The sequence below is a fragment of the Lonchura striata genome, chromosome Z (assembly GCF_050655825.1).
Source record: "Lonchura striata isolate lonStrDom1 chromosome Z, ASM5065582v1, whole genome shotgun sequence".
In the NCBI taxonomy this organism is placed as follows: Eukaryota; Metazoa; Chordata; class Aves; order Passeriformes; family Estrildidae; genus Lonchura; species Lonchura striata.
In genome coordinates this window covers 56,860,233-57,942,500 of record NC_140740.1, presented here as the reverse complement: position 1 = coordinate 57,942,500, position 1,082,268 = coordinate 56,860,233, and the positions used below count along the sequence as shown (strand labels likewise).

Here is a 1,082,268-nt window from a genome sequence, read left to right as displayed (position 1 = left end):
CGTTTGTGCATATGCACACAAGAACTGTATCAGTCACGGTATCTAGAAGCTTGTTATGTCAACAACTTCATTTGCTTATTTGATGTAGCGCCTGATTGTCTTTCAGAAGTACCTTTTTCCATAGTTCAGTTCTATCTGTAGAAGTGTGACTGGATTTTCTTTTTATGTAAATACTTCACTTTTAGTTGTAGTAAATAGTTGGAGAAACAACATTGTTATATGTCACTTTTTTAGTTGTAGTAAATAGCTGGAGAAACAACGTTATATGTCACTGGCCAAATACCAGGCACCCACAAGCATCGTTCATTTACTCTTTCTTGCTACAGCTGAGCAGAGAAGAGAGAAAACAATATTTAACAAAGTTAATTGATCTGAGGTAAGAATTGGGAGACAAACATTCTAAGGGCTCAAATTTGAAGGTATAAAGTAAATCTAGTATTAACAGAGTCATAAGAGGAATAACGAGAAGTAAAATAAGCCTTTAAAACACCTTTTTTTGCCTCACCCCCTCCCTCCTTCCCACTAACAGTGCAGGGAGGCAGGGCGTAGGGGTTTGGTCAGTTCATCACTGGAGTTATCTTCTGTTCATGCAGGGAGAGCAGTGGTTTCTCTGCCATGCCATGGCGTCCCTCCCATGGGCAAGCAGTCTTCCCAAAAACTGGTGTGGTGTGGGGTGCAGTCCTCTAAGGACAGGCTGCTCTACTTTGGAAGCGAGGGCCCTCTATCTCTGGAAGCGAGGGCACTTTCTTTCTGTACGGGTCTCCCTCTAGATCACAGCTTTCTCTGGCATCCACCCACTCCAGCGTGAGCACTTCTCCCATGGGCTGTGAGTGGATCTCTGCATCACCTGTGGACTTCATGCATTACGTGGGGACAGCCCGTTTCACCATGGTCTTCACCACAGCTTGCAGGGAATCTCAGCTCCAGCACCTGGGGTACCTCCTCCCCCTCCTTCTGCACTGACCTCGGTGCTGCCGTGTTCTTTTCCTTCACATATCCTTACATCCTCCTCTAGCTAGCAGTAAAACTTGCTCGTAGGTACCATTGCTAACAGGTTCCACTAATGCAACGATTCCCGCATGATCCCGCAGCGCCGAGAAGTTGATGTCACCTAGGTTCCGTGCTCGCCGTTCTTCGCCATCAGCCAGCGGCTGTGCTAGCGCCGTGTGAGCAGCGGCGGCCGCCGCAGCGCCGGCGCTGCTCGACGCCTCTCCTCCTGCGGGGTGCCGGCAGGGGAAGCCGGGCTGCCCCTGCCCTCTTTGCCAGCAGCACAGCTGGCACAGGGCAGGGGCCAGGCAAGGGGAAGCCACGGGCTGCCCCAAAACGGTGGCATCTGTGCTGCCTCACCACCCCAGAGAAAAAAATGTGTGTGCTCTTTTGATTCTCTTCTTAAATGTCATCACAGAGGCGTTACCAGCCTCTCTAATTGGGCCAGCAGCACATCCATCTTCAGAGCCATCAGAAATGGGCTCTGCTGGACATGGTCAAAGCTTCTTATAGAAGCTACTCCTGTGGCCCTCTCCTGCTACCAAAAAACCTTGCCAAGGTTGTGCCAAATCCACACACTCTAATCACGATATCAACACCAAAGGTAGTGCTACTTATTTTCACTGTGTTCACACATGCACTTCCAAGTGTCTTCTCCTATCTTGACACAGTTAAGTGCATTCATCAGTCTTCATCTAATTCCAATGGAAATTACAATTCTGCCAGTAAAATCTCTTTCCTGAGAATGTAATATTGTTTGTAAAATTTATAGCCACCTCTTCTATTTTACTCTCTCAAGCATTTTTAAATCATGCTGCAAAGTTACTCACAACTGTATATTTCTATTTTGTTACTAGTTTTAAGTAAAATCGCTTCTACTTAACAAAACCTGCTCTTGCAAATTCTGTTGGAGTGACATTTATATACCTATATTTTAACTCTACAGTAACTTAATAATTTAATAATCTATTCCATTGTTATGTTTAGGATTAAAAAAAGTCAGTTCATTTTGTCTATATTGTTCTGCTTTTTTTTTTTTCTGAATGGCGTATCAGCTCACTTTCAGCTTTGTAATTTTTAAATATATATCAAAACATAATTAAGCAAGCTGGAAGTTTTCCTTGATGGCTCTTCTAAGTTTGTCTGATATAAGCTGTATATGCACTGGTGAAACGTGTAGCAGACGGCTTTGTAACTTGTTTGTTACTTGTTAGCACTTAATTGGACTTTAGTACCATGTCTTCATGAGAAACAAGATTTATATCTTTTCTGTAGTTTTGGCCATTCCCATCTAGTATTCTCTGTCATTGTTAAGTGTTCTTCATATTAACAGTCTTATAAACTTTTCCTGCTATCTTTAACTGTGGTGACTGCCCATCCTCAAGTCTGGTCCTTAGCTATTTCTTACTAATTTTTACTGCGTTCAGAATTTCTTATTGATATTGATTGCTGTCAGTCCTTCATATTCTTTCTGTTTATTAACTGTGTTTCAATTGCTGTCTTTGTTTCACATCATAACTAGAATAGGCTCTAAGAAGAAACTTAAACTTTGCACTAATTATGTATTTGAGAGGAGAAGTGTCTTATGTTTGCTTGGAACTGTATAATCAAATGTGATCACTGATAACCAAGCAGGTAGTTATTTGAAATTCAATTATACTAGTCTTTATCTGTTCTTATCCAAATTAACTAGCATGTTTGTGTGAAATATTCTTTATGTTTGAGGTACAGTATGGAGCTGTCTCCAGAGAATGGTATGAGCTTTAGATAATGTGTGTATATATGCCTTGTCTGATCCTAGGAACAGAACCATAAAAACCACAATATTGTTTGCCTGTACTGTTCTTACATAAATATCACTGTAAAGTTAATAAGACGTTAGACTGCTTGAGTAATAAGAACTGCAGAATTTGGCCCTTTAATAAGAAGCATGAATTGAATAAGAGGTCAGTAATTTCAAGGGTGGTGTGGAAGAGAAAATCTTAATTGTGCAATATCTTAGATGATGTTTACAGGTGGATCTAACACACTAGATACCAGTGTGCCATATTATCTGCTTAGAATGATTTAAATAAACAAACAAGACCTACATTTCCCTTTCAGAAACAGAAATCACATAAATCATCATGTATTAATAACATGTCATAAAGTAGTAGGTATACAACAGGAAGCCATTTTTATTTAAATCATACTGTTCAAGAGATGCTAGTGACATCTAAATCCAGTAGTAGGCTATTACATAAAGTTAACTGAAAGTTAAATTGGGCTTTATTTGTAGTCTTTCCATATATTGTACTATAAACATGCATAGAGAATGTTTGTAGTGCAATATATGTGTGTGTCTTGTATTATAACATAATTCTACATAGAGGTCACTAGCTCTTCTTTTGATTGACTTATGGTGTGAGTCACCAGTTCAGGTAGTAATAATTAATGGTGTAAGTATTGCTTAATGCAGTGGATATTAGCTGGAGATCTTGCCATACCAGGATCAGAAAGTGACACAAGTGGTAAGAAGGATTAAAATGGAAGTATGCAGATGTCACTGTGACGTTGCTCATAAGGAGATATTTTGGCGCAGAAAGATCTTTTAAAGTTCTTAGTAATAGTCTATAGTCTATCAAAGACAGAATGCCCAAGCAGAGTATTGCTGACAGAATAAAGTAGAATTTGACCTATATTTTGGTGTACTATATCTTCTTTAAAGCAAGGTAAGTAGGATGGTTATCTCAAAATTGTAAACTCTAATCTTGAATGTTCTTTATGCATGAACAACTTAATGCATAGTACCAGTTTTCAAAAAGTATGGCAGCTCACTTGAATAGGGTTACCCACAGAAATTGAGTATTAAGTTTCTGCCCCAAATGTCAACATAATTCATGCAGTTCTAATTATATATAAATTATATAGGAAACTTCCTGCAAAGACAGATCTGTGATAATGTATTGAGCTTACATTGAATCAACATACTCATAACATCCACATATGCAGAGTTGCTAGTTTAAGTGTAAAAGCCAGCATACTTAAAGCAAGGCTTTCATACTTCATACTGTCAGCCTGAATACCATAAAAAGGCCCCTATGTATCTCTCTTAGGCAGTTTAAACACATGACAATACTCAAGTGTTATCAGACATCATATATAATAGGCAGGAATGTAATTCAGTATTGAAGGCATATGAGAATATCTTCATTCCAGTTGATTTAAGTAACACATGAGAAAATGCCAATGTTATAGGTGCAAAATTAACTGCAGAGATGGTGTTAGTATTTCTCACCAGCAAAATGTTCTCATCATAAAGTGCCAGAGAAGTCCGTAAATACAGACTTTACAGAAATAAAGTCTGTATTTCCTTTAGTACAGAACTACAGGACTGTTCTTTGGTACAGAACAGTAAGAAAATTAAGATATATTTGACTTACAACTGTTTGCTGTAAGGACTGTTTGTTGCCATGTGTTGCAGGGTGCCTTGTGCAGTGGGATCTCAGTCCTTAGTCATTACCATAATAACTAATAAGAGTTATTTATATTAAAAGTAATAAATTAGTCTATCTGATCTATGCCTTCCCAACGGGGTACAAGCCTCATACTGTACAATACAATAGTTTCTTTTCCTTCCCTAGGCATGCTGAAACTATATTTACATAATACTTCTTTGTTCCATACATATTCTCTTTTCTGGTGTGTCTTGATTCTTCTGAGTTTATTCCTGGTTTTTAATTAAAATAAAATATTTGTCTTTTTTTTGTTTGTGTGTGTTTTTGCTTGTTTGCAAATTTTTTTACTTGAAAATAAACTATCTTTTAAGGTGCCTAACTGCTAAAATAGGTGTCTTTTCAGGAGATAAGAGAGAGGGAAGAAGAAAAATGTATTTAAGCAGCAATACAGTTCATTTCAATGTGGTTTTGCTGTTTTGGTGAGCAATCTTGAGAAAAAAATATAAAAACAGTAATTTTGTTTTGGCATATTATTTAAATACTACTTATCCAGATTTATACTATAAATTAGAAATTTAATATTTGCCTTTATTTTTAAACAATATTCACTATCTTTTTTTCTGCCTGTATGGGTATCTATTTTACTATTCAGTTAATTTGTGTGAAAGTACCTTCTGCTTGTTTTTTTACAGGAACTTTATAGTGGTAGCAAAGACTGCAATATCCTTGCGTGGATACCAGCTCCGCGAGAGCCAGTTCCTGATGATATTTCTGAAAAGGTAGTGAATTTTTGATTTTGAACTGTATTATTTTATGGCTGTTATACTTGGGCAGGTTGTGTGGAAAGTCAGTATGAAGTATGTGATTCACCACCAACATTTTTAACAATTTCTAATTAAAAGGATAATCACCTGTTATTTCTGTGCAATCTTTTGATTCTTACAGGGTTTTGAGATTATGTTTTCTCTTGTAGTCTAGTCAAATCTTTTGCAGGTTGCTAGCTGCCTACTTAGTTAAGAGTAGTTCATCGTATTGACTATGGGCCTTTCAAATTCTGCTTCTTTAGTTTCTAAATTTCCAAACTGCTTTCTGCAGTTTGTCCTGTTTCAGAATTGTAGAGGTGCTAGATTGTATTTTAAATTGTTTAAGAATATACTGCATATTAAGATTAGGGCTACCACAGTAAGATTAGGGATACCACACTTCATATGCAAATATTTTTGATCTGAAAATATAATAGAGTTTCTAAATATGTTTATTTTTGTGCCCGGGGCAAGACATTCAGGCTGATTGCAGGGAAGATCATATGTAAGACTGTTTTTTCAGTAGAGTACTTTCTCTCGGACAAGATATATTTCAGTGAGCAGCCTGAGTGGGAAGAAGTCTGTATTTTAAGGGACTCAAACCATTCACAGGATCAGAGAGTACTGATGCTGAAAAATCAAGGTGTATTAATGTTTTGGCCCATAGCATGTGAAAATTTCAGTTTTTAAAATTTCAGCATCTTTCCATTTCAGATGAAGAAATTATAAGAACCATAAAATTGTTGTAATGTTTGCTTTTTAAGTTTTTGTGTTTCAAAACTATCCTGCACCTAAGCAGACAAGAAAAATATTGTTCCAAAGGTTGGTACCCTAAACCAAATTGTGTTGACCTTAAATTAGCATTTTTGTTGTGAAAATTTTGATGTGAAGAAATTGTATTTTTCTTAGTCTGAAAAACAAAAACCCACAGCAACAAGATTATTTACTTAACTCTGATTAGAACTGCTCCTTTAAATTTGACACAGTGGCAGTATGTAATATATGCCATTGTTTTGAAATCTGTTAAGCTACAGCTGCTGTTTGCAAATGCTGTAGATGAGCCCTGTAGATGAGATATCTCTGTAGGAAGCTGTTTTGCTGTTCACAGGCCATTAATCAATGTTTCCTCTCAGGTGCTAGAATAGGCATTTGAGTGCTTGTATGACCAGAATCTGAACCCAGAATAGAAGTAAACAAGAAAAAAATATACCCTAAGTCACTTTGATTCAGTGCACTGCATAGCTACACAAACCCTAGTTAGACCCTAGTGGGGCTGAGGTGAGAAATATTTCTTGGATGTGAATAGAGGCCAGGGCTGCTTCCTGAAACTGTACTGCTAAGTTATTATGGGCCGAGGCTATTGTAATCTAAATTAAAGCAGCAGCACACAATAAATATAGTTATAACATTTGTTATATTTTGTCCCAAATATTTGTAATACTTCCAGTCAGTCCTCCAGATATTTTATGCTGAAATTGAAATTAAATACAGTATTATTTCTTCTAATAATTTATAATGTCTTTAATCAGTAGAATGTCTAAAAAAGTAGTTAAAAATAATCCAGTACTGATGAGAGATAGAATAGTTTATCTACATGTAGCAATTTAAAAAGTGCATTTAGCTTTGCCTTTATTTTATTATAGTATTTTTAATCTAGCAAAACACTGAGAATTTTTATTTTCCCTAGTCTCTGCCTCAACAACGTGTAAATCCAGCATATGAAGACGCATGGAGCAGCAGTGATGATGAAGGCTGAATTTAAATTATGAGCTGATATAAAATTGACATTCAGCCACTGCATTCACAGACTTTTACAGAATTGGACATTGTCAGATTTATCACAACTGGATTTTAGGTACAGTTCTGTCAGAGCAAGGTCTTTCAGAAATAACTTTCCACTGTTCTCTGTGTTTCTCTGTCACTTTAATGTTAAATCCAAAGGATTACTTTTTCATACTTGCTGACTTTTGTACTTGCACATCAGTCTACTTTATTCAGTGTTGAACAGCTGATAAAGCAAAAAAATAAAAGCCCTTGGGACCAGTCAAAATTACATTGTTTCTGTTATCTTTAGTACATGAGGAGATAACCCATTCATTTCTGAGACACATGATACAGAGGATTTTCCATGGAAGAGGGGTAGCTCAGAAATACTTCCAACTTTTTTTATCATAGTCTTTAAGGAGCAGATTGTATCTATTCTCAAGTGCTTATGTGCTGTGGGAGTCAACAGATGTTGGTGCCTGTTCTTGCATTTTCAGTTTTGCATGTTTTTCCGTAAATGCAGTATTCACTTCAGAAAGAGGTATAGCAGGGATCCTCTATTCAAGTATTTATATGGTGACCCTATCATCTAATATCTGAATCTGCCCCAGAATTCTAAGAATAGAGACTAGTTTAGAGTTTTTGTTGCTCCTGTTAGCAGGTTTTTAAGATCAATCTTCTATGAATGAGTCACACATCTTTAGCAAACATGAAGGATTCCTGGATAGAAACAGGGTTAAGGTACAGTACAAGATCACATTTAAAGTTAAAAATATTGAATGTAATCCTTCCAAACTGTTTTTTATCTAAGACATTTTGTAGTCCTAATGCCTGCTCTGTTTTGAAAGGGAGTTTTGTGGGGTTATTGTCTCATCTCAGTCACCAGTTTGTGCCTCAGACATAATGTAGTCTGTCACTAAAGAATGTTCTCAGATTGCTTAAAGCATCACGAGCAAAAGTATTGGTAAAAACAGGTCCAGTATAAAAGCAACAGCAGGACAAGGTTCACTGTTAAGGGCACACTGAGGAAAAGCAAATGAAAACCCAGACTCAATCAATCCAGTCCAAAATAAACTAAAAAATACATAACTTAAAACTGAAGTTAAATGATTTAGCAAAGGATTAATGTAGGATTTACTATACCACAACAGTAACTTACTTACAGACCTCACTTACAAATCTAAAGTACTTAGAGAATCCAGGAGAGCAGCATTTCTTGTGCACTTGGTACAGAATATGCATACTTGCATGCACACAGACATAAAGAGCCTGTACAAGGTGAAAAATTCCCCTCAAAAGTAGTGAAATACAAATTTCAGATGCCTTTGTGAAGGGTGAGCCTCAAGGAGTCAGGGGTATCACTTTTCAGGGATCCTCAGAGTACAGCAAACTTGGGAGTTCCCTGGCTCTGAGAGGTCCCACTCATGAGAGCTTTGCTGGTCACAGTTGCTGCTTCAGGAGAGCTCAAAGGGTCTCACTTTGGAGCACTGTGTGTAGGGCTGCAAGAGAGGGGCTTTGGTCATAACAATGTTCCATCCTGGCTCATACTTCTTTGACAGTGTGAGAAGAAAACATATCACACTTGGATTCTTATTCAGGCAAAAAAGTGTCCAGGGCTGTTCATTAAAATACAGGAGCTCCTTAGATATCACAGGTTCCTGGGAGCAGACAGTGTTTTTACTGGTAAGTCAAAAGAAGCTCAGTCTGGGTGCTGTTCCTAAGGAGCATTTCTCAGATCACATCAGGAGAGGGATTTGATGCACTATTGCCGAACAAACTTTTAAACATACATTTTTGCCTAAGTTGCACCATGAATGAAGGATTCAGCTCAAGAAGAGGTGGGCTGTGAATTATTTGTCCAAGTATCTTACCAGATGCCTTCGGGTTTAGTGTCAAACATTTGAAAATAGAAATTAGTTGCCTTGGGAGTTTCTTACACCTACTGGCAGCTAATATTTTTTTCACAGGAGTCCTTTCAAATCCTCTTCTGATATGAGTTGTTGGTGGTATTATTTTCCCTCTTGACTGTTGTCTTCTGCTGGAAGAGAGGTGTTTCTGATGAGGAAAATGAGAAACACCTGTCTGTCACGTGGGCAAGAATCCAGACACATTCTACAACCCAGCACCTGCAAGGCTTCCACATAATGCCAGTTGCTGACACACAGTGTTTAGTTTGCAAGTTTAAAACCTCTTGGTACTAGCCAGTATCTCAAACACCAGTTTCTGTGAAAATTATACATTGAAGAATGGCATTTTTGCTATTATTTCCTTTACTACTTCATTCTGTAGTTGTGTGAAATGTTTTATTTAAGCTTTTTTTTAGGAAAAAAAATATTTTATATCTTCTGCATTCCTATGGCAGAATGTTACTGAGTGTTGGTGTCTTTAAAATGAAAAATTTTAAAGAACAGTGAAGGTACACTGTATATGATTTCTCACAATCAAGAACTGGGTACTAAGCCAACAATATCAGTTGCAACTGCAATATCTTTCTTGTGTGTAAGTTAAATGTTAAAATTAAATTCGAGCTTTCCCCTTTGTTTATGGCTTTCTGATTATATGCTTATGGCATGTATTTTTATAGTATCAAAACTCTTTCAGAACCCAAAGTAGAACAAGTAGAGTGGTATAGATTTAATCACACTTCCCATTCTTATCCATCGGTCAGAAAAAAACCACATCTAAAAATCCAGTCAGATGTCAAAATGGGTGCTCTGTTCATACTGAAATAAAATTACTCACTTGAGAGTCAACTAACTCATAGCTAGATTATTACTGTTAAGAACAGTAAAAGTGAAGAGTTTAAGGAGAAAGTTTAGGCTGCAATGAACTACATTCTTACCTCACTAGTGATACTGGGATTTAGTCATACTGTATCAGAGAACATAGAGAATCTAATCTTAGATTCTAGAGAATTTAATCTCTTCAGGTTGTTCTGGGAATTTAATTTTGCTTAGAAGACTTTCTTTGTCTGCCAAGGCAGTGATTTTTATTTGAACTTGATACAGTAAATATCAAAAGATGGAGAAGAATTTATTTGTTCTTAAAAGAGATCAAAGAGTTTTCTTTTCCTTCTAGCCTAATGAAACAATGAAGGTGGAGTCAGTCTGAGCTAGTCCAACTGAAGAAATACAAAGAGCCTAAGACGAGTCTCCTTCAGCTTAAGTGGAAGCTGAGTTCTGTAGAGGCAGCAAGATAGAATTCTATTTATGCCTAGGTTATAATGCTCAACAAGTACCTGATATTAAGACAGCCTTGAACAAAAAGAAAAACCTTGTTCTTTTTTATTCCTGTACACAGAATTGGAAGAAAGCATTAGCACATAAAAATTTCTATATAGCTATCTCTCCAGTAATTACAAGATAACACCATATGCTTACCTCCCTTTGCCTTTTTTTCTGTGCCTGGTATACTAGCTCTTGCATACAGACTGACAGATCTTGAAACTTAGAGATTTGTTTGCTACCTTTTTTTGCATTGTTTGGGTTTCTTGTCAAGCCAAGCTTCTCACAAGACATCTGGTTTTTTGGTGTTTTTTTTTTTTTAGGCAGGAATCATGTCCTCTGTCAGCTCAGGAGCCAAAATTTAAGAACCCCATCCTAATAAACCTGAAAAAATCTCAGATTTGCCTACATCAATAGGATTGGTTGTTACGTTTTTCTTCCCTTTTTTAAAAATATTATAATACCATTGTTCTATATAAAAATACTATAGTATTTTTTAAAATACTATAATATTATAGTTCTTATCCTGCCTTGAATGTAAACACATATACATACACATATATCTATGCACAGGAGATATAAAAGTACTTGAAATAAACAACTCCTTTGGCAACCCTTCTTTGGAGGATAGTTCTTGGTTTTGGTCCTATGTCATTTTTACGTGGAGGCAAGGGTCTGGTTGAGAATTGTAGGCTCTTTAGTGTTCATTGGCCTAGTATCTGCCATAGTGTATGGGTAAGCTTACTGCTAGCTTAGTACACATAAAATTTGCAATACCTAGTCTGTGGAGTTGCATTTTTTTAATGTTTTATTACATTTTCATCCTGTAATGGTTTGTTCCTGTATACCCCCACGTTGTATTGGTTTCTCCCTGAGTTTTCCTGCCTTCCCTCATATGTCAGTTTCCCCAGAAAGTGCTAAATCATTCCGTTGTCCCCTCCCAGGTTCCTTGTCCGTCACTCGGTGTCCCATCCCCTACATCTGGAAGCTTCCATCCTGGGCATGGAGTGATTGGATTAGGGCCTGGGGCCCCTCCCCTGTCTATCTCTCACTGGTTCCCTTATATGTCAATCCCTACAAGAGCCACTCTCCAATGTCTCCCCATTGGCTGGTCGGTTCCCCTCCCTCCCCGTATATAACTTGTTGCAAGCGCCTCTCGGGTGCTCTCGTTGGCTGGCTTTGTTCGTGTCCTCTTGGACCCTTCTGGGTCACAATAAACCTCAGAATTATCCCCCAACAAGTGCCTGTCCTTCTTCCTTTGCCGTTGGGATCTGCGGCGACCTCGGGACCCACAGAAGCACTTCCCAAAGCCCATCTGAGTCCAGCGGGGAGTGCTTCCTGCTGCCCTACTCACCCCATTGGAGAGCTAGCTGGGGCTGAGGAATTTGGGACAGTGATTTGGGGTGAGGACATGGCACTAGTCACATTATGGACATATCAGTTCAACAACAACATCTGTGCAGAGGTTTCTTTAGCATGGTTAAAGTAGTCCTTAAAGAAAGAGCTTGAGTATTGACTGCTAAGTGCTATTGTTACGGAGCTATTCTCAGCCACCCAGATGTGTGCTGAGGTTTTGACACCTGAGAGATGTTCTTAAAAGCAGTATATTCGTTTCAGTGGTCAGCAGTTAGTGGTTATAACACCCAATTAAACAAAAGTATGTAAAACATATCAGTAAAGTCCTTTTGTGTGGTTAAGGCTGAGTTATGAAATGGATATGCCTTCTTCCATACTCCACCATTTTTGTTTTCTTTTAGTCTGTTTTATAAAAATAATGGAAATGGAGGATATAAAGGGATGACTGAGTGGCCAGGAATTCAGGCAAGTGCATAACTACTCTCTACATCTTCATCCCTTCTAATCATGTCTGTGTATGTAGTCAGCCTTACCCACCAGCCCACAGGCTCTGCCCAGATGACAACTAACCAATGTCATCCAGCATACCGTTAACCACGCCCAGACCTGCCAAATTCCATTGAGCCCAAAAGACTTAAAAAAGAGTATTTATGGCTATTAAAGAAGCATTTTATTTACACATGAAAGAATATTTTAATTGCACAGCATTGTTCCCAATTTTCATTTTATCACCATTTGCCTTCCAACTAAGTTAGAAAAAAACTAATATATTTTTTGTGACACATTTTAGTTTTGTGCTAAGGAGTCTTTCAAACACTCACCAAGATCTGTACACTGGGAAGATTGCAAATCCACCCTTTTCTTACAGTTGTGAGGCAGAGATACATCTGCACTCTTAAACAGGTTTTGTAATAAATTTCCTCACGCCAAAATGGAGATTATAATCAGCAGTTTAAATCGGTCCAACCAGTTATTTTTACAGCCATATGTTTGTAATCTAAAGCAACATGTTTAAGCAAGAACTGGGTAATGTATTCAGCAACAAAAGTATATGTATATGCCTTTATTTAATATAAAATGGATTAATGTCGGAGGCAGAGAAGAGGGGATTATTAAAAGAGTTTTTTGCTGTTCTCTTCACATTTGGAAAATACTGAGTATTGTCCCTTTCTACTGTTTCTAATTGCAAGGCATTTATTGAATAGATTACTTTACACTAACTAAAAGTCTTAGCTCCCAACAGAATTATTAAAACCTTCTAAGAAAAATTTTAATCATATTTTTAGAAAAGTTATCTCAAAACACATATTCATTATAAATTAAGAAATATATCATTATTTTGCTGGAGATCACTGACAAGGATTAAATTTAAATTTGGTACCCAGCCAGTTCCATTTGTAGATAGAATTTAAAGCTGGTTCTTAATCTTCTGTGTTAGTAGTCCAGGATGGCCTCTGAAAGAAATATAGTTATTAATGCCTGCCTGCACTGTATTAGTTTCATGCACACAAATATATCTTGGTCTGTGTGATGGATCTTTAACATGTCATTGCCATTATAAGAAAGGGACAGAAACCCCTGGGAAGAAAACAGAGCGACAAGAGAGAAAAAAAAACTAATCCTGCCGGGCTTAGGGCACGTCTGTTCTGCAGGCAGCAGTGCGACACGAAGCTGTTGAGTTCAGCAGATGTGAGCAGCCCCACCACGCACCAAGCCGCCTGCCTGGGGGGCGCTGCACTGGCTCACCTGGAAGGATGGAGCTTTGTTGATAGGCTTCTTTCCTATTTCCTGTAGGTACACTGTGTCAAAGGACACGATGACCATGGCTGTTTGGGGGCCCCGTGTTTGCTGTGATAAAAGATACACCAGAGAGTAGGTGTATGTTAAAATATCAAGTTCTCATGTTTTGTGGCAGTTAGAAGGGAGTGTCTTGTGTTGCTCAACAGTTAATTACTGTTGCTATCACCTCCCACACTGTTCTGTAACACCACAGGAAATCAGCTGAGGATTATTCTCATGCTAGCAAAGATGGGAAAAAAGAATGTTTTGGGACTTAATAAAATCATAGATTTTCCCCATCAGTAGTTCTTTCAGGTGGAATATATGGCCCAGAGAATATATTTTTGTATCTGAATTATGCATTATGATCTATGAGACTTGAAGTTAAGCTAAGTATGCAAACAATCTGATGCTGTTCAGGGGTTTTGAACTGTCACTACTGCAACAGGAGCCTTAAATTGAGCGGTTCTCCTACACATCTGTGGGAAACGGTCACATTTGGCATGTGCGTGGAATGTATTGCATGTTCTCAGGGTAGTGCACAAATTATTTCCCAAGAAAAAAAGTAGTCGAGTTTAGAGTTGCATGGAACTTTGACATCTGAATACTATTCATCATTATTTATAAAGTAAGTTTCCAGAACACTTAATTGTTTTGCAGACAGCTAATATACCTGAGGGCCTAAATGAATGTTTGAAATAGCTGCTTCATCCTGTTCTGCCACTCTGGTTAACTATTGAAGTTTAGGTTGACTAATGAAGTATATCAAAGTAATTTAAATAACATTCAGCAATGAGCTGTTGTATTAAATGTAGATACCTATGATAATTGCTGAATCTTGTAGTATAAGAATTATATTGCTGCTTAGCAGAATTCCCCTGTGTTGGACTGTAGGTTTCACTACTTTAAGGAGGCTTGCTTTGTGTGGCCTAAACATGAAAGAAGGCTCACTGGTACATCTCATATCAGTAAGAAGGTTGATTATATATTCTGGTGGCCTTGAAAACTGGGCTAGCAAAGTTTTTTCCCTGCCAGAAAGAGGAAAAATTATACGAGTGTAAAGGTAGTAATTCACAAGACTGCTCAAGCACTAAGTGTGACAGGCACAAGAAAAATAAGTTAATCTCAGAGCAACTGAACACCACACTACTGGTTGCTCACTCCCCCATACCCTGAAGGATGGACGGAGGTCAGATAATGGAAGGATAAAAGTAAGAAAATTCATGGGCTGAGATAAGAATAGTTTAATAATTGAAACAAAATACAATTACAATTGTAATTTCAAATTGTAATTAAAAAGAAAAAGAAAAAAACAACATACACCAAAAAAAACCCCAACAACAAAAGAACAACTAAAAAACCCACCAAAATACAAAGAGATAGAAAAAAAGACAATTGAATTGAATAAAAACAATTGATTACCCTTGACCAATGACCTTCCCCACCCTTCACTTTCCTTCAGCTTTATATGCTGAGCATAATGCTGTTATGGTATGGAATATCCCGTGGTCAGTTGTGGACAGCTGTCCTGGTTGTGTCCCCTCCCAGCTACTTGTGTCCCCCCAGCCTCCTCGCTGATGGGACACAATGAGGAACAGGAAAGGCCTTGACACTGTGTGAGCACTGCTCAGCAACAGCTAAAACATCCCTTTGCTATTGACACTGTTTCCAGTGCAAATCCAAAACATAGCTCCATGACAGATACTGTGGGGAAAATTAACTCTACCCCGAACAAAATGAGCAAATACAAGAAACAAAGGAGCCACTCTAGTTTACATATGAAAAAGCCACAAGGTACACAGGGTGTGCACAATCCTCCATAATACAGTGGTGCATCACCACAGCTAGTGCTCACTTCTGTGTTGCCCTGATCTTCCAGACCTGGAGATGAAAGTCCTGCTCCATGTGGACCAGGTCATGGGAGCTGTGAAAGAAATGTTTTTTACACTGCTCCATCTTCCCTCTATCTCCATTGCTTTATCTAGGGTAAATTAAATCAAGGTCCTTCATGGTCCCTAGCTCATGTCTCCTCTCTCCCCAGCAGGCTGTTAATAATATTTTCTATTAATTTGCATCTCCTTTCTCTGCTACACACAGCCATGCCCACACAGCTGTCCAAGCCAGGACATAATCCTCGCCTGTCTGTACACCAAAGTCCTCAGTCCTTCGAATATCCAATGTAATTCATCAAGCTTGTCTTAAAATTGGTAGTTCTGTTTGTGTTTGAAGTATCACCCAACCTCTCTGGGCAGTCCTTAGGTATGTCCTCCCCTTTATTCTCAATTTCCGTTTGGTTACGTGTGCATACAGAGGTTTGCTAATTCAAATAGTGTTTTGAGCAGAAGAACATGAGAACTTTGATCTGAGACAGTGTTAGAGCAGAAATGTACAACAGAGTAAGGAAAATAGGAGGGAGAGTTCATTAGCTTTTTTATAACTCGGTATTAACACATACATGCAGTTTCTAGAATCACAGTGGCTGCTTGTTAACTCACTTGGACCAAGTACAATATTTTTCTAGGAGCTAGCAGCTCATTCATTTCCACAGCTGGAGCATTTATTCATTAAAGTCAGTCAAAAATGTTGTCTTGAAAACTTGGCATTTTGAAATTTTCTTATAATTATCATTATTCTCCTCAGTCACCTGCAGCTTCTTAAAATCTTGCAGTCATATACAAAAGTGATTATATAAATCGAGATCTAGTTTATCTGAAGAGATTTAGTTAAATAAAAGTATAGCTGAGATATTACAGAAGTCTTTGTAAATCATCATCACTACTAATACTAACTGCTATATTAAAGTATTTCCCAGTTTTATAATAATTTTTGCAATGTAAACAAACTGTCAGCTTTATTTTTTATGTTCACTTGTAGATGATCTTTCTTTTTTTACCCTAATTAATATTGCTGCCTTTCACATCAGGATTTTTTAAATGCAAATCCAATTTGTCAAATTCAAATCTAGTTCCACTAGTCCAAACAGAATTAATTTGTCTTAAAATGTTCTCATTGCCTTGTCTCTTGTAACTATGTCCAAGACAGAAGATTACATGGTACTAAGCTGCAAGCTCTGCTCCATGCAGAATTGAGATTTTTACCACTTTGCAGATGATTCTGCATTGTGCTTTCAATAGCATCACATACCATCCCATTGTTGTGGTGTCCCAGGCCAGCGTTAACCCAGAAAATGGACAACTGAATATACCTGACAAATATTAGATCTCACTTCTTTTGCAAGATCATATCATCCACTCCCTTTCTGCTATCCTAAAGCTTTAACCCCTTCAGTTCGCATACCACTGAATACTATTAGGAGAGGTACATTAAGCAAATGAATGATTTAATAAAGGATAAAAACGTTAATCTAACACTAACAGGAAAGCAAAAAAGTGTTTTATTGCATTCACAAATTATAAATATTATAAATTGTATCATAAATTATTATAAATTTGTATGGGATAATTAGCCAAGAAATAAAGGGGTTATCTAAGTAGCATTGCTTTACAGTGCCTTGACAGAGACACCTGGCTTCATTAAAAGCTATTGTCAAAAATGTCTTGAGGAAAGTAAGAGTTATCCCAAATCTTATAAAATCTGAGCTCATGCTACACAAACCATAGAAGATTTCCTTGATCAGACTCTGCAGAAATCTGCCAGTAAGTAGTTACTCTGTATTATTCCAAATCCACCAAGTGGTATTCCAGACAGAGCTGTCACCTATTCAAGAAGACAAAGGTATTACCAGAGATGACAAAATCAGGGACAGCCAGCCCTGTTTACCGCTCTGCCATCTCTGCCTGCCTACAGTTTTTGAACCTCTCAGGGCTGTTAAAGACATACAGTTGGTTACAGGCATGTCCTTGGCAACTGGGTGATAAGAGTTCAAAATTATTAAAATTTACTTTGTGTCACCTCTCCTCACGTGGCAAGAAACAAGCTCTGCTGCAAAATTGGATTGCTTCTTTGCTCTTCCATGAATGAAAATCCTCTTATGTCTTGGTAGATTCCTAAAAAAATAAAATGCAGCATAATTAAAGGAATGTGTAGGGCAACTCTTCCACTACATCTTCTCTGGTTGCTTCTTTCTTTTTTTTCTCCTTTATCTATTTCCCTTTCTTAGGAGAACTTATTCTCCCCTCCACTTTTTTTTGTAGCCTATTCGAAAAAAATCAGGTGTTTTCTTAGAAACTCTAATCTAAAAACCTTTTAGCTGTTAAAGATTAACCAGTAAAGCATCTGTGAAAATGCAAGCACTTCCCTGACATTTGACTCCATCCTGCCACATTGAGAAACTCCTCTGTTGTAATGCTTCTATAGCTTGTTCACACTTACCAGATTGACCTGAAGGCACGAAAGCAGGCTAATGTGTGCCACATAATGTCGGGAGCTGCAAATGCCCCTAAACATGAACGGGTATAGGACCTGTCTTTCAGTGGCACAGTCTATTGGTGATTTTGATTGTAATTAAGTTTTCTACTGAGTTTTCTGAGAGTGGCTTGGGCACTTTCAGAGTGGAACAGAAAAGGGTTGCATGAGTGCCTGTGCACAGAGGGAAAGGGATGAATACAGCAAATCAGGGCCAGGTAGGGGACATAAAAAGAGCTTTTTAGTAGCTGGGAGTTGGTTGACCCTGCTCAATGTCAGGTGCTCACCAAAACTGCTCTGTCACTAGCCTCCACAACTGAACAGGGGAGAGAAAATAAAAGGCTCAGGGGAAGGGATCACTTACAGGTTACAAAACAGATAGAACTTGGAGATATTAATTAAATGAATTACTAAAAGCATCAAATCTCTATAATGAGAAAATTAAAACCACCTTCCCTTACTCCTCCCTTCTTCCCAGCTCTGTCTCCTTCCCCATAATAATGCAGGGAGACAGGGAATTGGAGTTATATTCAATTCATCACATGTTGTTCCTGTCATTGCTCAGAGAAAAGAGACCCTCTCCTGCTCCACCATGGGGTGTCCTCCATGGGAGATATTTCTCCATTATGAGTTTTTCCCACAGGCTACAGTTCTTCACAATCTGCTCCAGTGTGGGTCCCTTTCCATAGGGTGCAGTCCTTCAAGAAAAGCCTGCTGCAGTGTGGGTTCCCCACAGGGTCACAAGTCCTACCAGGAAACCTGCTCCAACATGGGCTTCTCTCTCCATGGGTGGGCAGGTCCCTGCCAGCACCTGCTCCAGCACAGGCCTCCCACAGGGTCACAGTCTCCTCTCAGGCATCCATCTGCTCCAGTGTGGGTGTCCTCAGGGGCTGCAGATGGATCTCTGCATCCCCAGGGACCTCCACAGGCTGCAGGGCGACAGCTGCCTCACCATGGTCTGCACCACAGGCTGCAGTGGAACCTCAGCTCTGGTGCCTGACGCAGCTCCTGCACTGACCTCGGCGTCTGTGGAGCTGTTCCTCTCTCCTATTCTCACTCTGCTCTTCTCTGAGTGCATTAACACCTGTGCAATAACTTCCTGTTCCTTCTTGATCTGGCCGTGGCCAGCAGTGGATCCATCCTGGAGCCAACTAGGATTGGATCTGTCTGACGTGGGAAGCTTCTTGCAGCTTCTCCTAGGAGCCACTCCTGCTACCAGAACCTGGACACACAAACGCTATACAATGATATATATGTACAGCTGGAAAAACAAAGCTTTGGAATTAGTATTTTAGATCACACAGTATTACTTTACACAAGAAAACTCAATGTCCTGGCATTTTTTAAAAGGTATCCACACATGTTGAATTTGGAGGCCAAATGTGGTTCAGATTTTCAAAACTTTACAACTTTTTCTGAATTTACAGGATTAACAGATATTTTGACATTTCCTGTATACAATTTGATGAAATGCAATTTCCAATGTCATTGAGAAGTATCCACTTGGCATTTTGCATAGTCCTCTTTTAGTGATATCAAAATATTTATTTATATGTCATAATAAAATAATGGTAGAAATAATTTCATAATTTAGATTTAATTATTTGTGTCTGGAAGCTTCTGAATCCCCTAGCAAAGACAAAGACCAGATATCTAAGAACAAGAAGTAACCCAACTGATAATCAAAAAGAGTGGGAGAAAGGAAGTGTCCTTGGTTTTTCTCATTTATGTATTTTTAACTTTTTTTTTTGTTGCTGTGGTTGTTGTAACATTAACTTCTATATGTAAGGATAACTTCCTTCAGTATTCTCTGCAATTTGAAGAATCTTAGACCAGAAGATTAGCGGTCATTTCCTGACAAAGGTCATTAATTCTTGTACGGCTTCATATATCAAAGTATTGCCACCAGAAAAAACCAAAAGTGCTTGAAGGTAACTTCTTCTCCTCATCTTAAGTATCTGACAAAGAGACAAGCTGCCTTAAGAATGGAAAGAGTGACTAGAAAGCAACAGTAAGCAATAGTCCTTATATTATATCTACCAAGAAGCATTTCAGCTGCATTCAAGAACGTAAAATGTCTCCGAAAATCTTGACCTAAGTATAGAATTTCCATTTTGTTCTCTTACTGCATCTCTCAATAGAAAAGGTGAGCACAACAAATGTAATAAATATAATACCTCAACTGTAGTAAGTCTCTCTATGAAACAAGAGTTGTCAGGAAGGGAAAAGATTAAAGAGGAGGCTTCAAAATATTCTTTAGAAATACCTGAGAAGCCATGTCAGAATCACAGAAATTACAAGTAGCATCAGTTATTAGTTTTCTGCTATCCAGTTTAAGAGAAATATTTAACTTCTAGAAGTACTGATTTTTTCCTATGCGCTGTCTAGAAATCATAATTTTTGAGTTTGTGGGTGTCACATGCACAGAGAAAATAGTACCTCAAGGTGTAGAACTGGTCTATGAATGTAGGACTTGCAAACTTCCCTGAAGATTTAGCCCCCAAAATGTCTCCATATGGAAAACATCAGACTGTGTATTATTCCATAACAGTCCCTAGACTGATGCAGAGATAACAATCAAGGAAGTGCAGCTTTCTTGGAAATGTTGAGATTTTAAAATAAGATTCAATTGCAAACAGTTGCATTATGCTCAGCCAGTCTCTGTTTGAAGTGTTCTTGTAGCCCATTGCTTTGCCTGTGGCTTACTCTAGAATGGGTGTAAAGGCATGTCAAAGTGGGTGGAGGTATGAAAACAAGCACCCTTAAAAGGACTTCTCCAGAAAAAATTCTTTGCTGTGAGGTTGCTGAGGTACTGGAACAGGTTGCCCAGAGGAGTTGTGGATGCCCCATCCCTGGTAGTGTCAAAGCCATGTTGGAGCTGAGAAACCTTGTCTAGTGGGAAGTGTCCTGCACATGACAGGGGGGTTGGAGCTAGATGATCTTTATGGTCTCTTCAAACCCAAGCCACTCTATGATCTTTTTTCTCAGCTCCCACCCACAGCTAAAAATGAAATAATTCTCTGCCATTTGATATGAAGCCACATTCCCACTTTCACATTTTACTGTAGCTCTATTTAACCATAGTAAAGAAGGAGTAGGAGGAGAGCAATAAATACAGCACTACACTGAAGCTGTAGTACTGTATTTATTTATTTAAGACATTATTTATTTATTTATTCATTTGTTTGTTTATTTATTTAAAGCATAATGGTGCCTTGTGCAGGTGCTTAACATGTCCCCAGAGGCAACTGTGAAAAATGTCAGAAGTCTGCCTGGGAAAAGGTTCTTAGCATCAATATAGGCCTGAGATATATCCTGTAACAAAAATATGCCCTCATGCATTTTAAGTCTATTTTAAGTCTCTTGCTGACAAGTAGAATTGCTTAGCTAGAATATAGTGGTCTTTTTTTATTTTTTTTTTTTTTTTTTTTGGAAGAAACCATTTGGTTTCTGAGACTGTATGTTTCACTAGTTTGGTTGGTTTTCTTTCTTCAGTACTGAATTTAGGCTCCAGAATGTCTTTTTCTGGGCATGTACCTATTGATATATTTAAGCCTAGATGCTCACTGTTTGAAACTCTGCTTCCCTCATTTAAACAGAAATGTTTCAAGTGCCATTTATGGTGAATGGAATGGAGTAAAGGAACTTCAAGCACTTTGTAATAAAAACAGACTACTTAGCCCATCTCTGCAAGCATGTCACAACTCTGCCTGTTAGTAGTGTCTCCTTAAAAGATATTCTCATGGGTGTCTTGAAGATCAAGGATAATAATGGCAATGTAAATGAATCTGTTGGCCTGCAAAGGGGTATACAGGGTTTTTTCTTGAGCTGATAATAAAGTCAGGCCAGTAAAATCCCCAAAGTGGATTGATGCACAGACAAATAACACAGGCAACAGGCACAGCACAGGCAACTGTTTGATAACCTTATGGGGCCAGCTCCTTTCTTGTTACCTCTCTTCCTGACATGGTGCTTATTAAGTACAGTTCAGCTATGTCAGGCTAGTCAGACTGAAAAGAGTTTACTTAGTCCTTGAGGAAGGCTTTAGTTCTGGGTTTATTGTTGCTGTGGTTACAGACACTTGAGCTGGGAAGAATAAAAGGAGTTCAGATATGTTTATATGAACTCTTATGACATGCATATGTAAATGCATATCCTTTAGAAGGAGTACTTTAATCACAATAGGAATGCATATGTTGATGTGCTGGCTGCATTGTGGTGTATGAGTTTTTTCTTATGAAAATATCAGATTTGATTGTAAAGGTTAAAGAAAAGCAGGATAAAACAACAAATGTAGGAATAAACGTTTCTGTAATATTGTCTTCTACCCCATGGAGTAAAAGATAATGAGGTCTATGTATGGCTGCATTAGCTGGTCAGGAGTGTGTAGCCAGGATCAGAATCTTTTGTTTGAAGAAGGCTAGAGATAGTTTTATGTAGCGTGAATGTTGAGTATATCTTAGATATTTGAGCATGTGGTTTTATTTTCCCTTTGTTTTGTTGAGGTCTTAAAACTCTCTGTTACCCTTTGGAGAATGTCCAAAAGGCACTAAAGAGAGAAGACACAAGAAAGGACATACTTGATGCCTACTTCTATGGCATGACCTCGGTGCCAAAGAGGAAGGAGAAGACCATGGGCAGAATAGAGCATGAAAGAGTTTTTGTTTGGGTAACAACAGTGTGAGGTGAAATCTTTTCTTCTCCAGCCAGAGTTTTGTTGTACGCATTTTCTGTATTTGCTGTTTTCCCTGCACAGCTTCAGCTCATTATTTGAAGGGACTGAAAACTGTAACTTGTCCTAGCACCAGATCTCTCTAAGATGCTTCAGGTAAGTCCTTATAAGATCTTACCAGGCAGTTTGTCTAACTGTTCTGATCAGTGTCTTCCTCAGTCCAAAGAGAAACATGAATGCCCTGCCCACTGAGGGTGGCATTTGGTGCTCTCTCACTCTCCAGACTAAAACAGATCTATGACTCCTCCAGCATTTTCTTCATGAGTGCTACTGCTACTTTGCAGCACACCTGAACGTGCACTGAAAGATGGTGACTTTTTAAATGTTTGTGACTCTTAATAAGTTGTGGATGTAACTGCAGGCTTGCACAATGCATACTTTCATAAAGGAAAGCCATTGGGTGTCCACATTTCTGCATCATAAGAAAAGATATCCATTATGCCTTTTGCAGCACTGCTAGAAAAACAAATACATGACTGGAGATTTCTTTTCTTGTTTGTTTGGGCGCATTTTTTGTTTTGTTTTAGTTGGAGCTGTTTTGTTGGCTTTACTTTGTTGGTTTTGCTTTGTTGTTTATTTTTTCCGCTTCATTTCAAAAGCCTATTTTAAAATGCCTGACCTGTGCTAGTCTTACACATATGGGTCACCACAGAGGTGTCATTAACTATGAAATATAACAAGATTCCTGTTTGATTGATTAGTAATTATCTTATGCAATTTCTTTTTCAGGAATTGTCCGACAGGCATGTTGCCAATGAAGATGCTCAGTTTCAATACCAACCTGTTTGTGTGTGGAATGCAGCTATGACAAGACAGTACAAACTACATGCCACACAATTAAAGATCTGTTGCAATTCCCAGCCTATTCTTCTTAGCATTTTCTCCAAAAATTAAACTAAATTAGCAAGTTCTTACATTAGATAAACTAGTTGCTTCTAAATTTATTGGAACCATAATTTAGAAAGTGTCAGTACTTATTTTAATCCACTTGAAACATATCTTGCCTATGGCTCCTTTCCTGAGTGTCTCAAACAGCATGTCTGTCTCACAACTATTTTCCCATGGTTTACCTTGTATTGACCATTAGTAGCTATATCTTCATTTTCAAAGTAACTTCTTAATCTCTGGCCTGTTTACCAAGCACAGGTGACATAACTGTCACGGGAAGAATTGGAACAAAAACAACCTTATTTGTTTAAAATCAGACAGGGACTCCAAGCAGGCACAATTGTAATATATTCCCAGAAATGTGTTGAGTACCTCTTTCCCTTGATTATACATTTCTTTACTTTTATTTTCCTGCTTTTCTTCCCAATCCCATCTGCAGGATGTTTTTATAAAAATAAATAAATGAAAATCCATTAAAGGATTATGTTTCAACAATGTATTGTTAGGTGCATGTAATATGATCAAGAATCAATTTTAGGAAGTAACTTCTTGGTATAATTTTACTGTACTTTTGTATTCCTTGAGTAATGTCCTATCTTTCAAGGCGTATTTTTATATATTGTTATATTATTATTATTAATTATATTATTATATATTATATAATATATATTATATATTATTTTATATATTATACATTATTATATATTAATATATTTGTTATAATTAATCATAAAGTTCCCTTTTCTAGTCTTTCATTTTTCTTCATATCTCAGAGATTGGCAGAGATAGGGTAGAAAAACTGTTTCACTGTTAGGAAAGTTATGCAATTTAGTGGCTGTTAATGGGAGTCTTTGTGGATGCTGGCATAAGAAATACGAGAAAGGACAGGAGAAAAAAGTAGATGGTTGGTTTTGGAACAGGGAGAGGTGAGCTTCCTCAGAAATTTTTTAGATTTCTCTTTCTCACTGTGACACTCAGTTGCCTTACAAATTATGTCCTGAGCCTTGCTGGTCTGAGTATGAAACAAACAAAATAACTCAAGGGCTTTGATTTGAAGGTCAGTTCTCATTCCTTCACCCAGGTGTACCATCTTTGTAATGCATTCTCACAGCAAAATGTCTGCAGTCTGGCAAAATTAGTTGAAGCTTTTGCATGGACACTGAACATAGCAGAGAGAGAACTGTTTAACAGCATCCCTGTCCCTCCAGTCAAGGAACATGGCAGCCTATGAGCTTCTAGAGTATGATGATTCAATAGTGAAGAACTAGCATATTTATACATCTGTATCACCACATGCTGCTTGGATAAAGAGACTGTCTCCTTCAGGTTCAAAGTGCAAACCAGCAGATACTCAAGCCTACACCAAAGATCTTATTTGTTCTTACCCTTGCAGATATTGTGCAGCACAGGGCATGTGGAGATGATGCAGACAGCCAAATCTTCATTAGCACCAAAGAGTTTCCATAGGCTATATTGGTTTATCTTTTCTTGCTTCATTAACTTGCTTGTTTCTGAAATCACTTTTAATCAGGTAAAATCCTTGTTGATTATTTTTTGTTTTGTTTTGTTTTGTTTTGTTTTGTTTTGTTTGTTTGTTTGTTTTTTTTAATGATACATGTTAGAATCCTTTTGGGGTCATGGAGTTCCTACTTTCTAAAAAGAGCCTGTGTTTCCAGACATGTTTATGGACCCAGCTGATGGAAAAGGCTGTGAATACAGCATGCTGTTCTGGCCCAGGAGCAGCAAAAAGTTCTATAGCCCTCTGGAATCCTAAAAAGACTGCTGCTTCCTTTAGCTTTGTCTGTGTGAGTTCCTGCAGGATAATACTTTAGCTTCCATCACATCAGTAACACATACAGGTAGAATTTGACTTATGAAAGATTTAAAATGGTAGATAGCATCCAAATTAGAATTCTCAGCTGTGAAAAGCTGTAAGATGTAGGCTCCAGAACAGCCACTGTCCAGCTCTTCTTTCCATATACATTTTTCAGACATGGGGCAGATTAAAATGAAAAATCTGCCGATGCAAGGTTATGATTTTTGGAAACAGGCTGGCCAGGTGTACTTTGGTTTTCTCACTATGTTTACTCAGACTTCTTTGGCTGACTGCAATGCACTTTTTGTGGGTGATTTAATTTTCCTTCCTGGTATAGACTGAGTTGCAATCAGCCTGCATTCAAGCAATACACTCTGAGGAGATGAGTCACTACCAGTTTTCATTTGAGAAGCTCAGTGTGTATATAGTAAAGTGCATTATATATGTGTGTATGCATTATAAGTTTATTTGTATACACAGTATATTCTACATGAGTTTACTATCTACACTATGCAGAAAGTTTAAATTATACATATATAGTAGAATATTTATATTACATATGTATATTATATACATATATGTATAGAAATATAATAATGTAATGTAATGTAATAGAATATAATGTAATTATAATATAATAGAATATAATGTAATTATAATATAATATAATATAATATAATATAATATAATATAATATAATACTACATACATATACATATATACAGTTTATTTGTATATACAGTATATTCTACATGTGTTTACTATATTCATTACGCAGAAAGCTTAAATTATACATATATAGTAGGATATATATATTACATATGTATATTATATATGTATGACACCATGACACTGCTTCTGTTAAACATCCCCTTTAATGACATTTTTCATATACTTAAGATTATTTCTTATACTTGTGCAATAGTCATTATTCACCCTACCTTTTTGGCCCCTTCTTCCTTAACTCCTGCCCAGCATCAGTCTCAGAGGCAGAACAACTTTCTATGGACCTAATGGTTTTAATATTGTTACTTGAGATAGTTGGGTTTACATGGAAAGTTCTCTTCTGAATAGCTTGGTCATATTTGCAAGAGTTCATCAAATTCACTATTGTTCAAATGCCAAAACTGGAACCCAACATGTAGGTCAACACACAGCTATTGAAACAGGCTGACTTGACAATAGCTGAATACACTGTGGCGTGTTTGTGGTGTCAAGAAGACACGCAAACCCAGCAGTGACTACTCACTTCTGTACACTCACCTGCAGTCTGTGTCCCCAGACAGAGGGGGAAACCTCCCTCAGCTCATCCAGAGAGATATGAGCAGGACTGAGTCATGTTCTCACCTTGTCCCATAGAAAAGTTGATGATACATGTCTGAGGAAGAATTCCTTTGTGGTGTGGAAACTGCTTCTGGAAAGTCACTGCCAGCATTACACCAGGGGTGGTCCATAGTGTTCTGGAAGAGACCTAGGCAGAAAAATTACCAGAAAGCCTCAGCTAAATGAAAGGCACTGTTCTGGCTCAGAGGATTAGAAGAAGCAGTATTTTCTGCAACAATCAGTAAGAAAACTCTGAAAGTAACTCCAATGGGAAAATGAGAAGGGGCATAGAGGGCCCTTCTTTTGTCAATCCAGCTGCCCAACACACTGCTGTGACAGCTGTGGGAGACTGGCCACTTGCAGCAGAACCTTCCTCGGACAGGTTTGGCAGTTGTGACTCAGAACACTAGTGCAAGTACAGGCAAACCAGGTGTTCTCCAGAAGAGTAAAGCTTGCAAACAAAATCTGGGTTACCCTGGCATCTCTTCAAGATTGGTGTGCAGATACCTGTTGGTGTTCTTGGTATGACTACCTTGTACTGTGTCAGTAAAAGCACCTAACACTGTTGCTGGACTAGAGAGTGGTTCATGTGATTCTCCTGCTAATGAGCTGTTCAAGGCTTCAAATACAGCTCTAGAGAGCACTTATCTCTAAAAGACTCTTAAACATATTGGCTACTTGCATTCTAGTAAGGTAAAAAAAATAAGGTAAAGCACTGACTATCACTATTCACGGCAAGCACAGTTCTTCATCCATTATACACTAGTAGTTAAGTCTTTAGCATCTTGTAAAGTCCATTGGGCCATCTCCGGTGTCTATGTTTATCTCCTGTCCCATTCTTGGATGGGGCATGTAGAGAACTTAAAAGATTACTTAAATTTACAGTAAATATCATGTGCAGCTCTAACATGCTAAGAACTGAGAAAACCTGTCAGCTGCTATCTCCCTCTTTTACAATGTAAATGTCTCTGACTTGCTCTGTGTCTCAGTTTTCTTTGTGTAGGGCACAGCTGTCTCCTTTATGCTGCCTTTTTCCTGATGCATGTTAATGATTTACCTGCCCTGAACAGGTCAACCATTATTTCTGTCCTGTCACAGCCCTCACAGACTTGCCTACTGGTTCAAATTGCCTTTGCTCCTAAAATGCATGGAAAGCAAGGACTTAATGTATTGGCTCCAAAGATGGAAAAGCTGTTGATGCTAACACTGTTGGCATCAAATGTGTTAGAGCTGTTAGTTAGCATCTGGTTATTGTTTTTTGGCTTGGTTTTCTTTTTTTCATGAATGACAACAGCTGCATATTTTTGAAACCTATAGGTAACCTACTTCTTATTGCTATGCACCCCAGTGTCACATTTTTTTTCAGCCAAGGCAGCCCTATCAGGCATGGCAAAACAGATTTTGCAACACGGGAGGAATATTAGTTGCTGGCTAAACCACATCCCTCTGGAAAAAGTCAAGACTTACTACCCTTGAGGCTCCCAAGGACTCTGCCTGGGCAGGGATATGGTGGTTCCTAAGGTATATTTGTGGTTTTTCTTGCCCAATCTTTTAGGGAAAAAAAAAAAAAAAAAAAAAAAAAAAAAAAAAAAAGTGGTGAACCAAGAAATAAAAAATGGTTCTAACTTCTGAATACTGAAGCGAAAAGGGAATGATAAAATTTTGTTATGCTGGTTTTCCCATCCTCGGTGAGACATACAGTATTGCTCAATGGTTTATCATATTTTGACATATCCCTTTTGGCCAAACCCAATAATCTTATTAAGACGCTCTTTCAAAAGCCCAGGGATTTCATCATCTGTCATAATCCTAACAATTCCAATAGAAGCATGAAGCAAATCCTAAAGGACAAGATCCTCTTTGTACTCCCCACCCTAATCAATGAAGTTATGAAGCTTCTGTGAGATCTCTGCTACAAGCTATGTTTTCCACATCCCACCATCTATTTGTCAGCCTTTTATAATGTTTCCACACTTTTAACAAGCTTTCTGTGCTGGTTCTGCCTCTTGTTATCACAAACTTCAGGTTTGAGGTTTGAGCTTGTTGCTGTCCTCCAACTCAGAGATTCCTTATGCATCTCTGCATTGACATTGGCCATGTATTCATTTCACAGTGTTAGCTCACAGACCTTTCATCTTGTGCATTTCTGTACATCATCAGAGTTTGCCTGTTTTCTTCAAGTTGCCTTCATATCCTCTCCCTACTCCTTGTTTATGCAGTCTTTTGACTTAAGCAATCATCCATCTCTATGCTAACCATCTCAAAAAGCTGTTATTTCTAGACTTCCATGGACTTAAGTGATATATCAACTAAAATGGAGCACCTGTTTACACACTAAAAAATCCTGGTTACCTTTCTTTGTGCCCCATACTTCTCTAGAGGGGAGTCACTGGGGATGGTTACTGTCATCCTGAATATCCTCTAAGAGAGGAGTGGTGCATTTTTGGGGGTGGGAGTGTTCCCTAAAGCAGTGAGCCAAAGCTGACTGGTTGTGTTTTATTTTTAAAAAAATAAATCTTTACACTTTCCTGGTGTTGCCTTGGGTGATACTTAGTTGCCACAATTCCAAAGCAGCACCAAGAAGCCATGTTGCCGTTTTCCCTCCTCCATTGCTAGTGAGATTGAGATCTAGGGACATCTGGAGAACCCCTTAACAGCACACCAGTGGGTATCACAATAGTTAGAAAACCAGCTGACATAGGACCACCAAACAGTTTAGCTTGTAAGAAACCTTGAAGAGCACCTATTTCCAATGACCCTGCTGTGGGGAAGGACATTTTTCCCTAGACAAAGTTGTTCAGAAGCCCTCTCCAGGCTGGCCTTGAACACTGCCAGAGATGGGACATCCACAACTTTTCTAGGCAACCCGTTCCAGTGTCTCAACACCCTCACAATGGAGAACTTCTTCCTAATACCCAATCTAAACCCATCCTCTTTCAGTTCAAAGCCATTCCCCCCATGTCATATCACTACATGCCGTTGTTAAAAGTCCCTCCCCATCTTTCCTACGGCCGCCTTGAGGCACTAAAAGGTACTATGAGGTCTTCGCGAAGACTTCTCTTCAGGCTGAGCAGCCCCAACTCCCTCTGCTTTTGCTTACAGGGAAAGTGCTCCAACCCTCGGATCGCACTTATGGCCTTCACCTTCTCGCTGTCGAAGGTCGATAACACTCAGCCCGGGCTCCCGGTGGAGAGAGCGGCGCAGGGCGGCGGGGGCAATGGAAGGCGGTGCGGAGCGGTGCGGTGCGGTGCAGGGCGGGGCGGGGAGGTGCGGAGCGGAGCGGAGCGGTGCGGGGCGGGGCGGGGCGGTGCGGAGCGGTGCGGGGCGGGGCGGTGCGGTGCGGTGCGGGGCGGTGCGGAGCGGTGCGGGGCGGTGCGGGGCGGTGCGGGGCGGTGCGGAGCGGTGCGGGGCGGGGCGGTGCGGAGCGGGGCGGTGCGGTGCGGGGCGGGGCGGTGCGGTGCGGGGCGGGGCGGGGCGGGGCGGGGCGGAGCGGTGCGGGGCGGTGCGGTGCGGGGCGGGGCGGGGCGGTGCGGGGCGGGGCGGTGCGGTGCGGGGCGGGGCGGGGCGGTGCGGGGCGGGGCGGTGCGGGGCGGTGCGGGGCGGGGCGGTGCGGTGCGGGGCGGGGCGGGGCGGTGCGGGGCGGTGCGGGGCGGGGCGGGGCGGTGCGGTGCGGGGCGGTGCGGGGCGGGGCGGGGCGGTGCGGGGCGGGGCGGGGCGGTGCGGGGCGGTGCGGGGCGGGGCGGGGCGGTGCGGGGCGGGGCGGGCGGTGCGGGGCGGGGCGGGGCGAGAGCTGCGGGTGGGGCGGGCGCGGTGGGGCGGGCGCTGCGGACAGGCTGGGGCGGGCCGGGGCGGGCCGGGGCGGGCCGTGGGGCCGTGGGGCCGGGGCGGGCCGGGCCGTGGGGCGGGCCGTGGGGCGGGCCGTGGGGCCGGGGCGGGCCGTGGGGCCGGGGCGGGCCGTGGGCCGGGCCGTGGGGCCGGGGCGGGCCGTGGGGCGGGCCGTGGGGCCGGGCCGGGCCGTGGGGCGGGGGCGGGCCGTGGGGCCGGCCGTGGGGCGGGCCGTGGGGCCGGGGCGGGCCGTGGGGCGGGCCGTGGGGCCGGGGCGGGCCGGGGCGGGCGCTGCGGGCTGCTTTCCGCGGCCGCGCGGTGCCGCGGCGCAGTTGCCGCCCGGCGGAGCGGGGACAGGTGGGGCGCGCTGCTGCCGCGTGAGTGGGTCCAGCGGGGAACCGGAGCGCGGGGATCGGGAACGGGAGCCTTCGGCGCTCTTCCGCACGGTCTGTCCCGCGCTGGGCGTGCGGGGCTGGGCGGGACGGGACGGGACGGGTCTCGGGCTGCCTCCTGCCCACCTTCCTTTCAAACTCCCTGCTTGCTCCCGCGTACCTCTTCTGTCTTCCGCAGCCCCTAGCTATGCCGCGCTGAGATTTTTTGCTCCTCACCGTCGTCCTTTGGGTGCACCTGCATTCCTGGTCCCTCTCCCTGTCTGCACCCTCCTGTGCCATACTTCCAGGCGCTCAGGCAGTGCTCTCTGGTGCTTCCTCCTCCAACCCCACTGAGTGTACTTCACCCATCAGTGCCTAGCTTCCAGGCTTTCTGTCTGTGCCCTACACCACACCGTGTCTGTGCCCCTAAACCTTTTCACTGGTTCTGGCACTAAGCAGTACTTGTTCCTCCAAACCCTCTGGGTGTGCCCCACACCTCCCGGTGCCTGTCTCTCAAGGACCTCTGGCTATGCCTCACATGAACAGAGCTCTCCTGTCATGAAGAGCAAGTTAGTTCGTGGCATGTGCATGGCCCCTCTGCATCAGGGACCTTATTGTTTAAAAATGCCTTTTTCTTCCCACACCTTTTGCTCCCAAAGGGTGATCCCATGCATCAAGAAACTGAGGTTTTTCTCTTTAGGGGTGAAGGTTAGAGACAGGGAAGAGGTGTGGCCCATGTGCTTAAGATGGTGATATTAAAATGTAGGGCTGAGGGTTGATGTCTAGCCAGGAGTTGTCTGGCAAGGTGGAAGGGTGGCCGCCTGTCTTGCTGCCTTCCTCTTCTTTGGAGACAGGTCACTTTTGCTGCCACGTGGGGCAGGTCCGTCCTTAAGGATGGGCCATATAGGCAGTGAGGCCGGGAGCCGAGGAGGCAGGTCAGTGCCAGCTGGCTGGTGAGGGGCGGTGTTGATGAGGCTACATTGGAGCAACCTCTTAGACTTGTCCTTTGCAACTGTAGATGTCATGTGTATAGTTATAGAATTGTAAGTTTGTGGATACTTAATTTATAAATACCTTTTAAATTGGAATTTTTGTTGGGTCTTGGGTGTGGCCGTCACCAAGACAGAATAGTATGATGCTTGAAAAGTCATAGTGAGGCAGCAAACCAGCTCTTACTGATGTTTTTTTTTTTGCTTGCATAGCTAATCAAGGTATGTTAATTAAAGCTGTTCAGACAAACCAGAAAACTTACTGCCATGTATGGATACTCTCTTCCTTACTTCATTGTAATTCAGTTTCTCCCAGACCCATGTGTAGGTCTGTACTGAACACTACCATGTGGGAGAAGTTTCAACAAGTTTTTCTGGTTGTTGGGAGCAGCCTGGGAACAGCATGCTGCCTGATTTATTCTGCTGCTCAACACTTGGGGTGCTGCCTGGGACGCACTCAGGCTGCCTTGGAGCTGCCTCAGGTAGAGGTAGAATCATGGGGTATTGACATGGCATTAGACAGTGTGGATGTACCCTGAAAACTTCCTTGAGGAGTGGGAACACTTGTGCTCACATGTTTACCTGAAGAAAACGTAGAAAGACCTAGGATTTGAAAACCTAAAGGAACATAAGCTTAAAGTGAGGAAGAGTTTGCCCAGAGAAGCTGTGGATGCCCTCTCCCTGAAAGGCCCAGGCTCTGAACAACCTGGTCTAGTGAAAAGTGTCCCTGGCCATGGCAGGAGTTTGGAACTAGGTGATCTTTCCAACTCTGAACAACCTGGTCTAGTGAAAAGTGTCCCTGGCCATGGCAGGAGTTTGGAACTAGGTGATCTTTCCAACCCAGGCTATTCTATGATTCTTTGAAATACTTGCTAGTCAGCACCTCTGTTGAAAATACAGGGAATAATGTAACTTTATGGTATTTCAATATAATGTGATCTTTCTATTAAGTATTTATTGGTAGAGCAAGACAGATTCTGGTACAAGAAGCAATATTCATGGAATGTGTTGGGAAAGATGCCACAGCATTAGTCTAGTAATACAAGCCAAATAGGATTTAATTCATTATGAAGCTCATGAAATACCATGAAATACCTATTGACTAGTGGCATATCAGTAAAAGAACTAATCAGGGGTGTTTTTGAATCTTGACATGACTTGATGGTATTTGCTGAGTGTGCACCCCTTGCCTGTCTCTCTGTGCCTTTCCTGGCTTCTTTTCTCTCTGCTGCAATAAACTGGGACTTCAGCTCTTCCTCTTGAAGCTGCTCCTGCACAGTGTGCCTGCGTTAATGCTTGTCTTATCTCTTCCTCTGGCCTGCCTGTATCTAGTTGCCTTACACACAAATTTCTGGAGGTGTGGGCAGCTGCAGAGAGCGGCAGAGGCACAAGCAGTGCATAGGATGGGCATGGGAGGCATGTGTGGGGTGCGGGAAGTGGGAGGATGTCACCTCTGTGCCATGTTCAAGGGCAGGAGGTGGAAGGGAGCCAAGATCCCTTTATGGACCTCCATTAGGTGCTTGTGAAATCATGTTGTACTGTGGGTCTAACTTGGCAGACTTCATGTGGCATCTCTCCCTGCCTGTTGACTGCCTCAGCATGGCTGTCAGAGGCTGCTGCCCCCTAATTTTCCTGGTGCAGGCTGGTGTGAGCTCCCTTGTCTGTCCCAGCTGATAAGATGGTTTAGCTATCAGTTAAGAGTTAAGACCAGCTTATGTTGTTCTGTCTGAAGTGGATCAGGGACAACTTGTAAAATACAGATAGTAGCGCTATAGTATATAGGCAAATATGAATAGATGGGATGTTGACATCTTCTGTGGCACAGCATATTTTATACAAATAATGTTGTAGCCCAACACTCTTATTCACTTCAGGCTAATGGATGTATGAAACTTTAAGCTGCTTCTCAAAGCCTGGGCAGCTGGAAAGGAAGAAATACTTGTTCCCCTCACTATTCCCCTGTCCCTCACTGCAGCTCTTCATTATCCTGGTTTTCTTGCACGAAGTCACAGCATGTGGCACATGGGCAGTGTTTTTATCAGTTTCTTGTTGCCCAAGTATGTATTAAATTCAATAAATGGCAGACTTAAGTATGTTTTTCTCTACTGCAGTTTATGGATTATTAACTTCAAACAGCAGTTTTGGTAGGCCAGTCTGAGTACATAAAGGGAAGTTGGTCTGTGCTTGATAGCTGCCCTGAAAGCTGAGTGGTTACTCTGCATTGCTCCACAATGCTGGGAGCAAGTCCCATGTGCTTGCCCTGGGACCTCACCCTCTACAGAAGCTCACTGCTGCATGTAAAGGACAAATACAGTCTAAAGGGTGGAAACTAAACCTTTTACTCCTCAAAAAGATGAGATTATTAGGAAAAAATGAATGAACAAAACAAGTAGTTACTTTTGTAAACCTATTGTACTTTCTTTTTAAACAGTTCCTTTTAAAAGGTACCTCTAAAGCTATAGGGTCTTGCAGTAATTTACGTGCCTGTTGTCACATTTCCAATTTGCCAAAAGTTTAGCCAAGTTGCCAGTGATATAGGAGTTAAATTTTTTTTTAATGTGTATATGAAATTTAGTTGAAATCCAAAAAATAAAATGTTAAGTACATGAGTTTACACTGCTGAGAGACACTAGAATAACTCAGGTATCTCTTATCTTTACTTGTCTTTGGTTTCAGTGTTTAATGCTGATCATTGACATGGAAATATTGAATAGTTAATTGGTTTTTGGTGTTTTTTTTTTTTTTTTGGTCAGTTTGTGTTTTTTTAATTGTTGGGGTTTTTTCTATTTTTACTGAATTCACAATGTAAAATGCTTTCAACATACCTGTCAATATGTCTTTTTTTTTCTTCTGCATGTGTTTTGTTATTTTTGTTCTGTCTTCTTATGATGGCTACACAAAGCAATTTATCACTGAGGATGTTGATTAGGAAACACCTATAAGTGATTCATGAATGGAGTAATGTGAGTTGAATAAACAGTTTAGAGAACCACAGATTTAAGTGCTTTTAAGTGTTATCTTGGTTCTTGGTGATAGTCTGAGGAATTGAATTTTAGGAGCATTTAATTCCAAAATCCTGAGGTAGCACACAAATCTCTTAAAAAAACTACTTGTAAACCCTATCCAGCCCAAAACAAACTCTAGCTTCCAACTGCAGAGAGGCACAGATATCACAAGGAGGACAAATACAGGTGTCAGTAAACTATGAATCATCTTATTTGCTATGAGCAATGGTATTCAGATTGCCCCTTTTAACAGCCAGGGTAAAAGCAGCAAACACATCAACCCTTATCTTCACTCCACTTGTGATACCTACTTCAGTTTCACCAACTGAAACATCAGCCTATTATTCCACATGCTTTTCTTTGCATGTGCTTCTTGTGTCACTTTTCTTTTGTACTGGAGTATTTTTCAGTGAAAGCTAGTACTAACAAGCACTGAGGAAACAGTCTGGGTTTAAAAATACCATTTATTTTTCTGCGAGGCTTGCTCTCCGATACTGTGTCTGTTTCCCAATCTGTTTTATTATGCAGCCCGAAAAATGGTTGTTCCAGCAGAAGTCAAGGGTGACATAGGAACAGGTATGAGTAATGGGGAGAGAGGTTGATTAAAATTACATTGCTACTATTAAAAGTGCTCTTATAATTGCAAACTTACCCTGTAAACAGCCAGACTTGCAGTGCTCAAGAGAAGCTGCTTGTAGCACTTTATGAATTCCTACATGCTGCCTGCCTGTGTTTAATTGTATTGTGAATTCTTTGTAGTTTGGATTATGTTTTATATTGATATGGGCCTTGCACACTGGGCTCTGTGCCTGGAGCCTCTATTCAAAGACTTTTTTTTTTTTTAAAGCAATGCCTCACTGAATGCATGTGAATGTGAGTGTAACTTTGTCTAGTGCACTGCAAAACCTAGTGCAAAGAAATAGGATGTACTGTCCAAAAAGCTGCTAAATTTCAACAGGCATCTGATGGGCTGGGTTCAAGAGAATGCTCCTATCCCAGTGATGGTGTTCTGGGTTTATGGCTATGCCTGAGATAAAAATATAGCTTATTCTATTCCTTTTATTCTTTGTTTTCTAACAAAAGAAGGGGGCAACTCTTGCTTTACTCTGACTCACAAAGATCAGTTTGTTGATTTGGAAATAATTTGCATTGTATCATCAGTCCTGAAATGACTTAAAGCAAAGTCACAAAAACCTGATTCAGTGGTTCTCTGCATGCTTTTAGAGTATGGGAATGGTTCACATTGGTACTGTGTTCTTTCTTTCAGGAAAGTTGTGGCATTATGAGTAGATGGAGATGGGCATGTGGAAATGTCTGTAGTCAGTTCAGAGAAGTAGTAGCTGGCAAGGTTTCCTTTCATACAGCTAAAAATTACTTGGATTCAGGTATATTGAGAACAGTGTGTTTTACAATATTTGCATTCTTACCATCCACAATCCCTTTTGTATTTGTATGTACAGTTGGAAAAATCTAGATTAAATACATTCTTTATAATTTTATAGTCAGAGTTCTAGCTTGTTTGTTCAGTGCTGAAGAAGAAAAATTACTTTTTAGTCTTTAACTGTACAGAAGGGGTGTGACAAGCTTGATGAAATTATTATTACTTCAGAAGTGCCCTGTCCCCCTTTGTCTCTTGTGAATGAGAATTGTAGGATATACAGTCAACCAAAGGCAAGAGGATAATGAAGTAAACTCAAATGTTCATTGTCAACTTTGAAATGAAACCTTTCATAAAACTACCTGTAAAGAGCACTTCTCAAAAGCCTTGTTACAATCACTCTCATTATTTCTGGTGTGCTGACAACATTGTTTTGTAGCACCTGTTGTTCTGTAACAAGTCACATTGTTAAGTTTGCTTAAGTTTGTTTTTACATGAAAAAGGAAGAAACTTTAAGACATGGCTGTAGATAGCCTCATGCCATAGCTTTGATGTTTAGGAAGTTCACTCAGTTTAACTTCTAACTGGGAGCATGACAGATTTTAGAAAGAGAGAAGGGAATGTAAAATACAGGTTTAGAATAGAATAAGAGTAGAATACTCTGTGCCTCTTTCAACTAGTCCTTTAATGACTGCTTGAAATCTTAAGGGGTATTGTCCATTAGAATTTCAGATTATCCTGAAACAAATTTTTGTAAACTGAAGTGATCCACTTGATCAATTAGGGAAGCTTATCAGAAAGTTGTGGAGAAAATGTTCCTGAACATGGACTGGACCATGCTGAGTTCTGGTTTGCTTTGGAATTTTTCCCAGTTTTGAAATTAGGTTGCTATTTTATTTTAAAATTGAACATCTCATATACCCCATTTGAACTACATTTAAAAGCATGGAACAGAAAATTGCCTCTGGAGGTGTAGAAATTGTGCAATCTGGTGTTCTTGCTTTTATCCTGTAGAGAATTTTTGTATGTTGTAAAATGTGATATTTCATCGGCTGCTTTCATCCAAGGTGCTGAAGCATCAGACAAAACTTGATTGAATCTAGAAAGACTTTTGTGCTAAGTGAGGGAGTCACTTTAACAGACGGTGAAATTATATGACCTTGGCTCATTCTTTGGGATGACTGCAGTGGGAAGAGATCCAGTCTTTCTTTCCAGTTAGTGGGATGGTATCATGCTTTTTGGATATGGTCAGCTGGATGAATCTGCACCTGAATAAAGTATATATAAGACAAAGAATGTGTGTAAAAGCAAATTGTTTGGTTTAAATGTGAGCAATAGAGTCATCCTGGAGTGAAGCAGAAGAAGAGCAGAAGCAAACCGCTCTGCTTTCCTAATGAGGGCTACGGTGTTGCTTTAGGTTCAGAAAGGGGGGTGTGGCCTGCTAATTTTGCATATTAACTGGAATATTGAAACAGCACACAACACTTTGGCTTTGCTTACAGTTTTGCTGTGTTAAGTAGTAGAAGACTTGTCCCTTTTTATCTGGGGACTGAGAGCTCTATACAGAGAGTGAACCAAAACTGACCTCTTCTGCAAGGCATTGAAACCAGTATGTCAAAAGTACTGAGACTTTTTTTGATAACTTAAATGCATAGCTACACGTAAGTCTAATTTCCTTTTGTATTGGAGATAGTCCAGTTTTATTCTGTTTTACTGCTGTAGCATGCTGAGTGGACTGTTAGACACTTGTCTGTTTCTTGTATACTGGTGTTTTAAAGGAACATTAGTATTAGGCTGAGTATTCTGCTGCTTGCCAAGCTTCTTTGTTGGAAGGATTATTGTCTCCTGTGCTGTTCTGATGTTGCACATCCATTGCCTAATGCACTTTGTTGATGTGATCTCAATTTTTTTTTTTTTTTTTTTTAGCTATTTGGCAATCTTTCAGGATCGAAAAGATGGAAAAAAAAAGTGCAGTTGCCTTGCCCAGACATAGCTGGTTCATCCATATATGCTGTCTGGATGAATTGTTGTATTTTAAACTGAACTGATGTCTTGTGGTTCTGGGTGGTCTCCAAATGATTAGAAAGATGGTAAAAAGCACATTCTATTGTGATAGTGGAAAATATTGACAGAAGATGGAAAAATCCTGACATACCTGTGATTAAACTTGCACATAGATGTGTTGTTTGATTCTGCTTCTCTGTGAAGATACCTTTTGGTGTTCCAGGCTGATTTAAAAAAGTTTTTGAGTTACAAACTCATGGCCTTCGCAGTGCTGCTTTTTGTGCTGTTCTTGAGCTTCCAGACAGTGCAAAACAATGAAGACTTTTAGAAATCCTTATTAGCAAAGGAACAAAGGTCTAGATAACTAGATCTGGAGCAGAAATATGCCTTTACAGCTGTCTACTGTCACTAATGCATTAATGTATTTTTGCCCGTAATATCAACCTCTGTTTTGCATTTTGTTCTGCAAACTCCTGCAGATTGATTTCTTGGAATTTGAATGAAAAATTTATATATTTTTAAGGTTGGATTCTTATAACAAGATCTGGTTAAAAAATCTTGTTAGATATTTTTGCTGATCAAGCCAGTTAATGTTTTTAGGTAAGGGATAATTTTTCTTTCATGCAAGCTGTTGAGTTTAGGCTGTGTTCTGATTACTGTCCATGCAACATTGTGTTGCCCATGCAATCATTTTCTTTAGTCTCTATTGGCCCTTGCCTGCTCTGGGTCACTGTGTCAGGATGTTTCCTCACTCTAATGCTTGCAGGCAACCTATTCCATACTGTTTCTTGAGTTTTGACCTCCAAGTCTGTTGTAAGAACCCTTTGAAAGTCCGGCACTTCCACAGTCCTTAGAAGGGTATCTGCATAGCAAGTGGAAAAGAAAATTTTGGAACTGCTGCTAGCACTGTGTGAAAGCAAACGTGCTCCCATTCTTGTGTTCACCCCATGTGCCCAAGCTGTCAAGCTGGATCTGCCTCCAGTGGGTGAGTCATCTCAAAAGGACAAGGTACTGGGGAAAGTTATCAGGCAAGTAGTCTAAGCAACATGCAAGATGGCTGGAGTGGTACGCAAGAGCTTACTCAAATTTTGAATAGAATCAAATGGAGGCTTATAATGTGCTAATTTCCATGCATTCATCTCTGGATTCAACCTATAACCACAATGCAAGTGGCTTTGACTTCAGGATGAGCCTGTGGGGTAATTTCCTCCAGTTATTCTTAAACTTCAGATGCCTGTTTGCTGTCCATTTCCATTCTGCACACCATTGTGATACCTCCATTGAGTATGGGATATAATAGAAACATCTGGCTTTTCCATTTCAGAGACTGTATTGACTTTTTCCCTTTGCAGTAACTCTGGTCAGGTGTAAGTATAAGCTAATTTATTTTTAAGTGGAGATCTTCTTTCCGAAGCAGAAATAAAAAATGGAGTGCCAGGAGAAATTGCCAAACAGTGGTATAATGTACCTTCATGGGTTGCCTGATACTAATACTCATGAGTGTGTTTCATAGTGATTAACCAAACCTTTCATCATGCTGAAGAATGTTAATTACAACAACAACAACTTAATTCCTGTATACCTCCCTGCATATCCCGTAGTGATTTGAAACTTCTAGCTGCAACTGTATAAATTACCAGCTCTGGACTGGAAAGATTTAGGATGTGGCAGTGTAGTTCCTTCCTGGAGTGCTCCAAAAAGTACATGTGCCAAGACTGGACGTGGGAGCAGCAGCTTTTTAATGATACTGTCAGCATGCTTTCTTGGGTAGGAGGAGTGTTCTGAGACTTTAGTTTAAAAATCACTTAGGACATTTCCTTTAAAGTACCTTTTGTCACCTCAAAGTTCTGCCATCACCTGTCACTGTGCTGCTGCTGGCCGTGTCACACTGTCAAAAGGTCACATTGCACTGAGGGTCACTGCCAAAGGTGCCAGCACAGCTGGTTCCCACTCTCTTGGAAGAGCCTCCCAGGGAGGGTGCAGTTGCTTATGTTTACAATGCTCAGCAGCATGTCAGCTATGCTGCATGGAAGCTTAAAAAGAGGGGGAGGGAAGGGAGGGTGTCAGTTCTAGGTCAGCTGCCTTTAAAATTTATTCCTGCCTACTGAGATGCAAGCAAAATAGGGGCAGAAGGAATGCATTATTTTGCTGCCGAGGATATCAGCCCAGGACCCAGAGGGTGGTGGGTAGGTTGAGCAAGTGCAAGTCAGTGGGAAACAATGGTAAAGCAAATTAGCTCACGTCAGCATGGGAGAGTGGTGTGGGAGCAGTTCAACTACTGTAAATTGCTGCGTTAGAGGGTGTACAAAACAGTATGTTGCAACGCTTGACGGGTGTTATCAGTGTTACTACTTACTAATATTCTGAACCCAGCAAGGTTGGAGCTGGTGCAATAAAAATTCCATAAAATGGCATTGATTTTGCAATGTTGTTTTGCCATGGCAACTACGCTGACAAGAGCTGAGTGTATGCTAAACACAAGATTTAACTGTGGAAAAACACCTCTTCCTTTAATAATTATGAATATTTTTCACTTTACTTGCTCACCTTTCTTAAGGTGAATATTGTGTTCTTAAGATAATTATTTACTTTTTGTTTTCCATCTCCGCTTCTTATAAAACTCCTTTCTGATGTATTTTCATGTTACAAAGACAGTCCCATCTACCACAAGTGAAAATTATGGTCTAATATTTTTTTCTTGATGCTGAATACCAGCTGGTACATTGCCATTGATTACTTGGTTATGACATGTCTTTGGAAATAAAAAGGCTTGTCTGCTTTTTTTTTCCATTGGCATTGGCTAGGTTAGCAAGGTACTACCTATGCAATGGCTCCTGTTCCCTTTTATTGTAAGGAGTCTTGTCTGGAAGCTGAAGTCTAGCTCTGCTTTTCTGTTTCCGTTTCCAAGGAGTGACCCCCACTGTGACTATTTAATGACAATTTATGTTGTTGTTCTACTGAGATGTGGGTAAGCACAAACCAAGTCCTTGGTAGCAAACTGCTTCTATTATGATTAATTCAATGTATGAGAGCCTTATATTCAGTTAACTTAGGCATTAACTCTTAACTGTGAATTAGGGTAGATGATGTGGTGGAGCCAACTCAATGATTCAGCTTGCTGCTAAGAGAAGGGGACAGTCTCGGACATTAGACTTTGATCCCTTTCATTCAAAGTATTTAGCTGAGATTTGCACTCCCTCTCTCTTTTTACAACTTATGCATATACTGAGTATTAAAAATGTGCTTCCTAGGCAGCTTAAAAAACCCAGTCTGTGTTATCTTTTGCAGTGCAGGTAAATAGCAGTCCTTCCCCTCTAGTTCAGTACAGATCTCTGTATTCTGTTTTGCTTGGTTACTAATGATGTGCATACACTTTAGAAACACCACAGCTGTAAATAATTCTTACATATCCTTATCAGAACTGTCTCTACTGTAGCTGTTTGTGAAGGAAAAACAAACAGCATGGGTAAGAGCTCTGTATGTTAGGAAGACGTTGACTTGTAGATGAGCGAGCAGGGTGCACGTGAGGTAGGAGCAGCATGATTGCGCAGCATGGCTGATTGTGTTACTGCTTTCTAGCCATTAGCTTATGTTTTGTGAAAGTCTCTTTAAAATTACCTAAAGCTTAGTTGATCTGGTCTTTCAGGTAAATCTGAAGAGCTGCTTTCCTAGTTGCATAATAAGGTAAGGAGGAAACAGGAGACTCTAACAGGAGAGTCTAACACCCTCCTTTAGGAAAGGAGGATGTTAACCAGGGTTGGATATGGCCCAGTTACTAAATCAATGCATTACCAAAGGCCTTTGATTAGGGTAATGATATACCATTATCTAATGGAAGTGAGGTTGCACTAACAACCTTATTTTGACTTCTAAGTGAAAGTTGTTATGCTGTGTGTGCCTCTGTCACTGTGTATGTGGGTCTAGGTGACATTGTGAGCTGGTGTCACTGAGCTAGAATCAAAGGAGTCAATAGTGAGTTGTGCACTGGAGCACCAAGAAGAAGAGCTTTCTTCTAAGCTGTATGAGGAGCCACTCACTGCAGCAGAGTAGGTATGTGGGACTAGTTGGCTGAAGGATGCTGACATTTAAATGCTTAATAAAGAACTTTTGTTAAAGGCAGGGGAGCACTGAAACAAGTTGAAATCTTAGGAACTTTATCCCTGCTGATGTTGTTTGTTTTCTCTGAAACATTGGAAGTATGGGGAGAGAAAATTGGTGAAGATACAGTGATGTCCGTGGTGCTCAAGTACTAAGTGAAACTGAGAATTTTTTCAGGGATGTACCCAGAGTTTCCTACTTGATTTAACCTGATAAGTAGATTCAGACTTGTAAAGAAAATTCCTTCCAGGCTATTTAGACTTGATAAGTCTTTCTATGTGATGTAGAAGATTAGTCCCTAGGATCATTTCAGATGCATCCCTGCAACCTCAGGTGATACATTTAAGATATTTAAGATACTGGTGATGACAGGTCTTTTCCTGCCTTACTGTAGCACAATGTAATTTTTGTAGCTTCACATCTCATCTTGTAGAGTGACCCTGATGGAGAGTGTGATGACTTTTTGAGGTGGAGCATGTGAAGTGATTGACTAGCAATCTAGTATAGGATTGTCTATGAGTAGGCGGGACTGGATGGTGATGTGGCCTCCTTGCATATCTTCATTATTAGCTTAAAGGGATCTATGACAGGGCTTTTATTCCCAGTTTTCTCCCTTTCTGTGGCATTTCAGTTTGTGAGTTTTAATATCTCCTTTGCACAAGCCAGTTCAGCCTTACAAGTCTGAGTTGACTGAGAAATAATAACTTTCTTTTTCTTTCTCAAAGCCTAAGCTTTAATTTGGATTGGTGAAGCGCTGTGGCTTATCCTGCAGCTGCCTGGAGCAGAGCCACTGGCAGTGATGCTATGGGACTGGACTGCAAAGAGGGCCTTACTCATTCAGATACTGGTGATTGGTTCAGTGTATGTGATGCAGGAGAGTGCCCATGTAATTCTGGCTGGGAGCTGGGTATAAAGCAGGGCTATACCCCTGAAATTGTTCCCATAAAAAGGGGGTTTTCCATGCCTGTTGTTACTGTTCAGCTTTGCTGTGAAGTCTTCAGTATCTATTCTTTTAACAATTCATAGAGAGTTGTGAAAGAAAATACAAACTGGTTTTTACTTTACACGGTAGCAGAGTAGGAAAGCCATTGGGCAGACACAAAACCAGTGTGAAGTGTGGTTGAAATGAAAGCTGTTTTCACTAGTTCTGCTACTTAGGGTACTTTAGTCACATAGGTGAATAACAGATTTGATGCTAGTTTAAAAAGCAAAGAATTAAATAAATAGGTACTATGTAAAAAATCCAGTAAGGGTGACTACACAAGATAAGCATTAGATATCTTATTGAATAGTTCCAGTGAGGAATTTTAGAAGATGTTCTAGTAAAGTTTCTAAGCCTCAGTAATCTGTTTTTAGGATGTCCCCTGTCTTCTAGCAGGGGCAGTATTTATAAGCACTATTATCAAAGAGGAAAAAGCAACCTAATTTTAAGCAGGATTTAGCAAACTTTCATATGAGATGAATCTCTCACAAACTGGGCTGGATGGTTGAGAGAAGGCATAAAAATGGAAAAGGTGACAGAAACTTCTCTCAGCAAAATCCATAACAGGTGACACCTAGCTCAAGTCTGAAACTTTGTTGCAGACCATGGGTGAGTAATCCGTGTAATATAATAGGCAGTTTGCAGTTACTTGCCATGTGACATAGGGAGTAATGTAGTTAAAATAACTGTAATTATGAACACACAGCCTTGGGAAATAGGAAGGGCAGAGCTGGTATTTCCCAGGTAAATCTTAAGATACCATCTGCGAAACGTCCTAATTTAATTACCTTCTGAACTTCAAGAGCAGATTAACAACAGTATACAAAGTGATTCTGAAACATGGAAGTTTCATAATTGTACCTGCATATGCAAGTCAGTATTACTGCCATTTCTTAAGCTATAATTTTGAAATCAGACCTGCATGTGTCAATGTTGCTGTAGGCTCTCCCCCTTTTCCAGTGGGGTCTGCAGGGTAGACAATCCTCGACTCATCACTGTCTTACCATGCTAGGTGTGATACTCCAGAAGCTTTGTTTCTGAGACCCATCCTGGGTGGAAAATAGAGCACTGAATTCTGCCCTGAGTTGTCATAATCCCCAGATATTTTCTAAAGGATCCCTATAAAAGTATCTTGTCTGTCTTTTCATAATGAACTTTTTTCTCTAATGTATATTTTTAATGTTAAGTGTCTTAAGTTCATGCTGAATTGAAAATTGTTTTTGGAGTGACACAGCTTATATTAGATTGCTTCAGTCTGGGTTTTTCTTTTTTATTTTTTGTGTATTTTTTTGGTGAAGTTCTTTCATGTGCATATTTTGTTTAGTAGCCATTAACATAAAACAATTTTTGTAAAATTACTATTTAAAAGCAAATCTTGATATCTGTTTTATTATTTAAAAAGTCTGTAGGGGGAATAAATGAGCATAAAGAATGGCAAATATCATTCATGTGGGTTAACCAAAGGAATATGAGAAACTTCTTGTTCTCATTTAAAAAGTAGGAATATTTGAGGCATACCAGTAATTCCCATTACAAAAATCACTAATAGTTATGTGAGCTAAGTGACCTTGAGCACTTCCAATAGCTTGTTTCCTTACCACTTATCATCAGACATTCTCATATGGTTTGCTGTAGTATTTGTGTAATTTTTGTTGGTGTAAACAATATTATCTGCCCTTGTCTCTACAGTAAAGGTAATGCTCCAGCTTGGAAGTGGTTCTGCCAAGCTCTATGGCTTAGCTTAGCTGCATTTAGTGGGCTTTTCCAGCTGTCTGCTGAGCTGCCGGCAACCAGAGCACAGCAGATTACTTTGTTCATTAACACAAACACTTTCCTCCTTTTCCTCACTTATATCTCCTTTTCTTACAGTGGTGGAGGCACATTTGTTTAAAGATATCTTCAGAAATTATTCTGCTACACTGACTTGAACTTAGGTACACAGTGTTATTTCAATTGAAAAAAAAAGAAAAGTAATGCTTATTTCTTCTGAAGAGTTGAATATCTTGCATACATTTTTTAGGTGGCTTTGAAAGTTGTTTTCCAATTGCATGTGTTTGAGAGGACTGTCTTTATTGTTTAGAACTTTTCAAGCTGGCCAGACTACTTATATTACTGCATTTTTGAGTTTATGTAAACTGTTTGCAATTTATTGTATAAATGACCCAGTTTTGAAAATGAGTCTGTTTGTGTTACCTAATTTTGAGAGAGTTTGCTACAAATTGGACAATCTATTGTGCATTTTAATGACATTTTAAAATTTTGATATGAGCAGAAAGGAGAAGATTGGAAATAAGTGTTGGTGTACTGATTCTGTAATTACATTAGCAGGTAGGTAAACCAAGTGTTTTCCTGACTGAACCAGGGCTATACAAATGCATAACAGGCTGATGAGTTTATAGTATGAAGAACTAAAACTATGTATTTAACAAATGGCCTTCTCTGGCCCCAACTCTTTGATCCCTTAGGTGAACTCTTTCCAGTCTCTTAGAAGATAATTTCTGTAGCCCACTGCCAAACATTTTGAAAGATTGCATTACAATCAAAGCATTATCAGTTTACTTCTTAACAACACAGTTGTACTATAAAAAAAACAGTCTTTCAGAAATGGTTTGGGTTTTTTGATGAAGCACAAGCTAGTTGTTTATCTTGTAGTGAAGGTATGTGATTTCCTTTTTTTTTTCACTGTTCCATTAAAAAAGCAGGCCTTGATCATATTATTTTCCAGTGTGTATGAATATGTGTGAAGTAAGTGTAACAAGGTAAGATAAAATATTTTTCATGCTGCCATTAACTCTCCTTTTGTAGGTGGTTAACAAATAATTATCATTAATGTAAACTGTTGTTCACAGAAGTGGATTTATGAAGGAAAATGGGGTTGCTAGGTAAGAAAAATAGGTAGAATTGTAAAACACATTGAAATGTAAATAGTAATGTCATATATAAAACTTGGTTTAAAATAAATCTTTAAACTGTAGGAAAGTTCTGACCAGCACTATCTTTCTTCCAGACATTATTTCTTAAAGCAATTGGAGTTAACTTACTGTATTTTGCTTGCCTTTAGATTCAGATCAGTGACTATTGAGTGTTGAGGCCTGGTCTGCTTTCTGTGTAAGTCCTTCTCTCAAGTTACTGAACTCCAAGTAACTGGACTCCAGAAACTTTCAGAAAAGTTCAGTAACTGTGGTGGAGTTGCTTATTGCTTGTCTATGAACAGAAAATAAATCTTGAAGGCTAAGAGCCTCTGCTGTCTAAACTTTTGAGGACTGTTTTAAAGGAAGAGGAGATGTGAATGCCGGGGTCAGAAGAGTTGGGACAAATCCCTCATCAGTATGGCAAGGGCCAGGTTCACTATTTCCATCATCTGCCTTTCTACTACAACTACAAGAAATCTATTAGAAATAGATGGATTTCAGATAAAAGTTTTGCATTTGGCCTCAATGCCTGGCAGGCATAAGAGTTGCTATTTAAATGCTGACAGCACATTTGTCTGATTTCTGATGCAAAAATTAAAGTGGAGGAGTCAGGTGGGTAAATGTAAAGAATTGTGTATTTGTGAATTTGCAGTTGTTGAATGATAACTGTAAGAGAGTGTCATAATCAACACCCCAAACCCTTTGTAGTGGGTTGACCCTGTCTAGGTGCCAGATGCCCACTAAAGCCTCTCTCACACTCCCCTTCACAGCTGGACAGAGGAGAAAAAATACAACAAAGGATTAATGGGTTAGGATAAGGATTGGGAAAGATCACTCACCAAATACCATCATAGGCAGAATAGACTCAAATTAAATGTAATCATTCAATTTATTACTAACTAAATCAGAGCATACTAATGAGAAGTAAAATGAGATCTGAAAACACTTCCCCCACCCGTCCCGGCTCTGCCTCCTCCCGCTAGAGTGGTGCAGGGAGATGGGGAATGGAGGTTGGGGTCAGTTCATTGCATATCCCTGCTGCTGCTCAGGGAGAGGAGTCCCTGCTACAGCATGGGGTCTCCCCCCATGAGAGAACTTCTCCAGAACATCTCAATTAACTTCTCCAGTGTGTCCATGAACTGCTGCAGTGTCACTCACTCTTCCATGGGGTGTAGGCCTTCAGGCACAGCCTGCTCCAGTGTGGCCTTCTCTCTCCATGGGTTCACAGCCTCCTCTCAGGCATCCACATCCTCCAGGGGCTGCAGATGGATCTTTGCATCCCCAGGGCCCTCCATGGGCTGCAGGGCCACAGCTGCCTCACCATGGTCTCACCATGGGCTGCAGGGGAACCTCAGCTCTGGCCCCTAGAGCACCTCCTTCCCTTCCTTCTGTGCTGACTGGGCGTCTGCAGGGCTGTTCCTCTCACATGTTCTCACTCTGGTCTTCTCTGGTGGCAATTAAAACAGCACAAACATTGGGTGTTTTTTTTCTTCTTAAATCTGTTATCATAGAGGCATTACCACAATTTCTAATTGGCCCAGCCTTAGCCAGTGGCACATACACCTTTGAAGCCACCTTTGAAGCCACTGGCTCTGCTTGACACTGAGGAAGCTTCTCACAGGCTCTCACAGAAGCCACCCTGTAGCCCTACCACCACCAAAGCTTGACTATGCAAACCAAATACACTGATACTATATGGCAATTGATTTAGTGTCAGATTCTACACTGAATTTTCTGGATTTTTAGGAGCATGTCTTGAAGCAGATTTCTTGTCTAACTTCAGTCTTGGTCAGCATGTTGAGCTAGCCAATCTGAGTTGTAGTAATGCAAGGGTGGGAAAACTGAGTGGCAGTGAAATCAGCCACTTTTCTTACCAAAGAAGCAGTTAAATATATTATGATTATTTGTACTCAGTGAATATATTTGTTGAAAAATTGAGCCATGCTCTGCCCAAGGTTTCTGTGGGCTTTCACTGAATTCTGTTATAACCAAAGTACTTTCAGTTTGCCATGCCTTTTCTCTTGACAGACTGTTCTCATGTGTCTGAAACTGAAATAATATTGGATTAAAAGGATTATTTATTTAATTGGTCTAACAATTTAATACAATAGTTATTTATAAAGTAAACATTTTTTAAACAGTTCCTCCCCAGCACCAGTTATGGCTGAATTGCTTGGCTGTCACAGTTGAGCACTCTGAAGTACCTGGTGTTCAGGACAGGATTGGATTTATGTGTGTTTGATATCATCCGTAGTTGACTTATGGAGCAAGGTGACAACAATATTTATAATTTGCCTCTAACCATAAAATCCTTTATCTCATGTGATTGCTAGTGTCAAATACAAGAGTACTCCTCATGTTTCCATTAGTAAAGAAAGAGAATGCCCCCTAGTTCTTGCTTTGTCAGCACCTTTATCAGCATAGAGTGCTGAAGCAAATATTGTAATACGAATACAGGATGCATGAAAATGGTCAGTGTGAAGGCAATGACATTGAATTGGGAAATGCTGATGTTGGAAGATGATATTTCTAGAAAATGTGAACTTAAAAGAGACTTGCAGGGGGAATATTTTCCAAACATGAAACTGGCGGTGGTTTCAGATATTCAGAGACACAGGACAGAAATGCAACCAGGAAAACAAGTGGGCAGCAAAATGGGAATAGAGATGAAGTAGATCAGTTGAACTCTAGTGGAGGCAGGCTTGTCTGTGTTGCATCTTGCAGTGAAGGGTGAGTATAGTGGCTAAAAATTCCTGTGAAATGGCAGTGAACAGGATGTACTTGTAGAAGTGGAAATAAAGGTAAAATTGTTTTTCTGGACTGTTAAGGTGAAGATAAATGAGAAGATGATAGTGGAGAGATCAGAGGAGAGCGATGCATTACCATAATGAGGGAAGAACTGGCTCTGTCAGCCTGCAGCTGGCTTAGCCGGAGGAGATGCAGAATGGCTGCAAGAGGAAGGGAGCTGATTATCAAGGTGTTCTGCAGTATGAAATAATGAAAAAATACTACTAATAAAGGTGAATAAAGTGTGAAGATCGTGAAGGGATATTGAGAGAATTCATGTGCTAAAGTGAGACACTGAGTAGGTATGAAAATGTGCCATCAAATGTGCTGGGATTTTTAGAAGGTATTTTCTAGGGGAGATGAAGCAAGGGAAGGGCTGATGAGTGCCTGTTTGTGGAGCAAAAAATCAGTATTCACATAAGAATACTTCTCTGAAAACTTTTACACAAGTAGGAGGTACTGCATGCGGATGTGCTGGATAATTCTTGAGGGTTAATGGTGCTGCCATTGGTACTATGGCATTCCATGATTCTGGTGTGGAAACATTTGATTCATCAGAGTGGGATTTGCATACTAATTATAACATGGCTAATTATTGTATTTAAAAGGAGTATGCTGACATATTGGTACCATTTCTCCTTCCCACATACCTTAGAAATACTTATTATTTAGATTTTTTTTCAATAATAAATGTTGTAAAGCTGAACTTCCTTATATATCAGTGGTTTGGACTTAAAGGGGAGATGGTGATAAAAAATAATTTAAGCATCTGTTGTTTATTCATATTTACCTCTTAACTGTAATGGTTAACCACAGCTTCACAGATAACACTTTATGGCACGGAAGCACCTGGTATGTATGTAGAGATTGCAAAATCATATTGTGCATAGCACCTCTGCTATAAATTAGACCCAAGGATAGTGGGATCTGGCCAGCTAATGCTTCCTGATCTGTATTGGACATATGGTGCTCTGTTAGCCTTTTATCTTTTTTTTTATCACACTGCTTCCTGCAAATCTTTCCCAAAAAACTTTTATTAATCTTTCTTTATTGACAAAAATCCATATTTCTGTTTTGGCTTGTTTTCTGCAGGCAGCATCATAAAAATCAAATGAGAATGGCCTTTAGCAATCTGACATCAAAGGCTATACTACTGTATGATGAATGGATTAAAGATGCCGGTGAGTCATTTAAATCTAAAACTTACTAACTCCCAATAATTTTGAATAGCAATGTGTAGCTATGCTAGGTGTGCTGTTTATCAACTTAGAAGCAGCTTTGTCATCCTGTGAATATTTGTAAGACTTGCCAGGTAACCTATTAACATGATGGTCTAGGTTCTGCATTTTAAATTAGGAAGTAAACAAAACTCAGGTAGTTTATGGAATTAAAGTCAGAGTAAGTAAAGTGCAGACAGTGACTCTCTTGTTAGTGTCTCTAGTTGCCTGAATATATATTTGAGTTTTTCCTATGGTGCTGAATGTATAATTTTAACTTTCTTTCATTACGAAACAATTGCATTTTATCAGTTAATTAATGCACAGTGTGTAACTGCATTTTACTTTTGCAAAATGAAAAAAAAAAAACCAAGCCCTGATAAGTTTCAGTGTTTTGAAATCAACCCTCAGAGTAATTAACTCTGTAACAGTGGCAATTTGACAAAGAATGTTTGTCTCTTGTTGCAGTTAGTAAGGGATATTAATCCCACTTTGATTTTATGTTGCAACTCTCTTATTCTGTTTGCTTACCAAAAGCTGATAGAGAAGACCTCAATTTTTGGGCTAAGACCTATCAGTCTCAGTGTTTCTCACTGTGGTAGATAGATAGTGACAGGGATGAGCTAATTCCTGGAAAAAAATTGAGAAGTGATTAAGGTTTGATAGATAAGACTATTGATTTATTTTTTCTAGCATAGCTGAGCACCACTTTTCTTCTTCCATAAAAGCACAGCCTGTACGTGAGCAGGGAGTTTAATTAGTATGACACACAGGGTGAAGTAGATTGGGAGGGAGCATGCACTTCTGCTGCAGTATCCATGACTCCAGACCCTGAGTTGTCTCCATGCCCAGCAGTGCTTGTATTTGGCATTTTGTACAATAGTGTTAGTGGTGGAATATGGTTTTCTCAGGATCAGGCTGGGAAGAATAGTGGGAAAGGTTTGGTAGGAGCAGGGCAAAGGTAGATACAACAAAAACAGTTGTGAAGAGATGGTGGTTCTCCTGCAGCATACTTGAGCAGATTCCTCATGCTGTGGGTCACAGTCCTCCTTGGTCTGTGGACAGCAGCACTGGCACATCACAAGCTGTGAGCAGTATTGTAAAATGCTCTCTTCCTCAATCTGTTTTTACACTTCCAGTGGCTGTTAACCACATCAGAAGGTCTCATGGCTGAAAGGTTGCTTGAATGCTGTGGGTTGAAAATTCGCTGATTTGAAACATTTGGCTATGAATTAAACACTTGACAAAAATAACAGTAGTATAATTTTATCCTTAAAATACAGCAGGAAACCATGAAAGCAGCAGTTTACTGAGTCAGTAACTACTAAAGTTTGGGATCATTCTGAACCAAATCTTCCAAAAGACAGCGTAAAAAAAAATTAAAGAAAATAAACATTACACGAGGTTTGTATCAGTTCACCTGCTTATGGGGAGATGTGTCAGTCTTTGGTGATCTGGACTCTGTAATGAACAACAAAAGGGTGCAGTGAAATCATGGTGATGCTCAGATGAAATACCTGCCTGCCTCATCTGCGAGGGAGTGGCGAGGGAGTGGGTTGTGCTTACAAGGAGGTGCCTCTGCAATACAGCTCTCTGGCATAACTGTGAAATAACTTGCAACATTTGATTGTTGTATTATAACTTTCTTGTCATTAAAAGTGTGTTCTTTGTTGTGCTATAAAGACAAAATCATGTCACTCGTGAGTCTGTGTCTCCTTTTCATCATATGTGAAGAAAGAAGTGCTAAATCCTACATGGGTTAAATCATGTTATCCAGTTAGTATAGATTTGAGGTGAATGGACTCTTAAACATGATCAATGACAGAAAAACCTAGACCATCAGGAATTAAATACTTTTCTGTAGTTGTTTTAGTAAGTACTATAGACATCTGATTTTTTTTTTTTTTTCCTTCCTCTACCCTCTCTAGATCCAAGATTGGAAGGCTGGCCACTCATGTCTTCACCTTTTCCAACAACTTTTATCATTGGAACCTACGTTTATTTTGTCACTTCCTTGGGACCCAAACTCATGGAAAATAAAAAACCTTTTGAACTCAGGCAGATCATGACATTTTATAATTTTAGTGTGGTAGCCCTCTCTTTATATATGACTTATGAAGTAAGTATTATGTTTGTAATGTATTAATATATTTCATGTCTTTAACAACTAACTTTTAATAAATTTATTAATATAACTCCTACACTGCAATTCTCAAAAATATTATTGTCATGGCAGTAATTATCATCCTCCAAGGTGTATGTGAAACTTGTAATTCTTGGACAAAGAGAATAAGTCATATCCAGAAAGAGAGAACATGAAAAATTCTGTGTTATTATATACAATTTTGTAAGTTTAAATTTTTCATCATTTAAATTCTTTGTATTGCAGCAGGTAAAGCAGACAATATGCTTTTCTTAGTATTTTGTAATTGTTTCTGTCCTACTATGTGGTAATGTGACAGACTGTCTTTAAGCGGAAGGAGCAACAATTGATGTTTCAAACACTGTATAGAGTATGTCTACTGTGAAATAATCTTCACTTAGATCTGCCTTTTAAATCAATGACAGAGGTTAACAAAATTCAAGGCATTTTTGTCCTTTAAATGAAAAACAAAACCCCTCTAAACAAAAACCCTCCAACTTCTGCCCCCTGCTTTCCCCCTAGGCCCAAATTATTAGTAACTTTAACACTGATTTTCCCCACAGCCCCAAAATAGTAAATTCTCATTTTTTTCAAAAGCAATGTTGAGATTTTGCTTCTGTGGGGCTTTACTTTTGTTGGGATTTGGTGGGCTTTAGTGGGGTTTTTTGAAGTGTAGCTATTTGTTGACAGTATTGTGTGAGTGACAGCATTACATGTTTGCTCAATGAAGCATCACTGTGCTACTACTCACCCTGTATGTGACTCCCAGACTATGTGACTATTACAGGTTTGGCAAACTAGTAATAAAAAGCTGACAGATTATTGTGCCAAATTGGCAGGATATGTTCCTATTAGCTTAATTTGCATGAATTTTATCAGGAGTTACAGTGAATACCTAACATTTCTTCTAAGCTCTCTAAAGGCACTTCAGCAGCAGCTACTTTGTCATGACTGTTGTGTGGAAAGCGGTGGGCAAGATAAATACTTATGCTATTTGGACTTTTTTTTTTTTTAATTGCTGAATTTCCTTTTGGAATTTGGTTCCAAGTTTGGTTTTGGTTATAAACTTCATAAACAAACAAAAAAAAAGCCCACAAAGAAACAACAAAAGAAAAAATTAAACTTCTGTTAGTGTCTGACACTGGCACAGTATTCAATAAGTCTACTCTCAAGGCTTCCATGTTACAATTTCATGAAAGCATACATGGACAGAGTGCAACCAAATGAATTTCTGCTATTGTCCGGAGGTCAGCAAGAAGCTGATTCTTTCCCTTTTTGAAACAAAGTCATTTGGTGGGTGTTTTAGTGCTGGTGTTCTAAAGAAACCTGTTTTTTTTAAGTAGTTAGTTCTTTCAGGAAGTTAAAAGGACTAAAGCCTGCTCCAGTTAGGAGGGGTGAAGCTCTTAGCATGCATAAGTGGATGGTGATAATGAGAAGCATCATGAGGATAATAAAATACAGATGTCATAATGGCTGGCAGTAGAATCAGTCAACTATAATAATAATGTTGCTCTTGTCCAAACTTTAACATATTCCAAGAGAAAAGATTATATTTGGTACATATAGTCCTTTGGTCATGTGCTTTCAGTTGTAGTTTCTCATCACTCATATAAGTGGAAAACTAATTGCACCATGAAGTTTAACTAAGCAGAATTTTAGAGACTATGGTATAAAATATATATCATGCATATTGATTTGTTCCTTGTCTTTAATGATAACTAGCAATGGCTTTCTGTTGTACTGGTTTTGTTAGTGTATTAGGATGCTGTGTTGTATTCTTTTTTGTATTAAGATAGTTAGCTGTGATAGCAATTTTCAAAATAATTATATTTGGCTTTGAGGTCTTACTTATGCAGAAAGCTGTTTTTTAACACTGGTTTTGAGATGCATCTCTTTCTTCTTGTCAGTTACTAAAGCTGAAATAATGGGTGTAGGAAGAAAATTTTTGTCTATGGGTGTGGTCCTGGAATTAGAAATTCCTCTATCTGCAACAGCAAAGGATTTTTTTGGTAGCTATCCCAGATACAGGTAGATGACTGACAAAGTTGCTGATTTAAGGTGTTTTTAATATTGTTTTTTCCCTCCTGCTTAGTGATTGCAAAAGTAATCCAAAATTAATGAACTTTTCAAAAGATGTAAAGTTAATCTTTGCCCTTTTTTTCCTCCAGTTTCTTATGTCAGGCTGGGCCACAGGATACTCATTCCGGTGTGATATCGTTGACTACTCAAGGTCACCAACAGCTCTAAGAGTAAGTTGCCAAAGACCAAGGTGAATTGTTATCATAGAACAATAGAATGGTTTGGGTTGGAAGTGACCTTGGAGATCATCTAGTTCGAACACCTCTGATATAAGCAAGGACAACTTCCACTAGGCCAGATTGTTCAAAGTAGAAATGCTTTTTGAACAGCCTGCTTTTTGAATGCACGGTTGTCAAGTACAATGCACTAAATGGAAATGCCTTCTTGCATAATGTTGAGCACATGAGTTAACTGGAGGGATGGGTTGGTTGGTTAGGAGAAAGAAAGAGGCAAGGAATTCATTGGCTAATTTTTGTTGGTTTTAAAATTCCTTTAAGTTAAAAATTGTTTTGTGTTTTTAAAGAAGAAACAATCAAACTATACATTTAAATATTTCTGTCAACCTTGGACCATCACTAGGCCCAATACTTTCATTTATATACATATTCATTTGTCCTGCTATGATGTTTATGGTTTGACAGTTTGATTTTTATTCTTGCAGATGGTGCGAACTTGTTGGCTTTACTTCTTTTCCAAGTTCATTGAATTACTAGACACTGTAAGTATTTGTAGCCTAATAAAAGAAGTGGTTCTGTTTCCTTTTCACAGCAGAACTGGTGCTGTTCAGGGCTGAGGATTTAAGTTGCTTTTTATTTAGTCTTACAATCTTCAATTATTAGAATACCATCATGATGTTTACCCCTATTGTCTCTTTGTATTTTATTGCCTATTTACAGTGTTCTTCCTTCATTATCGGGAAAAACGTTAATGAGGGAACAACACACCTTTAAATTTTCAGGAAGTCTGGATATCTTGTTGTTTAACAGCTGAGTACACTAATCTGTTATGCTACGGCAATGCTCGTCTCAACACTGCAGATAAAAACCAGTTGATCCTGCTGAATATTTTTTTCACACCATCTTCAGATTTTATCTTCTTCATTCATATAATCAGCAGCTCTGAATGCAGGACAAAATTGCCATACCTACTTGCTCTGAATTCCTGAGATTATCTTGAGTGTTGTGACTATAGGGATGTTTGATGTCAGGCTGGTATTTAAACTCTAACCTGTTTAAAGCAAAGTCTGAGCAGCAATGCATTGAAGTAGAATGCAGATCTTGCTCACCACCAGCAACCATTTTCCCAAGACTGACTGTGGTGTTTTCAAATCAGCTTCTGAGTGTTGGAATTAGCTGCAGTTTTTGCCTTATTGTTTGGGGCACAATAGTGATGGTTCAGGAGCTGACTCATGAGCAGTGAGGATGTTCTACATCCTCTGAGCAAAGCTAGCTGTCTGACTTTTCATTTGCAAATGTTCATGATTCAACACTGGGAGATCTTACTGACTAAACCAAATTGAATGGTAATGGAAGTATCAGGAGTGCTAAAACTGGAAAATCCTGACAAGTGTATTGCTCTATTTGCCTTTATTCCCCACAGGTTATAGTGCTCCTTTTTAATTAGTCCCGAGCCTGAATTTTTAAAAAAAATGTTTCGTTTGAATACACACAACTAACCTGTTTCTCAACAGCTTTTTTGTTTTATCACAAAAGTAGTTTCTTAGCTGTATTTAAATCAGCTGATTCCAAATGTTTTATCTGGCACACCAGACTTCTTTTCTTCTGTGTTTGTTTGCTTGCCATCTGATACTATCCTTTCCATGACCTGACTTCTTATAGTTTTTTTTTGCTGTGTTCCCTTAACATTTCCCTTGATGCCTGTACTTTAAAATGGGGCCTGTCAATATAATTTAAGAATTCCTACATATATTCTGTACAATTTTAATGTTTTCCAATGGTAGGTAAGTTAGAGTTCATAAGAAAATGCTATTTCTCTAACAGAGTATTTTCTACTGTTAGTCCTTCAGGTAATTATCTCAAATGGCCTTTCATTAATAGTTCAGGGGACTTAAAATCTGATGCTTGTAGAGACTTCTCAAGCCAAGCAAGTTCATCTAACATGGTTTGTTGCACATGTAGGTGATGGCTCAACCTTTGACATTTGGTTTCAAAGCATGTCTTGGCTTTTGAGATCTCACAAGTAGATTTTACTTATAAACTTACTTGGTTTTAAGTTTTTTTGAAAACTGGCTTGTATAGCCAGACAGTGACTCAGTTTTCCTTCTTATCCCAACACTGTAGCTGTGAAGAACTTTTAAATGTAGTGAGCAACCAGCACTGATGTGTACATTTTTCTTTAAATATGTTGGACTTGATTCTCTTCTGTAACATTCTGTTCATTAAAAATCCATTTCAGATATTTTTTGTGCTCCGTAAGAAAAACAACCAAGTTACATTCCTGCATGTCTTTCATCATTCCATCATGCCATGGACCTGGTGGTTTGGAGTCAAATTTGCTGCAGGTATGGAGAGAGAGTGGAGTTTAGGTTGCACATACCTAAGTTACCTATGGTAGGCAGAAAAAAAGAAAGAATTAAACACCTTGGAAACATCAGTATTTTAAAATTTAGATTCCTGCAATATTTTTTGGAACAACTGAGATTACCGTAATTATTTAAATGTGGGGATTACTCATTTTCCCTATTTGTCAGCATTATGTTCAGTGTTGATTTCTTATGGGGAGAAGAGGTGCAGAGAAGAGAGTTGAGTACAAACAAAAACCATTATTAGACAAAAAAGAGAAGTCATTGAAAAATCATAAATGCTAGGGGAGATACATGAAGCCAATATCTGTTGAAACTGCTTCATAACCATTTTTCCCCCTACAATCTTAGAACTGTGTTGGAGGGAAGGAAAATGCTTTTTTTTTTTTTTTCCTATTTGAGAAATTATTCAGTCTTTGTTGTGGTTTCTTTTACTGGCTTTAGGTAGCATATGTGGGATTTATTTACACCTGACACTTCAGCTTTCACAAAACTACAGAAATATTTTTCTGGACCTTCTTTATTAAAGAAACATATTTGAATTGTTTTGAATTTAATTTCTTTGGCCACTATCAATTTACCTTCACTTTTTCCTTTCCTGCTTGATGAGTCTTTGCATGCATTTTCCTATGCCATATTAACAGTGTGCACCACTAATAAATACATGAAAATAGTCTGAAAAGCACAGAGTGGAGAAATGCACAGGCTTTTATTAATCCATTTCTCGGATAACTTAGGCTTTTTTAGGAGTTTCTAGTGAGAAATAGTGGGGTTTCATACATGTTTACCTAAAATATGTTTTGTATTTTTTCTTTTTTTGTCCCAGAAAATTGGTGATGAATTGGTGAAGCAGTTATTCCATTGTTTTTCAGTCTGATCTCTTAGTGTCTATTTTATTTCTGTTTTTTGGGGTGGTCCAGAAAGCACTCCAGAAAATTGGTACATCTTTTGAACTTTTCCAGTGTGTGGCTTTTCCTTGTTGGATATACCTCTGTTGTATCTGTTGAGTTTCTGTTAATAGGGTAGTGGTGGATTGATTGTGTATTTCTCAAATCTTGCTCAGTGACTGTTATTAAGTTAATAATAACACTGTGAATGGTTGTCTCAGCACACACCCCAGTGGGTTTATAGGTTTGCAAAGAGAAACCTGCAGCAAATAAGTCCTTCCTCTTCAACCTTGAAAATTTTCCACTTATAGGTGAATAACTTTCTCCTTTATATCTGGATGTTGAATCAGTATACCAGCTACGGGCTTCTGATTTTGCATCAGATTCAAATTTCATATGTGATAATTTGACAAATACTTTCAGCAAAGTCTGTAAGAATTGTTTTGTTCTCTGCTACTAATAGTCCCTCATATTTATGCAGAACTGTGTGTAGTCCAAAAACTCTATTGCTTATCTGTACATTTATCTTTCCAAATACTGTTGTTTGATAAGTTTAATTTTTTTCCAAGAATTTCAGTCCTGCTGCCATTTACCTTGTATTCAGTTTCATTTGTGCTTGTCCTTCTAAAGAGCAGCATCTGTAAAGTTTTCAGTCTGTTAGTAAAAAACCCAAGTTATGGATGGAGATGCTGTTTTTTCTCTGATCTGATATAAACAGAAAAATATAAAATTATGCTTAGTGTTGCTTTTCAGAGCATATTTTTGTACTGTTGTGTAGGTTCCTTTTTTCTCTGCCTTGGGTATTTATTTTTTCTCCTGCATATTCACTGCACAAGCCAAAAAGTATGCATATTTGAACTGTAAGAACATTCAAATTATTTTTAAAAATACAAATAGCTAAGTTTCAAGGAAAGTTTGCAATCACAGCTGGAGGAGTTATGCCTTCTCAAGCTGGAAGATTAGTGTGAGCTACTAAAAACACAAAATGTTTTATTTTTAATTTGAATGATCCTAAATGGGAAAATGGCACTCTTTTTCTCACTAAGTGTCTCCTTTTATGTCATCTTATTTTCTTTTTGATGATCATTGTTTTCATGTCCATGTTTATTTTAAAAATACTTGGCTGTCTGCTGCTTCTTGGATAACTTTTATCCCTAATTTCTTGCATTCATTAAAATAAAGCTACTTTGAGCAGGATCATGTAGCTCTATGGTTAGTCCAATGAAAAAGGAAGTGTTTCCTTACCTGTTCTTTGAAATACCCATGTGTTAACCATGTGTTTGTCAAAAATTTATACTAAAATGGGCCCTACTTAAGTTTCGCTTTCCTGTAAGTATGTTTTGAGATTGACAGTGGATCTGTGAGACACTTGTCCATGATGATGGATACTATCTGAAACTGTATTTCATTCCCTATGAATCTGCAAATCTGTATTGAGAAGAGACTTATTACTTATCCTCTAGAACTTTTTGAAGTTCATAATGATGTTTAGAAAGGAGGCAAAAATGAGGAGGAATGCTTTCTATCAACTTAAAAAAATGGACCCAAAGAACAAAAAATTCCACTAAAATGTTTTTATAGGTAATTAGATCAGCTGTGTTTTACTGCTGCTTTGGGATTGCTTAGATAAACCTTTACTGAGACAAAAAACTGATGTAATCCATCAGAACTGGTATCAACCCAATTCAAATAAAATACCTTGAGGCTTAGTCAAAGTCTAGGTTTTGTGGTACATGTTTTTCATATCCTAGCTCAAGACAATCTGCTAGGACCTCCGTGGCTTTTTAAATACCTCCTGTAATACTACCGCTATGTTTTGTTTTTCTGCAGGTGGTTTAGGAACATTTCATGCTTTGCTGAACTGTATTGTGCATGTTATCATGTACACTTACTATGGAATCTGTTCTTTGGGACCAGCCTATCATAAATATTTGTGGTGGAAAAAGTACATGACAACTATACAACTTGTGAGTAACTGTCTTTGACATAAGCACCTCTCAAAAACCTGATTGCAGCTAACACGGATTAAAAGCAATAAATTTGTCCTTTCAGTTATGCCCCTGTGTGGAGCTTACACTTAGTATAAGATTTACTAATGTTTCAATTGAGGATATCAAAATGTTTGAGCTCTTCACAGTAATATATCTGCTGACTTCAGCATTCACTGTAATCACAGATTTAGACAAATAAGCTTTTCAGTTATACAGTACTTGGTAAATATATTTAGAAGACTCATTACTTATATAAAAATTATTAAAACACAAATTTGCACCAACAAAATACAATTAATTGTCAGAATACTCATGTAACTAGTAACTGCATGTAATATGTCGTAAGGAAAGGTAAAGTATTTCTTTAGAACTTGATGTTCTTTCATAGAAAATATTTGTGTTTAGAAAATTTACTTATCTTTAATGGTCTCTCCAGAGCATTAAAACCCACTCTTGCAGTGTGGGTATATTAAGTGTCTTATCCTCTTTATGTCACTTTCAGAAGGTTGCTCTTCTGAGTGCTTTTGCATGCCCACCTCATTTAATAGGTGGATTTTCAATATTCGGTTTCTGCCTAAACAATTGGCTTAGAATGAACAAAGATGCTGAGGAAGGAGGTAAAGGAGTGCCCTGTCTGCTTGCACCAGGGCTGCTTTTGGTATAATAGTTCTTGTGACCATGTGCAACTCTGAACAAAGTAGCCTGAATATTTATAACTTGGTCTTTTTGACCTAGAGGCACTACCAGTGGACTATTAACTTGGAGTTCACGTGGAGTATATTTTTGTCCCATACTAGAGTGCAGGGAAGGTGGAAATTATTGCTCCCTAACCCTGTAATGGTTACAGTCTTTTTTTTTTTCCTGGCTAATTTTTCTAAAGGAGCCTCCCATTTGCCACTGTACAAACACTGCCTCTTTCCTTTTTATCTGAACTTGCCAGGGTAGAATTCTATTCTCCTGCTATGAGTTTCTTAGTTTGTCCCAGAACTTCTCCTCCTTTATTATGTAAATCTGGTTTTCAGTGGAGTAATATTTTGGGGAGATGGGCTATAAAGGTACATCTCTGTCATATTAAGAACTTGTATTGTTGCCCCTTGCTTTCTACCCACTCTACCCTTACTATCTGTTTTTCAGCAAACAAGCTATGCTGAAATTTTTTAAACTTCTGTAGTAAGGTTGTAATTTGTTTTAAAAGTACTTATTCTCTTCACCTTTTTCCTCCAGGTCCAATTTATTATGATTACAGTCCATATAGGACAAATCTACATCATGGATGATTGTCCATACCAGTATCCAATCTTCATGTTTATTATCTGGCTTTATGGCTCCATGTTTTTAGTCTTGTTTCTGCACTTCTGGTACCATGCTTACACAAAGGGACAAAGACTGCCAAAAATGGCAAGAAATGGCATCAGCAAAGATCAGTGAAACAAATTCTTCTATCTAAAACCAAAGAAATGTGTACGTCAAAGGGGAAACTTGCACTACTTGACAATCAAGACATTTAGGTGCGCACACTACATGGTGTATATTTTGTATGTTTTCTTCCAAAACAGAATTTGTATTTTTACCGTAAGTTATTTGGGATTCAGAATATGGGAGTGGGGAAGAACTGTGGATCTCTGATTAAAAAAAAAAAAAAACAACAACAAAAAAGAGGTCTCTATCTAGAAAATGTACAAAAATGTACAAAAATGTACACAAATGTACAAAAATAAAGATAATTGGAAAAACTAAAATGTGTATGACAAGTACTGAGTACTTTGAACACACTTTGAGGGGGATAAAAAATATTTCACTTTAAATGTTGTAAGTTGCTAAGACTATCGGCTGCATTTTACTATAAGAATGATTGTTCAGTAAGTACTGTTTATAGAATCTAAGGCGTATTAATATAGTTAATACATAAACATTGTTACATCTGTTTAAATTGTATTACTTGTAAAGGAAGGATTGTATGTTAATCTGTCAAGACATAGTGTTTCATTTGAAGATCACAGATTTTTGGATATACTATCTTTTACTAGGAGAACTCAATTCATTTCACATTCTACTCAGTTGAACATTATCGTAAATGTTGGAAAGCTACTAATATGGGGATTATCTGAATTGTCTTGTAGCATACTGATCAAAACATCTTACTGATTTGTTCACTGTTGTAGCCAAATATACTTATTATTCAATGTGCCTATGGATATACTTTAAATTGGTAGCCCGTACTGCTGCTGCTTGTGAAGTGGGGCTAGGAGGATTATGGAATCTTTTAATTCAATAGCCAAAATCTTAGTAGCCAACTAAAATGTTAAAAAATTTTGATTTAATGATTTGAGCTGAAATGTTGCCTACCATGATTGTACTGTGCTCTACTTTCTGCCATTTCCATTATCTATTGAAATACATGTCTAGAAAGAGTTTGTGTCATCTTGGTTTTTTTTATTATTACAATTTGTTTTTATCAGCTCAAGGTTAAAGTTACTCCAGTTGCCTTGTCTGGAACCAGGCAAAAAAATATGTGATATTCTCTGAGCTTCTGAAAGTGAGGCAGGCAGTGGTGACTGGGCATGGCTCCACTCTGTGTAGAATTATCCAGTACATTGTTTTAGGCAGATTGTTAGGGGCACATTTGTGTAGAAATCAAAGGAACTTGCTCTTTGTAAGTTGTGTTTGTACTGCATGAGTTTATTAAGGAATTGGTGCATGCAGCAGACCTGAAAATTAGGAATTAAATGTGTTTGGATTAAAGTTACCATTAAAGGTACTGTTTTCTACAACACTATAAAAAAGAAACTTGCAGTATTTGCTATTTACTTGATCTGATCGGTGGGATTTTAAAATACTCAAGACTTTGAAGCAGATTTTAATAGCCTCCCTGTTGCACAATTCCACGAGAGTAAGCTTTGTTACCTGAACACTTTCATTCTACTGACATTTATGGTGCATTGTAAATGCTAAAGTAACGTAAACTATAGGTTGCATGAGTTGCAAATGTTTTCTTTTGAAATTGCATCAAGTCTTTTAAAGCAAATAAATAATTCATATTTTATCTATTCACTATTTAATCCCCTGAGAGCTGTCAGCACTCATGGCAGATTGAAAGAAGGTCTCATAAAGTATTGGGATCATTTGAAATTTAAATTGTAATCCCTGAATTTTAGATGGTTGATCCTTGAATCACCAGTGTTCAGTTCCCAGCAGTACATGTGGAGAGGTGCTCTATCACATGGTCCTAAACAGCTGCAATGTTGATCAGGGACCACACCTCATTTGGTGGGAAATGCAGTCCATCACTGATTCAAAGTCTCAAATCCAGCCTATGTATGTCCCTGGCCTCCAATGTTAGGGGGGCTTTCCTTAAGGACAGAGACCTACTGCTATTTTTTCAGATAGCAGGAAAGAATTTTCCACTTTTATGTGTGATTTATTTTTTAATGCATATATATATAATATTACATAAGTACTGATGAAGGAAGTGGGACAATTTGGTTTTCTTAGGCCTTCTTGAGCCTGCGCATTCAAATGTGTTTGGGAAATGCAAGCCTTTTGAGGGAAAGGCTGTAATAGCTAGTCTGTAGTGAAAACTGGATAATAGTACCCTCTGCTTCTTGTGCAAGGACGCAGGCATTACTCTGTTGCCTTGCAGATGATTTCTGTGCTGTAGGGAAAGTCCTAGTTCTGGTCTCTGATTTTGCAATCATACCTCCTTCCCTGCCCATAAATATAGACGGAGAAATGCATCCTGCAGGTGGGTGTGAAGAGACAGGTACTTGTTTGTTGGCTTGGGAGCTAGATCTGCAACTGAATTTTCAAACTCACTAGGGCTTAAATAGGAGCTGAGACTATGCGCAGTCAAAACTAAGGAGTGCTGCATGGGGGTAGGGACTAAACAGAAAGGAGCCAGGAAAACTTCTGCAGTTGTACACTAGCCAAAGGGATCCAGAGTCAGTTGTTTGAGATTAAGAACTAATAAGCCAGGGCAGAAACTGGAGATGTTAATCATTCTGTGGGCTGTCAGCAAGTGCCGTGTCAGATTCCCACTGCATAATATCTTGCACAGTGGTTTAGTCTTCTGGGAGCTACAAAGCATTTGGAGAGTGAAAATGCAGTGTTTCACAGTGAGTTGTATGGATGCAGCCTAAGAGGATGCATGTAGTGTCACTGTGCCAATGACATAAGCTCAAAACAAATTCTGTCCTCCTACACACAATGTGAGAATCATGCAGATTTTATGTGAACCTAAAAATTGTGCATCTCACATACTTAAATGTATATTTTGAGTGGGGCTAGAAAGAAGGGTCTAACAGTCAGCTAAGTCATCCATGTTATGGTGAATGTTTACTGACAGTGAGGGGAATGAGGCTAAAATTTTGTTTTCCTTAGGCTTGGTGGGAAAGCAACACTGGTGTTACCAGCCATTCCTCTCCTGTGAGAGTCCAAAAAATTGACAGAGATAGCTCATCTGTATTAGGTATCACAGGAGTTTCAGTTACATCCCTGACTATGCAGAATAGGTGACTTGGTAGCAAAATCTCCTACCTTAAAATGGAGGTTTCTTATTTAATTTCCAAATCACCATTTCTTTAAAATACTCATAAAAGGCTAATATGCAATGAGCACTGTGGCACCAGCATCAACCCATCTTCTGTAGGAATAATATAAAATATAAATTGCGAGTAATTATCATCCCACACACTGCCTGAATCAAAACAAAATTCTTTAACAAAGAAACATTGAAAATTGACGGTTTGGAGGGGTTTCTTAACGTTGATTTTTGTTTTGTTTGTTTAATTAATGCCAAGGCTGTGTTCTGTTTATTGGGGCAGCAATTCACCAGCCAGTGTTTTCCTGACACGGTTTAGCTTCTTGCCACACACAGAACCGCCAAATGGGCTAGGTTGGAGGAGACTACAGCAGGTCAGCGGTCCAGCCCACCTACTGGAGTAGGGCCATCCCAGAGCACAGGGCACAAGACTGAGAGCAGATGGTTCTGGAATCCCTCCATGAGGGAGGCTCCAGAACGTCTCTGTTCTGTCCCAGCGCACAGTACCCATACAGCAAAGAAGTTCCTCCTCATGTTCAGGGGGAACTCCCAGCTCATGTTTTCTGGCCGTGGTTTCCGGCCCTGCCGCTGGGCACCGCCCCCGGCAGGCCGCGCCCCGCGGGCCTCCCGCCCGCGCCGCCGGGGCCGGCCCCGCCCCGCAGCGCCGCCCGGCCCGCGCGCCGCCAATCAGACGCGGCGGGACGCGTCACGTGCGGCGCGCCGCCGCCCAATGGGCGAGGGCGGCGGCGGCCGGCCGGATTCAAACGCGGCGCGGAGCCGATGGAGCCGCGGCTGGTGGGGCCCGGCCCGTACCGCGCCACCCGCCTGGTGAGTGCCCCAGCCCCTGCCCCAGCCCCTGCCCCTGCCCCAGCCCCTGCCCCCAGCCCCTGCCCCCAGCCCCTGCCCCTGCCCCCTGCCCCAGCCCCTGCCCCCAGCCCCTGCCCCGAGCCCCTGCCCCTGCCCCCAGCCCCTGCCCCCAGCCCCTGCCCCCAGCCCCTGCCCCCAGCCCCTGCCCCGAGCCCCTGCCCCGAGCCCCTGCCCCGAGCCCCTGCCCCGAGCCCCTGCCCCCAGCCCCTGCCCCCAGCCCCTGCCCCGAGCCCCTGCCCCGAGCCCCTGCCCCCAGCCCCTGCCCCAGCCCCTGCCCCCAGCCCCTGCCCCCAGCCCCTGCCCCGAGCCCCTGCCTCTGCCCCCAGCCCCTGCCCCGAGCCCCTGCCCCCAGCCCCTGCCCCCAGCCCCTGCCCCAGCCCCTGCCCCCAGCCCCTGCCCCGAGCCTCTGCCCCCAGCCCCTGCCCCGAGCCCCTGCCCCCAGCCCCTGCCCCAGCCCCTGCCCCCAGCCCCTGCCCCGAGCCCCTGCCCCGCCGCCCGCCCGAGCCCCTGCCCCGCCGCCCTCGGGCCCGCCGGTGCCCGCCGGTGCTCCCAGCCCCCGTCTCTGCGGCGCGGGCGCGCCCGAGGCTAGCACGGGGCAGAGCCCGGCCGGGCGCAGCCTTTTTGTCCCGCTAAAACCTCAGGGAGGCTAGAGCCGTATCCGTAGGTCCGCAGATAGCATGAGACTCTAAATATCTCAGCCTCCTACACCTGGTGTTTGTTTTTGGGTCTCGACAGTTTAAATCCTGCGCTTAGGTTTCGATGTTCTTGTGAACGCAGACGGTGAAAAAGGGGTGTAGTTCCGCTTACAGACCTGGCTGGGTTCTGGCCGCAGGAAAACCTGGGGGAAGAGCTCCCGTGACGATTTGCTTTGCTCTTTCCCAGTGGAACGAGATAATCGAGCTCTTCCGTGCTGGAATGCCCCTGCGGAAGCATCGCTGTCGTTTCAAGAGCTACGAGCGCTGCTTCAAAGCCTCGGAGGCAGTCGAATGTTTGCATGAGCTACTTGGCTCTAACCAAAACTTTGGCCCAGAAGTGACTCGCGATCAAACGGTTAAGCTGCTTAAAAAATTCCTGAAAAATCATGTAATCGAAGATATTAAAGGAAGGTGGGGCAAAGAGGACTTTGAAGACGATGGCCATTTATATCGGTAAGCCTGTATACGGTGATTAAAAAAAATTTTTTTTTTGGACTAAAGACTAATTTTTTCGTAACAGGTAGCTGCCGTGACTTAATGTTTGACTTCAGTTTTCCTGTCTTTTTTGCAATATTTTTGAATGTCACTTCCATTCAGTTACATTCTTTGAAAATCAACAAAAGCTTTTGCATCTTTCACATGGTATTGAGTTCTCATTTCTGATGGCAGACATCAGGTTTGTTGGTGCTGGAAGAGTACATATTAAGACACAAAGGTGGAAGTGAGAATGCCATTGGTCTCCAGCACTGGTTGTCGTCCTTCACCCCAACCTCCTGACTATTTTGTTTTTTGTCTCCATTTCTTCTGAGAGAAGGGAAAGGCATTCTGAATCTAGGATATTTATGATGTAGCCTTTTTTTATACTCCTTGTTTTTTAGATGGACAAGGGACAAAGCTTTATTTACTTATCCTCAAGGATGGTTGCTTACTTATCCCTGTGGAGCAACTCACCTGGTTTGTTAACAGAGGAGAAGAAATTTCTTTGTAATAAAAGCTTAGCATTACTGGACTGGATTCTTTGACCTCTTGTGACCTCAGTTAAGGTTTGAATGGACAGAAGTTGCAGAATCTGAATTTGTGCCATCCTGTTTGGTGCAGAAATATAAAGATAACCATTCAAGTCTAGAACTTGTAACTTTTATTATGGTGAGCCTTCTTTTGAGAAAATGGGAGTTCTCATCATGCAAAGCATTAGGGAAAATAGGCTAGCAATAAGTTTATGCTTCTACTTAGTATAGCTATTATTACATATTCAAATTTTACATATTCATTTAAAAGTAATAAATTCTCAATATTCTCTCTGGGGAAATAGAACTGAATTCCCATCTGTATGTATTGTATATATTAATCTATATATATGTATTAAGTAAATTTTTCATTTTGCTCTATTGATCTTTTTATTTCTGGGCATTAATTCTTGTCAAAAGATTTAATATGAGGTTTGATAACAGCTGGTGTTATTCTGTATTTCTTTGATTTGATTTTGCTGTGTTTGTGTGGCTATGGGGTTTTTTTTTGTATATTTTGCATCAGCATAAGTATAATATATTAAAATTATTTTGTTCTTTTATTTATTTGTATTTTCTGTCATGACTTTACTGACCTGCAGGCTGTGGAAGTTGGCTGGCTGAAATATTTCTGTTCTTATTTTCTGCGTGTTCTGCCTACTGATCTGCTATTGGACAATAGAACAACTGTTGTTATATATTTTTTTGTGATGTTCTTTCTTCCTCCTCCCACTGAAAAAAAAATTAAGTTAGTAACTGAACTTTTTTCAGTTAAACATGCATACCTTTATTGAACTGGAGTCAGCTTTTTCCTCACTGGGCTTGGTGCTTGGTGCACAAATAAGCTATATACATTTCTCGTGGTTTTAAGTATTAAAACAGGCTTCCCTCCTATTTAAGTAGGCTAAACGTTGGTTTTCCAGCCTATTTTAGTCATGTATTCAATGTCCTGGCAGCTCCCTCTGGTGGATTTTCCTAATGCTACACATAAAATACGGGTTTTTTTCTCCTCACAGGGCTGATGGAGGGAGTGGTACCAGTCAATTCTACTGACAATGCTTACTTTGGAAATACTTACATGCTTCATACCTTCTGTATAAATTTATATGTTAGCATTCTGTAAAAGCATATGGTACACAGTTGTGTCACTCTTCACATGTAAGTGTAGCTGCCTACTCTTGTTCACCCACTGAGTATGCAAAAGAAATATTGCCAAAAGTTGGATCGCATGAGAATATGTGGCAAATATTGTATGTGAAGTCCTAAAAATAATGAAGACTTATTAGTGTGTCCTGACTTACTTGCTCAGCTGAGTCTACAATAATGAATGAGAATTTACAGTTTTTGAAGCTATTGGGCTTTGTACTTTTTTTTTTTTAGAATGTAAGACATTGTATTAAAAGTAAAAGGTTTAGCACTCTTGCAATGATAGCAATATTTTGGGAATTTAGCAGTAATACTTGATATACCATGGACATCACTGTTAGTTGACCTTGTTCCGTATCCTTTGTTCTGCACACAAACAGGTATCTCTAGTTCCTCTTTTTATAAACTCCCCAAACAAGTGTTGCTGGCTATAACCAATTCTGATCTTAATGTGTCAGCCTTGGAGTGCTTCTCAGTCCTTCACTTCGAGTGACATTAATCCTTCATCTAGATCTTGCTGTAATGCTGCCTGAGAAAGGGGAATGCACCTCGTTTTTCTGCCCGTAAGAACTTGTTGTTTCACTGATTGGTTGCAAATCAGGACAGCAAATGACACAAACCTAAAAATTGCGAAGCACTGGAGAAGAAACAGGAAACTACTGAGAATAGAGTAAGGCAAAGGAAAAAGGCTGCAGATATGTGGGTATATTCTATTTTAACATTAAACTCTTAAATAATGAATATCTGAAAAATGGTTGAGAACACTCAACAGCTGAACATCTAGTCTGGTTTACCATTAAAAAACGGAGTAAATCTTGCAAGATTAGAGTGAGATGCTTGCTGCTGGTTCTGAGGGTTTGTCTGGCGGAAGTGATATCTCTGTGTTGCAGATGTGCTGTTGAACAGCACTGTGGAATATGCTCAGTGTGTGTGGTCAAAACAATCAATGTGTTTAACCATTCAATGTAACAGTACTGCACTAACCAAACTGCAGAACAAATCTAAATTAAAAACTTATTAAATATTTCAAGTGCCTTTAGAGGATGGGATGACATTTTGGAGAAACTTGAGGATTTCTCAAGCATTTTTTCTGGTAGGATACATACATGTGCTCTCCAGCACTATTCAAGCTCTTGTTGCAAAATCATGGATATATCTGTCCTTTTCATTCTGATTTAAAAGAGTTAATGAGGTTTAAGCAGTTTCTCAAAGCATCAGGAATCTCAGCATCTAAAACCTGGAAGTAAAAGTAGACAGGATTGGATCTTGGCCAGTCTGAAGAGTGTTCCCATCTAACTGGTTTGTCTTTCTGATATGCTGTCATTAGTTCCTTTGTACATGCTCTGACCTAAGCTTAGCAATAATTTGATGCTGGTCAACCTGGATAGTTTGTTTTCCTTCTTTTCTACAAGGGCTGGTTTAGGGCTTGTTTCTGCTAATTTCTTCAAGGCGCTTCTTGCAATGCCTTAAGAAGTCATATAGTTACCTGCAAAACCAGCTGGAAAAAAGAACTGCAGGATATGATCCAGAAAAGAACTGCAGGATATGATCTTCGCATAGAAAGCATGTAAACAGAGGAGGACCTGGTAATGTGGGCAAAACTTTGTGTGGACACTTGCATGCACTCTAACTAAATCTGAGTGTTAGTCATGTGACTTAGCTATGTAGCTTTGCTTTAGGAAATGCATGCTAACAAAGCACTTGACATGGGGGAAAACATCCCCACAGCTTTTTCAGCAGAATCAACATCTAGGGAAGACCTATGTCATTGTCTATGCAAAGACATCTAGTGCTACATGAGATGCACTGGGATATCAGACATTCACCCAAGGCTCAGCTATGCTGTGGGAGGTGCAAAGGACCTGAACTGTTCTGGAGCAGCAGCTGGAGGGCAAACAAGACACTCCACGATGTTTTACATATCACGTAACATCAGTCTACAGAGAACTAAGTTGGGCTGTGAATGTCCAAAGCATTTGTTGTATTTTTGCATGTGAAGGCTGACTACAGTTTTGCATTGGTAAATGGGGATTAGATTGGTATTCAGAGACTTTAAAAATTTTCTCTAATTGTAGATTTCCTCCTTCCTCACCACTGAAGTCATATCCAAAGAAACCTTCATGTGGAAAGGATGTAATTAAATTCCCAGACTGGAATGAACCAAGGGCTGGCCCTTCTCAAGAACACATCCCAGTGAAATCCGTTGCAATGGTGAGGCACCGACTTTTATTTCCCCAGACAAAAGCATATTTGGAACGTAAAACTGAACTGGTGATTGCTATGCTGTGTCACAAAATACTTGCTTATAAAATTAAATGCTAAATACTTTAATTCTAAAGTTTTGTGAAGTTAAGTTTTTCTTACAATTTGGTGGAGAAGTAAGATTTTAGTGTTCTTTTTGCTACACATTGCAATGTCCTGAGCAATCTGAGTTCCGCATGGGTGTATTTTCCCATATTTCATTCCAGTTTGCTCAAATTCCAATAGGGCATTATATTACCAGACTAAATACTTAAACTGTAACTATTATTTGGACACTTCAGGTATCAGCATATATACATTTATTACAACTTTCCTAGCTGCTATAAGGCTGTTACTGACTCTATTTTCTTTTCCATAAGGAATATGTTTTGGGTAAGGAGAAGTGGTCCTGATCTTTCAGCTATCCTTTGTAAGCTTGGAAAATCATCTTGCCTCATACTTATCTGAATTGATCCAGTCTTTGTAAAGTTGTTGAAAAAACTTGCTTTTATTAGTAAAATTGTATCAACTCTGTTCACCAGGACATAGTAAAAGACTAGGCTTCTGGAGTTGTGTATATTCTAAGCTCTTTCTTCAGTGTATCATTTATGTGGGCGTTCTCATAATTTGTGAACAGAGGATTTCTTTGATGATTTTGCCTTTTTATTGCTATCCTTTAGAACAGGACTCTGGCCTTAGATTTCTTGATAAACCATAGTGTATTTGGAAAAGTAGCTCCTACCATTTTGCTGGACATCTAAATGTTCTGAATGATTATTCCATATTTACAATCTATTTGTGTGCATATAAAGTGTACTCTTCATGTACAGCAAGCATCTGAAGACAAAAAACATGGTCCTTAGAGCTTCAATAGTAGGTAGAAGAAAAGATGGTGCCAAAGACAGGAAAAGAGAATAGAGTATTTTAGTTACTGAGCAGGTATCTGTTGAAGATGTAATATATTACAGCCTCCAACTGTGCTCTAAATTTCCATCCAAGCATCCTGGCTTGATAAGAATTAATAAAAGTCTGCCTCTGCATCTGACTCAGGTGCAACGGCATAGAGTTTGACATAGCTGAAAATCTCTTCCATTGGCAGTTTGGATTAATGCAGTTGATTGTAAGTGAGGCAAAGCTATAAGCTTCTTTCTGCTGCCTTTTTTATAATTAGGTCTAGCTTCCGTTGAAATGCTGAAGTAGACAGCTGAAAATGGTGGTACCTTGGGTTGCTTCAGCATCAATCTAAGCACTTAGTGGCTGTGTGTGGATTGATGAGCTTTAGTCTGTGTCATGAAATACTGATGTGAAAGACCAGTCCCTTAATTTCACAGGGTGCTATTTGCTTCCAAATAGCTCTAGTCTAGTCTGCGATGGAATGACAATTAGTGCTTGTAGTATTTAAGTGCATTCCTGGAATGCATTTTGTGGTTTTGTTGCAAGGAATATTTGTAACGTGCTTTATCACTGTTCTGTAGTGTAAACTGGAATGGTTAGGAGTTTTGCCTTGAAAATAATTCTGCTGATATAAGCTGCAATGTATGTCCACCCACTGATACCTTGATGACAATGTTCAAGAGTCAAGCTTGGGTGTGAAGGTTACATAAGGGATAGCGGTCTTCTGCATTCTCAGATTTACTTTACACTTTAATAATGGTGGACTAGATCTGATGAGTGCCTTCAGATGTAGTGATTTGCTTTTACTTTATTTAACCTGTTATTTGACTTAATGTTTAGTTATTTTAGTATATGCTGAAAAAGGATTATTTTTTTCTAATTCTCCAGTAACTTTTCCATAAACAGATGTTTAATCTTAAAATGGTAGATGAACTCATTTTAATCATGGATAGGACCTGAACATAGGATTAAAGGCCATTGACTCCTGAACTTTAATGGCTATTCTGACTCACATAATTTTTCAACTTTGGACAAGTTATGGAATTGAGAAATATGTGTGTGTAAGATTGAGAAAATGTTTCATTTCTCTTAAACACAAATACTTACCTTGCATCCTGAAGACTTCAATGGAATGTAAGAACACTTGCAATTCTGTACTATAAATGTTATTTAATGCTGTTTAACACTTGAAAAGCAACTAGTTAATTAAGAGAGTTTTTTCTGATGTCAGAACTCTGAGATGTGGTACAAGCGACACAGCATAGCTATCGGGGAAGTACCAGCATGCAAACTTGTGCTCCGCAGAGAGCTAACACAAGCAAATGTAGAAGAGATATGGAAATCCATGACTTTATCACGGTGAGTATAAGTATGAGTCATTTGCTGTTATAGTAAAACCACGTAGTAAGTAATAGTCTTGTCTGTCTTCTCTGGTAACACTTGTAGTTTCGCCCACTCACTTTTCATCATTGCCTTCAAAGCCATGGTGTCTAGACTAACTCCACCACTTGTTATTTGGCTAACAAATTCAGCAAATAAAATCTGCAAAAAAAAACTTTACTATGCTTAGTACCTTTTGACTTTTGCATGTTGTGTCCTGGAAGTCTTTGTTGTGTGGACTTTGTCTTATTTAATCACTTTTTTTCTCTGTCTCTTTTTCTTGTTGCTAGGAAATAAAAGCACTTACGTAGAAGTGCTACGAAACCTTTCAATGGCAAGTGCAATACTTTGTATGAGATAAATGGCATAGCTAATTGAGTGCTGAAGCTTTGAGATTCAGATATTCTTTACTATATTCAAATGGAATCTCCTATGCAAAATTAAAGTGATTGCTTTGGACTATTTCTGCACAGGAAAAAATAATATGCACTAGCTGATATTACAGCATAGTTGAGGTCTTACTAATGATGACTTTAGTGTAAGTCTAGCACATTATCTGCATGTAATGCACTCAGTGTTGAGGTGAGCAGTTTTGGTGAAAGCATGAAGGGCAGCAGAGGGCATTAGTGCATGTATATTCCTGGGTTTCCTGAACCAAGATAACTTCAGGGGACTGGAGAGACCCTCTGCTAGCCTGGAGCTCACATGGCAGAGCTTGATAGGACCTGGGCAAATGAGAGCAAGGGCAGTGGTGGCCAAACCCCTCCTTCACATAAAGTCTCCTATAGAGCTCCAGCAACCAAAATACAAGGGTGGGCAAACAGGGTTGGCACAGCAGATTGTGTGGAAGCATGCTGAAACCCTGACAGCTTGATCAGGGAGCAGCAGCATTCACATGACAGAAAATCCTGGACTCTTTAAGTTTGGTACTTGACATGGGGACTCCCACGGCTCTGGGTTGGATGAGTATGACTTGAGAATGTGGAGACTCGTAGCTGACCCTGCAATATGTTTGAAACTTTCTGTTCCAACTGGATGTGCTTAAAGATATGAAACCCAATGGTATTCATCCCAGGGTACTGAAAGAGCTGTATGACAATATTGTAGGGTCTCTCTCAATTTTTTTTTTTTCATTTATCTTGGGATTCTGGAGAGGTGCTTGTTGTCTGGAAGCTGGCAAATATTTTCTCAGTTTTAAGAAAGCAAAGAACAAAGACCCTGTCAGTATCACCTCAGTGCCCATAAAATTATGGAAAAATATTCTGGGAGTTAATAATAAAATATTTGAGAGACACACAGTCAGTGGTCATAGTCAGCACAGTTTCAGAAGGGAAAAATACTGCGTAACCTATTAAATTTTCTTTTATGACAAGGTCACTCATCAAGTTGACCAAGGGAAGCCAGTTGATGTGGTTTATTTGCATTTAAGCAGAGATTTTGATACTGTCTCTCACAGTATCCTTCTAGATAAACTGTCCAGCATGCAGCTTGATGAGCCCATAATATTGTCAGGTGAGCAGCTGGCTCTTGGGTCAGGCACAAAGGATTGTAGTAAATGTGGTTGGCTCTGCTGAGCAGTCATCAGTGGACCTCTGCAGGGCTCCATCTACGGCCAGTGCTCTTTCTTGTTTTTGTGAAGTATATGGATGTAGGAATTGAATGTACATTAAGTTTGTCCATGATACTAGGTTAGAAGGAACTTTGGACTCCTTCAAGGGTGGACAGGGCCTGCAGTGAGATCTGGATAGAGCAAAGAGCTGTACAGTCACCAAAAGTTTTGAGAAAGCTGAGGGGTGCCCTCAACTGAGCAGTGATAGGATGCAAGGCGATAGAATCAGGCAGCTGTGGAACATGATGGCAGTGCTTTCAGTTATATGGTATAGTTTTAGGTATTAAAATTCCTAAACCTTTTCTAGATACTAAAACAAAACTTCTTTAGGGCTATGAAGATCGTGAAGGGTCTAGAGAGGAATGATTGATGATCCTGGCTTCTTTAACTTAGAGGAGGCTGAGGGGACATTGCAGTGCAATCTGTGATGGGAAGTGGAGGAGACTACACTGGTCTCTTCCCTGTTGTGGCCAGTAACAGGACTGCGGGAATGGCCTGAAGTTGTCAGGGGAGGTTTAGACTGGATATTAGGAAAATGGTCCTCATCCAGGGGGTGGTTGGGCACTGGAACAGGCTCCCCAGCAAAGTGGTCACTGCACCTAAGCCTGAGAGGGTTCAAGAGGTGTTTGGACAGTGGTCTCAGGTGCGTGGTATAATTTTTGTGGTTGTACTGTGCAGAGCCAGGGATCTTTATGGATCCCTTCCAGTTTAGGATCTTCTATAAATCTAGGCTGTTCTGTGAGAAGCAGGACTTGTGCAGAATGGTCCTTGTGGCTGTCATCCAACTGGAGATATTCTCTATGAAATGAAGGTCTGGTTATTTCCAAATTGTATCCTAATACTTCATGTTTGCCTTTTCCAGATTAGATGGTGTATGAACTGTGTGTTTATGTATTTTTGCAGATTGCAGAAGGTGTTGGGTTTGGATTCTCTGGATGAAGTGTTAGATACAAAACTTGTGAATTCAAAACATATAGTTCAAAATGTATATAATGTCAATAAGCAAGGCATTGTTACTTTAGAGGACAAATCAAGTGAGTATTTTAGAAATTTTCATTTACTTTTTTAATATTGAAATCGACTTTGTAGAAACTCTTATTTTTGCAATGCTATTGTTTTTAAAATGTTATTGTTCTTTTCTGGTATTCCAATAGTAAGAGTCAGGGTTTATTCTATATTTGCTCTCTTAAACAAATTCTGGCTTTAGGAGGGTTAAAAAATGAATGTAAGACAGCAGCAACTTTTTACCATTTATAGATATAGGGATATTAATCACTTCGAGGTAAATTTCTTGGTCCTATCCTTTTAATTACCTGGAGTGTTTACATGAAGAAAAAATGTATTAAAAATTGCAAGAGAGCCAAAATGTACATTGAGAGAGTTTTGAGTTTTCAGTCAATGTGTTTCGAAGATAGTACCATGTTTAAAACTGTTTTGCACCTCAGAGAAAAAATAAAGCATCTTTACTGCTCTAATATATCACAGTATTATTGCCACCATGTTTTGCATATGACTTGTATAGAAATTTAAATGACATTGAAACCTGGTTTGGTTGTGAATAAAACTGCCTTCAGAGCATATTTGCTCATTTCAAAGGCAGTTGGACCATCTCAAAATATTAACTTCTTCCTTGCAGAAATGGCAGAACTGAATATATGAGTGCTTTTCATTATCTTTGGTACAAAGTAAACACTTTGTTGTATAGTACTGGGGAACTATATCTGTTTTGGGTTTTTTCTTTTTTTTGAGTAGGTTAAAAATTTGTGATATTTCCTGTTTTGCTGCTTGAGCTGCAAGGGCAGAATGCATAACTGTATGATAGTTGTGGAGGTACTGAAGTATAGATGTAATTCAAGCTTGATCCTACATTAAGGTATAGCCTGCCTTTGGAGTCACTTGATTTACTACGGAGGAGGAACATATCAAAGTGTTTTCAGATTTGCTTTTGTCCAACAGCTGAATATTTTTCTTCTTTTTTTCTTTTAATTTTGTCCCTTAATTTCTGTTTCTTCCCTGCACAGAGGAACTACCTCATTGGATATTATCCGCAATGAAATGTCTAGCAAATTGTAAGTAAATTCAAAAGGGGGAAAAAGATCCCACAAAAAACCCACCCTGAAAAAAAATAAATAGAACTGACTGTGTCTTCACCACTTTATTAAGTCCTGTTTATATTCACTTTCAGTCTTTTTATGATTATTTTATAAAAGAAAGTTGGAAAAGACCTGTCAGCATGTATTTTCCTTCCAGTGTAGCTTATTTAAATTAATTATATAAACATTTAAGTATTCTATTAGTGTTTTTCCTCTGTTTTGTATCTTCACTAGACCAATTGAGAATAGATTGTTCCAGTAGTAGATCAATAAAATTTCACTTATTTTGAAGAATCTTTTTTTTTTTCCTCTAATGATCCATTTTAATGGGCTGGATCAGAAAACACTGATCTGCTTGGTGGCTGAAAAGCAGTGTTCTCTCTCTCTTTTGCTTCTTTCTGTTTTGTTCTTTTTGTTCTTTGTAGGGCCCAGTTGTTCAGATGTGAAGCAGCCTACATACTCAGGCTTTGAAAGAGATGTCTTCAAAACTATAGTGGACTACTTTGGCCAGATGAAAGAACCTCTTCTCACATTTCATTTTTTTGATATTTTTGTTAGCGTGTTAGGTAAGTAGTTTGGAATCTAATGAAATAAAAATTCTCTAATTTCCTGGAATTATTTTACTTTACTTAAATACTATCACAGATGAATTCTTTAGGACCTGTCCTTTCCATTCTGCATAGAGAACAGTTTAATATTTAAATTCATTTCATACCAAATGGTGGTTTTATTTTTGTATTTTTGATCACATTAGTTCAAAATCTTTTATTTCTTGTCTTTATAATATTAAAGGCCCCTGTTCATTGCTCAGCATCCAACAAACAGATTTTAACAGATTTTTCTTTTTTTACAAGTGCTTAAATGTCTTAAAAACTCTCATAGGCTTTTAGAAATTGCTTGACTGAAGTCTAGATTAGAAAGGATTAGGTTTTAAGCATAGTTTTTAACCCTGGAAATATGCTAATTTGAAGGGAATTGAAATACTATGTTGCTTTAATTTAGAAATGACATTAAGTAATGTAGTGTATAAAAAAAGCAATGCTTTAGTTATTAACTAGAACTTTCCAGGGGTTCACACTATATTGAAATTGGCAATTCTGATCTTATAGATGGTTTAGTGAAAGACAGTAAAGAGGAAAATATTTGATTACATTTTATGCAATCAAATTTGAGAAAAAACAATTGAGTTTAAAAGTAAACCCACTTTGTAGCATGTTAGTTTTTTGAGCTTCTTTCTGTGTGAACACTATTTTTAGTAAACTATTGAGACGAGAAAGGAATCCAGAATGACACTTTTGTTTCTGATATTCAGTATATATGCTTTGTGAGTTGTCCATCTTGCTTCATATGGAATATAATTCAATTTTCTGATTTCTTTTTCTTAGAGAACTCTTGTTGATATCTTTAAAACTTACACGTCTGCTTTCATACTGTTTTCTTTTCCATTTTTTTTCACATCTTTTAGGTTTTACTACTTTCATTTCACAGTATTTCATAAATGTAAAATTAGAAGAAAGATTTCATGCCAATATGTATGTGAAAGCAATGAAAATTGTGCAATGTTTCAAGAAATCAAACATTAATTTTGTGGTCTCTTTAAAAAAAAGTGAAGCGTTGATAAGGAATCATTCCTTACTCGGCTAAACATATGCATTAATATGCTTGCCAAATCTTCCTTTGAAATTAGAGAATGCTTTACTATGAAAATTAACTTCAGTTTTTCACCCTCTTTTTCAATAAGAAACAGTTTCCATGTCTTACACCATGGAGTTGACCATAATGGTGGGTGAGGGGATAACAATGGGTACTGTTTATGTTCAGAGCAGTAAAGATTTCAACACTAGTGTTCCATCCTTCTAGACAACCTGAGGAAGCACAGGCTGGATAGGTGGGTAGTGAGGGAAACTCAGAAATCGGTTCAATGGCTGGGCTCAGAGGGCTGTGATCTGTGGCACAAAATCTGGCTGCATGTCAGTCAGTGGAGAGCACCCCAGGCTGGTAGTGTGACCAGTAGTGATTCACACTTTGTTAATGACCAGGATGTTGGCACGTTCTGTCCTAAAAATGGACACAATGCCCTAAACAAGCATGCAAAAAACTAAAATGGGGAAGAGTAGCTTATGCGGCAGAGGGTTGTAGTACCATGCAGGGTGACCTTGACTGGCTGCAGAAATGGGTAAACAGGAATCTTAAAAAGTTTAGAAAAGGAGAAATGTCAAGTCCTCTCCTGGGGAGGAATAATCCCATGCACTAGTAAATTCTGAGGGTGACTGGTTTGAAAGCAACTTTGCTGAGAAGGACTTGGAAGTCCTGGTGGGCATTAATGTGACCATGAGCCAGCAGTGTGGCCTTGAGGCAAAGAATATCAGCAGCGTCCATAACTGCATAAAGTGAATTGCTGGTAGGTCAAGAGACATGTTTCCTCAGTGCTAGTCAGTGAGTCCAGTGAAAATAATAAAAAATTATTAAAGTCTTGGAATGCGTGTCATATGGGAAGAGACTGATAACAGGGACTGTTTAGTCTGGAGAGGAGAAGGCTCAGGGAGAATCTAAGTAGTCTGAATAAAAGATTGATATGGGAGGAATAAAGAAGAGGAAGGAGCCAGACTTCTATTGGTGATATGCAATGACAGGGCAAGAGTCAATGGGCAAGAACAGAAGTACAGGAAACCTCATTTTCATGAAGAATATAGCATTTTAATTGGAAGGTGATCAAACAGTGGAAGTAGTTTACAAGAAAGGCTGTGAAAGGTCTGTCTTTGGAGCTATTCAAAACCTGTGAGGACATAGTCCTGGGCACCTTCTTGTAGATGAACCTGTTAAGCATGTGAAGAGGTCTATATTATCTCCAAAGAGCTCTTCCAATTTCTATAGTCATATGGAAAAAAAAGAAGGGTTGCTTGTTCCTTTTCTAACAGAAATTACTGGTAGATTTGTTATGTAAATATTTTGTTTTCTTACTTTTGTTCTGATACTAGTGCTGTTTAGACAAAATCATAATAGATCCTTGGTTGAGACTTATGAACCTAACATATGATGGTATTTTGGTGATTTTCTATAGATGCCTAAACTACTATCACTTTCTACTGTGCCTATCCAGTCTCCAAATATCTCTACCATGCTTGCTGGAGTATTTTCTCAAGAGTCTGTAAGCAGAGTTAGGCACAGATTTCATGTCCATAGGTGTGAGGCACATGTTGGTATTGTCATAGTGTCGCTGATGCATAAGAACATTTTCTTTCCCTCTAACTTTTGCCACAGACTTAACATTTTGTGTAACATGGTTGCTATATCTATGCATACCATTTGGTTGTGTTCAGTGCTGAGGTAATAAAAGAGCAAGGATGAAACAAAAAGTTGTAATTTTTTGTGTATTGTAATATTTAGAGTTATTGGTTGTAGCTATCAATGTCTTCCAGTGCATCAGAAGAAAATCTTTTAAAAACTTTAACAAGTCCTAGTAGTCCAATTCTAGTGATATCTTTCTAGTCTCACTGGGGAGTTGTCATGGTTTGACAACTGAAAATGTAATCCCTCCCTTGAATGCTGTGAAGTGGAATCTAGAACAGAGCAAAGCAGGCCCAAGCTTAATAACAGGGAAAAAAAAACTTTATTAAGCTACTACTACAAAAGGAAAAAAAGAAAGGAAAAAAAACCCACAAAGATCAAATGAAAACCTTGCAAAGCATTCCTCCCCCCACCACCCAACTCCAACAAACCACAGTGAGACACAATCTGGACCCCAATCAGGTTTCCACCCTCCAAACAATCGATAACTCAGTCCATCGAGGGAACAGAGTCTCTCCTGTGCCACAGACCCCCCAAGAAACACAGCTCCACATCCTGTGTTTCCATGTCACACATGGCACCGCCCAGAGAAAAGTTTGCCATGGTGACCCTTCTCCTTTCCATGCACAGTGCTCTCACCACCAATGCATGGATGGACAAACTGCTTCTAGGATTTTCCTTTCAAGGATGCCCTGCCAAGAGGGGAGAAAACAACAGTTCAGTTTTTCATTGTTTGGGACCACAGTCCCCCCCATTTTCCCCTGGGGCCGAGGGCTCAAGAACAGAGATCTTCTTCTCTTCTCTTTCCTTTCCAGGACAGGGGGAGCCACCACACACCCCCTAACCTTTTCTCTGTTCACTCCAATTTTGTCTTTTTCCCAGCTGAAGCAGGTCTCTTGACTCACTGGCATCCTCCTAAAACACAGTCCCTCTTGGAGGAGAAGATTGGTTCAGGTTGTGGCTAACACGGAAAAGTCCAGCCAAAAAGCCACTCCTTGTCCCCCTCCCATCCAGAATTCCTCCTTCTAACATCCCAGGGTCCAAGGTGTCCCTCTTCCTCTCTTTCAAACCAAGGAGGGGAAAGGAAAATTCACAAGCTTTCATTTCTCAAAGAAGGGTTAAAAGTCTGAACTCCCAGGATGGCTCGATGCCCGGACATCCAGCAACTCCCACGCACTGGGCACCTTGCAGCTCCCCCTGCTCCTCCTTCCTCGCGGTGGAATTGCTGACAGAACTGCCGCTGTCTCTTTCTCTCTTTCTCTCAGGAGAGAAACTCTGGGGGGGGATGGAGACATCCCAGATTTCTTCCACCCTTCCATCTGCAGGGGCCAGCCCGGTTCCAGTCCTTCCACCACCCTTGGGACCTACCTTCGTCAGATCATGGGGCTTCCCCTCCCCACCCAGCTCGTTGCTGGGCAGGGCAGAGTCCTGCACTGCACGCTGACCGGAACCAAAGAGAGCGAGTTCCCCTGGGAATTCTGCTTTCAACCCCTCTGTGTTCTCAGAGGCGTGTCTACTTTCAGTTGGCCAATATCTAAATTGACCTCTTCCTTCCGGAAAAAATTCTCTTTCTGTGTCAAACCACGACAGGAGTGGAGTTCTAAGGCAATCTTGAATGAGTAAGAAGGGAATTTTGGGTGTTAGGTATAGAAATACTATGTTAAATATTATGGAAATATACAACTGAGAAATGCTCCCCAATCTTCTGATCTCATATAAACCAGGACTGCTGCAAAAACCCAGCAAGGCTGTAGAAGCACTTCAGATATCTTGTCTCCTACTGCCACCAGAAAATAGAAAAAGACTACAGCTATTGGTGAGAATGATGGCAAGAATTTGTCTAAACCAGGATTTGCCACGTCTTTCTGAATCAGCGAGGACCAGAACTTTGGTATGTATAAGTGTAAGGTAAAAGGTCTGGACAGACTTTTGGAGCAGCACAGGTTAAAGATTCTTACTGGACAGTTCAAGCAAAATACAGTTTGCTTGTTTAAGGAACTGGTTTGTCTGTCCCAGCTGTTTGGAAAGCTAATCTGAATATGAATAAAGTGGCATTTCATGGTGGTTTGTAAGAACACAAAGACCTTGCTCAGAATTTAGAGGTTTCCTTACCTTTCAAAGTCAAATCACCACTGATTTCACTATAGAATAGAAATAGCCACAAACAAACAAGCAACCTCCCCAAAAACAAACAAGCAAAATCAACCAAAAAAAAAAAAAAAGAAAAAAAGCAGATGAGGTCTCTAGCGTTCTTTATCACTGCAGACAGTGTGAATGAAAAGTGCCTGTTTCAGTCAAAGCTTGAAATATGGAGCTGAATGTTCTGATTGACCTGTTTTCAGCCATTCAAAAAAATTAAAATCCCAACTGTTTATTTCAGTACTTCTTTTTTTTTTTTCCACACACAGAAGTCTCTTAAAGTAAGCTCCAGTTTTTGCTAATTCTTCTTCTGTTGGAGCATATACAGTGATATCACTGCACTGATATTTGCAACAACACCTTATTACAAAGTTATTAGGCATAACTTAACTATTCTGACTAGCTAACAACATGTATTTATTTTGGTTAATTTAAAAGTCTTTGAAAATTAAGGGTAAGGGAAAACTAAGCTGCAGAGCCATTCTGTAAAAATTCTATAGCAGCATGCACAAATCTAAATGTGCTCCACAGCAATTAAGTTTTTAGTGAACTTTGAATAGTATTTGATTAAAACAATTTTTTACTGCCAAGGTTATAATTTAATTAACTGTAAGTGGTCTTTAATTACTACTATTGTTGTAATTGAAATGTTGTTTTTAGAAGTGAATCCTTACAGTCTGAATGTTTTGTACTAAGTTTTAATTTAGCAATGTAATGTATGGTACATAACAGAAATCTTTATTACCTTCTGTGATTTTAATGTTACAAGTGGCTGGTGCACAAACAGAAACTCTTGTAACTGAATGCTTGAGCACAAGACTACCTGAAGTTAACTGGACTTGAAACTTGATTTGATGTTTTCAGAATAGTGGTTTCAAGTTTACCCTCTGGTGCCTAATTTCTATTAAATTTCCATATTATTTAAAAAAATCTCTAAATAGAGATGCCCTCTTTAAATAGCCATGTAAAGTGGCTATTTGACAAAGTCTTGAGAATAAAGTGGAAATCATTCATTCTATATCTAAATTCAGGAGTGGATTATCTGTATGAGGCAGGAGCAATTTTCAATGCACTCACATAATGTCACCGTACATAATACATTCTAAAAAATATTTGTATGTTTGAAGTACAGTAAGTATTATGATGTTAAAATATTTATTCTAAAAGATCACTTTTTAAATGTAGCCTGATTCTTTACTTCTCACTCCCAAACAGAAAAATACATTATAATGGTGTGGGTTTTTTCCCTCAGATGGTTCAGGCATTTTCCCGTTGTATTCTCTGCTCAAAGGATGAAATAGACCTGGACGAACTTCTTGCTGCTAAACTAGTATCTTTTCTCATGGATAATTATCAAGAGATCTTAAGTGTTCCTTCTGCTTTAAAGTCTTCCATAGAGGATCATATTGTAAATCTCCAGAGAGTCCAAGTATGTATCTAATGAAAAAAACCCTTATGTCTCTCTGTTTCTAGATTGAATTTACCCTTTGTCCTCTGAAGATCAACAATTCTTAAGAGACTTTTTTTTTGTCTCTGTTAGCTTTTGAGAGCTAGACTACAGATATTCAACCATAACTATGTGTTTAAATGAAACTAAACAAATATTGAATTTGTTTGGAGACAAGAACTCTTAAATATGTTTTCCTATTTGTCAGCACTGTCTTCCCATGGAATGGGCAAGTTATGTGAGTGAAGAAAACAGAATTATCATAATGTGTTTCCATTAATGTTCTGACTTTTATTTTTCCTTTAGAACTATCCTTACTTGCTCAGTTTTTTCATCTTTCTGTTTCCTGATACCATATTTTGTTTTTGTTCAAAGATGAAACATTTTTTCAATTTTTTCTATTTTCTACTAGAAAAGTAAACTTATTTCAAGAGCTGAATAGGCTTCTTATGTGTCATGTTTTTTGACTTACTGCAACTCACTCAATTAGGGCTGGAGAAAAAAATTATAGTTTAGGGTCTCTATTCAGTATTTCCTCTACTTAATATCTTGTGGTGGTCAATAGATTAAGCCAATTTATGTAAGTGTTTTTCAGAAAACATAGCTATTCTTTTTTTTTTTTACTGTGTCTTCAGATAAAATATGCTGGGGCTGATAGTGATGCAACACTTCCTCCTCCATCATTTTGTCATCAAATCACTACAGGTGAATTTGAATACCAAAGGGCAACTGGCTCTCAAGAACCACTGGCAGCTTTGTTGGAAGAAATTGTAATGAACAAAGAAATATCTGTGAAAGATAAAAAGAAGAAGCTCAAGCAAGTAAATAAAAATTTCTCCACAGTTTCTAATTTTAATTTGAAAAGATTTATCAAGTTTTAGACATGTATTCTTCTAGAGAAATACTGAAGTTGAAAACAGTGGCTACATATGGGGATTTCAAGATTTATAATAACCTAGAACAAATATGCTGTGATGAATCAACCCAAATCAGAAATACTGCCTAATTTTCTATATAGTGGTGTAGAAAGTCCATTAGAGATACAATTTCCTTGCTCCAGAAATGCAATCTTCACTTTAACAGTTTATTGTACATGTTTAAACAAATTCTTAATTTGAATTAATGTACTTTTCTAGTTTCAGAAATCTTATCCTGAAGTGTACAGAGTACGATTTCCTAGCCCTGAAACTGAAGCGATGCTATTTCCTGAAAAAACTAAACAGAAACCACCAATACTGATGTGGGCCTTAAAAAAGCCTTTTCAACCATTTCACAGAACCAGAAGCTTTCGGATGTAAATGGTTTGAAATATATCAGCAAACTAACAGAGACACAGTGTATTGTCAATGGATCTCATGCAAAAGGAGCCTGAGCTGCACGTTGTTACTCAAAAAAACTACTGGGGATACTGCTGAGATCATAGAAAATGTTGAAAGAAGAGGAGAGTATTGAGGTTGTAGTAATGTGAACCATTATCAGTATTTTTATAAGGCATTATTTTTTAAAATGTCTGTTACTTTAAAACAACCAACAAAAAACAGTAACAAAAAAAGGTACACAAACAAACCCACCACACACTCAAGGGGATTATTCTATATATGGGTGATAATGTACACTTGCTGTGGTTGGGTTTGACTATTATTTTAAGGCCTAAATGTATTTGTGTGTAATGTATTCTTTGTAACTAGTCAACAGCTTTTTTTCCTCCCTGAAAATGAGTGTCTTGCATAAACTAGACTGTATTTGTGCACATGTAGTGTGAGGAATTAACTTACTGTACATGCTTGAGTAAGTATGAAACACTGGATTTTGCTTTGCTTTTTGTGAGAGACTGTTGTATTAAAAGTTAACAATGCAACCAATCGGCTGTTTGCACCTCTCAACCACAGGGGAAGGGGAGTGTTTTTGGGTATGTGGTTATGCAACTTCTAGGTCTGCCCAGGTGCATAGGGGATGAGCACCTATCACCAGAGGATGACCATGACAAACCCACCTTTGTGTAGCAGCAAACTGGGGTTTGAGACAGATAAGGGAAAACAACTCCAGAAGCAGATCCTGCAATGTGGGATGCTGGTTTTTATCATGCCAATTTCGTCACTTATGCAACTGGCTCAGGTAGAAAATTCTCTCCCATCTTGAGAGAGATACAGGGACATTCACACCTAGCCTGAGGGTGGTCATCCCTTCTGTTAAGGCAGAACTGGCTCAGCTACATGGCATGACAAACATGGGTTGTGTCTTTTCCTCCAGACTCATTTCTTGGGCCTGCCACTAGAGGACTGCACATGAATCCACTGTTTTAAAAGAGACATGGTAAAACTGAGAAGCATCCAGGCATTCCCAGCTGAACCTGTTGAACCCATTGGACTTTGGGTTTCAAGGATTTCCCCTGGACCTTATGGATCAAAATTGTAACTGTTACTTCAACCACTGGACATCTAAATTGCAACAATCAATTGTCATAGGGTGGTGATATCTTTTCACTATCTATTCTCATCCTTTATTTTTATTTTCCTTGTATATTTTCTCAGGTGTAATAATTTTACTTTTATATTGCTATATTTCTATAGCTAATAACCATATCTGCTACATACTTTCTTTCCATTTTAACCAAATTATTCCAAAATTTTCTATCTATCTTATCTATCTATCTCATTCATTCACTGTTATGTCACCCTAGTCTGCCCTGAGAGATCTACTAAAAAGAACCTTTGTTAACCTGCCTCAGGGGCATGTTGTAACACTGCTGACCCTAACATGGCAGATTTATTTCAGAAAAGAAATTCTTAATTTTCTGATTCATATGTGCATAACAGCTTGAATGAACTTCCTTTGAAATTCCATTAGCTTTATGTAATGCTGACCTATTCTGATAGGCAACACAGCCTTTTCCCCCTATTTTCATACTGCATATTGTACAGAGCTGGGGGCTTGACAATATTTTCTCAGAGAATTTTAAAGCCTTGAGATTCCTCTAAAAATGAAACTCAGATATTGAAGTGGCATTGTAGCATACATGCATTTATTGATTTGATTCATTTTGCATTATGAAATCTAGTGTACCTATAACCTGATATAACCTGTACATATTACAGAGTTGAATCTGAGACTACTTTTTATCTATTAAAGCATTGCTCTTTTCTTCTATATACCTAGAGTCGCGATTTCATGCTATTCATTCGAGATTTGAAAAAGGGCATTTCATAGCCTATTGAATGTCAGGGTAGTCTATTCTGGAGAGAAGACAGCTGACATCTCAACAAATTTCTGACATTTTAGTAGAAAATGTAATGCAATATTGACAGCATTTGTACCTTGCTAACTTCCTAACCAATAATAAGGTTATAAATATAATAAGTGAATACGTTTCATTATGTACATTACAAGATGGTTGCTTTAATAAGCTTGGGCTATTTCTTAGGCAGTGTGACATTGAACAGTACGTGTTTTCATGGTCTGTTCTCACAGACATACTTGGACTTCATATCAATAATATTAAGCAAATTTGATACAGAAAGATACACTTTTCAAATATTAAGGAAATATAAAGATTTCTTTAAAAAATAGTCTGAGGGCATTTCTATGCTAGGTCTTCAAGAGTGATAAAATCTTAGATGTGTCATAGTATTCTGTGTATGTTTACATGCTGTCAAACTTTGACTGTAACTAGACTACTCACATATATTTTGTTACTTCACTAATCCATGTAGTATAATAAGTAAGGCTGGTTGGAAACAAGTCTTGCATAAAAGTGGAAGCCCATCCTAAGGGATCTCTGCCATCACGTCCTAAATTGCAGAGGAGAAGTTGAAGCCAACCTATCTGCCCTTTGCAATAATTTTACTGCCTGCCAATAAGCCTTCTGCTGTGCTGTTGAAATTTTCTCTATTATCCCTTTTAAAAAATATGTAGCCTTCCTGGGTCTATTTTAAACAACAATTAAAGTTTAACAATTAATTTTCATTATGAGAAGTTGAAGATAAGACATATGTTTCTATGAATTGATCATGCTTTTGTTTCAGAGATCTGAAAAAAAGAAACCCAAAAAAGTCAATTTGCTCACAATTTCCAAGGCTGTGAAAAATACAAAGTATCTTTGAAAACCTTGAAGGAACAGTAGGGAGGGAATTTTATTTGAAATCATAATCTCAGACTGAATTTTAACTATGCTCCTGTCTTGGGAAACACTTCAGAAAAGCTTCTTTCAATAACAGAAGATATGTGAGTATGGCTCCTTATTACAGCTGAACCAAGTGTAAATATTGATGAATAGGGTAGGAACACAAAAGTAAGGTTAGCTAAGTAAACTTGCCTATTCCTTTCAGGGTGCAGCTTAGAAAAAGTAAACTTGAAACCTAATTCAGGGAAGACTCTAAGCTTGGTAAAATATCTCAGAAAAATAGAGATTCTCTAACCCTAAACTGTAGGCAATAATGAATTCATGAAAATAGTAGTGTTTACTTTTGATAAAACAATTTTGATACTAACTTTCTCAGGAATTTAACACTTCTGTGTTAAAGCCCTACGATGCCTTCATACTGCCAAGACCAAGCATCATGGCCTCCCCAGGTTTATTTCCCTTGAACCATGAGGCCCACAAGCCAAACTTTATTTTGCTTCTCCTAGTGACTGTTCTGAAGACCCTCACTAAGGATCTTCAGAGGACTAGCTGACATTCTTTTAAAGCACATCAGGAGGAAGACTCAATAAAGGCTGACGTTGCTGCTTTTTTGGCCTGGTTAAATCTATGTTTGTCATCTAAGTGGAGCATCTGGTGTAATCTTGAATATAAGTAGGAGCTAATTCTTGTTAAATTTGGATAATATTTAACTTTGTAGTACTGAAACTCCTAATGTAATGCCAGTCAAGGTAGTATAAGACTTTTTGAGAAAGACCTTTCAGCAGAAACGTTGTGTAGGAGGGGTTTTTTTGTGTGTGGTTTTGTTTTGGTTTTTTTGTTGTTGTTTGGTTTTTGCAACGGTTTTTTTGGTTGATTAGTTTGGGTTTGGTTTTTTTTGCTGTGTTCTTTGACGCCTGCAGAGCAATCTTTTTTCCTTCATTATCTACTCCACCTTGAGTATAATATCTATTGTGACGTACTGGTTATTAGTGGCACATCTGTGACAGTTTTGTTCCAGCACTTCCTCAAAAAGGAAATAATGGTATTTATCTTCCTTTCTTGAGAGGAGAGCCAAGCCTTCACTTAACATTGTCTTTGTCCTTACACAAACACAGCTTTTTGCAGCTCCTAAATTAACAATCAGCCATCTGCAAAACCCTTTAGTCCTGTGCTTTTAATTGAGTAATAGCTGCTATTCTTATTATTATCTTATTTGCTAATATGTAAGGATTATTAAATTCCTCATATTTTGTGAGAGGTCTCTAATTCCTTATTTATGTGCCAGGATTGTGATATCAGCTGTTTACACTAATGGCTACAGAGAATGATTGATGACTAATGTTATTTTCTGAAATTATTTTCAGATGTTCCTTCATATCAGAGGAAGCTTAGGCAAAATCTATGTGATCTTGCCTTCATATTCTACTAATGGAAACAGGAACTAAAGTGAAGTAGATAGTATGTTAATATACCACACTTTTAAATTTATTGTGGTGATATGTCATAGCTTTTTTTTGCCCTCTTTTATATGAAGATATTTTACATTGTAGGAGTATCTCTGTCTTTCACAAAGATTGTGCTAACTCAAATAACTGGCTTTATTTCTTGATCACAATTTTTAGAGTTTCCTGAGAGCCTAGGATTCTAGCTCTAGATAACCTCATGTCTTAGATTTAAAATCCATAAACTCACAGATACAGCTCTGTAGGTGTTTTATTACTTTGGAACTTCTGGTGTATTTTATAATAGCTGTCATGCATTTACACTACTATTTTCATGAATTCATTAGTCTTGAAGCAGAAGTGGGAGGAGACAAGCTCATCAGAAAAAGAAAGTCTATAAAATGAGTTTTACTGCAAATCTATTTCCAAAGATTTGCAAATCTTTGGAAATAGATTTGCAGTAGAATGTTTTTTAATCAACATCTCCTCCTGTATAAAATGTCAGTTTTGGGGTTTGATTTTTTTTTTCTGAAGAAACTCAGATTATAGAATAGTTGTGCATCTAGGACATCTTCTCTTTCCATATAAATCATGTTTAAGAAGTGAGTGTTGCATTCTACTGACTAAAAGAAATTGACTGATATACTAAATATAATTATATAAAATCATGTGATATAACTTCCTTTTCATGAGTTCTTCTTTGTGTGTTTAACTCACATTTAATATTGCCAGGCTAATTAAATAACAGAAGATTTAGTGTGTGTTTAAAAAGAAGGAAGCTGGTACATGTTTCTTAAGTCCTTTATAAAAGTAATTGAAAAAGGCAGGATATTTAAACAGTGTTAATTCCAGACAGTAATTTTCATTTTCACTCATTTTTTTGTTGAACTTTTGGTATCTATAGCTGAAAAAAATCTCTTCATCATCCTGATAAAAGCAGAATAATAACAGAAGAGTGTCAAATACACCACTTTTCAAGACAATAATTGAGAATGATCCAAATAGCCAATAGTAAATGGGTCTGATAGAAAAGCTGGGCAAAATTGGGAAAAAAATATTCATAACTTTTGTGGGAAAACATAAAGCACAATAGTAGAGCTAAAGTCTATTAAATGCATTTGTTTTAATTCTTTATAGAGAACATAATCTTCCATGATAAAATTGCTTTCCTTAGCAGTGGAACTTACACATTTATTTTATAATGCTTGGTGGGTTTTGCTGAAAATTTAATGAAGGTGTGTTATTTATACAGAATATTTAGGTAAATTAACAATAGACTCTTACCTGTTTTTTATGGATTCCGTGGAAGAACTGATGGAGCCAAGGATATGGCCAAATATTGTGGATACAATAAGCTTATTATAGCATTCATTTAACAGCATCTGATAAAATTATTCCTGGATAATGTCAGTAAGTGCTGAATGATTAAGAAGCCCCTAAATGTACAGATAAGGGATAATGTTGGAGAGATGCCCTATAGGTTTTTGTATCAAATCAATATATTTTCCTATCGGTTCTCTTTAGGGATGTGAAAAGAAAAATGTGTTAGCATCGTTAGCTAATCTTATCAATGTTTTCAGACTGTTCAGTAACTAGGCGCATTAATATGGAACAGCGCAGGTTGAAAATAAATTCTAACATGGTCACTTCTAACTTAAATGTCTGACAAAAAGATATGTAGGTCATGTAAGAAAGAAGAAAATGAAGGAAAGACTGTGTTCTGGAAAAAAACAGATCTGTAAAAAGTTTCTTTTACAGTCAACAAGGCTTTCTGACATAATGCTGCGGCAAAGGGGCTAATGTGGTTTTTGACAGTCTAAATTGGAGATTGTTATATAAAATCAGATGACTCATCTCATGGGACCTCTACACTCAGTACTGTCTGACATTAGAGAATTGCATTTTTTGCAGCTTTTATAAAACTGTAGATTATGCAAGGTATTTGGAACTATTTCCTTCAACTGAGAATTCACATCAGTCTTTCCCATTTTTCAGAAAAAAAAAAACAGAATCACATATCATTTCTTGAACTCTGTCAGCCTTGTTCGGGAGTTCAGTTGATAATCTTGTAAGGTACATTACAATAAAGCAGTACTTGATAAGCATCAGATTTGAGTTGAGAAGGGAATATAATACTCTTTGGGTAGAAGATGGAGCTGGATGTGTTTTGGGATTTTTTTTTATGTTCAGGCTACTGAATGATGGAATATCATTCCATATCAATATCATAACACTTCATTGTGTTTTCAGAAGACATTTCTGGTAGATATTTACTGAAACCCAAGTCACTGAGCTCAAGGCATAGTGAGAAACGGGTAAGTATAATGGCTCCTCATATGCTGAAGACTGGACAAAAATCTCACGGTTCTTCAGTCTACATGCTGTGGATTTTCATATGTCAGTCACACATCTATTTAAGCTCATTTGCTTCAGTCAGTGGCTTGATATATGGGAAACAGTTTATTTTTTTATTACTCGTTTGATTTTTGAGGCAACCAAAGAAAACAACTACCTTTTGTTCTTCAGTCAAATCCCAGTGTTTTTGGCAAATAGGGGTCACATTTTGAATTGCCATGGCATGACTAATTCTGAGGATAATGGAAATCATCTCTGCTCTGCCTAGCAGTCTGGTCAAGAAGGGTAAGGTATGTCTCTGGTATGCTGCAGTTGTGTTGCCTGGGGTTAAGGCAGAGAGTAAGATACATAGAAGCATGATCTGGTGGCTGGTATGGATTATAGTAATAGAGATGCTAAGATAAGGCTGTCTGAGGCTGTGTACTGCTGCTTCTTTTTGAGAATTTTTTACACTTTATAACTGTGATTTGAAATCACTTCAAGATTTTCTGAAACTTCAGTGGTGACTGAGAGAGAAGCTTCTGGGAATCATTTGTGGGCTTTCCTGCTGAATAGAGGAAGAACTGACCTTGATACATCTAGGCAGACTCCAAAGGTGAATAAAAGGCATAATGTGATGTATATCTGCAAGTCTTTTTTTCCCCCTTTTTTTTTTTTTTTACCTGAGCACTTATTCATGTGAGGATCTGGCCTTGAGAATGACTAAGACTTGTGTGATTTCAAGGATATTTACAGTGCTATCTTTTAAAGTTAATTTCAGAAAAAGGAAGTAGTTCTGAATCCTTTAGCTGATTTTATATTTAAATACTGGTGAATGAATAAGTGGGATCATTTGTTTCTTGTTTATTATAATGTCTTGCTTCTTGTGATAGACTGTGAAGAATAACATGTCCTTTTTATGTTGAGATCTATGAAAAGTATTTTGGGACACAAAAAAATGACTTTTTTTTTTTTCTCATGCTCAATGAATTTTTAATATTTGTGTGCCACTTCAGATGCTTGGTAATTTATGACCCAGTAGAGGTCAGCCTTGTGGCATTTTTCAAAACAAATGCTCAAAGAAATTAAGTTGAGTCAAAGTTATTTTTATTATAACTCTTTAGAATTTAATTTTATAAAATATATTCCTGCAAATTAGAGTTGATGTGATATTGCTCTGTTGTAGCTAGATGTATCACTTAAATAGAAGTTGTACTAAGTTTATATAATAGGGTTATTATTAGTTTTATAAAATGGTTACAACTATTATAAAATGTCTGCCTTTTTATTATTCAGAAATACCTACAAACACAGCAATTTTTTCTTTTGTGATGCTTAAAAAATTGAAATTTAAGGAGTTAAGGGAAAACAGTGTTCATACCCTACTCCAGCTCAAAAACACCAGTGATTTGTTTACATTGTAAAATGCTATTTTCATTTTGTATCTCAGTGATCAGTGGTGGCTTCTTTAATACTAATAAGGGTCTAATTTTTTATAAACTTGATGACTCAGATCATAATCCTCCTCAAGAACAGTGGCTATCCTGTCTTAAATTGGATTACTGGTTTGTAAGTTCTGTTTCAATAGGCAGTCTCAGGAGTGCCTGATTTAATTGCTCTTTGCTCTGCTTGAGCATAATCTCTGTACCTTGAACTAACACCAAAGTAATATTATCTAGGTAAACAGTAGAACTGAACATGCAATAACACCATTGTCAAGGCTGCAGCTGAGTTTTCTGCAATAGAAGATGATTTAAATGACTTGAGCATGACATTTGGAACTGGGAAAATATGTTGCCTTTTGTTTAGCCAGTTCACTTTCTGAACTGCGCAAAGATGTTTTACTCCTTTATTGTTACTACATTTTTTGTGTACTCTGAAGTTGGTGCTCAGATGTTAAAAACCATGTAATAAGAACAGTATTGCAAGGCTTTGGAGTGGCTGATAACATATCTTGCATCTGTTACAAGCAGCTGCATCAGCTAGTCAGCATGTGAAAATTAGTCTCAGGAACAAACACTCTTTTTATACTTTTAATGCTTTTTTTTCTTTAAGAACCTCTTCCACTCTTCTCTGTTTTTTTTGTTGTTGTGGGTTTTTTTTAAATTTTTTTTTTTTTTTTTTTTATTTGCCCTTAGGGAGTTAAGGTCAGCTTGGAGCAAGAGCAGCTACTATGTTTATCTTCTGCAAAAAAGATGAAAACCACCCAAAAACTGTCAGTCAGAGTATTATCTTACAAAAATCTTCTCCAATTAGAGAGAGAAAATAAGAATTTTAAAACAAATTACTTTGTTAATCTGCTGTGACCAAAATACTGGAATACATTCTTTTTGTATGTGCTTTTTGCTGGAGAATGTTAATCAGCAACAGTGATGTTGTTCTTGTGCATGTTCACTCTATTAAAATGAAAATAGTGTTGAATGCTTTAAACAGCCTGTGCACTTAACAGTCTGTGCTTTTGTAGTTAAGCCATAGCCACAATGGGTGTGCAAAAGAAAGGATATTGTGAAAATTTTTGCATGAGTAAGTATAATTTTATATGCTTCCTAGCTCTTGGCTCTAGTAGCTTAATATGTTGTGTTTTGTCCATACCACAGTGACTGTTGTCCAGTACATCTGTTATATAACCCTCAGGTTTGTGAAAAACTCTTCAAATAAGCCTTCCTTTAGCAAAAAGAAGCAGAAGTAGGTACAGGAACACTCTGAACTGACTTAGCTTGTGTCCAGGTGAACTAAAATTAACAAAATTGAACTTAGACTGTCTAAGCAGAAAAGCACTGAGACATTTGCACCATGCTGCCCTCCACAACTTTGCAGAACACAATGCAGAAATGCCTGGTATGTTTTGGAGTGAGAAGCCTGCTTCTCAAGGTGTCACACCAGTATGTAAACTTCAGCTAGCAACCTCTTCAATCTGCATCCAAAAGGTCTGTGCAAACTTACCTCATTCATACACATACTTCAAACAAGAAATTTGTGTGAACGGAAATATACAGCTATCTTTAGGTTATATATACTGTTATCTTTAGGTTCTTCTGGGATGCAGGTATCCAAGCTCATCCTAAATCTTGTAAAGATCTAAATGCTTTTACCCAGTATGTGTTTCTTAATTTCCACACATAGAATTAAACAGAGAAAACATCAACTTATTTCTGTTCTTAGCAACAGAGCATGGTAGATTGTGAGGCAGATAAACAAAATGGATCTTTTTTCTCTGGCAAAATCCAGTTTCTTTTTTCCTACTTTGAGGCAAGAAGAGGGTGTTGTTGGTTGATCCTGCCTGCTTGGCAGGTACCCACCACATCTCTCTCTCTGTCTTCTCTACTGGGCAGGACTAAGAACATATAAGAAAAGGCTCAGGGATCAAGATAAGGCTAGGGAGAGATAACTCACAAATTACTGCCACAGGCAAATGATTATTGACTCAAGAAAATGTATTTAATTTATTGCCAATCAAATCAAAGTTGGATAATGAGAAAAATAAAACCCAAATCTTGAAACACCTTGCTCCCATCCCTCCCTTTTTTTCAGACTCAACTTCTAAATTTTCTACCCACAATTTCCCAGTGGTGCAAGGGGACAGGCAATGGGAGTTGCACTCAGTTCATCATGTTATCTCTAGCACTTCTCTTTTCACTCTTCCCCTGCTCTATCATGGGGTTCCACGCATGGGAAACAGTCCTCCTTGAACTTCTCCATTGTGGCTTTCTCCTATGGTGATACAGTACTCCACAAACTACTCTAGCGTGTGTCCCTCCCACAGGGTCCAGTGCTGCAGGAACTGCCTGCTTCAGCATGGCTCCTCCACAAGTCCTGCCAGCAGACCTGCTGCAGAGTGGGCTCCTCTCTCTTGGGGCCACAGGTACTGCCAGGAGCCTACTCCCACATGGGTTTCCCATTCACATCCTCCTTCAGGCAACCACCTGTTCTGGAGTAGGGTCCTCCAGGAGCTTCAGGTTCATATTGACTTCTATTTTTTCTGTAGCCAGCTAATTTGTGATGATGTGCAACTGCTTACTGTGGTAGTACTCACTTTCTTACAGTGCTCTCACTTTCTTAGGAAAGAAAAAGGAGGGAGTCAAAGTTTGAGCCAGGCATCCTGTCTTACTGCCTGATTTCTCAAACTATGCTGCATACTTGCTTTTGTTTGATTATACTCATAATATTTGCAAAATATTAACAAATATAAAATAACTAATTACTTGTTCTAGATTATCTCTATCCTTATTTTACAGGTATTTAAAGGCGTAAATAAAAAATGTTGTCAGGTTTTAGCTGCTTTCACGTCAGGAAAATGAACAAACGGAAAAGACTTGTAGTGAATTTCAGTGTCAAATATATAAGGGAAGACCAAAATAGACTTGGTTCATACCATCAGAAGAAGTTTTCTTTCTATAAAGCTTTATTTATTCTCACATATAGAGGACAAAGACACAAATGTGAATCATTCCTTTTTATGAACTTTAGGAAGAGCTTTGGATGGCTTTTTTGAACATATATTCTCCAAGGTGTATACTTTTGGTGCGAAGGGTTTTACAACATATGTAACTGTCTTTGCTTGAGAAAAAAAGTCTTTTTGTTTGTAACCACAGGCTTTAAGAATTTGGAAATTGCCTAACCATGGCAATTGCAGAGTTTAATTGCATAGCATTCACATTTTTTTCTGATGCTAATATATCGAACACTTAGACATGCTCTGTTATCAGAATAAGGACCAGACTCTGTGTATGACCTCTATAATTCCATCTCCTAACTTGTTTGTCATGAATCAATTATGATTCCATGATTGCATTTGATTGCCTACAAGAGTAGCCAGACTATTACTCTGTGTATGTAGAGTGTTAGCTTGAAACATTGCACAAAACCACAGGTCAACAGCTGGAGAAAGGCCCAGAAAGTGAGTCCTTTGAGAAAGTGCTGAGGGAGCTGGGGGTGTTTATCCCAGAGAAAATGAGGCTCGGGAGAGACCTTATGGCTCTCTATTACTGCCTGAAAGGGGGCTGTGGCTGGGTGAAGATCAGGCTCTTTTCCCAGGCAACAACTTCCAGAATGGGAGGATGTTTAAACTGGAAATCAAGAAGAAGTTCTTCCTTGGAAGGGTGGTCAAGCATTGGAATAAGTGGCATAGGGAGGTGATGGAGTCATCATCCCTGAATGTGTTCAAGAAATGACTGGACATGGCACTTAATTTTGTGTTCTTGCTGACAACATGGTGTTTGGCCAAAGGTTCCACTCAATAGTTTTGGAGATCTTTTCCATCATTAATTATTTTGTGGTTATGAAAGTTTGGAAGAATAGGTGAAATTGTTGAGGTTAATGCAAAGAGGGGATGGGGGGAAAACAGGTGCATGTAGAAAGGTGAGGCATAAGAGTAGATATTGTTCGGACCAAATAAGTGTAGTAATATTGGAAGAAGCTGAGCCTTTTCTCATTGTCAAGATGTCTGTTATAGTTATGTGGGAATTCTAGCACTGTTAGTATGGTTTCATTCATCTTTATACATAAACGTATGAAAATCAGAAATTAAAATAATACACAAGAGAGTAATCAAAAAGACTCAGTAATGAGACTAGCTGCATTTGATATTCTCTTAATAAATATTAAACTAAGAGAAAATGTGCAAAGCAGAGATGTTTACCTGTGGGTAGCTAGGGATTTTTCAGGGAAGAGGAAAGCCCATTATCTTTTACTTCTTTTCATAGGTCTCTTTGAAGGCCAGCAGTTGTCTGGGTGGTTTTCACCTGGGAACCTGCTTCTGTCTTTGCCAAAATGAAATATAAAATTGTGGGAGGGAAAAGATGTCCAAGAATTCCTTGTGAAGAACTGCTGAAAGCTAATATGTGCTCTGGAGACATCTTTCATGCAACTTTTTAAAGGACTGTTAATTTGTGATAAACAATAATAGAACCATGTGTTATTCTGTTACCAGAAAAACCCTTGCAAGTTTACTTGAAGAGAAGTAAAAAAACTACTAAGCATTTTCAGGAGCAAAACTGAAGCTATGAATAGTTCTATGTTACCTTTTAGGATTAGAGGCATATCTCCACTGTTTCAACCTTTCTATTATCACATGCATTTCCATATCTAAAGAACAGGAAAGTTGCAAAAATATGCCATCAAGAAAGTCTTAGTCTTGTGTTTGCCTTTCTATATGCCACAGAAAATGTTTTCTGTAAGGATGCTTGCTTTGCAATACTATGCTGTAATTTAAATTGTGTTTGACTGCTGTGGGTTTCAAGAAAGAGATTGATGGGTAGTCTGCATCTGCAATACCTCCATGAACAGACATATCTTTGTATTTTGGATCCCATTTTAGAAATATTTGTAGCAATAGGACTATTTCCTCAGATTGCCTTACAAGCTTAACAGGTGTTAATTTTTATGTTGTTTTTGTGAAAGCTTTTTTGGGTTAAATTAGGAATAGTCAACCATCGATGTCTGTGGGGAATACTTTGCTGTTACACTAACAGCTGCCTCAAAAATATATGGACAATAGGTATGCTACCATCTAAGTAATGCATAACAGGTTTTGTGTTCCTGGAGCTTTGATTAGGGCAATATCTTTGCTCAAGATGTCTAAGGATTTTGACACTTGTAATTGTAACTGATGGCTACAAATTCTTGTAAAAACCAAAAATTTGTCCAGGTTCTAACTGCCATTCTTTTGCAGGAAATGTATGAGAATGATGTTTTATTACAGGTAGAAGTTCAAACTATATGACAGCAATTTTTGTTTCATTTTTTATCAAAGAAGTATCTCTAGGATGATCTGTATATGAATAACAAACTGTACAGAATTTGTTCATATGTTTTATTTCTTCCAAATATGCTCTATTATTACTGTAGCTCATGCAATCTTTTAGTATTGTGGATTTTCTTTTCCTTTTTATGCACCCCATTCCACCTTCTCTCTCATACCTCAAAGATGCTTCTTTCAATGAGCCTATATCATTGCCTGCACTTTGGGAGAGTCTTAGAAAGCTTGTGATATTTTGTGCAATTCTAGTATTTTCAATGCTGCTGAAATATCTTGTGTTTGGAATTCTATTCTGGTTCATCTTTTTCAGGGGAGTTTTGAAGATATTGTGCCTCTTTTGGAGGGTCACTGTATCTCTGATGGATTGGTAATGGCACTATAATTCTGGGAAAACAATAATTTTGCTGCAGGCTGTCCTGATTTTGCAGGAAGTTCTGAAGCATTGCCCTAGATGGTAAAGAAGCAAAATGCTGTGGTGTTTTTTTTTGTTTTGTTTTGTTTTGTGTTTTTTTTTTGTTTGTTTTTTGTTGTTGTTGTTGTTGTGTTGTTTTTTTTTAAATCTTACACACACATAGTGCTAGTAGCGCATGAAATGCCTCATGATTACATTAATAATCCTTTGGATTTTTACTGAGACATGGGGTTTCCTTTGCTTGAAGCAGCTGCCCGTGAATCTCACTGATTGGCACAATGCAACTGCCTTTGCAGGGCTGTCAGCCCTCAGGTATGTGCCATGCCTTTGAAAAGCACAAGAACATATTTCAAAGTTCTGATTCCAGCTGCATTTCTTTCACTTAATAGGTAAGCTTTTATCCAGAGTCTCACACCAGTGAGATTCTTCAGGCAAATGTCCAAGCATCAAAACTTAAATCAGCTACAGATGTTCAGCATTAACCCAGTGTACTACATCTCCTCCTTGCAACAAGTCTTTTGCTCCTTTGCCACCTCATCGATTCTTTGCCTCCCCCATCTTAAAAACCCAAACTGACTTTGCTTCTCTGACTACAGCCTCTTGAATTATTTCACTCTTCCTCTTTCTTGTGAACACTTCTGTTTTTAGTGACTGTATTTCTTTATAGCTGTTTCCTAATTGCTGCTTTGGTTAACTCCTTTCTTGGCAAGCAAATTTAGGAATCCTAACAAACTGTCCTGGGTAAGGGCTGTCATGTTTACACAGTTACAAATTCTTTTATTTCAGTCTGGGTAGTTTGTCCTAAAGATTTAAGTGTGTGTTCTTTGAGCTGAAGTTTCAAAACAAAGGCTTCTCTCCTGTACTATCTAAAAGTGGAGAATTTTCATCTAGTATGCCTAAATGTCATTATTTCCTTCTAGATGTGTCCTTTTAATTTATTAGTTTGTAATGATGTTCCTAACAAAATTATCTGCATAAGATTCAGAGTATTTCAGGAGACAACTGCATCATTATGAAGAGAGAAATTTTAGTTATAGGATCTCATTGTCTAAGAGATGAAGCATAGCAAATGAAATCAATTAGAAATTCAACCCAGACAAATCTGGATTAGAGTTTAGGAGCCAATTATTCTTTATAGTAGTGGAAAAAGTTAACTACTGAAAATGCTTACAAAGTTATTGAATCTTAAACAACGCCTTAAACAAAAGAATCTTAAAACCAGTATCAAGTAGTACTTGAAAAGTTTATAAAGTTTTTGTCTTTTTTCCCAGAGCTTAACTTTTTTCTGTTCTGAGTCAGCCAGCCATTATTCTTAATTAAAACAATAATTGTTTCACCTACATTAGGTGTTACCTTCTATACAGGACTACCCTGGCCCTTATGTCAATGAAACAGATTTTCTTCTTTCTTATTACATGTCTCATTTGTAAGATTCATTTTCAAATGTCTCTCATACTGGATAAATCCTTCAGCAATTCAGATATTGAGCAATACGCTCACTAAAAGCATTTAAGAGTTTGTCTCTAAAGTTTAGATAATTTTCATAGGAAAATGTATTTATTTATAAATAAAGTATGAATAAGTATCTCTTTATTTAGACCCCTACAATATTAATCATGTAGGTGTTATTGATCTAAAAAACCTATCTCAAATGCATGCTTCCACCGGCTTATCAGGACAAGACAAGTTCCAGTTGTTAAGTTCTTTTGAGGTAAAAGGGAGTAGATTCAAAAAAAGTGGTACTTTCTCCAGTCCATTTTTAGCTGGGAGAATGAGGAACTCCTTTGTGCTGATGTTTGCTGGTATGAGGTGAGATGCGGGAAATTCAGTAAATGGACAGCCATTGACAAAGGCTACTTTTGTAAGGCTGTGGTTTGGCACTGTGGGTTGTTGGGTTTTTTTTGTTTGTTTGTTTGTTTGGCTTTGGGGATTTTTGGTGGGGTTTTTTTGGGTTTTGTTTTGTTGTTTTCTTGGGGTTTTTTTCTGAGTTGGTTTTTGATTGGGTTTTTTTTTTGTTTTGTTTTGGTTTTTTTTTGTCTTCAGTAGCTCCTGAACTTCATCATATGTATTATAGAAACAGGAATTATGCAAGAATGTGTCTAGTGCCAAATCTATATATATGGAAAAGTGCCTGATAGTCAAGCAAATAAGCTCTAAAGGTCAGTTGGCTAGAATACACTGTCTAACATTTTTGTTGCCAAGGAACTTGAACAATATTTTTTAAAGAGGAAAAGTTACTGTGCTCTTCCATTATGACACCTAAAAAGGTTATAGTATAAATTACATATAAATATCCAGACACATTTCAACACTGATGATTTTGTCTCATTTTTTTAAAGAACAAGTAATACCAGTGAAAAAAACTTGTATTCTGCATCAGAAATTAAAGATGTTTCTAAAGGAACTTGGAATCCTATTCAATACATTGTGGTTTATCTGTAAAAAAAAATCTCTTCCTCCCTGGCATATTTCTTGAAGAGCCATTTTCTTCAATATGAAAAATGAAAGTTATTTAAACTTTTATATTGGCCATAGAATAACTTTATTTATATTTATGCATCCTGAAATATGTTTGGATTGGGCAACAAGAAGCTGGAAAGATGAGCTGTGGAAAGGGACCTGGGGGTTGAAAATGAGCCAGCAGTGCCATGGCAGCCAGGAGGGCCACCTGTATCCTGTGGGGCATCAGGGACAGCATCACAGCCAGGCGATGGAGGGGATTGTCCTGCTCTGCTCTGCTCTGCTCTGCCCTGGGGCAGCCTCACCTCCAGTGCTGGGGGCAGTTCTGGGTGCTGCAGGATAAGAAAGTCATTAAACCCTTAAAGAGCACCCAAAGAAGGGCAGGCATTGATCCCTGGTGAGCAGTGACAGGACCCAAGGGAATGGCCTGAAGTGGTGTCAGGGGAGGTTTAGGTTGGATATCTGGAAAATATTCTCCCAGAGGATGGTTGGGCACTGGAACAGGCTCCCCAGCAAAGTGGTCACAACACTAAGCTTGCCAGGGTTCAAGGAGTGTTTGAATAATGTTCTCAGGCCTATGATCTGACTCTTGGGGTGTCCTGTGAAGGGCTAGGATTTGGACTTGATGATTATCTGCGTCCCTTCCAAATCCCAACGAGTCTTTAGCAGCTTTTGTGATTCTAAGCACTTAACTTCGAACATGTAATAACAAACCACAAACCAACATTTTGAGTTTGTTGCTGTTTAACTTTAGTATGTGTCCTCTGGTTCTGGGGTGATTTTTCTGGGGGGAAAAATGCTTTCTGTTATCCAAAGGAAGCTTATATAAGGTTTTCCTAAATCACTTTATATATATATGGTTCTCAGCACCTCTAAACTCTGTGTTAGCCCTCTCCTACTTCCTACTTATGATGTATCTGATGCCTCAGGTTTTACCTTTTTTCAGATTTTATTCTGCTTTAGTGTGTAAGTATAGGCTTCATATTAGGGGATAGTAAGCTCTCTTCACAGCGTAGGTAGTCAAAACAATTCCTTCTCTAGCTGGAGACCAAGGACAACCATCTAGAGCTCAGGGCCAAGAGGATAAACAACAGTGGACTGAAGACAGAAAGCAAGAAAGCTGGGACTTCATGGGCTAAAGCTGTAATTGGACAATTAGCTCCAATATGCTAATGGACCAAAACTTATAAAAATGTGAGACTCCATGACCAATCGTCCATTTTTGTGGCCATTTTGGGTTGTGTGGCCCAAGGCAGGTCTATTTGAGGCCTCTTAAGAAATACCTACTTTCTTCTTTAGCTCCATCTAGCCTCCGGTCTAGGTCAGCCCTCACAAGGGCTTGATTATATCTTCTTGATTACTGAGTGATCAGAACTCAACAGATGAGAAAATAAAGTGGCACTGTAACTCTCAGTTCTTACTCTGTTTTTTCCCCAAAGCAATTTAACATTCTTTCTGGCATTTAGCAGCTTGCACATTTTGTGCCAATTGTTTCATTATGTTGTCATGTTGATAGCTTTTTAGGTTACGCAGATGTGACCACAAACTGGTTTTGACTCATGACTGGCTGAGCCTATAGAATGTAGTTGGTGCAACTGCTCTCCATTTGAATAAGGTGATTTGCTTACTTTCAGTTTCTGACTGAATATGCAAAGAGGTTCTTGTGGATGCTTTGCAAGCCCTTACTTGTGGCTTGCAATATACTTTAAGGGCAATGTGATCTCCAGTGAACCATCAACCACTTTGAACTCTAATAACAAAATTCATCATTGTTGTCAATTTGTGTACTTTTCTCAAATTATAGAACTTAATCCTGTTCAACAGTATTTATCAGAGTTTCTCTATAAATATAGCTTTCTTAGAAATATAGGACAGTGAATTAAATTTCTTTTTTAAATATCTGTATATTTCAAAAGTCAACATATTATTTTGGGGTTTTTTTCTGTTGGCTCAGAGGATGGACAATGGCTGCCTAAGACTACCCACTTGTCACTTCTTGCCTTGTCAGACAAATCTATGTGAATCTGTTTAAAAATTAAGATCATACAGGTTTTCTGTGTGATATCCATAGCTTTCTTTTTTCAGATATCTGTGTTTATGTGGTTTTGTTTGTTTGTTTGTTTGTTTTAATCTCCCAACCCTTCCTTCTGATCTTGGATATTGTAGCTGAGGTATTTAAGGCACATCCTAAGGGTAATTAAGCAACATTCTGCATACTATATCAATTTATTTTTAAGGTGTTTATAGCAACAGTCTTCTATTTTCCCTTGCTACTATAAAAAACAGGCCACAGAAAGATGGTTAAAATTTTCAGTGATTACAGAAATTGGTGTTTTGTAGTACAAGATAATTAACATTCATGGATTAGTATGAACATATTTCCTCACATTGAGAAGAAATTACAGTATCTTATATTATTTCTGTGTCTGTGTATATGTAGTAACATGTTTCCTTTGTTAGGAGGAAAGATAAGGATCCACTCAAGACAATATGGCTTCTGCTCATCTTATATGCATAATCTTCAGAATAAGTTTTTTTCTGTTGCTTTATATAGTTCTCCAGCATAGTGGATTGACCCTGGTTGGATGCCAGGTTCCCCTTAAAGCCTGTCTGTCATACCCCTCCTCAATTGTATGAGGGAGAGGAAAAATAACTAAAGTTTCATGGATTGAAATAAGATCTGGGAGAGATAACTCAGCAATTACGCCCACAGAAAAAAGTGACTGGACTCAAGGAAAGGGATTTATTTTATTACCACAGTAATGTAATGAGAAGCAAAAACAAACTTTAAAATACCTTCCTCCCCAACCCTCCCTTCATCCTGGATTTGAATTCACTCCAGAATGCTCTACCTTCTACCTTGCAGCGATGGACCAGGAATGGGCTATAGGAATTATGGTCAGGAAATCTACAGCTCCTTCATCCTCACACTCTCCCCCCATCTCCCATGTGCATCCCTCCTATGGGGCTGCAGCTCTCCATGAACAGTTCCAGCATGTGTTTCTCCTGCTAGGTGCAGTCCAGGATTAATAGCCTGCTCCAGAGGTTTCCCTGCAGAGTCACAAGTCCTGACAGCAAGCCTGCTGCAGCATGGGCTCCTTTCTCCAAAGGGTGATGGGTGCTGCTGGAAGCCTGTTCCAGAAAGGGCTTTCCATGGAGTCACTGCCTCCTCTGGGCAGCCACCTGCTCTGATGTGGAGCCCTCCATGGGACACAGGGTGGATCTCAGCTCTACTGTGAATCTCCATGGGTTGTATGGGAATCCTTGCTCTGGCACCTGGAGCACTTCTTTCCCCTCCATCTCCACTGCCTTTTATGTCTGCAGGGCTCTTTCTCCCTCATATCTTGCTCCACTCTCCCAGGTGCTTTTGTACAGGTTTTTTCCCCCTTCTTAATTATGTTATCCCAAAGGTGCTACCACCATTGCTCATGAACTGAGCCTTGGCCAGCAGCAGTTCTGTCTTGGAGACAGTGAGCAGTGGATTTCTGGGATACAGGTGAAGTTACTACCATCTTATGGAAGCCATCCCTGTAGTCCTTCACTACTGCAACCTGTCCCTGAAAAGCAGTACATCCAGAAACTTTAGATCTCCAAAAAGACCATGCTAAATGGCTTGCTTGCAACTTTACACAGGGTTTAATTAATAATCTGTTGTTCTTCCCTATTCACTGACTAAATATCTGTATGTGAATGACAGCTGCAGGATACTGATTAATTGCTTTTAAATACCAGGGGCACTTGATTTGGCCCTGAAATATATTTTAGCTTGGAAGACAACTGATTTTGCTTTGCTAACACAAATTTATCAGTTACATTATTCTCAAATTTTTATATAAGTTGTGTGTTGAGAGGAATTTTCTCAGAATGGAAAATTTTTTAAAGTTCAGAATATTCTTGGTATTGTGATAAGTTATGAAAATTGAGATTTCTTCCTATTGTCCATCTCCAAGTAACCACTGTGGTGAAACATGAAACTGGAATATACACTTTTTGTTCTAGGATGTTTGATCTTTGATTCAGAGATCTGGCAGAACATAATGACCAACAATGTAATGGGAATTTTTCTTAAGCACTTTTATCACATGAAGCTAAAATGTGTACAAAAGAATTGCTATTCCAAATGTGTCATATTTTTTTAAAGAAGATCAATTATTTACATATATTTACCAAGGAGAGAGAACTTGCAATGGAGATACCATCTTAAACAGGTCAACCAGATAGATGGTCTTAAAGGCGAAAGAATTATTTTAAGTGGCAGTTGATTCTTAAAAAACAGCTTTTAACTTTTTAATTAGTGTGTATGAATTTATGTTCTTAAATTGAGTGTTAGTTATGTGACACTGAAAGGGTTTTAATCACATCCCTCAACTTGTTTGTTCTTCAACTTCAAGTAACTGTTTGAACTAATAATTTTTGAATTCATCCAACCAACTCTATAAAGGTCATACTGGTGCTTGCACTTTCAGTGTCTACTATTAAATATCTTACTGTGCTATGTGAAACAGAGTTAAAGGTTTAGTACCAGACTTAAACAATGGTCTTACTGCTAAAGCTTCAAATTTCTTTTAGGTGCTGATTACACAGATGCCCTGAAGACTAATTTCTCCCACTCAACCTGTGCTCAAATGCAAAGGTCAAGTTTTCATTGTATGTGACAATAAAACAAAACTAGTCATTATTCTGTCTCCCAAGTGAGGAACAGATTTCAGTTCCAACAGCAACTGAAGACTCTCAGAGAATACAACAGTTTTGCAAGACTTTAGCTAGTGCACTCACTCTAAAAACGAAAAACACTGACTCCAGGAACTTAATAATCGTTGATGAATTTAATAACGTCTAAAAAAGAAATTTATCACAAGGATGGTTGGAAAACTGATAGCACAAGGAAAACAGCTATTGAGACTGCTGCCTTGCCTGCCAAAGCAACTTACACTAACAGGAAAAAAGAATAAAAGTGCTGAGAAAGATTTACCAAAATGATCAGACTCAGCAATGTTAACAGTAATGATGTAGCTGGTAAATTACTTATTCCAAGCTTAAAAAAAGAAATACATGGAATTTCTGAAAGTGACCTTCAGTTAGAAATAAAAGTCCTTTTATCTGTGATTCAAATTGCTGGTCCTTTAGTGTAAATCAAAAATTCTGACAGATGAGTGTGGCAAGAGCTTTTCTGTTATTTTATTACTATAGAAGAAATGTCCTGGTTTTGGCCATCCCACTCTGATATAAGTAGGAAGAGAATGAGGATGGATGACAACCTTTTTCAGCTCTAAAAAGTGTACAAGTAGATAATTGTTTGATGGATAGGATATTTTTTCCTTCAGTATAAGATATGCAGCAATTTACTATGAAAAGAATATTGTTTTTCCAATACAGAAGCTGGTAGTGTAGCCATATAGAGAATATTGGAATGCCTTCTAAATGAGAAATCACTAAGAAGACCAGCAATCGTCAGGAGGAGTAGAACTGACATCTACAATATAATGAGAGAGAATAAGAATAAGGAACAATTATTTGTTACATCTTCAAATAGAAAATCTGGGAATCATCAACCGACCTTTGGGTTCAGTATTGCATTTGGAACTAAAAGACATGGCTTTTAATAGGCTCTAGTTAAACTGTGGCCTTCTTTCTAGCAAGGTCTGGTAAGTGCTTAAGGCTTATGTGGATTTGAAGTGTGACAATAAAATAATGGAAGAAAATAATTAACTGGGAGTTATTATAATCCATGATGCTTTGTCTCAGTGCATTGCTGATACACAACTTGCTGAAGTACTCAAATGCATTCTGGAGAGATGTTTTTTCACCTGCTCACTATTTTATTGGCATTTTGTACTTGCCCATGTGAGAGAGGATCCCAGATTTTTTGAAACTTAAGTCTCACATGTGTGGCCATTCTTACCACATAGCTGTCCACTGCTATGGAAACTAAGGAAGTCTCATTCTAATGTGATTTCAAAGCCTTCATCTTCTGCAGAATATATTAGACCTGACTGTTGCAGTTGGAAGGAACCTGCAACTCTAGTGTGATTATGTTGTCACCTAGGGCTTAGTGTTGTGTCCAGTCCTGTTCAACACCTTTATTAGGATCTAGATTGTGAAAGGATTGAATAAACTTCACAGACAGCACCAAGTGCAGCAGGAGTGTCGATCTGCTGAAGAGCAAATGGGGGTTGGAGAAGCAAGATAGGGCAAGATGTACAGTGTGAGGTTCAACAAGACCAAGTGATAAGTCCAGTACTTTGGCCACGACAATGCCAGGTAGCACTACAGGCAGAGGGAAGAGTCCTGGAAAGCTGCCCAACAGAAGATGACCTGGAGGTCCTTGCTGACAGTGTCTGAACATGACCCAGGGTGTGCCCAAGGGGCCAAGAAGGCCATTGGCATCCTGGCTTGGATCAGCAATAGTGTGGCAAGCAGGACTGGAGAAGAAATTTTCCTGCCGTACTTGACACTGGTCAAGCCACACTTTGGGCCCTGTTCTGGGCCCCTCAGTTCAGAAAGGACAATGAGATACTGGAGTGAGTCCAGAGAACAGCAACAGAGCTGTGTAAGGGTCTGGAGTGAGTCCTGTGAAGAGGGAGCTGAGGGAGCTGGGGGTGTTTATCCTGGAGAAAAGGAGGCTCAAGGGAGACCTTTTCACTCCCTACAAAAGCCTGAATGAAGGACGTGGAGCCAGGTGGGGGTCGGTCTCTTCTCCCTGGCCACCAGTGATAGGAAGAGAGGACATAGCCTTAAGCTGTGCCAGGGGATGTTTGGGTTGGACATGAGGAAGAATTTCTTCACAGAAAGAGTCATAAAGCACTGGAATGGGCTGCACAGGTAGGTGGTGGAGTTACTGTCCCTGGAGGTGTTAAAGAAAGACTGGATGTGCCACTCAGTGCCAAGGTGTAATTGACAATGTGGTGGTGCTCAGTGGGACTTGATGATTGCAGAGGTCTTTTTCAATATAAATGATTCCGTCATTCTGTGAACAATCATCCAGTCCCACTGTCTGACCACTTCAGTGTTGACAAAATGCTGAAGCATATTTTTAAGGGCTTTATCTAAATACCTCTTAAACACTGACAGGTTGGGAGCATCACCTTATTCTCCAAGAAGCCTATTCCAGGATTTGAGCAATCTCCTGCTGATGAAATGCTTGCTAATGTACAATCTAAATCTGTCCTGGCTCAACTATGGAGCATTCTCACAATTCACAGAATCACAGAATTGGTAATATTGGAGCTGGAACATTGGAGATCAACTAGTAGTACACCCTCTCTTCTCAAGCATGCCCTCAGGGCATGCTACCCATGGCCAGTGTATTCAGATGTTTTTTAGTATCTCCAAAGAGGAAGACTCCACAGCCTTTCTGGACATCAGGCAGGTGAGATTAACACCAGTGTCTCAGGTTCCTCTTCTCAGAAAGAGTAGACAGGAATGAGGTCATCCCTCAATCTCCTTGAATCTAAACTAGACAAGCCAGAAATTCTCAGCTTCTCCTTGTAAGACATTCTTTCCAGGCCTCTCTCCAGCCTTCTTGCTCTCCTCTGGATGCATTTGATTACTTTAATGTCCTTAAGCTGGGCCCAGAACACGCAGCACTCAAGGCAATGATATTTACAAATTTATTGAAACTTATTAAGACAGAAAGACATTGCCTCTTTTTTGGGATAAAGTTAAGAGGACACAGGATTTTCAAGTGTTCTTTCTGAAGTTTTCAGCTCTATATTAGTTGAAAACCTCCAGAAAAGGCTGTGTATGATCTATGTCTAGACAGGGAATACACTGTGATGACTTTAAAGAAGGATGAATTGAGCAGAATGTGCTTTAAACCATAACTCAGCTTGCAGGCTATTGCTTTTTATGAGCAGAGCAAGAGAGAAGAAAGGTTGAAAGGAAGAGCCAGCATTGTTTTGCCTGTCACAGGCTTATAAAATTTGATTGTGGTTTAAAGATGACACTGGTAGTTCTTAAAAACTATTTCATGCTCTTCAGACAATTATTTTCCGTTAGTGTTTTGCAACTAACGGTGTGACCTGCTCTGCCTACAACTTGATTGCCTAATGTTTTCCCACCAGAGAGAAAACTCTTAAATCTCTTACATCCTTGTTCACAACATTTGTTTGAGAAAAAGAATACCAGGACTGAGAGAACTCCTTTGTTTAGGGCTTTTTTTCTCTACTCACTCAAATCTTATCCAGAACTAGCTGAGCTATCCAAAGTATTTAATTGCCAGGGTTTGTTTTTTTTTTTTTTGAGAAGAAAGAAAAAGGCAATGTGCTAAAATAACTGCACATATAAGCTCACTGAGCTGGGTTCACACTGCTGCTGCCAGAGTGACAGCTGCTGCTTCACTGAGAATATCTGCAACTGCCAGAGGGAGTGAAAAGTAAGACTGGGACAATAGTCCAGCCCCTTACAAATTTGTCGCTACCATAGAACTTGTGGGGCTCCCAAAAAAGGTAAAGTGCAGACTGTTATTTATTTCCCTCCTCTTCTCCTTTGACTTGTAACTTTATTTTCTTCCTGACAGCCTTGAACTTCTCCCTTCTCTCTCACTGTGACTTGGTAGGGATCTCAGAAAATATTTATTTTTTTCTCTGCTGCTAATATGACTCTGCATGCATCTCCTGACTCATACCACCTCTGGGAATTGCACTAGGCAGAAAACATGCTGGTTTAATATTCCCCACTCTTTTGTACCTGATTCTATTTATAGGAGATCAACATATAACAAGTAGTTCAAATACTTCTATTTTTCCCAACTGGAAGCAAGGAAGGAAAATCCAGATTCACAATTTAAGATAGGGAAAGAGAAAATGGCAGGGTTCATTCTTCAGTATTCAGTCTCACTCCTTGAGTGCCAGTGCTTGACCTCAGTGATACATCCATGCCAACAGGCTACCAAGTTCCTGGTCTTGTCAGTAATATCTTTAAATGGTAAATGTGCTTCTGTTCTTACTGTGCTATATAGACCAGCAACTATCAGAGCCCCCTAACCATCATGGAAGTTTTAGAGTGGCAGATGTAGTGCACAGTGGTTTTTTCGTATTATAAGCTCAGGAAGTTACATACAAATTACTTTTCTCCTCTCAAGAAAGCCTCCTCTGAAAATCCTGTACAAAATACTACAGTTTCTGAAATCCAGTCCCAGAAGTTGGAATGGACAGGTTTTACAGTTTATAGCTAGTTTCTAACACTGTTGCATTCCCTTTCCAAAGGACTCCAAACTTTTTTCTGGAACTTGAATGCATCAATTTTGAGCCTAACTGTACAGCTCTCACTTTTAAACTTTCTAGTGCCTAGATTGGTTGTCAGTGCAAACAAATTCTAGTATAATCAGATTTTTCTGGGACTAAGAAAATAGAAGCTTAGTGGGGCTTCCCCAGCTGGATATTTACAAGGTTTGTCAACAGAGTGGCAAACAGATTGGGTTTGCTATGTTCTGAACTTCAGTTAGCTGCTTTCATAGCTTATCTGGCATATGTCTGAGCATAAGGTTTATCATTCTTTTAAAGACATGCTCTCTTAGTGTCTTGGAGACAGTTTCTTCATTCCTGACCGGATGTTACTAGTTACTATGGAGAAAATTAGTCCTCTGGATTATGGAGTTTCTCTTCCATTGCTTTATCTTTATTTCTTACCTTTCTGGGAGAAAGAATATGTCTAAGTGAAAACTATTTTTTTATACATATCTGTCTTCTGTGAGCCCGTCCCTTGAATCTAGCTTCCTGTGGATCTGTACGTGTCTGTTTGTCTATTGCTAATGAGACTTCTAATGTTGTCCCCATATCTTCTCTTTCTGGAATAGTTTTATTACTTTACTCCCTTCATGTATTAGCCTTTTTGAGTGAACTGATTTCCCTTGCCTCCAGCCTTTCATTAGTCTAAATGTGACTGCTTTCCAGCAGACAAATGAGATTTAACAGTCTTTCATCATTGCTACTCTGGGTAGGTAATACAACTTTGAAAGAAAAAAGTTGATCCTACACATGCAGGATGTTCAGTCCTACAGAAGCAGTTTATACAACCTCATGGCCTCATAGGTAGTTTTTAAGCTATAACTTGCTGCAGAATGTAGGGATGGAGATGGGTGTTTTGTAGCTTAAATTCTGGAGTAAGAGTCAGAAGATGGAATTCAATTCCAGAATAAGTGATCATGGGAAAAGTTGCTTAATATTGTGTCTCCCTCGACATATGTTAAACTGAAAGGAATTCTATGTTCCTATAATTTCTAGTGGGTGTAGTATAGAGTGTGTGTATTTCCATTCTTTGTATGTAAAAAACCGATTAGCTTTCTTTTTTATTCTTTTTTATCTGTTCTTTTCTATTTCTTGGAGATGGTGGACATGTCTTCCACTAAGTATCCCATATAGCTCACTTTTAAGTCTGGGCCACTGGGCTAAATACAACATATTTTATGCAGGCTTAAGGTGTGCTAGTAATACAGCCAAACTGTACAACTCTGTAGAATTCTATGCAGAATTCAAAATTGTTTATATTGTTTTCACATTGAATTTGGCAGTTAACTGGACATCTAGTAGCAACATTATCACTGGCTGAACTCTTTCATGTGCATGTGAACCCGTAGGACAGATGAATAAATGGTTTCCTAAATAAATTTTTGTATATTTTAATTAAATATTTATTTATTTATTTATTTCCCCAAAAAGTTTGTTATGTGCATTGTTTCTTCAGCTTGTTTTTTGTAGACACATAACATAACCTGAACTAAAGGTTGTTCTTGTTTACTGTAAGCAGGAGTTTCACATTCTTTTGTAGCGTCTACTAAATCTTTATAGGGTTACATGCTGGATTAAGTCCTTCTGCTCCTGACGTAGGATGTGTATTCATGGATCATATGTTCCATTCCTTGCATATTTTCCATGTTTCTTTGTGTGCAGTTCAAATTATTTCCTTCACAAAACTACCATAAAGAGTACAAAATTATTTTATGATCTGGTGTTTGTTAGCATTACTCTGAATAAAATCAGCATCTGGAGACATCTGGAGACATTAACAACTTGTTTATTAAACTACTGTATGCTTGCTTATTCATCATTCAGAGCTGTGTTTGTTCTCAAATAGTATCAGAGCAACCTTATTCTTCATGTAATATTCACTAGCAGATTATACCTGCTGATTAATCAGATGAAAAAACAGACACAATTCTTCTTGTAGCCTTCCTGTAGATCTCTACTTCCATTGTTCATATCTGCAATTACTAATATGCCCTAGCATGTAGAGTTTTGCTGCTGTTTTTAGAGCAGGGTGTCATAGCAATATGCTTGTCTGTCCATGTATTTTATGTGTGCATTGCAAGGGGTGATTTTGTAGCTTATATAGCTAGCCCACAGACATAAACTGGTAACAATTCTGTATGAACTTCACGGATTGCAGGTAACCCTAGGAAAGCCAAGCACAAATGCACTTTGTGAGAGCAAGTACATCTGCAGATGTTTATTTTTCAAATATCTTGTCATCAACAAAACACTTTAGGAGCTGCAGGAGCAAAGGCATGTGAAATCTAAGGGATGAGCAGCAAAATTCACACTGGGGTGGAAAGAGAGTTGAGAAAATTTATATATATCTGTGAATGTAATTTTTGTGGTTTAACAGCAGCTGGCAACTAAGCTTGGTCACTCACTTCCCACTAAGATGGGGGAGAAAATCAGAAGAGCAAAAGTGAGAAAACTTGTGGATTGACATAAAGGCAGTGTAACAGGGAAAGACACTTTCCAAAGGCACTTTCCAAGATTCAGAGATCTCCAGAAGAGTGGGGCCCATCATGTTTAACAGTGATTTGGGAAAGCAAACACCATCACTCCAATCATCCTCCCCCTTCCTCCTACTTTCCCCAGCTTTATATGCTGAGCAGAGTGCCAAATGGAATGGAATATCCTATGGGTTACTGGAGGTCAGTCTTCCCAGCTGTGTCCCTCCTGTAACTCCTTGTGCCCCCAGTCACCTGGGTAGCAGCCACCTGAGTAGCCACCTGAGTAGCAGAAACATTTTTGATGCTGCATGGGCCCTGCTCAGCAATAGCTGATATATGTCTGTGTTATCAGGACTGTTTCCAGCAAAAAATTGCACATATAAACACGTGCCAGATATATGGAGAAAATTAAACCCAATCAAAACCAGGATGTTAACTTAATTGTGCACTCTTTTGGAGAACCTATTTGCCACTGATGAAAATAGCCCTTTTTTCACAGGTCCCAAGTTAGCTAGGAGAGATGACAAATGAAGTCCATCCTGTTAGCATTTTTCCATACAGACGCCTGTAGCTACCAAGCTGCCTAACTCATATCTAAGCTGTGCCTGCCTCTTCTAATGTATCAAAATGGGATTCCCCTTCAGTTTGCCAGAAAGATTAACCTTCAGGCAAATAAGTGCTGAAGTTCCTGCTTAATGTTTTTCCCTTTAAGCTGTGTGCTACAGCATTTAAAAAGTTTTCGGCTAACAAAATAATTTCAAGCATTGTCAATGAAAAATAATTTGTGGATGAACCATTAAAAAAAACCCTGTAACTGGCAGAAGAATGCATTACATTTAACGGTGCTGACTTTATTAGTTGATGTGAAGTTGATATCAGTGTGGCAGACTCAGAAACACAATAAATCAGGGAGTTCTGAAAGGCAGCCAAGTACAGAAAGAATGAATTACATGCAGAAAACTCCTATTATGGAGATGAATAATTTAACAAGATAGAAAAAGAGGATACGTTATCATAAGTACTGAAGGATTAACTGTATTACTTAACCTCAGACAATCCAGTTATTTAGTGAAGACTTTTCTCAAGTGCAGATATTATTTCAGTTAAGTTATTTGATTTTAAATTGAACTACAGTAAACTGGCAATGTGATACAGTCCACAGTTATACAGCAAACAAGGGAATTGCACCAATTTTTTGTGGTACTCAGTTGATTTTTGCTTTCAAAACACAGAATGTGGGTGTCAGGTTACATGTAAAATCCTGCACTGGTGGAAATGGTAGGAGTTAATACTCTTCATGATTTTGAGAAGCAAAACCAGAGACTGCCACTATTTGAAGATATATCTGAGAGTTCTGTTAGATTTATTTGTTGAAAGACTTAGAACTAACACATTTGCATTTTATTTGGGAAACTTATTAAAATAAGCAAAAGGTATAAAAAAGATGTTTTTGACACGGATGTGGGGGAGGCATTTGCCTCCTCACCAAAGCCTTTAATGAAGTTAATATATGGTGGGATAGAAGGGACAATTCTGAAGCCTGTTTGGGGGGAAAAAACAGACCACTGCTTGAATTAATCTGAGAAAAAACACTTTAGCATGTGTGTATATATATTCACTTGCCTCTTAATTAGCAAATACTTGTCTTTGGAGGAGGTTATTCCTCAGTCATCATGGAAAGAAACCTGCTGATAGTTGCTTTATTTTTCTTACATTTCAAAAGCAAGGAACTGAAACTGAAAATTATAGGGTTTCCATTTTCAGATCAGAGACTTGCAAAGGTAACTAACTCAAGTTTCAAAGCTGTGAAACCATTTTGTTTGTCAAATAGCATATGGGCTGGTGGCAAGGTCACCAATGAATATAGATAAATGGAGATTTTGTATGCATCCCATAGGTGTGGCTAGAATATTTTAAAATTGATAGGTTAAATTGTATAATATTATCCCTTAAAAAATATTCTTTTTATGCTATCAATTCACGTTTGCCCTTTGGTTTACAAGTGCTGTTCTTTGGAGGTGGCTGCTCTTTAGCCCTGGTGGAATTGTAGAATCTTGAAATGAAGTTATTCCTTTCACATATTGCTCAAGAATTTGTGGAATATTGAGACATTGAGAATTTTTTCTAATTAATAGAAACAACACAACTGAATAGTACTTTCAATGTCTGTTACAAATGGTTCACTTTCAGCATAATGGGTTTTGGGGTTTTTTTTTTGTTTGGGTTTTTTTTTTTTGTTTTTTTGGTTTTTTTTTTTTTTTCATTGCAAGTGCTCATCAAGACATATTCAAAAGGATGCAATACTGAAAAAGTTCATTATTACTACAGTAGATTGTAAACCTGGGGAGGAGCTTGCCTATGCCTAGGTTTGTAAAAAGACAAGATTCATGAGATTAAGGCTTTTGTCTCTCAAATTCAAGTTATGGTGCCCAGCAGGACAAAGTGGTTTAGATAGTCATCTGCAGCTACCAGCTGTCTTAGAAAAAATCTAAAACTGCAAAATATCTGTAGAATCTGCCAAATATTATATCTTCACAGCAAATAGAGGAGTCTGTTTTATGGAATGCATTTTGCCCAGGAGATTTCAGAAATTTTATCAACACAGAGAATTCAGTGGACATATTTATAGAAAGATAATTCAGTAAGGTCCAAATTTTTATTTTGACAGATTTCTCTGTATTTTTCATTAGATGAAAGTATATAAATAGATAAAAAGTATGGTCTATAAAAGAAACTGGTCTATAAAAGAAACTATAATAATACATATTTCAATTTTTATTTAATATTAAATATTTATATGAATTAAAAAAATAAATTTCTTCTCTTAATCTAAAGCACTTCATTAAAGTTATTTACCAGAAAAAAAATCAAAGTAATGCTAGTTTCAAATTGGTCAAACCCAGATTTTGAAACCATGGAATGTCCCAGGAAGAACAACTTTTGTTCCATATGCTCTAATATGCAATTTGTGGTCTTTTAATTTTTTTTTTTTTTTTTTTTTTTTTTTTTGTTATTAATTGAAGACACATTCTATTGTGCCTCTTTCTTGTAAATGATGTAAATCTTAAGTTCTAGGACCATGCAGACTGCTTTCCAGGAAGATGGCTTGTTAATGCACTGAAGCCACCTGACATCTATAAAAAGTAAAATCTTACTCTAATCAGATTTTATGGAAGGATGTTTCACATTTAGATGTAACAATGAATTAACAGCAGCAGAACTGTGAAACAATTGCATAAGACAAATAAATCCACTTTTTATAGCTCTTTGTCAGTATTGTGAAAAATAATCACTGCTAAGGAAGATGGTGATCTTCTGAAATGTTTAACCGATACTACAAATGTTTGACTATAGTACTAGCCATCTGACTGCAATGGAGGATTTTCATGTTGACTGGAATTTATTCTGTTAACAATGAAACGGTGATTTTTCTTTTTTTTTTTTTTGCTCTCTTTTTACATGCTTCCTTCTCTCTACACAGAAGGCAATCCTAGATAAGCAGATTAATATGTGGGATAGATCCTCTTCATTGTTCTGTGCAGCACTTCCAGCTTTTCCTAGCCAGTTGGACTTGTTAGGAGAAGCTGAGCGATTGGTTGTTTCCTGTGCTCCGTTTCATAAATTATAGCCCAGCATGCATGAGCATGATTCCTACAGTTGCAGTAATCCAGAGGCCTGTCAGTTCCTGACTTTATGCATGTTTATTTCTACTCGTTTTATAATATTGCACTGGAATTTCCTGTCTTAGATAGTTTGCTGTTGCATCGCCAGGATTCTGTGAGTAATTTTGACTTTTTCTACTCTGTTAATTACATACTGTAAACAAGAAATGCATGTGTTTAGGAAGTAGCTCACTGGCAGCTAACATTTGTGATTCTGTGCTGTTTAAGACCGGGTAAGTAAACTTCGTAGTTCTTCTCTTGCTAGGTTTAAAACATGATTTTGCATGTGGTCAGTGCATTTGGTGTTCATGCACATCTGAAATAGACTTTGTCTCATAGCTTTTATTATTCTACAAGAAAATATAGTGGTGTTGCATTGCACCTCATCTGTGCCTAATTAATGCATGTGGCATGTCTCATATTTTCAAGTATACTGTATACTAGCAATTGTCGTAGAACTAATGAAGAAATACACACAGTTGTGAGCTTGTAATATGATAGAAAATCCCCACTCCTTTCATACTCCCCCCCTTATCCTCTAAATAAGAACAGACATCAGTAAAAGGCAAGATAGTGTTAACAACGCGTTTGTTTAACAACTGCAAGGTTTAACACCCTCCCCTGTCCCATCGTTACACCCCCCCCCCCCCCCCCCCGGCTCCTTTTTATGTGCTGTGATGTTTTCTGTAATTTGTAAAGATTTTTTTTTTTTTTTGTGGCAAGCAAAATAACAGCATGTTACAGTTCAGGCTTTAAAAAAGCAAATTCTACCCACAGTGAACTAGAAACCCGCGGGAAATGCTGTACAGGACATTGGTTTATCAAATGGAGTTATCATGGTGAATCCCTTGTTGATTTCCTGAGATTATCAAGTGTTACCTCTGCACAACTCAGGTTTAAAACAATAGAGCAACATATTGAAATCAGAAATTAGAAAGCTACTAAGGTAACACTCTACACTTCTCTCATAAATACTATAAGATCATATTCATTGCTATAAACACATGTCCATGTAAAGAACTTTCCAGGTTGCTTTTTTAACACTGGAAAAGCGACTTTGCTGTGTGGTGTAATAAAGCTAGTGTTTGCTGGTAAATAGTTTAGGTTATAAGAAGAATCACAGATGTTTTGCTACCAATACATAAGCCTATGCTCTTTCTTATTAGTTTTTATTTTTGACTTAACTTTCAGATAGAATTGTGTGACTAAATAATTTTAAATAGTAAATATCCTTCAGACAGCTGCCTTGCTCTTTCTAATATATATTATTGCTCCTGGGTATATAAAATACTTTTGTAAAACTTCTCTAGATATCTTTTTTTTGCTAGCAAAGAAATTATTTTTCAATCCTGAAATAGAAAACAGAAATGTAATTTTCGCAATATTCCTACTTGCATGTTTTGCATTGCAATGCCCAGATGCTTGCAAGATTAAAGTGGCCATCACAAACTGAAAGAGAACAATATGTTGATTATGTCTCAAATATTTTTGTTAGATGTGGATAAGCAAAGTGAATAGATTAGCTCCTCTAAATGGCTTTATGAATTTTAACAAGGGGTTTGCTTACACATGTAATATTTTTGAGGTAACTTTTGCCAACTTTACTATAATGATCATACAAAGCAAGTAGATATGCTACTCTGTGTGGTAATATTAAACCTGAAGCACAGTGAAATCAGTTTGGCTGAGATGATATACTTTAAATGAGATAATGAACTACATTATAAATTATGAATTCCTATGATACTTATGCAATTAGAAATAAGAATCCAAAGTTCTCTTAGACATGTAACCTGGTTTCAGCAGAGTTCCTCTGACGTATGTGAAGCGCAAGGAATTAAGTTGGTGAGACATTAAACTTGGAAAATGTGGTATTGTGGTCTGAACAGCCATGTGACTTGTCATGTCTCATCTGAATGGAAGTTATTTATGCCAGGATAATTTTTTTCCTATGGTCAGGCTAATTAGCTCTTAACAGTGCTACTTTACTTCTGTGCTCAATAAAAAAGAGAGACTGTGGAAAAAACCTTGCAAGTTTAAGTAACTTTCTTATGATGCTGTGATCCCAAGGTGAGCAATGTGCTGTAGCCGAGCACATGGACTGCTAACAATTCTAACAATTCATGTTAATACCATGTTTTCAGCTGAAACTGTATTGAGACAGAATTCTATATGTGCTATTTGGAATCTAACATATCACAAGCAGTGCCTTCAGGCTGGATCAAAGTCCTATTGTGCTGGATGCTGTTCAAACAAGTAGTGAAAGGAAGTCCTTGCCCTTATGAGATTATAAGCTAAACAGGGTGGTAGGCACAGGATGGGTATGTGCACAACTTAAACATAACCTTGGGCAAGTCAGAGCAGGTCAGCAGCTAAAGAAGGAATGAAATTCTGGAACATATTTTCAATAGAGTGCTGTATTATACATATCTGTAGCAAAAGCCTGAGGCAGTGAAGGTCCACATTAGGACACCTGTTTGATCCAAGAAGCAGCATAGGTGCGTTGTGCCAAAGATAATTAGACCGGAATTAGCTTGCACTGAACATTTTACTGCTTCTTGTCTAGAGGCTCCCATCATTCATAGCTCAGGGCCTCTGATGCTACTTAAAAGAAACTTTGTCTTAAGTTAAATGATTCTTGCAAAATTTTACATCTGCTTTAGGAAGGCTATATCTCTAGAATTTTAGAGCTCTTTGGAAAATTTTTCTCGAGAGTTTAGGAGAGAGGCTCAGATTTGCAGCCTTATTTAAAACATGCCAGAAGCTATTCTTTATAAATGCAAGGAGTTCAACTTCAAAAGGAAGACAGAAGAACTTAAAGCTTTTACACACTCCCTACCTTGTGTCCATATTTTTTGTTTGCATTGGTGTTCAGCTGAAGCAAGTGAAATTCATGTGTGTTAGTCTCCTTAAACTTAAGGCTGATATTAAGAAATGCTTTACATAACTTGAAAGAACTTATAATGTTTTGCCCTCTGCCTGGATTGTCATTAGGTATTTGAATGGTCTTGGGCACAAGCAAGCATATAATCATGTCATTGCAATAATGCCTTGTATCCTCTTAAAACAGCACAAACCTACATCTATGATGTCTGTATGTTCTGGTAGATCATTCAGGAGATTGGAAAGTGTGAGGAGGGCAGAGAGAGAGAGGAAAGAAGGAAAACTAGAAGGAAAAACAAGTGAGTTCCTATCACATTTGGAAGAAACCAAAGGGAATAACAGGGAATATTGAAATGCAAATTAACTTTTCCAACCAGTACCTTAAAACTATATTTAAAATGTTGATTTATAGTCTTAAAGTATGTGATGCAATGTAAGGGGGAAAGAAAAAGTCTCTAATTCATATTAACAAAGCAGCTTTTGGCTTTCTTCTGTAATTTTGTCTTTGTAGTCACTTTCTGTATGATTGTTATGCAGTGAACTTACTGATTATAAAATATACCTCAAAGATGAATGTGTGGATGTTCATAGTAGGTGAGAATTTACATTTGTATAGACATAGATAAACCTTATTATTTGCAGGTAGTTGCATTCTCCAGATCAAGAAACTAATTACTTTGGTTTTTTTGTGTCAAGGTTTGAGTTTTGTGCATCTGAAAAAGTAATTTTCTGTTCCTGTGTCCCCACTTGCTCTGCTTGAATGAAAGTATTGTTACCCAAAGTAGAATGCAGATGTATTTACATTTTCAGGCAGTAACACAAACATTCTGCCCAAGTAGTATAGCTCCTGGCTTGTGTGCAGAGAACATGCTGTTCACTCAGGGCTCACTGGAACTTGCTGTTCTCTGCATGAGAAATGATGGTGTCTTTTACATTAAATAATTTGCTAGTGAGTTTTACCTGTCTTGGTGATTTGGAGAACTAGCAAAGCTCAACCTTGCTGTAGCCTGGAATCTGAATTTCATCCTGTAGACAGTCTGTTATCTTTCTTGTTGCATCATATCAAATACAATCTCATTTATGTCTTCAGTTTTGACAAAGCAGACCAAGCTATTTTTGAATATTCATGGTCATAGGCAGTTGAGTAAGGACTATAGGTATATATTTTGTAGTTTACCAAAATAAAAAATGAAATAATTTTAGTTTAGTAAAGGATTTGAAAAGCTAAAGGGAAAAAACCAGCTTTTTGTGTATTATATGTACAAAATCAGCAGTGTATAAAATTTTTATTAAAGTGTGGATGACAAAAATTGTATTTGATGTGTGTTTGGATGTGGTCTGAGGGTAAGATAGGAACTGAAATGGAAGAAGTTGGAAGGTGATTTTATGGCCTGTGATAATAAAGGATATAGATGGAATAAAAGGACTCTGCTGTACAAATTGAGCTGACAAAGCTTGAAAGCTGGTTTATACACTATTTCAGTGATAAACCAGAAATTTGAGAACATAAGGGATGTGCATGCTGTGAAGTGTGATTAATCAAATCTATGTTTGTCTGTGGTTGTAGTTATCCTGAACAGTTCTCCCAAATCTTTTCCGGTTAGTTAAGAAAAATTGCATTTGACTGCAGTACATAAATGTCTGACACAGTAGGGGAAAGCAATTCACAGCTGATCTTGTTATGAAGAATTTCAATATGTGACTCAATCAGTATTTGGTGATAATTATATTTCCCCTAAGGTACCACATTTCACAAATGCAATTAAAAATAAAAGCGTTTTGTTAATTTGAACACAATGGGCCCTTTTTTAACATTAAATGCCTTAATATATTTATTTTTACACTATCTAAAATACTACATGTGTTAATTTGTGATTATTAACCCCCCAACCAGAGCTAGTGTGTGGCTGTACGTGTACAATTTACATGCAAAATTGAAAATTGACTTTTTGATGCTGATTTTGCTTGCTGTTTTTAAACCTTGAATATAAAATTTCATTCAATCTGAATCAAAAAATTTAAAATTCTTCTTTTAAGTTAATATCTAACAGTTAAGATGTTCAAATATAGTCTGTCTATTCCTTATCTAGGAACAGACAGTATCTATTCAGATCTAGGGATCTCCTCCCTAAACTCTTTTGAGCTCTGGGCATTGATGTCAAGGTTTGTGGTTTCATTAATTTATAGCCAAGGAGTCTTCACTGATTCCTATCTTTCTGTCTCTTCTTTCTGGCTTCATGAGTAAATTGATATAGAAAAGAAGATATATTTTTATGAGAATGAATTTTCTACTTTCTTTACACTCAGTACATGCATACCTTGATAAAAAATTAGTGTGGTGATTAGATATTTATGAACACAAACCATCACTTACACAAAGAAAATCTACAAAATGAAAATTGTGCTTGAAAAACTACTTAAAATTAAATAAAGGGCTGAGGTTTTTAATATTTGCACTTTTCAGAATTTGAATACTGTATGCAGCTTCTGTACTCAGCTCATGTGGAGATTTGAACATCTGTGGCTCATTCATGTAAACAGATGGTGAGATCTGTGATGTCCCAGGCACTTGTCGTGAAACGTGGTATCTGGCAGAAATGTATTTGTACATTCACCTATTTCTGACCATTAAAATGACTGTCTTTACTCCAGCCTTTTTGTATATGAAATTTCTAGAAGTGTCCGGCCCTTGATCTTCAGGAACATACTGTTATGTGCTTCTCTTATCTCCATATGGATGCTTCCTACCAAGATATTTAATTATGAAGAGAGGGAAAGTTGTTAATCACTTATATATTTATAATAGATTCCCAGTTAGTGTATATAGAAGAGCATGAATAAATGAATAAATGAGTAAATGAAACAATTAGCTGAAAACACCAATTACTAATACGCTTTGAATGTAATTAAAATTAAAAGTTATAGGAACATATACCTAATGCCCTGTTAATTGATATTGTGGGGTATTTTTATTTAAACATAAATCTCTCCTTTGAGAAAGCATCTGTTGCTCTGGGTAATCTCTTCAAGTTTATTTTGGATGAAGACAGTAACTTCCAATGACAAAACAAAATCTGAAAACATAAATCATGGTCATTATAGTAATTTCCTGAAGTCTTCTCACAGAAATAACTCTAAGGCCCTTTATTCAATATTCAGATTGAATTGCTTTTTTGTGTGTATAGCTGTGGGAATACTAATGTATAGGATAACCCATAGTAAGACAGTCACAATACTGGTGTTCACAAAAAATGCAGTGCAGAATGATCAGCAAGTGATCATTCTTTTTTCAGTGCAAGAGAATGAAAGGTGACTTTTAAAATACAGGGGAAATGTAGCATGAGAAAAGAGTTACATTACTGCAATGGAATGAATATAGCCTCCTATGTCCAGGTTTGGAGAGCAATAGGAAAATTCAGCAAGAGTAGAACGGAAAAAAAGAGTCTCCTGTAGGTTGTTGAGCAACATTCATTGGCAAACTTGGTAGGGTAGGAAATGAAGAGAGTAAAAGGTAGAAAATAATCCAGGAAATGTCTACTTTTGCAATTTGTTGGACTGAGAAATTTAAAGGTGATGCTTATGGATAAAATTCCTGACTTTTCTTACATTATCTTCTTGCTAAATGTGCTGTTTCAACAAAGGAAGAATTGCTTATTTCTTCTAGCTTCAGCTTCTGATTCTTAATTCTGCCTCTTAATGAGTCTTATTGCAGCTAAGAGCACAATATCACCTTCAAACTCTTTTATTAACATGTGATAAATTCATTCTAAGTACTTCCCAGTCCTAGCTAAGATTCTAAGCTTTTTAATATAATCCCTGGGTTTAGATACTCTTGATCTATCTAAACTATGTCAAGCATTATTTTAAACATTCATCTCTTCAATGAGGATACTATTCAAACTTAGAAGGTTTTCACGGCTCATTGAAGTTTCTGCTTTCAGAGATACTAAGCAATATAGTATTCCAGTTTTATTAGCATTAGGATGGCCTGTTCTGGGAAAAAACCCAAACTTATGCTCTCTGGAATTTGCTCTTTTGTGGTTATGGTTTGCTGCAAGTGGACCACTTAGAGTTATAATGGTACTTTGCTGATAGAAAGCAAAGTCTGTTTTGCTCTTGTGACTTTTATTTTTTTTTTAAGCTGAGATCTGTTTGCAGAACTGTGAGGTTAGAATCCTTAATAATTAAGATACAAATTTCCGTATGAACTTTGAACCATGCATTCACCATGTTATGTAGCTCTGTGTCTCATGGTCCTAAACCAGTTCATACTTCATTTGTTTATTTATATCTCTCTCCATTCCCCATATCCCCCTCCCTCATGAAAAGTATCTAGAATGATTTTGAAATCTAAGCTTCTGTGCAGAAAATTTCTTGCATCTGAAATAGGAGTAGTGTGAAATCTGATACATCCATTATGCTCTGGAGTCTGGTGGTGAGGGTACTTAAGGGTCAAAAAACAGCCTAGGACAGTAAGAGCTGGGGGAGACAGACACAGTGAATATTTGTGTGTTCTTCCTACTCGGAACAGGTCCCACCATGTCCTACCTTCCAGACCATGCCAGCTGGCAGAAGCTAGTACAGTGCCAGGAAACATGTTTGTAGGTCCTGCAGCAGATCATGTGTCCAGGGTTCAAACTTGCGGCCCAGCCACACTTTGCTTGGCTTTTGGGAGTTCAAGTCTGTCCAGTGTGTTTACTTATCAAGCTGCTTTGTTGCTTTTTGCCAGGGTAACTTCTCAGCCTGCTTGCTACACCAGCTGACCAGCTTCCTGGTCAGCCGCTCTTCGCTTGCTTGAAAAGGCAGGTCCTCCCCAGCCAACAGCTCTCTAGTTGTCCAAAGAAGGGCATGTCCACGAAGAAAACCCCACAGGTAAGAGGAAATGCTCTCTCCAGAGCAGGGACTGCGCATGCAGGGTGCACACAGCCAGGGGAACCCACTGCATGCTTTGTACAAAATTTGTATGTGAGTGCTTTGGGCACGGTCTGCAGCTGCCATGAGAGTCTCCAGAGGTGTGGCACCCTCTGTGTTTCAGTTGCTTTGCTGTAGGTTTGCTCTGGGAATTCAGTGTTAAAAGACTTAAAACTGTGAGTTAAACACTGGATTGAGACTTTTCATGGGAAGCTGTATATGAACTCACACGTTATTTATGTTTACAAAACATAGCAAAAAAAGGAAACAGCACAAAATATTTTAAAGTTTAAACAAGAAGTTAAGGGAATGGCTTTCAGTAGAATTGTCTGCTTGGAATTAGGTATTAGTTCCTTGCTGTTTTGGGTTAGTAATGCATTTCAGATACTCACAGTGAAAAGTTTACAGAATTAAAGCTTTGTCTGTTCACTATAGGGATAACCCATGACAACTTAATGTTCATGAATTTTTTCAGCACTTTGTATTTTCTTAGTCTGTTATTAATTTGATTTAGACCATTATATATCTAACTACTCAATATAACATACATGCTTTAGTTTAGATAAAGTAATTTTCTCATGTGGGGAAAAAGTATTATTCTGCTTCAGGGAATTGTTTGACATATAAATTAAATAAAAATTTAAGAATTTGCATTGGTGATTCCTTAGGAGATCTGAAATTATGTTGTTTGAGAGAGTTAATCCATGAACAGACAGACTCTAAAAATATAAATACATTCAGACAAACATACAACACACAAATATATCACTGGGTGAGAAAAATCTGAACCCAAATCTGAATCCTACTATTGAAGAACGAAATCTTACAGGTACCAATTTATGTGCAAATTCTTGCTGACATACACTGAAATTGTTTCAAAGTAAGCTATACTCTGTGATGGTCAGATATTTGATTGAATTTAAGGACAACCAATTTGGAAGGCATAGTATGACAGAATAACAATTTATAGTAATTTATAGGTTTTATTATTATTATTTTTATTTTTTCCCTACTTAAAGTCATTTTCTCATCATTCAGATTTCTAAGTCCTCCACTGTAATTTTGGAATTCAATTACACTTTTACTAATTAAATTCAGTGGAAGAGCTTATGCAAAACCATATAAATTATTAAATTGCCAATAGTATATTTTAAAATAAGCATAATGATAAAATTATTTGTATTAATCCATTCATGAAATTAACTTGATAATTCAAAATTTTTAAATGAAGCCAATTACATGACAAGATTTTACCTAGAACTAGATTTGAAGAAGTATAAACCAGTATTGGATTATGACATGTTGTGCAGCCAGACTATACTAATTTAAATTTTAATCTTTGAAAGTAAATTGCAGGTAAAACATGAGACGGTAGCAAAATTTTAGGACTCCTACTGTTAGTTACTCCTATGCAAGTGATTCATGAAGAGAAAAGAAGGGAAAGAAAGCAGATATGATCATCAGTTTCGTCTGCATTTGCTTCCTTGGGACAGTGTCTATGAATTTGTTTTCAGGCTTGTTATTGTTCACCCTGGAGAAGTCTCTTGGGAGAATCTTTTATTATTTAGGAATATTTACAGAGGTAGTTAAAAGTACATTCCTACATGCTTCACTTATGGAAATTTTCTTATTGCTTTTTCCATATTAATGGAACCCTTTGGCTAACCTCTATCTCAAAAATTCAGTTTCAAGTATACATCTGTTAAGAGAAACTTCACTCCAATCAAATGAAGCTTCACAAAATTTACTAGCAGCTGAAAATACGTTTGTATGAGAAGAGTAAAGGACTTTTTATCTAAGAAGTGTAGCTGGAGGGTGCTTATCAGTCCTTATCACATGAGTCTTCTGTGGTTGTACCATAAGGATGACAAGGCATAATTCTCTTTAGAGAGCACTGGGGAAGGGGAGACTGGTGCAGCCCAAAGTCACAGTGGGGTTGGAGAAGATGGCAGCAGCTTCACAGTGAGGAGCCACTGCAGCTGTGGCTGTGTCAGTATTTGCTGCCCTGCTGCCTTCTGTACTGGGAGGTGCTTCACACACTCACCCCTGAACCAGGACAGGCATGTGTTTGTTTTCTGACAAAGCATATTCGTGTATCAGCATTAGCCTGGCTTGAGATGCAGCTGACCATCTGGACCCTGAATTTATAAAGGATTTTTTCCAAATCAGGCTTAGCATTCCCCTCCACTCCATATTAATCTGGTTTTTATTCTGTTCCTTGGGAAATATATTGCTGATACATACTGGGCAGATCCCGTACAGCAGGAAGTTTTCACTTTCATGTTTTAAAAAGCAAATAATAATTTTTAATCTAAATGTTTTCAGATTTTTAAAAGATTTTTTTAGACAAACATCAGTAAAATTGTGGTTGTGAATTGAAAATAATTTTAAAAATCTTTGCACAAGGTTTTCAGAGGAAATGAATGTTTTAAATTGAATTTATGGGTTTAATTCCTCACAGCCATTCTTTTATATGTAAATGATTACATTTTTTTAAATCATGCAGATATTAAGTACCACTGTTATGATACTTGTATTAGTTTTGTTTGAAAACCACTGAGAAAAATACAAAATAATAATTTGTTTTTCTTGCTTAAATACTGGGTGAATGATTAAAAGAAACTGTATAGATATTTTGGCTAAATGAAGACAGATTGTTGAAGACAGTTCCCTAGATCTAACTTCTCCCTTCCAAAGCAAAGTAAGGAATTAATCTTCCTGTTGAAATAAATGATGAAGCTACAGAAAGATAGATAAAATGTATAAGGTTATTTCAACTCCTTTAGAGAATTTATGTATTGTTAAGCAACTGACTAATGTTTATAACAATTTAAGTTGCATGTGCAACCTAAAATCATACATTCTTTTTATCATATTTTATGCCTAACAATCTCCTGTTTGTTTTAAATTACAATAGAGAGAATCACAGAGTAGTCATGGCTGGATGGTTTATCTGGAGATCATTTAGCCCAGTCCCTTTGGTTACCTAGACTGTGTTGGCCAGATCCATGTCCAGTCCCTTAACATTTCTAAGTATTTTAGTTTCTTTTGCCTTTATTTTTTTTTATAAAGATATTTTTCTAAGTTAAGTTCAGCATGTGAAAGTGCCTGTCATAATCTGTTTGCCGAGACCAGATTTTCTGGTGGAAAAAAGAATTCTTTCACAAGATTTTTTCTCTAAAAAATATGTCCTTCTTTCACATCAGGAACAAAAAGCTCTCAAACTATGGAATGAGGAAAGTTTGAAAATTCTTTTAAAAGAAAATTTGGAATGCGAGAATTGCCTCAAGGCTCATGCAGTTATCACAAACACAAAACTATGTCTACAAAATATTCAAGGTGATCTACAACAAATAACAGGGAATCTTGACTAAGGTAGCAAAAACTGGGGAAAACAGGAAAGAAAAAGAATCTGTATCAAAGTTTGTCCCCAAACAGTTTGTAAATGAAAGGTTATTTTCAGTAAGGCATGTACTTGTGGAAGAAGCAGACTTGCTATTTGTTGACAAAAAGATAAAAGGCCTTCAAGTCTTCATATGTGTTTCTATAGTAAAAATACACATTGACAAATTGAGAATAATGGAGCAGTAAATACTTGGATATTTACCTATGGTGGAGTGTAAGCACTGCCTGTCCTGGTTTGTTCTTTACTTGCGTTCCTCTTCCTTTACTGAATGTTTGTGTATTGCACAGATGTTGGCATTTCTAACTTTCAGATTAATCTCAATGTGCCCTTTGTCTAACTCTGCCAATCCAATGGAATGGGGATCTAGAGGTAGACACATGGGATAAATCTCTTGTACAGTAACAGGTAATGTAAATAGAGTATTTTTTATCTGTTTACCTTAAAAGTTACAGGCATTTGGAATCTGCTAGAGTGTAAAATAGAAAATCAAATGAAAGACTGAGCATCATGATCTTTCTAGTGTCTTTGTCATGAAAATAACTCAATTGCTGGGAGGAAATCAATGTCCTTCAAGGATACCTTATATCATCAGGTAGTTTTTTCTAAAGTTTATGAGTTAATCCATAAATATTTGGCACTATCTGTGCTTCAGCTGTGTTTTGCCAGAAAGTTTTGCAGGATTTTTTTTTATGTTAGACCAAATGTCGAAATGTCTCAGAGCTCGCTGTGCTGCTATCACAAGAATAGCTAGGATTGTTTTTGTGCTTAGATGTATTTGGGTTGATGTTCCCCTCAGCCGAATAGTATTCACAATCTCTCTGAGCCATCTGTGCTGGTGAACAGCCTCCCTTATAGTGTGCCTGCTGCCATTTGCTGGTACTGGCTGTGGCAACAGAGCTGCTGTGCCCCAGAGCCTCCCTGGCACCCCCACTATGTCCTGCCTGAATTTTCCTGGCATAAGAGTCAAAAATGCAAAGAAAGTCCAGGAGGGCAGTGGGAGATGGGAGGTAAGGGCATCCCAAGGGTGTCCTTGAACATTTTCCTGTCTCCGCTGCCTCTATCATTCCACTCCCCTGGAGAGACAGCATGACTTGGGATAGCACAGGGTACCTGCATGAGGGGTTAGGGAAAGCGAACAGGCCAGAGGTATCACTGATGCACGCAGTTTTGGGACAGCCACTGTAAGGAACCACAGCCCTACCCAGCCAATGCTCTCCTCAAATGCAGCACTCCTGGTGTAGGACCACAGGATCACATCCTTGCCTCGTGTGCGCCCACCAGGGTTCTGGACTGAAAACCACAGAAAGAGCAGAGAGGGCAGTGCCATTGCAGACAATTCCCAGGGACATCACAGATTTCAGGTGAGGAGAGCAGACAAAGCTGGAAAGACGCTGTTTCAGAGGGCCTTGTCCTCTTTTTGTGTCCTGGTGGGGATGTTTTACCTCAGGTCAGGTTCCCTGGTGAGAGGCCAGTGACTCTGAACACAAGGGCCTGGCACTGGGGCAGTGGGATCACGCACATGGGGAGTCTGGCTGACTTCCTTGGTGCAAAGAAGAGCCTTGACTCAGCTTCTCTGAGGGCTCTTGTGGAAGAAGGACTCACCTATGGTGTCCACTGGGAAAGCCCCACAGAACACAGAGAATGACTGAGTCTGGAAAGGTTCTGTGGAGGTCACCCTGTGCAACCACCTGCTCAGGCAGGGCCTCCTGGAATTACCCAGGACCATGAAAAGAACCTTCCTGAGTGTGTGCAAGGAAGGAAACCCCACAGATTCTCCTGGCAACTTGGCATTCAGAGGCAGCAGAGCATTCCGAGGCAGACATCTGTATTTCAGTTCTTATCCCTTATCCCGTCTCTTGTCACTGCGTAACACTGGCTGACCATTCCCTCAGCTTTTCCTCCTATGTGTGTAGTCCATTCCCTGGAGCTGAACCAGGGAGTTGACTCTCTAGGGGAGTCTCTTGCATATTTCCTTGCATTTTTTGTTAAATGTTTTCAAATTGTCATTTCAAAGATGTTTGCATTTTTTGTCAGGTGTCAAATAGCAGTAAAGGAAATCAGATTTAGTCCCTATGACCTAGTAAGATATTTGATAGGATTGGAGTAATGAAGTAAATTTGCTGAACGATGTGACTAGGATAACACTATTAACAAGCTGTAATGTTTCAGGCTGTGATTATAATTTGAATCATTAGTTCTTCCTCTTCTTTCATAACCCCTTCCAGCCCTCCCCTTTAAATATTCAGGAAAGTATGTTTCTTTGACCTGTGCCATCAGTAGGCCTCAAACTATATTTATTAAATACTTTGAAGTGTCACAACCTACAGGATGCAATAAAGAGCTGTGTAATATTGTGCAGCAGTGCCACTCTTATAGCTTCCTGTGAGTCCTCTTGAAGTGTGAAACCATCTTAGCTGGTATTTATTTAGCAACAAAAAGCACCTGTAGAAATGAAACCAGAATCTAGCAGAACTGAGAATTATGGAAGTGTTTGACTTTGGATAAAAGATTCCATCAAGGCAGAAATAGATTTCCAGTTTATATACGGAGTGTTTCTGTGGACTGATTCTCAATATTATATTTTTTTAAAATTTATAAATGTGTATTAAATATTTTTTGCTATAGGCAACAGTGGTGATCCTGGCTGTATTCTATTGGAGGTTTTTGCCATTTTATTTTTGTCAGTTTCAATAAAGAATGTGAGTCAGAATTTTCTCCTTCTCTCCAGGGTCCAGATAAGGCTTCATCTTCCTGATGTTTTGGGTAAAACAGATATGCCAGAGAGAAAGAAGTAGAGCATATTTTCCTTTTTTTATTAGTGGGATATTTCTGAAAAATTAAGAAATTGTTGGCTTGGGAGAAATTTGTTAGAGAAGAATGTTCCTGTGTATTTTCAGATTACTTAGTGCTAATCAGTACAACAAAAATAACACTATTTGTAAGAAAATTTTATAGCATTTAAATGAGCTAAACTTAGGGCTCAGAGGGGATTGTGAATACCTCTTTTGAGAGTTTGTCCTCAGAATTGTCAGATACAGATTTTGCTGCCAGGCAAATAGAGAGTTCCAAGCCTAACAGTTTAGATAAATATATTGGCTGGAGTTAAGTGGAGTCATCTACTAAAGCCATGCACTATAGTACTCTGGGAATTCTAGACATTTATTCATCTATGCACCTCACTTCTTATTAAGTAGTTCTGAAGTCACTCAAGTGCTCTCAGGATTAATTATTTTTTTTCCACTATTGCTTTCTACTATAATGCACTGAGAAGGAAAAATACTCAAATAAGTTGTTTGATAGAATCATACTTATTTTCCCCTTCTTACAAGAAATGCCTATATATCTAGACTTACACTTGGATAATATTTTCTTAGAAACAACATGTCTGAAATACTTCCTTGGTAAATTTCCTATTTTCATACTGCAACCTGGCCTTAAAAGCTGCTCCTGTATGACAGCCTGAAGAGATGGGTGAAAGCTAGACAAAGTGTTAATGCATTAGTGAAGAGCTAATGCTACAATATGGAAAATGAAACAAATATATTTCAGTTGAAAATGTGGATTTCAAGGTGATTCTTCTGTTGACTGAGAACTGAATGAGGGTTTTAGGCTTCTGTAAAATGCAGTGAAAATGATGTAAGTCCAAAAAGGAGAGCAATAGGCTCTCTCTGAGAAGACAGTGAGTCGTGTGAGTACACACACATACAGGACTTTAATATATATTGTAAACATGTTACATACATGTGCAGGGCTTCTTCTTATTCTGTCCTTAAAAGCTGTGTACAAGTAATTGTAAATAACCAAAAGTGAGAAATCAAGGTAGTGCTGCAGAGAGATCCATGAGGATATGTCAGTAATGGCCCAAATAAATTTTGCAAAAGCAACGTAAAACTACTAGTAGTAAATATCCAGAACAGTACATTTGAACTGAGTGATAGTATTTGAGAAGATGAAAGATTACTACACAAAGCAGGGATTTTTAACCTGTGAGCAGTAGCTGATTACATGGAGAAAACTTCCAGAAAACAAAGAATCAGTAAGTAAGACACTGAGTATGCCTTTCCGAGATGCAAAAAGGGTGCAATTCAGACGTCAAGCTGCATACATAATTGTAATGAAGCTGAGAGGCAGTAATGCCTTTAAATATGTCTCTAAAATAAAAAAGACTCTTATTATTTTCACTCTTTTTTTTTCTTTTTTTGACTTTCAGTATGAGAAAATTAAAGGAAGCAGGGAATAAAACCAAAAATTGTCTCAAATTAATTGCAAGATAGAAATCAAACATGACTCATAAGCTAGTAAATATGACTCAGTTGCCAATTTTGACACTTTCAAAGAAAGGGTGACATTTGTACTAAAACATAGCTGTGGATTTTGTTGACCAAAAATGAGAATAAAGAGTTTTGAGTGGTGGTGACTCGCAATTTGCAAAGTCTGTGTTCCCTGACTTCGCATTTCTTAGTTTAGCTATGCTTCATCCAGGAAATTTTATGATGAGTGGGCATGCCTGCCAAGATGGTGCCATTTAGGGTTAAACAAGAGAGCCTGGTATATAAAGCTGCTCAAGTGCACTAATGTTTCATGCTGATTTATTTTCTTAATGGGGCAAGCCTTCTAAACTTGGCTTTAGCAAAGTACTGAAGGATGATTTCAAATGTCTAAACATGGAGACCCACGCAAGAAAATTTTAGGCCAACATTTGTACACTTCAAGGTATCTGAAGATTAAAACTACAAAGGTAATTTATGCTCCTGTTTCCTTTAAAAAACTTGTTAGTTGTGTATTTACACAAATAAGTGCCTAGATAAATTTTAAATGTGTTTTTATTATGACAGTCATTATATGTGTTGGGAAAAGATATGCAAGAAGCTAAATAGGAAAAGTACCCTTAAATTTAAGATATTTTTCTTTTTGACAATTCAAAGATTTTATGCATCATTCACAGGAAAATCCCTGAAATTTATTAATAATTCATCTTCAAGTGTGTCTGGCTTAGCTAGCATTGCTCACTGACTTTTTAATGTATCAGATATGAATAAGAATAGTTCAAGTACACTTTGCATTCTGCAGAGAAAATTTGAAAATATTTATTTACTTTTATGTGCTACCCTTCACACAAAATGGAGTGCAAATACCAATAACAAAATGATTTACAGCAGGAGGCTGGCAAAATTGCACGTAATCTTCTGTTTTTCCTCAAAGGAACTTAAAATGGGTATTTTTCAGAAAATATACTCAAGCTGTTTATGACCAAGTGTGACAAATCTCACAAATTGGTAGAACACATCTTCCAGCCAATAAAGGATAATCTTATATTTCAGTAGAAAATTAAACCACTATTTAGAGTAAAAATTTAATTAAAGAAGTATTGTGTCTTTCTGAATGGAACAGCTCTACAATAAATGACAAAATCAACAAAAATAAGATTGTTCACTTATAAGGTTTCCTTAATTTAAGGTTGTTTTATGAGATGAAATTAATCTTCGTTAGGTGTCCTGTCCCTACACATATTTTATTAGTCCTAAATTAACCAAATTGGGTACATCATAGTTAAATTATTTGCCTGAGTTAAGAAAAAACCTTTCATATATATAATAATCATAGATTATATATTTCAAGCCATTTGAGGCTGTGCAGTGAATGTATTTGGGTCCCTTTGTATTTTTGTATGGGCATCTGAGGCCAGTACTTGGGAAAATAAGCAAGAACACCATATGGCATTAGAGCTCAGACTGATTTCTCCCCTTTCCTCTGTACCAAGAGCGAGAGTCCTCAATTTTTCACAGTTATATATGCAACTGGTATTACACCCAAAAGGTTCCCTACTGCTCTATGTTACACATGGTTAAGGTGGAGTCAAAGTGATTGTCCATATTGAAATTCAATGATAGACATAAATTTCTGACAAAAACTTGATGCTCACATGGTGTTTAAATGAAAGAAGTAAGAAAAAACCAAGTTTGGGGCAATGTAGAGATATAGAAAAGAAGAAATCTGCATTTTTAATCTTAGATACCAAGAAGTTTATTCTCTCATGTCATTATTTCTTGTGTCAGTAGAGTCCTTTATTTACTCTAAAATGGGCCAGAAACAGATTTTAGATGTTTTGTCAGTCTAGTATTATCTGATGTTTATTTACTTTTTTTCCTTTTCCTAAGAGTAGTTTGGATCCTCGTGATTTAAGACGTTATATTTAGCGATTTTATACTTTCCTGCCTAGAAAGTTCAGTGCAGACTGTATATGGCGTTTTCAGGCATCTGATAAGAATCAAAAGAGATGCAGGGCAGAGGACTGCTTTATATAGAAATGAATATAAAAGGAAATGCCCTAAGAAAGTTGCTTAGTTGGAACAAGATATGTAAAAGTAAACATGTTAGTTCATTTTAAAAAAGCACAAATCTTGATAAGATACATGTGTACATAAAGATATTGAGGCATCATTTTAAATTATGATCTCTGACACTACTCATTTAAGAGCCTGCATAAAGTTGTTTTTATTTTTATTTAAACAGTTTTTCTCAGAAGCTAATTCTTAATAGTAGCACTTAAAAGTATCACTGTGAACACATTTGTTATTGGTATAATACTACGCAATTTTGCTGGACAAAACCAATTTGAATGATATATGTGAAATGGCATTCCCTAGATGTATAGGAATGCAATAATGAAAGTTTCTGCTTTATGTGGCTGTGGTTTTGAGGGGTTTCTAGCTTTCAGATCCAGAATTCTCTTGCCCTGGAATGGCTTAGTGCAAAGTTCTGCAATCAAAGCTGCAGATATTTTATTTGGGTTTCTAAAGGAACTGGAAAAAAGGCTTTTTGTTGTCTTTCTCAGTGGCAGAATTGCAATTTCATTTTGTAGCAGTCAAATTCTGAGCTTTTTGTTCCACCAGTTTTTGGGCAAATTTTGCCTGGATCTGTATTGTTTGACCCCTTTGCATGAGCTGATATAAGCTCTTGTCCCATTAGTCAGAGTTCAGCAGAGATGCAGACCATTTCTCAGAACATCATTGTCCATCTCTCAAAAAGGTTATGAGCTTCTTGAAGCTGGTCATGACATTCTTCCATCCACCCCCTCAGGGTCTGCAAGGTAGTAAGGAGCTGTGAGGTAGTAAGGAGTTTGTCAAACTAGATAAATATATGTCTTAAAGCAAAGCAGATGTTCAACTTCCTCCTTCCCCCTCACTGTGCAGTTCTGGGAATACAGCATTCCCATCACTATATTCCCACACTTCAGTGGTCAGTATCATCCTGACTTGCAGTCCTCTCTTCTAAGGATTGTTTTTTACTGTTTATTCTCTGGGTAAAAATGTCAGCTGATGCCTTACTTCAGAACAGACAAGGGCAGTTTCCTTTCTTTTCTGTGTTGAGAGCAGACCCTTGATGAACACAGAAAGCAAGCTGTAGTTCTCCAGTGTTTAATCACGTGCTTAATGTGTTCCATTACAGGAATCTGCTCCATGTGTTTCACCCTAGCAGGAGAGGAGCTGACCCCTTTGAGAGCCTCTGAAACACTGGAGCACATTGACATGTGGAAACATGTGCAGCAGCTACCTGTTGTCAAAGCTGCCAGCACAGCTTCTATCTTAGAACAACTTTAACACTGAGCATATTTTACTGCCTCATGGCATTCAGATGCCCATCATTCTTCCAATCTGATGTAGGAAGAAAAGCAATCATCTAGCTGCCTAGGAGTTGAAAATGCATTCAGAAACAAAGGCTCTGTAATCAAACCAGAAGTCTTTACAAGAGTACATAAGCAATAAGTATTGCGATACTGAGTCTGCATGGCCATAAAATATTAAACATCACCCAAACCTTCCAGAGATTTTTCCCATTTCTCCCACTCTACATTTGTATTCTTTTTATCCTTTTGAGAACATAAAGGAAGCAAGTAGCAAGGTGTATTTGTAAAGCAAATGCCCTTTTCTTCAGAAAGTACAGGGTAAATAGGCAGTCATTTTCGTAGGTATAGAAGTTCAGTATGGCTCTGTTTTGTGCTGCTGGAATCAGTGTAGTTAAGGCTGTTTGGAGTATTGCCTTGTAACAATGCACATGAGCTTAGTTTGACTACAGGATATAAACAATACAAGGAATCATTTCCTGACCATTTCTGGTCACCATTACCTCTGTATGTTCAAGTGGACCTGAAGTTTTGGCTCCATGGGCTTTTTTTGCAAGTTCTCTTTTTTTCCACCAAGGTTTTTCCTAGTGGCTTTTGTCCTTATTGCTTTGGCTCCTTCTAGGGTACTAGCTTCTGTTGCCAGAGTTGTAGAAGGCTGATCAATTGCTTTATTATTATCATCTTATACTATATTATACTAAAGACACTCAGTAATCCTCACAGCCAGTCCAATACAGCTTTGACCTAATTGGTCAATCAATCCAAACACCATCCAGTGTCCAACTGAGCAATTACCCTTTGGCAAATAAATCTCCATGACACATTCCACATGTGCACAACTGCAGGTGAAACAAGTGGTGATAAGAATTGTTTCTCATTCTTTTTTCTCTGATCTTCTCACAGCCTTTTCCAGGAAAATGCCTGGGAAAGTTTGTGCCTGCTCTCTGTGGCCAGAGAGCTGCTGCCACAAGCTTCCTTTTGGCTTTGCTGCGAATTAAAGCTCCTGCTTACCAAGAATCACTTGCATCTATGCACCTTCCTGATTTTCTTGCAGTTTTCATCTTTAAAAGCTATTTCTGTTAGCTGGATACTTTATGTTTAGGAATTTTCCATTCCTTTGACCTGTCTCTTTTCTTCCTACCAGCAAAATAGGGAAGAATGGATTTCACCAAGATATAACCTACATTTCATTTCAGGCCAAGGCTCTTTGTGCACTAAAAGTCTTTCTCTGTCACTAAATTTCCTTATTTGGAGTAGGTATGCATCGGCTAGCATCCTTGTCTCTTAAATTCCAGGAATGTTTCTGGCAAAACTGTGTCTTGAACACAAATACCTAGAAAGTACTGTGAACTGTTACATTAAATCACACTTTTTTATAGACTTAGTTCACATATTCCCAATTCTTTTTGCATGTTTTACTACTGAAGGAGTTAAATTCAAGTTAACCATTATTTTTCAGAAACCTTAAATATTGCAGAAGTGAGGTCCTGTAAAATAAATGTAAGCTAAAGTAAAACAATAGTCTTGTATATGGGTAAGCAAATGGTATGGTGTTTTGCTTCAGTAATTCATGTGAACCACAGCTGTTTCATGAATTCTGAACCAGAGTTACTTTACTGTTTGAAATCTGACCTGTGGTCACCCCTATGAGGCAACAAATGCAAGTGAGTAGCATGTACTTAGGATCCATCTTTTAATACATGCCATTGCTTGATAAAGCACCATTAGACATCTGTTTCTTTCTACATCGTCTGGAAAGCAAGGGGGGATCCTTAATGCTTGGAGTACTGATATTTGGTATCTTTGCAGCTTCCGTCATCAGTGTATTTTGGCACAATAAAGACTTGAACTATGTGGGATCTTGGTTTTTATCTGCAAATCCACAGTTAGAAAAAGGTCATGTCTATCACCAAATCTAATGAAAACAATATGTTTCAGTGTTCTCAGTGAAACAAACTCTGGAAACTCCTTTCAGGTGACATGAGATGTTTTGTTTCTGTTTTAATGATAATTCTATGTTCTCTAAAACTATAACAGTATGAGTTCTGTTGAATGGCAGATAAAAATGTTCCTTTTCTAAAAAGGTCAAAGCAATTCTGCAGCTATATCAAAATGTATTTTAGCTCTGAAAATGTCTTTCTGAAGGAAACTTACTTTGAAATGAATAAATTTCCACACAGTCATTTTTCCTTGATGAAATACCTCCTTGAAAATTTTTGACTAGTTTAGTTAGTACCTAAAGAAATGCCTCATAACAGGTCATACATCTTAGGATGAAAGCTGTTTTCATCTGTAACTACATTCTCCTCAGGTTTATACTCCTGGTTGTTTCAGTGATAAGAATAAAAATGTATATTTCCCTCAGGTTCATTTTTTTATATGGTTGTGTGATGTGCTGCCAACAGTTTCACTCAGTCTGAACTAAGACTTATAAAGACCCAAGTGGAGTCCTCTGTGCAAAGCAACCAAGCATCTGTGTAAGACAAGCACAACCATAGGCCCCATGGATAACCAAGAAATTTTCTGTACGGCAGCAAACAGAGCCAGAAGTTTAGAAACTAGGTAGGCAGCAGTCTTGGAGCATTTTGAAGAAAGTCAAGAAAGGCTGTTAAGCCTGGTTCCAATGCAGGAAAAAGTTTAGCTGCATGCTCAAAAGAAAAGGATGGAGTTAATTTGTAATTGGTAAGAGGATTTTGTAGCAAAATTCACCATCTTCAGCTGAAGATTTAAAGTGCATTCTAAATAAGGAAGGAAACTGAGGCATGACAGTATCTGGTTTGGAAAAGTACGGTGATTCTTGATATTGAAGTCTCTTGGTGGAAGTACGCAACAGGAAATATAGGGGAAAACAACCAACAGTGACTAAGTAAATATGGAACTGAGAGTAGATCTACTATGATAACAAGATTCTGAAAGAAAAAGAAAACCTTTAGACGCGATGTTTTATAGTAGTTGTCACATTCAAAAATTCCAGAAGAAAATTAGCAATATTTCTTTCCAAAAGAAAATGATGCAAAATTAACATAATATTGCTAAGCTGGACTGCCAGGCCTATGGATCTCCTACTGCCTTATTTCCAAATGATTGACTCTAATTCTTTTGATCAACTGAAATATATCTAGCAGATGATTCAATTTGCCATAGTGTAATGGTAGAAGCAATAACTGTCTCTATAAATATTTTTTATATTTAATTGAAATTGGAAATGATGGACATGGCTCCTTAGAATTTTAAATGGTAGTTTAAATTGTTAGTTTTGAAATGTAGCTGCAGATGTAATCTTAAAAATCTGGCTTGAAATTGCTTCATTATAGAACTGTAAGGAACATTTAGGGAACCGGCAGACGAAATTAATGCATATGAACAATCACCCACATGCGTACTGATTCCCTACTTTAATTCCACTTTTCCTGTGTGCTGATGAGGTAGTTACTTTGTTTTGATCTTTGAAAGCTCATTAAGAACTCTCATTAAGCCTCAGAATACTCAGTGAAGTATATCTTCTGCTTTTACATGCAGGGTACAGTTCAATAACCTTTTCAGATTATAACAATTTGGAGGTAATCAGGAATAGTACCCCAGAGACTGAGTTACTGAAACATGATATAGATAAAAACAAACATAGAGATGTCAAGCTGATGTGTTGACTAGGCTGGCACCACTATCATATTTTAAGATGCTCAAAGTTAAACTTTGTCACAAATAGATTGGAAACCAAATGAAAAGTACTGACACTTCAGCTGTACTTGTGCAAATTGGTTATTTTAATATCATTCTCCTTCCTGCTCTTTCTTGTTAACTTGAATTCCTTTACACATTTATTCTTCATTAAGTTCTAAATTTCATCTGTGTTGTTGTCTGTCCCCTCCTGCTCTCCAGAGAGGAAATATTTTAGGCCCTTTTTTAAACTCTGCCCAAATTTCCTCAACTTTTAGTAATGTGTGCCATATCACTGCTGCCAGCATCCTCAGATACTTCCTATGAGACTGGGGATCTGTTGCTTTTGAACTGAAACAGGATAAAATATTACATTTAAATGTATGACAGCTCATAGAGCGCTTAGAAAACAACAAGAGTAGGAGTGCACAAGCAAGTTTCAATTTTGCTGAGGGATAAAGCTTATATAAAATTCTGTAGGGTTAATTTCCTTGTTCCCATGTTAAGGAAAATCATGATTGTCCCTAAATGTGAAACTTTACATAAATTATTAGCTGAGAATTATCATCTGCAACTTTCTTGCACATAATAGACCCTTTCCTTTTGGTTCAGTCTTATCCCTCGGCCCATTACTATCAATTGCTCATGAGACATCAGTCCCTTTTCCCCCATGATGCCCACTCTGCTGTATGCAATTCTCTTGATTTCATATATTTCATGTTTTTTGCTCATTCTGCAATTAAGATGGTTCCTGTCTCTGCCATCCTTTCTCCTCTCTGCTCCCTCCCTTCTCCAAATGTGCTCAACAGCTGTTTGCTTTCTGCGTTGCACATTTGATTCTCTGACTCATGTATCAATAAAAGAAACTGCCAAGATGAATGGGAGCAAGTCCGAGATGTCTCTCAAAATTACTGCTTTTAAAAGTCTGCTTGCTTCATTACACCTATGTCGCCTGGAGAGTGTGACACGTCTTGGTAAACTTCTGAAGGTTTAGGCTGTCCAGTGACTCGATGAGGAAGTCAGGAAGCAAAGGCATCAGGACTTTCTGTCTGCTGTAGCCTAGGAGACTTAGAGGGAGGCTGTTCATTTCGGTCCTTGGGCTGGGCAAGGAAGAAGGAAGTGCCCTCCTCTATTAGCAATCCTCTGTTGTCACTACAGGGAATTGAGTGAAATGGAGGCTTGAATGGGGACATGGCTGAGTCTTACTCAGTGTCAGCTGAGCACATGGTTTTCTGAATCTGCTAACTAAACTATGAGGAATTTCCCTTTTTGGCAGTATTGAATAGAAGCCTGAAACATCAGCTGAGGTTTTATTTCTGATTTAGTCTTTCAAAACAGCTGCTTTGTTAATCTAGTGCAGATATATCTGACAGAGTTGTTGCTGGGTCTCCATTTCATCTTTGAGCCAGCAGCACTCAGAGCCAGAGGGCAAATTAGTCACCCAAGGAAGAAGGAACTGTGGCAGAGCTGGGCTTGAGCAAGAAGAGATCATCACAGGACATCTTTATCTGATATAGATAGACTTTCCTTGACCTTAACCAGAAGACCTTCCAGACCAGAGGCATGATGCTACAAGAATTATCTCAAGTATTATTAGGCACTACCCAAGAGCAGTGAATAAAAGATTCCTGTATAGTTGTGACTCAACAAATTAGGAAAAAATAATTGTTTTTATATCTTTACAATCATAATATTATTATCTTACCACTGCTAATTACTTTTCCAATTTGGAATAATAAGTAATTAATTTAAAAATAATTATATTCAACCTCAGCTGTAATGGAATTAATTTTTGTTAGTTGCCAAAAGAAATAAAATTTTGGTAGTCAGCATGTCTTTTGAGGGGAATAAGAGATCATCAAAGTAAATTAAATTAGGAGTGCAATTGGGAAAATGAAGGCTTTTCAACATACAGATAATTTCAATATTCAACATGTTTATTATTTGAGGATATTCTGTTTCAAATTCAGAATAATCTAAGTCTTTAATATCAAATCAATTCCATATTAAACCAGGTTTTCCTGGATGTTTGAGTTACTGTGTTTCCACTTATTAGATTACATCTTTACATGACCTCTACCTTGAGATGACTGCTCCTTAATTTAGCATGTCAGTATCAGAAAAGGATTATGTTGCACCACAGAAGGCCATTTAGAAGAGAAGTCTGATTCACCCAAGATGGGATTCTCTAGAGAAATAAAGTATAACTTCAGCAGGCAATTCAGATACTGGAATTTTGTTGAAGTATCCCTAGTGGCAAAGCTCAAAGACCCATTTTTCCGTGTATCATAGGTTCATAAAATGTTTTGGGTTGGAAGAGACCTTAAGATCAGCTAGCTCCAAAACTCCTGCCATGGGCTGGGAACCTTTTGTAAGACCAGGATACTTAGAACCCCATTTAGCTCAGTCTTAAACACCTCCAAGAATAGGGAGTCCCTTGCCTTTCCAGACAGCCTGTTCTAGTGCCTCAACATCCTTATAGGTAAGAATTTTTTCCTGATAGATAATCTAATCCAATCCTACCCTCCTTCAGCTTCTCCCACAACCTATCCCTACATTCCCTTCTCTAGCCTTTTAGTAAGCCCAGTTTAAATACTGGAAGGTGTTATAAAGTCTTCCCTGAAGCCTTCTCTTCCTCATGTGAACAACCTCAAGTTTCTCAGGGAATGTGCACCAGCCCTATGATCAACTTAGTTGCTCTCCACTTCAGTCATTCCTATAGGCCAATGTCTTTCTTGTGTGGGGACCCCAGAGCAGGCCACAGCATTCTAGATGGGGTCTCACCAGAGCAGAGCAGAGAGGGAGAATCCCCTCCCTTGCCCTGCTGGCCACATTGTTTTTAATGCACATGGTTGACTCATACTGAGCTTTTAATCTTCAAATAACCAAATCTGTGCTGTCAGGTTTAGTCTCAGCCCATTCTCTGCCCAGCATGTATTTGTGCTTGGGCTGCCCTGACCCAGGTGCAGGATCTTACACTTGACCTTGTTAAACTTTATGAGGTTCACACAGTGTCACCTCTCAAGCCTGTCAAGGTACCTTTGGAAGGGATCCCTTCCTTTCAGAGTGTTAACTGCATCTCACAGTCTGCTGTCATTGGCAGTTTGTTGAGGTTGAACTTAATCCCACTGTCCAAATTGCTGGCAAAGATGTTGGAAAGAGGTGGTCCCATTACTGACCCCTGGGGAATGATACATGTCACTGGTCTCTGTGAGAACCCCAGCCTTGCTCTGGGGTCTCATATGGTGGTGAAATTCCTCCTCCAACCCGCGCTTCCAAAGAAAAACTCTGCAGGCTTTGGCTGTTCAGTCTCAAGGCAGTTTATTGCTAGTTATCTAACAGATTATGTTCTTGGACTGCGGCTGTTTGATCAGCGGCCTGGGTAGAGGCACACACACCCCCTGACATCCTCTCTATCTGCTGTCTTCTTCTTCTCTCCCTCTGCCCAGGGCTGCTGCTATCTTTTATAAAATATATTACGTATAACATGTTTACAATTATTCCCCAATACCTACTATTTATATTACCAAGTGCTTTTCTACTCTAAACCAATCTGTGAGTGCTAACATCACCAAGAACATGGAGGTAAGGAAGAAGAAGGAGGAAGAACAGGATCAGCCCACTTTCCTCCATCTTAGAACTTCTGACCTCCATGTACAAAGTGAAAACCCACCTGTACATGTGCTAAAACCCCCCTGTACAATACTAAAAAAATTTCCCCTCTACTTTGTAATTACTTATACTATACAATCTAACCTTTTGTGACTGCTTGTTCCACCTCCAAAGTTGGTAACTCATTCCATGGCTCAAACTCAAAATCACAGCTGTTTTTCAGCTGTCTGCCAGGGTCTAGAATGCCTCTGACCAAGGCCTGGAACCTCTAAAAATGTCTGAGAGACATTTTGAGTTCCCACAGGTCTCCACTTGGACAACGAGATGTTGACTGCAACTGTTGACTGGTCTGTGACCATCCACCCAATTTTTCATCCATCCATCAAAATCTGTGTTTCTTTAGTTTAAAGGCAATGATGTTATGCAGAACAGTGTCAAATGCTTTCTCAAGTCCAGGTAGATGACATTTGTTGCATTTCTCTCATCCACTACTGCTGTAATCCTATCACAAAAAGCCAATTTTGTCAGGCATGGTTTGCCTTTATTGAATCATGTTGGTTGTCACCAGTCACTTCCTTATTTTCCATGTACTTTAGTGTAGTTCCCAGAAAGATCTGCTCCTAGATCCTGCCAGGCACTGAGGTGAGACTGGCTGGCCTATAGTTCCCTGGGTCTTCCTTATCTCCCGTTTGAAAAATGGGGGTTATGGTTCACCTTGTCCAGTCAATGGTACCTTCATCAAGCTGCTATGAATTAAATATGACAGAGTGGCTTAGTCACTTCTTCGGCCAGTTCCCTCAGGAGCCACAGATGTATCTTCTCGCGCTTGTTTACTTTCAGGTTCTTTAGGCGTTCTGCATTCTCCCAATCCCTGCTTTCAACTTCTGCAACTTGAGCAGTGTGGCTGGAACACTTGCTGGTAAAACAATGAGGCAAAAAATCATAGACTACCTTGGCATTCTCTGTGTCCTATGTACCTGTGTCTCTTATACCCTTCCTGAGAGGAACACACTTTCCCTAGTCTTTCTTTTATCATTGATACACCCAAAGAAGCTTTTTTTTGTTACTCTTGATATCCTTGGCTTACTTCTGCCAGTGCTTTAGCTATCCTAACAATCTTCCTGATATTTGGGCTACTTTTATATATTCCTCCCAGGATACCTGTCCCTTCTCTCAGTCTTCTGTTTGTCCAGGAGCTCCTCGTTCATCCATGCAAGCTTCCTGGACTTCTTCCCTGATTTCTTCTTTGTAAGGATGCATTGTTTCTGAGTCTGGAGGAGAAAATCATCCAGCTTGAATATCATCCAGCTCTCTTGGGCTCCTCTTTCTTCCAGGATACTATCCCATGGCACTCTACCAGGGAAACCCTTGAAGAGACCAAAGTCTGCTTTCCTTGGAGTCCAGGGCAATGAGCTTGCTGTGTGCCCTCCTCACTGCCTTAAGGATCTCAAACTCCACAATTTCATGGTCACTGCAGTCCAGGCTGGGCTTGAGCTTCATATTCCCCACCAGCACCTCCTGATTGGTTACAGGAAGGTCCAGCCCAACACCTCTCCTCACTGGCTCCTCTATCACTTGGCAGAGGAAGCTGTTATCAACGTGTTCCAAGAACCCTCTAGATTGTGTATGCCAGGCTGTGTTGTCCCTCCAGCAGATACTGGGGTGGTTGAAGTTCCCCATGAGAAACAGGATATTTGAATATGAGGCCACTCCTCTCTATGTGTAGAGGACCTCATCTGTTCAGGCAGCCTCAGAGGCTTATTCACTTGTTCCTGCTCTCCCTTTAGTCCTGACCCATAAACTCATTAAGCTCATCATCTATCCCCAGCTGGAGTTCCATGCACTCTGTTGTCATAGAGGGCATCACCACATTCTCATCTCCCCTGCCTGTCCCTCCTAAAGAGCTCATATCTTTCCATTCCTATGCTCCATGAGTTTCTGTGATGCCAATAAGATCAGAGCCCCACAGTCAAGCGCAAGTCTCTAGTTCCACCTGGGGAATCCCAAGCTGAGTGCATTATGACTTTCTGTCTGGAGTGTCTGGAATTCCTTGATGCTGTGCTTCATGTGTTTTCCTCTGGACCTGTGTAACCTCTACAGACTCTAGGCACTTCTTGCTGTCACTGGCTCACTGGTATGAGTGCGTGGCCTGTCAGCCCATGCCTTACCGCTGTTAAACCTGATGATATCCACCTCTCCCATTATATCTCATTTAAGGCTATAGAAACAAATCTTGGTCAAAGATGATTTTTCCCTTTCTGAACTCAGCAAGGCTGGTGCCATGTAGGCCATCCCATTATCAAACATCACCAAATTTTGGTGGTTATACTCATCACAAGGTCATTTATTAGTAGACTGTTTTCTGTCTATGCTATTACCTGCACCTGGAAGACCAGAAATAGAAATAACTTGAGGTTCTGATTCCCTCAAAAACTGTCTCATCATCTTGAAGTCTCTTTTGATCACATTTTTACTATGTCTTGCATTTTTATGGTGGTGCATATGGAGGACCAGCAACAAATAATTACTGGAAAAAGGAAAAGGAAAATTCCTTAAATCTGAATCTCAGTTTCCCATCTAAATTTTCATGGAAGACTGTCTGAGAAGGATGCAGAACTAGAAAAAGCACAAATAATGCTTCGCCTTTATGTTCTAACTTGCAACACACTCCAACATGTCCCTGTGCTGAGATGGATGTAGAATTTCCTGAATCAGACATGTTTTCTGCTTGGGTCAGAATCATACAGATCAAATGTTAACATCTGTTACAAGCTTTGTCTTATCCACCTCCTTCTGCAAGCAGATCTTCCCCTGGCAATGCATGAGAAATTAAATTTAATATTGGACTGGTTTAGAATAAATATTTTTCCTCTTTCCAGTTCTTCCAGAATATGCTGTGTTTGTTCAAATCAACCAGAACTAAATAAACTAAATGCCTAAATTTTTAGTGCTTGTTTTTCTTTTTAAGGTTGAATTTTATGCTGTGTGGAAATAGAAAAGAAAATCTTCAGCAAAGAAAATCTTAGTTATCTGCTATCCTGCTCTTCAAAACAATCCCAAAAAAGAGAGAGTAGTGATTTTTCAGTAACCAATTCTGAGTTTCAAATAATAAATCAATAATCCTTGAGCAAGATTGAAGTCATTTTGTTCTTTGTTATGCTGGTTTGTCACAACTTGTTAGGAGGATTTATTTCCCTTTGGGACCTTGACACTGCTGCCATGACAACAGTAATTCACAAAGCCAGATTCATCCCATGATATGTAAAATTATGGAAACTGTCTAGGATGTTGCTAAGTATTATATATTTTCTTTTCTTTTTTAGTAATTTAACTTTGTGGGTGGATAATAACATCACCAGTTTTGGAAGCTTTCAGATGCCTATTTGCTTATTTCATTCTATATGGAAGATTGTACAAAGTTCCAAATCTAATACAAAATACGTTTTGCACATGATAAGCCCTAGGTAAGATGCAACAGTATTAGTAGAAGTCCAGGTAATTCAACCAGATAGGTTTATGTGTGTGATCTTCATAGCTATTTTTTATGACTCAAGGTCATTTTCTATTACATTTTGGGCAGAAAGGGAATGTTAGCACAATTTATTCACTACCATATGCTTGTTCTCAGGCTATATTACAAATAGAGTCTATTTCCTAGGCATTACAAGGGGCTTTCAGCAGTAGAAAAGTCTCTTTTGAGCTCAGGAAGCATTAAAACAGTTCTCATCCAAGTTTTCTTTCTGTAGGAGAAATACTGAAATTTCCAATGCAAGCCTGATATCAGCTTGATAAGTAATGGTGATTTTGTCAAGTCATTTCCATCACATCTCTAATTTGTCAAAGCAGAATAAGCATGATTTCCCTGCATTTCATCTGTTCTCATTTTCCACTTAATGATTATTTTTTTCCAAAAAAGTGTTAAGTGACACTTAGCAGTGCTGGCACTGTTTTCCGAGTCATTTAAAAAGTAAAACAAAGGAAAAATGTGCCTTCCCATTTCCAAAGTTTTTATACAGATTAATTTCATCTTCCAGTGTCTTGTGCAGGATTGACAGGTGAACATAATGGAGTCACTGGTTTTCTACTCTGCAGTTTCCACATATGGCCTGCCACAGTGAAATGGATAATATTTTAACTTTCTCCTTCCACTACTCTGTTCAGTCTGTTTGGGTTCTGAGCAGGTAGCTATGTGTAGGTATGGGAGTGGTTGATTGGCTGGTGGTAACCGACATTACTGAGCATTGGTTTTTCTTTCCTGATCAGAGAAAAAACTAAGCAGAATGATATTTTTTCAGCAAGGTGGGCTGGTGTATGTGCTGTCAGTTAGACTATGTTAAAACTAAAACAGCGTTTGTGCTCCCTTGCAGTTCTGCTCAAAATCTCCCAGTGGTACTTTGACAGACTGCTATTAGGTCTGTGAGCTGCATGCCTGGAGTTTTAAACTCCTTTGGGTTTTGGATCAGCCCCATAGCTATGAAATCCACAGTGACCACTTTCCCCTTGTCCTCTATGAGTGGAGTCTGTTACATCTCTTCCAGAAGTGGTACAAGGGCAGTGAGCCCATTGAGATTGTTCTGGTTTGTGTTTTTTAGGAAAAGTAGACTGTTAAATGGAATAAAGACTTTGCACTGAAGCAGAGTGATTAGTTTAAAATATTTTAGATTCAATTTAGAATGAACAAAATGCCATATATGTCTGCCAATTTTCAGGTCTTTCATGGTGTGTGGAACATTTCTAAAACATAAACTTTGACTTCCATAGTCTCTGGAAATTCCTTTTTATGCCCTCGGTATTCCTGCATCCATTTTCTAGTGTCTTTGGTGGGTTTTTTTGTTTGTTTGTTTTGTTTTGTTTTGTTTTGGTTTTTTTTTTTTTTGTTTCGTTTTTTTTTTTGTAAATAGACTTCAGTCCCTTCAGAAAAAAATCTGCTGCATTCCTCCTGTCCCTCTCTGTCCTTACAGGCAAGACAGAGCAAATATGGTTTCATAGAACATAGGTTTTTTCTTTTCTGTGTTGTGGCCATCTCAGGAGCCATTTGGAATGAGTATCCCACATTTCCATCCTATAGAAATTTTGCAGTCTTTGCTTTCTAACCCTACAGCAAAAGATAGAAAATTTGTATATATCTTGTGATTCAATTCAATTCAATGTTGCCATAACTTTCTTAAATCAGCCAGAGTTAATAGAGTTTTGTGAGATAAATTTCACAATCATTCTGGAGGCGCTATAGAAATCAAAAGTAAAAGACTTTGGATTTCATATCCATACTTAGAACATGTGATTACTTCAATTTTCACTTAACTATTTACTGCTACCTTACTTCTGCTTCTAAGTATTTTTCTCTGTGTGGTGTCATGCTGACAGTAAGTTAATATGGCATCTTCCATAATGCAGGGGCTAGGGGTGCTCGAAGTGAGATTCCCTGGACACAAATCTGTAGCTATTTACTGTGGATGTCTTTGAAAACCTTTCTCAAATCTGAGCTGCAATTTTAAATTATTTTTTTAACTGTTAGATACTTGTTTATCACTTCAGCCCCTCACCCATTTTCTTGGATACATGTGCTGCTTTCTTAAATTTGGTTTTGATCCAACCTCTATGTAACCTGCCTGTGGACAGCACAGCAATCTTTCCCCTTATCCTTTATAAACCTGCTACAACAGTGGCAGCAACAAAGGTTAGTTTTGAGACTTGTCTACTGAGAAGGAAAAAGTTGGACTTCCTGGTGAGAGTACAATTAATATTAAATAAAATGTCTCCTCACCTGCTTATATTGTGCATTTATATGCCTTCTTCCCTTGCTCTTTCTTATAACTTTCCCCTTTTATTTTTCAGGGAAAGAGAAAAAAATTTGCATTTCATTTGTATAAAACTTACTTTGTTACATTACAAACATTGGGTATTGTCCCATTTTCAACAATTCTAGGCATAGCTTTATTATTTGCTTGCTTGATTAACATGATGACTTGTGTTAGGACATTTTTTTCTCATATCCTTTACTTACAATTTCTGCTGTAGGCACAAGCTGTTTTCTGGCACTTTTGAGTAGCTCAGTGAGTTGAGACTTTCTGGAAGCTGTAAGTTTGGTTTAGGACTACAGAGGCAATGAATATTTAAAACTCTTGTTTACTATAACACATATGGTAATATGACAGTCTCCACTTGTTTGCATCTTTTCCAGGGAATCTTATTTAAATTCATTGATTTGCATTCAATAGTGAATATCAAGCATTACCACTACTTAATACATGACACGTTGTCTTTCATAACCTCCATTGCTATATTAGTTAACTTTCAGCTAGTCCTTTTTTGACTGCAGTATTATCTATGGCTGTTGTCTTCATATTATTAACATGCAAAGACAGAGACCTGCTGGTTTGTTTTTTTTTAAACTTTGTGAAAGAAGGAACTATTGTAAGAATTGCTGTTGATGGAAGAGAAAGTGGATAAAAGCAATCAATAATATATATAATATATTAAAAAAAAGTTTTTCCAAAGGAGTTCTAGAGAAAAAAAAAATGAAAACCTGTATCTGTCTCCTTTCTTCCTACTTCCTCCACAGTGATATATCACTGTGATGATTTTTTAGCAAGGAGGAGAGAATATTTGTAAAACTCAGGAAGAATAGGGAGTAATAAAAATTTCAATCACACATTTGTGCTGGATTATTCATGAATCCTATGTGCTACACACAACTACTTGAACTGAAGTTAATGTTCAGCTTGTACTGGTTAGGATTAAGACCTTTGCCCACTGAAATACCATTTGAGTACTGAGTATCAAAATCCTGTGCTCATTATTTGAATCTTAAATACCAGCAGTTTGATATGGCAATTACTGTTCAGCTCAGTGCAAATATGGGAAGAATAAAAGTTTGTGATATTTCTTTCCAAGGTCTTTACCTTGCTTTATGGTAAAACTTCAAAATGTGAGGCCAGAAAGACACTTCAGAATATTACTTCTTTAGATATCTGAAATTTAAAGAATTTAATTTATAAATTGAAAATTTCATTAAGAACATTGTATTAGAGGAGTCAAATAATGTTCAGATGAATTTGTTTAAAAAATATAGAAGGAATCATAGAACAGTAAAAGTATAGCTGTACTCAGTTGCACTGGTTGATGCGCCATGATTTTGATATATATATATATTCAGAAAATGTACACGATCCTGTTTATTTTTGAATTTAGCTTGGTAAGGACTGCATTTTTATCCTTATATCTCATGCTTGTTTTCATTCAGTACATCAACATTGATTTCTAGGTAAAATCACTGTGAGGTCTGAAATGTCATGAAATATGTCAACATGTACATCAGTGGATTTTTGCTTCATGAACAGTTTTTAGTTGCTGACTTTAACTGAGAACTTTTATCACTTAAGACATTATAAAGGCTGTAAGTCAGCTGTTTTGAATCAAAGCAGAGATACTTCAATTCCAAGTACATCCCATTGCCTATTTCTGGGAATTAAAAAAAAATAAAAATTATTTAGTATTTTATTTTATTTACAAGGTAAAACTATTCTGACACTTTTGTAAAATTGGGCTGTCTTTTAAATGTAAAAACTGCTGATAAATTTTGCTGGAAAGATGGATGTATTATTAAAAATATTTTAGTTGAATGGATGTTTTTAAATTGTACTACTTTCATTACACTCTTCATAGAAATGGATATCGGTATCAGCTCACATTGAAAAGTAGGTGCACAAGGGATGTCTTAACCAGATTGTGTGTGTGGGGAAGGCATATGTGTTTTCTATAAGAGAAGATAAAAGCTGTTGAACTACCAGAGGAATGAACTTATTTATTTCCCTGAAGTCTCAGCTCAGATTTCATTAAATGTTTGAGCTTCTAAGGTGCTGGTTTATATTGGATTTCGAGAGAAGAACATGGAAGATGGTCTGGGGCAACTCTGTGCCACACAGGTTATCTTCAGCTGCTCAACTTGACAGAATCAAACACAGATTCAGAATGATTAAAGTAAAAAGTTTAAATGAATAAATAAAATTTCTTAATAGAACAACTCTTTGCCTTTAGTACTGTGTTTCTAGCTGTCACCTCTACATTACATTGAAGTTACTAGTTGGCACCTATCAGCACAGAATTCTGCTACATTTCATGCTGAACCTTTGGTGAAATTTATTTGAATTATTACCTTTAAGATTATTACATAACCATGAAAAGCTTTTTTTCCCCCCTGATGCTGAATTATCACTTTTTTTAAAATCCAGTTCAACTGAAGACATTGTGGAGGTAATTTTTTTACTACTCTGTTTTCATATTTTTATTCTTGTTTTCATGGAACAGTTTGTTCCTGTTACTTATTTTTCCTTAAGAAACATTAAGGAAACATTTTGGAGTGATAATAGGATCAGGGAACTCGGTTTAAGAAGTAGAGGAGAAATAAACTAAGAAGTTGTTAATCAGCCAACAATTAGCAGTTTGAGTACAAAACATGTAGGACAAGGACTGTCTCAGTTGGGGTGGCTACCTTCTTGTGTTTTCATTAGTTCGGTCTTGACATAAGCATGTTGCAATACCGAATGGCTCCTGAACTACTTGCCAAGCATTTGATTTTCTTCTATTTGTCTGCCTTTTCTCAGTGCACCTGTGGTTCCCATTCTTCATGGCATAGTCCTGAAGGTCAGTGGGCAAGGAACATGAGCACATAGGGAATGTGAAAATTCTCTGTTAGGTACTTCACAGTCATTAAAGATTACATCATATGTTTCTAGTATGAATGGTTGTGAAGGATTAAAGGTTTAAATGTAAGAGCCATGAGATATGCATACATGCATACAAGCACTGTGGGCTAATATAGGTAAATCCAACTATTCCTAGATGTATCTGCACTTGAACATGCATTTTTTGTACTTCTATTTTATTATTCTTATGTTTGATGAAGAATTGTTACTTGTGCAATGACATTTGATAGCATAATTTCATGGCTGACTAAAGAGTGAGAGAAAAAGCAAATGTATGTATATAAGATATTCAGTTTGCTGTTAAGTGAATGTAATATAAGGGAAGCTAATCTAAAAAAGGATAGTGAAGTTATATTTTAAAAAACCGTCCATTTATCCTTTTAGCTTGTATAGAGTTTATTTGTGACAGAGTGGAAAAACTTCAGCTTTAAACTGGTAGTATTTTATGAAGTTTCACCTGGGTAATGGTAATGTTAACTTCTGGTGGAGGAAAAATCTTTCTTAGATGTTCTTCAGTTTTAGCTGTGCAAGTGTATGTTCAGTTTTGAGTAGTCCAACTGATTATGAAAGTTGATTTTATGGACTCCATTAAGAACTCCAGGAATAAAAATAATCAACATTAATTTATTTTCCTGGTGCTTCCTTCTTATATTACTTTTTACTCATTTGTCCTTTTCCTCTTTTCTCCTGTGTCAGTGGTGCTACCTGATAACCATAAAAGTCTCAGTCACTCTAAAACTCTGCTGACTGCTGTATCCTGACAGTGGCCTGAAGTGGATGTTTACAGAGGAGTACAAGAGGGCATGTACAGAACAATGCTTTCTTTGCCATTGCCTCCCAGCTTCTGATACAGAGATATGCATTGCAAATTAAGCTAGGAGTTTGTATTCTAAATAAGTGATTTGTTTTGGGTTAATTCCAGAAAAGCCCAAACAAGGGGAATCATAAATCATAAATGAGTAGATTTTTCCAATTCTAACAATAAAACTGTCCCTACCTTTTGATGAATAAAGGACTGTTACTTTGCAGGCACAATTATTATGCTGTGAATATTCTTTATTTCATAATCTGTTCCAGTAAGATACTATCTTCAGAACAGTATATGTATATATATATATATATATATATATATATATATATATATATATATATATATATATATATATATATATATGTAGGGTTTCTTTTAAGAGTAAAATGTGTTTTAGTGCTGTATGGGTTGCCAAATACATGAAGCATTTCCAGTTGCTTCACATAATTAGAATTTTGAATGCAGTATGAACAATAGGGTCTTTATTTCTGGTGGATGAAAATAATGTGATTTGTTATACTAAAAATAATAATAAGCATAACAATTATTAAAATACTAATAAGCAGAATTTCATTCTGGTTCTTTTCTAATATGTAGGCTCATACTACTTTTTTTCTGCACTTGTATTTAGAATACAATTAAACATGTATAGTTTTGAGACCTATCATGCATGTTTCTTTCCAAAATGTGCAAGAAAACAGCTAAGATACAGTTGGGCTAACGGCTTGAAGAAAATATGTGTTCCAAACAGTTATAATAACAGTAATTGCTGAGTTATGATGCCATAGCTGTATGCCTGCAGCATATTGTTGGTGGAACTGTGTAATTGTTTTCCATGTGTCCTAAAATAGTTCCTATAATATCAGCTTTGTGGGCATATTTACTTGAAAAATCAATAAAATTCTTGCTAAGGTTAAAATTCCTTGTAATGCATACCTACATGTCTGGTTTTTCCCTTATGAATTTGTTAGCAGCTAGCTTAAAAATTGGTTTCAAAATCCATGCATGTAGTAACCTGTGTATACCCTCATATTTCATATAACCTTCTTTATCTTTGTGGCCTCTAGGTTTGTCTGGACAAGTAGGATAGAATATCTAAACTTTGGAGATTTTGATTTTCACCTTAGCTCAAAGAATTCAGATGGCTAAACTCATAAGGAAATGTAAACTTCAGAGACTAGTTTCTGAGTTCTCCTTTTTTTAATATCACTTCTAAGTCTCACCACACACATACAGAGATAAAAACATCCTGACTCCTTCAACCCCACCCTCCATTCCCAGTCTTTGACAGAGAACAGATTTTAAAGAGATTTATAATTCTGTTCAGTCCTTTGCCTTCAGTGGTCTTGAATGAAAATGAGCTAGCCTTTTTGCCTGCTAGCTAATTTGTATCAACTATAAAAGCAGAGGATGATGAAATGGATTAAGGTATTCCACACATTTCCCAGAGGCCACCAAACATCTTTTATTTGATAGTGTAAGGCATGTGAAAAACTATGCAGAATTAGACCCTAAAGCCAAGTGACATATAACAAAATTGTTATTATGTGACCATTTATCCACCTAGTTCTGCAAAAACCCTAACACCTCACTTCTCCCCAAAACAGAATGATAATATAATAGCATGAGGAAGAAAGATGTAAGAGTGCAGCTAGTTGATTTATACATAGTAACATTTAACATGGATTTGTTTTTATCTGTCTTGCTATAATTTTTTTATGTCAAAATTGTTTTAGTATTTATGATATTACTTACTTTTACTAAATTGTTATTTCAATGAAATATTTTCTAATGTTCTTCTGAAGGATGGTTAAGCTAAATGAAAATAATTTCTTATTTTCTTGCTTAATTTCTCCTGCATATGAATATGACAACCTAATTCAGGCAGTTGGTAGGTAATGGTAAAGCAGCCCTGAATTTTTAGTCCAGTCCTCAGTACTAGTGGGTTAAGTCTACTGATGTTCCTCCTATGAAACCTGATGTATGTCAGTCAGACAAGTCAGCTTGAGAGCTGACTCTAGAGCATAGATTTCCTGGGGGAGAGGATGGTGAATAAGAAGCTTACATGTGGCTGTGGTTTGTGATGATGAATTTCTGCTGCAGATGCAGGTTCTGTCCCAGTTTGCTCCTGGCTAGTGTAAGGCTCAGCAGGCTCAGTAACTGCTGAAACTAGGAGGGAACCTCCCAAATGACTGGCAAGCTTATTTGTGTGAGAACCTCTCAAATAGAAGAAGAAAAATTTTTAGCATGTATTTCTAAGATCAAGTAGTAGTTATTCTGTACTATAAAACATCACTTGGTAAGTAGTATCAAATTCTTTTCTCCTTAAGTGGTGAAAATAATTACTATTGTTTATTGACTTTATTTTATAACTGTATGCTTGTCTTGCTGTAGAGAAGCTACTTAAGTGAAGTAGCTTCTTCACTTACATAATCACACACTCTAAATCTAGATTAATGTGATTTTGTGCTGGTAATACTTGCCTGAATGCAGTCATGACCATACTTTTATTTTTCATTAGCAATTGGTAGGAGAGGAGCAAGAAATCCTCTAATGGTTTCTAGTGCCTGAAGATTAATCTTATTTTTCTCCCTCTAGAGAAAGAAATAGTCTTCTCAGCAAAAAGGGGAGAACATATGATTATTCAGATTTCTCTTCATGTACTTTCAGTTTTGACTGAATGTTCTAACCAAAGGTTAAGAAGGAAATTCCAGTAGTCTGTTAATCTGCTGAAGCACTCAGCCCGAGACTGAGGTTAAGGATATGAAGTTCAACAAGTCAAGCATTGGGTCCTTCACTTCAGTCACAATAACCCCAGGTAGCACTATAAGGTGGAATAGAGTGGCAGGAAAGCTGCCCAGTGGAAAAGGACCTGGGGGTGCTGGTGACAGCAGCTGATCAGCAGCCAGGGTGTGCCCAGGAGGCCAAGAAGGCCAATGGCATCCTGGCCTGGATCAGCAATGGTGTGGCAGCAGGACCAGGGCAGGGATTGTCCCCCTGTGCTGGGCACTGGTGAGGCCACACCTCGAGTGCTGTGTCCAGCTCTGGCCCTCACTGCAGGAAAGACACTGAGGAGCTGGAGTGAGCCCAGAGAAGGGCAATGGAGCTGGGGAAGGGTCTGGAGCACAAGTCCTGTGAGGAGCAGCTGAGGGAGCTGGGGGTGTTTATTCTGGAGAAAAGGAGGCTCAGGGGCAACCTTATCACTCTCCACAACTGCCTGGAAAGCCAGGTTTGTTCTTTTCTCCTAGGCAACCCATGACAGGACAGGAGGTAAGGGCTTCAAGCTGCACCAGGGGAGGTTCAGGTTGCACATGAAGAAGAATTTTTTCATAAAAGAGTTAAGCATTGGAAGGGTCTTCCCAGGGAGTTGATGGAGTTGCCATCCATGGAGGTGTTCAAGAAATGACTGGATGTGGCACTTAGTGCCACAGTTTAATTGACAAGTCGAAGTTTAGACTTGATTGTAGATGTCTTTTCCAACCTATGATTCTGTGATTCTGTGAAAACTCTGAGGGATACTGCTTAAGTAACATAATCAAAATTCATCATGTAGGGCTTTCTATCTGGTGTCAGCTTACTGCAACCTGTTGCCCCTTTTTTTTAACAGCCAACCTGTAACAGATGCAAGCAATTAGATATTCCAGGGCTACTTCTACACAATAGACCATAAGGCACAATAGGTAAAACCAAAGTAGGTAAGGCAGTAAAGTGCTAATAGTAGATAACATTGATATATATTTAATGTAATTATATTTATACAACAACGTATTATTGTCAGTTTGTTAAGGTGGGAAGAAAGGACTGGCATTTCTCATTTCATTGAGATCCCTGCAGTAGCAAAGTTAGCCTCGTAATGTAAAATAACAGATGCAGGTTAAAGCCCCTTTTATTGCTAAAAGATTTTGTAATTTATATGAAAATTTCTTCTGTCTCTCTAGTTTAGTTTACATGTATTAGTACTGATTTTATGTAAATTGTTTGTTTTCTGCTGTATTATAAAATGACTCACATAAAATGAGTTGATTCAGAATACCGAGGACTTGTCTGGAACACTGCTTATTGTGTTTAATATTATTGAGATGACTTTCAACACTTGTTAAAAATCTATGCTTCTATCTTTTCTGGTATGCTTTTTCTTATCCTGTCTCTTCATTAATTTTTTCATGCTTCAAATATGGACTTGCTAGCCTGGTGACTGCAGGCCTTATTTTCTTGCTCAGTGAATCTGAAGCACTGCAATCTTTCTGTATCCATTAGATCAAGACTATTAAATATTTCCTATGAATACTGATTGAAAATGTGCTGTGTCAAGTGCTCTCTTGACTTCTATAAAATCAGCACCACTGTTCCTGAATATTCACCGTGGTAAATATACCAGCCACTTGGTTTTTGCTTTTGATTAACTTGTATATTTCAATACATTCAAAGTAAGCTTTATATGTTGATATCTATATTAGGGTTGTGCATTTTCAAAGTATGTAGAAAAATATATTGTTTGAGAATTTCCAAAATTAAAAGATGACACCTTTTTATTACTTTACTGCAGTGCAGAATCATGTTGGGTATAAATAGAACTATTTATAAATAAGGATTAAAAAATTGCAAATTGTCCTTACTTTAAGAAATTTATATAGCAGAACAATAAGAAGAATGAAAACAAGTTTTTATTAACCATAGTATGTCTGGAAAGGACTTGTTGCATCTGAAAAAGGTGGCTATTTTCAAATGTACTGGTGTGTGGGATGGGGAGAAGCAGGTTACCTCAGGGACAGGGAGGGGGGCAGAAACCACATTAGTTTCCAGGCAGCTAATGTTTGAAGAAGTGACATAATCAGCAGAATAAACATTAATTTTGTAGACAAGAAGCATATCATATAGATTTCAGAAAATTAGCTCTAGTAATTTAGCCTTCTTGTAAAATGATTTTAAGTAAGTCAGGGTGAAGTATCTCAATTTTTGAAAAAAACAGTGAAGAAGAGAATGGCACCAATTCAGACTAATTTCTCCTCAGTGAAAGGAAGTAATCATTCAGCCAGTCTTTGCAAAGCAAATGGAGGAAGCACTAAGCTGTCTGAAATCAGAAAACACTGCAACTTTGAAAATAAATACTATTGATCAGAAAAATACAGCTACAGTTGTATAGGTTACTATTAAAGTGCCTTCTTTCTTGTTACCTTGTCCGACACTATTTCCAAGGTATTTTCACACTTTTTGGTTGCAGAGTGAGATTTTTCCACTGTGTGGCTGCAGAAGAAATACCTGTGTTGGAAAACATTTTGTAAAGGAAAGAAAAGTTTTGGAATTGAGAAAAAAAAATAAAAAGAATCGTTGACTGTCTCCTGACCAAGATGGCAAGAAAAAGATTTTTATGGATTCTTATGATCACCATAATTGAAACAATTATGGAGACAGACATTATTAAATAATGCAAAATTTATTGAAAATGAGACAGAACTACACAATTGCATTGTGCTTTTGTGTCTTAATTCTTCTCATGGTTTTATAAACATCTTGTTCTTTATAACTTTAAAGACATTCAGGCATGGAAATGAGTAATCATTTTCTAAAAGGTTGAAGTTGAGAAGCTATCCCAAGCTAGGCACAAAGAACAGTTGAAACACTGCATACTTGTAATCTTTGATAATTTTTAATGGTGACAATTTAGCATCTTGTGAGGAAAATAATTGGCATGGATCTTTTGCCTCCAGGTGCCCAGCATTTGAATTTCTCCCCTTTGGTGAAACAGATGTTACCTCTTCTTAAATGATTCCTTCAAGAAGAGTCTTAATTGGCCTAAAGTACATTCATAATCTGTTCTGAACCAGGCAGAAAGTTATTTGTGATTTTTCCCTCTCTCTCCAGCTCTTTCTCCCTCCCCCTCTCTCCCTCTCTCTTCAGTCCCTGCTCAGGAAGATCTGATTCTTCTTGTCTTTCTTTTCTGGCATATTTTTTCTCCTTCTTGTTTTCCCCCTGTCTTTTCCCATGCCATTCTAGCAAAAGGAAAGAAAAATAAACAAACAAAAAAAACCAAAACAAAAAACCAAACAAACAAAAAAGAAAAAAGGGTGAGGAGAAAGAGAGATTTGAAGGAAACATAGAGACACAGAACCCATTCTCCTGGGTTATTTTCAACCTTGAAAATACTGAAAAGACTCATAATTGTTTCTGTGATGTAGTGTGGCAGAATCCACAAAGAATATTAAAGCTCTCCATGCAACCTGTGTCCTGACAAAGATAGGCTTCTAGTGAGTTACTTTGTCTGTATTTTAGAGGTTTCCGGAATACAAATATAGGCCTTCAGATCCACCTGAAGACACTCCTGCTGCATTACTCATCCTCTTGTTTCCTGTATCTATCAAGTCAGCCTCTGAATGAAGAGATTGTAAAACTGCTCCTTATTCCTTCAGGCAGTCAGATGGGCAGGATTAAACACCTGGTGAAGGTGGTCTGAGCTACCTTACTTGGCCTCAGTTGTGAGTGCCCCATAACCCATCCCTTCCACTGACAAAAACTGAGAGGTTGTGTTAGATGAATGGTAAACACCAACTCAGGGACAGGTAGTACCTTAAGTTATGACAGATATTTGCTAAGCTGGATGTTGATTCATCATGAAATGTTTAAGAATTCCTCAGATGGGTTAATAGCATTTCAACCTGTCCCAAGCTCACATCCGGAGGCTGCAGTGTGTAATTTATGCTAGCAAGTGCCACTCTTGATGTCCGCTTCAAGGTCCATTTTAAATTGTACAAAAATAATAAATACACAGCGCAAGTTGAGAGAGTGGGCAATAGTAGCACAGAGTCCTTAATTTTTATCACATTGGTTTGTACAAATTTCATTTTGTGTTCATGCTTGTGAACTGTCCATCTGATTGTGGTTTTGTTTTTTTAAAATATATTTTTTTATTTTGCTACTATTCTATTGGTCCTGTTTCTGATTATTAAACATTATAACTAGGACACTTCCAATAATTTTTCCTTTGATTTCAGACATGTTCCCATTTCTTTGCAAAATGAACACCTCAATTTCATGAAACATCAGCTTATTTTAGGAGATTGGTCTACTGCTCCTGATTACAGAATCATAGAATGGTTTGGATTGAGAAAGGCTTTAAAGGCCATCTTGTCCAATTTACCTGAAATGGACAGAGACTTAATCTAGATAATGTTGTTTTGAGCCCCTTTCATCCTGACCTTGAATGACCCTTGACTCTGAATTCCCTGACCCAGGGATGGGGCATCTCCCATCTTTCTGGGCAACCTGTTCCACAATTTCACCACCCTCAAAATAAAAATTTCTTCCATATATTTATATTGAATCTACCTTCTTTTACTTTAAATCCATTAGCCATTTTCATATCACAGCAGACCCCATAAGAAAGTCTGTCCCCATGGCCCTGTCATTCCTATTGTCCCATCCAGTGCACACTGGTGGGTCAGGTCCAGTTTTATCCACTGGTATTCTGAGACATTTTTGGCAAGGCTGCTCTTGATCGGTTCATCTCTCAGCCTGTGTTGATTAACAGAATTGCTGTGATTCAGGTGCAGCACCATGTACCTGGCCTCATTAAATCTCCTGAACTTCACATGGGCATCCTTCTTGAGCTTGTCCAGGTCCTTCTGGATGGTACCCTGTCCTTCAGGGATATCACTCAGCACCACTCAGCTTGGGGTAAGTTGAAAACTTGCAGAAGTTTTCTTCTCTCAACCCCTCTAGATCATTAATGAAAAAATTAATTAACACTGGTCCCAATCCCTGGTACAAACCCCTGAGGGCATCACTTGTCACTGATATCCACACAAAAACTGAGCTGGTTACCACTACTCTCTGGATGTGACCATCCAGCCAATTTCTCATCCACTAGTCCATTCCATCCACTAGTCCAATGAATAGTCCATCCATTGAAACCATCTCCTCCCCAATTTAGAGAGACGGGTTATGTCCAAGACTTAACAGAAGTCCAGATAAATGATATCTGTAGCCCTTCCCTTGTCTTGTGCAGATACTGCATTATAGAAGGCCACTGGGTTGGTCAGGACTTGCCCTTGGTGAAGTCATCCTGGCTGTCCCAAATCACCTCCCTGTCCTCCTTAGCAAAGCTTCCAGGAGGGTCTGTTCCATGATCTACCTGGGCACAGAGGGGAGGCTGACAGGTCGGTAGCTCCCAGAGTACTGCTGTCTGAAGATGGATGCAACATTTCCATTTCCCCAGCCTTTGGGGACTTCACCTGACTGCCATGATTTGTCAAATATCATGGAAAGTGCTTGGCAGCTACATCAGCCAATTCCCTCTGGAATCTGGGATGCAATGTTGTTTGTTACTGCTCAGCAGTGCCTTTCAGACTCAGTCAAGCGGATTATATAGAGCTGTTTCTGTCTGTGTCATCTTTGCCTTAGAAATGTGATGGAGACTTGTGGAATAAGAGCTTAAGAAGGAGAAATACTTTTCAGAAAGGCTTCTACTAGATAAAATGTAGTCTCAGGACAGTGTCTTTCACCAGACTGTTTGGGATATATGTTTTGTTTGCTAATGCTCTACCTTATTAGTACAGGCTTTCTGGGAGAGTCTGACAATACTAACAACTTGTAGTAAACCTTGTAAAAAAACAATTTTTACAAGCTTTTTGAGACAAATTTGCAAGAAACTTGATGCTGCCTAAATTACTAGTTAATTTCCTCCTTTCCAAAGTGACAAGTAAAAAGAAAGATTGTGTTAGAAGGGACCCTTTTCTGACAGTCATGGCCAGGATGAGTCAGTCAGTCTCTTAACACCAGATGGAGCTGCGGTTATGCAACCCCATGTCTATAGGTGAATTAAGGTGCAACCAGAACTCCTTTCCCCTAGGCCTCAAGTCAGGTGCCAGCTTGTCTGATGCACTTGGTAGTCCTCTGGAAGTGCTCTATCTAAGAGCCATTTGCTTAGTACAAGACTAGCAGTATTTAAATTAAAAAAAAAAAAAAAAGTCCCTCTGAATTGTGAATGGCACCACAAGAACTTGAATAAAAAAAAGAAATCATATTTTGGGGGGAGGGGAGAACCACTTTTGTCCTCCACCTTTCTCTCCTTTAAGAAAAGGTATCTAGAAAACTCTGGCTGTCATTCTCTGTGCTTTTAGTACAGGATGGGGGTGGAAGTAAGCACAGATTTTCTGCAGTGTAGAAAGGAAAAGCCTTGCAATCTGAAGTTGATGACTGAAGTGACAAAGCATTATAATAGTGCTGCAGGTGTTATCTTGTCATGAAGAAAAAAAAATTCCTGTTATAAACTCAATATTTTGTATTTGGATAGGAAAGGTACTTTTGAAAGTACTTTTTGCAAACCACTTAAATTTGAGTTTTTAAACACCAATTTTAAAAACAACAATTAACAGGGTATTTGGAGCATAAAAAAAGTAAGGAAAATAAAGCAAAATAGCTGCTATCTAAACTGATTTTAATGTCATAGCCCAAAATTTTTATTTATTTGTATGCAATCTCATTTTAAGTAGATCATGATGCAGTTAAATGTTTTCAGAAATCATGTGCTAATGAGTATGTATCAAGGTGGATATGAATGAAGAAATATCAGCAAGTAGGCAGTGTTTAATATCTGAGGAGACAGGAAGCTGGCAACTAGAGTTGCTTCATCCTCTCTGTGGTCACAGCAAGGTGAGATGGCTAATACCAGGGTGCTTCTGTCTTAGCATGTCCCCAAGCCTTCAGCACCAAGGAAGTACATTACCCATAACGATTCCTCTCTAATCCTTGAAAAACTCATTATCTGAGGAGCTGAAGCAATGGTAGTGATTAATTAAAAAAAGAAAATTAACAGGAGGTTGTAGTCTATTAAAGTGCTATGGGTCCTTCATCTTACCACTAAAATCCGTGTCTCTGATAGTAGGTAAGGATATCTCCCATTTCTTTAACCTGAATGACTGCATTTGATGTGAATTCACTGGTGATACTGATCCTACTGAAATTCTTGCTGTTCACTGAAACTTCCTGTTTACTGAAATATTTCTTTTCATCACAGTGGTGAGGTCCAAGAATCTTAAGCTCAGTGGCTTGAAGATTTGGAGTATTTCTATGAATGGACTTGCTTGTTCCTTCTAGTTCTCTTTTGCCTAGATTTTTTCTCTTTGGCTCTCACTGTATTACTCAGACCTGAAAGTATTCAAATTCATGAATTAGACTGCAGTTGAAAGTGTTTTCTATTTTGCACTGACATTTCCTTCAGAGTTCAACAAAATCTCTAAAATGTTCAGGCATCTCTTACCAGCTGGTAGGAGTTTCTACTTTCTATCCATGACATACAGTAGTCTTGGGTTTTGTTGTGGTGTATGTGTCACTTCCCTACTCCTCAGCTGGTAGATTCAAGAAAGAGTTAAAAGTAGAGACATGTTTAAAGGGCAGACTCTCACATTTTCTATGTAAAGTGTGTGTAATTTTCATGTCTGACAGATAGTATTGTATTATTGGAAAAATGGAATGGAAATATATAACGGAAAAAGAATATTGTGAAAAATACTAGCTATTGTTAAAAATACTTTCAGGTTGTGTACATAGACACATTTCCAAATAACTTTTGATACACTTGTTCAATAGTAGTGCTACTGAACTTCTTTGTGTGGGAATTCTTTGCTTGTTTTATTCAGAACCCACCGAATTTTTTGCTATAAAAATATTCACAAACAATCCATTCCCTCAATGAGGTTTAGACTTTTCACTAGAATCTTCAGCATTCAGTTCATTTTTCTTCTCATGGCTAGTGGAGCAATCCACAATAAAATGTTCTTCCTTGAGTCATTCAACCTTGTATCTTGGCAGAATGGAATATAAAACCTTTACTATGATGATGATTCAGCTCAGAATATGCACATTTGACAGAAAAAACATCTCTCATGTGAACTGAGAGTGTGCTAGCAAGATTGTGGATTGTTTCCAATTTCCACTTTAACTTCATGCAGCAGAAGCGAAACTGTCTAGTTTGTTGTCTTCTCAATATGCACTTTTAAAATATATTGAACCTATAGCAATAGAGTAAAAGGTTACAGATTTCAGTGTTTGCATTTACTGGGAAACTTTACACACCGCAGAAATTATCTCCACAGGATATGTGTCCCTTTACATATAAACCTTCATTTTTGCTAGGTGGAAATTGGAATTTAGTCCAATTTTAAACTACTCTATACTTCTCACTTGTCTATTTTCAAGTTATCTTTTCCTTTTGGCCACCCATGAGGCCTCTCTGGTGATTTTTCTCTGCCAGCTCCCTGCTGCTCCAAGGCACTCCAGGCTGTTATGTAGCAGACAGATACTGGCAGAGCGTGGGTGTAGAGCAGCAAGTGTGCTAATCAGCTGTGTGGCCTTCATTATGTCAGAAGTGACCCTGAGCACACATCCTCTACCATCTAATACAAAAAGAATATAGAATACTTTCTTGAAGGGCGAGGATGAAGGGTAAATCTGGAAACACTTTAATGAGCGATGTGCTTTGCTAAAATAGATTGCAATCACAAAAACCCCATCAAAAACCTCCACCAAAATACCCCAAAACCGTACCTAAGTAGAGTGTTCTGTGACATTGCAGACTCTTCTTCCAGGGCTTTCCCTTGCACCAGGCAACTCAAATGTACGGAAAGCAAATGTGGGTTGTATTAACATATTGTGGTTTCTTAAGTGTGAAAGAATAATTGTTATCAGATAATCAGACAATTCTCTTACCACAGATTTAATGAAGCTGGTGTGATCTGCATTATATTGAACATGTGTGGTTAAAATTCTATTCTTATAAAGGCTTGTACTAGAGGATAGAAGGAAATATGTGAATCCTCAAAGTCCGGGACAAAGCATCAGAAATGTACTGGTTGTGTTTCATAACTGAAGTGTCTGTGTTCCTTTTTGCTCCCCTTAAAGGTATCGCTTTTTGGTTCACCACATCTGGGTACCTAATCTACATATTTTCCTGTTGCATAGAAATAGAAAGAAGGATTACAGAAAATTCAGAGAAATTTCTTGTCAGTGCAACAGCTCAGGAAAAGGTGATGCAATGTACTCTTGCATAAAAATGTGTTAGTTACTGTACTGTGACACAATTCAGTAGTTGCAAAATATAATTGCCAACACAGAACTACTTTCAGGTCCCTTTGAAATGAATTGATAGTTATACATTTCTGCTTTGCAGGTCTCAGTACTGAAAGCAAGTCTAGCAAATGTCTTTGGGTTTTTTTTGTAGCTATTTAATGAAAAACTAAGGAATGTTGCTCTTTCATCCTCTGTGTGCAAAAATGCACCTTTCCTTTTCATTGATTTTGTGTATGGGGCAATACTGCAGTCAGCCTGAATCTTTGATGTCATGTTTTGCAGGTCATGTTTGTCCTTGGACAGGACAAACATCTCTTAGGTATAGTTGGCATTCTGAGAACAAAAAAACTAACTAATCTTGCTTTGCAATTTTTGGCAAAAGAGCTTCTGGAGAGGCCTCAAAGAACCACAAAGATTTGTAAATAAACAACACTGGATACTCTGGAGAAGCGTGCGATATGCTTTTTGCCAAAGAAATCTGGAGCTTACCTGCCAGAAAAAAGGAAGCTACCTTCCTTCAGATGGAACCACTGTCAGCTCCATCCATCCTCTGCTAAAAAATATGGAGCTTTCCTTTACTAAAAAAGCTCTTTAAGCATTCTAGGCTTATCTGCAGTCAAATTTAGCAGCATGTATCATCAAAGGGGACATTGTGGTGAGTGTTGCAGAAAGCTGCTAACAGCTGAACTGCGGCTCTTCCCCAAATGTCACACCACAGATAAATCAGAGCAGCCAAGCATATACATAATAAAAAACTAACCAACCAATAAACCAGTCAAATCAACAAAACAAAAAACCTTAAACCTAAAATACCCTACACTTCTTTTTCAAAACATTTAGCAGGAGGACTACATAATACAGGTTTCCAGGAACAAAGCTTCAGTGGTAGGAACTGTAATTGAATGGTGCAGCAGAGCCACAAAGACTGTGTGTAGAGTGACAGATTGTACTGACCTAAGTACTTCATAGTAAACATTCATTTTTATCCTTAAAATGAAAGATAAACCAAGTTTCACCACAAGCAGCACCCTACAAAATTGTAATTCTTGGAGGATACTGCTCCAAATTTCTCCCATGCTTCTTGCTAGTTTTTTTTGTAATAGAGCTTAAAGATTATTACTCCTACTTAGCTATGTCTCTCACAACACTGGAGCAACACTATTTGCCTGTGGTATAAGTGATTCTTCAGATTCAGCCTTGAATAGATTTTTGGATTCTGAATGCAAGATTCCTCTTAGCCTATCCATCTGGGGCACTACAGTATGTCTGGAATACTTAGTAGACTCTGATCTAGGTGTAATTTATTTATCCATTCTGTTGCTGTTTCAGTCCCAGTGTTTCAAAGCATAAAACCACTAAGCTCCTACTGAGAAAATAATGGTGAAATGAAAGGTCAAACCTTTTAGTACAGTGTCAGGTAAGCAGGGAGTTTTGGCTGCCACCTTCAAAATTGTGGTAGATGTTATTTATGCTCCTAGATACCCTGCTTCATCACCACTTGCTCTCTTTTCTGAGACAGCTTTAGACTGGTTTAGAAGGTGTTTAAGGTATTTTAGTTATAACTGCTCCCTCTTGTGCTTACACTGCTCTGCTCTCTTCTGTTGCATGGCCAGACAGATCAGACTCTTGGATTTTTGTGCTGAAATGGAAGAGACACAGTAACTAGCTGGGTCAGAGCTTGGTCTCAGTGATTAAATGTCAGATGATGTGAATCACCATCCAAAGAACAGCATATACAGGGCGTTCAGCCTCCCAAAGGACGGCTGACTCACTTCTATGTCCTGCTCATCAGAGGGCTGGAGTGAGAGCCAAGGCTGTTTGAACAGTCTGTGAGTTATGGATAATGCTTGGACTGGACAAGGAGGCTCTAACTAAGCGTGCAAACCCAGCCTGTTCTTGTGCAGCTCTGCTCAGCTGACAGCCTGCATGGCAAGCCTTTGCTGTGAGTGTTGCAGTGAGATGTTTGAAAGAGAAAAGGAAATGCTGCATGGAATGAAGGGTTAAGTGCTGGTTGCATGTGAACTAGAAAGTGCCTTCAGGTGTAGGCAACAGAGTGGGAAGTGAGTAAAGACGAGCAGTGGAATACGCAATGCTCAGAAATTATGGAATTTTGCCAAATCCTTATGTCAGCATAATTCAATTCCATCTTTGCTCAATTAGCATACTTATCTGCCTCTTCACCAAAAGGCAGATCATATGGAGCTTATATAAAGGAAGAGCATGAACTTTTAATTTCTATTTACACTTGTGGAATTTCAAAGAATATATAAAATATATGTACGATTAGAATGCAAGGATTAAAGATTGTTGCTAACATCAGTATATTAGCAGAGGATCAGTCTGAACTTTGGAAATAACCCCTACCAGGAGCAAGAAAACTCCTTCTTACCTCTGAAAACAGGCACAATATGCCTGTGCTCAGCTGAGCAGTAGGACTTGGTCACCTGGGAAGAACATCTTGTGGCTGGCTGTTTGAGGGGTGGGGGATTGGTTTCTTCCCATCCCCTTGTCCACTTTCTTTAAAGACAGATTAAAGGACTGGGATGGGGTTACACAGGTTGTGTGCATACACTTCACCTCATGTGCTGGGGGCAGTTTTGGGCAACACAATATGAGAAAGAACTTAAAGTGTTAGAGAAAATCCAAAGGAGGACAATATAGTGAAGGGTCTGGAAGGGAAGTTTTAGGAGGAGCAGAAATTTGAGGAGTTTTAGAAGTTTTAGGAGTTTTAGTTTTAGGAGGAGCAGCTGAGGTCATATGGTTTGTTCAGCCTGGAGAAGACCAAGGGAAGACATTTTTGTTTTCAACCTCCTCCTAAGAGGAAGCAGAGGGGTAGGCACTGATTTCTTCTCTGTGAGCAGTGACAGGACCCAAGGGAATGGCCTAAAGTTGTGTCAGGGGAGGTTTAGGTTTGACATCAGGAAAAGGTTCTACCCACAGAAGGTGGTTGGGCACTGGAACAGGCTCCCCAGGGAAGTGGCCACAGCACCAAGCCTGACAGAGTTCAAGAAGTGTTTGGGCAAGGCTCTCAGGCATGCCATGTGATTCTTGGGGTGCCTGTGTAGTGCAGGGTTAGGAGTTGAAGCAGGGATGATCCTTCTGGGCCCCTTCCAACTCAGCATATTCTATGGTACTGAGACTCTCTCATATCTCATTATCTTGTAGATGCCAAAAACATTTAGTTCATATTGCATGTTGTATTTTTTTACAGTCATGTCGTGAATCAGGGAAAGACAGGATAAATTTCAATGTATTGTCCTTGATTCTTTTGGTAGTCTTGGAAGCAGACCTTTGCTTGGTATAACTGAGTGCTTGCACTGTTTTCTTGAGAGGCTCTGCAATTGTGTGTGACTGGAAGGTGAATATGTAACTCCTGTGTGTTAAGGTTGAACGCTGTTCATTTTGCTCTCTGAATTTGTTGGGCTGTACTTAATGTGTAGGGAACTTTCACTGCACTGGGTACTTATCTGCCCAGAATTTCACTAGCTCACAGAATTATGATGTAGTCACTGGGTTGGAAGAGAATTTGTTTGCTTCTGCTGCTGTCCCACAGCACAGGCAGATGTACCTATATTTCCAATTGAAAGAGGTTTTCCAGGAGCCTTCCAAAGATGATGGTGTTTTCACTTCCATTAAACTGCCTTCTGTGCTGTCAAGGCTGCCCTAATATTAGCTCTTCATCTTTCTAACTGAAATAGATGGATTCAATTATGTTTGCCATACTAGCTACAGTTTTGCAAAGATGTTCAGCTATTTATATTCCATTTATTTTAAATATTATTTATGTTAAATATTGAGGGGGTAGGCTTGAAGACACCGTTCACTGGGTCATTCATTGTAGTGGCTGGTGATTTTTTTGCAAGTCTCAATTATACAAAAGTAAAAAAGACTTTTTGCTTATGTCTATCCAATTTTGATGTGTATATATTTTTAATTCAGAAATCAGTCTTGAGAGTTTCACTCTTTGTAATGGGAATTTAGGGTCCAGATAAGCCATGAGAAAAAATTTGTGAACAAAAGGCACTTCTGTGATTCCTTCTGCATAGAGATAAATGTCCCAGATATTGTAGGCTATTTAGATGATCATGGTAATGTCAGTGCACTTGTTGGTAATTCAATTTACTTTTTCCTATTCTCTTCCTAATACCATATTTGTGAATCAATTCACTAAATCCAGAGAAAATTCACTCATATTTAAGTATACTCAATTTATTTAGGAGTCACAGTTATGCACACAAAAGATATTTTGCCAGCGGTTGTCTCCAAGAGCTGTGAAAAATCCTCAGATATTAATAATTTAATTAATTAATTAAAATATATTTTAAATTAAGTTACATGGATTTAAAAATTGATGCCACATATTCAGGATTTTATTTACTACCTAATATTTTTAAGGTCTTTGAATTGTTTAGTAATTGTTTGATAGAATTATTAACCAATATTTTTGAGGTTTTTGATCTGCAAATTTGTAAAAAGAATTATTGAAAAATAATTAACAAGACAGCAATATTGAAAAAAGAATTAACAGAACAGCAATAGGAGAAAAATTAGTCTCTGTTTTTCCCTACATAATTTTTGCATTTTGTGGTTTTCTGTATTTTTGTTTGTTTGTTTTTGTTTTTGTTTTGTCTTCTGTTTCTTTGTTTATTTATTTGCTTTTTGTTGGTAAATTGTGCATTTTCCATGAAAGTAGGCTCATGTCCTCCAGTATATTATACTACAGTTGTATTACATATTTTTTCCTTGTTATGCTCATTGCATTTTAGGAATAACTGGGTAGGTACTTTTATCTTTGAGGCAGGTACGAAGCACAGAATTCATGTTCAAATTTAATAATAATACTAAATTGCTGGCATTTTCATCTTTGCATGCTACAACACAATTAACCATTACTTTTGACATATATTTTCCAGTTTCTAGTCTTACTGGTACCTGTTATACAGTTATATGTCTCTGCTGCTGTTAATTCTAACTCTTTGTAGATGAAAGAAGGGACATCATTGACACCTCTGCATTTCATTATGTTTTATGGTTTAAATGCTGAACTGACTCATTAAGAGCAAATATTGTATTGCTTTTACTAGACTGTGTAAATAAGAAGTATTGAAAACCGTCTTTCACTTTTAGTCTGTCAGCAGATAAATGTTAGATCATTAAATTAGTGCTATCATGTCTATAGCTTATCATGTTGCCATTTAAAACAAATTTTTTTATTTTACTTAAATAAATCAAAATGCAAAGTTAAAGTAAAACCAAAGCATGTTTTCTAGATAACACTCCAATTTATATTACATTTTATTAAGTGTTTTCTGCTTCTGTGATTATTGCATGCAAGCAATTTAATCTTTCTTCAAGTACACCAGATATGGGAAAGTAACTCTAAAAAGCATATATAGGTCCTTTTCCCCAGGCATGGTTACAAAATTTTTATGTAAGTGCTACTTTGAAACCATTGGACCTTTCTTACAATGTAGTTCAAGTAAGTTGTCCTGTACTTTCTGTTTTTTGGTAAGGTGTAGATCATAATTCAAAAGAAAATATTCCTCTTAGATGTCTTTATCCATTTGTCACACAGAAAAAGTGGAGCAGCATTTTTAAACACTAATTTCATTGCCAGCCTGTTTTTCTATTTTATGCATAGAAAAGCTCAAGCAATAAATAGCTCAATAAATGATCTGTGATATTCTATGAATACTGAGTTATACTATAAAAGTATGAATCTCATGCATCTGGACATTTGCTTCACAATTCTGAAAATACCCTATGCCCTTTTTTAGAAGTAACTACTTCCCAGGAGAAAAGTTTCTTTATCAAAAGTCCCACAGACACATACAGACTGGGCTGGGCAATTCTTGAAATTTCAAAAACTACTTATTCCTGCAAAACCCATGGAAACCAATGAAATACAGATGCCTTGAACTTTTCAAAGCTCTCACTAGGTAATTTTTGCAACTAGAAATTCTTTGAATATCTTTGATGTTAAAGTTCAGCCTTTTATCTTGATCTGTGCTAACAAAACTCATGGTCTGATGAAGTCTTTCGTTAATAGACAGATAAATTGGAATTTCAAGGTAACATTTTTTTTAAAGGGAAACTTATTTAAGAGATGTAATAACACTCAATAGTATTAAGATTTTAGTATAAAAAAGCCATCAGAAAATCTCTTTGTTTTTTGTAAATATTTATTACACCATTGTTTAAAAATACTTTCTAAAATGTCTGTGTTCTTTAAGGTCACTGCAGTAATTTCCAAGTGTGGTGTCATGATTCATAGCCTCTTGAATGTAGCATCTTGAATAATGGTGTGTGAAAAAAGACTTTGTTTGTATAAATTGAGGTAGGTTATAAAATATAGTTCTTGCTTCTGGACCAGCAAGTATCTGGGATGTGGCTGGATTTTAAAATTGTCAGAAGATATAACTTTTCATCTTTATTTTTACTCCACACTGACCAAAGGGAATAAATAGTATTTGATTTTTATTTTATGGGGCAGAGGATAGGTAGGTTATAGAGCAAAATTTTGATGCATTCAAGTTTATTGGAAGGCCATCAATATCCTTTTCAAATTATACTCAGCTTTAAGGGACAAGTGTTGCAAGGGAGAGGTTGGTTAGACATGGTTTCTAAATATAACTCAGGTTTTCTGTCTGTAAGCATAACCAATTGGATAGTCAAGAAATATACTGCTTTTTAAACATCTGATTCTGAAGCCCAGGTTAGGCATCCAGTCATCCTATGCAGTTGAAGAAGTTTAAGATTATAATCTCATCCACAGTTACTTAATTCTGGCAGGAGCAGTAAAGTGAGTTGAGGGCTAGATCTCACCTCAGCCAGCTTTTCCTTGGGCAGAAATTTTCAGTCCTGTCAGCTGTATTAGGAGACCAGGCTGCAAGCTGCTTCACTACACTGCAATGACAGTGGCTGGAATAAAACAGCCCCCTAAAAAACACGTGTCAGGTGAGAAAGGCACCTTTATTCATTTTAGTGATCTGGTTTGAAATGTAGTCATGACAGATGTATTGTATTGGTGTAGCTATGATGAGACAAACTCGAGTGACACAGAGCTGGAGAGGCAGGGACGGGAGATCTTTAAAGCTCCTTTGCTATGACACCAAAGTATGTGCCACCTCTGCCCTCATGTACTTTGTATGGCTCACTGGAAGAGCTATGTGACTCTATCAGCACCCACATCACAGTTATACCCCTCAGAAAAATATGTGTAACCTGATGGTGTGGACACCCTCTGTACTCTTCTTAAATTACAAGTCTTAACTATAATTAATAAGTAGGAAATGAACAATTTGTAATGTAAAACTTATTGTCCATTAATTCATAGCCCTTGTGAGGAATATTATAGAACACCTTAGAAATTAAATAGTTCATTTCATGGAAATAATATGGATGAGTGTTTTTGCTTTTCTGCTTTTCTCTGGTTTAAGCATTAAAAGGTGTTGTTTTCTTTTTCTTTCTTTCTTTTTTTTTTTCATCCTGAGTTTGGTGTAATTGTGTTATACTGTAAAATGAAAGATTTTGAAAAAGATATTTTGAAAACCTAAAATGAGGGGTTACAAATACTGTTAACAGCAAGTAAGTTGGGTCAGATCTGCTAATAAAACAGAATAATTTTGTCAACAAAAAGCCTTCTCTTCTTCAACTGTTCCAATGCTTATTCAGCCTAGCTCTGCTCATGTTTTTCAAGTCACCCTCATAAGAAGGCATATCTTAGGAGTGATAATGTTAAACCTATTCTGCTCACAAATTCTTTTTCTTGCTGAAAAGCATAAATGAAGAATTAAATGGAAGACCTCTGTAATCATAGCAGGAATTGTTGTGAAAAACTAATGTCATCACCTGTCTTCATATTTAAATTTTCCCCATTTTTTAAAAAGGAAAAATGGTTCTGGCATGAATTAGCAATCTTACACACTTTGAATGAATTTAAATTACTGAGATTCTGTAAAAAAATGACACAAATCTGGAGACAAACCTTCAATAATAGATAAATCCTGTTCTTTCCAGGTAACATACTGTAACATAATGTGGCAGAAATCTCTGCTCTTGCTTGCACAAAGAGATACAGATTTCTATCTTCCCCTGTAGCTGCTTATTAAGGAATTCCTTTTATTCACTTTAGAAATGTAATAGGGAATACAAGGAATTGGGAAGAAAATGTTATTTTTTTCAATCACACCTTTTTTCCTTTGAACTGTGGACTGGTTCTGATAACTGAACAGTATATTTCCATTTGGCTTTACTCACTGCTTGTTTACTATGTTATTTGTGAAGGCAATGAAAATAATTACAAATTCAATTGAAACTCAAATATTTTCACTCCTTGATGAACTTGGCTTTGCCTTTTGTTCATGACTAGCAGTTGTAGCTGCGTTGTCTAGACTTAATTTACATTTTGATTGAGTTTTAAACCTTCTTTACAGATGAAGATATACCAAGAGATTACACAACCATTTCAATAATAGAGAGAATAGCACTTTTTATGATTTCTTTTAAATATGGAAGACTCCGCCATAAGGAAAAATATGCTGCCAATAGAACAAAAATTAAAATTTGATAGTAATTTGACAGGAAACAAATTAAACCAGAGGAATCATCAGGGCCAGATAGTAAAATTGATATTTCCCATAACTTTCAGCATTAGAAATCTTACCACTAGTACCAGCTGTATATCTACAGGCCATGCTTATTTCATAGTCAGCTGAATTACAAATGGAAACGTAGTTGAAGTAGTTAAATTTCCTTCTAAGATTAAAATTTCATATACATTTTTCTTTATGGCATTTTAATGTCATAACTGCCATAGATACAAAATAGCAACCTTTAAGCTACATAAAGCGATCTTTTTCCTCTCTTTCCTTCATGGTGCTCTGGTAGGTAGTTGAAAACCAAGGTTTTAATATTCAATTTATAGTTCTACAGAAGTTTCTTTTATTGGAAGAACATAATGAAAACTTTGATTATCTTGTTTGTGCTGATAACCAGTTTGTATTGGATACCTTTGGTAAAGAAATGCTGCGTATGTCAGTTAAAAGGAATTAATATAAAGCAAGTTATTTTAGAAGAGAAATTGTATTTTATTTTCCTGGGATTCATGACTCAGACTGAATGCTGAATGTGTTTGTAAGTGAAGAACTTCTAGTTGCATTCTGACAATGTTTCCATTTAAATGATCTGTACTTTTTTTTACATGTGAAGACAAAGTTATTTGATGAGACAGCTGAGTCAGAAATAGTTTTTCAGAACATTTTACATTAGTTGTAGATTTTCCCCACCTATTCAACAAGTAAAATAAAGGGATATAAAGAGGCAGAGAAGGGAAATAGAAAAGAGATTTAGTTAGTTAGTTAGTTAGTTAACACCTTGTATGTATAAACCCCTGTAATGTATCTCCTGCATGCTTAATTGCATTGTTCTAGTGTAACCTTTTCATTGCAACTTCTGAAACTGCCTAGTTTAGTAATTCCAAACCAATGACAAGCCTTACTGTAATTTGGAAAATTAGCCAAGCTGATTATCATAGTTTTACTAATATAACTTAGCAGATAAATATATATAAGGAATTGTTGTAAAATATACTGTATTGTTATATTTTAGTGAAGGATCAGCAGTTCTGAAAAGGAAAACTAAAGCAGCTTACATAAAAATAACTTAACTGAGACAATTTACAAATTAACAAGATAGTAAGTTTTTTATGATTGTGCTACACACTCATAAACTGAGATACTGAGAAAGATCTGACTCACTGTTGCACTCCCTCTAAAACAGAGAAATACCAGGAATCTAATTCAGTTTTCTAAAGTCCAGCTGCAACAAAACAAGCTTCCCTCTAATTTTACAGTAGTAAAATCAGTAGCTGTTAAACCATCCTAAACTCATGGGCGAGATCTGATTCAGTTCTGTTGTTTTAATGGGATACTGCCTGTAGTTGGGCATATAAGAAAAATCAGCACTAACATGATAAGCATTTTGTAACTTCCTCACTCGTTAATCTTCTAAAGCAGCATAATTGCATTAGAAAGGTACAATTAAGAAGAGTACTTCCTTTCACTGTGTTCCTTCCTATCTCAGCTAACTCTCCTGCATAGATGTTATTTGTTTGCTTGACCTGAACCAGACCTCAGTCAATATCTAGATAATGGTCTAAAAGGTCAAGATATACTTTAGTAAAGGAAGTGAACCTGGGACCATAAGTAAAAGTCCTGATAATCTAGTGATCTGCTTGACTGACTATTCCAGATGGAATTTTTTGAAGTGCTTCTCCAGTCTGTTTGAAAGTTGCATGTTTTCTTCCAGTACTTCCTTCTGTTGTCCTAGAATTTTACCTGATGCAAGCCTTAGCCTTCTGTCTCACCAAGAGAACCTCTTCAGCTGTTAGGTGGTAGCTGGTTCCTCTGATTCCACTGTTTTGCACATAAGAACATGTGAAGTTACTGTCCTTGGCAGTATGTATAGCTTTCCAGAATAATGTTTTAGTTCATTCCTGTTGGTATCCTAATAGAAAGTTAGAGTTTTGGTCAGAGCTCTTGAGTGGATTTCAAAACAGTCATTGATACCTTACAAAGCTTATTGCTTTTTAAAGCACATTTACTGGACCAATGAGTCTCCAGAAGATAAGGTTATTTGTTGCAAAAGTTGGTCTGGAATTGATGATTTGCATTTATTGATAATGCTGCAGTTATATAATGATTAGAAGCTTGTAGCTAAAGGCATATACATTATATATTTAAAATAATATTGTGTATAAACAGCGTAATTTTAAAGCCTAGAAGGGACCATTGAGAATTTACAATCCCACCCTTCATAATGCAAGTAGTCCACAGTAAATTTTGCACTGGACCCAGTCATCCAACTTGAAATAAAAACTTCAACAAGGATTAACCAAATGTGTCCCTTAAATATTCCAATGGTTACTCAAAATTATTGTATTTTTCACTTGTATGTTGAACCTATCTAATGTCAGTGGGATCCTTCTAGTGGTTAGATTCCTCAATACATTTCTAAACATGGATTCAACATCCTGATACATCACACATTCAAGTGTGATGAGCAGATGGCAGTAAGGTTAAAATATAGGTAAGGAACAAAGGAAGAAATTAATAGTCAGCTCAGGTACACTTCATCACATCAGTGCTTTGCACTTGAGTGGTCAGCTTAAATTTAAACATTTTTTTTCTGCCTAAAAAGGATGGTGACTTGCTGATGAGTACTTATTTAGATTCAGGGAGTCACTTCTTTCCAATTCTGCCTAATATAAGAAGATTGCTTCAAGTACCACTTAGGTCTCCCAACAGATACTACAGCAGAGGATTGCAAATTTGGTTTGGAATATTGAGAGTACAGTTCAATTATATAGTCTATGCATAGCTAACCTGAATAAACCTTCTTTTTCACCTTTTCTGGGATTTAAATTAATAGTCAAGATAGTGGATGCTTTCAGCTAGTGCTCTTGGAAATGATTGATTAGGCAGGTCTGTGTAACCTCTTATTCAAGACAGGCGTGAAATGCCTCTTCTGAACAATCTGTAGTATTCCTGCTGGTCCAGTCTGAGGCTCTCTTGAACAGAGAGTACATATTGTGCTAATTTGTACAAATTTGTATCTCAAACTGTGGGGTGGTTTCTTCATGTGCCCAAATATTGATGTTTAGGCTAAGTGACCTCACTTGCCTTCCCGCAAGTCTGGTGACTTTTGCATTACATACTGTGAAGAATCTCAGCTATTACCAACTAGAACACAGTTTGCTGATTCACATTTAAGCATGATGCATTTGCCAGCTTGTGTAGCACACCAAAAATTAAGAGGTCATTTGCTATAATTCTGCACCTCTTACCACCAAATGCAAGCTCCAGCAACTGTAAAAATGTTTCTTTAGGCAAAACAGAAGATGTTTTTTGCAGTGGAGATGGTGAAGCTCTGTAACATGTTATCCAAGGGGGTGATGAATACCCTATCCCTGAGTTCCTTCATGATCAGGTTGGACTGGGCTCCGAGCAACCTGATCTAATTGAAGATTTCCCTGGACATGGCAGAAGGATTGATCTTGATGACTTTTAAAGGCCTCTTCTAACACAAACCAATCTATGATTCTATGAAAACTCTTCCTAGATATTCCTTTAAAATGATGTAAAGTTTTAAATGACACATACTGATTTAGAAAGTGGAGACTGAGCTTCATTTCCTTTATTGTTTCACATGTATGGTTCAGTTTTTAGAATTTTCATGTTCCTTTTATTAGAGCTGGTGGTATTTTTGTGGTAACTTCTTCAGCCAGATACAAATGTGCTTTAATAGAAAAACACCAAGGCATTTAGGTATTCCTAATTTGTAAACAGTATTAAATAGCTCATGCAGTATTTCTCTTTTAAAATCAAGCAAAGGATGGGTAATCACAGATGAAGATATTTCAAATAGATAAGCTTGTTACTTTACTTTTAGCTTCTCTTTTGGAATTGTTATGAAATATGGGAACAGTATTCTATTCTATATTAGATTAGAGGTTCTCTATCCTCCACCTTCCTGTTTTGCATGTTGCTATTTTAGGTCTTCTTTTCAATTCTTTGAAGTAGTATTTTTTATTGGGAAAAATTTTGCTTAAGCAGCAGAAACATTAGGAATAAATATATTTGTTATACAAAAAATGAATGGCTTTTTATGTCTTTGTAGGTTATTTGACTAATCTCTTTTTTGGAATGCCATGCTATCCGTGGTTTAAAATGGGACATTTCTGTAAATGAAGGGAAGACAAATGAAATGACAGAAACTTGCTGGATTCTTCTTGCCTACAGATGCTCTCTTGCTTTGTTATTTCTCACAGTTACTAGCTTTTTTTTTTTTTTTTTTTTTTTTATCTGTGAAGTGAACATTCTCAATTTATTTCTAATTTTAATATCTTCAAAGAAAGGAAAAAATACTGATGTTTCATAACTGTGAGATATATAACTTGTATAAAGAATAACTCTATAGTCTTAAATAGTTTTGTAGCTCTTAGGTGGTATCTGAGTAACTTGGTTATGTCTGGTTTGCTGCCTGTGCACTGTTTTAGAGTAGTGTGGCAAGTAATAATCCTATCATTTTAGAACCTGTATTAATCTGCTAATGTTGCAGGTCTTTATTTGTCAACCACTCAGGGGAGAGACTTAAATGGAAGATGGAGAACGAACACCTACACAGCTGCTATTATATGTTTATTTCCAAAAATACTTTGAAAAATCTGTCAATGCCTAAAGAATTCACATTCTGTTTAAGTTTAAGCTGTTCTTTACTTGATGATTTGTCAGTACACTGATTCTTAGTTATCTCAGCTGAAAACTCAATAGCCCCTTAGACAATTTTATAGTTGGCATTCAATGTTTCTTGAAGGAGAGGAACAAAAATTAATGCAAACATTACAATGTTTAAAGGATGCAATGGCAGTTGATACAGGCTGAGGCTTTAAAAATAATATGCAGCTAATCTCTTTGTGACCATATCATGGTTCTATGAGATTCCCAGCAAGACTGTTCATGACATACCCTGATATATGTCTTGTTGATTTACAAAATGGGATAATTTGTAATCTATTTCTGTATATACACTTGTCTGTCCTGGTCTTATTGCTGAAAGGGGCTCTAAAAATGTAAGGAAGGACTGTGAGAAGCAGTGCAGTAAAGCACTCTTGTGGGCCTGCAGAGAGAGATTGGGACAAGGAAGGGTGAAGGACAGTAGCTCCCTCAATCCTTCCTTTATCTCTTTATCTTCTACCAAATATATTGCCTTTTGGGGCAGAAAGGACATAAACAGAAATATAGCAGGCTTGCAATGATGAATATAATGTACTTCATTGTTATTTTTTAAATAGTCCTTTTGCTTTAAGCTGCTCTACAATTACATGTCAAATCAAAATTCTTTAGTTTCATACAAATAGTGTTAACCCTTTTTTGTCTAAAAAGTCAGTTTCTTGCCTTTTTTTCCTGTGTATTGTGACAACATATTGAAGAAAAATTAGAAAAATATGGTAACAGTTGAGCAGGATACCTTCCAAAAATGATGTAATCATGAAACTGATAGTCACCCTTCAAAAAATAAAAATACATGCTGAAATAATTTTTTCTTATGGTGCTCCTATAGATCATTCACAATCCTGGCTTGGGTGTGTTTTTATAGAAAACTTTATTAATGAAAGGAGAAGAAGCAACACCCCCAACAAGGAGAATGACTGCTCCTGCATTTGGCTCACAGACTCTGAGCCTTAATTCTACTTGGTCTGTGATGGAAACTACACAGCCAGCTATTCTGGAGTACTGATGTGAGAAAGTCCCTGTCACTTTCTCCTCATTCTAACTTGACCATGAAGCCTGTACTGTTTCTTTCCACTTCTTGAGCTTCTGCATATTTCCAGATGCATGTACAGATGAGTGATCTCATCAGCAAACCTGGTTCAGCTTTTCTGCTGGTAGGAAAAATATTGGTGCATATTTCATTTGCTGCACAAACATGTTTTACTGCTTACAATATCAGTCAGAAAATGCAAACTTACTATGCAGCTACATAATCAGGCAAAACAGGAGATGAGCTTAGAAGACTAATATTTTTGTGCTTAGCCAAAGGTCCATAATACCATTTCTGAACTTTATGGATTTTTAAGGAATTGCTGACATGTGTAGGGAATCTAACTGCATTTCAAGTAGGGTCTTTAATCCTGTCAAAATACAAGAATATGGAGCTTTCATTGCATCAATAAAAGTATTGCTTTTAGACGACAGGAGTGTGAAACTGAGGTCCTGTTCACTTTTCATCATTCAAAATGCCATAGGTCACTTGAGATAAAGCAAGGATACAAAAATTGTGTTTGGACATGGATTCTGAAATAAGTATTTATAACAAATATTTCATCAGTTAGGGCTCTGTCTTATGAAATACCATAAGGATTTATTTTGCTTAAACTGAATGCATTATATAACCTCATATAGTCTGGTTCGCAGAAGCAAGGAGACCTAAGGTCTTGGATTAGGTGCCTTGCACTTTTCTCTACTCCAACATGGAAAATACTTGCTTTCCAGGCCTCATGTAATACATGGCTGCTTTGTGTGAAAGTACTTGAAGAATGATCTAGATGCAGACCATATTATATTCTTCTAAGATTGGATTTGTAACAAGGGCAATCTTCCTACTCAATTTATCTTTCAATTTGAGAGTGAGTTAGTGGAGTGCTGTTTTGAATTATGGAGACTTAAGTTCAAGGATAATGAAAAATTAGAAAATACTTGGGCAAAATGACCTGACATGACAAGACTCAAGGAGTTCAATCAAATGGATTAGAGAAGACTGAAAGCAGCACAGCATTAAAAGTCCAAACACTGAGGCAAAGCAAATGTGAATGATTGAGGATTATAAGTTTTTTTAATGTAATTTGAGTGCTGTCAATCACAATATTAGTTTTAAGATTGTCATGGAGTCTTCAATATAGCAACATTTAAATCAAAATTTGATATTTTAAGAGTGAATCTTGTAATTTAAATGGCAATTAAGTCTATGCAAACATTTGGATTATGCAGGTAACTGAGCTTGATCAAAATGACAACTTTAAATTTTGTAGTGATGTACGTTGTTTTAAATTAGAAATAGAGAAAGGAAGAATATATATGGATGCCTTTAGAAAATTTTATATATATAAAATTTTTATAGTTTTCAAAGACTTTCCAGTTAAGTGCACAGAGCTACAATGGAATAAATTCTGAATTTTTTTTTTTTATACATTGCATTAAGTTGTCTTTTAATAAAAGAACCTCTAAGGGTGTCTAATCTAAAGATTTCTAACATTCAATATTTTCTCTCTTTGAAGTATAGAAAAAGCTGTTTGCTTCAGAAGTTCCTGTTTGCTTGCTGACATTTAGTAAGGTTGTGAGAAGTTCAGCTAAAAACATATTGAGCCATACATGACACCATTATTAGCTTTTTTTCTTCTGTGGGATGAGTGGTCATGTCTTACATTAACACTTAAACAGTGGTTGTTATTTTGTTCTAAATAAAATGTAATTTTGGCATTTGTTATCAAAACCAAGTATTTATCTTACTGCTTTATACTTAAATTCATCAACAAAACAAGTAGAGCAGAATGGAGACTCTGTGACATGCTACTTTAGAAATATTACTTTCTGCACTTCAGTTACAGTGCTTTGTGTGGTTTGGGTTTTTTCTTTTGTCTATTGTCTTAATTGGATTACAGTGTGCTCAACATTTTATAGACCTGCACTGCAGTGTTGGTCTTCTAAGACATTAATACATGTTTTAATTAGTATAATCTTTCAGGTGTGTTTTGTCTGTTTCTGTCAGCATAAGAGTTTCATTTCAACTTGTTAACTCAGTATTGCTATATTTTATTTTCTGGCTTTGAACTGTCTGTTTTTACAGTTATTAAAAAAAATGTTTAAAAGTGTGAGTATTAATTTCTGAATTGTTGGCTTAATTTTGTCATGGTCACTTGAAATGCACCAAGCTGAGACATAGGCTTTCCTATTTCTTATTGTTAGACTCCAGAGTTAGACATATGGTTAAGACTTTTACAGTAAATGAGTATGGATCTTCGCTATTCTCGTAGATATATGGTGGCATATTGTTGATTTTATATCTTAATTTCAAAGAGAAAATCTCTTGTTTTCATGAGAAAATTCTTGCAAAGAGAGAAGATCAAAAATAGAAGCAGTCTCATGAGGAATAATAAAAAGATTCTTCAAAGACAAATATTAAATTCTCCGTTCATTCTCCTTTTCACTCTTCATTGAGCAAGTAGACATCTTTTTCTAGGGCAAAAAAGACATGATGTATTCCAAAAGCCTTTCAGCCAGACAAATGTAATGACTTAGCATTGCCAGTATTTTATACCTATCTTACTACCTCTACGATATTACTCAGACCATGTTTTACCAATAATCAGAGAGAGAACATTATTACAGTTTGGTCCTTTAGATTTAAATAGCTTACAATTTAGCATGACATTTATTTATCTAAATTGTATAGAAAAGACTAGTGATTATTTGAATCTGTAGAAAAATATAATGTAATATTTACTTTACCTCACATTTTTTATTTTTAACCAATATGTTTAATTACTCTTACCCTATTTTATTTTAGCCCCTAAGAAGAAATGTAAAAAATTACTTCAGTTCTGCTCCAAGAAATAACTTTTTGATGAGGGTGATATAGACGTACATATTTATCTTTGCACTTTTTCCTAGGCAGTTTTTCTAGGCGGTTTGTGATCTAAATGGAAAATATAATGTAACAATAGCCAATACATTGCTATAAAATAAAGCCAGGATAATTTTTTTTTTTCTTCAACTCTGACAAAGTTTTGCAAATGAAATATAGCAGTTATCTTTATAATCTAGAAATTTAAATGGATGGCATTTATGTTTTGTTCTTCTATGCATTATAAAGTTATATACACTGTAGAAAAAAATTGCTTATAACTTAGAATGTAAAAAGGGACCTAATCTATTACCTGTGCTTATTGTTTCTTTGAATTTAAAATGTATTATTTGAAAAGCATTAATAGATCTGTAGTTTTCTAGCTGATACAGTTTATTCAAACTTCAGGTGACTTAATTTACGATAAACAAGTGTATCAGAGGCATTTTGAATATGAGGTCTTTACTCTGGCTTATGTTGTTCCTGACCTGGAAGTTGCTGGAGTCTTGGAGATTGTGCAAGGATAAGATCCTCTATTCTCTTGCTTCTGCATAGGCATCTGGTGTTTACCAGTGGAAAAAAATAGATTGTTTTAAATGGGCTTTTGATCTGATAATTTTGACCAGTTTTTCTGCTTGTTTAGTTATAGTCATGATTTGAAAAAAAAAAAAAAAAAAAAAAAAAAAAAAAAAAAAAGTGGATAAGTAACCTTATGCAAAAATTTTCATGCCAAGTCTTTTACTTACCATTTTTAGTCCCTTACTTTAATATGCAGGATACAGTTAATGTCAGATTCTGGACTCCAGTGAGGTAGTATAAAAAGTTACCAGCCCTATGGTTACCACATTAGCTGGAATAAGTAATGCCACAGTAAGAGCACCTTCCTCCTTTCAAGCCAAAATGAAACAACTGGCACAGCTTTCACAGTGCTCATGGACATTTGATTTACTTTGTCTGAGATTAGTAAAGTATAGATGGCCATTACTTCCTTTCCTAGGGTTCTTCCTGTATTCTGCACTAAGAACACTGATTTCCAAAGCAGCTTCCATACACTCCAGGAGTGCATGTCTGTCCCTGCCATAAACACCCTCCCCAGAGCTTGGCTTTCTCTTCTTGTGGTACTGTAACTCCAAGAGCCTTTAACGCCATCTCACATGCAGGGTGAAATGGCTGGCTGTCCAGCCTTGAGATAGTGGTAATCAGTATAACCTCTTCCAGTGTGTGTGTCCCTGAGAAGGTAATTTTGGCTGGCATTTCCTTTGTGTGGTAACAGATAGCATGATAGATAAAGGCCTTGTGTACAAACAGAATTTAATTAATTTAATTAGAGCAAGTTGGACATTTTGAACAACTTCTGTATTGATGTTCTCAATTCCTTAGCTTAGCTAAGCTCCTTTTCAAAATAACCTTTGTAAATCCTGATTTAAAATGTTAGTTATTAATCATTTGAAAATAGATGAACTACTTCTATTTAAATTAATTACTTAAATCTTCTTCAAAGGGTCAATGTGAGAACCAAAGCTGGCTGTAGATTGGATATAACCCATATTTTTCTAAATTAGGATAAAGACACAATAGTGACGGTCAGGCTTTACTGTATAATGAGCCATAAAGTGATCTAGGAAGAAATACATCTGCATTTTTGTGGTTTTGTTTTTCTTTCCCAATTAGATTTACATTCTTAAGCATCCACTTCTGGATAATTTCTGGTCTCATACCTTGCCTGAACTTTGGCCATAATTCCTCAACTCTGATGTTACTACTGTTTCCAGATCAATTCATGATGCTCAAAAAAAGATTTTTGTATGCAGTGGTGCAAGATACAGCCTAATTAGATGAGCTGTATGGTGTCAACAATTATGATGTCAAGCTCAAATATATTTTGTAATATAAATTGAAGGGCTAGGTAAAAAAAAAAAAAAAAAAAGAGAAAAAAAAAGGAAGTAAGTCAAACATTTCAGTTGCATTTAATTTTTAAAGGATCATCTGCAGGGCCTGGGCTCATTGGGTTTTTTTGGAGGAGGTGTGTGTGTAGTCTGTTTTGGGCTTTTGGATTGTGTTTGTAGTGGTTTTTTTTTTTAACTTTTAGACTTTCACTTTTAGACTTACAAATCTGATACTTACTTTTACTCCCAAATCATGTGTATCATGCATCTTTTTAACATTTTCAGATTTGGTATTATGCTCAGATATTTAAAGGACATGGACTTGGAAAAATGAAATATAATCTCAACTTCAACACAAACATCTTGGGGAAGGAACTCATCAGTGCCTATCCTGTGTGAGAGACTACATAATGAATAAAATATTTGGAGATGACTGAAAACACAGAGGACAGATCTAAGTCATCTCCATTAAGATTTCTGTGCTGAACAGCAACTTGTTAGTGCCATGGGTATAGCAGCTAGCTTTCTATTCAGTGAGGGGACAGGGAACTACCTTTTCTTCTGTAGGCACTTAATCAGGGGAGGCCACTGACCTTAAAGTCTGCCTGCAGAATAGACTAAGAAAAAGATGGGGTGTGGAAGGTGTTGAATTACTTTCACTGCTAGATAAGTAAAGGGGCTGGTGTTCTTAAGGATCAGCAGGACAAAGCAACAAAGCACAGGGTTAGAAAAAGATAAAGGCATAGCAAATAGTTTTATATTTGGGAACTAGATCTCTAAGGAAAGGTGCTGAATTTTATTTTTTTCTGATGACCTAAATGAAAGGGAACTCTCTTCTCATCCACCTGCAAGAAGAGTTGGGGCTGCATGAGAGATTAAAAAAATCCAGATTCTGTTATGAAGCTTTTCTTCAGTAATATAATTTGTGATTTTTTGGCTATATCTTCCTTGCAAATGTCATAGACACAATTTGAAAATAGAAAATTAGGTATTTAGAAAAACAGTTTGCTACATTTTTGTCATTAAATGTATCATCAAATCCCTTAGTAACATTCTTACCATTTCTGAGAATGGGCATTTTACATAAACATATCAGTATGTATTCCAGAGGTTGTAATAATTTTTGTGAGAGAAGAAGGAAAGAAATAATTTTTCCTGCTTTTCCCTATGTATTAAATAATAAGCTATTTTTCTAATTTTTCACCACCTTGTGTTCTACCATTTGCTAGACTTTGCATCTGATATTTCTAATTCTTGCGCTACCAAATTAATGAAGATCCACTAAGAGAGGACATTGACAAAGTAATAAAAATGGTTTTGCTTTGTTTTCTTTGTTAATCATGCACTGTACACAGCAGAGGTATTGTGGAGTTGTTTGTATATTTTTGGCTTATTTAATCTCAGTTGAGAATTGCTATGGCTAACTGACTCCAACCTGTGGATTCTAGTGAAGGTGCAACAACCCTCTTTCTAATTTCCCAAAAATAGTTAATTCATCTACATTGCTCTTCATAGCACAGAGTGAACATAGATGCGAGGATAGATGTTTCTAGTGTCATTTAGGTGTGCTTATAAAAGAGCAGGGAAGAAACTTGGTTTTGAATGACAACTGTTAGGTCTCCTTAAAATTTAGCAGTTTTGGGAGCTTATGCTGTTATACAGATATAAGCTAGATGTGAAAAGGAAGATTTGAAATGTCCCAGACAGACATTTACTATGGAACAAAGTGAAATTGAACAAGTTGGTGGATAAAAATGTTAAAAATATTCCTTCCTTAAAGGAAAATTTGTGAAATTTTTGCTATTAAGGTGCTTGTTCACACATCCTATTATTGTCTGTCTTTGCCTACTATTTTTTTTTTAAATCAGCCTGGATGCTAATACAAAAAAACTGTGAAACAAGGAAGAAGGCACAAAATAATAATGCACAATTAACATTATAACTTACTTGACATAAGAGAAATTTGTGGCATACTGTACAGGAATAATGTGAAAGAAGAAACATATAAAAAGGAAGATTTCTGCTGCTCTATTATTCATATATTTATGCTTGGATTGGAATACAAAATGCAGAAGAAATGGGATCTGCTGAAATTCCATGGACAATAATAGAAGGAGGAACAACCAGGGGCTCTATTGTGTTGATGCTGAATGGCATACCCCCAAATTTACAAGGACAGGTAGATGGTGCTTTCCATGAGCAACTACAGACTAAATCAAAGAAGTGAATACTGCAGTAGGAAATATTTCCCAGAAATCTTTTGTGGGAGGTGTACTACAAGATGCTAATGGCCTATCAGATTTTTGATAATTTTGTTACAACTTCTTTGTGTAGAAAGCTAAAATACAGCTCAGATGGACACCAAGAAATGGGATTTAGTTCAGAATGTGGAAATGGAGGACAGCTACTTGAAGCTAATGAAAAGAAGAGAAAGTCAAAGAACAACAAAACAAAACCAATGAACTAGAAGGAGATGGACTCCAGACTTCAGTGCAGTTGGGAAGCTAATAGATGAAATTGCTTGTAGTGCAAATTTAGTAAAAGTTGAGTTGTGGCAGACTAACAGAGACCAGCAGCAAAGATACAAACTAATAGCAGATCTAGTGAATGGTAAGATGAAAATAAATGAAGTTATTTTTATTGTCCCCAAATTGTCAAACATCACATTGGTATGCTGCAGTGCAAAGTGATGTTGCAGAGACAAGGAAGACAGAGCATTAGGTAGGAAAGGCCACATGATGTTTATGTATCGGAAAAGTTATCCTCTGTGTTTTAAATATACACAGTGTTGAAACCAATTTATTGTGAACTTTTCTGTGTAATTTGGTTGTTTCCATACCAATATATACATATTCTTATGCTCAAAATATTGATCATATTTTAAAAGAATGCTTTTCTTGACTTTCAGTATGCACATATTTTAAAATCAATACAAAAATTACAGCATTTAGAGAATGTTTCCCTTTGGTTACAATCTCTCATTTGTATGAATGTTGAAGGGTTTTTTTCCATTTATTGTACATAATGGATTGAAATTAAAGTGTACCCCAGCATTCTTGTTTAACATCTCATATACTGGAGAAGTGCCATTTTGATAATTTTTATAAATTTGACCAAGGAAGAAATTGATATATTATGATTTTCTTTTGTCTCATATTTTTTTTTAATGAGTATGCCACCTAAACTGCATGGTTTGTGATAGAAATGGCATATTGAATGGATTTTAAGAAATCCTTTGTTTCAAGGATTTTAAATCTAAATATGAAAAATTATCCATTCAGAAATTCTGATCAATGCAGATTCTCTTATCTAGTTGGGAAAACATTTTCTTCTGGATGAGATGGTATCAGATGCTTTCTCACCTTCATTGAGAAAGTGTTTTGCTGGAGCTGTGAATTAAATCCCTTCTTGATATAAGTATGGTTGATTTTTATGGCCTCTCTAAGTGCTTCATGAAGTCATAGTCACACAAATTATCTTAGTCATAGTCTAATTAAATAGAATGAGAGCTGTGTTTGCATTTCAGAATCCTGTCTCCCACTCATCATAAATATAGCAATATGTGTGTATTTTTGCACAGGCAAATATATGTGTGTATCCCTATATATGAAAACATGTAAAAATATAACAGGCCTCACAGATTTGTTCCCAGACTGAGATCTCAAAATAGAAAGCAGTAGGATTGAAAATAATTCTGATTTAGGTTCTAGTGGTTAACTTTGCAATCCAATTGAGTATAAAACAACTACAGATCTTTGCTACACTGCCTGAACTAGCAATATAATGCTAGATAATGAAAAAATAGGCATACAGAATTAGTTTAGTAAGATGGTGATATATACATTGCTGGAGATGAAGACAGTTCAGAAAAGCAGATTTTTTTGTGCATTGTTCATACAGTGATTACTGTATCAGTGGTTTGTTACACAGTCTTTGAAAAAAAGCTTGATATTTAAGGAGAAATTTAAAGAAATAAAAAGATCTTATTATTTTGATTGGTGGAAGAACAAAGTACTTCTCACCAAGTCCCAAAATACTATTCCTTGAACACTAAAGAATATTGTAGAAGTTAATGAAAAAAACCTAAACTTACAGATTTAAAGATCAGTTTTGCAAATGTAACAGGATGATATAATCCAGTACTGAGCAGATTACATCTAATGAAGAATGTCAAATGTGTACAATTATACTTGTTTACTTTCTAAAGATCTACTTAGGTTACTAGAATGGAAAAACAAGCATGAGTCTGTGCCGGATGTAGACTTGGTGATGTAATTTCCTATTATTTCATTATTCAGACATAAAATGATGTAGTGTTGGAAACTATGACCACACATATGTTTGCATTTCTTATGCACAATTATGCGTTATTTCAGATTTGTCCTAATCCTAAAGAATTTGCCAGTACACTCATGCCATTTCTCTAATCTGTTAAAAGGTCACGCTTCTGAAGTGTCAAGGACACAATAAATGGCAAGTTCTTTGCTTGACAGACCTGCATTGCTGCAGGTTTAACATCTGGTAAGGTCCTGGCCCAGTGGGCCAGGCCTTGCAGTATGTATATGATTATCATGGTTATTGCTGTAGCCACAGTTCAGATGGGAACATATTCAGTTCAAAAGAATAAACTTACAGAAATATTGACAGCTCCTCAAAGTGCACATAAAAGTAATTTTGCTGAATTTGGTGTGACTACATTCTGCTATTTATTTTTTTTTTGTCTAAGGTTTCCTAACATTTTCTTTATCTTTACACTGAAACAATTTAGCAGTATCTCTACTGAGTAAGAACTTTAAGTCCCCAACATGTAAATGCTAGGTCTTGCTTGTGTAACAGGGTCCATAAAAAGGCTCAAAATCTGGGTCCCCATTTATTGTTCCCTGTTGCTATCTATGGATTACTTAGATTTCACAAGTCTCCCTGTCTGTAAAATTGCTACTGGTCCATTTTACTATAAACAGGCACCAGTGTAGAATTTGGCAGTTAATGTTTTTCATGTCTAAATTTCTGTAAGGAAGATTTAACTGGTATCTTTCCCATGGGCATTAATGTAATAGATTAGTGAACATGTTCTTGTGCAGTAAGCCAGTACATTCTGCATGTCAGTTTCTTTCTAAAAATTAATCATCGAATTATAGAAAATGCTGAGTTGGAAGGCACCCATAAGGATCATTAATCCAACTCTTGGCTATGTACAAGACACCCCAACAATCACACCATATGCCTGAGACCATTGTCCAAACACTTTTTAAACTCAGACAAGCAGAGTGCTGTGAACACTCCCCTGAGGAGCCTGTTCCAATGCTCCAGCCACCTTCTGGGAGTAGAAGCTTTTCCTGATATCCGACTTAAATCTCTCCTGACTCAGCTTCATGCCATTTCCTTGAGTCCTGTCACTAGTCATAGGAATGAAGAAATCAGTACCTGCCCCTCTCCTTTTCCTTGTGAGGATATTGAAGAACACAGTAAGGTCTCCCCTCAGTCTCCTCTTGTTCAGGCTTTATCATCCCAGCAGTGTAGATAAGGACTGTTTTAAATCACATCAACTTCAGGACAAGAATTTGATTTTAGATACAACAAATATAAATCTAAAACTATCTCTACACACTCAGGAAAGGAATGTGCAAGACAACCTCAGCTGCTCCTCATATAGCTTAACTTCCAGACCTTCACTATCTTTGTTGTCCTGGGATCATGGATCCTGACCCCAGGACATGTATGTCCCTCCTGGCTGTTAGGGCACTGCTGACTCAAGTTCAACTTGCCACTGATCTGGACCCCCAGGGCCCTTTATGCTGTGCTATTTTCCAGCCTCTCACTTTCCCCTCTGTCCATACACCCAGGGTTCCCATTGCAGGTGCAGAATCCAGCACCTTCCCCTTTTAAACTTCATATAATTCATGATTGCTCAGCCCTCTAATTTGTTGAGGTCTCTCTGCAGGACCTCTTTGCCATTGAGGGAGTCAACAGCTCCTCTCAACGTGATGTCATCATCAAACTTAGTATTCTGAGTTCTGTGTCAAAGTTGTTTATGAGGATGTTGAAGTGGGCCAAGCAGGGAGCCCTGTGAAACCCCACTAGTGACAGGTCCCCAGGCTGATGTCACCCCATTCAGTGTAACCCTTTGTGCCCCACATGGAAGCCAGTTGCTTGCCCATTGCATAACCCCATCCAGCTGTGGGCTGGACATTTTGTCCATGAAGACACTGTGAGAAATAATATCAAAAACTTTGTTGAAGTCCAAAAAGTTCACATCTACTGGTCCAGTTGATTGGCTAGGTGAGCTATCCTGTCTGAGGTTGAACAAGTAGCCTTTCTTCTCATGAAGCTTCTCATGACTGCACTGCCCTTCAGGTTTTTTTCAATACTTCCCAGAATAATTTTTCTATGAATTTACCAGGCACTGAATTGATGCTGACAGACCTGTTGTTTCCAGGGTCCTCCTTCCTGCCCTTCTTGGAAACTGTGACAGTGTGTGCTGGCTTCCACTCATTTGGGACCACTCAGAAATCCCAAGACCACTCAAAAACCATTGAGAGAGGCATTGCAAACACATCACCCAGGTCTTTTGAGGATTCTCAGATGAATCCCACCAGGCCCCATAGATTTGCAAGGATCCAGCTGGAGCAGCCAATACTGCACAGTTTCAGGGTCCACTGGGAGCTGATCACTCTCATAGCCATGGTCCTCCAGCTCAGGACACTGAGACCCCCTTGGTCTGTCATCAGGGCTGAAGACAGAGGCAAAAAATGTATACCTCTTCTTTGTTGTGAGGCACCTCCATGCCCCTGTTTGTGAGATGACAATCCTCACCCTGTTGATATTTTTACACTGCCTTTTGCCATTAATGTATTTTTTAAAAAAACCCTTTTTAGTGTTTCCTATAGTTCTGGCGGCTTCAACTCCAGCTGAGCTTTGGCTGCATGAATTTTCTCTCTACAGTGGTGAGCAGCATCTCTGTATCATTCCCATGTCACCTGGCCTTGCTTCCACTGGGCAGAAACCTCCCTTTATTGCCTTAGTTCCAGGAGAACATCTCTGCTCAGCCAAGGTGGCCTTCTGCCTTGCCTGCTTGACTTCTGACATCCGGGAATTTCCTGTTCCTGAGCACTAAGGAGGTGATGTTTAAAAAGTGGTCAGTGCTGACAGACCCCTGCACCTGCAGAAACTTCTTCCCAGGAGGACTTATTAATTCCCTGAGCAGCCTGAAGTCTGCTTTCTTCATGTCCAGAGTTGAGGTTTTGCTGGCACCTTTCCTTCTGTCAACAGATATTTTGTTGTTTGTAGTTGCTGTGGCCAAGATGGCCCCAGTTTCTGCTTTGCTCATGACATCCACCCTGTTGACAAGCAGCAGATCAAGGACAGTGTCTTTCCAAGTCAGGTTCCTTAGGATTTGTTCCATAAATTTGTCATCCAAGTGTTTAAGGAATCATCTGGTTCAGGCTGAACCAGCTGTGTGATGCTCCCACTAAATTCTGGCAAGCTGAAGTCCCCCATAACGACAAGGGCAGTTCACCTGGAAGGCTCCCTTTGTTTCCCCCAGAATAATTTTTCAGTGCCATTGTCCTGGCTAGGAGGTCTATAGTAGACTCCCACAATGACATCCAGATTGATTGTTTGCCCCTTGATTCTTATCCAGAGGCTCTCAATAGTGCCCTTTACAACTGTGCCAGACATTTTAACCCTTCCGTTACATACAATCCCCTCCACCTCTTCCACCCTGCCTATGCCTCCTGGAGAGCTTGTAAGAAAACCAGCAAACCTGAGTCCTCTCTTCTTGAAGACTTTTTTTTGGAGTTTGTCACTTGCTCTGTTTCTTCTCCCAGAAGAGGGAGAAAAATTTTATCAAATTTTTAACCTTTCCTGAGTGTGTAGAGATAGTTTTAGATTTATATTTGTTGTATCTAAAATCAAATTCTTGTCCTGAAGTTGATGTGATTTAAAACAGTCCTTATCTACACTGCTGGGATGATAAAAGTCATGAAACTAGTGCCAGCTATAGTTGTGAAAGCTGCTGTCTAGTTGGAGATAAAACCTAGGACAATCCAAAATGCTAGACTACACCTTGAACATAGAGGAAACTGGGATTTCTCATTTGCAGTTTTTTGGGGGCATGTTTGGGGTTGTTTGTATGTTTTTAAATGTTCTTTCCCTTTCTTTTGTACTTCATCCAAATACTTTTAATCTGAATACTTTTAAAGTTTTTTTTTGGCAACAGCAAACTAATTGCTGGTATATTCAGAAACCTGTATTTTAGCTACCCTGTGAAGATTCTTCTGTTACTGTTTTTGATCATATTAGCTCCTCTTCCATAAGGAAGTTGACTTCCATTGACAGAGTGTAAATATGATAAGCAGAAAAGGAAACTTATTCTGTAATAAAAATCTAGTACTTCTATTAAAATAATGTATATTTAAAAAATATTGAACAGCAGGTAAAACAAATTGATTTTGAGCTCCAATCTCTTTCAATTGAATCCAGCCAAAGGAAGAATGACATTAAATTGTATTTTATATGCCTTTTCAGTCTACTATCATATAATAATAACCTTTCAATTCAGGTTTGTCAAAAAAATAAAAGGACAGCTCAATTTCAGTCACCTGAAGTAATTTCAGAGTAATGTGCTTCTCATTTTTGTCATAATTTAAGTAAATTATGTAAGATCATTGGAAGATAGATGTGTGTCTTGTTTTATGAAAGTCAAAATCCTTGCTATTAATGCATTTGTGTTTTGGGTTCAAGAACAAGAGATTAGCAATTTGAACTTGACAGTCATTGCTATGTGACAGGAATATAAAGCAGGAGGTTTATTTGAAGCAAACATGTCCAAGATTTTTCTACTCTACAAAATCTTCTAACTATGTACTTCACTATTAGACAAAATAGTATTAAAATAATATCTGACACAGTTGTTCCCTCAACTTAGATTTGGCAGCCCTGATTTTACTCCACCTCTTCTGTAGCAAAGTTCTATCCAAATACAAGATAGAAAATTATCATACATAAAGGTTTTACTTCCAGCTTTTAAGAAATCTCTTCATCTGTTCCCAGCCCTCACCTGCATGAAGAATCTTACTTGCAAACATCTGTCTTAAATGGCACAACTCTTAGCCTTGCATACAAGTTTCAAGGATTTGCCACTTGGATCACATACCTCTCTTTAAGCAGTCATTTGTATGCAGTGTGTTGTATATTTTGGTAGAAAGAAAAAATTCAGAGTTCCAATGCCTTGCTACCACTTAAATCTGGACCAATTTCTCTGAAAATGCCCTGAGAAGATAGTAGCATAAATTTTAGCAGCCTGGGCAAAGGGACTATTTTTTAATAAACTTGAACCATGAAAAATAGGAAATATATGCAGTAGCAAATGTGAACAGAAGGAAGAAAATTATGATAGGTTTTAGAAAAGCACAAAGTGTGAAGAAATTATAGTGCTTCGAGGCACAGGTGAAAGTTAGTGCTGCCCATAAAAGAAACAAAACCCATTCATTATACAGCCGCTGAGTTGCTCTGCAAAATCATAATATGAATGCATGTCTTGGGTTGAAGGTAGGAAGCAATTACTGATGCCTTATAATAAAACCATTTTTAAACTGGATAGCATATGTTGATTTTTAAATATATTTGTTTATAAGGTAAGCTAAAATATGCATTTATCAAATATGAATTTTGTGTGCTAGAACTACATCAGTAAATTTTATGAGTTGTAGTCATAGAAAGAAAAGTAAAGGTGGTTGTGTTATTCTGAAATGGTGTTATTGCTATCCTTTATTCAAATGAGTATAAGAAGAGATGGGGAAAGCGTGAACACTTCCAGAAAAAGATTTCAAAACTTGTATAAGTAATATTCCATCTCTGCAGTAATATGTTCTCAAGTTCTTTCCATACTGCATGCAAAAATGCAAGAAGAAACAGAGGGACAGTATTTCATCTTGGAGATGAGAAAATCGAGAACAAGGGACTTATGCCTTTACAACAGAAAAATTCTATTTAGAGAGATAGGCTTTATCTGAACCTCAAAGGAAGTAGGCAACAAATCAAATCAAGAGATTGTGCTAAGATTTTAAACCCTTTGAGGAGGAGTTTTATCTGAGGTTTTAAATTCAAGATTTTGGGAAGGAAGATAATTCTGAAATAGCACATTTCAAAATGATGCATTCCCTTAGGTAATTTTTGTATCTTTAAAGAAAAGTAGAGGTAGAAAATTTTTATCAAATAGGAAATTGGAAAGGCTAGAAAACAGTGACAGGATTATTAGACACAGTGAAGGAGAAAAATTATATGTTTGTTTGTATGTGTGTGTGTGTGTGTGTCTGTGTGTGTGTGTGTGTGTGTGTGTAAAACTTGTAGAAACCCAAGAAAAACAACTGAGAGGATATGAATATATAGTTTGCACTTTTTTTGTGAAGTGAAAGAAACCTGTCATGGGGAAAAAATAGGATAAAGACAGTTCTAGCAAAGGCATCCTTGAAAAACATGAAGTTTTGCCTAAATGAGGAAAATACAAAAGGCTATAAAATTTTATGCTATAAAATATTTCATAAAAATGTAATGCTACATATTAAGATCTAATGTGAAAAACCAAAGAAGGGAAACAGAAACAAAGGTATAAAGATATAGCAATCTTTTAAGAAACCTCCTCCAGATCCTGAAGTCAACTAGAGAGGTTGGAAGGACATAAGTAAAATAAAAGGAGAATTTAATGAATATGTTATACAGAAGAACTTGCAAAGTTTATTAACAGAGGATTTTTCCTGTAAGATACATCAGAACCTGTCCCAGATTTAGGCAATAGTAGAAGAAATTGTTAAATAAACAAGTAAAATCGGCAAGGACCATCAGCAGAACACTTCTATAAAAGCCCACAAATCAAACCCATTAATTACTAACTCCAAAATATGAGCTTGCCAGGAAGCAGAGCTTTGTGCTGTTCCATATGCTAAATAAGTTTTGGGGGAAAAAAAAGAATTTGGTAAATATAAAGCTGTCAATGGCTTTAAAGACACCTATGCAAAATTGCAAAACTGCAGAATCTGATAAAATAGCAGATGAAATCTAAAATGAAATCAAACATGAAGTGATAAGCATGGCAGTGGGAGCATGGCAAGTTTGAAGTTGCATGATGGACTTGGAATGAGCATCACTGTGTAGAAAAAGGTCTTTGAGCAAAAGCAAACAGTTGTATGAATATGCTAGCTTGGTGCTCAGAGGTCCAGGAAGAAGATGAAATACTAGGAAGTGTGTGGAAACCAGAAGAATTTGAAGCAGAGGTTGTTATGCTGGCACATATGTGCTGAGACTGCCTGCACATTAAGCAGTGTAGGATGTTCTGGTCAGTTTTCTTTAAGGATACCCATTTTTGTTACATAAATGTATCATCCATTCAGTGCTAGGAGAATAGGCACATTGGAGGACTTGCAGAGTATTATAGCTATTTTAAGCCAGTTCCCGCATTACAAAGTGTGCAATCTTAGAACAGTCATTACCCAACAGGCATAAACCTGGGACTAGCAGTGGCTGACCTTGTCAGTGCTGCTGTGTGTGTGGTGTGAGGACACACACAGCGTTCTCTTGTGTGTGTAACAGTCAAAATGTTTGTGAGAGAAGTTAATCTTGTACGTAGAATAGGACTGCATGCACTTTGGGGAAAGTATGCATTGTTTTTCTCAGTCTTGATATAGTCCCTAGGACCAAATCAGACCAACCCAACAGCTGAGTCCTCAGTACTAGCACAGAAGTGAAGAATAAAATACTAGCAATTGGTCTATAAGCTTATAAACAAAGTTATCAAATACCCCACCATAAGAAAAATATATTTAATGTGCAGCCTCTTATCCCAAATTGCTTTTTCATGTCCTGTCCCTAGATTCAAAACCTGACTAATTTCTCCAGCTTTCATGTCTCTGGCTATCTGTTCTATGACATTTCTTGGAGTAAGTGCTGGACACTTATTCTGGGATGAATGGAAGTACTTAAAAAAAAAACCCAAGAAAATGCACTAGGTGAACTTAAGTGTCTCTCTAGAGGTCATGCTGTATTCTGCTAAAATCATATTCCCTGTCTCCAAAAATGAGGCTTTATGATTTTATCCAAGGAAAGAAATAAAAAATATAGCAATATTTTTACATTCCTCTCTGCTTTATAACCTGCTACAGCAATTTTACACCATCATTTTTTTTATTAAAAATTCCAGCATCCTGCTGTGCAGTACATTATCTAATACATACCTGTGATTAATGATATTTCTAATACAAATCCTCCAAATTGTCTGGCATTGATACTCGTGTTGTATCCATTCAGCAATATGTCTTCAAAAAACTTCTTGTGTAAGCTGCTAGTGCTTCCTGAAAAGTGATTCTCATAACATGTATTTCATGATTTTCAAATGTAGGAGAAAACTTATGGCTAAGTAATTATCTAGTGTTAACTTAATTTTATTCAATAATGTCTTCGATGATATAACCTACATTGTACCACCAAGAGAGTATAGTACTTAACAATCAAGGACTTACAGTAAAATTATTTGGCATTATTGTTTAAAAAGATAATGGTAAATATTATTTTGCTATGAAAAATTAAAGAAAAATGCTCCTGCAAGTGTGATAAGGGCTTATGTCTATTCTGCTGAATTTAAATGTTGATGTTATCTGAATCAATGTCAAAATTACCATTTTCTCTACTGAGAGAGACTGTTTAAATATCGTTCATGCCTACAGAAGAGGTTGTTGTAGAACAGGAAATTTAAAAAAAACCCACCAAAATACCAAACAGTTTGGATTTAATTCAGCCTAGTTGACAAGTTTAAAGGCCATTTTTATACACTCTTCAGAGATGTTAATATTGTATATTGTATAGTTCATGTAGCCTCCATATAGTTTTGAAACATTGACTTTTATAGTAATGTTTTTAAATTTGGAGAATATAAAGGAAGTAGAATTGATACAAACAAGGTATAAAAGTATAGTTTTAAAATCTCATATAGCAATTACTTTTTTGGTGGGACATTCATAGTCTTGCTTGTTTTGCATTTAGCCAAGTGTAAAGTGGAATGCTCATAATCATGCCAATTATATATATATATATATTAAGTAGTTTAAATGTTTTTTGAATATTGAATTATTTTGAAAAATGCCTACAGTGAGAAGCAAATTATATAGAAAATATATTGAATTAAAGGAGGTAAAAAGCTAGCCTAAATAGGCAAGTGTGACTGATTTCTGTGTTATGCTTCATAAGATATTTAAAGAAATAGGAGACCAGTAGCATGATAACAGGAATATATTTGGCTTTGAATATTCAAGTGTTTATTTGGACAGTTGTCTCTTAATAAGAGATTTCTCACGTCTCAGCCTATCTATGGGAGTTGTTTTTTTCAGTCATAACTAGGAAAATAAAGACAGCATGTGCTGATGAAACTTTTACCTTTCTTTCACATCTATTCCAGTTGTCTAGGTCTTTCACAGTCTGTTGCTTTGAAAAATTTCTTTAATGGAGCTTAGCAGATATATTGGAGTGTCTCTGCTCTTTTGTAATTTTTTTTTGTTATTCCTTTTATTTTCTTTTGTATGTGCTTGTGCTAGGGAAACTAGTCCAACTAAAATGATACAAAACACATTGAAGTGCTCCAGAAGTGGTCCTGGACACTGAATGAGTCATACACTGCAAATATAAGCTCAGGCCTTTTGCATCTTTATCTTCAGTTGTAAAGTGAGGGTGCTTGGCTCTGAGATTAAAGTCTGCAAACAACACATTTTTTCAGAGAAATGGCAGTTTTCTTGCAGCATATTGGAGAGACAGAAGATCCAAGAGCTCTATGTCCTGTATGATAATGTGCTTTTTTCCCCCTATCTACTTAACTGAAAGAAATTTGGCTACCTTACCAGCTCACAACTGCTCAGAAATAGAGACATGTTGGAGATAATCAGTATGAGTTCTTCATCTCACTAATGTAAATGGATCCAAGTGGCAACAGTGATTAAGCTCTATCTCAAATCTTTGCTGTAACTTTTATAGAAAGATTTTAGGCAGTGACTGACAACCCAAATCACCACTGAAAATCTTTCTATATAATGAATATTTCCAGATGATTAAGTATAGCATTTGTATGGTTATCAGTTAGAAAGGGGGAGAAAACTCTTATGTGTAGTGTTGTATTTTGTTAAACACAGCTCTGATAACAGATACAGGTGACCCTAGAGTCAGACTTAGTATTACTAATCATGATCTTGTCAGCTTCCAGCAGTTTGCTCACCAAAATTGCTTAATTCTACATTGATATATTGAAACTCCTTTGCTCGGGTTTTACATAGGTGCCTAAGATAAACCAACTTAAACATTGTATATGACTTTAACATATAGGTATGCAAAGTGTCAGTTCTTGATGGAAGAAAATATCTTGATCTTAGTTTCTGTTAAAGTCCTGTTAGAGGAATGGACAGCTGTTGCACAGAAGAGAGATTATACAAGGTCAGGTCATATGTGATAAAATGGCATAAGAATTTCTCAGCTAGTTTGATGCATTCCTGTGCAAATTTTAGAGAGTTGTAAAAAAATAAACACTATTAAAAAAATGTGAGGTTGTCTAACAAGTAGCAAAAGCATAAGTCTAATTGTGTAGCAACTCCTATTTCACAGTGTTCTATAACTCTCTTGAAAGAAAATATGCTTTTTCTATAAAGAGACAGACATGCATGCAAACAAATAAACAACAACAATATCCCAGATGTCACAAGATCATAAATATATTAATTTACCCTGGAAACTGCTCTAGCAGTCTATCAGAATATTTTGTTGTTTTTTATTCCTCCTCTTATGATATTTGTCTAGTATTTTTTTTTAGAAATGTCTTACAACTTGAAGTGATAATATTTTGCTCTGTATGAATGTGCCACTTTATTCAATGGAACTTCACATCCTGAAAATATCGTAAGAGTATCTGTAAGAGTATCAATAAGAGTAGTGAAAACTAGAGGTAGAAACAGATCATAAGGGCAAGTTGTTTTTATTGATTTTGCCATCTCTTAATCACCTGTTCAGAAAAGAAAATTGTATTTGAGCTGAAATACTTTAGTAGAAACATTTACAGTTTCATTGTCCACTATAATTTAGAAAATAAACAATAGCAGAAAAATCTTCAATTTGAAGTTACTAGCTGTTTTGTTAGTCTTTGTTGTGCTTACATTTTTTAATATAAATTGTTATTGTTTAGGCTTAATGACTAAGGTAATGAAATAAAAGTTTACATATACTGTTCTTCTTGTAGTCCAGAATGAATGTCTTCTGTTCAACCTATTTCTTTGGTTACTATTTTGGACAGATCATGTTCAACAGTAATAAAATCCATAATACTTAAATACAAACTTGGAAAGCTTGTAAGGTCTGGAAGAAGGGCATCTGTCTGTATGACTCATGTCCCTGTTACAATAAATGGCACCAGTCTGGCGCTGGAAGTACCTCTGGGCTAGCTCAGTGGGGTCTTTTCTTGTGGTGTTATGTGTAAATTCTAGGTATTGCACCCACAGAAGAATGGAGATTAGGGAATGTTCTTCAGTCTCTTCAATCAAATGTACACAGAAAAACAAGTTACCTCTCCAGCTGTCAGCCTAGTACTGAATGGCCTGCATTTTTCTCCTTTGTTTTAAGTTTTTAAGAGCTCTACTATTCTATTTTCTAGCTGTGATGTGGACGGATGTATTATGGTTGTTCATAGAAACAGGCTTGAAAGCTTTTACAACAGAATGTCATTTAATATGTAAAAAAAATTTGACCCCCATTTAATGTGCTAGTACTGCTTTCCTCAGGTAAAGCCATAAACTTGTACCTTGATTTCATATATAATTCTAGATATTTTATTAGGCTTCTATGAATTTTGCTAATACATAATCTTGTTTAATTAGTTAAATTTATTTCTCTCTTTAGTGTATTGCTGGAATAGATTGACCAATTATTTATTTACTTTTGTGTCCATTGAAAAAGTAATGTGGGGATACTCTTGCAAATACTGATATTTGCTGATATAATTGATGTTTTATTAGGAAATTTTACTGTAGCATCCCTCTTATTCAGAAATTACATTTTGTCTCATCTTTGACTGGCTGAGCTAATGAAAAAAATATGTGCAGAGATGTATCTGCTCAAATGAGAATATAAATCTTTAAACTGATTGATCTCAGAGGATCTGAATTTTCTTTAATTCCACTCTTCCATGATTATTGCAATGCATGTAGCCAGAGGCTGACAAATGCTTCTTTTCAAAGTTGTGATGCCATACCATCATCAGTTGCTAGGGGTTTTTGCTTAGTTATTGTTTTAATACAGTGTCCAATTTGTCAAATTCTGACAACTATATGAAAGTACCCCACTGCTGGTTTAAGCATTCTTAGTAATTTGAAAATTACTCTACATGCCCTTCTTTCTCTGAATTTTTAGCTTATGTCATGGTCTGAATAGCATATAAGTTTAAAAATGCCATTAGACTGAGAGAATGGATAAAAATATCCAATAAGCCTTATTTCATTATAACAAACAATACTGCCAATGTCTAGTTAAATATAATTGTGGTAAAAAGCCTGTAATCAGAAGCCTGTAATCTGCAATTTTTTGAGTTGGTATACATTTGTTATTGCCTGGAAAGCAAGATCTATTCATGGATATGCTTGCTGTATGGTTCAGGGCAACTATGTGTTCAATGGTCTAGTGATACATTAAACATTTTCTCTGGTGGATTTTAGAATGTGTGCAGCTTTTATACACTGATGAAGGGTCTCATACTTGAATGTAGAACTTGAAAGGCCTTTGTTTTAATTATATAAATTTATTTCTTTCAGTGTAGAAGTTACTTGGATGATTGAGGAATAAAACCTCACCTTTGACTTGGAAAAGACTCCTGATTTAGTCCTAGTCACCATGAATAAGAATACCTGTAGTCTACGTGAGAAGAGCAAGAGTGTAAGTAGAGGGCTTTCTTTTTCTTGATTTTTTATTTAATATCAATATTCTTCCACGCTACTTCTGTGTTGTATTAGCCTTTGAAATGCCACTCTCCAAGATGGAATGATAAAGTCATTATTATTTGAACCCTATTATATCTGTAACCTAAATAAATATGTGTCTTCAACACCAGGAGATAAGATTATTGAACAATAGTGTGGTTTCAGTGATTTTTTAATTTATTTCTGGTAATTGACAATAATTTTCCACAGTTTATTTTTTTAAAAGTCAGTTTTTTTTCTTAAGCATTCATTGAAATATAAGATTATACAATGTCCACATCGCACTCAGTTGTAAATGTATGCCCCTGCACTGATGTCAGGGACTGCATTTGATTTGATACGAAATGTTGACTGTGAAATAATCCAGGAGATCAATGAGAAAATAAGCTAATTATATAAGCATATGTTTGGATATGTCTTAATTTTGCCTATTTTCTGGTCTTTTTAACGTGTTTTATGTATATATACACATGTCTCTCTGCATCTAAGAGTACTTCTGAAAAAGAGAGGTTTGGACGGTTCAGACTGAAAGATATTTTTTAACCTGCAAAATAAACTTCCTTTTTTTGGTGTTAACTCCTAGCATATCTTGGTCTGTGAACTTAGATAGAACCATCTGCAACTATTTTACTTTGAACTGGTTACATAGAATATTTCCTACTGTTTGTTGTTTTGAAATTGTAATATACATAGTCTCTGAGAAGTTATTTTAAGCTATGTGGTGCTTATATACGCTACATAAATAATTTTTTGACTACTGCTTGTAGAGGAATAGTGAAACTATTTGAACTATTTCAACAAAAGTGACTTTGGAGAAGCCTCATTAGACTTGTTGAGCACGGCCAAAGATTTCATATAACATACCAAATCTTCCATTGTTCCACATGCCTGTCAATTTGAATTTTGTTTGTCAAAGCCATTCATGGTCTGCCAGACCAGTCATTTTTTAAAGATACCAGCTGGTGAATAAGTAGAAATACCATCAGTTTAATGATCTTAAAAAAGAAAGATAGACTATGACTTCTATTTTTATTTAATGGTATATTGTCACATATGTTCCAAGAAAGTTTTTGTCCTTTTTGGAAGCATCGGAATCAAGGTTCTGGTTCAGTGGTTTCAGATGTCAATGAACATAATTTATTTAATATAGAAGACAAACCTGCAGATACATGTGAACATCTGGGTATTTTCACCAAAAAGAACTCAGTGTGCATCTTGAACTAACTGAGGCTAACTCAACAGTGTAGCATAAAGAAACTACTGGTAGAAAAAACTTAAACATTTCCATTTCTTTTCTGACAATACAATATGTATGCTACTGTTAAAATATTTTGCAAGTGATCTTGTAATTAAAAATATGTGGTTAGTATTTATTAACTGTACTTCTAATAGATTTTTAATTCCATTACTTAACTATACTCAGATGGCACAATATGTCTAATCCTGCTACACCTTCACTCTCTCCCTGATGGTTTGCAAAGTATTGCCATTCATTCTTTCATTGGTAGCCTATGGAGTTGCAGTTAACTGCATTTGTGAAAAGGGTTTATGTAATAGCAATTTCCTTCTTTCAGTGTTACTCACAAGTGAGGATGTCAGCATCCATGTCCTTTCAGCCTATGTGTACTATTTGTCTAATACTTTTTCTTAGGTATCCTTAGTTGGCTCTTTATTTCCTTTAAAACATTTCCTCTTAAATAATTTTCTCCTTACATTTTTTTTTTTGTTCCTTTTTTCCAGCATTTTCAACTTAAAATATTATAGGTGGTCTAATGCTTCTAATTCCATGACTTACCATCTGGTACTTCTGAAAACGGAGCTAAATCTTTGTCTCTCCCTGTCTCCTTCCCTCCCTGTAATTTGTTTTCCTCCTCCATTTCCACCCTCTCCCCACCACAAAGTTACTTCTAGTAAAAAATGGAGTTTTAGTTATAACTGATTAACCAGAGAATGAGATTTATTTTGAATAATTTTTATAATAAAACAGTGAATTTGATTTTTTTGTGTTTCAGAAGGGCTTAATATTATTTTCATAACTGCATAAGCAAGGCAAAGTATTTCCATGCACTATTTCTACAGCTTTGCATATGTGAATATAATTTGTTGTATATCAAAAAACATGATGAAATGTACTTATTGGTACTTTCAAAATCAGACTTCCAGCCTATCTTCAATGAAACTAGCTTTTTACTGATAGTACACCATTTATAAGAAATAACTTTTCAACAAAGTATTGTAATAATTAGATTACTTCGGGAGTATATTGGAGCATATTTGCTCAACTAAAGGAAGTAAGAGGACTTTCAGGTGATGAGAATGCTAGTATCAAGAATGAAGTCTGAATGTCACACTGTGTGGGATTTTATCTTGGAACATTGTGTCAGAAGTGAGTCAATCCTTGTGAAATCTGAAAGTAGCTATATTGCAAGAAAATGAACCAAGAAAGAAGATATATTTAGCAACTGGGTCTGCTTAAACTGTGGCATTTTAACAGCTTCAACAACAAAAGAAAAGGAGTGGAGGGGCAGAAGGCAAAATTAGAACTTTAAGGGTAGTTTGTCTGCCTTTTAATTTATTATTATTTGCAAAAGTCTAGAAGTGCAAGGCTTTTGAATTCATAAATATAAAAAGTATATTTTCAATAATGATAGGTTCAGGATAAACTACAGATCACTAATAGCAGAGAAAGTGGCTCATATTTTATGATCAAAACCTTAAAAGCAAAGTTTTGACCACTGGGGTCAAAAAATGGTGGAGTTCAGAATGGTATACTCTCCAAAGAGAGATTTCAGGAAAGATTTTGAGCTGCAGGCAGAAGTTGTGAGTGGGGTGGGGGTGGGGGGGGAGGGGGAGAGGTGATGGTGGTGGTGGCAAATCATGCAGATGCAAAGCAGGCAGGAAGCACCCATAGAAAATTGCAAAGGAGGGCAGAGAGCTATTTGCAAACAGCTGACTCACAGAGATGTTTTAATCCAAAGGCTAGATTCTTAAGGCTAGATTGTCATAACCTTTGCTTGTGACGTGGAGGAGTGAAGGGAAGTTATACACTTCTTTTGTTCCTATGGTAATTTCTCCTCAGATGATGAGTCTCAGAGAAGACAAGGGCCAAGGGCTCTTTACTGCCCCTCCTCCTGAAGGGAGAGGGTGTGTCATCCTTTCTACCCCAGACTATACTCCTCTGCTCACCAGCTAGAATAGTTAATCAGCAACACAATAAGACACTCAATACCAAAAAGTAGAGTGATGTAGTTCTCTACTGAGAGTGCAAAGGAATTGCAGAGAAGTTCAGTTCCAGTCTCTTTTCTGGAACAGCGCAGTTCTGTCAGACAGAAATTCTTGCTTTAGGTCAATAGTTCTAAGTAAGCAATTTGTCAACAGACAAACTTGCAGTGTTTCAGAAGCATTTTTCATAATAAAATTGCATTAGTTACAAATAAATTGATTTTTCTCTCATCACCAATGGTTAGGTCCATTTTTTATCTGATAGAAGGGTACTTAGAGGAAAATTGCCAGGGCTAACCATTCTTAATGAATGGGAAGCAATTACACTGCATATTCTTTGCCTTCTTCCACCTCTCTATCTGTAATACAGTCTTTGCAAATGAAACAAGGGATAGAAAAGGCAAAGGTGGGACATTGCTAAAGGGCGAATTGAAATTCATTCAGGGTTGCTATTTTTCACTTAATGTCACTGGTTGACTGGCAAAATGGACATCTTAGGCAGCATGTGTCCTTATGTAAAGCAGCAGCTTATGTAAGAAATGCCTGGCACAGCTTTCATCCATTTTTTAGAATTCATTTTTGATTCATTCTACAGGGCTAGTAAAAATGCCCATTGTGAGAGTCCAGTCTGAGAAACTATACTATTGTATCCTATTAAATTAACTATTTTATGTTAATTTACTATATTCACATGTGTGCACTTGTTAATATCCTTTTACTTGTGGAATTATCTTTTGGAAAGAGTGGGAAGGTACTATAGCAGGAATACACTAGTTTATTCCTGACAAAGATATTGCATGTGTTCATTTTCTCCCACTCATTCTGGATTTCTTAATTTTATTCTTCTGCCCTCTCCCATAGAGGAAGTTTTCTTCATGGAATTCCAACTAATGTTTCCAGCTACCCTGTTCTATTCAGATCTCAAAATCTATTCTCCATACTTTTCTTCCGACTGACATTTCTGAAATTAATAGACATGTTTTTGTCATAAATCTCTCTTTTCTTCTCTTGATTCTTCTCCTAGATCAGCTCCTGCCTATGTTCCTGATTAAGTTCGAGCCCTTTTGAAGGAAGTCTTACCTCCTTATCTAGGGCCTGGGTAGTACTTAAAATTTTGAGACATAACTGCGCCATTTTGGAACATGAAAATACTCCCACTCATGTGCTAACAGACATAAAAATCCTAATCTGTAACTCAAATACCATCCACTATTATGCAGATTTAAATAATAATCTGTAGGTCAGTGGTATTTATTTAGTCCAAATTACATCAACAGAAAAAAAAAATCTCTTGATGGTTTGAGTGGGTCTGAGAAAGTTTTACAGCTCAGCTATGCTAGCAAACCCCTGAATTACACCTAGGTCTCTATTTTTTCGGGTTCTTGCACATTTGTGTCATTGGCAGCCTTTGTCCCAGTTCTTCCTATCTGCAACAATGATTGTCTGCTGGGAGGTTATATCTTCTCAGCAATACATTTATGCTCTCAATTTTTCCACCCAGTACTTGATTTCAGGCTGTCTTGAAGAGGCACAGTGTATGGTTCAGTCCCCCTTTCATGGGAAGGACTGGGAGGTGTCAACCATTTGTATCAGAATTGCACTTACTTTTTTGTTTTACTCAGAGTAATTATCCCAAATCTGACACCAGATTCAGCCCTTTTATCTTTACTGTTTGATGGAGACCGCTCCTACCTTTGGAATAATTTACTACAATGGTGAAAATAACATTAAAAACCCCTGAAGGTCTCATTCTATGACTATAAAGAAAATATGCTGAACCTAGAGAGTATTAGCTTAAATGAAATAGATGTTATAAGTTTAGAAAAGGAAAACATGAGTAGATTACTGTGTCCTGGAATAGGCAAATTAGGAGTAAAGACAATAAAGATCAGGATCTTATACAGTGCACATCGCACTGAGGGCAGCTAGTGGTCAGGGAGGAGTAAAGGAAAGGCAAGAATGTGGTGGATAATGTAATTAAAACAGAGTAATATTAAAGATTTAATGATCTCCCTATTTTTGTTTCCCACTTACCTATTACAGTATATTCCTAATCCATGACTGAGTTTCTAGACAATCTTCTCTCTTTAAATATGAAGATAGTCTTTCTGGCTCTTCAGTTTGCAAACACTGCATCTTTTGATTCCCTCTTTGAGACTAAATTTTGAAACAGTGCCTAGGAGAAGGCTGACTGATGCTGACAGGGTGAGGAATATAGGAGAATGAGCATGTAACTGATGCACACTATATATGGATGGAAATGCCATATGTGTAATTCCTTTTTATAATGTAAATTTTGTCCTTATTTGTCTTTTACTTGTCTTTTTAAATTGCAGGTAGTTATTGTCAATATCTATGCATCTGTCAGAGTGAAATGGATATTACATATTCAGGTTCTTCTATTATAAATATCCTTGAGATATTTATAATAGAAATATTAAATATTTTCAATGGAAATTTAAAATTTAAATAATTTGGAAGTATGATAGATGTAGAGTACTAAAGAATGGTAAAGAGCAGTCACATGGAAAATGTTTTTAGAGGAACAAATATTGTAGTAATGGCAGAACAGTTTGCTAGATGTTTTTGTTGAAAATGGAAATGGCTTCATACTAGTTGTTATGTCAAAACAAATAATTCCCTGGCAAGGATTCCTGTTCTTTGGCCACTGACAGCAAAAGGAGACATGAAGAGCTAAAAACAATAAACAGCTGAGTAGTATTAAAACTTGAGTAGGTTGACAAGAGCAGTATATTCCAGAATTAAGACTGTCCTTCAACTCTTAGATGGTGGTCTTGCTATTGAAGTTTTTCAATTTCTATTTTGTTTATTCAGCAGTGGCTTTAGAAAAAACTGTGACTGTATGTAAAAAATGAGAATTTTTTTTCTTAATGGTGTATAGTTTTTCCCTTCTGACACAGGCAGTATATGTTTTCTGTTATCTAGGTATGCATACATGTCTGTACACGTAAATATAGAGCCTAGAAAGGCAGAAAGCATATGGTGTGTATGTCCATTAGGAAGCCCTTAATGAAGAAAGAACATGATCAGAGTTCCTTTAATGAATTTAAAAAAATCAAATGTAGTTCTGAAGTGGGCTAATATTAAACTTGCCTTTCTATGGAATATGAGGCTTCTTTCACCAAAATTGAAGTCTGTTACCATACATAGGACCGCAGCAGGAACACTGCAAACTGCCTATGAACAGCAAAACTGCATAATCTGTAGCCCCTCAGCAGATGCATCTGCTGTCTTGAGATTGAAAACCTTAATATCATCTATGAAAGAGCTGGTTAAATCTTCAGATTCTCACCTATTTCTTTCAGCACTGTAAAATCTGGAAATTTCAGTTTTGTCTGTTTCTTTTCTTCCTCTCTCCTTTTTAAACTTTATTATAATTTGTACCAAAAGTCAGCTAAAGAAAAGAAAGAGCATATTTAAGATCTGGGGAATCTCTGCTTTTCATTAAATACTTTGAGTCTATGATTCAATACAGTTTGAGAACACAGTAAAGAGAAACAGAAATTTTTGGTCTGTTGCAGATGAATATTTGTGGATAGATCTTAGATAATGTTCTCAAAAGACCAGATGAGTCCTAATATATATTTGTTTCATATCTCTGTAAAGAGAAGGATCAAAGAAAACAAATTTTGCAGTTTTTCCTTCCATATTCTACTTCTGCTGTTTGCAATTTTCACATATAAATGTGAAAAATAACTAGAAATTTCCCAACTCCTTCTTTATAGAACCAAAAAATATTGTCCCTCACTTTCAGGAAGTCCTAAAAAAGATGATTTTTTATTTTGAAACCTCCAAAAGGCTGTGATTTACTGACTCTGCCTTTCAGTCCTAAACTGGAAAAATGAAGAAGGCTCAGACTTGCTCTAGGGCTAGTACTTATATCTCAGATCATGCATTCTAGAAAATTATTTGATTTTGATTTTTAAATATATCTGAGATTTTTTTTTCTGCTGCTGTGTTCTGTTCTTATTCCCCCTCCCACATTCCTGCCTTTTTTTAAGTCACAATAACTTGCCTAGAAACTAAATTACTTATCACTTCACCTTTTTCTTTATAAGTATAAAAAACAATGGAAGCCTTTGAATTGGATGGATTTTCACTGTGATTTGTGGCCCTCCCATTCACAAGGCATTCTTTAGTATAACTTCTAAGTTTTTGTCTTGCTTTAGGTTCCTAGATGTTAGATTTCACCTAAGCTTTTGACACATGCTTATAGGTTTTTCACGGTCCTATCTGCTTTTTTGGACTATTTCCTGTGTCTCTGTTAGATGTTAGACCATGCATCTTCCTTTCGTATTTAAGATCCAGAAAGCAATGACGGCAATGGTGCAGTGTCCAAATAATTAGTCTGTTACAATGTGCAAATTAGGCCAAATTCTGTTAGCTTTTTATCAGATATTACAGAATAGAAAATTGCAACGCCTCATCTGGACATTTTGCTGTAAAATATAATAATGAAAAACAGAGTTAAAAAAAAAAATTAGGGCTCACTTGAAAAAGACAGAGCAGCAAAATCAAAGAAACACTTAATTTGGTATCAAAGAAACACATTTAAGACTATTTGCATGGTCTTAAATAAGTACAAACTATAACTGATTGCAAGACGATTTTGAAAAATGAATTACCATACATAATATTTTTGGCTAAAGAACTGAAAAAATAATCAAATTTTGTGTGAGATGGGGGAGATTTTTTATTATACATGTTATGCTTCTTATACATTTTAAATTACCATACCTTGAGAAAATTGATTTCAAAACATAAGTGAACATTTGAAAATACTGAAAGGCATTACTGTCCAATTCCTCCATTAGGTAAACAAACTACAGTTTTTACCTACATAATTTGAAACTTAGTCTATGACAGTTTATCTACAACCTTCTCTCTGCATGTTCTTCATGAATAGTGGCAACTAATAGCAAACCTTCATCTCTTTCTGGAGCAGAACATTGTGTATCATTGATTTTTTTACCAGGGATCAATATCTGAATTACATGGCATATGTCAAGATCTAGGTTTTGCTTAGTAAAAATAGTATCTGAATAATAAAGTAAGAACAAATTAATTAGGATGGGAAGGGAAATTTAGACAGATAGTGAGGAAAAATTTAGATTAAATTGTTGTATCTACAAGTATCTATTTCCAGCCTTGGTTTTGGAATCTTTGCTTCAGAGATAAGATACTTGATTTTTTATTGATGCCTTTGAAAATTCTTCTAGAAATAATTTTCACTTATTATTCTTTTCATGAGAAACCAGCTAAGTGTCACAATCCAGAGAGTAAAAGATCATGTCTCAATGGTTTTGCTATGCCCTTTTCAAAACAAAACAATTGTCTCAGTGAAAATATTCTTACTTAATGATCCTCTCTTGAGAGAGCAAAATTAGGATTTCTCTATTCCTCTTTTGAAACAGCAGCTGCTCTGTAACAGGAAGGAGTTGTTTTAAAAAATAAAAAAGAGAAACTATGTTGGAAAATAAGATTAGATAAGGCATTGAAAAATAATATTTTTGGAAACTGTGTGGTTTTCTAATCTAAAACCTATGAGAGGAGAAACCAGCATGGTTTTACAGCTGTACCCAGACCTTCATCCACGTTGCTTTGCAGCCTGTTCTGATGTCTCTCTCTGTGTGTTACCTAGCATTTTTTACTCTCTTGCATTTTCAATTGCATCTTAGAAAAAAGGAAACTCATATAAAGGAGAGACAACAAAGATACCTGTCAGTTATCCATGTAATTATTCTTACAGCTCTTTTCCATTCTGTGCCTTTGGGGTCACTTCAGTGTGAAAAATCTCAGTTCATAAAATATATATGTAAAAATATCAGTCTTTTATATTCTTTTTGCATTTTATCTTGATAAAATAAAAATTACTATGTTACTACCTAGACTGTACATAATAGTAGCAGATAAAAAATAATTGGAACATTAAAATTTTTTGAGCCTCATTATAGAAGCCATAAATATCTCTATCAGGAGTGCTTCATGTTTTCCAAACTTCACTCTGGTATCTTTGGTTATTCAGTGCCGTGTGTTGTGAAGCAGCCCCAGTCAACCATTTACATTTTCTTAATCAGGAATGCATCAGAAGTCTGATCAGAACTGTCACTATTTTACAAGCATCTGCTATTTTCATGATTGTGTCTTCCTCTTCATCTGCAATTCAGTACAAAGATTTAATTAAAGTAGTTAAAATAACAGACAACAGATGTGATCTACTCAACTACAAGTAAGCAGTTTGAGATTCCTCTGTGGATGAACAGAAATTAAAACATTTAAAATTCTGTAATTTATTTCAATTGCTTTGTCTACCAAATTTAGCTAAACATTGTTGTCTTGCAACATTGCTTTCCAATAGCTAATAATTTGGAATTCTTAAGATCTGCCTACAGTTTTCACAAAATTTATTTTGGAGATAGAAAATTCCTGCATTTTTTCTGATTTCCTAATGAGTGTGTACCTTATTATTCTTTAATCCCTGGGCTCTTTGTGCATTAAATAATCCACAACATTATGCTCTTATATGAACTACCAGCAGAGAGATTGGAATCACTAAATCTTATATATTGTTACAGCAATATAATCAGTCTCATGTGCTGTTTAAGTGTGTCTTGCATAATTTCTTGAGAAAGTCATGTTTTGGTTGTTGTAATTGCAAGCTGGGTGTTCAATTGTGGCTGGGTATGCCTCAAGCCTTCACTTGCTTTCCTCAACTATAGGATTTTATATTTGTAAAAAATTGTCTGCATATAGAAACAGGAAAGAAATATTGACTTTTTTTTTCCCTCTAAAAATGTCTAATTAGAATGAAATATATACTAATTAATTAGCTTGTGCTGACCATAATGTCATAAGCTGTTGAGTTGCTGCCCAACAGACTTCATCACTCATCAGAGTAATCAAGATAAAGCGGGATGCAAATTAGGAAGTAAATGTACTGGATGTTTGTACCCTAATCATGCCTTTCCCTTCTTCCCCCCAGTGTTCACAAGTACTAGGTCTCTGTTAATTTCTTTCTTTAGTTAATCATATGTTCTTTTTCTGTTCCTCAATGCATAACAATTCAATCTACTCTTCTAGTTCCTTTTTGTGATTCCATTTTAAATTTTAACATGTCTTCTGGCTGTGTTTCTCCATGAATAATCCCTCTAAATGGTAAATTCAAAGTAACTTAAAAAAAAAAATTCCACTATGTAGTTCTAGGGTTAAATCAATGAATAGAGATGTAACAGACAAACCACAGTAAGAGTAGTGAGTTTGGGAAAGATTATTCTGTCTATCAAAACATTGCAAACTAGCTGTGGTGCATAAACTGAAAGAATTAATATGATGGAATTCATGCATCACTGAGTCACTAAGGAAAATAAAAAGTAATAAAAAACATAGTGCAGTTAAATATCACATGGTTAAGTAGACCAAAGTACTGCTTTCACAGAGCTGAATGACATTCTTCCACCTGGAACAAAACTACTCTCTCAAAAAAAATATATTGGCTTAGCAATATTCCTTGAAGCTTTGCAAAAGAATCCTTAAAGCTTGGTAGAGTGCAATTTGAAATATGTTTAAATTAAATTTATTAATTTTGCCATGGCTATGGTACCTTATGACATGTGATACCTTAGGATAGATATAAGGATGATATTCCTTTCACACTTAGCTTTTTTTTTAAAAGCTTTTTCATTATGCTTTTCCTGTAATGAGATCCTGCATGCTGGCTTTCAGTCAAGAGCAGTCTAAGTTAAAGAATGATTGGTGGCACAACATACAGTTACTAAAATAAGATACAGACCAGACAACCATGTATAAATGCTATCCACACATTATATTTTCCCTTACTAGCCTCATCTATGAGGCAATAAGAAAGGCATAATGTTGAGGGAAGTTAAATTTTAAAACTGTGGTGTGAGAGCAGAGATTTAAGTAAAACTTTCTCTCCTTCAGGGATCACAGATATGTTAATAACACACTGACACTGTTCTCATAGAATTGTTTGGCTTGGAAAGGACCTTAAGTATCATCTAGTTCCACGCTTCTGCCATGAGCCAGAACACCTGCTATTAGACCAGGGCTCAAAACCCCATTCAGTCTGGCCTTGACCTGTGGATGGAGCATCTACATCTTCTCTGGGTGCTGTGTTCTAGTGCCTCATCAGCCTCACAATAAAAAATTTCTTTTTAATATCTACTCTAAATCTACCATCTTTCAGGTTAAAACCAGCCCCCCTTGTCCTGTCACTGCCTTTTTAAAAAGTCCCTCTCCATCTTCCTTCTAGGCAGCCTTCACATACTGGAAGGCTGCAATTAGGTTGTTCCAAAGCTTTCTCTTCTGCAATCTGAACAATCCCAATTTTCTCAGGCATTTCTTGTATGGAGGTGCTCTACCCCTTGATCATCTTGGTGTCCTTCCTCTGGACTTGCTCCAGCAGGCAGTTGACCTTCCTGTGCTGGGGACCCCACAGCTGGATGCAGCACTGCTGGATGCAGCACTGTGGTTTTACATGACTGTAGTTTGGAGACAATTGACAAAACAAAAACAAAGCTGTTGCATTACATGGAGAATTTGGATCACAGTCTTTGGATCTTTTCCAGTCTAAAAAACCCTAGAGAAATAAAAGCTACCAAAGTTGCTGTGGTTGTTTCAATGTTCAATATTCTCTCCTTACTTCCAGGAACAAGAACCAGGGAAAATAAAAGAATGCTGGTATAGCAGTATAGCAACTCTTGAGTTATCCTATAGTGAACAACAATTTGCTAAGATACTCTTATTTCCAATACAATGGTGTATAATGCAGGCTGTGTGTCAACTGCTTCAAACATTAGCTCTCCATTCTGCCTTTTTCCATCCCTGATAGCCCCCTGCTCCTAGTAGCTACTTTTGGAGCTTTGAAATAAACACACATTACAGAAGTGTTTTCAGAGGGGAAAATATCAAGTGAAGGAATTGCTCAGTTTACCTTTGTTGGTGTGAAGGTGAAAAGTTTGGGGTTACAACTCAGGTGAAAAGTTGGGTGTTGGAATTATATGTAATAAAACTTGCTTACACAAATCTCATCAAAATTCTGTCTTGGTGTTCCTGCCTTACAGCAACCTATCATAGATGTCCAGCATATTCAAATCAAAATCTATTGCTAATGGAAAAATCTATGTTATGAATGGTAAAGTTCATTAATAACATTACCAAGGAACTCAGAAATAACACTCTAAGCATGCTTTCTTTAGAGGCATGATAAACTGAAATTATGGACATCACAGTAGCAGTAGCAGATGTATTTGAAGGCCCTTGTTCTTTTGTTGATGCTCAGAGGTTACTGGGCTGCCCCACAGCATGATTGTGTAGTGGACTATAATTTGCTGGCTGGGTTAGTAAAGAGGAGCAGGGAAAGATTCAAATAAGAAACTGTGTTTCTAACCATTTCTCTCTATTAATGAAGCACTAAAGAGTGCAAGTTTTTCAAAGTACAGAACAGAATCTAGGAATCTGTGTCTTCAGTGAAGCCAGAAAAAGTAAAATACATGACCTAGTACAGCATTTGATAAGCAGAAGAGTGGAGAAAAATATTTGAAAGTCAGGATTTCTTACTGGAACATACATATGAAACACAAAGTCTAAATAAATGCAAATAAAAATAAAAATAATAAAAAAATGCCTTTATAGGCTCAGGACTTCTGGAGTTATGTCTATTTGTTGTCATTCATCTCCTGGAGTAAAAATGTAGAATGATTTCTCTTGCTGTGTAATTTTTTAGAGAACTGTGCCTCAACATTTTTAACTGTACATTAATGGATACCTAAGGTTTTCTAAGAGATTATTTTTTAAAGCTTGCATACTATTGCTAGAGCTGTCTTAAATTTTGTAAAAGAACAATATTTTTAGCTATGTGACTGAGTTTGAATAGTGCCAGTTTTAGAATAGGTGAAAATTTTGTCAATATATGGAGTGCATGTATGGACAGAGATAAGCTATTTGTCTACCTTGAGCTCTGCATTATAGCTCTAGAAATTTCCTCCATATTTTGCACATTTTTTATCTCTCACACCTATCCAAATGGTAAGCCATCAACTTCCTCCTCTTCCTCCCCTCCCCACAGTACATGGGAATTTATATATATATATATATTTATATAATGAATCTCTACAGAAAATAAATTTGTAATGCTATTGTATTAAATGGCTACAATTTATGTAAAATAGATTATATTTTTAAGCACATTTATTTATTGTCTAGGAGAAATTGTGTGTTAGCTGTTAATTGTCATATTCTCAGGTGAAAACAACATCCTTAAGAAATTTTCCTGCCCACATGTTGAATTACAGCCACTTTTTATGTCTGTGCAACATTGTATGTAGTGCCAGGAATGCGCTACTCTGTGATTATCCATGCTCTGGGAGACTCAGAGCTCAAGCAGTAAATCTGTGTTTTAAGAGCTGCAGAAAACTTTAGAAGTAGAAACAAAGTGTGGATTTTATTGGTACTCAACAGCAGAAACCTCTGTACATATGCCTACAGTTACAATTTTTCTTTCATGCTGTTGAAGCTTATATTTTTAAAATATAACACTTCTGTGTTCAAAGAACTGTGTAACACCAGTCAGATTGGTGGCATAAAGAAGAATGGAAACCAGCGAGGAATACATCTAGCATTTGACGTGATTCCACAATTTAGATGAGGTCTTATATTTTGGCATCATAACACTATTTTTATGCTGGTTATTCCAGGAGAAATTAATCTCTAACTCAGTATTAGGCTCAGATTGGTCAGGGGAATTTAATTAACTATCTCCCTCACAGTTGTCAGAGAGCTATGCCCTTTTTATCCATCAGAGATCTAAGACTTGGTTTAAAACCTGGCTACTTGAAATTGGAGGAATAATATAATTGGTTCTTTTGGACTGCCTTCTCTAATATAAAATCAAGATTTACAAAACATTTGGAACACCTGTGAGTGATAAAAATGGAAATTAAATATGTGTGATATTATACATATTGTTGGTAAATTTATACTGTAACTCAAAAGCTAATTGTTTTCAAACACAATTTATCCATTTCAGAGAAGAAATTTTCTGTTATAGATGTGTACCATTATCAAATTATATAGACAAAATAAAACTTCCTACAAAGCAATTTCTAAATGGAATTTGTGTGGAGAGTATTGATTAGTTACTTGAGATAAATTTCTTAGGGAGCTATAGCTATGAGTTCTTAGCATTGAGATAAGTCTAAGAATTTTCAAGTTAACCGTGCATGAAAAAATGTTCAAAACCAGAGCTATGTAGTAGTAGGATGCAAAGAGCACTATGATATACTGGAACCCATATGAAAAACAGTGAAAAGGAGTATATAACAATTTAAAGTAATTTAGATCGAAAGTTTTTGTATAGGTCATAAAATGTCTGAATCAGAAAAATATGCTCTTATTTATGATTTTCTTGCAAGAAAATTTTATTTCAGCTGAATCAGAAGATGTTAAATAATAAAGAAATAAATAATAAATCATAATTCTTGAGCAGAAAAAACTACCATTAAAATATTTAAATTTGGAATGAAAATATTCTTTTACAATAAAGTCCCTACAGAATAATTTAAGAAGGTTTGACGTGTATAAAAATGTAGAATCATACCTCTAATTTCTTATAATGTTCTTCCTTCTCCTCATGTCTGAGAAATAGCTCTGCCCAAAATGAATGTATTTTTTTTTTTAAGATTTTTTTTTTGCTGTGTCTGAAATCTTTTCCCCTAATGAACTATGGCTTTAAAAATGTTATTATTGCTGAAAAGATTATTATTTAGGCTGGGGGCACTACGTTGTCCAAAAGTTCATTGAGCATGCTTTAAAGTTTAATTAAAAAATATTTTAAATCAGAATAATTTTAAAATGCACCACTGTTTTTCAAGAGGACCTTTAAGGTAATAATTTTATTTCATTTTCTAGATAAGAAAATGCAACAACTTAAGCTTAGTCAGGCTTTATTGGGACATTGACTATAGCATTCCAAATGTGCTGGTTAGTTAGTGTGGAAAAGGCAATGATCAGTTTAAGAACCAAAGGATGAACAAAGAATTATCTGAAGGATAGGCAGCAGGTTTTATTGAAATGATAATCTACAATGTTAATGGGAGGTTAAACAAATATTTCCTTTGTGGTTTGGTCAATCTGATTTATTTCAAGTCATGAGGCATCATCTATAAATGGAAGTCTGTAGCTATCTCTTGTGAAGATATTACTGTCTTAGTGGTCCAGCTGAAATATAAAGAAATTCAATATCTTGAAAGAAAAATCATGCACATAGGGGACATAATTACAAATATTCCTGCTGTAAGTTGAAGGCTTACTAACGTTAAAATAGAGAAGACAAGACAAATCTCAGTCTCTTAGCAGAGTACAGATTGATGAAGTGATAACAACATGAGACTGCTGTGAAAAATAAAATGGGATTCTGGAACACATAATGCAAGCTCTTTCTATTACTGAAATGAGTACTGTTGTATAATGGGAAATCCAACTGCGATATATTATACATTTCTCATTACTTGAGGTAGTGAAAGGTTTGTCCATATTGAGAGATATATGATGTGGACAAATAATATGATATCATGCTACTGAATACTCTTAGTGAAGACATTAGCAATGATAGAAATGTATAAATAAAGACTGGGAGCCATGAAGAAGTAAGATCTTGCTTAAACTGACAGAAGGGTCAGTACCAAAATAAAAAGAATGGAGTGGCTATAAAGAAATTTAGATACTCAAGTATAAGATATCAGGAAAGTGAGATTTCAAAGCAGAATTCTAACTAGGTGACTTGGAAGAAATATGATTATTTTGGAACAAAATTCATTATTTTGCGAGAGGAGTTATATGACTGCAGTGGTAGTAGAAGGCTTAATTTGGTGACAGAATAAGATTAATAGAATTTTTAACAGCAAGGTAAAATAAGGAACATTTTATAGTTTTCAGCCAGTGGATCGACAGTTAGGCCTTTCAGGTTTACAGAATATGAAGTTGATAGGCTTCTTAATAAAGTTTCATTTGTCAGCCTGACAAGCTCGTTACAATTTCTGATGAAGTAAATTTTTTAAATGATAAAACTTTTGTTGTGGCTTCCAGATAAAAAAAAAAACTATTGGGTATCAAAAAATGTTTCTTGAAATACTGTCACTTTTGGGATATGAAGAGGGTCATTGTCAGTCATACCAGATATATTCTGCTCAGGTCTGAGACTGGGAGCTGTGTTTTCCTCTGACTAGGAAAACTCTAGGGCAATTCAGAATATCTAAAATGGGAGTGTACTCCTTTCTCTGCTGAATAGGTAAAGAACCTCACTTCCAGACTAAAGTTACACTTAGTCATTCAGCCGATGAATATCCACAACTTGATCCTGATGTCTGTGTTAACTTGTCTTTCCTACCCACTTCCTTAGCCTTAGATTCTTTCCACTTGGGCCTTTATTTTCAAGTGATTGAGAAGCTACTGGGAGTGGATGAAAGATGAGGAAAATAAAGACAGGAGGACATAAAAATAAAGGACAGGAGGAATATAAAGACAGGAGGAAGAGAAAAATAATCGATATTAAGACAGCCATCAGACTTTTTTTTTTTTGCCTCCTTGACCATTTGGTTTTCAAGCAAATCTGCACATGCAGATTGTAGATGTGGAGAAAAATCTAGCAGCCCAATATATTTGTTTTTATATAAAGTCTGTGTAGAAGTTGTAATACAATCAACATTCCTTAGGCAAGGAAGTATTTTCAAACTAGAAAAACAAAGTGATCTTGTGTCTTCATCCTGAAAAAAAATACTCTTCTTAATCTACTAAATTTAAAATAAGAATTTAGTTTAAGAGAGGGGTAAACATAAATGTACATGCTCTGGCTTTTAGGATATTTACTCTTGCTGTTAGTGAAATTTGGTGATTTACTTTTGGAAATTTGGAGATAACTCCTAATATATGATTTACTTCCTCTGCTGGGATTTGTGATTTTATATGACAACTTTTTTCAGTAGTGTTTTTTCTGAAATAATGTAGTTCATAATGACTGAAGCAGTGAAAGATTTTATGGAGCTCTTAGGCGGTATTGTGTGAAGCATTCAAAGGTAGTTCAAATATCTTTGGTAGAACTAGAAGATATGTTTCTGTTTCAAAAGAGATATATTTAGCATACCTTTCATGTGAAAACAGAACAATGTAATAAAATCTTTCTCTTTAGGAAGAGGAATTTATTTTCTAATGTGTTTTTATCTCTGCCAGATTTTTTTTGTTTCTGCCTGCTGAGTTATTCAACATTATTTTGCCATTCAGGATAAAAAAAACCACAAAAGCCTTACCTCAGCCCTTTTTTCTCCAAAAAAATCTCAAACTGATCCACCAACCAGTCAATAAAACAACCAAAAATCCAACCAAAAAAACCACCCCACAAACAAGAAACACCCACAAAACAAACAAACAAACAAACAAACAAACAAACAAAGAACTCCCCCCAGAAATTAACGACCCCCCACCAATTCCAATAGTATCTTTCCATCTTTAAAGTAACTTTTGGTCTAGCAAGTTTTTAAAATTGATTTAAATTACAATAAAACATTATAGGAAATTTATTAACATCTTAATGTGAAATTCAAATAGCTTTTCATACTCAAAATAATCAAAATGTCTACACCCAGCTCTGTAAATATAACCACTATGGGTATTACTTTTTATTCATGGACTCTACACAATATAGCAGTTTCTCTTCAGCTACAAATACTCCTCCAGCATTGCCTTTCCTGCCATGTGTGCTATTTTCTTGCTTAATATAGAACATTTAATGAGATCTTCAGGATTTTTTGGCTAAAATAAAATAACTAATAATGGCATCCTTCATAAAAGCACACATGCCAGCTTTAAAACAGTTATGGTGCATTCATATTTTTGGTGTTGACTTTTAATAAAATAGTTCAAGTTAAAGCTTTTAACTTCAAGGTCTGTTTCTTTTTAGGAAGCCACACAAAGAGCAAAATTTCCTTGAGATGGATAATTATGGTGATCAATGTTGATTTTTTTCTCTGCTTTTTAATGATGCGGTTATATTTTTCCCTTCTCTTTCTACACTGATGAATTTACACTCTGGAGTCTGTTGAAACAACTTACAAACAGGACATTTGGAACAGCTTTTAATGATTAACAAAATATACTGAGGAGAAGTTTAGTACCAAATATGTTTAGTGCTGCAAATAGCCAGTAAGTGAACTGGAAGAAGCACTTTGGGGAGATTTTAGAATTGCTTCGGATGTAACAAGTATCATTAATCCCTAGTGTTCAAGAGCACTGAGATCTGTTTTCATATCAGCATGAGGTCTAGCACTCTTAAATAAGCTTCCTGCCCATCAGAACCATTATGTATAATGGCTCCTGAGACTTGCCTTTTTTTGACAAATTTCACTTGCCTGCAAGAGATGATGTTTTGCATCTTTGGCCAACATAGGCAGATTTTTCAGAGGTAGATTTTAGAATAATGATTTTTAAAACTGTGAAGTATATTGTTTGATACTCAATTGTGTAAATAAGTTCTGGGAGGGAGATGGGTTATCATTGCATAGAGTTAATAAAGAGAAAAACTGATCTGAAAAATTGGAACCTACAGATTACCATCAACTGTGGTCATGCCTTACCAAAAGTTGTTGGTTTAAAGCACATTGATGTAAGAATATGTTCTCAGGAGAGAACATAGGATCATTTAGCCAATATCATGTCTCTTAAAATGTTACTAGGAAGCTTCACTGCATTATCCTTCTGCAAGTGGATATTCTGAGTCTCTCCATGAACACACATAAGAATTTACAGTCTGCAATAGTGTGCACCAGAGTTCCAAGGTTCAGCCAATTGTGTGGAGACTTCTGCTTCTTTGTCTGCTTTGAACCTTACTCATGCCATCTTCATTTGATGATTCTTCTCTATTTACTTCATATACAAAAGATATTGTCAAAGGTAATCCACTTCACTGGCTTTCAATGGTTTTGACTGGGTATGAAGAAACAACTTTCCATTAATGTACATTTATTTCTAATTCTCACAGTCTGACAAATCAAGGAGTAAATGTAGATGGATATTTAAAAATGTATCTACAGTGCCCAATTTACAGAGTTCAGTAATGCAGAAGGACTCTCTGTGCTCAGACCTGATGAAATTGTGTATAGAGTAAATACAGTAAGAAGTAGTACTTCTAGTACTCAGAATTTGTACTACATTAAGAATGTAACCTGTACAATTTACATGAAAATAGTGCCCTGCAAAAACATTTATTTCATTCAATTTATTTTTATTTTTAAAATAAGAACTTTACTTCAGATTTAAAACTCTTTCCCCTAGCAATTTCAATAGATAAGACTGTTCTGGAGGGAAAGTATTTCAGTACATGTCTTCAAAGGCCTTGTATTCAGCCTCACTCTGAGTGCTTCTGTAATCCTTTGCCTAATATAACATCTCAGTCCTGATTTATACATGTTTTGTTTTTATTATTTTTACAGTTGTGACACCACTAGGGACTTTTCACCAAGATAGATTTTCTGAGGCATAAAATTTGATTTGAGTAATGCAAAAAGAGTTGCTTGTAAATAACAATCAACAATGTTATCTGTGTTAGAAGTTTATTTAACTATTCTTTAAAAACAAACTTGTGATTTTGATTTCCTTATCATAAATATAGCTTCATATTTTTTTATATAGACCACCAGATTCCTATCACTTGGCACACTCCTGCTAATATGAATAGACACCCGTGTTTACCATTAAATGTTAATTCCTAAAATTAAGTTAGTACACAGAATGCATCTGTAGAGAATTGTTTTGTCAAATTAAGTTTAGAATTGTTAATACAATATGATTTTTCTACAGAGTGCTAGAGATATAAAACTTTTTCTTTTGAATAAAGAAGTGGTAAGGATACTAAGTAACATGATCAATTTATAGACTGTTTAAAAGACATGCTCTCTGGAAATGGATTTCTTCCTCATAAAGTAGAACTATCTGTCTTGAATATTATGAAATAAAAAAGCAAATTAAATTCCTTGCTAAAGTGCTGAAATCCATGTCTGGAATCTGTTGCACAGTAAATCCTCATAGCACAGAATATTATAGTGAAAGTGCCCAAGATTTTTTAATTATTCCTTTAAATCGGTGTAGACAAAACCAAACAGAATTACTTCATAAGATGAGATCATTAATATGCATGGATTGTTTGTTGTACCTTTCTGTTTGGGAAGTCCTTTTGTGATTGTGATATGTCTCATGCAGAGAAGCCAAATCCAATTCCTAATATTGGAAGATCCAATACCTACATCATTTATACTGCAGTTCATGGCTATAAACTAAAATTATTTTTAAAAAATTTCTGAAATATTCATAAACACTGACTCTGTGTGTCATTTCCCTCCTTCCCACATTTGTCCTGTATTAACATAGCCCTCATATAAACCATTGCAGTAAGGTTTTTAAAGGACTTGCAAGTCAAATTTCTGATGTATACTGTTCTCCCTGAAAAAAAAAATGGTAAATAAGGAATTTCCAACTGCTAGGAATTTGTTTCCGTTCTTTTTGTCCTTCTGTCTTCAAAATATTGAGTTTGGTTAAAATTTCTGTTTTATGAAGACAATTAATTTGTTTTGAGTATTTGGTTAAAATTATGACTAGGTTGAAAGGAGATTGAACTTTTTCCATTGGCCCCAATGGGACGGATATTAAATGACATATTCTGTACTGCAATATATTTGGGTTCTGGATCTTAGATTTGTTTCTCAGTGCAGAGAATTGATAAATTGATAATTGATAAATTATCTTACTGTTCTTATTTTTTAGTTATTGATTTCAAATGGGTAAATTTTTTATTTAAGTCATATACAATTCAGTTTTGGAGGTAAGGTTTACCCCTGGTGTGGTAAATAATACTAGAATTTAGCAAAAAAAAAAACCCCAAACAGTTAATGTAATTCCTGTCTAAGTGAATGGGAATCTTTCTTTCCCTGAGTCTGGAGAATGAAGAGAGAGTGAGTACTGGGCAAGACCCAGGAAAGGCCAGCCAAGAAAAGTTTGTCCAACTGCTCACCCACAGAACCAGAAACAGGCATAGAGTGTTAGCAACTGGAGAGTCCTTACTGAGAGATGCACAACAAGAAGTGGCCATTTGTCACCCTGACAGTGTCTCTAGAGTTTTGCTGTCTGCCAAGAGGTTGCATCCATGGTGTAATCAAAAGGCTGCTGAGCCTGCTGGCTCATTCCTTTCTTTCTAAGCAGGATTGAAAAATACTGAACAAAGTGACCCAGAGATATCAAGAGATAAGTCCTTTGGAACAGTCCCCTGTCTACTGTCCTCCTCTACCCTCCCAGCCAGAGAAGGGGATTTGAGAAAAAGGAGATGGATTGAACAGGTGAAAGGCTGTCTTTATAGCTGGTGTCATGCTCAAAGTCTTAACCTCTGTGATCTTTGCACACCTTTGAGAAATTAGACCTGTTTACAGCTGATAGAGCTCAAGTGTCCAAGTGTGAGCTTAATGTCCTGGGCAATAAACTGTCTGCATGGAGAATTATACTAGATTTAATATGGAAAAATAATGATGATCAAGAACTCAAGAAGAGCCAAAGGCGGTTGAAACATTAGGAAGCAACAGGGAAGCCAGGGTGAACTCCCTTGAGAGAATTAAGGTAAGTTCCTCTAAAGAGGGCATGGGGCCAATAGTCCAGTTAAATTCTTCTGTACCAGGCCATGCAGCATGCAGCACACAGCAAGAGAAACAAACAGGAGGAGCTGGGAGATTCTGCTCAGGTGAAAAACTATGATCTGATTACTACCAGGGAACTCAGTGGGATGAATTCTATGATTTGAGTGCTGTGGTAGATGGCAATAAAGTATTCAGAAGTGACAGGCAAAGGAGAGGGGAGTGGCTGGTTTTCCATGCTAAGACTGGATTGCTTGAAGCTGTAACTGAGGAGGAGAAATGCACAGGTCAAGAGTTTATGGGTGGACAAAGTCAACAAAGAAAACTTTGTTTCATATAAACAGATATAAAAGTGCAGTCAATTATGCCATTATATTGTAATTATTTTGTTTCTTATTTTATAGTTTATTTATCATAAATGTGAGATATATTCTTTCTTTTTAAATGTGTGTTTCCATTTTTTCCCCCCTCAAATTATCATTAATAGTTCTATGCCAAGATATGTTATGGCAATTATGAAGCTCTTCCTTCTCATTTTGCTAGGAAGAACAAAGAGGGCAGTGTGGCAGTAGCTTCTCTAGCTGCACATTTCCTACTTGACAGGAGCATCTGATATTCATTGGATCACTGCACTGCTTTGCAAAGCAGTACTATTGTCTGGTTTCAGCATCTATTTCAGGACTGCATTCAATTTTAGGATAAAGGCTAAAAAAAGGAAAAATGTGCAAGAAATCAAAGTATAGCAGTTTTACACATGATTCTTCAGGCATTGTATCCTATTTCAGCACAATTTCCAACTCAGAGTCATATTTTCCTCTATTTTATACATCCTAATGGTCTTTGAAAAAGCTGTGTGGTATCAATCTCTAGTTTTTCACTGTAAACATAACAATAAAAAGGTTATGTTATGCTACTATGGACCATTCTTGGTTCATACATGTTTGATTGTGAATGTTGAGTTTATTTTGTTCCTTTATCAAATCTTTGCCTAAATTAAGTGAAATAGATTCTGTACTCCTCAGATTTATGTTAATGTAACTTTAGAGCTCTCTTTGTTCTGAGGTCAGAATCTGATGCTTTGTTCTGAGGTCAGAATCAGAATACTGATTTCAACTCTCTCAATAATCAGCAATCTGCATAGTGGCAATTTTTAGCGATACACATTGACACGGTGGTTGAGCCAGATTTGGTAATTTCATCTAGTGATTTTCTACCATGATATTATTAGTATTTGATAGCATTTTTAGACTAGAAAACTTCAAAAACAAACAAACATTAATATGCAAAAACATTAATAACAAAATTAACCACTATTTACATATTCTGCACTTAATCTGACATGTGCACTACTTGTGTAGAAGAACAACTGTAAACAGGAAACCACTGTTTTAGAGAGTTTGTAATTTAGCATAACACAATGAATACCAGTAATAAAAAAGGATGAGAAAAGGGTACACAATGAATACAAGGATTATGGTTTTTATGATTAGGTTCCTGAGTTTGAGGACCCCTTTCATAGAATCAAACAGAATCATTTATGTTGGAAAAGACGTTTAAGATCAAGTCCAACTTTGGCCAATCACCACCTTGACAACTAGACTGCAGCACTAAGTGCCACATTTACCGTGAAATTATTTAGGTGATAAATCAAAAAATGTAAAGCCACATAAAGCAACCATCCCCCTTTACAAACATACTGCAGTGAAATTTTACATTCTGTAGAAATTTTACATTCTGTAGTCTAAAATGTTTGATGAATATGTAAGGTTTTGTTTCTTAAAGCGTTAATTTTATTCAGACCTGAATATAATTGCTCTTTGGATTTCTTTTTCAAAGATACTTTCATTTTTTATTTAATATCTAACTGATAGCTATCCTCTTTTTCATATTTTCGTCATATCTATGTCCATATATATAGGGCATAGGCACTGGCTTCTTTAACCACAGATAGAAAGAAATGAATAGTGCTAAAATCACACCATTGTTTGCCCATTGCATTTCAATGTTACTGCCCAGGATAATACAATACTTTGAGCTTAGGTTTAATACTATATAATAAGTTAGGGTCACTACAGTTTGGTTTCTTGTACCTATTACTGAGATCAGAGTGCTTCGGTGTTAGCTGCTGCTGCAACTTTTGCTAATTTGCTACTCTAAAAAAAGCTGTTTTAACATTGTGACGATGTGTTTCATTATGATACTTGAATAAATTTATGGTAAGAATAGGAAATTATGTTCAAGAATATGATTTCTGAATTTATTATGGATACAGCTTTAAGCATGCCCAGTGCAAGAGGAATAAAACCAATAAAAACAAAATAGAGTCCAGCAGAGGAAAGGCCACCGGTGCGGCCAGGAACTGGAGATATTGGCATTCAAAGGGGAGGCTGAGGTAGGTGGGTTGGTTTGGCATAGAGAAGAGAAGGTTCAGGCATGGGGCAAACGCACATCAGACTACCACAGTCTAGAGGGTAACTGTAGAGGGGCAATCACCCAGAGGGATGCCTAATGAAACATCAAAAAGCAGCAATAATAAATTGCACCAAGGGATAACTTGTTGAGCAAAAGAGAGAAATCCTTCCTGTAGTGGTGGCCTATCACTTCCAAGAGCTGTGCATAGAGTCTGGAGCATATCCAAAAGGGGAGTGTGCCCCAATTCCACCTGAACAACCAGTTTTGAAGCCAGCCATGATATCATAGCCTGTAGACATGCTCTCTAACTTTTTTTTCATAAGGATCACAAGTGTGACTTTAACTATTCATTTATTTAAGGAAATAGACTGTGGGTAGGAGGATATGGTATATGCATGTATCTCACCTCTTAGTCTCCTTCAGATGGCCTGAAGTCACCAAGCAGAATTTTGTATCGGAGGCTGTACTAGAGTATCTTTATTTTCTCTTAAGGCTTGTGATAATTCCTATCCTGCCCCACCCTGTAAGTGGTAGGTAAGTACTGCTTGGAACAGCACTTGAAAGGTGAAGTGCCACTGGGCAAAAAGAGGAAGTGTGCAGAGCATGGTAAATTCCTAAATTAGCTGCTGTTTCAGGTCACACTGCCTCAGCACTGAGTAGGGAGAAAATGCAGCTAGGTTTTAGTATGTGTGATAGTACCTGGGAAGCAGGGCTGAATGGACTTTAGATAAAAGTGCTTATAATGAAAATGCAGTTTAGTTCTGGGAAGGTTACCACTTGAAGACAAAGAAAACCAACCCCATATTAGAAGAGAGTGACACATAGTCATTAGAAGAGAATGACATATTTTTTCAAAAATATTTTTACCTATTAGCATGATAGAAGGTGGATGCACTGATCTTGTCACAGCAAAGCGTAAGAAGGGAAAAGCAGACAGCCAGGTTGTGGGACCAGAAATATCCAAGGATAGGTTCTCCCAGTGCAGCTGAATTCTTCTTGTGAAGGCCCCTTCTGTGACACAACCTGGTTCCTCAGTTGTTGCATAACCTATATATAGGTTTGAATCTACCTTGAAAAATGTAAGTCCTTGTCCTAGGAGATTTTGATAGGAATAACAGAAAGATAATTACAGCATTTAATGGATTGTGAGGTGTATGTGTATTATTTATGTATACTGAATTCTCAAGGACAAGATAAGAAATTAATGTTGATGTATGCCATTAGAAAGAGTACAACAAATTTTCAATCTTATGAAATTAAATTACAGCAGCAATTTTCTTTAAATAAAGTTGCATTTCAACAATTTTTAGCTCCCCAACTATTTGTAAATAGAATTTTGTAGAGATTTCAAGATTATGTTACTCAGTGGTAGCACAAAATGACAAGGCTTGTGCTATAATGCTGTTTTCATGCTTGATGAAGCATGAAGAACTTAAGCTTTTCTGTCAAGTTCTGAAAGCCTGTTCAATATAGCGCTTAATACCTGGAACAGAGTGAGGAGATGAGGGAACAAAGTTTCTCTTCCTTATCACCACTAGAAAAGATAGTTTTCACAGATAAGTTTGGCAATTTATTTCTTTTACTGGCACATTCTATGTGACTAGAAATTGTTAAGACAAGTCTAGTGACACTTGATATTGTTGAAAGATTATTGGGTACAGAGATTTTTGGCTCCAGTTTACTAGCATGAATCCATCAAAGTGGAGCTTCAGCATTGCCTTCAACTGAACATAAGAGTCTAAACTGAGGTGAACTGACTGTTGTGGATTAAGTGTCTATGGTACAATTTTTGTGTATCGGAACTCAACTATGATGAAAAGATGATGTGGTCTCAACTTTGCAATCAAAGAAACGGGAACAAAGTTTTTTTGGAAGTATGGCTGCCATCTAGGAAAATGATTCCAAGACCTGTTTGGAATATATTATGCTACCCACTTCAATTTTCCGTCCTTGAACAGAGTAACCCTGAATCTATATAAACAATAACAAATTAATACAAGTTCCTCTTAGCAACTGCTGAAATATGCTACATTTTTCTCCAGAGCAAAAAGTAATAATGGGAAACTTGAATGGTTTTTGATTTTTTGTTTTGTGTTTCCTTTGTTTCCTTGCAAATTGAAAGCATCTTTATTTGGATCAAGTATAATGAAAAAAAAAGTAGGAAGAGTAGAGTAATAAAATGCTGAATGGTATCACAGTGTTCTTGAACAGCAGGTGTCCATAAAAAGGCAAATAATAAATTAAGGACAATACATATGCTGTGATAATGGAATTTTACTTGTGGCAGCTAACATATTTGTAAAACTAATTTTTATGTTTTTTTATTTATCTTTTTCATAGGTGTGTGTATGCAAGTAGCCTTATCAATAACACTTAGGCACCCATGCTGGAGGAATGCACACACTGGTCAACACACTAGACACCAGAATATACATACTGACTATTGCAAATGTGCCTATTGTGTCTTTCCCTGGATTAGTTTACCATATAAGTATATAAATGAAAAATTGCTACTTTTGTTATTAGTCAAGAAATAAAAGTAGGCTAATGCCATTCATATTGTGTAGGTGAAGTTGAAATAACCTGTGCAGTACTTTTAGAGGAATCCTGCTGCTATCCAGTCTGATTAGTTGCTCCTGGTTACTACCTGCATTTAAGTGTGATGACTTTTTTATCAGAACAAAAATTGTTTTGTTGAAGTGGTGCTAATAGTGATGGAGGGGATATTGTTTTTCTATACTTTCTGCTAAATCTGCCTTTCTTGCATATGTATAATGTCAATAAAACAGTATACTAGTATAGCTGATTTGATTTATGTAATTTCTTCTAGCTTAGTATTAAATGATGCTGGAGGTTTCTTTTATTTCACCAAAGAAAAAGAAACTACCAGAAGTGTTCAGAAGTATTCCTTTTTTTTGGTCCCTTTGTCAGCTTCTGCAGCATTCATAGAGAGTGAATGCATCACTACTTACTTTACTCATACTAAGTGCTCTGGAGGACTGCTAATTTTTCTATTGCTTCCTTTATGTGAGAATTCAAGAGGGGAAATCATGAAAAAAAAATCTTTGAAAAGCCTTAAGAAGCCATGGGTTTTTTCACTTTCTTTTTAAATATTGCAATGCAAACACAAACATTTTAGAAACATATGAAAAATATAGTTTTAAAACCATTTATTTTCTGTTCTTCAGTTAGGCAACAATAGAAATATCAATTGGTGGTTTACAAATCTATTTTAAATATTTCACTGGATTATTTTTTTTTTGTTACTGAACAGGCCTGTGTAAGATTTCCTTTTTATGACTGTTTTAACCTCCTGTTTTAACTCTAGCTGAAAACTAAGTGCTACAGAGCTGTTGGCTCACATCTTAGCATACTATGGTCCTGTGGGGAGGAGAATCATAAACATATAAGACCTGTGAGTTGAGAAAAGAACAGGTTAGTATTTGAAATAAACTATATATATATACTATAAACTAATATATACTACTAGCATTAATAAAAAGGGAGACAACAAAGAGAAAGGAATATGACCCCAGACAAACAAGTGATAAGCAAAACAATATGCTGACTGATGTTCAGCCTATGCCCCAGCAGTGATTGGCTCCTCCTCGTCAACTGCCCCCAGGCATGATATCCTGTGGTATGGAATATCTCTTTGTCCTGTTCAGGTCAGCTTCCTTGGCTGCTCTACTAGCCAGATTCTTGTGCATCTGCTCACAGGCACAGGCACGGAATACTGAAAAGTCTTTGATTTAGAGTAAGCACTAATTAGCAACAAATAAAAGATCAGTGTACTACCACTATTCTTACTCTAGTGGTAAACACTAAAAATACTATTCTCATATTAATCTCAAAACACAGTAGTTGTACCAGCTACTACAAAGAATATGCACTCTGTAAGTCTAGGATCAACCTTAAAAAACATACATTTGAGTTCCTTCCATTGTGTGATTTTGGGCTCCAACTGCTTTAGCAATCTTTCAATAAAAATTATGTACAGTGCAAGAACATTGCATGAAGAAGCCAGTTCTGAATCCATTTATCAATTTTCCACCACTGTGCTAGTCCAGTTTCACCAAAGTTCATCCTTCATTAATCTGGATGATTTTACTGTAATTATCTTGATATATTGGCCAAAAGTGAGGTGAGCTCCGATCCCCACATCTGTAGTGGTGGAAAAGGATGCTTGTAGCTCCAAGAGAAGTGATAATATATATTTTATAGTAATTAATATAATACAATGTAATTAACTTGTTATTCTCATCCAAAATCAAATCCTTTTGGGATACACAGTGGATTTCCTCATCCTTCTACGTTACCCATGAAGTCCATCTGTGTCCTTGAGTAGAAGCAGTTCCACAAATGGATTTGCCTCTGCCTGAGTCAGGAATAACCCAGACTGGCTTTCTCAGAATATTTTCTAAGAGCACTATGGGAACTTTGTCCCTTACTACAGTCTATAAAAGTTTTGATTTGGCAGAGCCAGCTTGCTGACCAGTCCCTGGGAGTTGAGTAGCCAGAAGCTTTCACTCAGTGAGCATCCCAGCATTTGAAGATCCCACCTCCCACTGCTCTCAATGTAGATGAATTAATGTGATTAATTAATCAATGTGATTAATTAATCTGTAGTCCATTGCATTGTTTGATTTTGCTGGATGGATGCTGCAAGGCATACGCATATTTACATTTCAGCCATCCTTCTCCATACAAGAGGAGCTTTAACTGCCTGACTTGATTAATTGCAGCATGTGTTTTGCATTCATGAGTACCCTGTGCAATGTGTCCATGGCTGAGTTCACCTCTCAGCCATGAGCACACATACAGGCTGCATCTCTTCCCTGATGGCTCGAAGTATCATGGGCTCACCAACCTAAAAATAATTCAATGTTATGTTATCAATCTAGATCCACCCAAGATGCTTTAATCCTGATAGTCTAATTCACCTTTTGGTTATTTCAATATTTTTCAGTGGTCCAGCTCTTGGGTACTTGAGCATCCATATACATTCACATAGGCTTTCCACAGTGGCAGGAATATCTTGGCACTATGAAGTCCTTTAAAAATTTATCTTTCTTTATCTCACTACTTTAACTGCTAGAAAACTTCTCTACTCAAGGACACCTCAAATTATTTGGTATTATTTCCAGTTCACACACTATGTCACCATTTTGGAAGGATGATTGGTTAATACCTTTTTTCTTTAGTCATGCACTATGAGCAAATCCTATAAAATATAATTATACTCCTTATAATACTACTAAAGAAGTTCTTGAATAATTAATCTGTAGTCCAAATATTTTGTAATGTCATGTTTAAGAAAGGAAGTAAAATTGATCTGAGTTGCAAACCAGCAGAACACTGGTAATGACAAATGAAAACTGAACAGAGGAAAGAAAGTTTTTAAAGCATATTACCTTTTTAAACTGTCTCTATTAACCTGTTACACAAAAAAAATTAGCAAACACACAAAAATGTAACTCTATTATCACAAACATGAGTTTGAAAGTTTCAGTCATTATCTTTTATGTTGTCCCTTGGCTTTCTAGCCAATAATATTCTGATCATAATACAGAGTTATTAATGTTGCACCGCAGAAGACCTGACATTTGTTAACAAAACAGAGGGAAATTTGACATAATCTAGTTGGCATTTAGTTGTATTATGAACACTTACAGCAGCTTTGTTAGCAAATACCTGTATTCAAGTTATTAAAAAAAAAAGATAGTGAAGAAGGGCAATATGAAGTGAATTGCAAACAATTAGAGCAAAAATTCCTGACAGAGTCAGTAAGTGAAGCATCTAGTAACAGATAAAGTGATTCTAGACAATAAAATTTCAGGACAAAATTTCAATATCCTATTGCCATGTATCTGATTTTCTGATAATAAGGAACATAGGAGAGTGACAGAAAAATACTAAATGGGGGAAGGAAAATGGCAATGAAATAGTTAACATGTCACCCAACAGAGACCTATTAAAACAGTAATGTTTTAATGTGGACACAATGTTACCTCTTTTCTGTAACACTGAAAATGTCACTAATGATTGCCAGACAGACTTCAATCCATCTGAATAACTGCTAGTACAAAGAGATGTGATAGACACAGATTAGCTGCTGCAGTGTGCTATTTACAATATTTTTCATCAGTCTAGTAAAGGGTCATAAATAGCTGATAGCTGTGATAATACTGGGATAATACCAGAACCTTAGCAAAAAGGTCTAATATTTAATGATCTTGACTCTTGCACTATTCAGTGAGATGAAAGAAATGATAACTACCAGTTCAGTAGTTAATCATAAATGTACTTTTCTAGAATAATAATACGTAATTCTCTTCTAAAGGTAATTGCTTATTACAGAAAACTTCACTGAAACTTTTCAGTCTAAAATAGCTCAAAAAGAAAATATCTCAAGAATAACACTAAATAATGAAAATTATTTAGGTTCATTATTATGGGTTCACATCCATAAGCTGATAATTTTTTTTTTATAATTCAGGTCATTGATCTCTGGTTTTTCTATCTACATTGGAAAAAAAACAAGCAGAGCTTTAAGACTAGGAAATCAAATATGAAACACAGTCAAAGCTTCAGACTAGGCTTGTCTTTCAAACATGATTTAGAGGTGGACTTTCTGCAGTGCGTTGATTAAAAATGAGTGATTTGAAGATGAAATCAGCAATTATAGGCATTTCTAGCCTTGCTGGATTTCCCAATGAGTTCTGAATTTCAATTCAATTCCCCTAACTCTCATGCATAGGTCTAACATATGGTGGACATTCTCCAGGAAGTTTCTCCCTTTTGCTTAATAAGTCATCCCTTGGTGAAATTTATTATTGCTGCCTTCTGACCTTTCACTGGGCACTTCTGAGAAGAAACAGTCTGCCACTTCTTCTCTCAATTGCTCTCAAGATTGTGAAAGTCTGAAGTGAGTTTTCCCCATGCCTGAGCCTTCTCTTCTCCAGATCAAACCAGCCCATCTACCTCAGTCTCCCCTTTGAATGTCATTTGCTTCAGTTCCTGGCCACACCAGTGGCCTTTCTTCTGCTGGAGCCTCTCCATTCTGTCCTTATTCCTCTTGCACCGGGTAGGCTTAAAGCTGGATACAGCATATTTCATATCCAGGTCCATGGATATGAAGAGGAAAAGGAAAGAAGAGTAAAATAGTCACTTCCCTTCCTTATGTTCTTGTAGCCAAGTATTTGTTTGAAGTCCATTCCAAGAAACATCAATATCTCATCAATATATCAGGTATTTTTCGTAAGATAATGTGCATTAAAAATTCACTATGTGGAGCAAATATGGAATTAATTCACTAATGCTTACAAAAACACTGTTTTATGTATGTTGTGATATTTAGTGTTTACTTTAGAGCTGTCAGGAATGGAGAGTTCTTTGTAGTATTGTTACAAAAATATAGAAGAATAGACCAGGAAGGAAAAGAATATCTTTGGCCTGAGACAGAATATCATGAGGATAAACTAACCACATCTTCCAATAATAGTGACCATTTTTGCAAGCATGACAAATATTTGTCCCATATTACACTATTTATCATAGTAATGTGCAAAATTTGCCAAAGAAGATAATCAAGATAGGTAATCTAGATTTTTTCTGATTTTCCAGTCTTTCTAGGATAAAAATAAGAGGTAAGCAAAATTGCTCAAATACTTTCAATTAATTTCTTTATTTTAATTAATATCCTCTGGAATTATGCCTATTTGAGTAAATGTAGAAACGCATTTCTAGCTTTTGAAACACACTCCCAGTTTTTCTTATTTTATAAATAGTTCCTAATTTGACACTATATTATTTTTACTGGAAATTAAATCCTCTACTTATTTTTTTGAAAGAATAAACAAATCATTAACATTATATTAACATTATATTTAAAAAGAATAAACAAATCATTACAAATAACATTCTACATATATATACTCTGTTACAAGTATACCAAAAAGAGAATATATTTAATTCTTATCTACTTGCTTTATAGGAGGGACCTGAGATTTTAGTTGTTTTTTTTTAATGCTGTACCCCCGTGCCAAGATTTTTTTTGTGTTTTTTAGAAATTTTATTCAAGAAACAGAGAATGAAGGATAACACATTCATTAAATCCAAAATTTTCATTTTTGGACTCTGATATCAGTGGTCTAGAACTTTACTTAAGATTATTGTTTATAGTTGTTCTGGCTAATATTTACTGTACACAGTAATATTGATACTGAGATTCTTCCAGTGTGCAGCTGCTTCTATGATTAGAAAAACCCTCTGTTGCCTAAAGTTGATTAAAAAAGAAGTTTACATCCTGGCTTCCAATCAACATCATTGCCAGAAAATTAAAAGCCATCTGGTCTGCAAGGCCTGACCGGAATCTTACACTTGAATTGCCTTATCACACCGTATGAATTAATTTTTCATTTCTTTCAAGCCTTTCATGGAGAAAATTAGAATTATAGAAAAATAATTTTTGCCTCCATCTCAGAGATCTTATTTCAGTAGAGAATGAGACAACTTAGCTTCTATTATAAAGGATTCATTTTGTGTTCTTAAAGAACATAGAACTTACATGCCTATGTAAAAATGAGACAGATTTCCATGTCTGTGTTAGTAGGAAAGAACTGATAGTTAGGACATTTATTTGCAGTAAAATTACAATAGCATCTTTAGGCTATTAAAATTTTAACATTTCTGAAAGGGAATTTGTAGTGCTTTGTAGTCACTATACCCACAGATCAGGTTACAAATACAAATGTTGTCTCTGAATCACATCTGTATTGAGCATTGATCCAATATATCTTCACAACTACTCTGTATGTAATTTTGTTCACTGAGCAAAAATGGAATCTATTCTAAGGAAATTTGTAAGCATGGAATTTCATGAAAATCTTGTTACTGTTTTCTCTCTGTTTTTTCTGCCTGCTCTTTTTGCCCAAACTTATTTCTACTAGGCCACTTGCCAACATATTCCTAGTGATAGCATTTTACTGCAACCATTAATGAAATCCCTCCCTCTCCTGTATAGAGAGAAGAGTGTTGGGAGAGTCTGTGTCCAAGACTTTATATAAGTCCAAGTAAATGGCATTTTTAACCCTTCCCTTATCCACTAATTTGGTATATCATAGAAGGCCACTGGATTGGTCAGGCAGGATTTTCCCTTGGTGAAGCTATGCTGGCTGTCTCAAATCACCTCCCTGTCGTCCTTAGCACAGTTTCTAGGAGGATCTGCTCCATGACCTTCCCAAGCAGAGAGGGGAGGCTGACAGATCAGTGGTTCCCAGGGTACTCCTTTCGCTCTTTTTAAAGATGGGTGAAATGTTTCCCTTTTTCCAGTCATCTGGGAGTTCTCCTGACTGCTGTGATTTCCCAGATATCATGGAGAATGTCTTGGCAGCTATATCACACATTTCCCCAAGGACTCTGTGATGCATCTCATTAGGCCCTAAAAACTTATGTACATTCGGGTTCCCCAAGTGGTCATGAACCTGATCTTTACTTACAGTGCGAGAGACTTTGTTCTCCTCATCCCCACCTTGAGGTTCACCCACTCAAAGGTGTGGGAAAAGATCTTGTCAGTACCTCAGCTTCCTCATCCTTTATTTTTACCATTTTGCCAGCCACATTCATCAGAAGTGTACGCTTTTTTGACTTGCCTTTTCTAGCTGTCCCTTCTCAAGCTCAGCACCAGCTGTGCCTTTGTCTTGCTGACTCCATCCCTATACAACCAGGCAGCATTCCTATACTCTTCCCAGGTTACCTGTCCTGTCTTATGAGTTCTTGCCCCTCAGTTTAACCATCAGGTCCTGACTTATCACCAGTTTCTTCCCTTAATTTCCTGATTTTTTACTGTGAGCCAAGAGCTGCTGTGGTTTTTGGAAAATGTCTTGAAAGATCTTGCTGCTCCCTTGTCCGTGAGGCAGTTTCCCTTGTCATCCTACTGATTAATTCCTTGAGCAGCTGGAGTTTGCTTTCCTAAAATTCAGGATCCTGACTGTGTTCTTCACCTGTCCCATATTCCTCAGGACTGCAGATCCACCAGTGATGTTCACTGCAGCCCTGGCTGCCTCCATCCTTTTCATCAGCCATGAGTTCACTTGCACTGGTGACCATCAGGTCCAGTAACAGTTCCCCTCTGTCAGGGGTAAGTTCTGTGTGTGAACTTTCCTGCCTAGGAAGTTATCCCCTGTGCATTCCAGCAGTCTCCTGGGCTGCCTACAGCTCACTGTGCTTCTTTTCCAGCACATGTTGGGGGTTGAAGTGCTCAGCTCATCCCAGCAGGATGAGATCTGGTGAGTTCAGTGCCTCCTGTGCTGGAGCAAGAAGGGTCCCCCTGATCAGGCAGCCTCTAAGACACCATCCAAAGGTTCCCTTTGTTACCTCAGTCTCTGATTCTCACCCATGAAGCTTTGATCTGTGGCTGTTCTTCAGAGACAGCCCTTCACATTCCATTCTTTTCTTATGTAGAGGGCAACCCACAGAGAGCTCTGCCTGTCCCTTGTGAACAGCCTGTAGCCATTGGTAGCCACACTCATGAGATTCATCTCACCATCTTTCACAGATGGCAACTGGTTCATAGTCTTTTAGCAGCACAGTGACTTCCAGTTCCTTCTCTTTGTTGTCCAGCTGTACCCATTGATGTTAATGTACTTCAGCTGTGCTGTTGCCCATGTCATCTTTTCAGAAGAACATGCCTTAACTCCCTGGAAATATTTCAGTTACATTCACCTATTGGCTCCTATCACCTCTGGAGCCCTTGGCATGCCTCTGTAAGAAAAGCTTTATGGCCAGCACCAGGATTAATTTTATAAAAGTTAAATTATTAATTCTAAGTACCACCAGTTTATAATGAACCATGTCTTAAACCCTAAATTCTGCATTGAAGCCACTTGTGTGCCAACACAAATTCCCTTCTGCTGATATGTCAGTGTTATGTGTAGCAACCTCAGCAAATAGGATGTAAAGAGAAATAATACTTTTAACTGCTGGCAGCTATTTCTTCTTTGGATACATGTCCAAGTGTTTTTTAAATTTCTAAGATATGTAGCCTGCTCTGTCATCATTGTCACTGCACTGCCTGCCTGAATCTTAAAAGCAAGTACAATAAACTCAGCACATTCTGCAATTGAACAAATGCAAAAATTCTGTCACAGCATTTCTCTAGGAAGGAATTAATTTCATAATTTCAGATTTTGGGATGCCTTTTTTCCCCCTTTTCTGTTTCAGATATATGTGAACTTTGCTATCTTAAAAGAGAAGCTGTGTTGGTTTGACAAGACAGGAATCTGTGAAGGAGGGCAAAAGCCTCCTGTGCAATGGAGAAGGCAAACCCCCTCCCTCCAAATTACTAGGATTTTTAAATTAAAAGGCTCTCAGGCAAAGATATGGGAATGGGAGCAACAATTCTTTACTAAGAGAAAACTAGATAACAATTTAAAAAGGCAAATGCAATTGGTACAAACAAAACTAGTGATAAAGTCCACAACCTGAGGATTCGGGGTGCTGGTAGTAGTCCGGTTGAAATGACAACTGCTCCTCTTGCAGTGGTTGATGAGTTGCAGCTGCAGTGGTGATCTTTAGAAGGGTATAGTTTTCTCTGAAGATCTGGTGGCAGTGGGGCCGGTCTTCCTCTGCGCCGGGGCCGTCTCCGAGCTCCGCCGCCGCCGCCTCACCGCGCTCCGGCCGCTTCTCTTGGGAGTCCTGCCAAAGGAGCTGCTTCTCTGAGAAATCCCGCAAAGAGAGAGCTGCTCTGTCCCCAAAAGGTACCCCTTTATCCAATAAAAGAGTGCTTGGCTTCCCCCTCTGGGTGGAGCATCTCACAATGGGATGGTGTTACGTTACCAGCCCTGCATTGAATCAGTCAATGGCCCATTAACAAACCATTACCTCTTCGAGCAAACCATTGTTCTTGGAAGAGATAACAAACCTGCCCAACCTCCAACAGATGGCAAATAGAATACAAGCTTATCTTACAACCCAGGACAGAAGCTTTTTAGTGAATCTTGTTGATTCAAACCAACAGTGCTAAAGCTTTAGTGGTGTTAATTTTTTATAAAGATTATATGAATATGACTATATGAAGATTATATATAAAGTCTTTACATGCATATATAAAGACTATATGAAATAGACAATTGGGGATGGCTTTTAATTGATACTTTTTCATTAATTAATGTGGGGAAGTGATGACAGGGCTTTTGAAATACACCAGTGGATGAATCTTTCTGTTGTGCATATACCAGTGGATGAATCTTTGTGCTGTGTATTGTGTTTGTCTTCAAAATTTATTATTAAGTATTTTTGGTAATCTTTATTTTTTTGTGTCATCAGACAGCAAGGCACCAGATTTTTTCTCTTTTGCTAAACATGAAAAGATCTTTCTTCAAAGTTAATTGTAAATGTATAATAAAATCATATTAAATATCTTTTAAAACACCACAAAATAATTTTCAAGTAGTTCATATTGGATAAGAAGAAATTTTTCAATGTGGGATATTTTTAGCACATCAAGTATATGTTAAACACATGGGAACACTTATTGAAATATTGTTATCTGTACTGGTTAGAGTACTTTCAATGGCCTAAATTGTCTGGGTTGAATAAGGGAACTTAGGAAGGTTATACTAATTTTAGGGTGGCTATATTATTTTTCATGTTTAGCTTTTTTTGGTCAGATAGTTGTGCAAAAGGAAAGTGTATATTGTGAGTCTTGAAGTGTTGCCAATTAGATTAATGATTTGCTGACTGTTGACTGCTTTCTCTGTCTGCAAGTGTGGTGTAAATCCTGGTCTCAATGACCTGCTCTAATGATACACTAATTGGTATAATAGAATTATGTTTATAAAAATTAATTTGTGAGTAAAAAAACCAAAGTAGACATCTCATTTACTTGATAAACATGAACCAGTCTATTTTGAAGCAATTTCTTTCTGCAAATCAGGTAATAAAATACACTGAAGTGTTTAATTTTGAAGGGAAATAATAAAACATAAGTTTTATGAGATTCACAGGCATAAATGCTCTGGGATTTTTGATGGTCTTTGATGTTATTATATCTGTAGAAAATTATTTTATTCTTTTTGCTATATTGTTTGTATACAGAGGTGCTGCTATGCTGAAATAAACATGTTCAGAGTAAGGAATTAATCTACATCACAGAATTCCAGAACAAGGGACCACAAGTAGGTTATTTGAGCCAATCTCCCTGATGAAGCAGAGCTGTCCTAAAGCACATGACACAGGTTTGCATCTAGGTAGTTCTTGAGTGACTCTAGTGGGGGAGACTCTCAACCTCTCTGGAAAAACTGTTCCACTACCTAGTCATCTGCACAGTAAAGAAGTTCTTCCTCACATTCAGGTGGAACTTCTGTGTTTCAGTTTCTGCCCACTGTTTCTTCTCCTATTGCTCAGCACCTCCTAGTCCATCCTTTGACACCCTCCCCTCACACAATGATAGGCATTGATCAGGTCCTCTCTCAGGCTCTTCTCGAGGCAGAACAGGCCCAGCTCTCTCAGCCTTTCCCCACAAGTGAGAGATCCTTAGGTGCCCTAATTATCGTTGTTGTCCTTTACTGCATCTGCTCCAGTAGCTCCATGTCTCTGTTGTCCTGAGGAGCCCAGAACTGGACACAGCACTCCAGGTAAGGTCTCACCAGGGCTGAGCAGAGGGGCAGGATCACCTCCCTCCACCTGCTGGCAATGCTCCTCCTAATGCACCCCAGCAGGACTCGCTGCTGGTTCACGGACAGCTTGTTGTCCACCAGGACCCCCAGAGCTGCCTCCCAGCAGGTCAGCCCAGCCTGTGCTGGTGCCTGGGGTTGTTCTTCCCCACATGCAGAACCCTGCATTTGCCTTTGGTGAATTCAGAAGGTTCCTCTCTGCCCATGCCTCCAGCCTGTTGAGGTCCTCAGGGGCTGCATGGCCCTCTGGGGTGTCAGCCATTGCTCCCAGCTCTGCATCCTCGGCAAACTTGCTCAGGAGGCATCTGTCCCTTCACCCAAATCGCTGGTGAGCGACTTAAACAGTCCTGGGCCCCGTGCTGAACCCTGGGGAGCAACACCAGTGACATTCCAGCCAGACCCTGGGCCAGTGATTACATCCAGCCAGACCCTGGGCCAGTGATTACATCCCAGCCAGACCCTGGGCCAGTGATTACATCCAGCCAGACCCTGGGACAATGATTACATCCAGCCAGACCCTGGGACAATGATTACAAGCCTCTGGGTTCTGCCATTCAGCCAGTTCTCAGTCCACCTCACTGTCCACTCATCCAGTCAAGAATCCACAGCTCTTGAGTTTTCCTACAAGGATGCTGTGAGAGACAGTGTCAAAAGCCTTGCTGAAGTGAAGGTTCCATTTCTCTCTCTTCCTCCATCCAGTTAGCTGTTTCATCATAAAAGTCAATCAGATTTCTTGGGCTTGATTTTTCTGCAGTGAATCCTTGCTGGCTATTACTGATCACCTTCTCATCCACAGGAACTTCCAGGGACTGAGGTGAGGGTGACTGAAATAGGCCTCTCTGTCCTCCTTCTTGTTGTTTTGGGGTGATACTTGCTTTCTTCCAGGCCTCAGGAACTTCTCTTGATCTCCACAACCTTTCAAAGGTGATATAATGACTAGCTTTGCTAATGGTGTGTACCAACTGTCTCAGCCCTTGTGGATGCATCCTGTCAGGGCCCATGGATCTGGCAATCTCAAGTTTGCCAAGGTATTCTCAGAATCCATCCTTCTTGACCAAGGGAAAGCCTTCCTTCCAACATTCCTTTATCCTGGATTTGTGAGTCAGAGAGACCCAGGTCAAAATCTTAGGCCCTGTATGGGCAGTGAAGACCGATGAAAACAAGACATTCAGTAACTCTGCCTTCTCTTTCTCCTCTGTTACCAGGGTTCTTCTTCCCTCATTTAGTAATGGGTCCACATTATTCTTTGTTCTCCTTTTGCTGTTACTGTATTTGAAAAAGCCCTCATTGTCATTGGCAACTTTGGCCACCAATGGCGGTTCTGCAATTTTAACTTAATTAGCCTTCAGATTTCCATAAATTTACAAATGGATTTTTAGTAATATTTAAATTCTTGATAAGAGAGTTCATTGTTAAACAGAGTTCATTTTCATCAATCTAATGTTACATGAAAGGAAAAATGTTGCTTGATTTTGAGTTCTTTGGCTGTTTCAGAAATTGATCTATTAGGCAAGATCCATTTAGTGTTGAAAATGTTTGGTATTAGAAATAAAATATTCTCAGTACTTGAAAACATTATTTATATCATTACTATGACTTTAGGTTTCATGTTTCTAAATATTTTTTACAACACAGGCAAGAAGAAGAATCTGCATGTTGAAGTTGTTCATAAATACATACTTCTACTCCACTAAATCTCTCTACAAATCCCAGAAGTTTTTGTCAGACATATGCTCTTTTAAGAGCATAGTTGCAATTTTTTCTCCTTTGTTCCTAATTTCTACCATGATGATAGACAGAGATCCATACAACATAATGGGATTTTGAATATTATTATATTCAAATATGAAATTGAAACACAACAGTAACAGAAAAATATATAATTTATGTGGGTTATACAGGTTGAGAAGGGAAAAGGGAATATAGAAATTAAAGGTTACGTCAAATAGGACATAAATTGATTAAAGCATGAATGAAAAGCTAATATATAATAAGTGTTACAAATTAGATTGTCTAATTTAATAAAATAAGTATATCAAAGAGATGAAGTATGCACATGTTGTTCATGTATGTTGCTCTGCGATCTTTCCATAATAAAATTTTATGAACATGAAATGTTTTTATAAAGTCATAGGCTTATGACTCATCAACTAAACAGGTTGTTTTTGGCTGGCCACCAGATACAGGAGATCAAAACTAATCACATAAAAACTGAATGTTCTGCTAGGAATTTTCTGTACAGAAGCTGGTTCAATGATAGAAATTGTTATGAACTAAATTCTAAATTCTACATTCAAGTATCATTATGCCCAGATACTAGTCCCACTAGAATTCTTGTATACCCACGTGTGTATATGTATATGTATATGTATATGTATATGTATATGTATATGTATATGTATATGTATATGTATATGTACACAAACACAACATAAACTTGATTGCATTACTTAGCATGGATGTTGCTAAAGAAAATTTGCTAGCTGTGATTCCAAGAGAATGCATTTCACAGCCTTAGGATGAAGGCAAGTTATTATAACTGAAGATTTTCAGCAGGAGGAGTGGATGTAGGGGGAGGAATGATAACTTCGGTTAGATGCATTTTTCCAGTTCTACAAACTGGTGGTCCAATTTCCCCTCTACATCCTAAGAAATATGAAGAGCATTTTCCACAGCTTGTTACCCTACAGTATGGTGTTGCATCAGTGCATATTATTTGAGGGCCAGTGGTGAGCTCATACCACACTGTTTCATGCAGATATAAGACAGTAATTCTAAAACTCAGATGAACAATATCCTCCCCAGCATCCCATTCCCCAACTACCACCCCCCCACACTTTTTCTGTAGTAATTAAAATAAAAGGAAATTAATATAATAAAACTGTATTAAATGGATTGGAATTTAAATGGCATCCATTTCTAAACAGAAACCAAATGACATTCTTTTGATAACCATGAGAATGTGCAAAATATGTATTGTGGATGCTCCTGCCAAAACAGAGCATATTCTCTGAAGAAGCAGAAGTTATGATTTTGGATGTATTTTCACAGGGGAAGGAATAAAAAAAAAAAGGGAGTTCCCCTAGTCTAAAGAATTGATATGGATATTAGGAAATATGAAGTGTTTCTGCCTTTTCCATCAATTAGGAATTGGGAATGGGTGACCATTTTGAAGGATATTTGGATATGATTTGGAAAGAGAGCATTAGTTTATTGATTTTATAATGTGTTATATAGAGTAGCAGACAGGAGTTCCAGAATATTCTGAGTTCGAAGGGACCTACAAGGATCATGATTTCAGCTTTAAAGTAAATGGCCCACATGGGGAATAAACACAACCATGGCATTGTTGCCACCATTCTCTGACCAGCTGAGAGCTCTTGGGCTGCTTCAGCTGGTATCAATTCTCTTGGAAATAACAGAATAAACTAAGATTTTGCTCAGCTAATTTTATTTCAGGGGAATAATTCTAGAGGTTAATTTGTCCCTCTAACTTAATTACTTTAGCTTTCTGTGGAATTTTTCTTCATCTGAATTAATAACTTATTTGGCCTACCTAAAAGTTCACTGGACATGATTTTATTTTTATCCATTAAAGTAATTTTGTTTCCACCTGATTATGTTACACTGAGAATCCAGCTGTCTTGGACTGGTCTTAGTTCTTTCAGAATTTGATGCCATATAGTGGAACTCCACTTTTCAACTGCTCTGTACAACTTTCTTCATAGTGCTTTATTTAGTGTTTTGGTCTACCCTTGATTATATGCACATTCCTACATATACTAGTCTAAAAGCTAGTCTAGAACAAAGGATAAATTCTGTAAATATTGTTTTTGAAGTTTTTGAGTTTGATGAGTGTATTTTCTTCTGGTATAGCTATGCACTTTTCATACTGTAAAAGCATGGAGTTATTTTTTTTTAAATAAGTGTTGTGTTTTGTTGTTGATTTTTGATTTTTTTAAAGACCTAAGAATAGCTTAGAAAGCTATTGTCTTTCTAGCTTCTATAATTGAAGAGAAGGAAATTTTGGTGTTGTATCCTCTTAAATTCAGGAAGCACTGAAAAGTAAAGGGCAGTAAACACACTTTCGTAACATCAAGCCGTAGCAAGAGGAGCAATTAAAATAAATCTTCAAACAAGTGTGAATTCAGCCTTATGTGTGCAGAAAGTAAATATGTATGCTCAGATGTGTTATTTTGTGGGAAGTACTGTTTTTGGGAGGGTAGAGTAAATGACCTTTGCATACAGAGTCTGAGGGCATCCTGATAAGCATTACATTCACTTTGTTTTATCCCCCTCTGCTCTGGGTTGCCTGCATAAGGAACAATGGGCTTTGCTTCAGGTATTTACCATGCATTATTAGTGTGTGCAGTTGAAAAGAAACAAGGATCATAAAAACATACTTAGAAAATGAACTGGCAGAAATATCTGCTAACTTGGCAGAACAGCCAAAAAAAGGGAGGCATTTATTGTGAAGAAACAAAACAGTTCTTTTCAGTTCATGCTGTATAGAAGCCAAGGACTTACACTTAGCATTATAGTTTACTAGCATTTGGCAAAGAAAATCTGTACTCAGTGGAAATGAAAATATGTAATCTCTCTACCTTAGTCTTCAATCATTGCTTTGTTGCAACTGTCTGCTATTTCTTTTTAATGCATGCAGAGCATGATAGAAATTTGAGAAGCAACTTGTCTTAAACCTTTGAGTAGGGGCATTGATGGCTGTCTTTAGAACTCATTTGCAGGTATTCAAGAGTGACTTCCCCTGGCCTTCAGACAGACCACCAGGCCTTCTGCTGTTGACCTGGAAGGTGAAGGTCCTGTTAGAATGAAAAATTCTGAACAATTCCTGACCAAAGCACTCCATTAATCCCTTATAAGCAAATTGCTGTCTGATAGGTTACTTGACACACTGGTTTAACAAGATTTATTTTTTCTGGAATAGATACTAAACACATACTTTACTATTACTAGGTGGAAGTACTAAAAACAGGTCTCTATTTTACCATATCATAAAACCAATTTGGGGATTTTTTAAATTGGTGAACTTTGTATACTGTTAACTTTTATAAACAGATACAAATCCTTCTGTGTGATATATGATTTTAATTGATGCCATTGCTTTTGCTAGAAAAATAATCATGGCCTTTAACTTTCTGATTCTTCATCAAATGGCTATTTGTAATGTTTTAGTCAGAATAGTCATATTTTTAATTGAAAACCTGATCACATTTTTAATTATTTAAGGAATGAATAAATTAATTAAAATTGTAAGTGTAGGGGGTGAATTTTGCTGTGTTTGACAGTAATTGTGGAGGATATTCTAAACAAAAATTGAATCAATCTGTCACTGCACCTGCTCAAACATTTTATTAAGAAGCTGAAGCTCAGTACCATTTTATGAATGACCTTGAAAATCACATTTTGAAGAAACATGTATTATGAAAGCTGTGCCAAATATTCCACACTTGAGTTCTCTTTTCACTTTTAATATTGCCTGCAAGAAATAAAATAGAGCTTTGGGATGGGAAAATATGAATGTAAGGATCAGTTTTTGCATCTAGCTTGCATGTACATACTTGCTGCTAATGTTAACATTTTAAGATAAAAAATCCAACATTATAGAAGTGATCATTAGTAAAAACTTAGGCAGGAAAAGGTAGATGAAAGACAGGAGGTTTTTAAAGATGTATAGAAATGCTGTAAAGATTGACAGAAATTACGGAGTGTCAGTGGTTTGTAAAGGTATTTTGATTACTCCAGTCTTCAGACATGTATTACCTTTTTACTGGAATTCTGAAAAATTTTTGCTACCATTCTGAAAAATTCTGAAATTCCAAGTTAGCCAGTGGAATCCATGTCAAGCCTAACTGAAATCTTGTTTCCAAGGTTCCTTCACATTCAGATCTTAGCAATCCTAAAGCTGTACAAACTCTGGCTAATAGACTTAGCTACAGTGTCTATTTCCTTTTATAACTTGAATAGTTAAGAAGTATAGAGGGAGAGGTTAAAATAGCCCAATGCTCAAATTTTAGATGGAGAAGTGAGCAGTTGCTTACCATGTCTGCAAGACTTAATTAGGATTGGGTGTGGATTGAAATGTTCCCTAAAGGAACATGAGGCCAGGTGGAGGACTGTGTTTTAAACAGCTACTAATGATTCATTTGTGGTTCTTAAATTATGTTATTACCCAATAGGATGTATCATGCATTTCGTAATCTTGTCACAACATTCAGTAGCAATATGGTAGTGCAGCAAAGTGAATTCATACAAGGTACAGCTCATATAAAGAAGAAGGCCCAAATGAGTCTTGTTTATATTAAGTTCAAGGGTAAATGCTGAGACATGCACCTTGTATAGGGAAACTGTGGATGTACAGCCTGGGCAATGAGAGGCTGGACAGCAGTGCCATGGGGCCCTGGGGTTCAGGTCCATGGCAAGTTAAACATGGGCCAGCAGTGCCCTGGCAGCCAGGAGGGCCAAGGGTGACCTGGGAGCATCAGGGACAGCACTGACAGCTGGGCAAGGGAGGGGATTGATTGTCCTGCTCTGCTCTGCACTGGGGCAGCCTCACCTCAAGTGCTGGGGCACTTTTGGGTACCACAGTATAGGAAGGACATTAAATTAAAGCCTAGTCTCGCCTGCAAAGTATAAGTATTTTACTTGATGGTGACACAGTGTCCTCTAAAGTGATAAAATAGTTTCTATCTGTGAAGTAGTATGTAGATTATTTCTGGTTTGTATATTATATCTGAGTAGCAATATGTAGAAAACAAGGGTCTAGTTTTGCCAATACTGATAAAACAGCAGTAACTAAAAATTAGTATCTTTACTGCTGCTTATTTGTATAAACACACTTTTGTATTGCACAGAATTTAAGCATAACTCTTTCATAAGTTCATTATAAACTACTTGAGTTTTTTGCATCAACTTTATAATTACATCAATTTCTTTTCTGAACTTTTAGTAGTTTGTCCCAGACAGAGATAGAACCACTTGGTTTCATCAGTAGCTGCTTCATGTTTAACAGTTCTTTTTGAGGAAATTAATGTAAAGAAAAGCTATGCCAGTAGAAGTTAGTGGTTTCTTTTTTCCACAGTTTATTTGTTTATCTAAACAGAAAAGTACTTGGCTTTATATCCAGACATTGCAGAACCCTACTCCCAGCTTTGGACTTTTGTCCTCTCATCCTTAGGCTTTTCATACAATTTTTTTTTCCCCAGAAGGTAATTAATCAAAAAACTACATGTCCTGCTGATTAGTAAAAGGATTTATTCTTTCCCATTTCAAAGAAAACACCACTCACTCCAATTTTTTTTTTTCCTCTGGCAATATAAGCTTACCTTTGGCACAAGTCCCTGTGGTACATGGAATTAAATAGCAAAGGCAGAACCTTAGATCTGCTCCCTGAATTAGAATACAATAGAATAGGAATAGTTTAATTGGAAGAGACCTACAATGATCATCCCATCCACCTGCCTGACCACTTCAGGGCTGGTCAAAAGCTATAGCATGTTGCTAAGGGCAGCATGCCTTTAGCATTTATTGTCCAAATGTCTCTTAAACACTGACAGACTTCTCTAGGAAGCCTGTTCCTGGGTTATTAAACCCGCTCGGTGAATAAATGCTTTCTAATGTCTGGGCTAAACCTCCACTGCTTCAGCCTTGAACTATTCCTATATGTCCCTCCACTGGATACCAGGGAAAGGAGATCAGCACCTCTCTCTCTCCATCTCCCCTCCTCAGGAAGCTGCAGAAAGCCATGAGGTCAAACAAACTCCAAATCCTGAACTGCTCCTCATGGGACATACCTTCTAGCCCTTTCACCAGCTTCAGTTCACAAGAGTTGAAGAGGTGCTTTCAGGACCAATTTTTGTTTAAGAGTACAAATACTGATATACCACCTTAGTTGTTTTATCTGGTTCTAAGGCATTTTTAACAATTCCTTTTTTGTTATATTGCAGTATTTGGACAGCATCATATGACTACAAGATGATACAGTACACTTTGAGGTAGCCCAGTGCTGCTTTGAGCAGCTTGACGGGTAATTGAGAGCATATGAGAACCTTATTATCCCATGCAGAAATGGAGGAAATATAAATTACTGTGTAAAATGTATCTATGTGTTGTGATCTACCCTGCAGCACCAATCCAATTAATCTCATGATACATGGAAAGTGCTACAGATACTATGTCGGTAAAACTGGGTTGAATTCTGATTCCTTCGTGATGCCATAAAGTTCTTTGCCTGAGGGAACATTAAGGGAAAATATGCACAAGGCAGAAATTAGGCTCTGTAATTTATTTGTATGCACCCATTATTTTGACCAAAATGGTATGTTTTCTGTAATGAAGACATTGCTTTTTTATAAGCATATGTTTATAAGCATATGTAAGGCATATGCTTTCTATCATAATGTTTTTTTCCCCCAAAAGCCTTTTTATTTGTAGAGGTTAGCTTCTATGAATTGTTGTATATTATACATTTTCACTGAGAATCTTATACTTTTTGTCATAAAAGTAGCAAGTAATAAAATTTCTGATCATTCACTTAGAAATAGTTTAACATTGAGAATGTACAGGAAACTAACTATCCCATACATGAAGAAAAGTGGATTACATAGAGCCAAATATTTTCAGTCTCACATAGTATACCTATCCCAAGCCTCAAACTTCAAGATCTTGAGATTGAAAATGAAACCATAGATGTTAACTTCTTGCAGAGTTAGCTTTCCTAATGATACAGTTCTTTATTGGGGGCGTCAAAGCAGAGAATGATTTGATGTGTCAAATAAATTTTAATGCTCTGATACAAAGTAAATGTTCAGCACCTGAGGAGTCTTTTATTATTTTAGAATGGTTATCATTTTCTGTGTGAATTTCTATTATTTCTTCTTGAACTTCATGGGAATTTGTAGGAAACCTGTGATGTATCAGTAGACTGACACAATTATTCAGTAAAAAGACATTTTTTTCCAATTCATTAATGTTGGAATACTTACTAAATTATGTAGTTAGCATTATGGGATTTTATACAGAGTAATTAACTCCTGTGGTCCTATCTTCACAACAGGAGACTCCTTAGGTGAAAGTATCTGATTTTTTCCTAAGCCATTTTACTTCCTCTGAAGTGATGCTTAATATTAAGATCTATTTTCCTCCAATATTTAATTATCTTAAGTTTGCTGAAGTACTTAGAGAGCTTAGAGGGCTCATATAATTACACAAACATCTAAGAAAAGCAATTGGGGCATTACTGATTAACATTTTTCTCTCTTATAGTGGATGATGCCAGGAATTGAGTGCTAATTCATGAATGAGCTTTCCCAAAAACACTACATGGTGGGTTAGACTCAGAGTGCAACGAGGGAATTTTTTTCTAGTTAAATAGAATCACAAAATAATTAAAACTATGCACTACATCTACATGTTTTTAGAAGGCTTCCAGGGACATTGATTCCCCCATTTGCCTACTCAGCTTGTTCCACCACCGCAAGGCAGAAATTTTTTCTAATATCCAATCTAAACTTCCCTAGGTGCAACTTCAGGCCATTTACTCTTGTCCTGTCACTTGTTACTGAGGATAAAATACAGACTAACACCTCATTAAGCCTTCCTCCCTTCAGGTAGTTGTAGAGAGCAATTAGATCTCCTCTGAGCTTTCTTTCCTCCAGGCTAAACAACCCCATCTTCCTCAGACATTCCTCATAGAACTTGTTCTCCAAATAATTTGCAAAGTGTCAAGAGTACAGAAAAAACAGGTAAAGGGCATGGTAACTGTCAAAACTACTTCTGGAAATTTGGCAGGACAGCAGACTCTTCAGTGGTGTTTCTAGCTTGGGTTCTGTGGCAGGGCAACCCAGTGAGTCAGTCTACAACTTTAACATTGCTTATGATTCCTGTAAAAACAAAATACTTTAAAAATTAATTTGTAGCTTTTAAAAATCAGTCTAAATTAGAAAGTAGTTAGAAACACAGAATTTATCTTGGGTTAGTAATTCTTGTCACTATACCGACCTGTTTAAAAATGTGAATCAGTGATGCAAATTGGTAAGATTTGCTGAGATCTTACCAGGACCTATCACTTGAACTGCTGATCACCTCATGTCCTAAAAGTTATTGGAGAATTCATACTTGCATTACAAAAGGAAAATGGGGGCAGCCTGGATCAAAAAAACTGAAAAACCAACCAAACTACAATAATTTTGTATTAAATACCTTAACATAATCCATAATTAATTGTTACAATATACTGTTTTAACCCCAATTTTTGCATACTTGGATTATAAATAGATTATTTTTATATAGATCTGGAATAATATTGGAAATTGTGAAAATTAATGCTGAAGAAATAGAATGAAAGAAAACTTGAGAATGATAAAAACTTCATGTTTCTGTGTTTAAGAAAATTTTTAATAGAATTAGGTAAGACTTTATAGGGATCAGATTTCCTTTGTTCTCAGTTTTACAAGGGTTTTTTCTCTGATAGTTTTTTTTTCGTGGTTTTTTTTGGGTCTGTTTATTTGTTTTGTTTGTGGTCTTTTATTTTTCTGGGTTTTTTTTTTTTTTTTTTTTTTTTGCTGACCACTAACCAAGTTTGAAATAGTTTGTTATAAGTCTGGTCTAATGTGGAAATTAAAAGAATTCATTAATTTAATAAATATAGTATAGATTTTTCTTTAAATATATGACATTTGCAGCTTTTTTTGTTTGTTTGTTTCTCTCTGTGTGTATGTAGACTTATCAATTATATAGAATTGATAATCACCAGTGAGGGAGAACTGAAAAATAAATGAGCAGTTACAGCTGAACTCTTAGGTTATGCAATAGGAAAATTATATTTTTATGTCCCAGTGTTTTTCAATTACTCTTTAATTTAAATAATCCCCCTCACCAATTCTCACATTAAGCTAGACAAAATACCTTGCTATTATTTGAAAATAATCCTCCTCTTGGTTTATTTCTGTTCTAACTGAAATGACTCTTAATGTACTGCTGTTATTGTGAGGAACAAAACTTGATAGAGATGCTGGAGTTAAGCTTTAAAATATGATTAAAGGAGAGAGAAACGTAAAATCATTGTGGCTGCAAAAGCCCTTTAAGATCATTAAGTCAAACTACAAACACTTAACACTACCAAGTGCCACATTTATATGTCTTTTAAATATGCCTGTTGTGACTCTGCTACCTCCCTGAGCAGCTGGATCCAATGCTTGACAACCCTTTTAATGAAGAATTTTTTCCTAATATCCAATCTAGAACTCCTCTGGCACAACTTGAGGCCATTTCCTCTTGTCCTATTGCTTATTACTTGAGAGAAAAGATTGACCTGGCCACAGCCTCCTTTCAGGGAGTTGTAGAGAGTGATAAGGTCTCTCCTGAGCCTCTTTTTTTCCAGGATAAACACCCCCAGCTCCCTCAGCTGCTCCTCACAGGACTTGTGCTCCAGACCCTTTCCCAGCTCCATTGCCCTTCTCTGGGCTCACTCCAGCTCCTCAGTGTCTTTCCTGCAGTGAGGGCCAGAGCTGGACACAGCACTCGAGGTGTGGCCTCACCAGTGCCCAGCACAGGGGGACAATCCCTGCCCTGGTCCTGCTGCCACACCATTGCTGATCCAGGCCAGGATGCCATTGGCCTTCTTGGCCACCTGGGCACACCCTGGCTCATGTCCAGCTGCTGTCACCAGCACCCCCACGTCCTTTTCCTCTAGGCAGGTTTCCAGCTATGCTGTTCCAAACCTATTGTGCTGGATATGGTATTTTTGTGATTCAAGAGGTTACAAAAATGCCATATACATACCTCTTTATGACCCAAGAGGTCCAGTATTTTGCCTTGTTATATGTAAGTGATCTTTTGCTAGTACATTTAAAACTGAAATTTTTTAATCTCTGAGTTACAGGTCTTAAAATAAAGCTAGTAACAGCAGTGTCAGGAATAAATTATTTAGTTTTAAAGATTTTTCTATCATAAGTTATTACTGCTAGGGTTTTAAAGTACATCAAAAGTGATGCAAGCACAGTTAGACTAATGACAAGAACTGGAAGATTTTGGAACAGATTTAAGGGATAAATGTTTTAAATTGAAAATCAGTAACCCTTCCTGTATCTTCTTCTCAAGAAAGACATAAAATAAAAATTCACCAGGTTTAAACCCCTTCTTCATGAAAATATCCACATTAACACAAAAATGCTTTTGAATCTAGTACAAGGAATTCTTATTGTAATTTGAAATTATCAATTCAGCATTTGGAGATGCTTTTGGAAGTCCCATAGTGTCATCATTTGTATGGAAGCAGTCCATTGAGAAGAGGTTGCAGAACAAGTGAAGACCTAAAGGTACATTGAAATAGTTAAAAAAATTAATTTGGCTACTTTAAACATATCAAATAAATATTAAAAGTATTTTAGAAAAGATTGAATCTATGAGTTAACATTATTGCACAGAAAAAAAAGAAAGATTATGACATTTATTTCTCTTACTAGAAACCATGTTGCAGTAGTCCATTTGAAACCAAGCAAAGAGCAAGCATAAAAATTCATAAATCATGAATTGCATAACCTTGAGGGAGGGGAATGGTGAAGAGAGAAACTTCTCACAAAAATGTAATAGTGGAAAGAAATTATTTTCTGGAATGTCAGAAATTTCAAACACTGTCAAATAAGCTGTAATTTTAATAATTTTAGGGATGCACTGATATGTGACAAAATAATTTTGGGTGTATAAGACTTACTCCCACAAGAATATTTACTATGGGAACTGGGAAGAAAAATCTAGCATGTCTCTAAGGCTGTGCAGGTGAAGAAGGAATGTCATTGATTTTTACACAAGACAAGGGACAGAGGGACAAGGGCCTGAAAATTTATGTGTATTCTTTTATATACTGTTAAATCAAGATTGGGAAATTCAAGTTTATGAGGATTTTATTTGCATATAAAGAGCAAATATTCAGTGAATTGACAAAAAGATAGGTGCTTTGGACAATGCAAATGTTTTAGAAGAAAACAGACAGTTATCCATAAGAAAAGCCAACAGATGAACATGAATAGAGAAGAAACAGCATGATAACCTAGGGGTATGGGTATTTTGTTAGTATTGAGTCCTGAATGCATTCAAAATATGAATGCAGGTGAATAATTTGTCTTTTGTACATAAACAGTAATAACTTTCAGCATCAGTGATTTTATGTGTTGCTTAACTATTACAGTTTAATAATGAAAACAGAAAAAAATCAATTAGAAATACTTCAAAATATGAATTAAGATTAAATGGGAGGTAAAGTGTGAACTTCTAATAAAGAACCTCAAAATTCAATACGTGAATAGATGACAATGACTGATAGGTGATGGTGAGTCATCTGTTACATTGCTTTCAGAATTCAGAGCACCAGAACAAGAAATAATGTGCTGAAAGAGCTTTGTAGTAGAGAAAAATTGTACACATTTTCAGCAGGGGCAGGTTGATTCATTTTTGTGTTAAGGGTTCTCAGAAGAAAATATGAAGCTGAAACAAAAAGAAGTATGACATATGCATGGGTGCCTAAGGAGATGAGCTAGTAGAGTTTTTATGCAATCCCAAAAAAATGAATGAGATTACTCAGAAAATAACTATAAATGATCTTTAAAAAGTGTAGGACTTTTGCCAGTGGATACTAAGGGATAGAAAAGCATTTTTGTAGTCTAATATAAAATATTAAAGTATTATAAGCTAGAATGGTGATAAATTTTAGTACCTTGATATGACAGAGCAGAAGTATTATTTGGAGTCATATTGAACTGAATCACTCAGTCTAATTAATATGTAAAAGCTGAACCTTTTTTTCTCTTGAGGATTCCTGAAGTTCTTCTCTGATACATGATTACCTATCACATTAAGAAATTCCATTTCTTCTCTTCTACCCCATACCTTGAACAGCTAGGCAAGGTTCGAAGGCAGTGAAGAGGTGCTGGAAATGAAGGATTCCCCACCGTGAGTCAGACAGCTTTCATAAAATATTACCATCCCCAAACTGCACAAAATTCAAGCAGTTATATATCATACTTGCTACTGTTTCTTTATTTTTGTTCCCTGTTTTGGCCTCTAAAAACTGCATTTGTCAAGGCAGGGAGAGGGCTTATTGGTGCCTGCAAATGGGTATTCTGGTTCAATTAATTCCATCCAGTCTTGTCTAGATTGTAATGAAAGTTGAGTTTTATGACCATGCTACATATTTTCTGCTGCTATGGCAGAAGCAACTGACTGGATTTTCCCACCATAATAATACTCAGTGAAGCATTTCCTGTATTGTTCCTCTACCACACCTACTGCTTAACAAAAATTTTTGATGATCAGCTCCTACAGTATATTCCAATATGAACCAAATTGTATGGGTTTTTCAACACTGAAACTCAGTATGTTAGAACTTCAAAGCTTTTTACATCAGTTTAAGACAAATTAAGCAGATTATCTGAGTTGCTTTTTTTCTTAGAAAATTGATTCTTTAAAGCAGTATACCTTTCTTCCATCATGGAATTCTACTAAAAAAAGAAGTAATTTTTTCTTTATAGAAATTACTGCTTCATGGAGCAGCTGCTGGAACATCACCTCTAGTCTGGTTGTAGTTGCTGTTGCTCTATACAACTTTGAGAGACAACTCCTCTCTTTCTGGGTCATGCAGGCTAGTTCAAAAGTGGTTAACTCACTCTGCATCAGAGCACGTCCTGCATTATGACACCCTGTTCCATTATTGTAGACACTAACAGTATCAGCTTGCATTTTAACATCCCATAATAAGTGTGTGCTGAGATTTTAAATTTACTTTTATCATTAGAAAAGAAAACAATTTGTGGAGTCTGAAATTTCCCATACAAATGTAGATGAGACCTGATGAGTCATTCACTGAAGATTACCCTGGATACAAAACTGGATTTCTCATTAGAATAATTCAATTCCTTGCTTTTCTCCACATGCATTGTGCTATTCTGGTTTATATTTAATTTGGACAAGAACTAGTCTGTAACTTATCTATGTAGATGAAGTGTAAGTCTTTTCCTATCCACCTCAGAAGTAATTAGTTATAGGTAATGATCTGTTTCAACAGGAGAAATTGAGAAAGGCCTACCACAGTACAGCCAATACTTTAGTGAAATCCTTCTGAGAGGACAGCAGCGGAGTGAAGTCCTTGTGTTTTATGACTGGAATGCTGTGATGGATCGATAATGGTTCTTTAAGAAGGAAAACTGCCTTTCATTTAGGAGAGCAGCAGAAATAAAGGAAAGGAGCTCTGCATATTGTGAGATGATGAGCCAGCTGAAAACTTATTTATTTGAGTTAGTGGTCAGACTAACATCAGTGGTGTTGTGGTCGGGGTCTTCTTCAGATGTCCTTGTCAAGAAGAGATTGTAGATCAAAAATGAGCAGGAGGAAGCCTCACATTTACTGGCCTTAGTCCTATAATAAGGCACACGCAACCTAGGAGACTCCTGAAGTGCTTTGATGACAACTTCTGCTGCAGGTAATCAAGACACCAACAAAGAGGAGCTATCAAATGGACCTGATACTTAAACAAGGAGACCTGAAGAGAAGTTGAATGTGAGCAACAGCCTCAGCTGCAAAGGCATTGGGATGTATGCAGTTCAGGATCTTGAGAGGAGGGAAAAGAGAAGTAACAAGACCACTGCTCCTATAGAGTAGGCTTTGGCCTGTTAAGGGGTTTTCTAGAAATGGGATACATCCCTGGTGAGAAGAGTGGACTAAGAGACCTGGTAGATTTTTATGGATCACCTTCTCTAAGCTCAAGAACAGTACATGCCAACAAAGGGAAAGTCAAGTAGCTGTTGGAGGAGGCCTGCACATAATAAAGAATTCCTGAATTCCTGATAAACTTCAAACATTAAAAGGAAGCATTCAAGAAGAGAAGACAGGGGCATGTGACTCAGGTAAAATATAGAAATACTGTTTGAGCATACAAAGATGGAGTTGCAAAAGCCAAATTCATGTTCAGTTGAATCTGGAGAAAGATATAAAAAAGCAAGAGGAAAGGTTTCTGCAGGTACATCAGCAGTGAGAGGAAGACTCGGAAAAATGCGGGTCTGCTGCTGAATGGTCATGGGACCTGAAAACAAGAGGGAAAACACCAAACTACTCAAAGTACACATTGGATATTGCTATCTGGAAAGAAATGGGCAGAAAAGTACTTGGGCACCCTAGTGAACAAGCTCAGCATGAGGCAGCAGTATGTCTTTGTAGCAAAAAAGCCTAAGAGGATGCTGGACAGCATTAGTGAAAGCACTCCTAATTTGTCAAGCAGAGCTATTTCCCTCTACTCAGCCCCATGGGAAGCATATCTGAAGTGCTGTGTTATGTTCTGGGTGCCCCACTACAAGAAAATTATGAATCATTAAATGAGTACAGCAAAGAATGAAGATGATTAAGGAAACTGAGTGTGTGACTTACAGGAGAAGGTTGAGGGCTGGAACTGTTTAGCCTGGAGAAGAGAAGGCTCTGGGGTGAGGTATCAATATGTATAAATGCCTCTTGTGGGAGTATTCATAATGGAACCAGTTTCTGCTTCAGAGTGCTTAGTGACAAGGCAAAAAACCACTGGGCATACATTAACTATTGAAACACATGACATTGCATCTGAACACAAGAAAACACCTTTTTAATGTTTTAAATTTTATTTATCATTATGATTATGATTATTATTATTATTGTTATTATTTTCTGTTTGAGAGATGGTCAAACACTATTTGAAGTGTTTGAAGGCCAAGTTGTCCAGAGAGACTGAGGAGTAGCCTACTGATAAGAACATGCCTTGACACTGTCCTGACAAGCTACTCTCTGAGCTTGCTTGAACAGAGCTTGAACTAGACAAACTCCACAGAATTCTTCCAAACTCAGTGATTAAGTAATTCACTCTTGATTGATTTATTTCCAGGACATTGTGGTGTCCTGGACTATTTGACTCTGAGGAGAAAGGTCGAAGAATACAAACATTTTGAACATTGCTTTTTATAAAATTTTGAAAGAACTTTTCATATGTCACAGAATATGAAGATTTCTGACATGGAACAGTGAGGTGGTATAAAAAACCAATTTCCTATTCAACTCCTATGGCATAAGTGTTCTTGGAAAAGAGTGTACTTGTGTAACATTATATAAAATATCAGCATGATGTCCTTGTTATGGAACTGGTTTATATCAAGTTTTACCTTGAGCTATGATTGAATTAACTCAAGCAATAGTAGTGACCTGGTGAAGCATGAACACAGATAGGTAGCAGCCCTATCTGACCCCTCTATAAGATTACAATCTTGAATGCCATTATCATTTAAATTTCTACCCCTACCTTGGCAGTTCAAGAGATCTGAGTTCAAATAATTCTTCTGAGGTTTTTATGTGTAGATGGAAGTACCAGAATTTAACTGTATTTAAACTGTACTTTGATTTTCAAAAAGATAAGTCTTGTGGAGAGAACATGGTTATAGTAATAAATTCATACTGTTGAGTTTATTAATAAAATAATATATTTGCGTGGTTGTTTGGCTTTCTGTTTCTCAGTATGATTTTCTTTAAGACTTTTATTAATTTTCCTTCTTTCCTTTTTAATTTTTCCTGTCTTCTTTAAGCATTTAGATATTAATGCAGTGCCTTGTTAACTATCTAATATGTCTTTAGCAGAACTTTCCATATATTTTTATTGTCACAGTAGTTTTTGTAGGCCTTTTTTTAATGAAATAATGATGTACAAACACAGGAGCACTATCCTGAAATTATGGCTTTTACTGTGTGCCCTTTGTTTTACTTGCATTTGTCAAGTTATATTTTTACAATTATATGCAATAAGTTTTTGATTATTATTGCTTAATAGAATATGAACATCTAACTTGAGCAGGTTGGTCTTACTAGTTCATGTTTCAACAAATTGACAGTTATTGATGGCAAGAAATCTCAATATTTTTACTAAATCACTATATATAGCAATTTATTTCCCTGTCTTCCTGCAACAATATTATTCAAAGTATTCCCTATATAAAATGATAGGAATTCTATTTCCTTTTTGACCTGAGGGACCTAAGGAATGTCTTCCTCCCTTGTAGTTTTCTACCTTTTAAAAATTAGTTTGAACTAAGGCACAAATAAAGATTCTTTGTCAGGGACTGTTCTCAATTACCTTTACTTGGGCACTTTATAGATACCTGTTCGCAAGGTAATGCATTGACAAATCAAAACTAGTTTCTGAAAAAAAGAAAATTAAATTCCTGAAGTTAATAATTCCACTGATTTTGAATCTTAAGATCAGCCTGGATGGGGCTCTGAGTAACCTGGGCTAGTGGTGGCTTCCCTGCCCATGGCAGGGGATTTGGAATGAGATGGTCTTTAAGTTTCCTTCTAACCCAAATCATCTGTAGTTCTATGATTCTAAGATACTTCAAAATATTCTATACTTGACTTACTTTGTTGACAAGTAACAAAAAATGTACATGGGAGTTATAAAATTTCTGTAAGTATGTGGTAAAGGTTTTTTTTAAAAATTTCAGCTCAGAATGGAGCTGGACATTGTGAATGTTCATCTGCAAAAATCACCTCAATAGCCAGCAGTGAAAAGTCAAATAGAATATTAGGTATTCTCCAGAAAGACATAGAGAAAAAAATAATAACTGGCATGCATTCAAAAGCCAATAAGAGTATTTTTTTTTCAGAAAATGTAGAAATAAAAATTGCAAAGCATAAGAGGAAATTGTATAAATACTTTGAAAAAACCACTAAAATTAATAGAATTAGCTATGAGTTTCTAATCCTAAATCCTAAATCTAACACATTTTCTCTAACCATTCTCTTTCAAAATGACATCAGATAGGACACTGGGGTAGGTGTAGAACTAATATGGAATGTATGGCCATCTCTCCCTGTGTCAAACAAAGTAAGAAACTGTGGTGCTCACCATTTTTTTTTTTTTTAATTACAGAATTAAAACTGTATATATTTATTTATTCTGAATAGAGAGTCAAATATTTATTTGCTCTGAATAAAATTTTCTGGTGTGGACTGCTTACTATTGGGCAAACAGAACACACTAGTAAAATCTAAGCTAACAACAATAAACTAATGATAACTAAAAGCCTTGTTCAAGGAGTAGTTTAATCTTGGTGAGCTAAAACAATACGAGCTCTGTACCTTGGGTTGCAATTTCAAAGTGCATTATGAAAATTTCAGAAGCTTCTATGATGTATTTTATGTTAGTGTAAAATACAAGCATATTTATCTTGTACTGTTTCTTGGTAAAATGAACTGCATATTAACATTCTCTTAAAGGAACAGTCATGACTCCAAATCTGTATATACTCAAGTTCAGTATTGCCCTGCTTATGAAGTTGCTTAGAAACAGCTTGAAATGCAAGAAGTATTCTTCAACAAGAAGGATGGAATTGTTTTCCCATTTAAATCATATCTGGACTGCTTTAAGGCAGGTCTGATCCTTGACTATAAAAAGATCATATTAAAATAATACATTGGAAAAACTGAAAAATAAAATTTTGATATATAGAAGCTTTTGGTTCCAATTTCTCTACCAGTGCTTTAATGTTTGTCATGGTGTAACCTTAGCCAGCAAACAAGTACGATACAGCTGCTTACTCACTCCCTCACCAGCAGGATGGAAAAGGAATTGGAAGGGTAAAAGCTGGAAAACTCATGGGTTGAAATAAAAGACAGCTTAATAGGTAACACCAAAGCCTCACACACAAGCAAAGAAAAGCAAGGAATTCACTGCTTCCTGTGGGCCGGTTCAGCCGTCTCCAAGAGAGAAGGGCCCAAACACACATAGTGGTGATTTGGGAAGACAAACTCCTCACTCCAAATGTCTCCCTTCTTCCTCCTTCTTCCCCCACTTCATGTATTTAGTGGGAACCTCCCTTTGCTCAGTGGGGTCACCTGTCCTGGCTGTGTCTCCTCACAGGCACCCCCAGGCCCCTCACCACCATGGCAATAGGAGAAGCAGAAAAGGTTTTGGCTCTGTGTGAGCCCTGCTCAGCCACAACAAAAACATCTCTGTACTGTCAGCCCTGTGCTCAGCACTAATCCAAAGCACAGCCCCAAGCCAGCCACTCAGAAGAAAATTAACTCTCCTCTAGCCAAGAGCAGTCGTCTTTCAGGAATACTTATTTAAGTACAATAATTGCATTATTATAGAAGATTATACTTTGTTTTTTGGGGTTTTTTTTCCTTATTTTATTTAATTCAACTAACTCTGATAGGATTTCTTAAAAAAAATTAAGCCTTTCAAGTGATTTAATGCTAGGTATTTGCCTAAAATGCTAGATGTTTGCTTAAAATTTGTTGTTCCTTGGTTTTTAAATTCTGGTAAATTTTATAAAATTCTAAATCTTTATGGAAGTGTATTTAAATTTGCAAGCTTCTTGAACACCATAAACAGAAAGAGTAGACATGGCTTAGGTGGATTACATTTAGATCAGAAATTATTGTTTTTCTCACTTTGTGTTGCTAGAGATCTCTATTCAAACTGATAATTTGTTCTAAATTATTAGAGCAGGTGTTCTAATAAATTTTAAATATTACTCTTTTCTATAGCTTATTTTTTAAAGGATGGAATATTTTAATATCACTCCTATTTCTTTGAAATTTATATTCCCTACAAGTTAGGAAGATTAGTGTGTTATTTAGCTCCACTTGCACAGAGAGGATGAGACAGGTTAATCCAGGTCTCAGCCTTTGAAAAACTTGTAGTCTCAGAACATTAAAAAAGAGCATTTTGGAGTCATGATACTGGTGGGCTATATGCTGTTTTTCTTCATCTTGACAAAGATTTTCCTGAGTAAGTCACAAAACATATTCTGGTAAAACTCATTTACAGAAATTAGTCTGTATCTTTTCTTCATGTAATGTTTTTTTTGTCCCAGCAGCTAGGTTTCCTAAGCTTGTCTTGCATATAATCAATAATCATGGAACGAGCCTCAGGTATCCTTTCTTGCTGGAAGGAGCATTTTTAAAATATTTTTTCTTCATGCAGACTTCCCTAGAAGATGCTAATTTCTTATGCTGGTATTGGAAATATTTTGCAAAAAATATTCATTATTTGTGGCAACAGGGAAATTGTAATGCTTTCAGATATATGAATATCCTGAAAAACTGAGTCATCCAATAATTGTGTGGTCAAAAGATGATAAAAATGAAGAAGGGTAGTATGTGTAGTAAAAAAGGCAAAACTTCAGTAATACTGAGGTTATTGTGGTTTAATTTGCATTTCTGAGGACATAAGAGTATACATAAAATCTGGTCCAGTCTCAAATATTTGACATAACTGGCATAAAGGAAACCTGGTGCAGTGAGTCCCCTGAGTGGAGTGCCCTGCTGGATGGCTACAGGCTGTTCAGGAGGGATAGGCAGGGCAGAAGAGGTGGAGGGGTGTATTAAAAGACAAGTTAAAATGGACGGAGCTCACATTTGGCAACATCAGTTGAGGCAATATCTAATCTGAAAAATTTCAAAATATGTACTGGAAAGAGAGGCCAAATCTGTATTTTAGTCTAAGTAATCATATGACCTGCTAGATAACTCTAATTCTTAGGGTGGAAAAAGAGGAGGTAAAGACACATGGGTAAATCTTTATACTCTGAGTTGCAACTGGACTCTCATTAATTCCCTTTTGGAGAAAAAAAAGACCTCTGTAAACTACTTTGCTGTGGCTATGTCTTAAAATAAAACTACACTACCAGGGGGTCCCAACATTTTGCAATGTGCTTGTAATGTTATGACTCTGTTAGCATATTTATTGGAAAACAATTACTAATAAATTAATTTCCAGAAATTGGATGTGATCAGTAAAAGGACTTCATCCCAGTACTTCTGACAATAAAGTTACTTGTTTGAGAATTTGAAAGAAAAATCTTAATAAATTAAAAAAAAGAATAAACAAACAAAAAACTTAATGAATATTCTGTCAGCTTTCTCTTGTATGTCCCTGTCATAAAGGTGCATTTACAGCAATAACTAAGTAGTTGTATCTAAGCTTTCACCTATCCTGAAAGATTCGATATATGTGATGCCATAAAACGCTTTTCTTTATGTAATGGGATGGAAGAAGATTTTTTCCATGTTAGGAACTTTACTTTTTTGCACATGTGCATTTCAACTACTTTCCCATGCAGAGGCAAGTATACCTTGAGTACACATCACAGAACTCCAGATGATAGCAAACTAATTTTTTAATAACAGCTACTATACAATTAATACAAACATGGGTGAGCCTTTGTTTCTTGATTTTTCAAGTGCCATTAATGGGCTAAATCTTGTACTCACATTTTTGGAACATTCTGACAGGTATATAGCTTAGTTATGAATTCCATAGGATTTGAGATTATTACTGAATGAGGTCCTCTTACGCAACTGACAATGCATCATGAAGCTGAAGTAAGAGTAGTTCTGTTTTTCTGAAGCCCACAAAACCTAGGTCTGTACACCTACAGGTTTTTCATTATAAGTGCAGCAGAGGATGCAGTACAGGTGTAATCTCCTATATGAACAAATCTGAAATTCAAAACTGTCATCAGCATGATTTTAAGTAACTTGCTTCAGTTATTTTTTTTCTTGATTTTGGCATGATGTTTTCATTGCTGAGTATATACCTATGTGCAGACAATTTTCAAAAAATATGCTGTCAGAAGAATAGTTGCTAGAGATAAAAAAGAAGAGCTTGTGGGAAATTTTCTGATTGAAGAAGTATAAGACTAAGAAAACTGTCTAATATATCAGCACCTGGGCTGAAGGTGTTAAAGTGTACACAAAGTCCTGAGGCTGGAGCCTTGGATTGTAGACCTTTGGGATAGGTAGACCTACTTAACCTCTGGGACAGACCTACCCTATTTATTTCCAGGAAAAAAATGACAGGACAAAATGAAACAACCTCCTACCACAGGAGGTTTGGATTGGACATTAAGAAAAATTTCTACACTGATGGTGTTGTGAAGCATTGAATCAGACTGCCCAAGAAAGTGGTTGAGACATAATCCCTGGAGGTGTTTAGAAGATGTAGACATGCAGATGGGGTGCTTAGATATGTGGCTTACTGTTGGACCTGGTAGCCTTAGTTTTACAAACAGCTTCAATGATCTGAAAAATCTTTCCCAAACAAAATGATTCCATAATTCTTAAGACTGCAGCTCAGGATCAAGGAGTGTTTATTTCAGTTAGACCTCATTTTTCTGCTAAGTTGATAATAACCTCATGCAGATGAGTTTGGGAACCTGAAAGTCGGGTAGGAAATTCCCATGTTCTGTGCCTCAAAGACAGACGTACTTGAACAGCATTATTTTGGTCATCAGTTTCATGTTAGTATGTTACAAAACTTTGTCATATATACCCCCAAAATGGCAATAGTTCATTTGAGGAGGTTTTCTATAAAGTCAAATTCATTGTATTCTTCTTACATCTGTATAGTAATATGATTTATTTCTTTGTGTGATATTGGTAGGTTCACTCTTCTAGTGGAATTTGAGTTCCTGTAATTTGTTCTCTTAGAACAGGAGTTCTTCCAGTTCTTTCAGACTTCCAGTGCTTCCTTTGCTTCCAGGATTTGTCATTCTCAAAGGAGACAAAGGACCTTTTACTGTATTTTTTAGAGCTTTTCTGTGAAAATAATTTGTTCTGTTGAATTAAAACAATTTTTCCGCAGAAAACTCTACATATTGTTGATCTGCGAAGTATTTATCTTCTATTTGCCTCAAGTATATAATTTTCATCCTTCTAAATATGTAACAGGAATAAACATGGGTATTCCTTGTGCTATTAACCATTACACTATTTCAATCTGGTTAACCATATTATTACTAAAAATTTTTAAATTTTTTAGTGTAAATGAGTTCTGATGCATAATCACATTTTAAATGGTATAATTATTTTAAACCACTTGAAGAAACACATAGCAAAAAATTATTCTAAACACATGTAGAATCTTTTTTCACTAAAAATATTTGCATCATTAAAAAAAAAAAAGGAGAAGAATTGCCTGACAGAATAAAAGTTAATTTTATTAAAGTATGGTTTTAGGACTATGAATCATCATTGTTTTCTCCTTTTCCATACTGCAAGTAATGAATAGCAATAAATCTAGTCACAGTGAAATGCATCATTGAAATGGTCTGTGAATAATATATTCTCATTTACTTTTTAATAAAAATTAGAGAATCCAAGGGCAAGAATATTTACTGGTTTAATGTTTTTTTTTAGTTATATTTTCAAAGTATTTAAATAGTTATTGGTGAGGAAGAAGTGAAGAGACTATAGGAATGGAAATAGAGTATTGCTTGAAAGCAGAGTAGTGTATTTAGTCTAGATCTACAATAGCTATGCTAATAAATAGTGTTGTGGATCTCAAAAACACTCATACCTTGATGGGAATTATATCAATTCTCCAGTATAGAAACTAAGATGTCGTGATGGTGAAAGCATTGTCAGTGCCATTAATATTCAGAGTAAAGCAGAAAATAGAGTCCAGATAATAATACTATCAAGCCAGCACCTATTCTTTGTAAATATATTACTGGTTTGTAAAGCACTAAGTTTAGTGTAAGACACTAGCCACTGTCTTTTTAGAGGAACTGTTTGAACACTTATGGTAATAGTAAATACTGCTATATCATCTTTTAATAATGCATAAAGTCATTATTTCTTATTCTGAGTAAAAGTATAGAAGTATTATTTAGGTGTTTTCATCTAAATATTCTGTTGTAAATGAGAGAATGATTTTTTGCAGATGTAGGTAGAATTATTAGAGTTTATTACTTTCTGACTCAAGCCAGTCTTGAGTCATAAAGCTGAGTCAAGGAGTTGTTTTGTAGGTGGGATAGTAACAACTCCTATTATTCATTAGGAGAAAGAGTGTTAAACCTCCAAAATGAGCCTCTGGCTTTTTGGTACACAGCATGCCTCTGGGCTGCAGGTAAACAAACTGAGGTGATTACTTTAACCTATTTTTCAGATAACTTATGATTCAATTCTGCTATGGGACATGACATTGAAGTGCAAGAACGCAAGGCACTGTACCCTTTTTCCCTGTATTCATTTAAAGAGCACTGTGCTGGCATGTCAAAGTTGTTAGAAGAATGACTGCAGCACTGAGTTTTATAAGTACTTTCACATTTGCCTATTTGTTCTTGGTAGAGAAAGGATACAATACAGTCATTTGATCCATGTCAGAAGACTGATCTTCCATTGGAAAGAATGGAAAGATGTGCTAGGGTGAGTTGGTTAGGGATGATTCAATAATTGACACAACACACTTTGTAAGAGATGTGTAAAAAATATTTTTAATAAAATGCTAAGAAAGGTGAGAAATAGACAATCTTGTTCAGTGTGTCAAGTGGTCTGCAGAGAAGTGGCAAAAAACCTAGTCTGCATTTCAGTGTCAGGACTCTTTTTGACATCTCTCAGGCTCTTTATATTTTCTGGCAATCTTATGATAGGTGGCTGGCTTTTGTTTGTAAGGTTACAATGGCTTATTTTTGTACAAAAATCTATGCCTACTAATGAGCAATTACTGATAAGAGCTAAGAAACATGCCTGCTAATTAGAAGGCTAGCAAATGATCCCTTGAGCATTAAGTTAACCAACCATGAAAAAATGAAAAAAGGAAACAGACACTTTAAATGTCCCAGCCCAGAGTCTGCTCTGGACAAAAAGTGTTGAAGTAAGTTAATTGGTATCTGAAAGGTTGCCATGTTCTAGAATTCAGTTAATTGGTTACAGGGCAGGGATTAACAGAGAGTCTTCCAGACCTTTAAGGTAAAAAAGAAAGCCTAATATGTCCCATTTAACTGATTTCATGAACACACACTTTATGGAAACATTTTTTTCTTTTCTACATTCTCATAGATAAGAAAATGTCAGGAGCAAGACTGTTTCTTGTTTTCTTTTTTATCAGCAATCATGAGCTTGGGTCATTTTATGTAGCCGATGACACACCTGCCATTCCAAAGCTTGGTTTTCATTTTTAGTGAGTGGTTTTGTGGTAATGACAGCATTGGCTTTTGCTGTGCTTGTTCAACAATTTCATGATGGGATACTAGTATAAGTTGCCTAAAATTCTGTTGATACATATGATAGTTCTTAAAATCATGCTGAAAAATTAGGCAAATCTACCAAAGCATGTTTCTTTTCTGTTTCCCAAGATGGATAAAATCATTATGACAAACATTTCCTGGTTTAGATGCCTGAGCATTTGTATTTGAATAGGTGGCTGGTTTTCCCACAAATTTATTTAATTTTCATTATAATAGAAATAAACATTAGGTGTCTATTATTTAATTTCTGCAAGGCTTGTCCATAGTACTTGTGTTGGAACTTTTCCATTTCTTTCTGGCTTTATTCAGATCATAATCCTCTAAATCTCTAATTTTTGAATGGGAATTGAAGAAACTGCCCAGGAAGTTCACTTTCTCAATTCAGCTATCTAGTTCTGACTGCGTGTGGATTTTTTTCAAGGATTTTTATGGCGTTTCAAGTTGGCCCAAAAAAATCCAGCTGGTGAAATGTATCAAAAATCCTCATGTGAGACACTATTTTTAGCTTTGATATCATCATTTTTCATTTTTTTGCAGGGCTATAATTAATTTAATTATTGTTTTTAATTTATTCAGCTGTCTTAAATATACACTATGCACACACTGAAAATACAAGCATGAAGTTAAACTTCTCCCTGGATGACTATAACACATTAATTCCTGTCATATTTTTACAGTGATTGATTTTACTGTTGATTTCCTTCAGAGTATTTGTATTAATGCATACTGTTTTATAATATTTGTTTTCTTAAATTAGATTGCAGCTGAATTAAGAAAAATAGCTAAATTATTAATTAAGATTTTATGATTAAAAATTGGAAACCATTTGCTTATAGCCCCTGCTCAAACTCCAAGTACAAATGAGCTCTCATTAATGCTACTGTGGTGGGTTGACCTTGGTAGGATGCCAAGTGCACACCAAAGCCCCTCCATCACTCTCCTTTTTAGCTGGACAGGGGAGAGAAAGTATGATGAGAGGCTTAAGGGTTGAGATAAGGCTAGGAAAAAGCCACTCACCATTATCATCACAGAAAAAACTGACTTGATCCAAAGAAGTTCAATATATTACCAATCAAATAGAACAGGTTAGTGAGAAAAATAAAATTAAATCTTAAAAGACCTTCCAATTGTTATAAACGAGCACAACCACCCCTCCCTTCTTCCTGGCCTCAACTTTACTCCAGAATTCTCTACCTCATCCTCTCCATGTGGAGCAGCAGGGTGGGGAATGGGGGCTGCAGGCAGTTCATTGTGTTGTTTCCACTGCTCTGTCCTCCACCAGGGGAATACTTCTCACAATTTTCTCCTGTTCCACCTTGTGGTGCCTCCCATTGGAGAAAGTTCTCCACAACCTGACTGCTTCCCATGGGCTGCAGTTCTGCTCCAGCATGGGTCCTTTCCATAAGGTGCAGTGTAGAGTTGTGTTTGCACTGTCTATCCCCTCATAATGCTTTGTTCCTCCATATCCCCTCTTTGTACCTGTTTGTCCATCCCAGCTTTCCCATCAGCACCTGTATGTCCATCAAACCCCAACCCATCCCCCTGTCTCCTCCCAGGTGATGTGTCCAGCACCTGGTGACCCTTCCCCTTTGTCCAGACCCTTCTCCCAGGGTCACCAGGTAACTGGACCCTGGCTGGGACTCCTCCCCACCCCTCCTCAGTGGTCACTCTGAGGCCTTGCCCCAGGAGAGCCGCTCCCATGTCCTTCCCTCATTGCCTGCTCAGGTTTCCCCACCCCCCTATATCTGGCAGCTCCAGGCCGGGAGACCTTTTCTCTTGCTCTGAAGGTCCTTCGAAGCCAGATGTGGCCTGGGATCTCTCCAGGCCCTCATTAAACTTTGAAACTAATCCTGAGGGAGAGCACCTCTTTCCTTTGCTTGTGGGACCATCTTGTCTTTGGACTCACGTGGGAGCTTCTCCAAGCCCCCCGGGATCCAAGGAGAAGTTCCTTCCCTCTGCCCGCTTCACCCCACTGCCCAGCTGGCCGGGCTCCACAGGGGTTTTATCCCTGTGGATTTGAGGGGGAGACGCAGCAGTGCAGTCCTTCAGCAACAGGCTGCTCCAGCAGAGGTTCTCCATGGGGGTCACAATTCCTGACAGCAAAGCTGCTCCAGGAAGGGTTTCCAATGGAGCTACAGCTTCCCTTCAGGCACACACCTGCTCCAGCGTGGGTCTCTTCCAGGGACTGCAGGTGGATCTCTGCATCACCTGGGACCTCCATGGGCTGCAGGGTCGCAGCTGCCTCACCATGGTCTGCACCAAGGGCTGCAGGGGAACCTGAGCTCTGGTGCCTGGAGCACCTTCTGTCCCTTCTTCTCCTCTGACCTGGGCATCTGTAGAACTGAAGCTCTCACATGTTCTCATTCCCCTCTCTGGCTGCAATTGCTCAAGCGTTTTTTCCCTTTCTGAAATAAGTTATCTCAGAGGTGCTGCCACCACTACAGATAGGCTAGGCAATGTGTCTATCTTCCAGCTGGTTGGTACTGGCTCTATCAGACATGGCAATAACTTCTGTTCTCACCAGAGCCACCACCAAACTCCAAAGCTCTCTCCAAAAAGTAAACTTTTTGAGAATTTTCGCTCATAATGGTGAGAGAAACAGCTGTTTGTTAAAAATTTCAGAAACATTCAGAGCAAATTTTTTCCCCTTTAAATCGTTACCAGTTGAAGTTTTCTTTATTGAATTATCCACTATTCTTCTTTGACCCAGAGAATATTGCCATCTCTGTGGATGATTAAATTGAGCATAATGTTTAAACAAAAGATTTAATTAGGGCCTCAACTTCAGAGGTTCTAAGACCTATGGTTGTTGCTATAAATGTTCAGCTCTTACTGTTAGCATGAAATTATTGTAAGCAAAAAATATGGGAATTGGCACACCTGAGAAAATAAAAAATGAAGTTTCTCATGTTTTTAGTCAAGAGGTGTATAGTTCTAAATCTCCAATTACTACTTTTTTTTTTTTTAATTTATTATCAGTCTATGGACCCTCAGTTCTTCCAAAAGGTAGATAACTTGTAGGGAAGCATATATATTGTGGGAAGGAAATCTGTCTAACACAAAGCCCTTGTTCTCTATAGAGGTATGAATAAGTATTTTAGATAGCAGTGTGCTAATCCCATGATAAATACACTTTCTCTTTTCTTTTAAAACCACATATTCTTTAAATCCTTGAATTTTTTTACAATATTTTGTCATTCTTTTTATTAAAGTGCAAATAGTAATTATTAGAAACTAAGTTACAGAAAGGAAATAAAAGAGTTATCAAATTAGTGTTATGAGTGTTTTCTTATATGGTGATATTTTTTTGACTTCATTATAGGTTTCAGAAGAAGCTCTGCATCAGAGCACTGAGGATGAAGAGCCTTCCCAAGGAATGGAGCCCTATCTTGTGCGGAGATTATCATCCCGTAACATTCAGCTTCCCCCACTGGCTTTCAGGCAGTTAGAACAGGCAGACTGGGATAAAAAGAATGATAATGAGACTATCCCAAGGCCCATGACTCTTCCACTGAGGATACCTCCTCTGATTGCCATTACAGCTGCTGAGTCCAGCAGGTAAGACCCAGTAATTTATTTATTCAAAATTTCCTGTGTCAGGTGATGCTGATGCTGCTTCTAGGAGAAAAGTTTATTTATTTTCTAAAGCCACTGAATGAAAAAGTTGAATAAAATGTCTGTAAATTTGTGCCTGACATGTGGTAAATGTGGTTGTAAAGCTTTTGGTCATATCTAGTAGAACAAACTCTAAAAAAAAGGTTTTTCTGAACATTATTAATACTTCATATTCCGAATGAAGGTTTCTGAAGGCTTGATTAACCATTTGTGATGATGAGGGAAGGAGGAAGTAGAGGATAAAAGGAACTTTTTATACATAGAATTTTAAAATTATACTACTTCAAAACTAGTTTCAAGAAATCCGGAGGGGATTTAGTCTGTCTTATATGTCTACATTATTTGCAACATAAATGGTTTGAAATTATTTGGTTATAGTAATTTCTATTGTAGTTTCTTCATATTAAGTTTGCGAACTTTTATAAAATATGTGAAAGTGAACTTTCCAGTTCTTATATTTTCTGATAACATATTATTTTCTGTCTTTATTTTCCAAAATATAAAGTGTTTAGTACGAAAGCTTTGCTTACAATGGTGAAGGCAGTATAGGTGTTTGGTGACATGATAATATATAAGGAAAAGTTAACATGAATAAACAGAGAGCTAAAATGAAGTACTTAAGAATTTTAGAACATATGTTCTGAGAGAATATTCTGAACAATGTAGTTATGAAAAGACTAGGACTTGCAGTACATGAGTAAACCCATAAGTATTCATTAGTGTGCTTAGCCAAAAAGACAGCTAGTATTAACATTGAATTTAATACCACTTCCTATGTCTTATTTCCTCCTAAATGCCTTTATTTTTTGAAGAAGTTAGACCCATTCTTGAAATATGCTCATAGAAATACTGACTACATCCACAAAAACATATAAACACTGAGATTGTTTACAAATGAAAATAGTATTTGGAGAGTTAAATGTAATGAAATGTAGTGTTGTTTTGTAGATAGGTTGATGTCTTTGTTTTTTGTTTTTATCCATGGAGTCTATGGAGAAGATTGCCTGAGATATGGAAGAAAAATAAGTGCAATGCTTCTAGTAACGACTAGAAAAAAAATAAGGTGTGATTCTGATGTGATACATCAGAAAGATTAGAAAGGAGAATGAAAAATATTGTCTGATGGAAGTACCTAAGTGATTATAAATTTCTGGAAACTGTTATTTTCTAGGCTGGATTTAAATATACCAGAGAAAGATACTTCTGAGGTTACTCAAATAACAAATCTAAAACATTGTGGTTACTATGCGTAGCTATCAACTGTACTCAGAGAATGATTATTTCTTTGAGAGGCTTCTCTGTGGGTATGAATCTCTCCTCAGCAGTAAGAGATAGCTTTGTACCCTGTCTATGCAATTTATTTCTGTGGTTGGTCGGAACATGTTTTGAAGCTGGACAAAACAAGATTTATTCTGAGAGTGACAGGGAAACAACAGACAGATTGAATGGAACTGCTAGGCTGTTTAAACAAATAAACTAAAGCTAAACACAACAGCCAAAGCAATTGTAATTTTGATCTTACTTTGTAATATAAAATCTTTAGCTTTAATGATTCTAAAGAGCAATTACAGTGATACAGGAAGAATATTGTTCAGGAAATTAAATTTCTCTAGATGTTTAGTGCTGTTTTTAAGTTGTTAGCTCTCTCTCAGCTATGAATTTCCTATTTACATGCTTATTATGCCAGCCAAACAGCTGGAGAAAGCCATCATATTATCTGTCTTCTCATCTGCATGAAAGTGCATAAACTTAGGGGTCTCATTATGTCTGTAGAAATGCAGCTTACCTCCCTTGCTTCTGAAACGTGCAGTTGAGGAAAGGGAATCAAAGTGTGGGTGTGACGATTCTCTGTTTTTAGTAGGTAAATGAAGGTAGAAGAGCATTTGGGTCATAGAAACTCATTCTAAAACAGAAGAATTTCACCATAGAAAACATCCTAAATTAGAAATGTATGGTTTTGGGAGAATATGCTAAAAGAATAAAAACATAACATTATAAAGCCCTTATGCTTTGATTTAAATTACTGGAATGCGCAAAATTAAAAATAGTTACATCGGATTTTTTTTTGAAATAAAATATACGTTCTATTCTTGGACATGCACATATGCATGTTTGTATACACAGGCTCCCATTTTCATTCTCCTTCTCTCTCTCTTTTTCTCTCTCTTTATGCTGTCACAGGATTGTTTCTAGTTGCATTAGCTTTGTAGAGCAATTAAAACAAAGTTTATATTAAAAAAAACAACTAAACTAAATCCAAACAGCAGCATATGTTGAAAGTTGGAAAACAAACTTTCAGTGGTGTTTTTCTTAATCTTTCAAACTTTGTAAGCTCTTATCCTTCTGATTTTGAGACCTCACAATACCTCGCCATTTCTTTCTAATTTCATTCCATGCATACATGGATCCAGATCCTTATTTTTTTCATACAGGTTAGACTGAGACTCTAATGAAGATCAGTGTGCTAAGATAAAAAATTTATATCTCCTACTGAAATATGACATGCAAAAATGCATATTGCTCTATAAGAACAAGTGCTTGAAAATTAGTAGGCTGACCCTGCAGCTGGCATCATCCTTACAATTATGAAATATAATAATTGCCAGATCTTCTAGAAACAGGCAGATAATTGCTTTTAATATGTCAATTCTTCCTTATTTTAATTTTAATTTTAATTTTAATTTTAATTTTAATTTTAATTTTAATTTTAATTTTAATTTTATTTCTGTTATATTTTATCATTTGTATTTATTTATGTTTATTTTTATTTCATAAATAATAACATGTACATATATGGAATATGTAATGTGATATTTTATTGTAAACTGGGATAGCTTGGCCAGTTGGGGTGTGGTGCATGCTTTGGCCAGTTTTCCTCAAATAACTATAACTAAATTTACCAATGGCTTTGATGTAAGCAACAGCTAAAATGACATTTAATATTGAATGCAGAGATAAGAAATGATTGATGGTAGAATGGTTTTGCTTTCTCCAAAGTAGCTGGTATTAAAATGATGGGGGACTGTTATGTATGGAAAGTTATTTATTTGAGAATATTTAAGGTTTTAATCTTACCTACTTTATAATAACTATTTAAAAATTTCCTTATCTCTGTATTTGACCAGTAGCTAGAGCTCCCACCTTGATTCAATACTCTAGCAAATATTTATATTATGTAGCATGTGTGATACTTTATTTTTGATTTCTTTTTTGAAACACTTGTACTGGTGATTTAGGGTAATTGATCAAATCTCTTTATAATGGTGGTATTGATTTGTCCAAAGCTCCATGAAATATGATGGAAGTCTATTCAGTCTCTTTTGTTCTGTGAACAATTTCTGCATTGTCTTACTCCAAAGAAGAAATGCTTATGAGAAGGTGGGATAGGACATGGCCTCTACTGAACATTGTGAATGACCATGGCACGTATACCTTCTCTTTCTATGGTACAGATCCAAGGTGTCAGGGACTGAAGTATTTCTTTGATTTGCCTTTTAAGAATATCTTTTTCAGTGAAAAAGGACTATCCCAGTTGTGGTGATTGTTGTGTCCCTGTAACATGTGACTGACAAAATTAGATGGAAAATGTCATGTTCATTGCATGTAAACTCCCGAAATAAGAGAATACCAAACACTTGAAGATTTCATTAAAAGCATTATATGAAAGCAAAAAGTGTTTTGTAATCAAAAAGTACTTAGAAAGGCTTTCATAACAAAAATACTTAAAATAATCCGGTGTTTCATTTAGTTTTCTGTGATTTGGTATGGATACTGTCTCTTCCTACTATTTATCCTAGTCTTTGTTCAGACATCATTGGAGAGAGATTATTATAATTGCACAACATAAAATCTATTTTAAATTGCTTTCGTATTGCTTATGTACAACTCAGAGTGGGCATATTATTGTGTTTATGAAACTCTAGGGAGCTACAAGAACAATTTACATGACAGCTAATTTCTGAAGTATCTTTTTTGCAATGTTCTTTCTGTCTTAATTTATGCTTTTCCTTAATTTAAGTTCTGTGGATTAGAAAGTTACTATACTGCTTAAAACTTCTGTGTTTTATTATCCACTAAAGAGGTAATCAACACTCTCTATACTGGAAATCAGGTAAAAACTTGATTTAAAATTATCCCCAGGCCCTTTCAAGATTAACTTAAATTTTTTAATATCTGTTTTTGAAAAGAAATATTATCAGATTGTTATTAGCATCATCACTGAAAGTTTGATGCTCTGATACAGAATCAGAGTCTAGTTTCAAGCTAAATATGTCTTAAGGCCTATCACTTGTTTGCACATTGTCTTTTTTGTGCCCAAGGAGTACCTCAAAGACAGATTTTGTCCTCTGTATTCAGAGCAAGAAAAGTTTTTTCAAATGTTAGAAACTGAAATATAGGAATCCTGAACCATAATTTTGCTGTTATTCACTTACTATAACAGTAAACTATTTTTAAAAGAACAGCTAGGATGCTAAATTTTTCTCATTGTTTTAAAGAAATAAGTATTAGTAAGAGATCATAAAAGCAATAAGATTTGACCATAGCTGAGTAACACACAACAAAAATAAAATCTGAGAAAATCTGCTCTTCAGGTTTATTTATTTGCAACTCAGTAGACTAGTGTATCTAGTGAAAATAAGTCAGAATTATGATTTAGATATTTCTTGAAGAGAAAGACAGAGAAAAACGGGAAAATTTGTTATTTCATTTATTTTTTAACTCAGATTTATGACCTTGAACCTACCAAGTAGTAACCTTACTCAGAAAGCTTCTCATGAGCTCTCTTCAACAGTCTGTGTTCCCTGAGTCACCTGCTAGTAAAGAATAATGAAGAGCAACACAAGAATTCTTAGTTCTTCTTTTTTATTCTTCTTATTTCTTTATTTTAAAAACATTATAAACATGAGAAAATCTTCATGATACCCTTGGGCAACCTTTCCAGTTAGTGAAAATGTGTTGTTTTCATTTTGCACACAAATGGGAAATGCAACTGTCCAAGGCTAAGGAACAAGACAGAAATCAAGCTATGAAGAGAATCTGAACATTTTTGACTCCTGTTTCTGTGTCTGCTTTATTCTACCTGTTAGTTGAGGATAGACCTTGGTGAAAAAATATGCTTTACATTTATCTCAACCTTTAAACTAAACCTGCTATGTCAAAGAGAATTTTATTGATCAGATCTTGGAAAGTTTTAAATTGTTAGTAGTAGGAGTTAAGTACATTATTGTTGTTATGCATCCAGACTCACATTGAACCTGTATCATACTGACTCAGTGACATCAAATTTCGACTGCAGTATCTGTTGTGAAGAAAAACATATTTGATTATTGTGGAAACTGAAACTGAGTCAACATTTGAGTGCACATTTCTTAGTGGGAAAAATTAGTGGGAATTTTGGAGGCTAAGTGGATGCTAGAAGCTTCAGTGTTTGTGGAATGTAAGCTTTGGCTTTTAAGAGACTCTTCTATTCTGGTGACCAGTGTCCATAATTTCTATAATGCTATATGGATCCTGGAATAATTTTGGAGAACAATATAAAAATAATTCTGTTGGTCAAGAGCTGCATTTTCTTGGTGTTAAAGAGATGTAAGAAAGCTGTGAAGATGGCAGTTCTTGTATCAGAACACTTACTTGCATAGTAGTAACTGAGGATAGTAGTTGAGGATAACTTCAGATGACACAATTAGCTCCAGCCCCTCAAATAAAAGGACTTTTGTAAACTTATGTCTAGTATTAATTGAAGTAGTTAAATATGATGCCAGGTGGAGGACATGGAGGACAGCAGGTACACAGTACCTGCTGTCCATTCCAGTCCATTAACTATTCTGAAATCCTTTTCAAAATTTGGAATTTTAATCAAATCTTGCTCTTTTAGTCAATGATGGTAAAATTTCTAATTTTTCCATTTAGTTACTTAATTATCTACATAGCATAAACTGGAAACAGATGTTACTAAATTGTGTATTAATAGTCTATGTGTGCATGTATTTTTTAGTTTAGGAAAGTATAATTTTTGTTAAAAATATGTATTTTGAAACAATTCCTTTCAAACAATGGTTAATCTGAAAAAATCTTAACAGTATGTGGCTCCAGAAACTTAAACCTAATTTGATCTTTCCCCACAGTGGATGGTATAGTCTCCTTCTCAAAACTTTGCTTTTGGTCAAGTTAAGGCCTGAGAACAGGCCTTGCCACGAGAATAAGGAAATGAAGGGTTGGAATACTTCAGCACTTTACACATCCTTTGTCACTTGGTTTGCTACTCCCTTCAGCAACAAGCCCATGCTTACCTTTTTCTTATTTTTTGATATGATGCACCTCTTTGTTACCCTTCATCTTAGTTTCCAGGTTCATCCTGAGTTGAGCTTTGGCTTTACTGGTGCCATGCCTGAAAAGTCAGGGGATATCTCAGTATTCTTCCCTCGAAATATTTCTTCTTGTACCACCAACGCTTCTTTTTCATCTCTATCAGAGGTTCACTGTTCAATAAATTTGGTGTCCTTCTATTGTTTCTAAGCCCTTAATCACACTTTATCCATTATACTAGAAGAAAGTGAATCAATGGCTGATTATGTAGTATTATAGTGATTAAAGTATTATTTTAATATTCAATTGTTGTTAAAGTCCTGTATGAATTCCATAAAAGGGGGAAGTGGTATTTTTAATATGACTATACTCTGTTCTTTGTTTTTGCATTTGCATAATTTTCTCTTTATTAAACAGAGTACAAAAGACTGTTTTCTTGTTCCATAGCTTATACGATTTTTTTTAAGGAGGCAGATTGTTTGCTAAATGACCCCTTTAAATGATTTCTCTTGATGATTCTTCTTAGTCTATTGAAAAGTCATCTGTTTAGATGGTTATTGGTGTCAAGGTCTACAGCTACAATGGCTCACCTTCTTAGGGATATTTCAGAAGTAAAAGACTGCTTCTAATGGGCTAAAGTTTCAGTGAGGTGGAGGAAGGCTGGGCATTCATTAACACAGCTTTACTTTCTGTACCATAAGTGGTCAATATATTCTATTATATTTCTTAAAAGATTTGTAATTTTCAGGTATTGTCTGGATTTTTTGGGTAGTTAATTAGCAAAGTAGTTATTTTCTTAAAATACTTTGGGCAGTCAGTCAAACTCCAACTCACACACTATTCAAAATTTTACATAATTGAACATAGTGAATCACCAATGATAGTGCAATGTGAAAAGTAATGCATAACACAATAATATCTTAATATTCTTCACTATGCCATATTTACATAAATTTAGAGATGACAAAAGAAATCAGAAAGCCTATCCAGATAGAGGAATACTTTTCACAAGAATTTTTTTCATGTTGGAAATTATTCTTTTACGTTAGCTTCACTAGTAAAAATGTGTTTGGCTCTCTCTGATTGTCATTTCAATCACCTTCACAGCAGCAGCATACAAACAAGACACTGGACTGCCAAAGGCACATAACGCTAAGGGGGGAAAATACCCCAAAACACTTCAAAAGAGTGATCCAGACAGCAGTTGTAGGTGAATCCAGCTTTTAGGACAATTTCATCCAAGGTGCCTTGGCCCAGAAGGATATGGCTGATTGTTGAGGGAGAGCACATAGCAGTTCAGAGGCAATTGGTGTGGTTGTATGAAGAATAATGCCTGGTCTCTGAGCTGCCAAAGCACAGGAAAGAGAAGCTCAAATCAGAAACATATTAATTCTGAGCATTTACATATTTCTATCAGTCTGTATGCAGAGTTGCTATTGTATGACCTCTGGTAAAACTGATTTACAGGTTTTATTGCCAATTGTGAGTCTTTCTCTAAATTTTCAAGTGACAAGGATTTGCACAGGCAAAGAAAGGCTGTGTAGGAAATCAAGAAGTTGTAAGCATTTCTTACATCACTTCAGTACAATTGTTTGGAAAGCAGCATTTGATCACATAACCTAGTAATTAGTAAATACAGTTCATAGTAAAATTGGATGCTATTTTATGTCCTTATTCTCTATATAACTTAAGCTATCCTTGGCTAAAAAATTCTCTGAGAGGGAAATGGGTGGAGTTTTAGGAGGTTACTTGCCTTTGTAAGTAAATAAATTACAGCTGTCCAGTTCTTTCTTTTGTCAGATATCTGCTTATGACCAGTGCAGGTTACATGATGCTGTCTAGAAGAGCTCTTGGTCTGGTTAAGTGTAGGCATTCCTCACAAAATGCATTGTAATAGTTTTTCTTTTTCTAGACCATGACCATCTGTTAATAGCATGCAGTTCTTCAGCTTGATTCTGCAGAAGTTTCATCCATGTTCAGACTATTGGTAACCATACTTTAACTAATACACAAGCATGCACATAGCAAGGCCTTAATTTGTTTTATAATTTTATCTTTTTAACATATTTTCAGTAACAATTCACATTACTATCAAATGATGCAGTTACAGTAGATTACAAATTACACTTTGTAACTTGAACATCCAACAGCTGTCAAGATTGATGTTTAAATAGCGTAAAATATAACACCCAAGTATATATATATATAATTTAGATAGTGGTGATAAGGAGTTTCACTTGTAGGATTACATGTTGTTTCAATGGAAAAAGAATTTGCATAATGTGAAAGTTTTTCCAAAATGTTAATTCATTAAATGAACTATTTTTGAAACTTTATTTAGAGAAAAAGATAATTCTGTATTCTTACTGATGAAACTTAATTTTCTTTTCACTATGGAGCAATTTTCAATTTAAATTATATAATCTCATATATATAACTAGGTATAAAACTTAAATTGAGAAAGTCAGATTTTAATTGATTGAATTTATTTATCAATTATTTTATTCCCATTTAAAATAATAAAGTAGAAAAATCATAGAGCAGAAAATGAATAATATTCCAATTTGTAACATAGGGGAATAAATAGGATCTTCTGAAAACAGAAAGTTGTTTTCCTTGCATTTGTAACCAAAATGATACATTGAAATGATCCAGCATAGAAAGTGATCTCCATGTATATATTTTACACTAGGTGTACTCTCTGAGAACAGATTTTTAAGTAAATTCATTCAACTGCTAACTTTATTTTTCTGTTTCTAGTTTAAGGCTTCATATTATCTCCCGGTTTCTCTGTCACATCAGATAAAGACTGGACATTAGGTCTCTGAAAAGAAAATTAACCAGATCCTCTTCAGAAAAATAACCATAGTTTATCTTTCCATAAAATCGTCTTCTTTAAAAGACATGAAATCTATAAAGTGGAGATTAAAAGAAAAAATTTCAAAACTATTTTGAAAAAAATGTATGGATAGTTTTTTGCTATTGTTATAGGAAAGAAAGTAGAGGTGCTAAGCCATGAAAGACTGTGACTCTGGTTTTACCTCTTCCCAAGCAGTAAATAAATTTTATGTGATATTGTTCTTAGGTTTGTTGCTTTAACTTCTGGGTACCTACCTACTCCATGTGATAGAATACGATCTGGTTGGCTGGTATTACTTTCAACAAAATAAGTTTCTGCGCAACTAGATGATGGCTAGATAATAGTTTTATTCTGTTCTCTCTTGCCCCATCCCTTTTCAACTATAATTTTCTTTAATTCAAAGGTAACTCTTTTCTTTTTTCTGATAGAGGGGACAGGTTGATTCATTACAACAGCTTGATGATGAGAAAAGTGTGATTAGATGGATACAGAACCTCACAGCCCTTACAATTAAATGTTTCATTATGACACTCCATGGCCATATCAGATCAAACATATCAGATATATCTGCATATTCTTAACAAAAAATAATTTTTGATAGCTGTATAAGACAATAATTTTGTAAGCTGTGTGAAAAATCCATTGAACAGTAGAATTTGAGACATTGCAATTGAGATAAATCAGCAGTGTGGATTTTCAGCAGCTTTTATCTAGTTTTGTATACAAGCAATTGGATTTTTATGACAACTTTGAAAATCTGAGGGAGTCGTGTCTTTCTCTGACTGCAATCATACTGCAGCATTTCCTCCCTTAGCTTCGTTCTCTTGATCTGCTTCAACTCATGTCTTCTTTCTCCTCCAGATGTCTCCATTCCTATGGATGTTTATTATATTCCCCATGAACTAATACAACATCTATTAATCACACATATTCTGCTTTTCTTAGCCTGCCACAATGTAAGAGAGTTCTCTTTCATGTTCTGTGCCAGTTTTGAAACTGTTTCTTATCTTTGACAGAAGACCTGAGTTCAATATGCTTCAAAGTGATTACCACTGGACCCAGGCATGATTGATGGAGCACCTTGAGTAGACTGCATACAGTAACTTACAAAATGTGTATCAGTGACTTATGCTACACTGAGCACTATGGTTTCTAAGATATTTTATGTTAAAAACATTATCTAATTCTTTATACTATTGGGGGAAATGAATTGTCAGGTTTTTCATAGGTAACATAAATTAAATGGGAATAGCACCGCTTGATATATATGTAGAGAGAAAACTATTGCAAGATATTCAATAAACAGAAGTAAAGCTTGATGTCATGCTAGAATTTTCCACAGTCAAATGCCTAATCATATTTCACATTTGCAAAAGTAAAGCATATGAAAAAAATTCTTAGCCAAATATTGCTGTTGATATGCTTCATTTTTTATGTATGCATGAATCAGTAGCAATTGCTCTTCTGCATCAAATGTGAGGATATAATTGTGTTTTTGATTCACAGATTAATAGGTGTAAATTCTGGCAATATCTATGCTTTTGACATGTTTATGTTTGATGCTAAAATTTCTTGATTTAGAACATTTAGAAGATTTAGAAGAATTTTGCAAAGCCTGATTCTTCTGCATGAAGAGATGGTGGCAAAATCCTTTTTAATTAAGTGGTGACAGGATGTGGACTACACAGAGGTGTTAAAAGCTGTGTGGGAGATTAATATAAAGACATCAGTAATCTGGGGTTTTCTCTGGAATAGTTCCATAAATTTAGGCTTAATTGAAAATAGAGGAAAAAAGAATCTTAAGATTTTCTCAGTTAAATAAAAATTGCATGCTAGATAGCAATTATTTAAAAATGCAATAGAGCTATGATATTTTTAATGTAGTAGAGGAAGAAATCACACACAAAAAAGAAGGAAATATTTTAAAAGCCTTTAAACCTCTAATATAAAGATAACAACATCAGGCAAGAAATGTTTGGTTTTCTGTAGTTTAAAAATCTTTAAGCTCTTCATTGACATATTTATATTTCAGGTGATTTTACTGGTTTCCTGGATAAAGCAAAGATTACATGTGAATTAGAGAAGATTTACACAATAAAATAGAAGTTGCCAACCTGAAAAACCACCTCATCCCTTCAGATGAATATCCTTAAGAGTTATATTTCTTTCAATATTAGTTAATACTGAATTTGTATTTCTAATGAAAGTTTTCCACAGTTCTGATGACCTGGCCTCAGAGGATTCTTCTTCTTGCCAAATGCTTTAGTATGTAATCAGACCATGTCTGTTGTGGGTTTTGGGATCTCCATTACTGTCAATAGAACCTGAGCATCCCGAATCCCAAGTCAAATGTAAGTAGCATTTCAATTATAGGCTGAATTTAAGAGCCATTATTCCTTAGATATGTGCTTGCTCTTGCATAACACCTGTTGGCAGATGTGAAATCTGTAATTTACAAGAAAGGTGAGAAATTTCTAGGAGTCTATATGTATAAAAGTTTCCCATTTACTTGAGGACAGTGAGTTCAATATTGTGTTGTTTTGCCTAGACTTGATGCACTTTGAATTTTGAAAATAAAACCTCCCCTAAAAAAGCTCCAGCAATAAAAAAAAAAAATAAAAATTGCTGGGAGCAGTCTATCAAAACCCAGGTAAAGACGAGAAACATACCTTGAAGTGTCTTGAAAAAATGCAGGAATAAATTTTTCAAGTTATTTTAAATATTGATCAGAAGTAGCCTGTGATGACCAGGACAGCAATGTCAGAGAACATGTATTAAAGAAAACTGAAATATAATTGTAGTTGCAATTTTCAAAAAGCATTTGAGGTTTCTGCTTCTCAGCTTAAATATCATTGGCAGCAGTGTAACTAAAAGTAATTGAAGTCAGAGAACAGACATCCAAGCCTCAAACTTTTTAATTTTAATTTGGACCTTTGAACAGCTGCACTTCAAATGACAATAAATCTTTGCACTTCAGTCTCTGTCAGCATAGTCAATTAAATAAAAAATTTGCTAAGCCTCTGTAGAATGTTTTCCAATGAACCTTGATGATAGTGCAGGACAATAGAAGTAATGTAGTCCTCTAATACAGTAGTAATTGTTACTTTCTTTTGCACCAATTCATTAGATGCTATTAACATTGCAATGAGAAAAAAAAAAAAAATGTGTGCTTTCTTTTGGCTTTATTTAGCCAAAAGAAATTTTAGCTTATTTAGAAATCCAATAAAAACCAAACCAAAACAACTTTTTATTGATTATTCATTTGATTCCAGGTGGTAGGACTAGGACCTTTAGCACAGGGAATTCAGTAATTGTTACATGCTTTGTTTAATTAAAAAATAAAATTAGTTTAAATAATATCAATAGCTTAGAAAAGTTATGATATAAATAGCCTGCACTCTAGAAAAAAATTTGAAGATGTTTGGAGAAAACTTCTCCCTGTAAAAAACACAGAAAGTCAAATTTGTAAGCCAAGCTTGAGCGTGGTATGCCATTTGCCAAGAAGCAAGGTGAAGACAAGCAAAGAAATCTCTTGGAAAAGCTATACTACCATTTTCATACATTTTGTCAAAGCTAATAAAAGGTGCATGGAGTATGGCTGAAGTAACCTGGAGTACCAGAAAACTGTGATGAAAAATAGTAAATTATATTGTTGAAATTGTTTAAATTAATATAATTTCTCCTAGCATTTTCGGTATGAAAGATCAAGACCTGTATGATACTTAATAGCTAGATAGTTATGTAACACAAATGTATCTGTTATTCAGTGCACTTAACCAAGAATTAGGATGGTATGCCACAACACACTGAAGAGTTCAAAATGCTTTGGAAAACAGCAGGAATATTTTTAATACCAGTAGTTGGTGAAAGAGAATGAACTGAGAATATAAAATTCACTTAGAAGTTATAGTGGATTTTTTTCTCTCAATCATTTCAAGTGAAATTTCCCAACACTACCAGTTTTATGACAGCATTTACTGTCAGCAATTATTTCTGTAATAAAAGCAGTAAGTGGATTACAATTTCTTACTGAGCACTATCTCTCAGTCAGTCAAATCATGAGTGTTGAGCTACTGGTGGTGGCTTTTACTTCAACATTAAATGAATATTAGCTATCCGTCATGAATAAGATCAAAAGTGATTATTTCACCACGTGAATGATCAGTGGTGCTCAAAATCCTAATTTTCAAATGTTTGGGGTGTTTGATTGTATCTAAAACTCATGTTTTAATGAAACCATTTTTTGTTATTTCACATTGCAAGAAAATAAGCCAGTACTTAATTTATTCTCTAAGTAGATACTGCAGTATTTGTTGCTTCCTACAAGGATATAGATAACACACATAGTTTTGGGAAAGCAACATTTTATGTGCATGGAAAGGTGCTATTTTGCTCATGAATACCCTTGTGATACTGAACATGTGAAGTCTTTCTTTAAAGAATTCCCTATTAAAGAAATATTGAGATGTATAATCTCCAAATCACCAGTAACAAAAATGGAAATATAAATTTTTCCAAGAGTTCCCCCTTAATTGTGAGGTGTTGATCACATTCTAACAATAGAAGCTGGGCATTGATAGTTTCCAGTATCCTTGACCCCATCTTAATCCCTTTTTGAGTACAAAATGAACACATTCTGATTGCAGTGGTCCATGTTAGTGCAAGCAGGATGTAGTACAGTGCTCTAAAAGACATTATAATTTCTAAGTCTCATATTGCCTCTGGAAAGCTAATGATGAGCTAGAGGAGAAGCAGGGCAACAGTGCTTCAGTTAACACTGACCCAGGAGAGACACAGCTGGGAGTGATTTCAGAGTTTCACTCTTTGTCATTGCTACCTTGGATAGTGACAAACTGGCTAGCATCCCTATAGGGTTTATAAATTCTGCAAATATCAAGCAGAAGCTCAAATTTCTGTTTTATTTTTTTAGAGGACAGAAAAGTATGTTTTAATAATTCAATCTTTATTTCTCTCCATTTGAAAACACTGATGAGAGGAAAGAAGGAGGTGAAGAGATTGGGTGGGTGCTAGCTGAAGTGGTAAGACCAGATAGCATACTCCAATACTTCTGTAAAAGAAGTAATTTGAAAAATGTGGCATTTTGCTATGCAGTTACCTATGGGATCCTTTGCATTTGTCTCTGGAGGGCAGTACTCTTCTTATGCAAGTGATTAATTCAACAAAAGTGACAGAATTTTAAGCCAATGAAGTTTCATATTTTCAGAGTATAACTAAGCCTAATATATTACAGAGGCTTCAGGCAAGTACTGCAAATTAAATAATATTCATTTGTAGCTCAAATATGAGCTGAACAATCCAAGTTTCAATGAAGACAACAGAAAAACCTCCTGGTGATTTTAGTTGGAGGACTGTCAAACCAATATGATCTGAGCTCAGAAAATAAAGCCATTAATAGCACCAGGGTATTTCAGCAAGTATAACATGACAACTGACAATTTAGATTAATAATGCTTTAAACCCTTATTTAGTCTTGAACTTAACATTCTTCCGTATAGATCTTTACTTTGAAAAATGACAGAAGGAAAATTAAATTGCCAATATTTACACTCACACACATTAATAGGTGCTACTTTCTCCTTTATCCTTCATTTAAATAACAAGTAATCCATTGGTGTGCAAAATTAAATTTTATTGTTCAAATTCTTAACATTTTTGATTCACAAAAAAGAAGTAATAAAAGATGTTTTAACTGGAAATTAAATTTGTTAGAAAAATTACATCTACATGACTTGCTTGCTGAAGAATGATTTATTTTTAAAAAATGACCAATCTTTATTCTTGAGTATATAATTAAAAATACGAAGTTTCTCCTCTGTTATAGATTTTTACACTTTAAGTAGTTTCAATACATTATATTTTAAAATTTTGGTCTGTATCTGACAAAGGTAAGATTAGGTACATATTAAATAAGTCTAGTAACAGAAATATATGATACAGATGAATGTAATTTTATTCTCAATGCTGTTTCCAAGAAGAAAATAAACTCTATTACTCATTCTAATGATGGTTATAGAATCTATTGCTTTATTTAGAAGTACAGATAAAATGAGATAACATATATTTTCAGGAGGACTTGAGTGTAATTAACCAGAATCTATTGCATGAACCTTTCCATTCATTTGCCTTCTTACTACCTGAGAACAGTCAGCCAAAATACATGTATTTCTATTCCTGCAAAGTGACAACTTTAAAACTAATTTAAAAACATTTTTACTTTTTCCTTGTGTCTTGCTTAATAAAGTTGAAGACTGTTAAACCGTTAAAGCTGAGTGAGAGCTTAAAGAAATTAAAAAGGTGAAGAGAGAAAAGTATCTAATTAAAAGAGTTGTTTTAATATTAACCCAATCAGAAATATTGAATATCAGAATAATAGAAAGGACCCCTAGAACTATACTTTCTAAATAAATAGCTTATCTATCTTTATTCAAAAGCTCAGTTTTTACCAGTTAGAATTTAAATTTTCTAGCAGCTTTAAAAAGAGATTGATGAAAATTTTAAATCATGCAAAACTCACCTGCCTTGGATTTTGCCTGGAATGCTCCAGGTTTTGTGGTTTTTTGTAAGTTTTTGTCCTAATGTTTGTTATTTCAGTACAGTTTCATGGTGTTTGGTTTTTTGTTTTTTTTTTTTTTTTTTTTTTTTTTGTTTTTTTTTTTTTTTGCCAAGAATTTAGTGCAACTAGGTTTAAGAGGTTTTTTTTAACTGGTGGACTTTTGTGTTTGTCAGAAGTCAGAGTAAAATCAAGAGGATTTCAAGTTGTGCAATAATGTGTTACAGAAATGAAAGGCTCATAAACACCTAAAATTCGAAGTCACTATTTTCCATACAAGTGTAAACCTAAAAAAAATATTTCGGATGCCACTCATGGTCCTCTGTCTGAAGTGAGCAGATCAGTAACTCAACTGATAGTGTAACAGAAACTGCACAAGTATCTTTATACTTCAAACCCTGTTTAGAGTGTGTTAAGTGCTCAATTAGTGATGTTATTTTGTGATCAATGGATGATAAAGAGTAGCTGTATTATCTAGGAGCTGCTTTGGAAAAAAGTTTCAGTCAGTGTAGCAGCATCTCCTATTGATACATAAAAAAGAAACTCCACAGAGGCTGTCCTAGGGTTTATGCTTCGTTTAATCTGCTCTTGTGGTACAGTGAAGAGGAAATGGGAAGAGCACTAACTGTGCTAAATGCCTCCTCTCATTCTTGTGCTATCCAACTGGTGAAATAATAACCGCTGCTGTTGTTTCCTACTCCAGCTGCAAATCAAGGCAGTCAAGTAAATGTTAAGATCTGTCCCCTTTTGCGTTCAGTAATTATATAGTGCTAGGGAGAACTGAGCATTTTCAGCATGCTTCTGAAATAGAGGGAGTCTTCGTTCACTGCTCCAAGTGGGAGGTTACATGAAATTGGACTTAGTGGGTGCAAAATACCTTTCATCTCAGTCAGCTCAGCTTGTCATCAGTAGAGCCCTGCACCAGTCTGGGGGTGTCAAAGCCCAGGCTTTAGCTTTGTTGTCCATGTAGCTGCACTATCAAATACTTGGTTCTTACATACTTGACTTATTCTAAACTACCTGGGTAATAGGAGAGAGTTGGCTTTGTATGTCAATATATTTCTCTGCATATGGGTTGTGATGAATGTATTGCACTGGACTAAACTCAGTGCATTAATGCATAAAGCAAGAATACAATCTATACAGAAAAGCTATGTTTTTACAATTGAAATGTCAATAAATGCAAAGAAACATCCTCCTGGTATGTATAAACTCCATAAGAAATAGAAATTGTGCGCTTACATTGTTAGCTTTGGGTTTATATTCAGATTTTGAAAGGTATGTAGTACTTTGTATTTTAGCAAATACTTACATGGATATGATTTCTCTTATGCTTTATATTATAAATTAATTCGGTATCTATATCACTGATTCTAAGTAGATCTTTGAATTCATTGTGACTGAACACAGGAAAAGTTGAAAAACACTAAAAAATATTTATAGGGTAATAAATTAAGTACTTTAATTATAGTTATATATAGAAGACAGCAGATAAGATAGCTAATCAGATTGCAATATTGTTTTGGTTTTTTTTTCCAAAAATGGAAAGTATTATTCCTCACTTAAAAATATATCAAAAATAAATCCCTATGGAACTACCTACAGGAATATCTTTCATAAACTGAAAAACCTGTCTTCTTAATACATGTAAATAATCAAACTTGCATATGTTTATAGTTCTAGATTAATCCCCTCTATATCATGTTAATAGTAATTTCAGTAGAATTAGATTATGGAGTTGTTCCATTATTTAGAAAAGGCACTCAACATGTAAAGACTATGGGTTGTTAATTTCTTTCTGTAGTAGTATTTCAGAATACATATTGAATGTCTTAGTCTTAGTTTTACTGCCCCTTATTTGCAATGGCAAAGAAGTTTGTGTCATGTAAAAAACATTCTACAAACAGATTGCGTGATACCTATATGAGTATATTATTGCAATATTTTCTTTTTCTAGCATTTGAAGTCACTCAACTAATAAAATATTCTATATTTATTCAGTCCTCTACTTTTTAAAGCACTCATTTTTTCCTTTTTAATAATTCATGCTTTCTGTTGAAAGATCATCATTCTGTTACAGAATGATGATCTGCTGAATTCCTTTTACATTGCTAGCAGCAGGAATGTGTTTCTGTCTTATGAGTCAGATGTGATACAAAAATTTATATGAACAGCTAGTGACTCTGCACTGTATCTGAAATTCAATCTTATTGGACTTAAAAGACCTCAGTGAATATGTAAAATATGGTACAGTTTCTTAAATGCAATTGCGCTGAATTACAACAGGACTAATATCAATGCTGAAGTCAGTGGTGAATTCTACTGAACAAAATGTACTGTCATCTATGTTCAGGTGTTACCATTGTTTCTTTTGTTGTAGAGATGATGCAAGTTATTTCCTCATATTTTACCACTGTTTACAAGGTCTGTAAACTATTAAAAAAACATCTTCTCTGACATGAAGTGGGGGGATACTGTTAGCTTCTTAATTAAATAGCTGAATGATTTCTTTCTAATCAATTCTAAACTGATACTGGTTATCGCCTTAATATACTGTTGTCTCCTTCAATTATATGTTTTCATCTCAATTTTGATTTTTTTTCCATTGCAGTTAGGTAATATATTTCCCTTATATTTTTGGCCAAAAGTACTGTGTGTCATTATTATGCCAGAAAATGAAGGTAAAAAATAAGAGGATCCCCATTATTTTTCTGAATGTCAGAACTACTTATTTTTAGTGCAATACTGTCACAATTGTCTGTTAAGAATTTTAGTGCTGTTCTGAAGGAGTAAGTGATATGGCAGTTTATCTAGTACACTGTGAATACTAGCACCATCAGCTGAAGAGAGCCTTGAAAATATTATCAAAACCTTTGTAAACAAATCTACAAAAGCAAAAGGAATTGTTATTTTTTGAGAGCAATTCTTTCTATTATTCTAAGTACTTCTTGAAAGCCAAGGACATGCTTTTAAAAAAGTATTTTGAAAGGCTAAGAATAACATAAAATGGCATGCTCTTACAAGGTAAAATGTTACATTTTATTTTATGAATCTTTGTGCATTTTGTATCATGTACACAGGAAGCTCTGGTAAGGCCAGGCTCTCAAGCTGGGTGTGGCTGGAGAAGTAGTTATATTTGAGCCTCAACTCACCAAGGAGTTCCCAGTTTCTTGTGAGGAGGCTCAGGCATGTTCTAGGAAAATGAAAGAAAGGTATTCTTTTAAATCATTTTCAGTTACAATTCTCAAATGTAGACTGTTCTATTGCTATTGAGTCATCACCATACTTAGTGCTTCTGAAGACTCTGTGTGAAATAAGCTAGGCAAGTAAGAAAAAAACTAGTGTTGACTTCATATATAAAATACTGACAAAAATATTATACTCTTCTCTTTTTATTTGTCTGTTTGTTTGTTTTTTAGATAAAACTACTAGCTCCAAATTATTTATTGTATTTTGCAGGGAAGTATAAATATTTTGTGTAAATGTTGTTTATGCCTGGTCTTAGCTGGTGTATAAAAAGCTGGTAATATAAATGATCTTTTTAAAATTTACATACAAAGATTGGTAGGTTAAATGAAATTCAGATATTTAAGAGTATCTGAACATATTTATACTTTTTTACATATATTTTATACATGGCCTTTTTCCTGTGCCTTGTCTTGTGCCGTATGGTGCAGATTCTATTTGTGTGAAATAGAATGTTGCTAATATTCTAGTTGTGTTTTTTTGACGAAGTTTTTGAAAAACACTTTGTAAATACAGAACCACACTATCTTTAATACTGTAAAATAGGCATTCAAATGAAACACACCAATGCTGTTATTAAAAAAAGAGACTACTTTTATGAAGTCTCATTGGCATAAAAGTGCAGTAAGGTTCCTGCACAAGAAAAAGGCACACAAATACAATCCACTAGAAACAGAAAAATAAAATAAAATAAAATAAAAAAAAAACAAAAACCAGTCAACCAAAAAAAAAAAAAAAACAAATAAAAAAAAAAGAATTAAGAATTCATGTAGATTTCATGATTAATTCTAATACAGTACTTCAGCTTATACTTGTGCTACTATTAGTAGTGACATTTTATTGTACAGGCCTTGTAATTCTGCTGTACTTTCTGTGTTTCTCAGAGACAATTTTTTTTATTTAAAATGCTAATATGCTTTGATTACCTGTCTAATTGAATTTGGTGTCTAAAACATTAGGCAAACTCTGAAAATATTAGATTGGATGGGAAATACCAAACTCACATATAAGTTCATTGCCAAAATGCAATGCCAGTGTCAAACCAAAGGGCATCCATGAGGATGCCAGTTGTTATCTGTGGAAAGTGATGGTAATTAAGGGAAATCCCTGTCAGCTGGGAAAAGGTCATTGTTACACCCACTCTGAAGAAAGGCAAGAAAAATAATGGAACTACTACAGATTTACTGATCTCACATGTGTTGCTGGAAAGCTCCAAGTGAACTTCTAAATGTATTTTCTAAAGGCAGGAAGATAGATAGGACTACTCAAATTTTTACCAAAGATGTTTAAAATAATGTTTGTTTGACCTGATTGTGTTCCATTATGAAAAGACTGTTTGGGATACAGAACAGTGGGTGTAACACACCTTCAGTTTAGTAAGGATTTTGAAATAATCCCTCAAAACATTGTCATTTTGAAAGTGAGGAAGTCTCAGCTGGATGAATGTCAGGAATGGTCTTACAGAAGATGGCTTGCAGGTGGAAAATCATACATCACCAGACCCCATGTTGAACTGTAGAGTTTGGCACCCAGACAGGATAACCTGAAGCACAGGCTAGCAAGTGACTGTCTAGATTATGGCCCACTGGATCTGGGAGCTTTAGTGGACTGTAGGGTGGGTAACAGCTGAACAGTGCCCTTTTCATCATAAATAAAGCAAACTATGTGCCAAAGTAACTGCACGCAGTGGTTGAATGGGAATGCTGGGAACCCAGAAGAGGCTACGAGGATGGCCAAGGGCACATGACCAGTGATGAGTGCTTGAGGGCCTGGTGTGGAAGAAGTAAGAGGTAAACTAAAGGCAGCCTGCAGCTATGGGAAGATTAGTTGAAAAAGACAGCAAATTTAAGGTCTTGTCAGTGCTGTTTAATGAGGGGCAAGGGCCCCTGATTGGAAGGTTCAGATTGAACATCAGGAAAATTGTCTTCATTAGGGATGTGGTGAAGCATCAGATCAGATCATCCACAAAGGCTGGTGAATTTCTGTTGAAGAGTTTTGAGATTCAGAGAAAGCTGTAGCTGATGTGATCTAGTGTTAATGATAACCCCATTATGAACTTGAGGTTAGATTGGACAATCTTATGAAGGCCCTTCCAAATGGCAGTTCTGTGATTCTATGCAATTATAGCACAACTGACCACAGAAGTTTTGCCTAATTTTAAGGTAGAGGGAACTAACAATTGTGAAATACAGTCCCCTTGCAATATCCATCTAGAGGTTAACAAGGATTTCTCTTCCCAAGTTATTTCTCTTCTCTGAGTTTTTCACAGAATTGCATCCTATATGTCTACATTCTATGATGCAATTATCCCCAGTGTTACCTTTTGAGTATAATTCTCTCCTGTTATCTGACTTGAATCTTTCTCTTTTCATTGCCCCATTTTTTCTCCTGTACATGCTGTCAAAACTGACACAGCCTTACACAGCTGGGAAAATGGTAGCATCTAAGATGTCTGGCTTGTAAATAGTCTTAGATGTTCTGGATAAAAAGCAGGAGAACTTGACAAATGTGAGCTCAAGTTCAAGTTTCCTTCAATGGAAGTACTACTTTGGCTCTTTTGCAGTACTTATAATATTTATTTAAAATTATTATTTTCTGGGGTATTTTTGCTGAAGCTAACAGTTTTTAGGGCAGGAGAGAAGACCTGAAGGGATGCTATGTGATTACCAGGATTATCTATGAACTCATGACTCAAAAAAACACAGGCTGGGAGTTTTGCCCAACAAAACCTTGTATTTACATTTTTGGAGGGTGAGTCAATTTAAAGAGCACTGTATGTTTAGAAAAGAAGTCTGACTTTTAAGATGGAGAACAGAAAAAAAGTGCATCAATACATTAAAGAGTTGTCGTAAGTGTACTTTTGCATTAATGAAAAATTAAGTTCAAACAAAAAATTATGAGGATTAAAATGATTGTAGACCTGTCATGGAAAGGGAAGATTAAAATGATTGTAGACCTGTCATGGATTGGCAAGACCAATTTTCTGATTGAGGAAGTAGAAGTTGTGCATGAAGCTAATCAGAACAGTCTAACAGTCTAACAGTCTAACACTGATTAGAAGAAAATGTATGTTTTTGTAAAGCTACTGTAGGATAGATAGTTTTGCAATGCTTTCTTACTATGGATTAGTACTGCTTAGTACTGATACTCTGGCAAACAGAAGGACCAAACAAATTAATATTAATAGTTTTCAAATGAACACTTGCATGTGTCCTTTTCATATTTTATCAGGAAGGTGGAGATAATAATTTTGACCTGAATAACAACTGCTAGATTTTGTAATATTACCATGAAGAACAAATATCAATGTTAAAAAAAAGTAACTTAATAAAATGCAATTCCCTTCCAGTGTGAATTATTGCTTGCACATGAGCACAAAAGAATTTGAAATGCAAAACTAATTAGAAAGATCTCTTTAGTATGAAGTTCCTGTTCTGCAGATTTTAACCTTAAATAATTTTTTCCCGCGGCAGTTACAAAGTCCTGAAGCCAGTGGTATGTCATATAAAAGCTTCTCTGTAGCAGAAGACTCAGCATCGCTATAATTAAACCTTCCTCGCCTTGATTTGCAGCCAGTCTTACTCCTTGCGGGGAGGGAGCTTACTCATCAGTGAAGACAAGACCAGGGGAAGGCTTCAAGTTGGGAAACACGATTTCTGAACCTGATGCGGACTGGAAGCACGATATAGGGAATAAGGGGTGGCGGGAGGGGGCCGTTTAAGTAATGAGAACCCATTTTTAACCCACCTCAAAGTTCTCGGTGAACATGGGCGTGAGCAACTTTGCCACCTGCCGTCGTCCGGCAGCGAGAGTCCCTCTGGAGGGAGTCCTGTCCGGCCAGCAGCCACGGCCTCGGGAAGACAGGCGCGCCTCAGGAGAGGCGGGCTGCAGCATCAGCTGCGCTGAACCCCTCCTCGTTCACCCCGGTCCCACTGCCACCCCGCGCCCTGTCGGCATCCTCGTCGCGCCCCCTCCCGTACACCGCAGCGCTCCGCGCCCACTGCCCCCTGTCGGGTCTGCTCTCCCCCGGCTTTAAATATTTCCGAGCGGGATGCCGGCCCCTCCTCTCCTCCTCCTCCTCCTCCCCCTCTCCCCGCCTCCCCTCCCGCGGAGCAGTCAAGACCCGGCGGCGCGGCTGCCCCAGCCGCTCCCACAGTCGGGCGAGGGGTGGCGCGGCAGGAGCTGTCCAACTTTTCAGCACAGTTTCTCGCCGCTGCCCGCAGGAAGGCGGCAGCCGCCGCCCCTGCCCGCCCGCCCGGCGCGGCCCGACCGCCGGCAGCATGGAGGCAGAGAGCAGCAGCGGCTTGACCGCGATGCCCAGCGGCAGCGACGGCGGCAGCGACGGCAGCGGGGGTCTCAAAGCCCCGAAGCATCTATGGCGGCAAGATCAGCACTACCCACCGCAGCTGCGACAGCACCAGTTCCTCCAGCACCAGCAGCACCCCGGGCAGCCGCCGCCGTCTCCCGTCTCGCGGGGCCGCTGCCTGGCCGGGGCTCGCGTCAGGCACCGCGGCTACTCCGACACGGAGCGGTACCTCTACTGCCAAGCCATGGACCGCGCCTCCTACGCCGTAGAGACCGGCCACCGGCCCGGCTTGAAAAAATCGCGGATGTCCTGGCCCTCCTCCTTCCAGGGACTCAGACGGTAGGAGAGGGCTTGGCCCAGCGCTCCGGCCGCGCGTGTGGGGGTGCGGCGGAGGAGCGCCGCTCCCGGCCGCGGGGACGGGATTCATCGGCGGCCGCTGAGGGGCGGGCACCATGGGACCCCTGTCCTGCCGGCCTCGCTTCCCGCTGTGGCAAGGATAAGGAAGGGGCACCCTGCGGTTGCGGAGGCTGCGAAAGGGAGGGGGGCTCGGGCTGCGCTGCCGTGCTGGGGCCCCGGACCCCGGGCTGGGACGCTGCAAGGAACCCCCGGTCAGGGCTCGCCCGAGGCGGGCGTGACGGGGGCACGGGCGGCGCCGCGTGGTCCCGCACACGCCTGTCTGTGGGTGGAAAAGCGGGCACGAAACACGTGGGTGGGAGCGGGACGGAGCCGTGAGCGGGGCGGGCAGCGGGGCCGCGCTTCGCCTGCTCCCGGCGCGCTCCGCTGCCTCCCCGTCTGCCCCTCCTCGCTCCCCGGGAACGCTCCGCGCTGCTGCCGAGCGGGAAGGACGCAATTTGTGCGATGCTTTCACAAAGTTAAAATAATGAGAGCTCTGGGGGTTGGGAGACGGTCTGGCAAATCCAGGTTTAGGGTCTCGTTAGTTTGAATGGGCTTAGTTGTGAAAATAGGCTAATGGTTTCTTAGCCAGAGGGAGGACTCCGTCATCTACTAGTCTATTGTTCCCCTTTAAATGAGCTGTGGATTTATTTTTCAGTATGTAGCTTACCAATGCCTCTTTTACCCTTGATGACTGTAACAGGCATCTGTTTTAAAATCAAATTATCTGTCAAAATCAGAAAGATGTTGAATCTGAAGAATCAATTTATTATTCGGACTTCGTGTTTCATAGCTGGAACCACTTCCTTTTAGTAGAAAGACACATGCTTGCACTTGAATTTTAAGCAGACATTGTGAATAAAGGATTTATGGAGAGAATGGTGGGCAGAGGGACAATACTTGATTCAGAGGGACTCTAGATTTTTGATTTCCTGGATAATCAGATTTTTATAGTGTGATATGCTTGATGAATAAATAATGGGAATCCTTTCTGAACGAATATTGCTTTGTGTATTTCTGTGGTGCACACCGCATTCTTTATTATGGAGCCTTGGCCATAAATCTGAAAAAGACATACTTGAATATTCTCTGGCAGTGTTATCTCTATTTCTAACTAACAGTAAGTTCATTTCCACTTCAAATATAATTAAGAAATAAAAAGAGATTCAGCAATTGTAAATTAGAACAGTATTTTCAAATATGTAATCTTTAAATATGTCTTTTAATATATTTGGTTTCCACACAGCTGTTCTGTTGCTACACATTTGTATCCCTTCTGTGAACTCATTCTTGTCTGAAGTTAATGATGTTAAATTTTTCACTATGTAAGATTTGAAAGAAAAAATAATAAGCTTCAAAAATTAACAAATGTTAATTTTAAAGCTTTTCCCAATGCATTCCTGTTTCTTTTATATAAAAAAACCCTCTAGTGGTCTAGTATTTTTTTGACCTTTAGGAATGAGTGCTGAATTTCAGTTTTCTAATTGCAAAAAAAAAATTAATTTTTATAAATCATAATGATTGGCTTGAATATATTCAGCATTAAGTGATTAGTGATAAGTGATTAGTTACTGAGGGGATACTAAGTCAAGGTGGAAAGGGAGAGTACACATACTATTTCTTTTATTAAGATTTCAGGGCCATTTTAAACTACAATTCATATGACACCTATTTAAATAAGAATTTAAACTTCAATATGAAAAGTATTTTTGTTTTTTAAGTCTTCATTCTTAGAATAAAAATGTTGTTTTGACAGGACATGCTGCTTAACGGAAATTGCTGGATTTTATTTTAATTTTATGGGATTAGTAAAAATGCTTAAGATGTGCTTCTCTTTTGGAAGTAGTAAAGCAAAGCACAGTAAAGAAGTTCCATATAATTCACCATCAAATAACTTTCTTAGAATAAAGTCTCACAGTAAAACATATTGAATGAAGCTAGCAACTATAGTATGGAAATGCAAAGCAAACTGTAACAAATTGCTTTACAAATATATTCAAGAAATATCAGAAAAAGGATGATCTTTCAAGGACTTTTATGTCAAGATTTCAGTCAATTACTACTTTTTTGCTCCATTTTTTGTATCAAAAGCAAAGAAAAATATTTTATTATTCTTGTAAAAGCAGTGACTTGCAAAAAGACCCACAATTTTTGTGAAAAACACCTGTACTTTTAGAAGAATTGAAGTTCCCTTTTCAAATTTAGATATTTTTATATTTCTCTTCTATTTAACCTGTTTTCAAAAGAACATTTCTGAATGGATTCCTTTGTATTTATTGTGGTACAATTAAATACCAGCTTGTATTTCTGAAGACTTCAAATTACTCTGAATATGGTGGATAAAACTCTCTAGAACTGGGGAAAATTGTGTATAAATGTATGGAAAATGCATCAAAAGATAGGGGTAGTATGTCTCAAGTGTAAAAAATTAAATCTATGTAATTGTTTTTCTAGAATTTATTTTGTTTCACTCTACACATATCACAGTTCTGAAAACCTCAATGAAAACCATAAAGGACACTTAATAAACCAAATACACAACTTAGAAGTATTTTCTCTTTTAAGTTTGGTAGAGAACTTAAAGAAATGTAACTGCTACATTTTTCAAAATAAATGAGAAGGAGAAATTACATATGCTAAAATTTGAGTTAGAACGGACTAGTACATCTTTATTATTCAAACTGAAGAGACTTAACATTTAAAAGGCAAAATCAGCTAGCAAAGGTTCTAAACTGAATTAGTTGAAAAACACTATGTGCTTGTAATTTGTGATATTAAATACTGCTTATAATCATTCCAACGCTTTCTCTTTCTCTTCATGACCATCACTAACTTTGCACTCAGCTTATTTAGAACAGTGCTGTAGTTCCCTCAAAGAATACAGCAGCATTTCATTACACAGAAGGATCTATCAGGATCATTGACTAATGAATTTTACTTAAAAGTTGAGATTATTCCTGCATTTTTAAATGAGAAGGTAAGTACTTTGAATTGATATACACAAGAGCTGTACAAAAACCAGGATAGTCAAGAAGATGACTGTGATTATCTGTGATCCAGGGGGTTTAGCCAGTTGTTTAATGTGTGGTCTTGTGCAAGCCATTTAATCTCTGACAATATTTTCTCTTATGTAAAAGAAAAACAGAAACAAGGTAATTATGTGTTCATGCTAAAGTGAATTTTTAGATAATTTTAGATTATTAGAATAAAAAGAACTATGAATAAGAAATAGTAGTTGCGGAATTGGGAAATAAATACTTAAAATAATTTTCTAGTCAATAATACAACATATTCCATGCAATAAATGAAGCTATTCTGGTTATCTTCATAAATTTCAGGTACCTCTTTGCAGATAACTAGCACTGTTGCATGGTCTATATACTCAGGCTAGTTGTTTAAAGAAAACCCCACCTTAGCATTTTTAAAGGCCATTAGTCACATGTCAGTCAAATCATCTTGCCATTTCATCTTTCTATATTCTGTTTTTCACTACTGAAATTTCAGACTGGAAAAATTAGAGAACAAACATTATCAGTCCTAATTTCACTAGTTGTGGAATTTCCCAAGATGCTGTATACTTAAAATAAATCTTAGTCTCTTAGTTTCTTTTTGTCAGGTTTCCCAGGCAATTATTATTTTACAATATGTCCTCTGAAAATTTTATCTCCATTGTTGTTTTGGCCTAGGATTTCAGAAAATAACTTTTCATCAGTATTTAAACATAAACATCCATGCAATGGTGAGGCAACACTAGGTTTTACTATCCAGTAATCCTTGTGTTTTTCCCCTATTGCTGTCTGTTAAAAAAACCTACTTTCATAAGTGAAAAAAAAGTTTAAAAAACTACTTTCATTAAAATTAGATTAAAATTAGTTTCTGTCACAAAAAGTCTACTTCCTATCTTTCCATTTAATGTATGGGACCTGGTCTGACCAAGTAGCATTCATTACTGCATTGTTTACATATGGAGATTGCTCTAATATACTATTATTTTTTCTTGAAGTGTCAATCTTGTCCTTATACCACTTAATAATAATTAATAAAACAGAATAACACTCAAAATTGAATGGAGCATAACAATTCAGTTGCCCAGAGGCTTTATTCTGTATTAGGAGAAGAATGGATGTTTATGCATTAGTTTCTCAACTTTCTGAAGTCTGGGATATTGTATACCACTCTAATAATTTAGATAGATAAACTCTTGGGCTTTATCTACATATAGAGCTATAAAAATAATAGCTTCTTTGCAAATCTGTTTGATTCTCCAATAAAATGCATACCTCTTTCCATCCTAAGCCCCCTTCCTTCCTTCTGCTTGGTTTGGAAAGCTCCTCTTGATCTGTCTTAGATAATATCTTAGCTACTTCCACACAAACCAAGAAAAAGGAAGAAGAGTGTTTTCCAACTTACAGGCCCATAAATAGCATTCTCAGAATTTAGTAGCAGCTTCTAATTTAGAATTTTGTTGTTTACTTTTCTGGCAGTGTATTATGGCTTTGTTTACTCCTATGTAGTACTGGCACCCAAGATGTTAAGATAATTGGCATATGGTATCCCTACCTCAAAGACACAAATAAATTTTGCAACTTAGTAAACATTGGATTACTGTTCTTTATAATTGTCTATGGAGATAAATTAAATAAGAAACTTATGTTGTAAATATTTCAAGTAAGTGACTATTAAGGGTGTTATTTTCATGTTTTGAAAGCTTACATTTTCTGATTGTTGGAGTTATGTGACCTGAACTATATGAGTAGCATTAATTTTCATGCTGTTGGAACTTGTAAAAATATGAGATAATAAAATTCACATATTCAAATATATTTTAATATGAATGTTGCTGAGAAGAAATGGTTCAGATTTCTTAATTTAATAAGTATACACCTGATAATTTAACAGGACAGTTTCTTCATAATCAAACAGAGAGTAATAAGGATTTAAACACTTTTTAAAAAAGATGTAGCCATGTGAAGTTCTACCTTAAAATTATTAGCATAACTGTTTAATGTGTTCATATATTTAAAATCTGCTTTAATATAGCAATATTATTTGAGCATTAGTGAAGATATACGTTGAACACATAAGCTCATGGTGTCAGGTCAGTTGTGCTCAGCTGATGCTATAAACATGTGGAGATATCAGGTACAGAGCTGAAGAGTAATTTAGATGGAACTTTTGTGTAAAATACTGAAACAACCTTAGTAAGTTTCTTTAAAAGTCATCTTAAACAGAGTTAAAGAATTTTAACTACATTTTATCTTCCTGTAGAGAAGGCTTTGGAGCTAGCAGGAAAACCTGTGAGATTTGTGTTTAAACTATGAATGAGAGAGGAAGCTGGGAACATACAGAAAAGCAAGGCAATGCCATTTGACTTCTAAATAGTTTGCCTCAATGGACAAGTTCCAAGAATGAATTTTTTGCCACTGGAAGGCAAAGGTTTCATGAAAAAGGGTGTTGGACCAACATCACTCTGTGTCAGCTGATAGGGTGATTTGAATGTAGCTTGGTTCTTGCCAATGTGAAGAATGTCAATGTTCCTTTCCCATAGTCAGTATAAGGTATAAGGTATTCAGCAGATCTAGAAGAGTTGAGCTTTGAGTTTACTTTCATGAACAAGAATACAGGTTATTTCTTAGAACAAAAGGATTTTTTTGGTAATAGAGTAGACCCACCACCATTTCAGGATCAAATCCAAAACTCCTCCAGTAATCTAAAGAAACTAGATTCAGTAATTAGAAATCTGATTTAATAATGCATGTTTAGACTACATATTTAAAGGTGACAAGGTGACAATAATATTTGCCAATAGGAATGAAAATGTATAGATAGGATTTTGAATTCTCTTAATATTTGTTTTGATCATATTACCTACATTTCTTCCTTGATGCTTTAAGACCTTAAGTAACATACAGCAAGGGTTACAGGAGGGAAGCAATAGATGTCTACTAATAGCAATTACTAATAACAGTTAGTAGCTAGGATATGTCACACATTTTTCACTCCTCAAATTCTTTTCAGAGGTATCTGTCCTGTTTTCTGTGTGTTCCTAATGACTTAGCATGTCCTGCTCTGGAGATGTCAAACTATACCTTTAGCTTAGTAACGTGGCTGCCATTGTGCATATGTGCCTGGCTACTTTCAGGTACTTTAAAAAGGTCTGTATTACATATTAACATGACAGTATTTGTGCCAAAGTTGCACAGTATGTTTTAGATGTTCCACTAAAGAAAAATAACCACACACTGATGATAAATAAGACAAATCTGCCTGCTCAGTTAACTTAGTACATGCAAACAAATATGAAAGGGCCAAAGAGAAACTATGGATATGTAGCACTATACAATCATGGAATCATGGGATGATTTATGTTGGAAAGGACCTTTCTAAATCACTTGGTCCAACCATTGCTCAAAGAAGATCTTTTGAGAACAGATTGCCCAGTTCAGTGTTCAGTTCAGTCTTTAATACTCCCAGGAAAAGAGTTTCTACAGTCGCTCTGGACAAACTGTTTCAGGATTTGACTATTCCATGGTAAAACACCTTTCCAATATCTAGTCTGAATTTGCTATGTTCTGAATTGGGTCCTTTGCTTCACATCATATCACTGTGCACTTCCAAGAAACTCACTCCATCTTCTTTAAATCCATTCTCTGATCAGAGAGATAGCATAGTTCCCTCAGTGCAGTCTCACAAATGTGTAATAGCAATTTCACAGGTCTACTGGGAAGTCTAGTGCTCTTAGTGGTTTTTTTCAAGTGCCATTTATTACATACACAATTAGAGGAATGACTGACTCCTTTGGTAGATTAGTTTGCATAGACTATCCTGTCATTCTCTCCTTGTCTGGGATCTGTAACATCTTTTCTCTCTTCTTTCAGGGAGAGAGGTCACCTGCAAGAATACTCAGGAGGAATAAAGACAGGAAAATACCACCATGATTTCCAAACAAATAGCTTGTTGAGGACTTTAGTATCTCTCAGAGATGTTATAAATATTTCCACTCTTGCCCCTCCTGCCTTGGCCAAGATGATCTAAGGCCTATATAGTTCCAGACAGGAAAAGTAAGTGTGATGGGAATGGTTTTCTCTAGGCCATCTATCCACCCTTCTAATTCCAGAAATTAAAACAATGAAAACCAAACCTCGTTTAAAAATCTCTGGTCCAATACTTGAACCTATGGCCTGACTGCTGAGCTTGACTTTCTGTTACTTCCAGTAGTCTAAGGTTTCAGTTATGCCATTCTAAGGTTTCAGTTTTCATGGCAAAATGCCATGAAAATTGGAGATTGCAAACTGGATTTTGAAACCCCAATTACATTTTTCCTTTTTTCCATTGCCATTATAAGCTCCTCCAAAAGATGTTTCAAAATTTTACCCCCCTGGAAAAAAAAGTTGTTCTGGACTGTGCAGTGTAGAAAACTTCTCGTAAGAACATCTCACATAACAAGAGAAGCTTAGAGGGGAAAAAAGCACAAAAAGCTACCATCTTTGAGGACTTGAAAGTCACTAGAAAATTTAAATGTGGTAAGAGCTTAGCTTTGTTTAGTTATTCCTCCTGAACCAAAGTCTTCGAGCATTATTCACATGAAGAAGTAGTAGTGTGAAATGAGAACTTGGTCATATATGGGGGAGGGCAATAAAAGCCTCAAACCATCCAAAAATTATTTGGATGTATATTTGAACACCCACATTGAAAAGACTACTTAAACACAGTCACAGAGAATTAAGTCCAACTCTGTAAATTTCGAGAGGTTTAATTCATAGTAAGTTTATATTAAATACAGAGCTCATGAGGCAAAGGTTTATTTTCCACTCTTCTAGGGTATGTTATGACAGAGGGATGAAAATCTCATGTCTGATTCTGGAACTGAGAAACCATTGGATGATCATCACTCAGTTATCACTACAGTTTTTCAGACTGTGGTCACATTTGTGCTTGTTTACATGAGAGGATCATAAAAACTAATAAGAGTCAAAGCAGCTACTATTCAAATAACCTTTACTGTTTTGGAAAGGTAATTAGTTGTTTATCTTTGTTTGCAATTATTACCTCTACACTCATAATTTTAGGTTAAACTCATAAACTTCTGGTTTTTTACTTATTTTTTTCTCTCCACTTAGGAAATGAAACAGCATCAAGTATTTCAAGGCAAAGTTAGGTTCTTAAGAAATAGACTTTTTATAGAAGTGAAAAGACATGCTACTACTGTGAAAGTATATGGAAGGAGGATAAACATTCTGTTGAACAGTTTGCTCACTGTTATAATATAAAATTAAAAATACCACAGATTTGAGGTGATTTTTTTGTGAATGCACTTGTGGGTGCTCTTTCTCTCTCTCTCTGTTTCAAACACTTGAGAGAACATAAAATAAAACATTAGTAATGTCCTATCCAATGACAGGATAATGATATAAATGGTGGCTGGAGGTACAGATGCGCTCCAGGAACTAATGTTGATTTAATTTCCCTCTTTTGACTTACAAACCTTAGATTAACAACGAATACATTTCTCTGTGCAGCAATGTTCTAGGAATTTTTAGGCATAATCTGTGCTTGGCTGAGAATAAAAACAGCTTACAGTTAAGATAGGTATTTGGATATATCTACATTGTTTATAGGGTTTCCCATATGTGACCAGAAAAATGTCTCTGGGATATTTAACATTACAAAAATTGCACTAAAGATTTATTTTCATCAGTGAGAAAAGAATACCTAATAGCATAAAGTACAAATTACTCAGTTGCTTACCTGAATTCCTATTTTCCTTTAGTGTGAGTTACAAAAATGCTAAAGAAACTGAAAACATCAACAACTAATAACATTCTGAAGACACTAAGAAACTAAGATATAGGATAGAAATTGATAGGAGGAAACAGAGCTTACCACTAAATTTTCACCAAAATTTTCTGGCTTGTCTCACAATTTTTTGGCCAGTGTTCTCACTAGCTTCTGTCAATCTATCTTTGTAGTGATTTGTTGTCTTTCCTAACAAAATAAATAAATTTACAGTCATGCTTAATTACTGTAACTAACAGTTGCTAATAGTAACAGGAAGGGTGTTCAGCTGGAAAATATAAATTTCCCTAGTATGGCCAGAAATTTAGATGTATGGCAGGAGTTGTTCTGAGCAAAGTGATTTTCCTCCCACCTTATACTGCCAGAAACTCTACATGTCATTAGAAAAGTACAAATAAACTAGCTTCCCATGTTGATCTCCTGAAGACTATTAGATTTTCTTGAATTTAGGAAGATTTTCTCTTAGCACTATTTTTCTTTTGGAAAGGTTGTACAATATTCAAAGTAAGTTTGTGTTAAAGACATAGCAGACCTTTTATATAGAAATTTTAAAACTGGATGGCAAAAAATATCATCCGTTTATTGGCTTAGAATCCTAAAGATGAGAGATTTCATAGCTGGAAGAGAGCTCATAGCAGAATCATCTGTACCTGTTGCAGATATTTTCTTGCTTGCTTGCTTTCTTGCTTTCTCTTGCTTTCTCTTTTGCTCTCTCTCTCTCTCTCTCTCTGTTTCTCTCTTTCTTTTATTTTTGCCCCCACATTTTTGGTGGCCTAATCTGGTAGTTCCTTTCTTTTGCACCCTTCCCATTTTTAATCCATACCTTTCATTATGTGACATGTCCAAAACTGTTTCAGGCCTTCAGAGCTATGCTGGATATGCATAGAGCCAGGCATATACTAACTGTTCTGCAAGATATGCCTTGTATATTTATCCTAGATTGATAATTTTTTTTCCCAACAGCATGGAAGTAATCTATCATAAATGTCTTTTAATGCACAGTAATCTGAAATGCTCTTCAACAAAACTGCTATGTGATGCTGAAGTTCTAGTTTCCACCAGTTGCGTTCTTACAATCCCCAAATTGATATCAAGTACTTTGAGTTCATGAAGCATGAAAAATTACTATAATCAAAACAGCTTTATTTATATCAAGTAACTTGTAGTATAGGGTCTGTAGGAAGCCTTATTAGATTGCTAAAACTTTTGATGCCACATTTAGAAGTCTATAAACTTCTAGAAGAAATGCCTGGGACTTGATAGTCCCATTGAAATAACAGGCAAACTTTGAATGCTATAATAGTAGTAAAAGTGTTAGTGTAATATAAGTGCAGGGTAGCATAAAAATAAAATATAGTTTTTGTTTTTGTTTTTTTTTTTTAATTAAGAAATGCATACTCAAAGGAAACAAACTGAGGAAGTAACTTGAAGTGCCTCTTTTCTTGGGGTGAAATGTAAAGAAAATAATTAAATTATTAATTGTGAAATTCTTATGCCTATTAAATAACAAAGCAATATAGCATAATCCAATGAAAGGAAACAACTGACTAGTTCTTACATGGATCATACTCAGAAGCAAAATTATATCATGGAAATTTCAACTGTAAAAGTTCTCTCTATGCACTTGTCCAGAATGTACATTAAATGTTTTTAGACCTATTTAACTTTTAATGAGAATAAATGTGGTTGAAAAATTAATGACTGGATCAAGGAAGAAGAAAATTATCAGATATGGCAAGTATTTTTTGTATTGTTTTAGAAAACCTTGGCGCCCATAATGCAAATTAAAGTAATTGATTCTATCGCTATTTAAAGAACCTATCTTTTGTTAAATTTATAGCTGCCCTTAGTAAGAATAAGGAAACTTGTGTAATTTGAAACACAGGTCAGAGAAAAAAAAAACTTAGTGTGAGATGATGGTAACAAAACTGAAAGAACTAGGAAATTAAACTGGTACAGAAAACTAGAGACATGAGCAGATTGAAACATATGTGCATTTTCTGTCCTCAAAATATGTGGTATTCAAAAAATTTTAAGGGAGCATAAATTGAATATTAGCTGAAAAATTATACTTAAGTAGATGTCAATTTATTGCAAATTACAGAACTTAATCACTTCAATTCTTGCTTTAGATACTTTACATTAAGTTTAAGGTAATGCATTTTTACCACGTGCCAGATAGTGAAAAAGAAACACTTCTGCTTTCAGGTCTACTTCTCCTTCCAAGAGCTATGTATAATTGAAGTCTGAAGAGCTATGTATTGATTGAAGACTGAATTTCAGTAAACTTTGTCCCTTTAGATTTTAAACAGGGAGGTGATAAGGCCAAGAGGTCCTAGAGTGGTACTGTGTTTACAAGCTTATTTCTAAGGAAAAACGCCTCTGTTAGAAGTAAAAGACTTTTAGTTAAATATGAGCCTTAACATTGCAAAGCCAGCTTCATCACTTCTGTGCCCTTCTCACCAAATATAAAAGGAGAATCAAAAGAGAGTTATCCAATATGAAATTCAAATGGTTCTAACATTTTTTGGCTGTATATTTTTATTCAGGTAAGAAATGCTTTACCAAGATGCTGCTCTGTGACCAGCAGTGTTTACAGTCATTAGCAATATGATATGATGGACTAAACACATGTTCTAAATGCAGGATTTGAAGTAACAATTCTAGTAGCAATTTATTCCCATTCTTACTCTAGCTCAAATGTACTGAAGTGTGAATGTTTATTTAATTTATTAAATTATTTAAATTTATTTACAGATTTTTGACTCTGCAGTTTTACCCTAATTTGCAGCTCAGAAAAAAAAATTACTATTCTAGATGGGAAAGAATCCCACAACTTCAAATTAAAATAATCAATGAAAATTCATAATGAATATCTCAATATGAACTTCATGTTCTGAGGAGTTGAATGAATTACAAACATAGAAAGCAATTATTTTAAACCCCCTGGAATAGCTTGTTTGCAAAAAATAAATTTGAAGTGAGTGATGACTTCTAGAGTAGAACATCCCATTTTCAGCAGAAAAATAAATAAATATGCCAGGACATCCTGTGATTTTTGCTGATTTCATAAGTACAAAGAATTTGATACAACAGGTGTAAGTTCTTCAGTATCTGATCCCCACGTTTGTAGTTTCTTGCCTGTAAAAAAGGATATATGTCCAGCTGATCAACTCTTACCCCCTATGTGAAAGCTCTGTAAGAAAATCAAATATGTTTGTGAATATGTATCTCTCAGCAGGAAAAAATACGCTTAAAGACAGACTAAGGTACTGTTAATGTTCTGTTTTCAAAGTTCTTACCACAATATACATGTAAAATTACATGTCTTGAGCAGAAATTAAAACTTATGAAACACTGACTAATACTGAATAGTTTGGAAATGTTGAATTCTGCTTTACTTTTATTCTAGGTAATAATGATGGTTGATTGTGTATTAAACATATACTCATTTCCTTGCTTCTAAGAAATTGTTCTAGGACTTACATAGATAGCTATTTTAGTTTATGACATGGATTGTATTAAAATTAAGGATGTTATCAGAGATTAAAAAATAAGTTACTTTCAAAATACTTAATTTCCCATCTGGATCTTTCAGCTTTAATTTCAGTTGTGATTGTATCTTCCTCAACATACTTAGTGTCTCTTTTTGTTCTTTATATATTATTAAATTTGGTTTGCCCTAAGTTTAATTTTATGCATTTTAAAGAAGATAATTTCATTACTATAATTGTTCTAAATTTTGAAATGTGTTTCTGAAAACTGTAGTTAAAATAACTCCTTTTTCAGTAATTCCTAAAATCCACATTAATAAAATCTGCTGCAGTGATTATGTTATTTTGGTGGATTTGAAATGAACTTGATTAAGTACAGAGAATTTTTAGTTTTGTGTTTTTATTGTAGATTTGTTTAGATTGGAAAAGGCCCTTAAGATTGTTGAATCCAACTACTAATCCAGCACTGCCAAGTCCACTGCTAAACTATGTCTACAAGGGCTGCATCTACATGTCTTTTAAAAACCTCTAGAGATGGTGACTCAGCCACTTCCCTGGGCAGCCTGTCACAATGCTAGACAACCTTTTTGGTGGAGGATTATCTACTAATATCCAAACCATTGTCCTCTCATTTGCTACCCAGGAGAAGAGGCCAATCCCCACCTGGCTACAGCTTTCTTTCAGGCTGTTGTAGAGAGTGGTAAAATCACACCTGAGCCTTCTTTAATCCAGGCTAAACACCCTCAGCTGCTCCTCATAGGACTTGTGCCCTGTGTCCTTTGTTTCCTGTGGAGACCCTTCCCCAGCTCCATTGCCCTTCTCTGGGCTCACTCCAGCTCCTCAGTGTCTTTCCTGCAGTGAGGGCCAGAGCTGGACACAGCACTCGAGGTGTGGCCTCACCAGTGCCCAGCACAGGGGGACAATCCCTGCCCTGGTCCTGCTGCCACACCATTGCTGATCCAGGCCAGGATGCCATTGGCCTTCTTGGCCACCTGGGCACCCCCTGGCTCATGTCCAGCCACTGTCACCAGCACCCCCAGGTCCTTTTCCACTGAGCAGCTTCCCAGCGATGCTGCCCCTGAACTGTAGTGCTGTATATGGTGTTTTTGTGATTCAAGTGCAGGACCTGGCACTGGGCCTTGTTGAACCTCACACCATTGGCCTTGGCCCATTGATCCAACCTGCCCAGATCCCTCTGCAGATCTTCCAGCCCTCCAGCAGATAACAATCCTACCCAACCCGGTGTCATCTGCAGAGTGACTGAGGGCACACTCAGTCCCTTTGTTCAGATGATCAATAAAGACATTAAACAGGACTGGCTCTGATACTGACCCCTTGAGAGCCCCAATGGTGACTGGCTGCCAGCTGGCTATAGGTCGGTTCACCTCCACTCTCTGGGCCTAGCCATCCAGATAGTTTTTAACCCAGGAAAGAGTGACCCACCCAAATCTTGAACAGCTGGCTTCTCAAGAAGGATACTGTAGGAAATGGTGTCAAAGGCTTTACTGAAGGCCAGGCAGATGTTGACAACCTCTCTCTCACCCATTCAGCAGGTTTGCTTTGTTGTAGAAGGTGATCAGGTTGGTCAAACAGGACTTGCCTTTCCATAAGTATGGAACTTATGCTGGCTGTTCCCAACCCCCTTGATTGTCCAATTGAACTTGCTGTAGGGTAACATTCAAGATAATCTGGTCCTTGACTTTCGCTGGACTGAGATCTGTAGTTCCCTCGGTCCTCCTTCTGATCCTTCTTGTAGAGTGGCATTAGATTTGCCAACATCCAGTCAACTGGAACCTGCCCAGTTGAGCAGGATGGCAGGTGAATGCTTGAATGTGGCATGGTGAGCACTTCTATGGGCTCAGGACCTCTGGGTGGATCCCATCTGGCCACACAGACCTGTGCAGGTCAAAGTGGTCTAGGAGGTGGCTGACCATTTCCTCCTGGATTATGGGGGATTTATTCAGCTTCCTGTCCCTGTCTTCCAGCTTAGAGGGTGGGTACCCAAAGAACCAAGTGTTACTACTAAAGATTGAGGCAAAGAAGGCTTTAAGTGCCTCAGTCTTTTCCTCACCCTTGTCACCAGCCAAGGCTGGAAGTTCTCCTCGGTCCTTTTCTTGTTGCTGATGTATTAGAAACATTTTTTGTTGTCTTTAACTACAGTAGCCAGTTTAGGTGCTAGTTGGGCTTTGACCTTTCTAACTTTCTCTCCATATAGGCTCATGGTGTTGCTATAGTCCTCTTGAATGGCCTATCACTTCTTCCAAAGTCCATCATTATCCATTAGTTCCAGAGTTCCAACTGAAGGTGCTAGGATAAATTATGGTGGATAAAAAAATGTTTGGCCTACATAAATTAAGATTTAATAGTATTTATAAATTCTAAATATAGAATTTATTTACTATATAGGACAGCTTGTATAATAAACAGGTAGTTGATAAAAAACCATTTGAATATGTGTTTTGATTAATAAAAATGTTACCTAGGTGGAAATTAAAATATACACGATATATTTTGTATCTTTTACATTATTAGGTGTTACATTTTGAAGTTAGCACAAACTTTTCTCAATTTTATTAGAAAAAATTCCCAATTTCTGGAACCTTATATATTGCATAAATTTAATTTTATATGAATATTATGTAGCATTTTGGTTATTCAAAATGCTACGAAGCATTCTTTTATTGAGACACAATATCAAATTTTAGAAGCCAGAAAATGTGTATTACTTTCAAAACTGACTCAGTAAAAGAAAGTGGTTATTTTTAGCCTCTCTATATCTGTTATTAGGCTACCAGTGCCTTAGTTTTGGTAGTGTTGAAGCCTTAGATGTAGTGATGAGTCATTCCAAAGATCAAACTGCCCTGTAATAAGTCAAAAGACTCTAGAATTTAGGTATATGGAAGGGATTGCAGATCCAAGGAAAAGAGGCAGTACTTACAGGAAGAAGCCTAGATCAGAATTTCAAGGTGTCACAAAAAGATTTCCTTCCACAGATAGACCTTCTTTTCACTTAAAATTGTGGAGGCAAACATCTTACCTACAGTGTCTTGGAATATTGGATTGACAAAATAAATCAGTTTTTTTTTAGTATTTGCCTAATTTACCTAAACAGTGTAATTGAAAAATACAAATATAATGATGATATATTGATATTGATCATACCAAAAAAGCATCACCCCCTGATTATGTTCATTCTCAGAAGGAAAGCATTTCTCCAGTGCTTGCACTGTACAGCTTTTAAATTATATGAACTTACATTTCTGCTTCCACTGATTTTGTAAATACTTCTGAGTTTTATGGATTTCTGTATGATCTTTGAGCACTTTTGCCTCTTGGCACAAGCAGAAGAGTGTCTGAGTGAGAGGAAGGTGGTGGAGTCAGATAAAATCACCTTTTCTTTAATTACTTAGAAGGAACTTAATGGACTGACCTTTGGGATAATATTAAAATTTAACACCAGTAAAATTTATTTGTACTGTAAGTGGTGCAGACACTAATTTAAAGTAGCTTTTGTTTCAAAAATACCTTAATATTTTTGCTGTTTCAGATGTTAGCTCTTACTTTGGATATTGGAGGATTTTTTCCTATGAAATACTAATAGTAGATATTACCTGTCACCTGAATAGGCTCAATGTATGGCAGGATGTATGGTTTGTAATTTAGTCTACAGTACTTGATCCCATGCTGAATTTTTTACTGCTCAGGCTTAATAACTTGAAGTCCTGTTCATACAGAATGTCATCAATATTTTTGCAAATATCAAGGAAAAGTAGTCACTCCAGTGGAGAGCAATGTGTTAGTTGAACAAATAACTCTCTGGTGGATTTCTCACTAGCTGTAAGAAGAACATTTCCAAGTTGTTTGAAAATTTGACAAGTGTTAATTGTGAGTTGATATCCTGAGCTGATTTGAAAGTGGGGGTTTTCACAGAGGAAATATGATGTAGATAATGAGGGAATAGATAATGACCAGCCTTGAAAGGAACAGCTTCTGTTTGATACCATAGAAAGGGGGAAAAGGCAAGAGGAGATTAGGTAATTTTCTTTGCAGCAGCCTTCTGTGTGAATAAAGTAGATATAAATTAATGAGAACCTGGATGTTAGTATGTTTGCAGATGGATAGGAAAAGTTGCATCTGAAATCTGGAAAAAGAGTTTTTCATTTTAGTGTGCACCTATTGCCTTGCACAGAACAGTCCTGAACAAGTATCAGTTACAGAATATATTCATACTCCTATGCAACTATGTTCAGTTTTGTTTGGTTAATAGAATCATACAATAGCCTGACTTGGAATAAACCCAAAAGGATTCTTGACTTCAGCTCCTGTCCCTGTGCAGGACACCACAGGAATCACACAATGTGCTTGAGAGCATTGTCCAAACACTCCTTGAGCTGTGCTGTGACTACTTCCTTGGGGAGCTTTTTCCAGTGCCCAGCCACGCTCTTGATGAAGAAGCTTCTCCTGATATCCAGCCTGAATCTCCCCTGACGATTTCAGGCGATTTCACTGGCCTCAGCCCTGTCACTGGCTACTGAGAAGAGATCGGTGCCTGTCCCTCCTCTTTCCCTCCCAAGGAAGGTGTAACTGCCATGGGGTCTCCTCTCAGTGTCCTCCAGGCTGAATCATCCTTGCACCATCTAACCTCAACCCTGTATAGAGGAGTTCTGCCTCATATAAATTTATTTTGGGAATTCTATAGGCTCAGAATCATATATATGCTCTAGTACTTGATGTCTATTATTTCCTATTTATTTATCTAAATATTTTTGGTTTATGATGTATTTCAGTAGTAATCCTATAGCATGATTTTTTGATAAATATGAAATGGTACTTTTGCTGTTACCCATTTGTAAGTGAAATGTGAAAAAAAGCCCTGAGGGATGTCTCCCAGCATGTCTAGAATTTATTTATCAGTAAAAGAGAAACTTAGCTGCAGATATTTTCATAGCATGTTCAGCACTCCAGTGAAACTCTATGTTTATTTTGCCAGGAAGGTCTGTTTCACAAACACGTGGGTGCTGATTGTCCTCAACTACCTCACTCAACTGTCTGACAATGAGACTCCCACACCACTACATTTTATCACATTATAGCACATCCTCTACTTTTTTTTTTCATAACCATAACTTTTAGACCTCTTGGCTAATATTAATATCATAGTAATCAGAGGAAATGTATGAACTTAATTTATCAGGGATACTTTGAGAAGTATTAGATATTATTTGTGCAACATTTAGATTTATTTCAATTTATAATTGAAATGATATAATATATATATTTATTTCAACTTATTGAAGTATAATTTATTTCTAGTGTAATATAATTTGTTGAATTATAATTTATTTCAATGTATTATTTTTTTTCCATGTTTCTTTTTTTTTTTTTCTTTTAATTAAAGTGATATAAAAAAGGTATTTCCCTACACTTGACTGGGGAAAGAACTACAAGTAACTTATTTACAAGGAAGTGGGATTACAAACCAAAAAATTTCTAGCACACTGTGCAGAGGCTATAGCCTGCAAAGGACCTCAGTTATTCATAAAGTCCTCACAAAACTCCCATTTTGAAGATTCAAAAATTACTTGCATGAAGATTGCCAGCTAAAATGGAAGGAGATGCAAAATAATATCCAAGTTTTGTGTAGATGAGTCTCTTGAAAAGTTTCTTTTAGAGTTAACACAAGGTATGTGAGGATATGATAGCTGAGGAAAGACTGCAACTGAAGAATAAGACACTCTACATTTTCTGTCAGGTTAGGGTTGAAAACAATTTGGTACTGGGTTAGTGTCAATACAAACCTTATATATTAGCTTAATTCCAGGCAATTTGTTAATAAAGTTATATACAATGGGTAAATAACAGACATTTAGGCTTTGGATACATGATGGTAATTCTGTATAGTACTGTTCATATGGGCTTCTTCTGCACATAAAATCTGCTTCACCTTTAGAAATAGTGCATTCTTCCAAATGAAAAAAAAAAAGGTCAGAAATTTGGGCTGTTGGACAAATATTTATCCTTGAGATAATTTTTGATAGAGTGAATCTTGAAATATGTAATATTTGGGTAGATAGGCTTGGCAAGAATTTTTTTAAATATTAATGTGTTCTTATATTTATGTGAATACATAATATTGGTACATGTATATGTATTATCTGAACACTCGTGTATGTGTGTTTCTGGCGATTTGTTGAAAGAATATAAAAAGACCAACAACAGACAAGTTGTAAATGTAAGTTAAATGTCTATAAAAACAGCTATTCTGTGTTACTATGAAGAGTAATTGCACTGCTTTTGTTGTTGGTGTATGAAGCAGGGACATTCTACTGTCTCTATGTTTAGAACATAATAAAAATTATAGACCTAGTAATAATAGATTAAATATAAAAAATGTTGAGACCAAGCAATGTACATTAATTATGACTGTGACACCTAATTAAAATGGAGATTATATATGCACGTGAAAATATATTAGGAAGAAATTGAAATAAAGTAAATCAGTAGCCACTTTATAGAGCATTTGGTTTAACAGACATAAATGTTCTACTTTCACTGAATAGGAAGTCTAGAAAAACCAACATTTTCCTTAGAGATCAATCTCAAAATCCATGTATATAATTTATTCTTGATGTTGCTGTATAAATAACAGGTTTGATAAATACAGTTGTGAAACTAACTTCTTGTAAATTTGGGATATATTGGGATTTTCTCTATTCCTGCTTTCATTATTTGGCATAAAAAGTGATGAGGAAGAAACAGGGAAATCTTTCTTTCTTTCTAAACCTACAGTGGGAATTCCTACAAATAAACTGGAAACTAAAATGGCAAACAGAACACTGGAACATGCATCAAGTCTATGTTTTAAATTTCACCTTAGAGACTGTGAAAGAGATCTACCCAGAGAATGCCTATCAAACACAAGTTCTGTCAATCTATCTATTATTCAATTATTATATATTATTATATACAAAGTTACCCATTATGCAGTTTATCTATGGCTCTGCATATAGGAAACTGTAAGTCCGGTCCCATTTGAATATGGAGATGAGAATTTGTTCCTCAGTGTTTTCCCCCAGTTTAATGAGAAAGACAGAACTCCTTTAAAAATGCAGGTAAATGGACAGTTTTGCAATCTATGAATGTGTTTTGGTATCTTAATTATATCTTGTTGTTTGATGATCAGCTATGGTCACTCTTCACTTCCTTGCTACTTAACATGGAATTGATAATAAAACACCCCACTCTAGCTGTGTAATCTGAAGTGCTCTTAATTAAAGGATAAAGGTTCCAAGATGACCAACAGCTTTTAAAAATAGTTGCCATTTTCCAAAATCTAAGTATATTATAATATCCAGTATGTTCTCCCATAGTTCTTTGTTTTGTTTTGTTCTTTTGTATTTGTGTTTTTTTAAATTTTTGTCACAAAATATGCTTTTTAAAAAATGTTGTGAACTAGTTATAATTGTGTGTTTGCAGGGAACACTAACCCTGTTTTGCTGGTGGTTTTGCCAAATGATATGGTTATATCTACTGTGTGGTATTCTATTTAGTACAGGGAGAAGGTGTGCTGTCTGAAGAGTAGGGAGTAAGTACCTAACCTAGTAGTATGCCTTTCATGGCTTTGCTTTTTACAAAGCCAATTTACCTACCACATTATTAAACAAAAACAACTCAAATCCTGCAAGTCTCCTGAGAAAACTTTCTAGATTTCCAACTACAGAGTAAAACACCTATAGAAGCAGAGGTTACGTCTCTAAATAGGTAGTTAGCTTAAATTCTGCTCTACCACCTTCTGTAAATTGAAAGGCTAATGAAAGCTAGGTGATTTACATGTCAATCTAATCATCCCATAGCAGAGTATATAATAAACTGTGAAATACTGAACAGTGAAATGAGATACAGCTGTGGTTTTTGCCCAGGCCTTTTATAGTTTTCATCAAAATGTTATTTTGTCTGGTGCCTTAGGTACCATCATATAGGTTATAGGAAATTTCTAGAATTTAATATTAAGAGTCTATGGAAGAGTGATAATACAATGTATATGTAATTGTAGAAGTCTACAGAACACTGAATTCTAATATTTTTTTGCCATAAACTCATATCTGCAGCCTTTTAGTAGACAGCCTATTGTATGACTCATATTTCCTTAAGCACTTGAAATTGTTTCCCTAGAGAAGGGAAAGGATGTTGAATAGTATCTGGTGGAAATGATAACACAAATTGTAATTTGTAGTAAAGGTTAATTTAAAATAATATTTTTATTGTAGTGCAATTTAGAAATCTTAGTACTCAGAGGATGAGATACTTCAGAATGGACAGCTAAGGTGATGTTGCACTGTACAAAGGATTGAAGAATACTACTTTGCAAATCTTTGTTCATGAGTGCTCTCTTTGAAAAAATGCTCATGTGTGAGTTGTTTCTTTAACAGTCTTTTATGGGATATGCAGCATATTTTGATTGCTACTTGATGATATATCCACCCTCTTTATTTTTATTTTCACATTTATATATTTAATATTGCTTTTAAATGAGATAATAAATGTGGCTAACAAATTATTCCTGTTTTATTCTTCCCATTGCTTGAACTTTTTGACTTTTATCTATATAATACTCTGATTTAGTAAATTTAAACTAGTGAAGAATCAGCATAACACTGAGTAAGACCTACCTGAAAATGTCAAAATCAAATTTCAGCTGATTTCTGGTAGAGTACCTCCAATGTAAGTATTTCTAGGAGGATATCACATCATTTTATTATTGTGTAAACAGAGTTTGGAGAGTAAAAACAGGCTCTGACAGATAGTTTTTAAATGAGAAGAAAACACTGACATGATAATGAAGATGAAATATCAGCAGAAGCCTACAGGGTGATCTAGAACACAGTAAAATTAAACGCAGGTTTCCAATGATAAAATTCAGGGTTAGATATCAAAAAGCTAAGCCTAAAGGTACATAAAAGGGACCAAAAAATCTTTGAGGAAGACAAAATTGTAGTGAGACAGAATTGTAGTGAATAATTGTTATGAATCTGCATTTTTTTTCAATAGTGGCTATATAACATTTTAATATTTTCTTCACTTAAAGCCCTAATATTTCAGCACTATAATGATGGTAACCTAGTTACACCTATGCAATAGCTCATTATTGGAAAAATCATAATCAAGACTCATTACCAAGAACAGACATTTTTAAATTCAAAATGTATGCTTGGATTATTTTTCTTGTGGAATTGAGTTAAAGATATTGAAATTGTTGAAACAGTAAATTAACTTATTTTTGCTGTTCTTCTGATGAAACTTTTCTGGGCTTGGGACAATACAGCTGTCTTAAAAAAGCTGTGGTTCATTACTATTTTTCTTTGTATGATCAATTTTCCTGCAGTTTTGGTTGTAATCCCTGGTGTTCAATCTGCCTTTTGTTTGACAGGAACCTGACAGAACAAATTGAAATGATAATTTGTCATTACTATACATAAGTGGAACCCTCACAGATATAATGTAGCAAAACCACCATCACAGTTCACCAGACTGTGTTTATTGCCTTTTAAAACACTTTTATTGTACCAAGGTCATGTTGTGCACTACAACATTTCATTTTTTGTTGACAGTAATTATTCTCCCAGCTCAATGAAAACCAAGTTTGTAATGCTTTTCATGAAAATGATTACTTGGAGATACTGCCAAATTTTAGGTAACTTTTCACATTATTAAAAAGTATATAAGCTTCAGCTGCCAGGAATAAAGGCAGAATAATACTCTCTTACATTAATTTTGAATCTTTCACTTTCTATTGTTTATTGCCTTTGTACATTTTAATGATAGTTTTGCCACGACAGTAGTTTACAGTCTGTGGTGTGGACAGGGGCATATATGGGCCTGCCTTGGTTATTAACATTTTAGTAGTTTAAAGATTGCTGACCTATATTTATACGTGCAAAGTATCTCATCCTTGAATTAAAGTTCACTCTATAACAGACATTTCTTGGTACTTGTATATATCTGTATATCTGTTTATGTCTGTATATTCAAAATGCTAAAATATTATTTTTGCATTCATATATGCTCTTAATTTAAATTTCATCTTCAGATGACTGGTGAAGATTATGGCCACAGTAGTCAGATGGCAGATTTTTCAAGAGAAATCTTGGCTGCTTTAGGCATCCAATTGAATTATTTGTTTTCATATATATTCAGCATTGCAGGACTACCTTGGGAAAAATGGGAATATTTGGCATAGTAATATTTTGCATAAGAAAGCTCAATACCTTTTATCCTGAATACTCTAAAATTATTTTTTATAATTTGTCATAAAAATCTATGTCTGTGTAATCATATGTGTAAACACAAGTTTACTCAAGGAAACTGTTATTTGACGTCAACTACAAAACAGAGTGAATGAAAGAATGTAGCCTGTTTTTAAAAAAAATTTTTAATCTTGAAAAAAATTAAATATCCCTATACCCCATCTAAAATTAATTAAATACTATTCAATGACACAAGTATAATTTGCAGTCATAAACAGAAGCAGATCCAAACAGTATCATACTGTAGGAAACAGAGCAGCAAGGAAGCATCTGTATCTTCTCCTACTAGTAAACTGATACTATTTTCTTCCTTGAGTTTCTGTGTTTAAAGATATTTTAAGTAGCAAGGTACAGGGAGTTGTTTTCTTATTTGTGCAGGCCACTCCAAGAAGAAATATTACTGTGGAGCACTTTGTATCATTTCTTGTCAAGCCAGCAAAGAAGCTGATTCCAGCAAACAGGAGTTAGCAGTTCTCCTGAAAAAGTAAAAGTAGAGAACAGAGATTACACTTTTAGATTGGATCAGGAAATATAATGACAGCAGAATGCTGTTACTTCAGAAAGTAATAATCAACAGACAATGTAAATCATTAGAATAGAATATTTAACCAGTTAACTGTTTCATTTAATATAACTTTTGATCAATTCCTGAAGTTGCAGCTAGAGAAAACATCCAGTAAAGCTGGTTCTTGGTAAAACAGGATGCAGTCCATCACTTTCCTAGAATATTTGCAGCATAAATAATTTTATGCTTCTCTATACAGAGTTTTGATAATATTTCAGTATTTCTTCTAAATATAACTGTAATTTCAAGATTTAAGTTCTTAATCAACATTTGTTGATTCAACTGTTGTATTGTATATGTTTTACATCATAAGACTGCTAGGATATGCATCTCGTTTCAAGATGAAAATAAAAACTGATCTAAAACGTACCTAGAAAAATCAGATCTGTGATCTCATGTCTGAACTGTCTGCAACAGCTCTACAGAAATTCATGCTAGTTCAGAGTGTATGCCAATTTAGGGAGGAGTGCATCAGTATCAAAGCTTTGTTTTCTGAGAAATAAATACTAATATAATTCTAATGTGAACCAGTAGTAGAAGTGGTAAGTCTATAGTCCTGACTGCATGCCTTTTTAATAACCCAGACTATCCTTTCCTAAGCATGAAAAACTAGCTTAAGAAACAGCAGAAGTAAGAGAGCCTGGTTAGCTACAGATTGGGATCTTGCGGTTGATTGGTTTTGGTGTCTGAAGCAGTATGTTCTCAGAATGAATATTTTAAATGAAGTTGCATCATCCATAAATATTCTAGTCCACTTGTGTCCTTTGGATACAAAGTTCACAGTAAGCCTATTTAGTGAAGCTGCAAATACAATTTTTCTCCCTTACCTGGTTGCCTTACAGAATTTACAATCAATAAATACTGTTGCTTTGACTTTCTTAATCTTTACAGTTTCTTCCTTTAATTGGTCAATTTCTTCTTTCCATTAGGAAAAAAACTCACATTCTCCTTAAGACATTAACATAATCAGACTAAATATATTGAGGTATTTTTGGTAACATGATATTTACTCTTTTAACCTGAGACCCTTTTCTTTCTAGCTGAAAGTTTATTTTGGATAATGTTAATTGACAAAAAATTAATTTAAATTATTATTATTTGTTTATATTTTTATAATAAAACTGTTTTTCTCATCAAAATGCAAAATTTGATTTATAGAAAATATTCCAAGAAAAAACTAAAAATCCCACATCTCTATAATTGCAAAAAAAAAAAAAAAAAAAAGTTAGTTTAGAAATATATAGTTTAAGTTTAATCCTCTATCCATGTTTATAAACTTTGTCTTATAAAATTAAGTTTCAAGAGAGGGATACCTGTTCATTTACATCTGTAGAATGTCTTGAACCCTTGTCTGTTATTTCAGGGCAGTTTAATAAATCTACCCTCCAGCGGCCTCTCTTACTCCAAATGACATAGAATATACTAATTTCTGTATTTAATTTAGTTGTCAATTAATTTGGATTATGTGGAGATTTTGGTGGAAATAATTTCAAATGACACATCTTTCTCACCTGATTTACTGTGCAAATGATAAGGCTGATTCAAAGGAAAAGCATTCAAAGTCAAAAATGCATGGTTTGAGAAGCAAAGAGACTTCATTTCAAAAAGTGACCATCTTAATCTACAATGGAGTAACATTCTGAGCATCTGAATTTTGTGTAATTCTTTTCTGCACTTTGCACCAGTACTTTGCTCTAAAGAAAAATTTTCTCTGGAGCTAATTTTAGCAGAGAAGAATTTAGGTTCCTACACTGTAGCAACTTTAAAATAAATTTATTTTGAGTATCCATAACAATATTCTGCTGAAGAGCTGACATCTATAGTTTAAGGAAAAGTTCAGTTCTCTGGTAGTTAGGTTTTTTAAAAATATTATTTTAATGAAATTATTTTGTCATTTGTTGAATGTCTCCTTCTCTTTTTTCTTCATTTTGTTTAGCCCTTATTTCAATTCTATGGCAAAACCAAATATTTTACACGCCCAAATCCATTAGGTTGCATGGATTTCTGTTGGTTTTGGTTTTGTCTGTTTATTTTTTCATTTCTGTAAAAATTTTTATTATGTTATATAAGAAATGACTAATAGATGTCCATATAAAAAATTAATAGCTTTCTTAAGATCTTGTTGTTACTTCATATTCTGAGAGCTGGATATTCTTGATGTGTGAACAAATTTCTTTCAAGCACTCTTTTAACTGCCTAACCACCCTGTGCTCATGTGTACTTATTTACTTAAGCTTTGCCTGTAAAATTTTATTTTGTAGCTTATCTAATTTAACTATGTGGATAACTGGTTAGTTTTTAGTGGTGTGCCAAAATCACAAGTATCTGTGTAATTTATTTGGTTTTGGTTTTGAAAACTAACTTCTGGGACTAGTTTGGAAATGTGGTATATTAACTGCCATGGTGGGGGACACTGTATTCTGCTATGAGGACTGAAGAGAAAATCATGTGTCAGCTTAGTAGAGTGAACTACAGTTATAACTTCAGGAACTGTCCCAGAAAGAGGTTGCATGTTATAACATCAAAAAGAACAAAGAGACACCCAAGAATAGGTTTTGATAGTATTGAAGCAAAATACATTTTCATTTGAACAAAATCTAAAATTTCAATTGTGATTTTACAAAAGTGCTAGTACTAATCAGAATGTTATTTATTTCCTACAAGAAAAACTTGCCTAATATTATACTGAAGCCCTTTTTTCTGGTGTGTTTTACAAGTATACCTCACCACTCTTTCTTGTTACCTGCTTATGATGCTTTGTTGGAGCATTCAAAGAACTATTCTGAACTAACTTGAACATTGTTAAATATATTTAGTAGGATCCCCCCAAGAAACAACTGAGAGATACCATTATTATAAAATATATGCCACTATTATTTGATGACATAGAAATTCAACCATTGGAAATAAGATAAATGATGTTACTAGGGTGTCAATATGCAGACCAAAAAATGGACATATTTTGTTGTGTTTTTTGTTTGTTTTTTTTTTTTTAATAATAGGGTAAAGTTTGGAAATTTAAACACCAAACAGAGGAAGTATTAGTTTTGCATACTGGTATTTAAATCACACCTCAGGCAATACAATTTTTAAATGGTAATAGTTTGCAGGCATCTGCATATTATTTTCTTTTGTTTATTTGTATAGGGTTAGGTTAAATATATGGTGAATGAAACAGCTTAGGTAACAAAAAATTGTGAACTACTTAAAATGGTAGAGAAGTAAAATGATTGTTACTTCAGTAATTAAAGGGAAGAAGAGAAAAATTGGAAATTGCAATATTTGTTTTGTGGAATGATAATTATAATTTCAGTCAGAAGAACTAGAAAGAAAGTTTTCTGTGGATCCTTGGTAGGATCTGATGATCAGCTGATTTAATCATTAAGTGCCACTGAGCTAATTTAAAGAATATGACCCCATGGTCTTATTTATTTTTAATTTTCTTGAAGCAAATAATTAAGAACATGACTCAAACCTGAATGACTCAATCCTTTTTCTGGGTAGGAAATTCATGCTTACCCTAGATAGACAGTGGTAACTGTCTGCTGTAATAATTGTTTCTTCTTTTTATTGTTCTGACTTGTTCTGCACCTGTTTTTATAAAATACAAACAATTTAGGTAAAAATATGGTGAGTTTTCCCAGTAAATCAGAGCTTGTAAGGAGTTAAAAAACCTGTTTATTTTCAATACAAAGTAACTTTCTTCAATAATATGCTTGCAAGTGTTTTTTCACGTTTTCCATTCACTACTACTAGTAGTAAAATACTAATAGTAGTAAAATTCGAGTTTGTCGAGGCCAAAGCCCGGATCTCTTTCTAAGGAAGTGGGCCCCCTCTACTGTTAGATGGCAGTAAATGCTGTTGCATGCAGGTTTCTTTTTTCCTTAGTGCAAATACGAAGATGACATAGGACAGAAAATGCAGTAACCAAAATCTCAGATTTTTTTTCTTTCTTTCTTCATAATGCAGCATGGGGTTGTATGTAGAGATGTGGTATGCTATTTTCATTTTATGCATGTGGTGATAATAATCGGTAGAGTCTCAGGAAAAATGAAAGGACTTGGTGACTTGTCAGATCTCTACTCTAACTCCCATGTTTTTGGCTGCACAGCTTTAGGTCACTAATTTTTCATCTTCTGTACTTCTGCCTGTGAGACTTCACTCGGGTTTCAGGAACTTTATTTTTTCCTCTTTTTTTTTTTTTTTTTTTTTTTTTTTTTTTCCTGTGTGTGTATATTTGTTTCTAAATCTGTATTTGAATAATATTACTCTTCCACTAAAAGTAACCTTTTAAAAATAAATTTGATTACAGAACAGAGTGCCAGAGAGCCATATTTTTACACTGGTGTCTGAAAAAAAGGTATAATTTTATTTTCTTCTGCTGGTAAATAAAAGAGATGTATTAACTACAGGTTACTTACATAATTCCTGAAAAAGGAAATACAGAAATTACACTTTTGAAGACTGCCTTCTCTGGAACTGTTTCATAGTTGTTTTAAAAATAGCAACTTGGTTATTTGTTGCTTTTTCCTTCAATTAATGAGAATCAATTCTAATAAAAGGACTTCTTAAGACATGTTTTAACACTATGAAGGCAATTTCCTTGTCTCTGCAGGAGTTTTCATATCCTGTAAAGGTAACCTAGCTATATTTATTTTAAGTCCTTTGAATTATTAATATTTTATTTTAAAATATAAAGAGGTATTTATGAAAAGCAGTCTTTGTCATATGCAAAGAGAAAGGTTCTTTTGTCCACTTGTCAGCACTTTTAAGTATGCAAACATTGGTACTTGTAGAAAAAGGTTATAAAACGAGTTTTTAATGTAGTATGTTCTCCATTAATATAAGAAAGAAATGAAATTTTCTTAATTGTAGTCTGAGAGAAATGAATACTCACTCCCTTTATGACAGAAGAATGGGATTTGTATTACCGTACGCTTACTACAGCTGAAGATAAGAAGTATATAAGAATCTGAGGTGATGTTGCAAGAATATTCAAGAGACTTTTATACTGTATTTCTGTATTCTTAAAGCAGTCCTCTTAAATACTTTCAAAGGTGAGATGTCTCTCCTGCTGTGCAGTGTTCTTAATATGGCAGTTCTGGGAGGGGAAAATGGATTTTTAAAATGCTTTATCTTCAAATGGTACTTGGAAACATTGTCATTAGAAGTCTCTTAAAGTCTCTGTGTTTCCTTGAGAATGATTACATTACTGTTATTTTTCAGCCCAACAATCATGTTTTATGCAAGTGGAGATGGAAGTGTTTTCTCCCTTGAAATAACTTAATTCCATATCAAATATAAATCCAGATTCACTTATTGGAAATGATGGACTCCAAGTCCATTCAGAATTGAAGATGACTGAAAACTAGCAAATTTATAAGAAATGGCATCTGCAATAACAGCTATTGGGAGTCATCACTATAAATTTTCATCAATCCTTTATAATTTCACAAAAATCTGCATATTCTTATATTCATTTTACTCTCTTGGTACTTCAGCATACCTAATCTTTCAGGCTTGCAATAAAGACTTTTTGTGAAAACTGCACTTTGAAATTCCTCCACTTCAATTCCTTACTCTCATTTCCTGTCCACAAGCAAACCTTATGCTAATTCTGATGCCTTTAGGTACCTATTGTCTTTTGGTGTTCTCATTTTTTCCCTCTGCTGTAATATGCAGAATGCTGCAATTAAGAAGTCTGGTGTTGTTCATCTGGGGCTTTTCCTTTTGTTCCTAAACATATTATTGAATACATTTGTTCCTCCTCTTTTTTCCACTCCACATGTAGTTAAAAGTCAAATTGCTCATCTTCAAATTTCTACAGTTTCCATTTCAGAAATTCTTTTTCACTAGCTTTTCCAAAACTCTTGCATGTTACCATGATATTTAACTATTAAATGGAGACCACTGTTAACTCTCCCTTAGAACAGTTGTTTGTGGAGAGAGGAATGGTTCATCAAGCCCAGAATTTATTTTTTGTCTGTGATTTTCTCCATAGGCAATTTTCTAAGAAAAAGTCTTTTAAGAAAAAGTGTCAGAACAGCACAAGCATATATGATAAGCCAACCAAGACATTTTCATCTCTCAGCCATTTTTTTATTTTTGAATCTTCTATACAGGATGTGGATCCTATTGAATTAACAGTGACATGGATTTCTTTCCCATGAACTTGTTTAGCGTGCGTTTCAGGTTGTACAAACTTTTGTTAAATGTAACCACTCTTCACAAAGACTTCCAGAGATCATCTATGTGTTACATAAAGAACTGAATTGTTCATCTTTGAACTTCATCCCCACTAGCTGCACGTCATGCCCTGTCCCCAAATCAGAAAGCAGAACAAAATATTTAGCGTATAACCTTTTCTTAGGCATAATCTTGTAGATGAGTTTGCCTCTGATTTGCTTGCATTCTGTTTTTCTAATATATTTGCTGTGTATTATTGTGGGCTTAACCTAATTATGAAAACCTGTATTAATTTTTAAAAATTAATTTTTAAAAATTCTCTGGTCCATAATAGTGAGTGATAAGACAGCATGCAGATTCAGAGAATCCCATATGTTCCTGAGATCAACCTCCTGCTACAGCATGTTGCTCAGGCACTGTCTGCTTGGGATTTGAGTATCTCCATGGGTAGAGTTTCTACAGCCTCTTGGGACAGCATGTTCCAATGTTCAGCCATCCTCATAGGAATTCTTTTTTTATACATCCAGTCAGAATATGACATGTTCCAACTTTTATCTACTGCCACTTACCTGTGCAGCTCTGCTGTAAGTCTCAATCCCTCTTCTCTACACCTTATTATGTGGTTGCAGACAGTGCTGAGATCCCAACTTAATTTTCTTTCCTTACAGATGAACAAACCTACTTTTCTTAGTCTTTGAGTCATTCTGAGTGACTTGCTCCACTATGTCAGTGTCTTTCTTGCACTTAGAAGCCCAAAAGTTAGCATGCTATTCTCCATGTGGTCTTAAGAAAATCACTTCATTCAGTCTGCTGAGACTAATTTTGTTGATACAGATAAATATGTGGCCTTCATTGCTGCAAGGACACACTGTGGAAGCTGATTAGCTTGCTAAATATGTTCCTGTCCACCAGAAACCTCTGGTCTTTTCTGGGTGGCTTTTCACTGTCTAGACAGAAAAATTCCTGTACCTACCACATGGAGTTATTCCATTCCAGCTATAATATTTTACACTTTGAACTCCTTGTTTACATTGTTGAACTCCTTGACAGTTCTGGCACCAAAATATTTTTATGCCCCAAATAGCAGCCTTGTCTTCCATTTATCAACCATCTCCAGTCTGGTGTCACAACTGCAGCTCTCTGTTGCAGATGCAGAAAACTCAAATTCTGTAGCAGCCTGGAGGTGTAGGTTAAAAATAGAAATTCAGATTTGTCAGTGTTTAAGACTAAATGTGTTTGAACAAAGAAACAAAACTTTTATTATAGGTTAAAAACTACCAGTAATTTCACTGCTAAAGAACAGTCAAACTGTTATGGTGAATGTCACTGAATAGCAACAAAGTGCAAAAGAGTACCTTCAACCTAAATTCAGTGATTAAAAAAAAAGGTCCAAAAATGTTGCTAAAGAGTGTTAGGGAGGTTCCAGGTACTATGTTTTTTCTTCCTCTCTGGGTTCCTATGTTCCATACTTGCTCAGCTTGCCCCTGCAGTGACTATGTTTGCCATACAGTGTTTATTTACAGGCACTCAGAGGAGCTCAACTAGAAGCAGATTTTACAGTTTCAGCCTCATGCTGTGTCATTTCTCCCATCTTCCAGTCACTTTAAAACAGTGTGCACAAGAAATTATACTTGGTGCTTTTAATTTCATAACTTAAAAAAAATTAAGTTCTATGAACTGATTAATATCCTGTGAGGAAAAGAGCTGCTTGCTGAAGACATTCCTTGCTTCCAATATTACCTAGAATGACAGGGCATGACATGTTTAACTCTCATTGAAATATACAGACTTGCCCCTTCATGTAGAAAGTGTGAATCAAACTTTTTCTACTGACCAGTGATTACAAGAAGGTACAATTCAACTCAGATGAAGTAACACTGGTTGTATTAGAGAGCTTCTTGAATTAATTACATTTGATTAAGGATCTTTCTCTTGTTCTGTACTGTATGACTTGAAGCTGTGCCTCCCCTTATCTATACTGCAGGTTATAATTTCTAGCTGTGTTCAGAAGAAAAAAATTAAGAGGGAAAATTGTAGTTGCAGTGGAAAATTGGAATAGCACTGCTGTGGCTTAATGCCAGCTGTCAACTAAGCATCCCACAGAACTGGAAGAGTAAAGGTGAATTGAGATAAAGACCATTTAATGGCACAGAAAAGGAAGTAAATAATAATGCTTATAATAATAAAAATATTGGAATGCACAAAACAAGTGGTGCCCAGTGCAATTGCTCATCACTCCCTGATTGATGCCACTTTCTAAGCAGCCAGCATTCCTACTATTTTAATGTACTAAGGATGATGTCATATAGTATGTCCCCTTGGCCAGTTTGCGTCAGCTTGTGTGTCTCCAGCTTTCTTGTTGGCTGGACATGAGAAACAGGGAAGTCTTTGACTTAGAAGAATACTACTTAACAACAATTAAAGCCATCAGTGTTTTATCAACATTAGTCTCATATTGAATCCGAAAAACAGAGCACCGTACAGCTGCTAGAAAGAAATTAAAGTCTATCCCAGCCAAAACCAGGACTGGATTTACCCCTTATTTAATACCATTTACAAAATATTCAGGTTCCACACTTTACAATTAATCTTTTTTCCACTCTACATGTAGTTAAAAGTCAAATTAATTCCAATTAATCACCTTGTCTGTCTTTTGATATATACACATAGATACCATTCCCTTAGAAATTAAAATAATATCACCTCAGGGGGAATTTAACTTTTTCTCAGTGGGTTCTCCTTTTGGTTTTAAAATGAAAAAATCATAGAACAATAAAAGTTGTAAGGGGTTAACCTGGTGCAACATCTCTGCTCAAGCAGGGCTATCCTAGAGCACATGATGCACAATTGTGTCGAGACATTTGTGGAATATCGCTGGTGTGGGAGACTCCACAGCCTCGCCAGACAACCTGTTCCAGTGCTCTGTAGGCAACCTGCACGGTAAAGAATTTCTTCCTTGTTGTCCAGGTAGAATTTCTGTGCATCAATTTCTGCCTGTTCCCTCTTGTCCTGTTTGGCACCACCAAGAAAACCTGGTCCATCCTCTTCTGTCACATACCTGTATATATTGACAAGTTCCCCTCTCAGTCATCTCTTCTTGAGGTTGAACAGCCCAGCTCACTCAGCTTTTTCTTGTAAAAGACATGCTCCAGTCCATTTATCATATTTCTTACCCTTGGTTGGAGCTACTTAGGCACCTCATGTCTCTCATCCTGAGGAGCCTGGACACAGCACTCCAGGTGAGGCCTCACCAGAGGTGAGTAGATGAGCAGGATCACCTCCTTCGATCACAATGACATCAAAGTCCTGTGACTGCACACAGACCTATATTTCATCCTCTTTGTTCCCCATATTGCAAGTATTGGTTTACATTTGATTGTGTCAGTAGCCCAGTAGGATTGCAAAGGATTGCCCTATAGTCCTGTCTCGTAATTAAGTCTCACTATTTGTGCTTGGTTGAGACTCCTTTTGCTACTGTTGTGGTCACTATAACTCTGCTCTTCCCATACCTTGTCTCTTCAAGACTGGAAATATCCCTATCCCCCTTAAAATCTGGTTTAAGGTCTCAACAAGCTCTGTTAGCTTGTCAGCTAAGATCCTTTACCACCTTTGGGGTGGCCTCATTTTTTACCAGCAGGCTCGCTGTTGTTTAAAATGACTATGACTAAAACCTCATTTTTTTTTTTTCTGGTAACACCTGTCTCAAAGCCAGATATCCATCTGCATGATTATCCTGTTTCTTGCTCCATCATTCAGAGCAAATGGCAGAAGAGAATAAATACAGCGTGTGCCCAGGTCCCTTGACCAATTGTCCTAAGGCTATGAATTCTGCCTTGATTGTCCACAACCTTTCTGTTAGGACCTCAACACTGCTCACCTAGAAAACCAGTAGAGGGTAAAAATCTATGTGCTGAATCAGGCTAGGAAGTTTCTTGATGACATCTCTTACCTGGACCTCAGTGATAATGCACCTCCTGATGGGATGGGTCTGGTTGGCATATTGAGCCCTCCATTCCTCTAAAAAGGGGACAACTATCCTTCTTTTCTTCATATTTGAGGAGACTGCGATGGAAGGGGTGGGCTGTCCTGCCCTAGGCAGTCCCTCTATTCCAGAAGAACCTTCATCCACTTCCTCATTTCCCTGTTTTTTTTTCAGATTCCAGGGCCTCACGGGGTCATGGTATAAATAGACTCAATATTTATTCTTAATGGTAATCTTAGGATGATATCTAATTATCTCAAATATAATAAAACCCCCATACATTGTGAAAATAAGAAACAAACAGCAGAATTAGAAAACTAAATAACCATTAAGCTGCTTTATGATTTGTCAGTTGAATTATCTCTTTCAGTTAATAGATTTCATGTTTTACATTCATATGAAAAGAAACCACACAAAATCCTTATTTCCTTTTCTGCTTGCTGGCAAATGTTTTTTTTAGTGAGCTTTATGTGTGTTCTATGTGTGTTCCTTGCTAACATTAATAGAAGATGCTATGTAAGCATAGAAAGTATAATATAAAGTTCAACATAGAATTTTTGATTCTGCAATTGCAATTATTTAATTTATTTTTTATGATTAATATAATTTTTTACTCATGTCTATAATTATATGACTTATGTAATATAATAACATGATTAAAATTAATTTTTTGTAAAGTTAGTAGGATTTAGTTTCAGACAGTAATCCAGGAGTGTGATTGTAACACAAATATTATAATATTCTTTAAAGATATGCTGATTGTTCTTGCCCTCATTTTTGTAAGTGAAAAAGGAGACATTTTGATTACAGTTATATCTAACAAGAGTGTTTGAAACATTGAACTTCTCTGAATATACAAGTGTCCCTTAAATCAGTTGTGAAGTGCTGGTACAGATTTGTTTAATTCTGCCTTTAAGAATTCTGGTTTAGGATTTTTCCTGTAGAGGGTGACAGAGGACTGATGCTTTCTTATTTCATTGTCATAATTCTAGAGGTTGTTCCTGTCCCCATTTGAAGCCAATAAGCATAGGTACAGAGAAAAACTCTCTATAGTAATAATTTTGGCCAGTCTATCAGGTGATCTTAAAGCTCTGCTAATTATATTTATTGCCTAAATATAACAGTTTTCATTACTTCACAGACTACTGCAGTCCTTTGGGGTATCTGATAGCAGATTTAAATCTGAAGATTTAAATATATTTCGGATTTAATTAAATATATTTTATATTTAAATATATTTTTATTTTTCTGTAATTACAATTGCCATATGGTGTACCTCAATAAATTATTTTCTAGGTAGATGCACTAAAATGCCCACTTTCTTTCAATTTTTCTCTAGGACATTACTTATACCTATATGTATAACTTTCTATATTGTGCATCAAGCTCTAGTCTGACACAAAACCAATCTCTTATATTTATTATTTACTATAATTTATAAGGCATAGGCAACCAAAAGGAGTTTTGAAGGTTTCTTTCCAAGTACATTTAAAAAAATCCAACAGTATTTAAAACTGCAGTGTAGAATTCCGCAAGATAGAATTAAATTTCGATAAAAGATTTATGTAACCTACTTATGTCCTACTTAAGATAAAGAAAGATACACTGTAGAACTGGCAAACACACAAATACCTACTGTTGATTCCAGAGAGGTTTCTGAAATTCATACTTTCTGGGACAATTTTATCAAGAAAAAAGTGTTATGAATTTAAAATATACCAAGCTTTTCCATGTAGGGAGGAAATTTTTCTCCCTTGAAATTCTTTCAGAGTGTGAATTCTTAATAACACTGTAGAAAGAATCCTTTGTGTTATTTATGTTACAATTCTTTCAAATCTGCAAAGTGACCAGCTGAACATCTATAGAAAAGATACAAAAATTACTCCAAGTGAATTATATTAATAGTATTTTGATGTTTCATTTTATTTTATACTCAAAATTTTAGAAACTTCAGACTTCTAAAAACCAACTTACAATAATGGGTTTGAACTGAAGGATTTATAAGTTCCACAACCTAAAAAGGAATCTCCAGGCTCTGAGGCATCCTGGATATTAAGTGATATTAAACCCTGTTAAATAGCTATGTTCCCCTTTTAATGCACTAACTTTTTTGCCATTAAGTAGTAGCTCATTTCCAGACAATAAATTAGTTATGCAGTGTTAACGTAGACTTTTAGACTCATATTCTTTTCTTCTAATCTCTTGCAGTTTTGTAAATATTTCTTTGAATTCTTCTCAGCTTTTAGTCCATGATCAAAATAACAAATTATTTGGAATACAGCATATGGTGTAGATTTCTTATAAAGTAAACTCCCTGTGCATGTGTCTGACCTCAGAGAAATGTACTTGTTTATTTGTGCATTACATTCTGGCTTAACCACCATGTTTGGAGAGCCTGGGTTAAATCTAGTTTGGTAAGACATATTGCTTGTGCTAACTTAAGAAATAAACTCTAATGTTTAGGGATCTGGAATGTTGATGTACTTTTTTTGCCAAGTACTTATGATACTTTATAATCCTTAGCCTCGATTTTTACAAAGCCATGATATATTCAGTGTTCTCAGTAGGCAAAGTTATGCTCCTAAGATTAGGCTATGCAGTTTTCTAAAGGTTCTAACAAGTATCTGTCATGAGTCTACCCTTAAGAGATCTAGGATTACAACCAAAATCTTGCTTAGCTGCTATGCTTTTAAATTAAGTCCATATCCCTATGAAACACAGACTAGGGGATTGGTCTCAGCATTCTTCCTTCTGTGCTGTGTCCTTTCCACTGACCTCTCCTTTCCCTTCCCCTCAGGACTGCTCTTCAAAACAGTTTATGCCTGTAATTGTTTTTTGCTCATGTGGGCCAAGTATTTTCCTTAGAATTAGCTAACAGTGATCAGATATATTTGTGCATTGCAATGCCACCTAACAGTTCTGCCTATTCTTTGACATAATTGAATAGAAGTACATTAATTTCCTTTAATCTTACCCCGTAAAATGTGGGTTTTTTTTGTTTGTTGTTTGTTTTTGTAGAATCATGACAACATTTGCAAACATGATTGATGAAGTCATGTTTTACTGACTTGCAAAGTGAATTTGAACTGATTTTTCTGAAACATTTTTACTGGAAACTTCTCAAGAATAGAAGTGCTCTAAAATTTTAAGTGACAGCAAATGGCTTTATTATAGTGCTAAACATACCATACCCAGCTTCATGGTTATTCAGTTCCTTTTTTGAAAATATATTTGTAAATGTATGTGTATCTGATTTATCTGATTATGATTTTGAAAGGTGTTTTAATGCCATTTTAGGTAGCATTGTTCTGTTAGGATGTTAAAAATGTACTCAGATCAAAGACAAAAAGTGAATACAGCAGCCTAGAATTTCCTTTGATTTAGAGGTGCATGTGTTTCTTGTACCTTGGTCTGTTAAAGGTTTTATCTCTTGGTATATGCTTGTCATTTCTGTACTAAGTGCAACTAATCCCCTTCTTAGTTACCTGTAGGAAGCTGCATGGTACCTATGGTCTCCTCAGCAGGCCATGCATGTAACTGCTAGGAAAGAGTCTGATAAACTGCCTGCAAATGTCAAATCCATGATACCATCCCAGCTCTTTGAGAATGTGACAATTGACAGGTATTGAACTTTGCTAACATGTAACATTTTATTAAGACTTCTATCACCTGATAATGTCTTCTTTTATCCTTTGCTTCCTCACTACCATGCTCCTCAATTAATTTATCAACCTTTCTTTTCAAATAAGAATCCTATTGTCATCCAAGATTCTTATTTTCTACTTTATCTGGAACAATTGTTTTCCATCATGCCATAACTTCAGTATTATGTTATTTGCTCCTGGAAATTAAACCATGGCATACCAGCCATTCTTCACAACTACCTCTGATTTCTTCTTTTCTCTCCACTCCTGAGCCACTCTTAGGTGCCCTAGTGCCTCAGCATGGCATTAGGAGCCTTACAGCTGCTCCTGCTTTGAGCAGGAGAGAGTATTTGATCATTATCACCTTCTATGATCCTGTGATATTGATCTGCTTGCTTTCAAAAAAATAACACATTGGAGGGATGTTTTTGGCTTGCATTCCTATGTTTCTGGAATTCTCTACTTGGTCCCAAGTAGGATGCAAAAAAAGTTCTGCTACTTCCAAGTGGCTGCACTAATTCTCTAATAAGAAAAACTGTTCAAGGTAATTTGAAATAGACACAATCACATAATAGATTTTATATGTTGATTAGCAGTTAAAATATTAAAGTAAGTTTATCATAGTCTGTGTTAAAAATAATTGTTACAAAGAAAATACTTTTATATCCTTGTTTATTGTCTTTTATGTAAGATCAAATACTTGTTTAATCTTGCACAGTATTCTCTGCAGAACCAATTAACTTATTCTTTCTATATGCTGCAGCTTAGGAAGTCTTTATAATTAACAGAAAAGTAAGCACTTTAAGCCTGTATTTCTTTAAAATACATTTTTCATAAGGTACACATTTCTTATGAAAGTTTGTGTAAAGTACAAGAACTAAAAAGTTTAATTTCATTTTTTAGTATCTTTAGGTGCTCACTGGAAGCCAATAAAAGCTACTGGAACTTCTAGATATTTTTGTAATGAATTTCCCTTGCTAGGAGGTTCTAGTTCTATGCTTTGCCTTGAGCTTTATAATGATTCAGTTGAATGTATAGTAGGCAGAATTACATCTGTTCTTGTTAGAACTTTTACCTATGAGATGTGACTTTACAAAATCTGAAAAATTAGATTTAACTGTCAGTGCCTTTAAATAGGACAATACAACATGCTTAAAGACTGTCCAAATGAAAATGAACTTTTGGAAATTAGGTATGCATCAGCTCTCAAATTTCTTATTTCAAAAGGACCAGTGTGTGTGTGTATATATATATATATATATATATATATATATATATATATTTACTTTGATTGCATTTAATAGAAATTTTCAGTGGTTTAATTTCAAATAGAAAATGAACTCATCAGAATAAAACATGTAAAAATACTTTTTTGGTGGAAATTTTTCAATGTTTAATAAATAATTTTTGTGCCTTTGTAAGAGGTCTGTTTCTCAATCTTTATAGAAAAAAAAGTACTTTGCTGTCTTTTTTGTCTAACAAATAAAACTGGAATTGCTATTTTTTTCTTTATGGAACAGTTTGCTTTCAATTCTTCATTCTAGTACCTGTGAAAACACCTCATGCTACTGCTATTTTTCTGTTTTATCTTCCTTCAGTTACTGACTCTTAACCTGAGAATTTTATCTAACTCACATAATACCTATTTGCTATTGCTAGAAGTTAGATCTCTGCTTATTTTTTTACAGTGAAGACTGTTCATGTTTCTATTCTATAATAAAATCAATTTGCAGGCTTTAAATTTATGAGTATGCTTGAGACTTTTCATAGCTTTTCTTTTTCCTTCGATGACAAGGAGAAGATGGGCAGACGTGCCAAAAGGATGTATCTGGAACATGGATAATTGATGTTCAGAAAATTAACCTACTAACACAGTCAGGAAAAGCATTTCATTAGCTATTCATGCAAGTAATTACTTGGTTCATTTCTTCTGTTAAAAGGACTTATCCTGTTCTATATATATGATATCTTACCTCTTTGAAAATTTAACAAACACTCTCAATACCTGTAATGCAAGGTGTCAACGGCCCTTGTTGACTTACTTTAAAAACAAGGGTAATAAAACTCCTGATCCATGGACTAATGCTTTCCTCTTCCATAATTGCCTTTGAAATATAGAGCATCTTAAAATATGATCCCAGGCCCACTAAGATAAATGTTATTAGTCTTAATGACATCGTTGATTGTTGATCTCCAATGGGACAATTTGGCTAGTTTTAGAAAGTCACTGCAGTTGTCTAAAGACTATGCTTTGGAGTAGACATCAGAGGGCAGTATTTAATAGCATAAAAGGACATAACTCTTGTTATACAGACTGCATTATCTAAAAGAAGTACTTGGAGTTATTATGCAATTGCTAGTGTTTTCTATTAAAGAAGAAAAAATAACAGTCTAACAGAGGGTCATCTGTTCTTCACAGTTAAAAACATTTTAATATATCATACTTTTATTTTGACTACTTGTTGAAGATGAGTTCTGTGTGTACTATTCTTTTAATCAAGAAAATGTGGAAGCAGTTATTGTGGTAGTTATGTGTTAGTTATGATTTAATAAAATTCTTTGTCTCTCTGTGAAATAACACCCTATTTCCAGTATTAATTTTATTCTTAATGAAACAACTTAAAATTTTGGCTTTTTGTAGTTTTAATAGTATCTGGGCTTTATTCTTTGGTCAGTGTTAATTTTTACATATTGATTGAATTTTCTATAAAATGTTAGAGAAATACACAAAAACAATGCACAGTGATTTCTGCATTCTGTAGTGCTGAGTTAAATTTGCAAGTACATTGTTATCAAATTTCACATATGACGCAGTACAGTTAAAACTTGTCTACATAATGGGGTTGACACCTGATATCAATGTCATTCTTAATGTAAGCTGACCTTTCCTCTGCTGTTCTAATCTAGTGCTGTCAGCATCATGATGTTCCCTTTATAATCCTCATCAGAAATTGTGGTTTCAGTGCTAAGGACAAAGGTGATTCCTCTCCATTGTGAGAGATAGCTGCTTTTGCAGAATTTCTGATTTTGCTGCAAAACAGGGAGCAGTATTTGCCTTTCACACCTGGTCATGCAATTGTAAACGCCCTTCATGTCACTGAAAGCCAAGACACTGTGTGCTTCAAAAGAAATTCATATTCACAAAGGAAAGTCTAAGACAAAGCATAAGAGGAACAATATATTGCAACAATGAAAATTATATGAAACCAGTGTTCTGATTTTTAAAAGATATCTCTCACAGAGAAATCTCTGACAAAATGTTGATTCTTTGTTACTGCAGGATGAACCGGAAGTATGGTTATAACTGAAAAACTGTTGTTGTTACTGTTGCTGCAAAACAAAACTTTAAGCAAATTTTCACCTGCTTTCCTTTATTAGAGTTCATCTGCTGTTAGTGAGTTATCAACTCAGTTTAACATGTTTATAGCATTTTTGTCTTCCATAATAAATGAAGTTAGATATTTTATTAAAACTGCAAAAAAAATATAAGGGTCAGATTTCTTTGACAGAGGTGTTGTTGTATTATAAAATTGCACCAACATCTTATTTGCATAATTACATGAAAATAAATATGAAATTTATTAGTTGTATGCATTCACCAAATAAATGCAAGTATTTGCCTTTTTATATTCTGGAAGTTCTCTTTGAATAGCTTTTGATATTTTATCTCCCTATCATCTGTGAATAGAAAAAAGATATTTTCATAGTTCAAACAGTGGTAATACTATGATAAAAATACTAAAATAAGAATATCTCATTAAACAGATAGTAGTAGCTATCATAGTTTTATTTTATGTCCATCTCTTAAATGTTAGGGTTACTTTTCTGAAGAATATAAGGTAGCAAGTATCTGACTTTCCTAAATGTATTTGAAAACTGGTTGTGATAAACTGACTTGAGGACACAGGGGAGAAGGCAAAAACTAAGCCCTTTTGCACTATTTAATTGTAGCATTTTTTAGCTTAATAGGTAATAATTTGGCATCTTAAATTTTTCCTAGGGACAAAGATGAACATGGTAGATCCTTGAAAAAACAGAAGAGGTTTTTCAGCAGTCCCCCTTTTTCTCCACCTCCCTGAAGGTTCAGGAATAAGCAAAGGAAAGAATAATCAAACAAAAGGAGCACACATCTGATGTTTAAGCCCTCCTCCAGCACTTTTTATGTACATAACCAGAAGTCACTCAAGCAGCTGCAGCACATTAGTTTCGATAGTTTAACAGGCAGCTTTACAGCTCTGATAAACGTTGTGCTAAAGCAATTTCTTCCTCCCATGCTCACTTGCTATGATAGCTCAGAAGTGATCTTTGGCAGCAGGGCTGTGAAAGGAGTGGTAATGTTTAATCGGTTTCTGTGGAGGAGTTAGCTTACTTTTTCCTTTGTAGATCATTATCTGTAGAAAGACGTTAAGGGCAGGCAGCACCATGCTGAAAACAGAATAGGCTGAACTGGTGCAGGGTCTCTGAGCAGTTCTTGGGAACTGATTTAGAAGAGAAATAATTTAAGCAGTAAGGCCAACATTTGATTGTATTAGACCTTCATAACAAAGTTACTTGAGAAACATGGCTCAGCAGACAAGTCCAGACAATTTGCCTGTGGATAATACACACAGTCAAAATCCATGGCTAAATGAAGATCTTGTGAAGACCCTGAGGGAAAACCTGTTGCAACATGAAAAGGCCAGGACAACTCGAAAGTCGTCGCCTGCTTCTCCCCGGCTGTGTCCAGTTGTTTCTCCTCGAAATTCTCCAAGGCTCTTGAGAAGGATGTTTTTAAATAGCAACATACCGAAACAGCGTCGTTTCACTGTGGCACATACCTGGTAAGAGCTGAGGTGGTTGAGATAAAATATTAATTTTTTAAATTGAATATTTTTTAAATTGAATATTTATCTCCATGAGGCTTCTGTTTATTGGTTTGATCTCTACATTAATCTCTCTGGTTGAAAAAGACAGTTCTAGTTTGTGACTAAACTTTAATTGCAGTCCAGAAGTTTTAAGTAGTAATAAATATGAAGTCAGAAATTATGTATTTCCTTGTATAAAGGTTGCTAAATTTCCTCTTACTTCTTATGTAATAGCTCCATTCCTTCCTTTCCCTCCAAAATAAAAAAGAAAATACTTATTTAATTCTGTGCTGACCAGAGTGACTTGGAAATTATTTTCTTTAATGTGCCTGTTGAAAATATTTTATTTTTTTTTATTGACAATTTTGGACCCGTCAGATTCTTAGCAGAATAACATATCTATTTATCTTTTAATAGTGCTCAAATTAAGAGGGGCATGGTAAAGAAGAATGCTAGCAATACAAATTTCATGTGAAACAGTGGTTTTTACTAAAGCAGCTGCTAGAAAAACAGGAAAGGTGGTAAGGGAAGCCCTTGGTAAATGATTCACTAGTTGTATTTCTTTGCTAACTTGATCACTTAGATGTGTTTGTGATCAAATCTAAAAAGGACATTCATTTTTTGGCTCTATCTCCTGTAAAACAGCAGTATAATTTCCTTACTTTTTAAATTATTCTTTCAAAAGATGTTTTATATGAGGATATTGTAACTCAAAAATACATTTGTGTTTGCTTTGATGGTCTGAGATATTTGGGTTTTTTGCTTGTGAGTTCCTCCCTACCAACCCCCCCCATTATTCCTCTAACAGAAATGTAATATAAAGAGAGGAGGGTGATGACATATGTTCAAAGAAAACAAGTCATGCATTCTAAGCAGCAAATGAGCATGCTCTTGAAGTTTATCTTCATTTGTCTAAAATGAAATCTACACTATAGCTATGTAATTGGTATGTGCATTGCACATTTTATACTAGTGTGCTTAATCATTATTATTTATGCATTTATGTAAAGTACTTCTTGTATAAAATAATATTTTTATCACTGAAAAGCATAAGAAATACCATGTGCTTTTTAATTTAACAATAATTTTTTGAAACAAATGGACCTGCTCAGATTTTGCATGTGTAAAATAGAAAATGAAATATCCTGAATGAAATCAGCATATTTATGTTTTTTAACAATTATGCATAAATCCCAGTTGCTGTTCTGTGTTAAATAATTTATAAAACATTATATACATAACAATGTGCTGGTTAAAAAAGTAATCCAGGCAAATCTGGCTTACAATGTTAGCTGAAAAAAAATTCTGACAGTTTAGAGAAGGAAATTATCATGTGTGATTATGCATGTGTAGGCAGTCCAGTATGACAGACAAAGGGGACAGATATGAAGTTAACAAACATGATTGGGCAACATAAAAGGATACATAGTATTGCATAATATTAAAAATTGAAATTTTATTTAAATGCATGTTCTCTAATGAGCTTCAGAAGTTTATGTAGAATGCCTTTTTCACCATGATGAATGTAGAAAACACTTGAGGTTTTCACAAGTATGTGAAATACTAGACCTGAAATCAATACTTGATTGCTATGATTTATGAGACAGGCTGATCAGGGTAATGTATTTTTTTCCAGCAAGTAGTTAAGTACAGAGTTAAGCAGCAAGTTACAATTAACTACCTGAGAACCTGCAGAGAACATTTCTGAAGTGACAAAGCAATGACATACATAATCAGACTTAGGGGCTTATGGCTTTACAAAGGACATGCAAAATTTATTTGCTGCCAAAGACCATCAAATCTGTAGTTACTGATGTGTCTTCACTTGGTTATCTAGTCAGAAAACTGAGATGCTATGTGATAGGCCTGTGGCTACATAGGCACTATAGTGGTTTTAATTCCATTTGCATATATGGAACTTTAGACAGCTGATAGGAAAACAGTGCATTTGAAAACAGAGTAGTTGTGACTTTAATTCAAAATGTTATACTATGACATATCCATTTGGCCCACTGTAGGAATGAACATCTCTGCTTTTTATTTTTCTTGTATTTCTAATGTAATCTATTTCCAATGTAATGGTTTTGTAATTTAAGAAAAGTTGTTGAATTCATGTGTACATCTTTTTTGTTTAGTGCACTGTTATACAGGCATTAAAAATTTTAATAATATGCTCTTATTCCAACTACCAGCAAGTTCGTAAGTCATTCTGACTTTGCAAAATGTCAATAATTTTATTGTTTTATTTTCTTTTTTTTCCTAGTGATTAGATTATGTATATAGATAGCATAAGAAGTAAATATATGGCACTAAGGATACTGGTGTGTGTTGCAGTGTTGCCAAACAGCCACCACAGACCCAGAGTGCAAAAACTCCCTAATTTGGATTGTACCTAGCTCCCTGATTTCAAGGCTCTGAAACAGCATTCATATACAGTCAAGAAGTGAGTGGGAGTTTCATGAATCATTTTGGCAATTCTCTCCCTTTTTTATCATAAAATCTATATCTCACTCTCTGTAATGTATTGTAGAACTTTTGACACTAAAATGCATTTTCTTTATCACGTGACATTATCTTTTCACAGTAATAATTGGGTTATCACTTTTAGTAATTTTACCAGTCCTTCTCTATTTCCTTTTTTTATTCTTCTATAGCTCTACCCCTGAATTCATTCAAGCACTTGAAAGATAAACTGCTACTTTAAGGATTTTAGAGATGAAAAGGTAGAGCCTTCAGAGTTGAAATTGAAGGGTTTAAGTGGCAGAGGTGCATAAGGCATTCATTTTTGTTGGAGAAATTGCTGAGAATATCTCCCAGTTTCTGAGAATGTTAGTTCTGCCTAAAACTGAAATTAAAACTAGTTATCTTGAACTTTTAGCCTGGATTCCTCTCAGTCTCTAAACAATATCAGTCTAGTCTGTAGGAAGAAAACACAGCACTACAAGTGTTTAAGTTTTGTGGCCAGGATTTCAAGCAAACTCTCCCCAAACCTAAATTCCATTTCCTCCCAAATCTGTCCTATATTGTATTACTGTGAAAGTATTCATAATACTTTAAGATCTCACCAATGTCGTGACACCACAGCACATATTACTGCTGGACATGGACAAGGTAAATTAAGTACCCTGGTATGTGCTTGACAAATCAGTTTCTGGATTGTCTTGATTTGCTCTTCATAAAGCTTTTAAAATGGGTTGATTACCTCAGTGCATTTTGGCAGGACAGGTCACAAGGGTGGAATCACACATGCTGTGATTTGTGGGAGGGAAAGAGACTGTCAGTTCCCATCTGTGTGGACATCCAGCGTCTGTGATCCCTCACACACACACACTGTCCAAAGATGTGTGGAAGGATGTTTAGATATTTTAAATCATACACTTTTAGTTAACTCATGTGGAAAATCAGCTTTCCTTAATTTTCTATGAAAAAATTCCTTTCTGTAAAGGGAGGAAAAGCAAGAAAGATAAATATTTGGAGCAGGATAGTAAAGTCAGTGGAACATAACAACTAAATTATGTCTGTTTAATTGAAAGGATGAAGTCATGGAACACATGTGCTTAGATTTTTTACTTTTGTTTGCTGCCTTAATACTTCTCAGTGAATACAAAATTATCAACCAGTTGGTTTTTTCTGTATTATATATAGCTTTGGACAGTGTATTTGCCGCCTTTGTGATTTTTTTGTGTGTATGTATTCAGAGACAGCAGCTAGTGATATATACCTGTCTTCTAAGTCACGTAAAGTGGATTTGCTATTCACAGGTCCAGTGTGAGGGTTTCCCTTTGATAACTGTTCCCTCTCCAGCTCTTCTGGCATTCACTTAGTACTTCCTGATGTTCAGGGGTTTGTGCTCTTTAGAAGTTTTTTTAAAATATGTACCCCCAAACCTAATTTAATGCAATTAATAATACAAGTATGTGCTCAGTTAAACGGAGTACTTTTATCTGAATTTAGTCAGTCTTTGTCCCCACCCATAGCAAATATTTTACATTGACTTTGGCATTCAGATATGAAAACTGTAGATGCTTTGGAAATAGTTTAGATATATATAGGCAAGTTGTGCCATTTTAAGTTTCAGTTTAAGTTTAACTGTCATAAGTGTACCCATAAAACCAGGTTTGTCTTAATCTTTATTGCACAATAACTTCTCATGCGCTTTTATTGCTAATTACAAAAAACAACAAAATCCCAAATGTTAGCTATAGGTAGATTGCAGAAGAGGAACTTATTTAATTTGATGTGATTCTACAAGGCCTGGTTCAGTGCATTTCAACTATGAAACCAGAATGAAGCTCTACCACATTGAATCAATATATTTTTTTATCACTTCTCTTTTCTTCCAACTTTCAGTATAAATTTTGTTAAAAGATTTTTAATACCTATGTCTATATATATATATATACATATATATAAATATAGGTATTAAAATTCTTAGATTATATGAAATCTATTTATATATATAATACTCTGTCACTACTCTGTGCTTTTCAGGAACTAAAGTAATTACATTTTGGCATATGGAAGTAATTTCAAAAGGAAGAAATATCAAAGCAGATATCTATACAAGATAGTAAGTGAATAACTACTTCAGAAAACCAAATATGTACTGGGCTGCATCCAAAGCAATATGGTCATCAGATTGTAGAAGTTTCTATCTTACTCTGTGCTGGTGAGATCCCACCTGGAGTATTGCATACAGTTCTGGGGTTGCCAGCAGAGAAATTACATGAACCTGTTGAAGCAGGTTCAGAGAAGGGACAAAGAAGTGATCAGAAGGATGGGACACTTCTCCTGTGAGTGAAGGTTTGGAGAGTTGGAGCTGTTCAGCATGGAGATGAGGCTTCATATAGATTTTAAGAAGGGAAGATTGCTTGAGTAAGATGATGTTTACCATCAGGTTACTGAGTTGCATCAAATCAGATGTAGTTTAACATGGGCAAATGCTGGATTCTGCACCTGAGACAGGGCCATGCTGGCTGTGTGTAGACTGAAGAAAGAGAGGCTGGAGAGCAGTGCCATGGAAAGGGCCCTGGGGCAGCCTCACCTTGAGTGTTGGGGGCAATGCTGGGTGCCACAATAAAAAAAAAAAAAGATAATAATGTATTAGAAAGCATCCAGAGGAAGGCCAAGGCCACGAGGATGGTGAAGTGTCTGGAAGTGGACTCATGTGAAGAGTGGCTCAGGCCACTTGATTTATTCAGCCTGGAGGTGACTAAGGAGAGACCTCAGTGCAATTTATTACTTCCTTGTGAGGGAAAATGGAGAGGCATTCTCTCTCATGACCAGTTACAGAAGTCAAGGAAATGACATGAAGCTGGGCCAGGGTATGATTAGGTTGGATATCAGGAAAACATTTCTCCCCTAGAGTGTGGCTGGGCACTGGAACAGGCTCCCCAGTGCAGTGGTCACAACACCAAGCCTGACAGAGTTAAAACCCCATTTAGATAACACTCTCAGGTACATGGTGTGACTCTTGAGGTGTCCTCTATATGGCCAGGAGTTGGACTTGATGTTCCTGCTGGGTCTTTTCCAACTCAACATATGCTATAAAGTGCATATATGCCTTTGTAATCTTGTTATTATTCAACTTTAAAAAATCCTCAGTTTCTTCTACTACTTCCTTGTTTTTCTCACATAAACTTTATTCACACTTTCTAAATCCAACTACACATATTGCATAAAGTTTTAGTCAAATTAAAACCTGGCATATTAGAATGGAATCTATTCAATTTTTTTCAGGTTTTTTTAGACTGAGCTATCACACTCCTTTTCTAGAAAAATATGTGAATCACATAAAATGTTAAGATACAACAGATGCATAAAATCATAAGATATAACATCATAATAGGTGCACAAATCTTTCCCAGAAAATAATTTAATCACAATATTTTCATAGAGACATACTGTTTTGTATAAGGTAACTTAATCCACATATCCATTCTTGAAATTCTGTTACATAAGGAGGTGCATGCCTGTATGTATTCATAGGTTAGTGGGGCAGAGAAAAATAATAAGCTTTGAGAACATAATGTGCTCTGATGTTTTACAGAATGGTTTGTGGTAAGCTAAGAGTACTGCACAATGGTATTAACTACTGACAAATTTATTTAACACAGATAAATAATACTGCTTCACCACAGCTGAAGAAAGACAGATGAAGAAAAGTTAATCTTTCCATAAAGAAAGAAATAGCAAAGATGCATTTTCTCAAATGAGAGTTGTGTTAAAGAGAGCTCGTAGTACTGGGTAGGAAATTGAAAACCACTTCAGAAAGATGAGTAAGCAATCAAAAAGACTAAATTCTAAGAATTCTAGGTTTTTATTATACAGGGACATAACTAGAGCAAGGAAGAGGAGAGCAAAAGAGTGATAGATTTGGCTGACTAGATTTGGTAGTACAGGAATTGTCATTTCTAAAAATACCTGTTGCATCTCTCCTTTTCTTTCAAAATAAAATGTATCTCAATCATTTTTATTGAGCCTTTTCTTCTTGCCTATGACCTGCTTGCCTTGTAAAATTGGAATTTCTTCATAAGTTTTAGTTACTGAAGTACTATGCCTGGACCATGCTATTTGCTGACCTATGGTCTTTAATGTCATGTCTTGTGTTAGAAAGAACTTGAGAGAAATTCTAAAAAAAATAGCAGTACAGAGTTCCTTTTTAGGAACTTTCCTGTACTTTTGTTTAGTACCTACCTCAAAACCTAAAATCACTTTGCTAAAATGCTATTGAACCCCTAAGTTTTTATTGTATCTTACTATCATACTTTAGTTGTATCACAAGCAATGATACATGACTGTAAAGGTTTTAAATATTGTATTCTTATTGTGATGTGATATTATCTGTTTTCTAGATTTTTTTTTTTTTAATACACAAAATGTTTCAGTAGGTTTTGCAACAAGTTTTTTTAGTTGACTGTGTAACACAAACCTGTTATACTCGAGCAGTCTTCCACATTGCTCCTTTCTGCATTACTCTGACTGAACTTTGGAAATTTGCTATTTTCATTTTCGCTTTGTATGAGTAAATGACTATTTTACTGGTAGTAAAAGTTTATTTGTTTTTGACCCATCCCATGGGATCCTGACTGTTATTTTCTGCAGTTTGACACAAAGTTTTATGACAGCTCAAATTTATATTGCAAAGTTAACCATTCCCTCCATCTGGAGTATTGTATATTCTGTGCATTGACCTTAAGGATTTTATAAGCTCCATATACAAAACAATAAAGTTTCCAATGTGTTATAAACTATTCAAAAATTTATTTCCCTTTTTGTTTTATTATAGTAATTCATATCTTTAGATGTGTTTGTCATGGGAATAGATATTACAATTTTTTTAGCAGTCTAACAATGAACTAGCTTTTTCTTTCATACATTCTTGAAGACCTTCATCTTCTTTGGGATTTTTACATATTACTACATTTTTTCCCTCTTGTGACATTTCTTCTATGACCTTTTTGGCATTTTATTCTTCTGTTTCATTTTGTATTGTACATGATTTTTCCCACTGGTCATCCAGGAGAACACTGAGTTAAAATTTGCACGAATTTGTTCCAACAGTTGCTTAAATTAACATTAAAGTGAGAAAGAGGACTGAGAGAAGGGTCTCATAATCTCTCTCTGTCAAGCTACCAGTTCTTTAAGAAACAACTGTTAAGTGGAACCAGAAAATTTTACTCTGTCATTGGGCAGAGTATTGTAAGACTTTTATTTTATTTGGAAAAGCTGCAAAACATTTTCAAAAGGCTGATTTCTGTCCTGATCTGGGGGAAATGTGCAGGCTTAGAACTGTTTTCTGTCTTCAAATTCCTTAGTCTGTATATGCAGTGGTCCCTCTGCTGTGGTGTCAGGCTGCCAGACCTGTCCTTTAATTCATTCACTCCTAATGTTTGATCTTGATCACTGGAGAAACTTAGTAATATTGTCATCTGCTCTCACTGCAGAGTTTTAGGGAATAATCTTGTAAAACTTCTATTGCTATCCTGCACATTCTATTCTATTCTATTCTATTCTATTCTATTCTATTCTATTCTATTCTATTCTATTCTATTCTATTCTATTCTATTCTATTCTGTTCTGTTCTGTTCTGTTCTGTTCTGTTCCGTTCCGTTCCGTTCCGTTCCGTTCCCATTCCCATTCCACTCTATTCTTCTATACATTGTACTATATACTAAACTTAGTAAATCTGCTGTGTGTTGACTTTCCATCTTCTAAATCATCAAAAAGCTCTCTTACCTTCTTTCTCCATCATCAAACAGGGAATGACAGTTTGTGGTTAACATTTCATATTGGCAGAAAACTTTTCTTCTGGTATTTGTATATTCCCCTCTTAGTAAAATACTCAGTATCCCCTATCTGTATTTTCAATGGTTTACTTTCACTAAACCTTTGCATTCAGTTGTTTAAAAAAGGACGCATACAGAATTAACAAGAAAAAATTAAAATTTACATGCACATCGTGAAATATAAGACAAGAAGGATATATTCTGTTTCATTTATTTTTATCTTTAATGAAGAAACACTCATGTTCATGTTATAATGTTTTAATTATGACCTGGTTTCTTCTTAGATTATGTTTTTCTTAGTAATCACATGTCATTGGTATTCTTCAGCGCACCAAATTTATTAACACTCATTAAGTATTCTTACTGTAACATAGAACCTATCAGTTAAAATCTCATTGTGACAAGCACTTAACAGTATTCCTGATAGAGGAGTAAAGTTATTGTAGGCTACTAGTAACAGACTTTTATTGTTCAAATAAAGTTGGAATATTTTAAGGTGTCATAAAATATAAAAACAGATGGCATATAATTAAATGTATTATGGGCCAGAGTAACTGCAGCTGAAATGTCCAGGAACTTTCATAATTTTCCTTAATTCACAAATTTATCTCTTGGATAGTCTCTTGCTAATTAAAGAAATGCAACTAAATAACTGTGAATAAAGTGATTGAACATGTGAACTATGGATTTTGAAAATATGTGTGGCCTTTTTGTGGTTTATGCTTTATCGGGCTTAAAATCTGCATCTGCTAAACCTGACACTCTCCAGAATAAGTTAGAATGTAATAGATAATTAATCTCTAAAAAGTGTTTTAAGAACATCTGTCTATATATTAATTTTTCCTCCCTAAAATAGAATAAAGCAGTGAATAACTTTTATTCAAAATAAATGTTGTCATTTTATCTTCATTTGAAAAAAATATATTTCCATATTAAATAAGTATGCATTTCTGATGTACATTTTAATGTTGTAAGTTTTCCAGATATATGCAAATAATTGGTTTGTTTGACCTTTACTATAAACATAGTTTTGTGTTGCACAACACACATACAGTCACAAATAGCTTATATTATTTTCTTTTGAGAATGAGGTGGTTCACTGAATGAAGAATCAGACAAATTAGCCATTGTATTTCCAGTCTTAATACAAAACTGTAAGAACCTTTAAAATCTGCTGCAGATTCATAAGCACAGTGGTAAGCAATAAAATAGAAATAATTTAAAAATATTTGCCTCTTGGACATCCTCATTATTATACACATTCACATGATAGAGATTAAATTCTCCAAAGGTGTTAATTACAATTGTAGCATGTGGTACATTACAGAATCAAAAAAAAAAAAAGAATAATGACTTGTGTAAATGCATGCTGTCATGGGAAATAGAATAGACCACATACTTAAATGTAGAAATCCAGTCAAATCACTAAAAATGTTCATTACAATCCCTAACATATGATTGCATAATGAACTATATTCTCCACATAAAAAAATAATTTCCCATAGAAAAAATGTTTGAAATTTCTAAACAACAGCATGTTTCACTCATTTCCAAGGAATGCAATGCATGTCTGGAAGAGCTAAGTTAACTATGCCAGCTACAATATGACCATTTCAAGAATCATTGTATACTTAAATATTTCTCACTTTTTGTGGATAATAGTTGCTGTCTGGTGCCTTCCATGTAGTTCTCCTCTGAGTGTGTTAAGGATGGCATCATGCACTTCACTTGTAAGAAACAAGCTATGATATGCTTTATTGATGAAACAAATTTCAGCCATTGACGTGACTGTGTTGTAACAAGATTCGATGGCAAGGTACACTTGACTATTTACAGCATAGAGGGCAGAGTCAGACAAAGCTGTCAGGAAGGCCCATTCATTGAGCCATGAGTTTCAGACAGAGCCCCCTTGCTTTCTAAACTTCTCAGAGAGGAGTTTAGTGGGGCTGGATCCAATCCTAGCAGCACAGACCGGGTTTATGGACAGTGGTTTATGTCTGGAGGATTATATGTACACAATCAGTCATTTGTCACTCAGGGGAGACATCCAGATTTAACATGCAGTTAATCACTTACTGAGGATGTGCTGTGGCAAAGAGTTGCTCACTCCTGAGGTGTAACCTGGGCAGACATTCCTGGGCAGGAGGAAATCCTGGTGTGCAGCCCAGCTCCCTGCAGGACAACCCCCAGGCCCTGGGCTGCTCACTCCTTTTGGCTTACAGTCACAGTTGCACGGCAGCAAAATGTGTGGGTCACTGGTCCAAACAAACTTGGCTACCAAGTTTCATCCATGCCCCAAGGTCTAGAGTAAGCTGGGTGCAGCCATCATAGCCCCCACTGGGGACTGTGGCTTCAGATGGGGCTGGTGCTGAGAGGAGCACAGCACCACTATTGATTACGTTTGTCTGCAGTGGCTGTGCAAGGTATATATGTATGTATATGTATATATATATATGTATGTATATGTATCAGAGTAGGAGTTGTTGCAGCCAGAGCCACACAATAGTTGGTGCTATCTGGTGGCACTAGTAGAGCATAACATATGTGACAATTTCAAACTTTTGGCCTTTCATTAACAATAACTTGTCAGGAGAAACAATACATATAATGGGGAGGGGAGTAGACTAAGACAAAAATTACATCCCATCATGCGCAAGCAATTGAAAAGTAATTAACATGTTGCATTTTGTATATATATCTATATAGTTCTCCAGAATGCACTTCATTTAATTAAAAAACTGCTCTAGACATGCCTTCAAAAATCAAAAATGTTTTGTATGTTGTGTCTTTGTTACAAACTTTTAGTTGCATGTCCAAAGGGCAAAGATCATCACCAATCAAAAATAAACAAAAGAAATTTAATAATATTTAAAAGCCATATAAAGATGTTACCAACTATTTGAATGTACATGATGAAACATAATTGTTAAAATGGCTAGGGCACATAAAATCCTTGGCCTGTAAAAGATGCTTGGTAATGTTTTCTTCATATAATCTTGTACTATGAACTTAAGCTGTTCAATAGCGGCTATTTCCATCCACACCTTTTCTGTAACAGAACATAATGCTTCAAATGTCACAGAAGGAGTTTTAAAGGAGACAAAAAAATCAAATAATGACTTTGAAATGAAAATCACCTAATATTATAAAGGCAGTAATTTCTTTATAAACAATAGGGTGTCATATGTTGCTTCATGCAAGAACTGAAGTTTAGAAAACTTGGCTGGAAAGTTCAGAATGCCTACATCAGAAAAATATATGGCTTTTCAAGAATTTAGTGTATCTAATGTGAAAGACACCCTTCAATAGAAAGATGATGTAGTTACTAATGGATCTTCATTTGTAATAAAATTGTTACACAAAATGTAATTTAATCCTCTTAAGGATGTTTAAGTCTTGGAGGAGGTTTAGCTCTTTATATAGATTCTGCAAAGGTAACTAATACTTTTGCATACCTAATTCCAGCCATATAATAACTTACAGAGAAGCTTACTGTTTAGGTGTGATTTTTTCAAAGTAGTCTGCTTAAATATATTGTCTTTTGCAGCTATATTAACGTCTTCATGAGGAACAGTGGTCTTAGATGAGGAATGCAAGATGAGCAACTGGAAGTATAAATGTAGCTGGTTTTAGGACATTTGAGTACAGATGAAGTAGCCTGGGTGAGAGTATGACACAGAACTCTACCACCTAGCAGTGTTAAGATTTGAGGCATAGGAAGGCTGGAGAAAAATGAGAATTATAATGCTTGGGTGTATATGAAAATCATTTGATTGAAAGCGAGAAAAATATTCTGACTCACTTTTGACATCTAGAAGACTAATGGTGCCTCAGTATGTTGACAAACAGGTTGCAATGCAGGCCACATACAGTAGTATCAATGACAATCTTAGACTATTTTAATTCCTGTGAAGTTGTTAAACACAACTGTTATTTACCTGTTACAATCCAGTATAATGAGTGAGAAATTATAACTCTTTCTGTAGCAAAGCCCTGTTCTGTGTGCTATAGCAACTACTAATTTATCAGTAATTCTCTAGAAATCTTAATTGCTTTCATACTCATCCTGACATGATTCCAGGTAACGTGATGGATTTTGTATTAATTGGAAGTAATTTTACCTTTTCAGGAGATTTTTTGCCCTTAAAATGATACTGTTTGAATATCATTACATTTTCATGCAATGACTAATAAAAGTAATCAGTATCATATTTAGACTAAAATGTGGTATGACTCAAAATTAATTTAAATTCTTTAAAAAATATAAATACTACCACAAAAAAAAAATCTGGATAATAATTTCCTGCTTGTAACTACAAGAGGAAAAGTCCAGCTTTTCTATAAAAAGACTGTTACAGCTTTTTTAATGATGGTAACGCATAGCTCATGTTTTAGGGTAAAATCTTTGGGTGAAGATAAGGAAGCATTTTAATGCTTCCTAATTAATTTATTAATAAGAGATTCATTCATTTATTTCAATAGAGTGAAATAAAACATAATAATAAATTAATTTATTTCATTATAATGTTAGATCATAACACCTAATCATTAATAATGAATTATTCTGTGAGACTGAGTCAAAATATTCTGGGATTTTTTTAGGTGTGCCATCAGTTGCTATGCTTTTGAGTCAACAAAGTTGTTTATATTGTTCTAAATTCTAACTACTTGACATAAAACATAACATTTATCTCAGGAGTGTTTTGGAAAATATTGGAAAAAATATTGAGAAGTATGAAATACTGTCATTACCTACAGATTAATAAAATGTTCCATTTTCATCTTTTGAATACAAAATACTCACAGTTTTTTACAGTGTCAACATTCCCGGTGTTGTAGTAATCTAAGAAAACAGTTTTGAACTTTTTAACTCTAGCAGAAACTAAAGCAATAAAACCTTTAAGGGTTCTTGGCATATAATTGTTAGAGTACCCACTGATCTGTAGCAAAAAATCTGAAACATTAATGTAGTTGAGTGTGACAAATACATCCAAACAAATTTATCTTGGTTGTTATCAGACTTAGAAGTTTATATGTGCCACACTAACCTTGACTGTGCAGCTCACTTGAGTCTGATTCACAGGAAGAGCTGTCAATGAAAAAATTTACCTGCTTTGATAAAGGCACAGACATCCTCTGCAGTGGAGAAAATGTCAAACACACGTTTACAAAGTAGTAGCTCCTTTTTAAATGCAATGTGTATGTTCCCTTTTTTACATTACAGTTTCCTGTCTTTTGCATTACAGTGTCTTCAAAACTATGGGGCAACCCTCAGTTTGGGCCCCTTCTTCCTCTTTCTCTGTTTGGAAAATACATTTGTTCAGCTCTTCTAAAGTATTACTGGTCTGATTGAAAAGAAGGTTGTGATCACTGCTGATGAGCACGTCTGTCATTATGTTCTACCCTAAGGGCAAATTATGGCTGCTGGGATGAACAATTTTAGCATTTTTAACACTTAAGAGCCTGTCTTAAAATCTTTATAACCTTTCCTGTAGGTGTTTTCTGAGTGCAGGTTTGGCTTTTTGGTTAATTTTTAATTAAAAAAAAAAAAAGTAATTTTATGTTGTCTTCTTAATTACTTTTCTGTATGCTTGGCTGTGTCTGTTGTTCCATATTTATATTAGGAGGGATTTACAGAGAGGTGAATGAATTTTCTAATATATTGATGCTTGAGCCACATCATATTTGACTATGTACATTAGACATCTATCAATATATTCAAGATGGGTGAACATGCGACATTTAAATATTTCAATTTTCATATAATTCTTTTTACATGAAAGTAATATGAACCATTTGGGATGAAAAAAATATGGGTCTTTCCCAGCAAAGTCCTATTGGCTGGTCTTGGCACATTTCTATAATGGTTACCTATTAGGGATTTAACTAGAAAGGCTATGGGGACTTGTGGTAGTCTAAATATTTTTTTTTTTTTAATTTTGCTTTTTAAAGGGATAGGATTCTATTTTCTCAGCTAAACTAATGATCTGAATAAAAAAAACCCACTTTCAGAAAATAGATATACAAATTAAATACTAAAGAATAATTGTGGAAACTTAAAGTCCAAATATCTCTCTATATTCTCTGGGGGTTTAATTAATTTTAATTTTCCATTCTGCTTCTTGTTTGTATGTATTTCCATGCTCATAACTGCGGTAATTAGTCCACAGTTTTTATTCATTATTTTGCTTTCCATGAAATGTCTATTATATAGGTGGTGACTCATTCTGTAGATAAGGGTTAAAAGCAAAATAAATTATTGATTTGCATTCTGATGCCTCTTTTTTATGGTAAGGGTAATAGCCTTCCTGAGATCATCATGTGTGCTACCTCTGCACCTGTAGGCCTGTAAGACCTGTAAGAATTTTGCAGAACATTCACTGAAATTGCATGAAGAAAGAATTCTTTTTATACAGCTCTGAGAAAAAGAAAAACTGGGGAGGAACGTAAAAGAAAAGTTTCCTATTCTAATCTTAATTATATTTACATTAGAAGCACAAAATATTTTTCTTCTAGGGCAAAGGAAGACTATTTGTATGGTAGCAAAAACATTATATTAATTATAAAATTCAAGCTGGGGCAATGCAAATATTACAGTCTGACTGTAACGACAACCAATAATAATTACAGAGATTGTTCTAGAGGTAAAGAAAAAAGGAAGAAAAAGAATTAATTAAAAATCCATTATTAAAAGAAAAATAATTTAAACATAGCAAACTTGAATTAGCTATTGGAAACTGAATTTTGTTGAAATTCTCCTTGATGTTGCACACTGTGGAAAAAAATTGAAAATTAATGTCATGCTGACCATTTCCTTACTGTGAAAAATGTGGAGGGAGTGGTGGGTAAAATATTATGATAGCTTTGCTAAAAGAAATCAAGTTAAATTAATTTTGCCAAGACTATTTTTTTGTAAATAAGCTTTGTCCAAAACCTTAGACCAACAAAAATGTAAATATTATTTTAAAATGTAGTTTTCATTTTTTTAATATCTTAAATTAGATACCCAAATGCTTGAATGTTTATTGCTGCCAATTCAGAAAGACAGTCATGTAATAATAAAGTGAATATAGTTACAAAAAAAGTCAAATCAGGAATGAAAAACAAGGGAAAACATAACAGTTTGATACATAAAAGGAAAGACAGAAAGCACAAGACATCTATTTATGTCTCAAAGAGTACTCAAAGGAAATTTTCATGTTGAGTTTGCTGAAGCCTTAACCTGAGAATATTTTTGTATATATTAAAATTGCATAAGTATACTGTAAATCTTTGATTTTTTTTTTTGTTTATCATAATAAGCCATCCATTTAGAAACTGATCAAACAGTTATCTAAGCAACCTAGTTTGGAAAACAAAATCTATTGTTTTTTCTGACCAGCTTAGATGTCCAATGTAGAAGTTCTGTTTTATTTGTGTGGAAGAATGAGAATTAACAGAAACATGGCAAAATAATTTATCTCCTTGCAAACTGACTCGTCTCAGTCACTGAAAAAGCATAATATTGGCACTGAGAGACTTTGCTCTTTGAACTGCACTGCTTTTGGTAGTTGGAGGCTGTGGATGCCAGGGGAGGACCAGGTCTGAACACGCAGGGGACGGGTGTGGGTGATGTGTTGTCAGAAGCAGTCAGCTGCCTGTTTAATCCACTCAGGTTAGAGATCACTTTGCAGTGAAGTGTTGCTGCCTGGAGGGTTGGTATCTTGTTTGTGGCTCTGAGCAAGTCTTCTTCCACAGCCGAAACCAGAATTAGAGCTGCCTGAGGAATAAATTGACTCCCATTATCACTGATATCTTATAAGCCATATATTTATATGTTACATTTATATAATAGATATATTTGTGGAGAGGAAGAAGTTCTTATTTTTTTTAACTTTAACATAACTTTATTCCTTATTACATACAAGTACTTACCTATTGTATGTCACTACAGAAATATATATTTCAGATATGTAATGACTGAAAAACATTGCAATTGGTTAAAAGTAAATATTCTACTTTTTTTTTTTTTAATAGCAACATAGATAAATTTGCAGAAGAACTGCAACAGTAGAGATTTGTTAAAGATCAAAAAAAAATTTGGTTTTCCAGTGGAATTAAAAGAGTGAACAGGAACACCTCAAAAAGTAAACAAAACCAAAAAGATCAGTTTTAAGTTATCTCTAATGAAACTATTCCTTTTTTTATGACAAATACTCTAGATTTATTGTTGTTACTTCTTTTGGAGGTAATTTTCACCAGCTAAATTCAGACTACTTTAACTTAGGATAATTATCCCTATTACTGTTCAATATGATTAAAGTAAGGACCTTTAAATTAAATCTATGAAACAGCTGATGCTCAAGCTACTAAATGTCCTCTGTCAGAAGTCTACCTCCTCTCCATTTTCTAATCCACCTCAATCAAAAGAGGAGCAAGTTCAGAACTAGCAAAGTTATGCGGCTGTCATACAATCATGGAATGTCTTGTGTTGGAAGGGACTCTAAAGATCATCTGGTTCCAATCCTCCTGCCATGAGAGACGCCTTCCATTGGACCACATTGCTGAGTCCTCTCTAACCTGGCCTTGAGTACCTCCTGGAACATGACAGCCACAGCTTCTCTGGGCAGCCTGTTCCAGTGCCTCACCACCTTCACAGTGAAGAATTTCTTTCTAATACTGATCTAAACCTACACTCTTTCAGTTTGATGCCATTGCCCCTTGCCCTCTCACTACATACCAATATAAAAAGTCGCTCTCCATCTTCCTGGTAAGCTCTACTGGATGGCTGCAATTAGGTCACCCTGGGCCTTCTCTTCTTCTCCAGTCTGAACAAACCCAGTTCTCTCAGCCTTTTCTCACAGTAGAGGTAATCCATCCCTCTGATCATCCTTGTGGGCCTTCTCTGAACTATCATTTGGTTTAAATATAATTTTAGTAGTAGGCACTTACTAAGGGACTTTCTCCAAGGAGTGACATGTGGACAGACACTATTTCAGACAAAGGATGTGCCCTAACATGGCTAGAAGGGATGGAATATAGAAAAAGAGAAAAAAAAACCAAAAAGAATTGGAACACATGAGGTGGAAGAAGCAAATGCTTATATTTAAACTGCATGATAATTATGAGTTCTAGCATCTTGGAACAAAGACCAGCATGCTGCATAGCCATTACTTTTCTGTGTTGCCTGGAAACTGAAGTGAAATAACCCTGTTCATTTGCAGCTTGGCCTAGCTCTCCCCTGCTGAAGTGTTTGATACCTCAGAACAGAATATGTACTGAGCAGAACACAACATTGGTAAACCCATTAACTGTGTGGGGGTTTTTAAAGTGTGATTAGTTCTACTACACTGCAGTACAATACTGCAGAAAAAATAAGAAGTAAATTTTGAGGTGGAGCTAATATAGGACTATTTAAGTTCTGTTAATCAGCAGTGTGTTTTCAATGAAAAATAGAACCAACTCCTACATTCATAATATCAATATCCTGTCTGAAAAACTGATAGTTTTTGTGATTGGCAAACTTTGGCAAATTATGCCAGTTGCTAAAGTAAGAAGTAACAGTCTTGGATTGGTAACCCTTCAATATCTATAATTTAAAATATTTCTTGAAAACAATAGAATTAATAGTCTCAATGATAGACAAGTGAATCCTATAGAATTTAATTTAAATTGGCTATTTTTTTGTGCCAACTATCCACCCCTCCCCCCACACCATCCCCTAAAAAGAAAAAAAAAGAGATAAAATGAATACATTTGTGGTGCAAAAAATAAACCCAAACTTTTTGTTATTGGTCAACTTATTTTCAAAGACTAGATCTTTCTGCTTAAACAGCTATATAATAGAAGCTAATATTGTCTGAAAATGTGCAGTTTCTAAGAACAGTTTTATTTTTTTAGTGAAAGACTGAAATATTTGTCTGGACAAAAAGAATAATTTTGCACAGGTGTTATTTTTCAGTCCAGCAAAGTCTGTAGAAAAGAATACAGGGCTGGCTTAAGGTCTAGATCCCTGAATACCTCTCTGAATAGCCAAAAATTAATTGCATTAAATCAAGGCTAATTCCAAGTATTAAAGACCAGTATTTATTAGTATTTCTAAAGTTGTGTAAATTCTGTCATGCATTTGAATTAAGTGTATTTCATAGCACCTAAAAGTTATTAACATACCTTCAGTTCATCAGAGCTTGTTTCAGGTTTTGTGGTTTCACACAGGTAGATAATGGGCTTTTTCTGGCCCACTCTATAATTTCTTTTGAAAAGAACTCAGTGTTTATGTGAATAACATTTGATGCATAACCTGACAAATGACTGATAGGTTAGAAGAGTGTTCAAAAAAATTAAAGCAAGAGGAGAAAACCAAACCAATTTTTCTTCTATCATAGTTCATTAAAAAATAACTTAGGCTATGAGAACTTTTGTTTGCAAGTGATGAATTTAGTGCTTGCTTCAGACAGAGATCAATGACTGCTCAAAAAAAAAAAAAAAAAAAGTAAAATTAGTAAGCTTATGTGTCCAGATGTTTTTCATTCAGCGTTTCCAAATAAATTAAAATGAATAAAACTATTACTTCCATCTATCTGTGAGATCAGTGTTATTATCTAAAGATCAGATGGTGGGAAACATGATGTTGTATTTTTAATAGAATTGTTTTTGGAGAGAGAAGGAAGATTTGTCTTTGGAGAATCCAGAGAATTTCTAGCAAGCATGCCTTAATTCTCTACTGAACAAATTCCAGAACGTTTTCATAAGAAAAAAAAAAAACCCTTTTAATGTAGTGGGCTTTCATAGAAGAAAAGTATACTTCAAACTTGTTAGAGGATGTGGTGAGTTTGGGGTTTTTTTTTGTGGGAGAAGGAAATATGTTGACTTGAATGTCCTTGTTTCTTTGGAGTTTACTTCAGGCTTTTCTTTTTTCTTTTTTTTTTTTTTAAGGATTTTTTTAATGAGTTAGTAAATGTAAGTAACATGATCCAGTTATTTTTTTATATATGGATTTCAGAATATCTTTTTTATTATATCCTTAAAGAGCTCCTAGAGTCAAGGCAATCAAGAAATAGTGATTCCCTACAAAGAAACATGTTGAGGAAAGTTCATCGGCAATAAATACAAGAATACAAGAGGGTAAAAACCAACTTTATGCATAGCTAACAGTGGATCTTAAATAACACTCCTGGGTTCTAACAATCATTGTGGGTAGTTGTCTGAAAATATCATCTTGGTGCTAAGCAGGAGTCTTAAAAGATTATGAGCTTGTTAGGAGTTATTTGAAAAGAAATAGAGAAAAAAACAAAGATTGATCAGATGGACTAAAGTGTCTCAGTTTGGAAAAGAGCTTGGGTTTCTATGAAAATATACACAGATGTGAGAAGTGAGGAAATCTGAAAAAGTCACTAGTTATTTCTCATTAAGAACCAGATCATTCAGTACTGATCAGGCATCAGGTTTCAAATAAGTGATTTTTTCTCAGCATAATAAATGTATTTATGTGAATGTCAAAGTATAAGTGGAATCAAATATGTTTAGGTAAAATCCAAGGATAAAAGCCTGGTGAGAGCTATTTGGCACAATGATGATGTGTATTTAACCACAACTTCATCTTTCCATATTCTGACAGGAAATGCGGAGAGAAATGTCATTCTGTTTTGAAGTGCTATTTTCACATTTTCCATGAGCACCTGTTGATAACTTCTGTCAGGAGTAAAAAACTCAGCTAGTCAATTTATACTCCAGCCCAGTGAGGCTGTGTCCATGTGTGTATGACTGGAGAGTTTGTATCTCTCTATCCAACCAGAGCTACCTGGAGGGTTCCCAGATAGAAAAGATAATTTTAGAACTGTTAATATGAATTCAGTGGTATCACGTGTGACTGAAATTACTCCCCAACCCATAAGGGTATCAAGGGCAGGAAGCTTTTCAGTAATTAATAACAGTCCTATGAAGACTTCTCTTGCTTAACTGAACTGGCTGTCATTTTCATATATCCTGAATACTGTTATCTGCCTGATAGGTAGTATTTCATCAGCCTCAAATTATTTTGCATTACTATCATTGCTTATCCCAAGGAAACACTGACTAATTAATCTTTTAATAGATTTTATACCTGCTTTCAATATAAGCAACATTATATCTTAACATTCTTTGTTACTTATAACAACACTGGCCAAACTGAGATGAGAAAAAGGAAAATAAAAGGTGCCCATAGTAACCTGGACAATCACTAGAAAACCTTTCCCAAGAACACAAATAGCTTGATACTTTTGCTTTAAATACTTGACTATTTGATGACTTTGTTGATCTCATTTATTACTTTTACTTGGATTGATTTCTATCCTAAAAGGGTATATATGAGTTTCTTTGTGTTTAAGACCAAAAACTTAGTACAGGTATGAGCTGGGTCTGGGTGGGAGTATACAACTTACTAGCAGAGATTTGGGAATATCTTAGTCTTGTTTTATATTTCAAACTAGAATTTTTTTGTATTGAAGAAAGTAAATTAAAATACCATACTGTGCATCTTGGCTAGGTGGATTTGTCTTGTATTCAATTACTACAAAGCAAAAGATTTTAAATTTTTTAGGATATGGACATATTATGTTGCATTTGTGAAAGTTTGTTGTTGTTGAATAGCCAGAATAAGAATGTTTAAGAAGGAATTGGTTCAGGTGTGGTCTGTGGTGGTTTTTCCCTTTTTCTTGTGGAATAATGTAAATTCCACTGCTGTTGCCCATTGTGCTTTAACTTGGTATGTGTGTGACATGCATCAGAAATGTGTAAGACAAAAAAGTGGCTCTTTTATTCAAAAGAATAGCAAACAGGCAGTGTCAGGTAAAAATAATTTCCCAGGAATTTCACAGTATTTAAACAGATTAAAGATGAGTAGAGATTTTTCTTGTGATCACTGATTGTTTACTATATTAATTTTCTTGAAAAGCTATCATGTTTTTCATACACTGTAGAGGACATTTTGGGTTTGTGTTATAATACATTTAATTTAATTTACTGCTGAAGGCATAAAATGTGGTTAAAATTTTACGTTATAACTGACTTCACTGACTTTCTACCTGATTTCCTCTAGAAATATTTCAGATGGTTTTGTGTGTTCATGTAGTTATATCTACCCTTTGTTAAATTATATAATTTTATCAATTTTGTTTCTCCTTATCTGGTGTTTTTTGTGCATATCTTGCATTTTTTTTAGCAAATTAACACTCTTCACCTGACTGTCTATAGCTTGAGTAGAATATGGGCTAAATCTATCAAGTAGAAAAATTAAAACAGAGTTTGAAATGCATCTATCTGACTTATAGATCCATGGAGCTGTATGTTTATATGTATATAAAAAGCATAAGTTTATTGCAAGTCATTTTTAAAGCCACATAAGACAGCAATGGCTGCTGCATACACTCTTGAATCTACATTGGTTATGTCAATTAGGATATTCTGGATTGAGAGATCCTGAAAAATTTATTGGCAGGTCAGAATGTCTAAATTAACAATTGATTAAAAATTAACAATTGATGAAATGTTATTACTTCAGCCCTTATTATAATGGAACAAAGCACTATGCAAATTTACAGTATGTTTCCTGTTTTCCATTTGTTATTGATGTCCCATGCTCCAGTACTCTACTGTCTTTTTTTCACATAATTAAACAACATAAAGCTATACAGAACTATTTAGCCACATGTTGCTGTGCTTTGAGCAGCATTTTGGAAGTTGGTGTTTGCTGTTTGGCCCTCCTCTGCTGTTTCTCCCCTGGCTCCCTCTGACAGTAGCTGCTTGCACAGACACTACACAAGTTTTAGGGAGAAGAATGTAATAGAGATTAGCCTCACTGGCTCCTTTTTACTCTGCTGAGAAATGTGTTTGAACAGAGCAGATTTGCAGTCTTTTTGTAAGTTTGCTAAGTAAGAATGCAAAAATGGGAAATTATAATGAGAACTGAAAAAAGACAAAAATTGCAATGATTCTCATTGCACTTCAGACAGCAGGCCTGAAGCCTTCCCAGGCTACATCACGTCACTCATTACGAGTGTGTTTCCAGCAGTAAAGCAGAAGGAAATAAAGGAAAAAGAAGGAAAAAGAGTGGTTTGAAGGGGAGTCCATTTCCTCTTTTTTAAAATCTAAAGTATCATAGAAGTATAATCCTTGGTAAAAGGATCTTTGTTGGACAAGCTCAGGTATCATGTGTTTTAAAAATCATCACTCCCACTGAGTGCAGAGACTTAGTTAATATGAGAACTGACAATTCTTCTAAGAATAAAAAGACATATTGCATTGTTTCTTGTCTATTGCATAGTAAAAATGAGCATATGAGCAAACACCACAGAGCAATGAATCAGTAAAAACTTGTAACTCCAGGAGGATTCGTCAGTGTTTCAGTTTTATAGTTACTATGCTGCCTCTACTTTCCTGGCCTGAACCCTATAATAGCTAGGTCTTCAATTTATACATTCTGGCTTGCCAGATGCTTTGAAATATAACGTCCTAGAACTTAGCTTAGAGTTCTGTGATTGAGTTTGGAAGCATATGGCAAAGCTCAGTTTGTCATTTGGACTACCAGTGCAAATAGTTCATCATATGAAATTTGTCAAATTTATCAGGAAAGAAGCAACAACAGGCAATTGAAACATACTCTTCAGAGGGTGCAAGTCACTCGTATGAATACAAGTATATTCTCTGCTAATTATTTTGGGGCTGTAAAAGACAAGTATAGTGACTTCAGAGATTAAAATAATTAATTCATAAAGGATGTTAGGCTGAGCAGTATTCGGGATATGCTGGTGGTACTATTAAAATTCATTAATAATAGTAATGGAGTGCAGTGTTAGAAATGGTGTAAGATGATATAGTAACATCAATCAGAGAGAGAAAAAGTAATCCATTATTTTTAGACAATTAGAATTAGGTAGGTAATTATGTAGGTGATCATGATAAATTTTTCATTTTGGATAGACCCCACTTACTGAGCTTGCTGTGAAGTCCTACCTCCTTAAAGATTTACTTATGAAGCTGTCTCATGTGGCTTTCAAAGAGCACTGCAGCAAAAAGAGAAAATACTATATAGAAGTAATCTCAGATTTTCTTAGCAGCAGTATTCCACCACTATGTTAGAAAAAGTGAGTCATGAAACAATGTAGATTATAATTACAATCTTTAAAGAAAGTTGAATTGTGACTTGGATTTCTTTTCATAAGGTAATTAGTCCCTATTATTTGTAGAACAAAGACTTGAAACAAATCCATTATTGTGTATATATATTTTAGTCCATTATTGTAATTAAAATAATTACTATAATAGTGGATGAAAGATAATGTGCTTTGCTAATTTACAATATTCATTGGACTACTTGTTGTCTTGAATATACTAAAAAGCAGCTCATACAGAAATGCTAAAACTGGAATAAAGTAATTTCCTGTTGGTCTAGGCAGTAATTTAGGGCAGAATTTGAGGCAGAATGTTTATATGTAGCAAACATTCCATAAGGTATGGAAGCCACACTGTGAGCTTGCTCCTTCTTGCCACCCCTTGTTCTTTTGATATTATAGGACACAACTTTGGACAAACAGAAGTATGTACATGGATAAGATGTATAAGTAAAGTACTTTTTAAAAAATCTTTCTAACCTTAAAGTGCAGATGCTTTCTAAGGAAAATCTGGGCAGTTTTGTATTTGATTGTTGAAAAAGAAAAATAATAATAGAGCAACAATTTCTGTATATAACAGGCATATTTTATTTGCTTTTTCCTGAGAATTCAAATAACTATAATTAGTAAGCAAAGTAATAAAAGCAAATTATTTGGTCTTGTCAAATTTGAGACTGTTTTTCAGCTGTTATAGAAATACCAGAAGGGTTTCTGTGCTACTCTAGAAATGCTAAAAGGGCCATAGAGAAATTATATTCCAGGAAAAAAAACATTGCAGAGGATGATGAAGAAAGTATACAAGTAGTGCTTAAAGTAGTCTACAGAACATAAACGAGTTGAAAAATAATCAGTTTTTTTTTAAGTGAGATTTAAAGAAAACACACATGATTTATAATAATTTCATGTGTCAACTTTTAAAACTTTGATTTTTTTTTTAAACAAATAATATTCTTTGACTCATTTGTTTAAGTTTAGTATTTAAAAACATGTCAAAAAACAGAAGCTCCTTGACAAGCATATGAAGTTTTGTAAAACAGGCATTTTAAATGATACAATAGTTTATCAATATATTTACACAAGAAAGATGAATTAATCTCTATTTAATGTAAATGAGACATATTTGTTGAGTATGTTTTTATACAGACCCACAGAATTGTTGAGGCTACAAGGGACATCTGAAGTTCATCTAGTCCAACCTTCCTCTCAAGCAGGGTCACCTAGAACAGGTTGCTCAGAACAACCTCCAGAGGACCCCTGAGTATGTCCAAGGGTGGTGCCTCCACAGTGTATCAAGGCAACCTGTGCCTGTGCTCACCCTCACAGCAAGAAGAAAATATTTCCTGATATTCAAAGGGGACCGCTTGTGTTTTAGTACCTCTTGCCTCTGATCTTGTCTTTCAGCACTGTTGGGACGAGCTTGACTCCATCATCTTTGTAACATGCCTGCAGATACTTGCATAGATTGATATGACAGGCCAAACTCTTTGCTTGTCTTCTCAAGGCTTAACAGTCCCAGCTTTGCCAGTCTGTCTTTGTGTGCGAGATACTCCAAACCCTCGACCATATTAGTGATCCTTTCCTAAATTATTTGCAAAAGTTACATATTTTTCTTGTCCTGGGCACAATACTCCACACATGGCTTCATCAGTGCTGAGCAGAGGGAATCAAATCTCTCGATTTGGTAGCAACTCTCTTCCCAGAGGTCTTGAACCCTCTTTGCTGTAAGGGCACAGTGCTGGCTCACATTCAGTTTTGTGTTCTCTAGGACCCCCTGAGCCTTTGAAGAAAAGCTGCTTTCCAACAGGGTGGTCCCCAGCAGCTACTGCTCTATTTCTTGTGTAACTGCAGGAACTTCCTGTCAGCCTGTTCCTCCAGCCTTTTGAGATTCCTTCAGATGGAAGCATGAACATCATGGTACATAAACCACACGTTCCACTTTTGAATCATTAGCAAACTTCTTGAGGCTATGCTCTGCTCTGTCATCCAGAATAATGAGAATATTGAGCAAAGCTGGATCCAGCTGGATCTGGTTGGATCTAGTGCTGATGCTTAGGGTACAGAACTAGATGTTATCCTCAACTAGGCTTCATGCTACAGATCACCTCCCTTTGGATCCAACTATTCCACCAGTTTTACATCTGCTTCACTGTCTACTCATCCAGCCTGTGCCCCATTAGATTGTTTCTGAAGAACTTTTGGGAGACATTGCCAAAAGCCTTTCTGATGTAGACAATGTCTTTCTATTAGACTTGGAGGAGTAATCCTCTCCTGCTCATGTGACTTTACACAGTGCAAAGTTTGATTATTATTTTTCATTTTGTATGAATGTCATAAATAATAAAACTGTTTTAGTGCAGTTGTATTTGGATTCTTTTCCCCTGTTTATGACACAAGAATGATTTTGCTCATGAACAGTTTCATCAGTTGGATTCCCTGTGGGCTCTCAGAAATGCCTGTATACTTTGCTCCTCTGTTCCAATGGATGTATCATTGGTGATACCATATAAGGTGATTAATTTCTGTTTCTTTTAAGAATACAAAATGATGGAAGCTGTTTTTGAGCAGAAGAAAAAGTAGAAACAAAGTTTTGTTTTAGAATGCTAACAACGTTGGATTCATATTATCAGGCTGAATGTGTAAGACTTAGACAGAAAAGAAAAATACAACCCTGGTTTTGTATTTAAAATATTCATCAATTATTCCCTAATAATTTGCTTTGGGTGGTTGCATCCTTAGTTGCATACACTGAGAACCAAAGGGACAGTGAGAGACAGCATCCTGCACATGAGAGCCTAATGTTTAAAAGATAACACGTAATGCAGATGACAAGAGGATCATGTCTGTGGATGGGTCATTGTTTCTTAGCTCCTATTTATTTTACTGCAAATTTAGTAGCTAAGCAGCCAGCCTCAGGCTAGTTGGAAGTCCTTATTTTATAAATAAGGAGAAAAATAAATGGATACTATATAAAGCCCTTGATAAATTAAACTGAGGAAAAATAACTCCTGTGATATATCATTTTCCATCTGAATATTTGTATTACTTTTATAGCATATTTTTCAGTCTTTATAATTAATAAGAAAGCAAGCTAGTAATGTAAGTTTAATGATATCAAATTAGTTCTTTAACTATACTAAGCTCATAATTATTTTTTTGTTGTGTAATATCTCATACATAGCACAGTTAGGGTGTCAGTTTGTTGGCAGACTGACAATTATGTCTTGTGGTGTTGTGAAGCTCAGTGTGCTTTGTGAAACTCTGTTTTTCTTATATCTAAGCATTACCTATAATATTTCAAAGCAGAAAGCCCAACAACTAAACTTGCAGAAGTTGATACAGAGTATATGTGCTTGTGCTTTTTTGGTTAATTTTGCTGCGATTTCTGCCATCCTAGTACAATTACATTAAGCAAATGATGTAGTTTGGAAAGAATTTTGAAGTTCGTTTGATGCCATGAAATTAATATGAATAATTTGGCTAACAGCTTAATTTCCAGTAATCCTTGTAGAGTCCTAATATTTCATTTCAATTTATGGATAATTCTTAAGGCTGCTTTCTAACAGGAAGAATGCAAGCATTCTCAAGTTTTTTGGAAATTAGAAAATTTAAGGTTATGTTTAAGGGAAGAAGGAAAAAACAAAAGAGAACACACCTCTGTTGATCAGGAGACAACCAAGAGCACCACATGGGCTGGTACAAAACAGGGTAATACTCTCATGTTTTCCATTGTATCAGCCATAAGAAATATTTACTTTTTCAAGGTATATATTTATTTGTTAATATTTACAGCTGTGAACTAGTAATAATTTTAAATGCTTAGCCAACTTAGTACTATAACATAGAGTGGAACAAGTAATCTACCTCAAAAATTCATATTTAAAGATATTTGATAATATTAACACTGTCTTGTAAACCGACACCACATATTAGGGGTATTTACTGTTCTGTTCTGTAAGATAACACACAAGTGGAAAGAGAGATAACCTATATCTTAGAAGTGAATTTTCTTTGCATATTTGTGTAGGTAGAATGGCCACTCCCTGCTGACAGACACTATTGAATTATTTCAGTAAATTCACAGATCAACTAAATCCAACAAAAAATCCTGGAACTACGCAGTATTAAAAATTATAATTGTTTTATACTTAAAACAATTAAGTGATTATAAGGTTTTAGTGCTCCTCAGAATATGAATACTGTCATCATCTCAATAGTGATTTCAGGATTTGCAGTCTTCTGTGCAGGCCTAGAGCCTCCAGTTTTATTTTGAGATTCTTGAGAACTGGAATGAAAGAGAAATTATTCTTTGTGTTCCTTTTATTTCTTGTTTTTCCCCTTTGGAATTTTTTAAAAAATCATAACATTAATTTTGTTTTCTGTGGATATATTCAGTAATCTGTACTAAGCACTTCATGTGATTTGCCTGTGAAATAGTTTTTAGACTTCCACCTCTAGGTGGAAGTTTCCACAGCACTAGGCAGCAGGTACACTTCCAGTCTGCTAAGACTTTTATAGGATGTGTTGGAAAATAGGATATGTTGGAAGATAATATTAATCTTATGGGGAATCCTTAAGTGCTCTGGAATTCTTAGATATTTTTTTCCCCTATTATTAGGGCAAATCATGATCTGTATGTTTTTATTTTTTGGCTTGATGTAAGTAATTTTCAAAAGCTAGTGTAATGATTACAATAAAAAGACTGTGAAGTGGGACTGTTTACTCTTTTGACTGAACTTAAGATATATATGTCTGCTGTTTGGAGTTTTAGTTTGGGCTAAAATCTTTGCTGCCACCTTTTCCTGATGGTGTTCTGGCTGTTCTAGATGGCTGGGATAGGGAAAGCCAAAAAGACAAAGACTATACATTCATCCTTCCAGCTTTGTTAATGTGCTTCATGGACAGATGGGCATGTTTGCTGGAACCACAAATTCCCAGGTTGGCAAAAGTGGAGCATTTGTGCTATAGATAAGGAAAAAGAAAAGCAATTACTATTTGTAACCAGGTTACTGGGAAGAGCATTATAACACCCAGAGCAGCATCTTCATTGCTATTTCATAAATACATAACATATTTCAGTCTGGTCTGCATCCCAACACCGTGTTTTGTTGTGCAGAAGTAGCTCACAACAAACAGGACATAGTGTGAAACAAATTAATGCTTTACATTTCCTAGAGTCATAGCAAACCTTCTGTATCAAATCACATTCTTACCTCTAGCTTGAACAGGTACTGAAACCTTTCTGTACCTAACAAATGCTCAGACATCCTTGTTGCTGTGGATTTATTATGCCTGCAGACGCAAAGGAATTGAAACATTTATATGCAGCAACACAAAACAATCAAGAACAGCTTTACTAGAGTACGGAACAACCCTATGCAGAAATAGAAGTTGGCAATAAGATTAGCTTGGGGTTTGTTTCAGGGGTTTTAGGTTTTTGTTTTTGCAGTTTCTAGTTTTGGTATTTTGGTTTGGGTTTTTTGTTGTTGTTGTTGTTGGTTTTTCTGCCCATTCATGCGTGTGCATACAACAATTTAGAGACTATTTTACTCAACTGGATCTGTTCTGGTAACCTATGCCTAAGGTCAAGCAAGAAATTCACAGCATAGAAATTTCTATACCTCAAGAAATTTCTCCTGTGTTCTTCTTGTGGTTTTTTTTTTTCCCTCCTCTCTGCAAGAACTAAAAACAAAGGAATGCCTCATGATTTAGTAGTTTGAAATTACTTTAAAGAGTTAGGTTAATCATGTTTTTCTCTTTCCATTATATGTCACATGGCTGTGTGTTTGAGGACTAAAGTATTGTTTCAATTTGATTATTGACTGATCTTTTGCAAAGTTGATCAAGTAAATGTTTTGCTAGTTGTTGTTTTTTTCTTTTTTACCCTGTCAAAATTAGGCAACACATGGAATTGAAAAACTGAATCTATGAATATATAAGGTTATTTAATGCTAAATATTTAAAATTTCTTGAGTTGAGATACTTTAAAGAGAATTTCAGGGTAGCATTATCTGAAATCAGAGCATAAAAATATAAACTCTTTCCATTTTTATATAAAATATAAAAATATAATCTCTTAACCTTTTAAACAAACTGCTTAGAAACACAACTGTTAAAACCTTTTTCAACATCAATTTCTGTTGCAATTGACTCCGAAAATTTTAATGTAGGGTAGGTAGCAGGGCTCTGCAAGTCATTTTAGACCTTAAAATTGTGATTTTCCAAAATTAAGAGGGAAATTTGGAAAACAAAGCTGATATGAGAATATTTTAAAATTATCTGTGACTATTCATGATGAATGGAGTATAAGTTGCAAATCTAAGAATATGTTTTGGGTGGAACCTTTTGCCAGTACAAAATTTGTGAGTACAATATTGTGATCCATTGGTATTTTTAGGATGTTAATATGTACATGTGTCTCTGCATAGGTATTTAATGTCTTTCTGTTTTTCTGCTTTTTACATTAAGTACCATTTCTGAAGAAGTACATAGTTTGGTGGGTGTTTGCATTGTGCTCTTCTATAAATTCATATGTCCAGTGAGTACATGCAAAATCTTTAAATATCTTGAGATTTTTAACTCATCAGAAATTACTGTCGTGTGTAATTAAATCTTTCTGCTGCGTTCTCTGGATTTTGCATGAGATCTGTAGGAGCACATCAACAAGTATGCTCTTGTCCTCTTCTCTGGCACGTGCTGCTTCAGAGGAGTGGAAACTAAAGCAATATTCATGGTACTTTTCCATGTTTAGAACTCAAGTACGAAAACCTGTAAGTGATTTTACTGCAATGTTTTCAGCTAGTGATGATATTGGCCCATTACTTTCATTTTACTGCAAATCTGAAGTCAGATGAGTTACTTTGAATACTCTGGTTTAAAAAAGATTGCAGACCTGCATGAAGATTTATAGCAAGAAATCAGTAAATATATGAGAATTTCCTCCAAATTTCTTAAAGCAAAGAGTTTTAAGGAGCAAAACTAGGAGAGAATACAAATTATTTACTAAATGCTCATTTGATGTTCAGCAAAAAAAAGCTGTTCAGTATTTGCAGGAATTGATATTTTGAGCTCTAGTGATGTAATTCATCAAACTATAGCAAGGCCTATTTTTAAAGGACATTGTAAACATTTAAAGAAAAATATAACATTTAAGGCTACCTGTGGCTAATTTACATGGTTAAGTTATACACTTGCATTAAAACGTGCTATAAACTGCTTTATCCCTGGGGGTTGAAAATTTATAAATATATATAGTTTTAAAATTTACATGACTATCAGTGATCTAAAGCATAGATACAATTGTATTATGAAATGCCTCATGATCCAAATGATACACAAAAATCCTATATAATGATGACATTTCTGTGGTCAAGCTCACTTTTCTTTTTTTGTACCCTCCCCAGTTTACTCTGGACAAGATTCCTGGACTTCTACTATTCCATGTTAGAAATTCACATGCAGAATCATCTGTCAGTTACTCTTTTCTATGCCTGTGTTCTTAAAGCATGACCTCCTCTCCCTGGAGACTGGGAGGAGACTATATCCAGATCCCTCTGGGTGTTCCTAGATCAGTGGAAAATTAATTTCATGCAGCATAGGTATTAGGGACTCTTCTACTAAGAAGTTAGTCTCAATGATAATATGTGGTAAAACAGATTAATTTGTGATTTCTACAGTAAAGCTTTAGACATCCTCAGTGTTTTTCAGGAGTGTTCTCAGAGGGATTATAATCTCTTGAAGACCTCTTAGGCTGTAATTTAACTGGCAAATAGGGTACAACAGGGAGGCTACTTCAGCTTCAAGAAATCAGTACTGATAAACCAGTGCCTACATTGCTTGTACTTGAGATTATTTCTACTTGTGTCCCATTGGTCATAGAGCTCTGTGTACATAGACCTGGTATCTACCATCTGGTTTCACTTTGTTTATGTTCTATTTACATACTACAGGACTATTGTGTGTTGTGCTATGCACAACAAAGTGGTAAAGGTGGACTAGTTTCACAATGAACTCCCAAACCAAACTAAAACACAAATATAGACGCAACCTTGAACTGTGGACATATTATCTAATTTGCTGATTTTGCTATTATGTTTTACAGAAAGAGAGCATGCTTGCATTCCTTAAACAACAGCATCATAACATGTGTTATACAGAAAAAGAACTCTGAAAGGAGTTAAAAATTACGGGTTTTTTTCTGAAATTTAAAGTTTGGGCAAATATATAAAAATGGGTTATAGATAACTGTTGTCACTCTGAAGAACCATATTGACCAGATAACTAAATAAGCAATTTCATCTTCTGCAGCTACAATTACAAATTTCATACTTTATTTCTAAAATGGAAAAACAGACACAGTTTATAGTATAATTTCTTGAAAATACCCCTAATTTAAGAAAATTTGCTTCTTGTTAGGCAAACTAGCATTTTTTAAATGCTATATTATTTTATCATCATCCTAAACTTCAGCTATGTTGGTGGTTGAAATTCTCCATTGTAATTAGAAACAACACTTTTTGTATCTGAAGTATGCCACGTATTTTATTAATAATTTATTAATTTAATAATACTTAAATGTTGATTTTTAGGCAGGAAAAAAACCAGAGTGGATGGAGAAGTCTTTAAACTAGAATCTTTATTTTGACAACTACGATTAATAGTAAGAATTTGCTGCTGTAGATATTTTGATTGCTTTTTCCAAAGTTCTCTGGTACTTGTCTCAGGGTCAGCATGGAATTAAATTAAAATGAAATGCGTTTACCAATTCCTTTAATGCCTTTAGAGGTGCTCTGTTTAAAACTTAGTGCAGACTCAAAAGGCAAAACATCTTTGTCCACTTATTTTAATGCAACAAGCAGGCTTATAAATAAATTGTTTATTTCACAATGCCTGTTTTTAGGAATTTCCAACAGTGTCCTTTACATACATAATAGGAGAATGATGATCTAAGGTCAGCACAAATGTTGAGTACATTTTAATTTGTGTTACTTTTCAGAACACATTTGAAAATATGCCTAAATTTCATAATTATCCAATAGAATTCATACACATATATGAGCTACTGGGATAAAAATACATATTGCAGAAATACGCTCCAGTATTTTCCTGAACTAAAAGGACCTGGTATATTATGTGCATTTTTCTCTAACAGGGAAATAGAAAATTAAATTACTGTATCATTACTGAAACAGCCTTCTAAGTTAATTTAAAATTTTATCAGAAAAAAAGGAAGAACAATAAGATGATATATAGAACACACTGGATAATGTTGATATTGTGAAAATAAGAACTGTAGGTTTCTGTAACAAATTTCCCATCAAGGACATCTAGAAAGGAGCCTAGAATGGTACAATAGAGCCACCTACACTACAATGATGTGATGTTTGGTGCATTTTTTATAACACATAATTAATAGAACATAAATTGAACTGCTAAATAATATGATGTTGTTTTACACAATGTTATGTTTCCAAGTTAGTAAAGTAAAACCAGAAAAAGTTCCACAGTATACAAACAACTTTATGAAAAACTGACACGTAGAAATGTGAGTCCAAGTTTTATTTCCCAGAAATTCATTCACAGTCTTGAACATTATGAGGGAAATTATGCCTTCTGGAGAAAAAGAAAAAATAAAAAGAAAAATTGTTTAGAAAAAAATTACAGAGACTAATGTTGATGAGCTCCTGTATTTCGATATATAACTATGGTGCTACCATGCAGTTTTTATATTATCCTCTATATTGTGAGCAGAATAATATAAATTCTTAAATTTCTTAGTGTAACATCCATATTGGGGGTAAAATGTAAGAATATAATTAGTACACTTGTTTTTGCTAATTTTACAAAAGAGTCTGTCAAGTGCAATTTATAATTTACTGTTTTCTGAACATGCCAGTGTGTAAGAATTTCTAATCTGGAGAACATTTACTTTGCAAAATTAAGATGTTGTGCATTTAAGTGCTGCTGGATACAGACTCAAGCAAGCAAGACAATTTAAGTCTTATTTTGTTTTTCTTTTGTGCTGATTTTTAACATTAAGAACAGTTTATCCTGAAGCTCCAGGGAGTATATCGTGGTCACAAGTGTAGAGGTGAATATGTAGTCCTGCATAGGGAAGACAGAGTTGTGATTTTCTGTGTTGTCACTAGATGTCATTGTTCTTCTCAATATTTCTACTAGACATTAGAAAAGTTGTCCAATATGTCAGTGAGTATGTATAATTCAATAACATGGGTTATAAAGAAGAGAGTTTTGCTCTTTAAAGAAAGTGAGATGTCTTTCATAATTTGTTTTGTTGGTTGTGATTTGATGCCTCTTTGTGTAAAGTTCTGCACACAGGCTGCATGAATGAAGGCTGCCCATTCACCTTGCTCTAACCACTTCACACTGAGTAGATGAAGCTCTGGTGAACAGACTGTTTGTACCATTGCAGAGAACACCTAAAGGTGAATGGGACATGGGAGAGCCTGAGAGGGAAAAAGTCAGGGAGACCACAGCATGAAGACAGCTAGGCAAAAATTCTGAGTAAAGCAAAGAGCGAGATGAACAACCAGACCAAAGCAATAGGAGAAAGTGAGTCTTTTCCCAGGGCCGTGGCTGGGAATACATTGTTGGCAGATGCTTAGGAAATTTGGTTTTGGATTGAGAGTGAACTCTAAGGGAAGAATCCACTCTGTGGTCTGGATCAGCCTTATTGATGAAAAGGCATCATTATGGATCAAGCATCATTCAGGTGTATTCAATGTCTCTCTCTCAAAGCTGCTTGAGATTATCTCATTACCACCTTATACTATCTGACACAAGGCTGTGCACCTACTTCAAATATTCCTAACTCATTGTCAGAGATAAGGTTTTCTATTTTCTGTTTTCTTTTTTCCTTAATCACATTCTAAGTAAATGTCTTAGTATTTTTTTTTTTTTTACAATGTGTCGATAAAAGATATAAGTTATTACAGGTTGATATTGTCTTCTTGCTTGATGTGTGTTAAATTCATTTGGAAAGAAGATGGTTCTGAAAGACAGATAATACTTGCCCAACATCATTATAAAAAAGGAACTTTTGCAATTTTCCCAGGCATAATTAATGTCAAAAATTGTTAGATATTTATATAATATTATTTTCTGAATAAGGGAAATTTGATCACTTATAAAAGCAAATGCTTCTAGCTTTAAACTCCCTTTTCCACTTTTCTATGTGAGATATGGTATATTAATTCCTATTCCTTTACTAGATTAACCTCTCATGAAAATTTTGTGAAATTAGGTGGCTAATGCATGTGTGCATAAGTTATGGGCTAATTTTTATCTCAAGATCTTATTTTTAAAACAACTGCCTTAGAGATTTTATATACTATAAAATCAGTTTTGTCTCCTAAATTCTATGGAAAAAATCCTAGTGACTTTTAAAATTCTTTTATTTTGACAGATGCAAAGGGTATATCAGAAAACTATTTTGATATGAACATCAAACAAAAATATAATAAGTTGTCCCAATAAAAAATTTGCTATTTTAAGGTTTCTATAAGGCTTTATTTCGGAATGGATTTCAAGAGAAAATGGGGTGGGTTACATTACATTTATTAGTAAGCAACCTTTCAGATATTTGGCAATCATCTTTTCTAATTATTTGGAAAAATCTGTCTATGCAGGATGTACTGCAATTTTAAAAATATTTTATTTTTTATGATTGTGTTTTATATATGTAATATAAAATATTTTTTCACTTCTAAGATGTTTCATGTCTTGGATACATTTATTATCTCAATTTAAACACATGTACAGCTATGTTATATAATGTAGAAATACTTTTTTTAAAAAAGTTATTTTCATTTTGTATTATTTGTTTCAATGTAGACTATGAGTTCTGTTCTGTATCATGGCAAAAAAAACATAGAGGAAGAATTTTCCTTCTGAAACTGAAGTGAATTTTCATAGTTGAACTGACTTGTGTCATTGCAAATTAAAATATTCCGATTTGTAACTTATCCTCAATGTCTAAATGAATTTCTTAGTGTAATTATTTTCAATGACTTGAGAGATTGAATGAAAAAAAAAAAGTGTGTTGGGAGTGTGACTTCTTAATGATAGACTGTGTGGCCAGGTCATGGCTTTGACCTGACCACCCAGAAGTTAATTCTCTCAGGAGTGTCAAAGAGAAGTTCTAACATCTCTGTAGTCAATTATTCACTGTAACAGAGATACTGGTAGGAAACTCACAGTTCCTCACATCTGTTATTTGCCTTCTGTTAATTGTCCTTATTACTGAGTCCAAAAGTGTTTGAAACACTCTTTGGAATAGGCTTTATATAGTTGTGGGTTGCAGGCCACATTCAATGATCTCTGGTAGTTGCCATTAACATCTTTCAGGCCTATTAGTAATAAGAAAGTGGGTTTGGAATATAACCATGGCTTTTATTTTCTTTCCTTAAATTGCTGCCTTGGTTTTTGAGTGCCCTTCTTTTTCATGTTCTTGATAAAACCTTTGCTGATGTCTTGAACTGAATTCCATTCCAGCATGTATCACACCTGCTTACAGTGCTTGCTATAAATAAGAAATCTGGACTCTGCAGACTCAAAAATGAAGTCAAAACTACCAGTTTGTTGCCATATTAATGAGGAATATATCAGCATAGTTATTATATTCAGGCTGGCCTTGGAGGTTTCTCATGCATCTGACATAGCTTAGCTAATTATAAACTATAGTGCTTTAAGTCATGAAAGCCCATGGCACTGTACAAACAAAATTATAAGCATGTAAATGGATTATCAGTAGGAAGCTTTTTGACTCAGCAATTTTCTTGTTAGGACCTGAAGTTGAAAACAATATATCTTTTAAAACAATTAGATTTTGTAGCCAGAGATGAAACAGCCATGTTTGTTCTCAGTATATTTATTGAAATTAAAATTAGTCTGTTTATGTATATTTTTATAAGACAAGCGTTTAGTTACCTTTTATGGAAAAAAAAAGATGAACAAATCTTTTATGGAAAAAAAAGATGAACAAAGTGCTGACCTTTCCTTAAGCCTGCATTTCCTTTAAAAGACAATTCCGAGCCTTATATTTCCATTAGCAAATCCTTCCTGCAACAGTGCTATGATCTTGACTGTCCTCTTTGCATAATGACAATCAAACATGCAAGTGCTTGGAGAGCTACATTTAGAAATGAATGAGGTACAGAATGTGGATCCTGACTTCTGCACATCTCTGTGCATCTCTGACCTCAGTACCAGGGAAGGTCATAGAGCAGCTCATCTGGAGTGCCATGTGGCATGTGCAGGACTACCAGGCGACCAGGCTCTGCCAGAAAGGGTTTGTGAAAGGCAGGTCCTGTTTGACCTCCTTATAGGACACAGTCGATGGAAAGGCTGTGGATGTTCTGTTCCTGGACTTCAGTAAAGCCTTCGACACTGTCTCCCATAGCATGCACATGGAGAAAATGGCTGGTTATGGCTGTGCTGTGCACTGGCTAGAAACCTACCTGGATAGCTAAGCCCAGAGAGTGGAGGTGAATGGAGTTACACCCAGCTGGCAGTCAGTCACCAGTGCAGTTCCCTAGGGCTCAGTATCAGGGTAAGCTCTGTTTAATGTCTTTATTGATTATCTGGACAAGAGGATTTGGACAACTTCAGTCAGTTTGCACACAAAACCAAGCTGGGCGGGAGTGTTCATCTGCTGGAGGACAGAAAGGCACTGCAGAGGGATCTGGGCAGGATGCATCGATGGGTTGAGGCCAATGGTGTGAGGTTCAAGGGTCACAACAACCCCAGGCAGTGCCGGAGACTGTATTGGGTTTGCATAGCCAGGTTTTGGAAGTGGGGTGGGAGGAGTGGTGTAGAATCTACAGGAGTGGGTTCTGTGAGAAGCTATAAGAAGCTTCCCTCCTATCCAAGCCAATGACAGCTGGCTCCAAGAAGGACCCTCCACTAGCCAAGGCCAAACAAATTGTAGTAGCACCTCTGTGATAGCTTATATAAGATGAAAAAAAACCTTGTTATGCAGCTGTAGTCACTCTCAGAGAAGAGAAGAATGATAATTTATGAGAGGAACAACTCTGAAGACACCAAGGTCAGTGCAGAGGTGGGGCAGGAGGTGCTTCAGAGGCCAGAGCTGAGGTTCCCCTGCAACCTGTGGTGTAGACAAACATCATGGAGAGGCAGCTGTTCCCTGCAGCCCATGGAGGTCCTGAGGATGCAGAGATCCACTTGCAGTCCATGAAGGAAACCCACACTGGAGCAGGTAGATACCCATGAAGAACTTTAGTCTGTGAGAAGGAACCATGCTGGAGAAATCTGGGAAGAACTCTCCTTTGGGAGTGACCCCATATTGGAGCAAGGAAAGGACTCCTCTCCCTGAGCAGCAGCAGAAATAACCTGTTGACTGAAAGTAACCTCCATTCCTCATCTCCTGTGCTGCTGTGGGGAAGGAGGTGAACCCCAGGAAGGAGGTTAGGATTGGGAAAGATATTTTAAGATTAATTTTATTTCTCATTATCCTGTTCTGATTTTGAGCATTAATGAATTCAATTAATATCCTGAAGCTGAGATTCTTTCATCTGTGATGGTAGTTGGTGAGCAATATCTCCCTGTCCTTACCTCAGCTCATGAGCATTTTGTTATATTTTCTCACTCTTATCCAGTGGCACAGGGATAGGTGAGTACCTGGCATCCATCAAGAGTCAACCAACCATACAACCTTACATCAGAGTGGCAGGAAAGCTGCCCAGTGGAAAAGGACCTGGGGGTGCTGGTGACAGCGGCTGGACATGAGCCAGGGTGTGCCCAGGTGGCCAAGAAGGCCAATGGCATCCTGGCCTGGATCAGCAATGGTGTGGCAGCAGGCTGCCCAGGAAAGTGGTGGAATAACTGCCCCTGGAAGTGTTCAAAACCGTGTAGATGTGGCCCTTGGGGACATGTTTCAGCAATGGACCTGGCAGTGCTTGGGTTAACAATCAGCTTTGATGATCTTCAGAGTCTTTTCCAACCTAATTGATTCTGTGATCCTATGATTCTCAGTTATCCAGTACTGGATTCATCAGTCAGCTCACTCAAGTAAGATGACAAGCAGTAATGTACAGTTCAGTGGTGAGATGTACTAATATAAAAAATCTCTTTGATTTTTCAGTTTGGGGACCATGCTGAAACAGGTGTGATAACTCCATCTGAAATAAGAGGAGCAGTAGACATTGTCAGGGCCAGAAAATGCAGCAAAGGAATTTCTACAGATTTCTTCCTAAAGAAACTGTCATTGACATTATTTTCCAAAATACTTTGTGTGAAATATGATACTGTACACAGTGAACTGGTGATGGGCATATTTAATACTGTACTGCCTTGAAAACAGCGTGCTACAGTATTGCAAGTAGTGTGCATGCCTATTAATGATGCCCGATATCCTTAGAAATGAGGAGAGAAAAAGGGGATAGATGTAAGATAAGGGGGAAAAGAAAATGAGAACAATATGCATCTGTAAGAGAGAGCTAATAAAAAATAATTTTTGCTTTCACTGAACAAAAGTAATATCTGAATAACCAGAGCTGGTTGGAAAATGGGAATTGGCTCTTGGGGAGAAGGAATTTTCTTTGTATCTGGAACAAACTCAAACTTTTTACATTTATAAACATAAAATATATGTGACAGTGAACAGCGATTTCGAGCTTTCCAATATGGAAATGCTTAAAAATGTATTTAATTGTGATATAGGAAGATGAAGTACAAGTTCTTCTGCATGTGTCAGCATTAAGATTCAACATGCATTTCCCACAACACTGCTGATTCCTTTAACAGGCGATAACTGGGATTCCTGGAAACAGAATCTAAGCATGCAGTCTGATTTAGCACTTCCTCAGTCTGTTTAGCCTTTCATGATCTGCAGGGCAACAGGTCCAATTTTCATTTTATAGATAATGAGGTCAAAGAAAAATATCCTCTTTTACCTCCTTTAATTCTTAACATGCTTTGTCCTTGTCTCCTTCTATCTGCTCTCACCACCTTAGTGTGGATTATAATTTCAAGAATGTAGAATTTTCAAAATCAGAACACCATAGGTATTAAAATAAGCAAAAAAATGCAATCAGCATCCTGCTGTTTCTTCCCACTCTTCACCTGAAAACTCTGAATTTTGTGTAGCAGGTTTTCTGTAAGACCTGTAGTACAACAGGTTTTTTTTCTGCTGTTTTAATTTTTTTTTTTGTTTCTGAATTAGCCATAGTGTTATACAAAGAGTTACAAAATAAAATAAGTTTCTCGTATCTCCAATATTTGCAAAAATACCGACTCAAGATTTTTTAAAATTCAGCAGTGTGAAATCGCTCTGGATAGAGAAGTTCCTTTTTCTAATGAATTCTTCTCCTTAATTATACTGCTTGAAGTACCATTTTCCTTCTGCTATCTTCTTCAGAAACATTTGGCAGCCTACCAAAACAACCATACACACAAACTTTCTAAAACTGAAGTTCCCCTGCATTAAGAAGGCAAGAGCAGCAGATTTTGTGGGCAAATCTGGAAGCCAATGTGTGAGTTGTCACAGCAGGTACAGCACTGGCAACTCATTATCTGACCAAGCTATAGAGACAGGTTTTATCAGGTCAGGGGATGATGATTTAACACTTCCCGAGCAGTGCTCACTCCTAGCTCCCAGCTCCAGACAGTGGCCACAGTAGAGACGAGAGCTGTCTCCACCAAAGGCGTATCACCTCTGCATGGTAGAGATATTATTTAGCAAGATGGGAATACAGGAAAATCAAAAATCCTCAGCTTTATGCCTGGGCAGGTGACTTTTGTTCTTGCTCTCTGTGTAGATCTATAATGATGCAGCATTGAATTATTTACTTAATTAATTAATTAATCTTACTTTTTATTTGGAATCTGTTTGGCTGGCAGGCACAGTCGGGGTTCACTGAAGAATGGCGCCAGCTAAAACAATTTTACAGCAAAAAGCAGCAGAGAGCAAAGACAGAAAAGCATTACAGACACTGATGGCAGAAAGACCACTCGTTTACGACACTGAAGCGATAATGAATTTATGTAATATCCTCAAATTTCTATTGAGTGTTTTTCTTAAGTTAGTACTGTGAAAAGCTGTGGTCAAAATCCCGTAGTTTTATATTTAATTTTTCTATTAGTTTTATTTTTTGCCATTTTGTATAGACTTCTTATTATTGTCTTAACAATTAAAATTTAATTCTCACTTTTTAAATTAATTTTAGTCTATTTTATTCTCTTCTTGTCCCAAAAAATTTAAGAATGTGTAATATCTTTACATTGAATAATAGCAAGAAATGTACTTAGTTTATTTCAAATAGGGAAGAATATATACCCCTTTCTTTGTAAATTCAGTATTAATTTGTTTATTGATAGTATCAACGATAACGTTACAGAATTTAATGTATCTTGTAACTATTACTTCTATTGTGACACCAAAGATAAGCAATTACCTAAAAGCATAAGAAACATAGAATCTCTGAATTAAAAGGATTAAAGATCATTTCAAATATGATTTAAAATCAGTATTCCCTCTGATATGCCACATCATAAAAACAGTACTTGCAAACTTGCAAAATTTTACTTCTAGGGTATCAGTTGATGAAAAATATGAAGCAGTGACAGCAAAATAAATAAAATGTGGTGAAATCTATAAGCATAACTGGAAATGCATTTTCAGCTGCCAGCAACTGAAATATCTACTAATTATATTTAGCACTACACAGCCACTACAGTGTAAGTTACTACTATTGGAAGCTGCTCGCCTTAGGACATAAAATGAGTATTCTATGCAGTCCAAGAAATCAACTATTTAATACCAGGAAATGTTAATTCAAAACACTTCTAGTTTCTACCTCCTTTACATTGTAAAAAAATGTCAGACAGATTTATTCAGAAATTTTTTACAGCATATGTCCTAGGTGTAGTTTTGGATTAAAAAATGTTGCCTTGGGGACTTTTGGTTCAGAAAACAGTATTACTATTGTTGTCAGGCATTTCAAGTAAGTTTGTCTTGTCCCCAGGTTTAGAACCAAAACAGGCTTATTTATGAAAGAATGTACAAAGAACCATTTTAAAAAGAATACCACTCCATAAAACTGATGTAACACTAAGAGTCTTGTTCAAGCTTTGGCAACATGCTATTGACATAGTGGTAGACTGATCAATGCCAAGAAAAACCCTAAAGTGACAAGACATACTGTCCCTAAAGTGACAAGATTATAATAGTCATTCCATGCCATATGAAATAAAAATAAAAAAAAAAGCCCAAACCAAGCCCAAAAAGCCCAAACCAAAATATCCAGCCACAGTATTTAAAAAGAGGAGTTTCATTTCTATTCCGTCTACTGTCAAAACTTGCAGAAAGTTAAAGAGCCTAATTCCTGACCGGGCATTTAAAATCATTATGCTGAAAAGCTAAACTAGCTGTAAGAAGCAGTAGCTTATTCTTCACAGATGAAGAGAAAAAAAAGGTGATAAAAATATTTTAAAAATATTCATTTTGTCAGGTTGGTTTGTCAATAATGAAATAGAAAATCTGATTAGCTTTTTTGCTTTGCCAGTTATGATTTTCCTTTTCCTTTTTATTCTTCTTCGCCTAATCATTAAAAAGAAAAAAAAAAAAAAACAACAACCAAAACCCCCCCCCCCAAAAAAAATAAAAAATAGGAAACCAAACCAACCCAAACCCAGAATTCTCTAAACACCCTGAAGGATGAACCTCAGTTATAGAGTCTTGAAGGATACAAAGAAGTTTCTTGCTATACTTTAAATTATTTGCATGTTAGTTGAAATCCATATCCACCACTTATTATCTTTAAATATCTATAGCATAGTAATTATTTTCTATAAAAAACAACTCTACTAAACAGCAAACACTCAAAATGTTGAGTTCTGTATTATAATAGAATTTTAGTTTCTACTGAAAAGCTGTTTTCTAGGAGCTTTAAATAAAAGATGTTGTCGTCAAATTTAAAATGGTGGAATTTAATATTTTAGCATCATAAAAAGAGTATGAAAAATAAATGGTTACTGAACTGTGGAATTACTTCAAGTATACACATGTATCTTGATTTGTAAAAATAAGTGTGAAATTTAAGGAGATGAAAATTTATTTAGGTAAAATACCAGAAAAATTCAAACAAAAAAATTAAATCAGTAATTGAAATATTGAAATTATTGAAATTATTTCCACTTGCTATTTTAAATTATATTAAACTTTTAAGATTTAAATATTTATTTAAATATCTCCAACCAAATTAGGGGAGTAAGTCTCTTCTGTCTGTATTTGAAGAACTTTTATTCCAAGTTATGAGAATAACTTCTGCCTAATATTCTGAGTGCATTTTGGATTGAGACCTAAGGTCATTTCACAGCTGTCTGGTCAGACTGTCCTCACAGAATGAACTCTACAAAGATTGAAGAAATTTTCTATCCATCCTGAAAAATGCATCAGTTACTAAGTATGATGTGTAAATTAAATGATATAGAGGGGCCCATGCTGCTCAGGACCCTCTGCTGGGCTGTCTTTGGCTCCATTTGTCTCTGAATTCCCTCTTCTGTGAAACTGTTAAGACAGCAAGATAATAATTAGTTTTTATACATTTAATTTGAAGTTTTTGAAATAATAAATGATAACACAGGGTGTATTGCAGCCCACCACTTCAAAGCAGTGTTGCTTTTACTCTGTGACTTGGATTTTGCATGAAGGCTTTTAGTGGTATTTGGGGACAGGAAATTCTAGGGTAGCAGTGGAGGATTGTGTAGGTCAATGGAAAATATATTTGATGCCTTCTGGTCTATATCACTTGCTGGAGCTCATCTTCAGCATGAACTACTTCAGGACCCTATCCTGATTTTTTCTTAGAAAGAAGTAGCTGGAGTGGCCTGCAAAAGAGCCATGGAGAGACTTTGGCTCCAGATCCTGGCAGATCATGCCCTGTCTGTGCAGTGTGAGCACAGCCCATGCTGAGGCTGCAGTGTTGCAGGCAACAAAGTGTTGGTAGCTAGGAAAGTTTATTCTTCCTCCTACATGTGCATTGATCAAAAGATCTGAGTGTGGAGATAGAAAACTCAAGTCTTAATCTTTGTGTCTAAGGTTATTTGGTGACCTTAACCAGAAGATTGTCCAATTCTTGATACATTACTTCGAAAAGTGCAGTCCACAGCTGTTTCAAAGAATGACTTGTAAGTATGGAGAATATTTTAATGTCATCTACAGGACTGCCACAGGATAGGACTTATCAAAGGACTAAATAGGAACAGCATTATATTTAAAGCTAGTAAGGTATTCCTACCTGAATATTTTTTACTGGTAAAGGCTTATGATAGAGATTCATCTTGTTCTTGAGAAGTTTTGGATGGTGGTGCTGGTGGTGATGATGATGGTGTTGGTGTTGAAAGGAATTTAATTTATTACCCAAATGGAACAGCATATAGTGCAATTTACCTGCACTATAGCTTTGAGCAGACACTGTTGGACAAAACCACACCACATCCTATAAAGGACATTATTGGAAAATTTTAAAAATAATTATTAGATATTAAATGTGGAAAGACTACCCGAGAAAACACAGCACTACAATACTTAATATTTATATGCTTCCTAACCTGGCAGGGAAAGCTATGACAATCTTCCATCACTATACAAAGTTAGGAAGATATATAAAGGTATTTTAGAACTAATCACTCAAAAAGCCCAATAAAACAAAAATAACCCCATCAAAACTAAAAGAAAAACAAGCAAGGAACTGAGAAGTTTAAACTACATTTTACTGGGATAACTGAAAAAATTAAAGGGCTAGAATTTGTTGACATTTGTTTCTTTTTACAAACTGCTGCCTATAGTGATCTCTCTCAGGTTTAAAATGTAAGAACTGAAATGTTTTATATATCCAATACATAATTCCAGGGGACAATAATAATAACAATAAGAAAAGATTTTTTTTTGTGTTTTCAACTCTTCCACTCTGCTTTGTAACATTTTTTCTTTTTATTTTTTGTACCAAATACAAGATCACTTTCCCAGGAAAGACTGGACAAGATGATCTTCTGAAATCCGTTCCAACCTGGTCTGTTTTATGACATCATGACTTTAAACAGCATTGCAATGATTTTGTAGCTCACCAGTACCTGAAAGACAATTATTAATTCAGATATATGGGCTTGCAGAAGTGCTGACAGTCTGACCTTCAGCTCAGTATAAATGTTGATCAGTGAAGCATTCCTTGTTTCTCTACATTGAAAACAAACTAACCAAATACACCACACACACACTAAACCAGACAAAACAAACAAAAACCAATAGTAAACCAGAACTGACTGATCTTCCTAAGAATTATTTACTTTTGTTTTAAAGAAAGACAGACAATTTATGTTTTCCATTTTTATAGATGTGCCACAATCTGCAGCATACCTTTACAGTGCCTTACATGCTTTGTTCAATTGTGTCAGAATCTTTTCCATACCATGGTTAAGGGCTTCTACTTTTGGAAATCTGTGTATTTATAATTTCTTTTAAACATTCGCTGTTTCAGATAATTTCTTTTCTGGAATAAATGTGTTATTATTTAGGAGCTTTTGTTTCAATATGCTTGTGAGCTAATTACCAGAAGATCCAGGCATAGTTTTGAACATAGTTGTGCTCTAGTATTTTCAGCTATGTCAGTCTATCTGTGTGTATACTTATAAATTGCCTAGAGACCTGAAAGTTACACAACTTTTAGTGAATGTATACAGATGGACTATGACTTTAGAAAATGCTTAATCTTTGTTCTCCAGGTCTTGCCTTGAGATTTCTACAGAAATATTATTCACTTGCAAAGTAGTTGTGGTATGAACACTTGTAAAACTTTAAAAAGTAACCTATTTTCTATGACTTTTTTCCTAGAAAAAATATAGAGATTTAGCACTGGAGGGAGGAGGGAGTATTCTTATATGACAAGCTAATAGTTTTGTCCTCCATATCTGTAATTATATTTTCTTTGCATTTGTACTGAAATTAAGTTGAATTGTGTGGGAAAAAAAAGCTTTTTATGAAAAATGTAAAAATTACAGAAGCTATGTAAAAAGTACCTTTCCTAAAAAAATGCATGCCTATCTAAAATAAACATGGAGAAGAGTGTATCCTTAAGCCTTCCTTAAGAACATGCCTCGAATTGTACAAGATTTGTTTAAATCTTTAGAATTTTAAAAAATCTTATGTATTGATATTTTTATTATGAATACTTGCATGATCTCAATAAATTTAGACCACATTAAGAAGCTTGTTTCCATAGAACTTCCTTGTCCAAACCAAAAGACATTTTATCAAATAATTCTGAAATTCTATCAAATTATTCTGAAATTTTATCAAATAATTTGAGGCATGTGGCATTAACTGCCTTGGTAATAAAAACCACTACCTTTCATAGGATCTTCTTTGGCATATGAGATCCCAGTTCCATGACTACTTTCTGAAAATAAAGAAATGCTCTTCTGTACAGTCTTCAGCTCTGTTAAGAAATGTATTAAGAGCTGATGGTTTAAAAATATTTTCAATTGTATTTTTTTTTTCACATTAAATTCTTGCTGATTATATATTAAGTCTCTAGTTAGTCAAATGCCTTTTAAGTACTTCTTCCTAACATGTTCAGATATTTGGCCATTTTCTCATATTACATATAGAACCTTTAAAAAATTCATGAAAGGTGATGAAATGATCTTCCAGGAAACATGTCATAGTTTAAAAATAGCACACTCCACTGCTTAATTGCAATTGGCCATCAAACTCATATAAGTATCACAAAGGAATTTATTATTGAACAGTATTACAGGCACTGTTCATGTATTAACTAGATTAATTATATTTGGCAGCCACAGATAGCCTTACATCTTTAAAACACATTATGAAACATAATGAATCTTCACAACATGATATAAGAGATCTAAATGAGACTGAAAATGTGCTCTCTGGGAGTGATTTCTTTGTGTAGGATAGACCAGATATTGTACAATGCTAAAATAAAAAAAAAAATATATTGAAATTTCCTGGCAACCTCTTTCAAAGTATGTATGCATAATTTTTTATAAAAACCTTAATAATGATTTCTTATATGGTATAAGAGCATATATACACATAATTCCTTATTTGTAGAAGATATCTATGTATGGCTGAAATATTAGCACAGATAAATATAAAAAGACCGAATGAAAAGCACTGTAAATTGAGGATTCAGAATATATCCATAAGCCTATGAAACATCCTAGAATAGAATGTATAAGAATATTTCAACCAGTGGACTCATTATGAAATGATGTTTCATTAATCTTTAATTTCTGCTTTTTACCTTCTAATAAATTTATGTAAAATTGTTTGAAACATACTTTTCTGTCAAGATAAGTTGCAATAATGGTGCAAGTAAAAATTTTAAACATCCTGGATTAATTACAGAAAATCTACCAGCCAAGATTTCATGTCACTTGATTTACCATCAGAAATTCCATTTGGGTCTATTACAGTGCACCAGCTCTCAGCTTAGAAATCTTCTTCAATTATACAAAACTTTTCTTTTTGACATCTGGGAAAAATGCTATATGTTTATGCAGTGATGACTACATGGCAAATTATTTTAAATAGTTATTGCTACAACAGTAATTGTAAAATAAGTTGGAAAATTTCTTGTGAACTTTATTGCTTGTGACTCTAAAGATGCTTTCACGTTTTCAGATTTTTTTCAAATTTTTGTTCCACATAACAAATAATATAACTTAGATTTCTAAGTTCAGTTGTGAGCTCTCTGAAGAATAAGCAAAAAGAGGTACCTATTGGAACTGGGAGTTTCATGTCCATTTCTGTATTGCTTTCTAAGGACTAGACTGAGAAGAGGAACAAGTGGTCTTGGGTTTAGTTAATATTTCCTTCCATACAGATGTCACTGTTTCTGTGCAGATGAAATTTACAACAGTTACCTCACTCTTGAAGTAGCAGCTGGCAATTTTATGTTGGGTATGATTTGTATACTAATTTAATATGTCATGTTCCAATGAAAAAAGTCAAACCTGGGTTGCATTGTTACCCGCATAGTCAATTAGCCTGATTTTTTGACACTTGAACTTTCCAAATTCCTATTTATTCAGCGGAGCTGCTCTAGGTCCAGCCCTTTAGAAGACAATTTCAAATGTTCAGTCTTAATTTAGGTAATTCTCTTATTCTCCTAGTTTTGGAAAACATTAATTTCACCTTCACCTTTTCTTTTGGGAAATCAAAAGTTCTATTCATTTTTTAGGAAGAAATTATTGCACCATGGCCTTTCAAGTGATCAAACAACAGCCAGAAAAGAAAACCCCTTTTAATTTTTCAAGTAGTCTAAGTTTTACTTTTAGAGTTTAAACATGGATTTAAATGAGTGTTTAGAACCATTTTTGCCAAGCATTTTAACCTTGCTTGAGGAAATTGAAAGTTTTCTGATGTTATAAGTAGTAAACTTGTGGCGAACTTTTGTATTATCTATAAAATAATACAAAACATCTGTTTGACCCCTATCAAGTGAAAGATATGAAATTCATGCATACTTTTCTCCACAGAATATTTTCTAGAGAGTGATAGTCTTATGGATGAACTGGCAGTGAAGTATACTAATAAATTGAAGAAAATAGTAAAGTAACAATTTTCTATTTATTTCAGTATTGGAACAAGCTGAAAGTTAGTACCTGACAAAACACTGGGAGAAGATATAAAATACTCAGATGCTGGCATCAGTTTTTTTTTTTTTTTTGTTAACAGGTTTATTTAGTTGGCAACCTAAGACAGTGTCTCTTGGAGAAGTCATTCAGTAGTTTCTCAGTATTAGCTTAGTATATGCAATAGAAAACACATCATGCTTCTGTCTTATATGTTGTGTTCTAAAGATCACTTCCACAATGAGTTATCACATAATAAATATCTTTGTCATGGACTAATGTTTCATTGTTATAACATGCAAATCATGAGGGTAGTAAGAAATTATAACTTTACTATCGTTTTGTAGGGAGCAGTGAGATAGTGCTGTCCCCAGCTATGTACATCAACTGAGGGGGAATATTTGGGAATGTAAACATATCCAACTTTAAGGATAATGTAATTTACTCAGAAAAATCAGTGTGTGGCCTATGTTACTAATAACATTTCAAGCTATAGAGAGAAAAAAAATCACAACCTTCTCTGAACAATCCAGAAAATACATGTAATGGGCATCACTTTCTCAGGAAAAAAATATTCGGGTTTCATTCAGATCAGTATTTTTATTCCATTTAATTATCAAAAATTACCTGCCTAGTTTTGAAAATAGCAAATATCAGCAAAACAGGCTTTGAAAACATGCTCTCTTTATTTTAGTGAACTTATCCAATATTCAACTTTATTGGAGAATGTCATGTGAAAACACACATAAGAGCTTTTAATACTTGATTTTAGAGGAATTATGGCTACTTAACAGATTACCAGGAAATAATAGTATTCTAGTAACTTTAATTAAAAGTAAGCCTGGAAAATGTGTATTTCAGGGAATATAACTTTAAAATGCATCTGTTTTCTTGACTAACTTTTCTTCTAATCTCTTAGATTTTGTCTACATTGTACTTGACATTTATACTAAGACATTGTTTTAATGTTTAATCTCTATTTTTGAATAAACGGCAAAAGCAGCATGGTTACAATGGCTCAAACATAGCATGAAAATGTTTATAGTTCAAGCAGTGCTACCCTGATTTTCCATAATGTTAAAAAGATTCCATGTTTCTCATGGGTTATGTTGGCAAAGTACTGTAAAATCAATCTATGTCACGACAGCTTTCCAGATTTCCCAAGTGTTAATAGCTAGTGACCAGAGGGCATGACTTTATAGACCTAATCTTCTGACTGGACCTTTTGATGTCTGCCTTTGTACCAGTTATAGGTTATTTTTTTCAGCCATCAAATGCAAGGAAAAAAGAAACAAATGTCAAATAGGTGTCTTATGTTTGCAGTAATAATTTCATTCTCAGCTTCCCTTGACTAGATCTAAATTTTAGTATGCAATTATAGGATACAGTGCAATGCCTTGCCATTCATCTTCAGGGATAACAGGGAACTAGGCCTAGATTCAACTGATCCTGCAAAGACCTCAAATATATGTCTGACTTAAAGTGTACAGGTCCTATTGCATTTCACCATCTCATCAGACTTAAATAATTTCCAAAATGGAGGCATTTTTCTGAAGAATATTTCAGTAGACTGACAAGAGAGGAGTCTGTAGTTGAGCTGTCACCTAAAGCTGTTTTCTGTCTCAAAGATATTACAATTTAGGAGTCTGTTCTTCCGAAATTTTGGGAGCATATAGAAAAAGAAGGCACATTTTTATGTTTTGTGTGCTTCCTAAAAGTGGCATTTTCTAAGCATTATACTTTTAACAGGCTGAGGTAATTGTGAGGGAAGACTTCCATTTTTCCCAAATATATTTGAGGAAATAATCAGTGAGGCTTCAGAACTTCTCAGTTTGTTCACAATCACATAGTTAGTGGTTAACACCATGGATGGTGCTGGGGTATTCAGCATTTTTAGTGATGTAAATGCAGTAGGACTTGGACTTCAAACTTTAGAAAGGCTGCTCTAATCTCATGAAAATTTGTACTTCAATCTGCAAATCACAGAGGTTTGCTACTTAGATTGTCACATGTTTGCTCTTTATTGTACACCTTTAAATAATAAATTAAAAAGGAACTAAGAATGGCTTTGTATACAGGGAATATTGGCCCATTTTCATCTTCCAAATCTCATTAAGTACTTTATAATCAGCTTATTATTCTACTTCTGTTAAGAACGTTTTAGTCCACTTCTCTATGTAATGAATAATAATTTCCCTCTGTTTTCTACTTATTTTAGGACAGTAAACGGTTTGAGATCTTGTATTTTCCATGTTTCTTAGGAACCCTAAGCATCTGTGGTTCTATGTACCTATAAAATACTCTCCAATTAAGTACTTGTCCATCGCTACATCCCAGCTGCATATGCACAAACAATTTTTTATTCAGCAATATATATTAGAGCAGCTTCTGTATACTGTTCCTGGGACAGTGAGAATTTCTTAATACTATAAATCGTCTAGGGTTTTTTTTCCTATTATATTTGGCTTGAAACATAACTGTTATCTGAATTAGCTTTCCTTTGAGTACTCAGCAATTTAAATTATGTTTTAATTCTTAAACAGCTTTTACTTAAGAAGTTGACTCTGGCTTCAATGTCTTTTCAAGTATGAGTTTCAGTTCTCATCCTTTCATTCAAGTTATAAATTTATGTATCTTTGTCAGAATACAAGTTGTCACTTAATGCTAGAAATTGTCAGAAATAGAATGCCCACATTTTGGCCACATCTGACAAAAAGAAAATAAATAAACTTGTGTACAAAGAGTAATTATCATGATAATTCCTGTCTAAAGAATTTATCAGTACATCTGTGTAAAGGTGAGTGAACAACATTACATATTTGTGCATGAAAGGTGATCTGCAGACCCCTGGAGGTTGTTGAACTGGTTCTAGAGACATATGGGAAAGGCAATTAGAAAATAAAAATGTATCAGCTTGCAGAAATTAGCTCTCTGGGACTTGTACGCCCACTGGTAGGGGTAGGGGAATTACAATTTGATGAATTGAAGATAATACTGAACATGAAAAGAAAGATGCTTCATATAGATAAACAAAGTGTGTAGGGGGAATATTGCCTGGGATCAGTACCAGGAAATATGATATTATGAGAAACTTAAAAACTTCTAGTGTTTGTGTTGCATAGAAATGTCTGTAAAATATGGTAAGGGCTGAATAGTCTGACAAGATAAATCCAATCAATTTCTTAGTCAATATTCAATGAATTAACAGGTTCACAGTGTTAATAAGGAAAATTATTTTAAGCATCAAGACAGGCATGATAGATAATAGGAACATAGATATTTACATATAAATTACTACAATTTATCTGGAAACAAATATCAGGCAATAATGCTCTTAAGTTAAGGGGACTGGATGACCTTTGTTCAAGAACTTTGAAAGAACTGGTACAGGAAATCTCACTCTTAAATTAGGGATTGTTAATGAGATTTTAAAATCAGGAACACAATAATATTAAACATGTTACTTGTGTTTTAAGATATCAGCAATGATCTAGACAGGTACACAGCCTTTTTCATTTAAGAAAGAAAAAGAAAAAAAGGTTTTGAAGACTTTTGAAGAGTTATTAATAATCAAGACAAATATAAAATTGGATAAAATTGTTATGTGTTTACTAAATTAATTTGCTCTGCAACCTTATTTTGCAGACAAAGTAGTAGGTGGACTCATAGTGGTGATATTTGTTATAATGTTACTAGGGAAATTGCTATTTAAAATAGAAAGCATGAGTATAAGTAAGGAATTTTAAGGTAGATTAGGAGGTAGAAACAGAAGAAAAAAAGGACTGCAAGAAGGTAATATTATTTCCTAAGTAAAGTGCTACTAGAGTTCAAATATTTCACTTAGTATTTTTGTTCACGGAGTGTACTAGTGGCATTTTCATATGACTCAGTGTTAGGAAACTACCACTACAGAGAAGAATCAAATTACAGGATCTTGCAGTAGTTCAGTAGGAGAGAATGTAAAACTTACATGTTTGACGTCCTAACATTTTTTGAAACTATGAAAGAAAATAGAAAGTCTATTGATGACAACGAGCAATAAGCTGACCACAACTGAAAAGCAAGTTCAGTGACTCAACACTCTCATATTACTTTCATAATTACTGACCTTTTTTATGACATAATCTCAACGTTTAAATGGTTTGATTTTGTAAGGCCTGAAGGTTTTGACATAGTACATTTATTGCTGACTAAGTTACAAACAGGCAGAAATTACTTCCTTACAAATAAAATTAAAGGAAACAAAACCAAGGCAAATCACATCAAATATAAAGATTTTCATTCATTAGTATACATTGCCTCTCAAATACTCAATTTCATATTCTCATTTCAGAAAGAAATTACAGTAAGGTGCATCAATTTTTTTTTCTCAGAGAAGTTATATAAAAGGTATATTTGATATAAAGCTGGAAGATCTAAGTTATTTATTATGAAAATAATAATAAAAATTACAAAATTCATTAGGGCATCTGAAGACATTTTAGGAATCTTCACACAGAAAATATTCATTTTCATTTCTTAAAAGGAAAAAATTACAGTATGTCTATTTCCATCTGAAAAATAACAAGAAAAATTTTTGATGAATAAACAGTTCCAGAAAAAACAGAATTATTTTATTGAGTCATTAATGATTCTAATGGTCATCTACAATTTAGATCTTCAAGAAGCATTTTGAGATTATTAAGAAGGTTATTCAAATGTCTAAACAATATTATAAATAACAAATTTAAATTTAGTTGATTAAACTGTTTATTTGACATCAGAAAAGCATACTTGATATAAATTTAAGATATATTAGGAGAAATGAGATTTTGGTAAAAAATATCTCAAACATTGTCCTGTGTTTTACATGGGCCCATTCTACTACTTTTCCTTCCCCATCCCAGAAAAGAAGCTACCTAGATAGGAAAGTGTCAAAATAAAGTATTTGTAAGTATAATTGCACAAGATTTGTCAAGAAATGTCCTTTTTCTCTGTTTCTTGTTGGAAATCATAACTGAATTGTACCATTCAGGTAGTTATCATTCCTTTTATAAAAAAGGAAACTTATCTTCAGAATAATATATCATGCTTGGTAACCAAGGAAGCAGCCATCTTCACTAAACTAATGTGCAACTGAATAGTGAATGTAATGCAAACATTACTAGCTATGATAAAAAAAAATTAAAAATTATTAGTGAATAAAATTTCATCCTACCTTGTAATTTAATATACAAGTACTCTGAACTGTGTTCTATTTGAAATGCAGTTGACCAGAATAATGCACAATAATCTCCATATTACAGAACAGGTCATGAATATTTGCTGGAAGTGTATTTTATCTGACTTCAGTTTGCTAACATTATATAAATAAAAAACTGTCGTCATTTTCTCATGGTTTCCATTTTACAATTGTTAAAACATACAATTTGTTTTCTTGAATAACTGCTGCCAAACTGTCTTTGGGAATTTTAGTAATGTCTAATATTTTCACTGAGGTAAAATTTGACAATTTGTGGTTACTGGAAGTCTCTCCTGTTTCACAGCAGACATGCATCCAAACTGGGAGCGTGTTACCAGGCCCATATTCCATAGGAGTAACATGACTCCTTACAGAGAGCTCAAGCTCTGCTTCTGGCCAAAAATAAGATAGCTGGGACATAGGAAACAAAATAACTTGATAAATACGAGTGTGGACTGTCACTTAATTTAATAATAATAATAAGTCTGTATTCTGTCAACAAACTAGAATAGTTGCTTTTCTTGCTTTTTTAAAGGCAAAGAAGATTCATTGGTCAGTCAGTGGGTAGGAAAATGGGTACAATGGGAAAAGAGAGAACAATAATCTGCACCTCCTATTTACATTTCTTTTGCATAGATATAAAGTTTCTGTTTATATTAGTGGAATGATCTTTAAGGCATCTTACTATTGCCTTATGCAATAGTAAGATACAAGCCTTTGAGCAAAATCACTGGTGCTTAATCTAAGGAGGTATGTTGCTATGAAGGACAGTTATTTTTCTTCAGGTATCACCAACCAGTGGTATTCAGGACAGAATTATTATTTCTCTTCAAATAAGATCAAAAGATAGTTTAATCTCCCTGAGATGCCCTGATATTCTTTTCCACACCACTCCTTCTATGTCAATCTAAATCTATGGAGCATTAAGGATCTTTTTTTTATTAGTTATAAGACATAAATGGCACAGCAAAAGTATAACAACTGATGCTTACTAAATGAGATGAGGAAAAATACCTATCTTTTATACAACTAAGAAGATTTTACATTTTAAAATGAGATTACCTGAAAAAATCTCTTGCTCTAATTGAAGGGAAAACAGAGAGACACAGAACAAGCTAAGAATTTAATAGAACACACATAAAATATTCATTTTTCAAAGTTTCTGACCTGAAGATTCTTTGGACTTCAAAAAGGGCTGGGGCTTGGATGGAGAATGTTCTGCTCAAATTACATTTATAGTTCAGCACATCATTTTCAGAACAAAAATATACTTGATAACTAAGCTCTTTTTGTTCTTAAAGGATAGCCGCAAGCTCTTAGCAACATTACCTAATTCATGATTGTTGTTCAAAACTGAACTATATGTTTTTTGAAGTTTTGTCTTTTAGTAAGTTATGGGCAAGTTATGTGGTGTGGGTTATTTCCCCACTGCATAGTGCTCATTTAGACCCCTCTGGGCAGAGGAAACAAATTTTCTGTCATTTTTCAGTTCAAAGTGTCTGAAATCATGTGAGACTGTCAGAACCCACTGGGGTGATGTTTCTATAGCATGATACCAAATGCACGTGGCTTGTCTTATGATTCATCATGTAAATATCTGAGGATGGAAGGTCTGTAGGGATTTAACAAGACTATATAGGGAGAATAGAGACAAACTACTATTATCTGGACTGCTTGTAACAAGTGCTGCTAAGTTGCACAGGTTTTTCATTCTTAAGATAGACCTTCCTTACTCCAGAAGAGAGTCCAATAGAGAGCTAATTTATTTGCAGGGGAGATGGCAGAGGGAGAGCACAGGACAGAATCCTAAATTTCTTGTCTTGATATGCAGTCATATAACACTTGTGAGCAAAGAAGTCTAAAATATGTTAAGGAGGTCACTGGGTTTATCTGCTCACTCTGATGAGGGTTCTGATTAGATGAATTTGTGCCTTTGCTTTCTATGCTAGTATTACTGAAGACAACTTGTGGGGACCTAAAAAGTTTTATGACTAATGGCCTATCATTTGGATTATTTTCTTCAACTATGTGCAATGGGATTCGTTTCTTACCATTCCATTAACTACATGGATATTTTAATCTATATGGTCTTCATGGAAAGTTTATAAATAATGATGCCATCCTAACACTCAAAATATAGAAATTAATCCCAAATGTGGACATGTTTCACATCCATGTGTTATATTTCCATAATATTGCAAGTGACTATGTATTAGGATTTAGGTGAGTGCTAATTTTTCTATTTTAAATAATCTCTTTACCTTTTTTTTTTTTCTTAAAAGTGCATGCAAAAATGCTATCCCTTTATTTTTTTTTTAATAATAATTTTTATTTCATCTATCTTCCCAAAGCTTTAAATTACCATCTGCACTGGTCAGTTGTGTTAGCAATGTATTTATTGCATGCTCTGGAGTTGATCTTCAGAAACCCTTTTTTTCAGTGGTACCATATTTCATGCTCCACAACCATTTGTAACTTCGGGGGCATTTTGAAACTTTTTATGGAACTAAAAAGTTTGATAAAATTCTTTTTTATTGATACTTATCCAGAATCTACTGGTTTAAGTCACCATCTCATCTTGCATAGTCTTAAAAATCTGCCATTGGTCATTATTGCTATTTAGTAATGACACTGATGAAATTTCTGTGAACTTATATTTGGAGATTGCCTTTCAGCATTGCTTTAAGAATTATTGTTACCTTTCCATATACATGCATTGCTCTACTGTATTTTAAGAAAATATTTTATAAAATTACTTGGGTTTTTTTTGCCTCCATTTCATAAAAAATAAAAGATGTAGTAAATTAGACCAATCTCTTTGGAAAATTTGGACTAGGCATATAAATATTAGTTCTACATGCCCCAGATACAGTTTTCTTCTCAGGATGTGTACGTCTGTATTATATATTTTCATTGGTTTTGTTGAGTTTTGTATTAAAAATCTAATATTGCTAGAACAGGCTTAGATACTGTCATAATTTAGAAAGGCATGCAGTGATAGGACATGGGATACAAGGTTTTAAAATAAAAGAGAGTTTATTCAGAATAGGTGTAGGAAAGAAATTTCTTACAATGTGAAATACTGGAGCAGATTCCCCAGAGAGCTCGTAGATGACCCATCCCTGGAAATGTGCAAGGTCAGGTTGGACAGGGCTCTAAAATACCTGATCTAGTTGAAGATGTCCCTGTCATCGCAGGGGTTAGGACTAAATGACCTTTAAAGGTGCCTTTCAACCCAAATCATTCTATGCAGGATAATGGCAGAAATGTCACAAGGGAAACTCTTCCTCTGGTGTCTGCTAGTGCATCTATGAGAGGAGTAAAGAAAATATTTTAGAGTACTTCAGTTTAACAGACATAGACCTTAGTCAATTTTTAAGTGAATTTTGTGGTATGGCTAGTAATTGAAAATCTGAGTGATGTGGGAGGAAGAATGCATGGAAATCGAGATGCAAATAATCCTCTCTTTGGTTTGCCTTCCCCAAAAAAACAGAATGGAAAGATGTTTGCAATTTTGCAGTGTTAATAGGCTGATTGAAAATAAGGTGAATAGAACATACTCTTTAAACCTCCCTCTTTAGATATTTTACTGGGCAACAAGAACTGAAAATTCCCAAGACTATTAAGAGAGAGAATGAGGATAGATCCTCACTCAGTAGTCCAATGCAATTATTATTGGAAGTGAGAAGTGGTTCCAGATAATCTGAAACATACTTTGTCCTAACTAATTCAGTGGAAAATAGTCAAGAAGACTTTGTATAATGTCTGGAGTGTAGGGTTCCTTCACATCAGGGAAGAGTCATAATCACTTGTAGAGTCCTGTTTGTGTCTGTCTTGTCCACCCTCCAACTTCATGCCTAGTTGAGATTCCACTTGAATGAGGAAGATGGATTCACTGTCATGTAGCCTAAATTCTAGTGGTCAGAGCACATCTCTGGTAACCAAGCAATCAAATTAAAATCTGCTTCAAATTTTGTTTGTCACTTCTTGTTGTTGTTTTTTTTTTTTTTTTTTTTTTTTTTTTTTAATGCAGAGTGGTTGGCAAGTTGTTATGGGCTTGAATAGGAAGAATTTCATAAAGCAATTTATTTTTCTGGGTAAAAGTCTCTAGCTTTAATTTATCCCTGCTCTGGAAAGCCTATATATTGCGCACTCCATTTTGCTGGTGAGTTCTTTAACTGGTTTGTAATACTGTATAGTAACTTTGCATACACCCACACTCCTTCTGCAACTCTGCTTCTGAATGAAATTAGCTGAGTCAATGGGTGCTATGCTTTGTGGTGAACTTAACACTAAAGAAAAACAGAGATATTGTAACACATATGCAGAATAGACTCATTCACAGATTTCAAATGTTGGAAGTGACAGGTCAGTGCTGAGAAGCTATTTCTCAAGATAGTACAAGTCATTATGTAAGTCTAGTGTTGAAAATGTCAGTGACAGTGAGTGATCGGGCAAGTATGCAGTGAGATAAGTGCCATATGAAATAGTAATGATGGTGCAGATTTGTGTAGCATTTGCTACAGTTAATATTTCGTAATAAGTTTAACTAGCTCAGAGAAAGTCGTAGATAACTGGAATATTCTTTTTACATATTCAGATTAATCATGCAATGTTTCAGATTTTAGAGTTTTGTTTATATTCTCTTCAAATGTCTCTGGTATAAATTCCCAAACTAATTAGCAGGTATGGTATATGGGTGCTTTTTACATAAAGCATGAACATAACATAGTTATAACAGCTTACCTGGTTTCTTCAAAGTCATAAAATATTTCTCTTTCCTGAACAATTATATATTTTGTTTTGTAGTATCTTTGTGAAAAATGCTTACTTTCATTCTCATTATTTCTAATTCTCAGAGTATGTTTTCTATCATGGTTGTACTTAAATGACAAAAAGAAGTCATGTTCTGTATAGAGTAGTAGAACATAAATTATGCTACAGCCCCTTTAAATTTTGTAATCTGTTGTACTTTTGTGCTGTAAGTCTTCAAATAGGTAGTAATATCAGTAATATACAAATATTGAGTAATATAAAAATGTATGTGGCAGTATAGCCTCCCTTTTTATTACTGAATTGAAATAAATGTCATTTCACTGTCAATACACAGTGACATTCAAGTACTTTAATATTTTATTCTTTCTTCAGAGTGGCATCAACTCTACTAGGGCTAATTTGGGGTATTGTAGAATAGGGTTGTGACAAGCAAAGAAATGATCTTAAGGAAATAGGATCTATACAAATGTGACGTGCAATAGCTTATCATGTTACTCCCAAGTTCACCCACACCCTAATCAAATACAAAGTCTTATCAGAGGTTTTAATGTCATTGAAGTTGCAGCTGGCTTCCATACTGCAGGATTTCCCGTCCAAAAGGGCAAGGGGGTCGTTAGAAGTTTAAGAAGCCTTAGTACAGAGTAAACCATTTAGAAGAATGGCGAGCAAACAATGTATGCCCTGGATATGCTGAAGTATATAAGTCTAGGAATCTTTCACATCTCAGTACAGATCAACATGGTAAACTCTGCTTCCTGCGCGTCTCTTTTCCTGAAGATTTTTGCACTCCTGTGCAAAATTTTCAGTTCTTTCAGTCATCCTGGAGGCACGGGCCGTCCTCAGGAAGGCTCTTCCGCTAGTGCCCGTCCTTCCCCTCCATCCCGGGCGGGTGGGAGCGGCAGGGCAGGTTGCGCGGTGCCGGGAGAACCCACCTAGAGGGCCCCCTTGACGCCAGCACAGCCTCTGCCAGGCAGAGCCCTCTCCGCAGCCGAGCCCAGTCTGCTGCAGGACCAGTGCCACGCAGCCCGACACTGTCCGGGGCTGCCGCGCTGCTGCTGCTGCTGCTGCTGCTGCTGCTGCTGCTGCTGCTGCTGCTGCTGGGCGAGGAGACCAGCAGCCCGAGGGCAGGCTGGACATTCTGGTCCGGGAAAGGGAAGTGTGAGCTTGTTGACTCTGCATTGCTTCAAAATAGATGCCGTCTCTGTAGCCTGGGCTTAAGAATCTTCCCGAGGATGTTTGCCAGAGCGTAAGGAGTGATAACTACTGTCTGGGAGCTGAATTGGGAAAAAAGGACAGCAGAGAAAGAATGCTTAGGTAACATGGGACTTATAGCTTTGCTTTCGTTTTGAAACATACAAATTGATGCACGTGGGTTTATATACAGTATAATATCAAAACAGAACTAGACTCTGCAGTGAGAGTCAATAGCTTAGTCATTTCACTTAAAGGGAGCAGGCAGCCTTATTATGGGGTTAGACAGCAAAAATGAATGTGATCATGACATGATCCTATCCCTTGATGGTCTCTAACTGTAGTCCTGTCCTATGGAGTGTAAAAAGCATACCTCCTTCCTTCTTTCTTAGCTGAAGAAACAAAGTAACAGTATCAAATTCAGAAAGAAGTTTGGGGTTGTTGTACAAGGCTATTAAACGTCCTTCTGTTCCCCAGGCTCGTAAGAAAGGAAAACTGCATTAAATTGATCATTGATGAATATGTGTCTAAGAAAGAAGAAAAAGCAATATTCATTTCTGAACATGGCAAAGCAGTCTGAAGTTACACATCTCTCCCTAAACACTGATTTGGCACAGATGACAAGAAACTATCGTTTAATTAACCTTTTCCAACTGTCCAAAATGCTGCATATGAAGATGCTTTAATTCACAGTCAAAGCACTTGGATTTTTATCAAGGCAAACTGTTGGCATTGTCAGAACAGTTTCTGTATACTGATTAGTTTAATGTTTTTTTTAAAATAGCAAGTGATGCATAAATGGATGGACGTGTACCTAGAAAACCCTGTGAGAAGTCTTTCACTGGATCCTGGGAATTTTTATTTTTGTGGATTACAGTAATTCTTGCAATAATCCCTGCTGTTGACTGCTCATGCAGTTGTTCTGGCATGCATCTATGAATACCATAACAGATAAATCAGTCTGACAAGGAAAACACTAATGTTGGAAGACCTGTGAACATGATGCATGTGAATAATTTCCCCTTTAGGAGGCATTCATGGATATGGTGAGTAATCAATACACATTATAGACTGTTAAACTCAAAATGCTTGTTTGCAAAATACTGTGACAACTACCAGATGCTATGTTTTTACCTAAATAAGTGTCAAGTGAGGACTACCAGAGCTATGAGAGAAATGAAAATCAGACAGAGGTAGTCGTGATGAAGTAATATGAGTTTAGCACTTCTTTATATTTGCAAAATAGGCAAGCCATAGAAATTGTATTGTTTTGGTCATGTTTTCTTACATAAGTATTTTGAGCAACGTGATGTATTTTCTTCCTGTGTCAAAGGAACAGTTCTTCACATTTCCTTGTTAATGTGATTTGAAGAAAGTAACAAAGGTGTATTTCCCCCCTATGGTTTGTTTGTCCTAGAACTTACTTATTCACATACTTTCAGGTGACCTGAAAAAGATGCTCATTCATATAGCAATTCGGTAATCATTTATTAAAGATATGCGTAAATGCTGTAAAATGCTTTTGTATGGTAGGTTTTCAAATGTGGCTGTTTGAAAGACAATCACATAGCATTAAAATCCCTTTATCATCATTAAAACATCTGTTTCCTCTTTGAATCACAGGCATCTATAGTCCTTCCTGACTGAAAAACCTTTCTACTTGCCTTACAATACAGTGCAGTTAACTTGCTTATAAATTCTACCAGTGGTTGTTGCGTCACGTCTTCTTCCTGATGCTGGAATTAGAGTGCTGGTGAGCGCCTAATGAAGGCGGTCAGCTAAGGCAGAAATACTTCCCCGCAGCCCTCGCGCCGTTCGGGCCGCGGGGCGCGGGCCCGCCCCGGGCGCCTCCGAGCCCGGCCCGGCCGGGGGCGCGCGGGCCGCGGGGCCGCGGGGCGCGCCGCCGTCACCGCCCGCGCGCCGCCAATGGCAGCGCCCGCGCGCCGCGCGCCGCCAATGGCAGCGCCCGCGCGCCGCGCGCCGCCAATGGCAGCGCCCGCGCGCCGCGCGCCGCCAATGGCAGCGCCCGCGCGCCGCGCGCCGCCAATGGCAGCGCCCGCGCGCCGCGCGCCGCCAATGGCAGCGCCCGCGCGCCGCGCGCCGCCGCGGGCGGGGGAGGCGGGGCGGCGCCGCGCGCCGGGCGCGCTCCGGCGGGCGCGCGCGGCCGGCGCCTCGGCCGGGCCGGCGGTGGCGGCCGGAGCGGCGGGAGGCCGCGCCGAGGCCCCGGGGGCAGCCTGGAACCGCCCCCCCGAAATTGCTAGCGAGATCTCGCATCTGTTTCCTCTTCCCTTTTGGCGGTTTTTTTTAGCAGTGTGCTGGAAAGGACACTGCAGGTGTGCCCGCACCTGACAGGGAAAGCGCTTCCATTGTCTTCTAAGAATATGGTTTACTTCTCTTTTTATTAACTTAGAGAAACGTTTTAAGCACTCCTTAACCCACGGGTTAATCTCCCGACCAAGCATTGTTCAAGCATGAACAGTGAAGTCTGCTGAAAGATGCTAGGGAAGTACCGTCCGTTTTTTATTTATCTTCTCTAAAAGCTGGTACCTGTCTTCCCTGTCTGCTCCTTGCCAGCCCTTGCTGTCTGCCACAGTATTGAGCCCATTGTCTGGGGAAGCCCAGCAGAAGTGTCTGACGGGAAGACATTCGAAGATAATTATATGTTCTATATTTGCTATTTTAACTGGATGCAAATCATACCATGCTTTCTGCCTGCATTTGTGCTTACCTAATCACAAGCCTTAATTTAGAACGCAAATGTTTTTAGCATGCTGTTGTTCATGTCAGTTCTCAGAGAATAGGCAAGTTTGCTTATTCATGCTACAGTAGGTCTGTAAGGGTTATTTTTGAGTGTCAGGATGTTAACTCGCAAGTCATTGATTTTCTTTTAACTCTGAACCTTCAAAAATCCACACAGTGACTGTAAGGTATGCTATCCTTTTCTCATGGGAGTAGAAATTGTCATGGAATGCTCTGTATATATATATACACTCTCTTATGCTACTTGCAGATATCCTTTAGAGAATGGCAATGGAAATAATAGAAAGAATATCTTTCATGGGACACAAATAGTTTTATGTTTATTAATACAAATACTAGTTGATCATCTTTAATATTTCTTCAGTGCTGATGCAACAAATCAAAGATGCCCTTTGGTCTGTGTTATATGCTTCATGACATTTATAACCTCTATGAGCATTCAGAACCTAATATTTTAGAATATTTGACAATTCATATTAAAGTTATTTTCTTTACTTAAGAGACATGCATTTTGCCTTCATGTGCCAGTTCCTGCTTGTCTTGCATGAAATATGGGGAGAAAGAGTTGTGGGGAATAAAAATATGAACCTTTCTGAAATACAGTTTATTGTTTTGAATATCCAGGATTTAAATGTTGTGTAACAAGCCAAGGGAGTGGATGTGTCTTTTGTGTTAGGCCCTCTGTTTGGCTTTAGGGAAAAACAGCCAAAAAAGTGATGGCCTATAGAGCAGGGTTTGATTTGGAGCCCATAACCTTTAGTAAATGTAGTGAAAATTCCAGTATTTGAACCCTTCTAATCATTTTAGCAAAAGGTAGGTAGGAATGGACTGCTAACAAAGAGCAGCAATAAAATGTGTATGTTCCTAGGCAGTATGACCGGGAGCACATCTGTATCAGACAGATAAATGTAGCTGTAATGTAAATAGACTCTAAACAGCTTACAAAACTGAGACTGGAGTAAGCAAAATAGGGCATTTTGTCTGAAACTGTTTCAGAGTTTGGATAACAGAGGAGCAAATGCAAAATACATTAAAGAGGTGCAGTGGTTGGAGGAAGTGATGTCCTGGGTGAGGATAAAGTTAGACCTGGAAATACACATTTGGGGTGATAATTGGAGGAGTAGGATTTTATAGCTACTTACCACATTACACACTATACAGCATAAATTATGTATCAACAGTATGTAGCCTACTGCCATTCACTCTGGAATTATTTTAGAAACATTTACTGCTGAGTTATGTAACCTGGCATTCCTTTCCATTGCATTCTATCTGCATTTGTGATGACAAACCAATTTTAGCTTGCTTAATTGCATAAACAGCTACTGCATGTGCCTTTTAGTTATATCATAAGGAAAATAGAAGAGGAAAAAGCATGTCTGCCTTTAAACTGGCATAGATTTGAAATTAATTCAGAGGTTAATACCCTAACTTCAGAATCAAAAATAATAACCTGTGACTTTTCATTCTTTTCTATCAAATTTCAGCCTATTAAGATTGAATAAAATTTAATTTGCTTATCAGGGCAGGGAATAAAAGAAAAAAAAATCCTCTCTTGGTTTTTTTTTAATCCCCCATATTTACTTGAGTATTGTTGTTCTGTATACTTAAATGAAAAACAGTGCAAATGCATAGTTATGCACATTACCCTTTGCCTCATATACATTTTATTTTTAACTGTTTTTTCAAAAATTTCTTATTATCATCAATAACATGATTTATCATTAGTGCTGTCTAACAGGGGAGGTCATGGATGACTGCAGGTTGGCCAGTTTGATGGCCGTCCACAAGAAGAGCTGGAAGGAGGATCTGGGGAACAGGCCTGTCAGCCTGACTTCGGTGCTGGGGAAGGTCATGGAACAGATCACCTTGAATGCCATTAAGTGGCACTTCAAGGGCAAACAGAGGATCAGGCTCAGCCAGCATGGGTTTGGAAAGGCAAGTTCTGTGTGATCAACCTGATTACATTTTATGACCAGGTGACCTGTACAGTGGATGAGGGAAAGGCTGTAGATGTAGCCTACCTGGGCTACAGGGAAGCTTTTCCCACAGCAACACTGTTTCCCACAGCATTTTCCTGGGAAAGCTGACTGCCCATGGAGTGAATAGGTGCACCCCTTGCTGGGTTAAAAACTGTCAGGATGGCTGGGCCCAGAGAATGGCTGTGAATGGAGTGACATCCAGTTGGTGATAGTCACGAGTGACATTTCCCTGAACTCAGGATTGGGATCAGTCCTGTTCAGTTTCTTTATTGATGATCTGCATGAGGGTGTTGAGTGCACCCTCAGTAAATTCACAGATGATACCAAGCTGGGTGGGAGTGTTGATCTGCTGGAGGGCAGGAAGGCTCTGCAGAGGATCTAGGCAGGCTGCATCAATGGGCTGAGGCCAATGGTGTGAGGTTCTACAAGGCCCAATGCTGGGTCCTGCCCTTGGGTCACAACAACCCCAGGAAGCTCCACAGGCTGGGGCAGGAAACCTGCTCTGTGGAAAAGGACCTGGGGGTGCTCATTGACAGCAGCTGAACATGAGCCAGGGTGTGCCCAGGTGGCCAAGAAGGCCAATGGCATCCTGGCCTGGATCAGCAATGGTGTGGCAGCAGGACCAGGCAGGGATTGTCCCCCTGTACGTGGCTTCTGTGCTGATGAGGCCACACCTCAAATCTTGTGTACAACTCTGAGTACCTCACTTCAAGAAAGACACTGAAGTGCCAGAGCAAGGCCAGAGAAGGGAAATGGAAGTGAGGGAGCTGGGGGTTTTTATCTTGGAGAAAAGGAGGCTCAGGTGTGACATTATCATGCTTCAGAACTGCCTGAAAAGAGATTGCAGCCAGGTGGGGATTGACCTCTTCTCCCAGGAAACATGACAGGATGAGAGGACATGGCCTTAAGGGGTTCAGCTGGGACATCAGGAAGAATACCTTCACTGAACGTGGTGTTAAGTTTCAAAATGTGCTGCCCAGGGAGCTGATGAAGTCACCATCTCTGAAGTGTTCAGGGAATAACTAGACATGACACTTAGTTCTATGGTGTAGTTGACAAATTGGTCAATTTAAGGTTGGAGTCCATGATTTTCAAGGTCCTTTCCAAGTCAGATGATTCTATGATTAGTAAATCCCTGAAATAATTCAATTGTTAGTAAACTTCAGTCTTCTGTTTTTGCCAGTATTCTAAAATAATTATGCCAATTTTTTTTTATTTTTGCCTCTTATGGAATGCTACATGATTTTCAGCCAGCCAAAATTGGTTTGGCTTTCCATTATTATGCAAGTTTTTCTAGTTTATAAAAGTAAAATGTGTAACTGTAAAGAAAACTGATGGAAAATGAAGATATTATGTTAATTCCTGAAATCAACTTAGTTATGGTCTTAGGAATGTGATGAGTCACCTCAGCTCATGAAGTTATCATGGGGAACTGAATCTGACCAGTGCTATGCCCTTCTCATGGCATAACTGTTCACTTCCAACCAAAAGGTTTCATGCAATATTTATTCATCTGCTTCTTCTAGAAGAGTTATATTATTTATATTCACTTTATAGTGGGGAAAGAAAAAAGGCTTCTTTCCTAACTGCATTTCAAGACAGTATATAATTAACTTTCATATATTTTATACTTAACATAAAAACATAGAGGAACATCTCAGTTTATCCTTTTGGAATCTAGATTTGAACATGAATTTGGGGAAAAAAAGAGATTTCTTAAACAAAGAAGCAATCTTTAAGAGCAAAGAATGTACTCTGAACAGTAGATTTTGATAGTACTGCTAAATATGAAAGGTCACCTAAGTGCCTGTTTCCTTATGCTCAGTGATAGGTGAAACTTTTCTCTGGGCATAGTTGAAGTCTATTTCTCAAGTTAGAATGAATGTAGTGGGATGTAGTTGGATACTGACTGAAACAAAGAGATTAATTTTAAGATATATTAAGCCTTTTCCTTTGTATTTATAACACCTTATCTGCCCAGTAGCATCTAACCAGCATTCAGCATGCTGAATATCAGATAAGAGATGAAATAATTTCTACAGTTTGGAAGCAGGGCAAGGGTTCATTTGTGGTTTTTTATATTATCAGTTATTTGACTTACTGTAATGCTTGCATGTGAAAAGTTTAAAGTACTCCAGGTACCATACTCAGCTAAGCCTGCCAGTGCCCCTGATGGTTGGGTTAGATATGTATCTATATATGTGTATGTAAATTACCCCTTAACACAGAAGTGCTCTATAGTTGTCAATACAATAGTTATGGCAAATTTGCATGCAAAATTTCTGCACAGGCAAGATAATTTAACCATACAAGCTAATATAAACTCTAATTTATCAATTTGGATGTCCTAGATAGATGAGTATGCTTTTGGGATTCTAATCTATTTTTCCAGAATTATGAGATCACATAATCTGCATTTTCAGATTACTATTATGTTAATAATTACCACAACTGACTCAGACAAAACTCTTTTATATTTGAAATGTGGATCTTGCCAAGCTTTGCCTTCTGGTCTTCTGTCCTCAGCATTTAATCTGCAAATGACGCTGTTATTGCCTAGCTTGATCCTTTTGATATACTTCTGTTTTTGTCAATTTGGTTTGAAAACACTTTGACATACTATGCCATTATAAGTAGGGAACATATTTTACCCAGTCATTTTCAGGCTAAGTTAAAGTAATGTTTTGAAGCATCCTATAAACTTGCCAAAAGTCGTGCTGTTATTTAATATAATCCTGATTTGTATCTTCATGGAAAATCAAATCACAATAGTAGAAACTAAACTGGAGCTTTTTCTACTCATAAAGCACCAGTTGAATGTTCATGCAGTTTTTCTACAGTCTTTTAACTTTTAACTTCACTGTCAACACTCAAAAAGAGTTGCCTTTTCTTTGAGAAGAGTTAATCCATACTGCAATTTCATGCAGCAAAAACTATCCTGCACCACTGCCTACTAGGTATAATTTAATACTCAAGAAAAAAACTTTGAACCCAATTAAGGTATTATTACATTAAGTATGACTGATTACATATTTGTTATTAAGTAATTTCATTTATAAAGTATTTGTTTAATTTATAAAGTATTTTGTAAGTGGTTTAGTGGGTGCTTATATTTTTTCTAAACCTTGTGGCCTGAGTTTAGTTGGGTGTTCTTTATTCACTGAGGAATGGCTCCTACTGAAAAAAGAATTTATAGTGTTAAATAAAATGATAAATTAGTGGTCTTACTTGAAATAGATGCTTTTGGCATTCATATACAGCCAAAGGATTGTCCAGGTCTGTAGGTGAAGATTGACTATTTTGTTTGATATTTTCAACACAGTATTTGTAGGCAGGGAGAAGAGGAGAGAGAGGGAGTGAGAGCAACATAAATATATTGAAAGCTGACAGAAAATTAAGAAGGTTGGTCAACAATTCTAATTTACAGCTTATTGTACTTTCATCTAATTGAAATAGAATTAGTTAGGTTTCAGGGACAAACTATACTAAATGGCAACTTTTGTTCTAATATTGATTCAATATTGCCTGCTGAAATCTAATCTGAGTACATGCTGCTAGATATTTTTCGTGACTCACTTAACTCTTTGATCATAGCAGGATGATTTAAGATAATTGTTATTTTAACCATTACAAAATACAAGAATATTTCCAGTACAAGTTACTTGTCAGTAGATGTTAATAAACAGAATAATTTTCCCACTGTGACTCACTCCATGGAATTAGCAAAATGGAGGGTATGAAATAAAAGGCTTCAAAGGAATGGATAATATCAAGCACAGCATCTGAAAAAGGAATGAATAATTTTTCTAAGGAAACTATTTTTAAGTGTCTGTTCCATTTAAACTATGAAGAATGTAAATATATTGAGAGAAAAGGGCATTTATTTCTCTAATTTTACAACTAGCTACATTGATATTCCTAGATTACCTTGAGAATTTATTACTCCTTTTAAATATGTGTAGTAAAAAATGGTATAAAATTTGTATTTTGCCTTATTTAGGCAGTAACTCTTCTGCTGTTGTGAACAGAATAAAACAATTCCCTGAATATTAAAGATATTCAGCCTCTGGAAAGCTATAGTGAAATTGAGTATACCCAAGTTTCAAATTCAGTTATGTGAAGGAATCTGTTCCTTTTAGTTCTAGTTGGCTTAGTTAGTCTCTCAAAAAAGATTCAATTTATGACACAGATTTTAATTTTACAAAATTACTTTACTCAGTGACATTCCAAAAAATGTAGAAGATTCTTTTTTCTCAAGTAGCATGGCTTCATATTTAAAATTGTCTGATGCAATCAGTTTAGATTGCATTATTCATATTGTCCCCTTTTAATTGGTTTACTTTGGTATGACAGATGATTGCTTGTTCCCTTCATGAAAACAGATAATTCTTAAAGAGGTGAAAAGAGATGACTTTAACTCTTTCCATCAATAATGAAATCTAGCTCCTTATGAAATTATTTTTGTATAACACTGACCAAATTCTTAGCTTTAGTCTCTATCACAGGTTTGATCTGACATGTGGATACATTTTTGATCTCAGTAGCTGAGGTTTAAATCATAAGGATTATCACATAGATTTAACTCTTACAGAATGTTTCTGTGTCCTTCACAAGTTGTTTGGCTTGGCACAACAGTTATTTGGTGAAATTCTAAGGTCAGCTCTATGCTTATTTGAATTTAAATGTGATCTGTAGAACAATTTAAGAAAAAAAAAAATTCCATATTGCATCATAACAGTTTATTCCAATCTTTCCATGTGTCTTATTCACATTATTAGTGGATTTATTTTTCTTTATAAATTTATTTGAACAAGTTTTAAAGGTCAAGTTCTTAAAGCATCATTTTTTTAAGAGCAATTGTTTTCCTGTTGATGTCAGTATATCCTCTGTTACTTACAAACAAGGAAAAGTTTTCAGTTTAACTTCCTTTAAACTGGAAAAAAAGTACAGCTGATTTTTATACCTTGGAGATACAGAACAGGTCAAGCCCTTCATGGTGAATTAGTCTTTCTGGTAATAGAAGAAGCATTATGCTTAAAGGCTTATAGACCCCAGTGATATATGTACATAGATACTAGGGTAAAGATGTTTCAAAATTTGGTTTTGTTTGCATTGCATCTGTGACAGCCTACCCCTCTACAGTATCAAACTATAGGCAAATAATGCCTTCTGGGAACAAGGAATGCCCTCAGGGAAGTGAGTCAATTTTAGTTACCAAATGATTGATTGAAGAGTTACTTTCATTTAGTTTACAGATAAATACTTCGTATATTTAAGAAAAAAAAGCAGGTTCATTTTTTTTTTCGCTGCTCTTTTAAGAAGATTTAGTTTGATGGATCTGGACTTCAGTTGCTATTTTTAATTTTTACTGAATATTGACCAGTAAAAAATTATCTTGATAAAAAAGATCATAGAATCACAGAATGGTTTATGTTAGAAGAACTTTAAGGATTCATCTAGCTCCAGCCTTCATGCCATGGGCATGAACTTTGGCCAGATTACCCAGAGCTTCATCCAGTTTTGTCTTCAACTCCTCTGGGGATGGAGTGTCCACAATTTCTGGGCAACTTGTTCCAGTGTCTCACCACTCCCACAGTAAGAAATTTCTTTCTAATATCTAATCCAAACCTCTTCCTTTTCAGTTTAAAGCCATTTGTCCTTGTCTACGTCCTTGTAAAAAGTCACTCGCTTGCTTTCCTGTAGGTCCCCTTCTATATAAGATCTATAAGAACTCCCCACAGCCTTATTTTCTCCAGGTTGGACCGCCCCAACTCTCTCAGCCTTTCATCTTGGGAGGCGTGTTCTATCCATCTAATAATTTTTGTGGCCTGCCGCTAGGTCTATATCCTTCTGATGCTCAGAACCCCAAAACTGAATGCAGCACTGCAGATGGGATCTCACCAGAGCAGAGCAGAGGGGCAGAATTCCCTCCCTGGCCCTGCTGCCCACACTGCAGCCCAGGACACGTGTGGCTTGCTGGGCTGCGAGTGCAGATGACTGAGTCACACTGAACTTTTGTTCACAAATACCCCAAAGTCTCTTTTCCCAAAGCTGCTCTCAATCCATTCTCCAGGTCTAAGATTTTATGCTTCTTAGGTAATTTTTGAAGTTTTGTTTCCAAGGTGAATTTAGGAATGTCATCTTCCATTGTTACTTCTTGGCATAATTTGTCTTAAACAGAGTAAGTGTAATAATCAAAAAAGGAGTGAGGCATGTTATGCATACCCACTCTCAGAGCAAGTATCATGCTGCATTCAGTATCTAGATACTGAATGTGGCATGATACGGAAATCAATGCTCAATTAAACTAAAATGTACATATTCAGGACAAAAAAAAGCAATTTTAATAGGTTGTATTTAATGAAATAACAGCCTACAAATCACACCACCCTCCACTAGCAGGCTTATTTACCAAAATAGTACCAGTGTGAGAAGTAAATATATTAAGCTTTGTATTTGTTTGCATCCATTAATTCATATTTATATCTAGACATTTAAATAATAACTTAGTCTTCCAACTGCAGATACTTTAGTTAATCCGTAAACTCAAAAGAGGTATTTTATCCAATGCTTTTCAAATTATGGAGGATCCAAAAGTTCTCAGTAGCTGTCTTGAAATCTGTCACTCATGTTTTTTTCCCTGCCCATTATAAGGTATCATTTAATGCAATAGGTCTCATTGCATAACTGTCTCAACAAACATGGCCTCTACCTTCTATTTGGCTTCTATGTTTTGCCTTTCCTCAATATTTTGATTTGTGAACAGTGGGTCTGAACTTTTACAGACATTCCAAATTAGCCACACAATTTCATTTGCTATATTTGGCTTCTGTGTGTATTCTACTATATGACAATTTTTTCATCTGGCATCCATCATGTCATCTTTGTAGTTTGTAGTTTGTAGTTTTTGTAGTTTGTAGTTTGTAGTTTTCAAAAGTTTTATTGTCATATAAACACAAAACACAAGGTGAAATAAAAATTCTGACTTTCTCCACAAGCTATATAGAGTTTTGAGGTATGAAGAAATTAACACTTGGGAGAAAATTGGGAGATAAATTCCTTGAATGTTAGGATAGTATTGTAAAGCGTATTTTCATGCACAAGCTGAGACATACCCAGACCTACATCCACCTATTTTTTGACACAACTTCAGCCATTTCACATTTCTAACTGGTTGTCTCAAAGGCTGAGAGAGCATAGTTTTTTTTATCTGTAACACTGAAATCTTGGTGTTCTGGGAAAAGTTACAAATCAGCTTCTTTCCTTGTTGCTGTTTGGACTTCTCACCTTAAATGTCTTGGGAGTGCTCTTCAGGGTGAAAGTAAAGCAGACACTGTGCATTTTCCCCCCAGAATTTTCCATCTTTTTGAATAGGTAACATAGAAAGTCATCTTTCTCATGGTATATCTGTGACAGAGTAACCTGTCCTGTGAAGGTATAATCCTAAAAATTGTCCAGACAAAAAAAGTACTGCTGCATTTTTGGTTTTGTATTCCCATTTCTAATTCAAGAGTATTTTGAATATCCAGCCCACGGATACTGAAATTACCCTTTCCAACATTAGGCAGATTTTTACTAGAGGGTTTAGTTTGGGCTGTTAGACTCTATATTTGGATAAAAATATAGTTAAGTTGCAATGTTGCTTATATGTATACTAAGTATTTTTAAATTTTAAATGCTATTATGCTTTATCATTGAATCACAGATTGGTGAGCTATATATATTATATATATACACTATACCTATATTTTAGTAAGAGAGGAATCTCTATACACTGTATAATTCTCAAAGCCTAATTGTATTTCTTTCTGTAGCATTTTATTTTGCAAGAAGATGTGGCTTGTGGTGAAGCAACTGCCACTGGGAATGCCACAGTCACAAAAAGGTATGCATGCTGAGCTGCAGCTGAGCTAATATCTGCCTATTTATGGCAACCAAGCAGGAATCAGAGATTAAGTCATAATAAGGTAGGGATTGTACCAGATAGAGGCTCACTTGTTTGTTCCATGAAGTGGAAGAAGGATTTTAGAGATGATTTAGAGCATTGCTTATCCCCTGCAAAGTGACTATGAATAAAAGTTTTAAGAAGTTTTTGCATAATGAACCATGGCTGCATGAAATTCTACTAGAAGATCAGATGTTCAGGTCATTGTTTCATTTGTTATACAATATATTAAATATATTGTTTAACAAATACAATAAATATATTAAATATATTAATATATACCTGGCCTTGTTCATCCTTATGAAATTCACATGAATTCACTTCTTGAGCTTGGTCCCTCTGGCTGGTATTCAATGATGTCAATGATCCCACTCATCTTGGAGTCATCTGCAAACTTACTTGATTCTGCTATGAAATTGATGTAGATAATAATCAGTCCTGGTCCCAGTATAGATCTCTGTGGGACACCACTTATCACTGATCTCCTTCCAGATATTGAGCTGGTTACCACTACTCTCTGGATGCAACCATCCAGCCAATTTCTCATCCACTAGATAGTCTCTCCATGAAATTAATCTCTCTCCAATTTGGAGAGAAGGATGTTGTGGGGTCACAGACTTTACAGAAGTCCAGGACACCTATAGCCCTTCCTTTTTTTACTTATGTAATCATTTAATCATAAAAGGCCACCAAGTTGGTCAGGCAGGTTGCCCTTGGTGATGCCATGCTGGCTGTCCTGAATCACCTCCAGGTCCTCCAAGAACATTAGCACAGTTTCTAGGTGGATTGCTTCACGATCTTCCCAGGAACAGAGCTGAAGCTAACAGGTCAGTAATTCCTAGAGTCCTCTTTTCACTCTTTTTAAAAATGGACGCAACATTGTTATTTCTCCAATCATTAGGGACTTTGCCTGACTGCCATGACATTCAGGTAGCTACAGTCAAGGATTTTAAAGTGAGACTTTCCGTTATGAATCAAGACAGTTTCCTTTTCTGGAGAAAACATTATATGATATGATTGAATTATTTTCATTTACATTAGAAATCAGGACAGGGAATAAAAAAAATGGTGTGCAAGTATGTTCAGTGATCTGCATTGTTATTGCACATAGGTTTTCAACTACTGAACATCATAATTCCAACAGACTGTGAAACTGAATGGCATATATGAGATAACCTTGTATTCTACATACATATCTGCAATGATAGGAGATGGCAGAGTCTAAGAGAATTCTTATTAAAAAAACCCACAACATAATTTTAGAACAGTAACCTTGATAAAGTTGTGCTTGAGATGGTAAAAGAAGTATCTCACCTGTGACTCTTCTACTGTTGCAGAGTTAAGGGCAAGTTTAACCAAAATGGCTAGGCAGATTTAGCTACAGACCATTGGATTTTCTAATACTTCTCTGTTAGAGCTGTGTTGGCTAAATAGAAGAAATCAATGAGGTTTAATTGGCCACTGGAACAGACTTTCAATAGGATATTGGAGAAAGGCATGAAAATAATTGACTGTTGTATGTTAAAAATAGCTGCAAAGAGGTTTGTACAATGTGGACCCTGTGACAACAGAGGAGCTAGAAAATCCATTCTGGTGAATGAATTAATTTAATTACTTTTTTTTTTTTTAATTTGTTGGTTGGGGTTTTTCTTTTGCATTTGCTTTCTTTGCTTATTGCATTTCTTTTACCTGCCATTTTTGAGAACTATATTTTTGGAATAACAGGGATTTGGTAGAATTTTTTTAGTGATGCAACTGCTTGTATAAGTAATATGTAAAATGTATAAACTTAATATTTAAGTATATTTTAAATTCCATTTGATATGCATTTGGATTCTCATTGTATATTAACTATTAATTTTTTAAAAAATATATGAATTATTTACCTTTTCAAAAATGAATTGCTACCAGCTAGTGACCAGCTACTTCTTTTAAATTTATGAAAACAAGGAAAGAAATTGTTGAAACTGTGAACAAAGTAGATTCTTGGTATAATATTAGATCCATGAAGAAAGTTCCAGCAGTCATTTAAACCTTTGAAAATGAGATTTGCAACAGTAGAAAACTTTTTCACCAAGGCATTATGTAGGGAGCACTCTGCTTCAGGACAGTTTAAGTGAATGGAGACGAGAGATCTCTGGAAGCTGCTCTTAGGATATCAGGTTTATTAGGGATGGAGAAAGGTCCTGCTTCGAGCTGCCAGACACAGCACGTGGCGAGGCTTGAAGGGATGGGGGAGGGGAGAGACAAGAGGGTGCTATAAGACAGGGTGGAGGTCCTAAGAGGGGGGAAGATCGAAGAGAAGGGAAGTTCCAAGAGGAGGGGAAGTTCCAAGAGAGCGTCTGGCCCCTCGGAGCCCCTTATCAGGGGGCTTCAAGGTGGGCTGGAACAAGACTCGGGCCAATGGATTTACAGGCACTTGATGTTTTAGGGGAGGGTACAGGTGCGGGGTGAACCATACATTTTGGGGGGTGAGATGGAACAGTCCACTTGACTTTTGGACTTACCTGTATTGTCCAGCCAGTAGGGAGGATTGTTTTCATCCTGGCTGTATTATTATGAGTAATTATATTTATCCATCCTTCCCAACAGCATTATTTGAAAACCATTTTTTGGTTTGCATAATGCCAAGAGCACTTTCGGCTAAAATTGCATTAGTAATTTCAATGTGTAACATGGTAGTTCATTGGATAATGGTAGTTCTGTGCTGGAGTAGTCTGCCAAGGTCAAATGAGAGTTTATGGTTCTGATGGTATCTTTGTTCACCAAAAATAACAGCAAGAATCCAGAGAGTTTGTTTTCTCACATTGCAGAGACTTGCAGAACACAAAAGATACTAGGCCACATAGTAATCTTATGGGTTTTTATTGCAGTTCTTTTTGCTGTAGCATTACATTTCACAGAGAGTACTCCTGTAGTGTTTCTGTATCAAGGTGAATAGGACAATCAGCAAACAGCAGAAGCAATTAAATGTAGATCCTATTGTCTCATGGCAGAGCTATTTAATAAATTATGATGCCTTTAGCAGTAGCTTCTTATCTCAATAGCTTTTTCATCTCAGTGAGAAAAACAGATTAAAAATAATTTATTAATAATCCAAATTGATTTTTAAGGGTTTTTTATGAGATAACTAAATCAAAAATCTATTTACTTAAGCAGTATTATTTGCAAACTTCTTTTTCCTTTTCCTTGTTAGATTATTTTATAATCCTTTAATACTTAGGGCTCACACCTCATTTGGATCAAAAAAACTAACATGGCTGAGCACAACTGCTTTCTATAATTGAACATAACTTTGATGATAGCTTTCAATTTCACTATGCTGTGTAATTCAAATGTTTTGAACCTGAACTAGTATGAAATATCTCTTTAAAATAGTCTAAGGATATTAATCTATTAAATTAAAAGTATGGTAAACAGTGTCGTTATTATCCATGCATCACAAACATAATAATTCTATTATTTCTGCTAAAGATTTTCTGTATGTATTATATGCTCAGACAAAATGCATACTTTTCTGTAATTTCTGAATTCAAATGTTTTCTAATAAACTAAGGAACCTAAAGTAATATATTAAGAGTTTTTTTGCTAACATGCTGAACTGCTAATAAGATCTTGTATATCTTTTATTGACAGCCTAATTTTCTCTTACATTATTCATGAATTATTTGGGTGAAATTTTATATCAGTTTAGTTCCTTTGTGCATAATCTATTGTCACATAATATCTGAAATAAGTGACGAGCATACTATGTTTATTCTATCTCATTCAATTTTTAAATGGTTTCTATTTTGATTTTGCTTGAATATTTGGCAATATGTTACATTGTTTTTATTTTTCCTCACTCGACAGAAAGGATAGATGTTTTAAAAGATAATTTTTATAAGGTGTTTGTTTCAGCAGCTTCCAAGCAACAATCCAAGCATGTAATCTGAGTAATATTTAAGAGTGAATTATTTTTTATTTCTTCAATAATGCTTGGTACATTTATTGCTTATTTGCATTACATTTCACGTTTCTCTATTATTTGCAGTAGTTTTATGATTATATTTTCAGTTACTTTTAGCTTCTATAAAATACATATTTTCTTCATAAGACACCATTAGTACCCCTGATGTGTTTTTTCTGTATAGTTCTTGCTGCACATCTTGCTGCAAGCATTATAGAACACCGATACCAATAACATCCAGGATGGAAAGCATGACTACTGCTGGAACATAATGAAGCATTTTCTCTCCTTAATTTTTAAGGGTAGTAGATTCTTGAGAAAACATTTTCTGAAAAATGGCAGACTAGCAGACGTCTCACCTTATTTTCTTGGTATGTCCCCCCCACCAGTCAAGATTAAATATCTTCAGCAAAAATTTCAGAATACTCATTTGCATGATTTTTTTTCTCCTATACCCTACTTTTGTGTATAGACTGTGACTATAAATATCAGAAAGTTTCTAGTGAATTTTATTCTCATTGGTGAGGTTTTAGTACCCACTAGGCCTTTTTAGCTCTGTATGTGATTAATAGGTCAGTTCGGTGTTCTCAGAGTACTATTTCAGTGCCTCATAATCCAGCTCTCCTGTAGCTAATTTCATTGAGACGTCAGCAGCTATTATTCTCAACAATGTTACTGGTATCACTCTTAAGGACCCATGTGACTGCTCTTCTCCTTTTTCACTAGTCCTAATGATATCTTTCACTTTGCAACCCATCAGACACCTGTTTTAATGTAATTGTACTTCACTTCTACTGTGTCATCATTAAGCCCTTTTATTTGCACATTTATATCTTACTAAAAAAAGAATTGTGTACAGATTTCTGGACTAAGTTTTTGGTAAAAAAAGACCTGTGCTCTCATCACAGTCAGGAAGAAACAAACAAAAACTCAAGCCAAAGTAATCTAATATTAACGGATCATATTAATTACAGAATAATCTTATGGATCTGCTAACAGGATAAAAATGTACATTGCTACAAGGAATGTAAGGATACGTAAAGTCTTCCAAAGTCTTCCAAATGGTGTTTTACTTTCCAGTAGTCATGAATCTATTCTGACTGAATATTAAATAGAATTCTAACTTGAAGTGGCTAAAAGATAATGGGTACAGTGGAAACCCAAAAACTCCGGGTAGATTTAGGGGAATGATTGATTAGATTCTGAAAAGAATTAGGTGAGATAATGATGCCCTAGATATTCTTCAAAAGTAGAGATTCTAGGTAATTTGAAAATTGTACCAGTGTTAAATAATTTGAAGAAGCACTAAAAAGTAGTTGCTATCTCTGATAAATTTCTGTTCAGAAAAATGTTTTCAGAAGGTATATGAGAATTTTTTTTTTAAGGCTTGGTTCTGTAGAACCAAGACTTCACATTGAGATTTTTTGAGAGATTTTTGTTTCATAATTATAAAATTATTAAACATCAACTAGGATTATTGATTCCCTTTTCCTCCCCCTTTTCTTTTTTCTTTTTCTCTAGCAGTTGTTAACAGGATTTAAATAAAGTTTATATTTCTTTAATTCTTTCTCTTTAAATTGATATATTTTACTACTGAAGGAGTCAATAATTTCTTATCCTCAACCTGGGATACCTTGGTCATGTTTTTCCAACCACTCACACTGCTGAGGACAGAACAGCATACTGAGACAGGTTGAGTAAAATGAAGAATGTTTTCAATTTTTCAGTTAGTACCCTCTTTTTACTTTGGTGCGTGAGAATCACTTTTTCATTTCATTGCAATTTGTTTTGTATCTGAATCCTGATCTAATGAATTCAACACTCTTCAATGAAAAATCTTGTTTAAAAAGTGGGTATTTAAAATAATCCAGATCCCTATCCCACAAAATGCAATGATATCTGTGCTTAATTAAAAATTCAGGGTTTTTTTTAATTAAATTAAAATATAAAAAAAATCACTTGCTGGCACAAGAGATTGATTTTTGGAACCAGTGAAATAATTCTAATTATAGAATATATAGACATGAGTCAAAGAAAGCTGAGCTTGCTAAATATTTGTCAAAGAAAAGCATTATTGTGTATGTTCTTAGCTCCAGGTTGTGAATTTGAAACCTGTGTCTGGATAGATTTTCATTTAATATAATAGTCCAGAATTATTTTATTTTTAGCTATCACCAAAATTAGTAAGTTCATTGCTTGTATACTTTTCAATGACAAACCAAATTCCTGAGGATAAGCATTTTTCCTTTTAGGAATAAGAAACAAAAGGTGTTGTGTCAAACGGCGTTTTATTGTCTTAAACAGGACACTGATTCCCATCAGGGTTTCTGCCTGGAAGTGGCCCCCTCCCTTTATACAAGAAATAGCATATTGACTGAGCTGCTGTTCTCAGGGATTCCCTAAAATCCTTAGCTGTTATGCTGTGGCAAGGAGAAAGCCAAATTGCCCGACAGCCCAGTACTCAACTCAGTGAACTGTGTGTGGTGTAAGACCTGAGGCTCACACTCACCAAAGCTGCAGTGTGCTTATTACTCATGATAATGTCCTCTGCTAAAGGATGGCAGCTCTTGGAGGTCAAACTCTTTTCTGATTTTTCGTGTTCTGAATATAGTTTTGAAACTATACTTTCACAGTATATTAACTAGCTTAAAATTGCATGTTGGTAATAATACCCATTAAAAGTGTAGAGATGGAATCTGTAACAGTCTATGATACCACTCTGGAACTACTTGTTTTTTTTCTGTGAATCAGTGTTTCAGCAGGGTTCTTAAAGTACATTTTCTTATTTCTGAGCTGATTATTAATCTAATAGATTAAATATTAATATTTTAGTTTTTGTTGAGTCTGCCCTGTACATTATTCATAAAAAATAAATATTTAAATTAAAAAAAAAATTAGACAGTGGCTTCTGTTATCATACACTTATTATTCTTGACAAAACTTTATATCCAGTATAAATTTGTGGCTTAAGTGTTTTTGGAAAATCTTTTTCACAAGCCTTAGAGTCTTATGCGAAGTAAAATATTTGAATTTTCAATAAATCTTATCTATTAAGATTATTTTAAAAAATGTAATTTTACATATCACCCAGACTCCTTTTTGAAAAGAAGATGGGAGTTGGTAGATAAGAGGAAATCCATAGATTATCAAGCTTGATGGTGATAATTCTAGATGGTTAACTGTGCATTATGTAGCATTTTTTTGAGAGACAAATAATTTGGTTAATTTTGATGTAACACCTTTTATTCTCTCTTTGAAATAAGGAATAGTTAAATCAAAAATTGCATACAAATAAACTAAATTGAAATATCTAATTTTTCTGTGGCACTCGTAGGAAGGCTGAAATTGTTTTGGCAATATAGGTAGGATTTACTGGCTGGAATTTTTGTTCCTGAGAAAATGTTATAGTTCTTTTCCTTAAGATGGCAGGAATGCTTCTGCCTCCAGCTCAACCAAAATAGATGATATATTATGTTCTTAAACTAGAGAAGGAAGGACTAATGAAGCTTTGAAATTTATTGTGATTTGCTTTGGTCAAACATGGATTTCTTGAAATTTTCAGAAAAGTAGAAAAACTTTTAGAGAAAACAAGTGCTATGCCTCATTTGTCACTTTAAGGTCTTTTTACCCACCACTTTATATATAATGTAAACACTGTCTTTCTCAACCAGATTTTTATAACTATCATTAAGAGATTAGACTCATTGATCTTCAGACTAGTTCTTTCCACTGTGAAATACCTTTCTGCATCATGATTTTCTTCAACAGGTACAGATAAGTTTGTTAACAATAAAAACACATTAATGTAAAATTTGAGGGAAATGGGAAGGCATATAAATCTCAAGAGTATCAATATATTTGCAACACCATAAAGGGCACAATATCATCTATTGTGGTTTTCTCACAGTTCTTATTTAATTTCCTACTAAATTAGAATGTAACAACTATACAAAATGTGATTGTTGAAAGGATTAAGAGAACCCCATGACAGAATATTTGGGATTTTAATTTTTACATGCTCCATTAAGCTTCCTGTTTGTTTCTCAATCATAAGGACACTAAGACCATATGGTTTTAAGTTTATTTTATACTTAGAATCACAGAGTCATTAAGGTCTGTCTTTATTTCAATTCCTTCCTTTAGAGGAAATAATGAAATGTCTGTAAGGTCAAATACCTTAATTTTTGTTATTTTTTATAGCAGGTATTACTATATATATTGTATATTACCAGTATATAAAATATGGCATTTGCAGGTATAAAGTGCTGGGCTTTATAGGATGCTTTACAGGAAGGAGTATGTGTCAGAGATTCATAGAACTCTTTCAAATACTGAAAAGACACAGCTTTGTTCAATTCTGTTTTCATCTTAGCAGCTTGTGTGATATGTTTGATACCAATTCTTGAATATGATGCTGTTGCACAAGTCACACTAGATTTAGGTATGGGAAAGAACCACAAAAGGTTCTATCTATCAAACTGTCTTTTATGACAGTTCATGTAAGAAGATTGTAGATAAATGTAAATTTTGAGTATTTCCCAATTCTCCCTTGATAACACAGTGATTTTCTCTGACTGTCAAGCTTGGAGCTAGAAAGATACAAGACAGCTTCTAACCTAAATGCCTAAGGTATATTTTAGTTCCTAATTAAACTACACGATTGTCACATTCCACCCCACCTGTTCCTCTACCTGCCCAGTTTTGAAAATGATAGGTGTTAGAACTCTGTAGGAGTTAGAAGTTGCTTTTGTGTGGGTGTGGGGATGGCATGGGGGGTGTGATGGGAAGGAAGCAAGGAGATAGGAGTGGGAGAAAAGGTGGGAAGTAACATGCAACTTCCTTTTCCCAGAAGTTGGAAAATAGTTTTCTCTTGTCTTAAGAAATCTGGAATTTGAATCTGCAATTCTAAGGTTCTTCTCTCACTTTTGTATAACAGTGGCACAGTTGTATAATGAACACTAGAAAGATAGTGATAGTCTAGAAGGAAATCAGGAACATCATATTTTAATGATATTTTTATGTTTGCACAGGTAGCTTATTATTAAAAACATGTATTGCATGAGAGAACTGAAGGTTTTTTTTTATATTTCCTTATTTATTTTATTACTAAATTTTATAGGATATTTCATTTAAATGGTAAATTTTTTTGGTTTTATACTGTGCTTCCTATAAAAATTTCAAAGATAATTTTGGAAAGATAATTAGTATAATTTATTTCTGTTTACCAAATTTACAGGAGAATAAATAGAAGCACAGGAAGCAGTTTTACCTGCAGTGTTTTTAAAAAATATGTTGTTTCTTATTATTACAGTTCAGTGTAAAGATTATAATTAAGATTTTTTTTTTTTGATTGTTGGAATTCACAGTAAGAAATAACCTCTGCCTCGAAGAGTTTAATCCAGATTTAGGGAGAGGTTTAGGGTAGAATTCAAAGAGAGAAGTGCACAACAAGGACAAAATGTCTATGGGGTCCTCAAGGTTAACTTCTGTTCCCTACTCTAGTGCTTTCTGCCTTGTACTATAGCTCATACTACATCATCTTGTCCAGATAAAACTGTTTTAGTTCAATCTTATTGTATATAGTCTGTTATATTTTGTAATGCTACTTTAGGAATGGATGTAATGGGTGAAACCCATGATACCTCCAGGCTAATATTCAGGCTTTTAAGCAGATGTTCACAGAAGAAAGTGCAATATGATACTTCCCACAACTACTCTCCCAGCCTCCAATTATTTTCAGCTCAAGTATTTCCTAAACTTTTGTTCAGTGTCTTCTGGAAACTTTGTAAACTCTTTCATCTTCAACATCCTTTGTCAGGAAATCCCTCATGTAACAACAACCTGTTGTATGGAGAACATAATCCATTTTTACTTGGAATGTAATATAATATTTTTTTCTGAACTGGTTACTCACTGAAATTTAGATTTATGAAACTTAGGGAATACTGGGTACTGCTAAATATTTTCAGTTTCTCACTGAAGAAAATCTTGTTCATGTTCTTGTTTTTTAAAGGAAATTGTTTTATCATATGTAAAAAAGAAACCATTTTTCAGGCTGATGGAAATTGTTTGTCAGCCTTTAACCTTTTTTTGCCCTCTTTAAATAAGGCCATTGCAAAAGCCTTAGAAAAAAAATCTCTTAAAAATTTCTGGATGCCATGCAGTTCCTTGCCTTTTATTTATCTGTGCTCAGATGGAAAGATAGTACTGATAGCAAAGATAACTATTAGTGGTTTGGACTTTTTTTCTTACAATTTTTAATGTTCCTGTTGTAGAATTTTTTTACAGTTTTTTTTTTTCTGTCTTGTCATTCATACTATAGAGAAAACATTTTTTTTGTTTGGTTTATTTCCACTGAGGGATAGGCAGGAATAGAAATATATAACCAGAAATTTTATACTCACTTTTGAAGACAATGTCATTATCAACAATTATCTGTCCTTAATTCATGTGCCTCCATATAGTGGGACATACCTCTAGTTAGTCTGATTCAGAGCTGGAATATTTACATTTATAAAAGCATTTAATAAAAGTGTTTAAATATTTTTCCTGACTGAACCAAACCAGTTGTGCCTTATAAATCTCAAATGTTCAAAACATTTAATGATGGGGAATGTAGAAATCACCAGTTACATTCTCAAGAACTTGTTATGCACATGCAAATTGAGTAGTTGCAAAAAGGCATTTTTATAGACTCCCTGTTTCCTCTCATTGAAGTTTACAGAATGTACTAAGGCATGATTTCACATGCAGCTGTTTGAGTAAATTTAGCATCATATATGTTACCTTTTTAGCAAAGACAAAACTGTAGTTTATGCGCTTGCATGAAAACAAACCTAATCTTGTTAAAACAAGAAGATTTGAAGGAAAAATGTTAGGAAATGTAGCACTTTTGGTAATTTTCACCTTGTGGTGACTGGAAAGTTGGCATTCCTATGTGTATGAGTTACTTGTTCCAAATGCACAAAAGCACAATGTAGCTTCCACAGTGCACCTTATCCCTCCACTGCCTTGGCAGTTGCCCAATATTTCTTGTTCTGTTGACATCCCAGCTCTTGTTCAAAATAAACAATTTAAAATCTGCACCAGATTTGAAAAAACCTATTTCTTCTTGAACTCTTCCCATTATGCTTTAATTGTAAAGCTATGTGTTTTACAAAGATTTAAAGCAGTGCTGTTACAGCACTGACAAATTATCGTCGGGTCTGTTCTACAGATAGGGAATTGGAATATGAAGTACTGTCCACTAATGTGAAGTAGTAATTTGCAGTATTCAGAAACTATTTATCCAGGATTTCTAGTTCTTTAGTAGTACAAAACATAATACATATACTGTTTAAACTGACGTTTTTGCCATTGGAAATGCTCTTTCTACTAATCTCTTTTCAAAGCTCAGAGCTAAGCACTGCCAAAACTGAGGGAGGTGCCTCAGTTGGGTCTGAGGGAAGTCAGCTCTGAAGAGTGTGGGTTTGACTGAGAGTAGGTGCCCCATTATTGCACAGGAGCTCAGAAATCTCTTTTTACAAAACTACAATGTCAATAATGAACAATCATTGGATTTATACCCAATATAAAAAATTCTGGCTCTGTGAATAATTTTAGGCAAATCTATAAATAAGTAAAAAGTAACATCTTAAAAGAAATATCATGGAATTCTAATGATCAACAGTGTTATGCAGATTAGTACTAGATTCTGTCTCTCTCATATATTAATAATTTGCACAAGAAAGAGTATTTTATGCAGTTACTTTTTCTTAAATGGAATTAAATAATGACCACCAGGTTAATCCTTAAATGCATCTTTGCCTCTTAAGAAAACTGTTTTGCTTTTCCAAGGATTTATTTTCCTGGACCATTACCTGATAAATAGCAACTTGTTTCAGTAATGCTTAATGATGCAGGACCCATCTGGCTTTATATCAACAGCTGGCTATTACTGAAAACTCCTCCATAGCTCAAATGAAACCATCCACCAAAGAACTGATTGAACAGATTATTTTTTCTTCTTTCTTCTATAACACTAAAATCAAGAAATAAGTAATTCATACTTATTTACTAAGTTAATAATGGATACTAAACTTTCCAGAAATATGAATGTTGTTTGCATCAACAATGTCTATTCTCCACCTGTCCTGATTTTTATTCTTGAAACAATGTAGTAGTTTCTCTTTTGAATCATCCTTCCAGCTTTATGGGATGTAACATTTATTTTGCTTTAAAGGTTTACAGTGTAACAATGCATACAGTTTTGCAAATGATTTTGTACCTTCCTCCATGCCTGGAAGAAGTGAGGTGCTGCAGGCTGGTGTTGTCAGGGCCAGCCTGGATGCATGGGTACTCAGTGGGGTGCAGCACATCATCATGGTCATGGCCACACATATCAGTGCAGATAGAGCCACTTCGAATTCAAGGCAAGACCAAGCAGCTCTGTTTGCATCTCATGTCCTCGTCTGGCTGATCAGGATGAAGGTCTGTTATTGGGACATACATATGTTGATGGCCCCTCCAGAGGCTGGACTGACATTCCAGTAGTTACGTGTCCAGCAGCTGGTCCTTTGTTTCCTCATTTCTGTTAGTGTGCATGTGTGCACACACTTTGGATCTCTTCATAATCAGACTTTGAGGCCCAACCCAATCAAACCCTGGCAGGCTCTGCCACCTTCCACTCAGACACTCGCACATGAAGATCAGCTGTAACTTTAATCTCCTGGTAGCTGCCTTCTCCAGATGCTTCACTTGCAGCACATGGCTCCCAGACCCTTCAGACTGCTCACTGGCTAGCTTGTCTTGATGGTTGTTGACAAATATGCACGGACTTTGTCCAGTTGCTGACACATCTATAAGCAGTCTGGTCCCATTTGCTTTGGCATAAAATGGATAGACCCTTTTCCAGGAGTAGAGTAGGATGTGCAGTTTAGTAAGCAGACAGAACAGACTGGGGATTTGGCACAGGGCATAGTTAGACAAGGGAGTCAACCTCCTACTATAATCCTTATCCCTCTATTTTTCCATGTTTCTCCTCTGCAAACCACTTTATTTGTCGTTTCCCTCGCTTTTGCTTCCTGCCCTGAACATCTTAGACTGTCTAATCCAAGCCCAAAGGGCTCTTCCCTGATACCCCATAACTTGTCCCATGCCCCATCGTCTGTAAGCCTTCAGTCGGTAAAGTGCAGAGAGGAGCTTCTCCCATCAGTTCTCCAGGGAGGGACCACATGAGAACTCCTTTTCTGTGACAGGGCTATTTGGAGTATTACTTCTCCCATTGTGGCTCTGTGCTCCTCTGTGTCTGTGAATGTCTGTAGAAATTAATTGCATTACCTGTATGGTTCTACTGTTACTCATTTTGAGCAATTTCTGCATTGTTTTACATACACTAAGTGATACACTTAGTGATACGCTAAGTGATAAATATTCTTTAAAGGCATATACTAAGAAAAATGTACATGAAAAGAAAACAGTAAAAAAATGTACTGAAAAATAAATATATTTTGTAGGAAACTACAGCAGAAGTAAATGGAGTATTGTGTCATAACTGTAATGGGAGATTACTAGTAAGAAAATGACCTTACAAGCTATTTAATGGAAAGAGATCTAAAAAAAAAAAAAAAGTTCTTTGTGTTAAGATGTGACTAAATAGTATTAGTAAGCATTTTGTGGAAATGGATGCTTTACAAGCTGTTGTAGCTGTGTTATTGGTTATCTCATAAAAAAAATAATGGGGTGAATGTCTTTCTGGCTTTGATAGCACCCCTGATCTGGCATTGACAGAGAGCTTGTCAAGGCAAATATCCTCTGCAGTCCCACTAGAGACTTGTACATTTTGTAATAAATTTTTGTACACTTCTAGAGGTCAGACATCCAAGGAATGCTGGAGGCCAAATGCTGTCTGACTCCACCAATTATTTAGCTGTTTAAATGAGCTGTCCTGAATAAGTAATTGAGACTGAGCATTTGAAAAATGAGTGTATGGTAGCTGAAGCTGAAGACTTGGCAGAAGTACTTGTGCAGTGGGCTAGCATTACAGCCAGGTAATTGGTTCATACAGCAGTATTTTTTCTAGTCTCAGATAGGAAGTAGATCGGTACATGTTACCAATTTGCCATGCCTCAATAGCCTAATTTTGGAAGAAATTGTGTACTGTGAAAAGTCTATTGCTGATCCTAGCAAAATACTGATTTTAATGTATTACTTAACTAAAGTAAACTTTTTATCAATCTGATATAAGAGCAAAAATATTTGTTGCAAAAATTTTATTGGGTATTCAGTTCCTCAGAGAAGTTAGGAAGAGTGAGTTAGTGGTAAACCATGTGCTTAGTTTGTACAGACTGTATTGCTGCTTTGTTTTGTTTTCTATGTTCCCTTTTCAGGCTCTGGTAAAAAGTTGAGCAGTGAAGGCAGTGAGGGAAGAGGAGCTTCTCTAATTCTGTGGTGTGTAGCTGTACCTTTATTTTGTGTGAAGAAACTGCAGGAACTCACTAATTTTAATCAATTGTATTTTAGCCTCGAGGGATCAACAATTTAAGAAATATTTCCTAAGTTTTTATATAATACTGCTAGATTTAAACCCCAAAAATCCCTGTCTTTGCTGTTGGGTTGATGCTTGAGGCTCCTCAGTAATGAAGATGGGGTTTGTATTTCAGAACAAAAAAATTGTAATATGTTCTAGATGCTGAGTTGCACTGTGTGCCCTAGAATGATGAAATTGCTTCCCTTGCTACTGCCTGTGAGGAGCTGGTAGTAGTAAATTTGTTGTTTTTAAAAGAGTCCCGGTTCACATACAGAGTCATCCTCAACAATCCACTGTCGTAAGAGGGGATGCAGCCTTCCAATCTCTGTGTCTAGAAGAGGAGAAGACATGCTGTCTGTTCAAGCAGACTGTGCTTCCCTAGCAGATTGTTCTTTATTGCCAGCCTGAGGAGCTCCCTCGCCTCTCTGGATCCCCACCACTTTGGTGGCCTAGTGCAGTGGACAGCTACAGATATAAAATGGGCTCAACACTACATTGCATTTTCAAGTTTCCCTGGAGATGCTGGGAATAGGCTGTGTAACTAAAAGTTGAGATTCTTGGAGTTATTTTCTTAGCTGATATTTTAGAAAGAAATTCAAGGTCTTGTCAGACTGTTTAGAGATATGATGAACAACTAAATTCCTACTGACTTTGCAGACATACTGTAGATTTATAGAAAAATGTGCTGATTAATACTACTCTCTCTTTGTATGAAGCTTGAAGATAACAATAATTATGCATATTTACGCATCTATGTCTGGCTGTTAGAAAACTGGAACTACTGTTGATAAGGTACTTACTGTTGATAAGGTACTTTCTGTAATTGTCTAACCACCATTCTTAAATGAAAACTACTTTTTAAATTGGGAAGGGATAATTTAAAAAGTAAATTGTATCTGAAACTCAGCACAATGAAATGGTTAGCTATTCAACAGTAAATTAAAGAGCTGAGAAGTAACATGAGGTAGGAGAAATAAAAAGATTGAATGGGAACACACTAATCTTTATTAAGGGAATTACTTTAACTGTACCTGAAGAACTTCAATATATCATAAATTTTCTGGACAAAATGGCCTTTTTTTCCCCAAAAAAAATTCAGAAATAGCATTAAAGGTCATAAATCTTGTAAATTACATAAAGAACATTGAGTTAATTTTGAAAATCTCTCTCTAAGACAAGAAAGAAATGGAAGTAGAAGTGCCTTCTTTGTGAAGAATAACAGGAAAAGTGTGCTTATGGGAAAAATCTTAAAATTCATGTATCAGAAGAGAAACAAGAAGTCCTTCAGATTATAACAACAATTAATGGTGACTTTAACAAAATCCTGTTTAAAATAAGTCAAGTAATGGTGTTTTTTCATTAGTTAAAGAATAAAATCCCTGAGAGCAATAATTTCCGAATTTAAAATAATCTGAGTACATTACTTTTTTTGCATGGAAGTCACCTTTACACTGGAACAGAGAATAGCTAAGATGGACACAATTATCTAACAACCCAATAATGTGAGGTTTTGAAATGACAGCTGCAAAATGTAGTAGAAAGCATCTATAATCTGTTGCTTGAAAAGGCCCCTTTTAGTTTCTCATAGAGTTTGTGTAGAAATGTTTGTTTCTTACTTGGGAACAGCTGACATTTCAAGTGAATCCTGGAGAGAAATTTCAACTACATTGATAGAATAGTGGCTTTTTTAATAAAGTTTGTGAGTTGTACATCCCTGAAGTTCAGTTCAGCTGTTCTCTCCTATGCTTTGTGTCAGAAGCTTGAAAATCCTTAAGCTTTCAAATATATATATGGTGGAACCATACATGATTGGTGACATTCTACACGAAAATGCCTTAGCATTTTCAAATTTTATAGTTATAAATAATATCTTAGAATTTTCTATGAAGATCTAAAGTGATCTTGCTGAGGCCAATGTTAACTTTCTCATTGATCTCCTACAGCTGAGGATTTTAAAAAGTGTTTGAGACAGTCTTTAGAGATACAAAGAATTGTTAAAAATATTCTGTACTTTTAACCCATTAGTGACATTGAATGGACTCACTGGTGATTTTCCACACAGCTCCACTATGTGTAACCTGGACATCATAATGATTCTACAGAGCAAGTGTCATATTTTGTCATAGTCTATTTAGCCGGACTGAATTTTCCTTCTTTTTGTCTGTCTGAAAAACAATATGCAGGCTGCAGAGGAAAAATCACTTTCTTGTGCTTTTTGTGCCTTTTATAATGTTAAGCTTTTCATCATAATCCTGCGTCCCAGTACTCTGCATAAACACTGGCCAGACTTTATACAGCAGGCAGGAACATTTCCTGAAGTAAATAATGCCAAGGAAAATCACATGCAGGATGTATGTTTGGGTTCTCTGCACCTTTTATAGTCCTAGACTGAGTAAATTGGTGCCAGGGGGGGTTTCCTCATATTGTTCTATTATGTTTCACAGACTTCTCTATTTTTAAATGAACTTGTATTTTTCTTTAAATTAGCTGGAAAAGTATTTGGAAGAGAACTATTTTCTTTCTTTGTATTTGTACTTTACTAGAAAATTTGTGAGTTTAGACAACCTTGTTGTTTTTTCTTTAGGTTCTTCTATCTTAATAAAATTATATAAATATAGCATATTTATTTTATTTATGCATATATAGTCTAGGAAACAATTGCAGTCATAAAAAACAATAGGCAGGTCATCTACTTTTGAATCCATTTATTTGGGAGGGGTGAAAGAAACAACAAAAAAAATTACTTCTGACATTGTAATTCATGAAGTCACATAAACACATTTAAATTTAAATTCAGTCCTTCACCTGTTCGTTATGATACTTTCTAGCACTTTCTATCAATAATTTTTAGACTATGTGTTTATCTCACAGCTTCACCAGAACGTCTTCGAGAATTTTTTTAACAAGAATTACAAAGGTCAAATGAATATTTCAAATAATTCTTAATTCATTATTTCTACATAAAAAGAGAAAATGAAAGCAAGCTTTTCTCATACTCTTGCTTTCTGTGTGTAGTTGAGTTTGTCACATCTTTACATTCCTTCTTATTCTATACTACTTTTTGTTTTGTAATTTGAATGTATAATCATGAATTTTGAAGTGGTATACACACAGAATTAGCTGAGAGAATAGATGGCCTATTTTTCTTTGAAAATTTAGACCAAATCTAAAATGATCATCTGGTGACTTATTAAGCAGTACTAAAACACAAGAAAAAATTATGTATTACAAATATCTGGCATGAAGGAGAAAAAAGAAAGACCAAATCTTTTTATATACAGCCTGCTATTGCACCTAAGATCTGTGACCTTTTTCTCAACATCAATTGTTCTGGCCATAGTGCTGTGCATTTAACTGTCTAATGCCTATTGATTTTGATACAGGAAGTTAGGTACATGTACTGAAGGGGAGAATCAAAATCTCCAGTGCCTTGCTTGCATTTTAATTTTCCATGAGAACAGTCTGAAGAAAGTCCAAAAAAAGGTATTCATTTTCAGAAGCAGTCAAATGGAAATGGAAATGAAAAATTAATTTGCCTATCTGCTTATCTTTTTTTTTTGCCACATCTATTGTATGACTGCTGAATGTAAGCCAAACCTATTTAAGTTCAATAAAGTAATCTCTGTTGATAAATATTGCACAGGTTCTTAACTAAGATTTTATGCATCTCTCAGTACCACAACGTAGAGAAAATCTAAACTATTATATGACTTCTGATATGTTATACCTCCTCCTTACCATGCTGACCAATACCATGCCATTATCTTATTTTCTTGGTTTCATTAATTTATCTGGGTCTGCCTATATCGGTTTCTTTTCTATAGAGTCTTGGACTTGGAGATAGGGATTATGCTTGTTGCTGTTCTCTTCAGCAGCTAACTGTATATTGATACAGGATAATAAAGGTCCTGACAACAGTGGGAAGCCCTTCAGATTGCTAAATGTTGGCAGTTGTCATTTTAAATTTGAAAAAATCACATATATTTACTCTTCTATAGCTTCTGATTATCTACATAATTTACTCAATCTATCATCCAATTTATAGGTGTTCCTTTAATATTTAATATATTCATCCATTATTCTTAAATTAGGTTTCATATTGATTGCCTGAAAAATAATTTTGAAAATTGAATTGAATGGGTGTTATTACTTCTATCAGAATGAAAGAGAGGAAGTTAACTGAAGAGATCATTATGTAGCATTCTGATGCAGGTTCACACACATCCACATTCCACATTGTGGAAGCTTCTTGTCTAAACTCAGAGAACAAGGTGAATAATCAATCAGTGTATTTTCAAAGTGTTATTCTCAGTGTTCAGGTTACCAATATCAGTTGCCTGTTAATACATCTGTCTTAAATGTTTTTCATCACTTTTCTACTTACCAAATCAACTCTTAGTCACTTCATGCTTAACTTCAAGACTGTAATGGAAATGTGATACAGTCTAAGGGACTTTATTCAAGATGTGGTATTACTACTTGACATAAATTTCTTTCTATATTTATTTTTGTCTATGTCAGTTTTTCAACAGACTCTGTAACAGTAGTTTTTACAACTGGGAAAGTTTTTAACAAGCTTCTAGAAAAATTAAGAATTATATTTTTTGTCTGGTTTTCTTTTGGGCCATAGTGACTTCAAAGTATCAGTAATGACAAGCTATGAAACTTTCAATGCCAGTGATGGAGAGATTTCATGTGCATATTTTATGTGTACCTGAGGTGCTACAAGTTATGAACAACTTTTACCCTATATAACATGGACAATAAAATATTACCTAAGCTAGGATTTTCAGTTATTGATACTGTTTACTAGGAAAATAATGAGATGGGTTCACTAAGCACTGGTTTTATAGGTGTGTGCTCTTTGGTTTGGGGGTAACCATGTGAGTAGTATATTTTATAGTTAACAGATATTTGCCTACTCCTTTCATAGGAAAGAGTAGCCAGAAAAGGCATTGCTTCATTTGGCAAGAGAATGTGCTTAGAATTTAAAGCTATGAAGACTTTTATTTTACTCAGATAGGAGTTCATACTTTTCAGTGTACTGAAGCAGAATTTTAAAATATTGTTAATAATCTGTTAAACTTCTTGTTATGCTTATATTTACAAGACAGGTATATTTAAGAATTATTCAACATAGCCAACAAATATTTTCAAGATAGGAAGAAAAATTAACTAAAATTGGTTTACACTCTGTCATACATATTTACTCTGTACTGTGATGAACATTTTTCAACACTAATTTGTGAAGATTTAGCTGTCAGGTTGAAGACTTTTTATGTTTTATGTTAAACATTTCTTCTATTTTATCTTAAGTTCTGCAGAAAAGACTAATAACCTTGTATTGTTAAAACAACATAGATAAGTAATGAAACAATGTGGACAGGTTTGGCCTTCATCTGAAAGTCATGCTGCTCTGTAAGAAGGTGGCAGCGCTGGATCTCAGGCATTTGTTTTACTAGGCTGCCAAATGTCAGTGTCCCAGTGGAAATGTGTCCCTCCTACAGCATCCTGCAGCATATGAATCCTTGCACTTCCCACCAATCCCCTGTGCCTGGGGCAGCAGGCTCTAGCATCCGATAGCATCTTGCAGGTTCAGGTATGCAGTAGCAATGATCTGAAAGGGCAACTAGCTTCAGAACATATGCAATTACCTTTCTGTCACTTTCAATCCCTTTTATTAGAATTACTCCATTTGATTCCTGGATAACTATATGAAAATATATTTCAAGTTTTTTTCATTGGAACTGAACAAAACAGAAAAATAGTTGCTTGGCCAAACATGGAAAAATGTTTCTTAACACAATAAATCCTAGAAGATTGAGACAAACTGTGATAAGAAAATCCAGGGAAACCTAGAACCACCTCATATTGGTCAGGCTCATAGAACCATATTCTAAGTAATATTTGAACTTATCTTGGATCAAAAATATATAACTGTGCATTCTCTTACTACTGTATATTGCACCATTTAAGAAAACCATTCATTAGATATTTAGTGCAAAGATGTACCAAATTGTTTGGATGTGAAAAAAATTTAAAAAGTTTTGTGCAAGCCTAACTATAGCAACTATGCAGAATCTGTAATGACAGAGCTCAAGGAATATATAATTATTCAGTTCCTTACTCTCAACTTAGAGCAATTTATCTGCCCACTTTATTTCCTTGTGATGAATTGCCTAATGAATTAAAACATTTTTCATCTTAGTGCCCACTTACTCTTATTTAAGACCCCAAACCCCTGGTCACACTAAGGAATCCAACTAAGTGGGGTATTGCTGATGGAAAATAGCCTAAAATAGAAATTAACATCAAAAAAGTCAAGAAGTTGTTTCAAGTGCACTCTGAAATCTATTAAAAAGGACATAAATTTCTTGACAAACCGATGATACATTTTGTGTTACTTTTATTTTCCTTTTCCAGTTTACCTTTGATGTTCTAAAAAGATGTAAATACAATCTTTAACATGGTAATTTCTTTCTTTTGCTTGTGCACTCTCTCACACATCTGTATCACAGCACTTTTTAATGTTGTTTTATTTACCTTGGTTTTCCAGAATTTTTTCCCCCATATGTGAAGGAGGGAATAGATTTGACGCCATCATCTGATATCTTTAACTCCATGGCTCTGAAAGCCCTAACACTTTTAATTTCCCGGTTTTAATTTCAGAATATTCTGATCTCCAGCACAGAAATAAAGCATTTGAGTTTTAGTAGCTCTTTGTGTGTTCTTTTTCTGAGGTTGAGAAAAAGACAGCACACAAAACACATTTCTGTTATCATAAAACTTGAAATGAGAAGTTATTTCTTTAGTTTTAATTATCTTTTTTTTTTTAAAAAAAATTAAATAGCTAACATATAAAACAATTGAACTAATCATATTTCTATTACTGATTCCTTTGTCTTGCTGGCCAGTTACTTTCTGTGGTTTTCTGCTTTAAATTTTAGGGGTTTTGATAGAACAACATTCTCATATATTTGTAGAGCCTATTAAATGCAGTAATGCACAGGGGTCTGTAGAGATTGCTGGAATATAAAATATAATTTAGAAAATTGATGCAATTGATTCATAATGTTGTTTTTTCAGTCTTTTTTCTATATGTGATAGGTTCATTATTTTTGTTTTGTTTTGTTGTTTTTACTGTTTAAAGCCAAATTTACTTTTCTATTCCAAATAAGAAATTTACAGTCTTAAAAATGGTATAGGATGGCGGGAAGGAAGATGAGGGGATGATAACAAAATTGAGTCTCTAATCACATTTCTATGCCAGAGTTCAGAAGGGAACAGTGTGCTTTTACTCTTTCGGCACTTTGCAGGTCAGCACAGGCAGCATCTAATTTTTTGTTCATTTTATCAACAACTTTTTAGTATAATTTCCCAGGAAGGAAATAAATATGTAAATTAGGTCCAGAGTTTGTGTCATTTCTCTTTCAGGCTCTCTAAACTCTATTTTAAAAGTGGTAGCTTATCTCTCAGTGGCAGAACTGCTCTTAGCAGTTCAATACAGCTGTAGTTTCCCAGAGTGAGTAAGATGAATATAAGTAAGACCTATAAGAAAGACCTGGCATGAAACCTGACATCCTGGCTTAGTCACTGGAGCTTTAGGCAGGAGAAATCTTCAGTGATGAAACTAAAGCTGTTAAGCCTCAACTGCAAAGTCATAATTTTTGTGCAGATGTCTTGTATAGTCTAAAGATGGAAAAACTGTCCGCACTAGATCTACAGGACCACTCACTGTCTCTGGTTACAAGTTAAATGAAATTTTCTGAGTTATTAAAAAAGTACAATGTATGTAATCTTAGTCTTACTTTGTTCTAGAGGACCAACAGTGATGGCCATGGTATACGTGCAATAAAATTATAAAAGATATTCAAGAAATAGTGTTTAATTGGTCTGTGTGTTTGCCTGCTGTGAGATTAGTATAGAGTCAGGTGCAACAGTGGATTTCAAAAGAAGTTTAATATTTTTAGAATTAAGATTTTAGCATTAGCATTTTACTGTCAGCAGAGGTATAGCTAGATAAGCTTCCAAATGCCAGCTGATTCACTGCAGAGTCCATGTAAGGAGTTCTCTCACCTGCACACAAAACAGTTCAGAGTACCATTGCGGCCTAAAAGTTAGTGTCCATTTCCCTGTTTCTACAGCTATTGAGACAAGGTAATGACACTTTCAGGATAAGAAAGTTTAATAAATAGATTCTCTCTGTCATTGCCCTCTTACACATGTGCTCACAATGTATCCTATTCATAATTGTTGTTGCTGTTCATGGAATTATCTTGAGATGTTCATCAATTTTGTACTTATATTATCAATTTTACTTATTTTCTTGAAATATATAAATGATTACCTAGTCTACGTGGGAAACAACTGGTAATTGAAATTAATTATATAAGATTTTCTTCTGCTTTGACTCATGAATCAAAAAGCTTTTTGTTAATATAATTTTTTGAATTTCTTCAATTTTCATGCCCCCATTTGGAATATTTTTTTCTCTGTAATAGAATTGTGTGCAGTATACATTATTAAAAAGAGAGAAAATGATACTGATGCAAATGAAATTTTACCAGTGACTGCTTGCTAATTTCAAAAGGTACAATGATAATATTTTGGGCCTATTACTTTTATTTTTTTTTCCTTTTATGATCTTTGCCTTTTTTTTTTGTGTATCTCTACAGAACTTAATATTTAGGGGGTTTTTTTTAGGACATGGTGGTGCATAGTTTCTTAACAGCCCTACATTGATTGCTTTCAGCTCTGCAATCAGAGCTGGTATTGCAGAGAAAGAATCTTGTGGCTATGATCTTCTGAAAACAATTTTCAACCCTCACTTAAGATTTTCATAGGTTTCAGCCGATACATTATGAGAACTTTATCACATTTCAAATTTATCTAGATAATTGTTTGAATAGCTAAAACTGCAGGGTTTTTTTTTTTTTTTTCTTTTTCTTTTTTGATTATCTGGCCCCAAGGCTAAGGTTAATGAGTAAGGCAATAATTATGAAAAAAGAAACCCAAACAAAAACCAAGCATTAAAAAAAAAAAAAGCTAGAAGAGTTCTGAAAATAAATGTTCAAATTAATAATTAAAGAAGAGCAAAATCAACATGAAGACATCAACAAAATCTAGTGCAGCTTACTGAGATACAAATAATTAGTGATGTAGAGAAAGTGACGATATTTCTTCTTCACATGCTTTTGTTGTTGTTAGAAGAAATTGCTGATAAATTGCTTTTCTGAAACTCTTTTAGAGGATCTGTCAAAATGCTTTTCATGTTTGTTCCTGACTTTCCTTTTACCTCCTCCCCACCTCAGGACATAGTTCTAAGTAGGATTTATCTAAGAGTTTCATGCCATATTCTAAAAATTCTAATCCACAAGATAATGTGTATTTGGGATCATGTTTTGAGATACCCTCGGTGAATTATTTTCTATTTCCCTCTCACATATGTTTAAAAAAATACTTCCTGACTGTTTTTCACCATCACATTTCTCTCTCTGGGTTTCCTGTCCCTTATCCCACGCCTGGCTGTGGAGCAAGGCTCACACAGACTGTCTTGTAGCTCCCCCTGCTGTAGAATGCCGCTAAGATTTGTTCTTCCTGATTAACTACAACTAATAACACAGCCTCGTCTAACAGCTTTTTCTTTGAAATTTAACCTCTCTTTTGCCTATGTGCAAGCTGAGTCAGATAAAGCAATTTGTTCCCAGCCACCTAATAAATAACTGATATGAATTGTTGTGTAAAAGACATACGTGGAACTTCTAGTCAATGCAAGATTTCAAGGAAGATTTCAGTGAAGATTTCAAGAATTTGCTTTACTAGGCTGAATTCATTAGGATTCCAAACTCTTTATTTTTTGTAATATGATAATTTTTGTGCTTATAATTTAAGCACAAGTGCTAAACAATACCAACACAATTTCTCCTTGCAAGCCTCAATCACTTTATAGCAACATGGGTCCCTAGACTTAACATGATGCCTAGTCTAGTCTGTACTTTAAACAGTGAAAGAAAAATTTCTCTAACTACCCTTGGTACCTAACCTAAGTATTGGGTAATAAACATGATGTGTGAGAAAGCAAAAAATATTTTATTTCTGAGGATCAACACATAAGACAATTCCAATTATATTCTGTTTCAAAATGATGTTGATTTATATGCTACATATTTGCCTTCTTTTCTCTCCCTGATAATATATTTTCTGAAAATATTGGTATTTGAATTGATGCTATGCATACTTCCATAATGCATTTGTGAGAGGCAGTCAGGAAGCAAAGAAATTTAATTTTATGCTCCTCTTTCAGCATAATTTCCAGAAAGAATATTCATAGAAAAATCAAATCTTTATTCAGATGGTGGACATATTCTGGTATTCTTAGAATAATAGATATTGCTAAATGCCCTGATGAGCTCTCTTTCCTTCAGGGATTGTCAGAATAACTAGACTCCCTGTTTTGTAAAAAAGTATTTTTACAGTCTTTTTAATCCAACAGACTGAGAAATCAGTGACTTTAACAATTAAAAAAAAAAAAAAAAGCTAAGCTGAAAATTTGAAAAGTTTTATTTCTGAAGTGAGGTAGGTAATATAGCCTACTATATTGGAGTTGAAAGTTGAAAGTTGAAAGGAGTTGAAAGGCTGAAATTATGACACTGGCTGTTTTTCAGAAGAATTTTGCAACAGAAAAACCTGCAGGTTTCTCAACTGATGCCACAGAGCAAAGATTTGTGCTCTTTTAAAGGAGAAAGCAGGATTAAATATTGAAATAAAACCATTCAACTTTAATTTGTGAAATAATAGTTTATCCTTTATAAAGTATTGTTTGCAGGTTCCCTAAAGTTTCCAATAATTTCAGGATTATGTTATGTCAGGAACAGGGATAGACCAGTGCTCTGAGCTCAAGAACGGTATTGAGATAAGCAGAAGGTGCTAACTACCTTTGAGCCTAATACATATGAACAAACTGACACCTTATGCAAAAATATTCAACTTTTCAGATGCCCTGAGAACTCACACCCATATTTGTTAGAAAGTTTACATTCAAGCTGAAACATTTTGATTGAGGAAGACAAATACTTATTTCAAACAATTGTACATGAATTGTGACAAAACAGCATTTGAGTATAAAGTCTACAAACTAGAAACTAATCAGTGTAGAAAATGAAAGGATTCACAAAGAGGACTGGATATCCAAGAGATTTAAGAGAATTTTTACAAAACTGGAGGTGAATCATCTTAGCAATTAACTTTATATTGTATCAAATGAAAGCTGTCAGTCTATCAATATTAAGGAAATAAATTGATTTAATTAATAGTTTTGTTCTTTCATTGGTGTAGCAGACAGAACAGAAATCAACTTGTAAAAAAACCCCAAAATTAGAAAATTGTAAAAATAATATGTACTGATTAAATGAGGGAGTTTAACCAATTTTACTTCTCCAGCAAAGAATTGAAAGTAGTTCAGTGGCTGCACAGACATATGGATAGTTTAATGGGGGAAGATATATATTACAAAAATATTAGAAGTTTGAATGGCTGATAGTTGAAGCTAGAAAATTAACTTTAGAAACAATATAACATTTTAAATAGAATATTTATATATATATATTTTGCAAATAATTTACCAACATTTGCACAGATTCTTCAACAGCACATTTTAGAGATATGTTCTGCTTCAAACAGGATTAATTTATTTTGATTTAACAATCTTTATTCAATGAGTTGGATTAGTTTTACCTTCACAATTTCTAATGCAATTTGTGTTGCTTAAAGTACAGCCTACATGTCAGTCATTATCTTTTATTCCACAGACTGTGGTACACATGGGTAATGCCATGGCAACTGTGAGATCTCATGTAATAATTGTCTAAAGTGAAAAAAACTCATTTAGACGCTACTCTGACTATGCATTCATTATGAGGAGTGAAAATTATTGTAAAGGCAAGGTAGAAAACACAACTCATCACTACATCTCTTAAATATATAACAACTTAAGTGGTAATTTTCTTGTGTATTGATGGTCCCCAGTACATTGGTAAACTTTTAAGATCCTACTTTGGAAAATAAAAACAACAAGAAAAAGCTGTACTAGTAGCACAGTGCTGTTAATCTAAGAAAATGATGTCTTGAAAGATTTGATGACCTGAAAACATTCATAAACTTGCTACTACACTAGTAAGATACACTTTCAGTGTGCATGCAGTCTTTGTGCTAAAGAAATGGCTATTTTTCCCACCACTTCCCAAAAAAACCCCTAAATTAACAAAATATCAGAATACTCTGGAATCACCCCCAAGGGTCTTTGAATGACACTAAGTATTAGAACCCTATCTGCACATCCCTCTGAGCTGTAGCAATCCATCTGCTGAAGTATAGCAGAGTTAAAAAATTTCAATGATTCAAGATGTGGTGCATTAAGTCCTGTTTGCAGAATATGCACATGCCACTTTTGTTCTCTAACTCTTACATATCTTGTGAGATACTGCATTAGAAATGAAGCATAGTTTTACATTATAAGAACAAATTCTGTTATCATGAAAGACTAAATCATCTATTGATGGGTTTTCAGTGGGGGTTTTGTTCACCTAGATGCAGATAATTTGGCTCGATATCATAGTTCACAGTACACTCAGATTTATGCTTATTCTTTTCGACTTCTCAACATTGCCTCCTGGTAGGACAGGAATATGTAAGAAAGAAAAAGAAAAGATAGCTTTGTTACTTGGATCTGATTGTATTATTTCCTGCTGTGATAATCTATGGGTTGTGATGAAAGTCTGTTAACATTGTTAACTTTAAGAAGGAAAAATACTTCCTTTATTGAAGAGAAAAAGTAGCATGTAAATAAAATTACTTGGGCATGTTTATTGGTTATTAGCAGGTTATTTTCAGCTTCTGTGACTGAGAAAAATATTGCCAGGAAAGACCAAAATGCTTTTTACAGAATTATAAGCTAATGGTTTTGGAAGGCTATAAAAGTATTATTTCTAGTCATAGATATTTACTATTTTCTATTTACTAATAAATTAGATATGTAACTGATAAAAAGTATTTAATACAAATATTCGGGTATGGTACTTATTAATTTTACTGACATATATTTATTTTGTTATGTTAGGCAAGCTAAAATATGGGCTTTAAAATGCTTTGTGCTTATAGTGTTCTTTAAAATATTAATACTATTTTTAATATGGATGTACTTATGTTCTTTGGCCTTATAATGGAAAGACCTACAAAACATTAAGTGTAAATGCACTTTAAACACACTCTAGTGTATTTAACTCATCTGGAGTATTTTAGAATAAAATAATATAAACCCAAAATATAATCCACCTGCAAAATATTCAGTTATTATAAAAATATTTCAAAAACTATGCAGGAAATATCCATATCATTAATTTTCAGGTTTATTAGTGGAGTTAAATATACAACATCAGGGGTAAAGTGGACTCATTTTGTAGGTACTATTGGCTGTCTGAGCACACCAATAGATTTATTGCTGCTGTCACTGGAGGAGATCAGTATATCAGGAAATCCAGTAGGGAAAATATTTTTGAGAAAATCATCTCCAATAAGTTCTGCTTGAAAAATTAATTTTGTTCAAGATTTCTGGAAGACATCCTAAATTAACTTGCCATTATAAACTTTTTCCAAACTTGAAATTATCAGAATAAGTAATACTGGTTTTAAAGCTTTAAGTATAAGCACTTTGACTGTTGCAGCAGAGGACTAGTGTAGGTCCCTTCATGACTACAGCATTTTCTTATTTGGGATGCTCTCCTTTGTTTGTAAAGGTATCCTCAGCTGCAGGCACAAAATACCTGAGCACAATATGTGGCACACTGATAAATGAGATCTGTTTTCTATCAAGTTATTAATAATAGATGCAATGTTTTTGTTTATTTTTAAACTGAGAAAATGAAAAGTTTTAGCAGGAGAATTTTATGAAAGATTTCCTCATAGTAAATGATTGTTTTCTTCCATATCCCTGATTAGTAGTGGTGAGCAGCAGGATGGTGTTCTGGGTTGCACATTTGGCTGTTGAAGCACACTGGTTGTGAGGTTTCACATGTTGGAAGAGCAGTGAGGGACAGGACTGGACCAATTCCTGGAAAGGGAGAAACCTTCTTCCCAAGTTTGAGAAGAACAGCTGCTTGGCGCACCCACAGCCCTGGCAGCATCTCTGTCTGCTATTTCCTAATGGCACTGAAAAGTTTGAAAACATTTACTGTCTGGTTGCAACTCCTGCTCTATCTTCTGGAGCCAGAAATGGATGACAGTTATTGTTGCAGTGGGAATAGTTAAGCTATGATTTCTGTAGGGTCTGAGTAATGATACCCATTTCTGGGTCTTTTTCTGCATTTGTTTTTTGATTCTGTGGCTTTGTGTTAATGACTAAATGGAACCTGGGCTCATCCTCTGTTTTTGTTTTTTTACAATGCTTGGGAACTGGTTTTGTTTCCTAAAAAAATATATGCAGTGAGATAATTGTGTGCAGGTGTATTCCTTTGGCTCTAGAAAAATGCAGTTAAACATCTGCAGGTCAGGTTTCTTCACCCCTTGTTTAGGTGCTCAGAGAAATAGGAGTGGGCTATTGAGAAACTAGAAATTTGTAGGAAACCCTTAATGATAAGAATACAGAGTTTACTTTGGTCCAGCTTTACTGTTTAAACTTGGACTTAGATTTGTTATTATTGCAAGTAATTGACTACTAAATCTTGACTGTACAGGTAAGAAAAATCTTTCTACCTGTGGTTGCATCCCATTGTAAACAGTCTAAGTGAGTTGTTCCACTGGGCCACAGGTAGTTATGGTAAAAAACTGTTTCTTCAGAGCATCCCCTTCAGCTCATCTTCAAAGAATCTTTACTTCTGTGTGGATAGCTGAGCAGGATCAACATTCTGCATTCTCCAGTTTGCAGTAGGAACGTAACACTTACAAATATCCTATAATTTATAGGATATATCTATTGGATACATTTATGGTAAAACAGAATTTTAATGGAAAATCATAATTTGTAATTTGCATTTTTGCAAACAGGACTTCAGCATTTTTGATATTATTGGAATGCTGTTCTGCTTTATGCAAGTATTTGAAGATTATATTTTTTCATATGTTAGCAATCATGGAAGTCTTTTTCTATTTGTCCTTAATGCTGAGGCATGTGAATAAGCAGAGGGTGAAAGAGAAGAGAATGGGAGAGAAGGGTGTTGTTTCCTTGGCAACAGGCCCTTTGCTGTTCAGGGCACAGGTGGCATCTGTCTTAAAGTCTGTTTAACAAAGCACGCAGGAAAATATGAAAGAAATAATAGAATTTCTGTGGCAAGAGAAGGATTTTCTCAATCATTCCCAAATAACTCCAAAAACCCTTCCAAAAAAGTCTCAGCTGATTTGGTTGTGAATTTGAATTAAAATTAATAGGAAATAAGCATTTATTTTATAATTTATTTTATACTTTAAAAAAAACAGAAAAAAGTATCCTATAAATTAGTGAATTCTAGTAATCATTGTCCTGATATTGCAAACTTGTAATGGTCAGCTTTTATTTGGAAATAATTATTGGAAATAGTAAAATTTTGGGAGGATGGGACCCTCGCAGATGTCAGAGGCTAGCTAAGCAAATTACAGTATCCTATAAATTAGTGAATTCTAGTAATCATTGTCCTGATATTGCAAACTTGTAATGGTCAGCTTTTATTTGGAAATAATTATTGGAAATAGTAAAATTTTGGGAGGATGGGACCCTCGCAGATGTCAGAGGCTAGCTAAGCAAATTACAGATTTTGAGGCAACCTGGCATCACAGGCACTAGGAATGTTGAAAGCAATTTGGAAGCTATCTTCTGTGGGTGTTCCTTTTGTAAGGAGCACATTATGTTTTTAATTTTCTGCGATGTAATGGTAACCTGAGAGTCATTATAAAAAGAAGAATGTATAATATACTCACATAATTTTGAATCTATATCCTGTTCTGAATTTTTTACAATTACTGATTCATAAAAGTCTGCTAAGACTCTGTTCTGACTTTGCTACTCTTCCATTAGACATAAATTCAGAGGAATGAAATCTGTGTTCATCAACTTCTTGCCAATTAAGTTGAACATCCTTTTCTCTGAAACTGCTTTTTGACAAAATTGTCTTCAATTAGTTGTTTCAATACGATAATTTTAAAATTAAACTTGAATTTTTCATGTGTATATTAATTTATGTCTGGAATTGCAGCAGTTGTATCAGAAAAATACATGGCAAATATGGTAGATGGAGGTAGTGTGTGCATATTGCAAAAATAGCTAACACAAATGAAAATAAAAGAAATGCCCATTTCATAGAAAATTGTATTATCTTATCTATTCTTTTCAAAGACAACCTACTTGATTTTTCAGTTTGGAAGCACTATTTTCTTCAAAGTGTTCAGAAAAGCAGAGAACTGGAGCAAATAATATTGGATTTATTAGTAAGAACGTGGAAAGAAAAGACAGCACTGAAAGAAGTACAATTCAGCCTAGATACAAAAATAATTTTTTGGGGATAAGGTTAGTGAAAAAATGTAACAGGTTGCCCAGAGAGGTGGTGGATGTCCTTTTCCTGGAAACATGCAAGATAAAGCTGGACGGGCCTCTGAGTAACCTGATCTAGTGGAAGATGTCCCTGCTTGTGGCCAAGGGGGTTGCACTGGATGACCTTTAAGGCCCCTTCCAACCTGAACCATTCTACTCACTATTCTATGATTCGATGATATAGGTGTATATCCAGACAGAGGTGATCCAGCCAAAACATGTAGGTACACTTGCAGAATCGTGGCTCTTCCCAACAAAACACTGAAATTTTCAAGATTAAGCTTCTTGGGGTTTTGCTTCTTTCCACTTGCTCTACTGGATGCAGGCAAGCGCTAGACGGAACTTATAGGTGTACAAAAGATGAAAGCAGCAGCAGGAGCATAGCAGCTCTGTTTCATTGGATGTTTGGAAGAATCTTTTTAAGAACTGAGGGAGAAATAGATTGATTTGCTATTTGTGACAAGTGATCTATAAAAATTTTTTGAGAACTCCAATGAAAGTGAAGAAATACTAAAAATTTGACTGCCTTCCACCATCTTGCCACATTTCTTTCTTAAAAGCATCACAGGGTTTTGTCGTATTTTTAGCAGGAATCTCCAGATTTCTCTTCAATCCCACTATTGTGAGTCCTATGTACATGCACTAAAAGAGGACATAGTATATAGAGGATTAAGTAAAATCTACTGAATGCAGGTGATTGCTAGCTCCTGAATTTTTCTTGAGAAATTTGGGATGGAGAAAATGTGTCATCTGCTGCATTTTTAACACTGGATTTAACATATGTGAGTATTGAGGGTATATCTGCAGAAAGGTTAAAACGTTTATCAAAATGTAGTGAAGGATATTTCAGATCTTAGATCCTAATGTATTTTTCTTCTGGGTGCTTTAATATCAAGAGACATGAAACACTATAGATGGATTTGTTTTGGTGCCCTAATTATTGACAATTGATAGACAAAAACTCTGTATAACTTTCAGTAAACTATTTTATTTTAAAGGCCAGAATTCCCATTCGTACAAAATGAAGTGCCAGCTATTAGAAACATAACATACAAATTAAAGGACAAGAAAGTGAAGTAATTTGCCCCAGATTATGCAAACTCACTGGATACAAACAAGAAACAGACAGATTTCCTGGTTTATAGTCATGGACTTCACATTTCAGAAGATCAAATATGTATCTAATTACTTTCAAAAAAGATTTCAAGTGAAGTATTGGGGGACCAGGAAATGTCAATATACAGGTAGTTTCTTCAGTTCCTTCTCTGAATGTGAGTGCTGTTTTGAAATGTTTAATTACATGGATACTGGAATGAAAGTATGTGAAATGTATGTATGTATGTATGTAATGAAAGAGGGAAGAAATATTGTTTATTTTTATATAAAACTGTAGTGCCCCATTCTGACCTAGAGCAAGTTTTGTCTCTCATGATGGTATAATACAGTGAGATATTCTGTTACAACCAGGAAAGATGCATTATTACATTCAGTAATTACAAGATTTCATGACATAAGAAGAACTATCTAAATATACCTGCAAATAATATTATTGAAAACTTTACACTAACCATGCTAACAGACATTATTTTTTATTCCAGGTTATTTTTTTATTTTTATCCCATTTTAAGAAAATCACTTAGTATTTCATATTAGCTTAAAGTGTTTGCATTTGCAACTAAGAACTAAGAAGAAAGTATAGTGAAATTTAGTGTAGTGTATACCAGATAATCTCTAGCAAGTGTAATTTTGATATGTTTCAGTACCCAGAAGCCAGTTTACAGATTTTTTTACAGCACTAACTGATCAGTTGGAGATGCCAAACAATGCATGTTGGATTCAGTATTTCTAGATATAAATTTGCATCTCTTTATATTTAATGTCTGCTGTATGCAGTTGTAACATTCACCAATTATTATCTTGACTTGATCCAAAATTGACTATTATATATCGATGACTATTATTTTATCTAAGCAACATTATGACAATTATTTTATCTAAGCAATCTGTTTCTAAGTATCTAAGGTTTTCTAAGTATCTAAGCAATTTGTTTTAAAGACATTTATTATGGAAAGATTTAATACTCTTAGTAATAAGAAGTTAAATTAACTGCATTTTGCTAGTAAATAACACTCTTCTGAGAGATCCAAAAGGACAGAGATGGATGTCACTTTGAATTCATTAGACACAGGTAGAACAGTGTATGGGTTTTTTTTGCCAGTCAGTATCACATTGGTGATTTCTTCTCTGAGTATCTTAACAACTTGTAAGGCTATATGAATTTTGTATTCTATGCATCTGTAATTAAGATGTTAAATAATTCAAAGCAAATGAAAACAAAAACTGGATGATTTGGGTTTACAGAATTTTCTCCTTATATTTTTTTATAGTTGTCTAGAAAAAAAAATATTATCGTGATGCTATAAAGATTATAAGATGCATTGTGTTTCATTTATATTCACAATTATTCTAAAGAATGCTCTTCAGTTTTTATATGAATGACTCTTCATAATACAGTACCTACAAAGTGCAAGTGTTTCTAGAGTGTCTAACAGTTTGAAATCAGGGTGAATATAAATGAGAATTAGCATCATAGAATCATAGAATGGTTTGTGTTGGAAGGGACCTTAAAGGTCATCTAATTCCAAGCTCTATGCCATGGGTAATGTCACCCGCTAGATCAGGTTATTCAGGGCCCCATCTTACTTGGCCTTGAACACTTCCAGGGATAGGGAATACGTAGCATCTCTGGGCAGCACACTCCAGCACTTCAGCAATCTCTGAGTAGACAATTTCTAGCTAACATCTGATCTAAACCTGTCTTGTTGCAATTTTAAACCATATGTCCTGTCACTATCTGACTATAGACTATCCCTGCTTTTTGTGAGACTCCTCCAGGAAGTGGAGGAGTTAACTGGCCTCAGATAGGAATATTTACTGTAGAATCAGAGTTTTAGCCATGTGTTATGGCCTAAACATTTGAAATATTTGCCTGGGTAACTTTTGCTAAACAGAGAGCTGGGTTTCCCTTATATTGTAAGGGAATTTTAGATTACTGGTTCTTATATTTGATCTGGTGATAGATAGCATGAATGACACACCAACCTAGTTGGTTCTGCTAGGACTTGTGGGAAACAGTTGTGCTGTAAGTGTATTTTATTTCCTCAGTGTTTCCAGCATTGCATTCCCTGCTTGTCCCTTAACATATGTCTGGGAAGTAGTCTCATTGGTTATGGGCAATACAACAGCAGTTTCTCATGTAAGACTTCCTTATCTACCTCTGTAAATATTACTGAGAAAAGGATACAGGCATTATCAAAATAACTACTAATTGATAAATATGGTATCTGTGGATGAGGCTGGTACTACCAGAATCTTATTATTATTATCCTGAAGTATAGAACTTTTTTGTGTTCTTTCCCTTTAACAAATATAATGCTGTTTCTGTTATCTTGATTGTATGTCAGTGATATTATTGGCAATTTTTCCTAACTTCTAAAAATAACACAGGATTTTCATTGCCATAGCAACTTTTGAAATCCTTAAAATATAGTGTATCACATGTCCTTTTCTTTGGAACAAAGTCCTGCAAAATATATAAATTTCATATTGGTTGCATCTTAGTGCTATAATAGTCATATAGTTATGCATAAAGTAATACATAGTCTTAACAAAAGAGCTCTGAGATTAGTTTATCATGTATTTATTAGATTACTTGTATTTCTTTTCCAGAGGTATGTTTTTTCATTGAAATGCTTGAAGACTTGGAATTACAACTACCGCACCCACTCTTTAAATATAGGGGAAGTTGTAAAGAGGGGAATTGCAGTGGTGAAGAACTCAGAGCAGCAGTAGATAGAAGGCAATTCAATACTACAACTTCTCTAAGATCCTTTAATTAATCTTTTTGAAACATATTTTCTTCTCTAGCCATCATGATTTTCAATTATGTGATTTAGAAGCCTACATAATGCTCAAGTGGAAGCACATTAAGGTATGCCCATAATTCAGGCTCAAATAAATAGTAGTGTAAATTTTGTATTCATAGAGGAACCTTATAGTGATAAGGTTCCTCTATGAATACAATATTTATCTCTATCTTACCTGGTAGGCATGGGAAACAGGCTTTCCTGAAAGGTATAATGTCCCTGGCATCAGAGCTGTTGCAGCAAGCAGGATTATCAGATGCAGCCAAAACTGCAACTCTCAGTCACTCCACACAGCCACACAGTATCCCTGTGGGACCTGAAGGGACCTGAAAGAAGTGATTTTATATAAAACTAAGCACAGAGTGTACAAAAGACAGAATATATTTGGGAGGAGGAGAGAAAACAGTATTTATATAAAACTAAGCACAGAGTATACAAAAGTTAGAACATGTTTGAGAGGAGGAAAGAAAACAGTATTGGTAGAAATACTGCTGTAGAAAGTAAATAACATTTTCTTTTCAAGATGAATACTCATGCAACATTAACCCATACATGCCACTTCTGTTGTCAGTTCCTCTATCTGTCAGTGTTATGCTGTCATAACCTAAAACCAGAAGCATGCAAAGATGACTTTCTCTGCCTAATGTCTGCCATCAGCATTTGAGAACCATTATTTTCAGAGTGGACATTTTTGATCTCCTTTACTAAGATGAACAAATTAAAGAGTAGAAGGACAGCTAATGCTCAGTGTGTTGTGGCAGCGCCATATAGCAGTCAGTTTTCAAATATTCATTATCCAAGCATTTTTATTTTGCAGTCTAGTGAGAAGCAAATTATACTTCTTCATCTGGTTGCTACAAAAAAAGGCTGAGAGGATTTTAATATATTTGGGGGGAGAAACTAAAATTGCTCCAGATTTCTTCTTGTCTTTGTAGTTCTTCCTCCAGCTGTGGCTTTAATTAGTTCTGCAACAGCACCACTGAGAATCTATTCTTCGATGCCAACATTTCAACATTATAAATGTACATGCTCTTGCATGTAAAGAAAATAGGTTTACAAAGATGGAACTTCCTGAAGTTGTATGTAATTTTGGGCTGTACAATGATTCTGGCTGCAATACTTAAACTATCATGGAATTTAATCTAAATTATAACAGAAACTCATCCTTTCCATCCTCCATCTCCATATATATATACAAATATCAACATAGAAATACTGACTGTCAAGTGCTTCCTGGATGTGTCCTTCTCATATGACGTTGGGGGGTGTGACTGACTGACAAAACAAATAATAGTAGACAAACATTTTATCCATGAATGTCTGGGAAGAGTTCAGCTTTACCTCCCTGTATCATTCCCATAGGCAGTTGAGTACAGTAATTATATCTCTCTCCCCTTATCCCTGCTATCCAGGTCCTGTTCACTCACCATTCCTTACTACGTGTCTCAGCAAGACATTCCTCCATTCAACTCCCACCAGTTTCCTACTGTAAATAGAAAAGTTCTGTGATGGCTCCATTAACAGTCTGAAGTGCCTGAGATAAAAGCCAGTCTAGCAGACAATTTAAGTCCACTGAGGAAGTTAACACATTAACCTGGGCGAATAAGTTGTACTGGGAGCACTTTAACTTGGGTTTGACTCTGTCCAATACAATTACACAGCACAACTTTGCACTTCTTCCTGCACCTAGGTCTGCTAGCTGAAGCTTTGACACTGCCCAGAATCCAGCAGGTTTTGTTGCTGCTAGAAATTGTTGCTGCTGTAATTCAACAAGTAAACCTACAATTCTTTGTCGGAAGCTGGTATCCTTTGAAGTTCTGGCTATTTGAAAATCATAAATATTCTGGCTTTATACATAATGTTTATAGCCTCCTAAGCTAAATTAAAGCTAAAGCAGTTACCCTTATCCCTTTGCTGTTGTATGACATACAAAATCTTCTTTTCTTTCTAAGAACTGCTTTCCATCTCTTTTATTACTGAAGCAAGCATGAGAAAAGAGGGAGATGCATTGTGCTATTTTAGGATAGTATACAGGGATGTGCATCATATTTTGATCCTCTGGGTCTGAGGAAGTATCTAAATCTATTTGCACTGCTTGGCAAAGTTAGCTGCACTCTACACCAGTACAACATACTGCCTTAATGTGTTAAAATAGAAAAAAAAACCACTTTAAAATAAGGATTTTTTGCTGCTGATGATCTTTCTTTTGGCCTTAATATGAAAATATTCCTTGTGGCATTTGTCACAGGTAATTTCTTATAATCTTCTTATTTCTGCTATCCCCTAAGGGCAAAAGAATAGATATAATATGAGCAAAAGACATGTCTTAAAAACCTGTTTTGACAAACAGTGAAAATGTAAGTCAACCTACAGATGTGAAATATGGAAGTGTCAGTTTTCAGGTTGTCCTGACTATAAATACTTTTAGCCTTCATGTACTGAGAAATTTAGTTAATAATATTCATTCCTTCAGCCACTTACGGTCTTTTTCAGCCTGTTTCTACTGAGTGCTGTACATATTCCAGAAAAAATTTCTATTCCTGGAGTATTTCCCCCCCTAAGAGTTATGTCCGATATAAACTTCAGTTTTGTAAGAGCTCTAATTTAATTCTAATAAAAGGCTTTTTGTCACACTTTTCTTTTAGAATTTTGTTACTAATTTCTATTTCTAAATAATTAACCAAAACTATTAAATATAGAAAAAAAGCAGTGTTTTTAATAAAATATGTCAGCATTTGTAGCAATGTATCACACACACACCATAGCTATCATGACAATTTATAGGACCTCTAACAAATAACTTTTTTCCTCTGCTATTGTCACCGTTTTGCTCAAGTCATTGATTGACATCTGGATTGCATTGTCCTTGGAGTCTCATGAGTCTCTTGGTGTTGGCAATACCAAGAGGAGAGTCCAAGTGCTGGGCTTGCCAACAACACCAGTAGTGAGTGTGGTATTCGCTGAGAGAAAGAGAATCAAAAAAGGGCTAGAGAATGATGAACAGGAAAGCATAGAGGGAAGTGTTTTACAGCAATGGCTTCTAATGTGTGTCAAATTCACTTTTATATAACCTTGTATTCCTCATGAGATTCTTCAGTGTCATTTCTGGACTGAGTTTTCAGACATTCATTAATGATATTTTCACAGTATTTCTTCTGAAAGTATAATAGGTTGTAAATTCAGCAGTATTGACTAATAGGGATTACTTTTATTTGGTTTGAAGTTTTTTACTTGTGGAGAGCTTTATTTGGCCAGGAGTTTCTGTGCTTGTGTAACTGAGATGACAGGACACATGTTTTTAGACTACTGAAGATGATATTTTTTCTAACATTAATTTTTTACTGTTTATTGTTAGCACAATTTGGATTAATTATTAGAGAGAAACACTGTAGTGAGAAACACTGGTAAAAATCTGGGTTGTCTAATCATATTTGAAATGCAGAGCATTTTTATATCCTCTTACATAGTTATTTTTAAAACTCAAATAATTTTTACAATACTTTTCTTTTTCCAGTTTGTGTCATTAATATTTTTGATGAAATTAAATAGCAAATAAATCTTAGTGATCTTAAAATACCTTCAGTATTTCACTTTTAATCTATCTAAAATTTGATCTATCTGTATGTACAATGACTGAAAACCTACATTTTCTATGAAGATATGAGAACTCAAAGTTTGTTTACTTGCATGTTTTGATGTAAGTAAATACAGTTATATTCAACAATAATAAAGTAAAACCAATTTTAAATTCAACTGCACAAAAATATATACTAGAAGCTAATGACTGTAGCTGGTAATTGAAATTAAAAAAATTATTATATTGTCCACTGAAAGATGTAAATATTTTGTACAGAAGGTGTCAAAAATAAGTACTGTATTAAATCTTAAGTGTTATAAAAAACAAAATTATTAACAAAATTCAGAAAGATTTTTGAATATCCAAAAAAACATAGTGGTCTGTATCTGTGTGCTAGCTTCACATTAATTCATAATTAAAATACATTAGGGGAAACAATAATTTTTTCTAGGGCTTCTGTAAGTATTTTTATATGCTACTGATATAAGTAAGAATTGTAAGCTTCCATGTTCTAATGATTACTTTCTTAATGTTCTATTTTCTAGGTAAGTACTCTTTTTCTTCCTAACATTCCTCTCTGCCTTCTTGAAGTTCAGTGAAAGAGGTAAAAATTAAGACAACAAAAATGAAGGTCTATTTGGTAAGAATTTACTTTGGTTTACATGCTTATCTGCTTTTTTCTTTTTTTAATTGAGGCAATGCACCTGTTACAGAGGATTAGTTTGCATAGAATTGGTGAGAGAGCCCATTTAGAGGAACAGTTAATGAAATGCTGATGGCACTGCCAGACTGCCCAGGTGAACTGCAGGCAGTGCTGCCTCCTCTCCAGGGTCTAGGGACACACTATTAGGGTAAAGGTTTTTCTATTTCCTATAAGGCTGAAATACATATCCGGAGAGTTTTCATATGCATATATATATATATCTGAAACCATGGTAAAAAGTTTGGAAAATGAAAACTAAAACAGCTCAAAAAAATTACTTGAAGAAAGATTCAAAGGCTAAAGAGGACAAGACTAAACAATACTAACTTCATGTTAGTAGTACTTGCAGTACTATTGCATATTAATTTTGGAATGATGGGTGAAGATCTCCATCTTGATTAAAAGTCAAAAGAATAAAAACAATATTTTAGTATTTCCCTCATTTTAAAAATGTCTAATTTAGCTTTTCAATACCTAAAGAAATTCAGATTATCCTAAAAGGTTGAAGGTTACTAAAAATAGGAGATTATAATGTCTATTGTAAATTGAAACTTCTCTGTATTGTACATAACTAAATTATTTAATCTAGCTGTAAAAATCAGATATTCTTCTAATTAAAATATAATAAAATAAGTTTAGAGGAACAACAAGAGCAACATATCAGAAATCACACATGCTGGGTTTTTCCACATTTAAATGTTCATTTAATGACTTCTTGATGAGTCTACATGGTGACTCTGTACTGAGATTTTTAAGACTTCAATACTTGTTTCAAGAATATCAGGGAGAAAAATAATGGATAATATTATGATAATGACATATTTTATATACATATAATATTTAAATATTTCATATACATAAAATATTTTCATAATATAAGTTATTTTTCAGATGAATATGAGATAACATACTTCAGGCAAAAAATTGTTTGGTAAGGAGTATGTTACCAAACCAGCCTGTAGAGTGCAATACAAGGGTTTTAGCATAGCAAGTGATTAGCTGAATAGGGAAATTAGAAAATTCACTAAGGTTTCATTATGAGGAGTTTAAAAATTCATGTGAGTTGTTTCTACATTTTGCTGCTCAAGATACTAAAATAGTATATAATTTTCTGAGCTGTTGTGGAATAGAAACTATCTTTCAAAGTGATTTTTTTTCTTTTGTAAAAATTTGCTCTGCCATTTGGCTTAAAAAAAAATAAAAAAAGCAAAACCATTTAAATAACCCGTAAAATCCTGTAAAGCTTTCAACATCATGTTCCACAATATTTTCCTCCAGACTAATACATCATATGTAAAGAGAGAAGTTAAATATGTATTTTTGTAGAAGATAAATATGTATAAAAGACACATGTGATTATGTGTCCATTCCATATGACTTTAAAATTCTTGTAATTTAAAATACCCTTTGAGGGAGAGAAGGGAGTTCTGTGGTATGGTAAAAATCATCCATGACAAGGCCTGGCAACATCTTATTTTCTGGTGCTAACAGATTGCATGGTTCTGTATGCTTTCTGACAGAAAATTAGATTGAATCTGACTTTTGTGAGTTTTTTGACTAGGAGCCTGTTGAGAACTGCCTACTGTGATCTCTGTATTGTCATCCTCAAGGCACAAATAATAGAATCATTCAGAAAGGGTGCTTTAAGATGAAAGGAATTGGGGCTTGAAAGGTGGAATGAGATTCTTTTGTACCATGCAAAATAAAGAAACAGACTTATTCCAAGAGAGTTCTTTTATTTATTTCTGCAGAGACCGTTCAACTGTGCGAATTGTACTATTTAGGTAATATCTTGTGAATACACATAATGTCTTACAGTAGTTCATGCATGCACAAGTGACAATGTTGACAAATGGTGCAAACACAATTACATTCTCATAAACATGAGCAAGCTGAAATAGAATGCAGCCTTGCTTTGGAGTTGTTTCTAACTTTAAATTTTTTTAACCCAATCTTTTTTCGGCTTAAATATTGGTGTTTTACATTCAAGCAGTTTCTGCTGATATTTTCCTAAAATGTTTTGTCAAAGCAATTTAATATGCAGCTGTTCTTTCTGCTAGAGGAAAACTGTATGCAAATCATGTATTTAGTAGCAGAATCTTGTTGACTTAAAAGCTTGAGTGTTTTTTTTTTAATGAAACCTTTGTTGTCTAGCATACCATGGGCTTTTTACTGGGTTTTGAATGCCTTTTCTTTGTCATTACCAAACTTGTTTTATTACAGTATAGACACGGAATTAAGCACTGAGAATGTGTTCTTCAAAAGAAGAAATAATATATCTTCTAACAGGCTTTAGCAGGAACTAAGGCATAAGGACAGGAGTAGTAAATTGTTCTGGAGCAAATGGGCTAATAAAAGAGGAGCAATCATGGGTAGTGTGTGCTGCAGATGATGACAGCAGAAATGGAAATGTACTTGGTTTGTGTTGTTTGCAGCTAAGATAAGCTCAAAATCTTTGTTCTTATCTCATTTTGAAGCAAGTACTCTCACATGTTTAAGATAACATCAGATAACTATAAGGTTGTTGCATACTTTCCATATTTGGAATGCATGTAAAATTACTAACATAATATAATTTGCTCAGACTCCTACATAATCCTAATACAAATAAGTCTACATTAGATGACTTTAGTACAGTAACCTTCTTGCGTACAAAAAATGCAAGAGGGAAATTACAGGACCCGTGTTTTTCCATTCAGTTTTGGGTTTGTGACTACTCTGAGGGTAGTAATCCTTTGGTAAATTTTTCTGAATTGCTCACCTTTTTGAAGGTAGCCTGAACAGTATCCTGTTTCCTGACTCCTCTACAAGTTGTATGCTTTTATTTTCTTTCATTTTGGACCTGGAAGAAGCACACACAGTCCATCATGCCAGCCTGCATCCTGTCATCAGAGATGCACAGGAAACTTTCAGCATTGTTGAGTGGAGATAGGCTTTATTGTCTTGCTCTCTACTCTTTCAATTCAGCACAACCTGCCTTGTTTTATCAGCATGACTATTCCCCATCTTCACCCCTATTCCAGATATCCTTTGAACATGTGCTCTGTTTGTTGTCCTCAACCTTATCGTTCACTGGCAGCTTCCAGAAAACAAAACAAAAAGTTTTCCTGTTTCTACAAATAATTTAGTCTTCCAAAAAGTGAAAAATCATATTTTGAGATCTGTACACTTTATGTGTGTACAACACACAATAATTGTACACCACTCCACTATATCATGATGCTATCCTGCAAAATTTTACTCTTTTTTCTTACATCTTAGCCTTTTTTGCTTCAAGAGTTTGGCATGGAAATGACTTGCCAGACGTAAACCACTGTGACTTTGGTGGTTTTTAGTTGCTGGGGTTCTCAAGATAAAATTCCACCATATTCTGAAACTGTATGTGGATGAGACCATGTCTTGTTCTGAAATGGAACTATGATGTACAGTGACTACATCCAGAGTACAAATTCATTCTGTGCTCATGCAGTTCTGAGGTCTGATTTCACATTATTATGAAGTCCAAAAGCCTCCACTACAACTGTCTTTGTTATATGCTTTATTCCAAAGGTTTCTCTCTGCACTGTGTTGCTTCCTCAGAGTTAAATTCAGTTCCCTGTGATTCATGAGCAGTTTCATTTTGGCCTTTTTCAAACTGCTCTCTTATACCACTTCTTTCTTCCATATGGCTACTTCCTTAATTGGAAGTGCACAAAGGCTTTGACCACAATAATGGTTAAACCTCCCTAAAGGACTCTTCATAGCAACATCAACTTAAATCAGTTACTAAAGTAACAAAACTGCGCTGAAATCAAGGTAATAATTAATTGGTAACATCCGCAAAATTTTAATTTCATCCATGCTTTACTGTATTGGAAGGACAGTGCTAGGAAGGTCTTCTCTGTGATTTCTGGGGAGGGAAAAAAGGTGACCAAGTTTATCTGAATAGATAAAAAGACTAAGTTCAAACAAAGAAGTCTGTCCTGCTAGTATCACAGAGTGTATCTTTTAGTATCTCTTTCATCAAAATGAAGTCTAGCTCTGTCCACATAGCCACATTCAAGTAATACTCTTGGAGTCTGTCTTGGAGACAGAGCGGTTCTCAAAATGCTCTAACAAGCAACATGATGTTCAGCTGTGCCAAACATACAAAGTTAGCGGGATCACATGACAAATCTAAGACTGCATTACAGTCTGACTGATTATGCTGGCACCCCTCATTGCCACCATCCTGAGAGAGAAAATCTATCAGTTGTCCACAATTGAATCTACACTGACACATAAAAAAAGTGACTGTGATCTTTACAACTTGCCCAACTCTCACACTGAAAATAAGTTGCCTACTTGTCTCTCAGAGCTTGCTAGGCAATGTTCCTGAAATTTTTCCCAGGCATTTTACCTGCTGTAATTATACCTAAGATGGCATTGTGTGTCATCTGGTGCTGTTCTCAGGTTTAACTTCAAGCCATAGAAAACATGAAAGTGTCGACAAAGGTCACCTTAGCATTTGTATTTATAACGTACTAATTAATGTCAGTACTACAGAGCAGATTTATTTCATTTTCTCCACTAGTTTAAGTCTCTGAAAACACAGGAGTAGGTAGCCTTTAACTGGTAGTTTTTAGCAGTTCAAATGAGAAATTTAAATGGTTTTAAAATTTAAGGTCAGGAAAGGAAAACCAGCCTTTTAGTACAAAGCTTCAAGAGCTTTGTAATGAATGTTATTTACTTTTATTATACTTAAATTATAATACATTAACAATGATTCACAATACAAAATTGAGATAATAGCTTGATTTTAATTTTTCTCCTCACTTTTATATTGGTGTTAAATACATGCTCATCAATTTTGGAAGGAGTGTGAAGTAATATTTGTAAATACTTAGTGACCATATGGTTCCCTTTAACTCTTGCTCTGCAGCTCAGCCCAGGGAGCAGTTTGACTCATTTTGTACAATGAAGCCATTTTGAAAAGTAATATTTTCTATGAAGTAATGGTGGCTTGTGTTTTATCATGATAGAAATAAGAACTTATCCATGATAGACATAGATTACAAACAGCTACATCCGTTATATTGGAAGAGAGGATGACAAAATACTAATTATTTTAAACACTTTGAAAATGGGAAAGGAAACTCTACCCACCACTTCCTGCATGAGGAACAAAACTTCTCTTTTATTATGAAAAGCAAATCATAATAGCATACCTGTCACCCCATATGCAGCAATGCAGAAACTGTGTCCCTGTGTGTGGAAGCAGATTCTCTGTTCATTTCAGTTGCAAATCATCATGTAATTTTCTCTGCAGTGCATGAAGTTTATTTGTAGCAGAGATCAAAAATTGGGTTGATGGTATCAAGGAAAAGAGTTCAATACTCAACATGGTTGGTGCAGCACAAAGAAGTGTTACAGCTATCATAGTGAATAGCTAAACTGCAGAACTCATAAGATCTCTGTGGGAAAAAGGGGATTTGTATTTTTCTATACAGTCTTTGGTTTATGAAGTATTTTCGTAACTGGGAATATTCTCATCTTTTCAATTTGTTTCATCTGCTACAGCATAAAATTCCATACAAAAAGAAAAGCATTAAGAAACATGTGTTGCAAACTTTGATATTCTAGATTTATAAAGAATTAAATTATCCTTATTTAATAAAGTTAATTTTGACTATGCATACATGGACTGGTAGTCTTCAGATGTTTAATTATGAGCTTTTACAAAGGACCTTAACCTTATGTATTCATTGAGGCTGAAAGGACAGTTTCTTATTTTATCTTCACCGGTTTTTGGGGAGAATCCCCTTCCCTTTTTTTATTCCCTTTTAAAAAGCAGCTCTGTCCCACCGGCTATAGAACATTGTGAGTCCTGACTGACTAAAAAAATAAATTATTCTCTTGTTCATTTTTCTGAAGTGTTCAACAATATATTATCTGAGTCTATCCTTATCTTTACAGTAACCTGCACATCTAAAATGCTAGCAACTCTTCTATTGCCAGACACAGGAAGATCAATGTCAAAAATATATGCTATGTATTTTTGGAATTTAATTTAAAGTCTAATGATCTAATTGTTTTATTTTGTGTTTTTTTTTTTTTTAATGGCATCTTTTTGGTCACATCACTCTCCAAAAACACTTAAAAATTAATGTTTAGCATTTCCACAGAAGAGGCAAAAAGGATCCCATGATACCCCTGGCTAAAGGTAGACATAACTATTGTAGACATTACATTTGTGGATGGTGCATTAGGAAATTGTAATGGAAAATATATCAGTACTCTTTGGGAATAATTTCTTTCATTCTAGAGCTTTGAATACACATCTTAGCAAAACATGACATCTTTCTTTGCTCTTTCTGGAATATTAGTAACTGGAATCAGTTCACCAGGGGCTCAAATGAGCACCCTAATCCACACAAGAGCAGGAGGGAAGCAGGAAGCAGCTCAGTTATATGTAGGTACACACACATGCCTTTATCCACGCTCAGCTCTGACAGGTTGTGGCAGTCAAAACTGTTGTAAGACACTCAGGATCTCTAGATATTTTCTTTTCAAATATAAGAAAAAATATTTAAATCTTGATTCCTCAAAAAACCCTTAACTCTTTAGAGTGATAGATCATATTAAGCAGTGCTGTAAACAAGGTACTATGAAAATTTCTCGGAGTAAGAAGAACTCAGCTTGTTACAACATATATCAAGCTATATCCCGTAATTATGCTAGATACCTTGTTTATAGTACAAGAGCTCCTCCTTTTTCCTAGGCAAAGGATTAAGACTCCTTTGCCTTCAGGAAACGATTTTTTCCAGCAGTTAGGTTAAGTAAAAGGCACATCCTTCTGCTCTTTCTCTCATGTGTGATTTGTGTGGTGTGTGACAGCCATTGGACAATATCACTGTGAGTTTTATGTTATTTTGTTCTATAGGATGGTTTTAAGAAAGCCTGGTTATATCATTCTGGGAAGAGATAAAGAATACTGTTAGATCTATACTATAAATTTTAAAATGTTGTGGAATGTGGAGATGAATTTATACCAAGTAAGGATATCTATTCCTAAGAGTTTTTCTATAGGAATCAAAAAGCCTTTGTAATGTCAGTTTTAGAGGGACAGCACAATTCTTCACTTTCTTCATCGAGTTGTCAACAAAAAAACAACAAAAAAGAAGTTGAAAACTAACCAAGTCATAACCTTTACAAACTAACAGTTTCTGATGGAAAATATCTTTCTTGAAAATTAATTATCCGTGGAAACCTGTAGTGAACTACATAGCCTGAAGTACAACCTGTACATTTACCATGGTTTTCAACCCAACTACAGATGAAACATCATGCTGCCACTTGCTCAACCCCTTTTCTCTTCTCCCTGACGCCCCCTGCAGTGGGGAAGAGAATAGAAGTAAAATTTGTATATTGAGATAACAGTTTAATAATTCAATATAAAATAAAATAATAATTTTAACTAATAAATATGATACTAAAAAGAAAAAAAAAAACAACTCAGTGATGCACGATACAATTTTTCATGACCTGCTGACTGAAGTTAGAACCACGTTCCTGAACCTAAATCAGCCACGCTTCCAGGTAACTCACTCCAGTTTACATATTAGGCATGACTTCTGTGGTGTGGAATATCTCTTTGTTCAGTTTTGATCACCTGTCCTGGATGTGCTCCATCCCAGTTTTTTTAGGATTTTTTTGGGGTTTTTTTTTGCATATTTCCTCACTGGTAGAGCATGAGACAAAGGAGAAATAAAAGTCCTTGACTTAGGATAAGAACAACTTGGCAAAAAACAAAACATCATTATGTTAGAAACACAGTTTTTACCTGAATCTTAAACACAGCACTGGAGCAGCTACTGAGAAGAAAGTAAGTCTTGGTTTCATTCCTGCTGAAAACAAGCAATATTATAAAGAAAATAGAATAAATAGAATAAATAAAAATAACATAGATGATAACTGTTGTGAGATGTCAATGCATATCACATGTTAGATGATACCTAAAAAACTGGACTAAGAAAATACTTGATTATTAATCTATACAAAACATAAAATTTAATCTTAAATAGACATTTGTACTCAGTATGCCATAGAAGTAATACATATTACCAGCACCTAACATTTCTATTATATCTTCTTTTGCCTATTCAGTAAACAACATTGTCAATACTAATTTGATATTCTAAATATAGTAGTAGCAACTAATATTCAAGGAAGTTGTTCATTTGGTGAGATGAATAAACAGAATTTTTCTGCTGTATAATTACTGCAGTATGTCATTAATGTCTTGTAATGAGTAATATTTTATACAGTGACACTATCTATGCTTGCAGATTGACTTTAATAAGAACTCCTGATTTTTTAATTGCTTCTATTCATCAGCTATTTTATGCCCTTATATAATTTTTCTGTCAGAAGAATGCTATTTCATTGCAATGAGATAGCTGAAATTAAATCTTTCAAACCATTTTGGTTTTATTGGTAAGATGCATGCCAAGTAAAGGTCAGGCTTCTGGGCCAGTGTTGCATGGGGTGCTGAGCTGAATGGACCCACTGCAGCTATTCTAATGGCTTAATGATGTGTGAGATAGAGAATAAAAGGTCTTCCTATGATTCCCTGCATTATTTAATGAGATAAAGGGAAGCAAAAGTGTGTAGGAGTCAATTGAGAAAAACGAGTCTTCAGGGGGAGCAGCATTTCAATAGCAAAAGTGTATTGGCAGAGTTAAAAGAACATATGTTAAAACCAGATCCATCTTTGTAAGACAAATCTAAACATTAAAAATTGAAGCCAAGTATTTGCTGTTATTGAATATTTGTCTAACTCCTTTGAACTGGGGAGTCTTTTCCAGTGTGTATTTGACAGAGACTATATAAAAGCATTTTCATTATCCCCATATGTAACAGACTCACAGTATGTCTATGCAATCTGTGCAGCGCTGTAAGCAAGAGCTGGTTCTTATTCACAACTTTACTATATGACCCATATGTTATGAATTTTTGTTTGTGTGTTTGCTTTGTCTAGTACATATAACATACTATCTCAGATTGCCACCAATTAGCACTAAGTAAAAAACCCATGCAAATAGTTGGACAAGTCAAACAATAGTCTTCTTTTTAAGTAAATTAGCAGTACATTTTTTAGGAAATTAATTCTTTAAAAAGTGGGAGAGACAATAAAATATTCATCAATCAAGAAGATATGTATTGAAATAACACTTGTATTCTCATATTTCTTTAGCCTTTCCATTTAGAGTTAAAAAATTCTGCATATTCAGCACTCAGGGAATGTTCAACAACAATATTTTAATTAGACAAATAAATACATACATATGAAGGGAAAATCTTCAAAACAATCATGGGAAGGGGAGCTTTGTCCAGTCTATTAATCTATAAATGAAGGTTCTTAATTATTATTGTATTCTGGACAGATTATATCTTCATCAGAAAAGTCTGCCATGTGTTGCCAAACCATTTTCATGTTATCTGTCATTTCTTTGTCACAAGGAAAAAGACTAGTCAGTAGATAGGAACTGACACTATGTAGATGAAGAAAAATCTTTTTATATATTTGGGCTGTAATTCCTTAGAAGACACAAGGTTAGTATTCTGCATTTTACTGAGACTTTGGTATAGGAATAAAGGATAATAAAAATGTAACTTTTTTTAAGTTAAAATTTTAAAAATTGTTGAAAAATTTTTCCTAAGGCAAGTAAATAGGAAGATGTTTGATTAATACTTGAATCTTCAATATTACAGGAAAAAAACTATGATTAAGTTTCATTTAATTTTTTGTCAAGTGTTTTGAAATATTTAAATTAAGCTGTGTGCAGTCCAAAATATCAATATCCATCCACACAGTAAAATCTCAGATGGATTAGTTTTACATCAACTTAAATATGCCAGATTCAAAAACTGAAGATATTTATTTCACATAAATGTTGATTTTAGAGAATTTTTGAGTATTGTAAAATATTGTAGACCACATCTTCATGGAAAAGTTTAGATTGCTCTTAAAATATCAAGATTTAATGGTTTTAATTTTTCTGCCAAAATTCCACAAAAATCAATTCAATCTCAAAATGCCTTGATATATCCTAATGCTAACTTTTCCACTGAAATTTCCCTTGATACTATTTTAAATATGGTTTAATTACTTGCACACTCATTATTTTGGAAACATTTTGTCAAAGTAAGTTCACTTTTCCTGGCTGCATACTGTACAAAGGTGTTAAAGCTGAAGATGTATTTAATGTATTGTTTTCAAAAATTCATCCTTCATGGAGGAACAAAAAAGCTCTCAGCTCTCAGATAAGTTCCATGGAGCATGCCTGATATCATGAGACTTCCAAATTATAATATCTCCATACTTTGAATCTGCCCAAATAAGATAAAAAATTGTCATGTCCAATAGGCTGTTCAGATTTGAAGGAAGTGCTTTGCAGTTGATATAATATTCCATCCCACATGTGACCCCAGGGCATGAAATGGGAAGATATTGTTTGCTATAAATTTCCCAGTAAATTTTCATGGCCTCCAAAGACACATGACTGGGAGGAAGTTTGGAGCCTTCCAGTTTTTCCAGTCTACTGCTGCTGAGGGCAACCTGGTGGCTGGGGTGCAGGCATCAGCACTGCAATGGAGAATTTACTGGCACAGCATGGCTCCTGAAGTCCTGTTGTGCACACTTTAATTCCTTCTTTGGAGAAGAATCTTCAATGCATAAATTAAATCAATTTTGTATCTGGAACAAATATTTCTAGTGGTGCATATGTACCCATTATGAAATGAAACTATTCCACTTCATTCACAAGGAAGAAACTGTTCCATATATAAAAATACTGGCTTAAAATCGGCTTTAGTTTCACTTAAATAAACCCCAAATATCAACAGAAAACTAAAAAACCCAACCAAACAAGAACCCAATAAACAAGCCACAACGAAAGAAAAACCCTCTGATTTTCCTCTGATCTGATTTTTCTTAAATTATTTTTAGATTTGTCTGCTTTCCGTATCTTTTTCTTCTTTCTTTTTCTTTCTTAACTACAGAGCTAATAGACATGCTATTCAAGTTGCTTGCTTTTTAGCTTGAGGTTTTTTTTCTTCATAATAACTGTATTTGCATGTTGGATAATGGCTACTTGAGGCTTAGGTTAGATATATTTATTTATTTTAACTTTCTGTTGTACAAAGCTGAAGTAGTTTCTGAAAAAGTTTATAATTGCTGGTATTTTATGACCTAAGTAGAATCAGATGTAGCCGTATACTAATGTCACAGTTAAAAGACTAGTACAGATTTTTAGGTCACATCAGTCACATTCTCATTTTTCCAAGAGAATGGATTCCTCTTTAGTTAGAGTAGGTGTTAATGCAATAGAAAGTTTACCTGGATTGAATTCAATCTTGTAATAGCTGTGCAAAATTATGCAGAAAAAACAGTTTCAGGACACAAATAGAATTAAGAACAACCTATAAAAAGTCTTATGCCTTACATTTATAATGTGTATTAGATGCAAGGAAAACACTGTAGATGACTTTTGCCTGTTTTTTCGTCATCATCCTGTGAGCACTTTGACACCTGCTAAGGGTCCATGACAAATTGCTTCTGTTTGTAGCAAGGCACTGAGGGTGACAGCACATGGAGCAGCTGCATTGTGATTGCAGGCCAGAGCACTCCTCTGATTCATCTGAACTTTTGAATTCCTTATTCCACTTCATTTTAGGAGTTCCAAGGCAAGGCATCTTGCTTCCCATTCTGTTGGACACCTCTGCACCTCTGAGGTATATTGGGCACATTCTTGCCATTCACTTCCTTTTCCTTCTCTAGGGAACTGCAGCCTGGGAAAGGTAAATGTCACAACCTCTGGAGCAAGGCATAAGGTATTCCCTTTTTGGGATCAGTCCCGCATCCATTGTTCTCACAAGGTGACATGTTGTTCTTTCTGTCTTGCTTCCTGTTAGGTTTCCATCTTTGCAGCCTCCTTTGATTTAATGCTGGGAATTTAAGAGGATTAATAACTAGATTGAGATGCTTATAATACTTACATTATACACACAAAATACCCCCAGTTTTCTAGTTCTCCATGATAGTTCTTTTCTCTGCTGGAGATAAATATCTTTCTATCCCTCTGATTCTCATGCTACAGTGTAAAATGCACTTCATAATTTCATCATGTGTGAAAGTAGCACTGTCATAATACTTTTCTGGATTTTTTTGTAGTTGGGACCTCTAAGAACACTGCACAGAGACTGAGCTAGTGGAGGCCAAGTAGATGTAGTTTCATAAATAAAGGCAATTCCATGGATAATTTTGAGTTGCTGAATTGTGTAAAATATCTTACAGATATGAGACTACAACTTTATATATTGCTGTTTTTCAGAGACAGAGTAGGTTTTTAGACAGGGTTATTCACATTTTATTACTTTGCATTAATGGAAAATGCTTTACTATCCAATAAGAAACATACCTCAGAATATGAAACTTCATAAAATACATAATAAATTATATGATCTTCATCTAGTCTTCATAGAGATAAAATTTGGAAATAATTTGTAGAGCAAATCTAATCAGTCTGAGTTCACATCATGAATCTTAAAAGTTATTTGACTATTTCAAGTATACTAGTGGGTAGATACTCCTTCTTCCTTTTGATATATGCAAAAATATCTCTTCTGGGCCACCTGCTTCTTCAAAGTGAATTCATTCTGTGGCTTTTTCAGATATTAGTCTTAACTGATCAAACTATGCTTTTACTGTCTCTCCTCCCCCCCCCTCCCCCCCCCCGAAAAAAAAAAAAAAAAAGAAGAAGAAAAATAATAGAAAATAAAAATTAGGGTTACAGCCCACAGGTGAGGAAGTCTGTTCCTGAGTGACTTTCTACTTTTCTACTTTATCTGATTAATCAGTAATTGGTTGGAGTATGACTGGGCAGAAATAAACAGCCAACTGCCTGCATCCATGATGGTGACAGATGCAGCTGAGATGAAGAGCATTTGCACAGGAAGGCTCGGCTCCTTTGGAGCAGCATACTTCAGTGACGTTGATTATGTAACATTTTGTTTCCAGGTTTCCCAGGAATGCATCCTTTGGGCTGTTACTTGTGCTGCTGCTGTTGGGATAAAATGAGTTAATACCTAGCTGTGATCACCTGGCTCTGGGGAAAGTGGCTAAATTCCAGAATGCTTGCACTCACGGATCATCTTATGCTATTAACAAGCCAATTAATATTAAACAGCAAAGGAGACGGCATGAGACTTTATTATTCTTCAGCAAAGTGTTTGCATTGTCTACAGCTTGCTGCCTTTAAACCTTCTGTGCTTGTGTGTAGAGAGAGGGGAGAAGGGGTGTGCTATAAAAACCATTTCTCTGTTGTGTGCTCAGCATTGAATAATGGAAGAGAAGTGTAATGAAAAAAAAAAGGTACAATACCAGGTAACAGAAAAATTATAGCAGCAGAAAATTATATTTGTGATTTATATGTGTGCAATTACCAATAATTCAAACATTTTTCAGGGACGAAAGATAAAACTAAAGCAATTGTCTTTAAATTTCAAGTAAAATACATATTACGAATTTGACTACTGACAAATTATTTCTTAATCCAATTTGTCAGACATGCACATTATGTATGACATTATGTGTTTTCTGTCTTTTTCTCTGGAATATACTTGTTACATATTTTAGCAAAGCAGCTGATACAGCTTTTTACGTATTATTCATTGTGACAGAATTTCCATCCAATTTTATCAAACTGTGACATGAAGAGAAACTTTCTATATTAATGTAATTGAAAGAGATACTGAAACTTTTTATATTTATATATTTTGTATTATCTCATAGTACTTTTTATTGAAATTACTAGGTTATATGTAGATTTTAAATAGAAAATAAAAATTTTGACTAGGAGAATGAAAAATCTACTGGAAAACTTCAATGAAAACCTTTCTCCAGTTTTAAAAATAAAAACAAACCAGTGCTTTTCCATATTTCTGATGTTAATTTAAACAAATACTGTTAGATAGGTAACCACAGTAATACAAAAATTTTGAGTATTTTTACTGTAATACATAGTCCCATGATTTTGATACAAAATCTAATTTGCTCTTAATTGTTTACAGTTTGAAAAATCAATGTAATACATAATTATTCCCAAGATTTTATTTCATTGTCCTAGGATAGTATCAGGCTATGCTAAAGCTTGAGCTTTGATTTTGTAATTAGAAGGATACATTTCTCTGGTCTGTTGATGATTCTCCACCATGTAGACTTATTTGCTGAGTACATATCAATATAACTTCATCAGAGCTGGTGATATACTGTGAAGAAAAAACAAAACAACAGTGAAATACAAATTATATAGTAAAAATGCATAAATTGATTTTACAACCAGTGATCCATTTTTTGTCTGCAAGCCAGAGAATTTCCTCTGTTACATGGCATTAAGAGTGGGAAACGTATTCCAGTCTCAGGTGTCTTTAAAGAATATAGAGACTGGTGCTAGCATCTTCTAAATATGATCTGTCAGTCTCCATTTCCATTGCCTTTCTAAGGTGTCACACCAATCTGGAGGCTGCTGCACTACTGCCTTTTAGAAAGATGCTCTCTTATTTAATAACTGTTCTAGTTAAGATTTTAACCTTTATTATATTGAAGTAGTATTTTGGTCTCTGTTTTTGTTAGACTTTGATGCATTGTGTGACTATCCATTCTTCTTCCTTTTGTGACAGCTCAAATACAAAACAAAATAATATAAGTAATTGAAGACCTTCCACAGTTTCATTGTTTTCTACTTGTTGTTTAACCTTCTTTAGAAAACTCATAAACAGTGCAGAAATGTACTTCTTACAATCAGGACCACTTGCTGACTTTTTCAAGGAGAAGAGGTTCTATGTACAAGTTAATTTGAAGTATACAAAATGCATATGGGTCACATTTTTCAATGCATTAGTTTGAGGCAGGACTTGTAAAATTTGTAGGTGAAGAATTTCTAAGGAAAATATAATTATTAGTATTATCATGTCAAGTATTATTTAGGAGCTTGCAAGATAATAGAATTCAAACTATTTAAAAAGATTAAGACAAATTAGAGTATTTATATAGTGGAAATGAAAATATTTATTGTAACTTTGAAGCTGACAATGCAATATTTAAGATGATTGGATCACTGAGAATGCTTCTACCTCCAAACACACCAAATTAGTCTTTCTGAGGGAGGATTTGCAACAAAACTTTCATGACAAATAGAAAAAAATCAGAGTGTGAATAGAAGAACTTTTATGGGTATTTTTTGCCATTAGGTAGCATTTGTTTATTCTTTCTTTCAGTGGGTGTATGAGATACAAGAAATTTTCTCAAAGACCACACTTTGTGTTGCTTGACATGCAAGCTTTCTCCTTGATGACTTTTTGTCATCAATGCAAAAATATCATCAAGGCTTGGGAAAGTAATTGCATCTTTTAGAACAACGGACTCAGGAGATGAGAGGTAGACATATCGAAGTTGTGGAGTTAGAACTATGAATTATCCTGATAAGTACAGGTCTCTTTTTAGAGAAAAACCAATCACTTACACGTGCACATATAAACCTTCTAAATAGGCACAACACAAATGTATACATTTTAAAATTATGTCATGCTTGTTTTCATGGCTGTCACCAAAACTAAGACAAGCATTTCTCTATCTCAGTAGTGCTAGCTGGATGTTTCCCAGTGTGTCCTGAAAATTCATACCTTTTACAGAAATAAAATGTGTCAAATGTTTATTTCAAAGGAGATTTTTGATTTTGGATTTTTATGTCATGTCTTCCATATTTTAATTAAAAAAAATCCACAACAAATAGGAGAAACATTTCATGTTTTTAATACCAAATACATTTCAATTAACCTATATGCAAGCCTTTTAAAATTTTGTGTCGCTTGAAGTTTCTGCATAAGTGTTATGTTCTGGAATAGGATGAAATTTCAGGGTTGCACTGCTACCAGTTGAAGCAAAAAGATTGTTCCTGATATTGTCCTACCCAGGAGTACAAATAAGAGGTTTTGTTGAATCACCAAGCCAGTTGCCATTTTGTTATGATATCTGTTAAATGTTTAAATTCCAATGTCACAATGGTTAGGACTTAGACTAAAGGCAGTGTTTCAGATACATCTTCATGTCCCTAAAACAGAAGGAAACAATGAATCCCAATATAAGATGAACCATGTTGCAAAGAAGGAAAACCTATTTTTTCCTACTAAAAAAAACCCAAAAAACAAAAACACAAAAAGAAGAAAAAACAACAATAACAAAAAAAAAAAAAAACCAAACCACAAAAAAATCCAAAAAAAACCCAAAAAAAAAACCCAAAAAAAAAAACCACACAACCAAAAAGACCGAACCCCAGAGGGAAATTATATCTAACATGTAGGGGAAAATATTTTTCTTTTAAATACAATATATCACGCACACTGTTAATGCAGTGCTTTCATGGCCTGGTAGAGCTAGAAGTGACAACTTAATGAGTACTTGGCAAGTCAGATATTGATATAAAACTTGAGTATTAAACCCTATCATTAGTGCTTCTTAATCTGTGGCACACACAGACACAAACCAGGGAGCTGAATTGCTGTTTAATGTATTTCTGCTCTGTTCTTATTTGGTGTGAGCAACTTGATTTCCCAAGCAGGTCTTGTGTTGCATCATTTTACTACTCTGTTTTGTCTGAAATGCACTCTAAGAACTGCTTTTATTTTGGTGCAATTCTAAAATGTGTTGCTTCATCATATGAATACTGTGTCATATTCTTTCAGTTTTCCCTGTTGTAACTCTCCATTGGGTAGATTATTTTTGAAATTAAACTTAGACCTTTTGAAAGAGATGCTGCTTTAGTAGGTTATTGTGTGATCAAAAAAGTGTAGTGGCAGACTGAGAAAGTCCCTCAACTGATTTGCAATTCTGTTCCTTGCTGTAAAATTTCCTTTTCTACGTCATCCTCTATGTAGAGTGTATGTATGTTAGGTTAACACTGTATGGTGTTAACCTGGTTTGGGAGCAATCTGAGCAAAAATAGAAGTAGTCCAGCAAAGAAATTATGGAAGTGTTTTTTGTCAGGAATTACAATTTTTTGGTTACAGCAATAAGGAATTGAAAGGTATTATTGAAGTGTGCATGGCCTGTTGCATTTAGAATGTAGTTTGCTCGTCAGTAATTAAATATTACATAGTCAATAGCAGTGGTTGAAGGTGAGGGGGAAAGAGCGGTAACTGAGTGATTTTTCTTGATATCAATTTATCTTGAAAGTAGGGTCTGATTTCAAACTTTCTCTTCATTGAAAGCAATGTTCTGAAATGAAGTACTGATATTTCCTAAATCACGTGGCTTAGGTAACACTGTATTGCAAGCAAATACATTGATAGTTGATGGTGGATTTAGGCACATGGAGATGTGCTAGAAAAATTTCTGAAATTTGGAGACTGTCATTATACCAATGAGAATATAAAATGCTGTTTCAGTCCTAAGAACAAAGCACAAAGCAGCTCTGTCACTAGCAACCAATTTTAGACTATTGACAGCCTCACTTTTTAGCAGCTTTAACTGAAAATGTTTAAGAAATTACCTAGATAGCAATTTTTTATTTTTATACAGTGAGATAGATCAAGTGAAATAATGACCAAAAAAGCTCCATCCTTAAAGGCTGAGGGAAGAGCTGCCTGAAGTACAACAGTCATCCTGATGGGTGAGGCATGGGGCTGTGCTACCTCATTTAATTTATCTTTGGTAACAGCTCTTGCCTTTTGCACTCAGAAGAAAAAAGTTCCTCACCTTCAGTCTCAACTATTGCAAATTGAGAGCTTGGACAGGCATATAGAAAGTAAAATCAGGTAACTCAAACTCTCAATCAGTGCTCTCAACAGTTCTGTTCATAAAAATGATGTTTGATCTGTTTGTTAATCAATTTCTGAACCCCAGCCATATCTGGATTTAGCCCTGGGTATTAGTTTACCTTCTAGTTTAGCGAGGCAGTAATACCTTCTACTATTTCTGTATTTTAGATGATATATTTTCTGTCAGAATTTAAAGATAAAACATTTAGCCTGTAGATTGTCATAGCCTAAAATGTTACACAACAGTCTGGATTTCAAGAAGAATGAAAACTTTTTAAGTGTAGTTGCATATTTGAGCCTTTGTTTTCATGATGAGAAGGTTCCTCAATGACTATTCATACAATCATTTTATGTGCACCTGGTAGACAATTAAAGTGAAAAGAAACCCTGAGAGTATTTTTTGACCAAGGCAAATTATGACCAACCAATGTAATGCTCTTTAGCAGGGTAACTCGACTAGTACTGAGGAAATTTATAGGACAGCTGTGTTACTATTCCCTGAGAGACTTGCAAATAAAGCAGTTATGGTGGTTTGGATTAAATTAGTATAAACTGAGTATCCATCTTTAAATTATTTTCATAAAATATCAAACATTTAGTGTCAAGTAGGGTGAATTAAATGAACTTTTGTGGAGATCTTGATTTAAGTGGTGAAACAGGAAGAATTTCAATGACAATCTGAGGAGGAGTCAAAAGGTTTAGTGTCATAGCTGAAATAAAATCCAGGTTAAATTCAGTGTAGAGAAATACAAAGTGTTCAGAAAGAAGAGACAGACTGTGTAAATAGGTGGGCAGCTATGCAGAGAGCTATTAGGAAAGGACTTGTAGACTGTGGTGAATAACAAACATGGTGGTGATACTCCATCTCAAATATACCAACAGAAACAAGCTTGTAAAGGACATAAGCTGAATATTTAACCAAAGAACAGGTTTAAATAAAAACTGATAAATATGAGGTTAGGATGTGTGGGAAAAAAATAGGGCATTGAACTACCAAGTTCCAATCCAAAACAAAATCTCGATGTTTTAATAGCACCCTGAAAACATTATGTCAGCGTTGTTTAGAAGCCAAAGAAGAAAATTATATCTGGAGTTATGATGAAAAACATAAAGAACAGAAAGGGAAACTTTATACCATTATTTATAGCTATGTTGTGGCCATGTTTCGTTTGTTAGCTGCTCTGAATTCTCTTGATTTAAAAAAAAGAGCAGTTAAAAAAGCTAAAGAAAAAATAGCAAACATGATGGTACATCTGAGAAACTGAACAAAGGCTAGGAACTTTCAGCTTAGGAAAGAAGGACAACTGGAAAGTTCGAGAAGGATTATGAAGAATCTTGCTGGATAACAGCTGCTCAGAATCTTTTTCAGAACAATGACAAAGCACTGGTCAGGAACAGGGAAGACACCTTTCCCTGAATTGTGTGGTTAAGATATGGAAATCTGCATCAAAGGATGTTGCCCTCATTGAGTTTACATGGGTCAAAAAATCAATTTTTATTTATTTATTTATTTATTTATTTATTTATTTATTTACCATAAGACAATATTTCTACAAAATATTTACAAGCCACAGTTGTCAGAATTAATTTAATACCTTTAAAAATTTTATTTAGTCACTTCTATTCCTTCATTATGAAGAAATATTTTAGAATATTAAGACTTGGTTAATAAACAGGAACACCATGGAAGTTTAACCTTTCTATTTATAATCTACAAAAAATAATGCAAAACCATAATACAAGAAACAGCAATGAAAGCATACCTCATTCTTAATAAACTTGTAACCAGGTTTCCTAACAGCAGTGTGGCAATTAGCCAGTGTACACTAAGATGATGCCATTAATAACCCTCATCCCCTCACCCATCATTTTTTTCCAAATGCCTGAGGCAGAACATGGCTGATAATGGGCTGTACAGAAAGTGTTTGTGGGAGGATGGGATAAACAAGCTCTCATAGTTATCAGTGGGCTGAGCTGCTGACTGAGCTTTGTTTGTTGTGATGGGCTATAGGAATGTGCAAAAGGAAGTTTAAATATGGGATCAATGGGCAACACTAAACATATTGAGTGACAGCAGTTACCAGCCAACATGAATCCTTCTGTCTGATGGGAGTGCTGTTGTGTGAGAGCCATGGGGATTCTGCATGTGGTTTGGAACATTTATTACTTCTACTAACATGCTGTGATGAGTTGACCACAGCTGGATGCCAGGTGTCCACCATGCACCCACCTCAGCAGAACAGTGGGGACAGAAAATATTTTGACTTTGCAGTCAAAATAAAAAAAAGTTTCTTAAAGTAAAAGCAAAGGCTATGCAGAAGCAAAGGAAAAAAATATATTTTGTTCTCTATTTCTCACCAGTAGATGATGTTCAGCCACTTCTTGGAAAGCTGGGCTTCAATACAGATGGAGGTTTCTTCAGGAGATAAATATGAAGAGTAAATAGCCCCTTTTCTTTGTCCTTTCTCTTAGCTTTTGCTGCAGAGCAAATCCTATATGGTATGGAATAACCCTTTGGTCAGCTGTGCCCCCTTCCTTGATTTTGCCCATCCCTAGCCTCCTGATGCAGGGAGTTTGTTGGGAGTGCCAGCACGTCCCAGCGGTCCCAAAACACAGGTATCTTATCAATATCTTCCTAGGCACCACTGCAAAGCACAGCACTGTGAGGGCTGCTCTGGGGAAAACTAATTCTGTCTCAGCCAGACCCAATTCTCACGCACTCCTGAATTTCACCTCAGTATTGTATAAAAGATAATTAATAGTTGTTTTTCAGATACTAACCTTCCTGTGATCATATGAGTCATTTAAGGGAGTAGTGCAGATGCATTAGTTTACTTTAATGTAACTAAAAAAAAATCAAATAAGTTTAAAAAAAAGTTAATTTTTAGATGTTTCTACTAATGAGATCACAGTGCTTCAGAAACTGGCCCAGTATAGTCTACACTTAAATTTCCTAGACTAGTAATTTGGCCAAAGATGATCCAAGCTTTCAAAAATTGGTTGAGAGCTGGGTAGTAGGTTTGAGTATTTCCCTTTATCTCCCCTTACAAAAAAACTCAGCTTTTTCTTACATGTTCCAATACTGAGTTCTATAGCTGTAGCCTCCTTCATATGGAAAAGATATGAAGATATGATATGGTCCCTTTTTTTTTTTTTGTTGCTACTCTTAATACTCCTGTCTTACAATACATCTGACAAATATCCATCATAACATTGATTTAAAATAATGCATTTATAATTTATATTCACTGCTAAGAATCAAACATGTTATGTCAGAAGCTGTCCACTGAATTTTATAAACATCCTGATAAATTATAAGATGTATGGCTTATGTAAACAAATAGTACAATTGTATATTTTCCTCAACCTGTCAGTATGTTTCAATAAAAACAACAATCAAATAGCTATTAGAAAGGCTTATTGGATATATTAGCTAACAAACAACTTCTAAGAAGAAAATGAGAACCAGCAACACATGCTGGCAAATAGATAAGGATTATTTTTTTTTTTTACTTAGTAATGGAAATGAACATTTAATAGCTTTATGACTGAGACAACTTACCAAACCCAAAAAAATTGAAAGCAGATGCTTGCATCCTGGAACAAGTTCATGACTTGCTCAGTCATTAACATTAGAGGAGTTGCATAGATGCAAAACAGAAGTTTGAACACTACACATATTTGCTTTTCACGGGTCCTCCTTTGAGTTTGCAAATGCCGGATTCCAAAGCCAAATGTGCTTGATGTCTTAGGTAGAAGTATTAAGACAATATGAAGACTTCAACTATTTACTGTTTTAGGAAGATTAGTTTGTGTTAGATGCCTAGTATGAGTAATTCATATTTCAGTAATGGCTACTAAGGACTGGTAGTACTGCTAAATTCTTGCTATTTACTACTATATTTTTAAGGAAAAATATTGATTCACCTCTCATATTATTTCAGTTCTACTTTCTCATTCTGTTATGGCTTTCTCAGTTATGGGGAACTAGATAAAATTCACTCATTTGACTTTTGTGTCACTTGTTTCTTCCTGGAGTTCTTTGCAATCTGCTTTGTCAATCTAAAATAGTCCTAAAATAGAAACTAATTTTCTTTGCTGCTCCTTACAGCTAAGATTTTGCTAAGTTGCCATCCAAAAAAAAAAAAAAAACAACCAAAACCAAAACCAAAAAAAGAAACAACCCCAAAAAACCTAGTAAAAAACAACCCAAATGAAGCAGGTTGTTATTTTCAAATTGACTTTACAATTTATAAATCAAATAATTATTTGTATTTGTAATCACTTCTGATCAGTCTTCTCTCTTCTACTGATAGATTTTTTTCTCTCTCTTTCATCAGTACACTATTGTAGGTGACTGTCCAGTGATACAAATAATTTGAAGAAGAAGAGTTCTTTATGCTTTGCTGGTTCATTAAATAACTCTAAATTTTCTCTGGGATTTTTCCACACATAAAATATAGTTCTCTGTATTACAGCAACAGCTCACATGTATCTTTCATATGCATCTACTCTAGTGCTGCTGTGATTAAGCCTTTTAACAATTTCAAGATAGAATATGGCATAATGACTTCAATCTCTCTTCAAACATTTTAATAGAATGCTTTCTCTTGTGACTTAAACATCATTCAAATTACACTACCATTTTGATACTTGTTAACCATGTTTCCTAAAATGTTGCTGTTACTAGAGTGGTCACTAATACCTCTTTTTGGGCTGGGAAAGCAATCATATGAGTATATTTTCTGCTCAGAGATATTGCAGAAATAGATAATTCTGAATTTTGCTCAATTTAATACGAAAAGTTTAGGAAACCAAAGATTTTGTGTTGAGTTTCAAATTGTACATAACAGCACTTTATAAAAGGCTATATTTTAATGAAAAAAAAGCGTAAACACAAATATCAACTTTAATAAATTTAGATAAATTTTTCCTTCTGATATTGTTTAATTTATTGTGACTGGCCCATTGGAATTACTTGAATATAAGAGCCTGTGTATGGCTGGAATGTTCTTGGTTCACAGCTAATAACAGCCCTAGTTAACTTTGAAGGTTCCTTAGGTATTGCAGTTAATCATAATAAACAGAGATAATAAGAAATACTGTTGTTGAACTTTGAGATAAGCTATTGTTTTACTGATGAGAAAGTAAATGCATGGGGTAGATATTCTTAGTACTGATTATTTCTGAAACGTGATATGGCAGCTCTCTGCAATAAAATATCTATTGAAGAAATGTTACTTATCAAAGGGAAGCTAGATCTTAACTGCTGAAAAGAGCATTTTCAAGGTTGTATGGAATAGCATTCAGCTTCACAAAATAAAATTACTAAGAATGTGGATTCTTTATCACAAAATTGAATCTCCCAAAGAAAATATCAAACACAAGCCAACTAAATGTGCTTTCCTTATGATGACAGCTTTAAAGCTTTAATGGACCATAGTCTGCTGATTTATCACAATAGAATATGCTGTTTCTATAAAAAAGAGCAAACTTTATGACAATTTATCTGAGATAAATACATTGTGATTCTCTAGTCCTGTACTAGTCCCTCCCATGACTCTGTGGCACTTTAGAGCCAGGAAGCAGGACACTTCCTAGCCCCTCTCTTCCCGCACCTGGCAGAGAACCAAAAAACAAATGCCCCACTCCCAATCCCTCATTTGCAAGGCATGACAGAGCCAGGTGTGCTGAGAATTTGAAAATGGGTAATAAACTGGGCAACAAAACGATTGTTTGGAAAATGGGAAAGACAATCCTCCAACCCCTGAAAAATGAGATGTGTGACAAAAGGTGCTTACAGTAAGAAACAACGTACTCTGCAATCCAATATTCCACAATGAAGTAAAGAGTTTAAAAGTATTGGTTAGAAATGAAAATAAGCCTTGATAGTCATAATAGCAAATTAAATTTCTATCCTTTTTGTGTGGTTCTTAAGTAATTTCTTTAGTGAAAAATAATGTTTTTTTAAGATTAGAAACTTAAAGAAAAGGGACTTAGCAAGCAAAAGGAATTACTACAGCTACATCCTAACTATGATCAACTGGACTGTGATTCAGCTCCCAACCCAGTCATTTAAAAGCAAAGCATCTTTGTTAATAATCACCTAATTCTATTTTGTGAGTACTGAAAAGAGAAGGGCACCTCTAAAGTTTTCTCCAAACTGACTTTTAAGGTAAATGAAATTGTTCACACTTTCCAGACACTTTTTTTTTGTTCATTACTATACACAGACTAGTGAAAATATTTCAAATTAAACTAACTTTTAAATAAATGATAGTAAGGGAAACTATTTTCATGTTGAAACAGTAGGGTTTTTGTTTGTTGGTTTGGGTTTTTTTTTTTGCAATAGGAACAAGTAAAGCTTTCTAGAACAGTTTCTTGAGTTACAAGAAACAATGTAGAACACGCAATGAGAAGTCAACATTTTTTAAAGTTCCATAGAAGAATTTCCTATAATTTTCATTTCATGAAATGGAGACTTGTTTCATTTGCTATGTGCATGTATAGTTACTGCTGCAATAAGGGTCGGTTTTGAGATTGAAATGTTGCTGTGAGAGTGTATAAGCTCCTGAGGTCCTGTTTACGAAAAGAGGAAAGTTTGGAGATCCCAGAATTATCCTTGAAGACAGAAGTTTCATTTTTAAGAATTTAAGATGATTGTGCATAGTTAAGAGTTCCTGGTTAAAATTCACATGTGAAATATAGATTGCTGCCAATACATGTGTAAGTTTTCGAAGAATTAAACAGCTTCTTATCTGACTTCACAAATGCAGAAATATTGATTCATTACTTGGTTATTGGTCTGATTCTCACTTGAACTTTTTCATTCAGTCTTTTAAATTCAAAATAATTCAGAAATAGCACTAAATAATTCATAACTTTTAAATATTCAGTAGTTTATTTCAGATTCCACTTGCTTGATAAATAGCTTTTGAGATTTAATGAATGAAATAAAGGTAAGACTATATGTATTCCAAAACAAGCACAGCACATCTACGAGGCATTTTGATTTGTGGGGCAAAAGGAAACTGTCATCAATTCTTATGGTGTGAGTGACAGGAGGATTGACCTAACCTTATGAAGTTCAGTAAGGAAAACACATGGTGCTGGGCCGCAATAACCCGTGCATGGAGTAAATAACTAACTGGCAATTCTACTGAAAAGCACCTGGAGATTTGGATGGACATCTGGTTGAATATGGGCAAATAGCACACTTTCACCATGAGCAAAACAAGCTGCATACTGAGATACATTAGGCAACTCTGTCCAGCAGATCAATGAAAGCAGTTATTTTCATCATAAACTGTGAGTTACTGAAATACTTCTTGTAGTTCTGGGACTCCAGTTAAAGAGGGATGTGAAGAAGACGTCAGAGATCAGTAAGGGAGCTTGCAAGGAGGACTAAAGCCTAAGGTTCGAGTTTACTCAAGTAGGGAAGAGGAGATAAGGAGGGATCTAATAGTCTGAAGCCATTAGTAACAGGCTAATAACAGCTAGTGAAGAATAGTTGCAAGCAGTGACATAGCAATCTGTTCTTCACAGTGACAGTGTTATAAACAGGGACAATGATCACAAATTGACTTTGGGTCTTTGTATCTGGTTTTGAAATACGTTGGGATTTTTTTCCCCCCCAACTGTGAGGGTAGTACAGTGTTCCATCTGACAACTGGAGATGCTGTCAGTTCTTCAGCTTTGGAAATTTCTCAGACTCAAGTAGGTGAATAATGTCTGGAATATTCAGCATTGGTGATAACCCACTGTCCAGGAGAGTGGGAGAGATGAGTTTCTGAGACCCCTCTGCCAAGTGTGTGAGTCCATGGTTCACTGCTGCAATACTTGAATACTGTACAGTAGAAGTTTCTTCCTTCACAATGGGACTAATGAGGGACTAATATTGCTTTCTTTCTGTAAATGGGTACCAGTTAGAGAAAAATATCAAAGTTTCATTCTTAATTTTGTGTACTTGGTTGAATGTCTTTATGATGTGTAGTAAAACTTTACTTGCTCGCAAAAATCTTTCTTTACCTTCATCTGTGTTTATGAACATTAGCACATTAGCAAAGCTAACCTCAGGTACCCAGAATAGGAAGAAAATATAACTGCTATGAATTTTTCTTCTTTTGCCTTCAATTTGTTTTATTTCCCCTTGTTTTTACTACATAGCCATGAGACATTCTTCTCTTATCTGTCCATACTTCCTTTCCTATCTGCACCTCCATCTTTGTGGATGATGTAGACTTCAGTGGATAAAAGATGTATAAGGTCCTTTCCTTAAAGCACAATACACAATGTACAAGGAGGACAAAGGTATTTCCATAGTTACAGACATTTTAGTCTGTTTTTTCTTCAAGATATTGAAAATATTGGTAATTCTGTACATACACATTCTAATTCTCAGTGTGCTCTTTTAACACAAGAAGTCCTCTTTCCATCTTTGCTGATTGAAATAGAGAAAGGTGAATAATTTTTAAGTAATATAAGCTAGCAGGAAAATTTAGCAAATATTAATTGGATAATATTAATAATATTAATTGGACAAGCAGTCAGGACTGGATTAATAAAAGGTCTAGTAGAAAACAAAAATTCTCTCTATTTCCCCCCAGTAACTGATAAGAGACCTCAAAGGACAAGGAAGACTTTGTATAATCCAATTCTCTTGAAGATTTTTGAATCAAGGCTTGTTGAGACAGTGCTGAGATGTGTGCGTTTATTGTAGACATGGAATAAGGGATTCTCCATTTTGCCCACTAAATTTCCCAACACTGTCACCAGAAGAGTACAGAATTACCACTTTCTTCATTCTGTCATGTCATAGGCAGTTTTGTAACAAATACAGCAATTACATAAAACTAGGTAGCCAAAGTAATATGTGAATGTTATATAGCTCCCCTTAGTATGTGAAACATGGTCTACTACACAGCAGGCTATAAAGGCTCTAAAACAAAGCCATGCAAAACATTTTGAATTAAAAAGCCAGAAATTAGACTTTCAACGTCAAGTGTCTCCAATGTTCTGTTCCCTTCACAGAAGCCAATTGCTAACATTTCTGAGATAATGTATTAAACTTGACTCTTAAGTGTTTATTGAATTGGAATCCTGGAAAACAAAGTAATTTTTTTCTCGTCCTGGTTTGATTTTTTTTTTTAATTGAATGTTTTACGTTGTGGTCTTCATGAACATGTAATTAAATTGTTAAATGTAATTATTCATGAGTGGAGGCAATTATGTTAAAAAAATAATGTGTATTATTGGATTTACATAAGAAGATTTTGCTGACAGGGGCTGTAATATTTTTTTAAAAGAGAAGACTTAATATTAGTCATAGCTACCAGACCATAGCAGATGAATAGCATAGAAAAGCACAGGTACAGTTTGAATTTGAAATGCCAGGGTACTCTTTCTACTCTCCTAACAGTTGCTCTAGAAAATAGTTTCACTAAATTTTCAATTATCTTTTAAAGAAGATGATCTTATTTAAAAGATAATTTAAGAAAAGGTGATTATACAATTAATTTATCTTATTTAAATACTTGACATATTATCTACTTCAAAAGTCATTGTTGCTCTCAAATCAAGGCGAACCTCCCTGTGAAGAATATTGCTTTTTGCAGGATGCTGTAAGAGAAACTGAAAAGTCTTTGCAGCATTAATACTTATTTGGAAGTGTTTCATTTTGTCTTTCACTTTGAAGTTAGCTGAAAAGCATTATTCTTGTCAAATAATGGCTATACCAACATTGCTGTGCAATAATTTTGGGGCAAGAAGGAACTTCAGCACTTAAAACTAGGGAGTAAAACTCATCAGAGTTCATGGCACTAACTTCAGCTGGTAGTGTCTTTAATCGTCAAGTGACTAGATCATTATAATATGAGGTGAGCCAGGCAGTCTACACCTATTCCGGGGTGACATTTTCTATCTGATGTCAAGTGAGCAGAATAATCCATGACACTGCCACAATTGTTATTGAAAAATTGGTAAGTTTGGGATTTTTTTACTGGAAAAAGACAGTGAATGCACAGTGTGGACAGACACAGCAAATCTGTCTCAGTCTTGGAAAGACAGCTCTACAGGCAGCAAAAAACTCATATTTTATAAAGATCACATTTTTTTTAACTAATATCCAATGTAACAGATGCATTTCAACTGATTCTTAGAGGAAATCCATCAGAAAAGTTTACAGTTTAAAATACTTTAAATATCTGGACTTCTAATAAGGAGAATTGTTGACAAAATAAGAAAATTAGGAGAAACATTAACAATCAGCAAAGTCTTTATTATAAAGCAGATAAAATTTTTAAGTGATACTAAATTACTTATACAGAGTTAAAGCTTGATCAGAAATGGTAAAATGTCTTGAAGTTTTCTTACCAGCATAATAGACATGAAATCCATGTACTCTAGGGCTGCCTTTCCTGGTTTTAGCCATGATTGACTGATGACTCAGTTTTTTTCCGTTACCTTAAATTGTCAATTTACAGAAATATCATTGAACTAATTTCCAAAATGTCGTTATTCATTCAACAAAGTATTGTCTGTTCTCCAAAACTATGAAGTTGATAAAAATGTTTTAGCATACTAGCAATCAATTTTGCAAATCAGCATAGTACTCTACATGTTTTTCAAATGTAACCTTGCAATACACAACTTCTACATAATTTGAGAATATTGACAACTAGAAATACTGACTTACACCTTGAAAATAGAGGAAAAAAACTGTTATGAAACCAGGTTGATAATCACTGCTAGGAACTTTCAGATCTCTACTTTCCTTTACTTGTGCTCATGAAAGTACTAGTAACCCTGTTCCAAATGTCTCTATTTAGCATGAATAAATTTTCTGTACTAGTTACTGCAACTATAAAAGCCTAGCACAAATTCCCAAGATATACATTCAAAGTCACATAAAATATTTCAAATCTGGGGGAAAAGCTTAGTTTATTGTGTAGGCTTTCACCATGACTTTGTTCTAAGGGGAAAATAATTTTTGGCTGAAAATGGTTGAAACACATATTTCTTCTCTCACCAAAACACATATATGGTAATGAAGCAATTTCTCTCATGAATTGGAAAGAAAAAAAAGAGGCAAAATATTTTAGTCTAAAAATTATGTCCTCCCTTCCCCAGAAATTTATTTGAATTTGAAGCCAGAGATTTCTTCAGTCTTATTTCCTCTGTCATCTCTGTTCATCTTATATCTTCTATTCCTTCCTTGTCTGATAACTCTAACCTGTTTTTACAGTTCTTCTGGTAGATTTCCATCTTCGCCTATTTTCTCAGAGTACTACATCATTCTGTGTGGGGCCCTTTTCTTATCCTTTCCTGTGGCTTTATAATCTGCATACTCAAATTTCAGCTAGATGAATCTGACTCCAGCATTGGTACCTTGCCCTTTCTTGGTCCTTGGCTACTCATGAAACAATATTGCCATTCCACTTCTGAACAAAGGGCTTTGTCTGCTTCTACACACACACACACCCCCACACCCACACCCACACACACACCCACACACACATACCCCCACCACACACACACACACATACACACCCACACACACACACACTGCAATCTCTATAATTTTATGTGTGAAACTAAAAAACAAATATACTTGCTAAAAAGTAATATTTTGCTGTACAAATAAGTAAAAAACAATTTAGTGCAAAATAATCTAATCTGAGTTTGTAATCTGAAAGATAATGTGAAAAAAGAACTTGGTAAATAACTTTTTTTTCCCCATGTGTTCTCAATGATAGTTTTTCATATTTTCTTTCTGAAAAGAATAAAAAAAAATCTGTTTGGATATTTGTTCTACTGTTCCAAATTCTAGTCTAATTCTTTGGGGTAATTCTTTATATAAATCTATTATTCACATGTTCATGTGAATAAAAGATTTATATAAAGAGGAATAATAATGGATGAATAGCTGTATCAAAATTCTCTACAGGCAGTCTGTGTCTTGCAACCTCATATCATGGTAAATGGTGATAGTACTTTTCTTATTTTCATTTTCAAAAGAACCATTTTAAAAATTTGTGGGATAGTAGGAAATCAGCATTTTCAGTTCTGTCAGGGTCTGAGAAGAAAAGAAGTTTTCACTGTCTCCATCTCAGATCCTCTGTGTAAAAATTATTATTATTTTTTTAGAATTATTTTTCAGTTTCCATTCATTTTTTAGTAACAGACAAGATGGAGGAGTATTAGTAGTCAACATGTTTGGGGTTTAGATTTATTTTTTCATGGTAAGTGAAATTCTTAGTATTTGGTTGGGGTTTTTTTTAAGTATATATGAAGACTCAGCCCTGGCTGTTGAAATGATGGGCTGCCTTGTTGGCGCTGGGAGGTGGCAGTGTGCCCCTTCCCACTGGGCCAGACGTGCTGTAGGCATGAGGACATCAAGTGTTCAGTGACAAAGAGCTGCCCTTGAGCATGACTCTGACTCATGTCACAACTTGAAAATGTACTGGTTTTGCTTTTCATACATCCAGGATTTGATCCTTATTGAGCACAAACTGTTACTGGTAGACTTATTCCCAAGCTGCTGAATTAAATTCTAATTTATGATTCAGCAATTGGTATGGAATTCTGTATTGGAGATGGTCCCAATATTCCTCACAATTTCAAATACTGAAGAGATAAAGGCAGGTAAAGTGCAAATGGTTGCTGCTTTTTCTTTTTTAAGAAAAAAATGTATTTTACCCTCAGCTACTAAGAAGAAAAGCATAAGTCAGCTGTATTGCTGCAATCATCTTTAAACTGGATCAGTTGTTACTACCCATACCTTACAGTCACATAGTGTTGAGATTGAATAATATGTTAAGTGCTTTGAATTTTACACAGCTCACATTTTTAAATGCTAGGAATTATGCTTCCTCTAAAAATGTTGCCTAACCCCTGTTTTCTAAGGGTTTTAAGCCCTTAAGAGTCTAGGGAAGGAGCTTGCTCCAGTTAGGACAACCCTCTGAATGAAGATGTGATCTGTGCATATGTGAGAGGCATTGGAGCTACTGCAGGCAAGAGCCAGATGTATCTTAAAGGTCAACTGAGCTCACCACACAGGCACATCTGGTTTCAGCTAGCTGAACAAACCCCTCCAAAAGAAGCAAAAGACCTAGTTATGGATGTCTTATTATTTTAGATGTAATTGTTCTGAGAGTAACATTTTTTATTTTATTGAACACCAGAGGGCATTGAAGTGTGTTTCTAGAGAGGGAGAGATGCTTTGCAGGCATGTTAAAGCACTTCTGAAATTCCATAGCTTTCATGATATCAAAACCTGTCAAAAGTGGGACTACCTTACATCATCACAAAATCTATCAGGCTGGAAGCTACCTCTGGAAATCCTTTAGTCCAACCCCCTGCTTGAGCAGGGTCACCTGGAGCAGGTGTTCCTAGACCATGTCACTTGTTATCTTTATTGCTTTATATGTAGTTTTGATGTGCTCTCATCACGAAGTAACCAAAACTATTGTGCTATACTTTTGCATAATTTTTTTTTATTTCTGTCAATAATGTTTCAGTAAATTCTTAATGAATTTTCTTAACTTGCCTGCACTAACAAATGGTCTAATATTACTTCCACATGTGTTCAGTTTTTAGGGTAACTTGCAATGCCAAACATTATCTCTTTCATGCTTTTCTTAAGTTTATTTTTTATAATTTATGCTAGGAACTTTATGACAGTACTTTCAATATAAAATCTAAATAAGCTGTTCTCATTATCTAATATAATAATTGTTGTGTGAGGACTGTGCAATTAAATAAGTCAGTAGAGCTAAAGGAATGAATTAAAATATAATTAACTTAATTTTCATATACTTAAGCAGAAATTTAATGGGAATAAATATGAAAAATTATTAAAAACTAAATCTAACAGTTTTTCCTATCTGCAATATAATTCCATATTTCAAAGTTAAGTTTATTATATTTACATTACAATAAATTATAAATAATTATTATACATTAGAGTCATGTGTTAAGCAAGATTCTGGTCCTAGTTCAGGTACTGATAACCTTTTAGGTTTAGGTTAAACCATCTAAGTTCCCTACTTCAACTTCCATTTTCACTGCATGAAGAAACACTTATTTACAGATGGATAGTTTTCATTTTGATAAACTGTTCAAACACACAAAAGAGATACCTAAAGTGTTCTATTGAATACTTTATTAACAGTTCTCTTTGAATATAAAATACGTAGAATGTTGGTTAAGTCAATTTGTTCCTTTAAGCCTTTAACAATATTGGGGGAGTTTGAATTTTGAATCAATATTTATGTATGGAGACAAGACAGTTATCTCCACTTTTTCCTTGCAGGCATCAGTTCTGGGATTTTCCAGTATTTTTCTCTGCCATGTTGACTACCGATTCACTGCATTCATTTTCACAGGGTATATTTTCTTGGAGACTAGAGGTAAACTACAGTTTGATAATTCTCTAAAAATGCATTCTGGGCAGCCCTAATACCTTTCCTCTAATTGTTCCTTTCTTCTGAGTAAAACTTTGATGCATAAGACAAATGTCCCTGTTTAAGGACTTAAAAATGTTCATCATCTTTAAAAGACAGATGAATGTACCTATCTGAGCAGCAGGAGAATTGATCCATGCTTTTTCACTGTCACACAGATAAACAGGGCTGAGTTGTACAGACTTTAAGACTCAGATTTCCCAAGTCTTGCTGGCAGCAAGTTCTATCTTCTGCTGCTCAGACATTGAAGCAGGATATTTATTTCCACCTTTACAAAAGGTCACTTAATATTATACATGATGTAAACAGCATCATGTGTGTTAACAGCAAATTCAGTAAATTGAAAAGTAGACTATAAACTAAGCTTATTTCTTTCACATTTCAGCACTGTCTAGAGATGTCCCATTTTTTGCCCTTGTCCTAAGGCACTTCTCAAATTAGCTCTGATCTAAGTGACTCTGATGCCACTTCTGTTGCAGTCACCTAGAAGTAGAATATGTTCCTGCCAAATAGTTTTGAAATCCCACTAAAACCATAGGATTTTAAGTGTTCAGGGCAAGGAATGACTATAATTCTCTGACAGATCTTTGTGGAATCAAAGAAAAAATTGCAAGGCTTCGTAGATAATCTGCTGAATATACATTTCGTTTATCTGTGAAATCCCCTTTCAATAAGCCAGTTCCAAACATGAGTCAAAGGTGCCTGGTAATCATTTGCACAAGCTCTTCAATTTCATTAGTACTAAAATTAGGTTCTTCAGTAGTTCTAGAGACACTATTTGTCCTTGAAGTTTATCAGCATCCTTTGAAAGAACAGATAAGTAGAAAAGCTTTGATTTCAGCAGTGACTTAAAAAGCAAATACTCAAACACACATTACTTATGCAAAACATTTTTTTGTAAATATAGATTTAATAAATAAAATTAAATTTCTTGGAAAATTACTAAAAATTACAACATTTCTATAAAATGTTTAATCTGGCTACCATGAAAAAATACTTTCAAGCATGTTTTATACAGAATTCTATCATTTATAACTCTATAAGCTGAAGATCAGTGCTCACTGCTTGTATAATGTCCATAGATAACCAAGGATAACATGTTTACACAGACTGCAGGGGTTGTCAGAGACCCTCAGACAAAAACCTTGCTCAGTAAAAATTGGTGCAAATTTCATAAAAACTCTGCCAGACATATTTCAATAGTCTTAACATTGCTGCATGTCTTAACACTTTCATTATTTAAATAACTTATTTCTGAGCTCAGGTCTCAGAAATAAGTTATTTAAATAATGGTTTTCATTCTGATATTCCCTTCTTGATGATATCTGTCACCTATAGTAAGTAGTGTCTGTATGCATGACTAATGGAGAGCTATCTGCTTAGGCTGGTATATTTCTGACATCTCTCTTCTTGCTCTCCAGTATTAGTACTTTAATCTGTAGGAAAGAATTTCACACTTTTTTTAATCCTTCATACACTTATCTATTCATGTGATTTGCTTACAGCACAGACACAGTCACTTTGCTTTCTGAGTGACAGCTTCATCAAATTACTCTGGTGACAATGACAAGAACATCAAACTTCCTCTCTCTTTAAATTAGTAACTTACAATATTTACACACAATATTTACAATAATAAATGCTATTTATAATAATTTCCACACAATAAATATATGAGAGGCCACAAATAGTTATGATTGATGAGACAAAACCCTTTATAACATGCATTTCAAATCAGGTTGTATCTGTTAAACTAGCGCTAGCAAAAAATACATTACTATAAAAGTTACTGAAAAAGCAAAATACAGATATTTTATGATCAGAATTAATATATATTTCCTAATTACAAAAGTAAGTAAGTAAGTACATGCTTGTGTGTGCATATTTGATGCAAACTGCAGGATTAAGCACTAAATCTAAGATAGGATGAGAAATAATAATAATAGGAAAGCATTTGCAGTGCAAAGAGATACTAGTCTTGGGCAGATTATTTAAATCTACAAAACAAAATGTGGAGACAGCATGCCTTTTTCTTTATATATCATCCCAAATGAAATAACTTGTGATTTATTTTGCATTGTACACTTTAATAGAGCCAAACTGATATAAAAATAATATATGTTCAGACTTTCTGAGGTGTTAAAATAGATCAAGGTGGTGGAAAAAATGAAAGACTGAAGAAAATCTGCTTGCCTTTTGAGAGGGTTGAAAGTTCAGGTTTTCCATTTACAATTCAGTCAGATTTGGGTAGGGCTTTTTTGTATAGGGTGACCTTTTTTCAGGTGAAAAAGGAATACTTCAAATTTTTTTTATGGAAGAAAATATCTATGTTATGAATTATAATATTCTGAATAAAAGAATAATGTGAAAAATGGAAGTTAGAATAACTTTTTAAAATTAAGCTTGAAGTTGTCCAAAACTTAAATAAAATATAGAAAATAATTTCATTTAATTCTAGGCCTTACATATTTTTAGCTTTCCAGCATAAAGTTTTATTCAGGTATCTGTATGTGAAAATAAAGACACATCATTCTATTCAGCAAAATTAGAATGTAATTTTACCTTATATTCAAATTGTTCCCTCATAATTCTTGTATTGGAGGTTGTGTTTAATTTGTTTTGATAATAAGACAGAAAGTTAAAAAGCTGGGAAAATATCTAGTCCATAACAAAATTTACGATTATTAAATTACGTATAATTTGAATTGTGCAAGATATATCTTTGAAATGTTGGGTAAATATTTGATTCTAGCTATAGAAAATTCAGTGGCATTTTGTTTGGAGGTGTCTGACAAAACCATAACACAGTGTTTGAAAACAGAAGGAATAACTCTGAGAGAAGCATCTGTAAAATGCTGTATGCTAGTGTAAACCATCCTGCCTGTTGTAATGACCTCAGTTTGAATTCTTTCCATGTTTCCAGTTGTCGATAAATAAGATTTTTTTAAACAACATAACACAGTTTATATCATAGAACCATGGAAACATAGAATTATTTGACTTAGAAGGGACTTTAAATATCATCTAGTTCTGACCTCCCTACCATGGCCAGGGACATCTTCCACTAGACCAGGTTAGTGAGAGCTCCATCCAGTCTGCCTTTGGACACTTCCAGGGATGTGGCATCCACAGCTTCTCTGTGCAACCAGTTCCACTGCTGCACAGCCCTTCCAGCAAAGAACTTCCTCCTAATACCTAATCCAAACCTACTCTCTTTCAGTTTGAAACCATCCCCTCTTGTCCTGTCACTTCAGGCTCTTGTACTCCTTGCAGCTCCCTTCGGGTAATGTAAGGTCACCCCAAAGCTTTCTCTTTTCCAAGCTGAGCAAAGACAATTATCTCAGTCTTTCCTCACAGGAGATTCACCCATCTCTCTTATAATCCTTGTGACCTCCTCTGGACTTGCTCCAACAGGTCCAAGTCCTTCCTGTGCTGGCTGACAGATTGATGCCTCCAGAGACCTCCTTTCTACCCTTTTAAAAGATGGGCATAATATTTCTCCTTTTCCAGTCTCCTGGACCTTCACTGGACTGCCATGACTTTTCAAACATCATAGAGAGCAGCTTGGCACACACAGTTGCCCTTTCCCTCAGGACTCTGGAATGCATCTCACCAGGTCCATTGACTTATGTACATTCAGGTTCTTCAGGTGGTCACCAATCTGATCTTACAGTGGGAAAGACTTTGCCCCCCCAGTCCCCATCCTATTCCATCCACTTGAGAAGTGTGGGAAGAGAAGCTATCACTGAAACCCAAGGCAAAAATATTGTTGAGTAGCTCAGCGTTTTCCTCATCCTTGTTACCAGTTTTACAGCCTTGTTCAACAGAGGCCATTACTCTTTCTTTAACCTTCCTTTTCTGGTTAACATACCCATAGGAGCTCTTCTTGGTGTTCTTTGTGTTCCTTGCCAAGTTCAGCTCCAGCTTTGCCATCCTAAATAATTGTCCTTCTCTATACTCTTCCTGTGTCACCCATCCTAGCTTCATCTTTTTATGCAGTTCCTTCTTTTCCTTTAGTTTGACCAGTAGATCCCAACTCACATTGTCACAATAGGAACTCTAGGATCCTTTTTTCAAGGTATAATACTGAATACAATAGAACCACACAGGGGATACAGGCTTTGGGAAGGCTGCCCAGAGAGGGATCATGACTGTGCAGGAGCCAGAAAGGGAGAATGCAGGAAAGCCCTCAGCTTAAAAGTATCCCCATAGTGTTTTTTTTCTTCTTCTTCCTACATCTAGCACTACATCATCTGTCAAAGCAGGAAAGTATACCACGTCTGTGAGGGTATTTATGCTTATGGTCAGACCTAGTTACTTACAGGAGGTTTTACACTTACCAGACTTCAACTGACCAAAATTAACTCTAATTTCTTGTGGGTTTATGTGCTCATTGTTACTTTAAGTTTAAAAATCGTAATTATGCTAAATATTATTTTGCTATTTATCGATACAAAATTTTCTATATAAAGTAGTAGTTGACATCATATGGGAGAATAGTGAAAATGTTTCTAAAATTCACCTTTTGTGGACCCTGTAAACCTGAAGTTATCATAGCATACTACATGGGTACCATTAAGCAACTAGGAGTGTGGGGTCTGATGTCCCACTATCTGTCAAAAAATGTAGAACAGAATTTGCAATCACAAAACTGCACAAAATATCAAAGATATGGCACCACAATTTTTTGTTACAGTATTCATTTCTATAAGAGGTATGGATTATCATTAAATACAATGACTGATTATACCTCTTTTCTATAAAATTATGAGTTTGTTTACTCACACTCATGAGCTATTTTTAAAAAAAAAAAAACGCACTTATAAAAAGCAGCAACTTAATGTCAAATCATTTTATGTTATTTGAGTGTTTCTAGAAATGTTTTGTTTTGGTCTGAAAGAAATAGGAAATGGCTGGATGAGTCTAGCAACCTCTCTGTAAAAATCAAGGTGTATTACAGACTTATTTTCTTCTTAATTTCTTTGAATTTCTGTAAGCACTGTGACATGTTTTGGTACAGTGGTTTACTGCATGCCACTACACAGTGACAATAAGTGGTTTTGATATCAAGGTATAAATTTAGTCTTTACTAATCTCATAAGAGGCTTATTTCTGTGACCTTATCGTGGTTGCCTTCATTAGAAGATTTAGTGCCACAGTGCAGGAAAGCCACCAAGGAGGAAAGAGAACTGACAATAAGTGTGTTCAGGTTATTTGGTTCAGTTTTCTTTATTAAAAGAAAGAAAAAGGCAAATGTTGCTGCTGTGTTAATGTGTTGTACAAAATCTTTTTTAGAAATAGAATGTGAAAAGGAAAAAAAACTGGCAATATTAAGATACTTAGGATAAAATTATAAAAATGCAGCCTACCCTGGCTTTATTTGCCAGAAGCGAAATATCTATTTTATCAAAGCTCACATTCAGTATTATTCAGGCATGCTTAAAGTAACTCAATCAGTCAGATGCTAATGATATAATGATATTAAGAAGACTATAGTTTATGATACTCAGAAGGCACCTTACTAACCACTGTGGGAATGATTTCAATTATATTCCTTTGAAAATTAGTTGCTACATTATTTTGATTCAATTATATAGTCAATACTTATAACTGCTCAAACAAAAAATTACTTTTGACCTTAAGGCTTTCACCTATGAATCCCACATATTGAAAACTTATGATGTGAAATATTGTCAGTTGATGCTGTAGCACATTTGTCAGTGTAAAGAGAAAAATGGTTCCTCCAAGGAGAACAATATAGACAGTTATATTTATAATATTTCTTATGAGTACTTACTCATAGTACACTTTACCATAAAAATAAAAAGATAATTGATGGATAGTTGTAATTTATTCCTAGAAATTAATTTTTCTAAGTCTCTGAACTTTTCTGGTAAAGTCCTGAGCAATTCTAAATTTTTATCTTTAACCTTGCTCTGGGTGAATACTCAGTTTCTTCTTGTTCACATTTCTTATGAATAAAAATATCTGAATTTATTTTGTTTCAAGATCACTGGAAGGGGAAAATACTCTGCCTACCAGTGTTGAGAGATCATAGCTAGGGTGAGAGCCACTTGCTTTTAGCACTACTTAAGGTAGCCTGAAAAATTGTATTTGAGAGTTAAGGTTTGAATAAAAAATAAATAATAAAACAAAAATAAGTGCAAACCTAGCCAGCCAAACAAACAATAAAAAGACACTGAACTGCAATGACCTCAGGTAGGAGGGAGCAGAGTCCAATTCTCAACATCACTGGTGGTAATACAACGCAGGAGTAATGTCATTGAGAAAAGCTGCAAAGAGGCCTGAAAATTATCTACCAGCCTGGGACTTACTTTCTTAGAGCGGCTAATCTCTTGTAGATCATTAGACCCTCTCAGGAAAGCTGCTTAATGTTATAAATTGATTCTCTTAAGAAACTGTGAGGATGGAAGACACACTTGAAAAGAGTTAAGAATTAAACAAAGAGGCAATTGAGGGCTTTGCGATTGTGTTTCCAGCAGCAGTTTTGCTCCATGTTTCCTAGCTTCTTGCTGCACTGGGGGCACACGTTGAGTGATGCAGCAGATTTTAACTGGGGGAGCGAGGAGGTTGTTCATTTGGCTTTTTTTCCTCTCCGTACTCTTAATTGCCTGATGTCAGTTGGATTGGGCTGTTCAAGTAGAACCCATATTAAAAATACTTTGAACAGACTATTAAGAATTTGAGGGGTTTTGTCTGGGCAGCAGTGAATAATCAGAGCATTGGCTATTTCTGGTCTCCCTTAGCTCCACAGTTCTGTGTACTTTAGTGGCTGCTGTAACTATCTAAGGGTTTACCATAAGAGTTCTCACTTGAATAATGCGATAAGAGCCCTGAATATAGGAGATGTTTATGCAAAGGGCAAGCCTCACGCAGCAGGAAATCCCAGTTATCCCTTTAGCCTGTGCTCTCAGCCAGCCACATCTCTGCCAGAGCATACCATAGGAAAAGGACGTACCCTTACACAGTTACGAGCGTTTCATGATTAGTGTGGGGCACTTCCAGCACTACTGTCCTGTGTTCCCTCAGGGATACACTTCTTAGACAGTTTTAGAATTAGCTTTTCCCATGGCCTTTCTGTGGGATCCTATTGGAGCCTATATGCCTCGTCCATCTCCAAGAAATAAGATGAGATTTCGCTTTTTGAAGTCCTACAGGTATCTCTTCTGGTGGCTTACAGTGCAATTGACAGTAGTAATAGTTGCAACTGTGGATCTTTTTATTCTTTAGAGCATTACAGTATATAAAAAAATGGAAATGGCTTGTATTAATTGTGATTCTCTTGAGCTTGTAAAGGTTTTGCGTGAACATGATATATCAGGAAAAAAGGTTTTGTTTCTGTATGAGAAAAATACTGTGAACAAGTTATCATGGAAGTGTATGAAACTGCACTTTTCAAGTAAATGATAACTTTGAATATTTTTGGCATACCAAGTTGGGGGAAAAGTTAGATTAATGTTTATGTCAGGGTTCTTATGAAAATATTAAGTATTCTTGGTACTTATTATAAGTTAGCATATTTAATTAAAAATATGACACACTGATATAGAATACCAAACCTGAATTGATATTTAAAGTGTGAGGCTTTTGCCAGACAATCATATTTGTTAATTTTTATATGAAACATTTTTGAAAGTAAGTTTAGCAATTGAGAAAAACACACAGATTGTATTTTTTCCTAAACTACTCTTTAAAATATCAATAACAATGCTTGATTTCCATTATTTGTAACATTACTTTTGGTAATTGAACCAATATTTTCTCTTCAACTTCCTTACATGTATTACAGATTCCTTCCTTACAGATTAATGTATATTTTCAAATAGAAACTCTTACAATCCTTGCATTTGTATATACTTAATTGAAAAACTTACTACATATCATAATAAAAAAAAAATAATCAATACAACATTCAAAATTCTTTGCACACATGTACAATACAAAATGCCTCAGAGTATAAATGCTTTATGTAATATTACTAATAGCAAACACTGTATATATATTGTTAAAAAGAACTTGCTAGCTGCTGTCCAATTTCTCTCAGTATTTTCTTTTGTAAAAGTTAGTCTGTTCATACACAGGGGGCTAGGTTTATGACAAAAAGAATAACAGTTAAAGGTATTAGAATCTGCTCAAAATTAGATCATAGAGTTCATTTGAAATTCCCTTAAGAAATCTTATTGTAGGGGATTTTTTTGCTTAAAATAAGCTGCCTATGTTTCTTTTACACATTTATATCAATATATCTATATCTATTTCTATTTCTTTCTATCTATCTATCTAATTGCTTTAAAGATAAAAACAAACATGTTTCATGTAACATGTTAATATAGGGTCTGATTATTTTCATTGTTATGTACATATTTCACTTTTTCTAATTTTTCAATATAGCAAATTGAAAATATTCTTAAAAGTTGTTAATTAAACTAAAAAAACCTGCAAGGAATCTTTGTTAAAAGTCCAGAGGTGTGAATAAATTTTGTGTTACCCTTGAGTGTTACATATTTGTTTTTTAGGAGATTTTAAGAACTAGGATGAGGTTGAAGATAATTAAAAAAAAGGTCATAGTTGTATTACTAAATTTGAGCCATATGCTTTGCTATGCTGTTTCATTTAACTGTAAGTCTCTAAGAGGAGAAATAAAAATCCTTAATATATGTATATATATATTGCCGTGTCACTGCCATGGCTCCATTCACACTGTAAGTTATATTTAGAAATCTACTACAAAATTTTACGGTACTCAGTGCCTATGTAATTTAATAACCTTGTTTATATCAACTGACAGTTCTGCTCACAGTACTCAACCATTTGATGTTGAGGACTTTGGTTTCTAAAACTATGTATCTGATAGTGCTGTCTATGCATTCCATGGTGAACATTGTTCAGTAACTCATTTATATTGTGAAGTTTGCCATAATTTAAAATTTTCTTTTCTTACATTTTGAGAAAAAACAGAAGGTTTATTTTGTGAAATACTCGTAATCATCTATTGATTAAATAGACCATCTTGTTTTAATTTATATACTTAATCTCTGAGAGATTCTGTGATACTTTGATATCCCTTACAGGCAATTTAGAATGTTAACTTATAGCAAAATAGTGAATTGAGTTTCTTTGCGCATCAGGAAGTGCTTTCAAAAGGTAACAGGATATTCAGGTTAGGGGAAAAATATACCTTGAAACATTGCAATTTTTCTAAGAAGAGCTGGAATGTAATGCAGTCAATTAGAGCTCTTACTCCACCTGTCCCATCAAATAACCCATGTCTTAAAACTTCAGTAAATTGAACTGAACGAAAACAAAGTACACTAAAAGATCTGGTAGATACACTTATTATTGACTCTATGCTAGAAATACAAATATACACAGAATTAGACATAGAGCCAAGGCCAGGAGTCAGTCCTTTACAGAGAGGAGACTCAGGAGACCACCAAAACCTTTCACAATTTTCTCAACTTCTTGCAGGCTGAAGGAGGGTTATCTAGTTTTGTAAAGATGCATACCCACTCAATTCTCAGGAAAATGAACATTCTTATACTCCAATACAAAAAAAAGTGTACATCTTTATTTTTATTTCCATAACACACAGATTAGTTCACCCCTTTTCCTTCTTTTTCCCCTCCCCTTTTTTTCTTTCATTTTAAGCCTTGAGTCTCTCTGATTGGAGCACACCTCCCTTACTGAAATGCAAATGAAGATACAGTTTTCCTGCTGCTTTTAGATTTCTCAGGAAAATAGCACTAGATGTGATGATAAAAACTATATTCTAATAACAGCACAGTTACACTTTTGAGCCTCATGAAACCTCTGAAAAATTAATAGAGATAGAAGCTTTAGAAGCTTTGTTTATGATCCCTAAATCCTGTCACATATGGATAAAGAATTAAGGCACCTATCAAAATTGCACATTACTGAAATGTATAAATAAGAATGTGATACATGACATTCTGTCCAGCTAGATAAAAACACACCTCCAACTGACCTAGAGACAGGTCCTCAGGACCCCAGGACCACTTAGAAGATTCTCCAGAGGCATCAGGATTTGCTTGGCTGGTCATTAAGTCTTCTTTTTCCACCATATGTGAGTTGTTTCATCAGTTGTGAAAAGTACAGTGACTATCTGCTGAGTAAAACCTTTCTGTGGAGACAGTTTTGTAGAGATGGTAAGCTCCAAAGTAAATGGTGTTATGGAGAAACAGCACAATCAATAATATGCATTAAATTTAATAATCAAATTATTAGTAAGTTTGCTAAATTATTACATTGTCAGAACTACATCTTCATTCAGTTAGCTGTGGAGATACAATTCCTGAAACAGTAATCATGACATTTATACCTTCATCTGGAAAAGAAAGGAGGTTCTTTGATGGGTGTTGTGATTTTCTTTTGTTCTGCTTTCTTTCTGTTTTTCTTCTTTGGCTGCCATTTGGCATAGTTCCCTGGACTAGAGGAACAGTCATGTGGCTGAAGCTACTGCCAACAGCACTTCTGCAGCCAGCTGCTCACAGCATTAGTACATAAGAAGGCAGATTCCCTCCTGCCAGATAATTGTAGTCGAAGCCACTAAACTCTTGGAAACTGGGCTGGAAAGTGGTATATCTCTCTTAAACAGCAGTTTTCAGGAATTCCTTCTCTAAGGGGATTTCTGAATTATGTCAAAGCTGTCTTAGTGAAAAGTGTAATATTAGAACCTTTTGGTATATTACAAGCTTGATGATGAAATGGAAATCAAAACCAGATTAAAGTTTATTATTTATTTATTAGGCATTACAGTCCCAGCTCACTGGAAATATCTTGGTTCTATTTGATCAGCCATTTAACATTTTCTGGGGAATAAAATATTTGAATGCATAAGTGTGAACTTTTCTAGTGATCATGATGAATCACACATTTGATTTCACATTTAGCTGTTTATATTCTGTAATTCATAGAATGCCATGTCACCACCAAAGAGATGTTTTGAACCTCACTCAGACTTATTTTAGATGAATTTATGTGGCCGAATATCACCTATCCAATTCAGACATTCGTAAATGTTGACTTGAAGTCTTGGGAAAAGTGGCAAAATAGCAAGGCATATTGCAAGTCACATTAAGTAGCAGTGGGAGAGCAGGTGCAAGTGAATCACACGTAACTCTGTGTTGCTGCAGTCTTACCTCCTTGTCAAACTGCCTACACAGTCCCTGATAGTGAATAAATATAATCTCAATACCATTTCTTAACAGCTCAGAAAGTTAAGCTCCAGTCCTTAGGTCCCAAAAAGCAAGAAAAACCTGCAGAGAAGTAACATGTTCATAAGTTTCAGCTTTTGATTAATTTTTTTTTTTTTATATAGTTGATCATCTACAGATAGGTTAAGTGAATCTATCACTGTGGGACAGGTTGAATCTGTCAGTGTTTCTTTTTGATGCTTCCAATTAGTGTTACCTGAGTGCTTATTCAGTGGGATTTTGTGGCCCTTGCTACAGCTTTGAAAGTGACTTAATTACTGTGAAATAAACAGAAAACAGAAGTATATCAAAGGTATTTTATTAACAAATTTTTTCAAATTTATGCTTAAGTATGTTCTAACAGCCAAATTCAGATCTTCTGTTAATAACCACAGGAAACATTCCTTCATGGAGAGTGAGGTAAAGTATGACGACTAGTGTTGCTACAGTTTACAGTAAATAAATGGCTGGTCTTTGCTGTTTGTGGCTAAAACATCCCCACACAAAGCCAGCCTTCAAGATGGAGCTAAGCCCAGACACTAGCATCTCTTGGGATGCATAAAAAGATTGCACTAACCATAAATGCCAGAAAACACTCAGTTTGATTTACAAATTGTAGATGTCCATGAATATTTATGTAAATGTCAGAAGTATCTGGCTTGTAATTCCCTGATGTATCACAAATTCTCGGAGCACTATAAATAGACCTATCATTCAATCTGATACTGAATACATCAGGAACAAGCTGACACGAGTTCAGCATGTACCATGTCCAAATGTTGTAATTAATTTCTAGATACTTTGTTAAATAAGAAAAGTAGTACAAGGGTAACATATCAATGTTTATTTAATGGCATTCTAGAATTTGCTTTTTTCCATTGTGGATCTGAATAGTTGTTTTGGTTTTGTTTGTTTTTTTAATGGAAAACTGACATTTCCTATTGGAATTTGTAAATCAAATTGATTTCTGTGACCTAGAAACCTAATAATCTCCAGGTCATTTTGTGTTTCAGTTGTCTCTATGAGAGGAATTTGTGAGTATCAATTGAAAAAAACTTCTTTAATATGCTGAAAGGTAATTTAATGGTCTAAAGGACCTTTCTTCATGGGGCAATGAATGAAAATAAGAGTGAAAAATAAGGCTTCTGACACCTAGAGGGGTCTGCCACAAACACTAGTGTGGTGCCCTTAGCAGTAGGGGCAGTTATATTTCAGCATATGGGTGGTCCATGCAAACTAATCCATCTCTTGGTCTCTGCCAGCAGTCATGAGCAAATATTTGAATGGGAATAGTGAGAAACTTGGTGGTTACAGTATAATCTTCATTGAGGGATAATCTCCTCAACATCTTCAGTGGTTCCTGTGTATGTGTATACCAGAACTCTCTTTACTGTGTGTATTACTTAGCCTAGAAAATTTATTTTACTTATTCAGAGTAAATGTTGATTATTATAAAATAAAAAATAAAAATTGCTGAAATTTTCTTTTGCAGTATTTTTTGACTCTTCCACAGTCACTTCCACAGATAAACCCTATGCAATGTACAAGATTTTATTCATCCTGTTGTCGAACTTCCCCAATAGTAGAAGTATTGTGACCCAATGATTTGTTCTTTTATATATTTGTAGGTCACTCTTTTTCATCAGCTTTCTAACTAATCATTTACATGGAAAAATTTTGTCTGTCATTCATGTTGCCAATCTCTTAACACCTCCTCCTATCTCAATGCTCTTTCTAATGCAGGATGACTAGAAGCAAACACAGAGCTTCTGATGAGGACAAGAGATCTAGAATCATAATATTACTATTCCCAAGGAAAAAAAATCCATTATGAAACTTACATTATTCACCTGTATCTCATTTCTGATGTAGATTAACAGACTTGCTGATTAAGTGATTCTAAGTGGTAACCTCCCATTCCTGCTGGTGTCTGCACTGACCAGGGTAGATATTGTGTTCTTAATCCAGTTGGATAGTCTAACTTCCATTACTGTGTACTTTTTAGTTCATCACTTCCAATCCTCTTTTCTCAGAGAAGTTTACAAGGATACTGTATTGTGTAAGACAACAAGGATCATTTCAGTAGGTAGAATTTCAGTCTTATTAGAAATTTTGCATTTTTGAAAATAAAAAAAACACCCAACCTTGTAGTAAATAGTATTACATCGTTTTCTATGAGAAGAACATTTTTATTTTCAGATAAGGAAACATAAATTGTTATTCAGGTTTTCTTTTTTTATAGTGTTTCTTCAGGATTTCTGACTTGTTAGAAGGCTAGGAAGTCCTTCAGGAAATATGTCATAATGCATGCAGCTGAAGATAGGAGCTTTTAGCAGTAGGAGGAGACAGATGTTTCCCATCAACATACCCATACCCTTGATCATTATATACATGTGTGCTAGATAAACAGTCTGCACACATACAAATACACATGTGTGGCTGTTTCCTACACTGAAGTGTACAAACGATCAGAAGTTTTCCAGGAAGAAGCTGAATAAAGCACTTACTTTATTGTTTGTCCACATGAACTTGATTTTCCTTTATTTGTTTTATCTTTGCAACATTTCCAGTCAATACTTGGCTCTTCAGACACTAAGCTTTCACAGGCTTTGATACAAATTTCTGTTGCAGCTGTAAAAGTAAATGACACAGTTGAACAAACACCAGGATCAGATAAACTCTAGTCAACACTAACTGAAGTTCTTTAGCTAGTACAGAAACCTGAATTTGAAAAAAAAAGCCAAAACTGTTTAAAGGGGAAATAATTTTCGTCAGGTGGAGGATGGGAGGCCTCACTTTTTTTCTTGTTATGACAGATGTAGGTGAAGCAAAGGGAGAAATATACAAAATAAATAAATTTATAACTCCAGCTGAAGCTACATATGCATTACTTTGATAGATGCTATGAGTTACCCTGTGAATCCAACTCAATTAGCAGCTGCAGGGAGGTGGTCATTGCAGATGGAGCAGAGTCGGCTGCTCAGACAGCTCTGGTGTAAGGCACAAGCTTCATGTGGCACTGTGAAACAGTTGCATTTTTTACCTTCATAGGTACTAATAGGTGTGGAAGTAGTCTTAGATTTTCTTGGTTTTCCCAATTGTGTGACATGTACTTAAGATTCTAGGTACCATAATTTTCTTTACTTCTTTACCAATTGCATCATTTTTCTTTAGTTCTTACTCTTCCTCGTGACATAAAAAGAAAATGTAAATATGGTCATGCAAACATTAAACTGGAAACTCAGAAAAACCAGTTATTTTAAGCAACAAAGCTCATCTGATTTATATAATGAACTGGAGGCTAAGTCAAGTGTTTCAACATAATTTGCCCTCTATTGAACCAGGGACTGAAAAATCAGAAAATTTATAATTTGGAAACTAGGTTTTATCACGAAAGCAGTGGAAGTAAAGTCCACTGAGTTAGGTTTCTACCGGTGGCAAAGGAGAAAATTAAATTTCTTTTAAACCTCATATAAGAAAAACATGAGCTTGCCATGCCATATCTAGAAGAGATGGGCTCCTCAAGAGAAGTGCCATTGGCACCTGAGAATCAGGAAGAAATTTACATTAGTCTAATATATGTGGTTAATCTATGAACCTCCTGAAAGAAAATGTTGATTTGTGAATAAATGTTTCTGTTTCAAATAGAAGGGAGAAGAACGAGGGGGAAAAAAGGAGACAAAAAGAGATATAAAGGGAATGTAATTTCTTAGCATATATCCTGGCATCCAGATGATTCCCTTAATAAGGTAGTTGTGCAGTCTTAGTGAGCATGTAAGTGGCAAATGGTGTTTGTTCCACGTCTCCTCTTGGCCACAGTCTTTGTTTAAGCTCTCTCCCACATGACAGAGTAAAGTGTTATTTGGAACTTGGAACATGACATATTTGAGGCTTATCTCATTTTGGCATAAAAATACATGTAGTTCTGTTTTACAATAAACTCTGCTTGCTGTCATAGGAGACAAAAGGAATTCTAGATAGAGTGGTTATACAATACAAATACAAGCGAACATTAATGCCAAAATAGGGCTTATTGTTTACAGATAAGAATAGAATTATTTTAAACAGGTGCTATATTAATTTATAGGTGGGGCTAATAACAAAATGTGGTGTTATGCCATTAAAAATCTGTTTCATGATACTGACAAAATTTCATCTTAAAATACAGAACAACAGATGTGTCTGTGATATACAAAAGATTTAAGTTTTGCTGTCACAGTTCCTCATGCTTGGCTACCCCTATTAGACCACAATTAAAATATAAATTTTTATTTATACTGTACAAAATTTTCAGTCTGTATTACCAAATGCACTGTATATGAACCCAAAAATTCATGTAATATTTAAATATAAATATAATAGTATGTAGTAATACATATTAGATATTGTCTGTTAAACATCTAATTATACAATGACATGACCGACTTATAAATGCTGAAAGTCACAAATTATATATTTTTGTAAAAATCTGATTTAAAACCTCTTTTTTAGGTAGTTTAATGTTATCAAAAAGTGATAACATAGTACTCTGATTTAAGTGAGCACTATGTGGGGGCCCTGATTTTTCTATGGTTGAATCTGCAGAGTGAATAAAACAACCCAGAAAGCTTTTAATCTGGTGAACTGTGACTAGATGGTGTGACATGGCAAGGAGGCTGTAGCCAGGTGGTGGTCAGACTCTTCTCCCAGGGGACCAGAAACAGGACAGAGGACACAGTCTTAAGCTGTGCCATAAAAATTTCAGGCTAGACATTAGGAAAAAAATTATTGACAGAAAGAGTGGTTGAGAGGCATTGGAATGAGCTGCCCAGGGAAGTGATGGAATCACCATCCCTGAAGGTGAGTAAAAAGACTGGATATGGCACTCAGTGCCATGGTTTTTTTGACAAGGTGGTTTTAGGTTTTACACTGGACTTAATAATCTCCAAGGTCTTTTCAACCTAGTTAATTCTGTGATTCTGTGACAGGGCCATGTCAGTAACACTAGCCACTCCTGCTCTCTGGAATGGAATATGAGGTGCCAAAATACTCTTCAGGGCTCAGGTGGTCCACAGTAGCATTCAAACCAAGAAGAGTTTCAGCCTTTCTACTGCAATAAAATAGATTGATCACAGTTTTCTACACAGATATATTGTTTTCTGCTTGCATATATTACAGTACAGTCAACTCCAACTGTTTTTTAGTTATTATATTGGAGAATCATAAGAGTTTGTGTAAAAAGCCTTTCTTTTTTTCCTTATCTAAATCTTAAAGAGTTTATCAAAACCAGAGAAGCCAGGAGCTTTCTTAAGATGCAGTTGAGATTTTCATCTAAAATCTGGACTCTAGAAGCTTTAAAGAAAATATTCAGTCTGTGAGACTGGAACTATCATTTCAGAGGGCAGCAAGGCAAAATAGTGTGACTTTGACAGCCACATCTTCAAATATTTAGCTATCTAAAATTCTAGTTTTCACTACACAGAGTGGATGTGTAACCCAGAGTGGCCATTGTAGTGCTCTTCTTTTTCTTCTGGGTTCAAAGTAGAGAACTGTTAGGCAGCAGTATAAGGAATTCACCCGGATTAATGTCATGAAAAAGTCACCAGCTTCCTCTTCCCTGACATTCTTCCAAGATGCAGATTTCCCAGCTGTCTAATGCAACTGTTTTAGGAAGTAGGGAAAGGAGCAGGCAGTCCTGGAAAAGCTGTGCTTGCGCTTTCCACTAAGAAAAAGATTTGCTGGATTTGTACTCTCTTCATCCTTTCAAAGAAGCAACTGGTCTTTGACCAAGAAGATATTTTTATAATTTGGACCATTTATTTTTAATTAATATGTTTTTCTGATTATGGTTTACAGTAGCTAATGTGAGTTTAAATGAAGGAGGATAAAAGCAGTCAGAGAATGCAGTGAAAATTATTTATTGCAGTGTAGGGCTATCTAATTGATCTGCAGTTCACCAGGTTCTTGACTTTGATAAAGAATAATTGATGGATTATATTAGTAATTCATTGTAAATATTTTCTCACAAGATTCTTCTAAATGGTTTAGATAACATTTTCTTTTGGTACAATATATTTATTTGATCCTGGAACATTTAATTCACCGTTAAATGTCATACACTCAGTTACTATAAAAGGATAAAACTGCTTCCAGTACATATTGTTTCAGTAAGACATGAGTGTGTTTATGGCAGACCTTCGGGTTTACAAAGTCACTTCAAAATATCTGCTTTAGAAGTTATGGTGATAATGTAAAGTAATGTAAAACTCTGTGGTAACAATATAAAGTGTTCTTGGACATCTGCACTTGAAGTCCCACAGTGCTTATCCTAAATTTGGGCAGCAGTATTATTTTTTCATTTATATTGTATCTTCTAATAAAGTAAAGTATGAAGGCAATGTTAGAAAGACATTGCAATTCTACATCCCTAACGAATGGTATTTTTTCTTCTTTTTAATTTTTACATGTTTAGTTCTTCTGTATTTAATATTTTTATGTATAAACTAAGTATTTTTTAAATTGTAGTTGTTATTCTATTCATTTTAATTAAAGTCACTGTAGATTTTCTGCCATGTTTTGGGAATTTATTTCTGGCTAATGAATTGCCTGATTTAGTTACCTTCTTTCTCTTTCTTGCATCACTAAATGGTTAACTACAGAAAATTCAGGAGAGTCATAGAATTAACTTCTATAGATTTGATATTTTTATTTGGCAACATGACAGGATACTATAAAGCAAAAAGTGGAAAGGAGAAATAAAAATGTTAAGGGGGCAATAGTCTGCAATGAAAGAGACAGGGTATGACATTAATGTCATTTACTCTGTAGCAAAAACTACATCACACTGCTCCATCTCAATTTTTTTCATTTCTCTGTTTTGAAGGGCTGAAATTGTTTTCCAGCTGCCTAGACCCTTCTGATCTGTAATGTCTGTTTATAGCAAAACAATACTTGGAGCTCCTTAAAGACAGGAGTTCCTAGAAGTAACAATCTACCCTGATGAGTTACCTTCATGGTTACACCTTACCAAGTTCAAGAGAACATGATATGCATGCCCTTCCAGTAATATAAATTAACTGATTATAAGTATTTATCTAAGAAATAACTAGCAATATGTGTAATGGCCAGGCATAGGTCAGAGCCAGCCCAGGTTGCCACTACCCAGTAAAACCAGGATGCAGATGCCTGTAATGAGAAAAGCTTCATTACCATTTTCAAAGCAAAATTTTATGGCAAACCCTTAGCATCGACAAACATGGCAGGCCAGTGGTGCTTGCACACATAAATCTCCTGTTTCCAGCCTCAAAGTGTATGAATAAAATTTTACATAATTTTTTCTCCATTCTATATCTCTCACAGCCATTGTAATTGGAGAGGCATTCATTTATTTTGGAGCCTGCTCTCCCATAGTGAATTTAGTATCACTAAAAAAAATTTATTTGTGATTCTTGTTGACAAATATTCAAGATTTTCAAGGCACCTGTTGATGCCTCTTAATATAACAAAAATATGACAAAAATGTAAACATTCTCTAAAGAAAATTTTAAGGAAGGAAATACCATTTAAACAATGCTACTGGAAATTTAATTTATAAATTTATTTGCTGTACTATCCAGGCCACCCAAGTGGCCAGCAGGCACTGAAATTTCCTAGAATAGCAGCTCACAAGACCAAAAAAACATTCCTCCTCCACATGGGTTTGGAGGTCTTCATGCTTTGGAGTTATAGACAGTAAGCCACTACTTCTTCAGCTGTGTTGTAAAGTGAATTAGTCAATGCTGTAAAATTTTGTTTGTGTAAAACATCACCTTGAAATCTTGCATTTAATCTTCAATCATTTTGAAATGGTACAAAGGGTTAGTGTGTGCTAATAAGGAAGTAAAGAGTTTTTGTTGTTGTTCTTTTCCATTTTTAGTTCAAAATAAAACTTGCATTTTTCCCCTCAAAAACAAAATTTTGAGGGCTAGTTAAAATAGGCAGTACAGCGCAGCTCTAAGATTTGATCAGTGTTGAATATTCCTGAGTGTATTAAACAGAAGCCACATGCACTATAGAAACAATGTACATTTTACCTATAATTTAGTATGCACTCAAATTCATGAAGAATGTTTTGCAACATACTGTAGTTAGGGTCCACTGGTGTGTTAGACAGAAGTACAGGAAAAATAATTTCAGGATTGGCTCTTTGGCATCTATTTCATTTGGCATCTATTTCAACTTTGATATTCACATGTTTTGTGAGATTTTTTACTATATAAAATAGTAAAAAAATATAAAATACTGGTCAGGGAAAAAAAATCTGAGGTACGCCAGCTTTTTATACTTACACTTGTAAATTTACAAGGAAAAATGTTTTCTAAGAGCCGTAAGAAACAAAGTTAACTGAACTGAACCTATCTTGCTGAGGTGATTGTCAGGAAAGTGACATATCAGAATGAATAATCCAAGTTGATTAAAACCAAGAAAATGAATGCATGAACTGCAAAAGATTTAGGGAATCATTTAGCACAAAATTCAACTGGATACTTGACATAGATAGTCCAATATAGTTGCATTTCTAACTTTTATATATTAAGAGAGAGAAGAAACAGTGGAAAACAGAATAATAAAACAGTCCTGAGATATGAAGAGGTTCTCCAGCTATTCATTCAAATAGAAACCTAGTTACAAAAGCTGCAGATGCATTTGGTTTATTATTTATTTTATATTTTGTTCTTGCTAGTTATACGTTTTGTTTTTTTAAACATAAAGCATGTTTGTTTGGTGAGGCTTCTATCTTAGTCTTCTTCAAACTGACTTTAAAAAAAAGTATCATGATATATTATTGCTGTTCTTTCTTTTTTCTCTAATGGTGTAAATAAGCCATCAGTTTACTGAGTAGCTAGAGTTACTATTTGCTGAAGTTATAATGCAAAATGAGGCAGGAAAGTATTATTAGCAATCATCAACTTCAATTTGTAAATCAATTGTAGCACAGTAAAAATAAAAATCAGTGTGTGCACCTAAAATCCATCATGTCAACTAAATATACTGAGCAGTTAAATACCACTTTGTGTACTTAATAGTCATATTTACTGTAGCAAGGCTCAGATGTTCAGGAATACTGGCCCATCAGCTGAGTGTGAAAGAAATCTCAGACTGATTTCAGACATGAGCAAGATGACAAACCATAAGGGCAGAAGTGAGGTCTGAAGTCTAAATTGAAGGAATGCTAGTCAAGTATTATTGGAAATTATAATTTTAACATTACTTTTTGTGTAACAGTGATGGTGTTAGTACTACTGTTTTTGCAATATGTGTCATGTTTTCCACTTTAGGGAAAAATTATTACTTTTTTCACTGATATGCCTACTAAGAGAAGAGCAACACGTTCTCTCATGCTATTGCTGCTCTGCCTTATCAAAAGGGCCTCCCTAAAAGAGATGAAGTGGGATAACTTTGAATGTGGCACGATCATGCATATTCATATTTAAACCAGAGATTCATGTCTGCAGCACATACTGGAATTATTGAAGTTCTTTCAGTTCCATATATCTGTGACTAAATCTCTACAGGAGAGAAAAATTTAAGTTATTTATTTTATTACATACTGCAAGAGACAAAACATTAAGTAAGTTTCATGTTCAACCTAAAATTACACCATACACAGGATATATAAATGATGAAAGGAAGACTGTATTATAGGAGAGGCCTAAAGATTGTTTAGAAAAATTATTTAACTATTCTGATGTTCAATGACTTTTCTTCATTAAGATTTTATTTGTTGATAAGAGTTGAAAAGAACTTTTTATCAGGGAAATTACTCATAATATTCTTAAGCTCCAATGCATTTTTTTTGTTCTCTAATGGTCTTTAAACCCCTTAGCCATAAGGGGTTTACAGAGTAGAATGAGACCTATTTAAAATGTCTTTCTCTAAAAATCAAGGCAAAATCAATCCATAAAGACTTGACAGAGCTTAAACGCAAAAGTCTCAGCCACAAAAATGAAATTTTTAATGTAGAATGTTTTCATCTATTGAGAATGCAATACATCTCCAAAACTACCTCAATAGCTGTTTTTTTTGTTTTGTTTTGTTTTTGGTTTTTTGTTTGTTTGTTTGTTTGTTTGTTTGTTTGTTTTTTCTTTTATTAAAATCCTTGGATTGTCATTACTGAAGTATACTTTATCCCCTGCACTGGCCATCATCATAGAAACCATGTGAATCAAAATAGACAAGTTCTGCAACCTAGAATTATCTTTCTGAAGCAATGGAGGAAGCTCAAAAACAAGAGGAGTTTTGTTGTATCTCATCCCTCAATGTGACATGCAAAGGGCAAGACAGGGAATTGAAAGTTGTCATTCTGTTGGACACTAAAATTAATAGAACCACAGAGTCATTGTTATTTTCAAGCATATATTTTCCTTACAATCCCACTCGTCACTTTCTATTCTATAGACTCTGTTTCTCTCTTTTTGCTTTCCACAGATATGTTATTTGTTCCCTTTTCAGCATCTCTTTCTTCTTGGCTGCTCTTTTGTTTTGTTTTCCTGTGGGTTTGTTTTATTCTAGCACTGTCAAATCATTTCTTGAGAGATATCTTTTTCTGAAAATCTGACATCAGTATAAATGTCTTTCTTTGATTAAAAACTTAGAACATTAACGTATTTGAACTCTGACTTATTTTGGCACTACAGGTTTAATTGTCAGTATCTACATATTTGAAAACCTTCATTCAGATCTTAGAAGGACAGGACTTATCTAGATTTCTTTTGTAAACAAAACCAATCCTTCTCCAACATCTGCACTATTTTAGAAGTCAAGAACTGATACTTGTTACAAATATCTACTGACCTATATTTCAGAAATTCATCCCTACCAAGGTCGTGGCTGAGTAGATCTGAAGGCACATTGCATTCCTGAAAGCTCAGCCTCTTCCCTGAGACCTCTGAGCCTCCAGTAATGTGCAGTTTGGCAAATGTCTGTGTCAGGCAACTCAGCCACAACTCCTAGTGCTTAGTTTGCTGGGACTGGGTATGCAGAGGGTCTGCATAAATAAAAAACCCATGCTTATCCTCAGACAAGAGGACATGGACCTTTGCATGAAGTACAAAGCTGAGAAATGCGATCATAATTCAAGTAGCCATTGTATTGAAATGGGGTTTTCTAAGTTTCTTGAGTTAAAATAATACTTTTTTATTGCTCTAGGTAGTTGAAAATTTATTAATTATTAGAAAAGTTTTTGAGTCGTTATTTTCCTTAGATGCCTCTAATAAAGAATATTGCCAGAATTAGTGGTTGCTATAAGTGGTTCTGTATAAGCTTTTTCAGAATAAAGATCTCTGCACAGAGCTTTCTCTAAAATTAAGACTTTTTTGAACCATCTGGCCAAGGGCCATAAAGAAAGTAAGCAACAGAGTGCTTGAGGGCAAAGCTGCTATGCTGGAAGGAAAACAAAAGAACTTCCAATGTGCTGTTTGGAAGACTTTAGAGAAAAGAGATGGGATAACTAAGCTCCAAATATTCATAGCATTATTAAATTTATCAGCACTGTACATACAGTTTAAAATAAACATTGAAGAAATCCTAGTTTTTCTCCTGCAGTCAGAGCAATATATATTAGATCAAGAACTTTTTAAGCAAAGAAACTTAGTAACTCATCCTTCTCTTTGCACAAATGTGATCCTGAGAAACGTTTTAGATGCCAAAACTTTTTTTAAGTTGTAAAAGGCAAAAGTGAATAATTTAGTTGTGTTCTTGTCCAAAGAAATAGAACACAATGGATAGAAACAGAACGGAAAAAATTCCCTGCCAGTTTCTCTCTTCTTAAATGTCACTTTATTTGGATGATGATCAGCTGGATTGACTTTGCAAGACTGACTTTATTTAACATACAAAATTGCTTAAACAGCAAAAATAAATTCCAACATTTTGTAACTTCATATTCCAGAGACAGTAATGTGCATCTTGCTGTGATTTGTAAACCTTCCAGTGTATTTTAAATGCTAGTTCAAATTAAATTATAAGTTATGAAGTATGTGCATATAAGCATGTAAATTAAAAGAATATACCACCAACATTTAATGTCAGCGTACAGCCAATATTACAGCCAACATATAATGTCAGTAGTTGGCTTTAGCAATGTTTGCAATATAAATTACAAGACCTTTTTGTGAATTTTTACTATAGTGAATTATAAAAGAAAAAAATTTCACTGTTGCAATATTTGTATAATAGAATTTTCCAAAATTTTCTAGGAATTAATCTTCATGTAAGCTTTCACATAGAGAAATCATAGATTTTTTTTTCCCAGTATTTTCATAGGTAATCTCAGGTGATAATTAAAAAAAAATCTGAAGTGTCTTTTCACCCCAGCCTGTTTTATTTTTTAACCCACCTTTAGACATGTAAAAAAAAGAAAGCAAACAAACCATCCTTCAAAATTACAAGTGAAATGCTCACAGTAGTTAAAATGGGCCGACTCTGGTATTTGTATGTTTTATGCAAACACTGAAATACAGCCCATATGGTCTTAACCAACAGTGAACACGTCTGCATTAGACATGCTGCATAAATTAAGTTGTGATACAGTTTAGATTTCTTTATATTCATGGAATAGATTCACATGGAAGCAATGTTTGGATATATATAAGACAAGGAAATGAACCAAGATAGCCGTGGTTTTACTAAGCTCAAAAAGAGCCTGACCAATCTCTGTGCCCACCTGTGATTGAGTAACTGTGATGGTCAAAGAAGGAAGACCAACTTGTGTAGTCTGCCTGAGCTTCTGAAAGCTTTAAACACAGTTTCACATGGAATCATAAACTCCAAGCTGCAGATTTGGAGTAGGATTTTAAGGGTAAACTAAGGAAAAGGGTGAGATGAATGCAGCCAGAGAGTTGCAGTCAATGGCTCTATGTCCACATAGAGGCCAGTGATGCATGGCGTCCCTCAGGGCTGTCTTGAGACTGATGCTCTTCAGTATCTTTATCTGTGTCCGAGGCAGTGGGACTGAGTGCACCCTCAGTACATTTGCAGTGAGAGGTGCTGAGCAGTGCGGGTGACACTACAGAAAAATGGGGTGCCATCCAGAGTCACCAGGATAACCTTGAGAACTGAGACCATGAGAAGCTAAGGATGTTAAAAAGTCCAAGTGCTACACCACAGTCAGAGCAGTCCCAGATGTGAGTACAGGACTTATGGAGAGCAGCCCTGCCAAGAAAGACTTGGAGGTTTTCATGGCTGAAAACCTGGACATGACCCAGCAATGTACCCTTGCAGCCCAGAGAGCCAAATGTTTCCTAGGTTACATCCAAGGCAGTGTGGCCAGTAGAGAAGGGGGAGGGATTCTGCCCCTCTGCTCTGCTCTGGTGAGACTCCACCTGCAGGGCTGCATCAGCTCTGGGGTCACAGCACGTGAAGAACCTGTTGGAGCAAGTCGAGAGGAGACTACAGAGATAATGAGCAGGCTGGAGTTCCTTTTTTTGTGAAGAGAAGCTGAGAGTGTTGGGGTTATTAAACCTGGAGAGGAGAAGGCTCCAGGAAGACCATATTTCAGCCTTCTAATAGTTAAAGTGATTAAAAAAAAAAAAAAAAAAAAAAAGAAAAGAAAAAGAGGCACAGATAGTGATAGAACAGATAACTTTTTACAGGGACAGATAGTGATAGAACAAGGGTGAATGCTTTTAATATTAAAAATAGGAGAGAGTTAGATTAGATACTAGGAAGAAATTTATTCATATCATAGTGATGCACTGGTACAGGTTGCTCAGAGCAGTTTTGAATGCCTTTTTCCTGGTTTTGTTCATGGCCAGGTTTGATGGGGCTCTGAGTAGACTGGTCCAGTGGGAGATGCCCCTGGCAATAGTAGAAGGGTTGGAAGTAGGTGATATTTAAGATCCCTTCTAACCCAAGCTATTCTATGTTTCTATGATTTTTTCTTTATCTTTAAGGATAAATGTTGTAAAGTTGATGAACACCATTTAATAAAAAAATAACACCCTAAATAAAGAAAGAGGAAGATTTGGTGTCTTTTGTCTTATTACAGCCAGAGATTCTCTCTTTCTACATTTAACATAGCAGCAAATATCTAGAAGGAAGTTAGCTGGATTGAATCCAATGTTAAAAACAGAGATAGTTTTGCTAATCAAATACTGAAGGAGACCATCAAGAGAAAATAATAGACTGATTTGCTATATTAGAAGGTTACCATATGTAAAACACTAGCAAGGTATGAAGTGAAACTGTACTGGTCTCAGAATTACTCTCCTAACAGGAAGTAAGTTGAGGTCTATATACTTATGTATTCCTCTGTGTATGTCCGTATAATAGGCTAAGCTATGATATGTTTGATGACAGACAAAGCATCTCTTTCTCATAGAAGAGTAAAGAGGAAAGATGCACATTGTCCATGGTAATGCACTGGCAATACTGAAATGCTTTCATCCAATTTAGGCAATTTAAATTTCCACAAGACCATGAAGTTTCTGGCCACTGTCATCTCTAGTGGTATTTACAGCCAGTGTTGCTAAGAGTCTCTTTGGGATTTATAGTGCAACATAGTTTTCTTGTGCCTGGTACATTGTTTAATAAGGGGAAATTCAAACATATAAATATGGAATAAAGAATTCAGCTAGCTCTAACAAATTAGTCCTAAACTGAGAAGAAATTTAGAATAAATGAATATCGGAACATACTGTATCTGTCCCTCCAGATGCCTGAATATTCAGAAGAAGTAGGTCTTACGTGAGTTTTTAGTGGTGGGCATAACTGCTGTACTATATACAGGGATATTCCTTTTGGTCACTTTGCTTTTCCTCCCCTGGGAAGGAAGGAGGGGAGAGGTCAGAAGTGCAGCTTTTTTTTTTTTTCTTTGACTACATTAAATATGGATTAGGGCAGTGGTGTCCTGGCATTGTTCATCTCTCACAAAATCCAAATACGATGTGAGGCCAAATATGAAAATATGCAAAGTTTATATTTCTATAAAAGGAAAAAAATTTAATCCTATCTACATTCAGTTCAACTGCTACAAGTAAGAGAGTCGTGAGACAAAAATCTGCAATCCCCATGTTATATAAACGTTTAGGTTTTTATCCTGGTACCACAGAATTTATTAAGTACATCTTGAATTGCCCAAAACCTAGGTTTCTAACATAAAATAGGGAGAAAGCCATAGTCCACAGAAGGGTAGCTAGACAGCTGAGAGGAGCAGTTCTGTCTGTCTTAAAATAGATGTCTGAATCATGGAAACAGACTACCTCAGCAAGTGTCTATCAGAGCTGTCTCTAGCAGGAGCCTAGCTGACCAGTTTAAATGAGCAACCAATCCTCTGGCAGCTCACGCCTGGTGAGAAAACTCCTTTCTTAGTGTGCCTTGTTTAACTCTCAGTGAATAATTCATGACAAGTAATGTACTCTCAATGTAACCTTCATTTGTTCTCATAGAAACTCTCCAGTAACTTGCAACTTTTTAAATACATGGGTTTTTTCCTTTAATTGCAGTTTTTTTGACAGTTTTGCATTAAAAATCGAACACATTTTGTACTTTTGAGTGTTCATATAAAATGTTTGTGTTTTTTTCTTTCTTTTTTCACCTCATACAAGTCATGCTTTGGAGTTTTCTGTACCTCAAAAACAAACAGAAGTGAACATGAGTAGCAAATTTTATACAATTTCAAGTGGATTTTTTGAAACTTAAGTGCCATGGAGGTATACTTCCTCTTCAAGAAAGGCTTTGTAACATAATACATAATTTAAATTTAATTTTAGTTCTGACATTTTTCTGAAGGACTTAGAAGTATGGATGATGTCATTCTACCAAACAGGAGTCTTATCCATGTCTGACTCATTCAGGCCATGATCCCATACCTGTGGATGCCAAGTTTCCAGTGAAGGACATGGAGAAATCCACTCTACTGTTTTGCAGAGAACTCTTCTGTTACACTAATGTGGTTACCTCACCACAGATTTGCTTTCAGGATGACTTTCTGAAAGTAAAAGTTTATTGTTACCAAAAAGACAAAATGTTACAGAAACATTCATTTTAGTGTATGCATAGCTGGGTTGGGCAGCTTTTCATTAATGTTTGGTTTTTGTTCTAGACAAGGAAAAATTGGAAAATAAAAAGCTGTATAAGTCTACTGTATAAGTCTAAGCTAACATGCTTAAAATTTAAGTATAAATTTTCACATTGTACATACAAGTTTTGTTTGCTTGAACTGTGGTCTGTGTGTACTCTTGAAATACATCCATTGTCTTGAAATGGTGGTATTCCTAAGAGTCTTCTAACTCTAACCTCAGTTAATCTCACACTATTCCATTCTTCTGAACAAGATGATGATGAAAGAAGGCATGTCTTACAAAATATGAGTTCTATGATAGTGAGCCTGGCACTTGAGAGTAACTTTGTCCAGGACTAGTCATAATTATGAAAGATTTGTAAAAGGAATACAATTCTCTCTTGCCTTTCCTAGCAGCTACTGCTTCATTTTCAGAAAAAAAAAAAAATTAGTCTACTTTTTTTTAGCCTAAAAATGCTGGCATATTACTCTTGGAAACCATAGCTTAACTCCCTACTGAGTTGAGTATGAACCACCAATGTTTATTTTTAAGCAACTATTTAGTGAAGAAATTGTAATCTGAGTTTGTGTGGAGCAAATAGTCCAAAAACACAAGGTCTGATGGAATCACTGATAGATTTTTCCTTTAACCTTGTAATTAGTGCTGTATTACTGCAGTAACCCCATTTAGATTTGACAAAAGTCAATGTTTTTATAATACAACCTGTATTTTTATGTCTATGTGTTTATAGCTAGCTAGATATATCCATGGTTCAATTTCAGAGTAACTTTTATGTTTATTTTTTTTTTTAAAAAAGAGGAAAACAGCCTGACATACTAGGCAGCCTTAGCTCACCTGATGTTCAAAGTCTGCTGGTAGGGTAGTATTTAATTTTAGGCTATTTTCTGGTATACAGTGTTAATCCAACATTTATTCCACCTTAATGACAGACATAACCAGAGACCACAGCATAGCTGATGGCACTGTTTGCCTAGAATATAATGTTTCTCTGAAAAAAAGTATTCTCCTACTCCTAAAAATTATCTCTCTTAATTTTCTTTTTGAATTTCTAGCAATGAAGATTTGCAGTTTCTATTTTTATTTTTGCAATGGAATTTATGTGGACCAACAATGGTCAGTTAGTACTGAGATTGCTACCATCTAATTGAATAATTAATTAAAATAAAAGTAGACAGGAATAAAGGCAGAAGGACACATTTTCAGTCTGACATATATATATATATACATCAAGAACGTGACTTTGCTACATAAAGGAGTGAGGCATTGTGGGGCCTCTCTGTGACTTTTACCTCCTCTACTGCTCATGGTACAGCTCAGGCAGCAGCACCTGGCAGCTTCAAAGGAAACTGAGATCAAGCATCTTCAGAAAAGGCATCATATTAGAATTGGGTATTCTTACAGAAGACCCTCTTTCCCATGATGTCTATGAGGAGTTTTGTACATTTAATTGTGTGTAAGGCCTTTGTGGACCACATAGTAACTTTGTTTACACTTCAGGCTCTGAGCTAATAAACCGTATTTATAAGCTGGGTAGCTCAATCCAGGCAGCTAGATGTAAGTGGATACAGAAAGGAAACACCAGTGACATACGTCACATTTCTGCTGTGCCCATTGGTTTGCCATTTTTAATCCTTATGAAGTCTAATCTTTAGTTATCAGTATATTTTTTAGTTCTCTTACTTATGCAGTTATGTGTAACTTTTTCCTCTTTGCTAAAGAACTCCAGTTAAAAGGGAATATGCTATTACCTAGACATGAATGGCAAAGTTTAGTTGTCTGGAATTCCAGCCCTACAAAAAGTGTCTTTAAAATCACTTGCTATGTGGAAAAGTGGCATAATCTGCAGCTGGGTCAAAAATTATTTCTCAAATTCTCTGACTTAATATTTGTTTTTGAAAGATATATCTCCTGAACCTACACCTGCAGTACTAGTACTAGACCCACTCATGCAGGTAATATAAGAACATTTTATTAATCTTTTCTGTCCTTCAGCTTGTTAGGCAGTACAGGACAATAAGAGGATAATCTAGTTCTGTGGATGAACTAGAATGAACTGTGAAACTCAAGTTTCACAAAACTAATTGGTGTGTTGCTTATTTGTGAAAAAATGTTTCCAGGAGTGAAATGCATGTTCCAGCAGAATAAAAATTTGATTTCAAGTTTAAATGCGTATTCTTTATTTATTGAAAACTGTATTTCACATAAATGTGGAAACTGGAAAGTATATACGAAGAAAGGAAAGATATAAACTGTGAGCAAGACCAGATGCAACAGTAAGAAATAACATGGACAGTCCTAAGTGAATGAACTCAGCTTCAGGTTTTTAAAGATATTTTAGCTATCCTGATTGGAAAAAAAAAACAAACAAACAAGGTGAAACTAAGATTGCATATCAAAAGGCACCAGATTGTTTTCTAGCTTTCATTTGGTAATGTGTATTCCAAACTCCATACTTAAGAACCCAGTTGTTATTTATATATGAAGGCTTGAAGTTGTGAATCCATTTCTTCAGCTTGCATAGATTAACAAAAATAACCTGACTCCTACAGTATGTTTTTTCATCAGTTTGATGTCCAAGTGCTTTTCAAGCAGCATTAAGTGGGTTATCCCTATTTTACAAACTAGGAAGTAAAAACGGATTGTTTAAGCAGGTTTTCCATAACCTGAAGAAAGAGATGTTCCCAAGCATGGAACAAAACAATCAGTCCTGTATCTCTTTATCTAAGCCATTCTTCTGGCAATTTGTTTTAATATTCAATTCTTTGCACTGTAGCACTGGTATAATTCAATTAGTTACTAATTTGAAGATAAGTAATAAAATGTAAGCATGCTCAAAGTGGGGGGTTTGGTTTCTTTATCTATTTCCTTAGACCTTTTAACTATACAGCTAAAACCTCAGTTGATGTTACATGCAGATAAAAAATATTCTTGCTTTTCTTGATTCTTTTATTTTTAATGTATTTCATAGTACTGAATGTCATTAATTTTAAATATTTTTTCATTACTTTTATTATACAATCAACACTTGTCTTAAATGTAGTGGTGTCCTAAGACTTCTCTTCCAAAGCCTTTTTCCTGACACCATAAAAAAAAAAAAAGGATTCCAAAAAGGAAAAAAATATGGGTTTGTTGGGGGTTCTTTTTAAGTTATAGGATTACATGTACAAATCATCTATTTAAACAATTTTATTTATTCTCTTAATTTTCCTTAATTCCTTTTTCTCTTAATTCCTCAAATTATTAGAAATTGAGAGTTTTTATTATTTGACCCCATGCCAAATGCAAAAATAAATTCTACACCATCTTCTATTAGCACAGTGGACTAGTATTCTCTATCTTTACATGAAACTTAGACAAATCTGCCTTCTGTGTTAATGGTAGCAAAACAGATTTTATGTATGAATTAGAACCTATTGTAGGTGCCAAAGTTGTTCTAATGGGTTCTCTAAAAACCTCTCTAGAAAAAGATTGCCCTTTCTCATGATGCATATTAAGAAGCTCCTTTGTTTTAGCTTCCACAAAGTCAGATGGTTAATTTCAGGTAAGACTAACATTCCCTAGAGGTCTGTGAGCTCTCCTTCCTGCTGGTAGATTCCCTTTTTGTGTGGGAAGCCTATGAGTCTGAGGTTGCTCCCTGAAGACAGTATCTGTTTGGCCACTTGAAGTATGGTTGCTTAGTATATATTTCACAATAGTTGAAGTTAGTAGGCACTTGAGGAACAGGAGGTTATTTCTAAAGAGCTGAGGATGGAGACTAACAAAGAAAGCAGGTTTGCAGTGGGTGTTAGTTCATGAGATGGAGAGCTGTGACCCCATGAGGACTTTTTTTCTGAATTGCCATTGAAAAACAGTGACTCAAATTGAGTACCTGCAACTAGAATGTATTTATATTGTATAGTAGTGCTTAGTATCTATATATGTTAATAATTCTAGTTATACTTCTAGCAACTACAAGTAAGAGGCAGTATCTTGTTTGATATTCTACTGAAAACAGACCATTCTGAGATATTTACTTTGTGACAAAACAGAAATAGTCTTTGAATATTCCATTTCAGTATAGTATTGAAAAAAACTTAGTCAAAAGCTCTGTTTTGCTTAATTTTGTTTTCCTGTGTAAAATTGGAATAATGTTTATATTTATAAATTACAAATAATCAACAAAACTAAAAAAAATAAAACAACTTTAAAACGATAAGTTATTCTGTAAAGTCAAGGATCTCTATTTTATCTGTTTTTTTTTTTTTTTTTTTTTTTACTGGCCTATTCTATCTGTTAAAGGAATAAAAAAGTTTCACAACATGGTGTCTGAATTATGTGCACTTCCACAGACCTGTGACCTGCACAGTGACAGACCCAACTGTTACTAAAGGTCCTATGACTGTATGACCCCTTGAGCTAAATTTACCACAGATACCTTTTCCATTCATTGAAGCTAACTTTTTTGATTCCATGGAACCCCTACAAAAGGTCCTTTGCAAGTCACTAAGTGATAGTTGAGAGATAAGTGCCAGAAAACATGGAAAACATGAAGAACAGAATGCAGAGCAAGAAACATTATTAACATTCCTTCTGCTGTTGTGGAACAATTTGTATGCAGATTGCTGTCTAAAGCCTCCAGGCCAGTTAGGATCTTTTCTGGTGATATACAGTGTAGTGGGGAGCACATTTTATTGTATTGTCATAATAGAAAGTGCAAAGGTTGTAGAGAGCCTTGCACACATTCCAATTTGATTAATTTTTTGATCTTTTGATGCATAATCTATTTATCATATTTTCCTTCTATTTGCCAAGTCTATATAAATTATATAAAAGCAATCTTCAGTGCTTGTTTTCATTATTTCATTATTTCATTATTTCACTCCCATCCAAAATAATGTACTGCCACACTTGTAGAGACTGCAAAGGAATGGCTATTAAGCATGTAAACACTTGTTCAGCAATAAATTTGTTTTTTCAGTTTAAAATCAATGCTAACAGTCTTCAGAGCATTTTCAAAAATGTATAAATCAAACAATATAACCCCTATCTTATTTGCTGAATTTTCCCCTCTTTTAATGCTTAAATTGACAAATCTATCCACATAGGAATTAACTCTCAAAGCTTTTATGAAAGTTTCTTTACTAGAAATTATAAATGCAATATCTTTTGTAATGCATAAGCTATTAATGTAATTATTTTAACAGGACAAATATCTGAAGTACAGCAGAAAGAATGTCATATTGTAGTTCTTCAACTAAGGTATTTTGTCCTTCAGTGATTAATAACAATCACTATCTGTATGTATGTTTGACTTTAACAATCAACAAGGAATTTAATTTTTACTTAAATTCCCCACAGTGTTCTGAATGTCTTTCAGACAGGGAATACTTTCTGGTTTGTGAAGTTAGATAATAGAACTTTTTCACAGTATCTAAGCAAGCATTAGGAGAAAGAGAAAGGGAAGAATTACATTTCTGGGTAAGGATTTTAGTTGATTTGGAATGAAAAAAGTCTTTGTTCCTTTCTTTATTCCACAGAGACTAATTTATCTAGCATGTCTGTAAGTGGAATTTCTTTACAAACTCAGAAATGTTACTGTAACTTACATTCATCCTTTCCTTTCATTTATTATCCAGAAGTATTGTTCTTTCTTTCCCTTTTATTTTTTTATGTTATTGACCTTTAAACCTGTTGTTATCAAACTGAAAGAAAGAGATAGGGACTCTTTTCCGCTGCCTTCATTCTCATGTGACCTGAAGGGAGAATAGGTTCAAAATAGACTAGTTCCTCCCAGGGCAATACAAGACAGAGGAGAAAAGCACTGTCATTTCCGAACAGCACAGTGCTAGAGTAAACTCAGCTTGAAAAAGGAAGGAGTTGCAGCATGTTAGAATTCTTCCTCCACAGCCTGGATTTTTACACAAGACAGATTTAGAGGGCGTTAAAAAGCAGAGGATTTTAAAAAATACTTTGAAATGGAGTACTTTGAGAATGATCTTTTTAAGGACAACTGACGTCTGACTGCTAGTAATACTGAAGGAATTTTTCAAAATGAGCATTGTTATGAAGCCAAGATCCCGATCTACCAGCTCCTTAAGGACTGCCGACGCAATGTGGTAATGTGGTTCGCTTGTTTCTTTCAGGCTCTCCTTCCTATTATGACACAGAGATATGTTTCAAGAAAGTCACAGGTTTTTTAATTTTGATTTGATAGATATTGCATAGTTATTGAAGATGTTCAGCTGCTGAGTTGCACAATTATTAGTAAGAAACAAAATTATGTAGCTTTTTGTTGTAAAATACAGTGTAAATAATTTTTTAAAAAAGAACTCTTTTTATACTTTTTGTGACATGTTACACAGATTTTACCCATTCAGCAGCCAGGTTCAATCCTTACAGTTAGAGAGGTCATATAAAAATCTTCAGTACACTTATTTCAGTAAGAGAAATCATAACACAAATCTTGCATATCTGGAGGCTGGAGAGTAAAATGAAGTTATAGGTTGTGTGAGCTATTTTGGGATGCTTACATGTAGTTTTGCTGCATAAATAGACTTACTGGTAGCGATGTGTCCTGAGAAGGAGCAGACTTTGTAGCAATGTGTGTAAGACTGTGCTGTATTATGCTTCATGTGTTTCCCCTGGTCTCTGAGGCTTAGAGGGGTAGAAGTAGTCTGTGATATTGATCTGTCTGTATAATTTTCTTGCATATTTTTCAGTTATTAATCATCAAAGTTTTGTCTTTTGAATAATTATTTTTCTTTATGCTTTTTAAGCATCACTTCATGCTTTTTAAAACTTGGTAGGCACTGACAGGACAGCTTTCTATAAAGTATGAGAAATAAATTCCATTTACTCTCTTAATGTGTCCCACATTTTGTGCTTTTCTCTGTGTCTTAGTAAAACCACCATGATTTTAATAAACTCATAGTAGACTAATTGTTCAGAGCTATATTTTACAGGTATAAAAGAAGTATTTTAAAATATAGCTTTTTTTAATATATAAATGGCTGATGTGTTACTGAGGGATAGACTAGTGACTAAATACAGTTCTTTGTGAGCATATACATCCAGTTAATTGAATATTAGCCTTATAAAACCTTTATGTTTCAAATAATTTTGGCTCTGAGCTAAAGCCATGTCAGTATTACTGTTAAAGCAGTTAGAAATTTCTTCCAGTTATCTTTTACTGAAACCATTTTGTAGTAAAAGGAAATTAAACAAATATACTACTGAATCTAAAGAGTAGTCCTAGTTGTTCTCAGAAAGTGCTAAGGCAGAGTTCTGCTGAAATAAATGCAGTAAGTAGCGTCTCTGTATCTTTATTAAAGTTGGTAAACTAAATATTGCTAATTTGCTACATTCTGCAGGGTGTCTCCAAGGAAGTGAGTTAAAACATACATACCTTAGCTGTTACGTACAACTGTGCAAATAAATCAGGACCTCTGATTAAGTTTGCCTTTTTTTTTTTCTTTTTTTTTGGTTGTTGACTGCCTCCATTAATTCTTGCAGGGAAAAAAAATAGTTTAGAAGGAAAAAAAAAAATCCTTGTAACTAATAGTTGCAGACTAATTTGAGCACCAAGTATTCTGTCTAAAATACCTTCCAGCCTCCCTTTTGTTGCTGTAGCCTTTAGTCATAGTGCTAATCTGATATCTGAGAATACCTGTTCTGCTGGTTGTAAGCTGGGAGTCCTCTGCTACCCTGCTGTTTGGGAACACGACCTGAGCTCAGAGGTGGCTCTCAGGGAGACACTTGAAGGCTACTGGAGAGGGTACATGCTGTTCTGTGGCAGAGTGGAGCAAAGCCAGGCAGGCCCTGTCCAAGCAGAAAACAGAGTTCAGAGATAAGAGAGCAGGGGAGGGAGCTGCTGGCTGCCCTCGCTGAGCTCAGCTGCCTCCGGGGAGGTGGCAGCTCCGGCCAGCCCACCCTGCCCACGCTGCCCAGCCAGCCACCTTCAAGCTGGGCCTGAGCAGGACCACTTTCCAAACCATCTGATTTACTTTGTTTTGTGTGCTTTTGTTGCCTGAGTCTGTGGGTTTGTACCTGTGGGTCAGCACCTTCCTGCAGCTCTCTAGGAGAGAGTAACAACACTATAGTTTTGCCACCATATTAGTGCTTAGGGAAAAGTTAAATCAAGGTTAAATCAGAAGCACTGGTAGGTGTTTAAGCCAGAAGACAGGAAGAGCATAATTATCCTTTTTGAATCTGTTGATATAGTGATCCCAACTCTATGTAAGATGAGCAGGAGTGCCTGGGAGGAAGGAGAAGATGGGTCTCAAGAGCATAGGGACTTGAGTTACAGGACTGTTTTAAAGTATGGATACCCCTCTTGCAAGGGTTTGAAAAAAAAAAATGATTCCAGGATTTCCTCTACCATTTCTCATGTGAATAAAGTTCCTGTGAAGATCAGAAATCAGGCTCCCAACACACAGAGGCAAGTGAAAGGACTGAAGAGATGTAAAGATAAGACAGAGAAACCTGTGCTCTTGGTTCCCTGAAATCAGACTCCCTTTTTGTCCAAAAGATACAGCAAGTTCAGTGTAAAAGCATATGTGTGTTAAAAGCATGATATTCTTTTCAGTACCAATATTAGAAAGCAATCAAAGGATATCTCCACTGGTGGTACTATGATGGGTACCCCAGCTGCCTTGAGCAGATGCAGGCAGGCCCAGGCTGTGCTGATGCCTCTGCTTTAAAGCTGAATGGGTTGGGGATGACTGCTGTTTACAGCGATGGTAAGGTCTATAGGCAAATCTTCTCTTGCCCTTGTGGCTTAGGAAATTTATCCTGATGTTATGGTGACTGAAGTAAAAGCAGATGGTTGTTATTTATACAGAACAAGAAAGTGACTTATATAAGGGTTATTCCCTGTTATGTTATTGCTGCTCAATTCTACCACACATTCCCACTCATTCCTCCATTCAGGGTGTGATTGTGAAGTATGGTGTTATATCATAAATCTTCAGGAGAATAATCTAGAAGGGATAAATGTTTGTGCAGACTTTTCAACTAAGACAATTGATGCGTCTTTTTATTCCAGAGAAGAAATAACAAGGAAGTAAAGAAATCACACAAATTAAACTTTGGCTGAGACAGCCAAATGATAATATGATTACATTTTCTTGACTATTTGCCATTGAACAATAAAGCAGTAGTGTTCCACTGAAAATGTCATATTTCTGTTGTTTTTTTTCTTTTGTAACGAAAGAAAAGTTTGAGCACATAAAAACATCTATTTGGAAGAATTGAACCAGAATTTTGGAAGTTTGAATGAGAAGTTGAGAATGCTTGCTTGATGGCAAGTCAAGCAAGCAGCCTCAGTTTTTGGACAGAACCTACTGCCTGGAAATAGTGCAGTTGATCAGACTTTAGAACTGCCTTTGTTTTTCATGATACTTATAACTAGCCAAAAGAGCCTCTGAGGTATTGTCAGCTTTTTTCCACATTTTTTTCTGTGTTATGTGACTAGAGATAGTTACATGTTTACTTGGGGAGTTGGCATTACTGGGTTTTATTTTGTTTTTGTAATGTTGGCCAGTTCATGTGTTTCTGGGTTTTAGAACTTAGGGTAGATTGACCTGCAAAGAGCACAGTCTGTCTAGTGACCCAGAGGGCAGAGGTCTCAACAATACAGTCTGTGGTATTATGTAAAACAATGCATCTATTCTTACATAGCTCTAGAAGTGAGTGATGGTGCTTGTCTGCAATATGATGGAAATTACTGAAAGATGTTGTCAAATATGGATTTCTCAGTCTATGACATTTTTATAAATAAGTGGGACAAAGCTTACATCTTGTATGGACTTTCTCAGACCTTTAATATGTAGGTCACAAGCGGGATGGTAATAAAATTTTATTGAATAGAGACAGCAAAATTCTTGTGACTTGACATCAGTGACTATCATTGTTTCTGGGGCAGAAGAGCTAGAACAAGCAAACAAGCTGACATTCAGCTATGCTGACCTCAGGTAGGTACACCGCTTTCCTGACTTAAAGGTACCGTGAAGAACTCTGGAATAAGCGTGACACAGTTTTTTGATAGCCCTGTCTGACAGGAGGAAGCTGTGGCCACATCACACTGCTTTGGAACTGGCCATCTCAAAATAATTCAGTTCATTGGTTAATCCCTTGGTGCTAGCAAGCCTATTGCCATGACAAAGATGATGAATATAGTCAATAAATGACACTGACTGAGTCGTATACTTCTAGGTTATTATTAGCAGACCTGTATTTAAAATTAGTTGCTGATTTCCAGGATGGGAATCCCACTGCTGGTGACATCAACACTAAAACCAGGGTACTCCTTGAAGGAATTTTGCCTACAGGACAGAGAATGTTAACACAGATAAATATAACTGGGAACAATATTAACAGCATTCATATCACTTGGCTGCTAAAAGTCTAAGGCTTTTTACTTCTGTGTTGGGTGAATTTATTTTCCTCTAGAGTGTTATGATTATCTGTGGGTGATAATATTTGTCCCTTGTTGCCATATCTTATAAAACTGCTCTTAAACAAAAGAGGTTTGGGACCTCACATAATATCCAATTGCTTTTAGTAGCTGAGTGTATTGAACAAAGTGCTCTGGGAAAGTTCAATGCAAGCTACACACCATTCAAACTCATAGGTAGGGATTGAAGTACAAGTATCATATGTAAAATTATTGGACTTGTGAAAGTTGACAAAAGCTTGCAAGCTGTAGATATAGTCTTTCCTACATGAAGTCTGGCTTTGGTGTACTTCATTGGTGACTTCATTAAGATAAATAGGTTTTTGTAATCAGTATGGACCTCAAATCTAGACAGCCATAGAAATTCAAGGTGGTATATATGCTTTTATTTATTGTTCAGTGCTAGTGAGTAAGTCTGCAAAGTCAGCATAACACTGTATTCCAGAGTGCTATATGTTGAAAAGTGTTATTTTTACAAAATGAGAGAGGAAAATTGCACTTTTGTTAACAAAGTTGTAGTAGATTTTGAAATTACCATGTAATCTATTTTCTAACAGAATAAGACATGTCCTAATGGGCCTGGTCAATAGTCTTCCTAACCTAGTATTCTGTCATCACCTGTAGCAACAGGAATACTTGAGTACCTGTGCAGTTTCTGCAGTCCATCGTGTTGCCCAGCATTTACTGGTGTTGTATTAGGGACATTACAGGGTTCACCCTGGCCTTCTCTTTTTCAGATCATCTATGTACCTGTTTGCCTACAGATTTACCTAATCTCTTTTCTGAATTTGCCAATAAACTGACTTCCCCTATAGCCTTCTGACAACCTTTGGCCTATGCAGGAAAACCGCTTTCTTAAGTGTGCTTTAAAATGAGTTCTGTCATTGCAGCATTTCCTGAAAGAGTCTGCATTCACTTATCCAACAGCTTCATGATTCTGTGCTGTTCAGTTATAACCTCCTGAATCTTTTCTTGTAGAAATGGAAAAGTTGTATCCTTATATTTTCCTAAACAGGCTGGTGTCCCATCCCTTGATCATTTTAGTTCCCATTCATTGTATTTCCTCAAAGACCACTGTGTCCTTGAAATACAAAGACCAAGGCAGGCATTATCCAAGAAGTGAACACACCAAAGTTCTCACACAGTAGTATATTTACACCTATTTTTTTTCTCAGCACCTTTGTTGATGTCCAGTATGCTGTTAGCTATTTTTTGACTACCATTTCAGTTTGAGTTATATTTTAAAATAATTTTACTGGGTTTTTTAGCTATTTTTTTTGGCATGTTCCCATGTCTTTATTTTTGTGGAGTATAAGAATTAGAGTTGCCATCACAAAATCCAGTTGCTTTAACATTAATGTGATAAGAACTCCTTATTGAAATAACAAGTGTGGGGTTTTTTTAAATAAACAAACATTGCAAATCATGCCAAAGAGAACAAATTGCAAAGTGTGACTCCAGCAAAGAAAGGCAAATCTTCCTACAAGATACTTTCTTTCATCCAGATTTATTTATGTAAAATTCTTTCACCAGCACACACAACTACACAATTTATTTCTCTGCCACTCACTTGAATGTATTAACAACTCACTTTCAGTTTTCCTGAAAATATAATCTTGTCTTTACAGCACAGTTATCACACCTTCTCCTTGAGCACATCTGGTATGTTCTCAGCTTGTGGACAAAGCTCTTTTCAAATCTAACAGCCATGAGGCCCAGTGAAGGTGTGGCACTCCAGTGTCTGTCTCTAGTGTGAAATAAGGGAGAAGACAGCAAGTTCCATGGGGAACTTGACAGCTCAGCTGAATGACCAAAAGCCCATTCACAGCTGGTTCAAGTGAGGATAGAATCAATTCTGAGTTACCATAAAGGAAGTCCTTGCCTTCCATTGCACCATGTCTGAACCAGTTTTTTGCATCTAATTCTACAACGAGGGGTTATATTTCTCCCTGCCTTGTATTCAGAGACTCAAAATTATAGCGTAAAGCATAACAGGTAGGATTCAGCTTATCTAGACAGATTCTATCATACCTGGTCTAGTAACCTCTTGCTGGAGAGAAAGACTTGCTCTCAGAGTATGACGTGTCTGTGACATAGTTTAGATGTCTGCCTCAGAAAGAGGCACTCTTGATGTCAATGATTTAATCAGCCTAAGCACCACTCATGAAATCTAATTTGTATGTGACCCTTGCAGTATGCATATATAGCCAGATTAATTATTTCTGATGCAACTAACTTCAGCTTATGCTGAATACATGTTTTAATATTAGTAATAGTAATATTATAATTAATAATAGTAGTTTTACTATTATCTTATAAGGGGAAGATTCACATGAGATAAGGGATGTCCAGTATGGAATAGAAAGTATTAGAACACAACAGCAATAATAAACCAACTACTTAGGCTAAATATAGTATTAAAAGAACCTTGCAGTCAAAGTGAGGTCAATTCACAACCATGAAATCACTAAGCAGTGATGTCATTCCAATGAAAGCACAAATTACTTAATCTCATTATTGTGATTACCAACAAGTTTCAGCTTTCTAATTCAGACTAATATGCACTAGAGTATGTTTCTTAGTTCACATTACACAACCAGAAGTAGATTTCTGCACTCCTTCATTTGGTACCATTGCTGATACCAAAGGAAGATGGGAGCATTAATGACTTAGATAGGTGCATAGTATACTATTATATGACATTTTAAATATTTTTCTTAAATCAAAAATCATGAAAGCTTTTCAGATCTATAATGTATGAAATGACAGAATAATTTCAGAAGCTAAATGGCAGAAACAGATTTGTTCATCTGATCTCATTTTCAAGGATTTGAGAGGCACAAAGAACTCATGACTTAGTTTTGTTGCTTCTCTATTTTATTTGTAAGTTTTATAACAGCAGTTTTTGGTGCCTTTATAAATACACTCAAATACTAATACACTCAAAATTTCACACACCAATTCAAAAATATTCCCCCCATTTGTCAAAATGTTAAGCATTAAAAAAAAAGACGGTTGCTTCAGAAACATTAAAAACTTTCTTTTTCTTTGCCAGATCTTTCAAAATAAATCCAGCACAGATCAATTTTAAAAAAATCTTGTAGCTTCATTGTGCTTTGTTTCAATTTAGTAATTTGAAATCATTATTCAAATAAACTATTTGAATAAAGTAGTTATTGAAGTTCTTTTAGTAATTGTAAAGTTCTTTTAGTAATTGTAAACTTTTTGTGATTTTTTTTTTTTTTTCCAAGTATCAGTTCTGGGGTAGTTATATCAGTTAGTTACCTAAATTTTGAAGACCTTCCCATATGCAGTTATATAATAACCTACTGAAACAATCTCTCTACAATGTGTACCCAAAACAAGTTTCAATAAAAAGACACAAATGCTGCATTCCTACAGTACATGGCAGAGTTGCATGTTGGTGCTTGCTGTGCTGCCCTGTTGGCTGGTGGGACGGTGCTGTGACAAGGCCAGTTCACCCTCTGACACCGTGACAGGCTGCTTGTGGACAGTGACTAATTCCACGTGGTGTAGTACTACATCTCATAGCTGCTGTCAGCCTCCACGCCCACACACATCAGGGCAGATTGCAGTGAGTTCTTTTATGAAATTCTTTACAAGAGGTATATAATGAGAAGTAAACAGCCAGACACTATGAAATCTCCTTCGTTGCTGCTGCCCTGAAGTGTCCCCTACACAAGATCAGTTATATAAGATCATCTTCTTCTCAGAGCTTTATATTCATAATCATCTTTATAGTCTCAGACGTTTCCACATTTAGTAGTTTTAAGCTTGTGAGCCAAGCTTTCATTTGATATGTGGTCTTTCCTTGACTTAACCAACATTTATTTTTCTCTTGTCCTAGCCCTCTATATATACCTTATTATTTGGTTCTGACTCTGTAACTAGTTTCCCTTTACTTCTTCCCATTTTCATGTTTTCTGTCAGAGTTTCCTTTCCAACTGTTAGAAATAGCTTTTGCCATTTGAATACCATTAAAATTTGCCTTTGCAAGACTGCCATAAAACTGTTCTTTCATATAATTAACTTCGCTTAATGAAAAACAATACTTCAATTTTAGCCTTCAAAACTTCTAGATATATAATAGGTATTTTTATGTCTAGAACTGAGGAATTGTGTTACTGCAGCTTCCATCCTTCCTGGTTCAACATCTCCTATATTGTTTGACACCCTTATTGCTGTATCATCAATACAGATATGTTTAAATCAGTTCCATCCTTTTACTATATTTGCACCTTAGATGTGTGATGCCTGTAGAGTTGGTCAAAAGTCCTTTTGTTGAAATGTGCATATCTACTTGAAATATATCATCTATATTGTACGGTATAACCTACACTTTCCTTGCTTGTATCTGTGTATTTTCCCAGTCTGTCCAGTGAATAAAAAATTTTATTTACCTCTCAGAAGTAGTATAATTTCACATTTATTGTAAGAAGCCACAGTGTGATAAAGCCTGCACTCCTTATGTTCTATGACACCAAGTGAAGTGCATCACATTTCCAGAAGCGAACCTCTTGGTCTTACTAGTATTTAATCTTGCTGATTTCATTGCATGCCATCCTGAGGTGTCTGAATTAAACTGTATACATAAATACCTTTTCTCTTTTCCTGATTCTAACTTTTGTTCTAGTCAAATATTTTTCTTTCATAAAACTCTTTCTTTCATCAATCTTCTATTGTGTTCTCCCCTAGTATAGATTGAGTAATTTTTATGCACTCAAATCTAATAGTCACACAACATTCTCAGCTATCACATTTAAAAATTAAAGGTTTAATTATTATAGAAAATACTGTAAATTTCATAAATTTAAAGGTGAGGGAAATTTTGTTTCTTTTAAAATCTAACAATTTTAAGACAATCCTTTAACCTATGTTTGCATAGTCAACAAGGGAAATTTAAGTCCAGGAGGCTGTTCAGAAAATCAGAAATTACACCCTAATACAGACAGGTGCTCCCACATTTACTCTGAGCTCTTTGCCCAGGGCCTTCTATAGAGCCTGATGTTCAAGTTTAAACATCTGTGCAAATTTGTGCTGTTAATTTTTCCTGTGTGTTCTAAAAAACCTCTTTTTTCAAGTTTTGCCTTTAAAAAAAAGGCAAAAAAAGATATTTTTTTGGGTGTATTTACTTCTTCTTGATTAGTATGTATATTTAATTTGCATGTTTTGCATAAAGATGGTGTGATAATATCTGCTGGTGTTGAAGTGTACACAGGAAAAAGGAAATACAGAGGAAGGACATTTGATAGACTGAAATGCCATTTCGCAGATACTGGATAGTTTTTTTCTGATTCCTGTGTGCAGTTTTTAATTATTTTTCTTCTGTTAAATCTGAAACTGAAAAAAAAAAAAATTGGCAGGTATAGCCCCATTTTGTGGAGAGAAATATGATTAAGTAAAGATGAAAATTTAAAAGTTATCTTGCAGTAAGAGTGCGAGACTTCTATTTAAGCTTCCTCTGAGAGACCCAGTAAGGGTAAAATGGAACATATTTGCCTATGACAAATGAAAATGTCAGGTCACAAAAGAACAGCAGTGAAATCAGTACCTCAGCTTGTAGATGTTCTGGTTATACTCATCAGCAGATATTTCTTAGTGGCAGAGGCCATATTAGTCCCTTGTTGCACTCCTTGCATACTTATTTTGGCTACCAAACACACTGAGTTTCCCTATGTTCAGTAGTGGAAACGGGGCCCACCATACGTTCTTACTGGCTGTAAGCCCTATAAGTCCTGAAGGGATCCTTTGCTGATGCTGGAGACTGAAGACCCCTTTTGCACCCATTTTCACTGTAGCACAAGTTTTCTTTAAATAATTTTCAGTGATGTGAAAGCAATTAAAAATGTACAAATACCATTCCATTTGAGCATGCTTCTGTAGAGCATGGCTTGAAACTAATTTGCAGTAGGCAGTTAGGTTGAAAGGAACCTTTACAAAGATATTGTTAAGGCTTCCAAATGAGTTGCATGTTTTGTTTATATAATCCTCAATTTTACATTACTTTAGTCTTAACATAGTACTGAATTGCAAAACTGAAATATGTAAACTAAAATAATTTTATTTCCTACTATTATTTTGTCTCTTGCCAGTAATTCAACCACCTGAACATGATACAAGTTGCAGTTTCAAATATACTCAGATCAGTCCTGGCCTCTTGTTTGCTTGGGAACAACATTTAAATGGAAAACAAAATCTACACTATAAGTAAATACTTATTTACAACAGCAGACAATTGGGTTTTGATAGCCTTTTATTCCTGGCTCTTATTCTTTCTCTTGTTCCATTATTTTCTAAATTTCTTTAGGTTTATTTACCCTTTTATGCTCACTGTTTCACAATTTAATTTTTCAGAGATTCTGAAACAGTCAAACCAGTCCTGATTGTGTTCTTTCAACAGAGCAGGGCTGAAAGGAGAATTGGGTGTGTGTTAGGAACTACTGTGATTCGCTTCTGTCTAGATAGAATAAGATGATGTTTCCCTGACTTCTTTTCTGCCTTTATTCTGCAGTATAAACCTCTGCATGAATAAGATAATGAGATAGTAGATGTGTGCCTTTCCTGTGATAAGCAAAGAAAAACATTCTGGTCAAGTCACTCTTTGGTTTGTGTCTTGGATAGGGAACATTTTGGCTCTGTCTTTATATTCTTACATAACTCTCAGTTCTTTTCTGATGTTTTAAAATACAGAATTTTAAAATTGGAAATGTAATGTTTCCCTAGTGTGCAGCTTATGATACACCAAAACCTGCACTGTAAGCATACCAATACCTCCAAAGTTTCAGTATTACTGCTCAGTGCCCATTTCTACAACTACTCTATTAGATCTAGAAGACAGTGTCCAAAGAGGTGAGTAGATTGTTTAGTATATTTAAATCCTGATTTGATAGTTTTGTCGGCCTTAAGTTGCTGACAGTTCAAAATATATTTTCCAGAACAGAAAGAAATCTGTGATTTGGAACTCAAAGACAGTAAAACTGTGTACCAGGCTGTTACCACTGTTACCTATTATTGCAGGAAATCCTGGTGATGATAATCTTTCATTTTTACCCACACATAGAGGAAATCTGTCAAGAATCAAGGAGTAATTGACACAGCGTATGTGTGTATGTGTGGAGGTGGGGGGAAATTAGAAAATACAAGGGGAAATATACACAGCATAAGGGGTCATTCAAAAGTTAGAATATTTTTGAAAGGGTGAGAAGAGAATATAAGAATCAAAGCTAATGGGACTCCTTGGTCTAAATTTGCTGATCATCAGTAGTAGGCACTACCATTACATAATTAATTACTTTTCAAAAGTTCAACTATTTTGTGTCAGTTCTCAAGCAAACTGTTCAGATGCCCTTCATTTAATGAGCTGGAAAATGATGCTGGCTGGTTCAGTGATATTGAAGCCGTGTCCTTTGCAGCCTAGTCTGCAAAAGCTTGTTTTTGATTTATCCTCTAGGGAACACTGGCCAAGCTAATCTCTGTTTTGGTTTTTGTTTTAATGTCCCTTTTGACATTAGTAAGACATGATAGTCCCCCCTCAGTGCTATCTGCTCTGAGCTCCATGCTGTTAAGGAAAGATCTATTCTTGCCTAGGTTTCAGTATGACCAAAATGACTGTTTAGATTTGGTGCCATGTAGGGTTCAGGACATTTGAGAAAACATATTAAATGACTCAGTTGATATTGGCACAGGAACTGTTTTTATGCTTGGTAACACTATGATTAGTGACTTAATTGCTGACATATGTTTTCCATTCTTTAAGGGTCAGAGATGTGAGCTGGGAAAATATTAGGAACCACTCTTTGAACCCCAAGTGGTGGTGTCAGCCTTCATAAACTCAGCATTTGTGGTAACTCAAATACCACAGTTGCCTATTAAAAGGATTTTTTTCTCTTACAACTGTGATCTTGTTATCAGTCAGTTTTTAACTGATGTTCTTACAACAGAGAGCTCTTCCCAACAAATCTGAATTTCATCTGTAGAGATCTGCTTGCCATAAAGCCACAGAATTTTAGAATGGTTTGTGTTGGAAGTGACCTTAAAGATCATCTATCTGCAACCTCCTTGTCATGGGCAAAGACACCTTTCCTCTGCTAGGTCAGGTTGCTGACAGCCCCATCCTACACAGCCCTGCAGACTTCCAGGGATGTGGTGAACATGCCAGGGTTTAGGCCTTACTCATATTTATCAGCAGTGCCACAGTTTTTTTTTAATTCACAGATAGTAATTACATTTGCATTTTTGGCAAGCAGGATGTTCACAGCTGTGAAGCAATGCATTTTTCTCCTTGGAATATCCATTCTTGAAAAAGGCTGGAAATGAATAACTAGGAAATGACATTTTGTAAAGCCATCACAGCTTTTCATCTTGTCCAAACAGCTTTTCCACCACAGAAAGATTTCCCTCCCCTACAGTTTCTCCCCATGTTAGTTGGATGACCATATGACTTTCTTACTGATATTGTACATTTATAACTTCTTTACAATTATTTATTTCAAAAGTAACTATTGCTTTGTATTTGTTCTGTTAGTATAGCATATGTATCATTAATGGCTTTAGATGTATGGGAAGCATGCATATTTCAGCTTTCAGCAGCTCCTCAGAATGTTTTACTTCATCACTTAAAACAGATTGATTCCTAACCAGTAGTTATGTTCTTATTGGTTCCTGGTACTAGAAATAGAAGTTCTGTATGATTCATTGTAACTGAAAGCAAAACACTGTATCTTTTTTAACATTTAGATAGGCCAGCTGCTCTCTCTGCCTTCTCAATTTTTCCTTTTTTCTATTTGAGGTATTGAGCATGGTAGTATTTGGGCTTTTAATTCAAAGTAAGATTTTATGTTAGTTTAAATACTTGTTCGCAGTTGGAATCATGGAATTAAAAAGTAAAGAATTAGTTTTCAAGAACTTTCAAGTTGCTTTCAAAAATCCTCAGAAGTGACCACTTAAATCAAGTAATAATAAAATTGTGATAATAATTGGAATTCTGTTTTTTTTTTTTTTTTATCTAAAGAAGAAAATCTAAGAGCTATCAGCTTAGAATTTACTTTTGCTCACTAGCACATCCTTTTTCTCAAATCTTTAATATGAAGTGTAGATAAATATAATTTCATTTGTTGGAGACAGATATTTCCTAAAAGGGATGAGCTTGCTTAAAGGATCCTTTATTGTTTCCTCTCCTTTCTCCACACATGTCCAGTCCATTTCCTTTTTGCCAGCTGCTCCTCTTTTTAAAGTGTGTGAATCTTGTCAAAGATTTTACCATAAAAATACTGGTGAATAAAGATTTTGAGAGCAGACTTCTTGAAACTCTTTGACCTTGCTATTTCTGTGTGGCTCAGAACCAACATCTGGTCTCAGATTTACTTTCTAGTTCATTTGTTGTTAAATTAGCCTCAGATACTGTATTCATTGATGGTAAATTAAAGGACCCATTTCCTGAAATTTAGCTTTGCAGAATGAGGTCTTGTGCAATATTTTTTATTGCAGGTGCTTGGAAAATAAATTCAATCCAGCTTCCAATAAAGGATAGAATATAGAGACAATTACAAACATTACTGCATAATGTAATAGTTCTTGAAGATTAAGATATTCTTCAGATATTCCCATAATTTTTTATTTTACTTTCTCACATGCCAGGGAATGATATGAACTTTAATAATTGAACTATAAGCAAAAATTCTCTGCCTTACCTCTCTTTTTTAAATACTCATTGAGAAATTGTTTTTGTTTTAATCAAACATTTATTTTTGCAAGCATGTTATACCTTAAATTGTACAAATCCCTGAATATTCTGAAATTTATGCTTACCAAACCACTTCTGTGTTGACACTGAAGTTCATTAGCAAAAATGGTATTTACTTAATGCTACTTCATTCATGCATTGGAGAATTCAGATATAAATTGGTTTCTGTTTTCATTGCCTTAACTATTAACAGTCATGGAAAGATTTAAGAGGAAAATAATACCCAAACCCGCTGTGTTTTCTAGTAGCCTGTGTTTCTCATGGATAGACAAAAAGCTCTGTGGGCAAAATAGCCATGGGTGCGAGGGGTAAAAAAAGAATGGTGTGGGAAGATGTGTACTGATGAGGCTTCCTTAATGCAAGACTACAAGATTCCCAGGAGGAGATACTTGTCCATGTGCTGTCTGTCTTAACAGGGCTGTGTAGTAGGATATTCTAAGCACATATTTAGCCACTGACAAGTTTTTCTCCTTTACACCTCAGTAATGTTTAATCTGGTGCATTCATTGTCCATATAACTTTTTTATTTTTATTTATTTAGTCTTTTCTGTTACTGTTCTGAAAAAATACCTGAAACTAGACAAAACCAAACAAACCATTTAATTCTGTCTGAAATGAGAATTCAGAATGGTTTTCTTTGTCTTATAGAATTACAGTATGGTGGGGCAAAAAATAAAACCACATTAAAAAAAAAAAACTAATCAGCTTCTCACCTGAAGTGAGAAAGATGTTCTTCTTTGTTTTATAGTTTATAATAAATGTTTGGTGGAGGGTGATTGTTTGTTTGCTTGCTGGTGGTTTATTTTGTTGTCTTTTTTTCCTTGTATTTTTTTCCTGCATTATTCTCTTCTTTTATATGGAAATTCTAATGTCTTCTTCTGCTGCATTTTTGTGGAGGGGATCTTGAAAAGAACATGTACCAAAACAAGCAAATAAGTTTTACTAAATACTCTTCTATTTTTCCTATTCCCTCACAGGTTTTCTATGAGGAAAACCAGTAAATTTTCTAAATTTCTCCTTTCCTAATCTATACCTGCTTTTGTTACATCCTTAAAAAACAGTGTTTCTGATACTTCTCTTGTTACTTCTTATAAACTCCTACTACCAAATTAAAACTCCCACTGCTAAAATTAATTACTATTAATTTTAGGTAGTATGTAGATTTTTATTTGTTTTGTTTTGGTTGATTTTAAGTATCAAAACTCTTGGCTCTTTACTAAGTTCCCATTTTGCAGGTAGGCAAATGTAAGCATAGAAGAGGATAAAATGATTCAGTCAGGATGACTCACCAGCGAGAGAACTGGTTTTAGTATCCCCTTATTCTACTGTAAACAAATGCAACAAAGGATATCCTGATAGTTTTCCCCTCCTTCAGCAGCTTGGGCCCCCTTCTCATCTGCTAAAGGTTTCTCCTCGAGAGCCAAAGACTGTGTGCAAGTTTTATGGCAGATCATGGGTTAGGCAAGGTGATGGATGGGGCATCTATGTTGGTGCCAGCTAGGAGGGCACATCACCACGACTGTGTGTGGGCAGTGTGGCAGGGCTTTGGGTATATCAGCTGAGTTTTGCTGAAAAGCACTGCTCAAAAGGTAGTTTTTATTTGGCAAAAGTGTTGATTCTCCTGGGAGCACTTCACAGGATGAAATAACAAGATGTCAGGGGAAAATAGCCGAAGATGTTGTTCCAAAAGCAGCAGTGTTACACTGACATTTTTTCATCAGTAGGGGCTGATGAGAGATAGTGAACTTTCTTCTTGCTCTCTTGGATTGTGCATTTTGTAATGTTTCCTGAATGATATAATCACCTCCTTGGCGCCAGCAATTATGGCGTGTCCTGTCCCAATTTTAGTAATGACATCAGGATCAAGAAAATAGACATTTAGAATAACGTTGACTGAAAATTCTTTTTTGCACTGAGTCAAGTCAATAATGCACAATTTTTCCTGCTAACAGGAAATTTCATTATACCAAAAATGACCTTATGCTTTTTTTTTTTTTTTTTTTTGTATTTGTAAACATACTTCATGTTAATCATTTTGTCCTAAGAAACTCTATAATCAGTGGTTATGATTTGTCCAGACTTTGCAATGATTTATGTTAGTTAAACATACATTCTTTTGGTGTTTGGGAAGGGCTTGTGGAAAGGATGAAAAAAGGCAGTGCATTTTGCCTGATGGAGAATGGCAGCAGAAGAGTTGTTGCAGCAGGGAGGATGGTTAATGGACAAAACCAGTAGAAAGCAATCGCCTCCTCTCCCAGATTTTTAGTCCAAATTGGAGCAGAATCTTATCCTATAGATCTGCTTTGTGCTTACAGATAACTCTGTAACTGACGAGAAATTTTTAGCTGGCCTTGATAGATCTACAGATATATATTTTTTCATGGCACAAGACTGAGTTGTAAATTTAATTAGAATGATTTGGTCTTGTTCTGTGAGAAGAATTTCACAGAAGATTTTGTTTTGCAATACACAGTGATTTTTAACAGCTTTGGCTTGCCAGGTCACTCACATTTATTTTAAAAAGTATATTTTTTCAGCTTCTCTTTCAATTAACTGCATATAATCTGTTTGTAGGTTTATTTAATACTGGAAAAAAATGCCTTGCTACATTATAAACTGGCCTTTCTGTTATTACATTCCTTCACGAGAGAAAGACTCATTTCTTTGATGAGGCATGCTTACTGTAGCAACCAGTTAGAGGTTAGAGGTTTTCTCTCATTTCTCTCATTTCTAGGTAAATTTTTTAATAGTCCTTGAGCATTTTCTGACCTCTGTTCATTTAGATATTTCACCAAATGAGAATTGTATAATCTGTATAGTAACTTTATGCCTCATAATATGTTCTTTGTTTTATTAATAGGTAAAGCACTAAATTTATTACTCTGCAGGTTTTGCTTTGTCACAGAAAAAGCAAAGCTTTTTTTGCTTTTAGAGTCCATGAGTCATGTGCTCAATAGGGATCTTATAGTGACTGGTAGAAATAGACAATATAGGATCACAAGAAATTGTAACAAGAACATGCTTATGTTACTGTAGTAGTTAATCAAAATGAGACTGTGAATGAAGTTCCAATGATCTTGAGGATGAGCAGAAGATGAAGGTAATGAAATATTCATTATAACCAAAATGGAATGTGTTCTTTTTCATTTATGTACTAACTGTTAGAAGGCAAACACTGCATTTGAAGCCAGATTTCTGATGGTCTGCCTTTAGCAGCTGTTAGCAGTGATACTGGAGATAAGCAATAGTAAAAGCAAGGGTCTTCAACATGTGCTTAAATGTATACACAAAAACTTGATATCCATGTTATTATGGATATAAATCAAGAACAGAAGCCAAGATTGCATATGACTTTGGAACTTTCGGTTAGTCTTGTGCATAAATAATTTTATACTTTACCTATGTGGTTCTACACTATTTTTACTTCACTGAGTGCTCAAAACAAATGCAACTGAATTAATAAGATATTCAGTATATTTTCATTTTCTTGCTTCTCATTATATGGTCACATGTTTTATTTACAATCTGCTGTTCATATGTATTGTAAAAGCAGCTCTAGTGCTTTCATAGCCTGTTTTGCACTGCTCACCACTATGACACTTTACTGCTTCTCACAGATGATTAAATAAATTTTCATCTTGCCCATGTGATTGAAGGAATTGTATCATCCTTCCTTAACGGGTACTAAACCACAGAGATTAAAGTAAAAGTATTACCTAACTCAAACAGTTAAAATATGTTGTACAGGATTTAGGGTTTTTTATCTCCTTGGCATGGAATGACTCTTGTATTCAGAGCATTGATTCAATGAAACAGTGAGCAAATGATGAGGGGCTAGGTTACAAGGGAGATGTAGCACTTCTACTTGCTCCTTCTTACCCTTTTCCATTGGCATTCACTTTTGGCACTTGTAGAGAGAGAACAGTTAACTGCTCAGAGGTTCTTAATCTGTGTTTGTGAGTGTTGATGGCTTTAGTGTGTGGAGACCTCAAGAATGAAAAATACTTAACTAGTGATGCAGGATAAAATTGGTGTAAGTCACCTGTTTAGGTGATTTGCAGTTGGAGGAATTTTGTGATTTAGCAACAAGAAAACACAGTCCTACACTGTGGAACACCAGACATCCCTCCTAGGTAATGCTATTAGGCATTGTAATAATACACAAGACCCAAATTATTCATTATTGTAGATTATAATTTGCTTTAGACTAGTGACATGAATTATCTTTGACATTACATGCACTCAGTGAATGTGCTCAGGGTCTAACAAAAGTGTGAGTTCATACACACAAGATAATTTTTCTCAGCAATCTTCCAAGGTTAGCTCCTGAGCTTGTTATCCTTTAAATGTTGTTGCTTGGATGTGGCAAAGAACTTACAGAACTCAAATCATTACATATATCTTTATACATTTAGTAGAAGTCTAGGGAAGAGGAAGAGACAAAAATCTAACACAATTAGTAAACTAAATACAAAAATACAGTATAAAATAAAAATAATTCGATATAACATAGAAACTAAAAAAAAATCCAATACCCAGAATTTAAAGAACTGAAATGAACTGAAGTGGAAAGGATGAACCAATTTTGCTAAACCAAAGTAAAACAATTTTAGAACTCTAAGGATCTCAGTACCCTGAGCTTTCACCCTTTACAAAATATATAGCTTACTTTCAGTGATAATTACTATTAACATATCCCAACACAAATTCCTGTGGAAGCAGATTTTTTCTTGTGATTTATTGCCAGCTTATTGCAGTGAGAGAAATGCTACAATGGTGTGAGGAAAAAAAAGAAGTGTCCTTTCAAATATATTTATGCGTCCTTTACCTAAAGCTTTTATTGTCATGGGCAATCGAAAACAATACCTAAAGAAACAACTGCAATTTCTTATCTAGCTGTCTCCTGTCCACCCTCCTCTGAAGCTGGCCTTGATTTCATGTTGATATTTATGTGTACACAAATTTTCTATGTGCAAGATCCCCATAGTTTCTGCTTTAGAGCTTCTTCTCTTTGGACCTTTCTGTACACAACCCTTACCCATTTTCTTCAATGCACAATTTTTGAAGAAAGGGTTGCTTAAGGTCAGTTGTACAAATACTTAATAATTATGAACTAAGTGATACTGAGGATTGCAGATCCTCTTGTCATAATGCCCACACCTCCTGGCTCACTGGATCTCTTTCTAAGAAGGACCTTGCCCTTCTCTAGGGATACAGGCTGAGAGAGCTGAGCTTATTCAGTCTGGAGAAGAGAAGGGAGATGTAGAACACCAAGGAGACACTAGAACACCTTCCAGTACCTAAAGGGAGCCTAAAAGAACAAGAGAGACATTTTATAAAAGAATGTAGTGACAAGAGACAAGGTAATGGTGTTGACATGAAGAAGGGTAACTTCAGATTAGATGTTAGAAAGAAATTCCTCTTTGTGAGGATGTAAGCCTCTGGAACATATTGCCCAGAAACGCTGGGAATGCCCCATCCCTGGAAGTGTTCAAGGTCAGGTTGGATGGAGATCAAAGAAACCTGATCTGGTGGAAGGTGTATTCCTGCTCATGGGAGGTGGGCTGAAACGAGATCATTTTTTGGTCCCTTCCAAACCAAACCAGTCTGTGGTTCTATCACTCTGTGTGGTATTTTCTGATATGGGAAAATAGTATGAAGTAACCATGAACGCTTAGTCCTGCCACCTTCTGTCACAGGTACTCCTTGCAAAAGATCTTTGCCACTAATCACGGGGTAGGTGTGACCATATCTTCTGTGACCTAGCATTTATCACCATTTGGGCCGTATATCATGATGCTTCAGGAGCAGGTTTTGCTAGGAAACTTCGTAATGCATATTAGTGTTATCCCTTGGAATATTTTTACCTATTATATGGATTCTGTGTTTTCATCAATACTATAGAGTATTGATTTAAATATTACAGGTCTGAGAAACTCCCTGGTTTCCTATATCTGCTTTATCACACCAGTGATTCATAAAGAATATATAAACAATTTAATTGCTTTTCATAATGGCATGTAACTGGATTCACAAAAAAGAGGAGCTCTTTCAGTGTATTGAATTTTCCATCTCTGGTACCATTTTGGTTCTCAGCCATGTTCTGCTAATATCATAGGGAAACTGCATTTTAACTAGGGTTTGGAAACATACTTGGTGGATGGCTTGCATATTTTTATTAATTGATAAATAAGCATTTTGATATGCTTTGAAATTTTATTCTACTACATTTAAAATAAGACAAAATTAATGGCACTGTGCATTATAGTAAATTCATACCACATGGTCACATTTGGTGCAAGTTGGTTTTGTATCCCAGCATCCAAATACTGCCCAGAAAGGAGTGGTGGAGAAAAAGGAGTTGGTATTTTTAGATCAAAACTCACCCTGGAAAGAAAAGCAATTTTTCTTGAACTTAAAAAAACTAGGTAAAGTGATTTTTAAAAATAACATCTGAAGATAGTTCAGTATTTATGCCATACAGAGGAACCTAAATAGGCTGAAGTGGGTGCATGGGAATCTTATGAAGTTTAATAAGACCAAATGCAAGATGCTGGACTTGGGTCAGGGCAACACCTGAGGGGATGAACAGATCAAGAGCAGCTCCAGGGAGAAGGAGTTGTGAGGCTAGACATGATTCAGCCATGAGCAATGACAGCCCAGAGAGCCAAACGTGTCCTGGGCTGCATCCAGAGCAGTGTGGGCAGCAGGGGAGGGAGGGGATTCTGCCCCTCTGCTCTGCCCTGCTGAGACCCACCTGCAGGGCTGCATCAGCTCTGGGGTCCCAGCACAAGCAAGTCATTGAACTGCTGGAGGGAGTCCAGAGAAGCCACAAAGATGATCAGAGGGATCGAGCACCTCTTCTATTAGGAAATACTAGGAGAGTTAAGGTTTTACAACCTGGAAAAGAGAAGGCTTTGTGGTGACCTAATTGCAGTCTTCAAGTACCTAAAGGGAATTTACTGGAAGAATAGAGAGAGACCATTCACAAGAGCATGTGAATTCACAGGACAAGGGGGAATGGCTTCAAAGAGAAAGAAAGCAGGTGGTTGGGATTAGATATTAGGAAAAAATTCTTTACTGTGAGGGTGGTGAAGCACTGGAACAGGTTGCCCAGAAAAGCTGTAGATTACCCATCCCTGGGGATCATAGAATCATAAAACCATAGGATTATGGAATGATTTAAGTGAATGGTGACACTGCAATGTTTTACTGCAATCAAATAATGACAGTAATAAAAAAAAAAAGAGCAGAGTACCATTAGTCTGGCTGAGACTGCAATCCTAGAAATGCAGTTGAAGTGTACTTGCAGCAATGGCATATGGGAGTGGCAGGGACCAGCAGGTTTGTAGCGCACTTGGAGCACCCCAGGGCTTGCTGCCTAGTCTTTCTCATGTCTGAATCAAGTGGTTCTGTTTTTCAACATTCTTTTTCTCAGATTGCCCAAAATATTCTTCAACATTTTCTGCAGGTTTTCTCATTCAGATCTCAAGCTGCCACAGATTTTAGCAGAAGCATTGGGAAAAAGAGTTACTGTCTTGGTGGTTTTTTATTATCTAAAAGTAGGAATATTAATCCCCTTAGGTCTATTAGATCAGAAGAACCATACAAAGTGACTTAAATTTAATAAAAGCATTAACAGATTACCACATTTCTTGGAAATTATTTTTCATTTCATTTCTCTTGTGGTTCTTGTTTGAATTGTCGTTATACAAAAATAAGACAACCATTTCAGCTTCAAAGAGACATCAAAACATCAAATCTGTGTGATAGGATCTGGAATACATTTGAGCATCACGTTAGTAGAAAGAAGTTCACTCCCAAGACTAAGTTTAGAGAACTAAACTTTCCAGGTGAGGAGTGATATTCTCTCTGAGGAAAAAACAAAAGGAATAACAAAGGGAATCCCAGTACAGCTGAGCACAATAAGCAAGCTGATGTAATAGGTGCTTTAAAAAAGCATTTCCTGCCAAATGGATAGACCACTGAGGTATAATTAAGAATAATGAGGTGACATTGTGGAAAGCACATCTTCAGTTGAGTGCCAGGAAACAATTCAAAGCTAAAGTACCAAAGAAATTGAATAGTCTTCACAGGAAACTCCTTGCTTGGAAACTTCAAAACAAAATATGAAGCGGTTTGTTTTGAGATATTGGATTTCCTGAGATGCTTGCTAGAAAAAACATGACCCAGAAGATAAATAGTACAGAAAATAGTTAACTCTGGTAACATGCTTGAGTTGACCATTCTTACAAACCAGTCTGCTTCATAGTTTTTTCATCCTACACATCTTCTATTTGTCCGTTTCCTGGGCTTTTAATACTAAGTCTTGTAATTTCAGACTTAATATTAAGCCTTGTATGCTCAAATGTTTCTAAAACCAGTTAATGACAAGAGCAAAAGCCAAGTTCTACTGCTAAAAATAATCGCAAAATGAAATATTTTATTCTTTTGCTTGGAATTATGATACAGGAAAAACTACCCACATCACTTCTAAATATGGAGTTAATCATAGGGCTTGCTTTCTGAATTGCTGAACTGGAAACTCAAAACCACAACCAGATAGTTGACTTGAATTCTACAGTGGTACATGAAAATTCAGATTTAGATCATATGTTCCCTTTAATATAATTTGGTTACAATTCATTGGAAATATTTGAAGTAGTGGAAGGCAATTTTTTTTCTTAATTTTGCTACAAAGAAAATAAAAATATCAGTTCACATATAATATTTTTTCTTCAAATGTAGAGAGTAAGTATTATATTCCTTCTAGACTATCAATACAAATGTTTTTCTTTTTCTTCCCTGATTCTACTGAGGGAAGAAAAAGAAGGTGTTGTTTTTTTGTTTGTTTGGTTGGGTTTTTTTGGGTTTTTTTTAACTAGTCTTGGGGGAAAAGATGGAAAGAAAGGAGATAACAGATGTGGATTCTTCTGCATCACTGGGTAGACACTGTCAGTAAGGAAACACTTTGAAAGGTATCAAACAAATAATTAACCTGATATTAAATTATATACATCCACTGATTTAGTTTTACTGGGTTTTTACTTGTTTTTTGTTTCTTGTTTTTTTTCTGGTGCTACAGGTTAGCCTATTCAACATCTAAAATCTTCTGGGAGCCTGGGGCAGGAGCAGACTAGTGGCAACTTATTTCTTTATGATAAAGAAAATTCTAAAGTTTCATCTCTCACTTAGGGATAACTATGCCTGACAAAATAAAAGGGATGCTCAAGTCAACTGTTGTCACAATTTAATGCTTAGTTTATTAAAAAGCAATAAAAAGGCCCAAGTGAAATCATAGACCTACCAAGCAGTCTTAGATACAGGCCCAATCTGCCCTTTCTCTACAATCCTCAATACTCATGGTGCATGCCATCAGCAATGGTGACCCACTGCTTATTTAAATCTGAAACAATCCAAGCAATAAATTCAGATTCTGCTTTTGAAGGCAGCATCCTTTCTTTCCCTTTCTCCAGTTGCTAAGACTTCCTTCCTCAGAGATGGGCTCCTGTCCTGGGGCACAAACAATAAATAGTTTACCCTTTCCTTGGAACCTTATAGTTTTATTACCTTGCTTTTGCTCTAAATTAGATCCTGCTCAAAGGGAGTTGCTGCAGGGCAGATCTTCTCTGATAATTTCAGTGAATTACAGCTGCTACACCAAATGCACCTATTTTGTGTAATGGGATTGTGCTACCAGGTGAAAAAACAGGACATGACTTCTTGGAAGTGAGGACACTGAGATGTGTATATAGGTCATAGCACAGATGGCTGGAGAGATTGCTTGACACTAGGACAATGGAGTCCTTTGATGGGGGAAAAAATTTGCTCCTCTAGAACTTGCCTGTCCCTCTGTAATGCTAAAGATGGACTTAAAAGATAAGATGTCCCCAAGAGGTTCAATTAATTTGGCTCTCCCTCCCTGTAGTTTCCAAGATGAAAGTGGGAAGACACTTAGAGGGGAATAGGAGGAGTACAATTTTCATTCTTAAAAAGTCTAGTAAGTTCTTCATTTTAGGGTGAAATATAATTCCTTCTCTCTCCTACTATTGCATATTTCTCTAAAAATAAAAACCACACAAAAAGTAAAGAAACCCTCCCACCAAAAAGAAATGCTGCAGGATTAGAGCTAAATTCTCAATACTAAGGAAAACCCAAACTGAGATTTTCTATGCAGCTTTAATTACAAACTCTTGGGTATAGTGATTATGATGCCATTATTCCTTATGTAACTAAAATCTATATTTCATATACAGGCCTCTGCATTTTTTCTTTTAGCAGCATGGGAGAGAGTAGGAAAACATTATTTAGTGACTCAAAAGGAAGTCCACAGTTTCTTTCAACATGCAAAGGAGCTGTGCAGTCATTAACAATGAAGAAGTGCTGCTAAGATTCAGGATCAGGATCCAGAACCTCTCTGATTCTTTCCACAGAGTCCTGGTATTGTCTGAAGCAAATCTCTAATAATCTTCCTAATGTTTGCTTGTGGTATTATTTGTACTTGTGTTAGGAGTGTAAGGAAGATCAGCCATGAATGTTTACAAATCATTGTGTTTTGTCCCCATCTTAATACAGAGCCTGGATGACAGAAATTGAGCAAGAAGTGCAAACAAGATGGATAGGCAAGCAAGGGAAAAAAACTGAATTTCATCTCATGTCAAGTTTCTCAGCATTGAACACTGAATAAGGCAGGCTCCAAAAAAAAAACATTAATGCCTTAAAACTTTTTGTCAAAATGCAGACACAAAAGTTGCTGAATTATCATTGGCCTTTCAGGGCTTTGGCATCTCTGGGGTTGCAGCAAAGCTCTTTGAACACATAAAATTCTGTGATGCTCCTGTCACCAAAGGCAGTTTCAGTTTGAATGCATTATGCAAAGTGCCCAGAGCTGGCTGCAGAGCAATGGTGTAAAATTCTGTCTTTAAATTTCCACTTACTACCTGTGAAATGAAAGCAAAAGATTTCCTGTTCTCTTTAGCAACAACTTCCATGAAGATGTTGTTCTGTTTCTCTGTTCCTTCTAATTTACAGCATATTCTTGCTGTGGCTTAAAACTTATTGAGAGTGAAAAGACAAATATGAAGAAAGCACAGATGACTTTTAGCAATTTCTGTTCAGGCAAGTTAAAGAGCCTGTCCTGTTTTGCGTCTTAAACTTTTTATTTTTTCAGTATATGTAACAACAAAGAGCAAAGAACTGTTGTGGAAATGTTCAATTCCCCATTCTGATTCTCTCTTCTTTTGATACAGTGTAGTCAGAAGTACAGTTTCTTAAAAATAAGACTTGTGATTCAGACAAAGGAACAATTTAAATGTTTTCATTGTAATAACTCTTTTTTTGATATAGACTTCTACAAGCATTTGTATTTGAAAGTGTTGGCAAATGTCTCAGAAATATCTAAATACTATAACATTTCAGAAACTTTTTATTATAAACATAGATTTCTTAAAAAAATATTTCTGAATTCACACTTTCCTTTGACTGTAGAGCTGAACGCTATTTTTCTTGATGCATATTTTCAGAAAATATGTTTTCTTGGAACAGCACGAGACAAATCCAGCTGATATATTTGGATCCTTTTTTTAACTTTTTACACCCATCTAGTGGTCACCAGGCAGTACAGCGGGATAAAATTTCTGTTGCAACAGCAATGTCCTTCTCAAGTTTCTCCTTTGCTGGTGATGCAAACCAAAGGACCTCTCCCAGCTGGTGAAACTGCAGTTTTACCTAAGAGACTTCTAAACTTTAAAAATTGACTATGTTACAATCTGACAGTGAAATCATTTATGGAAGCCTGCCTTAGTTTCTGACTGGAAGACTGGTAATATAATATTCATGTGGTGTGCACAAAAGGGGGAAGAAGAAAATAAAAAAAAATACAAATAAAACCATATTTCTTTAATCAAACTGAATACTTTTGATTCAGATGAATATTTACATCCACTGTTAAATAAATCAACTTAGTATTAGCTCTTTATTCAAAATTTTTATTCTATGAGAGGGACTTACATTAAGCTTAATTTATTTATATCCAGCCTTTAAGTTTATGCTCATATATATTTGAAATTATACTGCCATTGCATAAATTAGTTTTACTGAGAACAGTCTTCTGTTTTACGTAAAATTGCAGGAATTATCTACCCTCCTGCCCTCAATAGGAAAAGAAAATATACAGATTATCTATTGATTAGGAGTTTGTGTTTTCTTGAATGGTTTAAAGGGCACGAAAGTTATTCAGGAAACAAAATATTAATTTTAGGAAATTTGGATATGATGAGCTAAGCCCTTCATTAGCATTGTGATTATTTTGTGCTCCTGCAATATTTAGGAATTCAAGCTAAAAAGACATTGATTGATAACAAGTAATAGTAGTCATGCTAGTAACAGTGGCAATGTGGTTATGAATTAATGCCACTACAAGCTACAAGGGACATTTTACTGTAGTGTTCATGGTATCTTGACCTTTCCAATATATTCTCAAATACCCTTAGTAGAGCAGACTCTTCAGTCAGCACACAGATACAACAAATAGGGGAAATGAAAGGCAAAGAAGAACTCTGCACAGTCCAAGATCACCTGGAAGGCTGGTGGCAGAACTCACCATTTGTTGTCTCATTGTTTAAGTTTTCTTAGTTTGAGGTTCATAAAACATTTTAAGATACAGGCATAATCAAATCAAATCAGTCCTGGGAAGAAATGTATGTGTTTGGATTTACTGACATGTAATGTGTCCTGAAAACTACAGCGAAAAGAGAATTAAATGACTGTGCTCTCCTGAAGTTTTTAAATAATATTTTCTGTCCTTATTTTTTTTAAAAAAAAGAGAAACAAACAAACACTTGCTTTTCTACATTCAAACTGTAAGTGGTGAAACCAAAGAAAATAATATATTCTGAATGTGGCAGTAAGCTTGCAGGTCTAGAAATATGTGCAAAGTAAAAATAAACACTGAAATAATTAATGGAACAAAAATCTATCCTCTGCCAGGCTGTGTGCATCTGCGTCAAAATAAACAATATATGTTTCTTTGATTAGTTCATTTAAGAAAGGACAAAAAGGTCATGGGAATCCGGTCACTTCAGCAAAGGATTGAAGTGGCTACCTCATTGAAACCTCAGGCCAGTGGGAGATAGAACAAGCTGGTACAGGGTAGCACCTACCAGCTGTGACACTTGTGCTAGCCTGAAGTCTAATCAACAGCTGACTTACACTGCATCTTTTCTGCTGCCCTTAGCTGTAATGGAAGCCTGTGGGTGTCCTTCAAATTAGCACTATTTTCAAAATGAATACTTTATATGGGTTCAGCAAAAATGAAAATATGCTGCTAACACTTACCTATGTTTAAAAAAGTATGTGAAAGTTCCTCTGCTCATCCCTTATTCTGAAATGCTTTAGCAGTATTTTTGTCCCCATTAGTATAGCAAATGAGCCTAGAGAGCTTGTCTTGCTAATCCACACATTTGTAACCTCTCAGACTGCATACCACAAGACATCCAAACATGAAGCCACATACTGCAAAAAGCTTCCATACACTACCAAATGGAGCTGTAGGGCTGTCAAGCAACACAGACTGCCGTGAATGCATCCTCTCAGCACCACCCACCCTGTACTGGTGTTTAATTGTTTGCAGACTCTCGTTCAAGGTCTCTGGACTGATTCTCAAAGCCCTTTGTAGAAACATTACTATCTATGTAAAACAGCATCTACTCTCGCCTTCTCTTTCTTTCTGTTCCCTCATCCTTCAGCCTTTCTAGAGAAAAGTGTTCTCTAGGAATGATAAGCCTCTTTACCACTCTTCATATCAAACCCAATAACCAAAAGTGATTAATCTAAACTGTGTAGCTCAAAGACAAAAATGGCTACAGAAGTTCTGCTGCATGGCCATTAACAAAGGACTCACTACTTCCATCTCTTTGTAAAACAGCAAATCCAATGCAGGCAGATGTGCTCAAGTACATCTCAAGTGCCTTAATGCCACTGCAGCACTTTGTTTACTGGGACAAGATAAAGTATGTACTTGAAATATTTTTTGTAGTAACAAAATATTAGGATTGAGTATGCAATAAGGAAAAACCCCTCAGTTTAACAGTGGGAGACAGGATAATTGGTGTTAAGCTCAGGAGAGTTGGGGCCTGAAGAAGTAAATAGTGAAATATGTTTCCTCTGGTATAGAGCTCATGGATACTCTATATGCAGAGAAGTAGAAAGATTCTTGTATTTCTAATAGCTTGGGATTTTTCTCTGCCAATTTTCTTTTATTTCAGCCTTGGGGGTTTTTTCTTATGAGTAATTTTAAAGTATCTTTCTCGTATGGCTTGTGTTTTTTCAAAGGAGTGGACATGACCAGGTCTTTATTTCTCCACTACTATCAAGACGCAATTAGTTATGATAATTTGTCAGAAGGATGTTTATTATATTTTAAAATTCTTAGGTCAATAAAATACTAAATTTGCTCTTCTTTTTGCAGTTTCGATGTAGACAATGGTACATCATCAGGACGAAGTCCCTTGGACCCCATGACAAGCCCTGGGTCAGGGCTAATTCTTCAGGCAAATTTTGTCCACAGCCAACGTAGGGAGTCTTTCCTTTACCGGTCAGACAGCGATTATGATCTGTCTCCAAAGTCCATGTCCAGGAATTCCTCCATTGCCAGTGATATGTAAGTACCTTATAAAATACTTCTTGTCTATCATTTGTCCAATATCAAGACTTGTGCAGCCACAAGAAAATTTTTTTGAGTAAGTCAGACTGTAATCACTTATGCTAGTGAAGTAATGGAAAATTGTTTGTTTATTTCTTTAATGAAGATTATAGTTGTTCCTGTGGTTTCTTGAAGGATATCATGAGGGTGTACTTGACATGTTTATGCATTCTATTAACTTTAACAGAATAATAATGACAGTCAATACTGGTGTACTAATATGGTAAGGAGAGCTATTTGCTGACTCTTAACTTATTTTCAAGAGACACAACACTAAGTCAATTTATATTTCTTCATAATTTTAAGAAATACATTCCATTTTTTTCCAGCTGGTAAATCTTATATGTTTTTAGACAAAAGATTTACCAGCTGGAAGAAAAGAATATATTTGAGAGGAAAAAAAATATTACAAATATTGTCTAAATTAAAATAAAAAATTCTAATAAAACACCTTTTAAAGCTTATTCTGTCCTCTCTCACTATTTTGTGAAGTGTGTATTTTCTGCTAGTAAATCATGATTTTCAAGTATGTGTGGACCCCAGGTTCCATGTCTAGTGGAAGTCATGCAAATCTCTGTTTATTAGTAAGACGCCAAAAATATTTAAATATTCCATCTTCTAGTCACTTCTAAGTAGGAGAAATTATTAACTATTTTCTGTTTGGTTAGTTTTTTTTTTGCCTAAATGGCTCCAATATACACTGTCAAATTGGTATTTATTATTCAAATATTTATCTAAAATAAAGGATCAGGCTTGTCAGAATATCACAGTGAATGCTGGCTTTTAATGAGGCAAAGACCAATACATATAATCTTTAAAAAAATAAGAGTAGGCATAAAAAAAGAATAAGAGTTTTTATAAAAATGAATTAAATTAGAGCTGATATTTAACTTAAAGTCATAAATAAACACTCCTATTTTTTCGGCTTATATAATTTTTAGAACAGTTTTGTTTAATTATAGCTCTTTTTCTATATAGAGTTTCAAAGTAAGAAAATTTCCTGCCTTTAGAGAGGGTTAGGGTAAGGTCTATGACTCAGTTAAGATCTGTGGATTGAAATACTCAGTAAGCTTTGTGCCAAATGTGACCAGTTTTTGATGAGACAAAATGGGTTAGAACAAGAAAAAATCACCTTGCTTTTTTATAAAAAATATGCATTTTTCTTTGATATAGTAACTCCCTTCCAGCAAATCTTCCTTTGACAGATTTTTTTTTGAGGGAAAAGATTAAAGGTTTTATTATGGTACCTGTACCAGGATAACATTTGTAAAGATTTTTACATTCAGGACGACAATCTAGCTGACTGTATTGCTTAGATGAGTCATTTCAATGAAAAATTCAATTAGTGCTCCATCCTTGAACTCACAATCCACTTAATTTCCTAGAATTTTGGGTAATATTTCAGCACATGGCAGTAAATTGGATAAACAATATAATTACTGAAACAGCACATATTCTCCCCCTTTTTCCCCCTCTCTATTTTCTTTTCAAATTTTTCTGGAAACACATTTAAATATAAAATTTATTTGACCTCACATCTTGATAGATTATCACAATCTTTTGTCACAGATGAACCTTTGTACTAAGATGGTAAATATTCCTGCCACTGTTTTGGAGGGGAGCACATTACAAAATGTAAAAGGCAAGTTGTTCTCACCATGGAATATTAATCATTTATCAATAAGCCTAATTATAATAAACTTGGCTGTATCATAGAAATTAAGTGAAAGAAAGACAGGGAATAAAATAGGGGAAAGTTAAAAAGGATAAAATAGCAAGGAATAAAAAATAAATGTCACAAAAGTCCTTATGTATGTTTCAACCATAAACTGAATGTGCTTATGAAAAGAAAACCCATCAAATGTTATTAAAATAAAGAAACAATTCTGATTCAGGACCTTGCTAAATGAGGTGGAAGATGAAAGGGTTGAGAGAGGAAGTACACAAATTTTAGGTTAGTGTCAAATTATTCTATTTCCCTTTTGCATTTATATACATGTTTAAGTATTGTTTGTTTTTTAAACATGAGCAATGCATGATACAAAATATATGTATCATTCAGGTAATGTAAGTCAATTAATTGTACACAGCAGTTTAGTTTAGATCCCCTGATTCTTCAACCAGCCTCAATATTTCACTTTGTAAAGAAAAAGACAAAGCAAAAGGCATATGTTTTGTATTTGAAAGGGGTAGAACATCAAGAATTCTGGCATTTACATTACTCTGAAATACTGAACTTATAATAATACTTTCCAGTCAGTTGCAATGCTTCAAAATTTTAGTCAGATGTGGAATGTCATGTTCAGACAGCCAGTGGATGGCAGTGCTAAAGTGCTAAATGCGTCGTGTCATTATTATGTATGCAGCTCCAACCAAGGTAGGGAACAAATTGTGCTCAGTTGTTTGCAAACCCAAAATGAAAAGATGGGCTCTGCTAAAAACAACCTATAAAGTCAAAATATAAGATGATAACCAAGAGACTAATACAGTCAGATACTATCCCCAGGAGAAGATACAATGCGAGTCACTAGGCTCAAAATAGTTAACCTCACACAGAAAGCAAAGGGAGTTCCATTCAGGGAGTTGAGAAAGTAAAGAAACAAGGGAAGAGAATGGATAGGTGGAATGTTTTTTAAAATCAGAGAATCCAAAGTATATTTTCATGAATTAGTTATGGAAAATAATAAAAAGACAGGATGAGTGCAAGGCTGCTTTGATGAGAGAAGGTTGGTGGGACAATTGTTGGTGCAGTTAGAAGAAAAAATAGCTGCGTGTAAGAAAAGAAAAGCACATAAATTGGAATGGGGGTCAGTAATATTGTTTTAATTATCCCTTGGAAGAAATAACTTGGTCTTTGAGAATAATAAAAGCAGGACACAGATTTATAAGATATTAGAAAAAGCTGCTAAAGTTTGTGAACTGGAGAGGTGAATAATTTACAGGAATATACAAGGTCCAAGTCAGATGAGCACAGGTGTGTTGTGAAACCTCTCTGTGGGATTTCCAGCAGATTTCCAGAAAAGGATGTGAAAGAGAAAAAGAAGTAACTGAATGAGGCAGTGAGGGGTAGTGAGATAATATGAGAAATTATAGTTCAGGATCTGTGATGAAAGACAAGAAAACAAGTTTAAAGGGAAGAAGAATAAAGAATTGAAAACAAAAACAAAAACAACAAAAAAAAACCCAAACAAAACAAGCAAGCAAACTAACAAACAAAAACACTCAAAACAAAACAAAACAAAACAAAACAAAAACAACCCAAAGAAAGGTCCCAACAGCAACACAGAGGAGAAAGGAAGTAGTATCTAGATGAAAGATGTACAAAATTATTATTGGAAAAATTGTCAGGCCTATAGTTAAAGACATTAGTGAAGCAGAGAGCTATGTGGATGTCTTGCTGAGGTGGTCTGATTGCATTTTGCTGACTTGTTTGAACTGAGGTGTCAAATGCAGGAAGAGCTTGAAGTGATAACACTTTTTATACTCTTTCTTGTTAAAGGGATCACTGCCCTGGTTAATGGAGGAAGAGATCAAATTAGTAGAGAATTTCTGTTTTAGCAGAACCCAGGTCTCTAATCAGGTTAAAAAATAGGTTCCTGGAAAAAAAAAAAAAAACAGTAATCTGTCCAGTGCTGCATCACAGCCCATGTTTTATGCCACTCTGAAGGGCAAAAACACATATAATCCTCTCTGTGTTTCTGAAAAAGCAGACCAGAGGGTAGAAGTCTAGACCAGAGGACCAAGACATTCTCAGTAGACAGGTCTGCCCAAACTCCATCCTGTCTTCTGAGTGTAAGAAGACATCTGACATCTCATTTAAGCCTGTTCTCCCATTTCCACAAGCTCTCAGAACACAGTGCAGCACAGCACAGTTATCTTGGTTTCCTCAGGACTTGGCCAGCTGAACCTCACTCATAAAAAAGCAACTGCTGGGGGAGTTTTACAGCTTTAATTAGAGAAGGTCAGCATTGTTTTCTTCATCAGCTTATCACTATAAGCTCCAACTAGTATCATTTCAATTAAAACTTGCTTGTATTCATAAAAGGAGCAGAACCCAGCCAAGGAACTCTGGGTCACCATGCACCCATTCCCTGACCTGGACAACCTTCTGCTACTCAGTCAGTAACTTCTGAAGACAGCAGCATCCCTCTGCTGCTGTCTATGATAAAAGAAATATCAAGAGGATGAATGTCCAGGATATTTTCTCTACAGCTACAGTTACAGAGGATATATTTTCTCATCCTCTAAGGCAAACTTTTTCTCTTTTTTCTGAACCAGTAAGGCCTTTTATTAATCAAATATTGTGATTATGAATATTAAGTTATGGAGGAAAAACACATCTTTTTCATGAAATGCGCTAGCCAAGATTCTAGTACAGCAGACAAGACGTGTTTACTGAGAGGAGTAATTGCACTTCTGTTTAAAAAATTAGAAATAATTATCTACTCTCCAGAAAATTTGCAGCTGAAATTCCTTTTAATCATATTCTTTTCTAGGAATCTCTAATATTATTGTTTAGTGCTCATTACTGGCTGATAATGAACAGTTAAACTTCAAAGTCCAGCCTGCTCTAAAAAAGAAGCATTTTCTATGTGTGTCTTTGTTTAGAAACAATATTTAATTAAAAAAATATATTTGATTGCTTGAGACATTTATTTGTTAGTGTAAAGAAATATAGTTACATCACTTCAGGAAAAACAGGCAAATATTTTGCTTCATTGTCTTTTTCTTTTTTTTTAAGATGCTTAATATAAATTCCAGATTGCAGCTTAAATTAATCTAAGTTATTTGTAAGTCACAGACAGTATATTTTGAACTATAAATGAAGAAACTTTGAAAAAAAACATATGATTGTCCTTTCAGATTGTTTGACACATTTTACAAGTGAAAGTCAAAACAAATAACTCAACTTAGAATGCAACTACCTTAAAGTTGAATAATAAATTTGTATTAACTTCATTTGTTGATCAGGAAATTGGTTATGTCGGGAAACAAAAAGAAAGCATTTTTGCATGGAGAAGACTTTATATGCTTTTTATTCAGGGGACAATTTTTATTGATGCAATGAAAATATATTTTATTTGCTTTCAGTCAATACAGAATCATGATTGGCTTTGTGTGAGATTGCTAAAATCTTATAAGTTTACCAAACATAGCTTTCAGTTGTTAAACACATCACTTCCTCTTTAAACACTTTAAATATTTTAGGTGTTTTTCTTCCTTTCTCTGGAAACAATAGATGTTTGAAGGAAAATAACAAATGATTACTAAAGCTACAACCAAAGCTGACTGAATTCCTACATCTTTTCAGTCATAGATCGCATGTTCTTAAAAATATGGTACCAAACCTAATTCTTAGCTGGGATTTCAGGTACAATTCAACACCACTGCTCCCTGGGCTTGCAAAACTGATCAGCAGTGGAGGGGAGGGTGGACATGTGCATTTTGTGTGCCTGCAGTACTGAATGATAGGAGCAGTGTGAAGAGAGGCAGCTTTGTAAAAGAGGACTTGAATATTTTGGGGGGATTCCTTTTGAATTGTTTTTCTGGCTCAGTGTTCACCTACATGGGCAGGTCAAATTTATTTCAAAATAGAGAACAGTAGCTGTCATTCCACACTTCAGGGCACAAGCTGAATGTTCTAATTCTTTTAATGGCACTAATGCTCAATTAGTTGTAGAGTTCAATCCCTGAAAGTGTACAATCTGATGTTTTTCTCTTGTTTTTCTTGAAGTCAGATTGTTTCTTCTCACATACATTTAGGGACCTCTGAATTTAGTTAAGGGACCATTTTTTTATAAACTTTGAAACTCTCTGTGGCTGGCTGATAGCAAGCTCTCTCTGGCTGAGTTGTATTGAATGAGTGCCTTGTTCTCAACAGCTCTGCTATTTTTTTTAAGGAGGGAATCTTCCAGCCTGCATAAGGAGGTGGCTCACATGGAAACTCATGTAGTCTTATTCTTCAGAAGTAACACACCCATATCAGTTTTAAACACTTAAGCATGTGGGACAGCGACAAGGAAGGAACCAAATACCTGATGATTAAAAGCAGTTATAGGAAACACATTTCATTTTCATTTGCTACAAGATAGAAGTTTATGTGTGTCACCTAATGCAATCAAAACTCACTAATGGTAACACATTAAGTGGCACTAACTTGATTGCTTTCAGTCATAGATACAAGCCCAGTCACTAATTTTCTCAAACCTGAGAAGAAAACAGAACTACTCTGTAGTCCCTGATGCCTGTTTGCTTTCCAGGCTTGATATAGCTAAATGATGGTTTTGGCTGTGTGAACAGTCCAATAATGGCACTGTTGCGTTGGCCTGGACTCCTCTGATTGAATCCAGCATTTTTCTCATTCAAAGTCCTATCTACTCTGGCTTAATCCAACTTCTCCTTCAACACACAAAACAAAGCCCTACACTGCTATAGCTTCTTTTCCCTTGCCATTGCCTCAGTGACCCCCAGGCAGAATACCTTCTGATTTCAGAAAGAAAACCACCTGCAGCAGTGAAACACTCTGGCAAGGCCATACTCTGTTTCCCTTCAGGACTGAGTAATTCTGTCAGATTTAGGAGAGGCCAGTTGCTCAGTTAGTTGTCCACCATTCTCCTGTAATCTAAATGGTCTGCTATATAATGACAGGAATAAAACATTGAAGCTTGGTAGATGACTAGGGCATTATGATACAAATGATTTCTTGAGTTAGCTGTGATTTTTTTATGTTACACATCATGCTGGCATCCTACTGTGATCGTCTACTACATCCCTATCTATTAGATTTCCTCAGGCAGATTACACAAGCCAGATGTGTGAGTAAAAGGTCTTTGGAAGAGGTTTAAGCTTCTGAGCAAAATAGCTTGGACTGACATAAGAGATCCTGATGGTCTTCAAACTCTTCCAAAGGTGTTAGGAGACTTTCTGGGTAAATGTAGCAAGCCTAGTAGTGTTCCTACAGCACATTATATTGGATGGGAAAAAATAGTAATAATTCCTGGTTTTTTGAGATAGCAAATTCTGATTCTAGCTCATCCAGCAATTCTGAATTAAGCTTCTGTATTTGATGGGTCTTAGCTCAGATAACTGTCACTGAGACCTAAAATAGCCCTTGTCACACTGCAAAATTCGTTTTGTTGTTATTTTGTTTGTTTGCTTGATTTTAATCTGGTTAAAAGTAGAGGCACTATGAAAGGGAGCTATTTGTGCACAGTGAGGTGCACACATAGCCAGATGGTACGTACCTGAGAGTCCCTGGATTAAACCTTAAAATACTGACTTAGAATTGCTAACACTGTTCCTTTCCAGTTCCTTATTCTGTAAGAGATGTTCTTTTGTCTTTCCAAGTCTTGAGAGAGCTTCTCACTTCAGGTGCTAATGCAGTTCAGCTTGAATTAAGATTGCAGTTTGGGTAACCTAGCACTAATGACTCTGACAGGGTAGGTTTCAAGATTTCAGTTATTTCTTTCAAGCCTAATCAAGTGTATCTGCAGGACCTGAGACGCTGAAAAGGTGACATGAAAAATTAAAGTATTTTCTTATAAGAAATACAAGTTATATCTAGAAAACTCCAGGTATTTTAGTACATAACATATGTGTATTAACTGTGAGAACCCTGGCCTTCCTCTGGGGTCTCATATGGTGGTGAAATTCCTCCTCCAACCCGTGCTTCCAAAGAAAAACTCCGCAGGCTTTAGCTGTTCGGTCTCAAGGCAGTTTATTGCTAGTTATCTAATAGATTATGTTCTTGGACTGCGGCTGTTTGGTCAGCGGCCTGGGTAGAGGCACACACACACACTGACATCCTCTCTGTCTGCTGTCTTCTTCGTCTCTCCCCCCGCTCAGGGCTGCTGCTATCTTTTATATGATAAATTACGTATAACATGTTTACAATTATTCCCCAATACCTACTACCTATGTTGCCAAGTGTTTTTCTACTGTAAACCAATCTGTGAGTGCCGACATCACCAAGAACATGGAGGTAAGGAAAAAGAAGGAGGAAGAACAGGATCAGCCCACTTTCCTCCATCTTAGAACTTCTGACCCCCATGTACAAAGTGAAAACCCCCCTGTACATGTGTTAAAACCGCCCTGTACAATACTAAAAAAAATTCCCTTCTACTTTGTAATTACTTATACTATACTATCTAACCTTTTGTGACTGCTTGTTCCACCTCCAAAGTTGGCAATTCATTCCATGGCTCAAACTCAAAATCACAGCTGTTTCCAGCTGTCTGCCAGGGTCTAGAATGCTTCTGACCAAGGCCTGGAATCTCTAAAAATGTCTGAGAGACATTTTGAGTTCCCACAATTAACTAAATGTAATAATTCAAATTTTTTTGAGGTTTTTTTTATCTCTGTAAGACAGACAAGAATTGTTTCCTTAATGAACATCATAGTGGAGTAACTTGATTTATGCTCCCTGTGAAGTCCTTTGGGGTCTTTGGAAAGACTTATATCTGAAGTTTTTACTAGTGACATTTATGCTGGAGAAATTTTTAGTCTGTCTTTCTAAATCTCACTTGATAAGTTATACAGTCCAAGGAGAATTAATATAACCAGCATTCTTTCGGCTGTGAAAATGGACTTCTCAGGTGCTGTTGCTTTTCAGAGCCAATCCTCCTTCATCTGGTTAAGCTCGATTAAATTAACTGAACTGAACTCCCAATATTACAGCAATACTTTTTCACTAATTAGGGCTAGCTGTGTTGCTGAATTAGACAGATGTATCAGGAGGACATAACTGCACAGTGTTACAGAAAATTGTGGTGTTCTGAAACACTCAAGCAATAGTTGATGAGAGTCTGCTTCATTCAGGATCTAATTTCTGTGGCTTCAAGTAGCTCTTTTTAACAATCCTCTTACAGACATGCTCACAGGAATAAAATGCTCTGGGAAAAACAGCCCCCTCCTCTATAGCTCATGGCCCTGATATCAATTTTAATTGCTTGTTCTCTCAGCCCTAAATCCAATCCTGCTCACAGTGTCATAGACTCTAACCCCTGCCTGAGATGCCAAATCATCCCCCAGATTGTGCTTGCCCTTTCAAAGACATGCAAATCACTAATAATACATTGGCTATCTAGGAAAAGATGTAACCTCATTTTGTAATGTGGGCAAAACATTAAGAGCTGCCACTTACACTTATTTAGTCTTGGCTTTTTGAGCCAAGACTAAGCCAAGACTCAGCTGGCTCATATTGCCTATCTCAGCACTAGAAAAGTTTTTCTCAAAGTCTTTAAAAATTGAGATGACATTGCTTAAGCACTCTCCCAGCAGAATAAACTGACTTTGAGCACTGTGATTTCTGACTTCACAAAATCCATTTTGCAACCAAGCCATTTCTGTTTTCCAAATGCAGATGTTGATGATTACGATCAAACTGCATGCAGCAGGCTGCCACTGCTGCTCACTTGTCCTCAAAGCACAGCTTCTGATAGGTAGGACCATTACCATTGCCATATCAGGGTGAAATCTAGAATAATCTCTCATTGCTGCTAAAATGTGAATCTGAGCAATGTGAGTACTTCACCATACTTAATTCATATGTTTTTTGTGTGCATATTTGGCTTCAACTATGAAATGTTATTGGGACAGAAGAGAAAATCCTTGCAGTTAGAGCATTCCATTAGCTTATTCTCTGTCTTTCATTTGTGGTTTTTTATATGGTATAATTGCATTCCAGCATATATGCAAACAAAACACAAATGTCTCAATCTAAGCTGAGACACACTATTGGACAGTAAGTATACAAACTTGTAAACAGAAATGAATGGATGCTATGCTTAATCCAAATCTAGATGTTTACATTGCAAAAGGCAGCTGCCATATATTTTCTGACCCAAACGAAAGACTACCTTAGTGTCCTTTCTTTCTTATACAATTCTTTAAAAATGGAGTAAATTCACATGACAGTGTGATGAAAGCCTCAGCTCTTGATGTGGAGCTTCATTCAGGGATTCCATACAGCCACTGTCCTCTTGGGCTTTTCAATTCAATTGGCAGCTTTTTTCTTTCAAAAGGTCTATGTCCAAAGTTTGTAGCTAGAGAATCTAACATGGACTATGCCAGTTGAATTTAAGGCCTGATCAGCATCCTCAGCCAATATTTCTCCTGGGAATCTAAAAAAGGTTGTGATTGAAGGGGAGCGGTGTTGCAAACCAATAGAATCATACTTTAAACTGGTACATTTGCATCAAACTGGTGTAAATATGTGTTGTATGTTTTCTCCCCTCTATTTAAATAAGGCAAAGCTCCTATTTATCCTGTTTATATCTCATAACTTCAATGCATGTCCTCAAGATCACCCAGTTGATATTCATGTGGAAGTCTAGAAAGACCTAGAAAACCTTAATCTGTGTTTACTATGGTCTTTACAAAGACAAACCTTGAGGATCTTCCCTGTGAAGCTCCACAGTGGCAAGTCCCTCACTCTCCTCAATGTCTCTAAAGCCTAGGATTGCCTTCTCTTTAATGGATTAAGTGAGTTTTTTCTAACCAATATAAAAAACATCCACTATTTTTTAAGTGTATCCTGATAGGTCTGCAGAATATCTCTCTAGTTACTTCTCTTATTAGATGCTATATTAAATTATGACAGCTTAATTATGAAGTAAAGGATATGCAGTCACCCTGTTTTATCCTTGTGTTAATCTTCCTGCCTGCTTCTCTATCCATGCATCTCTAAGTTCCTTATTATTAGGGGAAAAGTTAATTTCTGTTCTATGATTGGGATAGAAGAGATAAATTGTGCAAATTCCTGAGGAAAGAAAGCAGAACTTTTGTACTGAACACGTACTGAACTAACTTTGGACTTAATATAGAACTTTCATCTCCTCTTCAGAGTGGGGATCAGTGTTGGTTATATGGTGTAAGTTCAAGTGTCATACAGGAAATGTTATGAAGAAAAAAGTTAGAAATTTGCAGAAGTCTAGTCTTCACTACTTTACTGTGGTTAATAGCTTCCAATGTGGTATAATCTTCAGTCTGATAGAGAGAATTTCACTTTTGTTTTATGTAACAGTCATTAATTTCATGTGAGCCGGTGCATGTTTTAGCAGTGTTCTTTGGTGGCGGAGAACAGATTATTTTAAATTTTGCCACTCTGTAAAAAATATTCTGTTCTCAAACCTGTATTTCCTTTGAAACATGAAGATATGAACAAATATGCCAGGCATTCTAGTTAAGAGAGGCTAACACTGATGTGAACAATTTATTCTAACTTTAAAGGCTAATACCTCTGTCTATATTTAGAAGCTTGTGGCATATTGCAGTATTTACACTCCCTCTTGCTTCTGTATACAGATGTGTAGCACTCTCCTGTCTGGAATCCAGAACAAATCACTCATCAACTTCCATGTCAGTTAGAAAGGAGGACACTTATACATTCTAGTGTTTATTACACTGTAGTACACTGTGTATCAATGGCATTTTGAATCATATGTACTTGCTCTTCTGTATTAAAATTACCACAGCTTCTTTGGACACATCTGTTCTATTTTTGAACCCACTCACCTTGTCCAGATTTTCTGACCAATGTGGATCAAAGATTGCTCACCACCTTTTATGATTGCATTGCAGTTCAAGTGGTCTGGTGAGTGCTAAACTATTTTGCAAAAGCTGTGGATATCTGTACTTTCAGTATCAGATTCACCAAAATAATTATAATATATGGACTTGTTGCTCTTGACACAAGGAGGATTTGAAAAGTGAAAATTAAGTCCTGGCTTGATTTCATTAAATTACTACTTAACCATGCTTCTTCTAAAGAATAAAAAGCTAAATATACCAGTGTTCTTCAATGAAATGCAGTCCAGAAACAACTGAAGTAGAATCAGGTTTGAAAATGAGAAAAGTGTGATCATATTATTTTACATAAAAGAATATAAGATACTCCAGGGCAGAAAGCCAAGAACATGTAGCCTCAGCATCCAAGGAGTGGCAAACAGGGGTTAAATGGGAAGGAGAGGAAGCACCATCTACAATAAAAAATCCCACAAGAGATTTGGACGACAGTCTTATTTTCATATTTTTTGCCAATCTGAAGTTAACTGTTAGTGACTATATTTCAGGAGTTGTCTGGTACTTTGAGGAACTGGTGAATATTTTGTGCATTTGTGTCATATACTGGGCATTCAGAGTGTTTGCCACTGACAGATGCTAGAAAGAACCATCTCCATGTCTCCACTGTCTTATTTACAGGTAGAAGAAACTGTATACTTTTATCCTTTTTCCAGTGCTTCTGCTACCTGTAAACATCTTTATCTTCATAATTCTGCCTTTTCATAATTTCTAAATGTGCAGATTTAGACTAGACTAAAATTTGGTTTTATATTTTGAGCTGGGCTCCCTTTAAATGTTAAAAAAAAAAGAGTAAAAAATGGAGTATCTCTGTGCAACTAATAAAAATATCCTGTATAAAAGATAAGAAATTAAAGGACTACTGAAAAACATTTAAGCCAGCTAACACATATCAGATAATGCCATTTCACAGAACTCAAAGACAAAGAGCATAATTTTCCTGGAAGTGAAGTAGCATAGTCACACTCTCTTTCAGTGGAGAAAAGGATAAAAAAAAAAGAAAAAAAAAAGGCACTTGGCTGATCTTCTGCTAAAGCCTTTGTGTAATTCATAAGGCAACCCTTATCTAAAATTATAGTGTAGGGCATTTGCCGGTGTTTTCCTGAACCTAATAAAAACATAAAGAGGTACTAGATCCAGCTGATCATTAACTCTCCTGTTAATGCTCTGGGCTGATTCATCTTGTCTCTTATACCCTATTGGATTTGGCTTCTCAGAGCAATTAAAGCCTCTGAGTTCCTCCATGGAGGACATATTTCTTTTGGATTGTTCTAAGAGTCAGGCTTATATGCTATCTGTCCAGTCTGGGCCTGTGGTTTCACCTGAAAGAAAACCACTCCTGCAAAGACTGTGTTCAAAGTGCAGATTTCTTCCACAGGGTGTTTAAGAATCCAGTCCTCTATTACAAAAAGAATAAAAGATATGAAAATAAAAATAGTTACACTGTTATTTAATATTCTAATGATCTTGAATATTGGGGGATTTTGTTTCATCCTTACAGACTGATTGTACAGTGGTACAGATTGCACATACTGCTTTCTAGTTAGGTTCTTGCAATATCTGCAAACCATTGCTGTCTTTTGGACAGTATATAAATTATCAGAATAATGTTGTAGCGAGTCAAATATAAGTCAAATTTCTCAATTTATCAGCCTTTTTCTAATTAGATTTTCATGGATTTTAAATGCAATGTTCAAAACTTATATTTATGCTTAAACTTAATATTAAAATAGCACCAAATCAATTATAGTTTCTATTAGAAGTTGCAACTTGTACTTATGATAAATTCACCACAGGGAAGTACAAGAAAATTAGAAACATATTGTATTTTTGCCTTCGGAAAATTTCTTTTCACCTTGATTGCTACCATATACTGAATAGGATAACTGAAAATGCCAAATTTTTTGTGTCCCTATGTTTTGACTATATCCTCAGTCCTGCAGATGATATTTTGTGCCCTTCTGTCTACTTGTGTTTACAGGACTGTAGTTTTTGAGAACCATTTCAAGTAGCAGTATTTCATGCTGAAGAGTAGGAAACCTGCTTTCTCCTCCTGCCTTTTCTCCTACGGTGTTATCCTGGCAGGTTGTCCCATGCATCCCCGCCATGGAGGTGAGGTTGTCACAGTGACAGCACACCCTTGGTCACAGGCCCCATAACTACAGAAATCTCAGTCAATTTGGAAGTTTTAGTAGGTTTTTATTAATTTTTGATGTACTTCCCAGGCATCCCCCTGTTCTGTCCACACAGGCATGGTGACCCTCCATGGAATCACTTTTGGAATGTTCACCTCTATCCTTTGGGATGACATATATGTAGATTAAACCTGGATGATCAATCACCTGCCATACCCTCAGCACAGAGAGTGGCTGGTCTGTCAGTGACTTACCAGGCTGTTGGGCAATAACTAAGTTGATACTTGCTTTTCAAAGAGTGTGTGTAGCAATCATAGAGTGTAACTGCAGAAGAATAAAACTGGAGCTACCTATACTGCATTGTAAAACCTGATTTTCTTTCTGTTAAAGCAGCAATTTTTTTGTGATACCTAACTGGCAACTCTGCTTATTTTTTTTTTCAGACATGGAGATGACTTGATTGTGACACCATTTGCTCAGGTAGGAACAGCTTTATCATATTTCTCACATGGCCTTGTAATTTAAAGACAAAGTGTCCCAACCAGTTGTTTTCTGTTCCTGATATTATATATGTTTGCCTGAAAAAGAAAAGCGTTTCAACAAAAAGTCACAATCCTCACACTCTGTTAACTATACTTCTCTTTCTTAACACTTTTTGATTATCTGAAAAATTGGGGTGCAACAGCATGACAAACATCTTTGATCTCTTCCAAATACTGTAGTAGGCAGTCATGATTAAGACAAATCTCTGACTCCTGTTGTTCTGTTATTTTTCTAATTACAATTTCTCCACTTGAACATCTTTCATGAATTAAATACAATGAGATTTTTAGACGTGGTAAATTTTACCCAGAACACTTATGTTCCCTTACAAAACCAGGTTTGTTTTTTCTATTCAGGTTCTGGTTTATAAAATACTAGTTCAAAATTCTTTATAATTAAATTAATTAAAGATTAAAAAGCCACAGTTTTTCACAAGAGAGCTTCCTTATAAAGTATGAAAAGCTCAGATTGCTTTGCCTTGAATTCATTATGATGGGTTTTACTCCAAAAAAGATAGGAATAAGTTAAGCTACTGTAATTATGAAGTTGTATGTGATTGAAGGTAAATGGAAAGAGAAAGGTCGAGTCACACAGCAGTGTGACAGCAGTGTCAAATAAGAATATTATAAGAATGTAATGTATATATATAATATATTATATATTTTTATATCATATGATATACATCATATGTTATATATATATAAAATATATATGTCAAATATCAGCATATGTGGCAGTTTCAGCCACACTATGCAGGTTGCTTTGGTCAAATAATAAGCTGTTAAAAGAATATTAATGAAATACTGTATTATATATTTAATAATATTGCAAAGAAATTCAGCATTTATAACACTTAATCAAGCCCTTATCATGAATAAAACCATCATCTTTAACTAGCAGAGAAAATATTAAGCAAGAGCCTTTCATAAAATACTCTGAAATCACCACTGTACCCTGAATATAAAGGTTTGATGACATATATAATTGGTTTTAATCCATGCTGAATTAAAAATGTCAGTTGCTTCCTGATTTTTTGAAAGAAAAACATAACAAAATTAATACTGTTTAGTTAGCCAAATGTATTTTTTATTATCTTAACTTCTTTGGAAATTACCTCCAATAGTTTGACCACTGCCAGTCTTTTCTAGTTCTTTAATACTTTCTGTTAAAAACTTTCATTAATTTATTCTTTTTTTTCCTTGGTGTCCTACTCATTTCCTACCTCCTGTATACATTTAAGGTTCTATGAAAAGAGGGTTGTTCACTCCTCAACTCAGATCTCTGAAACTCAGCTTCCCATTGCTTTTGTTTTTCTTCAGATGGAAGTCAACCCAGTCTGGGCTGAGAAAAAAAAAAAAGGTCAACTTTTGCAAAGACATACCAGAGATTAGTATTGCTGCTTTCTCCCATTTTCAGCCTAGCTCCAATCAACTAATGGCTCCTCTGTGACATAAGCTGAACAACCTCTCCCCTTACAGAGAGGTTCATCTTTCTACCCTCACATGGCAAAAAAACTTTTGTGTGTTACCCAGATGCCTTCAGGAGTGCCTATGCCACTTATAACAAGACACTCACTGCATTCACTGTCTGCTATCTTGCATTAAATTAAGTCAAGAAAGGAAGCAGTTCATCTATGTTGTCTTTCCCAATGGGCAAAGCTTGTAGGAGCCTGCAGACTTTTCCTGCATTTTCAGGGAATAGATTCCTCTTTCTCTGCCCTTGTGCACTAAGTCCCTAAATCAACTGTGCTTCTTAGAAGAGACACTTTTTACTTTTCTTGGCAGTCTAGACAGTCTCATTCCCTTTGTGCTTCAGAGTTTATGGGGACTGAACTGCAAATTAAGATTTTATAATTATTTCTTATGCATGAAGTATTAGGATTGAATGGGCTATTATTTTCTTGACTCAAATACTTTGCTTGTTATTTTAAAAAAATAAGTAGAATTATGTAAAAAACTTTCCTCCCCTGCAAATCAGCTTGCTTTCAGACAGATAATGATTTGTTTATTATGGGAACAAAAAAATAGAGGTAAACTACTACCTCTGTATTACAAACATATTATTGTTAAGTAAATAGCCAAAGGTTCCAGACTAACCTGCCCAGGAATCCTTTTACAGTGCAACATGCTTTCCATTTTCTTTCAGCACAGTGGAGCAGAAATAGATCAGTCTCACTTGTGCAGAAATTGATACTGAAATCACTTTTTTTGTTCCAGGTTCTGGCCAGCCTGCGTACTGTCCGGAATAACTTTGCTGCATTAACCAATTTACAAGACCGGGCACCCAGCAAGTGAGTGTCATTTTTTGGCCACTGAAATTTTTGCAGTGATACTTTTTTAATGTAAGCTAAGAAGAAAAATAGGAGTTACAGATTTCAGTCTGTGCCATGGAACCTGCATAAAACAATAATGAGAAATAAGTTTATTAATCCCCTAAAGATGTTATAGTAGGTAGCTGGGACAATAGCCCCCTTGCCTTCTAATTGATCTTGCAATTGTTGCCCTTGCATAAACTTGGAGTAGGTTTTTTCACCTTATGTGATTTTAAAGAAGTCAGATGTGTAAGATCATTCAAAGATGACCATTCAGGCACAGTCTGAGTACTGCAAATGAAACAGAGTGAGCAGACAGCTGCACTCACTGAGATCTGCTTGCATGATCTGAACCTAGAACTCTACCTCCCTTATCTAAAGTACCTGATACCCTTCCTATCCACAGTAGTTCATAACAATAAATTAGGCAGCATAAATATGATCTCTCTCCAGTCATGTTACAGCATCACAGTTAACACTAGTGTTAGTTACACTCGCAAATGTACTGCTGTTATTTCCCTCACCCAAAACAGGCATCTTGAGACCTGGAAGCAATTAGCATTCCAAAGTAAAGAATGTCTTTGTGTATGTTTATAAGTCACATTTCAAATTATTTGAAATTTGCTCTAGAAGTGATTATACAGGCTTTTAATAAACCTGTAAGTTCCTAAAATATTCCTGTTCTGGGATTCCCAAATAAATTCCCAGGTAATGTATATTCTATTGTATTGTTCAAGAATTCAGTCATCAGTGAACTTATCAGGCTTAAATCCTTTTTCATTTCCTTTTTAATAGAAGATCACCAATGTGTAGCCAACCATCTATTAACAAAGCAACTATAACAGGTAAGAATAATTTATTTATAAAAAATATCTAACTGAAAAATGCATTTTTAATAGTAAACATATATTGCTTCATATACTTATATCAGTTCATATCCTTATATCTGTTTTATTAAAGAGCTTTTGAGTTTTTTGAGTCACATAGGGACTCAAATTGGTGACTTCTAGTGTTCTGTCCTGTTAACTCCTGGTTTCTATTTTATTATTCCAGTTTTAATTTAAGTTATTTCCAAATTATTTTTCCTTACATACCAGTGTATGACCATGTCATGCATAAATTCATTAGTAACTTTTAGCAAGAAAATCTAATAGAAAAAACTGATATGAGTAATCCATTCATCTTTCTTTTTGGGACATAGAGTTCTGTAGGTATGCAGACACAAAGTGCTTATGTACTTCAAAACCTTAAAAGTGCTTATGCTAGGAGGAGAAATCTTCAAACCTGAATTTTCCAATTTAGAATTGTAAATCCAATTTTTATAACATTTGTAGGAGAAAGAATTTTTCTTTTTAAAAATAGTATTATTTCTAAGGAGACATTAACTTAAAAACAAGATGAGGAGTATAAATTATATTGATTTTTTTTAAATTTTACCCCACACTATTTTTGATTATTTTGAGGACAACTTGGTCTTGGATGTCTTTATGGAAATACACTTTATTGGACCCCATATTTTTTACATAATGTTAATTCACAACTTTTACTGTGTAATTTTCCAGGTATTACTTTCTCTATTGTGTTCTGTCAGAGTGAAAGAGCATTTGCTTTTCTTCTTGATGAAAGTATACAGACACCTACTAAACAGGCAAATTATCATTTCAACCACAACTTTCCATATTTTTCCATATGCAACTTTCCATAATTTTCAAAATCCTCATATTTTTAATTGAATTACACTTTTGCATCTATAAGAAAAAAAAAATGTACTTTGGCAATTTTGGGGAGCAGTGTAGCTTTTCAATGTTCAATAGTTTCTGCCGTTAGGCTCTGGAATGTGTCAGAATTAATGGGTTTTTTCAGCTAACCTCTCACCTTAGAAGGACCTGATCTTGGCAGTTCTGTACAGTTTTATTCTCCTAGGAACTTATAAAATATGAACATTTGTGTGTAGAGCTCATCAGGGGGCAGAAGGTTATGTGTTTGAATCTATACTATAAACTGAAAGGCATCATGTTAATTAAATAATAGAAAGAAGATATATTATATATGTAGACCAATAATATTAATGATCGTTTGTTAATATATTTCTTGAAGAGGTAATTCTGGGCATTGGTTTCAAATTGATTTCTATAAACTATTTCAGTTATGGATATTATAACTATTTTTGATTTTGTGATTTGTCTCATAGCAGAGTAATCCAGAAATATTTTAACTGGAGACAGAGATACTCAAATACAGGGCTCTTTCTTTAACTCCAAGGGACTAACTTTAGAAAACATAGTGAAATTCATAACAGTAAAATAAAATTACATCCAGAAGAGAAGATGTGCATGCCTGTGAGCACTACCTTACATGGTCTCCCACGGCTATTTGCCTGAGGTCAACTTCTTTTCTCCAGCAGGAGAAGCTGTTCAGACAGCAGGACCCAAGACACTCTCTGTTGGAAAATGCTGTTGCTCTTTTTAAATTCTCCCTGATCTGAAGGTTTCCATTCAGTTAATCCTCAGACTGTACTCTACATGTCAGCCATAAATCATCGGAAATTTTAAAGTTTAGAAAGAAGGTACTACAGTTAGGTCTCCAATGAAACTAAAAAATTCTTCTTTGCCAGTAAATTCAAAGTCAGCAAGAAAAGGCAAAGAATAGTAAGGATAATTTAATCTAATTTAGTTTAGTCTGATTTCTCAGAGATGCTGCTGGAATTTCTGTGCCCAAATTATGCATTGAACTGGATGATCTGGAGCCTGTATGCACTGGATAGAAGTGGCTGAAAGACTTTAATGATATAACAAAGATATTAAGCCTATATAAAGCATGAAGATGGCTATAATTCATTTTGCCTACTGAATGGAAATTGAGGCTGGATACTATGTTGCATGAAAGGGTTTGCCTGTTCTTTGTTATAAGCTGGTTTTGATATTTCCATGGCAACAAATTTCATGGCATTGGTGTAGAAATATGCATAGGTTTGTTCTTGGGGCATGTAGAATCCTAGTAAAACATCTTAACATCATTATCTTAAGAAGGAAGATTAAAAGCTTATCTGCTACAATTCACAGAATAATTGAAAGCCTTTTCAGATGCTACTAGGTTTTTTGAATTCTTGTGGGGAACATTCAAAATATAGCTTATACAGATCCTTCCTGCTGAGAAACACTCCTGGTTTTGGTGTTCTCAGAATTTGTGTCATGGATTATCCATAAAAATACACCAGATAGGGTAGAGCCACATCATGTCATCCAGATGGCTCAGCTTGCAGTCTCAGCAAGAACTTATTGGCAAGGTAGCAGTCTAGGTGACTGGACGGCACAGTGTCACTAAGCTATATTGATGATAAATCAGAAAACAGACAATTAAGATGGAGAGTTTATGTTGCTAAACTTCCTGATAAGATGTGTCTCTGGGAAGATTCTCTCTGAGGAAAGGGATGATCACAGAAGGCAACTATGGCAGAAAATATGGGGGTACCAACAAAACAAACATGAAAAGCAATCTGGTAACGCCAAATAAATAAAAAAGAAAGAGCAAAATTCTCTTGTTTGCTGTTTTAAGAATTCACTATGAGGCATAAATCTATGGCAGCATACCTTAGCAAAAAAGTAAGAAACTATGACATTGAGAAGTGAAGCAGCACAGGAATCATCTGTTCAAATTCTTAGAAGCAAGAGCCACCATGGTAGCCTTATAATTTATTATGATTTTTCAATGTATATATGTGCAGTTGTGATGAAAATAAAGTCTTTTGTATTCAGTATATCCACATGAATCACTATTGGAAACCATGTTGAAAGAAGCTAATGAATATCAATGACATACAATACCATGTTCGTTATCAGCCAACTATGCTATAGCATTCTGAGTGCTCCTTTTGCAGACAAATTAGGGGGCAGGCCATGAGAGAAATAGAATTTTTAGATGACACCTTTCATACTTTCTTTAAGTTCTAGGATGTAAATATCAGTTTTAACTATAGTCAGTGTGAACAAGCAGAAATGAAAATTTACTCCTATTAGAAATCTTCAAAGAGGTAAGCATTTCCTACAGGTGCCATGTCTCTCTTATGACTAAGACCAGCCTGGAATAACAGGGTTTGCTGAACAGTTCTCTCATCCTTGGTGTTTTGTACTTCAACCAAAAAAGAGGTTTCTCTCACTATGAATCATATCTTCTGGTGTTTAATTTCAAACTGACAGTAACTCTCTTAACACAACAATGAAATACAAATATTTTGTTTTCAAAAAAAGGGAAATATCTGTGACTCGAGGATTGAGCTTGCCAGTTTTATACTACAATTCTGTCCAGTCATCCAGTCCAGACTTCCAGAGTTTGCTTATGATGATATTGTCAGAGACAGTATCTACTCATGCTGAAGTCATTGCATGAGACCTCACCTGGAGACCTGGGGGCCCCAGCATAAGAAAGACTTGTGCCTTCTTGAGCCAGTCCAGAGGAAGCCATGATCAGGGATGATAAGAAAGAGCTGGAGCTCTTCTGTGAAGACAGGCGGATAGAACTGTGTTCTGTTCAGAGAAGTGGAGGGTGATCTTACATAAGTAAGATCAAGTACAAGCCTCCAAGTACATAAAAGGGGCACACAAGAAAGCTGAAGAGGGACTCTTTACAAGGGTTTGTCATGATAAGACACAGGGAAATGGTTTTAAGCTGAAAGAGGACAGATTTACAGTAGACATTAGGAAGAAATTCTGAGGGTGATGAGGCCCTGGAACAGATTGCCCAGAAAAGATCTGAATGCCCCATCCCTGAAAGTGTTAGAGCGGGGGCTCTGAGCAACCTGGTCTAGTGGAAGCTGTTGAAACTAGATGATCTTTCAAGTCTTTTCTAACCCAAACCATTTTATGTTTCTATGAATTCTAATAGTTGAGAAAAATAAACATTTATATTTTGCAGTTCAGTTTAGATTTAGCTTCCATTGAAATCCCTCCATCTGATCCATGAAGTTCAGTAACCAAGTAGCAGTGCAGCTGTTGATTGTTTTAGCTAGTTTCAGCTATCTCATTTTTGCAAAACAAGCTCACAATTTTCTCAACAAATGTTTTGAATATAAGTTTGATAATCATCAGCTTTAGTGGAGTTGAACAATTCTAGTGGAGTAGAACCAGTTCCCCATCATAACGGTGAAAAGCACTTTTAAGTGACCTGTATATTGTTTTCTTAAGAAATCAATAATATTTTTTGTAAATAGGACAGATTTGGAAACAGTCATATTTACATCAGATACTCTCTTCAGTTAATCATTAAAAGTCCTTATCTAGGTCATGATCACCAAACAGAGTGTTATCTCACTTACAGCCTTGTTAGCCACAACACAAAAAGAATCACATTGCTTTTTGAGATACAGGGCATAAATTACATTCAGACTGAAATTCATTCATACATCCCCTGACCCATAGGAAGTAAGATATGCAGCTAACAGTTAAGGCATCAGAGAGCCTCCAGTCAGCTCCCCACCCAGACCTTTAAAGTCACTTCCTTATCTCAAGGTCTGAATTAACAGCTTTATCCCTTGCAAATGCAGAGTTTGTGAGCATTTGATATTAATAAATTGAAGCCATATTTGCTTGCATTCAGAAAAAATTTCTCAGTGTCATAGCTGCTGCAGTACTTTAATGTGCTACAATTTTTTAAAAAATAGCTGCTTAAATGGAGTCATTTAGTAAACTGGTTTTCCTTTTCAAAAAGTATTGTCTCCAGTTCAGCCCCATTAGTTTAGGGAAGTGATTGTTATTAACAGGATAAAACTGTGAAGACTTGCTGAATGCTTTCTTCACCTTGATTTGTAGAGTTTTAATTAATGTTGCAGCAGTTTTCTAACTCAAGTCCTTCAAATGAAATCTATATGCAGGGCACTGTTTGTAAAACAGTGATTAACCTTAAGGCAGAACAGCAGGAAGAGGACTGACGTTTTTGAACCAGATAAGCTGTTCATGTATCATGTCACATTCAAGGAAGTGAATAAAACCAGGGCACAAAACAGATACTCTCTATATTTGAGTAGTGCTCTTCAACACTGATATCTGATAGGCAAATATGTAAGTTTTCATAAAATAGAAAGTTAAGCAAAGAAATATATGTCATACTTTACGAGATTCCTGACAAGAATGTCCATGTAATTAAAACTAACTACTTTAAACAAAAATTAGAAAATAAAAGGAGATATTTTGCAGTGTGTAGATGAGCACACTTGGACCTTGTGTATGAATTCAATTTTTCAACAGTTTGTTTCATTAGATATGTGGTGGTTATTAAAGTGCATAGAGACTAGAACTCATCATAGGGCTGACCTTTGCTTTTATCTTCATCTAGCACATCAGGTTACTTTTCATAAGACTGCAGTGTAGTAGAGCCTTGATTTTGTTTCAGACTCACACATTTTGGAGTTAGACTAGGGATCCATTTAAATAGAAAACATCAGAGGCATTATCAAACTTCACATCAATGATCTGATATGCAACCCCACATAAATCTTTGCTTCTTACTTTCAAATTGGTCTCATATTTTGCTGCACCAGTAAAGGTCCTCATATCACTATTTCACCCAAACTGTCCACTTCACTGGAAAGAGAGACAGGGTGACAAGCTTCATGTGCTGCTTCTTCTTTCAGCCTGTGTCCCTTACAGGCACTGGTGGTGTAGCACAGCAGAAAACTGTACATGATCCAAGGCTGTACTTACTGTTTTCATAATAACAGAAAAACTGAAGAGAGAAAAACATAGTTTGTTTTTTACGACAGAGTTGATGCCTTTGTAATTTTTCTCCTTCATATTACAAATACCATGCTTTGTCTGATGAATATAGGAAATAAAACTGAAGCAGGCATGGTTTCTGGTATGACTTCGTTGCAGTCTGAGTGTACTTTCTTTTCACATCTTCATCCAGCTTCTGACATTTCTGATCAGGACATATTATCACCTGTCCAGTTGAAAAGATTTATTTGAAAGTACATATTTTTTCTTTTAATACATTAATGAGAAACTGGCCAATTCAAGCTTATTCATTTTCCTGAGCATCTGTTTAAAAATTAAGGGCTACATTGAAACCCATTATTTTATGAAGATTTCCTGAGTAAGGAGCCTGAACACAGCAGTGAATCAGAGCAGCCAGAAGCCATAGTCAGCCAACCCTGGAGACAAGCTACAACAAAGACTCCCTTTTCTGTACTTTCTCTCTCTGGCCTCATGTATTTTGCTTTATATCCTGCAAAATGACTCATCTTCAACGGAAAGGTGTAATTCCAGGTCTGGTGGTAGAAACAGCCACTTGTGCCTACTGCACTTTCTCAGGAACTAGGATTAAAAATTTTAAGAATAAGCAATGCCTAAAATTAAGTCTTCTGGTCTCAAGACCAAAACTTATAAAAAAACCTCTTTTTCCAAAGTTAGGTAACTCAGCTCAGAAAATAGTATGATAGTGTGAACTGGTCAGCATGGAAGCAACAGATTGGCATACAGTCATACAGTCAGACTTGCTCCTGTGCGTTGTGCTTCCAGTCAGCTCTCTTGGTATCAAATCCCTCTGAACAACCGCATGTATTTTTATAGCCAGGGAAGGCAAGCAGGTGTCTCAGGGAACCCACATGCTCTGCAGAGGCCCTAAGCGCCTACCCTGCCTGTGCAAAATCTTGAGTTATCCAGTGGATATTACTTTGGTGTCACTGTTCATGAGAGACACCAGCAGTGAGGGGCCTAGCATAGTCCCAAATATTCTAAAGTATTCTTTAGCAGAAACTTGTTAGGGAAGAGTTGCAGTGAAAATTTTACCAAATTTGACTTTGGGACTTTGGGAGGGATGATGGGAGGCAGTGAAAAAAACAATAAATCTTACTGGAAAACTTTCACTTGAAATGTTAAATGTGCCAAGTTATGACTTTAAAATTTCCTAATCAAACCCAAACCAAAGTATTCAGACAGGTTTTCATAGCTCAATGACTCTTGCTTTCTGTTAATAGAATTGTAAAATTTACATTCTTTTGTCATAGTCCTTAATCAGCTCACCAATAAGAAGATTATCTCTATTTGAGTAGACGCAAATTGTGTTTTGAACAAGGCAAGTCTTGATTTTATTCCCATTATGATGATATTCTGAGTTAATGAAGTAACTGTGGTCACATGCAAATCGTTTTAGTTTTTATGAAACATTAAAAATTTTTCCCAAATACTCACGTTCAAATGTTAGCATAAAACTGCCAGTCTGATTAATTATTCTTTCTGCACACAGTATTTAAATTAATTTCTGCAATATTTATATTTGAATGTTTACACTAGGTATAAATTTGGACAGATGTTAAGCCAAATAAAAAATACAGATGAGAGACAAAAACTTAGGATATATCTCTTAAATTATAAGATATTATGATAAAAATAAAGGGGTTTTTTCCTTACTTACAATAAGCAAGGAAGGATTATATCCAAGCAAGTGAAATTAGCCACTATGTTACTTAGTACTATACTAAAAAAAGTGAATTAAATTAGGAGCATATTACAGAAGTGACTATTGAACTAGCAAGCATTTACAAATTCCCTTGTACCAAGTAAATCATACGCTAATAACTTAGTGCACATGTAATAGGAACTATTGACTTATTAGTCTTTAATTTAAGGAGTACAAAGATGACTGGAATAAAAAGGAAGAAGTCTGTGCCATAGAAATGAAGGAGAAAATCAAGCAAGAGTTTCAAAACCTGGAAAGCTGAGCCACCTAAATGTTATCAGCGGGACTTGGGAGGGTCCTACAGATGACAGTAGGCAACTAATGGGAAGGAAAACAGTATTTGGTTTGGTAAGAGTATTTAACATTGTTGTTATCATTATTGTAGATACGGTTGGTTTTGCTATTAATACTACTGGATTTGAACTCTGCTTTTCAAAGGGAAATATAAAAATCAGAATTTTGTGTAGGTTAATTCTTTTGAATTGCATTGTAGATAATACAAGCAATGACAAATGCAACCTGACTCCCAAATTGTGTGTATGACTTATTTCAGCATTTCAGCTGCTTCAGAAATACATTTTTTCTCTGGTGGCTTCCTCTTCTTTTTTTTTTTCTTTCTTTTGGTAGGTTGGGGGTGAATCTCAAAATATTTTTTGCATATCAGATATAAGACAAAGAGAATTTGAATCTCGTAAAATTTCATCTCATGAATTTCATCACAATCTGATCTGTTTGTTCGAATCTCATCATTCTTCATACAATCTTCAACTCTGAAAACTTATAACATAAAGGAGGTGAGCAGAGAAGCATTAGTCCTACCACAAGATATGTTTTTGCAGTTTGAGGTGGTATTTTCAAAGAGCAAGCAGCTGACTTAGTATGCATATGCCTTTCACATGGGAAAATAACAGTCAAGTGGTTAAACCACGTAGTTATCACATGCTTCTGCTGCTTGGAAATATATATATATGTAAGCATGTTACCTATCAGCCATAGATATTCACTGTATGATATTGTGAAACCAAAGTCTGTTTGCCTTGCTTCTGCTGATTCTCACAATGAAATCTGCCAGTTTCTGCTTTGCTGAGTAAAATCTGAAACTGCAGCACCAATAAGTCTTTTTCAACACTTTTCTTTGGTCTAGTGCAGTTCCACCCTCCTTGCAGATCTATACTCCCTTGACTTCTGTTTTGTGTTTGGTTTCTTTCTTCCCTAGGAGACTTTAAGATACGATGCAGTGAAAAGCTATCATGTGGGAAGACACTAGGAAGAAAAAGGCTCCTTGTAGCCTCACTACACACTCCAAAAGAGAAGGGCACAATTCTATTCCACAAATACTCTTGTCTAAGCATACCCACTGAAAGACAGAGTTGATGTGCAAACAAATATATTCAAGAAATAATGTGTTTCCGGTAAGACCTGGTGTGCTGAAATACTTGCCAATTCTACTTTGAAAATACTTTTCTCCAAAAAAGATGTTAGCTTTCTCTATAAAAGAAGGGCTATAAAAATTGCACATATTTTCCAATAATATCTTTGAAGACTGGTTGTTAAAATAAATAGATATTTCTACTTCAGAATATACATAAATTTGCTCATACACATTTATTTTTGAAAACTTTATGCATTGCTGGTTCTCTGAGAGGTCAGTTCTGCAAGCATTACTTCCAATCACAGCTCAATCCTGCAAAGCTGAATTATAAAACATCTACTATGGCCACACTACCTTTGCAAAATAAATATATTTGTATAAGTATTCTAAAGACTAAAATTTCATAGAATAAAATCAAAATAAATAAAAATTTTCTTTAAAAATCTAGTTTTTTCAAAGTAACAACTCCATCAGTCAAAAATACACTGTAAAAATCCATCTTTCTCCTAATAAAATGTAATTAATGTAATTTTTTAACATTTGTTCTGCAAATTGGTGGAAAAGACAGATTACCATTGTATTGTCCGAGTTATTTATTAGCTTCTTATCTGGCAGTGCTTAGACAAGATTATTTGGGAGCTAGTCTTAATATTTCAGTTCAGGGAAAGAGCTTCCCTAGAGCATTCTCAGGCAGCGTTACTAATGAGGGTGACTACAAGACATAAATACCTTTCAGCTTTTTCTGTTTAGTGAGCAGACACCAACAGAGATGAAGAAGCACAGTGTGACTTTCATCTACCAGAATGAATGCTCGGTGTTAGTAAATCCCCAGTCTAAAGCCCACAGTCTCATAGACTCATGGCTAGCACATCAAAGCTGGTTTATCTATGGTCAGAGCCCTAGCATCAGTAGCAACATCGCTTTAAATAAAAGTTATCACACATATGAAGACCACACTTTCCTTTACACAAGATTGCTTCTAGAAGTTCTCAAACTTGTCTCTGTGCTGTGTTGCTGGTTGTGTTGCTGGAGAATGGACTGGGTGACAGGATCATTAACAAAGGCTTTAGTCTATGCAACCAGCACAGTAAACTAAAACATGAGCTTTTTCATAGAGAAGATTGTTCCCCACATCTAATATTTAATTATGAATTTGTTTAGCAGAAGAGCAGGACTCAAGAAATAGTGTTATTGACCTTGTTCACTTCATACAGTCTGTTCTGTTAACTGAGGCTGGAAACAGAAACTGTCCTTTAAAGGGGCAGGAGAGGGCAGAAGGCTTTCTGCTTCCTGTGTTCTTCTATAAAGGGCTTCTCCATGAAGAGCATGTTATTCATGATACTAACACGGCCACTATTTCTATCTAGTCATATTTCAAGGCTTCAGATTTTGCTTCTTGCCGTTACAGAAACTCTTGTAATATGAAAACATGGCTTTTAGTGTTATTTTTACTAACACTTTCAAAATGTGTAGCTGAGAATAAACATCAGACTCTCCTATGAAGTGAAAATGTTAGCACATCAGACTGTAGCCCACCACAGCTGTAAATGGGAATGGAATTTCAAGGCTGCACCTAAGGCAAAGAACATGGATCAGTGGTTGACATTGTGCAGTAAGTGGATTTATCAGAAAGACAGAGCTAAAAATTATATTTTAGGAAATAAACATTTTCTGGCTAACTAATTCTGAGGAAAAAAGTATAATTTGACATCTAATTTTTAAATTGTTTTGCTTTAAATTTAATAGATTGTTATCCCATCCTGAAACACTATACATATTTACTTTGTATAGGTAATTACCTGCCAGTTCTATGTTCTACTACTTTCATATTGGACTCAAAATCGTTATAAGTTTATTTTTTAAACTATAAGAAGAAGAAGAGTAAATTTTAAAATTTTATTTACTCCTGTAAGTGCACAGACAAAACACTTTATATGGTGTAGGGATCATTTTTAGTCTTTGCTACGATATTGATGATCTTAAATGGATTCTACATGCTAGACAAATAAAAGCCTTATCTCATTTGAAAGAATTACACAAACAGAATTTTTTTATAAGCTTAATCTCAGAACCTTCCCAATGAGTTCTGAATTTCTTTTGATATCTATATATAAACAAAGACAAATACATTATTTTCTCCGAGGCAGACTCTTGAGTTCCTCACAGACAGTATCAATGGACTTCTGCCATAAAACTCCACATTCAGAGCTGACAGTTCCACTGGATCTTAAAAGTATTGCATTCAATATAAATAGTGAACTCTATTTAAAAATTGTTTTCCAAGATTCTATCACTGACCATTATGCATGAATCTTAGCCATTTTTAAAAGTATATTTTAATGAGTAGCTATATGGGTTTGATTTTGCTGATTTCTCAGTTGCTGCTCTTGGTTTGACTGTCTAGTCTGGAATTGAAGTAACAATCTCAGTGAGTAGAATTTGATTATGTTTTTTCACGCCTTGCCAATATTTGACTTAATTTTTTCAGTTGCTCTTCTTCTGTATTGTCACCTCACTAAAAAGTTGGTATGAATGATAGCAGTCCTCTCACAACTCGCCACTTGGTAGTATTATCATTCTTTTCATTGAAAATGGTGATGTCTAGTCTGCATTTGCACCTTTATTGCTGTGTCTGGTAGAGTGACAACAACAGTCCAATTTTAAAATTAAGGAATTTAGTCATGGCTTTAGGGAGCTTGTCTGTAAATGGATTAAGCCTGGTTGCCTCAAACCATTTTTGACAATTTTTTCAGTCTTTTTTAAGCAAAGGCCAGCTCTAGCTTAATTCTGTTGATGCAGCAGGACAATTTTAGGTCAGATGTGTTATATAAATAGTAATTCTAGAGAAGAATCACTATTTTGAAGAACATAGATATAGGACAGGGTGTGTTTTTCTATTTCTTCCCTTACATTGTCTTCATTCTTGTAAGAGACAACTGCCATCATGATCAAGAGTAATATATGACTATCAGACTAAGAGAGTGCTGCTTAATTTCCACACCTTTCTATTCTAATTCAACCCTTTTGAAGCTTTTGCTTTCTGTGAAAATTACTCACTTCCTGTAATAGAAAAAAAAAGCATCTAAAATGAGTGAGGATGTGCTTACTAGCAGGAAAAGAATACGTGTAATTTCTATATGCTTTTTCTATCTCATTATCTGTGTATAACTATCCACTTGAAAAAAAAAGCTTTCTAAAGCAGAAGTAACAAGAATGTTTGTGAAGTGCAGATATTACAATGAAACAATGCAAGAACTTCAGTAGCAGCAGGAGAGTCTAGAGCTCTGCGAGTCTGCTATGTCTGCAGGTCCATCAAAGTGTGGGTTGAAGTCATACACAGGACCAGCAGCTGTAATTATTTTGAAAAGTAATAGAGTTTCAACTGTTTTTGCTAGGACTGAACATTTGGCTCTCACTTTTGGGCGGGTGGGAGTGCTAATGATTCATTACGTTCACAGTACATCAGTTGCAAACTGTTTCTTAAAATGTATCTGACTGTAAAATCAGAAACAATCCAGGAATTCGTATTGGTATATAAAAATCTTGGGGCTTAAATGATGCTAATACATTTGATTCAAAGGGTAATTTTGCTTTACTTTCAATAAAATAAACTGGGATAATTTTATAAAATTGAGTTTGTTGGATTTTGTACATATGAGTATATATAGAATATTTTGGGGAGGTATAAACAACACGTAAACTGTTGTTTAAAGAGTTGTGAGTAAAGGTTTGAACAGGAGAGGAAAGCACGTAAGAACAGACATTTGGGACATTTATAGCATCATCTGATAAGGATAACTCACAATCAGCCAAGTCATATGTTATGAGGTGCACACCAGACTGACACACTATATGGGTCCTGCAGATTTCAGTGTAAATCCTGTAAGACTTGATGTCATCAAGCCAGTCTGACAAATGAATCACTGTCCTCCTCTTCCACAGTTCCTCACTAGTTCAGGCTTGGAATGTGTTTTATCTCATAAACTCTCAGAAGTTATTTTTCCCTTTTGTTTTCTACAACAGAGCGTCTGCAGTTTGATGCAATATCCTACCTGCTTATCAGTGGCCTTGCCCTCCCAGCTGCCCCACACACTTCTTAATTCCTGCTCTTTCCACGCAGTTTTCCCTGCATTATCTTGAACATTCATAGCTTAAATACTCCCGAAGCAATGTCAGTTGTCGAACCCCATCACACATGGTGCTAAAATAACCGTACGATGTCAGGTGCTTCTCATCTGCCTGCTGCTGTAGTTAGGTAGCATGCTGTCGAAAACAGAGATGCTAGGTATGAAGGACACCACCCTGGCAGGTGAAAGCCACAGCCCCTCGGGGTGAATGTTTTAAACACTTCGTCTGGAAACCGCATTGTTCAAACCTTCAGTGCCTCTGGGAAAACTCTTGCCGGTCTCCGGACTGAAGTGCCCGTGGTGCCGGCTGCGCGGAGGTCCTGCGGCCCGCCGCCCGCTCAGCCGCGCTCCCCGGCGCGCTCTCCCGGTGGCGGGGATGGGAGCGGCTCCGGCCCGGCGCCCGTGCGAGGGAAAAGCTGCTCGTCCGGCACCGGGCGCTGCCGGGGACAGGGCTGGACGGGGCGAGGCCGGCCGGAGGGCACGGTCCGGGGGCTGCGGTGCGACAAGTGATGGCACTGACGGCAGCATGGGCTGCGGAGTGGGGAAGGGGCGCTCGGAGCGTCCGTCCCGCTCCTCCGTCGCTCCCGATGCGGGCTGTGCCCGGTGACATTCCAGACAGGGCATACATAGCCAGAGCTGTGCCACCCACACGGTTGGGGCCGAGCTCTTACATGTCTGCAGTCTGCGCGGTCATGTTTGTGGAACCATGGAACGGTCTGGCAGGATGGTAACTTAAAGATCATCTTCTTCCAAACCCTCTGCCACGGGCAGGGACACCTCGATTTGGCTAGCCTGCTAACAGCCTTATCCAACCTGGCCCTGAGCACTTTCAGGAACAGGGCATCCACTTTCCTGGGCAACCTGTTCCAGTGCTTCACCATCCTCACAGTAAAGAAGTTCTTTCTGGCATCTGATGCAAACCTCTCTTCTTTCTGTTTAAAGATATGCTTGCCCATATAAAATGTACCTCTCCATCTCTCTTGTAAGTTGCCTTTATGTAAACAAAAGCCACAATAAGGCCACTTCAAAGCTTTCTCTTTTCAGGCAGAACAGTCCCAATTCCCTTAGTCTTTTGTAGTTGGATGAGGGAGAGGATTTAGGTGCTTCTGTAAATTTGTGTTTTGATGGGGAAGAAAACAAAGTCTCTTAATTGAAGTCACCTGAAAAATACACTGCAGTAGTAAATTATGTGCTTTCATAAAATGTAGAAATAATTTTGTATTTCCTTGTATATTAACTATTGAATTAACTAATTAACTACTTATTCAAATTCCTCAATATCCCTATAAAGTCATAAAAATAATCAACTTTTCTATAAAGTGTCAATTCAAAATCAGATGTCAGATGTGCTTTTCAACCTTCAAATAAATCTCAGAGTGTCTAATTAAACCCCATCAAACTTGTAGCTATTCTGTTTAGTCTTATTTATGGCTTTATTCTTTTTGATGTTTGGTATTTCTAGTGTCCCTGCTTCTTTGTACATGCCTAAAAATTGGCTTCAAATGAGACAGCATCAGTAGGATGACACTTTTTGTGGTTTAGGCACATAAGACATATGTGAGGATATATGTACGTGCAATGAGTGAGAATTCTCATTAATTATACACTATTGTGCTATACAGCAATAGTGTCAGGAAAGAGGCAAATTTCCCTTGTCTAGAACATGTGAGAAAAAAAAAAAACACTCCTTTCCTCCTACATCTAGAAGCCAGCAATCTGCTTAGAGGATCTTCTAACCCTGTATGCCTTTCCCTCTATTGACTTTGGGCATGTCACTGTTATTTCTGAAAATCCCCCTACTAGCAACTTGAAAGAGTTCCCATTTTCAGAATTAAAAGTAGATACTTTATGAGATAGTCTAGAAAACACAGCTGAAAGAGACAGTTTGTGCCTGTCTAACTGTGGCACTCTATAACTGGATTATAACTGAATACTGCTTAAATTGGCTAGCTTTTCGTAGCCTTATGGATGTGGACATGAATTCACTTAAATGAAACACTTTTAAACTAAATTTCCAGAGAGCAGTGGTTGCCCTGAAATGAGAATGCCCTTGTTTGCCGAGTACACATCAACCATTGTAAAACACTCCCAGTTTGCTTAGCTCCTATTTAATTTTCCTAGTTACTTTTACAGTTTTCTTCAGCCTAAAACTATACATCAGATATCTGATACTGTGTATTAATGTCACATCTATTTGCTTGGTAACCCATAAAAAAGAGAACTATGCATTAAAAAGAGAGAGAGAGAGAGAGAGAGAGACAGAATTCAGTGATACTTTCTGTATTTCTCCAAAGGGATTTTCCAAATCCCTTTAATAACAAATTTCCTGCATTTAGATACTGTGCTCCATGAAATAATTCAGCTAAGGACAATACAAGTGATATTGCCTATAGCCCTTTATTTGGTGCTTGATCTGATTTCATTTACCATACAAAATCCTTAGGCTGTATCAGAACTATTTCAATGTACATTAATTGTAACAGTAGTTTTATTGTAATTGAACTGTCTCTGAAATAATTTGAGTGACTCTGCCTTGAATTGTAACATTTACCATGTGAATTATTTAATTAGATTGCTATTATAATTAGTTAGATTAGTTATCTAGTGTTATTATTATAAATACTCATTACTGGTTTTTATCTTTCACATTCCTGATAAATTTGCTTAAAATATCAAAATGGAGGACTTTATTTTTATCAATATCATAAAGGTATAAGATCTACAAGGACTGGAAGTGTTTGCATCACTTCATGTAATAAAATTTACATTATTAATAGAGAAATAGTATTTACAGTCTGGCCTTATTAATTTAACTAGAAACTACATACTGTAATAAAGACACGAGTCACAGAAGCATAGGTCTGACTGTTTCCCAGAACTAGTCATCCAGCACTGATGTATATTGCAAAATATCAGTTCTTTCTCGCGGTCTTTGTCAGTACATCGTCTTCAACCTGAGGTGCTGCTGTGTGAAGTGGTTGCCATTCTGCACACTGCCTATGGCACAGTCACCTTCAGGGAACCTTTCACAGGAGATTTCTTGTAACTGGTGCCTCTTGCAAGCATCCTGAATATTCTCATGCTCTGGTATCAATGATGTTTTGAAAGACAGCACTACAATAGTGTTTTGCTACCTTTCAGAATAAGAATCTTAGAAAAACATTCAATTTTTCTTAAAGGATTAACACTTCTAGATTTACCTGCCTTTTAAAAGGAAAATACTGTAAAAGCATATTGCTGATATAGTCAGCTTTGGAAAATAATGAATATATATATGATCTCTGTTCATTTTGACCTCCAGCAGTTATGTCCTGTGCAGATTTTAAAATCTGGAACAGAGTTAACACTTAACATGAGCATCCTAGAAGATTTGATTTTAAGTCTGGATATCCTGTTACACAATCAGAGGTAAGAAGGCAGTAACAGAAGCATTGAAGTTAGCTGGGTCTTCTGTGTGAAAAAGTCAAAATACTAAGGATGCTAGGCTGACACATTTTTTGTTGCCTGATTATAATTTGCAGTGTCAGGACTAACTCATTCCAGTTAAAGTCTGAAAAACAGTAAATATTTTGGTATTGTAAGAATTTACTAGTTGCAGGTAATAAGTTTTTTAAAATGGGATTTCTCAGTGCTCCTGAAGATGTTTGAGTCCACACTTTGATGTTCTTGATTATTGGCATCACTGATTTAATAACAAGAGAAGTCTCCTTTTTTGTTGTCAGTACCACTGTACCAATAAGTAGCTCCAGACCTAGATGCGGGCTTGTACTAATAAGCTACAGCTGCTGGTCTGTGTCTCAAAGAGGTTTTTATTATTATCAGAATGTAAAGGAAGAAGATGGGTAGATTCAGAAGAAAGAAATGATGAAATTATGAAGGAGAAATTACTTTGATGGCATTATTTGGCATGAGAGGCATTTGACTCAAAACAGCAGCAGTCTTCAATTTAGGAGTTTTAAATACATAACAGCAATTGGAACATAGGGACATAATTTCAGTGAGAATGGTATAGTTTTGCTAACATATAGACAAGACCCTGCATGTGTGAAACTGTAGTAGAACTGCAAATGTCACAGTTTAAAGGTGAAGGGACCAGATAAGTTATGTCTCAGGACTGAGTCAGGAATGAGTTTGAAAGACATCTTGCAAAGTATTTAAACCTTAATGCAAATGGCTAATTCTTTGGCACATTAGAAAGAAATAGCCATAAGAGGAGTGTTATGAATAATGTGAACATACAGAGACTGAAAAAGTTAGGGAGATTAGGTCTATATTAATGTTTTCACAAAGTTTTAAAATTATTTTTTTATCTATTTTCTTGGTGAAACTTATGAGCAAGGTCATGCCAATTGCCAGATCCTGCTGCTGCGAAGCACCTGCTGGGTATATTCTAACTAAAGCCCTGAAATTGTTTCTAAGAAGTATCTAATAAACATGTTTCTTTGTACCTTAATGATTCTTTTGTTACTTTTACTGGAATTGCATTGATGTTTACAGGTCTCCTACTGATCAGGTTAACACATATAATACCTCATAAGAGGAGCTATTTATTTTCTAGATTTGCCTGTACAAGCCTGAACTATTAGGTTCTGCAAATCAATGCTAACAACATGAAAAGAAAAAGCAATAGGCTTTAATGCATAAAGCAAGTTACACTTAATCAATATAAACAATAAAATCTAGGGTCTTTCCAGCAATATTTTGAGAAAAATTAGAAAGGCCATGCCTCGTTGTTAGCCAGGTCTACAATTTAAAGTTCTTTGGTGACTTTGTTTAAGGATAATAATGATTAAGGTTGTGGTACTGACAACAATTAAATATCTCTGACTTTGAATTCAAGGAAACACTAAGAATAAAACTGCATGTTTGATGTTTATTTGTGACTCCTGATAGTTAAATGCAGGAATTCCTTGTAAATCACTCTGAGTTTTTCATAATTTCCAATAAGAGAAATAATAGCTAAATGGGGTATGAAATAAAAGCAAAGTATGCAGGTAGTGTAAGCATATTCAGTGAAATAATGAAATAGCTTAGGATATGTTCAACAATAAAATACCATTAGGCATCCATGAAGGTTGTTATAGAGAGTTTTTTAAAGATCATGCTTGCATTTAACTTGGTGATAAAAGAATAAACTACTTTTTCTAGGGACTTTATCTGAACATCAAAAACACAGCTGGAAAGAAACCATAAAATCAATAATATCCTTTTGTTTCATTGACATTATGTGCATGGAGCTACATTACCTGTACCAAAAATATCCCTTTTGTGTGAGTGAATTCCAACAGACAAAGAAGAAAAAAGAAATGATTATGCTGCCACTTACAGAGTAATAGCTTAAAAAATAATAAGCATCCTGCCCTGGGTACTGAATTTTATTTTATTTTATTTTATTTTATTTTATTTTATTTTATTTTATTTTATTTTATTTTATTTTATTTTATTTTATATTTTATTTTATTTTACTGGAAAGACACAGTCCTTTCTTGTATGCTTTGGACAAAAATGCCTCACTCTTCTGCCTGTACCTTGTTTTCTTCAGGTCTGATATCATACTGCAAGATGATATTACTGCAAAGCCCTAATTTAAATTTTATGTGCTTTACGTTTGTTTACATTTGAACTTGGCATTCTCTTTGAAGTCTATTCACATCTATTATCCCTTACTATTTCAAGCTTCTTACCAGAGGATGTTGGCTGACATTATTATTTACATTGTGGGATTCCAAATTTTAATTATATTGCAGTATGCACTGCTCTGCTAGGAATCTTTCACACAATAAAGGAGGTCCCACATGGAATCAGAAAAGTACATTTATTGTATATTTTATCTTTGTTTAACTATAGTCTGACTGACAAATAAAAAAATAGCCTTCTGGGAAAACCTTTATTTGAGTATTACCTGGCTGGAGTGCACAATTTGAAGAATAGTTTATATTTATTTGGTGAGAATTTATATTTCAGTCTTTCATCAAAAAAAAAAAAAGGTTAAATAATGGAAGCTAAAATACTTTTTAAAGGATATTCATAATTGAGGCAAATGGGAAATTAATGTTAAACTTGACTACGCACTGTTCATGGAGATTTGCAATAAATGTTCAAGTGCAGGAGTCTTATATAGACAATGCTCTTGGGTATATGGTGGGATTCTTGGGGATGGTGCTGTGCAGGGCCAGTAGTGGGACTCAATGATTCTTGTGTGTTCTTTCCAGCTCAGCTTAATCTGTGCTTCTGTGATTCTGATTTAGAAAGACATGTCAGGGCAAACTGAATTTATGTGTGCAGATGCACAGTGATAAACTGGTCTCAAATCTTTAAATGATAGTGTGGAGTACAGGATTTTTCTTCTTAACATCTCACCACTGATTACCTTCATGGACTTTGTTGCCATGGATGTCGTGAATTTGGGTAGTGATTCTGAATCTTTATGCAAATTAGAGACTTTCATAGAGTGTCCTTACACCAGTCTATTTACAGTGATTAAAAATGCTAATCTGGGCAGACTGTGAAGTGCTTCTCAATAGGTATTTGTCAAGTAGAGCATCGCAGTGAAGTCCTTTATAATTTATACAGAGGGAGTATGAACCAATGTCCATGTAAAAAGCAGAAAGAAAGCAGAGTAAGAAAATGATAAATTCAGTGCTGAATTTTGGGAGCAACTTAGAGCTGTTGAAGATATTAACTGAATTATTTGCATCTAAAATAGTAAACAGAAGTAATCAAAATTATTTTAAATCACGAATAAGCCAAAACTGCTCTTATTTATTTTAAAGTAGGAGAGAAAATATGACTGAAGGGAAAATAAACCTTAGTCTTTTTCAGGACACCACCTAGTGTGAGGATCTAAGGACATACCTCATTGCTGCACTGAATAATGATGTCAGATACAGTGGTACTGAGCTCACCATGACAACCTTTTCCTTTTGGGTAATAGTTGCCTGTAGATTTCCAAAATAATTTCAAATATGACCTACTAATTGCATGGAATGTGCTTTAGCTATGTATTAGGACTGAATAATTTCTTAGGATGATAAAAGTTTCTATTGCCAGCTGTATATTTCAGGACTAGTTTCAGTAGGTAGGAGATTCATTTGTGATGGATTAGGTAAATACAATCCCTGGTTCCAAGAAACACTTTTGTTTTGGATGTGTCCTTCACTGTTGAGTAATATGTTCTTAGCCCCATCCAAAAGTTCATACTTGCTTAAGTGACATATAATAAAATAGTATTTTATATTTAAATATTTTTTAAAGTGCAGCAAACATTAGGATTTTTGCTGAAATAAGTTTAATCAATTTCTGATGGAATGATAATTTAGAATTTAAAAGAAATATAACTGAACTGTCTGTTTTCCTGCATTCCAAATTTCTTCATGGAGCAAAATTCCTTTAGGAGCAAACTTCCTTCAGCATATTCTTCCTTTGTCACATTGTGGCTGCATAGCCCAAGCATCTTAGGACTTCTGTTGTGTGGATAATGTTGATTAAAAATATTATCATCTGATATCCTTTCCTTCTTAGTAATGAGTTTCATTTTCTAACAGCTAATTGCACAGCCCTCCTTATCATGTTAAACAATGTGCGTTATTTTGCTTTCTCCAACCTTTGATTTTTTTATCAGACTTGATGCAGGATTCATGGCTGATGACTATATTGTAAGACACTGATTGTATTTGTATCAACAAATTGTGACCTGTGTTGGTCAGAGCCACCCACAAGTTTCCTATAGTAAAAAAGGGCAACCCCCAATGGGGAAAAAATGATGTTGTCTGGCTCCAAATCAGAAGACTGAATGATAGCTTTATTAAAACTATACTATATTACATTAATATACTATTTAAATATACTATTTAAAGAGAGAGACTACCCTATTCTACATACTTACTTCTTACTTACCTATCAAGTACTAGCAAACTCGTGACTCTCTGCTGAGAGTCCCAGACACAGCTGGATCCAACTGGTCATTGAACGCAAACAACCTTCACCAGAATCCAATCAAGCAATCACTTCAGGTGAACAATCTCCATACCACATTCCACATGGGGAAAACAAAGGAGCAGAGATAAAGATGGTTTTCTCTTGCTCTCTCTGTGCTTCTCCTGAGAGACAGAATCATGTCTCTCTGTCCAGAGAATGTGAATGCCACAGTTTACCATATTCCACCTGAATTCTAGGGAGATTGCATTTCTTCTCACATTCTCTTTCATCATTAATTTCTTCTTCCATCAGCTGCTTGTTAATAGTAAAATTTTCTTATGATAAGCAAGAAGATCTTATTTTTTTAATTTGCTTCTCTAGTAGACTCAACTGGAAACTTCCCATATTTTTATTTATTGCAGCAGATATAAATTAAACACTTGCTCCCTTCCCAAGCATAACATTTTGCTCTTTTGGAGCAAAAAACTGAGGATTGTCATTCAAGTATCACAGCCCTTGGTGGTGCAATGGTATGGAACACTTGAGTTAGATACGTCTTTTATTTTCTCTGAGATCACTACTCTATTAACTTTAGCTGCAAGTCATATTTTGCCCCAAAATTATTCTTGTATAACTGGTGATGCCAGTCAAATTGTGCCCCAAAATTATTCTTTTTGTATGAAGAAAAAATAGATGATTTTGAAACCAACAGGGTACCTGAAAATAATTTTAAATCACATTATTTCTAGATAAGTGTGATTCCTAGGTGGAATCCTGAGCTAAATTTCAGAGATCTGATTTCTGGTCACAGTTGTGGATAAGCAAGGTATATGGTATAGATTTCATAACTTATTTTCTCCCTCTATGCCTCTCTGTTGGAGTACAGATATCATAGGCTGTGGATTGTGTCTTAATGCAATATTCTTCAGTAAGTATCAGTAGAGACTTGATGTTCAGTTTTTAAACTTCTTTAGCATTATTATAGTATGTATAATTAATCCATCTTAAACCACTTAGTGACCAAACTTCTGTCAAAATATACAAATACATTAAAAGAATTATATTGATTTGATTTTTACATGTAATGTTATTCATATTTCCCATTGCCCATTTCTCTGTAGTAAAACAAAAAGTCACTACACTCATAGGCACCATACATTTAGATAAACTGAATTTTCAGCTGTTATTCAGCTTTCAAAAAGCTATACTGATGGCACCTGTGAGCAGGTGAATGCAAATCTTATGTGAAATCTTACTCAAAAATGTTAAACGTTGAGTATTTCTTTCACTTGATCTTCATCTGTAAGGAATTATAGAATTTTTGTGGGAGTTCTTTTCATGTTACAATACTCTATATGTTGAGGATGAGGAGCTGGAAGGCATGATGAGGATGCTTGCCAAAAATAATTGGCTTCTACTGCATGGAGCAGATCAAATATTGTATTACACTATGTAACTTGGGTGTGCATATTGCCTGTAGTTCAAAGCATTTCATTAATCTGCAGCAACAAGCTGAGCTTCCTTTGGGCTGTCTCCTTCATATTTATTGAGCAAGTTAGATGCAGCACTTGATAAAGGATTGTCATTTCCAGTTATGGACAGAGTTCTCTTTGGAATATAAAAAATTAATCCTAGTCCTTTTCTTCCCATTTTTTTTTTTCCCTAATGTCTGTCATATTCTGCCAATCATTCTTGTAGTTTTCTATTAAATCTAAAAACCTCTTTGCTGGCACATGGATGTAGATGGCATGAGTAGCTGTGGAGCTCTCTGTGGGATGGTAAAAAAATTGTTATATCCTGATATACATGCTATTTATTAAACTTTAGCTGTGTTCTCAAAAGCAGGCTTCAGCCAGTTCAGATTTGTGATCTGTAACATTAGAGTTCTTTGGTTGGTTGAATCTGTCCTGTTTTCTTGTCTCCAAACACTTTTTATGTGCTTCTGCTCTTTATCTATACATATTCCTTTAGACTCTGCCCTAATATTTTTCTCCTTCAGCTTGAAGGGATGAAAGAGATTGAAGGTGCATTTCTACTCATCCTCAAGTTAAAACCCAAACATTTTAAACTACTTAGGGCAAAGATCATCTGAATTCTAGAAGAACTTATGAGTTGGCCTCAGAATTTTACAGGACAGAATATCTATAGGAATAATTCAGGTTGGACAGGGATCTAAACAAACTGATCCAGCTGAAGATGTCGTTGTTCATTGCAAGAGGTTTGGACTAGACAGCCTTTAAAAGGCCCCTTCCAACTTGCTTCATGATTCTATGAATCTATGAAGCATCTCTGGCAGGAGGTAAAAAATATGCAACTTTGATGACTGTAAGGTGCATGTGGTTTACTTGACTGAAACCATCCCAGAGGAGAAAATCAGATTGTGTGATTTTGACACAGCACATACCTTCCTGCTGTGAGCTCTGCAGCACAGAGTCCAGCACGGCCTCATCCCATGACTCTTCATGTTAGACACACCAGGGTGGCCCAAGCTGCAGTTCACCACCCTCCTGTGCCGGGCAAGCAGGGCCATCAGCACTCAACCAAGCCCAGGGACTGTTATTTCTCTTTGAGAAAAAATATTGTGCTGGTAACAAACTGTTTAAAGGTTTGTGCTAATATAAGGTAACTTTGTAGATTATGTAAAACACTCATTTTTGGCTTTCACATTTCAATACCTTGACCACTTGTCTAAACTCGCTGGAACACATGGCTTGTCCTGTTTGCTAGACTAACTTTGCAGACTTATCTTCTTACTCTTGAGATTGAATTTATTTGTATAAACAAATGTAAAGAACAGGCCACATCCTCACCTACAGTAAATCAGTGTGCCACTATTAAAATCTGATGTCTACCTATTGACTAAGATGTAGCCATTTATTTTTCCATTATTTCCTTTGCAGAGATTTTCTGTGTTTTAGAGGATAAGGTGTTAAAACCATACCTCCGCATACAAAACATTCACCTTGCCTATAGAAAAGAGTGACCTTTACACTGGACCAAATGGACTTTAAATCAGAACACTTTTCCATATTTAAGGTTAAGACAGGCTGCAAAACCCATTAGGAAGCAATCTAGAGTCACAACGATAGTTCGGTCACAGAGGTTAAGAGAATTTACCTGATAATCAAAGCCTGAATTAAAGTTTCTTATAGCAGAATGTTCAGCTACTTGTTCTAGATTGCTATGTGTTTGTTTTTAATGAGCACATATTTCTTTTAAAATAATCAGTTTTTAATTGATTCTGGTCACTAGCAGTGTTTCTCAGGACTCAGAACTGGGCCTGTTCAGTATCTTTATTGATTATTGGAATTATGGGATTTGGTGTACCCTCAGTACACCAAAATTTGTACTGAGTTTGGGGACCACATCCTCTTGGATAGTAGTGTTGGAAGGCTTTATAGAGGGTCTTGGGGATGTGAGATACATGGGCTGAAACTGACAGTATGAGGTTCAACAAGGCCAAGTGCTGGGTCCTGCCCTTGGGTCACAACAGCCCCAGGCAGCTCCACAGGCTGGGGCAGAGTGGCTGGAAAGGACCTGGGGGTGCTGGTGACAGTGGCTGGACATGAGCCAGGGTGTGCCCAGGTGGCCAAGAAGGTCAATGGCATCCTGGCCTGGATCAGCAATGGTGTGGCAGCAGGACCAGGGCAGGGATTGTCCCCCCTGTGCTGGGCACTGGTGAGGCCATATGTTAAAAGATCAAAAAACAAAACACAACCACCATTGTAACTTTCCAACCTCTATTCATCAGTCCTTCTATCACTCCTGACAACTCTGGAGTCACACTTCAGTGAAATTCTGGTTTGTTGCAGTCAGTGGGAGTTATGCACAAGAATTCATCAGAGTCGTGGTTTTAGCTGCTGTTTTCCTGCTGAAAAGTTTTATAATCTAATTAATATTCTCCAGTTTATAACATTTTCCCTTTTGGAAAGTTCATTGTCTCATTCTGGAGTCTGACCAAATTGAGCATGTCTTCTTGTTTTATAGCTAATCTCATTCTTTTTCAATCCTTTCCTATAGGAAATTCAATCCTCATTGAATTTCATTATCTACCACAATGACTTCCAAAACAAAGAAAATTTTCATCATAACTATATTTGGTATTTTTACAGTCCTCATATCAGGGACTTCCCTCTAGCAGGTACAATAAGCTTGATGTGCATGTTGCTGGACACCAGTGCCCAGCAGACCTGCTCTATCACTCCTTCCTTCAACTGGACAGGAAGAGAAAGAATAAAAAATGGGTCAGAGGTTGAGATAAGGCCAGAAAGAGATTACTCATTGGTTACCATCGCAGGCAAAACAGGCTCAACTTGGGAAAATTAGTTTAGTTTATTAACAGTCAGGTCAAAGTAGGATAATGAGAATTAAAACTCAAATCTTAAAATCTCAGAATCTTAAAATCACCCTTCCACCTTGTCCCCTACTTCCTGTGCTTAACTTTTTTTCCCAGTTTCCTCTACCTTCTCCCCTCCAGTGTTGCAGGGGAGTGGGTAATGGAAGTTATGGTTAGTTTGTTACACATCGTTTCTGTCACTACTTCTTCCTCAAGACAGGACTCCTTCACCTGCTCCATCATGGGATATCTCCCATGGGAGACAATTCTCTGTGTACTTCCCCAGTGTGAGCCTTTCCCACTGACTGCAGTTCTTCACAAACTGCTCCAGCATGTGTTGCTTCCACAGGTTGCAGTCCTTCAGGTGCAGCCTCATCCAGCATGGGTCCCCCACAGAGTCACAGGTCCCTGCCAGGACCTTACTCCAGCACAGGTTTCCTGTGGGGTCACAGGTGACTCCCAGGTATCCAGCTGTTCCAGAATGGTTCTTCTCCATGGGCTGCAGCTGCCTCCCCATGCCTGCACCACGGGCTGCAGGAGAGTCTCATCTCTGGCACCTGGAGCACCTCCTGCCCTTCCTTCTAAACTGACCTTGGTGTCTTCAAGGCTGCTCCTAAACATATCCTCACCCCACTCTTTTCTGGCAACAATTTGCTTCTGCACAATAACTTTTTTCCTCTCAAATACAGTCTCCCAAAGGTATTGACACTGTCATTGACAGACTCAGCCTTGGCCCATGGTTGATCCATACTGGAGTTTGCCTGGCACTGCTTAATAATATAGTTTAAAAGTATGTATCTTATTAAATCTTATGCTTGCATTTTAACTGATGACTGATAATTTTCCCTGAAAAATGTTGAAAGACTTATATTTCCCTTGGGTAAACTGATTTCACCAGCAACATGTAGAGGAGCTCCACTCCAATCAGCTGCTGATGCTCTAATTCTTCAGGAGAAAAGTGGTGTTTGCCCCCAGATCTCAGGACATTTTATTTTGATTTTAAAATGCATTCTCTGGAAATGTTGAAGTCCACATATGAATTTTGTTACTGGGATTAAAACTGTTACCTTTTTTTTTCCTTCTTTAAAAAAAATTTTTTGATAACTTCCATGATTCAATTTTGTGTTTTGTATGTTAAATCATATTACTTGGGTTGGGGTTTTTTAATGTCTATTTTGATTTTTATTTATTACATTCTTTGTCTTTTATATTATCCTGTGGTTTGGCACAAAGCAAAATGAGAAGAAAAAATATACTGGTTACTTGCAGATCTAGAAGGGAAGAAGCTTCCTATTTATCCATATCTCTTCCTATTTATCCATATTGGAAGAACATTAAAAGAAAAAAAAATAGGGGAGAAGACCCAGAATTCTTATGAATTGTACCATCTAATCCTGAATATGTCTCTTGAGTACTACTAGAATAATATTTTGAATATATTTATAAGTAGTTATGCTAAAATCAAGGATATTATAAGAATATTGATGACAATAGTAAAAGTTCTGTTAGAATTACCTAAAACCAGAGTTTATCTACCATCTTAGTTTTATACTTGTAGGCAAAAGGATTATTCACTTCTTCAGCACTGTCACAGAGAAGTATGGAATTTTACAAGAGATGGAGGAGATGATCTTTGCATTTTGTAGAGCAAGGGTCTGATTCAGCACATATTCACTGGGAATAATCTGTAAAGACTATCCATTCAGACAAGAATTTCACATTTTTCCATTGTCATTAGTAGGGCATGAGAGTTCAGTGATAAGGAGTGTGTTCCTAACCCAAAGGCTAATTCAGACACCACTTGACCTGAGAACAAAGCTTTAAAAACGAAATAAAAACTAAATAAATATTGAAGCTAAAAGGGATGTTTGCTAGTTGCCTCTGTTCTTATTTTAGGGAAGAGTGCAAAAACCTAGCACCTCTGTGCCATGTAAATACAATCCAGCTAATTTTATGTGGAGGGAAGAACAGCTTCACTGAAAAAGAGGAAACTTGATTCATGCTGCTGCTCTTTTTTCTGCTTTTGGAAATAAAGATGATGGAATTTGTGTATTCTTGTATTTCTCCTTTTGCTTTGTTGGGAAGAAAGCATTCTTCCTGCTACACAGCTGGGGCAAGGCTGAGAATTTTCCGCTCTCTTGCAATATCTGAGGTTCTGAGATAAAACCTCTCTCTGCTCAGTCTTGCCATCAGTTAAATTATTTATCTTAGCAATATCAGGCATCTCTCTTTCAAATTATAATTAACACCAAAAACAGTGGGACATTTTAGAATGCTTCCCTTAGGAAATAGGTGTTTATTGCAAACAGACACTTACTAACTTTTGAAATCACTGACCACTGCCAGCTAAATCTGATAGTGAGGCAATGATTTATTAAATGTATTAAGTAGAAACCCTGCAAAAATTGTGAATTTATAGAAGAGCATATTAACGCTGTCTTCAAACAAATGAATCAACACCCACAACATGCAGTTTGAGCACATTTCTTATTAGACACAAGAGGATTTATATGAAGAACAGACAAAGTGAATGCCTTAACTCTTGAAAAGCTTTCATTCAGTTTTCCTACTTTATCAGACACCATGAATTCTACTCAGGTTTTTGGCAAAGACAGATAAAACTTTTTTAGACTTTGGCGTCTGAATGAGCTCAGTCTGCACCACTGCATGTCAGGGAGTTCAGCAGTCAAGTCAACTACACAAAGACACAAAAACTTAAGGAAACAGACTTTATCTGCTTTTGTACTTACCAATAAATTTATTTTTATTTTATTCCACAGTGATATCTTAATATGTATTTGTAAAGTTTCTGAAGGACACCCAAACCCACATAAACAAACATAATAAAGTTCTTTCCCAGATAAAACCCCCAATTTTCACATTTAAACTTGATCTAAGCAAGTTCCAGTTGATAATAAACATTTTCCTGCAGAACAGAGTTGCTAGTTTTTTGAGCTATTGACATCTCAGGCAAAAACAATAGTAATCTGCTTAAAAGTGAAGCTGATGACTTCTAATAAGCACTTTTTGATAAAAACTTGAGCTGTTTATATGTCCTAAGAAAGCCAGAACACAACATTGTGGTCTTTTTAATAGTGAAATTTTACACATTTACATTTAGTGATTTTTATCTCTTGCTTTCATCATAATGTCCATACCAATATAGATGAAAAGAGCTCTTCAGCAAAATCCTGATGGAAACAGTGTAATATCCTTTGATCCCTTCTGGCAAGGACAAAGACTATAATAGAATTGCAAACATGACAGCATTGCCATTTGAACCACCCACTTTTTTACAAAAATGGCTTTTATTTTCTCAATTGCTAATTTAACTGCAGAATGGTGGAAGATGAAAGGGACTTCTGCAGGCCACATAGTCCAATCCCCCTGTTTAGGCAGTGCCAGCTGTAGCTGGTTGCCTAGATTATGTCCTGATCGTTTTTTAAGATTTACATGCATAGAGACTCCAGAGAACAACCTGTGCCAATGTTCAGTCACCCTCGCAGTGAAAGTTTTTCAATGTTCAGAGGGAACACCCTGTTTAGTTAGTTGTCTCTGATTTTTTTCCATTTTGAACACCTTTCACTTCTCTCATGTCGAATCAACAGCAGTACTCCACTTGGAAGAAACTGGCTTACAACTACAGCAGAAACTGATTTGAGGATATATCCTCTCCAGTAGAAGAAATATTTTTTCTGTGATATAAAAATAGGATAAGAAAGCAACTTGAGCAATGAATCCACTACTGAACTCCTTGTTGACAAGAGAATATAATTGACACAATTCTCTCATAGCTGTTAGGAGAAAAAGAGATTTTAAAAAGAAACAGACCTTTTTTTCAAAACTAAGATTTTTCATTACAAAAGCAATTAAAGTACATTAAAAGGACATTGTGCTACATGAGCTACTTGAAAATCAAGAGCTTCCTTCTTTTTCTTCATTTTGGGCAAGTTGATTGCATGATGAAAATGCTTACTTCTTTTTGTCAGTGAGTAAGTGACAGTGGTCCTACTGCAAATTCTTACGGGCAGTGGTGTAAGGAATGTGTTAGTACTTTGCCAAATTGGTCAGAGGGGAAAGGAGCACTGGGTAGGGATGAGTGGTAACAAAAAATACATTCATTTGGCCTTGCTGGATATTTGATAATAGCAAAGAGTGGATTTAAACATTCACACTACAAAATTTTGGTGTGTTTTGTCATTGAGACAGTAAATTATTTAAATATATTGTCTGTACTGTATGCATGTTTTCCTGCTTGGCTTCAAGAGAAAACCCTTTTTTTTTATATATATTCTGCCTTAGTTTGGAATCTCAAGACTGTTTGTTTAGCCAAATTTGTAAATACTTCATGCAGAAATTCTTGTAGACTTTGGGGAAAATTATATCAGTACGAGTAACTTTGTTCCAGACATTTTTTCCAAGAAATACATAAAATGATTACAGAAAAAAAAAAGCCACTACGAGTTAGCAGTCACACAGGGATACCAGACCACATAGTGAGAGGCTAATGATACAGCTTTTTATTTAAAGGAATCAGAAGTGTTTTATTTACTCTAAACTAACTTTTATAGGACTGTGTCAAGAGCCCTGTAAGTTCTTCCTAGGTATCTGCAGTGTTTTTGTTACCTGGTTTCATAACAATATAAACATATACTTTTTATCCTTTTGCCCTTGACATAGTCTTAGTACACAGAGATATTGTTGCATGAGATATTTGGTATGTTCTAAGGCAATGAGAGAAATAAAATCTGTTCCAGGAATAAAAATTACCTTTTCCTAGATCCTCATTTAATATGTGTTTTGTTTGTACAATTCTTTATGCACTCCTTTTTTATTATGTAACTATAATCAAGTATTTTGAAAAGTTGAGCAAAACTGGAATTTATAATTTTCCTCCTATTATACCCTGAAAGTTTCTACCTTCTCTGTTCAAAGAAATAAGGCAGTTTTCACAGCCTAAGGCTAGTGCTACTTGTATAAAGCAGTATATCCTTGTCATTTGGACAATCTCTCTATGTGTAAGGCTACTAACATGTATAAGGAATATTTTCTTTACTTTGAGAAGAAACTTGGAAATATTCCTAGCATGGAAAAAATGAGTGTTATGAGTGGGACCATAAAGACACTTGCTGAGAAACCTGCTGCAGCTGAGTGGTTTTCCCAGATGCTCATTCTAAAATCTGATTAAATGTGATTGTGGAGAGATGAGCACAAATTTCTAGATGTTGAACAAGTGTCATAACTACATTTTATCAACAAAGGTACCCTTTTAAGTCACAATACATGTGATTTTCTTAGTAGATATATAAAAAAAAAATAAGTTACAAGAAAATTAATGCTATTTCTGTGCTGAATAAGAGCTAACATGCCTAGAATTAATAGAAACTTTCAATATTAACTAAATATATTAGTCACTTCAATTTTAGGTCATCAGTTAAGTCCCTAAGTACGAATATCCTCATTTACAGAAGAACTTATTGATTTAAACCGCTGAGGATTTTATTGAAATGGTACTTGTAAGAGAAACTGAAAATTTTGGTTGCAGTTCTGTTGCTCCAAACTTCAAGCAGTAGGCTGGAGAGCAAAAAGATGGGCAGAACATTCAGGGATGATGTCCAGGGTTTGAATCTCACAGTAGATCACAGAATCAGAAAACTGTTTGGGTTGGAAGATCATCTACTACCTTGCCATGGGCAAGGCCTCTTTTTACCAGACCAGATTTCCCAGAGCTCTATCTAACATGGCTTTGAACACTTCCAGAGATGGGGCATCTACAGCTTTCCTGGGCAAACTGTTCCAGTGTCTCACCACCCCTGCAATAAAGATATCCTCCCAATACCTAATCTAAACCTACTTTCACTCAGTTTGAAGACATTTCCCCTTGTCCTGTCACTACATTCTCTTGTAAAAAGCCTCTCTCCATCTTCCTTGATGGTTCCCTTCAGATACAGGAAAACCATAATTAGGTCACCCCAAAGACTTCTCTTTTCCAGGCTAAATTATCCTAACGCAGTCTTTCCTCATAGGTGAGGTGCTCCATCCCTCTGATCATGCTTGTGGATCATGCTTGTAGCCTCCTCTGGACTTGTTCCATGTTCTCCCTGTGCTGTGACCCCAGAGCTGATGCAGCCCTGCAGGTGGGGTATCAGCAGGGCAGAGCAGAGGGACAGAATCCCCTCCATCCCCTGCTGCCTACGGGGCTCTGGATGCCCAGGACACATTTGGCTCTCTGGGCTGTGAGTGCCATGGCTGGACCATGTGCAGCCTCTCAGCCACAGCAGCCCCAAGTCCTTCTTCCAAGAGCTGCTCTGGGTCTGTTCATCAGCTGGTGTTGATACCAGGGATTACCTCAACCGTGATGCAGCACAAGCACTTGGGCTATTAAATCTCATGGAGTTCCCATGGACCACATGTTCCCAGCTTGTCCAGGTCCCTTTTGATGGCATCCCATCCGTCAGGTGTGTCAACAGCACCACTCGGCTTGGGGCCATCTGCAAATTTGCTGAAGGGGCACTTGATCCCTCCGTCTACATCACTGATGAAGATGTTAAATAACTCTGGTCCCAGTACAGACCCCTGAGGGCACCACTTGTCACTGATGTCTGCTGGGATTCTGAGCCCTTGGCCACAACCCTCTGGATGTGACCATCTAACCAATTCATTATCCACCCAATAATCCACTTCTTCAATCCATCTGTCTCCAGTTTAGAGAGCAGGATGATGTGAGGGACCATGTCAAAGGATTTACAGAAGTCCAGAACATCCACACCCCTTCCCTTGTCCACTGACACAGCCAGTCCACTACAGAAGGCCACTGGATTGCTCAGGCAGGACCTGCCCTTGGTGAAGCTGTGCTGGTGTCTCAAGTCACCTCCCTGTCCTCCATGTGCCTTAGCACAGCTTCTGGGAGGATTTGTTCCATGATCTTACCAGGCACAGAAGTAACCTTGACATAGACTTATCTATGTTAGAGGTCCTTAAGTAGTCACAAACGTGATCTTCCCTTACAATGGCTTTGTTATCCCAGTCCCCATCCGTCTGTCGTCTCAAGAGATGTGCAAAGAGAGAAATGAAGATTGTGACAAAAACTTGCTTAGTACCTCAACTTTCTTTTCATCTGTTTTTACCAGTTTATTTTTAGCATTGTTTATCAGGGGGTGCACACCTTCTTAGACTTTCCTTTTCTGGTTGTATCTTCCGTTCATTTAGCCTCAAGGATTTCAGAGCTTCTTCCAGCAGCCTGCAGATCCAAAAGACAGTACACATGCCAAGAACCTCTGGATCAAATCACTGCTTAGCAGAGTTCTTGTCTTGCCTCCAAGACACTCCCATTTTAAGGCATGTTGTCAAGGCCTTTACTGTGTGCTTGCTGAGTCAGGATCTTTTCCAGGATCTTTGCATCACTTAGATGATCTCAACTGATCAGACAATAATGAAGAATCTGTACTTATTTTTTGATTTTGCTGTTTTGAAATTCATTAAAATACTACAAAGATTACTACAAATACACTTGAGTGCCTTTCTAGTTGAGCAGAAAAATATAATATTGCTCTTTGTTCTCCAGGAGTAGCAGAATAACTACTATCATAATATAGTAATAATTATGTTACTGTATTATATATAATGAATTATATATATGAATTAATATATTAAAATCATGACAAACCATTACATAAAGTGGACACTCTACATAAATATTGCCATGAAGTAATTTTTTCCCTTCAAAATTTTTGAACAGGAATTGTTCCCAAATAACCATGTGAGTTAAAGTACAGCCATCTATGGTGATGTGTTAGGCACTGTGCTAAGAATCAAGACTTCCATAAACACAGACAATAGAATACGCTTTAAAAATATAGCTGTGCAGTGCCAAATTATTATGGTAGAGCTTTTTCTTTCTGCTAGCCTTTCATTTTTTTTTTTTTTTTTTCCTTATGTGTGATACTGAAAGCTACATATATTGGAATTGCCTTTAACCTGTAAACTGAAAAGACAACACTTGCTGTCACTTCCGTTTTTCTAAAAGCATATACAAAATAACACGCAAATTCTTAAAGCAGCTGGTGTTAAAGTGTCTCTTCCTCATACGAGAGCCTAATGAGACATTAAAGAACCTTTGACATTTCAAGATGCCTATCATTTTCAGAAGTCAATCTGTTTTAAGACTGCATCGTCTGGGTGGGAAAGCTCGATCACGTGTCTAAAACAAAAAATCCTATTGGTAGATCAGTCCTGGATCTAATTACAGGGTGCTATCTTAGAGGTAACAGAGAAGTCAGAAACTGTGTTGTGAGGTTCTCAAAGCTGCACAGCTGATAATTATTCTTTTATTCTTAGCTTAGTGGCACTAGAGTGTTATATTTGAAAAGCTGTTAACCTCAACATTTTTCACCACATTGTATAACAACAAAAGTGTGGGCCAAATTTAGAGCTTTGGTACTGTTCAGAAAAAAGCTTTCCTACGGTTGTTCTGCCCTTCAGAACTGCAGGTGTGCTTGTTTGATGGGTACTTTGCCATCATTTAGAAAACCTTTTATTTCCATTTAAGATTGGTCTGACAGCTCTGAGTTCTAAGAATTGTCAGGAGGTGCCAAGTCCAGCAAATCTTAAACCTAGTATTGGCCATCAGAATTTTCCTTAGCCTGAGTGGTCAGTCGGGCCTCCACAGCAGTCACAGACTCTTGAAGTGTGGCAGTCTGAAGTGGGAGATTCTAAGACGCAACCTGAGGGTGATGTACTTGTGAGTGATGGATTCTGCTTTCTAATGTGCTTTGAGATGTACTGCTAAGGTAAATAGTAGACAAAGATTCCTGAATGTAAGGTGCCATTGATAATGTATATATTTTTGCTAAATAAATAGCAAACTGAGTATTTATTAGTTTTACCTAAATATTTTATCCCTTGGGTTTATTTTGTTGTTTCCATATTCGAGGGAAAAAACCTTATCTACATACTCTCTTACATATTAGAAGGGATGCTGAGAAGGAAGATCTTGTTAAGAAAAACATGGTTCCCAATACCTGATTTTCAAGAATTACTGTTGGGCAGACTTCAGGCTAGCGGGAAAATAACATCATACAAATTTGTTTTACTGTGTTCAAGAACTGGTGATCTGTGATATGTGTTGTATTAAAGACTATCATGCATTCACTTTCAATAGAGAAACAGGCTGACTTTATTGGCCAGGGAATTCGTTTGGATGAGAGAGAATTTGTAGTAAATATGCATCTGAATGACAGAGTTTACAATTTAATGGGAAGTGTTTTTGCTGAGTGCTGGTTAATGTGTTTACTGAAGTGGCAGGCACTGCAAAATTTTCTTTAAATGGTTCTGCCAATTAATCTCCATTCAAACTTCTCCTTGTGTTAATTTTCTTTTTCCAGATGACAGTGAACTTTATTCAAAATTGTGTGGTGTTTTTGCAATAGCCACAAGTATGTGAAGTTTAAAAGTTGTGAGGAAACTTGAAGTTTCTAAGCATGTGTTCAGAAACATAAAAAGATACAGGTCTAGCATCCAGGATGTTGTACAGTAATGCACTGAGCTATTTGGCAGTAGTCCATCCTGGGATGTTTTATTTGAAAAGGAGTTTTAGTTAATTTATTTTCCTGATTTTTTGCTTGTATGACATTTTGAAAATAAGGTTAATTTGATGTGAAACAAGTTAAGAGAGATGTTATAGATGTGAAACAAGTCAAGGGAAATGTTACAGATGTTCAAAACCAGTGCACGGAAGAAACATTTCTCTGACTTGGAGGAATGTTTGCATGTAGCTGATCTAGATGTGTCCATGCCAGCAGTTTCAAAACTTGATGTTTCAGATACACAGCTTGCAAGATGCAATACCTGAGCTAAAACTCAGTCAGCTCTGAGTTCAATGTGGAGAAGCATTCTTGCCTTCAGATCTACATTAGAATGAAAAATAGCCAGGCTTGATAGGTGAGGCTTGCACGCTGTATATAGGATTATTTTCCTTAAATTATTTGCATACTGACAACAGATTTCCGGTTGTTGTGGAGTTTCTGAAGAAGGGTATGTCTTCCTGTCTTTAACTGAAACTTCTGCAAGACAGTTAGTTCTAACTGAATATTTAGCAGTTTAGGTTAAACCATGGTTTTTCCATACCATTATTCGGTTCATTTTCCATATTGTGTTCCTATATCCAGTTTTCATCTGTTCTTTTATGCTTACAGCCAAAGTGCAATATTTTGTGCCTGCTCTAGCACGCACACACACAGGCTTTGGGTTAGAATAAATACAAGTGCAGTTATACGAGCACTCCTTTGACAGCTGGCGCTTCGGCGGGCCGGCGTTGTTCGGAGCGCTTACATGTGCTCCTGCACCTTCCCCTACGCTTCTATAAAGGTTACCCGGCTAATTTCTGATGGTGTCGCGGTCGGTAGGTAAGAGGAGGACGGGGAGGGCGGCTCCGCGCTCCGCCCGGAGAGCGGCTGGCCGCGGGCGCGCTCGGCAGCCGCGGCCCCGGACGCCTCCCTCGAGGGGGCGGCGCTGCGGGCGGCAGCGGCCCCGGGCGGGCGGCGAGGGGCGAGCCCGGCAGGACCCCGGTGCCTGCCCGGTGCCTCCGCGGGGCGCGGCCCGGCGGAGGGGCAGGGCGGCCCGGCGGAATGAGGGAGCAGCGCCCGTGCCCGGGCACCCGGCGGCAGAGGATGGGCGCGCTGGCGCTCCCCGCGAAACGCTTGCGAACTGAGCGCTCCTTTCCCTGTCTCTTCGCAGAGGAGGCCTACCAAAAACTGGCTAGCGAGACCATGGAGGAGCTGGACTGGTGCCTGGACCAGCTGGAGACCCTGCAGACCAGGCACTCCGTCAGCGAAATGGCCTCGAACAAGGTAGGAGCCCGGGGCTCGGCCCGCCGCGCCGCTCCCCTCTGCGCGCAGCCCGGGGGTCGCGGCAGCCGGGGCTGCGCAGGGTCAGGGCGGCCGCAGGGGCCGAGGCGCTGGAGCGGCCCCGGGCGGAGAAACTTCACCTGGACAAGCAGCGCCCACACATAGGTTTGGGAGCGGGAGCGGGTTCTGTTGTGGTTTTATACACCAGTTCCTTTAAATTTCAGTGCAAGTTGTGAAAGTGATGCAGGTTTTGTAAAGCTACACTGCTTTTTTGTGTGTGTTAGTTAAAAAAAAAAAAAAAAAAAAAAAAAAAAAAAAAAAAAAGCAGAGCTTGTTCAGGGCTATTGGCAATTATCTCTTCAGTTGCTCCTTCTTTTCACAGAACCCCATACAGAATTAGGGATCTTTCCTAGAAACGGTGTAGAAAGTAGTATAAAAGGTGATAAAGATAGTTCGTGAGCCCAGAGGAGCTGTATGGTGGATTCTGCTTGTAAACAATGATGATGACAGCTCTCATAATGCTATTTGTTATGAAAGAACATGCTCTCAACCAAAGTACCATCACAATAGACACCTACATCCAGAGGTGTGCTTCTGCACAAGAGTGTGCACTTCCTTTGCATCCTGGAAGCTGAGGATTTGCATTATCTGGGAACTCTGTGCCAGGATCTGCTATGGTCTGTATGTGTTTTGGTTTTGCAATTTGAAATTGAGTTTTGACATCTTTCGTCCATAAGTAAACTTTCTTTCCTGATTTTGATTTGTAAGAAATATACAGGTACATTTCTGTAGTTTTTTTTTTTTTTTTTTTTTAAGTGAATTAATAAAAGTGCTGTGTTACTTCAAAATTTATTTTTATATTTTTCATCAACTGAGTACTTGAACAGCGACATATACAATTAGAAATTATAAGAAAGTTTTAATTAAACTAGTTTAATTAAGCTAGTTTTCCTACTCTTATGTTTGCAAAGTCAGCTGATGATATTTTAGCATCTTTTAACCATTTCATTTGTAATTAATATTTTAAGTTGGAAGATAGTTTTTTTGATGCAGCTTATGCCTTCTTAATACTCTACTGTCTTGCCTTGACTGCTCTTACCAAGTATCTGCTCTTTGTTATTGACTGTTGTTAAATTTCTGTTGAAGTGTGCCTGCATGCCAGATGAAGTATCTGCACACATGTGCAGTTTAATCCCACAGTGTAATATTCCCTGTGCTTTTCTTGGCTTTAGAGACTCTTAGCACCAATTCGATCTCTGTTTTAAGAGTTTTCTGCCTGGTATTATATTATTCTCAGAACTGCATTTTCAGTTTTTATTGCAGCCGAAATATCTTGTTACTCAGTACCTATTGCGTATGCATCGATAAGTTACAAACTCAACAGTTTCCAAGGCTGTTTCAGCACTGTATGAATCTGAAACTTTGTTTCCAGAGGGAGTGAGATCAGACCGACTCAACCTGGTCTTTTCTTGCTAACAAGTTTGAATACCTGTGTGTTTCCTGACTTGTGATGCTTGTATAACCATTCTTTCACAAAATGCTGCATTTTCGTCAAGTATTTATTTCTTAACTCCCTATAATAGATAAGATATACAGTATATTTGATTAACAGTGAGGATAAGCTGTTTCTAGAATGAGGTGAAATTAATTGCAAATCAATGTTTTTTTGGGGTTTGCCAATTATATTCAGATTTTTACAAAAAGAGGACATTTTAAAAATAAAATTTTACAACTGATTTGCATCTGTAAGTAGACTCAGGTGCTACTGAGTTTGATACTAAGTTTTGTTTGTACTTGTTTAAGTAAGTGAGCATTGTCACTCTCTTTTTGGAAATCTAACTGCTTGTATATAAATTTGTGTTATCTTTCATTGATCTTTCAAACCTCCTAATTTAGGAGCTTTTGTTTTGGTTGATAAGATGATTTTAAAAACCCAAAGAACAGACAAAAGCCCAAAAAATCCAAACCAACAAAAACAACAAAGTCTAAATCTGTTCCTCTATCCAGAATGTGAATAATCTTGAATATAAACCAGCAAGCCTATACCATAGTGTGAGAAAACTTAGTGCAGGAGGATTTTCATTTTGGGGTACAGTAGTTTATTCTAAAGAATAATTTTAATACTTCTTACTGAAACATACCCAGCATTTCTACAATACCTCCTATTGTAATGTAACTTCAAACTTCAACCTCTCAGTGAGGCATATAGATAAATTACACTATTTTACCTTACTGAGAAACAGAAGAAGAAAAGCTTTACTGAAGGCTGCGAACATAGACTTCAGTACAGAAGTGAACATGCAAGAGTACTCTGTTCTCTATCTGAAGAGTAGGTCCTGTAAAATTTGATGAGAAAGTCAGGAAAAGAAATGTTAGTGGTACAGAAGAACATAGTTTCTCACAGTGTTTCTCTCTTTCCTTTTGTCTGGATTTCTCAAAGATCCAACCCACAAGACTGACTGATTGTTGGTGTGATCTTTCAGCTACTTCCCTTACTTATTTCTCTCCCCTTTATTTTGTATGTAACAGCATTTTCATCAGTATTTGTTTTCTTTATTTATGTGAAAAAATGCAAGATATAAGGGGTGGCATAAGAACTCAGCTCTGCACTAGGTAAGAACTTTTGCCCATTGTGGAAATCTGGGTCATTAGTAGAGAAAAAAAAAAATATTGTGAGGGCAGTATTTCATATCCTGAATGCTTGGAGTAGTCCAGGGAGTGAGTCTTAACTCCAGTCCTTGTCTGTGCAGTGAGTTGACAGTCTGAACTGTTGGCTTCATCTGTTTGGAATCCCTTTACTGTTGTAATGCTTGCGTGGGACTAGCATTAGCGTATCCCTGTCCAGGGATAATTATTTTGTTTATATGCCCCTGATGCTTAATTAGCAGTAGTCTATGACGTGCCAGCTCACGGCTTTGGATGACAGAAAGTGGAATGACGCAGGTACATAAGAAGATCCTTCTTCTCACTACTTAAAATTGATTAAAGCAGTAGTGACAGGGTGCTATCCACAACCTCTGGGTATGCCTCGCTATGTTGTGGGACTGTTATCCAAAAACATTGAAAGCAGGCTATAGGTCTGTTCTGTAGGAAGCCTGCTGTGATGCTTGGCTGCCTACATTACATCAGTATGACTGGAATATCCAGATGATTTTCCATTTCCCAGCCATCTCAATGATACAAAAATTTCAAAATGCTTTCAGCCATTGCTTGTGAAGTAACTGATGGATGGATCTCTGGTGCACCCATAGGCATAGTTTGTAAATCAATGTGATTTTGAAAGGACATAATATGTAGTTGTAGTGTCACTTGTCATTGTGTTTTATGAATCTTACAGTACTTGGTGTTTACTTACATTTCTAGCTTCTGAAATTATGTACTAGCAAAAGAAAACCAGGTTTTCAAAAGTGCAGGAAGCTTGTCATCTTCATTCTCCTCTAGAAACCATTCAAAGTTTTGAAAGTTCCGAAGCAGACATATAAGAAGCACCTTAAATTTATAAAATTGACTAAAATGTCTTTTATTTTTGGAGAACTGTCTTTTGTGTATGATGTACTCTTAATATTGCCTGATGTTAGTGCACTGTAGCATTGTTGTGTTTTTCTGGGTAATGCTTTATTGGACAGATAAAAAATAATTTTAGGAAATAGTTCACAAATCTGGGTCATTAGAAATAGGATCCCAAGGCATAATTAGATGTCATTGTTTAACTTTTCACATTTCCACATATCCCAACCCATATCACTTTTTGTTAGACTGAATTATGAGTAATATCTCCTGAAAAATATGGGATTTAGGAGGCTACTAACTTATTGATTGTCATTTCTAACTTTAGATACAGCTGCACTTTGATGCACATATACAAGCAAATAATATTTTAAAATTTACAATTTGCAGAGTGATGATTTTATGCTTTTCTTTTTCTTTTTAATAGTTTCCTTTTTTTTTTCTTATGGATAGCATCCTGGGTTTTTTTTCCTACTAAGTAATATTAAAGCAATATTTAATAGATTTTAAATACTCTGGGAGAAGAACTGTCTTCTTCCAGTATGCCACTACCTAGTTTATGGATTCTGAGAGTTATTCTGTGATAGACAATACACAAATTAAAAATTCCAGTTATAAAGATGTAGAAACTCCTCTCTGTTAGAATTATTTTTAGATTAGTCAAAAATGGAGGAGTATGGATAATGAAACTTGTTTGCAAAAGTATATTTTCACTTCTGTAGTCATGATTATGCAAGCATCTCCTGTTGAATGCTTTATGTGTCTTAGTATCTGAACTTAGACATGGGAGAAGTTTCGAACTGATTAGGTTTTGTTTCAGCTTTAGCTCTCCTGCAGATGATGTTTTTTGCAGGATTTGCCAATAAGTGATAAAGAGCAAGAGTATAGAAGATGCCAATCATAGGGCACTTCTTTCCCACTACAAGTCCCAAGTGAATGCCTTTGTCCAGGAATCTCTTTTAGGTATTAGAGCAAAGAAAATTTTGATTTCATTTAGTCAGACTGCATTAACTACAAATCTACTTTTTAAATATAGTCTTATAATTGTCCAGGTTGTATAGCAGTATGTGCACATGCTTACATATAGAGTATAGAAGTCTATTTACAGACAGTTACTAGTGCTATTTACTTTTTAAAAACAAATTTGAGATTTCTTTTGGTGATTTGAAAATACCCAAAGTATCAATTTTATCAACCAGCTAATGTCCAAAGCTTACCCTAATGTAAACCAGGGCTTATATTTATAGTCCTGTACTTGTCACCTACTATGTACATTTAAACAATAATCTTAATGATACTTTATTTTTTAAAAATTACTTACCCGTAAATATTTAATGTAAATCAAAATGATACTTGAAGGCAACATGAAATCTGTTCAGTTACTTTTTTTTTTTTACATTTCCTCATCTGCTACTTTGAGCTCATTTGCAATCACATCTTCTTACTCTTAAAAAGTATTTTTCCTTTCATATTTTCAGCACTAAAAAGCATACACAGGTAATGGGTGATTGAGTAACATAATATCTGGGGAAAGAGTGAGGATAAATTTATTACTTAGGTCAAATAATGGACCATGTATAAACCCTAAAATGCTTCAAACAGAGGTGCTGTGTTACCTTCACTGAGTTTTCCCAGGAAAGCCCTGCTGCCAGCATTCCAGCATGACCTTTGCTGGGGTGAAAAAAGCAGGGCCAGAGCTCCTTGGCAGCTCTTAGACAAAAGCCCCCCACTGAATGGAGAAACATTATTGTGTTACCCCAGGCTGGCAGTAGCTCTCTGAGTTTACCCAGGCCTAGAAAAAATGGAGCTGATGACAGACTGACCTCTGATTTAGTCCATCCATCTGTTGTATATTTGTTCTTGTTCTGTGAAAAAGCTTAAGTGCTGTCGTGGCTGGTACTTTTGTATGGTCCTAGATAGGTTGGGTCTAGAACTAATCAATGTGACTGACTTTTTTGTTAACAGGCTAGATTTTACTGTTGTCTTTTTTGTGTTTCTTCCAGGTTTGGGGTTAGGTTCACGGCACAGTAAAGAGCTTGTCTTCCTGAATTACATTTTGTATGTAAAAGCATAATTTTTTTTTGCAATGATATTTCCAAATGTGGAAGCTCAGCCAGAGTAAAATTGTCTCCTCTGTCACAGCCACTGGTTAAATTGACCTGTTTCCAGTTAAGGGACAAGATAATATGTCATATCCACTTAAGAGGATTTAAACATTGGTCATTCATTTGGGTTAACTACTGCATATAAAAAATAGGTGCTGGAAACATAGCACTAGAAAAGAAATTTGTTGTTTTCATGAGTAAATATAGGATTTATTATGTGGCAGTCTTCTTATATAATGACTGACAATGCCATTGCATTTGGCTGGCTGACATTATAGTTTAATTGGGTCTTAAATTCTCAAATCTCTTCAAGAAAATCTGAGGATTTGGTTAGCTCATTAGAGTGCTGCTTGTGATTAAGATTGTGATTAAAGGGCAGCTGTTAGCCAGAAACTGCTTGTTCAGTGCAGCATCAGGAAATTTTTTATTCATTAAAGATTTCCATTCGTAAAGTGACAAAGTAAAGGTATACTGATAAGGGGCAAGCCTCAATTTGAGTTAATGCACACTTGTATGGCTTCCCCAATTTTGTTGTACTCTATAACAAAAGAAAAGAGCAAGAATGTTGTGGATGTAAGGAAGGAGTAGTTTTCTCAGAAAACTGCTGGCTTTCCATTCACTGAAGCCAGACTGAAAGAATTTTAAGACCTCTGGGCTTGAGTGCAGTTCCCTATACGCAGCTTACTTGCTCTCATTTGAGACTTCTCATGCTTCTGGAGGGCAGCAGGCTTGCTCTGGGGTAACTGCAGTGATGAGTGAGGTGTACATATATGTATACATAAAAAAATAAAAGGAGATAGCATTTTCATTGCTGTACTGTACAGGGATGTGCTACATCAAGAGAAAGGGTGAAACGTGCCTTCCTGCAGATGCTTTGCACCAGCCCTTCTTTATCATTTATGAGCACCTCCATCTTCTCAGAAACAAGTGGATGGAGTAGTGGTGCCGCTTCAGCTGTGGCTGAATCTCTTCTGTACAAATCCTGCTACTTCCATAGGGGTTGTGTTTCTTTATTTTTCTCATTTGTCAGCAACCCCACAACACCTATGGGGTTGCTGACAAATGAGAAAAATAAAGAAACAGAGTTTTTCTGCTAGGATAGTGAAGTAAATGTGGTGAGCGAGGCTCAAGGCAACTGAGCTATAAGCAGCCCTTACTCCTTGTACATAATGGCAATCACTGGCCCCCTTGGGCCATGACAAGTAGGCAGCTGGGATTTCAAAATATCTTAAATCTGTGGGAGGATCAGCCTCATCCACATTTTTTGGGACTCTTCTCCAACAGAATTATCCAGCATAGGCTCTCCAGTTCTGCACCAGCGGAAAGGAGTCTAGAGTTCATAGACAAAACAGTTGATAGAAAGAACATTGGTATTTCAAGGCTCAAAAACAAGATAGGAACTCTGAATCTCACAGATTCATTTTGTATATTAAATTTTAGAGGAAAAGTAGGTTTTTACATCTCTCATTCACTGCTTTTTAAAAGGTCCTGTATGTAAGAGATGTGTAAAAGAGGCATTATGCCTCTCAGAGGATTGCTATTATTTAACACTTTTCAGCTTTTTAGCTGCTTCTAAGATTGCAGAGCTTTTCAGTCCCTAATAACTTGATAATTTTTTCCATAAATATAAACAAATGATCTATGCTAACATACAAACAGACCTTTTTTGTAGCCTCTTTAATTATAGGAAATACCACAGTATGAAAGATTCTTTCCTTTAGCATAATGGGACAGAAAAAAAACCAGACAAAATGTTACAGAGTAAATAACTAGGGTTTAATGTGGGAAAACTACATTATTTTCAACTATCATAATAAGAGATTTTAAAATTATGAAATTTTTCCAGGAACTGAATTATTTAGTTAAGTTGAAGACATCATTGTGCCTTTTTTTTCTTTTTTTGGCATTTACAATTTTTTTTTTTCCAAAAAACTTTTATTTGGAAAGGTTTTTCATGGGTATTCTTTTTATTAATAATGTGGTATTCATGACAACTGAAAGGTATAAGAAGTATCTAAGTATTTGTGGCTCCTTGTGATGATATTTAGAGCCAAGAGTGCTGTCACTGTAATCCTGATAGGGTGCTGCTTTAGTCAGGGTTAGACTGTAATGTGAAGAATTTAGGAAAGCAGTGAAGCAGTGGCCATTTTTTTTTTTTTTTTTTTTTTTTTTGGTAAATCCATACTATTATATGGAGTTTTGGTATAATAAATATAGTATTTGCTGAAATGTCACTTCAGACTTTGTCTCATAAAGACACTGTACTAAGAAAGTGTTCTCCTGTTTCAGTCATATTGGTAAGGGTTTTGGTATCATCTGCTTAAACTTTACATGTTTAGGAGACTCACCACAGGATTAAGTATACTGTAGGTGGGTATTTCCCGGTCTGTGACTTTTTTCTTTGTTTGTTTGTTCTTTTTCTTTTTAAAATAAAGTTTATTTCAATAGAAATTGATCCCAGTTAACTCACAACCAATCCCCATGCGAGCTACAAAACTGAATCTAGGCAAGCTAAGGCATGATGGAAAGTGATGCTAGTCATCCTGCCTCGAAAGCATGTGAGCAGGGCAGTGGCCAGCAGCTGCCTCTCGAGCTTGTTCACCTCTGAACAGGTCAGAGGTGAACCTACCCTGTGAATCCCCTGTTGTGTGCCTGGTGGGCATGATGTGCTGCCATGGGGGACTGCTGCTTCGTCTGGATCGACAGCCCAGGGAGGCACTGCTGTGCTAGTGCAAGTTCAAGTTCTGCCTGTTGTTCTCTCTGTTTGCCTGCTCTAGGTGTTTAAAAAGAGCTGCACAGACAGCAGTGCCATCTACAGTTGCCAGCAGTGGAGCAGCACTAAATCAAGCTAATGTATCAGGCCCAATTACAAGATTCTCTAGAAATAAAATTTAAACAGCTTGCTGCTTTTATTAAGTTGTAGTCCACTAATATGGCCAGCTAATGAAAATGAGCTGGTTGAATACTTGTATAAGATCCTACAGCAAGACAATACCATCGACTAAACCTTCCACTCAGAATTGCTGCTGGTTTATGCAAAATTAAGTCAATGTTAATTTTATTCTGGAATAAACAGCCAAACCCTACAGGAAATATGTATGGTTAACTTCAACCTCCTAATCATTCCACTATGTCAGTCATATTACCCAGATGTGTAAGTCCAGGAGTATTTTTTGATGCATGTAAAAATGTTTGGTTTATAATTGAATTTGTTGACACGATTTAGACAACCTGTAAAAGCAGGCGTTAATGTATTTAAACCAGGCTATCTGGTTTGTGTTCAAAGTTGAATTCTACCCTTAATGCAGTAGTTTTATCCAGGGTTACACACAACCTCACACTGTCAGCTGAGATACTAGTATTTTCATAAACATGACTTTTGTGATCCAGAATCAGCTGTTATAACAGAGATGTCTTTTTCTAATTACCGAGAGTAAAGTGAATAGTAATAAAGTTGCTTTAGTATAAATCAAATCAAGTAAATCAAATTCTAGGAAGAGGACTCTACACTGGGTAGGTAGACTTTTATAATAAAATACAGTTCTCTTGTTCTATACCAATACCCATCAATAAATTCAGAACCTCTGCATCAGTTGGTACTTAAAAAGTTATTTCAGTTGCAGGGACTAGATATGAAGGTGTCAGATATTTTTTCCTCTCTCTCCCAGTGTAGTGGTTTATATTGAACATTGTAAAATGTAAATGGAAGGATTATTTTTTATAGAAACAATGACTTTTCATAATATATTTCCCCCCCCACCTTTGGTGCTTCAGAGATCATCAAAGTGAAGCTGATAATAAGTAAGGATGTCATTCATGTGTACTTGCTGACATAAGGAAGCAGTTGATTGTTGAAGAGGGTTCCATGGAGAACTGGCTGGAGTAATGACACTCAAACCAATATGGCTAGATGTCATACTCCTTTATTGTCTAATTTATTCATGTTTTATGCCTTATTGGCTTATGTAATACAATAGCTAATTAACACTCATTGGCTAACATAGTATGATTGCATCTACAAATCACATATCGTTTGGCTGTTATGTTAGAAGTGTCTGATCAGGTTATAGTACGTGACAGTTTTCAGCGTCCAGCATTGACTATTGCATTTGTACAAAGCTTATTGTCTTTTCAAGGATGTCCTAAATACTTCTAAAGTAACTAAAGTATCTCTGTAATCTGTAACTAAATAATCTCTGTAGGCCAGGGTTGTCCAGTTCCTGTGAAGAAATACCATCAAGGATATCATGCCCTTGTTCCATGAGAAATTCCTCTACAGATTGTTTTCAGAGCTGATCAGTACAAAGGAAGTATAAACATCCTAGGTTTTATTTAGTTTATGCTCTTTAGTAGTATTTCTACAATCTTCATCTCTAGTATATGGAAAAAGCATAACTCTAATGAGTAGAAGGCATGGCAGAGCTTAGAGTAAGAAAAAATGAAATAGCTGGATAGTGCTCTTTCACTAATAGAGTAGAAAACAGTCTATGGAACAGAAACAAAAAGCAGACTGCTGGATGGACACTGTGGACCTGTGCATCTTCAAGTATATTTTAATGAAAAATTGCCAAGGCAATAAAAAGCAAACTTTTCCTATACATGTAATAATGTTTTGAATAGTTGATGTGTTTGCCAAACTTTATTGGCACAGTGATAAGGAATAACAAATAGAAGGAACATTTAAATTTGTACTTTTATTGATCTGATAACCTTAAAAAATGCGTAAATAAAATTACTCTTTGCTTCTGCAAATGGTTATGCTGCTATACTACTGCTTGCTTTGCATGTGGTTGATGTTGTTGAATATGTCAGTAGTAGTGTGATTCTTGGCTACCATTTGTTAACTTTGTGGCCACAATAGTGGCATCAGTGAATTTGTTACCACCTTTACAATGGGGACACCCTGATATGTTAAAAATTATGGGTGGGTAGTATGAGAGTCTCCATCACTTTGGTTTTGGCTGTGCTTTCCCCATGCACAAAGGGACTTTCTCTACAAGCACATATGCAACAGGACGGTGTTCAGTTTGGTTGCTGGAATGAATGAATAATATAATTATATTCAAAGATTAATTATGAGCATATTTGTAAGGATGTTTCTTTACTGAGCTCTTGTTAAACTGCTCAATTCTTTGAGGTTTAATGGCAGCATGTCAGAACCAGGGGGACTGACAGATACTTGAGACCTTGCAAAATGCAGTGTTTATTTGGCTTTCTAAACTTGTAGTTATCTGGATTCTTCCCTCTTAGCCTTAGCCTCTGTTCAGCTTCTATTCCCACAGAGAACTGGAGCTTAAAAGTACTTCAGCCTAATCTGGATGCATTTTTTGCATGAGATGTAACTAACGTGTGTCGAAGTGTTTGGTGTGCAGGGAGAGTTCTCCGATTCCTCTGCATTTCTGCCTCTGCTGCTTGCTGATCTCCTTGGCAGAGGCTCCTGCCACTGCTGCTGTGAATGTTCGCCTTGACAGGAAGCACCTCGGCCTGTCCTAAACGAGCAGGGCTGGGGGGAAAAGTGCAAGCCTGACCTATGGCGTGGAGATGAGGGTGCCATTTCGTAGTAAGTGTAGGCTGTGGTGTCTCAGCAAGAAGCCAGAAAGTATCCTTGATTTTACAAAACTATTCTGTGTGTACATGTCAGAGTCTTTCTGTTATGCACTCCTTGCAGGAAAACAGCTTTAAAACACAAGAAAATGAAATTAAATCTGTAAGAATGCCTTTAAATTAATTACTTTTCCTTGCACTGGAAATTTCAGGTGGAGAACTTACAAGTATGTTTAAGTCCTAGAGGTGTTAATGTGATGAATTTTTTGATAAATCACTGAATATCTGTTTGGCTACATAAAGTTTAAAGCCCAACACCTAGATTTCTCAGTAAAATGACTATATTTTTCCTGTACTCTGAAGTCACAGCCAAAGTTTTGCATGCCTGAATATTGGACCCAGGTAAGATTACATTTTGAAATTTGATAGTTTTCCCCACCTGTCTTACAATCAGTGAAAAATGATGTGCATTTTCTAGCCAGGATGGAGTTCCTGCAGCTCATTATGGTTGTTGCTGAAAAGGTTTCAGGATGAAGTTTTTGATGTGTGGTCAGAGCTTGGCATTTCTAGCACAGCTTTTTGTACATACATCTATTTTAAAAATGCAGCAGCTAAATTTTAAATATAAAATGATAAAGTGCTCTAAAAATTTATGCAAAAACAAATCTTGGCATTTGGAAGCTAAAACAATTTTTTTGTGGTCAGGAATATACATCTGTAATTTGATCTTTTTTTCCCCGGCCTGTGAAAGATAGATAGGTTGTAGGAATGATAATACAAAATAAAAATGTGCTGTTGGAATAAAATAAATCTGCAGGAAGAAAAATAGTTTGATAACTATGTTGTGGTGTTTTGTCTTTTCAGCTAGATACTACTCCTGTGCTCATGTGTCTTTTAGATTGTATAGATCTAAAAGATGTAGTGTAAATAAAAGCATGCTGATGTATGTAGGCAGTTTTGGTTTGTTCTTGAAATTGTTATCAGAGCTTGTAGAAGACTAAAGCTGCCTTACTGATCAGAGGCAGAATGAGAGGACAGATGTTGAGTTTTAAATCTTATTACAACCTGTCATTTCAATTGTGTGGCTAAGTAGGAGACTGTACCTTAATTACTCTTGACGGAAGAATTATATGTTTTTTGTTGTTTTTGTTTTCTTTTTTTGTTTCCTTTTGCAGTGTCTTGGCTATTGTGAAATAGCATGCTGTATACAAATCCTTGTATTCTCCAGCATCTCTTTTCACCTCCACATCCTGTGTCTCACCTGTGGGTGTTGCACCTAATTTTGTTGAATGGTGAGAGTCATACTGACCTGTACTGTGTTTGCTCATTGTTGCTAACAGACTCACAGGTAGCAGCACTGGAAGGGATAAGATCCTTTTTGACTTGTACTTTTTGGTTATCAGGGTCTTTGAGAAGTCTGTTTCCAGACTTGGAGAAATCACTCTGATTTGCTTCATAGTCCTTTTTCTCTCAGAAAATTTTCTAATCAAGATCTGTGACTTTAACTGATATCAGGAACTTATTGTAATATTTTAATATGAGGTGACTAACATACTGGTGCACTAGAAAATAGCCAAGGCAAATCCTCATTTTAGTAATGAAAAGTATGTGTTGTGCTTACACTGGATGTGGTAATACTGGGAATTCTCACCCCTAATGCACAGAGGAAAGAGTCTAAAAAAGAGAAACAATTTGCTTTGATGTTTTGTTTCTGTTAAGCTAGGATTATGATTTTTACATGTGTAGCAGTAAATTAAGCAGTAATTAACAATATAGGTGTACCAATCTTGTGAAGTATGGAAATTAACTATTCACTGAAGTTATCAAATATTGCATATCGTTTTGAATGGAATTTGCCTTAGATGAGACATAAACTCCTGGCTAACTTTACAGTCCTGTACAGATGAACTGCATTTATTACACAGTTTGAGGTTTTTTAATCTGGTTTGGAGATTGGACAAAAGATGGCATTGGACAGGGGTGGGCAGGACTGATGTACCAGGGCATCATTCCTGTTGCCTGGGTCATTTGAACACTTTGTGTGACTTCAACTAGCTGGAGCTAGTGGGAGTGTTTACATTTATTTCATCAGGCTGGGAATGAAGCCCAGAGTAAGTTTTATTTGTCATTGTTGTCACTTTGATAAAAGCTGATAGAATCAGCTGTTACACAGGAGCTTCTTTGGAAGACTGGAGAAAACTTATTTAGACACAAACTGTGAGCATTTTTAACATTTCTATCCTTGTCAGGGCAAAAGTGAGCTTCTGCATGTGTGCCCATGTAATTGGATAGGCTGATGTCTTTCTGCATCTTCCAAGGTCTTTCTGGTGTTTCATTGCTGCTCAGAGTGTTTTGAGCTGCTCCAAATATTGTATGTAAATAGGCAAAAAAGCAGACAAAGTTTCCCAGGTTGTTTTTTTTAACTAATGAAAATGTGATCCTAAGATGATGATACCATACATATTTAGCCCTTATTGGTTTTGTGTGATTTTAAGATGGTTTTCAAATCAGGGATGATTGTTATAGAGACATAAGAGTACCTATCTAAGTGGACTGAAATATGAAAAATGCATTGTTTTCTGTTAAAATACCTAATAATAATGAAAGATTAATAGACAATCTTTTACTTGAATAATGTCTGTGCATTTTGTATCCATATAGCAAGTCCATCAGAGAATATAGCTCAATCTAATGCTGTATTTCAGTTAGTGGAGCCTAATCAGTATGCAATGCTTTTAATTCATGCTTTTAATCTACTTTCCACTTCAAATTTTGTATGAATGACAAGATTCATCAGTTTAGTGTTCAGAAAAGAAGTAAACATTTATGGGTTATCATTCATTAAGCATAGGTTTTTAATTTTAAATGAAGTTTTCTTTAAGGCTTCTCTGTGCTATGCAAGTTCATAAGTGAACTAAATTATCAAAGCTAAAGTATATTGATTTGTTATGAATGTACTTTTAAATTATTAAATACAAAATATTAACTGATTATAAACTATGCATAAAAGCAGTGTTTCAAAAGGGGATAACTATAAGGTGTTGCAGTACACAGTGGAAACAAACTGCCAAATAGAAGCCACATTGGAGTATTTTAAAATAAAATATTAATTTAACTATCAAACTGTTTACTTGGAAATATGGATTTATTGTCAAACTGAAGTTTCTCAGGAGCAACACTAATTCTTGTAGAAAAATTAGTATAAAAGCATTTTCTACATTTGAACAGTCATTTGAAAAACGACCCCTGGAGGATGACTAAAAGGGTGCCTCTCACCTAAAATTCATTTCTACAATGTTAATGAGAAATGCGTATGTTTATACTCAAATGTATGACTTGAGATACTCATGGTGCTTGCTTTGGTGTTAGATTAGTTTCACAAAAAGAAGAGAAATTCATGCAGCTGAGAGGACCCCTACAAAATTTCTGCTGTTGTGATGACTGTGTTGGAGACTAGTAGATGTAGGAGTTGTGTGAGTTGTAGCTCTGTGAGCTAAAACTTGGTGCAAAAATGGCTGTATTTGGGAGGGCTTCTGGCTGTAGACCATGGACTCTGAGCTGGCAAGTTTTGAGCCTTGTGGCTCAAGAATGGATCAGGGTTCATACCACTGTCTCACAACAACCTACACTGTGGAGTAGGAAGGAACAAAATGACCTTGGGATGGATTGATGCAGGTCTGCATTTGTGGAAGAACCTCAAAAGGAGACATTGTGACTTGGGGCAGCGAGGAGTGTTCACTGTCAGGTATGGGTGTGTCACTTGCCCTTAGCAGGGCTTGACCAGGGTCTCCCAGCGTGGTCTGGTCTGAGCCTGCTAAGCCCTGGCTGCATGTGAGCTCATTCATGGCTGATGCACTGAGCACCAGGCAGTGGAGCAGAGCCAGTCCACATGATGGGAATGCAGCAGCACCCAGCGTGCACTGTCACCACCGCCTGAGGCACAGAGACCCTAAAGGCACTCTGTTTCTGTGTGTAGCACAAGAGGCAAACCACTGGTATCTATAGGCAAGGAGTAAGGAAACATACCACAAGCTGCCTCATGCAACTATTGAGACTTCTTGTAAGAAGGATTTAAATCACAGAGGTAATAGGTATGCTCTTCAGGAAACTACAGAGCTGCCTTTAGCCTGGTTATGTTATCATGTCTCCATCTCCCTCATGTGGAGCCATAAACCCAACTTCACTGTACACCTGAATGTGGGTCTGGAAACCACTTGGGTTTTGTGGTTTCTTGCTTATTTGACCTAGAGGCATTCAGGTGAAATGCTCACTTCCACAGAAGAACAAGCATAAAATTTTGGTTTCTTTCCCTATATGCGTGAGACGAGGGTGTAATGGATTAGACTAGTTGTTTCTCTTGTTCCAAACGAATAGGTGTTCACTATTTTGCGAATCTCTATAGATGTGGAGCATATTTCTAGCATCTAAATAATAATATGAAAGGTATGAAGGACACATTGAAATGAGTATTATCTTTTCTTCCTTGAAAGATCAATGATGCTATCACATGCACTTTTATAAGAGATACAACACCCATAGTTTAATAAGAACTGGAGTGTGAACCAACAAAATTGCATGAAACAACTTGCAGTTTGCTTGCAAATTGTTGGTATCTACAGTGTGTGATTTGTGGGCATTTGCTAAGGCATGTTTATCAGAGCTGTATTGAGCTTGTTGCAGTGTTAGTAATCACTTAATTCCAGAAATCTCTGGTTTTGTCTGTGGAATTTTATTTTTCCCACAACTGTACAAAGAGGGGTGAAAAACTCATTTCTTTTAGCATAAAAATACAACTATTCAGCAGGATTTCTGATGAACTGTTAAAGCTTGATTTTGGCAAGGTCTGTAGTAGAAGCACATCATTAAAATAAGAATGCCATGTTACAGGAGAAGTAAGATTAATCCAGCAATACCTGTAAAAAAACTGAGGTTTGTTCTTACATAGCAAACTAGCTTTCTGTATGAACTAGGAATCCATGTAAAGCTTAGTTTGTACTGGTATAGTCATATCAGTCTTAGGATAAGTGTGCCATTGAAGCTCTCTGAATTATTACACCTCTTTGCACTTTTCCTAGATACAGCTATCTGCAAAAGTGTGTAATGTGGGTATAAACTTCTTAAATGACTATGCTATGGTAAATAGAGGGTGATTATTTACTTGTAGGGTGCATCTACATAAAAGAATGGAAATAAGGTTTTCATACAATTCTGCATTTTTAGGGTCATTGATGTGTCAGTTGACAATATTCTGTCAGAGCAATAACCACCTGAACTACTTGTTACTGCTTTCTGTCTCCTCAAATCTGCCGTCATAACTACAGCTGTTGTCACACCTTGGCCGACCTTTCTCTGATCTAAATCAGCCTCGAATAGTAGCTCCTTTGTAATTTACATAGTTTTGATAGGATCATATTCAGGGAGAAATAAATACATAGCAGAATATTGTAAAAAGATTAATATTTGTTGAACTTAAACTCCATATAATGTAGGTTGTTTTCTAGAGACTATTACATACATATGTACTGTGTCATTATGTGGAAAACTTTCAAGAGAATGATTAGTAAATATTGTGTCTTAAAGGATTGACAGTGATCTCCAAAATAAGAGTTGAAATAGGTGTTGTTTCTGTTGCCTGTGCAATTGCTCACAAGTGTGTATTGAAAATGCTGCAGCTGTAGAGAATACCTGTAAAGACCCTGCTCTGGCATAGTTGAAAATTAGTTAACCATGTTGTGAATTTATGATGTGAAAAAAGCTTCGTGTTCCTACATATTCATAGCTATTGCTTTTATCATCACTAGAGGGCAGTAAATACAAACGCTGAATTATGTATCTTATCAGAATAAGAATGTATTAATATTTTCCCCCTTTTTTTGCTTTGTTAAATCTAAAATAATAAGGCAACTTTAATCTTTATTAAACACCTTAGCTCCTGGGTTTTACTACATATTTCCCCTACAATAGTTCAGAAGAACATTGTCATCTCAGTTGGTTTTAGCAACATAAAATGCTCATATTTTATGAATAAGAATTATATATTCCAAATAAAAAGATCTGAAAAATGATACTGCATAGGCTATTCCATAATTTTTAACAAATATAATTCTGACAGGCAGAAGGCTTCCAAGAAAACCTTTTTAAAACAGTTTAATCTTGCTACAGTTAGCACAATTAAAAGTTTTTTCAAAAGAACTGGAGATGTGTTCCACTTACTGTCATCAGTTGTCAGCCATCAGTGAAGTTCATCTCTTTTTGGTATAGCATAAGACCCCTGCTTTGTCTCTGTCCCCCCACCTCACTTAGTGTGTGGCAGCTGGTTGCTGCAGTTGAAGCAACTTCTCATATTTGTAAAATACTAATTGTTTGTTTGGGACTTTTTACTTAAATTCTACAGTTTCTGTCCTAGCCTGGATTCTTATATGAAACCCAGAGAATTTTGGTGAGGCTGGTTGATTCAGCATAGTTTTCTCTGGCTGTCCTGCTGCTTCCTTTGTTCCAGCTCTGGGTTTTGGCTGAGTCCCTCCATGTGCTCTTGCTTGCTGGATGAAATGACCATTCTTTTCTGCTGTGGTCTTCCAGCACTGAGTAGACTCCATTTTGTAGGGAAGCATTCTGGTGGTGTACACACCAGCACAACTCACGGATGGAGCTGGCTAATGCCGTGAAAACAGTTCTGCATTTGTGACGAGTAGGAGCTGGATTTGATATGGGTGATTATTGCTGTTCTCTGATGTGTGAAGGTCAGTCTAAAAATCATAGAATCATAGTAATGTTTGGGTTGGAAGGGACCTTAAAGATTATCTAGTTCTAGCCACCTGCCACTAACCTTGTTTTTTCATGTTTTCAAAGGCTCTTCATTTGGCATATAGGATTTGTTCATGCTATCTGTTCTTGTTTGTAATGATACACCTTGAAAACTAAAACTGGTGATATGCTTAAATGTCTACTTCTTTGCTTAACTTTTTGCTGCTTACTAGATAATATGCATTACATCCAGCACACTTGTATTCAGAATTGATGCTCAGACATCTCCCAAAATGTTCTTAGTGCAATTTCATAGTCAGTCCAAGGGGTTGCATTTGAAAGCACTGTTCTTCCCTCAAAGCTAAGGACATTTTTGTATTACTTATCTGTAGTAGGAAAGACCAAGGTGGTAAGTCCCCCATGTGACAGTTCATAAAAGTACTGCAGCTGAATCACAGACTCAAAGGTTGAAATTGACCCCAGTGGGTCATCTGGTCCCATCTTCTTGTAGAACCATCCTGAAGCACACTCCATGGGATTGAGTCCAGATGGTGCTTGAATATGTCCAGTGAGAAAGACTACACAGTCACCTACCTATGTTCCTTATGTTCAGGGGGAACTTTCTGTGCATTAATTTCTGCCCATTGCCTCGTGTCCTGTTGCTTGGCACCACTGAGAAGAGACAGATCCATTCTTTTAACATCCTCCCTTTAGATATTATATACATTGATGAGGTTCCCTCTCAGTCTTTTCTTCTTGAAGCTGAACATTCCCAGCTCCCTCGGCCTTTTATTGTGAAAGAGATGCTCCACCCCCCAAATTATCTTTGCTTCCCTCTTCCAGACTTTTGCCAGGACTCTCATGTCTCTCTTGTCCTGAGGACACAGCACTCCAGGTGAGGGGCTGAGTAGCAGGGCAGGATCACCCTCTGTGACCTGCTGGCAATGTTCTTCCTACTACACCCAGGGTACTACCGACCTTCCCTATGTCATCTTGTAGCGTGTGTTGATTTCAGCCCAGTTGGACTGAAGCAGTTTCAGCTGCCTTCTATTGCTTCTTGTTGCTTCCTTGGTGTTACAGAATTAGGTCCAGTCCGCTGTGTTTTCTTATTTTCAAAATTCTCCACAGTAGCTGTGGGCTTATAAGTTAAATAGACGGAGTTTTTTCTTTTATTACAGAAGATTTTCTCTGTCACATTGATAATATTTGCAAGCATTTTTTCCTACACAATGCACATAATAGAAATTAGGGAAAGATACACTAAAGCAGTGTGTGCTGTTCCATTACGTGTGTTGCCAGAATAAGAGGCTTAGAGCCTCTTTTTTTATTTAGAGGCACAGAAGACACAGATTTTAGGGGATGACAGTATCACTATGAAATGCCATGTTGTGACTTTACATACTCTACAGGGCTCCTCCTTTCTTCAGTGTAGTTTGCCTAGTTGTGAATCATGTACCTTATTGATGGTGGATGTCCTTGCAGACATTAAACTCCCTGAACTGTATTTAGTTTTCCCCTTAAATTACCTAAAGTGTGGTTTACATGAATGATGACAACATTCTAAACAAGTGAGGCTGCTGGTGGTGACTTTCACATCCTCACAATTTATCCCATGAACCACTCCTCCTCCCAGTTGTTTCTGTTCTTAGGAAATTTTTACACTGGAAATCTTCATGGTAGTGATGTAATTGCAGATCACCAATGAAGAAATTTAGTACCATAAAGCAGTTTCAAGTAATGGAAAACCTTACTTAAAACAGTCCCATTAGATGAAAACAGCCCATTTATGACCATTAGGAATGAGTCTATAATCAGATCCTCAGCCCACTCAATGTGCCTTTTCTCAACACTGGGAGTAGTGCAGAATATTTTACACTTACAAGCAAAATCCTCTATGACTGTACAAGAATATTACATGTTCAAACACATAAGTGATACTGACTGGCATTAATTACACTTTTATGTATCACTTCTATATCAAGCAAAAACATGGAATATGTGTATATCAGCTCTTCTGTCCTTATATCCAGGACTGGGGTTTCATGAAATGGTCAGAACATACCCATCCATCCTGCTTGTAAATTTTAATTAGCACAAATTAACATTTTAAAATTCTTTAAAAGTATGCTAAAACTGAACATTGCAGCTCCTGGTATCTCTGCCACCTCCTTTTATGACTTCTTTGGAGGTTGTCCAGAATAATTGATTAAATAATAGCTAATATTTGCTAAGGTTGTTAAGGGGCTTCATCATCTTTGAGTCTTTCAAGGTCATTGTTTTGATTCTTTCAAATACAACAGTGCTCATTAAAAACTTCCTTTTTTTTTTTTTCTGAATTATTTTATTACTCACTTACTATAATTTCATATTACACCTTACCCATTTCCATATACTTCGATTGATTGGAACCATTGTAGAAAATGTCATTATGTCCTTCCTTCCCCCATGTTTTATCTTAATGGATATATATTTGTATAAAAAACAAGAATCTCTAAATTTTGTTTTTCTTATCTTGAATTCCTCTAGGTATTTAGTTAGTTTCAGCTATTTGCCATGTGCTCATCTTTCTACTGTAACCTCCTTTAAAGTTAGTTGTACAGTGATTGTAACCTGGCAATTCAGGAGGAAAATCAACCAAAACCATTCTTGTAAATCAGAGCCGGTTTGAATTTCCTGAGTGTCTTCATCTAAGACCATGTTGCCAAAGTCAGGGGGCACGCTTTCTAATTCAGTGAAGTCATACAATTAAATTCGATTACAGCAATCATTATTTTATGATGTTAAGACTGTGAGTCTTGAAAAAATAATACAAGTCAGTAATAAGCAGTCTGCATCAGATGTAATTGCCTAACTGTAATTGTAATTATCACTATAGTTAATACGAGCTATAATGAATTGATGTAATGTGTACTTGTTATATATAAATATGTATAAATAAAATGGTTTTCTTGTTTTTATATCAAAATGACCTAGCTAATAACTCGATAAACACCATTCTTCAATAAATTCTACCAACTGTAACTAGTAATTCTTATAGACGTATCTTTGACTCATACATTAGTGGGGAAGAAGAAAAAAAATTCAATGATTTTTTTACTGCATGTGTAACAGCTGGTGAAATTTACATACCAGCCATTTTAAATATTTCTTATTTGAATCAAGTTCTTTTGGGAACAGTTCTTTGGGAAGAGTTGTAAATATTTCATGAGGAAGCAGTCTTTAGTAGCAAAGTAAGAAAGATTTAAAATTTGACTTTCTCATGTCTTCTCATACAATCTATTGCAACCCAAATTTCATACCCACATGTTTAATTCCTAAAATAGCCAAAAGTTATTTTACCATTTTCTAAGTTATGCTTGAAATTGCCTCCTGAAGAAAGGCATAATTTTTCCAGCTCTGTGTTGGTACTGGGTAGGTGGCAGCAGTGCTCTCTTGTGGATGATAGGAAGACAATGAAACACAGATGTAGAGAAGATTTATATTCAGCATTATGAAGCTGAGCTGTAAGAATCAGGAGAAATATTTTCCTCAAGTACCTTTTGACTTCTTTAATGTCTTGCTGATTTTCTAGTAATCCAGGTGTGTTTTCAAAACTTAATTGTTTTATATGCATTTAGCTTCATAGATTCAGCCAAGTATAACTGTGAATATTAAAATGTGTCAGAATTGTTTTATATTATCTATTCTAAGGCAAACAGTATGCCTTCCACATGAAAATACTTTAAGTACTGATGATCTGTTGATTGTATCCAGTTTTCATACTGCTCTAGGTTTTTCTCCTGTAAGGAAGAGATTTGTTGATCTCATATTGATCTTTATAGGTTCAATTCTTTTTGAAGCACTTAGTGTTGGCTGACTACTTTAGCCAGAACCTCTCTTATGACCATTCTCAGTCAGCATCTTCCAGTGAATCAGCAGTGTGGGATCAGGCTGACTGCCGCACCTCATTCAGCTTGTCCTCAGACATTTGCCCATGGTCACTCTCTCTTTCTTTTGACACAGCAAAGACTCAGAAATTTGCTGCAGTAGTGCATGTGCCTTGCAAAGAGTGGAGCAAGGTAATCAGAGAACCATAGAATGGCTTGGGTTGGAAAGGACTTTAAAGATCATCTAGTTCCAACCCCCCTGCCATGAGCATAATGTATTCCCCCTTTCAAGTTTTGGTCTCTGAGTGACAGATGGTGGGATCTTTTATTTAATGCTTGAGTCAGCTCACTGACACACTCCACTTTCAATTAATCCCTTCTTTTTTTTCAATGATGTATGGCTGTAAATGATTATAATAATCTGCTGAGGCAGAAAGAGCAAAAGTTGAATAAATACAGTGAGAATTTGAGTACTCTTATTATTTTACTTATATCTCCATAGAATTAACATTAACTGGGTATTGTAAGACATGTGACTTGATTTAGTTTAATAGTAACTGTATTTATCTCTTTAAATAAAAAAGCATTAGCAGCCTGGCCCAATAGTCTGAAGTAGATCAGTTTTTAATGTACATGGCATAAAAGCCAAAAAATTTCATTGTTAAGGTACATCATAAACTCTTCAAGAAACAAGTTAATCTATTTATGTTGGGTTTCTTCCCTATAAAAAACACCTGAAAATACATTTTTCTTTCATATGAAAAAATAAACCCACTAAACAATCCAGACAGATGTAAACACAATACTGATTTTGATTGCTTGGATGGTGTGTTCATTGAAAACTGGTAAATGCTGCGGAAGCCCAATTATTTTTGAATGACATGTGAATGCTGCGGGCAGGGATACCATTAGGAAAGGGCATTTGCTGTCAGGGAAAAAAAAAATAAAAAATATCCCATGCCCAAGAGAGTCCCCAGAATCAGCCAATGGTAAATTACTTTACATCATGACACCAGCCCTGCAGATTTATATCTTTTAGGGTGACACACTATTGGCTGCTAGTATGGCTCTATGGGAGGGATCGCTGCCTCTGTCTGTGGCTTCCTCTTCAGGTCCTTATTTGGTAGCTGTTGATAGAGCAAGTCTTTGAGCAGCTGAGCATCTTGACATACATTATTCATTAAATCCTGGTGTTCAGGAAATATGCATATCCCTAGCTCTTCAGAAATTTCTTCAGCTCGTACAATGTGTGTCTTCAACGTTACCTCTGAATGCTTGGAGTTTCACAAATGGCATTTATACAATCAGAAGACCACACGGTTGGATTTCATTTCAGTATGCCTCCTGAGCACACAGCTGCTGAGAACCTGAAGACCAGCAAAAAGAATTAGGGGAAAGAAGACAGAATCTTTATTCTTGGAAGTATTTTGCAGTGTCAAATAGCAAAGAACTGATAGCTTAGATTGGTAGTATAGAAAAAATCAAAAATGCCTGAGGCAAACTATTTACTCTCAGTTTCTTGGGGCTACATAAAGGTAGGATTTTGTTTTACCTTTTAAGAACTTTGATTTATGGTGCATGATTGCATGATCACTGGATTGTGTGAGGATTTGTGAATTATGATTATGATTAATTTGAAGTGAAAAATCAGACAACAAGCCTTTGCTCAGCAAGAAGAATGAACTGCATAGTATAGTCTTTCTTAGAAACTATGCTGGGACTTTTAAAATAATATTGCTTCAGTGAATGATTGGACCAAGTCTAAAGCCAAAGAAATTCGGAGCAGTTTTGTGTTCTATCAGAAAAATTGTATTTCTAGCCATTAAAATGTTTTAAAAAACTCCAAATACCTTAAAACAGAGATACTATACAATAGAAGAGAGCATGAGTAAAGAAGCTCAGGATAATGGGTGGATGTATGACTCATGCTGGTTTTAATAGCTGAAGAAAGGTGAAATTACGAACACTGTGTTTCAACAGCATTTTTGGTAGCCTCTGTGAGTGTGACACCTTATTGATTAAAACTCTGGAAATTGCCATCTTTTAATACTGATCTATATTGTTACATGGGGCAGTGTGAACTAGATTGAAATAGCAATACTGCTAGAAAATGGAACAAGCTTTATCTCTTTTATGGAAAAGTTTAGCATCAAGGAGTTAAATCAGTATGCCTGTCATCACATAGAACTGAAATCTACTTAATAGAAAACCACATCTGAGCTTTGGTTTATTCCTAAAAAATTATGTTTGTGCTTAAGAAAAATGCTGCTGCTTTTATACTTTTATAATTGTTATCGTGTGTAAAACAAAATTGTCCTGTGCTTGACATACAATAAATGTACCGAATAGGTCTGCTTTAAAGAAATTCTGATTTCTCCTGAACTAATTAAGGCATATGTTGAACGAAATGACTAAAAATAGCACAAGCATTGTATTTGCACAATTGAAATTCTTATGCTTTCCTTTATTAGTAGATCTATGTCTTTTAAAATAGAAATGCAAAGCCTATTATGTCCAATTATGAGTACTTTCCACTAATGCTGAATTGTTACGATGTATTACCCAGTATTTTGATCAGTCATCTGTGAAGAAATTTATCCCATTATGCTAGCTAGGTATATTACTTTCTTGTTTGCTAAAGCAATAAGATGAAATTACTTTGCATTTCAGCTAAAAGTAATTTATTGTAATTTACTATAAAGTATTTCCTGCATTTCTAGGCAGCTGTTGTCATGTTCCTCTTGCTAAATCATAAAAATTCAATCACTAATTTAAAAAATTCAAGTTCACTCTTACAGGTTAGCCTTTAGAATTCACATGCTTTTTTTTTTCTAATTGAAGTTTAGCAGATATGATGGTAGGTGTAATTGATTACACATGGGGGGAAAAATGTTCTTTGTATAGATAGTGACCTATACTGTATACAGACAATGATTTTAGTTAAGAAGCCAAGTTGTCCTTGAGCACAATTTTATTACAGTGCTTTTTGAGAGAAAAAATATGAGAAGCGAAGACATTCTGTTCTTTGTGATATTCAAAACAAGTATGTAGAGAATGTATGAAAATCTGAAGATTGAAATATCTTATTCTCAGATTGTAATATAAGATATATTATAAAATGTATCTTATTCTCACTGTTTGTAATATACAATATAACATTGTATATGTTTCTATCCCATATTATGCACTTATTTCTGTGTGCTTCAGGCTGTACTTTATCTCCTGTGAATTATTATTTTGGAAAATGTTTACCCCTGGTTTTTGAGTATCTTTTACTGAAAAAAATGAGCACCTCTATCACAATGACAGACTTAGAGATATCTGCCTTTCTATAGCTTATTACAAAAAACAATGTCTGGCCTAGATATTAATTAAACCCGTGGGCTTCTAACACAAACCTTTAGCTATTAAGAATGCTGTTTAAGTATCTAGAATGCTGCTAAAATCAAAGATAGTTTTGCGTCAATAAGCAGTGCAGACAGAAGCCTTACATTAATTTGTAAGTCTGACTTAAAATTCCTTGTTATATTGTAGAATACAAGCTTTTCAAATCTAGTAAGATAATATAGTTTATTCATTTTGAGATACAAGTATATTTAAAAAATAACATTGGTAGGTATTTCAGAAACAAAACATATTCATGTAAGTTGAATGTTCCTAGTATTAATAGCATGTTCCATAGATGTATTCTATTTCATGGAAGATTTTAGAAATGTTACCTAGAAAAGAGGCAGGCACAAAGGCTGAAACTCAGATCTTTGCCCTGTGGGTTTGGGAGCCATTGCTGTGAGAATCCCCTGTCACTCTTGAGCATTTTTATTCCAGCACCCACTGGACTTGATAAATGCTCAAACTTGATAAATGCTCAAAGTGGAGGCCAGGTGGGATTGGACTTTCTGGTCCATGGACTGCCTTCTAACTCTAGTTTCACCTTCAGTATTGGTGCCAAAGGCTGTGTTGGAGGCTGCCTCTTTACAGTCCCTGGGATGCAGCAGGTTTCTCTACAGGAACAGAAAACCTGCATGGAAAGACCCTGCTGCTGCAGGGAGTCTACAGCAAGAGTGGTTCTGTGTGCTTCCTCTCGACACAGCTAACTGCTTGCTGCTTCTTTACTTAAGCTCTTTGTTAGTGAACCAAGAACTTTACACAAAATTTGTAAAGTCTTCTAAAGTGTAAACAATAACCTGTATATATATGAAGTGTGTGATCCAAACTTGTTCATGGCTGTGAATCAACTCTATTTGGATCTTGGAGCTGGTGACTCTTTCTAACATACGTTCAAATTTTTCTAAATAAATCTATCAATGCTCTGGTTGCCATCTGGGAACATGATTACTTCAAAAGTTTGTCTGTGTTTTACTGTGTGTCTTTTCTGGCATCAGAAAAGTATCTTATTTTTCAAAAAAATTCCTCCATGTATGCTTATCCTAGGCTGACAGCAGTAATATAGCTACAAAGATGTGCACACATTGGGCTTTAGCCCAGAAAGACCTAAACTACAAACCTCTTCTTGGGAACTTAAAACAATTTAAGAAATCATTCTCAATTCATTATCATTAATGTATGTATCTTTATTCTCATGTAGTACAGTTTTTGCTATAGCAGACTTCTTAGGTTTATAAAGGGAGATAAAGGTTCACATCTACTCTTTTCACTTTAGAGACATTTTTAATGTTATTTGAATGCTCTGTTGTATTGGTGCTCCTTCTTATTTCCCCCATCCCCCTAACCCCAGATGAGATTAAAATCAAAAATAAATAGAAACAAATGAAATTTAAAAAATTCTGCTTAAGGAAATATTTTCAGGATTTGTTTTAGAAAATATCTTATGGCTCCATTGCTCTGACATCTATTTGGCAGTGAAGAACTGTATAATTGACTTAATGGGCATTTTATTGCCAGCTCATTTTCAGGGTGATTTTCTAAGGATATAGTCAAGGATTGTCGTATTCCAAAGGGATGCATGTGTCATTTTTCCAACTTAACAATGCCTAGTTGGATGTGTGAAAATCTTTCTTTCTGAGAAAAATACAATATATGCACAGATCAGCCAAAATCCTCTGCTTCCACCCCATGCTTAGCTCAAAATATCATAATTAAATTGTATTGTTTAAAGGTTTATTAATAGAAGAGGTTTGATCTTTATGATTTATTTTCTTGAATCTGAAAAGTATATGGCATTCAGATTTTTAAAATTCTTGTTCAAAATATCATCTTTATTATTTACTGCTGTTAAGAACAAGGTGATTTTATGTCCTCTTTGACTTGTTTTGAATATAACATGCAATGTGCTATTTCCAGTATGAGATTGTTGATTCTAGCTAAGTTTCAAGCACTTAAGGGTGTTTCTTGGATAAACAAAACAGTGTTGGCTCACGGATATAACCAACTTCTCTGGCTGGCAATAAGAACTTGAGGGAACCATGTGAGAGGCAAAATTTCCTTATAAAGTAATTGCGCAGAGCTGTGTAAGACATGGATCTTTGAAGCAGTTACTATGCATGGGTACACTTGGGCCCAAATTAAATCTTGAGAAATAGGTAAAATTGGGAAAAATAATAGTGTTAAATTTGGTTTTGCTGTTCTGATTGCTTTTTTCTTAGAAAAAGGTTTTTTTTTCCTCAAAAGGCAAGTTATGAAATGTAAGGGGACTGAGCAATATACAGATACAGTGAAACAGAGTATAAACAAAAAATTGTTTGAATATCTTGATTTCTGTTTGTCTCTCATGTTTGATTTTTTTAATATTCTCAAATAACATTATTGTTTTGCATCTGCAACTGCTGTCTGCATATTGTCTTCAGCTTCATCTGATTCAATGGCAATGATGGTTATAAGGCCTTGTCAGATAATTAGAAAAATCAAAACAGTTCTCTAAACTCCTGCTTAGACCAGAAGTTTTCATGTCAATTAAAGTCTTGGTCCTGTGGCGTCAGCAACTTCTGAAAGAGTATGAGGAAATCATGCAGCTACAGTTCTTCAAAGCCAAAGGCATCTCCCATTGAATTTGCTCTCAGCAGGAGGGCCTTGCAGAGGCTGAGGGACTTGTTTCACTTTACACCCTTGTTCAGCAGTAACACAGACTATTCTGCAGTTCTCATGCAGATGGTTATTTTCATGTTCTGCTGATTTGTGGGGTGATGGGAGGTGGGAAGATGAGGGTTTCCATCTGACCTAGTGGGGAACAGAGCACTAGAAAAGAATGTTATGTACTTTCCATTTGCTGTGGATATTCATAATACAAATACTGAGCTGAAAATTCTTAGAGAATATATGCTCCATAATTTCCAAAAGATGATTCCCAGTATGCAAATACAAACCTCTTTACCCACCCCTGCAGGTAAATGTATTATTTGGGAAAAAACAAAAAATCCTTCCTATTTTCTCTGCAAATACTGATTTGCTCCTCTTTCAAAGATGGAAAACTTTTAAGAAGACATCCTGAAGAGTACATGCCAGTGGTAGCTAGATGGTCTTTTTTTCCAGAGTGTAGAACATGACACCATTAGTGGTTTTTTGCAGCAAAAACAGCAACACCAAGTTGGGCATTATGTAGCAGTGTTTACTATTAAACAACCAGGCAGATGAGGATCTATTGAAGTTAGGATCCAGTGAACTAACTAATTAAATTAAGGAGGAGAGAATATTGAAGTACTAATGGATAAACTGATGACATGCCTGGAAGTTAATGTGGTTTTGTCAACTCCTGGCATTTTATTAATATCCTATACTCAATATTTAATTTGAAGCTGCAGTCTCTGGATGCCATCTGGAGACAAATTATTCCATGACATCTTCATTTTTTGTCTTATATATTACAGTTTCTCACCTTTTGTGGGAACAGAAGAAAAAGTGTGTAGGCATGACTTAAGTGTGTTAAGTGTTTAAAAGTTTAAAGACAGACTTTTAAAAAAATCTTGGTATTTTTGGACTAGTCATTATATTGCTTAGTAAACTTGGCTTGATTTTTCTGCATTTGACATTGGTGACAAACACTAGACATTGCTGAAGACATTGAGACTGGTTTTGTCTGGAATGCATTGCTCTGTAGTTCTCATAGTATGTGTAGCTGTGTTTGCAGTATGGTTCTAATTTCAGACATGTGTTGAGCATTTTGTAGCACATGGCTCTATCTGAGATCAAAGCTGAGCCTTTGGCTTGTGACTAAAGTAGGATTCAGTCTTTGTAGCTCTGGAACTTCCTGAGCTGATGACACATCAAGATGGCAGAAAAATGCAGTGGCTAATGGTTAGAATGTTTTATTAAAGGTAATTTTGTTGGTCACATTGTGAGCAGTATGGTAATTGGTGGTTTACAAAGACATTGTGAAGAAAATAACACCTTTCACTATGCAAGACTACTTTGAAGAAATAGCTTTGATGATTCCAGTGGAATGGAAATGGGATGGTTAATATTTACTATAGTGGTTTATTTCCTTTGAAGAAGAATAAACTATAAATTATGAGTTTTCAACATAGAGGGATGTTTACATGTATATACTCTAAGGGTAGCTATTCCTTGATATAATGGGTAGTCATGACTGCATGAAGAAGGTAAATGGTGATTCTGAAAGTGGCACTAATAATTTTGCTTTGTTAAGAGAAAAGATGACTGAGAAATCTAACAACAACAAAAAAAAAGGATGGCACAATAGGAGGCAAATTCAATAGTGACTGATGCATGCTGATTTTCATTGGCAAGAGTTTGAATTATTAGTAAATATTGCTGCTTTCTGTTTGCTGATAATATCAAGGCAGAGCTATAGTCAATGAAAATGCATCTATGCAGTTAACCTGTCAAGCATAATACCACAGGATATCATTTCACTCTGGAGTCTAGAAGAACTCTAGAAGAAAGGCTCAGTGATGTGTACCTAATTGATTATACATTTAATGGAATATTAGTATCTGCTTCTATCCTATAGACTGTCTAGAGCAAATTGCTAACTAAGAGGGAAATAGAAGGTGTTTCCACAGATGGGTATTTTCTACCCCAATGTTTTTTGGAGATGCTTGCAGTTTTTCTGAGATAGTGGAATGGTTGAGTCATTCATTGAATATAATAATTTTAGGTTGGAGACAACAAAACCTAGCTCTTTTCCCATTGGCTAGTATGAGATCAATATGATATTTGGATTATTTGGAGCAATATTGTCAAGTAATTTTGAGTAGATTAATTATGAGAGGTAAGATAGATTTGAGATGTTACATAATGAATTGCAAAAAATGCAAAAATAGATTAATTTGCAAATATTATGAGAAAAGTAGTAGACAACAGATCTGATATAAATATATTTATATTTTAAAATCAAAAAATTGGAAAGACAGTATTATAACTTGTGTGTGTGCAAATGCCGTAGAGTTTTCAGTTACTAGTAGGACACTGTACCTTAGTCATTGAATCACTGTGGTGTATTTTAGGAGGTTAAGAATGACATTGTCCAATCCATTAATAAGTTGGTTAGGTAGATCATTGGTACATGTGATTTCTGCTTTCATAGTTGTCTTAATTTAGTATATATTCTTAATGCCATGTTCTTTCCCCAGTTATAAAGTGACTGCATTTTCTTATTCTAACTAAAATATGTCTTGATGTTGCTAACTTTACACTTATTTGTTTTCTTTTCCAGTTTAAAAGAATGCTCAACCGTGAGCTAACCCACCTCTCTGAAATGAGCAGGTCAGGCAATCAGGTGTCAGAATATATATCAAATACTTTCTTAGGTAAGACTATGAAGTGCTAACTTTTTTGCCTTTGGGGGGTTTTTAGATCTCTCTGGGCTGTGTTAGAACCAAAAAACAAGTTTCCATATTAATTTCTGCTTTCAGAAACTGTGCATTTAGCATATTGTTGTCAGCATTTGTGCAGAGAAATCAGGTTAGATTCACTTCTTCACAGCTCAATTAATTTGTGTAAGTGATTTTCCTGTGTGTGTAATTGCAGATAAATATTCATATACATATTACAACTATTAGATTTACGCTGTATTAAGATAATTAATATAATGAATTATAAAGAATCACAGAGATTCACAGAAAATCCTTCTGAGTTGGAAGGAACTCACAAGGATTATCAAGCCCAACTCTAAGACAGTGTAATAAGAGAGGCACAGTCAAATACATTTAAATTAGGATAACAAGTACTTTAAAAAGTGACAGTCATACATGTTAATATCGATCTTATTCTGTGTGAGATACCATAGCTGGTGCTTTTTGTGGCTTTTTTGAAAGAAGTGGGGTTTCTGTGAAGTACCTTTTGTCCTGTCACCCCATCCAAAATGGATGGCTGCATGTGTCTGCTCAGGTTGCTGCAGTGTGCCAACTGCTGCAGCACAGCAGGGCTTCACACAGAGGGAGAGGAATAAGCCTCTGTCATGGACAAGCAATACTGCCCAGCTTCAGATGTCTTGAAAACCACGATGTGCAGTTGCCTGAAGGGATGACCCACTTAGGCTATGGATACTGAGATGCCAGCTTCTGCTTGCTTTCACTTGAAAGCTTAAGACTTACTTTGACAGAGTAAAGAAATGCATCTATCAGCCTTTTGCATGAGATCTCAGTCATTAGCAGAAAGAGGGCTGGAAAGGCAATCACTTCTAATTTACTGGACCATGGGTACTGTCTTCTGTCTGCATGAAAAACTAGATTTGTAGAACTGTAGGCATAAGAGCAGCACAGTAGTGAAGACACCTCATCTACAGATGTATTGCTTCAATATTTTCAAAATATGCAGTCTAAGTATATAGGTTCTGAACATCTATGCAAAGAGAAAACTTTCTCTCCCTAGAAGTATTTAATAAGTTTATTATTTAATTTATTTTTTTTTATTTATCTATTTATTTTTTTAATACATAAAATACATACCTCCTCAATATCTACAAGCTTTCTCACACTTTTAAGTTAGGAAAGTGTCATGAGAAAGCAGGGTTTTCTGTTCTTCTTATTAAACAATAAACCCCAAACCAAAACCTAACTGTTTTCCTTTCGGGCCATATGAATGTTTGAAGTTATTTACAATTAAAAGAAATATAATCTGTGTATAAGACATAAGGTTCCTACATTGTATATAATAATATGCAAAGTTTCCTATTTTCAGCATCATTAACCTGTTTTCTATGAATGGAAAATGTTTGAAAAACTCTAATTGAGCATAGCATAAGCAGGGTTAAAATGGCAAGCGGTCTTTTTTGGATGTTCACATGGACTCAGCCCTATTTGCTCAAAGTTGCAAAAGCAGAAACAGTCCCACTGAGTTTCTCTGGAGATATGAAGTCATTCATACAGACACTTCCTTTCACTTGAGTTACTCTGACAGCTCAGCTAATGAACCTCTGTTTGATGGGTCTAAACTTTGTGCACATGACTGAAACCATAAATATCAAAGCACAAGCACAAGTCACAGCTCCTCATCTGTTGTCAGTTTGCACCAGACAAGGGCTGCCACACTCCACCTCCCCTTTTTCTCCTTACAAGGAGAGTGGTGAAGTATGGTGGGGTAATACAGGGACTCAATGCCACAGGCTACAACCTGGTGACATTTCCAAAGTCTCTTCATTGTGATTTGTTTGGAATTTGAGGTGTACATTAAATGTATCTGCTAAAAGGTAATTAAAAATATTAAAAAAAAAAGGAGAAAAGAAAGTGAAAAAGCAAATACACAATGAGCTCATAATTAGAAATGGACTTGCTAACCTCATCTGGTTTCAAGGTCTGTATTGGAAATGAATACTGCAGAAAGAGAAAAAATACACATGTAAAAATCCAAATTTTTCTTACTTTCTTTTCAAATTTTATTTAGATTTAAGGTTTTTTTAGCTGTTTTGGCTCATCTCCTGTGTCAGAAACATCTTTTATGGATTTTTGTAGTTTTGCTGGTATATTCCTTGAGGTCTAGAAAATGTGGAGGTATATTTCAGTAAAAGAGGTAATTTGAAGGGAGTCATTAAACTCTAGGTTGAAATACAGTATGAATAAAAGAAACAAAAAACAATTCATGTTCCTAGTAGTTTTTTTCAGAAAAGCCCTTCATTGCATTAACTTGGGTTTCTTTGGAGCAGATGTTTGCAGTGCTTCACAACCCCATACTGATTTTGCAGCAATCCTATGGCAGTTGCCTAAATATATTTTACTCTCAGTTTAATTCTTGTCTAAAGTTTTGCTGGCACATGTGTTGATGAATTTTATTAAGTGATTCTGCTGATACTGCTATGGAGGCAAAAACCAACAGCAAAATTCAGCGGCTAACAAAGCGCTCTCTCACTTTGTCATTATTATTTACTCTAGTTGGGAAGTGCAGAAACACTACATTGGTGGCAAGAGCTGCCAGCAATCCAAAGCGCTTGTAGATATGGCTTGGAAAGCACAAAAGGCTGAGTTGTACAGTCTTAGTGGACAGGACCAACCCACAAGTATTAAATTCTTTGAGTCCTGAAAAAGTTTTCTAAAGGTTTACATGAGGACACACATAGACAGTTTTGAAATACAATTTCAGAGAATGTTTCTCCTGAAAAAAATGAAATAATTATTTTTTCTTGCAAAGTATATTCTTATGCAGTTGTAATAACATTTTTATACTGAGATGATTGACCCTTTCTACAGCACTAGGGATATGGCAGAAGAGGTAATCAGACAGTCACAAGTTGCTTTTAAAGCCAATTCAGAAATAATGAGGCAATTTGAGTAAAAGAGATCTGCTTTTACTGAAGTATAGGTCTGTATTTAACTTTTTGTAGGTTTAGTGATCTTGATAGAGAGAATCTATTGCAAAATCTTAAAAGAGGTTTTTCTAAGAATTAGAAGGTGCAACTCAGCAGTGAATTTTATAATATTTATATTTCTTTTATAAATTATTCTCTTTTTATTCACTCTTTTGAAGACAAGCAACATGAAGTTGAAATCCCTTCTCCAACACAGAAAGAGAAAGAGAAAAAGAAGAGGCCAATGTCCCAGATCAGTGGAGTCAAAAAACTCATGCACAGCTCCAGCCTAACTAATTCCAGTATTCCCAGGTTTGGAGTTAAAACAGACCAAGAAGATGTCCTTGCCAAGGTAGAGAATATATATGTATGTCCTTGAAATTATATAAACGGACTTTTCAGTATTGTTCTGCTTATTGTTCTCTGCTTATACACACTGATTTTAAACTGCAGCACCAAGCTTTTATACCACTTGAAACAATCCAAATTTGTTGGAGTGAAAGAATAGCAAGTAAAATCAGAATCAGACCATAAGGGTTCATTTCAGTATGAAGACAATTTCATCTGAAGATGGAATTTAAATTAACATTTGTGTATCCATAAAGTTTCCTATTCATAAATAGTATCTGAAGATTGAAGGCTAAACATATTGTATAATGTCACAGGAATGAAAATGTATAGATAGCAAATGTATTTTTGCTTAAATGCACAAGGGTATACAGCATTAGAACTACCCTTCCTATTTTTAGCTGTATCATTTTATGTGCATTCCTTGTCTTATTTTTTTATCAAATTTTTTATTTTTGTCATCAGCAGCTAACTACTTGGTAATAACTTGGTATAAAGGGATTTTTGACTGAATTATCCCTCTCCTAACATTTTCAGGAATTTTTTTTGAAGAGTGTTTCTTAGAACCAGGGAGAGAGCAGCAGAATTGCCGCATCTCTGGAGGTTTTCTCTTCATTGAACTTCCTTGTCAATGGACAGTGAGATAACAGTGTCAGTTAAACTCATTCAAGATACTGTAGAATTTTTCCCTCTGGAGCAATCCACTTTAGAGGCAGTCTTTCCTGCTTAGACAAATAAAATCTGAAAAATGGGTAGATGTAAGTTTTGATATTGTAAGATTAGTAGCAGCTGTAGAGTTCAGAGTTTAGCCCTTGCAAAATTCAGCATGTCACTTGCACAGTGCCCAGGTCTTAATGAGTCCTCTGTTTATAATTGCTTCTCTCAAAAATTGCAGGAATTTTTGTATTAGGTTTCAACTGGTTCATTGCTTGATTTTACTGTAGGAACTTGAAGATTTGAACAAGTGGGGCCTTCAGGTTTTCAGAGTAGCAGAGTTATCTGGAAACAGACCTCTGACTGTCATCATGCACACTATTTTTCAGGCAAGTACGAGCAGTCATGCTGCTTTTTTCTTATCTTGGACACTGTTCTGTGCTTTGAAATCTAATTGTTTTTACTTTACTTTTATAGGAACGGGACTTGTTAAAAACTTTTAAGATTCCAGTAGATACTTTAATAACTTACTTGATGACCCTGGAAGACCATTACCATGCTGATGTAGCATACCACAATAACATACATGCTGCAGATGTTGTTCAGTCAACCCATGTCCTTCTATCAACCCCAGCTTTAGAGGTAAACTACACTGAAGAAGAAAAGTGGCAGTCATGAGAGAAGCGATGCACTGAGAGTCTCCTAAACTAAATATTAAAGATCTTAGTTTCTGCAATATTTTTAAAATAAATCTTAGCATTTCTTTAATGAATTCTGTTCTTTTAGAGGTATTTTGTGAGGATCAAAGTTACATGTAAATATTGTGCAGAAAACATCAATTAAATTAATTTTAAGTCATGAAAATTCTTGCTGTCATGACCTTTTTTTCACTGTAACACAATCCGTATCCTGTTTCTTTTTGTGTAAATTCTTACTATTTATGCTACATCCTATTCTGTAGTTATTTCCCATGTGGGACTCTACCTAACCACAGTAAGTGGAATTTCTTTGGAAAGTTTATTCTGATATGGAAATACTACTTTTGTATTTATTTCTGAGACAGATTGGAACATGTACTAAATTTTCAGTGGACTATCTCTTTTTTTACACCCCCTCCCCCCAACAAATATTTCAAAATTTTTTGGTAAAAAAATTTAATCTCTTCTTTTTGTAGCAATTTTCATCTTGAAAGTTCTTAAATCTCTGAAGTAGAAGCATGTGAAAGATGAATATTTTCCCTTTTTAAAGCACAGTTCAGGTCTTAACATAGCAAACGTTGATCTTGATATATCCCAGCAAAAGGCTAGAAAAATTCAGGTAAAGGAAGCAGTAGAAATTGTATTAGTTCAAAAGGACTTACCTTCATTTTAAAGAAAGGCTGCATTTTGACTCTCCTGTAATGATCAGTATTTCATGTTACTACCCGAATACATCTCTTTTACCTTCTTAGAAAGAAGGCTATAAATGGACCTTGAGACTAATGGCAGGTTTGGATCCTCAAAGACTTGGAAATCTCTTAAGAAAGATATTCCTGCTTTCAAGAACGATCAGATAATGTTCTTAAAACACCACTGGCTTCACCACATAGCTGAAGTAGTCATCAGTAAAATTTTGGGTTTTTTTCAAATCTATCTTTTTTTCATGCCCTTCTTCTCAGCAGAGCTTTAGCTGGTGAAATGGCAATATCTGCCCAGTGCCACTGCTGGTCTTTGCACTTCTGAGCTGTCCTTGATCAATTTTGAAAACATTTGCATCATGTGGGTGCTTCTGACAACAGGGCACTGGGCTCAGTGACATCCCAAGTCCATTGCTGTCATATTTTCCCATCTGCCTCGTAATCCCATACAAATGGAAAATCAGTAAATGCTAAGTGAGATGATGTGTAGTCTGTCCCTATTTCCTTTATATAGGAGGTGTGCATCTTTCAAGTACAGGATGATATAGAGGAGTCAGGCTGAAATATTAACTTTAATTTGTGCTAGAAGTTAGAAACCTGTACTTAATTGCCTAATAAAGGTGGATTTATTGACAGACTGAAGCTGAAAATATTTCAGTTGTGGTAGAATTTAGTGATGCTCTCTGTACAAAGTACAAATCACTTTATTTTGGCCAACCTTTAAATATTTATGGAATTCTACATAATTGATGATTTTACAAATGGTTTGATAGCTTGTGTGTAAACTCTCTAGAAATCAAGGTATATTTTAAAAGTGTTTTGCTTGCTTACATCCAGATTCAATTAGAATCCTTTTTATTGAAAGCACCTTCTTCACTGTTTGGTGATTGTTAATTCTGTTTCATTGTATTCTAGGCAGTATTCACTGATTTGGAGATCCTTGCAGCAATTTTTGCCAGTGCAATACATGATGTAGATCATCCTGGGGTTTCAAACCAATTTCTTATCAACACAAGTAAGTTTGATATTTAGTGGTTTATCAGAAATTTGTTGTGGGGTCTGCACATACCACAGACTTAACCTGAAAAATACAGATTTCATTTCTTCTTTGCTTCTATCTCTAATTTTTCCCAGTAAATAGATAGATGTTTATATTTTAAACATGATATTACTTTGCAGTTTTTCTAACTTTAGAAATTATTTATACAGTATACTCCAGCAAGAATTACTAAGGTATAAACTATAAACCTGGCATTGTTTCAAACCATAAACCTGGCATGTTTTCTCTCCTGGAATATAGTTGATCTACATTAAGTAGATGAAGTTTTAGGAAGAGAATGAAGGAAGATTACAAAAAAAAAAAAAAAAAAAAAAAGGCGAGACAAGACTTTATGTGTTTATGTTGGAAACATATGATGCAACCAAGGATAGAAATTCAGAAAGCAGAAAAACAAGTTCCTCTTTAACAAACAGACAGTCAGGACAAATTCAGGATTTCTGCCTGGATCCTGTACTTGGCTTTTGATCTCTCATGCTTTGTCGACTGAGTTTCCTTACCCTGTTTCTGCAACTATGATAAAACTGTTTTGTTTTTTTTTGACCCCAATGTCATCTCCAAATTTGAAACCCAGTGTAGATTGTACAGTGTGCATTCCTCAAGGCTGTTGTTGGCAGCATTGCTGAACCTCTATCGCCTCTTTCATCTACTGAAAGAAAAACACTGTTAACTTTATTAAACTTGATCATTACATATTTACTTAATAGCTTTTTGCCCCAGTGGCAACTTGCTTGGATTTTGTTGCCTTATGTCACTATTATTTCCCTTTATAGGTCAGTACAAGTTCCATCATACTAAGTTCTTTCTTCTGCTCTCTGACAATTTCTCCTTTTATGATAACTGACCCAGAAGTACAAAGTTTAATAATTGAAGCACAAAAGAAGAAAAAGCAACAGTAATGGAAACATGCCTAGGGTTGTGTATTTGACCTATCTGGTTGCACATTTATAGATACTGTCGCTTCTTCACATGGGTAGATTCTATTTCACAGGTGTTAAAATAGAATGACCCAAAATCAGCTGTAGAGTTTGAAGAAGGGATCTCCTCCTCTGACTCATTGCTGCTGTATATTCAAATAAGTTATGCACTTCAGTTTAGCCTGCACCTAGTCTTTTTTGTCTCAATGGCCTAAGGGGCACCCCATAATGAAATTTAATTTGATTTGATTAATTTGATGACTCATCCTCATGAAAGAGGATTAAGATTGACTTTGGAATTTTTGTGCTTTAGTGGGGACTAGTACAGTTCAACAGTGCAGGCAGAGAGTGAATCAAGCTTTGTGCAAAAAACAAAGAATTCTTAATTGAATTCTTAAGAGTGTGCTTATGTAAGTAAAGCTTTTTCCTTGCTTGTTGAGTCAGAAATTGAGTACCAAGTTACACTGGTGGCTTCAAGGTTCTGTGACGAAACCAATGAATTGTTTAGGTTTAAGAGTGTTAACTTAGTTGAAGGGATGAGTAGTGCTGCATAAAGCTTTTACTTCTAGGTAGACAGATTGAAATTCAGCTAATGTAGGAGTCATACTCATGCTGATAATTACCAGCTTAGAAAATATATCTTGTTTTTCTCAATTCAGCTTTTGATAACGGAGGCTTATGTGTCAGTCAAGTAAAAACACTAATTGAAATTGCTGTTGCAAGGCTGAAAGATAAAGAGATTTTGTTTATTTTAAATTGCTCAGTTTAAAAGAAAGACACTGCAGAGACAGAGACAGAAAAAGATCATCTAATGTTGGTTTCTCAAATCCAAAATTTTCCTAACCTCTAGAAAATAATTTGCTTCCATCTAATTTTGTTTTTCCAATGAACTGAACAATGTATTAAAATTTCACTAAATATAAGAATGCATTAAAAAAATTACAGACTTACTTACTTAAAGTATGTATATATTTGCCATATTTTAATCTTTTTCTTTTATAATTGGTCTTGTGACTTTTCTGAGTATTATTTTTCCATTCAAAGTTTATTACAAATTTGTCAACTAAACAGATCCCTCTTGAATGCTATCAAAGAACAAACAAATATGAAGTATATTAGTGTCAGAGGAGATGCTTATTTTACCACTGTAACTCTGTCCATCCAGAAAAATATTCTTGAATCTTACAATGTGTTACAGAAGGGGAACTTTCTTCCATTTTTACATCCATTTTGAAGTTGAGTGCATTTTAGCTACGTTTGTAGCTCCAGCTCTTGCAAAATATTTTGGCAATGTGGAGTGTTTTGCAGTTGCAGCAAATCAGAAGGCTGCTTGAAAGAAAAATAAACTAGTGCCTGTTTTCTGCATAAGAAAAACAAGTATGCAAGCTTTGTATGTGTTCTGTGAAAGACAAAAGAGAGATCATTTTACTAACTTGCTTTCTTTCTGCTTCTGCTGTTATGGTTTTGCTGTCTTGGAATAAGGAAAGGCAGAGGAAGATTTTCCTGATTCAACAGGTCAATTTATTCAAGACAGGAGAGGAAGACAGCAGGAGAATCAATAATGAGATTATTGAAATTTGAAGATCAAAGCTTTTAGAGATCTCCTATTAAACCAGAGGCATTTTAAAACATGGCTACTGTTAAAGAAAAGAGGACTAAGTGTGGAATACACTGACGTATGTTTAGACAAGCTAGAACAGCTGTAATAAACAGAAGTTAATATAGCACAGGAAAAGCATGACTGCATAAAAAGTATTTAAGTTTTTTGTGATAGATTTATTTACAAGCTGTATCTTGAAGCATATGCAAGCCTCCTGTGCAGCATTCCTGGGTCAAAACTAAAGCTGTGCAGACTGCTTTGATTTTACAGAGCTGTCTGTTCAGCAGGACTAAGCTGACTTTACAGGTATGCCTTAGCACAGGCATGGCTGGGAAATGAGTGTTATCCTTACAGCCATATGGGGTGACCTAGGTAAGAGTAATTCCACTGGTGAGGACAGTATTACAGACAACACCAGGGACTGGCCACGCCCAAACAAGCAGGCAAAGCCACTGCCTGCAGTTTCACACCACATGAAATTACATAAAAAGACAGAAGCATGTTACCATCCTACCAGCTTCAGTTGTCATGGACTAATGACTGTAAGCCTAGTTCATTAGGCATCTGAGCGTCTTAGATAACCGCAGAAAGACATGATTTGAAAACCAAGTAGCTTGTACTCCACAGCAACCTGCAGAAAAGCCTCAGCTATGTGTTCCCAGGTCAAACTGCTAGGAAGCCGAAACTTGACTAACAGCAAAATTTTAGGTGTTGTGAGAGAGAGAGTCATGAGAAGAAAGCACATCAGTGTGTTTTAGTTGAGGTGTGTTTATGCATATATTGTGCATATAATATATTCTTGGTTACCTCATGGAGATATGAAAATTTATTCTAAAAATTACCTTTCTTATATTTTTCGTAACTTGTCACTTCAGGCACATGTTCATGCATCATTGCAAAGCCTTTTCTTTGTTAGCTCAACTTCAGCCTGACCTAGTAAATAGCTATTTGCTATTGACTGACCCAGTCAATATTTCCGTAACTTTCAGGGCTGCTAGTAAAAGTTTATCTGTAAATCTTGTTATGCATATAATGACTTTGAAAAAGATCTTAAGGGATTTGATAAAAGCATAGGCTTTAGTAACATTCTGGCCTGCAATTTTTATTGCAGATTCTGAACTCGCCCTGATGTACAATGACTCATCAGTACTGGAGAATCATCACTTGGCTGTGGGTTTCAAGCTGCTGCAGGAAGAAAATTGTGATATTTTCCAGAATTTGACCAAAAAACAGAGACAATCATTGAGGAAAATGGTCATTGACATTGTGAGTTTTGAGACTCTGTCTTCCACAGTGCTAGGATATTGAATAATAAAGCACAGAAGCATTTTTTGATAAATTACATGTCATCAGGCCTGTAAACAATGAAGTGAAATTTTGAAGTTTTGTCATATCTTACCCAAATACAAATAGTGGGTTCTTTTAAGTTTCACTCACTTTCTGTGCATTTCTGGAAGGCATACCATTCTATTTCAAGCTGGTTTTGTACTGACATGATGCCATTCTACCATTACAGTTAGAAATTTGCTACTGAATTAATAATGAATTTGGGCTGATCAGTTCATTTTGAGCAGTGCTGAACAATGATTTTGTCATATTCTTAAAAAAAAAATGAAAACTTACTACTATGAACATACAGGACTCTTACTTGTATCATGTATTCGGACATAGAGGCTATGGGTTCCTTCCAAAAATGTTGATTTATATGTTCAATTATATTTCAAAGAACCCCAGTAGAATAACTTACATAGTGTTCATTTTTTGTTTGTTTTTTTCTAGGTACTTGCAACAGATATGTCTAAGCATATGAATCTACTGGCTGATTTAAAAACTATGGTTGAAACTAAAAAAGTGACCAGTTCTGGTGTCCTGCTTCTTGATAACTATTCAGACAGGATTCAGGTAAGGAAATGTGTCTGAAAATGTTCACTTGTATTACATACTTAATAACATTGTCTTCCCCATTATCCAGCATGGATTAGAGCTCTCTCTTTCACACCATGATTTGCTGCTTCCGTCTGTTTCCTCCCTGGTCTAAGTGACATGGTTTAAGTGATTCTCTGGGGGACTTAACAAAACACTAGGGTAGTTCAGGACTAAATGAGGCTTTGGCCTTCCCTTCAAATTATCAAAAAGTGATTCTCTTTCTCACAAGGATTTTATGACTTTTATAACAGCAGAAGCAGCAGAAGCCAGGTAATTCATGGTTGTTACTGCAAGTGTGAAAAGCACAGAAGGACATAAGTTTTGGCTGTTTAGAATAAATTTTGCATTACATGTATTTTCAAGATTTTGTTTTACAGTCACCAGAAATGTAAATAAAAAAGGAGCTGCTTTTCTTCAATGTATTCTAGGTTCTTCAGAATATGGTGCACTGTGCAGATCTGAGCAATCCTACCAAGCCTCTCCATCTCTACCGCCAATGGACAGATAGAATAATGGAGGAATTTTTCCGTCAGGGAGACCGGGAGCGAGAGAGGGGAATGGAGATAAGTCCCATGTGTGATAAGCACAATGCATCTGTAGAAAAATCACAGGTAATTTATTTTATAAAGTAGTTAAACCTATTAGAAAAAAAGGATGGTACATAGTCATGTTTTGAGCAATTTCTGAATGCAGTTTTTTCTTTTCTTCTTCTGAGTTAATTAATTCAGCTCCTTAGTAGTAAGTGAGGCAAATTGAGACTTTTACTGTGACAACAGTGCGTGGCAGTATGTTTGCTGAAGGGATTCCACCACTGTCCTGACCTGAAAAGCAGCATACATGCCAAAAGAGATTATTGTACAGCTGACTGAGGCTTCCTTTAAAAATATAATTAAATATAAAGCAGGTATTTAGCTCACTAGATGCAGTGGAGTTTGGAATGAGCAGTTCACTTGAAAACAAATCCTTTCCATGCCATTATCCAATATCCTGGATCAGCCTTCCGAAAAGTAAAAGACCTTATCTATTATATAAGCTAGTATATATATTCAGCCACATCTAAGGGTAATGTATCTTGTGTCTCTTCCTAGCATTATATTTCTCATACTTCGCATGACTTACTCATTTCCCTGTGAGTAATCATATTCTTGCATTATTTGAAACAGGTGGGTTTTATAGATTACATTGTTCATCCTTTGTGGGAGACGTGGGCAGATCTCGTTCACCCGGATGCCCAGGATATCTTAGATACACTGGAGGACAATCGAGAATGGTACCAGAGCACAATACCTAGAAGTCCCTCTCCTGCACCTGAAGAAAAGGAAGAGGGAAAGCAGGGTCAAACTGAAAAATTCCAGTTTGAACTAACACTGGAAGAAGATGGTGAGTCAGACACTGAAAAGGACAGTGGAAGTCAAGTAGAAGAAGACACCAGCTTCAGTGACTCCAAGACTCTTTGCACCCAGGATTCAGAATCCACTGAAATTCCTCTTGATGAGCAAGTAGGGGAAGAAGTGGAAGAGGACGAGAACCAAACAGCAGAGCCTTGTATGGTAGAAGAACATTCTCCTGACACATAACAATGAAAACTCACTCAGTCTCTATCTCTCTTGCTCACTCCCTTTCTTTTCCTTTTTCTCTATTTTCTTTTTTTTTTTTTTTTTTTTTTTCCTTTTGCTGGGTGTGGTGGTGGGGGGCTGGGGCATGTTCAGTTTTGTTACGGATTTTTAATTTTATTTTTTTTTAATGTAGGTAATGATTTCGAAAATACATGACACATGCTACAACCATAGTCAGAACTTGGTGTTATCTGCCAGAATGATTGTTGATCAAAACTGAAGTTGATGATTCAGTTTGGCACTCAGGAATATTGTAAACAGAATTTTCACCTCCATGCAGTCAGAAAGCAGGGGGAAAACATACATAAATTACATTTTAATAAGGTCTGTATTTGGCAGATTCCATTAAATAAAGCAAATGCTTTCAGAGGAGTACCACCTGCCAAACGAATGTTGGTGTGCTTTGATAGTTTTGGAATTCATTGTATTGTATTGTAAGACATTGGATAACATTCATCTGTAGAAGAAACAGAAAAAACATTGAGGTTCCTACTGGAAAACAAATTCATGAGAATGAGGGGACACAAATGGATTCTGTTACCAACATGAAGATAAGCTGTGAAAATGACATAATTTTCTAATTTCTAATTTTTTTGAGACATGACTGAAGAGAATGTGACCCAGTGGGTTGCATAACCTCTCCATTTTGTATAATATGTGCAAGAGATCTTTTTTAAGGTTCACTTGTATTAAATATACCAAGGTATTATATTTTTTAAACAACCCACTTTCATCTGCCACTGGTTATATTTTTTTTCCAAAGAGTAACTTACAATTTTTCAGTACAAATCTGTACTACACTGGATAATACTTGTAGGGTTTTTCCTTTAATTCTCCTTTTTGGTTTTTTTTTTTTTTTTTTTTTGGCACCTTAGAATGTCATGGTAATATTGATCAGTAAATGTCTATTATGTATTAGTGAGTTCCATGAGTATTTATGTTACATAAAACTTTTTCAGTAGAATAGCTTTTTTTAAATTTGTTTTTCATCACAAATTTCCCGGATGTGTTAGTGGACTTATATAGTGCTTTTGCTCTCATAGTAGCCTGGTCCTGCCAACTCTGTCTTACTATAGGAAGTGGTCTAGGTCATACCAGCTGGGACCACTAACATTAGAATTTACAGGACCAGAGCCTGTAAAAAGAGTAATGAATTTTCATCATACAAAAGCACCTCTTTTGCTATTCTAATAATTTTTTTTTTTTTCCTCTGAAACATGTTTTTTCAGACAGCTTTTGTCTGGGAGCTATAGAATGTTAAATCAGAACAGACTAATACAATGTATGAAATATTTGTTCTGGTGCAAAAAATCATTAGTGTAATATTTCCAGTTTATGACTCCCAGTACCTTTTAATCTGGGTAGCTATCTAGTTAAACCATTTGCTAATCTGAGAGGTGTATAACATAAAAATTATGATTAGTATTATTTTTTCATGTCTTTGTTGCTAGAAGAGCCAGGCCAGTCTTGTCTTTTTATATCATAGTGTAAGTGAGTAGTGCATCGTCAGAATTGTAGTTTTCTCCATATTATTTCAATCTTAGATCTTTTCATCCTTTATCCAGTATGTGCTAAGGGAATCCTACCTTTCAGTTTGATTGGTACTGAAAGCTTCCATAACATGGAAAGCTAAAGGGAGGTAGGAGTTCATATTTGTCATTTTTCAGTCTTGATTTTTGGTCACATGGAAGATTTTATTTCCTCCACTTTACTCTTCATTAGAATTATAGTTTTGAGTGTAGAAGATGGGAAATAGTTGCCTAAGGAGGCTAACAGACTCCTATGTTGCAAAATTCTGTTAAAATGTCATAATTTCTTAACAAAAGGTGATGGAAGCAGCCGTTAGTTTCCCTCTGTTTTTTTTTTGTACAAATTTGAAGATATGAATGCAGATACTTTTAAATAACCAGAGATCTAGAATAAAAATTTGTTTTAAACTAATTGTCTAAGATTTCAACTTTTAAATAAATCTTGCATTCTTCTAAATCCAGGTCATAATTTTCTTTGCCATTAGCCTGTTTAGGGCCTTAGCACAGAAGATGCAGAAGGAGCAAAAGAATGAAGATAAGTCATGGGATTTTTTTTTTATGTTTTGACTTTTTTTTTTAATTCCTTTTTTTTTTTCATCATTTCTTGCTGAACCTGATCCATCTAAAAGTCCTTTCAGCCCCCAAGAGTGCCTAGAACCTCAGTAGTGGAAAAGCAATATAAATTCCAGAATAATCAGTAGGACCTGGGAGGTTTTGTTTCTGCACTAATTGAAAGTAAATAAATATAAAACCATATTGTGAGATATACACCTGTACATGTGGACAATCAAAACATAGAAAATGATACCATTTCTTAGAGTTGGGGATATAATGCACTGTACAATCTTTTTTTTCCTCTTTTGCCAAAGTGTGTTTTAGCATTGTACACTGCTTTAAAACAATACAATTTACAAGTGGCTTTATGTGTTGTGAATATTTTTGTCATAAAAAATGCAGTGAGTGGATATTGAGTGGGAGGAAAAGAGAAAAATCACCTTGTTTATAACAGTACACTTTAGCTTGCAAGTTGCTGTACTCAGTAATGCTGTATTTAAATTCTTAAATTGTTTTGTGTCATTAAAAAAGGATAACGAAAGAATATAGATAGAACAAATAGCATTCAGAAATTTAAAAACTTGAATGAAATGGATTTTATAGAAAGCTTTGACAGTTATTTTTCAAATGCATTATTTATTTTTGTGCCATACATTTTTTCTCACCAAATGACCTTACCTGTAATACAGTCTTGTTTGTCTCTGTTTACAACCATGTATTTATTGTAATGTACATACTGTAATGTTAACTGTAAATTATCAGTTCTTATTATAACATCATCCTTGTCAGGGTGGTGTTGCTGTATCTGGAAACTCTTGGTGAGAGAATGACTATTGTGTATACATATTCCTTGTACATTTCTTCTCCTGTAATATATTCAATGTCACCATAGAGCTCATTTATGGAAGATTTAAGAAAAGTATAAAATACATAAAGATATATCGATTTAAAAAGCTGCAGGTCTTTGGTCCCAGGGCTGTGCCTTAACTTTAAACAATATTTTCTTGTTTAGCTGCATTTGAAAGTAAGGTAGCCTTGGGGCTGGGGCTGGGCATTTCTACCATATTTTTAGTTGCTGACTGATGGGGGATACTCTTACAAGCTAATATGTGTAATACTACAATAAATTTTCATTCTTGACCCTCCTGGAAGTTCACGCTTTTGCAGACTTCTGGTAATGTAATTGTATTGTCTCTGAATATCTTTTTACAGCCTGTAATTGGGGATTATTGCAGCCATTTTTTGTTCCTAAAAATGATAAATAATTGATGCTGCATTTCAGTGGTGAAATGCACTGAAACAGCTTTGGAAAGCATCTCTAATAAACGTTTGATTTTAATGCATATTGTGAAATTGAATGATCAGAATTAAGAGGGTGTAACTCATACACTTTTACAGTTGTCTGTAATGTCTCTTTTTTAGTAGCACAAATGATCACTGTATAAGCAGAATCCATAGTAGGATATACAACTTCAGTCTTGGAAATGCTTTCCAATACTAGTGTTACAAGTAGCCAAAGTTTATTTTATATAGGTGTAGCTAAAGCTTTGTGCAGGTGTGTGTAGCATAGTGCACTAGCTCTCCAGAAGAGCAGTAAACTGTTAGATGTTTTAATAACACTACTATTAGGTTTGCAGGTTGGACTGAGCAACTCTTGCTGTTTGACTTGTCACATTGCTCCAGATAACTCAGAGCTGGTATCATTGAATTTGCCAGAGGTAAAATCCTCTTCTCCATTCCAGTGATGCCCAGCCCTTGTAACTTGTGACTTATTCATGAAAGGAGAGATTCTTTTCCAAGAAAAAACAGAATCTCCTTTTTGACACAAACTGTAGATTTTAGCAGCCCTGGCCCAAAGGAATTTGAATGCTTTTGTTTTATATGGTCTAAAAGGGACACTACAACAACAGAAATCCTGAACAATTTGTTGTTACTGTTTTAATTTGGTATTTTCTTTGGGGATGTCTTGAGAGTGGCAACTTGTGTGAACATTGCACATGGCTATTCTTTCACTGGTTTCTTAGCCTCTCTTACAGCCTATGGGTTAGTACTGTACATCAATACCTTCATATGAAATTTTATATGCAATGGAAATAAAAGCATGTGTTGATTCTGCCTAGTTACTGCATTTGATCTTTTTTTGAAAGTTAACTTTTTTTACATGCATCCCATAGTTTTGACAGCTTAAGAGAAAACACATTTCCAGAAAAATTTAATTACCATATTTTGTCAGAATAGTGTTTCGCATAGATAATACAAAATAAATATGAGCAAATCAGAAAAGTCAATCAAATATGGTATTTTTTAAGGAACCTAATCCACAAAGGTGTGACATATAGTTATAATAGAAAGGCATACAGTCTTGGTTTTCAGAACATTTTACCACTGGCTTCAATGTCTTTAAAGAAACTAGATGTCTAGAGATTGTCTAGAGGGGCAATGTGCTGGGGTACCACAAAGAAACATAACCAAGCCAAACCAAACAAACAAAAAGAAAGAAAATGGACCACAGTTAAACATTGTCACAATCAATCTCTGTTCCAAATGGATGATAAAAAGAAATTGGTCTTAAAAATAAAATTCATAAATTACAGTGTTTACTTGAGGAAGAAATACTGTCTTAATGTGAGTCCAAATCTTAAAGTGGTTTCCAGGCACCTTTTTAATCAAAAAAAACCAAATCTATGTTCATTTTTTTCTTTAAATCTCTTAGGTCCTTCTTTGGGTTTAAGGATTAGTTTGCACAGAGAATGAATTGTTAGGACTCCTTTTTCATTCACAATTTTTTGTCAGAAAATGCTGATAAGTTCTGTGTGGGGTAGATAAAGGATGCTGCAGTGAGTGGATAAATTAGATGACGTCTGTCACTCTTGTCAGGTTCCTCCTTGCATGTTTCCAGCAACCCTAATAAGAAAATGGCTTGCATACATCATGTCTATTATTATAAGGAAGAAGGAGTTCCAAATTATTGTTGACAGTACTAAAACCTTTTCAGTAAGCAGATCAGGTACCACAGCCGTGCATAAGCCTGAAGCTGGCAGCAGGAGCTCATAGCTTCCTTCCTATATCCTCTGATACTACTTTGTCAGTCTCTGCGCATGGAAATAATGAATCAGAATAGAAAAGTTTCAGAGCAAAACCAAAATGTATCCCCCGTTTAAGTGCAGACAGCTGCTGCTGTAGCAGTTCAATGTATTTATGAACAAATGACTCTTCTATTTCCTAATGAGGCAAATAGTCTGAATAGCTGCAGCTTTGTTTGCTTAATCTCTCCGAAATATGGAAAATGAAAGTCACAGTTACTAGCACACGTAGTGTTTACTGGAATGATCAGTCCAATTTCTCTCCAGCTGTGATTAATTTTGCTTAGGTTTTTCCAGGAAAAAAAAATAGAAAAAAGTTCAAAGATGTTATAAAAGCTTTAGTTCAATTTAGTTTAGTCTGTAAAATAAAGAAAATCTCTAGCTTCCTCCTGTCAAACTGGTTGAGAAATCTGCAAAAGTTATAAAGGGAGATAGGAAGTCCAAACAGATATCAGAGTGAAAAATTGGGAGTAAAACCTGAGCAGGGAGAAATACTCTCCAACTAAAATAATCTAATTTCATCAAAGACATCCCATAGTTTGAATATGGACATTAGGAGAACTGAGTTTGATTTTTGTCTCAGTTCCTTGGGTACAAAACTATCTTTGTTGACTCTTTGCAAAGCAAATATTTTGAGTTCTTTCAAGTTACTGGTAAAAACTGTTTATGTGGTTAAGATTTATATATAAAAATCTAAAAATCGTTCAATACAATGCAGAGTTGATCTCAGCTTTAAAGGCCAAAAATGTGGGATGACTGTCTCAGATAAACAAACCCTTAGTGTGGGAGATATCACACCTGAGTCAACAGCCCTTAGAGAAAGCAAGAGGGAGAAGACATAGGACTCCAGATAGTGTTAATTAACTAGTGCTGATGAGCTGGGAAGACAGCAAATACTGAGATGAGAAACTCATCAGTCATGTTACTTCCAGTTCTACCACCATCTTTCTCTAATATCCATTGAGTTCAGATGCCTATAACATCAGCATTTCTAATACATAGCAGAGACTATTTTTTATCTGAAGAAGTCTGGAAAACAAAATAGAGGTTTTGCAGCATGTAGTAGTCAAACTATAGAGGCATGCATTGTACATATGTTGGACTTGGCTTGCAGCAAATGCCTGTAAGCCATCATTGCATGGGGCTAGGCAGAGACTGTTAAAGTTAGCTTAAAATCCTCAGAATCTTCTGTGACTCTGGAAAACTAATAACCAAATCTCTTAAGAACCTAAATTAAATTTGTTATTTTACCATGTGCTGGTTTTGTCTGGGGTAGAATTAATTGTCTTCACAGGGGTTTTAGATTAGTGCTGAGCACAGGGCTGACAGTACAGAGATGTTTTTGTTGTGGCTGAGCAGGGCTCACACAGAGCCAAAACCTTTTCTGCTTCTCCTACTGCCATGGTGGTGAGGGGCCTGGGGGTGCCTGTGAGGAGACACAGGCAGGACAGGTGACCCCACTGAGCAGAGGGAGGTTCCAGACCATGTGGCATCATTCTCACTATATAAACTGGGGGAAGAAGGAAGAAGAGAGGACATTTGGAGAGATGAAGTTTGTCTTCCCAAGTCACCATTACATGCAATGGGGCCCTGCTCTCTTGGAGACAGCTGAACTCCTGCCTGCCCATGGCAAGCAGTGAATTCATGTCTTGTTTTGCTTTGCTTGTGTGTGCAGATTTTGCTTTCCATATTAATCTATCTATACTGCAGCTCATGAGTTCTCCAGCTTCTAGCCTTTTGATTCCCTCTCAGCTCCATTTGTGGAGAAGCAGCTTGTAGAACTTGTTTGATGGCTGGGGTTAAACCAAGACAAGATCTCACTGAAACCTATCAAAAGTGATCTGTCTGGGGTTGCCTTCAAGTGAAACCCAGGGAAACACACAAGTGAGGAGAGAGAAGGGGGAAATGTTTTAAGAAAATGTATGGGGGAAAAAGGACAAAAATAATAAGAGATTATTGCAATCTGGCTCTGTGTTTTGACATTTCTTAGCAGTGAGCTGTGTCTGTTACACACTGATGTTCTGGGCTGCACAGTTGCTCCTTGCCCATGCAGTGGCACAGCTGGCGTCGTGGCTCAGTGCTCAGTGCAGTGTGCAGGCTGCAGTGCCAGCTGCTCTGCAGTCATTAGAGGGGTGGATATTCCTGAAAACTGCCAGGGGCCTGAGGGTGAAATACACCCCAAAACTCTCACAGTGCTGTCAAGTGCAGCTATCTCAGAGAGAAACCTGCTCTGCTCCTGTGGGTTTCTATGGAGTATCACTGCCCCTTCATTGGGCCAGGCAGCTGGTGCACTCTAAATTTCAAAGACCTTTAAATCTTGTCCCAAATGGGAGTGGGGTGCTACACCATTTGGAGCCTCTGATCTGCAACACTCAAGAGCACAGCAAGGTCAGGGCAGATGTGAGACACAGGTAGTGTCCCCAGCAGGGGCACAGGACATAGGCTGTCTCCTAGCACCCTCCTCCACAGTTAGTATTTAGTAATAAGTAGTATTAGTATTCAATTTATTCATTATTCTGTGCAAGCTGAAAAAGCCTTCAGCAGCATGACTTCTAACTGAACTGAATAGTTTGGTGTTTTTTCCCTGTGGGTAAGTAAAGTAACTCTCAAATTCATGCTTCATTAGAAAGGTTTGATATCATAGTCCATTTTTTCCTCACCAGAATTCCCTCCATAAATATTAATACCTTCTGGTGCTTCTCCCAAGCCTACTACTGTCTGGAGAGACTACTGGGGACTCCCTTTAAAGATATGCTGTTGAAGAACCATTCAGCCTTTGTTTCTGAATAAGTTGGCAACAAGCCTCAGACCCTCTGGTCTGCCAGGTTTGCTGTTCAGTGCTCCACCAGCCAGGAGGAGTGGGCACCCTCAGCACTGTTTCCCTGCTGTTGGAGGCATCCCTGCAACAGCAGTCCTGGAGCTCCTCTGCTGCTGATCAGGTTGCACAAGCTGCCCGCTGGAGAAACTGTGCGTAGTGGTGCAGGATTTTTCTCTGACAATTTTAATGTGCTGCAGAATCCTCAGGGCTTTGTGCTTGGAGAGTGGTGGAAATTACAACCAAGAACAGTGGCACTGTTTCGTGGGGATGAGTGTGGGGGGGTGATGTTTTGGGATGCCAGTGCTGTTGTTTCCCACAGCCAACCTAAAAACTTGGGTCTTTTTTAGATAAATTTGATCAATATTCTGATGCATTTCTGCAGAGTCCTGCAGCTCTTATTGTAGTTGCAGCTCTCCGTGGCACCACTAATGGTGTTTATTTCCCTGGGGAGCAGACATTAGAATTTGGCTGCTTTTAGCAAAAAGTATCCTCATGGTGTACCCAAAATTTCCTCAGCATTCAGGAGGAATGGAGATGAAATCCCAGTGACACCCCCTGCCACCCTTTCAGTAGCTATCCTGCAGCAGACAGTGCACTTCCACTGCTTTCTGGGGACAGGTCCCACAGGACCCTCAATGCAGGGGTGCTGCTGGCTGTGCCACAACCCTGGGCTGAACATCCTGCTGCTGTGCTGCTGCCATGGCACTGCAGAGGAGCAGCTTAGCCAGTCACTGGCCGATGCAATGGAATTTTTTTGTGCTCATGGTGGGAGGAAAATGCTGCTTTGGTCACATGCTAATCTCTACACATTCATTTCAGTACAGAACAGAATGCTATTGTGAAAAATAGATCAGAAAGCCCTTTGAAGTAGACTTCCTATCCAAAACCCCATGTTGTATTTCCAGGTATAGCTATTGGACTGTTTTGTATGTGACTTGATGGTGTCATATAGAGACCACTCTACCTCTGATAAATTGAAATTTCTTCTAGCTGGATAGAGCTTTGTACCTGATTTAGAAAGAAAAAGGGAGGGAATGGGGATTTAATTTTGGGCCGCTGGAAATCCAGCAAATCTAGAAGCATTAGCAAGGGCGGGTATGAATCATTCCTTTCTTCTTTGTGATACTTCAGATGAACTGCTCTTATGTCCTGGTTCATTAATAATTAATACTGTAGGGAAGCAGGGCTCAGCCTTGTTAACTTCTGTCACAGCCAAAGGGCATGTCTGCAGATCCACACAGCTGCTCTTACACCAAGGCTCTGGGAAGGAGTGCTCCATGTGTAAGAGAGAAAAATGGAAATGTGTGCTTCTTGCTGTAGCTAATAGTGGTAGATGACAAAAAGGGAAGGCACCATACAAGGAGAAGTGAAGGTGACATGAAGGTTCTTCAGGAAGAGAAAACAAATACACAATAGGGAACACAGCCTTGACATCTGCATCATGGCTGGCACAGCAGCACAATCATGCTTCTTTGAGGAGAGGAAAACATGAAGTTTCTGAGAATACCTTAAGTAACAGCTAAAAGGGCTGAGTTTTTTCACGAGGCAGGTTGCAGCAGAATAAGTACTGCCTGGGTCTTGGTGCCCTGCAGCCTTCTGGACACACTCTGCAAAGGTACCTGGCTCTGCTGCTTGCCTGGTCCCAGACTCCCACCTAGGTATCTCTCAGGAATGGCTGATGCAGGGAAGTACACAAGGGCATAATCCTGGCTGAGGAATTATGTTATAATGAGTATCTGAGCACAGAGGGAAATAAATGGTCGATAAAGGGATGCTGGGAATGCCTTTAGTGTAGCAGTAAAGCTGCACATCCAGCAAGCATTGAGACACAGGGGCCACAGCATATTTACGGGGTGAAGGAGGAGCCTTCTGCTGTCACACTTATGGCACAAGAAAGGAAAAGAGTCCTTGGAAGTATGTCTACAGGATAGCTTGTGTGAAGTCAGGCCCTGGAAAACATCTGTGGTGAACACTGGCATGGCAGATTAGGATCCTATTTTAGTCCCTCTACAACTTATTTAATCATGTCTTCTCACCAACATAAACTAGCAACTTCCTCTAATACTGAAGGAAATTAATGCCTGATTACTTTGAGCAATTATCCATGTCAAGATGGCGGGTTGGTTTTTTGACATCTATTAAAAAGCTTTAGTTTGGTAGAAGTGGTGCATGTCTGCAAGTTAGGGCTTTCTGAAAAGCTTTTACAGTACAGAAATCAGTAACAATTAAGTGAGCTTTTGAAACTAACTCCTTAGGGAAGATTACTGTGTTTCTAATTTATGCTTGGTATGAAAAAGCATATAGATACATATGCACCCAGATATAGATGTAGATGATAGATAGATAGATAGATAGATAGATAGATAGATAGATAGATAGATGATATAGATATAGATGATAGACTAGATATAGCCATAGATACCGGCTGGAAAGAGGAAATTCTGAGTGAATGTATGGCTGAATATGCTTCTCTAGCGCAGCAGTTGTGCTCTGCAGAAAACAGGAGCCCTCCATAGCCAATTAGTGGGTGTGCCCTACAGCAATTCCAGCAGTGACCAGGAGTGAACTTCTGGTCAGACTGCCTGTAAGAAAGGATATCCCGTGCAAAAAATGTCAGCAAGAGGGAACCTGTTAATGTTTATTGACAGAAGCAACACAAGTCCTGCAGGCCCTGACTGACCTGCCCTTTGCCAGGAGCAGAAGCTGCAGCGAGGAGCTCTGCACTGATATGGCTGGTCCCAAGCTCCATCTCTTCTGCAGGGGCAGAGGGCTGGGGGATGAGCTCAGTCCTGAGGCACCATCCCCCTTTCTCTGCATATAAGCAGCAAAGTGCACATGGCTTAGAAGCAAGACTAAAGACAGTCATGTAGCTAAGCACAATTAGTAACAAACACACACAATCACAGAAGCACGTACAAAAACAGATGTTCCTGCATTATATATGAAGAAAAGAGCTCAGAGATTGCTTAAGATGGCTCACAGAAACAGAGCTATGGACAAATCATGCAACAGTGAACTCTGCCTGCACTTTAAAAGCATGTCATATACTCCATATTGGGGCAGTGAAGAAAGTCTCAAGGATCAAACAGGTAGTAGCATTTAAATTATTAAAATAGACTTTAAATTTGACAGTTAGAAAAGTTCACACTGCTCTTGGCTCAGGGTTCACCCTAGCTGCAGAAAAAGCATGACCAAGCGGTCACAGAGGCTGTGTAGGCTAGAGTGGGTGATAAAATACTGCGTCCTCTTTTTATTTATTGACTTATTTTTCTCCTTTTTCTTTTTCTTTTTCTTTTTCTTTCTCTTTTTCTTTTTCTTTTTCTTTTTCTTCTTTTTCTTTTTCTTTTTCTTTTTCTTTTTCTTTTTCTTTTTCTTTTTCTTTTTCTTTTTCTTTTTCTTTTTCTTTTTCTTTTTCTTTTTCTTTTTCTTTTTCTTTTTCTTTTTCTTTTTCTTTTTCTTTTTCTTTTTTTCTTTTTCTTTTTCTTTTTCTTTTTCTTTTTTTTTCTTTTTTTCTTTTTCTTTTTCTTTCTCTTTTTCTTTTATCTAAATTAAGAGAGAAAGCAGAGCTAGCTCTCTGATAAAAACAGAACAAAATTGCAAAATTCTGTCACTGTTTATCTGTGGGTTTTGTTAATGACAAATTTATTGCCAGTAAGATTTGATAGGGCCATCTTAAAAACCCAGAGTCAAAACATGAAATCTGCATCTGTTCATCTGCAATGGTCAGTAATTTTCTTGGAGATCAGTGGGGATCCTGTGCAAGCCTGGAACTTGCAGCAGCAACTGTGGTAAAGTGACTGGCACCCCTGTCCTACCCTTCTCCAGGGACTTACTGCCAGCATTGCTGCCCAAAGCCATGTTTATACCAACCCACTCTGGCTCAAATAATGCATATTAGCTGGGGCAGTTTTATATAACAGAGTGCTTTTCTTGTCCCACAAATCCTGTGCTATGAGCAGAGGGCAAAGGGCTACCACAGTGGCTGTTTTAGCAGCATATTAATGATCCTATTTTACATACTACCTGTTACCTCCTTTTCCTGTCAGGCACTGAAAAGGGGATCAAAAATCTCCTCCTCTCCTAGTAGCTGGAGTGCTACTGGAAAACCTGTTTCCCAAAGTGATTCTCAGCCTCCAGGAGGACAGAAGGAGCTGGAAGAGGTTGCAGAGTTAAAAGGGGAGCTACAGCCTCACTCTGACCACCCTCCAAATCCACTTCTTTCACAGGTCTAGAGACCTATGCCATTTGTCAACTGTCTTTTAAGTATCATGTTAACTGTATTTTAACTCATCATATTCACCACATTTCATTATCACTTCTCACATCTTTCCTCCCGGTAACATGTTTACAGTCACAGCTTTGCTGAACATGTGTGTCCTTTCCTGGATGGAGCATTCACTGTCAGTTTTCCCTGGTCCCATGAGGTTTCTTTCTTTATATTTCATATGTCACCATCTTGATATTCTCACACTTTCAGCTTCCTTGGTTAAGCACTGTGAAGGTGGTTGCTCTCTTTGCTTGCTAGAATGGGACAACTCATTTCTATAATATTATGTTGCTTGGAATGAATGCTGATATTGATAGGAATACTGATATTGAATACTGGAAGTGACTGATACTGGTATGTAACAGACAAAAATTCTTCTCTTGGCTCTGAGTTTCCCAAAAACAACTTTGTCAGATGTTCCTTCCTGGTAAACATCATTCAACAATAGGTATTTTTACCATAAATTGTATCTTTAATGTTGTTTTAAAAATAAGCCCTTGCAGCCTCTAAGCAAAAGGATTTTGGCCCCATTCTGTCATCAAAATGTAAGTTGTCTCACTCCAGATTGCAGGAAGTGCTTGATTCTTTCTGATTACTTTGGATGGAGTACACACAGAGCATGTGGGATCTCTGACCTGCCTCCTGTACCCCTTGGGAAGGAACTTCTCCCAGAGCATAGTCACCCACAGGGAATATTGCCCATGACTCAAACATTGCCACACAAAGCTCAGCATCGCTGATGACACTGATACTGAAGATTCAGTTGTGCAAAAACACAGAAATGTGCACTGAAGAAACTGATGTTTGGTGCCTGCTCCCTTCCTGTGTCTCCGCACAGGAAAGGCATCTTCACAGTGACGATAACACTCATCAGACAGTGTAGCAGCAAGCACAGTGTGAATGGTGTGCCTGTCATCACGTACTCCCACCTGCCCAGGTAGGTGTAGCTGCACTCACACTGACTAGATCCATGCCTTTGTGCAGGATGGAGTGGGAAGGGTCACTGTGCGTGCATGCACGCAGGCTCTCTGCTGTGCAATGAGCAGGAGGCTGTGGTCCATCAGAACAAGGAAGATACCTTGCACCAAACTACCCAGCAGACTTTTCCTCTGCGTGGAGAAATGTAACAAAGACAACAACAAAAAAAAAAGAAGGTAAAAAGCTGAGTTTGACAGATGTCAGCACAGTAGAAAATTAAACAAACTCAAGGACCCAGGTATAATCATTGGATGGATCAAGGAAGCCCAGCAATGTAAAAATTTTAAAGGCTGGTTCTCAGTGCCTGGTGATCCACCTCAAGCCCATATTTTGAGCTTCATCTGTGTAAAGAACATCTGCCTGCAATTAAGATATTTGCTTTTGTCTGGGAGTGACAGGACAGAAATTTATTACTTAACTGCAAGGATACCTGCTAAATCTAAGCTTACAGGATCTGGACCATGCTATGAAACTCTCTTTGATTCTACCTCTCCTCACACTGCACTTGGAGAGGCAGCCACAGCCAGAAGTGGGCTGAGAGAAAAAATAAGTTTTGATGCGTTACTGTGGGCTGTCTAGGTGGGACTGCTGTGCCCAGGCCTGCCAAGAACCAGGCCTGCAAGAGCGACTAAGTTGAGTGGTTTGTTCTCCTTCCAGAGGGAAGTTGGTGTCTGCAGGCAGTAATACAGGCTCGTCCTCTAGCATGGCAAAGGGGTCCATCGGCTGGGTCTAAGTAATTTCATTTGGCACCAAAATGTAGGTGAGGCCACTGGGCTTCAGAGAGCTTCAGAGAGCTCTTCACAGGAATGTCTCAAGTAGAGAACAATGTCTGAGGGCAGTGGCTGACCTGGACACAGGGCATAAGGCTCTGACAGGAGCCTCAGTCTGTGTTCCAGCAGAGAGGTCCTGCAATGCAATGGAAAAGTAACTAAAAGCTGAAGGCCACTGCTGTGCAAACTGTCTTCCTCTGGCTTCTGCAGAATGCCCAGGGATTTGCCCAATCTCATAGAGGGATCTCCCAGCCAAAGGAATTTCCTCTGCAGAGGGGGTAGTACCTGGAACATGGGGAAATGTGGTAGTAGCCATATTGTGTCTGGGTACCTTAGTGCTAGTCCTGGTCATCAGTATATAATTAGAGACAGCATTGAAAACAGCATGCTTTTCTTTGCTGCTGAAATTAACAGGCAGCTGCTGAGTAGGCAGAGATCATCAGGTACCCCAGGACACTCATAACTCACTCACACCTGATACAGAGCAAGGCACTCCTTGGGGAATCTTGTCTGTCTCTGAGATGATTCCATCTGCCACACTGGAGAAGAAAGCAGAAAAGGTGGAGGGTGGGAGAGAGAAAAGATATTCCATTTTCCTTCAGGGATCTAGAATAGCAGTGACTGAAAGGCACAAAGTTCTTCCCACAGTCTCTGTCAGCTACCACTATAAGAAAAAAGTTTGCTAACCTAAATCAGAGTCCAAGTATTAGGGTGAGAATTTTGCAGCACAAACCATTGAACAAGCTCTTTGAGGGTGTGTCTGTGCAGTGAGCCACAGCTATGCGAGCATGGATGTTCCCCCTGGGACAATGCACACTGTATCCTTCAGTGTCCTGGGTGCAGCCATCCAGAACGACAAGTAGGATACATGCTTGAGGGCCATTTCAGGGAGCTGCACCATGTGGAGGCTCCACTCCAACAGCCAAACCCAGATTCCGCCTTGACAAATCCCCCATCTCACTTGCATGACGCACAAAATCCAATGATCGAATGCATTACCTGAACCAGACGTGTACAAAAGCAGACTCTACCTGTGAGTCACCTGCTATTCCTGACCCTGATACCCCTGGTGACATGTTAATACCAAACCATTCGGAGCAATGACTGATACCTCCCATCCTCTTTTCTCAACTCCAACTTCGGAACAGGCATATGTAGCATACCAAAAAAAAGGGAAATGAAACCAAGTCTAATGAACTCATGTCTTTTTATAGGTAGGAATAACTAAGTAGTGTTCTTTTCTGCTTTCTCATTGTGACATCTGATGATTATGGATATCAAGCATAGAAGCAGCTGTGGTAGGGCAAGGCAAACAAGCATAACCTTGTTTGCCTGCACAGGCCATGCACAGCTCTCAGGTCTGTGATCCCCATTCCAGACTGTCCCAGGCAAAATTACAGCACCTCCTTTCCCCATTTTTCTGCAGCATATGGCTGTCAGTCTGACCACGGCAGACCTTTGCCTTGGGTTGCTCATTTCCAGGCCCCTTGGTGCTGGGCAGACTCAGCTTCCTTCTGCTGTGGAGAAAAGATTATTCCTAAAGTCGCACAGTATTGACATCCACTGACCAACTTCTCAAATCCTTTTCTCACAACAGACTCAGACTTCACATCCCATATCAGTATAACATCTTGACCCAGGCTTTTAATTCAGCCACACAGAAGGTACCCTGGTATGAAAGCAAAAATTCTGCCAGAGGCTATTTATTTCACAACTTTCTCTTACAGTACTTGAAAGTTTTGAATGGATGAAGAATATGCAGAGCGATCAGGTTAACACATAGCCTTAAGTTCCTGCTTCTTTCATTGCTTGGTGGACAAGCATAAGCAAGAAGATATTTTGGTTTGGTGTGTCTATTTTTCTTTATATCCTGCAAAAGCTTGAAGTCTCTAGCTTGGCCAAAATCCTATGCTCCATCCAGCAATTTAAGGTGTTTGGAACAGAACAAGGAGATGAAGTTGACATCTTTACCACATTCAAGAGGAGGCCATGGTGAGGTCTGAATTTGTGCTGTCACCTGGCAGGACCACTGTAAACCACTGTGCGTATAGTGGCTTTGCTTTCCTCAAAAATAAGTGTGATTCTTTCCAAGAATCAATACAAACTAGGTAAGCTGTTCAAAACACTGCTTATAAGTGAGACGTAAGCAGAGCACTGTTCTTCCTGTACCTCCTACGCAGGTGCGAATTGCATCTAGCTCTCCTATAACTAGAATCATAAATGTACGTTGGAAATTTAGGCTGCTAATGAGAACAACAGGAACCAGAGAGTGCGTGCTATAATTTTAGCTCATTGCCTCTATTGAGTCACCTCCAACGCAACCAGCATCACATGTTGCATTAAGGAACAGCAGTGCCACCTGGTCATAACATAATTTAGTCAATTGAAAGTAAAAATCTTGCTATGTAGACCTCATGGGGCATGTGCAGTTACATGCCTAAAGGGTGTTTTTTCTTCTACCTGAAGCTATGCAGGCTCAGAAACATGAAGGGTTTTAAATGACTGCTACAGATAACTGATTTAAGCTTGCTTTCAGGAACCTGATGGCAGTAAACTCATTTATGAAAGAAATTATTTTCTCTAAATACTTGAAAATGCGTTGTCTGATGTGAAAACAAGCTGAAAGCCGAAAACATGCACAATTGTGGGCAGGAGAGGTATTTTTCTTATTCTCTTTTTTTTCCTCTGCTGATATCTCCACCTTTTAGCAGCTCCTGCAACAGGAAAAATGTGAGGTTTTCCAGCCCAGCAGTCAGCAGTGGGAAGCTGGGCACATTGCCTTAAGATGTGATTCGTGCTTTCAGAGGTACTGGTCGAGGTTGTCATGCTGAGGAATATGAAATAACCCTGAACTGTGTTCGGATGTGCTTGTGGTGATAAAACCAGGCTGCACTGCTCCAGGAACTTGCAGCATTTTCAACTTGAGAATGATAGTGTCAGAGAAAATTATTCAGTGTTTTAAGAGTGTTTATTTCGTGCCCTTATGTATTCAAATTGTGGTTTTTTGATAGCATAGCTGAATAGCAAGTGACTCATAAATGCCTGTTTTAAAGAAGATCTCTACTTAGCATGTCACATATGAAACAGGCAACATGTGAATCCAGTGATGTGATCTGGTGGGGAAGGAAGCTGTCAGTACTGGGGAAGGAAGAATTGTAGCTACTGAAAGTGGAGGCAGGAATTCTCTGTGGGTTTGGTATTATTAACTAAAGAGCCAAAATCTCTGGCTCCTGCCTCATTTACTTACATGTAGTTACTCAAAGCAGTTTGACTAAAACCAGAAGATCTTCCAGTATTATATTCAAGTAGTTGGATACTTTTCTTTAAACCTCTTATTCCAAACTGGTTTTCTTTCTTTTGGACAAACTGCTTATTCTGAAGAGACTTCTTTTGCTATAGGGCAATTTTTGTCAGAGCTGAACAGACAGGCTTCCCAGCTTCAATAAAATCCATTCTTCTACTAATCATCATCTTCAAAAGTGAAATTTGCTTATGTTCAGGAATTCTGTCTGAGCTGGTAAGACAGGAAAGCTCCTGGGTGTCTGAGCAAGGGCTCACGGGTGCAACATCACAGTGACAGCATGATCTTCAGAAAGTCTTGTTGGTGCAAGAGGGTAACAACGAAGCATATACAGGTAATGCTTTAGGGTAAATGATCCTGGGGAAAGAAGTGGATCATGCAGGTACCCAGTCTTATGCTCTATGACATAGAGGAGAGCTCATACAGCAAACAGACCTTTAAAAAGTAATACCAATGTGGTTGCTGCTGGCAGACCAAAGACATACTATGAGACTTCAGTTTTTTCTGAAATTATCATACACAGACACCTGTCAGAAAAACTGCTGTATGTCTCTCTCTCTGTGTCACTCTATGATTTTGCAGACTTTTACAGGTCCTCTCCCCTCCCCTCCCTTCCCCTCCCCTCCTCTTCTCTCCTATTTCCTAAACCTTAAACAAAAATGCCCCTGAGGCACACCCACAGATCTCAATGTATGCAAAGAGCAGAGTGAGAATTATTTAAATGAATAAGGATTTTGTGGTTAGCCATTGTATCACTACCAAGTTCTGAAGCAAGTCACACACCCAGTGGCCTGCACACGCTGGACTTCATTCCATATGCACCAGCACTAAAATGCCATTTTTGAAAATAACACACTGTGAACTGATAGCATTGCAGTAGATAATTTTGAAGTTTAATTGAGATACTAATGTTTAACATTCTTCAAAAGGTGAATCAGGCTTCACACATTTACTAAGCACTGTGTGCTGTACTGTGTTAATTGCTATTACTTGTTGAACACATCTATTTATACATGCTGCTGCTTTTCTCTCTTTTTGTGTAAATTCTGACCTTTTTGCAGGAGCAAGGTAACCTTTGATAACACATTGTAACAGCATACTTGAATTTCTGTTGCTCTGCTGATCCAAAACTATTTAAAAACCTGAAAACCAGCTTTAAAAAAAAATAACATGTAGGAATGAAAAAAAATTGGGAAGTACTTAGCATCAACAAATATTTCTTTAAGTCATGTCATATTATATTATTAGTTTATATTATTAATTGCTTTCTTCTTACTACTGTGGGCCTATGAAAAGTGTTTGGTAGGCCAGAGGAGCATGGCATAAAAGAAGCTGACTTTTCTGGAAGGCTCTTCTGCATTGCTGAGATGTGAAAATGTGACACACTGTGAACTTGCTCCAGAAAGAGTCATTATATTAACTTGAAAGTGAAAACATATTTTCACTGTAGAATTCCTTCTGTTTTAAACCTGAAAACAGTGGTATTTTGGATGAGCATTAAGTGGGTATAATAGAGATAAAACTTTAATCTTCAAAAGCTTAATATAAATTAAGAAAGATGCTTTAGTGTGGGTTCTGAGGCATGAAGGAGATTGTAGAATATTTATAAGCTTACAAGCATATATTGAAATTATTTTTTATTTGGAGAGTCATACCCATGTTTGTCACTTGAAATTCTATCTGCTGGAAGTGGAGGCGGGGGCAGGGGGTTTGCTTGTGCATCTAGAAGGGACTTGAAAGATCCAGCACAAGAACCAGAATTAGGTCTTCTATCTATGGAAATATTCATGGCTAGGTTGGATGAGATTTTAATCACCCTGGTCTAACGGAAGTAGACCCTTCCCTTGATGGGGCAGGGTTGACACTAGATAATCTTTAAGGCCCCTTCCAACTCAAACCATTCTATGATTCTGCAATTATATGATCCCCATGGAAAGCCCAAGACATTTATTTTTCCTCCATATGTCAGTGTGTGATTTAATGTTAAGAGAATTTGGGAGAACTAACAGCAAAACCTGTGAGTCTGGGGAAGAGATTTTCCACTAAAATGACAGAAATGTCTCTCACTCTGTAAAGCTCCTCTTCATTCAGGATTTTTTGCTCGGAGGGACAGCCGATTGAAGATTTTCTATGACTGTATCAGTGCCCTCTGGCCATCAACAAAGGCACTCCTGGAGAAGCAGATTATGGTCCCACTGCAGATGCGGTTACCAAGCCAGCATATTTTTACGGTTCTCCAGCTTCTTGGAATCACCGGGGCATTTTGCCGTATTCTGTGTAGTCACTAATGGGCCTCTACCTTTCTGGTTCTGCACCAAAGTAGTCTTTACTGAGCATTAGGGCAGGCAGCAGGGGAGCAACAGACCCCAAGAGCACTGGTGCTGTCGCTGGGGCTGGTCTGCTATAGGAACTACCACCAGGCTTACAAGGTCCCTCATCAAATACAGGTGCAGAACATGGATGTGAATAACTACAGGTTACACAATGCTTAGCTCTGGTCATCCAAGCACCTGTCCCTGTCTGACAGCTGGGACCCTGCACTGCTGTGGGACCTCCTCAGTCAGTTTAAACTGAGAAAGTGAGAGAGGATGGAAACTGTAGGAGATGCAAGAACCGGGGTCTGTTGGGAGCAGGGACAAGTCTTCCCAGGCTGCTCTTGGCTTGCTAGGAATGTTTGATGTTTATATCTCAGACACACCATTCAGAGACAAAACCTTGGCCAGCAGAGCAAGCAAATGATAGCCAAGACAAGGCAGGGGCATAAGAGAGTGAATGTGGGCATGGAAAGTCCCTTGGCAGATCACAGCAGCCCTCCACATGAAAAGCCACTGCAGAGCCAACTCATGCCTCAAATGAGTTGCTCTGCCTCCATTTCTGGGGCTTATTTTCCTGTTTTTAATGCTTCATGCTCTTGTGAGCAATGATTACTGACATTGCTATATAAATTGTAGCCGAAGTATTTCTTCTAATTGCTTTCTGTAGGCATATTAAGGCAGAATGCTGTGATCTGAGAACACAGACCCTGCACAGCAAAGCTGTCTGAAGGCTGTTTGCTGAACCAGAATGTCTCCATTGGGAAAAAAAAAAAGGATTATAGAAGGAGTCACATCTTTAAATGAGACGTGACAGGGTAGATTGTGAGGGAGAAACCCATAGCTTTAGTAGGTTTTGAATGGAACATAAATTCTGCCCTCTGTCCCTGCTCCATGAGCAGATGTTTGTGCAGCAACATTGACAGTGCCCTTTCCATCAGCCATCTTTCTCTTCTACTTAGTTGCAAAGGGCAAGAACACATATTCCTTCCCTAAAACCCTCAGAAATCAGATTAGCATCCTTTCTGGAGGTGACGACTCTGGAAGGCAGCACTGGGATTCATGCTTTGCATGTGGCTCTCTTAAGAGTATTTCTGCATTGTATACAAGAGAGGTTAAGAGGGCACAGCACCAGGTACCACATGAAGGGAACCTTTGTATTCTTAGCCACCTTTCCTGCTGACACCATGAAGTTGGGGCTGGGAAACCTGCATGGTTCACTAGTGAGAGCAAGAGAACTGTGCATCATCTGTCTGAACTGAGTGTCTTTTCACCTTGCCTTCTAGCTGCTTGGTGGCACATTTGAGGTATGGGGGATGACAGAAGAGAATCAGTCACTTCTCCTATACATGAATGAGGCTGAAGCCCCATATATTTTAGAAAGTGATTAGTTAAGAATTTGCAGCCAGTTCTGCTTTATCTTGAAGCTATAAACCTCTATTTAATGTAAATGTCTGCCCCAGGCCTCCAAACCTGGTGGCCCCCGTATCTGGGTTGATAACAGGATGAGGAGGCCTGAGATATTCACAGTCTGTGCTCAATGAAGAGTAGGACCAGCCTGTCCCTAATCTCTCCACATCCCCATGTGGTGTACAGCCCGGGTGGAGGAGCACAATCAGGAGCAGGCCCACTTCTCCTGAGTAATGAGTTAATAAGAAACATGTTTGGTGTTCCTGCTTTTTCATTAGTGGGTCTATGTGGTAGCCTTTAAAATTGAGGTTTAGGAAGTTACATGCATAATAAATGTTTGGGGAAACATCAACAATTTTTTTTTAGCATTCTGAGTAGCTAGTGTTAGAGCTATCGTTTTAAAAGAAAATCTAGAAGGTATGAACTACAATAATATCATGTAAACTGGCAGTAGAATACATCATTTTAATAGACTATTGCCTCCTATACCTTATGCCTGCCATATGGCAAAACAAGGTAGTTCATAGTGTGCTAAACCTCTACACTGAGTAGAATTTCCTTGCTTTGCTATTTTGGTGAATAGCAAAAATGTTATGTCAGGATACTTTTTCCACTTGAAAATTAGATGCATTAAGTTGAAAGAAAGGGGCAAAAGATGTTTCCTGTTTCACCACTGGAACCAGCTCTGCCCTACTCCTATCCTGGGATCAGAAGGTGGGGATGAAAAATGCTGGGGAGAGGCATGAAACCTATGCTCACACAAACAGTACATGAGATTATGGGGTCCACGTTAAAGCTGTCTGTTTAACTCTCTCCATAGCTGCTGTGAGTGAGAAGCTCTTTCTGCCTTCTAGCCCCCTGCCCAGGCCACAACAGGCTGTGTGTCCTATGCAGCAGCAGCTCCTGCTTCTGCCTGAATTGCAGGACCTGAACAGGAAAGCCTGTTAGGGTGGCCCTGTGAATGCATCTGGAAATGTTGGCAAATGCACAATTAACCTTTTGCCTGAAAAAAATGCAGAATTTTGAGTAAACCTCCAAGCTTGTTAATGCCAAGTTGTTTCTGGCAATGGGACTATAATTTCTTGCCTTACAGTTGGTAAGAAACTATTAAAGAGTCTCTTGGCACTAATTCTCCAGGGAGTTTCTAGCCCTTGATGCTTGTAGAAAGGCTGGCAATGTGGGAGGTGTCATAAGCAGATGCAGCACTCTGGTGTCGAGCTGAAGCAGGAAGTTGCAGACCAGGGTACCCACAAGGGACAGAAGGAGACCATCTTTGACAATTGTTCTCTAGAGACTCTTTTCTCCTTCCTCTTGAGACCTGACAACATGAAGTGTTTCTCCTTCTTGCTCTTTCTGTCTTTCAGCTAAGCACACACACTAACACACATCTAAAGACACATCTGAGATGCACTAGGAGTAGGGCAAGAAGCCCTATGTACCAGACAATAGAAGGGATGAAGCCAATATATTGTATGGTTTTTAGGCGCCTATTTCACAGTTTTCCCGGAGTCAGACTGATGGTTTGGGAAATTACAAGAATAACAATATTGAAGTCTTTAATTAAATGCAGAGTGGAAAAGTGTTAGGAGATGACACCAAAATGTGTGCTGTGGGAGAAGCAGGATAGGGAACGCATGGGGAAAAAAAAGAAAGGGCTGGAGTGGAGCAGAAAGCTTTCCCACGCTTGGATCTGCGAAGGTTAAAAGTAGCAGATAAGGACGTCTCTCAGGGATGCATCAGACGGCAAAAAGCTAAGAAAAAAGCCTTGTCGCCACATCGTGGCCAAGCGAGGCCGCTCATTTCTGGCGTCGGTAGCACAGCCCTCCTACGTCTCTTTCTGAGCAGGAGAGCGGGGAAAGCTAGACACACGCGTAAAGGCAGGCTGCAGGAGCGACCTGCGGAGAGGCTGGCCAGGTGCGAGGCAGGGGCAGCGCATCCCGCTGCGTGCCGCGGGCGCGGCCGGCGGATGCGCGGCGCGGCTCGGCTCCCTCTGCCGGCCCTGCCCCGCGGCTCCCGGCGGCCGGCCCGCCCTGCTGCCCCGGAGCGGGAACCGCCGGGCACGAACGGCGCAAGGGAGGCTCTCTCAGGTGGGACCCCTTCTGTTTTCAGAGCTGCGCTGGCCCTAGGATTTGGTGATCCTCGTCTGTACCGCCTGTCCCCAGCACACGGCTGTAATGGAGTAAGGCACAGGCATCACAGAATAGAGTCATAGCATCAGTTAGGCTGGAAAAGATGCTTAATATCAAGTGGAATCCTCAACCCAGCAGTGTGCCAAGTCCACCACTAAACCATGTCCTCAAGTGCCATATCCACATGTCTTTTGCAAACTTCCAGTTGTTGGTGCTTCGACCAGTTCCCTGAGCAGGCTGTTCTAATGTCTAACCACCCTTTCAGTGAAGAAATCTTTCCTACTCACCAATCTAAACCTCCCCAGCACAACCTGAGGGCATTTCCTCTTGTCTTGTTGCACTTTACTTGTGAGAAGAGATAGACCCCACCTTGCTAAAACCTCCTTTCATGTACTTATAAAGAGTAATGTGTCACCTTCTTTTCTCCAGGCTAAACACCCCCAACTCCCTCAGCTACTCCTCACAGGACTTGTCTCAATTGCCCTTCTCTGGACTCACTTCAGCACCTCAATGTCTTTGGAGTGAGGGCCCAGAGCTGGACACAGCACTCGAGGTGTGGCCTCACCAGTGCCCAGCACAGGGGACAATCCCTGCCCTAGTCCTGCTGCCACACCATTGCTGATCCAGGCCAGGATGCCATTGGCCTTCTTGGCCTCCTGGGCACACCCTGGATCATGTCCAGCCACTGTTAACCAGGGGTCAGGAAGACAGAATGACTGTACACAGTCATTGGTGCAGCAGTGTGCATTGCAAGCTCTCTGAGCCCTCACTTTAACTCTTGCCCTGGTTAGGAGAGCAGGTCTTAGGGATCAACCCCTCTTATAGCAACAGACTGTGTTGCATGTCTGCTTGCCCTGTGTCTTGCAGGGAATGAGTGGGGTAATGCACAGCCAGAAAATGCAGCCAGGCTTAGTTCTCAAGCCTGACATTCAGCTACAGTGATAAAGGAAGTAGTAAAACTGGATTCACAAGATGGGGTAGCTCAATCTGTTTACTAAGCTGAACAGCAACCTGGAGTTCAGTGAGTGGCTTAAAAATTGAAATCTTTCCAGGAAAGCTGAAATGACAAAAGATTGCTCTCAAAGACAAATGCTCTGCTGTGTGGCAGGTGACAGGTGACAGGACAGGTCCCTGACAGGTGGTGGGGAGCAGCTGCACTGCACAGCACAGTGCAATTGCAGCATGCACACATTAGAGGGCTATGGAATACAATCATGAGCTGCACAGAGGGGCACCCAGCTCTCCTTCCCTAAGGGCAGAGGAAAAGGGACTGGAAGGCAGCTGGGGGAGATTTTAGCCTGTAGCATCTATATGGTGCATTGGAATAAATTGGAATAATACAAAGGAAGGTTCTTGCTGGGAGACCAAAAAAGATGGTGAGTTAAAAGATATTTCTGTCATCTGAATTTTCATTTCAATGCAAAGAAAAGGAAAAAGAGGGAAGGAAGGAAAGTTTTTTTTTTGGTTTTTTTTTTTTTTTTTTTTTTTTTTTAACATGAGCCTGTCATTACCAGGCAGTTTGAAGTTATGCCAAAATAACACAGCTAGTTTGAAAACTAGCTATGGATCACAACAGTGACCACTGGACTGGATCACATCAGACTGAGGCTCCAACAGCAAGTTCTATTGATCACTCCCTGGGATCTCTGTACCTAGGTACGCACAGCCAAGGGTGTAGGATTTATGGGTGCAAGGCTGCAAGATTTATGAAGTGCTTGTATCAGGCCTCTGATGAGTCAAAAATCCTTGAACTGCTAAAATGGACAAAAGGACTAGGTCATTGTTGATTTACTAACTTTAGTCCTACTCTTGAAAAGTAGTGACTTTATACCAAGACTTTTTGCAACTCTTATACACACACCTTTCTTTTTCCCTTTCCCAATACCTTATTTTAGCACTATAAGACCATTGGCTGTGTGATTTCCCACTGTTGCATTGAAGCAGCACCTTTAAGAAAACACAGTACTCAGAAACCTCATGCCTGGATCAAGGGTGGCTGAAGGCAAATAGGCAGCCAGAAATGTGGCTATCCACAAAATCATAGTTTCCATTGCTCATGCTTGGAAGTAGCTTTGCATGGCATCTGTGGTCACCCGAACCATCCAGGCCCAGCTCCTTTTGTCTGTGGCTTGTCTGTCATGATCATCATTCATATATGCATATTATTGCAGTGCAACATTTATCCACAGCTCTCCTGGTACAATGAATTTGTCTTCTGGTTTAAAAAAAAAAAAAAAAAAAAAAAAAAAAAAAAGACTTGTGTCCCATCATCCTAGCACAAAGAAGTCAGTTTCTCTTTGGAATATAAGTGGTGAATGGAGAAGAAAGAATCTGCTTGGTTAGCATTGAGACACTAAGGCTTCTTACCCAACCCACCAATGAGCCCAGTGGAGGAAGGATGCCTGTTGCCAGTGCACCTCCAAAATGTATTTCTGTGATTTCTCCCTTTTCCTTGGTTAGCAGTTGCCAGATACCTGCCACTCTGAGTTAGTGATTTGTGCATTATAGATTATATGTAGACAAGACTGGTAAGGCAAGAAAGAAAGCTTAGTAGACTCATAAATTGTCTTTCTGGCTTCCTGTGAAATGTAATAATGAACATATTACCTGGTAAGGAAAGAGGAAGAAATCCCTCCTCTAATGGTTTGGGAATCTCTATTATTACATCAGGAAAATAATTAGTAGAAGAAAACTGGGATCCACATGCAGAAGAGGAATTAGACAATTTCCAGATAGAAATGCTCATCCCAGGACCAGATACTTATGTCCCCTAATACCATGGTACAGAAAGCACTCATACAATAAAAGCAGATAGCACCCAGACTATTGACCAAAGGCATAGGGCTCCTGAAATGAATGAATGCCTGTATCTGAAATCCTGTGTGTGCCCAAGGTTAAATGACCTCCTGTAGACTTGATATGGACACCAAGTACCTCAGTCCTGGTAGATGGCCCCCACTCCCTGCAAGATAAAAGGAAACTATTTAACCAGCTTGTCGGTAATGTAAGTGAAGATATTTTTATCCTGCATAGACACAGAGCAAGATTTGCTCCATGTTGACAGTTATAGAGTGTCAGCCTTTGCTTTCCTTCTTCTCCCCTGAATCTGTTACTTCACTACTAGAGAATGTTCAGTTTCCCCTGACTGTTAAAGAGACCATCTTTCTGGTGTTTAATCTGTTAAACTGTACAGTCTTCAGTCTCTCTAGAATGAGGGCTGAGATTTCTAGAGGGGCTGATGAGACCTGTGACCCAGGAGTAGACCCAGGTGTGAGAAATCCTGAGTGGTGTGGGAAATGGGAGGAATGGGCCAAATCTTAAAGGAATTTTCTGACCCTGTAGCCTGGGACTTTCCATGTCAACAAAATCAGAATCTAGCTGAAGTGGGAAATATCTGGAAGAGAAGTGCCATGATGACCCTAAGGAGAAAAAGATCATTGCAGTGAGCTGGGCCCTGGCATATGCTTATCTCTGCTAGATACTGTAGGGCAGGAGACAGAGGAAGGGGGGCAGGGAGATAAATCAGCAGCTATCCCAGTTACTCAGGCTGCAGACAACACCCAAGCTCGAAGCCAGCAGCTAAACCAGACAGTGAGCCTAAGCTAGCAGCTAAACCAGACTGTAAGCCTCAACCAATGGCTGTTGCTACTAGCACGAGAAGCAGAAAGTGCACAGAAAAGACTGATCGACCAGTGAATGACGATGATGATAATGCAGGAGAAGGACCCTCAACGCCTGCTGACATAAAATCAGGAGTCAATACAACTGGTACAAGATCAGAGGCAAATATTGAGTCCTTTTCCCTGAAGGACCTTCGTGGCCTAAGAAAAGATTACACTTGACGACCTGATGAGTCTGTAATTAGTTGGTTGGTCCATCTTTGGGATTCTGCAGGTGAGGCTACAATTCTGGATGGTACTGAGACAAGACATTTGGGATCCCTGCCACATGATCCTGTCATTGATCAAGGAATGATGAGGGGGGCTAACCCTCACAGCCTCTGGGAACGGGTTCTGGAAAATGTAGCACAAAGATACCTGTGTGCAGATGATCTCTATATGCAGCAGACCCAGTGGAAGACTATAGAACAAGGGATCCAACGCCTGAGAGAAATGGCAGTGGCAGAGATTATCTTCTCAGATGAAATAACAAATAGGAATCCAGACTTGGTACCATGTACATCTGTAATGTGGTGAAAACTTGTACGGCTTGGGCCACATGAATATGCTTCTGCTGTAGCAATAACGAAGCGGGATGAGAGGGATGAGACTGTGCTCGACATGGCAAGGAAACTCCGAGCATATGCAGATGCTGTACATGGCCCAACCCATGCCAGAATTGCAGCAGTAGAAGCACTTCTGCAGAAATTAGAAGATAAGATAGAGGAGAATCATATGAGACTCAGGGAGGAGATTAAGGAGGACCTTCTCCAAACCTCAGCAGTTCTAGTATCCAACGTAGACGTTCCTCAGATGGGGAGAGAAGGTACACCCCACGAGCTGAGCTGTGGTTCTTCCTACATGATTGTGGAGAAAACATGAGGAGATGGGATGGAAAATCTACTGCTGCTCTGGCACAAAGGTTCATGAATTGAAGCAAGCAGGACTCAGAGGCAAAGTTCCACCAAAAGGTGAGCAGCTCCAGTTGCCCGTAGCCAAACTGCCAGGCATGATGATGATGATGACATGTCTGATCCCCTTGAAGGAGCCTCTAAGACATACGCCCAAGGCAAGAAGGATAACCAGGCTTAGAGGGGCCCTGCCTCTAGCCAGGTAGAGGCAAGGGAAAACCGTGTTTTCTGGACTGTGTGGATTCGCTGGCCTGGCACATCGGAACCACAAAGATATAAGGCTTTGGTTGATACTGGTGCACAATGCACGTTAATTCCATTGAGACACGTAGGGGCAGAATCTGTCTCTATTGCCGGTGTGACAGGTGGATCACAGGACTTTACCTTGGTGGAAGCTGATGTAAGTCTGACAGGAAATGAGTGGAAGAAACACCCTATTGTGACTGGCCCAGAGGCCCCACGTATTTTGGGCACAGATTACCTTGGATGGGGGTATTTTAAAGACCCAAAGGGACTCAGGTGGGCATTTGGGATAGCAGCTGTAGTGACAGAGGGCATTCAGCAATTGAACACCTTGCCTGGACTGTCTGAGAATCTGAGAATCCAACTACAGTAGGACTTCTGAAGGCAGAAGAACAAAAAGTACCAATTGCCACTTCAACAGTGCATCGTCAACAGTACAGAACAACTCGAGATGATGTGGTTCCCATCCATAAGATGATCCAAGAGCTGAAGAGCCAAGGGGTGGTCAGCAAAACCCACTCACCCTTCAACAGCCCCATTTGGCCTGTGCGTAAAACTGAAGGAGAATGGAGATTGACTGTGGATTACCGTGCATTGAATGAAGTGACTCCACCGCTGAGTGCTGCTGTGCCAGACATGCTGGAACTCCAGTACGAGCTGGAGTCCAAGGCAGTGAAGTGGTACACTGCTACTGATATTGCCAATGCATTTTTCTCCGTTCCTCTGGCAGCAGAATGCAGGCCTCAGTTTGCCTTTAGGTGGAAGGGAGTGCAGTATACCTGGAACTGACTGTCCCAGGGGTGGAAGCACAGTCCTACCATCTGCCATGGACTGATCCAGACTGCACTAGAAAAGGGTGAGGCTCCAGAACATCTACAATATATTGATGATATCATTGTGTGGGGGAACACAGCAGCAGAAGTGTTCGAGAAAGGAGAGAAAATCATCCAAATCCTCCTGGAAGCTGGTTTTGCCATCAAGAAGAGTAAAGTGAAAGGACCTGCTTGAGAGGTCCAGTTCCTGGGAGTGAAGTGGCAAGATGGATGGCATCAGATTCCTACAGATGACATCTGTCATCTGTCATCATCCTACAGATGACAGATGTCATCAACAAGATCATAGCTATGTCCCCACCAGCCAACAAGAAGGAGAAGGTGGATCAAGCCAGCTTGCTGAACTCAAAGCCATTCAACTGGCCCTAGACATTGCAGAAAGGGAGAATTGGCCAAAGCTCTGCCTCTATACTGATGCATGGATGGTAGCCCATTCTCTATGGGGGTGGCTAGAGAGGTGGAAAGAGGCTAACTGGAGCATAGAGGACAACCAATTTGGGCTGCTGAAGAATGGAAAGATATTGCTACCCGGCTAGAGAAGCTACCTGTAAAGGTTTGCCACGAAGATGTCCATGTTTCCAAGAGCAGAGTTAATGAAGAGCAGCAAAACAATCAGCAGGTAGATCAGGCTGCAAAGATAAGGGTGTCAAAGATAGACTTCGATTGGGAACACAAGGGAGAGTTGTTCCTAGGACAATGGGCCCATAATGTCTCAGGCCATCAGGGTAGAGATGCACTTATATGTGGGCACGAGGAGTAGATCTAACCATGGATAGTGTTTCTCAGGTGATCCATGACTGTGAGATGTGTGCTGCCATCAAACAGGCCAGGCAGGTGAAGCCCCTGTGGTATGGTGCGAGGTGGTCCAAGTAGAAGTATGGGGAGGCCTGACAGATTGACTACATCACACTGCCCCAGACATTCCAAGGGAAGCGCTACGTGCTGACCATGGTGGAAGCCACCACTGGAGGGTTGGAAACCTACCCTGTGTCTCATGCTACAGCCCGTAACACCATTCTGGGCCTTGGAAAGCAGGTCCTTTGGAGGCATAGCACCCCTGAGAGGATTGAGTCAGACAATGGGACTCATTTCAAGAATGGCCTTATCAACACCTGGGCTAGGAAACATGTCACTGAGTGGGTGTACCACATCCCCTACCATGCACCAGCTGCCGGCAAAGTGGAGAGGTACAATGGACTGTTAAAAACCACCTTGAAAGCATTGGGTGGGGGATCTTTCAAAAATTGGGAGCAACATTTAGCAAAGGCCACCTGGCTAGTTAACAACCAAGGTTCCACCAGTCGAGCAGGTCCTGCCTAGTCTGAGACCCTGAATATAGTAGATGGAGATAAAGTTCCAGTGGCACATGTCATAGGTTTTTTAGGGAAATCAGTGTGGATCAATTCTGCCTCGAGTACAGACAAACCCATTTGTGGGATTGCCTTTGCTCAGGGACCAGGTTGTACATGGTGGATAATGCAGAGAGATGGAGCAATGTGTACCTCAGGGAGATCTGATTGTGGGGTGAGACTCATGTGCAAATATCACTGTTTGCTGGATGTTACTGCCAGTGTCTGTACATGAAAACACACAGACATGAGACAGAAGGAAATGTGTAAGTGTCAAAGGTTTGAGTAAGTGAGAAGGAAGGAAATGTGTATGAGTAAGTGAAAGATGGAAGTTTTTACTTGATGGAGGTTTTACATGATGTTGAAGATATGGAGATAAGGGTTGGAATGTCCTAGGGTGACGTTATGGTGTTTGTATCTCCAATCGTGTGTTCTGTTTATGTTTGATATTATGTTCTGTGCTTTCAGAACTGACTCTGAAAGTGAAGGTTTGTTTTGTCTTGTTATCAGCTGGTTCACCTCCCCCCATGGTCTGCTGTCTAGAAGAGGCTAGTGCAGGCTGGCTTGCTTTGCTTTACTTGCTGGCTTTCACTTGCTTTGCTTTGCTTGCTTGCTTCTGCTTTTGCCTTTGCTTTTTAGTTAGTTCAGCTAAGCAGTCTAATTCTTTCCCTGGACTGTTTCTTTTTCCTTTCTGTTCCGTGAATACCCTCCAACCTGCCCCAGACTGGGACCTGGGAAACACCGAGGAACACCGAGAGCCTGTGCTCTGTGATCTGCAGAAAATATCCTCAGGGCTGGAGAGCAATCCCCAGCATCCAGACCTGGGCGACCACTCCCAGGAAAGACTTTCTGGATTTGTCATCTCTTCCGAGTGGTGAAAGAATTTTGTTGTCATCTGGTGTTGTTAATTTTTTTTTTCTTTGGTGCTGGTGAGTGTCTTGTTTGTTAAATAAACAGGTTCTTTTCCATTTCTCTCAGAGAAAATTTTTCCCAAACCATGTGGGTGGGGAGGGGCTGTGGGGGTTTGTTTTCTGGGGGCTCCATCCAGAGTTTTTCTCCCAAATTTGCCCTAAACTAGGACATAGAGCAAAACCTTGGTGTCTTTCTGCTATGCCAGGTGGCATGTGGATGGTTAGGTGCCCTCATGCAGCAAAGGCAAAACTCATCTCCCTGTTGTTAGTTACTGAAGAGAGACACTTCAGTTTGGAGTGGGCTTTACTTTCCACACAATTTATGGTGTTGTTCCCCAGCAGAAATAAAAGAGACAGTCCAAAGGCAGGTTCCACTCTGAGACACTGAGCAGATGCTGCCTGAACCGATGGCTGCAGGGCACGGGTGGCTGGGCTGTGTGCACTGTGCTGCTGGCCTGCACAGGGACTGGAGCTGCTGGAGTCAGGAGCTAAGCCTTCTCCTGCTTGGAAAAGTATTGAAGAAAACAATAAAAATGAAGATATATCTCTTAGGGCAAATCTTCTTGAAAGAAAAGCAGGGCAGAGATTTTATTTCTAGAATCCTATCTAAGCTTTAAAATCTATAGTCTGGTTAGACACAGTTATTTTGTGTGACATCCCCAGATGCTCTGCAGCTATTCACGTGCTTGTTCTCTAACCGCAGGCATTTACTTGAAACAAGAGAGTATGCACTTCCTGGGGCCTCAGAACACCCTGTAGGGGCCACAGAGTGTAGCTGCTCTGCTGTGAGCATGCTGATTGTCTGTACCTAGCACAATTGATTTGGATTAGATACACTGCCTCAATAGGGATGATAATTGGCAGTCCAAGGTCACTCTTCACACTTGCTTGAATATGAGGAAAAAGCTGTGTCTCCTCAGGAAACCACGATGCTTCTTGTGGAGACCCCAGATAGCCTCCTCAGGGGCAGCTGTTAGGAAGTGAAGAGTGTAATACCAGAGTTCCTAACTCTCGAAGACAATGTTTTTTATCTTCCCAACAACTGGGAGTTTGGGTGGGATTTGCACCTTTCACACAATTTTTCCTCAGATGGAACAGTCTCTGGTCTCATTTTCCATTGCACTGCAGTGGGTTGCAGAGCTGCCTGTGTTCCCTCCTAGGCTTAGCCAGGGCTGGAGCCTTTTCATCCTGCCACTCATTCATCACCTCCAGCTTCTCCAATCCCAGTGGAGCATTAGGACCAGACCCAACAGAAGACACCCTGGCTGGGATATCATAGAGAACAAGATCTCATACCAGCTTCCTACAGTCTGTGCCTGCCGCTGATGACCTGTGTTCACTATAGTTTAAAGCACATCCCTTTTTCACAAGAGACAATTACATTGTAAATCTTCTGTCTTACAGTTAATTTCTTCAGGATCTTGCATTAGTGCCAACAGGTACACAGGTGTAGAAAGACATTTCAGCTTTTTGATGGCACCTCTGTTTTTCACTTTGCAGCTCAAGAGTTGCCCAGATCTATACAAAATGCAACTAACCCTCAGTTTTCCACTACTTGCTGACTCCCCTCATTTGGGCGTAAGCCACAACTTGTTTTTCTCAGTTTTGGTGGATCACATTGCTAAGTCGCCCACTCTTACTTCACTGGGATATTCTGCCTGTTTGACATTTTTTTTTTTTTTGATAGTTAGAAACATTTTGGCTTCAGCCTTCTGACTGGAAATAGGATAAAAATTGTATTCCTTGAGCAAGAAATACTATTGCTGAGAGAGTTTTTATCCTGATAGATCACTTTTCTCATCTATCTACCCATCTGTGACTTTCACTAGTTTAGTTCTTTAAAACTTTCAGCATGTTCAAAATAAAATCAGCTAAAAATTTTCTCATTCCAAGGAATCCATCAGAAATTATCTGTCTTTTCCCTGCTATCCTTTCCCTCTTACACCTCATTTTCTTGTCTTCCACTCTCTCTAATACACAGAGCAAGTACATTAGGACAGATCTCAGAAAGCAATGGAATGAGGGAGGTAGATGAAAAAGACACTACATTTGCCAGTATCTGGAAGGAATGAAGGAGCTTCATTCACAGATGTGATTTGGTGACAAGAGTCCATGCTACAAAAAGATGCTCTCTGTGTGAGGGCAGTGAGCCGCACAAGCAGAATCTTCAGCAAAAACCTGTCTAGAGATACAGGATCACAAACAGCAAGCAAGGAAGCACTCAATGTTGAGAGAAAATCAAGCAATTATCATGAGATATTTTACAGATGACATGTAAATATACTAGAAAAAATAGGGGGACTTGGCTGGAACACAGTAGAACAGTGAGAAGGGACACATGCTAAAGGAGTTTGTAGGTAGGCACCTGCTCACAGGAGTTGAGTGGGACAGGGGATGGTGAAACCTGATTAACAAACTGATTGAAGATTAGGATTTATGTGGAGGCAAAATAAATTCAGGAGTCATGACAGGGTTCCAACTAGAACAAGTGTGCGTGTAATTGTTGGAAAAAGCCAAAACTGGACAGTGATGCATCATAATTTGTGTGAAATAACCACCCACCACAACTGAGATGGTGCATTTGAACTAAGATTACATGATGAAGTAATAACAGTGTCCAAAAAGCACATATACTGTTAAGCAGTTTAGACTGTGAAAAAAATCAAAAGAAAAAATGCCCTATTTTGAAGAGTCACCTTAGAGGCAGCGTGCTTTTGCTAGGGAAATGTCTAACAAATGTTTATCTTTCAGACTATTAGGGCAAAGTTCCCAGAGAGTTCTGTGGAAATCATACAGATCTACAATGAAATGAATTACTGCAGATGTGGTATCTTGGTTGATCATTTAGTAAAAAATGTAGTTATTCTTTTCCAGTTTTAGTAAGTAAAAGGAAATAAATGGAGGGAGAGGGGTGGAGTGTAAGACCATGTCACCACAATTGAGATATTCATGAATATAGTCTCTTGAATATTTATTGTAACTGCAAAAGGAAAAAAAAACTTTCAGCAAAAAAATTAAACAAACAAGATCCACTTGGTATACAGAAGTCACACACAAAAAGAATATCCAATGGAATACACATGGTTGCTACGTCAGCACAGAATTAAACTCTCCATGTGGATAAAACTTGTACTGAACATTCAGACGAGCTTCCATGGATTTATGGAGAAAATTCACAAAATTTATCACCCAGCAGCATTTTAGCTAACCTATTTTTTAAAACCACAGTAGCTATATTGCAGTAAGAGTCGGGGGAGAAGGCACAGATTGAGTCTCACCCCCTCACAAAGGTATCCTAAACACGTACTTCAATTTTTCTTCAAGAACAGTTCAGCAAACACGTTGGTTTGAGAGAACCAGAACAGCTACATGTTATCAAGGAAAGCATTTATTTTCGTGCATGTAATCACATGTCTGTGAGGAATTATAAAAAAGCTAGGTAAAATTATCTGCCAGCCCTTGAACTGTCAGGTCACTTAACAATAAAAAGTTTAGGGAGTCCTGTAGCAGGCAGTACATTTCCATTTCAGTGGTACCTCATATTCTGACTCTTTGTTGCTCAGCAACAATGATGACAAGAATTTCCTTTTTCTATTAAGCAATACCAAATTTCTATCTACATACATTTTAATTTCACTCTGGTCTATATAATTTTGCAGAAGTTTTAATGGCATTAGGTACAAATAATGGTTTTTAAGGACTTTTCAGGTCATTGCAAGTACTATCATGTGCTACTTAATGCAATTTGGCTGCTTTACTTTGTCAGAGAATGTATTTGATGACATCAGAAAGGAAACCCTTGATACCAGTTTCCATTAGGCCTTAGAATTTCATTATTTTCCAGATCAAGCAAATTAGAAACAAAACAAAACAAAACAAAACAAAACAAAACAAAACAAAACAAAACAAAGCAAAACAACAAAAACCCATAACTGATTCAACCTCATAAATTGTCACAAAAATGCATTAAATAAAATTAAAAATCTACTTATGTACCTTTTAGCGTGGCACTAATGAATGTACATTTTTTAGGAAAATTGTCTGGCAAAACCAATTCCCCAGCTCTTCCCCATGGCCCAGACTCAGTGGCCTGTGTCTGTTTAGTAAATTCCTAATGCAGATGACACATGCCTTTGAAGCTGGAGATTTAGCAAAAATTAACAGAATGAGCTTTTCTGCAGGCTCTATGGGCACAGCTGGGAACCCATGGCAGATCAGTGATTCAGGGCTTCAGGTCCCAAATGTACCCAAGGGTGATTACCAATTAGGTCAACTGCTCTGCTGCTGACTGTGACCTTGAAGCTGTCTGCAAACATGTTAAACCAGGGCACCAACCAAAGTCTGCCAAGTCATCTGCAAGAATATTGGGTACCCCTATTTATTATTTCAGGTAAGTATTATAAATTAACTGTATCATATTAAAGAAAACGTGTCCACATTATATTATGCAATAGAGGCAGACAGAGCATGTAACTGATTCTTTAAGAATAATTAACTCATCATAAATGCTGAGCTCCAAGAGGTTCTTTTAATGCTTCTAGAGAACATGCTTTAAAAAATATAGGCAGACATTTTATAAATGGTGTAAATAATTTTCTGACAGAAGGCCTGTCCCACTAGTGTTGGTGTAACATGACAATTCTCAAAAAAGGTTGCTCAAAACTCTAAAAGTAAAATTGACATGCACTTGCTATAAACATACAAATATCTGTAACCATAGTCTCATATATGAAAAATAGCTTAAGTTACTTAAGAATATTCTTACACTACACTGGTAAAGTGTTTACTATATAATATTTCTACAAGACGTGTACATTTACTAGAAATCTTAAGCCACATAGTCATCATCAACAGGTTATCACACATACATGATGCTTCTCCCTTTCACACAAGTTTATATACACTGAGTAAATAATTAAATATTGCACTTATTGGCCCATGATTCCTCAGTCTTGAGGTATTCAAAAATAGAAAAAATATCTATTTTTAAAACATTTTTTTCATGCAACATGTAAGACAATTGAAATACACGAATGCTAGGATATAGGTTACACATTGTGACGGTCCAACTGAGTCACAACACATCTGACATTACTGACAAAATACCAAACAGGAGTTACAGCACAAACATTTCATATATCACTAGTTGCAGGTACATGTCAGAATTACTTGAGGAAATTTACCACCAGAAATGGTAAACAATGTCTAACTTTCATATTTGTGTTTTATAAGTGAATGTGAAGTTGTGGGAAAATCAGGACTTTTGCTTCCCCCCCAGATCAGATAACAAGTACCTTATCGTACAGATGACAAGCCATCTACCTCTGCTGCAACCATGGTTAATAAGCCTATGGTCTTCAAATGGTAACATATTTAATTTCCAGCAGTAATGACAATTTAAGGATAAATTTGGGAAAAGTAGCATTGAATATATGAATGAGTATCAAAGATGTACTGCTGTATATATGTGCATATAATATGTGTGTAGTCACAAATTCTTCACTGAACACCCATGGATAAACAAAGAAAAAAAAAAGCTTAATTTGCAAAGGTGAGCTACATAAAACTGGTAGAGCTCATTCAAGTAATTGAAATATGTTGCCTTTTTAAATGAGACTGGACAAGTGAGCAGCCTTGCAGAATCTGGAGTCAGAATGTATGGATCAATGGTGCAAATTAACATAACTTATTCACCTGTTGGTATAGGTGAAGATATGTTGCTAAACCCCCTGAAGATGCATCTATGAGGCTTCAAACTCATGATCTCACACTGCTAAATCTGTCATGCTAAAGAAGAACTAGGCTCATACATTGTGAGTCTATATGAAACAGGCCAAGAAGGAATCGATCTATCAGAACTGAAATTTAATTGATGCCTGTAAAAATGTAAATAATAAAACTTACTTCTCTAAAAACAAATATAGAAGACAGTAGCTATGTAGAGGTGGAGTTTATAAGGGGGTTTCTCTTGGAATGCAATTGCAACATCATTTGTCTGCTCTGAAGAAATAAATGCAAAACAACCAACTGTAGAATTTTTGTTTCTTTTTTCCCTAAAAGTGGTAAATTTGATGCATTCTCAAAGCTGGGATTAAACTCCAGCAAATTTTGTGTATCCTAAAATAGCACTTCATTTCTAAAATAAATAAGATTAAGATGGTACAGCTGAGCTGAGCAGACTGGGAAAAAATTAAATCTTTCAGACTGGTGCTCTGGAAAAGGCCACATAGATGTAGTTGCTCAGGTAATTTCTCTAGGCGCTGCCTTAAGTATAAGCACAAAGGAACAAACAATTCCACTTAACAGTCACTTGCACAGCTGTTCAGAAAGAGTATTTTTTGACAGAAAATTAAGCTAGTTTATATTTATTTAAAACACCAAATGAACAAGTCTATAACCACCACCACCACCAAAAATAACAGACACAGAATTAAGTCAGTTGCACTTGTAACTTGTGAACATGAACTCTTAAAAGAATCAAAAACATGCATCTGAATGTTCAACCCAGCAGGGCTGGCTAGCTTTTTGGCAGGTTGGTGCCAGAGGCACCACAGGAACCAGTCAATCCCCATGTTCCTGGGTGCTCCCAAGGTATTTTCTGACCAGTAGCTTGAAGGTACAGAAAGCAGCACATTGTCAGAGCATGATAAGGCTGGTGCACGGCCCATGCACAGGATTACCCTGCTGCTATAAACTTTAGTCTAGATCATAACTCGGAAAAAGCATTGTGTAGGATTAGGTATCTATGGCTGGACCAATTATTTGTTGTGACATTCAGTCTTATGTCTATGTTGAAAGTACAACAAATTAATGCAAGGTGTGCAAGAACTTTTTCACTAATATTTGTGGTGAGGCTGAAAGTAGTTTTGTTTCTGCTATCCCAGTTTTCATCTGAGCCCTCCCGTCTTCCATCACAAAATATAGTGCTTTGTAGCCTGGTACTTTAAGGAATTGTGCCACTCCACTGGATAGTCAGGGATATAACCAAAACCTGCTTGTCTCCTCCAGGAACGCATAATCAGTGACTACTGGATTAATGTGAAGAACAATACATTGTTTAAATTTAGGCCCTTGATCAAGTCGTGACAAGTTCTTCAAAAATGTTCAGCCTGCCTGAATTTAAGAAAACTGCAGTTCTATCCTTTAAGTCTAGAGGAACTGAACCAGATTGACACAGGCTGCTGTTGGATAATCTATCCCATAGGCGACCAAGGAACAATTTTACATATAATGAAAATCCTAACACTGCTAGTCCCCTCTGAATTCTTGGAATATTTGAGGAATGCTTGGTAAGTTACTACTCAAAAGCTTTTCTGTCCTTACTGTTTCTCTACAAATGGCAAGTTCTTGTTGAGAGAGGTACTGAGATCATGATGCTCATGGTCTAAATGTGACCAACTTTATAGGAGAAACTCAATATTGCCATGAAGCATGTGACTGCAAAAGCTAACCTGTGATGGAATATCAAAGCCTACTTTTCTGACAGTAAGTAACCCAGTTTGAAAAGAAAAATTCTGTTTGAACTTCCACATATTTTCAATTTCAGTAAAAGTAAGGATAGGATAAATTTGGTTTGATGGGACAACAGCAGGTCATCCTTTCCAACCTTCTACTCAAAATAGTGTCAACTGAGAGGGTCAAGTGGTTTTCCCAGGGTTTTAGTCTTATCTTGAAAAACTCCAAATATTTTATTTGAACATTTAAAAAATTAATCTAACTCTGAACTCCATGACAACATCTGAGTGTTAGTTGAGAAGATTTTAGATGCAGACTCATTCTCTGCTGCTGTATTTCAGATAAGCTTTTTCCTTTTAACGTGCATTTAGCACTCTAAGGAGCAGCACTATTCTGACAGCTGCTTGCTCCCACCACCCCATCTCATGCAGAAGGAGGCCTAGCAAGTTAGTTGCCTCAAAAACTTGAAGCAGGGGTTCTCTTTAGATTTTGCAGTTACTCTTCTGCTTAGATTCTTGATGCAAAATGAAAAGAAATTAATTAATCCCATTTAAGTAAATAACTTTTTATCTACCACTCAATCTGTTGAAAAAGATATATGCTAATGTATTTCTACCACCAAGTCTAAATGGTCATAACCAGAGAGGGTCTTAAATTCATTGCAATGGAATACAAGCAAAGTGTGACTGCAGCAAGGGACACCTTGAAGTATTTTTTCCTTATTGCACTGTGCATAGGATATGACAATTTCACATCAAACACCTCAGAGCAAAGCTGGAAGAATACTTGTAGTTTTTGCCAAGCTGCATCATTCAGGATATGCCCAAGATCCTTGACAATGTGATTATGTCTCTCCCCTCCTTGCCTGATATGGTTCAGACTAATAATACAACCTAATACTCATCTAAAGAACTTGAGAGCTGAAGCTGAATTCTATCTAAAGGTTTTCCTGCTCCTTCTTCTTGACCAGGATTTGCTGACATAAAAAGAAACACATGGAAAACTGCCTAGCAGGCATCTCAAATGGAACTTGCTCAGCTTTGTACCACTTCTGTTTTTTCCAATCAGCTGACACCTATGGGGTGAAAATGTACTAGTGAAAATCTCTCAGCATACTTAGCAACATGCTAAGTATGTTAAATGGGGAGGGGAAGAAAAAAACACCCTGAACAGAGAAAGGAACATGGTTTGGATAGCACATATCTCTTTCACCTGGCTGGTTCTCCACTCTAAAATGGAGATGCTTTCTCTTCATGGAGGTAAATTACTCTCAATGTATACTAGGGGGAAAACTATTTAAATAAACCACCTTACAAGACAGACATAGTTTAAAGACCCAGAATGAAGGCAGCATTGATTAATTTAACTTAGGCAGCCCAGTTAGACCCCTCCTGGTATATCCTCTTTACATGTGTCTATGCACTTGTTTGGAAGTAACTTTTATTGTGTCAAAGTGTATTTAGATTATTTAATCAATTTTTAAAAGGAGACCATTTTCTCTTAGTGTGCATCAGGAGTTACATAAGTTACCTTCAAAAAACATAAACTGTAAAGAAGGCTTTCTTTGTAGTTGTGAGTCATTCAATGTACTATGTGTTACTTCCTTTTATTTAATTTTTCATTTTTTCCCTATTTCTGACAGTTTACAAAATTTCAGCCTTGTCTTAAATTCTATCTAATAGGAAAAATAAAATAATCAGGGCTTCTTCAGTTATGCTGTTCGGGTAAAAAAAGTCACTATGATGCAAGTAAAGCAGTTGTACAAAGTACTTCAGGACACTGATTTAAGAAACTTCCACCAATTACTAAAGGAGTAAAAACTGTAAAATATAACTATTTTAACACTTTACCATAAAAGAATTTGTGTACTTCATTCAACTACCTTCACGTTTTTTTGCTGATATTTTCAATGTATTCATTAGAAATGTTGACAGTTTTATTTCTCCTAAAGTTTAAAAATCCTAAATCTCTTGCCAAAATAAATGGGAAAAAAATCAGGTCAAATTTCAGTTCACTGACACCATCAGCATTTCTCCAATAGGTCTGAGTAAAATGCAGACATTTATAGACACTGTGGAGGTAGCTGTCTCAGTGACTGAATGGGAGATGAAATTTCTGAAAACTGAAGCATGCAGGTTTGACAGCAATGTGACAAGGCAGCTTTTGGCTATGAACAACCAAATACAATGGATTTGTCTCTGTCAGACATAATATAGGACTGTGTGGTTAATGTCTCATGCAGGCAAACATGGAAAGAGCTACCTAGACTTCTACAGGGATAGGTAAGACTGGGATCTCCATAATGGTAGAATGAGAAATTAAGTCCAATTTCAGAAAATTATTAATTAGACATGCAGCTCTTATATAAAAGTACCCTAGTTGTCCAAACAGGATGAAGTACTTAATATCTCTGAGACTCTGGAATGTATATCCACATCCAGTTGGAAATTGTTGATGAACAGTTGTAAATTTTGATGGCTTTGGGTCCAGGACCTAACTTTCTTTTGATTTCTGCAGTTTTCAGTCAGACAGGATGTGTAACATAGTGAGTGTGGATTTTCCAAGGCAATGTGCTCCAGGAAGTGTCCCTAACAAGTGACCTGACAGAATGAGGGATTTGCTCATTACAATAATACTTCTAAATTAATTTTCAGTCAGGAAAATATACAAGTGGCATCAGGAAGCTAAGTCAAAACACCCTGACCACTACCCTAACAATTCAACTATATTACTTGAAACTGATGAAGCAAGAGACAATTATAGGCAAACATGGTCTGAGGACATGGCACCAGCTGAAGTGTGACATAAAACAGTAAAAAGAAAATAGAAATTAATATACACCCTGCATGCAAAAGCCAGGTTCTAAATATGGATCATCCTTTCAGACTAAAAACTGCTCTATCCCCATATGCACAGTCAAACAGCTGATGTAAAACAAGACTGTTCTCCCAAATAAATTAATAAGACAGTATAAATAAAGGCATATAAACCATTCATAAATACTCTGTTGGCAATAGAACACACTGGAGCTGCCTTTGCTGATAACTGCATTAGCAGCTGCAGTTGGACTGCTGTGGAGGAGGGGTGTCCTTTAGCTGTGTGTTCTGGTTGCTGGCAGCAATGGTGGGATTCGTCTCCAGACTTTCTGACATTTTGTCACAGATGATATCCACAAGTCGTTCAAACGTCTGTTTGACGTTAATGTTTTCCTTGGCACTTGTTTCAAAAAATTCAAAGCCTAAGAAAATAAAGAACACGTTTATGTTCTAGGCATATTCTGGTATCTCAAATAAATGTACAAACTTCTCTTGAGCAAGAGACACTAGAAAGGAAACACGTGAGAGCACACATGTGAAAGACGAGCAGTTAAAATTGTAACACAATCAGAGTACGTACAGTAGTGCTGCTGGCTTTATACAAGGCTGGATGAAGTTAGGACCACTACAAACATATTCCCTTAGAAAAATTCTACTTTAGCACAGTTTAATCTAAAACTTGATACCTTTTTCAGAGAATTATTTTAGGAAAGCCTTATATGTACAGCCATTGGGAACAAGTAATCTGTTGCTCCATTTCTATTATGTTCCTCTGAGCATTATTCAGTTGGAAACAGCCATCTCTATTGTGTTATTAAGGTGGTGCCAAAATACAAAGTAACACTTGAAAAAGTACAGGAAAAACCCAAGCAAGACAATAAAATATTTTTGTAATATGGTAGTTACTAAAGTTAGATGTGAATCCATGGAACCAAAGGGATCCCCATCTCCACAAACAGAATAAATAAAAAAAAAGAAAAATAAAAAACCCAAAAAACCCAAACAGAAATGCCTGTAATGAAGAAAACATTTTAATTAATTTGTGCAGAAGGACTTTTCACCTATTCATTCCAACTGATTAGCCTAAAGGCAAAAACTAGAGTTATCCTTAGGTCTTAAGGGACACTGGGAGTTTTTACAGAGCAGATACAGCTGTTCTAAGCCCTCCTGGGTTGAACATTCAGAGACAGTTTTCATTCTCTTCTCTGCCCCCATTTGTACCACATCTGACCTCCCACATGTGCCTCATTTATCTAGGCCAGGTTTACAGCTTGGTAGTCCGCCTGCAAACTAGAAAGCTGCTGCCAGTGTCTTCCCACATGCTTGTTTCCTTTGTAAAGCATTTGTGTTCTTTAATTTATTGTTTTCTAGGACTTTGCCCACATTTTTCCCAAGTTAGGACATTGCTCACCCATTCCCTTATAATTCACAACTTTCTTCCATTCCTGTCTTTCACTACCTATGAGTTCAATATTGAAGTGGTTTACAGAATATCTGATTCAGTGGTAGCTTTACAGAAGCCTTTGCACAGTCTGGCTTACCCTTTGCATAATTATTTTGATTCCTTCTGATTAAATCTGAATATTAATGTGCACTTACCACTGTCTTTAAGCATAAGAAAAATCCCTGTCAGAAAATTTCAATTACTTGAAATATCTGGCAGGACAGAAAACAAATATTTGTGGGTCTGGTGGTTTGGTTTGATTTTTTTAATGTTTTGTTTTATTCTGTTTTGATAGGCCATATGAAATTTAAATGCAAGTACTTTGGTCACATTAGTATTATGTATTCAGTATGTCATCTAAAGATAATGTAATCTACACATTCAGTCCTAAAAGTGTTGTCCATTCAGCTTTTGCAATTTGAGTTCTACCCTAGAATTACTGCAGATAATTATATTTATCTTGACATGATAACCCAGCAAGAAGTAATAAGCAAAGTACAAACTCAACTCTGCTCTGAACTTTTCTTGTACTTTTAATTTATATAAGGTGCTGGACTGAAGTACCATGAAGTACTAAAATGTTTAAAGGTATAGGAGATAAGCAGTGTTCATAGGTAGATTAGGTAACAAAAGCTATAAATATTGTACAGGGATTTATTTGGTCAAAAGACTTCTGTTAGCATCAAGAAGAATTGTAACGGTAAGCTCACCAGGGAATACATTCTCATAAAAACTTTTCCATTCCACATTTCTCTGCAAAGCAAGAAAACTGTGAATAATAAAAGACCTTTTACAAAAATTACATACACCAATATAGTTTTAATCTATAAGATATTGCTTTAGTTTAGCTTTGCTCGCACATTTCCTTTGCCCTAAACTAGAAGAAAAATGAGGAAAGACAGTGTACATCTGTACAAAGCTGGTGGCTTTGGCCCTCCTGCAGAGCTCCATGCATGAGAGCTGCCTGGGGAACGTAGGATCCTCTACAATTTCAGTATGCTGTGTTGAAACCCACATGCAGCTCTAGCCCAGCAATGCAGTCAAGAATCTTCCACAACTTTGTGTCTTCTCCACAGGAAGAAGGAGGAAAGCAGCTGTTCCACAGAGGAACATGCAGAATCATAGGGCAGAAGGGTTGAGTAACAATGAGGGAATGGTGCACCAAAGCTTTGGAGATGATAGGAAGAACACTGAATCTAAAGAACATTTAGGAGTGGAACAGTTTTTACAGTTATAAATATGAGCATATCAGATGATCATGAAATAGCAGATATGCTATCTAGGTAAGAGAACTAGATAGAGAAAAGTAGAAAATGAAAGGAAAAGAGTCACAGAGAAGGCCCATGCCAAGAACTTCTGTAACAAGGATAAGATCAAGAAAACAGGCCCACTATCTTGGTGAGGATGTTTTGCATAAGAACATCAAGGAAAGCTTAAAAGGCATCTCATCTCCAGATTAAATGGAGGGTTACAGAGTGTCAAGCACAAAATAATTGATTCAAATAAAATACTGTGGAGATTTCTATGGAACTTCAGATATGATTTCGATATAAGAAGGAAATTGAAGTCATAGCAGTGATATAGTTGGATATCAGGCAATGGGGGTATTCAATCAACGTGGAAATTAATTACCTGGACCTGCTAGGCTAGGCTTTTCTGCACAGATGAAACAATGGACAGATCTGAGAGAAAATGACTGAGCACCCAGTTGTCTCCACAATAAAACTTATGCTGCATTCTTTACTGGAAATGTCTGCGTGGGAATTCTGAACAGTCTGGGAAATTAGCCCAAACAGCTCCTTCTGTGTATAGATCTTTTTATATGCTTGACTGTGCAAATAAATATCCATCTTCCCAAGAAGAGAATGGGGCATATATGTGAGCTCCTTCCAGGCAGTTCCTGCTGTAAAACAGATGCTGCTGCACATAGGTAAGACACTGCTCTCACAGGTGTGGAAATGGTAACACAGAAGAGTCTTTTCAAGCCAATTAAGATAGTTAAGAAAAATTTTTTGCAGTTTCTGGTAATCACTGTCAAAGCATCGTGGTATGTACTGAGCAGGTAGGACCAGCTGGATTACAAAAATTTAGCAGAACAGGAGCTCAGAATGTCATCTGATGCAACCAAAGACACCTTTACAAAGACTCTTGCAAGAGAGGCTCCTGTAGGTACCTAAACAGCAGCTGATTGTCCTGGGCAAGGCATTCAGTTTCTCATGAGAGTATTACCTTGTGCAAGATACCCCAACAAATTAGATTGGTTCATTTGGCTGTTTGATTGTTTAATGAAAACCCTGCCTGTGGAGCACTTGCAAGGAGCTGAACAGAATTTTTCCTAGCAATGCATGCCTGGAATCAGCACTTGAATTCTGTTTGTTTTCATTTTCTTATGGAATCTTTTGCAGATCTTTTTTTTTTCCCATGACACCTCTTTCTCTCCTGACTCATCTTGCAATTATTTTACTGATGGCTCGTAGACACCCTAAGCTTCATAAATCCCATGTGTATGGCAGCCAAAGTTCTATGACTTTAATACTTTTTTCAGGGATTTTTTCCACTGCTCATTATTAATTGGGAGAAAATATTTTCCATGAGTGTATAAGTGTGAGGCAGTTATCTGGTGCTGTCCAGGGAAGCAGAGAACACCACCTGTGATTATCTATACTGCTGATGTGGATGAGGCCAGGCAGAGGAGATTATTGTGTAGACAAGCCCAAGAGGTAAGTGGGTAGGTCAGGCAGAACAGAGCTGAAACTCAGCAAATCCAACATATCAAAGTGTTGCTTGAACATATGTACAAAGTGTGTGAAACATGGAATATTATATTTCAAATGCCTTATTTTTTGTTTAATTCTGTTTTCCTTTGCTGATTCCCCCTTTCCTTACTACTGACTCAAAAGAAAGCTGGCAAGCTCTTGGCAGCTCCTACAAAGCACTACAGCAGCAGAGCTAGACAGGGCACTGGATGTTTCTGTTGTTCACCTGGTGATCTACAATGCACACAGAACATTTAGATGGTTTTCCTGAATCATACACACAGCCAGAATTACTGACTTTGTACACTCTCTGCCTCACATGTGTGCTGGCTCTGTAGAGGTTCCTTAATAACTGCTCATTAACACTTGTTTATGTCTGCTTTCAAAACACAGGAAAGAAAAAAAGCCCAGAAAGCAGAGTCATATGCAAATAGAAGAACATTCTGCACCCTCTCATCTTCCTGAGAAAACATGACATCAAGAGCACAGGCTAGACAGCAAATTTTAACATTTCCACAGACAATACAGACAAGATCTATGCTGATGTTTCACAAGTTGAGCAGGAGGCATTTTGGCTTCAGAGTGTTTTTCTGCAATAAAGACTGTTTAATTTATCACCCCTGATGTTATGTTTTACAGATGTCCACAAGGACATGTTCCCTCAAAAACTATCCTTTTTAACTTTCATGAAGACAAATTTGAGCTGTGGTCCTTAGTGCTGCTTTTGTCAGTATCTTGTTCAATCCAGAATTGAGAGGAGTAATAGGAGACTGCAACATCAGAGCAAGAAATGGCTGCAGGAAGCTGCTCTCTCTGTAAGAGTAGGATGTAAAGGCAACCTTCAGGAAGTCATTGGAAGGAATAATTTAACAATATCTTTGTATATAAAGGAGAGGAGTTAATAAGGCCTTATTTTTTTTAAATTGCATCCTGTGGGTAGTTCTGAGGGGGCACTGGCAGGCACTTACCTTCTTGTCTGATATGAATAGTATCTAATAAGTTTTGGTTTCACATTACAGGCTGTCAGTCAAGGCACCTGCAAGACCTTTCTCCTCTGCTCAGATGTCCACTTCCTCAGAATTGTCAATATTTTTTAGTCAAAGAGAGAAAGGACATACATGGCATACTGCAAAGGTCATCTCTCCTAGGAAACTGGGCTGAAAGTAGCTGGAGACCACTGCTGTTCTTCAAAGTATCTCCTACATCAGCAACTATCTGGTTATGGCAGCGGTTCTGGTTTGCTGTGCTTTACTCTCTAGATCAATAGGATAGGATCTCTGCTGTGCTAACAAGCCCAAGTGCTGGACTATGATCAGAAAATTATGAAAACAACACTGAGCCTCAGAACAGGACTCTGATAATATATCTCAGTGAAGAGCAGTGCTTTATCACCATTCAAGATAGGGAATTAAAAGGAAGATAAACATTATTAACAGAAATGCTAAGGTATGTATCCAGTCTTTAGAGTGTCTAAATTTATTAATCACAACAAAGCTAAAGGGGGACTGTCAGCTTGGCAGAATGAGGAGACCCAAGGAGCTGTTACTGGTCATACTCTAGCTAACATCTCATTTTCCAGTCTTCTGGAACAGAATCTTTAATATAAATTCCAGTTATATTAATTTTGATTGTAATTTCCAGATACCTTTTAAATTAAGACATTTGGGTAATAAATTAGATTTCTGGCAAAGATTTTTTTGTGTCTGTTTACAGAAGACATGGGCTGAGCAAACCTTTGCTTCTCATTGTTATTAAATAACTTTGCTGTAATGCAGGTTCCAGTATGTGAAAGCAACATCAGGTTGGTTTTCCTCTCAGTAAAAGAGCATCCTGAGGACAGGAGCCTGTAATTGCTCTGCCAATATCCTGTCTGTGCTGTAGCTAAACAGAAGATGCATTTGTCAGTGCTGTCAGTCTGTCTCTTTCCCCTGGAACTAACATTTGCTCATTAAAAACAGCTAAAAAACAGTGAAGGATGGAAGTTTGAACCAGCATATTGCAGCACAACCCAATTATTTTCATTTTCAATGCAAATTTAGATTCAGCCATATGTCCATGCTCTCTAAGCTGTGGGTGACCCTGCCTTGTGCACCACAGTCTCCAGTCAGCCACAGAGGCAAAACAGAACTTGCTGATCTAGCAAACTGTGTGCTGAGGTGTCAGTTCCCACTTGGTTCCTGACTTATGTGCCAAAATTACAGCACTAAAAATGTCTCTTCACTTCAGTGCCTAAACTCACAGCTGCCTAGCACAGCACATCCACAGATGCCTAATGTATGTGTTACCTGCAGGGCTCATAGTTCTGGCAGGTGAGGGTGCACCCCAGCCCTGATTCTGAGGAACTGCTGCCCAGTGCCCCAGCCCTGGAAGGATTCAGAAACTGGTTGTGCTCCTCTTCCAGCTCAGCAGCAGCTCTGCTCTTGCAGGCTGGGTTGGACCACATACAATTGCACCCTCTGTATGATCTGACACCAACACTGACAAATGCCCCACTTTCAGGCTTACTAGCATGCTGAATGGTTTAATTTGAAGAAATGCAATCACAGCTCAATCCTCTCTGTTGTCTCCCTGGCAAAACCATTACTTACATAAATATATGAGCCAAAAACAAATGGAAATTAAATAGTCAGGGAAGGATGATTCTGTTTGAAGTAAGAATTTTTTTCTTCTTGTTTGTGGTGGAAATTATTTTCAAAGCACTGGGAATGAAGAGAAGGAGAGAGAGAAAACAAAGGAAGTAAAAATAAAATAAAAATAAAGAAAAATTAAAGAAGAAGAAGAAGAGGAAAAGAAAAGAAAAGAAGAAAAGAAAAAGAAAAGAAAAGAAAAGAAAAGAAAAGAAAAGAAAAGAAAAGAAAAGAAAAGAAAAGAAAAGAAAAGAAAAGAAAAGAAAAGAAAAGAAAAGAAAAGAAAAGAAAAGAAAAGAAATAAGAAAAAAAATAAGAAAAAAATAATAAAAAAGAAAAAGTCACCCAAATAAGAAGAGAAAATATGGTGATAAGGTATGTAGTTACACCTGAGAGGTGAAATTACTATCTCTTTGAGTGACAAGCTGTGGAGGGGTGCTGAACTCACAGGCACTGCTGACTATGACACACATAATATCCAGAGGCCTTTGCAGGTTCCCTGACTATTGTGTGTGTCTTGGTTTCTGCTGCCCCTTGCAGAAGAGAGTGTGAGAGCTCACCCACGCCTGTTTCATTTTCTTTTCTGACCTTGGATGTTGGCCTCTAGGAGAAAGAGCATGACAGGATAAATTTAGAAAACAGGCAAGTGCAACCTAGGGCATGTTTAGACATGATAAATGCCCCCAGACATGGTTGATCCTGGATGGCAAAGTATAAGAAGAACCTGAGAAAGCAAATTACACATAAAAATTGATGTATCTAATTAGCAGGCACAGTAAAAAAGCCCAAATAAATGGAAAAACTGTATGTCAAATTGGATATGCAGCTATCCCTTTCCCTGTGCAGTTATTCAGACTTTATTCAAAGGTCTGTGCATACCTCTACCTGCTAATCCTTAGGCTAATCCTTATGTAGATTATAATATGAATATACGATACAGACCGTGAATAGAAGAAACAAGACATCAAGCCACCTGTGAGTCATTCCTTTTATTTCTCTTCTGATAATCAACACCAAACTTTTATGAATGTATGAGTTTAGCTGACAGGCATGAGAGCAATATCTCAGAAAACTGTGTGAGCAATTCAGCTGGCAAGAGTGCATGCAATTTGCTCAAAAGAAGTTCCTACTTTTGTTTTACTAAAATGCTTTAAAGTGTGTAAGCGCTGATTATATTTCTAATCACTCCATAGCCAATCCATGTACTAGTCAGAGCAAATATTCCTGAAGACAGAAAATATCATAAGAATTCTATTCCATACCCTTTTTTGATAATAATTAATGAACAAACTTCTTTAAATATATTTGCTGTCATTAGCAAATCAATACTAACCTTGCATTAATTATTTCTCTCCATTGGCTGGTTTGTTACATTTCTACACATTCTTAGAATAATATTTATATGAGGAAAAGTTATGTGACTTTATTTGATCTCATCTATTTTCATTTCATTCTAAATTTAACCTGTTAATGATGCTGTTGTGTTAAATGACCATGAACTGATTTCTGAAAAAAACACTTTAAAAAAATATTGAATAGGATGATAAGGAATGACTAATGTATGTCTTTGTGTCTTTATGCCTGGAACAATTAAATTTTCTGGGAACTACCTTATGGAGCAAAAGGGAATATGACAGAGCTCTCTGAAACCCAGAGATGTACAGAGCAGGTAGCAGCAAACAATTGTACAATGTTTGTAAAAATATAACAGTGAAGAAAAATAAAATTAAACTATAGGGGGGCTAATTCAAAGAAGCACTAGCTAACAGATAAACTATGCATATTTAAAGGATGTTGTGGGTGGCATGATTCTATATGTCTTCAAAGATATCATTGTACAAATCCATGGAAAAAAATACAAAAGGCCTATTGAATATAAATGTATTGCATTCAGTTCATGAGACCCACAAATATAATTTTCTATGATCAGAGAAAGTATCACTGCATGTTTGCTAGTTCACATCTTTCACAAAATACCTACAACACTGTTTGTAGCTATGATCCATAGTGGTATTGTCAGTGTCATAGTATTAAAAATAAATTAAAAAAAATCTTCAAAGCAAACAAGACAGATTCTGACCTCATAAAGATTCTGTAATTTTTCTTCAAGGTGATGTCTTAGTTCCTAACTATTCCTTCATTCTTTTTGAATATTGAATAGTGCCATGAAAAAGGTGTACATGCAGATGTACCACAAGGTACTTGACTAGTTCAGCAGACATCCTCCAACAGTAATGAGACTTATTTTTGGTTCATTTAAACACTTTTTTGGTTTACACTTGAGAAATAAGCCAGCACAGTGATTTAAAGAAATTAATCATTACACCTTGTTAATAAACTTTAAGGCCATACTTTTCAGAGAGGTCAGGAGCCAAAAGTAGGCCCCATTTTCCAATAACACTGTTCTCAACAGAACATCATGTTCCCCAGAGAGTTAAATTCCCAGTGCTCTCTTTGACCTTCTGAATATTCACCTCAGAAGATGTATGTGTTCATTTTCTCAGTGACTTCAAATAAACAAGGGCTGAAAATAAAACCACACTTGAGAACAGAGGGTGTCACAGTGTAGTTTTTGTACAGCACTCGTGAATCTTACTGACTTTTGTCTGTGATCAACATTGTGTTCAAAGGGGCCACAGTTTTAGAATGTATGGCTGGACACAAAAATCTATATTGTTATTTTTAAAACTTGTCTGTAAGTGCTGTTATCAACTTACTGCCAGAGAAAGAAAAGACAGTCCCGTGTGTATAAAAACAATGGATACCCTCCAAACCAGCCAGCAAGGCCATCTCATCTACTACAGTTAGGCGAAAGTCTTTCTTCTGCTGTTCCTGACATCATCGCACCCACTCTGCACTCTGGGCAGATTTAAGAAATTATTGCAGCTGTGCAGGAAACACGTAAGCAATTGTGTGTGCAGTCTGACTACAGCAAATTACTAGATCAGAGACACAAGTTATCTAATACAATAATCTGCCCTTGAGATAGCCACAGGATATATATCTGAGAAAAGAAACCTCCTGAGTAGATAAATATGGAAATAGAGGATAATCTTCTTCCACGAAGATTGAATTTTAAACCCCAGGAGTTAGAATTTGCTTTAAAGCCTGAAACATGAGTTTTGTTACCTATCTCATTACCCTTTTTTCTTTTTTTCAAGCATTGGTTATTACATCTGAGGATTCTTGACTGTAAAACATGCAAAGTTCCTTATTGTCTTGAAAAATTCATGACCTTAGGGATGCCTTGTCAATTCCTTGCATTAGTTGTTTGTTGGTTTTTTGTTGTTTTTTTTTTTTAATAGGAATATAGTTCTAGGAATAGAAATTCAGATTTTTTTTATGTGACTTTAAGAAAATTTAAAACTTTATAGTGAAAATGTATGGTTGTTGCTAAACATTTCAGCACCTTGTCGAAGTTTGTAGTAAGGTATACAGTTAGATTTTTGGGCTCTCTTTGTCCAATGCATACACATTCCTATCTCCTAGTACAATGAGTAAACATTAGAAGTGGGAAGAACAGAGATAGAAAAATAAATAAAAATATGGCAGGTATTTTTGCAAAGATAAATATCCTCTGTTAATGGTTTGGCTGCAAGCAGTTTGAGAAACTCAGTTCTTTACAAATATTGGTAAGTTTTTTGGATATAGCCTTCTGTTAAATATTTCCTGTCATCTTTCAAAGACTAACTTACAGTAATCATTTATGTATTCATTCAAGGAGTTCTTTTTCTTAAGTATGCAACCCTTATTAAAACAGATACAATAGAAAGGTACATTATTCTGATGAAATTGTTTACCAGGAAAAGTAATTGTACAAGCAGAAAACAGTATTTTTTTAAAAAATAAGGTCATCAACCTATGAATATACATGATTTAAGAACCACCAGCATGAGATTATATCCACTATTAAAATATCCTTTCATCTACCTACCTATATAGGAATAGTGACAAGGAGATCTTGGTTACACATATTTTGACCAGACTGAGCTTTTTTTGCAAGTATTGTAGCAATAAATGAAAGCAACCAGAAAGCTTTTGTTGAGTCATTTCTTACCAAGCTGCTCTGCTAAATGTTTTCCCCTCTCAGTGAAGATTACCCGTTCATCCTCCATGTCACATTTGTTGCCAACCAAAATAACCTGGGCATTATCCCAAGAGTATGTTTTGATCTGAGTTGACCTTAAAAGAGAAAAGGAGAGAGAGGAGTCAAAGCAAAACAAATTCCCCATTAATTTCAAACAGAGTTGCAAAAAGAAGAAAGAGACAATACTGATTTTGACAACTAGGGTAACATGATTCTAAATAATTACAGATTTAAAATAAGCTAAGGATTATCTGTCAGATATTACTGTTACAAAGATAGTATCAACATAGGTTTTGATTTTGCTCACTAAAATTAATATTTTCTCCTGCCATCAACATTCTTCCTTTACTTTTAGAAAGAAGAGATGATACTTTCTCCCATTTTCACATTTTAACACAAACATTATAATCTAAAAACAGAGTTCTGAAAGAAAATTATTAATTAATTAATTAATTAATTAATAATTACATGTATTAATTTCTTATCTTTTACTTTTGAGATCAGGATGTAAATGTAACAGCAAAACCAAAACTTTCAGAGATAGGCTCTCTTCCTTCTGTTGTTTCTCTCCAGCACATTCCTCTGCAGGTCTTTTATCTACCAGAAGGTCAGCAACACTTACATTGTGCATTCAACCATGGGCAGGGATTGAGTTTGAACTCTGATTTACCTTCCATTTAAATTATAGAAGCATTAACCATGTCTGCAGCTGAATGGAAGTATCTGAGGCTTTAAAACACCATAGGGACCATGAGTGCTGGTGGTGAAACAGCTAACAGTGCTTTCTTTGAATGTGAGCAGATAATGGGTGACTTGGAACCATACTCGTAATCATCAGTTTCTGCCAGCCACCATTCTGCTGGTACCCATATCTGCTCTATAGAAAGAAAACTCCATGGCTGTTTCTAGGCTCAGCCAAGAGTGATTCTGCTGGTTACCACCTTCTGACTGGGAGCAGTAGGTGCTCTTGAAGGTAACACAGGATGCAGGAAATCTACTCCAAGCACTTATGCTTTGTCATAGGCTTGTGACTATGTCTGGCTCTAGGCTCTAAGTTTTTGGTGGGATCACTGATCAATGGTGAGAGAAAAAGATAGAGAGCATACTTCTTTCTCCCAGCCTGGCCCACACCATTTCCTCCCTCCCTCCCTCCCTCCCTTCTTGGACAATGCAAGAGTGCTTGGGAAAATGGCAAGAGAACAGAAACTAATTTCTGTAACTACATGTTTATGAGAGGACATCCTGGAAATGGATCCTGTGGCATATGATGGACTTTTTTTCTCAAAGTCTCTTTGACAAAAGATGAAATAGCTTCAAAAATCTGTCACTGAAATGTCTTGGAAGCTGGTCTGCATAGGTACTGCATGGGTACACTCACTAGTGACCCCTTCTCATAACACAACCATCATCCCTACTCATTAAGACCCCTGTCTGCAAAGCCTTACATTCAAAAAAAAATGATCTAGTCTGACAACTAATTCTAGCAGAAGACAGAAAATGGGCCACATCTCCCCAGCTGGCTTTGCTTACTGCAAAACCAGAGGTATGGCCATGGGCAAAAGCTGCTACAGCTATCACTGTGACCCTGGGTCCAATGCCATTGCCTACAGGTTCCATGCATGAGTCAAAAAAACCTCTAGGCCATGTATGATGGGTTTGCAGTGACAGGCAGAGAAATTTAAAGGGAAGGATCACTGCTTTTAGGAATGTTTCACTTTATCATAGTGACCAAAAAGAAGCGGAAGCAAGTCCCAGACATTTTGTGCTACAGATTGTTCCCTTGGACCTAACCTGATCTTTTCTTCAAGAAGTAGACACTGTGCTACTTTAAATCTGTTTTAATAGTAATTTGAGTCACTGTAAGGTACTGTGACCAAAAAGAAGTCAGACTTCCCCGTGAATTTATATTTTACTAAAAATACAATTTCTCAGAAAAAAAGGACAGCATGCATTCACTTTGGTGGAAATGTCCTTTCGGAATCACACTGAGTGGTTAAGCAAAGTAGAATTATTATTGTATTTTTTAACTCAAATTACACTGGTCACCACAGCAACTTTGCAAATACTAGTGCCTCATATGTCAGAGTATATTAGTCCATTAAGGACTCTAGAAGAGCTTAGCTCTGAAGTTATTAGTTGGGAGCCAATTTATTGCCTTTATGTCAGCAGGAAATCAAATACATTTCAAAAGAAAAATACACAGAAAAGATACTAAGCTTTACAGAAGGAATTACTTACATAATCTGTAAAGCTGAAATAGAATAAACTGATGAAGAAATACAGCCTGAAGAAATATTATCAGACAACTGTAAAGAGCATTCATTCAGCCATGTTTTGCAGACTTTGCCTAGAGGTCCCTTCATTTTATTGCAGCCAGCTGTGATCTTTTTACTTTACAACTGCAAATATATGCATTCAAATTCTTATTACTAAAGCAACTTATTTTATTAATAGATTTTTTTTTAATGTCTTGCTTTTGTCTCATCTTCTAGTTTTATTTTTTTTAAATAACAAGAAGATATCTTGTCCATGCAAACAAATCAGAAGGCTTACATTTTGCAAATAACTCAGTAGTGTAAAAATATAACTGACTGAAAATTAGTCAAATGTATTCATGTCCCACACCATATCAGCAGAAGCTTGGTTCAAAGTATATAATAGGCTTATCACTGTTATGTTTTCTTTTATACATATAGTTCCACTGTTGGCTTCTGTAGGTTTTGATTCCCACAACTTTCCACCAAAGCCAACACATAGGTCACTTGAAAAAAAAAGAGATTTTGCTGCTCCTTGAATACATAACCTTTCAAATGACCAAGGCTTCTGATTAAACCAAAACACAAACAGGTGCTCTTTACAAATTCTTGTAAAGAACTTCAGCTTCAGGAAGATTGAAGACATTAAAAGGCAAAGATGGTGTTTACAGTAAACTGAAAAAGACAGTTCTTGTTCACTCACAGTAACCTGGTGTATGTCAATAGTAATTGACCCTGTAAATCTTTCCCTTTCTAGTTTTATGGAAGGCAGACAATCTGCATCATACTTGAATTTTTATAATGTATAGACTCCAGAGGGGTAGATTAATGGAGGACTGGAATGATCCATTTCTTTCCATGATCAACACCATGCTAGTTCTCCCTGTACTGCAATTCTACCAACCCCTGGTGAGAAAAGATCACTTGCTGAATTCAAACAAAATCAATGCTATTGGCTTATTTTAAAATAGTGAGATTTTTAAATAACTGCCCAGGCAACAATGGCAGGGGCCTGTGTGTTTTCTTGGTCAGCTGGCAGCAAATGCTGCACAGTGTGACAGAGTGGGGTTCAGGAACACACAACCCCAGCTGGAGGCAGCTGAGATGCTGGAACAAAAGGTAGATAGCACAGAGCAATATGGGGGAGCTGCTCTGATGTTACTGCTGTGGAAACCAGACTGTTCGCATTAGATTAGGTGATAAAAGCTTATCTGTACATCCAAAAGAAGCACAGAGAGATTATGGCAGGAGAGAGAGCCTAGAGAATATCCTGGCCCTGGCTTCTCTCAGGCCTATTGAAGGAAACATCAGATTATCCAAAGCCTGTGTCCACTAGCCTGGTGGAGCAGGAGTGTGCTAAAGCAGGTTACCAAATTAAGACTCAGAAAAATACCTGGATACCTCATCCAGGTCCCTTCCAAGGTTGTTCCAAGGTTGTTCCAAGAAAGTCCCAGCCCACTGTCCAGCATGAAACCCATCACTGCAAGTCAACACTGGAGGCTTATGTCCAGCCACCAGAAACTGAGGAGACTGGGATCTAGGGGCAGCTACTGGTCAGATTGAGTTTATGACCCCAGCTGATGGGAGCCACAATGTGCATGTCTGCACAGATACATATTCTCACGAATGAATGCTGTACATATTCTCTTTCTCAGGTGCTGCATCATTTTGGAGGGGAGCAGCATGTGGATGATGATGCTGTTGGTGTTTGTGGGAGCACTCTGGGTGGTCCTGGGTCCTGCAATGTGTCTGTATATGGTCATGTGTATATACATATATATTTGTACCTTTGTGAGTTATGTGCACAGGGCCTGCTGGGAATAGATCTTCAGCCTCACTGCTGGTTGTATCTGGGGTATGGAGCTGCAGCAACCTCTCTCTTAGATTCAGCAGGATACATTTTTTCCTGAGTTCAGCTTAATTTTTCTATGACTGGGTAACACTGCATTGTTTCCTGGAGAAACTCATATGGAAAGCAAACCTGCTGTTTGCTGCACTCAATATATTTCAGGTTGTACCCACTGCTGGCATACCTTGAGTTTACTCTGAATCTCTTCATATGATCACTTTTAACTAACTCACCTATGTCCAGGGTAAATATTCATATAACCTGGAATAGTCTCTTGTATATTTTCACTCACAGACTGCATGGAAGGCAAGCAAATACTTTCACTAAAGACATAGAGTAAATATACAATGAATATAACTTTTAGATACCTCAATCTATTCACCGCTCTTTGGACCAAGTCCTCCAAGGACACTTGCCTGCCATAGAGAGGCTGGTAGGCTTTTTTTACAGGCTTTTTAGATTAACTATGTAGTAAGTCACATGCACAGACAAGTTCAGGAAACATGTTGTACTTCTGATGCTTTGATTTATGAAAGGAGTACTTAATGAACTGGGGTACGTCATCTTGCCAGGAAAAGGAAATAAAAAAGCTTCAAAGCTATGCAAAAAGCTTCAAACAAACCAAAACCAAATTAAAGAAAGTTCTACCAAACTGGATTTTTTTAAAGTTACTGTTATGTTGAGTTCACTGATTAATCTTTAAAATTTGCTGTCTAACTACAGCATGGTGACTGCAAAGTCCATTAGATGAATTATTAGATGTCATAGTGTAGTGGTGGGATCTCAGGTGGAGCCCAGGTTATTTATTCTTTCTCAGTTTATTTATTTGGTAAGATATACTGTATGAGAGAAGTAACTATGAGTTTGGAGGGGTTTCAAAAGTGTTCAGTGTCCCCAGCTGAACTTCCTGCCTTTATTTGCTAAAGACTGTGCCAAGTGTCCATGCCTCTCTGAGCAGGAAGGGCTGCTCTCCAACTTTGTCAGGAGACATCATTTTCCTTCTGTAATTGAAGCAAGGGTTTCTTTCCTCCTTCCCTTAGTCTCCATCCTGTGATCTGGGAAGGCACACCACTGCCCTCTCAAACCTCTAATATGGACAGGGATAGTAAGGGGAAGCTCTGTCATTCACATATTTTCAGATGGAATTATGCCATGAATCCTTTCTCACTCTCCTTGTCTGTGAGGAGCTCTGACACACTTCCCATTCAAGCCAGGTTTTCCAGAGTTTTCTACACTTCAGTGTACACCATATGCTCCATTCTTTTTCCTGTGACCTCTATGTTACCTAAACTATTATTATGCCCAGCAGTACTGATAGATTATGCGCCTTAAGAATGCCCCAACATCTTGGAGTTTACCTATCCCCTCTCCCTTTCACACTTACCTTTTGGCTATGAATAAAATGGGGCATATGTAGGATTATTCTGTATGGCACATTAAATGACTGCAATGCTCAGTCTTGATGGCCATTTGGAATCTGGCTCTGTACCAGCTGCTCTGCACTGGTGCTTAGACCTTGCTGCAGGCAGGCTAGGGAGAGAGGTGGCTTCAGGCTTTTCATCTGTCCTCCAGTAAACAGTCTAGTATTAGTGGGAGACAAGCCATTCAAAATATATAAACCTACCAACCAAAACCCCAACTTAGTTCTCTAATCGGAATTTTAAAGAGTACTAGGGTTAAAAATTTGAAGCAATCCTAGTAAAAAACTCGACAAAGACTCTTGGTGTACTTGGATACTAGATTTTTGTGGCCACAGTTATTGACATACCAGGAATATACTAGAAAAAAGTAGTAATAACATCAGTAATAATAAAAAGAATATGCTAACATTTGCCATATTTTAATTGAACTAAATGAAAAGCTGGAGCCATACATAGAAACATAACTATCTTTAAGAAACTGCTCAGGATCTTTCTTCCTTTACTGAGAAGGAAAATCTGCACATTTGCAACTTTTGAAATTTTTCTACTTGTTTCATCTTTCTGGTGTGCTCTACTGGCAGGCCATAAAACTTCCAGGCTTGTGGCTAGTATAAATAGTTTTATCTCTTGCATTTATGAACTCCTCAGTAATTATTTAAATCATTATTGAAAACCATGGGAAGCAATGGATAAAGGAAATATTTATCAAAAGAAAATAGCTGATGTAGATGAACATGTCACCAGAATGAGGAAATTGCACCTCAGTCATTGTCAAGGAGGGTTTAAAACCCAGTGGATATTCTAGCAGCTTCACTTCTCTCCAGAATTCATGATATATTGAATTTGTGATGTTTATTTTCAGTGACAGCACTGGCACCTACTGACTGCAAGTACTTAATAACGTATGAAAGAGAATAGGCCAAGACATCCCAGCAACAGAAAGTACTGAAATGGATGGAGAAGAGAAAGGGGGATGAAAATGAGAAAAATAAACTTACTCCATCCTTAATATTACAACATAGCAAGAGGAAAAGGATCTGGTGAGAAGCGGATGTGTGTAGGTTATACTTAGTGTGGACAGCTTGGTAAGCAGGGCAGTTCGAGCTGCAGATTGTACTCTGGGTGGAGCTCAAGGAAAAGTAAACCTGAGCTACTCTTTGCATAACAAAAACCCAGGAATCTGTGGTGTCAGCCAGGTGACTAGAGAATCAGACACAGAAGGAACTGATGACCCCAGATTTTTGAGGGCTTAGACTCTGAGGCTGTAAAGGCCCAGCACATCTTTATTAGGTGTTTCTCCTCAAAGGCACTAGCTTGAGCTGTTAATTTGTTGCTGCACAATGTTAAATAAGGATACATTTAAGGATACAGATGTCCAAGCCTCTCCTGTGGATGTCTGGGACTCTGCTGTGGGGAAGATGGGAGAGCCAATGAGGAAACCTGGTCGGACTCTGTGAGTGTGGGGTGTGTAGGGAGTCAAAGGGGGCACCTGAAGGGTCACTGGAGCCACCTGCTGTGAAGAGGCTTTGGTCTCAGCCCAGGTGGGGCAGGTGTGGCTCCTGGATGGTTAGACAGGAAAGTTTCCTTTATACAAATAATAGCAAAATGGAATACATCAACTCCTCCATGCTTGCAACAGAGCAGGATATATGAATATTGCTCAAGACTGACAATATCCGATGCGTCAGTTGTTGTTTATACAATACTGTGTTTTCTGTCTGGATTGAAGGGCAAATGAAGAAAAATGCCTAATGTTTGTGGGGAAAAAAACCCCACTGATATTGAAGAAACCAGAACAATGCCAATTATTCACCACTTCTTCTGACAAGCTTTATCTTCCTTGTGCAGAGCCAAAGAGTGCACACCATACAAAGAAAGACTGTGCATTTAACCTTTCCTTGGAGGAAGATAGACTGATGATGCAGGAGCTGCATGACAGGTGTGACACTAACAAATTTCTGGTTCATTATCAGCCAGAAAGCTAGTCAAAATGCACATTAGCCAGATCATCACAGGTTTTTGTTCTGGTAAGAACTGTATCTACTTTAATGAACAAATCCTTCACTACACTCTTCTGAGGCCATAACTTTATTTTAGAAAACCTGGTGTTACATTTCAGTTTTGACAGGCTGTAAAGATATTCAAAATTAATCCAGTTCTTTTGAGGAAAAAACTGAACTGATCTTTAATATATACATTTTTTAAACCTTATGCAAAGAAATACAACATTTTGCAAAAAAGTTTAGTTACCTACAAACAAACAAATAAGATAGAAAGAAGATATAACTGTTAATATGTAAGTAAGAGCTGTTGTTCTTTGTGAGTTTATTCTTATTTATTCTTATTTATTCTTGGTGATATTCCATTACCATAATTGTAATGAGGAAGTATATGCTTACCCAGTCATTCCCACTCCAGTTCTGCATTTAGTAGAATGCAATAACAACAGACATAGGATTAATAATTACACAATTCTGTGTGGTAATTAGGATGAGAGGTAAGGCATAATAGATGTTCATTAGTCAGAACTGTCTTTCTAGTCAACCATCTCTAGCTGTTCCTACTCTGCCCATGGAAAAGTGTCTCCCATCCAGAGTTCTCTCCTGAGTACTTTATTGAGTTACATTTCACCTTTCATAAAATATACAAATATTTTTTTAAAGAGTCCATGTATTAGCTTTGGTGCCTTCTCCGTACAGTGTTTTTTTCAAATAAGAGCACCAAATGTCTGTTAATGACTGAAAATTATTTTCTGACATTAAAATTCAAATCCATTGAATAATGGTCTATGATGTAAAATTAATATATTGTTGACAAAAGACATTAAGTTTAAAGTCGAATTTCTACATACTTTACATAACATATAACTTTTACATACTTTAGTTGGAGTTACAGTGAAGGACCAGAAGCTTACAGGCATACTCAATTTGTGTTCATCAGATTGTAGATGCCCTCAGTTTTTGCATCTTTGGTACAATCTTTGCAGACTGCATTTTTCACTCCTGTCAAATACACCTGGAAACTGCTTTCCAACATCAGTGTAGCAAGAGCTCAATATGAAATTATGGCATTAATAAAAATAAAAAAGACTGTATTCTAAGTTAGTACTATACTCTCTATCCCTCCTCCCCAGTACCTCCTGTGCTTGAGTTCTGATGGCCTTGTCTTTAGAGTAAAAGCCCTTCAGGTGGGGTGTTTTCCTGTACCTACACAGCCAGCACATCTCAGCCCTAAGCACAGTAAGGTCACCATGCATGGTACACCTGGCATTGCACATACTGCAGACTATTTTGTCACAGAGACAGATAACAGAGAATTTGTGGGGGAGTTCATGACCTAATCCAAGGCAAGGTAGGCTTTGGCTGAAGGTATGCTGAATTCATAAGAGAGACTAAATTCCTAGTCAATCCTTGTCATTTCTTCCTTTTCTGGTGTGTAGTATATACTGGCTTCCCATGCTTTTGTCTTAGAAAAGCAGAATGGATATTTACAAAACTAGTGAATAATAGATAAAAATAGTGTGTTAGACACTAAGGGCTAAGAGATCTTCCAAGCAACTTCCTTGCATTTTTTGTCAAGATAAAACAATATAAAGTACATCTCAATATTTAATTCTTATTCACAGGAGTACAAAATCCTCTCTTGCAACAAGGTTTACTTATGGGCAGACCAAATAATATAGCACATTTTTCACAGTAGGACACATGTTAATGAAGAGTTTTTATGTCATGTATAATGCCACAAGCTGTGTCATATTGTGGGAAGTGATTTAACAACTTGCCACACAGACAAAAGGCTGTACATTTTAATTTTCTCCCCACTGAGAAACCCACCATTAAATTATCATCCTTCAAAGCTGCTACCACACATGCAGACTGAAGACAATCCAAAAAAAGGGGTTTGAAAAGAGATGGACAAAAGTCTCTATAGGAAAATAATATTCATGGAAACAATAAAAGGCAAAATACAGACTGCACTTGCAAATCTTTTGATTATCCCCTTGTTTTCATGTTCCAGATGCTTCCACATAAATGATTCTGTTTATCACCAATTTATGTTGATTGCCCAGACTGTTGCTGGAATTCCAAATAATGACCCTAATCAATCCAGCTGATCCTAACTCTGAAAAAACAGAGCTATAAAAAAAGGGAGTTATGAAAAAATTTACTAAAACAACTACAGCATCTGCTTGAATATATTGCACTTTCAAATAAATGAGCAATTTTCTGTCACTTAAAAAAAATTTTGCTTGCTGTTTTGTATTCTTATATACAAGAATATATATAAGAAAACAGATACAGACAGATATGTATGTGTCCTCATTTTCTGTTTATCTTTCTTACACTGATGGGCTTTTGATAATATAAAAAAATATAGCTAAGCAAGCAGTACTGATGCTTAACAAGTTCTTTTGGCCCTAAACTCTCACATCTAATACTTTCCTCTTTACTGCACCTATGACAGCCCCCTAACCAAGGACTGCACTGCCTAACAAGGGGGCTCTTGCACTTGCGATTACTGACTTGCATCTCATCTCCAGCCCCAAAGAGCACCTACCCAACAGTGGCATTTTGGGACTAGTAAAGTTCGTAAAGGCATGGTCAAGTTCTTTGGTTTTGTACCAATATTGAACATTTTATGGCAATCATTGAGCTGGATCACAGAGGATTATTTTTTTTTCATCTTTTCTTTTAAATAGAAAATTCAGATTAATTTTTACAAAATATATGGCAAGTATCTGCCAACAGGACATCCCTATTTTAAGGAACTTCTGATTAATCAACTCTTAGGAACCCTAAGCTGATCCTGACTTTTTACTGTCAAATTTCATTATGAAATGCATTGCACATTTGTCACCCTTAATCCCTTTCTACCTATTTCCTGAGGAATGACTTGCAAGTTTCTCTCACTTATCAAATTCACTTATTTGGATTTCATTTCCTATATTGTTTTAGCTTTCTATTTGTTTTCCAAGTTTAAATGAACTATGCTATTACTTCTCTTATGTCCAATTGTCTTAGATAATTTTGGGTTATATTTCTCATTTGGTATTTTACGTTAACTCTTTCAAAAACAACTCAGTCTTATATGCATATAAATTGCATCCTGAAATGCCTGTGTTTGAGTATTAGAGATGGAGTTGAAACAAATCATACCTAAATGTAATCACTGAAAAATCTTACCAGGTTATTGAAGCCACTTGTGATAAATTATCATGACCTATCCTTGTGAAGGCTTCATGAAGCCTGCAAGTATCAGGGCAATCATGTAAATTATTTTACTTCTTGATAAGAGAGACAGCATTGTTTTACTAAAATATCAAGCATATGTTTCTTCTGTTACTATTATTCTACACAAAATTTATATAAATCTTAGCAGCATTTTCTCTTTAAGGTTGTTTACCCTGTTTTCTCTGGAAGCAGAACAATAGAAACATTCAGAACTATACTGAGGCATTAGATTTTGATTCTCCCACTCTGTCCTTGCAATCATACCTCTTTGGAATTAATTTCCCTGTGTGGCTATACATTTGCAAACTACAAGGGATTTGAGGTCCAAAATTTTGAAATGTGGCCTGGTTTTCAGTTGAACATGTCTGCTGACTTTTGTCACAGATACCTGAACTGGACTGGCAAAAATAGCAACTATCTTTGTCTCATGTTTAACTGATACTGACTGGTTAACTAGTCGAGTATGAGTTATGCAATTTTACTGGGGGTTTTGGGGGGTTGGTAGTTTATTTTTTTTTCTTTTGAAGTCATGAGTGTAAATTTTTAATTTGTCTGACCACATTTTGTTTTTGGGATACTGCTGATCAAAATTAATTCTGTGAGGGCTGCCAGTAGCCAAAGACAACAGTAAAAACCTTTTCCCTGTCTACATCCTGTCAGGCACAGGGTGGCAGGATTGTCTTGCTGACTCACACTGCAAGCAAGTAAACTGCAGGTTTATTCCTGCTGACTCACAGAAGATGGAGGGAGGCATTAGACTTCAGATTTTATTTCTAGGATTAAAAAGAAAGTAAGTTTTTTTTAAAGGGTGTAAAAAGGGTTGTGTATTAATTCAGAATGTCAGTAGTGCTATGTGATTCACAAATCACAGATTTGTGAAAATCTGTCAAAGATTTGTGAAAAATTTATAGATACATATAGGTACATATATTTATATATATCTTTGCCTCTCAAGCCCTGGCTAGTATATATTTGAATTTTCTTTCCATCACAGTTCTTCAAACAAAAATAGCATGTTTTTCCCCAAAAGCTTGAGTACTGTAAAAGTTAATAGCAATACATGTAGGCATAAATACAACATTCTAGTAAAATAGCCATGGAGATTGGATGTAAAACTTTTTAGCACTCTTGAAAACTGAACACAGTGGCATTTCAGCAAGTTAGAGCCCTCTCCTAGGGCTCATGTTGAACTTTCAAATATTAAAGTTTATCTCACTTTCCCTCTGAGCATACTATTTGAACCATGTTCACTAACATATTTCAAAGGTTACAGCTTCCTTCTGGTAAAATAAAAAAAAGAAAGAAGAACAGTTTAATGTTGTTTTATTGGGACTTCATCACTGACTTCAGTGGGTAAACACACCTTTAAGAGGACACAATCATGTTCATTAACAGGTGTTTGGGTAGACAGTAATCTCTGTATGGAAAGATTATAAGGACAAGCATCAGAAAATAAAAAAATTATCAGTAGAATTGCTCTGTATTGTGGAGCAGAGTGAAGTAATGTACTGAAAGATCAAAAGAATAAAACATTTCCTTTGTATGGCCAGAAATGTTTGCAATTTCAAACAAGTAATTGTGAATGAATGAGCTGGTCACCAGGTCTTCATAATGTATGGAGAAGAGGAAGAAGGACAGTGCTGGGCTTGGCTTGTGGCAGACTCCGTGGTCAGCTGAGTACATATCTGTGTGCATGGCAGAACAGTGGAAGGGTTTTTGGAAGGTAACCTCCTGCCACCCAACCTCCTTTCATCACTTGATCCCTTTGCCCAAAATTGTGCCTTAACCACAGCAAGCATGCTTGGGGAAATAGCCCTGTGTTTTCCTACACTCCTGTGTTTTTCTCAGCAGAGCAAAGAAAGATTTAAAGGGAAGAACAACAAATCTGAAAAGCTGGATGGTAATAATCACCAGGTCCCACAACAAAGAGAGGCTTTGGTTGATGTAATCTAGAAAAATTCCTGTATTTCAATGAAGCTAAAATCTGCACAGCAACATTTGAAAGGGAGGTCTTTGTTGTTCACAGATGAATGGGAGGTTACAGCAAACCTGGCGTCATTTATACATGCCATTGTATGTATACATATCATCTGCTGGGATTAGAATAAGAAATCATTGGGTATAAAACATTTGCACCTCAGAAACTTTAGCTAGCCTTCACTGTCTTCATAGCAATGTGTGCTGCTCTGAGCTCATTTAACCCTGAAAGCAGATCACAGGCACTGACTGCAGTTGAAGTGGTCAGTTTCTCCAGTTTGGCTCTGCAAAATTTTACTGAGGTGTGAGGGTAGATTTCAAGATTTAACTAAGGATGATAAAAGGTCACCTCCAGACCTCTAAGTTCTAAAATGAGAACTTAGTTGATAGCTCTGCTCACAGACACAAGGTGCCATCAATGAGTAGGTTTTTGTACAATGGATTGTGGATTTATAGACTGGGGAATTGCCAGTGGGACACAACAAGGGGCAAAGAGAAGATCAATGATGCTCTTTTAACACAAACCCCCCCCCCCCCCGCAATCAAAAAAGAGAAGAAATTCCAAGCAGGGTGTACAGTCTTATCAAGGCTTGCGTTCAAAGATAAAAATGATGACTACCTCTCTCAGACAGACAGATCATATAAAAGAATTGATGCAATCCAAGGCCAAGCTGAGACACAGATGTGGGAGGTTTGGGAGGGAAAGAAGAATGCAACTGAACTACTTCTTCAAGTGCAATGCAATTGATCTCCCCTCTTTTCTTGAGAGCCACAGAGTCCCTGGGGACATGCAGAGTACAATTCAGAGTAACAAGGCTGGCCTCAAGGACCTAGTGCTTCTCATGGCAGCCCCCTGACCTCAAGGTGAGCATTTATAGCTTCAGTCCTCCACTTGGAAAAAGAGAAGATATTTTGAATGGCAAGGCTTAAATCTGTAACCTCCTTTCCCATTTATCACAACAGTATGAAATAGATCCATCATTCCATAAACAAATTTTAACTTTTTTCTATGGATATCTGGTAGGGGAAGGATTTAGAATGGAAGAGAGGATGTGACTGGAGCAAATTATGAGTTATATGAAAGTCATTCAGTTGAAAAAGGGGTATGCATGAAGAGATACTAAGTGATAATCATGTACCTTTTGTAACATTTGTGGCAGACAATCCCTGAAAGCTCTGAAGCACCTCACTGCACTTAAACAATTTTGAATAAGAATATAAACGACATTAAAAAAAATAAAGACTACTAAAAATTACACAAGAGGTCCTATTAATTTTTTTAAAATTTACATGTTACATATTTATGTATCATGTGTGAGTGAGTGAGGTTGAGAGAAAAAATAGATAGCCTTAATCTTGGAACAAATATGCTCTATTTTTTTAATATAATATGATTGCTAAATTAGAATATTTAAATTAGAATATTTTCCCCTTTCCTCAGTTATTCCCTGAAGGTTTTTCTAAAATTTTTACATATCATTAGAAAATCCTCATTGCACTCTAAACAATGGCTGCTTAAAGAGAAATCTGATGAATTAACAGTAATAAACAAAATGAAATAGCTAAAGGTAGAAGACACTTAAAAATTATATAAATTCTTAATATAACCAAAACTCAGTTTGCTGATTCTCTTCCCACTTAGTTATTGCAAAGATAAATATTTAAAAACAAGATAAATTAAGAACATGCTCTCAGTCAGTGTGAAGGAAAGAAAACATAAAAGAAGAAACCCTGAATATAAACAACTCACCTGAAAAGAAGATATATATAAGAAGGAGGTAGCTGCTATATTGCATGCCAAAAAGGAGTTGGGCCTATAGCACATATATAAGCAATATGCACAAAGCCATCTTTGGCTGCGTGCAGAAGAGAAGCAGGGGTGCTGCAGGAAGATACCACAGAATCCTTATATGGAAAGAAGACAGTGTGGCACAGCATGCAAAGCAGGATGAATTAAATGTGCTGATTAAATGAACAGCTTGCTTTTTTTACTTCACTGAAGTTCAAAGCTTTCTAGCCAACCACTTTAAGCATACCTAGCAATCAAATAAATGACTTATGTTATAAAAGCCTCATGCAGAGAAAAAATAGGTAATGCACAATTGATCCCTACAGGCCTCTATCCCTGACCTTTGGTGAGGGTTTTAAAAAGAATACATAATACATTCTAATGTAGGTATAAAGGCTAAATGGCTGAGAGAAGAGAGACTGTCCAGTACGACAGCATAAAAGGAAACTGAGGACAATGCCCTCTATCTTGATACTGAAAAATGGTGCAAACAGCTTTTCTCCTAAATTATACCTCAGGTCTGCTGCACATACTCATTCCTTGTGTGCAGATCTTTAGTTAAATGATTAATGGTAAAATAGTCAGTGTTGCTTGCCCTGTCTGCAAGCATCAGGATATCTGGTCTCTAATTCTGTATGTAACAGGGTCTTACTGCTTCCTGCAAATTCATGTCAGGGAGTAAGGTGGCACAGGTAGTCCCTCATTATGAGGAGCAGAAGGTCTAACACCTTTGATCAGAGAGGTCAAAGAAAGAGTAGACACATCATAACTTTTCATTCTCAAACTAGGACAAGAGGAAGAGAAGTATTTCTGTTTGTAATCTGAAGTATTACTATATAAATCACTGACAGATGTTAACTGTATTGTCCTAATAGGGTTTGGTTGCAATGTATACTGCACTGCAATACTTCAAAGTTGATGACATTTTCAGGGAATGGACATCTAGAATTTAGAGCCATGCTATCTTGAGCTGTGAATTTCGGTGTTGAGTTCCGCTAAACTAGCTTGGTTCTTCAAGTATCTCAATGTAGATTTATGAATCTCTCTTTGGCCTATCAGTTAGAATAGATCCATTTAATCCTCCATTTAATCTTGCCCACAGGCCATGAGAACTGCAAGCTTCTCATTTTCACAGCTTCCTAAGGGTCTTCACAGTGTATGATTTTCAGATATCAAACATCCACATATTTGACCTTGAAATGGTCTTGATAGGATCTGACTCAATCTTTAAGTACAAAACAAAACAGATGGAAGAAAGATTTTATTCTTTATCTGAAATCCCAGATAACTGCTACTGGTTGGAATATTTCTGTACAAAACCCCTCACGTTTCTTATTTGTAAGATGCCACCAAACCTCACCTCTGACATGAGTCTGAAGCCTGGACTGAAAAAGTTTCATTATTCTAGTAGTAACCTCTACACATTCTCCCAATCTATCTTTTGTGAAAAAACAGCATTACATTATCCTCCTTTAAATCTCTGCTGATAAATAACCTGTGTAGTCATGTCCCTCTACAATGAATAGCCAATTGGCATGCTAGGACTGAATTTATCATACTAATTCTTACTGTTTCACTGGCATCCTGTGTTTTTGCTGTATGCTTGTGCTCATGCTTCACTCAGACTCTTTTAGGCAGAACTTTTTTTTTCTTTTGTACTAATGTGCAGTGATTAACATAATGGTATGTCACATCCTACATCAGACTTGAAAATAACAAAGAGAGCTGCAAACACTGATGAAAAGGCCAAGGACTAAGCCAGACTGCAGGTTAGAGCAAAGCACATGGGAATACAATATAATATTGGTTTGTAGCTGTCCTGTTCTTAGGGGCAAATTGGAGCAAGAGAGGTTACCAGAGCCAGGTACAGATGCAGGGGGGAAGAGGGAGGAATGTACTGACGCACATGAAGAACTGTAGCTCTTGCTTGCTTCTATTGTGTTCATGGAAACAGGACACTTCATGAGTTCTTGTAAATGAAATAGTTATTACATCTGAATGGGGATATAAGTCTCTGCATTACAGAAAAATAGCTGTGCTAAAGGCTGAATATAAGCTATATAGGGTGCTTATGTAGGCATCATAAAATACACATACATACATTCCCCAGTTCATAGTATTCTAAAGTGTTAGTAAAAAAATAAAAGTAGAATGTCAGCTCTTGATATTTATTGTACTTTTTAGGATGCTATGTCAAATTCTACAGGGTAAAATAGAATAAGATTCCCTTTGTACAAAAACCATGGTGGAAACTTTATATGCAGTTGGAATACTCTAAAGAAATTCATAAGGTTCAGCAATTGCTTTCCTATTAGTTATGAACCATTTGGTTGACACAGTTTCTTTGGATTATTAAAATTTTGAAACTTTTAAGAGAAGTTCAAGGATTTGGACATGTGAAACCACATTCACCCAGCTATTTTTCTGCTGGAGGTTTAGTGTAAGAGACTAAACATAATAGATATTTTCTCAGATATTTTCACCAAAGCAATATATAAACTTAACTGAGGATGAACTGTGGATATGGGCTATGAGCTGGTTGAGCTGCTGTGTTGTCCTGCTGCATTGTGTATAGCAAAAATATAAAGGAAGAGCAGCTCAAGATAGGTGATGCAGGGAAAAACATTTTTTGCAGATGTTTGTGCAGTACACCCAAGAAAATTTCTAAAGTACAAGCCTTAAAATATCATTATCGAATAAGAGCTAGATAGGAAGCACAAGACAAAGAGAAAACATTTAATTTGGTTAAAAAAGAGCAGCAATGTCTCCAATTTACTGTGAGACAGTAAAAATAACATTGTGAAAAACAATGTTATTAAAATGAAAACACATGGAAAATCCCTGATTAGATTGTCAGGATGAAAAATGACAGATATTTCTGCATGAGTGAAGGAATCAAAATGAATGGACAGAGTCACGGTTACTAAAATTTAGTGTTTATAAATTTTAAACATGCACATTAGAAGGGATAATCTGTACCTACTAACCTTCTCTAATGAAGTCTAAATTAACTACAATCACTTAGGAAAACCTCAAGTGTCATTGCAAGGTGCCTAACAAAAACCAGTGTTCAATACAGTGCAATAGTTAAATAAACAAGCAAGATGCTAGCTGCAATGATAACATAGTTGAGAATACTAAAAGAAACCTTTTGTCCAAGGTCATTATCCAATTTCATGGGTTGGCCAGCAGTGTTCTTTTGTGTGTTTCTCTTGTTTAATTTATTTTGAAATTTTTTTAGGAGGGTACCTCATGTATCTTTGATGCAGTTTCTTTCTTTTACATACAAAAAATGTGCTCAAAGCTGAGGTCTCAATAGAAATGAAATTGGAGATATTATTTTTTCTCACAGTTCCCAAATGTCGTAAACCAAATCTATTCCCAAAAGAAATCCTTACTCAAATAACTCCTCGAATTTTCTTGGAGGTCAACTCTTCATATTTGGAGGCGGGGGGAGTGGTTTTTTTGGCTGTTTCTTGGTCTTCTATCTCTAAATACATAGAACAGACTCCATCTTGCCTAAACTGAGTTATTTACAGTAAAAGCCCAGTAGTTCCAATGAATAAATGTTTTTGCAGAAGCTTGCTCATAACAGTCCCTCTGGCACAGAAAAGTATAAATAAAATCAGCCTTGAGATAGAAACAAGACTTGAGAAAAAACACACTGGATGACATGGAAATTGGAATTTTTGTGTCCTGTTAACTGTTAATGTCCTATGTACCTATAAAAAATGATTGCTACATTTGCACTTACTTTTGGTTAAAATAAATTAATTGATCAGTTTCACTGACAGAAGCATGCCATATTAATTCTGGAAACTGTTGAGCTATTTTTCAAGTTTTCAAAATGTACCAAAAAAATTCTGTTACTTTACAGTGGAATTAATAACTGAGTAGAATGCAGCTGCCTGGTACATGAATGAAAGAATGTTCTGGAGTTTCAGAGCATTCTTAGCTGCAAATCAGAATTATGTCCAGTTTAGGACACATGAGTACAAGCCAAAAGTGTTAATTAAGGTAGCTTGTTGTAACTGACTGATGGAAATAACAACAACAACAAAAAAAAAATTAAATGTAGCAGATGGAAGCCAAAACCCAAGAATTTTATCCAAGAAAAGCATATAAGACTTAAAAATTTGTAGGCCTCAAAAAAAAGTATTTAAATTTTTTCTTCACACTTCAGCATTTTACATGGCATGAATACTTTTATTCATGCTCAACATGTAGTTTTCCCATTAAATATTATACCAATTGAGCTACAAAAAGTGAAGATGTCTACCTGGATACATAATTAAGTAAATGAAGGTTTTCTGACAAATATGGATAATAGAGATATTTTCAACCCCCCCATAGCCAAGCAGTTCTTACACAAGCCCAAAACACTGAAGATACAAGTTTGCAAACAACTGTAGATTAATAGAAAAAGATGTTTAATAGTCTTTGAATCCATGCACAGCAGAAACATGACATTCTCTGAAGGTGCTGGAAAGGAGAGCTTGAACAACTCATGAGGTTAGTCAGTGCCTTCTTCAGCCATTTTTCACAGATAACTATAGGCTCAGGGAAACACAACAAAATACATCCTGCAAGGATTTGTTGAGTGCCAGAACAATTTTATGGTGCTTTACAGCACAAATCAAATATGTAGTGGGAGAAGGTCCTTCTGATCTAATTGTTGTCTAAGAAGACAAAGTATGTTTTGGGTTTCTTTCAGTTCAACAACCCTTCCCTATAAAAATATTTGTAACAATATTGTGCATTTTAAACATATCAGTTTTGTATCCTATCTTACTGTGGCATGGCTTCAAGCAACAAGGCTATTCAAGGCAATCCAAAGTGGTCTCTGTTTTCTTCAATACACTGAGTGACTCAATACAATTAACACACTTGCATATCAATGTCTCTCTACTTATGTCTTAGATCACCACAATTACAATACCACTGTGCATGCTGACATTTTGGTATTTGATTTTTGTATAAAAATGAAGGATTTGTTTTTTGTTTGGATAATACAAATTATTCTACTAATTATGCAAGGAATCATGGTATCAAAGAATGGCTTGGGTTAAAAGGGACCTTAAAAATCTTCTAGTTCCAACTGCTCTGCAATGGGCAGGGACAACTTTCACTACATTAGGTTGCTCCAAACCTGATGCAGCACTTCCAGGAATGGGACATCCACAACCTTCCTGAGTAACCTATTCCAGTGCCTCACCATGTTCATGGTAAAGTATTTCCACCTAATTTCTAAATTTTCCCTCTTTTATTCTTGATTCATTTCCCCTTGTCTAGTCACTATATGCCCATGTAAAAAGTTACTCTCCTAAATTTTAATAAATCCTCTTTATGTACTGGAAGCTGCACCCAGGTCTTGCTGGAGCCTTCTCTTCGAGGATCAATAAGGCTAGCTTTCAGCCTGTCCTCACAGGAGAGGATGCTTCAGCCCCTGAACATCTTTGTGGTCCTCCTCTGGGCTGTTCCAACAGGCCCATGGCTTTCTTAAGCTGAGAGCTCCAGAGGTGGATTCAGCATTCAAAGTGGGGTTCTCACCAAAGCAGAGCAGACAGGAAGAATCCCCTTCCTTGCCCTGCTGGCCACACCACTCTGGATGCAGCCCAGGATATAATTGGCTTTCTGGACTGCAAATCCCTATTTCTGGATCATATTCAGGTTTCAGCCACACAACCCCAATGTCCTTCTCAGGGCTGCTCTCAATATGTTTTTCATTCTCCACTCATGTCTGGGATTGCCCTGACCTGGGTGCAGAAATTTGCACTTGGCCTTGTTGAAGTGTATCAGCTCCCTGTGGGTCACTTCTCTGGATGGCAACCTGTCCTTCTGTGTCACCTGCACTGTTCAGCTTCTGCCACCTGCAAACTTGTGAGGGTGCACTTGATCCCCTGTCTGTGTCATTGATAAAGATATTAAAGGGTTCTGGCCCCAAGACAGCCCTGAGGGATACCACCCATCACCAGTTGCCACCCAGACATAGGGCTATTGACTGCAACTCTCTGGCTCTGTCCAGCCAGTCATTTCCTTATCCATGAAGTAAGTCACCCTTCAGACCCATATCTATCCAGTCTGGAGATTAGGATGTTGTATGTGACTCCGTCAAAGGATTATGGAAAGCTAGGTAGATGACACCTGTCAGTCTTCACTTGCTGACCATTGCAGTCATTGCATCATTGCATCATTGAAGGCCCCCAAATTTGTCAGGCACGATTTTCCCTTAGTGAAGTGGCATTGGCTCAGATTTCTTTGTTGTTCTTTATATTCCTTAACGTTGCTTCCATGAGGATCTCCTTTATGATCTTCCCAGGGACAGAGTTGAGGCTCACTGCTTTGTACTTCCCTGTATTTTCCATTCTTCATTTCTAATAATTTTTTCCCCCTTTTCCAGTCCCCAGGGGCATCCCTTGACTGCTGTGACTTTTCCAGTATGATGGAGAGTGGCTTGGAAACAGCATCAACTAGACCATCAAAGTTGCTTCAGAATTCTGGGATGTAAGGCCTGTGTCCTTGTAGTCACTGAGTTTTATCAACTGGAACTGAAAGTGTCTTTCACTTAGAGTGAAAGGGACTTCACTCTCCCAGTTCAGAGACTTGAGAGATGTGGGAAGCCTCATTGCCAGTGAATACTGAGGTGAAGAACTCACTGACTCTTAGCCTCTTCCATAAACATAACCAGTTCTTGTTTGTCAGAGGGAGCACAGCCTCCTTGGCCTTTCTCTTCTGACCTATGTACTCATAAAATCTCTTCTTGTTATTATCTCATCCTTTACCAAGTTCTGTTCCAGATGCAGCTCAGCTTTCCTTGTCCCTCCCTACACATGTGAACCGTATGCCTGTTTGCCATCCTGGTCACCTGTCCCTGCTTCCACTGGCTTTTCCTGTTCTATTCCTATTCCTCACTTTGAGGAGCAGGTTCTTGCTCATCCATGAACTATTTCCTACCTTCCCCACTTAATTTAGGGAACAGAAAAATGGATAAATAAAAGAGATCATCTCTAGCAGGAGTAAGATATTCTGAAATTAATATTTTGATATAACATATGTAGACCTTTTTCTGAAATAATTTGTTTAAGGTATTTCTGTTTAAGTTATAACATTGCTATACAGAGAAACTTGTGAAGGCAAAGCTGATAGCAGGATGATGAGAGATGTAGCACCAATGTCAAGTCTGTCATAATTGGTATGTAAAATTCTCCCAGTATTTTGGTCAAATTGTCTTTGTTAAATCATGAAGTTTTACAGACCTATATTGTATTGCTCAGAAAAGTGAACAGTACACACTAGTCCAGGCGTTTTTGTCCTGCCCAACCCATCACACGTCATTGCATTATGATATCCCTTGGCAAGAGCCTCTGAAACCAATAGGTTTTAACCAAAGGTTTAACATTGTGCCAAGAATTTATGTATAAAGTATGACCATTTTCTCTAGTCTCAATCAAAATCCATTTTTATCAATGCATTTAGTCCATCCATATTTTTCTGTGAAGATAACTGCTAATAAAAAATATGCCTCTCTAAATTGGAGGATTTGAGGAGCAGACTGCTAGATGGATAAGAAATTGGTTGTATGGTCTCATCCAGAGGCTCATGGTCAAGGACTCAGAGATCCAACTGACATCACTGACAAGTGGTGCCCTCAGAGGTCTATACTGAAGATATTTAATGTCTTCATCAATGACATAAGACAAAGGGATTGAGTTTCCCCTCAGCAAATTTGCAGATGACCCCAAGCTGAGTGGAGCTGTTGACACACCTGAAGGATGGGGTGCCATCCAGAGGGACCTGGACAAGCTCAAGAAGTGGGCTCATGTAGTTTAACAAGACCAAGCACAAAGTACTGCACCTGGACTGGGGCAAGCCCCACTATAAGCACAGGCTGGGCATGAACAGACCCAGAGCAGCTCTTGGAAGAAGGACTTGGGAGTGCTGTGGGTGAGAGGCTGCACATGGCCTGGCCATGGCACTCACAGCCCAGAGAGCCAAACCTGTCCTGGGCTGCATCCAGAGCAGTGTGGGCAGCAGGGGAGGGAGGGGATTCTGCCCCTCTGCTCTGCTCTGCTGAGACCCACCTGGAGCACTGCATTCAGCTCTAAGGTCCTCAGCACAGGCATGACATGGAAATGCTGGAGCATATCCAGGGGAGGCCACCAAATTGATGTAGAGGGATGGATTGCCTCTCCTATGAGGAAGGACTGAGAGAGATTGTACAGCCTGGAAAAGAGACAGCTTCACAGCATCCTAATTCTGGTCTTCCAACATCTGAAAAGAGCTTGCAAAGAAGATGGAGAGGGACTTTTTGCAAGGACATGTAATGACAGGACACAGGAGAAAGCTTCAACCTAGAAGAAAGAGAGTTTTGGTAAGATATTGGGAAGAAATTCTTTACTGTAAGGCTGATGAGGCACCCAGAAAAGTTGTGGGTGTTCCATCCCTGGAAATGGAAGGCCAGGCTGGATGGGGCTTTGAGTTGGATGGGGCTTTAAACAACTTGATCTGGTAGAATGCATTCCTGTGCACAGAAGAGGGTGTGAACTAGATGATCTTGAAGGTCCTTCCAACTTAAACCATCCTATTAATCTAAGATTTAGTGTATAGGATCCTTTTATTCTAAAAATTGCATATTGTTTGACAAAATCACAGCTGAGGCAATTCTCAGTCCCTCAGGCAAACAGTCATTAGTTGGGGAATTAAACACAGCACAGAGTTGTCATCTGTGTCTCTAAAGACATAAAAATGTTCCTAAGTTAGGTGGTGCATCATGAGAATCCTGGAGAAGCTTAATAAAAATGCTTAGCTCCCCAGTTTGTCTTCCAGAACAGACAAAAAGTAGGACATACCCACACAATAACTACCCTCAAGCTTGGTGATAAACAGAAAGGTGTCTTCCATGGAACAAAGCTATGAGTAGCTTTGAGTGAGAAGAGAGGGAGTGTTAAAAAAAAAAAACCTAACAAAATAAAAATTCTATATATGTATTAGAAATAAGCAGGAATACCTCTGTACTGATGGACTGATGAAGTCCAAGTGTTCAATATATTGTACTTGATATCTTATTTATTCTTTAAAATAAAGACTAGTTTGCTTGCATAATACAAGACTAATAACAGGAGAGAAATGCATGTTAAAATAGTGAAGATGTTAATGAATGTCCAGGATTTTTACAAACATATTTCAGTCAGCAGAGCATGATTCTTTAAAGGCATTAAGGAACTTGTTGAAGTGCTCTCTAAATTATTAGCTATGACCTTTGAGTAGTCCTAGAGTATCTACCCAAGAATTTAAACATAGGAATGAACAGAAATTATATTTTAAAAACCCAAAAAACCAAAAACTTAAAAGCAGATGCTGAGAAATTACAGGCAAATAAATTATTCAATTTAATGCCTGGAAATAAAGAACACCTGAAGAGTGCTACTGATGTTGCTAACAAAGATGGTCCAGGCCAACTAGGTTGCCTTCACTGATAGCCTAAATAACCTGGCAGGTACAGGGGATGAAATGCCTGAGATTCCTCTTGATTTCAGTAAGATTCATGTAAGGAAAGAAAGGACTTTTCTGTATAGCAGCTAAGTAAACATGCAGATAAGATTCTGAAAAAAAAATACAATTTAAAAAAATTATATTAAATTTTAAATTTAAAACTTGCTCTCAGGTTAGCTAGGAATGCTAGAAAGGCAATCTGAACATAGGGTGTGTTGTCAATTCCATTTGTTATATTAATGATCCGGATGACAAAATAGGAAACATACTGATTCATTCTGTAAAGGCCATGCTGGAGGGTAGTGTCTGCAAGAATTTCAGTGAACAGGATCAGAATTCTAAATGGCTTTGTTAGACTGATGGAGCAATCTGAAATCAGTGAGATGGAATTTAATACAAGTGAGTGCAAGGTGCTACCTTCTGGGAAAAGGGGCAAAATACATAAATATGAGCTTTGAGATAACTGACAGTGTTAGATAGTGTTCCTAAAGAAAAGAAGATTGGGACAGCAGTGACCAAAAACTGAGTGCAAGTTACAAAGTGACAAAATTAATCTAATGCCTGACAGAATTAAGAGGTATTATAAAGAGCAAGGATTATTCTTTTTTGGGCTTTTGCTACATTTTAATGCCACAGTTTTGAGACAAATTAGAGATTATATAGAGGACAGAAACAAAATAGAACAGATAGATTAGAATTTTGGGAAAAATAATGAAGTATTGTAATCTTAGATTATAATCTGAATTTAAAAATTATGGTAGATGAAGTAACAGTAGAGAATACTCAAGACATTTTCAAAAACTCCAATCAGATAAAAAAAAAAGTAGCCTCAGATGGATATTTTCATCCTGAATGTCTACAGTTTGGTTTTTTTAATGTGGTGCTGTGAGCAAACCTAAATACAAAATAACATATGGCAAGGTTAGAATTCTATACTTTTAACTTCAGCACCTGAAAGGCTAGACATCCATTGTAATCCAGGTGCTTTCAGTCCTTCCTCAGTCTAAGCAAAGTCACGGTTCAATCCTCAGTCAAAGCAAAGACAGCAGTTCAATCCACTGTATAATCACTATAAACCCTCCCAGGTCCTTATTTGTCTTATTTGGTTATCATAGAGACTTGATGGCAGACTTGGACTAAAACCTAAATAAAGAGAGATTCAAAGTTAAGGGAAATTGATTCTATTATTAAAAAACCCCATCATATTATATTGCTTAATCATCTAAATTTAGAGATCTGAAGGCAAATGAATGTTGATTAATATGCAAGACCTACAGAAAGTAAATAGACTTTTAAGGGTTTGGAGATGCTACATATGAGCAGAGAAAAAATAAACTTTGGTCTAGAAACATAGAGATTAATGATGGAAATAAAAAACCAAACACATCCAGTAGAAACCTGAGAACTTACCAACAGCAATGTTTACTTGCAAGCAGTAAAACTTCTCTAAAAGAGGAATTTACGGAACATGAAGTGCATTTTTCTGTATGAACAGGATAATAAGTAGTTTCTTAAATAACACAGTGAGTCCTGTGGCCAAAATGTGTAAGGCTATTATACAAAACCTAAAGAGGTCATGGCTGTATGAACAGCTTACAACTAAATAAAATAGCAAAATAAATAATTTTAAAATAAAAATGCCTATGTAGAGTGTTGGTTTTTGCATTCCTAATGATATAGGCAGATATGTTTCATGCTGATTGGCAAAAGACATTTTACTGAAGAGGCAGAGAAATGTATTTTTTTATAAAATTAACATGAATTAACTTCACTGCTTCTCCTTGAACTACACACCTTGCACTGAAACTCTGTACAGCTCTGATTACAGAGACAAATGCTTCTGAAGGTCACACTCATTAGTTACCCAGAGCAATATCAGGTCTTGATCTTTACTTATGGCAGTGTCTTTCTGCTCCTAATTCTGTTAATAGAAAACTAATCATAACTTCCTCCCTGTTGTGGTTTAGGTTCAGTGCCCTCAGTGAGACTCTCCAAAACCACACACCACTGTCTCTTGCATTCCTCACCTCCTGCTACCTGCTGCAGTGGGATGGAGTTGGGAACTGGAGACACAAAAGGCAAAGGTTACAGGGTGAGATAAGAGCAATTTACTGAAAATAGAAATGAGATGAGAAAATGAACAACAATACTAATTACAGAGGGTATAAGAAAACAAACAAAGTCCCTGGGAAAAAAACCCAACCAACTAATAATAAGAGTACTGGTTGGCTACCTCCATCATGTTTTCTTTACCAGAGGGAATCTCTTCTCCCTAGAAGAGACTCCCGCAGCAATGACCTGAATTTATACAGAATAAATTCCATGTCTTAGCTATGCCCCTCCTGGCTACTGCAAAAAGAATAACCTTGTCCTGGCTGGAACCAGGACACTCTCAAACCTTAAGATCATCCTTGCTATTACAAACTAAATGCAAGTCATGGAAGAACAGTATATTCATTCATGCAGTTGTAGAATTGAATTTAGTGAATTGCCTGTTTGCTTCATTTGAGACACTCTGTTACAGGGAGTCTCAGTTTATTTATCTAGGTGATACAATTGGTCACATTTCAGATAACAAATTAAATTTCCAGAAGTTAAACAAAAAGTGTGTATCACACTTCAGGGAAGTGTATTAGCAATAACTGAAGACAGACAGAAATACTTTGATTAATACTAGTATAGGATATGAATAACAGATTAGTAGACCAACAATGTTCTGTATCATTATTAAGTCCTCCATTAAAAATCAGCTGTAGAGTTGAAACTATTGATCCTATTGATCAGAGCAAAAGCAGTTTTCTTCTTGCAGCAATTTCTGTTTTACTTTACTCTGTCAACCATTTAGGAAACTCTAAACTGCCTGTGTGGTCAATATGTAAATAAATAAGGCAAAAGTAAAATAAAGTTGAATAGGCTTTCTTTAATGTAGTGGGAATAGTCAGAACATCCTCAGTGAAACATCATGTTCACAGTTTTTTCCAGATAAAAGAAGAAAATTTTGAAAGAGGTTTTTTAGTGCCTGACACATCTCCTTTACTCTGTACTCTTCTATGTTCTATTGCCACCTATTTTGTGTTCCAGTCATCTCAAAGACTTAATGTCTCAAAATAAAATGTAACTTTAAACCAAAAAATGATATTTCTGAACTTTTGCAGAAATGTTTTAGCATGTGTAGATGCACTTGGAATGCACAAATAAAACTTGCTAAAATAAGTGTTCTGTCTTTACATGCAGATGTGTGGAGCAGATACCTAATGTGATAGAGACACGGCAGTTTATACACTAAATGGCAATAGTGAATATCATTTGCCTCTATTGACACATCTTCATTACTCTCCACAGAATAGATTATCCTTCCTAGTCTATGTAGAGAGCAGAGAACAAAGGAGACAATATTGACCTGACGCCCAAATACCCAGAAATTCATCCAAAATTAATCTGCCATTCCTGTAAAAGCTGTTTGCTAAGGACTGCTTGGCACCACTTACAAAAGCTCTATAAATGTGCTACTGAGAGACCTGCATTAACAGCTTAAATATTAACCAACTCCTATTTACTTTTGTTGTCTCTTTCATCACAGTGGAAACAAAGCAGCATGCAGTGTGCGTGTACATGTGTGTGCTAAAGTTCAAGCTATACCTCAGGAAATGAGAAAAGCATTCAGCTTCACAAAACAGGTAGAAGCATGGCAGAGATTTGTAGAGGATGGGATTGGTTACCTTGGAAACAGGTTTGAATTCTTTCATCAAACAACAAGATGCTCAGTGTTGACCTATTTCCAGCTGCTATATAGATTTAAGGTGGAACTATATATGCAAAGTTTATAGAAAAAGGTCTCCCTATCAACCCTCAATCTTTATTAACTGATTAAACGCATTACTTTGTTTCCTCTATACCCCTAAGCCTTTCAAGTGAAAAAATAGTTGAGATCAGAAAAGAAAAAGGGATGTCATCATCTCCTCAACAAGAACTTTTTTCCAATGCATATGAACTATCTGTGAACACTAAAAATATTTTGGTCAATATATTATCTTCTTTCAAATAAGTACTTAATTAATATAGGTTAAAAAAATGTTTATGGAAACAGCCATTTCCCATTCCACTACAAACTTTAAACTACAGATAGAGTTCCTGAGATAAGTGCAGATGTTCAGCTTTATTTTGTCTTCCACGATCTCAGCTCCAAAGGTTTGTGTTATTTTTGTGAGAACAGACATTATACACAGCATTTTGTCATGAAGCCTAATAAAACCAGCAGTCAGATCTGTGAAGATCTTGAATGCAGTGCATTAGCAGCAGAGGTGTAACTGTAACTAAATCAATCTACCTTTCTCATCATATTCTACTAAACTTCAGGATATGGGGAAATGGAAAAAGGATCATTATTTTACAATTGATAAACACACAAATACAGATGGACAGCATGTTTACAGCATCATGTGTTACTAATTTAGGGAACCTCCTAGATAGTCTGGATGTCTAAATAATACAGTGCAATGCAGTATCACACAAAGAGACATGACAGTGAATCCCAGAAGCAGTCAGATTGCCTATCTGGTGTATATATCAATTATCGGATCCAGACTATTTTGGGTGTATGCATTCTATGTTCCTTGACATTACGGAAAGCCCAAGCTTTCCAAGCAAGACAAGGAGCAGAAAGAAAGCAAGGCAAAATAACTCACAAATTAAATTCATCTGGAACTGTAGAGTGAAGGAAATAATTGAAAAGTCCATAAAGGTACTTAATATCATCATATCTAATGATAGCATAATCTTAAGAGTCATTGTTAAGCTCATTGTATATATCATATTTTCTGAAGGTATACATTTTTTAGCAATTTCCAGGAAGAATAGATAGATTTGTTTGTGGTATGGTATGTTTCTTGCTAGTAAATATATTAAAGGTTATATTTTTGCACATTCTCTCTAAGAATATCATAAACTTCAGCATTTTTTTCTAAATACTTGCTCTTCAGATTGTGATATTACATGCATTTTTTTAAAAAGGAGATATTTTTGTCTGTCAAGGTATTTGTCTGAAAACATTTCAAATGCAAAAAGAAGGTATTTCTGACCTTTGGAAACAAAATAGAATTGAGTTCTTTGCAAGCCACACAATCCCTTTCATCAAAAAATGTTTCCAGTTTTAAGCAACAACAAAATATTTATTTCACTCTGGTATTTCAAACCAACCCCATCCCATTCTTCCCTTCAGATCTTACTCAGTTAAAAATATTCTTTTGGAGGTTTGAAGATTCTCAGAGAGAATACATTTTTTTTTCTGTTTGACCACAGAATCAGAACTTTCCCAGCCCAGTCATGTGTCCAGCTGCTAGTCTAATAGGATGTGCTCCCTATCTGTGTATGGGGACCCACCTGTCTTTAAAACACTGGGCACGTATCTGGCACAGCACAACCTAAAGTTATTATCAGAGCATTTATTTCTTTGTCCTTTTTCACTGTGTGCTGGGTTCAGACCAGATAATTGTTGACACTCTTACAAAAGGGTCTGAAAATTCATCATAAAAATCATTCATATGGAAAAAGTGTCAACAATTAGGCTATAATCTCTTTGCAGTTCATAATGTCCCAAAGTTCATCTGCTTTTCCTGTTATGTATTGACATATGAGCATAAGTAGTATATTCTAGAGCCCTCATTCTCATATGCTGCTATTAGTCTAATTAAATCTGTCTCACTAAAGATTAATGCTTTCTTTCCTAGAACATCTGTCAGTGGTGTATTAATTTAATGTAAAACATTTTTTTTCATGCTTCTGAACCCACTCTTCTCTAGACTTTTTTTTTCCCCATAGCTCAGTACAGATCAGCAACACCAAAAATCATGCTGAAATTTATCAGGGAAAAGTGATAGTGCACAGGCTGCACATCAAAAGCAGAGTTACTTAAGCTGAAGAGATGAAACCCAATTATTTCTTCAATTCTAGATAGTGCAAAATGGAGCTTCACTCCTAATTTTCCAAGTACTCCTTTAACAGTCATACATATTTCAAAATAACAATGAAGCACTCTGGATGCATTCCTTTCATCATTCATATCACACTCTTTAACAACAGTGAGGCATAGCCAAAAAAATGGAGCAGTACTGATGCTGATCTACAAATGACCTAAGTAGCTTGTAGAAGGAATGTGGCCACATCCTTTTGGTTACCTGAAAAGTAACATGCTGGCTGCAGTTTTTCTAGATGCCTTACAACCCAGTGTCTCTCTCTTAATGTGTGTAAGACACCAAATGTTTGGATGTGCTTTGCTCAACACAGCCTCCAGTATTTGTTGTATTATTAGCATATAATACTTTTTCTAGCTCTTCACTAAGTTACAGACACATGATTACATTAAATAAATGAATAGTCACTGCTGCTGCCATGAATTAATACACAGAGAAAAGGAAAAAAAGTATCTGGAGAAAGAAACAGGCTCAGTTCCACTGTATTGTATCTTTCTTTTTCATCTTCACAGTATTACATGTCAGGAAGTATATATTTTGACTTTTTTCTCTGAACATTCAATTTTTCCTTATATTTTTTCTGGAATTCATCTACACCTTCATTTATTATTGAGCCTCATTCCATGAAGGTCTGAAGTTCTGGTGGTGGCATCAAGGATGCTGCCAGTCCAGGAAGCTTGGCCAGTCCTGGCATTGCCCTGGCTGAACAGAAAAACTCTGCCAGCTTTTATATATGACTGCTTGCTCTGGCTTAAAATTGTCCCTGGCCTACAGGCTGAGCAGCCTTGCCCTTTTGCATCATGGTGAGCAAAAGGTGAACAAATACACAAAATGTCTGTCAGACATCCATGGGAACACTGGAGTTTGACAAAATGGGGAGTGTCTGGAATGAGAACAGGCAGAGCTGCTGCCCTGATGAAAGCCCACCAGAATGACTTTATTTCTTTTTTTTTTTTCTCAAAAGAGTGGTTCTTACTATGTTTTTCCTATCCTTCTTAAGTAGCGCTCTCACTCTTCTCACTCTTAACACACATGCTCACCCCACCCTCATTCTTTAGATATTTGGGCCTCTTGTTTTGCAGTCAGTCTTTTTTCTTCTTTATTATATAGCCATTTTCCCAAAAATCAAAGCCCAACCAAACAATCTTCATCTACCAAGTATCCTGATCAACACCTTTATGTGAACAGAAATTAATCAGAAACAAACCACAACAAAATAGTCACCTGACACAACAACATTTAATCTCAATTTTTTCATAACTTTTGATTCTACTCACCCCACCTCCATTTACCCCCTGCTTTAGATGCTAAACAAAACCACAGGACATTGCCAGCATACTTCATTGCTTAGGCTCAGAAGCAAATGACATACTTCATGGTAAGGTATGTACACGTTCTTTACAGAAATGAACAGAATCTCTCCTTTAATTTTCTTAGTTTCCTGAGGTTTTTTATGAATGCAGAATTCAATTAAAAATAATAAATAATGAAATGGCAATCAAACAAAATACTAAAAATGCTGATTAAATGCTAATTATTAAAAAAGTAATACTCCAAGCATTCATATTTTTCAGGCACTCAGTTAAGAAGGTTTGGCTGATTCCATCATTGATGGCCTTAGTTAAGGATGAAAAAGTAAAAGCAAAAGATATTTAAGACCTGATTTTTAAGTGTGGAGGACTTCAGCTCTCTCTACACCAGGTTTTATGTGTATGGAACTGGCTATGACCGTGAAAAAGAAAACATAAAAAGGAGAGCAACCAATGTAATGAATCAATAGTTTTCAATTAAGTCAACCTAGGAAAGTGCAACAATGCCTTCAGCATAAACAAAAAACTCCAAAAACCAATAAAACAAAAAATGAAGATTATGAAATCTGTATCAAATTATTGACTTAATCATGCTGAAAAGTGAATCCAAACATTTTTGTTATTAAGTTCTTCCCTTCCCAGGGTTCTCATGCAGAATGTACAGAGTTTGTTCTTCTGTTGAAATATTACTACATAAGAAAGCAGCTCCACTTTTCTGGGAGTTTTTAGTTAATAGCAATATGAGTAATCCCTAATAAAAAACCCTTTGATATAGTCAAATATCAAAATAGTTACTTTTTCATGGCATTCACATCCTTATGGCTTTTACTGCTAGAATATTATTCTTTTTTTGCAAAATTGAAATCAAGATTTTAGTCCAAGTCAGTCCAAGTCTAGAAGAGATCAGTGTTCACTCTGCTTGACTATTAAAAAGATGAATAAGCATAGAAAATATAGAAATATATTGTACATGTATATACGTCATAAAAGAAGGCAATCATTTAAATATTCTACAAAACAAGAATCAGTCTACATTTTAATTCACATTAAGAGGTCCTGCAGCTTGTAAAGCTTAATTTTTATTCATTTTCTCCAACATCTTTATTAAATAAATCTATAAACTGGTTTCAATATACTGTATATTGGTAAGAATGCTGCACACCAGGAGACTTACAAAGGCAGAAATCACCTGCAGGAAATGAAGTTGTGACAGGGATCTGTGCAATCTGTGGGCTGCTACAAGAGCATCTTAATCCAACAATGTGCATATCATGCAATGTTTACACTTCAAAATACTATCTCAGTTCTTTCTGTCTGGCTGAGCTGCAAGAGAAAATAGCAAGCTCTCTCTGTGCTTGAGTAATAAGGTAGTTCCAGATGAGGAAGTTTTAGTCTGGAAGCCATAAAAGCAAATTTAAACATTTCCTCTGTATAGGACAATGGGCTAGAGAAGACAGTGTCCAGCTGTTCTCACTTAGCACACCTCATGGAAATATAAACTGCACTAAGCTACACACTATTTGACACAAGCCTTTATGTTCATCACCTTTCAGTAACACATGGGATGAACAGTAGTACTTGAAACTGTTCCTTCAGAGCACAGTGAGTTATTATTGCCCACGCAGAAGAGCTGGCAATGTTCTTACAGCAGGGAGCTGCCCATACAAGTGGGGATAGCTGTGCTTTTCCAAGCCATTCCTGCACTTCTGGGAGAAGATAGTTCTCTTTTGTTTGGAGCTGAATGTTCTTTGAAAGTGTCTGCTAGCTGTCAGTGCTCAGGAAACAATATTGTGGAGAAAGTGTCATTATGAGCTTCTGATTTGTGGTACAAATACACCAGGTCAATATTGAAATACTCTAGTTTGGTCTTTTGTTGCATTGTTTTCAAGATAACATTTGCAGTTAGAAAACTAAACTTCAACAATTTATTATTTAAAAAAAATCAGACTGAAATGCAAAAAATCTCTGTCAGAAATGTTCCAGCAATACATGTGTTCATAAGTGGGCTCTGGCAGGCTCTAAGTGAAAACAGAAACATTTCAAGATTTGTTTAAATCTATTTTACAAATCTACTTTATGAAGTGTGCAGTCTCAGCACTCTTCTTTCTTGCAAAAGCCTTTTTTCTTCCTCGTTAGAGCCTTCCCACAAGGTCTTTCACCAGTTAAATGAGGAGAGGATAAACCCCTCTTTTTGGAAGATGCTTCTCAAGAATAGCTCTGGATTCAGGAGAAAAATTAACAGCAACAAAAGACAGAGGATATGGAAGACAACCAGAAAACTGTGAAAAATTACTTTTGAAGTGATGCAATAGAGACTAAGGAGGGAATTCAGCAAGAGGGGATGTATAAATTAAATAAAGATCAATAAAAGATATACCAAATCAAGACAAGCTTCCAGCAACCATTCCTCAGTGATTTTAGTGTGAGCCCTCTTGCTTCATCCTAGTCAGGTGAGTGCTCAAACTGCCTCATTCCACAGGTCTCACTCAACTCCCTCTGATTAATGGCAATTTCTGCTTCCCACAGGTCCCTGCGATATCTCCCACAGATCTGTAGTCCCCACTCCTCTGCAAGTACTGTGGCCTGCAGAAAGGGTTTCTGCCCTTCACCTGCTGCAGAACCTGGCTTGAGGAAAGCTCAGAAGGATGTCTAATTACATTCCAGTTATTTACAAAACAAAACAAAAAAAAAAAAACCTCAACAAAACAAACAAACAAAAACAACAAAAAACAAAACCCAAAAAGCAAAGCAAGCAAGAAAACCACCAAACTACTCTTCACATAACTCACTCTGGACAAACATCTTTGCTTCCCTTTGGCTGACTTAGAGGATCTATTTATTTTTTCAGACACTTTCTTTAAAAATTTCCTATCTGTTCATTGAGGATTTTTCCATCTTCGCCAAAAAGGAGACAGGGCCTCAGACATTCACTTTCTCTGTCTCCCTGTTTGCTAAGTAGATCAGCATCACTTTTTGGAATCTTAAAGAGAATCACAGTTTTGTCACTCTCTTTCACAGTTCCCATCTTCCTCCTGGGATACTTCAAATAAAGCTGACAGGACAGCTCTTGTAAGCTCTGAATAAATTTCATTGTATAACTTTATTGAGAAAGAGACAATAGAACTGGAATTAAAACAAATTCAGCTTAGCTCAAAGCTTGCAGTTTAGATAGTCTCATAAAACAGCTTATAACATACCCCGAAATTCTTCAAAATATGAGTCCTGCGAGTTCTCTCTTTTGAGAAAGAAAATTCAAGATCCCTAAATAGCTATTTAAAGTATAAAACCTTAAATGTGAAAATAAGTTAAGTTTTGGATTTTTAATAGCCCACTGGATTGGAAGACAGGTTTGCTATGGTAGACACTATAAAAAGCCCTTTAACAACCTCAGATAAATACAGACTTTCCCTCTAGCTATCATAGCCTCACTTTTGTTTATATATCTAAGCATTGACTGCAATAACTAACTCAGTAGAGTTTCCATGGAGACTGGAAAGTAATTTTAAACACCCATGCCTTTCAGAATATAAATCTCTATTACCAGATATTGTATGAGTTGCTAGAGGCAACATTTCCTAATAATTCTTAGTTACTTTATATTTTTTTATAATCTGCTCACTCAAATATGCATAGACAACAAAACTCTGAGAAGATCATGATAACTGAAAAAACATTTGTATCTCAGATGAACTACCAATACTGATTTTCCTTGATCTATGAAGGAATCTATTTTCATACCAGGGGTTAATTTAAATCTGCTTAGAATTGTAACTTTAACTTCTATGCAAAGAATTGAACATTTGTAGTTTAAAAGCTCAGCAAATATTTACTACATCCTTTAAAAGGATGTACTAAATATGGAGAGAGGCTAAAATGGCAAATTTCAATTTATGCATCTAAAAATACAATGCAAAAAGTTATATTATATATATATCTTTTATATATATAAAAGTTATATATATAATAAGTAAAATATGTATTATTTCTCTCAACTTTACCACAGCTTGCATAAACAATTTAATCTATGTATTTTTTTTTTTTTTATTGCAGGTGCAGGTTTCTTGTCATTGAGTCTTAATGGTGTATTTGCTGATTCTCTCCAAGCAAGAAAAACCAAAAGGACTGATACTAAATATTACATCAAAGGAAGGCTTGCATTGCCATCCATTCTGCCTGGCTCATATTTTGTTCTCTCCCTTTCTCCCAGAGGCCGTAACACTCAGCTCTGTTATACTGAAAGGACTAATGCTAAATATTACATCAAAGGAAGTTTGTGTTCCCGTCCATTCTGCCTGGCTTATATTTTGTTCTCTCCCTTTCTCCCAGAGGCTGTATCAGTCAGTTCTGCTACTCCCTGGCTTGTAAAAAGCAAGCTGTAATACACAGGCTCCTCTCACTGACCAGCAAAAGAAACTGCTAGATTCTTGTTCTTTCTTCAAAATTGTTTTGAAGCAGAATTGACTTCATTTACTTTATTTTTGCTTTCTTTAGCACACTTTGCCTCTGTAATGTACACACATATCTAAGTAAGAATTTAATGTGTTCAATTAAAACAGATTTGTTACAGAGTTTTCCCCCCAGGAACAATAGGAAAAAACAACCACCTCATGACAGATTAGGTGGTGACAGATGCTCATTTTCTTTCTCAGTGTACCTTAAGATTTTAGCTTTTATATTTTTCAGATCCTGTACTGCATTTGCATATAACTCTGAACTCCATAGAGAGTTAGTAAGATCTCTTCACATTTTGGACAGACAAAACAATCCTTTTAAGCCTCAGAACCAAGGACACCCTCTGCCTCAGGCCCTGAAAAGTGTAAACAAAAGTGAATTGGGGTAGGGTGGAGAGAACTCAGGGTACATGACTTCATTACCTGAAGCAATAATTGAGGAATTAATTCCTGGTATGAAAATAGACCAAACTTATTTCTGTCTGAAAAACTCATGACCATTGTCCATCTCTGGTGTAGTCCCTTGGGAAGGATTTGTCTGACAATGTACCTGAAATTCCTTTGATAATATATCTGGTTTTATCTTTTTAACTTTTTAGACTTCTGTCTCTAGGTAAGCCTGCTCCAGGTCTAAATAGCCTATTTTAAAAAACAAAACTGGGGACATCATGCAGATATAAAAAACTGAAAATGTCATGCAGATTTGTCTGCCAAACTAGGCCTGAAATCAGTTTTATCAGTATTATGGTTTTCCAATGGAGCTGTTCTGTATGAATTGCTTTTTAATTGATATAACATTTTGTCTTCTCTTGTTCAAAGCTTCTTCAAAGCACTGTAAATAGAGATGTATCATATGCATGGAAGAAGGCAACTGAAGATAAAAAATATTGATTTACTTTTCTCCTTGGAGGTCTTCCTGATGTGAACTTATGGCAGAGCATATTTGGTACAAGTAGAAGGAAGTTGAAGAGCTTAGGAAAGCCTTCTCTGCTATGAACATTGGGCAGGTACAACTTTTCTCATGTTTTCATGTGGGAATCAACTTTTAGTTTGATTTTTTAAAATCCCAATGGTATCAAGAAAGAAGAAAGATTGCAGTCACTACTGTCCTTGGTAGAGTTAAAACTAATCTGCTGTGCAGCAGTATGTGCATTTCCAAACTTTCCTTGCTGCTTCCCAGAGTTGTGCACAGACCAATGCTTTCAACTTCCCTCTGCCCAAATTAAATAAAACCATATCAACTCAAACAAAACTATAGCTGTCAATCTCCTGCTAAAGCAATGATGCAGAGATTAAGTACTTTACACATGCTATCACTGAGCTGCCACTGCTTGACCCCTTGCGATGGTCAGTCCTAAATTTCTAAAGCAACATGTGTGGGGTCTGATCTCAGGGACAACTGCATAGCTTTGCAAGAATAATTTGTATGCAGAACTCAGCACTGCACCATGATATCCAAGTATGGGTGAGACAATTTAATTTATGTGTTGGAAACACTGTTATCCCAGACTCTCCATGGGAATCTCAGCTTGATCACAGGTCTCTGTGGTGCTGCATTATTTGCAAAAGTCAACTGCAACATATTCAGCCACTAAGGTGGCCCTCAGTTGCTTGGTGCCCAGCACAGAGAAGGATTAAAGCAGACAGTCCCTCCTCTGGTCCCTGTGGTGAGTTTTAACACCTGTTTGTGGCCTTGAAGGTACAGATTTTATTGCCCATTCTCACAATATCTAGATAAATTCAGTGCTTTTAAAGTATGTTTTCTGCTAAAGCATATTTAATAAACATCCAAAATCTTGGTCCACATAGCAGGCAGGTTTTTTTGTCCTATTTAAAGAGACTGTAATTCCTCTTGTATTGTGGAAAATAAGAGTGAGCACGGGGTAAAAATAGAAACTTTAATTTGGAATTAAAATATTTTTTCCCTTTCTTTTCCTTATTTTATTATGACTTTATATTCATAAATCTACCAAATCAGAAATGTTTATTTGTCTTTAACATGTTGTCATCTGACACTAAGAGGACAGACAAGTTCTTTTAGGGATCCTTGGCAGAATGATGATGATACTAAGCTGTAGCTACAATTAAGGCTTTATTTTCTTAATATTTTCTTAATTAAGAATTTTATGACTATCATAGCACAGCACAACAAATAAGATTAGGGAAAAAACTGACTTAAAAAGAAGGCAGAAAACCATCATTATTAAGAATTCACTATAAATGCCTTGGTTTACTGATCAAGGCTTTGCAACGTTCTATGAAAGACAACCTAAATCACCTAACTAGCATTTAGATATGCTTTGAAAATAACCACTACCAGCAGGTCACATTGCTGTGTCACATTGCAGTTTATGTTTCAATACAAGAACATTAATGACAGTCTTTGACCAGAGGGATCAATTTCAATAAATCTTGTACTCCTCCACATATAGACTGCATCTCACATAGCTAATATACTTGTACAACTGCCAAGGTTTGACACTTGAAACAGGGCATCTTGAAATCATGTGCAGAGGGGAGGGGAGAGGGGAGCAAAGGTAAGAAAGTTCATGAGGGAGAAGGACTCAGTTGAACTTCATACTGCCCACAAAGTTGTGCACTGCTTTACTACTGACTCACACAGCCTAGTTTTTTGAGATTTTGAACATCCAGGCTGCATGACTGAAACTGCAGTCAATGCTACTGAGATATCTCAACCAACAGAAGAAGGTTTATGTAAAATTGAAACCCTAAAGGAACAGCTCCATCAGCAAATTTCAGGATTTGACTGCAGTAGAGGGATTGTGATATTCCTCTGAAGAGTAACAAATTCAGAATATTAGAGTACTGAGAAAAGTGAATAATCTGCAGCTTCAGATGAGAGTAGAAACTGTTCAGGGATATTACTGAGTCCCTGACTGGACTCATGTTGTTGGCTGGCAGCAGAGTTTTCATTTGGGAATGCTGAGCAACTGTGTAAGTCTGTCAACATACAGTTAAGTTACAGGGAGATAAGAAGAGTGCATTAGTTACTGTTCAGCCAACAAAAACTTCTATTGACACAAGATTGTAAGACTATTATTACTAACAAAAGTAAACATTGTGAGTTGATTATAATATACCAGGGTTTGTTTCTTTTATTATTGTCAGTGTGTAACTATAAAATGGACAGACTTGCTAAATATTAAACTCAGCATTTAATGTACTTTCTTTAGCATACTTTTATATTTTACCATTCCTAAGTTTGTTTGTCTTTCTGATAAACTCCAGCAGCTCACCACTAGGTATTTTCCACTTTAACCTTTCCACAAATAAAAGCATGATTGTAGGAAAAAACAGACAAAATTGAAATCTCATTAAGAGTACCTTAGCATGATCTAATGAATGGATAGAAGTTCAGCCCAGCCGCATTCAGATACTTATCTGATTATCTGGTTTGTTTTGCCCACCTCAGTGTAACCCTCAGTGATCATGTCTGCAGAGAAGGATGGGTACAGATTGGAAGACCCTTCCTTTAATAAACAATAGTTCTCTGAATGGCTGAGCATTTGCATTACATCATCAACTGCACAATAAATCTCCACTGTGAAATTTCCAGTCCAACAAAGCAAGTTTATGGGGATAGCTAAGCCAGAACTCTCCTCTTGGCAGATGTAAACAGCAGCAAGGCATAATTTACTAATTTGTCATGTTTTCCCAGATAAAATATTCTGCCCATTTCATATCAGACAGACCTCCACATTTCTATGACTGAGGAAACAGGTCTTAGGAAAGGAGTGATCATCCTTACTTAGCACAGACCAGGTACAACAAGAAGAGATCAATCCCCAGAACTTCAGCCCTTACCTGCAGGGGTGGCAGCTGTAGAGAAAGGTGCAGCTTTTAGAAGTTGCAGCCACACTTACGATGTAGCTGCAAGTCTGCAGCTACAGCTAGTCTGGTGCTAACAAGGAGAATGCAATGTGATGGCAATAGCTCATGTCTAGATATGGCCAACAGCTGCCCTTATCAACAAGCATGTCAGCTTGTAAATATAGATAGATATAGATATATAAAATGTTATTTAAGTCAATTAGGTCTAGTGGAAGTCAAGAGCAGCTTAACCCTGAAGCATGTTGTTGAGACAAGCTCCACTGAGGAGCTGCACTAACCAGTTGGTGACTGAGTAGGACCTGAGTGTGTGACTTCTGTCAGTGACTTACTGACTGTACTGCCTGAGCTCAAATTAGAGGGAAAAGAAACACATAGTACACTCTGAGGGAACTCTGTCAGTATTTACTCCTCTTTCTTATTAATCTTTCCACTGGCAGCATTAGTAGGGTTTGATGCAGCTGACGACAGTTGAATGGACACCCTGATACTGGGTGGCTGCCTATAATCAAAGAAAATGTCACATTTACAGTGAGGGAGGTTCCAAGGAGTGGTGTAAAAACTACAGAAGCCCTTAGTCCCACAACAAAATAAATGAAAGGAGCAAGTGTGAGTAAGAGGCAGTAGGACCAATGACCTCATACAAAAAAATTCCGTTCCACAAACATTTTTCTCTCTATGGTTTAAGGGCATAAAGACAGCAAAGAATGAAATATGCCATGAAAACTTAACAACATCTGTCTTTCCTGATAACTGTTGTAATGCATGAATTAGTTTTTGGACAGTAAACCCACAGAAGACATTTTCTCATTAGGTTTGTACTTTCAAGTCGGTGGTTTACTATTTTCAAGACACCATTTTGATCAGGATTTGCAGAAATTCCCATTTATAATGTACATATTTAAATTCAGGGTTTAGTAGGAAGAAAAATATAAGTATCTTCATGAAAGCAAATAGTTCAGGCTAGAGTGATGCTTAATCCTATCAAATGTTATCAAGAAAAACCTTTAGAAAAACAGGTAAATGTCCTTTTTAATGGAGAGTTTTCCTAAAGCCATGCATTGGCAATGTCAGTGATAAGAGAGGATAATACTTTACGGCATGTACAAAACTTTGAGTCAGTTGATTTCTTTTCAAAAATCATGAGCTTGAGCAGTCTGCAGCAGGAGAGAAGGGGTAGTTAAAATGACATCTTGGAAAAAGCAAAGAAGAAAAGGAAAGAGAAATATCTTTTGCGGAATACCCTCTAAATTCTTTAAGAAGATGTGTAACCATTATCTGCCCAACAGGGATAGTAAAAAACATCTATCATATTATTTTCACAAATGCTATATTTTTTAAAGGGTAAAGTTAATCAAGGTGTTTCCTAGCATAGTTTCTCCCTTGCTCCCATAGACCTCAGTCAGAAATGCAGGAAAAACTGATTTTATACACCTTGATAGGTATACAAAAGAGATCAATAGCTCAAAGCTTCTTAGACTCCTTCAGCCTTACGTGTTTCCTAAGGAAACACCCCTGAATCTGAGAATTCAGCAATGTGAAATTCTCAGTTTTTGAATTCATGCATAAGGGAGCCCTCCATAGCAGTATCTTCAGCAGTCACCAGATTTGATAAAAATATTGCTGGACAAACATTTGTACTTGGGAGAACATATTCAGGTGCAGAGGAGTATCTTAGAGTGAGTGTAAAAAACTATATAGCATGTTCTCTATCTCTATTCATCCTTCACACCTAGAGAAGTTTCACATAGAGGGTTTCAACCTGGAACATAAAACTTCAGCCTTTTAGATCATGTTTTAGATACCTGCTATTTCTGACCTAGGTAAAATATTGCATTAGAAACATGCTGAAACATATCAATTCCTTCCAATTCATTTATTAGATGTCTAGAAAAGTATTTATAAAAACAGGTTTCAATTCAACTCAGAGACATTTATTTCCCTGGAATTTTTATAGAACTCAGCATATTGAGTTGGTACCAGCTGCAAAGACAGTACAAAGCCTTCACACTCTCTTTTCTACCATAAGGGACCACTGCCATTAAGGACACAACTTATGTGCACTGAAACATTAAGATGAAAAGGGGCATAGCAACTCCAAGTGAAATGTATCGAGAGAAAAGTGTAACAAATGTAGATGCTACAGGTGCTAGTACAAAAGAGGAATTAATGCAAGCTTATGACATTATGGCTGAACTAAAAAATTACTCATTGTGATGACATCGAGCCACTCTCAACATTCACCTATTTCTCCTTCAAATTTATTTAGAAGGAATTTCTAAAGAAAATAGATTCCACTAGGCCACTTTCTTGAAACATGTGGATGCTATCTTAAGAATTCAGCTAAATTGAAGTTTTAGTTATTTGGTTATACCCTTTTTCTATTTTAAAACTCAGGCAAGCAGAAAAGTATGCCCTACAACTGATTCCTATTTAAAGCAAATACATAATTACCCAAAATCTTCATCTTTTTAGGATAACATGAGCAAATTGCATCAAGCTATTTCAAGGCACACATCTTGCAGCATTAGCTGCATTTCTGAAAGAAAAAACCTCTTAGTAAAGGCAGTTTCTGACCCTGAGGAGATTTCCATGGAAGAACTGCTGAGTCAAAGCATGTTTGATTTGCTCTTTTTGCTAGTAGACAGACTTGCAGCACAAATCCACTCTCTCTGAATTCTTGGCTACATATTACATATATAGGTGCTAATAGATTTAGATAAAATTATGGATACTGATTTTTTAAATATAAAAGATTAATAGTAACATTGGCTATCAAATTTTTCACATCTGAACAGATATATGCTGACTTAGATGTGGTATCTAGAGGTACAAATATTATTTATCTATATCTGCAGTTAAAAAGGAGAAACGTCAGTCATATTTTAGGATGCAAAAATTATTTTATCATATAAAAAATCATCCCAACACACATTTTAAACCAAAGTCCTCTACCCAAACCTAAAAGGTGCCTGTAGATTCATTGTTTTGACTGCAGTGCAGTTTCTAGATCAAGTCTTTAAGCCAATGTGATGTGATTTGAACTTGGACTTGACCTGTTGTCCATGTATACTAAAAGGCACTACTGCTTAGAGAGGCACATCTATGACAGAGAAAAGCACTGAAAAGTACTTAAAAGCCCCTGCTCTCTTCTTCTGTAACTTTCAGAAAGACACAGATACCAGCACATAGCCATACTTGCTTTTCTAGCTTTGGTAATTGCCAGTTTTCTTTAACTTTTCTCACATTCAGAAGTAAGCTGTGCAATTACTATCAAAATTGAAGCCAGGGCTGATCAAAATTAATTATGAGCTGTGAGATGGGAGTAATGAAAAAAAGAAAGAACAGCAGAACAGCAACTGGGCTTATGACATTAAAAATACAAATAACAGACAAATCTGTCTCATCCTGACAAGTGATTCACTCAGCATATCTGTCATTCCTTTCATCATGCAGATGACTTCTCAGTAGCTCTCAACACATAATACTGCAATCCCTTCTTTCTAACAAATTTCTGTAAGAGCTGTCAACTCTTTGTAAAACTTCTGGTTGAAAAATCATATTTCATAATTAATCTATTTGAGAACCCTGTAGCTTTAAAATATTTTTTTGCTTCATTTTACACTGACTATTTTCTTTTTAATTAGCATGAAGCCTAGTTACTTTAAACCAGGAGACAAAGAGTGCCAAACATAACCGATCTAGGAGACTGGAAAACAAACAGGTGGGAAAATTAATAATAAGTACTCATATTTATGCTTGCTATAAAAAGAGTCTTTGTGTTAGAGGAAGAGAGATAATGCATGACATGCCATCTGGTTTGCCTGGAGATGGGACAATGAAGTTTTCAGATCACAGCTGGTCCTAGACAAGACATTATCAACCCAGTGCTAGAATAGAATCAGTCCATGGACAATGAAGAATAGGACAAAGCAAGAAAGTGCTTCATCTGGCAGGGCTCGGAAGCAGTGCTATTGGCAGTCACATCTGCATGTTCAGCTGGGAGATTGATGTACTCCTTAATCTCCTGTTTTATTAAACTTTTGCAACAGGATCTATGAATTAACACTTTCAGCTAAGTCCTTTTAGGTAGCAGATTCTGTCTCATCCTGTTGAAGAGTGCAGTAGTCACAAATGTGTAATAGCAAGTATTTATACTATGTTTCCAGCTTGTAAAACATGGGCAAAACATCCCTTTGTAATAACTCACAGGTAGCAAAAGTTCCTTCCTCTTGGAGTATCAAACAGAAACTCCACTCAGATACATTAAATTGTCCAAAGATAGTTACTCAATCTCTACTACTCATGCAAGCTTATAGATTCTCTCAAAAATGGGAAGAGTTTCTCATAAGAGCATTTTGGTGTAGAGGCATACAGTTAACTTGATGGAGAAGTGTTGGGACACAGTCTGGAGTTGCCCCTTTCCCCTGGAGAACTGTAAATTATTACGTCCCTGGTGCTTACACGGGAAATGTTAGGCAACCCAAGATCGCATTTCACTTCAGCAGAGTCAAGCTAAGGTTTTCAGTTATTTTCAGAGTGATATGTGACCAATCTCATCTTATACAGACCAAGAAAAACCAGATGTTGAGAGGGAAAGTGCTCCATGGGTTCTGTGACAACTTCTACTACAATAATAAGTAAAAGAGTATGATAGAGAGAAAATTATTTTTCTAGGATGGTTTAATGCTGTGTGACTATTTCTGTTAAAAGCAGGCATCACAGCATCATTACTTTTTAAGTATGAAACATACTTCTGACCTTGTCTGTCCTGAAAGAAGTACACACTAGAACATATCTTAAAATAAATTTGCAAAAGCCAGAGAAATATACTGAACAAATGACACAAACTCCAAACAAAATCCTCATTCAAACACAGCTATCCCATGGGAGCTACATACAAAAGAGCATGTGGAGAACACATTACAAATATTACTCATATTGCTCAGAAAACTGCCAAAAGGGTCTTAAAATAACACATAAAGGGGGAAAAAAATCACTGAGGGAAACTCTGGATTTCCTTTTATGTTAGCTTTACTTTAAAAAGCTTTAGATTGTCTGACTTATCTGAGCTTAAAATGGTATCTCCGCTTTCATAGAGACATCCATATGTTCGCATAACACTAGGTAATACAAATTCCACCCATTCTAGGGGTTCTGCTATTGTGATAAAGTTCACTCATTTTAACACTTGATTCACAGGATGGATAGAACAATGTATATCCAGCTACAGATAAAAAAACTAAATTCAAAAATGACCTTCAAATATGGTATCTTTTTTTTCCATAAAGTACAGGAATCTTTCTGGTATCTTAGCTGTTAGTCTCCACATTAGCATGTTTCTGGCTTTAGTAGTATCAATAATGCACATGAACTGAAAGTACAGAAAACACAATGGTTGCAATTAATTATATGCAAACATTTTTAAATATTCATTGTCTTTCCTGACTGATAAAAATCCAACCACCATATATTCAGATACAGGAATGCTTGAACATATTGTCACAGCTGGTATGTGATATCAGACATACTCTCTGAGTATTTATTTAATATAAATTCCAGTTTTTACAAATGTTTACTTACCAATCCTGCACAGCATTGAAAGAGTCTTCATTTGTGATGTCATACATTAAAATGAAGCCCATGGCACCCCGGTAGTAAGCTGTGGTAATTGTTCTGTACCTCTCCTGGCCTGCTGTGTCCTGAAACAATAACAAACAAAATTTTTACATTACACATAAATTGAAAACATTTTTTTTCTTTTATAGAAAAGGAACAGTTCTTGTACAACTCTGTAATCCTGAAAATAAGTAGAAATAGGAGAACTCTGCATTGGATCATAACAGGAGGGATGTACCAATTCTGTTATGAGGGGAGAGTGGAGAGCAACAGAAAGGCATGGCCCCCTGTCATCCCATATATTCTGAGTCATTAGTGATTCATTTTATTCACTCTGAGAGTTGGGTAAGAACTTTCTCTTCTGATTCTGCCTTGTACCTTCCCAGTGGGACAGAAGTCTGGATAAAATGCTGGAACAAAATAGCATCCTTAGAACCTTAATTACAAGAACAGGATGGATCCTGAAACCAGGAAACATCTGGAACAAAAAGACACTGTCTAATTTTTCTGTTCTTGTGATTTTAATCTACAGGTACTCATGTCATCAAACACCAATACAGATTTTTGCTGACCAAAAAAATAAACAAAAACAAAAACAAAAACAAAAACAAAAACAAAAACAAAAAAAACAAAAACAAAAACAAAAACAAAACCAAAAGACCAAAACCAACAACAAAAAACAAAACAAAACAAAACAAACCCCAAAAACCAACCAAACAAAAAAAAAACCAAAAAAAGCCCAATTTGCAATCTGTCCCTTACCTCAACCCAGTTTTCTCTCTCATCTTAATCAACTGTCTTTAAAGCAAGAAATGTAGAAATATAAGCCTTATCTCTTATTCCTAGCTTTCTTTATTCTCATTAAAAACTTTTCATGGTAGCAACAAGTTTTTAATAAATTTAATGCAATATCCAGAATAGTGTTTAGTCTAGAGAAAATAAGGCTGGCAGCAGGTCTCATTAATGCTTTTATTAATATAATACAAATATTTCAAGACAGATGCCAAGAGGATGGTACCAGACTCTTTTAAGTGGTGCCCACTGACAGGACAAGGAACAATGGCCATAAACTTAGCACAGAAAGTTTCACCTCGGCTTGATGAAGAACTTCTTTACATTGAGGGTGGCACTGGAGTAGGCTGCCCAGGGTGGTTGTGAGTGTCCCTCTCTTGGGAAACCCAACCCCCACCTGGATGTGTTCCTGTGTCACCTTCTCTGGGTGACTCCACATTGGCCCAGGGGTTAGACAAGATGATCTCCAGGGGTCTTTCCCAACACTAAGTATTCTCTGATTCTGTAATACAACCACCTATGTCTGCACTAAAATTGAGACACAATAGAAATATATGAAATATAGGAAATGTATAACTATTTAATGTTCCAGCCCACCTATTTGATATTTTAAGCCATTAATATAAATAGCATTACAGGAGACATATTTCAGTGCAATCCTGTAATTAACAGATCATCTGTGCAAATTTAATTTTAACAAACTTTGAAAATTAATATAATTATTTCCAATGTTTTTTCAATAGCTAGAAAATTAAACAGATAAAATCATTTCATTTACCTTCCTACAAAGAAGACTAAGCAGTAACAAACATATTTGGTATATTTTCTGAAATAGTTTCTAGGCCAGAAGTACTTCCTTGTGAACAAATGAAAAATAGATTAGGCAGGCCTCCATTTCTGCATATATATAATCTTTTTAATAGAGTAATAAAAGAAGAAAAGGAGATTCTACATGCGACAGAAAATACTTTTAGATTAAAAAAAATATCAATGGTCATCACTGAAACTAACATTAGGTAGAATATATGATTCCTGTTGGTCCTGCATTACAGTAGCTGCTGCTTTGATGTAGTTCCAGTGATTCAAGATGGAAAGCTAAAGTAGTAGTTAGACTTTAGCGGGTCTCACATGAAGTTATATCTTTGTGGGAAAGGCCAGGCAGACCTAAACTATTTCTGTTTATGCTCTGAACTGGCTGAGCCTCTATCAGCTGTGATCTGGAGCTTGGCTAGGTGCTCCCAGATGTTCTGGTGTTCCTGAATATTAACGTACTAAGATATGCATTAAACCTGTGCATATTTCATTTATGAAAAAAGCTTTTTTTTCACTTTTTTTGTTTGTTGGGTTGTTGTTTGGCTTTGTGGGGTTTTTTGTTGCTCTTGTTTTCATTTATTTGATTAAAAAATATATATCTATCTTGGAGGGACAGAAGCAAAATATGGCCTGCAGCAAGCATTTGACCTGTCCAGGAGGGGATTTTCAAACAAATTTTATCAATGTCTATCTGCTTAGTTGTTATTTAGATACATGTTTGATTAGAATATATGACAAGCAGGAGGCCACTCTTACTGAAGACAATTTCATTTTGCTCTGGGTGGTTTCCACTGAAGTCCACCTGCAAATAAGAGTGAAAAGCCCTATCAATAAAGCCAATGATGCTTTCTGTCACGGACATCAACTATCTTCTGTTTAGTGGGAAGCCATGTAAGGTGGGCTTAGGAACTCTTGTTTATAAAAATAAATAATGAAAATAAAAAATTAGTTTAAAGGATGACAAATCAAGACAAAAGTTCTTAAATGATTTTACACAAAGGGGCAGGAAGCTGTAGATAAAGACCCAAACACTGACTGACTTTGGGACAGAAGATGCTTGTGTGGACCCAAGTTTCTCAGTCTGGGAATGAACCAGGTATTTGGAGTTGTTCTCAAATTCTATTTCATAATTCTAAATTCATAGCTAATGCTATATTAATAGATGATAAAAAAAGATTTTCTAAAGTGTTATTTCAGTATACATGGCATAGTTGGATGACCATTAATAAATGGGATTAGATTAGTTCCAAATATAGATAATCACATTCTTCTTTGTATTATTTTATATTCACTTGCTATAAAGAAGAAATTAAAATTTTAATAGGCTTAATGCAAAATTTATGCAGTAAAATTTTTATGACCATGGAAGAAATGAACCCAAATATAAATAACCAATGTGTCAAAACTTTTGTGTCCCACACATTCATAAGCATGTTCTTTGTATTCAGACAAGAATTTCTACATAACTGCCCTAATAAGTCCTTTCATATGACCATCAATGAACTTAAATACCATTTGACAGGAGAGATAGCACACTAGAAAAATAATAAATTTTAATATTAAATATTATATTTTACTATACTCATTTTGTTTATTTCAAACAGATAATACTATGCACATGGTCTTTCTATTTATTACCTTTTATTCTTATTGAAGAAATAAGCATAAAATATTTTATTTAATATTTTATTATATTTATAGTTGTACATCACCATAATTGTGTCCTCAGGTACTGTTATATATTTGTACTTGAAGAAAACTTTCTTCAGCTCAGGTAGGGCTACTGTCTGCTGCTATGTTTTCTTAATCTATTTGGCAAGACCACAGAATTGATCTGTGATTTTTAGATTTAAATTCTAAAATATAACATCTGTAATTGCATTGACTGATGTTTATTTCTAAACAAATGAAATAAAGTAAGCCCAAGAAATAATAAAATTTGGCCTACTATTGACTGACATTTTAAATAATGCAGTTCACTTTTATCTTTGATGAGCAGAAAACAAGACACATAGATCATGTTGGAGACTTCTTCATTCATTTAGCTAATGTCTGGTAAGAACAGATGATTGTTTACTAAACAAGTGGAAATGCAGAAATGAATGAAATAGGGTGAGGGAATGCTTTATGAAAACTATCACACACAAAAGATAAAATGAGGTTTTTGAGAAATCTTAGACAAAAAACACATACAAACACACACAAAAATCTTAGCAGCTACAAGACATTTTCAAATATTACATTCACTTTCATAAATTCAATTTTTAATACAGATACACTATTCCATTCACTTCTGGTTAGCTGATCCTATCTTTGTGAATCTTTTTTAGTAGGCATCAGATTTTAATTATTAAATAACATTATTATAAGGTTTCGTAGTCACAGTAGTTTAGAAATTGTCCATTTTCTGAGCATTGTATACAGCACATTAGCTAATAGCCCACAGTCTTGAGTATTTGGAAGACTCTGATACTTTCACAGATTTCCTTTTCATGTTTTGATGCCTCTAGCATGCTTCGTTTGGCTTCTTTTCTTAAATGATTCTTTTCATGTATAATAGAAATTAGTCATCTGCAAACCTTTTTGTGCTCCAAATCCTGATATGTATGATTTCATATTAAAAAATTCATTGTTTTTTGTGAGTGATTCAATAGCTAAAAGGACCAGTAAAGATTTTCTATCAGTAAAGGTCTTGAAGAGGGCACTACATCTGTAGAGAGGGAAAAAAGAATGGTAGAGGTACAGATTGAATGCAAAATATCTGGTTCTGCCTCTTGATAAAGATAGAAATCTGGTATGGTTTTGGCAAACTCTCCTTTCATTCCTCCTGATCATATATGTATCAAATGATAGGCAGACGAGTAATTCCATATTACCTTGGGTCTTCATTTGAGTTAAACTTAAAGCTGTGAAATTTGACATACAATAAAAAAATAAGCAAAGATATGTTAGTTGTTTGTACAGTAACCACACGAATCGCTATTTGTTCTGTGTTCCTCTCTTTAATAATGTCATGATTCTGATTGTTACTGTGGAACTGCTATATAATTGAAGGCTTTAGTGTATGGGGAATGCACCAGTTGCTGACAGCAATGCTCCCAGAGGATTGGAGAGATATCATGTAATAGCCATCTGTGAAAGTAGAAACATTTGAGGACAGGAAGCTGGCTGACTTGAGAGGAAATTTTGTGTTTCACATGAAGATTTAGGGGGCTGGAAAGTCTCAAAACACAAACCAAGGTTTGACAGTAATCCTGGAGATACTGTTTCATATCTTACTTGCAAAGCACAGTTATCTAACACAACAGAAGTAAACTCCTCCTACTGTCAAATCTTGCTAAGCTATGAGAATATGCCATGCCAGTTTAGACTTTGCCAGTGTTTTTGCAGGCAGTTAAATAGACACTTGAATTCATCTGTTGTGTGCCCTCCCTCTCACCCACACCTAGAATTGCATCACTGACAGGAACAATACTTTATGCAAATAACTTGCAAGGGCAGTTGCTCATTATTAACATAGGCTGTTATGAAGGTGGAAACAGACAACATTTGGCAGCAAGAACTTTTAATGAGCCTGTTGTGAGAGTTCAGCCGGCGAAACACAAATTTATTTTTTAGCATGCTTAAGTGACTTTGTGCCTCTGCATTTCTGTTCTGTATGCCAAACATACAAATATCAATTTTAGATCCACTTTCTCACTATAAGTTTTATTCATATCATAATACAGCTTTTTCCATGTGCTATAAACCTGGAAAGAGTAGAGGAGGATTTATTGGATAGTATTTATACCTCTGCTTCACATCCACACCATTTGAAGGCAAGGCAAATAGAAAGACAAAATTAGAAATGTGAGTTGGGTGAATCCTCAATTTGCCAGCCAATTTTTTTTTTGTTAAGTTAAAGAAAACTGGTACATCAATCAAGAACCTCAGCTCCCTAATGAGTTTCATTTTTCTTTCCTGCTGTTGCTACCCTAAGGTTATTTATATACTCAATCAAAGAGCATTTTTATTTCTTTAATTTTTCTGATCTCTCCTCAGGTATTTCTGGAGTCTCTGGAGAAAAAGGATGAAAATAAAAATATGAAAAACCATAACCTCCCCCGACTTCAACCAAAACCCTCAAAAAAACCCTCCAAAAGCCAAATATTCACCCACCTCAGAACCAACCAAAAGGAAAAAAAAAAAGAAACCCACAAAACAAACAAAGAAATAAAGAAACAAACATCAACCAAAGAAGTTATTTAAGGAGGAGCTGATGCTGTTGAGTCAGGGACGGGTGAAATTACTTGCATTAAATGTATGCTTATTCAAAAATACTTCCCTCTTTTATAGAGAACATCATGAACATTAATTATATTGGTCTTAGAGTAAAAAAATTTCACCTGATTGGTACACTAGACTTAGGTCAGTGTGGTAGAACATATCTATAAACAATATGAACAGAAAACAAGATAACAAATGGTTCACATTCCTCTTGGACTTTTTCCCAGGCTTAGCCTGGCAGAAATCTTTCTCTTTTTCTCTCTGACAGAACTGAGAATATCCACAGGAGCAAGAGAGGATCTCTGCAAAAATCCTCTTGAGATGAAGGGAAAACCTACCTGAAACCTGCTGCTAACCACCCAGAAAGAGCAGCTGGGTTTATATCAGAAGCAACTGGGCAGGGCACATAGAAAGAGAAGAGGGAGACAAGCCGCTGGAGCAGGAGGAGCTGATTAACCCGGGAGCACTGTTTCTCAACAAACAGCGCTTTCAACAGAAAGCATTAGGCATACAGAAACACAGACAAATGAGCACTTACAACAAGGAAAGGAAAAGACGCTTATTTTAGCTAATGTATGCACAATAGATGTAACAGAGTGTATTGCCAATTCAGTCTTTGCTTTTGTATCTATTTTCTGTTAGCAGCTCTTTTCAAATTTCTCATGGTTTTGGTCTCCCTGGAAGTCTGTCTTTTATATTCATATCTGCATATGTGTATATAGATACACACATGTATTTATACATGTATAAATATATGAGTGTATCTGTGAAAGCATACCTGTGTTTGTAGAAATATATATAGGTGTTTGGAACTTGAAAAGCCAGCTACTCAGCTTGCCAATACACACTTGCTAATCTTATGTGCTAGTCGTTACCATTCCCCTCAAAATCAGAGCTGACAGTTCCTTCCTCAAACAGGAGGGATGCAGGAACATGGCAGGGCTAGCTGGAAAATCTGGGCTCAGAGCAGTGGGGAAAGGCATTATTCCAAACGTGGCTGATAGCCCTGGGGGACTGTCCTGGCAGGACAAAGGTACAGCAGAGCCTGCACTGAGACTGCCTCCTAGAAAGGTCCAGGCTGGCATTGGAAAAGTATTTTACTGCCAGATTAACTTTCTCTCTCCATCTGTGGAGCTGCTCATTGCACCTGAAATTAATATAATTTTCAATTTTCTGCTTTTCTCCTTTCCTGTTCTTTCTTCTTTCTCCTTTATTTTTCATACTCACATAATATGTCCATTCACTGCAGTTCAGCTATCATGCTTTCCTAATACACAAAATTTAGGAAATCAGTGTAGCACTGTCTCCTTTTCCTAGCCCAGTGGAACTTGACCTCAGTTGCCACCAGTTCTGGCCCCAACTTTTGAACCCTGCTGCCATTTCAGTGCATATCCCCCTCTTTTCCCATCACAGGCTGTAGCTTTCTCCTGGTCCTATCTTCTCTTTGACTGTCGTCTGTCCTAATTTGCTGGATGTGAGGATTAATTCCTCTCATCTTTCTTCCTGATCTTTGGACATGCATTAGATCAATAGAACTTGGCATTATCCTCAGAAGTAAAACAAATTAAAATACTCTTTTGTACTTTAATCAAACTTCCTTTTAAGACTTAAGAAGAATTTCTTCCTGGAAAGGCTCAGGTTTTGATTTTGAGATTTTTTTTTCTATTTTATGACAACTGTTACAAAATCAAGGGTTATATACAGCTACCAAAACCACATAGTGGAAATAATGACCTGATAAAATCTAATTTTCACTTCATGTACTATTATAAGTATATTTTATGAGTCACATTAAAAAGTAAATAAATATTGAAGAGCAGTTTGTCACCACATCTACAGAAAAAAAAATAGATAACTTTCTATTTGTATTATTTTGAAATACTAAAACAAAATATAAAAATTTCCTCACATTTTTCAAGAAAATAATGAAGCACCAGAGACCCATTTTGAAAAAAAAAAAGCTCTATACAACCAAAACCAGCAAAGCTGTGTCAAGTATCTTTGCTTTACAGGTAGTTATTACCATTCAGGAAGCAGCACATGAGAAATATGTGATATTCTTAGTTTTGTCTGTTTTTGTTTTTTAAAACTCCTGCTCCCAGTCCTGGGATTGTACAAGAACAGCAATGGCTTTTTTCCTTCTTTTTAATTTTTATATTCAGAGAAAAAAAATGTGTTCTGGTGCATAATGAAAAAAAAAATCAAAACTTTTAATATGAACTTAAATTAATATATTATCAATAAAATTTTTATTAAAACCAAAATAATTTTAGAATGCTGAAATTCCACTGAATTCTGGAAAAGCCTGGGAGGATCAGAACAAGAAGAAGAACAAATATAAGATTTATGATAACATTACAAGGATCGGTAATATTAAAAACTTCATATTCATCTAGAGTAAACCTTCAGATTTTAGAGAAAGTGTCCTTAAGCTTCAGGTGTGTACTTGGTAATTTGGACACTGAACAGTGGCTGTCACACTTACAGTGGGATGGGTATAGCTGGAAAGGTCATTCCTAATGCTGTGTGACCTATGGAAAATAAGAAGTAGAGCTGTTTCATCCACAGATGAAACATACAGAGGCACAGATGTCTTTCATTTATCAGTGAGAATAAAAAAACACTTATCTAAATTGGAAGCTAACAGACCTTAGAGGCAAGTTGACTACTATCATAAAATAAGGAACAATGCTGGGGGATATTGGAATGCAATAATATATTGCTTTCCCCATTTCTGTATTTTGATTATATACTTAGAAATCTTTTTGTTTAACTGCTTCTCTGTAGAACTTTTTATTCACAAAATAATAACATTTCATCTTTCTCTTTCCCTTGTTATTCATTCCTCTTCTGAATCTCCAATGTCTTTCTCTATTAATATTCATTATTCATATTTAATTAACTTACCCTTATTATTCAGGATGAATTGGGATCCACTGATAGCAAAAAGTTTGACCAGCCATTTTGATAACAGTTCTATGTTAGTGGCTCATTGCACTGAAACAATTTTCATAATGGTGCATATTACAATATTTTGCAAATCTTTGTTCACTGGTTAGCTAACAGTACCTCTTGGCTATTGAGACCTAAGAAAACAGGTCTCAATAAGAAAGTCTTTCCTCATGACATCAGTGAGATTAGCACTCATTTTGTGTGCTTAGTATTTTGTTCTAGGTCTTTTTTAGAAGCACAATCTTATAACACTCCAACTCTAAGAGAAAAATTATCTCACAGTAACTAAGCACTCTTGCCAGAAACTCTCTCCCCATCTCTACTTCTTCTTTTGATAAGCCTCTGTGTTTAAGTCTGCAGTGAAGTGTCTCATTTGGAGCAAATTACAGAAACATTCCTATTAAATATTAACAACCTCCCAAACCTCCCCAGGAGTAAATGAATGCAACTCTAGTCAGAATATTAAGTTTAAAAACATGTTTAAAGGTTCACTGGAATTACTATGAACTTGTACTTTTGTCATATTTTCTTTATATTTGAAATCTTTAAAAAGGAAAGAAGACAACTTGCAACACAGAACTAGACATATTTTACCTACTTTAGGTAAGAAAATATAAATGCAATATTTCTGGAAGGATTCAGGCATGGCAGAAGTCCAATCCTATCCAGAACTTATATGAGGACTGGTAAAATGCAGAACTTTGTGCCTTAGAATACCTGCTGACTAAAATTGCTGGGCTACAGTGCTAGTGCTACAACAGCTTCTTGTACCTTGAGAACAAAATGCTGCTTTAGAGCTGTCTGGAAGATTCCTTGAAGGAGGATCTATAAGTAACTTCTATATGCTTTTCCTGTGTCTGTGGCACCATTGATTTGTGGGGAAAGCAAAAACATACCAAAGGAAATTCTGGAAATTCTTTGTTTATCACACCTTAGACAGGTATTTTATACTCTAAGGCTCAGGTGAAAAAGCACTTGTAATTTGTGAAGAACCTCACCAGTGATGTATCCAACGCACAGAATGCACCATTCTCTCACCACCAGCAACACAGTTCCTTCATGTATTTCCTGGGATTGTTCCGTACACTGACACAGAGCTATTGAGAGGTGTGTTTTCAGGACACTCTCCACCAGCCTATCTCTTCCACTTTTGAATCCTTTGTTTTCCAACAGTTTTTTATCCCTTTGTGAAAGACAGTCCAAAGTTTCCTTCATCTGCCTCACGACCATCGCAAGGACCCTGCAGACCCCTGACAGGAGCTCTGGCCTGGCCAAGGTGGATGCTGACGCTTGCCAAGTGACTTTGAGCAGGTGCACTTGCTGTGCTTCTACAGAGCATTGCATTCAAACCGGTTGTGACAAGTGGTGGCTTGTCCTGCACGCCTGCACCTGCTTCACAGACCAATGGGCTCTTCACAGTCACCCATAAATCTTTCCCACCTTCTGGCCAGAGGCCACTCGCTTTGGCTAAGGACTGTATAAACTGTAACCTTTTGGGAAGACTTTTGTTAATCCCCACGGACAACAGCAAATCTATGTGGCTGGACCATCGAGGATCTCATCCTGGATGGTGGTAGCTATATTCCTCTTTCCCTCCTTTCTCTCTAATATTTATTTCCCTTTTCTGTCCCCTCTATCACATTTGCTGTTGGTACCTCGACAAAGGTGCATTTGTTGTGATTGAACTGATAGTCCTCTGCTGTTTGCCTTTTTGCACTTTGGGATCTGTTAACGAACCATCACAACACTCCGCACGAGTGAATCATGGCACCCTTTTTTACTGCACAGGAGTCCACCACGGCTTTCAGACAGTTATTGACACAAAGGTGATTCAAGAAAGACCAAGAATCTGGCTCCAAGTCTTTTAGACTTAGAATGACTACTCTAGTCCTTTCAAAGCCAATCTTTAATTACCAAATCTTGAATGATGCTGGAAACCACTTTTTCCTTACCCTTAATTACTTTAGTTTCCTTGTGCTAGAATTAAAAGGACACATTCCCTATAACATAAAGATACTTTTGTTATCAATATGCTGCTAGAATTAACTGCACATAAGATTTATCTACTAATTTGAGGAAACTCTAAATTGGATCGAAGACACAAAAAAGAGCTCTCATCAAAGCAAGATGGGACTCTTAGATATATTATAAGCACTCCTAAAATACCTTCAGTAAGGAAAGTTTAAAGATGCTAAATAGATCCAACAATTTAATCTACTCTATTATGGAGTTCTTTCCAAAAATATATAATTTTCATCCAAAACAAAAGGACATTGTGTTCTCTTGCTTGTCAATAAATACCTCTGAACTATGGCTGCATATCAAAAGGTCATGCTTAGAACACTTCTCTATTGTCCTGGTATTTGATGAGAGACATGTAATTGAAGAGAACACAGGTTATTCTAACCAGAAAATAGTTATTTAGCATGAAAATGTGTCAGCAGCTGACACTGTTTAATGCACACCCACCGGTCATGTCTGTTATTTTTTTATAGTTTAAAACAGTAAATTATTAGAGAATTAATTGTAAAAAAAAATTAAATATGTCAGGTGTGATTAATCTATGAATCTTGAATTATTTCAAGTACAGTGCCCTTATATTTGCATTCTCTTTTAGAGAATTCTTGCATAAAGTGGCATAATTCAATCAGATATCATCTAAATTGCTGTTTAATTTGGCCTTTGGTCTCTATTTTTCTTTTAGATCAGACTGTTTGAGAGCTGTGTGCCTAGTATATGCATAAGCATATTTAGCAATTCTAATGACTTTGTAATTTTAAAATCAAACTTTGAGGAAAAAACACAATCTTACCAGAAAGCGTAATTGCCAAGCCGAAGGGAAGGGAAGGGAAGGGAAGGGAAGGGAAGGGAAGGGAAGGGAAGGGAAGGGAAGGGAAGGGAAGGGAAGGCAAAGGCAAAGGCAAAGGCAAAGGCAAAGGCAAAGGCAAAGGCAAAGGCAAAGGCAAAGGCAAAGGCAAAGGCAAAGGCAAAGGCAAAGGCAAAGGCAAAGGCAAAGGCAAAGGCAAAGGCAAAGGCAAAGGCAAAGGCAAAGGCAAAGGCAAAGGCAAAGGCAAAGGCAAAGGCAAAGGAAATTTCCTTTGGAAGGGATTGTGCCATGAAAATTTCAGTTGGAAAAGACTACAACCCTCTGACCACTTCAGAGCTGACCAAAAGCTACAGCACGATCTTGTGAGCATTGTCCTGTTAAACTCTGATAGGTTTAGGGGTATGGACCTCATCTCTATGAGAGAAAGAAATATTATTCAAGAGTTTTTAAGTAAACAGAGCAATAAGAACAGCAAAGAAAAGGTATCAAAGATTAAGTTTATTAACTAGGAAATTTTCCTTCTATATTCATATTGCAAAAAGCACCAGGCAAACAAAACAGCAGCAAGACCTCTACAGTTCAAGGAATAGCCTTTGAAGTTTTAGAAGTGTCCATAGAACCTGGCAAGAGAATAAGGACTGATTCTTAACAAAAAAGTATGTAAAAAACTTTATAAATGCATAGGTAGGCTGATGCACTTTGATAAAGAGACATTTCCAGAAATTTTGATGAAAATAAGTAATTTTTATAAGGAATTCAAGCTTCAGGTGCTTTGCTGGAGGATGACTAGAACAGTACTCACATCCTGGAATCAAATATAAGGTGAGCCAACATTACTCCTTGGACTTCTAAGAAAATCTAATTTTTTTATACATAGGTAAAGAAACAGAGGTGATGGTTACCAAAATTTGTAAAACTAATATTTTGCATTTAGAACTTCAGAAAAAACCTGAAGCTGCTAATTCTTTATGATTTAAAAGTGATAGACATCTTTACCTTTTACATATGAATAATAGTTTGCTGTGACTCACAGACAGTAAATAAAAAGACCATATGAAATGAAAAAGATAATATAAAAACTTCATTATTTTACTACTAAATTAACTGAAGAAATAATACTAGCTCATGGGATTATTGATGCAAGGTTATTTCACTGGAAAATGCTGTACTACTCAAATAAACTTTTGCTGAATTTTATGTGTGAAAAATTTCATGGCAGCAGGTAATTGGATCAAATTGCATCAAGGAATTACTGGCCAAAACCTTAAAATAACTACTTCTTGAAATAGGTCATAGGGTAGAAATCCAGGGAGTAGCGTAATCATTAAAACATTTCCTGAAATCCATTCTTGGATATAGAAAACATGGTCATCCATGTTTGGTTTTGAGTTCATATTTACAGACATAAATCATAACATCCACAAAAGCCTGAGATGCCTCACCACTTTACACCTGAGAATTTAAGCAATTATTTTGATGACTCACTTCTAATGTGTCACCCAAAAATGACAGATTCTTTTAGAATCCAAGCAGATAGTTCTCTGTTTTCTGAGGAGCTCACAACATTTTTAATTTCACAGTGCTAATTTTATCTTCATTTGCCTTATTTTTTAAGCAAGTGAAACATTTAATTATGAGAATAATTACCATGAAATTTTCAAGCAGAACACAATCAACAAAAAAAGTATCCTTGCTTTTGTAGATACATAGTTGCACCACATCCATGCTTAATTTCATTTTTATAACAAAATGTGTATTTAAAGACAGAAAAACTGTATCCTTAATAGTAAATTAATTAACATTTTAGCAAAATCCAAAACCATTTATGCTTATATAAGAAAAGGGGTAGAATCCTATTCATACTGAAACTGCAATGTCAGCACAAGAGCTCAAACCAAATACCAAATCAAAACAATTAAGAGATTTAGACTTGTCAGGGTAGAAGGCCTGAGTGAAATGCACAATTCCTTCCTAAATATTATATAATTCTCATATTTATTGTCAGGCAGAATAATTGCCATAGTTTATTTGAAGTTTTGAATGCAAATATTTCAATAAAATAAAATGTGCTGGTATAAATAATTTCTAGAGGTAGGATTTAGATCATATATGATGAACTACAATTAGTGTTATTCTTCAGATGAGATTCTTGAATGACAGGTGTTCTTTCAGAAATCAGAATTATTCTGTCTTAATGCATCATAAAGGAATAGGAAATTACTGTCTAATGGAAGCAGAAAAATGGCCAGCTGTGAAATCTGTAGCAAGTATAATTATAATCAGAGCTACATTAAAGCACTAGCTACTTCAAAACCAGACATTGGCTTATATACAGTCAAAGAAGTCTAAAAGCAAATTAAGTGTAAATAACTTTCAAAGGGCTCTGCTGCCTACAGTGCACCACTGACTACATTGAAGTAGTGGATGTCTGATCACAAGAATTCTGCTTCAATTTATACACTGCGATTTTTGTTCTGTAATTTAAAATACCAGTAAAATTAAGAGACAGCTTCCTGAAAGCCACCATATTCTACTACATCTCTATCCCATTCCTTCCCAGGATAAACTCTTATAACTCTCACATAATAGTGGTTTTAGAGTAGTAGGAGTAGTAGTAATAGTAGCAGTAGTAGTAGTAGTAGTAGTAAGGTTTCCTAATTTGTCAAGTATATGGTGCCAAAGGTCAGTGTTCCTGTGTACATACAGCAATTCATAAGTATATATATGTATAATATGACCATATGTATATAACAAAAATCATACCTATTCCACTATTTCTATTGTGATATTAAAAGGTGTTACCTTTTGTAAACATGCCCTATGTATTATGCCTTTATGTTAGGGAAGAAGAAAGCAAATTTTTCACATTGCAAATTTGTGCCTACAGTCCTAGAATTCTTACTGACTTCCTCAAAGCATGAGGTGAAGGAAATACACTTCTCCGTAATTTTTCCTTTATACATTTGCATTTCATTAACTATAAACAAATACAGGAATTATCTAACAGGAGACCTAAATTCAGGAGAGTGAATAATATCTGCAAGTATACTAAAATATTGCAATTATTTTGTATTCATATATTAACTAGCAAAGCAATTCAAAGTTAAGTGTAAATGATGGTAAATTAAATGACTCTTTTTCAAATACAGATTAGACTAAAAATATTTGAAAAGCCATGCCAATAAATCCCCTGATAGAGCAGCAGAGAACATAATCCAGGTTTCTTAACAATGCCTCTCCAGGCTTCTTTCACTGCAAAAGACACCTTTTTGGGTGGACTTGTATTTTTCCTTGATGCAAACTCTGCCTTTGCTACAACCTGAATAGAAAGCCCGGCAATCTGTTCACTGAATATAGCACTGACCAGCACATTAACTGGAAATTGCATTATTAGACATTAAGCCATGTGTTCTTTGATCCTAGATAAAAAATGGAGATTTTTTCTACCCTGATTTGATTAAATTGTGGGACATGTTATTTCTTTGTGCAGACATAACTGAATTATCATCCATCAGCTGACAAAATGCTTCTGTGACTGAAAAGGCAGACTGACAGCCAAAGGGGAGACTTAAAAAAAGATCAAAGTGAGAACTGATCCCAGAAAGGAGAGCTGAGGCTTTTTCCTAACATATAGTTTCTACTACACTGTGATGGGGAAAAAAAAATCTGCTCATTTCACATGTAAGCATGCTCAAAGATTGCTGCTTTGAAGATTAATTTGCCAGAGTTGTTTATTAGGAGGCTCCATGTAGGCTCCCAGGGCTCTCTGTTTCAGCTCACAGCACACAGCTCAAACAGAAGTTATTAGTTTTCCTGAACCTAACTTCTTAGGATTTCACAGTCACATTTACAGATGAGCAGAGGCAACAAATGAATATAAGGAACACATTATAATTTTTCCTATTCTTTTCCTTTTAATCTTCAATATGATGAAAATGTGTTCTTTGTGACACATGATTTTGTGTAAGATAGATATACTTCAATCTTTTGGTTTCATATTACATTTTCTTTGATGCCAGGTAGCACCAAAGTTACTGAATGCTGCAGGAAGTATATGTTCTCCAAAATTATGAAACCAAAAGTCCCTAATGTATAGGAGTTCCTGAATACTTTAGGTGCTTAACCTTCAAAACTGTGAATGAGGACAGCTCCATAGGTCATCATTAGATGTTCAAGAAGATTGACCAGGTTCATGTGGTTCCAGCATGAATATTTCAGAATTAAGTACAACATGTACTTTAATATAAAGTGTATAGAAATATTAAATTCAATCTATCGCTAATTAATATTTTAAAATCACAAATTCGAATAAAGAACACTCAATTTAGTCACTTTATATACCCAAGAAGGATCTTAGGCTCACAGAACAATTTAACTAAACTTGGAGCAAATTACCAACCACAAAAATTACTCTCTGCCCTCAAATCTTTTATTAGACTTGCCATATGCTTATCTAAAATAGACTAACTGGAACATCAGAGTCACCCTGTATTTTATCAGAACATCTTGTGAATTAACAAGTCTTTGGAAACACTGCTGAAAATAAATCATTAAATCCATTTCAATAATGTGTACCATAAAAGCGTTTAATAACAAATCTATTATATATAATTATACATTGCATATAAACTCTCCTTTAAGAAAAAATATACAGATTCAAGCATAAAAAATGTCAATTGCATTTTTTATAGGATATTTTAGACTAAGTGTTACCAAAGAAAGCATAAAGGGCAGCAATACAGTGTTTAAGATGGGTGATGTACTTTCAACCCGCGACACTCAAATTTTCTCTTCTCTGCTGACCATCACCCCAGGATCCAGGCAGCATGATCAGGACTAATAATGTCTGACCTGACTGAAGTGTGGCAGGAAGTGTGAGATCCTGATGCACTAGTGACAATAAATGAACTTGGCCCTGACTGATAACCTAAGATCATTATACTCATCGTTGCCTTTTATTAAAACTTCACTTAATTTAGGAAGTTCAGAATTGTTCGGAGGTTGGTTTGTTTGTTTATATTTTAATTCTCTAATTTGTGTAACAGAATGCTGAAGACTAAAGCTAGAAATTCTCTTTAGGCTACATTTTTTCATTCTCAGTGCTCAACACAACTCCTATACTTTGCTTTTAAACATGATGTGTTTCCCCCTCTGTCTTCTCTTTCACTTTTAAAGTTTTGTGCATTTGTAACCTGTTCATCTGTAAAAAACAAAGAAATAGGCAAACTGCATATCTCCCAGGTGGAATGTTTTAAACACAGAATATCTTGAATGAATTACTCATATAGAGTGACACAGAATATTAAATCCAAGACCTCTTATAACTGTGCCAGTTTTTCTCTTCCCTTCCAACTTTCTTTCTGAGAAGTGATTATAACCTTAGTACAGCATTTATTTGCTTCTAAAATAGTAAAATCTGCTGTATAGTATCATTCCATGCCTTTCCTCATAAAGAACGCAATTGCAAGACAATGTCTGCTGGAAAAAAAGAGGGATGCCTCACACTATTATATTATTTACTTTAATTCTCAGAGATGTGTAAGGGATATTTCATTAATACATGAAAATAAAAAAAATTCTAGTATTAAAAATTAATTCACATAGGGCTAAGGACTGGATTTTATGAAAGACACAGTTAAAAGTGTTTACTTCTGTAAATATAGATAACTTTTTCTAATAAGTATCTCGCATTTTGTGTCTAATAAGTATCTGTCTTTTTTATTTTATATACTATACAAAATAAACTTATAAATTGGATCTGTGTCACTAGGAGAAAACAGCATAATTAATGTCCTCTGACATTTAGTATATAAAAATGCATATATAAAAATGCATATATAAAAATGCACTTTGTGTCAATTCAATCTATAACTTCAACAAAAATGTAGATAAAGATTAGATTATATTAAATTTTAAAGCTTTTAAGAATTAACCACTATCTCTTTTCCAGTTAAAAACCTATCGCATTCAAATAGCTTTTGTCTTAAGCAGGAACATGGAGCATAAATGCTGCATATTTTTAGGGAGATTCTCATATGCTTCAATGAAAATCAAAAGAACCATTTACCCAAATTGCTGCCCAGCAATTGAAAATCTGTTTTGTTAATGACCATCATGCTAAATTGAAAATTTAGCATGAAAATTATCAAGCATGAAAAGTATCTTCAAAAAGTTATTGCCAGCCATAGTAATGAAGGTGTGTTAAAGAGTGAATTGAAGACCTGTCAGCAGAAAGGGAATCTGTAAACATCTTGCTGATGAGGCTTCCTGGTTCAGCTCTACTGCAGCATCTTAGACTTTGAGACCTGCTGAAAGTTACCGTCTTCATTTTCAGTATCTCTTGTCCCAGCTGGCAGCCACTGCTCACATGTGACAGCACAGCATTCATCAGTTTGGGGATGGCCAGTTGGATGCTCTGCTCCAGCTGCTCATCACACATCACTGCACTGAGAAGAGCTGTGCCTTGCACAGCACCAGAGCGCACCCAGCTTCTGTTCACTAGCTATGGCACTTCATCCACTCCCTCACCCACACTACCCTATTTCATCTCATTCCCTCCGTGTCTGCTTGTACTGTGCATGATGCAGCTTCCTTAGCTCTGCCTTTAGCCCTCTCCCACAAAAAAAAAATAGTTTTTTGCTATACCCTTCTGCCATACTGCTTACTGTTAGGCATTGGCCTCCCATAATCACCTGTTGTAAAGTGCTCCGTTAGCACTTCTAGTAAGTATCACACTGAACTGCTTAGAGCCAGAGCTGGGTACACCCCTGAAAAACAGGAAGCACAATATGGAGAATGCTGCATATAAAGAGCAGTACTATATGTGTGATTCACATTTTCTGTGCAAAAGTGTGCAACATGAGTCATATGAAGTGGTGCTCTGAAAGTGATATAATTGTGAGTTGTATGCTCTTTCCAATCCCTGATGAATGCTGCTGGAAGACAATCTATAAATTACATTAATGTAAGTGAGGTCATTTGAACTACACAATGTGTAGCTGAACACAAAAAAGACGGCCTAATTTGAAGAAATTCCCCACATTTAATAAGGGCTGTGGATACAGCTAATATCTATTTGGATATTCAAATACATGTTCATGTGTTTTGTGGTAATTTAGCTGTTAATACTTCAGCATTTGCTATTACTCTTTTTTTTTTTTTTGTAGATGCATCACATAAATACATGGTTGTGACCTCTCTCCTAAAACCCTGGGACCATCAAGTATCTCCTCAGCTGAACCACTGCTGTGTGGACATATATGATAGAGAATTCAAATGTCACATATACAATCCACACCTTTCTTGCCTGGCTAAAAAATAAAAACGCATGTTAAATCCATACTTTACCATTTTTAAAAGTCCTTTTAATAATGCAATTATACGTGTGTAAAACTTGCCCCTACTGTCTAGGTCAAGTGTCTCTCTTGTTATTGTAAATATATTTGGAAATTGCAAACTAGGAATGCAGGTAATTAAACCCCAAGGAGTTACACTTACCCAAGGAGTTTCCCTTAACAACAGCTTTTGATCTGCTGACGGTATTGAGCTCAGCACAAAACACTTTAGCTACTGCCACTTTTCTCCCAAAAACCTCAGCCCTGTGGTGGTTATGGTGTCAGTCACCATTTTCATGTGGTTACCTCACAGATACAGCTGAGATCCTGGTAGGACATAAAGAGATCAAAGCCTGGGGAGTCCAATGGCTGAAGACTGTTAATATTCACCTTTCAGGAAAGTGCTCATATGACTTGACTCCCCTAGTGAATGTCCTGTCTCATCTCTGGCCTTAGGAATGCAGACAGACATTAAAGGAGACTTACGTCTTCTACAGAAAAACACAAGACATCTCCAAAGCCTACAGGCTGGGCTTTTTGCATTAAGAAGAAAACAGTGGCTTTGACTCCTTACAGCAGTGAGCACTGAATTTGACTCCCATAGTTTACGAATAAGCTGGTTATTCAACATATAGATAAAGAACATAGAAGCCACTTAAATCTAGCAATGTTTTAATGCATTTTATTGATTTAGAGGAATGGATTTCTGAGCTAGACTTTGCTGACATCCACTTTTTAAAAAATCTGATCCTAATACTAATACTATTTTATATATCCTACAGAGAATTCTGTGAATCTAGGGAAAAATTAAAAATAAAAACTGGAATAAAATTCCTTTGTATTTCTAATATCTCAATTTATTTTTAATAATTTAATAGTTTTTTTAACCAAATATAGAGTCTCTTTTCCATGAAAGGTTACACCAGTTGATCTTTAAAGTGTTTTGTTTCTATGTTATGACTTGCGTAATAAATTCATATAAATACAAACACTTAAAAAAATAGTGATAAACCTCTGCTGCAGATTAACAGCAAAAACCCAATAGCATTTCCCATCACCTATATGCTGGTGAAGAGCCACTGAGCTTTGCACAGAGTTCTTTCATAATCACTTTATGAAATTGGCAATGTTTTCACCACAGCTGACATGTGCTACAGTATCATGGTTATTTAGATTTCAAATAAAAGCAGAAAGATCCAGTCCCTAATTTAATCAGGAAAAACAAAAGCAGAGTAGATCTTGAATCTTTGACAGTTCCACTAGCTTACAAAAACCGAAAAAACTAAAATTAATGGAGACCAATATTTTGACTCCTGAGTTACGGGAGAGTTACTGGACATGAGTTACTGGAACTTCTGTTTTGTAATAGGAAATTTGAGTTGCCAATTTTGGAAAAGCATTGAAATTTATTCTTTGAATAGACTAGCTTCTGAGCTGAATCTCTTTGTAAATTAGAGAAACATGAGTAGCTTATAAAATACTGACTTGATTTTTAACATTAGGGATTAAAAAAACACCAAAATCTGCACAGATGGTAAACCCTTAAATTTGTCCTTTTTCTTATTATTTTGTGTTGGATTTGTATTGGTTTTTATGATGGATGTTTACTTCACTTGCACACCAAATATTGCATTGCAAGTTTAGCCTGAGCTAAATAGATCTGTAGGTCACTATTTTGTAGAGTCGAGTAAATGAAGTAAAATAAAGAAGGTTATTTTTTCCTACATATATGTAAATTATTATAAGACAATTATTATTATTCATTTGATTGACAGCTTTCTTTCAAAACTATTACAAATAGATAATTTTCTACACTGTGCCTTGAGGAAGAGAATTGAGTGAAAAGTAAATATAGTAGCATATATAATTTATGGGATTGTAATTCCACACTTTATATAGGAATTGCACTTCAAACCCAGATAATGAATAAATTTTTCTAACCTAAGCTAAGAAGCTAATATTAGTTTGGTTCTTGGCTTTGTTAATGACCATCAAGGCTGAAATTCTCTCAGCATTAAGGTTTTCATCACTTACATTAGGTGGATTCTTGTTTATTGTCTGTATAGTTCTTACAGTAACTAAGAGATTTATTTTCCATTTAGTTGAAAAGGAAAATTCTGTGATTTAAACCATATGGCCAACATATGTCTAAGAAGCACTGACCACCAAGTCTAATACAATTTACAGGATTAAAAAAATAATACTTACCTGTGGTTTTTAAGTTGAGATTCCACTATTTTTCTCTTTGTGGAGGCCCTAGGCACTCAGAGCAGGAATTTTAATTATTTATGTTTATAAACATGGCACAGGCAGACTACCTTATTTAAAATTTTCTCTCTCTACATTTTTAATTTCCTTCTTGTCAAAAGTTACTCCAAGATTTATATTTATATGGATTTCTAGCAAGATCCTCAAGCCTGCTGCAACAGATGGATCATTTTGTAAGGGCTGTAGAATTAGGCTTACAATACCTCCAGAATAATTTTAATGATGGCAAACTGAAGTGACACCAACTGCTTTTCATCTTTTTATTCTTTTAGAATATTCTAATTCCTCAAACAACAGATCAGATTAATGTGAATTCTAGCAGAAAAGCACACATTTATTTTAGTTCTTTACTTTCCTAACGATTTTTTGTAAAGCGGGATCTGTATAACAACATTTGCATTAATATTTGCATTAGCAAGGTCCAGCTACATATTTTTAATTGACAAGTATCACTTATTTATTGTTTATTGTGTAACTCTAATTAAATTATCTTAACACCAGATATTTAAGAGACTTTCATGTTCATTAAACTAGCCCCATATGACAGGTCAGACATTAGAGAAATTACAACAATTTGTAGCAATATTCCCACATTATCTATCCTGAGAAATTCATCTGACAAGAAAAACAGAAAGCAACTTCCAGGAAGAAATTAATATCTCTGTATCTTGAACTCCTACAAAAATGAGATCAGAGTGAGCAGAGACAAGGACTGATTTCATCATGGTACAAGGTATCTGCCCATAGCTTCCTGCTAAAGGACAGCAAATGATTTAGACAATCTAAATATGGATGATTTATTAAAATTCAGCACTTCCTCAAAAGCTCATAAATAAAAACCTGAAAACTCTTTAAATTTCATTAAAAACACACCAACACAATTCTCAGCTTTAATGTTATGGCTATTTAACTGATATATCTTTCCATTTTATGAATGAAACCTCTATGTAAGGAATTTTAATATAATAATATGCATTTTTCATGTGAAGATGTGAGGGTTTTGGGATTTTTTTTGTTCATCTGTTTGTTTGTTTTGTTTATGGGGGTTTGTTGTTGCTGGTTTTGTTTTAGACAAAACCTCAGAAGGTGATAAAAAATTTGCATTATACCTCAGTATGGAAAATACTCATCCTGTCTGCGTTTGTCCACATCTCAAGGATAATAAAAAATTAATACATTTCCACTATTTTCCATGGGAACAACTTAAATACTAAAAAGGTAGTATTTTAGTGTATTATAGCTTGATGTATAAATAAAGTATGTCTAATGAAGACGTGGAACATACACTCTGCTAGAAATGTTGTCTTTTTCAGCAATATTTTAGGAAGTTCAGAGTTATTTCCTAATGACATTTATGCTTCCATAAATATAAGAGAACACATGGGAGTATAAAATTGATTCAGATCCAGAACAGGCACCTTGGCAATCTTTTTACTCAATTACCTGGAATCTACTTTTATAGAAATTAATTTGACATAATGATTGTACATAACTTGCAGAATGGCAGACATTATTGATTTATTTTAAGATTAGAATAACTTGGGTTAATATGATATAAAGCTGTTGCACGCAATGGGATCTTAGACACTTTATCAAACAAATTTGATATTGTGAAAGTGTATACAGGATCAGTGCTTTCTATATGCAGTGGTGTGGTCATTACTGTGCTTCAAAACTCAGTGCTGTACACAGAGATTTGTATTCTCAGAAATCCAGAGTGCCTGAAGCATTTCCCCAATGCAGCAGAATTAGATGTTACACTTGAAGTTAGTCTAAAATAAGGTCTGAATTGTACTGAAAATGTTCAAGAGCTCAACCATATTAAAAGATTGTCTTTCACAGGTTCTGCTATAAAGAAATGTTAAGAACATTTATGGACTTGCTGCTATGAGAACATAAAGACCTGAAGATCTCATTAATATCTAGTCAATTCATAGATATATTATTGTAAACACTCCTTCTCTATACAAATTTGATACACTTGGTTTACCTCTTAAATACTGATAGCCTCTGATTTCCATCCTCAATTACTGTTTGAGTTGGGACTTGGAGGCTAGGTGAAAACACAAATTAAGTTAGCACTTGGGGATGGAAAATTTTGAGTGTCATTTTCCTCCAACTTTAGCAGAGGCTGTAGGGAGAAGAAGCAGCAGTAAAAGTGTGGCCAGATCAGAAAGAACACCTAGAAGGTCAAGCAAAAGAGGAATGACAACCACAGAATCACACAGGTTCCCCAGCTTGAAGCAGGTGTGACAGAAAGAATGCTACAAAGTCAGCCAGAGAACACACTGAAGAAGCTGATATATAGATCAGGGCAGAGCCAAAGACAGGGGCAATAAAATAAAATCTGGAAAGACTATCAACTCACTGAATAACAATAGAAAACAACTGAGGTTCCCTTATAGATTAGCAGGGAAACAAAGTCAGGAGTACAGGCCATGGATTTGTTAGACTGTCTGTTGCTTAGGATGCCAACTGAGTTATCTGAAAGGCTGACAGCTGAGTTAAAGCCTGATGGAGAGTCTTCAAATGACACACAACTTTAATGTTCCACAAAGTGCAGCAAAATTATTCTCCTGAGAGCTTCTTTTTATCATTGTAATAAAACAAGGATGCCCTATAAAGAGAATATCATATCCTATTATTACATTAACTTCAAAGAATGATGCTGTTTCCTCTTAAATCCATACACTGGATTCCTTGCGGGAAAAGAATGCCCCATATTAACTAGTCATTCAAAAGGACCCCTGGATTATCATATGCAAAAGATTAAGGGCAAAGAAGGTCCTGGATTGCTGGGACAGCTGGCAGCAGAAAGTCTGCTGAGAAATTTAGTCCACGGGAATAAAGGCAAAGTTTCCACTGACTTTGAAGTTTAAGCATATGCCTTGCTGATAAGCAAGAGTTGCACATCATGATGTTATTGCAAAATTGGTGGACATAAAATTCTAAAATTCCAGACAGTATTGTACATTATGGGTTCACAGTAGGTCAAAGCTATGGCAGTCAGGCAGTAGCACAGAGAAGTAATACTTCAGTCCATAATATGCAAAACAGCTAAGTTAGGGAAGAGTTCATTATGAAGAAAAGCAAGGAAAAATTGTCATGACTCTCATGTGATTTCTCCCAGTTAAAAAATGTCTGTTGTTTGCCTTAAATCATCAACTATTAAATGCAGTTACTTATGAGAATTACACTTCTTATTTATGATCTTGCTGTTTCATGTACCACTTAGGAGTTGAAACATTAAAATTCTGAAATTATTTAAGTATAGAGATAAAAAAGTGTTTTATAAATCCTGTCCTGTAGGACTGTAAGAAGTGAAGAAACCTGAAAAACATTGCTTTGCTAAAATACAGGCTTTTAAAAACTGATCTAAGTCATATCCCTTTATATGCTCTAAAGAAGAGAAAACTAAATTTAACATAGAAACCTAAATTTAACATAGAAACAGAATGAAAGTATCTTCTCAAGGGTTCTTTAGGACAGCAAATTATTTTCCCCTTAGGACTCAAGGGAACACACAAAACAGAATATGGAAATTATGATACAAATATGACAATAGGAACCTATGATTCATTAAAACTCAGTAGTTACTCTGTGGTTTGAATACTGCAGGAAGCCATGACTGTGAGAGAAACCCTTCCTTCTCTCTGCAGCCAAGGAAGGAGGTCTTGGCACTTACGTCAGCAGAGTCAAACCCACAAGTATGTGACCTGTTGGGCTCTGTGCTAAGTGAGGAAATCCAAACGTGGGCTCTTGTTTGCTTTGTGGGTCTGCAACATAAGGCAAACAAAAATATCAGTTGATCTTTAAGACTTCAGTCTTGGGTATCAGAAGAATTTTCAGGATCTGCTGCTTCTTGTTCGTATCAGTCACTCATAGGACATGAATAATTACTTTTACCTTCCTTTATGCCAAAAAGACAACTATTGTAATCTCAATGTCCACAGAGACATTTATATTCTAGTAGAGTTATTCTCTATTTTTCGTTTAAACCAAAGCATAACAGTTCACAGTGGAGATGGCCATCTGCACATGCAGATTTAGAATTCAGTTCTGTAATTTATTAATTAAAAGATTAGGAATTTTCTCTGTTTTTTAGTTACTGACAAGATCTGGAACAATAGTGAACATTGTTACTCAAAAAAAAGCTACATTTAATTTGGTTGGAATGCAATTGCTCCTGTTCTCCTTTTACTGCTTATTCCACACATGCCCTTGAACTTTTCTGGGGGAAATAAATTTCATTGTGGTGAAAAAAAAATGAAGTATCATAGGAATATATGTGGGAAAAGATTGCTTATATATGTCACTATTCTCTTAGCTACATTTGTGTCTTCAGTCATGTGCAGATTGCAAAATTATCATTTGAGGAAAGCAGAACTTTATTAGTACATCTGGAAAAAACCAAAAAAACACACACCAAAAAAAAAAAAACCCACAAAAAAAAAAAAAAAGGCAGAGCCAAACAAAAAACAAGCCAGCAAAAGAAAACAAAACCTCATGCAAAAGCCCCAAAACCACAACAAAACCAAGCCAAAGTAAAAAAAAAAGAATCCCCCAAAATAAACAAAATCAAAAAAGTTACAAGAATTTCCTTTCCAAAGGGAAGGGAAGGGAAGGGAAGAAATAAATAAACCACAAAAAACTCTACCAAGAAGATTGGCAAAACCTAAGGAAAGAAAAAAATTAGCAAACTCAGAAAGAGAAGGTGCACAAAATTACTAATTTCAAGCAGTGATCTGGACAGGCTGCATCGATGGGCTGAGGCCAGTGCTGTGAGGTTCTACAAGGCCAAATGCCAGATCTGCCCTTGGGTCACAACAGCCCCAGGCAGCTCCACAGGATGGGGCCGAGTGGCTGGAAAGGACCTGGGGGTGCTGGTGACAGCAGCTGGACATGAGCCAGGGTGTGCCCAGGTGGCCAAGAAGTCACCAACAGTTATTAAGGAACTCAAATAAATTTTTGAGTAATTTTCAGTAGTGATGCTTCATGGAATAAGGTTTGCCAAACAGAGAATGGAAGTCACTAAGAATATACCTGAACTGTTTGAAAAGCAGATAGCATCAGTCAAGGAATGAGATTTAATACATACAGCATATTTCTGCTCATAGTGACTTAGGAACATCAATTTCCATAAGTATCCAGAATGAATTCCACCTATTTATGAACAGGGCTTGTACAGAATATATTTCTGGATCAAAAAATATATACAATATGCAGCTTTTGAAAGATATCATTGGTCTGTATTGTTAATGCTCTTGGGAATGTTTGGCATCTGAATCAATGCAATAAAATGGAGGATTTGTTTTCTGTCCTCAAAATACTATTTTTTGTAGCATTATCATCAGTAAATGCTTCTGCCTCAAAACTGACTAGCATAGATGAATCAGCATGAATAATGCTGCCTTGACGAAAAGCACTTTTTGCATCTACTAGTAAGGGGGAAACATTTTATAAGTTTCATAAAAGGGAAAAATAATAGTTCTCTTCCAAGATAAACATAATCTAGAAAAACATCTAGAGAAAGAAAAAATGAGATACAAAATATTAATATTTTTAATTCAAAGGTTCCCTTGTATAGTGGAAAGAAAAAGAAGACAAAGCCCATTTTTAACTGCTTTCAAATCAATTAAAAATTAGTCAGGTAGTGTGAAGGAAAAAAGGCCTTTTAATCACAATGACTACTTTTTTCAATAATTAAAGTGTTCTTTATTTCTGGGCCAATGATGTAGTAAGAGATTTAGAATATAAGTTTGACTGATTGTATTGATTACTTCTTGCTCTATTCATGCTGCCTCAGAAAAGTTTTCTGACACACTGGGAGGGAGAGGTTTAGAAAATATTTTATATGAAAGAATATTTTTACTTGTAAACCTTAAATAATGCATTTTCATCTACAAATAGTCCACATTAAATAAGGAGTCAAGAAAGGGAAGTAAATGGACTCTTAGCAGAGAAGTAGATCTTCATCAGCCAGGGCAAGTGGTTTAAACTTCCTCTGCTATTGCTTGCACATTTACAACTCTTGTGTTGAATACCTGACTGCTGAAGTATTTGGGTATTCTGTTCCTCTCACCAGGCCCTTTTTCTTTAAACATATAACTTAGTTGCAGGGCCATAAATTATTTAAGATTTGAAGGCTCTTTGGAAGATCATCTAACCCAGTCTTCACCTCTATACAGGGTAATCACTAAGAACAGATCATGTTGCTTAGAGTTGTATTCAACTGTATATTGAAAAAAAAAATCAAAAAAAAAAAAAGATTGCACAAGCTGTCAGAGCGATCTCTTTAATCTCTTTCACTACTTTAATATTGCTATTATGGAGAAAAGCCTTTTCTTATACAGAGAAATAGATTTCTTTCTGGTGGACTGTTGATGGCTGGACTTAACGGACATAAAGGTCTTTTCCAACCTCAACAATTCTATGATTCTGTGAAATAGAGCCTGATACCTCCTTAGATGTATGGGAAGGATGCTGTGAGGTTCTTCTGAACCTACAACACTCCCGCTAGCTCAGATCACACTGTTTCTCCTTACAATGCAAGAGCTCCAGCTTCCTGGGCAGTCTGTAAACCCTCTGCTGAACTTGCTCCAGTATGTCATCCATGAGGAAGGTGAGAGGGCAGGGAAAATACAGTATCACATGTGCAGTTTAATGAAGAGGGTTGTGCTAAAAGAGTTCCTAAAGCTATAGAATTCTTCTATAAAATTTCCAGCAGCGTCAAGGGTGATATAGTACTAGTATGTATATTATTAAAGATCATTCAAGATGTATGTGTATACATGTGCTTTATATAGAGCAATTTAATTTAACCAAGAGATAAAATTAATTTTAGCTGTTAAGAAGATATAATGAATTTAAGATAGCTAAGGAGTCCGGTTCCACTTTTGAACCTTAATGACTTTCCTAGCCACTGAAAGGCAACCCATACTAGATGACGCTCATCCAGCACCATACTCAGCAACACTATCCCTTGATTTTTTTTATTTTAGATGATAAAAACAACTATTTCCCAGCTATCAACAGCCTTGCACTAATCTCTGTACATTGCTGTCCCAAGTTCAGCAGCATCATGAAACATTGTGAGGCACCAGTACCACTGAAGCATCCGCACACCAAGTTTGTTCCAGTTGCTGCCTCCTTGAAGACAGTGAATACAAAAATTTACCTGTGTCATTCAAGGTTCACACAAACTATCATGCCATACCCCAGTGACAGAGACACTTTGTAGAAAAAACAAAGAAAACCGTGCTTAAAAATTGAGATAATTTTAGAATTACTAGCTGTGACCTTTCACCTGTGCTAAATTCCCTATTTAAAATCCAGCCACTGCAAATGCAGAGATCCTATTCAATGACAGGAGGAAGAACATAATGAGCTATTTACTGAAAACAGAATAGACTAAATCAGCTACTCTTTGTATCCAAGGGGGATGATTAGTGCTGTTATTTCCAGTTCATTCCTACCACTGTGTAGTTTGGCCCTTAAGAATGAAAAATATGAGGCACGACAATCACACTTAGCTTACAGTGAAGTGACAAGCTAAATTGAATTGTACACTAAGAAGTTTTGAAAGCCAGGAGTGAAAGAAACACATGCAAACAAAGCAAAACACATGAATGGAAAATTACTGTTATTCAAGATTTTCCAGTTTACCAGCTACCCTTTTTTACAAGTACTGGCAGACATTGTTTGTTTTTTTTTTAAACCATGAAAATACTCAAGTGATTTCTATTCTATGGGAAATCTTTGGAAATTTTTCTAGAAATTCTTTACTATTTAGATAGTCTCTTTAATATGCCATGATATCAAGTTGTCGTTTTAAGATACAAAAATGATATTTATCCCTATGCAAAAATCTAGCACAAAACTTATACACTGTTTTGCTACTCCTAACTTCTACAGAATCCATTGTTTTACTGTTAGGATCGTCATTTAGCATTTCTGTACAGCAAAGATCTGAGGAGAAATGCTACTTTAAGTAAAAGTTACTCAGCTTTTTTTGTTAAGCTAAGTACTTCCTGCCCACTGAATTCCTTATTTAAAAATAACATTAGAGAATAACACTGCAAAGTTATTAAGTTCTGAAATACAGCAATTAAAATTCCAGTGTAAAGTAAAGCACAAATCAGATAAAACTGTAATTTTGTGTTGCAGCTTTTAATAAATTTATTTGCAAGCATACAGGAAGGCCACATATGCTGATTTCTTCACAGATGTTCTGAGATCTCATGGAGAGACAAGAAACCTCAAGAAGCAAGAGGAAAGCTGAAGAATTACAGCTTTCACCTGTAATCATAATGCAAGTTGTGGACACTTCTGTTGTTTGCAATGTTGTGAGGAAGACACCACTATTCACATTATTGACAAAAACACGTTCCCAGCAACCACCAGGATAATCTCTCCTTATCCAGTGTAATATGAAGTTACATTCATAGAAAGAAATATTAACAAGAGAGGAGACACTTCAATAATTAAGGATATTTTAAGAGCAGAAAAATTTCATAGTAAGCTTCTAACCCCAAATTTACTTTTTCTCTCTTACATAAATTTCCACTATTTAACCTCTTTTTGTGAAAAAAGAAAGTCTTACCTCAGCCTACACTACAAGAACAGCTGATGTGTGTACAATCAAGAAGACTAACAAGTCCTGAAGACATGACATTCAGCTGTAAAAAGCAGGAGGTTTCTTAAGCCTGTAAGGGCACCCTTCACCTAATGTTATTCCTCCTCCTTCCTTCCTCAAAAACTCAGTATGGAACAAAAGAGTATTAACATTCCTCAGAAATAATAGTAATTCTTTATGACAAGGTAATTTTTTATAAAAAGAAAAAGGAATATATGCTCTCCTCCAACATCTTTGTTTCAGATATTCCAACACAAATTAAACACTTCTGAAATATCAATATTAATTTTTCTCCTATTTTTGAAGATTCTTAGGCAATATTCTCCTTATCAGAGTAAAATGTAGATGCTTTCTTTCTACATGTTAGCTCTCGTGATATTTTCTCTGTGCAGACTCAACAGTACACGGAGGATGCTCAGTGTCCAATGCAACCAATCATAGGCAGCCCTGCACACAATTAATGAGGGCTTTTGAGTGGTTGGACTCTAATAACATTTCCAGGTCCTTTGTCATAATTAACAACATGTATTACAGGCACATGGGTACAAAATGTGATTTGAGAACAGGCAGCTGCCACAAGGAATTAGTTGCTACTAGAGAGAGATATATTTAGTCATGAGATAAACTGATGGTAACGTTTGAAGTTGAATGATTTCATTCAATGTGGACTCCTCTTTAGTGAATAAATAATATAGTCCAGTCTGTCATTCTTTATTTGCCCGAGTTAACTATTTTGTAATAGTCCTATTTGTGTGAGCAGGAATCACTCTCTCAGAGGATGCAGAAGAGATCTAAAGCTGAAAATTAAGATTTTCACTTGCAAGTTATTTTAATTCTGCAAGCCCCTGACAACAGGAAGGAGCACAAAGACAAAGAACTGAGTTTTTTCTGAACATACTCTTGTGCGTGGGAGAGGGAAGTATGCTGTTTTCATGCACATAAGCAGCATACTGGCATGGAAGACAAATCACAAAAATTACTTATGAATCCCCTTTTTGAAGAACCCCAGATATAATTTTGAAAAGACATGGAAAAGTACAGATTTGTGCCAAAGCCTGTCAGAGGCTGAAAGAGACAAAACCAAAATGATTAGTATCACATGCAGCTCATTCACTTAAGTCATATGCTGCAAAACCTTGGCTTGTGTTCAAGGGAAATGCCTGGCTTTTAGGAAATAAACTATTTAAGACTTCTAATGCAGAACACTACAAAGGACAATTAAATTACTGTCCAGATAATTAACAGTAAGAGGAATGGCAGCAAGCATTACACAATGTTCTCTGACAAATATAAACAAATGAGAAAATGGATTGGTGAGCAGAACTTTCTACTGAGAAAACTAATTACATATCTTCTTCCTAAACTATGGTTATGAAGCACAGATTCCTGCTCCTATAAATAACAAGAAAAAACAAAGACATTCTTGCCAGTTTGTTCTAAAGGTCTTTCCTGATCTAATATATCAGGAAAGGAGACCTTTTGCTGCCTGGTCCATGTCACATTGGGGTCTATATAGTCCTTTTCCAAACATGAAAACAAAAATATTTGTAGAATATTTTGGGGGAAAAAGACAACTTTTAAAAGCATTATAAAAAGTGACCAATCAAAAATTCTAAGACTTAAAAATCTCATGCAAACTGCTCAGCAAGTTGTTTATAAGGCAGTGTGCTACCAGTGATAAACAGATTTTGTTTATGAAAAATCATGCCCATAAATGCTTATAAAATATCAAATTTAAAGTATAGCCTCTTTCTCCATAAAAAGGATAAATCATAAACAACACATGGTGACATGGGCATTGGGCTGAAGTGGAATCTCTGCAGATGGCACCAAGATGAGTGGTGCTTTTGACACACCCGAAGGATGGGATGCCATCCAGAGGCACATGGACAGGCTTGGCAGGATGGCCCATGGGAATCTCATGAAGTTCAATAAGGCCAAGTGAAAGTCCTGCACATGGGCCAGAGCAATCCCAACAAATACAGGCTGGGCAGTGAATGGATTAAGAGCAGCCATGAGCAGAAGGACTTGGGGCTGCTGTGGGTGAGAGGCTGGACATGACCCAGCCATGGGCACTCACAGCCCAGAGAGAAAAAACGTGTCCTGGGTTGTATCCCAGTGTTGCCAGAAAGTTACAGTTCAGACTGCCAGCATAAGAAGGATTTGGATTTGTTGAAGTAAGTATAGATGAGACAAAATGATTGGGTCTTGAGCCCCTGTTTCTGAGGAAAGGCTGAGAGATCTGGGGTTGTTCAGCCTGGAGAAGAGAAGGCTTTGGGGGGACCTTGTTGCACTTTCTAGTACCTAAAAGGGAGTCTATATGAAAGCTGGAAAGGGAATGTTTACAAGATCATGTAGGATAAGGGGCAATGGCTTTAAACTGAACAAGGGCAGATTTAGATTAGACATACAAAAGAAATTCTTTCCTTTGGAAAGAGGATGGTGGGGCTTCAGCTTGAACAGCTTACCCAGAAAAGCTGTGGATGTCCCATCCCTGAAAGTGTTCAAAACAAAACAAGGCTGGATAGAGCTTTGAGCAACCTGGCATTGTTGAAGGTGCCCCTCTCCATGGCAGAGGTATTGAAACTAGATGATCTTTAAGGTCTCTTCCCAAACACCCAACCCAAAAGATTCCATGATTCTACAAATATCTTTGGAAACTATAAGTGATCTACAGAAGATTTTAAACCTGTCAGCCTGAAACAGGTATAATGACCTAACTTCAAAGGTCAAAGGAAAATTGGAAAATACTACCTCAGACCAAAATAAATTGGTGGGTATTTGTAAAAATATAGCATCAGCACCATTTCCTGGACCAAAAATATAGATTTCCTAAAATATTCTGGATTCTGCTGCAAAGGTTTTCCAATAAATATTCATTATTAAAATAAAATTCAAACCACCATGTGGTCTCCACAGAGACATCAGATCAAATAATCAATATACCTTTATTTTTATCCCTAAAATGGATATGTATGTGGTAGGATTAGGATGTATTTTTTTCACTTGAAATTTCTACCTTGATGGCTATGCTTTTTCTCAAAGCATTTCTGAAAAATTAACAAAGCTGGCATATTCACATCTTTGAGTTCCAAACTTTCCTGGCTGATAATTATTACCATCCATCCTAGTATTCCTTCTGAAAAAATCCTTTCTTTTCACTAGACAGTGAAATTCAGAATGTGAACAAAGGCACCTGGTTCTAATAAACAAACAAAAAGAAGCCCTAATATTATTAACTATTGGCATAATCTCAGCAATGGCATGTAGCTTCTACATGCATAACACTGCTTCATTGGTTCATGCCTGTCTCCTTAATATCATTTGTGCTATTCATAATCTGCCAGAGTGCTCTGGTGGTTGTCAATTTATAGCACATTGATTTTTACAAAAATTCTGAAAAGCCATAAATAAACTGAAACTAATATCTCATCCATTGGCTGTTCTTGTCAAAAGCCTCCCTTTTTTTTTTTTTTTTTTTTCAGCTGATAATGGTGTGATTCACACATCAAAAATATAAGCATCTATTTTACTCTATTTCTGCCACCTTCTTCCTCTGTTCTACTTCTCTGTTTAATAGAACATATATTTCCGGAGAGGAAAAGTTTAGATGGAACATTTTTTTAGAGATGCTTTTTAGTACAGAAAAAAAGTATCTTCTGAAGATAGATATTTCTTTCTACCAGTCATAGAGCCATGGTAGACTACTAGCTTCAAAGAGATACCTAAATTTTAGCTTATTAAGATCTTGAGTTTCTTATTCCACTTCTAAATTACCTACCTCCCTTTCCTCCAGTTTCTAATCTTACACCTGTATCTCTGTCTAAGGAAGCTTGTTTGTTAACTTGACTCTTTTCACTTTGGGGGAACACTGAGAACCAGCTGTGTACCAGCTGAAAACCTGTCCTCTTGTATAAGAGTTATGTACAACTTCAGAACAGATTAAATAAGAACTTGCTACTGTACGCTTTTCTGAAGGCTTTTTTGTTTGCATTACTTAAAAGTGAACATCATCAGGTTTGGAAGTTCTCTCCATAAATTTACCAGATTTAGATATCTGTATGGAAATCTCATCATAGGTCCATAAAACAATTTAGTTTTGCATGAGAAAATTTTGTGATGTAATAGTTAGAACTGAACTTTGATATAAGCTGGCCCTTGACTTAATCACAATAGTCACAGCACTAATGGCTAAATTAGATTTACAGGTGATTTGGTTCTAGATGAAGTATAGTCAATCACTTGAATTAAGACATCCAAGGACATTAAAAGCTATTAAAATTATTTTGTTTCTTCCTAACCTATTCACAGACCAACTACAAAATCCTTTCAGAAACAGAAAACAGAGGCTATTAATCTCCAAAACTCTGGCAGCCCCTGAGATACAATTTGGATTACCAGGAGGATGAATCACAGTGATCCAACATTAGTTCTCTCAGTCTTGGAAATGTTTGCCATAAAGAAAGATTTTTCTCTCTATGATTAAAAGCCATATGTGATGAAAAACTGTGAAACAGTCAAGTAAATTTAAAACCATTGTACTGACAAAATCCATATGACATTCAGAAAAAAATCCTGTATTACTTAGGTTTGTAGCTATAGTCACTGACAAAAAAACAATGGAAAATACACTAATGGATATTTTATGTGGATAAAAATTTGTAAAATAAATTTAAAATTTCAGCATTTAAAATTCCATTTTAAACAGGCCATGTTTATAACTACACTAAAAAAGATATTCTAATATTAGTGGATTTAACTGTATGTTTCCAAGAGAAATACCATGATAGGAAGTACTTTTGAAAATTGGAGTTCTCACAAGAGATATACACTCATTTTGGTCTGTTGAAAGTTATATTTGGGCAACTCACTAAGTCAGTATTTCTTCTACATGATCATAAAAAAACATCTGTAAGGAAGTGAGGTCTCCTGGCTTACAGAACCCCATTTTCTAAGGTCTTATGTACACAAGGGAAAAAAAAAAACAACCAAATATACTTTTGCATTCAGGAATTTATCTTCCTTGGCCTGAAAATTAGGGCAAACCATTGGGTACTCTGCATTTTCTCACTGTATTACATGTAAGTAAATGAGGTAAAAAAAAACAAAGGTCAAATAAAAACTCCCCAAACTTAAAAATGCACGGACGATCATGCTGTTCCCCTGTGTCACTGCTTCATGTTAGAGACCCTTGGTGTGGTACCATACTGTGTGATGGCAACACTGCTTTGCATGGTGATTGAACTCAGACAAAATTGTATAAAATGAATACATGTTCAGCATTTTCCACAGAGATAGCCTCTAGCATCTTGCCAGAATATATTCAAAGTACAACAGTCTCCTGATCCACACTTAACTCAGTCTTGCCTGAATTACTCTTAAATAAGGTGTATATAGATATTTATTATTTTACACTATATTATATTATATAATATATAATTACATAATAATTACATAATATATAATTATATAATTATATGTGATTTTATATATATACTATTGTATATTATTTTATAAATACAATTACATTTTATTTATAGAGAAGAAAAGTCATGCAACGTTATTTTACTTCCTAACTGATAACATGAAAAATATCACTGGCGTAGGTCCCAAGGGCTGTGTAGTAGTCAGAATGAGCCCCACAGTTTATACAAAGTAGTGTAGGATAGAGTAGTGCACCTGTGTTTGCACAGGGAAAATACAAATTATTTTTACTCTTTTTACAACTTACTCAGCTTGTTTTTCCAAGATGCCCCACAAGAGTTTTTATTTCTAGTCCAATATACTGGGTAAGTGTATTAGTGTATTTGTGTACTAGCTGAGCTAATCATGTAAACTATTTTTCCCTAATTTTCCTTCCTTACTTACATGTGTGAGAATGTATTTTATATCTGCATTCCTTCCTAGACTCTGTCTGATTGTCCTAAAAGACACCACTGGCCCAAAGAGGAATGTCTAAGAACCACTGCACTGGAGCCAAGAATTTCTAAAGGAATTCAGATAGAAATAGTCTGTGATATCTGACACTTCAAAAGAAGAAAAAAAATTATAATTTAGCAAAAAAAAAGCTAGTATGTAATTTATCAGACACTACAAAATAAAAAATCTAGCTCTTAGTAATAGTTAAAAATAGGAATCAAAGCACAAGTATTACCAGAAGATTTCCTGGAATCCATTCAGTTCCTGATTCTGCATCCTTCACCACAGTGAAACAAGAAGACCACAGTCCTGCTCTGCTTTACCTTCAACCTCCTCTGTGATCACTTGTGAACTACTACCACACAGCTCTTAAAAATCCTTGTTGTAAGGGACAGGCAGGCAAATTTTCTGTTTCACTGGATTCCATAGTTTCCAAAGTATTAAGACTCATTTGTATATAACAGAGGTCTGAGCACTAAAATGGCCATGACTGAATTATCTTGCACTTGTCTAGGTAGGAAATACAGCTTCATAAAAAGCAGGGAAGTTTTTCCTGGGAAATTATTTGTTTCGTAGATAATAGACCTGTATGTATGGCCAGTCTTGCTGGGTCAAATTAAAAACATATGTAGTCAGTATCCTCTTTAATAGTGTTTATTAAATATTTAAGGAAAATTGCAATAAGGGGACATATACAATAGTCCTTTTTAATATGCCTCCAATCTCCAACCACACACAGCTCTCCAGTTTCCTGAGCTAGAAGTAGTTTCTGTGTCTATAAATACTCTCAGTGAGTATCTCTTAACACGAGCTTGCCCAGACTTCTCTTGATTCACATAAATTTTTACCAAGAACTGCCATTGCTTATCTACATGTATGGGACTGACAAAATTTATGAAGAATTCCAGGATTTATTCTTTTTATCTATTTAAAATCCCAAACTCATTCTTCTCATGCAGAACAGCTATTAAGATGACTGGTTTAAAACAGGATATTTTTTTATCATGCCTTAGCCTTCCAATTAGAGCAAGAAAAAAAATAGCTCTAAATATATGTAAGCTTAATCTCCAGAGATGAAGTCCAATTAAGACTGTTCTGTACAAATGCCTTCTATCATTGCTTCATTCATGTACAAATGCAATCTTCTATCATTGCTTATTCCACTTAGCTTTAAGATTCCTGTTTCTGCACAATCATAATGGCATTCATAACCTTCAGCATAGACACATTTGTCCTGGACTATCTGACTCTTCTGTACGGTCTTTTCATCCTTCAGGCTGCTAATTACAATCTTGCTTCAGATTTGACATTCATTTTCACAGGACTCCTCATATATGCTTCCATCACATCTTTCTTTTTGTTTTTTCTCTTCTCCTCTAATTTGCACAATACTGGCTATCCCAGCATTTCCATTTCCCAGCCAAAGCCACTATTACCCCCCTTGCCATTACATGATCTTTTTAATGTCTTTCTTCCTTGATAGGTTCCATACTACCTGCATCATGGCAAAAGACATGTTCACACTCCAGCTCTTTACTAAGCTTCTCTGTCTACCAGACACATCATGTACAAACACCAGACTGATTTCCTATTGATCACTTTTGCTTCTATTGTGATTCTGCTACATGCCACCAGCTCTACCTTATGGTATGCAGCTAGCTACTGACACTATTTTGAACCCCTCAATAAATAAAACTGCCAGAAGCAGAGTGCTATGAAAAGAAAGCATTATTAGTATCTGACAGATGAACATTCTGAAAGGGAGTTGGTCTAAACAAGAGCAGGAAAAATGTTATTGTCTCATGAAGCTGAGAAGACTAATACCTGAATCCTTTAGGTACTCTCTATGTAAGACTACCACCATATTCAAAATACCATACAAGCATACAATTGGGGAAGTAGCAATTGTGAACATTCAGAAAGGTCCAAGTGCCACTTGTGAGCCCAAATCCACAGAAGAATTCAAAGTCAAACCATGATTGTCTCTGTCTGTTGTACAGATGATCAGTACATATCCTGTTCATTTGTTACAGGTTTCTTCAGCACATTGACATGATGCAAATAATGGGCCTTCTTATACATTTTATTCTTATCTAAACTATTTCTTAATGGAGGATTGTGCATTTTGGGCAAAATAAAGTGTGTTTGTGTTAAAAAAAAAAATAAATTAAAAACCAACCAAACCAAACAAAACTAAACCAACCCAATCTAAACCTCACCAAACCAATCCAAAACAAATGAAACCGAAACAAACCACAAGCTTTATAAAAAATTAAAGTACTAGTCTTGACTTTTTTTCTGGAGAAATAAACTTACATTATTTATCTCCTTCTATTTCCTTTAGTTCCTCTATGTAGTAAAGTAGGGTTTTTTCTTTACCTGTTGTCAGTTTGAAGTTCTTTGTCCATATGAAGTATCTTAAGTGCAGTAAATAATGAAATAGTCCCACTTCCTCTGGAAATATTTCACCAGGCACAAGCAAAAACCATATTAACTGTTTTTCCTTGGATGCTTAGTAGCAATTTCTTTGTTTTCTCATATACCTAGTTCATGCCTTTATTCAGTGGTTATTAACTAAACAATTTATACTTTAAAAAGTATTTTCTTATTCTTGTTCCTGAAGTGTCGAATTTGATATCATTAAATTAAATTCCAATTATATTACCTGACATTTCAATGAGCACTAGTAGGGGGCTTTTTAATGTATTATATAATGATCTTTTCTATATTGGTAACACCTTCCAGCTAACCATAATATACAATCATTATTAGCATATACCTACTATGTGTTAAGTTTACTAACTGAGTCCTAAAACCTTTACACAATGCATTTGAAGTCTGATGTCCTCTCCTGTCAAAACAGCTTATCATAAGTTCCTCACCCACTCACCTTTCCAGAACTGAAATCAGTGCTCTCCAGGAAATTACTTTGATTCTTTTTGTTCATACAGTTGAAGATTCTTACCTTTACAATCAGTCATCTGAGATGCTGTCACACTTCAGCTCACACCTTTTTAATTCACTGTTAGCATACGTGATGCTATATCATGTGTGACCATATCCACTAAAATCTAGAAACCCTAATCACAGAATTCTCCAAAGAAATTACACCTGAAGTAAATCGCATCAAGAGCTGTTAAGAAGTATTGTAAGATGACTAGAATTTGAGTAACTTTTGGAGAAGAGGTCAGAAATAAACAGTCCCGAAAGATTTACGGACAGTGCAGAAAGTACATGTCCTAATTTTAGGTGAATTATGAGATATTACATGTCCAAGTATTTTTTATTTCACTCAGCCCATTCTGAAATGCTTCATTAAGATGAACAAACATAGGCCTTAGCAATCAGCAAAACCAACAACCAACAAACCAAATCATCTATTAAGGAAAACCAGAAACCCCTATGAGAGTTCACGTCATATTAGTTTTTGCAGAGTGGGCTTTATTTCCAAATAAAATAAACAAAAGTCAATAGTATCTAATCTATAAGGGTCACCAATGACCACTTAGTATCATTCTTGCTGTCACAAGAGAAAAACTGATTTCCTGTGGCAGACCTAAATTCCTTTTTCTTTCTGTGAATACATGAAAATAATAACCTGATGGCCAGAAAAATAAGAACAAATGTTATATATATAGCTACCATCATATATAGATAGATACCATATTAATTTTAGAGTAAAGAAGTCAAGAAATTACACCATTGAAAATGTCCATCTGAGTTACTGCCTGAATTCCTTGAGGTAAAATTTCTCTGTATTTCTCAAACTCCAATTAAAAAACAAAAGCCATAAAAATTGGGGAAAGAATTTGTTTATGAAGAATGAGTAATAAAACAATCTGAGTTAAACCAGAAACACCAAGATGATTACAAAAGAACAATATTTTTATTCAAGAAAGATGGATAGGAGATTAGCCTTCAACTACACTGAAAAGAAAGAAAAGTGGAAAAAGCAGTTTCCCTAATAGACAAAAAAAAAAAAAATCAACAAATATACTAGCTGTTTTTCTTATCTGACCAACAGATATCAATGTAAATGCAGAGCTAAATTCTCCAGGATGCTGTTTTGTTTGATACTGTGACTTCCCATGTAAAATCTGCATGCATTGTCCATTATATAGGCTACTATATAATTTACTACAAACATCCTCATGTGACTTGAGACTCTGATGGCTCTGTGCTCTTACAAAATGCACCTAAGCTTACTACCTAAAACAAAATGCAAATTGACTAGCATTAAATAAAAAATAAAATAATTAAATAAAACTTATTTCCTGTTGTGCAACCCCCATATCCTCCCTCAGTCACTTTCAACCCAGCATAATTTCAGAATGACTTCAAGATGTACTAACATAGTGCAGGGAAACAGCTTGTATTGAGCAGCAGGAGAGGGCAAAAGTGAGCTTTAAATATTATCTCTACACTCTCATTTTCATGGTATTTACATTATGGCTCCCGTCCAAGGCTCTGGTCCTGTGATTTCAAAGCAACAACTGCACAGCAAGAGTGCAACATTTTGCTCTAATCTACAACATGAGTCTTATTAAAATTCAGCAAAGAGCATGTATGGGCTTCTTCTATTTTGTTTTTCTTTGTAGATTCACTGCAACTATACAGATGTTATCCATTTGCTGCTAAAGTGGTTCACGGGACCTTGCAGCACAGTTGATTTCACTTTTAGGAATGCTGTCAACATCAATTCAATTTTAGAAATAGGCTTAGTTTTGCTTATTAAAATAATAACTTAGTAAGTACAAGTTACATTGACAGTTTAAAAGTACTGTCAGATTCTCTGAATTTAGTTGAGCTTGTACAAATAAAATAGCCTGTTTATTTTTCAAATTTAGTCCAATGTAACTGTTCTTTATCCAGATCCTACAGCAAAAACATTCCTTTTATTATTTCTTTCCCACCCTGAAAGTTTTTCCTCTCTTGAAAAAAACAAAACAAAAATCTTTCACATACAGGAGTATTCATATACACATATATGAAATGCTCTTCTATCTTCTCTTTCCTTTTTTCATCACCACCTTTTATGAGGCCTATGTAAAATTTATATGGTATTTGCATGTGTGCAAGTTCTGGTTCATGACAGTTCTTCCACTGGTATATGCTTTCTGACAGTCACAAGCTGGTCACTTGCAGATCATTATGTGGCAGGCAAAGGCAGCTATAAAAATGTTATACCAGAAGGCAGTCTGGTCGCAGCTGCAATTACTTGAAGTGTGGCATTTTGATGATTTGTTGGCTGAGAACATAGCGGGATGCATTTCCCTGGAGCCCAGTGAAGAAAACTGCCTAAAATACGATATATAAAAGTGTTCTGGAAAGGATTTTTCACTCTCTAGGTTCCTCTTAAAGAATTACCACATAAGCTTCAAGTTAAACAGTGAGATAATTATGCTAAATTACACCTTTGCTTTCCAATTAATATATGCCTTTGAATACAGATATCTTTGTCAAAGAATATTTATAATCCAGCAATATGAAGTAATTGGGTTCTGTAAAGCACAGGACTTCATAAAAGAGTGAAATCCTTGACCCAAGACTCTACAGAAGGCTTTCAAAAACTGTTGTAATACTGACAAAAACAGTGGAACTTAATGCTAGTTGCAGTTTCAGAACATTGCAGAACTTACTCACATTTCCTCTCCAAACTATCTGAGGCCAGGAATTTACAATTACTTTGGTATGCATTTTAGAGCAAACATGCAGCAGGACAAAGGACTGCCTGGATAGGGTGCTGAATTCGAGGTCACCTTTTTTTGAGTTGGGTTTAAAGACAGTGTTTAAAACCCTCAAGAAATGCACTTTTTAATAGCAATTAAATGTAATATCTCATAAATATTTGAACAGCCAGTGCTGCATTTTAAATAAGTTGCATATGAATTTTTAAAGGTACAATCATTGGCCAACATGGCCTGTTCCACAGAGCATACAACATATGCTCTTTGCACTGAAGTCTGAATGGAACACGTCTTTTACATCACCAAGGTCTTTGGTACTGAAGATTGAACCCTGATTCCATACAAGAAATGCAGTTAGTTTTACAAAATGTGTATTGTTTATAATGGAAGCATCTATTTTTTTGCACATGGAATACTTCCCAAGACAGAATTTCCTAGGAAAAAAAAGATTAATTAGTACAGTTGTGGGTTTTCCAGTAAATTACTATAGTATCACATCTTCTAGCACTTTTGTAATGCAATTTTGTAGTATTTTCTAGTGTGCAAAGAAATAATACCAGCTATCACATGTAGTATCTCATTTTTCACATAATTTATGGTGCCCTGATTCATAAAGTCTTCATCCCATTTTCTCTCAGATTATTGGTGCTTTCTCTAACATTCTGCCTCACAGTATGAGCAATTGCAGTCAAACTTCCAATAACAGTCCATATATTATCTTTCCAGCCCCTGCTTATATTTCCCTCTGCTCTGCTGCTTTTAACATTTAAGCTATAGTAGTTATTTATATTTTTATATATTATTAGATTATTTAAGTTACCAGTATGTACTAAAGTTTAGAGAAAAGACAAACTGTCCTTTTAGGTAAGCAGTATCTCCTCTTCCTACTGTTCATTCCCACTTGAATGGCTGAAAGTGAACTATTCCAACAATTTCTTTCTAGGCTACCTACCTAAGATGGAAAATTGTAGTTGAATTGGATCCATGGGTGCAACTTTAATATAAACAGAAAATCAAGTGCAGGAAACAGAATACAGAATAAATAAATAATCCCTAAATTCAGGGAAATATACAACTTCTGAAATTATCTAAGACTCCTTTAAAGCTATACAAAGCTGATAGATCTGAATACAATAGCTGTCACTGTACAATATTAGGCTTTCCTTTGACTGTACAAATTTTCAATATCTTGTTGACAACTCCAGATGCTATGAAAAATAAGGGTAAAAAAACAATTAACCAAAAATCATCCTTAATAAATTTTACAAGTATTTCTGAGAAAGTCTACCAAATATGACTTGGACATAAGTGGAAGTACACTTAATGAATATGTAAGAAGCACCATATGAAATAATACTGCAATATGAAAATAGGATCCTACCCCAAAACTTTCAGGCTCTTCAATGATTTATTTTATAGAAATAAGCAAAATGGGAGAAATTAAATAATTCAGGCACACCACATCCAACAACTGGATATCATTTACCTGTTGAGGGGCATCTTAAAATTTAACAATAGCTTTCCAGAATTTCCCCTTGTTTCAGCTAACACAACAAGTCCTGAACGATGATAGCATTCTATCTGTCAAAACTACATTACTCATTAACCATCTTTTCTCAGGAATAGTTCCTTTATGACCTTCCAACAGACCAACGTTTGTGAACATCTTGCACTGCTTATCACAGTGGACAGGTCAGCCCTACTCGTGTCTGCCTGGAGGTGCTGCTCTTTCAGGCTATGTCTGTTAGCAGCAAATTAACTTGTAACAAGAAGCACTTAAAGGCTATCAAATTTATCTTTGCTGTGAAACTGTCATCATGCTTTGTCACACTGCTTTGACCCAGGCTTGCAAGCACTAGCAGTTCCTGGGCAGAGTCCAGGACTTAATGAAGGACAGACATCGTTCCCAATACAAGATCGGGATGTGTCTATTCTCTTTCAGAAACTGAAAGAGTTTAAACATATGGACAAAAGCTATTCCATACCAGCTGAATACCAGTGCCTAAGGTCAGTCTTAGAACTTTTCATTTACTAATATAGCTGAATCCAGAGAAATCTCAAATTCCAGCACTGGAACAGTGTCCCCATGGAAGTGGTCATGCTACCATTTGGACAATGCTCTCAAGTACATGATGTAACTCTTGGGGTATCCTGTGCAGGGCCAGGAGTTGGGCTTGATGATCCTGATGGGTCCTTTCCAACTCAGCACATTTCATGATTCTACATTACTTTCTTCAAATCACTTTGTCTGATATATTACAGTACACACATTTGATTCTTATGCTGAGATGAGGAAGTTTAATTTTCAATAATAGATTTACTATCCTCATCTAAAAAGATTGTGCATTCGAAGTAGCCCCTACACATTGTCACCAGCAGCTAAGAAAGGAATAATGACATATCGTTTGGACTGGCTATCACAGGAATTAAAAACACTCAGATGAGACAGATATGACTGAAAATCCTGTGATGAAATACTTGCTACATTTTCTATCCTCTTTCTTCACATGCTACTCCTACCACCACTTTTATTCCTTCAGCTTTCACTATCTTTCTACTGAACCAGTGTATTTAGGGATTCTTGAGCTGATTCTTATAGCCCCAGTCAGTGTTTCAGGGTATTTCTGCAATATTGCACTGCCTACACACTTTTAAGTTACTGCAGAATACCCTCCAAAGACCTCAATATCAAGATAATACTCATGCATTTTGGTACTCTACAAATCCTTCTACCACACACTCACACTTTTTTATTTTTTTTAAATCTGAATTCTATTTAGTGCTAAAGGGCTGTTAGGAAGCTTGTAGAGAAAACTCAGATGCCTAATGTTTATATATTTTTTTTTAACAGTTGCAATAGTTTTAGTTATTGAATGATGACATTGAATTTTCTCAATCAGTTTATAAAACCTAGTCCTGACTTAGTCCCTAAGCCCTATGATGATTTATAGAAGCTGTTGATGTGAAGGAAGTAACATTTTAGGTATCAAATGAAACTGTCACAGTCAGTTCTGAGAAGGATCTGCCAACACAGCAGCACTTATCCTGTCTTCTCTAGGAGGATATCTTTCTATGTGATTATTGCACTCAGTCCTTGAAGTATATAGCTAGTCCCAGGGAAAAGCCATCTGAGCAGCAAAAGGCAGTGCAGTGTTCTTATTTGATACTTGCACCAAAGTGCTACAACCAGATATCGTTTTATGAATGCAATTATAACTTCTTTTGCAATAAACTAATCACAGAGGGAAAACTTGGTACTTTAGTCCTCAGAAAAAATTTGTGCTTAAATCAATTACAAATCACTGAGGCTTCTGATAGAGTAAATTTTTTAAATGAGCCAAAGGCAAAGTATGGATGAACTGCCAGTTAAATGTGTTGACCTGTCTTTGCAAATTTTATGCTTTCTTCTAAGAGCCAGTCTCTGGACTTTATTTTTCCTTATTTTTTCCTCTCTATTCTGTGGTTTATTTTTACATTATCTAACAAACTCTACTGCCCAAATAAGCCTATAATTTGTCCATAAACTACTGTAGGCTGTTATTTGTCTTACACCATTGACAGTTCACAAAAGTAATACAAGGCTTTACAACACTACAGCTACAGATAGATTTAAAAGGTTCTTATTTTTATTTTCTGATTTACACACACTTGAGCTTTTTAATAATTTTAGTTATAATATATTTTTGTCTGAATTAAAATTGAAAAATCATTTTTAAAAATTCAGTGTAAGTTTGAAAGTGAGTCTTATAGCCTACTAGTTTCAGCTCTTTCCTTTAACATTACTAATTCAAACCAAATGGAGAAAAATATATTACTTTTTATTATTTGACACTGTAAAACATCTTAAAACCCTTTAATAGACTTTTATCCTGTGTCTGTATGTGCTGCATACAGACAACTTTTTTTGTATAGTTTCTATGAACAAATCAGTATCTTTGTAGGTAAAGCACAATTTTTTTTATTCCTGTCCTCTAAAAGATTAGAGACATGTTAATATTCTGCCTTGCTAATGTCCATAGCAGATTGTCACACTTATAATGTGCTGTGAAACAATATTTCAGGGCCAGATGTTGATCCTACGACAAGGTAATGTGCTACCACTAATCAATATAGCACTTGAACTCTGAACTTCTTTCAATTCCAGTAGTAAATACTGTGGAAAGAAATGTTCAGTTGCTCAGAAGGAAAAGAAGCAAATGTTACAGTGCTCCCAGCAGGCTCTTTCTGACCATTTGAAAATGATATTACAGCAAGGACTACATGGAGCCCATCCTGACTTAAAAAATGAAAGAAGACAGTTCAAGAATAGGACATTATTGTCTCCAAGCAAGAAAAAACCTTGAACAAAGAAAAGACTTGCAGGGCATCCCAGTATGTAAACAACATCTACCTCATCCTGATAAACCTTCCTAGTTCATCCGTGATAATACAGTGTGGATTTTATTACTAAATAATGGCTCTGCTTCCTTGAGTGCCCAGGCTGACTTTAAACAAACTTCTAACCTTCACTGGTAAGAATAAGAGAATCTTATTCTGATGGAATCTGCAAGCTCCAACAGGCTTCAAGTTGAACACAAAGTATCATGTTGAAAGCACTAGTAACAGGAACAATAACCTAGAAGAATATGTACAAAATTGTAAAAAGAAAAATTGGATTGGATTGATTGTTTGTCTACATAGGGAATTTCAAAGACTTAACAGCATTACTATTTATATATTTCTGCATTTTATTGTCAAGAAAGAACAGCAGAGGAGCATCATTCCATGTATTTCTTCACTTAAGTGCATGGCAAAGTAATTCAGTTCTGATTTTGTCATTCAGAACACATTTTAAAGTTGCATCTGCAGCCATCTGAATTTACAAAACTGTGATATTTTCAATAATATTTTATTTCATATATGCTAAACATCAGCTATCACATGATGCCACCAAATAGTTTGTCACTGATTTTGAGGGAAGTGTTATAACTTCATGCAAGTATTATAACCTCGTGCTTCTACTCAGATTTAACACCAAAACACACTCACTATGATTCATTTGATTTTATAGTCTAGCTAATAAAAATTGTCTTCCATAAAGGAATAAATAAATAAATTAAATAGAAATGGATATTGCAAGAGAACTATTTATTTTAGAATGTTATTTGCATAACCAATAAAAATAACAAAGTATAATATAATATAGACACAAGCTATATACATATATAGCATGTGTATTAAGAACAATTCTGCTCTGAATATAACTTAGGAGACAGGATAATAGTGCTCTATTTCAGATTTTGTGCACTAGAATAGCTTTCTGAGATCCCTTACTAATTTTATTGAAGTTCTGAGATGCAACAATCAAAGGATTTACCAGCAAGCTTAACTGCAACAATGTTCCTACACAGAACACTCCATCTAAAAACCACAGACAGCTGTAAGTGAGCTGCTGCAATTTAAGTTCATTTAGCAATGAAAAGGCCTTTTAAGAACTGGCATTAGAAATTTAGTGGACAACAAACTATCTCCCCCATCAAAAATAGAAAAAACCAACCACCAACACAAATAAAGATGCAGTGATGGCTCGGATTAAAAGTGTGGTCTGAAGTCCTGTCTCTAACCCTACATCTTGGCACATAATTCTTCAAACAGGAAGGTCTCTTCTATGCTTTGACCCTCTGTTTCCTCTTCCCTAAGGAACACAGAGCTCTTGGTTTGTTTCAATCATTTTAGTTTTTTCAGGCAAGAACAGTCAGAGCCTCTTTGGACTCTGATGTTAATGCCATGCAAAGAAAACAATATATATTTTGCTACAAGTGGTAAGAATACAGCTGCTATATCCTATCTATGCCAGGGATAGACCATAACACATCTAGATCACTGGACAGCTTTAAGCCAAGCACATATTTGTGATGTGGAGAGGCAAAAAGATATACTGGTGTCAAACTAATCATAAGCCTTGTAAACTAACATTGCTGCTTTTGCTAGGAAAGACATGAGCAATAAACCCTACTGTAATGGTTACTTGCAATTAAAAGAACTGTGTAAAAACCGTAATATGAACACAATTTTATTGCTCCATTATAAAAAAATAATAAGGTTCTGTCAATGCAATCTCCAACATGAAATTAGCATGTTATTATATATAATATATATTATATATATATATATAATATATATTTATATATAAATACATACATATATCTATATCTATATATGTGTATATATATATATATATATATATATATATATATATATATATATATATATATATATATATATATATATATATATGTATCACATTATATTAATTTGATATATAGTTACCTAGCATGTACCATTTTTATACTAATGACAATAGTGATGACCTAAGCATAAAAATGTTAAGAGGCAAAAAGTCTATGTTCTAGTTCCTAGAGGGGACAGAACAATAAATTATTTGAGGTAGCAAGAGCTGAAGCCTAATGAGATAGAGTATAAAGAACCGTGGGAAGTTCTCCATTGTGCTGTATTAAGAAAATATTCAATTTATCTGCTGTTTAAATCATATTAGATTAACTGGTCAGATTTGAACCAAGATTTTCTGAGACTTAATGGCTGCCCACTGTTAAATTAATTTTAAATTATTTGTATTCCTAAAAAAATAAAAAAAAAGGAAAATCTCTCACAAAGTCCTCAGTCAAGCACACCAGGAAAAACTGCTGCTTTAGCTCCACATTACTAAAGGTCTTGCTATTTCTCCCTCTCCTTTTAGTATCATCCAAGAAGAGGGGTATCAGTGAATTTGTCCTAAATCAAACCATGTCCTGGGTGCACCAGGCACAGCTGGGCAAGGGAAGGGATTCTCCTACTTTGCTCTGCATTCCTCTGGCCTAGAGAAATTATGGTTTTCAGGGGAATGATGCCTTAGGATTTTAGCCTTTAAATTTTTCCAATTCTGTACTGCTTTAATGTATAACTCTAAAACTTTATATAGAATGTTAGCTACCATCTTCAGATTTTGGTCAGAGAAAACAATTATCCTAGGCCTCAAGCTCAAGGACGCCTTACTGTCTCAGGCCCTGAAAGTACTAACAAAAGCGAGTTGGGGACAGGGAGCAAAGTGGAGGTATATGACTTCATTACCGGAAGCTGTAATTGCAGGATTAACACGTGATATGTAAATGGACCAAACATATCTGTCTGAAAAACTCCTGACCATCATCTATCTTGGTGTAACTTCTCAGAGGCTTCTGACTGCCCAAGGTATACCTATTGAAGGCCTTTAATAAATACTTGCTTTTTACTCTCTTAATCTTATTTAGGTTCTGTTCCAGGTAGCCACTCCAAGGCATCATGATGGGCACTGGGCAGCTTCACCTCAAGACCACCTCATGGTGGTTTTGGCGACCATAATACAAAAAGGACACAATGGTATTAGAAAGCATCCAAAGAAGGGACACAAGGGAGGCCTTGAGGGGAAGCCATATGAGGAGCAGCTGAGATCACCTGGTCTGTTCAGTCTGGAGCAGACTGACAGGAGACCCCATTACAGTTACAGCCTCTTTGTGAGGGGAAGAGGAGGGGCATGCACTGATCTCTTCTCTCTGTGACCTGTGACAGGGCCCCAGAGAATGGCATGAAGCTGTATCACGGGAGCTCTACGTTGAGTATTAGGAAAAGGTTTTTCACCTTTTCCAGAGTGTGCTTGGATGTTGGAACAGGCTCCCTGGGGAGGTGGTATGGCACCAAATCTGCCAGAATTCAAGAAGTTTTTGACAGGACTATCAGGCACATGGGGTGATTGTTGTGTTGGGTTCTGTGCAGGGCCAGGAGTGGGGTTCCTCCCAACTCAGGATATTTTAGAATTTGGAATAAATTTTGGCTATAATTTATTTTTTATGAGAACTGGTGGAAAATAAAACCTTTTCCCTTTAATTTCATTTTTCTTCACTGGGTATCTTTCTACTCTCTCTAAAGTAAAGGCAAGGAATGAAGGGATTTGTATGCCTGGGTAACACTACCTCTTTGCACAAGTTTCCTTCCCCAACAGAAGATGAGGAATGTTTCAGGTGATCAGGATGACAGCGCAAAAAATTACACTTTCTGTTATGCATAGACTATTATAGCTCACACATGCATTCATAACTTTTTAAAAGGAAGACACCAGATTTAAAATTGGTCTTTTGAGGTATTTTGATATAACATGTATCACTTTCAATAGTCTACATATTGCACAGACATTTATAGCTCACTACACAGATATTAATATGTGTCAACCTTCAATACTTTAAAAATACTGTTTTCACTCTAATATTCAAGACAGAAAAACTATGCAAGAAATAATTAACTGCTATTCATTCCTATGCTTTCTCTCTCTAAATATATAAGGGTTGTAACACTCAATAAAAACCTGCAGTTGTGTAAATGCTATTAAAACTACTACAGTTTATTTAATTCATAGAATTATTTTTTTAGCTTACCCAAATCTGTAGCTTAATTCTTTTTTCATTTTTGAAAACCGTTTTTACTTTGAAATCAATCCCAACCGTGCTTACAAATGCAGATGTAAAGGAATCATCAGCGTATCGGAACAAAAAGGAGGTTTTTCCAACACTGCTGTTGCCAATAATGAGCAGTTTGAACATGTAATCAAAATTCTGGTCAGATGTATCTTTCTGGCCATATCTGGAATCTTGAACGGATGCCATCTGTAATTCAAAATAAAAAAGAAATATCTTATTGTCTCTTTTAACATAAAAAATGGAAACATTTAGATTTTATTGAAGCTTTTCATACCAGGTATCAATGAATCTAAAGAAGAATATCTTCTTGAAAAATCAGTCATGTGTGTGCTTCAATGTGAACTTCAAGAAATGCACAGAGATCTTATTATTTTTAGTGATTCTTGTATCTAGCAGTAGTTCTGCTAGCAATAGAGGATATAAAAATGACTGGTGACTGGTACCAAAACAAAAAATAATAATTCTAAAAGTTCAGGAGAATTCTTAAGTATATCACTAAAAATACTTTTTTTCAGAAAATATGTAAAAAATATATAAAAAATATAAAATATATATCATTTGTATAAGAGAGAAATAAGAGATCAGTGCTTCATTTTGACACAGTAGGTATATTTCCAAACAGAAGGTTAACAACTTTTACATCTAATAAAATTCTTGAGCCGTTTTACTGTAAATACCTTGCTATCTTTTGCCATCCCTATAAACTTACTCAAAGCATTTTTCCTTTACCAGCTTTTAGTTATCATGCCATTAAATAGTGAGTGTATACACCTCTGAAATAAAGTCTCAATATTTTTCCAGTACTAGTATATTCTGTAGTTTTTTGAATTTGCAATATTAATGCAATATCTTCATAAGTGGCAGTTAGATTAATAGAATATTAAGGTTTGGAAGGGATATTAAAAATCATCTAGTCCCAGTCCTGACAGGGACACTTCCCACCAGACTAGATTGCTCAAGGCCTTATCTAAGTTGGCTTTGAACCAGGTTGGGGCATCCACCACCTCTCTGGGCAACCTGTGCTAGTGTATAACTACCTTCATAGTAAATAATTTTTTCCTAATATCTAGTCTAAATCTCCATCTTTCAGTGTGTACCCATTCCTCCTTGCCCTGTCTCTCCAGTTCCTGCCAGAGAATCCCTCTCCAGCTTCCCTGTGGGCCCCTTCAGATACTGGAAGGTGTCTGTGAGGTCTCCTCACAATCCTCTCTTCGCCAGGCTGAAGAGCCCCAACTTGCTCAGCCTAGCCTCACAGCAGGGAGCTCCAGCCTCTTACCAACCTCCTGGCCCTCCTCCAGACTTGTTTTAACAACTCCTTGTCATCGTGCTGGGACCCCAGGGCTGGATGGAGTGCTCCAGTGGGGTCTCAGCAGAACAGAGCAGAGGGATGGAATCCCTTACTCAGTGCACTGGCCAAAGCTGCTTTGGATGCAGCCCAGGATTCCCATGGCTTTCTGGGCTGGGAACTCTCACTGCAGGCTCATGGTGAGTGTTGCATCAGCCATCACCCCCAAGTCCTTCCCCACAGGGCTGCTCTCAATTGCTCCTCTTCCCAGCCTGTGGGTGTGCATGGAATTACCATGAACCAGGAGTAAGACCTTGTATTTGGCCTTGTTGAGGTTTGCAGAGGCCCGTCTCCCAGCTGTGTCAAGATCCTGCTGGATAACATCATTTTGAAATCTGAGTCCTTAAAATACAATTTTTAATCCAAAACATCTAAATAAGCACAGATTACTGAATACTGTTAAAGAGCAACCTGTTTTGCTCTAGGGACTTCAAAGATAATGGATTCTATTTATAAAAAGTACACCTTAGGTTTTCATGAAAATTGCAGTGATTAGAGTGAAAATGTGACCAAAATTCTACCTAGGTTGCTCAAAACTAAGTTGAAAAAATAAAGAACTTAGAGTGTTTCTGCTGAGTTTTCAAGAAACATTATCAAATACTTTGAGAGTCTGTGGAAGTTCTTTAATTATTATTATTCCAAGAACAACAGTTTTGCATGCTGATTTGAGACAGAATGACAGACACCATAACCTAACATAAAGGTTTACAGAAAAGCCTCATGTAAAAGCCTCATGTAAAATCTTTCTAATTTAGGCATCTCAGAATGTATTTGGGCAATCAGAAAGGACAGCTGGAACCAGGATGACAGCTGTGCACTAACTCCCACTCTCAGCAAAATTTTAATTACAGTTTAGTTTTAGTTATAGTTTAGTTATGTATAATGTTTTAGATAATTCTGCTATCTCATATCATCAAAAACATTATGCCAGCTTCTTTGGGCTACTGAAGAGGCATACAGGAGTGGGGACAAAAATTTCTGAAGAAGACATTGGAAGTAGCAAGTTTTTAATAGAAAATTCAGTGTCAGATATATATTTCATAAATTATAGAGTAGGGAGTATTTTATTTCAGAATTCAATTTCAGAATTACCTTCTTCATTAAATGTAGTATTGGTTACCCACACACTTGCAGCCTGAATGTTTGCATTTGCCTTAAAATTTATTCACTTCTTCCACAGCTATGCAACAAAGAAGATTTAGAATTAAAACCTGAATATTGTCAAGCATACACATCACTGATCCTTTAGCTTTATTATTTTTCATAGATGTCGTGAGAGAGATACTTTCATTACTGTCCTGTATTGTATAACTACTTGCAGATATTTTGCTTAGAACACAAGAAAAAGGAAATCAGATATTGATAAATGAGTCTACTCACAAATTGCTATAAAGCAGTATAACACAGGGCATGTTAATGTTGTGTAGAGTTTGCAATAACAAGTCAACGAGGTCTATCAGGCCAAAGACTGCAGTGGCTGTGGGTGCCAGATGTGTGACCACTGTGTGTTGCTACAGCAGCCTGTTCCACTGCCCTTCTGGCTCCCCTCTGTTGCGCTGCAACTGACAGCAGCTGTTATCCCTTGTAGCAAGGAGGAACATCATATTCTTTCCTGATTTTATCTCCTAGGAAGCCTTTCACATAGCTCCTTCAACCAGCTTAAGATTTTAAAAAATAAGTTTAAGCTTTCATCCATTTGTTGCCCTGAATCCTATGAACCTTCCAAATCATCCCTATGTACTTTAATGCCTAACACTTCAGAAACAGTATGGTTCAATGAGCAGAGAAACCAGGAGACCTGGATTCTAATAATAGTCCTGCTAAACCATGTACATTGTGTAGCCTTCCTGAGTAATAATGTGTTTCCTGTGGATAGTTTTAAAGACAGATTTTACCCACAGAAGTTTTGGTGGTCCTCTAAATTAGTGTGGTTATATGCATTACTCATGCAGCACTTTCCTTAACAGTACTGAAAAAAAAAAAAAAAGCTCAAAACCTTCACTGTGCCATAAACTGATGGAGTCATTACTTGCAGTATCATAGGCAGAATTACAGGTGTGTTGAACATAGATTTGAAGCTATTTTTATTACAGAGGCAGGAGTATGTCTGCTTATTACAGGATGCAAAAGGCATAGGAAAGGCATAGGAAAAGAATAATTTTTCAAAAGGATTAGTGAGGCAATAATTGAAACTGTTTGGAGAGACTAATTTTTGCTTAGCAAACCAGTCTCCCTAGACTACTGACAGTGATCTTTTCTCCAAAACCCAAATCAGCCTGCACTAATGTAAAGAAACATCAAACTCCGTGCATTTGCTACGACTTTGTCATTACTTCCCAAACTCACTCCTTCTGCAGTAAGCAAACAAGACAAATTCTTCCAAGAACAATCCACTTTATACTCACAATCTAAGTTATACCCTAAAGGAATATCTGTATTTCTGCTGACTGTAAGGGAAATATAGATGCTTGGTCCTCTTGAACTTTTTGAATAAGCCTGTAGCACTTCTCTTTCTTAAATGCAAGATGCTGACTTCACTGTAATCCACTTCCCAAAGTACTAATATGACAGTTCACTCCTTACAGTAGTCTTCCCTACTATTGAAGGCATTTGTAAAATATGAAGAACATCATGACAATGCTATGTTCCATCTTTGGAAGTTATGCTGCAAGCAATCACTAGGAACGCTGTGTCCCCACCTGTAATTAAACATTACATACATGGATGAGAACCAAATAAACCTCGCAAATGTTATGATATTCTCCTTCCAATAAAGTAAAATGTATATCTTTATTTTGACTAACTTCTCTCAAAGGTTAAATGATATTAAACAATCACTTTCAACAAAACATGCTGTTTTCTCTTCAGTATGATTTTGCCCTTATTTGGTAAAATTGAAGACAAAATGCACAGGGTTATTTTCATCAGCACCAAAAGCAGCCTCAAGACATTTCTTTCAGGACTTAGGACAGACTTGAGAGTCGACTGAGAAGTCTAAGCTCAAGACAATGAACAGAAAACCTATAGACAGGAGATCTCACATGCTTGCTCCTTATCAAAGCCAGGAGGAGTTATGCTGCCAGTTTGAATACAGTGCAAGGACAAATAAAGGATAGCTTTGTATGCTTTCCTGCTTACAGCACATCTCTAAACTCCTTAAACATGGATTATGCAAGGGCATAGGCAAGTTCATTCATTAAGCAGAGTTTTCTGTACAAACCCAGGTGCTTTCCAAGCCTCATGTTTTGCTGTTTCCTTGATCCCAAGAGAAGAGGTGAAAATAGAGCAGGATTGAAAACAAATGTCAGAAAAACTATGTTTACCTGCCACTTTCATGATCATAACAAAACATTTGGCTTTTTCTCTATGCCTTGGCAGGCCTCATTCTTTGTCAGAATCAATTTGAACAGCTTTCTTACTTGTGCAGCGCAAGATGCTGTGACCTCCATGACCTGCAGACAACTACAGTTTGCACTTATATATGCATTCATCCCACCCTTCATGCTTAGTGTAGGATGTTTTGCCCCTGGAAAATATGGTGCAGAAAACCTGACATTGAAAGCAATGAGATTTATTCATTCACACCTTTAGCAAATAAGTAGTTTCCTTTTAAAAACTCTAGTAACAATCACGTCTTAAAGGAGTAAGTCCAGAGAAAATATCTTCTTTTTATGTACAATAAGGATTGAGACTGATTAGTGAACTTAAAGTTGCTTTAAAGTGCTACACTCTCTTTCTGTCTAGTGTTACAGCCTGCCTCTGAAAGTGGGGTAACTGAGGTCCTTTTTAATAGATCCCTTCGGTCAGATGAGAGTGGAACAGTGCTGACTGACTGGTGTTTATACATACATAGTTGCAGTGGAAAGAGAAATGGTTCTTTCCTATATACAGGGTAGAAATATATACAACTTCTATTCCTTTCTACTAAAATACTAAAATATCAACTTTAGTTGATATTTTAGTAAAAACAGTTTCTTGCATATGCAGCCTTTCGCAAGGCGATCTTTCTGCCTTTTGTAAAATGTAATTAGTCAAACATAGTCAATGGATATTGAAACCATGGAATACAAAAAAAAAATTCAATTACTCTAACTTGCCAAACTGTATGTAGGACGTACAGTGAGTGACATTCACTGCACATAGTGGTCTTTCATGTGTAGATCAACTTACATCATCAGAGTAGTTAAAATATTAACAAAATCCTTATGTATAAGAAGAACACTGTGACAAATAACCCAGCCATGAAGAAATTAATTAGTTTTGAGGTGAAATATCAGATTAATCTAGGGACTGCATTTTAATCTTAATTCTTTCAGAGGCCTCCTATGGCTTTTGTTTTCTTCTTTCCTATATCTTGGTCAAGCTGCTCACTCTTTTGTATTTTTGGTGTGATCTCAGCATAGATATCCTCATATGTAGACCACAGCCAATTCTCACAAAACATAATAATTTATTTTTTAACCAATTAGAATTAACGGGGTTCAGGAGACAATGCACCAGCTACTTATTTGGAATTTTCTGTTTGCCAGCCATCTGCAGAGCACAGCTTGTAAACTAATGTACTTGGCAGCATCAGGAAAAGCTTATCTGCTTCAAGGTATTATGGGGTCAGCATCATGTATATATTTAAATGTATCCCAGCACAATTAGAAACATGTAGTTATAAAAGCAAAGGGTTTTTTTAAGCAGAACACTGAAAAGCAAAGTTGGGGAATACCAAGAAGATAGTGAGATGTTAATTATAAAACACTTCAGAGAAGCTCTACCTGCTTCATATCAGCAAAACTAGCATGAATATAGCCACACTGCCAGGAGATGCCCCGGACAGTAGAATGTAAGTATGCAGAATGTAAAAAACAGTTTTGGCAAGGCTCTAACACCTGGATTCTTGTGGTGAGCTCACAAATTATTCCTCATTTCTTTCTTTAACCTAAATTTACTTTGTCTATGAAAAGGGTAGCTTAGGAAGCATATATCTAACTTCCATGCTAGACAGCATTTAAAAACTATCTTCTTCCAATAGCAACAAAAAGAGACACAGTCCTAAGAGGGTTACTATAACAGAGGATTTTAGGAGGCCACCAAAATAGTGCAGCTATGGAAAGAAAAAATAAAAGTTGTGTCAGCCCAGGTACTCCAGAAAAAATACATTTAGATTTACTAGGGAATATGAAGAATGAAAATGAGAGGGGTAAAGATCTCTGCCATTTACTCTATTTAGTATAGCACTCTGGGTCATGAGACTAGGTACCTTTTTGCTTGCCAGAGAAGCTGCATCAGGCTAAAAGACTAAGTGAAATACTAGTGCCATTGTCTAGGGCACTGGTGAGACAGCATTAGTGACAATTCTGATCAAGTGCGTTTATAAAAGCCAAGTTCAAACAGGAAAACACCCAGAAGGTTAACAGGAAGATTAGAGGAAAGATGAACTTATGGAAGAAATAAAAATGAAACAGAACCAAACAAAAAAACAGTAAACAAAACATTAGCTTGTTTCTCTGGTTAGTAATTTGGTCATGATGCAATAAGAGCTATTTAGGCTGATGTTTGTTGGAGCAGACGTTGGATGTTATCAATAGCATAAACTGAGTGCCTCTGAGCTGGAGGAGTATCTAACCAGCAAGGGAACAAACTTCAACAATACACTTCCAAAAAGGGGGAGGGGCAGAAAGAGGACTACAGACTCCAGATGCAGGTAGATCAGTTAACTAAAAGGTGTATATGAGTTTCTCTGTGGACTTAGTGGCTTGGCAGGCTCTTGTACTCCAGCGCTTCCACTATGAACTCACATTAATAATATCATATCTAATGGTATGATATTAGAGAGAGATTATGAGATATATGAACTCATATCTAATAATTTTGCTGAGTGATAGGAGCTGATTTGTCATGCAAACTCCAGTATCTAATAGCTTTGTTTGGCCTTTTGTAACGTAATTTTATAATAACTTCTTAAATACCTGTAAGCAGTATTTTGGCTTGCTATTGCGCTTCTCCATTGTGTTTGGATGTGTCTGCTATAAACGTACCTTGTCTAGACATAACAATTGCCAGTGATAACAGGATAGGAAAAACTAAGGAAAACTGTTTCTGTTTCTTTCCTTGGCAAAGGAGATAATTAATAAACGATCTCCCACTTCCTATTATTTTTTCCTCTCAGCCACCTTTGAAATGATCTTTCCACACAGACAAACTGCTGAGAAGGGGCCTCTGCTACCACCAGCTCTAGCCATGAGCCACCTCTCCCCGGTGCAGGTGGACAACTGCTCCATGACTACACAAGTGGAGGCACCGTGCCAGCTTCCTGTGCACCTCGGCAGGACCTCGGTGCAGCCCATCATCCAACACCGACAGCCAGTCCCTCCCAGGAGAGCTGCGACGGGCGCTCGGGGGGCAGTGTCTGAAAAACACGTTCGATGTGCCCGAGTGTGAGTGGAAACCCACCCGCTGCCCGCGACGGGCCCACCCTGCCGGGGACACGGCCCCTTGCACACGCTCGGGCCCCCGCTCGCAAGGGGCGTCCGCACCCTGTGCCCGCAGCAGCAGAGCCGGCCCGGCGGCCCGGGCGGAGCGGCTCCCGCCCCGTCCCGGCTCCCGTGCCCCGCGCCCGCCGCAGCCCTCGCTCGGCTCCGGCCCGGGGACCGACCTGCATGGGCGCTTCGTGCCTCATCGTCGGGCGCGGCCCCGCCGCCGCTCGCTCCCGCACGCCAGCAGCCTCCGCCGCCAGCCCCGGCTCTGCCGGCAAACCCGCGTCGCGATCAGCACCGGAGCTGTCCTCGCTCCGCCCCCGGCCTGCCCCGCCCCCGCTCCCATGCACTCCCGGGAGTCGTGGTCCTGCTGCCCGGGTCCCCCGCCCTCGGCTCCGGGAGACGGGACTACAGCTCCCGGGGTGCGCGGCGCCAGGCCGCGAGCGGGCGGGGCGGAGCGGGGGGCGCGGGGAGCGCGGAGTTCCGCGGTCCCGGCTCGGGGCCGCAGGGGGCGGCGGGGCCGTGGAGCGGGGGCCCTGTGGTGGGGCGGGGGCTCCCGTGCGCCGAGGCGGAAAGCGGGGACGGAGCGGGCGGAGCAGACACCGCCGAATGCGCTGCCCTCCCGGCCCGACCGCCCGCACCCGGGAGGAGCAGCTCGGGCGGCGCTCGGGGGCTGCGGAAGCCGCTCGGTGGAGCGGAGCGGGCTCGCCCGGGCCCCGGCCGTGCTACACAGCGCCCTCTGCGGCCAGGGGAGGGCACGCCCGCGGGCTCCGCGACGCGGGGCCGCTCCGCCCCGTTATCCCGCTCCGCCCCGTTATCCCGCTCCGCCCCGTTATCCCGCTCCCGCCCCGTTATCCCGCTCCCGCCCCGTTATCCCGCTCCCGCCCCGTTTATCCCGCTCCCGCCCCGTTATCCCGCTCCCTCCCCGTTATCCCGCTCCGCCCCGTTATCCCGCTCCGCCCCGTTATCCCGCTCCGCCCCGTTATCCCGCTCCCGCCCCGTTATCCCGCTCCGCCCCGTTATCTCGCTCCCGCCCCGTTATCCCGCTCCCGCCCCGTTATCCCGCTCCCGCCCCGTTATCCCGCTCCCGCCCCGTTATCCCGCTCCCGCCCCGTTATCCCGCTCCCGCCCCGTTATCCCGCTCCGCCCCGTTATCCCGCTCCCGCCCCGTTATCCCGCTCCGCCCCGTTATCCCGCTCCCGCCCCGTTATCCCGCTCCCGCCCCGTTATCCCGGTCCCGCATTCCGACATGTGCCGTTATGGCCGCGCCCCGTGGCCGATCTCCAGCGCTGGGGCTGGGCGGCCGAGCACCCTTCAGCTTGAGGACTGCTGGTCAGTGTCCTTGCTGTGCACATGACAGCCCCTGGGCTGTCTCCTCATCGCATTCCGCTGTTGTGCTTTCTCTTGCCTCGCTTGGCTTTTGTCCGACCGCTGACAAACAGGGTGGGGCAGCTCTGTGTCGCGCTGCTGTGCCATGGCCATGGCCCCGCGTGGACATCGCTTCTGGATGGTGGCAGCCGTTTCTGATGTCCGTACTGATGTCATTATGAGATGGTGCCCAATTATTCATGATGTTTTAAATATCTGTCTCAGCACTTTTGCATAACCCCATCCTCTAATGCAGAGCCCATTTACTTTGGGTCTAAATTGAGGGGTCCATACAGGATAGAAAAAAGTATAAAGGGTGTTGGAGCCAGATTTAATACTTGGCAAGTTCTGCTCTAATGAAAGGGTGAAGATGAGCCATGGGTGACTGGAAATATCTGCCCAAGGTTTGAGAGCTGGACACATCCCAGGCAGAGGAAAGGGCAGAAGAAGGCAGCAGTGGTGGCTGAGGCAGCATGGAAACAGCAGTTTGTCTGGTGGGTTATCCACTTTACGTATGTGGCATACATTGCATGAAGTGAAGCACCCATAGGAGCTGTGACGCAAACGAATTTTGTCACGGAGACATGGATGTGGATTAAAGTGTCTATCAGAAGAAATTTCATTCTAGATTTGCAGAGTTTTAATTTAATTTCATGCAGCTGTTTATACCTACCCCACTATAACAGGAAGATAGAAAGTATTTTTCAAAGACATTGTGCATTTTTTAGAGCTCACCCTTCTTTCCTGCATGAAATACAGAACATTTCTCTTTCTGCCATTGTAGATATCTTGAATTTGCTCAGTGTTTTAGACCCACCTGCATGGGTGATAAGAATCACTTTTGTGTTTTCTTAATGCATGCAATTTAGTCTTACTATTGATTTAAAAATCATGAGTAAAAACCCATTTCCCTCTAAAAATAGGGCACATTATATGTGTTTTCAGTTGTAGTTAGGGAAAAAAACCGAGAACTTTTCTCCTATGAAAACTTTGTTTCACGGGTTTTTGTTTTAAAAAGTATTACAAATATATCACATAATCTTGAATAGATATTAGACTATAGCTTTCCATAAAATGTTTTTCATTCTGAAATGTCACTTTAAATCCTAGCTGAATAAATATTTGAAAAAGTAAATTCAAGTGTTCAGAGAAGGTTTTGATTATGTAATTTATAAAATTGATACTATGAATTTACTATTATATTAAACTTTTAAAGTTTACCTTAGACATTTAAGACTTAAATGATGCCAGATTCCCAATTAAACCCAAGACAAAGGTCCTCCATAGTTTTCAATTATATTTGCATTTATCTTAGCATTGAAGTCTTGAAGCAGTCTCTCATCTAAAATTTCCATACAGGCAACTATTAATAGAACATGAAGCTGTGTCACTTCTACATTATCATATGTCCTTTTATAAAGCATGGGGTTTACTTTATTCTAGTGTTAAAGAAAACAGAAAATATAACACAATACTTTTATTTTTCTTTCTTTAATTTTGAAATGCATAAAAATGCACAAATAACACAAATTTTGTAGAATAATTGAGTGGTTTGTGTTGGAAGAGATCACCTGGTTCTAACTCCCCTGCGTTGAGCAGGGACTCCACCCATTAGGCCAGGTTGCTCAAAGTTCTCTCCAGCCTGGCCCTGTCATTTTGCATTGTGTTTTGGTTGAAGAGGTGATATTGAGGTAATTAATTATTACTCTATTTTTGTCTCTTTGTTGTCTGTCAGAAACTTCCTCTTTTTCTTTCTGTCTTCTTCAGAGGCTTTTGAAGCCAGTGTTGGAGAGAAATGAACCATAATAAAATAGTATAGTGCCAGACACAAGCAAACTTTTGTACCTCAAGCATGGTAGTCCAGTGGCCTGCTGTGATGATACTCCTGAATACTCTTGTCCACAGAGCACTGTGTTAATGGATCAACAGTTTCTGTTGATTAGTAATCAATATTAATATTTTTGAAGTATGGTTTACTTGAAGGTCCCTTTTAAACCTAATTTATATGAACTATTTATTTTCACCAGTTGTTAACATATAGGAGATCCAGGTTAATAAAATACCTTATTATTTCAACCAGGTGTAGTAGAAGAGGAATAGTCATGAATATCAATTCAGCTTTTCAGGTGTATTGATTATACTACCTCCCTTTCATTTGTTTTATTTACAATCACAGGAATTCTTTTTTCCCCATACCAAGTGGGACTCACAGAACAAGCTAGTTATTATTTGCTATGAAACTAAAGAAAGTAAGAGAAGTATTAGTTTTCCTTTGGTTATGGCAAAAAGTCATTCAGATAACATAAGTCATCACAAAAGCTAACCCCAAATGAACATGCTGCATGTAAGATAGTTATAGCTAGGTGTGAATATATTTGTATATAGCACATAAGACTTATGTGGATGTAGGATATTGTGGGTTTGTGACACTTTTTAATCTTTGTAGCACAATTTTGGTTTTGCCCAAAACACTGTTCTACAGCACATAGAAGATAAACAATAACTTTCAGAGCTGCATATGAAATGTAAGAAAATGTATAATAATAAAGGCACCAGGAGGCAGCTGGTTTGTAACCAAGCGAGTTGTTTTGAATGGGCAAACTCTGAAATTATGGAGATATTAACAAAGCTGTTTCCCAATTTTGCACAAGACATCTACATAAGTAAACACAGGGGCAATGTAATTTCAAAAGTTCAGTGTATATATTGGGAGTAAATATTCTCTGTGCTTTCAAAACTTTCGAAGTGCAGGCCACTTGCTAATATTAGCAAGTAAGTACAATTCAAAAGTAAAAGAAATTTGAGTTACTATGGAGAATAATAAGGCAAGTATTGTTAACCAATGATCATAGTTCATTTATTGTAATTCTTAGATCAATATAAAAATTCTTCCAATTTTTGATTTAAGAAAATAGGGGTTCTTATGAGGTACATCATTCTAACTTATTATGAAAGGTCAGTACCACTTGACAATATTTTCTGTCATGTTCTCTTCCATAAGGACAAATAGCTTTCTTTTTTAGCTGACCTTTTAGAAAACAGTGGGTTTTTTTTTACTCCAGCATGCCATTTGGCTTATCCTGAGATTGGACTTTGGATGCTGGGAAAAGAAAAACAAGGAGTCACGAGTATTTCAGATAGCAATAAAGCTCATTCACCCTCGCTCAGTTTGTCATGTTTTCAAATCTGGCTTGTGATTGTATGATTGTAAAATGTAAATGTTGAGGTATGCCTTCTTTAGCTATTTCTTAAAAAACAAAAAGTATAAGATCTTTTGGCTAGGTAAGAAGGAAATATAGAGAGCAAGAAAATGGTCATTAGAGACCTCAGGAATGTTTCTTTCCAGTTTTAAACACTATTTCATCATGAAGCCAAGCATAAATCAACAAAATACAGTTCTGAAATTAAGCTAGAAATTGATAGTGAATTTGGCACTGAGACAAGGTCTCAAGCACAAATCTCCAATACACAGCCATTGAAAAAAAAAAAAAATGTGGGTAGTTCTTGTCAGGCCAAAAGAGAAATAAAGCACATTGAATCTTGTCATGAGGTAAACGATATTGTATTTGCAACAGTTGAAGATTCTTCACTGCTGTATAGATACTTGGGTTTGTGACTTTGGCAGATCCTGCAAATCCTTAAACTCCCAACAGACCAGATTCACATGTCAGGCCACATGACAGCGCCCTGCTGATGCAGGAACTGTAGGGAGCTGCCACAGTAGGGAAAGCAAAAGCAGTTGGTAAAAGAGCAAGTCTGACGCTCATCACATGAGGCTTGACGGGCCTGCATTAGAATGAAAGACAAGCAAACAGTTCTGTCAGTTTTGGTTTTTTTTTTTTTTCACTTCTGATCCTCAGAACAGAAGATACAGTTGGTCTGTTTGCTATTAAACTTTACAACCACTAGACCTGTAACACAGAACTGAAATGCAGCCTTTCATCTTGTGGGTATAGGACCAGCATAAATCACCACAGTTTTGCTGTTGATAGAAAAGAGCATTGGATTAATCTGTCTTTGCACTTTTGTTGCCATGGCTACTGGGTCACAGCACCACATACACCATCAGATTTCATGCATCCTCATAGTCTGCATGCAATGGTTTCATTGCTGTGCAGAAAAGGGAGAACTTGTGATTTTCACTTTCTATTGCACAGCACCATGGTCTTGTTTGCAGTAAGTTCACTCAGATCTGTGGAGATCAAACAGGCATTTCACACTCCTCCTTTTGAAGGCATCTCCCTATGCTCTGTGTCCCCAAGCCGAAGAATAGAAACATCTAACTCTTGACTCACCACACCTAATGTGAACACTCACCACACCACACTATGCATCTGCCTGTCCAGTGACCTGTCCAGGCAAGGGAGAAAATGCCACCTGGAGTTAAGGCAGCAGTTACATGTCTTCTGGTGCAGATTTTGGTACCAACTCTAACTTCAAAAATCTTAAAAATATCTGCTTGGCTGTCTCATGAAAAAGGGACTTAACCCTTAGAGTCTGCAAACCATTCAAGAGGAGTTCAAAGTGATGTATATTCATCGTCATGGGCAGATCCTGGTTAAGATTATAGAAATTATTCCATGCTTGGAACTGTGCAAATACCTGTAGAGATATTTTCTAGAAGTGCATGCATAGTCAAATGTAAAAAATGCATTTAAATTGCATGCCAAATGTATTGCTCATACAAGGACTTCTATTCATGGTGAAATGTCATCAATATAAAATTTCTGTATGTCAGAATAATGGTTCTTGTATTGTGCATGCATTTCTATACCATTATTCACAAGATTTGGCCTAAGCAAGAATAAGCTCTGATAGCAGAAAAGAGCATACATCAAACTGTAGAAAGCACATCACCAATCTGAATGGTCACTGGACAGCATTGATGGCTCAGTGCTGACAACAGCTCAGATCAATCAGATGACCTAGAGAAAGGGGTTCTGGGACTACTGCTCTGGTAAGAATACTCACACAGTTAGTCCTGTCAAGTAATTTCTGCACTGCCAAAAGGATCTTTTAAATAGCATAGAAGCAAATGCTCTATTAATGAATTAATATGTTAAAGTTTTGCAGAATGGTCAAGGAAATAAACTCCTCTCAAGCCAAGCAGTCTGATTTTTTTTCTACTCTTGATGAAAGGTTGATTGCTTAAAGAAAGAATCTGACCATTTTTATCAGATAAACACATAGTCAGTGAGATGTGTGGATGATGTGTTCATTCATTTTGCATCTGACTTGTCTGTCTTCCCTCAATATGATGTTAGCATAAAGCTCCCAGTAATTAATGGAAATTACAGAAATAGCTACAGTTCATTAATTCTTCTACAGTTCTCTAGACTTTATTTTGAAAATTTCTGCTATAGTAACTATAGACTTAAGTAAAAAAAAAAAAGTGAAAAGAAGAAACAGTTGAAAAAAATACATATAGTCAGCTTGTATATTTTTCAGCCAGAAATATAAAAATTAATGAGGAAATAAATATATTCACATCTAGCTCTAATACAATTTAATTTCTCTTGCTTTTTCTCCTCTGATAAGCATTTCAAGACAGAAACACAGTGGCTGCTAATGATATAATGGTGATTTTATCAAGTACTTCCCATGAATACTCTGCAGCTGTGTTAGAAGAGGCTGTTGTGGCAGGAAATAACCTAATAGATATTTTTGGGTCCCTTAGCTATACATGACTCAGGAAGAAAAAGAATTATTGCTTGATTTGCTATTCTGCATAGGTACTTAAAACACCAATCATCAGACCTACTCAGACATCAGTCCTATTTCATCAGGGATATTAAGAATAAGCCTCTGGAGGTCCAATGTGAGGATGTAATTTTGTGAGATGCTGATCCCCTGTAGATCTCATTAGCTTTCAGTTAGAGGCATCTACCTTCTCTCAGATCTGAAAACTTAGGCTGAAAATCAAAACCAAGGAAGGAGCTCCAACTTGGCCTTTAATGTCAGATCAACTTCATGATCATTCTTGAGTCTTTAAAAGCAGGTAGTAATTTGTTCACCAGAGTAGAGATGTTGAGTAGTTGACAGATTCCATACATGATTAATGACATATTGTCTGTCTGCATTTTAGTCCTTATTTCCAAGTTAAATGCTTCCACAGTTCCCTGTCATCCTTGTTATACATGCAGTACATTATCATGCAAGGGAGCTGGCAGTAGCCTCTAGCATTAGGTCACAATTATTTCTGTTAGATGGGAACCATTTCATTGTTTCAGAGAAATCATCACATTCCATCTCAAATATCTGCAACTGCCTCTTAATCTATTTGGTACATTCATATTTTGGATGTCTGTTTCCTTCTCTTGCTTTTATTTATAGCAAATTTTTACACACTTCACCAAAATGAAAAAAAAAAAAAACCCAACAAAACTGAGTACAATCATAAGGAAAAATTCAACCATAGTATTTTGGTTTAACTCACTGTGCTTGACATTCCTATGGGCATGTTCCTTTTGGTAAGCAGGACTGATGGTGCAGAGGAATTAATCAGGAAGGCAATTAATCAGCCTGTTTGCATAGTCTGTCCCAAGTGCTCTGGAACTTGCAAATTGTGCAGAAAATGAGAGCATAAAGGTAGGTAGATAAAGACAGATGTTTGCAAATGAACCCAGTTCTGTCATCATGACTTCTGCATAAGGAACTGAGCAAAATTCTGGCAGCTGGCCATAGAGTGCACAGTTGGATATTCATTGCAGAAACCATTGTGTCATTTAAAGACATTTCATGAAGCAGGCCAGTTTCCAGCCAGAGTCAGTGCTGGGTCACGAGTAATTTCATTAGCTGTGCCTCTGCAGTAGCATTTTCTAGCAAGGAGGCATAACAGACAATCCTCAGGGATGGATCCCTTACCCTGCCACAATGCAGAACAACTCTCACAACAGTTAGCTTCCATGTTACTCATTTTTAACCTGCCTAATTGAAATCTAATCTGCATACATTCTCACAAGTGCAATCAAAACACCAAGCTGCTTGTTATGGAAGTGTAAGCATGGTCACAAATTTGGTTGAAACTAGGTTTGGATTCTGCCTTTCCCACTGATTAATTGTTTTAAGAAAATCCCTTGGTCCTTGCTTCTTTTCTCATAAAATAATATTGTTATCTAATCATAGTTGCTGCTCTGATAGGAATGTTAGGAACAGAAAAAAAACCCAAAAGCTGGAATTAAAAAAAAAAATGACAGAATTAATTAGATTGTATTATTTGAAAACTGTGCATATTATGATCCAGCAAAAGTGAGATATTTACAAGTAAGAAGAGAAAAAATAAGAGGACAATTACTCCTAAAGAAGTATATGTCTATATATGATGAAGAAGAGAAATTAATTATTCAGATGGAACTCTATACTCTGAGAAGATACTGCCCATATTTCTGGTAACCATAACAAAATGTTGAGGAATGAGACTTAATGCTGTGCTGACAATATAAATTTAAATCTTGCTTTGGATTCTCTGGCATCCACTGGTGTAGCTTTTCAGACAGTATTTGCCGGTTCAAATAACTACAAGTAAAAATATTACTTCAAGAAAATTCAATAGTCTAGAGAATATTATATTTTTTTAATAGTTGTCAAAGTCTAGTTACTTTCTCTGCATAGCAGAAAGAAAACAAAAGTCTATATGGCATACACAGTTCAAAAATTACCACTGAGCTATTGTGGTAGCTTCTAGCAGGGCCTGATGGTTTGTGTTTACAGTTTGTTCTAACTTAAGAACCACTCTTTATGTTCTTTGTTTAGGTACACTCAGAAAGAAGGACTTAGTTTAGGTAATATCTGCTTCCTCAGATTTTAGTACAGGATGTTCTCATCTAGTTAGAAACAAAAAACAATGTTGTATATTTCTACTTTCAAGAATATGTAATGCAGGTTTGTGCATGACAATCTTATTTGCCACTAGGATTGCCTTCATAATTACTCATCCATAAATCTTGTAAAGCAAAAACATAAGGAATGTGGTAAAGTCAACTCTTTTGTATTCATCCAGTGTACCAATCATTCAAGCCTTATGACAACTACTTAAATATATGGCAAGTTCAGTCAACCAACAATAGCAACAAACACCCTGGTTATGGACGTGCAGGCAAAGAATTACAAGAGCTCTAATGTTCATATATGTATTTTTAGAGATGTCAGAGTGCAGTGGCAGACATCAGTAAAGAGGAAGGAAAAATGCATTTATGGAAAAACAAATGCTTTCATGCACTGGTCTTTTGGCACCATTCCTCTGAGCTCTAATGGCTTGCAAGACGACAGTGCAAAGACTTCCTCTGAACAGAGTCGGAGAAAGAAGTAATCTGTTAGACCCAGATGGTCTTTATTTTTTACCTAAAAAAATATGACAAAAAAAGCCATATATTTTTGTATTTATTTTAAAACTCTAGTATCAAAAATCTTGGAGTGTAACTAAGCAGAATTTTTTTTTCCATGCATTTTTAAACATTATGATTTAATTTCTACTGGAAATAATGAGAAGGCTGAACCTATGTATGAGACCTACATCCATGTAAATTCTGTCATGGTGTCCTGGTTTAGGACAAATTTGGAAGAAAACCTCCAAAGAATCTCCTCTAGAAAGCAGATTCAAGCAGCTCCCTCCCACCGCTGGTTCAGTGGAAAGATTTCCTTGGAGAAAAGAGGGAACAAACTGTTTATTTAACAGCCAAAGCATTCACCAGCACAAAAAAATAATATGAACAATATTAAACAATAAAATGTTTTGTCAATCCGAAGAGATGACAAACTCAGAAAGTCCCCATGGTGGGCTGCAGCTCAGCCCCTCTGGCACTGGAAATGCCACAGACCTGGCCTGGCCTGGTGGGCCACAGGTGAAAGCTGCTGGGGCTCTTCTGGGTGTTCAGAGCAGGTTTAAATAGGTCCAAGAAAAAGAAAAGCCACAGTCCAGAACTTCTCTGCCTCAGCTAGCTAAAAACTAACTCAAAGCAGAGGTCTGTCCCACCATCTGTCTGTGCTGCAGACAGCACAGTCTGTGTGAACGGTGCAGGGAGCAAGTGCAGTTTCTGCAAACAAACTGCATGCTTCTTCTCCCCAGTTCTCTCTCAGAACTGCTCTTAAAGATGCAAAACTTATTTCTGGACTAAACAGACAAATGGGGATACAAGCATCATAAAGTCACTCCAGGACACGTGGGTATTTAATGACTTTTGCAGCATGTACTTCTCAAATAGGAATAGTTTCACTGAATGAACAGTAGATTTTATACATGGAACAAACAAAGTTGCTTTCTAAAAGCAATGCATCAGGAAGTGAACATTAGAGCCAATTGGCGTTCCTTTTATACAGAGAAAAAGCAGGTGTGTCAGTCAATACACTTCATGTATGTAGCAGCTCTTGAGTCAGCCATTCCAAAAAGCATTCAAGAAGCTGGCTTTTCTGGCTTTAGAGTCAAGATTTATCGCAGAGATGGCACCTGCTCCTATTCTTCAGTACAAGGATGCTGTAGTCTATTTGATTTGCAGCAGCAATATTTACCAAGAGAGGGGGTGATCATCTGGAAGAATTGCAAGAAACCTCTCTGACCTGCCTCCACAGCTCAGGAATGTACAGTGGTGCAGTGCCCAGATTGAATAACAATGAGAATGAGAAATGCATGCTTCAACATGTACTCAACATGTACTCAACATGTACATGAGCAACTGAGGCTCTGGAAATTCATGTAAAAGTGGGCAATCAGCAGAAATTGATTTTCTGCAATGACTTCAGGCAGAAGTTGATTTTGTTTGCCTTTGTGTACACAGATGAAGGGTGGGGAAATAATAAGGAAAAAATGAAAGAAATTTACCTTCCCAGAGACTAGTGAGCACTTTACCCATATGTCCAGGAGAGAGAAGAGCTCTTACAAACTTTTCATGACCACAGAATTATTCCTTAGAAGAATCTTTAATGCTTTCTGGAACAAAACAATACTAGTTGAAGTTGACAACAAACATAGTTTATAAGTGCCACACATCATAAGTAAAACAAGCCCAGGCTCAAATCCAAATATTTACACTAGTGCTCCATGCTTCATAACACTTTTCATATGAGAACAAATCTACTTACCCAGCACATGCTTTTCTTTGTTCATGCAAAGCCACTTCAAGTTACTTCATCTACCTGAAGTAGTCTGCTTTCCCAGAGTCACTGTCTCTGCACTCCAGGGTTTTAACATGCAGTCTATCCTAATATTTCAGGCCCTAGGCAGGGTAGGCAATCTTGCTGAGTATGTTTAGCAATAAAAGACACTTATTGGAGCAGAGGAAGAATGCTTAGTATTGGCAAAGGAAGAATGAGTGACTCCCTCAGCAGCTTAAATGGTGAACTCCAGCCATGATCTCTAGGCTTTCCTCATGAATCTTCCAGGCCATCTCTCCCTGATAATCACCTTCAGTCATTCCTTGGTAAAAACACTGAGTACAGTCAGAATTAAGCTCTAAAGTGTATTTGATATGGAACATTTTTTCTCTGCGCTAACCAGAATTGCATATAGACCACATACACTTTGTTTTAAACAGACATAGTAGTGGTTTTAATTTGCATTTATATTTCATTTGTGACTACTGCAGTTATAAGTTTAAGTGACAGGAGTCAGAGTTGTTAGCTCCATGTTATACAATACTAGTATCTGTGCCGTATTTATGCTGCAGAATGTTGTAGTATCTGTGCTAAATTGAGAAGTAGAAAAGACAATTCACATTTAACTGCTAATAGTTCATTTTCCTATATGATAATAATATAGTTGTATTGTATCTCTATTGCAATCTCAACTGCTTGAAAACAAGATTAAGCTATAGAGAATATTAAAAATTTCCCTGGCACATACAAGAAAATGTCTGTTTTAAGGTAAAAAATTAATGTTTATGCTAGATGAGTAAAATATTGATTACTATTAGCATAAAGCCAACAATATCTTTCAAAATATATATGTAAGCATCACACAATTTTTTTTCCTAAAATTTTTGATAGGACAAAGACAATACTATTAAGTATGTATATTTAAAGACTTCACACTTCACTTAAAGATGGACATCTGGGTACATAAATAAAGTCTATGTTTCCTGTCTCCTATAATTACTTTGACTAAGGTTAAAATTATAGGTGACTAAGAGAAAGAGGTGCTCAGAGCCAAGCCATACACTATGATAAACATGTGAGTGGTATCAGTATATTTTTGTCACATAAAACCGAGTTGTTTTGAGGAAAGAGAGTCTGGCAGTTATTTAAGCCTCATAGACTGCAGAAAAATTATTTAGGATACTTTAAAACACAGTCTTTATCCTCCATATTCCGTTCCTTCCCTTCTTCCCAGAGCTGATAAAGGGTGATGCCACATCTGAGCTGGCTAATATCATGATACAGGTCTCTCAGATTGCTCACCGACTCTTCTTACTCCTTTTCCTCTACCATCTCTTTCTGCATTTGCTAACAGAAAACATTTGTGTACACTTTCAAATGGATGCTGGAAAAACTGGGAAGTCCCTTTTCAATGGCTTTCTTTTTCTTACAAAACCAAAAAGAATATTATTAAACTAAATTATAAAGGAATAAAAAAGCATTTCAGACTTAATCACAAAGGATAAAGTAACAAAAATGATGATACTTGATTAAATGAATACATGTGTCAACAACATAGATCTCATGTATAAAAAAAATTTAATTAAACAGTGCTGGATCATGTGTGCTGTTTCTTTAAATGTTCTTACCCAGAAAGAAATAAAAACAGAGCTTAATATTAGTATTCTTGAACACAATGAAGTATTTTTCTTTATATTTATTACCTTAATTCTCAGCAAATTAGCAAGCCAGGTCATTAATATATCTACCTATCATTCACCCTATGCAATCAGAATTGATTTATCATATGTAATTATATCCAGCAAATATATTTATCTGTTTTGTGCCTTGGATGGCTGCAACTCAACCTCTAATGCTGTATCTCCTTTAGTAGACTCTCTCATAGCTGTCAAAGGGAAATTACTTGGAGCAGTGAACAAGAAAATATTAAGCAGGCAAGTAAAGTCTTGGCTTGTGCTAACAAATATAATTTATGGCAATACAAAATGTTCTCTGCTGAAGATTTTTCCTCCAGAAACTGAGATAGCTGGAGGAAAAAAATGCATGAGTATTTTAATCTTATTCTCCTTCAATTATGACTTTCTCCAATTTCTTCTTTATAGGATCCTGAACTTGGTGTTCAAATGTTGTATAACACTGTTCTTCAGACTTCAGTTTGGCAGTTTGTTGTTTACACTTTTTCACCCAAGGAATCTTTCCTGTATAAGCTGAGTGAATGCTTAGTTTATGCAGGCCACACTATATTGGCTCATCTATCTAGTGATGAAACAGTGGATGGAACAGTTGCCCAGAGAGCTGGTGGATGTCTCCTAGTATCACAGAATAACACAATATGCTGAGTTGGAAGTGACCCACAAGGATCATTGATTCCAAGTTCCGTCCCTGCACAGGTCACAAGAGACTCACACAATGTGCCCTGAGAGCAGTGTCCAAATGCTTCTTGAACTCTTGTCAGGCTGCTGCTGTGACCACTGTCCTGAGAGCTGGGGCCTGTTCCAGTGCCCACCTACCCTCTGAGGGAAGAACCTTTTCCTGCTATTCAACCTACAACTCCCCTGACACAACTTCAGGCCATTCCCTCAGGTCCTGGCACTGGTCACTGGTCACCACAGAGAAAAGATTACTGTCTGCCTCTCCTTCAGGTATTCTCTAATAGTTCAATGTCTTTCTCATACTGTGGTACCCCAAACTCTCCCAGAACTCCAGCTGAAGCCGTCCCAACACAGAGCAGAACAGGACACTGTGAGAGATAGTATTGAAATCTTTACTGAAATGCAGAAAGACCACATCAACTGGCTTCCCTTGATCAACTAGGTGGACTGACTACCTTCTCAGAAAAGGAACAAAGATTTGATTAGCTTTTTCCAAGATTAATTTTCCTGTGATTTTACAGGGCACTGAACTGAGACTGACAGAACTGTAATTTCAAGGGTCCTCTTTCTTGCCCTTCTTGAAAACTGGGACAAGCTTGGGTTGCATGCTTCCAGTCAGCTGGGACCTCTCTGGATTCCCAAAATCACACAAAAATGATCAAGAGCGGTTTAGCAATGACATCAGCTAGGTCTTCAAGGATTCAGGCTTTAATCCCATCAGATCTCACAAATTTGTAAGGATCCAGCCAGACCAGCAGATCTTGCACAATTTCATGGTCAGCTGATCATTCCCACAGTCATGGTCTTCCAGCACAGGGCACTGAGACCCTGTTGCTCCTTCATCCATGTTGAAGAGGCAAAGAATTGTTGCATTTGTTGCAACTGGGTTCATTGTGTCCAGGGAGGATGCAGCTGTCACTGCCAGGCATGGGAACACACAAGACAGGTCCTCATTTTAGAAAGCTCAAGACTCGATGTATTATCCCCAGGGTGGAGAGGCAGGATGGAGACAAAAGATAGGGCAAAGGCAGGATCATGGGGCTTTTATAGGGTATCACAGGGTCAAGTCAGGGTTCAGGTCAAGGGAGGAGTTATTAGCAACAGAAGAAGGATAAGATCAAATTCCTATCTCTTAGGAACAGGGACATTCCACAAATCCCCTGTTTTTAAACTGATCAATGCTGAATAATTTATAATAAGTGAATTCTCAGGAATATGATCTAATAGTTTACAAAACCAAAAAGAATATTATTAAACTATATTAACAAGGAATAGAAAAGCATTTCAGACTTAATCGCAAAGGATTAGTAACAAAAATGATGATACTTGATTAAATGAATACATTTTAACTTAATGAGCTCAATCTTCTCTGGCATTTGATTTTCTTACCAGAAGGGGTGCAGTTCTTTGATCTCCTCTTCATGAGGTGCACAGTCTTTAGTGTTTGGTGTCGGCTTTGGTACTCGTGCCATGGGTCTAGTTATCTTGAATGATGGTGACTGTGAAGAGAGGGAAGCAGTGAGGGCCCCAGCCATAGGGCTTGGAGTGGGGCCAGAGCCAGGGGGGCAGTGGTGAGGCCGGCTGATTTCTTCACGCAGCACAGCCACACGGGCCTGGGGTGGGGCCAGCTGCAGGGGCACAGCAGGAATGGAGGAAAGGGGAAGGTTTGGGACCAGAAAACAAGGACTCTGGCAGGAAAAACGAGAATCCTAAACAGTGTGGTAAGAGCCATTTGTAGAAAGAGGGCCCAGGACGGCACGGCCATCACCATGCCTGGTAGGGAACAGACCATGTGGAAAGACAGGAGGCAAAAGAGGACACAGAATGGCAAGAGGACTGTAGGGCTCCCACATCACTTCTGGACGGATTCCATCCCTTGTTCTGCCTTCAGGGAAAGGGGGATAGGATGGTGGAGTGGGACATGGAGTGACAGAAAGACAGTAGCAACTCCATGCTATCCTGGCAGTTTTTGCTCTTTGTCACACTCTTAGGAACAAAAGGGTAAGGAAAGATATGGGAAGTTTCACAGACACTGAAAGATGTGGGGGTTCACAGGAGAGGGGACCACAGATCTAGGGCATCAACATGCTGCATGCAATTGACCATAACTGTCCATAAGTACCCTCCAGGGCTTTACCATCCCTAAGCTGCAGTGGTTGTGTCAGGAAAGTTGAAAAGAGTCCGCCTAAGGTCCTTTGGAAGGCAGAGTAGCTGCTTGTAGCTCTTAAAATCTCCCTCCCATGAGAAAACTGTTCATAAGTATCTTGCTGAGTGATGGTAGATGTTTGTCCCATCACTCGGTCCCAGTATGCTGGTGTCCTTACTGGGAATTCTCCTCCCTGTAAGCTTTTTATCTCCATGGAAGAGGGGGTTTTGCAAGGTTAGTTTAGTGAGTGACTTATGGGGTGCCAGTCGTGCTGTCCTCACTGGCTGCCCACATTCTCCACCATTTGTTGCATGTTACAATTGGGTTCATCGTGTTCAGGGAAGGTGCAGCTGCTGACACCTGGCATGGGAACAAACGAGACAGGTCCTCATTTCAGAAAGCTCAAGAATCTATTTATTACCCCTGGGAAGGGGCAGATTGCAGATAAAAGACAGGGGAAAGGCAGGGTTGTGGTGATTTTTATGGAGTTTTTTTAATAGAGTGGATATTCCATTTTTATCACAGGGTGGAGTTAGGGTTTAGGTGAAGGGTTAAGTTATTAGCAACACAAGAAAAGTAAGATCCTGTCTCTTAGGAACAGGGGCATACCACAAAGAATGTGTCTAACACTTCTCCCTCATCCATGCTTCTATTTGTGAAGTGACCATCCTCGTCCTCTAATGATTTTTATATTGCCTTTTGCTATTCAACTCCAGCTGAGCTTTGGTTGCATGAATTTTCTCTCTACAGTGGTGAGCAACATCTCTGTATCATTCCCATGTCACCTGGCCTTGCTTCCACTGGGCAGAAACCTCCCTTTATTGCCTTAGTTCCAGGAGAACATCCCTGCTCGGCCAAGGTGGCCTTCTGCCTTGCCTGTTTGACTTCTGACATTCGGGAATTTCCTGTTCCTGAGCACTAAGGAGGTGATGTTTAAAAAGTGGTCAGTGCTGACAGACCCCTGCACCTGCAGTAACTTCTTCCCAGGAGGACTTTACTTATTAATTCCCTGAGCAGCCTGAAGTCTGCTTTCCTCATGTCCAGAGTCGAAGTTTTGCTTTTCCTACTGACAACAGAGATTTTAATCTCTTTGTGGTTGCTGTGGACAAGATGGCCCCTATCTCTACTTTGTTCACAAATCTACCCTGTTGACAAGCAGCAGACCAAGGATAGCATCTTTCTGAGTCAACTCCGTTAGGGCTAGTTCCATAAATAAAGTTATCATCCAGTTTTCTGGGAGCATTTTGACTCAGGTTGTACGAGCTGTGTAACACTTCTAGTTGATTTATGGCAAGTTGAATTCCCCAAAATTGATCCAAAAGGACAAGGACCTTTAACATGGCAGCATCTCTTATTTTTTAAAAGAATAATTCATCAGTGCCATTGTCCTGGCCAGGAGGTCTATAGACATCCAGACTATTTGTTTGGACTTTATTCCTACCCTGTGGTTCTCAACAGTGCTATTGCCACCTGTAAGCTCCATACATTCTACCCCTTCCATTACATTCAGTGCCACCTCTGTCTCTTTTCTGCCCTCCCTATCCCCCCTGAAAAGCCTGTAACTGTCCAACAGGGCACTTCAGTCACAGGACTCATCCCACCAGGTTTCACTTATGCCAAATTCCTGGGAGTGGACCAAAGCCTCAATCTCCTCTTTCTTTGTTCCTCTCCTGCATGCATTAGCATAGAAACAATTCCACACATGGTACTTCATAGCCAAAACATGGTGAAGCAAGTTGAGGGTTCCTATTAGTGCTCATTTCCTCAAGATTTGGTACACCATCCCGCTGCTCATCACTGGCAAGCCTCATTTTCTCTCTTTCCCCTTTCCAAGCTAGTTTAGAGCTCTGTCAATGAGCCCCTCTAGCTCCTGTGCTAGTGTCACATACTTAAATGAAGCAATTACTTTCCACTTTTTCTACTAAGCATTTTTGGACATTAAAAATAATTTGCAGTGCTTCCTCAAGCTACTTGAACCTTTTTTGGTCAGAGACTGTTCCAGGCTAGAAATACTTTTTGGACAAGATTTGTCAGAATCTTCATCATCAACATCAATGGTTGTGAAGATGCCTTTGGCATAATTGGCCCCTTGACTTCTCATGCTTCAGTTCACTTGGTTCACTTGTTATGCAGAGATTATTCTCTTAACAAGGAGAGTTAAACAGCATATGGCATTCTACTTTTGAACTAGTTCAATAATTACTTCAGGTAGGCAGCTGAACTAATTTCAAGTCTATAAAATCCAGTGTTTTTTACCACTAATTTCCATGAGTTCTGCATCATTTTGCTACTGAAGAGCATATTTTTAAATTGACTCAGGACTTGGTTTTCTTTTACTTCTAATCAGCACTGCAGAATAATTTTACAGAATTCATGTTGTTCATACTGTTTTCCCTTTGAGACCACAGAGATCTCTTTCACAAGGGATTCATATCTAATTTATTCTGTGGCTTTATGAGTTATTTTCTGCAAAGTCCCCAGATGCACAGAAAGGAAAATAAACCCTTCCCACAGTCTCCCATTATATTTGACGCAATCTCAATATCCAGCTTGTTTGCATTGTTTCAAATTAAACACTTGCTAAAACAAAGCCTAATCTCCATCACAATTTTAATGTATCTGCTAGCATTCACTGCTAGCATTAATTGCATTTCACAACAAATGTTTTCATCTTGAAAATATACTCTCGAAATACTCAGGTTTCCTGGCAATTAAGATCATCAATAGTGCTATTTACACCCTTCTGTTGTTATATGTTACTTTCAAGTACTCATGTTGCTCTCTTCTTCAGAATAATCCCCATTATTTACTTTAGAATATTTTCTTATTTCTTATTCAGAGTTCTTTGTTATGAGTTTATAAAAAGATCACATTTTAAATACAAAGAGGCAGCTTTCTAACTTTCCTAGTGCAGTTTCTTCCAAGTCTGGTGATGAAAAGGCCTAAGTAGCAACTCTTCCTCCATCCTACACTATGCAGCCAGGTGGAAATCAAAGGGAGTGGACATCTGTTCCTCTTGCATCTTTGAACTCTTTGAGATATTAACATTTCACCTGAAGATCTTATTAGTTGATGTTTCACAACATAATGCTTTCTCAAGAGTCAGGAATTCCTGGGTTTTGTAAACGTCTATGCCCTGCGACCAATTTGGCACTGTTTCTCAGCTCTCCTTCCCAGTAGCTATGTTGCTTGTAGTTAAATAGGATCAAGAAAGAAATCTCAACACAAAAATCTGATGTTCACGGAAAATCAATGGCATTAAACCCCAAACTAGGAAAATTAATTAATATATCATTCAAGGCTATACTGGCTGTGTTTCTTTATATGTTTTAACCAACTAGTTTAGCAGCAACCTAATACCTCAATACCTTCCTTCTATTTCTCCTCTTGCATTTGTTGGGGTGTCACATTTCTCCTTTGTGAATAATTACTGTTCTAGTGAATCTTAGCTAGGAAATTGATTTTTCACAAATGTATTAGTAAATGTTTCTGGCTTTATTTATTTCTTACTGGAAGTAAAATGTTCACAGGGAGTTTTGCCAGTACAATGCTTGTTAAAAGATTACTCCATCTCCTAGATCAATCACTAACAAAGAAGTGAAGTTTGGCTTGGCATAACAGTCTTATGGAAGAGAATTTTTCACACACCCACATATTCACACACACTCTTATCCAAGCAGCTCCCCCTATCATCACCATATTTCTTTACAGACAATTTCTTTTCATTTAACAGTGCTCTTTTTTGAGGTGTTTTTAATTAAGTTTTCTGTAAAGTTTTTGTGAAGCACTGAATCAAATCACTAGTCCAATACAGATTGCACTGACTGCTGTCACTCCTTTAATTTTTCATGGCTGACCTCATATGTTAATACACTAATTCTTCATACACTGATACCAGTTATTTTTAGTTCTGTTAACTTTGACAAACTCATCTTCCTACTGTCTTTTGTGCCATAAGGTAAGGTAAATACACCTTTTATTAAACTTTTCTTAATCTAAATTTCCTCATCACAATTAATTTAATAACTACATTGCCAATCTCACCTAGTCCATGCTATATTTATTCTTTTTCAGTTATTGATTTACTTTCTTAATTTAAACACTGATTCTTGCCCTTGCAGCTTGACCTTCTACACAGTTCTATGCTCTCCATACTTACTATTTTCTTCCCTTGATTTTCCTCTGACCACAGAGCATGACACAACTTCAGTTCCTTCCTGGCTGAGCTTTGGATCTGAGTCTTTGATTCTGCCCCTCCTTTGTGGCCTTTGTAAGCCTCTCAGGCTTCCAGGCCTGTGCCTGAATTAGCCACATTATCCAAAGGTGCGTAACACAGTGAACCTTTTGAACCATTTCTCACTGCAAGAAAATCCAGGAAGTCCATTATAGAGGAACAGGCAAAATACTGTGCACACCATTTTCTCAGAAACACTTGGACAAAATAGTTCAATACAACCATTATGCAACAGGACACATATCACATTCTAGCTCAAAATATACTTAACAGGAAAACATTTAGTGCATGTTTTTCAGCCTGAAGTGTATCTCAACAATACTTGGAAAAGAGAGTCTCTTTTTAAAAAGCTTAATTAACAGCTGATTTTAACTCCCTGTAAGGCAGTAACTATCCAATAAACACTGAAGTGGTCTGCAACATAAAAAGCTTGAAAAGTAAAGATGATCAGCTCTATACTGTAGGGATAATCTTTTTTTTTTTTTTCTTTCACTGATCAAGAATTTTTAATATAAGACAAGGAATTTGTTTTCAATATAAAACCATGAACACTTCAGAATCTTTTATTTTATCAAACCAAAATACTTAGACAATTAAAAGATAAGATAAAAAGATTCTTATATTCATTTGGTCATAAAGGATTTAAATCCATATAATTTCCTACAGTTTTTCAGAGCACTACCTGGTTTTTTTTTCCCAGCTTGCATCCTGGCAATAACAAACACACCTTAATTTGCATAACAGCTATAATTGATCATTAGGGATGTTGCACAATGGTTTGGGGTTTGGTGTGATTTTTTAACTGTTCATTAAATAAGTTGCTTAAAAGACTGTTCAATTAAATGATAGCTTTATCAACAAAGAGTAGGCACAATATTGATACTGAATGCATGTATAGAGTTGTGTATGAAGCCATTCTCAGTAATTATTAATTTATGTAAATCTGAGTCCTTGGGGAAAGAATATTAAGAAAAATTGCTTTTAAAAAAGATACCTTAAAGATCAGATGTCAACATAAGTGGAAAATTCTGACACAAGTTATCAAGGTTCAGTTCTAGCAGCTGTAGTAATTTGAAGAGATAAAGACTGTGAACTTGTAAATAAAAAAACCTTTCTATTTTTTGCTTCCTAACAACCATGGATTTCACAACAGCAGCGTTTTTCAAAGTGTGACTTGCCCAGAAAGGGTCTAGCAAGATCATGATAAAAGGGTAATCAATTTTTTTATCACACTCTTGACTTTTTTCTCCTTTTCTAATATTTCTTTTATTCTTAGAATAACCATTAAAAAAGAAAAGAAGATTAATAAGGGAAGTTAAGCTATCCTCCCTGCTTAGCAAGTTCTGCACTCACAGGAAATGGGACTGACAGCTTATTCTGGTACTGCCAATCACCCACATTTTAGGACAGTCAGCAGCTTCTAATTTTCATGAAATTCTGCTAAATCTTCCAGTTTCTGCAAGCAGAAAGTATCTCAAAATAATGTTACACTGGTGTGCCCCAGTAATACTATGGTGTTGTCTAAACTGAGTGTTATTGAATAACAGAGTTTTCTGTTAAGTTCATGAATATAGAATCTGCTCAGAAGCAGCACTGACTCTGGAAGAAACTAGCTAGGTCACAAGAATTTTTTCTTTAGGTTACATTTAAGAGATCTGGAATTATTTATTTAAAAAAAAAAAAAAAAAAGGTGTTCTCTTATCTGAGCCTTTGTCCTACCAGCTATAAAGTGGGAATGGAATGGCTAAATTCTGTCAGCTTTTTTTTTTTTTTTTTTTTTTTTTTTTTTTTTTTTTTTTAGGGGGGTAAATTTCTCAGGTTCATGTAATTTGACAAGAATTATTAAAATGCAAGGAGAAAATTCATTATATTTTCTTCAGGGCAGACTGACTTGTGGGCTACAATTACTATTTGGTAAGTCATTAACTGAGTGCTGCCTACATCTATCCTATACAAAGAGAGTGGAAAATACACATACAGCTTCACAAAGAGATTGAATGATATTGTATAGATGACCTTAATTTTTCCATGTTGGGGTACATGGCATGTATTATTGATAATGTTTTCTGGTACTCATTCCATGCAATTTGGTATTAGAAATATCCCTAAATTTATACATTTGTACAAACTGATTTGGAAAAATAAAATGCATTAAGATACCAGATCCCCAGAAAAACTTTTATTTATGGAGAGTGAATCTTGGTCCTTTCCTCTTGTCCACAGTGGGGACTGTGTAACAATTCTTTTGTGCAAGTGTTATATAAGCTATTGTCATCTCTCTTCTACAGTTATATGAGATATTGTCACCTCTCTTCTAGGAGATCTTGTCAGGCCAAGATCTGTATTTTTCCCAGTTCTTCTGCCCAATATTAACATGCCTCACCCCAACTTGTGTTGAAAAAGAGTCCAGAGAAAAGAAGGAAATTTTCCCAAGACTTCATACACCCTTAAGCTGTGTTCATTCTTCCATATGTTGGGTTTACAAAGAAACACTCAGGGCAAGGATAAGCACCTAGATGGAAAGGGATGGAGAAAATTATCTCAGGCCTTCTTTCACAGCACCATGTCTTCCTGCAGTGGAAAATCACAGCAGAGACAAGGCACCGATGGATTTTATAAGGATACAGAATGAATGAATAGTCCACTCCATCACCTAAGGGCCTGAATTTTCATCAGGCCACATTGACTTGATTTTCCAGGAAGATGTCTCTCAGAAGGTCACAGACTGATAAAGAAAAAACATAAGAGCCGCCCCCACCTTCATTGAGGTATAAACCTCAGGAGCTCTCTTGGGATCTGCTGACTCCCCTCCAGGCACTAACACTTCTCATGACAAGTTTCACACACAGGTTTGTCACATCTAATCATTAAAGCTGATGTGTGCCTGCACTGAGTGGCCAACAGCTTTGTGCTGACTGCCAAGGCTGAGGCAGGAATGCTTACCAGGACTCCTTCCATTCTTTCAGGCCCTCCCTCCAACTATGCCCTGCCATAGTAATCTGGGAGAAAAACTGGAGAGTAGCCCAAATAGCTCACAAATGTTTTCCCTCCCCTTTTGCAAATTCATAGATGCAAAGAGAAGCATAATAAAGAAAAGGGAAAAGAAAGATTAGGGTAGAGCTGTGCTGCATAGATATACATTACAGTGAAATCAAACCACTAAATATTTAGGATTATTTTTTTCCTATGCAATTAGGAGGTTTTAAAGTATCAAAAGCCTCTTCTATGTTTTTTTTTCCTCCCCACAGTTATGCATTTTCACTGACACTGCTTTCTGTTCAGTCAGTGAGTATGTTTCGGCAAGTCATAGTCCATTTCATGGCTTCCGTTTTCTTCCTATTACTCTGCAATAGTAGTAAATATTTTTTTTTTCCTTTCTAATCAGACAATGTCTGGTTCATTACATTAATAACTAAGTACAAGAAAATGGTCTCTTTAAAATACACTCTTAAAAGTGTAAATAATGAAAAACACAAAGCTGGAAATAGAACCGTTTGTTTGTTATAAAGCTCTAAATCTGGTAATCTCTAAGAGGCTCTCCATATTAATCACTCTGTTTACAGCTCAGTCTGTACACCCTAGACAGAATCCTTGATTCATTACAACTTCTTAGAGTGTTACTAAACAATGTGTTTCTTGTCCTTCTGAAACTTAGTTCCTTCTTTCACACAGATCTGCTTTCCTTTGTGGTGGTGTTAGCACATTGAGAACTGGCTTTATCATTCATACATTACAACATTCTAAATAACACATAACTCTTCTGCTCATCATTGATCATCTGAATAGCTCAAGAACTCTTTTGATCTTACCAGCCTTTTAAAGTTTTGCTAGGCCATTTCAAAGAATTATTTTGATCATGAGCAAGGTTTAAGTTGTTTAAAAGAACTCCTTTCTCACTTAACTACAATTTTGAAATGTCATTAATTCTCCAGTTAGGATGCTATTATTTTAATTTTTGTGTGACCAAAGACTGCAGCAGTGATAAATAATTGCCAAAGAGACACCGCATTTAAAAAACCCCTGGTGACAGCACCAGGTTTTCCTATTTCTCTGTGTGGCATTGTGAAAGAGGCAATGGGGCAGGCGTCACTACTGATCTTCAGGAAGCAGATCTGCAGAATATATTAGACTTTTTACAAGGCAAAGGATCATTTTTCTTCTGGCAACCACTTTTCTCAATATATCAGTATATCCCAAGCCCTGCTTTCAAGAGTTGAGAGCTGGACCAGCATCATATGCTGACAATACGACTCCTTATTTGAAAAGCATCAAGCACAAAAAAAAAAACCAACCCAATTCCTACTGGAGCTATGGCAAAGTAGCAACATAAATAATTGTCATTCACTGTGAATCCTCTTTCCCAGGAAGACATAGAAAGAGCCATGAAAGAGCTGTTATGCTTCCATCTAAAGCGCTAACAATAAATATTTGCAGTTCTGAGTCCTCTTCCTCTTAGTAGCAGATCTAACCTAATTTACTTTGTCTGTTTGAACTGGGGAGGCACATACATGCAGCAGTGTGGCATATGTGCCATGTTGATGCTTCTGTCACCTGGGTCCCATGGTCCCTTTCTGCTTTTTAGACAAGGTGCCTTCAGCATTAACACCAGAATCTCTATAAAAGATCAGTGTCTGTATTTCAGTTTAAGTAACTTAGAAAATTAGATGAAGAGAAGGGAAAGAAAATATATGCCTGAGTGAAGGGACTTTAATTTCAAGGGTGTTTTTTGAGTAACTCACCAGCTGAGAAGAGACCAAATCCTCTCAGAGGTACCTAATACTGACAGTCTGTATGTTGCTTCTCAGCTGGGTGGTTTATAATTTCCCTCCTAGGTTACTAAATGTAATCAGAGGTAAACTCTATGGTTTCTTGGCTCAGCCAGTCTCCTAGACGTGAAGGGCCTCTAGTGGCTGATGCTCTCATTCTATTAAAACTAACTCATAAATCAGGCTTTTAAGGTATTAAAACATCAGGCATTTTAAGATTATGCTTTGTATATCATCTTTTATGCAGTCTTAATAAATAAAGGTGAAAGTTGAACTACAGGGTGCTGATGCTATTCCACTTGTGACAGAGCACTGTCAAAGGTCAGAGACTGAGTCGTGCTACTTAAGATCACTACAGTAACATATGCATCTCCCTTATATATTCTTCCTGTGTCCTTGACATCCCTCAATCACACAGACTTAGAAGACCTTTCTTTTCAGAAAGATCAAAAAAATGAGGCCTTTTATTTTAACAGTTAACAGATTCCTAATTGAGTTAGCTTGTGAGAGACTGGGTAAGAATGCATTACTTGAACTCTGCAGACATTGCTAAAAGACTGCTGAGAGTAGCACTTTATTTCAGTATAGCAGAGAAAGGCAGGATGTAAGAAGTTTGAAGCTGAAATCAGCAAGGCTCAAACTAAGAATAATGCAAGATTAACAGAAAGAACACTTAAAAAGTTAAAGAGATAACATGATATAGAGAATTCCAAGTGGTGGAAAACAAACATCAACACTGGTTGACTTTCCACATTAAACCAAGCAGGTCAAGCAGTGTGGGAACTCAAAATGTCTCTCAGACATTTCTAGAGGTTCCAGGCCTTGGTCAGAGGCATTCTAGACCCCGGCAGGCAGCTGGAAACAGCTGTGATTTTGAGTTTGAGCCATGGAATGAATTACCAGCTTTGAAGGTGGAACAAGCAGTCACAAAGGGTTAGATAATATAGTAAATGTAGCTACAAGGTAGAGGGGATTTTTTTTTTGGTATTGTATAGGGGGGTTTTAGCACATGTACAGGGGGGTTTTTACTTTGTACATGGAGGTCAGAAGTTCTAAGATGGAGGAAAGTGGGCTGATCCTGTTCTTCCTCCTTCTTCTTCCTTACCTCCATGTTCTTGGTGATGTTGGCACTCACAGATTGGTTTAGAGTAGAAAAGCACTTGGTAATATAGGTAGTAGGTATTGGGGAATAATTGTAAACATGTTATACATAATATATCTTATAAAAGATAGCAGCAGCCCTGGGCGGGGAGAGAGAAGAAGAAGACACTGGACAATCAGGGTGTCAGGAGTGTGTGCGTCTCTGCCTGGGCCGCTGATCAAACAGCCACAGCCCGAGAATATAATCTGTTAGATAACTAGAAATAAACTGCCTTGAGACCAAACAACAAGAGACTGGGGAGTTCTTCTTTAGAAGCACAAGTTAGAAGAGAAACTTTACCACCACACAAAACCCTAAACCAAACCCAAGGTTCTCACAAAGCAGAAATGAGTTAGGGCTAAGTGTATCATCACTAAGTGAAATTCTCTGATCCATATTTCTAGGACAAAAGAAACTAAATTACTTCCTCTGGACTAAAAATTCATAAGAAAATGGCTAGTATTGTTTGAGATGTGAGATTGATATTAAGAAAAGAGGAAGAAAATGAAAACACAGGGGAGACAAAAGAGACTAACCATCTGTTTGAGAAAGGCTTTAGGATGTCATTATTGGATGGTAGACAGTTTTATGTAGTGAAATGCATTCACTGCTCCTTGAGACAGCCTATAGGACTCATCACCCTAAGATACAAAAGTCAACAAATCTGATGTAAATGTCTTGTAGGTCAAAGTGTAGAAATAGAACTCACCTCTTGCCATTATTATTGACATTAAGATAAGAGATAAGGTTGATACAGGTTGAGATAAGCTCAACCTTTCACACATGATGATCTTACTTGACAGCTGCTCTGGGGCAGCCTTTGAATGAGTTACCCAGAAAGTGTATGAAGAAATTACAATCAACAAGAAAACAGTAACTGGCTCTGATAGCCTTGTTTTAAATATTACCTGATTTGCAAAAGGCTTTTGAGTTGAAAGGTGTATTGGCTATGTAGGTCAAGGTTTTGGTTGCTGTGCCTTTTGTGAGAAACTTCCTCCATTTCCCCCTGATTCAAAGCTAGCTGGCTCCAGGAAAGACATGCCACTGGCCAAGTCTTGGCCCATCACAAATGGTGGTAATGCCCCTGTGATGACATATTTAAGAAATAAAAAAAAAAAAATTTCACAGATGTAATTGCCAGCAGTGAAGACCAGAGTGAGAACATGTGAGAGGAACAGCCCTGCAGACACCCAAGTCAATGCAGAAAGAAGGGCAGGAGGTGCTCCAGGGGCCAGAGCTGAGGTTCCCCTGCAGTCCGTGGTGCAGACATGAGGAGGCAGCTGTGGCCCTGCCACCCAGAGATGCAGAGATCCACCTGCAGCCCATGAAGGGAACCCATGCTGGAGCAGGCAGATGCCTGAGAGGAGGCTGTGACCCTGTGAGAGGCCTGTGCTGTTTGGAGCAGGGTGCTGGCAGACCCATGGAGAGAGGAGTCCACACTGTATGACACTTCCTAGTAGGAACTGGGTACGTGACCCCAAGGGACCCACACTGGAGCAGGCTGTGGCAGAAGGTCTGCACCCTGTGGAAGAACAACCCACATTGCAGCAACTTGTGGAGAACTGTTGTCCATGGGAAGGATTCACACTGAAGAAGTTCATAGAGAACTGTCTCCTGTAGGAGGGACCCCACATTGCAACAGGGAAAGGACTCCTCTGCCTGAGCAGAAGTAGGGACAATATGTGATGAACTGACCACAACCCCCATTCCCTGTCTCCCTGCACCACTGTGAGGAAGTAGAGCTGGAAGGGAGGAAGGGGTGGGAGGAAGGTGCTTTTAAGATCTTATTTTATTCTAATTATCCTGGTCCAATTTTCTTAGTAATAAATCCAAATAATATACCTAATTCTAACCTGTTTTGACTGTGACAGTACCAGGGTCAAAACACTACAAAAGGGCAAGTGAATTTTAACCATTATAACTTGTTTCTGATCGAATGTTTTGGTCATTCCAGTCCAGGATTGCTTTTTTCTTCTTAAGAAGAGAAAGAATCCTGTTGAATGCAGGATCCTGTTGAATCCTGTTAAAAACCAGCATATGCATTACAGATGAATAAGGTATTATGGTAGCCATGATGTGAAATCCTGAAGGTTTCAGTAAAATCCACTTGTTCATAAATACAGTTTCTTTCCAAAAAGCACAATCAAAATGACATAATGGACTTAGATGTATATACATATTGAAATCAATTCTCGTTTTCTAATCTGGAAGCTGTTGTGACACTTTTGTCATTTCAGCATGGACATTTTTCTGTCCTTTTTTACTGCATGTCTGCTGAATTAGCAGTGTCCTTTACAGAAACTAAATTCCTAGCGTGGCTCTTAGTAGGAATGACAGTAATTTGGAGACTGTAGGGGGTATAACAGTCCTATACCTATTTCTGTGATTTTAAATGGCTAATGGCTGCTAAGTGCACTTGTTACAGCAAGTCAATCTGGGTTTTCCTTGCAAATGCAAGGAAAATCATGTCCTGTAATAATTGATGTTGCATCTTTAAATTGAACTAGAGGGGTCTAGACAAAAGGTACTGGCAGGGCTATAGAAATTGTGTGAGGAAAAACAAAAAAAAAATATTTAACCAAGAAGAGAGTGGAAAATAATACAATATTTTTGAAATATTTGAAAAGCAGTAAAATCAGAAATACTTCTCTGTATTTATTTGAAATGTGGTTGGGAACAATGGGTTTATACTTCCACAAGCTTCTGACCACAAGAAAAGCTCTAATGGAAGGGTAAAGAAGCATTAGCAATACCAGTCTGTGAATAGGATGGACAGTAACCTGCAAAGAATAATCTTAGAGTCACTGGTTCTCTTCCTAATTGCAACAGATTCTAGTTCAGAGTTACCCATAAGGCACAAGTTAGAAATATGCCCTACAGATGGCACTTGGGACACACTCACATTAAAAACATCACTACTTGCCTCTTTTAACCTTATTTTCACCCTTAGGAGATATTTACAGTATTCCATATTCTAGACCATGGAAAAAGATGAGTGTGGTCCTCCAAAGGGTGACTTGCCAGTTGACGCTGGAAGGGAAGAGCCTCAAGGTGCAGTGTTCAACCAGGAGTGCTCTTGTCATGGAGCGAAAGATGCTGTGAAAGATAACCAGTAATTTGTCATTCTTTCAGTCCCTGATCTTCAGGCTAAAATCCCATTTTTTTGGGATTTCCATGCTACACATACTTTTCTGGAACCAGAAAATGAAGCTATAGTGGATGCTTATTTAATTTGTCTTATATCAATATATATAAAGGGACGAGAATATATTTATTTTTCCTTTTGGTAGTCAAACACTTTTTTTTTTGTTTCCTTCCTAAACCTGTTTTACTCTCTTGTTTATTTTTTTTTTTTTAGCATTATAACCTCCTGCTGAAATGAGAAGTTTGCCTCAGTACCCTTTGCCTATGATCTGAAAGCTTGGAAATTCTGCTGTTAAAGTGGGTCTTCATCACTGTCAAGGTTTTGAAGCTTTAACCAACTCACTCAATTTTTCCCTTACCCTAAAGGAAGGCACACACAGAAGGAGCAATTGGAGCCACACAGCTGAAGCACATGATCCAAAATAGAGGTCAGACTATTTATCACATTTTGATATAGAATATGAGCAGATTGTCATAATTTTAAATCTGAGTCACTTTGTAACCTTCCTACAAACTGAGAAAAACAAAGTTGGTGCTGTCTTCAAATGCTCTATTGAAATTTCTATCCAACAAAAGCAACTAATACTCTTTTGTCCAGTATTTCTTTGTGAATTCCCAAAGAGGAGGAGATTAAAATCTTATGTCTTTCACCATCAAACAAACTTGTACCATCTGTAAATGTAAATGTAGGGAAGTCTGTGGAATATGCAAACTTTAATTCAGAGTGAATTAATTCAGGCCCATTTTAATATCACTGGCTCTTCCCCATATGCCAAGCAAAACCAACGAATTTGGTTACAAATTACAAAGAATGTAATTGGCACAGTTGTCCTGCCCACTATTCATAAAAGCACTCCTGCAAGGTGTTGGAATTTTTTAATACATCTAGAATCAGGGCAAAGGGCTTATGATCTGCACCTCACAGTAGTAGCTGTTATTCCAGCTCTCAGGCAACAAAAGCAAACATAAATCCGATGAGGAATCTGGGTCATTGCTGGGTTTAGGTAAAAATGAAAAATTCCCAGTGGAAATAAAAGACTTGAATATTTCATGTACTTAATTGTGTTTCATAGTCGCTGATAATTTCAAAGAAATAAGAGACTTGGAAGCTGCTTGTGAATAAACAACTTAGCCATTGCAAGCCATAGAGGTATGCATCAGGGGTCCATCTTGTATCAGCAAATCCACCAAAATTTTTGGGCTGAATTTTCCCTGCAGGGAGCTTTTCCTTTCAAAGGAAAAATATCTGCAAACAATTATCAAGTTTCTTTAAGGAGAAAATAAGAAACTTTCTTCTTGAGAGCTGCCAATTAGCCTGCTAAGTATATAACCCAAGTGTATAATGTCAGAAAGTAGATTTGGTGATGGCACCCAGTGTGTTTTATGAGGAAGGGCAGGGACTGATAAACAGTGAATTTCTGCCACTAGAATAGGACAAACAATAGAGGCACCACTAATGATTGCACCTGTATGATGTGGGGACGTAGCTAAATCACCATGCACCATAAAGGAAGATCTAGCTTTCTTCTTTTAAACTAATTGATTAAACTGATTTTAAACTGGAAATGCCTGTGAAGGGCTGGTGTTTGGCAAGATTATGCTGCTGAGGAATGTTAGAAACAGGAATTGGAAGGGAGCCATAGCCCATGAAAGGTTATGGTGCTCTTAAAAGACCTGTTGCTATTGAAGGGCTTCTCAAGTACCAGGTGTTGCAATTGCTAACAAAAAAATGCATGCAGGAGAATTGTAGCATTTGAAAGGGTTACAGAAGAACATGTATTCTAGTTGTTAATTTTCCAATTAACATAATATTTTGAAATAGATTAGACTTCAGGATCTTCTAGCAACTCTTTCCTGATGATTTACCTATTCCTCTAATTAATACAAGTTTAAGGAAGGTACTTACTAATCCTGCTAAATGAAACAGTGCATGACTAACATTTCTGTAATAATCAGATGATAAACCCTTCATTTCCTACCTAATTAAAATCATCCAGGTAGCCTGGTTTTCCCAACCAAAGATTTCTCTGTTGCAATACCATCTGTTCCATATGAGGCAGGGGAGGTGGGTGCATTATGGACACAAGATTTCAACCTCTTTTGATCTGGGACCTATATTTTAATGCATTGTAAAAGTCTGGCAAAATGCTAACCAGCTAACAAAATAATATAATCACAGTGAAATGTAAGTCTCCAAATTCATTTATTGGTTCTTTCTTCTCTCCCCAATTTGTTTATTGCATGCAGATAGCATGCTTTACAAAGTTTGTTTAGACAATCCCTTTTTCTTTCCTTCTGGCTTAACTGCCCTTTTTAAGAAGTAAACATTGGCCTACTTCATACAATTTGTCCCTAAAAGCCCCAAACTGAGCGAATTTCACCAATATGGGGTGAAAACAATGAATCATTATGCAACTACAGATCCAGTGTGAAAGAGTGGATTATTTATATATGACTTTTTCAGAGGTCAGCTGGAAATAAGATATCAGACAAATGCTGCCAGGTATGAAAGCTGCTGCTCAACCCATTTCTATCCAGAAGATAAAGCAACTGCCTCAAATGGCATGAAGACCTTCCTTGCTCCTTCAGGAAAACCATGAAATAGAGGTATGAGAAGGCTGGCCAGATGTGGCACAGAGCTTGTCATGGTCAAGTGGCAAGGGGCTCACTTTCTGTCACTGGATCCTTAATGGTCTCTGCACATATCCAATCTCTCCTCTTGGGAAAATATCCACTATTTCACAAGCTTCCATTTCACTCTCAAACCTGTCCAAGTGGTCCTCAGTCATACAACAATTGTTTTTGTAAGGAAGTGCTCAGAATAGCAAAAATCAGTGCCAAACACTCCTCTATAACACTATGGGAGTGTAAACTGACATCTACAGGATCCTGAATGCTCACAAGCTGCAAAATCTAATAAGAGAACTCATTGTATTATCACAACCAAAAAAACCTCCACACAACTGAGTGCTAGAAGTGTTGGACACTGACCTTTGATTACATTCTTTGATTACATTTCTTTTGCTCTGTATATAGCTTCAAAACCTCTCTTTTCCTTGTGCCATCCTGCTAAATCCTGCTTTGGGTGTTTTCCATTTTCAGCCAGTGATATGTGAGCCAAGTGCTCCCCTCTCTGCCTCCTTCATCCAGTAGCTTTTGTACTAAAAATCAGCATTCTCTGATAACTCCCCAATGCATTAACTTTCTGCATCTCTGTGCACCATGTGGAACACAAAAACAAGCAAGACACCACACCCTACATGAATGGCAGATCCTGTTGTCCACCAAATGTTTAGTTCTGCAAAAGAGCATTTGGAGCAGTTCTGAATAAGATTTCCAGCTAGTGAAGGCACTTTAAGGTTGCATGTTGTGGGTCCTCTCCCAGCTTATGATCAATACATTTCAATAATTTAAGGCTTGCTGAAAAAAAAATCAGCTGTAGGTTATGTGCTGCTTCCTTGACTTGTGAAGACAACATAAGCATTCCAACGTATTGGCACAGTAGCAGTGAAATCTGACATTCTAGTTATACCTGAACTATTGTATATGACATGCTTTGCTAGAACAAATAGCTCGATTTAGAGACTGGTTTTACCAAGTCTACTTAAAATAGAGAGCATTTTAATAGACAGACAATAGACAATAGACAGTTCCTCAAGGAGCATTTTTATCAGAAAATCAGGGAAAGATTTTAAATTTGTCTATGCCTTTCTTGCCTAGCTTTAACTACAACATAAATTAACAAAATATATTTTTCTGTTAATTATTCAAAATATTAATTGTCTAATTCACAGGAGGAGCAATAGAAAGACAAAGTGCTAGCCTGGTACTTATGACATATAGCTTTATACTCTTGTTTTGCTATGCACCTCCTTCTACAGTTTGATAAGTCACATTCAACCTTGCCTTTGCATCAAAAAGAAAAAAGAATTAACATAATATCTCTATCTTTGATGTTGTTATTTTGTGTTTTGAGGGTTGGGTTTGGTTTTTTAATATTAAAATACAACAAAATGCACAAACTGCTCAGAACAGTTTAATAGAATATGCAGTTCAAAACATAAATTTAATGTTTTCAGACTAGAGTATTGATATATTCATGCTTTATTTCATTGTCCATAGAGGAGAAATATGATCTCCCTTTGTTACTTTGTTATGAGACCACTGAAAATTCACACTGTGACTACCATCTTAGAGAAACAACTTGCACCAATAGACTGAAGGAGCCCTGGACAGGGTAAGAGGCAGGAATGTGAACACTCCAGTTGGAACAGAAACATCCTTTCCCCTGAAAAGATGAGCTACTGCAAAGGCAGTGAATCAATGTGTATAGCATGATATCTTCTGAAGCACTGAGCAAACCAAGACTCCTCACATGAGTGAAGGCTGTCTTAAACAAAGTCAATTGTGTTGTCAGCTTCTCCTGCCATCCAGAGAGATAAGAGCAAGGCTGAGAAGTAGGCTGATGTGAACCAATTTACGTTGAGCAAGGCCAAGTACAAGGTGCTGCACCAGGGTCAGGGCAATCGCTGGTATCAAGATAGATTGGGGGAAGAAGGGAGTGAGAGCAGCTCCACAGAAAAGGACTTGAAAGACACTGGTAGATGAAAAACTTGGCTATGTGTACTCAAAGGACAGAAGGTTAACTGTATCTTAGTTTTCATCCAGAGCAGTGTGGGCAGCAAGGGAGGGAGGGGATTCTACCCCTCTGCTCTGCTCTGCTGAGACCCACCTGCAGGGCTGCATCAGCTCTGGGTCACAGCACAGGAAGGACAGGCACCTGTTGAAGTAAGTCCAGAGAGCACCATAAAGATAATAAGAGGGAAGAAGGATCTCTTCTAGAAGCAAAGCTTGAGAGTGCTGGGATTATTCAGCCTGGAAAAGAGAAAGCTTGGAAACCCTATTAAAGTCTCTCATTACTTATAGGAGACTACTAAGAAAGCTGCAGACCCACGTTTTAATAAAGCCTGTTGTGGTAGGACAGTGATGCCTTAGGTTTTAGCTTTCATATTTTTCAGATTCTGTACTGCTTTAGTTTGTAGTTCTGAGCTTCATATTAAGGGATGGTAAGCTCTCTTCATAGAGTAGCTAGACAAAACACTTCCTTTTCTACCTTGGGACCAAGGACAACTGATCCAAATTTCAGGCCCAAGAGTATAAACAACATGGACTGAAGAGAGAAAAACAAGAAGGATGGGACTTCATAACCTAAAGCTATAACTGGACAATTAAGTCCAAATGCAAATGGACCAGAACTTGTAAAAGTAAGAGATGTCATGACTGGCTGTGCATTTTGTGACATTTTGGTTTAATCTTGTATGTAGCCCTGTCTGAGCTCTTGTACTGCCCAAGGTGGATCCACTGAGGCCTTTAATTAAAGACCTACTTTATTAACTCTGTCTAGCCTCTGTTCCAGGTCAGCCTTCACAAGGCATCAACAGAATGTAATTGAACTAAAGACAGTAGATTTGGACTAGGATATTAGGAAGACATTTTTCATTATGAGGGTGATGAAACACCCTCAATGGTACATTGCCCAGAAAGGTGTTAGATGCCCGGAAGTGTTAAGAATCAGGTTGGCCTAGGCTCTGAGTAACCTGATGTGTTTGAAGATTCTCCTGCTTATTCCAGGGGGGTCGGACTAAATAACTTTTAAAGGCAACTTCCAATAAAAAGTGCTTTCCAATAAAAACTACTACCCTGCCACAACACACCATTAGAAAAATACTTTTGGATTCAACATGTGTCACAGTTTTGGAGACAGACCAGTGACAAGACACACTAAATTTATGCAGCAACAATTCACTTTATTGAGATCTCACCTCCTTATATACCGAAGGAGCCCATGAGGTTAGTCCTCACTGGCTGAGCCAGTTACTTCCTGGTCAGCTAGCCAAGAGGAGCCCCCTCAGCCTGGGCCTGCTCTCTCCAGTCAAATTATGTAAGTCAGGTAATCATGTAATTGATCACATATTTCCCTTATAAATTTGTAGTTATTTATACTTTTAGCCCTACAGGCCAGCTGTAGTCCACCACAAATATCATAATGCAGAGACAACAAATCATGAGACTGCACAGTGTGAAAAAGAGACACTGTCCTTGCAACCCCCAGCTAGTCTGGGAAAACTCTCTGAATTAGCATTCAGAGCATACTGCCATGTTAAGGCAACTTTTCTGTCTGACCATCCAGGAGCCACTCTAGCTCCCTACACACCCTGCTCTCACACTGTCAGACAAAGTTTTGTCACTCAACCCCAGCTTTCCCATAGCAGAGTCTCATATGTCTGGATTCTTAGAGTAATTTAACCACGGTGCAACAGCAGCATAACATCTCAAGCTGATATTTCCAAGGAGGAGCCCTGAAGAAAGGAAACCCTAAGCTTTTATGCCCTCACAGTCTAAGCGTGTGACAATCTGGGGTTATTGGCTCCTGCTGTGCCTCTAGGTGTCCAGTCACCCAGCTGGTTCCACAAATCCCCATGCCCTTTGCTCTGCGAAGGGTCACTATCAGTTCACTACCCCTTTCCCCAGGCTCCTGCCCCCAGAGCTCAATCTGCAGCCCATACTGCAGCTGCACACTGAGCTACCTGCATTAGACATATTCCACAACATGGCAATATTGATGCAAGAATAAAACCAGTATTCTTTAAGCTCAGAGTTAGATTTGTATTTCCCTCACAGCGAGATTCATTGATTTCAAACCTCTAGGCTTAACCTTGTGGACAGAAAGTGCTGTTGGTTGTAAGTACCATTCAGACTGCTAAAAAGTTTTTGGCTTCTGGCAACTAGGCTTTGGAAGAAGGCAACAGATAAACCAGTTTTAATACATATAACCCTCCTGCTAGGTGCTGCTGGTAGCTAAAAAAATCTGCTTCCCACTTCCCACAATCTCATTTAGATGCTAGAAAGTCTTATACCCAGTTCCTTTGAAATATGGTAAAAACAATTTCATTGTATCTTTGATTCTTCTTAGTATTATCAAGATAATCAACTTATGTACTTGGGCTGCAACAGTAAAAACAATCAAGCTATTCTGGAACAGTCACTGATGTAGCCTGTATCTTTGTCTCTCCGCTTCCTTCATTACACATAGTCTATACTGAAGACAAATAGAAAGCTTATTTTATGTTTATCCCCATGCAGGGTACACACTAATACTGTGAACAAAAACACTATCTCGTCTTAAAGATTATGAGTCACTCCTGCGTCAAAAGAAGAAAAAAACCCATGTATTAGCACATTCTGAGAAACAAAGCACTTTAGAAATTATTAGACTAGGATTTAGATGCAACCAGAAGTATTTTTTTTTCTCCAAGGTTCGCTTGCCCGAGGAAAATATTACAATCAATCTTTTCTTCCTCAAACTTTTTATCATAGATGTAACCCAATCTACCTGAGAGTGCACATCAGTACATTGCTAAACCTTCCCCCCAAAAAACAAGCCACTCACCCTCTTTCTATAGCAGACACCATCTTCCAACTTACCTGCTCACCAGCTCTCTTTCTCTATATGCTTACTTTGAATGCATGTCATAATTATTAAGCTGTTAATTGAAAAACAGCAGTTGTGCTAATTGACAAGCCTATAAAGTGCCCTTAATAGGCACTATATAGAATTATTATATTGGAGGCATCTTGGTGGTTAACTCTGTGTTACTGTTAAACTTTATATCAGCTCTGTATTTAATCAAGACTATTTATCCCTTAATAAATAAACAAACATTTTATTAAAAACTGCAGTTTCAAAAGACAGATCTGTATGTTTCAGCAGACAATCAGTAAAGAACACAGGTGAGCTTAGCAAGCCCAGGAATAGTACCTGCCTGAGCTGTCTTCTCAGGACAGTGCCACGTGGCAACTGACCAAGCAGGCTTGCAATTTAATCTTTAATGCTTACACAGAGCATTCCTTGACTTAAATTATGTACTACATTTAAGAGACTCAAAGGAACAAGAGACTTGTATGGGTGAAAAAGGAGCTCCTGTCAAAGCTCAGACATAAGCATGGGATGTATATGAAGGGGAAGCAAGAACAGACCACCTGGGGATGAATATAGGGATATGTTCAGAGTATGCATAAATGCAATGAACACCCAGACCAGTCTGAAATTAAATCTGGCAAAGAATATCAAGGATCACAAGTAGGGTTTATTCAAATAGAATTATAGAATGGTTTGGGTTAGACAGGACCTTAAAGAACATCTAGTTCCAACCCTCCTGCTATGGACAGGGATATCTTCCACTAGACCAGGCTGGTGACAGTCCCATCTATCCTTGTCTGAACACTCCCAAGGATGGGACATCCACAGCTTCTCTCAGTAATGTGTTCCTGTCCATCACCACCCTTGCAGTAAAAAATGTCTTTCTAATATCCAATATAAGCTGACCTCTTTCACTTTAAAGCCATTCCCCCTTGTTCTGTCACTATATGACCTTGTAAAATACCACTTGCCATCTTCACTGTATGTTCCTATCAAGTACTGGAAGGTTACAATTGGATCACACTGAAGCTTTCTCTTTTCCAGGCTGAACAACTACAACTTTCAGTCTTTCCTCATAGGAAAATTGTTGTATCCCTCTGGATTTTTTTCAGGCCCTCCTCTAGACTTGCTCCAAGAGGTCCCTGTCCTTCCTGTGCTGTGGACCCCAGAGCTGATGCAGCACTGTAGGTGGAGTCTCACCAGAGCAGAGCAGGGGCAGAATGCCTTCCCTTGCCCTGCTGGTTACAGTGCTTTGGATGGAACCTTTTTTAAATATGGGTAAAATGTTCCCCTTTTCCAGCCACCTGGGACTTCACCATTGGACTCTCATGAATTTTCAGATATGAGGAATGGCTTGGCACCTACAGCTGCCCTTTCTTTCAAGACTCTGGGATGCATCTCACCAGGTCCCATTGACTTATGTACATTCAGGTTCTTCAGGTGGTCACCAATCTGATCTTTACTTACAGTGGGAGAGACTTTGCCCCCCCAGTCCCCATCCTATTCCATCCACTTGAGAAGTGTGGGAAGAGAAGCTATCACTGAAGCCCGAGGCAAAAATATTGTTGAGTAGCTCAGCGTTTTCCTCATCCTTGTTACCAGTTTTACAGCCTTGTTCAACAGGGGCCATTACTCCTTCTTTGACCTTCCTTTTCTGTTTAACATACCCATAGGAGCTCTTCTTGGTGTTCTTTGTGTTCCTTGCCAAGTTCAGCTCCAGTTTTGCCTTGGTCTTTCTGACCCCATCCCTACACAACTATTTCACATCTATACTTTTCCCAGGACATTTGTCCTATGTTCAATGCCTGTGCATTTGCTTCTTTCCTTTCCGTTTCTCCAGCAGGTCCCTACTCAGCCATGCTCTCTTTCTTTCCTTGCTCAGTTTGTTCCTGGGGATTGTTAACTCTTGTATTCTGTGGAAGATTTCCTTAAGCACTTGTCAGCTCTGTTCCACTCCCTTGTATCTGAGGGCAATGTCCCAAGAGATCCCACTGACTATCTCCCTGGAAAGCTGGAAACCTGCTTTCCTAAGGTTCAAGGACCTAATTTTACACCTCACCTGACCCATATCCCTCAGGACTGCAGACTCCACCAGTGCATGATCGCTGCAGCCCAGGCTGCCTCCAGTCTTGATGTCCCCAGCTCACTCACTGGCACTGGTGACCCTCAGGTCCAGTAATGCAACCCCTCCAGCAGAGCTGTCTATTACCTGGGTTAGGAAGTTGTGCTCCAAGCAATTCGAGCCATCACCTGGGCTGTCTGCAGCTCACAATGCTTCATTTTTAGCAGATGTTGGGGTAGTTGAAGTCCCCCAGCAGGACAAGGGCCTGTGAACAGGATCCCCCTGTCACTGGAGCAGGAATGATCCATCCATAGGTTCCCCTTGGGCAGGCAGGCCATAGGGGGTGCTGACCACAAGGTTCCCTTTTTTACCTTGGTCTCTGATTATTATCACAGGCTATCAATCTGCTCAGGGATGTTCTTCAGACACAATTTTCCACACTCAATCCCACTTTTGATGTAGAGGGCAACCCTTCTGCCTGTCAGGATCTGGTTATTAAAGTTCTTAGAAATGCCTCTACCCGAATTAAGGTGCAAATGAGATGATATGCTAGTGACAACAGTATGGGTTTTATTTGATATAAACATGAGAGGGAAGGGAAGGGAAGGGAAGGGAAGGGAAGGGAAGGGAAGGGAAGGGAAGGGAAGGGAAGGGAAGGGAAGGGAAGGGAAGGGAAGGGAAGGGAAGGGAAGGGAAGGGAAGGGAAGGGAAGGGAAGGGAAGGGAAGGGAAGGGAAGGGAAGGGAAGGGAAGGGAAGGGAAGGGAAGGGAAGGGAAGGGAAGGGAAGGGAAGGGAAGGGAAGGGAAGGGAAGGGAAGGGAAGGGAAGGGAAGGGAAGGGAAGGGAAGGGAAGGGAAAGAGAAAAAAATGTGGGGAGCAGGAGGAGACAGAAAAGGATTGACATAGACAGAATAAGGAAAATATCACCACTTCATGAATCTCAGTGATGCTCCATTAATCCTTTCCAGATGGTCTTCTTGGTGATGGAGGTCCTCCTCCAAAAAGCATAGAATCTGATGGGTAAATATACACTCAGGTCAGGTAGGAAAATCCAGGCACCACCCTGGGGGGCAAGGGATTTTGCCATTGTCTCTTACAACAGACCCTGGGTTTGTTGCAGAATGTGAGTCTTGTGGTGCAAGGCCTTAGGAATTACTCTGAGGGCACTTCAGGGAGTCTTTGATGGATTAAGACACCCCTCCTCTTCCCCTCCTGTCAATGTCCTGTGGATGTGGCTTTCCCAGGATTGGGGGTTCCATAGCAGTTTGTGTAAGGGAGGATGGGTTAAAAGCCCATAAGCAGAGGTTACAATGCACTGAAACTTCTTGCCCCCCACCTTAGCTGGGGGGAAATCTGTGCAAACCTGCTCGCAGCAAATGGGTCTCTACATCCTCCCTTACCCTGAAGCAAGCCAAAGGTGATTCTTAGCATGGCTGCTGGGTTTGACTCACATTCTTGTCCTTGTTTATTTGTTTGTTTCAGGTGATGGAAGAATGTGTTTTCCCCTTGTCTAATCTCAGCAGTTTGACTTTCAGTCCAAAGTCCCAGTCAGGTATCTTCAGGGAGGCTTCTTTGGTTGTAGCTTCTTCAAACACGTTTTGTTATAATGAGCAAAATTTTATATCAATGTTTGAGGCATGAACCATTTCAGTCTCTGAAACTCTCCTTCCTCTCCTATCTCTTCTGAACAGCCTGTACTCATTGATAGTCATATTCCGGTGATGGGACTCATCCCACCAGGTTTCAGTAATGGCAAGAAGATCCTAGCTTTCTAGCAACATGGTGTCTTCCAGATTGCACTGGCAACTGCACCTCAGCTGGGCTTCTCAACCTCAGCTGAGCTGTCGCCTTCCTAGAGGAACATCTCTTAATCCCTGTCGGCTTCTGTCCTTGGGAGTCCTTGGCTCATCTCCATAAGTGTGTTCCAGTGTGGTCACTGACAGAGGAACCCCACTAGCACCCTGTCTCTCTAACTTTGCATGTCACCCCACAACTCCTAGGGACAAGTCTGATATTGTCTCTCTCCCACATAAAATCTGATTTAAAGCTCTGCCACTGAGCCCTGTTAGTTTCTGAGTTACTTTTAGTGAGTAAAGTGAGTTCAGTCTGAAAAGCAACATGCACCATTCCATTGCTAAAAAAAACCCCAAAATTTTTCCAGTTACACCAGCCACAGAGTCATTTATTAATAGATTCAGCTCATCTGTTTCTTTCTGTGTAGCTGCCTTCAAATGGAAATACAGGAGAGAGTATAACTGGTGTTCCAAATTCCCTTACCCACCCAACAATGGCATAAGGAATACCAGGGAAAGTGTGGACTGGAAGTTGAATGGAACATGGTCCCTCTTAACAGAGGTTGCAGAGAAGGCTGAGATACTGAATAGATTCCTTCTTTCAATCTTCATTGCCAGGCCAGCCCTTGGTTATCCATGCCTCAGAGGACTGGGAAGAAGGTTTGGAGCAAGAGGAGTAAATCTTGTTTGGTTGAGGCAGATAGGGTTATCGGGTTAGACACCATTTAGTCAAACTTGACATCTACAAGTCAAGTTCTACAGGCCCTAATGGAATGCATTCAGGTGTGTCATTGCTAGACCACTCTCAATCATCATTAAAAGGTCATAGCAGTCAGGAGATGTGCCTGAAGACTATGAGAAAGAAAATGTCACCTCTGTTTTAAACAATGGCAGGACAGAGGACCCAGGATACTACTGGCCAGTCAGTCTCACCTAAGTCACTGGAAAGTGATGGAATGGTTCATAGCAGCCATCTCTAAGGTCAGGGAAGACAGGAAGGTGGTCAGGAATAGTCCACCTGAACTTGAAGGAGCCCTTCTTTACTGTGAGGGTGGACTGAGCATTGGGATAGATTGCCCCAAGGGGTTGTCTCCTACCCTGTAGATACTCAAAAGCCATCTGGACACATTTCTGAGTCATGTTCTCTGGGGGACCCAGTTTGAGAAGGGAGGTGGGACCAGATGACCTGCAGTAGTCCCTTCTAACCTTGCCCCTTCTGTGAGTATGTACAGAGAGAACAGAGTACCTGTGTTGTACATACTAAATTTCTGGACCATCATCTAAACTGCCTTTTCTTACTGCAAATTACATCAGAAAAGTATGTATATTTCTTCTTTCTTAACAAAGCATGATGTACTCTTCAGTGATAAGACATTGATTGTTTTTAAACCTGCTTTGTTTCTTATTTCTCTGGAGCAGCAATCTACTGGACATCACTAACAGCCATGCAAGATAGGGGGAATGCTGTTACCAGGAGGTTGGTTGATGAGTGGAAATTGTGCTGTTGAGCTTTTATCGCTTTCAATTGTGATTGATAACAGATAAAATTGTGAAGGAAAGAGCTGAGAAGACAAGCTGGAAAATATTATTATAAAATGCAGATGTTAAACAAGTGAAGCCTGATAAGGAACATTGTGCAATTAATATTAGTGTGTATCTCCTAACAACAGGTTCTTATGTCAGTGTCCAAATGTTTGCCTGCTAAAAATAGTCACTGTTCTGCCTTAACTCTCTTATAACAAAAAGGATGTTTACTTTATTTTTACTTTTCCCTCTTATCACTGATGGAGCAGCAAATTTCCTTCACAGGTATGCCATCTTGACTGCCTCTGTGCTGGTTGCTTCAGGGAGGGAAAGATGGGGGTGGCAGTTCCCAGAAGGTCCTAGCAAATGGGAATCACTGAGCTCATCCTCCCAGGAAAGAGGTACTTAGTAGGTCTGTCATGTTGAGATAAGTAGAATTTTTTCTAAAATGGCATAACTTCTGCTGCTAGTTTTTGATCAAAACACAAGGAAATAATTTTAAAAAATAAAACCAAAACCCAAAACAAAACAAAACAAAAAGTAAGGTACTGGATCTTTGATCAATGTTTGTATGAGGCAAAACATTGCATTCAATAGCTCACCAAAACTGGACACCCGAAAGCAGATGGTTATGCTCCATTCCTCATTCTCATTTAAAATCCACCTCAACAAACAGGACTGCACACATCAAACTGTGATTATCTTCTCAGATAACACCTTTTTAATAACATGCATTGAAACTGCTCTGTTTTGGCAAACAAGGGTCATTGCATGAACTTTGCAAGTTTATGTTAGTCAATGTTTTCCAAAGTGCTTGAGAACACTGGTGAAAAAAAGCTGTTAAGGTCATTACAAGCAGGAAGAGTTGTTGTGACTGCTGTGATTGTATTGGACCCAGATTAAAAGGTAATCCCTTTTAATGCCACCTACTTTCACATGGAGACTTCAGACATGGGGTCCCTTAGTCCACCATTGCTCTCCATCTGTGCTATGTCTTCCTGATGCCAATATTCAAATATTGTGCTATGTCCTCTAAATCTTGCATGTATTTTTTCCTCCTGGTATATGTTCAACCATATGGGATCTATTGGAGCACCAAATACGTTAAGACAGACAGATATTTAAAACAGAACTAGAAGTTAGCCCTGCTACTATCTTTCACGTATTAAGAAATGTAAGTGTGGTCAATTATGAGTCAAAAGTACAGCTGTAACTTCATGCTACACCTTTTAATACCGATGATTGTAAAAATTTCCTTTAGTATTCCTTTAGTATTTCCTTCAGTATTCCACATAATCATTATCGACTAAGAAAAGACAGTAAACTATTACATTGTTTTGGCAATAATCAGTCACTGTTTACATAATTCATGTGAAGAGATGGATAACATCAATTGAACTCTTAGAGGTACTACAATTAGAAACATATCTGACCCATGGGTACTGGGACTATTAATTACACGAGAATGAGCCACTTGTTGAGAGTAGGAATATACCTTCATCCATCAGCCCTGCCAGCCAAGTAGCTGGAAGGCAGCTACCTGCTGCAGGGGGGGAGCACAACAGGTTCTGCCTCTCAGTGCAAGGAATATATAGAGGTAGAACTGAGAAAAAGTTAGAAAAAAAGGTATTTATTCATGCCTTGAAATGGATTTGAACTCAGGGAGGTAAAGATGATAGTTTGACTGCTGTTAGTCATGAATGAGTGATCTAGGTAGCTTAAAGAATCACTGGCAAAGGTGTCAGCAAAAGGAGGCTTAATAAAGTTTTAAGAGCTGTGTTGAAGTTTGATGGAAATTTTCACTGTATTACTTCACAGATTAAGAACACAGGCAAAATAGGAGTAGAATCAATTTAGAACAATTTTCACAAAGACCAGGAATGCAAAGGTTGAGGGTAAACTAAGAATTTAGTAGCACTTAATCATTGACTAATTTAACATTTATGAAAAGATTCAACAGTATTTACTATAAGCATAGCAGTAATTATAAAAATCTTAGATTATGATAATCATACTAAACTCACCATCTGGCATTTAAACCAATTCACACATACATGCACACAGACACAGAGAGATATGTATGTAAAAAATTCCCATCAATTTTAGGAAATACTTACCTGTGCATTTCTCAATAGGCAAGGATTGAGCTTTCAGGACTGGGGAAGTGTCAGACCAGGCCTCATCATCAGGTTTTGGCAACAGTCCTCGGAGTATCACAATACTGAGCTGTAAGATCTGAGAGGCACCCCAAAAAAGATGACTCCTCATCTTACAGTCCTCTGTAGCCCAAGAGAGCTGAAGCTGCCTACAAGGTTGTGAGATGATTGGCTTTAGTCATCAATCAATCTGTACCCTGGCTGCAATCCAAGCCAAAAATTTTATTCAGAAGTCAAATAATAGTAACATTGTCCCACTCAGGCTACCATTCAGACACAAGTAGCATTCCAAGGCTATCTGTTGGAAAACAGGAGCCCATTAGGCAGCAGAAGTTCCAGGGAATAGATGGCTTCTGATGAGCTCAAGGAGAGCTACATGTCAAGGCGCTTGTGAGGCCTTCCCTGATTAACAGCTCTAAATCAGAGAGGGCCCCACAAGCAGTCCTGACATCACAGAGTGGGGGAGAAGAAGCACGGCCACATAGGAATATTTTTTCATTTTGATGATTCCCTAAGGCATTTCTCCAGTCCTGGACTGACAGTTGTTCATGTGTCTGTGCTTCACAGCATGGAGAAACGTTGGGCTGCATTTTGGAAACAGGAATCTGAAAGTACTCAAGCTTTACTTAGGCTGCCTATCTTCCTTTCTGTTTCTTGGAGCCAGAGAGGGAAAATGAAGTCTGGCTCTCTTACTCAGAGGCAAGCGCTGAGAAGTAGAAATTTCTAGCATCCTCACCTTGAATGTACCTATGATTTCTGATGAACTGCAGAAGGGGAGTGTGGTCTAACAGAAGTGCTCAACATCTCTTTGGAATGAATAATGGCAAGACAGTTTTTAGAAAATTACTAGTAGCTCTGTTCTGCGCACTTAGTCCTAGGAGGAAAATATAAAGAAGTATATTAATCACATTGGTGGGAGAGAAAATATTTGTTCACATTTGCTGTTATGGTTTTCAAAAGAATTTGCATGTTCTTTGGAGCTGAGCACAGATTAAATTATTGTGCCTGGGTGAGTTTATGCAAACATAGAGTTTTGTGGCATGCTTGAATGGCTTTTTAGTTACATATAAAGGCTAATGTTAATGGTGAGCTTTTAAATGGTAGCTGGATGTATTTATGATCAGTGTAGGACTTGTTGGGAAATAGAATTGCCAAGCTTCATGCATCTAGAGCTGGAGGTAAAATATCATACATTCCTCTTAGGAAACACTTAAAAGACATGGCAGATCAGCTGATATTAAATCCATTAAGTCCAACATGGGAGATTATTTTTAGGAGGGAATCTGCAGAAAAATCAGTATGAATAACTCTCTTGGGGAGTGGGAATTACTCTTATGGAGATTTTCATACCCCACAAGGGTAGGAGTAAAAATTACACTTATTTACCTTTAGCTAAAAACCACAAGCAGAATATCTTGTAATTATTTTCTTTTCTTTCCTTTAGCATTATGCATTTTTTATATTTTTCTGCAAAAGCATTTTTCAGTGTGCTTTATGCAGGCTCTTGGGAGCTGCTGGCCCAGCCTGTTGAGGGAATGAACTAGGAGGGAATGGAGCTGTGAGGAACCACCGGAGCCATGCCAATGTACATCAGTTCACTTGCAAGGAGAGGATGGGCATTGGTTATAGCTGTGAACCTGGAAGAAGCAACGCCTGGAGGAAGATCAGAAGTTTACCTGGTCTGGAGCTCAAAACAGCTATGGAAAGAATTATCATTATTATTATGTTATTCCTGACTCATACTGTTTGAAATAGGGTCCTATTTAATGATAAAAAAGAGTATTTTTCACTCAGCAAGAAGATCTGTCTCATCCCTTCACTGCTCAGCAAATGAACTCTGCCAATGTTAAATCCAAACAGTGAGAAGTTTCATTATTAATTCTTTTATACCCTCCATGTCTGGTGAGCTGTGCCCCAGTTGCACTGCACACACTCTCTGGCCCTGGTGCAATGTATCTTAAATGTCCTGAGCAGATTGGTCAACATAACTTTGCAGACATAAAGATTTCTCAATAGTTTCAGAGGAAAATACTGGTTTAAGTCACAAGCACACAAAATTAAAAAGTCACATAGCACACAACAAAATGAAACTATAGATAAGCACCTTTGAACTTTTATTTCTGAAAGAAATTGGCTTTTGTAGTCCCTAAGGAAGGACCTGTTCATAATTTCTTATAAGATCATAAAGCAGGTGACAGATTTTTTTACCCCTGCGACTAATTTGAACATTAAAAAATCAAAAATGTTAAGAGAAAATGCAGCTGGTGAGCATTGTCATAACTGTTATCTGGAGAGTTTTGGCTCCCTCCCAGGCACTGCTTTGCTTCCTTGATGAAATGGCTGTTTCATGAGGAGAGAGAAAGCAGAGAAAGCAGAGAAAGCAGCTGCATATTTAGGGCTCATAGAACAAAAGGTTTTCCAGTTCCTCAGCCTCTTGCTGCTCACTTAGGTGTACACACCCCCTCTCTCATCATAATATTCTTCTCCTTCTAAATCCATTGTAATTCAGTAAATGCTGGTTTATACAGCATGACAGGAGGACTGTTGAAACTATTGTTCCTTCTCAAAGAGCAGTGACTGAGAAATAAGTTAGGAGTTACTCCAGGCAAGATGACTGATCACCCATTTTATCCCAAAGTTAAAATGCATGTGGCTTAGTCTTTGGCATCAAGATCTTACCAAGCAATAACTTCTGATACAGTGTCTCATCTGTATTCATTGCACTGTGTTGTTTTTTCCATTGACTATCCTATTTGTTACTCACCATAAGCTTAATTTGCTGTTTGTTCTGTTCTGTTTCCTGATGCTTGAAAAGTCAGTTCTGATCTTTTTCTCAAGACTCTTCTGAATGTTACTTTCTCTTCAGTAAAAGATGGTGGTTCTTTTCAAACTTTATCCCAGAGTGAAGTGAACAGAATAAATGAAAGTGTAAGAAATTCCAAGGCTGTTGGGAAAGGTTTAGGCTGCAGAGGACAGTTTGAGAGCTGCCTAAGAGGCTGACTCATGGAGGCCATCTTAACCTAAGAAATCAGTGAAGTACAGAACACGCAACTAAAAATCATAAGAGAGACACAGTGACAGAACAGAAGGGATTAGAAGGGATTACTGAACCCCACCTGATAAACAGCCTCCTTTCAGGCAGTTGTAGAGGGCAGAGTCCTGATCCTCTGCTTCTCAACACCCTCAGGTGTTTCTCGTAAGACATGATCTCTAGGCACTGCATGAACTTTGTCTCTCTCTGGACATGGTCCAGCCCTTCGAAGTCCTTTTTTGAGGTGAGGGGTCCAGAACTGAACACAGCACTCGAGGTGTGGCCTCACCAGTGCCCAGTACAGGGGGACAATCCCTGCCCTGGTCCTGCTGCCACACCATTGCTGATCCAGGCCAGGATGCCCTTGGCCTTCTTGGCCACCTGGGCACACCCTGGCTCATGTCCAGCTGCTGTCACCAGTACCCCCATGTCCCTTGCTGCTGAACTCTCAGGCCACTCCTCCTCAAGTCTCTAAGGCTGCATGGAATTTGAAAACATTTGTTCCAACCACATATGCACTTTGTAAAGCACTCTAAGGTACTTAAAAATAACACTCACCACATTATTTCCTCTTAGATGACCTTTTTCTGTTTTCTTGCAAAGCCTATACAAGTGTGAACTGTTTGTTTTACTGCTGAAAGAATGGGAAACAGAGTTTCTCATGACTGCTCACTGCCTCTCTAAACCAAGACTGCTCTTCTAGAAGCAGACATGTTTCCTTAACTACCACACATCTAACCAGATGCACCATCACCAAGAAGCCCAAGGGCAGTAAAACAAAATTCTGATTTTATAAAAATTAGAAATATTTTATGTGTGTATTAGATTATTTCCTTCATTCATCTCATTTATCAGTTGGATATTATTTTGAATGCCGATCATGCCTCTCTGTCACTACTTGACAGATAATACTCTCTGTCTCTTTAAGTCAGGAGCTGGCTGATTCAATGAGTCTTAAATCTGTCAGCTAATGCTAACAGTAATGAGATAACTCAGAAAAAAAATCAGGAAACTTCTAGTGGCATAATCTCCACCATGAAAATCTAAATATATAAATCAGATAAGGGAGAAGTAATATTTTTCATAAACTTGAGCTTACATATCTACAAAGAGAGACATTTCTTGTAACACACCAGCCCTTCTGAAAGTCAAAAATAGAAGCAGAAACTTTTGAAATTAAATGCAGACTCCGATAGGAGAAATCTTACAGTTCACTGTGAAGGTGACTGCTATACATTCACTGAAGGAAATTATCTCCTTTACTTGAAATGAGAGTTAAAATTAGCTCAGCCTCATCCCAAAAATCCAGTAATCCATGTTGTAGGGCGAGTTATCACATCCTGTTTCTAAACTTGTATTTGCAATGTTTTACTTCCTTTCCAAAGGCTGATCTTTTGCCAGATGCCAAAGCTTCTCTTTGCATTTCTGAGCTGCAATAACTACTTGTATTCTTGCTTTTACCTTGTTGCAAATTCTGTTGAGTATTATCTTTCTACATTATTTTACATTTGCTCTGGGGCATTACTATGCACTTCAGACATGAAAGTGCTACACAATGAATTTTCTGTGGTTGATCTGTGCTAATAGTAACTGCTTTCAAAATTTAAAACCATGTCAAGTAATACAGAACATTAAAGGCTGACTGAGAACCCACAAGCCAAAACAGCATAAAATGTCAATTTGAAATAGAACTAAGGATTTGATGGAACTAAAATTTCCCCCAAATATGCCCTGTGTCAGACAAAATGTCAGTCTGTAGCTGTGGAACTGAATTTTTGTGTTTCCATTGGGCAGTCCTAACTGCTTCCTCTCGGCACAGATGTGCAGAAAAGCATCTGTTGTGGTTCTGGGAGGTATACAAATTTTTTACTCCCCAGTATATGTCTAGTCTGTCAGAGCAGTGACAACACCCCAACAGATACCCCATTGTCAGAAGGCAATATTTACCCTTCTGGCTAGTGTATTTATAATTTTGCCAGCAAATTTTTTTATCCTAGTTCTGGCTTTGTTTGCATTTGTCAAATTTGTTTGCCTGTAGGATCTTTTCCCACTGATGAGTAGCTTTATTCAAGGTACTGGCTTCCATAGTTTAATAAGGAGATGTCCAATAATTGCCTGAGGTCTTTAGTGATTGGTGGACCATACAGCAAAACTTAGGAGAAGGAAAGTATAGCACTAGCCTACCTACCTTCCCTTGGCGGCTGGTGTTAACAATAGCTTTAATCAGAAAAGCATGCTGGAATGAAAGGATCAAAGTGAGTTGCTGAAAACAAATCTTGTGGGGATTGTGGGGATTTTCATTTTCACATCTATTTCACATCTACTTATTTAGGGCATCCTTTTTGTTCATCCTTTATCCATTCTGTTTTGAATATGATCTGCTCTCATTTCTATTCTTAAAGAGGCCAGCAGACCAGATTTTATATGTCTCTCTTTCCTACATGTCTTAACTTTTCTTAGAGGCCATTGAGCAGTGTGTGATCTATTTTCATTTGGTATACTGACTTTACTAATGACATGCTCCAACTCTTCAGGTCAGCAGTCAGGACAGATGTAGCTCCAATATACTAAATTTAATACCAGCCACTATTAAATATTTACATAAATGTAGAAAGCACTTTTACCTGGAAAAACTGGAGATATCAATATATAACACAAGGAAAGAAACACAGAAAAGAGCTTATTGAAAAGTCTGGTTCTTGACTCTCCACAGAATTTCTGAATACATGCCTCCATCATGTCAAAACTTTGATGATAACATATGGTGTTAAGCCTCCTTACTACATGCTTTTTTTAATCTTACTGTTTTTATCTTAGAGCAGGGTATAGAAGAAACATATGAAAGAAATATATGAATATATGAATTATTGTTACTTCAGTTTAATAAAATTCCAATGAGAAAGAGAGAACAGGACGCCCTTCTTTCACAGATGAGTTGGTTGCTGCACATGCCTTTGACAACAGCAGCTTTCAGACTACCTTTTATTCCTGAGCAGACTCTATTCTGCTCTATTCAGGATTGCTTCTGGCATGTCTTGCTTTGGTAGCAATGAGATCCTCTTGTACCTACAGTGCTAATAAGTGTTCTGGCTTATATCTAATTATGCAGCAACTAATTTTTCTGTAGACCCTCAACTCTCTTACCTTCAACCTTAATTTCCCAGAGTTTCTTTATATTCAAGCCTTATTAAGATATGCATCACCATCTTGTTCTGTTTGAATATCAGCTGCAACTGTTGAGGATTAAGAATAACGACTGGTACTCCTATTTGCCAGAACATTTGATTCTTTGTATCTGTTTTGTTCTGCAATCCTAGTTAATTAGAGAAAATGAGACCACAAAAGTTTGCAATCTCATAAATGTTCTCCTCTCTTGTACTTCATGTTTATAACACATAGTGAGAAGTGTCCTGTACATGTCTAGTTACTGGCAGCATATGCATAAAAAACATGTATGGTTGTTCTGGATAGAAAAGTGTCATAGAGACAGATAACCTGTGACATAAGATTCTTACATCATGTATCTCATAACTCTGTTCCTGCATTGTCTATGTTATCTGAGCCCTAGTAACGCTGACTTCTGCCCTTAGGATTCAGGAAGCTGCTATTCTACCCACAGACAGAAAATAAGCACTTAATCTAATTGGTAAGCAACTCTTCTGTCCTGTATCCTGCAGTACTTGAAGACTGAAACTGGAAAGGGGAAACATACTGACTGAAGTACTGACCTCTTTGTTCTGTTTAGAGGATTTTGACTACCCTTTGGCATTATTTCTTTTAACAAGGAGGTTTTATGTGTAAGATATTTGGGCATTGAGAAGGGCTAAATGAAAAAAGCCAACACAAAATATTCAAAATGGTTCTTTTAGGGCACAAAACAGTACTACAATTGTTCCTCAAGTTTGAAGCTAAGTGTCTCTAATATTGGTAGCATGAAGCTACCATCACACAGATCTTTGTTCCATCTGCATGATTGACGCGGTTCTATAAGGGGCCTACCAGTCATTTATACAGGAGGCAGGCTAATTCTGGCTATAACAGCTCCATCACCATCATGTGGATTCTGTAGACTCACAAAGTCTCAAGTACCTTAAATGGGACCAAAATCACCAGAAGCAGTGGCAGCTTCTGAAAAAAGATGCTGATAGCAGACCAAGTGGCCACAGTGCCAGGATGTCTCCCTAATTGTTTGGTGGACTGATGCACTTAAAGTAAGTAAGCACTTAGAAGCATTTACATTGCAAAAAAAGCCAGAATGACTGTGATCCCTACAGGACACTACATGAAAATATTTGCATGTGTTTGTAGTCATTAGGTTTAACAGTTTGCTATGGATGAGTAATACAGTTTGCACTCTTGTTTCTCCTCAGTGCATTTAAAAGTGGTGAATAGCGGCCATAGAGAACTTCACTGAAGGAAATTATGTATCTGATGGTACTCTCTTTTAAAACCTTTAAAGGCAAGAGCTTTAGAGTCCTTACTTTTGCAGTACTCAACTTTTGTCGGAGTCCAGGACATCCCTCTGGCTGCCCTGGCTGTCTTGAGACCCTGGCAGGGGTCTCGGAGACCCTAGCATGAAATCAAAAACATCTGTGACTTTGATTTTAGCCTGTGGAAAAAGCTGTCAATTTTGTTTGAGGAATTACAAGTCACAAGGGTTTTAGTAGTGTGATATTTGTATCAACACAGTGTGGAAATGTAGAATTTGGGGATTTTTGAATGGGGTTCAAGGGGGTATAAGATGGAGGAATTTGGGTGTATCCTAGCCTTCTTCTCTTTCTCTTGTCCTCCATGTCTTGCTGTGATGGTGGCACTTTTCTATTAGTTTGATGTAGAGATTCACAGTCTAACATAGGTGATGGGAATTGGTGAAGAAATTGTAAAAATACACAGGTAGTTTGAAGCATATAAGGTGGGAGCTGCCCAAGGGTTGAGGGCAGATGGCCATGGCTTCCTTGCTAGCCAGAGCTCGGCAAGTCAGAGAAAGAATGTTTAGATAAGAAAGAATAAACAACCTTGAAAGCACAATTAGAATTCCAGGCTCCTTCTTCGGCTGCGTTGGGCTAGGGAAGCAAAGACTCTACAATCTCTCGGGGTCACCTGAAGGATCAAGGTGATGCCAAGAGAAATCTACAAACTTTGAAGTCAGTATATCCTTTGTTTTGGTCTGGCATATGCAAGAAAAACAAGCCAAGCTGGGAAAAAAACAAAATCAGAGAAAAATAACACCATGCACAAACCTGTGGTCTGACTTCAGTTTTAGAAGCAGATGCTGTATGAAGGTGTTACTGCACTCTCTGAGGGCAGGGTCTATTGTCTGAAATAAAGCTGTGTGACATTATTCAACCCAGGCAGCACAGGGGAACAATGAGAGAGTAGTGAGGGTAAAGAGGAAGATGAGTCTCTTTGACATTGTCTTCACTTGACACTGATGCTTGGCCAGAGCTGTATTATTTTCATACTCTATCATTGCACTGGGGGAACACCTTCCAGAGCCATCCATCAATCCTGACCATGTAAGTATGCATTAAATTCAATGAAACAGAGTTTTGTGTCTTTGGGGACCAAATATGGGATCCTATAACTACCACAACTGCAAGCCTATCTTCCTGACAGCCCCAAGGAATTTACACTGAGCAGGCAGGGAGGGAACAGACCTTGGCACCACCCCAGAAAGAACTAAAAGCTAACACAGCCTGTGTGACTGCTGCCCCAGACATACTCCTCTTTTCTTGGGAGATCTTTCTGGGAAAACATATGATTGCCTTAAGCTCTTGGTAGTCTGCCTGCTTTTTAATTAGTAGATCACTTTGAACGAAACTGCAAAAGAATTTAGGTCTTTGGAAACATTGCCAAGCTTCAAACAAAGAAAATTAAGAGACATGAATTATAGTAGAAACAAGTGTTTTGCACTAGCTCTGCAGTGATTTAAGGAGAAAAAGTGGTATTATACCTGTGTATAAGAACAAACTATGACAGTAAAATCCAGCAAGGCAAGTGACAAACTGAAACTGCATGGCAGCACCAGAGAAAATGTTTAATTCTATACCTAGTCCAGCTTTTGTGTGTTTTAAACTTTATTTGTTAAGGATGCCTATGTAAGAAACCCTAGAAACGAATAGTTTACAGGAAACACAAACATGAGTGCCCTGGAGAACAGGGAAAGTGTGAAAAAAAAAAAACAAAACAGAGAACATACAGACCCAAATGGGGTGGTGAGGAAAGGCTGGTGTGGAACTGAAAATTAAGATAATAAGTTATGTAATTGTCCTAGGGTGACTTTATGATGCGTGTATCCCCAGTCATCTGTTGTTTATGCTGGGTATTAAGTTCTTCACCTTTAAGACTGGTTCTGAGATCTAACTGGGGAGAAGAAGCACAAGTTTGTTATCAGAAACTGCACTTATTCCCTGCATCCTTCTCACAGACTGTGCTGTCTGCAGCATGGAGAGCAGAGAAAGCTCTCCTTTGACTTTAGTTAATTTTTAGCTGGCTGAGGCAGAGAAGTTCTCTGGACTGTGGCTTTTCTTTTGCTTGGAGATGTTCAGCCCTGCTCTGGACTGAGGACCCAGAAAAACACCAGGAGCTCGCACCTGTGGCCTATTGGGGACCAGGAGGCGGCACAGGAGGGACTGGTAAGAGACCGAGTGAGGTGAGCTACACCCCACAACAAGGACTGTCTGAATCTGCCATCTCTTCAGAACACTAAGTTTAATATTGTTAATATTATATTGTTTAATTAATATTGTTTAATATTATTAAATTTTCATGTTTGTAAGTACTTTGCTAGCTAAATAAACATTTTTTTCTACTTTTCTCCAAATAAATATTTTCTGAACCAGTAGAAGGAGGGGCTGCTTGAATTTGCTTTCCAAAACTACTCATTCAGAAGTTTCCTCTCAAATTTGCCCTAAAAAAAGACAGTAATAAACCAAGAAGAGACGTGAGACTTAGTCAATCAATAAAGACTAAAATGAAGTAAGATTAGTGATAGACTCAAGACGAGTCACAAAGGATCATGAAGAATGTTGTGTAAGAGCCCAGATTTTAATAACACATTTTCTGTAGGGTGATGTTCTAGAAGTAAGCTGTTTACATATGTTGATACACAATCCAATGAACACGCTATTCATTGAACTCCTTTGTTTGTCCCATCTTTAAGTAGAATATACTTCTTTTAGGACAGACTGTCATAATCTCTCTTCAACAGCTGAGGGCACTCCATGACCAGCTAAATGAAAAACATGATTTTACCAAAAACTAAGGTGAAGTTGGAGATCTATTAGCTAACCTGTTAGCAGAAATCAAATTATGAAGACAGCCAAATGAAAGGTCAGGGCTGCCTGGCAAATAAGTGTGGGCTGCCACCTGAGTCCAATATGAATTGTGTAAGAGCATACTGAATTGGCTTAGACAGGCTATTGGGTAGGGAATTTATATTACTGGCACCAAATATTCAGAAGGTTCAGTGGCGAGTCAGTCTGGAAGCCATGTATATTGTGTTGGTCCTGATTTCATATAAAGCTTTGGTTTCCCTGGCAAAACATGCTCATAAATACAGTGACGAAGCCCTGCAATATTAATGAAGTTGGAAATCCAGGACTTAGTGTTCCTCTTTCTGGAAATTTAAGTCTCTGAACACCTCACTTTCATAATGTTAAGGTAAGAATAAGAATTCCTGACAAGACCTTCTTCCCACAAACCTGTGATCATACAGCTTCTGACTCTCAAATTCCCATTCCCCATTTGAACCAGGGATTTATGCACACCCAGTCTTCCCAGGCCCTTGGTAATATGGGGTTTAACTGTATACTTGTGTCCAAATGGAGCTGTAGGAATAAGAGATTGCTTTTTTTTTTCTAGAGATAGAGACAGAAGGAATGCATGAGGCCTGAGTGTGGGCTAGGTTTGCTCTGTGTCTTGGCAGGGAAACTAATGCTGTATACTAATTTGGCTACAGAGCTGCTGCTATCTTAGCCAGTTTTCAAATAAGCTCCTTCTGCAGGCTGCAGGTACATTTGAGCATTTTGCTAATGTAATTTGGAAGAAAAAATGGGAGATTGCAGAGCACAACCTAGAATGGCTTTTCTCTGTAAAATATAAAAAGGTCAGTTTCAAACATTAACTGCAATGTTATTTTATCCAAGAGATCACCTTTAGAAGAAAGTAAGTTTGCTTTGTAAAACTTCACGATAAATATTATGGTGAACTTGGCACCTTGAGATAAGTGTAAGGTAAATGCTCCCTATGAGAAAGTGAGAAAATCACTTAAGAGTAGCCGCTGCATGGGACAGCCCAGCAGCCTTATGGCCTCATGTAATTCACAGGGAACACAGCTTAAATTCTTTGTTTCAGCAAAGTAGATACAAATAGTGTCAGTCCTGCTTATCAGAATACTATGTGTACTTTAACCACGTGCCCGTGTCCTTTTAAAAAGCTTAACAATCTTCCCTAAACCTTTATCAGACAAAGCTTGTTTTTCTTACATTTGGTTTTGCCATGTGCAGTACCACTTCTTTCCATAAGAGGGAAAACGTGTACTTCTTTTCGGCCTATTTCCCCTTTCCGCAAAAGCCTTTCAGTGCAGCAGACCAAAGCAATGTACTGACACTAAACAAAGGAAAGAGAAAACACGTTTATTTGTAACTTATTTTGCAAAAATAGGCACTCTTTTGGAGAAAGGTAATGTTATGTGAGGGTAAAAACATTTGTCTAGGAAGTCAATGCCTGTGAGACAAAGGGCTAAGGGGGCACAGGTCTGAACAGTGTCTATATCCCAATTTTTCCTTATTTTTCTTTTTACCTCTACCTCTGTGGTTAATGACTAGCAATACTAATAGGTTTTGCAGAGTGAGTTAGGAAGGCACCTGAATGCAGCAGCAAATGTCCATTAAAAACTGCAGATGATGAGTGTATACAATCCAGTATACTTAACACTTCAGCATTGTTACCTTCCTGAAGCAAAACCTATGGAGAGAAACAAATACACAATGGTTTGGGATGGGGGGACTTTGTGTGTTCTGTTAAGACATGCATCCTGTTGTTGACACTCTAAAAAATAATGCTATGTTATTTTAAGATGTGAAATGAGAGATTTTAAGGGACTGACACTGACAATTTCATGCTCTGAGAGCAATTCCTACCAAATTAACTAGTCCTTGATTTTTACCAGCAACAAAAGCAGGTAGAAGTATTTTGTCTGCAAATAACAAAATACTACTTCAGAAATGTGCAACATTAAGAAAATTATGAATTGTGGCATTCTTGAATCTTCAGAATGGAGAAATGTAAAACTGTTTCACATATCAGTATTTTCCTCCCACACCACACTTCACTTTCTAGCAATTGTCTGTACAGAGGCCCTGTACTACGATTGCCTTCAGGTGCCTTCCAACTTGATTCACTTGCTGCTTATGAAGAGATTTGAGAGCTGACTGCTGCCAGACAGCTGTGGGGGGTGTCCCCAGCCATGAGCTCTCCTTACAAAGGGAGGGACACGATAGTCCCTTGTCAGTGGGGCATTCGTGCCAGTGATTTTTACCATCTGAGCAAGCCCATGGGCCCCAGCTCCATCCTGGCCCTGTCTCTCTGCTGTGGTGGAGCTGCTTTAGAATCGCAGGCGGGACAAACTCCTTCACGTGCAGAACAGGCACGCGTTACGCGACTGCTTCGACAGCTCGGACGGTCCATCGCCAATCCCCAGCGCCCCGCACATAGCGAGGGAAACACCTCTTTGTCACCTCTTTGCTGAAGCTCTCTTTGTCGAGCTCCCAGGCAGCGGCCGGAGCAGCCTCCCTCGCTGAAGGGGGACAAGAGCCTGTTCGCCCAGCCGCTCCGCTCTGCTCCCGCCACACACCGCCCTGCAAGGGAGGGCGGGGCCGCCCGGCGGGAGAGGGCAGAACAGGTCAGCCCGGTGCCGCTCGCTGTGCCCGGGCCCTGCCGGGGCCGGGCCGAGCCGGGAAGGCGGAGCGGAGCCCGGGCGGGGACCGCCCCGCAGCGTTGGGGCGGAGCCGCCACACTCTTCATAAAGGGCGAGCCGGGGCGCCGCTCCGCGTCTGGAGCAGAGCGGCAGGGAGGTGTGCGGCGGGTGGAGCAGGGCTGGGAAGGGCAGGCAGGACGGAGCCGGCGGGGTGCGGTGATGGAGCTCCTACGGACTATCGCCCACCCGCCGGGCGGCGGCGGTGCCAAGGGCTGCGAGGCGGCGGCGGGCAGAGCGGCCGGCGGCGAGTCACGCAGGAAGAAGGCGGAGGAGCCGCCGCACCAGCACGGCCACCCCGCAGCCGAGGTCTCCCGGATTATTACCGACCCCACGACGGGGAAGCGTTACTGCCGCGGCAAGGTGCTCGGAAAGGTAATGGCCGCGGCGAGCCCCGCGCCCTCCCGAGGCGGGGCGGCCGGCGGGCGCTGCCCTGCGGGGCTGCGTTTCCCCGGAGAGCGCCGCGCCGCCGCCCGCGACCTGCCCAGCGCCGCCCGAGCCGGGCGCTGTGCGTCCGAGCGCCTTGCTGCCCCGGAATCGTGCCTTCGGCTCGGGCGAGCCCGCGGGAAAGCCTTGGATGCTGCATGCGGGGAGTGGGGAGCGCGAGCCTTCCAACAGACGGTGAACGCGGGACCTGTCCTTAGAAAATTGCCCTTTGCTAAGGAAGTTGCACTTCTTGACTAATACATTAGCTGGTGAATGACTAACTGCGGGACTGCATTTATACCTGCTCTAATTGCCTCTTTCTCTTATGTCTCTGTAGGGTGGATTTGCCAAGTGTTACGAGATGACAGACTTGACAACAAATAAAGTTTATGCTGCGAAAATCATTCCTCACAGCAGAGTAGCAAAACCTCATCAAAGGGAGAAGGTATGTATGCATGAATGATTTTTTTTTTCCTTGAACTCTTTGTGCGCTGGATTGCCTACCCCTTTCCCTGAAATGGTTTTGATAGAGATGTCTGTTCACGCTTGTGGAAGTAAGACTAACAACACCTTCCTTCTTTCCCACTGTTTTGTCTTTACAGATTGATAAAGAGATTGAGCTGCACAGAATGCTTAATCACAGACATGTTGTGCAGTTTTACCACTACTTTGAAGATAGAGAGAATATTTACATTCTTCTGGAATACTGCAGCAGAAGGGTGAGCATCAACTGGGAGAAATCTGGTACTTACTTACCTGGAATCTGCAACTAATTTAAATGTGTGTTGTGTAAAAGTTATTTTTTGTGGCTTTAGTTGTTTCTCTATGTACTGATTTACTTCTGCTTAAGGTGAATCTTGTGCATGAGTTGTCAGTGACATTTCTGCCTTTGTTTTTCCTCTGCAGTCAATGGCTCACATCTTAAAAGCGAGGAAGGTATTAACAGAACCAGAAGTACGATACTACCTCAGGCAAATTGTGTCAGGGCTAAAGTATCTTCATGAACAGGAAATCTTACACAGGGATCTTAAACTAGGTAAGTTCTCCAGATTGCCAACTTCAAAACATACTTCTCCAGCCCTGCTGGCATTGTACCGCTTTATCCTTGTATGGTGGTAGTATGTTTAGTAGAATCAGCTTAGTCTGTCTTTATGGTGGAAACTCATAGTGCTTAAGGGATGACATTAAGCATTCCTAATTAAAAAAAAAATCTTGCCTAGCTTCTGGCTCTGAACAAAGTATGACTCAGCACCTGTGGCAAATGCATTCCTATCTTGCCAGAGATGGACTAACTAGAATTTCTTTGTCTGACAGGTAACTTCTTTATCAATGAGAACATGGAACTGAAGCTTGGTGACTTTGGCTTGGCAGCTAGGCTGGAACCACTGGAACACAGAAGGAGGTAGGAGCATCAAAAATGTACAGTCTAGTAGTAAATTAAACTAAATTCATAGAAAATGAAAAGTCATGTTCCATAGCAAAAGCTAGTTACTGCCCTTCTACTTTCATGAAGACAAAATGAAAAAACATCTATGCTGTTAAAGTTCCTACAGCTCCTCTTTAGATGTCAGAAGGAAAACCTGCCCTATGAAAAATAGCTCCTTCCTCTTCCTATCTGAAATATTAACCAGTTCTGTGGTGCCTTTGATTTTTCAGAACAATATGTGGCACACCAAATTACCTCTCTCCAGAAGTCCTCAACAAACAAGGGCATGGCTGTGAATCTGATATATGGGCCTTAGGCTGTGTAATGTAAGTACTTTTCTACCTTTGAAATGTATTATATCTATCACTGGCTTAAGCTTTTGAGAGTTCAAAGAGGACACAGCCTTGTATACATGTGTAGCTCAATGCAGAAATTTTTCATGTTGGGAGATAGATGAATCCTGTTTTTGTAGCTGTAAACGCAAGTATGGTGGGTATCTAAACTAGTTTTATTTTGCCTTTAAACAGGTATACAATGCTGTTGGGAAGACCCCCATTTGAGACTACAAATCTTAAAGAAACATACAGATGTATAAGGGAAGCAAGATACAGTCTGCCTTCATCTCTCTTGGCACCTGCAAAACACTTAATAGCTAGCATGTTGTCAAAAAACCCTGAGGATCGGCCCAGTTTAGATGAAATAATTCGACATGAATTCTTCTTACAGGTTTGTACTGTCTGCTATTAGTGTTTTAAAAAACAAAATCCACACAAAAATGCGCTCTGTGGTCTAAAAATTGTGTTGCATTTCCACAGGGTTTTACACCTGAGAGACTTTCTGCAAGCTGTTGTCACACCGTCCCTGATTTCCATTTGTCAAGTCCTGCTAAAAATTTCTTCAAAAAAGCAGCTGCTGCTCTCTTTGGGGGAAAAAAGGATAAGGCCAGATATTTGGACACACATAGTAAGTTTGAAGCCTAGATACAGCCCACTTACCTCTTGCATCAATTTCATATTAGTGTGCCTATGTGAGACAGCAACAGAACACTTATATCTGTGTCTCAGAGCTTTCCTGGGTTGGTTTTGACTTTTCTTGATAAGTATAGATGGTAGTCTGCCCACCTATGGTAGCTTATGTACGTGAATGCTTCTTACAGCACCCATATCTATATTGGTCATCCGTTAGTTTGTAATGTCTGTTGAATTTTAGTCTCTTACAGTGATTTGTGTATAATAGAATAATTTCTGTGGGAGACTATGGCAGGCTTAGAAGAAGTTGCTAGAGAGACATAATGCTTTCTGTAATTTAATAGCACTTCCAAATTCAGAGTTAAATCTTTTTTTTTTCCTGTGTTGCAGACAGGCTAGCTAAAGAAGATGAAGAAATCTACAAGCTCAGACATGATTTGAAGAAGACGTCGATAACCCAGCAGGCCCCCAAACACAAGACAGATGAGGTATATGCAAGTGCAGTTCAAATCTAGTAACAGTTGGGTGGAGTAGCTATAATTAAATTATATTTGACTTGGATATCAGAACTGGAGCTTTATGCAGCATAATCAAGCTTAAATGATTAGCAGAGTTGCTTTAAGAGGGCTTAAATAAGCATGACAAAGGTATGGTAACCTTTGTAGGGAGACTATAAATTTTGGCTTTTGAGTAATTATAGTATCTGCCTAGACTCCATTGTTGCCTGTGCATTAACTTGTCTGCCAGGTCCTATTTCTCAATATTTCAAATACAGGGCTTCAGTTCATGATTAACTAGGGCTTCTTAAAAGAGTAAATTGCTGAAATCTGTCTTTTAATATTTGGTGTTCAGACCTGTACACAGCTGCTCCCTTGCTAGGGCAAGAGAGCAGAGAACTGATTAATAGCCTGTAAGATGCAAATTGAAGATCTAAAGAATGGAAGGACCTAAAGTGCTGCTCTAAGCTAAGTCTAGCATGAGTTCCTTTGTGATCTTTGTACATGAATACCAGTTTCCCTAGAATTTATCATTTGTTGAGAAATAGGAGAGCCATGTAAAACTTGGGTGTAAGCCTTGACTTATGTTATGTTGTTTGGTGTTTACATGTCTGACATGTCTTCTAGGAGATTCAGCCTCTTATCACAACAGTGGTGAAGCCTGGAGCTTTGCCAGAAACTAAGCAGATTGGAGACTCCATTCGGATGATAGTCAGAGGAACTTTGGGAAGCTGTAGCAGTAGCAGTGAATGTAAGTGCAGCAAAATGTGATATCTGAATCTGAATCCCACCTTTATTTTCCTCATATTTTATAAGCTTGAGGCAAACATCTGCTTTTATACTCTTATTTCCGATGTTGGGAAAGCCAGTAATTTTGAAAAAATTAAACTAGAAAGTCATTAAGGCTAACTTCTTAAAGTCTATATAACTCAAGTGTTTAGAATGAAAGCTTTCTCTCTGTGTGCTCTTGGTCAGTCTAATAATCCTTCCTTTTCAGGTTTGGAAGACAGTACTATGGGAAGTGTTGCCGATACAGTTGCAAGAGTCTTGAGGGGATGTCTGGAGAATATGCCAGAAGCAGACAGCAATCCCAAAGAACAGCTGACAGCATCCTTCCAGTGGGTTACAAAGTGGGTGGACTACTCCAACAAGTATGGCTTTGGGTACCAGCTGTCAGATCACACTGTTGGTGTCCTCTTCAACAATGGGGCACATATGAGCCTTCTGCCAGACAAAAAGTAAGAATCATTACAAAGGCAACAACTCACTAAGGTAGTTTAAACATTAAATATTTGCTTTTCATCACTAACCTTTTTTTTTTTTTTTCACTTTCAGGACAGTGCATTACTATGCTGAGCTAGGCCAGTGCTCTGTCTTCTCAGCCACAGAAGCCCCTGAACAGTTCATTAACCAAGTAACTGTGCTGAAGTATTTCTCTCACTATATGGAGGAGAACCTTATGGATGTAAGTTCAGCACCTTCAGGGTCTTGAGCTGTAAAAAGACACTAAATGTAAATGGAGTGCTTAACATAGTCTGTTCTCTTTCCTAGGGAGGAGACTTGCCCAGCCTAACAGACGTACGCAGGCCCAGGCTTTACCTCTTACAGTGGCTCAAATCTGATAAAGCATTAATGATGCTCTTCAATGATGGCACTTTTCAAGTAAGTGTGGTAGCATCACCAGAGAAAATGTCATAAAATACCTTATTGCAATAAAACTAGATAAACCTCAGAAACTGAGAGGAGAAAGGAGACAAACCACAGCTTACTTCTCTTTTACAGGTGAACTTCTACCATGATCACACAAAAGTCATAATTTGCAATCAGAGTGAGGAATATCTCCTTACCTACATAAATGAAGACAGGATATCCACAACGTTTCGTCTGACAACTCTTCTGGTTTCGGGATGTTCATTGGAACTAAAATACAGAATGGAATATGCTCTGAACATGCTGCTGCAGCGATGTAACTGAAGGAATTGACTCTGTTAAACCAAATGGACTCTTGTACACTGTGAATCTACAGTGGAGATGGTGGAGCAACTAGTATGTTGATGATGGATGTGTGGTGGTACGACAACTGGACTGTCCAAGTGTGCTGGGCACACATCTATTAGAAGCCTAAACCTAAACTTGTTGGAGTAAAATGTTGTGACAAGGAGTTCTTCGGATCATAGTTTTCCTTGCTTCATGTGTGTTAACGATATAACTTGACTTGAACTCGGAGCAGAGTGTGTCTGTTTGCTCTGTAAGAGAGCATCTCTGATGGAGTTAAACTGTGAATACACATCTGGAAAGGGAGGGAAGGGAGAGCTCCGTTGTTGGGGATAATTGTAACAAGCAGCTTCTGGTTGCTTAACTGTGAACTATGGCCATACTGTTTTTTTCCTTTTTCAAAAATACCCACACTTGTGGCTGGCAAAGTGCATTCCTTGTTAATTTTTTTTTTTAATTTATTACAGCCTAAAGTGAAGTATTTATTACTTTTTTTTTGGACCTTGGCATTTTGAATATAAATCTGTTGGCAATAAAGAATGGAAATCCTGAAGCATCATTCTCTACTCTTTCTCCAGTATAACTGAGCATGATTTACTTTGCATTACAAAAAATCCTGCAGATTTGCTTTCTATATGCTATTTTTAAAGAGTCTGCTACATGTCTGGATATGAAGGGTAGGCAGGTATGTCTGTGTCTATGCCCACTTGCAGTCACAAACAGCAATGCTGCTATTGTTAATTACAGCTGCAATCCTAAAAGAACTGCTTTTGGAGCTTACAGACTAATGATGTAGGCCTTGACACTTAGTTATTGTCCTAAGAGCTTAAAACAAAACTATGGATCTCTTCAAGATACTACATCCCAAAATTGATGTTTAACACTGACTGAAAAGGACTCTTTCTTCTGGGTAGTATGTTGGAGACTGAAGGATAAGGAGCTGTGTAAATTCTCCTCTGCTTGCTGGGAAAGCATTACTTTTATCAAGGTGCTGAGAATCCTGATACCTCAACAGCAGAATGAATTGACCATACCTATCACTTCCCAAAGCCTCTACTGAGCTTTATTTTGTGTTTCTACCCTTGGTTAATTGGTTATCCCAGTAAAGTAAAATCAAAAGGGTGAAAGCATTAAAGGGTGACTTAGTATATACTATAAATTGTAATTTGTCTTAGTAACACCTGTGGCTGTTTAAAGTTATCAGTTAGGTAGACTAAGCCCAAAGTTGACACTAAATTTTCTGAGACCAGCATAGGGGTGGCCTACTGCTTTCTGCAATCCTACTCCTTCTGAACATCCGCTTATGTGACTAATGGCATTCCAAAACTGAAGGCAGTGTCATTTGTCACTTAAAACTAAGTGCAAATAGGTGCAGTTATGGAGATATCATGGACTCCACGCAGGGGGAAATTGTTCGACTTATGGCCTGGGTTTATTTTTCTTAGATACTGCATAGCACCTGGACCTGTATAAGCATATAGCTGTCTTCAAGTAAATGTTCTGATGCAACAGCAAGCAGTTAATTGGTTACTTGACCTGTTCTTCCTGTAGCTGAATGAGGCCTTTTCTGAAAGACATCAATAGCCATCAGTGTATCAATCACAGCAGCTGAACTTAAGGAACAGGCAGAGTAATAAAATGCAGACTAAACAAAGTACAGATGTCAATCTGAAATAGTAAGCAGAGTACTTATCGCTGGCCTGCTTCATCTTGCAATAAGCATGTATAAATGTGATGGGGTTTGTTGTATTGAATACCATGCATTAAGTAATATTTATTTACTTCTCAAGTCTAGACAGGAAGACCCAATTGAGTTCTTCAGATGGATTCATTAATGTAACTCTAGGCAGTTCAGTGAAGTTAAATATATATTTGCTATAGTGAGCAGAATTCAGCTTCCCAGCTGTCTACTTCCTTCAAGGGATAATGGCTGATTTTATTCCTGAGAGGCCATGACTTACCTAATTCTGATGCACACATACAGCTACTGTTGTGTTCTTTCCCCTAATAAGTAAAATCTCCCTTTTTGTTTATGACACCAGTAAACAGTTTGCGTGCATTTAAAAAACAAAATTTACGAGAGCTGTAGTACTTCACGGGGAAAAACCTCATTTTGTTCAACTTTGTGTGCTAGAGAAAGTGCAAGCCTTTATTCAACTGCTATGATGTCTTAGTGTACAAAAGTCAAGTTTGTAATTCAGGCTCATTTAAGCAAATAAACCAGCTTTTAATATATAATATTTAATATTTGTATAAAGGCTTCAGGATGCTAGTTGTTTGTGGATGGTTGATACCTCACTAAAATAAGCTAAGTGAATGAGATATTTGTATACAGTGTTTATGCTCAGTGGTTGCTAAATCCTTATGTATATTTCTGATTAGTGCAGGTTCTGCTTTGTATCCTTACTTCCCTTTTTATTTTCATATTGGAAAACAAGAGAGATGTTTAGATCAGGTTAAGGAGAAATACACTTTTCAAGGTACCTTTGTTCTAGTCTCTGAGCCCAAAGAGGGAAAGCCATTTTAAAATTCTTGGTATAAGAACTTACATCAGGAACAAAGGTTTTGAAATTCTTTCTCAGGGTGTATCCTCTCTTAAATAAGATAGTGTAGAGCATTACTTGGCATTCTTTACTTAAAAACATAACTCCCTCTTGTAATTCTGCATATAGGAAGATAAATATTAGAAAGGCACTTGTCCATATCTTCTATATAACAAATGTCGTACCTTCTCTTGAAAAATGTGTTTTGCATTTTATGCTGGCCCAACAACTATTCTATTATATTGAAACCAAGAGAAAACAGCATAAAATCTAGTTTGGGAGTATATGTACTTGAAAGGAAATGTGAGGATTAAAAGATTAGGTGAAAGCACAAAGGTTTGTCAGGTATGAATTCTGGACACAATGAAATAACACTGACAAGGAAAAATATCTATTGTACTCTTATTAAAACATCTTTATGAAGTTTGAAAATAGATTTTTGCAAGTATACATACAAACTTTTATGACTGAGTGCACTAATCTGCTGATAGCAAACAAGTCAAGAAAATTATTCAAACAGGTCATGCTTCAGCATTAGCAAAATTTATTACCCACTGATGCCACTAGTAATTCAAGTATTCCAGGGCATTATGTAATCCTTTCCTGAAATTATTCCATTTCATTAAGTTCCTGTATATAATACATATGAGAAAAAAGAAAACAGTTTGGTTATATGCTGCTTTGCAATATTGAATAAAGTTCCAATATTCTGCAGGTTACTTAGGAAACTAGAAGAATATTCTGTTACTTTAAAGCTATCTCATTACTTCTGAAAATAGTAATATCAGAGAATGATCCTTCAGCTGCCCATCAATAACAGGTAATTTTGTGCCTGATTAAATGGATTCTAAATGTAAATTCAAATTTGTATAAATTTGACTAGATGCAGATCCAAGGAATCAACCAGAATAATACATGGCATGGACCATCACTTTTTAAAATTTGGTCTGGTTTTATAATTTTTGTGCCTTATGAACACCAAAACTGGCAGAATTGTCACAGTGTTAGACAGGGACATACAAATTAAGAGGTTAAATTCCATTTAAATATACATTTAAATATATATACCTGGAAACAAATATCATGGTGTTTGGAAATCAGGAGAATAGAAAGTAAAGGTTTAGCCTCTGGAATTTATCCATGTAAATTAGCTTAGGTATGGGAACACAATTTATTTGAAAGATTCTGGTTTAGTGGTTACACTTGAAACCATTGCATTTTCATTCTCTACTGTGAAATCATGGGTAAAAAAACCCCACATTTTCTGTTGTCCATAGCAAGTAGATATTATCTGAATAGGAGTAAGGCATTATCATGATTGATATTTTTTATGCCCTTTCCTGCGTACTATTGAAAGAAATGCCTTAATCCTCATGCTGAAAACATAAAAGTACATAAAATTGGCATGAGGCATTATTAGTACCAAACTGGCCCAGGTAAAGAGTTATTAAACATCTTTTCATCAGAGATAAAAAAGCAATAAGTCATTTTATGGTTATCTTCACTAAAGATTCTGAGTAAAGACCTGAACGAACTCACCTTTGGCAGTTTGTAGGCTGTCTTTTGTGGCAGGCCAGGAACAAAGACTAATCCACATTCTGCCCTCCTTACATATATTGAATGATCATGAAAATGACTGGCCATTTCATGCTGAGGGTTTCAAATGTTACATAAATGAAAAGGTGAATCAATCATTATCCACAAGTGAGTGGATGGGTAGATGGGTGCGTGGGTGTCTCTCCCTATACTGACAATCTTAGGCAGAGGTGGATTTTTTTTATTTGTCTCATTCCCTACCCTGAGGAAGAAATACCAGCTCATTTAAATTGCTTACCTGGATTTGAGATTTTTGAGACTGATAACCTTATCACACAACTAGGCCTTCCTAGACAAAGTGCTCCGAAGTGCTAAAGTAGCACAATTATCCTTTAGAGCCTGGTCATCTAAGACAGCATTCTTGTGGACCTTTCTTCTGAAGGATTGAATTCCCAGTATTTCACATCAAATGACCGTAACAGCAATGGTTAACACTATGAATAAAAGAAGCTCTGAAGTCACATTTTCAGGCTTACTGCCAACTCTGTAAGACCTCACCTGCTCCTGGTCATGCTCCATGGGTTTCACAGGCACAAGCATTAGAATAAAATTAATAGTAAATTGTGAAAACTCATGGAAATTCTAACATATGACATTTTATGCTCATAAAGTAGCCTCTGATTCATAGTTTATAAGACTTTTTTCTTTATTTATTGTAAACAATAAATTTTAATGTACTTTTATTGTTTTGGAATAACCTTCACTGGAGGAATGAAAGTAACAAGTATTGGGATTCTGAATCCAGTGGATTAAGACTATTGGTTCTGATGGGAGAAATGGAAGGCATAATGCATTATAAAGTAGACTGTGGCAGAGGAGGAAAGTCAATGAGAGCAGAAGAAAGGAAGTAAGGTTATTCCATCAAAGCAAGTTTAATCTTCTATAGAAAGAAAAAAAGCTATTTGCGTATCATCCTCAAGGCCAGCTTCTCATGCCTGCCATTGCATTAAGTCATGGACAGCTGCAATAAAAGATGCGTGAGAGGTGCAGTAAGTGGGCAGAACAGGAAAAGCTGGACTTTTTAGTACAGGGAAATTCAAGTCAGCTGAGACAAGCTCATGGTTAATTTAAATGCATTGTAGTATATATTAGCACAGGCTGCAACAGTTCCGTTTGATGTTTCTTTACATAGAAAATTTTAAAAGCTGGTCTGATTTTCAGATGCCCTTACCTCTGTTAATAATGAACACCTGTGGAAATGAAAGTGGATGATCTCTGCTTCCAATCAAGGTTGGATATCTCATAAAAGGACACAGAGCACAATAGTGTCAGGCAGTGGTTATGGAAAAAAGAATGTACACAGATTATTATAGAATTATTCTGTACTATATGATATTTCTGTCTAAGTATTTGCACTGAACTCATCCTCACATCTGATCATCTCCACTTAATGTCAGTTGCTTCTTGTTATTGTTAATTACAAATAATTAGAAGGTTAGCTAGGGAGCATGAGTCATGGCACAAGGGGTATGTGGGAACACGGGTTTACAGTGGGGTTCTGGAAAAAGTGAGGGAGCTCATAACACCAGGAGGAAAGGAAGGTGCTGGAGAGCTGTGACTCAGGGGAGGGAGGCCTGGGATGGAATCATGAGGGAGGGGAGGGCTGGCTGGGGCTGCCAGTGGAGAGGCTATTTTGGGAGGCAGAGGCCCCATTTTGAACTCTCCCCCGGCGCAAATATGTCATGGAGAAAGCGGTGGCAGCGAGGCAGGAGGCAGCCCGACGGAAGAGGCGCGGCGGGTCAGCGGGCGGCAGGGCCACGGCTGGGCCGGAGCGGGCCGGGAGCTGCCCAGGAGATGCCCAAGGATGGCTCCGGCTGCGGGAGGGGAAAGGAATGGTCTTCGAGGTAGAAGTTCCTTGATCCATGATAATTGGCCCATTATGAGTCAATAACAGAGGACTAAGTGAGAGCTCACATTTTTGGAGCTGGGGAGGTAAGCTCCCGTCTTATCTCATAAGGTGACACAACTGGGAATGAGTCAAGTGCAGAAATTCAAAATCACAACAAAAATAAAATCTGGCCACATTAAATGGAGCTGAGCAGAAAAGGGAGACACTTGAGCTTATACATCAGCAGCCTTTCCACATCTGTTGCCAGGAGAGCCAAGAGAGCAGTTGCAAAGTGGGTCAAATGGAAGATTAGTAGTGTGAAAGTGAAGGCAGTCAAAGCAGGCATCATATTCACACAAGGAGACAGGAGTGCAGATGGACAGGTGAAAACAAAAGCTGAGAGAATGAATTCCCCTCCAAGTAATGGAGAGGCAGCACACTTATTACACACATCTCTGAGGAAACCAAGTATGAAGTGAGTGTTAAGAGAATTTTCACATTCTCAGTAAAACAAAGGATTAACAATGATCTGATCCAGTTAGATTAGTGGTGCCAGCACTGGGGCCAGTATTGCAAGACAATGCATTACTCTTCTGAGTCACTGGTTTCGTTCTCACATGGGCCTTTATTAACTGCAAATCTTTATGTCCTGATGGTTGCCTCATGTGAAATGAGTTGGTGGCTCATTCCTGTTCATAGTGAGAAGGTATCCACGTTAAAAAAATCATCACTGCTAATTACAAGCCATTTGCATTAATTGGTATCCTTGCTGGAAGTCTTCACAGGGAAGAAGTCTAATGACTAAACAGCAGGCATGGAAGTTAAAACACCCTGTTTCCATGAAGTTGCTCCTGACTGGTCAGGGATTATGTGGGGTATTTGGAGTGGGTCACACATCTCAGGCAGTTGCTGCCTGAGATGTGTGATAGATGGGTGGCCTTTTTAGAACCAACAACTGATTTTCTGAGCCTAAACTTCCAGCAGTGATGGTGATTTGTGACTTTTGTATGCTGTAGCTCTTCTGGACTACTGCTTAGTCCAGAAGATCTACAGAATAGAAAGAACTTCCCATGTTCTAGTACTTTACCATGGTTTATTTTCTGCCTTTTTGATCATTATTGTTTTCATTTGGTTGTCCATCATCTGCATAATGACAAGGTAAAGTTCTATTTTCTAATTTGTCCACAACAAGAGAAATTAGTGTCTTCTTAATAGATTACTTCTTTTGTCTCATGTTTACATTTTCATATAGTTTCATATGTAGAAGTGCAGTAGAAAGTTCCATTCTTCAATGAGATAGACTAAAATGAAAAGGGAAACTGCAGGTACTGTACTGAGCTCAGATAATCCTAAGCATTTTGAACAGGCAAGCAGCTGGTGATATAATCACTTTTCAGGGAGATGTGTGGACATTGGAAATGTTATCTGAAAAGGGTAACAACTTAAAGTTAAGTAGGGATCTTGACCAAACTTAGAGCCTGTAGCATCATTGTCTCTGTGTCTCTGTGATTTACAGTCTGGTTTCCCCCTCTTAAATGTTGTATCCATCTAACTCATACCTGAAGTGCTGTAGATCCCAATGGGGTATCTCTTTTGAATTTGGGTGTTCTTCTACAGGGCTTTCCATTTCAATTTATTCCTGGATACTAACACATTGGATGGATGTGTTAGTATGGAATATGGCTGTCCGATAAAAAATATTAATACATCCATTTTACAAAAGTAAGACAGCAGACAGAGGTAATCTGTTTACCAGCTTAAGATCCCTTTCTCCAGTGTTTCTCAGACATTCAGAGTTTTTACTGGTGCCAATTCCTCCTCCTCAGGAGGAATGCTCAGCATTTCTCTAGGTCAAGTCTTGGAGTCTCAAGAACTTGGAACTTGGAGAAAAGGGAGATTGCAACATATGATGACCTTGCTTTTGGGCAAGGAAAAGAAAAAAACAACCAAAGCCATGGAAGGATCCTATAGATAGACATGTCATTTTCTCCTTAACTGATTTTTTCCACAAATAATGGGATTTATTATGCTATGGACTTACTGAAACCAGAGTCTTGAAAAAGTAAAGAGTCAACCTGTAATTCTTTATTCAATTCATGATGTATGAATAACCTTTGGATAATACTCTTGGGCACACGGTGTGACTTTTGGTGATGGTGCTGTTCAGGACCAGGACTTGTACTCAATGCTCCTTATACATCCTTTTCCAATGCAGCATATCCTGTTACTCTGTGATTTTCTATGGTTGAGTCCTGCAATTCTAGCTATGCTCAATAGTAAAGATTTGTAAATGTTGTTTTTAGCTAATTTTGACTCCTTTAAACTAGAAAATAGAGGACAATGTGATCAGTGCATTGTCTAACATTTAAAAGGTCTTTAGATAATTTTTTAAAATTTAAAACTGTCTTCTCTAGCCTTAAAAAGACCATTTTCATATTTGTAATTTCAATAAGGCTTATAAAACTCTGTCTGAATTCACTAGAGAGAATCCAATATTTTCTACTAGTGAACAGATGTAAAGCAACCATAAAACTCTTAAGTCTTTTAAATCACATGCTTTCAAGAATGCTTGCAATGTTAGATTATAGCACATTCACAGAACAAGTAAAATAACTCTACCTAATATTTTCCTGGGGTAATTAAATCCCTAACATGAGTATAAGTTTTATTTAGAAGAAACCTTATAATATCCCAGGTACTGCACAGCAAATTGCAGTACAGAATTTATTTATTTTCTGAATGAAGCCATAAAGAAATGTAGAAATGTAAAGAAATTTTATAATTTTCGCTGAATTTGACTAACTGGTTTTATTTTAAGAAGGAGTCTCTGTCTATGATGAATGCATCTCAGAAATAAAGGGAAGTGAAATCATTACTAAATATAAATGAAATAGACACAACTTATTACATTAGTTGCTTATTATGGGTAAGTCATTCTCATCTGGTTTACCTTTAACAGTTCCACTGATTCCAGGAGAACTGACTGAGAAAGCAAAGATGTGTTTGTTGTCAGATATATCATTAAGTAAGGGCCTGAAATAGCAGGAATGCAATTAGTGATGATGATTTCTGAAGAGAAAGGACATAAGATCCCTTTTCCTGACAGGGTTTCCAAACATTTGCCACCAGTGGCTGCTGTCCCCTGCAAAACCCTTCTGATTTCAGGAAATGTTCAGATAGGCCCAAGGTGATGAGTTAATATCTCTTATTGCAGCAGTGTGAACTAATTATAGACACAGAATAATTGTTGGGTAGTAAGGAGGTAAGGAATGACAGAAGGAGCAACAATAAGATTATGTGGTCACTTGCCAAGGTATGATGCTTGGTGTAATGTAGTTAAGAGGGCTTGTTTGTTTGTTGTTTTATTCTAATGAGTGTGTGTGCCCTATTTGCTAGTATTATTAGTGTATTGTGAAAGAAGTTTTTCTTGGGAATGGACTTAAGAGAATTCAGGACAATGAACTTCATAATGACTCAGGACAGGCACTCTGTACAGAGGGCATGATATAGAGAAAACAGAGATTGTTGTTGGACTAAGATACAGAAGCTGATGGCATTATCAAAGAAAGGAACATAGGCCACCAAACCACACGCTTGGGTAACAAGACACAGCAAAGTGGTGATATGCTCTGACACCAATAAAATCAGTGAACCTTTAACCTGAATAAAAAGCATGATCAAGTCCAGAGACATCAAACGTAAGAAAATGTCTTCATGGGGAGATGCAGATGGGCCTGAGCCCACATTCCTTTGGCTCCAAGTCTGCCAAAAGCAAGCATATTTGGCCCTTGTAGCAGTCATCCCAAGTACACCCTGACAAAGGCCACTTTGTTATGGAATAGCTAAATGGCTTCTGGATGGATCTGGCTTGTACGCAGGCGGCTTGGAATGGGCAGTGGAGATCACAGATAGAATGTCCATCTATGTAAAATTACTGTCTCTGCCACTAAATCCGAAATGTTCTGTTCCAGATCTAGAGTGTTTTCATGCAGTGTTTAAATTTGCAACAAATGTCCTCTGAAGTGCGAATTTTCATTCATACATACCACCTGGGAGCACATTTAAAAGAATGTGCTTTCCCACTCCTATACCAATAGCATAGCTTGAATATGCTGTGGGTGAATTCTGGAGCAAAACTTCAAAGGCTGGCTTGTGAAAATCTGAGAGATCTACCACAAAACTTGCTATCTGCTGTGAGGTGCATTACACATGCCTTTATTGAGCTATGGAGTGATGATAGCTGCTTGTACTTGGCCTGTTTCATTAATGCTCCTAGTTTTTACTAATCATCCTAATTTTGGGCTCTTCTTCCTTTTGTTTTTCCCCAGAATGAAAAAGTGATGTGGAGAGCTTCTCAATGTCTGAGTCAAGGACAACTCTCTGGCTGCCCTGGCTTTCTCAAGACCCTAGCAGGTGTCTGAGAGACCCTGGGAAGAAGTCAAAAACATCTGTGGCTTCGATTTTAGCCTGTGGAAAAAGCTGTCAATTTTGTATGAAGAATTACAAGCCACAAGGCTTTTAATACTGTAATAGGTGAGTTGACACAGGGTGGAAAAGTAGATTTTTGGGGTTTTTTAGAATGTAACTCAAGGGTACAAGATGGAGAAATCTGGGCATGTCCTAGCCTTCTTTGTCTTGTCCTCCATGTCTTGCTGTGACAGTGGCAATTTTATATTGGTTTAGGATAGGGACACACTGTCCAACGTAGATCTTAGGTATTGGTATGGGAACTGTAAACATGGTACATGAAGTTTTGAGTATATAATGTGGAAGCTACCCAGGAGAGACTGCTATGGCTTCTGTTCTAGCTAGAGCTCGGCATGTCAGAGGGAAGATATGAGAGATAAGAAGAAATAAAAAACCTTGAAAAAGCACAATAAGAAGCATTGCAAGACTCCTCATTTAACTGTTTGGGCTAGGGAACCAAAGACTCTTTTTTGATCTCTCTTGGGGTCACCCTGGCCCTCAGGGACCCTGAGAGAGAGAAATCCACATCTCAATTCAGAAAGATAATAGTTGTCTAAAATACCCAGTGTTAAGTTTTGTCTGATAATACAAATTCTCACTCAGGTGCAAATTCCTGATAAATCCTCTTTCCTTTCTGTGCTGGTTCTTGTGGTAGGTCTCTCTTTTCAAAGCCTCCTGCGATATTTTGGTCTTTCATATATCAAAACACAAGTCATATGGAAGTTAGTCTATTTGAACTTGGCTCCATTTCCTTTTTATTTTCTGCTGAAGGAATGTTATATTATTCAGATTATTTAAAAATTTTGGTTTAAAATTAGAAAGTAATTTACTTTTTTATCAGAGCTTCATAGCATTTGCAGGTGTTCAAGTGTGAGTCCACTAAGAACAAACATACATTACTGTAATCTGACTGTGATTTATTGTACAGTTTTATAGTTAATATAGTTAACATCCTATCTCTCAGTATCAAGTAGGTAAATGCCAGTACTAAACATTGGAGAAAAATAGGCAGTTACTGTGACATATGAGAAATCCCTCTGTGGTTTTGGGAGTTTCTTTGTGTTTTTCTTTAATTTGGTTTTTGGGGTTTTGGTTTTAATTGTTATTATTATTCTAAGAAAGACTTGGTCATTTAATCCAGGATGTCCTGTTACTGTGTGGAATGACCTAAGAAGCATGACTGTCATGCTGCTTCTTCTGTGTTTCTTTATCTGGTGTTTTCCTTGTCATTTCAACTGATTTTTACTTTGATGTTTATTCTTTAGTTTTTCTAGTTTACCAACAAAGAGGTCACGCCTCTCTGATCTGAATCCACATCCTTTGTCTTCTCCTTCATCAGAACTTGCTGGGATTCCTCAGAAATCACTTGGTTTGCCTGCCACACAGCCTTATTCACTTCTCTGGTTTGCTAGTATTTAAAGTAGAACTGGATCAGTGCATATCTGGACCATGAGTTAAGCAATATTTCCCTGCTAAATCTGGTATTTAAATGCAATGCACAGCGTTATTCCATGCTGAATTGTGAAAGCATCCATGGGAGACTGGCATAGACATTCCTGGATCATGGCCAGCATAGTTTCTTTCTCTTTCTGCCAGCCAGATAATATAACAAGCATGTTATCCATTCAAAGGCCGGAAATAGTCTTCTCTATTCTCTGTCATGCCTTGCTTCTATTCTCTAGTTATGGACAACTCCAGAGTTTTTAGTTGTGGAGAATTATATACAGTCCATGCTAGCGAACTATGCTCCACTGAGCTACATGTTATTATGAAGTGATTTTGTTTATCCAATCCATACTAGTACTTGACAGTCCCTTCTGCAAGAGAAGGACAAAATCATTCTTGTAGAAGAAGGAAAGTCTTCCCTCAGTAGGTACAAAGTCAGCATCTGAAGCCAATAGAGAAACTTGTAGTAGATATAACTTTGATACATATCTGGTATTGAATTGATAGCCAACAATCTGGCTTGGTTTGCTGAATTACTGGCACAGAGAGGAAAGCTACTGGCAGAGTTTTGGGAGAAAGGCTGCTTGAGGCAACTGTCTTGAAGTGAAGTTTCAGATCTCTTTATGCTCAAGAAACCAGAAACATTTATTTACAGTTTGGGGAAAGTTGTCCAAGTCTTTTAGGATTATGAAGTTTAATACCTGTCCTTCTCAATATTTCATGTTGGTGAGTTTGACAAGTTTCTATGCCTGATTATGGGAGTCCCTTGTCCTCTTGCTTACTGTGGAACTGTGGGCCACTCTTGTGGTAAAATACTAAGGATTGAACACTGTTCAGTATTTAAATGTTTCAATCTATTTCAAAGTTTTCACCTCAGACTATTTTGGACATTTTTTGCTGATCTGAATATATGATGAAATTTTAAAAATTGCGTTTAATTTGTACATTTTAGTGGCTCAAGCTTGAAATAAACATTCACTACACGATCAGAATATTAATTAATTTGCCTGCTTGCCACTGACTTTTAAGCTTCCTACTATGTCAAACAAGCTGATATTTATTTTACTTGCTACTTAGAAATAATAGAATGAGGAATTTCAAAGACACTTAATAAACATTGCTGTGAGTTTTATAAAAAACAATAAAACAATATTTCCAAGGTCAAATCTACTGTAATGTCTGTCATATTGTCTGTAAAAATACAAATTATTTTTATGTTCTCTCCAGTATACACATCTGGTTTTTAACAGTCTGTATCCTTTGGAATTATCCTGATATACAAATTAACATTCTCCAATAATGCTGGGAATATATTAATAATTTTATTCCTTAAACACGTAATTTTTTTTTTATACTGAAATACAGCTATTCATTAAGTAAAGGTAAACTACTTCATATTTTGTCTTTGTTTTTTAGGTCAGATTTCCACATTTGACAGTTTTCCTGTGCCAAACTGACATCAACAAGAATAATGAAGTGTGTCACAGTATTTCTTTACAACAACAGCACCAATACAGTGCTTTTCCACCTTCCCTGACCCATTTACCACTGTCTTCCCATGCACCTTTCTGTAGAAAGAGTTGTGAACTATCCAAATATTGTATGTTATTAAATGCAAGGCTGTTTATAATTTCCGGTAATTTATGGACATAATATTTGTTATAATTTATAGAGATAAACTGACCAATCTTCTGAAATAAGTGGTGCAAACTGAGAAAAAGGAACATAATTTCTATGTGTCATACCTGATACTGTGGTTGTTTCAGGGCTAGGATTACTTCTTCAACATTCTTAATGGAGTTAGCCAAAATTGTAAAAAAAATCTAATATTTTAGATTTTTTTTCTCTAGCCAAACTCCTAGTGATGACCATAGCAGATTCAGATTCAAAGAGTAGTAGTACTAGTATACTCCTAGTATGTATAAACTATAGAATTCCAATGTGAATTTAGCACAGTAAGGGATATTTAGTAAGAAAACTTCTTGCTTTTGCATAAGTTGGGGGTTGAAACTGCCTGTTGCACTTGTCATGCAGACTGCCCCAACAACTCAAACCAAAAGAAAACTGAACTCATCTGTATTTATCTTGTAAGCATCTCATCTACCAATGAAGATATATACATAATAAATTATAACAACATAGATTTTATAAATAAAAGAGCAGCCTGATTTATTTTGTTGATATGTGGTGCTAATCTCAGAAAAGGTTTAGCTGCTAATTACAATATTTTAAATATTTTTTTTGTTCATCTTAACACAGGACTTCATAGATGACTACACAGAAGGAACATGAGTCCTTGAGTAATCTGAATGGATTATAAATCACAAAATGGAAAAATTAATTATTTTATTCAGTATCTTATGCTTTAAGTACCTAGTACTGAAAGTAAACTGCTAGCAAAGATTGTAGAGAGCTGGACTGGAAAAAGAATGTAGCCTATTTATATCATCTGATTTGTAGGGATGGAAAGGTGGCAACAGAAGCAGAATAAGGAAATATTAACTGCTCTGCAAATATAATTGCTATTTTGCAGAGGCAGTGGAAAGCCATCAATTTACATGTACATTTAATCTCAAGAGAGCACTGTGGCAAAAGGTTTTGCTTGAAGTGGTGAAGGCCTGCGTTTGAGAATTGCCTGTGAAAATTTAATTTAATTTACATTCCTCTATGCATGTATAATGAGTATTCAATTTTATATAAAGTGTAAAGATAAATATGCTAAAATATTTTTTGTTCTCCCCAAAAGTAATTAAACATCTTATTGCTTGTTCTGGGCTAGCAGTATGTGAATATCAAATGCAGGAGTGCATACAATCTTTTTTTCAAGTAACAGTCTGGATGCTGCTTATTTAGACTGAAGCCAGGCCTGGCACCCAGCAGATCCTTGATCTTTCTAGTGCTGCACTAGGCACATTTCTTGGCTAGCTACACTGGGATGTCAGTTCCTTCACAACACATAGCAGTATATGAAAGAAAATTACGCTACTATGAAGTTACTGTATAGAAGTCATTGGATATCTGAGGCAACTCTAAGTCAACTCATCTATGAGCTGGTAGCAAAGGAAACATCTTGCAGGTAGAGTTGTAATTTAGGCTATAATCTTGGGCTAGGAGCTGTTATGCTTCAGTTCTGCTCTGCCACTTCCAGTCTGCTGGATGCTGTGGTGTGTGACCACAAAGAGCAGCTCGAGAGCTGCTTTCTTTACTGTTGCTGATTAAGCTGACTTCTGAATACTTCTCAGAATGTAGGAAAAACAGCATCAGCAAGAAGTCAATCTCTCTATTTTAAAATTTGGGAATAATTTAGGCTTTTAACTTCAGATAATTTCAGAATATTTCTAAAGGGGGAGGAAAAACAAAGTGCTGTGTCTGTGACCAAGGCTGGCAGAATTTTTCCCCTGGCTCCTTACCAGTTCTTCAGAATTAGCAGTCCCTAGTCTATTCTTCAGATTTCTTCTTTCTGTTACTAAAGCAATGACACAAATTGAGGTAATAACTTCTGTGTATCATATGTCTGAAGTTGAAATAGCTGCTCTAGATAAAGAGTTGGACAATTAAATAGTTTATTTAATGTTTTGTGTTATATATTTTAAATTTATATTTAACAATTATCTTTGAAAAAATCTTTTTGTAAGAAACACTTCAATTCATATGCAATTTACTCATAAAACACATGGTGTCTCTGCTATAGATGTCAAGTACCATATGGGAATGAACATATTTTCTTTAACTTCTATTCAACAATGACTTTTTTCCTTGTTTTATTAATCTGCCTGAAATATATATTGCAATATTTTTTCCCCTGATTACATTATTCTCTTCTACCCATAGCACTGCATTTCTCAGCTGATTGATTTGATAGTTTTGGAAAAGATTAGAAATTATCAACTGAAACTAACAAACTCATGTTATTTGACCAGATTTTACTCTCTGTAAAACAATGTGAAAAGGATGACCCATTTTCTCCTCCTGCCAGGAATAAAACCCTATACCTCAAGAATCTTGAAACTATCATTAATTTGCAGTGATTTCTATGGGCTAGAGATGCTTCTGTTTATACATTACACTCTTTGCAGTCTGCTGCCTCTTTGATAAAGTCCTCCCTACTTTGCTATAAAATTAATTATGGACAAAGGTGGAAAAGTCTGATTGAAAGCAAACAAAAAAGTAGCCACTTTTAGAGAAACACATTTTTTTTTCCAGTGATCCAAATGCAGATACACCTTTTAGCTGATGAGGTCAAAGCTCCTTCAACATTACTTGGTGCAGCACAATATCTTCCACATCTGTGCAATTCTTCTTACTTTTCCATTCACATATAACTGATAAAGTCAAATGCTGTGTTTCCATCAGTGCTTCCTGTGACTCAGAAGTTTTGGAGCCATCCTAAGTAGTCTATAGCACTGCATGTTTTCCATGTGAATTTTGATAACAATGTTGCCTAGTAGCCTACAGAAAATGTTCATGGTGGTCATCTTAACAGTCGTTATTCTGTAAAACTGATATTTTTTGTTGTTGCCTTTCTTGTAACTGTAAACAAAGTAGTGTAAACTGCCCATTATGGCTATCAGTAGCACAGAGCCCAGCAAGACTGCAAGATGCCATTGAGTGCTTGGTATATTTCCATGATTAATCTGTTTGAGTTCTGTACTTCTGGCACCTAGTAAGCAGAAGTACTGCTGCTACCCTTTCAGTAGGAGAGAGTGTGTGTGACGTTTGTAAAGAAAATGACACTGGCCTCATGCCTTACCTGATAATCTTTAATGCAGAGTGTGGAATCTGTGACTTTTGTAGTGATATGAAGTCTGTAGATATTTTCTGAAATATGTAATAACTTGGAATTAAATTTTACCAATCCCTAAACATATGTGGCATGTTTCAATTCAATTCAATTTAACCTCATGTCCATGCATATTCTGCATGCCAAACCATTGCAGATAGAAATAGGTAAAGCTAAGTAAAACCAGCAGCCATTAATCTAGCAATGTAAATACCTATTTTAAAACAACCATAATATTGTCGTGGATTTTATAATCTACAAACATTCCCAATCTCTATACTAAAATTTTCACAATTTTAGATTTCAAATCAGCACTTCATCTGCATTTAAACAATAAAAAAATACCCAAACTCTTTTAAATATAGAAAATTACAACTTTGTGAAAATGTCTAGTTCCTTCCAGTTTGATGTATTTTTATCACCATGGAAAAAAAAAAACAAAAAAAAAAAAACAAAAACAAAAGCAAAACCACACCAAACCAAACAAAAAAAAAATAAAAAGAGACTACTAGCAATATGAGCTGTCAGCATTTTGAACATGAGTTTTTTTCTGACAATAAACTATAAATATCTATATGCTAAATCTTGGACCTCTCTATATGGCTCTATTTATTTTATGCTGATATGAACTAAAAGAGAGCCTCAAGTTTCTTTTTTTTTTTTTTTTTTTGCCTGAATTGAAAGGGGTGTTTATTCCCCTCCATCAGGAGCATTAGGACAGTTCGTTCATTTACCTTGCCATGTTATCCTCTCTCCCCCTTTGTCCTAGATACATGGGGTTTTTTTTCATCTAATATGTCCTTCTTTGTTGTTTGATGCAGTGTTAAGCCTGACACTTTGGACACTTATAGCAGGATAGATTAAAGCCTACAGCCACAAGGCCTAAATAGGATTGTTCATGAGGTGCTTGCTACCTGCTGGGAACCTCCTCTCCTTTGTCATTTCTCTCTGCTGAGAAGCCATGTACACATTTCCAACTCTTTATAAACAACATTCACTGAAGAACAGATTCTCATCCTCATAAATGCCTTATTTTAAAACTGGTCTGCTGAAGAGAAAACATGCTATACTATGAAAAGGATCTAAAGCTGAAATTCTCAGCAACCAGATTTAGATGCAGAAGTATGCTGTCTAACAGTAGATATTTGTGATGCTGAAAGATAAAAGGAAATGAAATTACATTTTAAAACTTCTCTACCTGGAGAAATTGTTCCAAAATAGCCATTCAAAGTGGCACTTGTAAGAATAGAACAATAAAAAATACCTCTTATGGAGGACTTGTTTGAGGTTACTTCTATGTGTCAGCAAATCCTTCCAAGTTTATATCCAAGCAGGGATTGCAGACTTTGCTTTTGCTGTCACCAGGCCTGCAGAGAAGAAAACAAAAGACCAAGGCTAACATCCTGTTTTGTTTTCATTTTTCTTAGGCAGAATGTATAATAGTAATTTTTTTGAAAAGGATTCTCTATTTTCCCTTTCAGATTAACACTCAAAGATCATTTTGTAGTATATCCATGTGGACAGAGACAACATTCTATTATGACTGATCTTTGATAATTTTTTCTTTTATTTATTTTAAGTGTTAATTATTGTTATTTGTTTGATTATTTTTGAGCAGACAATGAAAATAAGACCGAAACCAGATCTCTTTGAACCTCAGTGCAAGATTCGTCATTTTATATACCAAAGAAAACCACAAACCCCCATTTTATAATCTCAAATTCTTTCTAAATTATTACCAATCTCGACACATCCACACAGATGGTGTTTAATTTCAAATCTGCTTGATGTAGAGCTACAGGGAGTATGTGACATATCCTAACAAGTATGTATTAGTGAAATAGCTTCCTTTTAGAGTTTGGAAAATGTCATAAATTCTTAGGCAAGAAAACAATACTAGGGAGATGCTAGAGATAGGAATAGCTGAGTGAAAGTAAACTGTGTGGTCCTATTTCCTAATCAAGGAACTTGCCATGGGGGAGAGAATTCAGTGATACTGAAATTGTAGCATAAATTAGAAAGGGAAAAGATATTCAGCCTGGGAAACTATTTGCCAAACGATGCAGTAAGGCCAAGACTTGGAGAAAATTCAAGAACCACTTGGCTGTTCTACAAACATAATAATCCCAATGGTATGGTTTTTATGGTAGGTATACAGATTGTGCTTTAGAATGTGAGTCAGCTGATAATTGCCTCAGAGAGGAATGAAATTTCCTATTGGAGAAATTGTTCCCCCACTGTCTTTAACAGTGTCTCAGACCTCTTCATTCCAGTGTCTAGTGCTGGCCATGGTCTATGACAGGGCATGGTCTGCATAACTTAATAACCCATGCTTATTACTAACATTTAGGCCAAGGAGAACTCAGGGATGATTACTGAAGTATTTCTATAAACACTGTTGTATGGCACTCTTGCAAAAAACCTCTTAGATGCCCACAATGCTAACTATGCACCACTGTGTAACAAAGTATATCTATTGAACTGTTTGGCAATCTCCAAAGGACTGCTCTGTTACTGTGCCAGTCTTGTATGATGGCAGAATACATAAGTGCCTAAACCTCTGCAGAGAGCCTGATCTTGTCTGGAATCAAGGGTACTTAATCTACTACAACAGAAATACTTCCAATGTCTTTCCTGTCTGGTAAAACAGTGTAACACTTGGCCCTTTACATTTAAGAGAAGGTTGTGGGTATGGATTGCAGGATACCATAGGGCCACTCATGACACAGTGTCTTTGCCATTTCCTTTCTAATACTTTACAGTGCTTGCAACAAGACAAGGGCATACCTTATCTACACAACAGAAACTTAGAGTGTTTTTAGGAAGCAACTGGTTAGCAGTTCTGTGGCTGCATCACAGACCTCAGTTCAGACTGCTCAGCCTTGCTAGTCAGGGCAAATACACCTATCTGGAAGTTTGTACTCTCACTAGTAGATTGTTGGACTTCTCTATACAGTTAAATTAAAAAGTGATAGACAGCAGTCCTAGGCATTGTTCCTGCAATTATCTGTTAGATAATTAGATTTGGGCACACCTTTAACCCAAGCCAGTTATCTCTCTACCAAACAATTCCGTGACATGGCAAGGGAATTAGTCAGTTGGGATATGATCATTACGTTTGGAGCACTGAGGGAGTTTAAAAGTGGGCTAATATCAGCTGGCAAATTTCAGCCAGTTAACTTCAAGTCTCAGTGCTGGGAATGACCCATGGTGTACAAAAATTAACAGAGTAGTTGCTTTTGAGTTAGCTTGTTTAATGGTGGCTTGGATGTAAATATCTGTGCTAGGGAGACTTGCCTAGCATTGTACCAAAACTCTAATTAAAGTTAGAGACACAAGGAGAGAAAAAAAATAATTTCCCTGGAGGTTTTACCACAGTGAGATAATCCACAGGGGAGTAGTTGTCTTCAGAGTCTGACCTTCTTTAGGGGAAAATCTTTCATATATGATGCTCAGGACATAAAATTCTATGTTTAAAAAACCCAAGCAAAAAATTTAACCCAAAAGACTTTTGATACAACTTGGGGTTTTGGGTTTTTTTTGTTATTTTTTGTTTATTTGTTTTTTTTTGTGTGTGTGGTTTTTTTTTGGGGGGGGGTTCTTATTTTGTTTGTTTGTTTGTGGGGTATTTTTTTGTTTAGTCAGGATGTTTTAGCTTGTTATGAGTTATGCTGCCTGAAAGCATTCAGAGGAGTGCAATGAGGCTGGTGAGGGGCTTGGAACACAAGCCCTATGAAGAATGGCTAATGGAGCTGGGGTTGTTTAACCCGGAGAAAAGGAGACTCAGAGGTGACCTTATCACTCTGCACAACTCCCTGAAAGATGGCTGTAGTCAGGTGGGGGTTGGTCTCTTTCTCCAGGCAGCCACTGACAGAATCAGAGGACACAGTCTTAAGCTGCACCACGGGAAATATAGGTTGGAAATTAGGAAAAAGTTTTTATGGAAAGAGTGATAAACTGGAATTGTCTGCCCAGAGAGGTGGTGAAGTTACCATCCTTGGATACAAGTGTTTATTAAAAGATTGGATGTGGCACTCGGTGCCATGGTTTAGTTGAGGTCTTAGGACATGGGTTGGACTCAGTGGTCTTAAAGGTCTCTTCCAGTCTTGCAATTCTGTGATTCTGTGAAATATTGGCAGAGGATTGATTAGAGACAAACATTCACTGGGTGTCTTCCTGGAAGGACAATGTGTAAAAAGGCCAAAAAGGATACCCTATATACTTCATGAAGATGTGAAAAGGCATCTTCTTCCAACTTCTTTTATTTTGTTATTAGAAGAGTATTGCTGGCCTTTTGTGCAAGCAATGTTTAGTAGTGGTAGTCCATTTAATCTTGTATGTCTTTTCAAAATCTCTGTTTCAGTGATTTAAAAAAAAAAAAAGTGATCATCTTTTATCAGGACTTAAGCATATGGTAAGAACTGAGTGAATTGTAATTTAAGACTAGGACAGTGAAGAATACTCTAGTTCTCTTTAGAAATGATACTGCAGGGTGGTCACCTTCCAGCTCAGCAACAGGCAGAAGTTTCTAAGCTAAATGCTAAGCTAAACTGGATGTAAAATTTCTGTGTCAGCACAGCACTACACCCTAATTAATCAGCTGAGAGGAGTTAGGTAAATTATCTCCAGTGCACTGTAGTAATGCAACTTTATGTCTTCTCAGCCACATGTTATCTGAGCTGTTTTGGATCAGGTAAATGTTCCAACTTGTTCAGTACCCATAACTTCATCCTAGACAGCATCACACAAAACATCTCTTGGGTGTCTGACTTGGAATGCCAACATCTTTGGACAAACGTCCTAGGTTTGCAAACAAACTTAGAAAAAAATAAAATACTTCAGAAGGAGCAATCTTTTAAATATGAAACAGCAAATACATAGCGTTTCTGAAATGAAATTCAGTGATTTTTTTTAGCATCACAGAGTCTGCATTTATTTGTGAGTGTGCTAAAGTGTTTCTACAAAAAAGTGTTTCTACAAAAAAACATTACCCCATTCTATTCAGTTAAAATCCACAACAAAACAACAGCTCTTCATCTGACCAAACTGCATTGACTGGGGCCAAAGAAAGCACTTTTTGTCTTTTGTGAATAAATAGACCCTGCTCTCATAGACCACATTACATATTAAGGAAATTCAAAATAAGAAATTAGGGAAATTCAAGATCTGGTTGAATTATAGAAGCTTTTGAGTGTCTAGTGGGAGAAAAACAATTTGAAATGACCTACGGAAAAACTTTTCAACAACTTTACTTTTCACCCAGAGGGTGGCTGGGCACTGGAACATGCTTCCCAAGCCTGAAAGAGTTCAGAGGTTTTTGGACCATACTCTTAAGTACATGGTGTTATTCTTGGGGATGTCCTGGCAGGACAGGAGTTGGACTATGGTGATTCTTATGGGTCCCTTCCAATCCAGCATATTCAACAGCACAGTCCTGTAAAACATGAAGCCCCCACACTGAGGTTCAAATTTTCAATTCTTCATAGATGAGGTATCCTGAAACACACTGGGTCAAAGTTTATTCTCGATTTTTGACCACATTATGCACTGTCACACATGGGAGATACATAGACATGAATTTACATCACAGAAGACTGATATCTTTGGAGTTCAATAGAACCCTGCAGTTGTGAGCTGTGCACTGAATTATTTTTAGTCATTCAAGCAGCAATTAAAATATTTCTTACATGCTTTTTCTTCTTTCTTGTGTTCTGCTTCTTGTCAATACATAAAGGTTCAAAACATCTAATACTTACAAAGATATTATGGTGTTCTACTCTGAATTCTAAAATAATTGGAGCTTGTATAGTCAGCTTCTACCAACAATTTTGAATGTTTTGGCCAACATATTTTGGTTTTAATAGTGATGTAGAATTTGAATTCTCCTTATGAGGCAGTGGCTCACCATAGGATATTTTTTCAGAGACAGTCCTGCTCTCCTGCTGGCAGAAGTGCTGCAGTGTTATCATTTCCCATTTTTGCTAGCTGAAAGAAAAGCATAAATGAGAGCTTGCTTTTTCTTGTAAGAACCTCTCCATACTACAGGAAGCCATGGGCAGCAAATTTTTCCATTCCCTTACTTACAGAACTTGTTTTATAAACCCCAAGATCTTCAGTGCAGAGCTATGACTACAGTAAAGTTGTTCTCAATTGGTTCTCAATGACTTGCAGTTTGACACCTGACAGTCCTTTATTAGCCATACCTTTGTGATGGACACTTCCAGGGTGAATCAGCAATTTCATAGGAAGTTTTGATTTCTAGATGTTATGAAGTGTCGACAGAACATAAAACTGTAAGTAAGGCACTTGATAATGCGTTATGATGACAGGATATCTTCAGACACCCTGTCTGTTGACTCAAGGAGTTTTTAAGAGGCTTGCTAGAATTATGATAGTTTGCTTTCTGTTGTCCAGTTTTAACCAAACAAACTTGTTTTACTTATACTTCTAGAAGTTATTTTCTTTGCTCTTATTGCATTACTCTGAACAAATTACAACAGCAAGCTGATTATAGTCCCTTGTACTAGAAAAGGTTGGGAAGAAATGCTTGTGGCCCATCCTCTCTCCATTTCCTAATGACATTTCAATATTTTCTTACAAGTTCTGCCTATAATTTTTTTTTGCCAAGGTTTATTATATTGTGATTAAAATTAAAAATTACTCTGTCATGAAGTGTTTCAGATAAGGACAGCAATACTAAACCTCCACTTGAAAGAAAAGAGATAGCAATGTATACTGTAAGCATAATCCATAACAAACAGTAATAACATTTTTTCGCAGAAAAGAAGTCTGCAAGATTTCTTAAAAAACATTATTTTGGGAAATTATATGACTAAAACTGAATAATGTATCTAAGTAGCAGATTTTATCTTTTCTAGCACAGGAGAAAGCATGGCCACCTTTTACTAGCTGGGATAAGTGTATGCTCATTTCATTTTTCATGGGATTCCTCTGTCTTCACACTGTAGGGACTAGTCCTCTGGGAAAATGCTTTAAAGCAGGTGAAACAGAGATTTTTAGAGTTCACTTTTTATTTATTCCACATATTGTTTCACAGGCCACTTTTGAATCTTAGGCACAACTCAGTACTGTGACTTCTCTCTTGCTTTCTGTCCACATGCAAATAATTAGGGAGTCACCCAAATTTGCAAACCATCTGCTTCTGTCACAAGGATCATGGACAAAGAAAGAGGCCATAGGACTATGCAGCATAAATGTAGGAGGTACAACCTTCACTGTGTGCATGTCAATTCTCAGGCGTGTTAAACAATGGGTTGTCTCTGTCCTGCCATTCTGGACAGGCAGGCAACATGAACACAGTTCTAAGGGCAAATCCCAAGTCAATTGGTAGCAGAAAGGCATTGAGGAAAAAAAAAAAGATCCTCAAAACAAAAATTTGCATAATAATAATCTTCCTTTTAGTTTTCCTTTGAGCTTCTTGATAGTGATTCTGTCATGTCCAGAAACAAAACACAATATAACATGAACAACTTGAATAGGGAGATGTAGGAGTCATCAGCAAAATCTTGCCCTGTACAGGGTTAACACAGCCTGCTCTTGATGGTCTCTGTTATACAGCTCTCCACATATTGCCACTTAGATCCTTTCCCCATGATATTGTCACAACGTATTAAAGCCCCCATCCTGCAAACACTTCACGCATGTGGGTAGTCAGAGTTAATCACATGCATGAGTGTTTGCAGGACAGCAGCCTGAGAGATTAAAATCTAGAAAAACAACCTTATTAAATGACCTATTTTAAGGAGAAAGATAAGGGACTGAACAAAAATTCTTTATACCTGACTTGGATGTAATGTTGTAAGATATATTATGTCTTACATTTTTACACAACATCTTTCTCTCCTATACCACGATATCTAAAAACATAGTGGCAAAAGTTGAAATATGAAACTGTCACTTTGCCAACACTTTAAATATGTTGATGTGGCCATGACATGGAAACCCAGATATAGGAATCACTGTCTGGTATGGGAGTGTCCTTGACTTGTTCATTAATTGAATTCCCAATTCAACAAGTTCTGAAGATCAGGGGTTGTGATTCTGGAATAGTAACACAATGAAAAATAAAACAAAGGTAGAAAAACAAAGAGAAATGTTCTTAGTCACTAATTCTTATGCACTCAGCAGCTTCAACAGCCTGCTTAGCACCTGCCTCTTTAATAGTTTTAGCAAGAAGGCTGGGACCAGACCCTTTTTTGTTGCAGCAGTTAGTTCAGTTAGTTTGCAAATCAGCCCTAACACATTAAAAAAAAAAAAAAAAACCAAACAAAAAAAAGCCTTCTTTAAATTTTTTTTTTACATGTATATAACTAAAAACTAAGATATTTTGTGGCCTGCCTCTGCATTTCCTACACATTACTAAATATGTTATATTTTGTTGCCAGACAAAGCACAGTGTTGCAGGAAAGAAGTCGCACATCTTTTTCTGAGCAATTACCAAACTACTCTTAATTTCCCTACTATGTAATGCCTTTCTGAACAAGTCTTCATTTTTCATGCCTCTTTTAGACTAATTCTATCTGACATCCCTGAATCCCATCACTTGACACTGATGTGGAGATGAAATGCAACACAAATTATGAAAGCTAATTATGATGGCTGATAGAAATTCTTCTACCCTCACTTTTTCTGTCCTCTTTTCACAGCAAAGGTACAAAATCAGAGTAAGCCACTATCCGATGAGGCACTACAAGGAGACAGAAATCATATTGTTATCTAAATTTATGTGTATTAAAACAAATTGCAAATGCTTTATTAATTCTGTGATTGGGGTCTTTGGATCCATAGGATTACAGCCCATTGTGTTTTAACTTAGAAATAACTTTCTGTGTCTAGAAATAAAGACACAGAAAGATCTGTGTCTTTTTAACACAGAGGTTAAAAAAATTTAACCTCTATAGATGATCCTTCAATTACCATCATTTACAGCTACAGTGTGACATAGACTACCTGTTCTAGTGGCTGGAAACACTAATAACCATTGGACTTCAGATTATGACTAACCTCTCAAATGTTTGGGTTCCTAGAAACTTCCTTAAGATGCCATAACTTGTAATTGGTTTTAATTCTTTGGAGCACAATCTAAAGATATTTTTCTATGAGTTACATCAGAATCAGAAATACTGTAAGCAATATTTTTGCCCTTGTCTCCTATTTCATCTTGTAGTTGCAGATGGGGAGAAAAGAAGAACAAATATATGAAATATGTTTAGCAAGCAAGGATAACCAACAGTCCAAAGCTTCAGCAATTTTTTTTTTACAGTATCAATGTTACATCTTGGTTAAATGCTATGAATGCAATTGCCATTGCAGGAATTCCACTGTGGTTAACTTTCATGGGAATCAGTGTTGAAATTTGGATGTAGCACTTGAGGTATCTGTTGTAACTTGCCTTAAAAGAAAAAGCCGTTGAGAAAAATTCCTTTTCCATACACCATGGTTGTAAGGGATTTCTCATTGTGTAAATTGCAGTCTGGACTAGATGCAATCATTTTTATGTTATCCATCCTCATAGCTTCCACCACTAGAGAGAAATGTGGGTGAAGCATTGTTAGGCTGGGGTAATTTTTGTCTGAAAAACAGCATATGAAGTTTCTAGGGAGAAACTAAGGCGATGCAGTGAGGAGTTATCTTGCCTTAATGGTGAGCAAATGAGCACTGTATCTTAATGTTAGACTTTTTCTCAGCCCCTCTTGGGCTAAATTTTCTGTCCTGTGTCTTCTAAGCTGAGCAGTAAAAAGTACACATTTCTATCACTCAGCCATAAAGATGTACTGATAGAAGTATGGGAACATGGCAGAAATTGTGCTGTAAGGAGATAGTCAAATATAAGCAAACAAATGTGTTTTCTATGATAATGATGACTTTAAAAAAGTGAATCAGACCTTTTTAAAAACTGTATAAATATACCAAATACAAGGGTTTTATTGTGCCAACAGTATCCTTTTGAAACTTCCAATTATTTGATTTATTATTGCACAATTATTACAGGTAGTTTCCTAGACAAAAGTGTATTGGATTTTTTCATACCACAATGATAATTCTAATTCATGCAAATTTGAGTCACATCCACACATCAAAAGGAAAGCCTGCTTTCAAATGGCCATTGAAATTTAATTTTTTGAGGTACCTCTTTTGTATCAGTAAGCAGTGCTACATTCTCTGGAAGCATCTATAATTTCTCCACTTGAAAGACCTAATCATAATTCCAGCCACTGAAAATACAGTTAGGCTTTCATTCTTTAGAACATGTTGAGTTTGCAGGAAGAGCTCTGATGCCTTTCGTTTTGTGTCCTGGATGTATACTGAAGATAACCACACTAACAAAAAAGTCTAACAGAGGCTACTTGTATTATCCTTGATCCCTGTGTAGTCAAATATGTATCTATCCAAATGTAAAGATTTGTGGCATGATCACTCTGTATTTGCAGCAAAAGTACAAAATAATCTTAAATGTCAGTAACACCTCATTCTCCTGGAGGTAAGTTACAAGTCTTTAGTTGCCATGTGAAAAGATTACTTGAATAGCTCTAGGGTCATTTCTTTAAAATCTTGCTGCACTACACACATTAAAATTAAAATGAATGATTTAATTTACTTTAAAAAGCAGTATGTAAATTAAGCAATAAATTTGCAAAACATTAATTTAGATACTAACTGAAGTCTTTTCCTCACAGACTCAGCTCTACTGTGCATATCACACTGCACAGATATGGAGGACTTATCTGAAAAGCCATGGAGGTGATGGAGAGAAACATATTGCAGATGTTCTGCAGAAAGATGAGGCACAAAACCTGAAGATTTGTAGCTTAAGAACGTTAAAGGTCAAGAATTTTTTCTATGTCCAGAATAGAATATTTTGCTCTCAACCCTTTATTTTTCATTATAATTACAATGTGACCAGCCTAGTTGTTATGTTGTCATTTGTTCATGTGTTTTGACTATAATACCTCTGTTTAACTAGGGATGTGTCATTAGGAAGTGCCTAAGGATGCTACAGTGGAGGTTGTTTTTGAGATGAAACTAAAGAATGCTCTTCACATTTGTATTGTATTGCATGCAGGAACCCTGGGGTATATGTGTTTGCAGTAGAATAATAAGATGAAGGAAGTCTGTTGTCTTCCATGTCATTGCTACCCTGGTACTGCAAAAGAAATAGACTCTACCCAGCTGGAAAGGCTCGTGTGGTAGGATCCTTTGTGAGGATGGTGCTGCCATAGACACCACCTCTTCTTTTTCTGCAGGTTCTAGCAGTGAGAAGAGAATCACGTAGAAATGACGTTCATGGCATATAATTCAGGGGGGAATATCATTAGTAAAGGTAAATTATAGCCATTTTTCTGCTATGCTTTTCCAAACTTTGGGAAAACTTCAGCCTATCATCTACCTTGGTTGTAGATTTGTGTATGAGCTACTTACCTCTGCTAAGATTGAACATCTAGATTTAGATCTGCTTTACCATTATGTCTAGTAAAATGAGTGGTCCAGTGTCTACTTGCATTTAGCAAGCAGTGAGGAGTTAGAGCTGCAAAGATCAGATTCTCACAGGCACAGATGAAGAATCAAAGCCCAATCCAGGCTCTGTTTCAACCTTAGTCCATATGTACACAATGAGACAGTATTTGCATAGGAAGATGATCTGCTGCAATAAATTAGTTCAAAGCCTAAGTGTTGGAAGTGGCATTCAATATCTAGCTTAGCCTTCTGTGTGAATCCTGCACTTCCTTTCTGAATTCAGTGCAGCAGTTTAATAAGTTTTTCACAGTTTATTTTTTTCCGTTATTTAATATTTGGTTTAAATATGAAAATGAAACCTGTGCTCAGGCTGAGACTTTTCCAACTGTTACACAGTAGTGAATTTTTCAAGCTGAGCTATGAGGTATAAAAATAAAGATTTTTAGGAGGAGCCTGACACACTGTTGAAGAAAGCAGAGCTGGAAAACTTACAGAGTTAAGACATATCCGTATCGATATGTATTTCTGTAAAGTACCAGGACAGCTTTGCACTGCATGTTCTTTCCCACCTCCTGGAAGAACCAAGTCTCTGCAGTGTGAAAAAGGAATTCTCAGTATTTTAAAAATTGTTCAGACATGTCCTAGACCTTCTGTTAGGAAATCATACAGTCAAGTGCTTACTAATACAGAGTGACTAACTCTCCATTGAGCTAACAGTGACACAGGCTTTGTGTCAAAGCTTTCACTGTGCAAGCATGACCTATCACTGTTAACAATTGCCTGCTGTGAAATTTTCCCTATCACTGATGTTGCTTATTTTCAACCATAGTTAAATAGGGCAGTTTCCCTTTCTGATAGGAATATTTCTTTTCAGAGCATAATTATTCCATGCAATGACTGACCTAAATAGAGCTGTGTGTCTACCAAATAGATAACACTAAAATAAAAAACCAAGAGGATTTCAGAAGAGTTCCAGTTGTCCTGATACTGTCCTTGTCAGCAGAAGCACTCATATTCCAAAACAACCCCTGGGTTAGAAAGCTGTAGCAGTTAATATGGTGTTAGCTGCTTATTGAAGTGTTGCAGTTTCAAAATTTTGCTGTCTCATTACTTCTTGGTAGATACAACTTTTAAGTTGTCCTGTTTTTAACTGAAACCATGGTATTTTGCAAGCCTCTGGGTGCGTCATTTTGAGAAGTCAATCTTTTGCAGATTTGGATATCAAAATGCAAGTTTTCACATTCTATTGCTCACAAAAGTGAAGAGATGCACAGTTACAGAGATATTTATTACCATAAGAAATTTTTTGTCCATTAATACACCATAATCTCTTAATGAACCTACTGTTTTATGGTCATAGAGACATTAATTTTAAAATGTGACTGAGATGGCCTTCCTTTTCAGCATTGTAATGCTTATCTTTCATTCCTGATGGTACAGGGGAATCCAAAGACTTGTGTGGAGTACCAATACTGTGTAATGGAGTAAACTCTTAGTGATGATATTCTGCTTAGGGTAGAGGTGCAAAAGACCCCTGGAGCGCTCTCATGTGAACTAAGATAACAAAATTATGTCTTAAATCCTGTGAGTCACCAAGGGGTGTAAATATTTATTACTGGTCTCTGTCATTCCTTCATCCTTCAGGCATCAGAACCTGACAGCCTGATAGATAATCATAACCTGACAGAGAAGGGTACTTAACCTGATCTTCCAAGTCTTTTGCTTCAGGAACGCAGCATCATGTTCCTGTAGATAGGGCAGGGAGGCTAAACCATAGGCCCAGGCCTTTCCTTAGGACAGATTGATTTCATGTTGAACAAGCACTGAAAAAACCACAGAAATTATTTTGGGCACCCAAGCAAGACAGAATTCACACCTGCCAGGGACAGCAGTAGTCCATCATATGCAGGAATGTCAGCTTGTTTTCTTGTCCAATGAATCTTTATTCCCTCTGCCTTAGAAGAGCTTCAGTTGGAGTGGGGAGTATCCTTTTCACACAGAATATCTTGCAGTTTGTTGTACTGAGACTCATTTTTGAAGTGAATTTTATATACCTCTTAATAGTGGACATCTTTATTGCTTACTCTCTTCCCTATGTAAAACTTGTCTCCTCAGTGTTGACAGCACAGTGTGAGCTCAGTATGGGCTCAAACACTAGAATTCTAGTCTTCTTGGTTAATTCTGTAAATACAGATATTACTTTCCAATATAATTTGTAAAAACTAATTCTATGACTATTCCACATCAGATGGCATATTATTAAATTCTGGGATCAGTAAAAATAAATAAATAAAATCACACTTGTCTGATTTTATTATTAATTTCCACATTTACTTCAATAAAATCTTAATATTTTATAGCTCTTCTAGAGATACCATGTGATTACCAGTCTCAGTGACTGAAGGGTGTCAAGGAAATAAATCGTACACTTGAATACATGCCCTTACAAAAAGTCCCTCTCCCATCTTTCTTGTAGGCTCCCTTTGGGTACTCAAAGGCTGCAGTTAGGTAACCCCAAAGCCTTCTCTTTTCCAGGATGAACAAACCCAGTTCTCTCAGCCTTTCTTCATAGGACAGATATTTCTTCCCTCTAGTCAGCTTGGTGGCCTCCTCTGAGCTTGCTCCAGCAGTTCCACATCCTCACTGTGCTGTGGCCCCAGAGCCAGATGCAGTGCTCCAGGTGGGTCTCACCAGAGCAGAGCAGAGCAGAGCAGAGGGGCAGAATCCCCACCTGTTCCTGCTGCCCACGGGGCTCTGGATGCAGCCCAGGACATGTTTGACTTTCTGGGCTGTGAGTGCCCATGGCTGGGTCATGTCTAGCCTCTCAGCCACCAGCACCTTGAAGTCCTTTGCCTTTCCCATAGATACACACAAGACAGTGAATGTCATACTTCCAGATGTCTGAAAAAAAAATAAACTTACACTTTTTGAATGTGTCCTTAAGAAGAAGCCGTTATTATATCACTGCAATTTTTTCCTCTTCTCATTTGAATTACTTTCTTGAGAGATTGAACAACTGATACTCATCATTGTTCAAAGCTCCAGTTCTCCCATTGATTTGCCCTTTGGCTCTGCTGACACTGTCTTTAGGTGCCCTTTGCTGGTAAATAATTAGATTAGGCAAAAATCTCACTCAGTAATGCTATAGTCTAACCAATTGTGAAATGTCAAACAATAATATAAAAACCAGATTACTAGACCAAAGAGATTACAGTAATAAATATGTTTGTAATGCCCTCCTAAATTTGTTTTCCATCAAAGAAAAATGTTGGGAATTTTTTGGCTAAAAGGCAGATTTTTGTATGGTTATCAGCTAAGAATTCAGAATTTTAAGATACCTCTGAGTATTATGAATAGGAGTCTATGTATGCTTGTGGTTAAAATGAGTAATTACCTAGTGAAGAGCTGTTGGAAGACTGCTGATATGCCCTGAGCTTAGAGAGACATTTTAGTTCCAAGGGCCCTTTATACTGTAGGTTGCCTGGCAGGCCTGTAAGACCAAGTGATCAGTGAGCTATAATGGCACAATTAGCCCCTGTGACCTTGTCACAAACTCAGGAATGTTATTAGGCTTTTAACTTTATCCTTAAAGGTGAATTTTACAAAAGCAGGTGATTGCTTTATGGGTATGATTACATTTCTCTTCATAGTATTTCCCCATTTCCTTTAAAGTGAACCTCTGTCTCCACCAGTACATTTACTGTTTTGCAGACTTTCTCCATTGTGTTTTATACAAATGCTGGACATTTTTTGTTTGTTTGTATGTTTTTCATGCTGTGCACACTACTAATAATGGGAGTTATATTTGAGAGAGTTTTGAAACAGAGTGAGTAAACTTTGTTGAAGAAAAAAGACCATATACCCCAAAACTCTACCATGAAATACCTTGCATCTGTTGCTATGTATGAAATTATAAAGTCCTTGAAGACTTTTTCCTTTCATGAACTTGTAAATACCAGAATCTAAACAAATCATGCTAACATACTTTGTAGGAAGCACAAAAGAGGTGCACAAATGTAACATTGCACTATGTTCTGACACAGGTACATTTTCTGGTCCTGTCATGTATGAGCATACTACCTGACAGAGATAACTGGAAGACCTACTATTAATAGCACACAATTTCTTAGACATCGTGGAGGTTAGAAATGTGGTGAAAGGACTTGCCAGTCCTATCAGTCTGGCACATACAAGAAATCCTGTGGGTAAAGCTTAGATTATCAGACATTCTCCTTATTAAGAACATGTTTGTTGAGAGCACATTTTTTAGCGAAGTGGAAATACTCTTACCAAGAAGGCTGTTAGTGTACATTCTTCCTGTACAATAACAGGTTTTGGGAATTGTTCTGTACGGGGCAGGGTACCGTATCTTTCCGAGACTCTGGTACAACCTAGATTGATGTGACATGCTGCGAAGTTATCCATGCTGGCCAGGGTTTAGGGTCTTTGTGTGCACTTGGTTTCTGTCAGAGGCTTGTCTATGATCACTGAGCAACACTGCAGTACAAGTTTCTTTGCCAAAGAGGCTGACAAAGAACTATGAAGGAAAGAAGGAAAGAACATGAATAGCATGTTCATAAGTAACATGTTCAGAGAGCCATGTGGTGCTGTGCTCTGCATGAGGCCTAAAACTAACTTGAGGTCCCCTGTGAAATTCATATATGCCAAGAGTGGCTCGCTGCTTATAAAGTAGCAGGAAGAGTGCACACTTTAAGGTCTTTGGGAATTTTTTGTGGTCTATATGAAAAGTAAATAAATTTCACCCATTTTCCTACTAAACTCCATCAGAAGTGTGAGAAAATATCCTTTGGTAGAGATTTCTCTCCCAGCTGGCTTTGTTGGCTTGTATGTTCCATCAGTGCTGTGGTAGAAAATGTCTTCAAATTGTCAACTGGCCCATTTTCTGTCTGTCCATTCATTCCTGAAATCCTTCTGTCCTATTCACATGGGGGGCAGGCATCACAGCCAGTTTTGCTGGCTGGTGTTCACCTCCCTACTGTGCTTAATCAATGAATGAAGCAGAATATGATGCACTGATACCTTGCCATCAGATCAATTGCTCTCATGACATGTGGTAACATTCAGTAGGGAGTTAATTGCAATCTTTGACAAAAGGAGACTGGGGAACACAGTATATAAAGTTACACAACTGTAACCGAGGACAGGTTCTGATGTAACTGAATTAATCATTCATTGCATTGATCCAGGTTTTCATTTAACAATTTGAGAGCCAAAACATCACCCCAGACCTGATTCTTATGTCCATAATTGAATGCTGTAGGGAAGCTTTGGCCTTCAAATACACACAACTGACACTCATTTCCTCATTTCTACTCAGCTGCAATTTGGAAAATTCATGCATTAGCCTAACACTGATCACAGCTGTGATTTTGTTCTTGTGTTATTGATGAAGTTTAGATCACACTTATTTATGAGACTTATACTTCTACATTTTTCTGTAAAATCCTGTGATTCATTGGTTGTGTAAGATGTCATGTGCAAGAAATATAGCTTTTTCTGGCAAGAGTTACAACACAACATTAGATATCAACAGAACTCCTTCCACTGTAAGTGCTGAATGAGCTTTCTTTTGTTACTCTGCAGAGTGTTATCTATACCTGTACAACCAAACTGATGACCCATAGCTGTATCACTGGGTTTGATTGCACTGGTCTTTCAAAAAAAAAAAAAAAAAAGTGTTTTTTTGTTTCATAAATCAAACTATTAAAATAAGTATTTGGCTCAACTGCTACAAGATGGTAGTTTTTTTAACTTCAAAGACATCCTGGTCTCTTCAAGATATGTCCTCAAAAATGACCCAGAAATGTATTTAAATGTTTAATGATGTTTCTCTCTGTCCTGTTTCAATCAGTCAATCTGTCACTGAGACACATCTTACATTCAATAGCACATGAAAGACAAATGATCTGAAAAGAAATGCATCTCTACAAGAGAAAATGATTCAGTCTTTCAGGTATCAGGTTGCCAGCAGCAATTCAGGGTCATTTTTGTGCTTAGCCACACTATCAGCTGAGTTACTTACTTATGTATTTATTTAAGGACTTGCAGAATTTCTGACAACAACATGTATCCATATTCCCCTCACATTTTTTTTTCTTGTCATTCTATCAACATAGGATTTCTGAGGAATAAACAATATGATTTTCAAGGATGTTGAAGTATCTGTTAAGTTCATTAGTCTCTCCCAGTTTTCTCATTATTTTTCTGACTCTTTGTGTCTTTTCCAATATTTTTGGAGCATAGACAAAACAGCTGACAACACTGGTGTACTCTAGTAATGTGTTATTATTGTTTTACGTAAGGTAAAAGTGTGTAGATCCTATTTTCAATCAAGTGCCTACTTAAGAACTTCTGATTTTTGTCTTAGCTCCTACTTTCCCACTTTTAGGATTAATAGCTAATTTACCGATGTCTTTGGCATTGAAGTGAGGTTTTATTGCTTTTCTACAGGATCATCACTACAACTCTTTCATGAGTAACTTTCCACTATGCAGTCACTCATTCTATGCATGTGGTTTGCATCCATTGTTCCTAGGAACTGTAAGGGATTTTACTTTCAGCTATATATAATGTATTTTAATGAATCAACTTAATTAGCCTTCAAGATTACACTGTGGGACTGTCTCACATAAAAGAACATTTGAAGACATTCTAAAATAAATCAATATAATGAACACTAATTACTTAAGGCAGATGGTATTCTCTGTAGAATTTTAAAAGAACTCACTTGTAAAACTGCTGAACTGCCAACTGTGATATTTAAATAATCCTTACACTGAATGCTCTGTTACTACTGAATTAGAAGATGGTTCATACACCACTAAACTTAAAAACATTTCAGGAGCAGTGGAAGGAACTACAGACCCTATCGACTAAAGATGACAAAATCATGCTAAAACTTAAGAAAATTTAACACATTTATTACTATTATATGATGGCAAATAACTACTACTTCTTTTTTGTAGCACATCATATTTAATAATTATATCAGAATTATTTGAAGAAACTGTTGTTGTGTGAATTAGTTGGTACAAATAATATTTATTTGGATTTGAAACAATACTTTTGACATGGTTCCTCTCTAAAATCTTTTAAGGAACCATAGTGTTATGGAAAGAGGTCTTCTTGTGGACCTATTATATATTAAATTAAGGAGTTAAAAGAAAGAAAGAAACTGTAATTTTTATATTTGAATGCAGTTTCTCAGTATAGTCTATAAAAACCTAGGATGAATGTTGTGCCATTTTAATGTACACCAGAAGAATTTTAGAACAGGGTGAATAGGACAGTTTGTGATTTAAAAAGTTACAATAAAGTTCCATGAGTGGCTGCACTGTAAAGTGGCAAATTAAACTACATGCTGATAAATGGAATGTAATATGTTAAAGGAAACAGACTTGAGAAGCTATATATAATGAAAATCTTTATTAATTTATGTCACTTTTGAGGACATTGTAAACAGCTCATTTAGAACTTCAGCTCAGTGTTCAGCAGCAATCAAAAGCAAAAAAAAAAAAAGGCTACACAAGTAGAAATGTTCAGAGAAGAAATAGACACACACAAAACATCTCTTGTAGAAATCTGTGATGCACACATTCTTTGAAAACTCCCTACAAATCCAGTTACCTGCCCCACTGTTCCCAAAATGGTAAAGAGAAATGAAAATACAGAAAACAGCAGGAAAGTTTTCTGTAAGCAAGAAATCCTATGCATATATTGTCTAGCAGTATTTGACTTGGGAACAAGACATTTGAAGGAAGATATATGTATTTATAAAATCATGACTGCCAACAAGATGCCAAAAAGAACCCTGTCAGATGGAACTTTCAAAACAAGAAAAGGATGTAATTGTCACATAACATGTAGGTAATCTGTGAAGTTTGGTGCTGTAAGACACTGATTGTTGAAAGATTCTATGCTTTCAGAAACCAGTTAGAGAAAACATTGGAAAAAATCCATCAGAAGCAATTAATCATGAGGACAAGCAGTTCTGAATCAGCAGTCCCTTAAACTGGAACTGGGGAGCACTGTGTGAACTGTCACAGTACATGTACCTTATTCTTAGGTTTGGTAGGCATTCACTGTGGGTCACTCCATGGAAAAAGATACAATATTAGAGTGACATTTGTCTAACCCAAGGCAGTTGTTCCTATACTACACTTTTAATTAAAGGTTTCTGTGTCATTCTATATTAAATGCTCAGTTCAAATGCATATCAGAGTGCTTTTTGGGTGTTAAAATAAGGCTTAGAGATCTCTCCCCAGGCAGTGTCTTTCTAGAATTATAAGTGCCTAGCAATACCATGAACACTTAAAAAATAAAATTCTCGATCTGTTCTTTCAATTACATATTGCTGAATAATAATTGAAAAGAGTTGGATGCATTTTAAGCTTATATGGGCGCACACTTTATTTAGAAAATTACTGTGTTGAATTTGTATGTTTTCCATACACTGTGAGAGCTAAAAACAATCCCTGTGAAACTGGTCAGAACTCTCTCAGAGTGCCTAGAGAATTTAATTATCTTTATTTCCATTTGTAAATTCTACTGCAGTTATTTTCCAGACAGAAAATTAGCCACTGTCAGCTAAGTGCACGGATGTTTTATTTTATGTCCTCCATCTTTTCTAGCCCCAGGAGAGCCTCTAGATACTGTCTGCACTTTTCTCTTACATTCACTTCTGTGGCATTATGATGTTACATAATGATATTGAGATAGGGGATATCTGAAACTGAAAACTGAAGTTTAATTCTGCTTTTTTTAAAAAAAAACTTCAATAGAAAAAATAAGTAATAAATAAACTGTAGACAGGTCTAGTGCTTAATTACAACAATAAACCAGACCAGGGTGTGTGCAAGCCTGAGGTATTTGTGTAGACTTTGGGTGTGTTATGAGACACCCAAAGACTGATCTGGCCAAATTCTCTTTGTAATTCAAATTCTACAGGATGATCACAATATTTTTCAATTAGTACTGAAATAGAAAGACAGATCCTTCCACCTAAAAGGAGGTTTATAAAATGGATTTTCTGTATATATAATTTCTCTATTTGAAGTGATCCCAAATGGGAGTAAGGCAAGTTGCTTCTATCATAGAGGATCATTAGAAGCAAAGAAATGAAAAATCTCTTTTACAAACTTGCAGTTCTGGTTTTATGTGGGAATCTGTAAATATCTTCATAAACTAGCTCAGAGCTCAGTATGCTTCACAGTCACTGCAGTGACTGAAGCTAGGATGAGGGAACTTTAAAAATGGATCTTCCTTCATGAAGAATCACACATTCTTCTGAAGATCTCACATTGGTCTCTGAAAATGTTCACAGCCTGCTCAGGTGTCAGTCACTCTATAATGTATTTCTATTTTTCAAGACTTAGAATTGAGACTGGGATATTTAACAGATGAATAGTTCCCATCATTTTCTATTTAGAAGAGTTCTGATAGAATTAGTCACATATTTTCTTCCAAATCTTTTATCTACACCCTGAATTTCATGTGTGAATTTCATCTTATTCCAGAAGCAGCATGTATGCTCTGTGATTGTATTTCCTATGACTCTGAAAAACACAGTGATTCCATTTATACAGGGCTTATAAAGGGGGAGTGACAAAATTAGAAATAATAATAATAAAAAAAGTTACATGCAAAGCCATAACCTCGATGTGTGACAAACACATACATATTGCAGGGGGACAAACTCACATCCCAAGGTCATACATTGCTTTGGGTTAAATGACTGGGATCCATTTCTAAAAGGAGCCTATGTCTTCTTTTTTTGTCACTTATCTCTGATACTGGGAACACTGTCAAATTTTTGGGGACAGAAAAGCATTCTGGGCTCCAGAAAAGAAGAGTAGAGCAACTGTCTTTAATTGAGGGAGTGGGGAATTGAAGGATGTTTGGTTAGAAACTTAAAATACCAAGATTGCGTCTGTATGCCAAGACAGATAATCATCTGTCCATGCTTAGAAGGATTTTCCCATAGAACATAAACGTATGAAAGGCTAGAGGCAGGTTTATGCAAGCTGAACCTGCAGGAACTTGTTTTCTGACTTTATTTCTTTTAGGGCAATAGGATTTACATTGTTATTATCGCTTCAAGGTAGCATTTCAGCATTTGGAGATTTATTTTTCTATTCCAAGAGACTTAATTAGGGAGTGGGAGCTGTTAAGTTCCTCTTCTTCATTAAATTCTGTTCTAATGGCTTGGAAACAGCCAAAAAAGCCAACCATATACTGGGCTTTATCAAAATCTTCATGACCAGAAGCTTAACAGAGGTGATTCCCCCTCGTACTCCATTCTGGTAAGACCTCCACCTGGAGTACTACATCCAGCTCTGGAGTCTCCAATACAAGAAGGACATGCAGTAAGTCCTGAGGAGGGCCACCAAGATGATCAGAGGTCTAGAACACCTCTTCTATGAAAAAAAGGGTGAGAGACAGCTTGGAAATGAGAAGGCTCCAAGGAGACTTTATGGCATACTCCAGTACCTAAAGGGCACCTGCAACAAAGCCAGAGAGAAACTTTTTACAAGGATGTGTAGAGAAAGGACCAGGGGGTATGGACTGATACTGAAGACGTGTAGATTTAGATTAGACTTTAGGAAGGAATTCTTTACTCTGTGTGTGATGAGGCATTGGAACAGTTTGTGAATGCTCCCTCCTTGGAAGTGTTGAATGCCGGGTTGAATGAGACTTTGAGCAAACTTGTCCATGGGCACCATGGAAGGTGTCCCTGCCCATGACAAGGTGGTTGGAAAGAGATGATCAGTAAGGGCCCTTCCAAAATAGGCCACTCTATGATTCTATGATTTTCATAGGAGGGAAATTACACACTCATTTGCAGCAGGACGCCATATAGAGTTCCTACAATTTTGACTTAGATTGTCTAACTTAAATATTTGCTCCCCTTCAAAATATACTGGCCTGTTTTGTAACAGTCTTTGGATAGACTTTGAGCTAGGATGCTCATGAATAAATCAAATATGCAATTGTGTTTTATGAGAGCTTGAATGAAGAGTTGTGTCTTATATAAGAACTTGCTTGTGGTAATACACATGGCAAAAAGAGCTAGGTCATTAATATATGTTCATGAGAATTACATCATCATTTCACCCTCTGCTTATTTATAGCCTTCAGAGTACAAGTTAATGTAATTCCCACCTTCACTTTCCAAGAGCAAAGAACATGGGCAGCATAAAAGGACATTTTTACTTCCTGGTTTTGATTCCATTTAATGCATTCATTGGAGATATTCCTATCAGCAAATTTAACTGCGCATGAACAGACAGTTCCAGCTTGGGTAAAAAGGTGATAAAACTCAAATAATTCCCAAAATATAATTTTGAACACTGTATAACTCAATAACGTCACCATGAGTTTTTCTAAAAATAGTTCTCAAAATTTTTCTTTACTCAAGATTACTTTTTCCCCCTCAGAATATTTCTATTCCTCAAGGACCTTTGATCAGTACTGAAAATGTATTACTGTATAGGTTGTGGTGTGTTGGTTTGTTTTTTTTTTCTTCAGCTTTCTCTAATTTGAAACACAATTAAAGGTAGTCTCTTTACTGAAACCTAAGCAAAATGACAGTTCTGGAGAAAAACTAGCCTAGGGCAATTATACCCAAACTATTTCAGAGAGCAATGAGTAATTTGAGATACATTTTATTTTAATGGAAAAGCTGTCACAGTCTTGGGCTTGGTCTGCTTTTAAATCTAATATCCTTACTGACACAGCAGAAATCCTCATCAGGCTTAGATACTATCATTAAAGAAAATTTCCTTTTGTCGTCAAAGCTTTTTAGTCAGGAAATTAGAGTTATTTATTTCAAGAACTACACTGTCCTGCCTTAGACTAGTGTAGACCAGGCAAGACCACCAATGTGATTGCACTGTAAGACAAATTGGCATAAAAAAATTTCAGAAGAGAATTTTATACAAGAAGCATATGTGTGTAGTACCTCATACCTAAATCTACTTCGCAGAAAACCTTGAAGAGTAATGAATGAAAAATATTTGCTTTGTGTTGTCGCCACTTCTTTTTGTCTTTATTCCTTTTACAAGCCTAGTAGGATCCTGATGTGACAATTTTGGACTAAGCTATTAAATGTCCTTTTATCATGACATAATTTATGATAACTGTTATCAGAACAAGCGTTCTTCACAGATGAGTGTTTCTCAGTTGTTCAACTGGTTGGATGAGTCCTATTTGAACCTTCTCCAAATAAAAACATTTCTGAATGTCCCTGTGACAAATGTACATTTGAGCAGAAGGTGCATATTGGACATTGTGTCCTTCCCTTTTTTTATCACCTAAGAAATAGATCTCTGTCTTGGCATTATCAAGTTCTTGGACTGTACTGTTTATGGGAAAATGTTGTTGTATTAAAATGTCTTCTGCTTCCCCGTGTGAAAAAGGAATAAAAACCTTATTTATCAGACAGATAAAGATTGTGTCCCTGGAGCTCTTAGAGAATTTGGAGCATACACAGGATTGCTAAAGAAATTAACTGATGTGTGATGTTTGACAAATTTTGGGTTTTATTTCAAAGTTCTGTATATGCTATGGCCTAAAGGATGGAAATCTAAGTCCTGCTGGGATAGGACTTACCCTACACAGGGACATCCTTCACAGTAGAAGAATTTTCCGGTTTAGGAACTTAATGTCCATGTGAAGAGTTAAAATAACCTCACTAGCTTTTGGAAAATGAGATTAAACAGCAAATTCTGCTTTCCACTCCAAGTTAATATTACACCAGAGCTACAACACTACTAATTGGGCACAATTAGAGCAGCTAACTTTTTTTCTTTAATGAATTCTTGCAGATATAAAAATTTGCAATTGCTTTTGTTGGCCAGTAAACTTGGAAGAATTAGCAAGCCCAGTTATCTTAGCAAAACTAGAGAGTGCACACATCTCTACTTTATTTCCATTTTGTCAATAAGTGCGTAGTCATGCATTTTCTAATATTTAATATTTCACCTCAGCAGATGTAATTTCCAGATATATTCATGGTTTGAACCTTCATATTGAAAAACTCACCTATTGGAGATCTCAGCACTTGTACCAGCAAAGATAGGCACAATATTAAGGCTACTTGCCAGAAAGCCTGTAGGCCTGTGTTCAGTTGTTGTATAAAGTCAAGTATAGATGTGCGGCAGGGGTTACTCCATGGTAGACCCCTCTACAACTCTAAATGTGAAAAGTGGGAACAGAAATTGACAGAAATTTTGTGTTTTGTAAGAACAGAAGGCAATCAATACATGGTTGTGCAGGTCTTAGACTCCAATTAGAAAACCAGAACAGAGCAGTGTTACCACACAGAAGTTTTCTATTTTCTTTTAAAAATACCGTCAATAAATAATGATAGCTGTTAGGTTAGTCTTGGGCATAATGATATTTTTAAAACATGTTCAGTTGAAATCTAATAATGTATTTCAGCATGCTTAATAAAAAGCATTTTTGAATGCCATAAACAAAAAGCTTGTTGCAGCCCAAAATCTCCACATTGAAAAGTTGAGGTTATTTCTTTGCATTGAGTGCAGTGAGCACACTGGCATACAGTAACTTTTATCTTTGGTGGAGGACTGATTAGATATTTAACTTGGCTAAAAGCACCTCTTCAACCTATGCACTGATAACACAGTGACCTTGTTGCCTAAGTACCTGAGACAGAGTTCTCTAACTTTAAAGATGCAGGTGTCACATGGCCTATGTACATCAGCTTAAAACCCATTAGGCTTCAAAATAAGGTTGCTGCATTGAAACTGCCTTTGGAGAACAGTGCTTGGTTCTCACCTCTTTGGAAGATTGCTGTTTGGCATGTGTTCAAAATCATGTCAGAAACTGTCCCGCTAAAATAATTATATGAGTACGCGTGTGCAAGTACTGCCACTGTAGTCATTTTTCGTGAACAGTGACAAGGTCAAAAAGACAAGGACTGTGGAAAACAGTGGGGTGGAATTCATTTACCAAAAATCAGACAAATATCAGAAAGAAATGTACACCAATCTTAGATTTTTTAAGAGTACAGCCAGTGAAAAGAAATGGACATTTTCAATGTGTGATTCAGTTTTTATTAAAATACATGAGAAAAATAGATCAGATGAGTTATTCCTTAAAATGTTAAGATGCATCACCCTCCAGTCTCTGCAAGGAAAGTGTGCTCACCTGGAGAAGGATTTCTACATTGTTGATACCAAAAGTTAGGGAAGTTCAGAGGTACAAAATTTTCAAGGGTGCTTTAAAATATATTTCTCTTAAGGCCTGGTTTACACAAGCATGTAACACCAGGAGTATTTGGTAGCTTTAATAAGCCTAGCAAATAAATATATAATAACATATATAATTATATGTAATAAACACCCAGTAAATTTCATAGAATGACTACAGTTTTCCTAATATATTAATGCCTTATTTCAATGGATGATTATTGTTTCCATTCTTGGTCTAGAATAAAAGGCATGAGCTCTTTATATTGAGATAATTGCATATATTTGTAGCTGTTTGTATTGCTTAAGCTATCTTTGCCTGGCTGAAGGTTTATAATTCTTCAAAGTGGAGAAGAGAATACTGATTTCCTCACAGAGTTTGCACAACATTTCAGCATGTTAGCTACATTTAAACATAGCATCAAAAATATTTACAATTAATAAACTTCTGAAGTACTTTAAAACATTGCATCAGAAGGAAATAAAAAAATTATAGCACAAACTGCTGTATAAAGGACTCTGTCACAATAATGGATGGATGGGATTCACTCCATCTTCCAAAATCGACAGTGTAGTTGTCTTTGAGCTCTCACAGCTCTTCTAGCAAATGAAGAAATATAAATGCACGCAGAGAGTGATTCATCTCATTCTAAAAGAGATGTCTAAAATAAGCAAGACTGCATTTTACAAGTCACTGTTTCTTTCCTCCCACTGCACAGGGAGTCCAGATGACTAGTTCTGATGTAGGTGGTTACAGTGGAGACATTTATAGCTGGGGAAACTAATCCTGTTCCACACTTCTCAAAGGGGTGGCCAAAACTGGGTGATCAAATAAGGAATAGGATGCTGTCATAGATATTCCACATATAATAATGGAGTGTTTCCAAACTAACATAAATCTTTCCCTTTTGTTGTCACAAATATGAAATCAGGTTTTGAAAAAAGGTCAGGCCAGATTTGTCATTTAATAGTTCCCTGGGCTAAACAGAGGACAAGACTCAAGTAGTTTTAAATTAAACATTTCATTAATGTTATATATGTATATTATGTAAGAGGAGGTGTTTATGTGTCAGAGGGAATGGTTAAGTAAAGATCTAGCTTTCCCACACTGATGGGTGAGAAGAGAACTATGTAACAGCTATTCCACTCTTCTCTCTGAGAATCTGAGAATTAAAAAAAAAACCTATCTCTTTTTACTTTTCCCTGTCTCTTAGGGAAAAGCTTATCTCAAGACCTCTCAGAACTGCTCTCTACTGCTAAAAGTCTTCAGCTGCAGTAAGAGGGCATGTATTGACTAAGGGTCTGGTGGCTCTACTCTTTCTCCACTGCCACTGAGAAATCCTGTGTGGCTTAGATAAGGTCCCAAATTATTGCCCTTACCAAAAACTGGCTAAGAGGGAGGATATTTAAAAAGAGGTCAGACTTAAAGACATTCTTAAAAAGATCTATTAATAACCTTCCCTTCCCTTCCCTTCCCTTCCCTTCCCTTCCCTTCCCTTCCCTTCCCTTCCCTTCCCTTCCCTTCCCTTCCCTTCCCTTCCCTTCCCTTCCCTTCCCTTCCCTTCCCTTCCCTTCCCTTCCCTTCCCTTCCCTTCCCTTCCCTTCCCTTCCCTTCCCTTCCCTTCCCTTCCCTTCCCTTCCCTTCCCTTCCCTTCCCTTCCCTTCCCTTCCCTTCCCTTCCCTTCCCTTCCCTTCCCTTCCCCTCTTCCCCCCTTTCCCCCTTTTTCCCCCTTTTTCCCCCTTTTCCCCCTTTTCCCCCTTTTTCCCCCTTTTCCCCCTTTCTAGGTGTTATTAATTTAGCACTTTGAATCATCACCATTCTGAAGAAGAACTAAATTCTGAGAAGAAGTAAATTCACTAAGACCTGTGCAGTCAGCATGTTACCAGAGTGATCTTAAAGCTGTTTCTGTGAGCAGCTTCTCTTCTTGGCTCTTCACTAAATACAGATCTTTTGTAATAATACAGAAGAGTCATGTCCTATGTTGCACACATGACTAAAAATTCATCTGCTAACTTACACAGTTATTTTAACTCTCATAATCCTGTAAAAAAAATTCTTTCACATTGGACTGTGTGCTTTAAATCTTATGGGATGTCTGTAAGCTAGTGTTTTTTCCACATCTTTTACACTCCTATGGTACCTTGTATTGGAATGGAATTTTAATATTTTCATAGAAAACCGAATCAGCTGAGTGGCAAGCCTTAAATAAGTAACTGCAGCATTTAAATAAATTTGCTGACCTGAATAATAAAAATTGTGACAGGTAGCTTGGAAGATATTAATTTTTCAGCTGAAATATCCTGTGAAAAGTCTCCCTTTCACTGTTAGGGCAAAGAAAGAGAACTTTGCTTCCAGCTCCTGGTTGTCTGCTGTGTCAGCTCTACATATGTGGACAGCCCAGTCAGTTCCAAAAAGGTGAAAGACTGAGGATCTATCCAGGGGCACAGAAGCAGAGTTGTTACTGGGTCACTCAGACCAGCAGAAATGTAAAAATCAGAGGAATTTATTTAAGGTGGTTCACTCATCATATTCAACTCAAAACAGGCCTACTGATCTTGTGCTGCTGGTAGGATCTAAAGGGAGCATTTTGTGTGGGAACTTGTGAGACTATCTTGAAAGCAGAAAAGAATCTCAGGTTGTCCTGGGTCTACTGATGCATGTGTCCTTAGAATCAGGTCACCCTGGCTTGTCCAAGAAGTGATTTGTGATGATACCATGAAGAATGAAGAAACTGAGTGAGCTATAAAGAGTTAAACTGCTGTCAGATAGCAAATCTAGATAACCATATATACAGTTAAATTTGTTATTTTACATTGTGCAGGTTTTGTATGGGGTAGAGTTGATTTTCTTCTGAGTGGCTGGCATGGGGCTGTGCTTTGGATTAGTGCTGAGCACAGGGCTCTCCTCTCCTCTCCTCTCCTCTCCTCTCCTCTCCTCTCCTCTCCTCTCCTCTCCTCTCCTCTCCTCTCCTCTCCTCTCCTCTCCTCTCCTCTCCTCTCCTCTCCTCTCCTCTCCTCTCCTCTCCTCTCCTCTCCTCTCCTCTCCTCTCCTCTCCTCTCCTCTCCTCTCCTCTCCTCTCCTCTCCTCTCCTCTCCTCTCCTCTCCTCTCCTCTCCTCTCCTCTCCTCTCCTCTCCTCTCCTCTCCTCTCCTCTCCTCTCCTCTCCTCTCCTCTCCTCTCCTCTCCTCTCCTCTCCTCTCCTCTCCTCTCCTCTCCTCTCCTCTCCTCTCCTCTCCTCTCCTCTCCTCTCCTCTCCTCTCCTCTCCTCTCCTCTCCTCTCCTCTCCTCTCCTCTCCTCTCCTCGTATTGGTTTTTGCACTTAGCATTTCACATAGTTGAGTAAGGTACTAAGCATAACTCCAGATATATTCACCTAGCAGGCAATCAGAGTCAGGGATTATAAACCTCAGGAGAGAATTACAGATATTTGTTTTGACCATAAAACTTCCCAATTTATCGCTTCCACAAGACCTACTTTCCCTGACACTTTGCACTGACACCTTGCACTGACACGTGTTTTCCAAATGTTCTTTGTCGCTTAATATCTCTGAAATTTCTTGGAGATCCAGCTTTCTTGTATTTTCTGCTGTGTGCAGATTTGCATAACCTATTACTTGCTCCTGGCATGAAACTTAAAGGGAAGATAAATTCTGAACTTTTGTAGCAGGTCTTTAACTTTCTTCTCTGCATCTGCTCATGATGAGAAGCTTAATTGTGAAAGATAAAAGGATCAGGACTCAGGAAAAGGTTGTTAAGACTTGGTTTCATTTTATGCCAGCTAATTTAATTCAGGGACCAGAACAACAACTTTCATTTCTTTCCTATCCTTCCCCTCCATCCACCCCCCTCAGTCTTATAGTAAAGTAAACTATTCTTTAAAAAAGCAAAGGATGTTGTCTGGATTGTGGTTATGTATAAACAGAAATAACAAGGATCTTGGAAAATCTGGAAATTCTTGACATGTCAGTACATTATGCTAGTTGTGTTGCTTTCAAAAACAATTCTTGAAATAGATGCATGCAGAGGTAAGCTGAATCAAAACTTTTAAGCATATTGCTTAAAAGCCTTGCTGTTCATGCTCTCCCAAGATGTAAATCCTTCTTCACAAATTTTGTCTGCTGGCATAATGCTGAAAAATGCCTTGTTTTGGAAATAAATAAAGCTTTTCACATCTCCTCTCTGAGGACATGCCAAGAGAATTGGGGTAGTTTAGCCTGGAGAAGAAAAGGCTGAGGGAGACATTAGAGCACCTTCCAGTACCTAAAGGGGGCCTACAGGAAAGATGGAGAGTGAGTGTATATCACTGACTGCAGTAACAGAATGAAGGGTAATGTTTTTAAGTTGAAAGAGGATAGATTTGGATTAGATAAAAAGAATATATTCTTTGATGTGAAGGAAGTGAGACACTGGAACAACTTGTTCAGAGAGGTTGTGAATGCCCCCTCCCTGGAAGTGTTGAAGGCCAGGTTGGATGTAACTTTGAGCAGCCTGGGCTAATGGAAGATATCCTTCCCGATTACAGTGGCCTTGGAAAAACCTGGTCTTTAAGGTCATTTCTAACCCAAAGCCTTCCATGGCTAGATGAAAAAGCTTTCAGCTCCATTAGTGCATCAGAAAACATCAGCTTTAGGTTTGTTTTCAAGGTTATGCCTCCACTTTAGCAAAACTAGGTAATAGTAGTGAATTCTTTCTTCCTGTATTGTGTAACAGTGTGATTCTTTGTTACAACTACTTAAATCAGTGAGCAAGACCTGCTGTGTCAGGTGAGGGAGGTTTTTTTACATAGCTACTATAATATGGAAGCTAAAACAAAGCCCTGAAGAAGCAGAAACACTAAAAAAAAATATGCACAGCAGATAAAAGAGCTTCAGAAGGTGGTGAAAAAAATATTAAATATAGTCAGAATTATGTTCCAATTCTATAAGGTAATTTTTTTCCTAGTCACCTTTTTAACTGGCAGCCAATCACAAGTGGTGTTTCTTAGAAGTACTGGAGACAATATTTTGAACATCTTAATCAGCAAGAGATAATAAATCTGGATATTGAGACAGAGGAAATGTTCTGTTCAGTTTGTAAGTATAACCAAAATTGGGAGAAAAAAATATATGGCAGGAGAATGATGCTCTTTAGGGAAACATATGCAGAAGATGCGCTTTGAGAAGGATTTCAGAAAGTTCTACAGAAACACATGGATAGTTCTGCACATGGATAGAATAATTACACACATCATTATCGGACAGGGACTGACTGTCTGGATAGCAGCTCTGTGGAAGGGAGTTGCTGGTCCTGGTGCAGAAGCTGTAGATGAGCCTCTAAACTAGACACCTAAGTCTCCCTCTGAAATACTTTGCCTCAGATATAGCACATGCAGGGAAATGGAAAAATTCCGTTAGATGATCAGCAGGATGGCTAGAAGGCTGCTACATGTGACATAGGAACAGGCTGAAAGGACTGTATTTTTGTAGCCTGGAGAAGGGAAAGGACATCCGGCACCAATCTTGCACAATCTAAAGAAAGGGGCAGAAGGCAAAGCCCAACTCTTCACAGAGCTGCACAGCAAAAGAGTCTGAGACACTAGTCACAATTTATATCAAGGGAAAATTTTGCTGCATATAAAGGGAAAATAGTTCTTGCCAATTAGAGCAATTAGACACTAGAATATCATTGGATCCTGCACTTAGTCCATACTGAAGAGACCTTTGGACTAGATGATCTCCAGAGACTCATGCCAACTTCTATTTGTTACTCAATCTGTGTTTTCCATGGTTGCACAAAAGTACTACCCTCTCTCTTTCATACCACAAAGTAGAACTAGGTTGTTCTCCTGGAGTAGATATTATCAGTATGGCTTAGAACTCTGTCTTGGGAAATTCACTTCTCATTGCTTGTCTACCTTCCTACTGTGTTCACCTCAGCCTCATCCTCCCTGAAACTCCTCTTGCTGGTTGCTCTCACTTATCTTACCCATTGAATTATACTTTTGCCCTTTGCCTTTTACCTCTTGTCTTTTGCCATTTCCATGTCTTTCTGGTTAAGTCATGGTTAGCTGAACCATTTCACAAGCAATGTGAAAGCCATTCATAGCAATATCATCTCAGTGGCAAAGAGGGGTATTCATGTTGCCTACTGATCCAGGCCCTTTGGCCTGCAGAGTCTGTATCTTGTGCCATTGACTTGTTGCTCAGGTGAAAGCTGGTATGTACAGACCTGTGCTATCTCAAGAAATACAGTCAAGCACAAGTAGGGCTCATAAACAGAGGTCTCTGAAGAAATGTGTGTGGTGCTTTGTTAAACAGTCAGTATTATTTATGGTCTATATTCATAGCTCAACTTTAATGTATGCTTTCATCTCGTGCCTTTTTGTATCTTACCCCACCTCATTGTAATAGAATATTAACTATGTTCCTGTGTATTACCTTTCTTTCAATAACAAAAGACATTTTATATGCCCAGATGAATTTTTAATAAGTCAAGAATTAAATAAATTATTCTAGTAATTCTTAAAGAAATAAAGGTCAAATTTCTTCCTGCCCTCAATCTTTAGATATTCATGTTAAAATGAATGATTGAAATTTTTATTATATTGACCTTTAAATGCTTCATTTAAAAAAATTCTTTCTGTCTTACAAAAGAAGATAAGTATTTCAGGTTAGTGTGAGCGCAAGCTGAAATACAGAATAGCTCACAACAACATGCTGCATTCAGAGCTGCAGAAGTACATCTGCACCCACATGCCTTAACTAATTGCTGCATGACTTAGAAATCATTCCTTCTAAGGCATGTTCAGACAAAAATTGGAAATGTTTAGTCTGTGCCAACTTTGCTAAGTACTTGTTCCACAAAAAGACTTTACTGTGCTATGTTCTAAAGTCCTTGTAAGGCCTGCTGTCTGGAGAATTCTTACACTGTGTTGCAGGAATTCTTCTGTGCATTAAATATTGTTGGTGCTAATGTAGAAGAATCATTTTCAGCACATACTTTTGGTGGTAAATTTTGTCAGACAAATTATGTTGTTCAGTATATAAGGAATAGAGTATCTTTAACATTCTTTAGCATTATATTATTCACATTTCTACAACGGCAGTCTATAAATAGGGGTTCAGTGATGTCTTTAATGGCATAAGGAATTTTTAGGAGCCTGCACAGGCCTGGCAGATACAACACAGGGCAATTGCAAAACTGGCACCATCCCTGACTAGCCTGCATTCCATGGGACATCTAACATCTAATATAGTGCCCACTTTCACACATATAGTACAGCCCCAGAGATTGTAGGGAAAGCAGTAACAGCTTTAGAGCTATAGCACAAATGATCACACAAGACACTGATTTCTATATTTATTGGAATTAAAAACAAGGTGACAGACTTGTAAGACTGCATGTTCTGTAATAGGTGACAAGTTATAAATTTTTGAAATTCAAAAATTTTATTTAGAGACATATAATGTAATTTATTTTCTTTCAGAATAGTCATGGCTATAAATGTGTTTGCCATTTTGCCCTATGGAAGGTCTAAAATCTATTTCAAAATTGCTTTTGAATATTCCAAATTAAGGCTGCTGAGGCTGATTGTGCAGCTTCATTGTATTTTGTTGTTGAATACAATGGCTATCAATCTGAAATATACATTTTATGAGTATATTGGCACTTAAATTTAATATTCTAGTGAATATTCATTACAAGGGTCTCAATTTCACCCATAGCTACTGGAAAGTAAGCACAACAGAATGGAAAAAAAAAAAAAAGTAAATTATTTAATTTAAGAGCTCAAATGACTATTTACAGGAATTATTTTTTTTTTGCTTGTATTAGTTATTTGTCTCCTCAACCAACTATATGATTTAATGGGTTGTCTGTATACATGCTTTAACACTATCCTTCTTAAAGTATTGGAAAAGTAAGGAAAAATCATGGTTTTGAATGTCATAAGTGTAATCCCAACAGCAGGAAAACAACAGCTCAGTCACACATGAGAAATAAACACAAGCATTTCCAGCATTTCCAGCACTAACTGGGTATAGGAAAGTACATATTAGTATGTCAAATGATAACTTTTGAGCATTTTAAGGAGCAAAGCCTTACGTATTACTAACTTCTGTTTTATTTTTATTCATTGCTTTGCCTTTTACTGGAGACTCACATATACTGCTGTTTCTCCGACACTGAAATTATCCCAGTAGGTTGGCCTAATTCTGCTGTGATTCTAGAGCTTAAGCAGTTTGTTTGATTCATCACAAAGAAAGGGGTAATTTGCACTTCCATGTGATGAGAAGAAATTAGTCTTTTATGTCTTACCTTTTTGTGTGCAGCCTGCAGCTGCCAACAACAATCTCCATTTCAAAACCCAGAACCAATAATGCTGGCTAAATCTGATTCAAAAACCATTGTGTTTGTATTTTAATTAATAGTTTAAAGGAATAAATGATTGTCTGCTTCTAGAAGCTGAACAGTTCCTCTCCTCAGAATGCAGCATGTAGTATAAAGCAGCAGCCAGTTTAATAAAAGAGGAAGTAGCATTTGCACTAGCCAAATAGTTTGTCTGTTACAACTCAGCAATTACAGTTTAGGTCCCGTCAAGTTATGTGTCATTCAAAAATACCAGACCACATCTCAGCCTTTGATATCTGTAAATATGCACATATGTTCACAGGAAGAATGTATTTTTATAAAGGTCCTTATTACCTTAAGTAAAGAAAAAGATGAAATGTGAAATAATAAAAAGGAGTTTGGATTTTTCTGATCTTACTTTACACTCTAAAACAAAAGGATGAGCCAGAATACAAGACACAGTCTTTTTAAAAATAAAATGAGATGGAAAAATAAATAAATGATTTTCAGGAAAGAAAATTTAATACTTTCATATCCTAAAAAAATAAGTTACTGGAAATTAAATAGTCTTTACATTGAAATTTTAAGGGAGAATGTTGCTATGATGGAAAGTTTTCAACTGAAGTCTATAAATACCAGAAGGAGTTATCTTTCTTGTAACAATGTCTGCCAAGTTCTCAGTGCAACATGTGCACTGTGTTGTCCTCTTTCCCTGAAGCTCTTCACCTGTAGCAGGAAATGGTGTCAGCTTCTCCTGTTCCACTGGTACAACTGAGATTAACCCTGGGGGAACAAACAAAACATGGCTCTCTGGATGTGTCTTACGTTGCATTTTTGTCACTCCCAGATGTAGAGATTTTATATTCTATCTGATCATCAAGAATCACAAGAAAACAAAGAAGAGGGAAAGAACGATATAGTCGTATGGAACAAAAATCTATTATACATCTGTAGTCTTGTCAGTTTTAATACTTAGGATGATAGACACTCATCATTTCTCAGTGCATAATTATGTGACTTTTTATATCTGTGCCTTTCAAGCCTCTATACTTCCTGGCTCTCTACCAAGAAGGATATTATTCAGCTGCACTGATCTACTAATCTGAAGTGTAAAAGCATCACAAATACATAATTTGACAGCAGCTAAGTCCACTTACTCTGCTATCAGCCATTAGACTCAGTTTTTGCAGTAGAGGACGCTTTTAATTATTCCTTATGTCTTCCTTATTATATGCATTCTAATTTACTATAACCTCCAAAAAGCCAAAAACAGGTCTGAACTTTTTATTAAATGATGTATACTATTTCAAAAGAAAGTGTATTTTACATAAAGTTCATCATTCCCTGGAGTATTTATTTTGTTAATTATGAAATTACACACAAAGCAATATTCAAACTAATCAATTTACCAATAAATGATAATGGAAAAGAGTACACCAAGAATTACATCACTGCTGACAGTGGAAATGGAAACATAATTGAAAAAATATAATCTGTCTGAATCACAGAAGGCAAAAGCGTGGATAATGGGATTGCTCAAACAAAATGGCATTCTTGGCATAATGCCTTTTGATACCATGATTAAGACTTCCCTTGAAACATAAAAAAATAGTGAACAATGGCTTCTGATATAATTCTGTAGGGCCATTAAACTTGCCTTTCATTCTTCAGACCAAATGTAGAACTTTAATTTGATGGAAATCATGATCATAGAAAGTTATCAGTGATATATGGGAGTGTTCTGGTTTGGGCCAGCTTGCTGATCAAAACCACAACTGTCTTTGTCTGAATCTGATGGTTTCTGTATTAAATGCACTTGGAAATAACATAGTAAGAAAGTAGAAAAGAAGAATGTGAGAGTTGGGAGCAGTAATTTTTTTTTATTGCTTCATTCCTACAAATTGAACTGTATTATATGGGCATTTCAGGAAAAAGTTATACACTTCACAAGTTACTAATTTCTCTGGAACTGGAGAATAACTTCAGTAAACTTTCACTCCAGAGTGACACAAAATGTTGCCTAAATATCTGAGGTACTAATGTTTAAATTTTCTTAACAGGAAGATTCCAATCATTCAGCAGTATGGCATTAACATGTTTTATTTACATGCAGTACTTACTGCAGCCACATATTGAGGAAGACTGACTCAGATACCCTTTGGCATTTAGGATCAGCATCAAGCAAATGAAGGGCTGGATTCCTACACCTGGGACTGGTGATCTAGGCATTTCAAAACTCTACAAACATACTGAAAAAGAAGTGGGAAAATAGGCTATATGGCTGCAAAGACTTTATAGCTGCAATAGCATAAAAAAAAATGCTTCAAATCATAGGTTTTTTGAAATCTCAGTAGAACATCATAACCACCTCTTAGAAATACTGACTTCCAGATTTCATTGTATGAACTTCCAGAATTTTAAATTATTTGCATGTTCCAGACAATTGTTACACAAAAGCAAGAATGCTGGGCTGATACGAATGTCACGAGTATGCAGGACTTGCTCCTCAAAGACTTTTGCTTGAAGCTGGTAATATTTGAATTTCAAGGAACTCTAAAATTGGCTAGTTTCTTGTTTTAAACTGTGAACTGAAAAAGAGTGTGTTATTCCAGCCTGTTGATAGTGTTTCTCATTCTCTGAGTTTTCTCCTGAGATATTATTTCTATTGAAACTTTTTAATATTATTTTATTTTAATACAAAACAGCAAAAAGTCTCACTAATCAGTCTTTTTTGTAGGTATGTCATAACCTCGAAGACTATACTTAAGACTTTTCTGCTAAGGACTTTCAGTTATAAGAGAATTATAAATCACTTTGAACTACACTTTAGCCATAGGACACACTAATGATTTCTGTTCCATTTCTTCAGCATTGTCCATATTTCAATGCTGTCTTTTTGATTTTTTTCACCTTAAAATGTCCTTCTTTTTTAAAAGAGAAAAGTTTCAGGCTTTCTTTGTGGTCCCTTTTTTCAGGAATAAATATTATTCCTTTAGCATATTTTTTAGTATTATTTTTTATAACTTCCTAGTTTTTAAGACAGCAGTAAAGATATATTTCTTTCTGCTGTTTGAAAAGTCCACCTAGGAGTTTTTTGTGACAAACAAAGGAGGATTCTAGCCTTTATATTCATTGTACTTTGAAGTACCATCATATTAGCTTATATTTTCCCTTCTGTTCTTTTCTTCAAGTGAAGTTTTTCACTTGTTCCTTTCCATGGTGTTTTGTATGCCAACAACAGACAAAGTAATTGAAATAAACTTTGATCATAACAAAAGTTATGAAATTCTGCCAAGGAAAAGGAAAACTTTCACAAAAAAGTGGGACATTTCAAAAACTTAGGGAAGAGAAGGTTAAAAATTTACTGACCAAATATTGAGATAAGATGCACTATTAAAACCAATGGGAAAAGAAGGCCTTTCAAAAGAGAATGGAGGGAATTTGACAGACTGCATGGTGCTGAGCCAGATGTTTTTAACAGGAGCAAAATATAGTATAGCAGCTAGTCAAAGAAAAAAGATGAGTTTAAAGAAAATACAGTTTGTCCTCTGTTCTTCCTCTTGGAACAGCTCCACTTTATAAGAAATATTGAATATTCATTGAACCAGAGAAAAGTAGTGAGAGGAAGAACTGTACCACCCAGCAGTTGGGAAGAATGAGGTTCAAATCTCTTCTCCAAAAAGCATTCAATTATTTATAAGATTAAGACTCCATGGGATAAATTCAGTCGCAACTTGTCAGATCAGTTTAGATGTTAGAGCAGTCACTGGGGAAATGGGACCAGGCAGTCATGCCAGAATATAATGCATACCAAGGACTTAAACTTGGGTCTTTTTCATCCCAAATAAGATCCCAAATCATTAGGCTTCTCTGAACTACTTTGTACCTCTAGTAAGGAATTTCATATGCATCTTTCATATCTCTTCCAAGTATCTTGGTTTTACTCTGATATGGAATAGGAAAATAATACTGTCTAGAGCATTTTTGCAACAAAGAAAAACTAGAGTGTGTTTCTTTCTGACCCATGCCCACCCCTGCCTGTCCCACTTTTTTAAAGAAATTCATTGGCCATGAGAAATTTTTCCAATGGATCATGAATCCTAATGATACATAAGGCATCACTGGTCAAAATATATCTATATATTCCTAACCCACTTAAGTATGAAGGCTGCTAACATTTGAGTATAGTTCTTAGGTAGGCTGCTGCTTTCAAAGTGATAGAAATATGTCGGAATTGGTCTCCTGAGGGAAAAAAAAAAGCAAACATCCAGGAGCAACCTCCAACAGTGAAGTATTACAAATCACCTTGGTTTAATTTCTGTTAAAATCACCTTATCACTCATTGGCTAATGTGGAGAAGATTACAGCTTTTAATGCCAAAGAAAAGTTAGGGAACACCCTTTGTATTTGCTAACTTCATCTGTTAATATCAGGAAAATATAAAAAAACAAGACATGCCATAACCAGTGATAAACAAAAGGGACCTCGTTAGAACAGGTGGCTGTTGCTGTGTGGGAATGTGACTGGAGCATGAAGTTAGGCAATGTGATTTTGGAAGAGTGGATTAAATACAATGCATATCAAAAATGAGTGGAATTTTTCCATTTACTAGATGCATTTTCAATCAATCCATCCTCATGGTTGCCAGTAAAATGGATATCAAATGACTTTGCACATTTTTAGGAGAAGTTGCTTCATGTTCCATAGCCTTCTGTACTAGTACCTTCTGTACTTTAGATAAACACAGAAAATTGTCCTGATTTCAGGTAATTTTTGCAATTTGTTGTAAAGCATTCTGTTCATTTTTAATTGTGATCCCATCCTCCAAAGTCACTTAAGTGTTTATCAACCCCATCCCTATTCTCTTGCTGAGTCCAGACGTAAACACCATAACACAAAACACAAGTTTTGTAGCATGTATGATGTTGATAAAAGCAACCCTAAGATTTTTATAGAGGATTATTAATTTTAAGTTATTAAATTTCAGTTGTAATTACCATACAACACTGAAAAAATTACATTTTGAGATAAAAGAATAAAACAAGAGTGAACAGAAAATTTTGTATTATGTCTCTTAGTTCAATGTTTTGACATCTGGCTTTACTATACCAATTGCCACATACAATACTGAATGACTTCCAAAATCTTTTATGTGGCACTAGGTATAATTTTGTAATTTCATAATAGAAAAGGTGCATCATCAATACAAAAACAATTTCCAAAGAGATTTTCATTAATATCAGCTGCCTTTTAGGGATAGAAAGAACTTCAAATTTGTGTCTTCTCTAATGACACACAGAGTAATAACATATGTGAGGACTGAAGTAGCAGGCTTATAATGTGCCATTCTTTTCACAGAATCACAGAATTGCTAGGATTGAAATGGACTTCTTTAAATCATGTAATCCAATGCTCCTGACAAGGTGGCATCACCTAGAGCAGGTGACATAGGAACATATTCAGTTGAGTTTTGAATGTCTCCAGGGAAGGAGACTCCATGGCTTTCCTGGACAGCCTGGTCCAGTGACACGCTCAATGGAAAGAAGTTCTTCCCTATGTTGAGCTGGAACTTCTGTTTTGATTCATGGCTATTGCTCCTTGTTCTGTCATTGGATACCATTGAAAAGAGTCTTGCACCATCCCCTTGGCATCTGCCTTTGAGATAATTATACACATTAACAAGCCTCCCAGCCTGCTCTTCTCAAGAGGAAACAGACACATGTCCCTTGATCTCTCCTCATAAGAGATACTCCAGACCCCTCATCATCTTTGTGACCCTTTGCTGAACCATCTTCAGTAGCTCCTTGTTTTTCTTGAACTGTGGCAACTAGAACTGGACACAACAGTCCAGATCTAGCCTTACCAGAGCTCAGTAGAGAGGGGTTAGGCCACAGTCTTCCTGATGCACCCCAGGATCCCATTGGCTTCATCACTGTCCATTCATCTAACCCACACATCCTTAGCTTACCTATGAGGATGTTACAGGGGACAGTACCAAACAGCCTCACTGAATGTTTTTTCAAGGTAGACAGCATCCACTGCTCTCCCATCATCAGCCTGTCTTATGATTTTAAAATTGGTCAACCATGATTTACTCTTAGGGAATCCATGCTGACTACTCCTAATGACTTTCTTCTCTCCTATGTGCTTGGTGAAAACCTCCAGAATTATTTGTTCTATAGCCTTTCCAGGGATGGAGGTGAGACTGACTGGTCAGTAGTATCCTCCTTGCTCTTTTTGAAGATGGGAATGACATTTGCCTTCCTCCATTCCTCTTCAGTTCTCCATGATTTTTCAAAGGTGATGGAGAGCTGCAGAGCAACATCTGCCACCTTCCTCGATACCCATGGGTGTATCCTATCAGGGCCCATGGATTTATGGCTTTTCAGTCTCCTCAGCCAATATTTCACCCAGCCCTCCACAAACAAGGGGAAATCTTTCCTTCTACAGTCTCCCTCTCTTACCTCCAGGATCTTGGTTTCCCAAGGAAACAGCAGTAAAAACTGAGACAAAGAAGTTTTTAGGCAGACACAGAGAAGGCATTCATCAATTCTGCCTTCTCTGTGTCTTCCCTCACTATGACATCCATCTGATTCAGCATCACATTTTCCACAGGATTCCTTTTGCTGCTGATGTACCCTTAGGAGCCCTTCTAATCCTTGCCAGACTCAATTCCAAGTGTGCCTTGGCCTTTCTTCTTGCATCCTTCCATCCTCTGAAGATGTTTCTACAGTCCTCCCATGAAGCTGATCCCTTTTCCCCCATCACATAGATTTATTTATTCTGTTTTTATTCAGATTTACAAGCTCATCTATGCAAGTCTCCTGACCACTTTGTATGATATCTTGCTCACTGTCTTGAGCTTGGAGGAAGTGATGCTTGAATATTGACCAGCTCTCTTGAACTCCCTTGTAATTCCTCTAACTAGGTCTTTGAGGAGTTTGAAGTTTTCTGGGAATTTGGAGTTCTAGTCCAAACTTTGCTTCCTCCATGCAGGGTCGCAAGTTCCCTTGTCTCATCCAGTTTATATCTTCAACCAGTCTCTCTGGTTTGTTAGTAAAAAGTCCAGCAACACACCTTTCCCTGTTGGCTCTTCCAACACTTTTATCAGGAAATTATCCTCAGTGATCTGAACAATCTGAAGAATTTGCTTTCAGTATTCCCATTTCTAATATATTTGTGAAAATTTTTATTTTTATTTTTAATATGTCCTTAAATTTGAAAGTTCGATTAACTGCATTTTGCATTTTTTATGCAAACACATGCTTTGATTCTGATTGCAACCTTCCAATTTTAAGTTCTTTTCAATTTTAAACTAATACAAAATTACCTAGTAGGTCTTGTGGACTTATGTATTGGCTTAAGAGTGCCATAAAACACTCTCAGTACATACTCTATCTTTTTTTATTTGGGGAGGTGTCACCTTTTGCTGCTGTATATATTCCTAGATTACAGCTAGTGCTCCTTGTATCCAAACTGTCAAGAGATACTTCCTGCCAGTTTCCAGAGTTTGTTTACTGAAATCTTCTTTTCTGTAAGACCCTATCCCTCTTCTGATGTTGCCATTCCTTAGAATGATACTTAATTTCTCATTAAATTCATGCAAGTTATCTTCCACCTTCAGATATTACTAATAAACTACAATAAATTATTGTTTATTTTTTAATACCTTCCCTTCATTTAATCCAATTATTTCTTAGGAAGTTTGTCTAAGAAGGCATTTGAATTGCTGGTAGTTATATTGATGTATCACCAGACTTATTCTGTGTCTCCCACAGGCAGCTAGAGCTAGAGCCCTCTTATGACATTGCACTTTTTCTGCACACTTTTCCTTACTCTTCAACCTGTTCTTGATGCTCAGAATAAGTATATATTCTGAAATTATATAATTGAATTTTAACTTCTGATCTTCATGAATAATTTGTACTCTGATACCACCACTTCTATCAGAGTTTGTTCTACCACATTTCCTTGATATCAGTGCTGTCCTAGCTTTGGCTGCATGCTCCGTTTATCCCTGCTTCTCTTTATTTATTTACTGTTGACATCAGAATATGATCCAGTAAGTTTTATTCTTTTCTCCCATATGGTCTTCTCACTGCTTTGTGTTCTCCTCTAGGAGAGAAATCTCTCATTTGACCATTACTATATTTTGATTTCTAGTAACATTTTATTACCTTCATCTTTCATATTTTAAACCTGTCCTTTTTAGGTCTGAGAATCTGTACCTGGAAATTTCTCTCCCTTGCTCTGGGAGCTGGACTCAATTTTTTTGCTACTTTTTGCTAGTTTTTATTTTCTTGGATCTTCTTTGTCAAGTAGGTTAAAGCTTTACAATTGATTCTGATGAAAAACATTGCTTATTTGCAAAATATATTTGTACCCATCTGACTTTACTCATGCTTTTATTTCCAGCTTTATTACTGCAACAGAGCTTCCAGCGTACTGGAGTCACCCTGACCTGCTCTTGGTACCCTCTAGCATGTCCTTAGTGCTCACCTTGAAAACACAGCTAACAGTAAGAGAGCTGGATTGACTAGAGTAACACTACCTGCTCCCTCCAAGAGACAAAATCAGCAAGCAGATTGCTGTACTAAGGAACTTCTAACCCATTTCACCCTTTGCTTCTTTTGGGATTGTGGATGTAGCTTCACAGATGCAGCACCACATCATTTCTTCACATTGATTGTCATGGTTTACTATTGGTTTTTACAATAGCAATAAATAGTTCTTGAATCCAATAACAGTAGGACTCAGACAGAAAATGATCATTGCTTGCTGACTAGTATGGCTGGAATCATTTTAGCACTTCATTAATTCACACTTACCTTTTCTTTAGTTTGGTATACAATAAAAGTGGACATAATTCTATTCTCAAAAAGCCCTCCTTTTCACACAATAACAAAAACTTAGAAGGTATTGTGTAGATTTCTGCTGAACATAACTATTTTTATTCTAAAAATTGTACACTGCTTTAGCAATATATAACTTTTTCACTTTTTCCAATATGCATCTCCCAGGCTTTTGTTTTCCTCAGTGAAGCAAGATGTATGTTTCCAGTACATATTGTAGAGAAACTGAATTTCTTTTTAAGATAATTTGTTAATGTTATATACAGCATGAAATGGTATTTTTTGAGGTTTGGTCAAACATTTTACCAATAGAACTTGTTAATACTTTAAATATTCATTTTCTGTAGAGACTGTTGTGCCTGAGGAAATAATAAACTAGAGTACAAGTGAGTTTTATTGGTTTCCACAGTTTTCAATGTGAGATTTTCAGAAGATTTTAGATGTTTTAAAGATTAGAACTTCACAAAAGGCCATGGGGGAAAGACAGCACTATTCCCACATAGCAGTGCAGGAAAAAACATAACATGCATGCATTATGTAAAGGTATTATGTATCAATCTACCTGAGGTAATGCTGAAATACTCAGGAAAAAAGGCCTGACTTTCCAAAGCTTGATGATTTAGTAAAGTACAGGGAGGAAAACGGTTGCCTCACCAGGAATGCAGGACCCCTAGTCCACAGGGCTCTAGTCATAATTCTGTCTAGAGGTATCAATACAGAGTGCACGGCTGCGCTAAGGAACCCCTGTTTCTGCAGTGTCCATGCCCAACAAAGCAAATATTGAAAAGAAAGTTCAGCTCAAGTGTCACTACAGGACACAAGAAAGCATGACGCAAGCTGCTGCTATTGTAAAGGTAAAAAAGGCCAGTTTATTTTCTGACTCCAGCATTTTTACTTTTCCAAAGGTGACAGTGGATTGGAGGGTGAAAGTGCCACCTCTGCAATGATACTGGACAAACTACCATTTCATCAAATTTCTCTGCCTCTATGAAGGAATGCAAAAACAATAAGTTATTTACAGAAAGTTTATGAGATAGTTTGCTACAAGCATATAAGCTCAGAAGGCTTTAGAAAATCTTAAAAAATCAGAGTGACACTCAAGCAACAGATTTTTACTTTAACCAAGCCACAGGTATTGGCACTAATGAAAATAACAGCTTTTTTTACCCTGATGGGATGAGAATTTTATTTCTTTCTGAGGTGCTTTTAAAGAAAATGGTTAAAATGTGCCTTGTATATGGTGAAGAGGAAGAAAGGAGAAAAAATTTATATTTGCAGTTTAAAGTCCCTTTTAGGAAACCTGATGACTTTACATCTAAAGTGTGCTTCTAAAGACTAGGAGATTCAAGTCCAGAAACTGATAAAACCTTCCCTAAATCTATTCTTCAGAACAGAAAAATAATGGAATATTTCAGTATATTTTCATGTGTTAGATAAGAAGACAAAGTATTTAGCTGAAAACCACCACTTAAAAATTTTGTAGAAAATAATGATGATAACATAATAAACTCACTTAAATATCTGGAAGCCAAACTTCAGGTCTTATGGAAGACATTGAAATAAATCATCATATTTTCTTACAGTAATATCCAACTACAAAAGAAAAAATTAAGTAAAAATATGACTACTTCTTAGGATATGCTTTGCATATCACTGATTCAATATGGTAAACTTTAACCCAGGCTGGCTGTACTTGGTTCTGCTGCCTAAGTTCCTAAGCTTCTGCTGAAAAGAGGATTTCTATCCACACTGTTTGCTAGCTGGAGCTACCAGGCCACACCAAAACTATGATGAAAGGCTAGGGCTCTTGCTATCTTTTGCTAATGCAAATTCGTCCAGCTAAGCACTCCCAAAGAAGGCTGAGATTTAGGGAACATACTGATGTTTGGGATTATTCTACTCAACTACCCAGTGTTTGGACTACTCTGATGATTACAAAAGGCTGAGCTTTGAATCTCTGCCTTGCCTGATAAGTGGCAGAGACTTAAATCCAGGTTTCATAATGAAACAATCTGCAGGTTGTTGTCTATGCTTGAGATGATCCTCATGTTATCTTTTGTGATAGTCTACATCTCAGATTCTATAAATAATTTTCAGTGAAACAGAGAGTGGAATATCTTGTTCCCACCTGTGCCCTGACCACTGCGTCTGAAAGTACTTTTCTCCTTCTCTTTGTCTCAATGAATATTTAATTATTATCCCAACTGGAGTAATGCCAAGAGATTAAGGCTTTTCTATGATGCCAAATAGTCTGGTGAGTGAGACACACTCCTAATATATTTTTCTGTCTCTTCCACTCCAGTAGCATGAGAAACAAGCTTCTGGCCTGCCAAAGGATTGATTGGCAGTGGAGTAGGTGCTTCCCGTGTCTTTATATTGCTTATACTTGAATATTTGGCCCCTGAGAGGAGTCTCACGGGAGTCAAAATAAAGCACATCTGTAAATGTGTTGAGATTGCAACTGATATTTTAATTAGTAATGTAAAAATATAAGTTGATATTATTCAGTTTCAGATTGTAGCTACTTTGCTTATAAATAAACAAGAGCATGTAAAATATAAAGCATCTTTATGGGCATGACAAAAGATTCATAGAAAGACACTAAACAAAGGTGAAAATGAAGGTTGATACGGCAGAAAGGTGATAGGAATGACAGCTGGGAGATTAATGCAGCCTATATCTGTTTAAGAGAAAAGATGATGTTGAAAATCAATAGCTTTGAAAAGCACAGGCAAATAATGAGGGAGAGCAAGAAAAGGGAATATTTAAGGTTATAGCGAGGTCTCTAAAGTTTCAGTCCTTTTTTACCTAGTGATGATGTTGTTGTTTGTTGTTTTGGGGGGTTGGTTTTCTTCTGATTTTGGTTCTACAAGGCAAAACATTCATTTCTACCTTCAAATGCGGAATTTTGTGGAGAGCTGACAGTATCCTGGATTAGTGATTGCATTATCAGACTGTGTGTATAAATGCATTTTTACGTGACAGTAAAGAGCAGTACAACCCTGTCATTGAGTGTCATTATGCAGATGGAAAGGGAAGCAGTTAATGAATGAGAGCTCCTGTTAATGTCACCTCAATTCAAGACCTGGCAAGGAAAAGTGATTCTTAGGTGGATTGAAAATAGCTAAGAAAAACTAAAAGAATGAAAAACAGTTTTCTGATGATTTTTTTAACCAATATGGCTAATTATTATGACCTGAAAAATTGTTGGCACACCCTATATCAGATTAATCAACATATAAAAATTACCAAAGTTTCCAAATATGCCCTTGTCTAAATGATTTTACCATGCCTGGTCCTGACTTTAGTATTGAAATATCCTTTGCTGCCCTATTGTTTCAGTTCTTATTGTTTATTTTTAGCTACATTTAACTAGCTATTTTTAGATTTTGCTTATTTGCAGTCACCTAGCAATAATGCACATTGACTAAATTTGTGCCTGTACCATGAAAGTATTTATTTGAGAGTGGTAACATTGAAGAAAAAAACACATGAAAAATGGATGTGTTGACACTTAGGTATCCACCCAGGCCCATTATCTTCTGTTCTCCCTAGGGTGTGCGACCTTAGTTGAGGTGAGGGTGAGCATAACAGCAGTCACCCTAATGGATTTGCAGGCAGAGTGATCTTAGCAATACATTGCTGTGAACAACAGTTCTACTTCTCCAAAATTTACATTTGGAAGCCATGTGCCGGTTGTATTATGAAGAGCTGGATAAACCTCAGCAGCAGTAAATCTAATTAAGGAAGCTAACTCCCAGCAAACCAGAACTGCATTCAGAACTTCCTGCCTTCTTACCATGAGTGAAGAGGACTGCACAAATGGACTTGAATTGGACACAGTGGACTTGAATTGTGGTTCTGTCCTGTAACTTCTCTCCCAGAGGGATTGTGCACAGGTAGTGCAGAGTTTGGATGACTCCTCTACAGCATGTACTTAAAAGAATGAGAATAGCAATAAAAGTAGGTATTAACACTAATTATATCTGAAAACTTGTAAAGCAAGATATTCTGCACATGGAGATGACAAGATGAAAGATTTGCTTGTCCAAGATAACTTTGTTTTCCTGGTGCCTCTGGTTTCTTTTAGGCTGTGTTACCCCTCTCAAAGATGAGGGAGGAACTAAGAACTCTAAACACAAAGAAATTATGTGGAAAAAATGTCCACTTTTCTTTGTACTTAGTTTTAAGTTTACTATTCCCAAACATACATTCTAAGCATACACTATTTCAATGAAAATAAGGATAAACTGATGTATTGTTGCACAGAGAAAAGATATGTCTAGGAGGAAAATAATTCAAAACTTAAGTGTTAGCTGTCTTGCATTATGGAGTGTAATCATGACAACACGTTTTGCAAAAAAAACTTGTCTATGTGTATTAAATTTCTACTATGTATTCTCCAGGATATTGTCCACAGCTGATATAATAAAGTAGTCAACTGTTGTTTAGTGCAAGTATGGACACATTCATATTATGATCAGACCTGTATTGGTTGTTCAGAAACTGTAATGGAGATGCAGATATGAACAACACAGTACCTGTGGTAAATATTTTGGTCTTATCTTCCTTTACTAAACCAGTTAAAATGCACTTATAAATGTGCAATGTTAAATTTTCTAAGTTAGACAGGTCCTGATGCTACCTGGCATCTACCAGCTGCACAGTGAAAAATTATGTCCTTGTCGACCTTATATCTGATGGGACTGATCATACTAATTAGAAGTGGTTAAACCCTTCTGTGCAGTGGGCTTTCAAATTAAAGCCCATTTAGCATCACCAGCTACATGTTTTTGCTCTAGAAAACCTCTTTGTGTAAGTTTCCTTAGTGTTGATAATTAGTCTTCTACTTGGTTCTATTTTTTTATGAAGTAGGATGCAGGATATTGACTTATATGCATAGAAATGCTTTTTTTCTATCATCTGTATTTCTGCATAGGAAATTAATTATGTGGACTAATTAGTTAGAATTTAGTAGTACATTTTAAAAGCAAATACTTTCTTTAACACTTTCAATTAGAGACCTGTTCACTTTGAAGTTTAAACATGTCTGTGGTGGAAAATATCAGTGTGGATGACTCACTTTTCCCTTCCAATAGTGAATAAAATATATAGCATTAAAGTACTTGAATTGCCTTAGGGTTTAAGTCTTCTGCTTACCGAAGTTTTCCAAATTAAAGTGTAGTGTAATCTATCTTATTTTATGGTATTATAGTACACTGGATTTCTAGTTATTTCAACAAGTACACAAGTCTTGACAGATAGAAATAATGCTGGTTTGACATCAGAGCATTTCATTTATCTACACTTAAATCTCACTGGATTTGTGAACTCATTTATGTAGGTATCTCCTATCAGTAAAGTCAAAGCAGAAAAGACTCGATATCCTGAGCCTAAGGCTATGAAATCAATCTTTCTCCTTTATTTTACTATCACTGCCTAATCTACATTGGAAGTTAGATAGATGCTAGAGTAGATGCTAGAAAGAAAATGTTGTATTGTAAAAGTGAACATCCTTTTCAAGACTTCTATGAAATTCTGCTCCGGTGTGTTTCCCATGCAGCCCTATTGACTATTAAATGTGAATAGTAATGACTCCACAGTAGTTGGGTCTTTGACCATAAGTAATAGTCCTGGAAGTATATTCCTTGAATTGCAGTTAACCATAGAATGGACTTTTTGTCCAGAAAGACAAACCTCACATTTATATGGATGACAGATGACAAACCACCTACTTTCCAAGTACTTCAGAAAAAATTGAAGGCATCATGCAAGCCTGCTGCACAAAATTGCTGCCATGCATTTGTGTATCCAGTGCATATCTGCTGTCCTACCACTGAGAAACAGCCTGACCAAAGCACAAAAATCCAGCTGTTGAGGAGTCATGTCTGCGGCTCTGTGTTCTCTTTTAATAAAATTCCTCAGTTAAAGCAGAGGTAAAGGGAATTCCTTCTTCCTAAAGACGCTGATGAATGCTGATCTATCATCAGTGTCAACAGCAGCTCATCTGGAAGGATCAAGAGAATTTTTTTATTTATTTTTGCTTTGATTTTCATTTTGCATCTGATGCCAAGGTTTTTTAAACCTGAAATTAAACTACCTGCAGCCTCCCAGCAAACACATCCTTTGCTTTTCTTTGGTTTGTCTGAAACAGTAATCTAATGTGTGTGGAGTTGCGGATTGTGCAAGTTTGTTTCAATATGCCTGTTTTAAACTAAATGTCCACAGCTGCTGTGGATTTACTTCATATTATGATTCTCTGTTCTTATCAAAGTTGATAGGAGCTCTGACCCAAAAGTGTAGGATTAGGCTCTAGATTGTTAATGTCATTGCAGTCAGGCTGCCTGTTTCGTCCTGTGTGATCTGAGCAGCATGTGACAGTTTATCATTGTGATCCTTCTGCCAAACCCAGTAGATGGGGCAGGGGTCACTGCTTTCCTAAAGCACACTTATGTGCAGGAGCCCAGCTTTATGGGCCCTGCTGCTTCAGCATTGTTCATACCTTTAATCTCACATGAAGGTTAGAGGGGAATGAATGGAGCAGCTCCCTTGACTCTGTGGGAAACCTCCTGGGAAAGTCTTCATCAAATAGATGTTTGTAAGAAATATATGACTTATAGACATCTAAGAAATAGTAAAACACATATTTTCCCACATGGAGGACTGTTTTGGAGTTTTATAGAAACTTTTTAAGGAATTGAAAACATTCTGAACTTTCAGTCAAATGTCAAATTCCTAAACCATCCTCTTAATTTCTCTATTATATTTCTTTGCCATTCTTCCTCATGTGTTGTTTCTGCAGTGTCACTGGAAGTCTTCATATGGTTCACGTTCCATTGCCAGTAACTGATGACTAGTTCCTTGAAAAAAATTTTGCTCCATCAAACTGTGCTTTACTCTTTCCACCTTCCTACACGTCATCAGAAAAATCAAAGAAAATAGAACTTACAGAGCTCTGCCACTTCAATTGATTCAGAGTTTGATGAACAGGGATTTTGTTCAGGATCTTTAAGTCCTCCTTCTAGTCATGGTTACATGTATTTGCTACATCTTTTTTACTTATTTTATGCAATTGGCATGACAATTTAGTAAAAAGGCAATAATAAATATACAGATTTCTGCATTAAAATGTAGACATGATTTTCTCTGGCATTAAAAAAAAAAAAAAAAAAAAAAAAAAAAAAAAAAAAAACCACGAGATTTAAAATGCAAATACGGAGAGATTGCTTTTCATACCTGAGTGGTGTTTTTCTAGCCTTGAAAACCCTAGCTGCATATGCTATTTGTAGTTGAGCTAACCTAAGAACCTTGATGTCAGGTATAGCTGTAGAACATAGTCAATTCTTGCATTTTCTTCACTTCTTGTCTGAGGAAACTGAATATTGTACCTTAATTATGTCAGGCTATGAAGAGTGCAGACTAGGGTCATAGGCTGATAACTGTAATTTTTTACATTATCATCTATGGTAATATCAGCAGTGAAAAAGGAAGATGTGGGTGCATGCATATTTATGCATTCATATATGCATATATAATGAAGATAATAATTTAGATTAAAAAAAAAAAAAGCTATTAAGAAAATGAAAACTGTACCTGGATGTGTCCCATGGATTAAATGTAATAGGATAATTTCCTGAACAGGAATTTTCTTAGTTTTATTTACATGTAATATTTTATGTATGTCACTCATGCTTTGCCATGAGTTTGAAGTGTGAAACCAAACTGATTTTTCCTACCTAGTAACAGCTAGAGAGCAGCTTCTTTCCAGAGTATGTAATTTGTTGGGCAGCCTGACATTCAATTTTTAAGTACTCTTTAATAACCAGGATGTCTTCTAAAAATTTTTGGGTTTACTGTGATACAGTGGAAACATTCACTTATAGATCAATGTGATGTTAAGACAAATGTGAGGTTTGAAGGGTAAATTCTGTGTTAAAATACTAAATGGTGTTTCAAATCCTAGTGGATGACTGGGTTTAAGATTTTTTTTTTAGAAGGTCATTCCTGATACAATACAGATAAAAGCATTATAACCAGATAAAGGCTGGTCTGTACACTATTTGTCTTTGCTTAAAAGTAATTTTAGAATAGATTCAGATAACCTGAAACATTTCTGCCAGGGCGCTCTTTTTCATAGATTGCATGGATTCTACCTGAATAGAAATTTAGTGAAATGAGAAAAACTAATTCAAAACAGCTATATATCAACACAAGCAAAAGTATAAAATTAATAAAAACAGTGTTCCATGTTAAAAAATATAAAGAAAATGGAGCATACTAGACTTTTGTAGTCAATCTCTATAAATACAAAGGCAAGGCACTGAAAACTAGGGTGTTTATGCAGAATGTAGTTTACCCACTCCTGTGATATAATTGTTCCTTGTCTGTGTTACACACATATACAATAAATACTACTAAATATATATTCATGGGTGATACAGATAGATCTCTTCATTTAGAAGGGAAAATTAATCTTTTTAAAGACTATATTAAATAAAGTACCTTAGGCTTTGAAAACCTCATTATGAAATGAAAAAATAAATAGTAAACTTTGGAAAGAAGTACAAATGATTTAAGTTTTGTCTTAGGAAAATTTGATATTCTGAAACTTATATAAATGTTTTGCATTTCTGCCAACTAAATGCTCAGCTAAGCTCTGAATTTTTTCTTCCATAGTAAATAAAGGATAGCAGGAAATATTGCAAAAATTAAGATTCAGATCTGTACTGCTTGGACACATAAGGCTATTTAACAGAATATAATTTAATTTTAAATTTAAGCTGGTAAAATTATTTCCTCTATACTGCTATCATAGATGTGTAATGACAGCTTAGGTTGGATAAAGGAAGCAAAAAAATTGCATCTGACCATCTACTACAGTTTGTTTAGCCCTGGGACTTGCTTTCTGATTGTCAGACATTGAAACTGATGGGTGAAAGATGGTGAACAAAATCCTTAGATTTTCTTACATTGGTGAGAATGCATTACAGCTTTTGTCTCAGAGCTTAAAATTTCTTGAAAAGTCTATTTGGTATTTCCTGGGCCTACACTGAGAGGGAGAGGTAGTGTGGGAATCCAGGGTTTCCCTCTGGCTGCCCTGGAAGCTCTGGGACCCTGGCAGGCAGTCAGGAACCCCCTGTACAGAGCCCCCAGAGACACTGTCTGTGATCTCTGTCCATGGAAAAGAGTTTTCAATCTTACAGGAATAATTACAAGCTCTGAGTGTTTGATATGAGTAATGATTAAGTGTGGCATGGGTGCAAAAGTAAAATTTTAGGATTCTAGATTAGGGTTCAAAGGGGACAAGATGGAGGAAATTGGGTGTCTTGTCCTTTTTCTCCTTCTTCATGCCCTCCATGTTTCACTGTAGTGTTGGCATTTTTCTCTTGGTTTAGGCTGAGGACACACAGTTCAAATTAGGTGATAGATATTGGCACGTTATTGTAAATCCAGCACAGGGAGTTTCTGGTATTTAATGTTTGTAAATCCCACTGAGGGGCAGAGCCCCACATGCTGCCCTGCAGGACAGAGCTGCGGCACGGCAGCAGAACATGTTAGAGATAAACAGAATAAACAACCTTAAAGACAAGCACAGATGAATTATGGCTTCTTCTTCAGCAGCAGGGCTGAAAGACAGAGACTTTTTACAATCTCAGAATAACCAATACCACGGATCCTAACAAGGTAGCAGCCAAAATGAAAAGTTGCATTAACTGCCTTAGTTTAAAATAGTAAGTATCTGGTGTGAAAAGAATCTCAGAAAAAGAGAGAGGACTCTGGTGAATGGTGTCATGGCACCAGATACCTGCAGGAGGAAATGAAAAACTAAAAGGAAAATTTGCTATTAATAATTTCCTGCTCTTGCTCATTAAATATGAAAGTGAGACTTAGAATTCTTTTTCCTTTCTACATCAGACCTATTTGTTACTTCAGTTTACCATGCCAAAGAGTTAGTTTGACTTTTCTCAAGTCAAACTAATTATTTGTAGCAATGTGTTATTTTCTAATCTTATATCTGCCAAAAATGTGAACACAGCATTCATTTATATGGATCAGTCCTGACTGTGTTGACCAATTTTACTCATATATTAAGGTCATTAAGACATGGAAGACATTACATAGAAGTTGCATTAGTAGGCAGTTAGATAAAGCTGGAGATTTTATCCTCAGAGATGCCTTGGACATCCTCTATTTTGATTAAGAAGACTTTAGCTTTGGTGGATACCAGAGAACTCACCTGCAATACAATGTATCAATCTGAAAAACTTCTGTTATTTTTGTCTAATCTCATTTTGAAGAAAACAAAATTACTCTAGTAAAGTTGAAGTTTAGTATAAACACAAGCAGTTTATATTCTGTGTTCCAAGTTTTAGAACACAAAATTATTGCTTACCATTTGCATTATCAGTACATTGATACACCAGAGAAAAAGCATCCTTTGATTAAAGGAGCACAGAATCAGTCCTACAAGATAATCTTAAATTTAATTTTGTTGATGTAGTTACTTCACTCTATTTCAACTGGTATGTTTCAAAATTAATGTGCATTAGCATATGTAGTTAAAACTGACATCTCTTTTGTTAAGACTTCTGAAAACTTGCTTCACTAGGCAAGGGAGGGAAATCATGACATGTACTACTTCAACTGATGATCCTATAGTCGATTAAATTTTATTTATGTTATCTCAAGGTTTGCTGTTAGTGTTCATCCTGGGTACCTCATTGATGTACCTTTTGGGTTGATTCATTTGTTAACCAAATCTTTAACTTTATAAGAATACATATGTTCTAGTCATTTGATACACAAACACCTTTTATTATATATTGTTTGCTTCTAGTTCAGAAAGTGATTGGCCTGAAGAGAAACCAAGGAATAATAAATATCACTGAAGTTTTTCATATGTTCAAAGAGAAAGTTAATTATGCCTGATCACTGTTTTATGAAAATATAATTCAACATAATAAATGGAGAAAATCTGTTCAAGAAGCTAGTTTTTAATATTTTGAGGATATAATTTTTTAAATTTTATTACTATTGACTCCAAAATATCTTCACGAGAGAGTCCTGCCTTTAGAACTATGATCATCTTTGGATTACGGCATTGTGCCTTTTCATCCCATGTAGTTCATGCTTATGGTGTCTTGGAATGCACATTTAGATAACACTTTAGGGAACATCTCACCTTTGTTGTCTAAAACGTATTTCTTACTGATATTTCTGTCTTCATAAATACACTTACAAAATTGCTGTGGCATGATCTTCTCAATCATATTTCATTATTTTATATTACTGAAAGAGTAAGTAAATGACCATGTAAATTAAGTGTGAGACAAGTGCTATCTGAGGCAAACATTCACCTCGTGTTGCCTGGCTGAATTAATTGGCTGAACTCAGTAACATCTTAGATTGTTAAAGCTTAGATTGTTAAAATACAAATTCTATCTGTATTATATCTGCTATAAATGGAGTTTGATTTCTCTATGTTGTGATCACCACATTACCTGCCACAGGTGACCAAACTGGAAATTTCTTCAGTATAATACAAATTACCCTTCAAGATTCAATGCAGCTTCTTAAGATCAAACTTGAGATATGGCCAGCAGAGATTTGAGACATAGCCAACACTGAAGAGGTCCTGCACTCTGACAATTGGGTTATACCTGTTTCTATACTTACTTCTACTAAAGTCAGCATAGACTGTATTATTCCATCTGTTCAAAACTGAGAGGCCATGTATACATGCTTGATTGTCATGTGCCTTTGTGTGGGATTAATGTAGACTTCTGGAGTTCTATTTAAGAGAAGAAAATAACCATGGCAAAGTTATGCCATGGTTAAGCTAAAAAAAGAACTGTATAAAGCTCCATGGGCTTGGTCTTCCACCTGTATTTATCTTTCTCTAAGAGCAATCCATGTAAAAACACCATCTTTCAGCATGGGAAGACAATTCATCCATGCCACAGGCAGAACTAGTGCAAATACCAAAACCACTTCATCAGGACGAGTTTGGAGCTGCACCAAGGGTGAATAGCGTCTTGCGACAGGCATACCTCACAGCATGAACTTCAATCTTTCATAAAATCTCACAGCCACCAAACCTTTTTGCAGTTCATGCCCTGAAATCATATCTCTGCTATGTACTGCATCAAAACATTTTATCCTGACAGTTGTATATAAAGAAGAAATCCTGACTGATTTTACTCTTTGCTAAGGGACAGTATATTCTGTTTTCCTTCTCTAAACTATTTCAGGTTCCTTAGTTCCTCTTTCAGTTTTCAGCTTTTGTTTTGGATTTGGTAGAAGGTTTTCTTTTCCAATTGTTTGTTTTGGGAGAGGGTAGTGAGTTTTTGCTATTTATTTTTGTTTCTTCAGCTAAAAATGCAGGTTGTAAAGATGACCTTGAAGGGATTCTACTGGAGGAATCCTCTCAATTGTTCTCACATGTCCTCACATCCTCTCTGTAAAATTGTGCCATTTCCAGGATTGTTCAGTAGGCTTTCTTGCATCATGGAATGCCAATAAGAAAAGCAAGGCTTCCTTACAAGATGACAGTGGTAGCGACACTGGCAATATCATCAGCAATAGCAATTTTGTTGACAATATCCAACACCTTGGAATCAGAGTTTTGAAGACAGGATAGAGATGTTCTGCAGAGGAAAGATGTGAATGTGAGCCTTATTTTCCTTTACAGACTTCATCCAGGAAAGGTCCATGGCTGTGGGAAAAAAGAGTGTCTGTTTCTAACCCTTCTGCACTAAAGCCAGCAAGGGCTGAGGGTAAGGAGAGGTGCTACTGACCCACAAGCATACTGCAACTTAGAGTCATTGTTCATTATCATTGTATTACAGAATAATAGAAGATTTGGAGCTGAAAGGGACCCACAAGGATCATCAGATCCAAATATAAGTAAATTGTCCATACAGGGATTGAGCCCACAGCCTTAAGAGCTTTTTAGCACCAAGTTCTTACCGGCTGAGCTAATCTCAGGGTAATTAATTTCTTTCATAATTGTTGTGAACTGTAACAAAGCCTTGTTTAGAAATGAGTCCTGTCCCTCCTTTATTTCATTTCCCATGGAGATTCCACATTACTTCAATTTTCTTGCAACCTTAATAGAAAACTTCCAAGAAAACAAATGCTACTTTTTCCAACTTCTGGCTTCTGCAGCTAAGAGGAAAGGAGATGAACACAGTTTTAAAGTTTTTTATAGATCTAGCTTTTCTCTTTCTTCAGATTCAATTTTTTGAAAATTTTCTTGGGTATATGGATTCATCAAAATTGTGCAAAGTAGAAATAAATTAACCCTGTGTCCTCTGGAGATTGGAGATTGTTTATAGCATGAAATAGTCCCTCTGCCTCTTTCTTCTCATTCTTTTTATATTCTTAATTTGTTATCTCCCACCTTATTTTACTGAAAATGAAGCATGGCTGGATGAAATTATTGAGTAAACAGCAGGGAACCTGGCCTTTCCAGTGTGGGCTACTGAGATCCTGAGGGTTATACTAAACTACAGACTTAATTTCTTCTTGCAACCCCACTGAACGCGTACCATTCGTCTGTAACTACTGAATGAGTGCAAGATGCACACTTTCTATGCATGCTACCACTAATTTGTGGACTTGTCTTTATCTTGTGAGCAGATGTGCTCCTGATATAGGAAGCTGCTTTGAGGATAGCAGGGAATGCAGATTAAACATGTGATGGAACTTCCCCACATGGACTTTGTATCTTCTGTGTCAATGAATGGCTTCAAAATCTTGAAAGATGAGATTGTTTGTTACAGAAATTTTGTAACTGGGTCCTGTTCAAGGATAATAGTCATAGTTAGTTAGTAGTTTTCTTCTGCAAGACTGGAAACAAGGTCACTACCTATTTTATTTAACTGTGCTCACCAGCAGAAAGGTACAACCAAAAAGATGCTATGTAAATACATTAGAAGTAAATAATGTGCTAGTTGAAATGAGCACGATATGTGGATCTAGCATGCAAAACTGATTTCTCTGAAAGTTATTTTCAACCCTATTTTAAAGTCAGGATGTATGACGCATTGATGAAATAAACACTGCATCTTGCCTGCTTATGTAAGTTTTTTAGTGTGGGGACACAGTTTGTCTACTTTAAGAGATACATGCTACCAGTGCCACTGGCTGAACTCCCACTGACTATGTGACTTGGGCAGAATTCATGATGCACAAGTTTTGGACTCAGGCAAATATGCAACCATCCCCCTCTATTCTTCCTTAGTTCCTGGGCTCATTGACTATTTACACAGGCTTCCAAATTTGCATGTAAATCCAATACTTGCTGTGGAAAATCACAGCTGAGTCACCCTGAATATATTTGTACTTGGGCACAAATGTTTATGCAAACCTTCAGCAAATTAATAGGATAAAACTAGGTACTGATACCAAGGCTATCTTGCTCTTAGAACTGCCTAAAAAATGTCTGCCTAAGAAAATGAGCAGGAATTATTTTCTAGGTATTATTTATAGCTAACATTCCCTCCCCATCCCCTGAAAAAAAACTCAAAAAAACTCAAAAAAAAAAAAAAAAACAACAAAAAACCCCACCAAATCCAAATTAACCAAATCAAACAAACAAACAAACAAAAAAAAAAAAAAAAAAAGAGAAAAATAAATAGGACGTTTTAAAACAATTTTAGTCAATTTCAAAACAAAATTTGTCAGCATGGTCCAAGAGAAATTCTTATCTTGGTACTTCCCATGAGGTTCCCTTATTTTTTGTGTAGCCAAGTTTTATGCAAATTAATTTGCTGATACCTCTATCTATCTACCCAGAGGCAGCTGTGGCCAAGTGATATTACCCTCTGATTTTCTAATTGGCCTATAAAATTTTACTTGTATGATGTGACTCAGAAATGAGATCTGCTTAAAATATTTAATGTGTATAAACACAATCCTTAGGTAATGCTTTAGCCTCTTTTAGTCTCTTTTGCATGTGAAGCAAACAGACGTGCTCTGCAAGGAGATTGGATTAGAGACATTCAAATTTCACGTTTGAATGGGAGTAGTTGCAAATTTTCTAATCTCATAATCTCTTTCAAAGAAAAAAATATGTTACCGTCTACTCCTACTAAGTAGGCTTCTGTTAAGGATGCAGAAAAACAGAAGAAATGTGACATTTCTGTGGAAAATAAAATAAGGGAGGAATGGCATTCAAACATGAGCAAGACTTTGTTACAGCTCACAACAATTAGGAGATGAACTAGTGCAATTATAACAAACAATAACTCTGAGCTACATTGTGGTTGTAGCCGTTTGTGGGTTAGCTGCACTTCACATCAGTTCCCTTACTCTAAGGTCCACATGCATGGGTGTGCATCCTCTTCAAGACATTCCTGTGAGAGAAATGTTCGTGTAGTTTCTTACCTATCACTCTGTTTGTGTGGACCATGTCCCTTCTTCTACTACAAAGAGTGTACAAATTCTTCCTTTTCTTGATAAAAGACAATTGTCTTTTGTATTTAAAGACCTGATTGACATATAAACTGCCATTTTGTAAAGAAATAAGATACACGCCAACACTATGGAAGTTACCACTTCAGGGTTTACAGCTTTTTTGCTGGGTGTCTTGATCCTTTACCCAAGAAAAATCTGCTCCTTTACAGCATTTTACAGTAAAGGTAAATTTTCTGTGGTAGTAAGGCTCAATGCATTTTTAACTGTGTAAGGCAGTCTGTGTGGTTTATGTTTTTGAACAGTCTTCTTGTACTAGACAAGAATGGGGAGTCTAGGAAGATCATTATTCAAATGCCAGTCAAAACTGGCATAGAAAAAATTGCTGTTGGAAAAAACAAGCCTGTGGATCTTGGGATCTTTAAAATAGTCTATGTAAATTAATATTTTTAGTTATACTGAATTCTAACTGGATTCAGATGCCATGCTCATATGAGCACCTGTGAAAAATCACAGCCTAAAGTACTCATTATTTTAATTCAATGGATCTGGAACCATTTGGTTTTTTTAAATTTGTTTTACCTTCTACATCTCATTACAAATCTTCTGTTAATTCTGTCTCTATATAGTGTTCCCCAAATCTTTGATTTCATAGTGAAAGTTGTGTGCTTGGGCATGCATGTAGTCACAAGTCCTGCAGGACACAAGACAATCTACCTGTGTAGACTGCAACTGAGTCTGGATTTTAAATGCATAGAACTGCCATGCATTCACAATGGCTTTCATTCAAAGATTGCTTGGTAAAACATCTGGGAACAAGGCAGGCTGTGGAGCTGGACTTGGCTAAGGATGCCAGATGTGGTGTGAGAAGACAGCATGGCCAAATTTGTTGGGCAAGCTGTGCCTGACAAGGTGAGGGAACTACAAATCCCCTGAGATGCCATTGCCTTCCTGCACTTCCACAAGAAAATGCACTCTGATGTGTTTTCCAATTCAGCACCAGATTTACTGGCTTCAGATTCCTTGCCATAAAGGAAAAAAAATTCTTGTTCTTTGAAACTGGAATGGTTATGAACTGACAGTCTGCCCTTAGTTGATCGCTACACAGTTCAGTGCAAGGGTGACACTTTGAAAAGGGTGCTAGAGAGCTCAAAGCAGCCCTGCTGGAAGGCAAGTAAATTCTCAGCTGGCAGACAGTACATATTAACTGAAAGCTTAATGAATGCTTTAGCCTATGTAGTCACAAAAGATATGCGGAGAAGTGAAATTATAGACACATTTTCTAGTGAAGAAAATGGAGTGCAACTGAAGTAACTAAATTAGGGAAGTTTTTGGGTTCTCTGCTATTTTTTTTTGTCTCACTAAAAGGGGCCTAGTCTTGAACAGTAAAGCTGTCTAAGCTCACAGCACTTAGAAAACCAGTGTTGAGATTCATTCAACTCATGCTGGACATGAGAGAGGAAAAGGCAGGAAGCAGCCAGCCTCAAGGACAGGGCAGAAGCTCTCCTAAAGTTCCCAAGTTGTGACACAGTCAGGCTTGACTTCAGTGCTGAACAGTGTGACCAGGATCCAGGGTTGATGAGGGGAATAGGGCAGGAAATGAGATAAACTTTAGGCACAGTTATTAGAGGTCAGGGAAATTCTTAGGACAGCTAAATAATCTGTAACTTGACCACTACCAAGTGGTGTCTTGGGAACATCAAGTGTTGTGAGGTGTGTTTAGCTTCCTAAAATGTACATATTACCCTGTGCTGTTCTCAAGTCTGTACTATACAGCTGGGAAAAACAGACAGAAATTAAGCATGTATGGGCAACAGCTAAAAACTATTAGCTAAGTTACTTGTTTCATTGCAGAAGAAATTGTCTTTGCAGTGAAAATTACTCAGAATTTTTCTTTTATTTCTGATGTTTAAGAACTGATGAGCTGTGCTTATCTTTTATTGCAATAAGAAAAGGACTTCACTTTCCTCATGAGCCAGGTTCAAACAGGCACTGTGCAGATGCAGAGCAGAAAGACAGAGTTCCAGACTAGGAATGGTACGTGTTTGTGCCTCATCCAATGAAGTTACAGTTATTCATGTCAAAAGAAATAGCTTATTGGGACAAAAGAGAACACAAGTTCCCTGCACAGTTAAATTATGTTAAACTTTTTTATTATAACAATAATTACTACAGCCTGAAAGAATGTTTTTGGTTGTAGACAAGTGAGGAGAAGGAAATTGCTGTCCCCTATCAGCTGTGTAACAATCAATATAATTGTGAAAGCCTAAATATCTAGAGAGCTCTATGAAATAGATTATTCTTTTAATCAGAGAGATGGTTATAAGTGACTCAGCAAATTGCTTCTGAAAGGAAAAATGTTATCTTAAAATTATCTATTATTTATGAGATACTGTGTATGTAACTTGTGAACACCTGGAGATGAGCTGATAAATCAGAAAAGTCAAAAGTGGGGAAATCCTTCAGCGCTGAAAAGGGAATAAGGTTTTATTTCTACCTTTGATGGACAGTGAGGTGTGTTGATAGTAAAAGCTGTCATTGGTGCAATCAAAAGTATGTGCAGTCTTTTGTAAAATCAATATGCAGTCAGCCTTTGGGATCCTAGAGCTTGCTTTGGCTGCACATGGGAAAACTCCAGTGTGATAATAAAGAACAAAGTTCACTTTCTGGATTGTTTGTTGTTAAGAAATGGGCTGAAAACATTGTGAGGTGAAAGATGGTACAGGACTTTCCAAGCAACCATTTCCCTTTTTGAGACAGGTTCCATTTTACTTTTTTCCTCTGAACTTTCAGAGGCTGCAGGCCAGAGAACTAAATACTAACATAAATCTATTTAATGTGTTTACTTACATGGTGTTTCTGACTGTGATAGTATAAATCTATAAATTAGAATCTCTTTGAAAGTTATGGAATGAATGTCAGTGTATTTTACAAGTATCTAATCAGGCTGTGGTCATATTTCCACCGCTGAAAAACTAGAGGTTATCAGTAGACCAGAATAACTCTTTTCTGCCATTTTACAGCATCCTATATTTGTTTACACCAGTCTGAAAGAAAAGCATGAATATTGAATTTGTGCTAGTTCAATAGAACACACAAGAAAGTTCCTCTGTTCTATGAACTTGTCTCTGCAGGCGGGCACTAGCCAGTACCAACCAATATTATGACAGCAGGGAAACTGAAAGAAAATTCTTTTCAAGGGGAGTGTTATAGGTTCAAGGAATTTGTGACCAGGAATTCCCTTAGGCAACAGAAGCATTTATCATGTGAGTGATTACTTGGCATCATTTTCCCTCATTGAATTTACCCAAATTCATTATAAACCATTGTAAGTAGTACTTACAAGGTTCTATGCCTAGAGGCTGCCCATTGCTGAACAAGAACATCTTTGCTTTGAGTCTATCACCTTGCATTTTCATTTCATTCAAATGTATTCTGTAAAGAGGTAAGGAACAGTCAAGCTCTACTTACCTTCTCCCTTCTACACATTGGTTCCTAGATTTCTATTATGTTCTTTTGTTGACACCGCTTCTCATATCTGCCATCTCTTTGGTAGGCTAAATAATCTAGTCTTCCTACTCATTCTGTGTGTGAAGATTTTAGAACTTTTCTAGCTGACCATGATCTTCTCTGCTTTATTCCAATTCTACAGGGCCTACTGCTTTTCCAAAAGGTTTCGTCACATAATGGATTTATAACTTGACACATTATTTCCTTTTTCTGGTATTTGTTGAACCTTGATTTTCTCTTTTGACAATTGATTAGATAGTCAAAAGAGACTTATCTTCTCCAAAGATCTTTGTTTGACTGGAAGCAAATAAAACATTTGGATGTTGAGTTGGGAAGCCTGATTCACTACTGTGAAATCATTTGTAACCTGACAATTTTCCTTTTTGGAAAGGAGGAGGGGAACAAGAAAAGTTTAGTTTGCTCCACCATTCTTGGTTATGGCTGGAGCCAGAGGGGGCAGGGTGCACTTCCCACTGTTTTGGTAAGGAAGCTTTGCTGTAATGTTTTCCCCAGCCAGGTGAATTTGGGGACAGAGAGGCTCTCAGAAGCAATAAGACAGCACTGACTCATCAGGAGCAGAATTAATTTCTTTTAAACACTGCCCTTACTACCATTTCCTGGGTGCACTTTTAAACCATTTTACTTTGAATGATTTCTGAACTCCTGTGTGCAGAACAATGCAATGGAAATTTCCCTTGATATTCTGCTGAAAATCCCATTTTTAAAAAACACATAATATCCAAATAAGATCTTTGAAGTATTTGGAAAACACAATATTTTGACTGGAAGGCAGAAAAGGTGACCCCTTGCTGCCCACCTGGAATATTCACATCAGTTTTATTTTCAGTTTACTGGAAAAAAATGTGTGCCGACAGATCATACAGGAAATTGGGAAGGAAAAAGTTATTTGCTTTACTTTTTCTCTGCTTTGGAACAAAATAATCATAATGTTATTTTAATTTAAACATATATGTATTTGTTTTAATGTCTATGTCTTTCTAGACATGGCTACTGCTGCTGGCTTCTTAATACTTTGATATTTTTAGTATATTTTGAGTACTTTCCATGGCCTTTTTGGTCCATTATCTTCCCCTTAAGGGCAAATTAATTTCGATAATCTCCCAAAGATATCATTATTAAATAGCATTATTTCAAAATATGTTAATGGCCATGATTATTGGAGGTTTTGATCTGAAGATTCCCAGAGGTTGTGGTATACCCATTGATAATTTCCTCCACTTTGCAAGATGCCAGTGAAAGATCTTCAGAAATGATGATGAGTTTACCTATGGAAATGCCATGGGAACTATCACAGGAAGTAGTTTTCAACATCAGGCTCAGGGTGAGCCTGCAGCATGCTCTGGCAGCCCAGAGGGCAAACAGAGTGCCAGGAGCCTCGAGCACAAGAGAGGATATTATCTTCTGTGTTCAGGGCTGTGTGGCCTCACCTGAGTGCTCAGTGCAGTTCTGCAGGCCACAATTTAAAGCTGTCAAGCACTGGAACAGGCTTCCTAGAAAGGTGGTCAATGCCCCCAGCTTGTCAATGTTTAAGAGGTATTTGGACAATGTGCCTAATAATATGCTATAGGTTTTGGTCAGCCCTGAAGTGGTCATGAATTTGAACTGGATGATCCTTACAGGTCCCTTCTGACTGACATTATTCTATTCTATTCTATTCTATTCTATTCTATTCTATTCTATTCTATTCTATTCTATTCTATTCTATTCTGTTCTCTCGGTGTTCTTTGCATTGCTTCTTCCTAAAATTGTATGTAAATATTTGGATACACAAGCTATGTTTAGAAACCTGTCCATGATTGTAAGATAAGTTTTATGAAGAGGGCTTACATAGCATCATCTAATAAAAAGCACATTCAGGTGTCCAAAGGAGTCTTATAAGACAAGTTCCCCAGTAGACCCAAGAAGTAATCTAGTGCTGAGCTTAAAAGACTTCTTTAATGACACAGGCATCTGTTCTGACCTGAAGGAGACTATCTAAGTTCTAGGACTAGTGTTTGTTTAGTACAAACACTATACTTAAACCTGAAAATATGGGACTGAGGACTGTAAATGTTTTGAGTCTTTGAATTTGAATATTAAATTGACACCTATGAAATGACATTACACTGAATTTTCCAATGTTGCAAAAAGCATTAGGCGAAAAGGCAGAGTAGACCACAAATACTTTTGTTTTTTAATAGTACTATTTTCTTTCTTCATGGTTTGTGTCAGTAGGAGGATTTGGATTTTTTAATTGTTTAGGGACTAGATTGAATCTGGACTCTATTTTGTCTGAGTTTCTATTGGGAAGATAAAATTAATCTTATTTTATCTTAAAGAGACCCCACTGAAAATATGGTAATGTCTTGGATTTCAGTAGTATAAGTGAAAAAATTTAATTTAAAGGCACTTAGGTATTTTGGGTTTAGGCAGAAAACTTTGAGCTGACTGAATGTCTCATAAAGGGAGAGACATGAAACCTCAGATCTTCCTGTGATTCAGTGATGCCTTGTATTATCTATGAATAGCCCTGAGTATCAGCTGAAGCACTTCAGTCAGATATTTAATAGAAGATGGTGAAAATATCCTTCAGTATAATGATTGAATAATAGTTTAAGGATTAAAAGGTCAGGCTTGTTTATACACAAGTGCCTCAAAGAACAGAATGCCATTGTTCTGTGAGCTGCATAAGAACCCATCAATCCTGGAGGATTCTGAGCACGGAGTATGGCAGTGTAGAGCCCATGTGCTCCTTCACCCTTCCTGCTTTCTTGATGCTTCTAGGGCTACAAGCATCTTTCTTTTTCTGGTACTAGAAATTGCTTTGCAGATACTGCAAAGAAAAGCTGATCAAGTTTGAAGTTAAATAAAAAAGCTTTAGTCTTCTCAACACTAACATTCTCCCCCATAGTCATCAAATACAGATTTAGAACTACAGAGGAGTTCATGGCTGCCACATGTTGCCTGTCTGTTGGAGAAGATGGGAAAGGACAACAATAATAAAAGCATTATAGACCTGAAGGACCTCAATTTTCTTCTTCTTGAATCCTAGAGGAAGATTCCACTCCTGAATAGTCCTTGACTTCAGCTGCAGGTCATTAGGGTAGAAAACACATTTTCAGTGTGAAATAAGTGCTGTCTTCCAATAAAGAATTTAAATCTCAGGATAGAATAAGATCCTTGTCAACAAATACTGCACCAACAAAACTCTTTATGGAGTGTATTATGTGTTTTTCAAAATGGCTCAAATTTTTACTTCCTGTCTTTTGGAATAAGAAATAGATACATATAGATATTAATCTTCTGTGTATGATGTATCTGCTGATCCATGGTCATCTTTGGAAGCCTGTGATGGTAGGTTTTCACTTCTGCTCTTTTGTCAGGGACATGTTGTTGTTTTGGTGGGCAGATCCTTTCTGTACTCTTTTGTTAATGGTTTTATTACATATAGCAAAGCAAAATGCCTTTTTGGACAATGCACTAGAAAAGAAACAGTGGAAACAATAACTGTCATCAGGTGTAACTATAGGTAGCTGCTGGAAAAAGAATGAAAGAAAATATTAATAGCACAATCAAACATGAATGCAAAAAACTACATCAGCTGCAGGGTGCTTGGCATTTTGTTATATATTTTAACTCAGCAGCACTGTTCTTCAGTTGCTACTCAAATCCAGTAAAAACATTTGGAAATGAAAATATGTTTGCCTAAAGTAGGTCCAAGTGGAAAGCCTGCTGGAATGATATTGGTGCAGATTTGGCACTCAAGATTTTAACCCTTCAGCCCCACAATTTAGTCATGCTTTAGTAAAATAGTGGCAGCAATTCACTTTCCCATCCTCCACTCCTTTATCCAACTGGTGCAAGTCCACTATAATACCACTCTTTAGAGCTGCCTGAAGAAAACTGTAAGAAGCAAATATCTCTAAGAGTAGGAGATGTTTAACTGTGGCCCATTTGCTTCAGATGCTCCCCTACCAACAATGTGAAATGTTCAAATAGCAAAGGCACTATTTAATGTCTGTGGATTACCTGAGTTTTGCATTACATAAGGAAAATTTTTAGGCTCAATAAACCAGATGAAGGCAGCTTTGTTTTGCAAAGCAGTTACAGTTGCACTGAAGAATTTGAACCTTTGCGACAGTGAGCTTTTAAAGGTAAACAGGGTGAGCACTGTGCAGAGGTAAATGGGGGCAACTTGTGCTCACAGACCTGTTCTGTTCTCCGAAATCCCATTTGTGGGAACACAGCATACCCTTTTCTGTCCTGCAGTGGTAAAACGAGGGGAGGCATTACCTTGTGTGCACTATTGGATGTGAAGCTACGATGCACTGTCATGCCGGGAATCCTCTGGCTCCCACTCTGTCCTCAGCAGTAAACCTGACCTCATGAGGTAGCAGTTAGGGAATGTTTGCTATCTGTATGATAGCATTATCTGGAATTGGAGCATGCAATCAATCTATAAACATGCTTCTCTTCCTTTCAAAAGCTGTTTGGTTACTCATTTACTTTTGGGATCATTGTAGTTCTTGTTGTCATGGGCTTGGATATAGTTGTGCAACAGTTAAAAAGGGCTTTGCTGTGTCAGTGGTGGAAAACATTGCTTCTATTTCCTTGATCTTCCAGGTAACAGATATGCTTCACCTATTTTTACTGGTCCAAACTTAGAAACCAAGACCAGAGCTTTCCCAGTAAGTCACTTTTTCATGGGATGGCCACCGTTTTCTGTTGGGGATACTGTTCTTATGGTGCAGAAGTCCTGACTGACTGCCAATATCTTCCTCCTGGGCAGGGACTAGCAATTATATGAAAAAAATCTCCAGACACGCTTAAGTATATACTACCTTAAAGGGGGTATCAGATAAAGCTAATTGCAAATTTATATAATTTCTGAAAATCATGTAGTAAGTATTTTAATCTTAATTTCCCAGAGGGGAATATATCAGATGGCATATTAATTGCTATAACTTTTATTCTTTTTTTTTATCATTTGTGCTAATCACCACTGTTTCCAACACAGCATCAATCTTTTAGTCAGTTTACAGTGCTGCTTGTTGCCTATGTTAAACATTTAATGGAGCAGAAATTTGCAAACTGACTTAATCTGTAAATCCTGGTATTATATTGTCACTTTGAAAAATATGCAAACATCCCTTGATTGCAACCATATTTACAGGTAGGTGTAATACCTGTAATCCTTATTTCTCTAGTGTTCATCTATATTAAGATATTTCTTTATGAGATATTTGTTAACTTTTTATGGACAGTTCTTTTGGGCATATACACTACAGATGTCAAAACCAGCCAGTCTGGATGATCACATTTCAGAGACTATTTCATTAAAGCCAAAGCCATGTCACAAACTCCTTTGAGAGTGTGCACTGTCCTCAGAAATGTTCTTTGGTGCAATTTAATTTATTAACACAGACTTATCCTAAGATGATACGCTGCATTTTGTTCATGAGTTTGGATTTGCTTTTCTGCTTTGATCCTTTAGAGGAAGCAAGTTTCTCCTCCCTCCCCGTTTTGCTCCCTTCCGTGGGAAGATTTAGCTCACACAATTCGCCAATCTTTAATCCCTGACAATCTTTCATGTAGATAATGCATTTCTTCCTTGATTCCTGGTCTCTTCACTGGAGATGACACAGCAGACTCATTCATCTCCATGTCTAAGGGCTCCTGCAGTGCTCCACTCACTGCCTGGTGTCTGGGCTGAGTTTGACCAGTGGCTGACCATTATCACATTTAAATAAGCTGTCCAATACTGCAATTTTCATGAAAATTCCTTTATGTTATGAGCATTAGATATTTTGGAGGGGGCAGGGGGGAGTGTTTGGATGCATTTTCTAGCCTTTAAGCATTTTGCTCCTAAGGAATACTGGAGAGCATTGAAAGATCCTCAGAGGGCTAGAGAATGTTGTGAATGGGAGGGTGGGATTTGGATGCTGTGAAAGTAATTTTCAGAAGTTTCTCTCTTTTTTTTTTTTTTTTTGGCAGACAGTGTAAACAATCTTTTGATTGTTTACTCGTGTCCTATTCTTCAGGCAACGTAACATCCTCTGAATTAGGCATTAGTCACCAGGCATGGGCTGTCCTAAGTCTTCGCCATCTGGATTTTTTATAGAAGATTAAAAAGAGTAGTGTGGGAGCTAAAGAAAACAGGAAGATCCCATGTAGAGAATAGAAAAAGCCATTGGATCATACTGCCTCTTACAAAGCAAGCAAAAAGATTTTATAACTAATCCTTTGCTATGTCATCTCTGATAGCTTCAAAGAATAGCAGTAGTTTTTTTCTTTTTTGAACATTGTCACTCTCAGAGGAAGAGATTGATAGCCAAGGAGATGAATAAACATTGATGAAACTACTCTAAATTCTAACATGTTCAAATGCAACAAATCTCAAAAAATGACATTTTCCTCAAAGGTAGATTTATAATTTTTATACACAGACTACGAAATGTAGCTCTGTGGATAAATCTTAACAAAAGCTATTTTTTAGCTAATATTTTATAATAAATGTATTTATTTGATAGGTCCTAAAGTATATGTGGCACAATTCTCTTCTTATCTCATTTTACTTGCTGAGCTAATATGTTTTAGTTTTTGTCAGCCACTGTTTATCAAGCAGTCTGGTTTTTCAATAAATCTCAAATGAGATAAAAATGTGTTTAGCACTGTTGACATCAGACCCCTGAAACAGCTGCAGGCTTGCTATTGTTTGGTTTCAATGCTCACTAAAATAAATTTCCTCTCTGTTGAATCTGAGGGATATGATGAGTGACAGACCATCTTTTTTTTTTCCTTAATCTCACAGATCTGTGTGTTCCTCTAGATGCCCTGATAAGCAGCGCATATGTGTGTGAAAGGAAGGGAAACAGGAATTCCTTCTGGAAGGGTGACAACCTTAATAAGATTAAAATGAGTCCAAGGCAGATGTTCCCATCTAAAACCAACTAAAAAGTCTGAAAATTTGCACCTATCTCAGGAAAGATTTACATTTATTTTGATTTCTTTTCCATACATTGATCTTGTTTAAAGAAATAAACAGACAACAAGCAAACAAACAAAACTCTGTAAAGAAATAGTTTTGTGCCAAGTGTATAGCACATGGATATGCTGCACCATGGAAAACAGGACTTGGACACATAATTCCAAGAAAATGTCATCCTAGCAACCATGTTACTATTCTTTGGTTTAAGATGTGTTTCCATCTTTGAGAGCTCTTCAGAGACAAAATGTTGAGCATTAGTTGGCATTGTAATCAAAGTGGTGGAAGCAAAATGGAGAGCCTTCCTCCCAGAAAACCAAAATTCCTGTTGTTGATGGTACAGCTGTGTTTGTGTATGGAGCCTATCTTTCAGATATCCCACAGACTCCACCAATGCCCTTGGCCTCCTAACCAGCATGTTATTCTTGGCACAAACTTCCTCCCATAATTCTCTTCAGCATCATGCTGTCAAGGTTTCCTTCTTCCTTTTGTTGTCCTTTACTCCTGTCACACAAAGCACTACTGCCCCCCTTATTTAAGACCTACAGTGACAATAATTTAGAAAAACTTACAATGCCCCAAAGCTAAGAGACAGTAGTAATGAATAAATATGTTAGACAAGATGAGCAGCAACGTTCAGATATTTCATGCTATATTAGACACTCCTCATGGACTACAGCAAGTCTAGAGAAATACCAATAAATTTAATAATGCTGTTCTGGGATTCCAATAGTTTAGAACAGTCTAATGAGTTTCATATGAAGCTCTGAGAAAGGTTGGATTTGAGTAATGCTAGATCGGATTATACAGAAATTAAAGAACGTTGACTTTGTGAAAATGGGATTGAAAAATAATATAGTAGAACAAAAATATGAAATTATTATGGTTCAAACTGTTCTGGGTATATGATGGGTATTGGGGAGAAAAGTCTTGCAGCACACTAAAAAGCTCTATAACTATGAGATCTGGTATATTGAAGCAGAAAGAAAGGCCTCAGTCTGAAAAGAGTTTACTGTTTCTTTTTAAAGCAATATTGTTATCCTAAGAGTCTGGGATTATAAAATGCTAAAAAATTTAACTGATTTTTTTTTTTTTTAACTCTAAACCACACCACCAAAAATAATAAAAAAAGCAATAAAAAATACTGTTAAATCTATGACTGTTTGGAAAGGGAAAGGTCTGAAGAACTTTGGGCAAATTAAATTCACTTCCAGGATGGTGTCAAATTGTAAGAGAAGCAAGACATTTTCTCATTTTCCCTGTTTTTAGCTATACCTGTCTTGGTTTTTCCTCTCCTTCTGGTGGATAATTTCTTTCAAGGTTATCCTATGGCCTTAGTATTCTTCCCTGAAAGTGACTACCAGCACAACTTTTCCAAATGGTCAAATCACTGTCTTACCCTTTATAACACCATCTTCTGGGGTCTTAAAACCAGTCCTCTGTGAGATGTGCTTCTTCTATGTGTGTCCCACCAGGATCTTTTCTACTCACTGAAATAACCAAGACCATAAGAGAGTCTTGGCAGGAGGCTGGACATTTTAAGAACTGAAGATGTGCTTTCCTCCCATGAGACTCTCCATGACTATTTATTCACTAGACAGCTCTATGTTGGAAATCCCAGACTGATGTATACCCTTGAGCTATCAAATTTAGGCTAATGTAAGGCAATGCTCAGTTACTAAGAAGTCTGTGAGAGTAATATTTGCAGCTCAATTCTGGAGCTCACTATTGTGTGTTTTCTGGAAGGTAAAATTCCCACCTGTTCTCCTCTCTTCTGCAAGGAGACTGTCTAATCAGATTCAACAGGACTGTTGCAGGGTAGCACTGCTCAATACATACAAAGTATTTTTTGCACTCTTTTTTTGGCTTGAAATTTGTATCTGAAACAGTTATTTTCAGCAAATTATATCACCATGCTTAAAAAAGTTGTTTGGTGTCCCAACAGCTCCTCTTTGCTGGTGACAGGACTGATTTAGTTTAGTGATTGATTAATGGTTGAATGTTTTTGACTCTGTCCATCTCTAATTTTTTCCCCTTTCCCATTCACCTTTTATTCCAGGACATTCCCTTCATCACATATCCTTCTACTTCCAATTCTAATCCAGGGAACAAAGCAATTTAAAGCAGAATGTATTCAATACTTTATAAATATTGTTTATAGAGTAATGATTCTCCTGCCTGTTTTTCTATTAGCATCTTGTATTTTCAGTCTAGAACATTTTATTAAGGAGTTTGTTCCTGAATAATCAAATAGTTAATGATTAAATAATAAATTATTTTTCTCAATGTTTGAAAAAATACAGTCAAAAAACTTTATAAAGATCCACCTTTGAATGTTTTAATTTTAGAATATTGTTTTTAGACGCAGCTTATATATTCACTCTTCAGAATCACTTTGGAGGGTAGTCAAATAATTTGATATCTGGGCCTGGAATCTTTTTCTTTATTTCCATTTTTCCAGTGCAGAACATGAAGTAGCAAGTACAGTTTCAGATTATAAATTAACTTCCTGTGTTACTGAATTTAGACATAGGAGCCACAAGAATTTATTTATAAGCATATGAAATGCAAAAAAAAAACAAAGGCAGATTTTGCAAAATTGTAAAAGTCATAGTTGCATGAATATAACTTACAGTATGCAGACGTATGCAGAAATTCCAGTAATTGGAACACAGCCCAAAGAATGGCCTGTTTGTGACCCTTCTTAGTAGTGGCAGCAAATCTGCAAGGTCTGCCTAAAATAAACCAGTACTGCATTGTCTGTGTGGGTTTTGCTCAACTTCTTGGTGACTGAGTGAACTTTTTCAAAAGACTTTTTCAGTGACAGAGACCACCCACTCTTCCTTGGCAGTGGGTCAAGTGCTGCATTGCTATTAATGAATCATTTCAGTGGTTGCTCTCAAATCAAAGCATTAAATCAAGAGTCATATGCTCTGCATTGCTGTATCCTGTCTCTTTGTTTAGCTTTCTGTTTAGTATTTGTTTAACCATTTACATGTAAGTCATGAGATGCAAGCCTTCCTTGCCTGCACTGTAGAGACCTCCAGTAGCTTTTATAGCTAGTGGAGACAAGTTTATACTTCTAATAATATATTATCGCTAATTTACGATTTTTGATTTACTAGAATCTAATTTATGATTCTAGTACTAAAGTGCTAAAATCCTTGATTTCTTCATTGATTTATCAATACCCATTAGTAAAACAACTAACCAAAATGTAGATTACTAAAAATAGTCAAATTAAATCCATGTTAGGCAACCTTTCTTCTGCATAAGCATAAATCTTGAAATTTTCACACATTTATAAAGCTAAAAATCCTCTGAAATCAATGCATTAATTTAATCTGCTTCAGTTGCAGACTATGGAACCTGGGGAGAAATATGAGGGAAGGGCAATTGGTCTGTGTTTGCCTCTTCACAGTCCATAGTCTGGGATATTTATTAGAAATCAGACGTAAAGAGAGAATATATTCACTTGAAACACACTTGTTGTATTTGTAGGATCAACCCCCACATGGTCAATGGAGAATGACTGGGAAAGATGATATTTGCTCAAGGGTAATAGAATGATGACTTTTGTAAGCTGTGTTTTTACTTCAAAAATAGAAATATGTGTGAGCAGGTAGGGAAAAGTGCCTAAGTCACAGAAATGTGGAGATTGCTGCCACATGCAATTTATTTACTGTCTTTTCCCTGTGGAGGAAATCCTGCACATTTATAAAATGGGTGGGTGGGTGGGTGGATGGATGGGAGGGGACGATTTATTATGACACATAAGCATCCACATGAAGAGGGTTTGCCAGCTTCCTGCAGAGGCCAAAGTGACCAGGAAACAGACTGCAAGAGTGACGTAGAGGAAACTTGGAGGGATTGCACAAGCAGAACACTCAGTGAGGAAAAGCAAAATATCCAAGTTAGCAGGCAGGTTGTACACCAGGGCAGATATTTTTGTTCCCTTCAGCAAATTCTCAGTGATAATGATGCATGATTTACCTCTCCATCTCCTAAAGATAACCAAAGCATTTCTGCTGGTTTACTGTTTGTTATCCTACTTTGAGATACATAGACTTTTTCCCCTCTCTTATCCAGAGCCTGGAAGTCAGATGCTGCAGATAAAACCTTTTTTGCAAGTATTGAGTTCAATCTGTTGGGGTTTTTTTGGTCAAAATGCATTACATTGAGCGAAAACAGTAAGACTACACCAGCCCTGAGTAAACAGTCAACATCCCCATGGGGCAGATGTGGCAGGGGGGCTTGGCCCTGCACCGGGACAATGTGACTGGTGTACATTCTTGGCAAAGGTTTTGTTGACATGAAGGGAAAATCAACAGTACACTACATGCCCCCAGCCTGGAAAGAACACAGCACCTCCTCCCTCTCATTGTGCCTTTTGGTGTGGAGTAGGGTCTGCAGCAAGAGAAGGAGCAGAGAGTTTCATAAATGTTGTATGTGCATAAAAATCTTAATTTATTAAGTAACAGTGGAATTACTCCAAAATCTGTTTCAGAGACTTTTGCCTTGATGCACACAGTCTTTTGAATATTTGCAGTCTTTTGGTTGGGCAGAACTGCTTTTACTGTGCTGCTTCAGCTTTTAAGAAATGTAATATCTTCCAGTAAGCCACAGCATACAGAATCCAGCACAAGATTGTATTTTTGTATGTACAGATGCATGCATTTATTACCTGCTGCGGAAGATAGCACTCAAGATACAGCAGATAAAATTAGTGGAATTTAAGTAGTAGATTGCCTCCAGGCCTTCATATGCAGACATCTATTTTGCTTAGGTTCTTTTCTATATGAGGGTAGAAAATTCTATTACTTTCACACTGTTAAAAAGAAGTCTGGAACATAAGAGATGGAAAAGTTTAAGTGTGGCTTCTGGAATTCTCATAAAAGTTGGGTGCTGTGGGGGAATAATATATGTCTAAACTTCCAAGTGATGCAGTTCTTAGTTCAGGAATTTAGAAGACTTTCAGTGTCTATGTATATCATTCTCATTGTTCTTTCCTCTTAAACTGGAATATTTCCGATAATGGCTCCACTGAGCAGTTTCTTTTATTTTTTTTTCATCTGACACCACCTCATGACATTAAGTGATCTGGATACTTTGGCAAAAAATATCTTCTATATTTATTTTTTTTAAAGTTAAGGGGTATTTCATTTCCTGGAAAAAAAAAAAAGCAACTCAAAACCTCCCAAATATTTCATTGTATATTGTCTTGCAACAATGTATTTGAAAATTTCATAAGAGATTCTTCAATTTCTTTTGCTGCCTTTAACAAGGATCTCCATCCTTATTGCAGCATAGTGCATTGCACTGCAATAAATTAGTGAAATCTGGTAGAACAGTGTGCAAAATAGAAATCACATTACTTATGCAAGTGAAATAGTATTTCAAAAGTGTTATGGCTTATTTATATTTATCCTATATAACAGTATTGTGTGAAGATGAAGACATTGACAATGCAGTTATGGGACTGCTGTTTTCCAGAAATGAGTGTGTTTAGTTCCACCAGGTTTTTTGCAATCATAAAGCTGTTACATAGAGCATTGTAATTTCCTACTCACAGTTGTCTGCAAATGAAAAAGCACTGAGCATTGCTATGGGATGACAGGTATTGAAAAATATGATACACATTTCTGTGGTGTGCAATTAAAACTCTGTTACTGAAAAGTTACTCAAAGGATGCAGAACATTTTAGCCAAGCATCATAACGACTCTTATTTTATTCCTTTCAAAATTCAACTAATGGTAAAAATTAGTAATTGGAATGGTGGATCATTTAAAATATTTGGTTCTTTTTTTTCACATACTTAGAATTTATGTAACAGCACAGAAATTAAACCCCTGTATTCCAGCTAACCAGGTTGACTGCACTGGAGTTTACTGAAGCAAAATGGCAGAGGCTTGGTAAACTAGGATCAAGCCAGTCCAAGGGATAAATACTATTAGATTTAATGCAAAGAATTAGAACTGACAAATCCTCATGATCATAAATACAAACCAAATGACAGTTCAAAAACACATTAAGTGTTCTGTCTTTGCTTGAGCAATGTATTTAGTTTAGGAAAAATATTAAGAAAAACTTCTTAAGCATGTCAGAAGAATGTCAACAATCTTTTTTGAAGAGGTAATATTTGCAATATTTCACGATACAAATACACAAATAAATTATCTCAAAATTTCATATGGGGGTATGTAAGGCTTATTTATTAGCAAGGAGTGGACAGGCATAACAAGACAGTGCACCAAGTGCATTTACCTGGAATCTATATCAATTGGCTTATTTCTCAATTGTAGGTGGTGTGCTTTATTTGCATTTATTAATTTCACAATTCCTTTGAAGAAATTTTCATGTTGGGTAACCATTTTTTAATGGTTAATAATAATTTGGTTTTTATTTTTTGGGAGCAGGGAGGAAACAGACAAGAAATGCTTTACCTTCTAGAGGAAAAAGGCTAAAGGAAAAAAGAAAACAGTACTGGAATAATATTTAATTTCAGGAATATTTTTAAAAAATGCTCTAAAAACAGTCACACACCAGAATGTGGGATCTGAAATTAGGTAAGTAAAGGCTGCTTATGTAGTATTGTTCCTCTCTTGGTTTATGTACTTAACCTGGGACAATTCAAATTTTAGATGCACTGTACAGATTTAGATAGATACATAGATAACTGCAATGGTGCAAAGGTCTTACTCTTCATGTAAAAAATTGTGACTTGAATGCCATTTGCCCTCTGCTCTGTCAGAGTCAACAGGACTGCAAAGTCACAAAACTTTGAACAAATCATGCCTGGTTCTGTATGTATTGTAGGAAAGTTTGAGTAAACAGGTCACATATTTTAACAATGTTGTCTCTACAACTTTGTATGTTATTGTAGACTAAACAAATTGCTGAACTGAATTAAATGATATTATGGATTAAAAATCAGTCTTCTGAAACTTAAGAAATTTTGGGAAAATTGCTTTTTACAGGGTAAATAGTCTGCTACATTTTATGAAATGGGCAAATAACTGCATCTGTGTACAAAAAAGACAATGGCTATGACTTTATAAATATATTAAAATAAAAAATTAAATATTGCATTCAGTGGAAGTGGGGTATCATTTGAACTAAGTAAGTGTATAAAAGGAACATTAGAGACTACAGATTTCCATGGAACAGCTGGCAGACTTGCTTTTTCTTCCCTTGTGAGATGCTGTCAGGATGCTGCTTTCTGTCTGTTTGCCCACACTCCCCACTTCTCAATGCTCCCTTGAGGCTTTGCTTTCTTTTTTCTTTTGCTTTAACCTGCCAGCTAAAGGAAAATGTAAAACAACAGCTGACATCAATGAAATATCCCCTTTGTCACAGATCCAAGTCAGAGAAAGAAGTAGGTGATGGTGGAGGGGCTTTTGTACTGAGTTGGTGGGAGTTGCATGATTAATTCCAACTCCTAACTCTGACAATCTCCCTCTACTCAACAAAATCCATGCATGAATGTGTATATTTTTACATGTATTTATATTTATATAATCCTGATACTTCTAAATGCAGATTTTCAGTCTAGAAATCTGGATCTACATTTTTATTGAAACAAAATTTCTACTGACTTCACTGGTAGCAATACTCAAATAAGGAGTTCAGGATCAAACCCATGTTTTGAACTACATTTTGCATCTTTTTGTAATTATGTGTCCAGAAGAGTGTGTTCAATTCTTTCCACTGGGAATATGAAAATGCATAGTGTCCCCTTGCAGTACCCTGGACTCCTGGAAGGAAGTGGCATGAAATGCAACACAGTTGTGATGGCCGGCAGAGGAACTACTTCTGAGAAAGCACAATTGTGACAAGCAGGCACGTAAATCAAATGAGATCACAACAATGAGTATAAGCAAATTAATTCTGCTCAGGTCAGGGCTGAAACAAATACATCAGTGTGAGTTTGTTTGTTTTTTTTTTTTAATCCTTCACTACTATCAGGATTGAAAATTAAAGAGGACGTTTTACCTCTAAATACATGGTTATTAATACAATAAGGATACCTGTATGGAAGAATCACTCACACACAGATATTGCATAGGAATGCAGTCTTTAAGGAAAAAGTCTTAATTTCAGTTCCTGAGAAATGAGACTAATTTTCCTCTGCTTTAGGTATCTGCATTAAACTAGCTATTAAGACTCCCTCTATAGTTACTGGAGAGACAGAAACAAGGCTTGTGGAGGGCTTGTCTCTAGAAAAATAACTAGTTCTTTCAATTACAAGCTGTTCTGAAAAGAGTTACCTGTGAAGAAACACATTCAGAGAAGGCCAACATTCTATCCATTTCAGAGAAGGGAGCTTCATGCACAATGAGATTACAGAGTGGCTAAGAGTAATGTAATAAAACAATGGCAGAGATGGAGGAATAAGAACAAACCTTACCAATTTAAATTTGCTCAGTTATTTTCAGACATGTCAGTTTTATGAAATACTTCAAAATTACTAGGAAATCTTCCTCTGAAAGGCAAGGCCTTGGGCTGAATTGCAGTTTCCCCCATCCACAGTCAGATTTTTTCTCTAGTCAGCCTCTGCATGCATGCTGACAGGTGAGAAGAAACCCATGGAAATTACATCACCCTGACATTTTTTGCCACTCTTTCTGTGTTGTCTATTAGTGAAAATCTCACCAGTTTCCTTGGAAAGTGCTGTTTTTATCTCATGTATCTTTCTGAACAGACAAGCCTACATTACTCCTTCTGATGAAATGCTTTCACCTCCCTCTAATGGGATTTATCTATTACTTTCTTCCCAGATTTGAGGGGAGCAAGATGTCTTCAGCACAGAGCCTAAAAAGAAGCAATGTGTAGTTTAATACAGGTGTAGAAGAATAGTAGAATAATGGTATTTGTACAGCATATCAGCATTACAATGTGGTAAGATAAGAAAGGAAAACAAACTTGTAACAAACAACAAGCAACTGTTTTGCTCTTAACAGAAATGCCCATGGTTATAATGTACCCTAAACTTTATGAAGTTCAAAAAAATATTTTGAAGTATTGGAGTCGCTTATTACCTTTTGCTTGTTCTAGTTTTAGTGTCATCCTACTGCTAAATTTGATTTTCTGAAAGTTTTCATTCAGGGGTGATATTCTACAATAATGTGCTGCATTGCATTATAATTTGATTTAGATTCCATGTCATAAAACCCCCAGTGATGTAATGAATTCCTAGCATGGGATATGAAGGCCAAGACCAAAAACTCCAGGAATTTTCCTGTGTGTAGATTGCAAAGTATGACAGAAAACCTACCAGTGGCTGACTTTGGATGCTGTGATATTGACAAGGCATGAGAAAAAAGCAAGACCTCAACAAGTATTAAATTCTGTTGAAGTAAAGTGAATGTGTGTTCCAGACAGATTCCTGCTTTGGAATGTGGTCAACTGCTTTGAAATGTGTAATATCAACATGTGCTCTTTTATATTATTGGTATCACCTAATCCTACAGCTGCCAGAGTGCTTGAGCAGAGAATATTTCATCCTCTGTATGTGGAATCATTTGTGGAGGTGTTCTGGGAATTCCTAGGGTTTTTTTTTTCTCCTGAATTTGTTTGCAATTTGATCATATCAACATCATCTCAAATGATTCTATGTTTCTGTGATTCTCTTCTGCTCTCTGTGACTCTTTTGTACTGCCACATAAAAATTAGGATCTTCCCTGTATTCCCAGGTGGTGTAACGTCAGCTTTTTCCTTTGTTGAACAATGTGTTTTGATAGAGACCTTGAGTACCAGAACAAGCTAACAGTTAGGCTGCAGGTGTTCTTTAGTGACTAAAGACTAGCAGAAAATCCAAATGCCAGTTGGCCTGTATACTTCCTGTCTGAACAGAAATGGGAAATCATCCAACACGTCACATTTTCCTTAGAGGAAACTAGTCACAGGAACAGGAAGACTGTGTCAATATAAAAAGGTACAGCTAAGCATTTCATTATTGTTTTTATTCTTTAAATATTGTGCAAAGGCTAAAATTTATATATGTCTCTCTCTCTCTCTCTCTGTGTGTGTGTGTGTGCGTGTGCGTGTGTGACTGAGCAAAAAACCCAACCCAAATTTATTCAATTTTATGGCACTGCCCTCTACAAAACCAAGAGAGATTGCTGTAAAAGGGTAGTTTATATGAATCAGGCTCGAATTACAGATGCTAAGACACATCATTGTTTTGCATCGTTCTCTAATACAGGCTGGTGTATGAAAATCACATTAACCCTGCAGATGCAAATGGGCTACATAACTCCTCATCTGCTGTCTGAGTGGCTCTCTGAGAAGGTCAGCTGCTCCAAGAGCACTCTTATCTCACAGCCCAATCTGCTGAAGTTGCGTCAGTATTCATTCTTTGTTGCAACAGTTTAGGAAGAGGATTCAAGATGCTTAGCTACTATACATAAAAATGGACAGAGTTTGTTTACAAACATTTTTACTTTGGCCTGTCAGCTGAGTTTTGGAAAGCTGCTTCCTGTTTTTGTCTGTGATTTTTGGACTGAAAAAGACAGGACAAGAGCACAAAGCTTCAAATCATTCCAGGGATGGCTCAGGCAGAACATCAGGAAGAATGCTGATCCAGGCCAGGATGCCATTGGCCCCCTTGGCCACCTGGGCACACCCTGGCTCATGTTCAGCTGCTGTCACCAGCACCCCCAGCTCCATTTCTGCTGGGCAGTTTTCTGCATTTCCTCTCTGCAGAGTGTAAGACTACCATCCCAAGCTATATATCCCTCTCTTTGAGCTTCTTGTTTGCTTCCTGGAAGCAAATATCCAGGATATTTTGTCTTGGGCAACAAAGACACAGTTTTCTAATGAGCAACTAGAGACAAATAACTTGAAAAACACTGTTGCAGTATCTCTCTAATTACTGGACAATGGGAAAAAAAACCCAAAAGAGCCCCAACCCAAAACAAAACAAAACAAAAAAACACCTTTCTGTCCTAAGATTGTGAATTTCCTTCCATTTTCATTTCATAGCTACAGGATATGGAAGAAAGAGAATGTATGACTAGAAATGATAGTGCCTCATTATGCATGGTAACCAGCTGCTTATAGGAAGGGAAAGGAAACAATTTAGAAATCTCTAATAGAAGCACGTGTAGACCTCTTCAAATGCTATGGCATTTTTCATTCCTTATACAAGCTATTGGGGAATATGATCAGGAGTAGATGTAATTGCAGTGCTGTTTAACGTGGGTTGTGGAATGGTGGGCAGGGAAATAAGTCCTTAGCTAATTATCACATGTCATCACATCACATGATCCCCATCACCAGTATTGCACTCTTTGTGTTAGAGCCTGAGGTGGGCTGTAGTGTCCCTTGGTCTTTCTGAATCCTTCACTCACCCTCATCCCTATCTGTACTTACTGTTGTTTCCATCCTGCACTGGAAAGAAACACTTGAGCCATTCAGTAAACTGCTTTACTAGTTAACCTTCCTGTGAGTATGTGTAGGTCATGATATTTGACCTAGATATGTTTGGATATGTTTGGAAGAGGAACCTTCTTTCAGTGATCCATGGTAAAATGCAGTTACCATGTCAGTAGTCCATGGTAAAAATGTAAAATGTGAATTTGAAAATATCATTCTCCTGATGCTATAAGTCTGATTCCACTACTTGTCTAAATGGGTACATAATTTCTGTGACATCCATTACACTCAGATTAATATTTTCATTTATAGTCTCTGATAAATTGGTGCATAATATCCAAAAACCATGAACATCTTATATCTCTTCATAGCCATGCTAAGAAAAATGCAACACTGTTCCTTAGCTAACCAGAGACAGGGAAAAGGTATTTGTAAAATATTTAACTTCTGTACAGATTACTACCAGGTGTCCTTCAACTGCCACAGGAGGAAGGAGGACGAGTCCCTTTGTCCTATAGTTCTGGTATTTTAAGATCAAAAAAGATAAATGTGTCCATGTAAAACAGTTTATAAAATTACCCTGTCTGATACAGGCACTTACAATTACTTGATTGTAGGCCAGAAACTTATTCCTTTCTTATCTTAAAAACACAATTCAAGGTGTTAGGCACAAAAAGTCACACCTCTGATTGCAAATAATAGTAGGATATATTTCCCTTCCTTACTTCCTAAGAAAAACGGACTAAAACCTCCAGCACCATGCATTGCCTCTGCCAAAAAATAGCGTGGTGAATTCATAGCTCTTACTTCTATTATTTCGGCTGAAATAGTATTAGTTAGTCTAGTTTTTATCCACGCTCCATGAGTCTTTCTTTTGCTGTTCTAAACAAAGTGTCTCACCATCACTTTCACTTGTGGTGCTTTACCTTGTACTCCTTCAGAGCTGCTTTGGCTAAGACTGGGAAGTCAGCATTACACATCTGCATAATTTCACAGCAGTCAGGCAGCCTGCCATGGCTGGGACATGATTCCTGTCAAAGATGAGATCACTGATGCGTTGAGATCCACAGTCATGGAATCCATAGTCATAGGAATGCCATAGAATAGTTTTGGTGTTTTTTTTCTAAGAGGGAATTAACAGATTGGGAATTAATACATTTAGATTCATTGAAATCCATAGAGAGCTTTATGAAATATAGGTCCATGATTCTACCTGAAGTGTCAGGAGACAAAATCAGAGACTTATCAAAAAGGATAAGCCTGCAGGAATCAGTTCTTGCCTGAGATGTTGAATGGTATTTTATATTTTGCACTAAATAAATCTATAGTTTACTCAGAAGTTTTAAGGCATATATAGGTAAGTAAGAGTAATTATTTAATATGAAATATTCTGGAGCTGTTGTCAAAAGTTTATTTCCTTCTCTGCAAGAGGAACGCATAGTTCTGTTTTATTTTAACTGGGGCATAGAAACTTTAGAGTATTATTAGATATGCATTTTAAATATTAGCTTCACATGTGTATTGTTGCCATTAATTTACATTAAAATGACAGTTCATTATTAGGATTTTAAGTACCATTCAATTAGTTCCCTTCCAAGACAAAAAATGTAGTTTAAATGCTCTCCTCTCTGATTAGCATTTGACAATACATGGAAAAGTAATTTTTTACAATTAAGTCTGTTAGAAAAAAAAACCCAAACTTTTATGAAAATAGTAATAGGATGTAAATTTGTAGTAAAGCATTATAACTCTGTTTTGCAATAGTACAGCATTATAATGAAATATATTCCCTTGCTTTTTGTTCCTTAAATAAAGGAAGAGAGAAGCAACTGTAAATGAAAAGTCAAGAATAAAGATGTTTTTAAAGTTTTGTTAGAATTATTTTTCTGATGGAATAAAATAGGAGAGCAGGAAGATTCCACCAAACAATTTTCCTTTTGAGAATTCAAATACAGGGTTATAACTTGTTCTGTCAAGAACTCAAAAAGCATTTCTGTAAATTCAGAAACTGTACAAATAGAGTAAATATTGTTCAATAAATGTTTCCTAAGGAAGAAATTATTTTGAACAACTTATGGACAACAAGTTATGGACTAGTATTTTAGTATCAGATTTTCACATGTTTAGAGCCTAACCCTAGCTATAAAATATGAATAGAAGAAAGGTAGCACCATTACTCTGAGAGTGCTAGGACTGTCTGGGTGACCTAAATATTATGGGTCATTGATGACAGTAGTTAATAACAATTAATAAATCCTACACACTTATGCCCAGGTAATGCCAGACACTCTTTTTGTTAGTCACTTTACAGAGAAACTTCTGTTGCAATTTGCTTTCCTAGAGCTTCGAGAATGAATGAAGGTTCTCTGTCTCTCTTTTTAAAGTATCAGAGTGTCCTAGACACTGGGACACTGAAATTGCATGTTTGTATATGTTAAGATTTGTTTTCAGAAGCAACAGCAGCCTTCTTGTGTTGTGCAGTGGGTCATTACTTCCTAAAGCTCTGTGTGCCAGGCTTAAGCTCCCCGAGGTATCCACTTTCCTGGTAAACAAAGCAATGAAGATTTGTGAGTCATTACATCTGCCCAGTGCATAGATGACCTAAGTAACTTTCCTGTTTTGCAAGCTTTATGACACTGCCTGCAGTTTTTATGCTGTGCTTCTGAAATCTATTAAACTTGGACAGGTGGCCATTGAAGCATTGCATGGAGAACTGATAAAGTCCATGGAGAGGGCTGCTCAGCCATTGCTGCTTTTGAAATGTGAGAGAAATCTAAAAGGTGTTTAGGAAAGGCTGTAACTGGCAGCTTATCTTCACATTAATACTTGATATTTGCTTATGTACCAGTTGAGACTTGCCCAAGACAGATTGTGGTAGGGCTGTGAAAATGAGATATATACAGAGAAGTTACTTCCACATACTTGACCTGTGGAATTAAATCATCCTCTGGAATGTTTGTGTGCCGAGTGTGCCTGGACACATCCTTCTGTGAATGTGCTCTTAGCTGAATCTCTTTAGGCAAAATCAAATGACTGAAAACTTTAGAAAGAGACTTCTTCAGGTTTGATTTCCCTTACAAGTAATGTAAATATAATAATGACCAATTTTCAATAATCATTTTGAAGTGCCTGAATGATTGGTGTGACTTAAAATGTCCTTATAATGAGAAAGAATCCCATCACAATAGCTATTAGAAATTATAGGCTCTTCTCTCAGACCTCACAGTCTCAGTGTGCACATAGCACTTCCCAATTTGCTCCACATGCCACAGTTGAAGTCAGGTGACAAGATTCCATCAAAATACAAAATATGACTGCTGTTTTAAGCAATGTAGTTTACAGCACTAAAAGCAAAGCATTAGTCAAAAATTAATTTGAGTTTCAAATGAATCATTGCCCTCATGGTGATGAAATGCCTCCGTATTATATTCTCTTTACAGGTTTTATTATGTTGTTCCTCTTTTCTTGGCATTTAGGATAGCAACACTTTTCCATCAGGGTTAACACAACATTTTTTTATACAGAACAGATATTTTAAATATAGTTATTCATCCTTTGGTCCTCTTCTAGGTGTGAACAGCATACCTTTCTTTATTTCATAATGTGTAATCACTTATTTTGGACAAAGCATATCTTTTTTTTACATGTTTTCTTCATAGTAGTCAACAATGGTCTGACTCCACAAATATTTTTTGTAAGATTTGCAGATTTTAATTTTATGGGTGCATGGTTACACCCATAAAAATAGGGTGCAACCCTATAAATGATTAAAATTATAAATAAGTTTATAATAAATTATACATGTATTATAAAATAAATTCTAAATAATTGAAATAAATAATTTAGATTATTTATATGTATATATTTATAATATTTATTTATTAAAAATAAATTATTTTGAAGTAAAATTATTGAAATTTTCTAAATTGTTTTCAGTACTATCAAATTTTGGAACAGGGTATCTCCTTTTTTTCACCTTTTACCTGCCACACAATGCTTATTTGAAGAATGTATTTAATTTTAAAAATGTATGCTTTATGATTAAAAGAAGAAAAAAAAAAGTCCTGTCTGGAGGCATCTGTCTAATACTATTAAGAGGTTTGATAGCTGTTCCATGGCAAAATGCTCTTTTGCAGAAAGAGAATGGGAGAAAGAAAAACCTGGAAAAAAGCCCTCCCTTTTTTTTTGAAAAACACTGAGGCTTCTCTCTTTTCATTGCAATTTCATTACTCAGATTCAAAAGCCTGCTGATGGATGAATCAGTTCCTGGCAGAAGTTACATTAGCCTGGAGGGTGCATTTATTTGAATGAACAAAATTGTTCTTCTAGACAGAGTCCTGATTGCTCACCTCCCTTCAGTCAGGAAGAGGTGTTCCCTCAAAACAACCCTTCCTGTCCTAGAACACCCACTGTCTTCTTTGATTTGTAGTGCTGCGCAGTGAGGTCTGCATCAGGTGGCGTGTACATACACTGAGCACAGAGACAGGTAGAATGAATCTCTCTTGCTGGGAGCTCTAATCTGAGTGTGATAGTTTGCCAGAGACGTGTCTGCATTGAATTGATGAGGTACTTTGCCTTTAGGTCTAATAAATTTTCTTTGACTGCATCCTGAACATGACCTATTTAAAAAAAAGCAATAGCCAAAAACTGCTTTTGAAAATTATTAACTTACACATATGCTTTCTGTGTTGTCTGAAGATAAACTGAGGCTACAGCAGTGCTGCACTCTAAGAACTTGAGTCTATTAGCGCCATGCAGGTAAATTCAGGGAAGTCTTTGCAAAGCTCTGAGCATCCTGTGAGAATAACACATTACTGAGATCCCTCAGTGTGGGAGGAATGTAGTGAGGAGCCAAGAGTTCTGGGGAGCACCTTGGCTCCTCACCATGAAGCGTTCAGATACAGACTGTTACCCTGGGATCCACACTCCAGGGTGATGATCTGGGCAACTCTCTTGCCCTGATGTTTTGGTGGGTTTTTTTGGGGTTTGTTTTTGTTTGGTTTTTTTTGTCTTTTGTTTGTTTGTTTGTTTTTTTGTTTTTTGGGTTTTTTGTGTGTTGTTTTGTTTTGTTTTGTTTTGTTTTGTTTTGTTGTTGTTGATTTTTAGTTTCTTTCTCTTTAAAATAGAAATATTAAGCTTCACTTCCCTTGTGGAATGCATGACAGGGTGATGAAAATATGCTATTTATTATTGTGTGTGATTACGGAGAAGTGTGACTGTGCACCGGAAGTGGAAACCTCCTGGCATTTGCAAATCATGAAGACTCATTCCATTTCATAACCACAAAGCAGGTAAATTCTAAATCTACAGAAAGATATTCTGTAAACTGTATGTTGTCTTTCAAAGGTTTTATGGTCATTCACGCTTACAACAAAACTGCTAAAAGCTTTGCAAAATTTAAGGTAGTATTTCCAAAATAATTTTGCTGAACCTTTCTAGGGAAGACAAGCAGATCACAAAGCCATGAGAAAATAAAAATCACCTTCAAAGACTTTTTAGAAGTCTACACTGAAAAGCACACAAAACTTAAAGTAGTGAAACTTGACCCTAAGCTAGGGATATATTATATTTGATCTTGTATTGTCAGATACTGAGTACAAATATTTCCTATAGATGTTGATTACAGCTCAGTAGACTTGCATTTATAATTAATAATAAAGTGTGAATAAGGAGAATTTTGATGCAGATATTGTAGTCAATTTAACAACTTAAATTAGTGAGTTTTGGGAATTTATTTGCTTTAAAATTTTGTATTTTGTTTGTTTTGAATGCATAAAAAAGCATTAAAATATTTTTTAATATTTTGACTAAATTTATTAACTAAACTTTATCTGAGTAAGTTTCACAGTTTAAATACATCCTCAGTTTGATAATTCATGAAACTTGCTGTCCATGGGAGAAACAAAACTAAATCTAAAAATTTCACCAAGCAATGCTTATAGAGTATTGCTGTAAATCAATTTTATTGGGCTGTGGTCTAGAATTTTCAAGGGTCCTGACTGTAAAATATTTACATCAAAACTGTGGCATGTGTCAGGACGAAGATAAAGACGTATGTGAAAGATGGGGAGATGTATATAATAATATGGCAATGGGGTGATGTTTCATACAGCATTTGCTAGAACAAATTGTCATTGTCCTTGCTTGCCACTGCAGTGTGAACTAAGAGATTTTTCATAAAAATCTCTCTTAGTTTCTGTGCAGTAGCAAAGTGGTTCAAATACAACTAACTAAAAAGCTGAGGAACACAATAAAATAATATCTGTAAGAGCACTACTACATGACAGCATCTGGCAAGTCTTATCATGATGAGGTAGAGACTTCTCTTCATAATTTTCATTATGTCATATCCTCACTGCTGACAGAACCCTTTGCATAGATGAGAATAAAGACAGCTTGGCCCCTAAATCTGATCTTTTTGAGGAAAGAAACAAGTGTTTGTCAGCACTGCAATATTTAGCCTCCAATATGAAAGAAATAGCAACTAAGGGACTTTAATCTGCCATGTTTGATTTTATTCATGCAGAAAACTGAGCAGACTCGTCAGCTGAAATGCTCAGTGGTGATGCAGCTGCTTTCTGCCAGTGGGACATCTGAGCATCCCAGGGCTGCCACAGGGACACGTGCCACAGATCTTCCTTTGTTGGAGGGGAAAACGACTGTAATAGGAACTGGCAGATCTGTGCCAGCACTGCACTTTAGCTTCATACAGTCATACAAGGCAGTTGTAAAAGGAAGAAGGACTTGCCACAACACAGAGGCAGTGTTTGTGGACAGGGCAGGAGAATGCACATATGCCTTTATTCTCTACTTTGTAATTCTTAAGCATCTCCAAGATCCGCAGTTGGACATGCTTGAAGCACGTAATAGAATGACTTACTCTTTGGCTAGGAAGGCTTTTCTTCTTGCTTATTTCCTTTGTGGATAAATCAAAGAAGGTTTTGTCTCATGGTAATTTCCAAAGACAGTTTTAGCAAAGCCAGGAAGAGAATAACCACTATGATTCCTCCAGGAAAAAAAAAAAAAAAAAAAAAAGTAACATTTTTTCAGCTTGCCACTTTCCTATCTCTGTATATTGTGATGCTTGTAATTGTGTTAACATCATGTCAGAACATGTCAGAAGAGTTCTTTTTACTAGGCTGCATTCTATGAGCTCAGAGCCAAAACTACTGAGCTGTTTCCATACTATTCCACTGCTATGACATTTTGTTCAAGTTTAATGCAATTACAGATGATATAAAATGCATTTCAAAGTATCCTAGCTGCACACGTTGCTCTGAGGTCTGTTAAGTACTGTATGCTAAATGGTAGGCTTTACTGCAAATGTTTATGTACTCTGAGAGTGCAGTAATAGTAGAGAGGGGCAATCTGCTCAAATGGCAGTCACATAATGTAGGACATTTTAAAAACTGCAAAACTATGTAGCATGGTCCTGCACTCATCTTGGAAATTATTTTTGATTTGTAGAAATATTAAAGTAATGGAAAGGATCAAAATACTATGAGTTAAAGTTAACTATCTATTTTAGGATTCTGAATTTTCAATAACACAGAAATTGTTTATAGGTATGGAAGTATATAGGGGCTAATTAAGATGTTTTATGATGTAAATGTTTAGTAACAATTTTCTGAAAACAGATGTGTGAACTTCCATCATTTTTTAAAATTTAATTTTTTTGAAATGTGAAGTGCTTTTAATTAATAAAGCAAAATGCAAAACCCATGAAATAAGCATACAGAGAAAAATTATTAACTGTCATGTATAATTGCTTTAGAGCAATTCACAGGGTAGTTCATAGGGTAGTTCTCAGTCTAGAATGCTTTCAAAGGCAAATTTTCCAAACTTAATATGTAATTGTCACAACAGCTATTAAAGAGAGCTGCTGAAATTTGTGCTGCCTTCCTCCCACAACATGGGATTGAACAGCTGAGATGTGTTCTGCATATATAACTTCCTGTTTGCACTCACAAACTTTTTAGTCCCAACACAGAGGAGCTGATTAAACCTTACCTCACAGAAGATATAATGTAAGATGGTCAGTTTACTTCAAATAATTATATTCTGACTTTTTCCACTGTCTTGTATGTGAAAAATGACATCAGTACAAATAGTGCTGAAAAGTTCAGTGTGATTATGAATGATCTGCTTTACCGGTTGCAATCTGAATTCCATTGGAATTGTGTAAAGTTCTTGGCAGTGTTTACTGCCTTATCACCCATAAGCACACTAACAACATAGTAATTAGAAAAATAAATGTGGAAGTTGCTTCCAGATAAACCCTATGGGCTATCAAACCTTTGAGGTTTTACTCTATTCGGCTTTTCAACCCTCCCCCTAACTCTTGGTATCTTAGCTAAGCTTTGAAAAGTCATTCATTAGCTCAGGCTGTATCTGACTGGACCGACCAGGACAAAGCAGGCACTGATAAAGCGAAGTCTTGTTTCACATGTCAGCCAGCCACAGGAGACAGCTAACATAATTACCATCTGACATGATCACTACCTGCCCCAGAGGCCAATGTCCCCTTACTAGATGTGGACATTTAATTGTGCAAACAAGCACAGTTAAAAATTTTGCAAATTTAGAATTTCAGTTCCCATTAAATACCACAGATAAAGTGTCCATGTTAAAACAAAGAATTGTAGCATTACATGTAAAAGTATGTCCCCTTCATTGCACAGGTATGATGAGTGCTCAGGGGAGGGTCGTAATCCTTCCAGACCTCTGAGTTTCATCTGTCACTGCATGTCAACAGCACTTAATGGAACTTACAAAGTACAAGTGGGTTCTTTGGATTATTATGAAACATAATAAGCCAGTTAGGACATGTCTGTCTGGGTGCAATGAAACACAGTGCAGCAGTTTCCTGACCTACTAAGTGGCAGAGCCTTGTTGCCTGGTGTCTACAAATTGTGTCACAGGATTCGCATGAGGATATGCCGAAGGTAACTGATCCTGTGTGTATGCAGCCCTTGTGGTGTCTTTGGAAAACATTCCTCAGCAGTGCAGTGCTGGCAGAGCTAATGATAACATGGGTGCATGTATCTGAAAGATACTGATATAGCCTTAGATGTACAGGAATGGGGTCTGCAAAGGCCATCTTCCAACAGGAAAGATAATGTTTACCTATGGGAGCAAGTCTGAAAAGAGGGGTGAGCCTTAGAGACCTAAAGCTGGCACTTTCGCAACTCAACTATCATGCAAGGGACCTGTTCCATTTGTTCAGTATTCACAACTACAAACATTCCTGAAGTATGACAGCTAATTCGCCATCAAAAATATTAGAAATGGCAAAGGAATCATGATTTGTTTTCAAACTATTACATCAATAATGGTAAATTCTAGTTTCTGTCCTACTGCCTATTTAGCGTGAGCCACATTTCAGTGAAAAAGATTCCAGCTAACAGCTTTTTAATGTTTTTAAGCTTTCAGTGTCACACTCACACCAACTTTCTCTACCTCTTGTGTAATTTTTTCATACAGATTTGGCAACAATTCCAGGAAGAAATGTAAAATACTCATTCCAGAGCGAGTACTTACTGATTAAGAGCTAGGTAAGTCTCCTTAAGAGGGTTAGAAACTAATGGAATCCTGTCTGTCATAGATGAGAGCTGCAGCCATTCAGATACTGAATAGAGGAGAAATGGGACCATCCTTTGTGTAGCATCTCTCTTCACATAAGTACACAGGTGGTAGGTGAAGCTGGGAAGCAAGATAAATTAGCTTGTGAATCCTGGCAAAGCTTCAGTTTGGATCAGTTGCTGAACTGTCCCAAATCATCAAGGCTGAAACACTTCTTAGCAAAGCAAGAAGCCCAGCTGTAGGTAGATAAAAATCTTTGCAGTTAAATCATATGGTGACTAAGGATTTCCTTTTATCTGCAGGTTTGTTTAGGTAAGTGTGTCATTCTTGCATGAGACTCTCTGTTCACAGAGGTTAAGATTGTGGTTGAGGGCCATTGGAGTGACTCCTGAAGTAGAGCAGGGGACTTCTTGCTCCTGGCAGAAGAGAACTCTCAGCAGTTTGTATCAGGTGAAAAAAGACACAGGTTAAAGCCAATTCATTCTTAAACAATTAATCAGATATCTGATCAAAAGATTTTTGGATCAGATTTTGCCTGTGTGAAGCTGTGGAGAGAAATTAGGGTGTTATGTATTTCTCGGATGAAAGGATGTGTGACATGCTGAGTTACCTTTTAACCAGTTTAAAAGACATTTTTTTTCCTCTTTTGTCTTGTGTTCCTTATTTCCAAAAAGAATTTAGTCTCTTGCCAGTGATATAAAAAAAATAGGAAACCTAATTTTCTATTCTGAAACACAGTCCAGACTGTTATCCATGATAACATTCAGACATTCAGAGAGGTGCAGACCATGAAATATTTAAAGATGTTACAACAGTGTTGGTTTTACTTAGATATTTTGATTATATCATTCAGTCTGTTGTTTTTCTAGTAAAGTTTTAATCTAAGTTTACCTGTGAACTCAAACAAAAGACTTATAAAGAATTTAAAGAAGGATGAGGATTCAACATTGCCCCATTAATTGGGAGTTAACACTATGTTAGGCATGTCACTGCCCACTGCCCCAGCTAAGAGGCAGTGAGCACTTTTTTGAAGTTGCTCAAGTGGGACTGGTCCTGGCTCTAAAGTGAAAGGTAGAACCTGTCTAGCATTCTGCAGTTGTTTGAGGTAGCAACTTGCTCACATTCAATATAATTTTTGTGCAATACTGACCTTTTTTTCAAGTCCTATACATAGGTAACTTCTGCAGGTATATTTATGCAAAGATTTTGGGTTGGATAGTGGGGTTTCTTTTAATTGCACACAGAATTTAAGGAAGTATGTGATAGCTGTGTGCCTTAATTAATGAGGCCAGTTACTTAATTTCATCTGTAGTCCTGCAGGAAAACCAGGGCTCATTGTAAGGTAAGGGATAGCAGACTGTGGTATAAAGACAATGGACATTATCTGCTGCCAGGAGAAAAAAAAACAAGGAGATGTTCAGGTCAGAGTTCTGCCGACTTGCTCTGTGCAGTGGACCTGGCCTCTGCTCGGTGAGAACAGGGACCTGACAGCTGTTGCAGTTCTGAGGAACCATGCCTGGTTCTTGAATGTACTCCCTGAGACAGAAAAACAGATTTTTAAACCAAGCTCAATCCATCCCATCACTTAAAATTGAAACATAAAAACAAAATTCTATTTTAAAATTAACAGCTACTCCCAAGACTTGGATTCACTTACCTTTTGTCATCTGTGATTTATGCAAGTCTGTTGAATTCCATGGACCCCTCACAGACATTCAACTAGAGTCAACAAAGCAATTCGGCCTTGAAGCCGAATTATTTTGTCAGTGTTTGTAATATATTTCTACATTTGTGAAGGTGAATTTAGCTTAGCAAGTTCCTAAAGAGATATGTAGTTAGAATGTCCCACATATAAAAAGAAGAATTACACAATCATTTTCCAGTAAGAAGTGTTTTCCTAGTCTAATCCTCCATAATCTTGCTAACAGAGACAAAATATTTCTGCTTTTTATGTTCTTGTGCAGAGCTGTCAGCGGTTGTTGACAAGTTGCAATTTTCTATCAGGCCCCAGTGTTTATACACATGCTCTCACATTTTGAAGATCAGAATATATACACAAGACAACCACAAATCTAGATTGGTATTTTATAATTTTATTTTTTTCCCTGCAGCATGAGATGTCTGTCCTGTTCTGTTCCCATAATCTGTCATTTTTAGCATCTTTCCCACTTTTTGCAATTCTTTATTCAAGTGATGAATTTTTCTTTCATAAAATCTCATTGTCATGCTTCATTCAACTTATTGAGCAGTTAAAATTCCTGTTATTGCATTATCCATATTGTTCTGTGGCATGAAGGTAGTCCATCTTTGTCACAGCTTGTTGACGTAGATGTCAGCTGAATAACAATAGAATAGCCTTTTTTCAAATTATATTACAAATTGCAGTAAGCAATTTCATTATCATAATTTTCTCTTAATTTTTAATATCCAAATTAATAATTTTAATTTTGAATACACTATATCTTTTTAATATGTTCACGAGCGAATATTTTGAAAGACATACTAAACGTCATATTTATAGAAGGCTTGTACACCAAGTGTTAAAAAAAACATGTGCTATCTTCCAGATAAAAATCTTCCAGATTTTTAAATACAGCTATGACTTTAAGAATAAGGTCAGTCTCACTCACTTTTTGACATTGCTTTTGTTCATTATGCTTTTACTAGCTAAAGTAAACCCTGAATGCCTTTAGAAGAGAAAGAAGGGGAGAGAAAAAGGGAGACATACACAATGAGAGAGGGAGAGACAAAGGGGGAAGGGGAAAGAAAGAAAGAATAAAAGAAGGAGGAATTTAAAAAGAATATTTTTAATTTAAATATTTGAATGTTTATAAATTCTTAGGATTCTGGTGACACTTATAGACAACTTGAGCCACAAAAAGTCCTCTTCCATTCTGCTGCAATTTTCAAATCATCACTGCCCCCTCTGTGCTTTCTACGTGTGAACCACAATATTTTTCTCTATTAAAGCCTACCTAATCATGTCATCTTACATTTTCACTCACATTAGAGAGAGATCCAGGCTGCAAATACATTGAAATAAGAAACTTAATTTTCTTATGTCTGAAGTTGTTCTTCATTTTTCTCTATACTCAATGTAAAGCGGCAGAACTGATATAAGTTCCCATTTCTGCATTAGTGCTATGAAGATTCACTGAGATGTATTAAAACACAAAAAACAGTGGAATAGCTTAAAATATCATCTGAAAACTGAGGCAGGGGCACCATACTTTGAATGAGAAATTGCTTTGCTTTTTGTTGCTTCTTAAAATAAAAAATCAATAGAAGAAAGAGAAAGAGAATTTTGCTGAGATGGCTGTTCCTTTCAGTTCTGTAAGGAAGCCTGAGGCATACTGATGAAATCTTTGTGATTCTTTATGTTTTTTGAGTTAGGATGCAAAAAAAAGTACTATTCTAATAGCAAAACTTGGTTAAAGTATAGAGGGCAGTGAGGATGATGCATATATGTCCATTTCAGTAAATGCTTCTATTTAGGCACATGAAGTTACTCGTAGAAGTAAGGATTTGTACTATGCCTATTGTCAGTCTAGAAAATATTAGCACTGTATCAACAATCTGATTGTTGATAGTGATAGATATTTTTTGGGGGGGCACTAAAAAGTTTGAAGTATATATTTTCCTAAGTTATCCATTTGATAACTCTGAACACCTCCTGTCTGATGTTTTTTCTCCAGTATTTTTCAGATTGCTGGTTTAGATGTGCTAACAGAATTCTGCCATTGTAAGAATTGTCTGTAAAGTAAAGCTGTTTAATTTTTTTCCTTCCCCTTTACACTAACACTTTCTCAGAAAAGTATTTTCCTCCAAGTGGACTTGAACAGTTACCAAGGTCACTAGTTTGGAAGAAAACACAGTTTAGCTGACATAATCATTGTCCTGGTTTCAGTCAGGATTGAGTTAATGTTCTTCCTAATACAGTGCTTTGTTTTGGATTTAGGATTAGAATAATGTTGGTAACACACCAGTGTTTTAATTGTTGCTGAGCAGCACCTACGCTAAGTCAAGGACTTTAAGGACTTTTCATCTTCTCATGATGCACCACCAGTGAAGAGACTTGGGAGCACCAAAAGCTGAAAGGACACAGAAAGAGCAGTTGACCAAACCTGAGGGATGTCCAGTACACCTGGAATCAATTACCCAGGTGTGGAAACACAACCCCACCATCTGCCATCCACTGATCCAGGTTGAACTGGAAAAGAGTGAAACTCTGGAACACCCACAGTAGGTTGATCATATCATTGTGTGAGGCAATACAGCAACAGAAATTTTTGGAAAAGGAAAGAAAATAATACAAACTTTTCTGAAAGCTAATCTGATTTTGCCAAAATTCAAGTGATCTGCACAGGACATCTAATTTTTATGAATAAAATTGTTAGCATCCAGCGTCAAGATGAACATCACAAATCCCATTGGATGTGATCAACAAAACAAAACAACATCTTCACCAACTAGCAAAGAGAAGGCACAAGCTCTTTTAGGCATTCTGGGTTTCTGGGGCATGCATACTCTAAATTTCAGCCTGATTGAAAGCCTACTTTATCCAGTAACCCAAAAAAAGAACAATTTCTAATTTCAAGTGGGACCCTGAGCAACAAGATTTTGAACAAATCAAACAGGAAATCAAGCAGCAACTCTTGAGTCAGTTGGTGAAGACAAGATGTAAGATATGTGCCCTGCACCACAGCCAGGGAGAATAGCCCTACTGGCAACATCTGTCAGAAAGCACTTGAGGTGAAAACCTAGGTTTTTGGATTTGGGGATACACCCGACATGAAATCCATTATAATCCAACGGAAAAAGAGGTACTGTTAGCTTAAGAAAGAGTTTGAGTTGACTTGAAAATGACTGGTACAGAAGGGCAGTTCCTCTTGGCATCCTGACTGCCAGCACTGGGCTGGATGTTCAAAGGACAGAGATCACACAGCAGGCTCAACTAGGAAACCTCAGCTGCCCTGAAATCTTGGACAGAAATCATGAACCGGACAGAAGGTAAAGATTTTGAAGTATTGCCAGAGGAGGAGGTGAAGTCTGCTGATGATGTCCAAATCTATAATAAACTACCAGAAAATGAGAAGCAATATGCCCAGCTCCCTGATAAGTCCTGTTGTAGGAAATCATCTGAAGTAGAAAACTGCTGTATGGAGTTCTATATGATAAGTCACAGAAACTGCTGCAGAAGGTGAATAGAGCCAATTTGCTTAAAGGAAGGCCATCCAGCTGGCTTTAAACATTGCTGAATGAGAAAAGCCAACAGTGTTTTATCTCTACTGACTCATGGATGTTGGCAAACACCCTGTGGAGTTGATTACAGCAATGGAAACAGAGCATCTGGGCTGCTGCATTGAGCAGGCTATCCCTGGTGCCATAAAACCCATTGGCAGAGATGAAGACCAATCAGATTGAACAGGGAGCTTTGGCTGGAACCTGGGCAAAAAAGGAGTACATACACTTTGAAAGAAGGGACAAGAAAAACAGAAGATCTACAAGGATGTTGTGAGGTTGTGCATGGAGAAAATTAGAAGAGCTAAACTAAAACTTAATCTGGTACTGATATAAAAGATAATAAATGTTTCTACAAATACATCAGCAACACAAGGAAGACTAAAGAAAATCTCATCCTTTATTGTATGTGGGGGTTAAAAATTGTGATAAAGAATGAGAAAAAGAATGAGAAAAAATGTCTCATTTGCCTGAGTTTTTAATTATAAAACCAATTATTATTGGGATTATTGGGGTACACAGCTCTCTGAGCTGGAAGACAGGGATGGAGATTAGAATGCAGCCCTCATATTCTAAGGGGGCCCACAGTCAGTCATTTGCTATGCCACTTAGACACACACTGGGCTATGGTACCAAACAGGATCCACACAAGTGAGAGAAAATCAAGTGATATAACTGATATACTAACTAACTGATTAACACTACACTGAGGGCAATGACTGCTAGGCCTTCAAAAGCCTGCTGGTTAGTCAATATTAGGTGATCTGCCAATTGAGCTGGCCCAATAAGCATTCATGTACTATAGAAGGGGATAAAGTTCCTTTAGGGCACATTAGAAATATGCTGGGGAGGTCACTCTGGGTTGTTCCTGCCTCAGACAGTGACAAATCCATCCACAGGATTTCTTTTGCTCAGGACCTGGGTAGTCTTGGTGGGTATGCAGGAGGGTGGGGAACTCTGATGAGGGTGTACCTCAAGGGGATTGGATTTTGACTAAGACAGGACAATGACTTGAATTGTAAGGTGCTAACTGCTCCATTATACTATATTTAACCTCTACTATAATTGCAATATGTCATATCAACATGATTACAGTAAGAATTATCTGAATTAATGAAAAAATAATTCTGATGAAGCCAGTGAAAGTTCAGCAGTGACAGAACCAGAACTGGCTTCAGCGTCCAACATCACAGATCATCTTTCCTGCTCTGAAGGACTGCTGTGACAGATGGAGCCAAACTCATGGACTAAATGAATTCAAAAGACTACCTATATACTAAGGAAACTATACCTGTATGTGAATATCAAAAGACAAGAAAGGTGACAATGATTAGTCAGGATGTATTAGGAATTGTGAGATTCAGGCATAACATAAATGGTTAAATTCTGATTAACACATATTCTTTCCTTACTCATATATATGAGTAAGGAAGGATTATCCTTGTTTCAGCTGGAATGGAATTAATGTTCTTTCTAGTAGTACAGTGGTATTTTGCATTTAGGATGATAATAATGCTGGTGACACACTGATATTTTTGTCATTTCTGAGCAGTACTTTCTCTGAGTGTTCTCATTCTGTCCTGTCAGTAAAGAGTCAGGGACCACCAGAAGGTGTGGTGAGACAGACTGGAGACCTGACTCCAAATGGGGTGTATTCCCCAAAAGGTGTATTCCTACTATATAGAGCATCATGCTGAAAAATAAAATTGGTGGGGGTTGGCTGTGGGTGGGAGCCCACTGCTTGGGGACTGGCATCAGTGAGTGGTGACAAATATCATTGTGTATCACTTGTTTTGTGTATTTTTTAATTATTGTTGTTATTATTTTCCCTTCCTTTTTGATGCTATTAAATTATCTTTATCTTAACCTACAAGTTTAACCTTTTTTTCAGTTCTTGCTTTCATCTCACTCTGGGAAGTGAGCTAACAGCTATGTATGTGGTTTTTAGCTGCCTGCCACAGTAAACCACACCTCACTTAGCTTGTGTGATCTTTTCACCTATATTAAAGTTAAAATTTTAGAGGTTAATATTTGAAAGAAGGAAATTAGTTACCTCTCTGGTTAATATTTCTGATTCTGATTTTAATTCAGTTTGTGAACCACAGAAGTGGATTTAGCAGCACCCACTTGAGGAACTGGAGTGCTTCACAAGGAAACTTATGAAAGTTCTTTCTCAGCCCATTCTAACACTTCCATAACACTTCCATAGTAAAACAGTTCCTTTGTTCTGGGGGAGAGTGAGACTTGCCCCTCTCCTATTACCTCTTTTGGTTATGATAATTTGGCAGTGGGCACTCTGGGCAGAACCCTCTTGCAGCTTTCTGTGCTTGGCTGTGCAGGCAGCCCCAAAGGCAGACAGCTGTTGTTAATAGCAGAGGCCTGAGAATAGTTTGCTCCCCCACTTAAGAGGTAGCTGAACATTTCCTGACAATTGCTTTCTTTGCTCTTCTCTCTCCTTTCGCCACTTCTGAGGTCCTTCAAGTGTGCTGCACCTTCAGTTTGCCTACTGGAATTCAGAGACAGAGGGGTCTGAGAGAGAAATGTTTAAACAGTACTGGCTTTCAACTTGTGATGAGTGTCAGATTGCAGGAAATGCTCATTTCCTCTAGAACTGTTTTTGTTTTCTCTGCTTTCATGGGTTCTGTCTTCTTTACCTCTCCTTTATTCATAATGTATGATAAGGAATCAGAGAGCTCTAGCTTGACTTGATTTGACACAATGAGAGGTTTCACATTAAACCAAGCTCTGTCACAACTGCCTGTGGAAGTGAGTCTGGCTGCTTACAGTTCATGAACCTTTCCTTTTGGTCTCTAATAGCCTTGGGGCATCAGTCTTGTAATTTTTGGTTGCTTTTGAACTGCTAGAATGTATGTCACAGACAACTTCACTTTTGTTTTTGCACAAGGGACCTGAAAATCCATCCTGCAAGGTAGAATTCAGAAAGAAGTGTTTCCATATGTAAAAAAAAAAAAAAAAAAAAAAAAAGAAAATTAAATTTGACAAAAAGCACAGACATGATAGTAAGATTTTGTTTTGGTTTTGATCCATTTGTCCTATTTCCATTTCTTTCCCTTCTCATGAGGTTGAATGCTGTTCCAGCTATTTAGAGCATGTTTCTTACAGTACATCCAATGCTGATCTAACTAGTAGACATTCACCCCAGTACATAAAATGTAAAAATTTTACATTTTTATAATGTAAAATGTAAATATATTTTACATTATAATGTAAAATATATTTACATTAAAATTTTACGGTTGTAATTTTTGTCTCAGTGGGAGATGTAACTTACCCTTCAGAGAGGACCTCTGAGCATTACAGGACAGCAAGAATAGCTGATACACATTCATGCTTCAGTCTGAAGTCTAATGAGCTCAGTAGTTGCACATTTTTAAAGTGCTGTGACACGGAGGACAGAGGTGATATCCAGGGCAGATTCAGAGTTATGGAGGAGGATTAGGATCAGCTAAATTTTAAAGCTGTTGATCACATTTGGGAGACTAAATGCAATTTGTCCCACTCCGATAAAAGAAATTAAACAAGATCCTATTTTACTTGAGACAAACCACACAATTTTAAAATATTGTATTTAATTCAGTCCCCAGGTATATGAATTATACTTTTTATAGTTCCATGGATTTCGTTTCTGTCATGTACTACTCTTTCACTTAAGCATTTTCTTCTGTACTTTTCTAAGTCAAGGTTTTGCCACATTTAGGCAGTTTTTTGTTTCCTCTGGATCAGACTCCAGTTTCTCTTACAGCTGATACAGATTTTCTCATTCTCCTGCCAGAACTTCACACACTAGCACAGTTAATACTGGGTCATGGGTATCTGCTCTGCCTCTAGACACAAAGATATGTCAAGGTGGCTCTCATGAGCTAGAGAATTGAGCCTGATGATGATGCCAGTGCAGAGGTGGGTTTGTAGAGTTACAGAAATGAGAGTTATTTTTCGTTATTTTTTTCTAAAGATAAGATTGTGTTATATGTGTCATACGCTAATTATTTTATTGGTGATTGTCATAAGTATGTGTTCATATTTTGTGTAAATATGTAATTTTGTGGAGTTTGAGATGACGTGTTGGACAAGGGAAGAGGACTTTTCACATCCCTTTTAGACCACTGACCACATGCAGTTTGAGCAGATCTCTGGGTGCTGCACAGGAAAGAGAGGAAGCCCAGCTTTCCTAGTTCAGTGCCTAAAGGGGCTGTTGCTACAAGAAAAATAGCCCAGAGTAGTTAAGAGCTGGATTTCAGGTTCACTTGATCACACATATGTTCTACCATGGAGAGCCTATTATACTACCTGGGTTTCATGCTTTGCTGTTGAGAGGATAACTATCTGGATGGATGCTGATGGGCTAAAGCCACCTGCCTGGATGGGAGCCACGTAGAAATATACAGTCATAGAATTTCCAGTTTCTCATGTTCAGTGCCCTGCCAAGGCAGGTACACAAGACACAGAAAAACAGGCATATCCTCAGCTCTGTGTGACTTGCTTAGTTCAGCTGTAGCACTTTCTTGGATCTAGACTGATCAGGTGATTGAGGAGAAAACTTGATTTCATTTTTTAAAGTATTCATGGCCTTTGAAGATTTCTGCTTCACCATTGTGAATCATGCAGTGGTGAGTGGGCTCTGAGTCATATTTCACATTGCTGCACCATAAACAGCCTGCTTCTACATCTCTGCTTAATTTACACAGGTCTGCCTGCAGCATGATGGGCTCAGCATGCTGTTTTTGAAGGAGATGGTAAAATCTACTTATTGGGTCATTTATTCTTTAAATTCATAGTGTACCTACCAAAAAACTTAGAAAGTTTTGAGATGCCAACAGGCTGCAGAAAAGTACTGCAGTCTGAAACTAATACAAGCTCAGGTTTTCAAGTGGAGTGAAAACTTTGTCTTAAGTGTTTGTTCCCCACCATCCCATTAAATTGATTTCCCTTTCATTCTTCTAAATATGCTCTGCCAGTCCGTGGGTGCTTTAATCCTCTGATTCTGTTTCTTGCTAGTCAAAGACTATAAAGCATAAGAGACGTGCATACAGATACATACATGTATATACAAATAAAAAATTGAGGATGATTAAAACATATTTTTATTTATTTTTAAAAGATTCTATTCCCTCAAGAAAATTTTCATACAACTCTGTAGATATTTGCCACACTCACTTGCACCTCCTTAGCCTACAGCTGCTCCTGTTACACAGTGAATTATCTGAAAGTTTTATCTTTCCTCTTAGAGGGTTAAAACTATGTCATTCTGCAAGTGAAATGCATCATTAAGATAATAAAAAGACAATATATCCTATTTTGTTTTGTTCTTTTGTTTTGTTTTAGTAATCTGATTTACCATTTCTTATAATCTAATAAAATCCTGAGAATATTTTGTTTTTTCCAACTTGCAAAGGTGATTTTTTTGTCTTCAGTGCAAGCATTCTTGTGGGCACTGCCTCTTTCATTACTTGTGTCTGTCACAGTGAGGTGTAGAAGTAAATAAACAGGGCTCCAAGAGATGCTGCAATGAAAATAGTACCATAAAACGTATCAAAAATTCTCATATTTATGTTAAAACCTCTCAAATGAGTTAGACTTTCTCGACACTGCAACTGTTGAAACAAACATGAATGGCTGTAGGCCTTGCATTTTCCGAAATCAATCTCAAATTCAACTTCTTTATCTTCTGCTTAGGTTTAGCAAACTCCATCAGCCATAAAGAACCCTAAGGGATCATATAGGTGCTCTTTTCATAGGAAAAAATAGCTTTCTTCAAAATACACTGATACAAGTTTTTCAAAGATTGCTATATTTACAAAGTTAATCCTCAGTGAAATTTGATTCCAGATCCTACTGACCCTGGGATTCTGCCTTCAATTACTTAAAATTGTAAAAACATTGACATTTTGTGGTGATTTGCAGAGCAAATGCCTTTCTTATGGGCTGAATATCTCAACTTGTCCCTGGCCTGTAGTAGAAACACTTACACAGTTTAGTACCTTCAGCTGAAGTAGCACTACCATTTAGCATTACATACCTGCATAACCCTTTCTGAAGGGTATGCCCAAGCACAGCTGAAAAGCAGTCATAAAATGCTTTGTAAAAAGCTTTTGTCTTTTTCATTCTTAAACCTGTCTGTAGGACCAGTGAATCCTGACCTAAAGTCAACACTGTGCAAATCTGTGTCTCTCACAAGAAATGTTCAAATAATTGATGAAATTGTCTCTTTAGTCCCATGTAAGGGCCCCAAAATAGGAGGCCACGGCAATAATGCTCCCACCTGGAAACACTGCACTGGAGGCAGTATCTTGCTGCTGGTGCTCTTTGAAAACAAGGAGAGTAATTGAATTCTGTAGCCTCCCAAGGACTGAAGGAGGAGATCCCATTTATTATGTGCCATAAGGAGAAAAGTAACTTTAAGGTACTACTTGATCTTCCTAACATATTACATGCTGCAAATCTGTTTAATGCCCTCTGCTCTGAAATACAGAGAAATGAGCTCTGCTTTCTGGAGTCCCTGCCCAATAAAACCAAAATATGAAGAAATAAATCTTCTCTACGACAGACAGCAAAAACTATTAAATTATGAAACTCACATTAAACAGTTGCCTCCTAAGCTGCTGTTGGAAAGACTTGACTCTGCTCTTGCTGTGGTAGTCCCAGTACCAGCCTGGCTAGCTGCAGTGTGGGGCAGCCACCTCAGCAGGGCCAGAGAAGGTGAGACATGAAGAGGTAATTAATTCACATGGAAGATATGGCCTTATCAGTGCTCTGGTTTTGACAGTCATTTTTCAGAGGCAAGAGAGGAAGCTGAGGGAGGCATGCTTATGTTGTTGTGCTACCTGTGATTCTGGCAGGAGAAGCCTGTTCTTTGTGACTCTGCTTGCAAGTAATTTGTCAGGAAGATCCTGAAGAGTGCTGGCAGATGCCTTGTATCTGCTGAAATTTCCTGTCATGACAAAGTCTGCGCAAATGAAACCACTTGTTTCATCACAGAAAATTATCACAGATAGTGACTATCTTTCGATAGTTATTTAAAAAAAATATATAATTTCTTGAAAATGTCATCCTTATAGTGACTATCTTTTGATAGTTATTTTAAAAAAATAAAATTTCTTGAAAATGTCATCCTTATCACCCAAGGTACCTTTATGAAATGCATATCTCAGGTACATTTTCTTCCTTAAATAGACATCTACATGGTAGGTGCATGGCTCTAGGAGGAAGATCCCATTGCCTCAGAAAACTCAATATGCAATAGGTATGGATAATTCATTGTAGGTACTGTGAGTGAGTAGTGGGGGATGGATTTTGTATTGCATGGTGTGATTGTATAACATAAAGGCATGAAAGGCAGTGGCATAAAGGAAAATGGTCTGTGACCCAAATATTATATGATTCTTTCTATGCAGATTGAGACCTGCATTTTCAAGACCCTGCATAGCTACATATATACTATAAGGAATAATTCCTGAAGATTACTGCAGGCTCATAATATTCTCATTAATGTTTATGTTTTTTAGACTTGTTCTCATTCCAGCATTACTTTTCTCCTCTACAGGGATACCTTTGTTTGCTGCTTCTTCCTTTGATTTTTGATTTGTCTTTCAGTTAATATCTTTAGTATTAGTATCTTTTTATCAGTAGCCTTTTTGGGAGCATATTTATCCCACACCTAACTGCAGAGTCCCAATTTCCCCCCTGCTATTCTGCTTGCCTTCTGTTGCTTCTCTTTGTTTGCCTACTATTTTTTTCTCCTGGAGTGAAAATCACATCTTATAATCTTCTCTCTTATACTTCCCAGTTCTGACATTCATACTCACCCCCACAATGATGCTGGCTCTACTACTGTGTGACACCTACCCATAGAACTTCTGTTCCACATGTCATCTCTCCCCCAAGAAGAGCCTTTGACGCATGCTGCCATCCTCAAATGCACTTGTGTACTGGTGACACCTTGCATTTTACCTGAAGAAACACATTGTAATTTTCTTGCTTTCCCTTCTGTCAGAAACTGACATGTCCCACAGTATTGTTGGTTTTGCTCCAACTGACCCAAATACTTCAATTCTCTGCCCTCATCTGCTCAGATGTTTCAGTCTGAATGAGAACTTTGGGCTGCAATCCGCTCTCTTCCACAAAACTGCTACCCAGCTTTAAGCAGATCACAGAAGCTTCAATTTCTTTTTCCTTATTTTTTTTTCTTTTCCTTTAATAAGCAATTTTTACATCCTTGAAAGTGTATTGCATACGAACCTCTTTCAATGAGGATTATGAAAATCCTCAAAATGAAAGCAGAAAGGAATTTTGTTCTTTCATTCCTCAGAATATTGTGCTCACCTTCAGCTGGGAAATCCCCTGATTACACAGCAGAGATTACAGGGCTTTCCACACCAGTGATCTGCCCCAACATGACTCTTTAAAGAGTTAATTTAATTCTCTCTTTTGTGTGCTTGCTTCTCACAACATTTTGCCTCTTTCTCAAGTACACTTCACAAATGAAAAGGGTAATCTATTCAGTGGCAGTGTACAATGATGTTCCACTTGTGCAACTTGTTTCATATGCACTGTGTGTGGTGGTGTTTTGAGTAGCTGTATTGGAAATATTTTAATTCCCCAAGTTGGGAGTAAAAAGTGCAGGACTCAATGAACAGGGGAAAAATTCAACATGAGAATTTAAATATTTGCATGTGCCTTTTCCACTTCTTTGGGATGCACAGAATGGAAATCCACATGTATTTGCATTGCAAATCTTATTAGAAAATGGTTGAGTGTACCCAGCTGGTGAAAGTGCCAGCTCCTGATATTTGATAATGTTCTTGGATCCTGCAGGGACTGGAACAATCAGGATTTACTTTAGTTGTGAGATGCACCTCTGTACTTTTTCAGCAGTGCTGTGGGACTATGCAGATTGTTGATGCACAGGCTATGGAAGGGCCCAAAGCTCTGAGCTGGGTGCATGCTGCACCCTGAGCCTATGCAGTGACAAGGCCTGGGCATTGTGCAGCCCCTTCCCATCCCCTGTTTTCTGTAATCCCACTTTTCAACAGAAAACATATGCAGTCCTGTGGAAGAGCAGATGTATTCTCATAGGTGCATCTCTTGACCGCCAGTGGACAAACAGCAGTTACGGATTGTAAAGCACTCTGCTCCAGTTAAAATAATTTAGGCAGCTACACTCTAGTCATAGGGAACCATAATCCCTTCTTCATAAAATAATCACTGGTTTTATAGACATGTCTCCTAGCTGTGAGTGGCTCCTATATAAAGGCCATCAGATATTTTGAGTGATTGGATGGGATGAAATGTGCATCAGGCTGAAACAGTAAGGGACTGTAATGGGGAAGGATTGTACTCTCACAAACTCTTTGCTGCATTGGGACTTCTTAAGCAAGGGAGTTAAATTATCACCAGAAACCAATTTCCTTTCCAGACAGTCCCTAAATATGGACCAAGCTTTGGCTTCTAAGTGCAGACTTCAGGCCTTTCTTCCTTTACCTTCTACCCCATCTTTATTGCACATTTTATTTAGAAGTTCTACATATGACAGGTTGTCTCATGGATAAGTCTTTCATATAAAAGCTGTTTTTAATGTTATAAAAATTAAAATTAAAATATGGCTCACCAGCTGAAACTTCTAATTTTCTCTGCATGGGCAATGCTATGTTAGGAACCGCCTTCATAATTTGAGGTAGTGTGAAAACTGAAATATGTTACATATCATGTCAGGACTGTCAGATTTTGCTCAAACTGATATCATAACCATTGCACTAGCAAAAAAATACCATATAACCTGATTGCATAATAATTCTTTTTAAGAGGATTATACTAAAAGGGATTTAATAATATGTGGAATCAAAAACTGTGTGAAATAACCTTAGCAAAAGTGCATGAAACTGTAGCATCACCCAAAAAAAATCTCTGTAAAGTCAAAGATAGGCTGAATATGCCATGGAAACAGTTTCAAATGAACTTTGAAATTCTAAAGGTATTTAAATGGTAAACTCAGTTTAACTGAGGAAAGAGGAGAGAGAAGAAAACACAGACTTCTCTACTCACCTGACCAGAACCAAAACAATGTTGTGGACAGTAGAACTTACTCTGAGGAAAAAAACAATTTAAAAATCCAGTTGCAACCATGAATAAATTTAACTCCAAATTAAATGCCATAATATAGACGCAAAACAGAAAACTCAAACTGCTTACTTTAAGATATTAGTGACTTCTTCAGTTTCCCTTCTATAAAAACTCTGTTGGCTTTCTAGTCCTTCTAAGGACAGAGATGCCATCTTTTTGGACATGTTATTTTATTAAGGTATCTAGCATGTTTTATTTTAATATACAAGCATGTTCATCAAAAACATTTTATTGTACAGAACACATTATAATTTTCTTACAGATATTTTGATATATGTCATATTTAGTTTGGGATTTTTTATCAAATATAAGAGTCATTGTCAGTTTAAGAACCTGTCACTTCACACTGCATTTCCTACTGCTCCTAAATGAAGATTTATTATTACATATTCTCAAGCTGGCAAGTATAAACATGCTTTCATTTTCTTATGTATGCCATAACAGGGTGAAAATCTAAAATTTCACAAAAACAAATATTAGTACAGAAGATCAAAACCACCACTTTTAAATACAGGATTTATGATGCCATTGATTAATGAAGTATACACAAAAAGAATTAGGGAATATAATTAAAAAGAAATCCCCTTTTCTCATCCTGTAAGTGGAAGGAAAAGGGAAGGATTCAAAAGAAAAATACTGTGTTCCATTAAGGATTTTAATTGCTACATTAAATTACTATGGTAAGTACCTAATTAAAAATTCCTTTTAAACTTCATCTTCATACTATAAAAAGACACAGAGTAATTATACAGACAGTTTTAATCTTGATATTTCTCTAGTGAGTATCTTATACTTAATCTGAATGCTAGTTAAGCATAAAATGTAATAATAACCAACAGATCCTTTAGGTATAACCCCTCAAATTTTTGTAAATATGCATGTATTATTTATTGGATTCATTTTCTCATTGACACTGATACTGTGTTGATTATGATTGCCTTGATATTTTACAGACAATCCAGGACAATTTATATTTTTAAACTGGATAAGACTGATGGGTAAGCAGTTCTTCCATCTAAATGTAAACTAATGATTTTAAAGTCTTTATAAATCTTTCAAGAATGCCAGGGTCTTTCAAGCCAAGCACCCATTCTGTGGCTGAATGGACATATTTATATGTATATATAGTATGACAAAGTAATTCATATTGGAAGAGGTCACTGAATGCAGTCCGTGCTCAGAGCAGAGACAGGCAGTTGATCGTTCAGGATGGTGTGGAGATGGGTTTTGATTGTCTCTGAGCACAGAAATGCTACAGAGTCTGTCTTTTTTCATATACTGACAGAGTACAAATATTTTTTCTCACATCTAGTTGAAATTTCCCTCATTCCATCATGCATTTGTTGACTTTTACCCTATCCTGGTTCATGACAGAGAAAATCTGCGTGCCTCCTCCACAGCCTACCTTTTAGTAGCTACTGAGGTGCTTCCTTACCCTTCATTTCTTAATGCTGAGTGAAACTGGTTTCTTCAACACATGTCAAGATTTCAAGTCACCTGGCCTTTACCTGGATTTGTTTTCATACCTTATTTTCTTTTATATACTGAATAATCCAAAATTTGTTAGCCATCAATAGCTCACAAGTACAGAGAGTGATAACATCTGAATTCCAGCAGCAGTTTAAAAACATATTCTAATTCTCATAATAATTATTATGTCTTTATTTCATCATATAAATAAGCCATACAGGATCTTTTTCTGTTGTAACATGTCATAGGTACCACAGCGCTGTCTGCTCTTTGATGTCCTCAGACAAATGTGAATATCCTTGTGGAGTTAGGTCATAGATCCTGCAAACAGATGGAGGAAGGAAGCAATTCCATAGCTCACAATGATCTCACTCCATATTTGTGCAATTGCATTGACACTGATGGATTTATGACAAAAACAATACTGCATGAATTGCCACGGTAGCTGGACAAAGTCCCTCTTGACAAGAGTCTTGCCTCTAAAAGACTGATAATGTCTATGCAAATAAACAGCACAGAAAAAAATCACGGTATTCTCATACCAAAATTTCTTCCTAATGCATGAAAAATGAGAAGCATTGCAGTAGCTTTTTGCCAATCTACAGAAGCAATTTCTGTAAGCTAAAAGGCTTCTTTACAGTAAGACAGAATTGGAACTCTGATGAAGATCTTATTAGAACTATGTTGAAGATGTTTCAGTAGATTTGTGTGGCAATTTATTTCCATAATTCTTCAGCATGGAGTGCCTGTTAATCTAGAATGAAAAACTCTAGAAACATGAAATACAGAACTTTTCAATTTCTGGCTTTTTGGGTTTTCTTTAAACTCAGGCTGGACAAGATAATTTTAACTAATTGTGCAATTCTCTACCCTAACTTTCAACATATAAAATTTAAATATTGAGGTGTGAGTTACTTACCCTATAAACTGCCTCTGGAAGAGGGCTTATTTCATATTAAAATTGATATGTCAATTAATTGCCTTCTCTCTGCTTTTCTCCACTGATTATGCAAATACTCCAAGGTCACTAGATTAGATTCACAAGTCCAAATTTCAGGTGTCTAAAATTTAGGAAGGTGAATATCAGCCTAAGTGTCCTGAAATCCAGTCAATAGTGCAGAGCACATGTTGCTTTCACTAAAACATGCCTTTGGGACACCTATCTTCCTAATATAAAAAGTAATATATTGGAAATTGGGGGTTTTTAGACTGCAGCTTGTGAAGGATAAGCAGGTTATTTTATATTGATCTGTCACAAACTCAGACTTTTGTCCAATAAATTTATCAGAGGATCTTATAAATTTTAAAGACACATTAAAACACTAAGGCCACCTAGTTCTCTGTACTAATAATATAATAATATTAAAAGTTCCTTTCTCTTTCTACAGTAGCATATTATAATATATGCCTACAGACTACAAATCAGTGCCATTAAAACATTATTTTTTCATTTACAATAATTTTTTACTGTATGAATATGATACAGTGCTACTAACATGCAATGGAACATTATGTTGATTCCTTATTCCTAATGTCAGGATAAAATCTTTTTTAAATGGATCCTGATGAACAATATCCAGACTGAGCTTATCTCAAGCTTATTGAAAACACTGTCTACTCCCAGGAACCTGTGATATCTAAGGAGCTCCTATATTTTAATGAACAGCCCTGGACACATTTTTGCCTGAATAAGAATCCAAGTGTGATATTTTTTCTTCTCACACTGTCAAAGAAGGTTTCCAACCCGATGTGTGGCCAGGATGGAACATTGTTATGACCAAAGCCCCTCGCTTGCAGCGCTACACACAGTGCTCCAAAGTGAGACCCTGGGCAAAGTTTCACTCCTGGGCACTGCTGTCTGATGATAGACATTGAAATGTGCAACAAGAATAAATAATTATTGTGTTCACACGTACAGTAATTTTCATAATGAATGCCTTTGATGCTACCCCATGCTAGAATTTGGAGCTGTAAAGTTAGATAAGCATTGTATTGTGTGTATAGGTGGTGGACTTTAAGTACATAAAGTCAAAGCAGATTTGCAGAAAACCATGAAGAAATTCAAAAGCCAACCAGGAAGAGAGCCTTTGTTTTCTGGCACTCAGCTGCATGCTTTACAAAAGCTGCATTCTGAGTGTAAATCAGAGCCCAAAGATTTTCTGAACCCAAACTGGTTGTCTTGTTTAGAAAGCACATCCCTGAAAGGATGGCAGCAGATTGTGAACATTTTGATGGATCTCTTGCTTCTCAGGAATGAAAGGGCAAGCTATTTTTGTGGCTGAATAGGTTCACAACAGACTGAGGTTCAGGCTAGTAGAGACACTTGGGTTCATCACAAGGGCTCCAAGGTGTACAGATGCTGCGCCTGCAAGACTTGCTCTTCCTCATGTAACTTCCAGTTCAGAGCAGACCATTCAATGCCAGGAGTTTGTAATGGCATCTGCAACCCAAAGTAAAAAAAAATCTACTGTCCAGATCAAAGTTTTACTCTGGTTTTAGGTGAGGAGCCTTGATTGCTGACTAGGAGAGCTATCAGATTTATTGCACAGTATATGTAATTACTTGATATTATTCTCTAATTCCAAAAATGCTATTAACACACAGGATGAATTTATTGCAGTTGAAAAAAAAAAGGGGTGATTATTAATTGCAAATTTTTGAATCTTCCTCATTATTTACTGATTAGGAAAGTTTTTGCTCACTGTAAATCCAAGAAATACTGGTATATGGCTCTGCACTGCATATTTATATGTGTAGACATATTCTTCCAGAATGTCTTCATTTTGCTAATTGTAGTAGTTTGAATAAGATTTGCAGAAAATTTCACTTTAATAATAAGATTTTATTTAGGCAAGAGTAGATCTATCTTTCATTTTTATTATTTTTAAAACTTTATCAGCTTCTAGCTGTACTATACACACTGGAAATCCAGAGCATATAGAATATATGCAGCAGCAGGATATTTCAGTCTTAAGGCTCATGCTTACATTGAGAAATCTTAGTACCCCTACTAATAATGTGATCAATGACATTTAAATGATTAGTGGACTGTGATCAAGATTCTTACAAATCTTACAAGATTCTTAGTGGGTTCTAAAAGTAATTATCATGGTGAACTCTAGTCTATAAATTAGATAAAAGTTTACTTCCTGTTTTCTATATTTTAGTGTTATCTTCAATATTATGCCTTCTACAGTGAAAGATATTTCAGTTGTTTATTTTGAGCTGCTTTAGAAGTACTAATATTTTGTAACAACCTAGAAAAAGATGTAAAAAGACATATTTCAAGATGCAAAGTATCTTGAAATAACTCAGACTGCAGATGGACTTGTTCACATCCATTACCTCAACCTTATACATTTTTCTGTCAAACTTTCCAGTTTAATTTTGTTTTATCTAAGGTTTATGTTAATACATCATTCATTTAGCTCATTTGTATTTCCAACTCTAATATTTTTTTAGAATAAAAAACAGCTTTGAATATTTTGCCTCTGTCAAGATGGTTAATTAATGCATTTATTTCAGAAGCTGTGACCTCACAGCAAAAAATTCATGTTTCCATTAGTATCTCACATAAGATAAAGCTGCTGAAAATTCCTGTGCCATTCCTAAAGTAAAATTTTCTTTTTGCACACAATGAGGAGGAAATCAGGTAATCCAATTGTAAGGAGGCTGCTTCCATTTTTGCAGCACAAAACTGTATGAAATTTAAAGTAAATTGAGAAACAAACTGGCAAAATGTCCCTTCTCCTCATCTATTGCTACATGGTAGACTTTCAGAAATGTATTTTTATTTACTCTTTTTCTTTCACTTTTCTCCAGTTTTGGTCTCAGTATCATTGTTCTGTGCCTACAGATACTCCCTATTTCCCACTAAATATGCAAACTGAGATGTGAAAAGGGAATGTAATGGGATTTAGTGAAAGGGATCTCGATACTGCCAAACAGCCCTGTATCAAAAAATATGGGGGATAAGATTTTCTTAGGAAATCTCTGCTACTAACTTACAAGACAGAAGAATACCCAGGTGAATGTGTGGCTCTTCTCTGTGTGTCAGCACCGGGTTATAGAGAAAGCTGCAAAAAAACCCATCAAAACCTAGAGCAAAGTACTTGAAATTTGGGAAAAAAAGGAAAAAAAAGATGTTCAAAGCTCAGAAGAAGTTGTAAGAGAAGACAGTTTTTTGTTTGAACATATTCAATATTCCCAACTTTAAACCAGAGATTTTTCCCAAAAGGCAGATACCAATTACAAGTCCATTTGTGGTTTCCTTATTTTTCATGCTTGAGAAAAGAAAATATTATGTTTTATTGAATATTCTAAAGCCTTAGGATAAAGACCACTAATGTAGAAGTGATCTGAATTTCTTTTAGCTGTTTGAAAGGATTAGAAAAGCTGTGCTTTTTCTTTCCACCAGAATCTGCAACTGACTACTTACTCCAAATATGCATGATCAGTAAGGAAAAAAAAAGTCAAACTTAATACTGAAAAAAAGTTACTTTTTCTTCCTGTTGAGCTTTGTATAACTTGATAGATAAGTTAACTTCAAAGGGAAGATAAAAATTACTGATAACAAACAGGAAATAGCTGTATCTGTACATCACTAAGATTTTAGTTGTGACTTAAGGTTTAAGTCCACCCTGATTTGTTGCAGTTGTCAAAGGAATAAATTCAGTAACATGTTGACAAATATAACCTTTTTAATGATAGTAGTGCAAGATTTAAAATTATCTACCATTGTTACTCCCTTTTCATGTAAGAATATATCAATATTTCATATCTTCTCAGTTTCATTTCTTAAAAGAGTGATTTTGATCAATGTATTGAAATAGGACTTATTTGGAAGCCAAGGAATAGACATGCCCTCTTGTCTTGCTGGTGGTCTGCACATTATCTATACATACTATCATAAAAATGATTATGTTGTTTGCACAGTTCACAGTTGTCTAGGAGAGGAAAGGTAGTTACAGCATTTTGAACAGAAGAATTGGCAAGTTCTCTGGAGCGGTATTGTCCAGTCCCAATCTTGCAAGAAAGAAGAGAAAAATTTCCCTTCCTATCTTTCACTTTTGAACTAAGAGAAGAAGCAGAGTTAAGAATAAAAATGTTGGGGAAAGTGCCACCTGTTTCTCATTTCTCATTTGTTTAGATTTCCATTTTCCTTTCAATTTGCTGTTTTACAGTCTTTGTCTTAATGCTTGTTTTCTAGTGCAGTGCTCTCATTTTCTGTCTTTAGTTTCTCAGTCCTCCCATTTTCGTACACTCTTAATCACTGTATCCCTTCTTACTTTCCCATTTTGTCATAATTCATTTCCACACTTGGTTCCTTGTTGTTTGGTCTGACAATTTCTCCCTAATTTCAATTGTTCTCCATGATCAACACCAATCCACTGCCTTGAACTCTTTTCCTTATGTTATATCCAAGATTCAAAGGATTTTATTCTTCTGGAGCTCTACTAGTATAATTTCTACACAAAGCCATCATATTCTCTCAGAGCTTCCTTTTCTGTTACCCCTTAAAGTATATAGAAATGCTCCAAGAATACCACAGAGAGGGTAGGCTTTCACACGAGCTTCTGTGATCTCAAGCCTGTAAATCTGGCTGCAGTTCTAAACCCATTTTTTTCTGGTGATCAAGATGGCTTTTGGCATTATGATCTTCAAGCCATTGTAAGGGTCATTGCTCTCTATTAAAAATTATTTATTTGCTTATTGTAGTTGATACACCCACCAGTGTGGGTAAAAGAAAGTAATCAGTAGTACTGACTGACAGACTAACATGAAGAAAACCAATGCCAAGAATAAAACTTCAGGTACATTATCTGAAGCAGACATCAACATCACAGAAAAGCAATAATAACTCCTGATGTGGAATTTGGGCAAGTCATGACATTGTCTACAGGTTCAGAGTAGAATGTTCAGAGTAGAATGCTCAGAGGCAGAATTCATAGTCTCCCACTCAATGAGGAACACTTGTGAAGCTGAAAATGGCTTCTAATACCAGAGTTCTGTTTGGATGGAAGTTTCCAGGTGTTTCAGCTGGCAAAAAATACTTCAGGTGTGCTACTAGACATTGAGTTTGGAGATAGCAACAAATAACTCAAAATGGCTTTATAGAAGTCCTTAGTAATCTTTTGATGTGGCACTTGACCAGAGGGCAAGTATGAGTCCTGTGTATCTCTAACAATCCTGTAAATCTAGGGGTGATTAATTGGGTCATCTGTTTTGTATAGTGTTCTGAATTTTATTCACCACGAATATAGTGAATAAAAAAACTAAGGATGTCCTCACAACAGGCCCCAAGCCCTCCATTTATTCCTTTTCAAAGACAGTCTCTATTACCATAGCACTGATATTTGGCTGCCCCAGTTAAGAGAGCTGTCTTTGAAGTGCTGCCTCAGCTGGGTTCAAAGGTAAAAACTCCATAAATGGGAGAGATTGCTTTGTATACTGAAAAGAATTTGCATTCAATATTTTTGCTCTCATTTCCTGTTAAATATTTTATACTTAATATCAAAGCTGATGTAATGCCCCATTTCCACAGTGGTCTCCAATGTTTCAAAGTACAGAGTGTTGACTTCAGTATTGATTCAACCTAAACTCATTGAGTGAGAAGGCAGCCTGGTGCAAACTACCATGACTTTTTTGGACAGTGAATATATGATTTTGAATTCTTTTAGAACATCTCTGAATATAATGGCTACTCTATCTCTTCTTTCTCTATTTTTTCTTTTTTACAGTTACATGGGCAAAATATTTCATTCTGTTAATTTTTTACACTGTTTTAATTGACTTTGAATTCTCTAGCTGCTATTCTTTACTGGCTGTATTTTTTTTTATGGACTTGGGATAAATAATATGTTACCTGTTTATATGGGATGCAAGCCAGGCAGTGTGATATATAGCTTTTATCTCTATGATTACCAGACTGGTGTTCTAAACACAAAGTTAATCTTTTAGGTTTCTGATAAAATTATGAGAAGAGGTTGGCATTTAAAAATAAACTCAGCAATTTGAGATAAATGAGGAGATAACAAACAGAGGATGCTGAATGCATCTTGCCCCTTATCTCCCATCACCCCTTGAGATCTTAGGCACTTGAATCAGTACATTTGGCTTTCTTCTCCATGTGGTGAGTTCACACAACAGTGGTTTTTCCTTTAAGTGTCTATGTCAAAACCAGCATACACTGACCAAATTACAATATCTGAATTGCCTATTTACCTCTATTGTCTGAAACAGGCCTTTAAAAAATTAATACAAAATCTGTGGAGCCAGCAGAGTTAAAGGAGCATCAATCAGGAACACAGTTGCTGGTGCACTCACTTAAGTGTGAGAGGCCTGGAACCGAGCCTTGACTTCCTTTGCCTCTTATACATTTAATGTTGACGTGAACCTTGCAAACAAAAAGGTACTCTATCCACTTCTGCCTCTGTTTCAGCAAATAGTGTGGTAGGTATACCTCTAATCCTCTTCTATATAAGTCTGTTTGTATTGTAAAGAGGTCCTTATCTTGACCAGTGGAAGAGATAGATCTGTATCCTGTCAGGTCAAGGAATCTTTCCCTGGATGAATGTATTAATGCCTATCCTGTTCTTCAAAGGGTGTAGGCTCCTCTACATTCTCCTGATATTATAGGCCTTTAATAGAGAAAGCAGCAAATCCTACCTTTTACAAGCACTCTGTGCATGCTTCCTGCGTGCCTCCTGAGATGTCTGCTGATACTGTTGGTATGGGGGATTATAAGGAATATTTTCCTTCTCTTTGTCTGAACTTCAGCAGATTATATGTATGGAGCTCACTAGTCTGTTTGCATATGTTCCCTGTGTGCTTTGAAGTATTATTCCAGAGATAATAATGAAGAAAAACAGATATTGTGTTCCCATTTCAGAATGGCATGTTTTATTAGCAATTAGGCAGAAGAAGCACAGAGTCCTTCTAAGTCAAAAGGAAATAAAAAGCAAGTTTTCACAGTTTCTTTAACTTTTAATGACATGATTTGTTTTCATATGGGTAGTTTGGAAGAGTATCACAGGGTGTTAAAGAGGGTGTAAAAAACTGACAGTATTAAATGTGTTAGATGCTCACAGAAATTCACTAGATTTTGTTGTTTTGTTGCTGCTGCTGCTTCTGTTCCAGCTTCATTATCTGATACTTGGCACTCACATCTGCAAGTTAGTGAGAAAAGTAGTTCATATGCAGACACCACCATTTTTAATAAATTTTTGTCCTAGATAAGAATTTATTGTCCAGGTTAAATTTCTTTTTTTTTTAGCTATGAAATAAAAGTATAATTATGATATGAGTTCAATAAAAGCTGATCTGGCCATGACGACTTTCCATAAATACTTATTTTTAAGTTTTACATGTCTGATTATTAAGAATGTGATCTGGACTGGCACGATTTGAAAAGATTATATGTGCCTTTCACAGTAATAAAGATAACACACATGAGCTATCATTTCAGTTTATCTTTCTCCTTTTAATTAAAAAATCCTACTATTAGAGATAAGTGGCATATCATCAGAAGGAATTTATAGATAGGAGAATTGAGTCTGATGCCTGTAACTCTGAATCAGAAATGATAAAGGATTTACTGTAAAGTGTTATATATATGCAATAATAATGCTTTTAGATTTACTACTTAAAATGCAGTCTTTGTAGACTCTGAAGATGCATCTGATTTTAAAAATAACTAAATTAATAAAACCAAAGACATTTTCATATTTTTGGCACCCTTATTCATTTATTTTTGGAAAGAAACTCGCCTGCTTATCACAAAGCTTGTTAGTTTTTTCATTTTATCAAGTTTAGAGCATGTATACCGTGTCATGGTGTGTTTGTGCAATTCTGTGAGAAAAGGGCTGCAAAAGGGCTGTCTGAGCTGCTTTTATAACTCTTTTGTCTATTTCCAAAGACTTTTATAGAATGGGAACACTTAACATATCAGTGTTTTTTAGAATAATTTAAGCTCTCTGTCCAAGGTGTTCTCCCCATCCTTCTACCTCCAGAAAATAGCCAACATATTCTGGAAGATATTCTAGATGCTTTTTCTTGCCTGGTAAAGTCACTCTTCATGGGTGTATCCAAAGATCTATAGTTCTTCCATGGCTTGGAGATCTGCATCACTTGATGATTCCCATATACAAGAAATCTTTGAAAAATGGCTATAGATCAGGTTCTCTGTGACTTTGGCCATCAAATGTCCTTCTGCACACTACTTACAGGGTAGAAACACCAGGCAGATATTCAGATATTTGTGAACTTCCTCTAGCACAGTTTAGCATCTGCCAACAGAAGGGCCTAAGGGTGCCACTGAATATTAGTGCATGATGTGTTAGATGCAGTATGGTCATGCTTATAAATTTATTTGATATCATCAAGATTGAAAATATTATAAGATAATATTACGATGCTACACGAGTCTATATTACTCTGCTGAGTACTCCAGGATAGCTGCCTTTCCTGTGTCCCTGAGGTGTGATCAAAAAAGATAGGACTCAGCTGGCCAGACATAGTAGTGATGGGAAAAAGGGTAAATGTTGCCATGCAAGACCGACTCTGAGTGGATGCCTGCAGGAGCACGGCAGGAGGAGGGGAGAGGCAGTGGCCGCTTTTCCCCTTTGGCTCTGCAAGGCTCAGTTCTAGTGCGGGAACAGACGAAAGGACAACACGGGGCTTGGGAGTAGACACGTGTTTATTGTGGGAGCGTGCTCCCGAGACACCAGGGTATAACCAAGGGTTGGTTATACCCCGTGCCGGGGGCGGGGGGAACCTGAGCTACGGCCAATGGGACGGGAGGCAGGGGAGAAGGGCAGGGAAACCACGGGGACAGAGATGGGAAAGGCCGGGGGGCAGGGACAGACCCCGTGGCGATGGGAAAGGCGGGGGGTGGGGGGAGGAAGAAGAGAAAATTACAAATCCTGCAACTCAGCCTTTGAATTTACATAAAGGAAAGGGAGTTCTGAGGTAAAACAAATTAGCAATGTTACAAATTACTGAGAAAACGTAAGTCGAGAGACATCAGAAAGTGATACACCAATCATAGTTACAATGAATGGGGCAAAAATCTTTTCCACATTACAATTTAGGATAAAGGGTACTCAATTATCATAAACACATCCTGTATTGAGGATGAAAGCAGGATTCATGATGCGATGCTTGTGATTTTCAAATTCTAGCAGAGCAGAAACAGGCACAGAAAACACACCAGCAATGTGGTTTCTCCAATTTGATTATTTGATTGCAAAGTTGGCATATCATTGTGGGCAACAATTAGAGAGGCTGATCTTTCCTTCTATAAGATATAACTCAATCCAAAAAGTTATTTCCAAATTATCACAAGCAATGGGGAAAACTTGTATTGAAATAATAAGGGAATTTTGGGCAAGGTACATTTAGGAGATGGGATACATGGGTGAACCTGGGCGCCCCTGTTTCAGGGAAAGAAAACAGTAGAGCTCTGATCCGGGTTTCCAGCTCCACTCCCTTTGAAGGGGGGCCCCCCCACAGCAAAGGGGCAAGCTCTCTTACAAAGGGAGGTCCTCTAATGGAGGGTCCCCTCTGGTGATCCCTCCCATCAGAGGGGGAGCCAGAAGAAGGACTGAGGGATTAATCCAACCTCACCTCCCCCCCAATAGGGGCTGGCCTCGCTTCAGGATGGTGCAGGGCCATTGGGGGGAGGGGTGGAGCTGGTGGGAAAACTTGGGGCGGAAGAGAAGGGTCAAGGCAGGAAAAGGGGATCCCTGTAGCATGGCCAGTGCCATCTTGGGAGAGGGTGCCGGGTGCACTGCATCTCACCCGGGGAGGCACGGCCAGTGCCGCCCCTAAGGGAGGATAACAGTGTCCGGCAGGGCGCTTGGGGTGGCTCAGACACTGGCATCCCCAAGGGAGAAGGTTTGGGGAAGTCTGTGGGGAAAAGGGAAGGGGAAGCTTCGCAGAAGCCGAGGCCCAACAGAAGAGAGGCCCAACGCAGCTGGAAACTGACAAAATGCGTGGATGTGAAGGGCTTCTCTTAGGATGTTAACAATTCTCCCATAGCTGACGTGTTGCTATTTACAATTCTGTCCCATTGGTGTCCTTTCGACCCCCCCTGCCCCCATAGCCCAGAATAGGGAGGAGAGGGTAGAAAAGGCAGCTTTCTGAGAAAGAGAAGGAGCTTTCCAGTATGAGTTACCCCAGAAAAGACCAAGCGAGGTTGCATCCTCCTCGGAAAAGAAAAAGCCTCCCGTCTGCCAGGGACATGCAAGTCTACAGCCCCCATCTGGATGCGGACGGTGGTTAAAACGCAAAGAAAAAAAGGTAGCTCAGCCGCCCGCCAGGGTCCCACACCCTGCTCTGACCCAAGTTACCCTCCGGGCAGTGAAATCTCTATCTCTCTCCTCGGTGGTGGAAAATCGCGCTGAACTGAGAACGTATTCTTTCGTAGTTTGGCTCTCCCAGAAGCCTGGGTGTTCCCGTTAACCAGAGCTCACACCTGAATCCCTGGGTTTGGCCACTGTCAGCCTCTGGTCTCCATTCAGATGCCATCCCCTGATGGGCCACTTTTCGAGCTCAGTCCATTGAGCCACTGCCAAACTCTCCTCTTTGTCCTCGGGTAAGTCTACCTGGCTCCCGGCCCCTGCAGTCCGGCTGCCCCAGCAGCACGGCCGCTCCCAGGCAGGTAGAGAGCACGCGGCGAGGACAAAGAGGGTCCCGGAGCTTTGGGTTTGTTTTCTGCCCAGCGTGTCAACTCCTCTTAGCATCTGCAGAGCTCTTGTGGTGATATAGTTCCTTTCTCTCTCCCCCTTTTCACAAATCGATGGAAATAGCCATCTTCTGCTACAATTTGTTGCCGTGTGAGACCGGCTCCAGGTGGATGCCTGCGGGAGCACGGCGGGAGTGGAGGAGAGGCAGCAGCCGTTGGCTCTGCGAGGCTCAGTTCTAGCGCGGCAACAGACGAAAGGACGACACGGGGCTCGGGGGCAGACACGTGTTTATTGTGGGAGCGTGTCCCCGAGACACCTGGACACTGACCACGGGTCAGTTATACCCCGTGCTGGGGGCGGGAGGAACCTGAGCTGTGGCCAATGGGACGGGAGGCAGGGGACAGGGGCAGGGAAACCACGGGGACAGCGATGGGAAAGGCCGGGGGGCAGGGACAGACCATGTGGCAATGGGAAAGGCGGGGGGAGGGAAAAAGAGAATATTACAAATCCCACAGGTAAAGACACACCACTCTCTCTACAAGGGAGCTGCAACTTTCCTCCCTTATACCAGGACAGATGAGTACCTACACTCAAGGTCACTGCCTTGCAGCTATATAGTTAAATAGTGGACAGAGCGGGACAGGTGAATCAGTGATGTAACCTAAGATACGTATTACAATTTCCTTCTGTAAGTACTCACAGAGGATGCAGGCTCTGTACAACCCTGAGGAACAGAAGCAGAACTTCTCAGGTCAGATTGTAGAAAGTACCAATGGCGGGCAAGAAGTTTTTAGAAGATGCATGCCATGCTTGTATTTGTGTGCACTTGTTCAAATACAATTACTTTAAAAATGCATTTCTGAAAACATTGCTGTTGAGGTCAGGCATGAAAACTAAATACACATCTGATCGTACAGTGCCTGAATTTCTCTAATCTTGGGTTATGTAAGTATCGGAATTATTTCTAGGAATTGAGCTGCAACACAGAAAAGGTCACAAGGAATTTTACATCAGAGGTGTACCTAAGTAAAAAAAAAAATTATATGAGGCTCTTCTACCCATCCACTTTTACAGATGAGCACCATTACAATGATAAGCAATAGCTAACCTCTGCTTCTGAGGTGGAGGAATGCAGCTTACAGTTTTCCATGGCAAAGTGGGGAGCTCTGGTTTGAAGAAAAGTATGTCATAAATGCTAAGACAGTTTTCTTTTTTATTGCACAGCTGACATTGCCAGGAAAGCTCAGAAGCCAGCAGAAGTTTAGCCTGGCTTGACTAAACTACAGTAAAAGATAAAAATTTTGCATAGTGAATTTGCTTACAGCATCAATCACTGCAAAAGCTGTCTCAGTGTTTGTCTCTGTGCTAGTAAATGAAATATAGTCATGCCATAGGTCTGACACAGATATATAGTCATCCATACTGTGGCCGTGGTTCCTCGTATGCTGTTGATTTAGGTCAGATAGTGTACTGCCAGGTGAATCCCAGACTAGTTTTCAGGATGGACTAGGACCCATTCCCAACAGGAAATTTCTATGAACTCCCCTACAAAGAGGGGATTTGGAGATTTTGTGTTAAATATTATTTTTCTATTGCAGCTCTGGACTTTACTCTGGACTACATTTGTTTTAAAAGTAAGCAATTTGTCAGATCATTTTTGCTCCCCAGTAGGAAAGGAAGAGGAAAGGGATTCCCTGTGAATCAGCCAACCTGACCCTTCTCCCCCTCCTAAGTGATGAACAAGTTCCTGTTCCCATTCCCAGTGTTTGCATTCACCAGAGCTAGCCCAGTGCTCCTGCAATTCCCCTCCCCATCATACTTGGAGGGCCCAGACAAGGAATGTGCTTTTAAAAGTACTCATTGTGACAGGCACCAGACCCAGCACTCAGGTATTTAATGGTCTCATTTACATTTTATGATATTGGATATGTTGACCACAAATTAAAATTAATAAACTGGTACATTCCAAATAGTAGATGAACACATACCTACCCCAGGATAAACATCTCAGGAACAGCAGTATTGCAACACTGGGTGCAGCAGCAGCCCCACTTTTACCAGTCATACTGTAACACACAGAATTTTGTTCATGGACTAAGAGGAAGTGCACCATATGTATATCCATACACAGTCAACGATTTCTTGTTCATATACCTGTAATCTTACAAATGTAATTAATATTAGTCTGTGTCCTGTTATCTATCATAAAACTAAATAAAACTAAGTTAGAATGTTTCTGTATGGGAAAGGTCTCAGTAATACGGCTGAAATTGTAATATACACAATTGTTAGTTTCCACACCTTCTCCTGATGGTGTGTACACCTGACCACTGATTTTCTGATCCTATGGCAGGTGGTTTCATTGTGGTGGTGGTGGTGCTTTACAATGAACTAAAAGCATCTGAAGTCTTTTGCCAAATTAATTATGATGTTTATATTGCTGGTTTCTTACTCCAGTATCCACCTTACTTTTATGTGCTTTCTAAAACTTTGCAGTTCTTCATTAGTCTGCAGCTCTCTATTACACCTGCATCCAAGCATATTGTATATCATGGCTTTCATGTATGTTAAATATTATTCCTTTGTTTTCTTGGTTACTCTATTCCTTAGTTGATCTTCAGGGAGTTGCTTGTAGCTGTGGGGTCTTTATTGTCAAGATCATCACATGCCTGCACTGCACTACGTTGCAGCCAGTGCCTCTGCTTTTCAAGGTCTCTATTATCATCCTGGACTTGTATTTCTTCACACTGTATCATTTTGTTAGAGTTACAAACCTATCATTCTCTACAGAATAATTGTTTGTTACCACTAGCTATATAAAACTGTCGTGCCACACAAATATAATGAGAAAAATAAAGTAGACACAGGCTACTAGTCAATTCGAGAAATTACTGTCACAGATAAAAAAAATTAACCAAATCTGCAGGCAGGCCATTAAATGTTCAGATGTAGCAGGCCTGACAAGCCTTTTTCCTGAAGACTTACAAATTCATTACCAAGGTTATTGTCTGTTACTGGTAATGATCAGCAGTAACACCACATGGCTATGAGCCTGTGCTTTCATTGTATGCAAGAGTGCTTATAGCCTATATTTGAAAGTACTCAGGATATACTAGTCATTTCTTTGACATATTGCAATGCCTCTATACATCAGTAGAAATTGGAAATACTGTCTGAAGCACAGTGCTGGCAACTAAGGCATGATGATCTGCAGGATGAGTAGAAGTAGATGCTGCCATCTACAATATTTCTCTGATATATTGTAACGCCTATATTAATCAGTAGAAATTGAAATACTGTCTGAAGCACAGTGTTGGCAACTAAAATATGATGATCTGCAGGATGGGTAGAAGTAGATGCTACCAGGTTGGTAAAAATGACACAGGGTATATCTCAGTATAATATAACTACTCTCTGTAGGCAGGGAAAGTACTAGAATTTGCATTACTTCAAAGGTTAAAATGTTTCTTAGTGTTTTCTGCAAAATTTGCTGCTATTTTATGGTCAAATAAATACTGTGAAAATATGCATGCATATTACTCTGTGGGAAAAAAGGTCACCCTTGAAACTGGCAAAAAGTCTTGCACTTTGGTTTCTGTTTATTTATCTCTTTATAGCTATGGTTATCAACTGGAAGATAGAAAAGTACTACCATGACTTCCATGATTACCTGAGAAACGTGACACAGGTATGATCAGTCAGTATCTCTCAGATTCTGGGTTTGTTAAAGAAGGGAGGATATAGTAAAATTTTCTTGTAATGCAATAGGAACATTGTTTAATGGCTAAGTCTGAGAGGGGACTTCTACACTCTTCTATCTTTCCTCACCTGGAGAATCTGTAGACGAGCAAGGCTTTTCCTATGTGCCTCAAACAGAATGATAAGAATAATTATTTCTATTTGCTTCTGATTTTTGCAAAATAAATAATTGGATCCACCTGAGTCAGTTTTGGTTTTAGCAAAAGTGTAATTCTGAATGATAATCTGTTCATATTCTGTATGTAAAGCAAAATCCCTCCATGTAGATGTCCTCGCTCTCCAGGACTCTTGCAGTGGTTCCAATCAAGTACTGTAAAGAAGGACTAGAAGATTAATTGTGTTACCCAAATTAATGAAATTTAGCAGTCCTGATCCAAGACTGTGTGAATCCCACTGCATTGCTAATGTATTCATTCTGGGAGAAAGGTTTAAAAAGCCTAAAAATATTTTGGTCCTTTCTGCTTCATTTTCTGACCCATGAAAGAGCTACAATGAATGATTGACTACTCAGGAGGTGAGGACATCTTGGAGACTAAAAACCAAATAACACCTGGGACAAATGTCCAGAGTCTGATCTCATCTTTGTTGGGAATGCAATCTGGTTGCAAAATACAATGCAATTTGACTGCTCTGTTCAAGAGACAATTGGGATTAGAATAACAAAGGTGTGGTAGAATAGGAATTACCTGCATTGTTTGAGTAATTTTAACAGTGCTTTCCTAGGTTTCACTTAGCAAAGTGCTGGGTTCAGTGTTTTTTGCATCATTTTTCCCACTTTGTTCACATAGAAAAAGTAATTCATGTAAACACAGAAGAATGGCAACAGAGCCATAGCAGTGTGCTTATACCTTGAATGCCAAATGTCATCCAAAATCTTTCTAAACTGTTGCATGTTTCCTGGTTTGTTGTGGTTTTGTTTTATCAAACAAAAACAGTGGGTTTGAGGGGGGGAGGGGAAGGGTGGTGAAGGGGGAGGATGAGGAAGGTGGGGTGGGATTTCTTTTCTTTTCTCTTTTCTTTTCTTTTCTTTTCTTTTCTTTTCTTTTCTTTTCTTTTCTTTTCTTTTCTTTTCTTTTCTTTTCTTTTCTTTTCTTTTCTTTTCTTTTCTTTTCTTTTCTTTTCTTTTCTTTTCTTTTCTTTTCTTTTCCTTTCTTTTCTTTTCCTTTCTTTTCTTTTCTTTTCTTTTCTTTTCTTTTCCTTTCTTTTCTTTTCTTTTCTTTTCTTTTCTTTTCTTTTCTTTTCTTTTCTTTTCTTTTCTTTTCTTTTCTTTTCTTTTCTTTTCTTTTCTTTTCTTTTCTTTTCTTTTCTTTTCTTTTTCTCTTTTCTTTTCTTTTTCTCTTTTCTTTTCTTTTCTTTTCTTTTCTTTTCTTTTCTTTTCTTTTCTTTTCTTTTCTTTTCTTTTCTTTTCTTTTCTATTCTTTTCTTTCTTTTCTATTCTTTCTTTTTTTTTCTTTTTTTTCTTTTTTCTTTTTTTCCTTTCCCTTTCTTTCCTTTTCTTTCTTTTTCTTTTCTTCTTCTTTTCTTCTTCTTTCCTTTTCTTCTTCTTTTTTCTCTCCTCTCCCTCTCCCTCTCTTGTTTTTGCTTTCTGCAATTTACTAGTTCCAAAATAGATACCTGAGAACAATTAAGTGGAAAATACAAAACGTATCTTTTAGATTAATTCATTGTTCTTCTTGTAAACATCCGGTGGGTTATCACATCCTGGAAAAGCCACTCAGTTTCACTACATCTGGAAGTTAAGGCTTGTTAGTTACCATGCACTGGCAGACCACAGTTGATTTGCATGCATACACAAGAAACATATCTTTCGCTGTAGTCAGATATGTAAATAATAAACACATCTAGAATTGAGAAATTAATTTTCTCATGTTATTATTAACTATTACTTTTTGCAACATGAGAAATGAAAATAATCAGTGATAAGATTACCATGATTTGCATCCAAGTACATGTTCCAAAACTATTGTATCTAGTCTTGCTCATCTGAATAATTTTTCTTTATAATATTTAGAAAAAATCAGAGTTAGGGGACATAAACCATTTATATTATGTATATTGCACTCTCTTCTGTTTTCATCTTGACTTCTTAGAATATCTCTTTCTCCAACTCATCAGCAGAGCAGTAAACCTTTATTTAAAAAACTACAGATCTTTAAGTCTCCTATTTTATACTTCTATGACTGTATTCTAAACAGATTCTTATTAAGAAGTAATAACATACTTTATGCCCACCATAGGAATTGGATTATTTAGATTCTTTAAAAGAAATGCTCAGACCTAATACTTATAAGCCTTAATTCAAGTGCTCTGGATAATTAAGCATTTTCAGTTTTCAGAGTCAAAAGAACCATGCCAGGGCATGTGATGAAGGAAAGAGAAAGAAAGGAAGGCAAAAGGAAAGTCTTCTTTCATTTTATACTATGCATGTATCTATGTCATCTATATACACACATAATATTTATTTTTTATATATGCTGTGAAAGGATGCTCTTAGGAAAATGAGGTTATTGTAACATGTAAATTTATAAGCTAGCAGAAGCTGGACATTGATATAGAGCCATACATGGTCTCAGATGTCATCCTGATGTTTACAGACTGACTAAGACTTTGATCTTCCTCATTTTAGTGAGCTTGTGTTGTGTCAGAGTAGTCACTCTTTTGTTTAAGCATCCTCACAAATAGTGGTATGAAATCCATAATGGGCATATATGCCTCAGATAAATATTTGGCATTATATTTATGTGTATTTGATTAACAGATGCAGAGGCTTGTGCTAAGTATTCAGCCAAATTTTACCCAGATCTTTTTCACACACACTGAAATATGCACCTTCAGTACTTTAATTAATATTATGGTTTGCAGATCACAATGATTTTTATTTCTTAGGTAAAGAGGCTTGAAACATAATCTTAAAAATCCTTTCTCTATTTTCTTCAGAGGTTATGCAAATTCAGAGGCAATCTGCATTGGTAGAATTAAAATTAAAAATCCCCAAATCTGAGGAATGATCAGATTGTCTAAAATACCTCACTTAAGTCTTCAGCATAGGAAAAAAACCTTGTTCTTTCTGCAAGACCTCTTCTTAAATAATTCCTGTGTAGCTAGAAATCTCCAGGCTCTATTTTAAAAGCCATGGAACTAAGAAACACTTCATTTCATTTGTTTCTCCTTTACATTCCTCCCATCCTTTGCACACTTTCTACAATATCATCAGACTACAACATCAGATGACATTTTAATTGTAATTGTCAACTAAATTAAACATTCTTAGTACATAGGGAATTTCATGTAAATAAGGATGACAGTTTCATAGCCCATGATCTGGGCTGCCTTAATAGACTGTGCTGATTGACAGGAAAAACACTGCATTTTTCATAAGCAATATCTTCATTGTAACAATAATATCTGAGTGTAACAGTTACTGCTACATATATAGAACCAAAAATTGTAAATTGATGAAGAACAAAATTATTATTTGGCTTCAGAATTTGCAACATGCATAAGCCATTCACTGCATCACAGTCTTCAGGTTACGAATGCATCTTTTAAAGATTCATAGCTCCAAAATCCCCATTTGGACAACTTTACAGGACTAGTTGATTCCTATAAAAAACTGTCTTTTCAAAATTTGTCCTGTAATCCAGCAGCCCTCATCTCAATGCAGTTTTTCTTGATTGACTTGTCCACTGGTGTGCTTTTAACAACTGGTCATAATTTTTTATACTGTGTTATGGAAAAGAGAGTTTATAGCAGTTTTAGATTTCAAAGTTATAGTTATTTCAGCTGATATTGAAAAATCTGTGCCAGTTTAAGATCAGTCAGAGATTCAGAAAAAAAAAACACTCTCTTTCCTTTTAATTTAATATTAGGATATGTTGGAGATCTGGTATTGAAGTAAACTGAAAGTTTTACATTAAAAAAAATCGCTGTTCCAGTACACATTCCATATATTTCAAAACAATCTCTAGTTTTATGAAGACTGTGAACAGAGAAAATATCTATTTAGAAACCAAGTGAGAACTATCTCACCAAGACAGTTTAATTTTGGTCCCAGGCTCCTTTAAAATGATACGTATACCAGTAATAAGAAATAGAAAAGGATTGTAAGAATTTTAATGCAAGTCTTATCATTGAAATGTCATTTTTGTATTTTTATTATTATTATTCAAAAGTATAAGTACTTTTGATATTTGATAGAGAGGTGTGGCTGCAAGAGTTAGCACTGAAGTTTCTTCATAAGTACGGTTAAAGGCAGGGACATTGTAAAGGAGATTTTGAAACAGCATCACTCCACTCCTTTGAAAATACCTTTGAGATTATTTCAGTAGCGCCTTGCTGATGTTGCAACAAAGAAAATAGTTAGGTCAGAGACATTAACATTCCTTTGGCTATGCTATTTCTGTTGCATGACTAGACAACTGAGCCCATTAAACTAATCCTGGTCGGTGTTTTCCCAGTTTGACAGATCATGTGGATCCTTACAGATCCATAAACAAGGTACAACAGAACCAAGCTTTTTTTCAATTCCTCCTTTATTTTTTTTGAGCAACAGCTTTGTTATCACCTAGAACTTAAAGTGTCAGTTCTGTAAGGTGGCTTAAGCTTGCTCAACCTTGAGCAACTTTGTGGTGCCACAGCACTCAGCAGGAATTTTTTTATGTGCTTAAAGTGAGGCTTTAGGCCTTGCTAAATTGAAACTTCACCTCACATTTTTATGTGCTAGATTGAACCTCATTTATGTGCTTGTTTCAGTCAAATTAACACCTGACCTCTAGCAGCAGGTCTGGAGAGCAATGACATTGAAATCAAACTGCTTTTATTGTTGTTTTGAAAAGTCATCTGCAGTCTTGACTACCTGCGTTAAAGACAGTGCTGGTGGAGCTATATAGCTGCTACTTACTTGGGACATTAATTATGCATAGCTGTTGCTATACTTAAAGTGATTCAGTGTGATATTATGGCCTGGTCCCTTTCTAGTCATCCCTCACTTAGTAACAGAAAATTCTCACATAAGCTTCTGAAGTGTTTGCTATTGCTAGATCTGGCTGCACACCGGCAGACAGAAACAGTACTGTCAACTCATTCATGCATTAGAGGGATGTTTTGATACCTTTTTTCCCCTAATATTAATGTATTTAGTCAATTCTGTAGATGTACTTTCTTTATTCTATCTCATAATTGATCAGAAATGTGTTTCTTGATTTTTCAGAGCTCCTTGAGAACTAACAGTATTATACTTTCAAATGTTCTCTTTTCAAGATTGCTGTCTAATGTTTAGAGCAGAAGATAGGCAACGAGTAATCTTAAATTTAAATCCAAACATTTATTTTTGAAATGTTGTATGACACAGCCTTTCTTTCCCTTTATTTAAATTCTCTTAGTATGGACTGTAGGATAGCACTATATAAATATGTTTTGAATTATTATTGAATTATAAAAGCAATTGAATAGTCTGGGTGATCCTGCTGTGAGAATGCTACTACTCATATTTATGAGAGATAATGTACTCTGTCAGAGTCCTGGCTCCTCTGAGGCCTACTGACCTGCTCTGACCACAATCAGAGAGAATTTGATGCCTTTCAGTAAACCTTCAATGCCATGATAAGAAGAGGTTGTATCATTTTTTCCTTTATTGTCACTTCACCAGCAGCTCTCCTGATACATCTGCCACTCACCACATGCCAAAGCCTTTCACAACTTGCTTTGTCACACCAGAAAGTGTTTGCTTCCATCCTGTTCAATCTGAAATCTATCTGTGAATGAGTAGAGCAATAGGCACCCATTTTATGGGCAAAACAGCCTGTTTTCAGAAAATATACCTTTGCCCTGACAATGCAAGTTTTGCCCAAGTGCCTTTGAGGAATTGTCCCTATGCTATTTCCACCTTCTCTGTATTCCCAGCTGCACTCACACAATACACTGACAGGAGAGGACTCCTTTAACAAAGTATCTCATCCTCCAACATTTCCTGTCAGCTGGAAAATTACCAGACCTTAAACCTGGAATATTTCACTTATTAAGCTCTTGCACGTTTTTCTCGACTTCAGTTGTGATCTTGTTTAAGCAGCTGATGTCTTCTCAGCTGCTAAAGTCAGAGGTTACAATACTATAGCATTAGAGGTGGGAATTGAAGTAATTTTCAGATGAGAAAACATTTATTTCTATTTCAGACTTTTCAGGAGAAAGCAGCTGCCAGGTTCAAGTCAGAGATGAAATAGACAAAAAGGCAAAGTGGGTAAATTACATCCTAAGATGTTAATGCTAATGTTATGCTAAGAACTGAGATGTAGCATTTTTCTGTGTGCCTGTGAGGCAATAACCTTTTAAGTGCATCATTGAGATAGCCTCTGGTTTCCAAATCCATTTCCAGGCATCAGTATGAAGAATCCCACTTGAGCTTGGTGAAAAAACAGCAGAAATGACAAGTGAGAAGTGAGCACCAAAACCCAGTCTTTCAGTTACAAAGATTATCAACTTCAACCTTTGCTACAAATTAAAAACCTGCTACAATTAAAAACCTAATAATGGCCTTCAATAAATTCTGACTGGATAACAGAACATTATGAAGAAAAAATTATATGCATTTCTTCTTCTCAGCTGCACGGTTAAATCAACTTCTACCTTCTTGACTGACTACACATCAGTGAATGGATATTGTATTTAATAGGCCATTACACTGGTCCACCATGGCAATTCCTGTGTTCCTGTTACTTTTTGGTCTCAGATCTGTAATGAGTCTGGATGGGAATGCAATTCTTTGACAAATTACTTTTCCTGTTCATTGAAGGGTTATTTCTTCTTTTAGCTACCAACTTATGGTGCTGAATAATAGACAGAGGCCTCACAAAAATGTACAAGAACCAGGATGTCATGTAAATTTTTGTGAGCTGGCTGCAGTAGTCTGAGCCATGTCTTTCTCAGCATTAGGTAAGAGGGAGAGACAGTAGAAACACAGAACCAAAGAAGAAATGTCTTACTGTATGTTTCTCCAATGTTGCAAGCCAGTGGTTATGCTGAATCGTAACCTTGGTCAACCCTTGCTTAGCAAGCATAAATAGCAGATGCCACACAATGCTTAGAGCTCTCATGGATTCAGATTATTTAGAATCGAAGTTCAGTTTCATATTTGCCTTATTCCCTTGTTAAACTCACTTTCATATGGTTGCAGTAGTCTGAGATCCCTACCTTTAATATTCTCACAATCAGAAAGGGCTCTCAGGGCTCATTTTCTCTAAAGGAAGGGACAAAAAAGAAAAAAAAAATCATTAAAAAACATAGGGAATTGCATCTCCAAAGAAGCATATTATATTATGTGATTAGTCTTAAATGAACCAGTTAAAACCTGGGTATAATCCTGAGGCATGCTCTTAAAAATATTTCCTTACCATCATTAAAATATGATAAAAAAATTCTTCATCTATAATTATTTTGTCATTTACAATTTGTGTATCATTCAACAGGATTGAAATATGGAAATATCAGAGTTTCAGGCCTAGAGGGACTGTATGACCTTTCACTTTCTGGAAAATTTTCAAGAATTTAAAATGTTTTCACAAGACCTTTCTCGTTTTCTTTCATCTCCTTTTTAAAAGATTCTTGTTTTTTTTTGACAAATGCTTGTAAGACATCCACATTAAAAAGAAAAAGTTTTTACTGTTCTAGAACATAAAGTACATTATGAAAAATATCATCTTTGGCCCAAAATTGCTTGATCCTCAAAATTATAATATTCAGAGACTTCTGTCATCTCATGTTTTCTGATACCTCACACATATGCTCTGTTTCCTTCTTTTACTCTATAGGTAGACTGTAGGTGCTTTGGAGGAATTATTTTATTTCTGAAATCATTTTTTATGGGACATAGCACAGAGTGCTTTGACGATGGCTCTTGGGAGAGCAATAATTTTTAAAATCATTATTTCTTTTAAACTACTAAATTTAAAATTAAGTCTCAGAATGATGTGCTCTAGAGAGGACTTAGAGACTGTGTAAAATATGAATGCAAATGCTTGGGGAGTGGTTCTAACATGGACACTTGTTCATGTGTCATGACATCACTGTCTAACCATCCATGTGTGCATAACGATATCTGATCTGCACAGCTGGCTGGAAGTCTGTTTTTGCGGATCCGAAATCCAAACATTCAGCTTACCCTCTTTACACTGGCAGGTCAATATCTCTATCGCAGTAAAAAATTACCCTGCCCCATATTCTTTATTATTATAGTAACTGTAAATTGATAATTAAGAAAGCTAACTCACACCATGCTAATGGGCTGATTGGGGTTTTTAGTGTACTCTGTGGGAATAGAGGTGGTACTATCATCAGTCTTGTGCAGCACTGAGATTTACTTTGGAATATTAACACTTTGACCCTCTATTGAGAAAGGTACCTGCACTGAGAAAGGCCCTCTATTGAGAGGGCATCTGTATTTCCAAAAGTTACTGTTATATGCCAATTTTTATCAGATACTTATTTATAAATAAAGATATCATATACTTACCAGTGGGAATAACATCAAAATTTACCAGCATGTCCAAAAGGGAAAATCAGATATCTTCCCTGTTGCTAAAATCCAGACTTTAGGGCACAATCACTTTACTTTTGGGATACTAGTTTCTTTATAAAATTGCAAGTCACACATGTGCTGCAATGTACATCCTTCCTGTACACGTGCAGACAGTAACTTACCATCTTCAATCACAGAAACAAACTGCATAGCACAAAGCCCAGACAACAAAAAAACTTTCACACCTGAGCTCAGCTGGAGTCTGCCCAGTGGAGAGTGCCAGGCTGGAGCTGTCAGGGATGGTGCTGCAGGGACTCTCAGCGGGCAGAGGCAGGAGCAGGGCTGACTGTGCAGCTGTGTCTATCGCTCTGCAGCTGATGCTGGATCATAGCTCTTCAATGCTCTAATGTATTTGCAGCCTGGTGCAGCAGATAGGCCTCTGAGAAACAGAGATAAAACTCCTAAGCATTAACAGCAACAAAGGTCACTTTTTCTAGTGGTTGAACTTCAACCCCCAGATTTGGTGAGCAATGTCATAGGAGCAGAAGAACTTGATTCAGAATTTAGTTTGCTTTAGACAGTTTATATCAGTATACTCATCTCTTATCAACATACAAGAATTTCTGTAGGGCTAATTCCTATTTATCTTCAGCAAATACCTGTGTTATGTAGGACATGACTGATGTATGTTTTACTAGAATCCTTTTTTGTATTTGCTGAAGAAGTCACAGATACTTTGTAGAGCCCCAAAGCTGGCTGAGTAATTCAATAACATGGCTAACATAAAATAACAGGGTATGAAGAGAATCTTGTGAAGTGAGAAGTGAAAGTAGGGCACTACTAGTAATGCACCTTCAAGAGAAAAAAAACTAGAAAAACTACATAAAAGGATAAATTGTGACTTCTGAAATATCAGAGCAAAAATCTATTTAATGAAATTCATTGAACTTCTCAATTCTGTTCTTACTAGATTCTTTTTATTTTTGCAGTGGTTGTCAGAGGAGCCATTATTACTACAGAGAAAACTGGTTTTACTCAAATCATCCTCTTTATCTAAGAATACCAAACCGATTTTCAAATTGAACAAAGTCTCCCAAATAAATATTCCATGTCAAGATCATTATTCAGATATTGTATGAGGAAAGAGGAACATGATGATATTGGGTATTTTGCCTAAGGTAGCACACAATGCTTGTAGTAAGACAATATTAGAAGTGATATTTTCTGGCTTGCCAGCACAATTATTACGCTCACACAATCCATTTTTACAGCAGCTAAATGTTGAACTCTGTGCTTTTAAATGTTCAGTCAGCATACAGATTAGGTGAGCTATGGAAAACAGCAATGTCATTTTAAACACGGGTTATGAATTTTAACAGTAGATATTCAGATAAATGTATAAACAGAAATAGTTTTAACTATGTACTTGTATCACATTATTCTCTTTTTCTGAAACATTCAGTGACTATCAGCTGTGCCTTATACTAGACGGACTACAAGATAGTTATTGTGTATTCTGCACTTACTCATCAAAAAAGGATTATTCACTTCCAACTATGAAAAAGTTAATGTCTTATAATTTTACAAACTACCTCTAATAATGAAAGACATAACTGTGTCTTTGTTGCTGTCTCAGCCATAAGATATTGCCTTTTAAAGTGATATAGAAAGTTTTTATGCTTGTTTAATAAAAAGACAGGAAAAGCCACTGCAAAGCGTTGTGCGCTTGAAGAGTTTTTGCTTCAGAAGGACATAATAAGATAGGTTTTTTTTAAACATAGGCTTGATTTTTGCTAATTTGTTGTTAAATATATATTGACTAAAGCAATTCAGATGTTTAACTGTAAATACAGTATTGTCTCATTGGTGAAAGAAAACACCCAGGTGGAAACAAATTTATTGACAAATTCCTGGAAATCAAGTTATTTTTATGGAATATGGTCTTAGATTAAGAGATACTGGACCTTGAGATTGTGGTGGGTTGATTACTGGCTGCCAGACACATTCACAGCTGCTCTCTTACACCCCATTGAGAAAATGACAGAAGAGGTGAAAATGCTCATTGATCAAAGACAAGACAGGGAGATCATGTACCAAGGTCCATCATAGGCAAAGCAGACTTGATTTGGTGAAAATTAATTTAATTTTTTGTCAAATAATATAGATTTTTAAAATAAAAAACAAAGACCAAATCAGATTCAAAGGCTAAATATTCATCTTTGAAGACAAGAGATCTGAACTGAAAAATACATCCTTAAATTTCTTTCTGTATCTAATCATAGCTGACTTATACATGAGATACATTGAGCAAGTGCACTGGAAGAGAAGATGAACTGATGGTCACTCTGCATGGGGTCCCAGACTGGCCCAAAGATTGGCCAAAAATTATTTATGATACAGAGTGATAGTTCATCGGGTGTACTATTTATATATTACCTTAGTGGAAGATTCTCATCATAAATATTTTGTCTTTCTTCAGTAACACAGTCTGTTACATTATTCACAAGATTAAAAGTGATTTTTTGTCCTTTATATGTTTTTGTGTCTGTGGTTTGTACATTTGACATCCTTTTTCTGTACTAATATAATTGGAATATAACATACACAAACAGAAATGCTGATGTCCTGCTAAAAGTTTTATTTTTTAAGTAAAACACAAGACTTTAAAATTTTTGGCTCCTATGAAACTGACAAAGCAAATCCTTTACGTAAAAAAATGCTATTTTTTGTGAAAAAAAAATCAATATTATTTTGAAGGCAGATACCATTTGTATATAAGTACATAACAAGTTTTTTTACTTGTAGAAGGCAAAAGTCCAGAGGCTCAGTTTTGGGTACAGGCAGTGTAATAGACTGGATGGAACAGAAGGAACACTGGTGCTCTTTGCTAATGCACTTGAACACAAACATATAGTCTTTAACTGTATGTGCATTCATTAATATAATCCAATAATGTCTTGAAATAAGCTGCAGAACACTTAATAGATGCATAAATAGAGCAGGAAATGAATTTTTGAAGTAATTTATTGTTGCTCTTAGCTTGGCAAATTAATATTATGCCAGTAAATACTTTTGACTGCTACTACAACCATTTAATCTTTTATAACTTCAAGCAGAACTGTGCTAGAGTAATTAGCCTTAAAACGTGCAGCAGAATCAGGATATTTTGTTATCTTAAGATAAATGTGTATAAAAATATCTACTTATTCTGGTAGAACAGATGAAAACTGAACTGAATGAACTTAAAAGGTCACTTCAACTCAGACAATTATATGATTCTCTAACACACCTATTATAATGGAAATAATTCTAATTGATGGAATCCAAAAGGTGATAGCCAGTCAGTCTTAAGTTCATGATTGCAAACTTAGAACAAAACAATTTTCCCTAAACTTTAATAGGGAGATAAGGAGTATTATGAAACACAATGTGTTCTTAAGTTCCCTGTATGTAATTGGAGGCAATTAAAAACATATTAAAAGAATTAAAATTATATTTAAAAAAGAGACACAAGACTTTGCTAACTGCAGAAGTTTCAATGGGCAATAGAAAAAGTAAGCTGGAATTAATAACTGATATATTTTAAAGTATCTAAAAAAGTTATTTAAGAGAGTTTAAAATTGTTCGTGATCAGTCAGAATACGTATTTTACAAAAAATAAAATTAATCAAGCCACATGAAAAGTTGAAATACAAATTTCTTCAGCAATATTTCATTAAGAAAATTCCAGATGTCTTGTTCTTTTCACACCACATCTACTAAATAAACATCAGTTGTTTGTAACCCAGAGGATTTAGGAGGCACTTGTGATTACCAGGAATGAAAACTTGTTTTTAGCTCTTCACTTGTTGTATTCTTCACCTTGCAAAAACAAGGATGTGGCATGAGAAGTTAAAAAAAAAAAAAAAAAAAAAAAAAAAAAAAAAGCCAATTCTCTATTTCGCTCAGGCTATTCAGGTACTATGAAAAACATGAATTTCCAGGATAACAGCTAAATGTTTCCCAGTTCCCCTTAGGTAAGACAAAGTTTAACAACAGTTTGGTTGTAGAACTCTGAAGTACAACTCTGAGAGGACTGTTTACCACCAAATGCTAGATTGAATCAGAATAGCCTCCTGGCAGACAAGAAAACAGGATTAGTTGGTCTGCCTTAGGTACAAATAGAGATGCTCAGGTTGCTAGGATATCGCTTCTGTGATGCCTGAGAGGTCTGTATTGCATGGGATGCCACAGTGCTGGTGTGCAGCAGCTTCACACAGCTTCACTGGGCCCAGGTCCCCAGAGGCTTTTATGGGGCCCCAGGTAGCAAGGCTCTCTGAAAAGGGCACCTGCTGCTCCTGCTGCTGCTCACAGCCCATGCTGCATGGAAGACAGAGAAATTGATGTGGGACCAGAGACTGGAGGTGGAAGCTGCCCCTGTATTCAGGTGTCCTGCTCTCAAGTTTTCTCTCTGGTGCCAATACATTTTGCTGGCTATCCATGTATTTGCATGTGAAGGCTGATGGGGAAACTCTCCTTGGTCATGTAATGCAAAACAGAAGAGTTAGCAAAGATCAGCACCCACAGTGTGATCTTTTATGAGAGTACATTCTTGTCCATGCCTTTATCAAATAATAACTGGCAACCAAATCATTGCTGCATAGCAATGAGACAGATCCACATTCAAGGGGCTGTTCTTCAGAATTCTTTGTAACAACTTTTTTCCATGTAATTTTTCTGCTTGCTTCCAGATGTTCTTTCTTCACTGCTCCCTTAGTCTAGACTCCTTACATGGTGACTTTTTCTTCTCACTTCAAGTAGAAAATTGTTCCACATCACAGATAATTTTTCTGAAAAATTGATTGGTGCATTTTTTTAAGTTTTGCATGGAGGCATCCCTTATTTTTCCTTGAAGCTGAAATTCTCTACCTCACCAAGTGTGACCACTGGATATTTCTTTTTTACCCTATTCTTTCTTTTGTAATTATTTTGTATTATTATTCTATCAAATGCAAATTTTCTTTCATATGTATCAAAAAGCATCGTAAATACCAACAGCACAAAATTTCTTCTCAAAACCAGTTTTTCATGCTGCATATGTAGAATTTGTTTAAAGTTTTTGGTGATCTATAAAGCAATTTTTTCAGTATGCAGCATATTTATATGTCTTTACAGACCTCAGCATGCTGCTGCCTAAACAATTTATCCCCTGCTGCAGAATAATTTGAGCCTAAGCGCTTTCCATTTATTTTTTTGTGCATTGCTTTCTTGGATGTATCTGACCTTGATGTATTGTTAACATCCTGAGGTTCATGTAGCAGCTTCATTTGATGCAGCAAACTCCTTTATTAAATCAATCCTCATGAATTTGCAGTTCAAGTCACAGATGGGAGATATGTTTCTGGTTAACAGCTTATCTCCCAAAGTAGATCAGTTACATATCTAAGGATCTCCACTGTCCAGCTGCAACTTTTTGCCTTTGTTTCACATTCACTGCAGTTTGAAGAGCAACTCCTTAAGGCAGTCCTTGCATACCTCATGTGACAAGCAAGGCACCCATGGAAGTCCTGGGACACCAGGAGGTAACTTTCACTTCATTCTCTTCTCTCTGTGATTGAGAAATCATTTGTAAATATGGCCCAGATGAGATTGATGAGAATTTCATATCCCACTTTGCAACATTTCTGCTTTTAGTTAATGGATTTACAGTGTTTTATATGGAATTGTAGCCTTGTGGATGCCTATGACTCAAAGGGCATCTGTTTCGTGGTATACACACCTCAGACTCTTGGGCCAGCTTTGAAACTAAGTGGGGAAAAAAGTGACACAAAACTTGAACTCTGGAAGGACAAACAATGTATGCACTGGATCTAGGAGATCTAAGAAGTTGTGGAACAAATGCAGTATCAAGAAAGCTATACAATACTGCAGGGAATTAAACAAGGGTGAAGTCAGGGAAAGAATTTTCTTTTCTTTCCAGTTGCAAGATTTTTTTCTGATTATGAATTTATTAATCTTCAGAAGACCATGAACTCCCTTAAAGTTAGGGCTCATCAAGTATAAGCCTAAGTATAGAACTCGTTGCTACCTACCAGTGACTACTTCTCTTGTAGCCAAGAATTTAAGGGAAAACCTGAAGGAAACAAGACATAAGTCTTTAATTGCTTCTATTTTTCCAAAGGCTACTGAAAAATATTTGTATAGCTTCCATACAGAAATTGTAAATATTTCACTTTTCCTCTTACTCCTTGCTCTTCTTTTCACAAGCTTCACAGTGTCAGAAAAATGTAAAGGAATTTGTATCAGCTGCCACAAGATCCAGTAACAGAAGGTTCAAGGGGCCCAAGTATCTTGCAGCTTTAAGCCTTCTTGTGCTGCTCCTGCAGCCGCACCATGCTGTCCATCTGAAAAATCACACAGTGCATGTGATAAACTAGGAGTTTATCTCCCACATCCTCAAGCTGCTGATCTTTCCTCTTGCTTTAGAATATGCAGCACTGCAACATCATTTAAAACTGCACCAGTCTGACTCATAACACCATTCTTACCTTGACAATCAATAGCTGGTTTCCCACCCATTCTTGATCCTACAATGTTTTTAACACATTTGGTTGATTATTTCTTTTTGCAGAATAATTCTGCAGAGAAAAGTGTAAACAGGAAAAAGCTTTAGTGCCAGATTGAAACAGCCAAGGGAATAATGTTTACTAAGAAAAGCATAGTTTATATGCTCATAAACCTACACCAATAAGGAAAAAAACCATGAAAACAGATACTTATCAGTTTCCTCTGTCCTAATCATATCTACATGGAAGACATGGACTGTCACCTGGAGTGGAGAACATAAAAGACCTGATTGATGATGTGGACATAATCTAAAGTCTTGTGTAGTGGTTTGCAATGAGGGCTGAGAGAAATGCACCTCAATAATCCCACTCAGCAGCCTGGAAAGGTCCTCTGTGCAGACTCTGTTCCTTTCCATGGAAGAGAGAATAACATTCATTGCCTTTAAATTGTTGTGACCCCACCACCAGCATGAGGCTTGCCAGCCCCAAAATAGTGACCACACACTGTTGACTTCTGCCAATCATGAAATAACATCTTGGTCAGTTGTCCTATCCAAGTGTTCTCATTTCAAGATAGTGGAGTAAGATCTTCAAGTCATCATTATTTTATAAAAATATGGTATTCAAAAAATATTCAAATTATTATTTCATGTTCATATTTTGCCTATTCCATCCATTACTGGGACATTCTAGCTGAATTGCTATTCACTGTGTTGTTCAGTACAATGGGTTTCAGGAAGTCTGTGCAAGCATATCTCACCTAAAAAACTATGGAAAGGGAGAGGTCTCTTCCATTCCTGTTCATCTGCTGAGACACATTGCTACCCACTGGGGAACTGTTGTTTCCAGGTTTCCTGGCCTCAGTGCACCTTTTAAAGCCAAACACTGGCAACGTGTCCTGGCAGGAGCTGATGCAGAGTCATGAAACACAAATTTTGCTTCCCAAAATAGCAGTAACTTTTTGCCACATTCAAGGCAAAAATGTACATGAGCTGACCTACTGCCATGAAATTAGTTTTTTGAAGCCAGTGCCCACAACTTTTCCCCCAAGGCTGGCTGAAGGAAAGCATGGTGTGACAAGGGAGTTGTGGCACTCTGGAGGTCAGACACCTGACACAGTGTGACAGTGAAGAACCAGAGTCACTGAGGGTGGTCACAGACAATACGTATTGGCAGAGCAGAGCACCAGACAATTAATTCATTAATAGTATGACCTCTAGGCAAAGCCTAACACTAAAGAATTAAATGACACACTTAAGAGAAGTGTCACTCAGAGCTTTAGCTTGGAGGATAATCCTAAACTCACTATGTCTATAATAGTAGTTTTGGAAAATATATCCTGAGTCCATTTTTGCAACACTTCTGTACCTACAAAAGGCCCTTGATACATTCCTATTGAATGTAAAAGTGATGCATTCCAATATCACTATTACTAATATCTACATGGCTTAACCAGTCTTGGGTGTTGCTGAGAGTGAAAATTAATGCAGGGAAAAAAATTATCCTCACCAAGAGAAGCATTGGCACATATCAGCAATCTCTGGGCATCTCTCATGTGGTATAATATGAAGAAAGCCTCTGAAAAACTGGTAGCTTCAGCCCTCTTTGACTACACCTCAGATATCAGGCTTTGTGATATCGCCTAAGCTGAAAAATAAAATGCTCTTTATTTCATACAAAATCATTTAACCCAGCCTCTAGTAGAGAATAAGCAGGAAGGGATACATCCTGGCCTGATTCTGACCTGTTTTATAAGCTTGACATCCAACAGAAAACTAAGTGGAATTACATGGCCAGTGATGCATAATTTGCCTTGGTAGTTTTTGAATCAATTGACCTGTGGGTAAGGATTCAGTTTATGTAAGACTCAGGGTGAACTAAACAAGATACAGTGATAAAAAAATAATGTCACTACCAGCATCTTGGTCAACTTTTTTTCTTGAGATTTCTTGAGATTTACACCTGATTTATTCAGCATAAGGCTGTAGTGCTAATCTCATTTTAAAATACATGAGAAACACCAGCAGGGAAATATCAGCCTTCATTTTAAAATATGCCATTTTGATCTCAAGGACAACTAAGTAGAGGAGACTTAAATTCAAAGAAACAGTTAGATGTTTTGCTTGGTTTAACCGACCTTTAGAGATTCTGACTGTGGAAAATGTCCCTCCAGTTTGACTCATTTTTTCCCCCCAGATGCACTCTGTCATTAAGAGCTGTTACTAAAGCAGCTCTTGAGAAAGCCTGCTGCTTTTTCCCTCAGTTACAATGAGGAGCATAGTTACAGGATAATCTGTGATGAACTTATGTCGTGTTCAGCTCAAGTCACGTGCCAGAGAACAAATTAACTGAAATGAAAAGCTAAAAAAGCTAAACCTTAACCTGTAGTGCATTCTTGAAGTATGCATTTGAATTGGATACTTTTTTCTCTGTACAGAAAGATCTTTCATTTTCCCAAACGCAGAGCTGTTTCTTCCTCTAGGTTGCAGTCTCTTGAAAATAATGGTACTGTTAATCTCTCTTGCTATGAAGACTTTATGAAGAAAGCATGTGGTTAATGTAATCAGATTTGTTGTTCAAAACACTGGGTGGTTTTTTACTATTATGGTAATTTTTTTTTCAGAGGATACATCTATGCTTCTTGTTCTAAAGTAAATTAAACTGGAGTTTGCTTCACTAAATTCTGTCCAAAGTCTCCTGAAATGGAAAGGGCTCACACTTGAATACCATGGAATTGTTATCAGGTCTAGCAGTTAGTGGGATTTTTTTAGTGTTAGAAAATTATTCCATCATTTGGTATGAGAAGTAAATACTACTTCAGAGAAACCAAGTCTAAGTAACTGCTGGTAACTTGGAGGTCAAACTTGGGTTTGGGCAACAGAGAAGCAGGAACAATGCTTCTCCCAGCCGGTTCTGTTAGATATTTAATGATCTCTGAACATTTCCTCTCACAAATCTCTTGTAAGCAGTTTCTCATAATGATGGAAAAGCAAAAAATCATGTTCTGTAATATTCCTACAAAATCTGAAAGGGCTGAAATGCTCTACTGTCAGCTTCTCTGTGTCTACCTGCCTAAACACCTCATTAACAGTGATATAGAATAACAAATTACTGAAGAGTCAAAAGTTACAACATTTTTAAATACTGCCAGAGTAAAATTAATACAATGAAAAGGCTCAAATCAGTCTTCCCATTTCAATGTCTGCTTCTTGATTTTATATCATTGTGATGAACTTTAGTGATACAGTGAAATTTTGTAATCCTTTATATTATAAAGAACCCAAACTACCACCTTAAATATCTGCTGTACACAAAAGAACTATAGAATAAACTGATAAAGTTTCAGATAATTCCAGACTGAGCACAGAGAAAAGAGCAGGAGCAGCATACTACATGACTGAAGAAAAATCACATGGTACAACAGAGAAAAGGAAGGACTCACTAAAAAAACCCTGTCCTCTTCTTCCCCATAGAAATCCCATGACTACATGTAGAGGAGAAAGTTTCACTAAAATAGGACTCTAATACAAATTAACCAGATATTTCTGACAGGGACAACATGTTGTATACTCCCTTTTTGTTTATTGAAATGTTTCAATATCAGTGATGTTATGTTTGGTAAAAAATAGAAGTTGCATCATACCACGAGTATATTTGTGAAACAGGGATCAAACTTTCAAATATGAACCCACCTAAAAACATCTTTATCCCCAGAGGGAGAGACAGGGTGTCTGGGAAAACACATTCCCTGGTTTCAGGTCAGGGCCCTCACACCATCTTTGATCTTCTGAATTTTTTTCCTGCTGTTCTCTAAAAAATGATTTTCTATTTTAATGCTATGCCTAAGCAGAAAACATAAAAGATATTTTATAGGTTTTGATGTTGAAACAAACAATTTTTCTCTTCCACCAAAAATGCTTTCTTAAATTTAATGACTTTAAATAGAAAAAAATTAGACACAAAAATATCTACAAAGTCCTCAGAGATCTAATATTTACTTTAGATATTCTTTACTCTCATCCTTACAAAAAGAAAAACATCTTGATTAAAGCAGGATCAAGCTTAGTGACCTTGTTAAGGATATAATTGGTTCACAAATGCTTGCAAAGAGAAACTGCTACTGCATACAAACTGTTTAGTATTAATCTTAAGAAAACCATCATTTCCAGATTATCAAAGCAAAAGCAAAGAGGTGATTTGACCATTGTGTGCTACAATTGCTTGTGCAGAGAAGAGGTTTGTCAGTCAGGACATTCTAAATCTTGCTGAAAAGGTCATAAAAAATTAAAGGGCAAAAAATCAAATTGGACAAACTTAATTTTCAAATACAAGGAAAATTCCTGACACTTCTTTGAGGAACAATTAGATGTGAGGAACAGTTTATAGAGAGAGATAATGAACTCATTGTAAGTGGAAGTCTTTAAAACAGAGATGTCAAATGTCAGCTCTGAAAAATGTACTTAAATATAGCTTGTACTTCTGGAAGATATTGTCTGTCTGTGTATCACTTGAATGGGAGCTAAGGGAAGAAAGCGGGTGGGGAAGAGCTAATTCATGGTGGGTTTTTTTGGGCACAAGGTCTGCAAGGCACTGAATAGCCCAGGTGGCCTGTCTGGACTTCAGGGAACAGAATTGTCTACATGGCCTTCAGTGTCCTACAGGCACTTGATGCAGGAAATAACACAAATGTCTGTGATCCAGTCCAATCATCAACCCTATCCTCATTCTTAAGTCCATGCTCCTTTCTCATTGTCTCACTGTTCCCTTAAATTTTGTTTTCTTTGCTGAAAACCAACCCACTTTCAATAGAAGAACTTGAGCCAATACCCACTGATAAAAACAGAGAGAGGAAAAAAAAATTTATTTCAGTTCCACTTAATTATGTCTGGTGAAACTGCTTATTTCTGAGGACAAACTAATGCCATATAGTTTCGAATTCTGCAATGTACTGACTGGTCTGATTTAAAACACTTAAGTATCTCTGTGTTTTAGCCAATATCAGTGAGATTACTTGTTAATTATTGGTTTGTTATTGCAAGCAGTATGCAGCACAGTGAAGAAAGAAAACCTTTAAATGAAATTGAATTTTTACTGTGGTCTAGAGCTCCTTAACATACTTGTCCAATCTCTTTTCTTCAAAACCTTAAGTAATGCTCATGAAATAAATAATTGAGAATTCACAATAAATGAACTTTTTACTCACTAGAGGCTGAAAACAGCTTTTATAACAGAAAATATATTTTGTTAGGAAATTTGCCTTGGTCAAACTTTGAAAAAAACAAGGTCTTTGTATAAAGGGGAATATACAACATTACCAGGACCACTGGGATTATGCAGACATTTACTTTCCAACTGAGTAATTCATTTTACCTGACTATTACTAGAACCAGTATGCCACACATCTCAACACTAGTTAATGTTTGCTTTTGTAGTTCTCTTAACTGAAATAAAGGCTTTCTTCAGTAATGTTTGTATTGGAATGAGGGTATATCTTGCCAACAGGAAGGTTTGAAAGCACAGTCTATTATATGCTGGTCAGGAAACTAAATATTAGTACTCCTAGAATTTATTGTCACCTGACATAAACATATTTTTTGGCCTTGAATTGATCTCCTAGACTCACAATTAATTTTTTAGATAACCTTATTTTACTTACTTTGTTGCAAGACTAACAGCTAGGTTTATTTAATACTGATTGATGGTGATACCACCATTTGCATACTAAATATATAAACATTCACTGAATGGTTTTCCAGAACTTTTTTCATTACTATAAAATGCATTAATTTGGTTGGATCCAGTATAAATTCCCAAATGACATAATATATTTCTTCTGAAAGCTCCAAAACACACCAGATACTATATCCCATATCTTACATTTCCTAACCATAACATAAATGCTTGCATTTTCCAAACTGTGTTGTGAATTATGTTTCTCTTCTCTGTTCCATTTTTTTTTTTTTTTTTTTGTGAGGGTGGATGCGTGAGCTCTCACAACAGAAAGCTATTGGGATTATATTTTTCAGTATTTTATGCTAAACCTTCCAACTATGTATTATATCAAGGCTGGCTAGATCAAGGGGGAAGTATGTAAAGACTGCTTCAGAATATATTTCCTGTCATGAAATACAAATCACTCATGGTAGCTTCTCTGCTGACAAAACCCTGTAGTCCCAATAGAACCATGTTTGCTAGAAAAGAAAGAAATAAAGATTTCTGAATCAGTCGTTATTCTATTTCTACTGCTCTAACAGCAAATATTACAACTTTGGCTCCAGCTCTTACTTGTTTTACAGTTCCAAGGGTTAGCATTCTCTTATTAACTGATATCTATATTTTAATGACTTAGTGAGGCAGCCTTTTGTTTATAAATTTGGGTCTGCATAGTGCAATCCAGTGCTCTGTCTTGGAGGTCCTAAGTCATGCATTTTCATAGTGAGACCAGTCAGTCACTATTTTCAGAGTAAACAGAGAAAAACAGGCAACAAAATTAAGCCTCTTCTTCATCTTTGTACTTAGGACCAGTTTCTTGGAATTAGATGGCACTTGCCTTTTCAGCAGCTGACACTCCTTTGTTAAGACACCCATGCCTTCCTTTCCATCTCACACCATCCCAGTGAGAAGAGGGGACAGCTGGTAATTATATCCAGTCCTGGGCACTGCCTCTGCTGCAGGTAAGCCCATGCTGTAAGATGGATCAGGTGAAGAACTGTAAACTCCTGTTCTGAAAGTTTTGCTTGTGAATGTTACCGAGATCCTCCTGGAGCAGGAGCCACAGGAGCTGTGATACCAGATAATATAAAGTAATGGCTCTTTTGACTTCATTTTTATACCCCCAATGCTGCTTTATCATGCATGGCTGATCCAGCCTGCCAATGCATTTTTAAGAGTGCAGTAAGAAGTCACATTTTGCACATACAACTATTTTTTCAGCAGTTCCAATTTGTGTTCTGGAAATTTCACAGCTGCTTCCAGTATGTGTCTGTCAGATACCAGTTATTCCTAAGACAACTCCTTACTTCTTTCACAGGTTCAGTGCAAAAGGCAAGTATCGATACTAATATTGTCCAATTTTTCCATTGTGCTTCTATCCAGCCAGCGTCAACTTGAGCCACTGGTTCACAGAGGGAGGAAGAGGAAGGAAATATGTAATTGGAGTTTCTTGTACAAAGATATCTATTGCAAGAAACTGTGGAGGACCTGGTGAATTAATATAAATCTCTGAAATAATCAAAGAATTATCATCTCATATTCTGGGAGTTCCTGGGAAAGCAACTCCAAAACTAGGCATGGCAAAAATTTCAAATCTGGCTTATGTTTACCCCAGAGATATGTCCAAGAGAAGGGACAGAGACTGAAATAATCTCCTCCCATGCAATAGTACCTAGCATGTGAATTTATTAAATTAGAATACAGCGTTCTTTTTTCCTAAAATAAAAAAATCTGTTAGAAATACGTGTTTATGTGTGCATCTGCTTGTGATACTTCTGACACACTACAATAAGCCAAGAAAAATACAACATAGAGGTCTCCACTATCCTGAAAAATATCTTGCCTTGTGGCTTCTCAATAGGTTTAAGGACTGAGGAGAACTATTCTCAAAATTAATAGTTATTTGTAATATGACCTTCATGCCTCAATATTGCAGTATATAATAGGGTAGTGATGATTCCAAGCACTCCAGCAAAACCACATGTATAAACTGAAATAACAACTTGTGTGCTTACACTCAAGGTTGTTTTCTTCATTTGTGCTACTTTTGTTTGTTGTTATAAATATCCCTTAGTATAGTCCTGTACCTTCCTGACCTTTTCTTAATGGCCTCTTGAGAAGGCACCTTTCTTACCAAAGCACTGGCTATTTACAACACATCTGAAGGGCATGGAGTCCTGGACAATGAAGTAAATTAGCCTGAATGGTGTAATATCTTACATCTTAGGCAGAAATCTGCAGCCAGTACACCAGTCTATGGTGCTTTCCTCTATACATTTATTTTAAAAACATTCACTGAATATTTGTATCATTATCATGGTGAAATAACTGCCTTTTCCAGCCATCTGTCATGTCAACAAGATAACCCAAGGAATGACATTTTTGAAAGTATCTGGAGATGCACAAAGAGATATTGGTAGAATCAGATAGAGTAGTCTCTATCCACTTCTCTCTCTCTGTCTCCACCCTCTTGGGCTGTTTCCCAGGAGAGCTGCTCAGGAGAAAAGAGGAATGTCTATTTGGTAACAAGACAAAATTACCTTCACCACTGTTTACAGAAAACAAGCTGGCTACTATAAGCAGACTGAATGAGCACAGAATCTGCTCAAAACACAGGGTACAGCATGCAACTTGTTTAATGATTCAGGCCTCCAGGGAAGACAGAGCAAGGAGCAAACAATAAAGAAACATTAGCTAAAAAACATGTGTTAAGGTCATGGCTGGAAGAATAAAACATTTTTTCATACATCTCAGGAAAGTATAGAATTACAATATGCTCTCTGCAGAACATTCACTTTTTATATTCAAATTAATCTGTGACCATGAATAATTATGAATTATATTTAGTTAATGCTGATTCTGTGCTCTCCAGAGGCTTTTTCTTTTCGTTCCATTCAGGGTTGTCCTAGAAATTGGACAAAAGAAAAGATGTAGGCAGGAACAAAAGACTTCAGCCAGCTGCCAGATTTGTGCAGAACAGTAACGAGTGTGGTCCTAGAAAGGAAGAAATTGCTACTGCTCAGTTGGAGTCAGTTCTTTCATTCGTTGTCGGAACAAGGCTTTCTAACAGAGCTTCTACACCCAGAACAACTTAAAAAATACAAGAAAGTCTGTGTTCAACCACACCACAGTCCATCTAGCTAAGTACTCTGTAGATAGGAAATCCTTTGGAAAGGCTATAGGAAAGAGACCAGAAGCCACTGATGCTTCCCAGCATTATTCTGTCAAATGCCAATCTTTTGCACCATTAGGAGAGCTACTTTGCTTTGGGCTGGTGAGCAAGCTTAACTGTGAGTGTTGTGTACATATTGCTTAACTGCATGCATGCAAACATGCCCTGAGGTATAGTTTTGGCTGAGGTTAACTCCATCTCTGTGACACAAGAACTGTGCAAAGGAACTATATTGTGCCAAGGACTGTTCCCATTGGCAAAATTAAAAGGCTTGCAGCAGGCCCGACTTCAGTATTCTGCAGCTTTACTCAATGATTAGTCCAGCAAACACAGCTGCCCTCATAATGGACTGCAGGGAATGCATTAAACCCCTTATTTTCATGCAGTAAAATCATCCCTAGAAGGACTGCAACTCTACTTATATATTGTTTATTTACAGCAACTGTCCAATACTGAACTTATTAAAATGTCTTGGAACTACAGAAAATACTGAAGAAATCTGGGACCAAGTACTGTGTAGCTTGGGCAAAGTTCCCTGCATCTGACTCACCTCAGTACACTGGCCCTGTTTCTTTTCTTAGAGGAATGGGAATATATTTTCATGTAAAAGTTCTCAGTATTAAATGTTCCGTGATTTTGTCCACTCAGTTTTTGAATACATCTAAGCTTTCCCCACCTGTGACCCCTCTGGAGTAGGGACTTCAGAATTTCATCTGTGGAGAATCACTTTGCCTTCCATTTTTTAATACTTGTACTTTTGGATTCTGTGTCTGCTCAGGTGCCATTTGCAACCCCAGAAAGAAAAAGTTAAAAAAAAATCCACAGAAACAGGACACCTCCACTGACTTCTTTACTGGGCAGAATGATAAGGAGGACTGGAGAACACAGAACATCCATCTGCAGAGCTCTCTAGTCTCTAATAGTCAACTGCCTCTTGAGCCCTTGTATGTTCATACTGCTGAGGATACCACAGATTACGATCCTGAGGGCAGTGTTCTAATGATTTTCCAGTTCTGTCATGGTGACGTTTACAGACCATTGATAAAGGGTTTCTAAGTCGACTTCAGGGATTTAAAGAGCTATTGAGTATTCAATATTCAGGGAATCATAATTTGGTTTTGTCTAAAAAGGCATTGTGTAAATAAGCCCTATCTTTGGAAGTGTATGCTATTAAATATGCAAGTATCCTATTACCTATATATATACATATATACATGTGTGTGTGTGTGAGAATGTGTGTGTGTGTATGTGTGTACATACACACAAACTTTTGCTGAGAAATCTGAATAATTATTCATCAGAAAATGGAGAAGCATTTTTTTGCTGTGAGGGTAAGAGAGCATGAAAACAGGTTATCCAGAGATGTTATGGAATCTCAACCCTTGGACATATTTAAAAGCTCTTTGCTCATGGTACTGAGCAAAGTGTTCTAGGGCACCCTGCTTGAGCAGGTGTGCTGGGCAAGATGGTCTCTAAAGGTCTGTCATTCTGTGATTCTGTTAAAATGCTAAAGAAACTTCCATGAAATTAGGGAAAAAAGAGAAAAGGAATCACTGTACACCCAAATGACTTACTGAATCCCTCAGATTTGGGAGAAAGCAAATTATAATTTGTAACTCATTATAATGAATGAACACCTTTGTCTCTTAAAATGGTCTAAGTCCCCTAGTGAAAGGGAAGCTGATTGAGTGGTGCAGAAGTGGTTTAGGCAGTGAAGTAATCTGCCAAATTCAAAGTGAAACTTCACCCTAGCCCTATTGGTTGCAGTTGCAGGGAACACAGTGCAAAGTAATAGCTGGTTCTGCTGCACCAGACATTAGAAGGGTTTACTGGAGGGCTGTCATTGCTATGAAATATTCTCATTCATACAATAGCAAGGTACACAAGAAAGATCATATGTGCCAAAAAAATACAAACCAACCAAACAAACAAAAAACTCCAATCAACACCCCCCCCCCCCAAAAAAAAAAAAAAAAAGCAATTTGATATTTCAGTCTACTTTCCCCTCCAAAACCAAATTAAGATGCTTGTTTTCAGGGAAATGCATGCTCTCTAAATGCATTCATGTATGGCAACTCTCTCTTCACATAACAAAGGACCTGATTTACAGTTTTGTTCATGACAACCACTATGCCTCCTAAGGTTTTATATTCTGAGATAAAGTTGTAACTGAACATAGCCCTCAAGCTTCCCTGTACATGATAATCTATATATACACACACATTACTCCAGAATGTACAACCCGCAGCCTGGGGTGTTACTCTCTATTAATGTCTGTGACGCTCCAGTCAGAATCTTGTTCAGAGGTTTGTCTTCTCTATCCTTGCAAACTCTCAATTATCAGATATATAAAAATATTATAAGATTAATGAAATTAGAACTGTGATGTTCTGCGTATAATTTGTAATTTTGATAGCCTAAATAAACTAATATAAATATGGTTGCTATAGCAAACTAAAGTCATGTCAAAGAGTTGGATGTGTTAGTTGGCATGCAGTGTGAGTTGAGGCTTATATTGCTATGGAAACATAACTGTCATTTTACACTGATGGCAAAGGGTTGAGTTATGGGTGGATTGGGGATTTTTTTTCCCTCCTGTCAGCATTTAGTGTTCATTTAATTACATTTAATAAATGTATGAAAATCTCAATCTCAGGGAGTTGAAGAATTTCTTACCACATTCTATATTTATATTCCAGCAGTGTAGGATATTCCACACATTCTTTCCATGTTCTCTGTGCTTTGAAATTTGAACATATATTTGACCTCTGTGTTAATGCACTGTGTAAGATGGACCCACAAAACTGCTCAACGAGATATGTTAGAAGAACAGTATGTGTTGCAGTTGTGTTTTCAGAATATTTGTCATGATAACAGTTTTCACATCCAGTCTGTCCCAGTCTCCTCCTTATCAGAGTAGAGTAAGACCATATGATTTGACTTAAGCACTATCAGTTTCATTTGACTTGTCCACCTCCCCTGGAAATCATTCATGACACTGTTTCACTAGATCATGTTTCACAAGTGCTTCAGATCCAGGACTTATCTCCTTCTTTGCATTCCCTGCTTAGTTTCAGCTTCTTCCTAGCTTTGTTTTTCCTCTTTTACAGCTTCAAGACAACTGGCACTTGCCCCTCCCTGTACAGTTTGCACTGTTCTCCCACACCTGCCTCTTGTATTTTCTTCCTGAGTCTGGGGCTTTGCTTCTCCTTCTCATTGCCTGCACAAAACAAAGAGGTCAGAGAAAACTAGCAATACAAGGTCCCTGTTTATGCTCTAGTTCCTGAATCAGTAGTGTCTACCACCCATGGTGTCATGCAGTTACAGTTTGCAGAATTGTCTCAGATATTTCTGAATGAGCTATATGCAGGTATAGTCTCTAGTATACTTTCCTACAACACAAGGCATGTTCTTAGTATAAATGCAACAGATTGCCAGATTTTAAATAGAAATCATAAGATGTTTTCAAAAATTTCAGTATTTTCTGGCATGGGGAAGACTATCTTTTCTCTGTATTTTTTGTCAGAACATTTTTGTGTGTGTTTCTCATGCACATTGAAAATTTCAGATCAGATTAACTAAATTTAATAAAGCTACAGCTTTTAAAGTAAAACATTCTGTTTAGGTAATTCTAAACACTGCTGAAACACATCAAACTTATAAAAATGGAGAGGTCTTGTTTGGAAGAAGTTAGTTGTTTAATGCTTTGTGCAGCCCTAATATCTGTCATTAAGGTTTAGTTTCTGATGTTGGTTATGTAGGGATAAGCTGTAGCAATATGAGTCACATTCCAGTGCTGCTCCTACATCTCTTACATGGACTAGGATTACAAAAGACCAGTACACTAAGAACCCACTTCTGCTTGCAACTTCTTGGACAGAGCTGTCAGCAGGCTGACCACAGTGTATTTCCATTAGTGACTGTCTGCTTGCCTGAATTCTCGCTTAATCACACTGTGTTAATAAGACTGGCTTCAATGTCTTTTATTCGGTGTAATATTTTATTTAATATAAAAATATATATTTCTCAAAGGCAAAAAGAGAGAATTTTCCTGTCAGTGGAATCATCCCACAGCATAATTTATATAATTGGTGTGTTTCTTTGTTGTTTTGATTTGGTTTTTTTCTTCCTATTTCAAAGAATTTTGGCATGTGAACTCTTAGTAAAGAAAGCTGTTAGATGAGGATCAGAAAGCTGAAGAAGACAAATTCCATCCTAGGTATTCAAAACAGAAATTATTTGTGTAAATCCAGTTTACACTTTGGTGCATTTAAAAAAAAATTGGGGTTCCTTCTAGAATCTAAACTTTATTCTGAGAATTTTTAAATAGTGAAGAAACACATGATTCTGATTGCTTGCGTTTTGCTGTAATGTCAAATATTAATGAGAAAAAACTATCTTCTTTGGATCATTTGTAACAGTGGTATCATTTAGTTAATATTTGTCTTTGTATTGTTAATTGTATATTGCAAAGAGATCTTCCATAGCTCAGTTAATATCATCATAGATTAGTATTACAGCCATAAAGATTTCTAAACCCATTTCTGTTTGGAGAATGAAAAAATACAATTCTATTCACAACAGATGTGTGAAAAACAGTAGAAGGGCTAAACTAGTTAAAGGAATGACACACAGATCTAAACTAAAATTTTTCATTTAATAAACTCTTCCCCATTTTTTCAGTGAAATCAAGACACAGCCATGAATTTATTAAAACAAATGTCTTCTCATTTAAGGGGTGGTGTTATTCACGTAGATTTTTAAAATTATTTTAGCATCTTCCAGTATAAATTCTACATCTATATAATCCTCCCTCTACCATTAAGTCTGATTGTAAGTTATCTTACCCCATTGCTTACTTATATTTCCCTATAAGCATTGAAAAAAACACTAAAGACAGTATTTCAAATGTCGTACAATTCTACAGTTTTTCCAAGCAAATAATTCACTTTAAAGCTGTATGAAAACTGACACACTTCCAGTGAGAACATATTTTCTGTATTTTGCATTGAGGCATTATTCACAAACAGATTCAGTGTCTGCTTTAATCACTTTATTCTTCAAACTCTTCCCTATGAACAATGCCCACATCAGAGAGATCACTCCACAGGCATTTTCTCCAGAAATCCTGCTTGGTTAAGCTTTCTCATTACCTTTTTTCCCAAATTATTTGTTTCCACTATCAGGATGCTATTGACTCCATTTATCAGAATGACAAGTGTAATCATGGAACCCTTTCAATCTATGAAATGATTATTTTCAAAAAATTAAATTAAAAAGAAAAATGTGGTTTGGATGGCTTAATTTAATCCATATTCTTTCACAGAGTGAGTTAATGTGGATGAATGTGAGGATGAATGTGAAAGTGGAGGAAGAGAAACATCATAAAACAGTTCTGCCAAAGGAGAAGCTGTAAGGTTGAATCAGAGCCACAGTGAGATTCTGTCAATCCCCAGGGGATGCTCCTCTTTTCATCAACCCTGTACATTGAAGTGATGGGTAGATATGTCCAAGGTAGCTCCACCAAAAATTCTCAGCAGGATATCTTCTTTTCCTACTATTTCAGGTAGGCTGCTATGGCCCTTCCACCTAGTTCAGCCGGAACCTTTGGAGCTAACTGTCATCTGTGCACTGGAGCACTATGTGGCAATCTATAGTCCAGCTAAAGTGTAATCATGCCATTTAAGACATTACCCTCATGATTATGTCATTGTAAGTAATGCTTGAAATTAATCTGGGTTGCAAAAAATTCTCAGAGTGAAATTCTAAGTGATGTCACCATCAAAGTTTTCTTTATCGTCTGAGTGGCAATAGTTTTATCTTTTGCATCTACTTATTGTGTGTTCTGTTTCTATTATTTGTATTATATAATTGTAATGTATTAAGTTTCCAAGGAAAATGACCTATCAGCCCTGTACAAACAGATACAATACAAACATTTTCAATTACAATTCAAACACTTTCAGTGTACATTCTCACAAACAATTTTTACTTGAGTAGTTCTTTTAAAAGCAGCATTACTCATTCTAAGGATCCTTCACCTCCTTTTCTTGGTATCAAATTCAAAGCTGAAAAGCATTGCATCAGAGAAAGAGACTACTGTTTTCATTCAGCTGATAATAAATATTGCTGAAACATGCATTTGGGTCACTCAGAACTTCAATCCTTCAAAGACTATTTTATCACTATATAGTCATATCTGATCCAGCAGGAAAAAAGTGCCTAAAGACCATTTAAAAACCTTCAGAGCAGATTCATTCAAAACACTCAATTTAGAATGCTCCAGTGAGACAAAAGTAGGTGAAATGAAAAGGATAGTAAATCCGTTGCAAGTTTAAAAATGGATTTTAGAGCAGTTCAGGATGCTGAATTAGAAAAAAGGATTTTATTGCAGAATGATACTTAAATGATGCCGTAGATTAGAGTTCCAACATCAGAGACTTATTTTATATTGAGAGGCTTGACAGGTGGTTTTAGTGATGTCCACTGGCTGGCTGATTCTCTGTACAAGAAGAAGAGAAGCTGAGGTGCAATTACAGCTTTATTATAAATGGAGACTGGAACAATTTGAGCAAGTGGGAAGTTTCCTGATCATTTAATGAGACCTGGTCTGCATCCTACACAGCTGCTTTCACCTAAGGTCAAAACCTTCATGCATGAAATGTACATCAAATATCTAATTCTATGTCACTGATGTGACACTGAGAAATCTTCCTCAAAAAGAATCTACCAACACAGTTGCACCTAAGGTGTTCACTGCAAGCAATTAGGTGGCACAGGACAAATGAAAATCTAAAGGACTCTTTCATCGCCAGGAGTTACTGAGTAGTACAATACTCTATTCAAATACTTTTAAAAACAACATGTTCTAAAAATTCAGGTACTTAATGTCATTTGACTAAACATTTTCATAATCAGGTTATGAAATTGGCTTTTTAGGTCAACTTCAAAATTATTTAGCCAATGTTCATTACATAACCTCAAAAAATGTAATGTTTACTGGGTGAGCACTACAAGTAAAAATATAGTAACAAACTTGCCTGACTTATATTGCCAGACTGTCAGGTAGAAATATCACAGTTAGATATGAGAAATCTCAGAGCCAGATTCACTAGGCTACTGCAAAGTACTACATTAGAAAACTTAGCCCAGATAACAAACTGCAGAGAAATATATTCTATGTAGAATAGCCCAATGCTGGGTTAGCATCCAAAATGGATGAGCAAAATGCAAGTATAGAGTAAGAGAGTTTATGCATTAAGCCATCATTCTAGTATCATTGTGCGAAGAATACAGACATGACTGCTGTGACTCTAAATAGGTGCTGTTAATTACTTCATTCACTTACTTATATTTTAATGGTGAAAGTATACTCTTCAAACTCAAGAAGGCAACTGTAATGGTTTGTCATCTCTGCTGTATTTTGTCTATGGTTTTCCTCAGGCTGTAAGTTTTGCAGGCCAAGAACTCTTTTTCTGTTAGTGAAAATAGAATGATAGCTACCAAAAATCAAGGCATGAAAAATTACAATGTTCAGCTCTTCAGGAAAGGTTATATTCATGCTGTTTTCTATGGAGTATGGCTTCTGTTACACATAGCTGGATAATAACTGCTGATTGTGGAGAAAAATAGACACTATTCTCAAACATTTTGTGTCACAAAACTTTCTTTTTCATTGTGCACAAAAATGGATCTAAGTTGTTATAGGAAAATGTGTCATGCTATTTTCACCTATTCATAAATGAAAAGGCATTCCAAAGTTTGAAAGTTTCTTGCTCTTTCATACAGTAAATGTTCAGTCTTTTCAGGCTGTGGCTACCAGTTGTTTATTTGAACTTCTGTAAGATTCTACAAAAGTAGTTTTTGATGGCAGCTTTACTTGCTGTAGCCATCACTGTGTGTCAGATGCCTTTCAGTTTTAGAGATATGTTGGGTCCACTAAAACAATTACTCACTCTGGTGATTGTTACTTAGGGTAGTACTGAAGTAATAGAAAAGTACTGAGATCACAGCAATCGTGACACAAAGAGTGCCTCATGTTAAAAATAAATACCTTGCTCCCCTTGCACAGCAGGAAGCAGAATTACACGCTTCATTTGGCAAATGCTGCTTTAAAAAAATCGGAGGGGACATCTGGGTGGCACTTAGTGCAGCCCACTGATCAGAGAAAGGTTAATTAATTGCAAAGTCAACTTGGGTTGTCCCGAGTCTTATCCTGTAAATTTGTAAGGATGCAGATCCACAGACTCTCTGAACATATAGTTCCATTCTCATTGTGAAAATTTTATTTTGCTTTATAGCAGCTTGAAGTGGGAAATTCCTCTGTTGATGAGAGCAGTAATATATCGTGTAAATGAATTAGCAGCAGCAGAATCAAACACATCTTAAGGCATTTCTAGGGACACCAGTAGTGCCAGAGAAAGACCTCTTCTCTTTCATTCTGCATTTGCAGGGCATGGGAAAAAGAGGCAGTAGAGAGGTGAGACCATCCATGAGACTTTTATGATGAGCTAATACACAGTGTTGTGTAGTAGATTTCTAGGACAGGAAAATTAAGCCAAAAGTCATCCTTAAGGCATTAATAAAAAACATTTACCCATATTCAATTCTGTACTGTGTCCAGAGCGAAGGCCCTAAAAATATGTGTTTACTCCTTCTGCTGAAGTTTCTATGATTGAGACCATGCAATGACTACATACACGCAGAATGTTTTAATGTACTGGCAGGTATTTAGGCCTCTGGTCACCTGATAAACTGAGGTGAGACTTTTGGCAGACAAAGAATAGACTGTATTACCAAGGGAACACAAGCTACACTTTCCTTTTATTTCAATGCAGTTCTTCATTGGGAGTGTGACAGTGAGTAATGGCTTTTGCAACTCATCTTTGATGTCAGATCAAACTGCAATACATAAACCATTCTAGTGAAGCACAGAAGTCAAGGCACTGGCATTACTTGATTTTCTTTCAGTTATAAGATTTCCCTAAGGGAATCTTAAATTAAGGGAATCTTAAAACAGGAAATGAAGGGAGCCTTTCATCCCTGTGATTGTATATCATCCCAAAAGTCTGTGCTCAGTGCTGCCCAGAAGCTATATGAAAAGTCAAATGAATCAAATATGCTGTACACACAAAATCACACATCTTTTTGAAGGTTTGTTTCTGAAGTGCAATCAAGTTTCTACACATGAGGTAAAAACGGTTTACAGGATTAAGACTCCACAAAATCTCATTGCCCGAAAGCCTTCAAAATTGATGACATGCATGAAGTTACAGGCTCAGTACAGAGTTAGGGAAGGTCCCTCCAGCACCCTTGTTATGATATTTTTCCAAATATTCAGCTTAATCCAGACAATTCCAAAGTCTCAAACTCCTATTGCTGATATACCCTGCATATTCTAATCATTATGTTGTGCTTGCACATGATAATGTGATAGGATCACTGCTGAGGTTGAACTTTTTTTCGGAGAACACTGAAGTTTCTCAGCAATTCCAAAATGGATAAACATACTCAGAGTCACTTTTCAGCTTGGTAGACAGTTTCATTTGTAAGAGAAAAGCTGTTATTCTTCCAAAAATAAGAGTCTTCAGTGCTCCTGTATGTCTCAATTTACCACATCCTGGGTGGAGCAGCTTAAAAGTAATATAAGAAATATTTGTGGCTTTAATATATGGAGACAAAGTAGAAGAAGAATGAATGAATGTACCCAGCACACCTCTATAGGGCTAAAAGCAACAGGAACATTGCAGTGGGCCATTAGCAATAAAGGGAATGGCCTAAATAGTTCAAGAATTTTACCCACTGATAATTGATAGAAGTATTCTTCTTGCTGGAATATCCATATACATCTGTTCTCATGTCCGATCTTATCAGAGAGCTGCTACTTCTCTTTGTTTTACACTTTCTGTCAAATATATATTTAGGGTTGGGATTTAAACAAAAAATAATTTAGAGACTCAGTTGGTATGACTCTTCTATTTTGAAAACAGGTAAAACACTTTTTGTGCAAGCTTTTCATTTATTTGATGTAATACCAAAGTTATTCTGTAATTTACCAAACTGTCTGAGTTCTTTATAGGCATGTCTGCAGTGAAAGAGCAGATACGGTTCATTACAATCTCTTCCTCTTCCACGATTTTGTATGTGAGGAAAACTCCTGATTTCATTCAGATTCATCTGTTTTTCTTTACTTTATGGTTAGGAATAAAAAAAAAAAAAACAACACTCTTAAACTGGAGGGTTAAGGTCTCATTTTTTTGCATTGGTTTGAGTTTTTTTTTGTTTTGTCTTGTTTTAAACAAAAGTTATATTGAAAAACTTTTTTCAGGTGCTCAGTGCGTATCTCTGATTCTGTGTTTTTCAGAAAGTTGGGGTTTTGTTTTGGTATATAAAAGAAATCAATGTGAGACATGATGATGTCCTTTGAAATTCCAGTGTTATTGTGTATATATATTCTTTTTCTTTAGTCTATTGTGCTATAGAAGGGCTAGGTCATATGAAAATACTTCCTTTTTGACATTTGATGCTTCTGTAGGGTTTGATATCACCATGCAGGGCTAAATGATCATCTTAACTTTTATTTAAACTCTCTCAGATAAGTTTTCTGTGATTCTCATCTGTGGTGTAATAAGCTTAGGTTTGTTTTTTTACTCAGGAAGATATTCTTGCTAAAATATTTAAGTGTTCATTTTATTATATCTTTCCTTCCACTTTTTAAGGTGTTGGTTATTTTTGTTTGGTAAGTACTGTTTGGATTGTTTGGTTAGGTTTTTCTCCTTATTTTCAAAATATTGAGTTTCATTTATTAATTATATACATTTTATTCACAGGTAGCAATGGCTGAAATTTCCCTCTCTAAGTGAAAAAGTGAATTTTTTTTTTTATGCTAATGACAGATATTTAACTATGTTTTGTAATTATATTTTCTAGGCTGTTTTCTTTCTTTCTCTATTAACAAAGTCCTAAGAGTGATGAGCTTTGCAATGAGTAAGTTCCTCCTGTCTGATAGCAGGAAGCAATCTAAATTCACATATGTCCTAATTACAACCTTCGTAGTGTTTTACTGTATCACTATGGTTTTGTAATGGCTCTTTTATGAGGAAATTATTGCAGACAAGAAGTGACATGGTTGTGAGAGGTAAAGATTTTAGGGAGCAACAAGGTAGCAGCCTTAGTGCAAAGTGTTGGACTATTTGGTTGGATAAGAAATTCAGGTGAAGCAAGATCTAAAATTATATTGTTGTTCAGCCATTTGATTTTGAGCCTGTAATTCAGAGATGTAGCTGGAGTAGGAGAAGGTCTGATGCTGCAGAATCAGTAAGTGTCTGTACAAGCAGAACTCCCTTCAACAAGATGTACATCATGCACCTGAAGGTCAAATCAGTGGTTGCTTGCTAAGAAGACAGTGGGGAGCTGTCCCATGCCTCTGTGTGCTACACACATACCCATGCCTATGCGTCCTATGTAGATACCTGTGCCTGAAAAGAAAAAATAATAAGCCACTGTGGCCATATTGTTCACATTTTATTTGTATGAATGTATGTTCACAGTAGTTTCTTCGAGTAAAATCCTTTGTGATGCCAGATTCCCTATTACATGTACTAAAAAATGTGGCAGGTATTAGACAGTGAGAGTTATTAGCTTTTTAAGTGTTTGTAAAATGAAAGGTCATGACAAAATCAAGATGTGATCTAGGCCTTTCAGTGTCTATCTTTTCTTTGTTCCATTTTTTTCCCTGTATTTTATAGAACATTTTCAGAACTACTGCCATTTGTAACTACACAAAAGAGTACACTCATGTCCAAGTCCTATTATTTATTCTTTATTATCTGTTTAATGTTAATGTGAATACTACTAATGACTCGTATGAAATTGTCTTCAATGGGAGAGTTGTGCACATGCAAAAGTGACAGCAGAATTCAAGTCTAAGATTATGAATAATCTGTTAATATAATAAGATTAACTCTTATTACAGTTAGGCCTTGACTGCTGACTAAAGCTTCTAAGCATAATCACAATAAAAAAGAGAGTATTAGACCTCGTTTCATACCCTCCAGTTTCTCTCACTCACCTAAGTGGTAGCTATTCTTGTACCCCATACAAAGCAGAATCACCTTCTTCATTTCTGCTGAATTGGCGGTAGAAGAAATAGGTTGTGTCCTATCAGACCTAAATGCTGTGAACAAAAATATTTCTTTTGGTGCTAATTATTGCTATTTAGTTTAAAAACAAACAAACAAACAAAAAACCAACCTCAAAACACATAAACCAAAAAAAACCCAAAAAACCCTAAATAAGCTCCCAAACCCTCTCAAACAAACAATAAAAAATGCCAAGCCCAACAACAAACCAAAAACCAACCAGAAAAACAAGCAAAAAATTCCCAGAGTGGAGAAGCTGCCATTTCTCTACCAGATTTATGCTAATGCATTAATTAATCTCTAGCAGATTAATGCTAATGCTGGGGCTTTGTGACATTTCACAGCACCTTCAAAGCAGCATGATTTAGCAGACTGTGTTATCTGCTGTTTTGGTTTAGGGAGAACATCTGTATATCTGGTATTCTTGAGGGATGCCCTTGTTTCTCTATCCATGTCTTTCTTGTTCCAGTGGCTTTCCCTCCTCTAGCACCTAGGCTTACAAACTTTGAATATGTATGTTGTATGTAAATGCTCATGGTATAATTTCATCTGGCCACAGACATTTCTCTTCAGTCAAGCAATTTCATCTTCATGGAACATACAGAAAGAATCTCTATATAACAGTGCTTGTTAGATCCCTTTGTTTTTGGACTTCATTAATTCATATAAATATTTCAATTTCACATAGTACATTTTAATATTATTGCAAAATAGCTTGTAGAAAAAGTCAACTCCCTTTATAGTTCCATTCTGATATTTATTTTATTAACCATGTTGAACCAATATTTCTCTGTTATCCTTTCCACTCATGAAAGAATAGTTCTCAAATATGATTTCTTCTTATCATCATGAAAGGCTATAAGAAGATTCTTTCATATTATATGATATTTTAAGGAAGGCCACCTGACCAAAAATTTATTTGCTTAGACATAATGAACTCTTAAGCTAAGAAGAGTAATTCATCTTAACTGTATTAGTTTGATCACCTACATTATGAGGCTGATTTTGCCAACCTTTTAAGAAGCATGAAGTTTTGGCCATAAATCAGGTCTGAGAGATGCATAGGTTTAATCCACAATTTGGGAAGATGACAATGTCAACCTCCTACAGCCATTTAAAAAAAATAAATGTAGAAAATAGTAGTCTTTACAAATTAACTAGCTTTATTGTGTTATGAGTCTTCAGCTTTAATTAAAGTAGAACTAACTGAAGAATACTGGAGGTGAAAAGGTAATTAGCAGTGCACTCGGAATCTACCTTCCAAATGGCATTCAGCAATGATCATCAAGTTAAAATGTGGCTTTGTCCCTGTTTTGAGGGATTTTTGTGTCAAATATTGAAATTCAAACGCAGTATCTCCATGTTAATGTGTCTACTGTTTGGCAAACACAGACACCTCATTCTTCTACCTTGTCTTTCCTTGAGATCACTGTCAGGGTTTGTCAGCTCTTTGGTTATATGTTTAGTAGAAAATGTTCTGACTGCTAGCTCCTGTTGTTAGTTCTCTGCAACAGAACACTAATGCTTTTTCTACACTAGAAAAGTGATAAAATCTTTGGCTTTTGAGAACTGCCTTTGTTCTGAAAACTGATGTTTATATGAGGTAATCACAACAGGTATCTTTAAAATTAATCTGTATTCCAGACCTTGGCAATGTAGCTTTCCTTGCAATTAAGAACTGGGTAAATAACCTTTTCCCAGCTCTACCTGATATCACCATCTCTTGTAATTTTTCCAGATATTTTCCCAGAAATTTTCTGTTGAAACCTGCCACACAGAGCTAAGGTGAATAAGCAGACAATGGCAAACCTTTTTAAGTAGTGCATGAATCCCTCAGTTAGAAGAATTTTTACAGCCACTGATCTTTTTATAGTTATGTAAGATCAGTAATATTATGTAATTGAGTTATGTAAGCCTATAATTTCCTTTATTCTCTTAGGTGTTTCAGAGGGGTTTTTTGCCATTTTCTTTATGTCCTCAGAATTGGATCCATAATTTAAGAAGATTAGAAAACAGTCTAATTTAATTGAAGAAGTTTAGTAAACAGGAGTTTCTATATTTATCATAGAATGTTTCAAATAACCTAGTAAAAATTACGTATGAATAATTCAAGTAAACAAGTAATAATGATGACCATAAACAGAAAAATAAGTCCTCACGAAAATAATTATAAAGGAAGAAATGTACTGGAAAGGCTACGGATGGCACTGGAACAGATTATAAAAAGGAGAATATATTTTTTTTTCTCTTAAGGGAATCTTCAATTAATTTTTGCAGCTTTTACCATGTTGATACTGAGTGCACTGCTGCACTCTATTTTGCCATATTGATACTGATTGCTTGCATAGACAGTGCAAGTAATGGCCCTGGACCAGTTGAATGCATCAAGTTTTGTCTTATCCTTGTAATCAGAACTCACTTGGAGCTAGTATTTAATTAAACGTGTGAATGGCATGATGATATGTAGTGGGAAGGGAGCCATGACAACAGTAAAAGCAGCACTTACTGCCAAGTTGTAATCAATATAGATATTTTACCAGGACTGGGTGGTGAGCAGGTCTTCAAAACTGCAGTTAAATTACAGAGGCGGGCACTTCTGTTAGGAGTTTGGCAAAACTATTTTGCACATATCTTTAATTTCAGGGTTACTGTCTTGGACCAGAATTTTCTGTTGCCTCTAGGGAATGTTTGGAATACTTTAAGGACTGATGGACTGATAGCAGGCTAGTAGTTCCATCTAGCTCACTTACTTTACTCATCCAGGCTTCCCATTCATTTCAGTTTCAAATCTACATTTTTTAAGGGACTACTCTGTGTAACATTATTATCACTATTATTGTTGTTATTATTTTTGTTATTATTATTGTAATTATTATTAATTAGCATCAGCTAATACTGACAGTTTGCAAAAACATATGCTGTTCCATGTTTTATATATTTTCTTTCCAGTTCCATCCTACAACTCCTTGGTTTTGTCACCTTGAGTAAGCACTATACCTAGTGCCTGACAGTCTTCATAAGACTAACAGCACAAGACAAAGCCTTTAGAGCAGTGTTCCTGTGCTTAGAGGGTGCTCCGAGACTTTAAAAAAGGCATCTATTCAGAGGTGAAACATCCCCCAAATCTTTTATGTGGCCTGCTTTGTAGCATCTGAATTTCTTCTGCCTGAGTCTATAACATGCAAATGTCTGTCTGGAGTCAGCTTGTAAACAGCATAAAGACAGGCAGTAGAGTTGCTATATATTGTTGATTTTTTTTTTTTTTTAATGTGTGTGTGTTTTGCTGAAATTTCTGGCATTTGTGAGAGGATAGCAAATACTATGAATGGTATTGTGTTTATGGTAGGAAGTATTTATCAAGTAGGAAGACTTTATATCATTTCCTAGCTATGGTCAGAATTTCATTCCAATCTCTTCAGGATTGTTTTGCGCACATTCAGATCCTCTCAAAACAAACCCTAAAGGCACTAGTCTCCACAGATCAGAGACATTTTCCAGGCATTCACAGTTCTGTTTTGTTTCAAATTCTAAACAACTCTAATCTTACGAGTGTATCTATTTTCAGTGCATAAAAAGATATAATTGAGGGGAGTTCTTGTAGTCAAAGGAGAGAAATGGGTGCCAGGGAAGGTCAGTTTAAAATGCCTAAATCCAAAGGCTAAAACTAGACTGTAGAAATATCTCAGTAAGTATTCTTTGCCTAATTTTTGAGTAATCTGGATGATCACAGGTGTTTGGGGGATACTGCACATTAAAAGCAGCATTTTTCCAGTAAAATAGCATTTTCACTGTTTTTAATTATCAAGTATTACCCTACATTTCTTACAGAAGTCCAGTAATTATTGTGGAAATTTATCTGACAAGTGAGAGATTTGGATGTAATTTATGGTTGTCAAATCTATTTTTTTAATGCAAAAAACAAAGGCGGGGTTGACTGTGTGTGAGTAAAAGGGTCAGGGGTGTATCACCCTCTGCCCATGCTGAGCCCTGATGAACTCAGAAGCTGCTAAAGAGCCTCTCAGCCCCAAACTGCAAGGGCAAATCCAGATTGCAGGCAATTTTGGTGATTTGAAGAGAACACCAACAATTTTAAAATTCTCTCTGGAAAACTTTCTGGGTATACTTAACATCATGGGAAAGGTGGAGGAAGTTTCTTGTTGATGCAGCCCTGTGTCTGGGGTCAGAGCCAGAGACATGCAAAACATCTCACTCTCTTTGGTAATCGGTGTGATTTTGACCAGAAAATACATTTTCCTGGAAATTTCGCCAATAAGCAAGGGAAAGTACAGTGGAAATTGCTTTAAGATTAAAGAATTAGGTTTTTGAAAAGAAAATCACTTAGAAAAAAAAGAAGCTTTTCTTTTTTTCTTTCTAAACAGAACTCTGAGCCTTTCAACAGATTCTCCTTCACAGCAATCTAGCTGTATCTTGTGTGATTATGGTAGAATATAAAAGACAAAAAATAAAATGAAACAAACAGGGAAAAAAAAAACACCAAAAAAAAACAACTGTGCAGGAAAGAAGGAAATTGAAGCCTAGCTCATATTTTTGAGGCATCCCTGATGGCAAAGATAATTATTTGAATCCTTTCACTGTTTGGTCAACCAAAACTGGCTTAGAAAATAGCATGGGAGGACTTATTCCTAGATGCATTCCTACTTCAAGGTAAATAGATTAAACATTGCTGATAAAATCTTTCCAATAAACTAACAGTAAAGAAACCACTACAAAAGGAATCAAGAGCCATGGACTATGTTGAGGAAGCAACACAGACTTTATGTACTCTTCCAGGAGAGTCTGCTTGCTTAGACACAAATCCTCACAGTTTGCATTCATGACATACTTCATGGACAATGGGGAGATAACAAAACCTGCTTGAGATATCAGAAGTTAATACAAAAGCACTAACATCATTGTTAAATTTGCAGTTCCACATATTTAAGTCATTAATTCTATATAGCTTAAGTCGTAAATTAGTCTACATAGCACTTAGATTGCATTATACATGTAAGGAAAACAAGAAAAACTATACAAAAACTTCCAATGCAGATTTAATTACATTGGCTGGGCTTTGTAAAAGCTTCTAATGCCAAACCTCTTTTTTCCTGGGGTAGCTACCATTAAAAAAAGCATAGCTTTGTCCCATTCCTCCCCTAAAACCAGCCCAAATTGGTTTTGCATCACTCATATTTGTGGCATTTTTCATAAAATGAATATAAAAACAATTTATATGATTGATAAGGGTAGACATTATTAGAATCCTCCATTTCTCATTAACTTGCTGTACTTCATGGCACAACAGTTATGTTTTCTATGAACTTTTACTTTAATCTAAACCTGCTGGGGTTTTTCTTAAGTTTGTGTCTTAATTCTTTGAAACCATTCTGAAGTTTCTTCAGAGACTAATTCTTACTTTGTAAATCACATATGACTCTGATCCTGTCTCGCACTTAAACAACCTTCATTTTCCTCAGTTCAGGAATGGATGGGTAGTCAAGAAAACACAAATAGCTATCTGTGACAACATTTCTCAAAAAAGGGAGAGCAGTAGCTGTACTTTTGAACTGACACAAAATTTCAAAGGAATAATTCTAAAATATTCTGCCCATCTGTATTATTCACAAAGAGCATCATATAAGTGTGCATCCACCAGTATTCTGTAAGCACTTAGGGTTTAAAAATTTTCTTGTTAATCAATGACACCTGAACATGGTAATTTGAACCTCTTGAAAATGTTTTCATTAAACACATGGAAATCTTAGGGTGTTCATAGATAGGGCAGAGAAACACATTGTTCCTTTTAAAGATAATGGGAGTTGAAAGCATTTAGATTCTCAAATGCCACGTCCAGTGGCATCCCACACCAAATCAGAACCTCATGCACTTTGAAAATATTATTAATTAATAAGCGTTAGGAATCTGACATAAAGATTCATCTTTATTTCAGGGTTCCAATGGTGAATTTTTAAAATGCCCTGACAGGTCATTTTTGATCTGTAATTCTCTAAAATTATACCTTGTTTTGTCTAGCAGCCTTTAGCAGAATACATTAGACTGATAGCCACCCTTGGACACAAAAATGGACCTGGAGATGACACTACAATGTAATTTTTCAATTTTCCTCCTATTTTCTCCTTTGATTTCTTTGTGCTAACACTACAGAAATTAGTCTATCTTGCTACATTCTATCATCTCATCTTCTGGTTCTGGCATGAAAAAGCAGTTTAGAAAAATGGGAGAGAATAATTCCATAAAAATGCACTGCACTGTTTCAGAACCTCTACAAGGTGCTATTTTGTTTAACCATGGACTATGGTTTTATATTGATTTTTTCCCCCATCAATACAGAAGTCTCTAAGGCCTCTCTAAATATCTCTAAATGTTTATTCATCTACTACTCGGTTGCAGAGAATACAGACAAGCAATGGAAGCAGAAAAGGTATAGCTTGATATACACTTTTTAAGTATTCCTTTAAATTTATGTTAATGTGTCAGAGTATTGCCCCCAAAGGAGAATCATTATGATAATCTTAGAGACAGCTGGATACTCCACTCAGATTCAGATCTTGTTATGAGTAATCTTCACTTAAATTAGTGCATTTATAGGTACATTACAGACAATTTATCATCTCAGAAATCAATGAAGGAAACTACAAAAGAAGCTAAAGCAATTTTTTCCTGCCCATTCCCATAATATATTTTTACTAAAATAAATCAATTAAAAATTGTCAGTTATGGTCAGCAGGAACTTGTTAAAGGCTTAAGCATTTTTGAAACTGAATTGGTCTTCATTCAATGAAACTGAATTTAAGAGATTAGTAAATGGTTTATATACAAATTTAGGGGGGAAAAAAGTGTTCTTTTCAAAATTATTAAAGGCTGGTTGCTTTCCTAGAACACTTCCTGGAACAACAAAAGGTCACTTAAGGTGATGGTTTATTCTCATCTCTTTGCAGCTGCATGAGATTGGTAACATTAGAATACCTCCTACTTCTTCATTCCCAAAATCTCAGAGGAAAGACCTATGCCCTTCAGATTTAACCGAACCGACTTTCCTAGAGAAGTCTGGAAGGATAAGGAGGATTAAGAAAGAAAATGGGATTAGGTTTAGTGGCTGGACATATGGGTAGTGGAAACTGCTCTAATGCAGCAGTCTGAGAGCTCCCTGACAGCCTGCTGCACTGTACCTCCTGGTCAGCCAGCTGGGCCAGCGTGCTGCTGTCTGCCTGATGGGGCTCAGAGTGCTGGGGATATCATTGCATTCAAACATGCCTCGAGATTAAATATATTGTTTAAAATATTCCTTAAATTTCTACACATGTGTGGGGGTTTTGGTTTGTTTTGTTTGCTTTTTTTTTTTTTTTTTTTTTTGGTTATTCAAAATTCTTAAAACTATTTTGTTGGCAAGACTGATAACTCTAATTTCTCAGTGCACATACTGAATGGATACTGCATCTCCTTTCCTTCTCCTGTGTAATGGAGACATTGGAGAGAATACTGACCCCGTGATAAATTTAATCTCATAAATTCAATTTTTAATAGGTGTACTGTATCCAGCTGGTTGTCCAAGCCAATTCATGTAAGCAGTGTTTGAGTCAAATGCAGTTAGAACACACTGATAGTATTCAGAAAAGTCAGGTGAGGCTTCGTAGAATCAAACCCACTAGGCTGTAATACACTCTCATAACCAGCTCTTTGTGAGCTCTTAGTTCTGAATGCATGGTTATCAGCTTCCAGCTTGCAGCTCATCCTTCTATGTGCCCTTAACAAGTACTATAAAATACTCCAGCACAAAGGGAGAAAAGTTTTTCTTGACTTGTGGATAGCACAAGGTTAGAAACCACCTTTACCTAACACTGTGGAGAGCATTGCTTTCAATTATGCCTCACATGAGACTGCAATGGAGCTGTTGTGTACAGAGACCAGGTTATGCAAGAGCACCCCCTGGATAAAGCAAAAAGTTAAATAATTTCCTCCTCGTCATCTGTACAGATTATTTTGGCAAATTCATTGCATTACTTTGAATTGGCTTCTTTCACAGGATTGTTTTGTTTTTCCTGAGAAACAAGTTTCAGTGTGTGTACGTGTGTTGAGGGGCAGATGGGAAAAGAGGAAAGGTGCTTTGCTGTTCATGTTCACTGCACACAGAGACATGATAGCCATTGTACAGAGTTTAGCAGAAAATAGTCTGGGTGTGGTGCTACACACAGAGAACAAAGACGATAAACCTACCCCCACGTGGGGAAGTTTCCCAGCCTTATTTTTCTCAAATAATGATGTCTTTGAAGGCTTCTGGCTGCTGTAATTGGAAACATCCACAATAGCATATTAAATACAGACATGGAATAATCATTGTTTAGTTCTTTGCATGCACCACAACCCAGTTTTGACCCACACCAGCTTGTGTCCTCACAGACACCAGGCACAGTTCAAGGGTTGGCAAGGACCACAGATGATTCCCACTGAGTTGCAGGACACAGCTGCTCTTTTTAAGGAAAGAAAATTTAATTATCACAACCTGGGCCATACTTCTTACTCTCAGGCTGGAGAAAGACTTCCAAGATATTCTAGATAATCATCATTTTACAGAATAAAGTAACATACCCCATTGGTAAAGTACTAATCTATTCAGATAAGAGGTTTGAGTTCATAACTCTGCATTGCAAAGAACTGCTAAGTTCTCAAATAAGTAGCAAGAAAATTAAGGTATTTAGTTATATTTTCATCTCTCTATATATCCATCCATGGAAAGCAAAGTGGGGACAATAGTGATTTCATATGCCAATGAGCAGAAACATTAAACAGTGCAATGTACCAAAATCCTGTGGTCATGGAGACCATAATACTTCAAAAGGCAGAAGTAATGTTCAGGAAGAAGATTATTCTTTAACCTTGTTTCCCATCTCTTCATATCCTAATTACATTTATCTGCCTATTCCTTTGAGAATTAATTAAACATATATATCTGAGGATGCAGAACATGCATCCAATGCAGCATGAAAAGCATAGAACACTAATCTTGTTTAAATACATATCTTGTCAGGTATTCAAAAGTTTTACTGATTGCATTGATTGAAATATCAATTGCACTGATTGAAATATCACTGTGTGAAAAGTACAATTTTAGAGGAGAAAAGAAGAAAATTACTGTATATGTTTTTAACATTTTTAGTTATTACATGCCTTAATTTAAATGGGAAGGTGAGGACTTTCTTCCCTGGCATGTATATTAAACACTAGCAAGTAAAGAGTTTAAACTAAACTCATCTGGATTATTTACAAAGTTGCTTCAGTATCTTTATGTATCTCTGTCTTTGGCAGCTCAGCATTGCATAGACATTGAACTACACAGGACCAGCACTTCATTGTAGTCCACATAATTGGTTTGTTTGCTTCTGCTTTGTATGTTTCATCAACTTATATATATAAATAAATATAAAGGTATCAGTTACCTTTTGAACATGTTTATCTTGCAACTGTGAAGTATAACCTTAGAGGTAGTTTCTCATTTCTCAGATATGAGGGATATGACCACACTTGCAACTTTTAAATCCTTGCATAATGTATGTTCTTGACATCTCAATAAAGTCACCAAAAAATGTATTTGTCTTGTAAGGCATAGATGGAATCACCAGATACCAACACACATTTCTTAATTAGGGATGCTGTATGATTAAAACAGAATAATATAGAAATAGACTTAAAATAAAATAAAATTTGAAAGAACAGTTGAAAACAGTCTGTTGAAAACTGAGATTTGCATTTGAAAGTTATCTAGTATCATATCAAATAACCATATCTCTGTAGGCCCACAATGGAGATGCATATAGTGGAAGTATAAGACTTTACAACCACCATTTCTAAGTGAAAATAAGGCTGATTCTGAGCTAGGCATTATTGGAAATGTAGCAATTGTGGTTACCAGGTGCTACTCTGGTACTCAGATAAAGTTCATTGCCATTCTGTTCCCATGTTTTTATTTTCTAGGTCCTTAATTATCCTTTCTCTTTCTTGGCTTAGCTATGGTGCCTCAGAGAGGACTCCATGTGCACTAGCAGTAAAACTAGTGATTGCACACTTATTAATGACTTTCAAACAATACAGAGATCAGAATTCTCTCAAAATCTTGAAATGCATTCTAAGTACCTCCAATACTATTTTTAAGAATTGTCTATAATAAGCATAAGTTCAAGAGCTTTTTAACTCTTTTAGATGTCTTTGATTTAATAAATCACAACAGACCTGTTTTATATAATACATAAAATACTACATGAGATGTAACTTCAGAATTTAGTATTTGCCTTGTTTTACTTATACACAGTCCTCACATACAGGATCTACCTTTCTGTCTCAGTATGCTCTTCTTTAAAATGCATGGTTAATGTAGAGATTAAGGTCACATCCAGATTTTTCTTTCTCCGTACTGGCATTCCCAAGCATCTATTATTTCACTTTCCAACATCTCTGGCATTTGCTCCTGCATATAACAGTCCCACTACAGGTTTTTTTTCTGTCAGTGCATCTCTCTTTCCAGAGCAAAATTTCCTGCTGATTCCTGCTTACTGGTAGTCTGAATAAAAAAACTATTTTTTTGTTTGTTTGTTTAAAAGTTACAGAGGTGAAATAATTTTTAGGGTGGCGAGTATGTAAGAGGTTGTTTTTTATAGCATACCACAGAGGGGATAATATATTTGACTGCAGATGCTGTAAATCATAGACATAGAGTTACAAATGCTTACATTTTTATTTGACAGCAGTTGGCAAAAGTGTCTAACACAGACAGATCTTCTAGTCCAGCCCACAAATTTTCCTTTGAATACTGTCACACTGTAGAAATTTTTGCTATATTGCCACGCATGCATGCTGACAATCATAGACACATTAAGACCTGTTGTGTGGGCAATGGACAGATCACAGCTCACTTGCTGTGGATAATTTGGATGAAATTTCTTGCTTGACAGTAAGCCAATTACATAGCCAGGCTGCTTACCAAAAAGAAATAATATGTTCTTATTTTTCTTTGGATAAACAGACCTACTGGTTCCCAAATCAATGTGAACCAATTTAATCACAGTAATGCTAGGAGAAATCTCTGTAAGTTTAGATCTCCACTGCTGCAGGTGTATGGGGACATGTCACAGTAACCTGAATTTTCTCAAGGACATTCACACTGCCTGTCATGTTTGCTCTCACAAAATTCTGAAGAGGTATTATGCTCTCTCAGAATAACTCAAAGATGTAATGTCTGTGCTTGTCTTTGGCTTCACTATCACAGTACGTGTATTTATTCACTTAGCATTCTGCTAAAACTTCCTCATACAAAAATAATTCACAACTGAAATGCCTCTTTCTGGTCAAGGTTTCCTCATCCTGAATGCATGCTTAGTCTCTCCACTCCACATTCATAAATAGTTTGAGAAACTTCAAGCATCTGAGGTCATTGTGCTTCACACAATTGTTCTTTGTTGCACCCTGTGAAGGAGATTACATGAGGGCAAGCTGGAATTCCTGGATACCATATTTCTCACTATTGAAGGGCTATCTCCTTGAATAAAAAAAGCAATAAGGCTATCTGAAGTGACCTTGGCAATTGTTCATGTAATTTATGACATAGTACAACTAGATGTGAGTTCAAATCAAGCATAGGGATCACTTTCAAGTCTGATAATGTCTCTGAACTGAGAAAAAATTGCTAGAATACATTTTCTGAAATATAGCTCTATGCATCAAACAATGTATTTGATTAATATTTTCCTACAATTAACCCTGTCTGTTATAGCACTGCATTGTTATCAATTGCTGAGTTGTTAATCCCTGTGAGTATATTAAAATTAAACATATGTAATGGAAGAATGTTGCTGCTCATAAGGGTAATTCTTAGTAAGTAAAGCCAAAAAGTAAGTGCAAAAAATCTCATTATTGCTAAATGAATATTGCTAATGCTGCTACTTGCTAGTACATAATGGATAAAGTATTTAACAACATTAATATTATTATTATTATTAATAATAATAATAATAATAATAATAACAAAAGTAACAATAATAATAATAATTAATTTATTAAATTTCTTTTCATGTATTTTAGGATGATAAAAAGAGGACATGCAATGGGGTGCAAGGAAAAACCTCTGTCTCCCTCTTTTAAAAACCTTTTGATGCCATTCCTTAGTGAGAGAAGTAGGAGCTCTTCAAGCTTCTGGGCTGTTAGATTTTGGAAAATAAGGTGATGATTAGTAGAAGGAAACTATAAAAGCAGTGGAGAGGGCAAACTGTCACAGAGACTCTACTTCATCCTGCATTTCAAAGAATTCTATGGGAATAAGTGTGTGTTGTGGTTGCCACTGGAAGACTTTCAGTTCAGCCTTTGCTTTATTATTAACCCAAAATTCTAAAGACTCAAAGCCAGAGCACACCACATTCTGTGTGCAGAGTAGCCTGAGATTTGGACCTAAGCTAGTTTTAAATATGATTTTACTCTGTATTTTATATTATAGTGAAGAGTATGTCTGCTTTAAGACAAAAATATATTAATGTGGACCAACAAATGCATAAAAGATGAAAATCTTCATTCCCCAATATAATTTTTTAAGGAATTGAGCAGCTTCCTAGTGCCATGGTATCTTAGGTCTGGCAGGCACCACCTAGTCATTCTCAGCAGACAAGGTCCTCACTCAAGACCAAAACAATAAATCTTCACTGAATGTGGAAGTCATAGTTTGCATTATCTTATTTATGTTGGTACCCATAAGATATGATGGGATCTGTAGTGAAACTTGGTTTCTAGCACTTGGTGTTTTACTGACAATGGATGGTACTTTGGATAAAGCCTCAAGAGAATTCTGCATTTATATCAAAACTTAGAAAAATGAATGAGAAACAAAACTAGGCAAAAGGCTGCTTTTGTATATGTGAAGTATATTTTTGCAGAGCTGAAATTTGTAATAAAGACTTTTGGCAAATGTTTACAGGGAATTGGCCATAGTTTATACAGAAAGAGTACAGGATCTTTTTTCTGTGAATTATATCTTTGTTTCTGTTGTAAATAGTAATTATTTTAAATATACATTATATGTTTAGCACACAACTTAGGCTGCATGCTGTTCTAAGAAACAGGAGGCGCTTTCTTCTGGTCTGAACTGAACCTGGTCTATCCCACTGAGTTCATGACAATGGAGTCAGAAAAATGCTATAACTTGTTACCTCAGCTTACCATACCTTTTCTATGACCCTAAATTACAACTGAAAAATATTTTTTTCAGCAGCTTTCAAATAAAATATTAAAAGCCTATTCATTTCATATAAATGTTTTCAAAGTGACCTTTTTTTAATGCAAAAAACTACAATGTCAACAAATATAACTTAAAATTAGATTTTTTTTTAACTTTAATTGTATTTTGAAGCTATTACTTTTCTTTTATAACAAAATGTAAAACATGTAAAAAGGTTCATCTATCAAAATGCATTATTTAAACTGAATAGAAATTGTCATATTTCTTTATTTAGGTAGTTCACGGTGACGTTCAAATATTGGAAACTTTTGTAAAATATAATTCTTTAGCTAAAGAATTTGCCATGAGCACTGTGTTCCACAAGTGCTTGAAATTTTACTAGTTTCAGCTGCAGTTAAGAGGAAAGAGAGGTACAACTATTGTCTTTTTTAATGAAGGTATATTTCTTTATGATTAGCAATATATAAAAAACATTATGTGGATTTACTGTGTTTCACAAGGTAACAGCTAGCTGTAGTGCTTCAGTAATGCATCTGCAGAGACCACGAGACGTGCTGCCACTGGGTTAATGAGATCTCCCATGGATGCGTGGCCTGCAATCCAGCATCCACAGGAAGTGTAATGAAATCCGAATACATTGTAATTTACTGTATTTTCATCTCTTTCTATGCTTTAAACAAAGTATTTCCACAGTCACTATAATTTTGCATCCTTCTAAGCCAAATAAGAGGCAGAAGGAAGCAGCACCTCAAATCATCTGCTGTGAACCTAAGCACAATCAGCATATATGTGAAAGTGCACAAAATACAAAGCCCAAAAAGGTCTCAAGCCTTAAGCTTGAAGAGCTTTCAATAACCAGTGTAAACACAGACATCTAAAATACAATAAAGCATTCACTGGAGTCAGCATCAACAAGAATTTGGTACAAATTACCTGCAAACTGATGGAGAGATAAGTATCACCTGCTGGTGATGCAGAGGTACTTAAAGAGTTCAGAAAGGTAATGGATTTCAGTCTATTTTGATATTCACTTACAAGGAATTTACCTCCCTGTTGTTTTTGGATTTCTGCCCAAGGAAGTGGGGGAGGAGTTTAATGTGGCCAGAAAACTCAAAGACCTAAGAAGGTCTATTGTGTAAGACCTCCTTATTAGTTATGAAGTTCTATTGTCAAACATTTTTCTAGGTTTTCCAGTTTTCAACAACTATTCTCTTTTCCCTCTCCTTTGAAGAAAGATAACATCCTGTCCAGCCACAAGCAGGGAACTCTCCTCCATGTGTGCGTGCATTTGAGCATGAATGCAGTCCTATTCTCAACCTTTGGCAAATAATAATGTGGATTTTTAAGCAATTGTAATTGAATTTGAATTTAAGTCTTTGACTCAGGTGGTAGTATTACCCAGCAATCTATCATGCACCCTTTTAGCAGAGGAGAAAACAGAGTAAAACACAACACACCCTAGTTAGAAAGAGGATAGAAGTGAAGTTCTATGTACATATAAAGATCATATCTGCAATCACAGAGCACATCAGTTTTTCTGTTGAAGTAGGCTCAAGTATTAAGAGGAAAGAAGTCCTAAGAATAATAAATCTACCTTCTTTCCAAATGAGACACTGATTTCCTCTCTGTTTTTTTCCTCTGTTTATTTTTTTTTTTCTGATTTTTCTTCCCTCCTATCATAGGTGATGCATCTTCTAAGGAAAATACTAAAATTGGTTTCACTACAGATTCAGTGTCTTGATATTAGATGACTTGCTCATATTTTATCAGATGTCAGTGTTTCAAATGTCCAGAGGCTGGAAGAATTCTGACAAAGTGTTTTGACTGTCCTGAGTTTAATGAAAGTCTGTTGGGGATTTTCATGGTAGAGGATTCAAAACTATTCTGTTGCCATTCGGTTTTACAACTCTCTGCTGTATGGAAGTCATGGTGGTGATTAGAAAAGCCATATAAATTCATCTATAATATTTCTGAGTAATTAGGAATCCCTTAGAGGTTTAATCCCCACATTCTGAGTATTCATATGACAACTAGAATTTACCTCCTCTTAGTTTCTGAATAATAATCACACTATTATAGATTGTTAATCACAGGAGCAAGGGCTAAGTCACCATTACATTTACTTGACAATGTTGAAAATGAGGGCTCAGATTTAACCTATATAATATGAGGTACCTAGCTGAAATATATATCTTGTGATTGTATCAATCCTATGCTATTTACAGGCAGCAAAAGATGGGTTCCAAGCCCAGAACGGGTTTTGGTTAGATAGAATATTTACCCATGTAATCTCTAATTTTAGACTGGATAGGTCTCAGCCAATGTCCTTTTTCCTTGAAGATTAAAGTTCTACCATGTGATGAAGTGAAATTAATTTTATGATTTTATTTCTGACATGTCAGAATAAATTACAGCAGTCTTCACCTGCCTGCAGTGTAGGCAGTCTGAATACACATGGAAATAGTGTGCAGAAGATGATGTGAGCAGCCCTGAGAAGATTAGCTGGCTTTCTCCAGCAGTAGTGAGGCTTATGTCTCTCTGTATCATGTAAGGCAGCTTCCCTCAGGTAACAGTGCTTATCAATCATGTATAGCATTCTATCATGGTCTCAGGACTGGGAATTTTTTATTGGTTTTTAATGTGCACCAGGGAATTTAATTAGATGTGAAGACACTTAGCAATCTGGATTATTAATTTGAGGAGCTTGAGGGAGAGGAATGAAAGAACCAGACATACAAAAAAGCACAATGCACAAGTTATGAAATATAATTAAGTATAAATAGCAGTTTATGTCAGTAAATGAAAAACAGCTTTTCCTGACAGACCTGTTCAGCTCTTTAACCTCACAACACATAAAATAACCCATATTTTTCCTTCCTAATATTACTTTGAAAATAGAAAAAGTCAAATTAAATGCAAAAAATATATCATTGCAACCATACACAATTTACAGACCTTTCAACCAGTAAAACATATATTTATACATTGTGAAAATATTTTATTATCTTTAATTTGTTTTGGATAGCAGCTCCTAGTGATCAACAGCAACTGAACCCCAAAACTGAATAAGCAAAGGAAGACAAAATACAGCCATGAAATCTGAGATAGTAAAGCAAAGGTGAAATTTGTATAAACTCTGGAGAATAGGATCAGGATTTCAATGTGGTATTGAAAAAAATGGAAAGTAATTCCTAAATCTTACAGTATGGCATTTTCCAAGTCAATAACAAAATATTATCAATAGAAAGAAGTAGCCCATAAATGACTGCAAAAGGTAAAGACTTGGGTAGTCAAATATGCCACACAAAAGGATCTGAAAATGCAGTGATCACAAATGTTGGACAAATCAATTTTATTCTTCAGGTAAGGGTACTTGAAAGGCTTGAATTTAGTCTAGGGTGCATACAAGCCAAGAGAGGCAACTATGGCAATGCTGATGGAGTCTTTGCTTCAGGGGAGATTTCTGTGAGCAGTTCAGATTTCAAATGCACAAACTACCTTAGAGGAAAATATAGATGCAAGAGTATTGATGTAATCTCATTCTTTTCTTCCTGTACTAGAGAATGGGAGAAAGTACATGTCTGCCTTAGAACACTTCTGAGTCCAAATTAGTAAATTTTACTGTGTCTAATTTTAGATTCTGCTTTTCTGACATGCTCAAATGAACTTTTAAAGTGGTTCGTATTTTAGTATCTTTTTTAATTTTGGGGCAGAAGACAAGTAGAGGAAAGTTTATCTGTCTATAATGTGCCTATGCAACAAAAATCAGAAAGAAATGAAATATGAAATATGAAATATGACAGGCCACAGGTGGATCACTGCACAGGTTGAACAGGCAATGGCAAGACCCAGCAGACTGAGGTAAATAACATGCCAGTTAGCAGAGGGTAAGGCTGGTAAAAATCACTAGGAAAGGAGAGTAGAATACTAATAAAATGAGGGTAGTAGAGAAAATGGGTGCCTTTAAGTCTTTAGTCATGGCTGTCTTACTTGTCACTAAGAGAAGGAAGCAGTGAGGTGTAACAAATCAGCCACATGGACACTAACTCTGCAGAAAAGGGAAACGATGAAAAAATGCCAGCCTCTTCCAGATGAAGCTGTATATATTTCTGTACACATAATGAATATTCCCAAAGGAGACTTTGACTAGGATGCTAGCTGAATATATTTCCCTCGTAAACTCTCAGCTTTTTTAAATAACACCAGCATATTCTCTTTGTGTCATATCCCAAGGGCCGCTTGATTTTAAACAGCAGAAGCTCTCATAACCACCTCCATTTAGCACTCATTTAGGAATATCTCTGAGGGAGAACCTTGTTTTTGTTATTTAACTTTTCCCTCTCTGCACTTGTGGGCAGCCCAGGACAGCCCATTAATATTATATTTGGGTCACACACACGTGTCCTGGACTCTTCCCTGCTGCTAGATGCTTAATGTTAATGATTGTAGGATGAATGACTCCAGAGACTGTCAAAGTTAAGCAGATAGAAAGTAAATTAATCTGACAGGTGACAGGCTGTCCTTTCTGTAGTTTGCCAGCTCAGACAGAGAGAGAACTGCCAGTTCCAGCTAAAGGGAGTGTGTGGCTGCGGGTGATGGAGGGGGACTCATGCCTCAGCTGTCCCTCATCTCATTCCCAGCAGCATATCTGGGTGATTTCAGTGGGGAATACTTGCAAGTCAGAGGCTTGGTCCTCTCCTTGAAGTGTAACAGAATTGCTAAAACCAATATGTCTGGATGAGGAGCTTGTTACTTATTGTATGGGGTTTTTTTCCCTTTCCTGCTTTTCTCAGCAATTATACTGTATGTTCTATTCTTCCTTGGGGGAAGTGGATAGTGTTCATGTTATTTTGGGGTTTTGTAAGCAAAAAAACCCTTTGGTTCTCTCTTTTTTCAGGGGAGAAATGCTGCAATTAATGCTGTACTACTTCTTACAAATTATTTCATGATCCATAATTCTCTATGTGCTACATAATATTCTAATTTAATTTTGCATGTGGGTTTGGTTTTGGGTTTTTTTTACATGAAAGGCTGATATTCAAAGGAGCATGTAAAAAATTGCTGCAGAAGCTTCTTTTTACATACACAGCGACAAAGAGTAGTGCAAACTGCAGGTTCTAGCTAGATTCCTTTATGTTTTGCTGAATAATAAGGAAGAAAAGGAAGGAGCTCTTTATGTATAAAACCTGCTCAAAGCCAAGTACCTTAAAATGGAGTCTGTTGTAAGGTTTGAGTTTTCAACATGTAAGTTTCCTGCATCACTGAAACTTGTAGCAAACAAGCTAATTGTAATTGCAGCTCTGCCCCCAGTGGGAAGGATTTTACACTGAAAGAATTAGCCTTACGACAGAGGTACTGACTGCAATTACATTCTTGATGGGACTGCAGGCATGACAATTTAAACTAGAGAGAATACTTGACAGAATTACTTCAGGAAAATACACTTTTTATTGAAGCTAAAATATATTAAGGAGACCTACTGATTAGGCGGGAGGTTTCAGCTTTCTTTTTGTTCAATGAGGCATTCTTTTTCTTCCGAAGTCACAACCAGCCTTGAATGTAAGGATTCCTTTCCTTGCTGCACCAGATCAAGCAGTCTGCTCTGCTCTCAATTGCCCTCACTGCAAACAAATGCCATCACATCTCCAGACTCTTTGTGAGGATTTAACTGTTATATGGTTCTGACATAGGTTCTCTGGGTTAGAGATCTCGGTGGCCCTTTACTTCTTAGTTTCACCACTTGGTTCCAGTGAAAAATGCCACCTTTCCCACTGAATCTTTTCTCTCATACATGTACTGAAAAACTGATCAAAATCTGTACATCTCCATCTTCACATAACTGAAGAGGACAGCAATTCTTCTTACTGTGGAACAAAAAAAAAGAACACGGAAAGTGAGAAGCCTGCTGCAGAAGGGTGTGCTCCACATCAGACTTTCTTTCATGGTGTCCTGATGCAGCCCTGTTCTTTTAAAAGTTTTAAAGTTCTTTTAAAAGTTTTCTATACCTTCTGATGTTTGCATATTTCTACTAGAGTTCTCACAGACTGTTCATGCAAATAATAATTGTTTTGCATTCTTCTTTGTAAGAAGAGAGAATTAATAGACTGTTAATTTAACCAGGGTAGTTGAAGAGGTGGCAATTTCTTTCTCCAATCCACTGTCACTTTTAAAATTATATATATTGCCAAGTCAAAAACAAAACTTACTCTTTTCCTCTTTTAAATCTTAGAGTGTGTGTGTGAGTTCTTTCATGTCATAGTACAACATCCTGGTATGACTAGGATAGAGTTAATTTTCTTCCTAGTAGCTGTGTTTCAGATTTAGGATAAGAATAAGAATAATGTTAGAGATGCACAGATCTTTTCACTGTTGATGAACAGCACTTAGCCAAAGTCAAGGACTTCTCAGCCTCTCATGTTGCCATGTCAGAGAGGAGGCCAGAGGGTAAAAAAAGCTGGGATGGGATGCAGGCAGGACAGCTGACCCTAATGGGCCAAAAGCATATTCCATATCACAGGGTGTCATGTTCAACATATTAACTAGGAGGAAAGCTTACCAGGAGGGCCACTGCTCAGGAGATGGTGGGTACCAAGCACTAGGGGTTGAGCAATTGTTCTCATCACCATTCATTGTTTTTCCCATTTTAAATTTTTTCTTTCATTGCAATTTATTTGTATTATAACTATTATTATTGGGTTTGTTATTATTAAGGTTTTTTTCAATTTTTAAACTCTTCTTATCTCAGCCCATAAGTTTTCTTTCACTCTGTCAATTCTGTCCTCCATCCCAACAAAGTGGAAGGGAGCTGCTGTGTGGGGCTGGGATTAAACCATGAAACATGCAAAGCCAGCAAGCTACACCCCTCTAAACTCACTGCTGGGGCCAGGAAAAGCGGTCACTTTTATAATATATCCTGTATGTTTTCTTTTGCAAAATCAGAAGATTTCAGTGACTAGAATGTGAGGTTGAAAACTCTTACAAGTACTCAAACAAACAAACAAACAAACAAACAAACAAAAACATTATAAAGGAACTGACTATGATAAATACCAGGTGCCCATGAAGCTGCTCCATCACTCCTTCTCAACTGGATGGGAGAAAAAACTAAATTCTTGTAGGTTACAAATAAGTAAAGCATGGACAAATCAATCTGTTTGGGGAAATTATTTTCACCTAATATCATTCAAATCAGAGCAGAATCATGAGAAGAAGCACCTTTTCCCACACCTCTCCCTTCTTCCAGGGCTCAACTTCAGTCTCACATTCTGTCCTCGGGGTACAAGTGGACAGGAACTGGGCTCTGCAATCAGTTTATTACACAGTCAGGCCATCCCACATTGTCCCTGCTCAGCTCTCGTCCATGGGAACATTCCTCTTCCTCTTCCATTGCATAGGTGTGGGGTCCCTCCCACAGGAGACAATTCTTCACAATCTTCTCCAAAGTGAGTCCTTCTCATGGGCTCCAGTTCTTCATTAACTCTCCAGCACGGGTCCCCTGTGGTGTCACAGGTCCAGCCAGCAAACTCCTGCATGGGCTCCTCTCCCCTTTGACACATAATTCCTGCCAGGACCCTGCTTCAGCACAGGCTCTCCAGAGGGTTGCAGCCTTCTTCAGGCATCCACCTTCCCTGGTGTGGGGCTCTCCATGGGCTGTAGGTGGTTTCTGCTCCACCACCTTTCTGCTCCTGACCTTTACAGGCTCAGGAGCACAGCTGCCTCACCATAGTCTTCTCCATAGCCTGCAGGGGAACCTCAGCTTAGAGAACCTCCTGTCCCTCCTCCTTCATTGGCTTTGATTTCTGCATAATTGTTTCTTTTACTCTTCTCTCACAGCTGTGGTTGTACAACAGGGGTTTTTTTCTCCTTTTAAATACACTGCCCCAGAGGTGTCACCACCAGTGTTGATGGACTTGGTTTACTGACTTATTTGGCTTAAAAGTAATTTTGACCTGGGGTTTTTCTGAAATATTAATTGTGGCACAACAAGATAAAAATGTATGTGAGCTGGTCCAGTATATTTCTTTGGACTGCCAATTTTGTTTCCTGCAATAGAGGCAGATCAATAGCACTAAACCGCAAATGTGATGCAAGGGTTTTGATGGTACTGTTTTGTGCTAATAATTTAAAGCCAGTCATAAAAAAATAATATTAATAATAATAATTAAAAAAAAGCTGGATTCCATTCACACTTGCTGAATATGTGAAACTGAAAATGTCAGAAGAGATGGTGTTTCTCTGGATTCTGCAGGAATCCTTTTTAGGTTTCTGCTGTGTCATCTATCACTGAGCCCATCAAGGAGGTTATATGGGATCTGCACTGCCAGGAAGCTCCAGAATGGATCTGGAGCATCCCCAGTCAATTGCTACCCTGCAGTCAGCAGTTTCAGCACTTACATTTGCAGGTCTGTTGAATGGATCTCCTGAATCTCCTGGATGAGAACCACTGGAATTTCAACATGCCAGGCAGAGAAGCAGACAGTTTTGTATTCCACCATTGGGCTGGCTGCTTGGCAAGGTTTCTGAGGAATTTAGGCTGCCATGCATATTTGGTGAGTTTGGGCTGTTCAGTATTTGCACAGCAAACAGGTTTTGTTAATGCTCTTGAACAGGAGCAACAGTCTAAGGTTTGACCTTAACAAGAGTGAAAGGGAAAGAAACAATTTTTAGTGAAGCTGGTTTCAAAATCAGCTTCTGAAGTATCCATGCAATGGAATTTACTTGCCCAGACTAGTTCTTACAGCTATTCACCACGGTATTTCCAGGTGCAGAGAGCCTCACACTTCAGCCTCTTGCTGACATAAATGCCTTGCTGTTCCAAACAATGGCTCATTTGTATGAAGAGGAACTGGCAGACATAAATCCAGTGTGACTTAGAACAGGACTTTCTGTACATTAAAACAGGACTTTCTATACATGAGCTGATAAACCTAACCACTAGGTAATGGGAGAAAGGAGTTAATGTTTTTTTGTGAAACAGATTATCAACTTTTAATTAAGGCCTAGTGATACTTTATCACTTAATTGAGAAATTTTGGAACACTGTTATATATAGGATGAAACACTCAACTCTTAGAAGTCAGGAAGCTGATTAGAAAATTTATCTTTTAGCCGCCTTACTCTTTGGTTGTTAAACCAAACACTTGCAGCTATGCATACTAACAGGAGGAGGATTTCCCATCTGTGGTGTAGTTGCTTTTGTCAGTTTGTTTCAATGCAAAAAGGTGCTGCTGTTTCACAGTGAATTTGTTCAGGGAGGTTCCTGGCACACCAACTGCTAAGCACTGATGTCCTGCAAAAGGAACAGAAAACACTGCCTCTTTACTCTGCAATAAACTCACTGGGATTGTGCACCTGTAAAGGAAGGGAAGAGAGGAAGTAGGGGAAAACCTACAACAAATCATTTGCTACCAAAATTGTTTTGCTGTAAGGTAAAAAGTTGTGTTTTATTCTAGATTTTTGATAAGTGAAAAAAACTTCCACACACTTAAATTCAGTTAATTCATCCTCTTTGTGTTTTTAGCTCTACTTAAGTTTGTTTAATCTCATAATACTATTTTTAAACAGAACCATTAGAATGGTCTATGTCTGCTTTTCAATTCAGAATAATGAACTAGAACTTGAAACTAATAATGAAATTTGGTGGTACTTTCTTTTTTTCTCAGAAGTGATTTTTAGCAATCTAAATCCTTTCTTAAATACTTAGGTATATTAAGTAAGAGTCTGAGGATTGACCAAAGAGGACAGTAGGTTTGACTTCTCTGGATCCCAGATAAAAATATTACACTGCAAGAAACTGCAGTCTTGAGCCCTTAGTTCTTGCAAATACTCACCCCAAAGTCTCGACGAGCAATAGTCTCCTTACATATTTTTGAATAAAGGCTTAGATTTTCAGTTAACAGTGATATCACTGCTTTCACTCCTGCTACCTTCTTAGGACTGTCCTGTCCAACAACAGCTGTTCCATGAGAAATTAAGGAGAAAGGACTAAGACTAGACTTTGGAGGTACATGTTCTGCAGGGAGAGAAGAGTTCTCAACATAGTTATCAAAACTGTACTGTGGCGATGTTTATTTGAAAATAAGAAAATTTACTTAAGGGAACCTATAATTTTGGGTAGTTTATGCAGTGATATGTTGGCACTTTGTGTTCAGCTCCTGCTATCTCTATCCAGAACTGACTGTGATATTTTCTTGCAAGTGGTGAGAGTTTGATATTACTAAGATCTGCTGCAGAAATAGTATGAAAGACCTAACTAGATGGAAATTCTTACTTATGTAGTGGTATTAATAGCATGGTGTTCTGGCTATGATATTTGGAGGAAGTGAGAAATTGCAAACATTTGGTGAAATTTTTAAGCCATTGTGGTACTTCCAAGTTCAGTTTGATCCGCTGCTGGAGGAAGTTCAAACCAACATCTCTCGTGTTGCTCTGGGTATCAGGGTATGGGCTACTCCACGTGTTCCTGTAGCTTGTTCAAAGATCAGTGATAAAATGCCTAAAACATTCTTACAAGTAAGGACACTTCCCTCTGGAAAGTATGATCATTACCTGGCTATTGAAACAAACTGACACTCATTTTCTATTTTTTGCCAAATGAATCCTGAATTCTTTTGCTGTGCAGCAGAGCAGCTTAAACAGGGTGAGGCAGAATGACTTCCAAAGCAGAATATCCAGTAATAAAGAGAAGAATGGAGCTCACTCAGTGCTTTGAGGGGATGGAGAAAGGTTCTGGACTGAAAGTTCATGACCTGGCAGAAGTACTTACTGCCTTACAGACTCACAGATGTGAGAATTTTTTTACAAATTTTCCTGCTGACTAACCCTAGTAATGAAAAGTTTTTTATAAGGATTCTGACACCTTCTATTCAAGCAATGTGCCTAACTCACAGGCTTTCAAGACTGACCCAAAGTATTTCATACAACATGTTAGACCATAACCCCTCCTTTCCTGCCCCCTCCAGCCCCCAAAATCAAAAGGCTCTATGCACAGAGAATAAATTTTTTTCACCAAGTGCTGCTGATGATTTCATAAGCATATCTTTTGTTTGTTTGTAAAACTGATGTAGCCTCAAGGTACTTTGGATATTAAAGCAAGGGAAAAAAGTTGGAAAAATTCTCACTGAATTTAGAAGTTCTGCACTAATAGGTTCAGTTTGACAATCCTGAGGATTGCATTTGCTTGATCTAATATATTCTGACAAATATGACTAAACCTGATTTTTTGCAAATTTTTTGTTTTGTTTTCCTCTGGTGATTCATAGCTGAGAGTCTATTGTTAACATTGGATACATGCCACTTTCATTGCTGAACATATTGCAGAAATCTAAAAACATTTCTGAAATATCTAGATGACAAAATTACTAAAAGCTCTTGATGATATGCAGTACTTATGTAGCTCATGAGTGGGAGAATCCATTGCATGCTAACCATTATTCACAACTCATCATTTATAAGCCCACTTGCTTACTGAGAAAAAGCTTTTCACTTTTGCTGCATGGTTTTTTTTGGATATTTGAAGTTAACAAGGTAAGTCTCTTGCTTCACGTGGGAAACAGATGTGTACACTTCTCTTAATAAGCAAAGGATGTCAATAAGGCATTGTTGTTATAGTAAGTGTATCTGATGTTCAGAAATGCCTATTGTCCTAAGACAGTAGAATATTTCCCCCACTGGATTTCTCTGTCTGCCCCAGATTTAGTTCTTACCCTGATAACTGAGGTCAGTCAAGTTTCCCAGAGAATGCCCATGATGAAGGAGTGTCTGCTTCCTCCCTTTGCTTTTTTAATCCTTTACAAAGTAAGGAGGCTTCACTTTGTATAGAAAAACAATAGCAATCCCTCCTTCTCTGTGACTAAATCCTCCTACCAACCTATTTCCATCCAAATACTCTTAAATGTTAACTTGCACCAGTCATATTTTCTCCCACACAAGAGTGTGTGACATGACAAACTATTGTATTAATCTGATTTGAATGGTTTTGTATTCTGGACACTGTAGAATCTGAGTGGCTTCTACATCCTTCAGTGTCAAGAAATTAAAGTCACTCTGTATTTCATGGTTTAAAGATGGTCATTTTAGTTGGAACTGTAAGGGAATGATAATTTCATTATAATGTTGGCTTGGTTTAGAAGTAAAAATAAGGGGCTGAAAGGCCTGAGGTGCTCTTAAAATCCAGAAAGATTTTCCATGCTTCTGGTTTGTGTTCTGGTTAAAAATTACTCATCTTGAAAGTTAGGATCAGAGTCTCTTTGCAGAAGTGTGTGTGTATTCAGCAGCCTCTGGATGGATGAGAGGCACTGCTGTGCTGTGTGTGCACCTCTCACCCTATGGGTACTGGCTTTTTCTGTGCATGAGAAAAGTCTTTTGGCTGCACTTTTGCCAAGGTGTACAATGACCCTGAGACCAACTCAGTTGGTAAGAGCTTGGTGCTAATAACACTGAACCTTATGGGTTCAGTCCTTATGGGGACTATTCACTGGACTTGATCCTGGTGGGGCCCTTCCAAATTGAAATATTCTGTGGTGTTTCTGTAATTGCAGTCATCTAGACATGGCCTTGGTGTGTGAAGTCTGGAGAAGTCCCAGTACGTGCTTAATCCTATCTGAGAACCTGGTGTATATTTGATTGATGAAACCTATGTGTAACTGTTTTGTTTTATCATTTCCTTCGCTAGGCAAATCAAAGTTCTTAAGCAGGAATTTCTGGTGCAGAGGTGTCTTGTAAAAGGTCTCAATTTCCCTGTCTTGATTTAGTCTTTCATATCTAGTTTCTAAGGGTCTGACTATTTTCTTAAAAGTACCCCGGGATATGATGTCATTGTTCATTACTGAGAAAAGGCTCATGAGAAAAGATGGGTCTTGCATTATGCTCTAAAAATAGTAAAGGTCACTCCCATCAACAAAAGATAACATTTTCCAAGTTAAGGGAAACCCCATGTAATCTTACACAGACAGAGAACACAAAACCAAGGCAAGTGCAGGAAATACACTAACAAAGTCCAATTGTGGGAAAAGACATTCAAAGTACTTAACACTATGTTAATGAGAATATCTTTTCCATAAAACATTTACTAAAATACAAAGATTTCTGATAGAAACTATACAATAACGCTGAAAACTTTTGGCTCTGGGAAAGGTTGAATTCAACTAGAGCCAAGGACCATTTTTGAAAGTAAGATCAGAGTAGCATTTCAAAGTACTCCAAACAAAATTATTGGAGTTCCTTCTCTCCTATGAACAGGATGTATAAGTGTTTCAGTTTTATTTCTAAGGAAACAAAATATCTGTCAAGTTTTGCTATCAAAAATTTCCCAGTATGAAGCAGTATACAAAATTCATGTGATTAGGAAAAAAAATTAAATATTCTTATTCTGATACCAAAACACTCCTTGAGCAGCTCTGCAGTTTCTGGAGCAGTATAAATAAATTAATTTTAGATGAGGCAAGAGAGAGACATCAAGTATGTCAAAAAACCCCATCAAAGGTAGAACAATCATAATTTTAATTTTGAGCATTAAATTTGGGCTTAATAAACTCAGCAGGATGCAGTTGAACTACTCTTCATAGCAAGACATGTGGAGACAAGTAAGGACAAGACCATGCTCACTGGAACACTGTAATAGCGTGGCACAGAAGAAGGTAAAGTGTCTGCAACACTCTGTGTATGGAGGGTTCTCTGAAGAGCAGAGACAGTGGGAATGAAGAGGAGAGAACACAATGGGAACTTGTAAAACTGTCATCAGAATCCAGGTCTCTGTAGACTACAATTTAGCAAAGGTAGGATTCTGCAAAGCAGAGGTCCGTAACAAGGTCTTGAAAGCAGGTCACATGCCAGCACTAATATGGCCCATGTTAGTACCTGAAGACCTGAAGTGCTTGGATATTTGGAGGGATGGGAGGGAGGGAAAGTTGTCTGCTTATGTTAGTGCAGTGAACCATGTGCTACATGCCTTATGCAAAAACTCCTTTTCTAGGCTTGTTTGACCTTCACAGTATGCAAACTTATTTTGATTACAATAACCTTCTGATAAATATTTATTCTTATTCTATATCAGGTAAACAATTGTAGGGGGTAAAAAAGAAAATATTTTACACATATTTTAGTGTCTTTTAAAGTAAACATGCTTTTTGTTTAAGCAAAACAAAAGCAAGTTTCCTATAATTTTAGTATTTTGTATGACTGAGAAATCAGTAGAAGTAGAGAATATTTTTCTGAATTTCAAAAAGTGACTGAAATTTTTAATAGAATTATCTGGGTATAAAATTGAAGGCAATTTTCAAATCTAGCCCCTCTCTAATGATACTTAAAGATATTAAGTGCTGCTACTGATTTCTGTGGATACTGCTCTTCTAGAATTCGCAAGATATTTCAATATGAAAGATGATGAAATTTTTCTTTTCCTTCTAGAAATCTGGTTATAAATTTGAGATCAGTTAGGTATTATGCTTTCTTCTTTCTTTCTTATTCATTTTGGCTTTAGTATCTCTTCACAAGCTAAATACACTATGCTGTTTTATGAGATCATAGGAACTGTTTATAAAAATGAAGAAAAGCAATGAAGTTACTGAAATGTGAATGGATCTTTTCCTGATGGCAGTGCTCTGGACTAACTGCTATAATTTTAAGTAGGTATTTCAATGATCATTTAAAAAATTAGTGAGCCAATGCACATCTATACGAGCTTTTTCAAAATATATTAGCAGCTGAAAAGTGAAATAATTTTCCTGGGATTTTAAGCAAGCTAAAACAAAAGGGGAAGTTCAAGAATATCTTTCCATGGGTCACAGGAAGTTTATCTATAAATAGAGCATGCATTTGTTCCACAGCTAGCAGACTGCAGAAAACAACTCTTGGTGCAGAACTGCTGTAGAGAAAAGGCAGAGGGAACTGCACTGGTGCAAGCTGTACATCTACACCAAACTGCAGTTCCTAGGGCTGGAAAAGTCAAATAAGAAAAGACATTATGTCTTGAGATTTTTCTTAGCAACTATTGAGAATTTTACAAATAAAATCTCAATCTGCAAGCAGCCTGAAAAAATTAGTCAGAAGTCTGAAGTTTCAATAAGTTGCTTGAAAACAATGTCAAGATCTTGTATGAACTAAATATCTTCACGCTTACTTCCAAGATAATGACAGTGGCAGTTCAACCCAGATGTAAAAATTCTTATTTTATTCCCATTCTATGTATGAAAATAATTAGAAGACAAATAGCTAATCTACTGAACATTAAAAAGGAATAATAAATAAGTACCATAACAAGTATGAAATGTTTTCATATTATTCATGAGCATAATTCATTTAAGAAATGAAATTGTAGCTACAGAAATTCAAAATGTGTGGACTTTAGTCACTTTCTGGTAACTAAACTTAATTTCGTGTATTGAAACTTGCTTATTAATCTGCTGGGGTTTTTTTGTCAATTACTCTACAGCTTTTATACAGAACAAAGGGGCTGCTGCTAAAGATACATAATGGCCCTTGCACCATTTGTTGTTTATGATTCTTCCAGTCATACTACTTACAACATTGTAGGGAAGAATATGCACATGATGATTTGCTTCCTTTAATGGGGTAGTAGACTAACTTTTTCCTATTGACTCAATTTTTCAAAATTGAGCTAAAATTTTGTCAAAATTTGGGCTAAAAAATACATAAATCTGTCCATGCACATTCACATTTCTCAAACTGATTCCACAGAAGTAGTAATTTCAAATTTCCATGTTTCTAACCCCTAGACTTGATGGGACTTGCCAAGCAAGTGTCCATCACCCTACTCCCAGAATGCCACACCGTGATCTCTCCAGAACTGTGTAAAGGAATCTGTTTGCTGTTGCGCTGGGTTATGTGGCACCCAGAGAGTGTACTGTGCAAGAGTGTATTTTCAACTGTTTTACTGTTTTTCATGGAATTTTCCATACCTAAGTTACCTTGAAATTATCACTTCTTTTTTTTTTTTTTTTTTTTTTGTGGTTTAAACAGCATCACTTAATACAGGCAATTAGGTCTCTCAGCTTACCTTGATTGACCTTTGTGAGGAAGAATTTGCTTCATAAAGACACACCCCATTTTAGATTCATCTGAGAATAAAAATATCTTCCAGTCTCCCCTGTAGCCTATGAGCAAAGAACGTAATAACTTAAAATGACCTTACTTGCACTGCTACATTCACAGGCACCTCAAGAAAATGTTCTTCTTGCATGGCAAGTTTTTGCAAATAGCAATCACACTGTAGGTGCTTTATAATTAGTAATGACTAACAAACATAACCCTTTGGCTCTGATTTCAGTTCATTCTATCATTTTTATTCACCAAGAAACACATGGATGGTCATATCTCAAATCTTGGCTCTTAATAAAATACAAGGAGGGAAGATCAGAGATTAAGCTGGGAGGAATGCAAATGTTTTCTCTGTCCAGCTCTGTACTCCAAAGACTGCATCTGGGAAGATCAGTCAGAAATATATTAGCAGCAATGCTGACTGCTGTACTGGGTATCTGGTAGTCACCAAATTATTTATCGTTACCATTCAGAACCCCTATTTGGGAACTGTGCAAGATACAGAAAAGCCTGGAAGCTGGTAACATGCAACTGTATCATGATTACATGCATCCCGATAGCTTGTTTGTCCAGGTGGAAACTGCCTTTATGTGTTAAGTGGCCTCTCATCATGCTTCAAATTAGTAATATTTATGGCAGCCTGTCTTGCTGCAAAAAGACATCACAATTTTGGCTTAAAACAATATTATACAGATGTATCCTGGGACTCCTAACTCTTTTGCAAAATAAATAATTACGTAAATTGTATCAAGGTTTCAACTGCTTTGAGGCTTTTGTTACCTTGTTACATCTTATTGTCTTGATTTCTGTGTCGGCTGAAGTGATTAAAATCTTACTCTGTTGCTAAGACAGGCAAGAATCAGTCAATTGAAGCAATGTACAATTCGTGTCTGACAGATGTCTTAAGTGTCATTAGCATATAAATCAATACAAATCATAGAAAAAATTTCTTTGTTGGACGGGTAGAAAAATCTTCAGCTGGAAATCTAAAGGCAAACAGGGAAATAAAGCATGTCTTCAGATTGCTGATATTGTCCAGATTTTATGTGAGAGACAGGTATTGCTATTCTGTCCTCTCTTTGTTCTTTCGGGACTATTTGTAGCTTTTACAGTTGGAAGTCCTTCATCATATGAAGCAGGTTCTCAATTTGTCTGGCATGTGCTTGGTGTATCTTGGGCACATATCTTAAGTTTTCTTTGTTACGCTCCATCTCTCTTGGGGGAAGTACTACCTTTACCTCCCAGGACCAGAGAAGTAGTCTGCTATTGGGACCCTCCATCCATGGGCTGATAGAGGATACCATTTGGCTGACCTTGTTCTACTTAGTTTAATTTTTCAGAGAAGCCTCATTTTTAACACTGAGGTCCAACATGTTATACAAAACTTATACAAACTTTATGCCAGCTGCCACTTATTTTCATGAGCTTTCTGTTGCCTGCCTACAGATGCACAGATGCACAGATTCCTTGAGGACAGAGTTTTCTGGAATTATATCTCATCTGATGTGCTAGGCTTCCCTACCTCTTTGATCTACTCTGGTGCAACACAGAAGTAAATAGCCATGGTTAATCATGGCAGACAGATGAACCACAGAGCCTGGAAATGAAAATCAGAACTTAAGGCATTTTTATTCAGTGACTTAATACTGAATGAATAACTAGTGTTTTGATAGAAAATGTTGTCAAACTTTCATTTTCTTCTTTTTTTTTCTTTAATGATTACTGCAAAAAGCTCCATGTACTGCATTTACTTTCACCACCAAGGAAGGGAAGGAGTGTCAGTATCAGTGGTTCCTTGCTTATTTTGTTCTCTTGGATTTCTTTCATCATCTTTTGGAAGAATTTCTAGCTCAGTGTGTCTATTAGTACATATTTCTTCCCAGCTTTTTAATTTATGCCTCTCCTAATGAAGCTCTTGAGAGTCTTCAGCTGCATGTGACAAGTTTCCTGAATGCTAACCTGGGGCTGTGTCCTTTTGTGGATCATAGTAATTGTGAGATTACTTAAAAGAATGTTAAGTAGCTGCATTTTTCTTTAGGAAGCATACCAGACTGTCATTTCAAATCTGTGAGGAAACACAGGTATGTTACCATTCATCTGTGCTTTATTTCAGTATTTCCTACCAAGAGGAATTAATCTGGATTCTTTACCGAATGAGATTATCCCTCTTCTATGGTAAGAAATGGAACAAGAACACTTCTGGTGCTTCCCTGATTTTAAAAGAAAATGTATGGCCACAAAACCTGCATATTGAAAAGGGTCACATTTTGACAACAATATCCAACCTCATATTTTGATGCTCTTTCCAGTGATGAGTTTGTGGCAGTAGATCTGATCTTAATTTATGTTATTACGTTAGTTTACTATACAAGCTGAGGGATGAAGAGGGAAAAATCAGTATGGTCATCATAGTACAAAGGCAAAATCTTCCATATCAAACTGCTTATCCAAGCAAACATCTCTAAGCACTTTTGTCTATTTTTGTGGTATTAAACTGCATATGACTCATAATCTAGCTCTTCTAAATCACTATTTCGTATTCTGAATGCAATAAAAAAATCTGTAAAACGTAAGTAATTGTATTAGCTCCTTAAATATACTGGGGAAAAAAAGTCTATTTATATTGTAGTGTCCTTTCAATGGTTGTTTGAAGAAGTCATAAAAGCACATGAAAGACACACTGTTAGCAGTATAAAGGAGTCCTCCCTTCTTGAGATCAATTGAAATGTAAAGAAAATGTGACTGGCAATAACTATTCCAGAGACAATAAAAAGAAACAGGCTCACTAGCCTTGATTGCTCAAGGAACTTCAGAGGACAGAAATAGCAGAAGTTATGGCACATGCCTTTCCACAAAATGCCCAAAATGCCTGTAAAAAAACTCTGTGACACATCAGTGGATAGAAAACATGGTCAAGGTTGCCTTGCCACTCAGGGCCCCATGAAGGTCTGCTAGTTCAGTAACGAGTCCAGATATTTACCAGTATCAGACTATCCTGATTTTTAAATCATATCTTACAAGCTGTCTTTACATGTAATGACATTGCTTTACAGGCTCATGACCCTCTGAGTGTCTGCTGTAATTTAATTGATCAGGTCAGCAGGGAAGCACTGAGGCAAGCCATGCTTTGGCCACCAGATTCTTTAAGTGTAGATCACTCTGCAATATCTTTTCATCTTCTCCAAGGAAAGTTGTATCAGCTGTTTGAATCCATACAATTGTCTCCTTTTAAATCAAGATCCAGTTGAATTCATACAGATGAGATATCTGTATATATTTATAATATTTTATCGAGTCTCATTCCCAACACCCAAACAAGTGAGTTTGGTAAAGAGGCTCTATTCCCATGTGCAGAAAACAGGGAAATGTATTAGTCACAGCATCACAAGACTGGTGAGATCAGATCCAACTCTTATGCAGTCCCACTCCACTGCTCCAAGCAGGACCAGCTATGTCACATTGCTCAGGACCACTTCCAGTCAGCTTTTGAGCATCTCCAAGGAAGATTAAAGACCCATGGGACATTGTTCCAAAGTTTGGTCACCTCTTCATGGATGCATCTTCATGGATTTTATTTTGTGCCCACTGCCTCCTGTCCTGTTTCCACTCCCCTGAGAACAGATTCCCTTCCCCTTCAGTCTGTCTCTTCCATCCTACTAGAATTCTATATACACTGATAAGGTATCTTGAGCCTTATCTTCTGCTGGCTGAACAGTCTCAGAGGTCTCTGTCCCTGTATGGCAGATACTCCAAGCTTCAAGCTCTGAATCTCTTTCCTGGCCCTCCACTGGACTCACCTCAGCAGACCAATGTGTCTTTTGTATTGGTAAGCACAGAACTGGACACAGTATTCCAGGTGTGCCTTGCCAATGCTGAGTATAGGGATGCTGATCACATCCCTCAATTTGCAACAGCCTTCCCAAAGCAGCCCATGGTGCTGTTGGCTGTATTTGCCCAAAGGGCTCATGCTCACCTTCAGATCTACCAAGAACAGCAAGTCCTTCTCTGCAGAGCTGATTTTCAGCTTGTTGAGATCAAATTACTACATTAAAGTAGAAGTGGTTCTTCCCACCTCTATAAGACACATATAACCCTACATAAAATTGATCATTGCTGCAAATACTGAAATAAATGTGTATAAACAATATAAAATTGCTATTTAGCAAACTGTAAACTGAAGTGTTTATGCTCAGTGTTACACTTTCAGGTTTAACAAGTGCCAAAATAACCATTTCCAGGTGTATAAGGTACACAATAGTTTTAACTAGGGCACTGGGATGCAGAATAATCTAAATTGTTTAACATGTTTTTCCACAAACACTGTACTTTATCTTATGAGTTTACCTACAGCTATGCCAAAACACTTTTTCAGTGGAATCTTCCTTTATTCTCTTAATGTTATGTATTTCCTACATGTCTATTGGTGGTGACTTTCCAGACTGATTTTTACTGAGACATCATGTAGGCATTTAATATAAAAATAAGGATAGCAAATGTGGGAAAAAATATCTTCAGGACATATCAACATTATGTGTTATGCTATTTAAAGCAAATTTTAAAAGTGGAAACCAAAAGCCATTTGCAACCACCCCGGATACACTTTAAAAAAGGATAGAAAGACTACTAAAATGCATTTACTTTTTAAAGAAAAAAACTATATGAGTCTACTGCTTTGGTGTGATAGGGCAGAGATAGGAGGTCCTGAGCTTTTCCTCCCCTCCAGAGATGGCACCAGCAACCAGGTGAGGACCCCCAGCCCCCAACACAAGTGAACCTTAGCATATACTCATGCTGCTGATGAGAGTTTCAGGTGTCAAGAAACCTCCACCTACTTCTTGTTCTCAGTTGTCTTGGTATCTTTCAAACAAAAAATAGAAAGGGCAAACCCACATGATTTGTGTAGGGAACATAGGCAGAAGGATAAGGGTTGAACTGCACCCTCCTAAGCTTGGTAGCTTGAGCTTGTGGTGCAATCTGTTCTGTGAAACATCCTTTCTCATGTTATTTCTGGCTGTTTCTGCAATGCGTCATCAAATGCTATTCATACTATGAAACACAATGATTGCATTGCTCTTTAATTCCCCTCAAGCTCACCCTGACTGTTGATTAAACAGTATGTGGGCTATGATTAGATTCAATGTAGCTACAAAATTGACTCCTACCTGCTCAGGAGGATCACCATAGCAGACAATGCTTTGTTTTTTGTTCTCTTGAACCATGCTATCAGTTCTAGAACCACTAATGTCATATTCATGCAAATGTAAACCTTAACCACTGAGAACATAGAATTTGTCTTTTCTTTGGTCAGAAAAATGAAAGTGTTTTGGACTTTACCTCCAATTTCAAAGTCATTTAGTCTTTACAACTGTTGCTATTACAGTGAGAGTTGTGTTCTCCTTTCAGCATTTCCCCATTTTCCTCCTTTCTCCCCAGAGAAGTACCAGATTGATACAGCTCAACAAGCTCTGTTGTGACTTTCTGGCTTCCAATAGCTTTGACCTATGAATATCCTTGGTATCTACTGGAAGTTCAGTTTATTCTGGCTGCTTTTCTCTTAGTGTCTATCTCATGCTTGGTATCTAGTTCTCATGATATCTGTAAGAGCTTTCAACAAGATTTTATTTATAAAGTCTCACCAAAATTTACATTTTGTTAAGATTGAGTAGTCTGTTCGATGGTTAAGAAAGTGATTGGGTAGTCATATCCAGAGTGCAGTGTGGGGGCAACTAACTCAGTGTTTTGATAGATATTGCCAACAAGTGATATCCCTCAGGGGTTCACATTGGAACTGATGTCATTTAGTGTCATCATCAATGGTATAGACAAAGAGATTGAGGGCAGCCTCAGCAAGTTTGCCAATGACACTGGGCTGAGTGGTGCTGTTAACACTCCTAAGAAGATGCTCTCCAGAGGGACCTGGACCAGCTCAAGAATTGAGCCCATGAGGTTTAATAAGACCAATAGCAAGGTGGTGCAAGTGGGTGAGGACAAAAAAAGGTGTTATCAATATAGCCTGGGTAATGAAGGGATAGGGAATAGCCAAGAAGAACCTGGTGGTTCTGGTGGGTAAAAATCTCAACATGACCTAGTCATGAGCACTCACAGCCCAGAGAGCCAAACGTGTCCTGGGCTGCATCCAGAGCAGTGTGGGCAGCAGGGCCAGGGAGGGGATTCTACCCCTCTGCTCTGCTCTGCTGAGAACCCACCTGCAGGGCTGCATCAGCTCTGAGTCACAGCACAGGAAGGACAGGCACCTGTTGGAATGAGTCCAGAAGAGGGCCATCACAATGATTATTATCTCCTATGATGACAGACTGAGAAATTTGGGATTGCTTAATCTGGAGAACAGAAGTCTTCAGGGACATCTTAAGGCAGCTTTCCAGTACCTAAAGGGAGCCTACAAGAAGATTGCAGAGGAACTTTTTTTGAAGTTATCTAGAAATAAGAAAAGGCAAAATGGCCTTAAACTGAAAGAAAGCAGTTTAAATTTAGATTTAGATTAGACAGTAGGAAGAAATTCTTTACTGTAAGGCTGCTGAGGCACTGTAACATATTCCCTAGAGAAGCTGTGGATGTCCCACCCCTGAAAGTGTTCAAAGCCAGGTTGGATGGGGCCTTGAGCTATCTGGTCTAGTGGAAATTGCCCCTGTCCCCTGCATCAATCACCAACAGGAGAACAACATAAAAGAAAACAGTGGCTGGAAGTGAACCTGCATAAACTGAAGACAAACACATTTTTAAACATTAAACTCATGTTTTAAACAGTGAGAATGCTTAATCATTGGAGCGAAATTTCAAGTGAAGGGATAAATGCTTCAATTTGTGTTATCTTCAAACACAGACTGCTTTTCTGGCATGTATTTTAACAAGTACAAACTATATGTCAGAGAAGGGCAAGTTATCCTTTTGCTCTGAGCAGGGACAAGGGAGAGAAATTTAATATTTGTGATATAGGGACATTATGGAAAATTATGCTCATTCTTCTTTAATCCCATCTGTGGATTAATATGAGTGTGATTGCATAAAAATGAGCACAAAATGTCTGACTTGGTCATTTTTATGTTGCCAGTATAATTTGTGGGTACATATTCTGAATATCTGTATTCTTTCATTGTTTTACTGGGGTGACAAAGTCATCTTACAGTGATACCCCTCCTCCCCAACCTTAGACCAAATAGAAGAACTTCAGAACAAAGCACCTGTCTTCAAGAGATCACTAAGAATTTCTGTCTCTTTTTAGAAAATATCTTTTTCATCATAAGCTCATCCCAGTTGTGGAAATTCATTAGTGATTATTTATTTAGTATAATATCTTAACTCCTTTCTCATTATTGAAAAGTTCCTTCTAAAGTCATATCATTTTTCTGTTTGCACAATGTGGGATCTCTCATGTTTCTGTTATGTTTGATGTGCCAATTTTTAAACATAACAGAAACATGAGCTACTGCGCATGTGCCACCATATAAAAATCAGCACAGTGATGATTATTGGCAACTTTCACTGGTATTGTAAAGTGCAGTAGTGATTCTTATTATTTTCTGTAACACTTCCCACACTAGAATCCTAAATTTTCTCGACAGAATAATAACAGGCATAGAATGGAAAGATTTCTTTAAGGATCTACTTTCCATTAACAGCCAGTCTTGCTATTATCTTGCTTTTCATATCTCCTTTTAGGGTGAAACAAAACAAGACCCAAGAAACAGCAATTTTATTTTTTAGGACAGGGCCTTGTTTTCTGAAAAATGAAGTCAAATAACTAAACAAAATTTTAAAAGACATGCACTGAGACCAAAGTCACAGCTGTTGTTACATTGTAACACTAATGAAATCAGAGAGTAAAGCTCTGAAAAATCTTAAACTTAATGAGAAATTGACTTTTTGAAGTTCTTTTATGAAGATATTAGCCAGGTTTGCATCGTTCTCTTATGGCAATTTTGCTAAAAATCAACTAGTTTCCTTCAGGTAAAATTACTTTTGTTCTGACAAAATAGAAAAACTATCAATAAACTAGATTGTAAACCAGTGCAAATGGATTTAATTGTTTTAAAGTCAATAGCTTTATCGCAATTTCTATTAGCTAAGGATGGAGTGAAATTGCCCACTACTAAAAGATGCCTACTTTACCTCTTTTAAGTTACTGGATCTACTCAGAAAACATTATATTCTGTTACTTTTCAGGACTGTGTTTATTACTGCGTTTTTCCTCATTAGGATGTTCTAACAATATCTGTATGTACAGTGATATTGGCTGTGTGTCCAGCATCCAATTGTGCTGCCTGCTTTTGATTATTTTTAACATTCACTCTTTACTATCCCCCCTCTTAGCCTTTCAAGGAGATGTTTGGACAAAAAAAATACTAGTTATCTTCAAAAACTCCCTGTGAGCAATGAAAGCAGTCCTTAAGTCTTGGTAGCGGAGGGAATCTACAAAGGAGGTAGAGTATTTCTCTGAATCCTGAGCAATGTTTTATCTCATGATGTGTGTATGCAGTGGTTACAATACGAGGGCTGAGCATTCTGTGTGGTTTCTCATGATTTAATGTTTTCTTAGCTTTCACTTCTTTTAATGTTTCTGTGAACTTCATGAAGTTCCCATTTCCAAAGTTTTTTATGTCCTAGAGCCATATTAGCCATTCAGTAGCAACAGCTTGGAGAGCCACAGGGAGAATTACATTTCATCAGGAATTGAACTAGACTCTCCATTGACAGGAGCTAATAGCAGGGAGCAGTTGAGTTGAAGGGATTAATTCTCCATGTATTCTAGTTATCAAAAATATACAGTGGTTTCTTGGATAAAGTCTTGTCAAATAGGTGTGAGTTTTCAATGCAGACAAAAGTGGACAAAGCAACAAAAAAAGTAGATTGGGAATTTCTTTATGATGAGTTTAGTGCAACTTCTTAGTGATGAGTTCTTTCACCATGTGTGTCAAATCCTGTGTTCATTTTTGGGTCTTTCAATCCAAGAAAGACACTGAGGTGCTGGAGCAATTCTGGAGAAAGCCAACCAAGCTGGTGAAGAGTCTTGAGCACAAATCCTGTGAGGAACAGTTGAGGGAGCTGGAGGTGTTTATCCTGAAGAAAAGAAGGCTCAGTCTCTACATCTGTCTGAAAGGTGACTGTAGGCATGTGAGACTCAGTCTCTTCTCCCAAGTAACAGCTGAAAAAAAAAAAAAAAAAAAGAAAATTGCCTTATGATGCAAAAGGGAAGCATTAAATTAGATATCAGGGGGAAAAAATTCACAGTAAGTTTTGCAAAGCATTAGAAAAGACTTCTCAAGGAAAAGGTGGATTCATCATCCCTGGAAGTGTTCGTAAACCTTGTGGATATGATACTTGAGCACATGGTGTAATGGTGAACATGGTAGTGGTACTAGGTTGACATTTGTATTTGATGACTTTAAAGGTCTTTACCAACCTTTATGATTCTGTGATTCTTCTGTTTATGAAGCAGACAACAGCTCTGCCATCTTAGGAGACCAGTTCATGACAAACTTTTCCCATGGCATGAGCAAAAAAAAGATACAGACAACAAAATTCTGTTTTGACATGGATAACAAATCTCATCCTGCCAGTTATTTCAGTCAGTAGGTATTGTCTATGTGTAACATACACAGTGTGCAAGGGTTCTCATAAATAAATTAGATATTCATGTTCCAATACTACTCATCCATGTATTGACTTGTATTCATACTTCTTCTGTAATCAACCTGCATAAAAATTAAACTCACTGTTTCTTTGCTTCTTCTGCAAAGAACACTTTAAATATACGAAGGAAGAAAAGCAGAAGGAATTTGAACATGCTCTTCAGATCAAATTTGGTAGTTAGCTAAATTCAAAACACATCTTTATATTTAGGTGCTTTAGGAGAGGATGATATAACTGTAGACTTAGGACACAATAAATACTCATTACTATCTTGATGATAGTCATAAGTGCCATCCGTATACTTCCTATATTTCTACTGATGCAGTGTGAGCTCTCAGCCTCCCCACCTGCCAAATGCTGCAGGATGTCACATGCAGAGAGTCTGCTTCCTGCCAGGCAATGCCCTGTGACCCTTGGCAGCAGGAGCCTCTTTCCCTTCAGTTTTACTGTGTTGCTTTGTGTCCTCTCTGGGTGAGAGTTGAGAATGTTTCTCCTTTCGAAGGTCTTGGACTAAAGCCCCAGGTAGGAAGGATGTGATGTGCAGCATCTTTTGTCAGAGATAAAATGCAATTAGCCTGGAGGATGTGTGAGTAAAGGAAGCTTACAGGAAAATACAATCACGTGGCTCTGATGAAGCATTTAAAAGCACTTGTCTCAAAAATAGAATAAAGTGAATTAGAGTGCAGGAAAGCTGGAATTCTTGGGCATAGCCTTTCTGTATAGCCCAGGTCTCATTACCTATCAAAATGTACCTTTAGCCTCTGTGAATTCTCACAGATAGGGTACTTGTGATGTCTTTTCTGTCTTTTCATGTGAAGTCGTAGCAACTTCAGATCTAAACAGCACTAATTTTGAAGATGTAGAATCAAAAATTATGTTTATAATAACACATGCCTATATAGTGCACCATGTCTCTATAAAATTTTCAATAAGAGTAAAGGAAGGTTTCAATCTGTCTGCAATTTGTATTTGGTTTTGGCATCAGTGATTTTCAGTATCACATCTGGATTTTTCATTTTCAAATGCAGTATAATTTTTTTAATGATTTAATGAAGTCAAATTTCTCTTACTTATATGGTCCTTCCATAACTGAAGAATATATTGATAAGAATTAATTAGAGAAGTTTTGTCTTACCAGATTTACATGTCTTTGGTGGCTTTATGCATTTGGTCAAGACATTTTATGACTGAAACTCACATTATAGGTAGACAAGACACAGTACGTTTGAATAAAAACATAATCAAAAGTCAGTCAAGAAAATTAATGGAATAAATTCAAAATTATTTCGAGCAGAATTATTTTCCCAGAAGGTTAGCTCACAAAAATTCATTTCACAAGGGTTATTTTTAGCAATTTTGAAATTTTTGAACAGCCAGCTTAGATGTAATGCTAAAATTGAAAGTAATGGCCACAGTTTTGTAAACAGGAAGAGTCTGGTGTAGCATCACATTATAACACTATTTGAATTAATTATGCCACAAGCAGAACAGAATTTTGGCCATACAAATTGATAGCAATTAAAGATACAAAAGTGTTTTCAAAACGTGTTATTTTTATCCACTAATATTTATGTTTGTTTACACCAGTGCATAATCATTTTATTTCTGCTTTCCCTCTTCTGGACTTTTGTTGTGACATTAAAGAGAAATTAAATTGATAAAAATACCTCTCAGCAATGGGTTCAATTGACATTTCAGGGATTTTCTTATACCACTATTCAGATAGCTGTGTGTCACATTTCCTTGAGCAGAAGAGAGAAATGAAATTTCTGCAGGATTATTTACAAGTAGAGTTGTTCCCTGTGGACCCCCACTTCCTCTGCGTGTTCAAGCTATGATTAGTGCAAGGTTGGAAGGGAGCCATCCTCACTTGAGGAAGCCGAGGTGAGTAGGCACTGACCGCGGTGTGCTCTCTCCCTCACAGCAGATCAAGAGCCATTCTGGTTTGCTCCTAGCTTCCTCGTCAGGATGTAATGATACATCCAAGCCATGAGCCATTTCCTTTGATTGCACCTCCTCTGCTAGTGGTCAGCTAGATAAGGGATATTATATAGCTTCACAATCTCTTTGATGGACACAATTTATCAAAGGGACATCCTACCCTTCCTTGTGCAAGTAGGACTACATGGGGCTGTGTACGTGCTCCCAGTCAGGGGACATTGAACTGTCCAGGCAGTTCTGTTTCTGCTCAAGACATGCCTGGTGGTGGTACAGCACTGGCACAGGTCCCAGGCTTGGCACCAGCAAGAATTTTTTTAGAATCACATAGTACTTGATCCCTTAGAATTTTGTCATATGTCACCTAGATAGCTTAGGCATGTGGTTGCTTATTTTCAGCAGTTACAAAATTATCCTCATTAGTGATAATAGTCACTCATTTTAAAAAATGGCACTGAAATTAAGATGGCAAATAGGCACAGATACCACACTGTATGATAATGTACATAGAACATAAATTGTCCACAAAATTTACAATTTAAAATCCTTGCCTCCCAAGTTTATTTTTGCAGCCTGCTTCTTTCTGTTCCCATTGATAGTATAGGGATTACAGCCTCTGTTCAGGTCATGCAACAGGTATGTATGATACCCATTTGAGAAGTGTATGAGACAGCATGTAGGTCCAGGCAAGGGAGGAGATGCTGACAAAATGCTGGTTAGCAGAAAAGGCAGTCTTCAGGACATCAGAACATTTTTGAGATCCTAACTGTATATTTTGGCAAAGGAGTATTTAAGGAGGAAGCATAAAACAAATGTTGTTTTGTGTGCATTTTTTTGTAGCTGTTTTTTTCAATAAGATTATTTTGTGTATTGGGGGCAGTATTAAAAAACAAGGAAATGCTGACTGAAAAATGAGAAAGCAGGGAGTGGCTGGTACCACAGTTGCGTTGGAAGTAGAAGGAAATGAGAAGAGGAAATCTCACCTCAAGATTCACCATTTAAAAAAAAAAAAAGCCTTTTAGAGTAAAGTGACAAAGTTCTCATCTTCACATTTCTCTTCCTTTTCATATGGGAGGGAAATGATGTTTCATAAAGGCAGTCAGTACTGTATGCAGATGTGGATCAGTGAAATCAAAAGAGAAAACAGCCTTTCTGTTGCAGCCAAATGATACAAAGAAGGAAAAGGGTGGAGAAACTGAGGAGCAAATAATAATTAATAGTTAAACAACTAAGTTAATTAATTTATAATCCAGGGTATAGCAAATGGATGTACTCAACAACCAGACTAAATCAAATAGCTATATTCCATTTAAATATTCTTACCAGTTTGCCCTTGTTATGAAGGAAAAGAAAGAAGTAGGAGCTGTCAAGGTTTTGCCAGTACCATCTAGAAAACTAAAACCATCAAACCCTGTATGTGTTACTGTTGAAGAACACCATGCATTTACTTTACATTTAACTATTCAATACATTCTGGATGTATCAAGCAAATAACAGCATTAAAGCAGAGAATAAAAATTAGTGTATTCCAGCACTTAAAAAACTGTTAATGATAGACATTTAATACTCAAAATAAAAGTAGGAAGGATATCAGCCATGTAATTAATAAAACATTTTTGATACTTTAAGAAAAATATATATGATGCAAATTCTATTCCATGAAAAAGAAAGAGATGTGTTCTTTTTCTAAATTAAATGCAAACTTCATCAGATAATAAGACACACTGTGTTTACTAGCATATTACAAGACTTCTATCACAATCATATGCTCATCTCTTTTTACTAAGTAGATGTATTATTGAATTTCATTATTCTCAATACTCAAAAGTAGTTTCTGGCATTTTGTGCTCACATTTTATTCTTTTTCTTTTCTCTTTGTTTCTGAAGTTTATAGTATTCACAAAAAGAGCACATCTTACCACATTGTGTCAATATTAAAATGGAACAGGGCAAGTTAGATTACTTTAGATTGAATGACAGCTTAGCTTACTTTGATTTTAGTAATCTGAATTTTTCTCTATATCTGAAAATTCTCCAAATATTGTTATAAAAGTTTTAATGGTAAAATGTATGCGAAGATCTACATGTGTAAGGAAGATCACACAAGTTACAGCTGAGATTTGTTTCCTCTTCCTTTTCAAATAGAAGATGTTCAGAAGGAGTTTCATTTGACGTGGTAAAAACAGCGAGATTCTGAATATTTGTGTCCTAACGCCATGAAGCCCCAGGAGATGTACCTAATGTTAAGTTCTGGGATCACATCAGAGCCATTTGAACCATTAAATTAGCAAATATAAGTCTGCTCAAGTGATCTGCTGGACTAGAGTCAATATTTTCTGCAGAGAAGTTGCAGATGCTCATCCCTGGAAGTGCTCAAGGCCAGGCTGAATGAGGTTTTGAGTAACCTGGTCAGGTGGAAGCTGTCCCTGTCCATGGCAGGGGATTTGAAAATACAGGATCTTAAAGATCTCTTCCAATACAAATGATTCTATGATTCTGTGATACTATGGTTTTTGCATCTTACACAATGGAGATCCTTAGGTCAGAATTTAAAAGTAAATTCAAATAAAACAGGAAATTTCTATCCTAATGCAACTACACCTTTCACACAATTTAATTTTAATTTTCAGTACCAGAGATTAAAAAAACATTTTTATTGGTATTCAACGTTTTTAACTGCATATGGCTGCACAAAATCGTGAAAAATTGCTGTCTTAAAACCTAAGGAACACACAAACTGGGTCCAGAAATCTCATACTGTCAAATCCCAGCCTTCAGGAAGATGCAGATATGTGCTCTATAAGTGCAGCAGGTTTTGGCACTGCATTAATCATACAGAAAGAGTGATTTGAATTGCTTTGTAGACTTCAAGGTGCTAAGCTAGGGCTCTTCAAGGATATGGCAGAGCTGAAACTGAGGTATACGAGATTACCCTTCAGTCCCCATTTTGTGGGGACTGAAATGGTCCCCATTTCTGTGTGTACTCTGAGAAGATATCCTGTGGGCTGGATAAAGATTAATACTAATCAGACATAATGATTAGGGTGGCAAATATCTAATTATTTTATCCTCCACTAAAAAGTTTGAGCAGGCTGATGTTGAACTGCTATGAACTCAAGATTGCTGTGATTATTACTTAGTACGTGCATTTCCTCATATTCCAGTTTGTTACAGTAACAATGGAAAGAGACATGAAAAGATACTTCCTGTGCCCTAAATTTAACTTACATATGTTTCCTTTTTTCCTATATTTCAAGATCCCTCTTTTTTTGCTTATATTGTTCCTGAGGTGAAGTTTGATTTTTTTACATTGTTGACAACATCCAAATTTGAAAGAAACACAGTCTGACTTTTTCTCCCAATTCCAAACCTGATTTTTATTTTGAGAAAAGTATTGAATTAATTTTGGCTTGTATATAATTTTCATTCAGTTCCAGTACCATTATTACATGTATTTTGGTTATGTCAACTCATCTTCTTAGTGTCTTCTTTTCTATAAAGATACAGAGAATGTGGGTGTCTTCTCTGGTTATGCAAGGATAAGAAATATATTGAGAATACTAAAGGGTTTGGGCATTATCCATTCTGTGTTGGACAGCTGGAGGTTTATGTTTAATAATAGATAAAGGTTTTTCACTCAGGAGGTGGTTGAGCACAGGATCAGGTTCCCCAGGGAAGTGGCCATGGTGCCAAGCCTGACAGAGCTCAAGAAGCATTTGGGCAATGCTCTCAGGTACATGGTGAGATTCTTGGGGTGTCCTGCACAAGACCAGCTGTTGGACTTAATGATCCTTATGGGTTTCTTCCAGTTTATTCTAGGATTCTGTGACTAATCCTTGGTTCATCCTGGCAAAGTAATGCTTCTTTCCCTGGCAAAGCAATTGCATGGTACATGCTGAATAAATACTGACTTGCTTGTTCATGGGGTTTGATTGATGTCTAGGAGTCTGAAAGGTGCTAACACACTACTATCAGTAGTCTGTTGTGATAAATTGTCAGTCTGCATGAGCTGTTGTTTAACATCCCACCTGACTAAATTCTTATGCACATAAAGATGTTCCACTTCAAGCAGATTGAAGGGCAGTAAGCTTGTTTAGGAGTAAAGACTCAGGTTCACATTCCTGTGGCACATGTCTGTTCACCTGTTGGCTATTCAGCAGTGAGCCACTCTTAGATTCTCCTTGGACACAAACCATTGCACAAAGCCATCTATCCCAGTAGTTTGTTTAACCTCCACCAGGCAAACCCAAAACTATCATCTTTCTAGCCAAATAATGTCTGCATATTTCCATGTAGCATAACAATTCCAGAGAAGACCCATAAAAGAACTTATTTATCTCTGTAGGAAATATGTTTGAATATTCCATGTGTCACATGGATGTACTAATCTGTGGGCTGTTGATTATTTGCAGAGGGAGTTTCTTTCCATTTTCCAATCAGTAAAAAGAGTGCCTCTCTTGGGAAAAGAAACTCAAACATTAGCAACCTGGATATGGCTTTTTTTGTTGAATTTTTGCAGTGTCTATCTATTTCCCTGCAAAGAGGTAGGATATACAGCATTACATATCTCCAATTCCAGCTGGAAAACACAGGCCTATGGACAAATATTTTTAATATTCATTGAAATCTTCCTGTGAGCTGACTAATTTTATGTGTTCAGTAAGATTTTCTGAAAAGTTCAAGGAAGAAATTCCAAGCATCCCAAGGGAAACCAATAGAAAGTACAAGGGTAAAATTACCTCACATCCCACACCAGGTTTGAAGTTCAGTCTCTGGCTTATTTGGCCTTGGCAGCAATACAGATACATTTTGGCAATGTAAATTTTAGCTTTACTGTGCAGGCAGGAACTCAAAACTGGCTGTTTTGATTTGCAACAGTGGGACTGTACCTGTCTTGTTTTGAACCATCACCGGCACTGGTGGGGGTTTTTTTCGCTATCCAAAAACAAATAAACCTAGGAAAATACTCTTTACAGCTTCTTCAGTTCTCCACTACAGCTGACAACCATGACCTGTGCACTTTTCCTGAATTCTGGCTCAGGGTGGGTGTAAAGACAAGAGTGTGTGCAGTGGATGTTTAGCTCAAAATTTGTGTAATTTGTATTTGTTCTACTATGTCACAAATGCCACCTGTTTTCCCCCTTGGAATCAAGACCAGATGGACAGTGGCTTCTACTGAACAGAGTTAATCCTTTATGTAGTTAATCAATTCCTGAACTTTGGCTGCCTGAGGAAAAAAAAAAAAAATAGAGAAAAGGAAATGTCTAGTTAGGCCTCATCAAACAGTTGCTGTCAAGCACTGTAAGATCAAGGATAATGAGGACTTTACTATTTAAGGAGTTGAGTGTTTAATTCTTTCTGCCTTTCTGGTCCAAGGATTGGTGCGAATATAAGAATATAACTCATCTGGAGTTTTTCTACTGGCTACAACAAAAGTGTGTATCTGATTTTACCTTCAGACTGGTTTATGACCCTTTTCCTAATGATATTCTTGTCAATAGAATCATCTTTCTTGGCTGTTTTTTGTCCAAACTGCTGGCCTGTGCTTTTTCTTTCTAGCATATATCTCACATTGATGTGAAAAGATCTGGAAACTGCTACAATACACTGCTTTTGCTTACCCAAGGTTGGATTTATCTCTTTAATTATTATTTTCAACCTCTATCAGCTCATCTTTCTGAATCACTTGAAAAGTAGAGGTAATTCTTCTCTGCTTTTTTTCTCCTTTATTTAGCAAGACTTTTCAGTCTTTAAAAATATGTGTGTTTCTCTCCTTTTGCTCCTTGAATGAAAAAGAGCTACAAAGAAGTGCTGAGATAGGCATTCAAGGAAAAGATTAAATAAATATTTCTAAAGCAAATAGAAGAACATGTTGACATGAACTCTTCAAAATCTAGAAGTATTTATCATCAGAAGAATGAACTCTTTAGAAGAAAATACTTATTGGCATCAGGTGGTGGTAGATGCATTAAGTTTTAATGCCTATTTTTAAATGTGGGTTTATCAATAAACAAAATATCACCTGTCAATCTACCATCCTCAAAATTAACACTGGATGCCTTTTCAAATCTTATGGCTTGGAGAAGGAACCAGAAGTGTTTTTTCTTTACATTATCAATTACTTATTGAATTGATCAATAGTTATTATCTTCACATTAGTGTCATTGGTCTTGTTTCCTTTGGATAATTCAGAATTTGAACAATGTGTTTCTCTGTTTTCAGTCTTTCTAGATGACCAAAATGTGATAATCTCTGTACTACCACTTATAGGCTTTTAAATACACTCTTGTGTTTCAGAGTTTTTTCAGAGTTGTTGAAGTTTTTGAACTATGTTAGTCAAAAAAGAGTTACCTACTATCTACTGCTGGAAGGACAGTACGGTGGTGGGTTGACCCTGCTTGGAATTCTCTCTCCCATCTTCCTTCCTTTGAGCTTTTTCCTCTGACCAGACACAGAATGTTATATTCCTTTGGTCAGCCTGGATCAGCTGTCCCAGGTGTGTCCCTTCCCAAGACCTTGCCCACCCCCAGCCTACTGGTGGTGGGGGAAATGATGGAGAGGCAGCTCTGATGCTGTGTCAGTGCTGCTCAGCACCTGCCAAAACATGGGTGTGTTGCCAACACCCTTCTGCCCACCAAAACAAAGCACAGAACTTGAAGGGGTGTTGTGAAGAAAATGAACTCTGTCTTACCCAGACCCAACACAAGTTTTTGAGGTATGCCATTTCTGTTCTCACTGTGTACATTCTGGATTTCTTAATGTTGACTTGTAATCCTGAAAATAAGCACTTTCTCTTGAGAAGTCCAGATACTTGATTATTTGACAGACAGATGGAAAGAATTTGATGGGAAAATGTCTCGAAGGAATAATTCATCAGGAAAGACTGAAGTACTAAATGACAGTTTAAAGGGAAGAAGATGAGCCCTTTTTCTACTTGAAAATCTGTGAGCAGGAAGCTACTGCAATAGGTACAGACTTAAATAAAAATGAAAGGTTCTCTTAGTCACCATGTCTATTTCCTTATTTTAATTAACTATGATACATGAGATAAGTAGCTTAAATGGTTTGGGAAGGATCATGCTGAAGATCAGAGAAACAGTGCCTATACCAAATGCTAGCATGTGTCTCTGTGGGTTTAGCACGTCTATTTCTGTTAGGTTCTGTTGCTTCATATTTTGGTCATATTCCCATTTAAGACCACAGCTAAATACACTGCATTGAAGCAATCCACAGTAATGTTAATTATAGACTCTGGTACTGCAATGTTTATTTCTAAAATCAACAGAGATGTCAGCATGATAATTTTATATTATTTCAATTGCAAGTCTAATCAGAATTAGCCTGTTTTCTTTCAAATTCTCTCATTTTTCCTCCCTGTCCTCCTCCCCAGTCACCGATATTCACTTCTGATCATCATGCAACAGAAAGAAAACTGCAGAATTTCCTTCAAGAGAGCTTTTGTTTTCTTGATGTGTCTCTGTTTTACTAAAATACAGTGTTCTCAGGATCCACTAATAGGTGGTCACAATTAAGCAAAAGCTAAATCCACTCACAGAACATTTCAAGATTATGCAATCCCAATAGTCTTTTTGAAAAACTCTTGAAAATATTAATTTAGGATTATCATAGGCATGCATACTATGTTATGGTTCAAGAAGCATGCAGCAAAAAACTGGTTTTTCAAAGACTAATTTCAGGGAAAACATGCTGGAAAATCAAAGTGAACGAGAGACAAAGACAGACAGAAGAACTCATACTCATTTTAGAAAACTATTATGCAAATCTAGAAACAAAGACTAAATCAAGACTAGGACTAGTGTAGAGAAGGCAGAACCAGGTTCTTTTGAGTCGCATTCAGGGATGCGACAACAGACAATGGGCATGAACTGAAGCACAAGACATTTCCTCTGAACATCAGGAAACACTTTTTACTTTGAGGGTGACCAAGAACAGACACAAGTTGTCCAGGGAGGATATGGAGTCTCTGTCCTTAGGGACATCCAAGAGCCATCTGAATATGGCCCTAGGCAATCTTCTTTAGGCAGTCTTCTTAGCAAGAGGCTCTACAAGGTGACCTCCAAAGGTCCCTTCCAGCCTCTGCCTCCCTGTGATTCTTAGATGCTACAATAGATTGAACAGGATGAAATTAATGCAAGATTTCTGATGTACAATTTTTTAGTTTTTGTTTACTCTTCCAGGTTTGTGAGTAAAGTTTTCACTTAGAAAATGTTATTTAGTTTAAGATAATTTTTATACTGTGTATTGGCATGAAGAACAGTGTTTAGCTGTCTAGATTTGAAAGTAGCACCGTAAGTTTATAATACAAAATAGGCTATTTATTATGGTAATGTTAATATTTGCTAGTTTTGTGTTTGTTTTGTCCCGCTACAACATTGTAATTGTGTTCATTCAGTCTGTTTGTCAACAATTTTTATTTTGAATTGGTCCTATATGCTCAGCTCTTCACAGGTCATTTTGGGAAGGTGAACCATATTATTCTAAGTGTTGTACCTATTTATATGCAACATGATCCTGCAAAGATCTGAATTTCCAATATTCCCTTTTTATTCATTTTAGTCTAATTCTTTCTTCTCATATGTTTGGGTTTTTTTATCCCCAAAAGCTTTCTGTCCAATACACAGAATATTAATGCAAAATATCTTCTGTGTAAAGAAGTTTCTTTGGGCTCCAGCACTCCTGGAATGTCAGCAAGCAATTGGGCATACAGGCAAACTATTTTGCCACTAGAGAAGTAATTTCTTTACATGTTGTCTCTTTCTTTCAGTTTTTTATCCATTTTATTTTCAAAGATCTCTAAGCCTGCACACTTTCCTGCATTTATTTTCAAAATAAATCACTGGTAAATTTTCCTTCTGTCATTTCAGCAGTAAGAGAAGGAAACACATGAAACCAATTTCCATTTCTTCCTGATATCATCTTCTAACCAGTATTTCTTAGTGATTAACTGTTTTTTTCTTCAAATTCATTATGACTTTCCTCAGCTTCCTTGTGTTGTGAAGGTCTTTTCTCTCCTCAATTTATTTTTGTCTTCTCCTTAGGCTAAGGATTCCTACAACATGAGTCCTACTGAAAACTGATTTTCCAAAGGAAAAAGATAATAAGAGTATTGGACTGCCTTTTTCTGTTGGCCTGACTTTGGCCCTACTGTCCCTTGAGTTCACACGTGACAGCACAAGAATCAGATGTTCAGCAATTTCTGCATTGAAAGTTTTAGGGAGCCATAGCCACAATAACGCAGATATTACGGTAATGTTTTTTGCTGATTGTTTTATGTTTAGAGCAATGATTATATTTTATTTTAAGGGAAACATTTCAGCAAAACAAGTTTTTGAGCTGGCTTTGCTATAAATGGAATCTCTGTTTAGCTTAAAAGAAATTAAGGAAACGAGCAAATGGTACCAAAGTTCAGGTGTAACCAGCTTACAGGTTTCACATAATATATTAATTTAATTAAACGAATTTCTAGTTGTAGTGGACTATTTTCATAGACATACTGTGAAGACCTACTCAGAAAATTTTCACCTAAATGTTTTTGTTGAAAGGTGTTATTTCACTCAAGCCTTTTTTTTTTTTTCTTACTCATATTGATTTACAAGGTTTTGTCTGAAAATGACATTCTGGATGTTTCAGGAAAGGGAGTATATTTTCAGATTTCAAAATGTATGGAAAAGGGTAATGTTTTCAACAGTCTTTGATCTGAAGCATAAGTTTCAAAGACAGTCCTGCTTAAAGAACAGAAAAAGTATTGGTTTTACTTGGAAACTCTGCATGTAATATTTCGAATGTGCTGTTTTCTTCAGCTACTAGGGTCATTACGACAGCCTAATGTGACTGTAGAGAAGTGTATGCCCTCTTCTCTGAGAGGAGAATCAAGATTTTTATATACCCTAAATTTGACTAAAAGTTCTTCAAATCCTTTTAAGGTTACTGAAAGTTGACAAGTAAAGAAACCAGTTTACTTTCTACCTTAATTTTTACATAAAAGTTTTTAAAATTTAGATTAGATTAATAACAAAGAAAATGTATTTCTTTGCATTGTTTCTCTTACTCCTGAACATCAGTTTTGTAGGGCTTAAATGACCTGTTAAATAGTGAAGGATTGCAGTTTCATAAAACATCAGCAATTAATCCAATCACATACATTACTCAATCATTGCAGCAGATTCTTCTAAAACATGCTTTGTGATCAAGGGGTAATAATTTCTTCAAAAAAAACCTGGACAGGAAATCAGACCATTCAATGGAGTATCCTCGCTATAAAATCTGACCTATATTTTAAAGGAAAATCTAAACAGAGTGTTAATAAGATATACAGATAGGGATTTAAAGATTTCTTTCTGAACATAAGGCTTTGGAATGCTGTCAAACACTTGAAAGCACAGGAATAAATATAGTCCTTCTTTATTATTTTTAGACACTTCTCAGATTCTTAAGTAATAAAAAGTACATGCCACAGTATGTGCTCAAATTGTGCCAAGTACCATACCAAGCAATGTCAGAGTAAGTTCCTGCATAGTAGTTGGGCCAGTCATTTCAAATAATTTCAACATTAACTGACAGAATGTAGATTAACTACAAAAAACTCTCAAACACATTATTAATTCCTTGAATCGCTGGAATGTGAGAAATTCTTCACATAGCTTTCACACCCAGTCACTGTAAGAAAAGTTGCAGTGCAATCAGCAGTAGGTGCCTGATTCAAAATGTTTATGGATATTCATCCAAATAAAGTAATTCAGTAATATCTGCTTTCGATAAATACACTATTGAGTTAGTTAACTGGCAGAAGCATTTGCAAAAGCTAGCAGTTTAAGTCAATTAAGTCTATTTTCAATATAATGTTGATTTTAGAATGACTTAGAATTGGGGTTTTAGAATATATTCTCTTCTAATCCATTCAGTGAACAGAAAACAAAGTCCTTATTTCCAAGAAAGATTCAAGTTTTCAAAATTAATTATTTGTATGAAAATTGTTTATTAATTTTTACATAAATTATTCAATAAAAAAATTTTAAGTCTTGAAATAATTACAAAATTCTCCAAGCCAGCTAATACATTCAGTGACTGGCAGCAGGTGCTATCCTAAATTCCCAAAACAATGTCATAAATTCCCAATAATCTCTTCTGGTTATTAAATCAAGTTACATTTCATGGGATTAAAATTAAAGTCTATTTTATTAACTGCCAGGTTTACCTGTCTCCTGATCTGTCATTGAAAGAAGCAAAGGGCAGCTGCTGTTGTGTGGGAACAGAGGATATGGTTTGGAAAACCAAACAGAAATGGGGTGAAATAGAGGTTTATCATCTTCTCCACAGACACAGGAGTATAACAATACATTCATTCTGGTTTTTTGCACTTACTCCTCCTTTGTTCAATATTTCCTCATACCCTGAGAGGAGAGTGGGCTGTGGCACTGAAACACTGTGAGGATGCTTCTGTGTGTCGGAAAAGCATTCCAGCAGCTGTCCTGTAACCCTGCAGCAGAGTTTCTTCTCCCCCATGGTGCCCACAAGTCAGGAGCATTTTTGATGCTGGTTCCATGCAGGGATAGGTAACATTTTAAAGCTTTTTTTATACCCTCAGAGTCACAGAAATGAAGATAAACAGGTCAATCTTTAGTCCAGTCTCCTCTGCCTAACAAGCACACAACCTCTCCAAAGAGTGGTGTTACTGCTGAACATGCATGCAAAATTACTCAGCCACAGCTGAGTAAAGCTGAGAACAGGACGGGTTAGTACAGTAAAAATTCTACCTATGTTCATCATTTATAAATTTATTTTGGAACAGTAGTGTACAAGGAAGGTGACATACAATTTTGATTATTTATCAAAGGCAGATTTGTGGTTTCTCTTTGTCCCTGAGTTATCACAGTATTGAGGTATCCTGTACAAACAAATTCCAAATCAGATATTTGATTTTATAAAGGCTGAAAATTAAAGGCAGCTGTTCTCTACATCATAAAGGACAGGCTGATGGAAAATCATTAAGTCACCATGAAATGCTGATAAAAGTAGTCACTGATGATTGAACTATGAAATCAAGAACACTACTGGATAATTGTTACATAATTTATGTAGTTAAAATCACAAAATGTTGCTGATACTCCCAAAAAAATCAAGCAAATTCTATTATTGTTAATCACTCAGTTTATTAATGATAAGCATATAATTAACAAGCTAACATGAGTTTCAACAGCCTCAATGAAAGGTTGTGCTGTGTTTGAAGTTTCATTAAATTTGTCATTATTTATTTAGCATAGGTGAAATTCTGGCCACCAATATTTGCACTTCACAGTGAACTTCTAATTCAGATTTTTTGTTTGAACTCACTTTCATTTTTTTTAGCACCTGTCAAAATGCTGGAGGCTGACTTCAAGCTATGTTACTTTTCTGTGTTTGTTTCTGGCCCCTTAACAGAGTATTTTTGCTGCTTGCCTAACTCACCTGCAGGCAATGTACTCTACTGTCCCTTCTCCTTCTCCTTTTCTTGCTAATCAGTATACTTACAGAATTTAGCTGCTTCAGTTCCCATTGCAACTTCATTTCTCCTCTTTGCCATGACAAATAAAACTGAAATCTGATTTTACCTATTAAAAAATTATAACTACAAATCTACATTTTTTTCTGCAATTTAAACCCGTCCATTAAACAAATTGGAAGGGAAAAAAATCTAGTATTCTTGAGATCTTACATCTATTATTGAGATCTTATGTCTCTTGTACAATGTCTGAAGAATCATATCCTTTTGGTAGCAATTGTTTTTGCACAGAGAAGTGAGTGAAGAGAAAATGTCCAAGTACCAATGTTGAATTGCATTTATCTGTATATTCTTCACTATTTTTTTTCTCTCACCTAATTTTCATGCTGATTATAGGGATCTCTACTCCAACTGTTTTGATTACGGGCAGTTGAGTTATATAGAACTGTGAAGTCAAAGTCTACAGCTCCTCCAAATCCCTGAGAAAAATAAATGGCCTAAAAGAGGAGTAGCAGGGAACTCATGTTATGGATTAGAAAAACCAAATTCCTTCATCCTTGCATTCACTCATATTAATTCATGGCCTGTAATTACATCCTGCTCCTACCTAGTTTCCATTACTCATTTATATCTAGTCTGCTCAGAATCAATTTCTAATGATGATGCTCATCATCTAATGATGCTCTTTGGATGGTAGCATATTAAGAGACAAAGCAAAGAGACATTTCCTATTGTAATCAGTTAATACAAAAACCCAGAAAAAAAAATTAAATCTCAGAAAATCTATTACGTAGCCCAAAAATTATTTGTCTGTTGTTTCACCGTGATAAAAATCACAACTGTTAGGTCTAGTCTGGGAAGCAACAGTCATAAGGAACTCAAAAAAATAAATTGCAAAGCTAAAATTCTTTTGTGATTTTCTTATTCTCCCTAGAAATCAAATGCTGTCTCTGAAGCCTCTTTTGACTTTTTAAGAGAATAATTACAATTAGCAGGTTTATTAATTGTTATCCATATGGTTGTAGGTACTAAAGCAAGGAAAAAGGTCAATAAATGTAATTTTCATGAATAATGTTAATTTAATTTTCTGTAAGAACTGTAAGAAAGAGATACCAAAAGGATGAACACCTGAAAAAATTATCCTTGAAGGAGCTAGTTAACTCTGCTGCTTTAGGGTGCTTTTGTTTAAGCCTTTATCTTACTTGGACATTGTCATACCCTGTGAATGCACCATGCTGCTCTTTTTA

The 1,082,268-nt window shown here is 36.7% G+C and overlaps 6 protein-coding genes and 4 long non-coding RNA genes across 39 annotated transcripts in view; 7 read left to right on the top strand and 3 right to left on the bottom strand.

Moving 5' to 3' along the window:
• Nucleotides 1–7,277, top strand: part of ERCC8 (ERCC excision repair 8, CSA ubiquitin ligase complex subunit) — a 29,341-nt gene extending 22,064 nt beyond the window's left edge. For all 3 annotated transcript variants that reach the window (XM_021534348.2, XM_021534347.2, XM_085567302.1), the window contains 2 exons: nucleotides 5,117–5,203; nucleotides 6,915–7,277. In XM_021534348.2, the coding sequence (XP_021390023.1) occupies nucleotides 5,117–5,203; nucleotides 6,915–6,983 (156 nt within the window). In that variant the 3' untranslated portion in view covers nucleotides 6,984–7,277. The remainder of the gene's footprint in view (nucleotides 1–5,116; nucleotides 5,204–6,914) is intronic.
• Nucleotides 7,278–16,882: 9,605 nt separating this feature from the next.
• On the bottom strand, nucleotides 16,883–29,731 carry LOC144248315 (uncharacterized). The gene is made up of 4 exons (XR_013341695.2): nucleotides 29,618–29,731; nucleotides 26,499–26,622; nucleotides 17,263–17,357; nucleotides 16,883–17,067 (listed from the first exon to the last, which is right to left on the bottom strand). It is a non-coding gene; the product is annotated as an uncharacterized LOC144248315 (long non-coding RNA).
• Nucleotides 22,403–23,307, top strand: LOC110472622 (uncharacterized). The gene is made up of 2 exons (XR_002465741.4): nucleotides 22,403–22,543; nucleotides 23,177–23,307. It is a non-coding gene; the product is annotated as an uncharacterized LOC110472622 (long non-coding RNA).
• An 838-nt stretch (nucleotides 29,732–30,569) lies between the features above and the next one.
• On the top strand, nucleotides 30,570–62,095 carry ELOVL7 (ELOVL fatty acid elongase 7). 3 transcript variants are annotated; one of them, XM_085567299.1, is made up of 8 exons: nucleotides 30,570–30,656; nucleotides 49,918–50,006; nucleotides 51,971–52,161; nucleotides 54,354–54,434; nucleotides 54,926–54,982; nucleotides 56,680–56,785; nucleotides 59,524–59,660; nucleotides 60,909–62,095. In XM_085567299.1, the coding sequence occupies exons 2-8, from the start codon at nucleotides 49,937–49,939 to the stop codon at nucleotides 61,110–61,112; spliced, it is 846 nt and encodes a 281-aa protein (XP_085423425.1). In that variant the 5' UTR covers nucleotides 30,570–30,656; nucleotides 49,918–49,936; the 3' UTR covers nucleotides 61,113–62,095. The 3 variants fall into 3 exon arrangements, with proteins under 3 accessions (XP_085423425.1, XP_021390146.1, XP_085423426.1); XM_021534471.4 differs by having other exon boundaries at nucleotides 30,575–30,745; XM_085567300.1 differs by having other exon boundaries at nucleotides 30,586–30,676.
• Nucleotides 62,096–64,977: 2,882 nt separating this feature from the next.
• DEPDC1B (DEP domain containing 1B) lies at nucleotides 64,978–86,174 on the top strand. 2 transcript variants are annotated; one of them, XM_077790307.2, is made up of 11 exons: nucleotides 64,978–65,049; nucleotides 65,971–66,236; nucleotides 70,012–70,147; nucleotides 72,303–72,430; nucleotides 74,964–75,094; nucleotides 76,082–76,129; nucleotides 76,579–76,719; nucleotides 81,166–81,332; nucleotides 82,833–83,009; nucleotides 83,663–83,848; nucleotides 84,164–86,174. In XM_077790307.2, the coding sequence occupies exons 1-11, from the start codon at nucleotides 65,002–65,004 to the stop codon at nucleotides 84,323–84,325; spliced, it is 1,590 nt and encodes a 529-aa protein (XP_077646433.1). In that variant the 5' UTR covers nucleotides 64,978–65,001; the 3' UTR covers nucleotides 84,326–86,174. The 2 variants fall into 2 exon arrangements, with proteins under 2 accessions (XP_077646433.1, XP_085422370.1); XM_085566244.1 differs by lacking the exon at nucleotides 82,833–83,009.
• Nucleotides 86,175–108,607: 22,433 nt separating this feature from the next.
• PDE4D (phosphodiesterase 4D) lies at nucleotides 108,608–639,227 on the top strand. Of its 17 annotated transcripts, none has more exons than XM_085566235.1 (18): nucleotides 108,608–108,999; nucleotides 123,528–123,670; nucleotides 199,486–199,601; nucleotides 267,036–267,271; nucleotides 538,200–538,391; nucleotides 552,592–552,628; nucleotides 554,908–554,981; nucleotides 555,798–555,847; nucleotides 591,940–592,052; nucleotides 622,445–622,538; nucleotides 625,690–625,862; nucleotides 626,803–626,901; nucleotides 626,990–627,154; nucleotides 628,824–628,923; nucleotides 632,594–632,748; nucleotides 633,262–633,384; nucleotides 633,837–634,019; nucleotides 634,572–639,227. In XM_085566235.1, exons 3-18 carry the CDS (start codon nucleotides 199,560–199,562, stop codon nucleotides 634,983–634,985), a joined length of 2,250 nt encoding a protein of 749 aa, XP_085422361.1. In that variant the 5' UTR covers nucleotides 108,608–108,999; nucleotides 123,528–123,670; nucleotides 199,486–199,559; the 3' UTR covers nucleotides 634,986–639,227. The 17 variants fall into 17 exon arrangements, with proteins under 17 accessions (XP_085422361.1, XP_085422359.1, XP_085422362.1 ...); XM_085566233.1 differs by having other exon boundaries at nucleotides 199,481–199,601; XM_085566236.1 differs by lacking the exon at nucleotides 123,528–123,670.
• LOC146763851 (uncharacterized) lies at nucleotides 458,158–512,821 on the bottom strand. Of its 4 annotated transcripts, none has more exons than XR_014951078.1 (5): nucleotides 510,922–512,821; nucleotides 503,325–503,443; nucleotides 490,005–490,128; nucleotides 486,270–489,547; nucleotides 458,158–458,255 (listed from the first exon to the last, which is right to left on the bottom strand). It is a non-coding gene; the product is annotated as an uncharacterized LOC146763851 (long non-coding RNA). The 4 variants fall into 4 exon arrangements; XR_014951077.1 differs by lacking the exon at nucleotides 458,158–458,255 and having other exon boundaries at nucleotides 484,089–487,560; nucleotides 489,339–489,547; XR_014951079.1 differs by lacking the exon at nucleotides 458,158–458,255 and having other exon boundaries at nucleotides 484,089–486,425; nucleotides 489,339–489,547.
• Nucleotides 639,228–669,036: 29,809 nt separating the features above from the next.
• Nucleotides 669,037–790,613, bottom strand: RAB3C (RAB3C, member RAS oncogene family). Its single transcript, XM_021534337.4, has 5 exons — nucleotides 790,450–790,613; nucleotides 782,417–782,644; nucleotides 732,444–732,562; nucleotides 687,238–687,362; nucleotides 669,037–676,775 (listed from the first exon to the last, which is right to left on the bottom strand). Exons 1-5 carry the CDS (start codon nucleotides 790,471–790,473, stop codon nucleotides 676,588–676,590), a joined length of 684 nt encoding a protein of 227 aa, XP_021390012.1. The 5' UTR covers nucleotides 790,474–790,613; the 3' UTR covers nucleotides 669,037–676,587.
• A 57,010-nt stretch (nucleotides 790,614–847,623) lies between these two features.
• PLK2 (polo like kinase 2) lies at nucleotides 847,624–853,413 on the top strand. Its single transcript, XM_021534336.4, has 14 exons — nucleotides 847,624–847,923; nucleotides 848,312–848,419; nucleotides 848,577–848,693; nucleotides 848,881–849,010; nucleotides 849,289–849,376; nucleotides 849,631–849,726; nucleotides 849,928–850,126; nucleotides 850,216–850,363; nucleotides 850,759–850,856; nucleotides 851,493–851,616; nucleotides 851,863–852,103; nucleotides 852,201–852,330; nucleotides 852,417–852,527; nucleotides 852,648–853,413. The coding sequence occupies exons 1-14, from the start codon at nucleotides 847,711–847,713 to the stop codon at nucleotides 852,837–852,839; spliced, it is 1,995 nt and encodes a 664-aa protein (XP_021390011.1). The 5' UTR covers nucleotides 847,624–847,710; the 3' UTR covers nucleotides 852,840–853,413.
• An 80,887-nt stretch (nucleotides 853,414–934,300) lies between these two features.
• On the top strand, nucleotides 934,301–966,391 carry LOC110472618 (uncharacterized). Of its 6 annotated transcripts, none has more exons than XR_014951633.1 (3): nucleotides 934,312–935,956; nucleotides 944,736–959,249; nucleotides 963,236–966,391. It is a non-coding gene; the product is annotated as an uncharacterized LOC110472618 (long non-coding RNA). The 6 variants fall into 6 exon arrangements; XR_014951632.1 differs by having other exon boundaries at nucleotides 934,312–936,021; XR_014951634.1 differs by having other exon boundaries at nucleotides 934,318–954,453; nucleotides 954,822–959,249.
• Nucleotides 966,392–1,082,268: the final 115,877 nt, after the last annotated feature.

Coding starts and splice junctions, on each gene's coding strand:
- ELOVL7 (XM_085567299.1), top strand. CDS start 49,937: ATGAGAATGGCCTTTAGCAATCTGACATCAAAGGCTATACTACTGTAT. Junction 50,007..51,970: donor TGAATGGATTAAAGATGCCG/GTGAGTCATTTA, acceptor TACCCTCTCTAG/ATCCAAGATTGGAAGGCTGG. Junction 59,661..60,908: donor ACATGACAACTATACAACTT/GTGAGTAACTGT, acceptor TTTTTCCTCCAG/GTCCAATTTATTATGATTAC.
- DEPDC1B (XM_077790307.2), top strand. CDS start 65,002: ATGGAGCCGCGGCTGGTGGGGCCCGGCCCGTACCGCGCCACCCGCCTG. Junction 76,130..76,578: donor AATGAAATGTCTAGCAAATT/GTAAGTAAATTC, acceptor TGTTCTTTGTAG/GGCCCAGTTGTTCAGATGTG. Junction 81,333..82,832: donor CAGCGAGGACCAGAACTTTG/GTATGTATAAGT, acceptor TTTTTCCCTCAG/ATGGTTCAGGCATTTTCCCG.
- PDE4D (XM_021534338.4), top strand. CDS start 290,592: ATGGAGGCAGAGAGCAGCAGCGGCTTGACCGCGATGCCCAGCGGCAGC. Junction 592,053..622,444: donor GCGAAATGGCCTCGAACAAG/GTAGGAGCCCGG, acceptor TTTCTTTTCCAG/TTTAAAAGAATGCTCAACCG. Junction 625,863..626,802: donor AAGAAGATGTCCTTGCCAAG/GTAGAGAATATA, acceptor ATTTTACTGTAG/GAACTTGAAGATTTGAACAA.
- RAB3C (XM_021534337.4), bottom strand. CDS start 790,473: ATGAGGCACGAAGCGCCCATGCAG. Junction 782,645..790,449: donor GGCACGAAGCGCCCATGCAG/GTCGGTCCCCGG, acceptor TTTGAATTACAG/ATGGCATCCGTTCAAGATTC. Junction 687,363..732,443: donor TTCAATGCTGTGCAGGATTG/GTAAGTAAACAT, acceptor TTCTCTTTTAAG/GTCAACTCAGATCAAAACAT.
- PLK2 (XM_021534336.4), top strand. CDS start 847,711: ATGGAGCTCCTACGGACTATCGCCCACCCGCCGGGCGGCGGCGGTGCC. Junction 849,727..849,927: donor TGGGCCTTAGGCTGTGTAAT/GTAAGTACTTTT, acceptor GCCTTTAAACAG/GTATACAATGCTGTTGGGAA. Junction 850,364..850,758: donor CAGATATTTGGACACACATA/GTAAGTTTGAAG, acceptor CCTGTGTTGCAG/ACAGGCTAGCTAAAGAAGAT.